Here is a 1,153,433-nt window from a genome sequence, read left to right as displayed (position 1 = left end):
AATTTCAAAACAGATAAGCTTTGGAAAAGGAAAACGAGGAGAGAGGATGTCGTGAAGGCAGTTACTGATAGAACTGTGGAAGATACCATTGATATAAGCATCAGAGATAAGCACAAATATCAATAAAGAAAAAACAAAAAAGAAAATGAGATTCACGAAACGTACAGTCGAGAAGACCATTGGAGGGATCAATAAGTATTGTGCTATTGTCATAAGATTTCATGGTGGGTAACAACGGGCATTTATTACAAAGAGTATAATGAAAAATGAACTTATTTCTGGGTTAAAAATGCTTAAAAATAAGCTAGAAGGGGAAAAATTGGAGGTCAGATATTTAGATAGTTGGCTGAGTTTCCAAATTACGGAAAATAAAGGCTAATACTATGGTTTAGTTGGCATTGCCCGTATCAACCTAACCTATCCTAACATGCTGGTTACATTGCAACATATTCTCTGTTCTTATTATTTCCCAAGAGCTGTATAATGACTGCCCTACTTATACTACTTTTCCTCTTTTCATATTTGACAAAAACACCTTCTTCTAGATAAGCTTCTAAAAAGTATGAAAACTTTCAGCAGGCGTATTTGAGACATGATCCGACTTTTAGCAGTCTTTCTCCAGAAAGTTTCAGGATACATAACTTTGTATATAGATGTTGTAGAAGTACGTTTTTGGATTTACAACTTTTCGCAAATATTATTCTTCTCACCATCTTTGAAGACATCCTCATAGGCCAAGAATTTTTGTATCAATGGTATTTCTTGCCCCTACCGTCCTATTCCAACAATAAACATAGAAATTTAATTAAATTAAACCACATTTCCTACCAAGGAGCATAGATATTACTTTTTGCTAGTGTAACAGGATAGCCCATATCGACAAACATATTATATATGTTGCTTTTTTAATTTATTTCTACTATAAAAAATATGTTCCACTGAAGACAAGAGATAATAAGAATTACCCATTTTAAAAAAAGGGCTAATTAGTGGGCTCTGGACCGTATTAACGCCCTGTTCTGTGATAAAGATTATATGTACAGGTGTAGATACGTAGAGAATGAAAGGGTTTCCTATCTGCTAAGAGTGGCACGTTGTGACCGGAAAAGGAAGTGACGTTATGGGTAGCGCCTCCGCCGTGACCATACAGGAAGAAGTAGTTAATTTTACTGTGATTTGACGGCGTCAACCTGCAGAATATGCATACATTCTTCGATTTTTATATTTAAATGTTTCTATTTACGGAATGTCTCGAAAGAACTTCGATCTTTTTACTCTTGTATTCTTCAACATCAAGTATATTCAAGCAAGAATTAGCTGTTAATTTTGGAGAATATCGTTCATGTGGATCTTTCCAATTTACTCACGTCAAAACTATATAATATACAATTACATTTTTCACAAGTCTTATATATACCGATTGGTTATTTAGATACGTTAAGTTGAGTTGGAAACTTGATAGCATATTTGAATTTTGAATACACCTTACATATACATAAATACTATCCAAAATTCACCGTTAGGTTTTATATAATTGTCTATGGGTTTGAACCAATTTTTGAAATATTACTTTCATTCTGATTGATGTATCTCCAAAATCGACGTTTTAATCACAAGACGTTTAAAATTGTTGATCACGCAGTTGCTTTTCGACAAAAATCATTTCGGGCTGTACTCTAGATCAACTCGACCTTCTGGCTAGTTTAAAAAGCAATTAATTGGACAGCGCTTTTCTTTGGAGTATTTTGGATTTCTCCCATAACTTCTGGAAAAAATTGGTCTTATACTATTAATCCCGTATCCCGTATCCCGTATAACGTTGCTTTTATGCTAATGTTGCCACATGACCGTTAATGTCAAATAACATTTCTGGGACGTGTTTCTTCCTCAAACAATTTTGATAGATTCGACTTTTTTTTAAAGACCCACGCAGTTCATTCCTGATTTATTTCGATGTCATATATGGTTCGTTCCTTGCACATATGTTACACAAAGAAGCTATTTTGGCAAATTTTAATACACTATCGGTGCTAGTCATTTAAGCACTAATCATTTTATGTCAAATACAACAAGAAAAATTTTTTACCACCAGATGATTATATGATATCTTATTGATGCTGATCATACTATTGCCCAAATATACCTCAATCTCGCGGTGTGTCCCATGACGATCTTGTTTAATCAACTCAAGTACAAGGAAAGTTTAGAGAGAGCTCTTTCCCTAGGTCAAATTCTAGGATGTTCTACCGTATGTGAAGAAGTACTTGACAGTTACACACGATGTGTATAGTAGTTTCCTTCTCTATTCCACAGAACCAGCAGACCGTTTCAGCAATCCTGTCTATAGACAGACTTCTGCATGCATTGTGATTAAACCAACAAAAGGCTTCTGTTTCCGTCGCTCACTGTGAAGGGCTGGCTCCACTTATAAAGATTTTGATTTGTCTGTCTTCACTTTTTCCATGCACTACAATTTGAGGCATAGTTTAATCCACCAGTAAGAGATTCTCTTTGCAAGTTGCAAATCTATACTTATTGAGCTTCTTCTAGAATTCCAGAATGAGTTTTGAACAATATGAGCTATCTTCAGGTTAATACAAGGATAATCAAAATTTGAGTTCACTCATGGAGGAATTAATAAATAATGTTAAAAATGAGTTTGAAATCCCCAGGAGTAATTATTTAAATTTAGAAGAGAACATGTGTATATCTAAATAAAACGGAGTACAAATGTATTTTTAGGTTATGAGCTTTATGAATCGATTTCGGACGCTATTGGAAGGAAAATATATAATTTTGTCTATAGTTTCGAGAGGGTCGAACAAGGTATTTGCCTGAAAGATGTATAAATGGTTACATACCCAATAGGTTCAATTCCTAAGTGGGATTCTAATTTCAACATACAGCATCGATATTTTCAAGTAGAATCTCAGATTTAAGACTGCCTTCACAGATTTTGGAGTGAACATTAGCTACGTTTGGTTTCATTTCAAATTTAATGGAATTGTAAGATTAATAGCTATGATGCACTCTTAAACGTTGAAATTTTCAATAGCACTCAAATGATAATATCTTGTATTTGAGATCATGTTTAACAATGTATAATTTACACCGGAAATGTCAGTGGCAGTTAGAAACAGTCAGTGTTGCCAAGTCTAAAAATATACATAGTGTTCGGTTAACGGACATCTTTTATGCTAATTGTTGGATTCATCAATACACATTGTTCTGAAAATATTCTTTTCATGAAGTAAAGAAATATGGTCTTAATTAATCTTTTATTAGTGTCCTTTTAATGCAGATTGTTTTCTTCACTAATCTCAGTTCTTGATGGACTTATATAATTATGTGCCTTTTGGAGTGTTTCGATTTTAGAATGCACAGAGTTTGTTTATATCACAATTATGTTATTATTTAATTTTATTAGTTTCTAATTCTTTTTTATTTTGTTACAGGTGAGTATACGGATACTGCTGTCGGTAACAAAGTAAGGAATAATTTTTTAAAACAGAGATTAGTCAAATTTTTGTGTAGTCGATATTAACAACTAGTTAGCTCTGTTCAGAGTTCTGGTGCTATTTTCTTGGTGTCACTAAGAAGCACCAACGATGTTAATTAGAGCCCAAATGTTAATGATAGAATGGAGCTCTTCGAAATAATTCATGGTTAAATAATAACTAGAATATATTCCCAGTTGAAGCTAGTGTTTACAAATTATTTCAAGTAATGTAATTTAGAATAATTTACAAAGAGTTGAATTATGTCGAAAGGTTGAAAAGAAATTCTTTCAAAACTTTACGGCATACCATTAATCACAAAGAATCAAAAGATGCATTGAATAAGGAGGAGGAAGATAAGAGCGAACACATTTCCAAGAAAAATTAGTTAGTTAATAATTAATCAAGTAATAATCGAATCTGAATCCCTATTTTAATTCCTGATCATTGGGGCATAGAAGCTTATAAAGTACGCGGCGTAAGTAAAATGTAGATACCATAGGTTTTTAATTTTTTTTTTTCGTGTTTCGTGTGCTCATGAGCCTTAATTTTTTGGGGAAAAACAATCACCAAAACCAAGACTAAGGTTTATAAATACTATGGAAACTTTATATCATTCAATTTCAATTGTAAAAAGTAGTTTACTGTATTTCGTTGTGACCAAATCTGGCTGGTCAGTACACCCAAAACTATTGAAAAAATTTGAAATATGGTGTGGGCCAATAAGAGATTAAAATTTCAAAAAATTGTGGAAACCAGTAGAGATGAGGATACTTTAGACCGGTTTAAGGAAAGTTGGAGGGAGAGATAGTTGGGGGATTCTAGAGAGCGTTTTAATGAAATTAAATAATATAATTGAAATTATATAGTTTTTAGTAGAATTGATTGCAAATTTGAATTGTTACAGACTTTATATAAAATAACAAATTACCAAAATTGAAAAAAGGCTTTAAATGAAGTTAACATAATCTATTGAACGAAGATCAAGTTTTATGTTTTCTTGGTCTTCTCCGATTTCAATTTCTTTTTGATCATTTTCATTGCTCATATTCTCAGAGTTCAGCAGCTCTTTAAAATATTATTTCCATGTGTTCAATACTGTTTTATCATGTCCCACAATATTGCCTTCCTTATCCTTGACTCCAAGCACTTTGGGACGGTACCCTTTTTGGAAAAATCTCACTGTCTTGTGGAAGAAATTGATAATGTAATTAAGATGATGAAGAATGGGAAGGCTGCTGGAGAAGATGGAATACTAGTGGAATAAATAAAGTATTACTGGAATTACAATTAACATCTCGAGTCATTGCGTAAATCTTTCAATGTTCGATTAAGTGCTTCTAATGCACGTTTATGTGCCATTGTGCATTCGTGCCAGATGATGATTTTCGAGTTTTTTGCAATATAACACGTTGGTTCTTCAATAGTTTGAAGATGTAACGGTATCTTTCTAATAATGTGGCTGCTATTCCAGAAGAAGCAACTGCAACCGCTATGTTGGATCTCGCACGAACAGTGGCTAAAACTACTGACATGAGGAATGTCTTACCTGTTCCACCAGGGGCATCTAGGAAATATGAACCACCATTTCCATCATCGATTGCCTTCATTAAAGTGTCATAAACTTCCTTTTGTTGGGAATTCAACAGGGGTACATTCGTTTGAACTACTAAATCTAATTCCTGGTGATCATATTCACGTTCCCGTTCCAATTCTCGATTAAATGTGTCATTCATTTCACGATTTGGCGCTGGCATTCCTAACGTGATTAGTAAACGACCGCACATGAGATAACACATATCTTCGATCAAGAGTAAAGCACGATTATGTATCTCCTCATTCATCTCAACATCGTGATTTCTGGAACTGACACGAATTTGATGTAAAATGTAAAATATCTTCTGACACATTATCCTTGTATTTGTGCCACAGGTTACATGGGTTTGATGGAGAGCATGTCGAAATTATGATACCGAATAATGTGCGTATCTGACTTGGAGATGCAGAGATAATGGCTTAAGCAATTGTCGTATCCCCATGGAAATCGTTTTCTAATAAGTTCAGTTCTTCACATGCAGCACGATATGTTGGGAATATTACACCATTAACAGTCCGTAATGTTTCAAATGACGTTGGCCCACGCACATTTACCAGCAACAACCGCAAATAGCAACATTCTTCATTCTTTGGATGAACTGTATACATATGACCAAGAGCATCAGTAGAACGCACATCCGGATACCCAGGAACCGCTTCTGTCTTTAAAAATTCATCGATGAAGCATTCCAAGTATAATAACGTGACATCTCCGAGTAAAGCAAAGTTCGTGCAAACGGATCGCTTTTGAAGATCGCAAAGAAACTGGTCAATGTAGTTGCTGGAGGTGTTTCAGCACGTTGCATAGCATTCGAAGCCGTGAAATATACTCGTTGATCATTCTCCAGATGCACCGCCAAATTCACAACAGTAGGATGACAAATCGCTTCATTATAGTTCACATAACGACCAACTTTATAGCGTGAAATTTCATCGTTGGTATTTGAGGATTGTTATTATTTAATAGAAATAGTTTTAATATTGATTTCTTACAAAAATCAAATTGTCATCCATACGTCCATTACATAGCTGTCATTTGCGTTTTGTTATTCCAAGTCTGATTCTTTTTTGTTATACCACGTTTTAAAATGACTCCGTCTCCTGGAACGCTGTCGAACGGAATAAAAAGTATCCTATGTCCGTCTCCTGGCTCTAAGCTACCTCCTCAGCAATTTTCACCCATATCGGTACAGGTTCTTGAGTTATAAATAGTGTAACTAACACAACTTTCTTTTTTATATACGGATTTATTGACTTTAGGAAAGCTTATGATAGCCTAATAAGATCAAAAGTCTGGAATGTGCACAGAGAGAATAACATACCAGTAAAGGTAATAAACTTGTAAAAATGTGTGTTGAAGGCTCAAAAGGAAAGGTCAGACTAGAAAAAGTATAAACAGATACCTTCGATATCACCACAGAAGTAAGAGACCGGTTGTCCCCCCTTCTGTTCAACCTTGCTCTAGAAAAAGCTTTGAAAGCAATTGAAGCTATTCCAATAGGAGCCTATATTGGAGGGAAAATAAATATTTTAGCTTATGCTTTAGCAGCGGACAGTAAGAGTGACCTGAAAATCCTGGCACAAGTATTATAAGAAGCCCGAAAAATAGGATTTGGGGTAAATGAAGACTGAATATATGGGAAGAGTTGCAGAGCCCAATCATTCAACGCTGGATATCATGGGATACAGCTCTAAAATTACTGAAGAATTTTAGTACCTAGGATTTACTATGAACATCAACAATAAAATAGAAGAAGATATATAGATGAGGTTAAATGCAGCTAGTAGATTTTCTTGGAGCCTATCGAAATTACTTAAAAGTAAACTGAGGGCAAAAACTACGAAAATAACAATATACAGTCATAATACAGCCAGTTTAATGTATGGAGCCGAGGTGTGGACACTAACAAAACACACCCAGAAGAAGTTAATAACATTTGGTAATAAAATATTAAGCAGGATATATGGGCCAGTTTTCGAATGAGGAGTATGGAGAATACTGAAAAACAGAGAACTCGGGGACCGGTACAGACGACCAGATATTGTGGGTGATAAGAAGTAGAAGAATTAGGTGGCTGGACCATATAAGAAGAAGGGATGAAGAGACAACAATGAGAAGAGTGTGGAGAGGTTAACCAGAAGGGAAGACCACTGGGATGACCAAGACCTAACCTAACCAAGATGGAATGACCAAGTGAATGAAGATGTAAGGGGACTTGATGGAGAAGTAGACGTGGCTGATGATAGAAAATTATGGACGCAACTTGTTGGCGAGGCCAAAAATCAACTTGGATTTGAATCCCCACAGTAGTAGTATTTTGAGTACATATATTAGTGTTAGTCTGAAGTCCCATATATTATGCTTTAAGGTGAAAATGCCATTACCAATAATTATATCCAATTATTAAGTTTCTACAGACAAAACTACAGTTTAACATAATGTAATACCCACAGATGTAATTTCCGTTAAATTGAAAACATCAAGAAACTACGTAACACTGTAATTAACATGTGACGTATTCTTTTATTACTATTATTCATTGAATATATAATATTTACCGTTCTCAGTATATAGAATACTCACTACCGGTTAAATCTAGATGCATAGGTATAGATTCACTACTGCGGCGGATGCCGGATGCAGGGAGTAAGAGGTGTTGTAAACAAAACTTATACCTGTTACTTAAAGACTAAACTTAAGTATGTATATGCTGGTCATAAGCAGGTCTTCAACATTTCAATGACACTACCCGTCCTTGTTTATTGGTAACTCTTTCTTGACGTATGTATTACGTGGATGATTCATTAATTGTTGCACCAACTTATGCAGAAAAGTGGCACCTATGTAGAAAGAAACTATTTCATGCTTAAATGTTCATGTAAAATAATGTGAACACCATATAATAGACTTCCTCAGACTGGTTGACTTATTGATCGATGTACAACAGTTTCACAAACTTTTTACAGAACGAAACAACCATCATACGCCTTTTATTTCAAAAAACCTTATATCACAAAATTACAAATTAGGCAGTAATTTAAGAACAAAACCATTATGTATTATATATACTATTTATTTCAATCCTAAATGTGTAGTTGGATTTTTGAGTTTTTGTTTCATTTTTCAATTTTATGTCCGACAGTTATATATAACTTTTTTATATATTTTTCCCTTCAGAAAAAAATACAACGCTGGTCAATATTTGTTTATAATAAATTGTTGAGCTTATAAATAATTTTTTTTGGCAAATTGTGAATTATGATTTTTAAAAGCAACATTATTTCTTAACAGATTATTTAAACAATCGAAATATAAGAAAACCATTCTAAACAATTAAAAATTAAAATTAAGAAGAAAAATCATACTTTCTCTGGACAACAAATAATAAAAAAAAACTTTTCTACCAATATTTATGCCAACAAAGATTAGAAAAAAATTGAGTCACTTTTTGAAAATTCTATGACATATACATTTGATGCACGCGTGCATGCTGAAACAGCCGCGAGGAGCCCTATTTTCAACCTTAAAATAAACTTATGAATACTGGATACAGAGTTTCGGGAATTTTCTCCACTTCAACTAGCTTTTTTCAAAATTACTTAAATATTAATTTCTTTCGAGTTACTAACGAAAAACTAAATCTATATAAATCTTATTTTTTACTTGCACCAAAATCCTTCAGAAACATTGTTCTAGAGCTGATTCCGAATCCAAGGAGCTATCGCTCATCCTTTTAGGGCCTTCATCTCTATTTTTCACGTTTTTTAACTTTCTGACTAGACTATTAATTAATATTAGCATTTTCGACAGGGCTTTCTTTTTATTAATTTTAGAGTACTTATTTCTACCCACAACTCTTTCACATATATTGATTCAAATTTGTTTCAATGCGGATGAATTTTGAAGATCTATAAATGCTGCATAATCTTGACTTTGATCATTGACTTTGCTCAATTATGAAATAATTGAACAATTATTTCATAATTTCAACGCCCTAGTGCAAAACTGGTATACTTATTTCAAAATATTCTTTTTCTGCTTTGCACCTATAACATAGTATGTTGTACTGAGCTCTAGTTTGTCTATCACTGTTATCACCCAATTATAGTTACCACAATTTTTTCTAGTATAATATTCAATCAACTTTTTAATTGAAAATAAAAATAAAGGCTATATAATGTCTTATAAAATTGTAATTGTAATAAACAACTATTACAACCCACTTTGAAATTTTCTTATTATAGAGAAGTTTTTTCAGTGTGTGTTCTCAATTACCTGTTACACATTTATTTTATTCTGTCAGATACTTAGGATTTTAATATAAACTGTTAGAGCGGCGAGCTAAAAGGTGAATGTAACGAAATCAAGTGCCCTAATGTAAACAAACGTTTATGTACACGTGATATGTAGTGTAAATATTTCTTTTCTGTTTCGCTTTTATAAATGTATAATGGGAACGAGATGTACCTACGTAAATATGTTTATATATATACACAAATCAAAGCCACTCGATTTACTTTGTATAAATAAATTGAAAATAGGCATTTTGTGTTTCGAATTTTATCTTCCACCAGGTTCGCTATGTACATATACACGTTGATCCACACAATGACACTTTTACTAGTATTCTTTCGTAATAATATATTTTAATAAAATACCATATTTTACAAGCTTTTATTTAGTTTCACCTGCGCCGTTGTGAGTAGCCAAATCTTGTAAGTTAAATTTGTTCCACTTCCCGGTTTCCGATTGAGCTGAAATTTTGCTTCTATGTATAAATGAAAATGCAAAACGGCCATAGAAACTCCGTAATGAAACGACGCAACCTCATCGAGTTTGGGCTCATTTGAATCGTCTTGACGAGTACTGTGATAAAATATTGTAACCATGGTCTGATGATGGAGCTGGAAGGTGGTCACAGGAACTTCATTAATAAATGACGCAACCCCATCGGTATGGGATCATCCGATTCGTCTTAATACCATATTGTAACCAGGGCCTGATGATGGAGCTGGAAGGTGGCCATAGGAACTCCTTAATGAAACGACGCGACCCCATCGAGTTTGGGCTCATTAGATTCGTCTTGACGAGTAATTTGATACCATATTATCACCAGGGTCTGCTGATGGAGCTGGAACTCCGTAATATAACGACGCAATCCCATAGAGTTTGGGCTCACATGATTCGTCTTAACGAGTATCTTGGTTGGCGTGAATATGCAATTCCAACAAATTTGAGAATAAAATTCAAGAAAATAAAACTTTTTTAAAAACAATCTTACATTAGTTGTTAATGAAATTAACTAAAAAAGTAAAAATAATTTTAATGAGAAATATAAGTTTATTTTCACTTTTTTAGTTCATTTTATTAACAAATAGTAAAAGGTGGTTTTTAAAAAGAATTTTTCTTCTTCAATTTTTTCTATCAGAAATCTCATGACTAGATTGCGCGGTTTGATATTAATGTATTGGTTATGCTTAACTGAGTAAATATTTATTTTCCTGGAATATGGAGCGCCTTAGCCCATTAAGTAACTTTTTAATTATTAGGAATCTTCCAGCTTAAAGTCATTAATGGGAATCATCATTTTTTTGAGGTTTAAGCCTTCCATTTTTCTTGTCATTCGATATACTAGCTGTGAGGTACTCAGTAAACCATGTATATGGGTAATAAATATGATACTTAAAAGTACCTAATTACAATTTTAATGTTTAGATTCAGTAGTAGATTTACCTATGTTTAACGAACAGGAAAGAATAATGGTACTTGTGTTGAAAGATTACGGTTATCGTAAAAGAATTTATGCTGAGGTAGCTCACTTATTTAATATTACGAATCCAAATTATAGTAACGGTACTCCCTGTGTAGTACTAATCGACTTATGCAAAATTATTGGAAGAATTTTTCATTCAAATTTTTTGTGAACCTAATTGAAGAATTAGCAAGTTATTTTATGAACACTTATGAACTCGTTTGACTTAATTTTTAAATTTGGTGTAGTTTGTATATTGAACATTATATTTTATTGATACTCCAATATCAATTTCAATGGATTAGTTATAATTGATTTAATTAGTTCAAATTTATTTGCTGGATACAAGTATTTTTTTAAGATTTATATCGAAAACTTTCTATCTATTCCTGAAACTCAAAATCGAAAATTATTTACTACTTTTATAAAATGCCATATTGGAGACGCATAAACTTTATTCATCACACGAAAGCACTCGAACTAGATAATATTGTAATGTTCTTCTCATTTCTTCTAATTTATCATCAAAAAAGTTTGCGACGCACAGAAATAGCTCCAAGGTAACGCCGAGGGAGCTCCGCTACCGTGACCTTTGTGACAGAATGCGAAATCATCAGATAATTTTGCGACGCCGCTGTTGCACCTTTATGTGTGCTACAAGGTAACCTAATCTAGGTAGGTTGTCACAAGCTATCGAAAAATAATTGCAATTGAAATTTTCGAAATGGAAGATGTGCTTAAAGATAAGGTAACCGTAGAAATAATTATGTCATGATAATAACCGTAATGATCGTTAATATGATACTTATAACATACATGTCTATGACAATATTGTTTCTCCATTGCTGTTATTAATATTAATAAAAACACATACTTCAGTAACCGAATCAGAAGTTTATTCTGTCTGATATTTGAAAAAAAAAATCGGTACAATGTCCAATTACAGGGAATCAAACTCTTTAATAACAAAAAAAAATGCAGAATATTCTATGCAATTTCAAAAAATCGAAACCTGTTTGAAAACTCTTTAACGTGATACTTTCGTGACATTCCAGAGAGAGTAAAATGAAAGCGAAACGCTATCAGCTGTTGGCAAGCGTTATTTTCATATGTTATATAAATAGAGTGACTTCTACGAGGACATTTAATATTCCTTGATGTATTAGAGGTTAGTGTGTGTGTATTCTAGCTATTGCGTCCTTCATAAAGCGGAAATCAATTTTGTGACTAAACCTAAAAGTATTAGCGTACAATGACCTCCTCACAAGTGTGTCAGTGAAGGTGTGAAAACTAATAATACAATAAGAACGATGTTAAAATTAGTAAAAATATTTCTAAGTAAAAGCTATCCAAATAAAAAATATATTTAACATCAGAGAATTTTAGCACTTACTTCGGAACTAAGAAGCATAGAAGAATGTATTTTTGTATCTTTTCTAGACTCTGTACATTTTTGCCCTCTTCGTTTTGTTTTGTAATTGTTTTAAATAATATACAGTTGTTTTTTCTGATATATATTATGTCTAGTCGAATTCTTATACTAAGAGTGGGTTTTTCTGATTATCACCTCAAAATTAATGTTGGCGTTTTGAAAACTGTATAAAAAATTTCAAAGAAAAGTTAACTTATTGCATGCTTAGCAGAATTTGCATTTTAAGAACGAAGCATCAGACTAACTAACGTCTATTTTTGAAGTGATTAACTACCGTGTTAATACACTTACGTGAAGCAATAGGCTATTAGCAAAGATTAAAAATAGCCGACTGAGTGAAATTAGATGTACTTATTTGTCCGTAAAAAACTAGAGAATTATATTTTTTAAATAACTGATAGTTTTCCTCTATTTGAAAAATCTTCTTTAATATCAAATTTTCCAATGATATATTTGATGGAATCGTTTTATTTGAATTACTGGGTATCTTATATTGAAAATTGAGTGTGAGTGAAATTTTTAAATAAAAATAAAGTAAAAAGTCCGACGTAATGCGGATATCTAAAAATAGGATAGTGTCTTCTTCTTCAAGTGTCATATACTTTACAGCGTGTAGGTGTTCTCTTGTCCAAAACTTATAATCTATTATCTGAAGACATCCCTCTTCTGCACGACGAAATATTGTTGCCGCACCCTGAATGCCACACCAGTTTTACGCCCTGGTCCTCTCCTTCCGCCGATCTTTCCCGTCAGTATGAGCTTGAGGGGTGAATATCTCGGTCCTCGCAGAATGTGTCCCAAATAAGATACTTTTCCTTGTTTAATTACCGCTATCAGTTTTCTTTCCACACCCGCTCTCCTCAGTACTTCTTCATTCGTCATGTGCTCGGTCCATGGGATCTACAGAAGTCTGCGTAACAGCCACATTTTCATTGCTTCTAGTCTGTTTAAAATCTTACTTTCAGGGACCACGTCTCCACACCATGCAAAAGGATTCGCCAAATATAACATCTAAGGCTTAGGGGGACTTCTCGGCAGATTAGGAACTTATCATACTTTGTAAAAGCTGTTTTTGCAATTGCTATCCGAGTTTCAACTTCCTCGGCGCAATCCCATTTTTCATTTAACATACATCAAAGGTATTTAAATTTATTGACCCTCTCTGCGTTATTTCCATTACCCATTATAAGTAATTGAGCTTCGCCGTGTTGTTGTCTGCTTATGACCATTAGTTTGGTTTTATGCACGTTTATTGTGAGTCCTGGTTCCTAGTTCTTGTATGCTTCTACATTGTCGGCTAATATCGCAGTATCGTCGGCATATCTAATAATATTTATGAGAGTTCCATTTACTTTAATGCCTTTTTGATGGTCTTTTAATGCCAGCTGAAAAATTCGTTCTACGTATATGTTAAATAGCATGGGGAGAGTATGCATCCCCGTCGAACTCTCCTAAGTATCTGAAGGTGTTCCGTAGTTAGAGAGCCGCTAGTTCTCAGATCCGCGGTTTGCACTTCATACAGCTTTTGTATGATCCTGATGTCTTTATTATCGATATCAACATCCTTTAGGATGTCAAACACTAAGTTATGCCGAATGGAGTCAGTCAGTAACTTTTTAATAGTGTATAAAGCAAACGGAGACATCTTTTCTTTGATCATAACATTTATAGCATAACATGATAGTGTCTAAAAATTCGCAAATCCACATTTCCATCTGTGTTTGAAATATAAGAATTTCCTCGTTTATAACTGATATTTTATTCCTTATGTTATTTTCACGTACACTTGGAAACAAAGGTAAATCTAACAAAAATTTATTTGAAATTTTAACATTATTTTTATCTCTTCTTGTTTCTTTCCGTTATTATCAATTACCTTTTATACTAAGAAGAACGTTATTTGTAATATCGGATTAAATCCTACTTGCCGAAAACATACTCTGAAATTTCACAATCCTTCCTTTGCTATGAGATTTTTTAGAATAAAACAAGAAGCATATTGAGAACTGAAATCAATTAAATGTGGTGTACCACATGTGTATTGGGTTCGTTTCTGTATATCTATGACACCACAACTAGAACATAATACTATTGCTACTTTTGTTGACTATTAACAATAGGAAAAAATAGTGAAAACGCAATTGAGAATTATAAACAACTGTCTACAGAATAAATAACCGAAATATAAAATCAGTCTAAAAGAAGCGAAATCTATACGTCCACCAGTAAATATTAATAGTATCATTTTCAGCAAAATACCCGGGTATAATAATCGATGTGGAGTCCCACTGGATAACTTGCATATGAAAGAAGAAGTTTGAATCTTTCATAAGCTGCAGATACAAACTATTGAACAAGTTATTATCAATTTTACCAAAAGACTGGGAAAAAATCCTTCTTTAACACGTGAACGTCCAAGCAATCCAGCTGCTGGACAACACAGAAATAGAAAAAAGACTTGAAAGGACCAAACGATTTAAGTTAGTGGAGTAAAAATGTTGAAAGCATTACAATATGCATTTTTAAGTGTTAAGTTTAACGTAACCAACCAGAACCTAAGAAACACTACTGAGTTTACCTCATTTTTAAGACTTTAAACGTATCAATTTAGGTTAGAATAAAACTGCTCATTGGTCCAATTCGATCAGATTATGTAATGTAATAAAATACCCAATGAGTGTTTCATATTGAAAAAATAATATTCATATTCATATTTTTTCAACATTACATTTACTTTTCCCATTGTCTTTTCAACATAAACTTCAAAAATTACTGTATATTCTAATGTTTTAATGTATACTGACACATATAAGCTCGAAATCATTGTCTTAATGTGATTTTCATATTTATTTCTCGGGTTTTTCAACATCTATAAATAATTGTAGTTCTTATGCTTTTTCCTCTACCCATTTCAACATGTTAATTTGTCGCATTTTCAAATTTATCTTTGTGCTTAAATAGTATAACTTTTTTTAAATACTTAACGTTACTAGAGGTTTTGAAGATGCTTAGTTCGGTACTGTTGTCGCCCCTTTGGAATTTGCTATTGCAATCAAAAAAATACTTGCGTCTGTATTTATCACCATTAAAAAACGTTCGTTGTGAAAAATTACACAGTTAGAGACATATTAAGACAGTTTTGTCGCCATTATGTCTTTTCAAAGAACACGAGATTAAATTTACTGTTTTTTTGATTAAAAATTAATGGTTATGTTGTGACGACAAATGAAAGGAAAAGTGTTTATAAAAAAACATTGTGTTAGTTTTATCAAAAAACAACTTAATCATTAATATATAAGTATTTCTGAAACTTTAATTTACAACTAAAAAATTATTTACTCTGTTCAGTCAGTCTTCATTGAGGTTAATATATTAAAACTGATGCTGATAAATATTTTAATTTTAGTATATACCTCTTCTCTATCCTTAGAAAATTTTATGTCCAAAGTCTTATTCTCACAAATCCTTCATTCTACGTGGCGCTTTTTCTTTTACACCTTCAACTAGCTCAAATCTTATTGTTGTGAGCTTCTTTTTCAAACTTCTAGGTACCAATTTGGCATGCTAAAAGGATCAAAATTAGGATCATCATCCTTTTTTTAAAATAAATGCACGCATTAAACATGTAGTACGAGAGCCAGTGATATTTTTGAGAAACTGTTGTGGAGGGTCTAAGTGCTATCTGTGAGGATTAGGCCCGATTACGGTAGGGAGTGATAGAACACCATTAATCTGTAAAAATCGCGCATATTTTTATTATTTAGTCCAAGTAAACATTTTGCAGTAGCAGTAGCTGTGAACTTTTTTATTATTTAGTTAATTTTAAGTATGTATGATAATTAGCAGAACCAAATGGCGGTTTGAACTTGCTCTTATTTCGTGACTTCGTAAAATAATTTAAGTTGTTATTCAAATATGAATAATAGTTTCGTTCATTCTTTTACAATTATAGTAGTGACCATAGATATCAATTTATCTTTGGAGCCGCTATTTTAATGTTCATACGTTGAAAGTGCAACTTGAAAATTACAAAACAATTTTGGCTGCAATAATAATAGAAATCAAGGTGTGTATACCTAGAATATTTTTTTCTAGATGTACCTCTTAAGCTTATCAAATAATGGGCGTGCGCCAACTCGTGATTTACCCGCCATAAGATTTTAACTTCTGTTAGAATGTGCCAATTCGTGATCGTGGTTGTCATGAAGATTAGACAACTCGTGACGGAAGATTATGCAGCTCGGGATTTTAATTATGTACGTTGTTGAAAGTTTATTAGGTAAAAAGCAAAAGATCAACAGAATATAATGTATTATAGTTGCACATACCTCAAAATGGATTTTAACGTTAAAATCGTTAATTTTGATTTTACACATTTTAATCACATTCACTGCACGGATTTTTTGCTTTTGATTTTAATATTTTCTTTTTTTACATATCTATTCTTCATTTTGTCTTTCCTTGGTTTTCCTCTCAGTTTCTGAAATACTGTTTATTAATAACATTTGGATTTTATTTTTTATCTTTTATTGATCAACAATATCACATCCTCATATAGATATGTGTATTCAATACTTGATTTGGCGTTTAATGAAAAATGATTTATTTTCCTTTGTTGATTTTTTTCTCATAATCACTTTATTAACATTGTTGTATGAAACCATTTCGAAATAACAGATATCTCTATTGCTGAATTAGTAGAAGAAAAAAATCATTATGAACTTACAAATACTAAACGTAATTGCATACACATTTCCTTTTTTTTTTAATTCAAACAATAATAGATCTCCAGAGCTAATTTCAATACATCGTTATATACCGCAATTAAAGGGTTAAAACGTCTTAAAAATGGTTTGTCAAGGTCATATTCAAATATATGTATATACGCAAATACTCATTTTACGCAAGTTATTTCTCCAAATCAGCCAACCCTGGTTTCGTTTTCGTGACATCACTGTTCATTCTACCGTTTCTTTTTTTAACCCATTTATGTTATAAATAGCCCAACTCATTCATAACGAACTCCTCGAATTTTTTGCCAGCCAGACAAGTCTGTCAACATCAATTTCTAATCTTTGCGCAATATATTTTACAATGTACATTTCGCCGAGGTTGTAAATCAGATCTCGCCCATTCTCAATTCGGCACCGATTGCGGAATTCCACGGACGGCATCTCCTTAAACTGCACCAAGGCCTAGTGCACCGGCTTTCGGGTGCATCACACTTTCATCCAGGCGTCGCTGGCATGTGACGCGTCGGTCTAGACGTCTCTGACCTTGCTTGAAATAGACGCTAGACGCCGGAAGACTCCTCGGTCGGTATCTCGTGTAGTGGTGTGGCGTTCCCCATCTGATGTCAGTCTCACAGATATTTCTAGTTAAAAATGTGAATTTATGTGATTTACTGCATACCTACAGGAATCGACGAAATTAACCATTCTGATAATTTTTTTTATTTTAATATATTATAATTCATTCAAATGTCAAGGTCAAGATTATAGAATGGGAATAGTCAAGTGGGTACTCTTCATAATTAGAGTACTGATAGTACTGAAATATGTGATGGCTACAATTATTGCCTTTCAATTCACTGGTACAACGTCCATTATTCGATGAAAAAAAAATTATTTTTCAACATAAACTCTCTTCAACGTAGCGATTATCCAATAGAAAATTATCGGATCAAGTCAGATCAGTTGAATATTGTGGAAGAAGTAGTTTAGCTAATTTTTCCACAACAGTGAGTATTTACTTGATCGAAAAACTTTTTTCAACAATAGCGATTGTATCAGCAAACCAGCATAATAATTCCCACTTATTGTTTCAACTGTATTTCTGTTTGTTGAGTATGACATATTGTCAGAAAAATTTAGTAGGATTACGTTTGAGGATATCCAAAAATTCGTTGAAAATTTTAATACGAGCCAGCTTGTAAATAACATCAAGCAATCGCGGCACTCACCTTGCAGAAAACTATTTTTATCCGTTAAGTACAAGAACTCGATTTTAAATATCATGATTAGAGTAGGTACTGACTGTCTCGGAGTTTCAAAATCAACCGTATTCATATGGGTACTTAAAAGCAAAGAAACACTAACAATCTAATTACTAAAGCGAAAGTGTTGTCATTTTGCCACTTTTCCGTTAAACCGTCATATTAATACCAACAATTTGATTGGGGCGCAATGACAAGTACTGCCTCACCAAACCCACATAACTAATTACATCATTTTCGGTAACAGTAGAACTTCGACCTTTTATTTTTTTGGAAGGTCATATAGCAATACGGAATATCATGTAAATACTTAATCATCACTGAAAAACTTTCTGTATTCCTTGAATATATAATTCTTCTTGGCTACGTTATTCTTACTAATTACCTTTATGGATGCATGCACTTTCACAAATGATTTTTAATCGACCCCTCTGTTTACCCTCAATATACTTTGCAATTTCAAATGGATAACTCACATAATGGACGCCGTGTACCGTGTACCGACATTTTCTGAAGGTTATACGAGTAATGTTCTCTATTGCATCTGTTGTTGATATCTTTTACTTTTCCATTCATCTAATAATTTTATATTCTTTTTACACTTTGGTTCGTTGTTTGTAAGTGAGTGAATCCGCAATCTCCTGACATAATTTTGATTTTTAAAATACTTACCCCAAACCCGAAACATAATTTGAAATAGATGTTTTTTTTTTCGTTTTTAATTTTCTATTTGATTTAAAATCTCACTTAAGCCACAATAACTAAATTAAATGAGCACTACAATTTCCGCAGGAAAATACACACTTTTAATTCATTATATATCATATATATTTAGGATTAATTTTACTTATATATTTTTCCACTAAATTTAATTAATTTTTTAATCACTAAAAGAATATTTCACAATAAAGAATAATAGCAATATATGTCAATTCATTTATTTTGGGGTCACTATTATCAAATTTATATTTAGTAATGATCAGTTTGAGGTACTTTGTCAAGATGTTTGGGCAGGCGTAAATAACGGAGCAGGCTAGTAATCTTTATATAGAATGCGCGATTAAGTTGTATGTAATTGCATACTTATTTTAGTTTGGATGGAAGATATTTCTTGAACCGTATGGTGTTATCAATAACGTATTCCGATTTTTGCGGTAAGTAATCAATGTTATGTAGTAGCAGCCGCAGTAGCAAATGTAAACACTACAATTGATTTTATGCGAAAGCAAATTTTCGTTTTTACAGTTGAAATAACTAGAAATATACTATTGTAACCATTACACATTATTAGTTCTTTTTTCCATTTTTTGTTATGTTAATATCAGTATTCATGTTTTCAAAGCATAGATACTAATTAAATATAGTATATACCGCGTGTTTTGAGAACCTTCTTATCTACTTTAAATTACTATTATGTCTACAGAAATTGTCATTCGTCGACAAAGAATAATATATCATTTCGTGTATTGAGCCATACTTTGAAATGATAAGATATGGTCCCTGGTCTAGCAAAGAAAAACGTTTATAGCCAAATTTTGTTTTGTTCGTTTTTTTTTTTGTTGAGAGTGATATAATCCGACCAATTCTCTCCCAACCTTTTTATGTCATTTTCTTAGAATTTACCTCAAAATAAGTTTCTGTTTTCAGCGTACAATTTTCTAATTTACTTCAGTTCATTGAATTAGACCATTGTTTTTATTGACGGTGCATTATCTTGGTCAAACATTTTGGTCGTATCATTGTTTTTTCCCCTTCTACGTATGCTAAAGTTTTTCATGATCAAATGTTCATGTCAAATATCATGATAAATTTTTTCTCAATTTCGCTTTGCCTCTTTTCAACGTCCTGATCGTTGAGCAATATGGATTCTTGAACTCCGCATTTCATTCATTGAAGCTTGATTTTTCTGGACAATAATCACGATAGTAAATTTTAAGCCAAAATTTTGATACATCGGTTAAAAATCGGTCTTTATTCAAAACAAAGTCCACTTGTTCCTATTGGTAGAGAAGGATTACTTCAAAAAATTCTAATAAACATTATATTTGAGGAAACGAGCTTAAACTTTGACAGCTGTCGTTTCAAAGATGGCACCTCAAAGAAAAAATATAAGAGTGTGATTTATGGTGACCTCTACCCTTAAGACTGAGAAATTATTAATCTATGGTAGATACAATTGAAGTAACCTGTCGTGTTTTAAAATATAAACAATAGAAATATTTTTAATATTAGAAGCTACATAGGTGAAAATTCTCATAAAGTTCATTCTAGATGACAGATGAGACGATATGTATAGCGTCTGGTTTTCATTGGCACCTTTCCCATGTGATTCATTTTCGCTTATGTCTAGCAACGTGAGAAATTGTGGGTGGCACGATCCATTAACTGAAATTCAAATAGGATACATTAGATAACTAATTTTGGAGTGAAAATTGAAATTTTATAGGCTTCATATATATATTTAGTGATGTTATATACGAGGATGGTCCCAGAAGTACCTGGTCTGACGTAGAGATGGCAGTAGCTGCTTGAAAAATACCACTGTATTAGAAAGTACACAATCTATACAGCACATAAGTTTGAAGACGTCCCGTTGTTTAGTATTTGTTATATATATTTATAAATGACAAATGTAAATGGAGATAATTTAATGACATTTGGCAATATGAATACCGAGTTCGCCTGCAGGCACCAAGAACGTCAATTTATCGAGACTCATTTCTTAAGAGAAGCACAAGCTTGTGGAATCCGCAATCAAGGCACGTATTTCCCGGACACTACAATCTACAGAAGTAAAAGATCAATATACACAGGCATCTCTACACAGGCACTACTCGAACTACTCGAGTGCAATAGGGTGCAATATCCTCTTGTGCTTCCTTTTTACATAGAAAAACCAAACGATTTTAGGAATCTAATATTTTATTAACTAGGTATTCATAGTTCGTAACTATAAAACGCGGCCCAAAAGTCTCCCTAGATTTAAGTTCTTGCCTAGTAAACTTTTCTATAAAATTAATATCGCCCAGCAACTTTTCAATTTGTCGCCTAATAAAAATAACCCTTGTTCAACATGGCGTTATGTAACTGCGATAATATATCCTAAACCCTTCTTGAACACCCACTAAAATTGCGATAACTTTCAAGTCACCACATATCTACCAATTGCAGCAGATCTATCTTATCTAAAGGTCGCTTAACACGATGCAATTCATCATGCAATCCAATACAATACACAATATTTCTTAATCAAAAGTATACGTAGATAAAGTTCAGCTGATTGTTTCATGCAAGATCTCTCACTTCAACATTATCGGTTTGGTGCCATTTCTATTACGTGTAAGTTGCAATTCTAGGAAGGAATGAGTTTCTGATCTGCTGATATTACGTTTCTTGTCTAGGATTTCTTAGTTATCTTATGTTTTATTTTTCTTGGGAGTTTGTCAAATGTTTCTATATCCATTCTCAAATATAATTGTGTATGTTTTCTCGTCTAATTCTAAAACTGATTTTATGTTTGCCCTTATTACGAGTATATCCGGCCAGAGCTTAGCTCATCATCGCCTAGGCGATCTTCTCTGCCCATTAGACTTCAAAGCAGCCAGAGATTAGGAAATTGTTTACTTTTTCTTATGGAATTTACATTAATGGCAACAGCTTGCAATATTCGTCTATGAAATATTTTGAAAAAGAAATTGCATGCATTTTCTTACACGTTGTCTTACCTCATGTGAAGCGGCCTTAAATTGATTGGTTAACTGGTATAGATGGTTTTAAATTGCCATAATGTTAATACAGAGCTGTTGAACTATATTTCGTTAATTCTCCAGTAAACCATCGATATCATATGGCTGTACACATAACGAATTTTCCATATTGTAAAATGCGGAAAACGCGACATTTCTTTCTCTAAAAGTTGTAATTTTCATAAAATATTGGCCATTTGAATGTTCCATCTCTTCTTTTTGAGGAAATCCTTGTATAACGAAAATAGCAATCATAAGATGGTTGGTGGGTACTCGCTATACCATTAGAACTACAGAAGACATACTTCTTGTTTTCTTGTACCGAATTACTGAAATGCTACAACTGGTACAGCATACATGGAAGGTCCACTGTTTGTCTTCATCTCAGATTACAACATTAAACTTCATGAGAGTAAAAAAATAATTATATTGGACTTTTATAAATAGTTCGGTACCTTCCGCAACTGGTACCTATTTATTGATATTAGAATGTTTTTATGTATTGATAATGTTATTGGCTTATTTCATTCTTAGTTTATTACATTTCATACTTCGATTCCTTCAATTTTCTAATAAATAATAGTAAATAATTACTATTTTCAATTTCAAAACTTAACTTCGTGATAGTATTCCTTCTCCTGTGAAACTAATAAATATTATATGTAGCCAGTTTCACATAAAGCGAATTTGGGATATTTATTGGAATATATTAACCTAACGAAATGTAATGTCTGAACATACTATTTGATTCAGGAATGATAAATAGAGGTTACAGTTCTATAAAATTATTTTCGTATTGTCATATATCTGTGGTCAATGAATGTTTTTATTTATAATATACCTTCCCATTCACTTAAGAATTTATAGACAAGCAATGAAACAGTGTTTGAGATTATTAATCTATCAACTCAACAAGAAAATAACCAACAAACAACATAACCGTTTTGCCACAACAGCTTCTTTTTTCTACTAACAAGAAGACCACCTCTAAAAAAAGTCCCCCGCGGTACATTCACTTGATTATAGACCGAAATTTGCTGATAATTATAAAGGAGGTCTTAGAACAAATAACAGAGGAACGTCTCTCAAAACTAATCATATCTATAATGCCGCATTATTTAACTGATGTTTGTTTGAATCTACTTTTTAACAAACATTATTTACGATTCCTTGGATATTTCAATTTCAAATTCCACTAAATCATTTGTAATGCGAGTTTGAAGCTTTGATGTTACCGCTTAACAAGTCCAATTTGTTGTCGCAATTAAGGTGGTCCTAACTAGAGGTTAAAGTTAGCGAATTTTTGAAGAAATAATCGTTAGTTACTGATTTTTTGACCATAAATTCACTCATGACCACCTAAGATGGAAAAAAATTGGGAAAATGTATCGATAATTGCTTTTTTACAATGTGTTATATCAAACACTTTCGACAGGCGCTAATAAGAGTTGAAGTGTAAACCACACACTGAACAAGAAGAGCAAAAAAAGGTAATTTATATATTTCGAAGTATACTGAATACTTGAAATATTTGAACTTTAATGTTTTACACCGACTTTTGTAATTAGACATCTCCACCATATGGATTTAGCTCCTTACAAAAATATGGTAGTGGTCCGAATTATGGAGAAAAGTGTAAATCATCATCAGAGAATTGTTTTTTTAGAAAATTTTGTTTTGTCTAGCATACAGCGACTTGTATTAAGTATTGTCATACTTCAAAGAATTGAATCATGATGGAATCAAGGTTCATATTAGAATCTGTACATGGGAGCATAAACTTTGTACTGAAGGTGTACGATGACGCTAAAACCTGTCAATAAGTTATGCATCTCTACTTTTGAGTAAAAAAGGAATAGTATGAATAGGCAGTATTTCATTTTGTTTTCTGTCAATTGTTGAAAAGAGGAATTTGAGTATGGAATGGTGTAAGAAGGAATATCGATTATAAAATGCGTTTGAAATGTTGATTCGGCTTATAAATTTAAACGTAGTTGCTACTTTTGTGAAATTGATTATTAGTTTTCTTTGATAGGGTTATGTTTTTCTGCTTCAGAGTATAATGATACAATATTTTCATTTCAGTCAACTACATTAATCTAAAAACAAAACTTGCTAAAAATAGAATCTAAGAATAATTACAATTTTTTTACCAATGAGGTGACAAAAACTATTGCTTCATAAATACCAAAATATTCTAAACTTTAAGTTTATTGATTGATCAATTAATATTAGGGACAATTAGTTAATAGAAGAATTAATTGCAAATTATATTGCATTCATTTGCTTGTTATATTTATTTTCCTTCTTTAAGAAAACAATACGCTCTAACACTTGCAGGCGGTCCATTGGGTCAAGTATAAGATACCAAACTAATATATTTATTATTTTAAACTTGTTTTATTGGATTTGGGACAGATATGCACAGTGGCCAATCTGAGATATGCATGTTGATTTTATTTAAGTAATCCATAACAGTGTTTGCAATGCGAATCCTTGCATTACTGTACCTGAAAATGGAGGTATCTTGAATAATAATTCCCAAATAGGATTTGGCGTTCGTACATGCGAAGAGGAATCAACTCTGTATGTGCCTCAAAATAAATTCCCTCCAAAACATACATCACGGAATGGCTTATTTGGAGAAATAGTACAATCCTAACATTTTTCTTCGGATCTATGGAACACTCTTTCACAACTACCAGGAGATTTTAGGTTTACTCGAATCTTATTTGCGAACAACATTATCTTCCAGCCATCGACATTCGAGTTTGCATTATCTCGCGAATCTTAATCTGTGTGATCTGTAAGTAACTATCTGCACAGTAGCCAATCTTCTCTTAGACTTTACCTAACGCCCAATGCAGCTGTTGTGTTTGTGAATACCTACTGTCGGAAAAAGTTTTCGAAAAAGTTTTCGATTTGACTTGTAGATATTCTCCTGTTATGCCATGTTTACTATGGTGGTTTCCTCAAATCTTCTAACCATTTGAAACTTGACCACAAAACGCATCCTCTTCTATCAAATTCAATAATAACGTTTCCGATCAATCTTTTTCAACCAAATTGTTCTAATCTAATCTATACGAAAGAACGACCAACTACCAACTACACTTATCAGAGTGAGAAGCATGACGAGAACGAAGTACAGTTATGAAAACAGTACAAAAATAACATAAACAACCATTTGAAATAAGGTACCTAAGATTTTCAATAGTTAACACTAATATTTGAGTAATATTTTTTTAACAATAAAAATAAGTAGCGTTAATTCCGAATCATTCGTCAAAACACCTCTGATTCATCGTTCGAGAACGTGTTTCTACAAAACATGCTATTGACCTACCTAATTGTTATCAAGGTCAATAGTTACCGAAGTATTATAAGTGTTTCCAATAATATAAATGTCCTTCTTAATGACTTCGTTGGAAATCACAAAATTTTTTTCAAGAATACATTATTCAAGGGGAGAACCTGATTGATAAACACACCTAGACGTGTTTTAACAAGTCGAGTTGTATCCTACCTACCGCTAATTTAACGAATAATATTAATACAAACGAATGTGAATGAGATCTCTTTCTAGAAACAAATTTTATTAGAATTCCGAAAAATATCTTTATATTCTTGAATATATGTCAATTTTTACGAGAGTTGCTACCTCTTTTTGAGATATTTTTGTTTTTCAAAATATTCTCCATTGAGATCGATACACTTTTGCAAGTGCAATCGTCGAAGCATTTTTTCTATTCCGATTGAGGTGTCTCGCGGCGGATTCCCTTCAATTCGATAACGTGATGGAGAATTATTCGTGTTCTACTATCGGTTTCCCTGGTTTTTTCGGACACTTCTGGCAAACAAATGCTGGTGTACCATTCAAAATTAACCGTTCTACGTTGCTCTAATGGAACGGTGATGACATGTCCAGTTGACAATTTGGTAAGGAGTGCTTCGTGCGCGAACAATTTTGGATTTGACTCATCTTGACAGACTTACACAGCCGATTGTTGTTCATGTTCGGGTTCATATACATAGATCCATGATTCGTCGCTTATCACGGCATCGCGATTGAATTTTTTTATCATTTCATTGCACCAATCGACACGAGCTGTTTAATGTTAATGCAATATTGAACGTTTGCAAGTAGAACAAATGGAACTAATGCCTCAATCTCACGATATGTCACATGTTGATCTTGCAATATAAGTTTACGCACAGCATCGGTGTTTTCTGGCACAACAGCCGATTTTGGACTAACTTCACGAAATTCATCCTGTATGGAAGTGCGACCAAATTGAATTCGGAACACCAGCGAGAAGCGGTTGCTCATCGCCAAAAGTCGTAGCAAGCTGATCGACAAACTGCAGTTGGTTTAATCCACGTCGAAATTCCATTGTTTGATCAAGATATTAGTTAATATTTTTACAATCAATGTTACGGAAGCTATAATTCAAAATTTTCATTTTGTGCTTTAAATCTGTAAGGTATCAGGTCCTGGTATAGTTCACAATCACTTTAGTTTACTATGGCTATTACCTAGGCAACTCTCTTATTCTAACAGAAATTAATGATAGCCTAGGAAACCGTCAGTTTGATTGCAAATCGGTTTTTACTTGACCTATTCTCATTAGGAATTTTCTGAGGCTGCAGTGCCGTATAAGAGAACCAATAAAGAAGTGTTCATGATATCCAAACATTTTTTGGATCCGGCGGAACCAAAATTTTGTCTTCCGACAGGCACCAATAAAAAGTATGTGTTTTTTTTTCTGGCGAGTATATTGTCGTAATCATTTGATTCTTTAGCGCAGTATAGATATACTATACCTCTATTCCTTGTTGTAGATTTACTATACCACCTACATCAGTATTATTTTAGTATTTAACACCTTAAATTTTATTATGTTGTTCGAGATAAATTCTACTTCCGTGCACCCTCTGTCGGAGATTTACAATACTAATGACTAGAGCTTGAAGAGAAAATTTATGTTTGGCAATAAATCGCATTAAAAAGTGGAAAAGAAATAAAGTTTAAAAAACCAAAAAACATGCTATCATAGCATGTGAAACTAAAAAGCGGAAAATAAATATGGTTTAAAAAAACTGAAAAACGTGATTTTGAAACAAATCAAATTAAAAAGCTGGAAATAATTTTAAAATTAACTTTAAAAAAATGAATAGAAAATACCAGTATTATTAGGAAAAAAGCGTGGGGCGCTTTGTTCCATATTTCTCGTACATCTCATTTATATTAGTGTTTCATTTCGACATGAGGGGGCCCAAGAATTTTTGTGATCCATATACAATAAGTTTTAGAATCCATCACTGATAAAAAAGATCGAAACAGTTTAAACAACATTAATAATCCTGTTTTAAATGATTGGGATTAAAATAATTTGAATTGAATCTTTTTCCTACATTAAAACTTCAAATTAAACAGTTGAAGATGAAAAATTTTTTATATGCATAAAAACGGTTGTATTCTTATATTTATAGTTATCATTATGATTTCAATTTAAAAATACTTTATTCATTGAAATATACCTAAAATCTAAATCACTTATATATGAAAATAAATGTAAAAAAGTATAATGATAGAAAAATTATACACAACAATTGTGAATTTAGCATTTCTGAAACTATGAATACACTTCATGTTAAATGCCAAAAACTAATTTCTGTTTGACTGGGGAAATAGTTGCTAAGGACAGGTGCATTCTTACCTTGACAGAGTAAGTCGCGGCAAGAATTTATTACGCACAGATTAGTGACACCTATTTGAAATTATTATTGTAAATAAGATGAAGCGCTTAAACACACAATACTAAACAAATTGTCAAGATTTATGAAAACAATAACATTCTTACAAGCTTTGTATTCTCATTAGTTCAGTACATCAGTTTGAAATTCGGAAATATTTTAAATAAATCTAAAAAGAAATTAGCGAATTCCAATGCCACCGACTCAAAGTAGATACAGTATAATATAGTAGAAAATAATAGACAAGAAAAATAGTCTATCTCGTCTGGATTTTTAGTGACTTGGGAATCACAAAAAATAAAGAGGCTAATATATTCACAAAAGAGTACAAATACCCGGAGTAACTTTGTCGAAAACATTTCTAAAAACGTTTGGGTAGAAGGAATAAAAATGATTTTCAAAAATCGATAAATAATGACATAAACAATTTAAACAAAATTTGTAACTCTTTCATAAATCACAATGTAGTTATTAATAATTTAAATTAATTGTTACTTCTTTTCCTTACATAGAGATTTGACAATTTTGGATAGAAAATAAATGATAAATTAATCCGGAATATCATAAATTGATATAATCATACTTATATGGTTAGGTCCGATATTTGTTGCACCAGGTGCATGCGGTTTTTATGAATAAATTAAATGTAGAAGTTCGTTCACCACGCACATCTTCATAATTTTTAGTATAATAATTTTCCGTCATCATTCATTAATAATTAATGCTAATATGAAACCACAAGTCGAAACCTCGTGGCTACCTTATACAAATATTTTGAGTTAATTACCGACACGTTCGGAATGATAATTCAACAAAATTCGCGATAAATACGATGTTCGGGACATTTTTAACATGTCCGAACCGTTTTGAACGTATGGTATATTCAGAGACGGACTCTAGAAAACGAATGGTCCATATAGTATTTATAATAATTAACTCTTTCAATATTTATGACACTCAAATTTTTTTCTAATGTTTTACTTTGTTATACTTTGGTACTTGAGTCATGAAAAATTAAATTTACGAGAGCGGGTCCATGAGATCTTTATGAAAGAAACGCAGGTTTTTGAACCAAATTATTTTTACTACTCAACGAAATTTCTGTTGGGCTCTAGACACTTCGTCTGATGTTTCTCACTTTCCGACGACTACCGGCTACTACAACCGTCTCTATCCTGCCTTAGGTCTTTCGTTAGTTCTCTTTCCTGTACTTCTTTACCTATGCGCTCTCTCCATCTTCTCCGTGGTCTTGTCCTTTTCCCTTGTGGTGTTTACTTTAGGACCTGTTCAGGTATTCTGTTCTCTGGCATTTTTTGTACATGGCAATACCATATTAGTTGTTTGGTCTTAATGTCATCGATTAGTGTGTGTCTGACTCCCATTATCTCCCTCATTCTGTTATTTCTTATCCTATCCCTTCTGGATTTTCCCGCTGCTCATCCCCAGAAATCCATTCCATTCGTCATTAACATTTTTCCTGTTGATTGTTTTATCTGCCACACTTCGCTTTTCTATTTGTCCTGTATATTTCTCTTTAATTGCTGTGTGTGTATTATTTTGCATTCTTAAGTATTTATATTCCTTGAAGTATTTTATGTTCCATTCTCCAGATCTATGTCTTGTATTGTTTCTCCGATGCACATAAATACCGATAATGAAGCTGTCTAATTTCATTTTTAGTTTATTAAGTATAGGATTTGAAGTATCTAATTATGATATAACATATTTGTCAGATTTATTTTTAACTCGATAATTATAAATAACACTGTTTGAGAATGTTGTAGTTTATTGCAGTTATTTCACATACACAATCATTAAAAATATACACTTTAAATATATTCGACTCAATATTATTTACGGTATACAGTTGCATTCATAATTATGCAAGATGGCTTTACTTATAACTTCAAAAATACACTGAATTAGGAAAAATAGTGCTTCATAAAGTACAATTTATTAAAATAGAATTTTGTGTACATACTTAATACAACCTGATGAACATAAACAATCAATATGTACAGACAAAATTATCCCAAACTTAAAGAAATTGCGAATTTATCACTCGTCTGAATATGCTTTCAATGAGAGAATCAATTGAATTCTAGGGAAAATGATCCCAGGATGTTTGTACTGCATTTGATAATTGTGGCAAAGTCTTTTAAGTATTGTAATATGACAGCTGCTATTTAAAGACGGGCATTAGAGAAAGTAAATTATCCAATGCCAGTAAGTTAGTAGAGCAACTGATTTCAAAACCCTATTAACATGATCAGTTAAGTGATATACTGCTATAGCACACGAAACTATTGGACCTATGGTATATGCAGGCTCACTTTCCTAAGCATATTGCTTTCTCATACAAGCCTATAAAAAATCTAAACTTGTTCGAAAATAACATTCTATTCCATCATTGCATTACTCTACTCCGAGAGCAGCGGTGGGCTTTATTCGTTGAAAGTGGAATTAACCCTCTACTATAAGATTGCAGACCAAAAGAGCGAAGTCAGCGATATACTGAGCACATTGTATACCTCTGTTGAATTTCAGACAGTCTGTAGGTTCTAATAAGCGTATACACTTTTGCTCTTCTGTTCGTCTGAGTCAAGCAGATAACATCCTTCGGTGTTGATGGCCCTTCGTAGTCTAATCTCTCTATCAAAGATAATTATGTATCGCGATATCCTTGAGGAAAAACCTGCCTCATGTTGAACAATGATTTGACTCGTCCCAAATTTGCTTAATTGATTATTGTTTCTTCCCTGTTAATAGATAGATATTAAACACCAAATTAATCTATTAATTATTAAAAATTAATGTCAATTCAGATTATGGAAAAAAAACGGTATTTATTTAGGTAATGTACCCTTGTATTAAATTCAAATTCTTATTGAAATCTTAATACTTTAATTTTATACTATGAATTTAATTTTTTTATTTCTTGGCTATTTCACCAGGTTTCCTCCAATCAGTTGTGAGTCAATGGCTTAGTACGTTGGAAACTGTCTGACTATCAAAGTGAATTGAAGTGGTCATTTCTTATAATTTCTTCCAGGGTTAATTTTTATGTATTCGTTAATGGTTTTTGTGTATATAAAATGCTCGAAGGCTAGCGATGAGCGTTCGAGTGTTCAAAACCGCTCAAAATACTTCGGCTTCATTTCTTTTGGTTGTTCATACTGAACTTAAGTCTCTGAAGACGATAACTTGGGTATCGAAACGCGCATCAGATAGTGTAATTGTGAGTGTTGGTGTAGTGGTGATGTAAACCGTGTATTTAGTATGAATATCACCAACAGTTTCAAAAACACAAACTCTTTGGATGGTATTTATACGATCTATAAACTTTTTAAGGGTAGTTCTCCAATGAGCTTTGGTGGTTTATTCCTTTTCCTGGTCTTCCTTCTCATTTAGTATAGTGGGTAAAGTTCTTATCAATGTTTATTTTCCACTATCCAGGAAGTGTTCCTGATGAGATATATTTGGTTACGGAGGAGTGGGCACTCTATTTTCTCTAAGTATTTTTATGATTGTTAACTTTGAACATCAACCTAATGTCGATGAAAGTGTTTCTGTCATGTATAACGTACCATTAACATAAATAGATTCGTTATAATTGAAAAAATATTCTCATTGATTACTGCAACTACTCAACTCAACAAATTATTGCCAAAAAAGTTAGTTCAGAGTATATTTTTTATAATTTAAAAAACATCTTTCGTTAACATAGAAAAAATATTTTGGTGTTAATGAAGCATATTTAGTATTTTTAAAGGAGAGATGGATAAATTTTTATCAATAAAATTCTATTCTGTAATTTCTAATATAAATAGTGACAATTCTATATTTAATAAATAATATTATTACGGTAATAAATCTTTCGCGCTCCCATCTTTTTGCACCTAACTGCCAATAAATATTTAATTACTGTTTGTATGCAATTTCCACAGATCGAATAATTCATTTACTCATTTACAAGTTTATTGTAGCGATATTTTACTTCTAAGAATTTATGCAACTTCCAATCCGCCTCTGCCATTGTACCGGGACAATTCTTTTGACACCTGCATTCATTTGAGTGTCCAAGAATTCGATGCAAGACATCACGTTCAGTCCATTGATGGTAAAATGTTATTTATGTTTGATGTGCGTGTTTGTCGTAAAAATTGAAAGAATAACTACCAACAAACTGAACCAACTGTGTGCTCCAAAGCTCGAGCTACGGTATTTACCTATGCAGAAATATGCTTTGAAAATTACCCACGTTTCATAAGAACAGGCGAACGAAACACATATAGGTATACAGTTTTCGTGTGAATGTGATGAGAAAAATAAGAGTTTTTATTCGGCGGCGTTTGTGTGATCGTACCCATATTATAATAGATTGTCAAGGACATGATAAATGTTTTTTACCGAGGAAACTTTTCATATTTGCATTACAATATTTACTATACAGCATGTCCGTTTATTGTTATAATGAAATTAATTCTAAACTGGTTAAAAGAAGACTATTAAATATATTTTCAGATTTCGAGATCGACAGGAGGTGTAACTTACATCTTAAACTTAAAAAGAATTTTAAAGATTTAAATAATACAATTCTATTTTGTTCTCAAAATAGGTTCCTATTCAGGCGATTTTCTCGTTCGATTGATATTTCTTTTTTAATATAAAGAGTCAGTAGTTTGTGAGAGCCACATCTAGATAATATGGTGGGTGCGGAAGCAATACGAAAACTAAATTTGACCATGCCTTGGTTGATTTTGTTCAATTGCTCCGAAAAAGTCCAGTAATAGTAATTATCACTTGTTTATCGTCTTCTTTTCTTTTTAAAAGTCTATAAAAAATATGCCGTGTTTATGCAAAGGTCAAAACCGTGCTAGCAGATTGTTGAGTTTTTGATCGTTTAGGACGACCAATCCACTCAGATGACTACCATTCTGAATCACGTGTGTATAAGTGAATATAGGTTTCATCAATGGTGAAATATCGAAGCAAAAATTGCTATTATACCTAAACAACGTTATAAATCAACTTGTTATTGTTTCAATTCCGCAGGACCCATTCGTAAAGAAGCTTGTTCATGCTGTTATGATTACGTAAAATGGTCTAACACTATAATTTGCTTTTTTCCTTCTACGAGTAGGACTTTTCCGTGTTTTCTAGTGTAACCGTTTTTGACGTGCTTAGACTGCGGATACCAGTTAATGACGGTTAATATTCAAGAAGAAGAGTCATCATAATAATTCTTTATAACAATTTATTGAAAAGAAAGGAGCTTAAAATTTGGTAGCTCTCGTTTAAAATATGCTACTTCAAGGCAAAAATATATTTATGTGTTTTGTGGTGACTTCCATCCCTCAGATCGTTTTTCACGATTTTATTGTAAAACTTATTCAAATAAAAAAGTAGTGATATATTAATGCCACCTCAACTGTTCAAACCATTACAACCAATACATTCCAGAGCTCATTAGTGGACATTATATCAGTTACAATATGACATACTACGAAGGACCTTCTGTATTCATATTTTTATGTCTCAGCATGTCTCTCGTTGTTGGTGGTATATTCTATTGATCCCATTGACAGAAGACCAAACAGGAGATAGCTGAGAATCGGATTAGTAAGGAAATACTTCTTTCTCGTCCAGTCAATGTCTGTCGCTATTTTTGATCTGTTGATTTCTTGATAAATATGGGTTTGTGAAAGTAATAAACGCGTTTTTCAACGTTCATTGAAATATCTGTTCAAAAATCATAGCATATTAAATAAATTTGGAAACAAAACTATTCGAATGAAAATGGTTGTAGTTCCAGATAATCTTTGATATCTGAAAATAATTTCTACAGACTTTTTCCAGTCAATTTACTCAGATTAATTCCTAATGCGTCTTTATGACGATTAATTTCTAATTTTCTAGATACAATCGTTTGTATCCTCATTCGACCACCGGGTATAAACGTTTCTTTTCTTTATTATCTGACAGGTTTTTAATTTCTCTGCAAAATTCTCCTTATCATGCTACTGTTTATCGTTTAAGATAAGCTTAAAATTAGCTGCATTGTGTGGATGTTACATAAACCTATCTTAAACATTTGTTTACGTTTTTCTTCTCCATTGTTAGAAAATATACGCTAAAATTTGCCTTGGTCGTTAGACAAATGAGGCACATTGACGTAGGTCTTCGTTGACGTCTTAACACGTACCTGTATAGTCGGTACAATAGATCTCTTGGGGCTCCAGTTTCGTCTAATTTTTCACCGGCCTGCAATTACCATTGACCGAAATGACAACTGTGACGTTCTAATCGATCCGTTGTATCTGTAGACAGGATAATTTTGTAGCGCCTGCCCGTAACACATTATTATTTTTTATTTTATTGCCTTAATTGTTTTTTTGTTTGTTTAAAATCAGTTTCGGCCTCGGTTAGACGGTAATTTGTGATTTACCATTATTAATTTTGGATTTGACCGTTGAATAAAAACATCTAGTCAGGAAATCTTTTCACCATTGATATTAATTTTCATCGGTACAATAGAATAATAAAATTTGTCTCAAATAATTTTAAGTTTGGTAAAACTGCATTTCAGTCAATGAAAACACGGTTTTCAAATTATAGAAAGTTCAATTGGTAGTAACGAAAACCATGCCGTTTATGTGTTATTATGTACCCCAAAACACATTTTTAGAATAGTATTCATTCACATGTAATTTATCAAGTCATCAAAGTAACTCAATTGCTATCATTATTGATTATATACCCAGATCTTCTATTACATGTTTTTTTATTTTGTTTTTTCTTGTAACCCCTTTCATGCTACTTAGATATTTAATATCTACAGCTCGTACTTTGTTACCTTGTAAATGTTGAGTTCACGCATACAAATTTTCATTAGGGTTTGACTATTAACTTTGTTTTTTGTATTATTTATGTTTTTCATAGAAAAATTTTATTGTTTGCATAGTAGTTACATAGAGCTATTACGTTAATTTCGGTCTCGTTTTTTCCATACGTTCGAATCATTATTCCTGGGTATCTAAAATTTTTCGTTTAGTTTGTTTTTTACTGGGATTATATGGTTGTTTATGCGTAATTGTTGCCCAATACCATCTTCGCCTTGTCCATATTAATTGCAACATTTCTTTTTATTAGTGCTTTATTCCATACTTTGGATTTTGTTACAGTTCTTTTTCCTTTCTTGTATATCATTAGGTTGTATGTAAATCAACATCGAGTTATATATACTAACTCCATGTTTCTACATCTTCTTTTCTCGCCAGTGGGTTCCCGGATATACTGGAGTGGAGGAAAATTAAATAGCAGACAGACTTGCTAATGTAGGAGGGATAAACCATTCCTACTAACTAAACCCTTATGTGGAATCGGTTACGGGACAATAGAGAAAAAACTATAAAAAACCAGTTATTGGGATAATCTAGACGAGCCGAGACAGGCAAAGATACTTCTGTGGAACTATAACAAAAGAAAATCTATTGAATATATTAACATAAGTAAAAACAATCTACATATACCAACAGAAGAGGCGGGCATCGCCTCCTCAAAGGACTCACGAAGAAACCTCCGTATTCTTTCGAAGAGCGAGAGGCTACGGAACTCCAAAGCATTACAACTGGAATGAAATACAAAATGGAGATCTTTGGTAGTTACGGTCATGCCAACGGCTTCAAAAATTCCAACTGAACACTTGCATATATCTGTGATATTCATTTGACGCTTGATATGCCGCTCGACCAATAAACATTATTTTTATTCCTTTATTTTGATTGTTGGATCAATGGAATGAGATGTTGATTGTTCCTAGAGTTATTCTAAAAATTCCCTTATTCATTTAAAATTTAGAAAAAACTCAACCTGATTTATTAAAAAAACAGAATCTTCTTCTTCTTCAGTGCTTATTCTAATTTTTTAGATATGGGACGTGAATTTTGTTTCCTCTTGTACTCAACACTCTCATCCTTTCTGATATTATTTTCATCTTATCTCTCTTTCTTATTCTGTACTTTCATTTGATCTATCCACCTTTGTGTCTACCCATTCTTCTCGTGATATGATTTCTAGCTTCCATCACTTTTATTGTGAATCTGCTTCCATTTTGTGAATGTGTCAATATTTAGTATTCTTTTTATCTTCTTCTTCTTCTTTTAATGCTTATCCATTAATGGATGTTCGCGACCACATTTTTCATGGCTTCTCTACCTCTAGCGGTATGGATCAATGTCTGAATATCTTGTATACCCGTCCACTGCCTCACGTTCCGTAGCCATGACATCCTCTTCCGTCCCAATCCTCTCTTACCTTACAGCTGAAGGAATTGATATTTATGGCCTCGCATTTTATGGCCAAGATATGCAATCTTTCGTTTCTTCACGATGTTAAAGAGTTCACGGTCTTTATTGATACGCCTGAGAATATCCTCATTCCTCACTTTGGCAGTCCATGATATCTTCAGGATTCTACGATATACCCACCTTTCGAATGCCTCTAGTTTGTTGATGTTTTTTACCTTAAGGGTCCAACCCTCCATCCCGTAAAGAAGCACTGACCAAACGTAGCACCGCACAAGTCTCAGTCTAAGATGAAGATCAAAGTCGGTACATGTAAATACATTTTTAAATTTTATGAATGTACTTCGAGCTTGTTCAATTCGGCATTTTATTTGACCGTCCGACGACCATTCTTCATAGAGCCATGTTCCTATATATTTAAATTTTTCTACCCGTTCTATAGGTTTTCCATTATATGTTAATCTAGATTTTCTAAACGTATTCGTTTCCCTAGTGATAATCATGAATTTAGTTTTTTTGTTTTTTGTTGATGTTTAATCCCATGTTTTGGCTATGTCCGCCTACTAGATTAATTAATTGTTCTAGGTCATCTATATTATCTTTAATCAGTACTGTGTCATCGGCGTAACGTATGTTGTTGACCCAGACTCCATTGACTTTGATCCCAATGTCTCTATCTTCAAGTGACTCTCGAAAGATGGCTTCAGAGTATATAATAAACAGGAGCGGCGACAATATACAATCTTGACGTACTCCTCTGCGAATCCGAACTTGCTCAGTTAGACCATGATTTACTTTGACTTGCGCTTTTTGGTGCCAGTACAGATTTTCGATACAACGAATGTCTTTTTCGTCCAAATCCAATTTTTTAAGGAACTGCATAAGTTTGTGATGTTGAACTTTATCGACAGCTTTTTATGTTAGTCAATTATCTTTTTTTGTTATTTGCCCCATTTCTTCGTTTCTACATTTATACAACAACAAATATCAAAATACCAATAAATCACAAACAAGCCAGCACCTATATCTTTAGTTTTTAACATATACATTGTTTTTCCTTCAGGACGAATATGTACCAATAATGAAATTCACTAATTTCATGTTTAGATTGTTAAACTATATTATCGTTTGTTGAATTCGTGGGTAGTTTTTGTAACAGAATCTTACTTTTTAAGGTTAGGGACTGCTTAAAAGACGCTTCGAGAGATCTTCGCGTCTACGGTCATATTCGGATATAATGGAAGAATGGAAAGTTTGGCGGTTCTGGTTACATGTTTTTTATTATATACAGCGGCGAGTTGTTGATATTGTTTTCATAAAATCGATTTTTAGAAAGGCCTCTTCATTTGTTTGTTTACTTTCTAGAATCGAATAATCGTGAAATTCTTTTTTGTATAAAGATGCGCTTGTTTATCAGCGAAAAAGTTAATAAATAATCTGATTTTATCCAACACATCGGAATAGGCAAGTAAACTGTGTGTTTGAATAAATTAATATGTTAATAGTTAATTAAATTAAATTAAAATAAAAAATAAAATAAAAATAAAGTAAAATAAAAAATTAAAGTGTTAATATGATGAAAATCATAATATATAAATTAGACATAATAAGAACATTACATTGGTGTCAGGTGTGGAGTAGTTTGAATAGATTAGACGAAAAACATTACATTATGTTCAATATTGTTCATCTTATGGTGTTCAGTGTCTTTCATGTAATAATAACATGAAAAATAATATTTTTTAGAAATGGAACTGATGTGTATAGGTAGTTATCATTAGATTATATATTATTTTAATCAAGATGTGTGTCACACATTTCAACAGGTTTTATTTATATGTAGTTAATATTTTAGAATAATTTGATTATCTAGGTGTACTAGCTTATAGGTACCATGCAGAAGACTGCATCTACCATAAACTGTAGTTAAAGATATTTGTTATTTTTCAATTTTGTTCTTTGGTAGAATGATGATTAATGATTATACTTATAAATAATTGGAAACTAATATTCGAAGGCGAATAGTCATCAATTTATTTTCAAAAATTTACGATATTATAAATGTTTATAAAATTGCTTGAAATAATTACTTATCGCTTATTGTATTGCAATAATGGTTACGATGTCAAGATAAATATGTCCAGATGTATAAATTCTATTAAAACCGTCCAAATTTAACACCACATTTCGATACCGTGATAAAATTCCATTTGAATTACTAACAGCCAACGATTAACTTCAAAATAATTCTCCAATCTCGTTAAACACCGCAGAGGACCTTGGTATTGCTGGAAGCAAGGTCTTTCAATACCATTTGTGTGTTTTATTCCGAGACGTCTCGTCTTTGTCACTTTACGTTGATAAATTCAACGTTGCGGTCTTCTTTTCGCTAAAACTCACAATAGAACCATTCCGTATTCTTGTATTGTGTTAGTGTTTGATGGTAACAACCTTCCCAGAGGTGGATTCGCAAAAAGGACTTAGACATTTCCTGTTTTTGCATCATATATTGATTTATTTTTAGAATGCAATTCAACACAAATGACAATTTCGAGGTTATCACATTTATGCGTGTAATTACTTAGTTTAAATTGCTTTGAAGTTCCTTATCCTGTATAATTTGTATGTGAAAGTTAACATTTCCCTTCAACTTATTTGCTTTGATATTATCGGTGTTTTCATAATTTATTTTTCTAATCATGTTAAATACCGTCTCCTGTTATTATCAATGAAAAGCCTGTTTCACTGGAACCAATGTAATTACCTATTATTGAATAATGCAGGTGCAAATAATGTTCTAGTTGAAATTATAGGCAGGAAAAATATGAAAAATATAGGGCATAGAAAAATACAATAAGTATAATTTAAAATTAATATTTATGTAATTACCAGTATTACAAATAAATGGATGTGGAATTGTATAAGATTATAATGACTGAAGAATATGGCTCAGGAGCTTTTGTAGCAACAAGCATCTCTTTAGAGATACTTGTTTGCTGTGGTCTTCTTATTTAATGTATTTCTATGGACTTTTCCTTTTCAAAGTCATATTTGAATATTTACAGCATATACTAAATATGCCATGATGATCTGAATCGTCATTTATATCGAAAACTACAGGTAATAATTCTCTTAAAATATGTATAGGGGAGTTTACTGACGAGCTCGTTTCAGTTAAAATATTTTCACATGTTTGCTATTTCCAGTTATACCGGAAATAAATTTCAACTTCGTTCTTTATTGCTTTTTCAGAACCTATGATGTCTCTTTCAATAGCGACCTCAAATTTTCCATAAATAATAAAATACACTATTCTTTGTTCAGTGATTCAGTGATTGTTTCTTTTATATTCTTCCACAAACAGCCTCCTGATAATAATCTATTTTATTTTCCCCAAGGTTTAATACAACGACTGCAACGGAAACTAATGGGATTAATGCAAAAATTGATAGAACCGAAAACTACTTAACAAAAACGAAGAAGGAAATAGGTTACAAATAGATCAAAAGAAAACGAGACTATAGTAGAAGCCACAAACGGAGAAGAAGTAAAAACTACAATTCCAATAATATGAAACTAATTAGGCTTACATGAAGAAAGGCGAAAAAGCTATAATCTGCAAGACCTTAAACGTTAAAAATCGCGCTGTGCACACTATGAAGAGAAGAAGATAAAATATTTCTAATAATATAAATGTTAAGTAGAATATTGGTAGTATAAAAGTAAGTTGACGGAGCGCTAGCACAATATCAAATCATTAGCTATGAATATTACAAAGTACTAATCAGGATAAAACAAAAAATTATTGTGGAACGGATGTAAATCCGAAGGATTCCAAATAAATAGAGATCCAAAGTAAGGCGAATCGCCTTCTACTTTATTATTAATAGTAGTTCTGGTATTCGTGATTTGCAATTCCCAATTAAATAACGAATGTCAGCGTCTAGATTCTGCAGATGAAATAACTGGCAGCGAAATAATAAAACTGAAAAAAAGGTATAAGAAAATTGTATAAAAGGTTCAAATATGTTCAGACTCGAGATGAGTCAAGAGAAGACAAAATATATGGTAATTGGGAATACTCAGGATCTATCCTTCGTGTCAACAAAAGACAAACAGGCAGTAGAAGAATAAGAAGTGAAAGATTAATACCTAAAGGAACAAAAATAATTTGGAAGTAAAGACATTCTTTAAAGTATGCACGTAAGACATGGATATTAAAGAGAACCGATTAAGACAGATTGCTAGACTGATAAGGAATTGGAGAAACTTCATAAAGAATCTAGAATGAGTATGTGTTTGATGGTTGGGACAACAGAGACAGTAGGGAAAACTAATACGCATAAAAAGAAGAGACTGTGTTATGGAAGACACAAAAAATCATTCTGTAGTGAATACCCATAATAAAAAATTTCAACAAAAAGTTTTTTAGCCTAAGGGAGATTATAGTGTTGCCATATAGAACAAAAAAATTGTTGCACATTTTACGAGAAAGTTCCAATTTCTGAACCAAGATATGAATATGTTTCAGGCAATTCTTGTAATGATTAACTACGTATGTTTCCAAATGAAAATTGGAATAAATGAAAAGGGAAATCGTGTAGACATATGAGGTTTCGAACAAAGCTATTATGAGATTTATCGTAGATTTTGAAAATGCAGAAAATAGTCAAAATAATAAAGTAAGGGCCCATTTTATTTATATATTTGAATATTATAACTGACACGAGTGCATTGAAAAACTCACGTAGACAGAATAAAAAAAAAGTATATTACTAGCAATTTCCGATATAAATATCGTCCCGCATCATCGTGGTATACCCCAGCCAAAAAGTGAAATTAAAAAATCGATTCTTAATTTACTATTTTTCTAAAAAATTATGCAGGATAAATAGTACATAATCTTCAATTGAGGCGTACTTTATGTGTTACTTTATGAAAGCATGGTAACATGTTAATCCAAAACACTATTGTAACCATTGATGTTTACCGGAACATACCACATTTTAACTTTAAGTGAGAAACAAACACTTGGTCTTTTAAGCCGGATTCTATAGCTGTTTCCAAACAAGGACTGTATGTTTCATATTTGAGTCGTTCTCTGCAATGTCATTATAGAAATATACTCAGAACAGATTTATAATTCAACATATTAATTTATGATTTTAAGTTGTAATGGAAAAATTTTTTGTTTTTGATTAAAAAGGAGCCAGTCCGAAACTGTCCTCACGTGTTAACTCTCCTCTTTAATATCCAATTATCCCATAAAGGAAAACGCCGAATTGAAATAACAAATCAAATGGAGATCTTCGATGGTGGCTTCGGATGGTAAGTGACGAGGCCGAATTCCATTGGCTTTTCTTAAAATATAACAATAAACATTATTCTTACAAAAAGATCCAGACTCTGACACAATTTCGACAAAAATAGCACTTTAAAATTATTACTGGGTTATATTATACTACCTCAAAAGACACCCACCACCAGATCAAAGTTAAATACCTTATTTTTAGTCACGTTTTACTTATAAAAAAAGGTAAAGGAGAATTTATCTCACGACACCTGATAAAATAATTTAGTTATTTTTATTATTTTGTCAACACACTTTAAATTATTTATTTACTCACACAGTGGGACATTTGTCTTCACTGTGCACTTTATGAACGGAAATTGTAAAACATGTTCTATTTTTTCCTCATTCAAGATACGAGGTGTGATCAAAAAATAGCCATTATAACCAATTACCAATTAATAGGTCTTTTCGGAAACTATGATAGAGTTAACCCTATCATGATTTGAATGTTCGGAAACTAACCCGGATCACGTTGATTATTGTTCGGAGGCAGATCAAGTTAATAGTCATATGATAGGATTCTTTCTACCCTGGCAAACCGGTGGATAAATGCGAACACCTAACAGGTTGTTTTATTTGTCTATGAGTGTTTGAACTTAAAAATTATTTATTCCGCTTAAAAGGCTGTCTAATATTAATTCTCTTTAGCAGCGTCATTGATAGATTACTGATATTCACAGTTTTCATAAATTTCGTCATTTCACCATAAAAATACTTATTAGTATCTAGCTTTAGTTAATATCATGGAAGGATCAATGCACAAAAAAGTAATAGAAATGAAAAGTTCTTGTAGATCATGTTTTAACTTTGAAATTTCCACTAAAAATTGAACGCGACGTTCGGAAATGGTGATCTAAATCTCAATCAGGGCTAAGATTCGCAATCAGCTGGTGAGTGATCTACCTGAACCCGGGTTATAGTTTCCGAAAAGTCCTAATACCATATGTGTAGGATTAATTTTACTTTGAGGTAAATTTAAAATTAATATTTTATGATGTTATTGTAATTCATCTATTTTCTACTGCATAAAAAACCTAAATATTCGAAAATATAACTATTTAGTACAATAAAATGTGTTCATTACCGATAGATATATTATGAACACGTAGGTATATAACAAATGACTACGCCATATGGCCCATGTTCACTTTATAAAAGCTTTTTTTCTTATATTTTTATTGTATTCTTCCTACCCACACCGTTAAGGCGCCATCAGTAAACCATAAAGAATGATGCATGGTTTGGTGAACATTCTCATTAACATTGATTTAATGAAATTATGAAATAATCAGTGGTCTAGTGGACGATGTTGTATGTACTAAGTAATTGGTGGTAGTCAAAATAGAAGGAAAAAATTCAACATTCACCTAATCCTAAAATTATTTCAAAAAGAATTTAATGCAACAAATTGAATATAATACTGGATCATTTACTGCGTGGTCTAGTAAACAAAAGACAAGCTTTTTATCCAAATTTCATGGTGCAGAATCAATTAGAAATTTTTTAAGTTTACCAGCGGTTTAGTGAAGTATTGTCTTGGTGGAAAAGAAGTTTTTTTGCATATTAGGTCGAGTAATTGTGATATCTTATTTCAATCGGCCCAATAATCAACAGTAATGGTCAATGTAAATTCTTTTTTCGTTCTCTGAATATACCTGATGTATCCCTAAATATAACTTAGCTAGCCTTTCATTAAGATCAGTCTATTCAAACTCTGATTCATGTCTCTAGTGGTGAATCCAGGTTTCATACAAGGTTTTTTATATTGTTGTACAAAAGTTTCTTTAAAAACAGCTAGACGTTGTGATCACACAGTCTTTACTAATGTTTTTCCAAATGTAAAAAGTTATTATCATTGTTAGAAGTGTACACAGCAGAATCATGGAAGATTGAGTACTTGACCAACTTTTTCCTCTGTTTACAATACAAATCAATAATTTGTAATATATATTTTTAAAATGACGAAGATCTCAATTCGTCCAACAGCTGAAACAGCCAGCTAAATACCAGAAGATATATCCGATATTTTATGCTTTTTGAGTTTTGTAAGGGTACTAACGCAACAGTTGCAATTAAAAACATTTGTATTGTTTAGTCAAGTACTTTAAACGTAAATATCGAAGACGGTTCTCTAAGTTCAGATCTGATCATTTTGATCTTTCTGACTTTTTAAGATGAAGAAATCCAACAAACTTAGACAACAATATGCTAAGGACAGAAGTGTGAGCATACAAGTCAGACAATAGAGAAACTGTCAAATATTTTTAACCAATCTTCTTGGATCATTCAAGAATAGCAGAAGATTGGAACATTAAGCAGAGTAGGTGTTTGTGTCTTTCACAAGTCATCCTATTGATAAGGAACCTATTACTTCAACGGCTCCATATAGAAGATCAAACTAGGTAGGTAGATTACAGGAAGTAAAGAATGGGTCCTATATTATAATTCCAAATGCAAAAGGAATTGTTTACAGCGATAGTACTTTTGACGATAATAAATTCGGCCATACACCTTTTGGTATAATGAATTCGGCCAAAGAAGGTTGGGTGCAATATTTGTACATGTAAAGTCGGCCAGAGTTTAGGGTGCTATTTTAAAACCAAAAAAACTGAATTAAATATTATAAAAATATTTCAATTGAGTGAGGAAAATGGAAGTATACAACTGTCAGGTATAAGTAAACTTATATTTTAAAAAATTCATACAAATTCGTACAAATGCTTCAAAATTTGAAAAAAATAATGAAGGACATGTTAACTAAAAACTAAAGATTGTAAAGTATATAACAATTTACTTACACTAAAACCCTAAATTTATCAGTGAGTTTAGAAGGACCTTTGGGTGGGGTAATTAATTTGGCCGAATTTACATCTCCTGATTACTTTTTGGTTCCCTTCTGTATATTGGCAATCATATGTCATCTAATTCGCTATTATAAGGCTTTGCTATTGAACCAATTAATTTGTTCGTTATGCATCTTGTTTGGTAGGTATGTCGGGATACTTTATGCTGCTTTATCATTTTTTAAATAATTACTCTATGATTCTGTCCATTTTTAGTTTTGTTACGTGTTCTACTTCCGTTTTTGTTTATTCTTAATTCATGTTAACTCTGTTTTAGACCCCTTTTTGCCATTATAAAGTTATTTATTATGCGTATATATAATCAGATTTATTTATTATAATATTATTTAAAAATAATTTATTCCGATGGTATCGAAACGTCTGGTTTCCGAAATCAATTAATGTAATAATTGTGAATTTTGTCAATGAACACATTAAGTATGTACGTTTATGAAAATGATCTAATTGGTCGGAAAAAAGATTATCATTTTATTAATGAAGGAAGTTGTAATCCTTCATTGATTTCACAGGTAGCAACAACCTTATTATTGTAATGTTTGCGGTTTTCGTTGTTAAATAATTAATCACGTATTGCAGTATTTCCTTTTGGAATTGTGGTATCAAAATTATTAATATATAACTCCACTCACCAAGAATTATTCGTGCAGGTATTTTTGCAAATATTTGTTATCTGCCAGTGTGAGAACTATTAAAATTCCATTCCTGGACATCGGACAATTCTTTAATATCATTAAGCATTTACTAGCTGCAGATATTTTTTGGTTGAAATATACTTGAAATAACGTAAAACTGATTTTGACAATAAATTCTCGTTTATGATGAAAACTACAATTGATTGGTTAAAATTTTCTTATTATAGAAAAAAATTTATTTTCGGTTTATTGATATCTGGAATAATCTAAATAGTATTTACTTTAATTTTGGAATATCACATGAGACTGACAGCGAATCAACATTAATATGTCCGTTGACTTATAAAATGGATTCAATGGCGGACGAGAAGTGATGGAAGATTTACTCAACTCTGACCGATTATCAATGTGGCGTCGTCACCTTAACTAAATGTTGCTAAAATAAAGAAAATAGTAAATTTAAAAGAGGCAATAAACTGAACTAATAGGAAAATCACAGTCCTTTTCTTTCTAATTTCAAATGAAGTTTTCAGTTGGTACTTTTACTGGAGTTGGTACTTGTTTTGATGAACGGATAATTCATGGCGTCTATCGGAAAATGGCTACTATTAGTAGTTAATATGTTTCAACTAGTCTAGAGCGGTTATTCTTTCCGCTTGGCCCTTTTTTTTAAGATATTATGCGTATATGGAATATTCAGGATTGTTTCCAAATGTCCTGGAACTAGTCCAAAGACCTTACGAGGATGGTTCCTGAAGTATCTGGTCTGACACCTAGAGATGGCTGTAGTTGCGTAAAAAATATCACTGTATTACAAAGTACAAAGTATATACAGCATGTTTCAAGTTTGGGGACGCCACGTTGTTCAGTATTTGTTTCAGTGAATTTGTAAACATGGAATAAATTGGCTAACGTTGTGTGATACAATACTTTTATTTGAAATGCATTAGTCCAACCAATATTAAAGCTGAACAAGATTCTACTCTGGATGAGACAGCTCCTCCGTTACCAACAATAAAATATGGGGTAGCAAAGTTCAAACGAGGCTGTACGGCCTGCGACCTACAACACCTGAAATGAAAAAATCGATAAAGTGGTATTGGATGTTCGTCGATTGAAGTTGCGTGAGTTACCAGACATAGTAGGCATTTCAAAAATTGAGGTACATCGCACATTAACTGAAAATTTGGAAATGAGAAAGCTGAGCGCAAAATGGGCGCCGGGGCGTTTACTCACAATGTAACAAAAATAGCGTCGTGAAGATGTTTCCATCGAGTGTTCGGCAAAGTTTTGCAAAAATAAAGTCGAATTTCTGTACCGTTTCCTAACCATGGATGACACGTGGATCCATTACTTCACACTCGAACCAAAAGAATAATCAAAATAATGGACTGAGAAGGGAGAACCGGAGAAGGCAAGGACCGTTCCATCTGCAGGCAAGGTCATGGCGTCGGTTTTTTGCGATGCGTGAAATAATTTTCATTGAACAAAAACAATCGCATTTGGCTAAGAAAAAAGTGTTCATAAAAGAGAATGCACCAGCTCACACATCTGTTGTTGCAATGGCCAAAATTAATTAACTAAAGATTGAATTGCTACCTCATGCATCCTATATCCTCTGGATTGCTATATATTTCCTCTAATGGCTATTTTGAGGAGCGTGACGATACTTATTATAAAAAGGGTATCGAACTTATTAAACATCACTGGGGAAAGTGTAAGGAGATAAAAGGAGATTACGTTGAAAAATGAATATGATTTTTTCCAAAATCTTTGTGTTTTCTTTGTTAGGCCAGGTACTTCTGGGACTATCCTCGTACAAGAATATTCTATGGCCTTGTATCAAATATTATCGCAGCACAAGTTAGGAAAGAAATTAAAAACATTAAGAAATCGTTGATTGTCATGCTAGATCTTTGATTGTTGTCAATAATGTGAAACCCCTGGTGTATAACATTTAGCGGTTCGTTTCCCGGATTGTTGTAGTAAAATATTTGTAACTATGTTTCTGTTGAAAGATTAAAAAATATTAATATTGTATAAGACACACAATATTTTACTTGTTTGGTAGTATGACAAGCATCCATTAATCTTGTTGAAAAATACATTCAATATTATTTCAACGCATATCTTCTAGTACATATCAGTATTCATAAAACCTTCCACTAAGTGTAAGTTTCTTTCTCTTCTAATAGGAACAGAAAATTTAACTTTAACTTTTTTTTGACGACAGTCATTTTGACATATTTACTTTTTAATTTTTTTGACAGCATGCCACAAACGCGTACTCGAAATCTAGCTTCACCATTTCAAATAATAGAGTTTCATTCGTTGGAGGATCAAAATTTTTGTTCTTTTAGCCACGCCATTATATTTTTCTTCCGAATTTTTGTAAGTTAGAACTTCAGTTTGGCCTAGAAAATTCTGAGTTAAAAAACAAAGAAAAAGTAAGCTTACTTTGTAAATTTTATAACTTATTTAATCACTTACCTAAACACTTAGTGGCCAGTTGATGTTGGAATAATGTGGATGTTTCCTTGTTCTTAATTTTTGAGCAATCGATCCAGTTGTTTTATATAATTTGATTGTCAGCATATTCACATTTTGAATGCAAATAAATAATCACTTCTCTTATTTCGTTAGAATATGTCTAAAACAAATTAAAATATCAAAATAAGCTTCTTAGCAATGTCAAATATCATTATTTCTTTTAAAAAATTTCAAAAACAATCAACTTCTACTTTGCTAAACATTCACCTTTTTATAAAGATCATTTTAAATATAAAATAGCGTCGTCGGTTTTGTTATTTTTTATCAATAAACATTTGAAGGAACCAAAAATATTACATCACAACAAAATGTTAAATTTGCTTTGAAATAATTTTACAAATACCATGTTTCGGAGAATAGGGCCAACTTTTAAGTTTAATTGCTCAACACTTAAATCAATTTCAATATCTTATCAAAGAAAAGCTTTTGTTGAACTATTTTAAGGAATATGAAGAGTGAATAGTATATTGGATTGAGTACTAAATTTGGAGTTTAGGGAAGACAATTATAACCATAGCTTAAGTGCCAATGACAGTTTCTCCTCTGCATTTCGTTAAATTCTTCAGCTTAACATATAACTATTCAACTTAAAATCACTATATAAAACATTTATTATATTTGTCTCCAATACGAGTTGACCTTTTATGCCACTTATTCCTGTCGTATTTCTATCTAGCTCAGTACGAAGTCTCATTTTATCTGAGTAATTCAGAGCAAATGTTAATAATTTGACCTCAAGAATCAATAGATAAATTATTTTCAATTAGTGATGGAAAAATCTGTTATACATTAGATTATTTAGATGATTGACACTACCTGTTACAGATATGAAAATTTAGTGTGACCTACACCGAGTCTGTTAATAGTTCGACGCACATGATTTATCATATATTTCAAGGTGTTGTACAGGATACTTCCAAAGTAATCTGATAGATTGCTGTGGCGACAAATTTAAGACAAAAAGTTGTTACAAGCATTTATGATGAAACTAATTATCAATGAGGTACAGAGCGTTGAATTAAAAAAAAATGAACTGTAAGTGAAACAATATGATTATTCTACGTGCCTTTTGGAATATTAACAGTTATTTTGAGGAACCTAAAAGATTATATTAACAAAGATGCCACTTACTAATGATGAAAGGACTAATATGTCCTTTTTCTATAGATTAGCGTATCATAATACCCCAGAGGCAAAACGCATAAATGCCTCGCGTAATCTAAATAATCGTTTATCATGTGCCAAGTTTACAAGCACCGATAACTTTTGCTAAATTAACTATAATCTATAATCTATTTCAAAAAGGTATTGAGTAATAAAATGGGGAATTCTGTCTAGTTCGGCACAACTTTGGTGTCGGCCATAGATAGGTAGGTCTTGAAATAGTATTGTTTGTAATATTAAAATTTCAAGTAATTGCGTAAGAGAATTAGGAAAAGTATGTTTTCTGGCCTGAAGTGTCAATATCGGAATATTCTGTAGGGATTATTAGGTAGTAGATTATAAAGTTACGTTTTGCGTTTAAAAGGTACCGTTTAACCTTCTATTAGAGTCTCTGCTTAATTCCAACCCTATTTCAGATTTGGCTTTCCTTTTTACGAGTATCCTACCGGCCCGCCTTTTGCACTTTATTTTCAGTGTTTGTGAATGGATAACAATAGGCTAAACCCATATATTGACCACAACCCGGTTGTTACTACCTGCACTTGATAAAAAGAAAAAAAATTACAATTAAATCAATGCCAAACGATGAAAATAGCTTAAATGTTCGTTGAGTCACTCTGTAGTCCGATTGCATACCTAATGAGGTTTTATTACTCTATACCTTTCTGAAATAAACTATAATATTAGTGAACGACATAGAAGTACACTTCACATCAAATTATTTACTACCATCTAGAAAAACGTGTCTACAGATTTGTTCAAAAAGTAAGAAGACTGGAGAAGTTCTTATAGATTGTGTATCTCTCATAATTAAGTAAAAAATGAGGGTATAATCCCCTGAATTTTTGTTTGTGTGGATGTTTAAAATCACTTATTTACACAATCCCTATTTTGAACTTGAAAGATCTTCAAAATCCCATCATAAGTGACTGTAATGTTATTCACAACAATCGAGAATGTATTTTGTAATCTATTAGCGGATGTATAATTTCAGCATTAAGTGTACATTTTGTACATTTGCTCTGGAATGTATATCTACTATTTTTTTTTCATATGTGATTTCTTTCATAAAAATAAATTATACTTACGATCAAAGTTATATAATTGAAAACATCATCATTATTGAGAATACATCTCACGCATTTATGTAAGATCTTTATATCTTTGAATTAAAAAGAAATTCGTTCACATTATTTTTTCAGATTACCTTGAAAATTTCACTCAAAGTCAAATGTAAAATCTAATACATTTGAAAAATTATATACAATCTTCGTATTTCGATATTAAATATAAAAACAGTTATGCCATCCCTTAGTTTTACCTCATCTTGTATATGTGCAAAGTATTGTTTTGACACCTTTCGGTAATATTGCCCGATTTCTAACACATTGTTCATTTTAAACAAAATTCTTTTACACTTTGTATTAACTATAAATCTACAGGTAAAAACCAGCTTTAAGCCGAACATTATGTAGGAAGTCACGTTGAACTTATAAAAATAGGTAAAAACCGATTCTTCTTCAGTTGATTCAGTTATTAAAATTGTCGGTTTCCCATGGCAGCCTGTTCGCCGAAGGGAGAATAACTTTCTACAAGAAATTCTTAACCTCCATTTTAAAATAACTTTGGAACAGACATCAACAAATTTTGTTGTGTACATACATTGATAAAAATACCAACAAAGAATAGAAGTTGTATAGCGAAAACAAACTTATTGTTTTTATATTATTATTTTATCTGAGTAGCTCAAATTCGCGAGTCTTGATTGTTTATTACTATGTCCTATTTTAGAATAAGAAATTCTCTTTAGTTAACTTTCTGATTGTTGCTTTCCGATTAGTTTTTTCTAAAGTATATTTGTAGAGTACTATGGGATTTTTGTGGAATAATTAAATGCTTTTTTGTTAGCTGTTGTGAATATTTTTAAGACTCTCCACAATTTTGCATGTAGCATCTAATAAAGTAAAAATAAAATTAATCATTAGTGTTATAATAAAAACATTCGAATTCAAGATTCAGCGATGGAGAGATCGCAAATATGGACTACTGCAATCAAAGACTAGGTAACTGCAGCATGAGTCGTGAAACAATTAGGTACACAAGCTTATTTTCCATTGCTAAGCATAACAGAAAATCGCCTTTAATGGAAAGATAGTGATGATTTGGTTACGAAACTATCTTCTTGAACTATAATAGCAGAATTTTTCAAAAAAAAAAAAAATGGCTATTCTGATGAGACATTGGTTAATTCTGGTTATATACGATTGAAAAAATTGCACTAGATTTACAAAAACAAAAACTATCAAACAATAACCGTCAATACTGAACACATTGTTTACACTACCACTTCACCAACAGTCACAATTACACTGTCTGATACAACAATTTATTGTTGGATGCATTTAAAAGCATTGACATTGCTAAATGTAAGAACAGCTTAAATAGGGACAAATCCTTACAGCCCACTCTATAGTTTAGTAGTCAAGGAATAAATGTGAAGATTCCCGCGAAGGAGATTTTCCCGCTGGAATTAATTTTCGTGAGAGAAGGTTTATTGGTGGTAAAATTAACTACAAAACAGGTTAAACAAGTATAGGTTTTAGTTTATTCTCTGAAGACGGTTACTTGGTTATCAAAACGCGTGTCAGACAGTGTAATTGTGAGTGTTGGGGTAGTGGTAGTGTAAACATTGTGTTCAGTATAAATACCACCAACGGTCCCAGAAATTCCAAAGCAGTTATTAATCGTCAATAAACACAAAGTAGCAGTATTTGTATATCGTGGATAGTTCCAAAATGAACACAGGACTACTTATTCATCCATTGTTGTTCCGAAATTAGAATAAAATTGATACCGATCACAAAAAACAATTTTCAAATTGGTATAAGTTACCTTATTGAAATAACTACAATAAGTAAATATAATAAATTCGTATACGTGTCACTGTTCCAAGTCAATACTTTGCAACCCACTTTTAATTTGCAGTTTATATAGGCAGAATAGTTCTTGAATTAACTTCAAACAAGTATCACACGCTAACTTGCAATTTCTCTTCCTTTTGTTGCACATTTCCATTTTATGTGGAGAGTGCTTTACGGTAGGATTAAACAAATGTTTGCCAGTACAGCACGCGACATGGAATTGTGAATTCTAGTTCTATTTTAACATCCGTATTGAAAACCGACAAACACGCACGTTTTTACGTAATTTAATTTTTCTTGAAAGAACTATAACTATACTAGAATCATGTGTCAGAGATACCAAACTCGATATATGATAATATATAATTTATATCACTTTTCTTAACTTTCTACATTTAAGACCTTTTTTATGTTTTTCGAATCTATTTTAGTTCTCTTTTGGTAGAAAGTAAAGGTAAAAATCGACTTATTTCAGTTTGGACGATTTACCAAAGGAATATATATTCCACTTAATATGTCAAAAAGCTTGATAGTCTACTGTATTTGTGTTTTTTATTGAGTAAAGAAGTTTTAATTTGACGTGACCAAAATTTACATCAATTACTGATTTTGAATTGCGAATATCATTGTTTTGGGACTAAGAAAATGAACGAGGGAAATTATAAAATGTAAATAAATTTATTTTGTTGAAATAAATTGTGTGTTAATTAAATTATTACAGAAAAAATTCTGCGTTCTGCAAATTTACTGTGCGTTCATCAAAATTATAAGTGTAGCTAATTGATTTCATAACACATTAAACTTTTTTTCATTTAAAATTATTTCTTATCGGAAATATTAACTAAAAAAAGTTAAAAAATAAAATTAAACATTATTTACTTGCATTTCGATATAATAAATATTTTCCGTCCTGTTACTTAGTAGTCAACTATCCTGTAGAGTTTTTGAATCCACTGGATTTACCGGGAATGCCACTACATAATTTTCAACCATGGATCCCAATGATTCGTTTAGATTCATCTATACAATTCAAAAAGTATACAATTTCCAATTCACTTGGCATTTGCTGTGACTATTAATAAGTCACAAGGTTAAACAATGAAGATTAGAAAATTAGATTTAGAAAATCCCTACTTTTCTCACTGTCAACTATATGTTACGTATTCCAGAGTTGCGAAAACTATCAAATTATTTGTTATACTCCTCAAGGATTGACCAAAAATATTGTACATCCAATGACATGACGATGAAATAAATTTTTTTCAATTTAATAAATACACATGTTATAAAATAATTTGAGTTCCAACATTAATAAAAAAAAGTTTAATTTTTTATTCACAGAACCTCTACACTTAACTTCGAATTCGAATTGTGATAACTATATATGTAATGAAATTAGATATTGTAATACCTTTTTAATAGAAATTTCCAGATAGTTGAAACTTATACCTACAAAAAAATTTATAAGTTTTGAATTTAAGATTTGTGTACAGGACAACGTCTGTCGGGTCCGCTATATGGTTAATTTTATAGTAATTTTTAATCTTTTTTCATATATGTTTTTGTTTTTAAGATTCCTCATAAAAGGTTATTGTTTGTAGTTTTCGTCAAAATTAAACAACTTCAATTTTAAGAAAAACACTTTTGATTTATGTATATTATGAATATCAGGTACATTAAATTTTCCCCTAAATATTTTTAATTGGTTTTCTGCTAATTGGCTTGGTTGTATGTAGGGCACAAATAGAATCATAAATGTCGCGTACACTTTGGACTACAGACTACAGTTTTATAGAGTAAATAATATACTGATTTTCTACAAAGACATACAAAGAACAAATGATGATATTGTAATAAAATCAACACTGATTATATTTAAATGACGATTTTTGAGCACGTAAAAACTATTATTCACATCAGATCAAACTACACGTCGCCATCACTTCATAGTACACGTGCCATATGGTCATATATAGAACCTATGACTTTGTATATCAATACCTACATGACTCTCGTGTTATTAAACTTCAGTCGGTTGTATTGTGTATTCTTATTGTTATCGAAATAACCATTGGTCATCCGTAACAGTAGTCCCTTCGGCATCTATTGTATCCCCCTTCGACAGTTTCGTATTTATTAGGTTCGATGAAAAGATTTGCCCACCGCTATGGGATTAATGGATCAATCGGGCATATGACGTATTTAGGGCAGAACCGTATTTCATATCCCTAATAGGAAATATTGGATTGTATTGAGAAATTTCAGATGAATTAGGTTCCTTTTTATTATTAAGTTTTGCGTCTCTTGATTGTCAGATCTTTTAATTGTTCTTCTAAAAACGAATGAAGTGAAAGATATTTTAACGAAGTTCGAAATGTGGGTGAAGCAAAATCTGTTAAATTTAATTTATTATTAATTTATGTACAAAAAAGAATGAAGGAGCGATAAAACGTGATAAAACAAATAACTTGACAACGTAAGTTACAAGAATGTATAGTAGAGTTGCAACGTGCAAATTGTGCAAATCTCTATCAAAGTGAAACGAGACTACGTAACTACAGGGCATTACATCTGGTGGCTTGAATAGAAAATGAAGATTTTTGGCAGCTACAGATAACTTTCTGAAAGGTGTCGGGTTAATAAATCAGTTGTAAACAACAAAAGGATATATAATAAATTCTTTGTGTCGCAATGACGCCCTGAATTATACTTTCGTACATTTATGGATCTTATATAGGTAGAATCTGTATACACATTTTTAGCTCCAAGTTTGGCTAATCTGAATTAATGAGAAACTATAAAAAAGCCCAGATCTTCTAGAATCTAAGTTAACTACTCAACCATATTATAACATCTTACCCTTTCCTTTTTTTCCTCTAAAGCCGCAAACTAATCCTTATTAGTGGCTCCAAATCTGTAACTTAACCTCAATAGTAAGTCTTTTTGATTCAAAATATTAAAATAGAAAACGGAATTTTTGAACATTCGATACGTTGTGTGGATAATATATATTTTATATTATTTTATATTTTCTACTTCATTTCATACGATAGGTGATAATTTTTAAATTCTTTTATCCTATTTGAAGATATTTAGGTACAACAAAAAGGATTTTTTGCATCGACAAGTGACTTTGTAAGATACCTGGACTCACTGCAACACTCCTGAATCAATATATTATTCATCAGAGTGAACTGGAGTTAGCGATAACCGTCCTAAGCCAGTAAAAACGTTAAATACAATTGACATTAAAACGGTTTCACAACCAGATGAAAAAGATTCTTAAGATAAAAACGATATTCAATGAATTCATCTTCGAATTGTATCCTCAGCCAACAAATTCTCCTGATTAGGTTTCAGTGACTAAATGCTAAAAGGAAAGAAATATAAATAAATGAGGAAGTTATTGGTAAAACAGAAGCTTATTTTGTGGCTAAACAAAAAATAGCACACAGAAGTAATGGATGTGTTACGTTACATGGAGAAAAATTAATTTCAAAGTTAAATAAATCATGAAACATGTCATATAAAAACTGAAATTACTATTTCGTTTCCATAAGTTAACACCATTACGTACAACGTTTTTCAATATTTTGCTTTAATCAGTAACCCTAAATAAAAAATGCACAGCTATACTGAATTGGACTTCGTTTCTAGTTAAATGCAGTTGCCAGGTTGTATTTCCCTGTGAAAAATAATTATTTTTAAAATAATAAAACTACGGTTTATCTAACTTCGAAGTCGAAATCAAAATTATGTTTTTTATTAGTAAGATGTCATCGTAACTTAACGTTTCTAATGCATATTTTCTGCACATATCAAAATTTCAAAAATGTAAATAAATCAAATTGGTGACCATCATAAATTACCGGTAAAATGGGTCTCCTGGTGGGTCAGTACAACCTTCGTAGTCTATTGTGTCACTTTTCACCAGTTCCAAATGAATAGGCTTGCCCATCATCATCGGTTACCGGTAAACTTATTAGGACGACGGCCATAAAAGGGGGCAGGCAGCTTACACTATATCCACCTTATTTGTCTATTTATTTTATAACTATACGCCGTCCCACAGATAATATCGGTATTGTTAAATAACACGTTATAAGTTATACAGGTAGAAAATGTTTTTGCAATATTACATATGTTTTTATGAAGTTATTCAACAAATTTAGCAAAAAATATTAATTAATACATTATATATACGATGATGTAAAATCTATAAAGTAGTATGTGTTTTTCACCAAAACTCTACTTTCTATATCAATTTTGTTATAAAAATTATACGCAATCAAGCAAAAAGCTTAACACTTAATTAAACATATTAAGCCTTTGAGCATCCATCCCTGAATAAATCCACGGATAGATGAGAAGAAGAAGATTCCACCACCCCCTGTCATTTCGAAAGATCCTCATCCTCGTTCGCGTCGCAGTTTCACTCGTAGACTCCTTTCTATCTCTGAAGTTCTAAGGGAGATTCCGAAGGTTTGTTCTTTTTGTTAAGAGTTAGCCTGGACGTTGTAATATGTGTGTTTGTTTTCGCTGCCTCGAAAAACCCTTTCCAACCTTCTTGGGTAAAAGAAGATCTCGGTGAGTGGTCCTTCGCCTTCTCTACAGCTGTCTCCGTAATATAACTCGACACTGGCTTATGAAGTTCTCTATGGGTTGACTCAGAAAACCTAGGATTGTTTTTTTTATTTTACTAACCTAACTTAACAAATCGATCTTGTTAACCTCCGTTTTACTTTACCTGTTGCGCGATCAGTATTGCTATGAGTGTCTGCATATTCTGCAGTATACTCAACAGCTCAGGTGCTCCTTGTTCAGCTGGTGTTGGCGTTTTCTTAGCAGCTGGAGCTGGCATTTTCTTAGCAGCTAGATACGTCTTGCTTGTATGCTTCTTCGGGCACCCCTGTAGGTCGACAAGTGCTATCCTTCGCAATTTTTGCATTTCGACTTCTCGGTTTTGCTAAGGGTACAGTCAGCCGCCCATTGTGTACAGGTGTACAGGTCCGTCATGCTTTTTTTGTTCATCCACACTTATCTTTGTTTGGAGTAGGTACCCCAGTTATTTGTAGAACTGCTCTTCTGAGGGCTCTATTACTGCCATGACTATTAGTAGTAATGTCCGTGTGTTGTCAGTGTGCACGGCTTGTCAGTTGCCATTTTTTTTTTTTGGTTTTGAGTCCACTTTCCCTTAGTTCCATTTCGAAGTGCGTAGTCCACCATCATTTTGAGCGAACTTATAGACAAAATCCGTCTGCAAACAAAATATGTTTAATGAGTTAAAAAAAAAACTGAAAGGGCTAATGCTAAAAAATGAGACGAGAACGTTAAGACATCAAGACAGTTATGTGCCCGAAGTTTCATCGCCCAAAGTAGTTTTCTGTATAAGCCTGTGTCTGTGGAATAAGGAATAAAACTAGAAAATACACCAAATCGCCAGGATTTCACGATACGTGGACAAAAACAACAACAACGTTCTAATCAGCAAACACAAACCAAATTAATGGTTCTATGAACCGCCATATCTGTTCTTTTCAAGTTTAATAAAGATTGAAAGAAAAAAGGCATTTCACCACAACCCAGTTAGTAACATGATTTTCTGTTAGAGCTAAGTTAAGAATCTTGTTTAGTTAACAAAAAATTGTGATATCATCTGTAAGAAAATACCAACTGTGACTTTTTAAATACGTTAGACATTCCGAGGAGAGGATAAACTATCAACAAGATGTCTACTGTACGACAGATAGAATTCACATCGAATATTTCTTCCTCTGTTAATATAAAAAATTATATTATAATTTTTATTGTACACAGTCTTTTTCTGTGGCCCTGTATAATTTTGATTTTCTATTCTGTTGTGAAAATTCAGGACGGGTTCAATTGAAAAGTGCCGTCACTTCTGCTGAGTAGTTACTTCTAAATGAAATTACTTTATCGGTAGCCCACTCCATTTCGTTGAGTTTGAAATAGCAAATTTCTAATCCTCAAACAAAATTTTCTTTATTATCTACTAGAGGAAATAATGATAAAGTAATTTCAAATATTTGTGGTGACATTTTGTTATTACAATCGGTTGTTAATTAGTTTTTCTAATATATCTTTATAATTTCAACACATTAGAGAATAGGTTTTGATAATTATCTTGACAATTTGTAAATTTTTGCAAAGGAAACGATATCTGCATTTTCTTATCAAGTTTCGAAGTTCAGTTTCAAAGAAATTACTTTGAGAGTCTCTCACTAAGGTTGTCATTAGAGACAGTCAAAATATAACGTCATGTATGGATGGTCTCTCCTGAATATTTTCGAAGTTATACCTTATGTAAGTGAGAAGCGATAATTTTCTTTTATAACCTACTCTTAAAAATCAGAAAATCCATTGATACAGTTGGGAAAACTAGGTCATAATTTGTCTGTATATTCATCTTATTAAATTTCTTTGACTATGACTACTTAGGCAGCCACACATAGCGGATATTCCAGTTGAACTCTTAATTGAGCATACAAATGCTTATATTCTTCCTCCTTTTTAAATTCATCTTTATTATATTTCATGAGATTATAACAACACTGCTAAATTATTTGCAGGAATCAACATTGTTACATATTAGTAAAATGCCTAATATTCGAAAAGAAAAAGTTTTATTGAGAGAAGAAAATTATTAAGTTGACTCGAGTGATACTGTGACAGAAAAAGTATCTATAAGGTTTATAAGAAAATTTGAAGAAAAAAAAAACCGATAAATTTCATCATCCATTTTCCGAATTGCTTTTGGATCAAAATTTCATAGTCGGCTCTACTGGTAGCTTCGCCTCCTCCAAGAAAACAAAACCAAGTTAGTGGGCGCGCACGACGCCGGTCTATCAGGATCAGATTCGATAGTCGCAGGTTAATAACATATATATACCAACTTATGCCAGCCATACTGCACCGGTCTATTTCGATTCAGTGGCCGGTCTAGACGAGCCATTAGCATGATCAAACGGTTCAATAATCGATTGATTTGCGTGTCACTCAACTTGAAACAATATTTTATTACAATTAAAAAATGTTTTCGACTTGGAAGGTGGTTTTTACGCTTTAAACAATTAGGTGCAGTACGGATTTGGCCTACCTAACATTGATGTTTGTTCCGTGAGAAAACAAAAAAAAAATAATTTGACGGCTTGGCTCAACCTTACTGGACGGCTTGGTTCGAACATTTGATCAATATGTTTTACCGCCCAAAGCTTGTTTTATATCAAAAGGATCCGCGTTTCGTTTTACATCGACAAAGCCTTGTCTGGGTATTATAGGAAAATCTTTTAAAAAATTTTAAATACGAGGAATTATAGGAGAAAAATAAGAAAAGTGTCCAGTATGGAGTAAAGGCGGAATCGTTTATTTATTTATAGAAGAACATAATTTTTTTATTTTTTAATCCATTAATTAAAAATTGTGCGATTTAATAGATCTAATAAATTATTTTGTAATCAATCGACTACCTTACTAATTTATTATTAATTAAAACGATTGAGTGACTTTATTAACAATTCGTATCTAAATTATAGTGGTAGAACAATAACTGTGAGGTAATATTGAAAACGATAATTGATTGGAATTGCACAAATTTATCATTCATACTAAATTGTCAGTTATTTTTGAACATGACTTTGATTAATAATCAGGTCGGAAATGAAACATATTTGCAAATTATAAAGGAAAATTTGAAATCATTTAATTTGAATCCTCTCATAGCCCGTAATCTACCATGTGGATTGGTAAAAAGTATTTAGTTTTTTTGACGGTTAGTTTATGGTATTGATAATCGTATAAGTCAGTCGTTCTGAAGATTTTCCGGAAAATAGAAGAAATTGAATATCGTTCTATTTGATCTTAAAAGGTAATACGCCTACGCACATGAAAGAAACCGAAGCAGACTGACGAAGAACGATTGAGACGGTTAAAAACTGCTACAACCAGCGATTTTAAGTTCACCAGATGGTTCTGGACGACCGTCGGATTGAGGTTAGAGAACTAGAAGAGGCTATCAGCATATAAAAAAAGCATTTGCCATATATTGATTGAAAAATTATGTATGTGTAAGCTATACGGGCGTTGGGTGCCGTATTTGCTTACTTATTGACGCGCTTTAACAAAATCAGATTTTTTGCGTCTATTCATAACTGTAGATGGAGAACCTGGATCCAGCTCTACACTCTTGAAACGACAAAATAGTCATAGTAGTTTATTACAAAGGGTAAACCGGTTCGGACCGACAATCATGGGATTGTGTGCAACGACTATTTTAAAGAGAGTATTACGCTTCATTGCTTGATTAGGTAAAGGGAGAAATTACAAAAAATCGACCGCATTTGAAGAAAATAAAATGCTTTTCCATCAGGGCCACGCACCTTCTCACACTGCGATGATCTACATTGCGCATTGCGAATGGCACTTCGAATTACATGACCATTCACCATATTCACCAGATCTATCCCTCAGTTAATTTTTTCTGTTTCCTTACCTTTAAGATTCACTTGCACGAGAGAGATTTTTATTAGACGAGGAAGTTATCGCATACGTAAAGATTTAAGTGTATGAGATGTAAATAAAAATGATTATGTCTTGTTTTTCTGTTAGGTTGGAAACTTTTCAGATAACCCTAGTATTGTAGACTGAAAAGTTCTACTTGAAATGGTTTGATTTTTGTTTACTTTCACAATTTGTTGGAATTTATTAAACAGGTAACCTACAAAAGATCAAAATGTTACTAGAGATTCCATTTATGGGTGGAATTTGGTTAACAATATTTTTTAACCAATTTCAAAGACATTTAAACATGATTTGGGATCAGTAAGACGACGACTTTATATACCAAATACCAAACAAAACAAAAGGAAAAACAAAACTCAGTCGCGCGTGCCGAATCTCTAAGTAGCTGCGTAGCTGAGATCTAGGCGTTCGAGATCTGATAGCTTCCCTATCTTGAGACAGAGTGCTTCTCTTCGATTAAAAACGTCTCGCTTGGGTTCGTGTAAGTGTGTTGGTTTTCCTAAAACATGTACTAGGTTTATTGGAGAAGATTATGTTAATTGCATGCTATTACGACATTATGAAGGTTATAAAAGAAAGGAGACTTGGAATTCTCTTGGTCAGGTATCGGTCAGTTAGTGATGGAAGGATTATTATTTTATTGAGGAAGATGTGCGGGGAAATGTGTACTTGTATTAAGTATGTTTAAATGCGAGGGTACATGGCGTGGTAGTCACAAACTAGTGAGAATTATGGTTAGTACTTCGAATTGATTACCTGACAGAGCAACCAATATTCGTTTTAAAGGCATTCGTGTACAATTTCGAATTCATACCAGTAGATGTTACCCCTAGGTTAAATAATGTTAACGGGATGTAAACTTATGAGTGGAAGCAAATGGAAAAACAAGAGGTAATCCTTGTAGAATGAAAGTGTCTCAGAAAAATATGCAATAAATGTGGATGATAATAGCCTAGTTCGCTAGTCTATTATTGATATCATTATATGAAGTACCGAAAAGCTATAAATTATCGATTAAAGTAATATAGACCATTATTTATATTATGAAATATTAGCAAATGTTTTATCTCCAGCTAGTTATCTATCCTTTGTTTGTATTACATGCGTTTTAATCTGTTAGAACTACGGAAGTAATTGTTTTTCGAACAAATTTTGTATTGACGTAATACTTTTTTTTTAATACAAAAATAGTTCAGTATAATTATCCTAAAAAAATCATCAATGGCTTAATGCGATCGATTATTTGAATTACTTATTTATAAATTTTTTCCAATTTTAGTGTCTATTGTTAGATATCGCCTTTTCAATCTTCATATCCTATTCAGTTTCAATTAGTATTGACTATTTTTTTCCAACAAAATCCCATGTTCAAAATTGTTTTCTCAGCGGTTTCCAATTTTCTTGGTAGTACATTCATCTGTAGATTGTCGGTGAATCTTAAAAGAAGGAACTTGATTTTTAGTGCATAAAATCTATAATTTTCGTCTAATTCACTTTTAAAAGTTAGTTTAACAGTTACCTGTTATATCTTTGGATGCGTTTCCTTCCTTAACTGTTTTTAAATACCTTGTTCAATAATTTTTGGAATATAATCAAAGGAGTATCATCATATGTATTAACAAGAAATTATAGAACTTCGATTGAATGATGTAAATTACAGATAATAAATTATTGAAATGGATTCTTCACGACGAGATAGGAATTATTTGACAATACCATGAGGGTTGGTACTTAAGCTCTGAAATAGACAAAAAAAACAAATATTCACAATTGAATTTGGCTTTATTTTTTCTTAAAAATTCTCAATTAAAATCAATACAATTTTGGATGCGAAATGTCGAAGCATTTTTTCCATTCCGATAGATGTACCTCCAAAACATGTGATTTAAACGAATCAACCGCTTCTTCAAGTTTAGAAAAAGTTTGACCTCGTAATTTATTTTTGATTTGCGGGAATAAGAAGATACCATTGGGTGCCAAACAATAACTGTATGGCCAAATACCCATCAATTCGATCTTTTCACTATTCAAAAACGTTTTTGTTTGATGTGTAAAATCATTGTCGTGATGGAGAATTTTGCTGGATAGGCTCGTCTTGAAAGACCCATACAGACGATTGATGTTTAGTTTCTGGTTCATATACATAGATCCATGATTCGTCGCCTGTTATTATCTTACAGATGTCTTCTGAAGCACTACCAATCGACACTAGCGTTTTTGAGCGATTGTCAAATTATGCGGTATACAACGCGAACAAAACTTTTTGACAGCTAAATGTTCATGTAATATTAAGTTTATGCAAGTGGAACTAATGCCCAAATATGCCTTAATTTAACGGTAAGTCACATTTTTGAATGACTTTCAGCGAAACGTGCAACTTTATGATGGTGATGTCAGATTTGACATATTAACATCAGTGTTGCCATATCTCAAAACTTAAGTAGCAACCCTCGTATATCTCAATTTCTAAGAATTATAATAAGTTACATAAATTTGAAAATAATGAATGGCTATTTAAGTAAATAATTTTATAAAGTAAAATATCGATCGTCTTTTCACTAGTCTCCTCTTTGACGGGCATTGATCATTTTGAAGCAACAGTCATTTTTAACTTTTGGAGGTTTTAATTCCATAAGATACTTGAATGCAACCGATTTGGGTCAGAACGACGCGAAGGTCAGAAAGTAGGGGTTATATACAATTTCAGAAAAATATGTGGCTAGATGAGAAAATAGGTACTTAACAATTTCAATTTCAGTTATTAAGGTATTGAAAAATAAAACAAAACATAAATTAATAAATTTAAAAACTTTACCTATATCTTATACTTATATACGTTAAATAAATTAGTGATATATTCATTCATATCTCTGTTTAAAATTTAAATTTTTTATTTTAATTTTATTCTTTCTTACATAACTCAGAAATTGTACTTTCTAAGCATTATAACTTCAAAATTTGCGTTCTCTGTTGTGTAAGTCTAATGTAGATTTTTCGAAATCATTGCGTCAAATAAAATCGCCAACTAATTATTTCCATTTCTGTTAAATTGTGTGGCAAACAATTTGTACGCCCACTCAACATAAATTTCATGATGCATTCACCAACAAGTCTTCAATATAATATGCGAAGTGGAGAACGTTTTTGATAAGGCAGATGGATGTACCGTTTTTTACATAATTCGTGTGTCCCGCTAATCTAGGAGAGTGTTCCTACTATCCTACTTTGTCAAGGTTTGTTTACTGATCCGATTAGAAAAAGTTGTGTAAACTGCTAAACAGTATCAACAAATCACTCGCAACTCCAATCTTCACCTGGTAATGATATGCTCTGTTTGAAGAAGATTTACATAATAATTCCATCCCAAAATATTCCTACCAGGCTACGGTGCACATAGATCTTACCGTTGTATTCTTACCAAATAATTTCACATCACCTTTAAGATTGATTTCTTTAATTCTGTTTTCACTTTAATGAAAATATAACCTAAACCGGTCTCCAAATTTCAATTTTCGAATTCCGTAACCACGTTTTCCAAAAAAATCCAACCCGTAACAAGAATTCCTGCTGAATTTCTTGTTAACTTGTCTGCTCCATTTCACGAGATGTTTTGCATTTCATTTAATTAAACCGAAATTGGGCAATCAACTGAAAATTTTTTATGATGCGAGGCGCTCTATCATTAAAGAGTGATTTGTTGGGGCACTCTATTAACTCACCGAAGCGCTACCTGCCCTCTTTTCTTCATTGTTTGAAGTCAGAGGCGGCCTCATCATTCACAATCATAAGCCTCTATTGGAATTTTGATATTTTGAAGCATTATACTTTTATTTGTCGAGAGATGTACATCAGGGTATGATGAGAACAGCTAGATATACATTTATTTTCAATAACATCTCAAAATATTGGAAGAAGGTGCAATGACACTTCATCTTATAGTTGAAATAACGCAATAAAATTTTAGGATACTGATTCAAAATCTTATCGATTTCATCAATTCTAAGTGATTTGAGATAATTTTAGAAACCGGTCCTGCTTGGAACTCAAAGAATGCACTTGGAAGGCGTTTATTAATGCAGAAGGCCGACCCTGTTGATGTATTGAACACCAATTAATATGGAAATAGCCATTTAATTGGTTCGATAAAAATAAAAGAGTAAATACTTGGACGAAAAATTCGATGGGGAGGAGGAGGTCATTCGGAGGAATTTTTCATTTATTTTTGAAGATTTAGTGCTTAGAAATTTTTGTTATTGGAATGTTTAACAAATTAGAATAGGTTTAACCGAACAGTTATTGGTACAGGCGAATGGTGGAAAAAATTATAGTTATAGCTTCGAACAAATGAAAATGGATTTAAATTGGAAAAATTCTGTACAATTAGATGACTTTTGCTTTATTTATATCTATAGAATACTTTAAAAAATTGATGAATCATGAGATAATATGAAAACAGCAATTACTTCATAATATTCTTCATTTTTGATATCCATTAAGAACTTTTGAAGATTGATTGATTGATAAAACTATAAAATTTTCAAATATTAAATCTATTTTTAAAATCGAAAATTAAAAATCATATGAGAAGAAGACCAATTTTGGAATAAAACTATATTTTTCGTAACAACTCATGTGTTGTCGGAGTCGATCACTCAGCTTCGGTTTCTGTTCTTGATGTACTTGAACAGTTTTTGGTGGATTTGATAAATAATATATTTTTAACTAATGTCAAAGATAAAAATCCAAGAAGTCCAAATTATAACTCTCTCTAATCAAAATCATAATATACTTATGACTCAAAAATGATAAATATTTTTGGTTTTCCTTAAAAACTTTCAAAGACTTCGACTTTCACTGGCATGGATTTACATGATCTTTCTAACACATCTGGTTGTTTTATCTCTTTTCTCTTCTTGAATAGGTATTTAATATTGTTAAAAAAATTCTTAAGCGATTGACTTCAAATTTTTCATCATAAACTTAACCCCATCACCAATTGATTACATAAATAGCCTTTCCACTTAGAAAAGACTAGCTCATGTTTATATGGAAGTCAGAAAAGAAATGCTTTTATTCTTGATGTTGATGATTCTTTTGGAAATTTACAACTACTCAATTATGATATTTCTTCATAAAATTCATCTTAAAATGTTAATGCTTCAAGAATAGTATACAAGATTTAGGAAACAATCAAATTCTCTTCATTCGCGCGTTTCGCTTATTTGTTTCTACCTATTACTTCATTACTTATTTATCCATGATTTTAGTGACTAATTTGTATCTTTGACTTCCCTTTTATTTAACCGTAGTAGACATTCAGTTATTATAAATCGTATATCAAATACTTTCCCAAAAATAAAAGCATATGTGTGTAATGGTTAATTTGTCTAAAATTTATATAAAAAATATATTCAAGGAAATATAAATTAATCTGGAAATAGACCAGAAATAGGGGAATATTAGTGAGATTAGAGTAAAACGGACAGTGATATTGTGGAGCAGATGTTGTTGGGGAAAGTTGTAGCGGTGCTATTATTAGAAAGTTGAAATTCGTATTAAATTATATCCTTCGGAAAGATTATTAAATGTTTTCGGTGTTCCTGTAATATCTAACAAAGTCAAGTCTAAATTTCAAAATAGATGCACTCCGAGGAAAAAGTATACTTATCAAGGTTTACATTATCTGCTTAAATATTGAAATATATAATAAAAATTTGTTTTATGGAACATGGAACTTATCATGCGGTGAAAGTAATTGGGATAAGTGCTTTCAAAATTAAAAAATGCACTAAGAAAAATTTTCGAAAATATAAAATGCATCTTATATCACCTAATATCACATTAATTATCAAGGTGGATATGAAGTTCAAGGTTTGTCCGTTTCTATGGAAGCGAGCTTTAAAGTTTTGATGAAATTTGTTCTAAAAATAACTAAAATTATGACATGAATATTTATATCACAAATTGAATGAAAGTATTCCCTAAACATGTATTAGCTTATTTAAAATGTAGTTTTTTTATTTCAAAATATCTACTTAAACATTATAGAAATTATCGGGTATTTCGAGTTAATAGGAGAGTTGCTCAAAAAGTTACGTGGTTACGTATATTTTGGTATCTTAGTGTCTGAGACTCGGTTCTCTATCACAAAAGGAACATTTTTTGACTGCCCGCTTGTCTCCATATTCAAATAATGTGGAAACAAAGAGGAAGAACAAGTAGTGAAATTGTGTAACTCTTTTCAAGCAACAGAAAAACCGCTATATGAGGGGAAACGAGCGTACAAGGTCTTCAACGATAGAAATGATTTAAAATGATCCACGGATAACACTGCGTCTTGCCAGAGCTGTGACTGAAGATCGTCTCGTTTTCCATGTATTGTGATATTCCAAGATGGGTTCACATGCATTACCTGATAAGTACAAAACCACACGAATGATGTGCAGTGGCACATTTCTTCAGCTTTACCATTCCCAAAGTTACAAGGGATAAACCTTAGTTTCATCATTTCGATTGGATAAGTGAGAAAGCAGTTATGGAATAGAAATACCCCGAATCACCAACAATTGAGAAATTTGAAGTTAACGTTTGTGTAGGTGATTTATGGGAATCATATTCGGTAATTGATATGGTAACATCCTGAAGCAGAGATAAACCATTGGCGCAATTTGTTATTGTGATATATTGGCAAGGTCATTAACGCAAACGGTCGGATGAAGGTGTCAACTTGGTTTTGTGAAAACACCTGACGATATGTGGTTCAATAGATGGAAACCTGATTTCTATCAAGGCGGGTTAAATAAGTTAGTTCTGCGTTCTGGTGAATTCTAGACAAACTTTTTATGACAAAAAATAATAAGTTTGTGTATGTCCCTTGATTTCCCATTGGATTGTTACGATTAATGTACGATTCACAAACGAATATATGTAGATATTGCTCCAGTAGAATTGTTTTGTTGATAACAAAACATTTTTCTTTTGATTGTTGCACTGGATGGATATTTTAGCTTAGAAACAAAACTGTTACATAACCAGAAAAGTCGGATTGTCGACGATGTCTTCTGGCTACAAATTAGAAAGTGAAGTTTTCTAAAATATTACTGCAGTGAGTATTCATGTAAGGCAGATTTGTCTTTTTACAAGTGGAACTCTGGAGTGTTTCTGAAAAGCTAACAGTTGGAGTTGGAGTGCTTAGGATTACATTTTTATTTGGATAACGAAAAAATTCACTTATTTGATATAAAATATTTGGCCCAAAAATTGAAATCTTGACCTTGATAAAAAAGTATAAAACACGTGTCCAATTTGACATATGTGCCAAATATAATTAAGAGTGAAATAACAAACAATAAAAACTAAAAACCGCCTGTGCTCGTGCTATTTGGGACTTATATGCGAACATATGCTCCTGAAAAATAAATTGACTTTCCTAATAAGCAAGAAACGTTAATTTCGCTATAACGCCGACGTTTTTTATATAGGAGGTATATTTTAAGGTTGATTTTTTTTATGAAACAAAAGTAACAGATGTTCTTCCTAGACCGTCATCTTCAGTGTGGACGCGTTGTTAACGAGAACGTGCCGGGATCGAACTAAACACATGCTATTTTTTTATTTTCTTTTTTATAAGACGATCCCCGAAATTTAAAATGGTATTAGTTGAGAAAGATATAATCACAGGGATATACGTTCTTAAGAATATTTAAGTAATTTAGTTATTAGATATCAGGTTTTGTGAACAAACAAACATGCAATTTCTTAGACATTCAAAATTTTATCAAGCTGTACTCAGCACTTTCATTCAAAACATATTACTGTGAGGGTTGCTATTTATGTTTTGAGATAGACAAATAAAAACAAATATAGGGCTTTATTGTTTTTAAAAATATTCTTCATTAAGATCATACTCATTCACATACGTTAGATCTAATTGTCGAGGAATTTTTCCGTTCCGATTTAGTTACCTGCCAAAAATTTTATTTGAACGCATCAACCGCATATTCAGGTGTAGAAAAACGTTGACCTCGCAATTTATTTTGGATCTGCGAAAATAAGAAGAAATCACTGGGAGCCAAACAAGGATGGTAGAAGGTACGACGGATGATGTTTTTATTGTTCAAAAACGATTTTATTTGAACTGTTGTGAATAGCTAACATTGTCGTGGTCGAGAATGATTCTGCGATTGGTTACCCTCATTTTTCTTCACTTCTAGCAAATAAAGGCTGGTGTACCAATCAGAATTGACCGTTCGACGACGTTACTCTAATGGACCGGTGGCGATATGTTCAGTTATTTCAAAAAAACAAGCCACCATTTGCTTCAAAGTGTTTTGTGCGCAAGGATTTGACTCGTCTTAAAAGACCCATACAGTCGATTGTTGTTTAGTTTCGGGTTCAAATCCATGATTCATGTTACGATCTTATAGACGTCTTTTGAAGCAACGCGATTGAATTTTTTAAGCATTTCTTTGCAACAAACACCAGAACGAGCATTTTTGAGCGATTATCAAATTATGCGGTATCCAACGCGAACAAAACTTTTTGACAGCCAAACGTTCATGCAATGTTGAATGTAAACGATTGGAACTAATGCCTAAGTATGCCTCAATCTTACGGTTTGTCACATGACGATCTTGCAATATCAGTTTACGCAAAGCATCGATGTTTCCTGGCACAATACCCGATTATGGACGACCTTCACGAAATTCATCCTGTAGTGAGATGCGACCACAATTGAATTTGGAACACTAGTGAAAAGCGGTGGCTCGAGATTATGCTTCATCACCAAAAGTAGAAGCGAGTTGATGGCAATGTCAGATTTGACATATTCACATCTCAACACTAATTTAGCAATTTTTTTCCAAATATTCTTTAGAGTTGAAGAAAGGTTTTTATAAGCACAAAATTACACTTTACTTTTCCAGAAACAAATTGCTCCTGGTATTTGGAGTGAATAATAATAAAATAATAAAATCAGAAACATTTATATTTTCTCTTACTTTCGATGTAAATATAATATTTATCTATTGTCGCTGCACTGAACGCTCTGTGTACTCCTCCAGTTCAGTACATTTAAATTGTTCGTGTGTAAAATGCACCTTTTTACGGATATACATTTAAAGACCTTTATAATTATGTAGGTACCTCTGTATGAATAACTATATTTCATTATTTGTAATTCTAGAAATGAACTGTATGCATAGAAATAACCATCAGTCACATATTATCGAATTTACCCAACAAACATCAAGAATTGATGACTGAGGAAACAAAATGTGGTCCATTCTATTGTCAAAATTTTACGGGGTTCGAACCGACATAATAGTGTTATTTGTGCCAAGGGGTTCCCGAATTTTGGCATGCATTTGCATTCATATAATGCTTTTATACCTGTCATTCAAATACTGAAAAGTGTCGACCAGATTATGTCCCAAATTCTAATCCATTTTGACGACAAACGTTTGTGCATCGACCGGCATAAACTACCCTTTAATTAACCTCATCCCACAAACCATATTGTAAATAATCCAATCTATTTTAATACAGTTTATTCATGCTATTTGAAGAAACCACTAGATCGAAAATATTGACAAATACTTATGTCAAGAACGGTAATTTGTGAGCTTGTACACAATAGACACTTTAAAATAGTTGTTGCTACTCATAGAATCACTTATATATCAAGGGTGGTATTACAAACTATTTGTGGTCGGTAGTCTTCATAAAACAAAGATATCTTAAAAGTTCATCATCTTTGGAAAAAAATTAAATGATAAATTTTCCTCTCCAATAATGAAATGAGAAGAAACGATAAGTTTATTGAGAATTTAGGTAAAATAATTTGCAGACGTACTTTCGTCTAAGCGTAATAAAAACTCATATATCTTAAGATCAATTAAAAGCCCAGTTGTTCGAATGTGACTAGTCTGAAACGACATGGTATGATGTGCTTAAGGAAGAACAAGAAGTACTAGGAAGTAGTAAAATAACAGAGTTGTGAACAGTATACACGAAAAGTATAAAGCATTTTTAAGAATCACATGTCATCAAGTAAAATTGTTTATTATTTATTATTCTTTATTTTTAATGCTCTGATTCAAATTGATTGAATTAATTAATAGTTTTAACTAATTACGTTCTGTTTATTCCAGATGCGTGCTCATCTCGCACAACACCAAAACCTAGGCCTCCGGCTCCAACACCTCGGCCCAACATCACATTCCCCACGTACGCTTGTCCGCCGGAATATGCGACGTGGTACTGCCTCAACGGGGCGACGTGTTTTACAGTCAGAATCGAGAACTCCCTTCTCTATAATTGCGAGTAAGTACATGTAAGTGTTTTAGACAGCATTTTATTCATGCAATAATGTTTAATTTTATTAAGTGGATAAAATGTGCCTAAAACACGCAAGCAAAAACTATCAAGTAGTTTATTGATAATCAAAATCTTGAAAGTTTTTCATCAATAAATGATGTAATCCTTTTGGTTTTGTTCCTTAAACGACATGGTAAGTAGAAGAACTCAGTTGTTATTAGAAAGTTGTATAGAGTATTATACGAGTACATCTAAAAAGCTTTGTATGACAAGAAAATCCCATTGTTATCCTTTATCCCATTAATTGTTCATTACTTTACGAGGATGGTCCCAGAAGTACCTTTTTTCAACGTAATCTCCTTTTACCTCCATAAACTTTTTTCCAGTAGTATTCAATAAGTTCGATATTATTTTTATAATAAGAATCGTCACGCTCCTCAAATAGCCTGCCGACATCACCTCTGCTTTGTTGGGAAATCTTTAATCACCTAGCCATTTTTGCAAGCCTGGGAACAAAAAATAATCCGTTTAACCTTGCGAATAGGGTACATGAGGTAGCAATTAAAATTTTAATTCATTAATTTTGGTCATTTCAATAACGGATGTGTGAGCTGGTGCATTGTTTTGATGAAACAACACTTTCTTCTTAGCCAAATGCGGCCGTTTTTCGCTCAAGATAGTCAATGTTAATTATTCCACGCGCATCCCAAAAAACCAACGCCATCATCAAACCTGCAGATGGAACGATCCTCGCTTTCTTTGAAGCCGATTCTATCTTTTCAGTCCATTGTTTTGATGGACCCACGTTTCATCCTTGGTCATGAAAGTGCGTAAAAATTGGGCTTTATTTCTGTGAAAACATTGCCAAACACTCAACGAAAACATCTTCACGACGCTGTTTTTGTTCCATTGTGAGCAAACGCGGTACCCATCTTGCTCACAGCTTTCTCCAAATTTTCAGTTAATATGAGATTTACCGCGCTTATTAAAATACCTTCTACATCTGATACCTCGTGCTCTTTAAATCGACGATCATCCAGTACCACTTTGTGGATTTTCATCAACATTTCTGGAGTCGTCACCTCATTAGCTCGACCACTGCGAGCTGGTCTTCGCAGGTCGTACGGTCTCGTTTAAACTTTGCTACCCAATATTTTACTGTTGATAACGATAATGATTACAATTTCACTGAAAACGTTCCCTATTAATGGCTGCCAAACAAATACTAAACAACTTGGCGTCTTTAAACTGGAAAAATATGCTGTATAGATTGTATTCTTTCTAATAAAGTATTTTTCAAACAACTAGTGTCATCTTTAGGTCAGGCCAGGTATTTCTTGGACTATCCTCGTAGGTGATATCCATTTATTCTAGGAATTCATCAAAAACTTTTAAAGCCCATAACAACTAAAATTTTGTTATTAATAAAACGAAGTAAAATATAATAAAAGTAACAACGAGATATATAATATTAACGTCATTATAAATATATAAAATTAGATTGATTCAAGATTGTATTTCTCATTATTCCAATCGAGGAATCAAGTAACTACATTTTTTCACTGGTGAATAAACTGATACTGTCGGGTAAACTGTACTTTATGAGGTAGTTGTATATCTAGTTTATGAATGTTTTATTTGTGGGATTTGACAATTAAAAACCCAAGTGTACTCTTTCTAATATATATTCCGATGTTTCGAATACTTAAGTATTTATTATCGGGGAATTAATTAATTATGGGGTCTTGAAATTTTTTTTCAACAGAATTATGAATTTCATAAGGTCCAAAAATTAATATTCAAATTGACTTGTGACAAGAATATGGAGCTTGTTGGTTGTATTGAATCAGCATTCAATATACATTCACCATAGTTTTCATATTTTGAAGAATAGAGATTTCAACTGAAGTTTAAAATTAAGAGAGTTTTACTTGAAACACATCTAAGGTTATGGAAAATGAGTTGCATCAAATGCTCTTTTTAATGAATACAAGGATTGCAAGGATAAAATTAGAAGATGTTTCGTCCGATAGGTCAAGTCGCATTTAAAATATGATAAAAAGAAAAGTTCACAAACAAGGCTCATGAATGGAGAATAACTTAAGTTGTGATATGGTAAAAACACCGTTAATAAAACAAGGATGAGGAATAGAGAATAACTTAAGTTGTGATATGGTAAAAACACCGTTAATAAAACAAGGATGAAGAATAGGGACAAATTTCGTGTCAGAATAAGACAAGTATGTCAAGAAATCAGCATAATAAACATAGAAATAAACGAAATATGCAATCAATGAGAAGAAGTTGAGAAAGATCTCTTTTAATTATATATACTATAATTTCTTTGTATATATGTATATTTTTTTCTGAATGGAGTCCTCTCGTTCCTTTGTTTTACTGAAAATACATTACTTTACATAAAATTGTAAAGCAATTATCACTGTTCAAATTACTAATAAATATTTTCGATATATCTATTACTAATAACTATAATTGGCCCTATTTGTCTACTAGTAGTTTCAAAATTCAGTTGAATATATTGAAACATTATGTTTATTACCCTATGACAGTGTAAAAATGCGACACATTGTATATTTAGGTGAATATGTTAACCGTCCATGTTTGGAAAGGTATAAATTGAGAAGTCTGTTAATCTTTTATTTTATTTTTCAGATGTCCAGAGAGTTATATGGGACCTAGGTGTGAATATAAAGATTTAGATGGATCCTATCTACGTAAGTATTTAATATAATGAAGTGCTTGTCAAATTGACAGACGCAAAATATGAAGTTCTAAAATTGATAATATTTCTGATTTAATGGTACGAAGTAGGCAATTGAGTTTAAAATATTTGTCGTTATTAACCAAGGTATTGATTTTGAATTTTTACCAATATTTCCAAATAATTTTATATGAAAATGAGATCGTTGGTAAATTATCAGTTTTAGTAATTTCTTTAACAGCACTATTTACAGATTGCTTGCTTGCTTGGTGGAATTTTATACCGATATACACAAAATCAATGCAAGTCACCAAATCAAAAAGTGCAGAAAATTATTGTTAGAAACATTATGTAATCTTGAGCATTGATTTTTGAATATATTTGGTTTCAGTATTGCACACGCATGTTTAAACGAAATAACAAATTTAACATTTTTCTGGGTAATACTGGGAATATTTTACTAGTAAATAATCATAAATATTTAAACGATGACTTCTCTTTTTCAGAGAAAAGAAAGTCATGCATTTTATTTGGCAAACTGAGATGTACCCTGACATATGTAGACCCTTCTGCTCGTACCAACATCTGAAATTTATTTTATAGGTACGTCCTGTTTGCCTACAAAGTTACTATTTTCAATATGAAATGTATTAAATATATTAATATATTCGTTAAATACAAATTGCCAGTTGAAATTATAACATATACATTTGTTTATTTACTTCAGAGTTTCATTCCTTCAGAAATTATTTCACTGCTCAATCACATGTGTTGTTTTGACCATTTGATTTTCCTCTCATGAAAATAAGTACAAGTCTGTTTGATGTAATTCTTCATAAACTTTCATTATTTTGCACTGCATTATAATATTAATTTTGGTTATATTTGATTCCAACTAATCACAATTTTGCTATTAACTAGGTACTTGTTTTATTTTTTGCCTTTTGGAACTCAGTTTCTAAACTTTTTTGTGGTTATAATGTACGTCGTTGTTTTATTTTCTCTAAGCTTCTATCATTAAATTAATTTCTTCTTTTTCCTGTTTTCTTTATCTAGTCTTAATGTAATGTAATGCGATTTGAAAAGTTGCGGCAATAAATTTACATTTGTAAATAATAATCATTCTTCTTTTTTTTAAACACTTTTTTATTCGGATTATGTTTTCAACTTTTTATTAGGACATTCTTCAGTGCCTCTCCATGTTATATCTCTAAGCATAACTTATTTTTTGTAAAGAAGATGCTCTTGTTCATAAATTTCGAATGACATAAGCTTCTAAAATACTCACCATCTTGTTTAACTATAAATTTGGGGAAATACAGACAGATACATGTGTTAACATTTTTTATCAAAATATTATATTTTTCTGACACTCTGTAGTATTATGTGTTATTCCATCTGTTACTAATAACCAATTTAATTACCTATTATTTGTATGTTTATTATATATTTGTTTAAACTTCTTTAAACTCTCTACTCAAAAAATGATCTTTTAATTGTTAATCGATTACTATAAATTACTAACATTTTTATTACCACTGCTTTTGTATTTTCTCGAAATTATTTTACTATAAAAATCTAATTGACTTTTACGTTTCTATATTTAGTGACAATAAAAAATAGTTTATTATTTGTCGATCAAGGTCTTGTTATATTTCCGTCGACTATTACCTGAATAATATCGTTTACATTATCGATTATAAATAACTTACTCCAGAATACCTAGAAAAATGTAGAAAAGTTTATAAGAAAAATTGATAAGTAACTGTTATTTCGATTCTATAAAATATATTTGCAACATTAAAATGGGGGCATAAGTATGATAAGCCACCCCACAACGATCATCATGAGACTATATACATAGACTATTGATGCTACAAGAAATCGATTTATCATCTTTTTTATGCGGAAACATTTACATTCGGAGGTAACTAAAATTGCCATTATCTTAAAAAGGCTAACAGATATCGAACCATGGATAACTTTGTTCGATAGATCTCATCAAGATCTATCTGTGTGTGAAATGTCATGATGATTGACGCATGCGCGAAGAGTTTCTGTGGAAAAAGTATGCAAATGCATTATATTCACGAAAAATCAATAGATAAAATGAAAATTCAGTGATTTTTGTGAGGTGAGGTTAGGTTAGGTTATGCTTTTTGATAAAAAAGATGTATTTGTGTACTTTTTTAACATTTACATTCGGAGATACCTGAAATTGCTATTATCTCAGTAAGGCTAACATATATCGAACCATGGATAACTTTGTTCAATAAATCTCAGCAAGATCTCTGTGATCTCTATCTGTGTGTGAAAAGTTGATTAACGCATTTTTTTCACGAAAAATCAATAGATAAAATGAAAATTTAGTAATTTTTTTGAGGTTAGGTTAGGTTATGTTTTTGATAAAAATGACATATTTGCATACTTTTTCCAAAGAAACTCTTCTGCGCATGCGTCAATTATAATGACTTTTCACACACAGGTAGATCTTGCTGAGATCTATCGAATAAAGTTAACCATGGTTCGATATCTGTTAGCCTTATGGAGATAATGGCCACTTCCTGTATATACGCTTATTGAACTCTCTTCATAACTACTATAAATTTTCTGCTTCTTCTTACACGTTGCACGATAGTAATTTTATCGAATGTTGAACGTTTGTCAAACAGTTACCAATGCAGTTTATTTTTTTCATAGGATAACTGCTACTTTGTGTTGTGTTTTAAATTTGAAGCTGTCTAAATAAGAGAAACTAAACAAAAAGTAGAAAATGCAGCCCTGTACTTTTATAATTCATTTATTAAAATGCCTTTGTTAACAAATTTTTGATTTTTAAAATTTTTATATAAAACACTTTATTCTAACCTTAAGAGTTATAAAATTAACGAAAGGATTATTTTTAATGAAAAACATGACGAATAGATGTAAATAACAAATGTTCAGAACAAAATAATTTTAAACCTCATTATTTCCAATGAAGTAGGAATTTACATGATAATTTTGCATGACTTTTATAACTGTTATAATGATATTTTCTGAAGGATTTTTAACTATACATATATAATTATTCGATCATTGTTGGGTTATACTGAACTCACTGTCCACTATTACTACACCAACACTTACAATTACACTGTCTGACGCGCGTTTTGATTACCAAGTTATCGTCTTCAGAGAGTGACGGTAAATTTAAGTATACTATACAGTATATATGTGACTGTTGGTGTAGTAATAATTAAATATAGTGTTCAGTATGAGTGTCATCAACTGTAACAAGATTAATTTGTGTTGTATATAATATGAAACTCCATTTTTTCATTTACTCGTAAACCAGATTATAGTGTTGTGTATGGTTGTTTGATTGGGTAGTTATGACATTTACTGTTTTCTCCATTTTCTCCTATTTTTTGTTACATTTTTATTCCTTCTCATTTGAATCAGCTGCTTCTTTCACACTTCAAATATTTCAAATCCGTTTTTTGTTAGTATTCATCTATAATGTTTACTTGCTGTAACGTTCTTTTTGGTATTTTGGTGTCACATTTTGATTATTTGTATAATTGCTATTGCCTTCAGACCTATATCAGGGTTTTCAAGTACTTCTTTACAGATTTGGTCAAAACCTTTCTCCACAACTACAAAACATAAATGAATTTTCTTATCTTTATTTATTAATTTCTTACTTAATTGTTCAATTGTAAATATTAAGTCGTTTGTGCTTTATTTATCCCCTTTTCATCTATATATTTCATCATTTCGGCAGTTACATTGTGTTTCTCCTATTTTTAATGTTATAATTATCTCTTCTTTCCTTGTCTCAAAATCTTTAGTATCACCTATTTGTTTCGTCTCTTCCTCAATGTCCACAAACGTAAGCTCCTTGAAATAATACGCTCCATCCCTGCATTGCTTTATCTTCCCTCGTGATTATATATCCTTCCTTGTCTTTTATATTCATCATTTTATTATATTCCTCTTTCTTAATTGTTCAAGTGCTCCAGGGAATATTTTTTATTTTCCGTATATCTAGATTTAATTTATATATATATTATCTATTTTAATTTATCCACTATTTTTCTTTGGCTTTATTTAATATAATTGCAACTTCGTTTCTTATTGTTATTTAGGTATTTTATTCATTTTTCTTTTTTTATTTTTAGTTAACTTATCCATCCGTCACTTTGTCCTCTTTATGTTTTTGTTAGATATTTTTGATACTTCACATGTCTCTTTGGAAGCTTTGAGGATAATATTCTTAAAACTTCTTTTTTCTACGTCCTCTACTCTCTCTTCTTTGTTCAGTTTAATATTACTTGGTATTTAGTTTGGTATTGCTTTTCCTTTAGTTTATAGTATTTTATTTTTTCTGTAACTGCATGTGTTTTTATTAGTTCTTATATTCTTAATCATTTTCAGTAGTTAATGATCACTAACTTTTCCGCCTGTTTTGCTCCTTCAACGTCTTTTACTCATTTACATTTCGGTCTAATAGTTAAAACTCAGTTATTGACTTCTCATTTCGATTTGATTCCTCTTTATTCCTCCTCTATAATAATATTAAAAGCTAATTAAATAGTGTGTGCAAATTTTAAATATCAAAAAACAATAAACATCTCACCGCATTCACAAAAAAATTCTTTGTAGTAACCAGTACAATGAATATGTTTTGAACATATGAAGATCACCATAACTGTATTTTTTTACAAGCAATCAATTCTAAAATTATTAGATCTTCTGTTCTGTCCTTTTTAAAACTTTTCAATTCAAGTCACTGTGATAGTTAGAACTGTACTAGATGGAACCATAATCATTTTTAGTTATTATTGTTTTAAAATAAAAAAAAATTTATTACTGATGTATACTTTCTTTGTTACAGCAACTCAACAAATGCTAGAAACGGCAAGTATAGCGGGGGGAGCAACGATAGCTGTGTTTTCAGTAGTGATATTGTGTATTGTAGTGTATTTGCACTACAAACGTCGCGCCAAAGCGAGTAGGACTGGTACGGACTGTGTAGATAGTAGAACGACAGCTGTAAATACACCAACATTTGGTGCTCGATGGCGAACGAACCCACCTTCACCTTCAACAGATCTTCCCATTCGAGTTCAGGATAGGGGAGATATGAAGGATCAAGATAGTAAAATCGAACTGCAACAAGTAACGACGCTACTACCTACTTCGAACGAACCATAATGTGTTAGTGCATAGCTAGCAATAAAGGATAGCCATTTCGAAGGATGTTTATTTTTTATTAATCATAAGATTATTTCCATTGGCCTTAGAAACTTAATTTTGGACATGTTTTAATTTTGTTTGATTTAAAGTATTACAGAGAAAAAATGATATCTTGACTTTTTCTTATTGTATTTGGTTTCTAAGAACTTTGGCGATGAATTTTACGTTTGATAAAATTTCAAATATATAATTTTGTATATTTAGATCTCTGTCCTTTAATTTTTTGTCAGGCTGTCCCATTAAAAATTGAATGTCTTGGAACTTCAGATGCTCGGTAAATTTGAAAATGAAATTGTGATTTTGATTATTGTTATTCTAACCATTACAGGTTTGTTTTTCTGTCATTCGTTTTCAGAAACAAATAACAATTTTACAGTTTTTGAATTCGAAGTTGAAAGTCATTCAAATTTTATTATGATGTCCTGTGCAGCTATTTAAAATTGTTAGTGATATCGGCTTTTATAGTGCATACCTACTGTAATTAGTGGATTAACAGTGAATAAACCAAATTTATACCTTGTATGAAACTTTTTTGTTAAAAAAAGAAGTGAATAGCACTTTGTTATATGCAGCTTCGCTAAGTAATTTATTTTATTTTTATATACACAGTGCAGCTTTATGTTCTGCAAATTATGAATGTCAATACTTTGGCACCCAAATTATATGAATAGAATAATGTTAAATAATGTAACATTAAACAATTTTATTTTTCGGTTTTTAGTGAGACTGCAATCTGGTAAGCAATTTTATTGCAATTAATGTAACCAGTTCCAATAATATTGTGTCCGAACCTTTGAATTAATTATTTTTCTGGGGTATGGAAGATGATTTTAATATACATAATTCGTATTATTTTTATATGAATCTGCATTTTCAAAAATTAAGAAGTGTAGCATGCAGGGCATTTTTGTAATGTAAAATATCAATTTTCCATCACTTACTGAAGCATTCTGGTTTACAGAGATAAAAATTCAAAGTTACAACAAATAAAATGTACAACAAACTTGCAATTTGTAATAGTACCTTATTAGTGTTATTTATCCACCTTTGAAAATAAATAATATTAATATTCCCTACTTCACTTTATGAAGTGGAAAACATGTCAAACAATTGCTTCCACAACACTACTCCATATATAATATAGAACAAATTCACATCAATCCAATAATAAATTTTAAACCAGACAAAAAGAAGAAACAAATCAACATTATATTCAGATATGGATCTTGATATAATAGGAGAAATTGAAGACAAGCAATGATGAAAACTATTGATTTTTCATGGTTAAAAATCCTGGAAAACTTAAAACCAAAAATGTGGTTGAATAACGCATCTTGTGTTATTTTAAACATTTTTATATTGTGAAAGGTTCATTTATTATATTCAGCTTTCTTTTACGTACAAAGTGAAACAAATAAAAATATATTCCTAACTACCGACCTACGCTCACATTGTTCAATACAAAACTCCCTGCCAAATGCAAACTACAGATATTAGATGAGATTTCATATCCATCTTAACCAAAACCACCTTTATAAGTTCCTTTTAAAGTAGCAAGTATCCTTTGAACATACCTCGAAAAACGACTATCTACACATTTCAAGTTTGCTTCATGGTATAAGCCTGTAGTAGTAAAATTATTTACTAATCACTGTTTTTTATTGCTACCCCAAGCCTCCTATGTGTAAGGAACAGTAAGTGAATTTGATAAATTTTTGTCAGTATCATTTTTTATACATTTATATATTATATAGTATTTATCAAACGGAAACAATTTACCATCACTGTTTTATATAATTTGCAGTCTTTTGAGGTATGTATGCTTATTAAACTAACAACAGTATCATCTTCTTTGTCTTGTAAAGTAAAATTAGGTTAGATGGATATTATCACATCTATTATCTGTAGTTTGATTGTGACAGGAAAGTTTTTAAACAGCCAGTATATAGATTTCGTGAGTAGGTTTCATATGTCTAATATGCTGGATATAGAATATTGTATATAACTACATAACTGGTTATTAAAATTGTTTCCATTTTAATATTTTCTAATAGATTGCAGTCTTACTATTTAGTGGTACCTGTTTTTAGAAAATTTTCGATCAGGTACAAATATTTTGAGTGGTACAAAATTTTCCAATAGCAATCAATCACTCCTTGCTAGCTATGACAATATTAGTCTCGTAGTAAGCAAAAACTGTATTCAAAACAGTGTAATTTGTACAGCAAGTCTGATATATATAAGTCTGAACTAAGTTATGTAAGTTATTCAACATTGTAAATATATACCTCTTAGGAGGTATTTTAATAAAAGCAATTGTATAAATTCAGTTATGTATGTCTTGTACTGTGCGGATTGAATGATTTTAAATTATCATTTTTTTTACTTGTGTTAAAAAATAATAGAAGTGACTAGTTTTCGTAAAGCTTAGACTAACAGTACTAAAAACCTAAAACAGAAAAAGGCATAACATAAAGTATAAGGTCATAAATCTATTACAAAAATTGTTTTAGTTTCTCATTTATGGAATCGTTATCAGAAAATAAAGGGTATAATACAATTAATTTAATTGCAACCTACAAAAATAAATTATGGTACATTTGAAATTGGATTTTTTATTTAAATTCATTGGATTTCCATAATGTGTAATATTTGTCATATTGTTTTTCTGATAAGGAAACTAAAATGTTGAAACTAATGAATTTTCTTTTCTTTTTATGAAATTGATACATTTCTTCTTTCCACTAATAAAAATTTATTTAAAATTTATAATATTTTTACGCAGCTATCAAATTATGATTAATGTCAAAAATTCAGTTTAAAATAAAGTTGTGTCTGAATAAATAAATTTTAAACTATCTTAATAAACTAATTGAATAATAAAATTTTCGAATGGTAATTACGAATTTCAATTTCTAATTACATTTCATTTGAATTTCAATAAGACATTTTTTACATTAATCAGTTGATAATAATCGATTAAAAATCGAATTTGTAATAGATTGGTTTTAAAAATATTCAATTCTAAATCATTCATGGAACAAAATTGATTTTGTTGGAATATTGTAAAATCTCCGAATAAAGGAAATTGGATTGTTTAATCGATTTATATAATTCTTTACTATTTTATATGAAAATCTATTGTCTAGATAATAATAAAATAAATCAAAATTTCTATTTATTTTCAAAATAAATTGTTATTTCTATTATTGTTTTATTTTTAATTGGTTAATATTGCACTTCTTGAATTAACAACTAGTTTAAAATAATAAATTTAAACAGACAACAACACAAGAGCATTTTATCTAGCAGCAATTCTTACAATCTTTCAGTTCTTAAATTCAATTTTTCTCTATTCCATGGTTACATGACATTTTTTTCTTTAATACAATTTTTACGCACTAATATTAATCAATAACGAACATAATTTGGAAATTTCTTAAACTCAATTTGAAATATTTATGATCTAAACATTCTCTTTTAGACAGTTTCCTATTCCCTTTTTTATTCAGATCTCTCCATTCTTACCGCTTCAAGTTTTACAATCGAAGTTGAGTTAAAGACTTTCTCATCCTCATTGATGCTTTTCTTTCCTCTTTTTATCAGACAATGAAATTCTCTATACGTACCTCAAAATTCATCTATTCATATCATTTTTCATTGAAATAGTTTCTTCTTATTTTATTAATTGTATTTAAAGCGTCCATTTGCCAATCTTTTTATTTCGGCTTTGATCAAGCTCCACAATTTGCTGCTTAGATAGTTGCAGATTTTTTATATACTAAATGAATACGAAATATTTGGAAGATATTGCTAAAATATAAGGGAGAAGAGGAAACCCCCTTTTTTGCCTGGTGACATGAAAATAGTTTCTGATAAAACAAATTCAATTACTTAATGAATTTCATTATAAAAATCACCAATCTGATTTGATTAAATTATCAGATTGGTAATTTTTATAATGAAATACTGTAGATCAGTAATATTTTTCGTGGAGAGATTCCTCAAAATAAAAAAATTCACCATTGGTTTTCATGGCATATTTAGTTTTAGAACAACTAGCCACTTCTAAATAAAATATACTACATTCCCGGATGTATTTGTTGATCAAGCCTCGCTAACACTTCGTTATTGTTAACTTGTTATTACTTTTCAGATTCAGTCAGTCGGCAAGTGTCCTTAAAAAAAGTACAAAAGTTCTTATTTTATGATAATGAGTAACATATAAAAGTAGAATTATTGTAATTTTTGTTTATAAAGTTTTGTCGACAACTGCCTTCTGTTTGTATAAATGTAGATAATGAGTAATTATATTCCAATAATAAATGTCATGGAACATTTTATTATTATTGGCAATAATTATGTAATTTAGTAATTTAATATTTATAAGCACTTGGTTCCTAATTTATTAAAGTAACAATTTTTTGTATTATTATTTTAGAGTATTATTTTCTATAATATACCAAAGTGGCAAACCTCTTTTACTCCCTACTGGTACATTTAAAAACAAGTATGTAATGATAAGTTCAGTTTTCAACATATTTTACTAAAAAATAAGATATTGAATTAGGTATTAATGTTTTTAGTGCTGTAATTAATTAAACCATATGTTTAATCAACATCTCGGAAATTTTTAAATCCATTTCTACAAATTTTGTGACAGTAACTCAAGAATGTTGTCATTGAATAGTAGGAAACTTATCTGCATTAGGTATTGTCTGTCATAAAATAAATAAAAAATAATCACAAATTTGATATTTTACACAAGTGAACAAGCAATATTGTTATTTTAGCTATAATTTTAATAATTTCTACGCCAATTGAATAAGAACATCGATTTTTTCATTGGAAGCATTGATTTTATCCAAATTTTTCATTTCCATTAAAATCAAGATCAATTTTTTTAATACATACGTTTATAACCATTTCAGTCACATTACTTTTCATTGTCCTTGAAGAGAATTCCATTTATTAGAGTTCAAAAAGCGACCAAAGTTTGAAATTATACTAAAAGGATCTATTACATGTCATGAATATGTATCATTACTAATTTTCTTATGCTAATGAGGGCAATCATTTCCGGAATAGTCCAGTCCAGGTTTTGTCACTTTATCAAATCATATATTTTATTGCAAGAAAGCCAAAGTAGACACAAATTAAAATGGTAAGACATATGTAGGCACATAAACGGCATGGAAAATATGTCCATCTAAAAAAAACAAAAGCAATATTACGCCTGGAAGTAGTACATATCTAGCACCATCAGAAGTTAAGTTTCAAAATAACATATCTATTTTTTGACCACTCTGTTTTAGCACATACAAATGTGTTTTTGTTCTATAGAGCTTTCTCATTCTTATTTCGATATCTACAAAATAGATTTTGGAATGTTTCCTCCTTAGCAATAATTCATTTCATTACCAATAATTTTCAGTCTGAATTTTATCATTTAAACTTCAAGTTCAGTCATTTTGTATAATAATATGAGCTACTTGTGATATTACTTTATTAAACTTCAAAAATATTACCATGAAATTTTGATTTTGGCTCAAACACATGTACTATTGGTTGCTAGTTCAATCAATCCTGATGACAATGGTAAGAAGCAGAGGTTACTACAAAAAATAGAAATTTCCTACACAAAATAAATAATACAGTTTAATTCCTTATATATGTGCACATACCAACCTCAAAATTATTTATAGCAGTGTTTTTAGTATTTTAGTGATATACAAACGAATTTCTCGAATTAATGTTTTTGTCAAATTTGGATGCATCTCTGCTACTTTTGCTTTTCACGCGAGTATTTTTTAATTCTGTAAAAGACCTAGTGGCGGTTATTTTCATAATATTTAATTTGAATGTGTCTTGAAATGAAAAAATGTGTTTAAAACTAGCATTGTTGTTATGTACAAATAATATCTTATATTAAAATGTACTATATTGTATTTTAAATTATTTGAGTATTCTAACATTGCTTATATTTGTTAGTTTTTTGCTTTTTTCGCTGTTTGCTACTTTGGTATTTGGCCAATATTCAATTGCCAGTTACAAAATGTAAATTAATTATGCTCCAAACCAAAGCCTTAGTATTTTTTGTGCAACTCGAATGGAATTCAAAACATTATATAAAACTGTTCTTTAATGGAGTCAAATTTTAAAAAATTTCTAAATGGCGAATTGTTACTAATATAACAAATATTTCGTCAAATCAAATAATAATGAGGTTCATAAAATATCTTAAAGATTGCAATGATAGTATTTCGTATATATTTACATATAATTTTATTTATATTGAATTCTTAGAAGCATGTATGTGTATAAAATTTTTTACATAATTGAAAACAGTAAAAAAGATTAGAGAATGCCATAAAATTGATATTATTTTGAAATTTTTAAATTAGGGGGGTATTCTGGTCTATAAGCCTAAATTTTAGGCATTATTGAAACTAACATATAAGAACATGTAAAAAAAATTACTATCCATTTTTTTATATATTGACTTTAAGAATATAAAAAAAATTCAATAAATTACAGGCCGGTAAAGTGGGGGCTACAAAAAAAACGGTGTACCCTGGTTGACATGATTTCAGCCCTTGTAGTGATCTGGAACAAAAAAATTTGAAAAATTCTTAATCTGTAAAGATGTCGCTATCGCATTGATCCTATCTAAAAAAATTCACAAAATGGCGTCGACATGAAATATTAATTTTTTTGATCTTCTCGAATTTTTTGAAAATACTCCAAATTGGAATTTTTCAACATCTAAGGCAATAAAGAGATATATAAAAAAGATTTCCACCAAATTTCAAAGGTACCGTTCAGGTAGAACTGGAGATATAATACGTTTAAAATTTGAGAAAAGATTCTAGTAGAATAACTTGTTTCGCTCTGCCGGCTTAGACGCTACGTCATAAATTTACTGTTTCTTCGGAAATAGTGCAAATTTTCAAAAATTTGTTTTAGAACATATTCTTAAGGGTCTTTGAAAATATATGAGAAAACATCGATTGTTTTCAAATTTCTAGTCCAGAATACCCCCTTAAGTAATTGAAATTGTTTCTTTTCTTTTATTATCATGTTGAATAAATAGCTGGTAGATACCTCAAAAAATAATAAATAATTGAAAGGTCCTCAAAATTGTTAAAATATTGCATTTCTTTTCTACCACAAAGAAATAGAAGTACTAGTAAAATGAGTACAAATGAGATCAGTGATATTTAAAAATAATTGATATAAGGTGACGAGAAAAGTAATTCAGTAAAAACATGGCTCCTGGCAGTTTTATACTAAATAATTCTATTCTTCTGTAATCTTCAAAAACGCTAAATATCTCTTATGCGGCGTTTAAAAATAGTAAATTTATGAGAACAGTTCATGTTCTAAGCATATGTTGTTCCTCTAACAAAACTCATAAACGTTGCATAAAATATACATTATCAGACCACCTTAATGAATTTACTTAATATTTCGTCCTATGAATTAGCGCGAAATTTTGTGCATTTCAACCTAATTGAAATGATATCCTGTTCATTGAATGGAGCACACATTTATGCACTAGTTCATATGGTGAACTAAGTAGTATTCCATGTAGGTCGTCGGAAAAGTGTAGTGTGCAATATGTGCGGAAATTGAATATTTTGCACTAGTTGCACAATATACTATATCAGACTTCAAGTATTAATATGAGTAATATATTAAGTTTCTTTTTCTGTATAACATTTCTACACTGTAACATGAGTGTAGACATTTTAATTTGGCGTCATTTTAATTTTCTTCTAAAAAACTTGTACATATAATTTTCATGAACAAATGTTAGAATACTTATTTGTTTACTATTTTCACATATGTAATGAAATAAAAAAATAAAATATTACACTTACTTCAATTTTCATATTTACTACCAAATACATTGCATCTCCAATTTTTCTCATAAATATTTCCCAGATAGTCAATGTTTCCCATTTCCTATTTTTTCTCCTTCAAATTTGTGTGAAATTGAGTGTATTTAAGGATTAACCACGATCTCTAAGGTCTATTGTTCCTCCCATCAGAGCAAGTGTTGTCGCTGGATAGATCAATTCCAGAGTTCTAACAAACTAATAGCTTCCGGTTAGTCACAAGTTTCTGGTTCAAAACATTATCTATGTTGGTAATTAGATGATCTGGAGTACTTTCCTCTTCCCTACATTATCGTTCTCAAAGTTTTTCGTCCAAAGCATATCTGCCTCACACAACCTGCATTCATATTCTGCTTCAGTTTTAATTGATTTATTTACTATAACCTTCTATAAACAGATAAATCTCTAAAGAGAATTTGAGATTCAACAGCACTGTACTTTCCACAGGTAATTGCCTTAAAAGTATGGATGAATCCACCTCTGCTAGTACATACATTCTTAGCCAATATTTGCTTGCAAAACCAAAAATCTGTATACAGCATTATTTTATTATTGAGTTGAGAAGTATTGAGTTATATTTGTGGGGAAATTATACTTTCATCATGTTTATTGTCATGTACTTTATTATTCTTGGTACCATATTTTCTGGAAAAACTGAATTAAACACACCAATAACACTAGTTCTTCAAATCGTTGATGTATTGTAAACAGTGGTTCCAATTTTTTCCCCTTTTGTTTGTTATTAATATTTTGTACTAATAGATGAATTGATAAAAAGTTTTATGGCATTTTGTTGTTATAAAATGGTTTATATTACAGATAGGAAGAAAATGAAGAGTACAAAACCAATAAAAATGTATTGGTACCAAATAATACACAATATATTCTCCTAAATTGTAACAATATCACATTATTTGTTTCAACTCATAACCATAATCGATCTTTTAAGTTTTTCCCTTTGTCTTCGCTTTTTATTGGACTTAGTTTTTTCCTGGGATGCATCTCTAAATAGTTGTACACCTTCAGCCGCTTCAACTTCGTTCTGAATGAACTTCATTGCATAGTAGTTGTAACCTACCAAGTCCTGTTAATAGAAAAATAGACATTAATTTTAGTATGTAGTTATAACATAGTATTCCTTGTAAGTATAAATTCGTTCAGATTTCAATGTCAATAAATATGTCAAAAACAAAATTAATGATACGTTTTAAAAAACCAAGATGATATTTAAAAACAAGTTACAAGTACATGTCAAAATTGGGAAGTCAAGGAGAAATACTTTTTTGTACCCTAGTACAGAGATGTTTATTTACGCCCATGTGAATTTGAATGTGTAATAATATTATTATTTACTGTTTTCGTTTTAAATATTTATTCATTCAAAAATGTTGAGAAATTAAATCTCCCCACTCATTTAAAATCCGAATAGCAGAAAATCTCAGGGCGTTAATGGTTTATTACAATTACATTACATTACATTAATTAATTCTAGAAATTTATCATAAACTTCAACATGCACTCTGAAACTGATGTCGACTAAATGATTGTTACTAATGTAAATGAAGCTAAATATGATGAAATAAGGGAATAAATATCTATGAATGTCATGAATCCCCTTTTAATAATTTTTATACACAGTTATGAACCATATAAAATGCCAGTCCACTATCCACCAGTAGAATAATGGAATTACTTCAATACACTAGTCATAATACCTTGGATTTTTTGTTACACTAAGCTCCCTGGACCTATAATCCTCAATCTAACTTTCTGCTACAATAAAGGTTCTCCATACTCCATGCCAGAGCCAAATGTAATAATTTTTTTATGAAAAATTTCTGGTGTACCAAATTTAACTGAGTGTAATTTTGAACATGAGATAAATTTTTGCATTTGACATAATACTTAAGGTGCAGGAGGTCCCGGCAAAGCGACGCGATGCGAGCTCCTTCTATTGAGTAGTCATGACAACAAGAATTACAAGAGTTCAGAAGCTCACTATTTCCTCACCCATAACCTTGTATTTCCTCCTCGTGTTGCTAGGGGAACGTGTGATAGTGCTTGGCAAGGTTTGTATTCCACTCATTGTGCATGCGGCACCATAGTGTTCTCATTTCCTCTTGTTCCTCTGGAATCAGGATTTAACTCTTACCACATTTTGTCTTAATGCCCGAATAACTTTTCTTCTCACTTTCATTGCTTTTAATTCTCCTAAATCATTTTATGTGTGTCCCTATATATTTCCATTCGATTAAACAGTATACAATTGAATAGTGTTTCTTTCTTTCCAATTGATTTCAATTTCCCAGCTGAAATTTATGTCTTGAGTCCCTAGGAGTAATTGAGATTTTCTTTTAGACATTTAGACATCAAACTAATAATATCAGGTTTTCAGATCATCTTTGACATTTCGATATTTCCAGTCTTCAGACTAATTTTTTTAGTCTGAAAAGGTATTTATATGTCCTTTGAATATAGTTCACTACAGCGCAGTTCGCCATAATTAAGTAATTCCTTAAAATAATTAAAAGACAAAGGTATGGTGGTATGATATCATGCTACCAGCATGACTCATGAACTCCAAGACCATAACATTCATCAGTATCTGCGAATGATGACTGATGCTCGAGACCCAGCTTAAGCAGTAGGAGTGTCAAAATGGTTGTAGAGATGCATAATGTCAATGTGTTGAACATACCAGGCGAGACGCGGTGCAGCATCGTTATTGGTTCAAATCAGTGGCAACATAATATACTACAAATAAAAAGCCGCGTGAGGACGAGCGCCGCATCGCTGAAAAAGCCGTTAGATCAGGTGTAGTACAGGGACGGCGTCGTATTATCGCATTGCAGTGACATTGTTTATATTTGTCTGTTGCGTGATTTTCTGAAATATATCTGACTCACAGGTCATTGAGCAAAATGGAGAATATATATTTAATTAAGTGTTTTATTTTTTACTACATTATACTTTGTCACTAACCCAATAATAGACATTGTTATTGTTTTGCTTAGTATAAATGTTGACAGTGGAAACTTAATTTCATTTGATGGGGTATAAGAAAATGTGTTTATTGAGGTAGCAAATGAAGATTTTATTTCAATGTTTCAATACACATATTATCCTTCTATTTCTATATTCGATGTTAGAAATAATAATTGAAAATCATTAAAAATTCAGATATTATTGATACCCGATTTTTATGTTCCATATTTTGACTGTTCACTTTATATCTATTCCAAACCTCACATTTGCATTGAAACTGTAAATTATTTCTTAAGCGCAGAGTGCTTTCCTGTTACTTGCTTGGCTTTTACGTTTTTAACATTGATCACTGGCACGTGGCGTGAATATGTTTTGGTTTACTATTTTTCTTCGATAAATAGACTTTAAGTGCCTAGCTAGTGCCTTCCACATTATATCTGGGAAAGCTGCCATTGCCATAATTCTGCTTATTAAACTGCTAGCGGAGGAAATACTTCTCATAAACTAGGAACGACAGTACAGTACATTGTCAACTACAAACCCAGTTGGATGCCACATTAACGGGCAGGTGTACATATCGTCTCACATAAGAGATGAATGTCTGGATGATGCGGAGTCAACTACTATCAACACAGCTGCTTTTGAGCATATCTCCACCGCATTTGAAACGATGATTAACTTCGAGTCGCTAAAAATACTTACATGTGTTTCTCCTTCCATACTTTATACTTTCATTATTTTGTAAATAATATTTCTCACAAAGTTTGAAGTACATAAATTAATTAAAATATAAAAACTATTTATTCATGAGACCAGTTGAAAAATATATATTAGACAGATATAATCTTGTAGAGTATTTTAGTATTTATTACTTACCCTTAATTCACCCACTCGTTCATTACCAAATTTCAGTATTTTTTCAAGAGTCGTCAGAAGTGAGTGATTGGCAACTATGGGACCATAATGTAATTTTAGCAGGAACATTGATATTTTACAAACTAGTTCTGTTTGATTTCCTCTAGTGAGTAATGCTGGCATAGCTTGTAAAATCTCACAAACTGAAGAAAAAGGCAGCATAAGTAGAGCTTCTTCTAAATCACTGAAAAATTAAAAATAAATTAATGACAATATGTTTGATTCAAAACTTTCAAAAAAAAAAACGGATCTGGAATATTATTATATTTATTCAATGTTATACTAGTTTTAGCTATCATTACTTTGTCCATGTTGAAAGTTGTACGACAGATATGGTATAACACAATGGGTCGCCATTTATACCAAAAACTACTGGTAATGTCTTCGGTTGTATATGACTTATGATGAAAACAATAAAGCTCAGACACTGTAGCAAAATTGTGTAACTCACTTTTTCCAAATGGCAACCCTATTTATGAAGAATTTGACGTGGTTATTGAAAGAGTCTTATAAAACTTTTTTCCTTGATATCGGGATGAACTTATACACACTCATTAACCTATGACGCAGTTAATTCATAACTTTGAAATGTATGGACGGTTTGTCAAAAAATCTGTTGATTCAATTCAAAATCTAATTGATTCAAACAATTTTCTAAGATTTCAGGATCTATCTAGCCTGAGTTAAACGTAAAATGTTTTTATATAGAAATATGAAAGGTCCCCGACACTTTCTAACGATTAGCGGATTCCAACAAAATATTCACATGGTCAGGGGATTCCAAAACACGGATCAAATATGTATATAAGTTCAATGTAATTAATAAAGATTATTCATTGTTTTATTGCTGTCGGTTTAATAGAGTATTGATTTGTTACTCGTTTAATGTAAATAAATTATTTTTAAGAAGTTAAAAAGTGTCTCAAAGAACATTTCTGGCAGTGCGAACACGATCGACTTCAGTTTTTAAACGAGACGAGAAAATGTAGTTTGCAGAAGACATCACAAGTGATCATCCTTTGTAAGAACAACGTTTTTTTTATTTATGAACAATTTTAACGATTATTCCGAAAGTAACTTAGGTTTATTATATACAAATCTCTCTATTAACCCTTTAAGCAGTTCTACTTCAGCTAATACTTCTCGATCTTCTAAAAATCAAATTTAAGAACCTCGAAACATTGATACCTTGAGAATGTCTCTTCAAAACAATGATATTTCTGGCCTTTGTGCAACTCTATCTGAATTTAGTTCGAAAGATAATCTTTTAACATTTGTAAAATCGATAAATAACTTTCCTTAGGTCACAGAATCTCACTCAACCTGAAGAATTCATATTAAACCCCAATATTATTTCTCATATAAAAGGTGAACCTAGAGATTTTTTAAATTACTCAAATTTAACACTTTGATCAGATGCACGTCCGGCATTACTAGCTAAATACGGAGATCGACGCTCCGAAGATATATTATTAACACAGTTATCTACTATAGTTCAGTACGATAATAAGTCTCAAATAAGTTAAACGATTTGCTTCAACATATAGCCCTTAATGACAATGTGGAAACTATCAATTTCGAAACCCTATATATGAAAAATATTGCTCTAAAACATTTTGCCCTGGCATCAACGAGCCTTATTGTGAATATTTATCATATTTTCAAATAAATTTTCTTGACGAAGCCCTACAAAAATGTATCTCCTATGACAACCACAAAAATCTAAAATTCCAAAAAAAATTTTACAACTTGTTGAAATGCCCCACAACCTATGAGTGGTGTACAAACTATTTCTGCTAGAAACCAATCTACGAGTACTTCCACGAGAAGAATTTTTAATTTAATGTTGATTCTCATTAAAATGAAAACTTCAATCCTAACAATACTTTAGACTTTGACGGAACAAATGACAATTTCGAAAACGAAAATTCTGTTACTAATCCAGATGTTCAAGACGAAAATTTTTACGAAGTCACTCACGAAACACCAATACTATAAATTTTAATAATATCCGTTACAACCCACAACTGCCATTCTTTATTATTCCAAAATCTAAATTAAAATTTTTAATTGATACTGGAGGATCTGATACAATCTTATCTTCTAAAGCGTCTACCTTTTTTAAGTCAAATCATATTTATTACAAGCCCTTCACGTTGACGTCCATGAAAATAACGTAACTGCAATATTAAAACACCCTTGCTGGAAGAATTTGAAATTATAGAGCCCATCGACGCTAGAATAGCTGATTGGAGTAAATATTTCGGCATACTATTAGAATATTATGACTTAGAACCCTTGCATACTTTGATAGACTATCAAAATAAATTACTTATGTTGAAACGCTTAAATATTACCATCCCTTTTGATACTTTGTATAATAAATAATATTCACATGGTCAGTGGAATCCAAAACACGGATCAAATAAATATTTGAATATTCAAATTTATTAATAAAGATTATTCATTGTTTTATTGCCGTCGGTTTAATAGAGTATTGATTTGTTATTTGTTTATTGTAAATAAATTATTTTTAAAAAGTTAAAAAGTGTCTGGAAGAACATTTCCATATTATCTTTCGATCTCCAATAAGCTTACCAATCAATTTTTTGTTATATGCACACAAGTACACCATAATTTTATATTGTAATAAAAACATTGAAACTTTAGAAACGTTCAAAATACTTGTGGATTAGTGTCAATCTAGTACAGTGTTGAACATTACATTTTTCATAAATTTTTTCTCATCCTTCCAAATCAATTTTTACAAAAAATATTTATCTTTTTGATTTCTGTTTAATATGAATTTAAAAAAATAATTTTTTCATTCATAATCCCTCGCTCTTAAATTCTGAAATCTTTAGAATCCACTGAATACTCATCACAGGCATTCCCGATTCTCTTTCCGCACACACCATTGGATTTTCTGGATATGCTATGAAGTATGGCAATACTATTACTATTTTTATACAAATTTTATATATATTTTCTCTATACCTTTTATTTGTTAATGATACACCTCGGACAGCTTCTACTTTCATAACACCTCTTTTCAGTTCAATTTTCTATATACCTTTTTTTCCTAAGGGTCATTCCTCGGATAGCTTCTACTTTCATAAAAAAAATGAAAATTTTATACTCTTAATAATAATCTTGTCTCATCGCTCATAAGTAATAATTAAGCAAAATGAATTAAAGCAATGCTCAAGGTAACTTTGTCTATAAAAATAAAAAAGTTGATAGGAGTCAAGTGAAAAGACATCAGCCGAGATCATACTACCAATAATGGTAGAAAATGAATTTGAAATCAGAAATTACCCACAACAAATAATTTTATTGAATTTAATCTGATTCTTACCTTGGTCTAATCCTTTTGATGGTTTCTAGAAGAAAATCATCAGGGGTGGAAACTTGTAGCGCTAACATTAATGGTGGTGGAATTGGAACTGGTAATGTTTGATTAGAAGCTGCTTGATGAGCAGCATGCTCAGCTAATTGTTCTTTATATTTTTCACATATTTCCAAACATTCCAGAATGCTTTCAGTCTAAGAAATTAATTTTAATTATTTCAGTAAGAATGTCCAAATTTTCAAAAACCTAAATGTAAATATTACAACTCTACTATTGGACCTTGGGATTTGATTAACATTGCTGTTTCCTACTAGAGTTGATATGACAATTCCAAACATTTTAAGAAAAAAAAATAATTAAACTTATGTGCACAAAAAAATTAAAAATATTTAATCCAGCAAATGATAAAAACAGAGTTGAAAAAAAAATGAAAAATTATAACAATTTCCTATATTAGTAGTAGTATTAAGATGAAAAATTTAGCAAAATTTGACATTTTCGATACTGTAAGCCAGTGTTCAAGGTACACCTAGGAAAAGGTAAATTTTTAAAGGTACAGCACAAATTAAAAGAAATGTATATATATTTTTAAGTGATATTAATCCCGCCAAACGAAACCACGCAATAAGATGAATAAAACAAAAACATCTCACTCATGCGCTTGCATGAATATAATCATACAATAATAAGTAATGGTAAGAAGATTGCTATGGCTATCATTATATTTGAGCTCAGATTCTTGCATTGCCGAGGCTGTGCAAACTGGGCGAAACATATAATGGGTCTTCTGCTTCGAGTGACATATACTATTTTTTCTTCAAGCGGAGGTGTACATTGAAATTCTTCTTCTTGAGACATTTTTACATTACACTTTTCAAAACTGACCAACATCAAATTAAATGACAGTTCCTGACTATTTGGTTACAACGCCCATAAATAAGAGGTTGCTATCGTTTCCCATTATTTTATTACTAGTACAATAATGAGCGTTCATTATTTTACTAGTAAAAGAATAGGTTATTCCTACGACCTGTGTTGTCGAAAATAATATAGATATTATACACTTGAAGAAAAAAATACTTAGGTACCTACACATAAAAAAACTAAATATTTTTATTTTTTTTCTTGCCCTTACTTACAAATTTATGAGGCACACCAATTAATGCCCAATTTATACCAGTGTGCGCGGTATACACTTTGCAGAACAATGCTCTAAGCTATCGAATGGTATGGTACAATCTTCACATGATATAAAAGTATATTTTAAGTGAAATTCACAAAATTGCACAATTCTTTTCAGAGATTTGATTTAATGGTTTGAAATTGTTAAATACATTTTTAAGCAACAAATATAAAATATCACTACATCAGTGATTCCTAGCCGGTGGTTCGCGAAAATAATATTGTAATGGACTTATTGTTGTATTCGTAGACAAGCTTTAGTATGTGAGCGTATTTTTGCAGAGTTATCTACTACTTTAAGTGATGCTGGAATTTTCCACGTTTCTTTACAACTTCATACAGAAGTTAAATAGCTTTCCCATGGTAAAGTTTTGATGCGTTTGTTTGAATTGAAATTTGAATTTAAAGCATTTTTTATTGATCAACCGTTCCATTTGTCTTCTTGTATATCCGATGTTCTTTGGCTGCAAAAGCTTGCGTATTTAGCTGACATTTTTTGTAAACTGAATGAATTAAATATGTGTTTACAAGGCGAAGATGTCACCATTTTCATTGTACATAATAGAATTGAGGATATGTTGAAAAAGACGCTTAAACGTCCAGCTGTTTTCATTGTTTGTTTGTTGATATATTAGCTTCTGTTTTTTTTTTGGTCGCTCCAGACAGATTTCAGTTTTTTCAAGTTTCTAGAAAAACCGTTAATTTGAGATATATGAATTTACTAACGAAGTTCCCTTAATTTTAAGCGTAGAATCCAATGGTAAAGAGAAAAATGAGGGTTGCCATTTGAAAAATTTATGTTTTCAAAGTTTTTAGATAGCGAAATTCGGCACCATTTTCTGAGCACCCTATATAAATTTTTGTCAAGGTTACCACAGATTTTGAAAGCTGTAAGTGTTTTTTGTCCAAATCCCAAAAATATTAGACCTGACTCAATTAAACTTAGAAATAAAATTTTTTTTGTGGAGAACTGCATGTTTCCAAAAATTTCGAAAATGTGCAATAATTTAAAAATGGTGGACTTTAGGTATACTATGCCTTATATAAAGTTATATTGAAATTTCACGTAGATTCTAAAAATTTAATGAAAACCACAGCATTCCGTTTAAAATAATTAAGTTTGGGTCCACTTCCGGTATAACCGAAACTGAAATTATTTTAGCTGAAATGAGCATTTAAACAAAAGTAGTGAAAAACTTAACCACCATCGTTTAACATCAAAGTTATACTGGCTATTTCTTAATAGTAGTAAACATCTAGGAGGTCTGTATGAGAGTAAATAATACACATGGCTCCCTATAAGTGGCACTAGTGAGATTATGAAATATCTTTGTGTTAGTGTAATAGTGTAGCATTTTTCTCAAAATGACTTTTTTCAACACTACCACCACCATTTTTCAGCCTATTTTGATGAAATTAATTTAATACCTTGACAGAAGCTTTATAACATTATTTTTTAGTAATCTATGTAGGATTTTATTGATAAGTTGAAAACTTTTTGTTTTACGACCGATTTTAATTTTTTTATATAAAAAAAAACATTTCGAACTTCTGCCATTTTGTTAAAATTTGACATTTTTTCTCTTTCTTGCTTTTAGTTCAAACATTAAGAAAAACTTGATTTTTATATTTCAGATCAATAGCTACGACGAAAAGTTGGTGGTAGTGGAGGCCTATCTTAAAATTCCTGATATGCTAATAGCTCTGTATTGAGGCCATTTTGTTTTGAACATTTTGTAAAAATTCATTTAATTACTTCAAAACATGTATAATAAAGTCATATAATTACATTTTGCATCTGATATAAAATTTTTTTGAAAAAAAATCCAAAATGACCTTCAAAAACCGGGCTCTACAGTGGTGTTATCCCTTAACAAAATCATATCTTCTAATCACTGGTATATTGCCAACTTATACATTTAACAACTCTTATACTATGTAATACTTTTACTGACCTCCATCAACACGTCGGTGTGTGAGTACATTGATAACAATGTCACTGTCTGTCCGCCTGTATAATACTAAATCTTATTTTTATACAAATTATTATATTGTGAATTACGAGGTGAATGTTATAGATACAAGGTTTGTTATATTGTTTATAGTGGTACGTGTTTCTTGATTGAGACGAAATACTATCAATTTATGTGACCTACAATTAACCTTACTATTTTTTAACGACCTCCACATACAGACATCCTCCTTCCAGGTCATTCCAGAAAGCTAGACAAGGAAAAATGTGTCAAGTTGCCAAGAAAAAACTTTCTTACAAATAGTGTTGGGTATCTCTAGAATTCCTTTTTAGAAAAAGCAGAGTTTGCACCCAGTGTAAATTCTTTCAAAATCAGAATGGACCGAAATTTATCTGGTATAACTAACACTGACTCACATTAACTACCTTTTTCAGCTTCCATTCTTTCTGTAGAAAACATTTAAACATTTAAAGAAATGAGCAGGGTTCGTATTAACACAACAGATTTGTAACAAATAATGGAAACTTATTTTTTGTTATAAACTAATTGTAATGCTATTCCTTACCGCTTTTTCACTTCCTACAGTTTTTTTGGAAGGTAAGTTTAGTCCTGGATGTCCTGGAATGACTGTCTGTTCCCCCGTGGCTAATTCATCTTCTTGTTCTCTTTCTTCTTCCCTTTCATCTTCCAAAACCAAAATTTGATCGGATTTTTGATACATTCTCAACACTCTATCTGCTCCACATGATACTACATACTGACCATTTGAACTTATAGCTAATCCTCTAGCTTCGCCAACGTGTCCCTAAAATAAAAATTTTAACTTTTAATGTTATATCTGAATCACATAGAATTGTTAAAATCTCAATCTATGTTATCATGTATTTTACCAAATGTATCATCATAATAAAACTTCTTATCACATTTGTCATACTCAACATATATACATGTTTGATTCCTCGTTTAATTGAATTGAAGCATTTAACACACCACTTTTTAACTGTCTTGTATTACTAGCAATCTGAGCTACTTTTTAATTCCTTGAAAAATATTTTGTCGCTTATGAAGAACATCAATATAGGAATGTAATGTGAAGGTGAATGTAATTCATTTATATAATCATTAAATCGAAAATAGGGTAACCAATTTTCTGAATAAGATTAAAATGATTTGTGCTCTAGTTCAAGTGTATACGTAGCTCGAAGACATTCAAGCAATTTTTTTCAAGTCTGGTTAAGGAACACCGTGATAGGAAAGAGATTTCAATACAAGTGCGTTCAAATTGCTTAAGTAAGTCAGATCCCAAGTATCATTTTCTGCTAATGAATTCAGTTCTTCCGGCATGGCTTGTTTCCATAAGTCGCACTCATCTGACTAAAGCGCTTCTTTTACAGTCATGTTCCTTTCTGCAATAAGCGCCCTCGTCATTCCCTGCTTCAACCTAATCAATTTCAATTCCAGAAACAGAAATTCTGAAGAATTGTCTTTGGAGGGTCCTGGATTCCTGGTAGGCCATGACTTCTACCACAGGCTCGACATTGGCAGACTTGAGTAACTTGATCAAGGGAGTTTCTCTTTCAAAAATAATATCACGAGATATTATGATCAAATCCTTCACAAAGTTCCACAAAGAGACATGGTATACTTTTCTTGTCCATTTTCCACCTCTTCTCCTTACGCACATGCACGAAGTATTTAGTTTTCCAAAAATCTTGGAATAGTCGATTTTAGGAAGTTGGAAATACATCCAAATTTTAATCGGCGACTTGTTCTGTCCAGTGCATTGTCGCCGCTTCCGCCACAGTTTGATTGGAAAATTCTTTGAATGAATCATAGACCGTGCAGCCGTGCGGTTTTCTCGTTCCGATGCCCTATTTTGCTGAAAGGTATATGGAGTGACTGTTCGCATGCTTAATCTATTCTCATTCATCAGCTTTTGAATACTGGCATTCTTGAGCCCACCGTCTCCATCAACATTAATTCGGACAGTTCAGCCTGCTGCAGCCTCTTCAATTCGAGATTGAGCTCACTGATCACGCTGAAGGCGTGCAACATGATTGACAATCCCATCCTAAGCATTAATTATTCCGTAAGAAAAGAAAGATTCGATTCCAGAAGACTATCTAATCTCTGACTTGAACTCAGCTCATACACAGAACTCAACTTGGCCCAAATATCCTTGTTCGTTTCACAAGAAGACGTGAGTTCCTCATTGGTAGTATTCCGCGTATTCACCAAAATGACCTGATCAAGCGAGTCTTTTGTTTCGAATTCATCATTATTGGAACCATCAGCAGTCAATGTCAACTTACCATTTACGAAATACAAAACCTTTTGATGCTTCAGCAGTAAGGTGATTTCCTTTTCCAACACGACCAGTTCCCTTGATTCTATAGTTTTTCAATAGAAGCCTTGAAATCAAATGATCCTGACGTGGTGATGATCAACTATCATACAGTCACACACCAGTTCACAAAACAAACTTGATTAAGGTACATACATATATTCAACTCCTACAGTTCGCGTAAATCTGGGTTAAATTCAAATTGAAAAAGAAATAGAACTTTTGACAATGTAATGAAAAACGACTACACATACCAATTGAATGTTAATATAAAAAAAATAGTTACAGAAACGTTTCCCTGAAATAAATATTCTAACTGTAAGTCCATTCTAAGACCAAGTACGAGGTAGGTAGCTCCAACAAGATACAGTATGAGTTTCAAATTCAAAATGTTTGAAAATTATTTTTGCTAATATTTATGTACTAGTAACGACATCAATAAAAATATATTGTATATAAAAATATTTGTTTATTTACCTGTAATGTCATAATTTTGTCATAAGTATCACCGTCCCATTCTTTCACTTTACCATCCTTTCCACAAGTGAAAAAATAATGCGTTTTCGGTACAAAACAAAGTCCTGTTACTGAATCATCGTGAGCAAAAATACTTTTGTGACAATCACCGAAATCCATTCCCCAAATTTTTACGTTCCTGTCGACTGAACCAGTTGCTATTAAAGTAGAATCTGAAGAAATATCTAGACATAGCACCGGCAATTTGTGACCATAAAGAGAAAGGTAAAACTAAAAAAAAAACAAAGGTTATCAATATATAAAATAATCAGCACTTTCTTAAAGTTCCCCAATAAATCAATTGCTTTGTTAAAAATTAGAGAAAAAAGAAGCAAAACAGTAACCCTATCGTAGATCTAGTAAATGTTCAGAATTCCAAGGAAGGTTAAAATGTTAAAAGCTCGAATTTCTGAAAAAAATTTTTTTTCTTCCAAATTTGTCTAAGCGAACTATACATATTTTTTACAATTTTTTATAAATAAATAATTTAGAGGTACAATTATACAAACCTTCAAAGTGTCAACAAAAAATATCTTCACTGTAGAATCTAGCAGTCCGACTGCTATAAACTTTCCATTGGGAGACATTTTCAAACAAAGTACAGTATCCTCCAATTTTAAAGTTTTAGTGTGAAGAACAGATAACACTTTTGCTTTGGAATCACTATTTTTATCTACCACAAGTTCAAACTGCCAAAATTTTACAGTGCTATCTCCTCCTCCTGTCACACATCCTCTCTAAAATGACAATAGTGTTAATCCACTAATCAAATTTTCTTATGTTTGAAGGCTTTTTTTTACTTTAGTAGCAATCAAAACATATACACTTAATGGTATAGTTTTGGAGTATATAATCAATTGAATAAATCCTGATTTAAATCAACTGATTTGTTGAATAATAATCATATTTGAAATCAAACTATAAAATTTGCTAAATATTCGGCTTTTAATTCACACAAGCCGTTTTATTATTATAATATTAATCATATTTTATAATATCTACTTAAGAAATAGAGAAGACACTCAAAACAGAAAACACAGAAAAACAAATTATTTTTAATTTCCTTTGAAGAGCTTGGACCCCTTTTCTATTACTAGTTGTAGTGAACACAGTGTTTACACTATCACTACACCAACACTAACAATTACAAGTAAACTGTTTACCTTCAGTCTCTGAAGACGATAACTTGGTTATCTAAATGCGCAGTGGTAATTAAATAATTTTGACTGCACAAGAACAAACGTACTAAAATCGCTTCCAAATGAAACTGGAGATGTGTGATGTGTTGGCACTTAAAAACTATTATATATAGATGCTTTTCAATTTCAGATATGTCTTTCTTTTATTTCCAACAGTCAATACCAGACAGTACTGATGTTACTTCCTGAGTAAAAATTTTTCGATTTGGCTCCAACTGAACATTAAATCGTGTGATTAGAGGCAGCAGCCCACGTTTCCATAGCAAGATTCTCTCTTGCTTTCTCAAACTTTTTAGATAGGTCCCAAATGTAAGTGATGAAATGATATTGTGTTGAAGTTTGCTCATATCGATGCTGAACAATACGTATTTCAAGGGATAACTGTAGATCTTCTAACTTCTTCCATTGTTCTTCTGCACATCAGAAAGAGTAGGTTTCTTTCTCTGAAAATTATCTAAGGTAATTGCCACATGTTTTAAAATATTAAGGTAGTCTTCAGCAGCTCGATTAATGCCAACATTTGCAACCTAATTGCAGATGTTGGTATCAATTTCTCTTCGGGTTTCTTCATATATTTTGAGTGGCAAATTCTACTGAGAAACATATAATTTCAAACAGTGTTCTAACGGACATCACTTGGCAGAACTAAGGTTTTCTCTCCTACTTGGCAGACAATATGTGCATTTTCCTTAATGTCCTTTATTTCCAAATGTTTTCCAAGAGAGTTCCAAGGTTTAAAATATGTGAAAAAAACCATAAGTTATTAAGTTTTTTTTGAACCACTTTTTTCTTCTATAATTTTTCTCATGCATGACATATTTGCTGCATTATCCGTTACAATCGATCCCATAATGCCTTTATATTTTAATTGACAAGAAGAAATTAGTTAGAATGTTAAAACATCTATCGAGTGACATGTTGATATATTGGCCTTCAAGGGATGAAAGACATTTAGCTTTTTCTATAAACTCAGAAATAATAAATTTAGTGCTGGTGAAAAGAAAATCCTCATTTTGCATAAATCGGCACATTCTAATAATTTTAATTCTAAAAAAATAATCATGGTTTTTTTCGATTTTTATATAAAAATAATTGATTTTTGATTTTTTTAAATCAGAGTTTGTCCAGCCTTGATATACGAGGATGTATTGATATCTAGTTAGCCTAGACCAGTTCCATGCATAAACAAAATATTGCGTTAGTTAGGTGTTTTGTTTTTGTGGGACAACGCCCCTGCACACGAATCTCATATTGCCATGCAAAAAATTTGTGATTTAGGGTTTGAATTACTAGAACACTCCCCTTATTCACCAAATTTGGCTTCGTCCGACTATCATTTCTTTCCTCAACTGAAAAAAAGTTTAAAAGATCGTAAATTTTTTTCTAACGAGGAGGTAATAAAAGCTTTGGAGGTTGGTTTGTATTTGCAAAATCTTCCATTATTTTCAAGTTTCGTTATTTTATGACATCTTTGACAACAATATCGTTTAAGCTTTTATGTAGGATTAGGTACGACACATACCATCGTGCATCAGCTATCATGCAAAGTATTTTGGACTGACCACTCTGTATGATGGCTATATTTAATTTATTTGCACAACTTCAGATCTCGATACCATATAACCATATAGGCTTCACTGTAGTTCACTGTACTTCACTGTAGGAACTTGGTTTCGAGGTTAATTTGGATTTTCTACCAATTCGCCACGATAGATCTTTTACTTTCAAGTCATTTGTTTGTGTGTTTTAATAATATGTTTTTTTTATATGAGCCTTGTATTTAGATGCATGCCTGAGTAATTCATGTTAGTAGCTTGTGGTATTTGTACATTGTTCATATAAACGCAATGGTATTTTTCTTGAGTGAGGTCACTTGGGCGGATTTTGTCTCATTATGTGACAATTTTTAAATATCAGCAGCCCCTTTCCATAAAAACTTGTCAAGGTAGTATGAGAAAATATGAGTAGCCTTTAACGCAAACATCAATGAATAATCTCAATCTGTATGTAGGATAAATGGATTATTTGTTTGCATCATTTTGGCAGGATCCTACTTTGAAGGTGATAAAATAAATTTAGATTGACAATACCAGGGATGGTCGTATAGTAAGTTCCATTGAAAAAAAAACCAGTGCAGATACTACTTCTCTTTACACTCTTTTTGACAAGACTCTGTGATTTTCCGGGCATTGGTAATATCTTGATACAAGTTTTTGTCTGCGACTTCGTATACTTGTGCAATGAACCTTGAAATAACATGTTATTGTTGTTGTACCACTAATAGCCAAGTAAGGACTCGGTGCTTATCCCGTATTGCGCGACACAGTTTCTTAAACACCGCAATAAATATTTGTATCGATTGTTGTTTCTTGCGAGTCCAGTGATGCCAAATTGGGGATTTTGTCCCTAAATTTAGAGTGAAAAATTCAAGAAAGACGATTTTTTCTGGGGTAAAAATTTTTAGGGTAAGGTGTAAGTTTTGGAATTCTAATTAAAAGTAGATTGTCACCTTCTATCGTTCGTTTCATCAACTTGGTAGTATTATGTCAGAACAAAAGTATTAACAATTTTATTTGAGTGAATTTTTATATGTACGAGGGCCGTTTTTTCCAACCCCGATCGCTCCGTGCAGAAGCTACGCGGCAGAAGAAAGCGGGCACGCGCTGAAGGCGTCTGCGAAGCTCTCGCACTACACACTAAGCCATTGTTGACATTCAGACATCAGTCGGCGTTGTGTTACAGCCATGTAAACATGTCCGTCATTATTGATGCTCCCACCAAGTGAGATTCGAAATACGAGCGACCCTCGTATTTCTTTGTATATTTATAACAAAACTTCATCACAAAAAAAACTTATGGTGTCTTAAAGTAAATTTATGAGATTTTAAAATATGCTTGGGGGATAGAATTACAACCAATTAGCATCCCTGCTTGCGCCAATATAATCAAAAAGTGAAATGCCGTTTTTTGTCCCAGAAAATTGTGCACATTACTTTTCAAGGTGTCAAGATTTGTTTTGGTTCAAGTTATCTTCTAAAACTGTTATGATGAGCTCAACAAAATCCCCAAGGGCATGGATTGGCAATAAAAGCAGCACACGACAAGCGTGAATAGTGAAACAATGATAGTTTTATAATTGTTATTTTCTGTAATAAATAACTCATTTCTAGAATATAATTTAGTATGTTTTTGCAATTTTGTAAGTTTGTATCAAATTCAAAAAACAAAATTTGACAATACTTACCAAATCGTGTGTTAAACTTACAGACCACAGTTCAGTAGAATGTGCTGGAATTTCTTCTAAAATATCACCAGATGCAATATCAATAATTAATAACATTCCATTTTTTAAACCAGCCAAAAGATGCCGATCTCCAGGTACAAATACAGTAGACAAAATGTACCTTAAAAGTAAAAATAAAATTATTGAAATTAATTAAGTCAATCAGGTTAGTTGTTGAAAATGAAAAGAGAAAAATAAATTACTAAACTTGAAAATCACATTTTGATGCAAGTGAAGGAGCGTCTATTAGGTACATAGAGGGATTGAGGGCAAGAAGATTAAACATATTATACTAAATGTCACATTATTTTATTGTTAAAAAATACTGTTTTCTGTCAAAAATATGCTAAAGCCTGGCACAATTATATGCGACAGTAACACCGTTTAAAAGTGGTTAAATCATTTTGAAGGAGCAAATAATTCTATCCATTTTCTATTCCTATCGTATTACTGTCCCTGTGCTACTTGACGCAGTATGCTGAACTAACAAGTGGCACTTTTTTCAAAAGTTATGTGTATTATATGTAATATGTACAAAAGTTAATAAAAAAAATCTTCTCAAATCGTTACATTCTAAACATAAATATTTTTAATTGTAGCCCTGCACTATGATGGCTAATTAAAAACAAGCGATGCAAGTTCTAGACCATATCAAACTGAATGGTTTGATAAATACAGTGTGATCGAAAGAAATAAAATGATTATATATGTAATTTGTAATGAAAAATCTTCACGTACATATAATGTAAAAGGAGGCTTTGAGAAGTTGCATTCTAATCTCGGTATATCAACAGATGAAGAAAGAAAAACCTATTTTTTGAAAAAGAAAAATGAGAATTTGTCCCAAAGCAGTGTTTTAAAAAGTTTTTTGGTTCAAAAAAATAACATTACAGTGTTAGTTTTCAAGTTACGTATTGGATTGCTCGTCACGGGAAACCTCTTTCAGTAGGCAATTTGTGAAAAAAAGCGTTTTTAAAATGTAGTGCTACTTTGCTGATTTAAAAGAAGAAGACTTGATTACAAAGTGTATGAATGATTTACCTCTAAGTCGCAACACAATTAAAGATCGAGTGATAGAATTAGGAAAAAACATTTTTTCCCAAATACATAGTGACTTAAATTATGCAGAAATGTATTCAATTGATTTGGATGAGAGTAATGATGTAAATGGTTATGCACAATTAACAGTTTTTTAGTTAGGAAATATAATGAAAGAAAAGTTAATTAAACTAGTAACGTTGAAAAGAACGTGTACAAGTCTTGATATTTTTAAAGAAATTGATGCTGTATTTGAAGAAATGGATATTGACCTACAGAAAATAGTTCCTTTAACAACAGAAGGTGCATCTTGTATGATAGGGAAAACATTAGATTTATTCAGTATCTTAAACAAAATATTTCACATTCTCTGATAAAATTTCATTGTATGATATACCATCAAGTTTCATGTGCGAAGCAAGGTTTAAAAACATTTCCCAATGTAATGTCAATTGTAATAAAAGTTATCAACTAGATAAACGCAAGAGTTCTCAATAAACGACAATTTGCACAATTCTTAGAAGAAATTGAATGCCAGTATTCAAGTCCTCAATCACTTTGTAACATTATTAGGAGCCATCCATAAAGTACGTAACATGTTAATGGGGAGGGAGGGTATCACCGAAGTGTGACATCGTGTTACAAGAGGCATGGGGGGGTCAATAGTTTTGTGACGCCACATGTTAAAATTTAAAATACTAAAACGCAAAGTTTGGATATGAATCGAAAATTTAAAAAATTTTATGAAATGTTGGACTTTATGTTGATTTTAATAGATTATTATTTAATAAAAATAAGTAAAAAATACAAATAGCTGTTTTCTCTCGATAATTTTCAAATACATACATAAATTTAAAAAATGTGTGACGTCACATCAGAAGGGGGGTTATAAAAATGTGACAACCTGTGACAAAGACGGGGGGAGGGGTTCAAAAGTCCTAAAATTCGTGTGACGTACTTTATGGATGGCCCCTTAGAAAAAATTATAGTTTGGTCAATTTAGTCATAAAAAAAGTGGTCAAATAACAAAAATTCCTGAAAAGCCAAATATTGATGGAGAGCTGGGGTTTACCATTACAAATAAAGTTTTAAAAATCCCCATCGATCCTATATGTGCTACAAAAGTTATTCGGGGTCAAAGGTCAAAATTTGTGATTTTTCGGATTCCCCTGAAAACAGTAATTCTTAAACCTCAAACCAAAGTTGTAGATCTTTTAATTCTGTACCAAAGTGGTCCCTATGATTTACTATTTTTGAGATATCGCGATTCTAAGAGTCTCATTACATATGATATGCACGTATATACATATCAGGACCTATTTGTGTCTCTTTTATATATATTATACTATTCTCAAAACATTTATTCAAAAGATAGTCAGTCTGTAACTGAATCCCCTCTACCCAACTGGCCTTGAAAATCATCTGCCTATTCTATTGTCTCCATGTTAAGTGACAAATTAACAGCTGCAAATATTGCAGTGAAACAAGCTCAAAATGACGCAGATGTTATAATTAAAACAGCAAAAGAAAAATTGATTGCAACAAACAAACAATTAAAGTTGGTGAAGATGTTGATTGGTTAGTACTACTTACAGCAAGGACTCCAATGGATAAAATTATTTATTTTCTGAAACCTGGAAGGACCCAACAGCGAACAGAAATATATTCTTCAAAAAGTTAATCTGCTTATCCCAAATGCCAAAACTATATTTTATTTATACATGCGATAACCGGCTGCGACACTCCGTCAGCAATGTACAGAAGGGGCAAAACGTCAGTATTTAAATTAAATTTTGCTTACTGTATCAGACCCGCTGAAAAATTCTGCGTGCAATTTTTTTTAATCTCTTACATTTTGTGTATTAGGAGAGAGTTTTATAATAATTTGGAATAACTGTAACCATATCCCTACTTTAATGTATGAAAACTTACTCTGATAAAGCAGGTAGTTGGCTGACTACATAGAATTTCTTTTGAAACTCATGTTCCTTATTTTTCAAGTATAATAAATTATCATTTAATATTATTAATTATAATAAATAAAAAAGTGGACAATTTATTATTAATATTATCTCTTATTAACTGTAAAATTTCACTGTCCAAATGCTTTAAAATGTAACTTGTCAGAAAAATATCTCGGACAGAGAAAAAAACTTCAGCCAAAACGCGACATTTTGAGAATTTCATTTTGGCCAGCACTTAAAACTATTTGCCCATCCCTGCTTTAGACCATGTTAGGACACACTTCCATTTTTAGAAAAATAATATACTTACTGTGTACTAATTGTTCTTAGACAAGCTTGTGAAGGCCTATTCCACAATTTTACTGACTCTGCACTTCCAGAGGCAATTGCTAAGTTATCACTACTGAAACAAACTGAACGTACATCAGTTCTGTGTCCTTGATTTAAAATTGATCTTAGACGTTTGGGTTCCGAGTCCTTGGCTGATGATTGAATAGAGTATAGTTCTACAACGTTATTAGAAAGATTCGTTGCAATACGCAATTCTCCACCATTACCCAGAACCAAATGAAAACTTTTAGGTTTATCGGAAAGTGTAATAGATGGCAACCTTTTAACTTCATCACATAAGCTTAATTGATTTGTTGGATTAATGACAGAATCTTCTTGATCAGTTTCCATATTTCCTTCAGATCTAAAATAAATAACAGTTATATACAGAGATGAACCAATTTTATGCTTCAAGAAAATATTTTCAAAGCTTCTATTATATTATTGTTTAGTTATAAACTTACTTGGTTTTTTTCTTTTCTTTTTTCAGTCTTTTTTTAAGTCGTAATTTAGCATCTTCCTCATATACAAATTGGAAGAGTTCTATCTTCTTATCTGTACCATGACATCCCAAAATATGTCCGCTAACATCACTATACATTGATATAACTCTACCGCGTCCGCCTCTTAAAAGTGTGCCAGCTTTATGGCATTGTAGTGGATGCTTAAAAATTATATTCATTATTAAAATTATGTTAATATTTTACTCTTTATCCTCAAAACATGTATAAAAAGTTTTGTTAACAAACCAATTAATATGTTATCACATAATTATAGATATCAATCTTCTGGTTATTCTGGAAGCGGATATCAATATTTTTAAAATATATCATGCTGTATTTTATAGTATTTCAAGAATATACAATGAATTCCAATAGCAAATTTTAGGATTCCAATTTTCAAGTCTCAAGTTTTGTTAATTTTTTTTAATTTTGTCTGTTTCAAATTATGACTTCTTTTTTTATCAGCGCCAGTAGATTTTACCTCCAAAAATAGGGAGAGTACATGCTTACAACCTTACTTATAAATGGTTATGGTTTTTTCGAAACTAGAATTTAGATAGGTTTTTTTTTGAAGAGTCGAGAAGAAATATTTTAACAACCATGAATCCTAAATGAGACTTAATAAGTACTCCAATTGTGCTTTTAACTTCAAAATTATTAACAAAATTAGTTTTTTAATATCTTGTAGTATGTATATCCTACATGTATGACAGACTTCTTTTCATTTGTAATTCAAAGTACATTGTTGTAAAATTTCATCATCATTGCAAAGAAGATATGTAATGTACTTTTCCAAAGAAGCGTTTATACGAAATTATTTCCAGTCTGTAAAATATATCACATATAATTGGATTTTTTTGATGTGAAAACAGCCTTATTTTGAGAAACTATCATCTATTTTTTATTAAACCCCTTGCCTTGCTCTATTCTCTCAATTTCATATTTTATGTATTCTAAATTAGCTACAGAATAGGAAGAAGATTCTATCAACTCTATAGATGAACTACTTTAAAAACTAATATAAAAACTTACTAATCTCCATTGTTTGTCTATAGATAAGACTAAATTTCAATAAAGCAGCAATAGAGAGCAGTAGTATTCATTTGTGTAGAGTGTAAGCCTAATTTGGAGTTTTAGAACATTTTATGTATGATTTAGATTATTTGATGAAGAATTCAAATATTTTCTCTACAGTTGTAACCAAAATACAATTTCACTTCAAGTTTTCTAAAGTTTAATTAAAATATAGAGTCAAGCATCAACTAATCTCTAATTTTAGCGTACAATCTGGTATCGAGAAAGTTGTGGTTAAAAAAATGAATTATGCAGTAAATTTCATAAATCTAAGGAAATATCAAGCATTCTCCATGAAAATCTTTTTATTTTTAACAAAAAATGTTGTGAAAGGCTGTATGTCAAAATATTTGAAAAAGTTAGATAACTGAAAAATGTAACCCTTTAAACATGTTCGTATAACTAATAAAAAAGATTCAGAAAAATATTATCAATAGTTTCTGATGTAAATGTTGGTTCAGGTCATTATGGTATACCTTGTGTAGTTATTTAAATTCAAAAGAGTTGTATTAGTAATGATATGGTAGGTAAATAATAAAAAGTGAAAAAAATTAATAGTAGGATGAAACCTATTAGAAAAGGCAGAGAATATAAAAAGAATGAAGAGAAAAATAAATAACGGACGATCTTAGTTCGGGAAGTGGATGGGGGTGAGTTTTCGAGGGTAAAAAATGTTTGTTTCCGCCAAAACTATAAGTTCTATAGAAACAAGTTAAACGGTAAAGTTGTAGGGAATCAAAAGATCTACAACTAATCTTATTACACTTTTTTCATATAACCTCAAAATTTATGTGAAAAATTGGAAAAAACATGTTTTTGGTTTTATATCTTAAAAAAAATATTTTTTTACTCGAAAACTCAGTCATAATATTCGATTTTTGTAAAAGTTGCTGGTTTTTTTTGTTCATTGAAATGTCCAGTTTTTAATGGTATAAAAAAATATACAATACAATGGAAAATTTCTTAGAAAGTACAAAAAAAAGGAAAAAAGCTGGGATCTGAATTTTTTTCTAGTCATTATGGACAATTTTGAGCTATTTATTTAAATTTACACTTTAATTACTCAAAAAATGTAACACGTTTTAAAATGCACAAATTTATGCTCAATTTGTAATAGTTCTGAAAAATACTCCAATGTAGAAGAGAAAAAACTACGAGGGAGTTGATTCAGATGAAAGTCTGCATGAAGAACCTATGCCGACTTAAGTAATATTGGAGACGAAGACGTGATGGTCTTGAAAATTTCGTCCATAAAATTCAATTGTACTCACAGTTAAATCATCTGAATCTTCTAGTGATGAAAGTTCTAACCTCATTGATAAATGTTCCAATGGATTTTTATTTTCACTATCGGGATCACGGAAAAACAATTTATACACTGTAAGTTCCATATCCCCGCAACCAGTCACTAGATATTGGTCGTCTTTCATCAATGTTATAGACCATACCTAAAGTTTTTAAAATCGTAAGGATGCAATATAAAAGCATAAAATTTTGAAGAACATTATCATAACAACAATATATCTAGTTTGCACTGTATACAACATGAGATCCTTAGGGGGTGGATCATTTTCAATGATTTTGATATGTAAATTATAACTACATTAGTTACATATGTGATCTAATTAACACTGCTGTTTAGTAGTGTAGTCTAAAAAAAGGTATCGGTATTTATATATAGTTTTAGAATAATAATATTAGCAATTGATGCCAAATTTTATTGAATTAAAAATAATTTGTCTCCAACAATCCCATATCTGGAATTTTTTTAAGGTCAACGACTTTAAAATAGTAAGTTATATTATGAAATGAAGTTCAAAAAAATTGGAATTTTAAAAAAATAAAATGTCTCCCTACTTTTTTCCTAAGAGCCACCTTTTTAAAATGTAATGCTTTTAAGAGTAGAACAAGTTTTAATCTTCAATAACACAAGTCTTGAATAATGTGAATAACCATCTTTTGAGACTGTTGATATTGATCAAAATTTTTACCATCCACTTACAGGAGTAATAATTTTTCAGCATTCTGTATTATTCTTAGGATCAATTTAACTAGATTATATTCAACATATGGCATAAGATATAAAAAAGATACAGTTGTCTGCATATTGAGTCCTAATAGAAGTATAAGTTATTGGGATTATTATATAATTGAGGCCAGTGGGATCTGCCATTATGTGTTCAAAGTATTTGGACACTTACCTGTATTTTAAACAATAGTTTGTATATCACTACAAACACATATCATAAAACAGAAATATTGTAATCATTGAAGTTTTTTGAAGGTAAATTTCCAAAAGACACTTTTAATAAGCATATTGGTTATCAAAAACATAAAAATTCGTAAAGTAGAAAACCAGGGTATATCAAGCAATCAGGAAGCAGATAGCTTTGCCAAAAAAGGAGTCATTGTTAACAAAATATTCTGTGTACTTACTTCAGATTGGTGTCCAGTTAAGGTTTTAAAACAGTGCTGAGTGTCTAGATCCCAAAATTTAACAAAGCTATCCTTTGAACTTGAAATCAGGATGGCATGATCTTTCATAAACTGTAACTGTGTAATGGGCCCTTTATGGCCAGACAATCTGCTTAAGCCTACTTCTGCAACTGTATCCCAAGTTATAATATCAGTATCCTATAAAAATAAAATACTTTCAATATCTTCATTTTGGAAGAGGTAATATGCCTAAGCCATTGATCAGATATATAGTTTTCTTGTCTGAACATCTGTCCCTTTAGTAAGGTCAAAGCTCTCATAAAAAGATATTCTTTTAGAAGTAACATTATTTAATAAAAGAATATTAATAATTAAAAACATATTTCATTATCGTTCACTTCAAATTACAAGAAGTTCTAAATTCAGCCACCTACCAAAAATTTCCCCTAAATGAAGTGAATGGAGAAACAGCAGAAAACAAAAAAATGGCATGTGTTTTCAGCAAACAAAAAATGAAGTCAGTTCTTATAATCCAGGATGTGAAGGGAAACCATGCTTTTGTACTGGAATGAATTGTTTTATTGAATTCTATAAGGGAAAAGTTTCATTTTAATATAGGTAGATAACTGCGAACAGATTTCAAAAAATCTCCAAATTGAATATATTGTAAAAATTTTTAATAGTAATGAATAAAAAATGGATATTTACTTTTAAATACGATTTTTTTAACTTTTAAGTATTAGTCAACAGAGGTATATTATTTACATAATAGTTTGATTAAAATGCATTCTAATTTTCTAATAGAATTCTTGAAGTAGAAGTGCAATGGGTTTCAAGGGCATGGATGAGACTCCATCAGAATTACCATATTTGGGATAAGACAAGTGTTAAAACTGGAGCTTGTTAAATAAAACAAAAATATAGTTGTAATGGAATATTTTATTCTTACCTTTGAACCAGATGCTAATTTGTGACCAAAATTGTCATATATTAATGTTGTTACCTCCGATTTATGCCCAGAAAAAATACTGATTACTTCAGCAGATTTAAGATCATAAATTTGGATGTCTCCATTAGAATAGCCTGCTGCTAAATGTCGTTTATTTGGACTAGCTGCTAATGAAGTTACCACTGATTTTTCACCTGGTAAAACTTGTGCCTGTAAGAATAATGATAATATGGTTTATTATTATATATCAGGACATTGATATAATTTTTCCAAAAGTGGAAATGAACGAAACTGAAATAGGAACATTCGGGTATAGGTTGAGGGCAACCATATATTTAATATATTCTTTTAAACATCAAATATACCTTCTCCCCTAATCTTAGATCCCAAATAATTATATGTTCACAGGCTCCAACGGCAACAAATCTTCCTTCCTGTCCATCTAAAGTAACAAAACACACATTACAGCCTTGACTTGCTACGATATTAAAATTTCCAGCAGGAATATATCTTAGATATTGCTTTGTTAAACCCATTTCTAATAAATAACGTCCAAATTAAAACTCTGTATAATAATATACCATTTTACACGTGCGAAAGTTAAATAAAACATTCTTCTTTTACGTTGGGCTAGTTTCGCAGCATAAAGATCTACAGTGGGCTGGTTTTATCTTCAGCCGTAACTGTCTTTGCAGAAGAAGTATACCTTTGGTAAAAAAGTCATTTGTCAATGTGGGAGATTTAAAAGTTTAACGGTTTGTTGTTGTTTGAATGTGTATCAATATGTGTAAATGTTAAAATTGAGATAAACTTTGTGAAAAGTAAGTAGGTAAAAAACAATATTTCAAATATTAATTAATTTGTTCATGTTAGCATTCTGATATATAATTTTTTTCTGTAATTTAATTGAACTAATCCAAAAAGTTTTGTTCTCAATTATCTGGTAGTCTCGATATTGCTAAATATTCTTCCTAAGTATATTATGAAGAATCTTCACACTTACGTACTTTTAGTAGCTATACTCAAGTATTCTCAGTTAATTTAGGCATAAGTTCTCGATAGGTAAATTTATAACTAGGTAAACAGCAGATTGAACCTCCTGCATTGATAATGAATAAATATCTACCATTTTTAAGCAGACATTTCTTTATAATCGTGCCCGTACAGTACTAATTTTTATAGATAATATGAATAATATATTTACATGTTCGATGAGAATCAGAATTTAACAAATATATTATTATCGAACTTCCTTAGTGATGAAAAATCGGAAAACCAGGTAAACTTTTAAATTCAATGCAGAAATTTTGAATGGATATTTGTAGCCTTTGTAGTAAAACATCTAGGTGCAGTTTTTATGTGGCTTTAATCCTCTTTCCCATAAAGTGTGGTTTTGAACTCCAAGGCTAACTTTTTAAATTTAAGATACATTTCCACACACAACATACTTCATATTAGAATCCTTTTTGCAAGAAACGTATTTTATAGTGATAGTATTGACTTACTATACTTACTGTTTACTGCTGATATCCCGACAAGTAAAAATATAACTACCGCATAATTTGCCAATGACAAAGCAATATTGACAAATCACACAAATTCTACCTTAGCAGCAGCAGATCTATAACTACATATTAACAAAATAAACGATTGGACAAGAATTTGCGGAATCAAAATTAATAAGGCAAAATCACTTCAAGCAACCTTTACAAAATGTAAAGGAGTTACACCTACAGTAAACACTATCTTAAACAGACAGCGTAAAATAACTAAGTATCCATCTAGACAAAAGACTCACCTGGAAAACACATATCCTTACTAAAAGGAAACAGGAATTAAATTCAGTTAACACTACTGGTTATCAGGATGTAAGTCCAAATTATAATTGCAAAATTACGAAGTCGTCTTCAAGCCAGTATAGATCAGTGGAATCTAGTTATGGGGGATAGCAGCCAAATTTCACCTGGAGATTATGATTATTGTTTCTGTTTCAAGTATTACTCACAATCGCCAACACACTGTGGTTTATACCTAATGATGAAGTCAGGAAAGATCTCCATGTACATCCTGTCAAAGAAGAAATAAGTGCCTTTAGTTAGCATCACTTCAACAGGCTTAACAACCACCCGAACGAGCTAGTAGTGAATCTACTTGACAACAGTTAATAAACACAATGATTAAAAATAAAAAATCTTCCATATAATTTTTAAATGTATATTTATATACAATGTCCATATGTAGGTAATAAATTCAATTTTAGTGTTATTATGTACTATGTGAAAAAAAAACTGGAAGAGGTCGATTTTTATTCTTAAATTGACAATTTACAGTATGAAAATATTATATATTTTATATTTAAATAAGTAAGGGGGCTCAATTTACTGATGAAAATATACTTCTAGTGTAACAGAGGAATTTAACAAAATAACCCCTGAGGTCATACAAAATGTTTTAAGAGAATTCCAAAATCGCCTCGGTTATTGTCAAGAAGTGAATACATTTAATTCAATTGTAAATTATATTCTAAATATTATGTGACTCTATTATCTTCATTATACGTAAAGTTTTGTGATATAAACATTATCAAAATTTTACATCTTAAAAATTAATTTTTTCAGTTATGATTGCACCAAATTTAAAAAAAACTTTATATTGCTGAGCACAGGACTAAAATCTCTTTCCAACAAGGTGCCAAACGACCCCTCTGTTATTTAAAATTTTTGAGGGGATGCTCATAATTCAGTGGGGGTACTGAAGGATAATATTTTCATACTGTAAATTGTCCATTTAAGAATAAAAATTGACCTCTTTCAGTTTTATCCCACATTGTACATAATAACTAATAACTATAAACAATAAATTTATTTCATAGAAAAAGACTGCATTTTGTACTAAGTTCATAGTTCGTAGGTGTGAGCGGCCGTGAAGCTGTTGAGCACATAGCTTTCAGATAGGCCCGTCGTTTACCACTAGACATTACCAAAGTCCGATGTCCTTTGAGAAGCCGATCAGGCGCTTTGGCTTGAATCCTTTGATGTCGTTAGGCAGGTTGTGTGGTTTGTCCAGGTGTTTAAATTGCGCTCGTATGATAACGTGATCTACGGTTTCGTCCTCTTCCACCAGCGGCACTTCGGATTATCCGTGATGCCCATGGTGTGAAGGTGATGTCTTAAATGGCACTGTTCGGTTAGGAGTCTGGTCACTAGTATGATTTTGCGCCTATTTAGTTGGAGCCGAGCCCGCCTTGCGAGGAGGCTATTGAGAGACGTGATGACAGCGCCTTTGGCCACACCAATGATGGGCTCTGGGCCCAAGGGTGGGTTCGCCGATCCCAGTCTAGCAAGTGAGTCCGTTTCATCGTTCCCTTTGTTGCCCGAGTGGCTGGGCACCCAAACGGGCTGAATCTTGCAGTCATCACTCACCAGATTTTGAAGGACTCTCTTACACTCCAGCACTAGCCTAGAGCATACCTTTTCAGCTGTTATAGCTTGTATGGCAGCTCTTCTTCTTCAAAAATTTGCTATAAATCAAGAACGCCTTTAATGTTTTTTTAAATTTCACACTGATGTCAAACATTGTTTAATTAAAATTTTTTTTACTCCAGAAAATTATTAATTATCCATCAAGGAAAATATATCAATACTTTTTTCACAAGACGGAATCTTTTAATTATCAAAAAAATTAACAATAATTATGCAATTACAATAATCAAATACCTATTAATATTTTTTCAGATGTCTGTTAACAACTACGAACTAATAAGCATTCTCGACAAAGATAAAGAAAGGAGTCCAAAATGTTTCAAAGTGAAAAATAAAGAAAATGGTGAATTTTTTGCATGGAATATCATAGATCCACAACAGTTTTCAAAACAACAAATTGCTGCATTAGAAGAAACTTTTCAAATAAGAAAATATCAAAAACATCCAAATTTATTAGGTTTTTATGATTTATTTCAAGAAACAGATACAGAATTATATTATTTAGTCCTTGAATACTGTAGACATGGGTCACTAAAAGATCTTATAGATGTTGCTTTGAGAGATGTTTCACGTATATGTGAAGAATTTTTATGTAAAATAATTTATCAAATAGCTCTGGTTGTTAAGACAATTCCATTCGTAACTAACATTGATATAAAAAATATTTTTTTCGATGAAAACTACAATGTTAAACTAGTTAATTTCGATTTTGATTGCAAGAGAACAAAGAGCAAAGGTCAAAAGTTAAGTTCATTAGGAGTTTTAATTTATGAGATATGCACATTTATTAAATTTAAAAAAAGCAGTTTTGAAAAAGAATTGAAAAATTGTGGTAATTTATATTCTAAGGGTTTTTTACTATTTATCAACAGCTTGATCAAAGACAATAGCGATTTAAAGAAAAATGTGGACAGAATATTATGCAATTCTACGATATTATTAAAATCAACCCATTGGAATAAATACAAATTATTGATAAAAATTACTGACACAATTGTTGGTTCTGCAGTACCCTCTGAAAAAGCAGATGATGTTTTTCTTATCCAAATGGAAAAATTGAGGGAAAAGGAATTAATGTTACAGAAAAAAGAAAAGCTGTTACAAGAAAGAGAGCATAGAATATCTATTAAAGAAAATAAATTGGCTGTATTGGAACTTACACTGAAAAATAATATTAAAAAAGCAAATGAAGAATTAGTAAAACATGATCAAACATTGAAATGCAACTTTAAAAAAATGAGTTCCATTATTGAGAGAACAAATGGTGTTACAGAAAACTTGGATGTGAGCTATGTAAGTTGTGGGGATTCGACAATAGTTCCTACAAGCAAAAAACTTGATACCAACGATATAATTAAACCTGCTTTATTCACAAGAACATTATCTGAAAAACGTATAAAATTTAAAGGACACAGTCCCTTGAAAGACATTGATTTTAACAGAAGAAAAACTGTTAGATACCCAAAAATTCAGAAAGGGGCGAATATGAAAATTACTGATAATGAATGGATAACTTGTTCTGATGATACAGATAAGTCATCTCTCACTTACCATAAAAACGTTGGTAAACAGGGAAAACAATTGTTTCATACATATGAAAATAATGAAAAGGTGGTCAATGATAATACCGAGAAACCCAGAAAATGGACAGAGGAGAATAAGAAACACGCCTTTGAATTACTTAGGTTAATGAATGGTGATAATAAAGAGAATAATCCTTCTGATGTTAAACATACCTACTTGTAGACGTTAATAATCAATTCCAGTTATCTAAGGAATAATTTATAAAAACAGAGTATACCACGATGAACTGATTCGGCGTATATATCAGAAACTACTGGTAATATATTTCTGAAAATAAGAAAAATTAGTTTTACAATTTTCCAAATTTCTAAGGTCCATGTATTTTTTTTTCAATCTTTAAAATATTTAAGAAAGTTAAAACTTTATTTACTCGAATTACAGTCACTGTTGATCCATGTTTCCATAGAAATATTTTTTTTGTGAAAAACTGTCGAAGTTTTGGAAAAATATAAATAATTGGAAACCATAAAGCTGCTCACTCATTAGCAGTACCGAACTGGCTTGAATCTTTAAACGTTACTAGGCAAACTGTAAGGCTTTTTTAAGTAAAATACGTGTGAGTGTAGAGCACTCACCCATGATGACATGGTCTGCAGTTTCTTTCTCATTTTAAATAGTCTTTTCGATATACTGGTCATTAATCGTCTTATCCTTTACATGTTGGAGGTGAAGTCACAGCACGGGATCAAATTGGGCTGTTAACTTTAGTGAATCTATAAATTTGCTACTTGTCACACTCGAATCTAAGTCAGATGTTAACTTCTCTATATGATTCCTGAAGGCCAAATTGTGAAGTGCTAAAAAACTTACAATAAGGTACTTACACTGTTTGAGAAAAAAAGTTTTGGGTAGTTCATTAACAACTTTTATTATAAGTTTATTTTCAATTCTTTGATCAATATTTATAGGGAAAAAATTATTGAAAATTCAAAAATTGCGTGACGTCATAGGTATAAAATAAACAATGAACATATGATACAAAGTAAATACGACAATTATTCTCACGTTTATTCTAAAATAAGCGTTATTATTAATATTTGATTAATTTGAAAAATGGTATATAAATCGTGTTTTGTGCAAGGATGTAAAAATACCACGACTAAAACACTTAATAAGGTTTTTTATGATGCCAAGAAATTCGAATATACTACAATAAAAATGGTTTGAAAGTGTTGGTCGTTTTGACGACCTTGCGAGGTGTAATTATTTTTGTTTCCAAGATCATTTTAATATAAGTAAGATTCAAATTCAACTTATTTTAATATTTTATAGTAATTAAGTTTATTATGCTTTCGATTTTAAAGGTGATTATGTAATAATGTAAAAACTTAACCTATGAAAAATTTATTCACTTTATTCTTATCTATAGAAAAAATTTTTATTTATACGTAACTAACAAATAAAGACTGAATTATAACAGCACACGCTACGCTGCCGGCAACGATAACCTCGTAATCATCAAGCAGACTACTTAATGTTTTTATTAAACCTATGACGTCAAAACTGAAAACCAATGAGTTTTTAATTAAATATTTAGTAATTATTTTTTCATTTTTTATTAAATATGTTACTTTCTGACATTATTTCATATCAAGAACAAAAAAAAACTTTTTAAAAAACGAAAACTGCGTAACTCCATTGAATGCTTGATATCTTCCCTACGATTTTACCAACACTTCTACACTTATTGAAGTATTATTTCTAATTCTTAGACTCTGAACTTACCTCTTAAGATGATTTTCCAAAATTTAAAACTTTATTTTCACGGTCAAACTACTGAAGAAAAACACATATGCACATGTACAACCTGAAGGTAGTTGTTTTCTTTGAAAATTAACCCGCTATATTTTGAAGAAACGGTTTATTCTAGGTCATAGATAGTAATATCTTCCATCAGATGTCGCTAAAACCCCGTTTTCACCAAAAGGTGGAATTACGCATTTTGCTAGTTAAGCCGACGATATGATATTATTTCATAGGAGTTTATCATTTTTTTACAATTGTTTTATTATCAATGGGATCTGTTCTCATTTATTATACATAATAAATTATTATACATAATACATTTTAAGTACAAATTCTAATATTTTTTAAGCGCTTAGAAAATATAAATTATATAATGTTAGACATTTACCGTAAATGTCCCAATAGCTGCCCAATAGGGCAGATAGGTGGAGCAACAAAGCCCCGAAAGGGGCACTTTTGCAACTGTACACGCTAAATATGACGACGCTGTAACGTTGAATACTTTCTTTGTAAGAGAGAGTTTGAATCGCTGTAGGCGACCTGCGTTTACCGGTGTGTTTTCTAATGAAACGGTGACCGATTATACAGTAGTCCTTTAATCCGTACGTGCGACCTTCTCGTAGCGCTCTAAGAAAGCAACTGCATAAAACCAATAAATTACTTGGCTTTTTAATTTTTTCCGACACAATAAGGTTGTCTTGGCACCATGTACTTTTTGCAGCGGTTGATACATGAATACCACTACGAACTGTTTCTAATGCTTTCCGCATGTCATATTCAGAATATCTTGAGAATTTTTTCTTCTATATACAGTCACCAAAATATTAACAATGATTGTGAACCATTTTTTTCTGTTTAAAATGTCTGAAACATGACTTGCCCCTGAAGCTAATGTCTCTAAAGCTGACAATGCTAAACATCAATTATACTTAACGTATTCTCTGGAGGCTTCATGCAATATCTTTATATAACAAGTGCCCAAACTGTTCAAAGTTGAAAGAAATTACTTTTAAATCTTAATACCATAACTCACATTGAAAGAAGTTTCTTGATCATCAAATGTTAAAACTTGAGCCTATGTGAAATAATTGTATTTTGTATTGTTGTTCTCTTATATATTGAAAAATTTTGCCAGCCACTGTGACAATGTCAGCGACTAAAATTTTTATGATATATATAATGCCCAACAAAGATAATGATTTAAAATTGAAATTTAGAATAGTTATTTGTAGATTTTTTTAATTATGTGATTGTTGAAATGATGAAGACATATTGATTAGAATATTTCAGTATTACTGTGCAATTTAAGAGTGACTTAATTAAGCTTTTATTATAAATATATCTTAGCGTTAATGTAAAATTGTGCAATTGTTTCGTTTCTAATAATAAATTTTTTTTAAGTAAAATAAAAGTATGATGTTATAATTCTTTTAAAATCTAGGTACAGCTTTAAGAATTGTTTACCGTCTTTCAGTATTATTAAAAAATGTGCAATTACAGTGTATGTTATGAAATGCATTTTATTTTTATAAGAAACCCGATGAATATTCCTCCTATTCTACTGTGCTATTCAATTTTATGGATGTTTTTCCAATATCCAATAAGAAACAGACTGATTGCAAATGTTACTGGGAATTAATTCTAAAAGTAATCATGGACAACAACAAGAATCAGAAATGTCTAAGTTATTATTATAAAATACGAAAACACGAATATATGCCTAAATATAGAACCGTGGAACCAAAGGTATAAACATTTCAAAAACCAGGCAAAAATAGTTCCATAATAATTAAAGTTACATAGGTATAACAATCAAACTTGTATGTTAGACGTAATAATTTTGAGTAGGTATATGCTGAAAAGATATTAGGACAGAATTTACAAAGTTGCTTCAAAATATGTAAGTTGAAGTAGATTTAATCCCAGGCAACTCACACACAGGAACGCTAACTTGCTACAAAATGCATTGGAAGATTGAATTTCAAAAATCATGACATATTTTAATGTGAAATACAAAAAAGAACCTCAAATCACAACAAGGAGTTAAATCCATATTATCTCACAATTATATTTTGTTGAATCTACTCTTTATTGTAGTGAGAGAGAGGGAGAGAGAGAAAGATAAAACGAAATTAAATTTCAATATACAGAAGAAAACTACAACGAGTAACAAAATTATTGTCCATAGCAAAAATTAAACCAGTATGCATGCCCGGAATTAAACATTATCATTAGAATAGAAGTAGTTTACAGAGTAGAAGGCACCACCAGTAAATATGCCTTCTATTTATTGCGGAATGAGGGATTTGATTTCAATTGGCAAGTGATTGTGCATTTTTTGCATTGTGAAATATTGAGCTCTTAATTAATTCTGAACGTGGAGTAGGTAGGTAAAGGTCGTGCTTCGCGTGAATAGCCCTACAACGACCTCACTGAAATTTGAGAAGCTTTATTACTAATTAGACAAACGAATTCAAAGATGAATAATAAAGGAAGAGTCAAAATTTTCAATCTTTTAAAGATTGCAGTGAGCCCTGCTTTAGTCCGAGTAAATATCTAATAGATCTCTTTTGTAGTTATAAGATTCGCTCAAATTGAGTCGCACCACACGTACCCCAGAATGGAAGGCCAAATTAGAGAGGCGACTATATAAGGACATAATAAACTGTTACAGAGGTGGATAAGTTCAGTTTTTTGGAAACTGATCTCAGCGCAAATCAGGAGGAACTTAATTTTTTAGATAAGGCGGCAATATATAGCTCTCATTTCAAGGAATTGTCCACAACAAGCTCTAAGAAATTTACAAATTCTACGACGTCAATGGTGATGTTTTTTAATAAAAAAAGCTGCAATATATTTTTATCTTATAAAAGGGTTTAGGGAAGAGAAACTAGTGTCGTCTGCAAATATACATATTTTACCATTAATGTCGTTTATAAACAGAAGACAAAAATATAGGACCTAGTACTGAGCCTTGGAGCACTCCACATTCTATTGGCTTGCAAAAAGACATCGTTTTATCAACCCTTACCAGCTTACTTCTGTTGGTAAGGTATGATACATGAACCATGCGAGAGGTGTTCCCCTGAAACCGTAGTACTACAATTTGTTGATTAAAATATTATAATTAACACAATCGAAAGCCTTAGAAACATCACAAAAAGTTGTTGCAGTCAAGTGATGGTTGTTTAGGCTAGAGTAGACATTATTTAGGAGGTAGAATATAGCATCATTTGTGCATTGGTTACTTAAACACCTAAATTGATGGGTAGTATTTTATATTTAAACAGAAATAATAAATGATAAAAGCCTGTTTCTGATCAATCTTTCTAGGATCTTAGTTAACGTGGAAAGGAATGCAATTGAGCGATAATTCAGTGCTTGAACTCCTCCTTTATTCAGAGGTATAATTATAGCCGTCTTAAGGAAATTGGAAAAAGTACCATGTTGAAATAAAACGTTAATTAAAGTAAAGTGGTAGGTGATTTAATGTGCAATCTGGCAGATTCGAAAAAGTGTATGTATAGGAAACTTTTCCCGGTGTATTCTGTTGTTCCATCTTCATCTAAAAACGTAGCGCGCTTTCGCTTTGTTTGGTTAGCGTCTCAAGTCTTGTACAAACTAGTAGACATGTTGCGCGATTTTGATCTCGGAGACTTGTCTTAGGTTGTCTTCGTAGACATGTCTATAGACCAATCCCCTTCTATGGGCCTATTGCGAGACCAAAAATCGCAGGTCTAGGGTCTTCCGACTTCATGCAACATTAGACATATTGCGCAACATTTTGACAGTGCGGACTTCAATAAGAGTTTAGAGACGAGACGTCCCAGTCTGTCTCAGGCTACACAGTGGCGTGGTTCGTTTTTGTGTTCGGCTCTTAGTGTAGTTCTTTATTTTTTGTTAATACAGCGCTTTGTGAAGATGTCGAATGAGGTTTTAAAACTGATTAAAGATTTCCAAGCATCTCATCATTGTTTGTGGGATTTTACAAGTCCAGACTATAAAAACCGGGTAAAAAGAAAATTGGCCCTGGTACCTCAGGCTGCAAAGCACAATGTGACAGTGGCGGAAATTGCAAAGAAAATTCATAATCTAAGAACATCGTTCAACAGGGAGCAGAAAAATATACTCGATGATAAGTAGATCATCTCCACAGCTGAAGTAAGTACCTCCCCATCAGGAGAAACAAAGTAATCACAAATTTATTTCCCTTCTCCAGGATCCTTCAATTAGATTTTGAAGTGAGTCAAAACTTCCATGTGGGATGTAGTCACGTCTTGAAACTGAACTCCTGTGTAAAAAATTGCAATGCAAGCCAACACGACAGACTTCACTTTATTAGTCTCTAAAAACAGCGGTTTAAGATACATCCGGAATTCAAAAGACATGATACCAAAAACATTCTGTATTATCCATCGAGCTCTGTTAAGCCTATAGCTGTACACTCTCTCCTGAATGTCTAATGTACGTCCAGGGTATGGTTTCATCAAATAATTAGACATAGCAAATGTATCTTCATTCACCAGAACGTATAGTACCAATAATGTTCTCCCTGGTGAAGCCTCGCTTCTAGGTATGTGTGCAGTATTGTTTTAAATACTTAAATACCACTCCATCAGAAATACGTCCTTGGCATCCAAGATCAGTGTACAATAAGTTGAAATTCTTATGAAAATGTTAATAAAATATGATTATATAAATTCAATTGTTTTTTGCTTTAGTACATTAAAACTAAAAATTATCAAACCTTTTAAATATGTATTTAGTCAACTAAGACTTTCAAATTGGCTAAGCTGACTAACATTGTTTTATGTTTAAAAGCTCAAAATCTACAAATGAACCTTTTAAAATCAATTAAAAATATGGTTCGACATTACTTAATGCCATTTTGATCTTTATATTTTTATAATTAATTTCATCAGTTTACAATGCATGTTCATATAAAATATATAAATAATATGATCAGAAATTCAAATGAATTTTGAAAAAGTTTTATATATCATTTAAATGCTTCCAATAACTATAACCATTCCAAATTAGCAGGTTGGAACAAACCTATATATTTTAATGTAATAATACAAGAGTATCACAAAAGAAATATAAAAATAATTCTTCATTATATCAATATGTATTAACAATATTCACTTATAAAGTATTTGTTAAAAGTAAGGAACTTTTGAATATTTGAAATGGTTTACTTCTAGGATATATATAACTAGGAATTAGAAAAGAAAGCAAATATTCTAGATGTACAATATATTAACTATGAAACATTTTTACATTTACCAACTAGGTTTTTCACCTTCTTTAAGTTCTCTACCATAAAGAGCACTTTTATCTCGAAATAAAGTAAGGCGCTCTGTTTCCAGCCTATCTAAATACCATCCAGTAACTAATCCAATTACTGGTAGGATACCCCAACCAATGCCCTTAGGAATAATTGGATAGAACATTTTCTTTATATACTTTAGCTTTATATATTTGTGTACGACTGTAGTCGGCGTAGATACTACTTACGACAAAAAGGGGTAATACTGTTACAATGCAGTACCTTTTTATAAGGCGGCCGATTCCTAGGGCCATCTAAAAATTACATCATCATTTAGGTTATGATTTATTTTAAATAAAATATAGTGATGTAATATCACATTTAGTATTTCACACACTTACAAAATTAAAAATGCGCCTTGAAATCAACTTATTATGACAATCTGCTTTAGAAAATTGTCCGATTAAAAATTATTACTATCAACTAAAGATCTATCAATTCATCTGTCAGAATTGTCATCTTTCATTTCTCTGACGTTTTACTTGTACATTGTTGGTACAGCAACCATTTATTTTATATTTATTTTTATTTTAGAACCCTAGATGGGCATGCCAGTATAAATGACGCAAATATAAATAATTTTAAATAGCTGTTATGGAGGGTAGAGGTAAGGAGAACCATCTCGGTGTATCGAAAAGTGTCTATTGAAAAGAAGCAAATTAAGGTGGCGCTATAGTAGCAAATGGAAGAATTTTAAAAAGAGTATCACCAATTCTTAGAGTAGGATAGTAAATTAAATTCTTTTTTGAAATATATAACTATTTCAAAGAAACTATTATTCTACAAATTCATTCGAAAATTGTACATAAAATATATAACTGCTGAATTCATATCATTTCCACTTGCTACACTAGCGCTATATTGGCGATTCTTTTTATTATAATTTACTGTTTATAGCTCGACACTTAATCAAGTAATCCCCCATACAAGACGGTTCTCCTTAGCGCTACCCACCATAGTTGCAGTGAATGTAACTGTTTCCGGAGCGTATATAAGGTTATCTATGTTTCTGGTTCATTCCTGTGTTATTTGTATGATAATACTTTAATTTGTCAGTAGTTTGTCCTTAGATAGCGTTAATTCTGTCAAAAGAAATAATTTTGTTGTGATTTATCTAAATATAGGAAGTTTGTGAAATAAAATATATCTATCCCCCAGACTAAATAATACAGGTATATTACTGCTTCGATTTCTCTAGAAACGGCGGATAAGTAAATTCCACAGTTTTTTTCAGTCGATAATCGTGTATGTGCGTTTTGCTACGCTGACCCATTAAATCTACCTCATAATTTCGTCTCTCATTCTTACTAAAACATCTGTAGGTTTCAATATGAGTCTATCCACATTAGTTGTTGAAATTTCCAATAATAATCTATGATCTAAAATTTTTAATCCCCCATATTTCAAATCGTTGCTACATTCATAACATACTTTTTGTCTACACCAGCGCCATTCTGGAAGGTTTTTATATATTATTAATTATTTATTTATTCTATTATTTTATGTAGCCGGATATTTTTATTAAATTTTCTTCCGTATGAAATATTATTCTTTACATATACCTTCTATACTATATAGTTATGTACTAAAACATAATTTTTGGTGAAGGTTTTAAACAGTCAACTCTCGTGATTTTAGATAGATGGCAATACAGAACATATTCAGGGTATGTTTTGTGAATGGCAAGATGTGTTGATTAGATTGGAGTCACATGAAGAACATAGAAGTTTTGAAGTATACCGAGCGAAATAGAAGCAGCCAATTAGCGCCTTTGTATAAACCCCTATTCAACAGGAATAGAAATGGTATTCGATTCTACGATGTGAGAACAACTATTTACTACCATATACATGTTACTATTGATATTCCTTAAAATCAGTGAAATTGCAAATATGTTTTTTAAAGTCAAATGTATAGTGCTATGCACTAATAAATTGACTATTTATTCTACTGAGATCCAAATATCGCTTCTAATCTCCGCTAGTATATAGAATAGACTTTTGAGAATATCGGTCTAGAAAGTGGCGCTGATTGGTTGTTTTTATTACGCTCGATCTACTCCGAAACTTCTATCCTCTTCATGTGCTTGTACCCTCAGTCGCTTATGTGAACAGCTGATTTTTCAGTAGTGTAGTTTAAATGCCGAGGTTATGTTTTAAAGAAAAGCAAGAGTATGGTAAACATTCATGTACGAAATAAAAATGTTAGTTAGTGTAGAAAATGGCAGAACTAGGTTCAACAAATTTTGACGTTTTAGAAATTAAAACTCGTAGTATAGAACAGACTCTGCTTCCTCTTGTTAAACAGGTAATGCTGCATTAGTCGCTTGTGAAAAGAAACCCACAGTGAAATCTGCATGTGTATTTAAGTGGGTGTGCATTCAGCTTTGTGAAAACAAATAGTTGTAGTTTGGTGTTTTTGTGTAAACCTTTATATTATCAAATCAGTGGTTAAGTGCAATTTGATTTATGCTAATTTTTATATTTGTATACATTGATTTAATACTGGCTAATTTGCTAGCATCAGTAAATTTTACAATCATACTTTTTAAAAATTTTGTTATTTAATCAGCAAACATTTTGTTCCTTTTTAATTTAGGAGGTGAAGTATTTATTAATAAAATTTGATAATTAGTAAATTTAACATTTTTTTTAACAGTGGTAGGGTAGCAAAGGGGTAGCCAGAACTAATAGAATAATCAAGAATATACATGAAAAATTTTATATATATATATATTTTTTTTATATTTTGGTCAAATTCAACAGCTTTCTCTGAAATTAAGCAAGTATACAAAGAAAACTGCAAAGGATTATTTATAGTCGCTGAAAGTCAGTAAATCATTGGAATAATAAATAATAAGATTATAGAATGATTTAAACTTAAATTAGAAAAAATTGTTCGATATTTAGACAAACAAATGTATTCATACTCTCCTATTACCAATAATTGATGAAGCCTCATTTTTACTTAGTGAACAAAATAAATCTGAGGTGCCACAATTGGCATCCCTATTTCACTTGAGAATTTGAATCACTAAGTATTATATGTAATTATAAATCCTGTTTGCTCAAAATGAAATACTATTTGATGTTAAATAATCTATTGTATCCATCTTTTATATACTGATTGTCCAAAAACATCTCTTACCTAGTATTCATGAATTTCTTCAAATTATTTCAATTTTAAGTCAAAGCCTCAAAGACAGTATGTAAGGTACATAACATTTCATTGATGGAGAGATTTGATAGAGATGGTATGTTCCACCCAAAAAACCAACAGAGCAAGAAAATTGGTAGGTAGTTATTTACCCTTGAATACTACTATACCTCAACAAAGTCAGTGGGAAATGTTATTCTGGATGAAATTGGTCATAGACCTACAACGCATTCAGTATTCAGCTGAGTTTACATTTTAGATTTGGAATATATGCAGACCATTGCTACACCTGGTAGGCATTACATATTGTACTTTCAGTCAGATACAGTCGGATAATATCTTTTTCAATATAAAAGCTGTTATAGTACTTAGAAGAAGCCCCACCAATCTCTTTTAGCTCATCCAATCAGTAGAGTTGCTACGTATTTAGCATATTTGCCTTGTGATCAGTAGAAAAGTAAGCCGATTATAAAATTTTTCACTTTGTACTTCTATGTCGTATAAACAGCAGATGAAATACCTCAAGCAATTGATTATCTTATTCAATTATGTCCAGAAGGGTAGCAAAATATATTCAATTAAATGGAGTAGCAACAAGTTATTAAATTGTGTTTGTATATTGGAATTGTTCTTATTGGATTGATAGATGTGAGGTGTGAAATATAAGGGGTCAAAAGTTATGAGAATGTATATGAGTGATTTCTAGGAAAATTCGAAACTTTTAGGATCTTTGTGGTAAAGTAGAAACTTCAATAACCTTCAGACACTTGTGACATATCCTCTGTATATTTTAAGTATTTTTAAAAGATCTTAACAATTTCTTGATGTTCTAAAAATTCCAATTAATTATTCAAAAGTTTATTGACGACCAGAGAAGTTGCAGGAAATTATTTTTAGATTTGTAAGTACATTGTACAAGCTCATATTAACACAAGGAGATAAACCCTGGGATATGACCTAGTGGAAGAGCCTTGCTTCAAGGCCAGTGACGCCCATAGGATTCTCCAATATTGTAGAGACTCCATGGGTTAAGGTGAAAGCGAGAAAGAGGATTGAAAATAGACTCCTTAGACCATTAGGACCGACCGACTATCAGGTCTCCTCATTTATAATATTAGTAAAGTCCATTGAAATTTAAAAAAAATTAGTTTTCAGTAAAATTTGCTTTAATGAAAGTATACTGGAAATGCTAGAAAATACACCATTTCTTCTAACAATATGTAAATTATAATGTAGTTATAGAAAACAAGAAAGACTCGAAATAGTTAATTAAACATAGTGTGTAAGAATTGGTTGGAGTATGCGCCTATGGTCCTCATATAATACCTGGAAGATTTCAAAAGATATAAATTACATGATTCACAAAGAAAGAGTCCTGGTCACCATATTGAGCAGACGATGGTTGTAACCAGTAAATTGAGGACAAATTAATAGCCAGTTACGAGTGGGTTCTTTTCGAATTACTCATGGAGGATTCTCAATTACTCAATAAAAAAAATTCTAATAGACTTTACTGCAAGAGATTGTCATTCTCAATACTTCCCATTTATGTATTTAAACAAGTACTTTTTTAAAAGCAGCGCGCTCTACCAACGAAATATTGCTCGGACTTGTATTATTCTTCGTGCCAACAATGGTGATTTTTGACGTTTGATTTTATTTACATTGGTGGGCTACATCTATCCCAAATGCCAAATCCAGTGTCGACTGCAAGTATGAATTTGCATATTTAGCTCCGTAAAATACATTTTATATTAAATAAATGCATTTTAAATCATGCTTAAATTTCATTGTCTTCGAGAAATTCGAGAATCGCTTGGATAAGCTGCCACGAGTTTTTTTTTTGTAAAATTCTATTTTAAAGACAAACTTTTGTTAACTTTGAGAAATAATAATGTGGATATTAACGGTTTCTAATTGAATATACAACTGAAATGTTTAATGTTTGTTTAGACGAAACTACGTTAACATCCACCTCTTTAGCAGTAAACATTTTGTTGGTAATATAAAGACTATTTTCTACTAAATGGCCAAACTGAACACGTTTTTTATCACCACTACACCAATCCTCAAAATTACACTGTCTGACACCGGGTTTCGATAACCAAGTTAATGTCTTTAGAAATTGTGTTTACCTCCGGTGCCGAATGAAAAAAACTTTTAGTAATCTTTCCCAGTGCTGGTGTGATTTGCGGCAGTTGGAATTTTATTTTTTCAGTCCAGTTTCAATGTGTTTTGAAACTTGAGTTTATTTAGTGCAAATCAGAGAGGGAAATGCTTTATTGTCAAAAAATTGTTACAATTTGTAGATAAAGACTTGTAAAAACTAAAAAACTAACATAAAAATAACTAAATATAGATACAAATAAAATAAAATTTCAATATACAAAATAAAACCACAATGATTAACAAAGTTATAGGTAATAATTAGTATATAGTCCAAAGCAAAATTAAACCAGTATGCAGCATGCCGGGAATTAAATATTATTATTAGAATAGAAGCTGTTTACCGAGTAGAAATCACTTTCCATGTCTTCAAATTATTGCGGAATGCGGGAAAATATGATATCGATTTGATTTCAATTGGCAAGTGATTGTGCATTCTTTTGTATTGTAAAATATTTAGTATTCTGAACGTGGAGTAGGTAGGTAAAGGTCGTACTCTGCGTTCCTAAGTGCAACAGTCTTTCTAAAATTGGAGAAGTGTGCTTAGGAATTAGGTAAATGGATTCAAAGATGAATAGGGAAGGAATAGTCACAATTTTTAATCTTTTCAAGAAGTCCCGGTAGTGAGCCCTGTCGTTTAGTCCGAGTAAATATCTAACAGCTCTCTTTTGTAGTTTGAAGATTCGCTCAAATTAAGACGCACCACACGTGCTCGTGGTCGTGTTGTGTTTCTGTTTAGAAAGGTACGATTTTTGTAGATTTGTTTTTATGAATTTAATGCAGTGAATTTGAGCTTAGATTGTCTGAATGATTTCGGAAACGGCTTTCACAATTTTCATGAATTTTTATTCCTGAGGAAATTTTCTATGTTTTTGATAGCTTTAAAAAATGCTGGATATTTTCCATGTGGTGTTTCCTATGTCTAATTATATTTAGATTTGCAATATCTCTACAATAAGATAGCTGTGATTGATTAAACTAGTTTATCTATTCCTATTACTTTACACATTAATTATTCAACTGCTTTTGTGCTGTCAGATAGTGAAGATGAATTATTATGTACATCTCCATAAATAAGATACTTTTTCAACATGGTTGTAATAGTAAGAAAATGGTCATCGTTATTGAATAAACACACTCTTAAAGGCCACTTGACGTTTTTTGCAATTGTATGCAATTTCTTGCAAGGTCAAAATATTGCATAGATCCATATTGCACGTCGCTTGACATTATGCAAGTTTCTTGCCATTGCAACATGGCTACCAATAACAAAAATTCAATAAGTGAATTAAACAAATACCTTACCTAAAATTTGATTCAATATTTTGTGACCGGTTTGAACATGATGAAAGTAACTAGATTTCTTCCTAGAATTGCAGCTTGCACGTAATAAAAATGGCACCGAACCGATGATGTTGCAAGTGCGAAATCTTGCATGAAACAATCAGCTGAACTTCATTTGCGCATTGCATTGCACGTTGTATTGTATCATGTCAAGCGGCCTTAATAATACAGCATAAATGTCACCAACGGTTCTTTAAATTCGAACTTAATTGTCGTAATTTACAGCAGTGCATATTTTAGCTAATTTAAGAAAATAAGAAATATGAAAATTTCTCTACATGAACTCTCTTTTCCATACCAAATAGCACACAACAAAAATAATTGAATTAATATAGGGGATCATATAAAATTACGTGCGTTTCTTGAACGTCAATTCCAAAAACAATATAGTTGAAAAAGGGAAAGCTTGTATGCCAGATCAAATTAATAATTTTATTAACACAGCTCCGAGTCTAGTCGATTGCATGATTTATGTTGGTTTGCTAATATAATGGGCATTACGGATGCTTGTCGTGCAGCGGACTTGCACTCTATGCAAATAACATTAGTATACAGAAGTTCGTAGACAAATACAACAACGAAAATTGTCAGAAAATTAATTGTTGCGGAAAAATTTCATATCGTAGCTAAGGATAGGGAAAGACATTGCTTTACAGGGTGTTTTGGGACTTGATGCAAAAAAATTCGGAAGTGAGTAGATGACGTGCAAATAATGCTGAACATAAAATTTCTTATACGACCCCTCATTCTTGAGTTATAGGCCTTTAAAATTGCGAAATCGGCAGTTATATTTGAGTATATTTTGTAAATTATACATTCGAACATTATGAATTTTTAATGGACAATTACTATCTGAAGGACAGGGTGGCTTATGACCTATGGTTAACAATCGATAACTTTTACAGGGTCAACCCGTACAATTTAAAGGTAGCAAAAATGAATTTTTCAATAATTTTTCAACAAAAACTATTCATTTAACTCGATAAAACTTATGATTTAGGAGAGATATAGACATTCTGAAGAACATTATCATAAATTGTTTAGTTCTTGAAAATACTTACTTTCGAATTCGAATAAGGTCTTATTAGAAAACAATCAAACATTGGAGAACTAATGAATAAATACATAGATAAATAAGTTGGTTTCTAGATAAACAACGGGTTGATAATAGATTTGTTGGAAAACAAAGAATCAACATCGATTTTGTATTAATGTGGGGGCAGGAATAGTGGGTAATAATTTATTAGGTCCATATTTTTTTGATAATAACTTGAGTGGTCAGCGGAATTTCTCTAAAATGATTTCTCCCCATGTTATGTGATATTACTCTAAACAATCGCAGAGACATGTGGTTCATGCTCGATGGCGCCCCTCTCCACTTCCTAAATGATGTAAAAAATTATCTTAAAAACATTTTTCCTAATAGATGGATTGGTCGGGAAGGCCCATTTGCATGACCACCACGTTCCCCTGAATTAAATTCAATTGATACATTTTTTCATCTTAGAAGCTTGGTATATGCAACACCGGTAAACACAAGGAAAAAATGATCGATAGAATAAACTTCCATTGTGACGCTATAAGGCAGACTCTTGGAATGCTCTTCCAATTTAAAATAAATATCCTCCGTATACTCCGGAAGTGTGTAGAAGTGTAAGGTGTCCACTTCGAATCTTTATTATACTTTTTTCTTTGTTTTTATTTGATAAGTTATAGATTAACTAACTAAATTTAGGATCTATGTGCTCTTTACACCGGACATTAACGGATGTCTTAGTCTGCCCAATATACGTCCTGTCACAATCACTACAGCTAATTTTATATATACCAATTTTTTCCAAATTTGGTAGTTTATCCTTAGGATTACCTAACAATTGTTTTAATGTATTCTCAATACGAAAAAGGCAAACGTAGAAGAATTCATACCTAGAGTAGCGAACCCTCATTAGCCGGCTCGTTCAGTGCTTGGGCGAGGAGCCCTCTGAGTGAGAGGAGTGTACCCGTCTCTGTTGAGCAACGTATATTTCTAAAATTTTTCATCTGTTACAACGTGAAACCAGGTGAAATTTACCGCAGATTGCTTACTAAGTTCGGGACAGTTACCCTTTCGACACTAATGAAAATATTATAGGTGTATGTGTAGAACCGACGGTTCAGAATGCTTGAAATTTCGAAAGAACGTCATATATGGAAGTATTCAATCATCAGAAAGTAGTTGGGTTTCAGAAAAATATCAGTACGTTGGTTGCTGAATTTATCAATTGCTTTGAACATGTTTTCAAAAAAGGTAAACTTTTTTGTAAAAAACTTGTCACCTGTGACATCAACACTACTATTGCGGTCTCTTGGATAAAGTTATCTTCAGTATTGACACAAAAGATGATATTTTCCCATCCGCGAGATGCTTCTTCTCCACGACCATCCAAGCCCTACCCAGCAACTACAATGCAGCATAAACTGGGGAAAATGAATTTTAAAATATCAATATCAAAGTTCAGACTTATTAAAGGTTTATAGAAATGGAGATTCTTTATCAGATAAATGGTTTATTTTCACTTAGTCCTCTCAATTTTCAAAAAATGGCCAAAGAAATAATAGAGGCGTTACGTACAGAAACTTCAAGTAAATTAGTTCTTCCAGATCCTACTTAGAGGTCGGTAGTGGACCACTGAAAGGATCGGTACCTTCATAGAATTAAACAATTTCATTCATATTAAAATCGGTTACAAAAAATTTATTCTAATTTTATGACGTAAAGCAGTGAGAAAAACACGGAAATATAACACGAATCGAGCAAAATGGGTTTGTCTTTTGTCGGAAATATTCATTGAAACAACGTATTTAGTAAAGCACGCATTTTTACAATGATAAGCTGTCAGTTTATTACTATATACTGTTTTAGTTATAGAAATAAATGTCTTATTGGTTTAAAGCATACCAAAATTTCTGTAAACTGAAAGGAAGTCAAACCTCTCAAACTAGAAGAAAATTTGAAATTATTTCCAAGACGATCCTTTAAACTTTATAAAGTTTCAAACTTTCTGAAGTTATATATGCATACATTCAAAAGTCAAACTGCTTAGAAACTTGCTCCATTTATGTTTATTTGGTTAAACATTAAGGAAGTAGAAATACCAACTAAAAATGAGTCTTTACAACGCAAGCCAGTGTAAATTCTAATATTATTATTGTAAAAAGGTAAAAGATAACCATGAGAATGCGATTTTACGTTCTACTGGTATCATGTTTCCTTATATGTGTCCATAACCCTCCGCTGTTGGACAGAAATTCAAATAATCGGTTAGTAATCAAAATTCTAAATTTTATGGATCATTCTGCATTTCTTGGCCTTGGTTTTTTCTTGAATGAACGAATCTTAGACTCCATTACGAAAATCTTCCAAATATTAAAACATTATTGGGGATGAAATATTGGTGATTTTTGTTTTTGAATGTCTAAGGCACTTGGGAACTTAAAAAAGATTTCAAAAGCGAGTTTGATTCAATAAATAGACCAAAAATGATAGAAGATTTACAAACACTATCAGTACCCAAAAAATTAAATATATTAATAGAAATTATATTATACAGAACAAGAAAGTTAAGATATCTAGGAACACTAATGAAGAAATAAAAATAAAGAAAGGAGTCAAAAAAGGTGACTCGATCTCTCCAACCCCGTCCAATATGATTTTAGAAAATGTAATAAGAAAAGCAAAATTAAATGATAAAGATATTATTACAAATCAAATACAAGCATACGCAGATGATGTAACAATATTGGTTAATACAAGAGAAGAACTAATAAAGGCAATCAACAAACTGGAAATAGAAGCAGGAAAAGTCGGTCTAGAAATAACCCAATAAAAATCCAAATAGTGATTGATTAGGAGGAGAAAACAGTTATATAAAGCACAAAGACTAAATTGGGCAGGACACATCATGAAAAGAAACATACAGAAATGGTGAGGATAATAACATAATGAATACCTCTATGGCCAAGAGGCCGAGAAACCAAATTGAAGAAAATACCAGAATCCTGGAAATAGTGGACTAGAAAGTAAAATGCAGGAACTAGGACCAATAGAAAACTATAACGTAAAAACAAGGGAAGTAATCCACTCCAATGAAGGCATTTGTAAGCGCGAAAAGCGCTAGCCATAATCCATAAGACATTGAATGATATGACACTTTGAATAAATTGAAATTTGTTTAACTTTATCAAATGTAACTTAATTGAATCCATTTGAAAATTTCATAATTCACGTGAAACTGTTAAGTTAGGGAAGTTTATTGATTAAAAATTGGTTTGATAATTTTGTTGTTGTTGTTTTGAAAATTACCCTTGAAGATCAGCAGTTCAAATTCACTACACATTTTTGGTAGATATTCAATGATTTTTCCTAATGTTTGGCATTTGAATGGCTAACTGTCGGAATGAAGAACTGTTTTTGAAGTAGCGAAGCATTTGAATTTCACAATCTATTTTGATTGCAAACATACAGATAAGGCCTAGTTATGGAATGGAATTTTTCTATAATCCGCAATATCATTGTTTTATTTGTACGAGGTCGTTAGTCTATACCATATTTATACGATATTTCTTTATTGTTAATTATAATAAATTTGTGACTTCAAAAATATAAAGACCTCTTGACATATAGGAGAGGTCGTTTAGGTAAAGAAATTTCGATTGGTGTAGAATTATTTTGATGGATTTTACTGCGGGTATAGGCAATGATTACATATGGACATAACTGTAAATATCATTTTCTACTATAGGTATTTCTAAAAATAAAAAAATAATAGAATTCTCTGTAACCTTTTCGTTTTGAAGAATATTTTCTAGTTTTCGTTTGAATAGAAGATTATTGAATTTCAATTTCTTATTTACAATCATTAATTCACTTAAAAATTCTCTAGGCTCCATGATTGAATTATGAATTGTATTCGAAAAATTTCATAGCCGCTTCAATTTTCTCTAAAATATTTTAAATTAACTGTCATGTTGTAGCAATCTGAGAAACCAAGCAACCTTATTTCCTTGGACTCCGAAACATAATTGGTATCCGTAATTCAGTTTTTGAACCTATGAGCATTAATTCACTTATTAATGCACGTAATAAAAAGGTATTTAATTGTGTGTAATATCTAGAAGAATATATATCCCACCGCGTGATACTGTCAACATATTGTTAATTTTAATAATTTAAATCATCCATTGTTTCAATTTCTGTTTGATTACTACTTTTCTTTTAAGATATACTCTACTACTGAGTCCTTCATAAACTGAATTATATTATTTATTTATATATAAAATATTCTCTTTTTTCTCTATAAAAGCCTATAAAATATTTAAGCGAAAGTTCATAGTAATAGAGTAATGGAAATGTCTTCAACTCACCGTACTATGAAGAAAATGTTCATTCTTTTTCAATAGGATCTGGACGATGTAGTCCTTCTTCCCTTGACTGGGCTCTGGACTCAAACATAACACTGTAAATAGATTGTGAATACACCGTACATACGGACTTTTGTGGAACTGATTTACAATCCTACTGACTGCACTAATTAAATTTGTAGTCTACTAAACACTACTCGTTAAAATAAATTTTATTCAACTACCAACTAAATATTAGACATTAGAACTCGGAATATGAATAAAATCTAATATTATTAGTCTAAAATTTAAAAATGAAAAAATAAATATAAGAATGCGATTCAGCATTTAACCGGTGTAATGTTCTCTTGTAGTTTCATCATATTTTCACTTACATTCTGAATTGGATAGTACTAAAATTCTTTTGTGAATTTCCGTTTCTTTTCTGGAAAATGCAGGCTATCTACATAAGTCTATTAGAAGTACGAGTATATCTGCTCAAATAGTATACCCCATATATAATAATAATCTTTTGAATCACCAATACCTGCAAAGACTTCACAATTGCCACGTTGTTATTCATAGATAGTTATTGAACAATAATTTACATTTACATTAAAAAAATAATGAACACGATCTTATAACTCAAGCAAGTCTGATAGTATCCAAATCTTTTATCAAAAGCTGTTGTATAATTACGCGATTACTGATTTGTTATTTGATAGATTGTTACCATTAGTCTATTTTTATGGTTAACCCCGATTATAAGGTATGTGTCTCCTTCACTACGCTTTTTAGGTATCCTCATTCCAACTGTTTTGGAAGACAATATTTATGTAATTTAGAATAGCAAATGTCATTAAAATTGTTACAACTGCAATTCTTATTAAAGGAACTATTCGATGTTTACAACAAATCTAAGATTAGTAACAATTTAATATCAATAAACGTGGTGATTAAATAAATTACTTAACACAAATGTGGCGTAATCGGTAAAGATGATGATCATCTTCAGATAATTCGTTACTTTATTAGGATGGAAGTTATTTTACTCATTAATTCTACACAAGGCACCTAGTATTTTTCATTATTACAAATTCAGAGGCTGATTCGGTTGAGTTTTGAAGGGTCTGTTAAACTTGCCACTTCTTCATTTTATATTGAAAAAAAGAGATATTTAGTGACGCCCATAGGCTAATCCATACCGAACAATCGAAGTCAGAGAATATGACAGCTTACCAAAGATTATAGAATTAATAAAGGTAGAAAGCAGTGACAAACCAATGAACTAAATGCATAAGATGATGAACACAGACATCTCATGCGAAGTGGCAATTTTCCGCTCGAAATGCATCTCTTAAACATCAACAGTAGGCAAGACCACCCTAATGAAAGTAGGAACATTAAATAAAACTACAATAAAATATTGAGTGTTTAATTAAACTGTTAAATCATTTAATAAAACAGTTTTCGACAATTAATGTACTTGAAAAGTGTAAAGAAATATCAGTCCATGCTAAATAAGGCTATAGTTAGCTAAACTGATTTTTCACACAAAAATCCTCGGTATAGGGCAATCAATTTGTTGATAGTGTCTTGTGATATACTGCTTCAACTTCCGCATGAAGGAGGATGGACCACAATTACGGACGTTCCTATCAAGTTCTTCTCACTAAAGTTCAATCGGATAGAGATCCGGGCTCTGAGGAGGCCAAACCATCTTTATTTTAAGAAACGGCATTTTGTTTTATAATTTTTGTTTGTTTACTTCTGGTGTTAAGCGTTAGCTAGTAACAACAATGAAATTATCTTCACTTGACATGGGAGCTCTCGGCCTTCCCGAACGTGGAGTTCTTGTGTCATGAACACAAGTCTTCAATTCTAAAGCAATATCACGTTCGGAATTGCCTTCATTACGTAAAACAACGATGGCTGAATGCAATTAGCTGCTAATTTCGCGTGCTTTTCCCATTTTAAGACGTGTCCAGTGCAGAAACCACAAGTTTAGACAATTGAGATTGTTTGTGAACATACCCATGTAGCCTCAGATAATAATAAGTCGAAAGCACGTGTTTACAAGGTAAATAATCCTTATTATTGACCAATATGAAACAAAATCAAAGCGTTTAGTTATTAGCATATGATAAAAATATTATTACGACTCTACCACCTGGTTCTAAAGTAGCGTTTGTCGGCGTTTGGAAACAATACATGTTTATTGTCCAATAACTTGGAACTAAATAAAAGAAAGACTTCTTTAGATATTCTATATCAACAATAACATGTGAAAGTGTTAATATTATTCATTTAGGTTAAGGGGTTTCGTTACAATTATTAGATAATTATGTTGTGTTAATGTGGCCTTAAACTTTTGGCTTGCAGTGTATGTGCTCAGAATTTTGTGGATAAAAACCTCTTTTGAAGTTCATTTATATTCTCTTCAATAACTAAGCGGTCCTGAAAGCAATTGCGAGTACATCCAACCTAATATTGCCAGCAGGGTATACCAGCTAATGAGGAAGCACATAGCCTTGCCAAAAAAAGCAACGACTCCATATTTTGAAACAGAGCCCTACTTTGGCTTCTTGAACATTGAACGGATTGCTAAAGTATCAGATGGAATCTTACTGGAGAAACAAACAATTTCAAAGATATATGACTATATCAACTAAGTAGTATGAACTGGTATTTTGACAGGACATTGCTCCGTCAAATACCATCTTGAAACGATAGGCAAGGCAGAGGAAGGCAATTGCAGATTCTGCGACGAAGCCATAGGGCCAACAGAGCATCTACTTTGCGAATGTCTGCTCATTTCAGCGAAAAGCTTGAGTACCTCGAAGAAGTATTCCTAACATCTTGGAAAGTGGAACACAGAAATTTTAGAAAAATATATATTTTTTCAGGTATAGGTGCAGAGCGACTGGAAAGCCAAAAAGAATTTCCAAACAATCTACAATCTACGGTCGTCTTTTGTCGGATAATTTTAGGGCGATTTTATGTTGATTTGAAAAAGATATTCTTTTCTGTTCTGTTCCTTCTCTATAAACATAGTTTAATTTTACCTAGCTTGAACAAATTCATTTAATAACGACAATGAGAAAAATCCTAGAATCCATATATTTTAATAATCTTAATTTCGAACGTTTATAACTTGGGTCTATTATATCTATGATTATGAGATCTTGATGGTTGTATTACTTGTATTACTTTAATTTATGAACACACTATACGTATACTGCTTAGAGAAGATATAGTTTAAATGAACTTTATTCAGGTTTAAAAATAACTTATTGGAAAATGGGATTAGAGAATGTTTTGAAAATATCAATTATCATCTCAATATGTATTAATATCATTATCTGAATATGTGGTGAATAGAACTCACAGCTTGCTTTTTATTCCGTTTCGTCTTTCAAGTTTCTTATTCAGTGCAGGATTAAGGCCATTCGAACAATTTTATGCAATTACTACTGGAGATAATTGGGATTTATTTTTTGAATCATCAAAATATTCGATATAATAGTTTTTTGATTGGAAAATATTGATTGAACTGAAAAATAATAACATTATCTAAAAAGAATAGGAAGAAAAATAAATTGTATCCGACATTATATGAGATTATGGAATCTCCACTTTTCACTTCGGAAATTATTTCGAATTTGAATAATTCGAAAATGTGGTTTGCCGTTATTAAAATAGAAAAATATTTCGGTTTCAATATCCATAATAGCTTGTAATTGTAACTGCTGACTAGCTTTGATGTTTTTGCGTCGTTTCAGACCGACGTTCAACTTCTCGTTCGGAGTTCTAGTCTAGTCTCCAGTTATATTTTGATAAAGACCGAAGTAGGTCGAAAATTCAAATTTTTACCTGTCTTAAAAAACTAATTTTCATTCAGAAGACATCTGAAATCAAGATGATTTAGAAATAATGGGTAGACAGATAATAATACAGTGTTGTACCTCGAACACTATTTGTCGTAGAGACGGTTAACAAAAAAACTTTATATAAAAATGAACACTTTTTCTCTCTTTCCATCCGTAAAATATTATTGAATAAAATAATTCGGGTCATAGTACAAACAGAATTACTATTCAAAGGAGTATGCATTACATACCACTCAATTACACGTTCTATGTATAAATTATCAGTCTGCTTTGTTATTAACGCCTATCGAAGAATCTGACTACCTCGAACGGATCTGTATCTTCACTGTTTGTACAAGCGCATATTGGAAATTGAAATACTCTTTATAGAGTATACTTGATATTTCGTTTTCTGCTCTGTTTAGCAAAAAAATGATGGTAGTTTTTTTGAGTCTATTTTCATAAGACGAATACAAATTTCTTCTATTCCATATACCTCCTACAAAGAATAACAGTCATGCCGATAATAGCTACTCAGACATTATAATGCAATTTTCGGATGAATTTTCTACAAAACTTTCTTTGGTTCGTCAGTTTTAGAACTTCTTTAAAAAATGTCACAATTCTTCAAACGGCAGTTTTAGTATTTTTTCCTTTCATGGCGTATTTTATATCAAACGCAGAATGAATTTTTCAACTTTCTATTTTTAATTCCGCAATTTCTTCGATGCAATCTACTGTGTCATCTCCCAGTATTAGACGTTTTCCCATCTAGGACACCGAAAGAGCAGATCCTCGATCGTCTTTTCTCCGTTACGCTCATTACAATAGATATCTTTTGTAACTTCCCATTTTTGGATTATTTTGCAAACAGTACAATATCCATTGATAACTTTTTGGTTGATCTTGCTATTTGGTTTTGATTTCTGTGCCAATAATATATTTTAAGAATTCCATCGGACTGTTTCTTCGGCATGCTTTCGCGAGCCTATCTACATGAAAGTTACCTTCCACTTCATAGTGTCCAGACATCCAGCAGAAGCTTATTCTAGCGCCCGAATTCAGGAGAGTGCCTCGCGACTGCTCATTGTCACTTTTGATTGTATTATTGAGAAAAGATTCATGACATCAAAACATAATAATAGGAAAACTTAGTGAACAGAAAAGAAAACATTAGCAAGTAACGTTACTTTATAACCACTATAAAATTACATGAGATACATCTTCATCTTTAACTCGATCTATATGCTTTTGTTTTCCCCTTCTCAATAATCTCAATTTTGAATCTGATTTTGTAACAGAAAAGATTAAAATTCTGTGACATTACCAGTTACCAGTTTTACTGAAAATGTTGTTTCTAAAGGGCTGCGTTCAACTCTGGCACCACTTCTTCATTTGCATTTTATTTTGAGAATATCCAAGCTAAAAGCCATTTTCTCAACATTCTTGTCGTAATTTTTTTGCAAAGTGTCTTTCACGAGAACGTTAAGAAGTATATTGATGAGAAAAAAGATATTCTGTTCCATGCGGGGTTAAAATTTCAAGTTTTAGTTAATCTGAAAGTCGTTGGTAGGATATCCAGTTTATTTATTCTATTTCAACCGCTAATTCGTTGAAATCTAATGTTTCTCAGTGTTTTGTTTTAAGTTTGATTATTATTCTACGATATATAACCTTCAATCTCGAAATTGACAAAACTAGGGGGGTATTAAAAAATGTGATCAGTTCAATCTAGAGAGCTACTTTCGCATCAACCTGTCCGAAAGTCAAATAGCTATTAGAGCCCTAAGCTCCAAACTAGTTTGGAATTGCCTAGAAAAAATGAATGAGCAAGAAAAGTAAAATCATCCTATAATGGATTCCGGGACACACCAGAGTGAAGGGAAATAAAATAGCTAATAAGCTCGCTAAAGCGGGGGCAGGCAAAGTCTTCATGGGACCCAACACATCTGTGGTATCAGCTACAGAACAATGCAAAAAACACTGGAAAAGAAGGTAGATAGGAGCAAAACCAGTTATTGGGACAACCTATAGGGCCTGAGACAGGCAAAGGCTCTTCTGGGAGAGTATAACCAGAGTGGATCTGCTGAACGTATCAACCTAAGTAAGAAAAATTTACGAATACCAACAGGAGGTCTATCGCGTCAACGCAGATAATGCGGCGTGCAGATTTTGTTGCACAGAGGACGAAACCTCTATCCACATTCTCTCGAAATGTGAAACACTAAGGAACTCCAGAGCACTACACATGGGTGTTTATGAAATAGAAGACGAAGATCTCTGACCATTGAAGCCATCCCATACTCTAGACTTTTTGGAAGGAGTGGGATTGATGGATCAGCTGTAAATACTGGGTTCTCCAGTCGCGCACAAGAAAGGGATACACATTAGATACTTTGCATCGCAGTGTATACGAGACCCCAAATCCATACATACATACATACATACAGGCAGTTATGTGTTACGTCCAAATGACAAGACAGTAGGTGTTCATCGACTTCTTAAACATCTGAAGACTGATACCTATCGAAGAGGGACGTATACTAAAGACATACAGTCAATGAAAAATTAGACGGCCTGAGTTAATCACGAACGACTGATGATGCGTAGCCAACTAAAGTGTATTGAGTAAATTAGGTGAGAGCAGCTTGAGTATGTCCTTACGGCTTGAATAGATCCCCATGTTTATTTTGCTAGGAAATATCTCAATGAAAAGTGGTTTAAGTGGAACGACGAACTAAAGGATACAGGAATACTGGAAGCACGCCTTATTGATTATCGTGATAGTTATGCTCAAGTATCTGATGGTTACTTTTGAATAAGACTTCTAAACATAGTGTCGATTCGTATCTTTTCATTTGATCAAAATTCGTACTTTTGCAATCACATTATCAAATAGTTCGAAGAATTATAAACAAAAACATAAAATATTTGCTTGATTGTGATCAAAATGATATATTAAAATTAGATAAATTTAATCTTGTCCTATAAGCCATCAATCAAATGCTCTCATTATATAGAGTGACATACTATGAAGTGTGAAATACTGCTTCACAATAAGTTAATATAAGATTTATTAAATTGGACTGATACATAATGATTTTGTACTTGTACTTCGAAATAGAAGATCTATTATGCTTGCTGTTCCTACATCTAGACTGGATTATATTTTGTGACGGCTTCAGGGTGATTGATTCTCCACTTTCGATGACGGTTTAACAAAATACTGCCTGCTATCTTGGTGCATGTTAAAAGTATAAGTGCTCTCGTTAGCAGCCTTGTGAGAATGGCTATGTTATTATTGCTTAGGTCGATGTATATATCCGATCTTCCATAATTTCTGAGGAACGGTTTAAGACCGCTTGATATGCTATTTTCCACCTTCAGTCATCGTTTCTCCCGAAGGGAAGACCAAATTTGAAAAAAAAGTACAAACTTTCTTACCTCTATTTTATTTACATTCTTCACTGAATCCACTAATATATATGTATATTCACATTTACTCACTGTTAACACCTGGCTTATATTCATTGCGAGAAAATGGCTCGTTCGTCACTTTAGTTGAAACGCTATAGTCTTTATCGTCCAGAAAGTATATGATGAAGTTTGTGATCGAAAAGTATCTTTTTTCACCAAAATCTGAAGAATTAGAAAGTTATGTTAGAAATGAGTGGCTAAGAGTATAGTCTTATTAACACTATTCAATTTGAGCCTCATTTAATACTTACCACTTGCTTTCATCAAAGTATACAATGAACGAAGACATAGTAACTTTTGAGAAAAAAGTCATGTCCCGAACCGACAATTCATTCAAAGAGAAGGATCAATAAGAAATGCAAATAAATACATTCTCCAAACCTGGTATTCTTATTCTCAAATATCAGTTGAGTTTTTCAAGAACTCCTGGAAAGCTATAACAAGAGAAGATCTGATGAATGTATGAACATGTGTAAGAGCAACAGGAGTCTTGCCGGGGCATTTTCGTCTCAATAGACACCTGAAGATGTTGGATCTAGAAGAGGATACAACGTACAGATTCTGTTGCGCAGAAGATGAGTGTGAAACACTACGGAATTCCAGAGATATATAATAGAAAAGTGGGAATAATAGATCATCTGTAAACACAGAGGATCCCCAGTGTACAAGGAGTCGCGGTGCATGTGGCACCCTAATGTATAAATAAAACATCACTCATCAATCTCCTTCAAAAGATACAATCATTCTAATGCTTCTCTAACTTCTCGATGCCTTGCTTGTAAAAGGATTTGTATTTTGCTTCAAAATAGGCTTGTTACCGGCGAGGATTTTTCATTTTTTTTTAAGATCAGCCATTTAAGCCATTTTTTCTTGATGTTTGCATTCAAATGATCTAACAACTTTATATAGTATTCGCCATTGATTGTCTCTCCCTTTTGGAGATAGTCGATGAACAATATTCCATGCGAATGTTCATGTATAATTGTAAACACACTGCCTCTGATATCTTTACGGCTTCAGCTATCTCACGCTATTTGAATTTACGATTAGATATAACCAATTTGTGGACTTTTTTGATGTTTTTTGGAGAAACCACCTCAATTCCACGACCAGAACGTTCAATATCAATCAATAACAAATGGTTATTTTCAATAGTGCGGAGTCCGAATATCACCTTTGAAGACATTGCTGAGCTTATACAGTATTTTTTCCATCAAGAAGGAATGAGAAATTAACACTAGAAATTAAACTTGACTAGCTATCAGTTTTTCCTGACTAATCAAATATCATGATCAATTTTACACATAGTATTTTGAAAGATGATGAAAATGAATTTGACAATGGCAGCACCATCTGTGTGTCAGTCACACGACTTATTGAGTGATATAATACATACATATAAAATCCTTCAATGATTGGGTTTGTGATTTAAATACAATGATTTATCACCTACCTAATAAAGAGAACCTCTACGTCGACGTGTCCAAGATGGTGTCCCCTTTATAGTTAATTAAAAATCCCTAGAAATGGGCTAAGAATATTGGCCATCCAAAAACCAAACCTATTTCATCGACAATTGTTACTTCGGATAAATGAATAAACGTGGTTAATAGTGAAATCCAAATCAGAATAGGGGAAAAATCGATATTTGGTTGTTAAGTATAATAATAGCCATTAATATAAAGTTGTCCCAATTTCAACAAAATCAAGATTGACGTCATTTTTCTAAATAGGAACAAAATCGAGATTAAATATTCTATTTATTCTAAATTACAGACAGTCGCTGTCTTCTGTTATAATAGTTATACTATAACTTGAAGAAGGAAATACGATTAAAGTCTCTCCTGCTGCCTTTAGCTACGTTTTATTGTGAAAATAATTAAGTTGTTATAATAGACATTAAGGTTATAATATAATTTTTATATTGTCAAAGCTTTGAAAAAATTACTTTGCAAATTAGAAAAACTATTGGTGAAGTCTTTTATCACGTAGCTAATACGTCAGCATCGTAGTAAAAATAATCGTTATGACTAATATTCCAAAGATCGGCCTTTTACGAATTGGTCGTTAAAAAAAGAAATTCAACTTTTTTAATTGTTTGTATTTCATTTACATAGTTAAAATCATCTTAATTGACAACGCTTTTCATAAAAATATTTATATACAGGGTTACTAAGTTTCAAAATTGATATTAGCCATGCTAGCTTATTAATAGAGAGCTAATTTTTTGCAAGATGACTAGGATTTCATATAAGTAGTAAGTAGTTTCCAAAAGTAACAATACTTAGTGTATCAACTGGGTATCCTCTAACTGATTCAAAATCACATTTTATAAACTGATTATATTAGGACCGTTAGTAGCTTAACACTCGTGTAGCGTTGAAAGCAGAATATTTGACTAAGACTGTGAAATTGTAGCAGAAAATCTTGCTTCAGAGTTCATTCAATTCGGAATATAACCTGTCTTCACCAGTATTTATTATTACTAGTTTATCAATATCTACGAGGTCTGGATATTGAATAACGAGACTGGTTATGAAAAAGGGTTCTATTATAAAAATTATTCTACATTCGAATGCTCCCCTCACCTCCGCCACATACCTTTCCATACGTTTTTTCCATTGATCGAAGCAATGCTGGAAGTCTTCTTTATTGAGGGCCTTTAGGAGCTCCACAGTTTTTTGCTTTACCGCTTTCATCGACTCAAATCGGGTCTCTTTCAAAGGAGATCTTTTTCTAACCTTTCAAGGACGCAAGAGCTTTTGGTCAGGAGTCATATTTTTTGCCACTAATTTCGCACAGACTTTTGTCATGTTTTTCTCGAAATTTTTCTAAAAGTTTGTTTGTCGGCGTTTACAGTCTCGGCAAACATCCGGATGCTCATTCGACGATCTGCACGCACAATTTGGTTGATTTTGGTCACTGTTTCTGGAGTTAAAACAGTCACAGGACAACATGGGTGCTGGTCATCTTCAGTTATCTCTCACTAGAGCGCTTAGACCACTCAAAAACACGCGCAAGAGATAGAGAATTGTCCGCATATGCCTCTTGCAACAATTTATAGCACGTAGCTGGAGTTTTTCCAATTTAACGAGCAATTTTAGATTGATACGTTGCTCCTGTTTTTCGTCACACACGTTCGTTTCAAACCGCTACGGCACAAACACTATAATAGTTTTGGGACGTACATAGACCAGATATTTAGATACCCAACGCACTACTCATTTTTACCTCATCCGTCTAGTGCGCTCTCTAGACGCGCTGTTTCGTTATTTAGCAGCCAGACCTCGTATATTCATCAAATTTTGTTCTCCAGTAAACCAGTCTCCAATTATTTTGTCGGTGTATCTAACACAATTATCCCAAACAAATGCACTACATGTTTCCAATGCCTCTTTCCACATACTTAATACCCTTCCATCATCGTATTCGTTTCTACCAATATACTTATTACAATATGTCTTGCAGTTCATTGACATTAAATTCGCAATGGAAGCGTGATAGCTTTAAGACGTCATGACTATGTTTTCGGATCAACTTATCCAAGTGATAATTTCATATTTTTGGACGAAGTAGAAGGTGGCTTTTCTGCAAGTATACTATGATGAGGCACATTATCTTTACTATTAACGACGGTTCTTTTAAATTAACTGCGTCGCAATCTACTTTGTAAATATTTCGCAGTTCATTTTACCATGGTAATCTGACAACAATGAAAGAAAGGAAAAAACTAAACTGACATTTTTTACAACACCTTTTGATGAACCAACGTGAACAATAAAAAGCGTTTACCGTCGTAACCTCCAGGTTTACGTACACCTTTAACATTATTGTCCTGCCAAGAACTTGATTTGTTTGCTTCGGCATATATCCATGGTTTACCTACAAATATAACTTGCATTGAAAATACACTATCACGATTTTCTCTACGAGTATATTTTTGAATTGTTCTATTGAAGCCCTTCTGTTGATTCCTTTTCTTTATCCCAAATGTTTTAATACATCGATAAAGAGATACTTTCAATAGAAATAATTTCCTTATTCTTAATTTCATCATTTATGGTTTTGACAGTTTCTTTAAAAAATAAAAAGTTTCAAACTACCTAATCTATATCCTTGAGTGTATTAAGTGTAAGCTGACTTTAATCTAATGGTTTGTATTATTGTCTCACGTGTTTATTTACTTATTTGGTTCCTAAATGTTATATAAGGTATTCCACACTGCCATGTTGGCTCCCTCGGGTATATCCTCTGTTTTTAGTTTTATTTGAGGTGTCAGACTGAATGGTGTTGGGAAATTTGGATTATTTTCCTTCTTTGTTTCAACGGAATATACCTTCTTCTTCTTCTTCTGCGTGTGCTCGGTCTCTGAGTTTTAGCCTTCTTTGCCTATCTGTCAGAATCTTTTTCGTGCCCTGACCATCTCACCACATCCTGTACGCCCAATTCTTCTCGTATGTCATCACTTCTTATTCGGTATCTGAGGGTAACTCCTTTGATGAATAGCAGTGTTTTCATCTCTGTGGTTCTCATTATTCTTTTTGTTGTTGATGTCTCGGCTCTGGTTTCTGAGGCATATGTGAGAATAGGTCAAAGTTTACAAGTTGATGATATATAATATTTATACTTACCGATGTAAAATGAAATAAAAATGCAAATTAGTTCCTAAAAAAACCCTAAAAACAACACAGTAAACAAAGCTAACGTCAAATTCAATTCATTTCGATTACTACCTCCAATTAAAAAAAAACTTTTACATATATCTTGTAGTTGGTCTTATGGAGAAGACCATCGATATTATGTTATCATGTTTGATATCTATTGAAAGAAGAAGATATCATGTAAAAATATGTGTTTGATAAATCGTAGATTGAGTCATGTGATGGGAGACTTCCACCGGTTTAGTTAGTATATAAAGGATGAAACTTGGAGAACAGATTAAACATACTGCTACCCTTGTCCATAGTAATTACGCAGTTGGAAGAGTTAATATAGATAGACACCATTAATTCACTATGTTACAAATGATAATAAAATAAAAACAATTACTTTATGAACCAATTTTTTTTAAAAATGATAAAACAAATTAAAAGAAACAACTTTAGTTGCGAATTAGTTAAAAATTATATATGATATAAAAAGTAGGGTATATAAATAAGAATTACTTTTACAACAACTATTTTTAACAACAATTCTAACATCCTTTCGCTTTATTTGGACATTTCTCTTAAATTTGTTATCAAAAGTATATTCGGCGTGAAAAGAATTACCTCTGCTACACAATCCTGTATATTGATCACTACAAAATGTTTTCTTAGGACAGTTCGAGCAGGGAATTCCTTTTTTATATACTGGCTGACCAGGTATGTTTCCGGTTGGCCCATAATTGCATATAAAATGCTGTCGGTATGCCGTTTTAGCTCCGTTGTATCGTTGAAATAAAACTCTTGCGCATCCGACTTGATAGGTTTCTGCCCAAACAAGCTGAGTAAAGTGACGCAATGAGTTCATTAACCTAGAAAAGTTTCGTTTAATATTCCTTAAAAAACCAAAAACACGTCGATGTTGAACTTTAATTTAACATTCTTCATTGTTAAATTTTGATCCCATTTTAAAGATAATCACAACCCCCAACCTTTTCATTATTTTTTCGAAACTTTTCAAACTGTTTTCAAGCTTAGTACGTCTGAGTAAGGGTAGAAGAATATGATGTCAGAGATTTAATGCTCATCATGTGTAAAGAGATTCATCCATCCTGATAATATTTTTATCCAAGGAGATTTATATTTGGATTTTCATTTTGGTATTTTGGATATCCTCCAAGAATATACGGATGTTGTCTGTAGCTGATTGTGAGTGCTAGTACAATGGATGGAAATAAGAAGTGAAAATTCGAGTTAGCAAGATTTGCTCATGTCTCAATGAAAGAGGGAGTTTAGAGATTCACAGTACAATGATTCGTTCAATCAAAAAAAAAACCTCTAATTTTAAATCAAAGGTCTAATATTTTGCCATAAAAAGAACTAAATCGACTTTTATACAGGAACAAAACATCTAATATAGACATATCAACACCGACATGCTTTTTATGCCTTAAACTACTTATTGTTGAAATAAAATCTATAGAAGACTGTTGAAAACGATATTGTAGATTGTACAGTTACCCTATGACCTCAAAGTCTATTATGTCCCCTCATGAAAGATTCCTTTGTTGAATACCATTCACTACTTGGCTTATAGATTTAAAATTTTAGTACCTGGGCATACAAATCACCTTCTGTGATGGGAATGAATTATTTAACAATGTGATTTGAAGTTTCTTAATCTTCCACAGGAATGCTTACTCATCAACTGCTAATATCCAGATATATCTTAGATCTCCCAGCAATAAAATTCCGAAAGAAATTATTGGAGTGGTCAATTCCTGGAAGCATCCGATTGATTCATACATTGCTTTTTCTGGAAATCTTTCTTGAATATTCATTGTCTCTTAGCATAGAATAGCTATGATGCAGGTGCTACTTTCATAGCGACTATATCGCCCTCTTATTTACCCTTGTTTCCTGAATGACAGGAAAACCAAAACTTATTGTTCTTGACCAAGCCTTTGTTTTTTCTACATCACTCCCAAATCAGCTAAGATTGATTAGTTGGCAACTTCATGTTGCATTGCATTTTTTGCTTTTCAATTTTCTAATGACCTCTACATTTCCTAGATATCTTGAGAATATCCTCTTAAACTGATATATCTATGTTATGTCTTTAGTGTTCTCCATTGGTCTAATTGGTTTTTATAATTTATCAAGGTGTTCCCGTCATAAGGAATAATGGTTTCCACTATCATCAGTTTTTCAGGAATACAACCCCACTTTTTACCATCTAAGTTTTTATCGAAGCCTTTATTGCTTTACGAGCAGCAATTCCGGCACATATATTGCCGAGAAGCTTGCCATTCTCAGTTTATTTCCAGTTTAAAGAATCATCGTTTAATATTATTAGCAACCAAGATGTTAACCTATTGAAATTGAGAAATCTTGTAAAATATGTCATCAATTATTTTCTGCTTTTCGTTCTTAGAGAGTAAAATTTCAGTAAATAATAATCCTTATATCGAAATAGAAAATTGATATATTAATATGAAACCAACGGAAGCTCCCTAATGAGTTTGCAATTTGAACGATTTCATAAAAAAAAACGTCTAAGGCTACAAAGTTGTAATTTTTATCACTTTGCCAGCAATAAAAACTACCCAACGAAACTGAAGTTAAATAATCAATGAAAGAAGACGATAAAATACAAATCCATCCGCAGATAGTAATAAATTATATAGAGTAACTCATGAAATGAAAAGATTACTGAAAAATAAAAAAATTCACTGAACAATGCTTGAAGTGAAGGTCTGTGACACTGGATGAAAATAAAGAAAGAGCAAAAGCATTACGCAGAACTAATAACAACCAGTGTCTCTATTCTTCTCACCAATTATAATATTCCCTTTAAAAAGTAACAATGGAACAAATTTATAAGGCTATTGAGGAGATGTAGTTTTCAGGTAATGAACTCCGCTGTACTGAGAACTGCACTCCTTACAAATGAACATATTTATATTATCCAAAATTACGTGTTTTGTTGACCGTTAAAATGACAATTATACAGTGTGATCATAAAGTATTGTAACTTGATATTTCGATTTTTGTCAAATAATTTAGGTTTAGAGTTTACAAGTATTCTTTACAGATGGAGCCACGTTTGTATTAATTCAATCAATACAATTGCAGATATTGGATATTGGAGTGATATTAATTATGAAGGCAGGTATTATCGGCACCACTTTTTTATGTAAAAAGTTAGCACAAGATGGTAAAGACTATTATACTGGAGTAATTCCAGTGGTGCCTGTGAATAATGATCTTGAAGTTTCGTAGGTTGTAGTGTTCGGGAAAGACGTGCCTTAATAGCTAGTTCCATAGGCTTCTACTTATCCAAAGGAAGGAGTCCCGATTAATTAACTTGGTATTAAAACAGCCAACTCTGCCTGTTGAGTAGGTCTTGCAAAAAGTGGTTAAGTTGGAATTATGTTGGACAGCTTGGAAGAGTATCTGCCGTGGTAGGGTCGGTAAACAGAGTCAGATCAGTGACCTTTCTTCTATGCTCTAAGCTGTCCAAGTTTCTGGTCAACTTTGGATCACCGATCAGTCGAATTGCTCTATTCTGTATTGAGACGAGTATCCTCGGGGTATGTTTGGGGGCCGAGCTCCAAATGTGCGAGTAATACTCCAAAGATGGACGAATATGGGTCTTGTAGAGGATTAGAAGCTGTTGCTCGAGCTCTGCAAAGTAGTCCTCCGTTGCAGAGGTTATCTCGTCATTCGATTCAAATTTGAGGGCAAAGAGTGACTTTGTGACTTTTTCAAGTTTGGAAACAATATAAAACGGCACCGTGCCAAATCTGGATGATACGGTGAATGGGGTAGAAGTTCGTAAGCCCAATTCGATCAATTTGGCCATGAGAGTGTAAAGGTGTGAGTCGGTGCGTTATAATAGTATAAAGAGCACTTGTTTGTCGAATAGGGCCGTTTCTTCTTCAGCCGCTCTTTAGGTATTCGATATGGATCACACCCTTTGACTTCCGGAAAACAGTATCCATCACCTTTTCGACCGGCATGGCAGTTTTCGTCTTTGGAACACGTTTGACGGAAGAAGCCCATTGTTTCGACCGTTTCTTGGTCTGTAGTGTGTATCAGGGGATCCATGTTTAGTCAACTGTTAAACGACATAGTAACTTCTTTGGAATACGCTTGAATAGCGTCAAACACAGATCTCATGATCGCGCTTTGCCTTTAGTGAGCAAAAACGATCTTTTGAAATGCCTACTGTTCCAATAATCTTCCGCGCACTCATTCGGCTGTTTGCTTATGTGAGATCGTGTATTCTTCTCACGTTATTCTCTGTGGTATCAGTTTTTGGGACTGCTATTCTAAGCATCGATCGATTTTCTTTTTTATCTATTTTTTAAATCCGATTCGACTCAAATGATCGTCGTAGAGAATGTATTATTCGATAGTAAGTTCCTTTTGAGATACTGGCACTACTAGTCGGCAAGGCTAAGTACTTATCCGGAATACCCTTCTATACGGTATTGGTTTTATTTACATTCAATATAATCTCATAATAAATTAACGTGAACTTAACAAACAACTAAAATGAACTTTAAACAGAAATAAATTCAAATTATTGAAGAAAGCGTTATCATAACAACTGAAGAATATTACTACTGGGAAATCATATCTAGGGAAGATCTGTTGAATGTATTAACCTAGGTAAGAACAATCTACGATTACTAAGTGGAGTCTTGTCGTGTGTAACTTCGGAACGGTCAGATAGTTGTAAGGAACCCTTATGCACTATGCAGAGTGGTAATCAAAGTATTTAAAAAATACAAGATGATCCATTTGAAGTAATAACGTTTTGCTGTGTTAATTTGGGTCAACTAACCTTTAATATATGCACACCCTATTATAAAATAATGGAACAACAAATATCATCATTGATAGTTCACACCTGTGAACGATATACCTCATTCAAAGGTGATCAAATTTCCCATGCAGATTTCATATATGTAATCAAATATACATTCAAAAAATTGTAAGTTTGGTTTGTTGGTAGCCTTAATTCATGTTTATATGAGAAGAAAATATTGAAACATATCACCGTTTGCATACTGGAGACAATAAAGATGAATCACTCTATATAATAAAAAATTGATAAGATTTCTTTGCGTTGAAATTTCTTAGGCTATACTTCTGTATCATGCCGGTGACGGATTGTAGTGGGGTTTAGTATAAGAGTGGGGGATGTGATTATAATGTACTCTGAGCTTATCAAACCCGTAAATATAAGGTTGTAAAGTGTTCTGAGCTCGTAAACGCCGAAAAATTTTGAAAAATTCAAATTATAATGAACTTTTTATCATGCAATATCACCTAACACATACATAGCCAAATTGATGAAGATGCTGGCTTGCGTAACTTGTGGTTCTAGGTTCGGATCTAAAATCTAAAAAGAAAGAAGCCATTTCTTAGGTTAGGTTAGATTAGGTTAAGTTAGGTTAGCTTAGGTTAGGTTAGGTAAAGTTAGGTTGGGTTAGGTTAGATTATGTTAGGCTCGTTCTAGGTATCGTTTCAAACTCTCTGAATTATTTAGAGCAATTTCTTTCCAAATTATATACAATTTATGCGATTTTCTCCTTTTTATTCCTTTTTTTCTGTCCAATTACAGTTGTAGAATCATTTTTCATATCTCTAATTTTCGTAATGCATGGCTGCATATTTTGACACATCACCTTCAACCCAATATACGTACCTCAAACCGCATCTACGTCACCGGCAAGACAAGTCTTACAATTTTCTATTCGCTCACTTGACACACATTATTTCGTTATATTTAGAGACATACTTTTTGTATCCCTACTATGTTTCCATTTATATTTCTTATGTTTTACATTGATTATTATAAGTTTTTTTTCACAAACAAATCGTGTTTTTGGGTATTGTTATGTTATTTTTCCTTTATCAAATATATTCCAAGCTGAAAGATTTTGTTACATATTTATACTATTCTTTAGTTTGCGGACTGTTCTATTTGCTTGATATCAGCCAGATTTATAGATATTCGTTTCCTGTTAGACGCCATAGTCAGTTTATTCCTAGATTTTGTTAAACAGTGAAATAGATGAATTTCCAGAAAAGAAACACTTTTTGTATAAAATTCAAATCAAAAGAATCAATTTTCTAATTTGATTTGCAAAGTTAATTATGATAGAATGCAAAAACTAATTAATCTTATTGATTATAATTGAAAATAGGTTCAATCATCTGCTCAAATTTATTTTCTTGACACTGACGAACTTTTCCCACAACGATTTACATTTCTGGGCTAATGCTGTAAATTTCACGACCTAATTCGCTGTTTTGCACAATGAATTTTCATGTCATTAATACTAAATGCTGGATATTTTCTTTTATTTTTTTCTGGAAAATTCTTCAGACAGTATCCGAATAATACAAATATTGTTAGTTATTGCAAATTCGTCTACTTGTGTTAGAAGTGTTAAAATGCCTCAAGATCAAAAATGTCAATATTATCAAAATGTCAATAATTTTTACAGGGGTAGAATTTTGGTCTATTCTTTTCCGAAATGTGCAGTGACAACTATGAAGTGTCAGTGTATATTATGAAGAAGAAGACAGCAGAATACGAGAAAGACCAATTTATAGACGTGGTACCAAGCTACCAATGGATAGGCGCCACAGATAACAAGTTCTGTGACACCTTTTTGTGCTACACGTCAAATTTATGACTAATAGTTTGGAGAGAAAAGTAAACTTGTTAATATGCTTAAACCATATCGTCTTTAACGTTTAAGTTGATGCAGAAAACCGTAGCACGATGTGGTATTGGATTCGCTGTTGCGCACAGGACTATTAGAGTAATGATTTTAGGTGGCTGCAGAAGCAGTATAATAGCTATCATTCAGTTAGTGATGTCCCAAAAACCAAATTACTGCCTCATCTAAACGAGCGTTCACAATTCTTTTTTCAGTGAGACAACGCCGTCCTACCTATTGCACATCAATCTTCTCTAAAAAGCTAACGTTAATGTTTTGTCGTAGCAATCCCGGACACCAGATTTATTTTCCATCGAATATCAATGAGATATGGTGAGAAAGAAACTATCGAATTCGAACCACTCTCTCAGATTCTGTCGCAGCTAATCCACGAAGACCAAGTTGTATGGAACGAGATATCCTATGTAGACATTGATTACCTCCTTTTGTTGGCGATTCGTACACTATTGTTCGGCGTTTGTTTCGACGTGAGTTTGGATTACATGACATGAATCAGGAAAAGTGTCCGAGGAAAAGTGTGATACGATCGTGGGTCAGATAGTTCGAAGCTACTGGTTCGACTCTCAGTCAGAAGCCTACGGGACGCCCAAGATCAACAAGAACAGAAGACACAATTTAACAAGTTAGAGCTTCAGTTCAATGTAATCCTGGTTGATCGACTCGCAAGCGATCAGCCGAATTTGTGGTATCCAGAACATCTTTGCGTCGCGTCGCGTCGAAAGATCTGAAATTACACCTGTATAAAATTCAACTTGTGCAGAAATCACAGCCAAATGATTTAGTTTCAAGACGAGCTTTTGTTGGAATAATGTTAAAACGCTTTCAGAGTTTCAACAATATTCTGTTCTCCAACGAAGCCCATTTTCTCTTAAATGGGCATGTCAGTATATAGAATTGCCGTTACTGGGCTGCAGAGAAACCACGTGCAAAACATCAAAGCCTCTGCATTCCCTGAAAGTAACCGCTTGGGCGGCCATATCAGCGCACGGAATTATCGGACCCTATTTCTTTCAAAATCAACAGGGGCAATCTGTCATTGTAAATTCTGAACGATACATAGCCATGTTAAGGGATTTTTTCTTTCCGCAACTCCAACAATTTGAAGCCTAAAATCATACGACATGGTTTCAACAAGATGGGCTCGACATGTCAGACTTCTAATGCCTCTTTGGCGATAGTAAACCAGATGTTTGCTGGGAGACTGATATTTCGGCGAGCTGCCATTCCATGGCCGCCTAGAAGTCCGGACCTAACATCACCGGATTTTTTTATGTGGGGATACCTGAAAAGTAGAGTCTACTCCAATAACTCAGCCACGCTTAATCAGTTGGAGACCAACATCTGAGAAGAAATTGCAGCTATTCCCCGAGCCAGCGTGTTTTTATCAATTTAAGATCTAGATTCGAGGAATGTTTGCAGCGCAGTGGTGCACACCTAGATGATGTTGTTTTTAAGAAATGAATTTCCCAAATGTATATTTCAAATAAAATAAAAAATTGTATGTGGATTATATTTAGTTTTTTTAATATTATTTTTTTAAATTCTCAAAACTGGCCCACTCTGTACTGTAGATCATTACAAAGATAAATATATAAGGACAATGGACGTTAGGCTGGATATAATATAATTGACTTATAGAATAATTATCCATTAATAGATGTCATTGATCAGCGATTTTGAGTGCGTTAAAAGCATGAAAATAGTAAAGGCGAAGTATGTGTTTTAATACTCAATCGGATACTTGGACGATCTTATGAATAAGTAAAATTCACACTATCTAATGTATTCCTAATGATTTTTTTATTATATACTATGTTCTCGAATAGGTGAAATAAATTATAGTTTTGAAAAATGAAGTACTAGGAAATTTCATTTTATGAAGCAAATACAAAAAAACATTATTGAGATAAGCTGTTTAGAATCATCATTTTACAGATACCAAACTTCAAAATCATCGGTTAACTATAATTTTCAATTTCTTCTATTTCCAAATCAAAGACTAATATTTACTTACTTATTAAACAAAGATTGCCATATTGTATCCATAGCAGTATTAATCTGTTAAAATAAACTGTCAACCATTCTTTTTTAGTTTGTTTTTATCTAATTCCGCTATCAAATGTTTATTTTTTATTTAAACTGACAATTGACTCATTATTTTAACTCAATAGTATTTTAAGATTTATAAACGTTGAAAACAACATTATTAAAGATACAGTTATCTAAAGTACGTCCATTTTCTTGTTGAATATTCTCTTGAACTTCTTGTCTAATGTTAATTTCATTTGAAGCTCTAATATCTACATGTATGCCAAGGGCTTGGCCCAGAATGTTTTCTGAAATTCTTATCTTATTTTCTAATGAATTCTCAACATAGACTTCGGCTACACTGTTGGATTTCTACAGGAAAGACGCTGACGAGTATCTGAAACAATGTCCTGCGTATCCTTTAACATTAGGTAGACCCAGGTACTGAGCAATCTTTGCTGGTAATTTCCAATGGTATTTATGCCCAAAGGTGTATGCCACATTTTCCATTATAATATCGTAAATTAAGTAGTACTTTTGCGAATAGAAATATTTCGTCTTCAGCATCTTCGTCAAAATTTCCGATTTTTTGCAAAGTATTCTATTGACCGTCTCTTCAGATCTTCTTCAGAGTTCAGATCTCAACATTGAATATGTAGTTCATAAAGTTGACGCCTTCAATGTTTTTCAAGCTTCAAAATAAGCAAGTAGTACCCTTTCGTTGACGTTTTTTATATTTTTCAATTCTCACCAATTTTCAAATTTTTTGTAGGTCAACGCGTATCTACTTCTTGATTTTTTAGGTACTACACTACCCCCTGTAGCATTTGCATACTCTTTTACATCAAATGGAATGTCTGATTCGCTACCTGAAGACATTTCAAGTAATTACTTCTGACTTGCTTTGGCTTATTTTGTAAAATCGTTGTTTACTTCTACAGTAACCATACTTCTAACACAATTTGATTCCACATTAATATTTTCATTGTAATTGAAGATACCATCAAACATTATGAAAGCGCGGAAATAGATAAAATGTTGTAGGTAAAGACGTTTGGAAAAGAGCCATATTGTTCAACTCGCGTAATTTGCAAAACTCATCGACGCCCGTTATGGTAAATATTACTCCTGTTGAACAATATTGCTCTTTTCATAACTAGTTATGTGAAAACAACAAACCGCAGTTATATTCAGATCTTTGGTGGAAGAACTTCACTTCAATATGGTATAAAAATCTCGAAATGTTTGACATAAAATTACAAATGCGTGTTCGGTTTTCTCCTTGCGCAACGCATACAATAGTTAAATATACGTTTATGAAGATCATTATTGACTTGGTGTCTTGGAATATGTCGTAACACATGACGTGAAAGCCTAAAAGCATCATCGCCCACATTACATGAGGTACTACAAAATTTGATTCAAGTAACATAATTTCACTGGGCAGAAATTCTTTACTACTATCCTTCATACAGTGATATTTTTTACAACACACCGCTGTCCTCTTCTTTTCCATAGACACTAACACAGGGTGTTTCTGTATTCGACCGACAACGCTCTACCACAGAAAGATCTCAAATTTGCCTCTAAACAAAAGTCTGTAAGCACGTAAGTAATTTACAAATTAATGAATTATTCATTTAATTTCGAATAATGATGAAGCATAAGTAGTTCAAAACAAAGTTTTGAATTAATTTAAACTTTGAACACCCCATATCTCAGCAACTAAGCCCCGTAAGGGTTCGTATTCCTATATCAAAATGAATCATTTATTGAGGTCGAATAAAGAAACATCCTGTATATATATATATATATATGTGTATTTAAATTTGTAACGAGCATCCACGATTGATAATGATATGTTTGCAAAAAACGGTTCTTAGTTGAAAAATAAACTCCCCAAATTGGCATGGAATACGTTCATGTTTGCCATCAGTTATGCCATAACAATTTGGAAAATTCAATTTTTCGTATGAACTCACTAGGAATTTTTTTTAGACAGTTAATTTCGGCAAAAAAGAAAGCATTCGTTTTACCCAAATAACTGTCAACGTAAGCTAATATGATTATAGGAATTCCGGTAGCTGAAAGACATTGATTGAAATGATTTTCCGCTTGTACGATATCTGAAACATGAATATATATCTTTGTTGGAGCTTGTAATACAGATAGATTAATGTCATATTTGCAAAAACTAACATCAACGTTAGATTAAGTTGTTGACAAGCAGAATTTGTTGCGTAACGAATGTATTTGGAGTTTTTAATTTGTCGTTTATTATACAGGGTGTCCCACGACGAGTTAAAATTATCTGTATATGGCAAAATATTTATACTAAAATCATGAAAATTTCTACGTTTGGGTTTTCGGATGGCCAGCTTCGAAGTTGACTGTAACTTTGTTAATTTGAATACAACACCCTGTGTATTAATCATTTTTGAAATCTACGTATAATTTTAGTATACTTTTGTCTAAAAACTTTTTCAAACAATTCACATTTTTTGAGTTATTAATTTTTTTGTAAAAAATTTTACCGTGGCAGACCCTTATCAAATACTTTTTTACTAACCCTAAAAAATATGAAAATGGTTTCTATTCGGTTACTTTTAGCAAGATCAGACGTGTTTGAATCTATGCTGAAAAATTTTTCAATCTATACAGGGTGTGTATAAAAAGTGTTGTATCAATGGGTCAAAATAAAATTTAGACCATACCTGCATCTCTAAAAATTTACAGAAAACATTTAATATCTGGATAACGGTAAGATTTAGCTATAGGAAAATATACATGCATTTTCCTTATTTTTTATCCCTGAATACTTTAAAATAGAAAAAACCGGGTGATTCTATTTAAAAAAATTGAGAAATTTCATATTTATGAAATTAAACTTTGAACACTTTTTATACACACCCTGTATAGAATGAATGAAATTTTTCAACATAGATCCAAATACGTCTGATCTTGCTAAAAGCAACCGAATAGAAACCATTTTCATATTTTTAAGGGTATCCTCGTAAAAAAGTAATTTATAAGGGTCTGCCACGGTCAAATTTTTTACAAAGAAATTAATAAATCAAAAAGTTTTTAGACAAAATTATACTAAAGTTTTACGTAAATTTCAAAAATGTATTAATGTAGGGGATATTCTATTAAAAATAACAAAGTAACAAAATACGGAAGTCCGGCTATCTTTGAAAATATTTTAATTAAAAAGATGGTATCCGAAAACCCAAACGTAGAAATTTTCATGATTTTACTGTAAGTATTTTACCATAAACAGATAGTTTTAACTCGTCGTGGGGCACCATGTATATGATTATACTTCAGGGATCTGTGTCGTTGAAGGGCAAAGTATTGATGAAATTTAGTTTCATCGTCAATTAGATTAGGATTAGGATTCGCAAACTTAATCATACCGCATCATCTTCCTTCTAATAAGCTGCTGGTATACACTTAGCACTTTCATAAACTGCCATTGTTAGTAAAGAAACACGCAAGTTGATTTCCACATTACAGCAACTAATGGACACGAGGTAAATGATACTATAACGACTAATCGATGCATTTAAACGCGTCCTCTTTAGTCTATTTTTATGATAAGTGAGAGTATGGAAATAATTAAGCATTTGCTATACATAGGCGTATCGCTTCTTTTAGAAGACAGTTAAAATATTAGTTATATTTCCAGTATTTTTGGATGAAATAACATTTTTATAAATATGATGAATATATCGGGTGACCCATATACTCTACTCAAAACCTGTTAGTTTTATCAAAAAACTTTACGAAAGTTCTTTATATTTGAAGAAATTTTTAGATTATTGACTGTACACGGTGCTCCAAGTCTTCAGTATCAACGTTTAAATTTTAAATGGAACACCCTATATTTTATTGCGTTTTTTGATTGAGTGATTAAAAGAAATGTAACTTTTATAAAACGTGAAATGAAAATGAAGCTAGCTGGCATCATTTGTGAAATGAATTTTAAAACACAAACCCTAGGTTTATTAAATTTTTGAGATTTTCTAGTCTAGGTGTATTTTTTTACTATATAAGTTTCGTATTTTGTAAATAACAAAATATATAGTAATAATAGAACGCACATTAAAAAGAATATTTTCATATTTTCATACATGTCCTATAACTATATACAGTGTTTGTGGAACTATTTGACTTTTCTCATTTTTTTGCTAATGCTATATTGAAAATAGTTTAATACTAGATAAAATAGAAAATGTTTATCAAAAACAAAAAGCTATAAAAATTTCATACTCTTAAACAAATATTTTTATTAGGAATAATTCAAAGAAAAATTTTATCTACATCTCGAGAGATTTAAAGTATGAAAATGCAGAAAATTAATAAAATATACTCAATTTTTTGTTTTCTATGTATCCCCCATTTTCCGTAATGCAGGTAGTATACCTTTCCTATATGCTTTTGTACCCTAAAACAAATATATTTCAAAATATACAATACAACTATCTGTAGAAATGGGACATATTCGGGGCCTCCTAGGAGTTCTGATTTAACAACGATGGAATTTTTTTTGTGACTTACTTCAAAAAATATAATATACAAAGATAGGAATAATTATACAGTGGCAGAACTGAAAGAAAACATTCGAGGGGAAATTAATTATGTCAACCAATCTGAAGCACGGATACATAGAAAACAAAACGTAAAATACCGGACTTTAAATATGAATTGGGTATTTCAAATTGAGTATATTTTATTAATTTTCTGCATTTTCATACTTCAAATATCTCGAGATGTAGATAAAATGTTTATTTGCATTATTCGTACTAATAATATTTGTGATATTTTTATAGCATATTGTTTTTGATGAACATTTTCTATTCAGATTTTTCAACAATGGAATGTTTTTCAGTATTTTAAATATAGGATTAGCAACAAAATGAGAAAAAGTCAAATAACTTCACAACCATTATATATAGGATATGTATGTATGTATGTATTATTTACAAAATTCGAAACTCATACATTAAAAAATCAAACCAAGTATGATTTTAGAGTAGAAAATCACGAAAATTTAATAAACGTAGAGTTTGTGTTTGAAAATTCCTTTTCCAATGAAGCCAGTACGCCTAATTTTCATTTCGCGAAATTGACCAAATATAATGATTTTTAAATAAAAGTTTAAAAAACCACAAATATTTCTTACACCGTGCTGAAGTAAAAAATGTCGATCTTATGAAAGTTACCTTTGTTTTTACCACTAAATCAAAAAATGCAATAAAATATAGAGTGTTTTTAAAATTCCAAAGTTGATATCTATACTGAAGAATTGGGATACCTTGTGTAATCCAAAAGTCAATAAACTAAAAATTCTGTCAAATACAAAAAACTTTTGTAATTAGAATTTTTTGATAACTCTTACAGGTTTGAAGAAAAGTATATGGGTTATATTATGTTTGACACCCTGTACCCTTATAATTTCACGTTATTAATTTGTTATATACAGTTGAACAGCTAAAATTAAAAAAGTGCTTTTTTTTTCTAAAACCTTCTATTTTTTTACAAGGTATATATTAAAAACATTGAGTCATACTGATTCAAATTTTGACTTTTAAACAGAATCAGAATCGAAATCAGAAGATGATCTATCGTAACAAATATTTACAATGAGTGGTTTGATCATTTTATCAGTAATATACACCTGTATTTACTGAAAAAGAACACACTTACATTTTGCCTGCGTATATCAGAATTCCTACCTAATGTCACTTTCATTGTCATTGACAGATTATCTAATATTTAATTTCAGTTCAGTTGAAGTAAAAGTTTACTTAATGCCTTCTTAGTTAACTGAAATCCAGAAACCTGCTATTATGGTCAAATTGTAAGATTGCTGGTCTATCAGAAGACTTTTTTCGTAAAAACTTGCCTGATAACTTGATATTGGTAAACATGGCACCAAATGTTAAGCAAAATGACACAGTTATAAAACTGCAATAATCTTTCCCAAGTATGATATTTCAATGAACAGAAGTGCACAACTTCCACATTTACTTTTATTCTGCCTTTTCTCAGTTTTTAGACTTCACATTGTCTAAAGCTTGATATTATCTAAACTGTTTAACATTATTTATTTTAGAAGAGTTATTTTTCTTCCTTTATCTTTCCCATAACAGTTCAATCGGGTTTAGATCGCAATCGGGGCTGCAAAGTCGACATTTGTGTAGAAAAGCCGGACACCCTATATTATTGAGGATTTCCTCTCATTATTAATTGTATGTAAACTCAAGCTTTTTTATTATAATCATAATTCTTGTTAAATTTTAGTAAAATAATAAATAAAATCGAATGCCAAATTAGTCTTAGGTCTTATTATTTATCATTAAAAATTAAATTCTAGGTACTTGAAGATTCAACATAATATTTAAATTCCTTTTAAATCCTAATGAAAGGAACAAATAAGACTTTTTTAATTAAAAAAATTATCAAAGACTTCCTCTCTTTAAGATAAACAATAAAACAAAAATACTCTCTTTGAGTTACATAATAAAAATAATTATTCATATTTTTAGTTTGCTGAAACCTACTTCTTTCTGTTTCTTTCAAAATGTATTTGTAAAAATGTCAAATGTTTTCTATAACCAACATTTTGGCAACATTGTCAACATATAATCTATTGCATTCTTTCGTTCATTGCTAACCTATCAATGAAAAAGCTTTTTCAACGTTTGCGTTATATCCTGGGGTGGCAAAGTAATACTGACAAATAGTTAGGAATTCTGAAAAGTAATTTTACTTATCATCGATTTAAAATAAGCTATCCATTTCTTATGTGCTAACAGCTTCTTGAAATCAACGTTCTATTTGATAGTGTCCTGAAAAACTTTTTTGGCAGTTGGTTTGGTGATTCGCAGAGATCTAACCACCGTCATTCCACGATTTTCTGCAATTTTATCTATTTCATATGTTTTAAATATATCTCGAATAAATGATGAATGGAACTCGAAGAATACAGTTATATTCTCAATGAACCGGGATGTAAATTGATATTTGAATTTGTCCAATTATGTAAATCTTTTTTCATTCACTAGTTGTGGACAATTTTTCTGTCTCATACAATACAATAGACTATAATTAATCGTTTCGACTAATCGCTATATGTAGACCGCACCTTCAAAGTGAACTGATGAATTTTGAGTTCTTCAAAACATGTGTTAAGGTACGGTTTATGTATGGTCATTAGTCGAAGCGATTAAACGCGTCGATTAGTCCTTAAAGTATGATGTACCTAGTGTCAATTAGTCGCTGAAGTGTGGAAAACTTGCGTGTTTCTATACTGACAACGGTAGTTCATGAAACTGCTATGACGTACTAGCAGGTATCTTATCAAAAGCAGAAGATGATGTGTTCTTCTTAAGTTTGTCAGAATCAAATCAACATCACCTCAAGCGTTGTCTCCAGCTTGTATCATACAATACCGAATGGGTTTAGACTGCATTGATTCATCTTCATATTGTTCTATGGAACATATTTCCTTTGTTTTGTGACATTTCTCCACCAAAAATGTATGAAAATACACCACACAATCTAACTAAAATGACAGCGGATGCTAAACAGCTCCCAAATATTTTGCCAAAAAGTCAACTTGATTTTAAATCGCGTTGTCTTGATTGGGATTGTTGCGGCTTGCCTTTAAAGATAGACCAACGTTAGCAAAATGCATTCCCACACCTTCAGTGGATAGCTCAGTCGGTGGCGGCAATTTGCACCAAAAAAATGTTATAAGCAAAAAGACTGATTTTTCTTAAAAGTACTCCAAAGTATACTAATTGATTTAAGAAAAACTTCAGAGGTCTATCGTTATCCCAAAGTATAGGGGATCTTTTTTATCGAGAAAAACTTACCATACAACGTAGTAATTTATATTTTCTATCATAGAATGAAATAATGGGAAATTTTTAAAATCAAAATTATTGACGACATTTCTTTTCACTTTGAGAAATAGATACCTTCTTAAGCTCTTCTCTCAATTAGCATACTTCTAATTACTCGTAAAAAATTGCAGCCTTTTTGTTTATAACTTGTACCTGTGGCCTCCAGCAACTGGACTAGCTACTTTAAACGCGTCATCTATTCGCTTCGTCTAATCGTTTTTGTTCACCGTATTTTTATAGTTCTCAATTTATTCACAAAGAAAACCCGAATTATCGGAAAAGTTCTTGGATGCAGTAGATAATGGAATCATCAACATATCGATAGAAAACCCGAGTGTCTTCACTAAATATATTAATTATTATATAAACGATATACAAATACAAGAAATATAGGTTAATAAAGTTGATAAGGAATTTAATTGGCCGTTGTTCGTCTTATTCAAATTGGATCTTCTGTATCGTAAACACTCTTTATTTCTTATACTATCATCCATATTAAATTCCGGATCATCATAAAAAAGTTCATTTTTACATAGTCCTGGATACATTATGCTACAACCTGTTCCTTCAGGACAATTAGTACATGGTGCACCTTTTCTGTAAACAGGTTGTCCTGGTAAATTTCCACTTGGCCCGTAGTTACAAATGAAATGTTCGTTATATGTGATGTTTGCACCGTTTTCATGCTCAAATAAAACCCTAGCACAGCCAATTTGATAACTGTCAGCCCAGATAAATTGAGTATAATAACGAAGGGGACTTTCGAATCTGAAAAATGTTGGTTTTGTGATATAAGTTTTTCCAATTATTCAAATTGAACTGAAGTATATCTATATGACATTCACGATGATTATTCTATAATATTTTCATTATTATCAAAGGTATTATATTACGATAAAATTATCAACACAATAAAGTGAGAAACATGTTGCTTATATGGAAAATATCCCAAACTATAAGGTGGATAATGGGAAAAAAAGGTGTATAGGAGCAAAACCAATTATTGGAACAACCTACAGGAGCCGAGACAGACAAAGACTCTTCTGGGAAATGATAACTAGAGTAGATATGCTGAATGTATCAACCTAAGTAAGAACAATCTACGAATACCAACAGGAGTTCTATCGCCTCAACAAACACCTGAATAGGGCGTGCAGATTTTGTTGTACAGAGGACGAAACCTCTATCCACATTCTCTCGAAGTGTGAAACACTAAGGAACTCCAGAGCACTGCACTTGGGAGTGCTTGAAAAAGACGAAGATCTCTGGCAATTAAAGCCATCTCACATTCTAGACTTTTTAAAAGAAATTGGATTGATGGATCAGCTGGAAACACTGGGTTCTCCAATATCGCAGCAAGAAAAGGGGACACACTAGATCCTTTGAGTCGCCGTTTATACGAGACCCCAAATTCATTCATACATAGATACAAGGTGGTTAATAGCTCAAACTACTTAGGGCATTTGAAAAGATATGTGAATTTTTACATCGCAATCACTACGGAATAAACACTCTGTATGCGAAGATCTAGTATTTTGGATATTTTTTCACAACTGTCAAATTTACTCGACATTTCTGTATGTCTATTGATGTATTAATGTTAACTTTTTTTCACAGCGAAAAAAAATGTTCAGTGCAATACTACTTGGTACGAACCGTGTAACAAGCGCCTACTATGGAAGTCAGATATAAAAACAAATGTTTAGCAAAATTGGAAAAGAGTTTGATTTTTTTCAAAGCAAACTCTAATTATTTTTGAGCTTTCTACCTATCTTGGATAGGGGACCAAAGTTTTTCAAACACCCTTTATATTTCATTTGTAGTACGGGCTAGTTCAAGAAGAATTAGAACAGGTAAGAAGAGAAGAACTAAAAAACAGGCAAAAATCAGAGAGAACGCCACGTCCAATAATATTAAAGTCCCCACTCATATGGACAGCAATATGGAAGCAGCTAGTGCAGAGAAAAATCGATGCACAGTGCAAAATGAGAATACATTCAGGAAAGATTATAACAGCAACGAAAGATGATTTCAACAAAATGAAGATGCTCCTGAGCGAGTATAAAGAGATACCTACTCAACGAAGAGAAGGAAAGGAAGCTAGTCGTAAAAGGACTGGCATTAAACACCCCTGTGTTAGGTAAAACGGACTAAAACCAAAACCAAATAATCTTACAAGAAGCTTAGATACCTATGCCTTACAAAAATAAGTGTAGTAGAGTAGAAAAGGCACGACGGATCTGTACAATGTTATAGATGCCAAGGGTTTCACCGCTGACAAAGCACGAGCAACATGGACGTGCACTACGTAAGATGCGCGGGAACGCACAGAACGGCTGACTGGATCCTAAGTAGGTCAGAAAAGCCAAAATGTAAGACCTGCGGAGGAGAGCACCCGGCTAATTACAGGTGGTGCTTGAAAAACCCAAAGAAGACCAGCCACGAGCACCAAACAAACAGGAGGCAGTTACGCTTTAACTGCTAATAAAACGCAAGGCCCAGACAAAGAACATCCGAGCAACACTCATTACCCAACAGGTAAAGTAAAACGGAGAACAACAGGAACAGGTTAGGTTAGTAAAAAATTTTCATTAAACAAAAACACAAATACACACACAAAAAACAACAAAAACATTTTCCCAAGATCCTAGATTTATCGAGACACCCCTCGACTACGTTTTCTTTGTTCGTGAGAGCGTTCTGAATTCCGTAGATTTTCCTGTTTTACCTCCGTGATGTATTATATGAAAATATTGGGAATCTCTGATCGAAGCTTTTTATATAATATAGTATACCTACTATTAATTAAGTTGAATATTGATTGATCCCTTTTAGTAACCGCCGATTGTGGTTATTAATTTTAAATACCGATTTCTTATTTTGTAACCAAAGCTGTGTACCTTGGATACTTATATACGTGGTTATCGTTCCCAATATCGTTGCTCTTTTTTTCTGTGCCTTAATGTACTGTATGTTAATTTTTGTAGCGAATTAGTGAAATTTATATAATTTCATTTATTAACTATTTTTTTGGGATACGTAACAGAGTAAGCTAATCAGTTTCCACGGTACCTTAGGAACGTGCGTTGTCGAGAAATTGGGTTGGAATTGAGCACGGCTTGGGAAAGGGTTTCTAGAGTTTTTTTGTTGCAGGATTTCCTATAATTTAGATTACCTTACAAGTTTTAAACTTTTGGTATTCAGCATTATTAAGTTTGTACTAACAAAATGATCACCATTAGAGAGAAACTTATTTAGTTTCAATCAAATGAAATCCGTTCTACTTTTCAAGTGTGAAAGAGAATTTGAGTGATATAGACAATCTTACCATATCTTGGGAATCAAAGGAGTTGGTAGCCATTTAATGTATTAAATCGTTTTAATGAGGTGCGTTGATTCATTACTTTACGACAAAAAAGTTTTTTGTGAAAAATCAATCATAGTAATGATGTATTGAACAAAACACCCAATATTCTAAATATTGTTTTATTAGAATTTTATAAATCAGATCTCTCTGCTACTGGTACATGATTGGGATCTTAATAAATCAGCAAGATTTATTAAAACTTGCAGAATACCAATATACTTGATACTTATCACATTTATCAGTATAGCTAACGCATTAACGATTTATAAAAGTTTGATCGATCATATCTTCAAAGACTTTCATTAATATTCGGAGAAGTTTCAATGAAAGAGATCATGCTAAATTTAGTATCCTACTAGATATCTACTTTCCGAGTTGACAGCATAGATGATTAATTTGCTTTGTTTTGTTATTAGCAAATTTGTCTAAAGACGAAGTTTATTGATGAAATTTTAGTGGTAGAATATCCCTAACTCGATCCTACACAGACAAGTTTGAAGTTTGAAACAGATTCAAGTTTCAAATTACACTATCATTTATTTAAAATTTTCATCCACGTTTTAAAAAACTTAACTTGAAAACTACTAACGTATAATAGTGTTTAAGAAGGTTTTCTACTAGCCCCATTCTATTGTCCATTGGGATGAGCTCTATTCCCACTATGTTCTCACAATAGAAAAAAACGACAACCATTTTAGATTTTTATTCTGTCTTAACTACTTTCAAATAAAGGTACTACATTATCATTTCAGACAGTTTTAAACATTTCGTGAGCTTCTTTGGCATTTTTTTTCTACTTGAAACAAAAATTAATGCTTTTTTCAAAATCCGTGTTTCACGACAAACACAGTTGACATCATTTGACTAAAGTAGCTATAGTTCCCGCTTGTCTCAATTGCTCAATTATTGACTACAGCTCGTATAGAAAAACTTCAATGATTATTCAATTTTATGCAGTGTTTATACGAGAATCATAAATTGTTTTCTCTGAACAATACGTTTTTATGTAATCTTCAGACTTACGAGAAGAATGTACTCCTCACAAACAATCAAAAAAATTAATAGTGATATGGGTCCTGCCATAAATATAATATGCTACTGTACAAATAATTTTACTTATATTACTGATGCGGTTACATGTATTATACAGGATCGGCCAAAATAGACGAACACCGAATGAGTGGCTTATTGATGACTTTTATGAAAAATATTCTAGAATAAAATTTTTTGGACATATATTCTGTATACTACCTACAGTCCAGTCAAAATAGACATTTGACTTGTAAAATTGGCATAGAGCTGAAAATTGACAGCGACATTATAAATGAAATGTCAAAATTTCTCTTTGATCCTACTTCTGCAAAAAATTTTATTCAAGGTCAAAAGTACAAAATTAAGGTTTTTTCCATTTTTCTCGAAAACAGTAAGTATTATCGTGCAAGTAGGTCTGACAAAAGTTGTAGATCATACAATTCTCTACAAAAATGGTCCAGTCACTTTTCCTCTTACGACTCACCATTCGTGATATATCGCGATTTTAATTTTACATATTATGCACACATTTCCGCACTATCTATGAGGTAATGTACTTGGCGCATTTTTTTAACGTGGTTTCCCCAGTAGGTATACTCCACGATCTATTGTAATAAAGAAAGTTTGATCAGATCGTATCCTATTAATTGAAAGAATAGTAATATTGCTAATGATTAAAGTGGAATAGGTTGTTTTTTTCTACATGTCATTAAATAAGATGATTGTCTAATTCTACTTCGACAATTATTTCTTCATCTTCATTCTCTTCTTCTTGCAGAATTTCTGTTCGCTGTTCTAAGAAAAGGGATGCATCAACAGTCTCTTCATTAATATCATAAATATCTTCATCTGTTGTATTTGTTTCAATATTGGAGTCTGACCGTGACAATTGATGCATACTGTCGAAGAAAATAATTCCACTTTTTGACAGCCACAATTTTTACTACAATAAGTCTTGCATTTACAAAAAATAGTATTGAGTAGTTTTTCTGGGGCAGGCGGGAGTAAAGTTTGAATTGGCTCCAAATAATTATCTGTTAATTTCCAACCCCATTCTTCTGGGTCTTATCAATCACTACAGATTGAATATCCTCTCGAATAATTGCTGCAGCAGCTTTCAATATTCTGAATCGTTGTGCGTTTGTATTTTGTTTTTTTTTTTCGTACCAAGCTTTATTAAGAATATCGTACTGATTATCAATAAAACAGATAATTGTTAAACTACCTTTCTCCTCAATTATAATAATTTTATCACCATACTTTAACTTCTTCTTTTAACGGTTTTATTATTTATAGTTGGATTTTTGCCGATATCTTTCATCATTATTTTCAATGTACTGAAATATTTCCTCCATCGCCACCAGTTTACTGACCGGCCGACCGACTTTATATCCCGTAGTAGGCCTCAGAAAGATATTATAACAGTTATAGTGGTACTTAGCTTCAGTAGCAACTAAGTCAAAATCATACTCAATGCGGGCAATAACAGCTTTTGCTACGTCATCAGAACGAGTCCGAGCTACCTTTAAAGTGGAATCTTTAAATGCAAGTGTAGATACGTTATAAATTTTACGACGAACATTCTGCACTTTCTTCTTTTCAGCTTCTTCATTTGCTTCATCTCCGCATAATAAACAATATCTTTTAAAGTTGAAATCTGGTTCTAGTATAAGGTGGACTCATCGTAGATGTACTACCTTGTTCTGACTCGCGCTGTCTTTTAGCTGCAACAATACTACTCTTTCGAGTATACATTTTACGACACTGCACGTGGACTGTCACAGATTGCTTGTCTTTCAAGTATTCAAAAAAATTATCATTTCTTTCAACACTTCCATCAATCAAAGTCTTCATTCCACGATCAACAACAACAACTTCACTTTCTTTCAAAGGTTTCAAACAAACTTCTGACATTTTGTTTCAATTATTTAACAGCACAAATTAAAATTGAAAATATTACCAATAAGCACGTCTGCTCACTGCACAGGAATTTTCAGTACAGTACAATATATACTGAGTCATTTAATTTACTTCCTTCAAAAATAGGCAGATATGTGACCCTCTACACTCGAACAATGAGGGACTAACAGTATAGTCGTATATTTTAAAATCTTCATTTAATGTATATAAGTTTTATTGTGTAAGTAACACAAACCAATAGTCTTATTTTCATTTATATTTAACGTCCGGTGACGTATACAGGCTGCATTTTAGTGCATATTATGTAAAATATGAATTTTCTAATGATTAAAACCGCGATATCTCGCGAATGGTGAGTCGTAAGAGAAAAAGTGACTGGAACATTTTTGTAGAAAATTGTATGATCTACAACTTTTGCCTGACCTACTTTAACGATAATATTTACTGTTTTCGAGAAAAATGGAAAAAACCTTAATTTTGTACTTTTATTATAATGTTTGTAAATTATCTGATCAATATTTATAGAGGAAAAAATTTACGGAAATGAAAAATTTTATAGGTAGTTTAAACATTTCAGTAAGGCCGCCATTGCCATTGCGTTTCGTTATACGTATAAAATAAACACTGAATATATGATACAAAGTAAATACGACAGTTATTTTCTCGGTTATTCGAACATAAGCATTATTATTAAACTTTGATTAATTTGAAAATGCTATAAAAATCGTGTTTTATGCAAGGATGTGAAAATACCACGACTAAAACACCTGATAAAGTTTTTTTTATGATGCCAAGTAATTTGAATACACAACAAAAATGGTTTGAAAGTGTTGGTCGTTTTGACGATCCTGCGAAATGTAATTATTTTTGGTGCCAGGATCATTTCAATATAAATAAGATTCAAATTCAACTTATTTTAATATTTTATAGTAATTAAGTTTACTATGCTTTCAATTTTTAATGTGATTATGTAATAATGTAACTTAACCTATAAAAGGTTAAGTTCATATTTATTCTTATATATAGAAAAAAGTATTATAACAGCACACGCTACATTGTCGGCAACGATAACCTCGTGATCATCAAATGAAAACCAATGAGAATCGTTTTCTCCTCCTGTACTTAAGAATTTTAAATTCTTGTGATTTTCAATGAAATATTTAGATATTTTTTCACCCTGACATTATAATATCAAGAACTTATAAAATAAATACTTTTTAAATAATGCAAGTAATTTGTAATGTAAATAAATGCAGAACAACAGATGGCATCGTCTAAAAAATATTTATGAGATGGAGATAGAGTTTATAGTTGCTAGAGGAGATTAGAGTGAAACTATATAAAAACAGAAATTATGATTTTCTTTATTCTTCCCTACCTATGTTGACGGTGGTGTTTCAGCAGCAATTATTACGTAAGTGCTTAGATTATAGTAACGCCATGTGTAGTGCAGCTAACTTCGAAATATGATTAGAGCATACTACTGGAATAAACCTTTTGATAATTACTTATTATATTAATATTAGTACTAACGTTTGAATTTGATCATGGTAAGTCAGAGACCCAATAAACTTGGAATAAATGAATTTAGCAATATCATACTTATTCATACAAAAATATATAAATACATGGTGATGCATCTACAATATTACTAGACCACGTTATATCTCAATATCTGTTAACACCATTAGATAGTATACAAAATATACAGAAAATTTTTTTCATAAAACTCGTAACTAAGCTACAAAATTGGTGCTCCGTCCATTTTGGCCGATTCTGTATATAATAATATTAATTTCTTGTTGAATATATTCGTCAGACTAGAAATATATATAGTATTATACACATTCCACCTAATTGCCTTCCAGTGTACAACCGGCTCGAGAATAATTGGTTTTTTGTAATCGAATTTTGTATACATGATACAAATGTGCATTGAAGTATGTTTCTTGAACTATGAACTAAATTGTTTATACTCACGATATTTGATATGTATTAAGATCAAGTTCATTTATCCATTGCACTTGATCATACCAACCAGCGATAAACGAAATATCGTAATTTGTGGCAAAACTTCCTCTCGCAATGTTTTGTCCAACTGGGAATCTATCTAAATCCCTACAAATATCATGCGAGTATACACACTGAAACGCCCATCGATGAGCAACATCAGCTAATTCGTCGTTCCATTCAATTTCTCTCATGTTTGACGCTGGTGGCTGCGGACCTGGGTTCCCTCTTTCTTCCAGGCCTAATGCTATTCGATTTCTCAGCTATTGGAAATTATTGATTATTTTATTTTGAGACGACATAAAATAATTGAGATTGACATTATACACAGAAGATATATCTGAGTAGTGAAAACTCTTAGTATAATGAAAATTTCAAACAAAAAGAACTTTTTTTGGAGAATCGAAATATCTGGACAAAATTATACTTATATAAATTGCGTATTAATAGATATTTATATTTATTGTGTTGATGCAATCGACCATTCGAACATTATAATCATCTAAGTATAGATACTGCGACGAGGACGAGGTACCTACTGTTAAAATGTACAATCTGCACTATCTACCTCGCACATATGCAAGAGCATCATTGGGAGATTGTGGCTATTTCCATTCGATTATGTGACAATAATTAATATGTAAAATGTGATACTTTTCTGTGGGTATTCTTATCCAAATTATTAGGAAGATGATTGTACTTTTATAATTTGTATTCCAAATTATTCCAGATTTGGGATTGCCTAGAAAAATTGAACAAGCTAGACAAGAAAAATAAAATTACCCTACAATGAATTCCGAGATACACCAGAGCGAAGGAAATCAAATAGCTAATAAGCTTACTAAAGCGATAGTTTTGTTGTAATAGAAAATTCAAAAGAATTTTCTACTGGTAAAAAAACATAATTTGATACAGCCGAGAAGTCCTCGCCGGAAATCGAAATTAGAGTTCATCTGCTAATAACTCCTCTAAAAACAAATACAACTCGTCCGTTTTGTTGCATATAGACTGAATATTAATTGGAATAATTTTCAATTAACAGTCCTTAAAATTAAGTGAGGATTCTAGTTCCTATGGACACGTCCTATTATCTTAACATTTTTCCTAGAAGAATTGGCAGCAAAGTAAGAGCTACGGCTCTCTCTAATTTGTTGTTGATGAGTTCTCCGTTCCGAGGTGATGTAAGTTCTGTAGGTAGCTAGATCATCATCCACTTCGGCTGAGCCATAATAATCATGAAACTGATGTTAAATTGTATTTAACGCTATGGGATTAACGGACAGACCCTCTGATGCTAAAAACACTTGTGGGAGTATCACCTTCAAAACATACAGATGTTGGTTGGTCATGTATATAGGCGAGGAATAGCTTGAAAGACGATAAAATAGCAGATTACCTTAGTCAAGACATAATGTAACGGTTGCCTTCACTAGAGGACTTTTGTGTTAATCTGAGCGTGGGAGGAGCCATCGGGTCTAGCGAAATTATGAGAATCTTCTGTGATTTGAAATGATTTGTTACACGAAAAGCTATTTCATTTGAATAAGGCTAAAGCTTGTTTATCATATGAGATAGATATAATTTCTGGACGCAAAAGTCAGTATCCACCGATTGTGGAGGTGGGGCATTTCGGGACAATGAAGATTCAATTGACCATTTAAATGAAACTCCAGGTGGCCACATATCTCACCGTTGAGCAATTTTCTAGCAGAAACTTTTGTTTAGCCTCAATCTATAAGTTATCTTGAATAGATACAGAAATCTATTGCCATCTAGCGAAGAACAAAATCATCACGATAGCTTCTAGGATAGTATTATTTTGGTAAGGAACGTTTAATATAAGATTATTTTACCTTATCAGTGGATGGAACTGTGATAAGAAGGCTCAAGTTATGAAGTATTTTCAAGTACAAATGTCAACTATTATTTCAACTTTCTACAATTCATAAAATTATGAGTGAATCAATATTTATGTTTATTATGCAAATATCCAAATGCTTTATGTAAGGCTTGACTTATACATCTCAACTTTTAGTTACTTTAAAGATATACAATTAGACAAACAATTTTGTATTGTATATATACGATTCTACTAACGCATCTCAAGAAATTGGATACTGCTTCGATATTTTTTGAAGATAAGCAAATACAATTCGTTCATTTGATTTGTGCTTGCTTTTCAATCATATTGCTAGTTAATTTTTGTCAGTTTCTTTAACAACGGAAGGTATACTGTTGTCAATGATCAGTAATCATTCTAAATTATTAGCTCAAATTTGATTTTGTGTAATATTATCAGTATTTGTGATTTAAAAATACAAATACAAATATGCGTGGCTAACTAACACTTGCTCTATTTCAAGCCGTAGTCAAAAAATTGCGTGCCTTTTAATGATCTTACAGCACATAAAAATATAAAATGGCAATTATACTGTTCAAAGGCGAGTTTCGAACGTTCTTGTCGGTCCACCTTATCTTTGATGTACTATTTTGATGAGGTTGATTATAAGTATAATTTTATAAACCATTTCTTATGACGTGTACTTTAAATAACGCTTTATTCTAATGCGTTAATGTGGCATAAAAATGACTATTTCTTTCTTTCTGAGTCTTCTACCAATTGTCCAAAATATAAAGTTTTTATCTTTTCACTGTATTCGTGAGATAGTTCGATACAATACCATTTGTGATTAAATTTATCTCATTAGTCTCTATTTTGATTCACCTTTCGTCATTGGGGTGCTTTCGAGCAACTCAATTTTGTCGAAAAATAAGTCGACAGAATTTTCGAGAAAATTCAATCACTAGTATTATTACTATTGAAAATGAAGCCTCTAATCGATACTTACCGTATTGTGCGCATCTACTATAACATCAATTTCTTGTTGTTGAAAAGGAATATCTAAAACTCCCTTACATCCAGCTCCATATTGTCCAGATTGATACATACACATTGTGTGCTTCCCACAAATTTTAGTGAGACTATTCTTACTTGTATCCACACAACAAATTGAACAATAAGGATTTTTTGGAGTCGCATTCCTTGTAAAATTCTTGTACCACATCCTTATATTGCCAATTGAAAGATAATCTGAAGGTTGATTTAATGAACAAGAAAATGTTAGCAAATACACTGAAAGTAAAACACCGTGACGTATATACATGATTTTGACAAATTGGAAATGACAAATTGATGAACGCGTTATATACATCAAATATAGAGTGCAACCGAATAGATGTATTCGTATCATACAATACGTTCGGGAGATTCATGGGCGCTTTGAACGTTGGCAACAGTACATATGAGGAGTTACTCCTATATTAACTGATGTATGAAATACAGTGAATTTGTTCTCATGACGATAGAATATAATTATTATCGTTTTTTGTAATTTTTATATACTTTTCTACTTCATACAATTCACTGGAAAAGACATAATAAGTAGATCAAAAATAACTATCTAAATAGGTTCACACTGCTCTAGAGTATCTGCAAATCCGTTTAATTAAGTTTATACTGTTATATACAAGATAAACATTGCACTACAATTCCTTTTCTCAGCATACAAAGCTTATTACTTGCTTCTTAAGACATCTGTAGAATCAAATTTATCTAAAACCAAACTATTTTTAATCAAATACTACGCCCGCGAGTAATCTAAATATGAGACAGCGGTATCAAAAGTGGTGCTTCTGTTATTGACGCTGGTCAGCAAGGTTCAAGGTGACGTAATGAGAGTTTTTTATTTGTTAAGTGGAGTAAAATACACAGACTTAGTTACCTCTATCAAATTCATCCCAAATATCTACAGCCCTCATTCAGTATAGATGACTGTTAGCAGTAACTCTTCCCTGTAGGAGTAACCGTCTGTTCAATATATTCTTCTATAATTTCTTCTTTTTCATTGCCTACCGTCTTTCCATTCCTATACTTTACTATGTCTATGATCGGATTCTTTGTATCTATTACATTGTTATTCTATAATAAAATTATTTGGGGTTGTGCTTTTTATTTTTGCCCAAATAATTATTTTCATCCTTCCATCTTCTTCTAGCTCTTCTATTAAATTTGAGTATGACATTCATTTTGGTTAAAGGACAAATTGGAAAACATGGTAATGAAAAAGCTGATCTATTTGCAAAATATTGAGTATTTACTGGAGCTTTTTGTAACGTATATACGGGAAAAGATGCGATTATTTCAATAAAAAATAAAATGTACGTATCCTGGCAGAAACACTACCTTTATATATGGTGTCTTAAAAACAATGGACCAAAGTGTGATTAAAAGCCTCAAGGTTCACTACAGCAGTGTTTCTCAACCGGTATCGGTCCGCCAGAAATATTTACCGGTCCGCGAAATATCCAGCATTTATAGGCCACCACCGTAGTACCTACATTACAATAATAATAGTGTACTAGTTTAAAAAATAATGTAATCTTTGATGAAAAATACAACAAACTGGCAACTTTGTACCTAATCGCGTTTCATAAATTGCCGTATCACCAGCGTTGCCAGTTTATTATAATTATAATAGATCTATTATTATTCAGCAGTCCTTTTACGTTGTTACGTTACTCACCAAATCTATTACTATTTTGAGTTTTTATGAAATTTACAAAATTATCCTTTACCTAAATTAAAAAAAAAACTGCCGGTACCTCGGCACTCTTTTTTACTATTCTATGAAATCTATTACATTTTGAACTGTCGACTTATTCCTTTTCATCAAATTGTTCTGGCCACACTGCTTAGATAGAACACCAGTTAGGGGGCGCCTGTCTGCCTTGGTGCCTTGCGTATCCCTGATTACTTGAACGCTAACTATCGCAGTGTTAAAGGCGTCTGGCGTCTTGATTACGTTTTATTTTTGATTTTGATTATTCTGCACTCTTGGGCAATTTTTGAAAACTATTTATCAGCGTTTTTAATAACTTCTGAATTTAATATTATGCCTTAACTACTATTATAAAGCTATAAGCGAATATAGTGTTAGGCACTACATCGCAGATTATTTGAAATATGGTTTTGTCCTCTGACCTCAATCAGAAGAAAATTATCCAAAACCTGAATGTGTTGTTTGTAGAGATGTTCTCTCCAATGAAAGCATGAAACCTTCTAAGCTCATGCGGCATTTACAAACAAAGCACCCACAACTGGAAAGCAAACCCCTGGATTTTTCAGAAGAAAAAGTTTGGAGATGAAAATTGAAAAGGATGCTTTTAAAAAATGTTTCTCGGTTGATAAATCGCTTTTAAAAGCATCGTATCTAGTTGCTCTGCGTATTGCCAAATCTAAAAAACCATACTCAGTCGCTGAAGATCTTGTCAAACCGTGTTTGATAGACGTGTGTTCTGAAGTGTTGGGCCAATCTGCTGCAGATAAAATGAAATCTTTGCCTCTGACCAATGATACTATTGGACGAAGAATATGTGAGTTATCTTACGACATAGAAGTCAACTACTCCAAGATATACGTAAATCGAAATGGTTTGCTGTCCAAATGGATGAGTGAATTGACGCCTCAAATAATGCCATATTATTATGTTATGTTTGTTACATTGACTATGCAATCAATGATATTAGAGAAGAATTGATGTGCTGTATCGAACTACCATCCCAAACAACAAGTGCTGAAATATTTGAGGCAGTTAATAATTATATTGAAACTAACTCCATTGACTGGAAAAAATGCATCGGTTTGTGTTCTGATGGCGCTGCTGCAATGACTGGAAGACATACAGGTGTTTCGAAGAGAATAACAGACGTAGCATCAGAAGTATTAGTAGTCACACACTGCATTATTCATCGCGAACATTTAGCAGCAAAGAAATTGTCCCCACAACTGAATGACATTCTTCTGGAATCTGTAAAAATTGTAAATTTTATCAGAAGTAACACCATTAATTCAAGATTGTTTACAACTTTATGCCAAGAAATGGGATCAGATCATGTACAACTATTATTACACGGCGAAGTACGCTGGCTATCCAGAGGAAAAGTCCTTAAGCGGTTGTATGAATTAAGAAATGAGATACAATTGTTTTTAAATCAAAAGGGATCATTCTTTAGCAGACATTTTCAGAGCGAAGAAGAAGACATATTTTCACTGGTAAATGAACTAAATTTAAGTCTTCAAGGTAAAACTAATACCGTTTTCAACTTCTACAATAAGATTGATGCTTTCAAAAAGAAATTGAAACTCTGGTATAAACGTGCGGAAGAAAACTCTTTTGATATGTGTGCTTCTTTCTTTGATTACATTAATACTACTGACATGAATCAGAAGAGCGTTATCAGCGTTATTTTGGAGCATTTAAAAGAACTATCAATAGCTTTTGATCAGTATTATCCCCCAGAAGAAAATGTACGTTCAGGTAATCTGTGGATAATCCTATTATTGATAATTATGATAACAATCTCACTACAGTTCAGGAAAGAGAACTTATTGAACTGTCTTCAGATCTAGGACTTAAATCACAGTTCAATTCAATATATATATATATATATATATATATATATATATATATATATATATATATATATATATATATTCATTCTGGATAAAGACTGCAACAGAATACCCCAATCTTCATGCCAAGGGGTTGAAGATTTTATTGCCTTTTTCCTCAACTTATTTATGTTAAACTACATTTTCGGTTATGACTGTCATTAAGACGAAACAGAAATCGACTGACTTGATCTTGCACCTGCTTTACGTATTGCTGTAACTGGTTTAAAGCCTAGGATTGGCAGTTTAGTCAGCAATAAAGACCAGCAGCAATCTCATTAATTTTAGTTTTTATATATCCTTTATTCTGGTAATTTGTTTTTTGCTTATTTGGTATCTACTTACGTTGTTCACATTTCGACTCATTGTTATTTTGGCTAATATATTAATTAAAAAAAATAAATATATCATTCAATTTGGAATTTTCTTGCAGTTTTAATTAAGCTTTGGTGCTTTTATTACTTACTTCAGTTTTGGTGCAATATTATAAGTAAGTTGAATATACAAATGTAAATTATAACAAACAAAATGCTTTAAAAATTATGTATGTCTTCATGATTTATCTTTGTGAAAAATTGTGCATTGGGTCGAATTATTAATATTTTACCGGTCCTTGGAGTAAATTCAGAAACACTGCACTACAGAACAAGTTTATTGACGGAGCTAGTCGCATGTGACGTTGAAACTTTTTTCAATATAGTGCAAGTAGTAATTTTTTATGTAAAGCCATAACTATACAGCAGTCTTCTCGACATTGTATCATGTCTACAAGCGATGAGGTGAAAACAAAACCTTAGTTTGATAGCGACGACGATCTTCCATTAACTGAGTGGATTCAACAGTTCAAAATGACAAGAAAATTTACTGAAAATCTTCAAATCTATGTCATAGTAGGCGACTGCTTCTTAAAGTGGCTGAGAAGAGAGAAGATGAGATGGATAAACCTGACCTTTCGTCGAGTATTGAAGAAGCTCTGAAAACAGCTAAATTAATGGAAAAGTACATCCTTTTTCACCAAGATGCCTCAATATCGCAAGTGATAATAAAAAAAACAACGAAATCACTGCCGCCGAAAATATTTTAGGCTATAGCGTTTAAATAATATCGTTTTTTACTCAACTAATAATAATAGTCAGAAATGAACTTTCTCTTTTTCTAATTTTGATTTTTCAGTGTCGTTACATGGTATTTAAAACTTGTTACTTCTGAGATTACTCTCCTCCTACGTTAATTTTGCCTGGTCGAACTCTGTTTCTGAATTTTTCAATTAAATTAGGGAGATAGGTTGATACCAATAGGCAAATTTTTATGAATTTCTAGATTGAAATGCTCTTTATGAGTTTCCAATATATGTATGTTTTCTCCCAACAAAAAATAAATCCTGGAAAGCTTTCCATGCATATCGGCTTTATCAAACAAACAATCTAATATTCACTGACTTTATTCATTTGAAAATTGCGTGCCATAATTTCCATCCAAACGGCGTGTTTTCATTTTACAATATCCCAGTTATTCATGCGTGAAACTCATTTAATAACTGTTATGGTCATGAATATATTGCAGCTATTGAAATTTCTATCGTTATATTGAAATATATGATATATCTCAGAATATTACAGTCACGCTTTAAATAAAATACGAAGTGTGATAAAAAAATATTTGATTCAAAACAAAGTAAAAGGCAATATAGAATTTGAATTGCTACCATTGCAACTACTATTAGCAGTACTCTCTCTCTCTCTCTCTCTCTCTAATATCACTATGACTTTGATATGTTGACGCCTTCTAAATTTCAGAAATGGTGTCAGAACGTTTTACTTTTAGCACATTCGTGTATCGGTGCGCTGCTCTCATGAAGGCTAAAGCTGCTCCAGTAAACGACAAAGTTTCTCCACTTTTGACATATTTTGCATAAGAACGTCCCGATCATCCCTTGTCCTAGGCGTCGTTGGCCGTTTACCATTTTTAATTCTCCCTTACCACTTGTAAATAGTCTTACAAGTTACTTCTTCATCACCTCTTTAACAGGAAAAGTGACATTCAACCCTTGTCCTTATTCAAACTGTCTTACATTTAACAAACAAACTAATGCTCACAAATGCATCCAACAATTTATTATTAGATACATTTTTTTACAATTTTATATTATTTATATTTATTATACGGTTATGACTTCCTGCTCGGCAATACCCGGTTTTTCGGTTCGTCCATATATTAAATGTGCTCTTTGAACAGGAAATTAATGGATCTCTTCGTCTGCCCAACATACTTTCATAGATACCGCTCTTTTCCAAATCTGGTATTTTATCGTTAGGATTATTCAATAAATGTTTCAATGTATTGCTGGATTTATAAACCAATTTTAAACCCACTCTGTTAAAAACTCTTTGCAATCCTTTTGTATAAACGGGATTCAAACAGCAAATTTTTCCTGTATTTTATTATGACTTTGAAGAAAGTTGGTTTCTCAAAGAGATTTTCTATTCCTATGACAGTTAATTAAGATATCTACAATTTTCTGATTATAACACATCCTCAATGAAAGTTCTTTCCTTAATGTAAATATCGATGTGAAAAATGATTTAAACTAGCCATCTTATGTTGGACCTTCGGTCTCTGAAAATGTTGATTATCGAAACGCGCGTCAGACAGTGTAATTGTGAGTGTTGGTGAAGTTCTAGTGACTTATTACAATGTGAATCAAGAGTTTGCGTTGATCCTAATAGCTCAGGCTTCAGTAATTAAAGATGTTATGTTAGAGTTATACATTATAAATTACACATCCATTAACAATGTTGTACGAACTAACAATATAGATCTTCAAGTATGATAGCTCCTTTGAGAAGAGTTAAATTGAAATATTGCTTGAAATCGTGTTCCATTCGATATACTGACCTCAGATTTCATCCATTTCACTAAAAAAAGACTCCCTTCAACACATTTTCGTTGACCAATTAGAAGTTTTTTCATATAACACGAAAAACGCAGAAAAGGGGAAGATTTATACCAGCTTATGTATGTATGTATGAATTTTGGTATCTCGTATACACTGCGACCCAAACTATTGTGTCCCCCTGTCTTGATGCGATACTGGAGAACACAGGGTTTACAGCTGATCCGTTAATACCACGCCTTTTGAAAAGTCTAGAATGTGGGATGATTTTAATTGCGAGAGATCTACGTATTCTATTTCAAGCGCTCTCAAGTGTAGTGCTCTGGAGTTTCACACTTCGAGAAAATGTAGATAGAGGTTTCGTCCTCTGTGCAACAAAATCTGCACGCCGCATCATCTGCTAAGTCTAGCGTCTTCAGATGTTTATTGAAGCGACAGTGCCCCGATAGAACTCCTGTTAGTATTCGTAGATTGTTCTTACTTAGGTTGATACGTTCAGCAAATCTTCTCTGGTTATAGTAGTTTCTCAGAAGAATCTTGTTTCAGCCGTTGTAAGTTGTCCCAATAATTGGTTTTGCTCTTATCTACATTCTTTTCCAGTGCTTTTTGATTGTTCTGTAGCTGATACAGAAGGGTTCGGGTTCCATAATGGGCTAGTCTGCCCTCGCTTTAGTGAGCTTATCAACAGTTTCAATTCCCTTCGCTCCGGTATGATCCAGAATCCATTGTAGGGTAACTACATTTTTCTTGCTTAGCTCGTTTAATTTTTCTAGGCAAATCCAAACGAGTTTGAATTTTATGTTATTGGAGCTTAGAGTCTAATGGCTGCTTGACTATCGGATAGGATGATGATCGCGTATTTGTGATACCAGCTTATGTAAGTAGGTCTGAGAATTCCTCCAGCCAAAATTTCTTACACCCATTCAAATGTCAAAGGTGAAATAGAATCTCTAATGAATAAAGGCAACCACGAATGCTAAAACATGTAGTATGTGTTGTCTAACTCGCAGGAAAATAATTGAAATTACATACTTTTAATTCAAATCCAACAAACGTAATTTTATTGACTATATTTAACGATTGTGTGAAGTTTGGTTTATGCACCCAAAATTAAAACTAAATTAAAATTAACATTTAACTAATCTTTCTTAGTGGTAATTTTTTGGTTTATGCAGTGAGTTAAAGATAATTGTAAATTACTGGTAACCAATAGAAATTCCCTATTTTTGTCATACAAATGTGGAAAGCTCCTTACACTGTCCATCAGTGTTCCATCGTCTAAAGGACATTGCTAACTATCAAACATTGTTTTTTCCTATTTTTTTTTTATATCAGTCTTAAAAATAGCGGAAATCGGCGCAATAAGGATAATAATATTTCCATAACCAAAGAACAAGAAGCTGTAAACAAAACAACACCACCAATACCGACCGACTTAACATATTCTGTCCTCATAACCTCACAAAATTAAGGAACTGAAATAAGAAGCTAGAAGTCTTAGTTTAATTTTAAATTAAATTCATTTTTAATTTTCTGCATGAACTACAAGTACCATTTCAGTGTTTTTTAGTAATTGAATTTGTTCGTTTAATGGTATTTTGTAATTTTGGCTGCATAAACCAAGCTTGTGATAATGACTAAATTATGTTGAAATTTTCTTGAAAGCCAGCCAATTTAACGATATGAGGTATATTACCAATTTTATGAAACAGAAATATATGCACAACTTCACGTTTTGGAACTATTAAATGTTATCTTTATTCAACTACATTATTATAGTATGTTTGATATTTTATATAGCAGTTCTTGTAATTATGCGCAAAAAGCATCATCATCTTTAAAGTGTGCATACTTCTTTTGAAGAAACCTTTGGAGGCTGATCATTATTTCACATCTAGAATCTTTAGTTTGCATTTGGTAGGAGATTTTCTAGATACCTGGTATATAAGATTTATTAAAAAAAATATAGAAAGTTTGCACTGATAAATTCTAAAAAAAATGTCGAAAAAAACAGTGTAAAAGGGAGTTGAATCCACGTCCAGCGAATCCGAAGATGACTCATAGTCCGCTCGGCTAACTAATTCGTTGATGAGATATACTAACAGTAATAAGCCACAAATTGGAGTTGCAAACAAACAAATAAACAAGCTCACAAAACCGCATACACGTCAAATATTCTTTGATGATCTTCAAAATGTTAAAATTGTGTTGAACATGTTATCAAAGAAGAAGATGAGTATGTGGTATCACCCTCTTTACAACACTTTATAATTCAATCAAATGATGACTCTAGTTTCTGACTACCATTATTATTTATAGAGATACTTTGGAATGAAATGTTTTTATGAATGAATTTATTTTTCTTTATGGCTTTTGCTTTGAAATTTCGTTTTTCATAAAAAAAAACGAATGGGATACAAAAGGACTCAGTTCACATCTTGTAACCTGTTTAAACCAAACTTCCTCACGGGCAGGTACATTTTACTCATCTATTTACGTTTTATAATTCAATATTCAGATGTAGCTAGTTAGCGAGGTATAATAATGATTTTTTTCTAAGTTCCAAGTAGGACTACAATTAAAGTGAATCTGTCTAAATTACGGTTATAATTCCGTCCAATTTATAATGATTCGATTGCCTTTTAACGAATATTTCTCGCATAAGATATACATATTTATAAAAGTGTTTATAAAAAAAAATAATATATTTATAAAATGAGGTATCTACCCCTATGGAAGATCAAACAAAATTTTCGGCAAGAGTTTTTATAATCGGCAATTGATATTGGAAGAACTATACTAGACAAATGTCGAAATTAGGTTACAGGGAGATAGAACACGCTTTCGGCATAATCAAAAGAACGTATTTGAGACATATTGATTGATATATTATGAATGTGTAAGTTATTGACACCTTATATATTTAATTTAAAAACAAAATGAGTGGGATTTCTTGCGTCACGACCCTTTCTCAGGAAAGTCATTGGATATTGCTCATAGACACAGGACAGTACTACGCATCATTGCTTGATAAGGTAGGAAATTACAAAAATGCGTTCATATTTGAAAAAAGAGGTTTTCAATCAGGAGAATGCCCCTTCTCACGCTGCGATTAACGCCATTCCTAAAAATCATATTTGGCATTTCGGATTGGTTGACTCTCTTCGTATTCACTTCAGTGACTTTTTTCTGTTTTCTAACCTTGAAGTTTCACTTACACGAGATTTTCATAAGACTAAGACGTTATCGAAAACGTTTACGCTTATTTTGTGGAGAAAGATGGCAACTATTATTTGGAATGTTAAAAAGGTTACAGCATAGCTGGACTAAGTATATAAAACTAGAAAGAAAATAATGTTGGAAAATAAGAATCATTATGGAAAATTTTTTATTATTTTTTCTTTGAAACTTTTTAGAAAACTCTATGAGAAATAAATGTAAAGAATATAATTTTGGAAATTTGAAGCGTTGTTATAGGGATTATACAATCCATTGTAAAATTAGTAGAAAGAAATTCCGATGTGATCATAGTTACGGCGTTCAGATAAGCGATTATATGGTTGGCGACGTGTTATAATCACTTCGTTTTTCGGTGGGTCCAACAATATTTGCCGCGATGAAACTACCTGTTGAAGTTTTTCAAAAATCTAGGAAAATCTAGGAAATTAGAGTAAAAAAAGGATGTGCACTATCAAGTTCAGGAACAGATAAGGTTTTGTACGTTCAATATTAAAACAACGTAAAGGTTGGTCCATTTATTACTTATATAATCGTAACGAGCAATCTAAAATAATCTATTATTATTTTTAACTCGTATCTAGACGACACTGGAAAAAACCAGTCAGGTTTTTATGATTTTTCGCAGTTGAAATTATCGATTATATTCAAGGCTCTTATAATATTATACGTGATTATTTGGAATTATTGTAGAAGCACTTCCTTACTCAAGTAAAAGTTTTGGAGCCGTTGGTGATATTTATATTAAACATACACATTGTTACCTGCTATTACGGCACCAAGACTAGCAATTACCGAAACATTTTTCAATGAACAAGTTTTCAGAGATCGAAACTATACTCTAATTTCTTACGCATCATTTTTGACAGCTTGACTCATCGAAGGCACAAAACTTAAAATACGTCCTTATCGTTTGTATTTGTTACATACCCTAAAGCCTACAGGCATTGAGTTACGTACCAATTACATGATAATGATGGTTTTCTATATCTTGTCATCTTCAGTGAGAAATCAACCTTTTATCTATGTAGGTGAACATTCATATTGTGCATTCCTGGGGATCAGAAAACATTCATGGGATGGTACAAGTGCAACGAGACACATTTAAACTGAATGTATTTGTGCTATATCTCGACGGAAAATTTATGAGCTTTGGATGAAATAATTGTATTAATACTATTAGGTGTAGCCTGGTTGATCTGTTTGCGTGAGTCATCCTAACTTCATGGTTTAATTACTCCAACGTTTAACTACTTCATAGTTCAACTACTCCAAAGTTTAACTACTCCAAAATTTAACTACTCTATAGTTTAACTACTCCAAAGTTTAACTACTCCATAGTTTAACTATGGAGGCTTCTTTAACTTTCATCTCTCTTTTACAGAACCGGCCGTTTGGTTGTATATTTTACTTGTATTATAATGGTGAAAACCGACTTTCTTGAACCCAGTTATTATGCTTCACCTCTACCCTGATATACTTTTTCACCAACATATTACACTGCTTTTGGGTGTTAAAAGAAGATCGTTGGTATATGCTTAAACTACCAGCCAATCTTTTCGATTTGAGTAACAGGCTTGAGGTCGCCGTGGACATATCACTTGAAACACAGATCAACTTTTGGAAACAACTCGACTTTGTAGGCTTCTAAATGAAACTGTTAGATTTGCTCTTCCATTCGATTATAATTTACAACTGTTAGTGTAAAGTGATAAATATTATAACACATTCAAACTCTGCTATTCAGTTTATGGATAGGTAATTACTTATCAATACTTTCTATTATTAGAGTTATGACAGCTTATTCAATCCATGTACGATGAAGATTTGATACATTTCGAAAACTCAATGTAGATTGATAAAAACGTCGACAAGAATTTTAAAGGGAGAAAATTTTCAACGTGGCACATATCGTCTCTACTTTCATTTCAACTCAAGTCTGCAAGAGAAGCTTAAGATTGAGTTCTACTTTATCTATTTCCAGACATATCTGATATGAACTTATTTATTTGTATCTTTGTTGAAGAACATCTATCTAGAAATGTGTAGGTAGGGTATAACATAAATATTGATAAATGAAACATTTCCTCGAATGACAGGAAAATATTTCACAATAAATACATTGTAAAAATATGACTAGCTTGGTTTAAAAATAATGTTTAATGCGCCGCATTAATGTGTCTAGTTAATAAATAAACTTATTTGAAACAGATATAGAGATGAAAACAAAACACTTTAAATTATAATTACAATAAATTGTAACATTCAAGTTCGAAATAACCTCAAAATTATTATTTACCTCAGATTTACATTAGACAGTGTCTATGCCTTATAACAATAAAAAATCTATTCGCCTCTAGGATATCAATTACAAAAGAAGTTGTACCCGAATATTCAAAACGTCATCACTAATGCGGAGCATTTATATTTATATTAATACTAAACTTTTTTGAATATGAACAGAAAAATTTTGTTTATTTTTGTTATTCAGCTGCTGAATGATTGATTCACCTGTTTTTTCCTACACAACCATATTCAGAATCTAGTGCCTTGTATGAATAAATATCTTAATTTTCTGTGTTAGTGTAAACAGAGTAAATTGAAGAAAAAAGTTTAATGCCGTTTTTGGCAAATTGCACGATAAAGTCTTTTGTTATCTCTCTACTTCCTTACTTCCCTTATTACAGAATTCTACCCTTTGGGGGAGATCACCTAATTATCAGTGATACGAAATGCAATTATATGAAAATGATTTCTATTTGTGCTTTTTTTTATAGCCATGAACTGTTGTCGTCTACAAAGTAAGATCTCATAATGTAATGAAGGTATTTGGAGAGGCCATAAAATAACACAAAACATTAATTTCGATTATGTTACTATTCACTAGCGGTTTATTTTCATGTTTCTATTACATTCGCTCTAAGTAATGGGATTAAGAAAATTATCATTCTTAGATCCTACATGCGGCACCATTTACTATGAAGTACAAATTGGATTAGAAATTTGTCCAATTAATATAAATAATTAACTTTGTCATATCTCAAAAGCGGTTGAAGCAAAGCATAATACCTATACCAAACGAACTGGCTTAAAAATATACAACAGGAGGTGTGATTAAATACAGGGTGTTTTATTTAAAGTAAGCAATGATTAAATTCTGCATGTTGGCGGCTAAGTTTCATACACCCTGTATGAAATATCAATGAGTTGGATAAAAGGAGTTAATGGATGAGCGTTTGTTTAATCCTTATTGGAGATATCTATATTCAATTTGAATTTGAATTTTTTTCAAAATACTCATTTTTGTTATAGGATCTTGTGCACAAATTTCAGCTGAATTTTCTTGTACAACCATGAAATAGGATAAAAATTAAGGCTCTATTTAAAATAATAAAGTTGAAGTCTTCCGGTATAACACCACAAACAATGAATACCGATTCTATCCTCACAGTTATAATCGAATATGATAATAAATATTCATGAGCTGATGACATGTCGGCTCATTACCATTATCAAAACTATAAGATAATAATCTGGATGTTCAATTTCCTAGTGAAGAATTGAAAGCTAAGGATTTATTCACGATTTTGAACACCTAATTCGTTGTTTCAAAATTGATTCATAATATTTAATGTAACATTTCCTTATATCCTAGTGAATGTGTACTATTAAATATCTAAGTGACTCACTCTGTATAGTAAAGTATGTCGTATATTGTATAAAGAATAGAGATCCTTCTTTACACCTATGGCGTAGCATTGGCACGCCACCAATTGGGACACTTGACTCTTGTGTGCTTTTTAAAACATCAGAGGGTCACTCTGGATCCAAAACTTCTCTTGTTTAAGCAATGATCATGTGGTGGCCCTATACAGAAATAGTAAAAACTGGAGTGCCACTAGAGAGGGTTCTGCTCCTCACGTCTGTACTATAAGAAGGGCACATTTACTGAATTAATTGCAGGGTGGAGTAGCTGGCCATGTGAATATGTGCAAAATTTCCAATTATTGTGATGTGTAGTGACAAAATGCCGCCTGTGATCATTGATAAAAAAAGCCTGGAGATACACGTTACTGTAGAGACCAGTGAATGGGGGACTCAAAGCCCTAATTAATGGAGCTACCTAGTACACTTTAGGAGTAATTGTGTGGTCGGAGCAGGGCCAAAAATTAAGATATTAATACATAATACAATTTTATGAAAAATAATAACCAGACAGGTTCAAAATAATGTAAAACCAAAGGGCAATTGTAGTATCGGAGGTATGTTATTGTTTGAAAACGAATACATCATTGAAAGCGTGCATCAAGTTTCACATTCTTGTCTTCAGTTTGCTTCGTTGTTTATACTTGTTTATATTGTTATGCTATATTCTCCCTCCTTGATCATATTTTAATCAACAAATTGCATTACTACGGTTTCAGGGAACACCTCTCGCATGGATCAAGTCATACCTTACCAACAGAAGTTAGCTTTTAACGGTTGATACAACGATGTCTTCTTGCAAGCCAATAACCCCAAGGCTCAGTGCTAGGCCCTATTTTGTCATATAAAAATACATTACAGCCCTTTTTATTAAATGAAACCACTATTGATGTCATTGAATCTGTAAAATTCTTAGGGCTTGTTCTGGACAATTCCTTGAAAAATGGGAGTTTTATATTACCGCCTTATCTGTTCCTCTTGTTTTGCGCTGTGATCAGTTTTCAAAGAACTGAACTTATTCATCTCCTTAACAGTCTATTACGCCCTTATTGAGTCGCATTTTCCTCCTCTTCTGGGGTAGGTGTGGTACGACTCAATTTGAGCGAATATTCAAACTACAAAAGAGAGCTGTTTGATATTTACTCGAACTAATCAGCAGGGCTCAGTGCAGAGACTTCTTTAAAAGATTATAAATTCTGACTCTCCCTTCCTTATTCATATTTGAATCCGTTTGCTTAATTCGTAAGCAAGCATCTTCAATTTCAGAAAGATCGTTGCACGGCTATCCACATAGAAACGCGGAGCACAACCTTTACCTACCTACTTACCTACCTACTCCATGTTCAGATTAAGTCATGCTGCATACTGGCCTAATTATTGCTATTTACGACTTATATACTAATTATTACCTATCACTATTACCTATAATTACTCATTGTTTTTTCTTCTGTATATTGAAATTTTATTTTATTTGGTTTATCTTTATTTAATTTTTTGTTTTTAGTTTTTACAAGATTTGTTGCAAATTGTGACAATTTTTTGACAATAAAGCATTTCTCTCTTTCTCATATTTTAGAGGCTTAACAATAAGCTTCTTGTATTTGACATTTAATATATATTCATCTTTGGCTATGGCTACGTTTCTTTTTCACTGTATTTTATTCAACTACTATTACAATTAACAATTATAGCATACAATGAATCTTTTGAATTTTAATTTAGTGTCCGATAAAGTACATCTTTGGACCTCGCCTACACAACCAATATTGAAAGTACTGATGCTTTCAAGCTACCTTGGATAGATGTTTGAGTATCAATAACTAAGTTGAATTTTCATATAAAATTCACACATTTTATATGTAATTACACACTTATCACCTGATATTTTAGGTTGGATAGTAAATCAACTCCTTCATTAGTAAATCTGTTTCTACTCTGACCAGAATCTAACACAACATCAATAATTTTTCTAACAATGTGAAAGACAAATTTGATTTATTCAACTGATGATAGAAAGAAGAAATTGTTCAACTATTCATGTTTTTTGATGTTCTATGAGCTGTCTGAATTATTTTAAATTGGTGTTTAGTAGCAACTGTAAATAAATTAGTCTAATAGAAATAAATAAATTAAAGTAATATTCAAATGACAAGCAGATTTGTTAGAAAAGTATGTAGCTTTGGAAAAAAAACTGATTGAACAGCACTGATTTTTATTAACAAAACAAATAGAAAAAGACTCTATTGGCGAATATGTGTTTGAAGCAAATTTCTACCGTCGCGAATTCAGCAGCGAATGTGGCGGCAAATCAATAGCAAACATATTGGTCAAAGTTCGCGGCTTTTAAAGTTGAATTATACCTACTATTATTCAAATCTGGGTTCTGGAAGACAAAAATCAGTATTGAACGCTTTTGGAGGATTATATGGAAACAACTTTGAGAAAAAAATTAATAAATAATTATTAATATTTTACCATTGCACTTTATTCTGTAAGTGAGGGTAGAAAAAAAAATAATCACCCAGATAGTAAAAAAAATAATAATATTTTTGTTTCTTAATGGGAAAAGTTGCCCATATTGGATCAGTTTTTTAGCTTTTTGCTATGACATGAGCACACAGCTAGTCTATAATCTATACCTTAATATATGTAGGCATTTTCTCCACTTTTGTGGTGTTTTGAAAAAACATATGTATTGGATAATGATGTATAGTTATCGAAAAATATTTATAAAAGTAGTGAATACACAAAAACAATGATGAAAATCTCCACAAAATTGTAACCAAAAATTAAAAAAAAAAACAGGTAAACGCAGAAATTGAAAAATGGATTCTTTTGCAGCTATATTGGTGCATCATTCATGAATGTTTTCATCATTTTTTTATGTAAATTATACTATTAAAACGCCTTGTATTTTCATTACCCTAACTTCTATTCAAGGATTGATTATTCGTGATTAATCTATCCGCAGTAGTGAAATCATTTCGAAGTACACGTCTAAAAGTTCTATTCATAAATTTGGTGGAGCGCCAACGCCCAGGTTTAGATTATCCTTTTTCATTCAAAATTAACTTTGGTGCGACCATTTGGCCCGCTGCACATAAAACGAATGTCGTAGTTAATTTCCAATATAATTATTCCTATTTGGATTTACCTTTTAGAACTAAGATTACTTTTTCGGAAATTCTCTTCTACTGTAGAAAACCAAGAATTATTCTATAGTTAAAGTCTTGAAGCAGTCGGTTATTAACATTAAGCAAGTAATGACCTTCTTTTTAATAAATCAAAATCATCCTTAGCAATATAAGTAGACTCAGTTTGCCATAGTGAATCATTATAATGCCTTCGGACGAGTCCCCTCCTTTAGTTGAAATTATATTTATGTCTGGTATTCTGAGAGATCACACGTATTCAATGATTATCTAAAAAACAGTTTATGCAGATTAAGAATGTGACTGGCTAGTTTCTTGAAAAAATTTATATCGAAATAACCTTTCAACATTTTAGTTAGCTAATTAGTTTTTTGGATTGAGGTTTCATCTAACCATATTTTTTTGGTTTATAGGCTTCTAGAGTTTTCTTGATAACTTCTAATCAATATTTTTTGGGTGTCTGTTCGTTAGAGATCCTAAAGCAAAACAAGATTTTAGTTTCTCGTATTAGCCCAGTCGTCTAACTCTAAAATAAATAAAGCTATATTTAAATACATATTGTCAGCTCTTGGATTCTTTAAACATCGTTTTTTACTAAATTTTAACGAGAAAAAACAAATATTGTATGCCAATACTTGATGACTTGAACTCATTTGAGTGTAGCTCATTCAATTCTACGTCCCGTTTACTCGAATCAGATGAATTGAGATATTTACCTCCCCTATTACAGATGCACCACCAACTTTTGTTTTACGGAAATAACTCAGTTCAGTTATTTGACGAATAATTGAATCTGTTGAGGGTATATTCACTTGTTTTTTGATTATTACCTAGTATTTACATCGTGGTTAAGATTTGCGAATTTATTTTTATTTTACTTTTCCATTGGCGTTTATTGTAAGTGTATTTCGGGTTAGAATACAATGAGCTGAATGAATATCTCAGTTTGTGATTCCATTTGAGCCACCATATCAAAGTGAGAATAGTTGGTATCATCAGCTCAATGTAATAAAAATATGATCATTTGCAAAAGGAAAGCTATATTTTTTGTTGCTGATTGACTGCCTTAGGTACGGATATTCACATGCTTCCCAGATGTTATGGCGATTCTTTAGTTTCGAGGAAAAGTGCTGTGGTACAATTTAGGTATTGGTTTGATATAGAAGACCTTCCTATATATTATAAAATACAAGTATATTGAAATTATAGTTCGGTAAAGACACTGGAGGGTCAAGAACCGTTACGCACACGGGCCTTCTGAGAGACCCTCGTGCCCTAATTATTTATCAAAGACCGATGTGTGTGAAAAAGATAATCAGGTACCTTAAACTATTAGATATAATAAGAATCAATACATTTTTACTTTTCTTCATGATTGTATGCAAATTAACAATAACAGAGAAAACCATTTGCCACAAATTGGATTTTACTTTTTCCACGTGATGTATACAATTATGCTATTTCTGTAGATTAACAGCTTCAAAAAAGCTTATAATATGAAAATATATTTGTACTATTTGGCCTTGGTACTATCTTTTTATATTCATTGGAATATCTATAAATAACACATTGTTAGAGTGGTAAGGCATATTTCTCTTTCAAGTTATCCTATCAACATAAAATTGTTCGTTTCAATCAATTATTCTACATTAAAAAGGTGATTTTGAATCTCTTCTCCTAATATTGGTAGTTTTTGAAGGTTTGTAAAAAGAAAGAATACTGTAGTTCATACTACGCATAAATCCAATTAGAAAAATATTGGACATTTTTAAATTGAGTTTTGGAAGGCTCAACTGCCTTAAATGTCGATAATTGGAAAGTGAGAATGAGAAGGAAGCGAGGAAGAATGGTAGGAATAGCAGATAAATAAGAAAGAGATAAATTACTAGCGCCGGTACTGGACCAAAGCACATAACTACTTTTCTGCATACGTATTATAGTTCAAAGGGTCTTGTTGCTGGTATTTTCATTAATCAAAAACACTCTATAGATTGGCCTTGTTAGTCAATATTTCAGTAATGAACTATCCAGATATTTCAAAACTCTAGAGCTATTTTTTATTTCTCAGATAGACATTGATACATCAGTAACATAAATTAAATTCTGGGACCAAAAGTAACTTGGTATCAGTATAATCATGAGAAGCGAATTGCTTATTGAAGATTATATCATCTTTCAAAATTAAACTGTTATTTTTTAACTATTGTAGTTATTTTTTTTAACTCACAATTAAATGTGTAGTATTCCTTTCTTCACGTATTGTGGCACAGTAGTCACTTCTGATTTATATATTCTAACATTAGAGTTTTTGAAGAAATTAATTTGTTATCGACCTCCCACTTCATTGGAGAAATTCAATAAAACCTCTAAATTGAATCGCATTCTTTCTCTACCTATCTACACTTTAAATCAAAGTAAATTTCAGTAAATTTGTGGTGATTTTATTCTTTATATTCGCTGGTAAGATTTTCGTTGCTTGTTTTATTATGCTCACAAAAATTCCAGTTATCTTGATTTCTTTTTGTTTTAGGCAAATTATAGTTATCATATAAATTTTTATTTTCTGTTTATTTGAACAGAACGAAAGAATTAAAAAAAAGCATAGATGTTAGCGAGAAGCTGGTAGATCTATTTAGGAGCAAATTTAGCTGCAAAATTATTATTGGAGTGAACTAATTCTTTTTCCATAATCTGTCACAAACATCAACTTGCAAATCTATCTTCCGTAAATTGTAATGTTTTGCATTTTTTTTAAATGCAGTTTTCAACTTTTTCGAACTTCAACAAAAAGTTTAGGAAGGGTTTGAACATATTTGATCAATTGCAATTCATCACCAGTTAATTATATTATTCACTAAACCCTTTTTTTCATATTCTTTCGATCTCTCATATAAATAGAAAATACGAATTTATATGAAAACTATCATACAAAATTTGCTTAAAACAAAAGGAATACATAAAGATAACTGCAATTTTAGTGAGTACAATTGACTTTGATTTGAAGTATAGATAAGTAGAGGAATAATTCAAATACATTCTGTTTTTACGAATTTATCGCATGAAGTGGGAGGTCGATAAGAAATTAATGTCTTCAAAAACCCGAATGTCAGAATAAATAAATCAGAAGTAACTACTGTGCCACAATATGTGAACAAAGGAATATATTGAATATAAGTTAAATCATGAGTTATTTTTGCATCTGATACATTTAGGTATTGGTATGTACACCATAGTCAGTAATAGGTAAAAAAAATCTACTTTTGTATATGTTAACATAAAGAACATATTAATTTCGGTCCCAGAATATGTGCTTTACTTCATATCATTACTTTTTGTTACACCCTGGATAACTGATATCAATGTCATGTCAATAAATTTTTAGTATTCTGCGGGAGTATAGTACATATTTCCATTTATATATGTCAAAACAAAATTTGAGTTACTGGATATTGAAACTCTGCCAGAGGAATATCAACATCTGGAATGCAAAACCTACATATCTAGTTTTATACTGAATGTCGATATTTCATTTGGAGTAGACGAATAATGTTTGGAGTATTTCATGATATTCACGTTTTTGCATATTAAACATTGGCAAAGCAACTATATGTCAGATTACATATTTTACTTTTCTATAATCTGTTCGCGAAATTGAATATAGTTTATTTATGGTTACTTGTATTGATACATGTTAATTTTAGCTTAATAGTTCATTATCATACGACAATTGTGTATTAATTTTTGTAGACTTACCTCCAAACACAAATACGGAACACAATTATATTGCAAAGCAATTACGTTCCTGGATATTAACCACAACTCGGGAACCGGCAACACTACTCTCTTTGTCCACATATGCTCAGTTACACCTAGGAAAGCGTATTGTAAAGTTTGTGCCAGAGGCTTTCACCTATGAACAAAACAAATGCAAAAGCGATCTGCAAGGATTTGTTGTACTGTTGTGCAAGAATAAAATCAGGATGATTTGGTAGCAACAAGATTGTTTTCATATCTTTGGGTAAAGGCATAACTCATTAACGGCAATTGTGACTATTTGTTTCCTCATGGAATGTGACGTAGTTGTTTCAGAAAATCGTCTGCTGAAGTGTTTTCATGTGCACAAAATAACAACGCTGGCTAGTGTTTTCTTTAGTCCCGATTGGTGGTGCTGGACCAATCTAACGTTTCCTCAAATTTTCTTATTCTTGTTTCAATTATCTGAATATTATTTAACATTGTATTATATAAATATGATACTTAATGTCAGGAGAAACAATTAAAATTAAAATACATTATACTCAAAATACTCTTTTGTCTTCAATCTTGATCCTTTTGTACTTGATACTATTCCAAGTTCTCGCTGTTACATTTTTGAATAATACTGTTTAATTTTTATCATACTGATGACTATACAATCTATTTTTCAATATGTGTGATGTTTGTTATATCTAAGCAGCATAAAAGTTATGATTAAGTATCCTTAATAATATGAATTGTTTAATATTTATTATACTGATGACTTAACAATCTATTTTTCAATATGTGTGATGTTTGTCCTGTCTAAGCAACATAAAAGTTTTGATAAAGTATCCTTAACGATATGATTGTTTTGTTTCAGACACAAATGTGTTGAACAAATAATACTACAATAATATTTATGACGTACATGACAGGAAGTCGATCAATCACATCACCCAAAGAATTCTTGTGTTTGATTTATTTATTCGAAGTAAAGTAAAGCAACAGAAATAAAGCTTCATCTAATAAGAAACACATTTTTTTGGGGGAAATCCTGTTCTCTATAATCTATCCGTTTTATATAACGTTATTTCTTGTAGTGATCGGTTTTCAAATCTAGAGAACATGCGAAAACAATTTGTTACAAATTGCTTTCTATATTGTATTGCCAACTGCTTTATTGCGACAATAGTAGTGCATTAGTGACTTACTGAAATTCGACAACAAATCTTCTGATACCATTCGGCGGGAACCGCAATGTATGTGGTTGTTGAAAAGATATTTACTCACATTTCTTTCGTGTTTTATTCTATTCTAGTCTACAGAACAAGTTACTTCCTTATTCTGAATCGGTGTGTGTTTGAGAATGAGAATAAGAAGAGAATGAAACTCATCTATAGAAGTCCAATAAGATAGATGTTTTCATAGAATTTTGTTTTCTTTGAGAAAGCATTATAGTGCAAAATCATCGACGTGTGATATAACTAACGTATTTCCTATGGTTGATCTTATAGAAATTAAAGCTGATTTATTTCGGAAGGTTTGATATTTTGTCATTTGTTCTTTAATTTGGGGCGAATTCGATTTCAATTTGGTTGGACTCATGGTTTTCGATTAAAAAAGTAAAAATATTTTCAGTTTATGTATTACTTATAACTAGTAAAATGTGTCAACCAAATTACATAATAAATGAATTTTTAGAAATGTTTTGAAAAAAATATATCCGTATCACATTTTGACGATTTCGTCATGAAAATAAGATCGATTTTCTTTTTTACTTAAAATGATATTCTAGGGGTCTAATTTGCTCCATGTTAAACACGAATTTTGAAAATTATTAGTTCTTAAAACCGGTGGCGACCATTTTTTTATTTAACAATATTCAGGCTAAATCTCGTCTGGACGCCAGACGCCAATGCAAAAAAAAAACAATTAACACTTTAAAACTACTACATTTGTTACAATAATACGTCAAGTATCGTAAATTTTAAGTTTAGAATATGCTATTTAAAACATTAGAGTACCTATTTACCTCGAAATGATCTTCACAATAAAAACGATCACTTGCTGTAGCTTGTCGGGCGAAACTCGATCGGCGCTTATGACGTAAGCAAGCGATTGGTGCATCGCAAGAAGAAATGAGGGCGGATAAAAATATTACGCTTTTCAAAAAATTTATATCAGCTCTATTATGAGTGCTAGAGACTTGCGTAAAATTTTAAAATTTATATTACGGCGTGCTCAATCATTTAAAAATGAGAAAAAGAAAAACATATAATATATTGCACATTTTTTCATCGGAGGGAGAGCGGCTATAAATTTTTGTCAGATAATGTATCTATGTTAATCTGATCGTTTACATGATGGGGTAGTCGCACGTAAGGATTTAAAAAGACTTTGTAGCCCTCCTCTTCCATTACATCACCCTCAAATTCTCAGAGTAGTGAAATATAAACTTTTTAGTATGTAATAAATTCTCGCTACCTTGATTTGACGCGCTCGAGAATGTCCGATGATCATTTTTTTCTACTATTCTTTTATCCTTGATGGGCGGCCATATATATGGGTGTCAATTTTGGTAAAGGTGCTTAAACTTGTATATCAATCTACCGCGCTTTAGTAAATCCTGAAATACCCGTGTGGGCTGCCCTAATATTAGGAGTCAATTGAGGATAGAACTATCATTAATTCAAAATTTTTCCAGTCACCTAGCTATCATAGAAAACTTGTTGCCACTTCTGTATACTTTCATTATAAGTAGAAAGAAAATTTATTCAGAAGAAAAGTATAATTTATTTTGGTTTTTCCTTCTCGAAAACAAATAACCTGCTAAAACCCTTAGGTAATAACTTATTCATCATTTGTATTTATAAAGCGGGATGAATAATAATACCAGTACAAAATTGTTTGTACAACCAGAGAGAATAGCTACTTTTTATTACAAGGAGGATTTTGAAATAGAGGGCATTTCACTTTCAATCATGAGGAATGAACAATGGTTCTCTTCAAATATTTCATTTGAATACATAAATTCACTTTCTGATTCTCGAGAAATTGTATTCTTGATTTGAACTATACCTTAATACAAATTTTCAAGATATTTCGATCAACTTTCGCGGATAGGAAAAAAAATAAGGCTTGTACGAATTTAACAAGAAACATAAATATTCCAGGAACTATATATCTTAGGTTTAAATGCCGATTTACGGAAACGATTTATTTACGTTACCACACAAACTTTGATTATAAATCCTCGGTATTCTCAGTTTCTTTATCGGTGTTTATATCCTCGGCAATTATTCTTATGCTTATTCGACGATCTGCTTGCACGATTTGGTTGATTTTGGTCACTATTTCCGGAGTTGAAACAGTCACAGGGCGATCTGGGCGCTGGTCATCTTCAAAGCTCTATCGGCACTCACTAAAGCGCTTACACCACTAAAAAACACGCGCACGAGATAGAGAATTGTCCCCATAGGCCTCTTGCAACAATTTATAGCACTCATTCGGAGTGTTTTTCAATTTAATGAGAAATTTGAGATTGAAACGTTGCTCCTGTTTTTTGTCACACATGGTTTTCGGCACGAGAAAGAAACACATTCGTTTCAAGCCGCTACTGTACAAATACGATCTAATCAGAATAGGGTGAATAGTGATATGCCGATATTCTTTTCCTCTCTATCAGCAATTCTGACTGACAACTGAACAAGTTCCCACATATTTCTCTCTATCTCCTTAATATTACCTGTATGATCTGAGGACCTATTACATCTAAATAAAAGAAAAACAGTTCCCTTTAGCATAAGCTTGATTTTCTTTTTGGTAGTTTTCTTGTTGGGACGTTAACTTTTCGAATTGTTCAAAAAAAACTTTCCATGTTTTTCTACTTCTAAAAAGTACTTTCTTTAATTTAATCTGTATTCTTCTAACTCAGTCAGTCCATTGTCTTGTTGATATTTTTTAATGCTCTTTTCTTGTTTTAAATTGCGTCATTTGAATTAATATTTTCCATTACATGAATTAATTTTGTTTCTGATTTTGTCTTATTTTGTTATTCCCACTATTTTTCAAATTCCAATTCCTTTAATTTTAGCTGTGTCTAGATATTCATACACCGATATTCTGTCTAAAATGTTTCCTCTACATTCAGTTTTTCATCCTCTTTTAACATATTTGGATCATTCTTTTATTATTATATTTTTCGTTTTGTTTACTTTAATCCAAGGTGAAACGAGACGAATAATTATAACACTAAATAAATTTTTTAGTATTATACTGTTTCCATTTACTCATGACCTCTTCATAATTTATTTCCTTCAAAATCAAAATCCATTATTTGTATTTAACTACATAAATTATACTTCTGAATAACTCGATCGATGACATGACGAATTTATTTGGAAACTATTTCAATGTTGGTATCGATGCTTAACTAACTAATAGTTTCTTGGCTGTTTCCTATCAACAAATGTCTAAAAGTTAAAGTTTCCCGTTACTGGCGCTTTCGAAATGTAAGACATGAGTTTGACCTGGAGTTCCGTTTGTCAAATCAATTCTAGAAGCTTGTAACACAAGGGTTCAGTCTGTTCCTTATCGTATCGACTATTATAGTCTAAGAGCCAGTGAATGATGTTTTAGTTACGCCCTATATTTCGAGCGACTGGAGAGGAGCCTAACTAAGTGTAGGAATTAACCTTTAGCGCGGTTTCGGGAGAAGGCAGAACATCCTTAATCTTTCTATTATATAGGCTCATATTTGGAGCTGATATAATGGAACATTTTGAGACCAAGATCATTAAAATCCATCCATTTTTCGATTTTCTAGAGCCAAAAAACCAGGTGATCGTGAAAGTGTATAATTACCTATTTTTTTATGCAATAAGTGATTTTCAAACTACTTAAATAATAAAAACAGCATAAGGGAAATGTAGCACTTATTCAATTTTTAGTGAACGTTAGAATATTACCAAAAATACAACAACCATAATGACGTACGATATTATAAGATTGTAATTAATAAATTTCGAGTATTTCAACTAAAAAGAGTACCCACAACATAATCTAATATGTATATATAAATTCAACTACATCTTTACTGTCTCCTTGTATTAAACGGGTGAACAAAAAAATTTTTTTTCGCATGGTTTTTATTTAATATATTCTGATTATACAGGGTCATTCACGGGAATCGGATGTATTTAAAGTGGGTTGTAAACGGGCGCTCATGGTAGGAGGGGCACGTGACTGTTATCTAACTTTTCCTTTGCTCATAGCAATTATTACATTTCAACCATTGAGATGGAGCCGTGGTTAAAAAAGCAAGATTCCCAGCAGCGATTACAATTTTGTAGACAAATGCTAACCATTTTTGAATAAAATATTGTAGATATAGTTAATGAGTGACGAAGCGTGTGTACAACGTGTACGCGTACTTTGGAGGACCCAGATTGATGTAGATATGCTGCAAAGAATTAAGGCCAGTTTTCGACCAAGTCTACAACAATATATTGCCCAAAATGGACATCATTTGCCGGACATAATTTTTCGTAAGTGAGTAAGTAACAAATGCTATGATTTAACAAGTGTTTCGGTACCAATAAAACTCTCTTAAAATTAAATTTTTCATGATTATTTTAAAAACATCCGGTTCCCATGAATGACCCTGTATAAGCATATACATGAAATAAAATGTGATTATAATTTAAAACTATTTGCTTTTTAAGAACTTACACTGATTTAACAATGTTTGATTTTTGCGCCCAATCAATGTCGGTTTTCGCGCGCTATTGGTCTAGAAAGATAAGTAAAAGGGCGCGTGAGAAGTGTTTCTTGCATCGCTCGTTTTGTACGACAGTTGGTGTTTGAATATTACAGAAAAATAACGTCTTTTATATCATTTTTCACGGTAGCAATCTGTGCAAAATAGCTACAAGAAGTTGTAAACGAGATACTGACTCGTTTCATCACATTTGCGGCCAATTCATTAAAGTGAGAGAGAAAAAGTATGATTTGAGCTAACTTCAATCTACAAGTCAAAAATGGGCTCCACATGTATCATGTAACTCTTGCAAATACAATAAGTTCATTTTCCTTGTTTAATTCTTCTAAGTATCTTATAATAACATGAACGAGATGTACGTTACGTTACGTTTTATTATAGGTTGGTACCGAGGTGAGAAAAGATCAATGAAGTTTGCAGTGCCGAGAATTTGAAGGGAGCCCATTACACTGATTGTTATTTTTGTATTGTGAATCCACTCAAAGGCAAAAATTCAAAGGATATAACTTATCCTGACCTACCATCCACATCTGCTTCAATATCACATACAGAAGAAAATCCTGTACCTGCTCCGCCATTGTTGGAAAAGCAACTACTTTCTCATAGCAGTCCGTAAGTTCATCTGTATCCGTACATTCTGAATTCGTTTTGAATCTGAACCAAAAATACCACAACTCATCAACTCTCAAGATCTCAGTGACTTAATAAGAGACGTAAATATTCCAAAAAGTAAAGCCCAGATACTAGCACCGCGGTCAAAATAATGGAATTTAATTAAATCTGTTCGAATATCCCGTCAAAGAAAACGCCATGAGGAATTTTCTTGTTTCTTGTTTTTGCCATGACGTGAAAGGTCTATTCCATGTCATACATCTGTGTGGCGTCTTTTCATTGACAGTTCAACTAAAAGTCCGAATGCTATTCAACTACACAATGGGAACAAATTTTCATCGATTCCATTAGCACATCTCAAAGAAAGCTACGACAAAATTAAAATGCTATTAACTGCAATTAAATACAAGTGTGAAGTTATTGGTGATTTCAAGATTTCAAGTGTGTTTTTTACAGGAATTCAAGGTGGTTATACTGAACACTTCTGTTATCTATGCCTGTGGGATAGTAGAAATGTTACCGCTCACTACCGACAAAAACATTGGCCTGTACGTATTGAGCACGAAGTAGGGAAATACAATGTTAAACGGGAAGCAATTGTCGATCTCAAAACTATATCACCATTGCATATTGAATGGGTCTTATTAAACAATTTGTAAAGGCTCCTAATCATTTCAACTATTTGAAATTTTTTTTTCCAAAGCTCTCAGATGCGAAAATTAAAGCTGGAATCTTTGTTGGCGCTCAACTAAAAAAAATTATGAATTGGGATGTTGTTGTAGAGTTACTCAACAATAAAAAGAAGTTCATCAGTTTTAAGGCAGAAGTTCATGGTTTTCTTGAAAACCATAGAGCCGAAAAGTACGAAGAGCTGATCACTGATATGATTACGAATTTTTATATGATGAGATGTCTCTAAAAATGCCTGTTACATTCTCATCTATATAAATTTAAAGATCCATCAAGACATAATGGAATTTGAGAGACGTTACTAAGGCTAGTATACTGAAAACTTGATGGGACAATATATTTGGGGGTTAATAAGAGAAACTTATACCGAACATGACAGAAAAAGTGAAAAAAACTCATTTTTATACTTTTTAACTCCATTTTAAAACTGTTGATTTTTGATATTTTTCAATCGATCCTCTCTTTGTGTATTTTCTATGTACTTTCATAGATTTTATACTCATAAAAACAATTCTTAGATCTATATCACATTGGGTCATTATTTTTAATAAATGATTAATTAAATTGTTTGAAAAGTCAAACCTCATGTATGTAAATTTTATGTCAGATAATAATACATTGTATCAACTGTACCAAGAAAAAATAACGAGCACTTTTAAAATCAAGATTGGCGTTTGCCGTTCGAAGTTTGTTGTTATTTTGTACCCATTGTCATTATTGTCATTATCAACTGTTATTTATGTGTATTTGAAACGCTTATATTAGTTTCACCTGTATGTGGGTTTGTTTGTTTGAAACTCTCCGTTGTGACTTATTACTGTTAGTATATCCCACCACTTTGTTTGTTAGCTGAGAAGACTAAGGCGTCAACCTCAGAATTCGCCGGTCGTAGGTCCAAATTCCGTTCACACTGTAAAAAAATGTTTTTTCAGGATTTTTTTTCTAGAAATTATCACTTTCTCTTCACATCGAATTAAATTTTACAAGTGTCTGCCCTCTGTTTGAGATTTACTATACCACATACAACAGTATGATTTTAGAATTTAACCCCTAGAATTTTATTATATTGTTTGAGAAGAATGAGAACAACTGAAAATAAATATGGTGTCAAAAATCCGAAAAACATGCTATCACAGGAAATGAAACTAAAATGTGAAAAATAAATATAGTTTAAAAAAACTGAAAGACGCACATAAAACAAAAAAGAGAATATTTTTTTTAAATAAGCTTAAAACAATGATGAATTAAAAATACTAGTATTATTGTGAAAAAATCGTTTTTGAACAGTCAAATCATCGAATTGATGGGTTATCCGCCGTAAAGTCCTTGTTTGACACCTAATTATGTCTGTTTATTCCCGCAGATCAAAAATAAATTGCGAGGTCAACGTTTTTCTACTTCTGAAATTGATTAATCTGAATAGAAAAAACAATTGATTTAAATATAAGGAAAGGTATATTAATCTTAATTATAAATATTTGTTTTCAATTCTCTATCTCAAAACTGAAGTAGCAACCCTCGTACGACTAAATCCAAAATTCCGTTCAATAAAAATCCGATAATAGAATGATTATTTACGTGACTATTATACTTAATTTGGGGAAACGTTTGTAGTAATTCGACCTTCAAATTCCCTCTTACCAATTCAATTAAGGAGATTGAAAGGCTGACCAGTATCATAATTGATGATTGATAATACAAAGTTATTGTGAGATCACATAAGCTATTATAATTCATATCTTGTTGTAGAAACGTGTTGGACAGATTATGAACATAACGGAAATCATCAGCTTAAACGCAATTGAGCCCAAGATATGTTTAACTTAGTGTTAATGAGATAAAACGAACTGTGAGATTTTCGCTAATGAAATACTGAACCAATAGTTAATTGAACTCATTTAAATAAGAAATTAAAAGTAGAAAAATATTAGGGATTGCTTTTAGTTTTTATTACCAAATAATATCAAATGATTAACAAACTCTCCACGATGTTGATTCGATTCACACTAATGACTTTGAAATAATTTTTTTTCCGGACACAATGACATCTCCTCATCGCTTCCTAACGTTATAAACGGAGAATTTCTCACGCAATGAAAAATATTTGCCAATATAATGAGAAATAATACTGTTATTATGTCAGTCATCTTTGAACTTTAAATATCGAATAGTTGGACTATGAAAACAATGTCGGTGTTTTTATAACAACATTACCAGAATATTTCACAATTATTATTCCAACAGAAATAGTTTTATTGTTCTCTTCATACTAAAATAGTCAGATTTGATAAATAGTGATTAAAATGCAATACGAATATTCAGAAATTGGGAAAACAACTGCAGATATTTTTATGAATGAGAGACTATTTAAATAATAGAGCATTCGTAATCCAGTTCTATTAACAGGCAGTTAAAATATTTAAAAAGTTATACCTCGAGTATTTTCGTATCTAATAACATTTATTTGAGTATAAAAATATATCGGGTGTACTTTTAAATAGCGGAATGTGGAAATCTGCAATTCTTCCTAAAATGTTCTATTTATCCACGAGGTATGTATCTCAGAATTTTTTGTCGTGCAAATCAGAAGAAGATGACTTGTAGCAACCAATATTTACAGTCAATAGCTTGATAATTCCATCAATAATATTGTCCAATTTCCAAATTTTTCTTCTTCTTTAATCGTATGATTATTATTTTTCGGAAGATCTCCCATATGTATGTTTGTGCCTATACAATTTCAATCGGCTTTAAATCGGTATGTTATTGTGGGGATCGAACCACCCGCATTCCATGATTTTCTAAAATTTCATTTTTTTTTTATGGTAGATCACAAAGAATATAGTCTAATCCTTACAGAATCAGGATGGAATTATTCTTTGAACAATTTTGGAAATATTTTTTTAATCACTTAGAGGTTGGCAATTTTTCTTGCATTATCCATCACTACAGTTCTGAGAACCTCAAAGATATCAGCATGGTAGTACGCCATGTTATTTAGTATTTATTTGGCAGCCATCAATCGTGAACGTTTTCGGAGAATTTGTAAACATGGAAAACGTTTGTCATCGTTCTGTGTTACAGCATTTTTATTTGAAAGGTATTAGCCCAACCAATATAAAATCTAAACTAGGTGAGACTACTCCTTCCTTATTAACAGTAAAATATTGGGTAGCAGAGTTTAATCGAGGCCGTACGACCTGCAAAAACCAACATCGCAGTGGTCAACCAAATGAGGTAACGACTCCAGAAATGTTGAAGAAAATCCACATAGCGGTACTGGATGATCGTCGACTGAAAGTGCGTGGGCTAGCAGATGTAGAAGGTATTTTAAAAACCATGGTATATCGTATATTAACTGAAAATTTGCACATTGGAAAGCAGTGCGCAAGATAGGTGCCGCGTTTGCTCATAATACAAGGTCATGGCGTCGGTTTTTTGGAATGCGCGTTGGATAATTTTCATCAATCACCAGCTCACTTATCCGTTTTTACAATGGCGAAATTGACGAATTAAAGTTTGAATTGCTATCTCATACACCCTATTCCACAGACTCAGTCCCCTGAAATTATTTTATGTTCCTAGACTTGAAAAAATGGCTTGTTGGTCAATGATTTTCCAACAATGATGAGGTGATGTCGGCAGTTAATGGCTATTTTGATGAACTTGACGATTCTTATTATAAAAAGGGTATCTAACCCATTGAACATCGCTGGGAAGAGTGTATAGAGCTAAAAAAAGATTACGTTGAAAAATAAATATATTCATTTCCAAAATTTTTGTGATAAACCAATAGAAAAATTATTTTAAAAAGTCTGTCTTCATTTCTTTTATGATCCTTAGGTAATTTCTTCCCCATACTACGATATCGATTCTTTCCTATGATATAAGTTTTCTGTAATGCTTTTTGTCAGCGAAAACATATTCCCATATTGTGCTTCCACTCATTACTGGGTAATCCTTATCAAATCAGGTGACAAGAACTTTGTCTACTGTGTGAAATTTTTTTCAAAGAAGAACTTATACATTCTCCTCCGAAATCATCCTTTTAAATGATTTTCTATTTAAAATATTGGTTTTCCTGTAGCTTCACGCCACATTTCTCTTCTTTAATAATTATGTAAATCGTAAATTTCCCAACACTCAGCATACTACTAACTCACTTTGTTATCGACACTTTTGCGTAAATGATTCAAAACAATTGAATATTAATGAATTGATTTCTATTTTTCGACATTTACACGGACCTTCAAATTTTTCATAATCAAACTAGAATGAATTTACTAAATTCCACACACTAGACCTTGCAAGTTTTCACTAATCTGTTGAGAATACACGACTTGGACCTCTTCACTAAATGCAAAAATATAAAAAAGTATTTTCATTAAAATTTGTCGGGAAGAGATTCTGGGAATGAAATTAAATAAAATGTCTACTTTTTATTGGCAAATATATAATTCTAGTGTTCTGTATATGATTATAAAAAATCCAAAACATATATTAGCTCAGGTGCATTTATAATAATTTTATGAAATATTTAAATATTCTGTAATAATATTTGAAATGATGTTTTGCACTGTTCTCTTACATGAAAATAGACTAAAACAAAATATTTGATTTTTGTAGTAATTCGCTACCAAGCACATCAGCACAAAAATATGAAATTACTTACGATAACCTTATGAACTGAAGAATGCGAAACAAGGTGACTTCCTTTTCTGGAAATACTTCGTTAGTTTATTTCGAAGAGTTATCAAGAAAATTAACTATCAGAATTATGGTACCAATACTCGATGCTGAAGAATACTACATATGTTTTTCCCATTCTATTTATTTAGACTGTTTTTAACGGTGGGGTCAATTTGTGAGAAATTTTTGTATTATTAACCTACTTGAAATTCTATACTATCACACAAACTATTTACTATTCACTAAACTATACATTAAGACTTATTACTAACACTTACCTAATTCTTAACATATTAATTTATTTAAACACACTGAACTCGGGATGACCTCAAATTATTCACTAACTTTTTCGCTGATTATCAAGCGAGTAATATAAACAAATCGTCGTTGTATACAAAGTGAGTTTTATGTATGGGACGCCACAATTATCTCGGAACTGGCTTGTACAATTTTTATAAATTTTTGTGCGGAAGGGTCTTGTGATACGGCCGGCATTATGGTGGTATCTACATTGTTGTCAGATCTTTCCTTTTCCGGAAAAATAATGAACTTTGTTATTTCAAATGGATCACCCTATATATTTTGTGGTTTTAGAAATCCTTAAGAATTACTGATTATTTATCATATTTTATTTCGATATTTTGGGGTGAGGCACCATCTTGTTGTAGCTAAATATTGTCGTTTGGGATATTGTTATTGTTTGAAAATTTCTAGTAATGAAGTTTTTCTTAAATCTAATTCAAAGTACTTGGATTTGGAAATATCCAAGCCAACTCAGGTATAATACTATTCTCCAATAAATCCAAATACTCGGACCATTTAAGTTACCCTCAATGAAAAAGAGACCAATTATTCTGTCGCCTATTATTGGAGCCCATACATTCAGTTTTTAGGATATTGGGTGTAGGATTCACGCATCCAACGAGGAATGTTACGAGATCAGTATCTACAATTATGCCGATTTGTGTTTTCATTGATACAAAAACTGGCCTCATCGCAATACTTAAAAAATTTGGACCGTTTTGATTGTAACATTTTTCCATCATTAGTTCTACAAAATCTAACGTCTATCAAAATCGTCATCTCATAAATCTTGAACAAACGTTACTTTGTATGAATGGAATTTATTATCATGTAAAATTTTCATTACGGATGTTTACGAAATATCAAGTTTCCTGAATATTTGTCTATTACTCAAGTGTGGATTGTCTTTTAACAGGACACAAACATCTTGTTATGGGATTTCGGTTAGAATATAAATTATTAAAGATATTATACGCTTCTTGTTGACATCTACACCTATCACCATATCCCAATATCATTTTAATATAAATTCGTTTTTTTTTTCAGATAAACGATCCATTGTGACTTTCAGTAAACTTCAACAATAATAATTTATTGAAACGTCAAATGTAGCTATAACTCCGAAATTATGGCATTTAGGTATAGGGAACATTGGATGAAAAATAATAAATATTTCTCAAGGATTTCGAAAAGTGAAAAATATAGAGGGTAATCCATTTAAAATAACAAAGTTCATTGTTTTTCCGAAAAAACGAGAGATCTGACAAAATTTATTAAAATTCTAAAAGCTGTTTCCAAGATAATTGAGACGTTCCATATATAAAACTCGCTTTGTATAAAAATTTATATAAACATCGTCATCCACCATGTCGTGGAAGAGTTTGTAACAATATTGAAAACGGTGTTAATATATCAAAACTATGCGAATTTTTGGAACAAAAATCGGAAAAATATGTCTTTGGTTATAATTTCCTATAAAATAATCTCATAAAAAAATCAAAGTTCCTTCTTACAGTCAAGCGAGAATAATATCAAATTTAATAAAATTATGCAGTTTGATGCATACATGGACTATCTTTTAATCATCAAAATTGTAAATGTACAAAACAGACGGTGAAAAAAAATACATTTGGCACCTTAGCAAAAGTTATAGTGAATAGTTTGCAATGAGCAAATCCAATTTTATATACGGACTACTATTTGCGAAGGTAATCTGCGACTATTTTAGTTAATGTAGGGGAACATATTTCAACTCTAAAACTTTATGCTGATAACTGTATGGGTAATACAATTAAAATATCAGAGTCTAGTGAAATCGGTTTAGCCTCTAGCAACTCTAGGATTTGAATACGAATATGCCGTGGAAGCTCAGTATGTTATCCATTAACTTGAGCCTCGGAAAATATTTTTGATTACATTTCCAAATTAAATATAAAAATGAATTATTAATGTATTATGTATTATGCATTTCATATTTCCACATTAACTTTACCTTTTGTGCCTTGTACGCACGGTTGAAATACGTAATATTTTTAATTATTTTTTAGTTTTTTACTGATCCTTTTTACGTTCCTTTATTTCTTCTCTGAATATAAAAAACTTCACTTCTAAATTCTCTAGTTTTTATCAAATCTCTATAATCAACTATAATAAATATATTGTTATGAATTCGTCCACTGACATAGACCGTGAAGCCGATCCTGTTTGATGGATGCGCCGGTTACACGAATGCAACTCTTTGTTATTATTTTCATAACCTCTTTACTTTATGTTGTGCCCGTTTTATGGACAATTTCTAAGAAAGCTAATAGATATTTTGAACATTATAGAAAATGAAATAGCGTATATAAATGTCTCTAATAATAATTTGATGCCAAAGTGAAAACCACGGTATAGTTCAAAGTAAATCAAGCGATGGATTTAAATAAATTAGTGTAATAAGAATTAGATAAATTTGATAAATATTAGTGATTAGTGGATAGTTTAGTGTATTTAGTGTTAGAGTATAAATTACGTAAGTAAGATACACCGCTTAAAAATTGTGTCAAATAAATAAAATTCTTGAACAATCGCTCATTAATTGTTGGAGAAGATTCATGAAACATGAAAGTATTTCTAGATTCATGTTAAAAAATTCAGAGGGTGATTGCATGCATGAAATTAGAATTATAATTTTTTTCCATAATAGCTCATTCTCTTTGGAGAATTTTTCTAATTAAACTAATAGATTCGGAGAACAAGAAATACACAATATTATATTTATCTATCAAATGATAAACTAAGTATTGTGGAGTTGAAAATACTATAGTTTGAAAATGCAAAAATAAAGTAAGAATCATAATAATGGTTCTTTAAGTCGTTGATGTTGTATGTATACTACTGGTTATAATACCCTTGAAAGAACGGTCACATGGATTGAATTCAAAAGATTAGGGAGGCGGTGTTCGGAATATTCGCATCTGAGTATTGTCTAAAAAGTCGAAGGAAATATACTGAAGCACCATATGTTATTTTGGAAAAGATGAAGTTTTACATGACGCGCCACAATGTTATATTAAAAATTGCAGACTTCTAGTGTTTGATACGTGATATAATAGATAAAGTTGTCATATTAACAAGAAAGGTCGCTATAATCGCTAACCTAACTAAATCAATTTTTAAGTTGTTGCACTATAGTGATTATATTTTACCCGGTTTAGTTCTCTTTGACTCTTATTTAATGACAATTATCCTTATTTTTCATATTTAATTTGACGGAAATAGCAAAATGGAACCACTGATTGTGATAATATTTTTGTCTTGTTTCTATCCATCCCGTACATTATTCAATTATCATTATGTCGTACAATTTCCACAGTTCACGTTCATGGAACGTTGAAACAACTTTCAAAATTGGTTTTTTGCTTGCTATTCAACCTCGAGAAAGATAAAATTCAATCATCTCAAAAACTGAATCCTGTTTCCGACTGGGAAAAATCCTGCCGTTCAACTGTTAAACGCCGAAATGTGATTCGACATGAGATACCAGTGTAATTCAGTTTTATATAGTTTTCTGCTTTCGAATAAGTTCTTTCTCATCAAACTTTCAAAGTTACCAGGATGGACAACACAAATTGATTTCATAGAAGGAGAATAGAAAAGTTTGTTCCTGTTTGAATTGGAATTTTAAGAAACATTGTGTTCGAAATGGAAAGAATTTGATCGAATGAAATAAAATCAGAAATATTCAAAAATACTGGATTTGTTCTCAATTGTTCTCTCTAAAATAAACGGAGGATGAATTCTTGGTGTTTTTGTTATTTGTCTTTTTCATCTATACACGTGTTAAAGTATAGCGAACATACTAATGCTACTTGCTAAATTTGAATGTTTTGGACCAGTGAGTGATTTTCTACTACTACGGTTTCAACATATAAAACAAGTCGGTTTTATTCGAACACATAAATCGAGAACAGCTGGACTGATTTTCTCGGTTTTTGATTTAGCGTATTGGTTCAGAGCAACTATTGAGAAAGAACCTTTCCTCAAACAAAATATTCATGGGTCCCGTAATTTTCAAACCTCTGATGCTCATCCCGTCGATAAGGTAAACTCTTTTCTCATATCGAAGAAAGTATTAAAATGTTGGTAATCAGAGGATAGAATACTCAGTAATGAAACAGGATTGACATATTGCTTGTCAAATATTTATATAGACATTAAATTTTTTAACGATATCCATAATTAGTCTTCACATTTTCAAATTATTTACCATCTTACAAGGTATTCCAGAATGCTGTGCCGTATCAAAGTTACATTTTTATCAATGAATTACCGCATCGCAAAAATATAGGGTTGTGAAGTGTTCTACGGGGTATTTAAAAAAATTATAATCAATTTTCTATATCTAATCAAACCCAATTTATCTAGTAATTTAACAATTAGTTGTGAGTTAGCTATGATTGATTTGTCAAAAACTGAAGACATAACATGACAATAACTACAATATTATTTTCTAATTTAGAAGTTTGGTACATTTTCACTAATGATGAAATGATTGATATCATCTGGATATTGGAAGAATGCAATAAAAGCGCTCTGCACGAGTATACCATGAACGTTTTCCCGAAAGGCGACAACCTACAAAAGCAAGATTGGTTCAGTTAATTTTGGAAAGCATGAACGATTAAAAACTTCTGTAACAGAAGAAAATGAAATTGATGTTTTGCTGGCAATTACTAAAAACCCACACATAAGTGTAAGGAGTATTTACAGCGAACAAGAATTAAGCTACTACGGATGTGCTAAGAATCCCTAACAAAATGCAAGTTGATTTTGAAAAAAAAAATTAGTATTATTAGGTGAGATTCACGATAATTGAATCAACAGGGAGACATTTTCCACAATGTTCTATTTGGAGATGAAGCCACGTTTAATGAAAATAGTGTTAACAAGCAAAAGTTTCTCTATTATTCATAGTCCATACCACATAGTGATACACAGTGAAATTAGATGGTCGTTAAATGTGTGGGGAGGTATTGTTGATGAATATGTAGTAGGACCATATTTTTTTGATTGACAATTAAATGCTGAGAGGTGAGTGCACCAATTATCTCTGTTATTGGAAGAAGTCCAACTTCTTAAACGTCAAAGGATGTGGTTTTTGCATGACGGTACACCTCATCACGCTAATTAATTAATTAATGGTGAACTGAATGAACCAATTTTTCCGGATAGTGGATTGGAAGAAATAGTCCAGTACAGTGGCCATCCAGATTTCAATTAAATAGAGACACTTTTCTAGGATCACGTTAAGAATAAAGTGTACAAAATACCTCCAACAACAAGGTATGACATGATGGAGTGATACGGAATGAATTTCGGAATGTTCCTATAGAAATGCTTTGTAATGTTAGTAACTCTTTCAATTATCGTTTTTAAGCATGCATAGATGTCTTTGGAGGTCATTTCGAATACATTTGTGATAATCAAGACGTAGCTTCGAAGCTATTATCACCAATAAATAATGGTCTGCTGTGTTACGGTTCACTTCACTTAGGCATTGCAGTTGTTATATGTTCACAAGTAACACGTAATGCTACACCCTGCTTAAATATCCTCTCCAATATTGAACCAATAATGTTATGAGTTATACTAGTTCCTGGATAAGTATTTTTTCAATTATCGTAAAAAGAACTCCTCTTCCATAATGGATCCTTAGATCGACAGTCTCAATAAACTGGCTGTCAAAATGATCTTGAACTACATCACTATTGTATCCTCCAAAAATCGAGAACAAGACTCGATTATACCACATAAGAAACGAAACATACGGACAAATATTGAAATCGAAACCTACGGAATAACACATAGAAGATGTGTCGGACATGTGAAAAGGATAAGCGAGAAAAAAAAGCTACAGGAAATAGAAAAAATATATAGGATCGAAAGAAAGGTAGAAGAAAAAGTCAGCCCCACACCCCATACCTGTAAGGGTGGAAACATATAAGTATAAAGTACCTAACTATAGCAACGTTCTAAAACTTCACGCCACTATAATCAACCTATGCCCTGTTATTGTTGTGGGTTTTAATCAACTTAATTAAACTAGTTTATTTACTTACTAACGAACAAATACCGAAATATTTGTATTAGTATTGTATGGAATAGATTTATAAATTATCGAATTAGTAACAATCCCAGATGTATAAAATGTACCTCGATTATGTAGGCATTCAGAAATCTACATTTCTGTTAATTAACTCGCATATTAAGTGCTTCGCATTTTCAAATGTCGCTAAATACCATAATGAATATTGATTCATATACACACAAATCTACTGATGTTTTTAGATCTACATAATAATAAACTATAATTGATATATCAAAATAACTTTGACTTCGCACTTTTCATTAAACTTATGTCACTTTTCAAAAAATGGAATAGTAAGCAAGATACGATTAATGGGGTGAATTAAAAACCCTATTTTTTTAAATAATATGATTATGATATTAATATTTTTAGACTGATTATAAGAGTTTAGAGATGATTTATTTCATGTCACCACCTACGTCGATCTATACAGGGTAGTTTTGTAGGGTGAATTTTATTTTATTTTTCAAATTTACAATTATTTGACAAAATGAATAAAAAATTTTTTTCCCAATCTTTTTATGTGAAAAGTTTTTATTGTAATTCTATACAATAACCATTTAACATTAACTTGTATTATCTATGTATTTACTTGCTTACTTGCAAAAAGGTGACGACTACAGTAAAATATAAATACATCGTCGAATTTAAATATGGTAGTTCTTAATCATCGATGTATTTCACGCACAGGTTGCAATTTTTGATGCCTATAATGATTATTGTTTTTGGAGAATATATTCTAATGAAGAATGGGAAGCTTTGACCATCACGATAGAATGCGTGAAACTACTTTTGACAATAAAATCGGGTATCAAAAAAATTGAGAAATTTCAGGATCGAGTGGTATCACCCCGAAATCTGCTTCATCAAGTTAAAAATAGGGTAATTATACACTTCCACGGTCACCTGGTTTTTTGGCTCTAGAAAATCGAAAAATGGATGGATTTTAATTATCTTGGTCTCAAAATGTTCCATTTTACGGCGGATTTATAAAAAAAATAGTAGAAATAGCTGGAATGACAATTTCTCATAGTTTTACTGTTTTATATCGTAAAAAAAAACGGTTTTGCAAAATAATCCTTCACAAAAAATTATCTCATTATCAGATAAAGTTCTTATATTTTTTTTGTATTCTACATAAATTAATAAACAATTTAATAAAAATATATAAGAAGAATGATTTTTTCAGTTTTTATAGCTTAAAATGAAATCGATGAAAAACAATCAATTTTCGTGAATAGTTTCGTACTATATTCTTCAATGTTAATAGTTTTTGGACCATTGAAAATCGAAAAATAGATAAATTTTATAATTTTGGTCTCAAAATGTTCCATTTTACGACGAATTTATGAAAAACACGGGGGTAGTGGCTGAATTTGCGGTTTTAAATAGTTTTAAACCTTAAATAGTAGAAAAACTTTTTTTTTCAAAATATTCATTTTTTTATGTAAATTGCGAAAAAAAATATACGAACTTGATTCTACGACGTCAGAAACAGTTACGAAGGATCATATGTAGAAAGTCATTTTTTTGCATTTAAAGTCATGAAACTGTAAAAAATATTTATTTTTTTAATTTTCTTATTTTTTTTATAAATCCGCCGTAAAATGGAACATTTTGAGACCAACAAAGTGTATAATTACCATAATTTTTTGTAAAGGATTTTGCAAAACCGTTTTTTTTACGATTTAAAACAGTAAAACTATGAGAAATTTTCATTCCAGCTATTTCTACTAATTTTTTTTATAAATCCGCCGTAAAATGGAACATTTTGAGACCAAGATCATTAAAATCCATCCATTTTTCGATTTTCTAGAGCCAAAAAACCAGGTGACCGTGAAAGTGTATAATTACCAAAAATAGATACTTTTCCAATCCCCAAAACTACAATATTACGAGCTGAATTTGAATCTGGTATAGGAATAATACTGATTTATTCACTGGTTGTCATTAAAACATCTCATAAAGTGCACAAAAAATATATATGATATAAAAAGGTCTAAGTTTAGTTAAAAAAATAGAAATTAAAAAAATTAATCGAGTGAGTTTCATGTGTGGAACGCCTCAATTATTTCGGACACGGCTTGTACGATTTTCATAAATCTCTGTATATAAGGGTCTTGTGATACGACCGTAAATACAGTGGTATTTACATTGTTGTCAGATATTTCCTTTTTCCGAAAAATAACGAACTGGGTTATTTCAAATGAATCAACCTGTATATTTTCCGTTTTTCGAAATCCTTAAGAAATACATTTGCGTTTTCTCCGCCGAAGTTTACATTTAGGTGGCTATGACTACTACAATAACAAATTTGACGTTTCAATAAGTTATTATTTTTGATGGATCGTTTATCTGAAAAAGAGTAAATTGATATTAAAATGAAATTAGGATAAGGTGGTAGCCGTAGAACTCAACCAGAAAGTGTAATATCTTTAATAATATTTATCCTAACCGAAATCCCATAACAAGATCTACTGTCAGTAAATTGGTGAAAAATTTTAAGGAAACTGGTTCAGTAAAAGATATATACAAATCAGGGCGCATAAAAACTGGATCAACTGAAAACAAATCTTCAGATGTTTTTGCGAAAAAGAGTGAGTTACGGAGAGTTCAAGTTATCTGGTGAAATTCCAGAAAATATGTTCAAGGAGGCGTTTCGGTTAAACAGAAGACAGTTTAGTGAGGATCATAAATTAATTGAAAAGGATATTACTGGTCAAGAGTGCAACGCATAAAAGCCTATCGGGTGTGAAGAAAAATTAGCAGTACGTTTGAGTTAAGGTTAAAAAAATTCAATATTTATAACAAAAGACATTTTTTTGAAAAATATTTATTCAGTGAATTTATACATGCTATCATAACTCAAAAAATGTTCTTGAGGAATCGTCTTCATGTCCTGAGCAGCTTCTCTCTGTCGTTTCCAGCGAGCTGATAGATGTTGAGTTCGATGGAGAAAAAAATTCTTGTGTTATGAAATAAGAAAGTGCAGTATTAGGCTAGAGGGTTGATGAAATTGGTTGTCTGTTACTCTGAGGATTCTGCTTGACTGCACATTTTTCTGCGTTTTCATCCTGAACTTTATCTTCGACATCAGACACTGCTTGAAACAATTTTTTTCGGACTCCTTTTTGGTATTTAGATGGAAGACTTTTAGTTGTAGTATATATAGACATAAAAAACTGGTATAATGCGTCATTTTGTAATTCGCCTGATTTTTTCGTTTCTAGAAAACAAGCTTTTGACGTAATTCGTCCCTCTTTCTGGCTCTGTCGTCACTGTCCTCCGGGATCAGCGGATAATTTAATTTTTTTGGTACTTTTAGAGGCGACGTTTTCAGATAGTTCAATTGGTTTGCCACAATTTGGATCGTCAACTCTGAGGAATATCATGCTATCTGAAGGGTCCTCCTCTTCCAACTGATTTTCCAGGGACGAAGTCAGACATCTAACTGTATTTCTGTGTTTCATGTGAGGTTTCAGGAACTCCATTTGTTTCTGATAAGTCCATAGCCTATTCTGCGTTGCCTGTTGCCCACTTTTTTTTCGTTGCCTTCGAAGAGCTTCTCTTTGACGTTCTCTCAGACTACTAAGGTGAAGTATTACAAATAAAATCACTTACCATTCGTAAAATTTAATTCTTTTGCTATTTTCTCCCACAAATCATCCTTCAGTTTTGCAGTTTTGCTCTTATATAATCTTCATGAGTAGAATCTTAGAGTACAGGAAAGGATATCACAATTTCGATTAATTTTTCCATTTTTGAGTCAAAAGAAAAACTTTTTGGTAATGGTTTATTCAAAAGTAGCTACCCACGACCCACGAAACTGTGTTGCTAGTACAACTCCGTACCACGCAAACCAGGTTGGGTCTGAGCTGGCTGTGGGATGGGTTCAATATGCGCCACTCCATTTGAAACAACGTTCTACAAAATAATCCACGAGTGTGCTGTGCTGCATTTCGCAGACAGTTATGGGATAATATAGGAAAATGAAAAAAATATACATTTGGCATAATGTTATCAGAGCGCGAACCTTTTTTTTGACATTAGTAGAAAAAATAATTTTCATAGATAATAAAAAAATTTTCTGTCACTTAACTTTAAAAAAACCACAAAAATATACTTCTCTATTCACTCTTTCAGGGAGTTTTTTGTTACTTTTTTCTTCATGTTGTTAAGCTCTAGAGAAAAGTGCGCATAAAAGTTCCTTTGATTTTGATATACTCTAAAATTAAAGTACATATTTCTAGGCCACCGTTTGTAAATTGTATGAAAAAATATAACTTCGTCATATCATGTCTTAAACACTATGTTTCTTGTTTATTTTCTTGTTAAACTGAACTGAAACTGAATTCATGCCGTTCACTCGTACTTTGGATACGATACGGTTAACTTAATCGACTATTTAGTTCAGTAAAGCACCAAAAGCTAAAACAACAAGAGAATGTTTTGGACTGATTAAGGTAGTATTTAGTTTGTGGTTGACATGAAATTAGTTGGAAGTTACAAAATCTTGAGAATAGTTCTGTTCAATTCTTAGAGTCGAATAATTTGATAATATTAATACGAGCGATATTTCATCATCAGAAAAAGATGACTAATAGTCTGATTATTGAGACGATCAATTGAATTATTAGCAACTCATATTCACTAATAATTATAAATATCTTTATTATAAATTAATATTATAATTAAGAGCCAATCAACGTTTTTCGAAACTAGACCGCATAAGCTTCCATACCATACCAATAGATGGAAATTTTTTCTTAGTTGCAACTCCACTAAACTTTTTTTCTCTCTAATAGAGATATGATTCTATCAAAAACAAAAAAGTTACAAAAACTACTATCTACGGGTGAATTAACATAGCAAATGTTGAAAGTGTCCTCCACCCTGTACTTGGTAAGCTCTCAAGCGACGGTAAAACTCCACATATGGAATTCCAAAGATTTTTAGCCGATATATCATTTGATTCCACTCTATTTGTGTTTTCTTCATTTGCTGGACAAATCTGATAAATCTCATCTTTAGAAAGAAATCTAATGGTGTTAAGTTTGGGGATATTGGTGGCTATTAAATTATAACAGCTTTAACTGGTACTATTAATAATATTAAAAAGTCTAAGTAGGGTTCAGGTATAAGGTTCTTAAAAAATTATAGACTTATCACCTTTTAAATGCTTTGAACATGACTTAACCAGTGTAGATAATTATAATTTTACCTGTGAACTACTTGATATAATTGAAAAGTGCTTCGTCTAAAAAGAGTAATCCATGGAAATCAATTTCTCTTGTCACATTGTCTCAAAATTTCCTCACGTAATTTCCATAGTCATCTTCTGAATACAGTTGAAGAAGATACTTTATATAAGTGGTATTTTTCTGTTTTCAGGAACCTCCAAATCGTTAGTCTATACTCAACGTTATTTTCGGCCAATAATACCGTTAACAAATATTGACATTCTTAGAGGGTTGAAGTAATGTCCAATTTCTTATTTTTTTATAAAACACATTCCACTTCTGGGAAAAGTCTTTCTCTGTACCATGTTATTCAAATTTATAGTTCTTAATAACTGTATGAAATGAATGCAAATTTCACTATACTATTTCGTATTCTATCCTCATAACCCAACAATATCAGGACTTGAATACTTTGCTTCTCTGAAAATACCATTTTTATTAAATAAATTGAAACATAGATATGCACAAAAAATGAACTGGACGTATCTATTCAATTATACAAAGAAATAAAAGAAATGAGTTAAAAATATATGTCAAGGCAATAAACTTGGTACAAAAAGGAGATGCAGCATTTTATTCAAATTAAACATTAGAATTTGATATTCTGAACGCTTACCATTCTTGGATGTCTACCAAGTAAACGGAGGATATCTGCTGAAAGAGAAGGTACTATCTCACACCAACGTTTTATTGTGACTTCCGTCGACAATGACTACATTATTTTTTGAACATATATCATGATTTCTTAAAAAACATGATATTACAATTAATCAAAAGGTTCCAATCGACAAACCTTTCTCTGCTGAGAGTCCTTTTAAATTGTTACAGAAAAACTCTCGATTGAGTGTTTCGTTTCTTTTTATTAAGTTTTTAAACTCTCTTTAAATATGCTGTTATCACTGGATAATATTTCTTTATCATCTTCGGGAAATTCTGGAATACTGTTGAAGAAAATAAAGAGTATTTCTTCCAAATGTACTTCAGACCTTCTCACACAACCTAGATCAAGGTATATTCGTTTATGTCTACTGTTCCTACTATGTATACTGTGAGTTATGAGGAACTTTACATACGTCTACCATATGTACAATCCGCCAGGGAGTATATCATCTGGCTAGTAGAAAGTGTCAACTTCTCTTCTTTATCAATTTACCGGGTGCTTTGCGGAATTGACCATAAATTTTCATTGGTTATAGTATTTACACCGTTCATTTGATTTTTTAGATTTTCTCACCATGCAGTACACTATTAACAAGCATTCGACTGGTATTAAAGTGAAGAATTCCAAAACTGGTTTTATAAAAATCAATTTAAGGATTCGTATTGAAGATTGCACCCTGTAAAATATTTTTTTAAATGCAATAAGTAATTTGCAAACCACATAAACCACATATGCGACAAGGTTTTTTTCTAGTTTTTAGTGAAAAAACAAACACCATAATGATGTATCACATAATAACGTATTTAAACAAATGTTTTGAGTATTTTAACTAAAAACAGCAGCTAATAACAATAATGAGCAATAATATTGAAACAATAACTACAATTATGTAGTCAAGAGTCAAGACGCGAAATAAGAACTGAAAAAAATTCGATAATTACAACAAAATAACGAAAATCTGAAGTGGATTCTCGAAATAGAATCCAGCAGCCTCTACACTTTTCGAATCAATTGTTGTCGGATACGAATATTCTGTATGTAAACTGGTAATTTAAACTGTTCCCAAATCAATGGGATTGAAATCAGGGGATTCTAAAAACCATGAACTTTCGCGAAAAACATTATTTAAATGTTATATCACAGTGCAAAGTCATAATTCTGAATAGACCTGTCCTCTTAAAGGATCATCCACAAAGTGAGTACCTATAGTCATTTATGACACCAATCCACGTTTAACTAAAAACCTTAACTAGGAACGACATTCTCATATAGCATTTTCTTCAGACTACACATGAGAATGACGGGAATTATTTATCCCGTCTCATTTAAATGAGCCTTTATCTGTTAATACTGTCCTGTACACTGCTGGTCGTTGGTCGATGATTGTTAATATATACAATAGGATGTAATCGCCGAACCATTTGAATAGGTATGAAATGTGTACAAATGATTTTTTTGTGAGATTATACTCACTTTTGACTGAGTAGCATCAAGTTCTCGACCCTTTCTCCACTCCATCAACATGTCATTTTGTTTTTTCACTAGGAAAATTACCATTTTCTCGCAAATAATTAAAAACTGACCCAAATGCTAGATCTAACTGAGAATTTTAAAATCAGAAAAGCTCTTGTAATATTCTCTAGCAGCAGTTCTACCATTACAGAACCTATAAGCAAAAATTATGTCACCATATTTTGAACGAAAGTAATACTTTACCATAGCTAATAGTTCGTAACGAATATACACAGAAGAAATATGTATTCTTATGTGATTTTGAAATTCTTTGTAGTTGCTCGTTATTATATTTATTTATTTGATTGGAAATTCTGGAACCGTCGGTGATATTCGTACTGAACACACTGTTTACACTACCACTACACCAACACTCACAATAGATAGAAACAGGTGTTGCATGGTTGCCACAGCAAATTTTCGAGTTATAAGAACGACGTACGAGTAGTGCTGTTTTTTTTAATGGAATACCCTGTATATCATATAAAATTATTGATTTCTTGGATCTCTCGATAATCTTCGTTCTAAGGTTACCCAGATGTAATGAACATCAAACATAAAAAAATAATTTTATACGTATTTGGGTTGTCGCAGAAAATAAAATATACGCAGTGGTAAAGAAAAACGTACCGACTAATCTTGAAAATGTCTACTATTTTAATATTATAACTTTACTCCTAATACAATAATCCTAGTTTGAAAAATGAAAAAGCATTACCAAACATAGACTACAGTAAATGTTTGAGGTGGAATACTTTCACTATTTTCATGTATTTTACAAAATTGCTCGACTGAATCACTCAAATATGTATTAATTTATTTTTATAAACATCACTTTCAATGTATCCATACAATAAAACCCAAGTTATCGAAAGCTTCATTTTATTACTTGTGTGGAGATATTGTAAAGAGATTTGATCGGCTCAGGTGTAATGAGAAAAAGCGTAATTCTGATAGCTTATATATGTCATCAGAACATAAGAAGGGATAGTTAGAATGGGGAAATATGGATGAAGTTTCTGGCACAAGGGAAATTTTCTAATAAGTCCAAGTATCTGTCATCGTTTAAATAAAGAAAGGTCAGATTATTAGTTCATTAATAATTCCTGTGCAAACATTTATTTCTGTACCTTTTCCTCATCCAACCGGAATTACGACTAACAAATTTGTTAATTAAGTCCATTCACTTCATCGTTGAGATAAAATATTACGTTTTTACGAAAATTCTCTTTTTCTTTCATTAATACACAAAAGTGTAATCTCTACGCGCCATCGGCTATAAGTTTTTGATTGTAGTGAAATATAATAAACGTTTGAGTTATATTATTGTCTAGCTCCTATTGGTTTGATTATATTTTTATCTCTAAGTATTTTCCTCAACTTTTAGCATATTCAGTTGCTTATCATTTCAATTCATAATTTTCAATCTCTTGCCATTTTTACATTGTTTGATCTATTAATAACGTGTTATGGACTTATCAGTGAATATGCGAAAAACTTCTTCAATTGTTCTTTACTTTTTAATAAAACCACGTAGAATAAGTGATTATATACGCTGGGCTAACGAGGATATATTGGAAAATTCTTAGCCTACTGTAGAATAAAACAAAATTTCAATGTGAAAATATTTTATTACTCAAAATATTCTTCTCTTAATTGGATACATTTATTACAGCGAACCTGCAACGAATCACGAATTTTTTGCAAACATGGCAACATGACATTTGTGTGCAGGGGCGTTGTCCTGCAAAAACAAAACACCTTTGGATAGCTTTCCGCGTCTTTTCTCTTTAATTTTTTCCCGCATAGTGGTCAGTAATGTCGAATAGTAATGTCCAGTTATTGTTCCTTATCCTTATCCAAAAAATCAATCATGATTACTCCATGGCAATCCCAAAAAACTGAAGCAAGAACTTTTCCAGCAGATTTTTGGGCACGAAACTTCTTAGGTCTTGGAGAATCAGAGTGTCGCCATTCCATCGATTGCTACATTGTTTCTGGATCGTAGTAATGTACCCAAGTCTCATCCATAGTAACAATTCGGTTTAAGTCTACATCGTTTTCAAATCGAGCACAGTTTGAACGTTTTTGGTCAGCTTTCAAAAATTTGGGGATCTATTTTGCAGCAATTTTTCTCATGTCCAAATTGACGTGAACTATATGATGAACGCGTTCGTATGAAATATTCAGTGCTTCAGATATTCGTTTTAGCCCAATTCGACAGTCTGATAAAATCATGTCATGAACTGCATCGATATTTTCGGGGACTGACACAGAAACTGGCCTTCCCGATTGGTCATCATCTTCAATGGAAAATTTACCTCTTTTGAAGCTTGCAGTCCAATTTTTCACGGTCGCATACGAAGGACACTAATCACCAAGAGTATTAAGCATATCTTCGTAAATCTGCTTACCTCTTAACCCTTTCAAATACAGGTACTTGATGATGACTCGATACTTTTACGATTTTCACAATTTCGATGGAAATATTTGTTCTTTTAATTTATTGCGTAACTCTGGCTTACTTTTTTGACGTCAAACTTTACACTGATACTTCTAATAAGATACTTCTATAGTAACCCAATATTTTGTTTATGCATGGAATCGGTCTAGGCTAACTAGATATCAATACATTCTAAGAAAAACTAATGTTTGTAGTGATTGACATTCAATAATGATGACAATTAATCGATATTCATTTAGAAACCATTGACAAGTGGATAGGTATCTAATATGTTATCACGAATGAATTTAATGATTTTTTTAAACAGATCGTACTTGTAAACGGCTGAAAATTATTTATCTTAAAATTTGTTTCTTCAAACGGTTATTACTGTTTTAAGGATTCCAGTTACAGTACTAGAATACCAATTTTTATGTTTACCAACTTATTTACGTTTAGTGATCATTAAATCAGTTTAACCAAAGAATTTGGGTGAGAAAAAATTAGTGTCTACATGCGTATTCATAAAATTCAGGTCTTACGACATGAAGGTCTGGAGAATTTCATAATCTGATATAATATGTGATGTATTCCATTAAAAAACTTATTTCCAAACAACTGTTAAAACCTTGTTTCCATCTTTTCTCTTTTGTGAGATATTTGGAAAGAAATTTTCCATTGAGGTTCAATAATTTCTTTCTTTCTGGCTAGAACATATTAACAAGAACAACATAAGACTATTTTTTTCTTTTGATATAAAAAGTAAAATTCGAAACCATAGCATATCAATGATCAAACAAGTGGTATAGCTTCTGCAATGTGTTGAGTCTTGAGCAAGGTAAAGATGCGAGCGAAAGAGAGATATCCTGCAGAAATATAAAATACAGGCGTGATAATAACAGAAATTACAAGGACTTGCGCGAGTTCTTGGCGCGAACTCTCGTTGATCAATAGGGACACCGATGTCCCGGTCTCGAATCTCGAGTGCCACTGCAGTAAGTCCAGAGATGGGAATATGATTCCAGGATGCTGGCGTTACTTTTATTATTACATTATAATTGAAGAATTATGATACGTAACATAATAAATCGAAATAATTTTTCAATTATGTGATACTATTCCATTTGGATTTTATTCTTTTTAATAAGAAACTGGCAATATTTTTAACGAATCTGTTGTAGTTTCTTTAGTAGAGAAATTGTTCACCAATTCTACTTCTGTCGTACTATACTATACTAACTTTAAGTTCATATCAAGTAATCCAGAGAAGTCAAGGATTTGAAAAGAAAAAATTGAATACATTCAAATATCGAGTAAGTTCTATGGGAAACAGAGTCATATCACGAATTTTAAAGGACCTTGAAATTTTTTCTAGAGCACGTGATAGTGGGATGGTAGGAGTTGCTTCTAAGAAAAGCATGAGTAGAGTAATGAATGAAAATACGAAGTTGTTTGGATGCATGTTATTATGATTCATAATCTCGTGCGTATCAGATAAGATTGTTGACTCTATTGAAAGAGTTTGCCGACACTTCCAGACTGATCACTTTTCGACCAAATTCACAACAAATATTTAAAAATTTCATAAACTTATTCTTTATTTGCATGACTTTGTTCATTTTAGTTCCAAATTTCATTGCTATGATAGTCTAAAATTGTATAATCTGTAATCTTTTTGAATCTTCTGAATCTCCCGATTTTTGGTATGAATTTACTAATCACTGAATTTTTTGATTTTCCACTTATTGTTCTTCCGATGCCGACATACATTTTCGCAAACCCTTTTCCACTGGTCTTTTGTCTTTCATTTCTAGCTCTCTTGCTCTTCTGTACTTTCCTTCATAACGTTTTTGATGTTGTTTTTTGTGGTTAATTATTATGAGTTTTTGTTCTTTTATATTAAGAGTGTGTAAATAGTAGTTCTGTGTATGATTGGAAATTAACGTGTGTTGAGTGCTTTGGTGATTTAGAATAGAGTGTTATTTTTCACGGGGATATTGAGGCTGTATACTGCAGAGTGCTACCAGCCTTACTCTAAAAACTCTTCGTCTAATTTAACCTAACCTAACCTAAAATCGAGTAATATACTTAAGTGTTGAGATCGAAAGTTCTGAGGATCAGGAAATTATTGTTAATTCGACGGCACTCGACAGTTGCCTGTCCCTCAGAACTCCCGAACTCAACACTGAACTATATTCCTCGAATGTAGGTTAGGTTAAGCTATGAGTTTTTGGAATGGGTCTGATGGCATTCGACGGCATTCTGACAGCACTCTACAGCACATCAGAACTGATCACTCTGCACATCAATGCCTAAATTTTCGACCCTCGTCTTTCTGCTAATGTAACTACAATATCTTCAAGCCTACTCAACACAGTCTACCTAGCTGTCATTTTCTAACCTTTATTATAAAACGTGCTCTCCAACTTTCCATACTGAGGCCTCGAAAATAAACCCTTTCAGAGCAGCACTCCACTTGGAAATTACAAAGCACTTCTTTTTGAGGTCAAAATATTTTTTGATCCCGGAATTTTTACCTTACAGACATTCCATACTTCTCTGTATGGATAACAAAATTCACTACTTGTAGATGGAGGCTCTTAGTTGAGGTTCACTACCTTCTCTTACCGCACAGGAATAGCAGTTTACAAAGTTTTATCTGTTTGAAACATTATTATAAAATATAGATTCTCAGCATCAACAAGTTCTTCACAGTTCATTGTTACTTGGCGGTGAGGAACCGTTGTGAACATAGGAAGGCTTATCCATCTCCCAAAAGAGCTGGATCTTGCAGCTATCACTAACCAATCCACCTAGGAAATTTTGCACTGCTGCCTAGAACACATCATAACGACAGTTGTGGTTTTTATAGTAACTCAGCTGTCTGGGCAGATTCAAATTATTGTAGGGTCGCCCGATCACATTACATACTATCGACTATTTTGGCTTGGACGACGACTACGTGTCCCCTAATAATATTATGAGTGTCTTCTGCCAAAAAGCCTGCTCCAGGAGTTGGCTCCATTATTGTAGACTCTAGTCCTCTACAAGCAAGGCTGTAATCTCTGTCCAGTTGTACGCTAGTTTTTACTTTCTCTGTAGATTGAAACCACACAATAGCTCCATATGTGAAAGCGCGAGGACTATAGTTATATCAAGATTAGAAATAATTGATAGTCAATAGTTTCTGTAAGGTAAAGGTCTCATATTCACGCATTGAAATAATCGTGAAGACGTTATTTTGAAAATATAAAGCTTTCAAGAATATCACAACAATATCTTTTGAGGTATTCCTTAAAGTAGATAAATATTCTTAGTTATTCAATAAACGTTCTGTATACTGAATACTTTATACAACTATCATTACACAAATATTTAGAATTCTGTTTTCTGATGCGCGTTCCAATAACTAAGTTATCGTCTTCAGGAACCGAAGTGAATTGTGAATGTGGGTATAGTAGCAGCATTGAATAGTGTGTTCAGAATGAATATCAACAACAACTCCAGGTATTAAAATGCGTGCATTTAAAAGAATTGTCTAGAATTTCTTATAATTGAACCAAGGTTCAGTTTCCTAGTAAAAAAATGAAGGTATTATATATTTGAGAATATTAAGAAGTGCATTTTCTCGCACTATTCAAGTATAGTACCAATATCAGATCAAAGTAAGAGGCAATTGCTAATATTGATTATAGAATAAAATAGCTTCACATCATCTGCATAAGCAATAATATAAAAATATTATTTCAAAACAATCTTGTTTTAAAATTCAAAAATAATGTTGACTCTTCAACTGAACTATGTGACACCTAAGAAGGTGCATTAGTTTCTATCAAATGGAAACCGTAGTGTAGAATTTTTTTGATTTCCGATGACCTAGTCACTTGGAACCTTCTCAACCGCTGACAGGGCCCAAACCTGCAGTGGGAATCTCTTACTTGTACATTATTGAACATCTCGAAAAGGAAAAAACAAAGAGGCATGGCCCCAGTTATATGGCTGCTAACAAGCCAAAGTCTGGATACCGCAGCCAAGTAAACGAGAGGAGAAGACTGTTTACCCAGACGAACAGCCTTGCTTTCAAACCAGTAGTGCCCAGAGGATTCTAGAATTCTGGAAAGCCTCTATTATCTAGGTCGAAGGCGACCAAGTGGGATGCAAAGGGTTTATCCAGGCAACTACAAGCGATAAGGCCTTCTCATAATTAGTTGATAAATATAGTAACCACTTATTTCCGTCAGGTTTGGTATAAACAACTTGATGAAAAAATTAGGTAATTGAGCCAATTTCGGACAGCTTAATGATATGATCAAAGCGATCAAATACCTTGGAACACTTATGTATGATGTATGACATCAACTTAACCACAGCAAGATCTGACGCCAGTCTCGTAGTTAAAATACCAGGAAACTATTGAGGATAGATGAAATTTCTGGTTTCAATTCTTTGCTGTTTAAAACAGATACATTAAAAGAGAGGTTAAGGCAAGCTATTATATTTAGTCCAATAGTATCCAAATGAGGAATAGTATGACATCCGGGTGATTAATATTAGTGATATTAGAACAAGCAATAATAATTTTTATTTGTAATGAACTTGATATAAGCTGAAGAATACTCGTTTAGTTAGGAATTTTCTTTGACTCTATTAAGTATGAATGGGGTTTATTTGACGATAAACATATAAAATAATAATATAATTATCAATTTCATAACGTGTAAACTCTATTCATTAAAATTTTGGATCAGAGCAGAAGAATAAAAGCGCTTGCTATGAGAATATTAGATATTAATTTCTGTGATATGATTTCTCAAATATTAATTCTTACAAACAACATGCTCCATTAGGTATCTATTAGACATTTTATGTTTTAAGTTTAAATCTTCTATTACTAGTTAAATAACTATGTTTCCTTTTACATTTAACTGTCTTTTCCGTATCAGTTTTACAACTAGCAAGTTAACGTAGAAGCTATGCCAGGAATGAATTCCCAGTACTTTTTATGTTTTTTGAAAACACAGTATTCCGACGGCGTTCTAGTGACCCTCTTTAACAGGTATGTCGATCTTCTTATTTCTCTTGAGATTCAAATAACGTGGGATGTTTTTTAAGTGGTTCTGTTCCTGTAATGCCGCCGTGTTTGAGTAGTTGAGATGTATGACTCCTTAAAAAACCGAAAATGGGTCATTGAATTGAAATTCCATTCTAATATTGTGATATTATTGAAAAGCTTCAAACTGGCGGTTTTTCGTCAACAATCAATAACCATATTTTCTTTTTGACTTCGTTACATCACACCATTTTATACATTTTCCAATATTTCACATCGGAAAAGTTATTGAATAATAGATTGTCAATAGTTGATATATTATGTTAGAATAGTTGAATATAGCTAACTTTTTTAGGTAAAGAAAACTCGACTGCACAGAGATTTTCGTTAAGAAAGACTATTAATCAAATAAAAGATGAAAACTGGATGTATAGTCACTGAAGCACATTTTGTATAATTAAAAGGTTGATCATATAATTAACAAAGATGTATAGAATACAATATTTTGTTTCTAATTTCAAATTTTTTACACTATTTCTAATTATAGACGTAAGACACACACACACACACACACACACACACACACACACACACACACACACACACACACACACACACCAATAAGTAACGTATTTCCTCAAATTATTCGAATAATATACGAGGATTATCTGAAAAGTTTATAACCTCAACCTGAAGATGTCTGTCTCAGTATATGGTCGGAAATGTATTCGCGCACGCGTTGGTAGTCTCTCATTGAAATTTCAGCCATTTTAAATGATTAGTTTTTGTTTAACAATCGTATGAATGAGTCGTTGTGAAGATTTTTTTGTAAATGTGAGAAATTGAGTTAGAATACTGGGTAACGTGCATCATCATTCACGACCGTAAAATTTTGAGCAGTTAAATTCAAACGAGCTTGACTAAAACTGATGTCACACGCACACCGGGTCACGCATAGATTTACTTAACGTATTCGAGAGAAGCACGTAACCCAAACTCCACGTACCGGACTGCGGCAGACATATTTTATTTCACTGTTTTTGACGCTTATGTTGTACATGATGTCTGATGAAGATTGTGTAAATTGACCAATGTGTTCATCTGACGAGAAAGAAGCAATATTACTACTATTATGTCAGAATACTTTTGCGTGTACAAGGAGAAAATGATATAAATAAAAGAAGAGAAACTCATAGTAAATAACCTAACCTAAATCTGACTATTTACTGAAAAAAAAAACAATAACAAAAAAAAACAATACTAACCGGTCCTAACGAACCTGATACGAAACATGGAAATTAAAACTACAGATTATGCCCTGTCCGTCATAGCATTGAAAATACTTTTGGTATTTTAGCTACAAAATGGAGAATGTTTCATATGCCATGTTGAAAAAACTATTCTCGTTTACGAGGGCTGCATATTGTATACATAATTATGAAAGAATAAAACACTGTAATATTATTATGCAGGAAATTGAAACAAGTTAACGAAACTTGGAATAAAGTCCACACTTCTAACACAAAGTCATCTAATGATGCAATGACTATTAAAGAAGAGTTTATTACATATTTTAATAGCTAAATAAGTACATGTATTGTATTCCAAGTGTAATTCCAATTTTCTTCCACAATACTTTTGTACCATACATTTTTGTACTTGTTTGGATTGTAGATAGATTCATATTTACGCAGAATTATTATTCGTTGTGTGGCTAAAAACTGTGACAACCAGCGATACCATCCAAATGGTACTGGACTAGCGTTGGATTAAATAGTGGGACTAAGGAAATCGCAATCATCTCGAAGTTTTTTAAATTTGATATATTACTTTTTGACTAAATATAAATTATATATAAGAATAAATTAAAATCTTTATTTTTATTAAAAAATTTTTTTCTCGATTTTTTTGTTGTTTATAAAAATTCATATTCTGCAATATCTCGTTTTCAATACACAGTCTTGTTAACGCCGACAATAGCTCATCTAACAATATAAATTAATGTACATTTTTCATTCTCTCTAAAATAACGACATTTCTGTTTCAAAATTCGTTTTAGGTATCGTCACGAGCAATCGGTGGGCTATATATACATTTAGAAACGTTTCGATTATTTGCGGGGCCCATACCTGCTCGGTACCTAGAGCTTCAGCTCCCCTAAATTCTCCCTAAATCCGACGCAGTTCTGGACGACCATCAAATTAAGGTTAGAGAGATAGAAATAACAACAATAACAGTAGAGTATTACCCATCATTGCTTGATAAGGTAAAGGAACGAATTGCAAAAAACCAACCCCATTTGAAAAAGAAAGTGCTTTTCCATCGGGACATCGCACCTTCCCACACTTCTGTGAGCATGGTTAAAATTCACTTATTGCATTTCGAATTGGATCAACCAACGTAATCACCCAATGACTTTAACCTTTGTCTCAACCAGAAAGTTTCACCTGCAGGAGTGCGATTCACATCAGACGAAGACTTGTCGCATATAAAAACATATAAACACCTATTCCGATGAGAAACATAGCAACTATTACATGGAAGGTTTGAAAATGTTTAGCATTGCTGCAAAAGTGTCTATACTATGCGAGGAATAAAAATGAGCATGGAAACAAATATATTTTTTCTTGTTGCTGCAACGAGTTGCACAAAGTATTTATTAAGTAGGCAGTTCGATAATGATTTGGAAGCAAAAGTTATGACATCGAAATCAACTCAATCGATGTGTTTTAAAGAAATAATAGTTTAAAAATCCGTTTTATATCACCCCAGGATATATACAATGAATGCTTATTCTTTCTATTCCTTTTATTTGTTTATTTAGCTGTTTCCAACAAACGAGCATCTTCGGAGAAAAATTGAATCGAGGTATTTTGATTATTTTTTGAATGAAATACTTCTCATATAACTTCTACTCCTAAACACAACTCCCTCTATATACGTGCAATTGCACCTCTATTCAAATAAGTGATTATACTCCATGATTAACATCCAGGGCCGGATAAAGAATTATAAGGCCCGGGGCTAAAATAATGACGGGGCTCCCTTAAGGAATTCGAAAACCCGGAAAAATTCACAAAATAATAACAATACGTTAGATTTGTGGTATCAACACATCAAAAAATACAGAATGATTTCCAAATGATGGGGCCCTCTTGGACCTGGGGCCCGGGGCTATAGCTCCCCCAAGCACCTAGCTTAATCCGGCCCTGTTAACATCATCTTTCTATTATGTTTATTTCACATTATTTTTATATTTATTCACACCGAGTTCTTATTTACTCTAGTATCTGGCCTGGCGCCAAAATTTTCTGTCAAACATTTTCTGCGGTGGCTAACAATGAAAAGACATTGTGTTACTAGGAGATTCAGATTTTTTTACATTCCTTACAAAATCTGCACCCATCAATATTCGATAGATTAAGTACTTCTGGATGCGGTAATGTCTATGAGAAATATACTTCACCTGGTAGCATATTTTTGAAGCGATCGAGAGAGTTCTTAGATTTCGCAGAAGTTAAGTTCGAAGGAAACTTTTTGATCGTAGTCCAGTGCTGGAATCATCCGCCAGAGTAATTATCTTCCATATTTTTTAATGTCTAATGAGAAGCTTTTGCATGCCTTCCTTGGTAAGTATATTGACATTATCGACCTTATATTCCGAATGATCAGAAACCTAAGCCCAAAGAACCTTATTATTTTTGCGTTTGTCATTAACTTTGCCACGGTACTCTTAGATTAGCTTTGAGTCGATGACGTAGGAGCTCAATACTTTAATAGTAGCCCCACCATAGATATTGATCCCTATGTCATATTTCTGATAGTTTCTTATGTTCATTTCCACATATCTGCCTAAAATGTGCTCTTACAGGAGCCTAGGGGTAGTGAGTATGTGGTAACTGCTGCGGATACTCAAGCCCCAACTACTGTTGTGGTTTTTGATTATTAGTATAATATTTAATGGTATTTTCTTTGGAGGTTTGAGTGGTTGATTTCTTTTGCCAATCTATCATTTTCCTGAATATTGTGAAAGAAAATATCTATAACATTATCACATATTTACAGAGTTTGTTTGTTTGGTTCAATTTTTCCAATATATATTCCGATGTACATAGGAGTAAAGCATCCATGAAAAATGCTGCAAAAACAGGGAACTCTAATTCATTTTTAGACTTTTGATTGCATTTGTAAGTGATTAAAGTTACAAATCAAGCACATAGGGCAATGAAAAAATCTTGATAGCTTATGACTATCTCCTTTAAAAGATTGAATATTACTTTTTATTTTGTTAATTTTCTAAATAAGTGACTAAATAAATACTTATTCACCATTCACTATAGGTACTAAATTTTAAAATTTGATGTTTAAGAGACTCCAGAAATGTTACTGAATGTTTATTATTTATGTAATATTTTCTACTATACGTTTACTTTTAACTTTTGAAAAATCAAATTAACTATTAAATACTCAATACAGACAATTTTTCTCCTGAATTTGTCAACGTAATTCTGAATTAGTACTGTAGTTAACAACAGGTACTTGTTCGGCTTTGGCTTCTCCTTCGGCACATGTTAATAAATTCTGCTCAACTTTTGGACACGAGCAGAACAACGCTCTTATAACGGCTGTAGCTGAATTGATTTTGATTGTATTAAATATTTTTTAGAGTAGGTTTCTGTATTGTAATGATACTTCAGAACATATAAAATGCAAAAACGATGCTGCAAATTCAATTCAAAGTATTTGTTTTACATTTGTGCTATATGTCAAATGCATTCAAACATGTATTTGCATTACTTGGGTTTTGTTTTTAACACAAAACAATGCTGTACAAGCGGTCACGTGCTGAATTTATCCTTTTTTTTTTTGTCATCGATGTGGACAGAATAGAAACATCATGTAGATAATTGCTACTTTTGTTCGATGAATGTCGTCGGTATGAATGTATAGATAAATATCGTGACTTATCATCGGTATCGGAATTGGTTCCACATATAAATAGTAATGCTTCACTCATAACTTCGTCTTTATTACTTACGATTAGTTGGAGAGCTGGTCGGCTTTTCGACTAAGGTATTTCACAAGGCTGAAACTTTTTCTGTATGTTATTTAATATATTTAAAGTAAAAAAAATCAACTTCTGACAGGGTTAGCACGATTGCAATAATATCCACTGTTTTTTGCATATTGCAAATTTTTTATTTAAAACAATGAATCTTTACAAATCCGGCTTTTGAGTATATTTTTAATTAGACAATTTGGAGTAAAAAAAATTGCCAGATGATTTGCTTGGTTGCAAGTATCTGTAATTGAAGAAAAATATAAATTACCTGTATCATGATATTTTATTATAAATGCATAACTTTACAAAATAGTTTACAAGATATTTTCTTTAGGAATTAGATTTGGAAGATCTTAGCAACGATCCATTTTACAAATACTTGCAACCGAGCAAATCATCTGGAAATTTTTTTTATACTCAAAATTGTCTAATTAAAAATATACTCGAAAGCCAGATTTGCTAAGATACATTTTTTTAAACAAAAAATTTGCAATATGCAAAAAACAGTGGATATTATTGCAACCGCGCTAAACCTGTCGGAAGTTGATTTGTCTACATTTAGAAACAGTTTCAGCCTTGTGCAAGTACCTTAGTCGAAGTGGCGACCAGTTCGTAGACTAGATTTCATTACGAAAAAAAAAAGGATTTAATTTCGTGAAGTGATTTGATTTGCGATTTAAATTTATAGTAACAGAGTTGATTGTGAACCACTAGATACAGAAAAAGAAATCACGCTATTTTCACGTTATTTAAAAAAGAAAATGATACGTGTTTCCGCTATGACATCGAAGGTTAATTTCATGTCACAAATATACCATGTAATTGAAATGAATGGCAATGGCGTATGTTTACATATTTATGATAGATAATTTTATCCTAACAAAATGAGTGTCGGGCGAAAAATTCAAGATAAAAAGTAAAGAAAAAATAAATAACAAGTATTATAAAAAACATAGATCGGCCTTCGCACATTTCTGATGTATAGTTTTTAATTACAGGTTGTTATTGTCATAGTTATCAAAGTTATGAGTTTATTTAATATTTCAAAAACTGGAACCAATTTCCTAAACTGACTGCAGATCTGAATTCAGCCTTCTAATTCCTCTTATTAACAGCTTTTGATTGCTCATGTCCAAAACGAAAATGTGAACCACCTTTAGGCTTGTTCATTTAGTAATTTGAAACGTTTTAACTCTCTACTTTTGCCTTCGATTTACGCTCAATTGGTACCGAATATAGTTTTTACACTTCCTCCTCCTCTTCTTCCCATTATCCTCTAAAGGATGAAGTGTCACCATTTATATTTGATTCAGCAGTTATTACCATTCTTGCCTATCCTGTGCAATTTTTTCGGCATGATGCAGTCTCATATTTATTAAGGGTTTTGTTTGGTCTACCCATCTAGTTGGATATATCCTCTTGGGCTTTTGCCTTCTACTTTCCCTTCTATGATTAAACGTTTCATTGTTCCTGTTCTTCTAGCTATATGTCCCAGGTACTGCAGATACATACGATTTATTCTGGTTAGCAGCCTTGTAAGTGGATCAATTCTTGTAATACTCGTAATACGGATACGTTGGTTCGGTGTTTTGTTCATGATACTCGTAAGAGTAGTCTATAAACCCACATTTTGAAATCCTCTATTCGGTTTTTATCTGCTTTGTTTAAAGTGCATGTTTTGGGCTGCGTACGTTGCATTGGGTAAGATAAGAGCATCAACTAGACGGAGTTTCGTTGTTTTCGTGATAGATTTGTCTTTCAATATTTTATTTAACTTGGTAGTTGCTGAGCTTGCCATAGTCAGACGACGGCATATTTCGATTTCGTATTTCCTAGAGTTTGTACTTAAGGAACCAAGATAATTAAAATTGTTTACCACTTCGTAGCCTGCAATTTCTGATGTTTGTGGAGAATTGTTGTCTTGTCTATGAACTATCACTATTTTAGTTTTGGATTTATTTATTTTTATACCACTTGCATAAAGTTCTGTGAAGTACATGCAGCTCAAACTATTGAGATTGCTTTATATAAAATGGTAGCATTTGTTTTTCGAAATATGCTAAGCCGTAACGCAAAAAGTAGTTTTAGTAGTTAGTTTAGCACGAACGGTAATTGAAAATATTCTATTTTAGTAACAGCAAGTCTTAAATATTAGTGCATAGAGGAAAAAATTAGCCACGGAAATGATATTGGCGGGTAAACTAAATCAATTTTCTATGAGTGCCGCATATAATGGTTTTTGTTAAAAATCAATGCATCATTCATGTAGCCATTAGTTCCAATATATACAAGGGTTGGAGCAGAAGTCATCGCCACTATTTTTTTCTCGTAGATATGTAAACGAATCAAAAAGCGGGCTGTGAAATCAATAATTTGGCACGTGTAGTACAATATGAAAGTAACTCTGCGACGTTGTGGATGGGAAAAACTGGAACACCCACCGTATTCTGGAATTACGCCCCGTGACTTTTATATCATTGTCAAAACTAAATAATTACTACTTGATAGAGGATTTGTAACACGGAAAGATATTGCTAACGTTGTATGCCAACAAGTTCCCAATTCACATATGATGCAGGAAATGTCGAGGCTGATGAAATTTAGCTTCTCCCACCTCGTTTACAACGTCTTTGATGGTCTTTAGGGCTAGGTATGTTATGTCATCTTCATGTATACCTACTGTGTTGTCATTTTGTTCCACGAAGCTACGAAGGCTACAATGTCCTATATACTTTCTCAATAAATTAGGGTGTTACGATATTTCAGTGCTAATCATTGTCACATATAGAGTTAACACCTCGTTTGTATAGGTATGTCACAATAAACACACTGTTTATACTACTACTATATCAACACTCACACGTAAACTTCAGTCTCGGAAAACGATAACTTGGTTATCTAAACGAGTCTTAGACAGTGTAATTGTAAGTGTAAGTGTAGTAGTAGTGGTAGTGTAAACAGTATGTTCAGTAAGAATATCACCAAGGATTCTAGAAATTCTAGTTTAGGTATGTCGAATTTCCCTAACTCAACTTTTCATCTACTTCTCCAACCCCGATTTTTTCATATATTTACACTGTTCATCCCACGTATTTCATCTCGATTTGGGCAACTGATTAACCTACATACATGATTTCAAGTAACTCTATTTTCTACTACAATTATTAAACATGTATGGGTTGTCTAAACAGATGGAACCATGATCGCATGATTCAAATAAAATATCATAGACCCATGAAAGGGGGCCTTTAGAATTGTATTGACACAGGTAAACTAGTTGTTTGTATCTATAAAATGAATATGATTATATCGTCAAGAAAACAATATTTTCTTGTCAAAGTTTCTTTTATATTGGTATAATAAAGAAAGGATCAAGATAATAATGGTTAATGAAAAGGAGAAGCACAATTAGAAGTTGGGAACATTGGTTGTATTCAATTGGTTTTTAAAATATAACAATGAAGCGAGAAACGAAAAAGGAAATTCCAATTTCAGAACTAATGATTCAATAAGAATTGATGGTGTGTATTCGATGGTATACATCTATAAATAATCAAAATTTGTCAAGTAATGAACATTCAATTGTAGATATACGATTTTTTTGAGAATATAACGCATTCCGTTAATTATATCCCGAAATTTTCATACATCGTGTCCCAGCTCTTCCTCAAACCGTTACTTCTCAAACGTCAGCTCCGTTTACGGAGTGTCGTTCTTTAATAACGGTACCTAAATAACCAAACCATCGCCGCGATTGAATAGTCTTCCCGGAGCAGCCGTACATGACGGTTTACTCCCCGTTGTTCTTCCACTCATTTATTTAATAATTTTAATATATAAGCTTCTACTGTAACGTATAAAGAACTTATTGAAAAAGTTTTAAAAAAATCTATGCTTAACTATAATCAATTAGTTGGTATATAAAAAAACGTGTTTTCTATCAACTATACACCTGTTAGAACTACTGTCAAATGAAAGCACTTTTTCACCTACTTTTTTTCAACTACTTTTTCGTCAGTTTCGAAGAAATAAAAAACACCAAGTAGATAATCATCGAGTGCATGTGACTGAATTAGAATTTAAATAAGTTGTTTTCAAATAGAGTGAGTTAATCCATAAGAAGGTAACACAATAATAATTAAATACGTACCTTAATCGTTGTGATATTATATTTTATTCAATAGAAAATAATTTTTTACCCTACAGAAGAGTCCCTTAGTAACGATAGACATATCAAACAATTAGAGCTTGTTAGTAAATTAGATATAACTAGATGAGATTTTTAAGGAATTCGTTCAAACTGTTTTATAAAATTGACAAGATAATAAGTAGAAATAGATTTAGATGAATGTGTTTCCGAGACATATCTACGTTTTTGAGAACTAAGAGAACTGTTAAATGATAAGTGTTACAATTTCTGAGACGTTCTAAAACGCGCGTAAAATATAGTGATTAAAAAGCTGTAAACGAAGAACATCATGAGCTTGAACAGGTCATGTTTGTCCAATAGAGGGATGAACGGCAAGGTAACTATAATTCATTCATTATTAGACTATAAATAGCTGAGTAGATCTGAGGAAAGCGTAATGGAATGAAGACCTACAAAATGTAATCTTGTTAGATAATAACTTAAAGATTAAATTATGCTTTGAAATACCGGGTGTCCGACCGTAACTTCTTTATCCTAAATACCTATATTGTGGATTTCAAAAATATATCAACGAAAATTTCTATTCCAAATTTTGAATCCGAATAAGTGTGATGGTGCGAAGGTATCTAGAAAATTTATGAAGCAACTTATAATTAGTGAAAACAGTGAAAAATACCATTGCCATCTTTCAAAACCAGGGGGCCCTATGCATAATATAGCCTTTTCTAAAAAAAAGGTTCTCAATATTAAAGATTTGAGAGTTTGAAAGAAATTCGAGCAGCTTTAAGTTACGTATAGTTTCACGTAAAAAATAAGTTTATGGAGTGTTTCTGATTTCTTATTGATACATTGAGCCTGATGTTTTAGATAAAATTTGTTTTAATGATATTCCAAATGATTTTGTATATTTTATAACAAAATTCATTTCATAAATTATTTTTTCTACTATTAGTTGGTCTTTAAGACCCCTCCCCCATGAGCCTAGGGCCCTAGATCTGGGCCTGCTGGGCCCATGCATAAAGACGGCTCTGAAAAATACAGTGAAAGTAAAAAAGAATTCTGCCGCGGTGTCCCATTAGTTGTATTATGATAGAAAATAATAGAATTTTTATAGTGAAATGCTATGTAAACTGTCAAAGCCTCATAAAAATTACAAAAGCTCTTTAAAAATCACCTCAGCTTCTGAAAAATTACTGTAAAAATTAAAAAAAATGTTTTTTGGCTCACAATTTGCTTTGGTAAACAAGGATCAAATGATTCGGAGTTTCTATAGGATAACTAGCGCGAATTTTAATGTAATCAGAACAGAATTAGTAATTTTTTTTGCTTTAGTAGATGGATACTATGGAATTGAAATTAATTGCTCAATCCCTTAAATAATAGCAATTTGTAACTGATTCCTATATTCTTAGATAGATAGTCTTAGATACTCTACCTTACATGGTTCCTAAAAAGCGAGTTTTCACCTAAAAAAGGTTTACAAGGAACATTCACTACTTTTGTCAAGCGAATGGTTGTTTTAAGCCTTTCCACCATCATATCAAATTTCTTTTCTGAACAACGTGTAGCGACATAAATAGGAGTAAACACGATCGAAATAACGGGAACAAAATTGTGCACTCTCAATTTATCAAGCACTTTGCTGTTGAAACCCACGGGATCGACGCTCATGAGGTTAACACACAAGAATTAATTGGAACAAACTTCCTTTTGTGTCAAGTGTTAAATTTTGAAATATACCCCAAATTATTTATTAGCTAGGAATACACGGAGATAAAATTTTAGAACTATCAGTTCCTCTGACCAGATCTGTCATTACCTAGTAAACTAATATAAACATCTAGTCGTACTTCGGACTGCCAGATCTGATGTGTGGGATGACAAACCCCTTTAGTTGATTGTAGAATATGTCAGATTTCGAGAAGTCTGTACGGCCTATCAGATATTTTATAGTTGCTTAAAATCCTGACGGAAGGAAGAGCATTGATCAAAATGGGTGTAAAGATATCTTGAGAAGATTTACCCCTTGTTTAAAATGTCATTGTACGTTTGTTTTATCTTTTATTTTCCATAGACAACTGTGTATAGTTCAATCACGTCAATTATTTATTTGTCTACTCCATACTGACGTAATACTCTACGTATCGTACTCAAGAATAAAAACAATAAGCTACCTAACTAAGCCTGCCATAAAACACGTGTTTACTAATTCCCGGAACGATAACTCTAGAACAGAGAGGACATACCTAGAGGAAATATCGCAGCCCTGATCGTTTACCGATCTTGACTATCTTGCGCATTAATGCGCATTTTCAATCTTCTAAAGAAGTCCCCGCAGTGAGCCCTGCTGTTTAGTCCGAGTAAATATCTAACAGCTCTCTTTTGTAGTTTGAAGATTTACTCAAATTGAATCGCACCGCATGTATTCCAGAAGGGAAGGACATATCGGAGATGAGACTCAATAAGGACATAATAGACTGTTGAAGAGATGGATAAGTTCAGTTCTTGGAATTTGATTTCAGCGCAAAATAAGAGGAACTTAATTTTTTAGATAAGGCGGCAATATGTAACTTCCATTTCAAGCAATTGTCCTCAACAAGTCCTAAGAATTTTACAGAATAAACGACGTCATTGGTGGTGTTATTCAATAAAAAAGGCTGCAATGTATTTTTATTTGCTAAAACTTTGGTTTTAGAAACGTTGAGACTGAGAAGATTAAAATCGCACTATGATTTAAGGGTGATATGGTCCTATGAAGTGCCGTGATATCAGGGTATCAGACATATTTTACCACTGATGTCTAGATAGGCGATGTGGTTTATAAGTAGAAGAAACAAAATAGGACCTAGTATTGAGCCTTGAGGCACTCCACATTTTATTGATTTGCAAGAAGACATCGTTGTATCAACCCTTAAAAGCTGACTTCTGTTTGTAAGGTATAACTTGAAACATGCGTGAGGTAAATTCACATACCAGATATTGAACAGATCCTTCAATCATCACATCAAAGTATTAAAAAGGCATTGTAATAAACAATAACAAAAAAGGAAGAATATTTTTCGTTAACTGCAACAACTATATTATCATGAGTTCGCATTAGTATCGGTTCATATTTGGGGAGAAAAAGGATCAAAAAATATTCCAATTATACAATACACTTATAATTCTAGTATTTTGTAAATTGAAAATATTTAATAAAATGGAGTATTAATTTGGTTAAATTTAATGTGGTAAAGAAATGTGAGTAACACTAATTGTTATCTATTTCCATCCTACTTTTTGGTCTTGGAACAAGTTTATTTCTTGCTACTATTTCAGATTGATTGTTTATTTCTGCAAGTTACTCAATATTAATTATATTTATAACTCAATAACATTTTATTTGCTTATTTTTGTATGCAATATTTTATTTAAAAGTCTATATGTTTTTCAAGTTTTTTTTTCACCTTATTAATAAATAACAACACAACACAATAACTTCAATATTTTTCTTCTAACAAGGTTACAACTGAGAAATTTTCAAATTTATTATTTGTCTCAAAAGTTTTCAAAATTGCATCGTTCATGAAAATGTGCCATTTGGAGAAATATTATAAACAAAAATATTAATTTGAGAGTTTATTAGAAGGAAGGTGCCAGTGTGAACTACCTCAAATAATTTAAATCACGCGCCATTAATAATACTAAAATTTGCTAGTATTTTATTGAGGATATCATATTAGTAGTTCAGGTTCAAACCACCAGTCGTCTTGAATTTTGTTAGAACAACTAACAGCACAGTGTCGTGCTCCATCTAAATATAGATGATCTTCTTCTTCTCCTTCATCGTACGTTAGGACTTAGTCCTGTATTTGCATCAATGATGAAGGCCAGCTTTCATATCATCTTGTAGGTGATCGTTCTGGTGGTCGGGATGTATTCGGTTTTCTTTCCTTTGCAATCTTTGCCAATTTGTCATCTGATATTTTGTCCAGTTGATCTCTCCATTCCCTTCAACGATTTCTCGCTCATCTCACTACATCCTGGATGTCTCATATCTCCCTTATTTCATCATTTTTCTTGTTGTCAAATAATGTGTATCCCGCCTATTGATCGCAGCATTTCAGTAGTTCTTAAAAGCCGCTTAGTTATGGTGTTTTTTGCTCTGGTCTCCATCGCGTATGTTGTCATATATTTATTCCGCCAAATTAAATTTCTGAGGTATAGGTAAATTGTGGTGATAAATTAAAAGAAGTCAAAAATCAATACATTTATTTTATTGTGGACGAAACTACCGATTCTTGTGGGCATTATATAGTAGACAAACCTAATGAATCTTATTTAATTGCACGCGGAGTGAGAAAACTGACTATTCAAGTATTTGAGATCGGTTAATCCATTTTTTAAGAAATTTTTTGCATCTAATATAATTCTTATTGAAACAAATTTACTTATTGTGTCAGATACCATCAGTTATATGTTTAAAGCAATGCAACAACTTGAAATAATTTATTTAAACTCACTACTCATAGTTTGTTTAGCTCTTGGATGCGACGGAGTAGCTAAACATATTAGATGTGAATTTTCTGATGTAAATATACTAATTAGTAGCGTTAAAAAAGTATGTATCCTGAAACCGTTGGTGACTTTCATACTGAAAATACTCTTTACACTACTTCTACACTAACACTGATAATTACATTGTCTGACCCGCATTTAGATAACCGCCTCCAGAGACTGGAGGTTATAACTTGACCTTCATATTTATAATAAATATCGCCACCAATAAACTTCTACCCGCAAGAAAGAATTCCAGCGGGAAAACCTCTTCGCCGGGAAATTCTATATTCATTCCTTAACTGTAGAAGGGGTCGTAAGGAATAGACCCCTTGTCCACGATCGAACTGTTCTAACATCTAAATATCTCAATACTCTCAAATTTCACAATTTATTATTGGATATGTACATTCTTTAACAATTTAACATTATGTATATTCATTTCTTGATTATGACTGGCAACGTGATCGGCAACATTTCGGTCTGTGTATATTTTAAATTTGCCATGTGCACTACAAATCGGACAGTAACGGATCTCATATTTTGTCTAACATGATTCCTATCACATTAACTACATCTAATTTAATTACCACTCTTTTCCAAATCTGGTATTTTATCCTCAGGGTTATCCAACAATTGTTTTAATGTATTGCTGGTTTCAAGTATAAACCAAAGCCTGCTTTGTTCAAAATTCTTCTCAATACCTTTGTGTAAACCATATTGGAAAGTACCAAACCAATTTTTCCTTGTTTCTCATTTTGATTTTGGAAAAGTGGTCCCACGTAGATATTTTTTAAGCCTATGACGGTTGGACCATATAAATAAAATATAAAATATTATATCTAGTTATAATATTTCCAGATGATGAGATGGTTATCCAAAGAGTTTGAAAACCTACACATCAAACCAGAGAGTTTTTCATTTTTTATTGAATTTATCATAGTGAATAATACAGAAACTGAAGATGGGGAAATTTCAATCTCCTCTGATGTAAGTTCATTATTTTACAACATGTCGTTCCCGTAGACCTTAGAGTACCTTGAAGAGCTGATATCATAGAAGAATATTTACAGTTAACAAAAATATGTAAGGTACAAAAATAATATATTTAGGAATAACACAGCAACGTGCAGGTAAATCTTGTCTAATTCTTTCCATTGAACATCGAAAGATACAATGAGACAAGGACTTTTATTGAGACATAGTTGTACTCAATGGTTATGATAAGAGAATTATAGATACTTTAATTAACCATCATAGGTTTGAGAAATCTCTATGTGAAACCTCTTTCCAAAATCAAAATGAGAAACTAGAAAAATTTCTCTGGTACCTTTCAATATTGTTAATACGAATGGATTGGAAAGATTTTTCAACAAAGTAGGTTTAAAAAAGGTTTATAATATATATTATTTATAGATCGAGCATTACATTAAAAGAATTGTGGAGTATTCCTAAAGATAAAATACCAGATTTGGAGAAGAGTGATGTCTATGAACTGTATGAGCTGTAGCTATAGTGACAGGATTTATGTTGGGCAGACTAAGAGATCCGTAAATGTCCGGTTTAAAGAACACATAGCTCATTTGAAATATGGAGAGACCGAAAAGTTGCGTATTTCCAGTCCGTTGACAGTCATAATCTCGAAACAAAAATATAAATTATGTTAAATTATTGAAAAATGTATCCAAAAATACATTGTTGGATAAAATTCTGCCAAAGAGGTTCTCTCGCTGGAATTTTCTCCGGGTTACTGAAGTCGCAGTTTTGTTTTAAAACGGGTATTGAGGGAGCTGAAGGGGGATAATATTTTCATACTGTAAATTGCCAATTTAAGAATAAAAATCGACATATTTCAGGTTTTTTCAAATAGTACATAATAACGCTAAAATTGTATTTATTCCAATTGCAAACTCATTACCTAGAGTAGATGGGAGATTAATTCCTGGAACAATAATTATGTCAGTAATATGTAGGCAAATATGATGGAACATTTCTAAACGTTTATTATAAACATAGCTTCTGAGTTATGAAGTAGAGCAGGAAAATTCAATAATAGTTTGAGTACGTTGAATTGTATCAAGTATGTGTAGGAGTGTAACCGATACCCCTTTCTCTAAAACATCCAACTGAAGATAATTACTACATTCCGAGAATTATGAGCTGTAACAATCAACCTAGACGTGTCTGATGTTATTCACGTCCTAGCAAGAAATATTTTATTGTGTAGGAATTTCATTTGCTCAGAAGTGTTATACAGGGCACCGAATGAATCGGAAACGTACAGTTTTGTACGTTAATAAACATTGAATTGGAACAGTTGGTATCGTTTGCGCTTGCTAGCTCTAAAAGGTAATACATGATGAATCTCGTTGTTTTTTTATCTTATAGACTCACTATCTATTTCTAAATCTTTCTCATTTTTCTATTTTAGCACTCCTTTCAGGTATTATAATAATTTCATACTATGAATCAGCTAAATTAATCATTTTTAAATTATTTTTGTTTCTCAACATTTGCCTCATATATGCGAGTCTAAAATGCTACATTAACTTAACCAATGGACAGCAATTATCAAGGTCGTATTGGGTCCAGGGGTCTCTATGGACAAGTGGTTTTCACCAAAAATATTTGAATATATGTTATTTACAGCTCGTAATATTGGGATATTTTTTACTATTAAGATTATTTCAGCTATATTTTGTTAAAAAAATATTTAAGTTCAGGATATTCTTTGATTTTTGCCTTTTTTGCAAAGCGCTTTTATAATTTTCTATTTAATATATAATATAGAGTAACAAATCGTCATTTATCTTCAAAAACTGTTTTCAACAAGAATAAACCGTCATTTATAAAAGAAAATTTTCAAAAAAACAATTAATTGTCTTTAAAAAGTGTCTCTCAAGTCAATTTTTAATCAAAATAATTGTATTTAAGTTGTGACAATCTATAAAACTTATTTCAATTCAAGGTAAATTTTAATAATTAATATTTACGTTCCATAGACGAGTCTCGGATATAATGTATACCAAACTCATGATTCAACTCTCTCTCATCTGCTCTCATCGTAGCTTAAAATCAATGGAAACGAAGCTGTACATGGTCGTGTTAAAGACACTTCAAAAATCTTAGTTGAGCTTGATGAAGGTCTCAAGATTAACATCAAAAACCTCCAACAACATCCAAGATTCTTGGCTCTATCTTTAGACAAACATTCATTCATCCAACTATCTACTTCTCATCTCCATCTAAATTTTTCGAGTATAAGAGAAGCCGTGAAAACAACAAGACGCCTATTAACTACACCAAATTAACTCACGGGTAATGAGTCCTTTTCTCTGCCAAATTGTCGAGTCGCTTAAAGTTGTTTAGAAGTCTTATAATTCCTTAAAGCGACCAACATGAACCAGAAAATATAATTAATGTATTGTGATAGTTTTTTAGTGGTTCTTTATGTATGTATGTATGAATGGATTTGAGAATGGCTTTAATTGCTAGAGATCTTCGTTTTCTATCTCATACGCTCCTAGGTGTAGTGATCGGGATTTCCTTAGTGTTTCACACTTCGAGAGAATGTGGATAGAGGTTTCGTCCTATGTGCACGTTGCAGTATCTGCAATGCCCAATAGAATTCCTGTTAGTGGTTCTTAAAGTAATTTTCATATTTTTTATGTGCCAATGAACAGCGGTGGCGAGGTACGTTAAACTAAAATTTAAAAAAATATATTGTTTCAAAGGATAATAATAATCAATGTAAACATATATTTTTTGTATATTTAGAAATAATGGGTTGAGGAATAACTAAGAAAAATCAACATGTTTCAATATTTTCTTACAATCTGATGCATACTTCCAAATTAATTATATTAGCAGCCGGCCGGGCGTTACTTAGTCGAGCCATAGAAGCAGAGTAGTTTCAAGTTTTGCAGACAATAGAGCTTTTTTAGAAGTCGTAATGGCCGAAATGATATGTTCTAGGCTTGTAATGCAATCCAAAACTACATGAACTGGTGAGTGATGGCTACAAAGTCCAGTTGGTTTGGGTGTCTGCGATTATCAAAAGCACCAATATGCCTAGAATTTTTCTTTTTCCTTTGATTACCTACTAAGCCTGAAACATTTGGTCTGAAGCGACTAGGACACACGTTGTGGTTTGAGTAATTTGCGTATTTTTTTAATTAGTCTCGAAGTACGTTATACGAACGATCACCCAGTCAATGGGAAACAATTAGGGTAAAGCTGAATTTTACCCAATTGATAAAATATCACTATAGTTGAATTTTTACAAAAGTCCACAAAATGTCCGTTGAGCTTCCCCTCATGGCCTTCTCAAAGGTTCAAAATACTAACATTCACGAAAACTCCCTTGAAAATAGTCCGATAAGACAGTGATTTTTTTTGTATTGTTTGTTACTGAATCGATTATAATATTACTTATTAGTTTTATGTTTTGGATTTGACAATTGAATTTTTCATTATACAAATTTAGATTTATACCAAATATGTTTTTTATTTGTCAAAATATGATAAAATTCTTTCTAAAAATGTTATTATCAACTCTTTTGTAAATTTCGTGATATACAGTTTTCCTTATATATGTTTGTTACTACCCGCTGTATATAGGGGTGAGAAAGCAAGAAAATACGACGCTACGTAACATTTCTGCCAATTATCTCGCAAAGTCAAATCATTTGGGATTAAATTCGTGTCAAAAACTTTGAAATACACCTATATATCATTATAAATGACTAACTCTCTGTTTCCGGATTAAATTAAAATAGTACACATTTTTATTCTATATTTACAGTGAGAAATTCTATTAATTACTGACTCACTGTTTAACACTATTGTTTTAATTGCGGCTTACGAAAGACCCTTTAGAATTAATGAGTGTTGTTTAAAGTTGAAAACTCACGTTCTTTAGTTTGCACTCTAATTAGTCATTAGAAGGAAGTAAATACTAAAAACTTCAAGAAAACATAAACTTCATATTGAATCAGTACAAGAAAAAATGTTTTTAAAACAAAAGAGGAAAGGAAATGCTTACATTAGCAATTCAATTTTCAGAGCAGCTGTTATGTTAAATGTACCAGATTATAAAATTTTCGCATTTCAATCAAATTCATATTTAATATAAAATTAGGGTACTCCTGCAAAAGCGGCGCCCCGGGTGATTGCCCTGTTCGACACCTCTTAAGGCCGCCGCTGAGCAGCAAAGATATAGAAAGATGCCGAATTCTTGAACTAGTCGAAATCTTATCACAATGTAAATAGTTGACTGTGAAAATAACATTGTACCGGGTGTCCCAATAAGAAAGGCTCTCGGCCATATTTCATGAACTTTTATACTACAGCTTCGGAAAAAAAAAGTTTATAACAAAAGTGACCTCGAGGAACAACCTGGAAATTATTTACAAAGTTGTAGGTCCACCGCTAGAGCGTAATTAAATACCAAAAATTATAAAATGAATAATTTACAAATTTTGCTCAATTAAGATGCATTTAAACTATGATTATCGTATTCTTCACAAAATTCAGCGTATATTTGATTTCACAAGTTTTAGTAGTCTATCTTTTCAAATAACAGGTGGGGGGAAGCGGGAACTTTATTATGAAAAAAACGCCTGTCAGTCCAGTTCTACTTAACCTATGTATGCAAACTTAGTCTTTTTAAAGAGAGCTCCTTTCTACCAATGTTAGAGTTATAATTTCGAAACAACCTAATGAATAACGTATACGGTAGAGGGCGCTATTTATTTATTTTTTTGAATCTAGTTCCCCTTGAAAAATGTTAAATGGAAACATGCAGTTTTTATTAAGGAATATAAAAGTAGAACAAATTCGCAACAGAATAGCGAAAACCGCATGTCGATATCTTTTTCGTAATTACGAGATATCCTAAGAAATGTGTAAATTTTAAGTATTTTCCTTTAAACATAAATTACACCGGGTTGAATGAGCGGATTTTTACTTCTCAAAATTGTCTTTCCTTGTTCTATTAATAATAGTTCCAATTATTATGTCAATATTACTTATGCTGTCACCGGGAAACTGCGTTATTGAAGTTAAAATGGAAATATATAAAAACAAGTAGTAGGCTATGAAAAAAACAAAACAAAAAGATATATCTTGTGCCAAATTAATTTTATTTACGTGTCATTGCGATTAGTGTGCATTAAATTCGATATAAAATTTACTTATATCTAAGATGATTCTTACAAACGAAGAAGCATTTGATATGATAGGCATTTACTGTATGAGAAATGCAACTGTTGCGGCTAGGGTATATGCCATACAATATCCCCAAAGACATCAGAAGAAAACACAATAAATATTTTGGCATATGTGCAATTTAACCTGCATTTAAGTATTAGAGCAATAAGTAGAGACTTGGGAATAAGCAGAACCACCGTTTTTTGACATTACACAGGTAAATTATGATGTAAAAAGATATGTTTCTTAAACAAAATATACCCGCATAATATTATTTTTGGGCATGGTTATATGTTAACATAATAATTCATTTATCATTTCGGAAAGATATTTAATAGGACATTATATTTCTTTTAGATTTCATCCATATCATATAGTACTGCATCAACAATTGGTTGATCGTGATTACGACAGAAAGTTGGATTATTGCAACTGGTTACTACATATGTTATATGACGACTCTCAATTACTGTCACGTATTTGCGTGCGTGGCCCTCTTGCAAAAACGTGGTCCTTGAGAAGGCTCCACAGGAAGAAATTATTGGGTGTCAGGTCACATGACTGTACGGGACACTTAACTAATGAGCATTAAGGTACTCTCGCACACATAACGCGTAATGCGGCGAAGCACCTTCCCGCATGAAATGACAGGTGATCGCCGTTGTTGGATCGTTGTCCATTTTCCCACGTGAATCTTCAACTATTTCGAAATAACTTTGACCCTCAAAAAAATAAGAACCCGCATGGATACCTGCCCACACATACATCCCAGGCAGGATTAATTCTTCTTCAATGCAGTCGTGATGATTCTGGTCGTTCCAGTGCACGCAGTTATTACGATTGACCCTACTGTGCAGCTTGAAAGTTGCTTCATCTGACCACTAAATGGAATGCTGGAACTACGGATTATCCTGACTGAATCCCGGTACCACTGGTAAAATTCCAATCTGTGATAGAAATCATACTTTGGAGATCGTTTCTAACAAAAACAATTGAGTTTGCCCTTAGAGATAATGTAAAGTGACAGTGGAGATCTTGAATTATACAGATATTAGATTATGCTGTACTTATTTCAATTAAAATACTCGGAAATTTACCAAATTAGATAATACCTTATTAAGCGATACGTAATTGTCGTCTTCATTGGTTACTTACATAGTTTGAAAATAATTAAATAAATGGTGCAAGATTTAATCGCTAAAATGATTTTTCCTAAGAAGGTCCCGCAATTTTAATGAAGTTTTTTTTTTCAAAATATTTTTAGTGTACCATTAACAAAATTTTTTGTTGTAGGTAAGGTTTCACAACGGGGTCCAAAGCTATATAAGTAAGTACCTACATATATTCTAAGCCATTAAATAAATTCAAAATTTCAAGAATTCAAGTTAATGATTTCATATATTTATATTAAGTATCCCATTGAAAACGTAACAATAATACTAGTTGGGATACAACTAAACAATTTAGATAATGTTTTATTTTATTTTGGGGTATAGAGAAATGAAGTTTAAAACTAAAAAATTTGTTCACTAACGAAGAAAGAATTATTTCAGTTATTTTTTCCTTTTACATATGACTCATCTGGTACAAACACCATTTCAATAAACATTATGTGATATTGCCATTTTTACTACAAATATGTATTAAAAAAATAAGATACGATATTTTTTGTCGAAAATACGATTTCGAACTACAGTTTCAATTTTCGTTTTAAAACGTACCATAAGTTTCAGTAATGTCGCTAGATTGTTAATTTTACAGATTTATTACACTAAGTTGATGTGCGTTTTAAGTTATTACCTATTCGAGCATTCAATTTTTTTATGATGAATTCTATTGATATAGATAGTCAGAAGTGATTACACGATAAAAACTGTAAGTTATCGGAACAAGAACTATTTTGCTGGCTTTTATTGATGAAAAGATATGAATTTTCACTTTACGAAAAGAGCGATGAGCTTTTCTAGTTTTTCTAGCTTAAAGTCCCCAGCTTGAAACTCTTTGTCAGGAAGTGGTATAGTTCTTCCAATATCAATTGCAGAAGATATTTCATAAATACGCACGGCACTCATACCAAATGAAGAAATGAAAAATAATGTTCACTCCCCGTATAAAATTCAGTAAATGTCTAACAAACCGTCAGTCCACGTGGACTCTCATCTCCACTGTTTACCAATCAAAACATCGAATCGTAAACATAAATGCATAAATTAATGAAATTCGCATTAACTACGTGTGTATCAGCTGCAGAACTAAAGAAAAAGAAATAAGGAATGGAACGGAAATACGGGAGGAGAGATGGAATGAGGAGGTAGAACGCATCTGGATAGAAAGGAGCTTATGCACTAACATAAACAAAAACTAAATTCATATTTTTTAAAGTATAACCACATAGAAATCTATTCGAATCGATTCAGAATCGACACTAAGATTTTATTGATATTTGCGAATGGAGGAGGTCGACAACAAATTGATATCTTCAGAAATCTGAACCCGCTAATAAAACAGAAATGACTACTAAGTCACAATATGTGCACCACCAATTATTGAAAATACTATCACGTTTCATGTTCTCCCTCCACAACGTGGTTGATTCATAGTTGCGAGTGAATAGTTTTGCCCAGTAATACAATTTTTAAACTATGTATATAGTATATGACCAATCAACTATCCGTAAAGTTTTTTTTTCTACATGTTTACGTAGATAGTGATTATAAAGACTATTTGAATGATAATTACAAACATTTTTCAAATACCTGCATTAATCTTTTTGTTGTAATTTCCATCTTTTTAGATGAAGACCATTTGGAGAACATTCACTTTTGTTTCTTTGTATATAAAACCATGGAACGATTTCCTTGTTCGGACACCTTTTTATGGCCAGTTAAAAAGTTGTCGATAATAACATGTCATAACTTTTATATAAAGTGAAAGTTTCTATCCAATAAATATATTATTGAATATGTATATATAATCTACATATTCCTTCATGGAAATCAATGAATTACTATCGGGAACACCAATAATTTTCGATTTTGAAATAAAAATTTCACGGAGAAATCTCGTTTCATGATGTTATCAGTTTACTAATGTGTTTATTCTCTGTATTTTCCATGGATGTGTAGATTTTGAAAATGCTTCAGTACCTGTATTTGGTTTTCTTATTAACTCAAATAAAATAAATATGTTTGCCAATTATTTTTTTAGTCAAAGAAGAATGTTTTCGATAGGCTTGAAACCTGCACGGACAAGCAATTACTCCCATATTTAAATGAAATGTGGAGAAATTAGTCACGAACAATTATTATATATAATATTGCTCGCTTTTTGAGTGTGTATACGGATTTCAAGGATTATTAAGATCGTTATCTGATTTCTAATAACCAGTTTATTTTATAATAAGTACGTGACTCCACTTTATACATGGATGTTTTTCGAGTTGTAAATTTATACAGTTTCTCGTTTCCTAGAACATTTTATATTTTTTCTTTTGGATTAATGTTTTATGTTTATTCCATTTGATTTTTGTTATAGTGTGTCAAAAATCTTGTCTATAATAAAAACGCATTATCAGTTAGTCCTCCTCCTCTTCCCATTATCGTCCGAAGGATGAAGTGACACCATTTATATTTGATTCAGCAGTTGTTTCCATGCTTGCATATCTTGTGCAATCTTCTCGGCATGATGCAGTCTCTTATTCATTAAGGGTTTTTTGGTCTATCTTGGTCTATTTTGATTCTGTTCATGATACTCGTAAGAGTAGTCTATATACCAACATTTCGAAACCCTGCACCAACTAGACGGAGTTTCGTTGTTTTCGTGATAGATTTGTCTCTCAAAATTTTATTTAACTTGGTAGTTGCTGAACTTGCCATAGTTAGACGACGGCTTATTTCCATTTCGTATTTCCCAGAGTTGGTACTTAAGGAACCAAGATAGTTAAAATTGTTTACCACTTAGTAGCCTGCAATTTCTGATATTTGTGGAGAATTGTTGTCTTGTCTATGAACTATCACTATTTTCGTTTTGGATTTATTTAGCCATATTTTTTGCTGATAACAGGTAGTCTGGTCATAATTTCTGTTGTTGCTGGTATGGTTGACGCTAAGATCAGTGTGAAGTCGGCGTAGCGCAGGTTGTTGATCCTCTTTCTAACAACTGATATTCCGTCACTCATCTAGAACGTCTCATGTCGGATTCGCTATAAACTTTAAATAAGGTAGGTAAAAGAATGCAACCTTGTCTAACACCTTCGCCCGTTCTGAAGTGCGTGAGTTCCGAAATTATTGTTGAAATTTTATAAACATCGTTTCGTTATTCTCGTTCGCACGTAGAAACCAAGTTACAGAAAAATTCTTTTTTGAAGCGTGAACTTATATCGGTTATTCATTCTGACTCGAAAAGCACGTGTTATCATGACAGAGACACAACCGTCTAAAGCACGAATATGCTACGTTTTAATCTTTTTCGACAGCGTTGCCAGACTTATGAGCGTTGCTGGACTTATACCGATTTTTCGAGAGCATTGCCTGACTTACTGCTTACGTTTGTATAGGAAAAATTTATAGTCAATAATGTACACTCTGCTTGTTGTTAAATAAGGTCGTTTCATAGTTTCGATAAAGTATGTTTTTTAAAAAGAGATTTTGGGGACACTAACCCTTAATTCGCATAGACAACTTATTTTTGAGACAAGTTTTATGTGAGGTTCATTGAAATAATTATGGTGTTGTTCACAATGACAGAGACAAAAATCTCAAAACCTTTCATTAACACGATTGAAAAAAAAACATTAACAAACCACACATAAGAGAGTGGTATTTAGTCCGAAGTAACATTGAGAAAAGACGTATTTTTGTCAAAAACTAGTTTCAAAATATTCTCCATTAAGATTAATACACTTCTCAATGTGTATTAACCAATTTTAGAAGCAACTTTTCCTCTTGATCTAAGGTAACTTCAGAATATACGTTTCATTTCTACTGGCGTTGAACATGCGATAAAAAGTCATTGGGTACCAAATCAGGGCGATTTAGTGTATTACTGCGTATCAACTGAATATGGCTAGTTAAAAATTCAACTGTTTGAGTAATAGTATGACAACTTGCATGTTGATGAGAATTAATTTTTGCCTATCCAATTACTTTTGGCAAACAAATGGTTGTACATCATTCGAAGTTGACCATCTTATTTTTATAAAATTTGATTCCTCTTGAAAGACTCACGCAGTTGGTTTATTTTGAGGTTATATTCGTAGATCTATGATTAGATATCTGTATTATACATGAAATCTTCTTGATAATAACCATATTATGATCAAAGATCCTTAATCTTATGGTACGTCACACAATAATCTTGTTTAATCAGTTCTAGTACAGCATCGATGCTTCAGAAAAACCGCAAATTTTGGAGGACCATTTCGGATTTCGTCCTTTAGTGAATATCTGCAACGTTTGAATCCATTGTACCATTTCTTCATCGTTTTGTAGGATGGGGCTTTATCGCTATATAGTCTATTAAGCATTCGCACTCAAATAACAATATCTTCAGGTTATTTTTATCAATGTAAAGTTCTTACGGGAAATGTCAATGACAGTCAGAAACAGTGTGCCAAAACCATAAATAGCAACCCTTGTATTCATAAAAATTAGAAATATATCATTGATAAAGAAATGTGAGAAATTGAGGAAAGAAAATTTTTGTTTGCTTCAGATTTCATTTTAACATTCATGTGACAAGTAATTCAATAGCAGAAATAACTGAATAATTTTTTGATAATATAGATCAACAATAAAAAACATTTATTCAAGTAGTATTATCTAGCTATATTTTAAATGATTAATCAATATCATGTCTTATTCGTCGTAATATTTTCCGAGATTTCCGAAGATAACTTCATTACTGGATAAAAAACTTGTCCATAATCTAAAAGACATGTGTATATACATAGTAATTATTTCGGCCTCTTTAAAACAGCACCTGGATCCAATATAGAGATATAGAGACTCTTTAGTCATAGCTGCGTATTTCAAAAAACAAATGTGTTACCCAAATAGTAGAAACAATATCACAAATTATTTGATACGACGACTGTTCGACGTTCAAAAAGTAATTATAAATTTCGTAATAAATTACAGACACAAAGGTTTATTATTAAATGTATGCTAGCAGCATATTAAAACAATTTTATATTAAACCTTCCATTATTCAATGAACATATTCAACATTAATCATCTTGATAAATAGCTTTTAAAAATGGCGAGCAGAGACTTTTTGCTTTACATCTGACGCTCTCGCCGAAAAGTTGAAAAATACGAACACATTTCACAAGTGAACCGCATTGAATCGAGCATCAGCAAAAACGGGTTTATTGATTACTAGCTGAAAATACTTTGCAAATTTAAATGGAGCATTAAAAGTTTTCGGTTAGATCGTTTTTGAACAAAAATTTCATATGAATCAGTCACTGATTTATCTGGAATAATGAGAAAGCGTTGCACTTTATTAATTTCATTTGAGTGATGCTCTTATTTTAATGCATTTCTGTCAACTGTGACAGCTATAATGCTTGAAGTGTAAATATTTATGTATTATTGATCTGCCGTATACCATTCGGAAACCTCTAATAACATTTAGTTCTTGTGTGAAGTGGTAATTTCACTGGATAACTGTGAGTATTTCTATATTTTTCTACCTTTTTTTAACGTGCTATTATGCTATTCTCGATGTTCATTGGATACTACGCTAAATTTCCTCCTTTCCAGTTTTTTTATAACTGTGATGCCACTACGCTCGATCACACAAATTATTGCCGATAATCGACGAAATCAATGATTCGTGGAAAGTTCGCAAACATATCAAATTTACTTGTCCATAATTGCCAACTTTTAGTATGGTCGATTCACCATTCTGGTAATGTGATTCATTGAATAATATTTATTATTTCTCCTCCGTATACTATGTGTTAGTTGTGGATAAAAAATTTGTAAAACGTTCATTTTATCGCATTAAGTGCGGTTATGATACATATCATGAAATGCTTGTTAAATAAACAAGAATTTACGAACTGATTATTTATTAGGTTTAATTCAACAGTCTGGTTGTAACTACTTGAAATTGAACTTGTTCAATAGTAGTTCGAATCGAGCAAAAATATTTTGAATACATTTTGGAACATACGAATATGCGCATGTCAATACATAATTTAGATCGCGTATCGTGATTTATAAGGGTGGGAAATATTTTTAGTAGATAGAGTATTTAGTCGGTAGTGGAGATAAAGTGAATGGTCCAGTGAAACTATTGTGAAGAATGTGTCCTTTAGGGTAAAAAGGGGGACATGATCTAGCTATTCGCTAGAATAATGGAAGTTCAAAAATCTCTCACACGTATATTGATAACGTTACATGTCTGTACTGGACAACGATCATAGTTATAATAATAATAAGCCGTCGACCCGGATGGATCGAACCAACCAAAAATGCTTACATATTAACTTACATTTCCTATCAATATGCTGACATCTGAAGTAAGGTACCATGCACATTGAAACAGGAAATTATCTTGCAATTATAACAGGCAGTTCAATGTCCATTGCACTATATGAAATCCAATATGATGATTGTTCTATTTTCCTTACCTGTGTAAACGTGGTATTCCAGGAGCAATTATTGGGTACTTGAACGTAATAGATTCTAGACAAGTCATGTAGAGTGCACCAAAGTTCGGGCATACTGCTGGAACAAACTTATTGTAATATATAACTTCTATCCAGGTACAGTCTACTTCTTCAGAAATATCTAAAACTGGCTAACCAATAATAGATGGAGCTACTCACCATTTTTTTTTCTTTCCATTGTCAGCGTCGGCAGATTACATATGGCTCTTTGCTCGTTACATTATTATAGACAGATTGATGAATACTACTAACACCTCTTTAATAATAGTAATAGTAATAATAAAGAACTAGGTAGCTCAGAATTCATCACTATATGTACTATAAGTTTTGCATATTGTGATAAATGCAAGCTCTGCTCCGATGTTTGATAAGTTGACCGAATATGTGTGGATTAGAATTAGAATGGCTATTATCATCAAAATAGTTTTACTGCGCAACAATTCGTTGATGATGTGAGCGCAGCGTGAATTTGAACGTTGATTTCTCAATTATCCGACACCAACTAGGCAAACAGTGCAGCGTTTAACAGCTCGTCTAAAAAATCGGTTAACCCAAGATGCTATCATGTGTGGTTGGCTTCGAATTCGTTCTGGTGAGAATATTGTAGCTGTGGTTGTCGTCATACAAATAAGCCTTCAATGGCGGCGTCTTCATGAAACTCCATTTTAAAATTGTCAGTTAAAAACGGTTACTACCTTTCTATACTTACATTTGGTGACAATTGCTTTATGAACCTCCATATTTTTATCGACTTTTGAATCAATATTTTGATTTCATTGTCATAAGTTCATCTGAGTCATCTTTTGAAATTTGCGTTTCCTAAATATAGTTTATTATCTTCTTCTTTTCTTTTTTCTTTCCAATTGTTCTTCTGTATTTCTACATCATGAGGATGGACCGTAACTCATCCAACACATTTCTTATGAGATTTTCTTATTTTTAGTTCTACGGTAATGTTTAGATTTGTCAGTTTCTAGCATTAATCTATATATAGTAGATTGAAATGTGGAGAAAAAATGGAGGAAATACACGCGAAGATGCGTGGAAAGATGTATCACATCAATTAAAATATGTTAGTATTATATACAAGGATATATTGAAAAACTCTTAGCCTACTATAGAACCAAACAAAATTTGAATGTCAAAATAATTGATTACTCAACATATTGTCCTCTTAATAGGATACATTTATTACTTCCTCGTAGGAAAAAAATTTACGACCTTTTAAACTTTTTTTCAGTTGAGATGGTAGTCGGACGGAGCCAAATCTGGTGAATAAGGGGGGTGTTCTAGTAATTCAAACCCTAAATCACGAATTTTTTGCATGGCAACATTTGTGTGCAGGTCGTTATCCTGCAAAAAGAAAACACCTTTGGATAGCTTTCCGCGTCTTTTCTCTTTAATTTTTTCCCGTAGAGTGGTCAGTAATGTCGAATAGTAATCTACAGTTATTGTCCTACCCTTATCCAAAGAATCACTCATGCTTACTTCATGGCAATCCCAAAAAACTGAAGCAAGAACTTTTCCACAAGATGTTTGGACACGAAACACGACAAGGTCTTGGTTAGGTGTCGCCATTCCATCGATTGTTGCTTTGTTTCTGGATCGCAGAAATGTACTGAAGTCTCAACCATAGTAACAATTCGGTTTAAGACGTCTACATCATTTTCAAATCGAACGCGATGCTTCTACCCTTGCACGCTTTTGGTCAACATTCAAACATTTGGGGATCCATTTTGCAGCATTTGTTCTCATGTCCAAATTGACTTGAACTATATTATTCAGTGCATCATATATCCGTTTTAACCCAATTCGACGGTCTCCGTAAATCTGCTTACCTCTTAACTCTTTTAAATACAGGTACTTGATGATGGCTCGATACTCCAATTTTTCGATTTTCACAATTTCGACGGACATCTTTTTTCTTTTAATTTATTGCGTAACTCTAGTTTACTTTTTTGGCGTCAAACTTTACACTGACACTTCTAATAAGTTATTGTTGGTTGCTATGGTAAAGCAATATTTTGTTTATGCATCGAACTGGTTAAGGTATTGTATATATATATATATATATATATATATATATGATAACTAGATATCAATACATTCACGTACACGTCAAATAATTACTATCAGTGAACTTCTTCTATTGATCTGCCGTATTTGACGTACGTCAACGTGTAAACTTTGTAAACCCAATAACAACTGATGACTTTGAGGTCGCTGCACACTTTTCATTGAATATTTTCATACGTTATTAATTTCATTAAGGTACATATTGATTCGTAGCTCTCTTTAAAATTTACTGCGCATCTTTTGAATTATCTGCACTATAACATAATTTTTCTTCTCTTCCCTCACTTCTGTTTCTGGACAAGATAACTTTCGTATATGGTGTTAACAAACCCCATTGTGATGGCGATCATCTAATTCAGCTCAAATGTGAAGTATTTTTATGAAGACGCAAATTTTCCGGATCAATGACAATAGATTTACCTTTCACATCACTATCATTGTCATCTTATAATATATTTATATGAATATAATGAAATTGTATGCGTATGTGCCAGGCAGCCATTTATTTATAATACTTATTTCTTTTATTTTATGTACTCTACGTATTCATGTATGGTGCTTCTTTAGGTTCAATAGGCGTTGCACGTGAAACGGGTTGAATAACCCCCCAAAGATAATCCCAATTTATTATTAATAGATAAGCATACTACACATGTAGCTTTGGATGACATAAATTTATGTAGATAAAACTAAATCACCATACTTGGATTTCCGGCACACAAAAGCCATAGAATAAACCCATTGTATGTTCCTTTTTTTGGTTCCTTGCTTATTTATTCGGACAAACTTAATTAAAGCAGCATCAGGGCAAATGCTATAAATGGACTTAAGGCTTGTACAATGGAAGCTTTCAATTCCGATATCTTTTCTGGCCTAGAAATTATGCCAAAACCACAGACAAGTCTCTTGAAGCCCAAGAAAATCCAGATCCTACTAGAGCTGTTGAAAATGTTTTATGTGAAAGTGCAAATCTAAATAACACTCAGCCATCTACCTCGAAAGCAAAATCAAAATCTAACGAAAAACATCAATTAACACCTCACTCTAATATCAACGGAGCTGGATTTCCTCCATTACCTGTAGCTGAAGTTGAAAATAAACGTCGAAGAAAAAACTGCCCTCTTTAATAATTTCTAGCACACCAGTTAAAACAGCTTTGAAAGTAATACAAAAAGAGAAAATAGCCATTGAACGACAAAATAATTAAGACAATCAGCCAGAACCAGAAAATAAGCCGTCAAACAATGAAATCAAGAAACGTGAAGTGAAAGTGAAAATTGCTTAGTTCATCTCCAGAATCATTTTGTGAAGTTCAGATAATAGACACAGAATATGAACTGGATATTATCAGCTCTGATGCATGATGCAGGAATTGCATTATATATGACGACGCGAAAAAAATGTGTGCCAAATGTGGAGAATGGGGTCATGCTGCATGCACTGGACTAGACATGAAAGAAGGGTTTTGTGATTTATGCCAATAAGTTAAATGTTTAGTTTTGTTAATATTTGCGACCATTTATTTTTTGTATTACGTACTGAATAATTATTTATTTGTTCAAATAAATATTTAACAACATTTATGTTTTTTCTTACGTTATCGATTAAATGGCAGTTGGGTATATATAATATTTCTACTTAACTTTAGATATTCGTCATCTTTCCCGCAAACAGAAGTCATCTCATCCGCACATTAGGGTAAGATGACGAACTTGACAGTTTTTAAAAAATGTTGACATATTTAGTATTTTTTTTTGTAACAGCCTTAATTATTAGTTCTTATAAGTATTTACATAAGACCTTTTACTATTTTCGTCATTGGTGAATTCCAACTCTGGATCATCTCCTCTATGTATATCTAATTTGTTAACTATTATAATTGGTTCTTATTTAATTGAAATTCCAAGTTACATATTACTACTTTTATGCGTAACAATTCATCTTTACTTGGTTGATTCATTGAATAATCTATCATTTATGAAAAAAATGAATAAACCACAGTTTCATATAGAATAATTATAATATGAATTTGAACTAAGTTAATATTAAATTACTCTTTATTTTCAAATAAATGTTTTTTCTCGGTGTAAAATAGGCAACTTTTTGCTCTGTTTAATAAACGACAATTCTGTCAATGCTCTATTAGTATTAATTCTGTGACATTGGCAAATACAATACTTGGATTATTATGTGTACGGCAACCTACAATCTTCGTAACTTAAAAGTAATATGGAAGGTATACTTTATCTCCGGCTGATTAACTATGTAACGTATTTCTACAGCTTCCACAAAACACATGTGGTACCCACTTTTTATCTTGGTTCGTAAAAATAAATTGCTTGAAAATAAAAACTGTTCACAAACATAACAAAAACTATTTCAACTTTGTACTCTTTCAATTAAATTTGAAACAAGATATTTTGGACGTTGGGTAAGAATTGACGAATGTTGAACTTGTGACACCATGTAGGGTAGTTAAGAAAAATAAAAGTAAAAAATGTGACGAGTATTCTTTAGGTTTGATTCTAGAATACTAGAGTGGTTTTGATATACGTAATTTCTATGCTGCCGTAAATTTTACGAGTTTGAACATAAATAATGCATTTTTGTTGTTGGAGAGGTACATAATCAAAAATTATTTACTTATATATTCAGTTACACAAAAAATATTACACCATTTTTTCTAAACTTGAGGCAAATTCACATTTTATACTGCACATAATAGGTGGTGGTCATACGCCTTAGTTTACTTGGGTAATAAAAACAAATTGTATGTTTTTATTTTCGTGAAGAACCGTATCTATATCTATCGCAACTATTTTGGCGAGGAATAAATTCAATTTTAGCGTTATTATGTACCATGTGAAAAAAAACTTGAAACAGGTTGATTTTTATTAACTTTTACTTTCTTAGGATATTGAGTGTGAGCCTCACACATCCTGTGAGGATTTTCTGTCCTCAAATATCTACAGTACTGTTTGTTAACCGTTCCGTTTAAATGAAACGTCGCTTCATCAGAAAAAACTATTTTGTTTATGACTGCAAAACTGCATTCTGTCCATCATCAATTCACAGAATTCTTACCTTTTATCGGATCATCTTCATTCCACTTTTTAACCAACTTCTTTATCCAAACTCTCAAAATAGATGACTTACTTGGACTTACTTACAAGTTCTCGAGTCGTCTTATGTGGAATTTCCATAATCTCTAGAAGTACATCGTCTCTTTTTTTATCAGTAAATTGAACATTTCTACCTGGTTTTTTAATAGTTTTTACATGTTCAGTTTCATGAAAGTTTTTTTCAATTTTGCTAACTATAGACTGCAAAACGAGTTTACCAGGGTATTTATTATTAAAAATTTCACATTTTAGGCAAAATAGATTCGAATATACCTGATTATTTTTAAAGTATATTTTAATAGACCAGACAATATTGCTGATTTTAAAGTTAGGATAGCCGAAGAGAGTAACAAAATGAGCCCTGAGGTCAAACCAGATGTTGTACCAAAATTCCAGAATCGCCTCCGTTATTGTCATTATAATTCAGAGGGGGTGCTGCTTTTTATTAAGGAATATTGCGACCTGCATTGCATTGCACGTTGTATTGCATCGAGTGGCTTTAAGAAGTCTTTTCATAGTATATTCAAATGGAACCAATTTTATGAAATAAGAAGTTAAAACAATACATAATAAACTGGAGAATGAAGACTCATAGATATGTATTAGCACGATCAAGGAAATACCCTTGAAGAGGATTAAACTATAATATGTAAATGTAGGAGCAATAGGCCTATAGATACAATAGTCGAACGAGCGAATTATATATACTGCAAACACAATAGTGAACCGGCATGAGCCAAGAAAGTTTCACGAGCGATTTTTGCCGCGATTCACGCCAAAGAATCGCGGGTTAATATGCTCCTAGAATACTCCAGAGTAATTAGGTTATATATCGATAACTTGTTGTATAATTAGGGTAAAAAAGCAAAGATTATTATACTGAGGGAGAATTATAATTTATTTGGTTATTTTGAACTTAGTAGTAAGAGCATAAATTAATTATACCGATGTATGGTAGTGACTCCTTTTTGAACCAATTCTATTTATTATTTCATATTCTTCAATATTTGCATATTTTTCTCATTCTCTGCATGTTGGCTAAGTAGCTTTTTCTTCTGCTTTCTCTTTTCTTAAGATTTAAGTCTTGTTTCTTCTACTATTCAGCCTCTCATAGAGGAAGGTCGGCCGAGAGGTCTCCTTGAAGTTCGTTTTCCATCCTTTGCCTATTTTGTGTCCGCTCATTTTTCCTCGGCTTATGTAATTATGGGTCTCATAGTTTTGTATATGCGGAATTTACTATTGGTAGTATAGACATGTATTTGTTCTATTACTATTTTGTTAACATTAATTAAGAGCTAATAAATTATTCGAATGTGAACAAATAATTCAACATCTCAATACCCTTTATCGTTATGTTTAGTGGTTATAGAAATACAATATGAAAATATTCTTATTTCAATTTAATTGCTTAAATATCTAACAATTATTTGAAGATATTTCCTATTGAGATGAACGTCCACGGAAACTCTTGCTAACGCTGTCACAAGCTTTCGGTTTGGATTCTTTGATTAAACCACATATTGTAGCTAGACAATCTTGCCTTGCATTGTTTTCAAGATTCTCATCAAAAACACCATTGAATCTAATGTTGGGTACATATGTCAATGGTGGATCCAGTTTCTCTTGTCTTTTAGCGTAAGCTAGTAAAAGATTGTCAGATTGAGTACTATATACACAGGAATTGATGTCATCAAATGATAATCCGATTTCGTTGGAACACTAAAATTGGAAAAAAAAGTATTAGTAGAAGTTCAAAGATCCTGTTAAATACTGTCCAGGTACTTATGGTACGAATTTATGAAATTATCGTAATGAAATTTAGAATTAATTAGTTTTGAAGTACTAGAAAATCATGTTCAAAGAATCCGTTACACTCGTACAATATACGTAAGTGATGTTAATAAATGCGTCTTAAAAACTAAAGTAACGCTCAGTGTCCTCAAAAATGTATGTGACATAGGAAAACTCCAACTAATTGTAAACAAAACATGCAAAGGTCTAGCAACATCAAAGCTCTTACTACAATTAGCTTCAAAGACAACCTCTAAAGTGCTTAACGTGTGAAATACGAGAGAAATTATTTCAGTTGTTCTCATTTTGTATAGTAAAGTACAAGATTTAATTTTTAAATGTAAGAGTTTCACGTATTGACAAATATATGGCTCCATGGCTTTCACGTCAATTATACATTAAAGCAATCAGAAACTAGAAATATTATATTATTATTGCAAAATTAATTCAATTCAATTAATTCAGTCTTTTCAATGTAGTAACAAGTGTGAAGGTGCAGAAATAAATTTAGCAGATATTTTAACATTTTAAGTACGACTTCAATTTGATAATTCTGACATTTAAATTCCTTTCAAAGGTGGATTTTATTTTGCATGTTGGTAGTCTCACCCTAGCATACAGTAGAGGTGGCCACATAATTTGTAAAAATAAATGGCCATTTATTTATTTCTTCACATATAGGAGTACCTTCGTTTTATTGCCAAAGTATATCAGGAAAAACTCTCAAAAACTTATCACATTCCTAGGAAAACTCTTGAAAGGAAACTGAAGAATAATGAAGAATGAAGAATAAGAACTGACGGCAAGTGGAAATAAGTTAGTGCTATGTATTAAAAATCAGAAAAATATGATTTTTCTATAATAAAAATATTCCTATAGAAAAGTAGTTTCAAATTATAAAAAGTTATAATTTGAAACACTAATTCGTAACACCTTATTAAAATACCTGCCTCTGTAAATTGGCATAGAAATGGGCTGTAGGGCATTAAAATTAAAAAAAAACCTCGCAAATATAATAGTTTACTTTCTTTAAGTTCAGTTCCAGTTCGAATAATTTAGCTTTTCAGATTAATACGGTGAAAAGCTGATTTAAAATATTCAATAGCCATTTACATAATGAATTATGAAACATAAGAAAATAAACATAAGAAACTAATGCGTAATAAGTTATGTTTAATGAACGCCTTCAAAAGGTGGATTAGAGGAAAATTATGATCTTCAGTTACCATGTTTCTAATTGCAAAGTAATTTTTGAAAATCTTCAATAATCTATTTTCATAATTTTCAATATAAAAATTCTACTATAATATTGTTATGAACGCGTCTACGCCTAAAATTCAGTGAAAGCGCGGAGCCTTTAATGAAGTTGGAAATACTTGGAATCCGTTTGATGTTTGTTTTATAAAAATTTTGATTAAAGCAGGCGGTTTTTTACATTGTTTCTTTTGAATGATTTCTAGGAATGTCTGTTTTGTTTCGTTAATTTCTTGAAATTTTCAGAATTCTTTTGGGATGTATAAGAAGTTTGTATAGCACAGTTTATTTAGTTTATAATCAATAGTCGTAGTGAACAGATCGAAATAGAAAGTAATCGAAAAATTTAAGTAAATTATTTAAGTTAGTTAAGTGATAGTAATAAGTGTTTTATATATCAGTTAAATTTAGTGTAAAGCATTTGAATAAATTAAGAACGTAAGAGACAGTATTCATTAATTCACCCCACGAATAGAAATAGTATAAATAAATAAGAAAAATATTATATTATTGTCTATTATAATACAATCAGTTCTTTTAACGATGGAACGCTGCTAAAAGCGACAAAATCCTATGTTTTTTCTTTTCCAGAATAGAACGACTATAAACTATTAAATGAAAAACTTCATGGAACCCTAATGCTGAGACACTCTCAACTTTTCAACCACCGTTGTCTTTATGGTCCGCCGCCGTTGCACACATTTCGCCGTTTTAAGCAATCATGAATTGTCTTGGTATAGTATTTATGCGTGAAATGTGTTCTCTCACGTTGGTTAATGGTCTCGAGAAGTAACATATAAACTGATATCTGAAATGTCCGTACAATGGAAAACTCTTTGATTGCTATCAACTTACATTGTTGAATTTAATTATCAGATATTTATCCGACTAAATTGGAAATTTGTTGACAAACAATATTGTCAACAATAACTGATTTTTCAAAAAGTAGTTTGCTGCTGTATATAAAATATTATAAAAAAAATATTACCCACAGCATATAAATACTTGGAAAACTGTTTCACCTCAACTAGAGTATAAGTTCGAAAAACAGTCGGTGGTACTGGCTGGTCCAACTGAAACTCTAATTCTAAACGTTTAACGTAAACATCTCGTTTGACATTTTGAATAATAATCAATTGAACTACTCTTTTTCATTAACAAAATGAACACTTTTTCACCACGGGAGTAACTTGTTATGTATTAATTAGAGAATAACTTAAAGACAAATTTTCGAGAAGGGAATCCCTCCTTGTCGGTCCTTTAGATTATTATCTATGAGATAACTTCTGGAATAGGTGCATCATCGAAGAACATTCGTTTAGTTCGTTTAGTGATCACAATATTCACACATACATGATTAGTTTTCATGATCTAATAACAATATGTGATGCACAATTCTTGTGAACCTGTGATGGATTTTTGAATGAAATAATTAAGAATAATGTAATTTTGCAAATATATTGTCAATTAATCAAACCTAAGGAAATTGATTTTCCTAGAATCCATATAACCATTCTTCACACTTACTTCTCTAGCAACTTCCAAAGCATCTTGTTTCGAACTGTCGATGCTACAGTATATAAATCCAATCATTTTGGCTTGGGTGGTGTTTTGATTAATGGCGCAGGCATGTATTCTGTTTAAAAGGCATTCTCTTTCGCCATGTTGACAATCAAATTCTACTGATCCATCATCATTTATCACATACTCCTGAAATACATTAAATAGTTTGATAATGTGGATTAATTATTCTCAATTGATGGATAAAAACAAAGTACTTTAAACCATGACTATGTATTATAACTTGACTTATCTACAAGTAGCAAACAGATATTGCTTTACAATTCACTTGAAACAGTAGACAACATTCATTAATAATATAAAATATCAATGTAATGTAATATTTTTGCATGCTTCTCAATAGTTCGATTAAAGAAAATATTAAACAAGCCATAGTTCAGTTTTTTTAAACAATCTGTTTATCTAGTAACTAAACATGTTCATATCCTCAAAAAATATCATATTTTATTTAATATGTCGTTATATTAAGTTGATGAAGTAAATAGGAAGCAATAAAAAGTATAATTGTCGTTTAGTTATTCTACCAGTAATGTTGATAGCATGAGACTCTAGTGCCACCTGCGCCGAACTATTAAACTACATGAAAACTGATTTTCTAATCACGCCTACTGAAAACAGGCAACGGCAATTTAATTCACCTTCTTGAACTACTATCCTCGTAGAATGTAAATTATATATTCCAGTCTTTTGTTGACAGAATCGTTCATTTTACGAAGCTGTGTGTTTCGTTCTGTCGTGCAGATATCTTGTGACAAATTGACATTTCGTTGTTTGAGATCTATGATTAGTTCAAACACAGTTAAAAATGCAGTTCAAGCGTCCTTAATAAAAGTTTACAATGGACCGCTGCTGCTTTTTTCGGAGGTAAAGTTGTTCAAAACGATTACAATTGAGTTCGATAAGGTCTTCGTGCATTACATGGAGAGCTGTGATGATTAGGAGTTTAAATATCAAGTCTTGATTTAGATCGTTGATGCAACATGAGCGGGCGGTTGTCTTTAGTGAAGGTTTACGTGAGGGAAGGACTAGAATCAAGTTACTTAAACTTCAGTTAGGGCCTTATAAAATTGATATTTTCCAGTAGATTGCATTTTGGTAATAGTTTCCTAGCAAAGACCAAGATAAATATATAAAAAATAAAGGCAATTTTCAGTACTTGATTCGAGTGATAGTCGTAGTATCTATAGCAAAAGTACACGTTGATAGTTCTCTGCCATCAATTTAGCATTACCCTGAAGCTTCAGCTGCCTTGAGGGACCGTTTCGGTTGCTCATTCCAAGAATATAGACGAGTTCGCCAACGGCAGATGGAAGGAAATGTTGCTATGGAATTAGATGATGGTAGACCTTCCTGCAAACCATGGGCTTTTGGAGAAACTTATAACTGCTACCAGTCGTCAAAGAGTCAAGCTCAACTATAAATGTGTGTCCAGTTTTGTTGCGTCTTTTAGAATACCAGTAAACTCTCCCTGAAATTCTGTTTGGATGTTGAATCTAATATGATAAAACTTATTTTGATTGGCTTAAAAAAATGAAAGGTTCGATTGTCAACACACATCGAAAAAAAAAATGAATAAAATTATTTGTTCTGAAATTTTGGCTGAAGTAGAAGTAATTTAAGAATGTAACTGCATAAACTATCGCAGAATGCGGGTTAACCTTTAGGGTATGGGAGTAAATACATGACGGAGGTACTAATTCCTCAACATCCTATAAAGGACTGAAGTAAAATTGCCAGTGGGACGTTCTAGCTTTAATACGAACTGGTGGAAAGGCTGGACTGAGTCTAAAGAAATAACTAAAATAAGTGTATTTTCAAATGGGATCTATGGGATCTATGATCCAATTGGCAAGAAAATACAACTCGTTCATTTGTATCTATTATTTATTGATAATTTGCGTATTCCGATATTTACGGTAATCACTGTGATTTGGTTTTGCTATACCGTGTGGTGACTTGATTTCCGTCTCCACTATTTTATGTTTTGATTTGATTTTGAAAACAAAACAAATAAAGTTAGGCATTTATATCATGCAAATCTTGTATAAAAACATTAATGTGTAGAGCACAAGAAGCGAGAGAAGTTTATTCACAAAGTATTGAAGTAAACGTACACGCTGCTGTGAAGTATTATCTTTATCTAAATGCAAGGCAACTTAGTTCCGAATTGGGTACTCATCTCCATGGGTTTTGGAGGAACTCAAGAAAGACATTTTGTTGAATTATTAGAAAATAATATCTATGTTACAATTGAAAATTTTGATACTTCCAACGCAATTAAAATATATTTAAATATAATAATGTTTAGTAGATATTCCAATTTTGGAAAGCATTCTCTATCAAAGAGTATACATTTCCAAATACATTATGTACATAACCGTTTGGATCAGTTATCATTAAATACCATACTCCATCCAACAATTACGATCGATGGAAATTGATAATAATGTCGATAATGACTATATCTGATTACATTGGAGGAATAGTAAAATATTTAGATTAGATGGAATGAGATTCTTTACAAACTAATGATGTCTATTAAACCAAATATATTTGTCGGTATTGTGAATCCATTGAAAAATTATACTTATACTATAAGGTATAGGTATATAAGGCACTGTAACGTGTAATGTTCTATATAAACGTCACAGCAAAAGTAGATTCGGAGAAAAACTATTTCAAACAAACCTCATTTGTCTTTTGTCTTAGAAATACCTTTAATGCCACACATTATGGCTATGAGGATTTATCGAAAAAAGGTCTATCGAATCATTTATCTCTATATATAATTCTTACAACCCATTTAAATGTTTTTTAAAGTTTGTTAAATAAAAATATTGAGAGAATAGATAAGAGAGAATAAATAATATCAGATAAGAGATGATAAATATCTACATACATTCTACGAAATATCTTTTAGATGATAATCATTATTTCGTTGTTGATTAGTGTCTGACTAATTTCCTATACAAACATTTCATCTTATTTTTAGACAACTATGAATTGGATATTGATTCTATTGCCACATTCATTAATTCATTCGTTTATCTATTCGTATGATATTTCTTTGAATATCATAATCGTTATGATATCAGATACTTTTATCCGTATCTTTATAATAGAATTGAAAAAGGGAACATACTGTCCTAGGCAATTTAGTGTATAGCTCTCTACAGAAACTTCACATGTTAATATAGAAAATAAGATGTCAGTTCGATGGAAACTGGGCTTTTCAGAAGTTACCAAAACTTTAGCTACGAAAATTATATTTTCATGTTTTAAATTCATTCATTCATGACACATGTCTGATGGATAAATAAGTTTTAGCACTCATAAAGGGAAATATGTTTAGAGTGTTGATTTAACCTTACAGTCTAAATAAAAAAACAATTATAGGAACCTAGAAGAAATTACGTAAATATTATTTTGAATGTGCTGCGTTTTATGGAATTATTTATGGGTGGTTATATGCTCATAGAAGAGGCTGCTGAACATCAGGATTCTTTATTCACTGTAACTTTACCTATAATGATTAATAAAATTCGTTCCCTTGTACATACCGTCGAATAAAATTACATGAGATGAAGTAGATATTTCAACCCAACAGGTATGTTTGGATATCTTCAAACTTACTCTAAATAAATTTTCCAGACGATAGTAAATGAAACTTGGGTACACCATTGTATTCCAGAAACAAAAATAGTGTTAAAATCAATGGACTTGATCTGAGAAACGTGCTCCGAACTAAGAAAAAACAGTTTTTGTCGATAATAAGGACATTACCAACGTTTTGCAATTCCAAAAGTATAATCTTTTTTTATTTATTTATTTTCTGATTAATTTTGTTGCCGGACAAAAAGGAACACGAACCGATTTTAGAAGAAAATTGTTTTATTCAATGACGGCAACGCGTCCGCCCATTCGTCATCTATTGTTTTAGACAAATTAGCTAAACGATTTTATGATTTATTTCTTGAACCTCCACATTTACCTAATGTGGTTTCCTCGAACTACTCTATGTTTCCAGCAGAATTGGCTTGGCGGAAAGATGTTTCAAAAAAATGAAGAGGTGAAATAAATTTTTATCATTATCAAAATAAGTTTCAAGGAAACTCTTATATTTTGGTTGCTTGCAACAGGAAAAAGTTGAAAAGTTTGTTTTTGTATGAAAAAAGACCTGCAAAAGTAGTTGCACGTTCAAAAATATGGATTAAGTAGATTTATTTAGAAAAAAAAACGTGGTAGTCATATAAAAAATGAGTTTGATTATTGTCCTTAAGTCTTATTAATTGTTCCATAATATTCGGCAATATCAGTAACAGGCCTGAGGAAAAGTTGTGATGGTAATATTGAATAGTTTATGACTATTTATAAAAATTCCAAAAAACTATTTGTGGTCTTAATGTTGGTCGTTAAATGGTCGTTATGCTGACATTTTTCCATCTACTGGTTATTTCTGTTTTATGTAGGGTGAAAGATATTTCACAAATGCAGAATTCTTTATAGAAATTCCTTTACTACAAAAAGAAACTTTTAAATTATTTTATGGATTGTTCAAAATGATCTTTATCAACTTACATACAGTGATAGAATCTATTTTCCAATAATTCGCAGACATTTGAAGTTAATAATTGACATTCTCGAACTTGAATATTGGCACCAGAAACAGAATGTCCTATTGTTTAGATCTGTCGATCATAAAAGTAATTCTGATGTTACCGGACCGGTACAGCAAAATTTAGTGGTGCATCATCTTATTAAAAATATATTTCACTTTCCACATGTGAAATTTCAACTTTCAATAAATAACTGTGGATTTATTTACATTTCTAATGGAGGTGAAAAAAAAACCAAAACGTTAAGATTGAAAAAGATATTTTTTTTCTGTCCAATATTGGATTGTAGATATTAATATTAGACGAGTACATAAATGTCGAGTGATTTTTATTCATTTTAGTTCCGGATATTATTTTTCTCCAAATATTCCTGAATAATTTCTAGTCAGGCAACTATTTAACGGTACAGAGGTTCATGACTAAAAAAGAAAAAGTACCAAGTTTGTTAAAAACCTCGAAAACTACCTTTCAAACTTCATCAAAGACATTTTCTTCATGATAGTCTCTCTTCTAGACACAAAAAATTAGTCAACCACCTTTTTCAGCAGAAAATTTCTTGTGCTCTTGTTTTGACAAACTTTGGAGATGTTATAGCCGTATTTATAAAGTACGCCGCAATGATTACTGGCTTTATATGTATTTGAAAATATGGATTTATCTTGCAATTGCATATTTCAAATGAGTGGTGAAATACTTACAGCGTTTCCATATGGTATCAAATCGATCAAAATAGTTGCATCTGCATCAGAACCTAGAGCTTCGTATGTCGGATATAATTGGTCTGCTATGAATTGATGACAAAAGGTGCATAAACCTTCATAATAAAGTTCTAACTTCACTGGATCCTGGAATCAATTACTCGATTTTATATTCAATGTAGATATTAAATAGGCATAAATAAAATATCTCGGATATTCAATCCAACTTGATATTTGACAGTATTTCTTGGATACTTTCTAAGGCATTGCAGACATACGTCGATTTTTTTCAAAAAGACCCATTTATACGACACATATGTTTGTCATTTGTTAATTCCTTCTTTACCGGTTCTCAATACCTTATTTTTGAATATGGAATATACCAAATGTGTTTGAGAATATCTTCTTCTGCTATTTGTATATGGTGGAACTTGTTGACGGAGAATGTGGAAAAGTATTTCTAACTTATCGCGGATGTCTGTGGTGTTAGAAATTGGATCATCTACAGAGGGTGTCTTATAAGTAATGTCGGTTTTCATATATGATACGCCTCAATTTAAAAATGTCGTAACTTGTTAAGTCTAGCTAATTCTACATTTCATCTTTCTCTCTTCGTTTTCTTACGACGCAGTACGTTTTCATAGTAAATATAGCGATAAATATGAAATTCCTGTATTTTAAAGATATTATTGAAATTAAAAGCTCAAAGCATTCGTGGTAGGAAAGTATATATGTGAAATTGAAGGGAAAGAAAAAGTTATGAGCGAGCAATTCAGAGTTGGATTAATCGTGTTAATAGTGGAAAATAGTAGATATTGGACGCTTTAAGATCTTTCGTGCTTAGGTTGTCCTGCATAAAATATTGGACTCTCTTGGACCTTATAAAGATACCATACATCGATAGTTCAAATCATTAGATAAGATCTATAAAACTGGTCGAATAGTAACATGAATTAACCGGGGTCTAAGCGAAACGTCGAGTATAGGAGTGTAAACATCTCTTTGCCTTGTCGAAAGATGATCATTTTATTAGACGAAGTCTTTTGCGATGAAAAATAGATTTATCTCAACAATTTGTACAAGAAAAATCAGTGGTTAGACAAAGAACAATTACCAGAACCCGTCGCAAAGAGATGTCGAATGGATTGGAAAGTCTTGTTGTGTATCTGGTGGAATAATGAAGGTTTAATGTACTACAAAATCATAAAATATGGTCAATGTGTCACTGCCGATATAGTGAATTTCTTTTGCAAATGTATCAGGTTTTATTAGAGAAATATTCACATTTAATTAACCAATATTCTTCGAAAGTTACGAGGAATAAGTTCGGAGAACTCAAAGGTATTGAACTCCTACCACATCTAGCATTTAGTCCGGACCTTGCACGATCGGATTATTATTTATTCAGATCTATGGCGAAAATCTTGGGAAAAATTTGAATCCAAGGAGATGTCTGAAATGCATTGCGACAATTTCTTGCATCTAAGCCCAAATAATATCAAACATCTCTGAACGTTGGGTTACAACCGTAGAATCCGATGGACCGACATTATTTATGAGATACGCTCTATATAACGAATATCTATTCGCAGGAGATAAAAAATGATAATTTTAAATCGATTTCTGATTTTCTAACTGGACCTGTTACTTTTATTTTATTATTTCGTCTGTAATACCTTTAAAAGTAACACTTTGCTTCTCTTATTTACGTGTGATGGAACCTTGGGATTCTTTATTGGTATTTGGACCTGAGTGATTTTTTGTGATTCGAATTGAATATAATTGGGCTCTGTTACCTTCTTCCATAGGTGGTATATAATTTTCTATGATGATTTCAGAGTTTGGAAAATCGAGTTTGGCTTGTAGAAATTTGAGATTATCAAAACCTATGAAACTATTGAATGTTTTTTTGAATTTACTCGAGTAGATGTAGAAATTGAAATTTTCGTTCTTACGGAATTCCTTAAATTTGGGTAAGTGTAATAATATTGTAAATAATTTTGGAAGATAAAGGTTCCAATAAAAGACTCGTATTTGATACTATCATGAAAATACTCGGAAAGATTTGGTAGCACCAGCATCGACAAGGAGCTTAAGAAGCGAATTAGATAGTTATAAGGAATAGCTTTTTTATCTTGGTAAGAGTGTAGCTCTGTAGAAACTATCGAAAATACTTCCATCTTAAAATCCGTTCGGGTCATAATAATAGTTTTCGTTAGGTTATTCATTGTTGGAAACTAATGTAAATCTTAGTTTGTTTTATTGTTTCTGATGTCTCCAAAATTTCCGTGATTGGTTTCAATTCTGTGTTGTAGTGTCTATTACTCTAATGGTTTCGATCTTGAAACCTACCGAATTGATGATTATTACCAGGAAATCGTTGCGGAAGCCTTATAATTGTATGAAATGGATTGATGAGTGGTTACCATTTTGAAGACTAAGAGGAGTTTAAATTAATAACGCTCAATTGAATTGGATATTTTATTTTGTAAGTTTTATTATGTTGGTCCTCTAATTTTTCGATCGATATGGTAATATTATTATTATCGGTCCATTTTCATATCTTCTTAGCATTTTACGTAACTTTCTTTGAAGTATGAGATAATTGGACACTTTCGGTATATTAGAAAAGGCTTATAGAAAAAGGGCTAGATGTCTGAGTATGTTATATAGGAATTAACCATTGTATGTTTGAGCTGGTGAAATTGTTCAAAGTGTTTGAATTAATTAGACTGTTTTGAAAAAAACCTCTATATCCAGAACTAATTGTTGAAAACCATTGTAGCTGATTGCTGCATCTACATTTTTTTGTATTACGTGCCACAAATGGTACATTCCCTATTTAAAATCAATGCAGGTAATTGGTAGAAGGAAAGCGTTGACAGATATCTGCATAGTTGAAATGTGTCCCTCTTTATAATAATCCACATTTATCCAGCGTTTTTAAACAAACCGATCAATTTATTATAAAATATGTAGTCATCGAAATAAGCTGACAAACTCCTAAAATGCATTACAATTGTTTGCAATAAACAGACTCGACAGTCCAGTTCCATTAGAGGCGATTGTTTTTTGTTGCTGCTTTGTCCGCCGAGTAATAAAACTAAAGCAATGAAACTGATTCCTCGTGTAACTTAATTGCTGAATTGTTTAATTTGAAACACTCTTTAGTATAACGTCCGATTCGAATATAAATTAACTGGAGAAAAGTTTAAATACTTTAAATACGGTGAAACAAACAACAGCAACAAGAAACAACAATTAATGGATAAATTGTTGAAAGAGTAGTTAAGATCATATTTTGAATCTTTTTTTATTGTTTTTATTCTACATACAACTAATTTGTGTTGTATCAATTTCGTAATATATTGGAATCAATTTACGATAGAAAGCGATTTAGTAAAATAATATTATAAGTTGTTACCTGTATACTGAATCCAATACAGAAAGCAAAAATTAAAAAACATAAATTTTTTATGAAAAACATTTTGTTCTATTATTGAAATATTGTGTGGAACTAAGGTTGTAATATTATCAATGATTTTTCAATGAATTTATAACAAATCACATATTTTCAAGTGGTTTGGAGATATCAAAATAATGTAAAAATTATATTAAATTTGGTTACGTACGCAAAATCATTGAACGTTAATATAAATGGTTGACGACTATATAGTTAAACTGTTTTTTAAGTCTACATGATCTGTATTAAATTCATTGATATGTGAGTTCCATTGGCTTACGTACTTTACAAATATGAAAACAAAAATAATTAATTATAATAATTCGTATGGAAGTAAATAGTTGGTATATTTATTAGGAGCTACTGAAAATACACTCGTAGTTGTTCACGTTTAGTTGAATTTAGAATGTTGGTTGTTGTTTTAATCGAATACCTCTTGTTTGCTTTACTTATAATGAATTAAATTAAATGAGAGTTTCATATTTGTTGAATCCATTTTGTTATCTAGGAATTGAATATACTAGGGTATTCCAAAATTTGCTAATGTTTTTAGCCTTGACAAAGATCAAATACAATATTTATTTTGAGTCCTCTATCCGCAACCAGTCGAAATTATTTGCAAAAACGTTTTTCTAAAAAAAAAATGTAGGATATATTTGAGTATATCCACACACGCTTATACGTCCAATAAAAACCATGGCCACGTGAAACCTATCTTATGCCACAAGAAAAAGAAAATCATTCATGGAAAATAACATTTTTAAGATTTCATTCCTGGCGCTGATATACATCCTCAAGACTAAACCAGGAAAGTGCAATTCTCTCTGTGATGGAGTGATATTCTCAATAACTTCACAGAGTATTTCTTGAGATTGTGCTGGGCTCTTTGAAGTAACTATACAAAAAACCCAGGGGGCTGAATCAGGACATTTTTTGGCAGCTAGTCGATATCCCTCTCCCTAGAGGACTATGGAAGACCAGTACTGTTTAGAAAAAAGAACCAAGACGTCCATTGTAGTTTACACTGTTACTTTATGATGGTGCAGTATTCTTTGATGATTTTAGAGAGAAAGTAACAAAAATATCCTTTTCTTCAAATAAAATACCGTTAAAAGTTTCGAAAGTATTAAATACTAAGTGGATAATCTTCCTATTTCAAGACTCTACCAACTGAATTTAATAAGAGCGGAAGTTAAATCTCTTATTCCTATGTTGTAAAGCCGATACATTCAAAGCTGCTGTATTTTTTAGGAATCCCGAATCGTCATTGCTTTACGATCACGACGATATTTAATGGATTTCTCTTAGTCGTCCGACGACTTGTAAGATTAATATTCATGGTAATGCCTTCTCGTTCAAATCTATCAACACATTATATAGTTTACCTTACCAAAGATACATCATTCATGTGTTAGTTATAATGGGCTCGATATAGATGACTTTAATTATATGCAGACGCTCTTGATCCAACCATTTCGTTAACATTTTACAAATAAATGAGAATAAACTTCTGGGTCTCTGCATATGATATCACAATTGTAGAGAATGGTGTTGTAAAATATTTCATAGGTCAATTAAATGAAACGTTCAGTTTCGAAAAAATTTTTATTGATAGTTTTTTATTTTTTTAATCCCTACTACAAGGAATATCCTGTTATAATAATAAACAAAATAGTCTGTTATTAAATCAAGAAAATGGATCCTCAAATACGAATCTTTCGGGTGAGATGGTTAGAACTCAGTTGCGTGTCCAGAATTTTGCTCTGGCAGGAGGGCCAGGACATAAGTCAACAGAACCTCTCGATGGACTGGGAGGTGTGTAATACAAAAAAAATAAATTTACCAAAATTTGATACTAGAATTATTTAACTTTTTTTATAGAACATTATTACATTTTTTAGCTCTGGGGGGTTGCTCCATCTCTTTCCCCTTGTCGGCACGTCCCTGTTGGAGCTTAGGGGATGACAATTGCATCTTTGAAAGATCGTAACTTATTTTTTCTCAAAAAACAATTCGCAGTATAGATGATCTTTTGTATCTATGGCTTGCTCACCGAATTTGCAGTTAACATCCTCTACTAATTCTCCATCTCTTCTAATTCTCCTTCTTTTTCCTCACTTCTGTTTTTGGACAAGATAACTTTCGTATCTAGTGTTAACAAACCCCATTGTGGTGGCGATCATCTAATTCAGCTTAAATGTGAAGTATTATTATGAAGACGCAAATTGTCCGGATCAATGACAATAGATTTAACTTTCACATCACTATCATTGTCATATATTTTGACTGCAATTACCGTGAAAAATCGATATGGAAGATCTTTCGAGTGCAAAAATTGGCTTAGTAACAGGCACAACATTGACACATAATCAATACTTATATACAAAAGAAGCAATTGAGTTTTTCAGTAACCAAAATTGTATGCGCATGTGCCAGGAAGCCATTTCATCACCGGCAAGTCCGTCAGCCACACGTCAACTAAAGTGATTGTATATAAACATTATTGTTTGGCATATTGTACTTATTTACAATTATTATTTATTTTATTTTATGTCCTCCTAGTGAAAAATGAAGTTATTTGTAATTTTATCTGGATTTTAGTTAGGAATTAGGATGCAACCTGCATTCATGAATGCTGCTCCCTCAGGGTCAATTAGCGTGGCACATGAAAAGGGTTGGATGACAACAGAAAACTTTATTAAATATCTGCACCATTTTATTCAATACGTCGAAAGTATGATGGATAACAATGCTACACATGTAGCTCTGGATGTTATAAATTTATGTAGAGACAACTAAATCACAATACTTGGATTTCCGGCGCACACAAGCCATAGACTGCAGCCATTGTATGCTTCTTTTTGTGGTCCATTGCTTATTTATTCGAACAAGCTTATTCAAAAGCAGCATCAGTGCAAATGTTATAAATGAATTTTAGGCTTGTATAATAGAAGCTTTCAGTTCTGATATCTTTTCTGGCCTAGATTTCATGGCAGCGAAAACTACAGACAAGCCTCTTGAAGCCCAAGAAAATCCTGATCCTGCTACAGTTCTACAAGTTGTTGAAAATGTTTTATATGAATGTGCGAATCTAAATAACACTCAGCCATCTACCTCGAAAGCAAAATCATAATCTAACGAAAAACACCAATTAACACCATATTCCATTGGAATTCCAAGACACAAATTAAACTCATAAAAACATACAAATACTAAATTATGACATCAGGAGTAACAAGTTGATCATTCATAATACAGCATAAACTACTTTTAAATTATTACGTTACATATTAACTAATTTTATACGTAACAATTCACCTGTTACAGAAATAATAACTACAATTATCTGTTACATTCATAAACGTTAAAAACTAAGGTATTATATTTTATGGGTACAGTTCTAAACTATAATCTCATTTTGCAGAGAACCATAGGCAGATAATTGCTCAAATAAATAATAAAATATAGGTCTAGTTAGTTGTTTCATTAATTAATGTATCATTTATGAAAAAAATCAATAAACCACATACAGCTTCATATATAATAATTTTAATATGAGTTAATATTAAATTACTCTTTATTTTCAAATAAATGTTTTTCATATGATAATTTTTTTAATATGAATTTTGCTCTGTTTTGTCAACGCTTTTTATAAAAGCGGTTACACGAAGATCAAAGGCTCCAACAAAATCTTTCGCTTCTCTATTAGTATTAATTCTGTGACATCGGCAAATACAATACTTGGATTATTATTTGTACGGCAACCTACAATCTTCGTAGCTTAAAAGTAATAGTCATTTCCATGATTACGAAATCCATTCATTCATTCAAATGGAAGGTATACTTTATCTCCGGCTGATTATCTTTGTAATGTATTTCCACAAAAAATATATGGTACCCACTTTTTATTTTTGTCCGCAAAAATAAATTGCATGAAAACATAAACTGTTCACAAACATAATAAAAACTATTTGAACTTTGTACTTTGTACACCATGCAGGGTAGTTAAGAAAAATAAAAGTGGAAAATGTGACGAGTATTTCTTTAGATTTAATTCTAATTTGAGTTTGAAAAACTATAACATAAATAATTTATTTTGATTGTTGGATTTTTTCTTAACTTGAGGCGAATTCAAATTTTACACTGTACATAATAGATGGTGGGCATACGCCTTAGTTTACATGGGTAATGAAAACAAATTGTATGTTTTTTTCTCGTGAAGAAGCGTATCTTTATCTATCGCAGTATGTCGCAAAATATTTTGGGCAAGATTTCGTCGCAAACTTGGAATGCTTATTCTGTGCTCTATCTATGGCTCTATGCATTCTTCGCGCCGTTATCCTCCGCTTTTACTTGTATTTTAGCAATATACAATGCGTTCCATATATATGGAGTAAATTCAATTTTAGCGTTATTATGTACTATGTGGAAAAACCCTGAAACAGGTTGATTTTTATTCTTAAATTGACAACTTACAATGTGAAAATATTATCCCTCGTTAGAACCCCTTCTGAGTTATAAGCACTCCCTCGAGAATTTTAAATAAAAAAGGGGGTGGTGTGGCACCTTCTTGGAAAGGGATTTTAGTCCTCTGTTTTGATGCAATCATAACTGAGAAAATTGATTTTTAAGATAGATAATGTCTCTACCAAAAAGCTTTACGTAGAATGAGGATAATAATATCGTATAATATCAAGAATGTTTTTTCCAATGTATTTTACAATTAAATTAAATGTTCAAAATAACCACCATTCACTTCTCGTACAATATTTTGTATGACCTCAAGGGTTATTTTGTTAATTGCTTCCGTTATCCTAACTTTCAAATCAGCAATATTGTCTAGTCTATTAAAACATACTTTAGATTCTCAATAATCCCATAAGAAGTAATCGAGACGTGTCAAATCGGGGGATCTAGTCAGCAATTCTATCGTTCCACGTCTTCCAATTCATATATTGGGAAAAATGGCGTTTAAGTTATTTCTAACTATACATGGAAAATGCGTGTGGAGCTCCGTCTTGTTATTACTAAATAGATCGATCTATCTCATTTGGATGATTAACATCAGGAAAAAGTCTTTGTAATATAGCTACTAAGAAGTTAATAAAAAATCCTGTTAAACATTACCATTAGACTGCAAAATGTGTTGACCAGGGTATTTATTATTAAACACAAACTTCCTTTTGAGTTCTTGTTTTATTTCTTCAACCAATCATAATTGAAATGTCTATTCTTTGAGTCTCGGACAAATGAGCCAGAACTAAATTTAATACACGCACAAATATTATACTGACGTCTTTTATTAATTTTAAATACCTAAATGACAGGAGCCTACTAGATTCATATCAATTGTTTATTTGGCTTTTTGACTAATATTTTAGTATCTACAAAGATTTTTCCTGATTTTAAGCAGGATAGATTTGAAAATACCTGATTATTTCTAAAGTATATTTTAATAGACCAGACAATATTGCTGATTTGAAAGTTAGAATAACGAAAGAAATTAACAAAATAACAATTAGTTATACCGATATATGGTAGTGACTCTTTTTTGAACCAATTCTATTTAGTTCATATTCTTCAATATTTGTATCTTTTTCTCGGCCCATTCTCTGCTTGTTAGCTAAGCAGCTTCTTCTTCTGCTTTTTCTCTTCTTAAGACTTCCTCTTTTTTCTTCTGCTATTGAGCCTCTTATAGAGAAATGTCGGCCGAGAGGTCTCCTTGAAGTTCGTTTCTCATCCTTTGCCCATTTAGCCCATAGATCTTCCATCATTCTGTCGAAGTGGTCTCTCCATTATCGTCGTCTCGATCTCGTGAATCGTACTATATTCTATATATTCATATTTTCTCTTATGATTTTGCTTTTTATTCGATATCTTAGACTCACTCCTTCAATCTCCTTCATGTACTTCGTTGTTGTGTTGTGTCCGCTCGAGTTCTCCCTGCTTATGTAATTATAGGTCTTATAAATTTGTATATGCGTTATTTACTCAATACCTTTTATCGCTATGTTTAGTGGTTAAAGAAATACAATATGAAAATATTCTTATTTCAATTTAATTGCTTAAATATCTAACAATTATTTGAAGATATTTTCTATTGAGATGAACGTCCACGGAAACTCTTGCTAACGCTGTCACAAGCTTTCGGTTTGGATTCTTTAATTAAACCACATATTGTAGCTAGACAATCTTGCCTTGCTTTGTTTTCAAGATTCTCATCAAAAACACCATTGAATCTAATGTTGGGTACATATTCCAATGGCGGATTCAGTTTCTCTTGTCTTTTAGCGTAAGCTAGTAAAAGATTGTCAGATAGCGTACTAGATACACAGGAACTGATGTCATCAAATGATAATCCGATTTCGTTGGCACACTAAAATTGGAAAAAAAAGTATTAGTAGAAGTTCACGATTTTATGAAAATATTACGTGTCCTACCCAACTAAAGTGCTTTCAGTCACGTCAATTAAACATTATAGCAATCAAAAACTAGAAATATTATATTATTATTGCAAAATTAATTAGCCTTTTCAATGTAGTAACAAGTGTGAACGTGCAGAAATAAATTCAGCAGATATTTTAACATATTAAGTACGACTTCAATTTGATAATTCTGACATTTAAATTCCTTTCAAAGGTGGATTTTATTTTGCACGTTGGTAGTCTAGCATTCGTTAGAGGTGGCCACCTAATTTCTAGAAATAAATGGCCATTTATTTATTTCTTCCCAGATAGGCGTACCTTCGTTTTATTGCCAAAGTATATCAGGAAAAACTTAAATCGTGGTAATTATACTAAAGAAAATCTAAGGATAGTATTAGATGCTATCAAAAAGAGTTCGCTGCTAAAAGCGACAAAATTCTATGTTAGATTTTTCATTCGCAGAATAGAACGACTATAAACTATTAAATAAAAAACTTCATGTAACCTTAATGCTGAGACACTCTCAACTTTTCAATTAACGTTGTCTATATGGCCCGCCGCAGTTGCACACATTTCGCCGTTTTAAGCCATCATGAATTGTCTTGGTATAATATTTATGCGTGAAATGTTTTCTCTCACGTTGGATAATGGTCTAGACTCTAGACCATTATCCAACGAGACTCTAGAGAAGTAACATATAAACCGATATCTGAAATGTCCGTACAATGGAAAACTCTTTGATTGTTATCAACTTACATTGTTGAATTTAATTATCAAATATTTGTCCGACTAAATTAGAAATTTGTCGACAAACAATATTTTCAACAATAACTGATTTTTCAAAAAGTAGTTTGCTGCTGTATATAAAATATTATAAAAAAATATTACCCACAGCATATAAATACTTAGTAAACTGTTTCACCTCAACTAGAGTATAAATTCGAAAAACAGTCGGTGGTACTAGCGGGTCAACTGAAACTCTAATTCTAAACGTTTAACGTAAACATCTCGTTTGCCATTTTGAATAATAATCAATTGAACTACTCTTTTTCATTAACAAAATGAACACTTTTTCAACACGGGAGTAACTTGTTAAATATAAGTTAGAGAATAACTTAACGACAAATTTTCGAGAAGGGAATCCCTCCATCTCGGTCCTTTAGATTATTATCTATGAGATAACTTCTGGAATAGGTGCATCATCGAAGATCATTTTAAAATATCTATGACTTAGTAAGTGTTGTTAAGGAATGTGCCATTATACCAACCTCTTTTAAATGAAACATCAATGAAGATTGAATAATTTCATAGAATAATAGCCATAAAAGGAGATAGTTTAGTGATCACAATATTCACACACACATGATTAGTTTTCATGATCTAATAACAATATGTGATGCACAATTCTTGTGAACCTGTGATGAATTTTTGATTGAAATAATTAATAATAATGTAATTTAGCAAATATATTGTCAATTCATCAAACCTAAGGAAGTTGATTTTCCTTGAATCCACACTTACTTCACTAGCGACTTCCAAAGCATCTTCTTCCGATCTGTTATTGCTACAGTATATAAATCCAATCATTTTGGCTTGAGTGGTGTTTTGATTAATGGCGCAGGCATGTATTCTGTTTAAAAGGCATTCTCTTTCGCCATGTTGACAAGTAAATTCTACTGTTCCATTATCATTTATCACATAATCCTGAAATACATTAAATAGTTTGATAATTTGCATTAATTCTCAATTGATGGATAAAAACAAAGTACTTTAAGCAAAGACTATGTATTATAATTCGACTTATCTACAAGTAGCAAACAAATATTGCTTTACAATTCACTTGAAACAACAAACAACATTCATTAATAATATAAAATATCAATGTAATATAATATTTCTGCATGCTTCGCAATATTTCGATTAAAGAAAATATTGAACTAGCCACAGTTCAGTTTTTTCAAAAAACAATAGTGGGGAAATCTGTTTATCTAGTAACTAAACACGTAAAAATCCTCAATTTACTACTACTAACCTCGTAGATTGTAAATTATATATTCCAGTTTTTTGCTGACAGAATCGTTCATTTTACAAAGCTGTGTGTTTGGCTCTGTCGTTTAGACATCTTGTAACAAGCCGGCCTTTCGTCCGTTAACGCGTCCTTGTTGATCTAGTTGATATAAATGGTCATTTTGAACTTCTTGGAAATAAATTCCGTGAGTTAGTGCAGTCCAATAAAAAAATCCTTGCTGAGCTGCTTAAAATGATTACAATTGTGTTCGATAAGGTCTTCGTGGATTACATGGAGAGCTGTGATGATTAGGAGTTCAAATATCAAGTCTCGGTTTAGATCGTTGATGCAACATGGGCGAGCGGTTGTCTTTAGTGAAGTGAGGGAAGGACTAGAATCAAGTTACTTAAACTTCAGTTAGGGCCCTATAACAGTAATATTTTCCAGGAGATTGCAATTTAAGTCACAGTTTTTCAGTATAGACCAAGATAAAGACCTCTCTAATAAAGACAAATTTCAGTACTTGATTCTTCCATCAAATTAACATTACCCTAAAGCTTCACTGCCTTGAGGGACCGTTTCGGTTTCTCATTCCAAGAATACAGACGAGGTCGTCAACGGACAATGGAAGGAAATATTGCCATGGAATTAAATGGTGGTAGACTTTCCCACAGACCATGGGTTTTTGGAGACACGCATGGCTGCTAGCATGGGTCAAAGCGTTTTGATACGATCTATGATCCAATTGGCAAGAAAATACAACTCGTTCATTTGTATCTGTTATTTATTGATAATTTGCGTATTCCTATATTTACGGTAATCACTGTGATTTGGTTTTGCTATGCCGAGTGGTAACTGGATTTACGACCCTACTATTTTATATGTTGATTTGATTTTGAAAAAAAAAACCAATAAAGTTAGGCATTTGTATCATGCAAATCTTGTATAAAAAACATTAATGTGTAGAGCACAAGAAGCGAGAGAAGCTTATTCACAAAGTATTAAAGTAAACGTACATGCTGCTGTGTATTATTATCTTACTCTAAATACAAGGCAACTTAGTTCCGAATTGGGAACTCATCTCCATAGGTTTTGAAGGAACTGTCATTTTGTTGAATTATTAGAAAATAATATCGATGTTACAATTGAAAATGTTGATAGTTCCAACGCAATTTTCCAATTTTGGAAAGCATTCTCTATCAAACAGTATACATTTCAAAATACATTATGTACATAACCATCTGGACGAGTTATCATTATATACGATACTTGATCCAACAATTACGATCGATGGAAATTGATAATAATGTCGATAATGACTATATCTGATTACATTGGTGGAATAGTGAATATTTAGATTAGATGAAATGAGATTCTTCACAAACTAATGATGTCTATTAAACCAAACATATTTGTCGGTATTGTGAATCCATTGAAAAATTATACTTATACTATAAGGTATAGGTATATAAGGCACTGTAACGTGTAATGATCTTTATAATCGTAATAGCAAAAGTAGATTCGGAAAAAAGCTAATTTGTCTTAGAAATACTTTTAATGCCACGCATTATTGCTATGAGGGTTTATAGAGAGAAGATCTATTGAATCATTTATCTTTATATATAAGTCCTTCAACCCATTTGAATATTGTTTAAGGTTTGTTAAATAAAAATATTGCTAGAACAGATAAGAGAGTATAAATAAGATCAGATAAGAGATGATAAATATCTACGTACAATCTATGAAATATCTTTCAGATATTTTTTAGATATATTATAGATTTCGTTGTTAATTAGTGTCTGTCTAATTTTCTATTCAAACATTTCATCGTATTTTCTCGTCCAGGTGTAACGAATGTTATTTTTAGACAACTATGAATTGGATATTGATTCTATTGCCACATTCATTAATTAATTCGTTTATCTATCGTATGATATTTCTTTGAATATCATAATCGTTATGATATCAGATACTTTTAGCCGCATCTTTATAATAGAATTGAAAAAGCGAACATACTGTCCTAGGTAATTCAGTGTATAGTTCTCTACAGAAACTTTATATGTTAATTGAGAAAATAAGATATCAGTTTGATGGAAACTGGACTTTTCATAGGTTACTTTAGTTACGATAATTATATTTTCATGTGATCTGATGGATAAATAAGTTTTAGCACTCATAAAGGGAAACATGTTTAGAATTTTGATATAAAGTTACATTCTACACGAAAAAACAATTATAGTAACCTAGAAGAAATTACGTAAATATTATTTTGAATGTGCTACGTTTTATGGAATGATTTGTGAGTGGTTATATGCTCATAGAAGAGGCTTATGCTGAACAGGATTCTTCCTCCATTGTAACTCTACCTATAATGACTAATAGAATTTGTTCTATAGCTAGCCGATGAAGTAGATATTTCAACCTAACAGGTATGTTTGGATATCTTCAAACTTACTCTAAGTAAATTTTCCTGACGATAGTAAAAGATCATTATACTCCAAAACAAAAATAGTGTTAAGAACAATGGATTTGATCTGAGAAACGTGCTCCGAAGAAAGAAAAAACTGTTTTTGTCGATAATAAAGACATTTCCACCGTTTTGAAATTCCAAATGTATAATCTTTTCTTATTTATTTAGGTGTTTCAAAAAAATGAAGAGGTGATAGCAGTGGCAAATACATATTCTGCAAAACTTTACTAAGGAAATATTGTATAAAATGAAATATTTTTATTATAAACTAAACAATTTTTCCTGTCAAATGCCCTCTCATCATATTACTATATCTTTTTACTGTGTCTGAAATAGATTTTTATCATTATAAAAATAAGTTTTTTAAAAAAATACTTATGTTTTGGTTTGCTTGCAACAGGAAAAAGTTGAAAACTTTGTTTTTGTATAGAAAAAGACCTACAAAAGTGGATGCACGTTTAAAAATAGGAATTAAGTAGAAATATTTAGAAAAAAAAACGTGATAGTCATATAAATAATGAGTTTGATTATTGTCTTCAAGTCTTATTAGTTGTTGCAAAATATTCGGCAATATCAGTAACAGGCCTGTGGAAAAGTTGTGATGATAATATTGAATAGTTTATGACTTATGGATAAAAAAAACCGAAAAATTATTTGTGGTCTTGATGTTGGTCTTTAAATGGTCGTTATGCTGACATTTTTTCATCTGCTGGTTATTTATATTTTATGTAGAGTGAAGGGTATTTCACAAATGCAGAATTGCTTATAGAAATTACTTTTACTACATGAAACATTTAATTTAATGTATGGATTATTCAAAATGATCATTATTAACTTACTTACAGTGGTAGAATCTATTTTCAAATAATTCGCAACATTTGAAGTCAACAACTGACATTCTCAAACTTGAATATTGGTACCAGAAACAGAATGTCCTATTGTTTAGATCTGTCGATCATAAAAGTAATTCTGATATTATCAGACCGGTACAGAAAAGTTGGTGTGCATCATTATATTGAAAAAATATTTTACTTTCCACATGTGAAATTTCAACTTTAGCCATTTAGATTGTCAGAAATAAAGAAAGGACTGTAATGTGGCCCGAACGTACTATTGCCATTGGGTATGATTTTCAATAATATTAATATTAGACGAGTACATGAATGTTGAGTGATTTTTATTCATTTGTGATTTAGTTCCGAATATTATTTTTCTCCAAATACTTGTGAATTATTTTTAGTCAGGCGACTATTGAACGTTACAGAGGTTCATGACTAAAACAGAAAAAGTACCCAGTTTGTTAAAAACCTCTAAAACTATCTTTCAAACGCCATCAAAGACATTTTATTCATGATAGTCTCTCTTGTATATTCAAAAAGTAGCTAACTACCTTTTCCAGCAGAAACTTTCTTGTGCTCTTGTTTTGATAAACTTTGGAGATGTTATGGCGGTATTTATAAAATACGCCGCAATTAATACTGGCTTGATATGAATTTGAAAATATGGATTTATCCTGCAATTGCATCATTCAAATGAGTGGTGAAATACTTACAGCGTTTCCATATGGTATCAGATCGATCAAAATAGTTGAATCTGCATCAGCACCTAGAGCTTCGTATGTCGGGTATAACTGCTGTGCTATGAATTCATGACAATAGGGGCATAAACCTTCATAATAAAGTTCTAACTTCACTGGATCCTGGAATCAATTCATCGATTTTGGATTCAATGTAGATACTAAATAGGCATTAATAATACAGAAACAATTTTTTCTTAAATATTCGTTTTAACTTTCAATATTACATTTACATTATATTTCAACAATCTGGGTGAATCCAACAAGAATATTTTATCGGACAATGGTAGTATCTATCTCATTGTATCCTAAATAGGAATTAAGAACTGGTTTCCAAAATTCCAAAAACAGAAGACAATCCAACTTGATATTTGACAGTATCTCTTAGATACTTTCTAAGGCATTGCAGAAATACGTTGATTTTTTTTAAAGAGACCCGTTTATACGATACAGATGTTTGTCATTCGTGAATTCCTTCTTTGCTGGTTCTCAATACCTTATTTTTGAATATGGAATATACCAAATGTGTTTGAGAATATCTTCTTCTTCTATTTGTATATGGTGGAACCCGCTGACGACGTTAAGTGTGGAGAAGTATTGAATTTTTAATTTACCCAAGATGTCTGTAGTGTTAGAAATTGGATAATCTACCGAGGGTGTCTTATAAGTAGATAATGTCGGTTTTCGTATATGATACGTCTCAAATTAAACATGACGTAACTTGTTAAAACTAGTAGCTAATTCTACTTTCCATCTTTCTCTCTTCTTTTTCTGATGTCGCAGTACGTTTTTATAGTAAATAGTGCGGTAAATATGAAATTCCTATATTGTAAAGACACTATTGAAAATAAAGCAGTCGTGGTAGGAAAGTACATGTGTGAAATTGAAGAGAAAGAAAGAAATTGAAAGAAAGAGTTAATGAGCGAGCAATTAAGCGTTGGATTAATCGTGTTAATAGTGGAAAATAGTAGATATTAGACTCTTCAAGATCGTTAGTGCTCAGGCCGCCCATCTGCATAAGATATTGGACTCCCTTGAATCTTATAAAATATCATACATCGATAAGATCTATAAAAGTGGTCGAATAGTGCTAGATGAATTAACCGAGGTCTAAACGAAATCTCATTGTCCTGTCGAAAGATGATCATTTTATTAGACGCAGTGCTACTTGCGATAAAAAATAGATTGCCAGAACCGGTTGCAAAGAGATGTCGAGTGGAGCGGAAAGTCTTGTTGTGTATCTGGTGGAATTATAAAGGTTTAGTGTACTTCAAAATCATCCAGATAGTCCAGATATCACTGCCGATATAGTGAATTCCGAGTTCGGAGAACTTGGAGGTATTGAACTCCTACCACATCTAGCATTTAATCCGGACCTTGCGCAGTCGGATTATTATTTATTCAGATCTATAGCGAAAATCTTAGGAAAAATTTTAATCCAAAGGAGATATTTAAAATGCATTGCGACAATTTTTTGCATCTAAATCCAAAGAATGATGTTACCAAAATTTCAAACGTCTCTGAACGTTGGGTTGAAACCATAGAATCCGATGGACCGACGTTATTTATGAGATATGCTCTATATAATGATAATATATTCGCAGGAGATAAAAAATTATAATCGGTTAAATCGATTTCTGATCTTCTAACTAGACCTGTCACTTTTATTTTATAATCTCGTCTGTAATATCTTTAATAGTAACTCCTTGTTTCTCTTATTTACGTGTGATGGCACCTTGGGATTCTTTATCAGGTATTTAGACCTGGGTGATGTTTTGTGATTCGAATTGAATATAATTGGGCTCTGTTACCTTCTTGCATAGGTGGTATAGAATTGTCTATGATGAGTTCAGAGTCTGGAAAATCGAGTTTGGCTTGTAGAAATTTGAGATTATCAAAACCTATGAAACTATTGAATGTATTTTTGAGTTTATAGAGGTACAAATTGAAATTTTCGTTCTTACGGAATTCTTTAAATGTGGGTATGTGCAATAGTATTGTAAATAATTTTGGAAGATGAAGGTTAAAATAAAAATCTCATATTTGATACTATCATGAAAACACTTGGAGAGATTTGATAGCACTGTCGTAAATACTTCTATCTTAATATCCGTTCGGGTCATAAAAATAGATTCCGTTAACTTTTTCAATGTAAATCTTATTTTGTTTCGTTGTTTCTGAGGTTTCCAAAATTTCCGTGCTTGGTTTCAATTCTGTGTTATAGCGTCTATTATTCTAAAAGTTTCGATCTTGAAACCTACCGAATTTTTGAATATTACCAAAAAATACCTTATAATTGTTTGAAATGAAATGATGAGTGGTTACCATTGTGAAGATCTAAATGAGTTGGCAATTTTTGTTGGGGATTACTGCTCATATGGCTGCTGATTTTTGGTTAAGTGTTTACTGCTTCCTAATGATATTTTATATTGCTAGGATGTACTGCATTACTTTAGATTCCAAACTCTTTGCTCCGATAGTGGATCGTAAGGGTTCTCCAAGTAATTTTTTATTACTAGCCTTTAAATTGATATCGCTGTTGTGGAGCTCCATTAAATTGGTTATTTTATCTAGAAGGCTATGTCTTTTTCGTCGTATTGCTGTGGAGATTACAGATTTGATAAGTATCTTGCAAGGTTGGATCCAGAGTGACAAAGGGGGGTCATTAGTATTAGGACGAGTCCTCCCCCAAAGACATGGCATTTAAAGCCCCTTACCCACAAAATATAAGTTAATTACGTTGTTTTTACATTCATACTAATTAGTTTATGTCAGATTCTTCTACTTCTTAGTCTTAAATTTCTTGAGCATTTTATTTTTGTTTTATTAGGTATTGTTTTGGTATTCGAAATATTTGGGGGTATTGGCTGCCTTTATTCACGGTGTAAAATAATATAAAATAATGAAATAAAATAATTTTACATATTCCTATTTACGCCCTTTTATAAGAAACAAAAAACCAAGTTAATTAATCAGGGTTTAGGAGGGGTGGTCATGACCCTCTCCACGACTCCTTGGATCCGCGCTTGGTACCCCCATGACCCCCCCTGGATCCGCGCTTGGTATCTTGTAAGTTTAATTATGTTGGTCCTCTAATTTTTCAAGCTTTGGTATGTTGACATTATTATCTCTGTCCATCTTCATATCTTCTTATCGTTTTACGTAACTTTCTTTGCAATATTAGATAATTCGGACACTTTTAGTATCTTAGAAATGCCTTAAAAGAAGAGAGCTAGATGTCTGAGTGTTTTGTATCGAAATTAATCGTTGTGCCACATATGGTACATTCCCTATTTAAAATCAATGCAGGTAATTAGTAGAAGGAAAGCGTTGACAGATATCTGCATAATTAAAATGTGTCCCTCTTTATAATTATCGACATTTATCCAGCGTTTCTAAACAAACCCATCAATTTCTTTTAAAATTCGTAGTCATCAAAATAAGCTGACAAATACATAAAATGCATCACAACTGTTTGCAATAAACAGACTCGACAGTCCAGTTTCATTCGATGCGATTCTGTTTTTTGTTGCTGCTTTGTTCGCTCACTAGTAAAACTAAAGTAATGTAACTGGCGACAATTGATTCCTCGTGTAATTTAGTTGCTGAACGTGTTTAATTTGAAAATATATGAAATGTATTGATGGAGTTGTAATTAGTCGACTCGTCACCCTCATTAGTATAACGTCTTATTCGAATATAAATTAACTGGAGAGAAGTTTAAATACAAAACGGTGAAATTAATGAAGGTCTTCTTGTTTTACCCCAATGCGCTTCAGATGGCAATCTCGACTTTACAGTAAGAAACAACAATTATTGGATGAATTGTTGAAAGAGTAGTTAAGATTAAGTGATTGTTTGTAGGTAGCGTTTATAGTTTGGAAATTTTTTCATTGCCACTTAATAAATCATCTCATTTTTGAGTTTATTTAGTGTAAATACTGTTTGTTCTTGTACAGAATCTGAGTTATAACATGAAGTAACTGTAAATAAATTATAATATATTGTAATATATGTATTGTAATATATTGGAATCAATTTACGATAGAAACCGATTTAGTGAAATAATATTAAGTTGTTACCTGTATACTGAATCCAATACAGAAAGCACAAACTAAGAAACATAAATTTTTTGTGAAAAACATATTGTTTTATTATTGAAATATTGTGTGCAACAAAGGTTGTAATATTATCAACGATTTTTCAATGAATTTATATCAAATCACATACTTTCAAGTGGTCTGGAGATATCAAAATAATGTAGAAATGAATATTAAAGTTGATAAGTACGCAAAATTCATTGAACGTTAATATAAATGGTTGACGACTATATAGCTAAACTGTTTTTTAAGTCTACGTGATCTGTATCAAATTCATTGATATGTGAGATTCATTGGCATACGTACTTTACAAGTATGAAAACCAAAATAATTATTATAATAATTTGTATGGAAGTGAATAGTTGGTATATTTATTAGGAGCTACTGAAAATACTTTCGTAGTTGTTCCCGTTTAATTGATTTTAGAATTTTGGTTGTTGTTTTTATCGAATACCTAGGTTTGCTAACTAGTTATAATGAATAAAAGTAAGTGAGGGTCTGATATTAGTTGAATGAATTTTGTATCTGAGGATTAAATGTACTAGGAATTCCAAAATTTGCTAATGTTTGCAATGTTTTTAGGCTTGATAAAGATCAAATAAAAGATCGAAACGTTGGCATTTGAAAAAACTCTTGGGTAGTTTTATTTTGAGTCCTCATTCCGCAACCCGTAAATTGTTTGCAAAAACGTTTTTTTTTCAATGTAGTATATATTTGAGAATATCTGCACACACTTATACGTCTAATAAAAAGATAGATACGTGAAACTTATCTTATGCAACAACAGATAGAGAAACTCATTTATGTGCTGGGCTCTACAAAGTAACTTTATAAAAAATACCCACGGAGCTGAATCAGGATTTATTTGGCAGCCAGTTGATATCCCTCCTTTAGAGGTCGCCCATCCCGGAAAACTAAAAGTTTACTGTCACTTTATGATGGTGCAGTATTCTTTGATGTTTTTAGAGGGAAAGTAAAGAAACAATTTAGATGAAAGTGCTTTTTTTCTTCAAATACAATGCCGTTAAAAGTTTCGAAAGTATCAAATACTAAGTGGATAATCTTCCATTTTCAAGACTGTACCAATTGAATTTAATAAGAGTTCGTATGTTGTATACATATAATTTTTTTTATAGAACATTATTACATTTTTTAGGAGATGACAATTGTAGCTTCGAATAATTATAACTCATTAAAAAATTGTGACTTAAAAAAATTTTTTCTGCTATTAATTACGAAATTTTATTTTTAACCATTGAGGTCAGTGTTATAGTTTGTTTTAAACTTTCTGACTTGATAATAATTTGCTTCGCAGTATTTTAAAATTTAAACTACGTAACCTCTTTCAAGAAGATGCTATTTTCCTGGAGTTTTTTCCTACCTCCCAAGGTGTTATCACTACTCCTTCGAAGTATCTAATCCCTTGCTGAAATGGAAACGGCATTCGCAGTATAGATGATCTTCTGTCTCTATGAATTGCTCAACAAATTTTCAGTTAACATCCTCTATCATACTTATAAAGGTGGTATTTGACGAAACATTTCTCTGTCAGAAGACCAACGACCAGTTTAATGTCGTTTCTGGACATGATAAGAACATCCTCAGACTTCTTAAAGATATATAACTTCGCTATGAAAGAAATTTCGAAGCATTTGAAAAAACATTCATGATTATTTATAAACTCATAATTTTCAGCTGCTTATGATTTTTTGAGGCTGCGATTTTCATTCCTTATGCTCGAGCCACCTTAACTCTAAAAGATCAGCGAAGAATTTCAAATTATTATTATTCCAATTAAATCACACCATTTGTTTCTTCACCCTTACCGAAAATAAATGTCGAAAAATTTGTGATATGTATATTTCGGACGCTTCAAAATAACTTTCACTAAAAACTGATAAACTTACAATATTTTTTGGACCATGTAGTAAAATGTTTTTTACTACATACAATTTTCGAAAATCTTTTTCTTTTATCAAAATATTTCTGTGGGATTCGAATTTAGTTCTTGTTATCTAGGGAATAAAAGAGTCGGTAGGTTAGATGAAAAGTTTATCTCATAAAAAAACCTTAACTATAAAAACAACAAAAGAAAGAACAATAGAAATATGGACTTAACCAAATAAAGTAATGGTTTATCCACACATCTAAGTCCCAGATTTAAGCAATCCGTCGTCTTTACGTCTTTAAACAAAATAGGTCTTTTCTGGGACCCTTGCGTCTTTCGGATTTATAGTATATCCTCAAACATCAGTGCCCACGTGTTCTAAGCAACCGAATCCCGCGCGCTTTTCGGCTACTTATTCTATGACCCCTCTTAAAATGTATTCTACGTGATAAAGATGAGAGGAAACGAAAAATAAACGAAACTAGAAAATTGAAAAAATATTATTCCCCACATATTCAATAATTTGACTGGTCTTTACTTAAATTTATCAAACGTTGTTACCTGCATGGTTGTAGTTTTTGCCTTTTTCTAGCGACAGATAATGTACGAAGTCGATACTATCATTCATAATTAATTTCTTTGATTTTATTCTGAGGAGCGCTGATACATAGTTAATGAAGCAATCACCGGAATTGTCTGTAACAGTAATGTAATGCGTTTTTACTTCTGCTTCTTTTAATTGTCAGTAATTGGCTATTCATTGAATTTGTATACAAATAATAAACATTAGAAAAATGAATAATAATGAACCAGATACCGACAGAAATTCAAAAAAGGAAGAACCATGATGGAAAATGTATTTGAAGGACGTCGAACGAGAACAAAATATTCATAAAGCCGGGTTGTCACTGCGCTAAACTGTTTCGCGAAAATATCTTCGGTCGACTGGACGAAACGTTTCGGGTTCTAGGCGAAAATAACTTGAGCCATCAGTTTGTGCGAGACAATGACACCGAGTGCACCCTGATCCATTTTTCACGCGAGACAATGACACCGAGTGCACCCTGATCCATTTTTCACGCGAAACCCATAGTGCACGTATAGACTGTGAACAATACGGAAGGCAAATCACTTTGATGTGCGATCGAAAACCGACTAGCGTTGGTTTACTTCGAAACATACTCGCGAAACAAGTTTCGGGGTGAGTACGAAAGCGAGACTCGTTTCGTGAAACAATTTCGCGGAGTGACAACCCGGCTCAAGAATGTTACTGTTTTCTTACGTACTCTACGTGAAACGAAGAAATCATTTTATGATGTTAAAAACAGAAAAGCTATTCCATTGTAGATTTATTGAAATATTTAAAAGCTATCGCTGAAGCACCTTATTATTGACCATATTGGTTAGGTTAGGACTGGATTTATTGGAGAATATTTAAACGTATTTGATTCTACAATAAATGGAGATTATTATGTTTAAATATTTCATAACATTTTAAATTATTGTTACTATCAGAGAAGATCCCTTCTTTATATTGAGATGATCAATTTTGTTAACGTATTCGAATAATTTAATGAATATTTATGTAAAATATCTAAAAAACTTCTTAGTTGGTTGGATCCAATTAAGAATATATTACATCAAAGTAGTGTTCTGTTGTGGGGTGCAGATTTCTTAAAAATCGCGACGAAAAATACTGTTTCAAATATTTCACTGAAATCGAAAATTTGAAAAAGGGAATGAAAAGGATAGCTATATCAGGAGAAATTTTACATACAACAAAAAATATCAATCTTTAAATTACAACTGTAAATGAGGTTCTGACTTCTTGTTGTTTAAATGGATAATAAATTGATGTTATTCCTTTCCTCCTATTATTTTAGCTTTACTTTGCGTGAATAATAACAAACAGTCATTTATACCCTTATTTCGCCTAACAATGGGATTTCTGATGAAGTTGATCAAATCGGTACGACAGAATTTTTCACGAAAAAAGTTTTTATTATTTCGGTTCAAAGTTTGTACGATCTGTGAAATGGATCGAGTTTAACAAAAGATTTGAAAGGGAAAAATAAGCTTTGGATTCTCGAAAATTATTTGTATTATCTCATTGAAACTGACAACCACCCGTCGATAAAACTTATGTTGAATTAATCGAGTTGCGAGAAAAAATGGGTGGTAATGTGAATATGTACTGGAAGATCTTCAGTTAAAATCTGGAGGTCTGTAATTTCCTGATTTCCTTTCACCTAGTTTCCTAGTTACCAAGTGTTCTCTCTTTTCAAGCTGATTTTTTTCTACATCTAAGAATGGGAACCTTAATATTCCATACTTTCCACATCCATGTTTTTCTTGCCTTTGTTAAAATTCCATATATTCACCATATCAGTACCTACTTTTTGACTGGTAAAGATGAGAAAAGCATTGGTTTACCATGAATTTTCAAGTTTTATGAACACATTTTAGTTTCATTATGTTACTGAGAGACGAAAATGCTAATATTAGGTGTGAAATTGCCAACCGGAGAAATAAATAATTTTGGGAAAAACGCGTGGATACAACAATTTGTATTTTTAATTACGCATTTTTTCAAAAAAAAATATTCAATGTCCTGTACCTATCTTCAAATGTTTCAGAAATATTCCTTGTTTTCCTATTTATCACGAAAATTAAGAATTACGCATATCGCTACATTACACTAAAAAACTAATAAGTCATACTGATCATTTCTTGACTGGTGTAGTGGTCGTGTGAAAAGTGTATTCAGAATGTAAAGAATGACATTATTGGCATTGGCACATTATTATGGAGCAATTCTAAATACTGCGTATGTTCTCTCATCCAGAGAGGATTCTCATTAGACCAAATTAACATGACTGTGAAATGTAAATGTGCTTTCATCAGAAAACAAAATATCTTCTAATTCAATCACATTGTTATCTAAAATTGCCATCATTCGTTCATAAAAATACGTTATCCTATAGAAATCTTCTAATAGATCCTGAGCTGGTATCATTTTATAGGGACGCATTTTATTTCATTTTAATATTCGAAAAATGGATGTGTGGGTTTACGACCAAGATTATGTAGGTTCACTTGAAACTCAATCATTTCACTCAATCCAATTTCTTATCATTGCATTGACAACATTTTTTTATCTGTCTTACATTATCAAACTCGTGAAATATGCAAGCAACTTCCATTTGTGTCCGTGTGCTATCTCCTGAATCAATAATTTTTCTCTTATTATTATGTACAGTTAATGAAATTCGAACAACACTGAGTGGTTTTGATCCCTACTCTCATGCAGGCAAACAACAAGTTGCTAAGCCTATAAACAAAACTTGTATTGTATTTTTTTTATTGATATCAGTAGAAAAGCACGCGGGAATATATTTTGCATACTTTCTCAATATAAAGAGCTAAATAGGAAATAAATATTTAGTGTAATGTGTCGGATTTGTGAAATACGATAATTTTCTTTGTTTAATGATGATTGTTGTAAAAAGTCACAATATTTCCGAAACAGTTGAAGATAGAGCTATTGGACATTATGCATAAATTCTGTATTGTCTGATTAAAAAATAAATAATAAACAAGGGATCTGAATATAAAATAAGAAAGTTGTTAGTGGCCATTGTAACACGACACACCCTGTATATTTATTTCATTTATTTTTCGTCGAATTTATTCCATTTGCCAGTGCCGCACATATGATATTATGCCGCTTTTATATCGTACTACTACGATAAACAGTAACCTACAAAATGATAATTTCACCTTGTTCAGTTTTCATTTTTGAGTCCCATTTTCATTATAAAAGTATATTTTCACTCCTCTCATAGCAAAATTTTTATGTTTAAATAAATAATAAATTATAAATTATGAACAATATCTACTCTTACACCTGATGGAACTAAAAAAGAACCTAATAGCTATTGTGAAATACATTGGTGATCTATTTCTTGGTTTTGTCGGAGGAAATGATGTAGCTCAAGATATTTCTATAAATCTAGATGCAAGCGTCGAAGTCTAGCATTAAGATAACAATCGTTAAACTTTGAAAATTTGAAGATGACGTAACTTGGTTAGGCATTTGATTGTTTTGATTCTAATAACTGCTTGAGCTGTTATTTATGATAAGGACTTAGTCGCACATCTATTTTGACGCTAACAAAATCTTATGAAATTATTATTACTGATATGAAAACAGAAGTTGAGAATCAAAATCAACAACAGGTAGGGAAGGGAAATAACAAATAAAAATTTAAAAAAATACGCTTTACTTGGAACATAACATTGTTACATAAAGGAGCTTCTGTTCTCAAGGGATTGGGGGTGGGCCACATCAGGTAAATTCAGTATCCAATATCTCCCGCCATTAGGTTCAGGTACACTCGGGGGGGCATCATGGTCTCCAGGTTTGGAGAGGATAGAAGGAGAAGCAATCTTATTGGGTAAATTTTTGCAAGCGATGTGTATTTCTGGCATCTTATGATCGCATGTATCAGCTCATTTTATGTAACAATGACTTGTTTGGCGTATACTAAAAAATAAAAGCCAAGTTCGAAGTGTGGACCATGCACTGCTGGTTAGCTTTTGTGGAATGTTAATGGTGAAGAAAACTTTCAGTTCTGCGGCTTTGCAGCATTAAATGAGGGTCACGGCAAATGTGATTACCCAGTACTACTCACACTTAGATCCATGAATTCATCGTGAATATATACCATTCCGATAAATGAATTATGATGTTGTATTATTAACAGTATTAACAGTATTAAACGTTGTTGAAGTTCTTTCGCACTAAGTTAATTTTACTCTAAACACACTGCTTACTACCATACACTAACACTCATAATTTTACTGTCTGAAGACAACAACTAACTCCATACACGCATGAGGTAGCAATTCAAACTTTAATTTTAATTTTGGCCATTATAATAACGGATGTGTTAGCTGCTGCATTGTCTTTATAATACAACAGTTTCTTTCTAGCCAAATTCAGCAGTTTTTGTTTGATTTCTTCGCTGAAACGATGCAACAAGGTTTTTCCCTTGTTTGCTAAATTCAGCCATTTTTACTTGATTCCTTCATTCGTTGCAATAAGTTCGCATAATAATCGCATTTGATAGTTTTTCCTTTTTCAAAATGTTCAATGAAAATTATCCCACTTTCATCCCAAAAAACCGACGCTATGGCCTTACCTGCAGCTGGAACGGTCTTTGCCTTCTTAGCAGCGGGTTCACCTATTTCAGTCCATTGTTTTGATTGTTCTTTTATTTTGGGTAAAAAATAATGCACTCACATTTCATCCATGGTTATGAAACGGCGCAAAAATTTGGTTGTATTTCTGTGAAACATTGCCAAACACTTGATGGACATCTATACAACGCTGTTTGTGTTCCATTGTGAGCAAACTCGGCACCCATCTTGCGTACAGCTTTTTCAAAGCCAAATTAAGTTAATATGCGATATATCACACTTTTTGAAATGCCTACTTTGTCTGCTAGCTCGCGCACTTTCAGTCGACGATCATGCAAGATCGCTTTGAGGATTTTCCTCAACAGTTTTGGAGTCGTCATCTCATTTGATCGGACACTGCAATGCTGGTCTTCGTAGGTCGTACGGCCTCGTTTAAACTCTGCTACCCAATATTTTACTGTCGATGACGAGGAAGCAGTCTCATCCAGAGTAGAACTAGTTCAGATTTCATATTGGTCATATTGGTTGGTATTGGGTTAAGACCTTTCAAATAAAAATATTCTATCACATAACGATGACCAATATTTTCCATGTTTACAAATTAACTGAAAACGTTCACTATAAATGGCTGCCAAATACATACTAAACAACATGGCGTCTTCAAATTTGAAAAATATGCTGTATAGATTGTGCTCTTTCTAATTCAGTCTTATTTTTGAAGCAACTACCGCCATCTCTAGGTCAGGCCAGGTACTTCCTTCCATTATACAATAGTATAATAAAAGTTTACCAATCCCTGGTACAAAATTATTATTGTTATTGGGTTTAAAATAGGCTGTAACTTATAACAAAGAATAATTAATAAATCTGAATTTTATAAGCGTATTTGATATGATTTTAGAATGAATTTTTTGATTTATAGTGAGTCCTTTAAAAGCAAAAGCTTGATATAAGTATTACTTTTTATGTATATAGAATAAAAATCTGGAATATTCCGTTGTTTGCATAATATAAGCCAAAAGTGTCATAATCAATCACTTCTAAATTATAGAATTCAGATTTATTCCGATCTTCCAAAACATTGATTTAATTCTCAGTCCAATAGTCCGGGAGGTACCGTTGCAAATCACATAATCATATTGAAATCAAAGGATCCAAAAAAGTGTTCAGGTCGCTCGATAATTTGTCTGCATAACAGAAAAACAACCCTTCTATCTTATTTTAAATGGTTTTTTCCAAACTTACTGACATTTATTCTACTCTTAAATATTGCGCTTATCTTTTTTTCAATCTCAAAAAACATTTTTTCATCCACTTATTATAAACCAAACTTTCGAGTGTAAATTAAAATTTATTATAAACCATGTATTTTAAATTTTAATTGAATACAAAAAACATATTTATAATTATCTAACATTACGTTTCTTTTGATCGATATTGTCAGAATCTACACCCGTATTCTTTCGTTTTCCTCACTAATGTCATTCAATAAGTCGAAAACTAAGGGTGTGGAGACAAAAAATCTGTACATTTTTAAACAGCTTATTAAGCAGGTGATTACTGAAAATGTTATTAATTGTTTCTCGTAATTTAGCAATTGTCAAATGTCTCACGTATAGACATTACGTCTCTGTAGAAGTTTAGTTTCAAGTAAGTTTTAAAATAGAATGGAGGACGTAAAATAATTGTCAAGTTTTATGAACAAAACAAGATTGGAAGACAAACAATGATGATATTTATCGGAGTTCAATTGAAAGAAAGTCAGAACCAGGCACAAAAGCAAGAAAAAATACCAAAAAAGAAGAGAAAAGCTTAAATTTAGGCGGCTCATGGAAATCTCGGAGGCAGAAAATTCAAAATTGATAAGAAATATGTAAACAATATTCTCTAGGAACAGAATGTAGATGAAAAATCAAGAAAATTGGCACCCAAATATTCTGAGAAGCAATAAATGGAACAAAAATCAAAACTTAGAACCCTCAGTGACAACTACAACTGAAGGTTTGGAAATAATTATCGACGACGAATCATATTTTACTTTCGACGGCAGTGAAACGGCGAATAATGAGATATATTATTGACAGACAGGCGAGAAAGTAAATTCAGAATTGTATTTCAAAATACACAAAAAGTTCAACTCGAAAGTCTGTAACCGCCAAAATATATGTAAAAAAGAGTGCATTAGATATAGACTGATGCAGTTCATTAAGAAAAAGCATCCTGAAGAAAATTTTGGGTTTTGGCCAGATATGGCAACTACTGCAAATGATGTTTTTGCAGATATGAATATTCCATTTATTGAGAAGTCTAGGAATATTTTTAATGTGTACCAAAAGACCGATTGATCGTTCTTGGCCAAATTTGAAACGAAACGTATAATTGGAAGCAACTAGACATGAAAAATTGAAAAAAAAATTTTGAGAACACTCCGGCAACATTTAAAAACAAAAATTAGGAAAGCGAGTCGACTGTGTGCTGATTAAGTTATATAAAATATGTAATTATAGTGTAGTATTGTTTCATAGAGTAAAATACATATAATTGAAATAAAACAATAAGTTTGTACAGATTTTATATCCTTACGCCCATATTTTTTCTTCATCAGTTTCCTCGTCTTCATTTTTGAATGCATTGGTAAGAAATATAAAAATTGGGTGATACCTAAGTCAAATTTTAACAAAAACGTGGAAATATTCCTTAGTTCAAATTTCAGAAATGACTGCATTTCATAACAACCAGAAATCTAATTTTGATTAATGATTCAATTATAAGTAACATGCATGATAATGTATGAACAGTATATTGAATGATAAAGAGGTGAGTAGAATATTGAGGGGGAGTAATAGTTATGAGTCAGGTCGTGTAAAACAATTAAAATCACATATGCTTTAAAAAAATCCAAACGATGATTTTTTATATGTGAGATTACTTCTATCATCTGTGATGGTTGAAGGTAAGGGCTCATGAACCTTATGTTGAAATTCCCAGATGAAAATTCAAGAATTTGTCAATGTCCTAGTAATTTAACTTTCAAGTCTATTCACACTACTCGTGCTTTAATAAGGCATTTACCAAAAGAAGTGGCTCAAAGAGTTAAGAAAACTGAGAGCATAAAAGGGCCTCAAATACCAGACAACGAAGAAGAAGAGTTCTTGTGCATTTCTCCGAGAAAAGAGAAATCGCAAGCCAAAAAAACATTATGTGCTTTGCAATGTCATAATTTGTAATAATTTACATTAACCTGCTCATCATGCGCAACAGAACCAACAAAATGAACTTAGCTAGTTAAAGTTATAAATTATATTGTAGCTGGTTGGCCAGATTCTGTTCACGACCGGACAATATTGAATAACAGTGCTTTGAGAAAGTTGTTTGTTGTTTAAGGCATAAAACATACCCAATAAGAAGATCAACTTGCATCTAAATTTCAGCAATACAAATTTAGTTCTACCACTTACCAAGCGTGGCGCTAGTGTAATAAAAATATGTCATTACTGTCAATGTCAGTTGTCGAAATAAATAAATATTTGTTTCTATTTCCCAAATAATTTCTCGATATGTGTTCTAAATGGGAAGAGTTTCGTAAAATACAATCCTCAAACAAAAAATTATCATTTGTGTGAAAATTTGGAGTATGAAGGTATCCTATCTATTCCCAACTCTCATCTGCCTTCATTGTCTACTTCCATTTATGAAGATCACAGTTATGCCAAAGATCAAAGACTGTATAGGACTGTATATTGAACCAAGGACATTCAAATGCTGTGAATACAAGTATAGTAAACACTAATATGATCTTAGAAGAGCATCAAGTTTATAGTTCGAGTATTCATGCCTTATTATCTTTACCTGTAGAAGAGCGATTGGAGTTTTCCAGTGAGTTTTCAGATTCCATTGTTACAGAAGAAATTAGTAGTTTTGACGAACAAAAATCGGATGTTTTAACTGTAGCTGGAACTAATGAGGACAATTCAACACCTAGAGAAATGGTTATGTATCAAGTTTATTGGAATAGCCAAAATATCAAAAGTGAGAAAAAGTTTGAAGAATAAGATAGCAGTTAAAGGCATTGAAGAAGATGTGTGAAATTGGAACATTTAAGTACATGGAAAAAAATTTAAATAATTTAACGAAAGAATTCATAAATTCACAGTTAAGAAATATTCTTTGACAAGGTACTGCAAAACGACTATACAGGATAAAACTTTTGTTTTTTTCTATAAAAAAGAAGTATCTACAACCTTTTATTTCAACTATGATAAATTGATATAGTTTAGTCATTTTACTACTAAATTTCTGTGATATCTTATGTATCTCTGTTATCAATATTTGCTCATTTTGACATATGCTGGTAGACAGATCTTCTGCATATTTTTTTTTTGTTAAATTCCAAAATCATTTAATATTTCTGGTTAGTACTTATTCACATATTACACTTTGTTAGAAAAATTTGTATTTTGTGAGTTTTCGTTTTTGTTTTCATTTAAAAGTTATATTGCAATAATGCCTACTAATTTTCCTTGGTTTCGTCGAAAATGTATGCAAATATTATATTGTAAATAACTTTGTCCCCGCTCTAAGATGTTTTTTATCGTGAATTCAGGAAACTGTGAAATTAGAACTGGATGGAAATAAATAACATAGAATACAGTTGATATTCTGTGTTGTGAAATTTAAATGAACCGCGAAAGTAAATTAGTTCTGCGACGTATCATTGAGGTCAATAGCATTGAAAATCCGTCAAGTTGTTTCCACTGCATAACAACTAAGTTTGCATTTCTTCCTCGGGTATGTTCTGTGGTTTGAGGAAAGACACTTTGGAAGACATATTTTAGTGGGTGACAGCGGATATCGCATTCAAAAATAGTTCACGAAAAAATTGGGAAACGTGAATACAAACGCTGAGAACTTACACAATAATCTATTATAAGAACAAGGAACGTCGTAGAGGTGAAAATTGTGCATCAATCATGATATTTACGATTAAAATGATAAAAATAATTAATCATAGAATATTTGAAAATAAAAAGTGAGTTGAAGAATTAAATTGGCAAATATAGAACACAACAGCACGCCACCAAACATCAAGCTAAAAGAAACGTTATCGACAAAATAAACTTCTACGTTTCATTTTGTTTCTTCTTCTAACGACACATTGGAAATGGACAGGGTTTTGTCCACCTCTTTTAACGTCTTAAAGGAGCCTTTACTCAAGAGACCGTTACAAATCGATTATGAGTTAACCTTTAGTTAAAGTGCCAGTTAGGGTGGAATTATGAAACCGTCCGTTAGATTTTGCCCAAGTTGATTTAAGAATGTGAATACACTACAAGTGAACAAACGTTAAATAGAGGTTGGTTAAAATGCATAAGTGTCTAGAATACTTGATATTCTGACACGCCAACAGGGTAAAGACATCAACAGACCGCCGGGTTCTAAAAAAAGAAAGATTAATCTGTTCTTCTATTCGGGTTATTTCTTTCAAGGCACGTTAGTGAATACTCAATCTATAATTTTTTCTTAAGAATTGATTCTTTTATCAGAAATATTATTTACAGGTTGTTGGAATTTTCAGTGAATTTGTAAATTCAATTTTCTAACATCGAAAGTTTATCTCCCACCATTATTCCTTTTTTATTCTCTCTATTCAACCAAATCCATTTCACAAATCGTACAAACGTCGAAACGGAATAATAAAAAATTCTATCGTGGAAAATTCTGTTGTACAGAATTGATCACATTTATTATGAATTCCATTGTTAGACGGAATAAGCGTATAAATGACTTTGTTCGGTATTGAGCTTGCCAACTAGAGCTAAAACAATGTGAAGAGGGATAACATTAATTTATTATCTATATAAATGATGGAACACAATATTCCATTTTCAGTTAAAATTACAAGACGGGACTTTGAATTCAATTTGAAATTTATGTTGTATCTGAAATTCCTTCTGATATCGGCATCATTTCTTATTTTGTTTTTCCAATTCTCGATTCAGGTGAAATATTTGCAGCCATATATATCGTCGTGGTTTGGAGACAGCTCCAATTGTGTAATATAATCTTGATAGATTTGAAATTGAACCAAACCACTTCGAAACATTTTTCTAGAAAATAAAAATGTTCTTCTTACAAACATATTCAGTGTATTTTTCTCCGTATTAGTTGAAAAAATTTTTACATCACTCAATAATTCGTGTGACTAACACACAGATGATGCTGCCATTGTCAAATCCATAAGACGTTTATGAAGTCACATTTCGTTTGGTCAGAAAAAAATGACAGCCATTTAAATGAAGCTACTTTTGTTATTTTCAAAACATTGAATTCAAAAAAAATCATTACTTCTTGTTAAAAACTGTACAGGCTCAGCATTGGTTTCAAAAGTGTTATCCGGACTCTACCTCTTCAAAAAGAACCATTTGTTATTGGTTCGCTGAATTTAAATGTCGTACGCACACCAATGGTGGTGAACGTTCTGGTCGTTCAATTGAGGTGGATACTCTAGATACATCAAAAAAGTCCAAAAATGGGTTATATCTAATCAAAAATTGAAATTGCGTGAGATAGCTGGGGTCGTCAAATGTCAAATTTGGGACATGAGATCGCACAGAGCGACCGCCTTCCCAGGATCGGCCCTGTCTATATAATTATATATATGCGTTCCGGTAAAAAAATAGCACAACACCACTATCTTAAAGAATTAAGTCATAAATAAAAACTGAATAAGTTCATATCTCATTACCATTCAAATTTTACGATGATAATAAAATGTATTCTCATTATGGTAAAAGTCTACTAAATGCCATAGGATATTTTTTTAAAATACCCCAGACACTTTTACGAAATAAAGGTAAAATGGAATACGCTAACAAAACAAATTGGACAGATCTCTAACCATTGGGTCAAATAAATTAACAATCTACTGGGGTGGGGGCCTAAATCGATTAACACACATAAATACAGAGTTTAAAGAATGGTATTTCTTTCGGACAAGTATGCAAGATATTATAAATGTTGTCCCTCTGTTTGTTTTTCTAATATGGCCGTTACTATGGTGGCTGTTATTGTAAGATTGTTTGCCTTGAAATACGTTGCACTGATAAATATGTATTTATTTACCATTCACATAACTACAAATTCCATACACTTTTTAGTTATATTTTTCAATACATATCCAATAACATTAATATTTCACCTTTAATGTTCTCAAATGACAATAGTAGCAAGTAATAAAATATCAAAAATAAGGCTTCGAAAACGTACCGTTAATCTGAAAAGGGGATTATAATATGTTGGTCACGAATAATCAGTGTTTAAAATGCTTGGCAGGATTTTGTTTTATAGAGGCAAATTGAGCCATTTAAGCCATCTATATTTAGCTTATATCTCCCCTGAGAATGTTTTATGTGAATGTGCCCTTTCTATAAACCCTTCTTGTGGAAATAGAATATTTCAGTGGAAATATATTATTATAAAGTGATACAAAAGAATGTTACAAACTGTTATACCATTACTGACGTACCAATCCAATTTCTTTTCATTCAAAACGCCATATTTTTTTGTAGTTACTTACAATATATCAACTGATGATAATGAAGTGATATAAAGAGAAGAACAATGCCAAGGTACGAAAGATTAGAAAAGAATACTGGCTAAAATAGGCAGTCATTTGGAGATTGTTAGGGAGCTTAAAACATGATACGAACTAAACGATACAACTGAAAAACTTTCGGAAGAAACTTGGTAGAAATACCTCAGAAACAGGATAGGATACCAAACGAAATAATTGAAACCAAAGACACAGCCACCATAGAGGAGTATATAGAACTGTTCAATACTCGAGGGCCATTTTTTAGGTAAGATCCGTTTTTTAGTGGAGTATGCAACTAAAATATGAACATTTTTCTACATTTGAACATAGTCGTTAAAAATATTCGAAAATTTTTCAAATCAGGTACAGATTTTGGATCCTATCATCAAAAAATTCTTCTGCTTGACCATTTGAACAGTTATTATTGGTTGTTTTCAGTTTTCATCATTTTTCAAGCATAAAAATATGATCTTGAAACTTATATCTATTTTGGGAAATTTCCTCAACAAGTGTCAAATCTTCACTATCTTTACCATTCTTCAACAAGCTGTCGATGAATTCTAGCAAAACGAAGTTTTCTGTACCGGATAAATGAACGAACTTCACATTCGATGAAATAACTGACATACATAATAACAAACGAATCAGTTTAAATATACAATCCACACTAGCAAAAGAGCGTCATAGAGACGAGAAGGCCAAGAGTGGTCGACCTATAACTGATATAATAAACGGAACCACCAACATGTTGTTCACTACTAGTTTCAAGAGAGCAACACACCTACCTACCTCTATTTGCTTGTAAAACAATGCCTTTTACAGAGTTCTGCGATGATATTAAATACTATGTAAAAACATAGTAACATAGCTGAGGAATTGAACAGAAGCATCAATGTGCACTAACTTATACACAGTTTTAGACAATGATCAAATTTATTGTGATATCAGAGAATTACCTCCATGTATTGGAAGATTTTAACAGACAGGTAACAAACCGGGAAATGCTTATTTCCGTCATAGATACATGACAATAGTTAAGAAGCCCAGCGAAGCAAACTGCTATTAGGAAACTTACTCGACTCTGGAAAATAAAGTGGCAAAACAAGTCAAAAAAGTTGCTTAAATACCAAGGAAACCCAAATATGGAGAGCTGAAACAACTAAAACAAGAAAAGTATAAGAACAATTATTGATGGCAAGAGATAGGCCATAAAGGTGCAAAGAAGAATATTGCTGTATCGGAGAAAGCTCAGCCATAATATAATGTATATTAAAATCCTGGAATGGGAATATAGTTAAAAAAACGTTTACGATTAAAGTTAAAAATTATATATTTCTAGTGAAATCTTGCAAGATGGGTTCAAATATGTTTAATTTAGAGAAACTGGTTGGAAGAGAAAACTTCGTGACATGGAAATTCAGTATTAAGGCGTACTTAGAACACGAAGAACACTGCGTAACATTTCATTTGATGTCAATGATGAGTGGCTTGGTACTTTCATGTTAGCAGGCTTACCGGAGTAGTATAAGCCTATGATAATGGGTTTAGAGAGTTCTGGTATTCAAATCAGTGCTGATACAGTTAAATCTAAACTCATATAAGAGATAAATACATCAAAGTCAACCGCTTTCTACATAGACACTAAGAAAACAAGAAATAATGCGCAGCCAGTGAAATCAAAGGGACCTAGATGCTTCAATTGTAATAATAGTGGTCATTTTGCAATCCATTCGTCATATTTAGTGATAATCAGAGTGCAATAAAATTATTCAATAATGATTGCTACTTACCTAGGACATTGACATTCGTTATCATCATGTTAATAATTTGAAGATAAAGTTTTGTTATATTGAGGGCGAGGAAATGGTTCCTGATAATTTAACTAAGGGCACTACCGCCAATAAACATTTGTATTGTGTAATGAAGATGGGGTTGCGTCTCAAGGGAGGGTGTTAGTGAAATGGAACGCAACCAAATTAGTTTCTTTTTAAGTGCGCGTGTGTCGCGTCTGACGTTTTGTATTGTCACGTTGTAGCCATGCTTTTAAAAAAATAAAACCTTTGTGATAATAAAAAGTACATTTAATTCCATACCACAACTACGCAATATTCTTTTAGTAACCTATTATGTATAAATTCACTGGAAAGTATGAACTTTTTAAAGCGGATTTTCGAATTCGAGAAAATCACATCTTGGTGCAAAATTGGATTCTGTTGCGCAACGCGCCATATATATAGGGCTTCTATGCACGAGAATTCAGGTTTTGTCAATACATAGAGGTATCCACCCAAGACGCTTAGTTTATATCTGTCGCAAAACTGTTTCTGCGTTGACTTCAAGCTCTTCCCAATCTTTACTAGTGAAAATAATAGCTGTGTCGTCCGCATAGCATATGATACGAGGATGGTCCCAGAAGTACCTGGCCCAACAAAGAAAACACGAAAATTGGAAAAGAATATAATCATTTTTCAACGTAATCTTTTAGCAAGCATACACTTCACCCAGCGATGTTCAATAAGTTCGATCCTCTTTTTATTATAAGGATCGTTAAACTTCTCAAAATAGCCATTAACTGCCTACATCACCGTTTTATGTTGGAAAATCTTTGACCACCGAGCCATTTTTTTAAGTCTGCGTACAGAAAATGATCTGAGGGAGCTAATCTGGTGAATAGGGTGCATGAGGTAGAAATTCAAACTTTAATTGATTAATTTTGGTCATTGCAATAATGGATGTTTGAGCTTGATAAAACAACACTCTCTTCTTAGCGGAAACGTTTTTTCAAGATAGTCCATGAAAATTATCCTATGCGCGCCCCAAAAAACCGACACTATGACCTTGCCTTCAGGTGGAACGGTCTTTGCCCCTTTGGAGCTGGTTCCCCCTTTTCAGTTCATTTTTTTGCTTGTTCTTTTTGCTTAGGTTTGAAGTGATGAACCCACGTTTCATCCATGATTATAAAATTGTTCAAAAATATTCAGCTTTACTTGCGTAAAACATTCCCAAACATTTGATGGAAACATTTTACGACGCTAGTTTTTGTTCTATTGTAGGCAAACGCGGCACCCATCTTGTGCACAGCTTTCTCATGTCAAATATTTCAGTGAATATGCGACGTATCGCAATTTGTGAAATGCATAAAATTTCTGGAGTCGTAATCTAATTTGGTCGACCTGCTGGTCTTCGCAGGTCGTACAGCCTCGTTTAAACTCTGCTACCCAATATTTTACTGTTGATAACGAAGGAGCAGTCTCACACAGAGTAAAATCTAGTTCAGCTTTTATATTGGTTGGGCTAATGCCTTTCAAATGAAAGTATTGTATAACATAACTTTGACCAATTTTTTCCTTGTTTATAAATTCACTGAAAACGTTCACTATCGATGGCTGCCAAACACATACTAAAGAACTTGGCGTTTTTAAACTTAAAACATATGCTGTATAGATTGTGTACTTTCTAATACAGTGGAATTTTTCAAGCAACTGCCGCCAGCTCTAGTTCCGGTCAGGTACTTCTTAGACCATTCTCGTAAAATCTGTAAATATTAAATTTTATCGCCAACTAACCCCTCTCGCAGAAATAGAACAAATAGGTCCTCTAATTATTCCAACATACTTTTCCTCACGATTAAGTTGAATTTTACACTTTAAAAAGTTGTAGAATGAAATGAACAATGACTGCGAGAATGATTAGGCTGAGACTGCCATTAAACCATAGTTAATAGAAACTATCAAACAACATCGAGTCAATTAAATTGAATGAAATGAATCATAGAAGCAGTCTTAGAACTGCTACTGTATCATTGCTAGCTGAACTCTATAGCTGAACTCATTTAGGCATAGGCAAGCCACAAGGTCACATTGGATAATTTGCTACGTACTGAATAAATGGCTTCATATCATTATTATGGAATGAAGTTCGAAAAGACGAAAACAGCATGAGGTGATTACATTTTTTGTGCATACTTATTGAACCAGTTGCCATTCATCTAGTAGCAACGATAGTGACAACTAAAGCTAACTAAATCCTTCGAATGAGGTACTTTGTATAATAAAAAGAAATTTTCTATTCGTCAAATATTCAAAATAGGGTGATTCAAATATAAACCGGAATTTTGCTATACACCATTTTATTATTAAGTTACAGATTTAAATTTTTTTATAGTTTTTCTATCATCCGCAATTACTCCTCCAATGTCCCAAAACAAGGTACACAATAACTTCCTCAGTTGACAGTGTAACCTTCGCTTCAACTGGCGCGCGTTTACTCTTCGGAATATAGTGGTGTACCCAAGTCGATGTAATAAACTTTCTCTTTCCTCTTAATACCGCTGCAGGAGCCGCGCACAAACTTCCCAGCGTACGAATGTCTGCTCAAAATTCAGAAGTCTTGATACCCATATGGCTGAAATTTTTCGGTAATCGAACCGTTCATAAATTATTTGCTCAATATTTCTACGCTGACGCTCAGCTCTTCAGCCATGTCGCGTACAGTACTGCTTCAGTCTCCCAAAATGAGTTTTTATATAACCCTGACTTTCTCATCGGTAACACTTGTTCTGGGGCGCCGCACATGTGACAAGTTTGCCACTACATCTGGGTCTTTTCGGAAAACGAAACACCATTCATACACTTTTTTTTCGATAAGTTTCCGCAGAGTTTACATTATCTTTGACCAAATAACTAATAATGACGCGTTGCCAACAGATATAGGTACATTCTTCTTGCTCATGGCAATACATCCAATAAAAAGCGCAGTTTGGCAGTCCCAGTTGTTCTCTAAGCTTCGAAACAGACCAGTCAGTGCAGCCAATTTTACGACACTAAATTTTTCGCCCGTTTGTTCAAAAATTCCGGTTTATATTTGGACCACCCCCATATAATGATACATCAATAATATTTCAAATTATTATTAGATCAAACTTATTGAAGTAAACATCAATTATTTGAAATAAGTGAACGTATATATAATTTTTCTTGTTTATGATAATAATTGAAAGGAATTGAATTCTATTTGACTTATAGTGGAAGATATACCGATACCAATTTTATTTAAAAAATTACGCTTCAACAGTGTATCCAAATGTTCACTTAATACGAGAGGTATGTGTTCGACTTTCAGTTAGAATTTATCGAGTTGTGTGTCAGACAGGGCTAGCAGTTCTCATTAAAATCAAAGAAGGCTTTTCCCCTAATTGACCCTATTCCACCCTTTTGTTTGGCATGATTCCAATAACATAATGACACCGGTTATCTGTGCCTTATTAGCTCATCCATTCTCAAGACATTGTAATGTCCGCTATTTCTGGGATTTTATTAATGGTTACTGTTAAATATTTATATTCTAAAAACTACACCCCAGAAATTCTCTCCATTTTATTATATATATATATATATATATATATATATATATATATATATATATATATATATATATATATATATATATATATAATATAATATCATTCTAATTCAAGATTTCAGATTATACATCATAATATACCGAAATTAATTACAATAATTCGGAAAAATATAAAGGGTACTTGTAGTAACTATCTACTATTAGACTATATACAATAGAACAAAGAGATGGAATTTTTAGAGGAGAAACTCACTACGAAGATTCCACATGATTTGATCAGTATTGTACAATGAGTAATGTTTCAGTGCGAAATCTGGTGAATTTATTTTTACTTATCACATGAAATCATTTTTGATCATTTCTCGACAGGTTTTTCGTTACTGTGATTTGGAAATTTTTTCGATTCTTGCTTTAGTTTGGCGACGAATGCATTCGTCGGACACTAGCTATTCTATAGTTCACAACATCAGCATGCAACTAAGTTGAATGTGACGCATTAGTTATTTTCGGTGTTGTTATGAGAAATTTTTTAATTATTTAGTGTAATTCCGATTTAGTGATTTTCACCAATATGACAGTGAATACGCTCAATTTGATGGAAAGAAAGCGATGCAGGCATTATATTCGCCGCAAAGAGACAGAAAATCGTTCCAAAACATTATCGATATGAACAATAGAAAAAATTATTAGTTAGTTCAAATCAACAGATTATTTCGAAATACATAGTGCGGTCCATAATTTCTTAGCCTAACAAAGAAAGAAAGATCATAAATAAAAAAACTGTGATTATTTTTCAATATATTCCTCCTTTATTTCCACACAGTTTTCAGAACGTCTGACTAAAGCTTTTATGAGTCTACATGAAAATATGATGTATTTTTGGACGGGCATTTCTTCCAGATGCCGTGACTAGATGTCGGACCAATGAAATACTATCATATTACGAGGCACCCACTTGAACTAATTGTTGTCATTCCAATGCTCATGTACTCGTAGGATCCTTAGAATACTTGTTTTGGAAATCCCGATCTGTGCTGCAATTATTTTTGTTTTTAGATACCAGTCACTAAGAACAAATTTGTTTCCCTTCAGTATCTTCACGGCACACTGTTGTTGGTTTAATCCACGTCGAAAATCATTCCACAAAAATTTTTTGCAATTTAATTCCATTTTTTGGCCAAGAAGAATGTTTTAAGTATCTTTAGACAACTCCTACAACACTTGTATGACAACATATTCTGACTACATTCACCATTAAAAATATCAAACTTTATGATGGAAATGTCAGATTTGACATATTCAAATAAGTGTTGCCATATCTCAAAACTTAAGATGTAGCAACAGTCAGAACACAAGTAGAAATTTTAATAACATATATGTACTCATCATGTACATTTGGTACAACAAATAATGGAAGATGGTCCAGTTAAATGATTACAATTTCATGAGAAAAAATACTGATACAAACTTTTTATTCTATATTTGTTTTCCAAATAATGGAATTTCTAGAGTATTTCACGAAACAGATGGCAGGAATTGATGGGGATCGTATTGTTGAGCTTTTGTTTCCCCAGAATTTCAACAGAGAAATACTCGTATCTAGGACACTATTGATCCCACTTTTACCGATATAATTAATGAGGAGGAATTCATAGCTTGATTTCAATTTACTAAAGGAATAGTCCAATTTATTACTGCATAAAAGCAAAGTATAAAGAACATGAGAGATAAGTAAGTGTTCTAAAAACAATTTAGTTTTTTTAAAAGCTTTAATCTTTTTTATCTCTGCAGGATTCACGCAATTACCAATCAGTAACAAGATATATAGCTACAGGATCAACACTACGGTCGATAGGAGTTTTCACAAATAGTTGTTATGTGTTATAATGTGTAGGAACTGTTCCAAAGTCTGAAAAATCGAGAAGGTATTAACTTTCATTGCAAGACTACGTCCCAAAATTATTAAAATCCCCGACACGGAACAGCAGCCACAAAAGATTCAAGAAGAATTTTACAGTATAAGCCGTTTTCTGAGGTGTATAGGTGTAGTGGATTAAACTTACGTGAAAATATAATCTCTTGGGGGAAATAATGTGGAAACCAAATTGATTCAGTAGTACCAGATATACCCAGATTTAAGAAGCATAATCTATTTAGATTTAATTTAATAATAATCTAACAATATTTGCAAGGCTTATTTCTGTGTTGTTTTTTTATTTATTTACTGAAGGAATATTTCGATATAAACTGTTAGAAACCTAATTGAAAAATTCTTCTATCAATTATTGGTATTGAAGTTTCAAATTTATTCTTCTTCATGTTTGCTTTGGTTGCGCTTTAACTCTAAATCATGTTTATCTTGCTAATTGATTTGTTTTTTTCAACAGATTATCTCTAATAAATTTATGCACATTAATTTTTTGGAATTGCTATTCATAAAATCTAATTTTTACAATATAAGTAATGGCTTAAGTAATAAGAATGTGGGGAATGCTCCTTATATAGTTACATTGCTCTGAAATGAATGAATAGGTCTTGAGAGTATTTGAGTGATAGTTACCACTTTTCCTTACGTTGCAAGTTTAGAAGAAAGGATCACAATTTTTTCGTTCAATTTCTCATATTTATATTATAAATTTTAGTATTTTAGATCATTAAACAACTTTTCTATGTGTACCTGGTTCGCCTTTGGAGCCCGATTCGCTCGAATGTATATTTTTACACGAAATCACTAGCTTACTAATATTTGTATATCTGAAACAACATACTAGGTAGCAGCGCGGTGTCATGCTATTTGAAATACTTATAACCTCACTTTTCCAGCGAAATACTCTTCCTCAGAAAGTGGAATTAGGTCTCAGTGAAAGTATATAAATAACTGGTACACAGATAGGGTGAACAATTAATATCAAACGCTGGAAATATCTTATGAATTAAATTAATAGTGAAAATTGAACAAACAAAAACTATCCCCGGACACGATTATCCAAATTAATATTCATTGCTGTAAAAAATCAAAAAAGTTTCAGCATCAAATAAATTTATTGAAAAGATAATAATTTCGCAATAACTGCGTACCCACGACGAATAATACGCAGTTATAAATTAAAAACAACTCAGTTTAATACACATTAAAGATAGGAGCGAGACTTATCTATGGGAATCCGAGATGGTTGTAGCCCTCAACTGGATTCCCACATGTTGAAGTTAGTTGAATTTGTAGTTTGGTGGTTGGATCCTTAGTTGTGGTTGAAACTTCCTATATGGCAGCTGTAGAACTGCGGAAAAAATAAAATGGGGAAGGAAATGGGTACTCAGATGGAAATTACTGAAGAAGGAACGAGTAGAAAAAATAGGTTTGAAGAACACCGACCTTCGCTCTAACATATAAATAGAACTGAATTTATATATATTTTTTAATATATCCATACAGGAATCTATTTTATTCTATTCGTTCTGTTTACCAAATAACTACGAATTTGTACAGAACTTGTACAACATTTGATTGAAAGAAAAGGAAATTAATAAAGATAACTGGAATTTTTGTGAGCACAATTATAAAAAAAGCAAAGTTGAAAATATATTTGAAAACTTTACCAGCGAATTAAAGGAGAAGTATCACCACAATTTTACTAAAATTTACTTTGATTTAAACTGGAGTGTAGATAGGTAGAGAACGATTTCGAATACATTCCGTGGTTTTATTGAATTTCTGAAATGGAGAGGGAGGTGAACAAAGGAATATTCAAAATGTTTGAAGAAAAACGTAACAAGACAAATAGCATGTTACATACTTAAAATCGGACAACAAGAGAACCACGCCGCTTTATAGAATTTGGACTTGACTTTCACACCTGTATATGAGACAGTGGTTTGTATACTCTATATAAATGCCTTGATAATTATGGGTTGGGTTATTGGTAGGAAGATACTGCCAATTATTGGAATGAACTATATTCTATCTCTCTCTCTCTCGATTTCCCTCTCTCCTCTCTCTGTATATATTCATGTTTAAAAACAATATTATTTCACAATTTCAACTCAAAATTGAGAGGTTGGGATAATAAATTCCTTTTTATGTCATATCTGCTTTAAGAGACAAAATGTATTCTAATATATATACATGTCGATCGAAAATACTGCCCCGGGTATTCTCATTAGTTGTATCTACCTAAAGTCATGTTTTTAGAAGATAGGTTTGTTACTGGACAAACAAAATGATGAAAGAAGCGGGTGGAAGTTTAATACGTATAATTATACATCCGCTCCATCCATTTCAATATTACGTATGTGGATACAGTACATATAGAGGCGAACTCGACAATCGCCCCTGGCTCTTGAAATGGGAAACGGCAGTGATTGGTACATTTAATGCTAAAAAAAATGATTTAATGTTAGAAGTGAACACACCAAATTGACGGTAGCTTAGTTACAATATGTCTGTTACATATAATGAACGATGAAATTTTTTTTATGTACGACAAAACACGATCTATTGCCTAAAGTGCAATATGAATCAACAATAAAGACAAAAATTGGATCAATAAACTTTTATTAATTTCATTGAGTTTTTAATATGGCTGAGAACTAATAGTTTTTAGTTTAGGCGATTCGACAGACAGTTGCCTCAGAATTCTCTAAGAAATTAAAATTGATTTACATTACGATTACATTACATTACGATTTTTATAGATTTTTGTGTACAAGGGTCTTATGATTATGGTGGTATTTACATTGTTGTCAAATCTTTTTTTTTCGGAAAAATAATGAACTTTCTTATTTCCAATTGATCACCCTGTATATTTTTCGCCTTTCGAAATCTTTAAGAAATTCTTATTATTTTCCCTCCAATGTTACCTATTTTTAAATGCCATAATTTCGGACTTATAGCCACATTTGCCTTATCTCCGCTGAAGTTAAAATAATACATTTAGGTGGCTATGAGTGCTACAATAACAAATTTGACGTTTCAATAAATTATTATTATATAATATTATAAGTTTATTGAAAGTCACGATGGATCGTTTATCTGAAAAGGAACAAATTGATATTTTAATAATATTAGGATATGGTGATAGGCGTAGAAGTCACCAATAAACGTGTAATATCTTATATAATAATTTATATCCTAACCGAAATCCCATAACAAGATCTACTGTCAGTGAATTAGTGAAAAAGTTTAACGAAACTGGTTCAGTAAAAGATTTATACAAATCAGAGCGCATAAAAACTGCATCAATTGAAAACAAATCTTTAGATGTTTGTGACCTGTTAGAAGATCCACACTTCAGTACTAGACTAGACTAATATTCAAGGAACTTGATAGTTTGCATGATAATAAATTCCATACATACATACAAAGTAACGTTGGTTCAAGAGTTGTCAGATGACGATTTTGATAGACGCGATGAGTTTGCAGACTTAATGATAGAAAAATGTTACAATCAAAACGGTTCAAATTTTGTGAGTATTGTTATGTTTTGCGATAAGGCCACTTTTTGTATTAATTGAAACGTGAATCGACATAATTGTAGATACTGGTCACGTAACAATCCTTTTTGGATGCGTGAATCCCACTCCCAATATCCTGAAAAACTCCCTGAAAAACTTAATGTGTGGGCTGGAAAAATAGGCGACAAAATAATTGGTCTTCCTTTCATTGAGGGTATCTGAAATGATCCGGATTATTTAGATTTCTGCGAAAATAATATTTTACCTGAAATGGCTTGGATATTTCCAAATCCAAGTAAGTATTTTCAGTTACATTTAAAAAAAACTTCATAATTAGAAATTTTCAACCAATAACAATATCACAAACGACAATATTTGGCTACAACAAGATGGTGCCTCACCTCACTATGCGTGTGTGGCGAGGTAAAACCTAACTTATGTGTTTTCCAGAAGATGGATTGGATGGTGTGGTTTTATCGAATGGCACCCGCGATCACATGACATGAATTCTTTAGACTATTTTCTGTGGGGTCACTTAAAAAACCTGACAAAATTCAGGAATTGAAAGATAGGATTGAGCAGTCAGGGATGTTGCAAAATGTATTGCAAAGTTTTAAAAATCGCATGACTTGTATTGAAGATAATGGACAACATTCTGAGCATCTGCTGTAATCGTCTTTACTGTATGTTTTCTAAAATTCCTAATTTTTTTACTTCATTAATGTGGATATACTTCTAGCATGATACAGTCATTTAAGATTTATCTTCAGTTTTTGCAGCCGTTTCCGAGATAATTGAGGCGTTCCATACATAGAACTCACTCTGTATAATAATAATAATACACTACTCATTGAGCGGAGTTTTAAAAAAATCAAAAACAAAGATTTGAGAGTTGAGAATTCATTCTAACGTATATTCGTTCCTAGAGTGGAAACAAGTGAAACAAGGTGCAATAAAAAACATTTAATTGAAAACTATGAAAAATTGTGAATTACAATTTGAATTAATACCTAATATGGCTATCAATACATTAATTGCAACGTTGAATCGCATTTGTTAGGAATGCCTTTCATCCGGTTTGTCTTCGCCTTTAAAATGTCAAGAATGATGTCAACTTTTCCTGTTCTTTATTTTTGGGAAAAGACAGAGGTGAGTAAGATGGATATTGGAAGTTAAGAAAACCTATCTATTCCCAAAAATTCTTGAATAAAGATCGATTTGTTGTGCTACACGATTTTTCCTTGCCTTCTCAGGATAGAGTAAGTCACTGGTTTTTAATTGTGGCCTCCATTTTTTTTCATAGTGTCATAACCATATACCCAACCTCAGCTCTACTAACAATTTCGGTAATGAAATCCGTCTGTGCACGAACTACGCCTCAGAATAAATTTGGTACCTATTCTCCCATTTGCAGTCTATTCTAATGCCTCTAATTTATTAAAATGCCTTGCGCGGTACCGTTTGAGAATTCGAGATCTCCACTAAGCCATGGAATTGTTAATTGTCTGCTTGAACAAATCTCTTCATCTACCTATGCTCAAAATTTTAGTTGGCCGTTGATTTTTAAGTTCGGTTTAAGGTTCTCTAAATCTTGTTTCAAACTACTTATCTCAATAAATTTCTGTCTTATTTGCTACGCAAAAGGCGCTTTAGAGAGAATTTACGACGCATCCATAATTTTTCAGGGCTAAAATTACTTTAGAAATTAGTCTTTAACCAAGCAGGTTTGGACTTAAAAAAGATGTAACACAATTTTATATCTTTTCCGCGAGTAGTTTTATCTATCGGGGAGATAGTATATATGGGATGGTAATGGCATTAGAATAATTATCCTAAAGTTTTTTAATGAATCTTTAAAGTATAATTTCCGGAATTTCTGGAAATATTTTGGAAGCGTTGGATACTGTGGGTATGAATGCTATATATAATATTGCTTTTATGTTTCTTGACCTCATTAAAGTCCTCGTATTCCAAATGTTCTATTGATATTCGCTTTTCTAGCCAGTATTTCACGATATTTGTTCGTCTATCATTAGTCTGATATAAAAAATCTAGCACCATTCTAAATGCATATTGTTTTCTACTACCGACCACTATGAAGGCCGATTCATAAACTTAACTTTCCGTTCACTGTTGCCATTCTCATTAGACGTTTGACGTTCGTAGCACATTTTACACCCTATTCATAAACCCGTCGATACTGCCGTTAACGTAATCCAGTATTTGTGGACGATATTATAGAAAATAACGAAGATAACGAAAAGCTTTGTGATGCGATTGGCTCTTTTCTATTACTACGACGGGAAATTTAAAATTTATGTTGAAAGTTACCAACGGCAGACCAATTACCAAACTGTAACGTGAAACAGCAATTATGAATGGTCTCATGCATTTCAATGTTTCTAATTTTGTAACAGCAAACATCAACGGCAACGGCAAACGGAAAGGCAAATTTAGGAATTGGCCATTAATACTGTAACTGTTGTCCCATTCAAATTCATTCATACGTCAAAACAAAAACTGCTATTATTATTGAAATCTTACCATTCTGTCCGTTATAACGTAATCAGCTCGTTAAAATTTCACCAAATACACTTCTAATTGAAGAAAAATGTTACATCAATTTTCTCTTTAAAAATTAATAATATAGTGTAATCACACCAATTTTAATACATGATCTTGATACATAAACATGATCAGTCTATGGATATTAATGGCCGATTATAAACATAACTTTTGGATTGCCGTTGCCGTTGACAAAATTAAAAACATTGAAATGCATAATTGCCGTTTGATGTCGCTGTTTGCTAATCAGTCTGCCGTTGCTTTTGTCTTGATCTTTAACTGTCTTAGAGTAGTGGCAAAGTCATTATAGTTTTTATCTATTATATTCATTCACCTTGTGTTTATTAGGCAGAGATATATATTCATTCCCATCATGAAAAAAGCTTTAAGACTGGTTTTGCCAGTGAATATATGTTTGTAAGTTTATTGAAAATCAATTCCTTAGGAATTCATGAGTCATTGAACGACATTACGATTAAATAGAGTTTATCTAAAAAATTAAGCAAATTTCCCTTGTTGTACCAATTCACCAAGTGCATAGCATGAAGATACTACATTCGTAGTAGTAGCTATTAAGTAAACGACTAAAATAGTGTGGTAGTGTGAACAAACTCTAAAAGCAGTGGCTAACACAAACAAGTAACCCTGATGTGGCTTCCAGGCCATCAGGGTATACCAGGAAATAAGGAAGCAGAAAAAAGCCAAAGCCAATAAAGAGGCATAGACTCCCTAATTTGGACCAGAACTTTATTGTTGCGTCACGAGATGACGTATCAATAACGAAGTGAACGAATCGAAGAATCAGATAGAGACTTACTGAAGAAACACTCAAAGTCTAAGACAATCCAAAAGATTCATAACCATCAGCTAAGAAGTCTGAAGAACCAGAATCGACATATTTCAATTTCAAGTTTCAATTAGAAGGGGAGAAAATCATTTTCTTTCAAAATCACTCATATTTCTATTTAGACTTTCCACATTGTATTGACGACAAGTAAAATAGAAACTATGAGCTTCAATGATAGATGATAACGTGCGTGAATATATTTTATTTGAGACACTGGAATTCGTCAACACAATTTAATTTAAAAGTCTATGTTTACGCTTATTTACACGCTCATGTATGAACATGTTGTTTACAAAAACATTTTGCGGGCAAACCTTACGTTATAGAGGAAAATAGACTTATGATATCAGCGTGTTAAAATTTAATGAAACAGTTGAAACATCTCTCATGCAGATATGCGAGATCATTTCAAAATTAACAGTTGCTTTTTCAAACTTATTTGTTGTGTTCTGTTCTTGTCATCTGCAAACTCCAGACACTCATAATTATTATAAAATATGGTTCCGGTTCTGAAGACACTTAATTTGTTTGTCTGTTTAGATGGAATTTTTAATCAAATTATTGTCTGTAAATTTCGTATACTTCCTCACTTTTATCATATATATGCACCAATAAGAAAATGGTGAAATTTTTAATAATCTCATATGACATGATCGATTGAAATTTTATTTTTATTTTTTTATATGATACTTAATATACTCTTTTGCATATTTGCCATTCTATGATGGTATATTTCATTAACTTCATTTTATAAAGTCTGTAACATTTAAATAAACCCAATAGATTGCGAATATATGGGCACAGAGGTGTGAAGGAAAGTTGGTTATGTATAATTATCATAATCATTACTTTTAATAAGTAATTATAAAAGCTATTGAGTGAAGTTTAAAGAATCCATTGTCATAGATACTAACATACAAGGTGATAAAGTAGGTGATAAAGTTGAAATGAGTAAAATGAAAACAGTAATACCATGAAGTGTGGGCGTTTTAAATTTTATCCTCGTGCTCCCGAACTGCCTTTATACATCAAACGCTCACTCTATGATAATATCATAATATTCATTAATAATTTCAACTTTATCATATTGTGCGTCAATATTCATGAAATTTTTTCAGACTACTCTGCCTATATATGTTCACAATATACTTTGTCATCATCAGCATATATTATTCAAATCATTCTTGAAGACCAATTGTACCAGATTTCTACAAGAATTTCATATCTCATCTTTTTTTGTTTCAAATAATTTGTAGTTATTAAATTTTATTCATCAATATTTTATTGTCTGTTATAATTTGTTTCTGCAAAAAATAGAAAAGTACTGTGGTTACAGTTCTCAAACTTCTTTTGTTTCAAATTTTCAAATTACTATAGCTATATTTCACCTATTCATTCTGTTTTTCTTTTCCTTTATTTTCATTTTCAAGTCGTATAATCTTTTTCGATATTAGGGTTACTCATAAAATCTTAAATTTCTATTTTATACCTTCATAGGCTTGCTTGAAGTTTATTGATAGATATAATTCAATTTTATGTTCCGAAAACGTAGTTTGAATATCTTTTAAGCTGAACATTTGGTCAGTAGCTGATTGATTAGCGCTCGCCTGAAATTTTGTTAGTATCCTTATATTATCTCTGTTTACACACAGATCATAATTTGTATCTAGGAGCGCTATACTTTTCCAAATGTCATCCCACATATTTTATTAATTGATAAAATGACAACCATTCTTTAGGAATCTGCCTCTATTCTCACATGTTTCTTACTGTATTTGAATTTCTGATGCGTCAATTGTAGTTAATTTTTTTCTTCCGGAATTTTCCCTGCATCTTATGTAAGATATCTTTTATTATCTCCTTCGCGTTTTTATGATTCCTCTTTTTCCGTTTAGCAATAACCCTCGTTTCAGATAATACTATTATATTTTCATTGCTTATCATCTTTATTTTTGCCTTGCCTCGTTTTTTGTACTAAAAAATTTTTTTTGTATATTTAGTTTTACAAATTCATTGAGTATATTAGTAATTACTAATATTTGTAGATTTATTAAGCAAAATTTCAATTGAAATTAACTATCATTTAATTTTACACCAAAAAGGTACTCTTGATAAAACTTGATACAGTGTACCGTTTTGATTGGAAAATTATGAAGATTTCCAAACTTTCACAATTCCATCAATCGCACGCTCGAATCGACCTTTCTTTTCTGGTATTTGTTTTGTCTAACCACTGATTTTGAAAAGGCGATGTATGGTATCCTTAGAAGGTCTAAGGGAGTCCGATTATTAGCCACTGCTGATACTTAGTTGTTTTTCTACTGATTTTCTTGTAACCTCAATGTCAAACGCAGGTGGGCGATCTGAACGCGTTAAATCTCCACTATTGAGGATTAAACCAACGCCGTGCTCTTGCTCATTAAATGTGTCTTCTCCTTCAGTTTCAAAAAATTTTCTTGCTGCCACAGCTGCTTTAAACTTTTGTTTCCAATTATGTCCCAACAATACACGAATTTCATATTTATAGCCTCCATCCGATTTATTATAAAAACGTACTGCGTCGTCAATAAACAAAAAAAGAATAATTAGAAGAATGTGAAGCAATTGTACTCTTCATAGAATGAGAGACTAACGAGTTACGACATGTTTAAATTGAGGTGTAGGAATTTTTGCATGGAAATCGATATCCTCTGTACATATAGTGTAAACTAAATCACTTAATAAAATAACCACGCCTACTATTTATATTGACTTATACTTGGATGGAAACTTTTTTGTCCATAACTATTCCATTATTTATATAATTTATAATGAAATGTTTACTATTTACACCACCACTACACCAACACTCACGATTACACTGTCTGACGCGCGTTTCGATAACCAATTTATCGTCTTCAGAGACTGAACGTAAAACTGAGTTTATATTCATATTATATTATCTGTACGACCATAGTTTTATCTGTAATTAGGTAGAGTTTTGATTAAGCAGAAACTTTATGAAACATACAACGTTCTTTTTCAAAATGGTAGCGAAAACACGTGACACAAAAAAAAAGAAAGAATTGATAAGACGTAAAACTTGTAGTTATCTAGTAAGAATATCCGTTTTTATTAATTCTTCAATTGTTTTGATAAAACCACTGTTTGTCAGTATCAGTTTGACAATTAGCATCATATTGATTTTTTTATTATCTAATTTTATTATTATTATACCAATGTTATTATTATAATTTAACTGAAAGCGGGAAGCGTGAGGGATGCTCCAAAATCTGAAAGTCCAGAAATAATTGACGTTATAAATTTAGATATGTTGTTGTCATTAGGAGACAACCCTCGCGCAACTACATCAGAAAATGCCTCACAACAAGAAGTAAAGTGTTTAAAGGAAAACTTCACCCATACAAAGTTCTAATCACGAACATTCAGGAGATAATCCAGACAGACGAAATTTTCATGAAGCATTGTGATAAAAATCCGAATATTCTTGATAGTATAGTATTTGTCACAATTCGTCTAATGGGCTTGAAATACTGAACATACTGTTTAGACTACCACTACAATTCAAAATAATACTGTTTTACGCGTTTAAATAACGGGTCAAATTCCGAATCAGTTCGCGGAGGGGGGAAGAATTCATCGACTAGCGAACAACAATTTTGAAAGTGCGCATGCGATCGGTTCCTAAACTGATTCGGAGTTTAACCCGTTAATTATGTTTATAACTTAGCCCAGGGAAGATAGGAAACGAATCAGAAAAACAGAAAATTGCATTCTGGTGGAATAAATGCATTTTGCATAATTTCTCGAACAATTATAAAATGATTAAAAACCCGAAACATCACTCGAAAATAATTTTTTGGTGGTTTTTTGGGCATCTGAGTCCAATTCTTGCATTGCAATTTGCTGGAAATGCACATGGTGGTTTTACGGGGGTGCTCGAGGGTTGAATTTTGAAAAAATTACCCGGGTCATAAAAATTCGTCGAAAATCATTCCTCGGAGATTTTCGGGCATGTTAAATAAGGGAATAAGGGAAAAGGTGATGAAGAAAATGATAACGGAAGAAAACAATATGCTGATGCAATACTGCTGCCAGACAGACGCCGACTACTGAAACAGTAACTATCCTCATATTCCTCTTCAGATTTCTGTTACCGACGGTAGAGATACTCTACATTGTCGATAGCTATGCGCCTTCTTCAAATCAAATCAAATCGAAGCAATATTATTTGTAACTTGAATATATAATATAGATTGAATTTGAATTTTTATTTTTCTAAAAATTTAAAACTTACACTTTTATAATATATACCACCGTAATGATTTGTAACCCCCCAAGCAGTCTTCTATGACCACCCCTGGCGAATTTCAAGGCTAGAATTGGACTCAAAATGCCCGAAAACACTTAAGAAACGATTCTCGAGCGATTTTTCCTTGTTTCCAATAGTTTTTCTCTATTTCGGCCGATTTGGATCCAAATGTCATTGACTAGTTATCGCGCGTCATGTAATTTTGAGTGTTGGTGCAGTGACTGTAAACGGTATGCTCATTTTTTGCATAATCTTCTTTAAAGAAGGTGAACTGAAAGACGTGGATCAATGAAAAGGTCACTTAAATCACATTCTTAGATTTTTTTGCATGGACATTTAAAAAGTCGAGCTTACGTTAACCAACCAGACAATTTATAAGAAAAATTGAAATGAATTGGAAAAAAAATAACTCTACAGATGTAAATTAGGGTTATCATCGTCTTATCCTTTGTCAGATTGTAAACGAGACACAGGTTAATAATTCCTGTAAGAAATAGTTTTCAAAGTTGTTTTTTGATTTACGTTCAACGTATTTTTATATTTGTTAAAAAATGAACATTGTACATTTTATGAATTTTGTGCACTATTTGGAACAATAGAATGATGGAATAGTTTTTTCTATTTCAGGTAATAATGTATAAGAGTTTTTCCTTTTTCAAGCAAAACTTGTTGAAACCTGAAATCCTTTTTAGCGCTTTGTCCATGAAAACAAATAAGTTTCAGGATACAAAGAGCACTTTCCCTTGAAATCAAAGACACTACAGTTAGATGAGAAAACTTTGTAATTAAACTCCTGGGACAGTTTGTGTTTGATAAAATTACTTAAAGGCATTTCAATTTAGAAATAGGGACAAAGTTTGTAACTGAATGGAGATGAACATTGCTTCCTTAAAAATATTTCGTTCATAATACATTTGGATACAAGAATAACGGATACGTGTGTCTTTTATCTAACCTTCAATCACAATAATATGGAATAAATGGAGTATGAATATTTTATGTAATTAATAATTAATATAATTAAGCAATGTATGTGTGTTCATAATGTATGCAGAAATTGTTCCTCTAAAGACCCTCGAGAAAATATATCGAAAAATTTGCTCATAATTGGTTGTTAGGATACTTAGGCTGATATCCCTTTGCTCCGCCCTTAACAATTTCTAAAAACAAATCAACTATTTATCATTACTTTACATTGTAACCTATTATGTATAAATTCACTGGCAAGTATGAACTTTTTAAAGCGAATCTTTGAATTCACACAGAAAGTCAGCAGCCGACGTCATGGCTGATGGAACGGTCTTTGTCTGGACCCACGTTACATCGATTGTTATGAAACGGTGCAAAAATTCGGTTTTAATTTTGTGGAAAATTACCAAACACTCGAAGGAAACATCTTGACGACGCCGTTTTATTCCATTGTTAGCAAACGCGACACCCATCTTGCGCACAGCTGTCTCATGTCCAAATGTCCAAGATCGCTTTGTGGATTTTCTTCAACAGTTTTGGAGTCATCACCTCATTTGGTCGGCCACTGCGATGTTGGTCTTCGCAGGTCGTACGGCTGGAACGGTCTTTGCCTTCTTTGGAGCTTCTCCCTTCTCAGTTCTTGTATTCAATTGTTCTTTTGTTTCGAATGTGAAGTTTTGGATCCATGTGGTTATGAAACAACGAAAATATTCGTGAAGTATTAATAAACAATAGATGGAAACATATTCACGACGCTATTTTTGTTCTATTGTGAACAAACCCGGCACTTATCTTGCGCACAGCTTGATGTTAATGTTAATGTGCGATGAGCCGCACTTTTTTAAATGATTACTATGCGTACTGCTCGCGCACTTTTTAGAATCTAGCTAAGCTTTTATATTGATTGGGCTTAAGCCTTTCAAATAAAAGAATTGTATCATATAACGATGACCAATTTTTTCTATGTTCACAAATTCAGTTGAAACTTCACTATTGATAGCTGCCAAACAAATACTAAACAACGTGGGGTTTTCAAACTTCAAAGATATGCTATATAGGGTGTGTACTTTCTAATACAATGGTATTTTTCCAGCAATTACCTCCATCTTTATGTTAGGCCAAGTACTTCATAAAAATCTACAAAAAAACGTTTTTTGAAATGTTATCCATCATTTTGTAGTGATAAAACCTAATCTGACACTCCTCTAGAGCCTTTCGTCTAATGTTATTCTTCTAATCTCCAAATCTAATCTAACCAAATCTCTTTTTACCAAATATTTATAATGCCTACTCCTAAGAAAAGATCTAAATATGCTGTGTCAGATGATTATGGTGGCCATTCTATTTAGTAACTAACTGTAAGATAGAAATATGGTAAAACTCTGTCTACTGAAAAGTTGATAAGATCTTGCCAAATCATGTTACTAACCGCATCAATATTATTTTTTGAAACATATTTTTATAGAACTCACCCGTTAAAGTTTTCTCAATGAATCTCTAACAATACCTAGAACTTCTATTAGTGCTGCTTCATCAAAAACACTGCAGATATAACTTTTTTATTAACAACGAAACAAGTTTACTACTTAGTAACTATTTCCATTGAGTAGAGGACGTAAAAATTATGCTGTAAGATAAACAGACTTTTCTCACGCGAGTTGTAGGCCTTTATAAAATTTATAATTCAAGTTCCTAGTCTGATGCCTTCAATGGAAATTGTTGACTTTCTTCTCGCACAGCTTCGACATGCGTTATAGTTATAGATATGAATAATATCAGTCATATACTGTAGTAATATTATGAAACAAATAATAAACGCACACTAAATGGTGTAGGAAATGAGATATAACAAAATAATTTAACAAAAATCTATACCTTTGCACTTTTTTGCTGCGTAATAGTTTTCGACGTCGAAAAGTTTTTGTTTAGACAAATGAGATTATTTCTATAATAACTTCTTTATTTGGTTGGATATGAGAGAGAAATTTATGACTTTACAGTACCATTTATTTTACAATAATATCACAAATGTGATTGCGACCCAGAACTTGTTTACAGTTTTCACCAGATTTTGCGCGAACTGCTAAACTAGCGGCTACACACATTCTAAAAGTTTAAACTAACAACAAATTATTTTGTTTGAGACATCAAGAAATACAAACTCGCACATCGTTAGAAATCTGAAGTCATTCACACTCCAGGAGTAATATCAAAAGACTGGGATCAATTTTGAGAAGTTATGGAATACGAACTCAATAAATTCATTATACTAAATTTTCCATCTAACTTTCTCGGGAATTCTTCGTTATCGTATCTACTCGTGTCTGCGCTTTTTTATGTAAAATATATAACTTTTACTGACTTATCCAGTAGCACGATAGGAGTGCTTCTTCTATTATCTATTCAAGTAATGTTCAAAAGAACGTTTCTCGAGAGTAACGTTATGCATATCTATACCAGTTATTCTCAAATAATATCTATGAATTTACAGCCCATTGATAAGAGAGACAAAGTTCGCTCATTTATTTTCTCGTGGCGGCAATTTTTTATAGAGAGTTTCACAAAATAAAATATGAGAAAATGCTTCTATATACATACGTGCATTATAAACTTTTTATAATAGAATTGATGTCTTCGCTTACTAGCACAGTCAATTAAACCAGTAAATTGAAAAATTGAATGGTAGTTAAATTTTGTTTTGTGTTTCAAAAACAGAAGTCAACATAAAAATTGTAATCACTAGCTATGAGATAAATTTTCATTTTTCTTATCATTTCTTAGTTTTCTGTTACGAGATTTGGAGCTCCAAGAGAGAGAGAGAGGGAGAGAGAGGACATCTTGAGGGATCTGCTGTAGTATACGGAGTCCCATCTATCAAGGATTTTCTGTACAAGTTGGTGATCACTAAATATATCTAGCAGCAAGTAATTCTCTAAATCTTCAAATATTTTTAACAAAAATGTGCTTCATAGTTTGAAGTATATTATATAATTATTTGTTATTTAAAAGCTTATGAGATTAGGGAAATAAAAACTGGAAGTTCTAAGTCGTATGGGAACTTAAGAAAAAAATGTAAATGTATAAATTCTCATCTCAAGAAATACAAACTAACTAGTGCAACAAAAAACATGTACAATGTTCTGCCAAGTGGATTTTAGAGGTTTGTAAATACTCAAAGATCAATCTCAAAATTCAGATCTAGTATTTACTATCTCTCCGACTCCTGAGACTGATGAGAAGAACCAACAAAATTGGACAACGAAATGCGTTTGAAACAATCCCAAACTTCATTAACCAACCTTGGTCGACCAATCCATCACATGTAACGTATTGGTTCAACCATATTGAACCTTTTTTTTATTTTTTTACCACTGGACGCGAAAAGTGGATCCTGTATAATAATTCAAAACGCAGTGGCTCTCTCCAAATAAAACACTATGTGTTTGGTGAAGTATATCGTACAAATTTTTGAGTGGACAAATTCGTGAAATCCTTAGTGCAGTGCTGTAATTCATGACACGCGAAGCCCAAGGTTTAATAATTCCCTTTGTCAAGGTATGACTTTACTTTATATTACATGAATCATTAGATGACAGATGAATAAGTTTAAATAATTTCTAGATGTTCCAACGTGTTAAAACTGGAACCGGTATTAGAAGGGTCATTTCAATTAGAATAAGAAAAAAAAGTTGATAACGGAAAACTATGGTAATTTGACACTTCAAATAAAAATGGGTGAGGTGAATGGAAAGAATTATCTTGGGCGATGATGACAAATTCATGCCGAGAAGAACAGTTTACTATTTTCATTTACCCAAAAACATGTACGGACGCTGGCAAAATTTGTGGGAATTATGAAAGTCTTGTATCAGGATATCATGGGAATTATGAAAGTCTTATGAATAATAATGGAGCAAATCAGTTTCTGTTAAGAAAATACACAATGATAAAAAAGTTCTAATAGAACGTAGCAAAAATCCCTCAGTTTTTGAGATGAATAATTTCGTACAGAGCGGAGATCCGTAAGATCGTATATATGGACGTAACTTGCATTCATGGTGGTCACACTCAATCGAATACTTGGTGCGATTCTTCGAATAAAGGAATACGAAAAAATATTTCCAAGAGACAAATGCTTATTATTTTGATTATAGGAACTGAAATGGGTTCGTTCCGGAAGCATGTGCCCGATGGAAATCTATCTGCAAAATAAGTTGAAAAAGGTTTCATTCAGCTTGTTTCCAATTTACCGCCTATCAGTGCTTTGGTCATTGACAATGCACCATAACACACCAAACAGAAATACAAAAGTCCTACATCTGCAACAATCAAAGTGCAACAGTAGCTGTTGAGCAAAAATATACCTTTTTTAGAGATATTTTAAAATCCGTATTATATGACGCTGGCTATGACGATTTAAGATTGATTCCTTTTCGTTCCGACCTTAATCCGATCGAGCTAGTGTACGCGGCAATGAAAAGTTATGTTATGCAAATTACGTTTTAAGAAAGCCAAACTGTTTGGGAATTTATGCTGAGGGAACCTATAATATATAGAGATGTTGATGAACATCAACAATGACAGTTATGATACTTATGACTTCGATTCTCCCGAAGATGATAATAGTAATAGTAATAACGAATTATTATCTGGGAACGAAGATTTATCGGATCATAATCATTATCTATTTTTTCTGGAGAAATAATGAATTTTGTTATTTCAAATGGATCACCCTGTATATTTTTCGGTTTTTCCTATACCTACATACGATAATTTCGGAGTTATAGCTACATTTACGTTATCTCCGCCGAATTTAAAATAATACATTTAGGTGGCTATGAGTGCTACAGTAATAAATTTGACGTTTCAATAAATTATTATTGTTAAAGTTTATTGAAAGTCGCATAGAATCGTTTACCTGAAAGAGAACCAATTGATTTTTTAATGATATTAGGATATGGTGTAGGCGTAGAAGTCACCAATAAACGTGTAATATCTTTAATAATTTATATACTAACCGAAATCCCATAACAAGATCTACTGTCAATAAATTAGTGAAAAAGTTTAACGAAACTTGTTCAGCAAAGTATTTATCCAAATCAGGACGCAAAAAATTGCATCAACTGAAAACAAATCTTTAGATGTTTGTGTCCTGTTAGAAGACGATCCACACTTGAGTACTAGACAAATATCCAGGGAACTTGATATTTCGCAAACTTCCGTAATGAATATTTATGTGATAATTCCATCCATACAAAGTAACGTTGGTTCAGGAGTTGTCAAATGACGTGACGTGAAGAGTTTGCAGACCTAAAGATGGAAAAATGTTACAATCAAAACGATCCAATTTTTTAAAGTAATGTTATGGTTTGCGAGGAGACCACTTTTTGTATTAATGGAAACGTGAATCGGCAGAATTGTAGATACTGGTCACGTATCAATCCTCGTTGAATGCGTGAATCCCACACCCAATATCCCGAAAAATTGAATGTATGGGATACAATAATACGCGACAAAATAATTAGGCGTTGAGAGTAACTTAAATGGTTCGGCTTGTTTAGATTTATTAGAAAATTATATTATTATATTATACCTAAGTTGGTTCGGATATGTCTAAATCCAAGTAAGTATTTTTAATTACATTTACAAAAAAACCTGACAATAACAATATCCCAAACGACAATATTTGCGTGTTTGGTGAGGTAGTACCTAAATAATGTGTTTCCCAGAAGATGGGTTGGTTACTTAAAAAACATCGTTTATAGAACAAAACCTGCCAATATACAGGAATTACAGATATGATTACCGCAGAGATAATAAGTATTCAGGAGCCAGGGATGTTGTGTTATGTTATGGTTTCTAAAATTTGTAATTTTTCTACTTCGCAAATGTGGATCTACTTCTAAAATGACACAACCATTTAAAGATTTGTCTTCAGTTGTTGTAGTTGGAAAATTAAAAACGGATATCTGAATCACTGAATATTTCATACGAACGCGTTCATCATATAGTTCAAGTTAATTTGGACATGAGAAAAATTGCTGCAAAATAGAGCCCCATATGTTTGAATGTTGACCAAGAGCGTGCAAGGGTAGAAGTATCGCGTTCGATCTCTGCTCGATTTGAAAATGATGTAGACTTCTTAAACTGAATTGTTACTATGGATGAGACTTGGGTACATTTCTACAATCCAGAAACAAAGCGGCAATCGATGGAATAGTAACACTCTGGTTCTCCAAGAACTAAGAAGTTCCGTGTCCAAAAATCTGCTGGAAAAGTTCTTGCTTCATTTTTTTGGATTGCTTTGGAGTAATCATGATTGATTTTTTGGTAGATAATGGTAGAAAAATAACTGGAGATTACTATTCGACTTTACTGATCACTCTACGGGAAAAAATTAAAGAGAAAAGACGCGGAAAACTATCAAAAGGTGTTTTGTTTTTGCAGGACAACAACCCTCTACACAAATCTCATATTGCCATGCAAAAAATTCGGCTTTTAATCACTGGAACACCCCCCTTTATTCACCAGATTTGGCTCCGTCCGACTATCATCTCTTTCCTCAACTGAAAAAAGTTAAAAAGGTTGTAAATTTTCTTCCAACGAGGAGGTAATAAAATCTGTGGAGGTCTGGTTTGCAGAGCAAGAAGAAAAATTTTTTTTGAAAGGTCTAGAGACGTAGCAGGTTCGTTGTAATAAATGTATCCAATTAAGAGGAAAACATGTTGAGTAATAAAATATTTTGACATTGAAATTTTGTTTGGTTCTATAGTAGGATAAGAATTTTTCAATATATTCTCGTATTACTATATAAATATAAAATTTGGTAATTGAGATAGTTGCAATAAATTATTGAGGAAAATTAAAATATTATAATTTAATTATTATAAATATTATATTATATCATAATATAAATAAGTAAATAAGGAACAATATTCTATATATAATAATCTATATTTTATTGAAATATGATAAATATTTCAATTTTTGTCGATGTCGTAAGTCCGATTCTTTTCACCACTCTAGCTACTCTCATTCCACTTTTCAACTATTTCCCTCTTCTACGCTATGTGCTAACTTTTGATGGACAGTAATTAGTTACATACAATCTGGAAATAATATTGTAATGTAGTCTTATGACTGTTTATATCATCCACTCCAATTAAATTGAAACATCATTAGATATATTGAATCTTCTACACTTAATGTCTGGCACGCTCCTAATCCAAATGAAATAAATTTAACGAAGGAGCAAGTTAAGATGGAAGGAAACATGTCGAAACAATTAAGATTTATTATATAACAGCAATTACTGGGTGATTTGGGAAGAGAAAGTTATTGATAAAAAGTAAATTGGAGCTCTTGTTTGTAGAAAATTACCAAAAAATTATATTCTGGTTACTGAGTACTCATACCATGGAAAATTCGGGGGAAAAGACGGATGGTAATAATTTATAATAAATTTTCATCCTTTAAATACACAATCTGTTAGAACATTTCCTGGCGACTCTAGGGTGTTATGTCAGCGATTTTATTAATTGATTAGTAATATCATAATAGGATTGTCGCCATATTTTATTCCCACTCATGTTTTTATCAACTAATCTGAACAAACAACGGATATTGTGACTTAACTTTAATAGTTATATCGACAACCACCACGGTTTTTTAAGTGTGGTTATGTGTACTATAGACACATGCATTTCTATAAATGTCGCACCAATTTTGAGAAATTCATATTTATGGAATTACGTATCCAAAATAAACCGTCTCTTTATCTGTGTAAAGAAGTTCCATAGTTTTCCCAACATAAACATATTTGACAGTTTGATGCACGAGAATCATCTACGCTGTAGCTAGAATCGTTACGAGATAATATATCTGCTGTTGAGCAGGACGTCCACTGAACGTACTGAACCCATTAGTGCACTTTAGTCTTCCGAGAGCTCTAGAACATAGAGAAATATTTTAAAAAAGTATGTTCTTTTCTAATAAAAATCAATAAAACTTAATTATTCAATAATAATAGTTTTTATTCCAAGTCGATAGGATTAGTATTAACAAAACAAAATTTAGAAGTCTGGATATATTTTATATCGCCCAAGATCCGTTCCAAATATATACTACGTCATCAGCGCCGATTATGTAGGAGAGCGTCCGGCCGGCCTGTTTAATAAAATACTACTAGCATGTCATTATTTTGACAACAAATAGTTGATTTATTGATACAAATGGAGCAGGGGATTTTTCGTGGTTCCTCAGAAAACTTGTGCTAAATGGATTTCCTTGGAATGGCTAGTTATTTTACTACCAATAACGATTTTATGCCTGCTACAACCCACGGCATGAACCAAATGAATAGACATATATAGAATGATTTATTCATTGAGCAAAAACAAGCAAATAAGCACAAAACCTCTTAATGTTAAGATACCAAAACTTAAATTGTCAACAAATATATTACTTTTAATTTGATTAAAAAATACCTTAAGCTATGGGGAAGAGAGGAAACCAATACGCATGGCTAAACTAGGACGTAGGATAGGCAAAAGTATAAAACATGACAAACAACCATCAATAGTAGTGAACAATTTTTTAATGTGGTACTTAATCTATTTCCATTGTATTCTATAGATTCCATTGTCCATCATAAACTGGAGGAATATTCATAATTATCTCCTTGCATCAAATTCAGTTTTTTATTAAATAACTATATTCAGACTATATTAGACCTTATTTACAATCTTTATTTAATGCGAAGGGCGATATACTATTCAAGGTTCAAAGTTCATCTGATACACACTAGAAAGGAACATATTTTTTGTTAAATAGTTGGTGGATTACTTGAAATATTATCAGAATTTACATTCAAACTATTAACAATTTTTTGTTTGAAAAAGGAATCTCATCAGCGGAAGCGAAAATATCAAGTTTTATGGTGAATTACCTCAATCAAAAACACATACGAGTCTAACGAACAGCCTTCTATTACTAAATATGGAAAATCTTAAAATCGCCTTTCAAATCGGAAAGACATAGCTACCGAAACTTCTGTACCTCTCAAACCAATCGTAACCTTTTTTAACCATTCCCTATTGTAATTTTTTCTTTCGGTCTGTTCACTACGACTATTTCTTATAAACTGAACTAAACTAAAAGAATTCTCAAAAGTTCTAGCAAATAGAGAAATAACACAAATAAATAGACTTTCCTAGAAATTATTGATAAGAAACTATGCTATTGAACCATCTGCTATAATAAAACAAACATCAAACGGATTCTGCGGTTTATAAAAAATGCGTCGCGCGGCGTTCGCGGTATTTTAGAATTGCAATATATCTAGGCAGGACCGGCTCCAGAGCAGAGACGGCTTCGTAACAATATATGTAAAGATGAGGATTTAAATTTGCGTTGTAATAGTTGGTATTATAAGTTAACCACGATCACATCCAACAAATTAAATAAAACAAAATAATACAATTGAAGTGATATCCTTAAATATTGTTGTACGGCCTTTTAAGAGAAAAAACAGAATTAAATGAATTAAACCGTGTAGGTAATGTGAAAGTTATTCGATAACAATATTAATGATGAATTCGTAAGTTGTTTAAGATATTTGTTCCAAGTTCCAATTTAAAATATTTATACAAGTAAATATGAAAACGATACTCATATTGTACTGGAAGAGATCGGTACAAAGTAAAAATGTCATAGAAGCATGGATAAATGAGTAGAAAAGACAAGTATTTCGAATTTCCTAATTAGTTCTGTTCTTTATAAGATATCGATAAAAAACTCTTTGATATTTTATATTCACGAGAAAGAATGTGGAGATTAGTCTTAATTAAATGAATTTTCATTCCTTACCTCATTATTTCGAAGAAAAAACTTCATTTTATTCATACAAACGGCTGATGATTTCTTTAAAACCCATTTGCTGATTATTTCATGCAGTTTGTTTCTCATATTTTTGGTAATTATATTTTATTATTCAGCATACAATTATTGACAAATAACAGAATAATATTGTCTTAATTTTCAAGTGTATCAAGTTCTCTATTACTATATGTCAGATTTTTAGTGCTATTAAAATATTCAGGCCAGTTTCGTCTTTATTCAAAAAATCAACACGTACATTCCAGTTAGGGAACACAAGTGAACAAATATGGAAAATGAAATAAAATCAAAATGAAATCTTCTAGAAAAATATTACATATCAATTTATGAAACATTATGTTGTTTCACAAACCTGCCATATCTATTAATTAAGTTGAAATTTTTGGAACCATTGGTGATATTGATACTAAACACATCGTTTACACTACCACTGCACCAACACTCACAATTACATTGTTTGACGCATAACCAAGTTATCGTCTTCAGAAACTGAGGCTAAACCAGAATCTATTAACTTTACTCACATATTTTAAACTAAATTTTGCCACCAATAAACATTTTCCCACGAAAAATAATTCCAATGGGAAAACCTCCTTGGCGGGAATCTACACATTCAATCTACTACAAAACTATAGATTGAGCTGCAAGGAATAGACATTTTGTCCTGTTCTTACATTTAGCCATTTCATTGCTTCCAAATGCATCCAACAGTTTATTATTGGATATATTTTTATCCTTTTTTCATTATTGGCAATACTGGATTTTTCGGGCCGTCCATATTTTAAATTAGCTATGTGTAAATCGGACATTAACGGATATCTTAGTCTGCCCGATATACTCCCGTCACAATCACTACAACTTAATTGATATATAATACATACTTTTTTCCAAATGTGATATTTCATTAGGATTACCCAACAATTGTTTTAATGTATTGTAGGACTTGACCAATTCAAAGCGCACTCTGTTAAAAGTTCCTTTCAATCCCTTTGTATAAAGGGCAAATTTTTATTGTTTTTCTTTTTGATTTTGGAAACGTGATTTCCCATAGGGATTCCTTAAACCTATGTTTATCAATTGATCTAATTACATTTCTCTTATTATCACCATCCTCAAGAGAAGTCGATGCTAAGTGGAAAGTTAATTAATAGATGTACCAGGAAATGGCGACTTATAATCTTATGTTGGTTATAATGGAAATAATCAGTCGGGATGTACCTGCACGTAGCAGTGTTTTATAAAGGCATCAAATTCTAGCCTATTATTATTCTCAATTTATAAAGTATCTATAATTGGTAGGTAACTGTTTATTATTATCCATTTCATAAGTAACATTTGTAGATGGACATTTTGAATTGAGGCCCAAAATGAATTATCCTACCATAACCTGGGAAAATACTAAAATGTCAAAAGCAAAAAGTCAAGGTTGTTTTCACATTGTTAAGAAATAATCATCATAAGTTATAAGGTTTTTATTGTAATGTGGCAAATTTGTGCAATTAAATGACAAGGCTATTTAGAATATCTAAATTTTATGCGTATGCGTCTCATATACTGATTGTATTCAATTATGGAAAGGGGTTTCCATTTACCATTGGCTCTTACAAAGTTATTGGTAAGACTATTTTCGAATATTGTTGAAACATAAGAAACTTTATTTTATCGTCTTATTTCCCTATCATCACTGCATGCGAATATCTTTTAACTACGTCACCTTAATCCGTTTTGCTTCCATATAACCGTAAAGTATCCGTTCAGTAAGTATAATGTCAATCCTAAACTATTGGATTTAGAAAAAATTGTCGATAATATAACTGAATATTCGTTGTTCTCGAAATTAAGTGTAGCTCCAGTTTGTATGGAGTTTCTCCGCATATCGTCCAATTAACCAGGGTACACAAGGAATTTTAACATCGTATCGGCGTACACCTCGCCGTCACCATCGGTATTCGTCCAACGAAAGCTGCTTATCTGGACAGTATTAGTTTTCGAACAACTGATTTGCAGTAAAGAACAAAGCCGCAAACGAAATTAAAAATCTGCTACTGCATTTCATTTTAAACACGCTGACAAAATTATGTAAATACATCTCCAACGCTGAACGGATTATACAAAGCCAAGTAGACACTTCTCGTTCATAAGTGACACCTGCACTACAAATAGGATACGGATGAAACGGAAAAGCAATATTCGCAGTCAACATGTTAAATCTCAGCTAATTGGATAAATTGTTGGAAACTAGAATAAGTAAATAAAATTCGTTTGTTTCGAATATAATACGATATCGTATATTCTCCGGAAGTTACAAAAAATTTGTAACTTTATTTGTTATATTGTCTGTTTCAAAATAATCAGTTTTATCATAATGCAATAACATTTAATTGCTGATTATTGATTCTAACAATATGTTTAATTCCAGACTTTAGTTAAGTTGACAAATGAAAAAATGAAATGAAACTACAATTAATAGAGTACTGAGAATTTGATTGAGTAGTCGTCAAAATAAAGAACTCAAATGCTAGCAAATTAAAAGTGGTGCAATAATATTCGAAGATGTAGAAAGCATGGTAATGACACAAAGTGAGAATTAGAAAGCAGTGAATCAGTAAGAGTGCAAACATTATAGAGATATAAGTCTCTTAATTGACGTCGACAATCTTCAGAATCATGTAGCTAGATAAGCCAAAGACACAATAGATTAAAGTCATGCACAATCTCAAGCAAATAATTAAGAAGACACTATTTAAATGTTTAAGTGACATAGAGTGAATTGAGTGAATGGAAAAGTTATTTTATAGATTTTCAATATATTGTTAATAAAATTATATTTTCATGACAAATTTCCATTAATGTACTCTATTAATTAATGTATATAAAAATATTAGTTAAATAAGTTACCCAGACTTCAACCAGGCTTGGGCCATTAGTGGTTTGCCAAGGCAGGGTTTCTCAGCGTTGGCCCAAGCTAAGCCGACAAGTCAAGTCTTGGGGTCCCTACATTTATTATTTCAATTATATAAAATACTCTTTATTGGAAACAGATACATCAGTCAAAGAGGAGCAATAGAATGGCGATCACTATAGCCTGACTTAATTTATCTAGATTTATTCTGATGAGAAATATTTCCATTTCCATCCAATATTTAATCAGATGTGTCCGCCCTACTGGACGATTGATGGAATTTAATTAAAAATCAGCCTGAAAACAACAATTTATGGTGAAATAACGAATTAAATCGCATAAATAAATAATTGAAACACGAAAATTCTATTCAAAGTGAATTAATTTCGATTGAATGAACCTTAACAATAATAATATATTATGAACCAAGTCCAACCTCAAAATCATTCAGTTCATTACATCTATTATCATAAATCAATTTTAACAAAAAAATTCAAACAGAATTCAAGTTGCATTTTATTCTTATCAAATAGAACATATTAAAACAAACTAGAAATAAGCTATAAAAATGGAGTACCGTAAACAAGTTGACACTCAAGGGCCATATAGCGTACAGTTGCACTAACTTTACCACAAATTGTTAGAAAATAATAGAATTGAAAGCTAGAAAAACTCGAGAAAATGATATACTAGGGTTGATAATTGAGTTCTGAGATATGGCAACAGTAACGTGAATATGTCAAATCTGACATCTGACATAACATTTGAAATTTTTTATAGTGAACGTACTCAGCACGTGTTGTCATACGAGTGCTATTTGAGTTGTTTACAGATATTTGAAACATTCAATTTGGTCAAAAAATGGAAATAGATCGCAACATTTTCGTGCCATGATTTTCTATGACTCCCAACGTGAATTAATCCAACAGTAGTATCAACTCACTTCGACTTTTGATGATGAAGTACCATCTCGAGTCACCGTATTTCGCTGGTTTTCGAATTCAATCGTGTTCGCACTTCGCTACTGAATGAATTTCGTGAAGGTCGTCCAAAATAGTCTGGATTGAATTCGGAAAACCAGTGAAAAACGGTAGCTCGATATGGTACTTCAGCACACAAAGTCGTAGGGAGTTAATCGGTATACTATTGTTGGTTTAATTTATGTCGAATGTCATAGAAAATCAACGTACGAAAATGTCGCAATTCAATTCCATTTTATGACCAAGATGAGTGATTCAAGTATCTGTAAACTACTAAAATAGCACTCGTATGAGAAAACGTTTTGAGTAAGTTCACGATTAAAAATGTCAAACTTTATGATGGCAATGTCAGATTTGACATACTCAAATCAGTGTTGCCATATTATCTCAAAACTTGAGTAGTAACCCTCATATAGTATATTTACACTTTACAATTTGAAACAATTAAGTTTTATTAATGGCAAAACGAACAAAAAATTGTGTTTCTGTGACACTTCTTCAGAACTCTAGATTAATTATTTTTTATATTATTGTTTCGGTGAAAAATTTTAACGATTTTGAGAGGAGCTTAAATTGTTAAATTTAAATTCCGAGTTAAGGGAATATTTTATTTGAATGTCAGTATCATTTTAATAAGAGCATGTCGGTTGTTCAGGTTTGCATTTCTAAATTTATGAGCCATTTCCCAACAAACATTTAACCTGAAAACGTCAAAAACGATATTAAAGTTCTAAGAATACATGAATAATTGACTGGAACATAACGTAAAAATTTGTCTTGGATGATTTAATTATTCATATTCCACGAAAATCCGTTCCGAAATTAGTTCACCGCTTTTTCAACAAAAATATAATAATACTGTTTCTTTCAGATTTCGTCGCTGATAGAACAACATGGAAGTGCTGGAAATTTGCGATCGTCAGCTGTGGCAAGAGTGGGTCAGGCTGTCAACTTGGCTGTTGAACGATTCGTGACAGTGGGAGAAACAATTGCAGATGACTATCCGGAAGTTAGGCAAGGAATGTACGAAGCGTGCAAGGAAGCGAGGCAGGCCGGTAAGTTACTTGAATAAATTTCCCATTTTACGTAAAAGTGAAAATAGAATAGGGATATTGTAGGCTCTGAAGTATTCGATCCCATTAGGGTTGGCTGCCTCATCTACGTGACGTAAAATGAAATTTCAAATTAAGATAGTCGCATACAGAGTGTCAATTTGAAAACGTACCATTCTCTATATTCCTCACATAAATTTCATGAATATACGAAACTAAGTCAATGTTATTTTTAAGAAGGACAGTTCGTTGGCTAGTTTTTAAACATATAATATCAATCATGTAGCACGTGAGGTTGCAACCCTTTTAAACGGAAAGAGACATGACTCCTACTTTATTCCAAAAATACCAAACCTTGTCAAAGCTGCGCGAGAAATTTGGTGGAAATTTTATTCAATTTTTAGGTATCAATAATACTTTGTAATATTATTTCTTTGAATTGAAAGAATAAACAGTAACGTATCACATGAAGATGAATATTTAAAATACTTTACCTCCATTAGACTCACCTCTAAAGGCTCTCGAGACGAGTCAGAGTGAGTGGAGGGGTGTAGTGCTAGCAACCACATTCTCGATTAATTCAGTTGACCGCTAGGTCTTTTTCAAAATAGGCGTGATTCAACAGAGATTAGAAGGATATACTTATATTATAGATGAAATATTTTTCATTTGGTGGTACCCACATGAATATTCATAGGATACGAGGGTGGACCCAGAAGTACCTGACCTGACTTAGAAATTGGGGTAGTTGCTGGAAAAATACGTTGCTTAATATTTGTTTGGCAGCCATCAGTAGTGCTCGTTTTCAGTGAATTTGTAAACATGGAAAAAATTGGACATCATTTTGTGATACAATACTTTTATTTGAAAGGCATTACCCCAATCCATAAAAAAACTGAACTACATTCTACTCCGACTCCAGAAATGTTGAAGAAAATCCTCAAAGCAGTACTGGATGATCGTCGACTAAAAGTGCGCGAACTACCAGATATACTAGGCAATCCAAAAAGTGCCATACATCGCATAATAACAAACACGGCGTCGTGAAGACGTTTCCATCGAGTGTTTGGCAATGTTTCACAATAGAGCCAAATTTTTGCGCCGTTTCACCCGAAACATAAAAAAACAATCAAAATAATAAACTGAAAAGGAAGAACCAGCTCCAAAGAAGGCAGAAGGTAAAGTCAATAATTATTATATGGAACATGTTGTAGCTCCATATATTCTTAGTTTTTCGTATTTTATCAATTCATATAAAGAACAGTCAAGACCGTATAATATATATATATATATATATATATATATATATATATATATATATATATATATATATATATATTATATATAATATATACATTTAACAATTCCAAACTTGGATTCGTTTGAACTTAAAATTATTAATTTCAAAATATTAGCTGTTATTCTAATCTGAAATGTACTTTTTTATAAAGTGATTGCAGTTAATTCTAATTTTTTTAACTTGATGAATTATAAGGGTTGACTATAAGATTATTAGACACATAGCGAAAACGAAATCTTTGGATTTGGACATCGTATACAAATCATAAATGAAAATAAACTGAACTATACAGTAAATAGCTGGAATTAGAATATTCCTTTGTCTTAATTTCTGGAAACATATGAGTCATACTGGTGACTAGGCATAGATTTAGAAATAAGATTAACCATAAAGCCAATTTCAATAAAGATAATGCCTCCCTCTATTAAGAGACGGCACTAATTTTATTAATGGCGCTTCATTCGCGTATGTACCTGTCGGAAATGTCACAAATAAAGTTGATTTTAGTAAAATCGCTGTTCCGATTATGATTACTCGCGTTTGACTTTTATGAATTATTCCATATTGGTATTCGTTATCTGGTAGCTCAATTAATGATACAAATCCAAATCGCAAGCAAACTATATTTAATCTATCCTTACTCGAAGGGCTATAAAAAGTATCAAAGAGTTCCGACCGCAAATTTTAAAGAAGCAAATATAATGCCCCTTCGCACGACAATAGTCATAGTCCTGGTAAGAAATCGAATTGTCCCTAACCAACTCCTGCGTTCTGATAAAAAAAAAACAGATACACTGTATCAGAGACGATGTTATTTGCATTCAATAAAATATTAATTAGGTTTGACTCTTGACATATTGAATGTTATCATTACTTCAATTTGTTTTGCGAATCATAGTTTAGTTTGAAGTTAATAATATTGTCGAATATTGAAAAAAGTGTGAACATTAACATTTCCATATTCCATGTCACAGTTAGCCGAAACCGGTTTTTATATATGTAGTTTTTAGAAAGCTGTGATAATTATTATTTTATATTATACTACAACTTAACAATAGGACGCCTCTGAAAGCGGAAAAATCGTTTGTTGTTTCTAACTTCTACCATATTTTTCACTCATGGAAGTAAAAAATGTAATTACTGTAATTTGTTTGATTGTGAAATTTATTGAAGAAGTGGGTTTACCTAAAAATCGTAATGAAAATGGCCAACCAAAAACCGTAACTAATAATGGAGAATAATTGGACGCCTGCAAAGTTTTGTAGAAAAGTTTAATATATGAATTCAAAAACTGCATCACAACATGATTCGCATAGGACCTGTCTGAACTATTGTGAAACCATAATACAAAATATAGATACAAATTCTCATTTTACAAGTAGAATAGTCTTTTTCAATGAAGCCATCTTCATGTTAAATGTTAAAGTGAACCGTCATAATCGAAGATAATAAAGTGATACTAATCCTAGATGGATGCGGGAACATAGAGATTGAATGTCTTTGAAAATTAATGTTTGCGCAACTATCTCGGAATCATCATTTGTAGAAAGTAGTTTGAGTATTTATAATGGAGAAATTAAATGCATTTGGTAACGTTGGATTGTTATTTGGTTTCAATATATTACCACACTTCAGCTGTTGGAACCAAGTATTTCAATTGTTTACCAAGAGGTATGGATTGGGAAAGAGGTCAACCAGATTTCTCTTTTCATCGACTTCAGAATAGTTTTTCTGGGAATGTCTAAAAAACTTTTTATACAAGACAAAATCTGATGATTGAGATGAAGTAAGAAATGGAATACTGATAAGGGTATATCAGGTTCTTAGAAAAGACTGGATTACTGTCAAATGAAAGAAGGAATACAATTCGAACATAATTGAATAATATCACTATTTTGTTCCTGTTAATTTTCATATTTTTGTAAGAAAAACGTTTCGGTAGATTATTTATTTCAAAACCTGAATAAAGAATGTAGAATTATTCGGTCTTGACAATTTTGTAATTTGACATATAATGAGAAACTGAAAATGGATACAGGAATTCTAATTAAGAACATATATAATGATATTTTATCGTATGATATAGGTTGACCCTGTATACTCCTAATCGACTGAAATTAATTACCTGAATTATTTTGAAAAAAACTTCCTTCAACATTTTTTTGTGAACCATGTTGGAATATTAGCAAGTTTATGAGCACACTGGATAATATTGGATATAATTCAACACATAAAAAGTATATTAAAAAATGTGGAGCCTAGAAGATTAGAATATTTTCGCTGTAGCCTATCAAAGAAACTTACCAAGTTGATATATTTGACTGGAGGAACAAATGGTTTTTAACTATATTATGGTAAAACGGAATATCAAAAAACTACTTTTAAACCAAACCAGAAGAAAATCAAACTATTAAAAATGGATAATACCACTTACATTCGCGTGTCATGTTAAATATATGTTTAACGGTAATATCCTATATTGAAAGACGCCATATATTCTCGATTTTGCTCCTGGCGATTCTCACTCCAAATTAAACAACTGGATATCAACACAGCGCATTGACTAGGAAGAGAAGCGCGTCACAGAGTGATCAAATTATATAATAATAGAATTTTAAACCTTCTCCACCGCTATAAAGAATGCTTGAATTTCTTCGATGGCTGAAAAATTCATTTTAGGTGACCTTTTAGATGTTCTTTATTTTCTGTACTTTCTCACTAGCATTCGTATTTTTCTAAATACATTTTTCTTCCTTTTCAGTCTACTGCATTCTTTGATAATATTCAACCACTGCATCTAACTACTTATTTTAAATACTTATTCTTTTTTAACTCTGTTGTATTACTAATTTTTCTACTACTAGTTGATTGCTACAAGTCAAATTTATTTGAATGTTCTCAATAATATACTCGTATTTGTGTCACGCGGATTTTATCTAAATTTCTTGGATTACGTTTTCGATAAAACACAGTTGTAAAAATTACAAGGGTTCAGAAAAACGGGAAACTTCGAAACATAACAATAAATCAAAATAACGATAGAAAAATGCGGTCTGATAAAAAACGGCAACAAATGTGTCAAGTAGCTCACGCCTTCTATTTTCGTAACATTTCTTCAACGAAAAATATAAGAAGGATAACAAATAATGAGAATTTATTGCCAATAAAACAGTTTACAGTATGGCGTCTTATACAGAAAATCTATTTTAGGTTCGGATATAACATATATAAACCACCATGGTTAGCAGAAAATTGAAAATTCCTTGGTGAAATATTTAATATAGGATATTACCTTTAAACATATATTTAACATGACACGCGAATGTAAGCGGTATTATCCATTTTTAATAGTTTGATTGTGTACTGGTTTGGTATAAAAGTAGTTTTTTGAGATTCTGTTTTACCATAATATAGTTAAATTCATAATAAAATCCTCGACTCAAATATATCAACTTGGTGAGTTTCTTTGATGGGCTACATCAATATTCCATTTCTTACTTCATCTCAGGTTTTATCTTGTATAAAAAGTTTTTTCAACATTCCCAGAAAAAGTATTCTGAAGACGATAAAACGAGAAATCTGGCTGACCTCTCTATTGAGCACTCTCTTCCAATCCATATCTCTTAGAAAACTATTCAAATACTTGGTTCCAGCATCTGAATTGTGGTAATATAACATCCTCTTGAAACCAAGCGTCAATCAAATGTTACCAACTGCATTTAATTTTCCCATTATAAATACTTAAACTACCTTCTACAAAGGATGATTCCGAGATAGTTGCGCAAACATTAACTTTCAAATGCCTTCAATTCCTATGTTCCCGCATCCATCTAGGATTAGTATCACTTTATTATCTACGATTATGGCGTTTAACTTTAACATTTAATATGAAGATCGCTTCATTGAAAAAGACTATTCTACTTGTAAAATAAGGATTTGTGTTTACACTTTGTATTATGGTTTCACAATATTCCTTTACATTCATCCAATTATTCTACATTAGTAACGGTTTTTGGTTGGCCAGTTTTAGTACGATTCACCTAAGAATCGTACTAACCTACATCTTCAGAAATTTTCACAATCCAACAAGCTTTGATATATTAATTATATTTTTCCTTTCATGAATAAAAAATACGGTAGAAGTTAGAAACAACAAACGATTCTTCCGCTATCAGCGGCATACCATTGTTAAGTTGTATTATAATATATAATAATAATTATCAAAGCTTTCTAAAAATTACATATACAAAAACCATTTATACACATTCGTCTTGGTTGCATGAACAACTTTTATCTGTCCTCGGTTAACTATGACATGGGAAATGAAAATCTTAATGTCCACACTTTTTTCAAAATTCGACACTATTCAAACACTAAAGCTGAATTCAAAATTCTCACACCAAACTAAGATCCGTGAAACAAATTGAGGTTATGATAACATCAAATATGCCGTTCTTATCAACAGCCAAAACAAAATTGAGTTGGTTATCGACAATTCGACTTTTGTCCTGCGGCATTATATTTTCGATCTTAACTCTTTGGTACTTTTCAAAATCCTTCGAGAAAGAATAGATTAAATATAGTTTGCTTGCGATTTGGACTTGTATCATTAATTGAGCTACCTGATCACGAATACCAATAATTCATAAAGAGTCAAACACAATTAATGACACTTAAACGGCGATTTTAATAAAATCGACATTTGAAATTAATAATTTTAAGTTCAAACGAATCTAAGTTTGGAATTTTTAAATGTAGAATTATGCGAATTTGAAGGTTCTTTATATAAATTAATAAAATATGAAAAACTAAGAATATATGTTTAATTATTTTGGAGCTACGGCCCATTCCATATAATATTTATTGACTTATACATTTGGCTGGAATTATTACAAAAAACTTTTATTCAACATGTTTTCTTGGAATACCTGATAGACATATTAGCAAGTTACTTCATTTTATGAACACAATGTAACAACATAACGAATCTTTAAAAGACAGTTATATAAAAGTATCTACCAACACAGTTCTTTTCAAATTTTCAGCATGTGATATTTTTTCTCTTAAAATACGTTAATTCATGGGAAATGAGATTTAGGCATCTAGCTAATATTCCGGGAGAATAGGCATGTGTGGCACGCCATCAGCCAACTGCCTATTATCCTGGGAAATTAGCTAAAATCCCAATATGTCTAATGACCTACGACATGTAGGCTTAGGCTCGTCTAGCTTGATGGGCTAGAGGTTTAGTTTTTGCTAGTCGAAGAAATTAGGTATGTCTTGTACGGGTTAATATTTAGTCCCTTCGATCGACACCACCTTTTTGTATAGTTGAGTTCTTTTTGAACTGTGTCGGAGAGTTTATTCTCAAAGTTTCCTCTTGCATAAACGTTCTTTTACTACTAAGCTCCACATAATTGAGTATGCTCCTCATTATGGACATTCCCTGTTACCAGTAATTGAAATGTTGTTTCTCCTACTCTCATCTCTGTTGCTTTTAATTTCGCGTCTAATGCTCTTTTGACAACCTCGTGTGGAATGTTGTCAAAGGCGCCTAGTATGTTTAAGAAGGCACATACTACGTTTTCTTTGTCTCCGTCGATTTACCTATTTGGTGTGCGAATTAATACGGATGGAGAGGTTTCCACTTTAAAATCATTGTTTTAAAGTAGTTGTCGCCAGCGTTTTCTATCGCTATATGTAGAAAAGAGATGAGGCTGATTGGTGTGAATGATTCTAAATATGTGGTAGTCTTTGTTCTTGGTTTTGGTTATTTTAGCCCTTCTGTAAGGCTCTGGTATTTACCCCAGCTGTAGATTGCTTCTACCGAGGCGGATCAAGTGTGGCAGGATATCCTCTTTGAGGGAGAGCTGAAAAGATTCCGTCCACTCCTGACAACTTGCTGCTGCATGCGTGTTTTGCAATTGCTGTTTCTCTCGTAGCTTTGCTAGGTTTTACCATTTTATTTTCTGAGAAAAGAGACCAAGACAATGCTCAAGCTCATTCCGCATTGTCAGTCAAGAGTTTAATAGCTCATTGTTCCCTTATTCAAAAGATTGCACGCCGTGCGATTTCTGTAGTTATTTATTAAGATTTTGAATTCGAGGAAGAGAAAGCAACACGCGTCATAGATGAATACGGTTTCAAGCAGTTGATGATTCGCTTAGTGCATTGTAATGAAAAATAGATAATAATTTATGAGATCAAAATAAAATATTTCTTATTAGCGTCAAACGAGATTTAATAACGATACCTCGTAAATGGGTTATGTTAGATATTCCTCGCCACAGCCAAGAAATTAATGACTGCTATGCACATTATGAAACTACATAATCACCGTAGAATTTACTTAAGCGCTCAACATTTTTTTAAACCTCAAAAACAATGTAACTTTTAATTAACATGAGAGATATTGAGATTCATAATCATATATTGGTCCTGATAATGTAGATTCTTAACGAAAACAGATTTATTCAAAGGTTCTTGTTTTTATACTCTAGCTCATTGGATGTTTGTGAAACTAACAAGAATTTTTTGAATAACATTAACAACAAAATCGCAATGAAGAAATATGGTATTAAAATTCCATATATAGAAATAATTGATCAGCTGTTCTTGAATTTTTATTTAACCTTCCGCCCACTAATCAAAACAAAAATTATTTGAGTCAACATCAGAGCATAAAAAGTGAATACAAGTGATATGCTATAATGGAAATAACTGTCCAAAAGTAGGACTCGAAAAGCTGTTGTAGTTTCCCTGACACGGATGAAAAACATCGTTTATACAAGTATTTAGGATGTGAAAGTAATTTAACACATAAAGCTTTCACTATATACACAATAAAGAAGGGAACTTAACACGCAAGAAAAGCTTAGCGTCAAGATATTTAAAAAGAATTCCTTGGAAGGGACTATTGAATTGTTTATTAGTGATAAATATTTGCAAATTTTATTGAGAAAAATGATATACAATGATTAAAGTTTTTCTGTTCAATTTCTATTTATTATCAGAAGGTAATATATATTTTTTTGTCAATATTCAGTAGTTCCTAGCGATTGAATAATGTGACGTCTTGAACACATGATTGCATTGCTTTTATTATTCACAATTCACATTTGCTTTCCTTGGAAAGGCATCTAAAAGCAATCGATATAAACAATGATTATGACCTCAACGGTCGACTTTATGGAGAGATAAGTTACAAGAAAGTGTCAAAGGAGTTCACGAAATATTGCAATATCTCTATAGTGATTATGTGGTAACTTGGAAGGATGTTTCCTAAGTGTAGTAAAAAGTCCGTAGGCTGACATAAAAAAATGCATAAAAAGGAATTTCGCGTGTTAATAAAAAATTGCTTTGAAAAAAGTACTATTAAAGTGAAGGTTTGGTTTGATAAACATAATTCGGACTTTGCCTCAGAAATATGAACCGCTGAGAAGGGTTTAAACGAGGCCGATGCACGCAGTGGATGTCCCAAAAAGGCTGTTGACGACGAAAATATTAAAATAGTCTATAAAATAATTCAGGATAATTGTAAAGTATAACTGAATGATATAGCTGCTGGGATCCTAAAGTTATCAGAGAAACTTGTTGGATATATCATGAATGAAAATTTGAACGCTCTGTTCAAAGTGGATGCAGCGCGAGCTCACAATCGACCAAAAACAACATCATCTCACAGTGAAGTCTAATAGACCGTCAGACGAGTTAACTACACGTTATGAACCCACTTCAAAACGTGAAAAAGTGCAAAAGTCATCTGGCAAGGTTATAGCATTAGTATTTTGAGATACGCATGGTATAATATTAATCGACTCTCTCAAAGAGAGAAAAAATAATAACAACATATATTACGTGGGGTTATTGAAGCGTTTGAAGGATGAAATCGCGCAAATACGGCCCTATGTTAAAAGAAAGAAAATTATGTTCCATTAAGACAATCAACGTGTCACAAATCAATGAAAAATTTGGCAAAATTGCATGAATTAAGGTTCGAATTGGTTAGTATCCCCCTGTTCCTAGACCTTAACAAGTTGCTCTCTGCATAGAAATGTGACGCTGAAGGCAAATCATACTATAACAATGGTGTAACAATAAAAAACATACAGCTGAATTCCAAATGCCCATTTCAAGTAGGTTAAAAAGTATTTATTTGAGGATTTATGGAAAAGGAAACTATCACATTTCTGGAAAATTTCTACACAACTGTGCCCCTACAATAGTTAAATGTGATAACGTTGAGCTTTTTATTTTGGCTTTGTGACGTTCCAGTCATGATTCAAACATTTCAAATTTTTCCAGGCCATTAACATTTATGGAATATGTCACTTGAAAGGTTTTCTCGGCATTTTCAACGAAAGATAGGGCTGGACTAGCTTGGTAGTACAATGTCTATGAATAAAAACTTTCTCTATTTTTGTGGTTGTAGGGACAAACATTTAACGTCAATGAATTAAATAATGTGTGGAAGTATTTTATCAGCCAATGCCTTTCCTATTCTATTTTCAATAATAAAATTATTTATTTTTACATTTGTTTTCAAATATTGTCAATAATCATTTCTTCATATTTTTATAGGAGCTGCAATTGAGCATATTTGTGAAGTACACGACGAAGAAGTCTCCCCTGATAGGACCATTTTAGTTAGAGCTGCAAGATGCCTTTTGGGTGCCATAACTAGAGTTTTACTTTTAGCCGACATCGTAGTTGTTAAGCAGCTTTTATTTGCCAAAGATAAGGTAAGATATTTCATTGAGAAAGTCAAAAAGAAAAGTATACATATCATCATTGGAAATGGGCATATTGATTAAACATAGATTTTATTATTTTGAGTTTTTAAATAGGTGTTCAAGAATTCAGACTCTCAAACAATCCCAAAAATCTGATTGATTTAATCCTCTCCCTCACAATAGTGTCAATTTTTTTCCTAATCAGGGCTGCTACAGGGCGATGGGATATTTTTATCCCAGTGAAAATTTTGTGTGGGATACTTTTGATTCAATGGCACTCTTTCTCAATGTATTGTTGACATGTAAACTAATGAAGCAAATTTTCTCACAAAGATATTTTCAAAGTTGAGTTTATATGGATTGTGCGTTCTTTTTGCACAACTGTGAGTGACATCGCTTGTGAGTTGATTTCTCATTTGGAACACCTGTGGCAAGTTTTCTAGTCTATCAAAGCGGAACCGAAGACACTGTGTATTTTTCTCTAAATATACGTGAGTTTACTAGTACTAGTCATTAGTAAATAGTAATAACTTTATGTATATATACATTTTGTTGAAGAATGTGTAGGCTTCCATTAATATATTGTGATGTTCCTCAATTTTAAGATAAGAATTTTCCATTTTCATATTATTAACAATAATTATCAGAAAACCATGACAACTGGATAACATTTTTTCTTAAATTTTGGCATGCTTTTAAGGTTTCTAATTACTGTAATATTGAAGCATATGATTAGTTGATTATTACTTTTGTATATGTGAAATAACGGTCGAAATTTACGAGGATGGTCGCAGAAGTACCTGGTCCAACAAAGGAAACATAAAAATTTTAACAAAAAAAATATATATTCATTTTTCAACGTAATATCCTTTTAGCTCCATATACTTTTCCCAGCGTGTTCAATAAGTTAGATACCCTTTTTATAATAAGAATCGTCAAGCTCCTCAAAATAGCCATCACCTGCCGACATCAGCTTTTCCTTATTGGAAAATTTTTGATCACAGAACCATTTTTCCAAGTCTGAGAACAGAAAAGAATCGGAGGGAGCTAAATCTGCCGAATAGGATGCATGAGATAGTAATTCAAACTTTAATTTACTATTTTGGCAATTGCAATAACGTATATGTGAGCTGGTTTATTGTCACAACACTTTTTTCTTAGCCAAATGCTTCCGTTTTGATCATTTTTTCCTATCTTTGAGATAGTCAATTGAAATTATCACACGCGCATCCTAAAAACCCGACGCCATGACCTTGCCTGCAGATGGAACGGTCTTTGCTTTCTTTGGAGCCGGTTCTCCCTTCTCAGTCCATTTTTTTGAGTATTCTTTTGTTGTGGGTGTAAAGCAATACATCCACATTCCATCCACGGTTATGAAACGCCGCAAAAATTCGGATTTATTTCTGTGAAACATCGCCAATCACTCGATGGAAACATCTTCACGAGGCTGTTTTCTTTCTATTATGATCAAAGGCAGTACCCATCTTGCGCAGAGCTTTTTAATGTCCAAATTTTCAGTTACTATGCGATGTACAGCACTTTTTGAAGTGTTTACTATGTAAGCTGGCTCGCGCGCTTCAGTCCACAATCATCCATTTTCAGTTCAGCTTTTATATTGGTTGGGGTGAGGCCTCTCAAATAAAAGTATAACATAACCATCATCAATCTTTGCCATGTTTACAAATTCACTGAAAATGTTCACTATTGATGGCTGCCAAACCAATACTAAGCAACGTGCCGTCTTCATTCTTGAAACATATGCTGTATAGATTGTGGTGTAGGTACTTCTGGTACCATCTTTGTAAACTAATAACTCACCCCAACGCTCCCAATATTTTTTTCCACGCTTCGTAGATTTCAAGGAGTAGTATTGTTCTAATAAACTTCTTCCCTCATAAGAACTTCAAAGTGTACTAGTACATTTTTGAAGACACAAGAAGGAAGCTATGTCCTGTTTGACCGCAGTGTCATCCAATAAAATTGGAATTCTAGAACCGTCTTTTATGAGTAGCACCCTATTATAATTTCATATTTAGTGATCGAAGAATCTGTTGCTTTTCATATTTTTTTGGGTCTTGGTTTGGTTTGCAATTCATAAAAAAAGCTATTGAAAACATCCTAAACAAGACATAAAACTCATTTGGACCGCGACTAACATCTACCAGACTGCTATGAAGTTTAGGACCTGAAACATTTTTTATTCGAATAAATTGCGCATCTACTTTTTTCCTTGTCGAAAGCCACTAGTGAATAGAAAATTTGTACCTTTTTATTCGTATCTATAGAGATACTTTCTAGTTCTTCATTGTATCCAGATTCTTTTTCTAAATTTTCTGTACAAATTGAATTCTATGGCTGGAAATTCTTCAGACACATACTCCTTTCTATCACTACCATCGTCAGGGGAAAACTATGAACTACTATAATATCTCCGATATCGGATACTCTATTTCAGTTCAACATAGTTTTCTGTTAACATATCTTTATTAACACTCCGGCAAAATCACAATGTTACAAATTGGATGGAAACAATAGTATATTATATTATAAGGATTAAAAGTGCATATTTTTTACGAGCAATATTTGCAGTTGCGAGGCGGAGCGCACCGCAGCCGAGTGAATGCAAAATTGCGAGTAAAAACAGGCACTTTTAGTCCATATGATATATACTATTTTTTCTCCAACCATGTCAAAATTAAAATAATGTTAGTTTTATTCAAAAATTGTTAATAATTTGGTAATAAATTTGAACACCTATTAATTATACAGCGATAGCAAGTCGGTAGTCATAAATATCTGGTATTGTTGGTAAATATCGATTGTCAAGTAGACGTCAGTAGACGTACTAATCATATAGTTTTTATAGTAGTTTTTACGCTGCTTTCAAAATGAATCCCAAACACGATGAAAATATAAAGTTGCCCAATTAGTTTGTTTTACTAAGTTTGTAAATGACAATGTTTTTTTCTGCAAATTTCAATTAGAGAGCTCAAAAGCAATTACTTTTATTCCAAGGATTAAAAGTGGCGTTTTTAATCCTAGGATTAAAAGTGTTGCTGAGCAACAAGCAAATTTTTGTACGATAAGGGAATTGATGGCTTTTGCACCTGAAAATAGTACAAAAATGTCAACATTTTTTGATGGTTGGAGAAAAAAAATTTATTTAATTGTCATCAAGTTATTATTTGGAGATAAAGTCGACATAATTAGCTAATAACTTCGATTACTGTGAATATCTCAAAATATTGACAATAACAACAAAAATTACGTCTAACAAATTCGTCTAGATCGCCTCAATTTTGAATATTTGTATAATACGGCGCTTCAAAATTTTTCAACTTTCATTGTCTCAAATGTTACTATTTGATATAAAAAAATCCTCACCAAAGATGAACCCTGTAGCTCAACTCTAAGGGGTCGCTTTTTTATTTTAGTTTCCCATTTGATAAACATTGATTAACATGAGAGAATTTCCTTTTTTACGAGTACTAAAATAAAATTTTCACATAATACTCACTATTAATTTGGGTAAAGATTCTAAGAAATTATGTTTAAAAATGTATTAAGTTATTTCTCCAAATCCAAACCTCAAATGTTCTACATTTGAAAATAGAGATTTCAAGGCATAAAGGGAAGTGATAATTGTATCGGCTAACTCTATCGTTTGAAAATGTTATATATGAAACTATATAATATATTTAGTTTTATAAATTCTTCAATTTCCCATTTCTTAGACCTTTTGATATATTAATGCATCTAAATGTTCTTGATTTTAGGTCTCTTCTGTTTTAAAATTAGTTTTATATATAACATTTTTAATTGATTGAAACTAAAATTTTCCTTGTAGAAAGAAAAATCAAAATTTATTATTTTTTATTAGGAAGAATATTCAAGTGACGAATATTTAAGCAAATGAAGTCTTTGCTATTAAAAAAATTATGAGATAGAGATTAATCTTACTCCAAGCAATATTAAGCTTTTGTCGATTAACGATCACAACCATCATTATAAGTTTATCCTAATAAAGACAATGGAAATGGAAATGGGAATTCTTCACCTAACTATATTCGTACAATTATTCAGAACTTGCAAAGATGAGATCAACGACAGCTCCACTTGAATAAGAATACGCATGAACGAAACAAGATTTATTGTAATTTGAGGTTTCCAAATTGAGGTTTGCTTTGATTGCTAACCTTTGTAATAAGAAGGGTACTTGAAAGGAATTATTCACTTCAATTTCAATAGAGTTGTCGCGTCATCAATTTCCTTCTCAACAATATTAAATTGTTTGTGAACTTCAGTTTATTAGAATAAAACTGAATGTGAATGCAATATTTAGTTACAGTCGGTTAGCGAGAATTTAAAGTGTTATTCTCATTCATAGAGATTTCTGAATGAAACAATTTGTCATTGAGAAAGGTTTTGAAATACTTATTATAATTTATAAAGTTTTTGAAGTTTTAAAAAATTAATTGTATTTGTGATTGTACGCACTCGATTGCGTCAGTTAGTTGAAAAACATTTTGTAATGTTGTTGTTTACTCGCTGTTGCTTTTTTGCTAGTGACCGTCAATTTTTTTGTAGCTTTCCATAATGAGTATTCTGTTGCTTCTATGGCACCTAAATTTATTGTTAAATATAATCATTTTTATGGTTTTCGAATATCCTTTTCAGTTCCTGAATGGTTCTGTTTAACAAAGTTTTTGCGAAGTTTTCTTCTATTAGCTATTTTATATCTTATCAAGTTGGGCTCGTCTCCATTTTCAACAGAGCTAATGGATGCTATGATGTTTTGCCAGAAAACTTCTTAGATTGAGAGCTTGAGAGCTTTCCTATCGTTTAGTACTCTCGATGTCTGTTTTCAGAAAAATATCGACGTTTACTTTTATTATAAAATTGTCCCAGTAAATGAATTTGTTTTGTGTAGCTGAACCAGACTCTTGAACTATTAATACTAAGAGCAACTAATACAAATGAGTGGACAGATAAAAATTAAAATGGGAGGAAATTCCTTTCATGATATAAAAATCAAGGGGATACGGTATGTTTATTATTTGACCAGTTTATTGATTCGTCTGCTGAGAGGTGATTCATATTTTTATTTTTAATTGTTTCATTAAATTATCTACCTCTGCGGGTTGTTTATTTTGATCCCCGATAAACGTGTTTAGCGTTGTAGTCACTAATTGCACTAGAATTCTCCTTGGTATTCTTTATATATTCTTTACATCATTACTGAGCACCTGATGTTTTATTGAACTTTTAATTGTATAGCTGTGCCTCCATGTACTGAATTATCTAGGTGGATTGTTTTATATAATATATAATATATCTATGCATTCTAAATAAACTTTTATCTATGAAATGGTATTCCAATATCAACAGGAAATCAATGTTCTGATTAGTAATAAGGGCTCTAACTTCGTCAACTTACTTAACTATTTATGGAGTTTTGTTGTGTATGTTTCACTTGAGCTTTTTATCCTTTATAATTTGCAGGACTGCTTCCGCCACATAACACACATTTAACACTTACTGAGCTATCCTCTGGGACATTAAGAGGTGTATTTGACACACCGTTGTCTGACTGAGTATAACGATGTAATATTTTCTAATACCTACAAGTTTACTTGTACAGAATAACTGTTTCTAATAGAAGTTTTATGGAAAGAATTACGGGGCCCAACTATTTTTCTCGCTTCTCAAGTTTTTTCGCTCATTCAGTTTTCACATATCAGATAGCCACGTTTATTCAGAGCCGTTTGAGATGTGACAAAATAAGTACCAAAACTCGTACTAAGCGGTTACTAGGCCACAACGAAACAACATTAAGTTACCAAATAAACAAAACTTTTAGCGAAAAATTGAATATGTGTCTGCCACGTTTCAAAATAATACCAACGAGATAGAACTCAAAATAAATTATTATTATTATTAGAATTAGAATTTCAAGCACATCCCGAATTTCATCGAAAAGTTTATAGTTAAAACAAACATATTTGCTACTTTGTAATTTCCTTGCCCTAGTATAGAGCATGAGTTGTACCTACGTTGTGATAGAATCAAATTGTAGCGACACTTCTTGAATTTCTAATTAAATACAGTACAGTAGAAGTGTTACTTGTGTGTGATCTTCAAATTCGATAACAGTCTCTAGTGGGTTGTATTTAGTTTAAAATCTGCAAAGTCTACTCTATATCTGCTGAACATACAAGGTGTTTCAAAAGAAAGTTAAAATCGGTGAAACTTTTACAGATTGTGTAATACAGACAGTGAAAGCTTTTCATTCATAATATACATGAAAAATAAAATCCATCTTTGATCCATGATGTGCCTTTTAGACATTATAGACCAGGGTCAATAATTTTTGAAACCAAATGAAAAAAAAATATAGTGAGATGGAAACCATTGCAGAAGGAGGAGAATAAAATAAAAATGAAAAGAAAAATAATTTTCGGCGATCTGAGGTCGGGAAGGGAAAGGGGGTGAGTCTTTAAGGGTGTAGAACTATTTATCTCGATTTCCGGCAAAACTAAGTCCTATGAAAAAAAGTTGATCATCCAAGTTGAAGGTAATAAAAAGATTTATAACTTTTGAGTCAACCCTTTTTTCACATAACCACAAAATGTATGTCAAACATTTAAATAAACAAGTTTTTAGTTTTTTAATTTTATATTTTACAGAAAACATTTTTTTCGCGAAATTTTGTGAAAACTTTCCTTTCCATGTCCCAAATATACTGTAGTTTAGTTGATTTAAAATATTAATTTTTTAACTTTATTTTGATTTCATGTCGAAAGAGCACCCTAATTTTCAATCTAAAATTCTCCCGTCAAAATATCAGCTTTTTTATAAAGTCGTTGAGAATTGTTTTCGTTGAAATTTATACTTTCTGATGGTGTAAAAGAATATTACCATCACCATGGTCAATTTTCTTAGAAAAGGCAAAAAACGAGAAAAATCCGAGATTTTTTAAAGCATTTGTACAATTTTTATTTAATGTAATATTTTTCTTATTTATTTATATTTTTATACGTGGAGTGAATTTTTGGACACTGTCGTTACTCACTTAATTTATTCATATACTTTACACTACACTCAAGAAACTTATAATAATTAGCTTATCACTAACACTTAACTAACTTATGAAATTTACTTAAATTCTTCGGTTACTTTCTAATTCGATCCGTTTACGAGGACTATTTTATAAACTAAACTACATTGCCCTAAAGAAACCCGTTTATATATCCAAACGAATTCTAGAAAATAAAGAAACAAAACAACTAAATAAATAGATCTTCCTAGAAATTCAGTTCAACAGAAACAATGTAAACAAATCGCCTGCTATGATAAAAACTTATATAAAAAACAAACATCAAACGAATTCTGGGGAGATCAACATGCCGCGCGTCGACGACGATTCAGGATAACACATAAACATAGCAAATGTTGCATTGAGACGTAATCCTTAATATGACATGCTATTTGATTATGAGTTGGTAAATCGCTGGTATCAAATTTATGAGTATTATAAACTACTGATTTAAGAGACAATTCAACGATTGGGTATATTTTCATCTTAGTATTGCCTAGATGCCACATTAAATGTAATGGAGCATCATCGGTCTCCAATCACATGTTCTTTAATATTGTGTGGTATATCCTTAAGTAGTTCAAGGAGATCATATAGATGCAATTGTAAATAAAAGCAAGTTAATTAATAACTAGTTTTTATACGCCTTCGTTTAAAAACATCGGAATAATAGACTATAGCATAATAGAGGATGTGAGATGAGATTAGATTAGGGCGGAACAATATTGTCAGAGGCACGAAACAAAATTAAAATAAAAAAGAAGAATTAATAGAGGGAAATGAAAAAATAAACAAAATCAAGATAAGGATTAAGTACGTGAAACTTGGGATATTTGCAAAGGGAGGCGAAGAGAAAGAAGTAAAAGAAGAACTAAAAATAATATAGAGAAAGAAGGAAAAAGAAGAGATAGGAAACAGCAGTCAAAAGTTAGTTGGTTGGCTAGACCTCTAATTGAAACTCTGTATCATTCTAAATTCTGAACATTTCTCAGTTATTATCATTCAAATTTCATATGTAAAATTAGTTCTATAAATCATACAGAATAGAAATTATCAAGTTATTGATTTTTGTTAATGTTTTCGAATTAAAATAATCTCTGACACTCCCTTAAAATGTTGAGATGCTAACTATATGACGTCCAAATGATGTCATCAATCACAAATCGTAACCATGGAGGTTAATGAAAATCCGAATAATTCTTAATATTGCGCTATGTGTTGCGTACATGTCATTTACGTCATACACTTTGTTGCACCTATAATTTGCGTTGCTACTGGTAACCATTTCACCGTCGGCCGTTTATCTCGCTATTACAGTATCTACATTTTATATAGGGTGATTTATTTTGTGAATACTACAAATAAACTTATCGACAAATGTCTGTAATAACTTTAATGATTTCTTTAAAACGATAAAAATATTTAGCATTTCTGTATGATAACAAACTGACCTCGTAAAACATCGTAAAGTTTAGATAATTGAATTAAAGACCACTTATTAGTTTTATAATGTTCATTTAATTATAATATCTAAAAGTAGACTTGAAGATGGCATCAAAATAAGAAATCCCTAATATGGGAGAAAATGCCCTCATAAATGATTATTTTTGAAAAGTCACATCGTAGAAATAGTCGATAGTTAGAAAGATTATACTGAATACAATGTTTACACCACCACATCACCAACCAAGTTATCGTCTTCAGAGTCTGAAGGTAAACTGTCTCTGTCAGTCTCTGAAGACGATAACTTGGTTATCGAAAGGCACGTCAGACAGTGTAATTGTGGGTGTTAATGTAGTAGTGGTGTCAACAGTGTATTCCGTATAAATATCGCCAACGGTTCCAGAAATTCCAACTTAGAAAGATCACGTTTTCGAATTTCCACAAATTAGTCGTTCGAAATACTTAACCAATGGTTAGGAACTGGAAGTGAGGATGGCACTCTGGAACTTATTGAACTAAAAACGAATGCTAGCTGCTGTTATCTTGAAATCGGATTATAGCTTCCGAACGAGACACAACAACCATACAATGTCTAATCAGCTAGTAGAAATCGAGAAACGAGTTATTTTCATTGCCGCAATGCGTTGAAGGTAGGGGTATGATTGAGTAGCATCGAATATTTTCAAAATTTACCTGAACACACCAGACCACTCGTCTGCAGTGGACGAAGAATCAACATTAGTTACTTATTAGCCACAAACGGGAATGGACAAAAATTGGTTTACTGAGCCATTGCGTGAACACAGAATTAGAAAATACTGTTCCTTCTGGAATGAGAGGTTATAACAATAAATTCCACACCATCACACCGCAAAACAACTGGTCGACATTGTCATTAAATTACAAAAGTTGTTTGAAGAATATCCGACCTCAATCTGAAGATATCAGCAATAATTACTAATATATGTGTGCATGCGGTGAGAGATTCTAACTAAAAGTTTGACAATCATATATGTAAGTCGTTGTGAAGATTTTTTTTTGGAAATAAAAAAAATTGAAAATTGAACTGTCGGTTTCATTGGCCGAAAAAGTGTCGGCGTCCGTTTTTTTCGAATAGTCATGGGAATGTGTTCATCGACTATATTCAAAAAGGTAAAACAACAACAGAAAATTATTACTCATCACTTGATAAAGTGAAATGAGCAATTGCAAAAAAGCGTCCATATTTGAAGAAAAAGAATGTGCTTTACCATCAGTACAGTTTCCATATCTTCCATATATCGGTGATATCCATGGCTAAAATGTATGAACTGCACATCGAATTGGTTACCCATCCATCCTTCCAGCGACTTTTCTTGTTTCCTAACCTCAAAGTTCCACTTTCAGGGAAGAGAGATTTTATTTATCGCCTATTTTGAGGAGAAAGACGACGACTATTTTCAGGTTAGAGCATCGCAGAATTGAGTGTACAAATATAGACAAATGAGAATGATATGGAAAAAATGTCTTGTCTCCTCATTATGTCGGATACTTTCCAGACAATCCTCTTATGTAACTATAGCAATACCTAAGATCTTGTGAATGTGGCTAATGGAGAAATTATTGATAAATTGATTAGATATAGAGGTAGATAGGGAAGAACTCACTATTAATCTTTGATATGGTTGATTTTACTGCGATAAGTAAACTTTTTTTTGTTTACTATGTTCTTCATTTTTTATATTTCTGTATTTTTCTTGTGACCTTTTATAAAGCAGACCTTAAAACTTTCCTAGTTTTCTTTACATTATCGAGAGACTGAGAGACATAGAAACATTTGTTGAGGAAACACCTGCCTCTTGATCTTACATTTCTTGAATATAGGCTCAAACACTCACCTCAAAATCTATCTACATAAGACGGTATTATATTCGAATGATGGGCTTTCTGAAACTTCTCATGTTCGACTTAAAATTATACGGCACTTTCAAATATTATAGAACATTTTGTTTGCAGGTCTCGCATAGTTTGGATCGATTAGAGTCAGTTAACAACTTTACGGAGTTTGTAAAAGCCTTTAGTCAGTTTGGAGCAGAAATGGTAGAATTAGCTCATTTAACGGGTGATAGACAGAATGATCTAAAGGACGAACGGCGACGGGCTCAAATGGCGGCGGCTAGACAAGTTTTAGAAAGATCAACAATGATGTTACTAACTTCAAGTAAAGTAAGTTATTATAAGGAGAACGGTTATTTATTTATGAATTAATGATTAAAAATGAATCCTTAATGTATTTATAATTTTTTTGAGCGATCTTTCAGGGGTAACATTATAATTCTTTTGCCGATGGATCATATTTAAAATTGTAATTAATTTTTGTGGTAGATAATTAGATTATCTAGACAATTCGACTTAATTTTATTCTTTTTCCAAATATAATTTGATATTGACATAATTATATCTATCAACAGATCACCTTCCATGAATATAAAATTTCATCCTCACTATTCACCATTTCTAAAAATTCTCTTCTTCTATTTGACACTGTTTCAAGGATTTTCCTATTTATATAATTAAATGTACTTTTTTTATATCTCATGTTTCATTGATCAGCAGTTTAATTTTTTATCGTACCGATGACTTTCCAATCTATTTTCTAAATATTGAGATGTGTGTTCTATGTCAGTGTAATTACAACTAATATACATATATGTATAATATTACTCATCTCATTTTTCGGTGTTTTAGATTTTAGTTTACTGAAATATTTTTATAATATATTATGACCTTTGTGACTTATTCTAATATCATTTTAACTAAAATAATTGTATAGTTGTTGAGAAAGTCTTTATTTTCATATAGTAAGAAAATGGGTATTACATTTTGATGTTTAGGATCCGTTCTGTTTCTTAATTGATTGATTATAGTGTTAGTTTCATATATATTTGCTCTATTATTTATTTGGATAAGGGGATGAAATATTTAGTACTCTAAAATATAGAACATCGAGAAATCATAAAAATTTTGATAAATATGCAAGAGACCAGAGGAAGAGAAAGAACGGAATAAGACAAGCATTATTTGGTGTGCTAGATTTGGAATTAATATATTGTATATATTGTCTAAATTACTTATACTTACTATTTATATATTTTATATTATATCCAAATTCGACAGACCAATCGTTAACAAAGTAATATAACAGTTGAGTCAAACCATTATTATTATTATTAGCGCGGCAAAAACAGCCGAGGTGTGCGCTTCCTTCATGAGAATGCTTCAGTACACACTACTTTGCTTTCCAAGGTTACTGATGACTGATTTGGCACTGTTCGACCACATTTTGTCACAAAACTAAACACCGAGTTAAGGAGTAGAAGATTTAACAGCTGAGAAGGATTTAAACAGGCGGTGTACGAACATCTTGAAGAAGGCTTTAGAAATCATTTACTTTTTTTGTTTTGTTTTGTTTTTCTCAACCTCAAAATTCTTGATTTTGAACAGAATCAATTCGATGGGGCTCAGTTCACTGAGGGCGAATGTATTTCTCATAACTTTTTTATGCTGTTTTCTTCCAAATTAAAAAATATACTGTTAACTTATTTTTTGAGGACAGAACATCCATTTCTTTATGCTAGTCATCATTTTTCTTGGATTTAGAAATCCTTGTTTCTTCAGGCAAAAAACTAGTGCCACCACCGAAATGGTATATCTACTATTATTCTTTTCCCTTTGTTTGGAATAAATTTTTTACTTTATTGACAAATGTTGCAAATGATTTTTGAAAAATATAGTTAGTTCAAGTTTTAAGACCTCATTTACGGACTTTTTAATGAAGAAAATCAAGCAAGAAACGTTTGTGGAGAAGATTTAATTCTTGCATTGACCGGTTTATCTAGGCAATCTTTTCGTTTGTATCGCAGTATGCTATCATTTTAATCAAAAATTATATTGTCGTCTTCTAAATTTATCATAAAGGTTTTTTTAAAATATTGCGGAAAGTACTTAAGGATTTTCATATCTAATGTCGTGAACTTTTCACCGTCTCAAAATTATACAAGGACTTCTAATTTGTTTGTTCAATGTTGTCGATATCCTTCAAATACTTACGTACTTGGATTTTGAATAGTTGCAACTCATATGCATTCAAAATAATTTCCTTTACTTGGGCAGTGAAGTCTTTTTTCAGAAATTTTTTTTGTAAAAGTCAACACGTGTTTAGTCAGACGTACTTAGAATATTTATTTGGTTTTTCTGAATGATTTTTGCAATTTGTTGCATTGTTCAATAATGAAATCTAGAATTCTGAATGATAGATACTAAATGCTTAATACCGGATGTCGAATTATGAATAAATGCTAAACTTTGTATACCAGTGATAAACTGAATCATTTCCCTATTATCGCGTACATCGAACGACCCATATAATAGATTCTGTGAACTCCTACAGACATGACGTTTTTAGTGATTTGTTCAGTAAAAGAGTACATTAAGTATGATCACGATTAGTCTCTACAGTTATGGTTGGTTTTTCGTATTTGGAAATACTATACACATTTACTTCAATCAAATAAATTAGATTCTTTGATTACTAACAGACATAATACCCGTTTGGCGTAGAGCGAGACAATCGTATGTCATAATATTACATGTGATGAATCTTGCATTTTGCTTGATTAGTGCAATGCTGTTTTCATTGGATCATTGTTGCCACTTTCCTCCTGCTACGTTATTTTTCTTCGATCGAATAAAAGAGAACAAACAAAAATTTTCCAAATAAATGACAGTATAAATAATAACTAATCAATAAGAAACGCTAAAATGTTTATCCCAGAAACGTGCTTCAATTGATCAACTGCAATTGATAAGTCTTGCAGAATCGATCAGCTGAGTTTTATCTTCACATGTCATTCATTGTTCGTTGTCTTACTCTATGTCAGGGGTCTAAACTCCTTTTAACATAAAGTATACTTTTTGAGATTTGATTGATTTTTTTAGGCAAGTTTAAGGCATCCAGAGTGCACATCCGCCAGGGAAAATCGTGATACCGTATTCTGCCAAATGCGAAGAGCTATGGACCTTATTCATTATGTAGTAAAAGACGGTGTCTTAAATAGTGCCGATTCAAGTGTTCAATCAATCCATAGAGAAGGACTATGTGAAAGTGACAGAGGAACAGCATATGCCTGTATACAGCATTTGCAGTATCTACTTGAACATAGTAAAATCTCTATGGGTAAGTGAGTTTCATTATTATAATACAGATTGATAGAGATCTTCATAATGAGGGCGCCTATAAATTTTCAACTCATCCCCCACATATGAAATATACACGGTAACTTTAGAACGTATTGCGGTACATATTTGGTTCGAGGTGTCAGATACTGATGCATACTTGATTTTCCAGAACTTAAATTATGTTATATCAAACAGCATTTTATATTTTTGCTCTTGTTTCTCAAGATATCTTTGTTTGTTCTGAGGGAGCTTTATAAGATATTGTGAAATGGAATTTAGATTTTGTTACTAATATTAAACTAGTAAGTCTGCATTATAAAGAACAGGATTTATGACAGATTATAAATAAGGATATTCTATAATAATAATAGTAATTTGGCGATTTCTTGCCACTTCATCAATATTATATTTCTTATGGGGATTTTTATTTATTTTGACAAGTGACAAAAGTTCGTTTATTACCGAGTCATTGTTAAATGTAATATTTTTTTGTATTAACCAGTTAATAATGTCTTGTTTTCTCCATGTCGTCGTAGGTAAACTTTCAACTTGTCTCGAGTGGTAACTGGCATTGTCAAGAACAATTACAGATCCGGCTGGAATAAGATCTAGCGTTTGTATAAAGTATTCCTCGAACACATCTGCATTCATATCCTCGTGGTAGTAACCGCTTTTTTTTATTCAAATAACAGAAAGGCCACCATCCACAAAACCACTGTCACTGCCAATATGTGTTACTATTAATCGTCTGCCTTTCCCTAATGGAGCTCTCAATCCTGTTAATAGTCCCTCCAAGAAAGCTTGTTTAAAATTGTTAACCGTGTTATCTTGCTATATTTTTCCTATAGTGTGCCCCTTGTTAACCCAAATCTCGTCCAAATAAAAAATAGTTTTTCTTTACACTCGAATTTTTACGTTGTTTTTCCCAACAAAAATTTAGTTCATGTAGAACCTGACAAAGCTTATTTCTGTTGATTGGGGGCCATCCGTCTTTCAAATCAATCTTTCTTTTTAAAGTAAAATGAGTGGAATTTCCTGCGGATTGCATATTCGTAATCTTCATCGATGTAAACCTTTGGCCTTCCTGGCCAAGACTTTGGTCCACTTAAACATCCACTTGTTTTCCTTTCCTTAAAAAGTTTGTGGACCGTTGACCGACTTTATGTATTGAAGTATAGTTTTTAAAGGTCGACATATTAAATATTCACCAAAGTTTTGTAAACATTTCTGTGGCAAACACTGCGCTAGAAATGCAGTTGTGTATTGGGAATTTTCTTTTATAGACTTTTATGGACTGAAACTTGTCCACAACCATTCAAGTATACCTCAAATTAACCTGTCTTGTATAGGTCTATACTATAAAGGGCGTGAAATATTTACCTGTCAACATCATTCCTTCCTTAAAATACCCCAATGGAATTTTTTTGGCCGATAAGTGAACATAGTTGGAAATTTGAACTTGATGTAATAAATTTCGTAGAAAATAAATGCTGGATTCATTTGCTAAGGTTTAATAAAAAAAATAATAAATTGTTCTTAAATGTGACTACGGCTATGGTGGCCAGGAGAGGGGTTGATTTATTACTCTGCACTCTTTCCGAATGGAGTATACACAAAACTATTATTTTTAAAGCTCAAATGTAAATTGAATGAGATAATATATAACCCACTCTATGAAATTTTTCTGCTTTACAGGGCAATTTGATAACCCCTATAAAATGTACTATCTGTTAACAAATAAAGATCTATATTCAAAAGGTGTACGCATTGGGGCTTTATGAATATTCTGCCTATCGCTTGAAAGATATTGGCATTATATAAATAAGTCTTTGAACTGTTACAAAAATCGTGTAGGCCAATGTCATTTTAATTGTTTAATAACTTGATTTGCACATTTCTTTTGTTTAATATTACATATTTTCCTTCATATTTAAACTTCGCATGGTGTGAATGTCCATATTCAAGATCGTTTAGATAAAGTGAAAGATTTTCTCGAGACACTTTTCTAAATGGATCTGCTTAATAAATATTATTGACAATAAAGTTTGATATACATAGATAGGTGCTAATTTTTTCTGAAAGTGATACTCAATAGAACAAAATAATTGACTAGTTTTCTCTAATCTTTTGAGTAAAATTTTAAATTGTAAAATAGTGATGTTAGTCATTGATAAAAAATAAAAAAGACTCTCGTATGAAATTATATACTCAAATATACTCGCAATTTTATTTCCAAATTTCAATTCAACAGTGTAAATACTGGAAATAGATGTAATATATGCACATATTTTCAAATTCCACTGTAAAGATTATTCGGTTGGAAATATTCCTCGGTGCGTAAGAAACTTTGTCAGCAAATACACAAATAAAAAAAAGCTTCTACTCCATCAAGTTGCGCAAATATTGTTATAGGTACGGAGGCGATTTTATAGTAGCTTACATCTTCAATTTAATGGATATTTTCCAACAAATCGTTATTTTCATTGTATATATAGAATCAAGAATATTTACATCTATAATATTTGCTTCTCTCCTATAGAATGTACTAACTTGCGATGTTAAACGAGGGCGGTTTGAAGGAAAAGTGATTTTGAAATAAAAAAGTTAGTTTACCATTCAGACAATTTCCTATTACTTCATACTTTTTGAAAGTTTTTCTTTGCCATCTTCTCTTCATTTGTCTAGATTCGCTTTTTACCAGGCATTTTTGTTAATAAGTAATCGATGATAACAAGATTAGGTCAATATGATGGACAAGGCAATAACACAGTTCGGCTAATTTTCCTAGTGATGGTATAGAACTCTTGTAATGCCGTCAATGTTTCTTGAGGTTGTCATTAAAAGATAAGGACGTTTGAAATCCTAGATCTATAATCGCATTTGTCGGTACGGTCTTGGGAGCTCGTTTCTCAGTCCAATATCTCCATTATATTTTTGTTTGTGGAGTATGATGGTGTCCCTAAGTATCTTTTACTATCATATATCGACAGAAAAATTCACATGAATTACGTTTGGATGCGGGCGAACATTAGATGGGCAATCTAGGTACAGACTTTGCAGATATGTATTTCGTACTTAACCTTTATTGCTTAATTATATTTATATTGCATACTCCTTCGGTCAGAACATTTACTTCCGTAGTTATCTTACTTCTGCTCGACAATCGCCTAGTGGCGGATTCTATTAATCATTTCGAAAATAGTTGAAGTAAATGCGGACCCAGATTTACGTAACTTTTTCACGTAAAAAATAATGTTGAATAAACATTTCAAATTATTTTTCTTCATAGTCACCCAACAAGGATAACAGTTTTTTTTTAAACGAATATTGGAGACAACAATATAACTACCGTACCGACATTGTTTGCAATCTTTTAAAAATCACACTTCCATCTAATCGTCCTCGTATACTAGATAATATTGTAATTTAAAAGTTACTATTCAAATTTAACAGCTGTAATAAATCAGGAATTGCTAATACTAAAATTTCTATTGTGTATGAACACTATGAAATTTATGGCAAAATTTAAAAGAAAAATACACTACGTTAATAGAAGTTAACGACCAAATTTCCATAAGCTTATCGGATTCGCTCAGTGGATTTAAGAATACCTATAACTTGAATAAAGATGGCATGAACTTGTGAGATTGCGAAGGAGCGAAGGCCTCTCTTCTTAGAAAAAGACAATTTGAGTAGGAGAGAGAAATTGTTATCTTCTACGCCATACACGCCGGGCTAATATGTTGATGTATTTGTCGATACTTATATATATTATCTTATCTTCCTTATCTATCACAAATAATTTTTTTCCTTCACCGCTTGATTCCCTAGAAAAATATACAAATTTAAACTAAATCTAAACTAAAAAAATTAGTATAGATATCAATACTTTTTCTTTCTTGCTAAGGCCTCTTATATGTCTTCTTATTTGTTCCAAACCAATATTACGCCGCCTTATTCTGACGCAAATTATCCACCACTCCTGATGGGAATCATTTAAGATCTGTTCATTCATAAATCTACCAATTTAACTTCTACTTACTATTTTATTCATTTAGATTTATTGTATTTTGACCGTCCTCAACGTCTTACTTAAGCGATTTCATATGTCCCTCACACACTTGAAGTTCCATCAACTTATCAAATTACTTAACCTTATTTTTGTATTGATGTTTCATGACCACCATAAATATAATCAATTATAGCTTTACTATACAATAGGAATAGTATTTAAGAGAGCATAAACTAGCAAGAGTGTTCTGTATAGTCTTGACATCCAACGATAACCGTAAATTATTAAAACTACTTTATTTATACATTGTGTTAATAAATAGTTTTTTCAAAGCTGTGAAAATAAGTTACTTAATTCGCAGGAATTTAGTGAAGGTCACTGTTTGGGCAAATGAATAAATTTCATTAAAGAATACAAAAAATTGAGATCAATTCAAGAGTTTCACGGTAAATAAACGAATAAGTATTAGAACTTTACATATAGACTGATAACTAACCAAAAACATTTCAGTTCAAAATAAATTCAAAACGTTTTCTGATTGGATTTACATTTATGAATATAAGTCTCAAGACTGCGTGTTTTGGTAAAAAAACTCATCAATACAAACAAGTTTTTTTGAACTTATGATTTTAAAAGGATATAAATCATCTATTCATCTCTATCAATTCGACTATAAAAAAGTTTTTTTTTATTTAATTTGAACATACATAAACATGCTAAGAGTTATTAGCAGGGGAGACATTTACAACGTAGTAGTATAATTTATAATAATGAGACATTAGATTTTAGATATCAAATTTGTGTCTTTAAGATAAGCACTTCGTGTCCGGATTAAGAGAGAATTGAATTCAAATTTTTTCCTAGCTTGTAGCGTCTTCTGTGTTCTTCATTTTGAGGATATTCGATCAGTAGATGCTTCACTGATAAATGCGCCGTTTCTTTTGTTGGAAGATATTGATGTGTTATGCGCGTATGTCCAATTCTTAGACGATTAAGGATTACTTGTTCTCTTCTTTTTTTTGGATAGTGGCAGTTTGGTTTTAATTTCGGGTATTCTTTGTTTTAAATTTGTTTCGGTTTATTCCCAGATTGATAGCCATTTTTGTTATATGTGATCTTTGATCAGTTAATTTATTCCAAATTTAATGTTGAGATAATGTGTCGCTGTCACTTGAATCTGTAGTTGAGATATTGGTAGTAAATAATTTTTTCTTAAGTCTTGTTATATCAATTATCAAGGTTTTATTTTATTTGTTTTTATAGATGAAATTGAGCAATTCAGATGGTTCATTTGAATAATCTGGATTATTTCAGGTTTGCAACATTAATAGTGTTTTGTAGAAAATCGCAGATCTGATTGAAATTTAAAACGAAAGATGGGCTTCGATTTTCAATCTGATATTTGATTGCCTTTAGTAAGGTGGACAGATCTTCACTGGTTGACTTATACTTTTTGTTTCTTTTTGATTTGAGTGTCTCAGTGCGAAAGTAATGGGAGGGCTATCTAAACATTCAGGTGATGTTGAAATTTGTATTTTTGTAGTGATAGGGGTGATAATAACTGAATTTAGTGTTTTCCTTGTTAATGTGGGCTTGCAAAATTTGACAACATTTAACGATGTCTTTGTTGTGGGTATTTCAGGTTTGGTAGGAACTCTTGGGGATATTTTTGATGTTTGAGGCTGAATATTTTCTGTTATTGTCTCTGGTGTGGCGTCTGTTATGTTTTTTGTGTTCTCTGTTTCTTCTGAAACACTTTTGTTCGATATTTTCATTTGGTCAGAGTCGTTTCCAGTAATCATTTCTTCTATGGTGGTATTTGTGTCTCTTTATTCCAAACAGGCGGATTCTTCGAGACTTATGAATTTGCATGTGAAGCAATTTAATCCATTGATTGAAAGAAATAATCGGTAGGTGGTGTTATCGTTTGTTATCACAAAAGATTCTGGAATAGAATTATTTTCAATGGGAGAGATGAAAATTTGTCTCCGAATGCTTAATACATGGCTATAATCTGCTTCAGGCATTTCTACTCTTAGGAATGTCATTTTTGATACTGTTTTTTTCCCATCTTTTGAATTTCTTCTTCGATTTGTGAAGTAGGTATTATAGGGTATACATTTAATATAACTACATTAGGTATCGATTCCTTTTATTTTAATTGATTTATGTTGTGCGATCAGGTTATCAACTGTTGTTTTTGAGGAGAGGTAGATACAAATTCTGTTGTTTGTGATTCGAGATGCATATAAAACGTTTTTAGGTTGAACTATGGATCCAATACCTATAATGTAGTAGTGAATTTTGACTCCATCTATCGATGTAAGGATGATATCTTGTTCCTTAGTAAGGTATTTATGGGTGGCTAGTATGTTGGAATAGGTTTATTGTGATGGATTTATTATTTCATTGGTTGAAATTTTATCTGTTATCTTCACATGCTTTGGAGAATTTTCTAAAACCGACTCTGTCCCTGGTTAATTTACGACAATTAGGACAGATTCCGAAAAAAACCATCGGAAATCCCTAGCAACGAAACCAGATCTAAAGATATAAAAATCTTGAAATAAGTTGTTGTAGTATTCACTGTGATTGCCCGTGATCGTGATCACTGGATGGTCACTGCCACTTAGGTTAAGACAGACACTATATAATTTGTTTTCAATCTCAATAAAAGCTGTTTGTTTTAATAAATTAAACAAGACCGAATTAAACGTGGTATTATCAACCAAATTCAGGACCGGTCTCCATAAAAAAATTTGTTTGTCTTGTAGTTAAACATATAGAATTAAGGATGATAGAAGTATCTCCAGCCGAAAAGTCTGTGTTTAGAGAAGTGCAGTCTAAACACCAGTAAACTGCTTTCTGCGGGGCATAATCTGAATTAAGATAGTATTAGACATATCAGAGAAACTGAACTTCGACCGAAAATTCTATGCTTGAACAACTTTACTATAAGAACTAATCAACCAAACTCTTAACTTATTCAGTATAGTTTATTAAAATGAAAATAAGTCTCTTGATGATTATGTGATTGTGCATTGCGTTTGCGCCAACATTCGCATTTCAACATACGGCTGAACATTGGAAGGATGTCGGCCTCTTTTCAACTCCAAAAACAACGGCTGCAAATTAAGTCATTACAAAATCTAACTATTCTTAACATTTCTTATTGAATAAATTATTCACTTCATTGCTTTAAGACCAGCTACTATACAAAATTCTTCACCAGCTCTACTGACCATAATTTGATATATATGATTTCATGGATACTTGTCATGCTTGTTCTACTTTACTTCTCATCTCCAGTCCTCTTAACTCTGTTCCGAATTTGTTTGGTGTCACAAATAGGAATTAGTAGTTAGAGAATTAGGTAGCTGTCTGTTTAACTACCATTGCCATTAATTATTACATCACAATTTTATTTTTCACAAAATTGTAACACATTTATTAACCTAGCTATGAATGTATATAAACATATTCTTTATATTGTTATCGCATTGTTCCAGACCCTTCCTGTCAAGAGACACTTCCGACTGCATTAGAGGCTGTCTTAGAAAGAACTCAGGATTTCACTGACAGTGCCTATACTAGCCATGAACATAGGGAAGCCATTTTAGAATGTAGTGAAAGACTTAAAACCGAACTAGATCATCTTCTAAGTCTTTATATAAATGTAGTAAGTATACGTTTCACTGTTCTAGAAATTCTAGAAACAGAAAATAGCAAATATACTACTCATATAATTGTTATCAATGTTTGAACCTATATGTGTTATCCGAAATACATTATCACTATATTCGACTTCGATCATTATGCACTAGTTTGCCAAATTTAAATGGGGTTACGCCTTAGACTGCTTGACACAGATGAACATAACAATTTACATCTTGAAAAAAACTCACTATGATAAGAATGTGTGCTTGTCGTAAGGAATAAGTACGCTACATAACCATTTAGTATGCTGAGGGATTGCTATTATGTTGTAATTATTACCACTCTTTTCAGTATTGTCGCAATTTTTTCTCTCACTTCTCCATCACCTTTTTCTTCATCGTCTTCGAGCTCCTGTATAATAGTTTTAATTTTTCACTTATTGTTCTAATGTTACAATTTTATTTTTATTTTGCAAATTATGGTATTAAATTAGTTTAAAATTTGAGAACCAAGCATACTATATTTTTCGGTAGTCATGTATTTTTCCTTAATTAGTGCAACGTCGCACATAGCTAGATATGAGTTTGTTAAATGAATATGAAAGTATGCAAGCCTTGCTTTACATATAGCATATATATATTTTAAACAGTATGTTATTCAAAATTATTTCTCATTCTAGATTTTCATAAAACTATTATATAGGAATTGGTTTGGATTGGATATATTGTTAAGAGAAAAAATTCAAGAGTTTTTCCACTATATGTAGTGTGGATTCTCCTACAATATGTTATATTTTAGTCGCCAGGTGTCTCTGTTTTATTATTATATTATTTTTAAAGCTACATTTAAAAGCGTCATTCCTCTATCGTTTTGGTACTGTTGTTAGTTTTTAGTTAGTTAGTGTATTGTAACAATTCGTCCATTTTTCCATTCTTTTGGCATCTTTTCCTCTCTCCATATATCAATTTATATAATCGTGATGCAGTTCATTCCATTCTCTGTTTCCCTTTCTCCCTCTTTAATTGACATTTCTTTTCTTCTTGATAATTTTGATTTAACAGATGTTGCAGTCTTTAACTATCTTATGGTATCTAAGAAAAGCTTTTTTCTCTCGGCTTTCACTCTTTCTATGTATATAATCAGATATTTGCTCTCTTATCCTTTTCTTATTTGATCTTCATTCGACTAGACGTGATTCTCAATAATTTCAATAGCTTCATTGTTTGCCACTGATATAATTTGATGAGTATTTGTCTTCTTTTATTGCAGTTATATACTACTATTCTAATTACTTTACTTTTTAAGTTGTAATTATTACCACCCCTTCTAGTATAGTCCCAATTTTTTCTCTCACTTCTCCATCACCTTATTCTTTATTGTCTTCAAGCTCCTGTATAACCATTTTATTTCTTCACTTCTCGTTTTATTGTTACCGTTCTATTATTTCGTTCGCTTAGGTTTTGTTTCAGATATTGTTATCTATTTTATATTTTCTATCTCTAGAATTTTTTCTCATATTTTCTTAATGTTATTTTATCTTGTAGAAATTCAAACATTCCTTTAATTTCTTCCTTTCTCCATCAGCTTTCCGTGCTTCTTCTATTTTTTACAAGTCTTGGAATCATATTCAATTACTTATATAGCAACAACAGTGATTGCCTGATACATCCAAGACAACAAAGATCGCTGTACGAATTTGTTGTTATTCATGAGTCTTACCATCTTTGCACAAATATTTCGCTTGTTCAAATCGTTGAATAACATATGAACGGTTTTCATTTTGATATCCAGCTCATCTGCTAACGCACTAATGGTTAGGCACCAGTCAGATGTGACATTCGCATCCGTATGAGTGATAAAGGACACGTCTTCGTGTGAATCGTTTTCTACTGATTCATGCCAGTACCTATTTGAAACGCTTCGTTATCAAAAACAATTGTTTCCACGCTTACTGCAATTTGTCAAAAATTTCCTTGTTTTTTGCCATATTTCACTAAAACTTGCATAACAACAGGTTGCTTGTAATGTAATTTTCAGTACACCACTAGAATAGTTACTTTAGAAAAATATGTTCAAAATACTATAACCAAACTTGCTACCGACTTCAGACCTTAAGATATACGTAAATTCCCAGAATGTCATGTCGTTTATGTATGTGATGTAATTCAAGTAACAACCAAGAATGTTGATGTTGAAAATAAAAAAAAAATCATAAATAGAATGTTTCTTTTACCGTAATAACTGGGGTATGTAATAACTTAATCATTTTGATGTATGTATGTAAAAATGAAACTATTTATGTAATGAACATCCTCCATGTACCGTCGAACCATGCTCTCAGTTTCTTATACCGTTGTTTTTATGGTGTGCCACTATAAGACAGAGAATTGTCCATTTTAATCATACGCATTACGCCATATTAAGCAATGTCTGCGTTTAGTAGCTTATAAGTACATCCATTTTCATTCGCATACACTAGTGAGATGTACACAAGTGTTTCTTCCCAAGAAGGTTGGTCAATTTTCTACACGTTAGCGACTGCATTCTGTTAGTACGCGTGCAAATAATTGTAGGAGATCCTAATAGTAAATCGATCGTCGCGTTGTTAAAAAAATTTGAAATACTAGTGAAATAACCTCTAACAAAATTTTCATATCTTCTATATGAAAAAGCCTCTTATACCAAAAAAAATATTGACTGCACAAAATCGCGAAATTGTGCATTATATACTAAAATTTATAGGATTGATGGCACAACGTGGCGAGGTTGCACAAAAAAGCTAAACAAACCCAAGAAAACAGCTCAGATGATTTCGGTGGGTCAGTATTGTGACGAATTGTGATAATTCGTATATGCAAGAAAAATTAACTAGCATTAAAAAGTACGAGAGGGTTATAAAGGTAATAGGAAAATTTCACACAAATTTTTACAAAATATAGATATTCGATGGCGTAAAATAACAACCAACCGAAGTTTACTAATGGGCGGAACATATAGTCATTCCCCATACACCAACACGAAAGCTTAGTTTAAAATCAACAACGAAGGTTTACGAAAACTCGACCTAAATGGACAATAATTAGTAGATCAGTTCATGCTGGATAAGAAAATGGTTTTATAGCAAACGCGTTTCTTATTTTTGAATTAAAAAGTGATTCAGGTGTTTCTGTTATTGACAATGGATCATACCACAACGAGCAGTCTGAAAAATGCGGTACAACTGGATCTTGCAAAGATGTCATGAAAGAATGGTTAAGAAGTAAGTGAATGTGTTGAAATAATTTAATTGAATCATAATATTATCATAATAATTTCAAAGTGAGTGAAATAAATATGCAACTTAAAAATAAGACATTGTATTTGTAGAACAAGTGTTTGCTAACAAATAAATATTTATTTCTTCTTTTTCGTCAATGTTTTAACACTGACATGTACCTCTCATCACCTTCATCTATTATATAATATTTTTTTTACAAACCATAACTGGGTTTTAGAAAAAATAACATCTCCATTTACCGTCACTTCATTGAGACATTACCATGGTGACAATAGATATTTTCAATTCTCAGAATGATATTCTTGAATCATAAAAGTGTTTTTCGGAGTACAAACGTAATTCTGTTATCCTTATTCACAAAAAGTATGGTGTCTTTATTTGCTCTCCTCAAGGCGCAGTCATGCGGATGAGATTTGCCAAGGTGTAATATCGACGAAAGTTTAATGTTTAAACAATATTAATAACGCCAAAATCATGAATGAAAATAATAACTTCCGCTGGATAAGTTTTGCTATCTGCCTAAAATGCACTACTTAGAAAAGCTAAAAGAAAAGGCAGATCCTTGAATAAAACTAAGTAATATATGATTTCGGTTACAACTTTGAAGATTTTCGATATAGTCATTTTCTACTTAATACATCAAAGATTCCGTAGACAGAAATTCGCTTCTGCAAGCCAACAGAGAATAAGAACATCAGACACCCAAGTAATCACGACTATAAATTCCCTTTGATACGGTACAAATTTACCGTGACCGTAGATATTAGCAAATGTTTTCCCGATAAGTTTGCCATCGGCTTAAGGGTTGTACGAACACTGTAATCCGTCCACTATGCTCTGGTCGTCTAACGACACGGTTATACTAAAAAATACATGAAGTGTAGTGAAATTAAATTGAAAGAGATAGCTGACAAAATAATTCAATCAAAAGAACTAGAAGACTGTAATATGTATGAACATTTATTACTTCAGCATGTCACATGTAAAAATACAAAAGACGGATAACAATTATTTGTGACCCTTTACATTTTTATCCATTATCACTGACGCTAGTGTCTGATCTTTCTGAGAAAAAAAATCAAAATGCAATCATTCACAAATATAATTCACATTACTTGGGCTAATATGGAAAAATTGCAATAATTGAATTCCCGATTGCCTTAGCACCTAGTACATTATTCAGATTTACTACGTACATTCAAATTTTCAATTGCTGGTAGGCCATTATGACTGGAATTCTGAAAAATGTCTAGAATGGAATTTGGATAGTTCATTCTCTAAATTCAAGAAGCTCCAAAGAGACCAAACTGTAAGAATAAAAACAAATATTTATAATTGGATATGGCTTCGTTGTTCTTCAAAATAGTCTCCATTAAGATCAACACAATTTTGCATGCGTTTGAACCAATTGTCGAAGCATTTTTTCCATTCCGATTGAGGCACTTATTTCTCAAACATGTGATTTGAACGCATCAACCGCTTCTTCAGGAGTAGAAAAACTTTGACCTCATAATTTATTTTTGATTTGCTGGAATAAGAAGATACCATTGGGTGCCAAACAATAACTGTACAAAATAATTCGATGTTTTGACTGTTCAAAAACGTTTTTGTTTGAACTTTGTGTGAGAGCTCGCATTGTCGTGGTGGAGAATTATTCGTCTTCTGCGTTTGGTTTGCTTGATTTTTTCGAACACTGACAAACAGTTTCGGGTTAATATGGATTGATCCATGATTCGTCGCCTGTCACGATTGTACAGACGTCTTTTGAAGCACCGGGATTAATTTTTTCAGCATTTATTTGCACCAATCGACACAATCAGCGATTGACAAACTATACGGTGATCAACACTAAGAAATATTGTTTAAAGCCAAATGCTCATGCAATATTGAATGTATGCGACTGGGACTAATGCCCCTCAATCTTACGGTATGTCACATGATGATCTTGCAATATCAATTTACGTATAGCATCGATAGCACAACATCCGATTTTGGACGACTGCATCTTGTAGCTAATTGTTACCATGATTGAATTCGAAAAACTAGCGAAACACGGTGGTTCAAGGTGATGCTTCATCACCAAAAATCGAAGCAAGTTGATCGACACAATGCTGGTTTTTAATACACGTCGAAAGTCGTCGAAAATATTCGCGAATTATTTCCATTTTTTAACCAAGATGAATGTTTCAAGTATATGTAAACAACTCAAATAGCACTCGTATGACAACACGTTCTGAGTACGTCCACCATTAAAAATGATACTTGTTCATTTTTTAATATATTTATTTTCTTCCCATCTTCCCAGGTATTGACAGAAAATTTAAATGTGAAGAAACAAATTGATTTGATAAATTATTGTCTTCATATTAAATAATATGAATTGTTTTATAAAAAGTATAAAACTCTAAAGACACTTCAATTTTTCAGGGTGGTTTCGAGGATATATCAAACTGTCCGGAACTAGATAATTCGATACAAGTTTGTATTAACTCATCAAGAGATTTATCTAGGCATTTAGCTAACGCCGCTATATATCAGGCTCAAGATTTAAACAGTGTAACCAAACATGGACTGGAGTTAGTGGCAAGTATCAGACAGCAAGCAACAATGTCGGAAATTGATAGACTGCATCATACCTCAAATGCCTTTCACGATTCCATTGATCATATTTTGGAGGTGAGATGATATATTAGGAAAAATTGAATTGGAAATAACAATTATAGACGTTTTTGTGTTTTAGTATATTTGAATATATAAAGTGTTTTTCCAGCAATACATTGCTTGTATACTTTGAAATAGTTAATCAATACATTAGATTTCTAAAACAAATTTTCACGAGAATATGTATTTATTCCATTAGGTGTAGTAGGGTAACTGTGCCCAGGAGTCAGGTCAGCCCATAAAACGCATTAACTAAAGAAATGACAATGTATTTTCCGCGCTATCCAAAAATTTAATGGACCCAACTTGAAAATTATTTATGTAGGAGTTAGTAGTTTGGTGAGGAGATTGGGTGGATGAGAACAAGTCAATAAATTCTTAATGTGAACTATAGTAGACACTCAGCACTGTTAATGTATGTCGATATAAAAAATTAATTTCTTTTGTGCTATTGCTTTGTATAAATGGGTAGACTTATTATTTTAATATTCCAGTAATATAAATACAGGATTCAGTAGTCAGCCTCTGTAAATTTAGGATTATTATCAGTTGCGGATTATAAAAACTCTTGCCGACAATTTTGTTTGATCTACCATAGGCGTAGATACCTCATTTCATACATTTATTATTTTTATAAATACTTTTAAAAATATGTATATCTATATGTATATATACTATATCGAGAGTATTCGTTAAAAGGCAATCGAATTATTATAAATTGGACGTCCTTATACACCTTTATTTAGACAGATGCACTTAATTGTAGTCCCATTGTAACTTAAAAAAATCATTATTATACCTCGTTAACTTGCTACAACTGAATATTGAATAATAAAACGTAATTAGAAGGTAATTAGGGTACCAAACGTGAACCTTTTTGTACCCTATTCTTCTTCTTTGATAACATATTCAACACAGATTTTCCAAAGCTCTTGGTGGTCTGTTGCTAGAACTTTCTTTACGAGCTCTACAACCTCTTTACTTAATGCTGGACACTGATTACATTTTCGTAGTTCTGATTTTATATGTGCCACATCAACTCCATAGGGTTAAATATGCAATAGTAAGGATAGTCTGAGAAGTCTATGACCCTGTTCTTTTCACAGCTTGTCATAAAAATAAATTTTCTCTAAGTTTAGACATTTAATAACCGTAAGCAATTCTTTGTTTGTTAGCCCTTTTTTACGATCGCTGAACAGGAATAGGAAATTTTTTTTCGGACATAAATGGAACGATCCTTGACGATTCGGTTATTGCTATCCGTTTATTCAGTTTTTTATGTTTAAAACCACATACTGACTAAATTTTGCGCAATATTTCTAAACTGATATAATTTTTATTCTGAATAATCTGCTACCTTTTGCTGTATCACTTCTAATATCGCACCCCTGTTCTCCTTATATGAACTATAAATTGTCCTACGTATAAAATCGTTGTCAACTGATTTCAGTTTTTCTTTACATGTTTTTGGTTCTGTGAATGATCCACAGCAACCCTTTTCGTAACCTAACGTAAATTTTATACGAAGAGAAAAAATTATTTTTCATTTGTTAATTTGGTATGAATGTAATGTAATGAGAACTATATCCGCAAACAAACTTTTTAAACTTTTCACAGAATAGCACCTATGAGACGATTATTACATCAGTACCCTGTAAATGCTTTAAAAAAAATTAACACGTAAAGAACAAAGAGTAAAAGAGAAACGATCGGAATATATGGCGTACCAAGAGGTTCTCTGCAGGATCGCTTCCACGGTAGGATAAAAAAAGTGCCTAGAATATGGCTCCTGCTGCTTCTTGCTAAATATCAAAAACAAAACTTGAAATAATTGTAAAAGTATTTGTTAAACTGTAGAATGAAATTGAAGAAAAAAACATTGGAAATTTACAATCTGTCAGGCAATTTGTTGTAAAACTATTTACCCTTTAGTTTTTTCTGGCTGTACACTGGATCACTCATGGCTGTTTAGATTTTTAAAGGCTGACTACTAGAAATTTCTCCAATTACAACTATATCCCAAATACAATATTAATATTCAACTAAAATGGTTGGTCTTTGAGATTTGCCTTATTTTTTACTAATATGCAGAGCAGTGTTTTATAGGGCCGAGCACTGGCTCAGTTACCTTATACAAATATTCCAATTACAATTGTTAAAAGATATCAACGATAAGATGGGGAAAATGAGATTATACATAGACGAATTCATAAAAGCTGTACTATAACCCATTTCTTAGTTCAAATTTGGGGATAGTTTGCTTTAGGAGAGTCTATATCAAGTGTTATAGCACAATCAGTTGCAGAGGAATATTACTACGAGCTTAACATGAATATACAATTATTCTCGTAAGAGTGGTTGCATTATTGCAATATGAAAGAATGAAATTGAGAATATAAACCAAATATCAAATTTTTATGATATAGGAAACTAACAATCGATATTATATAGAATAATGATGTTGTAGTTTAAGAAAGAAATCCAAAATAACGTTCAAATAAGATGGTATGCAAAACCAATTTAGTTGTCAATATATTTCATCTTCGACTATCAGATTCTGAATTTATATACAAAGCTATGGATTTATTAAATCATAATTCCCTGCAAAATAATAAACAACTCAGATTATTTGACAAACAGAACAGGTCATAATGATCTAAAACAACAAAAACTATAGGTCCGAAAAATATGCCTATAATAATTCCGATACTGTATATAGGACAATCATGAAATATTCAAGAAACAGATCAAAAACATTATCAATACAATGAGAAACAGCACCAGGATTAAACTATAAAATCACAAAAAACATATACGATTCAAATACAAAAAAGATGATTTTTTATATACATAAAAATGGGAGAATTATGAATCATGAGAAAAAATTTGAGTTTTTTTATTCTTTTGCTTTTTGGTTCGTGAAAACTGAAATTCAAACAATTTAGCAGAACAATAACTAATATAATTTTGAATGGAACAGAATCCGGATAGCACTTTTGAGTCCATTGCTGAGCTTGCACAGTACTTTTTCATCAAGAAGCAATTATAAATTAACACACGAACTTGTTTTGAATCCATTGTTTTGAAAATAACGATAGTAGCTTCACACAAATGGCTCCCACTTTTTTCTGACTAATCGAAATGTCATGAAATTGTTTTGAATTTTGGTACTTCACAAACGTCTTATGGATTTGACCGTAGCAGTGCTATCTGTGTGTCAGTCACATGATTTATTGAGAGATGTATTATTATTGAGAGATGTATTATTTATTCACATCCAAAAATATAAATGTTATACAGGCCATCACTGCTAATAAAATGTCTACCTACTTCTTACTTTTTTGAATAATTCTGTTACCTTATCAACATCAAAATTTTTATACTTGGATATTCAAACCTTATTAACTTTCTGTCAAGTGATTGATACTACTATATTATTATTAGTATTATTGTAGTTGAAGTTTTAAAAAATTCTTTGTATCCATTAACATGAAGTGGACTGAAACGCAAAGAATTGAAATTTTAACAACGATTTGTTGTGGAGATAAAACATAAATGCAGAAAGAAGTACGTACGTTATTCAATAATAAATACCCCAACCAAGAACCAATTTCACAATCCATTGTAAGCAAAATTGAGAAAAAATTCTGAGACACGGATCATGTCAATAACCTTCCTAAAGATAATATAAAACCAATACCTTACAACAAACAACTAGATGTTCTGTTAACCTTTCAAGATCATCTCTATACCTATTTAGTTTTGTGAAATTATAATGGAACAAACTAACAGTGATCTGATGTGATAAAAAAAGTTCTTTTCTCTGATGCCGCTACATTTCTACTAAACGGTTATATCAATCGTCAAACTTACCGGTGTTGGGTTATGGAAAATTCTTACTGGACTACCCAGAGAAAGTTAATGTTTGGACGAGAATGATAAATAATAGAATTATTGGACCATACTTTTTCGAAGAAAAAGAATTCCTTCAAAACTTCTTGCTTCCCGAATTGAATCAGTTGTTTCCAAATAAAAATGATTTATGGCTGCAGAATGATGGCGCGCCTCCATCTATGGATGGATTCGGGAACATAGAACACAAAGGCGTTTGAAAGATAAAATTTGTGTAGATATTATTGGTACCACTATTATTGAATGATTCTTTGTAGAAGGTAGTTTGATGGTACCATTTCTTCTAATGCGGAGTATAGCTAATGTCAATAACTTCACCATCAGTCACCGTGTCAGATAAAAAATGACGCAACAGACAAATACAAAGAATCTCAATACAGTATGAAAATACGATGCCGTCCCTGCACTACACTTGATATAGCAGATTCTGCTGCGATGCGGTGCTCGCTCCTCCCACGCAGCTTTTGTACCAATAACGATGCCGCGTCATATTTCGTCCGGGATATTCATGTACTGATCACCCACTGATCATTATTTTGGTTTACTATTTTTCTTCGATAAATAGACGTGATACCGAATATTATTAAGACAAAAAGAGTCAATCTACTCTCCTCCCCTTGTTATATTTATCTCACTTGATTATCGGATGCTATTCTTTTTCGATCGCTGGAAGTCATTATGGATAAACCGGTTGTCCGCCACGTCGAGACGTAGATAAAAGTGCATGAATATACCAATTGTCCTTACTTGCTGCAGTGATAGCAATTGTTTTTTAAATTGAACTAATCATTCACTCAATATTTTAAGTTTTCTACTGCAAGAAAATGCCACGAGTGCGCTGCGTTGATGGATATTCTACCAGAGAAGGAACATATGTACATTGCATTGTCCGAAAGATGAAATTAGATAATGTGATTGAATTAAGTTGTTTTCAAATGTGAATATTAGTAATTAACTATGTTAATAAAAATTTATATGATATTTTGAATGTTGAGTGATATTTTTGTTGCTATCTCCATCTAGAGGTAAAGTCTAATAATCAGTGATTTTTTGTATAGGTATAGGATTTGATTTTGAAAAATTCAACAAAAAATTGATGAAATCTTCATTGGAATCGATAAAACGATCAGTATAATTTGACATTTGAAGATTATTTCATGCAAATGCTCGTCACGGCTCCGCTTTAGATAGCCCATGCGCAAGCTTCAATTTTGGTACATTCTCTACATATCGGCCGTTCAAGAATAAATGCTTCAAGATTAGCTTCCAATAGGTCAATCGTTGCTGGTTTATCTCTGTAGACCTTAGCCTTAACATTGTCCCACTAGAAATAGTCCAAAGGCGTTAAATCACACGATCTAGGTGGCCAAATGACGGGCCCCAATCGTGAGATGAACTGAAGGTGGCTCTCAATTGGGCCATTGTTTCGCGTGCCGTGTGGCATGTGGCACCGTCTTGTTAAAACCAAATGTCAAGCATGTCCAAATCTTCAAATTTTGTGCAACAAAAATCGTCATTCATGACACGGTAACGTTCGCCATTCACAGTAACGCTCTGGCCATCGTCGCTTTTGAAGAAGTACGGTCCGATGATGCCACCGGCCTATAATCCACACCAAACAATGACTTTTTCGGGATGCATTGGTGCTGCAATTTTGCTTGTTGACGTATTCATTAAACCAGAAATGAGCTTCGTTGCTGACACAATTTTTCGATAAAAAAGTGAATTTCCCTCCAATTTTGCCGGCGCCCATTCACCAAATATTAGACGTTGTGGGAGATCGTGTGAATTCAATTCTTGGACCAGCCGTATCTTATAAGGTTTCACACTGAACGTTTGTGTGCTAGTGGTTCAATGTCCAATAGTGTAAACTGGGTTCGAAATTTAGTCACAAGCTTCCTCAGTAGGCCGAACAAACTCTATTAAGTACATTAGCAACATTCTTATTGTTTATTTTCAAAAGTCATAACCCCGCTTAGAAAACATTTATTCGTTTCAATAGGCACGCTTTTGTAAGCCTTACTTCAATCATTTCGACGAAAGTGACTCTTCTTGTCTTGTTAATATTCAGTAACTATACAAATAACCACCACATGTACAAAAACAATAATAGTATCTTTCGATGCATTGTCAAGTGAAATCTGACTATATATAAATAACATTATAATACGTGATCTTGGCTTCTGTGATATTTATAATTATATAAAAACGGTTGATATTGCATTTTTCTATGAACCTTGTATCATCTTATAACTTGTAACAATAACTATGTACGAAATAAATCTTATCTCTACACCACAACACTCCTGCTACGGATTCTAGAAGCTTGGATCGATTAACCAAAGGTGGTTATAAATCATACTTTTTTGCTTTCACATTTCATTCATTAGCTTGTTTCGTTGAAATAGATGTTTCATAAGAATTTCAATTTATTTGCTCATCATACACTTTTTATCAAATACCGCACATTTTATGTGAAACAGACAAAGATAAAAAAAAGTTGAAAGAATCTGCAATCCATTAAACAAATTGAAAACGATGTTCGTTCCGCATTCATGAATCAGCCATGGGTGCCATTACACAAAGAATGTAGCAAAATGATATACGCTAGTTACAAATATAACAATAAGAACTTGTATTTGTTTTTTTAGGTTTGTAAATTATTACGTAACGTGGCCGTATCCGATACGCTTCAGGTATCTGCCAAATTTACCGAAATAAATTTACGAGTATACGGTCCTCAAGTGATAACAGCTGCAAAATGTTTGGGAACATGTCCAGGCAGCAAAATCGCTCAAGAAAATCTTGAAGTTTTTGCTGATATGTATCAATGGTTAATTTCGGATGTGACGACGATGGTCAAGGATGTCATCGACGCGACACAACCGAGACCGGAAAAACAAGTTTATATGTCTCTGCCTAGACCAGGAGTGAGTATTTTTCATTTCATATCAAAGATAGTCTGGAAGCTCGTTGATTGATTGATACTCAGCATTCATATTATGGTAGCTAAAACCTTTTTTGGAATTGGAAACCTTTTTCTGACTAAAATTGCCATTTTTCATTTTGTTTAAACTTCGGTGACATTTAACATGTTTTATGATATCCTCTGTTATTTTCACTTTAAATTATTGATTGGTAATTCTTCCAGGATTTTTAAAGTATCAATTTCGTTAATAATTTTTTGTTATGGATGGAGTAAGATTCATGGTTGAAGATGATAAAACACCAATTTTGAGAACGGTTTATTTTAAACTAAAAAGAATGAATGGTTACAACCAAAATATAAAAATAATTAGTCTGCTAGTTCAACTGCTAGATATAATGATGTCGAATCTCGAGCCGATATTATTTTACAAATTTAATTAAAATCTATAAAGGAACTCTTGACCATATTTCCATAAATTATTGAGAAAAATCATTTTTTTTTGTATAAATGAGAAGTGTTCACGGATTGTCAAAAAATATGAATTTTACACGTAGACGACGATAATGTGTGAAAAATTGGGGTTGCTTAATGACGAAGGTTTACTTTAGAACATTTCACCAATGAAAATATTTAACGTTTAATAATAAAATCATCAGGCATTAGTGTCGTTATTGAAGTGATAACAAATTCTGAAGTTTTCAGTGCAGATCATAAACAAATGTCCCATTAATAGAATTCTTGGACAGGCATTCTGGGCAACCCCATTATCAAACCATTGCTTATTGATGGGAATTTGAATGGTGACATCAATATTTGAACTATTAGCAGACCTTGTTGATCCTTAAATGACCCAAACACTAGAATATATCAGTTAAATTCCATAAAAACTAACAAGGTGCAGCTACACACTATGATAGATGAATTTGAAACTTTTAAGATGCTCTCTAGACACTGGATATGCCGTAGAGGTTCTATCAAACAGCGATCTAGGTCACCGGATTTAACTCATCTGGACTTTTTATTGCGTACTTAAAGTACAAAGTTTATGGTACACAACTCTCCAAAATCTTCCACAGGGTCGAGACATATTTCTGTTTAATTACATCCGACATGCTATGAAATGTTAGATAACCATATAAGCAAGCTATAACATTAGGTGAAAATTAGATGGGCACAATACAGTCAATAGAATTTGATTGTTTATATAAAACTTCTGCTGTTTTATATTGATGATGATGGTTTGACCAGTTTTCTAAAACAGTAATTGCTGAAAATTACAAAAAACATGGCTGCACAGGTAATGCAGCTTGAAAATGTTGCGTCCCTCATTTGTTACTTTTTGCCATTCAAGGTTTTTGATGGGAGAATTCTGGGAATTAGAGAGGTAGAAGTTTGATACAACTATTAATAATTACTCGAGACATTAGAGGGTGCAAATTATACAGAAAACTGACTACGAGTGTTACCTTCAACAGTAATGTATCGTTTCATCTGTGGAGTAATGGAAATTAGATTATTCATAAAAAATAAAAACTCAGATAAAGACACTACCAATTCCATGTTGCGTCTATTTTCTTGAGAAAATTGGAGCGTACATTTCTTATATTGATTTGTTTGGTGTCTCAATGTTTGATTTTCACAATGTGCGTATATTTCATAGTGTTTAGTGTATTTACTATGCTTTACTTACCACTATGATTATTAAAATTCTTACACATCTAATTGGATTAGGCTCTTTAAAGAAAAATTTGACATGATTTCAAAATTCATTATTCTAAATTGGGCTGTTGTTAGTTATTTTGATTAAGATGTGATATTCGTGTTTGGAAATAAATAATCAAATATACTTATGTCTTCAAATACATAACTCATATTGTTACACACAAATAAAGTTGCAGAAAATATTTATATTGTTCAAAAGCCCTCAATGTTTCTTTCTAAATTCATAATACAGTGTGGGCCACATAATATAATAGATTATAAGGAAATTCTCAAAGGATCCTATTTTTACCGCACAGAAATCTATTAAGTGTTGACCGCTTTCTTTCCACTTCTCTTCATTTGAAAATAAGTAGTAAACCGTATGTGGCACATCATTAGAACGACATTCAAATGAATTATTCAAATATAATTAGAATTAATTTCAAGTGCAATACGCCTTAAAAACGAAACACAACGTCTATAATTTGCTATTATCTATTATTTTTCTATCATCAACGGTGAATTACAATATATTAGAATAGAAATATTGCTTTAACATTGTTGTTATTTGATAAACTTATATTAAATACATTCTTCAATATTACCACTATATAAACACTCACAATAATTACAGTATCTGAAATGCGTTTCGCTACACTATTTATCGTCTTTAGAAGGTTAATCATCACAACTGACACTAACTAGACCTACCTATACATACTATATTGTTTCACATATAAACCTATTCCCACGACAAATAATTCCATCAGGAAACCCACTTCGGCAGGAGATTCCTGGTTCATTCCCTAATAACTATAGTGTGGACTATAAGGATTAGGTCCTTTATCCCTACTCAACCTATGCTCACATTCAACAATCTCAATGTTTTTGAAATCATGCAACAATTTCTTGGATACATTTTTCAATCTTTTCACGTTATTTATATTTAATTTATGGTTATGATTGACAAACAACAATGATTACAACAAATTTCGAAAACCCCTCTCGTTTCTCAGGCTTACTTAACGATTATTTAAAAATTTAAATTATTTTGTATTCAAAAACTTAATTAGAACCTATTCTGTTAAGGGGAGTTTCCAATCCTATGTGTAAACAAGATTGAAAAGTACCATAATCTATTTCTTTTTAATTTTGTTTCTGAAAAATAAATTCAATTGTATTTTGGATATTTCCAAACTGGTATTATTCCTAAGTTTCTTGAAATTGAAATCGTATAATACTCCAGTATTTTAATAAAATCTTGTAAATATCGGAGTGAACTGTTTCTTGTAGCCCACGCTGTATAAAAGTCAATTTTTCCAACAAACACTTCAATCATAACAAATAATGCAATAAATCTTTATCTCCATCTAGTTTTAGTTGTCGAAATCTATTTAATACCTGCTTCATATGTTACACAATATAAATATTAAGTGTCATTGTTTCGAAATAAAAATTATTTAACTGCCCCAACTCCAAATTTGCACGACTCACTTCATTTCTTCGAATTATTGAGAGCTAGATTTCATTGAACAATTAGCTCTGACCTTATTAATAATTATTTATCGAATTAATGTTCAACATTACCTAAAAATATTCTAAGCTAATTTCTAGGAAATAAGCGTAGGTGAATAAGCATATATCCTACCAGTTCTCAGGAAAAGTAATCTGTGTAATTTATCGAACCACTACCCTGTACCTTACTTCTTGTCGGAAAATCCAAATCAATTTCTATTGGCTTCAGAAATATCTGATAGTCACGCTGGCACCATCTTGAAATTCAACGTTGCCACTTTTATTCGCTCTAACTATTTGAAGATCGATAGCGGATTGCAAATAAATAAGAAATTCGAAATAAATTTCTTCTTCATTTCTATTAATCAATAACTTGAAATGACAACATTTGTTTGTTTTCCTTTAAGAATTTATATTCAGATTTTGAGTTGAAATTCCGATGTATATTCCATCTATTTGATATTGTTAGAAAAGAATTTTTCATTTGACATATTCTATTGAATATTATATCATCAATTCGATCCTATCTAGAAAGTTATAATTATTTTGAAAATGATCAAATGAACAGATAATATAACTTTCTGAAAATTTTCCTAATCAAAACAATTTAACTTGTATAATTTATATCAAGGTACGTAACAAAAGTGGGTGAATCTATTTGTTCGACTGTCCAATTTAATTTACTAAACGTGGTAGACAATTATATTGAATAGAGGGTCATAAAAATGATTATTTTTGATGTTTAAATATTCTAAAGATATATTTTGTTGATTTTACATAATATATTATTCACTAGTGCATATTAAAGGTTATTATTCACGAGGGGAAGCTTACTGCTACGAGCGCTAGTGCTAGCGAGTGAATAACAAGTTTTTTTGCTGGAAAATTTTGTTACATCATTAGAAATACTATCATTTCACTCTAACAAATATTTCATTCAATATATCATTTTTGCCAGTTGAAAATTCAATGCCATATTAAATAAGTTCCCTGACTTTTCCCACCAATAAATTTAAAAAGGAAATTTCAGCAACTTCTCCAACAGAGAAATCTAAACATACAATAATTTTGATAGATGCAAGTCTAAATTATATTGTTTCAAAAGGTACTCCAATTTAAAAATTATTTCAAAAATCATAGTACGTTTAGAAACACATATACGACATATAAGTTCAATGTCTGTGATAGCTCAGTGCTAATGCTCCGTGCATTGAAATTGCAGGTCACTTAGTACTATAAAAATTATCAAAACCGAGATTTTTAGAAAAACAATATAATATAGGTAAGACAAGATAAATCCATAAATCATTGCTGTGATTAATAGATATTATTACGGTCGAGCAAGCAGATGTATAATGGATACATTATACAACAGTTGTGGATAAAGTTGTTAAAGTCTTGATATCATATATGGAATAGTCTCGCTATATATCCAAAAAAATTGTCAAAGCAGTACATAAGTTGTCAGGAAAACACTATAAACCGCTATAATCAATAGATTTATACTATAATGGATGTAAATAACATTCACTAGTCGAGAACGATCTTGCACCAGAATGATAACGATTACAGGTACTAAAATTCTAGACTAGGAAATACACTCTTATCTCGTGAAGTACGTGAAATTATTCCTTCATTTCGCAGAATTTATTCTTGGATTTTCATAAATTTAAAACCATACTTTGCGCATAAAATTATGAAAAGCTTTGACCAGTTTCTATAACATTCTTATTTTAAGAACAAGGTCAAACTGACAGTTTATTATCAAAAATTGAGAGAAATCGAAACCATTGATTTATAGCCAAATAGATATAGAGAAATCCGCAAAAATGTCGCTTCTTCCAAAGAAATCGAGGAGCAGCATATCAATATTCCTCAATTTTCATAAATCATTAATTTTCACTCCTTCGGATGCCTTTTTCTCATGCCAAACTATTCTGACTAAAAAAAACTCGTCAGTTTACTAATAAATTGTGCATAAATTCCAATCAATTATTTCGTACTAATTTAATTTGGATATAAGCATATATTCAATGTATCATGAATCATCAGCTTTCATGCCAAATTACCGAATTTTCCTAAAATCGGAGAATACTTACCGATTTGGCAACATTGACTAGTGTAGCTTCGGGAATGCTGATTAATTTTTCAGTTGTGTCTAAAATATTTGAAAACAACCCAGTTTCCACAAACTTCGTTGCTCTATTGTGAGTATTTGTTTAATTCCACTAGGTTTTCGGAATTTAGTAGAAATGTTGGTTATAATTTCTTACAAATATTTTTTATGCTTATATATATATTTAAAGTTTCCGTTATTTATAACTATTTCATTTTCATATTTTAATTAAATATAATGCATATCCTTCAGATAGTTTTGCTTGGAGGTTATCTACAGGGTATTGTTAGTAGTTTTTAATTTACGGATTTCTCTTCGATAAAAATATAATTATTTTTTGTATTAGATTCACTTTTTTGAAATTAGTAATGTCGTTATTTAATCATAATATTTGATCACACAATGTAACATCAAAATATTATTCTATTAAAATAAATAATAGTTAATATAAATATCTTAAGAAAGAGTACAGCGATCTATTTTATTTAGTTTCAAGCACTGTCAATTTTGTTGCGCATTCAAAGATATCCTTGATAATTTGGATTTAGTTCTTATACGACATTTTCATATAATTGTAAAAAGAGACATTTTCAATAAATGTTAAACGTTAAAAAATGAAATTTACTAAGTTATGTCTACTAAACGTATCAACTAACGAACCAACTAGCAGTAAACATTGAATTTTCAATGGAACTCACAAGTTTTATTATAAACTGTATGAAATTTTATCTCAAGTATTCTGTATTATGATTTATGAACATTAAAATGATTAGTACAATTCGAACAATTGTTTATAGTAATACCTTGTGAGTAAGTAGACTTTGAGTTGCTAATTTCATCAGTATTAGAAATGGATAGATACATGGCTGCAGTTTGCCATTTTTGGAATGGCCTTCTAAATTATTGTACTGTAATTATTGTATTAACTTAAAAAACTTGAGGAGAACATTTTCTCAAACGTATGAAGACCAACTAGGTTTGGCGTAATGCGGTTTATGTGCCAATATATTTTCCAATAGGTAATGTGAAAAGAAGAACTTATTTCTGTTTTATTCCTAGGAATTTGGAAAATAATGGCACATATTTTTGTTTGAACCCTAATTTACAAACTTCAGAACTTGTTAAAACGTCAAGATTAACTTACTTATTAAGAATCTAGTACCTTAAAATATTCTCTTACATTAACCGACCACCCCATTTATAACTAGTGGACTCGATTTTATTTAAGGAGATCTTACTGCACAAAGCTGACGGGTTCTTTACTCTAGATTCATCTTCTAGATATGCCGATAAGGTGGAAATTAGAATATGCAATACAATACTGCTGTGCCTTTTTTTTTGGTAATATTTCAAATGTAGCTGTTTTGACTCATCTTCTTGAATACACGGTTTATTATTACTTTTCGTCGTTATATTCGAGAATATTCAACACCAGCATGAACTTTTAACAATAATATAATATAATAATGCGATACTAGTTGTTTTTATAACGCCAATAAAACATTTAACTGTTAAAAGACGTCAAAATCATATTTTGATGGAATTTGAAGTTCCTCCTGTTTTGCGCTGAGATTAGTTTCCAAAGAACTGAACTTGCCACCTCATTAACAGTTTATTATGCCCTTATTGAGTCCCATCTCCGATATGCCCTTCCCTTCTGGGGGACATGCGACTCAGTGTGAGCGAATCTTCAAACTACAAAATAGATCTGCTAGATATTTACTCGGACTAAACAACAGGGCTCACTGCAGGTATTTCTTTAAAATATCAAAAATTTCAACTCTTCCTTTATTATTCATTTTTGAATCCGTTTGCCTAATCGTAAGAACGCTTCTCCAATTTCAGAGGTCGTTGCACGGCTATCCATTTAGGAACGAAGAGCACGACCTTTACTTACCTACTCCACGTTCAGAATTAGTCAAGGGCTCAATATTTTACAATAAAAAAAATGCAGAATCACTTGTCAATAGAAATCAAATCGGTATCATCTTTTCCGGTATTCCGCTATAATTTGAAGGCATATATACTAGAAAGTACCTTCTACTCTGTAAACGACTTCTATTCTAATAATAATATTTAATTCCGGGCATACTTCATACTGGTTTAATTTTGCTATGGACTTATATACTAATTATTACCTATTACATATAATTTTGTTGTTCATTGTGGTTTTCTTCTGTATGTTGAAATTTTATTGTGTTGGTATAATTATTAAGTTATTTTATGTTTTTTTTAGTTTTTCCAAGATTTTTTCTACAAATTGTAACAATTTTTGGACAATAAAGCATTTCTCTCTCTCTCTCTTATTATTATCAAAATAGGACAGTTATATCAGAAATTTCGTATGATATTTGTGTTAAGATTGAAGTTTTGTGAAATAATTCTACTCCATTTGCTCTTCTGGCGAACTTTTCCACGCACAAAATAAAATGTTACTTTTCATATTATAACAAATTCTCACTTCTTTCAATTACTTTCAATTTGTGAAAAGTTCCAAAATCCTGTTTCAACTAAAATTTTTCTAAGCTTAAGTGTTTTCTAACATTTTATTCCTATTATAAAACCAACAAATTATGACTTCGGTCAATGGACATTACTACCGATCATCTGGACAAACTGAATTGCCTACGGATAATTAATCATTTCACTTTGTAAATGGATTTACAGGAATTGGTGTGTTAATTGGACAGTGTGTTATAGATGTACAAACAATTATTCATGAATGGTACGATTTGATTTATTTAATACAATAATTCACATGGAGTTGAGATGGAGGCAGGTTAGAGGGAAGTTAATTTTTCACACCTAGATCATTTTTTAATAAACTGCACTACTTATGTGACATGGTTTCGAAAGAGGATATTTACTGTGAGTCTACGCAATTCCGAACACTAAATTCTATTTGCAATACGAAATTCAAAACATATTCTTTGATGAAGACTTTATTTTTTAGCTAGTAGTGAATTTACAACTGGCGATGGGAAATTTATATTCATTTGCAGTGGAACATTTTATTAATAAACCGTTTCTATATACCACGAATTTCTTCATCCAAATGCCGTATTTATAATCCGAAAAGTTGCGGACGAGCAACGTTTTATTGAACTATTTATTTCCAATATTGCGAATTCATTTCGATATTTCCAAAATTTCATATCAACAGGTATATTACATCACCGGTTTGGTTGGTATTGAAATAAATCGGTGTGATTTTCCAGTTTCCTTACATAAATCCCTAAATCGGAAAACCTCTTTTTAATAATGCTTATAGCTGTATGAATATTGCATCTAGGTTCACAAAGTATTAAGAATCACTATATCACTATTTTTTTTTCATAAAATACTTAAACTCATATTAAACAAAGTGCCAAACAAACGTGTCTCCGCCCTAATCCGGTCCTGCTTAGATGTATTGAAATTTCAAAACTTGACGAAGGCGCGCGACGTCTTTGACTGACTTGTGATGAAATACCCGAAATTCGTATGATCTTTATTTTTATATAACTTTTTATAGCAAGCAGTTTATTTACATTGTTTCTTTTGAATAATTTCTAGGAAGGTCTATTTATTTATTTGTTTTGTTTATTTATTTTTCTAGATCTTGGGATATATAAGGCGCAGTTGATTTCAATTTATAATAAATAGTCGTAGTGAACAGATCTAATTATCCAAATAATCGAAGAATTTAAATTATTTAAGTTAGTTAATTGTAGAGTATAGTATTTAAATAAATTAAAAACGTATCAGACAGTGCTTAACAATTAACCACCCGAATAGAAATTGTACAAATATAAATAAGAAAGACATTACAATACAAAAACTTTAGAAATTACTAAAATTCACATTTTTTCACAATTATTCAGAAGCAATCTTTGAATTCTGAATTGGTATCGTTGAATTGATTTCTCTCAAAATCTTTCAAGATCTTTTGTTTGCCGGAGCACCCAATTTAAACTTATTGGTTACACAATTATGTCCCATATCAACACTAGAAAGGCAGACTGCTATTTTTCAGTTCCGAAAATTTAATTTTTCGGTAGTAGAGTTTGTATATAGTTAAGTTGGAAAAACATACTTTGTTATGAAGGTTAAACAAAATATTCGAAAGATTAAGGGTTGTTTTTGTTCAATATACTTTTATTATTAATCTAATCTACAAATTAAAATCTGTGTTAATTTGTCATACTATTACCTTATTTGATACGGAAAAATTTATAATTAATAAAACACTTTAAAAAAATAATTTGGTTTTCTGCTCATAGTTCGTATAAATATAAGTAAGTATAAATATTTTCGAATTTAAAAGAAGATCCTCAAGGAGGAGGAAATTTATTAAAAACAGTTCTAATTCCTTGAATTGTACCTCTATTATTTATAATTGTAGTTTAACGCTGAAAAGAACCTTTTGCTCATATTTACTATCATCGCCTCGTAAGCAAGTACTTGAAGCAAATTGAAAAATATTTAAAAAATATGGTTCAATCGAAATAATCTGGAAAATTTTATTCCTGTTAAAATTTTTTATGAATTTTAATGAATTTTCTTCATTTCCGTAATTTTTTTGCTTTTGCTTTCAGCAATTGGTAAGAAGTCATAATTCTGACGAGTATTTGAAGTAGCTAGAAAACTATAAATCCATTCGTTTTACATTAATAGCAATTACTCGTATTACTGAATATTTTGCTAATAATCACTTCATTTTCCAGAAACATGGTACTACCTCAAAACCTCTAAAAGCTGTGAGATTGGATGTAGCGGAACAAGAAAAAATAGCAAAAACCGGTCTGGAAATGAAACTAGCTACCACAGAAATGGATGCTGAAACTGACAAGTGGCAAGAAAATAACAGTAACGCTCAGCTAGAGGTAATGTTTTATGAATAATTTTAAATATGCTGGTAATTTTCACACACAATTATATCATTTATTGCACTTGTTTTCTGAAAACACGCTTAATTGAAATATGATTTTTAACATTGCCATTGTTTTAACATAATTTCATGTAGATTGAAATTCAATATATATTTTACAAATTCATTAGCTTTGACTACTTCAGTAAGTGAACCTAACAAATAGCAAATTCTATAATTTATTATTCTATGAACTTTGCTTGTAAGGGTTATTTAATATGGCCGATAGTATGGATTGTTATTTCAAATGGATAAAATCATTGAGAAATACTGCAAAAGTTCTCTTTTGATTTTTGTTACACTTAATTACTATAATTGCGGAGTGGTTACCAAATTTGCAATATATTAGCAAAAATTAGAATAATACACAGATGTAGCATAAGTGCAACAACTTCGACGTTCCAAAAAACTGTTGATTTTGACATGTAATCAATAATCATTTGTCTAAGAAGAAAATAAGTTTTTAATTATAATAAAATATGATTATGTGCGTAGAAATCATCAAAAATAATTTGTATTGTAATCGAAAATTGCTCTAATTGAAAGTGTTTGCCGTAACTGCCCAACTTTATGTTCTCTAACACTCCCGAATTTTCCACTACTCAAATGTACACCATCTGTCTTATCTTTAGCTATATATATATATAGGTTTTCTGTAAAGTCTGTCATGATAGAATAAATAGTCTTTAAAAGTTTTCACTATATGACAGTAGTTCTTTTATTACTTTTCTATTAGGATACAAGTTATTGAAGTTCATACTAATTTGATCAATTGAAGCAATCAATGCATTATTTAAACATTGCCGGAACTGTAAACTATAGACCCCTAATGTAAAACTTGTACATCAATTGAAACATCAATAAAAAATAAAGTTCCCGTATATTACGTCAACCGCTAAATAATTTTCTTCAAAATTATTGAGCTAAAACAATAACTACAACATTACATGGTATTAGAATTATAGAAAAACGTATAAAATAGAAGAAAATACTTTGTAAAATGGCTAAGAATGACACAGTATCTGGAACAAAACCGCCATATAAGCTACAAATTGACTTGGACAAATCAAAGTGCTGGAAAAAGTGGTTAAAAGTTTTAATGGTATGCAATCGCTGTTCATTTAGATAAAAAACCAGCTGAAGTCCATACAGCAACATTTATGGCAGTGATAGGCTCAGAAGCAATCGAAATATATAACAGTGTTAACGTTTGCGAGGCAGACAAAAATCATTAAAGATAAATTTAAAGAGTACTTCGTTCCCAAAACGAATACATCGTTTGTAAGATACATATTTTTCAAAATTGTACAAAACGAAGGTGAACAATTCAATGAATTTTCAACTAGAATCAAAACTCCGACGAGCAAATGCAAATTTGACAATTCACTCGAAGAAATGCTAAAAGACAATATAATGTTTTGCATCCAATCGAATCAAGTAAGAGAGAAATTGTTAACAGAAGATAAACTAGACTTGACCAAAGCTTACCAATCTGTAATACTTGTGAACAAACTTCTAAACGACTAGACGAGTTCGAAGCTCGAAAAGTATTAGTAGTGAGAAATAAAGGTATCAAAAAATAACAAAATGAATATTTTGACTGCAAGAGATGTGATACAGAACATAAATGCAGGGAATATCCAGCATTAAAAAAAAACGCAATAGAAATGGTAACTTTGCCAATATGTGCCGCAATAAGAAGATATTCTTTTAAAAGACCGTTTGGAATATCATCAGCACCTGAAATATTCCACGAAATTATAACAAATTTGCTCAGTAAGTTTAAAAAAAAAGACAGTATCAATCGATGACATTTTTATATATGCAAAATGTAGAGAAGAACTTCAAAAAACGTTAGTTAAGTCGTAGAAATACCAATGAAATCAGGCTCCAAATCTAATAAAAATAAAGGAATTTTGGAATCGGAAGGAATAAATTTCTTAAGGCACATTGTATCAGCAGAAGGACTAGAAGCAGGCCCTGAAAAAGTAGAAGCTATACAGGCAATGAAGACACCAAAGAACAAAATAGAGCTACAGTGAGACTCTCTATTACCTAATACAAGACCAGAGAATTTTGAAAAAGTTGGTCATTTCTAATGGGACAAGGCAAGAGTGATAGAAAAGCATAAAGGTCTACCAAGATGTGTAATCATTCAAACTAATCAAGACCGAATCCATCCTAGATAGAAACTTTATTCATCTTCACAAGACGCAAGCAGACATAACAAGAAACAGAGTAGTAGTTCCTGAAATTAACTACACAGCTGAACCAGCAGTACCACTGGTTCATAACGAGAACAATCATCAGCTATTTCTAAATCACAGTAAAAACGAGCTCGTCACCAAACACTTCTAATCATTTGCAGAAGTCAAACCTGGCTTAACCATCGACGGCACTAAGATCATCAAAATTTGGTATTAAACAATTAAACCTATAAATTATTCTGATGGTAATTAAAAATTAATATGTTAAGTCAAAATGTAAGTTCAAAAAGCAATGTTTTTAGTGTAATTTTCCAGACAAAACAAGAGATATAATAATAACATAAATACCACTATAATATCGGCCACATTAGAACATAAAATTTAAAAAAAGATGTGCAAACCGTTTCAAGGTAATTGAAGCATTCCACACTTAAAAATCATAGTATATCGAAATTATATTGATAGATTAATCAAAACACGAATGAATAGTAACAAATACCATCTTTAGGAGAACAATGATATTGTGAAGAGGGCAAAAAACATGTCTGCTATGGCGTTTTCTATGTACCAATTCACAAAGGGTGAAGGAGATCTGAAAACAACTCAAGATTTGTTCACGCAAGCAGAATATTTTGCAGAAGAAGCTAACAGACTCTACAAGGTCATAAGACAATTCAGCTATCAGGTGAGTGTATTTTTCAATATAATTATGCTTAAGTTATAAAATCAAAAAACCATTACCAGCTGGGTTATTAATTTTGGAAATAAAAAAGACACTAGGATAGATGTTTTTTTTTATTATCCTGATTAATGGAATATATTTAAACACACCGTATATTTTCTTACCTCCAATTTACACATTTCGCTATTAACTATACATAAATGCCTAAATAATTTTAAATGCTCACACATGTCTACTAATAATGATTCAAGCTATCGTTTTTCGGTCTTATTCTTCTCGCCGATCATCTGAATTCTTATAGTGAAATATTTTCTGAGGAACCCGATTCTGAGAATTTTTCTGTGCATTCTAGGCTTACACAAGAATGTGATTTAACTATATTCACGCAAAGTTAAATATGGTATCATGCATATGGTGTCCGTTATTGTCATTACGCTACATTAAACTACCTCTAAGTTTAGTTACACTACATACAGCAAATGTACAGGTATATCTGTTGGACAAATGTTTTTAAGGCGATCCAGGATTGAAGTGGGTTTTATTCCTGAACGAAGTGAGAACGTTGACAAACATTGCATCGAGTTAAATTGGAATTTCCGAATCAAATAGCGATATACTACACCTTTTTCTACCACTTCATCAACATTTAAACTGTGTAACACGCTTCATCTGAGGTATTAGTTTGAATGTTACTGAAGTGGTATGTGGACAGTGTATTAAACAAATCTTACATTAATTTTTCAAGAAACAAACTCACATAAATAAAACCTCTTTACTATAAGTAATTTATAAGGATAAAATTTGAATTATTGATGATCAAGTAAAAAGGAGTAGAAAATGTAATCACAAAACTGTCTCCTTAGTTTTAGTAGAAATATAGGGGGATTAATATTTTAATGAGCGTAGATTACAAATTCAGTGTGGATGAACGAGCGACTATCACTAAAATAAGAATTCTTTCCATTCCATGATGCTAAATTAAACAAATTGCAAAAAAATCACAACTCACTCCATCGACTGTTGTGGTGTATTGTTACGTTGAACGATAACGCTTATATCTTATGTCGACTCCGGAGAGTAATGTAAATAAAGACACCTGGTATATAATTACACACTAAATATCGGCCAAGTTAAATACATATAAACATATTAAATGCAACTATTAACTTTATACATTACTTGGATAACCTAACCATATTCATTTATATCTCGATTATATACAATTCTATTTACCACTACACAATACACATACACTATACAACTATTTTATATGATTATCAACTATCTATACATATTTTCTTTCATGGCCATTGTCTTTTATTATCTGACTAGTAGTAAACAATTCTCGTTTTTTCAATCACACAGATTGTTTGTATACATAAATTTCTAAATTAACTTTTGAATGTTTAACTATATTATGAACGTAATTTTGGTTTCTATCTACTTTGTCCTCGCGTCAGTTCACCTTTGTTCATATTGGCTTTTTATGACCTTCAGAGTTGTACTGTACCATCGCATTTTGATAAGCTGCCTGTCTTTCAAAAATAAAAAAAAATTTTATAACGGAAGAGATCTAAGATCAAGACGATTTAGAAACATGAATATATATATATATATATATATATATATATATATATATATATATATATATATATATATATAAGAAATTAAAGAAATTTACATATAACTAATACATGAATGCTCTTTATCGAGGCATAACCACCGCATCATTGTTTTTCTTAAAACTGTTATTTCTTGGCAGGAAAACAATCCAGTCCGTTGTGCAGTCATCTTTTTGTATGGCATGATTCCAATATTTTAGTTACAAACAGTAATAAATTTACATTTGTCCAGTATCTAAACAAAAACGTTTGCGAAGAAATTGGCACACAGAATAGATTATTTATTTTCTAGGTACAATTCAAAATTTACCGTTATTGAAATATAGTCAGCGAATTTATCGATCAACCAACTATTTGCGACGCAATATTCACGTATTATTTATAGGTCGACTATCCTAACTAAGCCCTCCACCTCGGGAATTTTAAGATGCGTTGTAACAACTTATGCCCGTCAATACCCATTGCTTATACAATGGTACAGTTTCTTTTGGTTAATTCCTAAAAATAACCCAGAAGCCCTATACTTTGTTTATATGAAATTGGACTTAGAGAGTGAGGTTGTCCATACTAACCTAACCTAAAAATTTTCTCTTGAGAATTTTATGAGCACATAATCTGTAGACACAATTTTTATTTATATTTTTCCTCAATCTAAATTTCTACAGATATCAACTCCATTGTTCTTTTTCATAGATGTAATGGAAACATTTTTTTATATTAAACAATATTTTGACAGTATGTGTTTCTTTGGCAAGTATCTACATCTATAACAATTATTTTTCTTCATTTACATTTTGTGTTATTCTGATTGAAATCTATTTTTTTGTGAATAGAAATTTTGAGGTTTAGTCGCATACAGCCTGAGCATATTAAAAATCAAAATTTTTTATTTCATTAATTTTTCCTTAATTCTGAAAGACTAGTTATCGCAAAAACGAAACTTTCTCAAAACCTGCCGGTAATTAGATATTCTAAATGTCATTAATGCATAATTAATCCATATTCAGAACCGTTTGCGCAGGGTGACTATACATCGTTTCTGCGCATCTAATTCAATTTAAGATCAACCACTTTTGCTAGTCTCTCACTACGCCGTCATTACTTTTCAAATTTATACCTTGTTAAAGATTGTTCAAATTTATCGTTAAGGTGTATTGAATAATGGAAATGCGTGTAAATCCTGTAACGTTCATGGTAAATATGGTCTAGTGTTTTGAATAAAAACTTGACACGAAAAGTGAATGAGTAAATTTGCGTACAGTACTAAATATCATCCAAATTTCAAGTGATACCAAAACTGAACGTATCTATTCGTAAGCAGCTTTTAGAAAATGAAGACAAATTGAATGAAACTGTTACTAAGTGGTTTAACGGCGGCGGTGGATGTTGAGTGATAATACCAGTACTTAACCAATGTAATGATGTAAAGTGAAAAACTGTTTTTGTGATACAATTTACAAAACTGAATTTTCTCCTACTCGATTACAAGATGGCTCTTACTCAAAAAATAATCCTTGTACTTTACTTGAACTTATAATTGTTTTCCTAGGCCCATGACAATATGGTTGTGATCTACATTACATGGTTCTCAAAAATGAGTTTATATACGAGGATATACTTATAAATTCTTAGCTTACTATAGAACCAAACAAAATTTCAATATGTTTTATTACTCAACATATTCTCCTCTTAATTCGATATATTTATTACAGTGAACCTGCAACGTCTCTAGACCTTTCAAAAAAAATGTTTCTTCTTGCTCGGCAAACCAGACCTCCACAGCTTTTATTAACTCCTTGTTGGAAGAAAATTTACGACTTTTTAAACTTTTTTTCAGTTGAGGAAAGAGATGATAGTCGGACGGAGCCAAATCTGGTGAATAAGGGGGGTGTTCTAGTAATTCAAACCCTAAATTACGAATTTTTTGCATGGCAACAAGAGATTTGTGTGCACGGGCGTTGTCCTGCAAAAACAAAACACCTTTGGACAACTTTCCGCGTCTTTTTTCTTCAATTTTTTCCCGTAGAGTGGTCAATAATGTTGAATAGTAGTCTCCAGTTATTGTTCTTCCCTTATCCAAAAAATCAATCATGATTACTCCATGGCAATCCTAAAAAACTGAAGCAAGAACTTTTCCAGCAGATTTCGGAATGCGAAATTTCTTAGGTCTTGGAGAACCAGAGTGTCGCTATTCCATCGAATGCTGCTTTGTTTCTGGATTGTAGAAATGTACCCAAGTCTCATTCATAGTAACAATTCGGTTTAAGAAGTCTACATCGTTTTCAAATCGAGCACAGATCGAACGGCGGCGCTTCTACCCTTGTACGCTTTTGGTCAACTTTCATACATTTGGAGATCCATTTTGCAGCAATTTCTCATATCCAAACTGACGTAAACTATATGATGAACGTGTTCCTATGAAATATTCAGTGCTTCAGATATCCGTTTTAGCCCAATTCGACGGTCTGATAAAATCATGTCATGAACTGCATCAATATTTTCGGGGACTGACACAGAAACTGGCCTTCCCGATCGGTCACCATCTTCAATGGAAAATTTACCTCTTTTGAAGTTTGCAGTTCAAATTTTCACGGTCGCATACGAAGTACATTGATCACCAAGGGTATTAAGCATATCTTCATAAATCTGCTTACCTCTTAACCCTTTTAAATACAGGTACTTGATGATGGCTCGATACTCCAATTTTTCGATTTTCACAATTTCGGTGAATTTTTTTTAATTAAATTTATTGCTCAACTCTGGTTTACTTTTTTGACGTCAAACTTTACACAGACACTTCTAATAAGTTATTGTTCGTTTCTATAGTAACGCATTATTTTGTTTATGCATGGAACTGGTCAGAAAATTACTACACTACACTACAAATCTCATTTTTAAAGGGAATTCTATTCGCTATAACCTACCATTAATATATGACAATTATGAAACGTATATAATTCTTGTTCTCATTCACTTAATGCACAAATTGCTTCATGAAAAGATTTATTATTATTTTTTCTGAACAACAATCTGAACACATATTCATTTGATGAAAAACTGCTATTATTGAATACACATATAACTAATATTAATCTATTAGAATATTTGCCACATTCGGATTGAATAATGCTAATTTTTTATTCGGTAGGTTCCTTGTGGTGCTAATAAAAAAGAACTTCTTGCCCATTTAGACAAGGTACCAACATTTGTTCAGCGTTTACAGTTCACTGTGAAGGATCACACCGTAGGAAAAGCCGCTACATTTACAAAAGTCGATAATGTGATACAGGAAACTAAAAATCTTATGAATGTTATTTCAAAAGTTGTAACTACATGTTTCGAATGCGCAACCAAAGTAAGTATTACATATTTCCTTCATTTTTCTTCTACAATTCTTACGGAATGTTTTTATTTCAATTAGTTATTTTTCAATATAATGTTGGCACATGGTTAGATGGATTCATATGGTACCTGAAAATACTTTTCTCCAAAACCATTTTAATTCTTTTGATGACAAATGTATAATATGATGATGATAATCATTTTATGATGGAGTACAAAACCTTTGACTGAATAAATCCCAGTAATTTTAAAACAAAATGTTCGTTATACATTACAATATTTAATGTCAAAATTTTATATTTATATAGTTTGAATAATCATATTATTTCATTAATACCAAATTAAAATAAACTGAAAAATGTACACTAAACATCTTTGGTTTTACAAAAATTAATTTGAAATATTAAATTTCTCATAGGTTTCTGCTGATTCTATTCTGAACTCTCACTTGAATGTAAACTTAAAATTTCCATAACAATAAAGATATTTAACAAATAGGCTCGTATTTTCATTCGAATTTTCACATACAATTTTAAAAATATAGATAATGTCGTCGATAATATTGTTGTATTGAAACAATGTCATTTTGATGTCCATTTTCCTGGAATGTGTAAAATTTTACTACCAAATACCAAATTTTAATCAACTTGTGCATTCATTTCTCATCCATGCTTTTAGATCCTTAACATTTTTGGGTTTGCTTTTCAAGTAGTTCATAAACAGATGTCCAAAAAATGTTGAGATCTGTAAATCTAGAATGAAGATACCATATCCACAGTGATACAGAAATATTTCATTCTAAAGTTATAAATCATTTCCAGAAGTAGGCTTCTCTTGTAACTGAATAGAGTTTACTCACAAAATGGAAAGACCAGATCTAATTATTATGTATTCATACCAAATGATTTTGAATGCCAGGACAAAGCTATAGTTTAGCACTTTTTCTGAAATACAGTACTTTCTCATTTCTATCTATCAAATTTGGTTTTTTTGTAAAAAATAGTTTTTAAAGCTGGTATATCAACAAATGTCTACACAAAATTTCATATTGTCATTTGACCTTGATTATTACTATGTATTTCATTTAATATCTGTTGTGTTTCTATTGAAAAATATTTTTAACGAAGAGAAGAACAACAAATTTATAACCTAACATTCTTTTTGCTATGTCTGTTATTCAATGTCTAAATTTCTCTCTAATTCTACTCTACACTATAATTCTGAATTGAATACAGAAGCTAAAAAGAAGTCTTGTAAATAAAAAAACTCTAAATTTGAAAAAATATATTGTAAACCCCGAAACACATTTAAATGCTATAAAAATAATGATTTTGTCGAACAATAATAGAAAAACTTCTTATTTGTGTCTTCGTTCTATCTACTCCTTAAAGAATGTTTCCTTTCTAGTTATGCAGTCAGTGATAATTTTATGAAATAATTTTTGATTAATCAAAGCTGTCCTCATGTTTGAAATGAAACAATATGAACCAATGTTTGCTTGCAATATAAGACTACTACTATAACTGTCATTAAAAAAATCCAAAAATTCCAAAGCTGTATTTAGTTTTAATGTAATTGTTCATATTAGTTATAGTTAGTTCAATATAGTGTCTAATAGATACAAAAACTGTTAACTTTCATCACTTCAAAATTTGATGTATAAAATGAAGAAACTGTTTCAAACACTTTATTGTAAATCATTAAATGTATTTTCCTGTGAAAAACAGAAACAAAATTAAATAAAAATCTAAAGTTTGCATATAATTGTTACCATCATCTTCATTATCATTATTAAATTTATTTTCATTAGTATTCTGGATTGGTAAGCAATATATTTTATATTACATAAAGTCAAAATTCTTGGAATTCTCATATTTGTCAGAAAGAGTCACTATTATGTTATGTCAAAGTACATTTAATTTGGTTATGTATCCAATGCAAATTGGCAAAATAAAATGTTTTGGAATCTGAAAGAAACCAGTTTAGAGTGAAATCAAAAATGCAGCCATATTTGGTGTGTCCTTCTCCAGTCTGTAGTAAGGCGTTAACTCGCCTGTACTTGAAAACAATAAGGACGTCAGTGGTATCTATCGGGATGTTTGTCCATGATTCTGGGGTCGCAAGTGTGAGTTCCTGGAGGGTAATAGGAGAATTCATTTGATGTTTCCAATATATCTATCCCCTGGGAAAATGTCGGGGATGAGAATCAACTGCGTACGATGACGATGCATTATGCCTACCCAAAACATTACTCCTTGATATGGAACAAATTCTCTGAGAAGAGATAGTATTTCTGATCGCGCAGATTCTCTTCTGAACACCCTTATCTGGGTTCCTGTGCGGATATAGGTAACCTGGATACTCTTAATGTATCCTAAATTGAAAATTGGCTACATCAAGTATCCGCCGTATTGTGATATTAGAAATGAATCGACCATATTATATTCTTCTAAAATAGTTCGATTCCGACTATTCGGATAACTTAAGCGCGTCTAGTCTATCTGCGATTCGAGATTCGGCAAGTCGTCATCATCCAGAGCCACTATGTTCGCTCTATTGGACACTGAAATTCTATTTCCAGGCATTTTTGCTTAACTTAACTTAACTTAACACACCAAATCTATATAAACCACCTTTCAAACATTTGTATTTAAAATTGTGGGCAATTGTTTTTGTTGGGTAGTGAAGTTGTAATGAATAAAGATTAAAGCCATGATTAATAATTCAGTTTAAAATTTACCAAGAATTTTGGCGGTGTTAGGAGTGTTATAGAATTGTTAATATTATGTTTAATCTGAATCCATCTAACCATTGCTGACATCTGATGGAATGTTTCTACTCAATCTAGTTCTCTATAGAGTTGCCACAAAGAGTTAGAATACCATGTGCAACATTAGATGGTAGGCCATTACCAGACCAATTAAGTTCACAAGTCCTTCGTAGAATCGTTACATTTCAAAGCTCTACAACGCCAAGATAGCACGTTGGTGATTTATTTATCTTTAATTTTGTTGGCACTAACAAGTTTTCGTGAATTCTATCTCTAACTATTCTATTTGCCAATTATCTTATGATTCTAGTTTTGGCAAAAAGTAGAAATTTTTTAAAGAATTGGGGTAAATTCAAATAAGAGTACGTATAATGATTGCTCAACATTAATAGAGATACCAGAATAAAAATTAAATAATCTCAGAAAAACATAATACATGAAGATTTGATGCGATTTTGATTTAGAATTTTTTTTACATCTTCTGAAATACAGATATTTGAAACCCGATTGTACTGTCGGAATTCAAGATAGAATATAATAGTCCTTTGTCGCATTCAAAATTGAAAAGTCCTTATTTTTTTAATTTTTTCAAAATACTGTGATATTTAACTGAAACAACCGTGCAGAAGTGATGACACTTTCAATATGCTATCATAATAAAATAATTTCAAAAAGTTATACCATTATCCCTGTCAATATTAGGTGAAGAAAATAAGCCGCGTACGGTTTTTGGGCAGTACACAGATGAAAGTACTTGTCTGCAGGAAATTGAAGAAACAAGAATCCAATATAAGTGCAGCGACGACCTGTTCTTGTAGTCGTATAGAATTTAACACATAAATTATAGTTAAAAACATTGTAAATGTAAAAAAAATAATAATATGAAAACTAACTGTTCTAAAATCACGTAATGCTTTTTAACACATTGTTTTCAACCAACTTCGAATACCAAAATAAAACTAATAGAAACTTTACACTTTTTGAAGAGTTGCATTTATGTAAAAGTGTGATTTTAGCCACTTAACTTCACAGCGCGTAAAATAATCTTTAAGGAATTCTACATGACGACTACAATCGTTGTGGTAGTGGCGAAAATGTTACTAATGATGTCATGACTAGCGCTCACGACGACCTATGACAAGACGTAGGTGGAAGTGAGCGATGAAAGAATTTTCGAAACTCAAATCGACAACCGAGAATGATACAATCGAATAAAAAATCATATTTGGTTTCGCAAGTCTTGAGTAATTGTTACAATTATTTTCTGACATTACATTCGGGTCGTGAAAATGTAATATTGTATGTTACCTTTATATGTTGTTATAACTCACTAAAATTTTGATTATTTGTGCTACTATTATTATATCTGACTAAATATATTGCCCTTTAAAATATACTACTTTTTGCTAAAATTTTGGTCGTTTTCCAAAAGAACACAATAACACTTCACCATCAGACAAAATTACCCACCAATGATGAAAATTATACATCTAGTACTTAAGGAGAGTAAACTTTTCGAAACATATTTATTCGACAATTATCTAAATTTCACTTAGATGATTCTACTTATTGATTTGTATATAATATTTCAACTCACGGAAATCGTAAGTGATAATCTTCGACAACCAAGAAGCATCATTATTTTACTAGTAAGAGAAGATCGTTTGTGGGATACTACTACTCAAAAATGTTATAAGAAATTAAATCTTACCGATATCATGGACCACCTTGATTCCCTTGTTAAGAACACACGGCCAAGGAGGTGTTAAACTGATAAGATGAGGAAATAGAAAGGCATTCGAAAAAAGAAATTCTAGTAACTAGACACCATCAAACTTTGGGGCCCAGATCCGTCAACGATCTAAATTAGTATAATGGTTGCCAATATTCAGTAAATGAATAGGGCACTTAAGAAAAGAAGCAGATATTTTATAGTTGAGATTCACTTTTTCTTGTTCACTACCAGTTCAATGATTTAGAATAGTGAGTGTATTATGTCGGAATAAGCCTACATTATAATAATTACAATAAATTGTATCAAAAATTATGCGTCCATTTACCGACTACATGGGATATTTAGGATGATATTATGATATCTTTATCCCAGATGGCTTCCATATTTTGAAATTTGATAATTATACAAGGTGTTTAGGATCTCAATGCCAAAGTATCGAGAACTAGAAGAAAGAAAATGACGTGAGAAATTCGAATAAAAGTTTATCATATGAGCCTTCATTTGGACTTGAAGCTTCCATCATAATCATTTTCTAAACCATAAATTTGGGTACTATGAAATTTTATCAATGGATTTAGGAATTTTAATAGAAAAAATCTGTACAGTATGTTTCAATCTAGTTACTAATAAAATCCTATTATTGTTGAAGTCGCTGAGATTAATTTTTTGGAAAATTTGTATTTTAATATTGGTCTGCCTATGTGAAGAAATATGCGCTAATATAATTCTACGAAATAAATCATTTTGGAAAAAACTATCATGGATTTCTGTAAGGTCTGCTTGTTAGTATGTATTAAAAATCATATTATATAGTATTGACGCAAAAAAAGATAATTGCGTGCATCTTAGACCGTTTTAGAGGATGAAATAATAAGAACATGAGAAAGAAAACCTACTAAAACTTTCACAATATATGCAAGATCTAATCACTTCCTAGAGGCCTCTCGTATTCTGCATGATAATGTCACAGCCAAACTTTTTTCAATCTAACCTTCCTTCTATGTACTTACAGTAGCAGAAAAATAAAAAAAATACCTTCAGAAGAATTAATATATTCTTTTGAATTCTGGAGAATGAGCTCGCCACATAAATAGACTCCTTAAAATATTCCAGGAAAATATTATCAAGATAATGAGATAATGAGTCACTCAGAGGTCTTTGTAGGAAAATTCAAAACGAACTTTCTGAGCTTCCTGTATTTTGATATTTTTTATTTTTGTTTAATTTCATTAGACATTTAAATTCCGATTTCCAAAATATAAATTATTTGAATATACTTGGAAAATAATTAGTGATAATAATTTTAGAGTGTAAATGACACTGTGCATCCAATCGTTTACTTTCCTGCAAAGTGCTATAGTACATTAAATACTATACATGTATACAATTCATTGATAATATACACAGTATAACACGATTTTTCTGGCTATTGATAGATCTGTAGTAATTTACTATAAAATGTCTTTTATTAGCATAATATTGGCCATCCAGAACTTCAAAATCCTATTAATAACGGAGCCGATTATGATCAGGTTAATTATTGGTGGTGCTAGTTTGTATTGTGTTCGTTTAGTTGTGAATTAGATTCAAGTCGTGTTTTCATATGTGCAATGAATAATAGTACATGCAATAATACAATAAGCTCAAAAATCTATTAAAAAACCACTATCTGTCATGGTACACAGTGCTTGTTCATATTGTACTTCTCTTTACTTTCCAAATGGTAACAAGCGCCTGAAATATAAAATGCAAGAAGCTATTTTACCGGGTGGTCAACTAAGAACGGCCGTCGACCATATCTCAGGAACGGATTATATTACAGCTTCAGGTATAAAAAGTTATAACAAAAGAGACCCGAGTCACACTCGGAAATTATTAGAAATTGAAAAAGTAGAATTCTTTAAAAGTTGCCCAATTAAGTGGCACTTTATATACAATAATCGAATTCTTGAACAAATTCTGCGCATTTTTAACTCCATAAGGTTTAGTCCTTATTACTTACTTACATAACAAGTATAATAATAGAAATAGAAGATATTAAAAAAAATAACTAATGGGAGGTATGAAACTGTTTTTTATTTTTCATTAATTGGTTGATATCAGGTTTGATAGAAGACAGTTGAAGTCTCATATCAGGTTCGGCGTCCAGTCTATTCCGGTATTTTGTTTTCGTGGCTGCATAGGTTGAGAATCCTGTTTCGCACAAATATGTTGTTGGAAATGGAAAAAGAATATTCAGAGCCATTTTGGTAAGCAATGGGTATTCATCACGGATTCTGCACCAATAATCGTTGAGAGATGTCGTTTTGAACAATGACTCCATACTTGTGTCTGATGACATTTCTAAAAGAGATCCATATATCTCATTTGACATATTTTCGGGCTTTTGCAAGGTGGGTAAAAAAGGATTATGAATCCATGAATTCAGTTTCAATTTTGTATTCTGTTCTTCGGGAAAATACTCCTCAAAAAATTGGACCAATTCTTCAAATACATCATCTTGAAACATTTCTGAGTCGTTATCGCTAACAAACTCACTGAGTAACGTAAAGCTTTCTATTTCTCTCTTACTAACGCAAATAATCCAAAAATCTAATTTTCTTTTGAAGGCAGTTATTTTGTTACAGGCCTGGAACACTGTTGTCTGTTTACCTTGCAATGATAAATTTAATTCGTTCAGTTTTTGAAAGATATCCGCCATGAAAGACAGTCGGAACACCCAAGTTTTATCATACAAACGGTCTTTCAAATTAAAAGAAGTATCTGAAAGAAACATTTGTAACTCGGGTTTAAGTTCAAATAGCCTTGTTAAAGTTTTGCCCCGAGACAGCCATCGCACCTCTGTATGGAGCAGCGGTGTTTTATGTTTGCTACCATAATCTTCACACAATAATGAGAACAATCGGGATTGTAGTGGTCGTGATTTGATAAAATTAATAATTTTTACCGCTTCATCCATTACTAATTTTAGGTTTGACGGCATTTGCTTCATTGCTAGTGTTTGTCTATGCAGGAGACAATGACTGGAACCACAATTAGGTGTTTTTTTTTGTATTCCTGACACGACTCCTGCTGTTTTACCCGTCATCGCCTTGGCCCCATCTGTACAAATGTCAATGCAATCGTTCCAACTGAGATTATTTTCTTCAAAAAATATATTTATTTTAGTAAACATTTCTTCTCCGGTAGTGTTTATGGGCAACGGTGAACACATAAACATGTCTTCTTCAAAAGAACTTTCATATGGATATCTCACGATAACCAGCAAGATAGTCAGACCAGCGACATCAGTAGACTCATCCATTTGCAAGACGAATCGTGTTTTTTGTAGACGTATAACTAGCTCTTGTTTGACGTAGCTTGCCAGATCATGAATTCGACGTGAAACAGTATCGTTTGATAGTGACACAGTAGAAAGATGCTTTGCAGATTTTTCATCGAGCATACATTTTGTTATGTCTAACACACATGGTTTTATTAAAATCTCAGCGATAGTGTGCGCTTCACCTTCTTGTGCATTGTGATAGCTAACTAAATATGATGCCTTTGTGACCATTGATAGTTTGGGTTACTTGCATCATAGTTTTTTGACTTTCCAATAACTATTCTTTTTTACGTACAAAAAATTCTCTATTCTTGTCTTTAGACTCGGGGTGTACAGTTTCTAAATGTCGGCGCAACTTGGCAGGTGCCATAGAACTATTAGGAAGCAGTTTACTACATAACATGCAGAGAGGTGAGCCGTTGGAATCAACAAATCCGAAACTGATATATAATTCATCATACTTCCTTTTTTTCGCATTTGAAACCGTGGAACTTGACGTCGTTGCATCATTATCATCGATAATTGCTGTACACTCCGCGCGTACTGCTTTTGAACATTCGGCTTCGTTAGAAGATGTTGTTGCAACACGTTTAACGCCTTTAAGCCAACGTTCCAGTCTTCTTTATTAATAATTACTTGTCAGGGTGGTGGGGTCAAATTAACGCACGATCGTTACTGAGTAGAAGAGTTTAGTCCAAAGAAGATATGTACAAAACTGATACAATCAGAATACAGCAGTAGAACAAAAAAACTTTTCGTTTCTAGCAAATAGATACTTATCACTCCGAATGCTAATCGTCGACTGACTCAAGTGTCGAAGCGCGGTCGTCGCTTTTATAGTCCTAGCCTCGAACTCGAACATTCTTAAAAATACTCGAGTCGGCGCCTTTGATAAATAAAAAGCCGAAATAAAAATAGAAATACAAAAAATGCGGTGTAAACAATCTCGACTTGTTTTGAAGTTAAATAGCCGAAAGTCGCTTGTTTACAACTATAGCGTCTAATCTCAGCGGCGGCTTTTATCAAAGTGACTGCGCGCTCACAAGTAGATATCGGCGGTCGGTTTTCATCAAGACAAAGGCTAAAGCGGCTTGCGGATCTCATCGGTGAGACATAAAGCATAAATAAATCACCTTAAACTTAAGTATTAAGTCTATTCTTTTTATCTAGGCGCGTGCCGTCCTGAATAAATATTTGGGCTACTGTAGAGATATATTTTTTTAATCTTCTGACTCTCGTATTTTGTACAGGGATCGGTGTAAGTAAAGAACTTGCAATAGGTTTGCCATAAAGTTCTATTGAAGAGCGGCGTGATGTTAAACTCTCCTCGTAAAATGCACTGTTTCAAGTTAGAATGAAATTACTTTACTGTGCTGGGTGGCGACTGAGTTCTTAATTCTTGCGGAACACACTTTGAGTATGGCGGCAGTAGAACGTCGATTATCCGAACTACTTTTGTAAGAGGTGGTAAGAGTAATCAAAAGTACGGATAATCAAAATTTTTATTTATTTTTCCTTTATTTATTTCTTTTATATATATATATATATATATAATAAGGAGAAGGAAGATCTAAAACAACAACTTTGTAAAAATAAGTTTGTTTATTTATAAGTATAAACATAGTATGTATGTGCGTAGTGAAGAAACGAGTATTTTGAAGTACATATCTATAAATTGTTCAATTTAGTTACATGTGCAAAATGAAGAGAATATGTATTTACGTATATGCATGAAAATAAGCAAAGTGTATCTAATCAAAGCTTTATCAAAATTAATGCTGTGACATAAATAATATCTTAATACTTGTCTGTTTCAATGTCGACTTCAATAACAGCGTATGGTACAAATCTTTTTGATATTCGAGCCACAGAAACGCCAATTCCAATGCTTGGAATACCCCATCATAAGATGGTCCCGAGTCATCTTCCGGTTCCGATAATCGAACGTTCGGATAATCAACGCTCTCCTGTATTGAGATTTTCCTTGACAAGTATAAATAGAAATATAAAAGTTTAAGTAGGTCTTTTAAAATTAAACTGAATTGGCATTAAAGTAGCAAAACGGCATGTCGATATCTTTTTCCTGTCCCGAGATACTTTAAGAAATGTGTAAATAGCGGGAATTTTTCTTCAAAAAACCAATAGTTTGGTTCGCCTAAACTGAAATTGACAATTTATTCGGTATGGAAAGTTCTACATTGGCCTACCAACAATAATTTGCATTTTGTATCTGTGTATAGCCCAAGAAAAAGAGCTAAACGACCGATTGTTCACCAGTAACAGATAGTATAGCATTGAGAATGTTATCTTTGGGTGTGGGTACTCTACATCAAGGAAGTGTATGTAAGTGCTTCTCCTGAGCTATCTGTGTAAATGAAAAATTCTTGGACAATATCATTTTGTTCTACGCATCCATCTTACTGTAACATACAGTAACAGTTCCAAGAAATAGATGCCAAACAATATGAAATCGAGTTTATTCATTTGTATATAGAGGACCGCTTTCGTTTTGTTTTGTAAAAGTCTACATAGAATTTTCAATTTAGAAGTTTGCTTATCACTGTTTATTAAAAGACTTCCGAGATAGTAATAACAATAACAATCAGGTATATATGAGACCAGTTTAGTTGTGAATAAATAATAAAACTACAAAATATAAAAAAAAATTAGGGACAAAAATGAATATAATGGATCTCCGATATGATTATCTTGCAATTCTAATCATTTTCTGAGTCTACGTGGGATAATTTTGAGTACTATGGAGAGTATTTACATACTCTTTTACATATTTAAATACATCTGCTCATCTAATCCATTTATTGGAGAAGGACCAGGACCGGGACCAATTTTCAATTACTTGGAATTGATTGTTCTTTTGAAGATTTTTTGATAGACTAATGTTTTTTTTATGAAGATATCTGGATTCAATGGAAATTATCCAATTACATCAAAGCCCTTACTGGTGTCTGTTTGAGCTACCTTACTGAATCCTCTGCTTAAAAATTCACTTCATCAAGAGTTATTTTGTTCCCCGAAGTCAACAATTTGTCACTCAGTGAAGTATGTACAGTTTAAGAATTAAAAAAAAACAAATAAATCGGATAGAGACAATGAAAATTTTCAATAATACTGTTTTCTGAAAAAAATGTGGCCTTGTAAAGTGCAGGGACTGTCGTGATTTTCATTAGCACTGAATTTTCTTTCGAAGACTTCATAAACAACTTATAATACGAACAGTGGTGTGTTTCTACCTCATGTACTATATATGTTCATCACCATCGTTTTCTTACACTGTTTTCAACTAGTCACAAATCCAACTCTTCTTTGACCTTTTTTTAGCAAAAGTTTTATGTGAACATTCGAATGTCGTAACCTCAGTTTCATGTTTATGGTAATAATATATAGTTTTATATGCTGATTCCGATTCTGTACATAGACTAGGAACAGAATGATAATATAAATACTTGATGAGTAAACCAAAAATCGAAAAAGCCGTTTCTCCCACAACACGCATAGCATTATAATAAGTTTCAAAAGAAATGTGAATAATTTTTATTTCCCTGGTATGGAATGAAAAATTCACCTAAAATGCTTTTAAAGTTTCCGGTACACATGATATGCCACTCGCTGTACGGAATTCCGCACTTAATAAAACCATTCAATCGAATTACCTAGCGTCGTCATGATAAAACGCTGAAATCAGGATAGAATTTTTGGTGTCTGAAAATTCCCAAATACTGTTAAAGAGAAGTACAATTGACGTTCATTTCTAGTACCACTTTTTCATTAAAAAATTGGCTTCACTATTTTGTGTATGCCTTCATGTCAGTTAAAACGTTCAATAGTTTCAGATTCTGGGAATAAAAATATTGTATTTTATGCGCATCAAGCTAGCAATTTATATACATATAACGCTAAAATACATTGAAGAATATTATATGTTCAACAAAAAATATTGTACATGAAGTCTTTCAACATTTTAAACACAGGTTACTAATCCTTATTCATCACAATAATTATGATAATAATGATTTGAGCTATTTTTTAATAAGGGGTGTTTTTCCGTCATTTTAATCCTCCTCAATTCTTTTACACTATTCTTTTATCTATCATATAAGTAGTTTATATCCCCTTCAGACTTTTCCTACAAGGACATTTATCGCTTTCTTTTAAAGTAGAATTTGTAAATACATTTCGCCTAAAATATAATTCAATTGCATGTACTAAAACGCTTACTAATTATAGATATATTATGATTGTTTTCCCATTTCTGATATTTATATGACAATCATCATGGTACTAGTTATAAATATTATCAGTCGAGTCTGATAACAGTGGGTGTGCCATTATGATAGTTTGTGATACGAATTTCATACGCAATTTTATATTCTGACGAGAAGTAACTTCATAGAATGTGCATAGATTATAACGGAGTTGTTTCACTGTAATGTTATTATCAAATTTAAATTCAACAAACATTGTAAAATAAATTATTTGCCACCAAAAAATGTAATTTGTTCATTTCATTGCCAATTGTCAATGCATGTAGAGAATCTTAAGCAAGAAAAGATTTTGTATTTTTAACGTGTAGGGTGTATCTGATAATTTTGATTAAAAGAAAAATAGTTTAATGAAAGAAGTGAAATTATAATAATTGCATGCCAACTAATAATAAACCTATCAGTACAGTAGCTTTAATTATTAATTGTTAGTGATACCCTTGAAATTATCTTGGATATAGAAACTTTTCAAAAGAAGATTTCATACTACAAATAGCCACTCTCAGTTCTTTGTCTATAATAAGTTGAGTTTTAAAGTAAGTGTTCGTGTGTAAATGCATATTTAAAATATTTATACAATAAATAACCAACTACTTTTCTAATCGTTTTTTCGGATTGTTAGGCAATAGTCTGTTTTTTGTTAATGTACTGGACATAATTTTAATTCGGTCTTAAAGATGCACAAAACATAGAAATTTCCTAAAATATTTTTCGCGCCACTAATCACCTATCGATTCTGGCCAATGGAATATTGTAATACGCTATGGTTTGTAACCACTTATTCCAATGAAGTCTTCTGTTTTGCCTCTCAAAACAACCACCCCACAAATATTAGCTCCCTAATGTAACATGGTAAAAATTAAATAATCTATAAATAATGGAGAAAAGGCTTTATCCATTACCGTTCAAAACTCAAAGAGAAATTTAGCATCAGATTTTCTCTTTATTTCACCGTCTGCAATAAAATATGTAAATATTCCCACTTTTCCAGTTGAGAGACCTCCTGAGTAGTTATAAATAGATCCATAACCTGCTTGTAAGCATTTTTTCGACAGCAATAAAATACATTATACACACAAGAGTGATTTCTCAGCACGAAAGTCACTTTACTGTAAAAACGATATTTGAGTTTTTAACATCTTGCTAACAAGGTAAGTATTTGTGTTTGTCACCTCTCTATTTTTCCAATGGATATTGCCGCGATGGAATAAATCTGTTTCTTTCAACAAATGCGAATAATATTTTCCTCGATTTCCTCAACTATTTTCCCACATCAAAAATCATGCTTAGTTGAAATTCGCTATTCTCAATACTGTTCTAACATCTAAAACATTTTTCTTTATTTGAATATTAAGACTTCTATGGCTGTCAGATTTAAGTAAAGACTCATAAAATAAAACTCTAGTGAGAGTATTGTTACCCTTTGAAAAGTCAATCTTTCACCAAAACTGCCCTCGTATGTGGGTTTTCTGCTTGGAGATTTAAAATCAGGGTATTTCAATTTTCGAATTCAATTTCATCACAATTCAAGCATTTGGAAGTTTTGCACTTTTCCTTTTCTAAGAAAGTAGCAATTTTCTCTTTTTACTTATAAATGCGTTTCAAATATTTCCCACATCATAACGATCTGGCCTCGAAATAAAATAGAAATGTCGAATGTTCTGCTTTCATATTTTTGTAATTTAAAATAGTGTATTATTTGGAGGTCTGGTGTCACATTCACAACCGTTTTTAGTTCAATATTGGGACCAGAACTCATTCCTTTCAAAGCCAGAGCCTCTTTGTAGATAAAGCAATGCGTCCAAACACATTACAAAGATTGTTGTGCTTGTACTCTTTGGAATATTCCAGATTTTATGTGAATACCATCGTTGTATGTTTCCATAGTTCATTCTACGTTTAAATTATCAATGAAACCATTGAATATCCAAAAAAGCGAGTGCTGTCGCTTTCAATGGCAGAAACGTAGTTCTTCTACCGATAAACAGAGGTAACATTTTCAACACCTATGGCAAATATTAAGTAAATTAACAGATCTTAATATTTCAATTTTGTTATTTTTATATACTTTGATATTAAAAGTTGAGATCATGAAATTTTCTTAAGATACGTCGAAATATAAAATGTATTAATTAGCCATGTCAAAATATATGAATGAATCAAATAATGACATAACTCATTATTCATGAATAAATCAAATATAAATTTTCACTTTTTTGTGAAAATTCTTGAAACTCGAGATTTAATCCGAGAAATTGTTACAATGAGTCTTCCTCAATGAAATGATCTATGTACTTCGACCTTTTGACATACAATTTTCGATAACTATATGAACTGATGAACACACTGTTTACGCTGCCACTAGTATAAACAGTCTAATCAGTATAAATATCACCTACATTCACAGATGTTCCAACTTAACTATGTGAACTGTTTTTTGATTTGAAATAAAACTCTTATCAGACATTTGCTGGAAACAATCATAAGTATAGAATAAATACTCTAAAATGATTCACCTTTTTCAGTCGGTTTTGTTTATATTTTCTTAGTACTAAAATTAGTGGTAGAGATGTTTCGAATATATAGTATGAAACTACTTTTAACCGACGGAAAAAGGTTATATTATTACCAACGTTACTATTTCATCGGATTCAATATGGTATAATAATAGAAAGTAACATTGGTATACTAAACTAGAATATTAACTGCATCAAATTTGTAAATTTGGAAACAAATTACTTAATTTGATTGTGGTATGATTAAAAATCAATGCTGATCAAGAATGTCTGCCTCAATTCAAATATATTTTCACTAGAAGCTCTACTATTATTATTCTTATTCAAAACAACAGCAACCAATCCAGTCAATAATATCTCAAGTTAGTCCAAAATACCATCACACGAATTCTCAAGAAGTTCAATTTCACATGAAAGCAACATTATAATAAAACTGAAAAATCTCTATCTGTCCATTTGTGCAAAGCAAGGTTTGCAAAAATTATCTACAAGATACATCATTGCGAATCTATAACCAATATTTAATGATTTGAGAATAAAAACGGGAAAATATCTTCATTTTATGTGATCAAGACAATGTGTAAGACAATTAGTAACGTATTGGGAATAACCCACACAACAAATCCACCTGTAGTAAATTGTATTTTCTCACACAAAGAAGTGTAGCTAATTAAAAATACGGGTATAAAAAAGTAGACACCACATGCACCAGTTTTAAATGCCAGTGATGATCGAATGATAAATCTACAACATAAGATGAACGGAGAGAAAATGAAGCTAGAAATAACTAGAATACGTTTAAAGAAAGATCTTAAATTCTACTATATTATAAATTGAATAAAAATGATTTTTAGAAGCCTGTCACCACGAGTCTACTCCCTCTTAGGTGGCGTGGAAAAATTTGTTTTTTACGTATTTTATAACTTTTAGACTCTCTTTTTTTCTCAGCAATGGGGAATCTTGAAGGGAAACATATGGCAACAATATTTGTAGATAATTACATTTATACAGTTTACCTCAGCCATTTTTATCAAATCAAATCCTAAAAAATCAAAAAAAAAAATTTCGTGTCTTGACTGCACACGTTTATGGCGCACATAGGGCATCAGGGACTTATCACACTTTCATATTAATGGTATCTCCCATGATTATGAAAAATCATAATCAGTTTCTAGGAAATTCATGCAATGGTGAATATATATTTGACCAAAAAAAATATTAGTACTCTATCAATAGAATTTGAAAAATAAACACCTGAATATCATAAATACTTGATGTTAAACATAAATTAAGTAGAGTTTTTAACAAAAATTATATACGGAGTGTCAATCCGATTAATTCATGACAATGGTGTGAATGAAATCATGTATCGTACCTTGAAAATCTAAAAATAATAATCAATACAAAATGATAGACCTAAAAACTGATCGAGTATGCATTTTAAGTATTTCAAGCAATATATGAAATTTATGAAGGGAAAATTACCCGCAATCACATATACAATTATAGAATTACTACTAAGTTTCAAATTGTATAGGTAACTGATAGATAAAACTTTACGATTCGTGTTCGTTTTGCATAAAGAGCTACTAGCTTTCACTGGAGTCACTATCCGCTGCGTGAACAGTAAATATAAGTGAACGCTCCCTATCAATTAATATTTTCTTGAAATAAATGTTTTTTACATTGTTTAGAATTTAACTTTTTTATTGTTTTGCAATAATTATTTGCATTCAACATTTAAAATTAATATCAATATAAAGGATGTCAAAAAACTTGTTGCTAAAATTTTTTTAACACTCTGTTACAAAATTTTATTAACACATTCATCAACAGAGTTTTAAAGGGGCATAGCAATATCGGAATGATATTATTTTATTAAACAGCTCAAGTAATGAAAGGCTATGAAATACTTAATAATAGGTAATAGAGAATATGCATGTATTTTTTAATATTTTTAATTCCCTTTTAACATAGTTATCACTTAATAATAAATACATTTTCTGTTACAAAACTCCCAATAATTTTCAAAATATTATAATTTGGCTTGTTTACTTTAAGTGTGGCAGATACTTATACAGATTTTATAATAGTGACAAAAGCAATGGAAAAGTTAAAAAACCGTCTTATAGGTATTGTATTGTACAAGAGGGTGAAAATTCAAATAGAAGGACACCTGATAAAGTGTTTTTTCAAGTTCCGAAACATGCGAAAACAAGAATGTAATGGTGTAAATAAACAAGTGCATAGAAGAGATTGTTCATATAATACGATGCAAAATATGCAGTCATCATTAATGCGCCATCTATTTTCGGTAGATTGTTTGATCGTGATTCAAAAACCACTTTCAGTCATCTTGGTAGATGATTATCAATGTCACCAAAATTATCAGATTATGGAAACACTTCAGGAACACAAGAATAAACTGGATATTTGTATTAAACACAACCAACACTCTGTTTTGACCACTATAAATACCTACAGGATTTAGTAACGATGAATGATAGATAATACGTTTATCAAATTTAAATTTCGCACGCTTATTTTGCAAATTTTTTAATGATCATTTTATACAATTAAAGACGAATTAAATGTTGAAATAATGATTTTAAATTTATAATTTAATTTTATACCACATGCATATTCTCTATTATAGTTTTTGTTTGCATCATTTTTATTAGTACCAAAAACGATTATGAGTCCTGTTTCATATGTTTGAGAGAAATAACATTTGAAGTATGTACATGAAATCAAAAACTCATAATTTGATAGTTCATAAAATTAACAATTCATTGTTGTATTTTGGTCAATAATTGTTTAAAAAGACCCCAGGCTACACTATTTGTGTATGTATTATGTTTTATATGTAAATTCATTTTCAAAAAATATATTATAAATAAAAAGTTTCATCTAAGTACTTATTAGATTTCAACTTAAGATAAATTGCATTTCACACTATTTAATATAACCTCACTAATATTTGATCTCTGAAGATGATTACTCGGTTATTGAAAGTGATTAGTGATAGTAAATAAGAGCATGAAACTCGAGTGTTTAGTCAGACATTCTTGATTAATATGCTTTAAACTATTTCAACCATTAAAAAACATATAAAGTGTCCGACAGTTGATTAAAAACAGAAAAATAAATTTTCCAACCATTCAATATTTATGTTTTCAATACAATTTTTTCTATTTGTTTGAGCTTTATTTTGGAATAAGTATGACTATTCAAAATGTAAATTGTGAGGCTGTACGAATAATCATTGTTTATTAAGTAATGAATTACATTATTTTGAATGGTAAGAAAACATCGAATACAATTTTTAAAAAAGTAGTTATCCAGATAGGTTCTTTATATTTATCGAACAACTAGCTCAAACAAAATGTTAAGGAACTGTGCCAATTGATAACAAAACTTAATGGTTTCACGAGTTAATCAATTTTTTTAAGTTAATCTAATAAAAGAATTTAATAGCAAAACCATCCATTTTTCAACAATTATATTAATAAATTATCTCCTAGTTATACTTGTGATGTTATTATTAGGCAAAAAATAAGAATAAATGTCATGATGACACATATTGGTGAAGTCATTAAACATACCATGTTATAACCATTTTCTCGAAATATGTTTTTGTAAAACTAACAGTTTCGTTAGCTCAATAACTAAATTAACAACTTTGTAAAAAAACAATTTATTTAGGAAAAAATAAATAAATGTTAGTTTCAATAATCTGAGTATCGTACACCATATCAAACTATCAAGAATCCAGTATCAGTGTACAAACTGCCTTAAGTACTAAATCTTATCGTATACAATAACAACTATAAATAATTACAAAATCAGTAGATAAAGATCTTGATGATCGTATTCAGTCACAATAATATAAGATAAAAATAAGTAATTGGAGATGATATATTGGATATGGATTAAATATATGACACTTCTACAGTCGAAACCAAACATAATATTTTATTTATTTTGGCTCCAGAAACTCGTGTTCTTCAGCGGACACTTTTATTTCTTACGGGGAGTACTAAGAATACACGAATTTGTGAAAATCAATAGTTTTATCGTGTTAATGGGTATTATAAGCGCTTCTTGTAAACCTAACCTATCATCGGTGTTGCAGGTTTTCTGCGGTTTCCCTGCAATTTGGTGAACCGGCTCTCCAACCAAATGGCCGACGATAGGGAACCAAAAAAAAATTCTTCAAAAATAAAAAAAAAACAAACCTGGAAAGCCGTTTTGCCTACAAGCTTCATTCTCATTTTCTTCTAGCCAAAATCTTCCTTCAGAAATATTTAGGCAGACACAACTCCACGCAACCACCACAACCTAAACCCTGCAGAGGAGCTATTCCCATATTAGGACCTACTCCAACAAACCCCCCTCCTTACAAAAATCGTCCTTATCCTAACAAACTTCAACCAACGAATCTCTCTCTCTTTTTTAACTCTTTTTTAACCTAACCTAATCACTTCTGCGGTCGAGACTTTTTTAAATTCCTTCAAGTACGAATAGATACACTTTACATAATCAGTATAACTTGTTGAAAAATGAATAAGCACTATTCCTTATATTACAGATTGCAAACTTTTCTGGTAAAATTCTATCTCGATAATTGCCATAAGCATTACAAATTTCATCTGATTAAATAAAACCTGAATCTATAAATGCAGAATTTGATTGGCACGTTCTTGAAGTCTTATTTGTATAAATTTCAATTTAATATTAATCGATAGTTTTCTTAGAAAGTATAAACTCTAACAATCTTTTTTTTTTCTTATATATAGTACAAATTGGACTTCCGAGGGTCAGGTTCAGGTACCCGAAGAGGTTCTGGAGGTGAAGGTGGATCTTCAAGTGCTGGAGGTGCAACTGGAGATAATAAGGGTGGTGGAGCCACAGGCACGGATCAAAGTTTATGACAAATGGGGATGTCCCGGCGCAACAAGGGAGACTCGAGACGCACTCGGGTCTCCTTCTTGTTGTTCTAGGACGCCTATCTTTTATTTTATTGCGTATGCTTTCCATAACTTTAGTAACTTTATAAATAATAGTTACAGATTACGATCAATATAATTGAGGGCTTCATGTAGTAAACAATATTCGAATATAACGAAATATTAAAAATACGCTAGTAACAAGTAACAAGACATACCTACAAAATGTACTTAACAAATTGCGTGAAAAACATGCACTGTATAAATAATCATTATGATAATGTTATAATTCCACTGTTAGCTGCTTTGATGTGGTTTATAGAACCTCAATGTTTCATTATTTATAAACCTGTTCTCACTTTGATATGGTGGGTTAAATGGAATGACAAATAGCGGCATTCATTCAGTTTATTGTATTCTAACCCAAAATTCCCTTGACAATAAAAAAGTAAAATTAAAATAAATCGCAAATCTTAACAGCGATGTTGATCACCAGGCTCACGAAGCACTATTCAAAAAATAAGTAAATATACCCTCAAACTTTTCAATCATTCGTCAAATAACTGAACTGAGTTATTTCTGCATCGGCAAGAGGGGAGGTAAATATCTCAATTCATCTGATTTGAGAAAAATTAAATGGGACGTAGAATTTAATGGGTTATACTTAAATGAGTTCAAATTATCTGAGATTTCATGAAAAAGGAATAAAACTTTTAATTCCTAATATTTCGCTCTTTGTTTCATCATTTTTCACACATAATGCCTATCGTTTTTGATAAATTTTTGGATTAAATATATGCCTCCTCTTGTCAGAATCGATAAGTACCAGAAATACCTTGGAATTTTGTTTCTACATTAAGGTTATTAGATATACAATTCTCGATAAAACTACCTGGTACTATCTATTCTATCTATTTACCATGTCGTTGGAGAATTTTGCTTACTCTATCAGAGCAAAATGTTATTTGTGAGGGAAAATTCTAAATCACAGTGATTTTGCATGGAACTTTGTATTGTTTGCCCGTTTTAGATGAATACTTGAGAAAATTGAATATTTTTGCGCATACGCAACGCGTCAAAAGATTAAGTATATGAATGAAATAAAAAAGAACTTGAAAGGTGTTCAACATAATTAAAACCTTTTTGATTCACTAAACATGTAGTTTCATCTTATTTCTTAAATATTTGATTATTTATATTTATTTTCAATAATTCTTTTTTATCAGTATTTGATATTTCAAAGCTGGATCACCACACAAATAACGATTGAACATTAAGACATTTTCAAAATATTTGCATAATCTTATAGAAAATGTGAATACTCGTATTTAAATATATTGTAATTATACATTGACAAGATTATATATTTGATACACGGATCCTAATATATTTAGAACTATTTGCTCATAACCAACAAACAAACAAACGTGATATAGATTCTCTAATAAATAGTTAGTAATAAAATCGTTTAAAATATTTATATTTTCAATCATATTTTTGTATTTATTAATTCATTTTATTCGAACTATTTTTGAATGCTTTGAAAGGGGCCCATGGAATCCCATTTCCAATTATCGTTATCGTTTTTTTATATTGAGATACTACCACTAGTTGCTGCTATTAAGCATATATAATGAAATAAAAGAATAATCATGATAATATCAATTTATACTATATATAATAAATTTCTTTAATTTCTTAGCCCTTTTGATATATTAATGCATCTAAATGTTCTTGATTTTAGGTCTCTTTTGTTTTAAAATTAGTTTTTTTTGTTAATTTTTAATAAGAAAGAGAAATTTTGACGTTTCGACTTTCCTTTAAGTCTATCAATATATGTATATATATATATATATATATATATATATATATATATATATATATATATATATATATACTCATTGTCAGTTAAGAAGAACTCTTTGGCTAAATTTTTTATACTACTCCTCTCGCTAATTATAGTAGACCTAACCTAACCTAACCACTTCTAGATATTGTTGTTTCTTGTTGTTTGCAAAGTCACTGAAACAACTAACAGAATATAAGTTAGGGGTGAGTACACGCCGATTGTTATATTACAGTTAAAGTATTTAGTAAGAAATTTATTAAGATATAATGTCAGATTCAACAAAAACATGTTTTACATTAGAAACTTACAACTTTGTTACATCCTCACTTAAACAAGAGTGTCATCCTTAAGGTCTGTAAAAACTGATTGGATGAACTCAAGACAGAAGAGATTGTATAATTACTCAGCCTACACCATATCTGATATAATAAATATAGTTAGAAAATATTTTTTTTGAATAAGCTTGAAACAATAATGAAGGAAAAATACTAGTATTATTGTAAAAAAGCGTTTGGCGTTTTGTTCCATATTTCTGATACATCGGGCGCTCGACGATTTCCTTTCAGGTCCATTTATTGTCAAAAATTTTTTTCTTAAGTTCCACTTATTTGTATTGTAAATCTCCAACAGAGGGTGCACGAATGTAAAATTCTTCTCGAACGACATAATAAAATTTAAGGTGTTAAATTCCAAGGTAATACTGATGCACGTAGTATAGTAAATCTCCAACAGAGGACAGACAGTTGTAAAATTTGTTTCGATATAAAGAGAAAACTTGCAGTGATGATTTCTAAAAAAAATTTGTCGAAAAAGAAATTGCCGAAAAATTTTTTTATACAACGTAAACGAAATTTGAACCCCCCACAGTCGAACTAGAAAATTGGCAGCTTAGCCCGCTCGGTTAACGAACGCAATTCAGGTGGTGGGATATACTAACAGTACTTAATAAACCACAAAGGGGAATTACAAACAAATCCACATGCAGCTGAAGCTAATAGAAGTGTGTTTAAAAAAATGTAAATTAAGTTAATTTAAATATAATGTTATAGATATTACACTACCAGAAATTACATTAAAAGTATAAAAAAATAAGAAAAACAATAATTCTGAGTAGTTATAAGGAGACTCACTCAATTATGGAGGTTCGAGAAATAAATAATTTTATTTTATCGCACAGAACATTATAAACTACATAAACATAGAATTTTAAATAGTTATTTTAATATTGTAACGAACCTTCTATCCTTGTTTATAAGGAAAATCATACGAGAAAGTTTTTCTATCAAATTTATGAAGATAATGATGATTTATATCTTTTGATTGACACATTTGCATTCTACTATTTTCTTAATAAAAATGAGATTTTATCCAGAAAACAAAATAACATAGAACTTGACGAATACTTTAAAGTTTTAACTTCCAATATATCAGTAATATCTCATTTAGCTAAATCTGTCCCAATTTATTGTGTACTGCATGGAGCGCTCATAATTTTATAACTATACTGTAACAATTGGTTTCATTGTACATTTCTGAGAGAATGTTCATCATAAAAAAGGAAACTTAGGGTAAAAAACCGTTAACCACAATTTTTTCTAATGAAATAACTCTTTTAATTTTCAATTTATAAATTTTCAATGTTTATTCCAAATATAGATAAACTAAATTTAAATTAGGACAATCTGGAGAGCTCTGTTCATCTTTAACATGTCGTAATTCTCTGCATTTTAATGACTTCAATGTCAAATTAAATATACAATTAGCCCCCCAAAAAAATGAAATTTCTGATATTTATGAGCGCCGTTGAAATTATGATGAAATTCATGCAAAGTCGAAGGCAAAAAAGGAAGATAAACAACTTTATAACATTACCAACCTAATATGTGGAAGTGAAACCTGAGTAATGAGGAAAAATATAAACAATAAAACAACAACAGTAGAGTTGGTATAACTAGGATAAGAAATGAGGTGATTCGAGATAAGCTAAAGAAGGAAACAAAATAGTTGAAAGATGTTTGAGCCGGTATGATCATAGATAAGGACACAGCAAAATAAGAAAAGAAGGAAAGAACGACCCATGGACACTTTACTGGAACATGTAGCATAGGAAAGAGGAAGAACAGAAAAAACAATACAAGAAATGAATTGAATAGGAAAAAACCGAAATGGAAGTGAAAAAATGTCTAAAAATACAGTGACTAAACTAACTAAAACCTCTGGCGCTAGAAAGAGCGCGTAGAGTCCTAGAGAAGAAGAAAGAATTTTTTCATCACTGTGGCACTAAGTTATGGGGCTTCAAAGAGACAGTTGTGGATTATCATCTAACCCCTATCATATAAATATAAAAATGACCTCTGCCAAAAGTAATAAACTTATTATTATAAGCTTGGGGAAAACTAATTTTTGATAATTCAAATTTCAATTTTATAATTTTTCTGAAAATCAGAAAATATGATATGGAAACCATTTGGAAATAACAGACGTTGATTAATTTTTCTGATTCAAATATTAAATATATACTGTATTTTTTATATCTTTTTAGATGTTTTCTATTTTATGATATCTCTCAATAATGTTATGCTTTATAATAATGTTTGAAGCAAGATTCTTACTTATTTAAATATTTACTACCAATTTATTAATTAGTACAAATGTCTTATACGATAAATACTTATGTTAGCTATATGAGTTTTGCTTAATATATAACTATTTTTTTTGAAAATAATTCCTATTCTCCAATTTATTTTTTGTTCAGGCGAGTTATGTCCTGAAAATAAAAGAACTATTTTTCGATTATGCTTTTCATTATTATAGATAATAATTTGTTTTTGTACACAAAGATTACATATTAAGAGTATAGTTTTGAAAATAGAATATATGATGTTTTATCTTAATTGCAATATAGATGATTTTAAGAAATATTAAAAATAACCCAGAGCTACATTGCTTATTGACAGTGCCTGATAAGCTAGAAATAATATATAACAATGTAAAATTGCTTCGCTTTCTAATGAAAAAATATTGTTAGTTTTTAAAATGTTTCTAGTTTATTAAATTTAGAAGTTTATTAAACAAAAATTTAGTCGAAAAATCATGTATAGATTCTAAATTGATGGGTAGTTAAAAAAAAATGATAATAAAATAATACAGGTTTTAAGTAATTTACTCTTTTACCTTAACTAATAACGAATTTCTCATAATAAACCTTATTTTGTTCTTGTAAAAGAGTATATTATTGATGTTATTTAGAACAAACTTATTCACATTAATTTTGAAAGAAATAAATTCGTATTCCAATAAATTTTTATACTTAATGCGACTGAAAATAAGCTAATATGTAGTCTTAAATCAAAAAGAGTTCCATGCGATTGTCGACCTCAAATGTAATGAAATAGGAGGGCTTCTTAATTATAAGTTTATTGAAAGTAGAAATTATAATCACATACTTTTACACTTGTCTTCTGAATAATGCATACCTTTTTATATGGATATCTTTTTGTCACTTCATAACACTGAAAAGAACATTAGTTACGTTTATTCATAAAGATTCATTCTGAACTCTTCTAATGGCTATTGTTTTTGGAAAACTCTAAACATTGTCATTATCAATTTCTAGAGAATTTTATCAACATAATTCATTATCTAATTTCGAAGTTAATAGTCTTGTTGTTGTTTAAGATGTTTCACGACAAATTCGGTAAACCTACAATATCACTAAAGGGGCTATAACGGTAGTTCAAATTTATTACTGCTGATGGAATACCTGAGAGTAAGCGATATACTATTTGAAGCAGATGCAACATTAGTAATTGCTTCTATTAGAATGTATGCACTGTATTTTTATCACATCTCGCATGCAAATATCATTGTTTCTTTTTGGTAACTTATAAGCACACTTGTTTATTGTTTGTTATTTTGTGTTAAAAAAATTTTTTGAGGTTGATACATGTATGTATAATAGATTTGATGTCTCGTATACACTACGACCCAAGGGATCTATTGTGTCCCCCTTTCTTGCTGCGATACTGTAGAACCCAGTGATTGAAGCTTATCCATTAATCCCACTCCTTTTAAAAAGTCTAGAATGTGGGATGGTTTAAATTGCCGCAGATATTTGTATTCTATTTCAAGCGCTCTTCTCTTCAAGAGAATGTGGATAGGGGTTTCGTCTTCTGTGCAACAGAGTCTGCACGCTGCATTATCTGCTATCTTCAGGTGTTTGTTAGGGAGACAGTGTCCCACTAGAACACCTGTTAGTATTCGTAGATTGTTCTTACTTAGTTTGATACACTCAGCAGATCTACTCTAGTTATAGTTTCCCAGAAGAGTCTTCGCCTGTCTCTAACTTCTTTTCCAATGCTTTTTCTATAAGATAACTTATCATAGTAATATCAAAAATCCATTAAAAACAAATTTTGCGTATTTTGTAACATGAAATTCATGACTATATATAAAAATAGTCATGATTTGTAACTTTTAGTTTTTCAAAGAATTTTTTCTCGGGTCCCAATGACCACATAAGTGAAAAAAAAATGATATGAGGAGATTCTTTTTTATGAGTAAACCACAGTTTGATTGCACTCATGTTCTAATATAGTCGCTAATTTTTTAGAACTTGACTATCACTTCCTGTATGAGTATCACTGTTTCTTGCTTATAACTCTTTGAAAAACGCTAATCCTTTTAGAATAGCTTTTCGACTTGCTTATATTGGTGTGGAGTTCCATCTCGATTAGATTGAATATATTTATATACAATAAATACTACTACCACGCTACTTCCTGCTTTTTTCAAGTACAAGACAAAAATATAGTTCGCCTGATTTCTGCATTAATTATACATCCAACTTTCGCTAAAAACAAACAGATACCAAAATAGTAATAAATATTTAAGAAATTGATACCTATAGGCAGTTTATAATTGACACGATCCCTCCGTCTACATAGGCGAAATTCAAGAAAATCGTAGCCAAAACCTTTTAAATAAAATTCCAAGTATTCGAATTTTAACAATTTTGAATCAGGAAATTAGGTACCTGTAGAAAAATGGCTTTAAATTTTATAAGTTTTATTTGCGAACTCCGCATTTTTTAATAATCCAATATGGCAGATGGATCCTACTGTAGCGAATTATCAAGCATATTATTAAATTCTCATTTTCGGCATTGTATTACTAGGAAGAAAAAAATTCGTGGAAAATTATTCTTATTAGTCTTTTTGAAAATCCTTGATTCGATGAATAAATTTTCATTATTTTCATTACCCATTAACTAAGGATATGAACCCAAAATAGATTTTCAAAAGTATTACCATGAAACTGCCCGAGAATATGTAGAGCTGCGGTACCTGAAGTCTACTGTTTTCCATTGGTGACTAAACTAATTTATATAATAATTAATTATTAAGTAATACTTAATTAAATCATATAATTCATTGAAGTTCCCTGGTTACTTTTCTATTTGTTAACTATGACTTTCTATTATAAACTAATTCTAACTGCCAAATACACTAGTTTATATACCAAACAATTTCTCAAAAATACTAGTATTTAAATAAACAAACAAATAAATGAGAAAACCTTCCTAGAAATTAGTTTAAAAAAATAATATACACAACTGGCCGCTGTGATAAAAACAGGTAATAAAGGCCAAAGACGCCGCCGCCTTGGACGTTTCCGCCAAATTTTAGACTTCCATAATATCCCAACAGGACCGGTTTCACGGTCCATGTCATGGACAAGCTCGTAACAATATGAATTCATTGTTGAATGGTAATGTAAAAAGCGATTCTTTTGATTAGACAACTCGAAGAATAAGTGAAACCCATATTAAGGTTATGAAAATTTCAAAGAGGGGTTTTCCAGAAAATTCTACAGAATCCAAAATATGAGGATGTTTTTCATAATTTACTAATATCATCTGGTCGTTATATATCAAGGAAGAACGGTGAAAAATAAGACCATCAGTTAGAGGTTGCGACATTTGAAGAAAGTGACAATGACACAAGTGATGAAGAGATGTTTAATTAGATAAGATATTATTAGTCTTATGTAATAAATTTAATATATGTATGTTTATCTACATTTAGATAATACATAATTACAATTCAAACGTAATATTTTTTTATTTCGTGATTTTTCATTTACTAGAAGCTCGAACAGAACAAATTGACATCTTTGTCCATAATTTTTTGAAGCAAATTATACCAAAATAAATCATATATAATGGGGATTTTGAATGAAAGTTTTCAAAAATTAGAAAGATCATGTTTATAAATCAGGCTGCATGTTTTTGGAAAAAAACATGTGCATCTTCTGACATCTCTTCAAAAACTCAAATATTTGTTTCTTACTTCCATCAAACTGTCTATCAAAAATGTCAATTATCAATGAGGTAACATGATTTTAAAAAATATTAAATTGTAGAAAACATTAAAAGTGTTTTGTTTTAATTCTAAGACCTTTTTGCATGTATTTTTAACAAATGGATCACAAAAATGTAAAGAAATAGTTTTGACCACGATTTCTTCGATTTTCGCCTGTGTGCGCCAATGACTTGAGTTTGAATGTTTTTATACGCCGATAATCTAGTTGAGTAAATTAATTTTCAGTTTCAGATATTTTATGGAACTGTCAGAACCCATTATTTTTTAATTAAAACAAAAAAAATGTTCAATTTTTGTTTAATGGACTATTCATAAGACAAATATTAAATTTTCTTATCGATAGAATCACAGATCACCTATATTTAGATGTATCACGACAATGACGTTGACTCGGGGGTCTGCACTTGAACTACTAATATGGCATCCTTTATAAAATACTGGCAAATTTGATTTTATTAATGGCTCCAGAATAAACGTCCTCAGAAGATGAGAGTTTGAAAACTATTATGAAAAAAATAATAAATTTTGAAATTAGTTGTAATTTTGATAGGAGAAAAATATTAAAGTTATTGTAAGTGCACTCTTCTGCTTACTCGAGTGAAATGTAGAGAAATCGGGTTTTGAAAGAAATATGATAATTCTTCAATTATAATAACAATGTAAACAAAATGTGTTATTTATTAATAACGTTAAAATAAAACTATAAAATAAATATTTAAAAAAAAATATTACACACAAACATAACCAATTAAGATGTAACACATTAAGTAATTAAACCTAATTTTGATAAATTGTATCATTGAACTTCATAACAAATCCCTTGCAGTAATTATAGTACTGTCTATACCCGGCAGTCATCTATTAAAATATTGTAAGATCTTATGAGAATTTGGGATTAAATGAATTACATTATTAGATTTGTAATGTTATACAAAACATTTATTAATAGTAATTTTGAAAAATTAACAATAACACTACACATAATCAAAAGGATAAAAATACGAGCACAACACAACAATAATAAATCATCAAGAGAAACTGTACAATGTATACCTTCATTAAATTATCCAGTTTTGTGAGAGAGGGAAAGAGAGATTCGTTGGAAGGATAAGGAATATTTTTGTGGGAATTTTGGTATGTTTGACTAGGCCCTGATATAGGAGTTGCTTCTCTGCAGGCTTGGGGTTGAGGTGGGATGTGTTTGTGTAACTACTTCTAGCGGGGTATTTTGACCGAGAAAACGGAGTGAGGCTTACAAGTAAAAACGGTTCTATTTTTTGAGAGGTTTTTTGGTTTTTTTTCATAATTGTTATGTTTTTTTTTCTTATTCTAATTTGGGGTGGGCGGGTACATATGCGGCTGTATTATTCCTTATCGTCGGCCATTTGGCTGGAGAACCGGTTCACCAGGTTGCAGGTAAACCGCTGAAAACCTGCAACACCGACGATCAGTTTGGTGTCAAGTTCGCCACTTTTACCTATAGATTTGCTGGCAGATCTATCTAGGGTTCTGAACTTTAATTATAAAAAATGAATCGACCTTGGGCCAGCTGTGTGAAACATCCATATAATAGGTGGTTTGTGGATAGAATCTATCTAATGAATTAATAGATGGAACTATTAAGAAGCAATGTGGATTACCGTATGTAAATTTATTTTTAATGTAATAGATTTTTTATGTTCATAAAGCAAAACTTCATATTGTTTATCAAACCAAGGTTTGTGAGATAAATGTGTAGATAAAATATAGAACAATCATAAATATAACTGTAACTATTACCAATAATCTACATCAATCAACTCTAAAATACTAACTACAATACTGGGGTAGCTATCTAATAATTATTATAAATAAAACTACTCTACGTTCTGTTGCTAGTAAGATCAATAAATTCAATTGAAAGATATCGTGATCATTCAATTATTATCAAATATGAAAATTGGAAGAAACCTATGTGTTATGAAACGATTTCTTCTATTAATAAGAACACTCGGATGTTTATATATAAGCAGTCCTATGAAACCTTATTATATTTCCCTTTATAATTTTTTTAAATAGAAAATTTATGAGTTTATTCTGAAAATATGACTTCAAGTCTGACTTTGTAATTTATAATTGAATGTATTGGATCATACTAAATTATTTTCAATTCATCCAAAACTCATATGTAACATCTAGTGTTCTCCTACAATGTATATGATTTTAATATTTTATAACAGGTTTTGAAAATATGAATGTCGAAGTTATAACATAAATATGTAACTACTTTCATTATGATCTCTCGTTTTCATATACCTGCTACAATTTGACTTGAAATCAATGTGAATAAGAATTAAACATTTTTGCACATATCTTGTGCAAGTAGTACGAAAAATAATTTCAGCACGTGTTGTACACTACATTTTTCCGAGGAATTACACGGAATCGCCTTATAAACTAGGCGCTAGTTCATATTCATGTAGGTCGCCAGTCACTATATTTACTTAAGACAGAAAATCAATTTGTATATCATTGAAATTCTCAAACTTTGCAATGTAGTTACGTCTTTTTCCTTGACTCAAATTTTATAGGGTTTTGTAACAACTGACGAACAAATTCATATTCTTTTAATTTTGAGTAAACTTCAATCTTAAAAAGGTGAGTATACTTTTGAATATACACGGTATTGCGGGACTTGATGCAAAAAGTTCGGGAGTAAGTAGATGACGTAAAAATAATGTTCTGATATACATTCTCTTACGACCCCTCGTTTCTGAGTTATAGGCTTTAAAGTTGCGAAATCTGAACTTACCTTTAAGTATATTTTCTAAATGATACATTCGAACATTATGAATTTTTAATGGATGATTAATTATGTCCATGTAGTGTTTTTGACGAAATATATAATTCCACACCATTATCTGAAGGCAAGTGACGGCACATGCCCAATGGTTAACAATCCGTAACTTTTACAACCTGTAACTCTAAAGGTAGGTAGCAAAAATATATTTTTTGATCAATTTTTTTGCAAAAATGTACTCTTTGCTTTACTCGATCAAATTTATGGTTTAAGAGATATGTAGATTTTTGGATCATTGTACATTCCAAGTAAACCGTTCGCCACAAAGATACATTCTGAAAAAAATTATCATAAATTGTTATTATTTATTAAAAATTGAAAGTATTACAACACAATTACATATTTCTATTGGAACTGCATACTGTCGGACATCGTGTTACTTATGTAGGAAAAAAATTGAAATGTAGAAAACTAGTTGGTTATCCTACAACTTATCAATTCAAAGAAACTATAATAAATATACGAAACGGACACCTTGCACTTCTACACATTTCCTGAGTATACGGAGGATATTTCTTTGAACTTGGAAATGCATTCAAAGATTCTACCTCATAACGTCACAATTAAAATCTATCGATTATTCCGTACCTTGTTTTTACCAGTGTTGTACATACCAACTTTTTAAGATGTTGTATTTAATTCAGGGAAACATGATAACTATACAAATAGACCTCCCCGAGCAAATTACCATTAGGAAAAATGTTATTTTAATCTGGCATGGTATGTAGTACAAATGTTCATTTATTTATTCATTAATTCTTCAAGAAATATTTGATGTGTAATTATTTTCTATAATAATTACTTTTTATTATCATTTTCTTCAGAATGTCTCTTTATGGCGTACCGTTTCCACGATCTAAAAACGTACATATCTCCTAAACCACAAATTTTATCGAGTATACTTTTGTTTATCAAAAAATTGCTGCCCCTCACCCTCGGATAGTGGTGTGGAATTGTTTATTCCGTCAAACACACTACATGGACATGAGTAATCATCCATTAAAAATTCATAATCTTAGAATATATAATTTAAAAAATATACTTAAATATAAGTTCAGATTTCGCAACTTTAAAAGTTTATAACTCAGAAATGAAGGATCGTATGAGAAAATTCCTTTTATGTGACAGCATTATTTTCACGTCATCTACTCACTCCCGAATTTTTTGCATCAAGTCCCGGAACATCCTGTATATTGTCACTAATACCCTAAAATTCCTATTGGTCTCGATGATTAGATAAGCTTATTCCAATTATCTGCACAAACCGAGAGAAAACAAAAGGGCAATTTTGGCAATTTTGGAAAAATAAAACACCGATTGAACTTTTGAGGGTTTTCATGATAAAAATATCGACAATAAGTATTTTCAGCGAGATGGTCTGAAAGAGAAATAATAAAAGCTGAAATTAATGAGTATTAGCAAACTTACTTAGAAAAAATGGTTTTTGATTGAAAATAAGTTTAATAAGCTATTCAATTAATTTGCAAATTTTGATTTGATAATTTTGAATTTTATGAATAACTTATCTAACTTGAAATGTAAATAAGAAATAAATTCATTAAGGTTTCTTATAAATTCAAACAACCCTTTCAACGTTTTTGGCATATATTAATGATTTGGTTGTACGTAACACATGCACTGCAAGAAATAAATGTTATATTTACACGCAAAAGCAATTTCGAACAATATTTTTTGTCCTATGAAAAAAAAAATATAAATTATCAATAACATACCCAAAAGATGTTTCAAATAATGAAAACGTAAAGTCTTTATTATGTTGTACAAATTATAGCAGGTATGGTATATTTTTGACAGTGAACATCTTTTAACGGTAAATAACGATTTTAGTATTCCGCCCAGCTTCGAATATCTAATTCAAAAATATTTTTTTTATATTGGTAAATCTGTGTACTTATAATGTAAATGTTTTCTACGATTTGATCAAATTGGGGTATTCGCAAAGGTGCTTCCATAAATAAGAAATGAATAAATTGATCAAAACGTTCAGTGTTCGATTAGATGTTCGATGTTTGATTGGCGCGTTTGTCTAACTTTAATAATGCGCTTCCGATATTTATGAAATACAATTTTTTTCTTTGTAAAATATAATTATCTCAAACTCAATTGACTTTTAAAATCACTCTTTAGCAATCAATTATCTCGTTATTGTTAGTTTTGTACGTGTTCATTTTTATATTCACTTAGTCCATATTAATGTAAGTGAAAAAAAATCCAAAGTTTAAGAATAGCAATTGACAATCATTGTATCAACAAATAGTCATCTCAAAGTTTTGTTTGAATTTCAATAATGCACAATTACAGGCATAGTATAAAAATATCTTCTCAACAGTATGTTTGGTTTTATATTAACTCCATCCCATTTCACTTAGCCCACCTTTTAATACTTGGAAAAATTCCAGATTTTTAATCATTAGATGCTTTAAATCATTTATTCACAATAAATGGACAAAGAACATTGAAATATTAATATAATATAATGAAGAAAAATTAAACGAACAGTTGGAATAAATAATAATCTAAATAAATAAATAAAATATTAATCTATCATAGTTCATTAATGTGTAACTTCTTCTTTATTGGACTGATCACATTTACAATTCTCGCTTTTGTTCGGGTACATAATAAAACTCGTGACGGATTCATTAGGTTATTATCTGTAATTTAGTACCTAATCTTCATACTTCATAAAATTGGAAAATCCAAAAATTAAAACCTAGTAGCTTTATATTCTAATAATATACAAAGAGAAATGAATTTTTAAAATTTGCAGAAGCCGTAATTTATATAATTCCATATAACATAATAATTCACTTTTGTAGTGGGTTAAAATTCTATACCCAAAATGGTCACCACTCTTAGGTCAAGTTAGGCTAGACTACATAAAAGATTGTCTAATCTTCATGACAACCACGATCACGAGTTGTCACTTTGTAACAGAAGTTGAAATTCTATGGCGGGTATTAAAATCACGAGTTAGTGCACGTTCTTTGCATGTCTTGCCACAACGTTTCTCTTTACAATCAATAAGAACTACTAGATATCCTTACCAGATATCGGATATTAGAGGTTTTCTAGACGTCTGATTCTGCCGTATCCTATTTAAAAACAATTTTTAACATTAATCTAATCTAATCGAGACTCGGGATTCCGTTGTATTTCATCCCATTGATAAGAAACTTAACTTATATGTTTTCCCATCTTAATCAATTTTCTTTCTATTTCAATTTTTTGTTAGTACGGCTTTATTTTAAATTATTATCAATTTCAAGATGAAAGTATCGAAATTCGTCATCAAGATCATCATTTCACAAGTACTTTTGATTAATTTAAAGGAATTATTACAACGATTCGTTTCAATAATCCTTCTAAATGGTCGTCTATCGATATTTATATCTTGCAACCATGTTTTTCATATTAATAAATGATTAATTTCTATATATTTGCAGTTTCCTAGTTTGCTTTTCTAGAATTGCAGTGTTTTGTAAATATGAAATTGTCTTGTTATAGTTATTTCCTCAAAGCTCCTCTCAAGTTTGGCTTCTTTCCTAACGAAGTGAATTAGAAGAATATTGCAGGAGTATTCCATGTGGTAATAAACTTTAATACCAATGTATGAAAAGTTCCACATTTTCTAGTCCTAGCCTCTATTTAATCAAGAACTGATGCATCAATAGGTGGGTAACTAAACAGGGAAAGAACTCATACACATTGGTATTAATGTGGATACAGATAATAATTTATAAACAATAAGGAGTAAAACATTTTAAGTTCAGTATAAGTATAACATTTTAAGTTCGGTATAAGTATAAGGGATTATGTTGCAGTACTCTAATAAAATGAGAAGATAAAGTTTAATGATTAAACATGAGAGTACGGAATTTATTTCAGTCTTTATACAAAACAAATTGTAGATTTTATTCGAAAATTCACAACAAAATATGAGAAACCAATCAAAAACTTGGAGAAGATTTATTATACACATGAACAGAACTGAAAAGACTTTGTCCATATTTTTGCCGGGTTATTTACGATTAGTTCCAACAATTCTGTAGAGTGGAGAAAGACAACAATTATTAGAGATAAAATTCATGATATCAAATGATAAGATATCAATGTTTGATAATGTCGTGATTTATACTTGTGTATCAATTTTAGGCAACAATTCAGTGTAAATAGGCATTTAACTTAGCCTATATTCACATAATGTTGCCAATTGGTATAGACTATAGACGTTGAAAACCATAGTAAAACTCGCCATCGATTATACTTCTACAAAAAAATTATCCAAAATCAAAGATAATCTATGCAGTTATTTCCACTTTTTTTAATTGTTTTATTCACTTTGTCAGTACACATCTACCAGCTAGCTACGACATCGTGCGAGCATCGCTAACTGCGTATTTTTGAAAGAAAATACAATTGTAGTTAATAGTGAAATTAAGACTTAAATTAATTCAAATGCTCAATTAAATGAATACTTAATAGAAAAGCAATGTACATACTTAAATCACTTGTATTACCAAGTATAAATAGGCAATGAACTGAACCCGGAATAATCTGTTTTTGGAAATCAACATAAAAATGTTTGGAACCACTTCGTTCACTACTCCCCCCTTTTCGAGGTAAACTTCATAGTACCTTTTTTTGGAACTATAAGACGGATTGTAATAAGAATTGTAGCTGTAAAAAAGTGGGATTATTCAGTTTGCCAGTGTGTAATAGTTATGACGTCAAGTTTATTCAATATTGAATGAAAATACAATTGATGACAATATTTACGAAATTGTTGGAAAGACAAAAATCCATATGTTTTTTTAGTCCAGCGATTCTGCAAGGAAACGAAAACGAAAATTATCTAGAAGATATTAACCCCTTCTATTTTGATCATTGGTTCTTTCAATCATTAGGATATGATCTGTGCAAACTTTCTTTATAACAAAGTGAAGTATGTATACTAGGGAAACCATATGAAAACATTTAGTATAGTATATATACCTTAAAGGTATATGGGAATATTATATAGAATATTTTGACATCTGTTAAAGCCGCGATATCTAACGAATGGTGATTCAAAACTCTCAGAATAATTTTTGTAGAAAATTGTATTATATACTATTTATTAATGACTTATTTCCTAGATAAAACCGTTTTAGAGAAAATAGGAAAAACCTGAATTTCTTATCTTTGATTTTAGATTCATTACATAGAAGTGAAGAAGATTTATGAAAATAAGATCGAGGGGTATTTTTGACTATTCATGTTTGTTTAACGTTTAAACAATTTGGTCTATTTTCACGGTTAGTTTATAAGTAGTCAAACTATATATATTTTTCATTTTATCCGAAGCACAATGTTGGAGTTGGGTTCAAACTGTTTTTAAATAATTTTTAATAATACGAAAAGTATTTTACCTTAATATGTATACATAACTGTTTGCAATTTACTACTGATAAAAATACATGTTGTGCCTGTAAAGTAATTACAGTGAGCTACGAAATATAGAAATGTTCATTAAAGAAATATATGTATTTTGTTGAAATATATTATTTTTCATACTCGTTACTTCCTTTTTAGCTACTGGGCACTTTGTAGTGGCTTTACTATTATTTTTTTGAGAATAAAAACTAATATTTTAAATTTACTCAAACAAATAATTGTAACAAAATTTTAAAATAAGAGAATAGAATTTCTACGATTAAGATTTCGTTAATATTATAGTTTTTCAACTTCATATTCTTATTGCGCACGTAAATTTTTTAAATAATAAGATATAACTAGATACAAACCCATTGAATGTCTCATAACATTTTTTTTCTATATTAGTTCATTCCAAGAAGCTAAAATTATAACAAACGATAATGAGTATATATTTCTAGTGAAATCGCCAATTTAAACTAGCTTTACAAGAAATTGAAAGATAAGAAATAAATCTCAATTTGAATGCTCAACATATTGGTAGTATCGGTAATAAAAAACATTGGAATCATTTCAATGCAACATTTTTAGAAGTAGTGAGAGGTCTGTAATTATAGTCTAACAAAATAATGATAAAATGAGTCAAGCAACTCATTTTGGGTATGTACGGACCAAAGAGATAAAAGATGGCTTCAATAAATATATTTTAATAATTTTGTTTGTGATACAAGCGTCACAAATTATTAGACAAAACAATATGACCAATTGTAGCTTTTTCCAGACTTGAGACCACATGATGCAAGGGACAAAAATTTGCATGCATCGTGGTTGTCACTAATCGAAATTCCATAAATAAAACACATAAATTGAATACTATACTGATTCTCTTGGATTTAATATATGGAGTAATATGACTTGCATAAAAAACGCGAACCGCACCGCAAACAAGAGGATAGTTTATGAAAAAGAAATTGAGAGAGAAACGTTCAGGATTAAGTTACTTCTTTATTTTTTCTTAGCTGATAATTTTATGTAAACTGCAGTAGCAGCATATATATATATATATATATATATATATATATATATATATATATATATATATATATATATATATATATATATATATATATATATATATATATATATATATATATTCATAGACACAATAAAAAACTCAAAAAAGACGAAGAAGGAAATGTCAACAATAGTAGGTATTTCTATATCCAAAGACATATTTATGGGAAAATCAGTTATAAACGGATTTGAAATTTCAAAGTATTAGCGGATTATATAAATATTTTACACGAATGTCACCCATTGGCTTCAAGTATTTGATTAAACGAAAATGAGAGGTAAAACCTTAGAAAAGATAGTTTCTATTTAGGAAAGGCTAGCATAAAATCCGATTTTTTATTCATGCACCATTTTTTCATTTAAATTTTGATATATTACGAGATCTCAAATAAGTTTCCCATGTACAGCACAATTAGCTGCCTCTTGTGTTGATCCGAACGGGATCCCACAACCGACGAATGGCAGTAAATAACCTCTTGTTCGACGAAATTTGCCATAGCAAGACTAAAATAACTTAAAGTTGAGTGTCAAACTAGAGCGGTGGAGTTGAGAAGGATACATGCATGCTGTGCATTGTTTTTAAAATTATTATTTCTACTTGAACTGCAACCGACAGCAATCTAACCAGCAGGCAGAGAAAATAATCAGTAATTGTCTAATGTTTTTACTGTGACAATGTTAACAACAAATACATCTACTACTTCATCAGAAGTTATTTTCTATTAGGCTATATTAAAATTGGCGGCGTTCGGTTCGCAAATTTATTATATGGAGACGCGCCTTTATATGAAGTTCCTGGATTTAGTATCGCTTGTGTTAATGCGCATTTTCCAGCAAAAAAATATCATATAGCTGAATTAGGATGTTTTTGTTATACCTATTTTCAAAATAATTTCATAGTTCATCTCAATGTGGTAATCTTCGCATATACAATTCGATTTTCCACTAACGTATGAATCAGGAATAAATTCTGCATCATTACCGGCATGAAAAACAATCATACAGGGGCCTCTACCAGCGGGTTTTAAGAGACCTGAATATTCTTTTTTATTAAAGCTTTTGTGAGTGCTACTAGAATGGACCAACATTTGTATTTCCGTTTTTCCTAGATCGTTTATTTTTTTATATTATTTCGGCATCATACTCGCATTGTTGAAGATTTGTTTCTCAGCGGTTTTTTAATTGGGCCTTCTCAACATCATCTAGTATTATTTCTATCTTTGTACCAAGCATTTTCCCTTTCGCAATAAAAACTTAGGATACTTCGTGTTTTTCCCCTGAAGCCATTCAAAATTAGCCGATGTAGGTTCCACAGATCTAAAATTAATATCCAAAGATAGAAAATTGGTACATTATTCTTTAACCTATTAACCCTATGAACTTATGTCATGAATAATAAAGTCAAAGAAGAACATTTACGATGATCTAATTTGGTTAATTTATGATAAACTTAATAATTAAAAAGTGTAGAAATTTCTGCTATTCTTGTATAAGATGCATTGTGGTAAATATTTGCAAACATTTATTTTGTTAAATGAATGCTTTTGCCAGGAAACTTTATAATCAATAATTATGTTTCAAGTTTGTCTACTACAGATTTGTTCTTACAATATTAACAGTAAGAATCAGTAACATCAAATGAGGTTTTGGAAGATGGAATTTGGCATAGCACGTCGGAAACTTCTCAAGGTAAACTGCTAAGATATGAAGGTGGAGAGATGTTCATTTGCAGCGAGCAGCTTCTAACAGCAAAGGAAATAATACGCAGCTATCAGTTCATCAGAAGATATAATATTTTTAACGAATTTATGTTGTCATTATGAGAAAAATAAAAGGATTTTGATTACTCATATCAATGTTGTCATCACTAATGACAAAATAAGTTCAATATTTTTTCACCGTGCAAATTGCACCTAAACTACAAAAGAGTACCAGTGATTGCAAATTATGTGAAGCCCAGTCAATTCACTCCATATCTAGCCAACCAGCAGCACATACTGTAAAAATAAATAAATGAAAATATTGCTGCTTTGACGCGCCACGAAGCACGAAGCATCGCTGGTTAATTGTCCTTTGTCAACGTGTGAGCAACTGGAAGAAGAATTTGACTATGACGCGCTGCTTCCTGCTGCTAACGTGGAAATTCTTTTTCGAATAATAATATCGTGTTTACCACGCCGCACCGTAGAGGCAAGAACATCGAAAATAGTGTGAAACCTGTTTCATACTTATGCGGTTCCATTTGGTTCGGTTCGGTTCGTTTTCGATAAAAACCGGAAATGAATGAAACATTGTCACACATACATGGCAAGGTTTATATTATATTCCGTTTTTTCCATGTCTATTCAGATTGAGTACATTGTCATCAATTGTAGTGTGGAAATCAAGGAGAGAAGTCAAGTTATGCCGTGTTTGTTCTATATAGAAGGATGTAAAAACCAAGGGGAAATGCAAGAATTCATTGGGTGCATTCTCTCTGATACAAAACGAACACAAATTCCTTAAATACTTTAGAATTAAAAGGCATTATTGATAATGAATTTTAAATTGCAATAAACAAATGGATCCTTACCTTGAACAGAAATTACTTTTAGATCCACTAGCTATCGGATTAGTTGATATGGAAACAAACCGTGCATGTGTCAACGTTTCAATTAGCCTCTCTTCGCTCGACCTGATAAAAACCTTTCGAAACCTTTTCGGGTCGAGGGAGTATTCGATGTTTTACTGCGAAGCATCATTGTACATCGCAAACGAACTGAATGGAATGGAGATATCAAATCAAGACGTGAATATACATTCTTTTGTTGAGGTTCTCTCCAAATACACAGTTGCCCTTGCAAAAGATTAGTTTTTATTCATTTTTCAAAATTGTACGAGACACTCATAGTTTTTCAATAGCATACCTTGAAATTGTCCTGATTGAAGCAGGATTTTGTTATGTATGTACCACCTTGTGACTGGAAATATATGTTTTAATTAATAGTTATTCAAATATTGACATTTTCGTTCGACATGTATAAACGATAGCAATGAAATAAAAAAAAGGTTTGATTGAAATTCTAAATTTTGAGTCACTCTATATTTGTTTTCAATAAGTCAATAGCCAGAAAATTCAAAGTTAACATAGCAAACATAGCAATATGCAAGTCCTTTTTACCAATAATAAATAGATATAAATTTTCCGAAATTAATAAAATACCAACACCTCATATCTCTGTGGACTATTACCATTAGGCACCAAATATGATAAATCAATTCAATTTACTCACATAAGCTTTTTTAAGAAAAATATAATTCCATGCAATACCCTGAAAATGCCTGTGCAATATCTCGATTACCAAAATATTTCTTCTTCGAACGACCGTGATGAGTAGATTGAAAAGTGGTGTCCAGTATACGATCATACCAATGGCCCATTTCATTTTGTTAGATTATAAACCTCTTTGACGGTTATTAATATTAACTACATCTCGATTTCGTAGCTTGAAACCGTTTAATAATGAGAGCTGCAGCAAATATAGATATAGATAAACCAGACCGTGACATCATATCTTCTTAAAGTCTATTTATCGTAGAAAAATAGTAAACCAAAACATATTCACGCATATTCATATAATATAAATTATTCATTATTACAATTATTATTACAAAAGTATACAATGTAATGTGAAGTTTGGAATAGATATAAAGCGATCAGTCAATATATAGAACACATTCATTTAAAAATCAGGTATTAATAATATTAAAATTTTTTTTCAATGATTATATATAGCATCTTACAGCTGATACCGAGAATGCTTACCTTGAGGATTGTATGGAAGAATCCACCCAAACCTTATTCTTATGTCCAGCATTTACCCACGTTATATCCAGGTAGTAAATTTTTCTATTTTCTTCTGGAAATTTTTTTGAGGTATTCTCGCCTTCACACAATTATTTCGGCTTTTTCTAATAATAAGCCGTTCCTATTTCCTTATTTATATTAAAATCCCATTTCTTTAGATGAATTAGAAAATGTTGAACTTTTAACACCGCCAAGTCTTTATCTTCGTTAACTACTCTCAGAACTTTATCCACTGTAGGTAATTAACAGAAAAAATTGTGTGCAATTCATCTAGTGGCACTCCTGTCGAAAGCATTAATTGAATTGTCGATTCTTTTTTTTGATGGATAGTTTTTTTAGTCGTCCATTGAATGACTAGCTCTGTATTCACGAACGATTCGGTAGACACTTGAAGAAGATACTCCCGAAATGTTTGCCGTTTTGGAAATAATTTCATTTTTGTCATCACTTTCTTGGATTTCATTTTTATAAATATTTGTTTTTCGCTAGCGTTAAAATGAAGCTAATGTCAACAACTTCATCATCAGTCCCCATGTCAGATATGTTTAAGAAAAATACGCATCAGACAAAATATAAAAAATCTCACTGTAATACGATGCCATCCCTGTACTAAAACCTGATCTAACAGCTTCCGCAGCGATGCGACTCTCGTCTCTCCCACGCGGCTTTTTAATTGTGGTATATTATGGTGCCTCTGATTAGGACCAATAATGATGCCGAGACGCGTTTCGCCCGGGATGTTCACGTGCTGATCAAGCCCTGATTATTGTTTTGGTTTCTATTTTTCTTTGATAAATAGACTCTGGTCGGAGTAATACAATATACATACAATGTCGACTGAAGTACCAATCAAAGCTATGATGCACAAGAATAATTTTAGAGTATGTTGGTTTAATTTGTAGTTTCTGTGAGGGCGTAATTCCGTTTATTATTATTACTTAATATTGCATTACCAATGGCTGGTCCATCTAAGCGCATATACTAGGGTTTTAAGAACTTCATAACACTGTTTTACGATTAATATATGTAGCAGAAAGTGAAACAAAAAACTTCATTTTCTTAAACATTTGCATCCATGTTAATCTCGGAACATTTGGAGAAATGTTTACCAAATTCATGTTTGCCTTGCGAGCTTCGTGCTATACTCGCCCTCATTCTAAGTCATATGGTAATGTAGTGCAAGAAAGTGGAAATTTCATATTGAGGTCCGTGTGTTTTGTTAAATACGATAACACATCGAAATTTTTATGTTTACTATGACGTTTGATTGCTGTGATTGTATTGATAATATTGATAATGATACCCAAATATGGTGAAAACTTAACGTTTTGTCTCGGAATGGTATACTCAAAACTCTATTTACTACTACCACTACACCAATACTCACACTACGACCGAAGGTAAACTACTATATCCTAGGTATCTGAGAATGATAACATGATTATCGAAACGCATATCAAACAGTGTAATTGTGTGAGGATTTGTAGTGCTGGTAGTAAATAGTGTGTTTAGTTTGAATACCAAAAAGTTTCAGAAATTTCGAAAATAGTGTACAAATAAATGTAATTAGAAATAAATAAGTACAATTGTACAACGTTCTATTTTTCTCTACTATGTTTCTTCAAGTTAATTTTTTTAAAATATTTAGTTCTAAGCTTTCATTCAAAATAATATATATTATTACTTATTAGCGGTCAATTTAGACATTCGTCACATAAATTCCCACCAAGCTGAAAATCAGTAAAATTGTTTAAAATATAATTAAAAATAAAATTTGAAAGTTTCCCATCAATCCCGTGTAAGGAAAAATTTTATTCAATGTCAAAGGTAACAAAAATTAGTTTTTCGCGATTTTCAGGAAAACGGTAAGTTTTAAAATAAAACTACCTTGGACACAAATTGTAAACCATAAAATCATCTACAAAAAATGTATCAATACTTTTTTCTACGAGCCACTGTTTCTTAAGTATAATGATTCAAAAAATTGTAAAAGTTGTAATCGTCATAATATGTACACGTTTCCACGCCACCTATGAGGTAGTGTACTTAGCATGTTTTTAACGTGGTTTTCCCAGTAGGCTATTTCACAGGTCTGCTGTGAATATGTTTAATTTGAAACTATTGCAAAATAATAGAAATACGCAGAGGTTGAAAGAAAGAAAGCGATTTGAATTAAAAAAAAAAAAGTGATGAAATTTAATCGTCCGAGTCATAACTTTCTTCTTCTTCATCCTCATTTTGAGTGCATGTAAATTGCGTCAATAGCGATGTATCGTAAGTCGCAGGTAATTTTTTTAGTAGCTCCGTACATAGAAAGAAGAAAGCGAATGCCGTTGGTAACAACTTCTTGTCGTTGAAATATTGCTTTGCACATTTTACACAAACTTTAGCACATTGAACTACATCTTATTCTTCAAACATTTTGAAAATTGTAAAATGCAGATGTGCCACAGCCAGTTATTGCTTGTAAAAATTATACATGATTTTGGAACTTTCCAAACTTTTTGATGAATAGATTTCCGATTGATGTTGAGCTTTACCTGGTTTTAAGAAGAAAATAGGTTTTTCAGTTGGATATATTTCAATTCTAGAGATGTATATACGTGGCGTACTTATGCATATTATGACCATTACAAATTTTACAATACTGAGAAACAGTGGCTCATAGGAAAAAAAATATTAATATGTTTTTAATTGCAAAAAACTCAATTATTAGACCTTTGACGTTAAATAAAATTTTAATTAATACACGAGAATGATGGGGAAATTTTATTTTCAACTATATTTTAAACAATTTCTCTGATTTTCAGCTTGATGGGAATTTATAAAGCTTCACTATTATTTTTTGGTCTAATTTGACCGAACTATATCTGGAACGTAGTGAAAAGTTATTTCTCCTTGTACAACTTTCGAAAAATAGCAGTCTAGCACTTGTGCAAGATATAATCACGTTACCAGTTTAGGGTTAAATCGAATGCACCTGTCACCTACACTGTAGTAGTAATTTAAATTTTCAATGGTTATTAAACAGAAAGATTCAATCATCTAGTATGAATAAAAACAAAGCATATAGAACTCCTCATCAAATTTATCAATATGTTGTTTTATCATAAATCACACTTTCTGTTAACAAGGAGGGACATTTTGAAAGCAAATATATATTATGTGTATTTATAAAATAATTGCTACTGAATATCTGTTTATGTATATTAAAAATACCATTTATTTATGACATCACTTCTATTAATCAGCATTTATATATGACATTACTTTGGCTATAAATGATTGATATTTGCGTTTAATTTTATTACGAATGTTGACATTGATTCATGTCGTTAATGTTATAAGTAGCTTGTAATTCAAATCGTTACCATTAGTGTTTCAATATGCAATAAAGAGGGTATACACATTATATTATGAAATTAGTTCTGAAAAGGAAGTAAGGGGTATAATCATTTTTTCTAAAATTTCGTCAAACGTAGTATGAGAGTATGTTAATGTTTTTCTTCTAATTTATTTAAACTACCCCACACCTGGAACCAATGTAATTTTTTCCTTATTTCTTCTAAATTATTTGGAATATTTGTAATAGTGGGGTGAATTTATACACACAGTTTCTTCCTTACTTTATATATTTATACACTTACACTGGACTACTACTCACTACTTATATAATTTATTCTAAATTACCGCCAACTTTTTACTATTTCGATCCGTTCACTATTATATTGAATTACATACTGATTTATTACCTCATAAACAAGCTAGTATATATACCAGAAAAAATTTCTCGAATGATTCTAGAAAGTAGACAAACAAACAAATAAATAAAAAGGCCTTCATAAAAATTGATTTAAAAATGTACATGTAGAAAAACAATATCAAACAGTTTCCTATAACCGGCGCATTCACCAAACTTTAGTCTCTTCTATCATAACCAGGCAGTGTCGGCCCCGTGAAGGTCCATATTGTGGACGATTTCGCAACAGTATTATACTTTTTTATTGATTAAATCCAGTACTCATACCCTTGCAACTAGTACTGTTTTAAAAAGCATACATATGAATAGTATAATTCAAATGATATTATCAACAAAAAACAGTTTCTACGTTTTTGTTATGGGGAATAGAACTTGTTGCTCATACAAGCTGTAACCATTTTTTCAGATATATATATATATATATATATATATATATATATATATATATATATATATATATATATATATATAAATATATATTTCATTTTGGCAATTATGAAGTTAAATAGGATTCATCATTTTTTTTTTTATTTAAAATCATACTACAGTAAAAAGTGATATTTCTACAAACACGATTTATTTTCAATCCATTGGCAAGTAATCCGACAGTTTTCTATTTTCAATATCACTTAACAAATATCCAAAATATGGTCCTAAATTCGAAATAAAATTACAATGGTGTATGGAGAATGTACTCTGTGAATGAAATCTTTTGTTGGATCATAGGCATTTAACTGAAAATTTGTGAAAAGAGTATCAAAATCTTCATTTAATACTTAGGAAATGGAAATTATAATGGGGAGTCAATAGTATACAACATATCCATTTATAAATACCATATTCTATCACAAAAATACTTATTACTAATTTTCAGGAACATTAAGTATGATTTGACGAGCTTTAGAATCAGCAACTTATACTTAAGTCGAAATTCAAAATTAAAATGAATACATAAAAAAATATGCACAAGCAGAAAGTTCTATATTCACTATAAAAATTATATTACCTCATCAAATGTCGTTGTCGTGTATCTTGTACTTCTTCTCTCTTTAATGTAAGCAAAATGCTTGTTTTTCCTCGTATTCTCTGTTGTTTAATTATTAGAGAGGTTGTCGCTCCATCTCTTGCGGTGTCTTCTAACGCTTCGGCGCCCTAAGGCGATCAATGTGTTTGCTCCACTCTCTGTTTCTTTCAAATATTCATTCGTTTACGTTGTCAATCTTAAATGCTCTTCTAATGTCCTCCTTCTGTTTTTCCAGCGATCCTACGCACTATTTTCATTTCGGTGGTTTCTAATATTCTCTTTGTGTTCGATGTGTCTGGTCTGATTTACGTTGTGTATGTTAATATAGGCACGTTATCCGGCCTTGTAGATTCGGGATTTGGTCTCGATTACGATATATTTGATTCGGAAGATTGTATCGTTCAGGTAAGCTGAGGTTCGTGCTGCTTTTGCCGCTTGGTTTCTTACCTCTGCTTCGATATCACCGTATGCTGATATTTCTATGCCTAGATATTAAAATTTCATCTCTTGTTGTATAATTTCATCATCTACAACCAGTTTGCATCTGATAGGTGTTTTTGACGTATACGGGGCTAAGAGAATCTCTTTATCGAATACCATTTATTACAGGAATTTCTTCGGTAGTTATGCCATTGATTTTGGTTAAAATTAAAAATCAGTCCTGTATCTGAAAGTACGGATTCTGTCACCATTCCGTGTCTTACTGACTTAGAGTTTAATTTAAACTGAAGATTTTGCATCTACTATATATAAATTATAGTACTTCCTTTCTTAGGGTTCTGTTGGAATTTCTGGAACCGTTGGCGATATTCATAATGAATATACTGTTTACACCACCACTCTATCAACACTAACAATTATACTGTCTGACGCGCGTTTCGAAAACCAAATTATCGTCTTCAGAGACTGAAGGTAAACGTCAGACAGTATAATTGTTAGTGTTGGTGTAGTGTTGGTGTAGTGGTGGTGTAAATAGTATATTCGTTACTTCCTTTCTTGACAAAGCTCCTTTTCTCAGAATATTTTTTATGTACATTACATTAAAAGATAGTTTGCTACGCTGATGACGCGGTTGTGATATCTGAAGATGAGGATAATCTGCAAAAACTGCTACACAGATTTGAAACAATTACAGGAGAATTCAATATGATCATATCGAAACAAAAGACTCAATCCTTGACAATAGCGAGAGAACCAAGAAGATGCAAACTGGCAATTTATAATAAAAGTGTAGAACAGGTTATGTCTTTTAAATATTTAGGGGTTAACATCACGAGCAATAGGAACTTGAAACAAGAAGTCAAAACGCAAACAACAGCAGCATCTATGATATCTGGATTCCTTCGAACCGTGATATGGAGGAATAAATTTTTAAGTATCGAAAGCAAAACACGGATATATAAAACTTGTGTCAGACCAGTAATGACATACGCCATAGAAACGAGGGAGGAGACTGCAACTACTAAACGGATTCTTAGAACAACCGAGATGAAGACATTACGCTCAATCACAGGGAAAACACTAAGAGACAGAATAAGGGGCAATGAAATCAGAAGAATGTGTGACGTTTCGGATATAGTGAGATGGGCCAGAACTAGAAGAAGAGCATGGAGAGATCATGTCAATAGAATGAACAACGATCGACTGGCGAAAATCGCAAAGGAAGAGAGACCCAATACAAGTAGACCGCCTGGAAGACCACCAAAGCGCTGGTATGAGAGCTGGTCCTCGCAGTCACAACTTAGGCTGCCTCTTTGAAAACACAAGACACAGTCTTAAAATAAGAAGAAGAAGAAGAAGAAGACATTAAAAGAAGTGAACTGCAATAATTAGATAAGCTTATTTTCCATTTTTAGCAATATATGAAAAAATAATAATTTTATGAAAATTTTAGTACCATTTAAAATCAAAGGTAATTATAATAGACAGTCATAATTACAGCTAGTACCCAGTTATGAGCGCTTGCAATAACTTAGATATTTCTGAGGATAATGAAAACGTTTATTTAATTAACGGTTTCTTATTACGGGATGAGTCTCAATTCAATAAATCTATCTTGTGTACTTCTTTCTCTCACCAATAAAAACTTCAATCAATTACGTCCGATATATGGCTGATTCTATATAGAATTGAATTGCAATGTGAAAGCAATCAAGCTCTCATTGGACCCTGTCACATTACAATTCTAGAAGCCAGGAAGTGTATTGCAGAAAATTTATGCTCTAGTGAAGAGAAAAAAACAACCTTAATCAAACCATACGTGGTTATGCATTTGTACAAGGGAAGGGATTATACAATATTACCAGATATTTAAGAAGATAACAAAAAGTTGTTTGTTTGCTTTTGTACGTTTAAACGTTCATATTGTGGAATGATTTGTATGATGTTTTTGTAGTCTTACTTATCTAGTCGATAAACATTTGTCCAAAGGATTTTATTGAAGTTTGGGTTTTTTAAAATTAAATTTGGACCGAATTTTTCTCGGATTTAGATAGCGGCCTATAGGATTCGAAACGCTCACAACCACAACAAAGATGTGAGAGGGCGTTTAGTTCTGTAACTAATAACTTCGGTAATAAATATTTTTTTAAAATAAAGACTTATAGCAATTTTCAACTCGCTTCAAACAACTAATTATATTATATAATAATTTTTTAATAAATGACATTATCGAATATAAAGTGGTTTATTCTCATTGTACCAGCAGTTGGCTAGAAACCTATTCTAAATACGCAACAAAGAAAATTTCTTTCTCTGAATTTATTATTCTTCACTTGTTAGACGAAATTTTTGAAATAATTATTTAGTTATCATGTTATTGTCTAGTAGTTTTAATGTACGGTTAATATATAGAAAAGAAACATAAATAATATTTTCATGACCAGTAGTTTATAGATTTTGTACCTTTCGAATTGTATACCTAATATTGTTATAATATTGAGAAATTGGATTCTGATATTGGTGTTCAGAAATATGATGATTTTAAATCAAAAAATATATATATCTTGAGTAATACTAATAATGTGTTTTAATTTAGTTATTAATGACTGAAATTTAATTGTGAGAAACACTTGATAGTATTTCCTCTCCTTTGTCTTCAGTTCTCCTACTTTCCAATATAGTTTTTATACAGGAATTTTATTTAAACAAAAAATAAATAGTTACTTTATATAAAATGAATACATCAGTTTTTACAAATGACAGACCCTGTTAGGAATTACTTCACGGTAGGACGTTCCCGACGGAAGCATGTATCGATCGATCAGTACTTTCTGAAAAATTATTAAAGAGAGCAGAATTCCAGCGTCGAAGCAAAAAATTGAACTATTATTATTTCAGGATTTTTTTTTAAACTTCGCTGTTGTCAAAATCGTATAGTAACGTATGTCTTGAAACAAGGAGCCAGCCACAGAAATGCAAGCAACAAAGACTAACAACTTTTCAAAAGGATAGCAACCAATTTGATTTCTAAAAAGGACATGACTGCACGTATCAGAAGAATGAAAAAATATTTCCTGGTAGTGACAATAGGCAATCAAACTACTTTTAAGTATATCAAGTGATGTATTACGAAAACTCCTAATAAAAATAATGTACCAACCGAGGTATCTATGAATTGATGGTCGCAAGCTGCTGTATTATGATATACGAAAACAAGTACCAAGGAATCATAGAGTCACTGGAGAAGAACCTAAAGGTTTGCTCGTATGTCTTCTATTACCATACTTTATTCAACTCACACTGACGGTTTGTGTGAAACAAATTGTATAATCAATATTTAACTAACTTCCCTTTTACCAATCAACTTGAAATTTTGCATGCTTACTTACTGATATGAATCAATTAAAAAATATACGAATTAATTAGTGGTAATTGATTAAGTTAATATTTCATATGGAGAATCTCATGATTTCAGAACAGGATGGCTCTAGTACTACTTTCTATATAGATTACAATAGATGACGATATTAATAATATTAAAAATTACAGTGGGTCAGTGTGGCAGATAAGTCGCCATATTCACTAGCAGCTTAGGCGCCAAATTCAAACAGCGTGTTAACTGAATTTGAACTCTGAAGATTATAAAACCTAAATCGAAATAACTCAGAGTAGTTTAATCCTAAATAATCCAACCAGCCAATCCTAGTGTGCTCAAAAGGTTTAATTTTTTAGTATTTATTTAGAAACGTGTGCCACATGTTTTTAAAATTATTTATTCAAAAATAATCATGCAGTTTTTGGCACATACATTGTTTCATTAAAAAATTTTTATATTTGGAGTAGTCTGATAAAATAAAATAATAAAATAATAATTCGTGTGAAAACTAATCATCTTAATTCAAAATTTTACTTTTTATAAATGTAAATCGCAAATACAATACTAAAATAATTATATGAAAAATCAAAAGTATTATAAATGAAAATTGTATAATGATACAAATTTCTTTTTAAAAATATTGATTTTGTTAAAAAAATATGAAATCTAGAAGAAAAAATAATATTTTCTTTTACAATTAATATTGTAATAAAGTTTGTAAAGAAATTTGTATGAATCAATCGTAAGTGAAAAATTCTATAGGAGTCCAATTAGGATCTTTTCCACCTAGTTGAATACAATTTATTGTCTACAATTCCCTTCTCTTTGAATCCCTTGGAAAGTAGCACCATCTTCAAACTTACTCCATTCTTATTTTTACATCCAGGAGCATAACAGTTAGGCATTTTTAACAATATTTTATGCTAACAGTAAAATATCAATTTTTTACTCAATCCAATTTGTTTACACACAAACACACGCTTACGGTCACATCACTAATAGCCGAACCTACGTTTGTGTAAGTTAGGGTACTGAATATGGCGGAACCAATCAGAAAGCGACTAAGCATCTGCCACACTGTTCCTCGAGCCACAATAAAGTAATTTAAAGTTCCTGTATTGGCGAAAATCACGGTTCACTAGATGGTGCTGAATTTTGGCCTCTACAACGGTGAGCAACAATACAAGCTATAAAGGTATTTGATGCTGTTTGATTTTTTTATGTATTTTTAGTGATTTTGGTAGGATTTTCTTTATTTTTATAATTGCAGCTATTTCCTAAAAGTATTTGTCTGGTTACAATGGTTAGAACAGGAAGTTGTGTTTAAGAATGACGAAAATTGAAGTAACCTTTTTTAATATCATGGAATATATTGGAGTCATAAGCAGACCACTAAAAGAAGGTGAAGCGGATTTTATAGCGGAATATATACCTAATATTATGTGGACTAGAAGTAGCAAATTCAAAAACTATTAAGAGTTTGTGTCTACAGACGTCAGGTCTAACTTCTCAGCCTCATAAGATAACAATTTATTTGAATAATGTAGTTAAATATTGGAAATGCATTTGTTCATGTAAGTACGGGAGGAAGAGACTTGAATATCTATTTTTACCACGTTTTTATTGTTTTCGAAGTGCACGAAGTGTAGTGGTTATGTGTTATCTCAGAAACACACTTTAACAGGTTTTTTGTTGTTGTTTTTAAAACAATAAAATTGATTCGTATTCTGACTTTGTTTTTTTGTTCTGAAGTTTAAAAGAAAATTAACAAATGTCGCCCTCTTCGTAATTTTCGCGAATTGAAAAGTCTGGACAGGAGCAGTCGTTCACGCGGCATGTCGGCTCCAATAACAGAAGCGCGCGAAACAGTGGTATTTACAAATGTTATTGACTATTGGGACTGGGACACATATGTTTGGATAAAATTTATAGAAATTTTATTAAGGAAATAACATTTATAGACGTAAATAATGATATTATAAAAAGAGACGAGTCTAATGACAATGTTTAAGTATGCCATATACCATTTTCTTTCATGATTGGTATTTTTTGGCAAGCAGGATAGCTGCATGTGGGCATTTATAAAACACTTTCAAATTTAACAAACTTGAATATGCGATTTCGATTTTCGTTTCACTCGAAATATAACACAATCCAACGTGACAGGAGAGACCGATGCCGCGGGCAAGCGTGCGCCATTAATTTTTTGAAAGGAGAGATTAGAAATAGACACAAAGTTCTCTCTCTTACACATTAGCGAATAGCTCGTGTCCAGACTTTCCTATACAGGGACTTTATAACAATTGAAATACAAATTTCGTTTATTACATTTGCAATAATTACTTTTGATATAAATAATTATAATTGATTGTTAAGGCTGACAATTAAAAAAATCGCATACATTGCACTAAGACGAGTAAGATCACTGGACAGATTACGAATACAAGAGCTGACATCAACGAAGTCTTAGTTGATATGCTCTTGATGTAAAGTTATAAGATCTTGACAATTTGTGCGGTTATTGTGTAGCTTTTTCAGACAAATGACTGACAGGAGATGATCAAATTGATATAGTACTCTCGGATCACACTCTAAAAGGAAAGGTCCACTGATAAGGTGTAGGTAAGGTATATCTTTTTGCAAGTATTCATTAAAAGGTTCAGCCACTGTTTAGTAACATTTACAGTACTAATAGAAACTATAAAGTTTGGAATTGGAGAACACAATATTACAACGAAGCCAATCATTCAATATCTGGGAGTTAATCCCACATTTATAAGTCCTCATCTCATTATTTATCATTGAAAATAAACAACCAAAATATTGAAGGTCTTTCTACTTGTCAGGAAGTCGAAAAAACTAGGTATAAAGATCTTATTTGCTTTGATACAAAAATATTCCATAAAATATATATCTTTATTTTCGATTCGTTCATTCTTTGGATTCTGAAGTTCATTACACTTTTTCTAATAAGGACCTGTGCCTTCATTTATTCAATTTATTTTGATTAGTGTCCTATCAAGTCTGATTCTATATCAATCATTCAACTAAATTTATTTCATTAGATGCTATACAATTTTTTGTGGAATTTTTACTTGCGTGTCTCATAATTTATACATATATAAATATAAACAATTGAATATACTCCATAAAGAATAATTTATAAACTGCAATCCATCCATGATATATAAAATATGTCATTTTTTGTATAAATCACTAGCTGACCCGGCAGACTTCATATTGACTAATAAATAAAAGTCCTTAACTTTTGTATAAAATAAACTTAAAACAAACAAAAGGAATTCTTCATTTATTAAAACAAATAAAAAAATGCTCGATATGAATGAAGTTTTATTATTATTTTCGATTAATTATACATGATATTGCTTACTTACAAAACAGGAATACTGGCTATTTATAAGGTTTCAATTTGATATATATTTTATATTTGACAGACACACACAGTTATGATACAGTCTGTTATTTAAGTTAAAGCTTTCTGATAAACTATATTTTTTGTTTTGTTTTGTGGTGCGTAAATAAACAAATATGACGGTTTTCCGATGCGCGAACACACGACGTATAATTGTCCATGCGCGAAACAGGGAAACTCCAAGTTGATTCCGCAAACTTCCAACGACTGAGCTTGCGATTTATTTTATGGTCATAGCAGAGGCCCAGACGTACCGGAAATTGTAAACGTTTAAAATCGAATGGTAAATCCGTTGGAATCATAGGTATACACGGAATCAATACATCATCTCGTTTGTATTTTCCCTCTATGATTTTTGCCTCAGTGACGTTATTCATCACCTTATCACAGCCAGTCTTGTTTCATTGTATATTCGAGGTTGATTAATATTAGGCAGCATGATGACAACTGATTCTACTTTTAACTGCAAATTGTGAAGTGGTAATCTAGGCAATTCCAGTGAATTTAAAAACTCCATGGGATAGTTGACTACGTCATCCTGGTTCATAACGGTGTCGAGTAATTTGAAGAACACCAAATGTCCCGGAAGAAAATTCTGAATGGTCCCATTGAGATTCTCGACATCTTTATTTTACGCCGTCAATATTGCTCGTTGACCCAGCCAATAATTATGGTTATTGAACTGTTACGCTATATCAGGGAAAACATGTCTGTGATGTGACAGAAATCTGGGGAAATGTGATAAATCCGGTCGAGGTGTCCACTGCAAATTTATTATTGTCAATGTCCTACAACTACTTTCAAACACATTTGCAGTTTCATCTTGTTGGAAAAATACTCGCATGTTAGCAGTAAAGTGTCACTATCTCAAAAGATTAACAAAAAACAGCACATAACTTGAAATTTCACTGTAACAAAGGATCACCAAAGTAAAGAAAGTTTTCGCGCACGTAGCGGTAATCGTCACTCATACAGATAAAAAGATGTACTCTTTGTTTGAGTTATCGACCGACTAGAGGATGGATCGATATATTAGTTGGTTGTCAAATGTCAAATATTGTTGCGTTCAGAAATTCAATTTGTAACAAACAAAATTGTTGTTTTTATTTAATTTCGAGTATTTTTAGATTTATCCACCTTTTAAACCTTCTCTGGAATAATTCAAGACCAAAATTAGCCAAATCGGTTCATTCGTTGTCGAGTTTTAGTGAGACCAGATATAAGATAGATTACCTATTTACTGAACTAATAAGTACAGAAAGAAAAAAATTGATACTTGATATTGTTTATTGATAAAACAATTTTTGTAAATACAAATATTTTTTACATATAAATAGCTACAACGCATTATTTAGTTAGCAATGCAATTCTTACCTAATGACTAGAATACTGACAAAATTAAGTCTTCAATTTTTAATATCTAAAATGTAGTGTGTGCAGCGATACAAGCAAGAAGTATATTTACATTACTATGCGCGCATTAGTAAACATAAAATCACATCTGTTACAGAATTTTGCATAAAAATATACCAACTACAACTAATTAATTAATGATACAGTAATAGTAAATCCTTAATAAATATTTCATTAGACTCACATGGCTGAATAAAGTATGAGATGCTTTGACTGGATCATAAATAAAAAGGTAGTTTAAGACTTATCACTATCACTGGCATAAATAATGAAATGACGTTTCTAAATTGAAAGTTTTCAATATGAAATATACATACTAAGAAAAAATCAAATCCTAACGAATTAACCTAATTTACAATTTCATAATCAATAGAACATTTTATTTTCAGAAATTCTTGTTTACCATAATTAAAGATGTAAACAGATACTGTTGTAGCCAATGTGTATAAAATTATTGTAACAAATGTGATTAATACAGGTCAGTTCTAGATGTAGGAATCATAAAACAAATAGTTATACAGAAGTGGAAAATACATGTTTGGTATTCAATAAATTAGATCATTGAATGATTCACTCAATTATTGATACATTTCTCAAACTCAAGTATTGGAAAAACTTATCAATTATAGTATTATTATACTACTACTGATACAATAATGGTAATTATTTGTGATACTTCCCTTCTAGTTTGTCCATGATTGAACAATACTGAAAATAATAATAGTCACGATTCCACTGTGTGACTAAAAATCAGAGACTGAATGTTAACTTTGATCTTTGGTATCTGAAGATGATAATCTAGTTCTCGAAGCACGCGTCAAACTGTGTAATTGTTTGTGTGTAGAAAACTATGAGTGTATCATCAAATTTCAACTTATTCTGATTGATTTGAAATTTTATATAATCAAGATACATTTGAAACTACCAATCACTTCTAAATAACTATTTGGTAATTCGGAAGAACTGTTACTACATTGGTCAATAGTTTACTTTAAGTACAATATATAGTTTCTATAAATACTTGTAAAAACACTGAGGTACAAAATTATTACAAATTGGTAGGTACAAAAACATTTTTTTTCATAATTTTCTTTATAAATTAAGTAGTTTCTTCAATATGACGTTGGTTCGTAAATATAAAATATTAGAAAATTTTCATACACGTAAAACTATCAAATCACTATTATAAATACATTTTCAACACTTGTTACGTCAACTATAAAATTAAATTATGTTAAAAAAGCATACCCCAATGTCAGATACTAACTATTAAGCAATAATAAAATGAGTTTCAAATATCAACAAGCCTAATTACAGCGGATTGTTGCTGATGACAAATATTTAGAAAATTAGTTTGGCAAGGCAATTTCAAAGTAGTAAAAGATGTTTATAAATAAAACAAAGAAACTATAAGTAAATAATATAGGTAAGAATAATAAGAAAACCAAGCTTTGATTGTGAAATGAGTTCACAGCATCAATCATTCTCAAATCCTGATGTACAAATTCTTACTGGAAAAAATGCAATGAAAGTTGAATACAACCATAAGCCAAGGATCACGAAGATCAGTTCTAAGATTATGTGTTTATGGAGATTATCCTATCTTGATACTAATTAGGCGAGTAGGCTCAAAAGGACAAAGCCATGCGTGATAATTAATAAGAATTAAACGAAGTACTGAAGCAGATTATAGTGTGGACGTGGAACATTATTAGTCTAAGTGTATAATTGTAATGAGTGTAAGAAACTTCTATCTAGAAAATTATAGGATTGTATTTAAAAAATAGCACGAAATCATTTTTTCCAAGATAGAAAATTCTTGGATTGCTTATATGTGTGAAGGGATACATTAATTATTAAACTAGTGAGGAGAGTTTAGTAAGAATCCAAATAAGATCATTATGTGCTATGAGTATTTCACTTAGATTGGTATTGTAATTAATAGGCAAGAAAGACTGTAATAGGTATTTGTTCATTTTTACAATTTAAATCTTCATATGAAATTATTGTTGATATTTATCTAAGAATGAGTAGCAATGAAATTTGACATTGGTGGCATAGCAAAAGAATCCATCAAACCCATGGACACGCATACTTACAGATTTAAGGAACATAACTTGTGCTTTTGAATCACAATATTAATTATATTCAAACATTAAAAAATCACAATAGGCATAAAAAGTAGTAGTAATATTGAATATTTAATAAAAAAATAAAATTCGTTTTGAATGAATGAGAAATTATACATAATTATATACAAAAATTAAATATATTGGAATATAATAAGAAAGCAACACATAATTTACAACAATAACATTTTGTATAGAAAATAAATGTTTAAAATAAAGTTTGATTGATTTCATCACTTCTATTTAAAAATATAAATTTGCAGGAGTTAGATTTAACATGTTAACAAACCTAATTTGCAATACTACAATTGGCATTTTGTGAGTTAAAGAATATTCACACAATTCTACTCTTAACGTTAATATAACGTTGAAAACTACATCGAACGGTGTAGAATAATTGAATATTCAAAATCCAAGATAAAATATTAATATTTGATACTTAAACATTTACTACGAATGATCCTAGATAAAAACTTATGATTAAATTTTGTTCCAAAAATTTTAATTAATATTCTTCTCATAGCTACCCACTACATTTGCTTATTTTATCGATATATGGTTTGTCCAGTTTTAATGTCTGATTGTACAAATTTCAATCTTAATATTGTAATTATTAAAATGAGAAAACTCATAGTTAGTTTTTGTGGTGTGCTGATCCTGCAGTTTGTTCTATTTATATGTAGAGTTGCTTTAATGTCTTCAAATTGAATCTCTGATATTCACATTTCATTTAAATATTCGCCGGATATATTAATCAACAACAGGTATTGATTAACTGACTACCGGTTTTACTTTCATAATTAAAATTGGTTTGTGCTAATAAATTTATTGTGATTTTAAATTGTTGATATTCAGTATTGTGGCAATAATTTTTTAAGAAAAGTCCCTTTTTATCATTAAATCGAAGCACAGCAATAGGAGTTTATTTTGATTCTCAATGTCTTCTTATGGATATAAACTTTGAGAACATGACTCAAATTATTTTGGAGTCCGTTCAAACACAAAAGAATGAAAATTTGTACTAGAATTGTGTTGAAAATGTTTAACCTCAAAGAAGTCAATTAACCTTAAATTAAATGTATGATCACTTGAACAGAAATATATAAAAGCAGTTAAATCTAACTTTTGCTAAATATTAAATTGGCAATAAAATTTGAAATGAAATAAATCTCCTTATATAAGGTTCAGGTCCCCTTTAATTGGCAGAAGGGTCAGCTTTAAGTGTTTTGCATCTCTCTTTTTCTTGATTGTTATCGGGTGGTTCACATTCGAAACTGGCTAAAGCTAGGGCATTCTCGTTTAATATAGGGCCGTGTTGCAGAAGATTTATTATTTTTGCATCTTTTTCGAATGGGCAAGTTACTTGCTTCCAAGCCATGAATTCAGTAACTTGTTTTGCTAGTTGCCAGAATTTGTCGAAATTTATGTGGCCGTTCGGTAATCTGAAAAATATATACAAATATTAATAAAATTCTAAACAAAAAAATGATTTTCAAAGACACTAAATATATGAAATTTGTCGACATGAGTAATACTCAACAATAATAAGTTGTATTATTGCTCAAAAAGTGTAAGTAAAATTTCATTAAATTTTAAAACTGGACCATGTTTCACTGTGACCCGTAAATAAAAATGAAGGCATAAATTAATGTTAATCATTGTTGTTAGATATAACTGTAAATAACGTTAACTATATGCATCAATGTATCATGTTGGATGAGCAATAATAACTTCAGAGCATACTAGTAAATTGGATGAACTGATGCAATCTTATTATATTCCGAATAAAAAGCTATAGCGAAGGGATACTAAGATCAACTATGAAATATTTTGAAAAAATAGTATTACATTTAATACTATCTGTACAACGAAGATGGAAAGTACAATACAATTCTCTTTAAATTTTATAGGTGCACAATTATAGTGGATGAGTGTAGCGACGAACACGTCAAAATGTTTGTACAGATGTCGGTGATAGTAGTGCTTACTAAGATGCCGAGCTATTCAAAGAAAACTGAAATAGAGAATTTGGAAACACTTTTTAAAAATACTACTTATAATGCACAAAATTATTTTCTTCGAGACTTATTAAAGAAAAACAACCCACGTTACTTCGAGACCGAGACCAATCAAACAAATTTTTGGAGTACTTATTATATTGACTGGAACTTAACCAAATTCCAGGAGGAATTGAAGACATGATTGAAAAGCAAAAAAATCGAAGGTTTTTGTTTCATATTCCAAGAAAAACTGTTCTTAAAATGTTTATTGTTATCCATCAAATATTTATGAATATAAATTTCAACAATTTAATTTGAAAATAAAATCTGTTTTGATTACCAACTTGTTATTATGAATTGGTTCTTGATCTTACAATCGAATTATAAGAGGTAATATTAAACCTTATTCTCATGTTCTTTAGAGACTTGGCTGTTATTTTCCCAGGAGTTCTAAGGAACAGCATTAATTTTAAACTTATAATAAGGTCTAAATTATGTCCATGATTTGGGCTCCCTATTTCCATATTTTTATGAGGATAATTTTTGAAGTAAGAACTGATTGTTCATCGTGTTCACTCATAGTCAGATGTTATGAGTTCAAATTCGAATACTCTCTGCGAACCTCTCACTACCACCCTTATGTTCCGCGTACCTGTCGGTTGTAAATACAAAAAAGTGGGGCCTGGTAAACTAATTAGCAGCTTTTCGAAGTTTATTAAGGAATAATTAATGATATAATGAGCGTAAATGATATAGACTTTGTAATCAAGGAACAATAAAATTTTCATCATTTCCAATATTGAAATATTTTTTGAGGGAAAGAGCTTGGAAATGATGATAAGTTGAAAGAAACTGTTACTAACTGATTTAGTTGATAGATAGCAAAGTTCTTCATTGATGAGATCCAAAAGCTGGTACAATGATTGACAAATATTTAAATAGTAATGGTGTCTATATGAAAAATGGGCCATACTGTAGTTTTAAATACAATTTACGTTCAAAACTATAATATCTCCTAGTTCATTACAAAACGATTCTTAACCAATGATCCTGGAATATTCAGTGTAGGTAATAGCAATTTTGCAAGTAAGTATAAGTAAGTACAAGTAAGTTATAATTTGTTTGACAAGTACTCTTAGCATAAAGTATTTGCTCATTAAGGAAGAAATAATAAGAGTAAGAGAGTATCTGCTTAAAAAAGCTCAAAGCTGTTTTCATAGAGACAATTTCTTAGAAGGCCTTTTGTTTGCTCACGACATTCTAGGACCCGAATTACCTAAAAATCTGTTGGATATAAATAAGCTATTGTTTAGCAGCCACAATCAGTAAATATCTTGATATTATAGTGACACAGCAGGAGAGTCGGGAGTAGTCCGAGTGGTGAATTTAAATGAATGATACTGTTTAGTTAGTGGATAGTTTAGTGAATAGTAAAGTGTTAGTTGATGATTTGGTTTAGTATATTTAGTATTAGTGTATGAATGGTTTCCATGAGTGAGATACACTGGATACACTGTGTGTATGTACTCACAGAAGAAAAACATTAAAATATGAGCAAAAAACAAAAGAAAATAATTAAGAAATTATATATTTATCGTGACGTACACCAATATACTAAAAAACTATAAAATTAAACGTACATTTTTTTGGAGACTTTGAACAATATAGCGTTTCTATTCCATTGACTGGTCTTTCTGGGTCCGCTGACTTATTATCTTCTTCATTCCAATTTTTGTTTGGTACATATGTGATCTTTGAGATTTACTAATACCACTTTTGAAATTTATCTACTTGTCTATAATGAAGATTGAAAGTGCTAATTGTATAGTGTGCTTCAAAAATGCTATGTGATAAGATGTATATTTTTGACTACTTCAATACTAAGTTAGTGTATTAGCTTTTTCTTTAACCTTAAAGGTTGCAGGTGATATAGTATGGTTCTATATTTACTTTAGGTATTTATTTCTATAACCAGCCAGCTATAAATGTTTAATAAATAAAAATATTGATGTGAAGGACTTACCTATTTGAACATCCCTGATTGAGAAAATATAGATCTTTAACCAATAAACTGAAGAAGGGAATGACGATTCTTTGTCTTTGATCTGTTGCTCCTTCACTTCTCCACATTGCTGCTTTCAATGTACTTCTATAGCTACTGAAGTTACTACTGGGATCCATCTGGTGTTCCAAAATAGCAAATTTCCCAGAATGTATCTTACTCCACTAAAATTGTTATTTATTTAATTGATAGTGATAAGCAATAGTTTTTTCTTATCAATCATATTTCAAAAATTGTGATATATTATACCATAAGCATAATTAATTTTTTATTGATACATAGATTGGAGCAATGAGATTTTGGCCTATATGATAAAACTCAAGAGAATATAATAGGGAATCTATATAACCTAATAAATTGAAATATTTCTAAGCATATTTGTGTCAAAAGAGTGATAAATATAGAAATAGTTTCATAATATTATATGTAGATCGAGATAACTACAAAGAAATACATAGAAAACTTAAAAAGAAACAGATCTGGTGAAAATTCTTAAATTGCAAACTCAGTCAATTCAATAAAAAGAAAAAAATATTGCCCTTTTTAGGTTAGGTTAGATAGTATTTCAAGAAAAATTTTATAATGTAGATGAGATTGAACTGTTTTTTCAATAGTAAGATAGAAAAATATTAAACCACTGTTTCAAAACTTGTATAGGGAATATTAGATAACTAACGCTTATATGGTTATAAGCAGAAAATTATAGGGTTGTCCTTTTTTTAAAAAGATAATGAGTTTATGTGTTTGAATTCTCAAAGGGTACATCAGTTTAAATTCCATATATCATTTACAAACCGGGGAACATACAAATATTATGAATAGTTCAAAAATAGGTATTTTGTTCACATATCAGTTTTTAATAAGTTATATTCTACAGTATAAATTCAAATATATGTAGAATCCTTGATTACATACAAATCAAAAGAAAATACGAAACTAATTAGAATATGTGAGAAAATTTATAAATAAACTAATTCTATCATCGAAATGCTTTTATTGAATTGTTTTAATTAAGATAACCTTCAAAAATGTTAACATATATGTAGGTGATAACCAAAATAGGAGTAACTTTGCGACAAGAAACAACATCCCATACCGTAGCTTCGTTATTGTCATCATTTGATAGGAAATTATTATCATCATAAAAAATAAAAAGGAAAGTTGAAAAAAATGATATTTCTTACACCAAATAAAACAAAAATGGAGTTCTAGAGTTAACAGTAAAAAGAAACACAGTAAATTTTTATGTTGAAATTTTTGGAACTGTTGGTGATATTCATACTGAAGACAATACCATTATACCAGTACTCACAATTGCAATGTCTAAAGCGTTTCGATAACCCACTTATCGTTTTCAAAGACTGAAGGTAAACGAAAGGAAAGTTTACCTTCAGTTTCGAAGAAGATAACTTGGTTATTGAAACGCGCATCAGAGAGTGTCTTGGTGTAGTGGTAGTGTAAAATGTCTGTTCAGTACAATTAATATCAGCCGAAAACTATTATCGGTCCTCGACCGTTAGCAAATGCTGGAAAGTTGGAATAAAAACACTTCTAGTTTAGATCAAGGTCAAAATATACGTAGATTATAAATTTTTTTGAATTGTTTTTTGTAAAAAAAGAAATTTTCTGGTTTTCGAAAAACGCTGATTAATGTAGTTTGCCCTAAAAATCGAGTACCTACGAAAAAATTGTAAAACTTTGCAGTTGTGCAGATAGAAAAGGTTTGTTTCATAATATCACTTACATTATACTTTTTCTCATAAACTTTTAAATTAGTTGCTCATGTACTCACCGTCTTTTTAAGTCTGGATATTGGCGACATATTAAGCCCAGCTATAATGGCCATTAGACTGTTGAAATTTCCAATATTGAAACATTCTCTTCCAGTCTCTATCCAATATTCTACTACGCGGACCCTCATCTTCTTTTTTTGATACTGAAATAAATAATGTGCTATAATGAAACAATAAACTACATATTGAATTTTACATAATCATCAAGCTATACGGATCAGTGTAAATTTCGTAGACAAAGAAGATTTCAAATACACTGGTATTTGAATGTAACAAATCGTTATTTTGGCATTTGATTTATTTTTAGTTGTTTTTTGTAAAGTATGATCCTGAAAATTGATTCGGTATGAATTCTAATATTGAGGGATATCAAAAGTAAAAAGTCGTCATCAAAAAAATATATGATATTATTTGAAATAGATAGAAAGTTATTAATTTCCCAGAAGAAATAAATTACGAATTCACAATAGGGAGATTTTAAACCAATTTTTTTTATCTATATTATAGGTTCTTTTAGGTCAGCAAAATAGCAAAATAGTAAAACAATAACAGACTACCTTAATGAACGGTGAGATACTCAAAATAAACAGTGAGTTTTTAACATTATAATGTAATGTGACGGTTAGACATCCGCATGTCATCTGACGGTGGCGATAAGAACTTAATGTAGTGGAAACTATGGTGGACGGATACACAGCTGCACGCCATTTGACGGCGCCGGTCATGATTTAATGAAGCGAAAACCATGAAAGATGGTAAGTGGCTCCATCTTTTATTGAGGAACCTTTGATTTATTGTTTTGAATGTTTCTGCAACTACAGTTTCTACAACGTTCTAGGTCTATTGCCAAAGCACGTATGAGGCAGTTTGGGCGGTAAATATGTAATATCTAAAATGAAGTTACTAACGAGTTAGAATTGTTGTCATTAGTGTGATTGTGGGGTAATGAAGTTATAAGTATGAAATTAAATTGTAAAATGTACAAACCTCACCCCGGTAATGCTAGTGTATTAAAACTATACATGAATAATTTTTGATAATTTATTTTAATAAATAGTTAAATATGAATATACTGTAAACATCTGTTTCAAATTGGAAAAGCTGAATTGTTGCGGCAATATTTTCAATTATAATATCTGAAGAGCTGTGAAAATAATTAAGTGGGTTTTAACGATTACGTCAAGTGAAAGATAATAATGGATTATTTTCGTTTTCTTGAACGGTATTCGCTACAATTATCTAATTAATAAATTATATACTAGCTTGAAGGTGTTCTTGAGATACTCATGACGATTTCAAAACGTTTTCTTAACTTTTTAAGCAGCTTCAGAAGGTTATTACTTTCGAAACACATTGTGGAACCCAGCAAAACACCAAGGTGAGTAAACCATGTGGCCAAGCGTATATACGCCACAACTATGATCAACCAAAAAATTTTAGGTTAGTTTCAGACTACATACTCATTTAACGTTCTTCGCAATTTAAGTGGCTTCAAAAAGTGAAAGGTAATCATATCAACCGCTTTGTTTGAAAAACTACCGCTACACTTGTTAATGTGGGGAAGATATATTTATTTTAGAGCGACATGGAGGATGGAAATCTACAATCATGATCGAAAGATATGTAGAAGATTCGTCATTAATAAAATTCTAATATCAAATGAAATTTTGATCGATTATACATCGAAAGGATTACAAATACAACTTTTTTAATATATGTAGAACTTGAGTGAAAAGAAAATGAGGGAGCGTCATGCTTAACTCATTATGTTTAAAAGAGAAGTGGAAATTATGGTATTCCACTGATACTATTTTTCATATAATTTCACACGTGCTAATGATGAATTGTTTCTATCTAACCATAATGAATTAAGTCGACTCCAGTGAGAGTTCTAGATAAACTAATGATGCAAAGGTACGGAAATATCAATATTACAGATGGCTTATTTATACCAGTAATTGTAACCGATAATTGAAAAAATTTTGTTATCTGATCGTTTTGGTGTTTCGCATTCAGTAAAATGTGAATATTTTCATAGTGACGTTTTTTGACGTTCGCAAAGAAAACCGTCAATATAAGGAAAGCTTCGTTAAATTGGTTTATAGTTTCATTGCTGAAAATCGAGAAGTGTCGAGAAGTATTTTCTAGACCATAAAAACATAGTAGATTACATAATAAGTGCGTAAAGTGACATTTAACACAAGATAATTCATATCTATATTTTAAAAAAATCGACAACCATAAACTAGATATCTGAAGATCTTAGGTATTTACCTACTTATTTTACTTTTGGATTTGCAAAAAATACCAAAGGAGATAATTAAACATCAAATCTCGTATGACAATTGATTATATGAATTTTCTATTGAGACACGAGAAAGCAACCAATTGTACTTAATTTGTCAGAACACTCTACAGCTTTACAGTCAATCGCATATGAGTTGCCAGATACCTCTATAATAGATAATCTATACTATAACAATATAAACTATAATCCGGGCTCAAGTAGATCACCTATCAACGTCGCGTTCACTTTTCGGTGGAAATTTCAGATTTAAAACAAAAACTTTTGATTTCTATGACTTTTTTGTGCGTCAATCCTTTCATGACATTTATTTAGTATTAGTAAAAATTTTAATAGTAGAAAGTTTAATAATAATAATAACCTATTTCTATGCCGAAATGCCGAAAGGTATAGAGCCCCCCCGAACCCAAACCAAATTAATACTAGAACGGATCCTATCATATGACTATGACCCGATTAACTCTAGCAGTTTCCGAACAAAAATGAACCGGGATCCGGGTTGGCTTTCGAACATTCAGATCATGATCTATTTAACCCGATCATAGTTTCCGAAAAGTCCTAATGTGGTTCCTTATATTCCTAACATAAGTATGCTTTAGGAAATCGACTACTTTCGTAGCAACTACATTGAATGAATATAAACACTTTCTAATAGAGTTGTTCGAAATAAATATTATCAGTTATAAGTATAATCGTAAAGAATTCCAATTCGAACATAGACATCTTCGATTCTGATAACTCGAAATTATAATCGAATATTGTTTATATTTTTGTAATGTCGTAATCAAATATATATATATATATATATATATATATATATATATATATATATATATATATATATATATATATTATAAATTCGTAATAAAGTTTTTTCTATCATAATCTTAGACTTTATAACCATCAAGAATCTATTCAGTTGAAAAGTATTTACGTCATTGTGATTGAAACAAAATGTGACCATGCTTACAGTAACCTCATGAAATACTTTGCTCCCTTATATTAAATATCACATTTTCCAATATTAATGTGCTGAGAAGCTCCTGTTTTCTTGTTTTTCGTCTATCGAAACATTGAAATCCACGCAGATTTTCAAAAAACGTAGTAGAGTTTTTAGTCAAAGTATAAATCAGATTGAATCGAAATATTTCATTGCATAAAACAAATATTACAAATGTACTTACTTTACAAACTTGTGTAGCCACAAAATAACTTAGCCTATTGAACCATTGAACATACTGTTCCAAATTATGAGTCTTCTTCATATCCTTGAAAGAAGTCTCCAAATTCGGATTTTCCTTAGCAAAGGCTTGTACAAATTCTTCAGGCCCGATGAAAGACAGTCTTTCTAATTCCACGTGGGTTAATTGTTGGGCTAATGTTGCTGGATTAGAACAAATCTCAGATATATCTGTGAAATTCTCATCAGCGTTCGTACATTGATTTTCAAAAGACTTTTCATAAGCTTCTAGAGCAGTCAGTCTAGGATGGAGATTATGAAGGAGAGCTGATACGTTGGCTCTAAGGGTGGAATTAATGGCACAGCACTGTTGAGTTATTTTTCGGACATGTTCCATCATTCTTTCGTCCCTATAAATAAAATAAAAAAACATCAATTTATCATATCCTTCATGACCTGTTTTGCATGTAGGTTCGAATTATAATTTTCTCAAGAAAAAAATTTCAATTAAAAATATTTTTTCGATTCAACTTGTGTAGGAGAAATTTGGGCTCAGAAGAATAATGATATCAAAAAAATAAACTATTGAATTTATTTGAAGATACCAGTTGGAATTTTCAAGCACAAATCAATTGACATGGTTATAAAAGAAGAATAAGCTGTTAACTGCAAAATGGAATTCATTATCTCTTTGGAACCATCTGGCATGTCACCACACAAAATAAATTTTAAGTTGGTTCACCATTAGTACTCATTCGCCGCTTAGATAGTCGAAACATTGGACCAGCGGCGAATGTAAAGTTCATGTGCGTCGCGAATTAAGTGCCTTCAACAGCTTTTCGATTTTAAGCGATTACAGTTTTTAGTACGTCTATTTTCACCGTAACTATTAAAAAGGCCACAAAAGTGTAACAGTGGGTAACAGTGGTTTTGCTACCCTTGATATAAGATTGATTTTAGATGTTTTTATGGTCACCATTTATACAACTATCTATTATTTTGTAAGGTCTATCGTTTTTCTTTAAACTTTACTTCGATTTCATATTATCATCAACATCGTCATAATGCCGTTTAATCTCTTGGACTACGGCTACCGTTTTGGGCGCCTACATATCCCTTTATTGGGGTGGATTACTCCCCTTGTTCTTTTGTTATAGTTTTTTGTTAGTCTCGGCTTCGGCTGTCAGGTTTCTCCATTCTTTTCTGTTTTTGCATTTAGCTTTCCAGTTCACTATTTCTACGATTCTGGTACCTTCTTCAATTTAGTTTCTCCACGTAATTATTGATCTACCTTTGCCTCTTGGCCATGGAGGTATCCATTGTGCTATCCTTCTAACCATTTATGTAGGTTTCTTTCTCATAATGTGTCCTGCCCAATTTAGTCTTTGTGCTTTTACATAACATATTTTCTCCTCCCAGTCCTTCTTTTATTTCTTTATTTTTCTCCAATCGTCTCTCTCCATCTTCTGTAATATGTGATCCGAGTACAGTATTTTTCTCCCGATTATCTTCGAGTCTTCTTCTTCATTTTCATTTATGACAGCTGTTTCCATGGCGTACGAAATCGCTGGACTTATTAACGTTTCATATATTTTTATTTTATTCTTTTTACTAATATTCTTGCATTTGAGTGACTTGTGACTTTTTTCAAATGTTCGATAATTTTTTTGCATTCTCTCTCTTATTCTTTCTTTAGGGGTGTGTCCTATTATTACATCTATATAATTGAATGACGATACAGAATAATTGACATTTTCAAATACGTACTTAGATGGTCCATTCCTCTTTAGTCTTTTTTTGCTATCTTTATGTATTTAGTTTTTTCTTTATTTATTTCTAGACCGACTTTTCTTGCTTCTGTTTCCAATTTCCAATTGATTGCCTTTATTAGTTCTTCTCTTATATTAGCCAATATTGTTACATCGTCTGTGTATGCTAGTGCTCGTATTTGGTTTGTTATAATATTTTCATTATTTAGCTTTGCTTTTATCATTACGTTCTCTAAAATCATATTAAATAGGGTTGGAGAGATCGAGTAACCTTATTTGACTCCTTTGTTCATTTTTATTTCTTTTGTTAGTGTTTCCAGATATCTCACTTTCGCTTTCATGTTTTGTAATGTAACTTTTATAATTATATTTAATTTTCTGGGTACCTTTAGTGTTTCTAGATCTTGTATTAATTTTGTCTATTTATTGAGTCAAACGCGCTTTTAAAAAGATTATATATAGGTCTCTATTGTTTTCTTTTATTTGGTCTATTGTTTGAATTGCATTGATTGTGGATCATCCTGATCTGAACTCATTTTGATAAGTTGGTGAGTGTTTCCTATGTAATGATAATAAGTGTTATGGCTCTATATATTTTACATTCCTCTTTATGGCCTTTTTTCTGTAGAGGTATAATTACTCCAGCATTCCACTTCTCTAGGATCTTGTTTTGTTTCCAGATTGTCTCAATAAGTTGATGAATTTGTTTTTCATTTGATCTCCTCTGTATTTCAACAGCTCAGCCTCTAAGCTATCTTCTCCAGGGTATTTCATATTATAAACATCGAAAATGAATGAAATAACAGATATGTTTATAATGTCGATTTTGTTTTAAAAAATTTGAATACATTGGAGGAAATAGAGAATAAAATTATATTTAATAAAACGCTTTTTATTAGCTCTTCTTTTCTATTTTTTTTTTTTTGACCAGATTATATGACCATCCTACTGACCCTAATAGTTTCCTCCTTTTAAATCCTAGTTGAAGCGCTCCTTTTGTTCCTCACTTTAATTTCCTAAATTATCCGGATATATATTAAGATGATTGCAGAAATAGGTTAACTTGATATATTTCTTCCTAAAATCTGAGAGTAAGCATATTCTGAACAACTTCATCATAATTTGGTGCTTGATTATTATCTAAAATATTGTGGACTATCAACACAACATTTTTCCAAGCTTATAATATCTGTATCAAATATTCCATCTTTCCAATTTTCTATACTTAATGGCGGAAATTGTCTACAAATGTGATTCAAACGATCTTCTGTGCCTAACGATTTGACAAATTGTTTTATCACTCCTAACTTGATATGTAATGGTGGATATCACTTTACATTACATTGTCTTTACCGACAGACAATTTCTTACAGGCCAGTCTTAATTTTCGCAATGATATTGGTTTGCTCCACTTTACCACATACAAATAAAGTAAGGGTATCTTTCATATCCACTTTGTTGACCAAGTAAAAAATTAACCATTTTCAATTTCACAAAGATCGGCAATTAATGCACCTAGTAATTAAATGAGCATCTGGAATTGATGCAACTTTTTTTCTATTATTCAATAAGGCGCAGTTGATTTGGCAGCTTCTCGAAACCATTACAACATAAAGGTTTTCTATTTTCACTAAAGAAGGGTAATAACTCACTTTCTCGCGTTCTGTATGTATTAATTATAAGAGTTAATGCCAATAAATTTTTTCTCCCAAACTTCAGGTTAACAGTACTGTTTCTTTTTAACACGGTTTTATTAGTTTCACCTGTATGTGTGTTTGTGAGGTTGTGAGCTTGTAAGTTGGTTTGTCACTCTCGTTTGGACCAAGAGCAAGTGGCTTATTACTGTTAGTATACTCAATAGCTTTAATTGCGTTAGTTATCCGAGCAGGCTAATGCGCCAACCTCCGCATTCGCCGGTCGTGGGTTCAAATCCCGTTCATGCTGTAAAATATTTGTTTATTGGCAATTTTTTTATAAATTATCAGTACAAATTTTGTCTTTACATTGAAGCAAATTTTAATACGGTCTGCCCTCTGTTAATATTCACAATACATAAAGAAAATTTTTATTTATGACAATAAATAGACATAAAAAGTAGAAAATAAGTATAGTCTAAAAAACCCAAAAATTCTTCTTTTGCAGCACATCAAATGAAAAGTTTAAAAAAGTTTTTAAAATGAGCTTAAAACAGTAATAAATGAAAAATACTAGTATTATTGCGAAAAAAGCGTCGGGCGCTCGATGTACGAGAAATATGAAGCAATGCGCCTAACCTAACCAAACTATATTTATGTGATACAATGAAACCGCGTATTAAATCATTCATTTTGAAAAAAGATTATTCACACTCATATTCACTAATAGACTGTATTGATTTTTGTGAATGATATCAGCACGTGATGTTTCTATGGGCGCAAAAAGTGTACAGAAGCCTAATCATGATTAAACAAATAAATTTTAATACTTCAAAATATAAGATATGCAAAAATTTCAGAAATAAAAACATATTTATTACTTTCATAAAATATATTCGTAATATTGGTACTTGAAAACATGAAAATTTAGAAAGAAATTGGTTCATTATCATAGTCAAAATTATTACTCTACGCCCATAAGATAACAATTAGGTAAGATTTGGGTGAATTTTTAAGGTAAACACAATTTGATTGATTGAAGTTACTGGAAAACGCCCATCGTGATTTTAATTTTGCACATGGAAAATTCAAATTTTTTTGTCAAACGCAAAACAGATTTTAATTATATTTCATTTGTAACGTAGGCAAGTATCAAAATTACAATTAAAATTTTTCGAAATTATATAACTATATAACTGGAAAAAAATTGTTTATCAACATAATAGTTCTTTATGTAACTAAAAAGTGTGTACAGTAAGTAGCCTTTTTCCGACGCAGGCGAAAGCGACAATCATATGAGTCGAAAAAGGCCTTTACACACGATTTGCATACAATATTCTTTCTAGAATAGAAAATTTTATTAAAATTCAGAAGTTTAAAGATAGTTTTCCTTATAAAATTTGTTATTAAATTTGTCAACTATTCCCTTCGTCACGTATAAATGCTAACTAAACATAAATATTACTACATAAGTAGAAAAATGAAAAATAGCATCAGCACGACTTGAACCTGGGATCACCCGCAAGCGAGCCTCGTACTCTAGCCACTACATTACGGAGACCATAATAATATGTTTTTTTTCAATTACTAGTGCGTAAATCAAAGTTTTACGCACACGAAAGTGCGTCTATAGTACGTACTTCACGCATGGTAATAGAAAACGGTTATTTTTATTTCTAATCCTCCTGTTTTTATGTTGATTCAATTGAAGTGCTGGTTTTCGGTTTATTGCAGCATCCTCTACATACACACAATAACAATAAATCTCGAAATCAAGAGTCAAATGCAAAGAAAGTATATTATATGATGCATTAAAGCTTAGATTAGCTATAGCTTATTAGATTTAACACTGAAATTTTAGATTAAAAAAACTGCTTTGTTGACTTGTCTGAACTGTATTTCTTTAAAATTACAGTTTACCCTGAGTGGCTTGATTAGAATATTAAATTAAATTAATGGCCAACATGAACGTAACTATTAACAATAACATCAGCAAATTAATTCAGTAGGTGAAGTGCTCCATTATTTTAGGTAAATAGGTCCCTATTCAATAATTAATTAGCTTACATTTTAGAGCAAATTATTAATGGTTGCTCCCGATCTGAACTTACACTAATAAAGTTATGTATGGTCAATATGCTAATGGACACTTCAATATGATACGTGGAGTTTAACGATTTAGTTCAATTATAAACAACAAGGGTAATATATAAAATATATGCTTTTACCCAATGGTATTATATTTGTATGCTTTTCCATAGTGTCCTGGCACTAATAGGAAAAGAGTCAAGAGTCCAAAATAATGTTACTACGTCTTATTAGCTTATATGCCTCTCAAGTTCACCTGATATTCATAAAAATTCCAGCATATTTATAATGCATGTGTATGTTTATTTTGCAATGGTTAATGGTTCAAAATGTTTGCAGGGATGTATGAAATTATCGAGAATGTACTTCTGATGGAATTTGATGAAATAGGCTTTTGATTGATAATTCCCAGTTTATTAATGGACTTTATAATAGTTTTTGGCATTCAACATTTTCTTGAGTATATCCAACGTAACGGGTTAAAAGTAATGTATTGATACCTTATCAAAAATTCACCTAGTGTAATAGAAATGAACACCTCAGCAATCGTTGATAATAAAAATATTCACAACTGATTATTTGGAAATTGGAATATTCTAAAATTTATATAGTACATGTGACCATAGAATTAGTTGTTAATTGTTCTGTTAAATAGCTGTTCTACTTGTCAATTATTGAGAAACACTTAATTTAAAAGTTACAATGGAAGATTTCACTTTTTTTGAGTACGTAGATATGCATTTAATGTATGGATTGATTGACTTCTCGTATCTGTTTAGATTTTGTGCTAAACCTTTACCAAATATAGCATTGCCAAACAAACGAATATTTGAACGTATTTATTTGTGATTAGAGAAACAGGTATGGATAGGGGAATATTATACAAAACAAAATTATAAATTTGCATTTTTTTGCTAAAAAGATGTGGCAAACATACAACTACGTAGTATTCTGAAGCAGACTTACTACATGCAGTTGATAACAACAATAATAAGAAATGGTTGGTAATAAGGTCATAATTTATTGAAAGTACTTTGACTTGAAGATGTGCCACTACAAACTCAGATGAATTTTATAGATCGAGCCTGATGGGGCTACTCATAATTTCAGTTTTACCATTTGAATACAATGTTTCCTAATAGATGGATTAGTCGGGGAGATCCTTGTCAGTAGCCAGCACGGCCAGGAGACATCAGTGCTATGTATTTTTTCATTATATCAAAAATGAAGTAGAGGTAACACCTGTACAACAAGACGAGATTTGATGGACAGAATTTTGTTACATTACAAAATGCGGGACCTGCTAGGAGAACTTTGTTGGTCGGATATCAGTTTTAGTCGAATGTTTTATAACATATATTTTCGCCAAAATTGTTACGAAGTAAAAAATGGCAAATATCAGTCAAACGGCTCATTTTATCAAATTCCAACAAAAGAACATTTTCGTTAGCTTAAGGTATGTATGTATGTATGGATTTGGCTCTCGTATAAACTGTGATCCAAAGGATATATTGTGTACCCCTTTCTTGCTGCGATACTGGAGAACCCCGTGGTTACACTGATCTATTAATCCTACTTCGTTTAAAAAGTCTAGAATGTAGGATGGCTTTAATTGCCAGAGATCTTCATCTTCTATTTCATACGCTCCCAGGTGTAGTGCTCTGGAGTTCACTTCGACAGAATGAGGATAAAGATTTCGTCCTATATGCAACAAAATCTGCCGAATTATTTACTAGGTCTAGCGTCTTCCGAAGTTTTTTGAGGCAACAGCGCCCCGATAGGACTCTTGTTAGTATTCGTAGATTATTCTTACTTAGGTTGATACATTTCAGCACATCTACTGTGGTTATGGTTTCCCAGAAGAGTCTTTGCATATCTCAGCCCTTGTAGGTTGTCCTAATAATTGGTTTTGCTCCTATCTGTCTTAAGGTATGGGAAAATCAATTTCGCAACACCTATTTTGATGAGAAAGACAGAGTATTATTTGGAAGGGTTAAAACAGAGTATCACTAAACAAAGTAAATAGGCTTACAAGGAAACTCTGTTGAAAAATATAAATGATGATAGAAAAAAGTATCTTGTTCCTTTATTAGGTTGGAAACTTTCCAGAGAAACCTCCTACTACTTACATAGAATTATTTTTGTTAAGTTTACATCTATGTTGGCAGAATTATTTAGGGTTCTGAATATTCTGAACAACCAGAATCATATGTGTAGAAATTGATTTTATCCAAGACTAACTGAGATATCAGCGACATTGAATGTTTGTCGAATATCAGTTTTTTACGTACCATGATTTTTGAAACAATTTATAAATTGAATCACCTTTACAATTAATATAAATTTGACTCAAACTTCTCAACTTTACTGTGTGTTTAGATCTCTCAGTGTTTTAATATTCTATTTCAAATTATGTTGAGAAAGCAGCTAAAAATGGATATAGAAAATTAAAGTGACGTTTCTTTAACACCAACAGAAATTAGTACTGCTGAAGTTGCCTCATAAAATTTATTGACGGAGAAGTCAAGGAAAGTATATAATATGGCATATGAATTTTGAAATGGCAATAGGGATTATTATTCAGACGTTAAACTTCACTTCGTTAATAATAACCCTTAATTTACACTCGTGGATAATGTAATAATATGAATCTATGCATCCCTTTTTTTTAAATTTATAAAAAAATTAAAAAAATTCAGCCAAATCACATAGAAAACTGATTATATTCAACCAAATTTCTAAAGATTTTTTATATTTGAATGAATTTTCCCAACCTTCAATTGCGTAGAATATATAATATATATTTATATAGCGGTGTTCACAGTACTGTTTTTCGATACATTTTCAAAAAATAATTATGACACTATTTTGGCATAAAGTTCAGCCGTAGTATCCTGATGGTTACAACGATTTTAGCTGATAACCAACAACGTATTTGGAAAATATCTTTCAAACCATTATGAACTAGTGTCTGCGTAGTCCTCTAATTGTTCGAGATTCTTCAAACCCAACCCAAGCCCCATATAGCCATAGATCAATTTCTACTTTTATGCTTGGTTATATGTAAATAATTACATCGCCATATTCTTGAAGTCCCGTTTTGAACCTTACATTCGTCAAACTTCATATGTGAGATAATTCCCCACAAACTTGTACAGTTAAACTGGATATTAGTTTTATCGTTATTATTATTATTTTTCGATATTAATAAATAATATTAATAAGTCTATAACATCCAAAGAGTGTTCATAAATATATTTAACTCAACATAATCTCCATAGAGTAATATAAAACAGATGACGTTTGAATTAATTCATAATGACCTATAAAAACACATCGACCATTTAATACTCAACTTTCTTTATCGCCGGATTTTCAATCGAAGAAATATAATTCCAAACAAATCCCCAAACAGCTGAGACTAAGCGTCTCTTTAACAATCATTGCTTTCATATGAAGTAATCATTTGAAGTATCTATTACCCATATTCTAGATTATCCCTCAAATGTATGTTGCTCGATATTAACCACAAACAAAATCATGCCACCTTTCACTAAAAGCACTTTTGGTAGGCTACAGACAAGGAAAATACGTGGATCACACACAGTTGGCAGGACACCTAAAAAATTGCTGGATTCCTCAATCTTGAGCATCCAGAAAAGTACACCGGACAATGCTTACAGAAGGACTTCGTCAGCACTGTTAGCCCCAACGCTGGGGCTGATATCAATGTTTTAAAACGGCATGGTGGATGGAAGAATTCATCAGTGGCTGAAAAATATGTGGAAGAATCCGTCGAGAGAAATAATAAAATAGGAAGAATGATACTTTTGAACAAGTGTTGAACCAAAACCACACATCTTTCACCATTATTGAAAATAAGGACGTACATCCAATAATTCCTACAATAAATGTTTCTGGTAACAGTAGTTGCACTATTACTGTTAACATTCAAAAATTAGAATAAAAGTTGTTGATTTTTTATTTCTAATTATTTAAAATAAAGTAAAGTAAAGTAAAGTCGACTTTACAGTACAGTATGAAAAAAAGATATTGACATTCTGTTTAGTGCGCGGCCTTTCTGATCGCTTAAATAAATGGTAATTGTCAAAATATATTCACATAGCTACTGTCAACTCAATCGATGTGTATATGTAATAAGAAGAGCTATAGAAATCAAACAAATAATTTGAATTATTGGTTTTTACTAGTTTAAGGTTGGAATTCGATCATGAATTTAAAGCACACGAAGAAGATATTTTAAAGTCCACACAAGAATTCGGAACATTCCAGTCATTAATTATTCGAATATAATACGCCATGCGTATGTTATTAGAATGAATTGTTTCATAACATGAAATAATGAGTTAATGCTCATACCACTTGAGATAAAACATGAAAAGGAACTTTGGGGAGTGATTAGGGTTAGAGAAAATTTTCTGAGGGAGTAAATTTTGCCACATTTAGGCAAATAATTACATGGGAAACAAAACTAAATAGGTTTTATATAGTCCACACTTAGATAATTCTGATTCTCCTCAAGGGATGTCGTTAAAATACCGTTATATCTTTTTGAATCCATTCCTACAATGTGTACAAACTGAAACATTACTTTATTCCTCATTCCTATGTTTATTCATAGGTTTTTGAGTATGCGAGAATAACTTTTCTCTTATAATGACAAAAATTAATGGAATGAAAATGCCACATTTCCCTTCCTTTTTTTTACCTCACGTCATGTTTAGCATCAACATACTTTGAAATTTCGAATGAATAGATCACAAGTTAACAACTTGTACTGCTGCAACATTTTCGGTCATTTGTATTTGGTTCTTTTTACTCTTTCATCCATTCGATAAGCTGCGTGTCTGCGTCACTATCATTAAATTCTAATCTAAGTTCAACCAATAACAGTTGTTATTGCAACAATGAAATTCAAATGAAAGATTACACATTAATTTTCATATTTTCCAGTTTCCACGATGACGAAAGATATAGTCATTTATATCCACTCGTACTTTTATAGAATACACTAGAATCCTACAATTGTAATGAGTGCCTCATATTTTAATGTGATTTTATGGGCCAATCAAATTAGAGAAATATTCAGTATTCGTAAATAAAAAAGTGGAATCATTTTTATTAGAGGTAAGAGCTGTTGTCTGTGAATTTTAGGTACCTAAATATGAACGTGGGAGTGTATGAGTAAGAGAAATAACTCATATAGAACTGTTTAAATTTGTTTTGTCCTGTTATCTTTCTGGGAAGAATAAGAAATATTTAGTTAAATTATTAAACTAGAATATACCCTTATTTGAATACATTTCAAAGATATGTTTCTCTTTGAATAAAATTACAATTAAAATGCTTATTTTATAATGAATGAATGATGGTCCCAGAAGTACCTGTCCCAACAATATCGATATCCTTTTTATAATACGAGTAAGACTCGTCAAGCTTCTCAAAATAGCTATTAACTGCCGACATCAGCTCTTTATTGTTGGAAAATCTTTAACTGCCGAGCCATTTTCTCAAGTCTGGAGACAGGAAATAATCCGATGGGACTAAATATCGCCAATAGGGTGCATGAGGAAGCAATTCAAACTTTAATTCATTAATTTTGGTCATTGTAATAATGATTGTGTGAGCTGGTACATTGTCTTGCTAAAACTGTTTATCCTTTTGCAAGATAATCAATCAATATTATCACAAGTGCATCCCGGTTCTCACTTTTCAGTTCATCATTTTCAGTGTTCTATTGTTTCGGATGTGAAGTGATGAACCTACGTTTCATCCATGGTAATGAAACGGCGCAAAAATTCGGCTTTTCTTCTGTGAAGCTTTGACAAACACTCGATAGAAACATCTTCACGACGTTGTTTTGTTCCATTGCGAGGAAACGTGGCACCTACCTTGCGTACACTTTCTCATATTCAAATTTTTAGTTAATATGCGATGTAGCGCACTTTATGAAATGCCTATGTCTGCTAACTCGCGCACTTTAAGTCGACGATCATCCAGTACCGCTTTGAGGATTGTCTTCCACATATCTGGGGTTGTTACTTCATTTGGTCGACCATTGCGATGACCTCGCAGGTCGTACGGCCTCGTTTAAGCTCTGATACTAAATATTTTATTGTTCCAAAAGAAGGAGCAGTCTTACCCAGAGTAAAATCTAGTTCAGTTTTTATATTGGTTGGGCTAATGCCTTTCAAATTTTTGTATCGCATACCGATGACAAATTTTTGCTATGTTAACAAATTCACTGGAAACTTTCAGTATTGAGCTGCCAAACAAATACTCAACAAAGTGGCATCTTCAAACTGTATAGCTTGTATACTTTCTAAGACAGTAGTATGTTTCAAGCAACTACCGGTATCTCTAGGTCACACCAGGTACATCTGGGACCATCCTCCTAGTTATTGTTATATAATTTTTATCGAGAAAAGTTACAAGACTTCAGAAGATTTAAATAATAGTTCAATATTTGCTTTAAAATGGTCTCTCACAACCATTCACGGCTTTATATTAAGATAAGGATTCATTGGTCAGTCCTTAACATAAAATAAAACTAGTAAAAAAATTTGCATTTTGCAAATTTTCCGAAATCACTTCTGTACCGCTTTCACTGCATTTTTGTTTATAGTTTTTCAGAGATCGTGTTAATGTTATTGAAATGTTTTACAAAACTGTTAATCAAGGACCAATGTTTCCTACCTGTTTAAATTCCTACCTGTTTAAAGAAAGCTATTGCCACGCACCGGATAAGTAATCATAGCTAGATTGCGTTACTTTTACGTTACGTTACGATACCATCGTCCCTCTGTTGAGAACCGCATTCGTCAAAAATTCCTAGTAGTGTTATTCAAACTAGTGTATTGTGAAAAATGTAGTGCAGGATATATTCTGTGTCGCTCTTCTTCCTCAGTCCGTTGGTAAAAAAAAATTCTGTGCATTTAGAGATAATAAAAAGTAATTTGGCTTTTGTAAAAAGCCGACTATATTGTTGTTTTGAGGAGTGGCTTCAGATCAAAGCAGAAAGTAACTTCATTGTCTTTCGTCACTGGAGCTATTATAAATGACCCACCATTTCCTTATATTAGAATCTATTTGATAGTAAATTCTTTTGAATTTTCAGAATTTTAGAGGCTGTCTATTTATTCTCTTAAATTAATTAAAAAACCACGGCTTCTATCTTGGGTGAATACTTTTGATTTTTTCAGCTATCCATATTCGACCGCGAAGAGTTTTTCCTTCCTTATTTTTCTTCACATTTCGTAGGGTTATCAGATAGTAATACTACAATCTTGACGCTTGTAATTAAATTTCTTGAAAAAAGATTTCTGACTTTTCTGCAGTATTTAATATAAAACCTGGATATGAAACAACCCATTAGGATTGAGGTTTGTTTTTAAGTTGGATATACTGCCAAAGGAGCTCCTGAAACATTGAAATCTGTCTATGGTAATAGGGCATTAACTTTGAGGAATGTTTGTAGATTTAAAATCAAAATGAGTCAGTTAAGATCTTTGTTCCAATAGGTTATTGTGGTATTAAAATGTTTGGGATGCGATGTGCGAAAGAGAAACCTGAAAATAAGCCATCGGCTTTCTTATTCATCATGATAACGCATGCTTTTATTTACTAAAAATATTTCTATCTGTACAAATCCACCTTATTTATAAGATTTAGCACTACGGGACGTTTGATTTTCCTAAAATTGCAAAAGTGAAACGTTTCAGACAGCATTTATGACAGATCAGATAAAATCTCTGTAAAAAAACCTTCCAATAATACTACCGATTGTAAAAGAGACTAATTCTTATTTGTTTTTAATAAAATAATTCACCGTATTCTATTATCACCACTCGTATATAAAGTAGCCTGTATTATATTCCAAATTAAAATTCCATGTGCACTTGGTTTTTATTATATTGTAAGATTCCTTAATAAACGAAAAAAACAATTCACTTACCTGAAATCATAAGGAAACGTCTCTGTCCATTCGGCCAGCAATTGGACCAAATGTTCCGCAAACCGTGTCTGCGCCGTACTTCCTGTGGGTTTGCCTGCGAGACCCTGCTGCGTCTCGCACAACGTTCGAACTTTGGCCAAAAGGTCGTGGGGTTTGATGAATAATCGGGACGACAATAGAAACGCGAACAGGTAAGCTCTGTCTGGGTAATACTGATCGGTAGGTACCATATGTTGGATTAATGCATCCAATGGGCCGGAGATTAGATTTCCGTCTCGGTAGACCAGAGCCTGTAAAATAAATCGGGATTTAATTCAATTCATAATATATTATACAAACGACTATTTAACTGTTAGAGACTGATTAATTACATATAAAATAAATAAAATTTAGTAAGTAGACACAGTTTATAAATCATAAATTTACTGTCCGTTGATTCGTTCATTTGTGATATGTTGGAGTTTTGTTTGTGATGGAAGGAATAACTATTAATTAAGAAAGAGTTTAAGCATTGATTATACACTTGATACATTACAATGAATAAATTATAAGTTTCCACTTTGACCGCGTTGAACATTGAACGATGGTTTGAAACGTTGCCAATAACCATTGTTGGCTAGAAATGATTTGTTTGGTACAATTCTGATGTTTCTTTGGAAAAAGTTCACGTCTTGAAATAATATAGAAATAGACTATATATAAGATTCGGCCGCAGGATTAGTACGCTAAGCCCAAATTTATATATCAAATTAATCTTCACAACCACTGGAGACTAATAGAGACTTAATAAATACTCCAAATGAAATGTCTTCCTATTCTAAATGACAAGTTTGAAAATTACAAAAAAAATGATATTGAATTAATATGTTTAATATTGATTTAAAATAATAAATAAAACCAAGGTTACTTATTTAAAAGAAAATTTTATTGTGACGTACTGTTTAAAAATTTTATTTGATTTTATTCATGTATTCAATCGCTTGTTATATATTAATTAAACATTAAAAAATCTAAAAAATGTATCTTATATTTCTGTAACTCTCATTTAAAAATCTGAATCATCGGTGATTTCACTTGCAGTATTATCGGAGCTATAATTTTCATAGCTACAAATATCAAAATCGTGGTTATTATCGAAAGATTTGTTGGAATGTAATCACACAGCACACTCTTAACTTGCGTTGGAGTTAAGTCTTCCAGGAACCATGTTAGTTTTAGAAAATCATCTAACAGCAGCTAACCACTATTTTCCGGGCTGAACTCGATACAGTCCGTCTCAGTGGCATTCAACCACATCGAATAAAGATTATCTGCAACAACTTTTGTTTCAAAGATTTCCAGCACAGTGGAATGTGCGTTGAGTCTAAACCTTTAATTATTTTTATAAATTTTTCATTATTTTGTTTTGAAGCGTACACTTTGTAAAATAATAAAAACCTAGCGGCATTTTCACTTTGACATTTTGGGAGTCCATAAATAAGAACGTAAACTCTTGGACTGTATCAATTTTCGTTCGTATCAATCAAAGATATCAGTAGGATTCGTCGAAGACGCAAGAGCTTTTTGAATATCTGGGTGCTTAATAAATATATTCAAGGGTGGAAGTTTCCCTTTGTTGAAAAATGCAGCAATGTAGTCGCAACCCATGTAGACGTTAAAAGCGGGAAGGGCAAGACATAAAGCCGCGCCTAATTTTATTGATAGTCCATACAGTTTATATAAACCTCATCATTATTATTACTTTTGTTTGATGAACTGTTTGTCAACCAAATTCGCAAATTAGAAAATTTATGCATGTTACCTAATATAATTATTAAAACGTCAGTGTCTGCTGTTTTTATGTTAGAATAAAAACGCATGCGCAATGGCTTAAAAGGGTCGCACAGTGGGCAATCGTTGTCCACGTCTGACAAATCATGTTACGCGCTAACTCTCTTTCATTCTACAGCCGGCAACCTTTCTTTGCGGGAGGATTTAATTAGGTAGCTATATACGAGGTCTGGCTATTAAATAACGAGCCTGGTTACGAACAGGGGTTCTATTATAAAAGTTATTCTATATTTAGAAGCTCTGCCGTTTTTTGCTTTACCACTTCCATCGACTCAAATCGGGGCCATTTCAAAGCAGATCTTTTTCTAACCTTTCAAGGAAATCTGAGCAGACGTGATGGCTCAAGAGCTTTTGGCAAGAGTCAGATTTTTTGATACCAACTTCGCACAGACTTTTGTCATGTGTAATTCCTCGTGTAAAATTTTTCTAACCGTTTCTTTATTGGCGTTTATAGCGTCGGCAATCATCCGGATGCTCATTCGACAATTTGCAAGCACAATTTGGTTGATTTTGGTCATTGCTTCCGAGTTGAAACAGTCACAGGGCGATCTAGGCGCTGGTCATATTCAGTGCTCTCTCGGCCATCACTAAAGCGCTTACACCATTCAAAAACACACGCACGAGATAGAGAATTATCTCTAGGACTCTTGCAACAATTTATAGCACTCAGTCGAAGTTTATTTCAATTTAACGAGAAATTTGAGATTTATACGTTGCTCTTGTTTTTCGTCACACACGTTCGTTTCAAACCGCTACTGCACAAATACTATAATAGTGACGGAAACGTGTTTTGGGACGTGCATAGACAAGATCTAGACACCCAACGCACTACTCGTTTTTTACCCCACCCGTCTAGGGCGCCCTCTAGGCGCGCAGTTTCGTTGTTTAATAGCCAGACCTCGCATGATAATTATTAGCCAAAAATTAGCTTTAATTTAATAATATAATCAATAGATGTACGTTATGAACGTATGAATGTATCGAAATCATACCTTTTTACACCTGGTTGCGAAGAGGAGCGGCCAGGTGCGCAACGGCAACCATAAATTTTTAGAAGCTTTTGTCGTGAAGTAGTCGAGCTTTTATTTAAAAAGCAAGTGAACGAAACTATTTCCCAATTAAAAATACTTATGACCAAATTTTGATAGGCAATCTCCTATAAACATATAGAACATGAATATTTTTGATAGCATTGGAGGTATTGAAATCGATCTGGATTTTTACATGGAACTTAAGTTCATTAATTGAAATATTAACGGTTTCTGTCTCTAGAAAACTTTTTATTAAATCCAATAACAAATGATTTTCTTTAATTTACTCTTGTTAACTTTGCCGGTGAAAATTATTCTTCATTTCAAGTTTCTGAGAACAATAAAATTGGCTTGCAATCAACATAAATACCCTGATTTGGGATTGTCTTGCGAAATGTAGTACATTTCACAAAAATAAAATAGTCGTATCTTAATTAAAGCTTAGAGAGAGAATATCGGGAGATTATTTTATGTTGATAGTGGAAAATTAATGTAGGATATAGTTTCTCTGTATTTTAGAGATGACTCTGCGAAAAATTTTCTTCACAGGGTCACTCAGCCTGTCAATTGAGATGTTTTTTTGTGGTAGTATGGTTTATTAGGCGTAGAGATGACTTGATGTGTGTGTTTGCTATCTATTGCACATGGAATTGAATTTGGAGTTTGAAAAAAAAACAAAATAAAATAACTCGACGGAAGAAGACTGTGTAGGGTGGTAGAGACTGTGTAGAAGGACGGATACAGCTGGGTCATAGAGAAACCACAGAAACCCTGTAACACTAACAAGCGGAGAAGTAATGGCCATAGGGTAATTGTCGAGAAAGGCTAGGGAATTTTCGGAAATTCTTAGACAGTTGATAGCAACCAACTTGAAGAATAGAGAAGTAGTTCAGTGAGCAGTAGCATGAAATAGGAATCGGTATTGCGAATCGTTTAGAGGGCTCACAATTGGAGTTATGTTGGGTAGTACCTAAGAATTGACTGGTCTCAGGACAAAAGCATTTTAAGGTGACTTGGTAGTGTGCAGTAGACATGAGCTAATTTTGAAATATGAAACAATGTACAGCTTTATTTTGATCATAATTAATAATAAATCTTATACAATTCTAAATCAATTCAGTACTATTATTTCTATTTTTCAAATGCACGGATTCATCGATATAGGGTGACCCAATTTAGAGGTATAACGTCATCGTTGATTTTGTTTAAGGGCAGTACTGTCACTTTGATAGCTTTATAAGGAGTATAAATATCGAATTTCAATTCCTTATCAATTCAAAAATGTCATATCTTGTATGTATCATAATTTTATGAAAAACCCATAATCTAGACACCGAGTTTGCAATAAATGAGCAAACATTTTTAGGTTAGAAATATCGATTATTAGTAGAGTCACTTCTTTTAGAGAAATCGCTCGAAATGGTTTACTAAACTGGAATGCACAGAAGTGAAATTCTACATATTATTGTATATAGAGATAGATGAAACTGAAATAGGAAGAAAATTTATGAGAAATGGACATGTAACAAAAACAACTAGTTAGCGACAAAATGCTTCTAGACAAGATATTAAAATGAATATAATATTCAAGAAAATCCTAATATCCCTACCAAACAAACAAAGTGCATAAATTGGCATCCATCAAAACTCACAAACCTTTAAAAATTTATAAAAAATAGTATTACCAAAATTCAAGACCTTGCAGAAAGAGTCTAGCGCTTTTCAGGAAAACGAGATTTTTCTCATCTTATCTCGCTTCTCCGCAACTAAATAAGAAGTTTTGGAAAATCTTAAAGGTGGTACCGAGACAACATACAGGGCAACCCGAAATTATTGTTCTTAGTCTCATACTGAACACACTGTTTATAGTACCACTAGTCCATCACTTACAGTTACAATGTTTGTCGCGAAAATTAATTCCAGTGGGGAGGAAAATTCCTTGACAGAAATCCTCATATTGAGTCCTTGACTACAAAACTATATAGTGGGTTGTAAGGAATTGGCCCTGTGTCCCTATTTAGGCTGTTTTTACATTTAGTAATTTCAATGCTTTCAAATGAATCCAACAATTTAACATTATTAATACTTATGTCATGATTATAACTGGCAGCAGTGATCGAGAATATTCGATTTTTCGGTCCGTCCATATTTTAAATTAACTCTTTAAACTGGACATCAACGTATCTCTTGGTCTGCCCAATATACTTCCTTTCACAATTATCATAGTCCATCTCATATATATCATTCTTTTCCAATTGTGGCATTTCATCCTTAGTATTACCCAACAATTGTTTCAATATATTGTTGAACCAATTTAAAACCCACTCTGTTAAATATTCCTTTGTATAAACAGGATTGAATAGTACCAAAGCAAATTTTTCTTGTTTTCCTCAAACCTATGACGGTTAATTAATCTATTTACAATTCACTTATCATAACCATTAAGTACAGCTACATCCTTAATAAATGTCCTATCCTCATTGTATATTTCAATGTTAAGTGGAATTTAATGATATACCAGGAAATGTTAGATACAATGGAAAGAATCAGCTGGAATGTACCTGCATGTAGCGGTGTTTTCCCTAGGTTTGCCTTTTTTCGTATTGAATATGGCGAAAATATCATCCACATAACTGTACAATACCCTGGGAAAATACTGAAACTCTTAATTGATTTGCTTTTTAAAATAACTTATGAAAAGTCCAGCCATAAATGAAGATAGGCAATTGCTCATTGCTGTTCCTTCGTCTTGATTGTACTGGAAATGGTTTTGCTCCATACATATTTTTGTTAACTATAAATATTTTTCAATGACTTCGATTACATTAGCTCCCAAATAATTAGATCTCAATAAGTCCTCAAGGTACTCCAAGATCTGCAGGATCGGCGTACTGGGAAATAATGAACTTACATCAAAGGAGATTAAAATTTCCCCATCTTCAATTTCTGTAGTTTTCACCTTGTTGATAAATTCTAACGAATTCTTCACGGAAAAATATCATGTTTGATGGGTAGGTTTTCAAACTCCTTCGTTAACTATCGGCAGATATTATAACTAGGTGTAAAAATTGTTGAAGCAATAGTTCTTATAGCCTTACCAGGTTAATGAATTTTGGAAAGGGAATGAAGATTTGACATTGTTGGGTTACTTACGGACAACTTATACCAGGTTTTATTCGAAACATTAGAAAAGGTCTACATAGAAAACAATATAATTTAGGATACTCTGGTGATCATCTGGGAACTATTTTATTGCAAATTTCAAATAAACTTAATAACCGAGTATGATTTTTTCACATTTTTAATTCAACTTGTTAACACTTCTTACGGTAACGTCTATCTATTATTCTATATTAAAAAATTCTATATTATATTATTTAATTTATATAACCATTATTTAGAATAAAAATACTAGACAAGATAACTGGTAACAAGACGAGATCGAGACTTAAATGAGACTCAATTTTTGGGAAAAATTGAGACAAATCTAGCAATTACTAATTAAACGCTTCATTCAGGAAGACAGTTTACAGTAGCTTGCTTCAGCCAACACCCAACAAGCTCAGTAGTCTAAACAGTTTTGTGTTATATACTTAATTACATGCTAGTCTGTGATTCACTTGCAACTTGAATTCCATACCACATATGGTGTTGATCCTTTTACAGCCCAAAAGATAACAAGATTGTTCACAAAATCATCAGTGTTGGATAGATATATAAAAAGCGACGGCATGTCCATCTTCAATTTTGAAAATATAAACCTTTAAAATCGGTTAATTATTTTTCAAATGGCCCATATATTCATAATAATAAACTGCAAATATATCTTAACAGTACGTAAAAATGCTGCATACTGTATATTTACCTATGGTATTAATTCGATGTAGCTCACAATTATGAAGCGCCTCGAACACATTGAAATCGCTCTTATTCCTATACGTATTAAACGAGAAAACAATGACCGCTATTTTTCAAGCTGACGTCGTAGCTTCTACACTATGGACAAAATTTCTTATTTGCGTGGGCAGCCTACGAACGATGGAAACCCCGAGCACGATTTGAATATTAGAACAGCGTTTCCCGAATATTATTTTTAATTTATTAGAATAATAAATTTAATCGTATACCTAGACCGCGCAAATAAATTTGCTCTGATTTGATAGTAAATGAGAAAATAATTAAGCTTATTTCATGAAAAAAACATTAGGAGATTTCCTAAAGACATGGAATTTTAATAAGGTTGAATAATAATGGATAGAAGAAAGTACGGGATGAAATTCTATATACGAAATAAAATACAAACGTCAGGAAAGATGGAAAATGTTAGAACAAACTACAGTAAACTAACCTAAAGCCGACGCATGATTATATAGAAGAGGAGGGATAAGGAAAGTTTTATATCGTTGTTTTTATGTCTGTCATTAATTTTATTTCTATATTCTTTATGTTTATCCTTTATCATTACGATTATAGATTATTGTAATCCCTCAAAGCTGCTACATTAGCAATTAATTGATAATAACAATACGTGTTTATTGAAATCAATTTATAAGTATAACTTCCAGTAGTAATTGTACCAGTAATATTGTTCACTTTGTATAGTACGGTTATGATATTAATTACTTGTACAATTTTTCTTTTTTAACCCTTTTGATCTGGGCCATTTAAAAGCGTTGCTATATTACGGTGCTCAATTGGAAGAAAAAAGCAAATTCTTAAATAATTACGGCCTATAAATATTATAAATTCGTTTGACGAAACCAAAATATCAACTCCACGTGTATCCACGTTTTAAAATCTCGCGAAACAACGCAGTTGTTCGTATTTGAATAAAAGAAATTCAATTTATGAAGAAGGTGTGGCGACTCGGAAAGCATCTAGTGATGCTTAGCAAAAAAAAGCTCGCAGAGGAACCACCTGACTCGGAAGCAGTTGAGTCCAATAAGAGGCGCTGTAAGTCAAGATCAGACTCAAACGTCTCGTGTCAGCTGACCGACGCCACCTGAGTTTGAAAGCATTTTTTTTCTTCAGAGCCACATATGTATTTAGTTGTAAATTTCATTTTAGTTTAGGCTTTTTTATATTGAGGTTATCATATGTTTTGAAAATTTAATTACTGTGTTTTCTAGCATAAAAATTTTGAACGGCTTGGGTGAGCCATTGCACAAAACAGGTTGGGAAACACTGCTCTAACTTGTTATTTATGTAACCTCATATTTTTTTCACAGCTGTGATGTCATCACCGTCGCTCATATAAACTGTGACCGTTTATTGACGTAATGAACGACTCATGTAAAATTCGGGATTTGAAATTCAAAAAAAAATATTCTGATCTGACATCTGATCGTAGTGAAAATTCGTTAAATTCACCTGACATGTTATGTATGTATGTATGTATGTATTTAAGGTCTCGTATACACTGCGACCTAAGGGATCTATTGTGTCCCCCTTTCTTGCTGCAATACTGGGGAACCCAGTGTTTACAACTGATATTTTAATCCCACTCCTTTTAGAAAGTCCAGAATGTAAAATGGCTGTAGCTGCCAGAGATCTTCGTCTTCTATTCCATACGATCCCAGTTGTACTGCTCTGGAGTTCCTTAGTGTTTCACTCTTCGACAGAATGTGGATAGAGATTTCGTTCTCTGCAACAAAATCTGCACGCCACATTATCTGCCAGGTCTAGCGTCTTCAGTTGTTAGTTAGGGCGACAGGGTTCCGATAGAACACCTGTTAGTATTCGCAGTTTGTTTTTATTTGGTATGGTACATTCAGCAGATCTACTCTGGTTATAGTTTCCCAGAAGAGTCTTTGCTTGTCTCAGCCCTTGTATGTTGTCCCAATAATTGGTTTTGTTCCTATCTACCTTGTTTACTAGTACTTTTTCCATTGTTCTGTAGCTTATACCTCAGAAGGGTTCGGGTCCAATGTAGGGCTTGACTTCCCCCGCTTTAGCGAGCTTATCAGATATTTCATTTCCCTTCTCTCCGGTGTGTCCCGGAATCCATTGTAGGGTAATTTTATTTTTCTTACCTAGCTCGTTCAATTTTTCTAGGTAATCCCAACGAGTTTGGATTTTATGATATTTGAGCTTAGTTCCTCTCTAGATTGAATTGAACACATTTTTCAATTGCCTCTGACATGATCTATGTATCTTTGATTTGGGGACTTCTATACTGACTACGAGAACTCCGTTGTAATATTATGTGTCTTGAATTTGTATGGACTGCAACGCATTCATGCAACTGGGTTCCATTATTGCAGCTCAAAATTCTATTTACTTATTTTAAAAAAGTAGAATTTTTTCTCCGAGGTTAAAGTCTTGGCTAGCCTTCGGACTGGCATTTTAGGAAGATATGCAACTTTTATACTTTTACAAATGGATGTTATAGTGAATATTTAGGGTAATTTCTAGCATCAAGTAGAAAGTGAATACGACTTGTACTTCTCGTTTAATTCAGAAAAACACAAAAATAACGTATTTTCCAAAAAAGATGTGATTTTGATCTGATAATCTATAAAATTCTTTTATGCGGCATCATACTTCTCCTTTGATTTCATAGCTAGCAAAGTTTTCATTGTCCTTGCGGCTAACTCTAATATGTTATAGTTTATTTCAGAAGTGTATAGAGCAATAAAATCTCATTAGGTATGCAAAGGGACCACAGAGTGACCCAACGAATATTTAAGCCACTTTCATAGTTTGGCATTGATTTCATTGTAAATGAATCAAGTGCAGGTAGTACCACCCGGGTTAGGGTCAATTTATGGGTTTAGCCTATTGTTATCCATTCACAAACACTGAAAATATTGTGCCAAAGGCGTGCCGGTAGGATACTCGTAAAAAGGAAAGAATTTTACTTTAATAGAATAAAAATTGGGGATTATGTACATAATATCAGTTACACTTATTTTTTTATTGAACATTATACAAAAAATACATTATACAGAAATTAAATTATAAAAAATCATAATACTCTTCGTTATCTGAGGAACTGCCATCTCCTCTTGACGTTATAATTAACGGGTCAGCGGTCCGATCGATCAAATAGTCAAGATCCCACATTTTTTCCTCTTCTTTAATGAAATGCTGGACTGCTTTTCACCAGTTCTCTGGTGTCACCTCCTTAATGGCTTGATCAAACATTAGCTTAACGTCTTTCATTTTGAATGTCGTGTTGTGTCTTGCTACAAATCCTTTCACTTGTGCCCATATAAGTTCTATAGCATTTTGTTCGCAATGAAATGCCGGTGTGCGAAGCACAGTTACATTGTTTTTCTGCTATATCTTCCACGGCGTATTTTATAAAACGATGTTTGTGTAAATTTGCTATAGCTAATAGTTCTTTTTTTATCAAATTATCTTCAAATTCAATACTTTTGGTTGTTAACCACTCAATAATTTCTTGTTTTCTCCAAGATGAAGTTGGAGTTTTCTCTTTACATTGAGATAATTTGCGTTATCTATAACTACTATTGAATCAGCCGGAAAAAATTTTATCATTTCACCAAAATAGTCCCCAAAAACATCCGAAACCATGTCCCCATGGTAATCTCCCGTATGGCACGATTGAAAGGTTAGCAAACCTTCTTTTAAAAATCCCTCTTCGCTTTCAATATGGACGATTATTAGCCTTTTCCCTTTACCTAAAGACACCTTATTAAACGTTGACAGGCCTTCCATGAAAGCTTGGTGAGCACTGGTTATATTATTGCCACATTTTTAGTACTATATAACCTTCATTAATCCACGTCTTATCAAGATTTTCTTTTGCTCTGTTCTGTACTGCTTTATACTTCTTAAGTATTTTCGTCGCCAGCAAACAATTTCATCGCTTTCCAGTAAAAGTGCTTTACGGTTGTACTTTTCCCAGGCAAAATTCATATTTCTCAAAGTGGTCCATAAAAGTTTTTTTGTTATCATCGGAATACTGTCATCCTGGCCAAGCTCCATTAAAATCTCATCTAGGATAGGTATTTCTTTTTTAAAATAAAAAGAGTGAACTTTTCCTCGAATTACACTTTTGGTGTCTTCATCAAGGACTTTTACTGGTCTGCCTGGACTTCTTGGGAGGTTCCACTTGGCCTGCTATCTTTCTCCTCCGCAATAATTTAAAAACGGTGGACTTTCCAACTCCAGTCATTCGGGAACATCGGTCGACAGTTTCTTGTACAGTATATTTCGGGTAATCGTATTTTATGCAATCGTGTACATTTTAAATAATAAGTTTTTCATTCACTGATAGTGGAGAATTATTAGAATATCTTTTCGTTGGGGTAAAAGTCGCCATTTTATTACTAATCTGATAATACTGTGAAGACTCTTTGCGGCTTAACAGCAAATACTGATGCGTTAAAGTTAACAAACATATTTATAAAGGTCTAAAAATTTTGGGTAAGGCACCATTGCCCTAACGACGCATGATTAAGCCGAATCTGAAATAGGGTTCGAATTAGGTTCGAATTAGGCAGAGGCACTAATAGAAGGTTAAATGGTACCTGTTAAACGCAAAACGTAACTTTATAAACTACTACCTAAGTAATCCCTACATAATATTTCCAGACCTACACCTATGGCCGACACCGAAATCGAGCCGAACTGGAAGGAATTCCCCATTTTATTGCTCCATACATTTCTGAAATAGACTATAGGAGTAGTACTGGTATGTATTTCGACTTTATAAAAGCAATGGTACTATTTATTTTGACTTTCTAGATATACTATAATGTTAAGACTAGGTTGTACTAGTTTATTCTAGAGTGTGCATGATACAAATAATAACCATCTTTTGATCGTACTCCAATTTGAACAAAAAACGGATTCAAGACTCAACTATAACATTAAGATATACATCTTCTTGAATTTTTCTAAGAAGAATGTTGAATACTACAAACATATAGTGCTTTATGTTAAGCCTTATCAATAGTTTTAGCAGCGTCTGCCAAATAATTATTTTAAAAGCCAATTTTTTGATACCTTTGGTTATATAAGTTATATAAAATAGTCTGTATCACTTTACGATAACTGTATACTGAACAATTGGTATCTTTAATATTTGTTTTGTCTTTGATTCCTTCAGGTAGAATCGATGAATGTTCATGACGGATTAAACTGTTTAAGGAACATGTTTTCGAGTTAACGTCCGAGTAGTCAAGGGCTTACCATGTTCTACAAGTTTGTCGACATATGCAGCTGTCTTAAAACTTTAAAGACAACAAGATCAGCGTTAAACTTTGTAACAAGCAATTCATAATAGAATGTTTACTATCCGTAAAATCTATTTATCTTTCTTGAGTAATCGTTTTATAAATGTTTAACACATTAATACATCAAACGCGAAATTGTATATTATTTGTGGAATAATATTTTTTTTTTAATTTGATTAAAGCAAAAGTATGTGGTAATTCAAATATTTGATCTGAATTATTTATGTTTTTATCTTAGAAAATGAAATAAAATCACTTTGTGAAAAAAGTACCGTATAAATTCAAGTTAATAGAACATAAAACCTCATCCAACCGCTGGAATTCGCCTTGGTATATTTCTAATTATATCTTGAGAAACTCTCACAAACTGTTCAATAAAATTAGAATGGTTCAACAGAGAGCGTAAGATATAGAGAGATGGTTAAATAACAAAATTTCAATTGAAGTATGGTAACAAGAAATGTTCATTGCGAATTATGGTCAGTTTTTTATATTCTTTGAACAGGTACTTGTGTTGCTTAAGGTCTTAACGAATAACAAAATTCTTCCGCTTTCTGTAGATACTTCTTAGCGATACCTGCTACAGGCAATTATTCTCAAACTTTGCCGATAAAATCGTTCACCTGCAAACAAATCATCTAAACGCAAATATTGTAGTCACTGGTGACTTTAATGTTTATCACGTCAACTGATTGAATTTTTCCAACAGAATTTACGATGAACGGTGGGAAGCTGAAAATTTTGCAAACAGTCACGGACTGACACAACTTATCAATAAACCAACCATAGTCCCCGATCGAGATAATGGCTTTGCTAGCCTCTTTGGCCTATTTCTAACAACAGACCCTGATCTGTATAACGCCTACATGCACTACTCAAAACATCAGGTCACAAACTAATTTCAGCAATGTGTTAATAAAAAATTCAAACTCAGGATCCATTTAGATCATGTGAAGTTTGGTATTATTGATCGGCCAAATAAAAATATCTAAAGGTCTTCCTTTTTATGTTTTCTTGGATATATTTGATATTTGCTTCAATAATGACCCTTCAATGTGTGCAAATCAGATTTCTGAGGTACTTTTGGCAGGAATAGTAGCCTATATTCCTTACACCTTCAACGGCTTTGCAGACAATAATCCGTGGCTAGATAAAAACTGCCCTAGAGCTGTCAACTACAAAAATTCTGCTTATCGTAATTGGCGCTAAAATCCTACTACCGAAAATCGTTCAAACGTTCAAACGACCATATATGCTTACAAGGAACGATATAATGAGAGAGTGAAAAACAACTCTTCAATTGTCCAAATGGATTAAAGTCTTTCTGGCCAGCCAATGCTTTTATAAGTCAAAAATTGACTGGAAATGGGCCAATGACAGTAACTGCAAAAAAAACAAATTTGTTGGGTTGCATGTTTGCTTCAAAGTCAACTCTTGGTTAGCGGGGAAAACTACCACACAGCCTGCCAGGAGTTGGTTCATCGATGTCTGAAATAGAATTGCGACAGTTCTTAAAGGGTTGGACATCAATAGAGCCACCAGTCTAGATGTAATACCACAAATCGTATTGAAGAAAAGCGCAACTGAACTAATAGGTCTCTTTCCTTAAAATTGGAGAGTTCCTTGGGTTCAACCCACACCAAAAAGGAAAAAAGATGGTTCCCAGTTATTGCCAAGGTCATGGAGATATTCGCTACCCAGCAAATCTTAAGTCTGCTAACTAACATCAGCGACCATCAATACGGCTTTCATAAACATAGATCAATCGGGAATATCCAGGCTTATGACACCAACATATGGACTAAAGCCTTTAACCTTCCGTCACGAAGGTCTGCATCCCTTTAACCTCTACATCAGGCAACTTTGTTACTTTTTATTCTCTTGTAATTGCTGAGGAATGAAAAGTAGAGATTTAGCATAATACACCTCAACATATTGTATTTGGTTTATGTATTTTGTGTTGAAAATTAAAGTATCTTGTAGTGTTAGAAATTTTACATAAATTAGTAAACAACAATATCAACGTTTACTTAGCATCAATCCCCTTCTATTATTTGTGGCGATTCATTTTGAGATTCTTAAAAAATTGTAATATAAAAGTATTTACTCATTCACTTACATTTTCTTGTTGGAAAGTAGACTCCGCAGATCCGTCTTGACCAGCTTCCCCGTTGAATATATTGGCAAAACTTTTTGTTTGCGGAGTTTGAGGTAAGCTCTGGAATGTGAAAAATAAGATTGAATTATATGCTTTCATTAGAAAAAATGACTATTTCTATTACATACAGACTGTTGAACTAACTTTGGAATATTTTTGATCTTCGTAAAAATATTTCTACAAATTAATAGTAGGAAGCAACATAATTTGGTATCATTGAAATATTTCTTACTATTATTATACTTACTATATTATAGTACTTAGATAAGCAATTTGTGAAATTGGAACTAGTAGATTATTTAGTTTCGCTCAACAGTATTTGACATGGACGATCAGGTTATATAATTGGATTCTTATAACTGTTATATAAATGGGATTTTTTGTATTTAAGTTTAACGTAAATCAACAGCTCTGGTCATTGGTATAGAAACAATAATTGCATAAGCTTATTTGAAGTATAAGAAACACGTTTTGTGGTAGAAATGGGTATCTTTAAGGAACTGTGAAAGATGAGAAAAAATGTTCCATTGCGAGCAAAAAAAGTTTTTAGAAGGCCTATATGTTGACTCTTGAGCGGACACTAAAAATAGTTGTAAATGAAAATCTATTATAGGAATATTTATGGTCTAAGGAGATAATAATTGTAGAGAGGGCAAGGTAGTCGACAAAGGTTAGTATTTTTTTAATAATGGTGCGAATAATAGAGGAATATAATTTATAGTTGTTTATGAGATAAAATAAGAATTCATTATAACTAGAAACAGAGCTTACATGAGAAAGCAGCATTTAAGAAAGGTTTAGATATTTTTAATACAGTTGTATCTTTCAAGCAACTACGGCCATGTCAAGGTCAGGCCAGGTACTTCTGGGACCATCCTCGTAATTTATTACCTGACTATCACATTTCTTTCTATGTTAGGCTAAGAGCTCTAAGATGAGGGTAGATTTATGAAGAATAACCTGGTACAAATGTACAATTATGAGTAATTATATTATAATACTTAAATGTTAATTTCACATGATAGATAACACCACAATATAAAAGAGTTTGTGTGTTTTTGTGGAACTTTGAAATTTTTAACTTAATAAATACCAAGAGATTTTGTAAAAATTGAAGATATGAAGAAACAATACAAAACTTACTCACAAAAAAATGATTGGATACGTAGTTGTAACAAAATATTGCTGCTTACTTTTTGATGACGATAAAGCTTGGGTAGACATAGGGGTCAACGAGCTAGAGCACCTATGTTTAAAGATAAAGGCACGAAAAATTTATTTTTGTAATTGTATGGAAAATACATTATCAAGATAAACCAACATCATTTCCTAATTCAACATATCGGTTAAATATATTTAGGCATAATGAAAATATGTTGAAAAATAAATAATATTGCCAGAAAATTATCAATAGTTTCAAATTTTGAGAGACATTTGAATTGGTTCTACGCGGATATGATGATAGGTGATACTTTTGGTAATTGTGGCATATCTCCGCCTTTTTGGCTGAATTAGATCTAAATAAAATACCTTATTGTTAGTTATGTGAATAATCATGGTTAAGTTACAAGAAATGTTAAATCAAAGTTGTGCAAGACATTTCCAAAAATCGTATTTTCTTTAAAGGTAATAAAAGTGAAGTAATAAAGTTTAGTAAAAACTTCTGTAAAATTATAAAATAGTGATTTATGATTCATATTTTTGAATCCATCATCCCAGTACGAAACTTGATAAAATCATGGAAATTTGGCAAAGGCGAAAAATCTTCCACAAAGAAAAAAACCTAAAATTCCCCACGAATTGTTATTGTACCACAGTCGCCTCTTATTTATATAGTAAATAGTTTTCCTCGATACTAATATCTTTCAGAATAGGTTCCCGTCATTTGTGTAAATTTGAACATATACGAGTATAATAATTATATTTAAATCCAATGGTGAAAAATAATGGTGAAAATTATTAACTGCCTTCTTCCACGGAAGAAATATCTGTTAAGTAAAGGCTCCAACTATTTCTTCGTTATGCTTCTCTACACATGTCGGCCTCTTCTGTAAACCTCTACGTCACTCAGAGAGTGATGGTAAATTGATATTCTTCACGTATAGTTTGGGAAAATTAATTTAAAATAAAAACATAATTCATGTAATGAATAACGGTAAAGTTCGTCAAGAATATTTCTAAAGTGAAACATAAATTTTATTTGATAAACGCAATCAACTCTAGTTAAAGTATTTGAATTTTAATGGCAATGTTTCGAGAGTACAAACTTCAGGTATAAATGTTTTATATCCACGTTAATGTCAATAATGTTTCTAAAAGGTCAAAGTAGGGCCGAAACGTGTATATTTACTATAATTTATTCGCATTGCATTGATGGATCTATAAATCTTTACGACCCTTATCAAACTTATATTAGATGAAGAACTCTGGTAATATTCCAATATTATCAAGATTTAGAATATTTTAAATTATTGTCATGAGATTCAAAAATAAATTATTACGGTCGTCAATGACGTAGCCTGACACTTAAATGAATTTTTTCTACTTATAAATATATCTGAATTGTATAATTTGAAAGTAATTGATTGCTTCTCCTTTGGTTTATTACCGAATTTTCATTTTGGAATTAAATACAAAAAGTTGAACTTATATTGAGCAACAGATAAACTAAAATGTAAACTTAAGACGGATTTTGAACTTAATGCAACATAATGAAAAAAACTCAAGAATACGATATTGACGCAGTATAATACAGTATTTCAACGAATATATAAACTAAGAGATGAAAAATAATTCTATTATCAGTGTTATCTGAAATATTTCCAACCTCGACCTGAAAATATCAGCTTCTATCATTATAAGTTATAAACTAGCAAGCGTTGAGAGATTCCAACTTCATCTTCAGCTATTTGGCTCAGTACCGAATTTTTATTTTGAAATTGAATATAAAAAGTTGAACTTATATTGAGACACAGAAAAACTGAAATGTAAACTGAGGAAGGATTTTGAGATAACTGTAATAATTATAAAAAAAACTCAAGAATACGGCATTGAAGTAGTATAATACAGTATTTCAACGATTAGATGAACCTGAGTTAAGATGGAAAATTATTCTATTATCAGGCAAGTACAAGGTCTGAAATGTTTCTAGCCCCGACCTAAATATAATAGCTTTTATCGTTATAAGTTATAATAGTATATCATTCATGAGTTCTTAAGTTGTATTTTTTTAACGTAAAATATTAAAGCACTGAGAAATCTAAGCTCACAATAATGTTGACAGGTTTGAGTAAAATTTATTTTGTTTCAAAAGCTACTTCGATTTATAAGTTGTTTCAAAAACCACGATGCCTTAAAAAGCATATATACGACTAACACATTTAATATCGCTGAGGACTTAGTGTTTTGTTCTGCGCCTCCAAACTGCAGGTTCCAGGTTCAAATCTGGTTTAGGAAAATTTACTTTTTTATTTTTTGATTGAATTGGAAATATTTAGTAGTGTTTTACATGACAAAATTATAAAAAGAAGGCATCTGACAACAGTGATTAATGATTCTTTAATCACTATCGTGCTTAATGGGTATTATTAAGATCGAGCGAGCAGATGTATAATGGATACATTATACAACAGTCGTGGATAAAATATGTTTACGCATGCGTTGACAGTTTCGCACTACAATTTCATCCATATTGGACGCTTAATTTCTATTTAATAATCATACAAATAAGTGAGTCATTCTGAAAAAAAGAAAAAAAGAGAGTATCGAGTTGTCATTAAATATTTGGTTTTAAACGGCAATACCCCTAAGCAAATGGAAAAAGAATTTGACAAATCATTTAGGACCGTCAAATTTTAGGTATCTGAATGCAAATGTCGTAGCTTGACTAACGACGAGCGTTAGGAACGGCACATCTGCAAATTTCACCAATTGTTAATTGATGACTGTTGAATTAGAGAGATAGAAGAGGCCATCGGCATATCGAAAGAGCGCGTTTGCACCAAAAGCGCATTCGAGTAAACATTTCCTATGTCTTATTGACCCAATTTGAACAAAATAAGCCAAAGATTTGGCGACGATTCATAACTGCAGATTAAACCTGAATCCACCACTACACTCCTGGAATGAAAAACTATAAAGACAGTGGACTTGTTCCGAAAATGCCGATGATTTCATCGGCTGGCGACCAGTTTTTGAGAAGATTCATATACTATATAATAACAGAATAGAATTAGGCATCATTGTTTAATAACGAAAGAAAGAAATTGACGAGAAGCTACCGCATTTGAAGAAAAAGAAGGTGATTTTCTATGTGAACAATGCATATTCTCACACTTCAGTGTTATGGCTAAAATTCACATAATGCACTTCGAGTTGGTTGACCAGCAACCATATTCTATTGACTAAATCTGGCGCCTATCGACTTTTAGTGTTTCCTAAACATGAAATTTCACTGGCCAGACATATATGTTCATCAGACGATGACGTTATTGCATATGTAGAAGCTTACTTTGAAGAGACGCCTACTTTGAAGAGAGGCCTACTTTGAAGAGAAAAATCTCTTGTTTTTTTTTGATGGGCCGGAAACTTTTCGGTCAACTCCCCTAGTATTGACAAAAAAAGTAACATTAACTGCTCACGTAATATCTTAACAGGGTGTAACCACGTCCGACAGGGGAAGAACAATTATATAGTTGTCGTTATTCACGTCTCATACGGCACTTTAAAACAATAGGTTTCCATTATTTAGTTTAAACCGTATGAATTCAATAGGGTTTAATTTACTATCTAGTATCTCCAATTAATTATTACTCTGGAGTGAAGGTCTAATATTTCATTGTGCTAAACATGGAATTTGAAAACATCTTTCTTAGAATACATTTTAAATATGAACGATTCTTTAAAACTCATATTTAGTACGTTTATGGACTTTTTCCAATTGATGGATTTATTGCGTAAACTGGCAAAAGCAATTCATTTCTAGACGCCAATGTTAATTGCTTTGAGTCCAGGAAAGAGTTTAGATCACGAGCTATAGATATTGAAAATTTTTTTAACGAATAAATGACAATTTTTGATCGAGATCCTATTACCTCAAATTTATTTTTTCTTTAATCATTGTTAGTGTAGTAAATGATGCTGAAAAATCATCCTAAATTTATTGCTAATAAATTTAAGGTGAAAGAGAGGGTAAAATAGCAAACTTAAAAACAGGAATATCTTCAAAATTCTCTTAAATATATCAGTACAACTTCTAGTACAGGATTTCATTGCTTGATTTAGCAACTAGCTTTTTGATGATGTTAAATGGATGTTGGATGAGCATGCAATAGATTAAAGATAGATAACCTATTAACAATTAGCCGCAATTACCTGTAATTACTTTTTGTACATTAAATTGCTGATATAAATTGTAATTTTATGTTATGTTAAAGGAAATATTGTGAAAAATAAAAAATCGTTTCTAGCTTCCAATCAGCCGCAACTTTAAGGTTTTACAGATGTATATAGTTGTATTACTGTTAAGTATTTACAGTTATCCGTGTTTTTTAATTTTAATATAAATTACTGTGATATATTATACTTCCTGTTTACGATAATTCATGGTTGCCAGTTGAACAGTGGCCACAAACAGAGGTTGTTGCCATGCTTTCAATAAACGTTTCTCGCTACAGGTAAGTGTGAGTGCAAGAGAAAAGGTGCAAGAATTCTTTACGTGGTGTGAATAAGGTTATAATGTAGTGTAGATGGAATTCTAGTATTATTAAGTTTTTATTTAAGAAGCATAAATTCTTGAAAATGATGAAAATTCATTGAAAAAGTCGTCAACGGAATGCATCAAGTACATTAGTGCTGCGTTATTAGTTTACGGAATGTTCATATAATATTTCCGGGTTTTCTCCAAACAAATTACGTACTACACAATATACTGCTTTTAAACGTAAATCTTAAAATTATACATATTTTTATTCATTTACTGAATTAGTATCAATACCATTTGAATAATCAGAGTCATAATTTGCATCCATGTTTCCTTTTTGGTGTTCATCTTTTGATGTCACTGATACCGGGTCGTCAATGAACCACGTTGGTTTTGCCAACTGTACTCTTTTTGATGAAATTTGACACAACATGGCTCAATTACTTTTTCACATGCAATTTATGAAAAAAGTTCGCAAAACTTCAGTGATTTCCAACAAGGTAGAAACAAGTTCGCGTCCAAACTAGACACTTTTTTCTGACATTTTCTTATATTTTTGACTAACATTTAGAAATATGTCACTTTTCCTCAATTATGAAACGCACTTAAAATAAACGCAGTAAATACTTCTGCTGACAACCAAGAGCTTCAATGGTGTATCACTATTTAAAGTTTTGTCATTATATTTATAGTTTTCCTTTTTATGAAACAGATAATTGTTAACCTTCGTGAGACAAAAAAAAATTTTAAAATTCAACAACAAAAAATCTGCATTAAACATGAAATGGAGTGTTCGCCTTCAATAAAAGAGAAGATAAATATACTATACGAAAAGTGCTAGAGTTGCCATTCTTTGTTTTTATTTATTGCTGGAAACGAATAGAGCTTATTCTCTTACACTCACACTTACCTATAGCGAGAGCATGGCAACCTCTATTTGCGGTCATTTTTTAACTGGAAACCATTGACTATCGTGAACAGGAATTATATAACTTATAATATAACTATAATTTTGTTTTGATATTCTAAAAAACAGACTGTAAATATTTAACCAAAATATACATATTTACACCTGCTAACTCTAGGGTTGCGACTCAGAGCTGCCCACCTTTGTTTTTTAGTTCTTGACATTATTTCCTCTAAAATGACGTGGATTTCATGTGAAAAACATAGTTGCAATTTATCAAATCAATTATATAAGAAAGTAATTGCGGCTACTTGCCAAGGCAACCTATTGCTAAACCATTGCATATCCACTCATTATCCATTTAAAATTAGTTTAATCAAAAACTAGAAAGCAGTGGGATTTATAAGAGCCGATTTGAAATCTCGATACCAACCCCAGATGTATGAAATTACTACAGCTTATCTAATCAAAGAAAAAATGCAGTTAAAACTAAATTGCGCAAATTTTGGCAAATAGCAGACTCCTCAGATTAAATCAAATTGTTAAACAATTGACCTCAAGAATCTCAGAATCGGTTTAAATTTTTAATGAAGGTAAGCATCAGCATCCCCCTATACCACCGACAAACGAGACGTGGATAAAAAACAGAAGTCGTTGCGATGTTAAAAAAATTTTTTTCACAACACAAGCTGAAAAGACACATACACGACAACTATATATTTAAAATTGTTGGAAATTATTTTTGTTATTGCTAGTTTTAATAGCTCATAAATATTAAAGGGACATGGCCAGGTATCTGCCTACCATCTCCAAATAATATATATAATATTCAATGGTACACAAGAGAATCTTGTCAACAAACCACATCATTCATATCATATTTTGGTATAAGAATTTTATTCTCACCTCACACAATACGTTTTAATGAGAATCATCTATTAATACTGATTGATAAGTTCACTGTAATTCAGGTTTCACTCATTCGTAGGTACTGTTGCATTCAGAAGCATTCAATATGATTCAGATACTTTGTTAGAGCTATTATATTAGATGATGTATTGAATTTACTATTGAGTTAGTGATGAAACAGCTGCCAGTCAAATACTGTTATTATTTGGCAAATCAATATATCGGTTCATGTGACGATGATTATGTATTTTAAATTAAAAGAACTTAGTGTAACAACAGGTGCTATTTTACAGAACATTATCATAAGAATGAATTATTCATCCAATTAATCGGAAGTAAGTCTTATTTTGATAATAATGATAACGACAAAAGGTCTATATTTTTAGTTTTACCCTAATGGAAGTGAAAGTAAACGAATCAAATTCAGCTTTATGTTGAAACAGGAAAAACTACTTCAGAAACGAATATTTTCTCTCCTTTCACTCCCGGTAGCTTACAAATATGAGTTATGGATCAAAATTTACGAAGTTTTCCAGATTATAATAGTTCTGGCCCCCTATACTCATGCTTCACCTCACACATATACAAATACGAAGTTGAGCTGCGAGCATCAAACAAATTATGTTATTTTGCCTTTCTGTAGGTACTCAACTCAATACAGACTAACTCAATTGGAGCAACTCCACATGCTATGACTCACTTTCGTCAAATAAAAGTCACTTAGATTTTCAATTTTGCCGACTTCTCATCGCTCTTACACACAATTCAACTTCGCTATTATTTTCGTGAATTTCCAACTGATTTTAGAATGTTTGCACAAAATAGTAACTCTAATTTGAGTACATTTCGTAACATTAAGTCTAATCCCAACTCCAGTTTATTTATCTTTATTTTTGTTACTTTTAGCATAAGATTTCGGAGTGAACGGAATATTTCTTGACATGGCTGAAATACTCGAACATTTGAGAGAATTGCCCCAAAATTCTGAAATTTTTATGGCATTTTGTATAATGGCCGTATTTCATGTGGAAACAACTGGATTTATTCTTATTGCAATACACTTGACAACCATAACAGTGTATGAACAATTTTTACAAAATTTTAAAAAATTTTATCGGATGTTTATCAAAACAATAACATTTAGTTTGTATGAAAAATCGGGCTTTAAAAATTGCAGCCGGTAAAGTAGAGAGTAAATGTCCGAATACTTCAAAATGTATACAGTTTCCCTGGGCTGTATCAACCCATGCTTCTAACTCTAATGAATAATAATAATAGATACTATTATTGTACTCACCCTTCTATTTGAACAGTCTTTTGGTGTGAGGTCTGATGCTACTGTACCGAAAATTGTGGGCTAAAAATAAAAATAAAATTAGCTGTTTGAATCTCCGAAAATATGATTTGGCAAGCAGAATATTTTTTTCATAATCTTCAAAAAGCTGTACAGTGAAAAAACAAAGATATAAAAGGCTAGGATTTATTTGATTTGCAATGGATTTTAAAATTAATGTAATGGAGAAGTTATTGCTGTTGCGTTTTCCAAATGTATATTTTGGTAATTGGATGTTCCTCGAATAGCAAGAATACCACAAGAGCATATATTTTATTATACACAGTTTCGTAAAATCACATGTTTACGATAAAAAGAAAGCACTTGAGTACATAATCACATCACATTTTTTCGGAGAAGAATTTATTAACTTTTTTAAGGCACGAGGCAGAATTTTATCACAAATTAACTTGTGAGAGGTATGCAAAAAAATATGTTTTATTACCACAATACACTTTTATTATTATATGGTATCTTGATACTTAATTCAAAAAGCCGTTTATTTGGAAGTGGGGTTTACTCACACTCTTAATTGGACAGAATATGGAGGTGAGTTTATGTCAATGTAAATGCTTACTTTATACTACATCCAAACAATAATCGAATTGAAAGCAACCGCCTTCTGCACCTACGTGATCATTTGCTCAGAAAGCTCTTGTCTTTTGAGCAGTAAATTCTCTAGTACTGTCAATATAAATGCCGATTTAGTACTAGCAACACCGTTTATGGCAATATGGACATAACTCCAATTATGAGCCGATACGTGATTCTCGCCATTGAAGCAAACAATGCCCTTAAAAAATTTTTTATAATAACGTACGGTAATCAAAACAAGGAATTCATTCTATTTGTCTTTTCCTGACTGGATTTTGATAATATAATATCAAATGTTTATGATAAAGAAATATGTCTTCCTATCTCAAATAAAAGCTACTACCAATATTATATAATTACAATCCCTGGTGTATCCGCTGTGGATGTGTTAGTTCATGAATACATTCTCGCTACTCTTTTCTATATCTAGTTTCTTCATGTTTTAATTTTTTCTTATAAAATTTTTCTAGAAATCTAGCTTGTCAATTCCTTTTTGCCTGTCTATTGGTACCCGTTTTATAAAAGTATCCAAATCATTTAAGCTTTTGTTTTTCAATAGTTTCAATAACAAGCCCTATATTCAAGTCTTTTCGCATTATTTCATTTCATTTCCGATCCTTTCTAATGGCACTAGGTACTTCATTTCCGCTGCATGAATTTGATTTTTAAGTGAGTTTGTAAGTACAATGCTTTTCCTACCATATATAAATACTGGCCGAAATATTGATTTATATACTTTCGTTATGGTGTATTGTTACCTATTTCCTTTCCTCCCTTAAAATTTCTACTTAACGCATCATTAAGTTCAATTGTTACACTGATTTTTCATTCATAACTGCTTCTCAACTTCCGTCGCTCTGTATATTCACGCCTAAATTTGAAGCACTTCACTTCATATATCTCGATTATGAGGTCTTTTCGCTTTTCCCCTGTACCATTACTTTTGTCTTTTGAACTTTTGAACAATACTTTCTGCATCTTTCTGCATCTTATGTGTATCTGTATAAATTTTGTTTTCACTTATACATAATCCATTTTCGTTATGAATTGCACCGGACTACCCTCTGTCTTGATCCTTCTTAAATCTTAATCTTAAAACTTTTTAGTATTTCTAATGTAATATTATTGTAGCCCACTGAGCTACATCTTCAGCTAGTAACTTTTAATATACCGAAATAAAAGAAATTACTACTTGAAGAAACTTTCCTAACTTCTATTTCTATTTCTACTATTAAGTTATTACATAATTTTATTTCAAAAAATTCTTTATATAAAACATTATATTTTGAAAATTATCCTATTAGTAGTAGTAAACCCTTAGTTTTTCTATTATAAAAAAATCATTAATTTTCATGCCTAGTTATTAATGGAAAAAATTCATTTTCTATGATAACTTTTTAAATTCTCATGTAATAACTTGAAATTGAATTTATTGTGATTTTTTGAAGTACTCAAAATGTATAATATAATTTCTCTAAGACCTAATTATTTTACGAAAAATTAAAGTATTTCAGTTTCCACTCAGATAAAAAGTTATCTTCAATGAGCTCTATTTTTACTACACAATGTCAATTCTGGCTTGATCAAGGAAAAGCATTGAAAACGTGGTTTTCCATTACGAATATTAACTTATTGTTTCAGTTTAGGCTTATTCGAACCGTTTTATTTTCATTCCTAGAACTTCTTATTCAATGTACTAAAAACGGTTGTTGAAAAATCTATTTTGTTAAATATTAAAGATTAGTAAGAATATATTATTTTGTGACAATTTTCTCAACTATTTAGTGAGTTTTTTAAAAAATAGCTTTACCCAGAAAATATATTTTTATTTCATAAAATAGAAACTCCCTACTTGAGATCGAACCAAAAAAAAATAAGATTAGACATTAAACATTTATTTTGGTATGATTAAAATAAATTAAATTGATGTACCTAAGCACTGCATACATAAACTAAGTAAATCATCCAACTGTTACTATTCTACAAAAAATATTTAATGATGACAATGATCTTGTCTACCAATTATTTATTTATATATTATATGAACTTACCAAAATATTCTCAGTGTAGGCATTGTAGAATCCGTTGCTCCTGTTAAACGCGCACTTTTTAAACTGATCAGTTAAATAATCCGTCTCGTCCAAAGAACTCAAAGAGTCAATAGAACTCTGAGTAAAATCGACTTTAGTAGCCGACATAGAATTGCTCAGATGCCCCGAATCCTTACTGAGACACGGTTTCGGTTGATACGAAGACACGGGCACCGGTTCTTCTGATTCGTAACTAGAAGCACTAGAACAAGAACCAAACTTTCTATCGCTACCGGTCTCGTAACCATTATTGTCGTAGTACTTTCCGTGGTTTTCCGCATACTGCACATTCGAGTATTCGCCGTTTAAGAGCTCGCTGGTTGGAATCACTTTGATTGGTTCGAATATTTCTGTGAGGGCGCTCGAGTAGTAATTCGATTCTTTCGTTTCTCTACTTCTTTCGTCTACCACTCGGCCAGCACGGGAAACTTTAACTTCTTCTGTTGTTACCGTAGTTGATTTTACGCTAAGAGAAGTATCCAATTTAACAGGAGCTTTGAGTATTCCCGTTTTTATCAATAAACTATTTAATAAATCACACGGTGGGACTTGTCCGGTTACGAGTGCTTGTTTTATAGCCAATCCGTCACGTCCTTCTAATGTTACTGGGATGCCGTTAATATATAAAACTTCTTCTTCTTTTATGGAAGATTTTTTTTCGCAATCGACTACTTTAGCACCAGGGCCTAGAATAGCTTCTACGGTCTCTTGTATTTCCGGATCGTCCATCTTATGAGAGCTGAAAGAATTATGGGTTAGGAGAGAACGAAAAGATGTACTGTAATTACCAATAAAAAAACAGCAAGTCACGACTGGGTGGTTTATAGGTGGTTGGAACTTGTTTGGTTCTCTAGATATTACCGACAATATATTTTACGTACAAGACGGATCGAACAGCACCAACTGTTCAACGCAAATGTAATTAATAAACATTTTTATTGTATACAAGGTTATATCGCTCTATAATTAGTTTGGTATAAAGCTACCGAGTGAGTAAATGAATCATATATGGTATAATCTTGATTTGGAGCTTTTTAATCAGAAATAGAATAATGTAATGTTATTAAATATTCCTTTTTATATTTCCAGATAAGATTTAAATTTCTTTACCAAAATAATAACATAATAACATAGACCACTTTTTATAAAGCTGATACTAATAGCTATGCTAGCATGCGACATGAGTCGATTTTTTTGGTCACTAGTGTAGATTCCAAATCATAGTTTTATTTTTGTGTAATATGAAGATATAAAGTTTGAAAGTAATGATGAAGAGGTAGAGTAAATAGAAAATTATGTCAATAATCTTTTGAATTGTTATTTTATTATGGGTTTGTTTATGTTTTCACGTAATTTAATACTTATAGGAACAACATTATATTAATCTGGCGCACTATGTAAATGTATTCACATTTTATACTGTGAAAAATTTATAAAATATATACTTTGTATTTATATGCTGTTCAATACACGCAGTAAGAAGATCATGCTTATTCAACAAAAACTAGCTTATCAGTATAATAACGGCTATACCTTCAAGTTGCTATTCACGTCCTCATAAAAATTGCTAGTGAGCAAAAGATTATATAATTCTCGGTAGTTATTATTCATAGAGAAAATTGCATAGTAACCCATTTTAATAAAAATAATTACAAATTATACATTTTTCTTGAATGTTTTATATACATCTCATAGCGTGTTCACCTTTCATTTTCATTGGAATTTAATATACATGACATTGCACGCATTATCGTTAATGGGGAGTTGAAAAAATATGTGAAATCTGTTGATGTGATATTTTTGCAGAAATGATATAAGCCGATTTTGGAGAAAAAATATATAGCGTGTAAGAAAAAAAATTATAGCAATAAATGAAGGTCTTTTTGTTCGATATCAGAATTTTGAATACACAAAATATACACTGAATATACTGTTTAATATTAGCGCTACACATAGAGTTGTCAACTATACAGTATTATGGGGTTTTTCATTAAATTATACTTTTTACTGTTGAACAAAAATAAAGTATACAAAATACTGTTTTCAGCAAAAATGATAAGTTTAGTGTACAGAAGATGGAAAGTACGAATTACCTTCTCTTCTTACGACTCCAAGAAAGAAAGCCAAACTATCGAAGGCATAACAAAAATATAAGCACGAATGGAAATGCTAATATGACTGGTTAATGAGTACGATTTAATGTTAATTGCAAAATATGTGCTTTAATATTTACTATTTCTCAAGCAGGTGTCGGGCAGGTTTGGTTCTTTTGTTTGCGTGTCGCTGGCTTCATCTCCTCTTGTCTCTTTTTTGATATATAAATTTTATTGCAAGACAATGCTAGTCCACATACTGTAAGTTCCGTTCAGCAGTATTTACAGGATGGATTGGCCAGCGCAAAGCTGACTTAAATCCTATCTAGCATTTAAGGGATGAACTTGGAGAAAAGTTTGGGCAAGGAATTAGCTTCGAAATCGGAAATATAGTATTATGTAGACGAATTTGAGCTTCTATTTTCTTTATTGTTAATTATAGCCCTTTTTCATTTTTGAAAATATATATTTCGTTTTCGTGATTTTAGACTGAAGAGCACTTAATCATCAAAAAGCACAAAGCAAAATGAGAAAATCTAAGGAATTGTTACAAAACTTTTTTCCTAAAACTTCTGCTTCTACATCTGGCTTGTCTTCCCCTTCTAATGAATAAACCAAATTAACAGCGGCCGAGTTAACGATGACATCGTTCAATATCCAGGACTGAGTAGTATCAAAGTATATAAGATTATGCATGTTGATTCCAACACAGCCACTAACATACGATTGGCTAGGACAAAAATGGACTCATTAGTAACAGAAGTTCTTGGCCCACACTCCTTGCAGTCTGTTATTGACCAGTTAAATAAAGACAATGTATTTCACTGCCTCCAATAAAAAAAATAAGATTGAAATAATGTAACTATTTTAGATGTTTATAACATTATGACTGGTTCAAAGAATGAGCTAATTCAAATGAAAAATGATAAGTATTTTGGCAATGAAACAAAAAAAAATAAATACTATTACAGAGTCTTCCCAAGAAGAAGAAATAGAACTATTAACAACTTCATACTTTTTATTGATAGGGCTAAATTTGTATTAAAAGAAATGATTCGATTTCAATCAGACTAACTAGCTTTCTTCAAGTAGCTGTTTATCATTGAAGTTTTGGGTCACATTGGATCATTTTGAGAAAATTATTGATAATCTGAATAAATTAACAGATTTCAAAATAATTTATGAAAAAATATCAGAAGACAAAAAATTTCTTGAATTGAGTATTGGTCAAAAGTGGAGCCAATTGTTAGAAAACACTACAGAAGATTTTAAAAACATAACTAAAATTGTCTCATATCTACTCTCTGTTTCCGCCACCTCAGCAATTACTGAGAGTTTTTTCAGTAATTAATGCTAAGTGGCGGGAGGATAGAAATAGAGCATCTATTAATTTGATGGAAAATGAGATCTACGTTTATTTTAATTTCAGCAATAATTTTGGTGAGACGTATGAAGTTTTTAAAAAGTTTCTAAAACAGTAAGTTGTACGGTAATCTCTTACAAATATGTATTTAAAACAATAACTAAATAAAATACTGTTCATTTTTCTAAAATAATGTTTAAAATTCTTCATGAATATACTTCATTCCTTGTAAAAAAAGTTGGCAACACGCGTGTTCCAATAACCAAATTAACATCTTCAGAGATCGAAGTTAAAAAGTTTACCTTATCGAAACGCGCATCAGGCTGTTAAATTGTGAGTGTAGCGTATATTCAGTAGAAATATCACTAACGGTTCCAATTTCCAATTTCTTCAATTTCTTAGACCTTTTGATATATTAATGAATCTAAATGTTCTTGATTTTAGTTCTCTTCTGTTTCAAAATTTCAAAATTAGTTTTTTTTATATTCCTAACGTCAAAATTTATCAAAAAAACCAATTTTGAAACAGAAGAAACCTAAAATCAAGAACATTTAGATGCATTTATATATATATATATATATATATATATATATATATATATATATATATATATATATTTATATTTCAAAAAATATAACGACTTCTTTAGGTACTCTGTTAATTATGTGGAAATTCATTATCATGCCTTACGACCAACCATTTAGATATTTCGAAAATAGTCGATTTATAGAAATTTAGACAGTTATCTTCTGGAATATGAATGGACGTGTTCACTTCAATTTATTATTTTGAATTTTTGATAATAATTGCATCAAATACTGCCCTCTTAAAAGTTCTGTGGATCAGCAGGCGTCAGAAATGTTGTAGATTGTTTGGGGAGTCGCTTTGACTGCTTCTTTAAACGTTTTGCTAAAATGGGCAGAATATACGCAAAGTAATTGCTGTCTCTATGGCTTGCTTGCAGAATCTGCAAGTTCACAAGTAGTGAGTGCTTTTTTTAGCAGTAGCAGAACTTGGATTTTGGTCCTATAACGCCCAATCCAGCTCCGTGCGCTTGCTTCGAGCCATTTGTATACAAGAGACATGTATTTCGAGCTTGCGGAGGATCTTTATTAATCCATGATTGACAGAAACAAGAAGCACCAGAAAGCAAAACCTACAGATTTGTCACAAAAGTATTACTTTTACTTCTAATATATATTATTTTAAACAGAAAAAAAAACTAAGGTATTAATTATTCAGCTCAAAAAGAAACTAATCATGAAAGTATGAAAGTTAACTTATAGAACTTTACCATATAGCTAGGGACTATATCACGACTTATTTCAATACATATAAAACTGGAATAATCTAAAAATTATGACTTTATCTATGAAGTTTGATAACCAGCTTGTTTAAACAACTATAAAGATTCGTAGATCGACTTGTTATAGTCACTCAAAACTACGGACTAAAGTTTAATACAAAGAAGACTTAATGTTTGGTCATAACCGTAACAAACTTGCGCGGAGATACGAGTATGAATAGCGAAAGCGAGAGCAAGTTTTATGAACCTAAAAAAATCCTTTGTGTATTGTCTTGGAGAGGTCTATTTCCATGACCAGCTCGTTCGCTAGAATTCAGTATGATATATTTTATGAATGTATCTTAAAAGCTTAGTCTATTGATGCAAGTAATGAAATAGTCGGTAAAATATTGTTGCTTTACGGCTCAGAGTCTGGAAATACTTTTCAAAGAATAGAAAAATATCCTCTATAAGCTCAGGAAATGCGGCAAGATCGTTATAGATCAAGCATTCAGTATAGCCGTTTAGGTTATGTTAATCGACTATTTTGTAACTAGAAAAATATTTCATCATCTTTTATATTCATAAACATTAGAAAATGATTGAAAATAAAAAGATTTCACCGAAATATATCATTTTGGGGGAATTTTATATTCATATCTATGAAAGCATTAATTGCTTCTTCTTCCTGTATTGAAACTTATTTTGAAAGATATAAATACCTTCTAATGATTTGAATATATAGTCGATGATACATTTATCAGAATTGCCCTTATATAATAACTTTTGAAACAAACACTTGAATCAATTAAGTAGATAAAAACGAAGGAAATTTTATTTTCTCACTACAGTTGGTTACAAGTTTCAATTCAAAATCTAAATAAAATAATATCTCGTGATTATTTTATCAGTTGATGGATTTTTAATATAATAATTGTTTGTATTCCTATTGCTAAAAATGTGTGCGTACATATATACATAAATTTCTGTAAAAACTGATGACTAAATAAAATTTTGGAAACGTTGAACCTACGTTCTAAATGTTTACGTTTTATTGAATTTGAAATGTCTTGAAAAATTCATGTCAGGTGCTCATTTGTATGTACATGTAACTTTAGATTTGAATCTATTCCAACAAATCATTCATTTAGGTTTTTCTGTCACGTTCATTTTATGTTCCAAATAATGATAATAGAATGAACACTAAATATGAATCGTCTCTTGAACGCACACTTTTTTATAAACAGTTTTATTAACTACAACTAAGACTAAAATCAAACTGAGTTGTATAATTTTGGTTTGGTTAATTTATGTAGAAAATATTGATGACTTGGCATCGAATGTTCTATTGCTAGTTATGTTTATCCATAGTTAGATAAATTAACAAAATTAGAAATAAATTGTTTAGTCTTACATATTGTAATATTTTATTATTTTTTTTAGAATTTGTTGGGTTAGCAAAGACAGCATTCAATCTAATTTTTTTAATTTAATGTAAAGAGATACTGATATATTGTGTTTAGTCTATCTTAAAGAGGTTCAAAACTCACGTGTGCACCAGTAACTTACAAAACCGAAATTCTACTAAACGTATTTGATTTTTCAAAGCATTGGCTTTAAATATAATGAATACTAAGACTTAAATGATAGGCAAAATAAAAGAATTAACATAGTTAATTAGAAATTGGAATTAAAATAGATTTTGATGTTGGGATATAATTTCTGGCAATTTGTCTTCGTGGCTTGTCACCAGGTTATGATAATATTATTGGAGAAGCTAATTTCTTTTGAGGTATGGATCCACTTAGACTTGTTTTAGACACTAATTGCATTTAAAGTAGTTGTTTGATTATTCAAGTAAATAACTTTTAATTTACTCTTTCAACGTTTTTCTCTTATCATTGAAGCAAACTAGAAATATTAGCCTAGACCTGGGATTACTCTAACCCTGGGCACGTCTCCGTAGATGTCAGCTCCTACTCCGTTGTAGTTTAGCTGCCAGTATACTAGTTAATAATATTCAGTACTACTTCACCAACACTTACAATTATTATACACATGAGTTCTATATGTATTTAAAAATTTTCTTCACAGAAATATATATGAAAATTTATGAAGCGAGTAGAGTAGAAAAATAAACTTGTTTGGAAGCTCTAGCGTCCGACTTTGTCAAAATGAAAGCTTATTTTTGCACATTATTTTCAAACTATCCATTGAAATACCATTAAATTTCAGTAACAGTACATAACAGACGGTGGAAGTGAAGAAGTTGCAGCAGAAAATTATATCGTCGGTTGAGTATCTAATAAGCTTAGTGTAATAGGTACTAATGATTCTGAAACCGATGACTATTAGTTCGAGTGATGGAAAAAAAAATTATGAAATCTTTATTAATATGAATTTTAATATCAATAGTTAGTGTAATGTTATTGATTCAAGATTGCATTCAAAGTTCTAGATTATATAACAAGAATGAAATTCTAAGCTTCTAGTTGCTTTTGTAAATAAAATTTGTGCAAACCTTCTTATCTTTTTTTAAGTTCTATTTGAACTTCCTTCTAAAAATTCAGATAAAAAGGTTAATGGGCGTAACAAGCAGCTTATAGAATGTCGACGTTGGTCTCACAATAGTTTTTTTGGAATAAATTTGTTTACAGCAATCCCCTTGTTCTAGTTGTAATTTGGAATACAAATTTATTTGAGGAAATATTCTATATTTTTCGTTACAACTCAACATTCTCCAGACATTAAAATATTCTCGTGAACGAGGTATATTGCTATTTAAAGCTATAAAAACATCCTAATGAATATTCATTATACATCTAAAGCTTATTAGCGAAACTTTTAATGAACGTTAGATAATTTATTTGAATTGAAGAAATAGTAAACACTATTTTATTGAGATTATTTATTATCATCGTCATATTACTTTCCGTTCAAATTTTATTAATTGCTTAGAGCGAGACACAGTAATTTATATAGTTGAAGAAACTGTTATTCTGAAGTTATGAAGAATAACTGCATTTGACTTTTGACTAGTTATAAAATGTTATAAAATAAATGCGTTGTAGTATATTCTTTAGTGGAACTACATTTTTTATTTTTGCTGATTCTAATCCAATTTGACGAGGGCCGTCGAAACACCGATATGTCATATAAAATTGCCTGTGTCGTTTCTGTGCGGATCATCCAGTTTTATAGCATTTTCTTAATATAATCGAACCATCTCGTTGATGGACGTATCCTACTACAGTATGGGTCTTGAAGAGGTCTTTACTACAACATCTTTTTGCCCAAGGTCGATTTGCAAACTTAGCTAGGTAGCCAACCCAGTTTAATTTTGTCGCCATCAACAAAGTTCCTGTTGCCTGTATTCGAAGAAGCGATTTATTAAACCAATAAGGAATGACAGAGAGACATCCCCTTTTATATTAAAAAGTAGAAGATCCAATTCCCAATTGTTCTATATTATAAGAATTTTGTACAATTCCGGTTTTATGCGTCGAGAAATGTTTCGTTTATCCAAAGGTATATTTATTTATTTAATACTTTACACAATAGGATCTAATATTTCTTTGAGGAAAATGATATACAAATGCATATTTATGAACATAATTCATAAATAAACTAAGGTTAGCTACATTTTCGGAACAAAAACATGCGTTCGAGGTAAAGAAATTTTAATTATTTATGATATGGGAAGGTTTGAAATATTTATAATATTCTATTAAATTTTAAATCCAAGATACATACACATATAGACTAATTTTAAAAAAATACAGTGAGGAATGATGTCACTGGACATCAGTCCTAAATATACTCATATTACATAACAGACAACCAATTTACAGCACTAATGAAAGTAAATATGTATACTTCCAGTATAGTTACTGATCGCATGTAATAATAAGCAGAAATAAAAAAAGAGATTTTGGTTATGATTTGTAATATACATCACTGCTATATTTGGTATTTGGTATTTGACCATAGTTCGCTTCTATTCATATGGAACTGTCATTATTTGTTGCTACTGTTATTGATCTCAACATGACTGGATCAATAACTTTTTTGACGCTCTTCTCTGCTAATAGGGTAACTTGCAGTATGTCGTTGTAAAGGGCTCGATATAGTTTTTTTGTTGCCAATAATTCTGATTTAGTTGAAATATCATCATATCCAATCCACTTTTTACATAGTCATTGTTGAATTTTATACTTGGAGTGTAAGAAGTGGGAATACGTCGCTCCGGAGACGATGGTAGAAGCATTATTTATTAAAAGATAGACTGCTCTTCGACATATTTCAGGATAAATACAAAGTTCTAAGCGATCTATGTTGATGTCCTCGTCATATACTTGCCAATGTTTTTAGATACAAAGATCAGGCTACTTTCCTACATCAGAAATTATCTATCACTTCCTATATGCTATACTTCATCTGTTGGTGCCTAAAACTTGTCGACAAATCTTTGAGATCAGCTTTTGGATAGCTTTTGATGGGTGCCATTCTTTAGTTTTTCTACTAGCAGTTACCCATTTGTCGTTGAAACACTGAATTTTCTGCCATTTTATAGAGGTAGTTTCTTCGACAAAATATTATTTCCTCTCTTTTATTAATATCGACTAGTAAAGTTGAAGTAGAGTTTTTCTTCTCTCACGACTTAGTACTTTCACGCAAAATTAACGCTGCCTTTCTCGAATAGACTAGAATAGTCTATTGAATAGACCCTGCGAAATATTTGTATTTATGAACTATTATAATTCTTTTTTCCATCGACAAAATTTAAACAAAACTGTTTCAATTAAAAACACAAACTATCAAAATACCAAGAAAAAGTAAAAGCAGTACCTACCTCTCGTAGTATAGCAGCCACTAATAGTGGCGATACGTCCGCCGCTAGCGCCTGAATTCGATCGTTGTTATCTTTCCATAATGCAGCTAATTTCATTTTCAGTATGTTAGAATAGACAGGGTTAATACAGAACAGAACGTGATAATCTAATTAATTCTGGTACAAAATAAAAAATATATACATATATATATATATTAACGGTATCATGGAAAATAAGATAATAATAATAATGATCATTTTCAAGCTGTATGAAAACGTATTTTAAATACTTCAAGAAATGACAGAATTCATAGAATGATCTGCTTTAATACGATTTCAAATGGAGAAAGGAACCAAAAAACAGGAGTTTGAATGTATGTATATATAGTATGTATCTCTTTACCTTACAAGAAACACATCATATCGGATGGGGTCTTTGCTCTCTCCACAAATTTTTAAAAAATATTGGAATATTATCTATGTAAAACAACTATCGATAGACAAAACTTTCAATGCCGAGTCATCAATATTTTTTATATAAGTTAACCAAACCAAAATGATACAACTCAGTCTGATTTTAGTCTTAGTTTCGTTATATATATTTTCAGTTATGTTACTTCTGAATTTCTTGTAAAAGAGTAGTTAATAAAAGTGTGTTTCCAAGAGACGATTCATATCAAGATAATTCTCCAATATTCAACAAAAAACAATCCATTAAAATTTTATTTGTTTGTCAAGGCACATAAATTTACGACTTTCAATTAAGTTAGTTACACTTTCACAGTTCGTGGATTACATTATTCAATATTTGTCAATACATTTCAATGTACCTAAACAAAATCTAATACCATAATTATTAGGAGCTTCAATTATTTTGAGGTATGCGATAAACTTGGTAATGTTTTTCATAAATGAAATTAAATTCTGTAAAGAAATTAAAAATTCTTATTATAGCACTAATGTAACTGATGAAGGAATAGCTGTTCATGTTCTATGCAAAGAGGTTGCTAAAAAGGTTTTTGCGCCTATAGCCTTCAAAATCTTTTCCAGTCTTTTTTTGTTATCCTGAAACTAATTGTTACACAGATGCCTTCCTTTTATTTATTGGTCTTTCGCCCTTTTCTTCCCTTCTGGATCCTTCAAGCTAAGTCTGAATATCCTTCTTTAGATCCATTCTTTCCAGATAGTACAACCAGTTCAGTTACTTTCAAGTATCATATATTAATTTTTTTCTTCATTAATATTCAGAACCACTAATCGTATCGCTTTTATTTAAATTTTATACTTGTGTCACCTTGTCCTGATATGCTTGTAACTTTTTGTTAGTAGAATACTCTAATGGTTCACTAAGCTTTTTCTTGTTGTATACCTCTCAATAGTCTAAAATAACAATCATAGATCTTTTTATAGTAATATACAAAATTGAGACAATTTTCTGAAAACTTTCCGCTTCATTCACGATTAACATCATCCATTATATGTGGCAAATAGTAATATATTGAGCAATCAATAAAAATATTCATAAAATGACCTCTAGGCTAATTTCTTTCCGTGGCTAATTAGTATCCAAGATCATTCCTGATATCTATAAAGATATTTTAATTGACAAAATAGATGGTAAGAGAGATGCGGAAGAGAAACAACATTCATGGATATGAGAAACTAGGTATGAGAGCGATATCGCCATTAAAGAGACAATATTCAGGAAAGCGTAGAAATTAATTGAGTTACATTTTACTTATCTACCCGCTTGAATGACACCCTGAAGAAAATTTAAAATTGTGTCATCTTGTATTGGAAAAAATGAAGTATTTTTCTATATATGCTTCTAGAATTTCTTTTTTGATAAAATAAATGTAGTTCGTAATTACTATATGCAATAAAAGAAATGAAAGCCAATTTATATAATTATGTTTCTATTATTTGTCCCTTTTGTTGAATTATGCTCTTATTTATTTTGTAACACGCAGCTTACCATGAAGACAGTGTCAGTTATTAGAAAGTTATTGTATTATACTAATTGTCCAATAAAATTAGGTTAGAGGAACTTAAATCCGTTTGCCGTTGACTATATATACATACAGCATGGGCGAAAGAGTCTACCGTCGATTATTAGTCTCCAGTTATCAGTTATTTATCAATCTTCTCCGTTCCACTTTCCCAAACCCAAAGGCATTTACATGGAGTATCCAGACGTAATGATCGTCAACGCTTTCATTCGATATTTAAGTCATCTTTAACAGAAAGTCTCAAGTAATTCAAAGTGCAACAACTTGTTAAAAGGAAACGCAACGCCTATGATTTTTTATATGTGTGCTACATCAAAAGCAAATTAATTATAATGACAAATTTCCGTAGACTGTATAATAAAACGTGTCCATAAAAATCGGAATTTTTCATAATTTCCTTACCTTCTAATGGAAAATATCAAATGTATGACATTTTTTCCAGACAACTCTGTATATAGAAAATGGTAATCGAGATCGAAACAAATCGCAGTTGCATGTTTTTTGAAGCATGAAATGTATAGAAACGAAATTTCAGTTGTTGGAATTATGAATAAAAATAAAGTGTAACGGCAACTTAAATCAGAGGCGTACTCGTCCAAAAGTTTGATTAAAAGATACTTTTTCTTTATATGGCAGGCATATAAAAAATATGTAGTAAAATCCGATATTAATTGATTATTTGACAAAATCACTTGAAGGAATTAATTAAATTAAATTATTAAACTAATCTCACAATTTAAGTGTCACATGTTATCCATATTATTTACAGGGCTCCATTTCGTCAATGTGTTATAAAACAAGGAAAAACATGTTTAATATAAACATGCTATTGGGATATAAAATTTTATTCTAACATTAAAATTGAATAAATACATCAATGAGCACAAAACCTTTCTTTGATGGCAAAACAATATAAAACCCCTGCGGAACAAAAAATATAATTTACTAAGGAATAAATATTATGATCTTGATACCCCTAAAAAGTTTCTTGAAACGTTTTTTGACCGTTCTTTTATATGACCTTCAAACTGCATATAACTGCATAAATTCAAAACAAAGAGAATATTATAGGGAGAGAAATAGAATTGAGGAGTATTAGCAGAAGTGAAATAACGGAGTAAATCATTTACTTTTTTTATGAAAAGGAAAATAAAATTAACAAACATTAATTCTCAAACCAGGAAAAAGTGTGAGAGGAAAAAAAAGAACGTCATACTTTTAGTAATACTTTATCATATATTTAATGCATATTGTTACAGGTGAAGTCGCTTATAATGAAATTATAAAATTTGGCGATTTTGCGCCGCCTAATATGATTTTTATAAACAGCGGTGAGTTGTGTATGTTATTTTTTAGAACTAATTTCTAGAAACGTTTTTTATTTATTTGTTTACGTTTCTTCACTTTCTAGAATTCTAGAAATGTCGTGTCTGATATAAAATCGAACATGTTTAACGGAGTTAGTTAGTTTATATTAAACAGTCATAGTGAAGGAAACGAAATATAAAAGTAATCACTAGTTATAAAGTGTCATTATTCAATTATACGAGTAGTGATAAGTTATTTATTATAAAAGTTAGAGTCTAGTGTTAGTGTTTAAATAAATTAAATAAGTAAGAGAATGTTTATAAATTCACCTCACCGATAGAAATAGTACAAATAAATAAGAAAAACACTACATTATTGTACATTATATTAATAATACTAATATTATTCTCTTTAAAAGTTATTTGTACGCTCTTTTTATTAACTTCACGCGAGAATTATTCTTTCGGATGCATCTCCGTTCTAATAGTTTTGATTTATACTCTCCTTAGTTGTGCAAAATCGGCAAGTATCTATGAATTTAATTGCAATAGACGGATAATTAAACTCAATCGATAAGATATTTAAGATTTATCCCTCTTCCTTTCTGATTAATTTAAGTGCTTTATACATTTAAAACACGACAGAACGATGTTATAATCGTTCTACTGTTTTGAACAAGATACTATTGAAGAGAAGAAGGAAGCGGAAATATTTTTGGATTTAAAAAAAGAATTTTCTAAAATTACTGACGCAAAGATAAAGGAGGGTATTTCTTTGTGCCTCAAATCAGAAAGTTAATCAATTATACAGTAGTCATGGAAGAAAAATTGAAGCATATAGACAATCGAGAATAGAAATGTTTTAAAAACAATAGTTGTTCTAGGCAATCATAAGAATGAGAAGTACAAGGTGATTGAGAACGAGTTGTTGTTGGTTGCAAGAATTTTAATAAACAAAAAATTAAATCTAAAATATACATATTTTTCTGTTCTGCATATATTTTTGTTATCCGTTTTATATATTTTGTTTGTTGTAGTGGTCGTTTGGTTGCTTTTAGGAACATTTTAAAATCAATTGATAAGCTCCGATAAATAATATAAAGGTATCGAAAATATTTCTTACGATTTATCTAAAAAATCACTTGATATCGTAGAGAAAGTAGGGGTTGAGTTGTCAGTACCACGAGTCACTCAAAAGCAAATATACAGAAGTAATCCACCATCTGAATCTGCAATTGAATACTGGAACCGGTCAATAATCATTTCCTATCTTGATTCCGCAACTTCGTCTTTGAATGCTAAATTCTCTGACGAAAATACACCTGCTTTTGCTTTAACTTATCTTCATCCTTCAAACATGCTCAGAATGGCTTCAAAAGATTTCAAAAATAATGCAGAATCTTTCATGGCATTTTATGAGTTGGGTGATCTCTCTGCTAGTGTGGAAAGATCGTTCAGTACCCTACGAAGGGTGAAAACCTGTCAGGAGTATAATGGGTGATGATATCACTGGATTGGGTTTGATGAGTATACATTTTTGAAGGAAAATCAGGAGTGCTTAGTGAAGAAAGTTTCGGATAAATTTAGTTTGAACCCAAGAAAAATGTTATTACTATAATTTAAGTATAATTAAAATCTCAAAGTTTTATTTTCAATTGCCTTTTCTTTTTATTTTAAAATTTTACATTTTGTACGACTATGGACCATGGTTTGCCCCCCTTGTTATAAAACCTGGCTACGCCAATGTATGACGTTAAAAATTTTATTCACAAAGCTATTAACGAATTACACTTAATGAGAGGGAGAGGTGTATTCAACATGTATAGGAGAAGGTTGAAACCAAAATGTGCAGAATAGACATTGTCATTGATTTGCGAGTTGAGCCCCTTATTATAAATATTGAGGACAATGGAAGCTGAATGAAAATGAAGATTTTATTTTAATTTTTCAATATACATATTTTCTTTCGATTTCTGTATTCGGTGTTAGGGGATATCCATTAATTACGTGAGCTCAGAATCGGGGGAGGGGTTCAATAGAAACTCACCAAATATCATTTAAGCCGAGGGGGATTATCGAAAAGCTTACGTCAACTTTAAAAATAAAAAATATTACATATTATAAAGAGAAATTATTTTGAAAATTAATTTTCCCAGCTAAAATAAATCTCATGGCTTTAAAAATGTGGTAATTACTTCGCTTCCTGTGTAAAGCTGCAGAAGCACAGATCAACTCTTCATGCGGTTCGACCGGAAACTGTAGTCAAGATTCAATCAATGTGTGTAGTCAAGCGTTGTGGATAAAAGTTTAAAATGGATAGACGAAGAAAATGTAAACATTTCCCGTGACTGTCTTCCAGCACTATCAGAAATTCCAGATGACATGTGTCTAATTATTTCAATCCAAAAAGTACACAAGTCTCCATAGATTGAGCAAATATTTTAAAAAAGTTCTATTTATTTATCAGTTTGTACTTTGAATTTCATTTAATTCATTTAAATTACCTACAGAATGCCTAAACGGTTTATTATTGTTCTGATGATTGAAAAAAATAAGTTTAAAATATTTTTAGCGTCAATCTCACATAAGAAGTGGGGGGGGGAGGGGAGTTCAGGTAAATCTCACTAAATATCATCTAAAAATTGCTCACTTCATATCTATTCCAAACTTCACGTTTACATTGTATATTTTTGTGTTAATAATTGTGCATAATTATCTATAATTTATATTATTAATCTGCTGTATGAAACCGCAAATTATTTCTTAAGTGAAGAGTGCGGTTCTGTTACATGCTCAGCTTTAGCGTTTTTAACCATGGTCACGTGCAATATGCGTGAATGTTTTGGGTTTCTATTGCTATTGGATTAATAGACTTTAGGAATAATTTTAAATTGAAATGCGTCCGCATTTCACAATCGGTTGATTTTTGTCATTTTTCACGTATCTGAAAATCGGTCCCTTTTAATTATGAATGTTGCTGGTAGTGAAATACAACGGTTTTTTATTTTATGAGCATTTTCATTAGAAAATCATTCACTTGATATTTTTATCGCTGGTTAGGCATGTTTTTCATTGTTCAAAGTTTGTCTACCTGTTAGTGATATAGTTATTTCCATTATGAATGAAAAGTATTATACGACTTAAGCAGTATGCATTTTTTATTTTTCATGTTTTGTCAATTTATAACAAATCGCAGCACTCGTGGCTTAATTCTGTAACCTTAATATATGTATTATGCGCGAATAAAGAAGCCTTAAAGAAATCATTTGCATAAATTAAATAATAAACTATTATGTAAATATTGTCATTTCAATTCATTTAAAGTGAACATGATCGTATTATTCTTAAGACTCCAATAAAAATTAATCTTTTCGGGTTTGTTCAATAATTTGTCTGATTAATTTTTTCTTTCTCATTTCTAACAATTGTTGCATTATTCGTACAATCTAAGCTTAAACATGACACGTGACTGTTATCTAATCAAATTATTTGACCGACACAAAGTTTGCCTTTTAAATGGGACCTAATTCTATAGAATTTAATCTTCTATAAAGACACACCAATTTTTCAATTGAGTAGATCATTTTTAATATTTATTATTTGTTTGTCCTTCACTTGTCGGAGAGGCCATTTTTAAAATCATCAAAAAAGTTGAAGATATTTTTAAAAAATTATTTTCTATGCGATGTCTCAGTTAACAATTCAAGTTTTATGATGTTTTCAAATTGAATCTTTCTTTGGAAGTTTAAAGTTAAGTCGAATTGCCTTTACCGTTATAAACCTCCCAATGAATTTTATAAAATAACGTATGCTGTTATAATTACATAAAAGTTGAAAAACTAGTTATCTTCAGTCGCGAATTGGTACTCGTTAATTTGATTTGAAGATAAAATGAGAGCGAAATATGCGGAAATAAAATCACAAGTAAATATTGAAAGGAGAAGTGTATTAGCAAGAAAAATAGAAAAAAAAACAAGTAATATTATATACCAAGTGCCTTGTACTAATTGTGACGCTGTCTACATAGGGCAGACCTCTCAATATTTAAAAAATAGACTAAAAGATCATCAATACGATAAAAAAATACGAACCATGAAATTAAAAAAAAGAGAATTTTTAGAAATGGTTCACATTCATAAGAACGAAAAAGCTATAAATAATAAAAAAGATCTAAATATTTTAAGTAAAATTTACAGCTCTATTTTGTAAATTCTAATAAAACAAATAATTTGATTGATTAAGATTGCTACATATTGAGATGTAAGGTCTGAGGAAAAAATTAATTTTTCTTAATAGAACAAATTTCTATTTTGATTTTATTCTTATTTTGATATTCATGATGTAGGTGATCTATTTATTAATATAAATACCCAAATTGTCAATGTCAATATCATATTTTAAAGACTTACACAAAAGTCGAAACGTCAAATTTCATTTTTCCCCAAAAAATTAAAAAAAAAACTAATTTTAAAACAGAACAGACTTACAATCAAGATTATTTAGATGCATTAAAAAAATATCTCGATAAATTTATTTCTTCTTCTAAGATAGGTAGATACATTGACTGTCGGAATGTAAATAACATTCATACATAACATAAACTGAAAAAAGTTTCAAAGGATTATTATTTTGGAGCCCTTCTAAAGTAATACATTTTGTATATATTTCTCAAACCATGAAATTCGAGAGCTCGCTGAGCTCAAAAAACGTCTATAATATCGTCACAGACGAATCATGGATCTAAGGATATAAACCAGAAACTAGACAACAAGCGACTGTATAGGTCTTTCAAGACGAGCCAAATCCAACAAAAATTGTTCGGACCCGAAGCACTTCGAAGCAAATAATCGTTTGTTTTTCAACGTAGAAAGGTCAATTCTGAATGTTACATCAGCATATGTTTGCCAATGTTCAGACAATGCATTTTCTCACACATCAGTTGATACGTTCAAACCACATGTTTTGGAGGTACCTCAATCAAACGCATGCAAAATTGTATCCATCTCAAGGGAGAAAACCAATAAAGCAATATCCAATTACAAATATTTGTTTTTATTTATCTATCTCAAAACTCAAGTAGCAACCCTCGTACGACCAAAACAAAAATGATTAAGATCAATTGTTTTTTTAGAAGTAAAATCATCAAGTTTCGTTGTTGGTTCTCGAGTTTCAATATATATAATAAATAATATAATCTCTATCCAGATATTTCACTCTTATTAGATATTGGTTTAGTTACTATACATATCGATTCAAGTATTTGTATTTTGTTCAATTTTATATACATACAGGAGTACAAATCCTAAATATCTTTGACATTTTAGGAAATGTTCTAACAATCTTAATATAATATTAAAATTAAATTGTACAGTATTCTCTATAACAATCTTAGTTCTTTGTAAGATTGGAGTATAAAAGGATTATAAAATAGTATTTAATAGTAAGATGTTTTTATCATGGTCTCATAATAGTTATAGTTTATAATTTAATAAATAATCGAAATCTCTCTTTAACATCATTATCTTATTATAACGATGGTGTTTGTTATTTCACACTCTCCAGGATATTTAACAGGATAACCTTGATATAGTATTGTGGGATATGTGTGAAAGTTTGTAAAAACGGCAAGGTCAATTGACGTATTAATAGTTTTGTATATAATGAAGAACCTATAAAAGTTCTACAGTATGTCTTATCATTTCCAAATATAAATATGAGGCTGCTAGTGAGTTTTGAGATATTGCAACACTGAATTGAATATGTCTAATCGGACATTATCATAATAAATTTATTTTGATCAAGAAATGAAATTAAATCGCGAACATTTTCGTGACTTTTGACGTGGATTAAACCAACAGTGTGTCGATCAACTCTCTTTGACTCTTGGTGATGAAGCACCATCTCGAGCCACCGTGTTCTGCTGGTTTTCCGAATTCAATCGTGGTCGCACTTGACATTGCGGCTTTAGTACTGAAGAATTATAAATACACATATACACTGTGGATTTGACTAAGTAAAATTTTGTAAATATACCGAGATACATTATCGAAAACTTCTCCAACACACAAACACCATGCCCGCGTTGAAACGGATTTTCAAAGAGGTGAAAATATTTTTCCCAACTCAAGAAATGTACCTATTAGTAATGAAAATCCTGTTTAAAGACAAAAAAGTGAGCTAAAAATCGAAAAATAAATCTTATAAAAAAGCGGATGCACGCTTTAAACCTGTGAGAAAAAAAATATTGGTAAGATGTCGAATGGATACTAGAGTTAAAGAAGAGCGTGACGAGTTTTATGAGGTACATTCTACACTGAGACCATTGGTAAAACAGTTTTCGGAAAGTTGACCAGTTTTTTCAGTTCAATTTGACCTCAACATATATAGCTTCTTAGAAAAAAGTCGCTGAACTTATAAACAGCAGACTTTCTGAATGTTATTAGAAGGTAAATATTGATGCCTTATTTGTAGACATAATCAGTAGACATAAGCAGACATAAGCAATAATCGTATTTAAGAAAGGATAAATGGTTCCTTTTAGACCTCAAAATATAAAATAGTTTGTGTTATCTTCCAAAATATAAAATATTTTTTCTCTTCAAAAATAATCTGGTATACAAAAACTAACCAAAATTGAGAACGTAACTGCTATGAACGATAATTTCACCAAAATTACGGGAATATCCAATCTTCACAACAACTTCAAATTTCACCGTACAGCTAATTTTAACAACAAATCTCATCCATATAAGATTCAACTCTCTCAAGAGCTTTAGCCTACAGACTATGCAAAACTCTGGCGATTTATTATTTTTCAACAAACAAATTTGCCAATTACAAATGTTTGCTCAAAATTTACAGGAGCAGCCATTTCCAGAAAGAATTATCTATAGAGATTCCGATGTCAACTAGGTTTTGTTTAAAAACAAGATCTGTGTGAATAAACCGTGAACAATTCCTGTATACGAACAGAATAGAATCGAAGACCAGCATCGCAGTGGTCGACTAAATGGTTGATGACTCCAAACATGTTGAAGAAAATCCACAAAGCGGTACTGGATGATCGTCGACTGAAAGTGCGCGAGATAGTAAACATAACAGGCATTTCAAAAAGTACAGTACATCGTATATTAACTGAAAATGTGGACACAATGGAACACTATTAGCGTCGTGAAGATGTTTCCATTGAGGGTTTGGCAATGTTTACCAGAAATAAAGCCGAATTTTTGCGGCGTTTCATAACCTTGTATGAAACGTTCATACTTCACATCCGAAGCAAATGAACAATCAATACAATGGACTAAAAAGGGAAAACCGGCCTCAAAGAAGGCAAAGACCGTTCCATCTGCAGATAAGGTTACGGCGTTGGTTTTTTGGGATGCGTGAGGGATGATCTTCATTGACTATTTTGAAAAAGAAGAAACTATCAACGGCGAATATAATGCGGACTTATTGCAACGTTTTAAAGAAATAATCAAGCAAAACAACCGCGTTTGGCTAAGAAGAAAGTGTTGTTTCATCAAGAAAATGCACCAGCTCACACATGTGTTATTGCAATGGCAAAAATTAATGAATTTAAGTTTGAATTGCTACCTCGGATTATTTTCTATGAATAGACTTGAAAAAATAACTGGGTGGCCAAAAGTTTTTGAGCAATGAAGAGTTAATGTCAGTAGTTAATGGCCTTTTTGAGGAGCTTGACGATTCTTATGTAGAAGTGTCTGGAGCTGAAAAATAAATGTATCGTTCTCCAAAATTTTTGTGTTTTCTTTGTGGGCCAGGTACTTCTGGAACCATCCTCGTATGTATCAAACAAAACTTTTTTCTCCGATAAACTGTTAACTATAATGTACGAAATTGGTTTTGATAAATTATAATATTCTACAGTATACCGATTAGGCGGTATACTGTAACTATAATAGAGTTCATGCAATAATCGTTACATTTTATGTGCGATGTTGGTGTAAGAGTGAGTACCGGGAGCAATTTTAGTGACTAATGGTTGTAATATTACGCACGTTATAAGTTATTGTTAGACAATTAAATATCATTTCAATTTATAGTTATTAATGATAGCTGGATCGACAAGAACGTTAGAATGAGAGGCGTAAAACAAACGCGGAGTAGGAAATAAGTTAGAAGAATGTAGTAATAAAGACCTAAACGAAATTAACCTATCAATAATATATTTGCTTTATATGACAGTGTTGCTTTTTAAAAAATAGAATAACTTACTGGATATGTACCAAATTAACTAGACTTCAACTACCCTAACTTCAAGGTGTATGTAAACATAAGACTTAAGTTTGTATGTACAACTATGTATACGAGTATATAAACGATTGTGATCAAAAACTACGGCGTATTAAACTAGTATGACTCATACCCTCATGTATTGAGACTAGTAGTGATGATTGAATTTCGTTCCGCCATAAGATTTACTATTCCAGTCGCTTTAGTGAGATCTTGTTCATGGCTTATGTATAACGTATTGAGAATAACTTTTAATTTAATTAAAAATGGAAATAAGGACACCGGGGACGTCCTTTCTTGCAAAATGTGTGCAAAATCTGTTTGCTAAATAAAAGTTCGACTATTTCGTCAACATGCAAATTCGTTGAGCCACAAGTCGCTTTCAAGTTTTTATTTGATAAATTTTTTTCTGTCTATCCGTATCCCCCTAACTAACCAAAATAAACAGCCCCACTTGTTCTGATCAAAAGGTAAACGTTTTGAAGCAATTCCTACTATTCATACCAAAAGGAAACGTCGCAATGAGGATGCATTGGTGTCAAAATGCAACTCTTTCTGGGAGATTAATTTGAATTTTGAAAAGATAATTATTCACCAACGCATTAGCTATGAACGAAAAGGCTTTCGACAATGTAAGACACTATAAGCTGGAATTACAGGAAGGGTCTAGACGAGAATGACCTCAAAATCATACGGGCACTTTATGATAACCAAACTGCAGTGGTGAGAACTGAAACCGGCGTCACAGAACCATACGGCATCAAAAGAGGCGTGCGACAGGGATGCGTGTTGTCTCCTCTTCTCTTCAATATATATTCAGAAGAAGTCTTTGCCAGAACGTTAGATGAAGCAAGAGTAGGTGTTAGAATCAATGGAAAAATTCTTAATAATATAAGGTACGCTGATGATACGGTCTTAATTATAGACAGTGAACAGGATCTCCAAGCACTCTTAGATCCCATAAAAATTACAGGAGAAAATTATGGCCTTAACATCAATATCAAAAAGACTAAAACCATGATTGTCTCCAAAACATCCAACATCCATTGTGGCATCGTCGAAAATGTTGATAAACTTAAAAAATATTTAGGGTGTTAGTTAGATATAGACCCAGATATAGAAATAAGATCAAGCATCGAGCAAGCAAGAAAAGTCTTTCTAAGAATAAGATAATTATTTACATCCCGAGCAATCGACCTTAAAATGCTTACTTATCGTTTAGTGAGTTTCGAAATGTGGATCTTTCGGAGGATGCTGAGATATCCCTGGACCGCTCATATCAGTAAGAAAGAACTAATGCAAAGAATAGGCACCGACAGGGAACTTATAGAATAAATAAAAAAGGGCCAGAGACAGAAATGACTTTGCTGGGGTTATCGCTAACCTTCGTTAGAAGAGGGCACCTAAAGAAGAAGATATAATTTTGCTAAACTTTTTCCCAAAGCGCTTGTCTTTGATAAGAGAAGAAAATTCCTAAAAAAATTCGTTTGCCCCTTAGCCCCCTTCAAAGTTATAACAATTTTACTAAATATCTCCAAAACGAACAAAAGTTGAAGATCATGAAAAGCTCTGCAAAAAAATTTTGACTGGTTTCTAATTCACTTTATTGTGGAAAGCGACTTCATCATCGAAATATTCTGGGTCATCACAAGCAAACGAATAGGTTTACGAAAGACATGTGTAATTCTTTTTGTAGAACTTTTTATGAGCTTCAATTTTATTTGAAACTTTTTTACCATGTTCAGAGATATTTAGTGAAATTGTTATAAATTTGAATGCTGGAGGACAGACGAAGCGGGATGGGTAAAAATTTTTTAGGGATTATTTTCTCTAACCAAGGATAAGGTTTGGTAAACATTTCAGCAAAATCGATCTACAATTTTCCGGAATTTTATTCCAAATTTTTAAGTACCTTTCCATTTTATTTTTAATAAAATAATCCATCGTATTTTGATCACGCGTCGTATTTGAGAATATGGTGATGGCCTTTTCTAAAGAAAATATGTTACGCTGCTGAAATTTGAAATGTCATATAAACATCTCTGATTACGTTGAAAGTAGGTTAATTTATTGGCTTCTATTCGTCGAAAAGGAATTATATTACAAATATATCGCAAAACTTATTAAATTGACAAACATAATAAAATTTATTTGACAAGCTTCTAATAACAAACGTTTCAAAAACAAAGTAATATGAAATTTTAAATTGAGTGATTTTGAATGAGTATAAAACAGGAATAGTAATAAATTACACTTCTCTCAAATCAAAGGAAATGGAAAAAGAAAGAATAATATTTTGTAGAAGGATTACATCTGCATTATTATTTGAAATAAATTTGCTAGATCTCTTATAATATAAAAATGCAGCAACCGATAAAATATATTTTTTATTATTAATAAATGCTGTGAAGTTGTAGAACATCTAATAATTCAAAACTAAAGAAACTAATATTCATATATATCTATTGAGACTCAGCATAGGTTATATGATTAAAAATTAGGCGATAGGACAAAATATACCTCAATAGATCATTTATAGGATCAGACACAGTTTTTATTTCCGAATATTGACAATAAAGCGACATTTATCCTATCTATATATAGATAGGTAATCACCAAAACAAATAACATCTAATGAAGAAACTGAAATTTTGGTTCAAGTAATAGATGAAAATCCAAAAATCAAAAGTCAACAAGGAAGATTTTATTTAGGTGTGTATCCACCAAAGCAACTTTTGTGTTTCTGTCGGGTGTTTGCCAAAGTTTGACAACGTCGCTCTTTGTTGCAACTACAAAATTTAAAAGTTGCATTATATCACTTGTTTTGGTTGGAAGTAAAAAATAACGAAGAAATGGTAATAATTTAAGTTGCTACTTCGCAGTTTGAATAAATCCAAATGCCATGTTCAAGTGCACTAATGACTTACTAATTATATTAATTGAAACATACGGAGTGTTTTTAGAACCGATGTGGTTAATTTTTATAAATTCACTAGTGAAAAATATGGTTAGTCAGCTTTTTAGGAAAAGAAAAATCACTCCTTATTCTGTATCCCTTGTGGATAATTATAATGTTGCTTACGATTTTCACATTTTGGAACAGCAAAATACAGAAACTATATACGCTGTTTTGTTTTGGTGAATACAGATCTTGGAAAAAGCAGTATTCTGTTTATGAAGTCATTGGTATATGAACGTGAAATTAACTTACGAAATACGGTAATTTTATAGTAAGACAAAATAATTTTTTTGGAATTTGGAAGAAATTTACAAAGCATATAAGTATAATATAACATGTTTAGGTATCGACTACAATTTGAATTTAATGAGACGTATCATGTCGATGACGGAAGTAGTTGGGGTTTGGTATGTAGATTGGGTTGGAGGTGAGGACTCAAAATATGCATCCATACATTGCAATGCAAATGAAAAAGGGTGAAGTTATGAAAAAGTGATTATACAGCTGTATTTGGACAAAAAAATGTATTGAAACTAAAACATAGCAGCAACGACCTAAAGTTTGAGATAAAATTGCTTGAAATATAGATATTGAAATGAAACGATATCTAAAAAGAGCGCAACCTAACCTAATGTAAAACATTGTTTCTTGTTATTTACAATCTCACAATTTATAAAAGTCTATAGTTCCATGTAACAAGTCTTGAAACGTATCTATTTCATTTTTCGTGCATCAACTTCGCTTATGGACTTTTGCGTGCTAAGAACACTTCTATTGTATATTGTATTTACGGGTTTGATAAGCCCACATTATAATGGACAAAAAATCACATTGGCATAGTTGTTTCCGCAATTTTATATTCCTTATTTAGAGTCCCCAACCCCAATGCATATAACCGACTAAACCGCACCAACATCCGTCACAGGCATGAAGTCCAGCCCTTACTTTATATAAACAACGGAATATACCAAATTTGGATAATGAATATAAAAAATAATATTGAGCGATAGATAAACTTAAATATTAACACTGATTCTTAAGTAATATCCAATATGTTAAAAAATTTTTATCAATGAGATTCTGATTTGGTAAATTAGTAAAAAGAACTAAGTTTTTGATAAATGATTTTGTAATGGGGCAATTAGTACTAACAATGAGTGGTAAAAAAATTGACAACAAAAATAAATAAAAATCCATTTTCGATTTCATACTATAAAATTTGGCCAATCTATTTGTACTACTGCTGATTTTATGAATAAACTTCATTGCAAATATTGCAAAAAGGTATAAAAAGCAACAGAAAATTTAGAATGAATAACCATTGGGAGTATATTGATACTATAAATGAATTAGATTAAAAAATTTTTTATAAATGACGAGTTTCATTTAAAAGTTTAGTATTTAAATAAATATGTTTACTCACCGTTTCAACTTTCGCTGAACAAAAAACTTTTTCGTTTGGAACTTTATTTGATTTATCCACACAGACGACACTAGTGACATTTTCTTCCAATAAAATTAACTTAGTATATATTTCTTGTCAAAACCAAACTCTAAACTAACTAAAAATTTTCTTCTAAAATCCTTATTGATGAATATCTAAGAAAGGGAACCCGAAAATATTTATTGTAACTATACAAATGCTACAGCTGCGTATTATGGTGGGTATTACAACAATTCCTAAAGAAATGTTAACAAATATTGACAACTTTTACCTACAAATTTATTATCTATTTACTAATCTCCTATCTTATGAAAATCTTAGTTTAAATTCTATTGTAAACAATATTATGGTATAGTTATAATCACACAATGTGCTATGATGATGGAAATATTTTATTCAACAATTTTAGAACGATTTTAAATTTTTAAACTTTATCGTATCACTGTGAACATGCTCGTAATTTCATAAAGTTCAACACAAACTATATTTATTAATAGAACTGCTAGCAATTGTCACGTATTCACATATCACAATTATAAAACTTCTAAAGAAGGTATTTCGGTACTTTTAGTATTTAACGTATTGATCTAACATGATCGTGTCAAAAACTGTCAAAAAGAAATAACTAACAACAGTATTTTTCAATACCTGCACCCAGAATTTTTTCGAGTCTCGTGCAACATGGTCGGCTTACAGGTACATTTGGGATCCGTCAAAACATAATGGTTTATTGTTAGATTCCAAAAATATTTTAACAGTTCAAATACGTTTTGTATTATATTTGTCGTTGAGAGTACCAGTACTAGAAGATGTGTTATTAGATAGTGTCATATACAGTAAAAAAATTTCTGAATAGACTGAGTTAGAAACCATGGTAAATACAGAATTTTAATACAAATACCTTGCTCACTTATGTCAACACGAATTAATGAATCGTAATAATATTCGAGAATGGTAGGAAGTTCTAATATTTTAAAGTGAATGTTTATGTTACTAGAAATAAATTTAATGACAGAGCAAAAAGTCTATAACATAAGATCAATATTTTTAGAAACTAAAACTAGTAGGTATAGTTCTTCCTATATCAATTGCAGAAGACAGTTATTGGAGTATCAATAAATATTTCTTAAATACCCACGGCACTCATACCAAATTAACAAATGAAAAATAATGTTTACTCCGCGTATAAAATTCAGTAAATATATAACAAACTGTCAGTCCACGTGGACTCTCATCTCCACTGTTTACCAATCAAAGCATCAAATCGTAAACATAAATGCATTTTTATTGGCTGAAGCTGTATGTACACAATTTCTTCGAAATAATCCTTTTAGACATTAGCGTCGTTTCTTTAAATAAATAGAATTATGGGCGTTCTTTACACCATGGGCGAATGAAGTCAATGAAATTGTACAGTGTAGTGAGAATAAAGACAATTTAATAATAAAGATTTAGATATACAAACACAGGAAGTTATTTTAAGTATATTCGAATGTTTAAAAAAAGAAAATATTCAGCAATCTGATATGCAATCATAATCAGAATTGCTGAATTAACTAGAGTAAATAAATATTCCATTTATCGAGTAGTCACGAATTAGTTGACAAAGCTACTCAAGATTATATATGTAGGACAATTTATAGTTTATATAATGAGAACAGGGGTGCGAAATTAGAAGTAATACAGCAAAAGGCAGTCTATTGTACAGAATACAATTATACCAGTTTAGAAATATTGCGTCAAGTTTTGTCAGAATGTGGTTTTAAACTCAAAAAACTGAATGAACAGCGAGCAATAACCGAATCGTCAAGGATCGTTCGATAGCGACAAGATTATTTGCGTCAGTTAAAAGGCTTCCGAATAGACACATAATTTATCTAGATGAAACCTGCTTTGGCAAATGTAAAACTAGAATTACGAAAATGTAGTCAGTCTCCAGAATTGAGTCATAATTCAATAAAATGATGACTTTACTTCACATGATTCTGACTACCACGATTATTTATAAAGATACTTTGGAATTGAAATGTTTTTTTCTTTTTTTTTTTAATTGCAAAAATTTTAATTACGAGTATATAACAAAAATGAGCAGATTAATCAGATCAACCTTCTATCAACATTTAGATATTGCGTAAGTTTTAATAAGCTATGGTTTTAAACACGAAAACTTAATAGGTGCATGACGATACCCAAATTATCAAGAACATTACAAGAAATAATAAAACTTGGAAGGTAAATATAGAATAACGATTTGTGTTTACCACCTTAATTAACTATATTATACAACTACTTGAGTGTTATTATCACTAAACATGTATGACAAATAGATTGAAAATAGGTGCATTTAAAATCGCAGAGAAAGTAAAATAATAAACAGTTAGTTTGAAGTTAGAACAAAGATATTGAGGAAATATGAAAATAGAAAAGTCAAACTCTACTACAACTATATTGCATATTCAATTCTAAATAGTTAATAGAAACGAAATCAAGCCAAAATTATGGAAACGTAATAAATCCTATAATGAGTGAAGATTCTATAGGAAATGTAGAGAAAGTTGTGAGAGAGAACCACCAAGAGATTTGGTAATATTGTGTAGAATTTGGTTTTACCTCCTATTGAACTTTATATAATACACACAACAAATGATAAACCTAGTACAAACAAGTCTAGCTGTCGTGATGGATGTTCACAAATTAACTTTGAAACTAAAAGGCTTAGAATTATTTCTATTTTTCATAGAATTTATTTTCGTTAATGATTTTTGCTTTGAAATCGTTTTCAGCATGAGTGGAATTTGTATTCCACATACCTTATGTAGATATTTATTCAAATTAATCAAAATTGGAAAAAAAATTAATAACTGGGAAAAAGTACTGAAACCATATAGTGTCTAATCTTGATTGTCTAGTGATGAGCAATTAATAAATTCAACTGACTTTTTACGACTAATTTTTAAGCTTTTAGATAATTGTTCTATCGAAATTCCACACATGAGGTATTAAGATCTCAGAGTTGTAATATTTCTTCTGAGTTTTCTTATTTATATTACATTTATATATAATTGAACAAATTGCAGAGGACGATATTAGGTAGATCGTGCAGATCTTGACCTCTCATTTAAAAATATATACTTATATACGTCATCCAATTAGCCAACTGTCTAAAAGTTAACACATATTTTGTCATATTTTTTCAAATATTTGAGTAGAAGCTAACAATATTCGTCTATGCAGCTCATACAATACCGCTCTTAAACTTTTGGAATTATAAAGGAAGAACTGTACTGCTGCTCAAACTTTGTTGAACAACATTCACTATGGAAGAATTTTATTATTCGTTGTACATGTTTCCTCCATCATCTGGTCCAGCTGATCCAGTCCAGTTCGATTGAAATTATATTACAAATGGAAATTGAAGATCGCTGTTCACTTAATCTCGTTCAAAGTGTAATTGTCTGTAATTCCGATTGGATAAAAAGAACATAATGTATCATTGTAACATAGCACCGGCGTCCGGGATTAACAGCTGTTTGAATCAGATAATTTCAATGAATTAATCATTTTGAGTTGGAGTTTAGCAAACAGGATAATGTGGAAATAATCTAAAATAAGGATATTACGTATTACAGTAATGAATAAACCAATAGTGTTTTATACAGACGTGAAGTTTGTTACCAGCTGAAAATTTGAATATTACTATTTACTAGTAATATATTGGAAGAGATGAATTTTTATTATTTAAGTATTTATATGATTTCTATTCGTAAGATGAATTAATAGAAACTATCTTTTACGTTCTTAATTTATTTAAATACTATACACTAAACTTAACTAATTTATATCATTCACTTATAACTATCACTTAACTAACTTGAATAATCTATTTGAAATCATCGATTACTTTCTATTTCGGTCTGTTAACTACGACTATTTATTATAAACTGAATTAAATTGCGCTACATAAACTCATTTTATATATCTCAAGAGATTTTATAAAACTTATAGAAAACAAATAAATAAATAGACCTCCCTAGAAATTGTTCAAAAAAAAACAACAATAACTTATATAAAAGAAACCTTAGACGGATACCGGGTAATTCCAACGTACCGTGCCGCGCTTTTGTCGAATTTTTGAATTCCACTATATCTAGGCAGAACCGGCTCTAGGGCGGAAACGCATTCGTAACAATATGAAGCATATTACAGCTTTATTTAAATAAATCCATCGTTTTTTGCAGCCGGTAGAAAATTTGAGGAAATCTTGTCAAAAGCAACCACTTTCAACTAGTCAGAGAGGTAACACGAATATATTTTCTACTATTATACTTTGAACATCGATAAGATAGATAAAGTGGATGGAGAAATTTCAGTCTCTTGGAATCGGCTTGAATGAATCTCAGCAAGAAGAGAATCTAATTTAATATTTCTTCGTCGACGAGCAAAACCAGATAGGGTATTTAATTGAAACTTTTAAAAAGTAGGATAATTGAATATTAGGTACTAACAAGAAGAGCAATTTTTAGCTTTATAGCTTTGATATACCTATTTCACTGTTCTATTGTCTTTTCCAAAAGTCATTTGCATTTATGCTTTCTAAAATATTTCTTGAAGTCTTTCGGTTGAAAAAAAAATAAATTTCGTTAATGTCTAGAACCATAGGCTACCATCAATTAATTAGAGATCTAGTAAAACTTGGTTTTCTATAAATTTATTATAGTCCGGTGTAATATTGTGTGAATTGTGATAATTATTTTCTAAGGAAATCAAAATTTCTAAAACTTGTAAAGCCCCATCTAGAGCTTATAATAATCGTATGCTAAATTGATCTGAATTTGGTATTGACATACACTATTTTCTCATTGATTTTCTTGCTGCCTTTGATAGTATCTATAAAGCACTAAAGGATCTAACACATTCCATTCAAGCTTATTCGTCTATTGAAAACCACCTTCCATGTCAACTTTTTAATATTATTTAGTATTAGAAGATAATTAGGTATTAACTTCAGGGAACTAACGCTATGTGGGGTTATATTAATTCCAACACCATCAGAAGGGCCAAGTGAACAGGAATACTATGATAATCGCATAATACGTTTAAACAACTTTGCCGACTTTCGCTTCATGAATTTTTAAATCCGTGTTCACATGTAAAGTATTTGTGATATTACGTTTTATCTAGGAGACTATAACTCAAAGTAACGACATGTATACGCCTGTATTCAATATCAATAAAGTTTTTTGTAATTAACAATTTCATTATGTTAAGATTTGTGAAAATACTTTTCGGCTTCTCCTATTCTATTCTTCTATAACCGTAATGTTGAAGGGAGTCAAGGACGCAAACCTGTCGTTTCAGATGCTACTCTATTGTTACTGAACTATAAGATTAAATTGGCGGCAATTATCTTTGAGGAGGGTATTGGATAGCTTGTCCATAGTTATGACAAATGTCTCAACCTCTTCGAAGAATATGTCAAAAAGTAACCGTAAGTGTGTATCTTTTGGTAATAAAATTATTGTTTTATATGAACTAGTTTTTTATTTTTAGCCTATCAGAGGTTGAAAAAAACGGCCCTCATATATATTTTATACCCTCGTGTGTTGTAATAAGTAGTGACAAGGGTGAATCCATTCCGGCAGTCTCCTACTACAGCTGATTTGGCGTTTGCAATGTCTATCGTGGAAAATCGATTCTGAATAACGCATTAGAATTAAGTTTAACGTGCAAACTTTCGAACTTTCTTACAGGTTCGAGAGTGCATTTTAACAGATGATTTTCAAATAAGACGAGTAAATGCCAAATGTGTTTCGAAACTTCTAAATGATGGAAAAAAAGGAATGATGTTTAAAATTGCTTGGATATAAGAGACCATCATTATGTAGATTCGAGATCAATTGAAAGTTATTTTACAGACGACGCCTACGTCTACTGGCATGATATAAAGCTACAGTGAATCATAAATGATGTGACCTTTGCTTATACGAGGACAAGTTGATTTTTGATGAAACAGTAACTTGTTAAATATGTTTCATTTTTGAACAATGTTCTTTTAATTGTTCTCACTTAATCCAGCAAGTTGTAGCTTTCCCAGACATACAAAAAACTTAAAGATTTCGGTCATTTATCTGAAATTACTCAAGCCACTTTTTTATGTGATAGAAGATAGCCAGATCTGATAAATATTGGCAGGAACACTGTCATAATGTAACAAAACTCTACTTCATCAAATGTATCAGTATAATATAGGTAGTTATCGTTTTCTATGTTTCTAAACAATAGGGATTTTACTTTTGGAATCCAAAAACACTGTTTCCTTGATCTTATTTGCAACAAAACGGTATTTGCTCTTATAATAACACGTTTATGGGATGAAGTCCATTATTTCCATTGAATTTTCATATCTTTAATTTAATGGTGCATCTAAGTTCCATCACTTTAATTATGTTTGAGGTTGTCTAAATATTATTTGACGATCATTAAGTACAAAGAATATATTAACCATTTCAGGAGTAGTTACAGTAGATGATGGTTCCGGATGCATATTGTTTACTCGTCTTTAACGCCAAGATTCGATTTCTTTGAAAAGTGAATTCAGATTTTTTACTTCACTTAGTTAGATTAATGTTGTCCACAGAAGTAACTAAAGTGATTGTTTTTGAGTAATTGGATTAGGTTAGGTATGTTAATACTGTTCTCGAAATACGTAATTTTTATTACTACAAACATACGGAACGTAAGAATTAAAGTATAATCATATATTTCAAATCTCAAATAATATTCCACGAAAATATGGTCGACTTAGATACGATTACGAACGTTCAGCATAAAACCATGAGATGAAGCACTTTTAGATTAATATTTACTTAACTTTTTCTAGGTTTTCTAAATACCTAGTTTTTCAAAATAAAACATAATATTTATCAGTCGAATTTTTTCTCTCTGTATGTACCCAAAAAGAAAAACAGTGTTTATTCTATCTGTTTTAAAACCAACAATCTATTTGTCAGATTTATGTGAAATTTAAAACGATGATATTATAAACATGACGAAAACTAATAATCTCAGCAGTGAAAGTGTCGTCAACCTCTGAAAAGTCATACTGACGTCAAACCACTCTTGTATATATAAGTTTTCATATATATATTTCCATGGTCCATATTTTTTTCTTGAGATGTGGTACATATGATGATAATGTATTTTTAAGCATATTAGTAAAATCAAATTTGATCGTCTTCTATGAATAATGTTTCCCATCATTCACTTTGACACTTCATCTCAAATATCTGATTTTTGTATATATGCAAAAACACTAGTAATATTGAGAATGAGTAGAATGAGTGTGGATTCGTTTTAAAACTGATTCCACTAGTTCATCAAGACCATGATTTTTTTGCATTCATTCTTTTGGATTGATGAAATGCCGTACTCATATTACTAATTTTAAGTTAAAACACACCGTGCACTATTATTTGTGCTTTATAAGATGTTAAAAAATAATTTCAAATAAATTCCTTTTGATAAAAATATCTGGTTAATAATGAATGGATTATTGGTAATTTTAAGTATTTGTTTATTTGCATAACAGTCTATTTTTTGCCAAAAATGAACATATAGACAAAAATTACTAATTAACTTGTGCTCTTATTTTGATGGACTGTAACGTAAAACATTTTTAAGATATTTATGTATTTAAGTCATTAATATTATAGAACCGTCGTACAAAACATAGTATCTATAAACAGTTTTATAATAACGAAATTACCAACCATCTATCGAGTTTATTAAGTACACTGGATATCGTTTATAACGACCTTCAATGGACCAGGCACATTTGGTCGCTATAGCCGATCGTCGTTATAACCGATCATGACATCTACATTAAGCAAATGTGAAATAGGAATTTTGTTAAATCAATTACACATTGTCAACATAATAATAATAGAATTTATTATTGATAATGATATAAAACTTAATTTTTTAAAATAATAAACATAAATAAAAGGAAAATCAATTTCGAGCTGAAAAGTAATCGGTAATAACTTTCTCCTCCAACGTAAAAGTTTTTCTTTTAAACATGATGTTCACAAGTTACCACACAGAGTTGCACCTTTGAATGTTAAAGTTAAACTACATAAGCAAAGAGTGAACAGTCAGAAAAGTCCCCACCACTTCAAAACCCGATCGAAAAAGGTTTCCTAGAAAAATTAGGGATTTTTGTACGCAATTTTCTCCTTATGAATTACTGGTAAACACCCAGAAAAGTCCTCACCAGTTTAAAACCTGATTTTCTATCAAAAGGGGTTTCCTAGAAAAATAAAGGCTTTTGTAGACAATGTCTCTTTATGAATTACAGGAACGGCGTCGCTAAAACCGATCTTTTAATTTGGTGGGTCTTACCAAAATGAGTTGTTATAACCGATCAGTCGTTATAACCGAGGTCGTTATTTCCGATCAAAAATGCGTTGCTAAGGCTTGTAGAATCACGGGTCCGGAAAATATGGTCGCTATAACCGATACGTCGTTATAACCGAGGTTGTTATAAACGATATCCAGTGTATTTATAATTCTGGAATCTTTAATATTCTGCTAACAAAGAAATGTTGTCGTACAGTTTCAAATCAACTTCCCAACTTCAATCACAAAATTTCAATTGAGAATTCAAATTAATTGTCATTTAAAAACTCTGCTTCATCACCATTACAACAACTATTAACAATAGACTATTTATCGAAAGAATACGTAATTTACTTCCTAGCAAAGTTTCATTACATTCCAGGTATCTAAACAAGAATGAATGAATATTACAATGGCTGAATCATTCATCACAACAAAGGTACCATTAATGGTAACCTTATATTGAATAACATTTCGATTCGCACTGTAGATCTATACATCTGCATGATTTTTACTGTTCCATCTGACCGCTAAACCGCCAGGTAATTTATATTTCATCACATTTGTATATCACGACGGAGACAATTTTATATTACAAATCAGCTGACAGTTTGATAAAGAAGCAGCAAGGATATCAGCAAAATATATGAAAATTATAAAAACTGTTTATCTACGACTGTTGTATAATGTGAGAGAAAAGAGAAATACTTTATTGTCAAAAAATTATTACAATTTGTAGACAATAGCTTGTAAAAACTAAAAATCAAAATTATAGGTAATAGTAATAGATAATATTCGCTATGGATAAGTCCATAGCAAAAATTAAACCAGTATGAAGCATGCCCGGAATTAAATATTATTATTACAATAGAAGTCGTTTACAGAGTAGAGAAGGAAGCACTTTCCAATAAATATGCCCTCAAATTATTGCGGAATGTGGGAAAAGATGATATCGATTTGATTTCAATGGCAAGAGATTGTGCATTTTTTTGCATTGTATAATATTCAGCATTAATTCTGAACGTGAAGTAGGTAGGTAAAGGTCGTGCTCCGCGTTCCTAAGTCGATAGCCGAGCAACGTCCTTTTTGAAATTGAAGAAGCGTGTTTACGAATTGGGCAAACGGATTCAAAGATGAATAAGTAAGGAAGTGTCAGAATTTTTAATCTTTTAAAAAAGTCCCTGTAGTGAGCCCCGCTGTTTAGTCCTAGTAAATATCTAACAGCTCTTCTTTGTAGTTCGAAGATTCACTCAAATTTAGTCGCACCACACAGAAGGGAGGGGCATATCGGAGGTGCGACTCAATAAGGGCATAATAGACTGTTAAGGAGGTGGATAAGTTCAGTTCTTTGGAAACGCAATACAATACAAATGGCGTCTAGCCTAAACTAACTTAATATGACGGTGACGGTTAGAAAAGTGATCAAAGGCTTAATGCGGCAATATGTGTTTGGATTTTAACAAGTCTACCTTCTTCTCCAAAAAGTAGGGCAGTAATTTGATGAGTAGTAACAATAAGGTTTTGATAATTGCCTAAAGCGCTCATATTTGCACTGGGTTGAACAGTTTTTCTTACTCTTGTACATCCTTCTGCTCACAATCGCATGAAACTTTGATATTATTATAATAACCTGCTGCAATGTTGTATAAACTGTTGTATACACTTATAATGTTACTGAATATATCATAAAAATTTTAACAAACCTTTAATAATAACTGTTGGCACTACTCCATCTTCTGATGAAGGTGAAGGTAAATTTCAACTATTTATACTCTTATCATAGTGTTTCATTTTACAGTAACTCAGATATCATAATATTTCCAAGATTTAATGTTTGAATACATAAAAAAAATATTTTAGATAATGTCGATACAATTTTATTATATTTTACCTCCATTTTTACTTGATCAAACTACCCTCCAGTTTCACGATAATATAATTTTTATCAGTCAAAGGTTGGTTCAAAGGATAATATCAAAACTGGCAGGAGATTTGGAGTTGAATTGAATAAGGAAGATTATAAACAGAGGCGGCAAACTGAAATAAATACATTTATAAGCAAACTGAACAAATTAATACATTTAAAGATTATAGTGACGTCGAAAGTAAGACTAATTCATCGAAAGCTTATTTTTTGAATAGCTTGGTTCATATATTTTTCAATCAAATTTTCTAAATCGGCATGAACCACATAATTCAGTCACAGAGAGAATAATTATGAATAACAAATAAATTGTAAAGTAACTAAAAAATTTTATTTATTGATGTTATGCGAAATAGCATTCAATTCATATATTTCATAGGTCGATGACTCTAAAAACCTGCATGACTACAATTCAACAATAACAAGATTTGTATAATAATTCGGCAGACCTCAATTTATTTCCTGAGGACACCTGCTCTTTTTCAGTATTACTGGAAGAGTCACAGACCTTCTAGTATGCTGTTACTCCTCACTGAAGAACTACAGTATCGGATTTTGAAGCGATTTATGTACTTCAAGGAGCACATCGACTTTCTATAATATTTAAGATACTACTACAGTGAAAAGAAAGTTGTGAGAAATAAACAACTGCAAGAAATTTTGACTCGCAATCTTTTATATTTTATAATTTTGTGAAAAAGGACAATAATTGTTCTCATTGAATAATACCTAGCTGAGACAGGGGGTGTTTCATAAAGTGTTGTATCAATAAAGTAAAAGAGCTAAATCTAAAAAAATACCCTGTTAGACCGGATGGTAGATGCGATCAGCTGAGAGGTTGTTCCATTTGTATATGGTTTTTTGAACTATCAAAATTATTTATTCCACTTATATGGCTGTGTACTATTAATTCTTGAGAGCAGAGTCCTTTATAGGTTACTGAGATTTTTTATACTTTTCGGCATTTCAGGATAAAAATATCTTATTAGTATTAAACTTCAGTGCAAAATCTGCGGGAATGCGTAAATTGTTGATAACAAGTAAAACAAGTAAAAAAATCTCCTGTTGATAAAGTTTCAAATTTGAAATTTTCACTAAAAATTGAACGTGACGTTCGGAAACTGTGGGTTCTGGGGATCTGCTAACAGCTTTTCGAAAAGTTTTCAAGCAGTTCAATGGCTGAGGGAGCAAACAACACAGTTTTTCTTAAAAACTTATAACTGATAATGAAGAGCGTTTGAAGTCCATCGATACCAATATACCTTGTTAACATGACAATGCACAAAACCAGCTATTGCGTATGAATGCAAACAATATTTTCAGAAAAATCCTAATTGAATTGTAGCTCAATAAATGCTTTTCAACTAAGCGACAAAGTTCTGAATAAAAGTGTAAACATATTGGCGTATGGTGACGATAACTGATATCATTAGAAGATTCGTTTTTTTCTTTGGAATTGAAAGCGGGATAAATGAGTCTTGATAAATTGAAGCAAGGTTAATAGATTTAACTTTAACAACTACTAACGATATTAAGAAAAAAGTGAGGCATGGGCCTTGTCTCCGAGAAGCTATTATGGACTCAGGAAATACAAAAAAAGTCGCAAATTTCTAGGAATATTATTTAAAATAGTGAAAACAATAACCAATAGAGGAATCGTAATAATCAAGAGCTGGCCACCGTACACAAGGACATAGAAGTGGTTAAGTGTAAAAGACTTGCGAGACCACAATGGGATCACGGAGGTAGGAGGGGTCAATCTAGAAAAAGATCAGAAACCTGAAGTTGAGATCCTGTAATGCTATGCTAGAAAGAATAATCGTGAAAATTTGTAAAATCATTATATTTTAGTCTATCCTCCATCAGGTTAAAATTTTGAATTAATCCAACGGTTTCAAATGCTCGAAAATCGAGATCAAAGATTGCGTTAGATAGATACACAGATTACATACCACGCTAATGAAATTTTTGTAGTAAAAATATCTAATTATAATTCATAATAAAAGTCTAAAATTAAAATTAAAATAGTTGAATAAGAATTTATATTATAGTCCTGAAAGTATTAATCAAACCAATTAATTTCATAAAATATTTCAAAAGATAAATGGGAGTAGTTTATTCGGATGAAATTCATACTATTTATAAAATTACCAGTTTATTTCAATGGATAGGAAATTTACATCATCAATCATCATCTAATTATACTTAATGTAAAATCACAAAAATAATAAACAATCTGTTTTATAAACAAATAAAAACCTGTTAGAATAAATTAACAAGTAATGTAACGTTCATAGCTGACATATTATGTAAGACAAAAATAAACAAAGTTGAGCGAAGTTTAATTTTAAATTTAATGCAAAATGCCCGTGAAAGCAATGTTACTATCATTTAAATATAGTTTTGAGAACAAATTAACGCATACAATCAATAACTGAAAATTCGGTCCGTCTCTGTAACGTTCACTGAACTTGATGAAAAGGGTCTATATTGGATTAATTTCTCACATGCCCGCCGTAAATATTTATTTTCATTTAATTGATTTAGTATCGGAGATCGACGCATTGTTTTTCTGAATTACTTTTTTATAGCATTCGATGAGTAAGTAAATTGATGAAACAAATTATCATTTTTGGAATTATAATGAATAGTCAATTCAAGGGTTACAAAGTTTCTTCTTCCCAAGTTATGCTCTACACTTTATATAGATAAAAGAGATCTATAATTAGAGGTTCACAACTTTGAGTTGGCAGCACTGCTTTATTTGACAACACAATTAACAACTTTGAGTTGTATTTGTTTAGTTTGGTTTGACAGACCACTACTTACATCAAAGTAATGTTGGATTTTTTATAAAATTAATGGTTCTGGATGTCAAAACTATCATCCATCTTATGGGCACATAATATTCCTCTAAAGCGGCCAATTGAATCGTTTTCGAATAACGTTTAATCCTATTGAGTGAGACGCCGAATAGTGTGGTGTGAAGAAGTTGGGCCTTTTCTTTTTATGGAAGAATCAACTTGTACATTGTTCTCCTATAAAGCTAATTTTTAGTTGAATGGATACGACAGATCTTTTATGTTGATAGGATTCATTAGACAGAATTCTGTTAGTTCTTTATTCCCTGAATCATTTTCACTCAGTATTAACATTTCTCTTTTATAAATATAGTATATGAAAAACATCGGAGAAAAAATTCTTGAATCAATTGATAATCGAAAAGAAGAAAACTTATTGTTTATGTTGACGACTCCTACCTATGATGTCGCCATGAATTTGAATTAGTACACACAACTTGTGTTCATGAAGACGTACAATTTCCACATAGGCCGCTTGGGAGTTTTAGCGGGGAGCTATGAGGGTAGGTTCAATACTTTTGAAACAGACCTTGAATATTACAATTAAGAGAGTTGCTACTTAAGTTTTGAGGTAGAAAAATAAAATCAATTGGATATATGTTTTTTCAAAATATTCTTCACTAAAATCAATACACTTTTGCATGTGTTAGAACCAATTGTCGAGACATTTTTTCCATTGCGATTGAGGTACCTACAAAACATGTGAACGCATCAACCGCTTCTTCAGGTGTAGGAAAACTTTGACTTCGCAATTTATTTTTGATCTGCTGAAATAAGAAAAAATCATTGAGTACCAAACAAGGACTATACGATGGATGATCTATCAATTCGATGTTTTGACTGTTCAAAAACGTTTTTTTTTTTGAACTGATGTATGAGAGCTTGCATTGTTGTGGTCGAGAATGATTCGTCTTCTACGATTAGTTTCTCTGAACACTTCTGGCAAACAGATGCTGCTGTACCATTCACAATTGATCGTTCTACGTTGTTCTAGTGGAACGGTGGTGACATGTCGAGTTATTCCGAAAAAAAAGACGAAGTGCCTCGTGCGCGCATAACTTTTGTTTGATTTAACTTTGCTATTTAAGCAATATTGATTGTATGCGAGTGAAACTAATGGTCAAGTATGCCTCAATCTCATTGTATGTCCCGATGACGATCTTAAAATATCAGTTTACGCACAGCAACGATGTTTTATGTCAAAACAGTCGATTTTGACGGACGACCTTCACCAAATTCATTCTGTAGCGAAGTGATTTGATCGGTGCACTGCTGTTGGTTTAATGCAAGTCGAAAGTCATAAAAAATCATAACACGAAAATGTTTAGTCTCTGTAATCAACTTAGATAGCACTCGTATGACGTTCAGAGTACGTTCATTATTAAAAATGGCAAAATTTATGATGGAAATGTCAGATTTGACGTATTCACAGTATTGTTATATCTCAAAACTTAAATAGCAACTCTCGTACAGTGGATAAAGTTTATTAAAGATACATGGTCGCTACAATCAAGGTCGTTATAAATGATATCCAATGTATCTCCATTATGTTGATAGTATAAAGTTTCAACGTTTCTTCTAAATAGTTTTCTATTTTAAGTATTAACAAATTGAATACAAAAATTTGTAATTAACTGAATGTTACTATTGTGTACGTCTTTTGAATACCTACCACCTAACTATAATGAAAAATGAATATTATCAAATCAAGAAATTTGACTGAAATTGTAGTCCGTCTGATTTAGAATTCCTACACGTTAAGAACGTTTATAGTGTTCCGTATAATTTATAAAATGTGTTATAATAATTCTTACAGTATTACTATTAAATTTAAAATAAACATTTCATGACCCAACCAATTTTTATGACAGTTGTTAAGTAGTTATTTATAAATTTTAATGAATTTAACGCTTTCAACATATGGAAACCACACATAGATTTCTCATAAACATGGTCAGTAAGTATAAGAAATTCCAGAATAATTATTTCGATGAGTTTCCTACAGAGTCTCTTTAAGAAAATTATACAGAAAATATCTAACTATAAGATCCACCTTCTCAAGGTTTATGACAAATAAAATGAGTTCTCAATAAGTTAAATAATAACTATTTTTTATTTAATAATAAGAATAACCGTATTTATTTTGTAAGTGAAAAAGTTCTTTAGTTACTATCAAACAATATTTTTACCGTCTACGCTTTTTTTAAGGTCTTTCTGCTGATTATAATATTCATTTCGCATAATGACGTATATTAGTTATGAGCCGTGTATTTCTCTTGATTTTGAAAAGGCTACAAAAAGAGCTTCCTATTTTAGAAGTATCTGAAAAATCGGGACAGCAGTATGATATTGCATATTCTAAATGTCTCAAGTGGTGTAGAACGGAAAAAAATGCAGGAAATTTCAGGGGAATATCTAGGAGACAAATCAAAAGTATGGACTTCGTTAACTTTGTAGAGGGATAGTTTTTGGTAATAGCGTTATCAAAATGGAGAAATTAACTCAATAATATTAACGAATAAAAAACATTACGTTTGAATACGTTTGTATGACAAATACTTATTGCTAAAATTTCTACATTTTCGGAATATATGCAGCCTGCAGACTCAAATGGTTGTGCAGTTTATCAAGATATTTTATCAAATTCTGAAAGGAAAATAAGTCGTATAATATATTGAATGATACAATGAGTATGTTGCATTATGCCCTGTTGCTATTATTCATCGAATTTTTTTCTGAAATAGGTACTCAGATTATAAATGCGCACCGACCTAGTTGGTATGGATGTGTGTAATAAAAAACCTCATTAAATGCTGAGTTTTTGAACCTACAGGAGCCAAAGAAATAGACGTTTTAGGAAATCTTTGTAGGTAGACTCAGGAGTACATATATGGGACATAAAAAATCACTGACGATATAAGTATACAAGAGAAGCTGATGGTTACATCAATAAATCTTTTAATCATAAAATGGCAATGGCTGAATGAATTAGCCGAATGGAAGCTTTAACGATAAACCCACTTCATTCCACGAACTGAATGCTAATGCTGATGAAATTGGCAGCTCGGCTAATAAATATACTAAATCTCAGGGTATTAATATCAGGAAATTATTGTAATTGAACTATTCATCTCAATGTCCATTAATTATGATACTAAGCTGTTTATACTACCACTACACCAACACTAACATTTACACTGCCTAACGCGCATTTCGATAACCAAGTTATCGTCTTTAAAGACTGAAGGTAAACAGTTTACCTTCGGTGTAATAGAGAGTGATGGTGTTTGTTCAGAATGAATATGAAAACCATCTCAGTAATTCCAACTCATAAATTATGATGATCAATTTCAAATTATATATTATTTATTATAAAACTTCAAAGTTCTATTAATAATTGATTATCATGTCTCGCTTACTTATATTTGATTTATACAAAAAGTTATTCTTATCTTCTAGTAGTAAAGTTTTATCTCCTTAATCAAAAAGGAAGACGAATCATTGTTATAGTAATTATAGTAGCTATAATTTAAAAGTCGACAGGAAAATTTGAAAAATTGAATCCAGTGAAAACTAATTAAATTTATTAGTCAGTATTAATTATCAACGTTTCATGATTTATTATGCACCGAAATTTAACCATTCTATTTAACGCCTCTGGGAATGAATCATTGTGCTATTAACATTTCAATGAAAATAAACAAAATGAAACAATGGTTGTGGAAGTGGAAGATAACCAACAAAAGGCTCCGATAAAAAGTAAACGTGCTGCCACGTGCTGCTAACAAAACGGAATACATGTTAAAAAAAACCTTTAAGAATATACAAGTTTAGAATTTATTTATTTTTCAAAGAGGCTATAAGGTGTTTTTATAAGACTTTGTAATTCAGCATGTAGGGAGTGAAATGCGAGAGAGAGAAAGAAATGCTGTTTTGTCAAAAAAAATTGTTACAATTTGGAGACAAAAGCTTGTAAAAACTAAAAATAACTAAATAAAGATACAAATAAAATAAAATTTCAATATACAGAAGAAGACCACAATGAATAACAAAATTATAGCTAATAATTAGTACGAGTATATAAGTCCATAGCAAAATTAAACCAGTATGCAGCATGCCAGGAATTAAATCTTATTATTAGAATAGAAGTCGTTTACACAGTAGGAGGAAGGCACTTTCCAGTAAATATGCCCTCAAATGCGAAATGCGGGAAAAGATGATATCGATTTGCTTTGAATAGGCAAGTGATTGCTCATGTTTTGCATTGTAAAATATTGAGCGCTTACCTAATTCTGAACGCGGAGTAGATAGGTAAAGGTAGATAGCCATGCAACGATCTTACTGAAATTGGAGAAGCGTGCTTACGAATTAGGTAAGCGGATTCAAAGACGAATAAGGAAGGAAGAGTCAGAATTTTTAATCTTTTAAAGAAGTCACGGCAGTGAGCCCTGCTGTTTAGTCCCAGTAAATAACTAACAGTTCTCTTTGATAGTTTGAAGATTCGCTCAAATTGAAGCGCACCACACGTACCACAGATGGGAAGGGCAGATCTGAAATGCGACTCAATAAGGGCATAATAGACTGTTAAGGAGGTGGATAAGTTCAGTTCTTTGGAAACTGATCTCAGCACAAAACGGGAGGAACTTAATTTTTCAGATAAGGAGGTAATATTAACTCCCATTTCAAGGAATTGTCCACAACAAGCACTAAAACCGTAGTACTGCAATTTATTAATTAAAATATTGTGTTGTTGTAGTGGAAAGATGACTGTTTAGGCTGGAGTAGACATTATTTAGGAGAGAGAATATGGCATAATTTGTGCATTTGTTACTTAAAAACATGCTTACAAAATACAATTAACACAACAACTGAAGCCTAAAGACCAAGCGCAGTGTCATCATCCTAAGCGACGAACCATATTTTCACCATGATGAGTTTGGTGATCGAGAAAATTACCGCTTCTGGGGTTTTACGAACCCACATGTGATTTTCGGAAAACAAATGCATCCATAACGTGTCACTGTTTGGTGTACATTTTGGACTGGGAGCATCATTATGCTATACGCTTTTGAAAATGAGGTTGGACAGATAGTGACTGTTACTGGTGCTCGATATATCGACATAATAACAAAGTTTTGCCAATATGTGGTTTTAACAATACGGTGTCATACGGCCCAAAAAACTACTTCAACTACTGCATGAGACATTTCTAGGTTATGTACTCTCTCGTTTTGGTGATCAGAATTGGCCTCCTAGATCGTGTGATCTAACACCATTAGAATTCTTTTTATGGGGTTATTTAGAATCACTGGTCTACGTTAAAAAGTCCACAACTTTGCATCTTGCAGAATGGTCAAGGAAAATTTCGACAAACGAGTGCGTATGTGTATGCGAAGCCGTAGAGGACATTTGTCTTATGCGTTATTCCATAAATAACCCTAGCCTATGTACTTTATGATTCAATAACAAAAATAAAAATCGGAAGACTAAAACTGGTTTCTATTTAAATCAAATCTTGCTAGATGGCTTTAGAAAGGAACGAGAACGAACGAGACAACATTCAACTGTAAATTTATTCGAAATTCGAAAATCTCTTTTATTGTACTATGTATTTGTGCTGGAAAACTTATCTCAAATTATGTCACGTAAATAGTCGATATTACAGTAACTCTGTCAGTTTTTGAGTTATCATCCGAGAAGTGAAAAATAAAATTATAAGCAATTAGATAGTTTTTGATTGACTTATGACACTATTTGAGCAGAGGTGCGAATTCTGTTACGACGACCGTATAAACTATATTACTAAAAATTAACCAAAATCGGTTATGAACTTAAACCGTAACATATATTGAACTATTATGTAATTGAAGATGGCATCCCTTAATGCAATATCCGCTATCTACTAAGTAAAATGCCATCTGCAGAAGTTTCCTACGTGTCAAGTAAAAGGTCTTTTATATTGAAAAATACTCAAGCAGACATAAATGGAAAAATATCTGTTGAGATAAAAGTTTCCTCAGTTGTGTATGCTGTGATATTTATAATAAAAAGAAGTAAAACCGTTCCAATATTTTATGAATTTCGGAATAAAAATCCTTGAAAGATAATGTTATGAACGGAAAGCGGAAGTTACTAAATGCATAAATATTTTAACTTTCAACTTATAATTAACATTTTTTCTTTGTAAATTCGGGAAAATATCTTTTTCCCTATATTTAAAACAGAATCTCTCAAGAAGCAGTAAGAACATTAACATAGTAAAGATGTTTTATAACTGGGAGTATTTATCATTATTCACTGGTCAATTCTTTTGCATAATGTTTAACGAACCGAAATTATACAGACCATGCCAACTACGAAATTTGAATTTGGAATCAAGTCGGTAAAACATTTTGGTTTCAAGGCGGGAAATGGAATGATTTTCATAATTTTGAAATTTATAAAGACACGGTAAGCAAAACTCAGTAGTTGTTGTCTCAATATCTGACACTATTTCGACAAAATCACATCCTTTTTCAACAATAGTAAGCATTTTTCCTTGGGGTTGAAATATAGCGTGATAGCTATAGGAGGAGTCAATTCGAAAACCTACCATTCACTTTTTCGAATATTATTGCGCTAATACGTATAGTCAATAGGAATATCTAAAAGAATTCCCCAGCACAGCTCGATTTAAGAACATAATTTAATTTTCAAACTCTCTTTCCAGAAGCAACAATAAGTAAACGTTCAAACCAATGAAATATCAGTTCACATTGTATAACAGATTGTTTCTAGTAAAAGATCAATCAGAAAATACTGGTATACTTGTTTATCAAAGTATTCACCTTCGTTGACGACACAGCAATACTATATAGTGTCTTACCACAAACCCGAAATCCACAAACCGGAAATAGTAAGTAGAAATCTGCTAAATAAATTAAACCAAATAGAATCATCACTGAACAAAAGGAACAGCTAAGGAAGAAAAATCTTCATTTACATTGAGAAAAGATCCGTGCAGTCACACTGAATAACTTCCAGCCTATACAAGTAGGCATGCATCTATAGTAAACTAAAAAGTCTAACGTGGAAAACAACATAGCGCAATTGAGACTCCAAAATTTTTATTGAGTAATTGGTAGAAAATTACAAAATAAAATTTTAGTATGTATAACTATTATAAACCCCAGTTGAATATAAGGCATACACATACGAGGATCTAATCTAGAAACCAAACAAAGATTCTAAAATAAGGTTTTCAAAATATTAGTCAATTTTCATGGTACTTGCCTAATGTGATCATAGAAATTGACCTACACATCTCCATCATTAAAAGTGAAGTACAACGCTTAAGTAGAGATCAAAATGTTCTTGTCCGGAGTTATTTAACACGACAGTTGAAGTGCGCCTCGTGACTAGCTTTAATCAATTAATTATTTATGTAGTCAAAACATAAAAATTACTATCTTTAGAGAAGGAATAATATTAAATTACATGTCAAAATTATTTACAACAGATTATAAATCTCACGGAGTCATTAAAAAAATTCATGTGTATGTTTTTTCAATTCGATGTCAAGTTCCTGAAATATATCTTTTCAACTTTGTTTTTATTTTTCATATTTTTATTGTTCGGTGTTTGATGTGACTAGTAATTTCCTTCTAAATAGTTCTAAACTAGTAAATTACTAAAGGAAAGCTAGCTACAGGAATATCAAGGAAATAAAAAAAGAGAAACAGAATTGATAACATGATGCGATCAAAAAACAAGCATTTAAGACGAATGAAGAAGACTCTATATTCATAACAATCATCAATATAAGAAGAAATGAGAGAATTTAGGGAATGGTTTTTGAGGTTTCAGATAAATTTCAAAATTTCAGTTATACAAAAAACAAACTATTGAATTAGACTTAAAATTAATAAATAATAATAAATATGCAAAATGTATGTACCAGTATCAGGGCCGCGAAGGCTGGGCCTATTTGAAAGTTTATATTTATCAAAGATTGTTACTTGAGGATATCAATCTTTATAAATACGGCACTGTTCAGTATAAAACAAGTATATTATGATCAGTAAATAAATGAAATACATCTAACGATGGTTCTGCTTGTAAAAATAACTTCCTATATAAAATGTCTTGACCTATTTCTGAATTTTGTTACGTAATCCTTGAATCGATATTTATCGGATATATCCATCACTAGAATAAATAGAAAATATATTGTTTGGATGGAAGTTTAGAAAAAACTTCTATAAAATGAATGTAAATTGAATGGTTTCTAAGGTCGAAAAAAACTAAAGGGTAAATACAAAGAACAAAACAAACGTTCGAAATAAATCAAAATAAATAAAAACGAATACGGATACAATTTGGAATTGTATTATGGCTTGGATATGTAAATAGTTTTGTTTACTACAAGGATTGATTTAATTACTTGGAAGTAGAAAGCTTTTTCAATTACGGAATATTAAAGAAATAGCATCAAATAATATGCTGACTGACAAGGAATTTACTTCGAACAATTAAAAAGAGAACTCAACACAATGTTAATTTTTTGTCTTAAAAGCAATAATATATTTTAGTTATAAATACTTGGTTTCTAAACTAAACAATGGATACTAAAAATTTTAGAGAGTACAGCCTTTAAAAGTATAAATTAATCTGCAGTGGCAAAGAATCAATTTAAAACGAATCACATAACCAGAGTTCCTACTAAATCTCTTTCGATAAATCGACGGTCTTGCATAATTATATCCTGTATTGTTGCTATGTTGGCGTTGATACATTTTGTACCTCCACCTGCATCACATTTGAAATTTGTATGATCACGTTGAATTGCTACAGCCACCCATCTTTATATCGTTATATCGAATTAAAGGTGAACACTCCTTATTAACTTATAACAATACCTCGTGAATTTGTTTTGGTGCTCCACTTTTCAAAACTGCGAATTATATCATTACAACATATTCAAGGTTTTTTCTTGTATACAAATACTGTGACCGAACCACTGAAAATTTACGGATTTATATGTACCTCCTTACGTGTTCTAAAAGACGTAGTAACAAAACTAAAAAGACTTATTTGATAGTACAATCGCTTATAGGATGACAGAAGTTATTTACTTATGTACCATAAACGTTGATAAATCATTTTTTTGGGTTTCCATGTATTTGTGATGGAATATGTGCCAGTTGATCGTTAATGAATTGTTAACAAACATGCTTTTCAATAATTAGGTGTCTGGTTGTTTCTCTGTAGACTATTAATGTATATCGTATACTAAAATAACTCATATATTCTCATCAGTAGATTTTTTAATTAACTGGAATTATTTTATCTTGTACAGAGACATTTTTATAATCTTGAGAAAACATCACTATTCATGATGTCCTCATCCATATTGGACAAACTTATGGATGCATCCTGATAAAGTTTCTATTTTGTTAGTGGTGTTAATGGATTTCTTTTCTTCACCTTTAAATTTTCACAGAATGGAACAAGGATCTGTTATTTTCCATAAAATTTATAATCCACTTTTAATGGGGTCCAGTATGCCCGATATGCGATCTCTTTTCAGCAGATATCAATGTAAATGTTTCTCTTGCATTCACAGTGTATTTTTTAAACTCTATAGAATTACGTTAGTGAAATTAAGTGACTAAAGAATTAACACTTTTTTGTTATAAACATTTTCAACAACAATTAGTAGGGACGATAATATTTTGGAACAATTTTTATGTACGACGTATATCCACAAAGCTCCGTTTCCGTGTCCAGATGAAGACGAAATTTTTATAGCACAAAATTCTATAACTATTAAACTAATACTCTACTTAGCTTTAGAAATTTTTTAGGCACTTATAATCACATGGCATAAGTTTTTGTAAGCAGCAATTTACACTACACCAGAAGTGAACGCTGAAACTCACGCAATTTTCGAGGGATGTCATACCTGATGAGACTGATGCCATTATATGTCACTTTGGCAGCATTCTACATCAAACCAGAATTTATCACTTTGCACGTCGATGCCTAGTTCTTAGATCCTTATCCTTCTGCCTTTGTAAACCTAATATCCTCGTCAAAGAAATCGCACTCTAAATTATTAAAGGACATTTTAGGTCGAATGCTAGCCAGCACAGTCTTCAGAGCTGTCATTCTCGCACCATCAGCACAAAAAGTAATTTTCCACTTACCATTCTGAGGCCTCGGGCATGAGCACTTAAAGAGCAGTGGTTCGCTTGAAAAGTATAAAGCACATTACAGCACAATGATGGGAGCTATTTTTCTGTGATCTATCACTTTACAGACAAGTTTTTGTATGCATTTTTATAGGAGGTTGCCGCTTGTGTTTTCAAGCATATGGTAACATGTTCTTTCAGATAGTCATCATCATTGAAGTGTTTCTCATCATGGAAAGGTTTTAGGTATAAGAAAAGATGAGGGTCGCGAGGAGCAAGGTTCGGGTCGTACGGAGGATTATCAAACACGTCCTAGTCAAATTTCAGTGGAAGTTTTCTTGTTACGTACGCCGTCCACACCTATTGACGGTAATCTTCGGTGCTTGTTGTGTATTGCAGAGCGCAATTTCTTTATGGTTCCGCAGTAAAGGTATGCATTGATTTTTTGTATTTGTGGTAAGAAATCAATAAATACCTTGTCTGTCCCAAAAAACGATACAAATTTGCTCACAGTTAACTCCGTCGGAGACTCGAGGGGTGATTCTAGTCCCAGCGCAAACATGAAGTTGCAACAGTTCACCACACACGTCGGGTTAAACTTTCACAAGGTGTAAACAGATGTTTTTATACAATGGGATGAGGTTGTTGGGGTTATTCATGCGAAATTAATATAAAACTGCTATCTTTTAAACTAGACTAGACTAGAAAATTCCTTTCTATGCGTGTTTCGATAAATTGGATTTCCTTGCACCATGCCATTACTACAAATTTAAACAATTCAAAAATCTGAAAGATTTTTATCAAGAGGTTGCATGATCATGTTAAAATGTAATTCAATGGCGTATATTCTCAGCTAAGTAGTTCAATTTTCGAAAAATATATAAAATCATAATGGAAAGCATTATTTATTTTTAAATATGCTAAAATAATTTCCATTAAACTAAATTTTATTTATTTTCTCCTCATTATTGATGATTAAATTATGTGATGAGACAAAAGACAGAGTGAAGAGGGTGAAAGGAGGTAGTAATAAAAAGAGGATGTGGAATCTTCTATTCGATGTCAAGTCATATACATAGTGTAGTGCATGAATTCTTGGCCTCAAATTGTAAATAGAATGACAAGGCCTAACTTGCTGCTTGGATCGGCGCCTAAAAGCAAAAGCAATTCTAGCATGAACAGGCATTTGCAAAACAAGTGGTCTAAGGATGCTACAAAAGCATTTGGACCAAGAAAGTGTAATCCAATAAATTGTAACGTGGAAAAAAACTAGGGTCCTTTACTGTGATCCAGCATTCAGTAAAGATTCCATGGAGGTGCAATATTTTGTATCATTTAATTGACTTTGAGGAATCAAATACAACTACTAAGGTGATCACTTTGAAATATTGCCAAAAAAGTCACGGCAAAATCAATCAAGGTGCTTTATGACAATGCACCAGTCCACACTGCTTCGCTTTTCAAGGTACACGAATGTGGCTTCACAGAGATTGAACACCCACAATATAGCCTTGACCCTAAAGATGTATCATATTTTTGAGTGGCATAGAATCTTACGTCAGACGTTCTCAGAAGTATGTAGAAATAAAGGAACAACATATTGAAAAATAATCATAATTACTTTCTTTCTGTGTTAGACCGCACTACGTATAAATTGCCTTAGTATTTTTAAAAATGAAGATAGCAAAAATATTATAAAGAAAAAGAAAAAAGTGAATTGCTCCCTCTTCTAAAACTGTGTGTAAAAACAAACAATATTAAATAGATTAGAGGTTTTCAATAATTTGTATGTACTTGCATATTCGGAGAATATAATTTTCAACTTTTGATTTCAGTTCGAGATTGTATACGCTACGTCAGTTGTATTTAATGTTTCAGGTCAGCACAAGTTGATAGATCCTGTCATTCCGATAAATGCAAAACATGATTACGGTAGTTGAGATTAATAACAGTTGTTATCAGTTCGATTAATTTAATCTATTCTGAATAGATTTTCTGTCAGTATAAATTATAGATACATCTTATTTATTTACCAATGCAGACAGAGAAAGTTGGCATTTGCCTTAAATTACAACCACACAAATTTTATTTGAAACTTCTTTTATGTACATGGCATGTATTTATAATGTATAACCCCGTATAAAGTTTGGATAATAACTCAGCATTTAGAATTCTCAAATAGAAGCTGAAAATGGATCCGAACAATCTCTAGTTAAAATCGCATATCAATTGAATTTATAGCTTTGATCATAACGAGAACGCATATTTGTCGCGTAAAAATACACAGAAACAACAAACGAAATATAAATGTTTAAAATAGCATTCCATATATCAGTAGTGTACAATGCCCTCAGATCCATTTGAAAAGTAAACATGTATTTATCACGTATTTGGCATTTGCAAATATAAATGTTTACATTAATCGAAGTTAAAGAAACAAATTATACCGATATGTAAGTAATTTAAAATTATTAGGAGTAGGGTTTTAGAAATAAATTCAAGGAAAAGTTTATATATTTTTTATAATCCGATATATATCATGCTTATAAATTTTATCTTTATTATTAAAATGACATACTTTATAAGACTGAGTACAATAATAATGTCACTAGAGTACTGTGTACTATAATGATGTCATTTGAGTTCTTAATAGTATAATGAAAAAAAATATCTAGTGTATACAAAAAAATATGAAAATTATTTGAAAACGAAATTTAAAAATAAATACAAATGCAAATTATTACATTAATGTCGAAAAAAATCTCTGATCGTTATGTTTGTTGTATTTCCAAATTTTCGATTTATTGTGCCCACCAAATCATCGCTCAAATAAAAATACTGGATCTAATTAGTTTGTAGAAATTAGAGTTTTGATTAAAATAAGGAATCAGATGAGTAAAGTTTCCAATGTTAACATTTTGCAATAAAAAATCATGTTATATTATGTCGAGTAATTGAGTAACCACTCAATAAACTTGACCTCATTGATATTTTTTTTTTGAAATCACTTAAAAGTAACTTTTCCTACACCCTAAACCAAATATTTAGGCGTTCGTCAAACTAAAGTGACGCGACGCGATAAAAAAAATTGTTAAGTGAAATATGGTACGACGTGACCTGAATTAGTTCTGCAGTAGCAAACATGTTGTCTTTAAAGAATAGAAAGGTGATATCTCCTCTTACTTCCTCTGCTACTTTTGACCTGGGCTTCATGTAATGTTTTCTCTGGCACATTCAGGTTTTTCCAAGTTATATAAACATGATATTTCTCTAATGCTTCAACTAAGTTTATAAATAAACTCTTTCGTTTATTTATGATTTATTATGTATTAAAATGAATATAATTATTTAAGATATTCATTATTAAGTTATTAATAGTTTGTCATGTGATTGATTAGAAAAATTTTTATGTTGATTCAAGTTCTTCTTGCTTAATTAATTGGTTTTTATTGAAATTCCAGTTCCAATTCCTGTCTACACTAACATATCGGCCGACCAACTGAGAATATGAGTGAATTTCATTCCCAGGTAATAAAATCATCAAGCAAGCTGACAATAACAGTTCCAATCACAACTCAATTGTTCGATCGAAACATGAAACATGTGCTTGTATATTAGGGATAAATATTGTAATGCTATTTATTCATTTTTACTACTCTCATTTCCTCGACGGGTTGTTCACTCTAGGTGAAAAAGGTTTTGTTATTTATATGTCAATTATGCATATTATCTGCTTAAAATGCAAAAAGGGTTATAGTTTCATCCATTTTCAGTTTATTGCGAATACAGCGCCAATTGAACATTTAATTTTTACTTACTTCCTTCTTTTTTTAAGATTCTTGTATTTGTATTAAAATGGGTTAATAAGATCTCATATTTTTCGATAAAATTTATATAAATATTCAACTGCTAATTTCTAAATGATACAGATTCGAAAGCTTCTTTGTTGAGATCTAATCAGATTTCAATCAGTTTTTTCACTTTTAATTTTTTTATATTAAGACTAGCTGACGCGGCAGACTTCGTACTGCTTCAATCGATAAATAAAAGACCTAAACTTTTGTATAAAATGAATTTAAAACAAACAAAAGGAATCCTTTTTTTATTAAAAAGTTTTATTTTAATTTTCCATTAATTACACATATGTTGTTTACTTACAAAACAGAGTTTTCCTGAAATAGTGGCTATTTATAAGTTTTATTATGATACAGTCTGTTATTCAATTTAAAGCTTTCTGATAAACTATATTTTTTGTTTTGTTTTGTGGTGCGTAAATAAACAAAGATGACGGTTTTCCGACGCGCGAAAATTCGACGTATAATTGTCCGGGCGCGGAACAGGGAAACTCCAAGTTAATTCCACAAACTTCCAACGACTGGCCTTGCAATTTATTTATGGTCATCGGAAAGGTCAGACGTATCGGAAATTGTAAACGTTTAAAATTGAATGGTAAATCTCTTGGAATCATGGATATACACGGGATAAAGACATCCTCTTCTTTGTATTTTCCCTTGATGATTGTTGCCTCAATGATGTCTGAGTTATTGACAGACATAGAGGTTGGATCGGTATATTAGTTGGTTGTCAAATAGTTGGTAGTCAAATGTCAAATATTATAGTTCGTTCAAAAATTTCATGTGTGACAAAACATTTAGGAAAAACCAAATTGTTGTTTTTCTTTAATTCCGTGCAGTGTCATATTTATTCTCCTTTTAAACCTTTCCGAGACTCCCACAAATAAATCAAGACCAAAATTAGCCAAATCGGCCCAGCAGTTCCCAAGTTTTATCGTGTCTAACGAACAACAATTAATTTTTATATATTTAGATGATAAGTTTCCATCATCTATGTGTTCATATTCTTGGATTGTTACATTTATTGTATAATCTGTTGAGTATTCGGTTAATTGTATATTGTTTACATTTTTTTTTTGTTTTGTTTTCTGTTTGTTTTTCTTCTCCTTGTAATTAGGTTCCTAGTCCGATACTGCATAAAGTTTTATGAGTTTAATTGTCTTTCAAATTCACAGAATACTCCCTACTGAGATAATCTTACACACATTCCTCTACATTTAAAAACACAGACCATGACTACTATCATTAAATTCATTATTATTTATTCTTCATTATTTACTGAGGAAGTCGATTATCGATATTACAGTGCCTTTCTATAATACTTTCAATGTTTTTGACCCATTATATAAAAATAAAGAAGAATAACTGTTATTTTATGAAGTATAGTGAACCTCAACGGTATCATATTGTGAAACAACTTAATAGAAACTCTTGGTGTATTGTTCTTATGATTGATTAGGAATATATTCATTTTACTGTTATCTGTTATTTCAAAGGAGATTTTAACAGCAGTTCTCCCAGTGTGTGGGGAATTCTTAACGTTTTGAATTATTTACCATTTCATAAAAGTTTATACTTATATACAACTGAAAATGTTTTGATTTGATTGATTACATTGATGTTATTTGAACGTGTTCATTAGTATAAATGAATGGAAAACCTATTTGTACACGATATACATATTAAGGGTTATGATAAAGTAATACACAAACTTCATGAAACGTAAAAATTTCATTTTTGACAAAGTCAAAAACAAAAATCTTCAAAATTGGAGGTCATCGGTATTGTTTTAAATAAGAAGCTAGATTTTTTTACATCACTTGATAAAGCTTGTTCTTTGAATTATAAAAAAAATAATTTAAATAGGGGCCACTTAACAAAAAAAAAAGAGATAATTGATAAGAATTGAAATAAACTTTATTTTAGTAATAAATTTCAAATTAACTAAGCATTTTATTGAACCAAAATTATTTTCTACACAAATTGTTCGCACTGTATCCCGTGCACTATTTGTCAAAGGCCAAGACGATGGTAGATCTGATTTACAAAGTTCGATCATCTTCGGTGTTATACTAATCATATCGTTAACGTACACTAGACGTCTTCCAATCCACCCTCCTTCAAACTTGTTATCGAGAAGCCTTCGAACATAAGACGGGAGGCACTGCCATAAGATGTTCCAACTATCGCACAACTGTTACGTTCCCACGAAAGAAATAAGTTCAAATAAATCATCCCTTGACGATTGCTATGCAAATATTAATTTTTTGGAGGCACTGGGTGCGTTTTGTCTGAATTCAATGAGAATTTTCCCGGGCTCAGTAGCGAAAATTATGTCGTTTTACTGTACCGCTCAAACAAAATGTTTCCTCGTCTGAAAATGATACATTATTAAGAAATTGTAGCTTTTCATCACAATGTCTGTGCGGATCGTTGAGGGTTGTATGGAAACAGTTTTTTTTACTTCACTTCACACGACTGACTAACATTTTGTTGTGAGGACATTTTCCTTGTAGTTACATGGAAGTGGTTTTGTAATGGCAACAGAATATATAACTTCACATCAGCGCTTATTCCTGATCTTTCAGATTTTGGAGCATATCTCGGTTTTTCCGTTTCATTAAATTCTGCTTACTTCCCTAATAGACACAGATTTTCTTCTAGATAATTTCAAGTTTTGATTCTTTATATTATGTAGTAACTTGAAAATCAAGTCAAATTTGTTTTTTATGATTTTTTTCAGTTTTATCTTGTGCGACGTGTTTCTGCTTTCTTTCAAAAATGAACGTTATACGTTTAATGCATTGTTTTTCTTCACAGTAGTAGATGGATTTGATAGATAATGTATTATAAGCACTTTTGAATGATTCATAATCTCATAAAAATACTAATAGAAATATACATAAAAGAAACCACGGATTATGTCTAATCTAGTTTAAAAAGTATAAAGTATCAATATTAATTTGAATTGTTAGTTTTAGACCTTCGAATCAAAGTAATAAATACGTCTCAAAACCCGTTATTATTATAGTATTTGTGCAGTAGCACACGAAAGGGTTTTTTTCTCGTGTCGAAAACCATGTGTAACGAAAAACAGGAGCAACGTATCAATCTCAAATTTCTCGTTAAATTGGAAAAATCTCCGACTAAGTATTATAAATAGTTGCAAGAGGCCTATGGGGACAATTCTCTATGTCATGCGCGTATTTTTGAGTGGTGTAAGCGCTTTAGTGAAGGCCGAGACAGCACTGAAGATGACCAGCTCCCAGCTCACCCTGTGACTTTTTCAACTACGAAAACAGTGACCAAAGTCAATCAAATTGTGCGTGCAGATTGTCGAATGAGCATCCGGATGATTGCCGAGGCTGTAAACTCTCTTGACCGAAAGCTCTTTCATCAACGGATCTGCTCCGATTTCCTTGAAAGGTTAGAAAGATAAGAAAAAGATCTGCTTTGAAAGGGACCTGATTTGAGTCGATGGAATGGTAAAGCAAAAAACGGCATAGCTCCTAAAGGCACTCATCAAAAAAGACTTCCAGCACTGCTTCGATCAATGGACAAAACGTATGGAAAGGTGTGTGGCGAGGGGAGTATTCGAATATAGAATAATTTTTATAATAAAACCCTTTTTTGTAACAAGTCTCGTTATTTAACCTCATATACGTCTATTTGGATAAAAATTATCTAAATAAATTCGGAGTTAATCTTAGATTCTTCATGTCTTCATTCAAATCAAAAATAAAAACTATCTGAAAACAGAACAAAATAGCTTTGTATATATAACCAGCTCTTACTGAGCATCCCTTTTTTAATACTCTGAAATATGATTCTCATTATTTATGTCGCAGTGCATACGAGACCCCAAATCAATATATACATATTGATATAATACTAACTAACTAAAACTATTACCTCAAGCGATTTTATTATTGTTTCAATGATGAAGGTAAAATAAGTTTACATGCACTTGACCTGTTTTATCCATTTCAATATTTTTTCAAAAGAATTTTGTGTTTTATTCATTCGGTTCACAAATCTCTGTATTACGACTCTGACTACACATTTCAAAATAACTAAATCTTACATGAACAGCAATCATTCAAGTGCTCGATTTAATCAGAAAAAATCTGTGGAGCTCTTGTATTTAACAATTTTCTATCAATGAGTACGGTCGTAATTCTGTCAACGATCTAGTGAAATAAACTGAAAGAATTTCTACAGAAACGATGTAGATAATAGAGAAATAGTAACGTGTACAAATCTTCAATCTTATTGCGAGCGCTCTTTATTGAATTTAGATAGAAGAGATGTGGAAGTTATTTGCAGTTTTACATACCCTCTTCAGGAATTTCGAGGCAATTTAAATGTGACTTTCTTCATTTAATGTACATTGGTATGCAGACGAATTGAAAATACGAATAAAACGAACGTATCATTTGTGTAAGAATTTACATACGCATAGGGATGGATAATGAAAATGCGGAAAACTAGCATTAAAAGGAAATCATGTGGAAATATACCGCAAGATACTACTTCAATATAACAACTAATAGAAATTGTCATGAAAGTTTGTTTTGGAAAAAGTGCTGAATAGAAGATTTTATCCAACATCGTAATATAGTGGTCAACTAAAATAGAATATAATAATATCTAATTATAATCTAATCATATGATAATGATGCCAAAACGTAGAATCTTCTTGTAAACCAAAAACTATCTGAGAAAATACTGCTTAAAAGGTTAAATTCTGTACTTGAAGAAAGAAACAAATACCTCATAATCAGTTTGGTTTCAGAGGGAGCTACTCCCCCAAAGACCAAGCATACTGGATAAATGATGTCATAGCTGAAACAAAAGAAGAACTGAAGGTTTGCTCTTCCTAGTATGAACAATATGCAGAACTGTCGGAATCGTTATAAGAGAACAAGATTTCAAAATAAAGCAAGAAAACTTGAAGGTAATGTTTTTGAGCAAGTCCTCTTGAACACTAGTGACATCTCTTCATTAAAAAAATATAATATTTCCACATCAACTAATGACACAGGTATCCTGGCTGTAGGTGATAACCACGAATAAACGTTAGTCATACATCAATTATTTCATAGACTAAAAATAGAGAGTCACCTTGAACAAGAATAAATTGGTACATGTTGATTTCACAAAAGGGGAAATATGTCAAAATAGAAGACAAACTGATACCACATGGAACTAATAATAGATCCGAGGTAACGCTGGAAAGCTAACATCAAAGAGAAATAAGAAGAAGTTAGTATCAGATATGATATGAAAATCCAAAATTATATATAAATATAAATTTTCATATAAACAAATTTGGACTCAACTATGGGAATATATCAGTGAAAGTGACACTCAAATAATCCAGACATTCCAAAATAAAGTGCTAAAGAATATCGTTGACACACCTTGGTATTTACAAAATAATGATCTTCATTGAAACCCAGAGAGGGATACTGTAACGCAGGTAACTACTGAAATCGCCAATAGTCACGTTCAACGGCTCTCAAAACACGTAACATCGAGGCAATGCAGCTACTAGATATGACTCAAGAGGACGAAGTCATTTGAGTTAGAGTAAAAGCAAAGTATGAAATTCCAAATGTTATTTTGCAATACAATCCAAAAAACTTTTACTGAGTAAGTCCTTTAGTTTTAAGACATTGCTATTTAGGATGGAATTTGTGATTGATGGCGTTGATCATCACATGGCATTCATAAAAAACTAGGTAATTTCTTGTTGTTTTCTTACTACTTCAAACAATTTCACATTCGAATGGAGTACGCCATTGGTAAGATTTAACTACCTCTTTCGTTTTTTATATTAGAACTTTAATACCGTCTGGCGAAATTGGCAAAAAAGTAATAAAAAAGCTACAGCCGTTAATAATTATTCAATTATTAAACCAAGTATTTCCTAAAAGAATAAAACATTAATTTCCTTTCAGTATATATATAACCATCGATTAAATACAACTTTTAGTTATTTGCAGAACCTAGATCAAATTTCCAGGATGTATATTTTCAACTTTCCCAATGTGAATAATCTAAAATGCCTGAAATATTAATAAAAATCAGAATTGGAATTATTAAAAACGTAAAATTACCAAAGCGTACGAGTATTGTTCTAGAAGGAACTAGTCCAATAAAGGAACTACAAAATTTTGGAGAAATATATTAATTTTTCATTGTAATCTCCTTTTAGCTCCATAAACTTTTCCCAGCGATGTTCAATAAATTCGATACGAATCGTCAAGCTCCTCAAAATAGCCATTAACTGCCGACATTATCTCTTCATTGTTGGAAAATCTTTAACACCGAGCCAATTTTTCAAGTCTGGATAGAGTCAAGCATAGAGAAAGTTCAAAATTCCCACTAAATATGAAAATACTTCAAACTAGAATTGATAATTTTTATTATTTTATGTAACAGATAGATTTGTAGCACACTACTTATTTGAATGAGTTACATGACTTTAAGAATTCAATTTCTAACGCTATAAAACATTCTAGAAATAAATGTATATATTGAATTCTATATTTATATATGAAGCACTTCCCATAATGTAGACTATAAAGACATAAATGTGCCTTTGGCTATACCGGGTGATCACCTTATACTTCCATATCTCCGTTTTATTTGAAATAAACGCAAAAAGTTATTGATAAATTTTTTCAACAAAGAATTTATATTTGGAAAGTAAGTGCTTGACACGAAAATAACTTGTGCCTTCAAATATTTCCATAGTGTAAAGTACTTTGAAACGGCTCTAGATATATATAATAGTATGAAAACGGAAACCATTATTATTTTTGTAAACTAACTCAATATATTACTAACAGAAATTTATTAGCTATTGGGAAGTAGAAAAAATACTTTCGAATAAGTCACACCCATATCACGGTAGGTAGGATAATATTTGTTTTTGGGATTAGACACAAATGAAATTTTGTTGGAATGGAGAATTTGATGTACTTTTCGGGGATGTGCGAAATTACTGTAGATTAATCAACTCTATTTTTCTCTTAGTATAAACTGCAGAATGAAATTTATTTAAAATTTTAGATCCTGAAATAGGTGATAGCCGTCTTAACACGTTGACTACTAAGGCAATTTCCACAATTCCATTTAATCGCATTAAATCATTAAAAATGATAATTTAAATAAAAAGTTTCACTGAAAAGTATAGAAAATGTAGGATTTTAAACAAACTTTTATTTCTTAGTTGAATTATGTGATAAAAACTATCGAGGGGAGGTGAATTATGAGTTTTATTGTAGTTGGCAGTCAACGTGTTAAAAGTAGCCCAACAATTTTTCATACCTTTGCGTAAATTCGCAAGAAGCCGAAGATAGAACATATCGTTGATCCTATATGTGCCATAAGTATTGTACAGGTCGTTCCAAAATTATCTACAAGATTCACCAGTGCTAAAAAAAACGATCGTATAATTTACCTAACTTATGTGAAAGACCACGATGCCTACGTCTATTGTTTCTATACATCAACATTGGATGGTTGGAAATATGAACTACACTGTCCCACATTTTATGTGACCATGTGGCTTTGAGCAACACCTGTCAGCTGCAATAAATGTGATTTCTTCACCAGATTTTTGTAGAGCATAATATTAAGTTTTGGTGTGGCTTGGTAATCAATTGGACCCAAAATAATAGGATTGGAAGTTAATTAGTAAATATCGACATCACACCTGCACCAAAAAAGTTCTATTTTTGCAACTACAAAAAGGTGTACACTAATTTTGTTTACCACCATGCTCAAATGTTACAGAAAAAATCAGATATTTCGCTACAAAACTGTCGATCTAGCTGAAGAACTTTTCACAACTATTGTATTATATTATTTCTAGAATATATACAAATTTTTTCAGTTCCTTGGAATTATAACATTATTTGACCGGATAAATAGTAGTAATATGTGTATCTACATGTTTCAAACATATATACCGTAAAATACGTCTACTGGGAAAACCATGTTAAAAAACACGTCAAGTACACCAGCAAGGGTCGTGTATATTATGAGAAATACCACTTATTATTAGTAAATTTTACAGTTTTTTTCTTCTCTCTTTCTGAAATAGTAAATCTTAATAAAACATACAGGGAAAATGGTCTTCAATTTCTATAAGCCACTGTTTTGCAAAAAAAACCCAAAAGTCATTTTTTCTGACTTATCATAAAATGGAATCATTGGGAAAATACAATACATTATAACAGTATCCCTCAATTTTATGTGAAAATCCAGCTTCCTGGGAAATTATGCAATGGGTTAATATCTAGTTTGATAGGACGAATCACTAAACGGAAGAGTTGGATTTTATGGAGAGCTATTAGTCATACTGGCGCCGAGTATTATTCAATGTTTGTAGTAAGCCGTATTGACCTATACAAACATTCCAAATTCGACCACCAAGGACTAAATATCTTATTTTTCAAAATATTAGTAGGTACAGTGAAAGTATCCGTATGTTGTTTGTTTGTTAGAAGTGATTTATTATTGTGGTTTTAGTAAAAACGTATTTGAACATTTATATTTTTGTTGATTAATGCAGTTTTACTAAATACTTGATTAGAATTAAGTACTGGCTCAATTTCGTTAAAAGTCAATTAATTCAGTTTTATGAATCTTAACCTGTTGATATATGTATATCAAAAGACAAATCATGTCAAGCAATAATTTTATTATTTCAATATGCAGAAATATTTTATTTTATCTATTTTTCAGACAACTATAAGTAGTAAGTTTTAAGCCAGTTATTCGTAGTCAAGGTTCCAAAATAGTTTACAATGAGTATAAATTTATCAATGCCTCAAAAAAAAACCACGACCTTAATATACCCTATAGAGATATTCCAACTCGTTAGAAAGAAACGAGGAATTATTTTTACTGACAGAATCAATTCATTCATAAACTTGGTAGTAGTAAGATGTTGGGATATGGAAGGAACAACTGAAGATAACAGAAATTTTAATGAGAAATATGATATCAAAGCAAAATACTTAAGAAAGTTGAAATAAGCAACTTATCGCTAGGCAATTAATACCAAAAGCAGGGTTAATGATTAACGGAAAAGTATATTTTTTACGTCCCAAAAATCATGCTTCATTCCATGACTCTATGGTATAGCCAATACAAAATTGCTTATGAAAAAAGCTGCGATGCCAAAGTCGCTAACAGAAAATAAACATGACATGACGTAGATTAAATCAAATACCATCACACAAAAGATATCTTATCAACAAACTTTTGGCAGAAAATATGAATGATATAAAAAATATGGGCATTGATAAAGAGCCTTCAACTTTATTTTCAAGCTGAATAATGTGTGGAAATTAACAGAAGATAAATAAAATAGTGCAACAATTGAAAATTTTGAAAATATTTCCGCTCACGTAGAAAAAGTTAATGTTCATAATTTTATGAATAATTTAAAAAGCTATAGTAGAGAAGAGCAATTTTAAAGACAATGAAATAAATCATGACTTGGATTGTCAAAGATTGTTGTGATATTGTAGCTATATGGAGACTATGCCATATGCGTTTCCCGAAAAACTACACAATATTCTTTCCAGCTGGTACCAGCAGATATGGTCGTCATTTCGCCGATTTTTGAATATTCCCTCTCGCTTGAGTGAGCCGGTGAGCGTGATTATCGCGGGGGAGTATTCAAAGTCGGGTTGTTGAAATCGTTTAGAAGTGCGTATGCTGCTTACTTCTTGGACAACTGATTTTTAAACTAAAAAAGTGATGCGGGTTTCATCCGCATCGTTATACGTCAGAGAAAGAAAACAGAATTCGATTGCTAATCTATACTTTAGGACTATTGTATCTAATGGAACCCTAGAATACAAGGCGTATAAAAGTTTAACGCATAATTTCGAACGAGGATGCCATGAAAAACTTCATTGTGTATATATTGTATGTATTATATTTTCAACTTATCCTTTAGTGTCGATTCTTCTACGACCAGGTGAGGCGTATGTTTTTTTAATATCATTTCAATACTTGTAGTTCTTTAGAACTTGTCCTCGTACATATAGAGTAGTAGAAGTAAGCACGACGTGTCACACGTAAACCGTTCGTCTTTCAAGATGTGGCAACAACAAAACACGCTTTTCTTCGCCACGATGGAGTAAAAAACTCGTACGACGGTTGACCATGAAGTTATCATCATACGCCCTCCGGGACCATTTTCACGATTATTCGCGCTCACCGCCCCGCACGTGCCAAAGCGAAAATTCAAAAAATCCGCGAAATGACATCTGCTAGTACTACTCCATACAAGAGCTAGAGCGAGAAAGTGCAAGTTTTCGGGAAACGCAAATGAGTTGGTCGCCACAGTTATAAGCAAATATCTATTGCGTATATTTAACAATAAATTTTTATTTATAAAATTATTTTTCCTGGATTCTCACAAGAGCAATTATTTCTTTAACTGCAGTTCAATTTTTGTCAAGTGATTTATATTATTATATTTATAAACTAAATATAACTCAATATTGTATAAAAAATGTAAAACTAACTTGGACTGATCTATTAAATTAGATGTTCTACTGAGTCAAAATTGTCATTTTTATCATTGTTGCCATTAAGACATATTTTTTATAAGCTCGTCATTCTATTCTTAAAATGGATAAAATGGCAACCATGTAAAATGTAACTTTTTTTAATACAAATTAAGTCGTTTTCAAAAAAATTCTACACGATTAAAATAACATCTAAAAATGAACATTTTTAGTAACAAATAATATTTTAATCTGGCAACTTATGAAGTGTCTCCCAAGTGTTATATCTGAAATTTCTGACGCCTCTTAGACGAATCCATCACATAAAATGCTGGCCATATTTCTATCGACGCGTATATTAAGGGAGAGGCAACCGAAAACATATGTCGAACAAAAATTGTCGGTTTCATTTCCAACCCTCTTTTCAATAAGTTCACCTAACCTGAGGGTACGAATTTATTAAATTCAGATGAATGATTATAGTCACGATATTTCTTACAGTGCTTTAAAAAATATATTAAATCATTATAATCATAACTTTCACTCTTTCTTTTAACATTTTTCTGGTTACTTCAATTTTGTCTATTCAAGAAGTTTTCAAATTTAATAATAAAGGTTTATTATCCTCAACAGAAAAAGAAAACCGATTTTTTCGAACAATATTATCATTATTCACAAATTACATCTCTTCACATTCTATTTTTAGTCTGGAATAAGCTGATTTAAGCTTCTGCGATAAAAAAGAAATTTATTCACACCTCTTAACTCAGACCACATTGTTCACAAACTTCAAACAAGGATTATTCGAGGGAATTCACATTTATATACAGTATAATTATTGTGTAAACACAATGATAAAAGATTTTTCCATATCATTGAATACGGAACATCATTAAATCTCTTCAGGTTGAAGAAGCTCTCTTGTCTCTCCCGCATTACTTGTCACATTTACGCCCGATGAACGTGAATAGAGGAATAATGAGAAAACTTTAGGAAGTCTGGAAAACTCATGGTGAATGGAAGTTCCTGACTTTATCATCCTGAGAATTGGCATCGAGTTTCACGAATCTTGTATATGATGATTCATTATTTTATTTCTCAGTTATCACAAAAATTGAATGGAGGTGTGACAATATGATAAAAAAATATCAATATAAGCAAACAGGGATCTAATAGCAATTTATATAAATGATCTTTCAGAATTTAGAAAAAATACATTCAAAAATTAATAATTTTCACCAAAATGTGTGAAGCAGGCACTTCACGTCTTTATGTCGAGCATGTAAGAGGTCAGGCGACGGATGCACATGTCTAAACAGAAATATTTGTTCCAGAATTTCCCAATGACGAAACAATATGGCCAAATCTAACATCTGGCGTAGTGACGCCAGAATAAGATAAGATCGGTTAGAGGCTCACCTCATACGATACTTTTTAAGAGTTTTAAACGTTAATGGGTAGAAAATTGTATGGTGAGGATGGGGAAGTCGAAAATGAGGAGCAACTTCGAAGTAGAAAATTTGAGTTGGGTTTGAAAGCACCTATCTTCGCAGTAAAGCTTCTCTCATTGACTGCCATCAGGGGTATTTGAAGAAAGTTTACTGTGCATCGTCGTACCGGGCGTGGCAGTAAAGACATACAGCTTCCAAAGTTTTTTCTACTTTCTTCAAAAACCGTTGCCCGTAAGAAAATTTTCGTCCTCTATTCTCTAATGTCTCTATTCTGCCAATCTGGGAGCGTAATGTGTCTACAATAATAATTATATATAAATAATTTGTAGTATATGATGAACTAAACAATAATATCCTGTAAATAGTAACTATGAAATTTGAAGATATGTTTGTATTATCTAGGTTATCTACCAATACTTAATGTATCTCTGTAAGTAACTAAGGTACTTCTTTTATGGTTCTGTTAAAATTAGAGTGACATTTATTGAGAAAAACCCATCTATTTGAAACATTTTTGATGCACGATTTGTAACAGAGCTTGGATATCTTCGACGTTACAATTTTCACCTCCTCAATACAAAACACTGCCCTTTAATGAATTCTTCTATGAGTGTGGCGAGAAAAGCTGAGGTACTAGTTCTTATTGACCTTTGATATTTTACCAATAACCTGCGATGTCCAACAATCTCATGATCGAAGAAAATTTACCAAATCATATAATTAACAGATATTATTTCAATTTGGACGTGATACTCAATACTACTAATTTAATAATATAAAATCTGTAACCGTTTTGTAGAGTATATCCTTATAAAACTTCAGAAGTTGATTGTGACGCTATAGAAACTGCCAATGTATAACTTTACACAGTTTTTATAAGAGCTATTTTATATTAGCTCGTTCGCGGTAGATAATTTGGATACATTCCGAATGTATTCTTAATATTTTTGTGTCAAATACGCATGCTTTGTTCGGAATAGGTTCTAAACCTATCACGAATGATTTATGAATAGCTAAAATTGTAATTTAAATTTAAAACTAGCTAGGAAAATATAATATATATAATTAACTGGCCGAAGGTTTATTCTTAATATTTGATTCGAAGTATAAAGTGAACTCTACGACGTTTTTGGAATACAATTACGTAAAAAACCACATAGGTTAGATGTTATTTCGTAGTAAATATCACAAAAATGATTAATGCACATGCGCCAGATTAAAAATACTTACCTATTTAAGAGGATACATTGGACGTATTCAGAACACGTTCGGAATTAGATATATGTGCTTAACGAACACAGGATTAATAATACATGTTTCATTAGTATCGGAGCGTACAATTTCAAACTGCGCATGAATCTGTTGTTGTTATATCGCAAACAATGCTATTGATGTAATAAATGCTCTACCAAGCAGTTATCATGAAAGACATTTTGTCTCTAAACGTTTACACCTTTAATTTAGTTATTATCTAATTGATAAAATATAGACAACGCAATAAAAATTCGGAAAGTATGCCTGGTTTCTAGTGCGAGTTAAAATTTATTGTGAGCCTATTTGAAGCGCTGGTTATGATTCTCCAGGATTTGAGGACTGGAAACTCGAGGGACTAGGGATGATACCATTTGGGTTTGCTTTGAGGAAGCTAATTTGTACCCTCCCCAATAGCTCCTGGGTGTTGAGGAGATTATAGAGCTTTCTTTGGGAGGTATATTTATGAGCAAGGTTTCTCAGGTTTTAGGGTGTGTAGGGAGGGTAATTGGGAATAGGTGCGAGGTTGTTGTTAGGAGGCTCTGGGAGATTGGATAGGTTGGGTTTGTTTGAATATTTAGGAAAGTTGGGTTTTGGAGGGTGTTGTGTGGAGCGTGCTTTGGAGTTTTGGGAATTTGCAGATCGTTGGGTTGGTTTGAGTTTTTGGGAAGGAATAAATTTATTACTTTTGGATATGGCGCCTAGACGAGTGTAATCTGCCTGTGAGGCCCTGGAAGAGGCGTTTTTTTGCGAAATCCTAGATGAATAGGATTTCGATGAGAATGCCTGAGATGAACTCCTATTGTGGAGAGGAATAACGTCATTGAGGGAAATCATAATCAAATAAAAATCATAAAGGGAAAATACAAAGGAGAAGATATCTTGATCCCGCGTATACCGATGATTCCAACGGATTTACCATTCGATTTTAAACGTTCATAATTTCGGTACTTGTGGCATTTGCAATGAACATAAATAAATCGCTAGTTGGAAATTTACGGAACTTTACGAACTTTTTTTCTCTGTTTCGCGTATGGACGTTTATTTACGCACCACGAAACAAAAGAAAAAATATAGTTTAATATAGCTTTAAATTGATTAACACACTGCATCATAACTGTGTGTGTTCTTCAATACCGAATTGAAACCTTATAGTCAATATTTCAGAAAAACTCTGTCAGTAAACAACATCATGTCTAATTACTTGAAAATAATAATAAAACCTTATTCATACCGAGCATTTTTATTTGCTTCAATAAAAAAAGGATTCCTTTTTTCGATAAAATACGCATACGTATATTTCCGTTTCTTATAATCTTATTTTTAACATGTACATCAATTTCTTTGCTTCATTTTCAGATTTTAGAAACTGTGTCGCGGTTACGTTACTCCATTGACGACTTTTCGATGTTAAGCATAGAAAAGAGAAATACTACTTGAAGTTTATTACTCCTTCATAATAAATCAATGATAATAAAAGACATAGGATCAAAATTGGATTATTGTAATATTTGGTCAATTACACTGTATTATTTCTCACCAAAGATACTAAAAAATAGCTCTTTGCATCTGCAATAAGCCTTGCATTTTTCAACGAGAAACTTTTTGTAGGTTTAGACATATTAGTTGAAAATACTTTACTAAATAATAGTTTTGTTTCATTATAAAAACATAAAATCTTAATGTAGAATCACATTGAGTTTTTACAGTGTTATTTTACTTCATTTACATTCTTCACATAAACAAATTCATACTTATATGGTGATCTCCTTTCTGAATCATTTGATTAAACAGAGAGGAAGATTCAACCAGGACAAATAAAATCAATAAAGATTTGCCATCAAAAAGTTTTGTGATAATTCCGAATAATCTGTTGCAGTGATTCACAACATCGCTTGGTTACCAGCAATATATTAGAAACAATAAAGTAACAAAAGTATCGACTTTACTTTGATGCACCACATGTTCTTTTTCCTTCAAGTGTATAATAATATCTATATTATTTTCGGCAACACAGATCGTAAAAATAACCTATTCTTTTACTAGTAAAATAATAAACTCTTATTATTGTACTAGTAACAAAATAAGGAGAAACGATAACAACTGTCATTTAATTTTTATTTAATTTGATGTTTGTCAATTTTTAAAAGTGTATTGTAAAAATTTCTCAAGAAGAATAATTTCAATTTATTTTTAGGCTTGAAGAAAAAATAATATATATTACTCGGAGCGGAAGACTCATCATATGTTTCGCCCATTTTGCATAGCCTTGGCTAACGCCTCAGCGGTGCAAGAATCTGGGCTCAACAATAGTGATAGCTTTCTACTCCTTATAACATAATTTACTATTTCAGTCTTATTGCTTAAAATAAAAATTTGTTCGATTAAACTCTCCACTATGTATTCAATGATTAGTGTCCTATTTATGTCATTGTGGATAGTTGTGTTTGTTGTATAAAAATTTATTTCTGATCTAAATACGTCTGGTACCACGATATCGGATCAATTAATAAAAGAAATAAACGTGCAGCATATTTATAATTAAAACCATTCCTATACATGCTATTAAGCATTATCTTACTATCAGTATTTCTTTTAACTATACTCTTGGGTAGCCATTATTTAGATTAATTTTTATACCATATGAATTTGAACAAACAGTTTACGAAATTGCAAGATTACACAATAGTAAGAAATAACTAAATAACATTTCACTCTGATGTATGGTAGTAAAATATTTGTATTATTGTTAAAGGTGGTCTGAACTTATTTCTAAAATGAACGTTTGTTGATATTATTCTCTGGCAAATATCCATGTAAATCTTTTTTATGACAGAATTTGAAAGAAGACCCTATTTGACGACACGCGGTTAAGAAAATAAATCTATTGCGACAGAGCATATTTCTCATAACTATAATTGTTTGGATAAAGACTCCCAATAATATTTTCAAATTGTTTCCTTTCTATTTTTGTCTCATATATTTTTTTTTCTTCATGTTTTTCTCTGCTATATTACCAATTACGTTATTCTGCACTGTTTTAGTTTTTCTTTATATTTGTCGTTGTTTTAGAATTTTAGAAACATAACTTTGAAAAGTTTAGTGTTGAAATTTATCACTGAAATCGTAGCGATGAGACTTGAAGATAAAAGTCCAACGTCAGAAGAGGTTCAGACCATACAGATCCATTATAGTCATAATACAGTCATAAAAGCAGAAATAATAGATAGAATAAAGAGATAGAATAAATAGAATGCAACAAGCCGATTTTTCTAGGTATTTTACTACCGTGTTCAATATTATTCAACTTTTAAAATACTTCCAAACTTCGTTTTTTAATATGGATGTTACTGAAGCTGTTACTAATGAATGTTCACTAATGAATTTCATAAAAATACAAATTTAGAATATGCGAGAAGTCCCGATGAATTGGTTATATTATTCTTCTTTCCCCTGGTAATTATACAGTTTTCGGTATTCTAGAGGTTTATTCTGAATGTATCTAAATTCGTGAATATTAGGGAGAGAATATGATTTGCTATGAAAGCAGCACAAGACGGAGAGGAAAATAAATTGACAAAAGTTGATATTAGAAGAATTCAGTTTAAATTCCAAGTGAAATGTTATAAACTTTAATATCTGTTAATATGACCTCCAATTTGTTACAATGTTCGCATTTAGCGGACGAAACAGTTGTGCAACTGTTGTGAAACTAGCGGAATCAATTGGTGGTACATACGGTGCAAACAGGTTCAGGAGCGGACGCCATGTTTCGGAGAGCGGTAGCGGAACTAAAACGTGGGATAAATGAACAAATGCTAAATCAACTGTGTTCTGTGAGTAGCCTTCATAGAACAAAAATGATTGAATTCCGTCATGAGGACGAGGAAAATGAATTGGAGCTCCATAAATTTTCCTTCGAATTTTCATTTTGAATTGTCCGTTTTCATATAAATATAAAAGTGAGTATGTATTGGATACAATTCTCTACATAATATAACACTCGCTAAGTTTGAATAAAATAATTTCATTTGACTAGACTAATTGATACCTAAGAAGTTTATATTTTTAAAAAAGCAATACTCAAGTTTTAAAGCTACTATTGAAATATAAAAACTAACCTAAAAGCACTCTGTAACTGTATTGTAGAAAGGACCATTATTTAGGTTCAACGTTCTATTCATGTAGTAGTATATTTAAAATCAACATTTTATGTTAGTTCCCAGTCCAGATTATAAACTATATGCATTAAATTTTTATGAATAATAATGTCAGCTGCATACTAGAAGTAGTTTTGAAATTTTTCAATAAATACGACTTTGTTCACTATCTATTTTAAGATTTACTCATATCTTTTTAGTTGTTTTATTACTAACTTCCAATTGAATCTTGTTGATACATGGTACTATAATCCATAAAAATTAGAAATTTTTCTACTCTATTGAACAATTTCTTCCTATTAATTAAAACAATGTTTTACCGCACACTTCATTATTTTCAACAAATTTTAGGCCTGCCTGGGTTATCCCGATGCATGAGAACACCTTTGTAGAAATTCCTAGTCGTTTTCGTTCATCGACAGACGTAATTTTGGATCTAAATTAGCATAATGAGCACTTCTAATTGTAGCTCTCGTTTACAGGTAATTTATTAAAATTACGCCTACAGCATCCTAAAATATGGTTACCAGACGCTTCCCTACTGCAGGTTAATCTCGATATGTCATATGATATTGAGGATAACCTTAATGTATTCACCAAATCTTTATGAATTTCCGTTGGGGATAATTATTTGATGCAAGTCTTTAATACGGGCTTCTACTATGGGCAAGCTTCAAAGTTTCAGTTTCTAGCGTGAATCTGTAAATACAAGTAATAGGTTACAAGACGTGATGATATATATTTTTTTTAGATTTATAAATGGTTATGGGGTCTAGCAAAGAGAGCAGCCTAGGTGTGTGTGTGTGTGTGTGCCAACAAGTAAAGAATAACGTTCGAAATGCGCGGTCAGTGTGCGGTACGACGTCGCACGTGCTGTTATCCAGCAGCTCATAGATAAAAAGAGAGTATGGAAGGTACTCTGACTTTGCTATCATTGGTAAAATTGACGAATTGAAAGCGTGTAGACAAAGAAGTAGGGACTATTTTGGGCGTCTTTATACCTAGTTTTGTCAACAGTTATAAGAAGGACTGGTATCTCGAAGAAAAAAAATAGATGTCATGACTTTTGTGGTCTCAAACGGTTAGATTAGCAATCATAATCAATAAACTCTCAAGAGTCAAATTTGAATGTTGATTTTTGATTCAAATGAATTTATAAACATTTTTTAAATTAAAAACAAAATCTCAGTTCATAAATTTCTCGATAATGAATGAATATTTATTAAACAGAGTACACTTTGCCACATTCCCACAATGAAACCCTTCATAACTAGCTTATTCCAATTTATATACTTCTCAGCGTGTGAATGGATTTAAGACGTACAGGTTTCCGATACATTTATGTATCGTCTTTTAAGGACTTAGTGGATGTTAGGGTCAAAAAGTGTAACTTAATATTTTGAGTAACTTTTTTAGCGTAGTCAAAAAGTCGGCGGGAAACATCTGTTGTCAATTTAAAAACAGTTAGTTTAAGAAATGGGGAACATATTTTTATAACATTTTTTTTTTAATTCAACCTTGAGATTTAGGGATGTGGGATGCAGATAACATCTTTACAAAATTGATGATTTATGTCATTATTTCTAAACACATAATACGATCGAAGAACGTACATTAACTATGACAAAAAAAATAATTAATATATTGATATACATCGACAATTGTTAAATTAATTCCATTTCTTTCTTTAAGTCTTTTTGGTTAGATATTATAATTTAATTTTCCATAGTAAATACCAGTTAAAAACTATAAATTTCCATTAAATAGTGGAGACAACTGGATTGGTAGAAGACATATTAGTTTTCCTAACTCGAAACATGAGTTTATATAGTAGCAATTATATAAGTTCATATCTTGAAATAAGTTTAAATCCGTTCCGAATCGTCATTCTGTTACTTGAGCTATACTGAGATCTGTCAGATCAGCTATACTGTCAGTGACTGTCCTCCGACATCCGTCTCAAGCCACAATGAGATCTGTTTTAAGAGAAAAAAGGTTCCAAAGAAGCTCACGAAATGTTTCGGTTATTGGGATTGGGTGACTAAACCCCTAAAACGGCACGTTTTCAATATGTCCATATGTCGTGCAAAAATTCATGTATTACACGTCCGTTTTGACGACTGAAAGTTACATCCGCCTTAATACCAGATTAAGGCCCATGCGTCTTTTAGCTATTTCCGAAAACAAAGAATGAGCTAAAAAGGAAAGGTTTTGATATTGTTCCTATCATTAAAAGGATTAGAAAAAGCTTCCACTCATAGATTCAATATTGAGATAAGGTCAATAATTACAAATAACAGTACTTGGAATAATATTATGTCTCTTTGAAACATAAGGATGTTATTTAGTTACATTTGAAACTAGCAGCTAACTAAGACATTAGAAGCCATATTTTTCCTACTGAACTTATGGTTACGTATAATATATAATTATAGTAATAAAAACTATGGCATCGAATGTGTTATACGTCATTAGACTTGCTTGCAAAGTTTCGAAAGAATTGTCTTCCCCATTTTGAAAATATTGATTTGACTCCTTAATTCATCTTAAAACTGTAAGTTCAGGAATTGATTAAAACATGTGAATGTCTAAAATAACATTCGTGTAAATTTATAGTATCATTTCCAAAGTCGATTTTATTTAATTCAAGTCCACAAAGGATCGTATTTGTGCATTTTCACGAATCTCCTCTACCTACTAAAAACGAGTCCTTCTTGGTGCTAATTTCATTGTTGAGAAAAAAGGAAGTTGAATGTGTGGTTGTTCCTTGACGTTTTATTTTTAGTAGCCAATTCCTTTAATATAATGGAAATGGTAAGTTATCTAGCAATTTGGAATTTATGTGTCTAAAAACTGGCGCGTAACCTTAGCGACATGGATCAATGCACTATCATTTTAAAACCATATTCTACGGTTCCCACTCTGCATAGTCAAAATATGAGGTAAAAAGTGGACAAGATGGAGAACTGAATGGACGCTCTTCCCAGTATGCATAGATGTATTTTGGGTTTGGACTAAATTTGTGTTTAAAACTTAGAATATAAAATATCTTGATACTGAAACTCATAAATTTATCATTCCGATCGTAAGGTAAAATGTGGATATTAAAAACGAAAAGATTAAATTAGAAGCAAGGAAAATGTGGATATGGGGGTATATGACGATCAATGAAAATATTATGGAGAGAACGGAGATCAAATGAAAGATTATCATTTGAAGTAATTGAACGAATGTGGTTGTTAAAACTGATAAAATCTAATAGGGTACCTCAATCGTAATAATGAGTTTCTAACCAACATATATATTGAAAGATAATGTACAAAAGAAATCCAATACAAATTTTTGTATTTTTGTGTTTTTTTCTTCTATTCAAATACAAATCTTTCATTATAGTAACTCGATGACAAACGAATAAAAGAGGAAATAAACGAAAAAGCAGTATTGAGCAAAAGTCCTTTTATAGTGAACATAGCAGGAAATTATCCGACAACCTTTTATATCCTGCCGATTTTTCACTGTGTCATATAGCAATCTATAGTTATAACAGCATTCCGTTCCAAAAAAAATCACGGTGTGATTATACTATTATAGTGAGTGTAGATAATAGATCAGAGGAAATAGTTCGATCTATAGATGTATATCCGCTTGATACTTAATCCAATACATCATGTTAACAGTTTTTGACGTTATTCGTAATCCACTACTCAGCATGTATCTAAAGGTATAATAAAAGATAATAAATGATATACAGTATATGGAAGGTTTTGTATTGAATTGTAGTAGAATAACTGATTTACGATTTTGAAAACACAGTTTGTTCCAAAAAGTTTATATTATAGAACATTTTTTTGTATAATCAAGTATATACATATATTTTATTGTAAACATTAATAAATATTTTGAATAAATCCGAATTATACAATTTGAAAATAAATGATTATTTGTCTTATGGCGATTCAATATAGAATATAAACTAGAACCCCTGGTGTTGGAGTCTGACTCAGGCTGGAACTTGAAGGTTTCTTCCGTTGAGTACGGTCAGAATCTGAATCATGAATAGTTTGAAAAGTCATGTAGGTTTGGAGGAGAATGAGCATTCAAGGTAGGCTGCAAATCATCTTCCTCTGGTTCAGGGACAAAGTGAACATTCTTCTTTGGAATTTCTGAACGCCGAAGCTGGTCGATATGACGCTTTATCTCCACTTGTTGATCGTTGAAGTTGAACGATGTAGTGAAGTCTACCGAGCTTCTTGAGAGTGGTGCCAAGCTTCCACTGATTCCAGTTGTTGGCATAGTACCTCGAAAGCCCGCGATCTTCTACTGTATATATAGGATTACACATCATAGTGGATGTAGTTGCTTATAGTGTAGTATCTGAATTTCTGGGAAAACTGGTAATTTAATGTAAATTTGGTCATAGATATTCTGAGAAATGAAACTTCTTATAATACAAAAAGTTCTGCACATTTTTAATTTGATTGTAATCAATTATAGCTTCTACATGTGCTGATTTTTAAGTTGAATACTATATGCAAATGTTTACTACTACATGGATTACTAATTTTTTAATATTTCACATTGTTTTTTAAAAAGCGAGCACTTATAAAATCGATGAAATTAAATAGAGTTAGAACAGAGAAAATCAATGTAAAGAACAAGGTACTACTGTTGCATCCAGCTAAAACTTTTCAGAAGTTCGTCTGACTTGTTTCCCTTTCTATTACCTATATGTATATATTTTATTTTTGACGTCTGTTATAGATATTTTCATTTTTGTGTTGCCCTGAAGATGGTAAAAAAAATTTAATATAATATAAAGTTTATATAATGTAATTTTAATTTAGTGAATAGGACACCTAGTTGGTAGGCTAAATATTACTTGATAAGTCATTTTTGTGAACTATATCAATATGTCATCCAGCCAAATGTCTGGATGTCTTCAGTAATAAGCCGCCAACTTGGCTTATATTAATTTTTGGATTTTATAACTTATTCACACAGTTTATCGATATTTTTATATAATATGTTGATTTTAAAGAAAATAAATAAAATACTTAACATTAAAAAAGTTAAATTCCTTTGTTAATTACCAATTCGTAATGGGCCGACTTTTGGAATATTAGTCATAACGATTATTTCTATGTATAAGTAAAGTCATGGAAGACCTCCACCGTTTCTTTATTTGCATACATGATAGTGTCTAAATATGACGTTAATATTGATTGGCTCAAATAGTGTTTATCTTTCACATATAGACGATGACAATTTTGACGCATTTCTACCATTTCTACGTTTTTCACCTCACATAAGACACGTTCAAACAATAGTTTTCCTACTTTTAATTTAATAGATGTGATTGGCACCAGAATTAATTCAATCGAATTTAGTTTACATTGGTACACCGATATGCCACGTAAAGTCATCATTTCGGCTAAAACATACGCTCTGCATCTTCGTAACTTATTGAATTTCCGAGCTTTATTACGTTTGTACAAAATGGTATTTTTCATAAGTTAGGCCAATCACTAAGTTTGACTCGAGTTACTTGAATAGTACCTTGGTTATCCGATACAGTAAATAGGATCTAATATTTCTTTGAGCCGGTCCTCAAAATCAGCATAGTACTTGAAGGTACTTTAAGTTGTATAGTTCAATATTATATTCATGCAAAAAGTAGTTAATGTTAATTATTACTCTAGACTGAGGGATCTAATATATCTTTCATAGATAGATTATATAGATAATTATAAATAACGTCGCAAAAGTTTTTTCAGAAAAAGTTATTTCAGAAACTTGTAAATAATTTTTTTATAAAAATTTTATAGAAAAATCTTATCGAAAAATTTTTAGAGCGTAAATGGGAATTTGTCAATTTTTTCATCAGTTTCAATTTTTTACGGTTGATTTATAACTAGTAGTTAGAGTATTAGTACCACAGTGTGTTCTATGGTATACATGTATTACTATTTTTCTACTACTTTTATTACCTTCTTTTTACTTCACTGTGATTAAATCCATAATTTTACGACACAATTTTGATTCGGTACTTCAATATCTACCCCAAATCTTTTTCAAACTTGATACACTATTTATATTTTCTTAATAATTTATTTTGATTAGATAACTCACTTCAGCCACGATAATTAACTGAAGTAAGTACACTCTTTTGAGACTTGATATTAAGCCTTTTAAATTTGATACTTAATATACTCGTATTTCATATGTTAGATATTCATTTTACTTTAAGACGAATTTAATTTATTCAACTTACAATATTGAAAAATTTATTTTTTATGGTGTTATTTTTATAGCTTCTCGTTTTCATAATAATAATAAATAATTTGAAGGAGTAAATAGATTGAGGATTTAAAATCAGATGAAGTGATTCATTAAGTGAAGTAGGTAAATTGAAACCACCCTACCTCTTTCATTTGCAATTAACTAATTAGCTTCAAAGTGAGAACAAAAACGTCGAGGGTCAGTTACAGTTTATGAATATGAACCATATTTTTCTTGTTTTCACTCATTACTCATTATTTGCATATTATAAGGTTCCGCGTGGTTTGTCATTTTCGTAACTATCATTTAACTTTATACCACCCGAAAGGGCTTCAACTGCTCTTTAATAGTTCACTTTATCTCTACTGTGAGGTTCTGCCTTATATTTACTCTTGCGATGTTCTAGAAGATTGTTAAAGAGACTTCTAGAGTGTATAGTACTAGCCCACTTCTAGAAACATCTAAAACACCATATGGTTACCCAATAGATGCCACCTACCACTTTTTCCGCTATCGTCAGATGGCGTGTGGCTGTGTCTCCGTCACACTATTATTATTTCTATTCATAAAAAGGTTCTGTATGATTGACAATCAGTACCTAATTATGCAAAGTTTGAGTGGTATGCAGGTTGAATAAAAAATTTAAATCCGGGTTGTTTCACCTTCCTAAAGGAAATCTAGTATTTATACGGTTAGCATCAATTGTTACCGAATGTAATGTGAAAGCCCTTGAATCTTTAGCATAAGTTGAAATGAAACAAAATAATTTAAAATTGTATCATGTATGTACGTACTTATAAACTAAAATTTACTATAGGCCCATATTTCATATACTAATTGTTGGTTAATTTGTCATTTTTTTATTGGGCATTCAGATTTATCTATTTTGTACACTATATATAGATGTGACATTATAGCTGTCCAATAAATAACATATTCTGATACTGGTTGAAGTGTAACAAATCAAATTACAGATGTTGGAATGATTAAGAACGTTGTTAAAGCCCACAACATAATCTGCACACATTGAAAACCATTTGATTATTCATTTATTAAGTTTCTGTAGTCAACACTAATAATAATTTTCATGTAATTTATTTTGTGAATATGGGATTTAAAAGGAGAAAATCGACTTGTTCGGAAAATTTATCATCATGTTTCTTCAAAATATTGCTTTAACATGTGAACATTTCTGTTTCTAACTAGAATTAAATTGTCAGTTCTCTATGTGGTAAATTTGAGTTTGAGTATAATTTTCCGATACGAGGAAGAGTTGACGAACATTATATTCTCAGTTTCTGTCGAATCAGTGTTGCCATATATCAAAACTTAAGTAGCAACTCTCGTATTTTCTGACTACTAAAAGTAGTCACTCGTGTGATACTGATCGTCCGGAAACATATGTATCCGTAACTACTTCAGAAATTGTTTATAAAATCCGTGTCCTTGTCCTTAGCGATTCTTAAATAAAAATAAGCGCTAATGACTTGAGTATTTCTATCGAACATGGATGCACTATTTTGGAAGTGCATTGAAGTTTACATATCGTTATCTAACTTTCAAAACCCGTTGAGTATAATTTACATGTACGATCCTGTAGTGTGTATCTTTAAGGTAGATAGCTCCTATGAGGACAGTTAAGATTTGGAACTGTACAATTTATCCCTAAATATGTTTAAAATCAGGTTTTGATTGAAATTTGAATATATAAAAATAGACTGATAACGAATATAGCTTTACTCAACATGCTATCTAGGTTTTAAGACCTCGTTAACCACTCGCAGTCTTTTCCTTTTATAATACGATACCGTAAAAAACCGGTAAAAATCAACACTTGCACGTTTTTATTAAGGGACAAAATCTACTAACTGATTTCTATATGAAAATACTTCTTGTTCTACGTTCAAAGGTAAAGTGTCTATTGAGCTCGCATATAAAAACACCGATTGTAGCCTTATTATTTTAGCTTTCTACGTTGCAGGAAAATAACTAAATTTTTTATATCTTTGGTTAGGTTTCTTTGGATAGGTTGTGAATCCTATTATTTCACATCTTGTAAGTTACTATTTCTATCAAAATATTTAGAGCGACATCTAGCGGAGGAGCGCGTAATTTATTATGTCATTGGCATAATTTAAAAGCTGAATTTTGTAGTTTGTTATCATTGTCATTTTCAAGTATGGTCTGAAATGCGGAGAAACATTTGAGAAAATGGTGTTTTTAGTCAATATACAAGTAAGCCATAATTGTTTGTTAAATATTCACCATCACTTTTTCCGTTACCTAAAGATTGTTAATGAAAAGTTCACGTTAAATAATGAATTTTCCAGAAAGAGATCAAGGTGATCGATGAGTAGTTAAATAATCAACACGTGCATTACTAAGAAGAATAGAATACATGGAAGTAATGCTCGGTTTGTTTTTACGATGGATCTGCAGCCAATACGTCTTTGTCTAATTCTCAAAGTATCGAAAATTTATTACAAAAATAATTGGTTGTCGACAACTTTACTTTATATAGTTTTTTAATAAATAATGCCAATTGATTTTTGTGGCATGAAACCGAAGGGAAGTTATCTGACATTGCAACAATTTTGTATAATTTCATCGGATCTAATTCGTTAGAAATTAAAGAAATTATTTTCTATAGTGGTAGATACACTGCGAAAAATAAAAACGTAACTTTGTCAACTGCTCTGCTGAATTTATGAATGAAAATAGGGACGAATTTTTCCATGACAATAGGGACGAATTTTTCCATGACAATAGGTACAAGACGCTTCATATCCGTTTTCGCCCCGTTTGCAAAATCAGAGAGAATTGACTTATGAGGTTTTATAAACCGATAACATGAAAAAGCCAGATGCATAATGAAAAACGGCTAAAGATAACTATGATGATACGTGATGATGCCCAACTTGAGAAAACACGACAACATTTGTTGAAGAAAACAGTTATCCTCCATTACAGCTCCCTATATATTGTTTTCATTAAAGTTCAATTCACGTAATGTTCATAGTAAATTATATCAAAAGTGTAACCGAAATTTTACAGAGCAAATGGAATTTATTTCGAAAAAGCACTATACCCTATACAGTGTATTTATATAGAATCTTGTCACTATTTCTATGTCAGTTAAGCTCACAAGAAAATGATTGAACGTTTCTTCAAATAAATTAGTCCATCGGCATATATTGAAATATTAAGGGCACACCTAATTACATATTTTTTAACTTTTTTATATTTTCATTTTCTGATAATCTATTAAATTACAAAGACCGCATAATTTTAACTATATTCAGTCTTCAAGTACTTTAAAATTTTTTTCTAGACTGTTTTTCTAAGAGAAAATTTATATATATTCATATATTTTCAAGATATAAATATTCAAATGTATGCTAAAATAATACAATATACAAGCTTGCTTGTGGATTATAATTTGGAAATGGACATATTAGAAACAAGTTGGTTGGACTCAACCGGTACACTACAACAAATTCAACTCAACTCCAACAACTAGGAATTCAGTTGAGGGATGCAACCATCTCTGACTTCCATAGATAAGTCCAAGTCTTATCTTTAATATCAATGAATCTGAGTTGTTTTTAATTAACCGCTGCTTTTACGTTGTGCTCTTTTGGACATACAGTTAATGCAAATATTATTATTTTTCCAATAAATGTATTTGTTGCTAAAACTTCTTTTATTGTTCTTAGCAGTAAATATTAATTTGGATAATCGTGTCCGGGGATTTGATTCATAAGGTGTTTCCAGTTTTTCCACCTGTCTTATTTATTTTTAATGTCCTTCTTTAAAAAACTGGTGGCATCCAATTTAATATTAATTGTTCACCCCATCTGAGTACCACTTGTTCAAATAGTTTAACTGAGGTTGAATACCGATTAGTTAGTAATAAAAATGTTACCACACATAAATCACGAACGGTTTGCTAAAAAGTGTCAATTTTGATCTCAAATTAATAAAACATCACCAGAAATACAATAGGCATTAACGATTTTCACATACAATTTGGGATTATTTATGTAAATTAAGACATTAAATAAAAAAATTTGTAGACAAAAGAATTTGCACGCATTGTGCGTTTCCACACCTCAAATTACTATTTCGATGCACTTCTTTTCAACTGACAGAAGATATAATTATTGTTTCGAACGGGTCTCCGCCCTGGAGCCAGCTCTGTCTGGATTTATTGGAGTTCTAAAAGTCTATGCCCGCGCCTTTGATGTTTCTTTACTATATAACTTTTTATTATAGCAGGCGGTTTATTTTTATTGTTTATTTTGAATAATTTCTAGAAAGGTCTATTTATTTAAATGTTTTGTATCTTTTCTAGGAGTTTTTAGAATTCTTTTAGGATATATAAAGAGTTTCTGAAGCGTAGTATATTTAGTTTATAATAAATAGTCGTTAAGTAATAGTTAGTTAAGTGATAGTGATAGATGAATTATATTATGAGTTAGTGTATTCACCCTACGAATAGAAATCGTATGAATGAATAATATAATATATATTTAATTAATCATCATTAATGATTAATTTTGTTTCTCCTACACCTTTCTAACACTAATATCGTTGCAGATACAGATTATAACCTCCACAAGCTTTTATTGGTATTTCATTGTACACTAAATGTAAAAAGCAAATTCCAAGCTGTCGTAGAAGGTTTATCAGCAGAAGTAAAAGTCCCATCTGGAAAGAGAAAACTTATTTACCCATATTGGTAATCTCTAAGATAACTTGAGATTATCATGAGGAAATGGTTGCAGAGCATTTTAAAAAATGGTTTTCACATATTCTCTTAGAAATCAAAACAGGATCTGTTATTGTTCTGTACAATGAACGCTCTATATAATAACAAGTGTGTAGATACACCCAATTGAGAAAAGCATAGATTACAGATTGGCTTGCTAGGAAATATATTGAGTTAATGAACCAATTTATAAAATCGAATGACTAAACTTAGCTCGATTTTATAAATATAAATATAAGGAATATGTACTAGATGAAATTACGCAAGAAAATGAGGCGTAATTGTACCTCGATTCCCTGTTAATAGAGCTCACTAGACTCAAATAAAAAAATGAAGTAGCAAGACACTTTCAAATTACTTTCAAACTAAATGGAGGGATAATCTGCTTAGTAGTGCCGTCAACAATTCAGCCTCACAACCGCGGATAGAATGTATCGAACATGTGGTAAAAGAAGATGTGGAACGGGATAATTGCATTGAATTTATCATCAAACCACTAGTTGTGGATCCAGGCGACGATGCTACTGATGAATCTGAATATGACATAAACGACTCTAATTAGAATAAATGCAACTTTTATCGGCATTTTTTATATGTAACAAAAATGAGTATTCAAATATGTTCAACTGTTATTATTATCCTAAAAGACTTCCAACAATTTATAGTAATTATACACAAAAGATATACGTATTGGAATGTAACCTAAGTTGAAATTTGTAACGAGTAATTTGGTAATATAAGATAATTTGAACAGTTGAAATTTATTTTTGTTATTCTCCATTTCAAAACAAAATTGCATGTCTATGGAAATACAGACTAGTTTTTCAATGAGAAAAGTAGCAGATGAAAAGTTATTTCTGTGAAATATCGTCGATAAGATTCAGTCAAATGTAAATAGTTTCAGAATTCATAAAGACCCTAGTGTAGAATTTTAACAATATGATGATCCATTAAAAATATTCACTGCAGATATTTGAAGGAACTACGTGCATATGGAAATAAGAGATGTGAATTTTCAAATTTTAATATCAGAGACTTTACCGATGGTAATCTAGCACAGGAAGAGCATTTATGAATGAAAGAAATTGAATTTGTATGTACAATATCGGATGTAATCGACTCGTTTCCGGTGAAAATAATAAACGTAAACGTGTGTAAGGTTATGGTGAATTCATATTTATGTTTCATTGAAGATTACTTCTAGTAATTTCAAATATATTCGAGACCGCTAAGCATCTTCGAATAAACATATTTATTTCTAATTTAATTCAAAATTAGTCGATAGTTCATTGGCACAGGAACAGTGTTTCTTGAATTATATTTTGTAGTAGAGATTGGTAGCTGTTGGGAACTTTCTGGATCTGATAAATCAGTGGAGCTTTTCCGTACGGTAGGTTTCATAACAAATGGTTCATGATTAACTTGAAGGCTAAATACGCATAAAAATTATTGCAAACGGAATATATGAAATAATGGAAACAACATTGTTAGAAATGTATCTTTGGAATTAGAAAAACGTTTTAATACGTAATAATAAATAAGAGGTTAGGCTAAGTGCTGCTCTCAATATTGATCAGTTTTCTCCCAATAATAAGAATACAGCTGGTTTATTGTCTGTAATTTTGCTACTACCAAAATAACTTCTAAGCTTTGGATATTGAAATTTCAAGTAATAGGTAATCTGAGGATTATATCTTATTTTTCTACTAGATGGTGTGGTAACGCTCATAAGCGTTTGAAAGTAGGTAAAATACGCTATATAAAGGCGAAAAGAAATGTGGGCTATTTACCATGATAATGCAGAATCTGATTCGTAAGCGTATTTGATCATAATTTTGCGTGGTGGAGCATTTGCCTCTCTCCAGCCGGCCTCTCACCGGAAAAGCCGATCGAATTCTGTAACTGATAGAGATACATCGGCACGTAAGCTTCCAAGTAATCGACGATGTACTGGTCGTCAGTAATAAAATAGTTTGGGATTATTTGATAAAGGTTTGATATACAAAAAACTCCATGTTTCAGAATCGTATCAGTTGAGTGCACGAAATTAAATTAACTGCGATACTTATTAAGGGCAATGAATAATGGATGGAATATGAGAACTTTAAATTAAAACTTCGTGATTTGAGAGTGGTAAACCGACAAAAAAACAAACAAATCCCTGATTGATGGCCAACCGGTCACCGGGATTGACTGTTTCCTATCATTCAAATAGTTTTTGAACTGTTCCCAGGCAATTCCTCTTACTCCTGCGTCCTCTAATGTATGCAGAAGTAAAGAATGGTTTAAGATATCAATTGCCTTCGACATATCTTGGAATATGGTATATGCACAGGTTGGCAATTGCGTCCTGAGTGGTAACACAATCGCCAACTTGATCTCATTCAGGTATATGCCAGATTCAAAAAAATTTTTATTGTAATGGTAAAATGTATGGAAAGTTCTTTGCCGATAATTTTTAAGCCCTAATTCCTGGAGATTTTCCACTCTTTTTAGGGTTCTGCTTTTTGTTGGTTGTCGTTCATTAATTTGTTTTAATCATGATACACATATACAGGTATGCCTACGCGCAGGCACGCACGATCTCTCTCGCACAATGTGACGTCTAGTTGGAATCAAAATGTGAAGTATAATATATGCTGTGCACCTATTATAAAATTTTATTCTAATTCCAAGAGTAATATTTGATAGAAAGACATGTCTATATATGTATTATTTATATTGTTATTGAATTTACCAGAGAAATTTTACGTTCGTAACGCCGCGTGCGGTTTACAAGGAATATCCTGTCTGTTACATGAAATAAGATACTATTTAAAATATGATTAGCAAAATGATAGAAAACATAAACACATAAACAAGAGGTATCGTATCTAAATATTTCCAATCGGATTGAAACTGTTTTTGTTAATAATTCTACAAGTGAATCGACAACAACATAGAGTAAGTATTTATTGAGAAAAAGTAGCAATTATGTTTGTTATTTTGTGATTTACTACATTTAACATATTTAAAATTAATTTTATGGTCTCCTAATTATTCAATACCTGTTTCTTTGGTATTTCGCTTAGTGTTTTTGTATGTAGCAACGGGATTATGGATCTCATAATAGAAAACATTTACAACTCTTCAATAGCCGCTAAACACAAGAAATATCCCAAACACACAAAAATCCAGTTAATACGTTCAACTCTAACCTAATCTTAATGGTCAAGAAAACAACGGATCCAACGTAACATTATATTTATTAACTAACAAAATAAAATTTTTGCGCTTTGAAATCAGAATATAAAAATATAACACAACACAATTGAGGGATAAAACATCAAAGACTTTCTTCCAAAAGCCATTTCCGTACCATTATTGTTATGTTATTTTCAGATTTCCTTCTTTAAGTTCAAACTAATCGCTTTCCATTTCCTTCACCTGATATTACTTTATTTTTGATGATAACTTAGTATTTTATGTGTTCTATCCAATGATAATGTGTGATACATATACAGATCAAGTTGACAAGGATTTTTTTTAACACAGAAATCCTATTTTTGTATTTTAATTTCATTTCTATTAGTTTCTCAACTTCTTTATACTGGTCAAATTTTTTATAGAGACTTCCCCATATAAAATAGTATATTTTTCAAAATTGATCACTATAATTTTTTGTTTATACATCTTTTATAAATTAATTATTTTAAATAAAGCATCAGAAATGTTGAATTATATAGGAAAACAGACATAATCAACAGAATATTGAATAAGATGGAAAAAAATATAATATATTTTTGCTAAGAAAATTTAATCGTGCTTCGTCAGATCTAATATTAAACGAAATCATTTCAAAAGAAGCAGATTTATCGCCTAATCTGTAAATAAATTTATTCAATTTGTTTTTTATTGAGAAAACAAAGAGAGAAACTTGAATATATAAATAGTAGAAAGAATAATATTACGTTAGTAAAAAATTAAAATCAATTACCAAATCTACTTTTTGACTAAATATACCAGGACCAGATGTTCCTGGTATACGGTTTTTTAACATCATGTTTTCATCGTAGCATTAGCATGAAAACAAATCAGATGATACGAGGGTTGCTACTTAAGATGTAGATATGGCAACACTGATGTAAATATGTCAAATCTGTCAATGTAATTATAAAGTATGTCATTTTTAATGATGATCGCACTCAGAAGGTGTTGGCATACGAGTACTATTTAAGTTGTTTACATTCATCTTGGTAAAAAAATAGAATTAAATTGCGACCATTTTCGTGCGATGATTTTCTATGACTTTCGACGTGGATTAAACCAACAGCAGTGTGTTGATCAACTCGCTTCGCCTTTTGGTGATAAAGCACCATCTCGAGCCGCCGTCTTTCGCTGGTTTTCCCAAGTTGTCCTACTTCACTCGGCATGTGGCATATCGTTAGATTAAGACATACTTGGGCATTAGCTCCTCTCGCATATATTCAATATTACATGAAAATTTGGCTTTTAAAAAGATTTATTGGATACCCCATAAATTGATCTATGCATGTGAACCCAAAACTAAACAATAATCGACTGTATGGATCTCTCAAGACGGACCAAATCCAACAAAAATTGTTCGCGCACGAAGCACGTCGAAGCAAATGGTCACTTGTTTTCTGGAAATAACTGTTTCGTTCCATTAGACCAGTATAGAAAAAGTGTTCGAAAAAATCGGGGAAACCAATCGCAGAAGAAAAATCATTCTCCACCACGTCAATACGAGTTCTAACACCTCAGTTCAAACAAAATTATTGATGGGTCATTTGCTGTACAATCTTTGTCTGGCACCCAATGATTTCTTCTTTTTCCAGCAGATCAAAAATTATTTGCGAGGTCAACTCAATCGGAATGGAAAAAAAGTTTCGACAATTGGTTCAACAGAAAAATACTAAAATACCACACCCAAGGTGAACCCAGAAAGATAAAAAAGAACACAGAATTTGAATAATAAAATACGATAAAAATATAAAACGGCATTAACACACCATAAAGTATCAAAAAAATCATTAATTTATTCACAAAAATTCTTGAAACAGAGGAAAATAGAATTTTTATAAATATCTATATATAAACAAGAGGAAAGACCCAAATAATATAAGTAAAATTTGTTTGTTAAATTTCAATGTTACTATGAATAATTTAATTGAAGGTTACTACTTATTTTTTATATATGACGAATAAGGATACAGAAAAAATTATTTAGTGTGATTAAAATTTAATTTTAACTTCAATATTCATGTTGTAGGTGTAAATATGAAAATTGTCAAAGTTGAATTAAATTAAGACGAAAAATATTTTAATCTGTTTTAAAAGCAATTTTTAAGACGATTTATTAACAAGTTATTTAGCCAAATTTCATTTTATCCACCAAGATAGTTTCCCCCGACAATGATGTAATCAGAAAAACGGTTTTTCTATCATTCTATACCTTTTTAGAGAACGCTTTTCCTTTATTTGATCAATATTATTTTCCTTCAAGGATGCTGAAGAAATTCAAAGTACATTTCATTGGAATGGATCAGCTTGTGATACTGTGCATAAACATTGTGAAATTGAGTTGTTTTCTTCAAGAAAATAATTGAAAAACGTGATTTGTTTTATATTTTCTTGTCGGTATAATCGCCATTCAAACCCTAACAAAGAAGAAATTGCCACAGGCATAAAAGAAAGAAACAAAGAAATACATAATTAATTCTATACTTCTATACGATTATAAATTAAACCAAACTTTATAATGTTGCAGTCTCTACAACGTCTACAGCTTTCTAGCTTAATAGCACTTGAGCTTCAGTAATTTGATAAATATTTATGGAACTTAGTACGTTTCTTATAGAGCCAGAGAAAAGTGGTTATTAAGATCATGCCAATTAATTTCTAACTTTGAATAATGAATAATTATCTTCAAGTACTGAATCGAATTTATATCCGGGCAATCAAGTGGAGGCAGTTCATTTACATCTTTGAGAATTTTATTATACCAGGTGAAAAATTACTCTTTGTATTCTGTAGTCCTGGAAAGAATATTGAAACTAAAAGAATTGGAATATTGATTAAATTCCGCTCATGCATAAGCAATTGATTAATTCTTTGGAAGTATTAAGAAAAATAAGTACCTGTTTAACTGGAAGAATTTACTAAATTATAAATTGGTGCTTATCCCATGACGATTTTAAGATAATAAATTGAGAAAAAAATAATTGAGGCAACTCTTCTTAACTAATCAAAGTGAGGCGGACGGTTCAGCAATACTCTTAATCGAATCAGATTGAGATGTAAAATTAATTTTATAAAACATCACTCAGGATAACAAAGTATAACTATTTTCGAAACGCGTTTCACCTCACAATTACTCTCCCACCGCGCATCCATATTGTATCAAAATTTGTCTGGTAAGATAGATATTTATCGGGCAGATATTGGAAACGAAATAAAAAGGTTCCAAAACTTCTAACTTACTATTTTTTGATTTAGCGGTTTGGTACATTTTTTTGGCGTTTTGAAGAATTTTAACTAAGGCAAAAAGGAATTTCACTAGTAATGAAATGATTGGTATGATTTGGATATTGGAGAAATACAATAAAAATGTCCTACTAGCACTAAACGTATACCAAGAACGTTTTTCTGAAAGGCGACAACCTACAAAACCAAGCTTGGTTCAGTTAATTACGAAAAGCATGAACGATTAAAAGCTTTTGTAACAAAAAAAAAATGAAATTAATGTTTTGCTGATAGTTATTGAAAACCCACATACAAGTGGAAGGAGTATTTCCGGGGAAGGACTGCGCTATTACGATGGGCAAATAATTCTTGACAGAAACAAAATGCACCCTTATCACATTTACTTGCAACAGGAATTAACTGAAGTTGGTTTGGTGAAAAGACTAGCATTTTTTAGTTAATCATCAGAGAGACTGTTTCGACCATGTTCTGTTTAAAGACCACGTTTAATAAAAATGGTAGTGTTAACAGGCAAAACTTTCTCTATTATCCATCAATTAACCCATATCACATAGTGTCACACAGTCAAAATAAATTCCTGAACACAATTATCGCACCACACATACTTTTCGCGATATTCTTTATTTATTGATTACTTACTCTACGACAAGTCATGGACCTTGTTTGACAGTGACAGTTGTTACTTGAGTTAACTATAGTATCTTATAATCTTGCTTTGACAGTAATTCGTATTAAACCTCATATATTAAGTAAAAAAATGAACAGTGCGAGCATCGACTCTTCTGAATGAAAGATATTCAATGCGATATGTTTCTGGTTTGTTTCCATCATTCCAGCATCAGTCGCATAGTGAGGCGACATAATGAAATAATTGATGATCGTTTTTTGAGACAACATGCTCTCAGAAATAAAAGAGTCACCAGCAATCTTCTGAAAAAATTAATTTTCAGATGTTCGAAATATCAATATATCATCTCGGACGATTAGAAGACGTTTACATGAAGCGGGGTTAAGGAACATAAGGCAAATTAAGGTTTTGTTAAGATCATATTCGACTAATTTGTAGGTGTTCATTATTATTTCAATGTAACTTAATTTTATTTTGTGATTATATTGTAAATATTCAGATTAATATAAGTGGTGCGTTGCATGGTGGGGAAGTATTGTTGGTGAATATGTAGTAGGAACTTATTTTTTTTCATGAACATTTACATGCTAAGATGTATTTGGATTTTCTAGTAAACTAATCACCTCTTTTATTGGTTCAAGTCAAAGAATGTGATTTTTGCATTATAGTGCTACTGTTAACGGTAATCAATAAATTAATGGTGGACTGAATGAGCTATTTCGATCGGAACAAATCGTTACCGAAGGCCACCTAGGTCACCAGATTTCAATAAAATGGACTAATTTTTCTGGGCTCACATTAAGAATGAAGTGTACAAAATACCTCCAACAAGGGATGATATCATTGAGAGAATACGGAATGAATTTCGAGGTATTTGTATAGAAATGCTTCGTTGTGTGGGTCACTTTCACTCTCAATTATCGCTTTCAAGCATACATAGATGCCTTTAGAGGTGATTTCGAACACCTATTGTGATACTCAAGACGTGTACGTATACTGTAGTAAATAGGATAGTTTTTAATTGTTTCGTTACTGAAATTTATTTGTAATATACTCGTTTTTTTGCAATTCAATCTCTTTAGTACCAATACAAACAATCGTGATAAAATGTTTTATCATACACATAAATAATAGCCAATTCACAATAGGGTGATTCATTTGAAAACACCGAGCAAACATTTGTATTTTTATTCACCCTGTAACGAAATAAATAATTTTTCAGATCCTCATTCTCAAATATCTCTTATATTATAAAGTATATTATAGATTTTTATTATTGTAGTGAGGAAGAGTAATAGGGTGTTTCATTTAGAAAAATTAAACTTTGATATGGCACATCATTCTGGAACACCTTGTAAGATTGTAAATAATTTTGAAATGTGGAGACTAATGATTGTTATAAACCCTCATATTTTCAAATCGATATCTCAAAGGGTAAAGGAAGTACTGAACTTTATTACATAAACCAATCTTTCTGTATAATTATCGTAATCAGTGTTTCAGTTTGTAGGAGCCCGTATTCACAACCCATTTCATCAAATTTTATCCACTGAAAATAGACAAAAATAGATCATAACTTAGCCAAACCTCGCATAGAGCTGAATATTAGCAGAATACTTCTGAAAAAATTTTTATTTAAGGTCAACAAGACCAAATTAAAGTTTTTTCCCATTTTTCTCGAAAACGGTCAGTATTATCGTAAAAATAGGTTAGACATACAATTCTCTACAAAAATGGTCCAGCCACTTTTTTCTTACGACTCTTCATTCGTGAGATATCGCGGTTTTAATCATTTGAAAATTAATATTTTACACACTATGCACTAAAATGCATGTCTGTATACGTTATCGGACGTTCAATATAAATGAAACTAAAAAAACTATTGGTTTGTGTTACTTACACTATAAAACTTGTATAATTTGAATGAGTATTTAAAAATAAAAGACTGTCAGTCCCTAATTCCCTTCGTCGGTAACCTTGACGTTCTGATAAATTATATTGTGGAACTTCGACGGATATAGTGATTGAATAATCAATGATGAAGCGTATGAAAACAGATGGAGGTGTTGCTCGAGGGAGAAGTACGCAAGGAAGTGTCATTAGTAAATGGATTTATGGCAGGCATACGATGAATACTGTGTGTGAAGGATTGGAAGATGTCGCTAATGTTAGAATGGACACAACAGACTAGCATGTGTATACAAACGATTCTCGTGTGGATAGAGATATTGAAGATATTAATAAACTTCTGGAGTGGCTCTTATTACATGATCCGATCCCTTTAATTCCAAAAATAATATTCATTGCCAATGAAATCGTCGGCGATGATAAAACTAATTGTCATAATCCTCGTGCAGTTGGACTTGCTTCTATTTTGCAAAATAACTGGTCAAACTTTTGATAATATTAAATCAAAACGGGCTGATAGAGTACTTCCTCTTTTAAATGCAAGTAGCGTTATATGTGTACATGATGAAAAGGTGCCTATGGATCCTGTATTATTATTTGAACGCATAAGCATTACTAAGACATTTGAAGATGAACTTGAAACATTCTTCGCATATGAATTAGCTCCTTACCCATTATCACTTTTTGATGAAGTGGGAATGCGTGTAAAACTATGAATTCAGCTTTTCATAATTGCTTCGAATGTTTGAACTTCGAAATTGATAACACAAATCTATATAATCGATGAAGGGTATCTATACACCGTATTGTATGGAATCGAGATAAAACACTTTATAATATTTTTGGAAAATATGTTCAGTATGTACAAAGACATTTTGGTCATAACAATACGATTGTATTTGATGTTTATACTAATATAAACTAAACTAAACTATACTAAAAATATTAAAGCTGAATAACAACGTCGTCAGACTAAAAAAACATCTTCATCAGTTGATGTCGTTTTTGATTGATCTATGGAACTTCCAACAAACAAACAACTATTTCTTGCAAATACTCACATCAAAACTCGCTATATTTCAATGTTATGTGAAGAATTTACAGCTGCTGGTATTCCAATAAAACAAGCAGATGATGCTGATATCCTTATAATTGAAACAGCAACTGTCGTTGTTGGCGAAGATGTTGATTTGTTGATATTACTGACTGCGCGGACTCCACATGATATTTATTATTATTTACTTTTTGAAACCTGGGAAAGCTCAAGTACAATCAACAATATATTCATCGCAAAGTCTGACTGCATATCTGAAATGTCAGGCTCATATTTTATTTTTACATGCAATAACTGGTTGCAATTTTCAAATGAGATAAAATATCAATATTTAAATTGTTCGAAAAACGTGATGATTTAATTGATTGCGCGAAGTTTTTACAAAGATTGCCCCTTCTCCACACGACATCGTTTCAAATGGATCGTTTTCTTCTTACAATGTATAATGCTCCAAAAAAATTGATTCCATAGACAAATATTGATATTTGAGATTTGTAAAATCTGCATGGGACAATATTATCATGTATTATCAAGTTCAAGTGTGGCTAGGCAATGAACTGAGCCAGAGGGATGGGGTTGGAAATTAACAGATAATTATTTGGAACCAATTCAAACTTTACTCCCGCCTGCTCCAGAAAAACTGCTTAATACTATTTTTTGTAAATGCAAGACGGATTATAGTAAGAATTGTTGCTGTCAAAAAGTGGGATTATTTTTTTCGACATATGCATCAATTGTCACGGTCAGACTTGCTCCAATATTGAAACAAATACAACATTTGATGCATTTCTTAGAACAGCGAAGAAGAAGGAGAAAAAAATAAAGACGAAGAAATAATGATCGAAGTAGAATTATACAATTATCTGATATAATAACATGTAAAAGAAAACATCCTATTGCACTTTGATCATTAGCATTACCATTCTTTCAATCAAACCACGTTACAAAAATGCGCCAAGTACATTACCTCATAGGTAGTGCGGAAATGTGTGCATATTATGTAAAATATGAATTTTCTAATGATTAAAACCGTGATATCTCACGAATGGAGAGTCGTAAGAGAAAATGTGACAATGACGCATGCTACATTAAATCATTCATTTATGATCTACAGCTTTTGTCTAATCATTTTCCAAAAAAATGGAAAAAACCTAAATTTTGTACATTTGACCTTAAATAAACATTTTTTGCAGAGGTAGGATAGAAGGGGATTTTTGACATTTTATTTATAATGATGTAATCAACGTCTCTGCCAATTCTCAGCTCTAGGCGAATTTTGGCTAAGTAAAATGTCTATTTTGTTTGGACTAATTCTGTTTTTCACGGCGAAGACTCAAAAAATCTTCCGGTAAAAATTTCAATTATGTTAAATAGGAAGAAATGATGCGTAATGATCAGGATGTAATAAAGAACTTTAATACGCTTAGTAAAATCAATTTATCGCTCTTTAAAGAAAGTTTTATATTATTTTCAGAGAAATTCATGCACCGCCGCTTAAATTAGTTTCGAGTGAAAAATAATACACTAAACTATTCCATGGTATTAGTTACGATATAAGTTATTTGAACTTTCCGATGATTTTCTTTAGAATGGTTCGATATTTGTAATGTGATGCTTGAACTTGTATGGAATTATTATTTCACTGCAATATTCAATCAATGGAAGACTGATCGGAGTGGATATTTGGAAGACGATTAGTTTATAAGATGTCGTTCTTTCCTGTTAATTAATATTATCTAATAGTTCAAGTAAAATAAAAAACACCGCGGTTTGATGGAAGATTGTGTTTTTAATCAAAAAGTTACGTTATTGTGAAAGCAAATATTTTATTTTTCGACATCCAATTCTTTCCGATTCTTTCAACCCATCCAAAAAACAATCTTTTGGAAGTACTGCAAAAGACGCGTTTATCTCTTTATCTGAAATCGCTTTCTACCAAGACATTTTTTGAAAACAGAGAGTTATCGAAAGGAGCCAAATCAGGTGAATGTGACAAGTGAAGTCATAAATTGCAACGCAGTTCAACCAATGCGGCGAATAGAAAGCACCGTTCTGCAGTTTTTATATTTTCATATGTAAATATTTATGCAAAATGAGGCATACTAGTTTCGTTGGAATAATTGCATCATTAGCCACATTAAGCACTACGTTGAATAAAAAGTTTTATCAACAATTTCTGGTATAGTTATAGCAAATCACGATCTCGGAGCTTCATCGGTATTCATATCACAACTGTTAAAAGCAGAGAAACCATATGTCTTGTCTGTAATAAATTGTTCGTTTTGTGAGTGTTTCGTATACAAAGAAAGGAGCATGCGCCAATCAATGTAATTTCAATACCCGCCATAGACTTTTAACTTCTCTTACAATGTGCCAACTTGTGATCGTGGTTATCATGAAGATTAGACAACTCGTGACGAAAAATTATGTAGCTCGAGATTTTAATTATGTATGTTGTTTATTCGGTAAAAGGCTAAAGATCAACAGAATATAATGCTCATTGTAAACGCCGTGGATGGTGTATAACTAGAAAAAGTACTTTGGGCGGTATTTAAAAGGGCCATCAATATAAAATATTGCTGAGTTTTTTAAACAATTTAAGTTTATTTCAGATCCAAATGTTATATGTTGTTAGTCAAATCTTTGTTCAATGAAAACATATGTAACTGAACTAATCTAACTTAACCTAAAGGATTCAGAGGTTTTAATTTTTGGATTTTCTAGCTCTAGAAAGTGAATTAGGTACTAAATACCAGGTAATACTCGTAATGAATCCATCACGAGTTGTATTTTTAATCGGAGTACCTTTTCGTTTACTTGAAATATCCCCGTCCTGAGTTGGCGCATCCTTATCTCAATAACTTAAAAATCGTTGTAGCGATCCCAAAGAAAGTGTGCTATAATTAACAGTAAATTTATCATTGTAGGTACAGGCTGATGCTTATATGGTACCTAGCTATACCAACAAGGTATTTAGAATAACTTATACATTAGATGTAAAATTTTGACAATTGACATCAAAAACGAATAACGTTATTACCGTAGCGAAAGTGTTGTGAAAACTTTAACTGCCCTATTTATTCAACGTACAAAAAACAAGTGGACTTTTAACGAATTACAACGATGAATTTTTGTGTGTAGGAAAAGTATGACAGCCAATCATAATTCTATGTTAATTAAACTTAATACAACTTCCATTACTGTAATATTTATAAAGTGGTTTACACACATCATTTGGTAGATACCAATTATATTTTAGTTCAGGAATTTCACTCCATCGTAAATGACGAGGGTTGCGGGATATGAGTGATTCCAAACATTTGTAACTCAAATTTGTCGTCAATTATGTGTCAGAAGGGTCGACTTCGGTAATTGTAACGATGACATGAATCATGATAAGATAGAATGGATGCTTTATCATCTATATTGTCAGATGTCCTCTTATTCTACACCCTATACCAATAGATAAGAGGTATTTAGAGTCGTTAAGTACCATTTTTCAGTATAAATGTATGGATTTAGAATCCAAATTTGAAACTTTTGAAGAGATAAATAAATTTCTGAAATGAAACACTGAAAACTGAGAAACAGATTAAAACTATGGGTCGAGAAAAAGTGTTGTGAGAAAAGTTTGACACGAAATTTAGAATAGTAATAACTCATAAATACCATAAAAAATGATGAAAATAAAGATTTAGGCCTAATTCCACTGAGAAAACATCCGAACAAGACTGACGATGACGTATGCTACATTAAACCCTTTAATTGAGGCATGACACATATTGACGATTATTGCTTAGATAAATGCGTGAAAATGTCAAGTTCGTGATTGTAATTCACTACGCTTCTTTTCTTGAGAACTTTTGGAAACTATTATCTCCATATAGTTTTATCAATCGTCACATGAAGTGATAATATTTTAATTTTTTCAGTTAGATGATCAGTTCATAAACGGATTGTTTTCGTTCTCATAAATTCAGACTTGTAAGTTCTAAAATAAGTAAAACTAAGAAGCTATCGCCGGAAACTCAAACATTAATCGTCTTTAGAGTCTTGAGTCTAGGCAAAAGTAACCGTACCATTGCCACCGAATTCAAAATACAACGTACCATAAACTACAAACTGAAACAATATGCAACCACTAGGAGCTTTGGCAATGGGAAACGTTTAAGGCGGCATCGACAAACCACAACCGCTGAAGATAAACGTATTGTACTGATGAGCAAACGAGATAGCAGCTGAATTTAGTGAATCTAGGGATCTACGTTCAGCTTTCACTTCACATCTTTGGAATATCCTAAACAACGAATAGAACTAACTAAACGACGATTATCTGCAAAAGATAGTTACATCGATGAATCAAAAATTCAAATATGTAATCATAATAGACCGTAGTTTTTCAAGATAAATCGTATTGTTTCATATCGCGAAAACTATAGAATGGGCAAAAACTTTTGACCGGTAGTGTATGTTATCCATTACAGGTTGTTAATTAATGACAGCAGACAACTTAATGGTTCATTGATTAGCTTGCCAGATGGTTCTTAAAAGTTTAAACTCTCAAAATAAGAGAGTTACATCAATGTTGTACAATTTCTATGTATATTTTATTTTATGAAATCATTTGATTTTTCGCACGAAAAATTCTCCCTAGTGCTGAAAATTCCCGGTTTATTAGAAAATTTTCGTCGGATCCCCGGTTTTTCCCGGCTTTGCGAAATTCTCGTCTTTTTCTCGGTTTTCAAGGATAGATACCCTGTTGTAACGTTTTCCTTCACGTAAACATAATTTTGTAGGATGAGTAACTTATAATCTAGGCGACTTCTTTTATTCTTAACCATTCGCATCTTTTTTTTTTCATTGAAATAAATTCTAGTCAAATATAATTAATGTTATGTATAAGGGTGATCCTAAGAAAGCATCAGCCTATCAAAGTATTTAATCTATAGAACATCCTGATGGCGAAACTAACTAATTCGATATCAAACATATATGTCATGTGGATCAATTTATAATAACGTAATTGATATCATCAAATTCGGCTAACCTTTAATTAAGTAATTAGCATTATTTCGTGACAAATTTGTTTTTAAAACGTTTTTCTGTTACCAATCTATCTATGTGGAATACTATCACGCAATACCCGTATATAAATTTGGAGGTATCATCAAATAAAAGTGTCCCTGTTTGTTTTAAAACGTGTCTGCTTAAAATAATCAACGATAAGATCCAACACAAATGGATGTAGAATTAACTGCGACAGTACATGCTCAGGTTTATTTTTATATTTGATATAAAACACAACCGCTTTCAATATTAGAATATTAGAAATCGAGACAGTAGCTAATAATGAAATTTGAAATTGAACTAGAAATTCTAATATATTGTTACTATGGCAAGGAATCTACTTTTCAGATCTATTTAAGAATGAACTGAAGAAAATTCCATCACAATTTAGTTTACTAATTCTTAATATAAAATTTATGATAACAACATATAGTGGATAATCTTCTAAAGTTCATTAAATTGTTTCTTTCAAAATCTATCTATGTATCCAACTATGAGAATGAACCAAAGGAAGCAACTTAGCAATCATCCAAAGATTCCAAAACAGAGCATTGAGAAAAATAGTAGATACCCCTTGGTACATTCAAAATAGTGACCTCTGTAGGGACTGTTTACCAGACCATTAGAAAATTAGTCAAGTGTCATGAAGGAAGACTCCATCATCATGTCAATGTCGAGGCTCTCCAGCTTGTTGATAATACTGGGCTAGAAAGAAGACCTAATAGGATCAACCCAACAGCTTAGCAATGGAAATGGACACTGTCCACCAGACCATTAAGAAATTAGCCAAGAGTCAAGAAGCAAAATTTCACCATGTTAATGCTTAGGTCATCCAGCTTCTTGATAATACTGGGCTAAAAGAAAAACTTGAGTTAACTGTTTTCGTTCGAAATCTCCGGAACCGTATTGGAGCTTAAAGTGTAAAGCTTGGTTTATGCAACGAAAACTTTCGTTTCGTTAATTTCTTGGTTTATGCAGTAAATTAAGGATAATTACTGGTAAACCGATAGAAATTCTCTGTAAGGGTAATTTTTTTATACAAATGTGGAAAGCTCCTGACACTGTCAATCAGTGTTCCATCGTCTAAAGGACATTGCTAACTATAAGACATTGCCTTGTCCTATCTTTTGATATCAGTCTTAAAAATGAAACATTACGGCGGAGAGCGGCGCAATAACGAGAGTAATATTTCCATAACCAAATAACAAGGATGTTGTAAGCAAAACAATAGAACCAATACAGACTGACCTAACTTAACGTATTCTGTGCTCATAACATCACAAAATTAAGGTTGAGTTAAAAGTTGGCGAACTCTTAGTTTAATTTTAATTTAAATTTTCTGTTAATTTTCTGCATAAACTACAAGTCCATTCCAGTGTCTTTAATTTGTTAGTTTAATGGTAATTTTTCATTATGGCTGTATAAACCAAGCAAAAGTTTTATCGTTGTTTGCGAAATGTGGCTATTACATAACGAAATAGGCGCTTTAAATTACTCTAGAATAATTCATATATTTTTACTTCACATCACGTAGGTATATATTAACTCTTCCCCTATCCATACAACGCTCCATAACAATTTTCCATTAGTTGAAATAGTGTTGGAAGCCTTCTTCTTCCAACTCCTTTAGGACGTGTGTCGCTTTCTCGTTTATCAGCTGTAACTATAATTATTTCTTTTGAATGTGGATTTTACCTTAGGAAGCTCAGATAAATCGCACGGCGAATAGGATGGATGGTCTAACAAAGGGACGTCTTGGTGATGAGCCCTAACTCGTCATTCCACAATTTATTGATTATTTTTTCATGCAGTGAAGCAAACCTTGAAGTGTTGATTGATAAAATCAAATTTGCATGAATCAAATTTCGATACGGGATCATAAGTTTATCTTGCATGGGGTGTTGTTACATTAAACCTCAGTACGTATTGAAAGCTTTCTATATTCCCTTTTATTAGTAGGTGAACTCGCTTTTAATCGGTATTTGACGAAATCAGAGTTTTAATTTTATTTTTGTAGAAATAAGTTAATAGGAAAAATAAGATTTGTACGAAATCAATTTCCATCGCTAAAAGCTTGAAGGGCATCCCAGCCCTTCCTAATCCATTTCGACTTATTTACACTTTACAATCATTATATCAACAGTCATCAAAGTTACTACATTGCCACCATAGACAAATTTTAACATTCCCTGAATTACTTTGGCACTTTATTTTAACTTGAAACAAAATTTAATATCAAATCGTTGTCAAGGTAAGTTAATTGCTGCTATAAAAAATAATTTAGCGTATTTTTTGATTACACCTCGTATTTACAGTTGTGAAGACAACAATATTTGCATTGTTTTGCCGCCTCCTAATAGCAAGGCACTTAAGTTAGTTTTTAGACGTTATCATTTTCAAACCACTTGAAAGCAAAAGGCGACAAATTCTAAGAGAATAAAAGAAAAATAATAAAAGGTTTATGAGAAAACATCACTTTCAGGCTGTTGAAGCTCGAAGAGTGTGAATAGGAGCAATTTTAGACGGGTACAGTGCCGTTTTGTCGTTATATATCCTATTGAAGGGACCACACAAGCAGAAAATTTAAAAGATTATTATATTAGAAATATTTGTATGGGACAGATTTGGAAATGCAGAAACTTATAGTTATAGGGAAACGGTAAAACTAAAAAAAATTATTATTTCACATTTTATTTTCAAATAATTTCGGAGACTGCGACTCGTAATACTCTCCTAGTTTCTACTTCATAAATTAGATTGAATCTAATTACTTTGTGAACCATTAATCATTTATAGTCCATTAAAATGATGGAAAAATCGAAGCAAATCTAGGGTTATTGTACTTTACTCAAGATGTTCGGGGAAAGTTGAGTATCCATGACTCACATTCTGTAGCATGCAGGGAATCATTATATGCAACCAAGGGAGAGGCTTAATACTAGGGTGAAGACCGTTTCATTGCGATTTCAGACGATAGGTCGTTTCTATAAGAAGTTGGGGTGAATAGTAGATGTCGAAAATACGGAAGATGAAAGTAACATATTTGTAACGAGTGAGGAGAAACCTATATATCTATGATGAGTAACGAATTTACTATTTTGTAAAATTTTAAGCAAAAATTGGAATCTTAAGAGGATTTACATTGAACATTTTCCTCATTTCACAATATGTATATATACAGCTGAACTTTATCAATAGTTTTTGAAGTATAGCCCAGAAGTGAGAGAGAGTTGTGAGATTAAATTATTTGTTCTGATAGGTTAGTTAAGAAATGCTTAGTATGAGCAGTTTTCTTCAAACTTCAGTGAAACATGACATTTTTTTATTGTGACAGAACGATCAATGATGGTTCATGAGGATGATTTTTGTAAATCATCCGAATGAGTAATAACCATCACCAGCGAATAGAATCTTTTAGTAATTTTACTTGTAATTTTGCAACTCTTTATATAGTACTTATTATTTATTTTATCGTCGATTTCACCTTCGCCAAGTGGAATATTCTAAAATGTATTATTCAACCATAAATTAGGTCACGCGAATGCCATGATTTTTTGCCTCTACAACGTCCTAGTCACAGCAGGTCAAATTGTGACGTCACATATTTTTCAAATTACATTTAGAAATTATTGAATGAAAACACTGGTTCTCAAATCAGTGTTATTTCCATTTGAATTATTTTCAATAAAATTAACATCAAATTACACAATTAACAAAACAAAACGTTATAAACTTAATAATCTTGAATCCGCTCTTTTAAATTATTGGCATAGCAGCGACTTCGTTCTCGTTTGAGTTGGTAATGTCAGGAACATTAGTTGTGTCAACATCTTTTTCGTCCAACCAAACAGTATTATCGACATCATCTACACAAAGAAGTTTTCTGGCACGCGATAGGTAAAAATTATTATTGCCTCTGTATGTAATTGCTTTTGTTTATTAGTGGATTTTATGATACAAAATTCAGTCTTGGCATTGGGCCAAACGCATTCAAAGGGCCCCCTCTCCCCCTTAACGTGTCAAGTAATTTGTGGATGGTCACTTATCTGTAAATTTGGTAGGTGAGAAAAAAAAAGGAGAGAGTATATATACCATGAAGACAGATTGCCAAATGAATTATTAATGAAATAAAGTTGATTCTGATTATCCCAAATGTTACCAGGAAACGCTTTAAGAAACAACAGAACTAAATCTTGACCTTTGAACAAAAAGAGACGATAAAACTGTTTAGATAGAAAATTTATCAGACCCTATTTTATTAACTGATACATAATCATCCAAGAGTTTTTAGACCAATTTTTTCCATTCATCCTTATCCATCACTCTCAATTCTGGTCTGTTTCATCCTCCATGTCAACAACTATTATAATTACACTTTAATGACTCCTTCTCAACTCTATCTGTTATAATCAAGCATTTTGTAACCATAGATAATGTTATAATTTGTCACCATAACAATAAAATTGTTTATCTATTGAAGCTATTTAGGAAATATTTTGCTTGATGATAGCGATTTATTAGCCACAAAATTTCTCCATATATTTTTAGAAGAATAAAAGTGTACCAAATGGCTTCCGATTGTTTTTAAATGCGACTTCTCGAGTATTCACGTTATCTACATCCCTCCATTACCATCGCCTAGGGTGATGAACATACCCTCCTGGATTTCTTCTGTATACATACGCCTTTGGGGAAACTTCCGAAATCCACAAGATCAAATAATTTATTTGAGTTCATGAAAATGGTAACTGCATTATGAGCGTTTGGGGAATTTGTAATGAGAAATGACAACGTGTCATTCAAGTTTGTGTTGCGAACTAAGACAAAAATTAATTTCTGTTTTATTAATATTAAACCGCTGTACGAGGATTAAATGAAAACCATCCTACAAAAACGAGAAGATATCACTAGATTAAATAATTTAAGTATTCTTGAAGCCAGAGCATTAAGCAATGATTAGGGAAATGTGTTTTGTTGCTATATTGAAAAAAGTTATAAATATGGGATTGTCTAAAAGAATTAATAATTATTATATGAGAATATAACTTTTCAGTTCAGTACGTGGCAAGATACAAACATTTTTTTAAATGTAAGGAGAAAACATTTTAGGAGTAACTTTCTTTATTTCAAAAATTTTCGTCTAGGCTTCTAGCTTTCAGCATTTTCCAAGTTTCCACGTATTTATTTCTACAGTATCGCTCAAAATAACTAATCAGAATATTGGCGATGATAACGAAAAACATTACCCGATAATATTCCACCAGTACTATATACTTAATAAACCTTTAACCATTTTAATTAACACGCACACACATTATAATCATTATAATCATTTTCATAAAAATTTATAATATATGATATAATTTTAAAGAAAGTAAAAGGTTAATTTCAAAACTTGATATTATTGATATTTCATGCATGCTTCTACCTCGAGAGAAGGTGAATCAAATGTAGTGCGTGTAGCTTCTGGCAAGTCTGAAGAATTCAGTAGATTTTTTTAACGCCATAATAAGTAAGCATTCAAATTGTACTCAAATTGAAATAGATATAAACTCAAAAAGATCATTTGCGAATTCCATTATTAAATTTCCACCTAGAAAAATGGTACAACATTTCCGAAGCACCCCAATCCGCAACTTGAAATTTATTTTCCAGAAAAGGTAGCAGGAAAAAATACCGCCAATTTTAAACTTGGTGCAATGCAAAATTTGTGACGATACTTTCTGAAAATATCTTAGTAACGTATTTATCAAAAAAAAACAGAGGTAATGGAGCCACCAACACTTGAGTCTATTTACACAATGTTAAAAACGAAATCATACATACATGATAATGTAGATATCAAAGAATATAACAAACTTTTTACAAATTTAAAATGAAACATATTTTTGAATGAAGCGCCTGATGAGTATTAATTGCTGAAAAGAATTGTTATAATTTTCGGAATTGCAGAAAGCTGTCAACGGGACGAACTTGTTAAAACAGCTGTAGACGATACTCAGGATAAATACTCAATGTTAATTGTGAAAATTCCAAATTCAGAACGGGAAGAAGCCGCTTATTTACAATAACTAATATTGACTCTATAGATTATTTGACGTACGACAAGAAGTACTGCAACTCACAACAACTGATTTCAACTTTACGTCGACTTTTTTTCAAATATGTAAAACAACATTGCGATAATCAAGTTGTTGGGATGAATTCTATTAGAAAAATTCCCATGGGTATCGCTACATATTTAAATATAATAAACCCTGAATTATACACTGGTCACCGCTCAAAGCGAACATCAGCTACTCTTTTAAGTAATTCTGGCACCAATTTAATCCAATTCTGGAAAAGGTCAAATGTGACAAAAGGATTTATAGAAGACGCTATCGTATCCATCTACATTGGTTGTTCAACTTTTTATTTAATCTTCAGTATTGGGAGAATTTTTTTCTGAATCAAAAATTGAGAGAGATATATATATTCGTTGGATAGAATTTGATATGATAAGGAAAATTTTAATAGGAGGAGGGTTTGCTAAAGTGGGACCTGATAAAGGAATTGCTCCTCTGCAGGGCTGCGGTTGTGGTGGTTGCGTGGTGTTATGTTTGCTAACTTTTCTGGAGGAGGAAAACCGGATATTTAGAATTTTTGGCTAGAAAATCGAAAAGAGAGCTTCCAACTAAAAACAGTTCACGGTTTGGCTTTTTTTGGAAAATTTTATTTGTTTTATCGATTTTTGGAAAATTTTTTCTTTATTTCAAATTTAAAAGGTTGGGGGCGGGTACAGCGGCGGCAGTGTTATTTCCCTATCGTCAGCCATTTGTCTGGGGAACCGGTTCACTAGGTTGCAGGGAAACCGCTGAAAGCCATAAAAACACCGACGATATCAAAAATTGCAATAAGTAATATTAACAATTTTTTAGTAGACACAAAAAACCTGCTTTCTTTAATAAATTATAGAAATAATGGCCAGATATTAAATTCCCAGAAAATAATTGCAGAAAAACAGTACAAGTAAATTAACATACATTGGGGTTAGCCTTAAACAAAAAGGGGGTCTGGTGAGCGAGTTTTTCTATTTAGACTTTTAAATTGTATCCAATTTTTTGAGCCTTCCAAGAGTTTTTCTGTTAAATGCGTTCAGAAATTATGCATAAAACAAAATAATAATATAAGTAAAAAACGAAGTTATGTGGTTTACGACTCAAACCGACGAATTGTACTTTCAAGTTAAATATTAATAAGTAATATCACAGCTATCTATCAGTACTATTTTAAGTCATAATTCACTTCTATTGTTACCTAAGATAATGTAAAAACTGTTCTAATTATTAAAATGGCGACTGTAGGAAAAATTGTATGTATTTTTCGAGGCTAAAGTAAAATTGCTGCTTTAAAACATCACCAATATTCTTTCACAAGGTGAACGATCACCTGTCTTTAGAAACCACTTCTAATTATTTGCGTTACTTTGACAATTTTTGAATGCACAAGTTACTCTATTTTCTGATCTGCTACGTTCTACGAATAATTCAACTCCAACTTGACTCTTGTAAGCCAGGTTGATTTTTTTTAATACCAGACAACGTAATTTAATTCGTCCGTTCCCAATAAAAATACAATGAAAGACGAGAAAATTAATGTCATTGTTCTGAAAATATGGGATGCTTTCTGTGACATTATTCTTTTAAAATTAACGCTGCATATAGGAATAAAAGGACGAAAGTCACAGTACTAAATTCAAAGTTTTTAAAACCTGAAGTAGCAGGGACCAAAACTAAAACAGTTTTGTTATGCTAATCACGAATAAATAATTGTTTTGTTTCTACAACTTGTTTTAGCTGTGAATTTATGCAGACAGATAGACGGACGGAATATTTGCTTTCTGTTGTAAAACAGTGAGAGCCAAAAACTGGTAAGAAATTATAACAATAACGATAAGGGTCTATAATGCCATTAGGGATTGTTTGTCTTTGGTATTTCCGTCTCTGAACATTCTAAATGATGTTTTTTCTGTCACGCTTTTTAGTACTATGTAGAGAAATGGGAGATTTAGAATCACTTCTAGTGCAACTGTTCGGCATGATATCATGGCCCTGTTTGAACATATGCAAGATAGTCTTTGTACCTTTGAGAAATTGTTCCTCGTTGTATTCAGACTACTTAGATATAAAAGGCCGTGGGTTCCAGATAGTACTTTGCAAAAGTTCGTCTGTCTTGTTACGGTTTCTAGTACCTATATGTTTAAATTTTATTCTTGACGTATTTCATGGATTTTTTTGCTTCCCTGATTATCGTAATATGTTTACCAAAACGTCGATTTACAAGCTGTTTAGGAATCTTCTATTTAAGACCTATCGCCTATCCCAAAAAATGTCGTAATATAAATCAGTTTATAAAGTGTAATTTTTATTTAGTTAAGGGGTAGACTAAATATTTCGTCACTTTTGTGAAGTATATTAATATGTCATCCTGCAAAAAATCATCTCTCCGGTATTAAGCCAGAATGACTAAATTAAGTTTGGATTTTGTAACTCGATTCATCCACTATATTGATATTTTAATCAAAAGAGTTTTGGTAAAATTGTTGTCGACCATATAAATAAAATTCAAACAATTAAAAAAACTGAATTTCTTTTTTAATTATGAATTCGTGAAAAGCAACTTTTTGGAATTTTAGTCATATCGATTAATTCTACTCATTTGTTAGAAATTTTGAATGCGTTCATACGATTATTGTGCTGACGTATTAGTCACGTGTTGGAAGATCTCCACCGTTTCTACTATATATTCGTTACTTGATAATATTACAATCGTCAGTGTTGCAGGTTTTCTGCGGTTTCCCTGCAACCTGGTGAACCGGTTCTCCAGCCAAAAGGCCGACGATAGGGAATAATGCAGCCGCAGCTAAACCCGCCCGCCCCAAAATGAATTAAAATAAACAAATAAAATAACAGAACATTTCAAAAATCCAAAAAAATAAAGCACCTCAAAAATAAAAAAAAACCGTTTTTGCTTACAAGTTACACTTCATTTTCATTCGGCCAAAATCTCCCGTTGGAAATAGTAGAGCAAACACAACCCCAGCCCTGCAGAGGAACTATTCCTACATCAGGGCCTACTCAAATAAACCACATTCCTTACAAAAATCCTCCTTATCCTAATAAACTTTATCCAACGAATCTCTCTTGATAATATTTTTTCTAACCGAAATTTGACCGAGAACGAACTGTGAACAGCATTATATAGATTGTTACGACCGGTCATTTGTATGGTGCCATTAACAGTTTGCTTTGGGTCCATTATCGCTTCGATTAAATATTATTATATATTATTAGTAAATAGTGAAAAATATACGCGTGTTTTCTCACTATCTGTACAAGTCAAGTTTCGCTCGAATCCCAATCCAAGTATGGATATGTACACACATTTTTTACTTGCTAATAGTTTACTAAACCAAGTGTGGATCAAGAACAAGAGGACGGCATTATAGAGAGGATCGGCTCTTATTGTTATTGTTATAATATGTATTCATACTTACAAAAGGTTTCGAGAGAAACTTGACGTTACGAGTAGTAAGGTTGCCTATGTTACCGGTCAAACCAGATTTCAGGACAAACTAGTTTTGCCTAGGCGAAACTAGTTCATCTTGGTATAAATGCGCACACTCGAGAATAAACTAATACGGCTTAGTCTAAATCAATTTAGCAGAATCGAAAGTAATTGAGCAAACATGTCAGGACTTGTACATGTGGGAGTTAGATTTGTGGTTTTAAACGCATTTTGCGTCTAATTGCCCGCCGTATGTAATGTATCTAGTTAATGACTGCAGTTTAAAATTAAAGTTTACATATTACACTTTCTTCTTTTCCAATATTGAAGAACCTACGTTAACTCGACAAGCAGATCAAAAACAACAGAGAGAAAAGTTTTTGGCAGAAATTTCACAAAGCGAAAGTAAAAAGTTCTCTCGTTATAATTTTATTGAATAAAAAAACACTTATTTGTTACAGTATAATTTTTTATATTGACAATTATCCATAGCTTTTAACGATCAATCATTATTGTTTTAATAAAACTAATTATTTTCTCAATTACCGAGTTTTTTATTCAGTTTACCTATTATTTTGACTCTCATGATATACTATAATATTTAGACTAGGCCGTACTAGTTTATTCTAGAATGTGCGTATTTATATCAGGATCAACTAATTTGTTCTAGGCAAAACTATTTTGTTATGAAATCGGGTTTATCTGATAATATTCTATCAGAACGATATTAGACTGACAACAAACTGTGAAGAGCATTACATTGATAGTAATTATCCTAATTTTATTCTATTAACTATAAAAGCCTGTTTTGTAGTGTTTCCAAATTATATGTTATTTTGAAGTTTCCTGTGAAGATTAATTGAGTTCCTTCACAATTCCTATTTTATCTATGTTTGCACTACAATTATTTCTTTTAAACATTTCAAAATATCTACTATAACTCCAAACCATGTCAATTCTTGTTTCGATTGCCATATTTTTTTCATAAGATACTCAATATCCATTATCTTAGCAGTTACTGCCTTGCATCTTACATCAATTGTATTTTTGGATAATTTTAATTTTGTTGTGTTCGTCAAGGTATTGTAATTTTTCCACCATTAAAATTTTTGATCGTATGACAATGAGACGATTGTAAGATAATGTTTTAATCCAAAAAAAGTTGTAATTTATTATTATGATAAGAGAAACGGAAAGTAGACTTGTCTTTTTATGTCATTCACAATGTTAATATATATTGTCTCTAATATTTCTTCTTATCACGTACAAGAATGATAGAATATACGATGGGAATGCATGTAGTGAAAGCGAATATTTGTATAATGTTATACTTGCCTTTGACCCAAAAACATTGAAAGAGGATATTCGTCATCAATGTATATTACAATACAATATACAAGGATGATAGAGTGAGGGTCTTTAATTCGTATATATTATTAAAAGTATTGAAAAAATTAATGTGAATATCGTTTTTGGTGTAAAGATATCTGTATTGAGCATATTAGGTACCTTCTATCTCCTTGTCCTCACCCTTTTTTTTTAAATATTACAGCTAGCTCAAGAAATTATCATAGTCGGTAGAGTATGGGTGGGTAAATATGAAGTGATATGTACTTTTTGAACTACGTTTACTTCTAAATAGTAAAAATATGAGGAATCTATGAATTATTTTACAAATTGATATACCCCAAGTGGTAGTGGTACTAGTTGGTTTCTAGCTGTCAGTATAAGTATTATAACATACAAATAAACAACTATAAATATGAAGAATTTCACAAATTTCTCAATATTATATCACTTGTAGGATGAGATGTTTATGCCGGTTCTTTATTGTCATTAAATGGAATTTGCTTACTTTGGTTTAGGCAGCGGATAAAAGAAAAAAGCTCGGGAGGCTGTAACTGATATACATGCAGCTGCACTCCAAATCAGTACTTCTATCCTCCTACCTTTGTGTGAATCAGTTCTTATAAAGCTAAGTATATAACTTAATTTATTACTATAGAATTTGTATCTTGTTGGTCAGTACTACCCGGTTTACAGTCTATATGAATGTAACAGATAAATTAAGGCGTAAAACAACGATAATACTTTATATTTTATTAATGATTTATTTATTGGTAATAAGAGCTTATCGATGATTTTATGTGGCCTTATTAGTATAATAGTCACTTAAATTTCTAAATCCTCTTACTAGAGTTTATTTCCAAATATTCTGAATATAATTTGAAAGTAATTAATAGTTATATTTTATTTCCAGAAAGTGAAAATCCTAAATATTCTAGAATGCTAAGCATATGCTTAAAATTGGTTTCAAATCCCCCAAAGAAAAAAAGCAACAAAAGTATATAAAAAAGTTTCAAATGATGAAAGGTAAAGTTTCACACTTAGGGATTTTGGAAATATTATATGTCTGGTCTGCAGATAACCAAAAGAAGATTTTTGTGGCAAAGAACCATATTAAGTTGATAGAATGATTGAACACAAATTTATTAGTTCTATGGAAAACTTAAATGTTAATTAATTTGATTGTCATTAGTTCCAAATCATATAACCGGTAATGGTAAACAGAAGATTAGTAGTTGATAAAATTATTTTAATCAACTAAAGATCCTGTTTATTTATATGACTGTTTAAAGATAAGCTATAAGGTTAATAATACATTTTGCAGAAACCGTATACTATGTAAACCACAAAATAAATTAAGCCTGTAACATGCAAAAATATGAGAATTTTTTTGAAAACAATACAACTCAACGATTAATTTTGAATACTATATCTCTGAAATTTGTTGAAATTATCTATAGGGACAACATTAGATGAAATGTGATTTTACAAGGGCGGATTTGTCGCTTAGTTATGACTTTTTTGAAAAACTGTCTCCAATAAAATTTCTTATTTCATTTACTATGTAATGTTGTTAGCAGTTTTTCCATTTATATCACATCTTTTGGGACATAACATCATTTTATAATACATTAAATGCATTACTTTGTATTTTTATATATAAATGTGATTGTTGTACAAAATTACAAAGATGATACTATCACTGGAGAGGAACTGCTTACATTTATTTATCAAATATAGTTAAAACAATAGTTTTTTTTCTGTTGTTAAAAATGGACAACCTACGAGATCGATTACTGACGATCCATAGCAATAGAAATGTTTGGAAGATTTATTAATATTGCCAAAAACACAGTTTTTCTTCAAACATTTTCAATTTAAGTTTTATTTTTATGGTAGAGTTTCGTTGCTAGGTCGGTAAAAGTAATCTTCTTGTATCAATCCAAAAGAGTTAGTAGTTTTCAATTCATTAGATTCTTGCAGGAATGAAATTTTTTTATTCTTATCAGCGGTACAATCACTTAGAACTCATTTATTAAAAGATATTTCTGAAACTAATGTCATTTATTTATGTTATAACGGTCAAAATGATCTACATCTGAATATGAAGGAACATTTCATTCTACTGAAAAACCCTGTGTAAGCGAAATAGATATTTTTTATTCGTATAATTTAATTCTCAATTACCAACCATTCATTAAATACGGTACATGCAAATTCATTGGCACTAGACGATTTAATCACAAATTATTTTCTACATTTTATGCAAATTCCATTACCTCGGTAATGTATCCACAATCCAACTCAGCATCTAAGTTGTTAAACTAAATTGAAAGCACTTATCTTACAGCAATTTTAACTTGTCATATATAATCTCATATTTATGGAGTCCTTTAATGTTGGGAGGGCAGAATGAAAGAGAGTATAGAGAGCATGTAAGTTTCTAGATATGTGCACAATAGTCTTTACTTATAGTGCGAGATATCCCAATTAAATCAATCAATACTTTAAAATTATTTATCCAAATGACTGTTTAATTGGAAGAGTGAAGACGGGATTTTGAAAGAATGAAACCTTCTGGCTTAACAAATAAATTCGTGTCTGCAAATCATGAGATATTAGTATGACCATCTAGTACATTAGTACCATGTCAACGTATATCACCGTAAGTCATAACGATATATAATTATCTCAGAACAGAATGTTAGATAAATCAAGTTAGGAAAAATTTTAACAGAAATCCAAACATAAGATGGAATGAAAACTGGTCTCCATTATCTCATCTGTTACTAGAGAAAGAAATAATATATATAAAAAAAGGATTGGCAGACGTATCAGGTTTTACTAGAAACCATTATGGTTCTATCTACCAAACTACAACCATTCCATTAACTGGTACATAATTATTCTTAAAATTCATCACAAAAGTATTAATTTTATTCTTGTATACAATATATTATTTAACAACTATTTTTATCGCGAAAACAATCATTTTCGCAAACCTCTATGTTTACTAGACATCTGAAACATATTTCAAGCTTTCGTTGAAAAAAATTCTTTTTAAATTAACATGACATCCGTCGGAATTGAATATTTTATATCTAGTTGAAAACTTTTGAGACAAAAAACATTTCTAATTTAATTAATTTTTGGGATAAGGAAATACCCAAGTCAAATAAAAACGGACGTTTCTAAACTTTTGAATGACATAACACGGAATTATCTCAAATCCGGACATCGGGGAACTTACCGTACCATTCCATCATACTTGATTACATTCAGCCCTTGTTCTAATTGAATTGCAAATAACGCAGAGTTAATGAAAATTTACGTTCATTTGGAAGAAGGACTTTGTAACAAGAATATGGAGTTTCAAACCTTACATGCAATTTAAATACTCAATCATTTTAGTGATGCAAATATTTTGAAAAAGGTTTTCATTGTTCTGATTCGTTATTTTCATATAAAAAAATTTCTTAAAACAAAAAACAAGAAAATAATTATATGCAGGAAACATTTGTTTTTTTCTAATTAATATTATATTGAGAAAAACCCCACACCTCAATGACTAGTGCCGCTTGCAGTGCCAGCATAATTTCAGAAAACGATGAAAATTTTAATTGTTTTTTTTTGTGGAGAAATAGAAACACATTTATATAAAAAAAGAAGACTCAATTAAAATTAAAACCAATATAAAGAGAACAAAATAATATTATGAAAGTGTAGTAATGCTTGAAAACAGGATTGTCTAAAATAGAAACCAGGATAATAAATACAAAATAGAGAAAATAAGAATTAAGTTGAAAGTAGAACAAGGACGATAAACATAAAATCACCTCACATAGTATAGTGAAAAGAATAATGCAAATATCAATATTTTGTGAAATTCATCTACTTCAGAGTAAGTTTTAATACCAACTTAGAGAGAAAGTGTTGTCATGTTTAAATCAATATGATATAAATAAAAAATAAAGGGAAAAAATGACTCAAATGGGGTTCATAGGTAAAAAATTTAATAAAATACTGCCGCGAAAGTATTAAGATCAAGAGAGAATCTAAAGAGTAGGAGCGTTGACTTAAAGTATCAAAGATGGAAGAATAAAATGTTAGCTAACAGAAACGCATAGATTAACTGAATATAATGTAGTCGACGTTAATTACACATATGTTTCCCCATCTTCTTTCTGGTATATAGAAGTTTTTATTATTGTTTTTATTCGTTGTGTATTTTTAAATTTTCAGTTAATGTTCATTTCAGTTTAGAACAAACCAGACGAACTAATAATATATTGAAAATTAACTATAAGCAAAAGAGGAAATGTTTTTAATATTTATTGAACTCAGAGCAGCCTTCGACGCAATGGAAATGAAATAGTTGATAAGATTAGTGGGAATAAATGATAAAAAAATGAAAAGACATTATAAATTATAAAACTAGAGCTGATAATAAGACACATAAAGAAAAAAGGTAAATTGATATGAACATATACAAAAAAGTAATGGAAGCTGGAAGTACTATCTAGAAACGAAAATAAAGTTGATAGATGACATATGTAAGAGATAGAAAAGGAAAAACTATAATTGAAAAAATAACATAGGCTACAAGAGGTTCCATAGCCCTCCTCTGACATATGAAAGGTAAATGAGAATAGAAGAAATTCCTTTCTGTTTTTTTCCAATAAAAATACTATTACTGAAACTTTTTTATTGTTCTAACAATTTATAATAATTGGAGGATCGTACTCATAAGGTTTTTCTAGCATTTGCACCATTTTATACTTTCTTCCACTCTATTTAATTCACTCCATCCGAGAACCAGTTATATAATTTAAACTAAAGCCGAATACCACCTCATGCTCAAAACCAAGCGGACAATCATATTTGCGTTAGTTCTGCAGAACATATAAACACTGAATTTTTTTTTGTTGAAATCGATCTACAGCTGTGAAATGCATCTGCTCTATAAAAGCGGTCTGTTGCGTGTTTAAAATACTACTAACAGTCTCTGATGTGTGCCTTGGCATAATATATACCAATTACTAAACATTTAACCCCTTTACTAAATGTGTACTTTATAATTAAAAATACGTTGGAAGAGGAAAATAACATAGTTGAGCGCAAGCAAAAATAAAGCAAAATCAAACGGTAAATTTTAGACGACTGTCTGCACATTAATTTAGAACTATCAATTTCCATATTTTGTTTGATACGGCAAAGAATACGATGATTAGTGTAATTGCTATACATCAGGCTAATCGCAAAAGTTAAATATAGTGTTATAGTTATCCTACTATTAAGAAATAAAATAATAACTAAGGTAGGTAGCAAAGTTTTTATTTATACTCATAGATGCAACACATCGATGACATATGCTTAGCAGATCCAAGTCAAGTTTTCTATAAAGTGAAACTTAACTATTTGATCTACCAATTAAACCAAAAATCGTCCAACAAACGTCACACAAATCTGGCTAAACAACAACATATAAATCCTAAGAAGAATAAATAAAAAATAAGAGTTGCTGTCTCAGAATATCAATTTATATAGATGGAGAAAATGAAGATGACCTCTCGTGTCATTACCATAGTGAAATTAAAAGATCTCATATTCTGCAAATTGGTATCAAATATGTGTAGATCAAATGCTGAACTCCCCCCAAAAAAGCTAAATTTCTAAAAATTATTTTTCTATGTAATTCCTTCCTTCCAATATACATTTTTCACAACTGTGTACAAATGTTTCTACTTGATAGTTGGTCTAAGTTGCCTATAAGTGCTTCTTAAAGTGGTCTAAACATATGAAAATCACAGAAGATATGTCTGGACTGTAAAATAGATAATCAAATATTATCCACCAGTTTCTGTTGCGTTGTTTTATAAGGTCTGATGTTGTAGATAATTAACACTTCGTGGATGGAACATTCTCATGTATTGAGTTTTCTGTGTCGATGCTGAAAGTTTAATTGGATCCAAGAGACCGCAGTAATAGGTTGTGTTGATAGTCTGATGCCCGTGTAAAAATGTATTAGTAAGACACCTCCCCAATCCCAAAATATCATAACCAACACAGTCCCCGCAGACAATCGAACTTTAGGTTTCATGTTTTTTGCACTCTTTTTTTATTCCATCCCCGCTCGCTTTGATTCGATGCATTTATTTTAATCAGAGGTGATATTTTTATGCGCTTCGCCTTAAAAACGTGTCAAACCCAATGTTCTTTAGTTTTCTGATGATTGGTTGGACACTCCTACAGCTGATACCAAGTTCTTCCAATGGATACGTTCGATAAGCTCATGAACACGAGCAATGTTCATTAATCATACTGGCGTGAGGATAACGAGGATGCGCTTGATTCGCAGTATCACCACTGTATTCCTTGAATGAGTTGCATCTCTTCTCTTGACAATTAAAAAATTGCTCAATACACACTCTTAATGAAAGATACTATCCTTTAAGCACCGGCTGATGTGGTTTCTTTACTTTAAGTATCGCCACCTAACGACTAGTACATCAGTCACAAATAAATACCCTTCCCCACTCTCAGTTACTGAAGACTCGTTTATGATTGATTGATCCTTATATATCAAACGAAAAAGAAAAGCGGTTTAAGAATGCAGGGATACTTGTGGGACTTGACATGAAAGATTAGGATGAAAATGAGTAACTGATCAATAAGATTTATATCTAGCATATAACAAATTAAAATACTAACTTCATTAAAACATTCCACGTAGCTGTATATCATCACATGGGGTGAGACCACGTAAAATGTATTGAATTGTCAAATGGGCAACGTCAGCTGTAAATTCACAAGTCACAATAACGCAGATTACAGTATTATGAATTAGGTTATGTCTTAAGAACCATAATACATTTCTTAATACAGAAGATATAAGTAATAATAGCTACAAGAAGAATTTGTAGTCTATGTGAGTCTTAGGATCGATAATGGCGAAGGTGTACAAAATAATCAAAGGGTCAAAGGCCACCGGCAAACTTAAGTGAATACCAAGTATAAAATTGAACTTAGTGCCGTGTGGACGATTGCCTCGGTCGAGGCTCGGATCGAAACCCGTCCCCCTTGCATTCGTATAAGAAAGATAGATGGTAGATAGGAAATTAAGATGGATATGAAAGTAGGGCAATTGGTTATCAAAAGAAAGTAACTTGAAATTCCATGGGTTAGGCGTCGGTGAGTCAGGTGAAAAACGAATATTGTTTTACTGAGGTAATTGGGGAAACGGTTTACGTGTATGAGGTAATCTGACTGTGTCGGTAAGAGTGCTCATGGCAAGGTCGCTACAACTTTAAGCTTTAGAAATGAGTAGCATCTGAACTTTCAAAAGATTGAATAAACGCATGTTTAAATCATAGATTTCTTGTCCACGTTAACACGTAATTATACATCTCATGTCAAACACAAAGAAATTTTAAATTACTTTTAGTTCAATTACATGAGGACACTTTCCATTAACTAACGGTTAAATAATTTACCGTAATTGTATTTTATAGCAAATTCTATAACCTTCAAACAAACATGTATTTTCGATTTCCTTCATGTATCTACAAATATAGCATTCAGAGTAAACCGAACACGTTGACTATTATTACACAGAACACAGAAATATAACAAAGCTGAAAACAAAGTTACGGAACATGTTTATAGTGCTGTGTTAGGTGATGTCGGAATTAAGGATAATATGAAACGTCTGCATTAATTCACCGTAATTTAAAGGTTTGCAACGCAGTCTTGATATTTATGTTGTAACATAATATTATAATGAATCTGTGACTAAGATGTTATGTTTTAAAATCATTACAAACATTCTAGATAACTTTGATTACAACATTATTATCTACAAAGAAGCTTTCTTGAAATAAAGAGAATGATAACGAATTTTTGGTTAAGTGCTGATTAGATTTGTAATTTAAAGGTGTCTGCATCGTTCATCTTAATTGGTAGATAAAGTTTTAAACTATGAAGAGGTAGTTACTTTCATATATTAACCCTAGGGGAGGAATCAACGCGACGACGACGCGAATTAAAAGAAGTGCCGTAAATTTTGAGTTCCCATTACAGCTTCCATATATTATTTTTCACTTAGATTATAGTAACGAAAAACACATCGATATTGAACCGGCTTGTGAATCCGAAAATGTGGATGAGGTTACTTTTTTGGCACAAAATTCACCTCCAAATTAATACGTTTAGTTAGTATCAATTAGATACAGGATAATTCGGCACAGGGCCCTTATAAATTGATTATTATACCATAGCATTCATCCTTTGCGGAAAAGATAAGAACAGATGGTCATCGCTGAAATCATAGTCACGTAGCCGTAAATAACATTATGCGCATTAGACCTAGATATCTATACGTATGTGCAAAAATAGATTAGATCCTCTGTGTTTTCTATTCGTCGTTAATCTAGATGATATGGTAAATCTATACCCATGTTGAAATTGCAATAACATCTGAAAAATACAAGAATGTATCTACCACTTGAAGATCAACAAATGCTAATGAGGTTAGGGATCTTATCGGGATCCTTATGTTTATTGCAGCAATGAAGGATAACCATTTGCCGTTACAGGAGGTATTTAATAGTACATTAAACTGACCTACTTGATTCCATTACACAAATTTTGAAGTTATAAATCGAATTTGACACTTAAGACTGGAGGAAGAGAACCTGCAGATTGTCCAAACGTAAAAAAAGGAAAAGTTGCGCTATATGACCGCCAGCAAAACGAAAAAGAAAAGTCTCGTTGCTACAAGTTGCTTTTTTAATTAATTCTATATGTAAACTTCGATATTTTGAATTTTGTTCGAATGCATAATAGGTAAGCATTTATAAAAGCAAATATGCGCAAAATATGGTATCTGAAAAAATCAGTATAAAGGCTAATTATATTATAAAAAATTTTATATTTTGTTAATAAATAGTTGTAATAAAAATAATGCAGAAAGAATGAGTAACTTATTCAAAAAAACTGATTTTAAGACAGCGTAGACGAAATGACGAAGATTAGCAATAAGCATTGAAAAATCATATAATCTTCATACATTTTTTGGATAATTTTTTATAAGGTATTTGAAGTACTCTATTATGCACCAACGTCTCTCAAAATATCTCTAGTCAACCTTGACGTGAATTTATCATCATGCTCAAGTGATTTTGTATGGAATAGGGTCAGCGAAAGGGTAATGGTTGGTGGCTTGAAAAATTAAGAGTACGATAAACTTTGACCTTCAAGGTTAGAGGGTAGATTACAAGAATAATTTTCCTTTATCGTGAAAATATATAAAAGAACCAAAGCAGATAAGTATACACAGTGGAACTGGGACCATGAATTTTTTTTATGGAAAGAATATGTAATTTTTCACTATAAATGTTGAGAAAAAGTGCTGATACTCCTCAAAATATATTTCTCACATGTACTCTGATAACAAATAATTACAAAAATCCGAGAAGTTGTTAATAACAATACAGGTTATAGATGTTTGAGATTCAACTGTGGATGTACACGGCAATTGTGAGACCCATTCTCATATATGGGGCAGTGCTTTGGTGTACTAGAATTAGTGTGAATACCAAGAGATCATCATCATGTCCGATAGCCAAGCAGCCATTAGAGCTTTGAGCTCCAATATCATAAAATCCAAATTTGTTTAGGACTACCTAGTAAAATTAAACGAGATAGGCAAGAAAAATGAAGTTACCCTACTATGTATTCCGGGACACACCGGTGTAAAGAGAAATGAAACAGCTGATATACTTTCTAAAGTGGGAACAGACACGCCATTCATGAGACCTGAACTTTTGTGTTGCATCAATTAAGTGAACAATAGTAAAAGCATTTTAAAAGTAGATAGATAGGAGCAAAGCCAATTATTGGGACAACCTATAGGGGCTGAGACAGGCAAAAACTCTCCTGGGAAATTATAACCAGAGAATATCTGCTGAATGTATCAACCTAAGTGAGAAAAATCTACGAATACTAACAGGGGTTCTATCGGGGCATTGTCGCCTCAATAGAGACATGAAGATGGTAGACTTAGCAGATAATGCGACGTGCATATTTTGTTGGACAGAGGGCGAAACCTCTATACACATTCTCTCGAAGTGTGAAATACTACGGAACTCCAGAGTACTACACCTGGGAGCATATGAAGTAGAAAACGAAGATATCTGGCCATCTCACATTCTGAACTTTCTAAAAGATGTGGGATTAACAAATCAGCTGTAAACACTGGGATCTCTAGTATCTCTGCAAGAAAGGGGGACACAATAGATCATTTGGGTCGCAGTGTATATGTCACTCCATCTACAACTACAACAATGACTGTGCCAACTACAGAGGAATTTTCACAACTTCCAACGATACGATACAAGGAGACTTTGGATGTTATTATTTTGGTTTTAGGAAAGGGAAGTTAAATGAAGCTAATTTACATCTTTACCCAAATAATAGAATACTGTTAAAAATAGACTTCCAACTTTCGATTCGTGGTGCTGGGCAAGAAGTCCATCCTTTCAAACATTGCTTAAGATGAATCCATTGAGGCTGTTGATTTGAAACTAACCAGAAAACCATCAAATGTCTATGAAGATAATATATTGTGATATCCAAAGCTGAAAGCTTCAAAAAATGAGATGAACGAAGGTGTTCAAGGTAAATAATGGAAAAAACTTGCAGTAATGTTGTTATTCAGAGATGGAGTGCAATCAGGAAAAACTGAGACAAGAGAACAAATTAGTAACAAGTTGTCTTAAAAAGAAGGGATAAGGACATAATCAAAGGATACAATTAGAACATAGATACAAATGATAGCCGCAAAATGAGAAATTGTCAAGAATATAAGAATGGAAATAAACAAGTAAATAAATGTTTGAGAGAAAAATTTACATTCCGTTCAAAACAGATGAAGGGGGAATTAATAAATTATGGAATTGTAAGGAAAAACAATGGATATATATTAAAATTCGTTAAAGTAAGTAGAGAGGAATGGAACTTGTACATTTACATAAGAAAAAGTGATAGACTTGGGGAAATAGCAGAATGGGAGCCGTTGTAGAAAGAATAAGATGAAGATTAAAAGCAAGATGAGGAAAACAATGATTACAGATTTAAAGAGTATGAATATTGATGGAGCAAAGAAGAAAGTAGAAGATGTACAGTTATGGAGAAACTACTAGAAAAAAATTGAATCACGTGGCAATAATTAGATTAACAATTCATAGTACATAGACTATTGAAAACAACAACAAAATATAAGATAATCGTTTTAGGGATAGCTTACTTGATGGCCGGTAGTTTTCTCACCAAATTATAATTTTATGTGCAAGAAGTAATTCAGACAAATCCATAAGAAGATATTGGCATTATTCACTTAAATTAATAAAATAGATTAATAATAGTACCATATTTGTTTCATTCGAAGAAGAAATATAAAATCTCCTCTTCATGCACATCGTATATAATAAATAACCAACTACAAAATTAGAAAAACAAATTCTATTTAATTGAAATAGTGAACAAATGATACTTTTACTTCCGCATTTCGAGTTCTGATTCATATACATTTAATTAATTTAGTATATAACAATGCCAAAGAAAGTTTTAAGAAAAAAGAGAACTTTTAAATTTAACGGTGAATGTATATATTGTTGAGGAAACTTACGAACCAGTGTAAAGAGTGATGTGGATTTTAGTAGTGTCATCATTTATGTCACAATATTTTTTCTTTTACAAGTTATATGCAGCTTTTGTATTCAGTTTTTGTAAACACCTCTAACTGCAGTGCACATTCAAAAACCAAGATTGGAAAAAAGCTACAAAGAATGTGGCTTTTATTCAAACAAAGTATATGAATATACCTGGATAAAAAGTCTTTGCTGTTTTCTTCCATAAAGTAACATTTCGGCTTTCAACTAAATGACAGGGTTTGAAATTTTCATTCAAAATTTATACACGCTTTGGTTAACTCGAATGATTTATTAGAATTTTAACTGACTAATTCTCTTTTTCTAAATGCCTTCAAATTTGTTCAAGAAAATATACTTTCTAATGTACCTGTTTAATCAATGGTATTAATGATCGTGTACTTCGAATGAATTCTTTCATGCTCCAGAAAGTAACACCCTAACTCTAATAGCTCAGTTTATTTCACACTCATAGTTTACTGAGAAAAAATTTTTCACTTTTCATACATTAATTAAGGATAATTGGAAATCAATAAACATTGGTTCAGCTTTTAAAGTTACAAGATATTATTAGATTGTAATTGTTTTAGCTTTTAAGGTTTTATTTTCACACATACACACAAACAGTCCAGCATTCACTCAAAGAATCACGTGGTCGTCATTTTTCTTTACTGCTCACTTCCATGAGTATAATAGAAGTGTCAGGGTATCCTCTTCTTTTTTTAAGTATTATACCTATACATGTTACTCACTTTTTCTTCTGTTTTGAGGTTTTCTTGGACGTGTGTTTCTCTCTTTATGAATAAAAACGACCTTAAAGAGTGTATTCAGCTGCTAAAGCTGTACCGATTCGATACACTTCCAATATTAACAGACCCGCCAATAGATGTAGTCTTTTATATCGTTTTGTATGTTCGTGCTCAAGCTGTTCTCTTGACTTTATATACCTGGCGTAGTGTACAGTGGTATAATTTGTCGGCTGGATGTTGGAGTAGGGAGTTGAAGTATTCTGAAGCGTTTCTTTATAATTCCTCCTATTTCCTAGATATGTGCTAGATATATCCCAACGCAGTGGACGAATACAGCATGATGGGGATATGATGGCTTAAATGAGGTCCTTGACATCAGTCCATGGTTCAGAATGACTACTAGGTACTTTCCATTGGTAATCAAATTGATCCCGCAATTTTCACTTTTTTTAAACATTACTTGGACCTGTTCCGAATTGATACTGATCTTCCACGTTGTACACGATTCGTCGATTTGGTCTGTGTCTTCCTGTAGTCTTCCATTATCGGTTAATATTATTTTATACCTATATATAATAAATTTCTAATTTCTTAGACCTTTTGATATCTTAATGCATCTAAATGTTCTTGATTTTGAGTCTCTTCTGTTTTAAAATTAATTTTAATTAATTAATTTAATTAATTAAATTAAAATTAATCTAATTTTAAAATTAATTAAATAATTAAGAAGTTTTCTTTATATTTTATAAAGATGAAGAAAAGTGGAAACGTACAAATTTTATCCAAAAATTATTAAACAACTAATTTTAAAACAGAAGAGACCCAAAATCAAGCACATTTAGATGCATTATATAATAAATAAGAAGGTTACTGACAGTAATAACAAATTTGATGGATGAAGATACAAAAGTAAGGTTAGATTTAGATTTTTTGTTAATTGAATTTTTGGTATACTTTCAATACGTCGAAATCTTGAATGGCGTTTGTGATTAGTGGTATCCAAAAAATTATATAAATATTAAGTCCTATATAAAATTCTGCTGAATGAATATATTTATGTACATTCAAGATTTTCAAAAGATCAGTGCTGCTGTGGGTTGTATATCCGCTTGGTTCACAGATGGCCCAAGATGAAAACTCGGACCTAACAAACTTTTTTGAATAAAATTCCGCTTTAAACTGAAATAAAGAAAATATTGAAGCCATACTGAATTTTCTGAAATGGGTTCATATGAAATCACTGACAACAAATCATTTTAAAACGTTATAATGAAAATATCCTCGTGATAACCTAGACTTTAATCAGCGTAATAAAAATAAATTTATGGCACCACGTTCAGCCAGAATAATAGTTAATTCCATTGAAGTGTATCACATCATATAGCTATTAAAAGGTTACATAATTAAAATTATTACCGAATCTTCTCTTTATGTTGTTTCTGTCATGTTTTATATGAGGTTTTGTTATGCATTAGATTTATATTTCTTAGATTTATATAAAAGCTAGTGAGTTTTTGAAAGATCATTTCAATTGATAATTTAGTGAATAAGGAATGTCGAAGCCGCAAACTGAGTTGTTACTAGTGTTAGCCGTCAACAGTGAGTTTTGAGTGATTGAATGAAATTTGAACTATTTTATGACAATCTTTACTTGGAAAAACTTTCAGGTGAAAAATATCTTCAACAATAAGTATATAACTTTACATAAAAACCTTTACGACACTAACTAATAATAGAACTGGTTAAAATGTGGTGTTGCTTATGACATAAGATTTATTTCGAATGTATGTTCACAATTCCTGTTTGTTAATTGAGGACGCCTTAGTATTCCCAAATCATTTGGGACTGAATAATTACAACTGAACTTGGTATTCTTCTATTCCAAATAATTTACACCCCTGTATAAATATCCATGTCTGATCTAAAAATAATTTGATTCAATTGCACTAGTGTAAATGATTAATTCACTTCCGGATGTTTTTCTAAATTTATCTCCCATTGACTGTTATAGTTGACAGAATACCATGAATGAAATATATTATCAGTATTTTTTAATCCTATTTACACTGACCTGATAATAAAAATAATTTACTCAATGAATTATATCTCAAGCTGTGAACAAATTACGAGTGTTCGGGTAAAGTAAATAATAGTAAATAAAGACGGAGATGGAGATAACAAATACAACGTAGCTGTAAATAATTCAAAATGTGTAGGTCGGTTTTACGATTGGAATAGAAGAAGGAATTATTACTTCCGGATTATACTGAGTATTTACCTTCAACGATTGAAAAATAAACGGAGATTACGAGTATTGGGTGATCATAAAAACCCGCTCAACATTTTTGATACTTAATACTGCAATATTGAAAGAGTTCAGAACAAAATTGATTCACAAAACTATTAGGACATATTAGTGTTTCGAAGTCATTACATAATGATGGAGTACTTGTGGATTAACGTGACTATTATGAATCTGTAGTTCCAATAAGACAGCAACACTGCGTGCGAAAAAATAGATTGGAGCGACGATTTCCATACGAAATCATCTCCAGGAGTTACTGGTTGAAAAGAACGTGCGTTTTATTTAATTAGGGGATTTTTAAGTAAACCGCAAACTACTCACAAGTTCACTTCGAGATTTTACCGAATATCTACATCATATTTACAAACTCACACAAAAAAGCATTTTTTTAATATAAAATTGAATCGTTCACATTTTCTGCTTCCTATAAAGAAAAAACTTATCAATGGATGAATTATTCCTGTGAGACGTCGATAATAGTTATATTTTCGGAACATTGGCAGATACGAAAGTGGCAACACAATAGAGGGATCGAGACGTGAACAAAGCCATAAAAACAAGATCTGCATTAGCCCTCAGCCGCGACAATTTTTTCAACTCTCATAGCAGGTTACAAGTTACTCTGATATATTTCAGTCAGAAGGGCGTCTATTCAGATGAAGCATTAGCACTCTACCCTTTCTATTTCGATGGGAAACTGAGTTGAACGAAAGCTGCTATATTCATGTTCTCTAAGATATAATACATTCGAAGTGAATAGATTGTTTACATTTCATTTTAAAATATATTTAAAAAAAATACTCCTTTATAGCACATCAAACTAAAAAGTTTAAAATAATGTGAAAAATAAGTTTAAAACAATAATGAAATATACTAGTCTCTCGATGTTCGAGAAATATTGAACAAAACGCTTTTTCTCAATAATACTAGAATTTTTCATTATTGTTTTATGCTTATTACATAAATTATTTTCAACATTTTAGTTTAATATGCTCAGAAGCGTATTTTTTTAAATTATGTTTGTTTAAGTGATACCATCCTCGTATAATGGCTTCTCTGCTTATACACCTACATCACCTGAAATTTGTATGGAGCTGTAACGATGTAGTTGATAAGATTGTCGAAGTGCTTAATTTCCAACACGGACATCGGAGGTTCGAATCCTCTGTCGAACGAAATTTTTATTAAATAAGCCACTTGCTCTTGGTCCAAACTAACAAATAAACAAGCTCACAAACAAACCTACATATAGGTGAAGTTAATATAAGCGGTTTAAAGAGACGACAAATCAATTAATTGGAAAATAAAAATATGCTTTTAAAATGGTTTCTTTTAGAATCTAATGATTACCTACGCAAACGAATAATTTAGTTATATAGTGATGAGGAGCGAGACTAGTCCTGGTCTAACGGAACCAAAAAGAACAAAACCAAGACCGAGTTGTATAAAATTTATCGAAAATCTTACGATCGAAGGCGATAAATATTTAAGAATTCTGAGGAATTATTAGATAAGAGGTGTAATTTCAAATACAGGATTTAAAGTATGAAATCAAACGTTTTTGAAAAAATTTCATGTATTTCAGAATTTTCTTATAATCTAATGAATATCGCTAAATATAGGGGTCGACTGTTCTCTGTAATTCACTCTGTATATATGCTGTATTTCAAATTAATACTTAGAAGTAGTCATACCAAATAAAACCAATATCAAGTCTGTGAAGGAATTAAATTAATTAATTGAACATGCCTTAGCAATATCTTCGGTATTTTTTGATAATTTTAAATTGCTTTCAGTGGGTGGTTTGGATTCAAGTTTATATGCAATAAAGTGCCAGTTTGACTAGAGATATTAGATTTCATGATTATAAATTATAGTGCACGTTTACAAAATGAATCAGTAAATTGAAAAGATAAATCAGGAAGTAAATTGTTAGTTGTCTCTATAGGAAACTTTGGTTCCCCGGATCCATTTTGTATAACATACCAATTCTAAAGGTTTAATTTTTTAATATTTCACAAAAAGTTTTATTCTATCTATAAGACCTGCCTATGATTTTCAATCAGGATTATAAAAAATCACAAATACCACTATTTTGATAAAGACTTAAAGAAAAGTCGAAACGTCAATTTTTATCTTTCTTTTAAAAAATTATCAAAAAAACTAATTTTGAAACAGAAAGGACCTAAAATCAAGGATATTTTGAAACATTATATATATATATATATATATATATATATATATATATATATATATATATATATGAGACCTAAATTATTTATTGAGTTTCTTCTTGAAGGAAAAGTAACGAGAGTTCCGAAGAGCTATCTCTTAAGAACTTTTGTTCACAGGAAAAAACGAGTTATTATTTTTTTATACCCGCCAAAACAATTGTCCAAGACTCATGGACATATCAAAACTGAATCCATATTATTGTATATTAAATCCTATGAAAAAGTTTTGCAGTATAAAACTTTCCCAAGATTCATAAACATAACATTAAAACTGCCCCGTATTATTATGTGTCATATAGAAAGGTTTTAAGTAAATTGAAAAATAACTGAGCAAATACAATCGTTTACCCAAGTTATTCAAAATTTACGTCAAGTCATATACAACTTAATTATTTTGACACCTATCACTAATCTCTATGTTATTGTTTCTGATTGTTATATAAATATGTTCAAGCTAAAGAGCAGGTAATAGCTAGACTAGAAATGAAATTACTAACGAAAAAATCTAAAATATGGGGTGCTTTGTAAGACAATTGAAAGCTGTGTCTGCATTTCGTAATAAAACTAATTAGAAATTATGACAATTAACATTGAGCACAATGACATTAACTTTCTCGTCTGCCAGTTTATTTTCATACTATGAAATATTGTTTAATATTTAGTTTAATTAACTCAAAAAGCGTTTCTTCTAGATTAATATTTGTCTGAAGAAAAGCACAATATCCATCGCGCTAGGACCTTATAATAAATTTCAAGTGAATCTCCTGAAAATCAGAAATAAAAGAGAAATTCATTGTTCATAAAATAAATAAATGAATATTGGATGTCAGGATGAGAAGTATTTAATGTTTCTCCATTTTTGAGGAGAATTAAAAATGACGGTATTTGATTGTCAATCAATCAATCTATTAACGAAGAAAAAAAATATCTTTTGTCATAATCATTTTCGTTTTATAACATAGAGTGTTTTTAGGTTCACAGACGTTTTCGATGCTCTAACATTTTAAACAAATAATTGTGATCGTCTCCTTGAAATAGTCGTTTGTGGATGCATCTCTTCTCATGAAAATTTCTCTCCTGCAAGCGAAAGTTTAAGGTTAGGAAAGAGGAAAAACTGTGCAGCGGCCTGATCCGGTGAATACGGTGCGAGGTCACCTAAATGTGGGAAGCTGCATTGCCATGATAGAAAAACACCTTCTTTTTTTCCAAAAGGGGTTCGATTCCTATGCGAATCATCCCTTTACCTTACCAAACAATGATGGATGATACCCTCTTGTTATTATTTTACCTTTAGTTTCAGCTGACCAAAATTTTTCCATTGTAAATGATGGTGCAAAGCTTCAAAACAAAGCAAAGCTGGTGCAAGTCTAACTCCTCTTATATTCACCTAGGCGTATTATAAACAACACTTAATGACAGATCAATGCTTAATTTTTTTCATTTCCATAAAAATCTTCACAACGACTCAATTATATCTATCAACGTATGCGCAAATATATTTCTCAACTTATATTGCTAAGTGCTGACATATTCAGATTGAGGTTCGAAAATTTTTAGACGATCTTGTATTTTGGAGCTTCGTATATAAAAAATGTAATTGTTAAAAGCATGGGAAACTATGAAATTACTGTAATACTAAATTGGTCCTAATGTTTAGTATGATTAGTTGATTAACTGACCGATAACAAAAAAAACATTGACAATGTATTGATGAAATTAACTAGTCAACCGCGAATCAGTCGACTCCGGATGTTTGATGTCGCGCCGGTTCTCCACTGGAACTGATATTCTACAAACCTTAGCGATAAATCGAATGTGTGAGATTGTAAATGTGGTTAAAGCTTATATGTATTTTTCAGTTGATACAAACAATCAACAATCCGTAGAAATCATTCAATAATGAAGTGAATAAATACTTATTCTATCAGGGAAAAAGACGCCAAATTAGAACTAGGACAAAAATTAAAAGAGGTTTTGATGTGATAATCAATCATTCAATATCCAAAAAATGCGAAATTCTTCATGGAAATTATTGGAAATCATAGTAAATTAATAATTATTATAAAAAGGAAAATATTTGAATAGTTTTTACTTGACATAATAACAAAAACTATACTACCAGTAAAAAATGTGACGAAATATCAGTACTATGACAATGAAAAGCAATGAATATTTATAAAGTGATAACAGAAATATTTATAAACAAAACTAGTAATAAAAACAATATAGAGTGAACCCTAAAGAACTGCACGGACTATAATATTATCTAAGAATCTACATTTACGTGTGAAATTATGAAATAACAACGTAGGATATACATGAACAATAGCCCATGGAAACTGTTTGACGTGTGTCTTTATCTGTTAATCGTTAAAGGTTAAATGCAAAGTATTGGTCAAGCGGTACATTAAGCTTGAATAGTAGTAAATCATTGTTCTATCGTTGAAAAGAAGATCATGACATGGTTTTACCCTCTGTCCAACGCATTACAATACAATAAAATATTTATATAATTATCGTTCAGACAGGACTATCTGTCGTAATGATTGCCTGTAGACAATCTTTCGAAGGTTTACAATTTCAACTATTTCTGTTTTTTTGTGGTTTTTGTTTTCTAGCAAAAATTGAAGGAGATACACGTCTAATATTTAAATTTTAAACTGAATTTTCTTATTGATAATCAAGATATATGATGAAAAAAAATCAAAATGTTATTTTTTGTATAAACTACAGATTTTGGACCGAAGATTATCATATTGAAGGAATATTCCAATTAGTCAACTATCCAATAACAAATCACATAATTTTCTAACAATTAAATAAAATCATTAATCTCGGTCTATGTTCCTCAATTACTGCTTTTTTTAAGCAATTATAACTGAAATAACATCATAAAATGAATAATCTTTCAGACCGGATTTTTCATTTAGATTTTTCAATATTTTATTATCTAGAGGAATTGTCAGTAAATTTTTTATGATGTTTTGGAGGTAAGTATATAATTTTTAAACTAAAATGGTTAGGTAATGTAGGTAATGTGGCAGACTATTGGGGTTGTTAAAAACTCTGGTTATTATTTGCAAGTGGGATCCACACTATTATCGGTCATAAAAAATCGAATTAATATTTATTTTAGCTAAAGTTAGGTTAGGAATTCTTCAAGCTTTCTCTGTAGCATTGCATGAATTTTACGATATTGTATTGCATAAAATAAAAAATAACAATTATATCAATAATATTTTGGGTAATTATTAGAAATGGGGCTCCTGGCAAAAATCGTTCCAAAAAAATTTTCACGCATTTGGGGTTATTTCTGAGGGTACAAATAGTAAATTTAAGGCGTAGGAGACATATTATTTCCATTATTTTAGACATTACATGGTACAACATACATATGATAAATCAATGAAACTTAAATTAACCTAACCTAACCCAACCAAGATGGTAATTATTTAGAATTGGTTAGGTTAGGTTTCTTTGATTTATCATATTTAAGTGGTACAATTTACATATGATAAATCAAAAAATGTAATGTATAAAATAATGGAAATAATATGTCTCATCTTATATGTAAGTTGTACCATGTAATGTCTAAAATAATGGGAATTGAATGTCTCCCCCGCCTTAAATTTACTATTTGTACCTTCAGAAACAACCCCAAATGCGTGAAAAATTTTTTGGAACGATTTTTGCGTTGAGCCCCTATTCTAAATAATTACTATATTTTGTATTACGTGCCTCAAAACATGAACAAAATGGAAGAAAAATATTAAAAATGTTAATTTTTCGATTTTATATCAATTTAGAAGAAACGAAAAAATTCTTCTTCAAGTACAGTCTTAGGAGTCCATTTGAGGAATTTGTAGTTTTTACATTTTTTACTGGCCAAAAAAGTGTTGAAAATTAGTTTAAATTTAGGTCCAATTTTTATCTTTAATAATGCTCAGAAAAAAATAAAAAAAATTTGAAATTATTTTTCATGACCAAAAATAGGATGTACCCCACTTCCACACATTTACTAATACTCTTGTTGTATATGGTAATATATATCTCAAACATAAAAAGTTACAAATGTCACTAGAGACAGAACACATATCCGAATAATTAAAACATGCTATCAATTTTAGTTTGACTGTTCATTTCGCAATAAGTACCAGCTACTATTAGGCTTTGTTCACGATATCCGAATACGTGAAATGAAGCCCATGAACTTGTCTACCGCAAAACGTAGTAAACAAATACGATGTACACTGGTCGAATATACCCATTGAATTTGTAGTTTAGTCTTTGATGTCCCTGCATAAATCTAATTTAAAAATAGAGCTCACATCAAACCGACCCATTTACTGGAGCAAATTATAAAAACAATTTAAGTAGATGTGATTTTAATTTTAAATGTGTTTTGATAAGAAATAGCATTTGGTTTTCCTGTTGCTTAACAACAGATATTTTTTTATACAAAGCTGTTAAAATTTCAGTTTCAAAATATAACACATCAATAAAAATTTATATTACTGGAATGTTTTATAGTTAATTTTAAATTTGGAACATAATGTAGATCAGTACAACTGAATATGAGCATAAAAAAGTATCTGATGTATTTCCCTGTTATTTTTATTATAATACTTAGATACTTATTCTTGACAAAACTATGGTGATTCAGATTCTAATCTTAACTTATCATCACTATCAAAGAATATAATTTGATTTATAAATGAGCAGTTTCATCTTCATTCTCCAATTTACTTGTTCCTATTCCGTTTTCTTGCTTGATTAAATATAAAGGTCTCAGGTGGTCGATCTTCTTTTTTCTTTCCTCTTTATTCCTGACTTACATACAAATTTTTACAATTTGTGCCTGTTGAATTCTTTTGCCACTGAGTATCCATATATTTACATCATCTATTCTACATTTTCTTCACACTCTCCACTAATGTATTCTCAGTGAACCTCCTTAGTACCCATTATCCAGGTGTCTTTGACGCATCAACCCTTGTTTAAATAGGGCACATCGTTATCATCCTTGGAAGTGCTTATAAATTCTGCCATTCTGTTCTAAAAAGTTTGTTTCGCCAAATTGAATTGTTGATACATAATGCTACTCTAGTGGTTTCAACGACCCTATACCATGACAGGAACAAGCAAAGGAAGGCGTTGTTATTTCTCTAGTTTTACTACCAACGGTGAATCCATAACTCGCAGCAATTCTAGAGTGGAGTTCAACTGATGTGTCATGTCGTTTGCCTCTCATTTTTGGAAAGATCATGTTACAAAATGTTGAATCTGTCGAGTAATGCGGATGTAAGCCGTTTAGCCATTTTTCAGGTCTTTTAAAATTCGAAGTTTACAGTGTCATCTATTTTTGAGGTCGATCCTCATCTTGAACTCAATCATTTTCATTTATAAATCACTTGTATACAATTTTTAAAGTTACTACATTGTCACTATAGACAACATTTTGTAAGTTTCTTTGGCTCCTTTTTGAATTTGAATTGAGGAGATTCAATGTTAAGCGTTATTTATGAGGAAGGGTTTCAAACATGAAGCTATGAAACATTTGATTTAATGCAGATTAAGTGATTATTGCTATAAAAATTTCTTCCAATCTTTTTTTATCAATAGTGTACGACACATCGATAATACAAGCGATCGCATATTCAATGTACACTACAGTAATAAAGAAAACCTCATTAGGTATGCAAAGGGACCACAGAGTGAACCAATTAATATTTAAGCCACTTTCATAGTTAAGTATTGATTTCATTGTAAAATTCTTTCTTTTTATCAAGTGCAAGTAGGATCAATATATGGGTTTAGCCATTGTTATCCGTTCACAAACACTGAAAATAGTGCGCCAAAGGCGTGCCGGTAGGATACTCATAAAAAGGAAAGAATTTTATTTCAACAGAGTAAAACATTATTTACAGCTTAATAGCAAATACTGATGCGTTGAATTAAACAAATATACTTGATAAAGGTCTAAAAATTTTGGGTAAGGCACCATTGCCCTAACGGCGCATGGTTAAGCTGAATCTGAAATAGGGTTGGAATTAGGCAGAGGCACTAATAGAAGGTTAAACGGTCGACACCGAAATTGAGCTGAGCCGGACGGAATTCTATTACTCTATACCTTTCTGAAATACACTATAGACTAATATTGGGACCAACCCAGATACCAAAAGACGGAAGGAGGCCAAATGACTACAACATGAACTAAAACAGTATTTGAATAAAAGCATAAAAATAAGAATAAAAAGTAGCTAACTAGCTTTGAAGCAGGTCACAGGTTGGTTGTCTATTTTGTTCAGTTCACTATGAATATGATAAGCTAAAACTAACTCCGCTAAACAAACTGGTTCATATACCCAAAACAAATTTCTCAAAAATTCTGGAAAATATACACACAATACAAAGAAATAAAAAGATGTAATGTAAACAAATCGCCACTGTGATAAAAATAAACATATAAGCGTGGCGAATTTGCCAAATTATAGAATTCTATTAAAACCGGACAGGACCTGTTTCACGGCTCATGTCATGGACGTGTTCGTAACAATATTGAAAAATGAATGAGTAAAACTCCTTAGAATTTAGATCATTATCCGTGGGGATGTAAAATATTTGTAGATCATAGATTCTGTCTTCCAGTTATTGAATTGGAAAAGATTTAGGAATTAATTTAGAAGAAACAATAAAATATGTACTTTATGTATCTATTATCTACTAGGAAAATACTTTTCGTACTTTTTATTAAATGATACATAACCATCTATTAATGTTTTTCCTGTTGAAAATAAACAAATAAAATATGAAACACCTGTTCAATTTATTCTCATTCTGATTTATATCTAAGTGTTAGAACAAGAATTTGATTCTGTGGGTCGCAGAATTATTTATTAGATTTTAATAAAATATTGAATAAGATATATCCATAACATGATGTTATTTCCATCAGATCTAATTAAAAGTAATTAGATTTCAAATTCAAGGTTTCTTAAACTGGAGGTTTCCCGATATTTTCATTATTTGCTCATTTTTTATGACTATTGTGACATCAACTTGGGTGATGTTTTTATATTATGAAATGCTTTAATTGTTCTTTGAAATATGCTTTAAAAATAAAAGTCAAGGTCTCATGCATAAAATTAATACTTTACCTTCAATATGTTATACAAAATAAAGTCGATTTAAATAGAGAATTATTACCTAATACTGCAAATAAAAAGTACGTTAAGAATCAAAATATGAGGTAACTGTTTATATGAGTTATGGAGTTTACGAGGCAAGTTAATAGTTTCAGTGTATACAAATTTGATATATCAGGATTTACAATTTGCTTTCAAAATTACGTATCAAAGAATCTGTTACTTAGTGCCTCTCTGTATATTAGTGGCGTGAACTTATATTTCATTTTCATTTTCAAACCTGAAAAAATATTAACCTTCCTAGGAACAGGTGAAGAAATGATTTAAGGATTGATTATAATTAAGAAGTTTCATGATGTTCTTTCTAACAGATGACGTTAAAGTTGTATATCTCTATAGTATAAAGTCTACTTATCCAAAAATTTCTCGGATTTGCAAATGAAGTTTCTAGACCACCTACGTCACATTTTATAGCTTTACTTCGGACGAGGGAAAAGTGTAGTGCAGCCCAGAGATAAAGAGGTGCATCCAAATTTCGTCGGTAGAGCCTCCATTTTGATCTTTGCATGAGGCGCAGATGTGTCAGCATGATCAGATTTTGTATATATTTGTTTATAATTTTAGGTTGATATGGTGATTATGCATAAATTGGCAACGCTTTTTTGTTTGTTACAGCTGATTCGGTACATTCGGCGTTGCAGATTCTTTAGAGATGCAACGTGCTCGTGTTTTTCCGGTTTTGGTCACAAATTACGCAATTTTAGTTTATTAGTGTCAGTTATAAGCACTATAGTTTTCATTTTCTGTTTTTTCAATGGAAAGTTTTAAACCTAAAGGTAATTTTTCTCACCAGTGAGTATAATAGATCTTCACAGAACAGTGTTGCTCATTTTAATAGTGTTTTTACGTTTAAACATTCAAATTCAATTATTCTTTGAATAATCGAGGTAGGTATTTTATCTTGTGATTGGATGCCAAATGAAGCTTCGATTTCCCGTGAATTAACGTCGAAAATTTTATCGAGTTTGTGAAACGCTGCTAATGCGGAAAGAAATCGAGCCATTTTGGTTTAGATCATTAAAACCAAGAAAATTGTATCGTGTATAACAATAATGACAACGTGGATGAAGTCCAGAGAACATTTACAAACATTTGCATAGCTCGTCTTGGCTTATAGGGAGGTGGGATTCGAATGGTTTTCTGTATCCTGAGCTCCTGGCCATATGATTACTTATGTGCTGTTAGCAACTGCTGCGATTGAAGCAGGTGATCGCAAAAAACTATAAAGCTTTACCACATATTTTTACGATTTCGTCAAAAATATAAAGATTTATGCTCTGAACTTGGTAAACGTAACTGATATAGTTTCGTTGATACATATACGCCGTATCATTAACTATCTTTCGATTTAATTAAGATTATTCTTTACCATAGCCATGTTGAGAATAGAGCACCGTTGTACGAATTTGTCTGAATATGTAGATCTGCAACATACAGAAGAACAGCAAACCCTCTGTCTCCTTTGATGCATATGGCTCTAAGACTGCTACTTTGTGAAATGGTGAGAAGTTGACTTCAAAATGGGCATGTGAAAACCAGTTGGAGAGGAAGAGATATGATTTATTGTCAAAACATTGATTACAATTTTTAGACAAAAGTTTGTAAAAAAATAAGAAGCAAACATACAAATAAACTGAATAAAGAAACAAAATCTAAATATATACACAAGAAAAATACAATGAATAACAAACTTACCTTTGAAAATGTACTTGTGAAACTTGAGGTTTTTATCAAAATTTCATCAATAACACACATATATCATCCCTCTTGTCCCTCTTTTAATTATTAGTCTATTGCCAACCTAAATAATATATCCAAAATAAATTTTTGAACATGTACTTTATATTTTAGAATATATTTAAATTTTTCTGATTTGCTCCGTACATGAGAATGAACTTAAAATAGATGCATAATAATAAATTTCAGTTGACAGTTGCTTTATATCGAGTTTCTACTTTAGGGTATCGTATACGTTCGTTCAACTTTTGTAGCGTCTCTAAAAGCCTCATCAATAGAATCCTTCATCTATTCAACAGTCACTCTGCTTAACTTTCCAGCGGAATTTTCAATAAATCGTTGAAAATTTATGGAACAACCAATTTTAGTACTTGATTTTTCCCATTTAAAGCACAATGTACTTACTAACAATAATTTTTCATTCTTACTTCATGTATTCTCTCCATTCATAGAATATGTAGTGAAAATTTTTATTTCCCTGTTTACAAACAAGAGCACTTATTATTAATCAATTATCGATTAGAGTAATTATTTTATATAGAGAATTCATTGATTAAAATCGTTGCAGAATGTTATAACAAGTATGATTAAAAATAACTCCATATACGAGAGTTGTCTGAAAAGTTAAGGTTAGATGGATAGAAAAGGCTATCGACATATCAAAAGATCGCATCTGACTGAAGAATTATGCATACGTAAACCAATTGCGCAAGTGGGACGGGTTTGCTTACATTGAATCAAAAGCTCATAAAAATGCCTGGTGCCTTTTCTACGTCAGAAAGTTCTCTCTTTCGAATTTGCATGTATATGGAGAGCTGCTGTACAGACAAGATACAACACTGGACTAAACACGTTGCCTGTGAAACTTTATCATTAATTTGGTACAGCTCGAGGTCCTTGTGCCAGAATATGGAGGAAGTCTACGATACATCCAGGAGATGACGGAACAGATTTTTCTCTACAAGATGAAGTTATCGATTAAGTATTATGGATTCGAAATCCAAATTGATGGTTTGGTGTGATTCGTTGTTGTACTAGTTTGGTGGTTATTAACCCCGAAGGTCAAATAAAGCCAATATGAACTAATCTGAACTTATGCGAGGACAAGGTTGATAGAAACCAAAATTACGTTCATAATATTGTTAACCATTGAAAAATTAGTTAAGAAATTTATCCAAACAAACAATTTGTATAATTAGAAAAGCGTGAATTGTTTATTGCTAGTCTCAGATGATTAAAGAAAATATTTATAGTCATATAAAATCTAGTTGTATACAGTTGTTTATAATTTTGTATATAGAAGTAATATAGACAGAAATTGTATTGAGTTTAATTATATAGTGATGTAGATGACATTCATTTTCCACCCTCTATTCCCGATTCCCTTCATTTATATTAATTGTCATAAGCGTCGATTCTAGTCTGGCCAACAACAGGTTTTCTAAAAATTTGGAAGCTTTTTAGAGTAAGTTTAACCGTTTTAAGAGTTCGCGTCATCCAAGGAAAATGTCAGGATCTTAACGCTTTGATAAATAAATAATATTACTTTTCTTTGAAGCCTTTTCAAGGTTTTGATAATACTTTGAACCTAGTTAGGAGATTTTTTTGGAAAAACTATTGTTCATTACCTCTTTTAATTTATTTTACTAGGAACAGTACAAACGGGATGAAAGTAGGTACATCACAACTGCTTCACATGACACATGATAGATAGAGATGAAACATGTTATCATCACGCCACTGCACCCCCGTAACGTTGCTGACCTACTGGTACCAATGAATAATAGCACACAGAAGAGTATTGAAAAATTTTTCTAATATTAAAAATGGAAAATCAATTGTCCACTTTTCGACAATATTACAGTTCAAGTTTAAAATGTTACCGAGTGTAATCCTTGACGAGACTCTGGAAAATATATGAAATAATGAGTTTTTTCTGTATTAAAACCTTCAGCATAATTTATACCAAGGTTGGAACTGTTGGTAACGTTCATAGGTATAGAGGTATAGGTAAACATCGACCTTTGAATAGGACAATTTGTGTTGTCTTTAGTGATGTTAGATTAGTTCAAAAAGACTCCAGTTGCTTAATACAGCTTTACGGAACTTCATCTTGTTCATTATCCATGTTACCTACAAATTTATATATTAAACAATTTTTATCGAGAAAATGTTTCCCTATTTTGATATATTAACCATTGTTTTTTGCAGTATTAAATCAAATTTTCTTAGAACTTTCATTATATACCTTAATACATCATTTTTTTATATTGTTCATGTAGGAGATTTGTGTAGTTGAGTCGTGGGAGTTGAACTTTTACTGATATCTATACAGGTTCGATCGTGGTCATTGTCTGATCGTTATATTGTTTTTTTGTCCGTTCATTTGTGTTAAGTTATTCCACCCACTTCACCATACACTGACTGTTTCTGTTTTTTATGTCACCAATAGTTACATTTTCTTATGATGCGTTGTTTTGAAAAGAGGTTGGGTGGGATTTCCGTGTTGCTTCTTCGTTAATTTGGATGTCGACGTGGGAGGATGCCCACAGAAAGTCTACTGTGCGGTTTGTGCGGTTTTTATATCGACTCTATTAATAATTATTGTCGGTTTTCAGTATATTTGAAAAATTATTTACTTAAACAAAAATCAACGATATAGTTTCTCACCTTTTTTTTGGCGAAATTTGGGCTTAGGTGTGATTTGAGGCGCTTCATGTTTGTCCAAACATTATGGTCGATAACAATTTGCTCTAAAAAATGCAATCGGTTTAGACAAGAGAGAAACGAGCAGCAAATTGTGACTCCTTGATGGCAGCTAACTCATGTGAAATCCACTGTTCAAATCATTTGATCTCATCCATGGACAGTTGTTTAAAGATCGTTTTTCTGAATCGTGACCACATTTGATTAAAATTAGTTTTTCTACGTTGGTGCAATAAACACAACTTGAGCTATATTTACTGGAAAAAGTGGATATTTATTACACTAGTGCAATAAATATTTATTGCACTCATATGTCATTATAGTACAGATCAGTAGTACAGTTTGTGATCAAAACAAACATAAACATTCAAATGAGCGAAGTATTTAGTCCTGTGCCGTACAATTTATAAACACAAACATTCCTCAAACATTAGTGATCACAACTATACCATGATTTGGATAATGCAATTCTGAAGTTCTAGAAATGTCAAACTAAACAAATATTAAACCTGAGGAATATTATTGGAAAAATAAATGATTGTGATGAGGAAGAATTTGTTGAGACCCCACCAGAAGTTAGTGAAATAGTAAACACAGCGTCATTAAGTTATTATAGTAAATCAAGAGAACTATATTAAATTATAATCGTTTTAAAGGGTGGTGCTTCGACAAAAAAGTTGTAAATCTTACATAAAATGTGTTTCTTAAATATTTTTCTCGAAGATCGAAAGATATTAAGCCCGCAGCTTGCCTTTCTACAAAAAGCTCCGAATTCCCACTTTTTTTTTATGAAAGTTTAATTATTGTTATTATTGCTTTTGTAAGACATTTTAAAATTACTTGTTGTAGGTCGCTGCAATATTTGGCATCGCAGGGGCATATCGTACAGATGAGTTTCAAAACTTGAGTATTGAAGACATAGAAGGAGTAGTTTCAATATTCATTGTAAAAGTACCGTGTTCAAAAAGTGACAAGAAACAAAGTTTTGTCATTAGAGGTGAGGTTGAAGAAGGATTAAATTCCACGTAAACGTTTTACCCAAATAAAAAGTGCACTGTCCAAAGCTATTGGTATGAACACGTTTGCTAAAATCCCGTATGAAATTGCAAAATTTCTGAATTTACAGAATCCTGAGCTATAGACAGGTCGCTGCTTCAAGGAGATCATCCGCAACACTTCTTACAGATACTGGAGCAGATATACTAGAGCTCAAACGACACGGCGGATGCAAATCGTTGATAGTAGCGGAAAGATACGCAGAGCAATCACTTGCAAACAATCTCAATGTTGCAAAACAAATATTTCAAGCTGAAGAAAATGACAATGTACAGATACCAAGTACTAGTACATTTGGATCAAGTCACAAATCAAGAAGTAGAATTAAAAAATATTTCACTAAGAAATATTAATATTAAAAATTGCAAAAATTGTACATCTACTTTTAATATTGAAGGTACGAATAATGTTTGAGTTAAATTATTCCTAATTACTAGTTTGTAACTTTCTCAGTCTTTACCGATAGTGTTAATTAATTATTAAATTTGTTGCTCCCAAATTATGCTTTTTATTTTTGTACACCTACACATTTTTTTTCATGAATCTAGAAACAAAATTGTATGCAACTCGTGTACTTACTTTTTGCACTTGTTGCATAAGTAACTATTTATTGAAAATTATTATTGAGAGTGGTTTGAATTTGCGGCAAACTCTTGTTGAGTCATCTCCGGTAAAAATTCCAAAACTTTCTAAACTTCTAAAATTTTTGACCTTACTAAGTGACCGCAATTGATTGAAATTAGTATATTGAGAATGATTTAAAATTGTTGCAAACTGTTGCGTTATTCGAGAATTTCTAACCAATTAAAACTTACACTATAACACTACATTATTTTTGAATAAATAAATATTTATGGTGATTAAATAATTTTAATTGATTTTTATAAACACAATCTTACGTAAACTTTGTCTTTAATGTCTTATTATATATATATATATATATATATATATATATATATATATATATATTGCGTTTATCGATATATCAAGAATAAATTCGAAGGTTCTATCAAGATCTAAAAACTTGTGGTTAATGTTATTCATTATGTAAGTAAACATTTATGTATATAGAACTGCGAACTGTGCACATAGTAATTGACTGGTCATAATCATATCTACCGAACCGTGATTCCTTGATGATAGTCAAAGTACGCTATAATAGACTGTTTCCTTCGTTTAATTTCAAATTTTTAGCTGATAATTTCAGCAATGGAAAAACTATTTGTTTCGCTCGATATATATAATAATAATATAATTTGTAATGATTTATTGCTCTCAAGTTTTTATGAGGAAACAAAAAGAGTTTAAGCAGTATTGCCTTGATTTTCCTTGAACCGGTAATATACTCAGTGACACACCCAAGAACAATAAACAGTCATTGAAGTTATATAGGAAACGAATCATAGCTTAATTTTCTGACTTTTCTATGCACACGTACATTGTTGTGGACCGATACAACTTTTTTGGCAAATGCTAAATCATAAAACACGATCTCCATAACTTTAGTAGCTGACAAATCTATATTTACTTTCTTTCTCTCTTTCTCGCCGATTTACTCAATCTCAACATATACCTTGTAAATGTTTGCCTATCAGTTTATTACGTTCCATTTTCAATTTATTTTACTATTTCGTTAATTATTTATTATGGAGTTCTAGTGACTTTTGTTTTCTTGTTCAGAAAGAAATTAATTTGAAGTAAAATCAACTGAACGTTAGACATTTTTCGTACTTGTAAGGGTACAATGACATTGTGCCCCCGCCAAGTGTGAATTCCGAAGTGTGATTCGGTTTTCTATAAGCTAAAGGCCATGGTGCTGCAGAATTCCATCGAAGAATGAGTCATGTGTATGGGGAAAACTTCATGAGTGATGGTGTTGTGCGTGAATAGTGTCGAAAGTTTAAAGATGGCCGTAATGAGGTGCATGACGACGCAAATCTGTCGTTTTAGACGAACTGGTTCAACGAGTTGACACAATGGTTAAAGAAAACCGCAGATTCACTGCCTCGAGTACGAAATTTTCAAAGCTTTAAGGTCTGGTTTGTACTCTGTTACTGAACGGTGGTTAGGCTACATTGGCGACAGCTTTCTTTAAAGAGGGTATTGAAAAGATTGTCCACAGATATGACAAATATCTCAATCTCTTCGGTGATTTCGATGTCGAAAAGTAACCGTAAGTATATATACTAATCTTTTGGTAATAAAATTATTGTTTTATATGAACTTGTCTTTTATTTATAGTCTATCGGAGGTTTAAAAAAATGGCCATCGAATTGTTCATACAATAAAATTTGGAGAAAATTATATTCACTCAGTAATATTGAGTTTTTTTATAATCAAATGACACATCATAATATTGACCTCCGTATATTGGATCTTAACCTTTGAATATGTTCTCATTGAACAGCATGAATAAGTTTCACTAACGAAAATGAGTAACTACTGAACAAACAGAAATTGATTAACCTTTGTTTAAAAAAATTAACTTTCCTCAAGGATATTTATTAATTTATTTAAAGGATAGGACGACCAAACACTTTATCCATTCATATGTTTCATGATTTAACAGCAATATTATATATTTGAAAAATGTATAAAAAATGGACAATACTAGCTGTGCTTGATCCCCAAATATTTCCATATAACACGCAATACGTTGTTTAGTGCTTCCTTTTCGTAGTTATTCACTTACGTTGCAAACAATGTTATTCTATCAATTTCATTAAGGCAATTCGGAAGGATATGATGTCTGCAGCCTAGTGTTACCTTTTATAGGCGACAGAATATAAGACACCGAATTTATTTAATATTTCATGCGGAATAAGTTGACTTGCAAAGCTTACTCCTTGTTGTATATGACATTTGCGCAATTTTAGTTTGGTAATTCATGCCATTACACAATAACCAAAGCTGCTCATTTGATAATTGGAAATTGAAGTCGAAGTAGGAAAAGATAGACGTCCCTATATGGGATAAAGATTTAGATTGAAATCTAAAGGGTTCGAACATGCACTACTTGATCTAAAATATCTACTATGTTCTTCCATTTGTTAGAACTGGACTAAATAAGAACATGTATGTCACAACTCTTCGTACAGTTTCAAAGCATTGAGAAATGCTATTATTTATGAAGACTTCGGGGAGATTAATTCTCGGCTTTCGAACATGGACGATGCCAATACCCGGGAACGAACATTTTTACTTGGTCTTTAGTAGTGTTTCCATACATTCCATGACTACTTTCCACTTCATTATTTGTAATTTTTATGGCTGCTTCACTTGGACTTTACTAGTGTTTCCATACATTCCATGACTACTTTCCACTTCATTATTTGTAATTTTTATGGCTGCTTCACTGTCGAAGAGAGTTGCTAAATATTTATTCCAATAGATCCTGTCCAAATTTAATTAGATAAATCTTCCAATAACAACAACCACTTCCGCCTAAAAAGTACTAGTATGGGTTCTTATTGTTTCGGATAATTCCAATAATATCCCATAGTGTGATTTATAATGGAGTGAAATGTGTCGTTTTTGTCGTTTTGACCGTCCTGTTCTAACGCTGTTGTTAAACAAGTCTTTACATGTATCTTTATTTTTGTTTTATGTTACTGTAATTTCCCTATGAGGCTGTTGCTCGATAACTTAAATAACTAAATATTGAGATTGTGAACTATATACTTCAACTCGTGGATTTATGGAATAGATTTTTCAGCAATTACGAACAATAAAAATTTAACAGAAAGTCAGAAAGAAGCAAAATACTGATTCTGATGTGGAAAGGTAACCCGGATGGAATCAACTAGAACGTACTATAGATCATTTTTAACACGCTTTAAGTACTCGAAGGCTTACGAGAAATTAGACAACAATTCGTTGCTGCAAAAAAATAATTCTGATACGAAATGTTGGCGTTTGGCTTAATCGCACTTATTTTGTTGTCCTGCCAATCTCGTTATTTGACTGCTACGCCTCGTATTTCACTTGTGGTCAAAGTATATTTAAATTGTACAAATATTTGTTAAATGCACAAAACGTGTGTGGATAGTGAGTAAAATATAATATCGAAAAAACCTATCCTTGTTTCGGTTCGGGATTAAACAATTATGAATAATTTGTTGTATGCATGGTGATTGAATTTACAATTTCGAAACCATATCCTACTGATAAAAAATCAAAACAAACAATTCGATTTCGAAATGATGTCAATTTTAGACATAATTGAAAAACATATTTCATACATTTAATTGACTGTATGCCTTGTTTACTTATGAAATTTCTGTTATGACACACAGACCGAGATGTAATGTTGTTTCTTTGAATTTCAACTCGTTTTTACACATTTCCATTTTTTTAAACAAATGTTTGGAGTAAACATTGCAAATATATTAGTGTAAATGTACGGTAACGACTAAATTAGTAATCCTGATTGAGAGTGCTACAGGGAGGTAAATAAAACTAATGTAAATGTTTACTGTTGGATTTCTAGAAGACTGTCTATATGTGTGTCTGTATATATTGAAAGAAGCGTCTTAGTTTCTCACTAACAGGTACACTGAATTATAAATTGTAAATAAAGGCGGGTTTGGTATCTTTATAAGGAATTTTCCGTTTAAGCATTTACCGTTTCTGGGTATAGATATGGAAGAGCTGATAGCATAAATTTAAATTTATTTATTGATGAAGCCGTATTGCAAAACTCAACGATTAATGTTTGATGTAAGAGAAATTCAATTAGATTTTAATTAAATTCATTTATCTCTTTTAGTTCTATTTTTCAATGCCTTGAGCTTTTTCCGTTTATACAAAGTAGCTCAGATATTATGTTCATTAATTTCTAGAGCTAATAGTACGTCCAAAGGTTAGGGTACTTGCTTATTATTAATTAAATGAATTAAAGGAGAAAGTACAATTCAAAGTAGTGAAATTTGAAACTAATTTTTTCATATAATTATCCAACAGTTTTGTTTACTACGTTCATGTACTAATTTTCTCATATCTTCAAATAACTAATTATTGATAATAATAAGCGTTTAGGGTTTGGATTCTTCATGTTTAGAAACAGGTTTATTATGTGAATTTGGTGAAATTTTTTATAATATGGCAATCCATTAACTTAATATTTAACAAGTTGAGGCCCGCAACTTTCCTCACAGCCCAGGATGTGTTTTATTTCGAACCTTTTCCACAGCCGAAAGGACCGTATTTATATGTGTTTTACAATATGAAACTTACATTAAATATTTTTTTTGTTTTCTTCAAAGAATTCAAAAAATATGTGAATAAAATCTTTGATTTGTGCGACCTTTACCTATTTTTGGTAAATTCTGTTATAGTCTACCAAGGCTTGAGGCTTTCCAACCACTCCTGATCGTCTGTTAATGTCTCATAAGCATGAAAGCATCAACACGCCAACAGTTTTAGCGTTCCATCGGAGCCAGAGCGGCCTTGTTTTCGCACTTCTCATTTCAAATAATTATTTTCTTCATTTTTCCTTTGATCCACACCCTATTTGGAGTGTAAAAACATAAATAAAAATTTTTGTGCCAAAAGAAAACTTCATCAATTTTGGTTGGGCTCAACGTGCTCAATAAATAGAATTTTTTAGAATTTTAAATAAAATGAACATAATTTTACTAATTGCTTAAAGACGGCATGCAATCATATGGTTGGTATATAGAATTTCATTAGGGTGAATGAAGTCAGTCTTAGAATGAGGACAACTGATTTTACTTCTAAACTATTTTTAGTCTTCTATAAAAAAATTAAAAATATAATTTTCATAGTAAATCTACAATTTATGGGTTTTTAAGTTGAAACTGTGTTTGTACTTTTAAATCTTCATTATTAAATTCATATCTTTCATTCATTTTCATTGTCTTTCATGTGTTTATTCTCACTACACTGTGCAATTTCATTGTCTTCATTCGTCCATGGTCGTAAGAAAGCCATTTTCTATTTATTCAAAGAAATTTATTAATTAAATAAATCTCACCAAGCCACGCCACTGCTTATCGCAGACTGTCTAACAGGAATATTTCAAAAAAATAATAAGCTTAAAATTCATTCTCTGAAATACTGACATACAACATGATAAAGTGAATAAAAAGTAATTTTAAAGTATTAATGATTAGAATTATTTAATTTTATCTCACAAAACTGTTGATTTTAATTTGGAAACGAAGTTTTATAAATAATAAATTGATTCTTCAAGATTTATCGTGCACTCGTTTATCTGGCGTGGTATACTATGAATCGAGTGATCTATAGCTGCCCTTGGTATATAATCTGAAGCATCATATGAATTCGTAGTTAAAGAACGTGTGAATAATAAGTGAAGTGTAGTAGATTATCGACCGCATCATATACGTGTTTAATAGGAGACAAATCGGGCTAACAAGCAGACCGTGGAAGGACATCGATGTTTGTGTCTTATATTGTCTTTGTTCGTGTCTCCCTTTTTGAAAATTGGTATATAAACAACTGCCCTTAGGTTCCTATAATTGCTGTGTTTTCTGTGTTAAAAGACGCGGTGAGCATTGTCACAAGACTTATTTGTATGAATATGACATATTACTCCTTTCATTAGCCGATTCGTGTACACATGGTACGACTAAAAGTATTTTTTATATTGTTATAAATACTACACAAAATATGAAAATGTAAAAAATGTTCTAGAAAATGGTGGTATTTTCAAATCTCTATAACAATATTTGACGACACAGTCATAAATACATAAGTTTGATATTTTCATTTATTAAATAAAAGTTATTTGGCTTTACACTAGAAATATATCATATTTGAAAAACAGCTATATGTTTAATTTAGCAAAATTATTTACTCTTTTACATTTCAATTGCTGCATCTTTCGTTTTCCATTCTATTCACCTTCAGCTTCCCACATTCAAGTATCAAGATAATGTGAACAAACAGTCAAGTACAAACTAGACTTGTTTAAAAAGCAGAACGCGTAGCTACAAACATTTGCATATGATTTCTTAAAGAGAAATGAGTAAATTTATGAATAGTAGGCAGTCTCATTTGCCTGCAAGTGTTTACCAAGTGCATTGTTTTGGAATAACCAAGAAACAGCGCTTTTTAAACTCAGATGTAGGTAACATCTCAAGATACAGGTCATGTTCAGTAGGAAAATACGTTTCCTTGAGAATGAGGAGGTAATATGTTGAATAATAATAAATAGAAACGTTCATAATAATTAGGAAATTTGGCAATATACAATTGGACAACCTAAAATGTGCGCAGTGCTAAATTATGTCACGTTGTGACCCCAATGAAATATATCATCTTTTTCGCTGTATAGGAAAATTAATTGAAATTTAGTGATTTTGAAATATTTAAACGTTCAATAATTTTATAAATCAAAGTGTAGAACTTCATTATTGTGGCAAAAACCGCCCAATTCAATTCCACCAATAATATATACTTTAGGAAAAACGAAACAACAGTCAGACGGTCCCAGATCTAGGCTATACGGTGGATGCATTCCATCCTACCATTCAAATTCAGTCAATTTTTTGTGAGTGTGTCCCGTTTACTTGAAGCTTATTTTGAATTTCTTCATGTAATCTTAATCTGGTCAATTGTTGACAGTACAGTACTAAAACCATCGTTTGATTTGATTTGAAAAGATTATAGTAAATGTCTTACTACATAGCATTCGGGTTCTATTTCTACCGCTGAAATCACAATCATTTGCATTAAAAGTTATATTCATTTAATAGGGATGAACATGATCGATAAAAGTTCTTGAATATTATATTATTCACTTTCTACAGCTTTTAAACTAATAACTCTTTCAATGATAGTAAAAAGTGGTAAAATAGAATTCTTTACTCAAATAATGTGATTACTAAGTAGTGGCTTAAAAGAATAACAAAATAGTTGTTGTATAACAATTGGAAAAGAGTTCTCTTGTGAGTCAATCCATCTGAAGTGGTCTAATAAACAATTTTTGGTTGCTTGACCATTTTTTATCTAGACATTTTTTTATGTTATTACCTTCATAATAAGGACCTCAAAACAATTTCTTAAATTTTTTTATTTAGCTCCTCCTGGGAGATGCGGTCATTTTTATTAATCCCCGCACGAAATTTTTGGGATTGGCAGGCATCAGCGGTAAATTTGATATCTTTGTTCAAAATAGATCTAGCACAATGAGACATCCTAGGACTTTACTATGGTCCCAGTATTGGCCCAGTCTTGGGCCAAATATGTACAACTCTGGCCCTAGCTTGGAAGCCATTATTGGCCTATACTTGGTGGGACTTTGGGATGATAACTATGTCCCTCGCTAGGGACTCTCATCCCTTATGGATGAGATATTAGCACAAAACTTTCTAGTTATTTAGAGTTCTGCCAAGCCTGGCTGACTATAGCATGGTCGGGGCTAAGTTACCCAGTCTGAGGGCTCCTACAAGGGATACTATTTTTTTTCTATGAAATTCCCTCTATAAATAAGATCTGTACAACATTTTCTCTACAACTTGCACACATGCCTCAAAATTGTCAGTTTATTTTTAAGAAAAATTTGAACAAAGTGCAGTTTTTAAAACCTAGTTTTACAATGAAGGAATCAAATACCACATCAAATGATTTTTATACTATAAGATATAATAAAATACTTACATATGTCAGCAGTAGCATTTGTTCAAAGTTTCTCGTGGGGTAAATCTAATTTTTATATATGTGATGTACATTTACCTGTATGGTAGCAACAACAGCAAAAATTTCTATCTTAATATTTGATCTTAAGTCAAGTTGTGAAATTTTGAATTCAAGGAAATTTAAAAAAAGTTAAATCGTAACAATGCAGTTTGAAGAAGGCTAATAAATAAAGGATTTCATCGATTACATAAATTGAAACAGAGTTTGTTTTTAGTAATACCTTAAGATGATCTTTATGCTAAGTATTCATTAAAAGAGGCCACACTGAAGCTTTCATAATCCAATTTCCGCAACAAAAACGTTCAAACCAGTTACGCTAGGTACGACTATTATTAATTTTTTAGTCTCCTTTTAGTACGATACACCTCACCAGCTTTATGCTCAAAATTCTTTAAAGCGTATAAAATTACAATTTCTCCACGTTTGTGAAGTAGATCTCCATGTCGACGATGACCTTCATAAAATTTCTGTCTGGCGAATGAAACAATAAAAAGGCGCACAGGGCCAAATCTGAAGAAAACGCGAGATTACTGTCTCAGCAATATCGCGAACTTTCATGTTGTCCTCCATGGTACCGTTTCTGTGACATATTGAACATCAATACTGGCACCATTGAGCGGCATGTTTAATTTACTTATCGGGTTTTATTTTTCGACTATCTATCGATCAGCTTAAGTTATCTCGAAGAAACTCACACAGAAAGAGAAACAAGAGGCTGTTTGATGGGACAAGAATGGGAATGATAATTGGAAAATTGTTTGATTTCAAAATAAATTTTAAGCAATTAATTGTGGAAACTTCGCCACATAATTAATTATAATTATCTTCTATTTCTGAATGTATTCATCTTTTGAAATTTATTTACTTGAAAAGGAATAAAACGTATTTTTTATAAAACTAATAGTTTTAACATCTCGACTTCTATGAGAATACAACCTGTGTTATAGTTTATGTGGTATTAGTTGAAATCGCCTACTACTATGGAAATTTACATAGCTTCGTATATTGACATTTGAATAGCTGCTACTAAACCATTGAAAACGTAGCAAGACGGCCAAGCAATGGTACCTGCTAATAAACATCGGTTTAATAGTCTAGGCTATGATATGAATTATTTGGGACTGGGATAAAATAAGTTATATTAAAGAAAAACTGAAAGGCACGATTTTAGCAGTAATCAACGAAAAGGAAAAAATACTTCTTGGCATAGAAATGAAATTTCTGTTGACAAAATCAATGTCTCTACTATTATAGCATAGGGTGGTTTATATGACATTTATAAACTAAATTGACATTTTGTAACAATATATATAACAGTCTAAGGACAATGACAAGTCCAACAAATCTAAAATTTGTCGGTTATCTATGCTTAAATGTTGTGTCAGGTTTAGAGGAACGGAGAAGTTTTGTTTAACAAGTAACTGCAACAAAATGTTTGTTTTATGAATGTGGTTGCTGCATCCGAAAAAAATGTGTTTAAGATCAGCACAAGAATTATCAGTGCAGGTACAGGCTGATGATTGTATAATACCCAGCTTGGGAAGATGGGCGAGATCAGTCTTCATTATAAGTATAATTGCTCTGTAAAATTTCGAGGTTGTGTACAGATGTTTTGATGGTTGCATCTCTTGAAAAGTCCGCTACCAACACACGGGTGAAACTGAAAAAAGCTTGTTAAAAATGCCTACGTGTGAGCGAACATCGGTTAGTTTATTGATTACATGATTATGACATTATAAATAAACGGAAAGCAATAAAATAGTATTTTGTTAATGTAATGTAATAACCTCAATTATAAAAACGAATGTACAGCCTTACACGCAAAACGATTACCGAATTATCAAGGACGGTACAATGGTGGTAAGTTTATTTGTGTAAAATAAATGATTAAGATGTTCTAATAGACCTATTCTCAACAGAACATGGATAGTGAGTAATAGTGTGATAAAATACAATTGGTTAGATAGAATTTTGATCAGTGTTTCTTCTAAGATTAACCTCGATACTATTGTATTCAACTATATATAGTTGCGTGAACGTAAAATCAGAATTTAGAAAATAAAATCGAACTAAAATTCAGAAAACCGGTTTTGGGGAGAGAAAGAGAAGTGTGCAATTTGTAGACAAAAGCTTGTGAAAACTAAGAAACAAACATACAAATAACTAAATAAAATCTAAATATAAAGTGTACACAAGAAAACTAAAACAAAATTACATTTGAAAATGTATAAGTCAATTTTTTTTATATGTAATATACATTATATGTATGTATTGTCAGAATTAAACAGAACAATAAAACTAAATATAGGGCAATCCTGAAATAGGTAATAAATTGTAATAAAAATCAAATGCCAAATGTGTGAAAATATGATATAGATTTGATTTCAATTGGCAAATTATTTTGCATTTTTCTGCATTGAAAAGTATTGAGCCCTTAAATAATTCTTATTAACTTAATTAATTAAATAATAGCTGTGCAATAATCTTCCTAAAATTGGAGAAGCGTGCTTACGAATTAGGCAAACGGATTCAAAGATGAATAACGAAGAAAGAGTCAATATTTTGAATCTTTTAAAGAAGTCTCGGCAGTGAGCACTGGTGTTTAGTCTGTGTAAATATCTAACATCTCTCTTTTGTACTTTGAAGTACAGCTCAAATTGATTCGACCACAAGTAGGAAATATGGAAAAGTTAGAAAATAGATTAATTAGAAAATATTAAATCGAACTTGTTATTAATAAAATGAGTGTGGTTTCACCTTATTCATTTGAGTCTGTCATGATGATTTCTTCGCAACAAACTTTGGAATGGAAAGGTTTAAAATTTCATTATTGTTTATTTTTAGAACAAATTATATAATAACAAATTTTTCTAACTTCAAGACATTGATATGATATAATTGGGTTCTGCAACTTCTTCTTGAGTAAATATCTATAATTGGTGCTGATAATATTTGGCAATCCCATACTGCTCAAATGACTAGGAATAACTATGAGTGCTTATCAGTTTTTTGAGAAGTAATTTGTTCTGTGAAGGTTTTAATCTTATATAGTGGTTGTAATTTTCATTTTTTGATAGTTATGAAATATTCATATTAATAAACTCAAATTAAGAGCTCAATTGTTTTTAATTGATAATAAGAACAAAAATAATTACTTAAATCGATCCAAATTCAAATTTGATGATGATAACCTATATAAAAATTTAAGAAACCTTGTTGCATTTAAAGAAGAGATATGGATTTTATTAAGAGCAAATACTGTTTGCTCCGCCCCTGCCTTATTTATATATAAAAACGACCTGTTGGAAGTTGGAGTGTCGTGTCTGCATGAAAAGCACGAATTCGAGAGAGTCGCTCTTCATTATATAAATTGTTGTGTCGAGCAACGCGTAGTGATTAGATATTTGCGTTTAAAAGTACCTTAAAAGAATCTCAACTCAAAAAAACTTTGTGTACATAGTAAGGGCATTCACAATATCAAATAGAATAGTGAAAAAGTGGTGTCGTGGTATTAATGTAGCTGACAGACGTATACAGTCGAACATGGAGATGGAGCACCCACAACCGCTACCACAAACAAACAAACGACGAGAAAAGTTGAATAAGTTGTTCTCTCGCATTAAGATCCACCCAGTCACAGATCCGCCATTACAATAGCTCTGCAAAGAATTGATTTAGTTGAAAATCCACCATATTCTCCATATTTGGCACCCGATTTCTGGCTGGTTTCAAAGCTCAAAAACGCATGGTGAATGATTTTATTCGATGTTATATGTCAGTGTCTTATCAGTGGTTTGCGGAAGTTGAACAACATTTCGTTCTAAATGCATTAGAAAATCAGTTTTTAGGTTATAAAAACAAGAAAACTTCCAATTTTTCTTTTTCATAAGTATGTATTTATATTGTTTTGAAAGTATAGCTCTTTATTATATTTCTCTTTTTACTTTTAAACCATCATATTCTCACTTTTTATAATTTATTGTTTTTGTTTATTACATCGCATCAGTGTAATAATTTATAGTTTCCATCAATTTAAAATCTATTACGAATCCAGTAGCCATTATTGACAACGTAAATTGGAAATAATTTATTATTTTGGACATCATCCAATCGTGTGGACAGAACTAATATTGGCAGGTAAATTATACAGTTTTTTTCAACAAGCATACAATCAGCATATCAATATAAACGTTCCTAATTGGGCACAGAATACACATCTTGTAATTGGTAACAGTTATAAAAAAGATCAGATACCGTAATGTAGTTTCACTTTTAAGAGTTTATCCAAATTAGTTCTTTGTTCGATAACGAACGATAAATACTTTCTAATGTCAATTATATAACTTTCACTATTATTCCAGCAGATCAACTAGTGTCAATCACGAATTAATCAAAAGAAATATGTATTTTTAAACAATACTGCAGTAGTTTTAAATATATTATTTCGTCCTAAATAATACGAACGTCCATGCCCGGATTAAGAGAAATTTGCGACGTGGGACATTGTCGTATTGTTGACTTCGAGGTTGTGTCAAAAAAATTCACTTCTAAATAATTGTATATCAGACTTTTTCGAAATTTGGGGCGAAATGATCTCCAAAAACCAAAAGAGCAAATTTTCAGATCCGTTAATTTTGATCTCGTAGACTCCTATCGATCAAGAAGACCAACAACATTAGACAACGATATGTTTAAGTCAGAAGTGGAAAAAAATTCATGTAAGAGAGTAAATTGAATAAATAAGCAGGTCGGTTTTTTGGGTCCGAAAAAAACGGAGCTAACCCACTTGTTAGATTGGCCAATTTTGCTTTTCTATATCCCCTCATAGCACAATCGATTAGGATTTAATTAAAAATTTGACTTTATTATTAAATAATTAACTCTATCAAGCAATCAATTCAAACTTTTTTTTTCAAACACTGTAACTTCATCGTTAAAACTCAGCCACAACACAAGTCCATATACAAATCTAATTTACACTTTTTTTCGAAATTTGGAAAGTGGTCCATGAAACAAAAGAGTGTTTGAACTAATGATTTAAAAGAGGTTCCTATTTTGTAAGGAACAATGTTATGAAATCATCAAATATCTTGTTTGCTACAACATACTAAATTCAGTTGCAATTTGGGTATTGGCAATAAGGATAAAAGGAAAGATGTTCTTTTTAGAATGTATCAATTAACTGATTATACAGTAAGAGTTAATTTTATTAGAATGGTTAATCTGTTTGAGTGTACAGACTTTTAATTAGGTCGAAAGCAGTTTTTTCAGTTTTTTTTTTAAATATCTCGTTAACGGCGAAAATATGAAAAAATAAGCTCAATAGAAAAATGATGGCGAGAAAATTTTAAGAGAAAAATGTTATAACACATTATAACATGATTAATGGTAAAACATTTTGAATACCTTTCAAATTTTCAAAGCTTTTTTTTAATTAGTTCATCCTTAAAGAACTCTACATTTCCCTATATCACTTTTTAGGTGTTTAGAAGATCAAGACTTTGCTTGCTCTTTTCATTTGTACGTAATCTTCATCAAAAAGAGTTCCAGCACTGTCCCCCCCCTTTTTTTCAAAAAATCTTACAACACCCTCTAAATAATGTTTTATTAGTCTATATCGAAGTACATCATAAATAGTATTAGCTTCTTCTTTTTGTAAAAAAGAAACATATTTTTGAATTTTAACTACATTGAATTGCAATTATCTGTTTGATCAAGGAGTTCTTGAAAGATAAAACATGTGTGAGGACTATCTTCAATATACTTTTTTATTATTTATTTATATTATATTACATATATTTTATTCATTTAGATACTGATGTCATCATTAAGTGGACGGCCAACAGGAACATTTTTTTTTGGTTTTCATGTTTGAGTATATTATACCTCGTACCATTCGTTGGCAAGAAAGATTTACATCTTGTATCAACAGTTGCAATTTTAACACAAACTATTTGCACGGATTCAGTAATAAATTCATTGGTTATGCTCATAATGCTCTTTTGCAACTGATCAGAAGAAACAATTTTCATTTCATTTTTAACAAATTTAAAACATTTTTTTATTTGTAAACTGTGATTGTATTAATTTTTTTTAATTTCCGGCAGTTACTTAAATTTTGTTTATTTAATTTTTACCGCGCCAAAACGTGTTTTTGAAAGGATTTACATACAGTACTTTGAGAGTCTCACATCTTTCAACATAATTTTACATAAAAAATAAGTCTACGAAAAAATGTGTACCTAATACCTCTTTTTGTTTTTAAAATTATTCGCCATCAGTTTTCTATTTTTTATTTTTATATTTCGCCCCATTAGCGAGATATTGTGTAAAAACTTGTTTTAGTCCTAATTATTTGGCATTTTCTTAAACGATGACCGTGAAAACAGTCATTCATTTTAAAGTACCCCTTTTTAAGTTTCATTTTCAACCATAATTGGAATATCATGGAAATACTTTGCAGTTAAAACCTAAATTTCTTAAACTAGCTTGTACTTTCTACTTTTATTCCGGGTGCTTTATTTCGAAATTTCTGGGGTTTCCACTATTTCTCACTACGGATCTCATAATTTTAGCTTCTAAACATCTGGCATCTCTGTACTTTCTATGGACGGCGAATGGTGGACAGCTAATGGAACGTCAAGTTTATGTATCGACGTTTGATTTACAAACCAAAACTACTTGAATACTATGTCTCATCTGCCCTCCCATATAGTGCAGAGTTCAGTACATTGATTGAAGCGTACACAAATGCTCAAACAAAAGCTTTAATTTAGTAGTTTGTTGTTCGACTTGCTTCAAATGCTACTTGAACGTCTGTCATTAATTGAGAATGGCACATACTATAAAATAGCGCACAGCTAAATCTAATACCGCATAGCTTTGAATATGTATGTTTAAGAATTCACATTCAAAACTGACATCAAATAATAATACGAAAATTCCTTCTCCGTACACACCAACATAAAGTTATTTTAGTCTGTTTAATTTAGTAATCAACTATATACTTGAGTGTTCACAATTTCTGTGTTTATAGTTTTCCATATTATTATTATAATAAGAACAGGTACGAGGATAAATAATTTGGTTCTTCCTACAATATCACCTTGAAGTTGTATAACAATGGAAACGATTATTCAATCCTTTGGGATGTTTAGTAGTTTAAAGTTTAAATTCATTCGTCCCGGTTTACTTCTTTTCTTCACCGAAAAGGAGGAATATTTACTAATCTTATCAAAACTTGTGTACTATACAGAGTGAGTTTTGTGTATTGAACACCTCAATTATCTTGAACCGGCTTTTACGATTTTTATAAATTGTTGTGCGCAATTTTTGTACAGCCGGTATTATGGTGGTATCTACATTGTGCTAATACAATTCTCGTAACAAGATATAATGTCAGTTAGTAAAAAGGTTAAAGAAACTGGTGCAGTAAAATATTTATCCAAATCATGGCGCAGAAAATCTACAACAACAGAAGACAAATCTTTAAATGTTGATTTCAGCAGATGCTCAAAATGCATTTACTCCCTTACAAAAAGCCATACGAGTTTTAGAACTTTGCAATACTTTTTGCAACATCCCTGACTGCTCATTTCTTCTTATCTCTGTGATAATCCCATCTTTGAATTCCTGAATATTAGCAGGTTTTGTTTTATAAATGATGTTCTGGATGTGTTCCCTCAGGAAATAGTCTAAAGGATTTCTGTTGCGTGAACGCATGGGCCATTAGATGAAACCACGCCTTCCAATCCATCTTCTGGGAATCAATTTATTTAGGTATTGCCTTACCACACACGTGTAATGAGGTGGGGCACCAAGTTTTTTTTAATTATAAATGAAAATACTCACATGGCTTTGAAAATATCCAGACAACTCAGGTATAATACTATTCTCCAATAAATCCAAATACGCCAGATCATTTAAGTTATCCTCAATGAAAAAGGGATCAATTATTTTGCCGCCTATTATTCCAACTCATTCAGTTTTTCAGTATATGGTGTGGGATGTAAGCATCCTACGAGGATTGTTACGTGACCAGTATCTACAATTATGCCGATTCACGTTTTCATCAATACAAAAAGTGGCCTCATCGCAAAACATAACATTACTTTGGATCGTTTTCATTGTAATATTTTTTCTGTCATTAGGCTTCCCGTCTATCAAAATCGTTATTTGACTCTTGAACCAACTTTACTGTGTATGGATGGAATTTATTATAACGTAAAATGTTCATTATGGATGTTTGCGAAATATCAAGTTCCCTGGATATATGTCTATTACTCGAGTGTGAACCGTTTTATAACAGGACACAAACATCTGTAGATTTGTTTTCAGTTGCAGTTTTTTGCGTCCTGATTTGTATAAATCTTTTACTGAACCAGTTTCGTTAAACTTTTTCACTCATTTACTGACAGTAGATGGGATTTCGGTTAGGATATAAATTATAATTATGAATATATATATATATATATATATATATATATATATATATATATATATATATAATTGTAAAGAAGTCTTTGCCAACTTATGTATTCGAAAGCTCTGAAAATATATTGAAGTTATTCCACTTTGGTGTTTCCTTGCCACGTTCCCAATAAAAAATTACTCTTATATATAACGATAGTGTTATATGTTTTATATATACAATCCGCAACTTAAATAGATAAAAAGTTAGAACGATTCAGAATCTGTTGCAAAAACTGTATTCTATATTTTCACTCCCACATAGCATATATCGAGAATTAAAAACATTGCCTTAGGCATCTACAGCAGTTTGAGATAATGAAACCGGTTGGGAAACTAGTTGCTAACGTAAAATAAAAATAGACACTATAATTTAACATATAAAAGAATTCTACTTACCAACGTTTCCCTTTAAAATTTTTTTTACTCTATCAAGAGAAGGAAAGAGGAAAAGGGTCTAAAATAGTTTTGATTCCACCAATTAGTATGGATGAAATATCGCCTTTTGATGTTAAGTTGTCGTTACTTCACGTCGAAATTATTTTATTCATTTAAATTTATTTATTATGTGTTATTTGCTGTATTTCTCCAATTTACCGAGTCCATTTCCTGTCTTGATTATTTTTAAATATTTCAGGTTTTCCTGAATAATTAAGTTTATGTATCATTTATTGATGAACGTCGTTACGTTTAATCATATGTAATGTTCACAACAAATATGAGGATGATTTACAGAAAGTACCAAACAGAAGCTTGAAAATATGAAAAATCTCACATTTTCTAAAACAAAATTATCAACTTCACATAACTAAACTAGAGTAGAATGAAAAAAGAGTTACTGATGTCCTTTTGTCCGTTTGTAAGCAAAAATACTGGAAGTACTGAAATTTGAAAGACAGGTGTTTGTGCCAATTGAATCATAAGCAATCATAGAAATGAAGGACCTTAAATGAAATTTAGAAAGATTTAACGATTCATATTGAAAAGTTTTGCATTTGAGGTTACGTTGTTGTCGTCAATTCACTTCACAATTTCAGTTCACTCTTTTCTATTTCTTTATTTTTTCTTGTACTTCTGGTATTTTCAGTTCAGAATATCTAATATAGATTCGTTATTTTTTTAATGAATAATTAAGTTTATGTCATATCAACCGATGTATACATGCTAAAAAGCAATTATTCCAATCTAAAAGGAAATCATCTACTTTATGTAAGAGGATAAGAGTAGCGCATTATTAAAAATTAGATAAAACAATTTGCAGTCTTTGAAACCTTGTAAGTACTATTGTGAACCATTTCCACTGAGGGTTTTAGAACATGGTAACTTTCTGCATCTCTTACAAGGCTTGTAGTCAAGGTCTAAATAGCTTTAGCTAGCAGACATAGTAGACATTTCAAAAAGTGAGGTACATCTCACATTAACTGAAAATTTGGATATGAGAAAGCTATGTGCAAGATTTGCGCGTTTGCTTACAATGGAACACTTCACACCCGACAAAAAAAATAATCAAAACAATGGTCTGGAAAGGGAAAACCGGCTCCAAAGACCGTTCTATCTACAGGCAAGGTCATGACGTTGGTTTTTTGGGATATGCGTGAGATAATTTTCATTGACATTTTGAAAAATAAAGTTTAGATTGCTACCTCATAATCTTATTCACCAGATTCAGCCGCCTCGGATTATTTTCTGTTCCCTCTGTGGTCAAAGATTTTCCAATAATGAAGAGGTTATGACGGTAGTTAATGGCTATTTTTAGGAGCTTGACGATTCTTATAATAAAAAGAGTATCGAACTTATTGAACATCGCTGGGAAGTGTGTGGAGCTAAAATGAGACTACGTTGAAAAATAAATATTTTTTTTCAAAAAGTTTTTGTGTTTTCTTTGATGTGCCAGGTAGTTTTGGGACCATCCTCGTACCTTATCGATTTTGTTCACATGAAACCTGTTGCCATTTACAAATCTGGCAATGCCAATTGTTGATGTTTTACTGGACTTAAATGTCCTAAACCTTTTTGAAACCGTCTTTTGTAGCCACATAAATGTACCACCGAAAATTTTATTTGAACGTCTATATAAACTATGATGTACCTATTTATTTTTGACACGCTAAATATTGTTGAGAATGTTGAAAAATATATGAAAAAGAATAAACATCGTCAACGTCAACAAATAATTGTGGACTGGTACCGCTTCATTTTATCAAATTTCAATGCAACAAATGACTTGTGATTAGTTATATACTTGTCCACTCCACATTTACCTAGTTTCGTGTTAGTTTTTGTGTTTTAAACGGGACAAATACATCAACCTGTTTCTGAATGATTCCGTTTTATGAAATGGACGTTTCTGGTTAACACAAGTAGTCAGTTTCTTACCTTTTTCGGATTACATTTTTTCGAGGAATAGAGAACATCTTACGGACATATTCAAAGTTCAGTATCCTTTCCTTGGATGTGTTTACAACTTTTTTAGCGTCTCTTACTTAAACAAATATCTCCTTCGAACAAGTAACAGACTTTTTTTGTTATGAGAGAAAACATATCATCGAAATACTCGGGGAAAAACTTTACCGTGAAAACAATTGTTATTGCCATGGTTTGAATCCAATTTAGGGGTTGAAACCCTCTTTAGTATTTTAAAATATTAATATATAATTTTATATTGAGTCTCGGTTACATATTGATCAATTTAATTTCAAAATTAAATTTTTTCTTTTTAATATAAACATACTAGGCTAGTCTGTTAAGGTTTAGAATTTTAAATATTTTATATTCTCATAATTGTAATTAATTCAAATATTATAGTTTGATATGTTAAGATTTTAGGTTCTTCTATGGACTTTACTTTGGAATTTTTTTTTCCAAAGAAACATCAAACAGGATGCTGATGCTTGATAAACAGATCAAAGTACTAAACGACATCTTTCATAAAATACTGACGAAATCAAATGTACCTCAAATCTGCTTATTATTAAAAGACAGTATTATGAAAACTTTTCGAAATTATTATAAAAAAATAGATTGGGAAATTTATTGTTCGTGATGTTATCACGATAAAAATATTAATGTTATTGTGAAAGCGCTTATTTCCTTACTCAAGTGAAATATAGTCAAATTGGGATTCACCATTCACCACCAAAATGATAATTATAATCATAACATCAATAAAACGTATTATCATTTATTAATAGGGTGAAAATAAAACTAATATTAGAACAAATATTAGAACGTTTAAAATTTCTACGAGGATTTGGGATCAAATGCATATGCATGCAGGTATTGACAAAGCTCAAACCGAGCACAACTCAACGACAGTGAATTACCTAGAGAAACTGAACAGTGAATACCAATATTAAATTATTCAGTTGTGTGTAAATATTCCCAATTTGATGGTTAGTTGTGCTGGCAGATCCATCTGGAGATTTAATATTTAATTAGAAAATGTATTTAACCGTCGGTGGTTTGTGGCCAAATGTTGTCCAATTATCGGATTTTATAATTTTAAGAAAATATTGAAATACTTGAAACGAATTGATAATTCTGTCCATGTTATTCAATCGACGCCGTTCTCAAGCTTTCATTTTTACTTAATTTTAAATGCACTTGGAAAATCCTGGACTTTTGTATACTTTCTGGATAAAATTAATCAATTCCCCATTGAACCTGTCGGAGTTAATGATCACAAAGGCAGTTTGATTAAAGAATGAGTATTCGGAGGTTGAAAATACTTTCGCAACAGTAATTATATTGTTAGATAATTACAGGTAGCTAATGTCATATGGTAGATACACATACGAAGAAAACTGTTTTCATTGTTACTATAGAGAATTTTGAGTTTAATTGAACATTATTTTTACGTAAAGAAATCATTCAATAAATCTACGAAAAGTTACGAATATATCTTGGAAGTGCACCGTTTGATCGAATAATTTATAACTAGTTTTCTGCTTTCAAAATTGTCCATACAAACACAAATGTTGATGGTCGTCTAGGTTCGTTAATAAAATATGTGCCCTTTTACTTATGTAATATTTTGAATGAAAGTATATATATATATATATATATATATATATATATATATATATAGAAAAAAAACTATCTGCAAAGAATTGCAGAGTTACAGAGCTCGCAGAGAACTTCAAACGAAAGTTTGGATATCTTCAAACATAATCTATCGGTGTATCAAGTAGATAAAACTTGAGTACACAATAATATTCCAGAATTCCAAAAATACAGTCGAATCAATGAATTTTATTAGAGGAACGTGTTCTCAAGAAAGGTCGCAATGCTTAGGGAGACCAAAGATTTATCGATACATTTTGATACCGAACTTAAGAAGAAACTACCAAATCTGTTGAAATCTAGAGTATTGTTCCATCATATTTCGCCTGCCCATTTGTCTGCAAAAATTGCAATAAAATGACCCGAGCTGGATTACGATTTTTTACTTTATCCACTATAATCACCTGATCTGGCTTCCTATTACTTACTGTTTCTAAACATGAGGAAATTTCTTGTTGGGAAACAATTCCAAGCAACTGAAGAGGAACCACGCGTATTTTGCTAAACATTATTATTTGAATGATTTGAAGAAATTGGAAACTCGCTTGACTGAGAATGAAGATTATGTTAAAGATTTTAGAGGGTTTTCAAATCTATATCCAGCATCAAACTTTTATTCATTTTTAATGTGGAACTAAAAAAACTGATTTTATTTCATACAAAGGAAAGGTATAAATTTGTTAGTGTAAACCAACTAATATCGATAGTTTGAAAATACAAATTAGACATGAAATTAATAAAATCATCACAGAGATGCGAGTAACATTTTTGGTCAAGAAATAGACGCTGCACAGTTTCATTACATAGTTATTACATAAATGAGTATAAACTCATTTAACCAATGCTATCAAAAGTTCTGGTTGTAGCGCAACATTGTATAATGCTTTCTAGAAGATTGTTGAGAAATACCTAGTAGGAAAAAGGTTTAGAGGCAACAAATTTCAGACGAAACAAAGAAACCATTTGAAAATTAAAGGGCGCAGGGATTCAGCAATACAACTTACCAAAGTTGATCGAGATTTAGCTATGTTGATAGAAAGATTTTTCATCACACTACATTTTCTCTTTGTGATTTTATTGTTTTTATTTTCAATAATTACTTACTTAAGTAACTACTTACATAATTTGTATTAATATATTTAATTACTTTTTAATATTCACTGCTTTTGGTTTTCTTAAATTTAATAATTGTTGAAATAATCTCAAGTTTACCTACTTAATCAAAATAATCTCTTGGCAAAATAGTTTAGGAATCCTTCTAATGCATCATATAATTTACAGCTAACATTACATACCAACAAGCTACTAACTTTTAATGTTGTATAAATTTATTTTTACCTGAATAAGAGCGAAAAATATTGCAATATATATATCATTTTAATTAATCCATTATAATTAAAGATATTCGAAATATTAAAATATTTCGAATATCTTTAATTAAGGTTCTGGGGACAAAATATCTGTTAAAACTGTTTGTTTTAAATCAATTATTACTCCTTGAAACAACGGTTACTACACTATAATTACACATATTTTATTTATTGAATCACCACCTAGTCGGCTGGATTTCCTAATTTTTGTTTTTAAATGTTGCATCAAATTATAAAATACTGAATCTGGCGTTCGTCGCAGTTTGCTCGATTTTAATTGGTCATATGTAGTTGGCAAACTTCAGAATATTCGTGTTGTTTAAAATTTCGCCAAAAACGTTCAATTGGCCTCATTTGAGGCACATTAGGAATATTCCAATAAACGGAATATTCAACTCTACGAAATCTCTCACAATGTCTATTGCGTAATGATCAGTTGTTATATCTGGCCAAAGCCACACAATTTCCTTCCGGATGCTTTTTCTTTATTTTCTGCATAAATTTAAATGTTAACACACTCTTTTTCATATATTTTGGCGATTACAGAATTTCCAGCAGGACAATGTATGCTAAAGAACGAAACGAGAAGATATCGTCAACTATACCAACACTTTCGACTTGAACTTTTTTGTCGTTTGGAAATTACTTACTTCCCTTTCTGATAATGATATTATTCTTCCTCCCGTCAAAAGTAACATACGATTCGTGGTCGATAATGATTTCCAAACCTTTAGCGGACGACCACTTGTCATTGAGACTTCCAAGTTCTGATTTTTGTTTAATTTGTTGCTTCTCAAGATATTTTGGTACAGATTTTCTTGATTTTTGAACTTTATTGTGTTCCTTTATAATGTTGCTTACATATTTCTATATTGCAAACTGACTCCCATTTTTCCGTGAAACATTTTAAACAGAGCCGTTACCTTCTTTTCTGGCCTTTTTTTTGCTTTTCTGCTTGATTCTGACTTTCTTTCAATCAAAATACCTGTTTCAATATGCCGATAGATATCATAAATTGTTTGTCTGGCTATTACTATTCATAATTAACCGTAAACGATTTGTTCAAATTTTCATTTTGTTCATAAATCTTGGGAATTATTTTACGTCGTTCATTTTCTTTTAGATTTCCCATAGTTGAAACTAAAGTTTTAACAGAGACGTAATGTTAATAGATGGGACATTTGACAACTGCCAAATTACGTAAAATAATAACATTATCAGTTAACGCCTACTTTAATAACTAAGTTCCCTAAAAATGTACGGATTTTTTGTCCCCATATAACAGTTTATTCCAAAAAATTACTTTTGAATTAATTGCTCTAGTAATTATCAGGAAATCGTGTGTCCCAATTTAATTAACAAAATAATGAGGCGCAAGCCAATGCAGCAGAAGTTCCACTACCCAAACAAAGGAAAATTTAATTTCGAATCGTATTATACACATTCAACGGCATTAATAATAGTCAGTTGTTCCCTCTTCGAAACAATAATTGATACAACATTGATAAACAGCTGAACTGGAAATGGGCCATCTGTGGACGAATGAATAATAATCAATCAATATATGCATATTCAATATTTTTTCTGCCGCCAACGAGGCTGACCGAAAAAATCTCACAACGAAAAGGGACTCAGTTTATAAATATCAAAGCATATAGATCTGTCAATGTTGTTGGATAACGGAAAACAATGATTTATTTTTTTTTAAATATGGGATCTGCACACAACTGTAGAATTTTTTGATAAAATAGTATTTCTAATCTGCACATATAACTTCTTACAATTAGTTCGGCAACATTTGAATATAGTAAAATACAACAAAGTGTCTTTTTTTTTCACTGGGTTTACCACTAACAATGATTTGCCACCGAAAAATTATTTGAATGTCGTATAACGTAAATCAGATTAGCAGTGAAAAGCATTTATTGTTACTCATAATTCCTTAAAGTAGTAGCAAATTTTTTTTATTCTACTCAAAAAACAACTTTTCTCTATAGTTATTAGTGGCAGTAAAAATAACAATGTGTAAATATATCGTCGATAAGAGCGATATATCGATATTTTTAACTTTTTTTTTAATAGGATGCTTCATTAACGCATTTGATTACGTTGAAACACATCTTATTACATATAGAATATTTATTTTGAATTTAAAAATCTAGACCCTTACATCCTATTTCTTTGTTGAGTAACGGAAGGTATATCATTGCGACTTTGGAAAGTTTTCGAAATAGAGATTTCATATCGTACTAAATTCCAATGGCATCTCTCTTTATTGGTATTACAAAATATGAAAGGTATATTTGGACCTTTGTTTCGCTAATGTAGCTATTGATTTATTTTTCATGTTGTCAGCTGCTTATGGTATTTCCAAATGTTAAATTCAGGATCATCTTTATCAGATTCGTCAGAAACGTCATTCCTTGTTGCAGTTCTAGGCAATCTGTTATATTTCCGTACATATTTATTTGAGTAATTCAATACTTCACTTTTGGCTAGCCTATCTTTGAAATGCATGAGCTTAAATCTGGAGTAAAGAGATAGATAGGATTGAGGAATGCTATAAGGTATCAAATCATCTGGTTAGTTGTTTCTTAAATTCCTCTTCAAGTATTATTTCATAAATGTTCTCCAGTACTTCACGGACACTGCATTGACGCTCCTTTTTATATACTTCACTATGTTCCTAACTTTCGTTGCGTAGTCAAAAAATCGAATTATATTGAATAAAATTCACCTACGCGATATACGTCAGAACAACAAAGCAATGCGAGGGAATGTCCAGTTATTCCAAAAATCTGAACAGACTGAAGAACGATGTCAATTTTTGTGAATATATGCGGACTATATATCGCCGATATATCATCAAAACATCGATGTTAACACCGTTGTTTATGACCGATACCTCGATGTTTTACAAACATTGATGTATAGTACATCCCTACTTACGGAACCTATATTATCCGGAATGAAACTCAAAATGTAAGAAATGGACATGTTGCATCCTAGTTTGTGATTAGTACACATCAGTCCATTAATTGTTTGATGGAAATATGTTAATTTGTAATTGCCGAAAAAATTTTTTGTTCCGTTTGCAATAGCCAATTATATATTTTTCCAAGTGAAAAACAGGATATTTCGCTAATTTTCTTATTCCAAGACCGATGAAAATGTCTTCTTTACTTTTCGCTACACTTATAATAGGATCCTTTGTATTAAGAAACCTAAATGCATTATATGTGGTGGGGAAGTACTAATTTAATTTCCTAAACTTGAATCAACTATATTTTTCAAAATTTGTTTCATATTTATCGTAACTGATCAATACAGGCAAATATGGAATAATGTTATCATTATAGAATAAAACGGTCGTCAAACGTTTTCATCTGTCAATAATCAATCCCCATGTTTTTGATATATGCGTATGATCTAAAGGTGACAAAAATCCACCATTATTTATTATTGCACAACTCAACACAATAAAAGGTAGCCAAGAAATATAACGTTTCAGTTGTTTAAATCCAGTTTGCTATAATTAATATTTTTTCCATCTATAAATACATCTTCATTATTCTCATTATTCACAGCTCCTTATTCTTCTTCTTTCTTAGGAAAATGAACAAGGACTAGTAAATCTTTCCTGGAATGTCTGGAAAATGAAGTAGCGGCATTGATATGATACTTCACCATATGTTTTCGTTTTTTTGTATAATCTTTGAATTGTTCAATAGAAGTAACATTCATCTACATGATTTTTGAGTTTACGCGTCTGAATTGGTACACCAAAAGTTTAATATTACCTATGCGCCATCCCGGCAAATATTTATAACATTTCAAAGAACAAAATTTGGTCTGTACTGGCAATTTTAAAATAAGCTTCAAAACACTTCTTATACAAGAGCAATAAGTTGTACGGCTTTTGTCCAATTTTATGAGTAATTCGACAACAAACTTTACAGAAAAGCGAATTTACGGAATTCACGGCATTTTTATAACGGTATTTTCACACTTTCGCGGTTCCCTCGTTTTTTGTCTATAGAAAATCGGAAAATCATCCGATTTCGATAAATTTTAACAATAAATAAAAAAAATGAAAACATATATTGGTTAGATTAGGTTAGGGAGGTGTGCTAAAAATTCAGAACAAATGTTCACATTTAGACTGCTTTTCAAACACCCCCCGAACCTCACCCCAGTCCCAATTCTCTTTAACAGTCAACATTAGTAAGATACCATTCCATATTGTACACTTGATTACAGTAAGTGATTTTAAGAATGTTTTTGTTCATATAACTTTAATGATTACTTGATAAAAAAGGTACAAAAGACTATATGTGAGAAAAGGTCAATTTTAAGACAAATTGTAAAAACATGATAAATCAACATTTTTGTATAATTTTCTCAATTTGTTCACTTTTTGTGTAGATTATGAAAAAAATATAACAACTTTATTTCATTATTTGGAAAGAAGTTATAAAAAATTATATGTGAATGAGTGCATTTTCATGAACATTTAAAGCCCTGAAACTAATAAAAGTTTTCATATTTTTATTCCCATAATTTTTTTCGTGAATCCCCTGTAAAAACGAAGATTTTATAAAAAATTCATTGAAATCGGATGATTTTTCGTTTTTCTAGAACCAAAAAAGGAGGCGATCGCGAAATTATAAAATTACCTTTATGACTTTTTTACACATCAATATAATTTTACACCTACCCTCAATTAATTATTACGTAAAGGAAATGAAGTAAATGTTCCGTTATTTATATTTTAAGGCGTGAAGTTTAACTATAATTTGTTCTCTGTAGTTTCTAAATACAACTGATACGAATCACCACGGAGGTAATTTTTTCGATGTTGCTAAATTTAATAGTAAATTATCAAAGGATATTTATATTGCATCTATCAATAAGTCCTCAGTCTGTCAATAGAGGTCACCAAAAAATATACTCCTTTCCCTAAAAGTACCACCTAACAAACGATAAATCTGAAATTTTGGCTTCATTCGTGAGTTCATTCATTTTAGAGTGGAAGAATCACAAACAATACAGAAAAATCGTTCAGTCCTGTACAAATATTTTTGCGACACTCCTCACTACAGCGGAGTATATATTTCTTCTTTTCTAGACGATGTTTTGACAAGAATCACGCTTAAATTTAGCCATAATTAAGATAAATTCAATACTACTAATTAAATGTCAATTAAAGCAGAATAAAATTGTTTCCATCCAATAATTTGATAGAATTACGAGTGAATAACCTCTTGAGTTTTTTAAAATAACTCTTGTGATGTTTAAGCTTTATCCTGGAACCAAAAATAACCGTTAGGGAAATGCTGGGCTGGAAAAGTATCAAGGTGAGTTTTTAAGAAAATCAATTATCATTGTCAAAGTTTGAAGGTTTGAGTGAACCAGCCCTGGTACAAGCCATCTGAAGTAAACAAAAACAGTACAATTCGCTTATATTGTTACGTTGTGTGTATTTTGGAATACATAAAAAATATTGTTGTAACTATTACTATCACCTTAACGCAGCGTTTACGAATAAAAACAAGAATTTGCTTTTTTTTTAACAAAACTGTGGAGAAAATGATAGAAGGCTGGGTAAGGATACAGAAAAACAAATTGCAAAATAAAAATTCTATATTTTGCGGAGAAACTAAACATTATTAGGAATTAAGAAGACGACATCCGAAGAATTCCCCTTTTTTAAAAAAACACAAAAGCAGGCCAACACCAAAGGAACCCCAGCTATGCAAATTGTTAATAGGAAATAGAATAATTGAGCAAGACATGTAATTCCAACATCTCTAAAGCAAAATTACAACCGTTGGGTCCTGAAAAAGGAAGTGAAGAAACACGTAAACAAAGTCAAAGGATTACTACGACCTCGCAAATAACATATGGAATAAAGAATAGACTTAAAAGTACAGTCAATAATTTGGTATAAAATAGATGATGTAGTCAGATGGATTAGTAAGAGACGAAGTGAATGAAACTAGATGTTGACCCTATGAAATAAGACCTAACAGAGGCAGAAGCAAAACGATGGCAAAGCAGCTGACACTGTACATCATAGGAATGCCGAAATAGACAGGAACTAAATAGGTGATACACTTAACATATTTTCTAGATGTTGCCTCACGCGACTTTAGAAAATGTTACAGGGAAAGAAATATTAATCAATCGAGGAAGTCATGTTCTTATTTCTAGAGCTTTGTTTGGTTCTTACAAAAAATTATCATGCAATTTAAATAGAAAGTGGTAAACAAGAAAGTGCAGGGAAACATTTATGTCTAACTATGTGGAATATATAAGAAAATCTTCGAATACATTATTTTAGACTAAACTATAAAATTATTCTAAAACTGATAATAAAATTATTGTTATTATAGGTATATAGAAAAAAGGAATTTGTATTGATAATTGTAATGTAAAATCAACCCGTTATAATAAATAAATTCTTGCTTCATCGACTGCTGTGAAGCTTATTTCATTTTTTCCACTCCTATCAATGAATGTAATAACTGCGAAATAAATTTTAACAATAGAATGTGAACAGACTCAATCAAGAGTGGAAATAATTCTAAAATAATTGCTTCTTTTTGATATGTATTTTCATTCCGTGACTTGTGTTAAAATAAATATTCAGTATTCAATCAGTATTATGCATTGATGAATTGTTAACGTCAATGAGAATCATCTTCGTTCAATTCTTGAGCGATTATCATCTTGTATGGATAAAATTTATGTTGATAATACAGTGAGCATAATTTATTGATTCTTTAGATACATTAGCGATTGTTCTCAATTATTGCATAGGTATCCATGGGTATTTATCATGTTTTTGGTTTTACTAACAGAGGCAGTTGATGACGCTTGAATACACATGAGTCTGTAGTGTGTGGATACGAAATTTTACTATATTATTGTATATAAGTCCTGTAGGACACATTACAGAAGGGTTCATATTAGTTCAGATAAATGTAAATGAAGGTTGGAAACGTGGATTTTGGAATATTCCACGTTTCTGCCACTAAATGGGACTATCTTTATTTATTATTTCTATTACAAAATTGTCAGTCTCGTTCAATGTGCACTCTCTACTTATTTTCATTCTTTCGTCGATTATCAAAATGTTTTTGAAAGTTATGAATTAGGCAAATTACCAAGATATCATCTGGAGTACCCACCATTCTATTTCTTGTAATATTCTGCCGAAAACGTCCCTTATGTATGCATAATTTTCACTTTAAAAGTTTTTTTAAAAAGCTCCCCTTTGAATCCCAAATCAGTTATAGGACGTGAATTTTAGCCTCTTCTTTTCTGTACATTTAATTTCAAATTGAGAACAATATAGAATAGAACGATTTTTTGATAAAGAAGAATTGCGAATAAACATCAACTCAATAAAATAGTGTTGTAATCTGAGAAAAGAAAACCAACAATTAGGGGAATGAAAAAATGGTATTTTTTCTGTGACTAGAAAAAGTTTGACATTCTATCTCTGTTGATAGGTAATAAAATGTCCCCTTTTATGAAATTACATCATTCTTTATTTCCTTAAGTTTCACAATTAATAACGTTCCCGAATCTTTAATATCACCTAATGTTACATGGCCGATTTCACAAATACGACAAGCTCCTGCATTATTTACAAAAAACACTAATTTATGTAATCGTATAAATCGCAGATTTCCTGGGCTTGTATCCTTTCCCATTTTGATTTAGATATATAATTAGTTTGAATACGCGGTTTCGTAGATTCTCCGCAATTTAGCTGGCAATGACGTGACGCTACTTTGGCTGCTTCTAATAATTCCGGAGGCGTCCAAAAAAACTCGAAATCAAACATTTCTAACTTTATATTTTAGGGTTTTTTGGAGAAATTGTTCTTGGCGCCAAAAGTATGAAAAGGAAATTGGAGTATACGACATACACTTATCACCCTGTAGATAGATATTGAACTGTTTGGTAAGTAACTTTTTCATTAAAAACAACTCATACAATCAAGCTCTCGTTGATTGCTCACTTTCGACAATCCAATATTACAAACAAGTCGAACACAAAAACACTCTTTTATTAACAATGAAACAAAGTAATAAGCCAATGACCGATCAATTCACTTTTAATAAACCCGAGAAGTAAATCACTGGAATCGATTTATTTATTTTTATGTCTTTCTAACACTTCTCTGCCAAAGTAATGCTTTATTATTATTCTCGGAAATGTGTATGATGTGAAATCTGACACCAGTCAAGTACTTACTGTACCACATGTTATTGTACGCCTAGTTGACTCTGAAACAGATCATTTCACTACCGCGTTACGTTACCACGTCAAAGCAGTTACGGCATTAATTGGATAATGTTTTTGTAAGGAAATCATGTATGTATTGTATTCCTTTAACATAATAAGATGAAACTAGAACTAAATATAATCCTCAGTTAACTAATATTTTTGGACCGTTAGTTACAGTTATTTCATTTTGGTAGGATTTGGATATAAACTTTGTATAAATTGTGAGTTTACTTCTAAAAAAACTTGTTACAGTCGCTTTTAAAAATTAGTTTTCACAATATATTATCACAACCGTCATTCTTTAATGTACAAAGTAAAATGAAACCCAAATCAAACATTATTGTATAGTCTATGTTCAATTAGATTGAATCCGTTCTCCATACCTTTGTGTATGACTGCATCTCATTCTTCTGCTTCCAAAATACGTAGACTCTTTCCAAACTTCATACTACCAGTTTCATGTTGTTTTTGGGCGTCTGGAGAAGTTTCTCAAACTTCTCACTTGATATGGTTCGACGCATCTCGTGAAGCCACAAATTATGGTCGAAAATATTGAATAGTTGCCCATTTTTGGACAAGGCTGTCTGCTTCAACATCACCTGGTGGATTGGTAGTCACATCAGGGTTATTTTGTTTCTGTTACCTAGTACTCTTAGAGTTTGTATACAATGCAATCAATATAGTCTTAGTATAGTCTAATAAAATAAGGATTCCAAAGAAAGAAAGAAAGAAAGAAAAGTCGATAGCTGGTTTGGTTTTTATTCTAGGCGTAATTTTCTATTTTAACGGTGTCATCTGCGGAAGCTGATATCATCTGACAGACGTCTTATCATTCATGCGTTCTGATGTGTTCAAAGAGAACGTCCACAAACTAAAAGTTCTCATCTATGAATGATAACCAAAGAGAACGGCGACGAGTTAAGTAATCGCTGAAGATTATACCTGGTTATTCAAGTACCTCGAGACCTGTAAACGAATTTGGCATTTAGTATAGGTGGGGTACATCCAAACAGTAACATTCATTTTAAATCTGATACTATGAATTTTTAATCAACAGATGATCTGATATTTTGTGTAAAAGCAAATAAAGTCACCTCCTTAAAAGGAAAGATGAGTAGAAGAGATTTATATCGATGATAGTATATCTAATAACTGCATATAGCAAAAAAATCGAAAGTCCTTCTAGATCTATGCGTTCCTTAGAAGAAACGATAACAACTACAATTGTTAATATAACAAATGTTAATAATAAATTGATTCAATTGTGATTGATTTTCTTTAATCTGTTAGTAAATAATGTGGTCTTTTATATGCTTCACAAGTGTGGAGAAAACTTCAATTAAAAGGTGATTCACTATCGTTGAACATTAACATACTTCATGATGTAAATAATAATTGAGGGAGAAAGTACGGGACCAGAATGAAGAAAGATAAGAAAGTTGATTCATTCCCTCCACCCTTGACCCTTTTATAAATCAAAACAAATATTTAGTTGCTAGACAGCTCGAAACGTGTCAAAATAAATGCAATGAAAATATGGTTAAAATAAAGAGAATTAGAGCAATCACATAATAATATTTCACGCAAACAAACTGAATATGTAAGAATAAGAATAAGAATAGGAAAAGATGAAACTATAATAATTGGTAACAAGAAAACTCATAACAGTTACTATTCATCAACACGAAATAAAAGAAGCAGAAGATACCCACCCTTCAGAGTAATACAAATCGGATCGTATTTTATAATTAAAATTTATCACAAAGATACAAAAAATATAAATTGAAAATGTCAAGAAGCTTTGAAGTAAGGCAATTTAATTTTATGGATGGAATAATGGAAATGGAACCATCTGTATAACTTTTGTAGAGCCTATTTGAACATACACGAAAAAAGAGATGATAGACATGATGATAATCATTTGAAGGCATAATGTGTTATTTCTAGACTGCAACATGTCAGAAACGAAGACATCACAAAAAAAATAAAGCGCATCCAAATAACAGCAGAAAGGCAGCTATTATAGCACGGACGTGTAATGAAAATGGAGGATAGGGAGCATTAAGATTTATATCTTATAATAGTAGAAAGAGAAGAAATCCGTACATTAAATATGAGGATTTGGGAAAAAATCAGCCACAGGAGAGGATTATTATTGGAAGGTGGAAAGGTAGGAGAAAAAGCGAATAAGTGCGGGTTAAGTGTTAGAATTTGCCTTATCATATCAATACAATGCTATACATTATATTTAGAACTGTAGCCTCTCAAATTGTACTCAAACAACTTATTACATGTTCTCTTTATGTCCTACATCTATCCATTAAAGTCATGCACTCCTGTATAATCTGATGTTCCCATCTACTTTTTTATCTTCCTGGCAATATTTTCTCTTTTGGTCTCATTCTGTAATTTCCCTTCTTTCGATGTTTCCATAATGTAATATTTTTTTGATTCAATTTATATATTCTTAGTTTTTCTTCGTCCATATTTTTTACCTCATAGTTTCAACCGCGTATGTAACTACTGGTTTTGTCGCTGTCTTTCTAGACTTTAGATGTCCGACATATTCTCTAACCCTGCATAATGGTTTTCTACTTACTATATACCCTATATCCTGCATGAATTATTTTGAATTTTGAGGAGCTAGACGATTCTTATCATAAAAAGGGTAGCTTATCGCTGGGAAAAGTGTATGGAGCTAAAAGAAAATTGCGCTGAAAAATAAATATATTTTCTTCCAAAATTTCTGTATTCTCTTTGTTGGGCCAGGTACTTCTGGAACCATCCTCGTATTTTATCAGAAGAAAAATAAGTTAACCCATAACTTTAAATTCAAATTATTTTCTCTAGTGCGTACTACATAATTGATTGTTATTAATAGTGTTTCTAACCTAGTTGTATTATGATTAATCGGCAGTTTAGTCAATAAAAACTTATAACAGGCAATTAGTTCGATAACTACTACACATGGCAAAGTAATTAGGTTTCTAATATATAATCAAGAACCAATTCTGGTCGGTTATAATTTTTTATTATCTCAAATATTTGATTTGTTTCTTTTGTAATTTTGAATACATGTTCACATTTTCAACTAATGGCTATTGATTTCCAGCCCAGATATTTAACAAATTAGTGAATTTTAATTCGAAATTTATACATTAAATAACCGTTTATAAATATTTTGATCATAAACAAAATTGCTTTTAAATTATTCAATAAATGCACTTTTCTATTCTAATAATAACAGTATCAAATAAATCCGGGTATGTATCTGTCATCAGTTAAATATGTGATCTTTTATCTTTCCACCTCTCTGAATCTATTTCCTTGACTTGCAATCCCTCCACATTCCTATTGTTTGGTCTTGATCTCTCTAGGTCCGTATTGGTTTTGTTATTTTCTTTAGAAAATTCTCAAAATTCTTCTTGGAGGCTTAGAAACTAATTTGTCATTTTTCTTAACGTTCTTTTTTACTAAGGCCTGTTTCATAAGTATTCGGTTCTATTCGCTTCAGTTCGTTCGGTCGCAGCCGACAAAGTGTGCAAGGATCCTTTGGTTTCTGTTCGGTTCCTAATGGAAACAGTACAACACCGAATAATTAAAAAAAATTATTTGGATTAGGACAATGGGGAATGGCATTTATTTAAAATATATACGCATTTTTGATACATCATTTCTTGCGAAAAAACTGAACATAGCATAAACCTTGCGAAAACCGCGTGAAACGAATGGAAACGAATAAGCATGAAACAGGCCTAATATGACGATTTTTTTCATCAATCGGTATTAAAACGGTTATGTTTTGTTCTTTTGCTTCCTTGGTACATGATGTAATAACCTGAATCTTTAACCGCTATGTGAAGGGTATTTAAGCGTTGTTTCATTGATTCATATGCGAAGTTCGTAAGCACGTGTAGAGAACGAAAAGTACAGAAGAATTTTGAAATAATGGAGCTGGCTAACTGTTTTCTAGCTGAAATGGACAATTTATTTATTAGAAAACTTGTCAAATTATGATATCATTTTTTCTGCAATTTCCGTCGGGTTATGTAGGATTATAGTCTATTTCGGAAATGTATAGAGCAGTAAAATGGGGAATTCCATCCAGTTCGGCTCAATTTCGGTGTCGGCCATAGGTGTAGGTCTTGAAATATTGTGTAGAGATTACTAAGGTAAGTAGATTATAAAGTTACGTTTTGCGTTTAACAGGTACCATTTAACCTTCTATTAGTGCCTCTGCCTAATTCCAACCCTATTTCATATTCGGCTTTCCTTTTTACGAGTATCCTACCGGCACGACTTTGGCACACTATTTTCAGTGTTTGTGAATGGATAACAATATACAATACAATACTACCTGCACTTGATAAAAAATTTTTTTTTACAATGAAATCAATGCCAAACTATGACAGTGGCTTAAATATTCATTGGGTCATTCTGTGGTCCCTTTGCATGCCCAATGAGATGTTATTGCTCTCTACCTTTCTGAAATAAACTACTACTTTCGACCCAGTAGTACATACTTCAACAATTATTTCTATATATTGGGCTTTGTTTCCAAGTAAATTTAATGTAATTACAAATCTGCTACCTAGCGCCATAATTTTAGTACCTTTGCAAAATCAAAAGTCATAATTTTCCAAAATAAGATATGATCAGGAATATTTTTGTAACGAGGTGTAGTTATAATTTCTGCTGCGAGTTGTGTTGAGAAAGACAGTGAAAACGGGGATTTTCAAAGAACTGAACTTTTAAATCTAAGTTACATTTAATGTACATTCATAGTTTAATAATTACTCTTGGAGTAGACAATATCATTACCTACACGATTTTTGAAACAAAGTTCAAACAATTACTTTTATACCGTCCAATCAAAATAATTACAAATCCTTAATACTTTTCAACATGTTCAATATTTGGATCCTTTCGCAGATTTTACAAAGTGAGTTATTCATTCTCTTATTTAGTTCACATTTGAGTTCTGAAGAATCGTTCTGCGTGAATGAAAAAATTAACGACTAAAATGATTATCAGTGACTGTCTCGAACGTACAGCATTATCCGTATTTTCGTATGACCACTTTTAAATACAGTGATCCAATTATAAATCATTCCACCAGACAAAACATTTTCGAAATAATATATATCTAGCTTTTTCTCGGTTTCTTTAATTAATTCTCCACAAAAAAATTAACGTTAACTTTCTTTATATGAGTATTAGCAGCAAACCCAGCGTTGCTCGGGCCGAAATACATCGCAGGTTTAATGGTATAGAAACTATATTAAGATATATTTTTAACTGAATTTCGCTTTATATACCATAAGGCATCGAAATTTCCAGTACCAGAATACTTTAGAATATTTAGATGTACATCACTTCGATATGGATCTTTTAGATCAACAATAACACTCGTACACATTTTGGAACTTGGCAGACCAATCCAAAAATTTGTAGAGTTTTCTAGAAAATCTTAAATTGCTTATAGAAATTGCACTTATTTTAGAATTTTTTAGATCATTCTATAACTTTCTGGAACAATTTTAAATCGATTATAATAAATTGAACTTATCTTAGATCATAATAAATTAAATTCATTTTAGAACTTTCCAGATCATTCGAAAAATTTTTAGAACTTTCTAGATCATTCTAAATCGAACATAATAAATTGCACTCATTTTCGAACTTTCCAAATAATTCAGGAAATTTCTAGAACTTTTCAGATCATTCCAAAAAATTTTAGAACTTTCTAGAATATTCTAAATCGAACATAATATATTGCAATCATTTTGGAACTTTCCATATCATTTGGGAAATTTCAAGAAACGTTTTGTTGTTAAAATAGTTATTCGTGATGATAAAAAAAGTTTGATTGTTTCTTTTGAAATGTGTGGTAAAGACTGAAAGAAGTTTAAAACGCCAACAATATTATCTATAATTAATACTGTTGATTGAAATAGATCTAAAATCACGATCCTTTATTCAAGAAAATACTGAACTTATAACATTCAAAGTTATAGAATTTTTTTTCCGGGTTATCTTTTATCACATACATGATTTTCATACCAATTAGCATTTTCCTATTTCATTATTTGAAAAACACTCAAAGACAAGTATACTTACTGTAACGTTAATCGAATATTCATAGAAGTTGCAATACTTGTTTAGATAAGATCTTTAGCTATTTACATGAATTAATTATTGAAAAGCTGAAGATTAAAGTTAGCCGCTTATCGCATGTATTTCATTAACATAATGTAGGTTGAAGTGTTATGTATACACTAAAAACAAATAAATATCCACATGGTATAATTTTACGCAATGAGTGGATCACTGATTGTGATCAGTTTAAATAAAAACCCAAATAATTATCTCTCTGTCATTCACTCTTCATCATAGAAATAATTTATAAATAGGAGTCAAGAAAACAACAATTCCAAAGATCATATAATTAACATGGATAATAAGCCTTTTGGTACTGCGCCATGAACAAAAGAGAGAGATTAGACGGGTGGGTTGGATAAAGAAAATTTATCTATAGGAGGAAAGTTGGTTAGGTTAAGTTGGCCCTTATATAGAAGTTGCTCTTCTGCGGGGCTGGGGTTGTGGTGATTGCATTCTGATTGTCCTGGCTTAAGAAGGGAAAAAAGCGGACGACCAATGGCTAGAGGAAAACGAAAAGAGAGCTTCTATTTTTTTCTTTGCTTCTGTTTTTTTGTTTATTTTCAATTTAATTGGAGGGCGGGCGGGTACATATACGGCAGCATTTTTCCTTATCGTCGACCATTTGACTGGTGAACCGGTTCATCATGTTTCCCGCGGTTTTCTGCGGTTTCCACCGACGATCGAAGAAGTGTGAGTGATAGCGTCTTATCTTGTAGAAAAATTATCTAGGAAGTTAAGGTAGATCCATAAACAAAGAAAAAAAGACAGTATATGAGTTTAGAACGTGAAGTAAGTCTTGGCACAAAAAATAATAAAATATTCACATGAGATTTGGATCACAAAAGTAGTTGGTTTTCATGGGTGTTCCAATGTAGAGATTAATTCTTAATGTTACTAGTGACAGTTATTTATTGTAATTAGATACTTACTTTAAAACTTAACATTGCTTACCGAACAGAAAAAAGTAACCATTCTAATAATGAGATGTTACGGAGATTGTTAAAGAACTGAAAAAGAACTGAAAAAACGTAGCTAATGATGGAAAATTCTTGCACGTTAGACAAAATTTTTATAAAATGCACCAGGAAAGGTGTATTATAACATAGAGTTAGTAAAGGATCCATCTTTAACATTATTAAGAAATATAAGTATCATTTACATAAAGCAACGATCTTCCAAGACTTACCTGAAGATGATTACCGCCTCATGGTATTTTGTAAAACTATAATCCAAAAGGCAGATGCTTATACAAATTTCACAAATAAGAGATTTGTCCGATTAACCAACATTTATGTTAAATGGTAAAGTTAGTCGCTACAACTAGAAGATCATATTATTAACCAACATTTAGAAAGTGATAGCAGAAGATTTGCACAAGTGAATAAAGATAATAAAACTCTAATCCGCTCCATATGCAAAATTGCCAATGTAATAAAATAGTAAGTAATTCAAATTTTGCTGTCGATGTTCTGTTTACGGACAGACATTCTCTCCAGTTCTGGCGCTATAAAACCATATATTTACTTATAAATTTATAAATCCACATGCTTCAAGTGTACGACGAGTCCAACAAACCATTAAATTTAATGTATGACGCATTGTATGGTGTATGGTGCTTAAGCATGTAAGTGCACTTCACATTTTGCAGTAAGAGTTAGAGAACAACGTTAAAAGGATCTCTACACTCAACAAATTCACCTGGACGGAATCATCTAGAGTTTTACGAGGATAGTCCCAATAGTATCTGGCCTGAACTAGAGATGTGGGTAGTTGCTTGAAAAATATCACTGTATTAGGAAGAACAAAATCTATACAGCATATGTTTCAAATTTTAAGATGCTACGTTGTTCAGTATTTGTTGGGAAGCCATCAATAGTGACCGTTTTCAGTGAATTTGTAAACAGTTGTAAAAATTGATTATATTTATGTAATAATACTTGAATATTTGAAAGGCATTAGCCCAACCAATATAAAAGCTGAAGTAGATTCAGGTGTGAAAAGGGAGAACCGGTTCCAAAGAAGACAAAGACCGTTTCTTCTTCAGACAAGGTCATGGCGTCCGTTTTTTGATTTTATTATTTTGAAAATGGGAAAAAGATCAACGGCGAGTGATATGCTAACATATTGTAACGTTTGAACAAAAAATCAGGCAAAAACAGCCCCATTTGGCCAAGAAGAAAATTTTATTATAAATAGGGTATTGAACTTATTGAACATCGCTGGAAAAAGTGTATGGAACTAGAAAGAGATGACGTTGAAAAATAAATCTACTTTTTTCCAAAATTTTTGTGTTTTCTTTAATGGGCCAGAAATTTCTGATACCATTCTCGTATGTGTGTAGATATCTAGTATCACTTTCCCTAACTTAATCGTAGAAAATCCTCGAAATTGCATCAGACACATCTGTTACGTAATAGTAACAATCCATAGCCTTTCGCACAAGTTCAGCAATAAATTAGACGTTGTGTGGATGCTTGTATTTTAGCTAGTGGTGTAAATTTTGAATATCTGCACTAAAGCGTAGTACTTTTTCCTCTCTATATATCATTTATACATTCATATATACTAAGCTTATTTATTAAAAACAATTGGAAGCCCCATACCTCATTAAAATCTTATCACACAAATTTATGATAATTTTTCGACGACAGAAATCATTCACATTATTCTGAAAACACTCCGTATATTAGCATGCAAAGAATTTAAAAATCAATTAGAAGTAGTATACATCCTTAGAAAGTTTTACAGTGTTAATATAAGTTATCATTAATCGCATCTTTTTACGTTCAACTACTATTCTCTGCATTTTAATTAACAAGTATGTCTCGGTGGTAATATTCGTATGGGAACATTCTTTACGTGTAGCGTCCCGTCACGTTTTGGCACGCCTAAAGTGTGAAGTAGGCCTTGAGATAAAGAGAGAATCTTTTCGAACCGTATTTAACCTCTAGTGACTCGTATGATGTCATATTCGAGTCGGCGATATTGTTAATGTTTTCATATTTACATCTTGTTTTTGTATTTACAAATTTAGACATTGACCTACGAGTTAAACGAGATCAAGTTATTCTAAGCGGTTGCTAACTGGAACAAATGACTTTAGTAGATCAAAATCCGGAGGGGGTTCCTTGTATACCTGCCTACACTAAAATAAATTGATTCTAATAAAGGTGATATTGTGTATGGAGAAAGTTTGTCATATATTCGAAATTGTATCTTTTTTTGATTTAGGAGATAAGCTCGTTTGTTTTTGTCTGTTGTACTGCTAATTGTCGCTACATCATTTTCCGAAACTCCTATATTTCAATAGTTATTTGTCGCATGCAATTTTAATTATTTTTCTAACGTCCATCCAACTGATATGCTCGTTCCATTCTTTTTTTCTACCCAACACTCAGTTATTAACGTTTATTAGCTTGCATGGTCTTCTAATATTCTCTCTCACTTCTCTCTCTAACCAGAAAAATTTTTATAGTTAGTATACGAAGTATTTTCATTTCGGTTGTCTCTTCAGTTGAATTTTTTTTATAGTTTCTATTTTAATATCTTTAATACTTCTAATTGTGTCCTGAAAATACTTAAATTTCATCATCTCCGCAATCTCAGGACTCATTTGTGGAAAGGTTTTGACACCATTCCTGAAAATAGGAAGGCCACGACCTGAATGCAACAATGAGATGAGTAAAGATTAATTCAAATTTTATATAAACTTTTTACTTTGGTTTTAATAGAATAATAACACATCGTGGTTGCGAAATTATTCCAAATAACGTGTACAATTAAAAAAGCAAGAAATGGTGTAGTAATAGTGAGTGCGTTCTCGAGAAATAAGCTACGAACTTGAAAATCATATATGTCGATTTCTCTCCACTTTTACCAAATCAATTTCTTCCTAGTGTTGAATGATCAATCGTTTATGATATGCATCAGATAAATTGGTTCGTTACAGAATAAAGACAGGTGTCTAACTAGTATAACTAGATTTTCAAAAGAAATAACAAGTTTTGTAAAATTTATCTTTCTTCCGAACAGCTTCCTCTAACCTTGTTAAGGAAATGGACCTAAATGTCATAAAATAAATGTCTTTGTTATTACTTACAGTTAGATATTTCTCTAAAAAAACTTCTAGTATTATGATTTTCAAGGAATGGGTAATGCTTGACATTTTTGGATACGCGCAACAAACTTTAAGGTAGATAGCTAAGAATTTGTTATGTTTATATCCGAAATAAGATCTCGACCTGTATGAGTTTTGTACGGTTAGAGACACATTAGAGGAAGAACCTCTTTCTCATTCTGGTCAACCGCCCATCGCAATTAACTCGAAAACATTCAAGCTCTTACAAAAATGGTAAATAGTCTTGTAACGTATGACGACATCCAGAAGAGAAATGGGGTCAGCAGTGGCGTAGACAATTATACACTACGTCTAACCAAGCAATGTTCAAGATGGATGCCTCATTTGTAAACTGATGCACAAGAAGCAGCCAAATATGATTTCACCATATTTATTATTGAAAATTTTTTAGCGTACGTTTTTTAATAAAAAATCTGGAGACTGTTTGGTACATTAGAGGAGAACTGTTCGAAGAATATTCAACGATCAGGCAGTGTTCGAAAAAAAGTGGCTACGTTGTTTTCGTAAAGTAGTTAAGAGTGATTGCTAAACTGGTATATCTGATAATTGTGAGATTTCGATTTAACTTCGATCAGGAGTTCAATCGTTTCTCTGTCGTGCGTCTTCTTCATATGTAGCTCCAACCTTTAAAGACTTAATGCAGATAAAATTCGACAAATTCGAGTTTTTTCAAAATTATTTTTCTCGAATTAAAAGAGTAGAATAGGAAATATAATGAGAAAAAAAACATTCAAAAACGAGTAGTGCGTTGGGTATTTAAATATCTTGTCTATGCACGTCCCAAAACACGTTTCCGTCACTATTATAGTATTTGTACAGTAGCGGTTTGAAACGAACGTGTTTTTTCTCGTGCCGAAAAACATGAGCAACGCATCAATATCAAATTTCTCGTTAAATTGAAAAAAAACTCGGACTGAGTGCAATAAATTGTTGCAAGAGGCCTATGGGAACAATTTTCTAGTTCGTGCGGGTGTTTTTAAGGAGTGGTGTAAGATCACCCTGTGACTGTTTCAACTCCGGAAACAGTGACCAAAATCAACCAATTTGTGCGTGCATATCGACGATTGAACATCCGGATGATTACCAAGGCTGTAAACGCCGATAAAAACAGTTAGGAAATTTTACACGAGGATTTACACATGTCAAAACTCTGTGCGAAGTTAGTGCCAAAAATTTGACTCCTTATCGCAAGCTCTTGCATAAACGAGTCTGCTCAGATATCCTTGAAAGGTTAGAAAAAGATCTGCTATGAAAGGAACCCGATTTGAGTCGATGGAAGCGGTAAAGCAAAAAACAGAAGAGCTCCTAAAAACCCTCTCCAAAGAAGACTTCCGGCACTGCTTCGATCAATGGAAAAAACGTATGAAAAGGTGTGTGGCAAAGAGAGGGGAGTATATGGAAGGGGAGCATTCGAATGTAGAGTAATTTTTATAACAAAACCATTTTTAGTAACCAGTCTCATTATTTGATAGCCAGACCTCGTATTACAGATCAATGCAAAACTATCATTTCAAGTTAAGCAGATAATACATCTTACACATCTCAATACCTTTTAGGTATATTAGGATACAGACTAGGATATATAACAAAATAACTGTTGAATATGTGAAATGTTTTTTATTATATTTTATATATTATTATATTTATAAGTTAATCATCAATGGCACTATGGTAATGCGTCAAACAGGCGTTACATTCCATTACATTAGCTTCAACCTCAAAATACGAAGAAAATCGCAAATATATGACATGTATATTGAGAATGCATAATTATGTTTGAGTACAAATTCCTTTGCTCTGTTCCTGAAAATTAACAAAGATTTATATTATTGCCATTTTTCACTGACATTTTTCTTCTCGATGTTCTAGCATTTCTAAAGCGTTGCGATATAAAAAGCAACCTCTGCAAGTCACTGATCAACTAAATCTATGCCGGCATGAGCTATTGGGGCTGTTGCTATGTCGAATGTAATTAAATGCGTTATCCTGATATAAGAATAATACTCAATTATTCTTTTATATTCTCATATAATTTCTCAGAGTCCCATGCAGTTAACCCAACTGAAGGTTACATAAATAATGTTTTCGATGGTGGCAAACCTCGATGTTGGTACTCCTGTCTCTTCCTCTTTATCTCTATATCATAGTGATGAATATATTTAGTGTGCAATTGTCACTAATCTTGCAAGAAAAGTTGCTTTGTCTTGTCTATACTGCCTTTCGAGTTTGTTTTTGAGCACATGTTGACATTCGTGGTATCCATTATCAGTCCGGCAGTAAGTATATTATCCTATCTTCAATTATTTGTCTATTAGCCACACATTGGTATTGCAAGACGAGACACGATTCTGTACAAACTCGTGATCTTTTTATGGACTCAATTCTATGTTATACTAAACCAGAAGTTACCGTTCTGGTGATGAAATCTTCACAACGAGATCATTAAATTTTTCACACTGTAATATGTATTAGTCAAGGGAATCTTCACCAAGCACTTAAGAAAAAAACACGACAATTCGCATATGTGTAGTGTCAAAAATCAGTATGCGAGAAAATACTCATAATTTGAGACCCACTAGTGAAAGACGGTTAATATGACCTCAGAGAAATACTTCGTTCGGAATTCTCGTCAAATTAGAGCGAAAATTGAAAGTATTTGTCGCTTTTCAAAGGTAATATAAGGTCTTATCATGTTAAAATACACCTAATAAGGTGACTAATTAATTGTGGGTAGTTGTACATAGTAAGTGAATGGAAATTTTCTTAATGTGAACATATTGTTTGTGTCGATTTGCAAGTCTACTTGTAACATGATCCATATAACTAATTAACTATTTCCTTTTCGATGAAGGAAGAATGTTGTATATTCTAGTAGCGGAATTTTTCCTCCATATAATTACCTAGACAATTTTAGAAGATTGCTTTTAACACTGTAACGTAAATAAATGACACGTACATACGCCAGGAAGTGGTGACAAAAAACCTAATTTAGTTTCGATTTTATTTTCATCTATTATCCTAAAACAAGACAAAAATACTTATTTTGTGGTTCCAATTCCGAAAAATTCAAACACATTCTTCCATTAAATGGTCATTGACTGTTATAAAAATAATAATTTTTTTATCTCCGGAATACGTCGAGATCTATTCATTGAAACGAACACGAAGAAAGTTGAAAATTTACCACATGGGTAAATCAAATTAATAACTATGTATTAAAAATAAAATTACAGCTGGAATGTGGTATTTTCCGATAAATGAATCATGATATCTGTCATTGTCATATTGAGATTTTTATTTAAAGTTTAGTGAAGTTATGAACAATCGGGAACCTGCAAATAATAGTGGCTTTTCGATAATAGCTCGTAAAGTATAAATATTTGGAATTGGATCCTTGGAAAAGAGAAAATTTTTTTGAAAAATTCGTTTCCCAAAAAGTCTACCAGCAATATTTATATTTTAAATTTAACGCTGAAAATGAATATGTCAATGAACAAAAAATGTTTTTAGGTATTTAAATTGGTTGAAGGTTTTAGACAAATTTTTTTGTTAGAATTTTTTATTCGAATCTATTTTCCAACAAATTAGACGATTGTTGTGACATCGTTATGAAATAAGTCAATGATTAAATTATTTAAACAAGATTGCGCCACAAAGTTGTAAAAATACTGTATTTATGTTTTTTCACGTTAACAGTTCTCTACAAAGTCGTGATAAAAATTTTTAAAAATAGTAAAATAACAAAATATTATTTTTTTAGTAAATAAATGGAAATCGGCAGTAAAGTGGACATTAATGACGATTGGTCGATAGAAATCGTCAATGAAATCGCTCTTTAGTACCTAGGCACTGAAGTAACTGTACTGTCAGCCACTTAATATTCGACAGGAGTTGATTACATGTCAATCAACTTACAACCTTCCAACATTACGAATAATTCAAACTACTCTATCACCATCAATATAAATAAATGAAAAGAAACAAGATTTCCATTCCGATTTAAAAAAAAATATCATATTATTTAGCTCTAAACGCGACACACATAACCTATGCTGCTCGCTTGTATATTTGAATCTGGGCGATTTCGAAAAAAATATTATGTGTAACGCGGCACTAAAATCTCTTCATGTTACAAGTCTGGTAGTTGCCACCTAGGTAATTAATCTTCAACCTAATGAAAAAAGTATGACTTTAGTGCCTTGATACATAAATAAATATGCTTCTTTGTTAATTTAAGAAGATATAACAGAATTATTTATACAAAGTGAGTTTTATGTATGGAACGGCTCAATTATCTAGGAAACAGCTTGAACGATTTTTATAAATTTTTGTGCACAAGGGTATTGTGATAAGGACGGTATTAATTTTGTCATTTTGAAAGGATCACCCTATATATTTGTGTTATAGCTAGATTTACAGTATCTCCTTCATGTTACAATAAATATTGTACATTTAAATGACTGCGATTGAATAAACTCGTTCAATTTGAATATTCTTTAATAATTTATGTGCTAATACAAATCTTTTAACAAGGTTTAGTGTCAGTAAGTTAGTAAACTGATACAGTAAAATATTTATCCAAATTATAACGCAGAAAACCTGCAACAACTGAAGATAAATCTTTAAATATTTTTGTCATGTTAGAAGTAGATCCACATTTGTGAAGTAGAAAAATTACGAATTTTAGAAAACATACAGTAAAGGCGATGACAGCAGATGCTTAAAATGTTGTCCATTTACTAGAATAAAACAAGCCATACGATTTTTAAAACTTTGCAATACATTTCGCAACATCCCACAGTGCTCGATTCTTTTTATCTCTGTGGTAATCCTATCTTTTAATTCCTGATTATTGGCAGGTTTTGTTTTATAAACGATGTTTTTTAAGTGACCCCACAGGAAATAGTACAAAGGATTCATGTCGGGTGATCGAGGGAGACATTCTATAAAACCACGCCTTCGAATCCACCTTTTCATAAACACATTATTTAGCATTATTAAGATACCCCAATGAAAAAAGGTCCAATTATTTTGTCGCCTATTATTCCAGCCCTTACATTCAGTTTTTCGGGATATTGGCTGTGGGATTCACGCATCCAACGAGGATTGTTACGTGACAAGTATCTACAATTATGCCGATTTACGTTTCAATTAATACAAAATGTGGCTTCATCGCAAAACATAACATCATTTAAAAAAATTTGATTCGTTTTGATTGTAACATTGTCATCTGACAACTCTTAAACCAATGTTACTTTGTATGAATGGAATTTATTATCATGTAAAATTTTCATTACGGATGTTTGGGAAATATCAAGTTCCCTGGATATTTGTCTAGTACTCAAGTGTGGATCGTCTTCTAACAGAACACAAACATTTAAAGATTTGTTTTCAGTTGATGCAGTTTTTCTGCGCCCTTATTTGGATAAATATTTTACTGAACCAGTTTCGTTAAATTTTTTTACTAATTTACTGACAGTAGATCTTTATGGGATTTCTGTTAGGATATACATTATTAAAGATATCACACCTCTCTTGTTGACTTCTACGCCTATCACAATATCGTAATATCAATAAAATATCAGTTCATTCTATTGTGACTTTCAATAGACTTCAAAAATAATAATTTATTCATATACGTCAAATTTGTTATTGTAGCAGTCATAGCTACAAAATGTGTCATTTAGGTATAGGAAACATTAGATGAAAATTTTTTTTCTTAAGGATTTCGAAAAGCGGAAAATTACAGAGTGATTTATTTGAAATAACAAAGTTCATTTATTTATAATAATTGTACAAGCCGTTTCCGAGATGATTGAGGCGTTCAATACATAACACTCATTTTGTATTTATAAAAAACTATGAAACAATCTTGTTTTGTATGTATAATGCATTTTAAAAGGGCTTTTCAGAGCGAAAAAATTCATGACAATTGTTTAAATATTCTTTGAGCTTAGAAAATTTGAGAAAATTTACTCAATTATAAATCGTATAGTTTGTGGAAAATTTTCAACGTTAATAAATTCAAAGTTTTCGGATTATAACATAATTTTTATAATTTTTCAATACTCTAAGTACTTTTAAACCATTTTTCCCTTGACGTAAACGCTTTCGAGGTGGTGCACGATAACTAACAATGGCGCGCGGAGGGCTATTTTCAGAGTTAAAATTACCAATAATAGATGTACGTTTCCGGAAATGCAATCTTACTTTTTAATCAATTTATTCCTCTTTAAGTATCTTTTTGTAAAAATTCGAATATATTTATACATTATCAGCAATAAACAAAACTTTAAACACTATGATGGTATTTAATTATTTATAACTTGTAACGTTTATGGGCTAATAAACTTTTTACGCCTAATGATGTAGACATCATTCAGCTCGAACGAACTAGTTCACAGAATATTAGTAATGTTGTGTCAAATTAACACACGAACTTCTAGAAAAGACCACTAGTTTCCAGCGTAATAATTGAAATATTTTTTTCCAAATTTGTAACTGTTTCTCATATTTATATGACGATATAGATTAGTAGATTCACCTTGGTTGTTAACTACATATTATAAGATGAATGAAATTTAATAATTAACTTTTTTTGGTCTCCCAAATCGTTTCCAGTTCACGGTTTTTATGAGTCCGAAGGCATAAAAAATAAATAAGCAATACAATAATATATCATTCCAAGGCGCCAACATTAATTATTACTAGATTTTAATGAGTATATTATTACATCACCACTAACCTGACCGTTCAAAATATTTTTTAAAATATCTTTTGTATTCCTTATTTATCAGTTCGAGGATAAGTGAAGAATGTTATGTGGAATGTAACTCTTGCATACTTGTATCAAGAATCGTAAAGAGCAATATACCGAAACATTCTGCGTGATCGGCTCGTTACGAATTCGTCGCCAAAAAAATATAGCGTCCTTTAGTTGCTGAGACATTGTTAAAAAACTTCTTTGTGTCGGTCGAACATTAATTAATTTTGTACTCGTGAATGGTTGATTATTTTTTAATTAGTGTTCACCAAACGATTGCGCAAACTATACAGAAAAAAAATTTATTTCAAGCAAAACGCTTATGGGAACAAAAAGTAATCGTAAGGAAACAAATCAGCCGCATATGGCGAATGAAGCAGTTGTACAATTGGGTTAATTTTTCTGCAAAAATAACAGACTTGAAACAAATGCAATTATTTTTTTTCTTAAGTTCAGCACTATAAAATGTCAGAAAATCAGTGAAATATTGGCCAGTCCATTGATTGTATTTTTGTTTTTCGAGTATAATGGTGCAACCACCTGCTTCTTTCTTTAAAGGAATTCCAATTATTGATGAATTGAATCTATGTTGAAGTAGAGGGAATAAGAGAAAGAAATAGGCTTTTTTGCGAAAGGTTGTCGGGAAGCAGTGATAAAATAAATAGGTTCCGTTTTGTTATTAGAATGGTTATACTGAATAGACTGTTTACACCACTACTACACCAACACTCACAATTACACTATCTGAAGCGCGTTTCGATAACTTGGACATGGTAATTGTGAGTGTTGGTGTAGTGGTGGTGTAAGCAGTGTGTTCAGTGTGAATATTACCAACGGTTCGAGAAATTCCAACTTACTAGAATGGTTCATAAATAGTATGAAGGCAGATATAAATAGAGGGTAGACAGGTTCGAAGTGATAAGACGCTATAGAAGAAGCATAAAAAAGGATGAGTGGCTGCCGTCTAAACCAAAGTAGTAGCTCATTAGCTCCACAGTTTAGGGTCTCTATAGGACTACATAGAAATACACCTAGACAGAGACGAAGAGCATTAAGGTGGAGTTATAATATATATATATATATATATATATATATATATATATATATATATATATATATATATATATATATATATATATAAGTCAAAGTCAATTTGAATATTGAATTTTTAATTCCATGAGTTTAAAAATTTTTACAAGCTTTAATAATATCAAAATCACCGGAAATCTTAAGTAATGAATGAATACATAAGTATTCGAAAGCTCGGAAAATATATTAAAGTTAGTCCACTTTGGTGTTACATTATCACGTTCCCAATAAAAAACTACTCATAATATAGCTGGGGCAAAGACTTCTTTACAATATATATATCACTTTTTACCAAAGAGCGAATAAACAACATATCCCCACCCACCCTTCTCTTGATATTGGCTCCAGTTTGCTTTCTATGATATGATACTAAGGATACTAACACCAACCATTCTTCTTATTGGATAGATTATCTTCTGTTTCCTATCGTGAAATATATATTAAAAGGCACAAGATTTGAGTCCGTTGAGGCTGTAAAAGAGAAGGCAACAAACACCACCAAATGTCAAACGCGATAATGCGCCTATGTGTAGTGTCAAAAATCGGAATGAGAGAAAATACTCTTAATTTGAGTAGCCAGTTTTGAGAGATGGTTCCTATGACCTTACAGAAATAGATCGTTCGGCATTCTCGTCAAATTACGAGCGAAAATGAAAAGTTTCTGTCGCTTTTTAAAGATAGTATAAGGTCTTATCATGTCAAAATACACCTAATAAAGTTATTAATTAATTGTGGGTAGTTATACTTAGTAAGTGAATGGAATTTTTCGTAATGTGAGCAAATTGTTTGCGACGATTTGCAAGTCTACTTGTAAAATGATCCATATAACTAATCAACTATTTCCTTTTCGATAAAGGAAGAATGTCGTATATTCTACTAGCGGAATTTTACAGTAATATGAGTATTTAAACTAATATATCTGTCATTTTTTTTGTAAGTAACTTAATTTTACTTTTTATTGGAAAGGATACTAAAATCAACCATTAGCTTTATTGGATATATTATTTTCTGTTTTTTAACGTGAAATATATATTAAAAAGCACAAGATTTGAGTTCGTTGACGTTGTAAAAGAGAAAGCGTCACAACCGATTGTCAAACGCAGCACGTCTAATGTCTCAAAAGGGAAATAATTCAGGCAAGTAGTGTTTGCATGTGGTAGTACCTCCAAGCTTTACTGGTGATTTTGTGTTGATAAGAGTGAAAGTATTGATAATAAGGAAATTGAAAGTAAAGTAAAAAACTCGAATGATTCCTAAAGGTTTCGTTATTCTTACAATTTTCATAACTTTTCATATAAATACAAAACACAAAAAAGTTTTTCAATGAACAAACAAATCATGAACCAATAGTTTCAAAGAGTAAATTAAAGTTGAAGAAGTTTTTGTATTTATGTAGATTATTTTCGAGTTGATACAACTTTATTTTGTTTAAAATTCTTCTCCAGATACAAAGTCAATATTTAGAGACATTGATACAGGAAAATCGGGATATGGAAGAAGAGAATGTTTACAAAATTCCGATTTGTTATTCCTGCTGGAACGATTTTCACATTGAACAAATAAGACACGTTTGCAGAATTTTCAAAACCTGTAAAGCCAAAGAAATAAAAATAGGTTTAAAAACAACTACACAATTTATTTAAAAAAAAAATTGAATGAACTTGAACATTTCAAAAGTAAAAAAATATGAATTGAGGCATTTTAAAAATTACGTTTGATGTCCCAATGGAATAGTTTTGGTAATTCCATTCGCTATTCTCAACAGTAATGGGTGTTATCATTTTTATTATTTTTAACCTTGCATGTATCTAGAATGAACGTAGTCTATAAATAGTCATACTTATTCTAATTTTAAGTTTTAAATATGATTAACTGTTTCAACCGCGAAAAGAATTAAGTGAATGAGGTTTTGAAGCCGACTTCGTGATTTCATTCGGCGTTTAAGGTAGCATAGGATTTGTTGAAATGTGTGTTAGTTTAAGCATATAGAAAACAATGGTGAAAATATGTATACACATAGAACTATTTTGTTAGGCAGTGATTTTTTTGTGAAAAAGGTCGTACCTCTAGTATTTCCATGAAACAATAATTTTTAAAACATTTGAAATTGAGTTAAGAGAATATAAAACGTTGGTATATAAGTACTGTAACATGAGTAGAAAGTCAAATGGCCTTGCTCACAAAATGAATTCAGATATTTTGTCAAATCAGACCCCTTCTTATAAACGGGTAATGGAATATTTAGTTTTGTTGTTAAACTGTCTCGATTTTGAGTCTCTGAAAACAGGTGAAACAATTGACCTATTATAGTATTTATCAAACTATAATTTGACATTGAAATCTTATACGTATGTATTAAATTCAACAAATGGAAATTTTGTGATTGATTGCTAGTTTGATTAAAATTTTGTATGGGAAGAATCACATTTTGGTTAATTTAATGAATTTCTTTCCTTCAAGAACAACTTCAACTATACAGGAATTAAATGCACAAATCCGAGCTGGCTACCTGCTTACTGTGCTAGTAATGGAGCATTTTTTGTGTGAAAAATGCGGTAAAAAATGTTATATATCTGACATCTCAGTATTTAGAAAAGGTCATCGAACGATAAAAGGGTTAAAACTGCATTAAAAAACTATACATTCAATTATAAAAATTCAAAAATTCTTGAAACGGAATGAAATACTACTAAAAGAGAAAGTTATCAATGATTAGAAACAGCTACGAATAATATGATAGCTGCTACATATTTTTTTAATGTAAAAACTAAGGATAAATTATTTTTTGTTGTTAAAACAGATTTTTATGTTATAGGTGATCTACTGATTAATATAATTATGCAAGTTGTCAATGTCAAGTCACATTTAGATAAAGACCGAATTAGGTCGAAACACCACTTGTTTACCTGTTTTTGAAAACTAATTTTTAATAAGAAAACACCTAAAATCAGCACAATTTAGCAACAAAAATATATACAAGGGTCTAAGGAAAAAGAAACTGGAGAAACTAATTGAATATTCGATTGGTTATTCTATCAACAACGATTTTCTAAAACACAGTAATCATATTAAAAGTATTAAGTGGAACCAAATCATTTATCCTAGCGCTATTTATGACGAGTTTGCTTACAGTCATTAGAAATACAACTTCTGTTGTTCATGTAATGCATTCTCAATGAATATTATTTTCCTTATTAAATTCTCTAAAGGGTTTTCCATTCACCGAGTTCGTATTAATAAATTTATTCTCAATTTGTCATGATGATCAGTTTTTATTCACAAAGATAAGATAATTTTTATCTTGTTTATTTCTTATTTAATTATAAAAATGTCTTCATTAAACGAATTTACTTCTTTTATTTTACAACTTAATCTATTGCAAAGAGATTTTTTTAAATTATACTCAATGGAATTTTCGCCAGAGGCGTCATTACGATCAAAAATAAATAAAAAAACGTTTTTAAAAACCAGGTGTTTATGACGTCTAATATTTTTTCCATTTACTTTTAATACTTTGTACTGCCATATTGTAAATATAAAATTTTATATCATTTAAGTTTTTTGAAACTGATTAAAATTCCAAAGTGTTACAAAATATATCAACGCTTCACATTATTGGTATAGTTTCATGAAAGTATGAAAGAAAGGACAAGCACTTAAACAGTAAAGATAAGCCTGAAGTATGGTTAACTTATGGTAAGATATGACAGAGTGTATTAGTCTTGATCAAGTAATCGTACAGATGACATCTTGTAAAACGATACTTAACCTTCAGTTTTCAACTTCAAAAAGGTTCAGTACTCAATTATATAATGTTATTGTGAAATTGTTCAATTATTCGCATATTTAATCCAGAGTTCGGAGAAATTACTTGTTTTTATTCATCTAATTTATTCCCTATTTATGTATTTATAGGAATAACTAGAAATTTTGTTAAATATCGAGATTCGTCTCCTTATTTTTCATAATTTAAATAATTTTAACTTCCAAATGACTTGAATTTATCACAAAAGATTCCACACTTTAAATTAATTTTCTGATTTTTGTTTTATTTACTTTTTATTTGATGTTTGTTGTTTGCAGAACTAAGTAATTATAACGGTTTTGTAAGATTTACACTCAACTCACACACTTTCAAATGCTCTTTCGAAATTTAAAATTTTAATTAATTAGTTACATACTTTCTGTACCAAATTAATTATGAGAAAGCATTGATTATTAAATTGATTCAAATTACAATGTCAGGAAGTATACCAAACCAGCATACGGGAAATTCGAGCTAAGAAAACGTGATGAAAATGGAAACTTTTAGATTTACTCTTATGAAAAAAGTTATTTTCTCTTAAAATGCAAATATTTACATATCTACTTGAGTTCTATCTCTAACTATTTGAATTTCTTTTGTATCTATTAACAACAACAACGTTCCTATTTTATTTACGACTAAGTAGTTGATTAAAATGAACAATGATACTTCTAAACCATCTTGATTAGAACATGCATGTCAAATTTATCGATAGGAGTGTAATCGGAACCCGACCCTCCTATTTTGTTTCAGCGTTTCAAATTTCCAATTTGTTATGGCAAAAACTTAAAGGAAGAAAAGGGACCGTCAGCTTTTGTTACAAAGTACAAAGTAATTGTTAATAAGAATGACGAACGGTTTTCTACAAGTTAAAAAACTACATATAATTATCATATTTATGATACTTAAACAGTTAGAGATAAATTAACTCAAATTCACAAATTAGAATAATAGTTATTACAAGCACCTACCTAAACATGAGAATTTTTTAAATCTCCAAAGAAAAATATTTTATTTTACAAATCCAATTACTTTACAACCAGTGACGGATTTAGGCTTGATACCGCCCTAGGCCCTGTTTATCGCGCCGCCATTAATGTTAGAATAAATTTTATTAATTTTGATACAATATTTTTATTTAAAATAACTTGAAATCTCGTTAGAATAAATTTAATTAAAATTATTAAATATTACAGATACATAAATAATTAACGTTAGACAAATGAATATATCTTTTTCAACTTAATCAATTTTACAATTTTTTTTCTGTTGAACAGTTTAAATTTGTTGAATATTGATAATAACGGAATACCGAAGATCTAGAGTTTGAAAATACACCTCATATATATATATATATATATATATATATATATATATATATATAGATAAGCATTTTCGTAGTGGGAATGTGGCAAAAAACACCAAAGTGTACTAACTCTAATATATTCCGAACTTTCACATACTTATGTTTTTATCGTCTGGGAAATGATTAGTGAAGATTTGCGTTGGATATAGATTGTGTTATTTTTGTAAAAAATATTAAATTCATCAATTGCAAAATTCATGATTCAAATTGTCGCTTAATAGAAGTATTAATTGATTGAAATATTGATTCTGGTTACTATAGAAATCGTTAGAAATAGTTTAGATTATAAATTAAGTTAAATTTTTATAGTCCAGGTCGTTATGAATGGAGCTAAATATTTATTGGTTCGATTATTATTGAGATAAAATTTTATACGTTAGGTCGTTATTGAATTTCATAGGTTAGGTGACGCTAGTTGGTTGTCAATGGCGTTAATTTTTTTTTGAATTTGTTTTTCCAAAATCTACTATCTTACACTAAGGTTATATCAGTTACTTATTAATGCATAGATCATTTTGGGCAATATATATTGTTTCTAAATATAGACATTTTTTATAGTTTTTCTTAGTTGTCAAAGCTTTGGCAGATTGATAATTCATATTGTCTCCTTTATAGTAGACATGTATGGCTAATGAGCATATATCTGAATATAATTTGCTATCACTTTTGCAGGAGGTTATCGGATTGGTGAGTGACCACAAAGACTGACTAATATACTTTTTGTCACATTTAAAACAAGGAATTCCATGATCCATGTTAGGTAATTTAAAGATTGGTGATTTATCTTTTATTTTAGTGAAAATAGATTGATTATTATGAGTTTGACTGTACGCTATCTTAATATTGAGTTGTTTAAAGATTCCAGAAAGTTTAGAAGACTGAATTTATATATAGTATAAATGTGTATAAATAGTTTAGATAGAAACAACGTTTGATGATATCGGTTCAATGTTAAAGTCAGTGTCAAATGTGTTATATCATCGAATTAATCTTGTAGAGCGTTAAATGATGCTTCAATTGGTCTAGCTGATGGAGTAAGTTGATGAATTTAGCAGAAATACCGTTATAGATTGTTAATTTCTTTTGAGTTTCTTTTACAATTTGTTTTTTGTTAGAAACTTTTTTTATTAATTATTAGCTATTTTGAGGGTTAAATCGTTAGTAAGTTCTTTGTTCAATTTATTATTGTATATTATTATTTGGAAAAATTTAAAAATTGTTGTTTCTCAATAATAACTGTGACCTTCGACAGATGGTACGACCATTGAATTTGAATTCTCTTTTAAAAAAATTTTGTTTTTATATAATAGTTATCTAAATACAGAAACTTGTTTGGGTTCATGAATAAGCTTAGTTAAAATGTTGGTTGTTTTGGCTTTAACAACATTTCTTTCTTGTTCATTTTGTATAAAAGAGGATATGTAATCAATATAGTTTTAATTGAAATATTTTTGGTAATCATAGGAAAAGTGACCGTGATGGTGACCTCAAAGATTCATCGGATGTTACAAAGGGTAAAGCATCACTCTAGACTAAATTTATAAACTCGAAAGGAGACTTTGTTGAAAAATAAATATGATTGTTGGAAAAAATGTCTTGTTTCTTTCTAATGTACAAAACTTTTCCGGCAACCCTCGTATACTTACGTTGCAACGTTGCCAGTCATGATCGTTAAAAATATGTGCGAAAAGTTGTACTACGTACTAGTGGTGAAACCCTTTCTAGTAATTTGTGAATTATACGAAAAATAAAAAAACAGAATCTAAAGGTTCCTTGAACCATAATTTAGGAAGAAACAACATACAGCCACAACATACAAAAACACCTGAATCAAATAAATTCTAAGAACGCATATAAATTTTCACATCTGACAGATTGTCACTGTATAATAAATAAATTTCTAAATGAAAAATTACTAATTTACAATGATTAATAGAAAAATATAACTGTAGACTCATAATATATTAATCTGGAATATTGTACAGTAAAATTCACTTGTGCACTAGATATGAAATATAAATTTGATTTAATTGGCCATTCAAGTGGATATGAAAATGACTTTGATCGTTAAAGCGTTTGTGATTAAACAATTATTTACTAAACATAGTTTTCCAAGTCATTGAACTAATAAACTAGAAAGGAAAGTATGGATATAGTTCAATTGTTAAATGGAAATTCTAAACTTGAAAATGAGTATGCTCATTCCCAATTTATTATTTTGACTTAGAATGCGGTAATCGAATCGAAAGTCATTCAAATGTAAAGAGCAATTGAAAACACTATCTACAGTTCGGTCAAAAAAGAATTTCAAATCGAAATAAGAGGTAAAAACAGCAAGCTAGCAAGAGACCTTAGTAAAACCATTCTTTGGGCTTTTCGACAACTCCTTAGGATTTAATTCTGAATAAATTGTAATCTGACGGTGCAAGGTCCGGACTACTGGATGTAGTAGGTATTACCAAGTTATTAGTGAAACAATTGTACTCTTCATAAAATTATAGACTAGTCTTAACAAGTTGCGACATGTTGGTATTGACGCGTAGAAATTTGAGACACCTATTTTATAAAATTTAATCCAGATTTATAAGTGGTGACTAGAAAAAAAAAGAATATGGCATTATACATGAAATTGGAAAAAAAATGTCTAAGAAGGTGCAAACTTTCACACCAAAATGATTCGAACCTACTTATTTTTATTTATAAAAGATGGAGACAGGTTTTTGTCATTCGTCAGAAATCGATGATATAAATTTTGATTCCACGAATGTGTCGAAATATACGATCACCATTAAAATTAAGCATTTAAAAACTGTTTTGTGTTGTGTGTTCTGTCGTATTGTAATAATTTTTTAATGTCATTAAAAAGTGGGATATCATCGTTATTTTGCAAAATATTTTTCAAATTTTGATCTATAAAACATTGATTGCTGAGCTAAATAAACATGGAAGAAGAATCTGATTGTACTTCTCATGAAATTGCGTTCAATGTAATTCAAAACCTGCTTACGGAAAAGTATAAAAAATATACATAAAGTTATATGGCGATTTTTTAGATTGGTGTAACACTAAAAAAATCAATAACTATTTGGAAAATGTTCTTATTGCATATTTCTAAAATTTTGTCATAAATATATGTTTATAATTCTGTTTTCAACAAAAGTAACTTTTTGCGGCATAAACGGCTGAACATTTTCTATACATTAACTAAAAAGTTTGATTTTCCGCAGCTTCAAGAGACCGTAGATATTATTATACGGTTTTAATTTCAACTCGATACTTTTTCGCGTACCCGAGATAAAGGGTCTTGACAAACAAAAAACGGATGAACAGACACCAAAGTGGTCCTACAAGAGTTCCTTTTTTTCCCTTTTGAAATACGATACCCTAAAAAGCCTAAAATTGGTATAAAAACCTCTTTTTGGCATTATAAATAATGTGTTAAAATGTTATTTAGTCTGAGTCAGATATTGAGGGTTAAAGGGCAGTTACACCAGTTTTTTGCCAATAATTAATAGTTGTTCTCAGAAATTAATAGAATACCATTAGACCAATTGATTTTCAATGATGAAATGATGATGATGAAAATATCATACGAGGTCTGACTATTAAATAACGAGACTGGTTACGAAAAAGGGTTTTATTATAAAAATTATCCTACATTCGAATATACTCCACTCCCCTCACCACACACTTTGGTGAGTACCTTTAGGAGCTCTGCCGTTTTTTGCTTTACCACTTCCATCGACTCAAATAGGGGCCCTTTAAAGCAGATCTTTTTCTAACCTTTCAAGGAAATCTGAGCAGACGCAAGAGCTTTTGGTCAGGAGTCAACTTCGTCATGTGTGATCCTTGTGGAAAATTTTTCTAACCGTTTCTTCAACTTAACATAAGCCTTTTGCAACAATTTATAGCATTTATAGAAATTTGAGATACGAAGCTCCTGCTTTTCGTCACACATGGTTTTCGGCATGAGAAAAAAACACGTTGGTTTCAACCCGCTACTGCACAAATACTATAATAGTGACGGAAACGTATTTTGGGACGTGCATAGACAAGATATTTAAATACCCAACGCACTGCTAGTTTTTCACCCCACCCGTCTAGGGCGCCCTCTAGGCGCACAGTCTCTTTATTTAATAGCCAGACCTCGTATGTGAGAAAGAAAATTGTACTATTACGTATAAGCTATGACATACTATCGGAACTATTCATAAATATTAACGTTGATTTTAAAACTGTGAGAACAAACTTTATATGTTTAGCTTCATAATATTACTACCTATAGATGAAAAATTCATAATTATATATTTTTCAATACTTAAGGAACTATATACATCTTATTCTTAAAACTAAGTTGGAATTTCTGAAACCGTTGGTAACTAATATTCATACTGAACAATCTAAAAACTTCAATGTCTTCAATGACTGAAGGGTACACTTACTGTACACAGTACGCGTGATTTTAAATCAACACTGTAGATACTTAAATTATATTTTTGTGCTGAAATGATTGTGCGGGTCAACTAATTATTGATAAATGTTAACTAAAATTGGGGTCGTTATGGGTTAAGATATAAATAATCATAACTCTTTGGATGACTGTGTCACTTGTATAACAGTGTGAATTGAAGAAAATACGAAAAGGCCAAGGTTACATATAACTTTATCTCGGATGTTAAATTTGTTGTCAGAGATTCGTTGTATTTATAAATAAATTGATTTTCACGGAATTAATTACTTGAATGATTGCAATTATATTAAACTATAAGACAGTTTCTAAATCAACACGCTTTAACGATTACATGAAGCCTTAAAAAAAGAAAAAAAAAGTGAGTAAAAAACGAATACATTTGGATAGTTTTAATATGAAATGTAATTACGAAAACAACATAAAAAATTAGTGGTTTATCTATAGTCTCATCAAATGAAAGTTATTCTTTATAAACTTTGGAGTTTTTTTTCAAAACTATTCAAAACTATAGATGGTAATATTTATAGAAAATGAGCGTAAATAACGTTTCATCTAATAACTGTTCTACGATTGTTGAATGACACTCCAAAACTGAAAATTATGGAAAATAATGTGTATAATTAAGTTATGGTGAGAATATAATCATTAAACAAAAAATTGTAGGCGCTATATGTCAGAACTATAGAGTTTGCAAGGGAATTTCTTACTCGTGAATTGAAAAATAGTTGTAAGAAACGAAAAAATAAAGAGGTATAGTTTCAGTTTTACGGTTACATACAAGCCATATGTGAGACAAACCCCTCAGACTGAGTGCTGGAAATACTGGAGGTAAGAATAGGGGAGGTACAGACTCTAGTAGGCCTTATCATGAAGTTCGTTATCCCTTACGTTATTAGGAGGGTTTTGAAATAGACAAATAAAAACAAATATTAGATATGAATCTATTGTTGTTCAAAATATTCTCCATTGAGATCAATACACATTTACTTGCGTTTGAACCAATTATCGAAGCATTTTTTCAAATCCCATTGAGGTCACTTCAAAATACGTGATTTGAACGCATCAACCGCTACAGAAAAACGTTGACCACACAATTTATTTTTGATCTGAAAGAATCATTGGTTTCCCTGATTTATTCTAGAAAACAAATGCTGGTGTATCATCTAGAATTGACTGATCTACATTCCTCAAATGGAACGGTTGTGACATATTCAGTTATTCCGAAAAAAAGCAAGCGACAATTTGCTTCGAGGTGCTGAGTGCTGGTTTTGTACGACCTTCACGAAATTCATCCTGTAGCGAAGTGCGACCACGATTGAATTCGGAAAACTAGCGAAAGTTGATAGTCATAGAAAATCATCGTGTTTTAATTCCCTCACATGAAGACAATAAGCAACTTTTTAGTGTATGAATTACTTTGAAAACCTATCTTGCAAAGCTGTGCGGTCCGGAGGATTCTCCAGTTCAGGAAAGGCGATAAATGGGACTACAAATGGGCTACACAGATAACTAGAACTAACAAGGCGTTCCCATTCTTAGTATAGAAAGTCTCAACTATCATAAAACTTTTACGGGGGATGCGATTATTCTCGGGCTATAATTTTTTTCAAACCACATTAAGTTAAGTTCAGACAATTCCATTTTAGCCGAGAACTATTTAAAATTCTCATTTTTTTCAGAATTTTGTATTGTTTCCTACTTTTTCGCGAGAAATTTTCTTAGACTTCTTATCACTTCTTCAAAAAGGAAACAAGAGTGGTACTTAATTTCGATGGTAATAATTCATCATATCAATATTTTTCAAAATACATTAAAAATCGTAACATCAATATTAAAATTAATGTTTTTATCCAGCTTACAGCTTTTCTGAAATATTTTTAGAATTACTTCTCAAATTTTTTGTGCCCCTAATCTTTTTTGCTATAATATAGCAAATGTAATAAATATAATCATTGAATCCTTTTTGATCCTATGAATAAATTTAAATCCAGATTGCCAACAGCGATTAAAAATCAAAATTTAATATGTAAATGAATATTAAGTTTTCTAAAGTGGCTAGATGAAATGAAGGGGCGCAGTAGTTAAAATTGCTTCTAAAATATTAGAGGATATGAATAATTCATCATGGTTTCATCAACAATCTCAGTTACTTCAAGCAATTCTCTAAGATTAAATCTTCATAAAACAAATATTTAATTAGTAATTTTATCATATTGAAGAGATGTTGCAAATATATTTCAGTATATTCATTGATTCATTCTACACAATGTAGCTATCTATTATACAGGGTTCTCAAATTACCTGGACGACAGCATGAATTCCAATGAGTGAGAAAACAAATCTAGTAATTTAAGTTTGGCAGATTTTTAGATACTTCAAAACTTTTTTAGCTTTCATGTACCGATGAGTTTTTTAGGGCGTGTTTATAGCGATTTCTAAAATCGTTTTTCAAATTTTCCACTTTCCGCGATTTTACAACTTATTGTTGAGATTACTAAAGAATTGCTTTTTATGATACCTATAATAATGTAGATAATGATATAAACATGATTGAAACATACCAGAACATTTTTACCAGTTTTTCGTTTTAATTTTGGACAAAGTTTTTCTTTATTGTATCTTGAAGAAGGCCATTTTATGTTGGACACAATGAAGCGTCGACTAGACAAATTCTGAACTTTTCTTATGACTAAGGTATCCAAAAATACATTTGCTTTTAATTTTGAAGTTAGAAATGGAAGATACAATAAGGAAAAAACTTTTACTGAGAATGTATATGTGCTTAACGGTGATGATAACAAAATTCTTGATAAGTCATAGGTTAAACAAATTCATTTTCCAAAATCAAAACGCGAGACAGGAAAAAAATTTGCTCTTGTACATTTTAATCCTGTTTCTACAGAAGGATTAGAAAACATCTTTCTCAGAATACGTTTGAGATTAGTTTATAGATTTGCAGATTTTTGGTTAATCTCAATTTGAAAAGTCATCAATCAGCTATAATGTTTTGACAATAAGTATGTTGGGCAAACTAAAATGTCCTCTTTACAGAGCACCTATCTCATTTAAAATATAGACGAATAGAAAAATGAGTTATTGCCGATCACGCTGTCGGTCATAATCATGGAATAAATATTAAATGTGAAATTGGTACAAAATGTATCTAATAATAATTCGCTGAATGCTTTTCAAAGTATTTAAATTGTTTATTAGATATGGAATGGAGTGAAATTTCCTGTCGAAGTTGTTTCTGCCGCTGGAATTATTTTTCACAGGAAAAGGTTCATTGGTTGAATATTTAGATATAGGTAGGTTAAGTTAATATTATTTAGCTCACCTTCAGTCCCCTAAGACAATAAGTTGTATTTCTTTTTTTATTACTCGACATTATCACCGCCTAAAAATCTCCACATTGTACTAATGTTAAACCATCTAAAAATGAAGTTTTCATTGCCCTTTCGTGATATGGAATGTCGTTTTAACGGAAGAGTAGCTTTTCATGAGTGGAAGTGGATTATATTGAACTTTTCCGCCATATTTCTGATATCATCTTTCAAAATTTTACCTAAATCTGACTATTAACCAAACATTATTTTCTACGTGACAGGAAAACTTATAAAACCGAGAAAAAGTTGCACGAATATCATCCTGCATCTACTCTGTCTTATGAAATGATTTATGACTCGTTTTCTGATTTCAAAAGTGGCCATAAGAACACGGATGTTGCTAAACTGTAATTAGTCCAGAAAGGGTTGTTGAACTCCCTGCACTAGTACTAGTCATAATCAAATAAAGGTAGGTGAGGCAAATGAAGAAATTAATGTTTCGGTCAAATATGCAATATTGACCTTAAAGGTTACATATTAGAAAGCTGTCTGTAACGTGGACGCAACAACTACTTAATGTTCATGAAAAGCTCGCACGCATTGAAAATTCAAATGACTATTTGGAAACCTTCAATGCATTTTCTTTTGATATGTCATAGAATATGAAATATAAGAACATCATTTCTGATGTGATTTTAATGTTCTAATATAAACAAACTTTTTCAGAGTTTAGTTTTCAATTACTTTCCGCAGACAGCCTTTACAAAAATAACGGGTCGGGATTCCTCAACAACTTCCACTATAATAATTAAAACATAAAGTGGTCATCGCCACAGTGTCTTAGCACTGATTAACACTGATTAACAACAATCTTCCAATTACTTTCTGGTCTCAAACTTCAAAAATGGCTTGGTAACAAGCAAGTCAAGAGATGATGGCAGAAACAAACAAGTACTAGATTATTTTTTTGGATGATTTTAAAAAATGGGAACTCGCCAAATGAGCAGAGGTAAAGAGAGATTATATTGGATAAAGATATATTTTTTACAATAAAGTAAGTTTTTCATATAAAAGTCACTCTTCCTTCAAACCGCTTTCCTATTTGACTAGAAGTACATTAAAAAAATGCAAAACGAGCCATTGCGGTGTTTTGGCTTGTCCTCTTAAAATTCGAGTCGCGAGTATTTTAACCAACAGCTTTCGATATTGTATCTGACAAGGAAGGGCGCCATATGCGTGAGTCATATTCATTTTATTCATTATTCTTAGTCATATTGAATCCCGAAACACCCAAAATTACGTGCTTCAGATAATCATTTATTCGATAGATTTATAAGTTTTATTAGCGTTATCAATTCTCACGTTTCTCTATTAGAAAATAATTTTTTTTCCGAAAAAAAACAGATTCTCTTCATACGTTTTATGGTAAAAACTAAAGCCACCAAAGATACCATAAGATAACTCTTCAAACGAAATACGGTAATTTTATACTTTCGCGGTCTCCTCGTTTTTTGGCTCTAGAAAATTATAGGAGAAAAAAAATGAAAACTTATATTGGTTTCGGGGCTTTCAATGTTCATGAAAATAACTCATTCACTGATATTTCTTGATAACTTTTTCCACATAATCAAATGAAGTTGTTATATTTTTTTACAATCTACACAAACAATGAACAAATTGAAAAAAAAATTATACAAAAATGTTGATATTATCAACAATTATACGTGATTGAGTGCAGTTTCATGAAGATTTAAAATCATAAAACAATATAAAATCTTCAACTGACATATTTCCTATATTTTTTCACATAAATTCGCTGTAAAACCGAAAATTAAAAAGAAAATTTATCGAAATCGGATGGTTTTTCGATTTTCTAGAGTGTTTATGATAACATTTAAAGTCAGAAAGCCATATGAAAGATAAAAAATGAATAAACACATTTTCCAATTTTTTTCCAATATGTTTCTGTGTAGATAAACAAAAAAAATATATGAACTGCGTTTGTTGCTTTGTAAAAAAGTTATGAACAATTATATGCGATGAAGTGCGTTTATAATCACATTTTTAGTCATAAAACCGTATGAAATATCCAGGTGAAATATTTCCCTTATTTTTTTTTCATACATCCGCTGTAAAAACGAAGATTTTAAAAAAAAATCATTGAAATCGAGCCAAGAAACGAGAGGACCGCGAAAGTATAAAATTACCCGAAATACTAATCAGGATTATAGCGCCAAACTCCATATTTTATAATTATATCTCGAGGAAAGATACTTAATTTAGTGAGTTAGTGAGATACAGATGTGAATATGTCAAATCTGACATTACCATCATGAAGTTTGACATTGTTAACAGTGAACATACTCAGAACGTGATCTTATGCGAGTGATATTTGTGTTGTTCTTCAAACATTCATCTCAGTCAAAAAATGGAATTGATTCGCGAACATTTTCATGCGATGATTTTCTATAACTATCGGCGTGGATTAAATCAACACCAGTATGCCCATCAATTTGCTTATTTTCTGAATCAATCGTAGTCGCACGTCGGCTACAGAATGAATTTCCTGAAATTAGTTTGCATTGGAAAGCGCATAATTTGACAATCGCTAAAAAAGCTCATGTCGATTGATGCCAAAAAATGATAGAAAAAATTCAATCGCGATGCGTCTACAAAATCGTGAATGTACAAGTATTTCAACCCAAATCCAACAAAATTTGTTTCCGCGCGAAACATTCCAAGCAAATGGTCACCTGTTTTTTTTTTGATCTGTCAAAACATCAAATTTATCGGTAATCTGCAGTATTCCTTGTTTGGCACCCCATGATTTTTTTTTATTCCCGCAGATCAAAAATAAATTACCGAGACCACGTTTTTCTACACCTGAAGAAGCGGTTGATGCTTTCAAATCACATGTTTTGGAGGTACCTTAATCTGGGTGGAAAAAATATTTCGACAGTAGGTTCAATCGCATGCAGAAGTGTATTAATCTTAATGGGGAATATTTTGAAAAGCAACGAAGCCATAACCAATTATAAATATTTGGTTTTATTTGTCTATCTTATAACTTAAGTAGCAACCCTTGTATATTATGAGCCCAAGTTACACAATTTTTGAATATTTGCCAAGTCAATTGAACAAAAATACATTTAGTACCGAATTAATGTGAAAATAAATAAAGCTAATTTTATTTCATAATAAAAACTCATACACTTCAATGAAGAAATAAAGTATCATCAATACAGATAATTACCAGCTTTGTCAAACAAAAGAATCATTGTTTTCTATTTTCAATAATGTACCTACATATTACAAGGTACATTCTCCGCATGACAATATTAAAAAGTCCAATGCCGGAGAAAACAAACATCTCTCCATAAAATGAATTGGAGACTATTAACTTAACCCAGATTTAGAAATATATTCGTGTAATATGGTTTAATACGTAACGAACATACAGGTTTAGTTAGAAAACCTCTAAATATATTTAAAACGGAAAAAAAGAAATATGGGAAAATGAGAAAGAAACAAGATTTAAACAAGTGTTTTATAGATGCAATGGAAGCAAATTTTCGTTTTAAAACAAAACTTACATGGTGGATAATCTAATTTTTTTTGTTACACAGATATATTGTGCGACAAACATAAGCAAATGATTTCACGCCTATTGCAGAATTACCACGGAAGATAAAACTAACGGAATAGTTCTTAAAAGTGTACCTACTAAGTTCAAAGTGTCCATTCTCTTCATCTCAATACATAAAAACAATAACCATCATTTAAAGAAGTGAAAAACAATCACCAAACCCATACTTCAGTACAAATGAGGACTTTTCACGATTTGACAGTATCTAAATCTTTTACAAAAATGTAGTGTGACACCATAAAGCATAATCTTGTAATAATCTTTCATGTTCAAAGAAATATCCTCCGTATTCCCCAGAAATGTGTGCCCACTTATAACATTTATTAATTTTTTTTTGTTTTTATTTATTGAGTTGTAGGGTTAGCCTAACCAACTAAATTTTTCTACATTTAAATCTTCCCTATGTAAGTATGTTCGACAGTATGCAATTAGAAATGTTTGATTGTGTTTTAATATCTCCTGTAAGTATTTTCAATAAATAATTACAATTTATGATATGGTTTTCTTGGCATATACAACGATCTAAAAATCTACATGTTTCCTAAACCATAAATTTTATCGATTTAAACAAAAAGTACCTTTTTAACCAATGGGCTTGAGCCGCCACTGGCCTTCAGATAGTAGTGTAGATATTATGTAGTTCTGATTTCGCAACTTTAAAGCCATATAACTCAGAAACTATGGGTTGTAAGAGATTATATGAAATATGATATGAAATATATATAATTAATTGAAATATTTCTATTAATCAATATTTCCTTCAACGTCAATTTGAATATTGAATTTTGAAACCTATGAATTTGAAAATTTTTACAAAAATTATTACAATTCAAAACCACCGAAAATCTTAATCAATTATTTCCAAGACGATGAATACATAGAATTTGAAAGCTTGGAAAATATATTATAGTTAGTCCACTTTGGTGTTTCATCGCCACGTTCCCAATAAAATACCGCATATGGCTACATTAAGCGGCTAACATTAAATTCTTTGACAGTTTCCTAAAATTTATTCAGAAATTATAGCCAGCTTTGTAACAATATGAAGATTTTTAAAATTTAGTCGTGATTTAATCGAAAGATTTTGTTACTTGTATACCGTCAAATCGTAAACTATTTAGTTTTAGAATCTATTCTGCTATCAATTCTTCAAATGATTACTATTTGTGTAATACAAATTATAGTACTAGAATAAAAATTTGGACGTTTTGTTTCTCCGATTTTCATCACCACTCACTTTATTTTTATTGACTATGTTTTATTATTTTTCTTGGTTTTAGCCGTACGGGACCTTATAACAAAGTTAATCAAGAAGTCTAAGGAATTCATGAAATGTTATACTATACAGGATATGAATTCTATTTATAGATTTCCTCATAGCAATTACAAGTCTTATCAGCTTCACTTTGTAGGTTTTGTTTTAACGCTATGGTCCTATGTCAACCAAGCCACACCTGATAAAATTTTGTTCAATTTATTAGATATTCAAATGTTTCCAAATTGTAAGCTCACCCTATATGTATACTTTTTTGTAGCATGGTAAAAAGCATATACACATATTAATTTCTGAATTTCTATTATGGATAGGAACATTTAATGGGGTCAAATTAGACCCAAAAATAGGGGTGAGGTTACAAAAATTCGCACCCAGCTGAAAATTGGTGACACTATTCAAAACACCAGATCTTATAAATGAAATGTGAGGTCACCATCAATTTGATAAAAAATGTAATTGAGGTCAAAGATGACAAATAAGGGGTTTTTGCGATTTTCCACCTCAAAGGTGTGCGTATTAGGTATGACGAACCAATTTCTCCATCTGTACAACCTCCAGTAATAAAATCACAAGAAATCTCTTGCAATAACCTTAGATGCGTTGGAGTACATATCAGAACTTTCTCAAGCTAGTTGTTTTAGACATCTAAAACGTAGCCAGAGTGAAAAAGCCATCCCATAGGTACTATAGGTCTCAACAGTATTTGGTACAAACTCTTGAACGTCTTGTTTATTTTTTGTAGTGGCATTTGTGAGAAGTCTAAATATTTTCGGAATGTCAGAATCACTAGAATAAATAGATTATTTTGAACAGTAGGACCATCGAATTGCAAATCTTTTAGAGATACACTAGTGTCTGTTCGAGCAAACCAATCGAATACGACACGCAATTCAGTAGTTTGATTGATTTAATTAAATACTCCATGATGGGATCAAAAATATTATTTTCGAGGTGCTGATTTTCAAATTGAAATTCTTATATGGAAGTGGAATGAGTGCTACTTTCTCGCCACTTTTATATGCTTATATCTTGTTATTGCACAACAAAGAACGTTATATATTGCCTCCCTCTGTATTACTTCTAATGTTTAATATAATTTGGTATATTTTCATTCATATATTGATAGACATTTTTGTTTGAAATTTTATTGAAGGGATTAAGTTTGACGTATCCGTATCTTCGCAATTCTTGAATATCTGTCTATGTATACTATTTATTATGAGATTTTGTTGTCAACATTGAAATAATTGAAGTTACCAACTCTTAGCTTTTAGCTTGAATAGAACCAAGTACGTGTTATTTGTAATTCAACAAAAAGACTCACTTAAAGAAGCCAATAATCAAGAAATAAATTGGACACATGTTACTGTAGGTATATACATATATATAATGAATATTGACAATAATGCATTATCCTATCGCTAGGTGCTTCTGGCATAAAATCCAGTTAAATAAACACATAAAATTTAAATTGGCCATCACATTCCCATTCTTCTTTAACATTACTTATATTGCATATTTAAAGGAAATAAAACTTTTATGAGTGCAAAAGCCTGTATATTTTCAATCACTGTTTGCAGTTGCAACTGAAAACACCTGGGAAATTATTATTGTCGCAATGAACTTTAATAACCCATATTCATACACATAACGTTTCCGGAAATGAAAACATCTTAATGTAAAAATAAACTTGTATTATTCAATTTTTGATGAAATTATACAGGTAATAATTAAGAGATCATAAACAAACACGGGTATTTGGTATTCAATACGTAAACATTTGATATCCCTCCAATTTCTCTATTATTAACTTATCATTGACTAGTGTAAATATTAAATTTCACAGATGATAAAAAATAAACAGAAACAGGTAGAGAATACCAATCATAAATAGGTACTGCGATACAAAAAATAACAACCTATAACGTATATCTCACATTCTAAAATGTAAAACAGGTTTTGTTTAGTTATACAACATCCATCCCATGCAAGTTTTAAATTACAACGAGAACCTAAGCAGTGTTTTGCCAATTTCTTACACGAAGAAACAAAATGACGGATACACGAAAAGATACCGCATTTCATAAATTAACAAATTTCCGTATAAGAACATGTTTCAGATAAACTTTGAATTATAGGTTTTTCAAATGTAAACCTCCACCTTACGATAATAAAAAAAATCGGAAATATAGTCGTGACTTGCTTTCATATAAAATTTTCTAACCTCAAAATTAAGAAAAGTACTTACCTTTTTATGTTGACGATGTCAACTGTTGTATTGGAGTATAAACAAAAACTAAATTAGTAATAAATGTAAAACAGAACAAACGAACAACAAAAATTCAACACAACAAACAGATCTTCAACATGATTGTCACTTAAACAAGGGTTCACGCTTTTCAAATTAAAACAAAATAGAGCAAATCAATTGTAGCATAAGACGCTACTAATAGATTTATTCGGAAAAAACTCGATTTAAAACATTTCTGTGATAAAAAGTTGTTAAAACACGTTCTACTCTTATATGTTTACAAACAACATGAGTGTTAAACGAAAATGATACAACCTTACCGGCAGACTGATTTCAACTATCGGAATGAGTCATTTGCGTGAAGCTGCGCATACCGCCATGGCATGGGAGAGAACACTAGACGTACAACGTTGCCGTACATGCGTAGATGTCTAATAATACAACATTTGTATAAATCACAATTCTTTAAAAACGTAATTTACGCAAAACATATTCAAGTAAACCGAAAAAAAATTAACTATTGTGGATAGCAGGTAATACTGAAAAGTAGATTCTAGGATAAATATTATTATTTAAAAGAATTTATTATTAGTAAATTTGTTCATACAAATTTTTAAAATCAACCACACAAATATCACATAATGGACTTATATATTCAAATTAGACATTTTCCAGGGAAATTTTCCCCACAGCAACGAGACCAGTCAATTCTGAAGTATTTTCGCCGTCTGAAACCGAATTCCAGTTAACGCAGTCACGAAAATGGAGGAGGGTGCGGAGATATTGTTATATATATCGCTGATTTTGCAAGGAAACTTAAACCAGACAAGTTATAGATAATTAAATTTCCTCCAACTTTGCTATGGAACAGTTTGTTGTACGTTGCATAGTTAAGCTGCTTGAGGGCACGCAGAAGATTTCTTTCTTACATTTTCTGGAAAACTATGAAAAGTTGTAGCATAGGTACAAAATTCCCGACAACTTTTGTCCGAAACAACATATATTTACGCCGCGAAAAATAAGTCTTTCCGATTTTTCGGGAAAACTATGCGTCCTAGGGAAAAAAAGTTGGTGGCAGCCTAATAGAGCATAAGATTTCGCACAACTTTTGTCGGAACCATTTTTTCGGTTTTACTTAGTTTCTCCTCTAGAGGGCCTGAAAAAATCGTGTAATTGGGTCTTTGCGTTTCTTCCGACCCCTTGGCGAATAAGTTACGATTTTTCGAGAAAAATGGATTAAAAAGTTGTATAGTACAACTTTTGTCAGAAACGTTTTTGTGATTAAGGGGCCGCGCCAAATTTTCAAAAGTTAGTTTTTCCGATTTTTCGAGAATGTTTTACAATTAAATAACTATTGATGTAAATATTGTACATCTTACATTAAGTAGATATCCTAGGTCTCTTTGCTGCTCTGACATCTTCTTCGATCAATGATCCATCATCATCATCATCACTTTCTTCTTCTTCGCTTATGGATGCCATGGTAGTTTCTAATTCAGTAATTGAAGTTTCAAGCTCTTCAGTCTGGCAACCAATATCCTCGATATCGCCAGATACATCGACTTTTTCATAATTCATTCAATTAAGTCCCTTGCATACAGAATTTGTTACATTTTAAACCTAATTTTTTGCAAGAGCATCTCGCTGTATAAAGTAATTTTTTGATAAGTTCATCATCTGTAATCAGAGGATCATCGGAGAATTGTGGGACTAGAATATCGTCTTCTCTTTTCCACCCGAACACATGAATTAACCAGCTTTGGCATTGTAGTTATATCTTTTCTGCTTGCTTTCTCAGATCACCATCGGTTGCAGGAAGCGATTTAATCGGTAAATTTTAAACTGTCCTAGAATAATCTAGCCTGTAATTATTTAAAGATTATGATAAAGCCGCTACAGATGCATTGAACCGTTTCAATACAACAGATCTTGCAACTTCATATAATTGAGATTTCCCACAACAGCAGGTTCGTTGAATACTTCAGCGGAATTGGCCAAGTCTTCGTTACTCTTCAATACATTGTATATTTTACTTTTTTCAATATTGTAGAAGCTTGAAGTTGTATAACACCCACAGAAAGCATGAAGAAACATTGCAATTTTATTTAAATGCGGATATTTCAAATTTGCAGGTCCATAGTATTCTTTATTCTTAAAACGGAATCTTTTCTTCGGATATTAAACGGACGGCTCTGCTTCGCTCTAACGTCTATATGAGACTGCAACGCAGAAGGTAGAAAAATATCTCGTAAACCTCACTCATACAAGAAACAGACATTCACACTGAGAAGAAACACACAGACATTCCGCTCCCCGCTCCGCCTCATTTCCAAAGATTTGAGGATACCGGGGACCTACCAGCTGTCTCCTGCTTTATGATGCAGCTGCCAGTTACGGGTACGCAGTAACAAGTCCCAGAAGCCTCTATATATAATGTGGCATATATAGCCGAATACATAATTTTTTCAGTCCCTCCAACGGTAAAACTAAGCAAAATTGAAACAAAATTTTTAGACAAAAAGCATAGTTTTCCAGAAAATGCCAGAAATGACTTTAGAAATCTTCTGCGTGCCCTCTAACAGCTTAACTATGCTAACTACAAAATGTTCAATGGCAAAGTTAGAGAAAATTTAACTATTAAGTTTTTCGCTGGGACGCATAGTTTGCTCGCAAAATAGCAAAAAAAGTGCAAAATCAGCGATTTTTGGTAAATATATATATATATATATATATATATATATATATATATATATATATATATATATATATATATACCAAATAGGCCAGAATACATCGGAATTAACTGGTCTCGTTGCCGTGGGGAAAACTTCTCTGAAACAGCGATTTTTCGACTAATTTTATATCAAAATATATAATATTAAGCAGCTGCTGTGACTGCTGATAAATTTGTTACTACCACCGGTACTTAATAATAATCATGCACGACTTTTCTCGGAGAAATATTTTATAACTGATCAAGTAATATTAGTTTGAGTGAAAGAAAAGTTACCTATTGACCCTTTAGTCAATCTGTCATCAGAGTGTTGGCACACAAAAATAAGGGTAACTTTGTACATAGCTGAATATTTTTAACACGCTTCAATTTTCAGCTTCACTCATATAATGTTTGTATGAATATAACGCGATCTTTGAAATAATACGAGCATTTCAAAATGACCGATGACAATATACTAATTTCATAAATTTGTAGAATTATTCTTTAGCGTCAGCGTAAATATATCAGTAACTTGATTTTAATCTTCACTGCTGGAAAGTGGCGAAGAATTAATAGAAACATTAACACATTGAAACTGTTCATTCTGAGTTAAGCATCGACAGTAGAAAAGCATAAAATCTCAAAATCAACGGACAACGTCTCTTGCAACGACGAAGCATTAGTTGGAATGATTAGATTGAGAAATTCCGAACATGACTATGATTCAACAAATTATATTGAAAAATACGCTTCTATAATCAACTTAAAACGTAATTTGAGAATAGAAAGCCTAAATGTTACTGTTTTGAAAGATGGAATACTCTTTAACATTTTTTTCTCGTCACTTATTTTACTCCTATATTATTTTTCCTTTCCGGTTTCATTAAACTTTAAAGTGCATTATAATTTTCTTAGATAACTGTCATACTTAATCAGAAAAAAGCAGGTATGTGTATCAACGATCCACCTACTATAGTATTTTCAAAGCATTTCATATACGCTGACGATTCTGCTTTTTTTTGTTCAATGCAGAAGTTTGGAGAGAGTGGAAAAAAAATTTGAACGTCATACGTATGGAATCTCGAATTATATGCTTTGCACCGACATGCATAAAGAAAATCGAAAGTTATATGAGGTGTGTGAAAGTTTACAAAATACCAAACTAAAATAGCTGGGAATTGCATTTTACCTAACTCCGACCTTCCAGAAACACTGCAAAGCAACTATTGCCGATGCCAGTAAGAGGACTGAAAATATGTCATATACGGCGACATCCAGTGCACCGTTGCTTAGCTTACCGAAAAATCTTTCTACTTTCCAGTGAACCTATCAGTGGAGAAAATCGTGTTCTCAGCATGTATCTGATCCTAAAGAAGGGCTAATGGCGGAATATGATATCACTTACCCTATTTGGCACCTCCTCCATACCTTGAGAAAGAGCAATTTTATGTAAAGCGGTAGCAGTCAAGTGCGCTGATGGCATCCTCTGTGACTGTAGGGCCGTCAAAGATCTGCTTATTTATTGGCAAGCCCTATCTTATCTGCACCTAGCAGAGCAGAAAATCTGTACCCAGAAAAAGACAGGGATGTCCAACGTTCATACAGGACCCTTAAATAATAAGGTGCCCTAAATACACTCTAAGATACCTGGGCACGCCCGTCAACCAGCAATGCGACCTAAAACTCAAAATCAAATAGGGGTACTTCAGTAAATTGGTAAACATAAAAAATTTGAGGAAGTTGCAGTACCTAGATAATAGAAGGGAAGATCGAAGGAAAACGGTCGGTCGGCCGTAGACAAAATTCATGGCTGAAAGAATTGGGCAAATGGCTCGGACAAACGTCTACAGAAATTTTCAGAGCTGCGGTTTCTCGTGCGACAATAGCCATTTGGATCGCCATCAGTAGGGAGACGGCATCGTAAGAAAAAGAAAACACACTGAGTGAGTATTTTTTAATAATAATTAAATATTTAAAACTTTTGTTTTCACGTCTGTGAATATTCGTATACAAATAAGTTATTCTGCAAGCCACGCAAAAAAATTCAATTTTCGCAATGTATCCTTTAGTCAAAGTTCTGTGCTTTCTGGGAAAAATCGTCATTGCAATCGGTTTGCAACAGGCGATTAGTATATATTAATATAGTTGAAACTAACTATTACATACTAGTAAAATAACCACGAAAGTGAATTTCAAACATTTTGTCGATCGATACTACAACAAATATCTTATCCCTTATTGATAGAATTCCACGTTAGTACCAGTACAATGTAATTTTTGATGAACTACAAAAAAGATGACTGCATCAGGTACATTTCGAATTATAAGTAGTTACGAATAAGAAAAATAAACACCACAAGTTAATGATTTCAATGGTATTTCTAGAAATGGTAGAAATTTGTCAACTGTTGAATGCCAAAGATACATCATAAAATATTTGTTCTCTTATCTTAAAATACTTAAAATTGAAGTGCTTATATAGAATAATAAAACAAAATAAAATTTTCAAAAAAGAATATTTAAATAACAGCCAATATTCTATTTGACCCCATTTGCATATATAGCAGCAGCATATCTTCTTGGCATGCTTTCAACCATGTAGTCCAATAATTTTTTTGCATTATCTACCCACAGTTGTGGAAGAAGATTTCTAAGTTCCTATATAGTTTCTGGTGGCGGATTATGGTCGTCAACGGACTTTTGAAACTGATCCCATGCATTTAGATTAGAAGACTTGGTTAAAATCACCACATCTTGGTGTAGTCTCGCATTATGATCAATAAAAATTGATTAGAGACCTACAGCGGCATGAGATTGTGGCATTTTGTTACTCATTAATCAATCACTATGTATATATCTTGTCATGTCATTGAATTCATCGATATTCATTTTAATTTAATGAAGAAAACAATGAATAACGGAATTGGTAGAAATGAAACTATGCGGCATATTTAGCATATTTAGTGGATTTGGTTCGAGTATTCTAATAGCTCGAGAACACTTTTTGATAGTTAATCAATTGTCTTCTTAATGTTAATAAAATTAATCAAATCCTTTAAAAATGTTTACCCAGCCGTTCAAGTTTTTTCAAAAATAAAAATTAACAATTCTACTACGAGTCAACAAAATTCACAAAAGCCACGTTTTCGGGAGGTAGTTTTGCACTTTTTCAAGTAGCAACTCTTTAAGAAAGTATTTCGCAATAAAACCGAAGATAATGAGCTCTGAAAACCAAGTAAAAACGGTAACCATTTTTAAAAGGGCATCAGCAAATAGAGCCTAATTTTTTGAACCGGGACATCCCTATATAAAGTGTGGCGTTCTTTTGTCTGAACCCAAAAACCGAAAAATTAATTTCCAAGCATTTTTATCTAGGAGCGCTAGAAAAAATAAGAAGTTTGAGTTATATATTATGGAAAAAAATTTCTTCTTTGACTTTTGTTATTTACTCAAACTTATTATTATATTACAACGCTAAATCCTGATATTTCTGGTTTCTACTTTAAACTGTCTGCGTCACTTGAAGCAGATAGATCAGGTTCACATTTGTAAAATTGAAACCACCCGCTTTAAGACAAGGATACACATATAAGCGGATCGGTGCGAGATTGATATGATTGAGCACACATATCTTACAAGCTTACGTCCCATGTTCGATATTCGATTAAACTCGTAGCAACATTCGCCAGTCTTGATTCAAACAATATCGCGGCGGACTTCCGCAAAAAAATTTAGTAATTGGGACTTAGTAATGATCGTAATGTGTTTGGAAGAAAATGAAAAACAAGATCTACACAAGGAGAGTATTCCACGCTCTAATCTCATCTGCTGTACAAGAAGTAATTTCATAATGCCGCATCGACAAGAAGAATGCTCACGACACGCATCCCACGACCAAACGAATTGCAGGAGACGGGTGGTAGACGCTTCAAAGTCGTACTGGAAAAATGTAAACTACACCGCTTGAACCCAAGTACAATTTACTTTTCAGACACTCGGCCGATTGTAAGAACGGAGTCAGATGAGAGGAATGTATGATATATGTGACCCAGCCTTTATACATATGTCTTGAATATTCCATATGCTAATTGGTAAAATCTTATTTACCTGTCATTTCATCAATACATCATACAGTTTTTCAAAATATAATACGATTAAAGTAAAAGGAAAAATACCGAACAACTATGTAGACCTTGACCACTATTTCAATTACAAAGATTAATTTTATTTTTGTTTTTCGGGTTTTTTTCTATTAGTTTTCTGCGATCAGTAGAAAAGTAAATCATTTTAAAAAATAGTACTATGAAGGAATCCACCTGTTTTTTGTTTTTTTTGTGGATCCAGTATTTAATAAAATTTGTTAATTGTTTCCAAAACTTTGAGAATATATTTTTTAGGTTAGGAGATATTTATTATCAAATTTTTCCACAGATATCATAACAATCATTTCAATTTAACAATAAATATAAACTAATACCATAGTAAACAGGCACTTTTAATTTCTTATACCTTCAATTATGGTAGACGCCATGTTATCAATTCCTGTGGACATTTCATCTGATAATATTCATAATTAATACCATAATGATCTTTATTACAATCCGTATAACATAAATATAAATTACAGCTGTCTTGAAAAGTTGACCGATTGCCTTTTTATCATTATCTTAGGTTTCTCAACACCCAAGTCAATGTTGTTTTCCATAAATTTTTTTCTGTATAATCGAGTGTAACATATCATGTACCTCAAAATATCTTATAACATCGCCAAAGGAGCATACCATCTTCGTGGTATTCATGAATAATATAATGAAGATGATGGAGTGGATATTTTTATATCAAACAAGAGAAAAAAATATTTCAATCCATATTGAATATCTTTATCGAAGGAGTGGTTTTGATTCGATAAAATCATTCTGCATTATAATAACATGATAGCAAATATATGTGAGTTGTGATCACAACAGTTGAGGATGTCAGGATTAAAAGAGATCCAGAAACTGGTAATGAGAAGTAAGGATTGAAAATAACAAACCAATGGGTAGAGAAGAAAAACAAACAAACTCAGAGAAACTACAAATAAAATGATAAACGCAGCGAAAAAAGAAGAATTGTCAGCACGCAACACAAGAGAACGTGTAGGTGGCCGAAAACCATAAAAGATGCTATTAATAAAAAAAAAAGAAAAATTGAGGAAAAACCCAACAACTAAAGCACAATCATACTACGACAAATGCAAAAAAAGGTTAGAGAGGATAAAAGATAAGTTAGAAAACAAAAACAGAAGTCATGGCGAGGATTTGGATTTCACCTACAAAGAAAATCAAAAATTGTTCTTTGGAGTCATTAAAAACACCAAAAAAACAAGTGATCATAATATGAACTCACTCATCAACATAAAAGATATCAAAGGAGATATAATAAACGAAAATGATGGAGACAATATTTTAGAGATCTTTTAGAAGGAAAGGATATAAACGATACAAAAAACCAAAGAAACTATAGAACAAGCCCAAACAACAAAAGAGGAATTATGTTCAAAATAAATACAACAGGTAATACAGACATTGAAACTAAGGAACGCACCAGGAATAGACCAAAGACTGATACAATATACTGATATACTGATACAAAGATACAATAAAAGCGGCCGAAAGGGAAATAACAAAGACAGTAAGATTCATACCGGACAAAATATATGATACAGAAGAAGCACTAAAAGATTGGGTAGTAGGTATAATTACACGAATATTAAAGAAAGGAGGCACAAGAAATCAAATTAATAAACACGAGAATATATACGAGAATGAAAGAAATAATAGAAGACTCACAACAAGGATTTAGAACAGAGGAACAACAGGTGCAAAACTCATCATTAGACAAATAACTGAAAAATCAATAAGAGAAGACGGAGAGATACATAAACATGTTTTATAGATCTTAGAAAAGCATTCGACAGAATCAATAGGAATGACATATGGTGAATCCTAGAAAACAGAGGTAAAGAAGAAAATCTGATAGACGGAGTAAAGGCTTTATATAAACAGACGAAAGACCATGTCAGAGTTAGGCAAGAGGTATCAAATAGGTTCGAAACAACAAAAGGAGTAAAGCAAAGATGTTTACTAAGCCCATTATTGTTTAACATAGTTTTGGAAGAAGGAATCGAAAGAACAAAAGGAAAAATCAAGCAGTATAAAGTCAGATAATGGATAATGGAATACATTGAAACATCGGAGGTACTATACGAAGATGGCATGGTAGTTATGACTGGAGATAAGAAAACCTTGAATTCCTACTTAAAAATATACAATGACTGTCTACAGATAATGAATTTGAAAATAAACTAACAAGAAGCTAAGTCGATGATAATAAGCCGAAACACAAAATGGAAGAAGAAAAAATAAACGAGAGGACTGGACCGACTGAAACTTTTCGAGTCAAAAAGGAAATACCAAAACAAATAAAAACAGAAATATATGAATCAGTAGCCATACCCACATTGACATCCGGATAGGAGACATGGATACTCACATAGAAACAAAAAAGCAAAATACAACCTACAAAAATGAGATTTCTAAGAAAAAAAAAAGAGAATAAATCAAGATACGACAAAATAACGAATAACACTAAAAGAGAAAATTTGATTTAAGATCAATTCAAAAGAAAATCGTGAAGGGCAGTTAGGATGGTTTGTCCATGTTGTGATATTGGAAGAAGAACAACTAATATGAAAGATATATGTAGCACGAACATACAAAAAAGAAAGGAAGACTGAGGAGGAACTAGATGGAATAAATTATGACGGTAGGTAAAAATCGAGAAATAAAATGACAGGAAAGAAAAGAACAGTCACAGGATAAGAGAGAATGGGAACGGCCGTGGAAAAGGGAGCCTACGTAATGACTCAACTCTAGCATGCGTTACACCTGAAAAGGTATAAAAGCTTCAGGATTAAGTAAGTAAATGATAGAACTGTAGCCAGAAAAAGACAGGGGTGTCCAAGCCGTTCATACAAGACCCTCAAAAAATAACGTGCCTTGAACAGACTTTAAGATACAAGAGCACGCTCGTCAGCCAGCAATGCGACCCAAAACTCGAAATCAGATCAAGAATTGAGCAAGCGCGGACAACTCTGAACAACATGAGGACATTTCTGATAAGCCGCAAAATCAGCCTGGAGCTCCGGAACAGAATGCTTCGTTGTTACATCTTTCCTGTTCTTCTGTACGGATGCGAAGGTTGAACCATGGATGCGGCCACAGAGAAGAAAACTGATGCGTTCGAAATGTATGCCTACAGGCGAATGCTGCAGATATATTGGACGGAAATGGTAAAATCGAAGAAGGACAGTTAGGATGGTTTGTCCTTGTTATGAGATTGGAAGAGGAACGACTAATATGAAAGATATATGAAGCACGAACATACAAAAAAAGAAAAGAAGACTGAGGAGGAACTAGATGGAATAAATTATGACGGTAGGTAAAAATCGAGAAATAAAATGACAGGAAAGAAAAGAACAGTCACAGGATAAGAGAGAATGGGAACGGCTGTGGAAAAGGGAGCCTACGTAATGACTCAACTCTAGCATGCCTTACACCTGAAAAGGTATAAAGGCTTCAGGATTAAATAAGTAAGTGATAACATATATTAAACTCATTTTCAAGAGTAGTCAAAACCAGTCAATCTATAAAGAAATTTTATACAGATTAAGCTAACTTTTTACGCATTTTGATTTTAGTGTTGACACATCCGCCTTTTTAAGTAGCTACATATTCAGCTACAACAGACTTTAAACGAAGACGACTTTTAACCGCAGAATCGGCTTTTGCTTTATTGACTTAATGGTCTAGTGAATATTCATAGTTATTACTATCATGACTCCATCAGAAGCGATGAATATAGATGGATATGTTCCATGAAATTGAAGAGAATCACGTAAGAAATTATGATTACACGTAAAAAATATTAAAGTACTGCACTAACTGCTCCCGATGATAAGAAAATTCTAATGAAAAACGTGCTGCAATTACAGCTGTCGGTTTAAGTGATGCTAGACTATTATTTGAGGATAGGATTACAAAAAGTCTTGATCCGATTCATTTTTCATTTGAATGAATTTTCAAATTTGAATATTGAATTTTGAGACCTATGAATTTAAAATTTTATACAAGAATTAATACAATTCAAAACTACTGAAAATCTTAATTAATTATTTCCCAGACGATGAATACATAAGTATTCGAAAGCACGAAAAATATTTTGTCCACTTTGGTGTTTCATTGCCACGTTCCGAATAAGAAACTGAAATATTTATTTTTACATATAATGTAATCCACACACACAATTCACCGTATACAAAGAAACCATAGAGTTGTACATTTTCTAGACACCATACTAATCAGAAGAAACGACAACTCACTTATCAAGTACAGCAAACCTTCCAACTCAGGACGATACATAAATTACCATTCCTTCCATCCTATAAAAATGAAAATAAATCCTGGAACTAAAAAACAGAATTAACATATAAGGACATCCCATTCTAAAAAACAAAAACATAAATATCCTATTATAGAAATATCCATCCAGAAAAGCTACTCAAAACAAAATAATATGGAACACTGTAACAAACGAGATAATCAATGACATGCAGAGCAACGGTGAAAATACTGAAACGGCCCCCATATTAAGATAGGGTTCTATACCACCCCTGGGCGAATTATCACATAAAATTCAACAAATATTATAACAATGAACACAATTTACTCAAAAAGAAGAACCTTCACAACAGAAAAGTTGCATTTACAGAATACCTTGTATTAACTGTGAAGAAATTAACAGGCCAAACCTCTCGAACTTTATAACAACGTATCTCATAACATCAAACTGATAGCAGAACCTTTAAACGTAATTGCGCCCTATCAGAACATGTAATTAATGCAGGTCTCCAAATCAACTTTGGAGAAGCCATTATTTTGGATTTAGAAAATGAATACAACAAAAGTAGTAACTAGCCGAGCAGGAACAAAAGATCTGACATGGAAAATATCACTCATAAATACACATATTTATTAGCTCACTCACTCAAGAGAAACCAGTCTTCTTGATTTTATTTCCAGTAATTAAATGCAAATAATATTATATCAGAACAGAAATACCAACAAACAAAGAATTAGTAAAGGGCACAATATTTCTCAATATAAAAAAATGCACAATCACTTGCCAATTGAAATTGAATCGATATCATCTTTTCCCGCATTCCACACTTTTTTGACAATAAAGCATTTCTCTCTCTCTCGATATTTCTTTTAACTCACAACAATCACATTTTTCCATCAAATATCTATTTAATTAAATATAAGAAAAATTTTCGCCATCTCAACCTAATCCCAATATCAAAAAAACATATTTCCAAACAATCACATTATGAAATAGAAAAACTCCAAAAATAGTTCAAAATTACTGAAGAAAAGTCGTCTCTTGGGTAATTGGGGAGAGAGCAAAGGTAGCAAATTGTTTTTCTCTCACGCGATCCAAAATTTCCCACAAGAAAAACAACAAACTAAAAACAGCGGTTGAGTAACTGACACCTCGTACATTAATTTGCCAAGCTGAATAAAAATTATGAAGGTCAATACCCTTAACACAGCTGACGAACAGGAAACGTATAAAAAGTTATAGAAACTGGTTGATTGTAACTTTAGGGGGTAAAACAATCATATTTCACACCCTTATATACTGTTTCATTTGAATTTATAAGATCGTAGTATGGCAACACCGCTGGCTGCATGTCTTCCATTCATATTACATGGCTTACTTACCGCTATATAGTGCTAGTTCGTGTCCACCCTTCGGGTTTGTTTAACTAAGGGGTGTACTTAACGGAGGTAAAGATGGCTTCTTAAAATATTTAGGTTTATACTTTCTTAAAGTATTTAAAAAAAGATGAAAAATTAGTTCGAATTTATATACACATGAATTATTTTTTTGGATCTCTTTTATTTGTTAAAGTCTAAAAGTATAATATCCAAAAGAGTTTTTATATTGTACCATATAAGAAATATTTTTTCACTGAGATATTGACTTCGATATAAAATATGTCATTTTATAATGACAGTTTATTTCGTATACAAAATGAGTCGACGCACCAAAAACAAAAATTAGGAAAATCAATTCAACAATCAATATGAAACATTAAAGCATTACAACGAAAAAATTTATGGTAGTTTCTCATATTCGATATCGCAAACTGTCGACAAGAACACTGTTGAAAATGTGGCAGATATATTGGAGATTTAGCGTATAATGAAAAAGATAAATGGAGATTATAAAGAATATCCATATGAATCAATCAGAAATACAGCTGTGAAGATGATCCGAGGAAAATTTGATTTCGATTTTTTTTTTACATAAATAACTTTTATAGAAGCGAGAAATAATCACTGCAAATAATTATGAATATAAATGAGGAAATGATATGCCGTAAATTTTAATATTCTGAAGAAAAAGATCCATTAATTAGAGGGATTTAATTACAATTCAATATTTGTAGAGATGGTACAAAATAGGTTGAAAAAATTGGTATAGCGTAAATGGATAAAATAAAATAAAATTTTCATAAATGAAATGGAACTTCATCTTAAGGACTTCAATTCACATGGAAAAATACAAACTCTGAGATAGCTGATCAAACATACTCCACTAGAGAAATTTTGTTAGAAAAATTGAATTCAAATTTACAAATATTTAAATTTCCAATCATTTAAATCATGCCAGTACCGTTTTCCAGTTATCCAAATAAGAGTAACTAACCAACCAAATATTCCAGGTCGGCTAACAAGATTATCGCATCAGTGTTTTGGGATTTGCATGGATTATCTTAAAAAGGGATCAACCATAAACAGCGACTATAACGTAGCGTTATCGGAACGTTTGAAAGACAAAATCGCGGAAAAACGGCCAAATTTGAAGAAAAAGTGCTGTTTCAGTAAGACATTGCTCAGTGTCACAAATCAATGGAAACCAAGACAAAAATGCATTAATTTGTCCTTGAATTTCTCTCATCCACCATATTCACAGTGACTTTTTTCGGTTCTTAAACCTCAAGAGAACGCCCCCTGGACAAAAATGTTGCATTGCTGATGAGGCTATCGCCGAAAATGAACCCTATTTTGAGTCAAACACTGTAATTGTACTTTAACAATGGCGCAGAAAAATTCTGTGACCCTTATAATCATTGTATCGCCCTCAAAGGCAAATATATTGAATAATAAAATAAAATTTTTCAAAAATTTTTTCTCTATTCTTGTCTACGAACTTATCAGCTCATCCCATTTTATAACCAGGTACTCACCCCTTTATTTCTTCTTTATCCACTTATTTCGTTGTAGTTGTGACAAATATACTTCCTTGTAAATAAATAATAAAGAGTTATTATAATTTTTAATGTTTTAAATAGTGTATATGAATTATACTGTTGAAAAATATATCGTGTATTTTTAATTTCATCCAATACAAATTAGTGAGGACATGAATTTTGAATAAATTAAAATTGAAAATATATTACAATACTTTCGAATGAATCTACTTAAAATAACGAATATACAGTAAAGTGATGACACTTATATGTTCCGATACTTCTGAGACTCAGCCTTTTATACTTCAAGTAAAGTAGGTTACCTTTTCATTCGTGTAGCTTCCTATAAGTTAACTTCCCAAATATGGAGCTTCTCCGGATTCGTTTAATTCATCTAAACCGATTTCCTAATTCGTTTAGTTCATTTTACAGCTTGTTCAATGGAAACACAGTATAATGTCGTTGAATTGGTGCCATTCATGTGTACTCATTGGTAGGTTACTTAGGACTGAAAATTAAACACAGGAACGAGTTGAGTATAAGTGCGTTTGATATTTCCGAACTCTAATGAATGTTGTTAGATAGACTTTTTTAGTATTCAATCTGGAAGTGTTTAGCTAATAAATATCATTTCGGGAGATTCTTGGTGGAATACGAGTTTTGATTTTAAAGATTCCATGGTTCCATAATAATCGTAAGTTTTTTATGTTCAAAACCACTTTCTATTAGAACACCACCATCTTTATGCTGTTTCTAAACATTTAAAGTCATAATCAAGGTACGTACGCAGTTTCCTTTGAATCATGTTCAATGTTGGAATCAAATTTGCTTGATTAAAGTCATGCACTATTCGTCGATAACCTATTTGGTTGCTTAGCTTTTTTTATCAGTTTTCGGTTAACTTTCTTTCTTTTTAACCATACTTGTACAACGTGACAAAATATAATTTTTGATAATTGAAGTAATCGAAACATAAAATTTTTTTCTGTCTTCCAAAAATTATGAAAAAACCAATTCTAAAACAGAAGACACCTAAAATCTTAATTGATTTTTTGCTGGTATCTTTTTGGATTTTTGACAGAACAGGCGTGAATCATATCTTGTGTAATTGTCAAACTTGTTCAGTTTGATCTATAATTTAATAATGAATCGAGTTTGGTCGACCTCTTGAGAAAACTATTGCGGCTGTATCCGCCAGTGATACTGATGACCGTGAAATGTCAATTCGCCGCCTTTCCTTCTATCGATTCCAATGAAGCTTTCATGAATTTTTTCAAATATTTTGTGGTTTTTTTCAAAATCAAATTCTATACCTCTTGAAAAATTACTAGTTATATATAAGGGGTTTTCCAATAAGGACTTGACAACATTATTATCGGGTTGAAGTACATTCAAGACATTTATGAATGGAACTTGACTTCGCTCATATGACCACCGCGGGGACGTTTGCAGCAGTTGATTCGTTGGATCCAATTTTCCATGACTCATCCACACATTTCGGCCGAAACGGCTGCTATTTCACGTTCAATGTTGGCTTTGAGCTCTTCCAACGTCGTCGGATTATTAGCATAGATCAATGATTTGACGAAAAAAATTTAGAGGCGTTAAATCACACGAACGAGGTGGCCAATCGGCTGGTCCATTTCTTGAGATAACACGCTCATCAAACTTGTTCTTCAATAAATCGATTGTAACGTGATCTGTGTGGCTTGTGACGCCGTCCTGTTGAAACCACATGCTGTCCAAGTTCATATATCCCAAACCCGAGCCAAAAATAATCGATAATCATGGCGCGATAACGATCACCATTCTCAGTAACGTGGCGACCACTATCGTCGACGAAAAAATATGGCCCTATGACAAACCCAGTGAGCATTCACTGAAGATTATTTTGCGATGAAATTGATCATGATACTAGGTTGCGAATTACGACCGAAAATCGGAGTTAACTTTCTTAAAGTAGCGGCTTCCGAATCCGAATTTAGGTAGTAAATTTTTAAGATTTGCAGAAGTTGTTCGTTCGTGTATTTCACCATGATAAATAGGTCTACATGTTCTTGATTTTAGGTCTCTTCTGTTCTAAAATTAATAAGTCAATCAAAATATTTTGATAAAGACTTGGAAATAATTGATGAATATCATATAAATTTGATAAAATATGAAATTTTTGTTTTATTGTTTACAAATATCAAAAAATAATGTCAAAATATATCCGAGAAGATCAATATTAGATTTCAGTTTACTTATTTTAGATACTTAACGATATATAAGTTTGAAAATAGAATTGGTAAAATTATAATCAATTTTACTTATGTTTTTTATGACTTGTTTATAATTAATTGACAATTTATTTTGTTTTATATGAAGATCATTTTTTTATTGTTAATTTTTAATAATTTTTAACTTGAGTTAATAAGTTGGTATTCTTGAAATCCAATTACTTATTTTCATTTCATTCATAAAAAATAATAGTAGTCTGTGTGTCCTGTCCTGTGTTTCTTAGTGGTGCATTTATGTTTCGAAGAAGAATGATGAGTGCGCAAATTTTCAATGTAAATTCGTTCACTGTTTTCGTTTCAATTCAAATCAGTATGAACTGCCACGGCAATATATGAAATTCATTGAAATGACTGTTTCGTCAATTTATAATGAATTTCTTTTATTTTTAAACTTATTCCATTTATTTTCAATCACATTCAATGATTTTGACAATTCTTCGTTCCAATACAGATAATTTGTATTTCGACTAATCGTTCTCCTTTTATCAACTTTTTATTCGAAATTTAAGATTTTCAATATCGATGAACTGTTTTTCGAACGCATCCATTTCTTTAAGTAGCGCTTCACAACCATAGACATCAACATTTACGTTCTACGAAACAAAAATATCGCGATCATAGATATATACGTATCTATATATAGAAAATCAAAGAAATAATCCAGAAATAACAACCTTTAAAAAGTCAATTATCCTAAGATTGACAGAAAAAAAAAGAAGTAAGCCGGTAAGTCTATATGTCTTTTAAAGAATCGCAAACTATGCATTTGATCATATGATGATCTTCAGTAAAGCTGGCATGAGCCAACGAAGGTTTCTGATTGGTGGATTTATGTTTCTAAGAATAAAGATGGATACGCCAATTTTCGATAGATGGCGCCACTATCAATAGACGATTCAATTGGATTGGATACATTGTGAGATACGAATTACTGATTGATATATAATAAATGCAAACGTCATTCCCGTACAATTATGCCTCCAAATATACCTCCATTTAAACGTTTCGTTTTATGTATAAATTGTCAACGGATTTGGGATGTGTCATTAGTGATAGTATTTTTTGACTGATTTCATATTCCCGTTATAGGCACTTAAACATATTGGAAATAACTTTTTGACATTGGACATGTAAATTTTATGTCCAAACTCTCGACTATCTTCCGTACCAACACTTTCTTAGCAATTTGACACTTTAGGACCTACTTGAAATGGATTCGAATAATTAATAATAATAGAGCGAAAACACTGAAATTTTGCATGAAAATTGCAAACTAAACTAAAATTCGGAAAATAAATTAAAATAATTATAACATGTAATAAATAAAACACAGCGAACCGCCGATAAATTATACTTCCATTTGCTTAAAGACAATTTTTCCGGTCAACATATTCGGTACAATTGAACTGTAAGAGAATGCCCAAGGAAAATGTTTACCACATACAATTATTCTTATAATTAGTGATTACATCTTTTCAAATTAGAAATTTTTGCTTCCATACAGTCCAATCAAAAAAATGTTTTTCACTTCAAAACAGATTAAGCTTGTATTCCTTCCACGTGACTCCCATTTATCACTTTTTTATTAGTAGTAGGCGCCGCCTGGTGGTTTATTGGAAAGGGAATGCATGGGTAAATTTAAAAAAATATCACGTTTAATTCCCAAGCTAGTCATCTGTCTGTTATACATATTATGAAGTTTTGGGTTCACATTTAATCAATAATTATTTATAACAAAACTACACAAATCATAATGGAAGGGATTATTTTCGCATGTTTGCAATCAGTTTAAACATGTGAATTTTTCAGTTAGTAACAATATGAATTATGATTACACCAGACATTACAAATCTCTTATGTTGTTGCAGTGTCAACGATAATTATTAAAAGATTATAATAAAATGTTGTATGTTCCAATCCATTGCTTTTGGTCCGTATGCCACCTTGCCCTTTTTACTGGAAAAATAATCAAACACTCGGTAAAAACAATTCACCCTTATTACTGGCACAAGTTTACAAGCAACTATCTATAATCTTTGTCGTGTCTACATTGATTTTCACTTTAATTTAGAATGGTACTAAGGATTCAAGTGGAAAAAGAAGAAAGTTGTGGTTCCGACAAAAACTTGATGTACTTAATATTGCATTGATGGCATATAATACGCTTCCGATCTTGTCAGAAGGCAAAAAAAGTGACATTAATTTTAGTTTGTTTCCTGAATAATAAAGAAGTTCCAGAACACATTTGTAGGTTCTAAAGAAAATATCAGCTTGCATTCCTCAACAACTTCATGTATATTGAAGTAAGTGAGATACCCTGCGACCGTAAAATGAGAATTTTTGATCTCCAGACAGAATCTTTCTACCAGAGTAAAACGTGTTATGTCCCTGAGAATTTCTAGAAATTGATTTCTAAGAAATAAATTGCTCGAATTTTTTCTGCAAGTGTCATCGCCATTTGGCAGTAGGTGTGTGCTTTTTCTGTTCTCAACAAAATTACATCAAAAAATAGAAATCGAATTGTAAATTGATATCGATGCACTGTGCACAGTACATGCAGTGCCAATCATTACATTGATTTATCGACTGTGAAATGAAGTGATGTATTAAACTAGTAATACAGTGTAAACTCGAATAACCGGACTAATTGTTGTCGTTAGGGATTCGGATAATCGAAAGTCCGGATAATCGAATGTATGAAGAAAAGCGGGCTTTGTTAAATAAAAAAGTTTAATAATAGTATCATTTTCCACGTCTAGATTTTCTTCTGTTTCATCTTTTTGCATTTCCTGTTGTTCACTTATCTGCAATATGTTTTCTACGATCTCGTCATCCGACATAATCTGAAAGCCTTGATCCTTACTGTCACAAGTGACCCACTCTTTGATATAATCATTATCACAATTTTGACATATTTGTAACTCATTCATAGTACTCTGTTCCAAGCTTTGTTTAAAGTTTTCCTTCCAATCAAATCCCACGCATATACAACTATGTAACAGCACTCCTTCAAATTTTTTCCTTAAAAAATGATAAAACGACTTCTACCTCATCTTCATCAACAGATAACAACCTACGTAAAAGTTGTTTTCTATAAAGTCGTTTAATGTTTCAATAATAATTTGATCCATTGGTTGCAGCAAAGATATCAAATTAGGAGGCAAAAAATTTTACTTTAAGCTTTCCATTTTCTCTCTAACAATTCAACCGAAGGATGGGTTGGCGCATTATCCAGTAGTACATTACCTTACTTGCCAATTTCGTTTTGTTTTTTTTTTACTTCAGGGATAAAAGTGTTATTATATCAGTCAATGAATATTTCAGAGTTCATCCATGCGCTTTTTTGATTTTTATAAATTAAAGGCACTGAAATTTTTAAAACATCTGGGTTTTTTTGATTTTCCGATGAGGAGCAAAGATATTTTATGGGTCCCAGTAGCGATAGCGCAGACTAACTACTCGCTCTTTGCTTATTTTATAGCCTGGAGCTGAATTCTCTCGCCTAAAAACTGGATATTTTGAAGGTAATGATTTCCAGTTTATCCGGTTTCATCAGCATTATAAACAACATCCAAGTCAGTTATTTTCATCCAATTTTTTCTTAAAATCATCTTTAAAGGAGTTTCCTGTGTCTACATTGGCTGATATTTTTTAACCTTGTATTCCAATTCACGAACTTCATGACGAGATTTAGATTTGTATAACCATCCGTTACTTGCGACAAACGATTCATCACCACCTAATTTTTTATTTAACTATAATGCTTTTTTACAGAGTAAAGGGCCAGATATCAGTTGCCCAGTTGATCGTTTTTGTAAAAACCAACAATACAAATCGTCTTTGGTTTCTTAATCATTTTCCGATGTTTACTCCGTCTTCAGTATCTAATTTGCAGGTGTACAACAAAATTGAATCGGCATTATTCTTAATATAACTTATCGTGGATATACCTACACCATACTCATCAGGTAAACTACGACCGGTTACTCCATTTTTTCTTCATAATCGTAGTTAAAATAATAACTACAACGGTACATGTTGTCAGAATTAAAAAAACGTCTAAAATAGAAAAAAATTGGTGAGAAAGTTGTAAAACAGCTACCGGAATATACAGGCAGCTATCCTACAAATTGACTCGGACAAATCAACGTGCTAGAAAAAGTGGTTACAGTGGTATGAAATCTCTCTCCAATTAGATAAAAAGCCAGCTGAAGCCAAATATAACTTGCGAATGAATAAAGACAAGTTTAAAGAGTACTTCGCACCAAAAACGAATATATCATTTGAAAGATACATATTTTTCAAAATTTTAAAATAATGAAGATGAAAAATTCAATCACTTTTTAACTAGAGTAGAAACTCGAAGTAATATTAAAAGACAAGGTAGTGTTTGGAATCCGATCGAATCAAGTAAGAGAGAAATTATCAACAGAAGATAAACTAGACTAGGCCAAAGCTATAACAATCTGTAAAAGGAATTAAAAATTCAAAAATAAACAAAAACAATATTTTGACTGCAAGATATGTGGTACAAAACACAAATCCCGTACGGAGTGCAATAGAAATGGCCACTTTGCCCATTTGTGCCGTACTAAGAACATCCCAAACAGAAATGGTAATGTGGAATTCATAGCCAAACTAAATAGAGGAGCACAATGCAACGTGTTACCGAGATACTTAATGAACATAACGAAGGCAAGTCTGAAACCAAGCCAAACAAAAAATATAATTAGTTACACAGAAGATAAAATGGCAGTTCTAGTTGAAGCACAGCTACTTAAAAATAAAAGCTAAAATAAAAAAAGAAGAAAACAATATTATATTCAAGGTAGTTTAAGAAAAGGTTACACCGATCCTAGGGCTTGATACTGAGAGCCCAAAATTTGAAATTAAACCACCAAGAAGAATCCCAGATGCTATAAGAGATGAGATAAAGGAAGAATTTGGCAGAATGGTGAAATTAGACATCATAAAACCAGAAACAGAGCCTACCCTTGCTGTAAGTCCTATAGTAATTGTAAGACAAAACAAGAATCTGTATAGATCCATCAAATGTAAATAAAAACATACTGAGACATCATTTTCCTCTTACCACTATAGAGGACATTTCAGCTGATATTAAAGGTTCTAAATTCTTTGCATTATTAGATTGCATAAAAGGATTCTGACAGATTAAACTTTCGTAACACAGAAAATATTAACTCTTGTTAACCCATGGGGAAGATATTCTTCTAAATGACTTCCGTTTGGAGTATCCTCAGCATCTGTGATATTCCAAGAAATAAAAAAAATTTGTCAGTAAATTTAACAACGTGAGAGTGTCAATCGATGGCATTTCCATATATACAAGAACTACAAAAACCGGAAAAGGAATCAGGCTTCAGACTTGATAAAAATAAATACATTTTTGAATCGGAAAAAGTAAAATTTATTGTTTCAGTAGAAGGACTAGATGCAGACCCTCAAAACGTAGAAACTATACATGCAATGAAGACACCAATAAACTAAACAGAGCTACAGAGCCTACTATGATCACATGTCTAAATAGATTTATTATGAAAATGTCTGATATAACAAATCCTCTAAGAGATTTATTACACAAAAATACAAGCTTTATATGAGAAATTCAACACGAGGAAGTTCTGCAAAGTCCTCCAGTTTTGAGAGTATATGATGTAAACAAACCTGTCACATTAAGCGTAGACGTGAGTTCAAAAAACCTTGCCGCTGCTGTTCTTCAAGAAGGACAACTAATAACCTATGGAGCAAGAGCGTTGACCAAGTCTGAAGAGAAATATCCACAGATTAAAATGAAGCACTCGCTATACAATTTGGATGTAAGAAGTTTAACGAAAATGTTTATGGTAAAGAATTGACAGAGGAATAGACAGACCATAAGCCACTTGAGAGAATCTTCAAGGAAAACATAAAATTTGCACCAGCGAGATTGCAACGCATCTTGCACCATTCGCACCAAAATTTTCTTAGTTGAGCCTGCGATGCGATAATCTGAACTATGAACAAGAAGAAAATTTGAATGTTGCGGTAATACTACTTATGTCATTTGACACAAAATTACAGCTGCAACGGAAAATCCTCAACTACAATTAATAATACAGTCAGTAATATAAGAATTTCCAAAAAAATTCAGTAAAATTCCCACAGTACTACAACGACCTTGAAGAAGAATTGAGCTTTTTAGAAAGAATAATTTTCAAAGCAAATAAAGTTGTAGAGCCAAAATCACAGATCCCTGAAAAACTGAAAAATATTCATCAAGGGCATGCATTTATCTACTAGAAGGGACAATATGATGATATGAAAGGAAAAACTTACCTCGTAATTTACATCAGCTACTCTGGATATTTACATCTTTAACAGCTTCATATGAAGTTTAGAACAACTGAAAAGATGGTTTGCTGTATATGGAAAACCAGAAGAGCTACAAACTGACAATGGAATACTAAGAATGGAAATTTAACCATGTAATATCCAGTCCACATCGCCATCAAGATAATGGACTCGCTGAAAAGGCAGTTCAAGTAGCCAAGAACATATTTAAAAAAGGTGGTATTGACAAGTCCAACATTGAACTTGCTTTATTAACATGGAGAAATATAACAAGAAATGATATTTTAGGTTCATCAACGTCTATACCGCAAAATAACCAGATCTCCGTTACCTATAGAAGACAGTAACCTAAAAGCAAAAATAATGCAAGGAGTCACAGCCAAACTAAAACAATTAAGAGAAGAACAAGCTAACTGCAGAAATAAGTACACTAAAAGACCAGACAGTTTTTAAATTAATGAAAAAATTAGTCCCTTCTCGATGGTAAGGGACAAGATTGGTAGAAAAGCCTGAAGGTCTATCAAGACCTATAATCATTCAAACTGATCAAGGCCAAATTATGCGGAAACTTCATTAATCTGCAAAAGACACAAGCAGACTGTTGGAGTATAGCAACGATGCGCACACTAAATATAATTGTGCCTGTGCGAATTGAAAATGCCAGGTAGACGGGAAACCAAGAGAGCCAAATTTTATTGCTCTTCCCCTTCCGTCTGAAGAGCCCCGAAGGATGACCCACCACGGTCAGTCCGCCACCAGCCCACGCGACAGCCAGTCGCATTCAGCAGTTCACATCCAGTTATCAGTGTTTATACAAAAGTGTTTTTTTTTTACAGTCCATTCATTTATAATTAAACGAAAGACTTTTTCAAGTGCATTTTATATACTGCGTTACGTGCATACTTTTATTCATGTATTATTGTGCTTCATTTATGTATTATTAATAAAGTCAATCTAATAATACTTATTGTTTATTAACATTTAACAACAGGTTATGGGCCCAGCCCAATAATACAATAAAGTAAATAAATAAAAGTGCTCATAAAGTTAAGTAACGCAGTATAGGACCATTTAAAGTTAAACACTGAAGTGAACTAAAGTAAAGTGAATTTTTCGCACGATGGCAGAAAGCGTAAGGTATAACGTGCAAAAATTGAACAGTGACAATTACTCCACATGGAGTTTCAAAGTGAAGTTGCTATTGATAAAAGACGGTTTGTGGGACGTGGTTCGTCAAGATAAAGATGCGGCCACTACAGTTCACCCCGCAGCCGGAGCCGACACCGCCGCGATCGCTGCTGCTGCCGCAGCTACTGCTACAGCCGTTACCGCTTGGCAGAAGAAGGATCAAGACGCTCAAGTCGTGATTGGCTTGACAGTTGAAGATAGCCAATTGCGATTCATCAAGGAGAAGAAAACGGCGCACGATCAATGGGAGGCATTGAAGTCACATCACCAAAAGAATACAACTTCAAATAAGGTACACCTTTTAAAGCGCGTTTTTCGCATGACTCTCGAAGAGAGCGGAGACATGGAAGCTTACGTTGCAAAAATGTCAGAATATTTTGATAAGCTCGCTGCACTAGGCGTAGAAATGAAGGACGACGTAATTGCTTGTTTCTATTTATCGAGTTTGCCGGAGTCTTACGACACTCTCACTACGGCTTTGGAGAGTAGGCCCGAATCAGACCTCACCTCTGAATTCGTGAAGAGTCGATTAATCGACGAATTCATGAGGCGCAAAGAGGCTCAAGAAGTAAGGGAGATTTTAGGCAAAGAAACAGCGATGAAGGCCGAGCATAAAGCAAATAGCAGCGGCAATCAGACATCCAAAAGAAGTTGTTTCTTCTGCAAAAAGGAAGGGCACATCAAGGTAAACTGCAATAAATATAAGGCCTGGAAAGCGAAGCAGGAAAAGGGCAATAAAGTTTCCGAGGAGCGCGAACAGACAGGAACTGCTTACACGTGTCGCGAGATTTGTCTAGGCGCAAGGACAACAGAATGCAGCTGGATTGTGGACTCAGGCGCAACGAGCCACATGGTGCAGTCTCGAGAATTTTTCGACAAGATAGACCCCAGTAAAAAGGGATTTGTCTGCCTCGCAGACGAGACGAGAGCGGCAATCGAAGGCAAGGGGTCTGGGGCCATAAAGTGTTCGGCCGACGGCGAAAAATTTTCACAACTGCAAATAAACGACGTGCTGCTCGTTCCCGGTTTGGGGACAAATTTATTGTCGGTTCGGAAAATGACCAACGACGGCTACGAAATTATTTTTAAAAAGGATAGCTGCAGCATCGTAAAAGATGGAAAGGTGAAAGCAGTCGCGCGCGCCCCCTCAAATTCAGATCTCTACGAGATAAAGACAGCGCAAAGGGCCTGTACGGCCAATCAAGTCGTAAAAGAAAAAATCAGTGAAGGACACACCGAAAGCTGCCAACATGTTTGGCACCGACGTCTCGGGCATCGAAATCCAGATGCTATAAAGGAGATGGCAGCGAAGGGTCTTGCTACCGGCATCCAGGTAGTCGATTGCGGTATGCGGGAAATCTGCGAGTGCTGTTTGAAGGACAAGATGCCTCGCTTAGCATTTCCAAAACAGTCATTTAGCAAGACAAAGGCTCCACTCGATTTAATTCACACAGACGTCTGCTCAATGCCGGAGCTCACGGTCGGTCGTAAAAAGTATGTTTTAACCATCATCGATGATTTTTCGAGATACACGCACTTGTATCTTTTAGAGCATAAGAATGAAGCTACGAAATTCATCAAGCAGTTTGTGCAGATGGGGAAAACTCAGTTCAACAAGACCGTCAAGATGATCAGATCAGATCGAGGCCGTGAATACGTAAATAATGATTTACGCGGATATCTGCAAAAGGAAGGGATTCGCATTCAGTACACCGCGCCCTATTCGCCGCCGCAAAACGGCGTCGCAGAAAGAAAAAACAGGTATTTGACAGACGCTACAAGATGTATGCTTTCGGACGCTCAGCTAGGCAAACAGTTTTGGGGTGAGGCAATTCACACTGCATGTTATTTGCAAAACAGATCGCCTACGCGAGCGACAGGTAAAACACCATTTGAATTATGGTACGGCATCAAACCAGACTTAAAGCATCTACACATTTTTGGCTGCGTAGCTTACAGACACATCGACGATCAGCAGCGAAAAAAGTTAGATGACAAAGCCGAGAAATTAATTTTCGTCGGCTACTCCGAAGAATCGAAAGCTTATCGCCTTCTCGACATCAAGACAAATGGCATAAAGATAAGTCGAGATGTGCATTTTGGTGACACTTTGAAGAAAGACGATTCTACACTGTTTGAGATTATATTCTCGAAATGCGGCAACTGCGATGAAGACCTCGAGAATAGTCAAGACAATGACAGCAGTTCAAGCGAATCAACACACGGCAATGAAGATGGGTCAGACAACGAAGATTTTACTTCGGCAGAAGAAGGGAGCGGCAGCGGTTTGAGTGGATTCGCGCCGCCCGCTCGTATACCTGATGCAGCCCCAGCAGCGGTCAGGCGCTCCAACAGGTCAAACAGAGGCGTGCCGCCCGCCAGGTATGAAGCTACAGCTAATTTAGTAAAAGAACAGCCCGACCCGCTAACTGTGACCGAGGCCTTATCAAGGCCCGATAAAGACGATTGGCAGAAAGCCATGGATGAAGAGATCGAGTCTTTACGATCAAATGGCACATGGGAAATCGTGCCGCGACCTAGCGAACAAAACATCGTCAGCTGTAAATGGGTGTTTAAGACAAAACGCAACGTGAAAGGAGAAGTGGAGAGATATAAGGCTCGCCTCGTGGCTCGAGGCTTCTCTCAAAAATACGGTGTCGATTATGACGAGTACTGCCAAACAGATGAAATGATTGCTGACATGCTAACAAAGCCATTAGGAAAAAACAAGCTACGATACTTTGCAGAAAAAGGCGGATTAGTATGTCAATAAATCACTGCAGGTGTGCGTTCGTTGAGGAAGGGTGTTGGAGTATAGCAACGATGCGCACACTAAATATAATTGTGCCTGTGCGAATTGAAAATGCCAGGTAGACGGGAAACCAAGAGAGCCAAATTTTATTGCTCTTCCCCTTCCGTCTGAAGAGCCCCGAAGGATGACCCACCACGGTCAGTCCGCCACCAGCCCACGCGACAGCCAGTCGCATTCAGCAGTTCACATCCAGTTATCAGTGTTTATACAAAAGTGTTTTTTTTACAGTCCATTCATTTATAATTAAACGAAAGACTTTTTCAAGTGCATTTTATATACTGCGTTACGTGCATACTTTTATTCATGTATTATTGTGCTTCATTTATGTATTATTAATAAAGTCAATCTAATAATACTTATTGTTTATTAACATTTAACAACACAGACATTACCAGTAACAGAGTAGTAGTTCATGAAACTAAGTACACAGATGAACCAGCATGACCACATGTTTCATCACAAGAACAATCATCAGCTGTCACGTCATCCGCTTAATTATTTTCTTCAAAATCGTAGTTAAAGCAATAACTACGACGTTACAACTTCCAACATCAAATCACACTTACTCTATAGTTCACGCAGATTAATTTTTTATTTGCTGTTTAGACCTAAATTGATATGGCAAATGACACAAAAGCACGTAATTCTAGTTTTGGTTGCTGATAACGTATAACCACAATTATCTGCGCTATTCGATAATAAATATTGATTAGAGTGATAATTAGTTTAAATTGTTTGGTGTATTCATGAGAATGCTTCTGATATGATATATATACATAGAGACAAGTATAACTTCAATCATTTAACAAATACTTCCAAATAATATGTGATACTTTGTAAACTACCTTCTTTGATACTTTTCTAATAGTTGATCTCGATTCTAATAGTGTATTGAAATCCAAATATTTTATTTCCATAAAAGAAGAAGTTTGTTTGGATGGATTTTTGATGCTATTCAACTTTTGCTCTTATTCTCAGACAACGAAATGAGGTTACGAAATAGAGCAAGCTGTTTACCGGAAATATTGGAAAAATATGTAAATAGTTCATATTGGCAACTATAACGAAACATGAAGAACTAGTGATAGAAGAACTTCAGCTATTTGTATTGATTAATTTCTACGTAGAGAAGCTTTATTGCAAGGCAACTAACATAAGTGTAACTAACGAAATTAAAAAAGTTGATAAATGTATTGTTTAACCCTCACAGCTTCGATGATCTTGAAAAGTTAATATGTTGTACAGGTGATCATGCTGATTAATTTGATGTGTATATATGGGGCGCGGAAATAATATCCTCACATGGGTTTTATATGTTGAAAATTGAATCAATACACTGATTTCTTTCCGTGCAATATTTCTCAGAAACGGTTCATCCAATCAAAATGACATCACTGTCTAAGTAATTTGTGCAAAACTAGTGGTATTTGTTCACATTTGTCGAATATATGCTATTTGTGTGATATCTTTTCATATAAATTTGGGCAATCCATTAGTCACAAAAGGGTGATTCCAGAGTATATCACGATTGCTAATAAGGTAAAAAAATTTATACTGTGGAATCATTTTGATTTCACTTTTGTGACTAATGAGTTGCTCTAAATTTATATGAAATATATCATACTAATAGCATATATTCGACAAATGTAAACAAATACTACTTTGTTCTGCACAAATTCCTTGGATAGTGATGTCATCTTGATTGGATAAACCGTTTCTGAGCAATATAGCATGGAAAGAAATCAGTATATTGATTCAATTTTCAATATAAAAAAACTATGTGAAGATATGGATATCAAATTAATCAGCATGATCACCTCTACAACATACTAAATTTTCAAGGTCATTGGAGCTGTGATAAATGATACAATTACCAAAAAGTTTTAGCAATATCCTATTATGATAATACTGATCTACTACTAATAACTCTAAAGTAAAAAACAATATCCGTTTTCATATTATCATATAAACTGCTTCGCTGCCAACTTGCGGACGACTTATAGCCCCGTCTATAATAGTGCGGCTTCATATTGCGTTCAGAGTTACAGCATAAGTCTTCCTGGTATTATGTTAGCCTCTGCTGAAAAGGAGGCTTGCAACAAGTACACAACAATCATGTCTTATAGCAGCACTACAAGTCATCTTATAGTTGTCCTCTTTGGAAGCATTTATAGATAGTGAAGCAGTAAAGTAGGAATTCAAGCCAACAAGGCAGAATATGAGGCACTGGTTTTTCTATACTATCATCATTAGTGATTCATAATACGTAAAAACAAAATTCGGCTTGTTACTTCTGATTTATTTATTGTAACTTTCAAATTTTTTGGAGCTCCAGCTCCATTTAAGAAATTCAATAAAACCTCGGAATGTACTCGAAATCGTCCTATCTACACTACCTATCTACACTCAACTGTTCAAATCGAAATAAATTTTACAAAATTTGTGGTAATATTACTATTATATATATACGCTGGTAAGTTTTTCAAATGTCTTTTTAAGTTTGCTATTTTATTTTAGTGCTTACAAAAAAATTCCAGTTACCTTTATTAATTTCCTTTTGTTTTTATCAAATTTTGTATAATAGTTTCTATGGAAATTCGTATTTTCTATTTATTTGGGGAACAGAACGAATAGAATAGAACAGATTCCTGTATTATTATATTTTAACAAAATAGAAATTTAGTTTGTTAGAGCATAAGCTTATTTTTATTCAAATCTCTTCTACCTACTCGTTCGGTCTGCAGTAATTTCCATGTTCGTGTCCCCGTTTCGTTCCCCATTTAATTTGTTCCCGCAGTTTTACAGCTGCCTAAAGGTGCAATACCAGCAACAAGAAAGTACAGTAGTGCTCACATATTAAAGAGGCAAAACAAGTACGAAAGAATAGGCAAAAAGAAGAGCAATGACAAAAATGATGCTACGATTTTAAAGTTAAGATAAGAAAACTATTGAAAAATAATTCGATAAATAGATGGGACCATTAACATCCTCGCGAGTGTTGTCTCAATATAGAATAATTCAATTTATCACGTGACTAAAAAATATGTGTGCTTGTAAAAAATTTTGTTTAAAGAGTCATTTTTTCCATTGTACAGCTCCTAGCGACTATTCATTTCCTAGGGATATTTGTTTGTGCAAAATATTTACATTTATTATTAGATTACAGTATGGAAGCCAAAAAAAATCATGTTTCTTCCAGTCACGTTTATATATGACTGATACAAAAATGTTCTGAAAGTAAATGAATAATAAGGCCTTTTCTTTACTTTGTTATTTCACTGTACAATTTCTAATATAAAAATAAACTTACCCTAGATTTTGGAGTATGTTTTAGTCCAATGGCAGGTTGACTTCTGTTGCTCTGAAAATGAAGATTAATTTGATTAAATCGGAAGAGAATAAACGCTACTACGATACTGTTTAGCGGAAATCAATTTATAACTGACAATTTTTCAAGATCAAATTATTGTTTTTTTTTTTAATTTGACGGGTCCATATTCATAACTGCTTAATATCAAAAGTTTTGATTAACTTACTTGTCCTCTATTTTAGATACCATTTGCTAAATATTTTTAGTTAATTATTGATAATATATTGAGAAGAATTATACATGGTTGATAGCCCTGATGTAACGGTTTTATATCAACGAAAATGAACACCGCGAAAACAGATCAATTTTTGTATATAAAACTATACTTTTTGAACCAAATTATTCACCTATTCCCTCAACTTCCTAGCCATAACGGCAAGGATATTGTAGGTAAATAGAATATTTTACACCTAAGAACTAAGATGGTACTTTTAATTCTGAAGCAAAAAGTTTATTGTCTTATATTGAGTGGACTACAACTTGTCGAAGCATCCAAAACACTGTCTGAGATGTATATGCCACCGTAAAATTGTAAATACCGTTTAATCTATCTCGCGAGATTGTTAGCTGTGGAAATATTGTGAACCGTAACATATTGCTTTCAATTTAACGCATTATTTTTCGGTAGATTTTAATCCACCGAAGTGAAACTGTTAAATCTCAATTTTACAATTGTCAAGATGTCTGTGTCCTTAGTATTAGGAATGAAACAGGTGTCAGTCAAATAAAATAAATGCACTTCAAGAATTGTGACAACACGTATTTATTTATTATTTAGTAGATAACCAATAATTCTGAAATCACATGGTATCAAAATAAAGAAATGAGAAACGTTACAACATTTTCTTATTCTTATTTTCTAATTAAAATTGAATGAAATTTTCTTTGATTACACATGTTTTATACAAATTTAGGAATATTGTAACCGTAAATATTGGCTCCACATATTTATCTTTCAACCTAACCTAACCTAACATTTCTATAGCTATGAGTTATTTTGAACACAGAATCAATTTACAATCACCAAAACATTCTTTGTTTACATTCGAAAACAAACTAAAAAACAAACAAATATGGCGAAGCGGGGCATATGTCTGTTACGAACTCATCTCCGCCCTGGAGCCCGTCCCGCTTGGATATAGTTGAACTCTAAAAAAGTTAATTAAGTGATAGCGATAAGTGAATTATTATAAGTTAGAGAAGTGTATAGTGTTTAGATAAATTAAGAACGTAAGAGACAGTGTCTATTAATTAAGCCCATGAATATAAATCGTACAAATAAATTAGAAAAACATTACATGCCGTTCAACCAATCAGCGTGCGAGGTGCTTTTCGTTTTACAATTTGACGGTTTCATTTCCATAGATTATAATATACCGTAATCTATAATTACCATGATGCAATGTCAAGCGACTTACAATATTCATCTATGCAATATTTTGACCTCGCAAGAAATTGCATGCAATTTATTGCACGTTGTCTTGCACCACGTCAAGCTGCATTTAACATTCAATTGAATATTTTCAAACAATCTAAATAGAGAGAACAAAAATCAGTAAAGGGAAAATAGGTTTATTTTTTCTTTTCGGAAAGCAGTTTTTCGCAAAAACTTTTCTCTCGAATATACGTGAATCACATTCTTTCTTTCATATGGACCTCATTTAACTGGGTGTATAAAATATTTAATGTTATTTAATAATATCCTCAAAAAAGATTTTTTTAAAAGAAAGAATTAATACACCTTCTCAGCGATGTAAATATCTGCGTAAAATTAGGAAACAAGAATTGGCAAAGTATTATTAGATGAGACAAGGCCAATATATTTACTAGAGTCGCCCTCTCAAAATGACTGTTCACTGGACTAAAACATCCTTTCGGCGAAGCTGGACGATTTATTATCCTACACATCGGGATACAATTTTGTTGATAATGGCGATTACGATCAAGACATGAATGTGAAGGTTATTGAAGATTGCTTCGACAAATTATTCAGCAGGTTGTAGGTGAAGGCTTGCATTAAAAACCAAAACTATTGATTTAGCCCAAAATTAAGGACGAGGTAAGAAATAATAGTCTAATTGAAAAAAAAGAGAATCGGTGTTCAGACTAATTTGGTTAAATCTCACAATTTGTTGTTGATTTTCTCATGAATCACGGCTGGAAATCTAAACTGGGAATTGGTGCTATAAAGGATATGAACTGGTTATTGGTTATGTCTCAAGTTTGTCAAATTGAAGTATGTATAAATTCTCCATCAAACATTGTATGTATGTATGTAGATATTGGGATATCCATATACAGCGTTTCAAAGGATTTTTTTTGCGCTATTGGGGAGCCCAGTGTTTACAGTTAATCCCACTTCTTTTAGAAAGTCCAGAATGTGGTATGGCTTTTACTGCCAGATATCTTCTTCATCTATTTCATATGCTCCCAGTGAAGTGCTCTGGATTTCCTTTCTAGAGAATGTGGATAGAGGTTTCGCCCTCTGTGCAACAAAATTTACACGCCGCATTATCTGCTAAGCCCAGCTTGTTAGTATTCATAGATTGTTCTTACTTAAGTTGATACATTCAGTAGATCTTCTTTGGTTATAATTTCCTAGGAAAATCTTTCTCAAATTAAACTTTTTTGATGCATCGATTGAAGAAAACATTTACATTTCATTAGCAACAAACATGTCCGAGATAAATTCATTTCATGCATATCATATTTTTTGAGTTCACTGTTTACACTACCACTAGACCAACCCTCACAATTACATTGTATGACGCGTATTTCGATAACCAAGTTATCAACTCTAGAGACTAAAGGTAACTTGGTTATCGACTCGCACGTCAGACAGTGTAATTTTGAGTGTGTTAGTGTCCAGTGAGTTATTGGTTGAACATAAGCAATTTTATTCCGGCCTTAATAGATATTGTCAATTCAATTTATCATATTATCTTGATAAATGGTTAATAATCATAAAAACTCCTTTTCTGTTGTAGTTAATAGTAATTGACATGATGTTGATTTTTATGAATATAAACAAATAGTATATAGTAGAGTCTCTTGAGCCTTTCTCGATTACTCTTCCTTGGGTGAATGTGACAATATTTTAAATTCGAATTTTTTATGTTAAGAAACATATTGACAAAAATTGAAATAAACTTGCTTCTAATATGAAAACCTAGTTACTAGGAAATACTATAAAAACACCGTAATGGAAAACAAAAGTAGTTAAAAAGTGACAAGATGAAATAATTAAAACAAATGAACAAACCTCGGACCATTTCCTATTCTGGGGCAATCTCAATTCTATACTTTGGATTTCTTGAATTTGTTTTACGGTTTGCTGAAGATCGGCCTGTAATTTCTGTTGAATCTGTTTCTGAATGGACATTTTCTGTTCAATATCCTGACTGGATTCCCCATCAGTTAAATAGCCAGAATTTTTTCTTAACACTTTTTCTTTTTCATATCGTTGTAAAAGCAGTTCTTCCAATTTTTTCGTTGATTGCTGAAATTGACCCTGTTTTATAATCGGTTTTGGCTTTACTTTTGACTCTTCAGTCTTATTAAGATTTGAGCTAAACTTTGCAATGTGCTGGTGGAAATTTTCTGTACGTTCGATGTTCTGAGGTGGCTTTTGGAAATATTGTTGCTCTGTTTGGGGTAGAAATTGTACTAAAGCTTGTGCATTTGCGACGAAGTTTTGTTTATTTTGAGAAAACGATTGTCTAACTTCGGGCGACTTGAAATCAGACAGTGACGATTTTCTATCATGAGAATACTGCTTCAGCTCATTTCTCATTTCCAATAGTTCTAATTGCGAAATATTTCTTTGATGCAACTGATGGGATTCTAACGGTTGTTTTTCTAGTTCGGGCGATAGTTTTTTTGTGATGTCTAATTGTACAAAATCTTTAAACCCTCCTGAGTCTGATGAGTTAGAGTCTACTGAATCTACTTTTGTCATCGACTTGTCATTCAATTCCTTTTTGTTAATATTTATCATACCGCAACATTCCGTCGTAGCGTTTGATAAAATGCTGCAACATACTGTGCTAGGCGACTGTGGTGCTTTATGCGGAATATCTTCAATTTTTTTGAACGAATCTAAATTAGTAGTAAGTTTATCACATTTTTCACTTATATAGGTTGCCGCAAAAGTATCATATTTAACATTAGTTTCAATACCTTTGTGCTTGGGGTCAGTTTTAAAATCATTTTTTTCCGTTGTATATTCCTTAAAATCAGTTTTGATTCCAGATGGTGGAATATTTTGGAAATCTCTAGCTCTAGTCAATTCCTTATGAATCAGTTTCGGTTCTTTTTTCTGTAAATTAGCATTATCGTTTTGACTAATTCTTTGTTGTTGTTGAATTTTAACAGGAGGAACGTATCGCGGTTTAGACGGAATCGACGGTTTCGGTGCAATTTTCGGTCTCTCCCCTCCTCTGTTATTTTCTTGCATGTTTACGTCCGAAAACACTTGTTTTTACGAGAATAACACCGTGTAGTTGCGAAATTTACCCGATTTTAATACGATAACCTTCATTTTAATCACTTTTTTAAAACACCACTCATTTTCAAGATATAAATTCACCGTTTGAAACGAATTTTGTAAGTAAAAAACGTCATTTGACACTATTCTTTGAGTTGAGATTGAGATTCACATATTGCACCAATACCACGCTAACTACCACGTTGTAATGTTGGGGGTTGACTCCCTACCTTGCAAGTTCAATAAAGCGTCGCATGGCGGCGCGAATTGCTGTAAACTCCGGTTCGATAAGCGTATGAAACAAACGAACAGGTTGGCTCAAAGTCGTTGGCTCTCTTTGAATCTCAAAAGCTCGATTAAAAACATTTACAGGACGATGTCTTTAATTTAGATAGCCGATAAGATGGACTAATCACAGGATTTTAATGTCGCTATAATGAGACGAGTAAAAAATGCATTAATTTAGGGTTCAAAGACATCGAATTTCAGGTCTCTTTTGTTGCAACAGTGTAGGGTTATCCAACCCTTCATTGAATCGTATAATCCATATTGAAAGATTGTATTGAGATGAACAGATGTCACTGTAAAAATTTCTTCTTTCACTGTTGTTTTAGTGCATGTATTTGTTGTAATTGTTTTTTTCAACTTTAAATAAATTGTACAATGACACATGATCTGAGATAAATTTAAATTCAAAAATAAAGCTCCGGTGAAGTATCAGGGATCAGTAGTCGTATGCATTCATATGAAGGAAACACGATGGTTGTTAGACAAGATTTTTTAGTTATGAGCTAGATACTTGTTCAAATTGATAACCTTATGACCGATTTTGATATTTATATTTCAAAGAACATATATAGATAAGTATATAGTATAGTAATAATAAATCTACAGTCTGTAATGACCCCTTTGGCTTCTACTATTTCGGCCACAATTTTGGCATGTTCTATTTGTTTTTAAATATATTTCAAAGACATAAAGTGAGAATAGAAAACTGCTCAGTGACTTCCCTGTCCAATTTGTTCCACAACAACAATTCTATCAAATACTTTTTGCACAGTCTCGAGGAATGCTTGGGATCCTTGCTATGTTGAAACATTCCGTTAATATTTTCATAACCTTCATTGTTCAAAATTCCTTCAATTTTTACGAGGTCTCAACTCGCCCTTCCTCCAGAACATCACCGAATCTCTGCCGTGTATTACAGTCCGAGTTACATGAATCAAAGAATATATTGTCACGTAGGCAAAAAACCATTTGAACAACATAGATTTAGAGTGACACACGTATAGAGTTAAATGATTTATTATTTGCAAACTTACAACCAGAATTCATTAACATAGTTTCTTGTTCGTTCATGAATCAAATGTTTTTGTGTGTATTGGTATCGATAATTGAAAGTCCATTCCAATTACCATTTATCAACTTAGCCCCAAATTATGCAGTTTAATTTTTAAAACGTAAAAAAACGGCAATATGCTGAAGAGATAAATGGCTTTGCTCGAAGAATGAATGTGGGTAGTGGTTCTAGAAAAATTGCACAAATATCTTCCTCCGAGCATGTATAATTGAATATGTTAAAAATGCTCGAACCCATGACATCTATTATTCATGTTAATACAAGGGTATTAAGAGTGCCAGGAATCATGGACCGTCCTTTATAAAGTCAGAAACGGACTAGAGTGTTTTATCCAGTATTAATGAAAAATAGATCAAAAACAGGTATAAATTTTTTTTGAGCTACATTTAAATTCGTTTTCTTAGTTTCATTTTCTTCAAACTTATCTTATAGTTTTTTTGTTACGCCGGAAATTTATGTAACCGTTTAGCAACGAACTTTTGCGAAATTACACGTGAAACTAGGAATAAAACCACAATTGAACCTTGGAACACTTAAATTATACAACATCATAATCTGATTCGATATAACCGTCGATTACGGACCCATACGATTTATGAAAGCTTTTATGAGAACAACATCTCGCTAGCATGTAAAAAGTGTATGTCAGATTATTGCCCAAAATCTCACAATTGAAAAAGTAGTTCGCGAAACTACTTTGAAACCCGGTTGAAAATTCTCCTAAAATATTGGATGGATATAATAACTTGATATGAATCGTTTTTTTTTTCATATTTCACGAAGTTTTGTAATTTTACATTCTTGCTGAACTTCGTGGAAAAATGAAGACAGAACGACCTGAACATTGGAAAAATGAGTTATGAATTTTACAATAATACGCCTGCTCATTCCGCATTGTCTCTCATGATGTTTCTAGTCAAGTTCAGCTTCCCACTATTAAACCATCCACCATTTTTTCTCAATACGATTTATATCAGTTTTCTAAGACAAATACTAATTGATTTATCCTTATCTTTTTGAGGAGATGGAGTTATTGACGCATTTTTTCAATTTCAGTTCGTGTGATGGTAAGTACGAAATGTTGACAATATTGAACAATTCTATTGTAAATTCAACTGCTTCTGTAGGTTGATCTTTCACTGAGTCATAGCTATGGCAGATTTTGTACTCTCCGGAAAATTTATCAACTATATCATCTTTGCTTTTTTCATGATCTTCGTTAAGAAGTGCGAATATTGCCCTGTCTTTCATTCCCTCATAATTTCTATTGGCTAAGCAGTTACCAAATACTTTATCAATGTTGCCTGAAATGATATTCTGTGGCAATTAAATTTAACCATAGTATTTAGGGTCAGTTAGCCATTCCCTAATTTTAGTAACTAATCATCAAATTGTCTTTATATCAACGTTCATATTTTCCTCTAGTTTAGTAATCTTGAAAATGGACCTAATAATTCAGTTTAATTCATACGTAACTGTACAGGCAGATAATGGTTAAAATCTCCTCCCAGTACTATTCTAATATAAAATGTTTATGTCTAAGTTGATATCAAAAATCCAAGTGAGACGACATCTTCTAGAAATTATTCCTTGCTAGATCGATTTATTGTTCTCGAAACCCCCTATGTAATAAATTTTATAAAAATCGTTGGAACCGTTTCCGGGATTCATATTATTCAAATTTTGCGATTTCACTATAATTGCTATACTTTAGCAATTCACTAGTACAACTCAATTCATTTAATACTGGCAATGTACAATTCCTCGCAACTTCTTGCGTACTATATAAAATCCTCCGTGGGAACTGGTGATTTTTATGGTAAATTACAAATTCACTTTGGGATATTTAATACATAATTTAATCAAACCTATTCAATAGACGATCTCAATTTAAAAACGCGACATACACAACTTTTCACATAAAATTTAGCCAAAACAATCGAAAACCATTAAGAAAGTTGTTACATAAAATGACTTTAAACATTCCAAGGTTAACGGCCAGACACCAGAATTGTTTTCATTCGAAATTACACAGACAAACGTATCAAAAAAAGTCTCCATTATATGTAAAAATCTTATAACAACTCAACATTTTTATAGAGTGAAGAATCTGAACTATTTACTTCTACACGTTAACAATATCGTCGTTGTGTCTCGCTATTTATAATTTATTTATTTATGAGTATAAATCAAAAAATAAATATTCTAATAAATTGCATAGAAATAAATACTGAAGTTTATTAATAAACACAAGAAATATTAACACATTTGAATAATTCATAGTAATCCATTTGAATATATGCTTATTTTTACTTCGTTAGTGTACTAGATAGTAGGAGAGCTGTTTTGTTTCTATACAATCCAAAAACTTTCTAGAAAACCCAATAATTATTGTATCTTGCTTCAACGAATAATCTTTTATTATTCGTCCAAGGAGTCTTGTGTTAGATACGATAAAATTCGAAAATACCAACAGTAATCCTCCAATATTGTATTTATTTCAAGTAAATTTTTCTTTAATTAACAACTAAGGAACTTACATTTTGAAATTGTATATATAAATTATAATAAAAATGTGACAGCACAAATTCCAAAAGTAATCTCATTATCAGAACTCGTTTAACGAGAAAGACCGCTTTTGAATTTGATTTAAGTCATCTGTTTATTGAATGATTATGTTCTAACATAGGTAGAAAATCATTTGAGCAACATAGATTTAGCAAATAATAAAAAACACCAATTCCCAGCAGACTTTTGAATGAGCTACAGGCAGCAAGTAGCAAGCTCAAAAGAGACCAGTACCGGGTAATATACAACCAAAAATATTAAAAGCAGCTGTCGAATCAAATCCCGACTGCCTTACCAGTGTACATACAATAACGTAGCAGGTTCTACATACTTCCTAGATAGTAGAAGGAGTGAAATTATTACTGCTACGTAAAGGGGACGAACCATTAGAAAACTCATCAACATTCAGGGTCATCTGTCTTATCGATGTGGTAAATTGGGCAAATAAGCTTCAATATACATGGCGCGACTGCTACGCTTACTAAAGCAGTATAGTACTCTGGCATTTGGCTAGGCACGAAACTCTGCTTTAAAAATCACTTAGAGAAGACAATAGAAAAAACAGAAAAAACTCTTTCAGCTCTGGCGAGTATAATGTCAAGCATTGACGGCCATAGTACATCTAAAAGAAAAATTCTGAGTATGGTCCATTATCAGATTTTAAATGGTGCATCATTATGGCATACCGTCTCCGAAAGAAAATCTATCGCAAAGCTGACCCGATTACAAAGGAATTTGGCTATCCTCATATGTAGTGCCTACCGGACTGTATCTGCCGAAGGAGGAGGGGTAATCACAGGGATGGCTCCTTTGGAGTTGCAAGTAATAGAAAGGAAAGACGTAGTGTGTGTGAACCGAAAGCATGGTGAAACTGATGACTTCTTAACATAAACATTCACAGGCTATAGATGCTTTCGCAAATACCTATATACCAGGCCAAGATCAGACATTCCTAAATGCACATATTGCGGTGGGAAATACGATGCTAGGCATACGCACTTCCACTGCTCCATATGGAAAAAAAAATAAGAAACTTGTATATTCAGAAACGTCGAAGTTTCAATATTGGCAACATGCGTGTTAGAATCATAGGAGTCTTGAACTTATGAAGCGATACGGGCTATAATAGAGATCAAAGAGAAAGAGAGTACGACCTATATATAATGAAAGACAGCTTTTGCAACACGAAAGCAATGCGAAAGCGAGTACCATTGCAAAGTGCGAGAGCTCAGAGGGGTTTTAGTCGGTAAGATAATACCCGATAATGAAGTCGAATACCCATGGGGATATCCCCTCTTACAGAAAACAACATAAATTTAGCCTGTTCAACATATAGAAACTTATCTATTAGATGCCCAATTCCTTCTATAAGATATGAAGCTTTTTACGAACAACCAACAAGACTACGGATGTACTACTCCGCTAAATCGAAAATTAATACCAAGATAGAAGTTACTCTGAATAAGAAAATCTTCCTCATGGGTATAGAAACCTCGATATCTTTTCCTAGATCATATCTTTCTATAACCCCCCCCCCCTCAAGTTCAAAATGACAATAATCAGCTGTATCTTTAATTACAGGCCGAAACAAGTAGCATTACCTAAATTCGAAAATTGAAGTCATTTTTGCGATAAAAAAGCTTAGAAAATGAAATGAGAATTAGAAAGATTAAATTGAGAACCTTATTCTCTTCATCTATCTTTGTAGTATAAAATTACAGAAAAAATGAGGTATAAATTGCTTTTATACGAAATTGAGCAAAAACACAAACATAAACCTCAAAATTTGAAAAATAACGCTTCTCTCAATATACAAGCTCAGTACAAATAGTTAAGAGACTTAACATATACTGTTAAAACCCCATGATCTTAATTTTTATCTCTGAATCACAATTTAGTTTATGCTTCAATATTAAAATACTTTGAAACCTAGAATCTACTAAGTGTTTCCTTCGAGTGAACAGGGTATTTGCAGAGTACAGTATATTCACTTGATTACAAATTTATCATATAGAGCTTCTTCCAAAACAAAATAGTTTGTATCATATTTTTGCTTCAAAAGAACACAGAATTATTAGAAAACTACGAATATTATCTAAAAATACAACAGAATGGTAACAAATTTTCTTTTAGGTTTTAAACAAAGAACTCATATTTTCTATTACAGTTAAAAATTACTCGTATATATAATAATACTATAGCACTCAGATTTTATGCTTTTTCATTTTGATATTTTAGTTGACTTATCAACTTCCTCAAACATTCAGACACTTACATCATTGTTAGCTTTGACGTTGTTTTATTATTCATAAACCTTCCAACCAACCAAGTTACTAGAGTCAGTTTAACTAATGTTGGAATGTTACAAAAATATTGTGACTTAGCCTGCTTTTATCAACATTTTAGATTTTAATTATGATTTTTTAAATTTCAATATCATGAAAATATTTGTAATACACCAACTTAATACAATTTCACCAATTTTGGTTGACTATAATTTAGACACTCCTCTTGTGAAATGGTGTGTTGATGACCTAATCTTATCTGTAGGTACCTTATGAAGATGTTTTGTATTTTGTATTTTTAGCTCTGATAGAAACAATTTACCTCTGAAGTTAAATCGATACATATGTGTGTCACATTCTTCGAATTTAGTGCATGGCATGTAATTAAAACTATGACTTCGTTCAGTCTTAATAAAATGGAAGTTGTTTTAAAAGAAAATTCATATCCTCACAAATTTATTAAAAACACACATTAATAGATTCCGTAATTTTATAATAAGAATGAAATGTGGATTGTATTTCTTTGTCTCAATTGCGACAAAGAGAAATTTAAGACTTATTACCAATGGTTTGCAAAAGCAATTAACTAAAGTAATTGAATAACCACTCTGATGTTTTTAATCTGAAGTAGATATTTTTACCATTATTATTATGATTGGGCAGTTGATAAAACAAATTTTGTGTTTGATAATTGTTCGGCTGTTTTCCTCGATTCTCTTTTAATATCCTTTCTGTTGACTGATTTTTTGAGTTACGTATCTTTCAGTTACAGGTGAAAACATAATCGAAATTCTTCCTGCACATTATTCAAACTATTCCTGGTACTATTGAGAGACCTTTTCTCCTTTCGGGATAACAATGGAAGTGGTTATATCCAATTTAATCGATTCCAAAGCTTGTAACTAGCGTCTCTTTACTGTAACTTCTTCAAAAGGTGTTAGTAGAATGGATCTTTATAACTATCTTTTATATTTGGATAGGTACTTGTGAGTACTCCATAAAGCCATCTACCCCCACTGCGTTGAAGGTTCAAATCCGTATATGTAGGAAGAAGACAGTTTTTCAAAAACTAAGGTAAGTTTTCAAATTTCCGCACATGTAACTACTGTGTAAGGAGTATACTGCATTTTTCTTTTTTTGCATCACAGAAACTGCACTTGTGCCTCTTAAGCTGTCGATGGAATACCTGACTTTCAGTAGGCCCATCAAAAGGCAAACATTGATCATTGTACAGAAATACTTTTTCTTTATTTAACGTTTTACTTCTTAGATCTCTATATATGTTTTTCTTGACAAATCGTCTTGATTTCAGATCTAAAGGCGTTAAACTAAAAAGTAGATAATGCAGCCTGCAGATTATGTTGCGCAGAGGACGAAACCTCTATCCACAGAGATACTACGGAGCTCTAGGGCACTACACCGGGGATCTTAATCAACAGATTACGATCAAGATCGATTTGGGGGATACAACTTCATTGAATTGTTTCAAAAAATATATGGACGTGAGAAATCAGAGAAAAGCAGAAAGGTACGTTTAGTGCAACTTCTGAACCCAGATATGACACTGAAACGGGTACTCGAGTTTGCTATCTAAAGGACGTGATTGATCTGTACCTCATACTACTTTATGAAGAGCATACTTTTCATATACTATATCATTGAATTTTTCGTCATAACAATTTATGTTTTTGAGATATTTATAACAAATTCTGGGTTGATTTCTAATTATTTTCCTCCACCCAAATAATAGTAAATATTATTTAACTATGAATACTTCAAACATATACTAAAATTGATTCATATTCATAAATTCATATAAAAGCCTGTATTTTGAATCTCTTTCAACCGGGAAATATTTTTATTGAATACAATTTTGGTTATTTTTTAAATTTACTTATTTATGTTTTTTCTACTTTCAGAAAATAACAAAAAATATAGCTTCAGTTCAATATTTATTTTAATGCAGATTAATTTTTCTTCTATATATATCTGAATCATAACTAAGCCCTCAGTTCGTTCCTGTGGCTAACCCGCTAAGGACATAAATATCAGTGGTATAGGATAGAGCACGAAGAGAAAACTAGCACTAGAGTACTTTATAGGACGTGACTTCACATAATAAGTCGTTACGAGAGCGGTATTGCTTACATCTAAGCAGCATTTTTGTTAAAAACTTCATAGGCGGCAATAAAAATAGTTGCATTACAATGCATTGTTAGATCAGTATCTGATAATAAATGAATCTAGTAGAATAGATACGAGTATTCGGGGACAATTTAACAAATGAGTGACTTTTCAAAGCTTAAAAACACTTTATCTACGGTTATTATATTGTTAGCTACCGTCATATTTCTAATACATTTCGTTGTTGGGTAATATACAAGGTGTTCCAGAACTTGATGTAAAAAATTCAGGAGTGAGTAGATAATCTGAAAATAGGGCTCTGACATAAAAAAAAACGACGGGTTGCACTCCGGGAGTGCCGGCAGAAGTGAAAACTTGAATATTAACGTTGTGCATTTTTGATATTTTGGAATGGTTAGGGAATAATTTTGCACGAATTTCGACTTTTTCGCCATCATTATTACCAGAACCATCATCGCCAATCTCTAAAACTGATACGATAGGTTTATGATAGCTGAAGTAAGAAAGGAACAGTTTTGATTCGAACCTATTTAAATGTCTAATAAAGACCGCAACAATGGTAGTTTTATATTTCGTTGTGCTAAGATTGCGATCATTTGACATACTCATTATCTAAAAATTCAACTAATAGTTGATTTTTAAAAATCATTGGTTATTAATCAAAGCTTTTTCCAATTTTTTGCGCCGCCTAAACGAAAGAGCCGGCGCAGGCTTAAATTTTCGTCGCGCCGTATAAAGAAAGGGGGATACTTCCTCTCCTACGCCGCGCCGGTTGTCTTTTCACCATCCGTGAAGAATTTTCGATTAGGTCACGTGTCCTGACGCGAATTTAACATTTTTTAGCCATTACAAAAAAAGTGTTCAACGCCGCTAAAGAAGTTTTCACTTCAAAAATATTTTCATACAAACTCTCGTTATAGTCATATAGAGGAAAAAAATGAAAAGTAGAAAAATTTAGTTGGTTACCCTACAACTTATCAATTATGAAAACAACAAAAAAATATAATGAATATTCGAAGTGAGCACCTTGCACTTCTACACACTTCCGGAGTGTACGGAGGATATTGGAACTTGGAACGAAATGATCAGTAGAAGATACTTTCATTGTGAAGTTATAAGCCAGAATCTTGGAACGCTCTTCAAGTTCAAAGGAATATCCTCCGTAGACTCCGGAAGTGTGCAGAAGTGCAAAGTTCCGACTTCGCACATTTATTATGCTTATATATAGCTAAACAACTGAATTTTTTTACATTTCAATTTTTCTTATATGAATAACACAATGTTCGACAGTATACAGTTCAATTAAAAATGTTTGATTGTGTCTTAATACCTCTTGTACGTATTGTCAATAAATAATTACAATTTATGATAGATTTCTTCAGAATGTCTTTTTATGGCGAACAGTTTCCTTGGCATATACAACGAACTAAAATCTAAAAATGTACATCTCCTAAACCATAAATTTTATCGAGTTAAACAGATAGTACCTTATCGTTATAAAATCAATTGAAAAATTCATTTTTGTTATCTTTCTATTGTACAGGTTGTAAAAGTTACGGTTTGTTAACCATTGGGCATGAGCCGCCCCTAACCTTCAGATAGTAGAGTAGAATTATTCATTTCGTCAGACATATCACATGGACATACGTGAAAATTCATGATGTTCCAATCTATAATTCAGATAATATACGTTCTGATTTCGCAATCTTAAAGACCTATAACTCAGAAACGAAAGGTCATACAAGAATTTTTTTTATGCCATAGCAAGATTTTCACGTCATCTACTCTCTCCCGAATTTTTTGCGTCAAGGCCCGCAACACCCTTTACATTTTTCGTGGGTTCAAAACTATAAAAAAAAAATGATTAAAGACGAGACTCCTATCTGCTAATCATCCATTAAAAATTCATAATGTTCGATTATCTAATCTAGAGAGTATACTTAAATATAAGTTCTGATTTCGCAACTTTAAACATCTATAACTTAAAAACGGGGGATTGTATGAGAAAAATTTTTTTATGTCACGGCATTATTTTCACTGTTATACTCACTCCCGAATTTTTTGGATTAAGTACCGTAACACCCAGTATAGAGAAGAAAGAATTTAGAGTATATTTTATTACGAATATACTTATGACCATCCGAGACTACTCCAGGAATGATTGATTGGCTACATTTCCAACAGTTATTTACACGATGGGACCGCAATTACTTCATGCTGATCGAAAACCGGTTGTTATTTAAAATTCCAATGAATGTTTATATATATTCATATGAAATTGGGATAAATTTTTCTGTAGATATGTCACAGTAGATAAACTAGTGTACACAATTGAAACTTTTGGTGGTTAGTTTGTTTGAGATATACAAGATATTCAATTAAATCTTGAAGTAAAGTTCACACATTATTAAATAAATAACGTAAATAAATACATTTAAAAATGATACGGCAAGTCCAATGCTTAAGTTCTTTTCAATCTAGCGAGTCTGGGAGATTATTTTGGTCACTTGGCTAGTAATTCGGTGAATAGGTAGAAAGATGTTTTGACTTTGATTCTTGTATGGTGCTATATAACACTCTACCTCCACCTGGAGATATGTGTCTTGAGCACCAGACTGTATTTTTGGTGTTATAGTCACCTCCTACTAGAAACCTGCTTCCTAGTGTAGTAGAGTATTCTATGAGCTCCTCTTTTCTTGCGAGATTTCGTGGGCAATATGCTGAATCCAATGATGTTACCATTTGTTACTTGTACGTACGTTGAGTATGGTTGTGAGTATTTATAAGATTGTGTGTTGATGTGATTATGTTGATTTGATGTGACCCAGTATAAAAGGGTTTAGTTTGCTGTTGGTTTTTCTTCTGTAATAGCTCTTGTTGTTATGGTAGGTTTTTGAGCGGAGGTCCTTTTGTTTAATCAGTTTTAGTATATTGTGCTGATTTTCGCAATTGCTGGATGTGTTCCGCTCCATAGTATATATTTTGGGTCTTCACCATCAACTTTTTTTATTGCACGTTTTCCTGTAGACATATAGCATTATATTGGGCGAGTACAATTACTTTTTGTATGTTCATAACAACAACATCTTATACATTGAAAGATGTTTGCTTTCTTTTCGGGCTCTTGAAATTTTACTACGGCAGCGTGCAATAATAATTGTACTGTAACGTTGTCTTTTTTTTTGGAGGTCAATGAAGAAAAGGTTTTTAGGTACTCCTTGAATATTTTCAATGTATCTGCTGCTTATGTTTCTAACTGTGTGATCTAGACTTTGTTGTGCTGTTATTATTTCTTGATATTCCGTATAGTGGTGCAAGTTTCGAAAAACTACTCTATACTTTTGTTTGTAGTTTATGGCTTTACATTTTGCCTTTTAGTAATTCATAGTAAGAGTCTTTGTTAGCAACTACAGTGTATGAGATAAAGGATGGGATTTCTTATTTTTTTGTTCTTTTAGTTTGTCTTCATTTGCATTGATGATTTCAGCAAAGGGTTGGAAGCGTTCTTTGGGAACGTATGACTCCAGATTCTTCACTGTTAACTAACTGTTCGTCATTAACGTGTTAGTCTTCTTTATATATCACGTACTTTTGAAATATCCTGAATGCTTGTATTTGGTCCCATCTTTCCTGTTCTGTATGAGAATATATTTGGGGTAGAGGATTTTGGTATACCTAAATTGGTTGGGAAGTTTCTATTGGTATGAAGTTTTATATTCGGTATATCTGTGGATAGGTAATGCGGAGTTGAGAGAAGAGTTGTTAAGATGCTGTAGTGGGGCATATTATTGAAAAGTTACCTGTTCCGGTTGTGATACGTATCCCAAGTTCATTACAGTTGTGCTGGCTCCATCACTAGTGCCTTGTGTCACTACTTATTTCTTAGCACAGCACACTATTACAGACAGATGTACTTTACGAAAGTTGACCACTGGTGTATTAATGTATCCCATTTGTTATCATGGAAATAAGCAAAATAAAAGTCTTTGTTTGGTACCTTAATAGTGGAAGATCGTACTTATCCACAAGTTCATCGACTATATAAAATCTAATGGTAGTATCACTTTTAAGAATTAGAAAAAAAAACAATTCTTGAATTTTGGACTAATACCACTAACACAATAATGTTCCACTGGGTTAACGGATTATTCCGTCAAAATCAAATGAGTATATTCTAGCTCTATATCGTCTTCACTATCACTCAAATAATTCTCATTGATATTATCTACATCCCCAGTTTCATTATCATTTGACTTTCAGTTTTCAATATCCAAATTACACACTTCGATTTCTCGGTAAAATCGCATGTTTACTGGAGGAATACAAGGTCTGGCTATTAAATAATGAGATTTCCCGGCTAGAGGGTGGGATAAAATGAGTAGTGCGTTGGGTATCTAGATATCTTTTCTATTTACGTCCCAAAATACGTTTCCGTAACTATCATAGTATTTGTACAGTAGCGGTTTGAAACAAACGTGTATTTTTCTCGTGTAAAAAACCATGTGTGACAAAAAACAGGGGCTACGTATTAATCTCAAATTTCTCGTTAAATTGAAAAAAACTCCAACTAAGTACTATAAAGTGTTGCAAGCTGCCTATGGGGACGATTCTCTATCTTATGCGAGTGTTTTGGAGTAGTGTAAACGCTTTAATGAGGCCGAGAGAGCACAGAAGATGACCAGGTTAGAAAGGTTAGAAAAAGATCTGCTTTGAAAGGAACCCGATTTGTGTCAATGGAAGCGGTAAAGTAAAAAAGGACAGAGCTTTTGAAGGCCCTCACCAAAGAAGACTTCCAGCACTGCTTCGATCAATGGAAAAAACGTATAAAAAGGTGTGTGGCGAGGGGAGGGTAGTATAATGAAGGTGAGCATTCGAATGTAGAATAATTTTTATATTAAAATCCATTTTCGTAACCAGTCTCGTTATTTAATAACCAGACCTCGTATATATCTTAAGAGCTGAGCGATATCAGACATTTTTTTTTTGGTTCGCAGGACTGCGATTTTCGTACTTTCGTTTCAGATATTTCAAGTCATTCAAAGAAATGAGTCAAATACTAATTGTTTCTATCTGTTCTATTGAATAATCTGAAGAAACACTAACAACTACTTTCACTGCTGGAACTATTTGAATAATAATATTTTTGTTTTTGCAATTCACGTTTATCTGGCTCAGTCATGTTGAAATTGGAATAGAGGTGGATTATAGTCATCTTGCATATTAATACACTCGAGAAATTTTTCAGGAATCAATAAATATTGGTATTATATCCCTACTTATTATCCGATAGCGATTAAATGTTTTAGCGAGCACAGAGCGTTTCGATAACTGATAAAACTGGTTTAACTCGAATTCTTCCAACTTTTGTCATATCCCCATATTTCGCCAATGTCTTCAATTGCACGAAATAAAAATCCTGTCAAAAAATTATTCGAGGAGCGTGCTAAAAAACGATTTCCTTACTGATTATCGAGAAAAGGGATAAAAGTTTGTTGACCCTATTTAATTCAAAACTGAAGAAAAAACGACCTTATTTGCAGATAAAAAGAGTTTTGTTTCATCATGATAATGCCTCTTGGTGTTAGACAGCTTTTATTACAGAAAAAATTGCGGAGTTTGATGGTGAGTAAATGCAAGATTAAGATCAAAATCAGGTTAGTCTTGGTCTTGGTTTTGCATATTTGGTCATGGTCTTGCAGAGTTTATTTTTAGTCTTGCTCGAAGATTTTTGCAAGTTTTGCATTTTTTTGGTAGCTTTTTATTGGGGATAATTTATCAAAGAAAATTTCAGTAATAAGCTTTTTAGAATTTATCCAATTAAGTGGCACTTGATACAAAATAATCGAATTCTTTAACAAATTTTGCGCATTTTCACAGTTTCAGTTTATCTCTTCAAATAAGAGATGTTGTTTCAAAGATCTTTTGTCCAAAAATAATTAATATGATATGAGTATTTACGGCAGTACGACAAATTGAAGCCATTCGTTGGTACCAAACGAATAAGGGCTTCAACTGCTTTAACCCCTGGTGGTGTTTTAACGAATGTTTTTCGGTTGACCTCTTAGTTTTTATTTAGTTAATTACTCAAATATAACTTTCATATCAATTTTATATCGTACTATGAACATGGCCTTCTTGTTATATTTCATATTTAAAATTTTACTTGCTGTTGTTTGACAAATATGTAGGTTATTAGTTATATTTTATGCTTTTTTAAATAATGAGACAAATTTAACACAATTTACTTTATACTATACAACTACTAGACGTAGGAAAATTCTTGCCGTTTACGGAAGATATCTCAGGACACAATTAACATATTGTCATGCGGTGTTCGCTATTTTAATTTCAAAAAATCTACTCAAACTTTTTAGCTTCTATTCAAATTTGTCAAGAGAAATCACAATATCTGAAAAATATGGAGCAACTCCCTTAAGCATTCACGTTGCTAATTGAATTGCTCAGAACTTGTATATTTTGTATTGCTGCATAAAATCTCTTTCAAATAACATCAGGTTTATGAAACTCGGCTAGGTAGAACCGGACTTTGAGACATTTTTTAATAACAAGATTCTCACTTTCTCCTACCTCTTATTTGAAGAGATAAACTAAAACTTGTAAATGGAAAATGCACAGAATTTGTTAAATTATCGATAATCTAATTATATAAAGTGCAATTTAATTGAGTAAATTTTGAAAAAAATTGATTTTTTAATATCTCTAGTGGTGAAACTACAATTCTGAAAATAATGACCACGTGTTCTAGCGACTCGTTACAATTTTTCTTTCCTGAAGCTGTAACATAATCCGTTCCTGAGATATGGCCGACGAGCGCTCTCAGTTGCCCATCCAATACAAACAGAATTTTAGAACTAAAATATTACCCTATACGTACAATTCAATTGTACATTCAGTATCACAATTATCATTCTGCTTCTTTAATGACGCCTGTCGAAGCATCTAGCCCCAGTACCTTGATGAATCAGTACCTTGTTTTGATTGTTGTTCAGTACAAAATATATTGAAATACATAAAATAACGACCCGAGAATATTTGAATCAACAGCAAAAGCTGACAGCATTTTTTATAGTCAGGCATGAAATAGTTCAAAGTATATATGTATTGTTTATTGTGAAATATTTATATCGTAATCAACAAAAAATTTATTAAATTAAGTGAAATAGAAAGTCTAAGTGAAATTACATTTGATATATATTAAGTTTTCGATGTAAAAAGATTAATATCGAGCATCAAAAGTTTAGAGTTAATACTAACTGACCCGACAAAAGTTGTTCTGCCATATAAATTTATACAAATACAATACAAATACAAATAACTAACTTACTATCAGTATGTAGGAATGTACTTGTAATCGGAAACGTTGTAGACAATGAAAGTTAAAAAAATAAAGATTAATCTCTCAGCACAATAGATGATGATGGCATGCCTGGCAAATCTAATGAATTTTAAAGCTCAATTGAATAATTCACAATTCGTTGGTATCGCAAACTGCATCGATAGATTTGTATGAGACCAATACCCCAGGCAACAACTTTAAATTTAATCCATTGACGTTCACTTTTTTTACTGTCAAAATCACTCTTTCTACCAGCCACTTATTATTTTCATACATCGGGAAATATGTTATCGATGAGAGTTGTTTAAAGAAATTTTCGGCGAATGGATCCTAAAGTATTTGAACGCCCATGTTCATCAACAGTTGTACTTTTTAACGTTATACCACAGTCGCGATGATTTTAAGCAAGCGTTGATTTTGACAACGTATGTTGACGTGGAATAACGGGAAGTGTTCACCCGAAAGGAGTGCCGCCAAATAGTTTATCGTTGTTTTTTCATCCTTTAATGTCCTATAATGTATTAATCCCAGATAATAATTTCACATTTTTTCAGCACTGTGGCCATAGACGATTGTTTTTTATGTTGCACACTGCATCTGGATGTTTTTGAATGTCCAATGGCAGCTTAAATGCTGAATGAGGTCTTCTGCCTTCATCTAATAAAGTTGCTGCAATGCCAGAAGATGCAACGGCCAATGCGATGCCATTTTTTGATCGTATCGCAAGAAGTAGCGAACTAAGAAACGTTTTGCCAGTTCCACCTGATGCACCCAAAAAAAAACTCCTTGTCCTGCCGAAACTGCTAGCATAATGAGATTGTAAATCATTTTTTGTTCATCATTTAGTAGTGGAAAATTGCGACTAACAATGCTTGCCACTTCTACAGTATCGTACTGTAGTTCACGATTCGGTGAACTCATACCGAAATGACTGATCGGTAAATTCGCAATAGCACTGCATTGATCCTCGATAGCAATCATTGCTTCATTTTAAATTGTATCACATATCGTTAGATCGTTTTATTTTGTACGATGTCGATACAATATATCATCAGTCATTGAATTGTGATTATCCAACAACATTTGTGCTCGGGCCGGGAAACATGTAGTCAGCATAGCAAATGGTAGACGAATTTGTGTTCCCGTGCAGTTTAATGCTGCTCTCCTAGTAAGCCTAGTGCAAAGCATTCGTTGGATACTGTTGTCCATCTAACTTGCGTGTATCTTGAAATGACAATGGTGCGGTGACATCAACCAACAACAGTCGCAGATAAAAGCACTCAGTCTGCCTTGGATTGACTGTATATACACGACCCAAACTATTTGATTTGAATAAACCGGGGCACGCGTCAACTGGTGTCCTTTGAAAAAAATCGCGATGGAAAAATAGGGGTTGATCGTAGAGAGGTGAAAAATTCAGAGTAATATAAAATTTTTCATTCAAGTCATGACAAAGAAATTAAAGTTTATGATTAACAAATAAAAAATAGGGGTTGATCGTAGGAGGTTGAAAATTTAGGGTTGTATGTATTTTTTAATGCTGTATGATAAAAAAAATTAAGGGTGGACTTCCCTTAACATTTAGGGGAATTATAAATAAATGTTTGATTCTCAGACCTCCTCGATATGCACACAAAATTTCATGGGAATCGGTCAAGCCGTTTCGGAGGAATTCAATTACAAACAACGCGACACGAGATTGAAGATGCAGAGAGCAGCATGTAAATGGATTTGCACTATTGGATGAGAGACAAAGAGTCTTTGGTTGGTCTTTCTCTATCTGTCTCTGCTCGCCATATCTTAAATATACTCCAAAGTAAGTAGTTGTGCAAAAATATTTTTTTGTAGAAGTATCCTGCTTATTTGAATTAATTATTGTAGCTACAGTGAGCTCTTTTAATCAATGAAAAATTCGAGGAACAAAACATACCCATATTAAAGTGATTTGAGTTTGAAATAAGAGTACATAAAAAATAATCAAAATTATGCCGAGAGATTGAGAATTCACTCACAAACAAACCAGACTTGAGAAAAACATGTAATTATAAAAATGTTTATAAGATTCGTTTAAATAATTGACAAAATTTTCTCTTATTTGAAGTTCAAATACACAAGTTTTAATAAAAATTATTATTAAAGTCTATCATCAGGTATTTTTTTCAAATCATATGTCATTATTATCTTGGAAAATAATCGAATTTGGCTTCAATACTATACTACAATATGTGTAAGCCTATCTCTACATGGTATTATCAACCATTTCTCATAATTTTTTATTATGTTTCCATTTCTGCATGTTCAATATTCGTAGGTCTTCTTCTTTGGCTGTTGTTTTTTTCCTCGTGTTTTTTTTTCGTATACTGTACATCTTTTTTTAGTAGCTTATTTTATCGCTTTATTGTTACCCAACTTTTTTCGTATTCCATACATTTTATACGTTACGATCCTACAATTGCCGAAAAAGGGCTATTACATAATTATAATTTACACAAAATACACAGAATTAACAGTAGTTATAAATAAAGCGGAGCAACTAAAAAATAGATGAACTTCGGGTAGAGGTGGGATTAGTACTGAACTAAAAAAAAATTGAACAAATACACTTTTCGTATCATTAGCTTATATTTATACACAATACGTAAATGTTGAAAATATACCCGAAGACTGGATTACAGCTTACATCACATCTAAATATGAAAAGGGGAACAAACTAAAAAGTAACAATTATCGTGAGATATCAGTAACAAGTGCAATAAGCAGGTTGAAGGTATATACAAGAATAATAAGGAACTGATAGAGCAGGAATATACTAATTACAAAGAAGGAGACGTCTCGAGATGGAAAGTCCTGTATAGACAAAGTCTTCTCTTCAAAGCAGTTGATAGAGAAGAAAACAGTAAGAAATAGACCAGTACACCTAATGTTTATAGATTTACTAAAGGTTTACGATAATAAACCAATATCAAAATTTTAGAAAACTCTTGAAAATAGCAATATTAACCATACCTTTACAAGTCTGCAGTAAAACTAGGAAATAAAGTAACGGAATCCTTCACAGTCAACAAAGGCCTGAGACATGGGTGCTGCATCTCACCAACTCTTTTGAAAATATATAATTCAAAAGCTCTAAAAAATTGTAAGAAGAAATGCAAGAAATCCAAATCGACGATGACACCTGTTTATACCGCTTCCAATTTGCAGATGATCAGGTGATATGTGCAAGCGACAGAGATGACTACATGGCACACAAACTAAAGGAAAGTATTTATGTATAGGAGAGGATACATAGACATACAACTAGAAAACAATACAATTAAAGAGATAAGTGAGAACTATGAAGATCTAGAAGCTATTCTGACAAAGATGAACGAAAACGAAAAATGAGGATCTCCAATGCAATGATTAGGAGTACGTTGGTATATAGATCGGAAACGTAGAGAATAAAATATAAGCCACAGAAATAGAAGCCTTAAGAAAAATAGAACGTCAAGGTTAGATCGAAACCAACGACACAATAAAAGAACAAATGAACCTGAAAGAAACAATTATAGAATATTTTGAGGAGGAGTAGTTGATTTGGTACAGGCACGTGCAGAGGATGAAGACGGAAAGATTGCCAAAAAAAAAGATGTAATGGATCCCTCATAAACAGAGGAAGACCAAGATTATTATGTTAAAAAGGATAGAAACATCACTAGAAGCTCAATGTGATGTAATCAGCAACAATGACTGTTAATCCATTTGATTAACAAAATGTTTTTCACTATTACTGTCAACTAAAAATCGGTTCTCGATCTCTCATTCTTCTATCTGTCCCATACACTATGTACTATACTATATACTAATCTTCCCACACATCAGTGCTCTATAATAATAATCTTTTTCCGAATTAGCTATCACAATAATAAGAACAGATAAACTCTGACATTGTAATTTGTAAAGTGGGCAGTTATGGTGCCAACTTTTTCATTATAATAATTGATTAGTTAGTGTTATTGCTGCATTTTTCTTTTTGTAGGTGCCTTATAGCTTCAATGAAAAATAACATTCTTAATATTATTGACATGACAATTATAATCCACTTCAAAATTATGGGGGACGTTTTATAATGTAAGATTGTAACTGATTATTTACGAGATTATTTGAATAGGAAGAAAGGCGAAAGTAAACATGAAATTTGAATAAATCTTTCCTTTGGCTATTAAAGCACTAATATTAACATTGAAAATATGGCTGGAAGTTTTTCTGATAAATTTCTTTCAGAAACGCATTTATCTGTTGTGGTAGTCTTCTCAATGGTGTCAACATGTTGTTCTTTTAGTAGGTACTATTCTATTTTAGGAAATAGCTGTTGGTGAATCTGATGATTAGAGCAAATTTTTATATACATGAAGACTTTTATAAGAAAAAGAAAGGAGTTAACCGGTTTTTCAATCTCCTCTTTTGTACTTTGTTTCGCAAACTTTTCAGTCTACTTTTATGCAATTTTTTTTAATTAAACACCGATAAAGGCTTCTAAGATATCACAATTCAGTCAACAGTGACCAATGAGCAATTCAGCTCTAATTTAATCTAATGGAGTTTGAATATTCAAAGCTAAGGTATACTCATCAGCGTTGCTTAGGTTCTACAGAATTGATTATACTAAAGTTTAACGTGTACACATAAGCTCTGATTTTATACTGAAAACACTAAACTAACTCAAAGGGCTTGTCCCTTTTTTTCTTTCCAGCTCAGTATTATCAAGGAGCTAAATAGCGTCGACATTGCTTGCTTTGATGCATTCCCATAGTTGGATACCATATGTCCATACAGACTTAAGTATCTGCTTAAATCGGCATAAGCTTATTATGTAGAGACAGAGTAGAGTTTATTCCAATTAGCCAGTACATTTTTCTTTACCCCAGTCTAAGTTCTCTTTTCTTTTTAACATGAACGTTCCATCGAAGTTTGGCATTTAAGGTTATTCCAAAGTAATTCGCTAAGTTTGAATGTGGAATCAGGTTATTTATTCTGACTGGAATATGATTTAACCTTTTGTTTATGAAGTTAATATGAACTGAAGTAGCCACGGTATTGTCTTCTAAGTCTGGAAAATCAAATGTGCACAAAAAGTATAGGACAGGTCCTAGAACACTTCCTTATGGTAATTTTCATATACGTATCTTTCCAATATGTATGAATGGAGAATATCTGAATATTGTTTTGGAAGGAAAAACTTTACTTATGCATTGGGCCTTCATGCCAAACCTTATTAAACAATTCTGATACATCAAGAAAGATAGTAGCACAAGACTTCTTCGATAAGCGATTTTGGTCTTCTAAGTTGGAGTTTCTTAAATAGTTTCTACATGCAGTAATAACATCGGTCAGAAAGACGATACTTCAGGTGGTTTTTCTGGCTTGGGTACACATTTCCAAACGGTGGGTATATACTTCAGTATGAATGCATCATTTATTGGGTTAGTTAGCTTAACTATTGCTTTTTTGGGTAGTTGTTTCAAAATTTCTCCAGTAATTAGATTAGATTAGATTTTTCAGGATTGATATTATCTTTAATTTCGGTTATTACTTCTTTAGGAGAGGCAAACTCACAAACCAATGGCTATAATCTTAATGTTCGAATTTGATTAACGAGCTAATTTCAGAGCGAGGTGAGTTGCTGCTCTTCTATTAAAAATTTTGAATTTTTTGATTAGTTTAGAATATATCTATTAAATTGATTAGACAATTATGAGAAGGCCTAACCACTACTATTTCAGCTCCTTTCTTGATTTCAACGTTACCTTAGCGATTTAAAGCATGGATAGTCGCAGGAGCTGATTTTAGAACTATAGCGCGAGTGTGACATCTTTGGAATGCCTTTTTTTCCAAAAATTTCAGCCTAATCAATGCTAAAGGGGCCCGTGCGTTATCATGGAGCACGACCGAGCTTGTTTTGGCGAGTTCGAGTCGCACAATGAACAATGTCGTGGATATCGAATAAAGCGATAACGGTTGAGATATTTTTACTGACATCGGAAGTTTCCAACCATTTCTAATCAATAGTTGTATTTTGTTAATGGTTAACGGATATATACCACCAAGTATAGTTTTGAGGGATTACCAAATTTTAGTGTCTGTCGTGGTGTACAGCACACCAACTCCTTGCAGTCTGGTTTGCATTTGTTTTTATCCCCGGTGAAAGCTTTTGGCACTATCTTTGAGCACACATCGTATATTATACCTTCCTACCTCTAATGAGAAAAAAATGTTTTTTATAGTACAACATAATTAATTTTCTTTGCATTGCTTGATTTCTGCTTTGTTAGTCATCTCTCATCAATTTGTTTTCATCTGTTAATAGTTCCTTGATCAGATCTCTTGGTTTTTTTGAAAGATTTCTTGTGGTGTCCCATACATAATAATTCAGTTTTGTATGAGCCGGCTTAAGAATGTAATTTAGGTATTCTTCTTTATGTAGATATTGTTTTTTTAAGTTCAATGTAGAATTCCTTTTTTTATGTTTTGATTGATTTAACTAATCTATTTGTCATTCATTATTTCCTTTTCACCTGTTTCCGTTTGGTTTTTGTTCTCTTCGTATATTTTTCAATAGTCACTAGGTAAAAGTAAAACCTCAATGATACTGAAAAATGTAGAGTCATTATAAGATTATCTTAGAAAGCACCTAACGCTTTCTACGTTAAAATGTTTTATTAATCACTACCCTTATTTAAAGAGGTTGAAAATTATTTTCTGCGTGTTGTTCTAATTGTATAGACTATGATTTACTTTTATTTTAATGTGATGATTTATCAAAAAAGTGGGGAATTGCACGTCTACTACCTTCCTTTGATACTTTGATGAAAATACCGAGTTTTTTCGATTATGAAACTAAGCAATGCACATGTATCTGCTCGTCCCTTGATATTTGACACAATTAACCACCCGGAATCGGGTAACAAAAACGCTTACCCTGATAACCTGATCAAGATTATGGCACGATTTCATAAAATTTTAGTCGATGATTAGTAAGCTTTCGAAATTTCAAATAATTTAGTTCTTAAGTTTTAACAAATCAACTTACCCAGCGTGCTAATAATGAATTGGATGGTTAATAAACATGTCTAATGTTAACTCCCCAACTTTCTACGATAAGAGCTTTTCTTTTCAATCAATTACTAATTTAATAATGGCTGTCGCAAGAGCAGACAATAATAAAATAAGAACGAGCAATATAAAAACGTTCATAATTTTAATAATAAAACGACTGTAGCTATAGAACATATAGAATTATGCGATTATGACTATTGCTTTAATTATTTTATAGATTATAATAAACTTGAGGTATATACAAGTTGTGCTATTCGCTATTCGAAGAATAAGTTGATTAAGTCGTTTTGGAGGTGCACTCTTCTAAGCAGATGACCTAAATTAAATAAAAAACATTTGAGAGTTACTTTCCTCTATGAACACATTGTATACTATTTGTATTTGGAGAACCGTAAGCATGTAAAGCGAAAGCAACAGAATTGATTTTGCATTAGAAACTGTATCCATAATGAATGTTATTAGCAACATCAACGCACGAATTATAAACAGAGATATTTTAATAGATGTATGTACCCACAATTTATTAATATTAGAAAAATATTTACAGTCATGTTTTTTGTTCCATTTCTTAAAATTTATTATTTCTGCTACTTGCATCTTCTTAAACCAAAAACAAATTATTTGTACTAGATTTCACAATTATTTCAGTGGATTCATTCTATCATACTTTTCAAAACTCTTTTCTATATGTTATCCACCCTTCTTTTGATAGATACTGTCAAACCACCATTATCAGCAAGTCCTCGAGAGTCGTATCATTGGATGATTTTTATTGTATCTTATTGACATTATTTTCACGGAGTAAACATTCAATATCGAAAGTACTGATATATTATATCTTTTAAAAATCTTGAAATAAATAATTATAAGACTTTGATAATCATACAGATTTTTTTGAAATTATCTATCTTGATTCCATCAATTTTTGCAATTTATTAATACTAGGATTTGGCTTCAAACTTTTTTAGTATTATTAGCAGTATTATTATTAGAGTTTTTGATCAAATTACTTAGAAAATCGTTTTTTAAACTCCGTTGAAAGATTACATTTTGAAACACTTTTTCTTTTTTATGCTTCTGATGCTTCAGAGTAGCGAATTACAATCGATTATCATTGTAATTTATTTGTCCCATCGAGAAGTGTTCACCAGATCACCAGTTGAGTTAAATAATCCGACTAGATGTTTTTTTCCATTTCCTTGAAACAGCAGGTTAAAACAAGGTTAACCTTATTCGGGCAAACCTGACGAGGTCTACGCTGGGAGCGCATCTGGATACCCCTGTTTGAAATAAATTAATTTTCTATCAGGTTTTCCTGATTATGTCTATATAATGAATCTCTTAGGACCACCTTGTTGAAAAGAGAAATATTCCTTATCAGCTTATCCCGACGAGGTCCACATTAACATTAGGTTGACCCGTTTGAAAAATTTATTTTACTTTGGATTTTCCTGGTCATGTTCAAGCAAGGAATTACTAAGGAAGTAAGGATTACCTTACTAAAATAAAGTATATTTCTTATAAGGATATCCTAACGAGTTTCACTATAGGATCGAATTAGGTTGACCCCTTTAAAAAAGAAATTGTTTTTCTTCAGGTCTTCTGATCATGTCCGAACAAGAAAACAAGGGTTTACTTTACTGGAAAAATAATATTTTTTCAAGAAATTTAGATAAATCAATTCTTACCGAATATTTCTATTATAAAATCACTCATTATAAACCATGTAATTGGAACCTCCTATGGATTTCAATACAAGAATACTCTCATTTTATCTTAGAAATTGCTTATTCATTTAGCTCTGGACATCAAACTAAAGTGTAAACTACTTCAAAAGACGAAGTTCGTTAATAATATAAAGAGAATATGATATCAATCTAAACCAGATCTAAATCTTTGCGTGAATAGAAATGTCTGAGTATAGTTAACATCATAATATATAATATATCGCTTCTATTATATTCTATCAGTGTTTATATGGAAAGCGTTCGGATCTGGAGAACGTTATCTCCCATTGGTTTACATTCAGTTGTACACATTACTATTGTGAAATGTCGCCGCTTATAATTTATTTGTGACTCAAAGTGTATAGTATTGTGTTTGCCAATTGTTTCTATGACATAACCAAGTTCATTTATACAAAAAAATGTGAAAAACCTTGTAGCATGAGTGGATTTTTAATTCATTATACATTTATTCATGTGATGCAAATGTGGAAAGTAACCTAAAGAAACATTGAAATAAAGAAAAAGTTACATTCAAACATTATTACGGTATAATATTTACGGAAGATCCTCATATGTCGACACGGAAAATATCAAAACAAACCGACAGAAGTCGTATTTTCGTCCAAAAAATTCTATCTGAGAACAAAATGGATCCTTACCGTATACAGCGAATGCAGGAGCTATTGGATGATTATGAAAAGCGGTTAACCTTCTATAGTGGGCTTAAGAACAAATTCAGCAAAACAAAAAATTATTATTTGCCGATGAAGCAACATTTCATAAAAATGGGTTTGTTAATAGATACACAATTGCCATTATTATGCAATAGATCAACCGCATTGTATACGGACTATCAGTCAAACAAGTTGGTCATTAAATGTATGGGGTGGAATAATTGGGAATCATGTCATAGGCCTATGTTTCTCTGACGTTAATCGGCAAGTTTATTTAAATTTCCTACAAAACGAATTACTTCAACTACTTCAGCAATTACCTGCTCGTGATTGGCGGCGAATGTAGTACCTACATGACAGTGCACCAGTTCCCCATAATAATGAATTTCCCGGATAATGGATAGGTAGAGGAGGACCCCATAAATGGCCACCTCGTTCACCGGACCTTACAAAAATGGATTTTTTTGGTGGGGTTACGTCAAAGAACAAGTGTACAAAACACCCGCGACTATTAAGGAAGACATGAAGAATAGAATTAAGGAGGTTTTCTGAACTGCTGATGTTGATATGTTACATGGTGCTAGTAGAGCTTTTGAAGATCGCATACATTATTTTATGGAAGTAAATGATGGTCATATTGAACATTTAATAAAATAATTATCTAAAGTTTTTAGATCTTTCTTATTTGTTGGTAATTATTTCTGTTTAATTTGTTTATTTTGAGCTTTGTGGATACCCTTTATTACAGTTTTTAAAGGTATCAAATTACTGGTTTGATTTTGTCACAAAAACTAGAAGTATTTTAAATGTCACATTCAGTGTTTACTTGTTAAAAAGGTGAATATTTTTAAATCATAAAACCAAAAATGCAATTTTCTTAAAAACAGTCAATTTTATAGTGTACATTATCAGACATAATTTGAAAGGATAAAATAGTTTTATAAAATGGTAGAATAATATACTGGATGTTCCATTCAAAAAAATGAAGTTTTTTCTAATTGAAATTTCCTGAATTAATGCTTATCTACAAAACACCCCTAACCCCAAACGAAACTTCTATTCTGTTCAGACATTTTAGCCATCTTTTATCTTCGTACTTACCAAACAAGTTTAGCTACTTCTCACTAATAATGTTTACTAGGCAGCATTTATAGTGCACCAATTTTTGTCACATCTTCATATTTTCGCTCCAACTTAGCAACGTCACAATTTATGGGAAAAGAAAAGATAGGGCTAGATGCAGAATTTCACGCTAAATTCGATGATAAACAAATATACTTTACTTCATAATGTCACGCTTAGGCTTAACACCCTGTATACCTCAAAATATTTTAGAAATGTGTATCTGTGCAAATATAACAACTTTTATTTAAATTTTTTTTGCATATTTTATCTTAAGTAAGTTATTGCACTTCCACACACTAATGGGCCACCCCGTAGATGTGTGTTGGTGACCGAGCTATAACTGTGGAAATATAAAATGAGCATAGCGTGACTTGCTTAGACCTGTCGCTCATATAAATAATAACGGCTCGTGTCTACAGAGAGGGAAAATATACAGTTTTTTTAGTTTTTCTTAAAGTGATGGCTGGTACAAGCAAAGAAAATTTTTTCTCGCCATTAAAATTTTGTATATCATAGTACAAATTACTATTTTATAACAAATTAAAAAATGAAATAAACAAAAAAAAAATAATTCAAGTGTTGTGATCATAAAAGAGTTTGTCGAAACAACTGATGCTATAACAAAACTACTGTTTTATGGTTTTGAGAATTATTCAGAATTTGACATTTCGGAAGAAGAGACCTTGTTTATGATTAGTTTTATTTTGTTTATCTAAAAATGTTATCAAAATGATGTTTATTGGTTTCATTTTGAATATTTTTTGCTTGTGCGAACCTCTCACTTCCATAGAAACCAGAACGAAAATCTAATCAGGAATATGTTAGGAAATCGTTATTAGAGTAGTCTAGGCAATCCTTATAAGGACCATGTAAGGTAATCCTGATAAGAATCTTATGAGGCAATCCTGATAAAGATCTCATGAGACAATCCTGATCAGGACTGTAAAAGGTAATCCTGATAAGGACCATATAGGGTCAACCTCATTACTTATTTGTGTTACATCTTCATCCGGTTCTTGACAGGTTATCCTGACCTATACATTACCAGATTGCAGAGTTACCTATTAAGGTGTTTGTCGGGTCCTTACAAAAAATTCTAGATGTGATTATTGCACTTTAATTACCCCTCTCCAAGCATTCTGGTGCATTTCAATTGTATTAGAAATGAAAGAAATTTTTCTGGCCAAGCACCTACATTTTCATTCTGTAGAGCAGTTACAATTAACGATTCAATTATAGAGTAACAAAAAGAAAGTGAAAACCATATGAATTTTGGTAATTATCGATAGTATTATCATAATTTTAATGGCAAATATGCAATATTTTTATTTTCATTTTAAATAATTTCATATAGAATAGACTAAACATATTGTGATTTATTGGAAAAATTCAATTTCAAATTGATCGCTCCAATATTCGCGCGAAAACGGACCTATGGATTCATTTCATCCTTCCTGTCGGTCACCGTTCGTACTTGTTTGTCGATGGCTTTCATATCTTTGCTTATTTTTTCGAATTTTGAGATACTTTTCTGTGAAAATTCGATCTATGAACATCAAGTGATCACACCAATACCAATAATATTACGACAAAAAGCCGTGTTGACTAATGTTTTGTGAAAAAGTGTCCATCTACTTCTACAATGTTGCCAATGAAAAAAATGTGGATTGAAGCTGCGAAGAAAAATGACAATGACTTTGATACTTCGAAGATCACTGACGGAAGTTGGCGAAGTAATTTGTCATAACATATTTTTAATCTTTCATTTGAAAAGCGACGTCAAAAATTGGGCAAAGCTGTGGAGGAACTATTCTGAAAAAAGATGTGGTACCTCATATTTTTGAATGCCAAAATAGAAGAATACCACTGAAATCTAGATCGCTAACAATGAAAAGGAGAAAAACGTCTAACACACAGAAACAAACACATTGAAATATAAAGTTATAAAGCTGAACAACTTACAGTAGAAATGAAAATACCTCGAATGACTGTAGCATTATCAGCCAAGCAAGCTAGAGATTGTAAAACATCTCTAATAAAACTATATATGTATAAAATAATTTATTACAGTAACTGTAGTAGTTATAATGTGTTCTAAGTGGATTTAAACAGTAAGGCAAAGAAAGTTATGTGAGATAACCAAGCGTCGTCGAATCTTTATCATTTTTGCTCAGTTTGCAAGTTTCATAACAGGAGTGACGCCACTGAATGCTGACTGGTGCTTTGGAATACATTTTTAATTCGTAATTGTTGTTAAAAATCAACATTATGTGAAATAAAAATATTGCAGCTGGCCCTTCTTTTATATTTCTTATATTTTATTTATGAAATTTTCATAAATATTTTATTAGCATCATCCCTACTATTCTGTGCACTTTTCTAGGAACATAAAGTTTAACATAAATAAACAACTTTTCAGGGAAGACAAACAAGTTTTTTGTTGTTGCCCACAATTTTCTGATACATTTTGTAGGCATATTGCTTAAAGAAATACATCGTATTGCACTCGTGATTTCCGTTCTTTTGAATAATGGCAACAAAGCGTAAAATGAAAATGACTTCAACCTTGTAGATAATCCTTGTGGATAATCGCTCAGTTGTTTCTATGTGTCATTCATTTATCTTTTATAATTAAGACGAATAAGAACCTCAAAAGACGGCATAAATGTATTATGGGAAAGTATAAGACATGCATAAAATGAAGTATGAACAATAATAATAAGCGTAAAGTTTAACGAATTGTCAAGTAAGATGTACATGTGATTTTTCATTCAGTATTTTATTCGTATGTGAAACTCATTTCTAATAAAAAGGCTGGTGATTTTTTAATAGAAATTTTTTCGTTATATTCCCAAATTAACCTGATTTTAACCATAAAACCAATAGAAACTCTCATTTTATAAGCAACTTTTTCTTCAGCGAAATTTCACCATAATTTTAGCTATTAGTAGATTAGAAAAGACTAAAATGCAATAACGACCTACCCTAGCTGCCTATCTGCTTATAACTTTCAAACAGCTAATGGCACGAAATGTGCAATTTTTTCTGAAATGTTTCATTTTTCCTCAAGGTACGAAGGACAATGTGTTATACTGATGATATAGGTATAAAGGTATAATCTTTGATTCTTAAACAACCGCACATTTATAAAGAATAATTTTAATATAAAAACTCATCAGTATGAGTAAAATTACTTCTTACAAATCAGAATGGCAATCAAGATGAACTGTTGCAACCAATAGTCACAAGTGGCTCGATTATTTTATCAGTAGTACTGTACTGTCCACATTTTTTCTTCTTCTTTAATCGCTGCCTTTTCTCAGTTTTCAGGATTACCATTTTGATTAACATCACTCATTTCAAAAGAATCATTTTTTATTGAATACACTGTTTACATTTAGTCTCTGAAGACGATAACTTGGTTATTAAAAAGCGCGTCAGTGTAATTGTGAATGTTGGTGTAGTGGTAGTGTAAACATGAATATCACCAACGATTCCAAACATTCCAACTTAGTTATATCCATACCTGTTTAATCAGGTTTAGTTCGCAATGATATGTGGAGATTTAACAACCTCCATTCCACGTTTATTTTCAATTTTTTAAATTTCATATTTTTAACATTTTTTTTATGAAGGTAACACAATGCTGTATGCTTTGTGCTTCTTTTCTCACAGAATCGGGAGGGAACTTAGTATTCTTTGAATGTATCCGATTCTGTAAATATTTTTTCAACCACTTGACTGTGAGCAAATTTTTTAAAAATCTCGAGTGATAACTCGCATTATCCATTACTAGTCAATAAATCAAAGCTGTTTGAACTGCCAATGTGTACTATTATCAGTTTGTGCCCCTTTAGTTTTAGTGGATTTGAACCAGTAGATAGATCATTTGAAAAAGCCAGTCGTTGACAGTTTCATCTCATGTCTCTGGACCATTTGATGTTATTGCTGATCATGAACCGTATGTAACATTGATATGGCACAGCATTATGGAACATCCGGTAAGATAGTAAATCATTTTAAAATTTGAAGACTAATAATGACTATAATCCCTCAAATTTTCAAATTGATATCATAAAGGGTCAAGGAGGCAATGAACTTTATTACACTATTACTATCAATCTCCCTGTATATTAGAACATATATATATATATATATATATATATATATATATATATATATATATATATATATATATATTTGCACTTACTTTTCCTGAACCTCTCGTATTTGCTAACAACAGCGCTCCTAGTGCATGTTCGCGGTATTCCTTGTCCAAGAGATCGTGCTGCGCCTGAATACGTCTGAAAAAAGAAAGTTCGATAGTTTAGAAGCTCGTTCATAGATGGCAAAACAATTACTATTCAGCTATTTTATTATGCTTTATATATTTATAAAGCTTATGAATACATATTTATTGATTCTCAATAAAAGATAAATATAAAAGTGTATAAATAATAAATGAGTTTATTTCCAGAATAATAAAAATATTAGAGGACTTTAGTTATAAATGTACATTAATAAAAGATAATTGGAAATTACCAGATAACCAAGTAAAATCCATTTTATTGAGGTAGAACAGAAATAGTGTTCTTTAAATAGTTTTTTTCGTTCCCATTATACATCTTTTGACAGAATGAAGAACATTTATATGAATTCATAATATAAGAATATTGTAAAAATTGTAATTTCAATTATTTTTCTTTGAAAATTAACTTTAATAAATGTAACACCGAACTACGGAGTTTTATACAAATATGTCAATAATTTCATATAAAGGTTAGATTAGGTTAGGTTAGGTTTTTTTTAAATTGATTTAATGAATCCATTAGTCCATACAGAGAGTTGTTTGTTTTATATAAGAATATATATAAATTCAGTAAATCTAGGTAGCCTAAAGGGACTTTCTTATAAGGTCAAAATATTGTATTTAATGAATGTTATAAATTGTTTGACATTGTCGAAGGCTTTTATCACTGCATCATACTACCACTCATCAAAACTAGCCTTTTTCTCTTCATCTCTTCTGTTTATGCCCTTTCGAGCGTCACAGACTATTTTTTCAAAAACGTAAAAGTGATGATATTATAAGTAATGAGAGTTTTTCTCCAAAATTACTATTTACAAGTGTTGTATTCTTCCCCGCGCTCCAAAACTCAAGTAAACGTAGCTAAGGTGACCGTACCTTTCATACTGCTAGAGAAAGGAAAGCGCTTACAGTAATAAATGAGATTGTGCCAAGTCGAAAAGGGAAGTCGTTCTGCCGTCCTCATAGAAGCAAGAAGACAACCAAAGAATACCGTTGTAAGTAGAAATATCCTTCTCCCAACCGGAATCCGAATCAGCGGATTGGTAGCCGTCTTAATATTAGGAAGAGAGAAGGCAGTTTTCGAAGAACCAGCAGCCCGTCCACATTTCAGTCCACCACGAAGACAAGACTGGGGGTAGAATAAGTGTACGAAATTTTACCAAGTCCCTAACCTAACCTAAATGGGAGAAACCCAGGTAGGCCGATATAACACACTGAATAGTGCGAGGTAGGTCAGTAATAGTATCTGCAAGAACCACCAAAGACCGTACCGGACCGCTCGGGTTAGAATTCGAGATGAGTTTGTGATTAGCATTTATGTTGTTCCCAATCGCCGAGCTTTAGGCTTCGAGGGCGCTGAGTATTCATATCTCAGTGGTGGTCGTGTTAGTGACAGCCATCCGATTATATCGAGGGTAAGGAAACTGCTTCTAGAGGCAATGACTATTCACACTGCCACACACCTGCTTCATGAGTAACAGTTATTTTCCAAAAAATGTAACTCGTTGTTTATCTAAAAACTATCGAGGTTAAGCCAGTTTTGCTGGGAAATCCTCTACTTCCATGACATGCATTTTCTGGATGTGAAGAGGGTAAAGAAATTGTCCCTGGAGAATCAATCCTATAAATAGTTGTTGTTGATACTAGGCATATTTTTTAAATAAGTACCGTTTTGGAATTAAAAAAAGAAGTGCAAAGATATCGTAATAATTTTATTTTAACGTTAATCTACTTTTCTACATAACTTCCGTGAATATTGATGCACTTGTCATAACGTGGCATCAGTTTTTGAATACCTTCCACATAAAATTCTGCCGCCTGACTTGTTAACCACTGTATCACAACTGTTTTGACTTCGTTATCGTCTTGAAGACGCTGACCGCCCAGGTGTTCCTTCAAGTGCAGGAACAAATGGTAGTCGCTGGGCGCTAGATCAGGGCTGTAGGGAGGATGATCTAGAGTTTCCCATTGAAAAGATTTGATGAGATCTTTGGTCCGATTAGCCACATGTGGACGGGATTGTCATGTAACAAAACGATGCCCTTACTCAACTTGCCACGTCTTTGTTCTGGATTGCACGACGCAGATTGTTCAATGTCTCACAATAAGACGCTGCATTTATTGTCTCATTACAAGGCCGAAACTCCACTAGCAATACTCCTTTTCTATCCCATAAAACTTTGCACATGATTTTCCGGGCAGAAATTGTTTGCTTAAACTTCACTTTTTTGGGTGATGATGAATGCCGCCATTCCATGGATTGTTGCTTCTTCTCCACAGATCTCGCGATGAATATCGATCGGTTTTACACCTTTAGCACTAATAAATCGTATAACAGCCCGTACTTCACGATCGGCGGGACGATTGTCGGAGGCAACTTAAACACTCACATGTGCGGAATGCCGACCTTGGGGTTGCGGTCGTGGAATCGCAAAACGGTACTTACTTAAAAAATATGCCTCGTACGTTAAATTGTAGTGACATTTTGCGTACGCTAGACAAAACTGTTTTTCGTAAGCTGCAGCATATTCAATAAAGGTAAATTCTACCATATTGAAACTTTAAATAATGATGTGATAATTATTAATGACAGGCCTTCAGATAGTAGTGAATAAAATTATTTATTCCGTCAACCATACTACATGGAAAAACGTAATCATCCATTAAAAATTCATAATATTCGAATGTATAATTTAGAAAATATACTTGAATAACAGTTCTAATTTCGCAACTTTAAAGGCCTATATCTCATAAACGAGGGGCCGTATTTTATGACACAGCATTAATTTCATGTTATCTACTCACTCCGGAATTATTTTTATCAAGTCCCGGAATACCCTGTATATCTGTGACTGTGCTTGAGATACAATGACAAATATACTCGTATGCTTATGACAAAGATGATTCCAAGAAAACTACACATGAAAAGTTCGTGACCTTTTATGAACAACACTTTTTAATAAATTTGATTAACTTCTGCAATGACTCTCACTGCTACAAGCTAATTTGATATTTTAAGTCTTTCTTTTTTTCAATTTGCATTAGTATGGTATAATCTTCGCACGATCGTATTCTTACCAAACTAAAAAAAAATTGAAATAGTCATTATGAAGATTTATTTACAAAGTGTTATTTTATATTCTTAAACATCCTGTATTACAATAACCCTCAGTGTTCTTAAAATTAACAGAATTAAAAAACAGATTCATCCCAATATTATGTATTGAGCACTTTATTTCTGTTTTGTGTCTTTTGTTCTTCTTTCAGGCATAGTTTCAGCTATTTATGCTTCTCGATTTGCATTTAAATGATTTATATTTACCAATGTTCTTAATTTACAAAAGTTTCTAAGTATTTTTAATGTCCTGGATCAAAGCCATGAAGCCCAGGTCACGTTTTCAGAAACTTGTCACAAAGATACTTGATGAACTATTTCTCCCACATCTTAATTTTCGAAAGTCATTCATTATTTAGCTTAATAAGTAAAACAAATAAGAGTTCTTGTATAGCTGCAAAATACTATCCTCAATTTTCGAATGGAAAATTAGATCATAGTTTTAGTTAACGTCACCAAGACAGTGTATCTTTCTTACGTATTTTATTTATACACAGAACTATTCACTAACACTCATACCAAACTGTTCACTATTACTAACTAACAAACTAATTTATTTAAATACACCGTTTGGTTTACTTTTCACTATGCTGATGTGTTCAATATGACTTTTAATTGTTTACTGACTCCCTCGAACTGTTTTGTATACAGTATCATCACATTCTAGAATCTTGGCCTTCAATTTGACGTGAAAAAACAAAAAAGTCTTCTTAGAAATTTTTTTTATAAAAACAGGCACAAAAACAATGTAAATAGGCCACAAATATATAAATAGACCTTCCAAGAAATACAAAAAATACCCGGCGGATCCATAAAACTTAGATTTGATTAATATAGTAAAAGAGAACCGGCTTGACGCTCTATAAAAGTTGATGAGTTCGTAACTATAGGATAGCTACACGTCCACTGTAATATGTAAAGTGTATTGTGTGGGAAGTATTCTTCGTGGAAGATTCATTGGTGTTTAGCTGCTATGTTGTGTTCTGTTCTATTACTTGGACCTCGGATTTCCCACTTTCTGTCTTGCATTTATTACATAGCTTCAATTATAAAACTTATTGTTTGGTAATAATTTTTCATGAACGTTTTTTTGCAGGCCAGCCAATAAGATTGTTCAAATATTGAAATTATCTTTCTTGTGATATAAATTTGGATTGGTTATAAGATAGGTAAAGCTATATTGACAATGATCAGTGCGTGGTCAGCACGTCAAATCTCAGGCTCAACGTGGCGCGGTATCGTTACTTTTTGTAGAAAAAGCTATATCAGGTATTGTACAGACACAGCATTATCATACTGCATTCAGATTGTTTATATTTGTTTGTTGCGTGATTTTCTTAAACATGTCTGACACAGAGACTAATGATGAGGTTGTTGACATTAGCTGTACTCGGCCTTGCAAAAAGTATAGCTAAATATGGCCGACCGAAAAAAGTATCCATCAAAAAAAAACTAACAATTCAATCGATGATTTTATCAGGAGCGCCATCAGAAGAATTGTGCCTGGATCACACATGGGTAAACGCTGGACATACTGGGGATACTCCAAAACTATGAAACAAAAATGAATTTCCTTATCTGTATTTATTAATTTCTTATTTAATTGTTTAATTGTAAATAATAAGTTATTTGAGCTTCTTCCATGTCTAAAGTCACATTGTGAGCCCTCTAAAATTTGATTTAAATAGAAGGTTGTTTCTAAAAATATTTCTTACTATTCTCTATTATTGCGTTGATTCAGATGATTTCCATATTTATTACAAATCTAGAGAGTTGAATTATCAGCATATTTTATGTTTGGTTTTATACATGTCTGGTTTTATAGGAAAATTTTATTTTAGTGAGTAGCTTTATGGGAATTTGAATAGAAAAAAAAAACGGGAACTATCACGAGGAAATGGATGGGGTCTCTTTAGAAAATTGATATTCGAAAACTAGAAAAAGTGTAATCAAAATGTTCAGGAAAAAGTTGTGGAATATAGGGATTGTTATTGATGTCTAAGTTGAACCCTTATTATAAATATTGACGATAGTGGAAACTCAATCTCATCTGATTGAAAAAAGTAAAAATTCGAATAAAAAATGTGTTCCATATTTTAGTCGTTCACTTCATATCTATTCCAAACTTCAATTATTTATAATTTATATTATTAATCTGTTGTATGAAACCGCAAATTATTTCTTAATTGCGAAGTGCGGTCCTGTTACATGCTCGGCGCTTTCTACCCTGATCACGTGTACTGTGTATGAATATATTTTGGTTTATTGTTTTTCTCCAATAAATAAACTGTAATGAATAAAATTTGATAAAAAAATGTCATAACCACCTATTAATAACTATAATTCAAATAATTTTTTGGAAATTTATAACGAAGCCTTTCTAACTTTTTAGAAGTAATAAGTAAATTTAAACTATCAATAACTTGACTGTACGTAACAAACCGATACATAAAACAAGCGTTTTGTGAAAGTTGAGAATACGTCCAAATTTCTTATTAAAGCTCAAATGTTACAAAATATGTTGATCAGCCTAGCAGATAAGCTAGGGGCTTGGGGGGCTATAGCCCCGGGCCCCAGGTCCAAGTTTTCGAATTCCTTAAGGGAGCCCCGAGCCTTATAAATCTTAATCCGGCCCTGGAATCAGTAATTTTGTTAAGATCACTTCTATATAGATTCTGATAAACTTCGATAATACAATATCATCATTTAGATAGTTGTATAGATTTGGAAAAGACAAAATAGGTTCGTAAATATGCTACTAATTATTGTACATAAATAATCTAACCTTCAAATTTGTTGAAATAGGAAGTAGTTCTAGAAATGATACAATATTATATGAATTGAGTAACGTTTTCAAGCTTCGTTGTTAGTAAATTTATCATTTTCAAATTTGAAATCAGTCTCCATTGTGATACGAATCGTAAAATATTTTGTTTTAGCAAGTCGTTGAGAGATATCGTTGATACATTAAACTGGGTTATAAGTTATTAAGTCAACCTTTCTTCCGGTCAGTGATGTGATCGCGCTTTAATTGGTTTTTTGCATAACGTGACAATGGCTAATAAAAAAACCAGTTTAATGTTTATTTATCTTGAGATAAATAATTAAGTTCTTAAAATGTTACTTCAGGTTTTTAAATACTATCTATGATATGTAAAACTCAAGTAATAATAATATGTAGTTATATATCTATTGGAAGGATGGAATGTAATGTTACCAGTGGCGGCGCAAGACCTAAACTTAATGTGGGCAAGGTACATTTCGCGAGGCCCTCAGATGGTGCAAGAAGGAGAGAATATAAAATAAAAAATCACTTGAAATTAATCAGTTTTTTATTCATTAGTTTCATCCATTCATTAATTATTACTTATACTTCTTTGGACATTAAATAATTGGAGAAACAGAAATTTTCTACTTTTGATTTTACTAAACTTCTTAATGATTGTAATTAGTATCTTTGCTATTAGTATCTTTGCTAATACTGCATAGAAATTTTTTACGGTCAATCGAAAATTTATTTTCGATATTGATTACCTGTAAAATATGATCACCTAATATACAGCAGAGATATTGGGATCCAAAGATTTTCTAATGACGTCACACAAGATAGTAGTCTGGTGCCACACCGCCCACGCTTTATGCCGCCTCTGAATGTTACGAGGGTTAATTGTATCCATTAATTTTTATATATTTTACACTTGCTTCTTTATGTAATAAATGTAAACTGAATATATCTTTGGAAAAATTTGAATTAGTATTTTATATATTTTATTTTGTAGGCAACTTCAGTTTGTGATTCTGTGTTATATAGATTTTGGGAAATTACAAAAAGCACAATTTGGAAGTATACCGTTTTTGAGGGGAAATGGGTGAGGTAGATTACGATGACATAACAATTTGCTTCAATTCAACATGGTTTTTTCGGGATAATGGACATAACTAACATACTAACTGAAAAGATGCTATGATTTAAAAAAAAATAAAAACCTAAACATTATAAATAGAGGTTTAATAGAAATTTCGTTTGTTTTGTACCAAATCCCCATCATAAAATGGATATTGGAATGTAATAAAATTTTTATCCAAATATATATATTGGAAAAGCATGAAAAGAAGAAGCATAAGTGAAAGTTGAAGGGAAAAATATTCCCACTATACACAACATTCGAAAAATAACTCTATGATAGTGTTACTTTTTGTAGAAATAACCATATATAATCTATGATAAAAATATACAGTATGGTACAAATGAAAGAAATAGATTAGTTATTTCATAAACCGGCGATTTTAAGGAAAAATATTGAAACACGTCGATATTTATTGGAAAACAGTTTATGTGAGGCTAATTTTTAAATGGAAATGTGAGTATTGTCTTTTCAATACCTTTTCAGCCATATCAATATATCTGAGTACTTGATGTTTGTATTTGTCTAAAAAATTAATGAACTTTTATTGATACAGTTGTATAATTTATTAAGTACAATGAAACCCAAATTAAGTGCCCAAATTGTTAACCTTTAGCTATAATTCAATGAGAAAGACGTGAACCTTCTCTATAACTTCCGCAGTTAAGGAAACTCACTAGCAACACGCTACGCCACCCCACGCCACGTGTCAAATATATATGCATATATCCATTTAATTCAATACATCTAAGAAATTTAAATCGTACCACGTGGGATGGAGTGGCGTGTGGTGGGCTGAGTGTATACGCAGACAAGTGAATTAAATGGAAAAACATGTGCACACATATTCGACACGTGGCGTGGGGTGGCGTGGCGTGTTGCGCTTTCGACCTTTATCGATGCAACGTATCCGTACTCTTTGAGTTCAATGATATTTTGTTAAAACTTATCAGTACTGTGCTACGAAAAATATGACAATACTTTTTCGAAGAAACCTTAACAGGACCTCGATAATTAGAATTTTTTCTAAACTTCTTGATCCTCGAATTCAACTACTTGATCAACGTCTTTCCAAATCGGTAGATTGGTCGAATAGGAACAATAGAATGACCGCTTGGGTCCCCTGATTTGACTCCTTTTGATTTCTTTTTATGGAGATACTTACGAAATCATATAGTTGTGTATCCATCTCTGCGTGATAGAAAGTTATGGAATTTTTGGTGGATGCTTGAATTATTCCACTAATTATAGAATTGTTTTTGAAATATTGAATTCAATGTATGTAGTGTGGTAAAGTGTGAATATATTATAAGTAAAGTAACGTAGAGAAAAAAATTAATTCGTGATTAATTAGATATTCATTCCAAATTTTATCTTGATAATAAGTTGGGTCTCGTATTTATCACAGAAATAACGTATAATTCACTTCACTTGGCGATTAGTGGTATAATGAACTGTGAACACGAAATCTAATTTTATTCAGACACTTTTCACTATTATTGTTGTTAGTTATTTGTATTCAGCTGTCTATCAATTACGATAGACTCGTAAGCTTGGCCCACTAGATTTTTGGTACCACAAAAAGAATTGGAACGACATATTTAAAATTTATAAGATGATAGTGAATGAAGCCGAAACCATTCATAATAAAAACGATCTTAATAAGATTCTTTGCTAAACTAGAATTACTTAGGAATATTACATGAATTTTCCGTCGTTATATATAAGAGTAGATATCGGAAAATGCGAACATGTTTTTTTGCAGAATTAGTAGAACCAATAGAGATCTTCATAAGTGTTCACATCTACATTCTACAAATTAAAACAAAATTCGGAAATTAAATTAAATACGCTCTGCGTTGCTCTGAACAGTAATGCAAAATGTTGAGTCTTCTTCCAATCATATCTCAGACATGTTAAACTGTATTTGAATCTGATAATCAATATGGCTATTAGAGAACATTAACATCATCTTCTTCGATAAAATTTATAGTTCGACATGCAGTAAAGTGGATTGAACAATATCATCGATATAATGCTCAACTGTTAGTTATACCGCTTAAAATACATACAAATGGTGAGCGAATACCATAAAAAACAGCCTCTCGAACCATTATCTCAACAGTACTGTCTTTAAACAGTAAATCCAATATAACGTCACTCTCCACGGCGGCTTCCTACGGCCAATATGGACACCTAAATAGAATCAAGATTCGTTACCGAATACAGTATTATGCCTTTATGACTTTCAGTGAAGCTTTTATTTGTATTAGCTCTCTAATCAAAGGAAGTACTAGTCGAGGACGATATGGGAATAAAACCAAGGTTGCCACATTTTGTAATTCAATTAGAGACTAATGTAACTATTATTTTGAGTAGCAAGCCTGGCTGCGTTGAGTACAGTCACCAGCTCGGTTTACATGATAAAAGCGTCACTTCCTAGAAGACGGATGTTTACTTTATCCCCTTACAGCTTGTATACTCTTGTTCCAGCCAGCTCACCCATCTATCCATGCGTGTAGTAGATGTCACTAGCTGAAGATAAGCTTACCTCATTTTAGTCTCAAAATATATTTAAAAAAAGAAAACAATCACTGTTAACTAAGCACTAGAAAAAGGAATTAAATTTGTATCTTCGAATTCATATTAATGGAATTTTAAAATAAAATAAAGACTCACGCTATCGCCAGTAGAAGTTCTTGTTTTTGGTGTTCCTTAGCTTTAATCGAACCCCCTTCCTCCAAGGCTTGCTGGAGTTCTTTTTGAAGCACAGTCAATTTTCGTCTTTCTGCTTCTAAAAGTAAACTGGTTACCTACAACAAAAAATTAATATATCGTTAGGAGAGGAAACAATTTTGTTTGGGTCAGGTTTGTTGTCCATTTAACTAATAATAAAGTCATCAACTAATTTTTATAGGATGTTTTCAATTTCTGGGAATAGCAATGACTTACGAGCTTATTATTAATTGTTGAAAATTATGAACACATTGCTAAATAGATCCAAGATTCACAATTATCTCATGAGTATAATCAATTGAATGTGAATCATTTGTGAAAGAGAATTATCAATTAGTACTTCCTTTTTAGGTTAGACTATTTTATGGGTTATAATAAAATGACCATTACTTTATTGATATTATAAACTGATACATATACCTCAAGCTCCTCAACGACAAATTACAAATTACATTACTTCTGGAATCTCACGTTTCCTAATTAAGTTATCTTGACCCACACCCTAAGTCATGAAAAAAAATCGTTTTCTCCTACAATGAATTTACCAGAGCTTCGCTGGAACCAAAATTTATGGATAATTAAGCCTTATTTTCGATCGTTATCCTTCCCTTTACTCATAACACCATTACTTAGAAAGACTTATTATTGACAGGAGGACCAAAATACATGTTTGAAGTAGTTTCAGTTGAATCGTGTTTCTGGAAACCGCTTCTAATTTAGAGGCTGTAATCTTCCATAGGAAAATACCACTCCACTAATTTCACTTAATATCTCCAGCTTCTTCCACTACCTATATTATCCCAAAGCTGTCGTTTGCAAAAATAAAGATCTGCACCAAACTCGAAGACTCAACTATTACCCGAAAAACCTCAATTTACAATTAATTTTCTACTAAATAAAAAAATAAATATATTGATTGGAATACTAGAAATATTCGGAATCTCAAGGATGCGTGATTGAAAATTAAAATTAAGTGAAAATTTCATTAGAAAATAGAAATTTAAATGTGTGATTAAAAATAAAAATTTCTCCAAAAAACGAGTTTTGAGTGATGAAATATTGATTATAATGAAATTTATGTTGATATCTGACGTACACTGGTTACATTTGTAATGAATCCCCTCCAAATGCTTGCAGTCGCCTCGTAATGTTTTTGGAGATTAAAACGGCTTCCTTATGTCGTTGAATGAGTGCATCAGATAAAGATATTCTGTAAATAGCTGCCCTAGCGGAAAGAAGAAGAACTTTTGAATACAGCCAAATAGGATATCTATATTAATAAAGACAGCTTCAACTATGAGGAAGGATTTATCAACTGATTTGGTGTGCCTTTGGAAGTCAACAGTGATCAAGGGTGAAACTTTGACTGCCATGTATTCCAGGAAATTAGTGAACAGCTGAAAATGAAGGAGATGTATTACATCCAGAATCAAATCAAGTGGTCGAGAGAATTGGCAGATATCTGTTCAAAGTAGTTTCCTGCCACCATAGAGATTGGGATCCATGTCTATTCTAATTGAAACGGCTTATCGATCTGCTATTAATGAGTCCACCGGTGAAATTCTGTTTAGACAGACATGAAACGAGGTGTCCTCGTGAACTAGAATTTGCCTTCCGGCCTGGAGAAGACCTAGCGGGAGAGTATAATGTGATCTAATCGAGAAGAATAATGGATGACAAACACTAATTGGTTCGTTCAAATACACAGACGGTGGTTTCAGAGTACAGTTGCCAAATCCTATGAGGACAAGGGGATTCTCTCTAAAATTACAAAAAACCTGGGAAGGTCTATACTTAATCAAGAAAAGGATCAATGATGTCATCTATCGAATAAGCAAAATCCCCAATGGAAAAGCGAAAGTAGTCTACCAAAATCGACTAGCGCCGTTCGAAGGAGGAAGAAGTGAACCATATTCTAGAAGAGTCGTACCCTGCCTTTGAAAAATTTATGGATGCGTACGAAGGTACTGGGACAGTTAAATATAGAGTCATATAGAACAACAACGAGATTTTTTCTCTCTGCCGGAAAATTATTCGCTTGCTAGCAACATTCCGACCCGAAAGAAATTTGCGTGATTAAAATAACTTGAAGAGTAAATCCCAGGAGCTGGCAGGATACTGATACTCAAACACAAATCGTTGTACATCTTCTTCCTGGTAACTTCCTGGTAAAAAACTGGCTATAATCAAGATTGCGAATAACCAGTTGGATTGGCGAGTTACCAGGAGCATTGTAGAGGTGATAATCCAGGATACCGGCGTCCACACCCCGTCATCAGCGCCTACTGAAAGCGGTGCCTTTAATATGACCGGAAAGTGCAGGAATGGACCCTGTTGTTGATTTAAACATTCAGTATCGGCTGTACCTGTACATAAGTTCCAGGAGGCACTTCCTTCCAAGGAGGGGCTAATGTTACCAGCTAGCTAGAGATTCAGGCTGTTTAATTTTATAGAATCGAAAATTCGGTGAACGCGCCCGGTACAAATTTGGAAATAAACGGAAGCCTTTGATATTGTTTCTTATGAGGCGGTTTATTTATATGTTTTTTATAGAATCAATTTCTAGAAAGGCCTGCTTGTTTGCTAACTATCTAGTACAGATTTATCGAGAATTTTTTGTATATAAATAGCCGTTACTTTATCAGCCAGAAAGTCAGTAAATAATTGAATGTTATAGTGAACTGATCGAAATAGTAAAAAGTAAAGATTCAAATAGTTAAGTGTCAGTGGATAATTATTATAAATAGCGGGCAGTTTAGTTTTTAGTGCATAGTTATATTTTCTAGTGTAAGTATTTGAGTCAATTAATTAAGTGAGAAACATCATTTGTATAAAATCACCCCACTGTGTCAATAGTTTGAATAAATGAGATAAACATTCAATAGTTTATGGAATATATCTTTCCATCAAATATTCATGTAGATGAAAGCGTAATCAGCATTAGGAAATTGTGAAAGGAGATTAGCCAAACCTCTATATATGAGTTGATAGATAAAAAAGTCGTCGTCTTTGTTCCATTTTATTGATTGACAATATCACTCCTATCCAACTTTCCATATTATAAAATTTCAATCAAAAGGGTTAATAATGGAACTTTTCAACTGATTTTCATTCATTTTTCTTCCTGGGGTATAAATAAAAGTTATTATGTCAATACGAAAATTGATTTTCCCGGCGAAAACCTAGGCATTCAGCTTTATCGATTATTTTCCAGTTCTAGCCAGTTTTTCAGCAAATCAATGCATGATTATATGTTTGTATCGGTTGCCAAGCTACCATTTCGTGGTTTAAATAGCTGATGCGGAAGCATTTTCTTTGTTGCTTTCTTCTTTTTCTAACTTTAATGCGGTATAGCAATTTCAGGAAAGCGCTATCAGTTATTCAGATTTTTATCGGCAAGTTTCGTGTAGAATTTTTTTAATGTCCTCAACACGTGCGTATCGCCTACTTTTTATATATACAGAGTGGTCTACCTGTCTACTGTGACCTGATTCAAAGTTATTCTGTAAAATTATTACACTGCTACTCAACTTAAATTAACTTGAAAGATTTTAACATAAAGATGCACTATTCACAGAGAAAATTCCAATTTCAGAGTTCTTTTAATAAAGCAGCTTCCTTTACTCTATGTCAACAAAACTTTGTCTCAACTTGATAACGATTTAGTAGAAAACTCCAATATAATTTTGTAATCAGTAGGTAGGGGCTCATTTTCGAGAATTTTGTATTAGGCACAGCATATCAGAAGAATTTTGGAGTTATGTATTCAAAAATTGTGTGTTTGGATGTTTTTAAGTTATATAAGGGCCAGAAAGATAAATATAGTGGAAAATTGCTAGAAGAGGACAACGAGTTCCAATCTGAAATCTAGAAAGTTATGAGATTCAGCTTCCAAAATTACATGTACTCTTTAATTCAAGAGTCGCAAAGTTTGGTTATTATTTTCCTACTGCAATACCTATGGTTAATTTGAAGTTGCAAAATATGCGCCAAACCCTTTGAGGGCAGGTGGAAGAGTCTAACATTTTGGTAAGTGGCTTATAGTCATGGTTTTAGAATTGATAACGCAACCTAGCAAAAAAGTAAGCAATTGTTAAATGTTTAACTTGGTATTAATATTTAATAAGGAAATCATGGTAGAGTGTGTATCTTATGCAAATTATCAAAAAAACTAATTGTTGATAACTTGTACCGCCACTTTATCATTCAGTTTATCTTAAGCCTTTTTCATTTCTTTTCTCCACATTTTCTGACGAGCCTCCGATGAATCTTGGTCTTTTTTACCAAGTTGTTGTTGTTGTTGTTGTTGTTCCAGTTGTTCTTGACTTGCCTCTAACTTTTCTTAACCTTTTTTCATTTTTCGTTTTCATTTTCTTTTTTATTCCTGCGTCATCTTTAAAAATCCTATATTTTAGCTCGATTACTTACTACTGGCAAAAATTAAAAAAAAACAAAATGATTGTATTCCTTTTTGATGTTTCATTAATCGATGAAGTGAAAAATTTGGTATCTAGTCTAGTTTTTAGATAAAATATTCTATAATTTTCTCGAAAACTTGTTATTTTCCTTTTTTTCAATGTTCAATCGATCAGTGGAGCCTGAAATTCGGTATCTCTTCTGATTTCCACATAGAATATTCTAGAACTTTCGGAATCACTTATTAATTAACTTCTTTCAGTATATAATCCAAATAAAATTTTCCAATACCTTCTTAAATTGTCCAGTCGGAGCTTCACAACATTATCTTACTACTGACACCAACTTGTAACGTTTGTTAATATAACATTTAATTTCAGTACTACAGTACTACGATCTTCTATGAGTTTCCAAAAAAGCAATCATGTCTTGGTAATAAAAAAGTTGGGAAACATGCAGAAAGACCCAATGAAACAATTTTTCTAATTTTACCAACTTGTAATAAAAGGCCATTTCATTAAATAGAGATGAGAGAGTTACTGATTCGTTCACTGGACACTGTTTGTTGAATTACCACTTGAAGAACATCAGAGAAACTCTCGACAATTCCTATCGTTTTTACAAAAAACCAAAAGAAAAAGTGGAACACTTCATCAGTAAGGCAGTATTTACATTCAAGCTTTTTAAAGCCAGAAGGTATAAGCCCCAGACAGGTAGCTCACGTTCCAAAATCGTTACTATCGAAATGGTGAGCAGACCGGAGTACACAGAAGATCAATAAGTAAAGTGCAAATGCCAATTAATTACTTCTGGTGAGAGTAAATTTTGAGCAAAAAATACTTCAAAAACGACTTACATCTTTTTAATAGAATAATAATTACCATTTCTCTCTCAGAAGTATTATGTTTTGCTTGTAACAGAAAGAAATAGGTAAAATTAAATCCTTGTTTTGTCACAGTTTTTCTGTTGATTTGATTGTAACTGATGAAAATTTTTACTTCTTTCAAAGTTTTCTATATGTTCGCTATCGATATATTATGAAACGTAAAATACATAAGGTATTTGATAAAATTATAAATTGTAAGAGACGTAAACAGATTTGAGATGTAAAATGTATTTTTGACAGAGTTGGACATAACGGTATTAATCTATAGATCAATTACAATATGTATAATGTATGTGATGCGCTACATAACTTTTGGTATCAGTGCAGTTCTGCGAAAAAATGGAATTTTTGTTAGATATAAAAATGAACTGTCAGTAATTAACGGAAAAATTTTTATAAAATTTACTTACTCATTTCCACATTTAAATATTTCATGCTGACAGGTTGATTCAATATTCCTATTATTTATTACACTTATCATATTTAAGAATAAAATAGGAGGAAGACCTAAAATTGCAGGAAAAAGGCTTTAGAGAGGGTGTAGCCCTATTACGCTATATTCATAATAAAATAGATAGTAGAAGAGATTACTAAATTCAACAAATTGGCACTTATGTCCTATGTGCAATTGCTAGAGAAAATCGCAAAAATAATATAATTTGTTTATTTATTTTACAAATAATAAACTTTTTTTCGCATCAATCATGTTTGTTATTTGCGATGGAATTGGTAATATAATCACAAATTGTTAATTAAAGACGTATTTAACGGATACATATAGATATTATCCACGTCGCAATTCTTTCCTAGTAGGGTTTTCATGTCATTTGGAAAATTACACTCTTGCCTTTGCGACGCGTATAATGTACATTCTAAAAGTATATGTCTTACAGTAAGTTCTTGGTTACAATTTGCATACATAGGTTTGTTACTTCAACATAGAAAATATTCGAGCGTAATTTTAGTGTGACCTATTCTTAGTCTAGTTCCTATTACTTATTATTCCTATTTTTGTTAATTTTGTTAACTGTAAATATTTCTCTATTACATCAGCTCCCAAATTATTGGAACTTACATCAAAAGAAGCTTAAAATACAAATTGTTGAAACAATAGGTCTCATTTCCTTCCCAGGTTTGTGAATTTTAGAAAGGCAATAGAGCTTTGACATTGTTGGATTACTTACGAATAACTTATACCTGAGTGTACCGGTGACAAGGTTCTTACAATTTTTAAGTGTTTCTTTCACATTTGTGATCATTTTATTCAGCGGATTTCTTGAGATTTTAGTGTATGGTCCTGTTTTAATTAAGTTGTCCATTGTCTCGAAATAATCCTTCCTGTCCATTATAACAACCTTGTTACCTTTATCTGCTTTCCTCCTCAACCTCATGACAGTATTCAGGTGTCTTTTTACTCTTAGCAGATATATTTTTCAAAATTTGATTTCTGCACGCCTTCTAGATGATATTCCTAGCGTCTTGAGGAAGATACTGAATGGAACTTTCAAAATATCCAATCAATTCGTTGAGATCGCCATCGTCTGTAACAGCGAAACCCAAACCCTTATTCAATTACTCCATCTCTTTTCTGTCAAACCTTTGGTTAGAAAGAATTTCCACAATGTTGATTGGCTACAAAGAAATTTTGTGCTGCGGATTAAGCTTCTGCAATTTCTTACTTACAACAGACATCTTCTTCTTAAATGTTGAATCAATGATCATCAGATTTTAGTTTAGTCCCTGGAGACGATAACTTGGTTATCCAAACGCGCGTCAGACAGTGTAATTGTGAGTCACAAAGTTGCACGTGTTATTATACTCAAATGATTTTAGCAGATTGATATAATTGGTGGAAAACGCACGCGATATAGTTTATATAATGACCACTACACAAGATGATAACTTGGTTATCGAAACGCGCGTCACACAGTGTAATTGTGAGTGTTGGTGTAGTGGCAGTGTTAAGCGAGTATTTAGGATGAATATCACCAACAATTCCAAAAATTCCAAATTAACAACCACACATAATCAATAGTAAAGTTGGATAATTTGATGTTTCATAAAATAAAACCAAAATGGATATATATATTAATCTGTAACTAGGTGGGTATAAGTTCCAGAAAGATGAAAATATAATAGGACAGGTATCACATTTACTTAGAACTTGAAATAATTAGTAAAAGAAATTATACGAAACAAATAAGCAATGAGAGTAAGTGGTTGCTTAAGAGAAGTTATACAAAAAAATAAATTCGTGACAAAAGAAAGCAAAGTGAAAGTATGTAATGCAATAATACGACCTTTGTTAACATATACAGCAGAAACAAGGGCAGACACAAACTAAAAACGAACACAGAATTGTTAATAAGCAAATGACAAGCCATATATCAGAAAAGCAACTAGAAGATCCTTAAAATAACAGAAACCGAAAAAAAGTCAACAATATTCAAATAGATAATAGTTTTCACCAATGAATGTGAAAGAGTTCTATGCAATCATAATCTTATTGCATTTAACTTTATGATGAATTGTTCCCAATTGTGCTTAGAGGAAATCAGAACAATAACAATATTTAGTAGTTGACACAGTTGGAACTCTGAATAATATAAATATTTTGTTTTAAAAATCACTCGCTATAGAAGTGATTCATATTTCAAATGGAAAAGCAATCACCCTGAACAGAGTTATTTTAAAAAATTTTCCGAATGTAGATTATTACGAATATCGTAAAAAGTTACAATTCCATGCAGAATGTCAACACAAGTAATAAAATTAATAACTGCTATAAATACACGCAAAGAACTGTAATTAGAAAACGAACATATGCACTGATTATGCAAAGAAATATGTGAAACATATTTTGGGTATGAGAGTTGAGTTGCATATTTGAGAAGGAAAATAATTATAATTCGTTTAACGATGGGTTAAGTTAAATATGTCTTAATTTGAGATAATGTAAAATAACTTGCATGCGTGTTACCTCGTTATACTGATTTGATTCCTAAGAAAGTGGTAACAATATTTTTTCTCGGTTGCATGTATTGCTATTTAAAACTGTGAATAAATATGAAAGTTGGCTGAATTAGTGATTATAACTTCTATTCTTAACGTAACAAAAACTATTAACTATTGTTATTCGATGTGCAAAAAATGATAAAGTTTCATAATTCAATCTTCAGAAAGAACTGATAATTGAGAATAAATATCAGTGATACTAGTGATACGCAAAACAAATACTAAGACTGTATATTTTTGGTTTTCCTGTATGATACGATTGATACGTGTTCTTGGACTTAGGACGTAGTTCTTAAGCTTGTAAATGTAATACTTATAACTATATGGATACTTATAAACCTATATTCTACTAAATATTTTTGCAAAGGTCATAGATAAATTCTAAAAAGGTTGCAAAACTTTGTAGATAAACACAAAATTATACCTCCAAGCAATATGAGTTCAGAGACAGTCACAGTACGACTGCTAAGATAATAAGAGTCTTTAATTTCATTAGAGAAGGCTTACAGGACAAAAAAATTAAGTCATGGTCGAAATTCACATACTAAAATCTTTCGTATTGATCGAAGATTCAATTAATAAATTGATAAATTTGAATGTACCAAATTATTCAATAAGAATTCTATATTCCTATTGGATTAATAGGAGATTTTGCTTTAAAAATAACGAGAGCATGGTGGACCCATACCCCATTAATGCTGGAGTACCGCAAGGGTCAGTTTTATCACCTTTGTTGTATTCCCTTTTCACATATGCCCTACCCACTTCCCAACAAATTCTAACAGCCATGTACGCTGATAACATTTGTTTTGTGTCATCGGCAAAAAATCCTAACCATTCATTGCAAAAAATCCTAACCATTCATTGAAAAATATCCAAACACACCTTAACATCAAAATTTTACCATATTTCAGAAACAATAAACTAGCTGTAAATGCCTCAAAAACAGAGTACCTGCTACTCAGAAGTATAGCTGGGAAAAACAGCTCATTGCAATTGCAGCTTCACACCAACGAACAAACCATATTTCTAGTAATACCTAGGGTACATTGTGCCTGGAAATATAAATGACTTTACCCTCTAATTTGCAAACACAGTAAATTCTCTACACAAAACAAACTTCTACTTTACAAACATGTCATAAGGATAATTTTAACATACGCAGCCCCAGTTATTACACAGGAACCAAACATAATTTCCACTCCCTGCAGGTGGTACAAAACAAGTTTCACCACTTACTTAGTATGACTATAAAACATTCATGCTATCCAAAACTTTCACGTGCCTACATGATATAACCCCACTGTCAAAGACTTCATAACAAAAATCTCAACAAATTTCTACAATTATTGTTTGCCAAAAGATTTTCGTGCAAAAATATCCACTACAGTAGGTTTAGCTTCTACATGGTTCGCTAATCAAATAGTTTAGTTGTGAAATTTCAAATTAAATACCCCAATCATCATAAATTAAAATTGTAATTAACGTCAACTGGGTTGACTTCTCAAAAACTACAACCTCGATCGATATTTGAAACCCTGTTTTCAGCTGCTTTTTAGGGATGACTCAGTCTAAAGATTATGAAAGTCACAATGATATACCGGTGACAAAGTTATTGTAAACGAATTAAATCATTGGATCAGGTATTCACAGTTCATCTACAGATACACGCAATTCATCCAAGGATCGTCAGAACACCATTCAAAAACACATGTATAAGTTTTAGATGATTCTTATAAAATAAAACAATGAATAAAAATGACTTTCTTATAACAATATTAATGACGAAACATACATGAACAGCAATTTGGGAAAGATATTTAAATGTATTATAAAACTCATTCAAAAAATTATTATGATTCCTTCCGTCGAATATTTATGACCTCTTTTTGTACATCCCAAGAGAAACAGATATCATTATCAAAATTATAGTATAGTTTTTTTGCCGAAATACAACATAATGATAATGATCAGATCACAATGATAGATCTTCCAGATTTTCTTTAAAAAAAACTCCAGCAGATATTTTTATTAAGAAAACCTGGAAGATCTCCCTACCAGTGTATCCTTTGTATAACTGAGTAAATAAGGAGTATGGTAATTGGTTCTAGAGTAAGTAGCGATTATATGTAAATAAAATTTTCTTCTCAATTCAAATATTATTCCTAAATCTTGTATCAGTTACTCTTTATCTATGACTTGCACAACCTTCAGTTCAATTAACTTTTTGCAAGAGCGGAATCAAGACCAGTCCCGCTCATTAGTAATAGTACAATTTTGAAACTTCATCATCAACTAAATTTTTCTCTTTAGTATATTTTCTTAAAATTAAGATATCGAAATATCTTGTAACAACGAATCACACTTTCCCACATGAAAAATTACTACTGAAGCCTAGCTTTATATAACATTAATATAACGAGTGTATTTATTCGGTAAATTTACTAGGTGGGTTTCACTTAAAATTTCAAGATGTCGGTTACACCATTTGGCAACCACCTCGAAAGATTAAAAATATTTTTAAGTGTTCTTTTTACTTCTTTGCTAATAAAATTTTTCACCGCAAATCTTAACAAGTTCTAGTAGCAAATAATTCATACACTTATTTAAAATATTTATTAAAAACCTTATAAGAAGCGTCTGGAGAGTCAATAGTTTCTTAAAGCGTGTCATATCTATAATATATAATCATATGTCCCAACTAAATATTTTTTGTATACTCAAAATTTGCATTTATGCTAATGATAGAAAATATTGAACTTACTTCTAGCTGTACTCCAAATAAGTCCCGTGATCTCTCAGGTTTATTTCTTAAATCAACATTTTCTTGAGAAACCACTTCAACCAGCGTTGGAACAACGTTCTCAATAGGGCTCATCTGAAATAAAAGAAATTAATTATATTCCATTCACCACAAACTATGAATGATATACAGTGCTTTTCAGATAAAAGTATCCACCTTTAATAACTTTTGTAATACTGGTATTTAGAAAAAATCCAAAAACACGTCAATTTATGTTGAAAGGGGCAAGCATTATGGCTTATTTAAACTTACTGGAAAAGCCACCCCCTCACCCCTAGCAGCATCCCCTTTATTTTTTTAAATTACTTGTCATATTTTTTATGTAAAATTTGGATACTCCTCTTTGAGCTGATTTCAAAAATGTATAATACTTGTAGGTTAAAGTGGTTAGTTTATGAGATAAACAATTTTTCTTTTAAGACCACAAATTTTACTTATTATTTACTTTCACCTTATTTGCCTGTACTAAAATGGGTTGTATAACAGTTCAAACTCTTTAATCTTTTTAACTGTGCTATTTATTATGAAGTTACAATAAGTGTTCAAAATGAGTACCATTCACTTCCATACAATGGTATAATCTATTTTGAAATGCCTCTCTGACATTGCTTAATACGGCTGGATTTAATTGTCGACATTCATTTTCTATCCTCTCTCGTAAATCATCCAGAGATTCTGGTTGGGTAGCATAAACTTTTGTTTTTAAATACCCCCATAAAAAGAAGTCTAGGGGTGTTAAATCCGGTGACCTAGGTGGCCACTCCATCATCTGCCCCCTTCTACCTATCCAACGAGCGGGGAATGTTTCGTTTAAAAATTGTCGGACAGGCATAGCATAGTGTGGGGGAGCTCCGTCTTGTTGAAATACCAGTAAATCTTCGGAAAGGTTATCATCATTTTCTATTATTGTTGTAATACGTGGGTCAACCCCTTCCCTGAGTAACTCAAGATATGATTCACCATTTAAATTTTCGTTGATGAAGAAAGGTCCGACAATGTGGTCACCTAGGATACCACACCAAACGTTTAACTTTTGGGGATGTTGTGTATGGAACTCACGCATAATATGTGGATCACTTTCAGCCCAATATCTATAATTATGCCTACTTACTAAGCCATTTATTGACCATGAGCATTCATCAGAAAAGCAAATATTGTTTAACAATTGTGGATTGTTATTGATAATTTGCGTCATTGGTTCGCAAAACTCTAGACGACGATCAAAATCATCTTTATTCAACTCGTGCACCAACTTAACTGTATGGGTGGTACTTGAATTTATGTAGAACTCGGAAAACTGTAGAAGATGAAACACCGATCGCTCTACTTATTGTTGACAACGATTGGGGTTGTTGAGCCTCTAAGCTGACTTGCCCTAAAATTGCCACTTGGATTGCTTCGTTATTTACGAGTCCCTCTCGCTTATGCACTTTATTGTAAACAGACCCTGTTGTGGTAAATTTCTCCATCAGTTGAATTACATACTTATGAGTTGCATGTCTTCCGTCATGTAATTCGTTAAATATTCTAGCAGCAGCTCTTGCACAATTATTATTTTGGTAGTATAAACCTACAATTTCAATTCTTTCTTGCAAAGAGTAAACCATTTCAGAGAAACAAAATAAATAATGTATCAAATTACACTATCAATAGTGACTACAATTCTAGTTGACAATGTCAAACTTTAATAAAAAGTAGAGTTTTTTGTTGTTTGGATTTTTTAAGTAGAATAAACAGCACAGTTAACAAGATTAAAGAGTTTGAACTGTTGTACAACCCATTTTAGTACAGGCAAATAAGGTGAAAGTAAATAATAAGTAAAATTTGTGGTCTTAAAAGAAAAATTGTTTATCTCATTAACTAACCACTTTAACCTACAAGTATTATACATTTTTGAAATCAGCTCAAAGAGGAGTATCCAAATTTTACATAAAAAATATGACAAGTAATTTAAAAAAATAAAGGGGATGCTGCTAGGGGTGAGGGGGTGGCTTTTCCAGTAAGTTTAAATAAGCCATAATGCTTGCCCCTTCCAACATAAATTGACGTGTTTTTGGATTTTTTCTAAATACCAGTATTACAAAAGTTATTAAAGGTGGATACTTTTATCTGAAAAGCACTGTATATTTGTTCCGTTTGCCATTTACGTAATGGACAAGTTTACAAGGTAGTTAGATGGGAAAGTTTCCATTATTAGTTTGAACTTAAAACGAAATAAATGTGAAGAAACATGGTATTTATGGAACAATATTTGCCTTATTTAATTATATTAAAGTATTCCGCACTCTCTATTTCGCTCAATAAAGAGTAGATAGAAGATGGAGATTGTTTTTTACACTCTTCTCTTCTTTCGTATCACCAGTCTATCGCAACCATATTTCATTTTATTACCAAACAACCTATGCGTTTGAAATATTTAATGAGCACTTCTTAATATTACTGTACATTGCCTTTAATAGAGAATGTATCAATATCTATCTATATCTTTTAGTTATCCTCACCAGGTTCAAATTATTTCATTCCTGAATTAAACCAAATGTTTATTTAATGAAGATGTTGCTTGAGAAAATAAATAACCCTCGTATTCTGGATGAAGTATCGCACCTACAAGTCTTCGACAGTTTTAATTGGGAAGATTAATAGTATTGGTAAATGAATTTCATTCATATGATCCGCAAATTTTTAAATAGTTTTTGATGACGGTTTCAATAGGAGGAGTGAGATTGTGAAACATTGATCATTGACGGTAGGAAAACAACCGAAATATTTTGTGCAATATATGCATATATTTAATTTATTTATGGAATTCTTTTACTGTGCGCGAGCTAGGAAGAAACATATTAGGCATTTCAAAAAGTGCGGTACATCGCATAGTAACTGCAAATTTGGATATGAAAAAGCTGCACGCAAGATGGTTACCGCGTTTGCTCGCAACGTAACAAAAACAACGACGTGAAGATGTTTCCATCGACTGTTTGGCAATATTTCACATATATAAAACCGAATTTTTGCGCCGTTTCACAACCATGGATGAAACGTGACTCCATTATTTCACATCCTAAACAAAAAAATAATCAAAACGATTGACTGAAAAGGGAGAACCGGCTCCAAAGAAGGCAAAGATAGTTCCATCCATCTGCTAGCCAAGTTTTTTGGGATGCGTGTGGGATAATTCTCATTGACTATCTTGAAAATAAAACTACCAAAGGTAAGTATAATGCGAACTTATTACAACGTTTTAGCCAATGAATCAAGCAAAAACGGTCGCATTTGGGAAAGAAAAAAGTGATATTTCATCAAGACAATGTTTCCAGACTTCGCATGGTCGGGTGGTCAAAGAATTTCCAACAATGAAGAGGTAATGTCGGCAGTTAATAGCTATTTTGAGGACCTTTTTATTATTCAAAGGGTATGGAGCTAAGAGGAGATTACGTTGAATCATAAATATATTTTTTTTCCAAAATTTTCTTTGATGGGCCAGGTACTTCTAGGACCATCCTCGTAGATGTTTGATTAAAAGTATTATATCATTGAATGAGTGATCACGTGAAATTAGAATTACGTCATCTCATCATCACCTATGACCTAATCATTATGCAATGTGAGTATTTAAATACAAAAATTTACCTAATTTTCTCAAAGATACTTCCGTTTCTGTAAAATAATCATATTATTCCAAAATTTAGCCATTCACTGTATAGTGTTCGTCTATCAATTTATTTTCCAATATATTTGAATCCAATACATTCCCTTATTTAGGAATTTAATGGTGTTCATTTTACAACGAGATAATCCAATATGTAGTCGAATCACAAGGAACAAAATTAAAAAATATCTAATATCATCCAGATTTTGATTCAAAGCTCCAATCATAGTTTTCCAAAGGATAATGTATAAATTATAACTGGGTTTTTTCTACTATCAATTCGTTTAATTTTGTTATTTTTTACTAGTCCGCTCTGGTTCGCTAGGACCCAAATTAGTTCTTTTCTGTATTTCATTGATTAAAGTGATTTAAAAATAGAAATCAATATAATAAAACTAATTACAATAAATCTTTGATGGAATACAAAAATACAAAAAACTTAAATTTATTACCATTTAAATGATTATCTATAGTTGTTTGTAGAAAATAGACTCAAATATATTTATTTGTAGATTAAAAGTACATAGTACAAAGTACAAAAGTACAATAAAGCGCCATTTTAAGTACTCTACCTATCATTGAATACATTATTTGACGATTCGTAGTGTTGTTGATCTATTGTGAGGTGAATTGTTTGAAATACTTTAAATTGATTGCCGATGAACATGGTAGAAGATAAAGTGGTTGTGAATGAAAACGAATGGGAACGAGGTATAAGAAAACAAGAATATACAAAATATGACGTTAAAAAGAAATGTTAAGTAACATTCCATAAGGTATAACTACAAGAAAGCAATGACGGGAAAATATTTGAATGTCTTGATATACCATTGAAAACATTGACTGCTGTATGGATAGGTTAATGAAACTTAGTGTTGTACATAATAGGATTTCAAAATTTACGTTTTTTGCAAACGGAAGTGGAGAAGGTCCAGCACGAAGTGTACTTAGTGTGGCAACTGAAAAAAACTCATTAATTGAACTTTAGTATTTCTACTAGTCATTAATTCCCATTATATTCATTTATGTGATGGTGAGAATTCTCATGGTCAGGATTGGTTGGCTTTCATTTAATAGATACCTTATTGACACTACGTTGAATTCGCAAAATTATTTGTATTTTTACAAAACTAGCTCTGGAACCTGTTTCATTAGAATTTCAGTTTAAATGTACGATAAGCTTTGAACACGGTTTTCTATTAGATGCATCTATCAGGGAGGTTATTTTTAGTGGCTTTTTAGTAGGATTTTATGTGGTTATCTTAAAAATAAGGTGTACGCAATACCTGTGCGAACAGGATAAGATTTAATAGATACAATTGTGTTACACTGCAATACTATTGGATAACATGGGTTTTCTATTAGAAGTGGAAAGATACAAAATTCATAGAAGTGCACCGAAAATAAGTTTTAGTAAAACATTTTACAGCTTTTTGTTGAAAAATTGGTATTAAAACAAATAATAAAATGGCCAACATTAACCAAACGTCTCAGTTGATCTCAGGTTCCAACAAGAGTACATTTTTCTTAGCTAAAGGCGTGGAAAAGTTATTTTCAATAACTTCATCCCTGCAAAAATTTTAAATCCATAACGAGTAGTCCGTCCTTGGATTCGAGGTGCGGAAAAAATAAAAGTCTAAATTTAAAGTAAAATTAATTAATTTCAAAACAAGTGCCTTTTGGCTCGTACTATACGTTACCTTCTTTTTCTTTTTTGGTACAGGAACTAATAAGGAAAACTTTGGGATCTGAAATACACCACAATAATAATTTTTTATTATAAGCCAAGTTTCAAATAGTTGCATATGAATATAACAAAGTTTGACACATTGTAGTGTTTAGAAGAAAGGCGTTTACGATATCCATCTATTACTTAAATTGTTAGTTGGTATGAATAGCAGTCAAATTTGTCACAAAACGAGTGCAAAAGTTCCACATCAAAAAACAGGAGTGCACAGTAAAAACATAGTAAGTAGACTATAGACAATAAGATTGTCATTTAAAAGAATGCTAAAAATTTTTTTAATGAAAAATATGAAACTTTTTAGAAACTAGTGAAGATTATATGTCACACTTGCGATGTTGCAATTTAGAGGCTGTTATGAATACGGTTATAAATATTTCTCCCATTACAAGGAGTCAACTGAATCATTCGTTGTTTCTTCCTATGTAAATCCACTCACATTCACCAAATTGAAATGTAATAGTTGCAGACTATTTAAAAACTGAATGTAACTTAAGTACAGTCAGCTGTGACTATCAAATAACGAAATCAATTATGTTTCACTCTCAATCAATTACAAAAAAAAACTATTAAGAGACTACATTATCTAGGCCATAATGCAGTTTATTGGTTAATTCACTTATATTGATTAAATGAAGAATTGGATTAGAGCTTTCAATATATTTTTAGCTTTTTACAGACTTAAAGTAGGAGGCAACATGTGATTTGAAAACTATAACTACACTATACATCATTTGATTTAATTTTCATCAGATTGATAATTAAGAATATTGAGGAATCTAGCACGTTCTGGACAAGATGAAGATTTTAAAAACCAACTTTAAAATATATGTTAGTATCATCATATAAATTTTTCTTAGTATTGTTAGTTAGAGTATCATCAAATAATACTATTCAATTATGGCGCTATTATATTTTCATTTTCCGTAGAGGAATAAGTTCATTTCTAAAATCTTATACGATTGATTCATATCCTGGAAGAAATGCACATTGCGGTTGAATTATGAATAGCATAGTAGCCAAAAGTTTGGTATTCCAAATTCCAGTCCAAAGTAACGCAAACTATTGATAACATACAACACATCTAAATATTTCATGATCTTCAACCAAAACTCTCAATAAATAAAATGAAAAATAGGTAATACTTTGGAGAAGATTTACTATCTTAAGCACTTAATGGATAGATAGTACGGGGATATATTGAAAAATTCTTAACCTACTTTATAAACAAACATAATTTCAATTTCAAAATATTTTATTACTCAACATATTTTCTTCTTAATTGGATACATTTATTACAGCGAACTTGCAACTTCTCTAGATCTTTCAAAAAAAATGTTTAGTCTTGCTCTGCAAACCAGACCTCCACAGCTTTTATTACCTCCTCGTTGGAAGAAAATTAATGACCTTTTAAACCTTTTTTCAGTTGAGGAAAGAGATGATAGTCGGACGGAGCCAAATCTGGTAAATAAGGGGGGTGTTCTAGTAAATCAAACCCCAAATCACCAATTTTTTGCATGGCAACATAAGATTTGTGTGCAGGGGCGTTGTCATGCAAAAATAAAACACCTTTGTATAGCTTTCCGCATCTTTTCTCTTTAATCTTCTCCCGTAGAGTTGTCAGTAATGTCGAATAATAATCTCCAGTTATTGTTCTACCCTTATCCAAAAAATCAATCATGATTACTCCATGGCAATCCCAAAAAACTGAAGCAAGAACTTTTTCAGCGGATTTTTGGACACGAAACTTCTTAGGTCTTGGAGAACCAGAGTGTCGCCATTCCATCGATTGTTACTTTGCTTATGGATCGTAGAAGTCTACTCCATAGTAACAATTCGGATTTCAAATCGAGCACAAATCAAAAGCGATGTTTCTACCCTTGCACGCTTTTGGTCAACATTCAAACATTTGGGTATCTAATTTGCTGTAATTTTTGTCATGTTCAAATTGACTCGAACTATATGATGAACCTGTTCGTATGAAATATTCAGTGTTTCAGATCAGATCCATTTTAGCCCAATTCGACGGTCTGATAAAACCATGTCATGAACTGAATCGATATTTTCGGGGACTGACACAGAAACTGGCCTTCCAGATCAGTTGTCATCTTCAATGGAAAATTTACCTCTTTTGAAGCTTGCAGTCCAATTTTTCACGGTTGCATACGAAGGACATTGATCACCAACGTTATCTTCGTAAATCTCCTTACCTTTTAACCCTTTTGAATACAGGTACTTGATGTCCCGATACTCCAATTTTTCGATTTTCACAATTTCAGTGGACATCTTTTTTCTTTTATTTTATTGCGCAACTCTGGTTCACGTTTATGACGTCAAACTTTACACTGACACTTCTAATAAGTTATTGTTTGTTGCTATGGTGTTGCTATATCAATACATCCTCGTAAATGAGACTGAATATAAACGAAAATAAAACCTTCTATTGAGAAGGTGGGTCACAAAGTCTTTCACTAAAGTTTTTGACTAAAAATGAGTTTTTTTGATAAATAAACATTTTATTAATCAATGTTTTCTTTTACAGTTCTCCACTCGTACGTTTCCAACATTTCTCCATTATTTTTTTTCTCATATTGTTATCGAAGAAGTCAAATTTTCCTATAGAACCACTTCTTAAGGTACGAAACATAAAATAGTCACTATTCGGTACCAATTACGAAGAATAGGGAGCAATTTGAAGCGTGTTTCTTCCTAAATATGGAAATATTTTTTAAATTCTCATTAAATAATATTAATAAGCTAGAAAAACTATTCTTCATCGATTCTTTCAACTCAAAAATTGCTAACCAACCTACCTTGGCCATTATTGGTAATAATTCTCCCCAAGAAACTCATTATATTCACTACTATTTGATCTTTAACTTTTGTGCTCAATACACGTTACATCCACGGATAAAATAAAAAGCATAACCAGATTATGGTTGAATCACAAAACAATTGCGTTTGTGATTGATTAGAGAGCCCTACTCATATCCAAATGATCATTAAAAATTAAGACCACAGAGCTATGTGAGATACTTTTGCTTTGCACAACCTTTCACACAATTGTTTAGGGTATAGAGACCTCAACCTGCATTTTTGACTATGTTTGTACACAATGAAATTCAGTCAATCAAGATTGATTAAGAATAAAATAAATCGTGCAGATCTTCTATACTTTTGATCAAGTTCTGTTGTGGTTTGAGTGAAGGTTGAAATAATGTTTAATTCACACATTAAGTTGACATTTTTCCATTTTGTCTTTTGAAAATGGCCATTAAACAAAAATAAGTCGAAGAAGCTTGAGTCAAATGTCAGATATCTGAATTGTGAATGAATTATTTAGTTTTCTCCACATACCGCTGGAAACTGCATAAACATTGACTTATATAATATTACCAAAAAAAAAAAGATTAAAAGCGCTCTCATTCTATTGTATTATTAAGCAGTATTCAGTTTAATGTCTTAATAATATGAGAAAAGTGAAAGGTTTAATGCAAAACTCATCAGATATATAATCTATGTCTCACTTATGTATAATAAACACACACAAAGTATTAATTAGTTCTACCATACTTACACCATGTAAAATTTAAGTATTGTTATATTATGTATTGTTATACAATAATGATTAGAATGTTTAGCTGAAGCAATGAAGAGGGTCTTATATATATATAAGAAGAAATGTTGATTTAGTACCAGTCAAAATAACTATTGGTCAATATTTCGGACTGAATACACTGTTTATTTTATACCAACACTCACAATTACACTGAATGACGCGCGTTTCGATAACCAAGTAATCGTCAGAAGATAAACTGAGTGTAATTATGAGTGTTGGTGTAGTGTATTCGGTATGAATATCATCAACGGTTCCAGAACTTCCAATTTAGTCAATATTTCGGAGATGCAGTCACTTTTATTATCTGATTTATTGGAAAATCAATGTCGAATCTTTAGTGAGGCCGTAGAAGATTCATGAAAAAACTTTGAAAAGGCGAATAGAACGAAATTTTCAGCAAATTTGCAAACTATTCCTATTTTTATATGTTGTTTCAAAAGCATTATTGGAATAATCAATTTTTTTTAAATAAATGCAAAAGTACAGTACAGAAGAGCAAAGAATACCTTAGTTGTCTGATTAATTATTTTTCTGATGCTTTTCTCAGTGTTTTCGTCTTCATATTTGGCAAGTTGTACACCTATGTATGTGAAATATGTTACTCATTCCAGATTATCATCTCCAATTGTGAAGTTCTGGAGCATTCCATTAGTGGGTGGTAGTGTTTGAAACGACTACATTTTTTACTGTCTTGGGAAGTCTCCCATTGATTGGTAATACCCTTCCTTCATCGTTCATGTTATGTAAACGTCAATCCCACATTTCACATCTTATTCAAGAGCCAAACGTCCCCCTTAGAAAATAAATAGGTAATTCCGATGAAAGAATAAAAAATCTTCGAAAATCGTCTTTTCTCAACTTGGTCATCACTTTCTCCCGTGAATATACTTGGCAAATAAAACACATGCCTAGTTTTCATGACAAAATAAGGTAAAGCGATATCACACCAAGAATTAAAATATCTCACATTTAGTTCTTAATTTAATCTTTTGTAATATTAATGTCAATAATAATTGTTTTCAAAGCATAAATACCAATAAATAACAGTTCTATTTAAGACTAGTATTCCCGTCGTGCTCGGAAAATTGCGCGTGTTTGAAAGAAAATAAATAATGGTAGAATTCTTATGATTAAGGTGGTAAAAACAATATAGCATCATAAATCAGTAACGGAAAGGTTGTACAATAAAATGTTGTGAATTATTTGATGAAAAATATCTCTGGTATTCTCTGTAAAATTTATGAAAATACCAATTCATTTCAATGGTTTTCTTAAATGTTCTAGCCATTCTAATCGGTTGGAATAAGGTAAGTCAGATAGAAATCGTTTACAATTCAAATCAACTTAAATAGCCTAGAAAGGATTAGAATTTCTAATCGGCAGAAAGTGTTATATGGATTGTAAATTATTTTAGTTAGATTTATATTTCTGCTCGATTAATGTTGCGATTGTAACACGTAAATTTGTTAGTTCGGTGATAATAGCCGATAAAAAGTGACATTGATCAATTGAATTCGCACAAAGAAAATGGCAAAAACGTTTTGTTATACTCTGGTGAAATTAATCACATTTTAGTGTTATGTCTACAAGATTCTCTTGTAGATGAAATATTACTGTTGGAATATACGAGGGTAACTACTTCAGTATTGAGATATGGCAACATTGATGTAAATATGTCAGATCTGACATTATCATCATAAAGTTTGACAATGGTTAACGTATTGTTTACGAGTGCTATTTGAGTTGTTTACAGATACTTGAAACATTCATCTTAGTCAAAAAATGGAATTGAATCATGAACATATTCGTGCTTTGATATTCTATGATTTTCGACGTGGATTAAACCAAACAGTCCACCGATCAACTAGCTTCGACTTTTGGCTGGTGGCTATTCGCTATAGGATGAATATCGTGAAGATCATCTAAAATCGGCTATTGTCCCAGAAAACATCGATGCGGTGCGTAAACTGATATTGCAAGATGTTCATGTGACTTACTGTGAAATTGAGGCATACTTGGGCATTTCATTCAATATTGCATGAACACTTGGCTGACAAAAAGATTTGTTGTGTTGGATACCGCATAATTTAACAATCGCTAAAGAAAGCTCATGTCATTGGTGTTAAGAAATGATAAAAATATTCAAAAGACTTGTTTTCTTGGAATAACTGGACATGCCACCATTGTTCCATTTGAGCAGCGTAGAACGGTCAATTATGAATTTTGCACCAGCATATATTTGCCAGAGACACCAATCGATGAAGACGAATCATCTCCACCATGAAAATGCGAGCTCTCATTATTTCTTCTTATTCCCGCAGATCCAAAAAAATACGAGGTCAACGTTTTTTCACACCTCAATCAAAATGGAAAAAATGATTCGAATATTGGTTTAAACGCATGCCAAAGGGTATTGACCTCAATGGTGCATATTTTGGGAAAAAAGCCATATCCCATTAGAAATATATTTTTATTTCTATATCTCTATATCAAAACTTAAGTACCAAACTTTGTAATGTGTATGATATATATGATGGGAGAAGCATAGGACATGCTATGCCTTATGAAGTGTACCATCAATTATTTGCAAAAAACTATAGAAATTTATTAAAACTAGATAACGATGCAAAAAATCAATGTAGGCATAACGAACGTGAAATTATAATATCAGCAATAGTGTTTTAAGGAATCTAATTTTATTTCTATCTTCCTGAATTTCTATAGAAAGAACAGAAACATTCACTAACACTAAAGAAACATTTACAGAAAAATTATTTAGCATAGTATTATGAATAGAATAAAATAAGTGTAAAATAAATTTTAGTGAAAGACGATAAAAATAATGGCTTTTACTATATGTAAAAGCTGGGTTTCAAAAATAAAGAATCAATATAAAATAACTAGAAACCGATAGTCAAAATATTTAAGGAGATTTTTACTACCATTCAAATACGCAGTACGAAATTCATTTTTTACTATGTAATGGAATTACAGGCGGTAATAAGGTATATAAATTCATGAAAATTTTTAAATTGGCACAATCTATGGTTAGAGAAAATAACAGATTGAAATAGTGAAATAGTGAAGTTAAGTTATATAGTTATACACACAGGCCTTATAGATAGGTAGGTAGTTAACAGAGATGGCAATCGAATCCACGAATCCACCTATAAAAATGTCGGAATTCAAGATGTGATGTGCACGTGTAATCGAGAAGGAATGTTACTTTGAAGGGATAATTACGATCCTGGATTGTATCTTAGATGGAATAAAAGGAAATTATTCTCATAAAATTGCAAAAACTTGGTACAGGAGATAATAGGAGATTATAAAAGGCATATTTGTATTAATTTATTTTAATCAAGGAAATACATCGATTTTCAAATCCTGCAGAACATAGGAATCTTAAAATAAAATGTCCTCCAACTAAAATCCAATCTACCAATGGAAATTTAAGCGAAAGATTGCGATAAGTTATAAAAAACTGTACGAAATAATTTCACAAACATAAATTATTTTTCATCATACAAGCATGGAAGGAGAGTAGATTATAAGAACTGAATAAAAGAGAATTTCAAAGAATAATCTCAAAATACCCATGAAATTAATCAAAATGTTATCAGACACACCTTAATAATTCGAATCAATTATACCAGAAAGGTAGCGACATATCTATCAGATTTTCGACTGAAGTGGATAAAAAGTTGGATTTCTTTCTTTAATACATCCAAATTCGTAGTTCTTTTAGTCAGGTTTTGTTTCAAATGTAAAAAAAAAAAATAATTAGAGTATAAACCCAGAAGTACACTGGATCACACCACGTAAAGAAATTGTGCAACGATTTTATCAAATAATTTTCAACCACATCATTGCGATTAACTGTCTTGTTGAAAGCTTCTCAATATAGAGTGAAAGTAATGAAACTGCCGAAATAATTTTAATTTCAGTTCAGTGATTTTAGTATATATTATAGTGACAATATAGCTCTCTATATTATTATTTTATTATTACTATTTATTTTTAGTTCATGTATCTATTTCATACTATTTAAGTTTTTCAATCTTTTTGTTGGTAATTTATAATAATTATTATTTGCATGTCGATCATGGGGTGAAAATCTGAAAAACTGTCAAGGTACGCTTCCGCAGCTGCTTTTACACCTTTGTTAGGTAGAAATCGTTTTTCACGCAAGCATTTTCTGAGATTTGAGAACAACTTAAAGTCAGTCGCTGCCAAACCTGGCGAATAGTATGGATTTTGGGACTGTTCGTAATTTAATTCTTTAATTTCCGCGGTGTTTTGATCTGAGAGAAACTGCGTTCATCCTGATTAAAATAATATTTTTTCTTGTGAGAACCAGTTCATTTCACAAATTTTTTATTCCAAAGATCATGGTAATAGACTGAGTTTATTATTTTATCCGTATGGAGGTAATTCACAAACGAAATTATTTTCTGATAAAAAAAACTTATGTTAATCTCTTCTTGTCCCATTTCTGGAGTCCAACTTTCTCTCAATCCAAAGTATCGGTGATGCATTACTCCTTAGCTTGTTTCATTTAGGGTCATGGTTATCTACAGCTATAAAACAATTTTTGGTAGGACAATATACCACCCAACTCTGATCCAGAAAAAATTTTTGATACATAATGCACATGGTATGAGGAAGTGATTGACCAAATTTAGTTCAGTGGTAATGCCTATAATCGGAGATAAAGAAGTGTGAATGTGAATCCTTCAAGTAGGAAAATGGGATGATGGGCTCCGGTTTCGATGTAGAAAGGGGGTTCTCTTTGCAGATAAGATTCCCCTCGAAGCGTGCGTTTATATAATGTCCGAGAGAGTTCTAAGTCAAGTGACTTACTCACTTGACATAATCTACTACCAGACCCAACTATCTCGCTAAAAAAATTTCCACAATTCAATTTCTCAAACTCCGCTAAGTACAGTTTCCGCAGGATCAAATTCGATCAATAACTAACATCATCTCTATGCATTATATATATAAAATTTCTCCAGGATCCAAGATAGATGGTATATTGAAGATGAGCCAGATTTTCACTTTCTTTTTTTGTTGTTATTGAGTGAGCAGTGATATAAGTGTGTTTGTGTTCGGGTTTAGCGGTTTATTTCCTAGTGTTGGTGGAATTTTGGATTTCCCCTACGAGAATTGTTTTAGATTTGTATGACCACTATTAAAAACAGCAGCTGACAGTTCTACTATACAAATTGAACCTGATAAAAGACATAAGACTTCATATTTGTAATTATATTTCGTGTATTATTTTAGACGCTAAATCTTCAAAAATATTTTATTACTTCACAATATTCGAGTTTTCCATTGCACTAGATACTGTAACGCGACAATTTTGAACAACTTAAATATACGAATAAGTTGAGTGATCTACATGAAATCTTGGTATGGAAACTCGGTGGTGCGGGAAGGGAAAATGAAACGTACTACACTCTTTTGGTTCAATAACGCAACTAAAACATTTATAGATTTGATGGTAAATAAAACCAGGATCTTAAGTGAATGCCTACCAACAACAACTTGATAATCTCATTACAGTACGTGTTCAGTAGTATAGAAATGTTTTCGTTCTATTCATGTATAGAGTAATTTTGATATCTGAAATGGGCGCGTAAAAGTGTTTAGTGTCAAATTCTGGTTAGACAACCAAAACGTAAGGATCTAAATATCTATATTATCTATAATCGAGCCCTTGTATTTAAAACAAGATGGCTAAGGTTTGGGGTTAGTGGAGGGTGCAGTGCCATCCCTCCATGTTGGAGACTCCACCAATAACCTTTGGTTGCCACCACAACCAACAATTAAACAAGAGATTCAAACATCAGAAGAACTTAAAAGTAGGTGTACTTAAATGATGATTGTAGTAAGGATCTCTATAATTTTCTATAATATTGATAGACATACTTGGGAGTGCTCCATTAGACCAGAAGTCTTCGACCCCACCTACTTTCACTGCGTTGGAGGTTCAAATCCATATTAGATTATATGAACAAAGAAGACAGGTCTTCAAAAACTCTGATAAGTTTAATGAAAACTTTTGAATTTCCACACATGTAACTGTTGTGTAAGGATCATACTGCATTTTTTTTTGTGTTACAGAAAATGGAGTGGTACCGAAACGCTTTTACCGCAAGTATATATGCAACTATTGTAAGTAGCTTTTGTGGTCCTCATCACAAGATTTACCTGAATACTTTTAGTACGGCAGTATATCTTGTTAATCCTTCAGAAAAAAAGACATTTGCAGTTAACTACATAACAATGAGAATAATGGAAATACTCCCCAGTGTTATTCATAAATATAGTTTCAGAAGAATTAAGGAATAACAATTATAAATTTTTTCTTTGTGATAACCATAATACGTTTGAAAAGCAAACGCTGCCTTGTTAAATATTATAATAAATATAGTTTTATTCAATTATGTAAAAAAATGAGTTTTAAAAAGTGTATATGGAAGATTAAATGATGGGAACACCTCTCGCATGGTTTAGCCATACTTTATCAACAGAAGTCAGCTTGTAAGTGTTGATACAACGATGTCATCTTGAAAGCCAATAGAATGTGAAGTGCCCCAAGTCTCAGTACGAGGCCCTATTTTTTTCTTCTGTTTATAAACGACAGCGCCTATCTACACATCAGTGGTAAAATATGTCTATTTGCAGACGATACTAGTATCTCTTGGAGCAGCGCCGCTTCTTAGGACCATATCTAGTGACCTAATCACCCTTAAATTATGGTGCGATTCGAATCTTCGCTGTCTCAACGTTTATAAAACTAAATTTTTATCATATAAAAATATGATGCAGCCTCTTTATTAAATAACACCACCATTAGCGTCGTCGAATCTGTAAAACTCTCAGGGATTGCTGTGGATAATTCCTACTGCAGGTTCAGAATTAATTAAGGGCTCAAAATTCTACAATCCAAAAAAATGCACAATCACTTGCCAATTGAAATCAAATAGATATCATCTTTTCTCGCATTTCGCAATAATTTGAGGATATATTTACCGAAAAATGTCTTCTATAAACGACTTCTATTCTAATAATAATATTTAATTCCGGGCATGCTGCATACTGGTTTAATTTTGCTATGTACTTGTATACTAATTAATACCTATTACTATTACCTATAATTTTGTTACTAATTGTGGTTTCCTTTTGTATATTGAAATTTTATTTGTATCTTCATTTAGTTATTTTTATGTTTGTTTTTTAGGTATTACAAGCTTTTGTCTACCAATTGTAACAATGTTTTGACAATAGAGCATTTCTTTATCTCCATCTTTATTTAAAATGGCATTCTAACACTCAAGAAAACACAAAACAAAGTTAGTCTAGTGGTAGTTTCATTATAATTATGTATTTATCCAGGGCATCCTTCAACGCATTTTGGATAATGTGTTTTTTATTAATTTTTTTTTGGTAGGTAGGTAGGTAGGTATGTGCTTGAAATAAAGCAAAAAACTGAACTTTAGAAGTCATATTTATTTGTAGACTAAAATATCAAAATGGAACAAACAGAACAAAATTAATTAAAATAAATTCTTGTTCACACCCAAGCATTTACTTGAATAATAGAGTAATTACACATTGTTCATAAATACTAGAAAATAACCCAAAACTAAAAATCACATCGTTATAAAATGAAAAATAATGAGCTGAGTACAATAGAAAAATAAAAAACGGCTCTTGTAAGAGTGATATTTTTCGAGACTTTGCAAATTCACTAATTACATCGCTAAAATTTATAGCATCAAAAATTTCTTGTTCAATTGCTAATATTGCTAGCTCAGACAGTCTTTCTTGAAGCATCGTTGATCTTAAATAAGCTACAGATACAGACAATTCTTAATGAAATGCTTACATATTGGACGGTGGTTTTTGTTCTCAAATATATATTGTAAAATACTTAAGAGGTCTGTACCATCTGGTAACGAAAACAACTTTAACGCTTTAATTTAATTGAACAAATCATTGGAGTCTATATCGTTATTATCAGTCGGTTTTCAAGATCAGAATATTGTTTTAAAGATCGTTGTCACTTAATTTGAATATGTCGCTAAAAAATTCGAAAATAGTCGAATCAGTTTTTCAGAAAGCTTGGTCTATAATTTTTCATGGTACACTTTGCACTTATGGCAGCGGGGGCCCAGTATTTATCTAGGACAGGAACCTAATAACTCCATCTCTTATATTTAACGCCAATACCTTAAACAGCCGGTTATTCTTTTATGGATTCGGTCAATATTTTATGCAGCAACATCAAAGGAGTTTTTGGGGTGGATGTTAACGACAAAGACTTTTCAAATTTATATTCAATCGATACAAAAATAAAAGAATGTGCATAAATATGATGAATTAGGCAAATTTCGAGGATTTATTTTAAAATGCATAATTTGAATATTATGTTTATACCATTTATTTACAATTCAAAAGTCAACACGAGAATATATTGAAATATTTTGTTTAAATTGCCTGGAATTTTATTAATATTGAATTTTTTATGTAGATCGATTCATCAGTTTTAGGTATTAATTTATCCTAAGTAGGATGATGAAAATTGATATGATACGGATACTATAAAGATAAGTTAAGACAGATTGCTACGTGTTCTTGTAAATTATAATAAAAATAAAAGGGGGAGAAGAACCGGGATATAGATGAAAATGGGCATAGATGAAGCCTATAGAAATTATGTCCGATTCATAAACTTCACTTTCCGTTTGCCGTTGACGTTTGCTGTTACAAAATTGAATACACTGAAATGTATAAGATCATTTATAATTGCCGTGTTACGTTGCAGTTTGCCGATCGGTCTACTGTTGGTGACTCTCAACATGAACGAATTTTATCTTTTTCCATCAGCCGATCGTAGCAATAGAAAAGAGTCAATCATATCCGTTTGCTTTTGTCACGTGTGTCCCAATAAGAAAAGAGATAAATACCGTAATACAAACAAAATCACAAAAATATAACGACAACAAAAAGTAGTAGACACGTGAAAAAGATTAAAAAAATTTTTAGGTTAACGGCAGCAACGTCAAGTTTATGAATAGGGTGTTTAATTTGCTACAAACATCAAACGGCAAACGACACACGCGAATAGCAAACGTCAAGCGTCGTTTAGGACAGTATGGCGAATAAGATTTGGGAAGTGATAGCAATTATAGGAGCTCCGATCATCCATCTATTAGACAGAACCCAAATAATAGATAAATCATTTTATTCATAAATTTTATATATGAAACTATACTTTTTGAATTCGCCTGCCCTTTCATTCTCCTATAGTTATAAAAGACCTCCCTTACAAATTTAAAGAGAGAATTGCGTGTGATACCGGCTTAAAAATGTAGTCAATTCTCTATTCAATATTATAGTGACTTTTGGTTTTTGGTCACTTCTATACTTTATTCTTACTTAAAGTACTATAAAATAGATCAACGAGTTCTGACCGCAAAATTCGAGGTGAATTTAAAAGAAGCTCTTATAATACTTATATCGTACGACAAAAGTACACGTGTGCATTCAAATCATATAAACCGTTTGATTATTTCAAAGAAGCCTTCATATTATTTGCATTGAAGGAAATATCAATTTGGTCTGAACTGTTGACATATTATAATCATTGAATTTTTTCGAATCTTAGTTCACATTGAAATTTTTGTATGCAATCTTAATATTTTGTTTTAATTATTATCAATTATTTAAATTCATCGAGGCCGATGGCTTTTTGGTAACCATCTAAGGTGTAAGTTGAGAGTTTGGATATAAATATTCACAGGTCCAATGTCAGAAATATTTAAAAATAAAAAATAAAAAAAAACCGACTACTTAAAGTTAACAAAGCAACCAAAAATGTTATTCAACGGATGTATGACTTTTAAAAACCAAATTTATTGCTATATTGAACATAATAGGGTACTTGCATTTTTCAAAAAGTATTTATTTTTTGGTTATTTCATAAGTTCTTAATAAGAAATAATGTCATAGAGTGAAATATATAATTAAGTGAAAAAATAATATCTAAATATTTAATTGAAAATTGCAAAAATCTTATTTTTTTAACTACATAAGAAAACGATTCTTATTGATTTTCAGTTGTAATGTCATAGGTTTAATGGAAACATTGAGCCGTTTTCTGCTTAATGATCACGAAGTTATCGTTGCATGCAACGTAGCATAATGTAATAGCATGCATGTAGTAGCATGCTGTAATAATAAAGTTTTCTATATATAAGAATAAGGTGAATAAACTTACTAAATTCTTACATTACTACACAATCACGTTAAAAATTAAAAGCATTATAAGCTTAGTTACTATAAAATATTGAACTAAGTTAAATTTGAATCTTACTAACATTAAAATGATCGTCAAAACGACCAAAACTTTCAAACCATTTTTGTCGTAGTATATTCAAATTTCTTGGCATCATAAAAAAACTTTATCAGGTGTCTTAATCGTGGTATTCTTACATCCTGGCAAAACACACGATTTATATACCATTTTTTAGTTTAATAATAACACTTATTTTAGATTAATCGAGAGAATAACTGTCGAATTTACTTTGTTGAGTGATTATTTTATATATATGACGTCACGCAGTACGGCGACCTTAAGGAAATATTTAAACTACCTACAAAATTTTTAAATTGTCAGTAATTTTTTTCTCTATAAATATATATCAAAAAATTAACAGAAAAAATATAATAAGAGTTGCATATAAACTATACAAAACTATTTTTTTCTAAAACCTAACCTGATTATGACTATGCATGTTTACGGACACTTTGATGTGATTTAGTAGATTGGAATATAAAACACAATAGTTATTATGGAACCATGTTATATTATTATTAAGACAAACCATGGCTTAAACATAAATTCACTCTATTTGGGAGAATCTTGGTTTGTTTAGAAAGAAACGAGTATATATTTTTTATTCTGGCAGTGAAGATGGTTTTGATACCAAATGTACTGATTCTATCCCTATCCGCCAATAATAAATCAATTTTGATGACTCCAATTCTAAAAACACAAGATCTCATATTGCCAGAACGCCGATTGAAAAAACGCATGATTGCTAAGGCTGTAGGTATTACAAAATATTGCGTGGTTCATAACTTTTATGAAATTTTAGACTCAAGAAATCCATAGGCGCTGGAACCACTCAGAGGAGTATTTGATGCTATTTAAACGTAAACCAAACGAGTTTCTGCGTTGGTTTTTGACAGAGACTAAAGGACAATCAAAAAGTGGAATTAACCAGACAAACATGCTACAAAGAAAGTGAAGATTGTCCCGGGAAGGGTGATGGCCACTGTTATCTGTGTTTCACAGGGTGTTATCTACTTCGACCAACTCAAGAATGGTAAAACAATTACAGGAGTATACTTTGCCAAATTATTGATGACGGATTAAAAATAGTTAGGAAAAAAGTGCTCTTCCACCATGATAACGCATCGGCTCACACATTCACCCACGCCACTAAAACTAAAACTAAAATAAGACTATATTGTAGAATAAATGACCACTTATACAAAATTTTCAATTCTTCTTTGTTTTTTCCTTTTTTCATGTATGAAGAAATTACAATTGTTACTTTAGAATAACTTTAGATCAACTTTATGAAAGCCACCTATATGGGTGACTGTGTCAGCGGTTTTTTATGAATAATTTTCTTTAATGTGGACTAGCCAGAGCGAATCTAATATTTTTCTATTTCTATTTTTTCTTATGAACGTATCATTTTTAACTTGAAATGGAGCGAATAGATTTAAGAGATATGAACATTCCTCTTTGATTTGATTTTCTACAAACTATTATCAACGTTTGTGGTATTGGAAAGTAATAGAACCACGACCATAACAATTGCATTTATGATTCATTAATCCGTTGTATAATCACAATTTTATCAGACTTCAATTTTCATCAAATCTGGTTAACGATTTCGTTGTTAAAATTATTCAAAACTAGAACAGTGAAGTTGAATGAGGAAGTATTGAAAAATATTGAAAGTATTGAAACTAATTGAAATGGTATTTTTTACTAAGTAATGAATTGAATAGTGTATTTTACACTAGTTGCTATGTAATCCATTAACGAGTTCACGCCACTTAAAGCATGTAACAAAGCAGAATGATAACCAAAGATTATATATGGTTAACAGTTGCAAATTATAGAGTTGTACTAAGTCCGAAGAAAAATTATTACTCTTCAACTAGTCAAAAGTTGAAATTTAAAGTTAAAGTTAAAAGGAATATTCGAATTTTTTTATGCTGACTGTACTTGTTACCAATAAAATTAAATTGTTCTCATCACACACCTCAGCTGCTACACTATAAAACATTTTTCTCAAATTCAAAGGTATGTCGTGTTTAGGCTTATAGAAAAGCTCTTTTGGCTGTTTAGTTCTTGGGTATGAAACGAGATCTTTTATAGATAAAAAAGTTACAAATACCTTTCCAGTGACATCGACAGATAAATAAACGTAGTAAATGTTAAAAATATCCTCCACCCTCTATTTGACAGTCGATGGTAAAACCCTATATATGGAATTTCGGCCTCGGTCGATATATTCTTTGATTTCACTATAATTTTGTTTTATAATATTCCATATTGGTGATCAATTCTACTACGTCGTCAAATGCAGTGTCCCGAAATTAGTTCATCCAGATATTTGATGACAATAAATCCAAAATACCTCTCTGTTGGAACCATATTGTGTCACTGATTCAATCCTAAAAAGTCTAAGTAGCATTTAGTTGTGAAGGATTCTATTTAAATGAAAAGTATGTATAAAAATATACGGTGATTTTCCTATTTGATAATATACAAAAAACACTGATGTGATTGATACTGCGATTTCAATTTATCATTTACACTCGAGACAGAACCTAGTATACCTATTTTGAAAAGAGTGAAATAAAATAACAGTCGAAGTCGATTCAGTTAATTTCTATATCTAGATATTCAATTTCAATTCAATAGGTGATGTGATCCGCATGAGCGGTCACAAGTATCATCTATAGAATCACGTTTCTCTTTGAAGTGATTTGGTCCTACAAGAATTTGTGTTTTTGCCATACATACATTACATACATTACCATAAGGTACCTCACCTCTTATACGGATTTAATAGATTATCATACACGCCATTAGAAACCCCATTCGAGCATTATTTGAACTTTTAGGCTCATTCCAAATACAAAACATTAATCTTATTCAGTGTAAAAATCTCTGAGCCGTTCCTGTGATTTGAATATGTGGCAGGGGAAGTAAATTACCATTTGTGCTCTGTTTCTTGAGCTTTTCGTGCAAGGTACACAAATAAGAAACACATAACGCTATACATAATAGTTAATCAATACTTGTGCTATGAATAAAACTTATAACATTGGGCAGACCGAATGGATAAATGATTTGCTGGTGCAATTAATGTGATTGATGATTATTTTTAAATCACGAGGGCATAATATACATTATTGTCATTATTGTTGTTGCACTAAAAATAACCAAGCGTACATTTACGACATTTTCCTGTAATTTTGAATACAAACACTTCAGAACATCAACACACTTTGCTGCTGTTTTTAAAAAGGTATATAAGTACAAGGTTACTATAAAATAAATAATAAAAGTTCAAGCTGAACTATTTTATTGAGAATAAAGATAATAATTCGATAGTTTCTAGGCATTAGTCATAGAATCACTCTCCTCATCAATCTACGAAGTGGATCAGAAAAAAAAAACGTGGGGCGCGTGAAATGCTTAATCAGTTGTACTATTATAAATGCTATTTACTCACGCAGTGAACCCACCGAAGATTTTTTTTAATTTTTGTTCAGTATCTTAATCATAATTATTATTAGCTTTACTAATTTCCCTCACGATTTCATTCTTAATAGTTCTCTTTCTATCTAATTCATTTGTGCTCTATTATCACAGAGTTTGCTTTCATTAATTTGTTGCCCAGTACTACACAATCTTTGGTTTTAACCTTTAACCTGCCGCTGTCATTTCAGGAATTCTCAGATTGGATGCTTTTTTTGTTAAATTTCTTATAAGACTTTTTCTAGAGATGTTTATTGGCTTCAATAGTAATGTAAAAAAAGAACTAATCGGAATTGCATTTTCGGAGGTGTACCTAAGGAGGGACAATCTGTAAGAGAGGCTTTTCACCTGCCTTGGAAGTTAGTATCAATAGATGTTATTATTTGAAAAACTAACCTAATTATTTTATAAAAGTGAAAAATTTGGCTATAAAATATTTGGAAGCATTTTTTTCGTTAAATATCAATACCACAGTATTCCTTCTAGCAGACTTTGCGGAAACTACTTATAATCTGGGTTCAGGTAGACCTCCCATCAGAACTTTCGATTTTTATTAGTTTTTGGTGCGATAGTTCATGATATACATTTAGTTCTATAATAGAGTCTAGTTGTTTAATGATTGTTATTGGGCAGTTATCAACTATTCACCTCCTCACATGGATTTTATACTGATGTCTAATGACATAACTATTTTTATGTTGAAATAGCGAAAAGTCTAACATACGCCAATCTCTGTAACCTACCAATTATACAGTTCATGAGAATTTCTAGTAGGCAGCAATTTAAAGGGTGTGAATAATTTCAAAGTTCAAAAATCCATAGACAAATAGAACAACCTGTCAGCTGATCGCATTTACCCACCGGTCTACCAGGGTAGAAAGGATTATAACATATGGTACGACCCGATTAACGCGATCAGTTTCCGAACAACAATGGCCGTGGTCCGGGTTAGTTTCCGAATATTCAGATTATGATCAGGTTAACCCGTTCATAGTTTCTAGAAAGACCTAATAGTGAAAACAAAAATTCACCAATTCAGTGGATAATGGTTGAATATAGATAGTGAATCATGAAATAAGTAGCGAGTGTATGATGAATTATAATTATTTATATACAATTTGAGAAAAACTATAAAAAGCGATAAAAAATTTTAACATTTAACATTTTAAGATTTAAAAACGGAGCACACTATTTCACAAGCCCCAACAATACTGAAGGTTAATATCTACTTCGAGTCTCTAAAGTGAATTCCCTTCTTTTATGAGCTATTTGAATCAGAGGGGAAAGTAATAGGGGAACTTTCTTCCATGGGGATACCCGTAAATGAAATACCTTGTGACTTCAGGAATAACACCCGACACGAAAGTGCTATACAATCCTGGACCAGATATGAGTATTGGTGTAGTGATGGTGTTAACAGTGTGTTCAGTATGAATATCACCAACGGTTCCAGAATTTCTTACTTGTTTTGAAGATCCAAGTTTGAATTCTGAGATTCAAAGGTGTTTTTTTTAATTCGGATGCCACAATTTCAATTTTAGCTTTCATTTGATGCCAATTACACATATGTACAGTGTTGGTGGTGTTGAATATATATATATATATATATATATATATATATATATATATATATATATATATATATATACATTAGCGATTTCTTATTGAGAACGTGGCAATGCAACACCAAAGTGGACCTTTAATTTATTCTCCGAACTCATTCGTCTAGGAAATAATTAATTAAGATTTTTGATGGTTTTGAATTAGTAATTCTTGTAAAAACTAAAACTAAAACTAAAACAATAGATTTAGAAGAAATAGAAAAAAAATTGAAATATTTCTATCAACGTCATTTTAAATATTGCATGAATGAATTTTTACAAGAATTAATACAATTCAAAACTACCGAAAATCTTAATTAATTATTTCCTAGACGATGAAAACATATGTATTCGAAATAAGTTAGTTCACTTTAGTATTTCATTGCCACGTTCCCAATAAGAAACCAGAAACCACTCATAATATAACTGGCAAAGACTTCGTTATTCATATATATATAGATTTCAAACGATGGTAAGTAATTACTCCCGTTTCGCGAGGTACGACAAAAAACGTGGTAAATGAATGAGTTAAAACAATATTGGATATTGAGGATAATGTATTGATCCGAGCGATCAAAGTATCTGGAAAAATCTTTATAGATTACATCAATATGCTGCCGTTATCTAATTGTGCTACCGTATATTGCATTAAGCACATTAAATTGTAGATCTAGCAGGATAAAATTCATGCTGTTCATTATATATGCATGGTTTTAGATAGTGCAAAACAATATAGTTAAGTAGAGTTTCAAATATTTTCAATAAGTTGAATATGATTGTGATGAACCAATAATTTTCAATAACAACCTTATTATCATTTTCAAAAAACTTACCCAGTTTTTCATAACAGGGGACATTTATCAGATTTTGGCGAGACATTAAATAAATAACAAAATTATTTGCAAGAACACAATCCTACTACTTTCGTATTAGAAATGTAGGTAAACCGTCAGAAGCAGATATAAAGTTTTCTCTAAATTTTTTGAGGCTTGTTAAAAATTTAGACTTTTAGACAGTAAAAGAGGGAGTAACAAATGACAAGCAATTTATGTTTGAATCAATACTGCCAAAATTATTAGTAGATGAGGTAACATACCTTGACTGAAAATAATCAGGCAATGCATTTACAACATGACCCGGTTGGTCAAAAGGTCCAATTTTGAAGAACATTCTGTTATAGCTAGTAAATTTCCGTTTGTTATTAACATAGGACCAAAACAGCCTTAAAGCAACTATTAGCAGTTGTTCTACATTTCTCATGCAGTATAACTACATTACTTAATGACCTCGACGTATATCTATTTCAATTCTAGCTCGTAAATTACTAAATTCAATGTAGTCATCCTTATTTTTGGTATTCTTGAATTTTTGTGTCTTATGATGTTTGACATTTTTATTTTTAGGTTTCGAATAATAATGTGTTGGTGTAGTGGTAGTAGTTAAGTTATGAAAAAATGTAATCCATAATAAACTTTGTTAATGGTGATATTAGATTCACCATGATACTGAATATACCAAAATTGTATTCGTTTCAGAAATAAATAAATTAATAAGGCAAGTTCAATACCTAGTACTAATTGAAAATATGGAAACTACATTACAATTTGACCAATCCTTGAATTGGTTCTGTTGTCCAATGAGAGATGACGCTATTGGGTTCGTTGTAGTTTTTTTGTAATGGTACTATGCCTTTTTGAACACCTAAAAATTTTTATTTAGATCGGTCAATTGTAAAGAAAGAAACCTATATAGTATATCTGGAAACAAAGTATACACATTTTTGTTATGTTATGTAGGTTTTCAAATGTTACTTCGATGTGGCTTGCTCAATCGTGGAATTCTAGTCTAGTGTATTCCTTGAATGTGGCAATTCCATTCTTCATCTAATAGATGCAGGATAATGTTCGTTAAATAACTCTCAGCATACAATTAGGTATCGATTTATCTTCTTATATAATCTATTTATTAGATCATCGTGATAAATTATCTAAAACTTGTTTCTGGTTTCTATGGACATATTATGATTTTGGCTATATATTCATAGGTATAATATCGCAAGAGCATAGATAATAATCCATTACACTTCCGAGTCACGAGTGGTGATTTGTAAACAACACGAGGGCGCAGGTCGACACAAGATTCGAAAAATTCGTCAAGTAAGATTAATATAATCGAAATACATATTTTTGCATAGTATTAGCACCAAATAATAATTTGGAAATCAAAAACTTTCTTTATTTGGTATTTGTAAATTCTTATTGTTAATTTTTATAACTATAAATTAAAAATCTCACACATTATTGCTTTTTTATTGAACTTTTTGTTAAGATCCACCGAATAAACAATTTAAAACTTTCCCCGTTGGTCTTTCAATGCACAAAAAGTACTGAATCACCCCGGTAAGTGAAAATTTATTCGTTTCAATCTGCAACTAACTCGTATAAACACTGATAACTCCGATCGTCGGCACGCTTTTGTAAGCCCGAATCAATCATTCTGCCGAGAGTGAACATCTTCTTTTATTAATATTCTGTGGTATTATTTACGATTATATAACGAATAAGTTTTCTCATAATTTATTGATTGAAATTAAAGATACAATTATATAAATTCGGGAATATGTAAAGGAAGGTGGATGGTATATCTGAAAAATATTTGTGTGATGTGCCTCAGTAAGTAAGTTCTAAATACGCTTCCAGAGATTTAAATGATGATCATTATTTTATTATTTTGAGACATAGGCGGCAGATCAGGTTATTTTTCGTTTCCTCATATTCAATAATTTTTAAAGGGTCATTTTAGTGGTTTTCAGTTAAAAAATTTATTAATTTATTCAAAATCACAGCAAATAGTGTTTAATATCTAGATAAATGGTTTTCCATAATGTTCCTAGAAAAAGAGTGTTTAAATGCAAATTCGGGAATGTTTTTTTGTGTTTTTGAGTTACTTCGATCGGTACAAAAAAAAATTGTCGAGAATTTTTTAGAAGCATTCCAGGAAAATCATGAGAAATTTGTGGGAAGTGTTTTTTATTTTTGAGGAAAAGATGAAAATAAGGAGAAAAACTTAATTCAAAAAGAAGTGATAACAATTTTATTTTGAGCTACCATTGTTCTCCACGGAATATTCCTTTTCAAACACTCCTACGTATTTTATTGCATGATTTGAAAAGAAATTTTTTCCATTGGGCCCCTCATCTGAATATAAAATTTTGAATTGTTTCACTTCTAGTTTTTTATGAGTAAATGGAACAATTCTGTGAATTTGATTATTCGTAAATATTCATGAATATTTCTCAAGTGAAATCACAATTTTCTAGTGAGCTACATTTTTTTGAATCAATAAATATCATTTTCTAAGCTCTAGAGGTCTCAACTATAACTATCAGTTAAATTAGAAGATCTACAACTTTGATTTAACTCATTTCAGAAGAGTTTTGAAAGATAGTTTTCGAACGTTCCAAAGTAACCTGAAAATTCAAAAACTTGCATTTGAGAAACTGTATTCTTGGACTAATTAATAATAAATATCCAAGTTGTTAATAAGATTTTCCTTGTAATTAGGAAGGGAAAAATTGATATTTGGTATATTTGTACAGCTCAATTAAAGACTATCGACCTATTTTTCTAAATTTGTATCTAATTGAGATAACTTCTCGTGTAGAGAATAACCTAGTAAAGATTATCAGTAGTTGCTAGCATTTTTCTAATTACATAATTTGATAAAGGTTATGTCCTGTCTCTAAATTTATAACAACCGAAATGAATCTAATCTAAAGAGATTATACAGAAAGTTAAAAGTTAGTAATTGTTATTCGTTTTTTAAGTAATATCCTCATGTTTTTATTATGGCTACTCAGCACTCACTCACTCAAACTGTAAAAGTTTAGTTCTCGTATCTCTGAAGTCGATTGTCTAGAAACTCTTTGAGGTTCTGATGTTGGTGAAGCCCTCCCGGGTATTTTCTTAATTTTCTTTGGATTAAATTCGATTTGATGTTCTTCATGCAGATATTCGATCCACACATACCAAGGAGACCTGAAATGTTACTCATCAGTCGATTTTTGAGCGTTTCTTGGAATGGAAATTTGCGCTGGAGTTCCGAAAACGGGAACCCACCGATTAGATTAAAATTACTACCAGATAGTCTATTACACACTAGATGATTATACCTAAAAGGATTATTAGCGTCTGGTTTTTACCATTTTTTTTTACAATTTTGATCCCACGAATATACAGGGTGTTCCGGAACTTAGTGCAAAAAATCAGAGCTTATTTTCAACTTAATTCAAGTATATTTTCTGAATTATAGATTCGAACATTATGAATTTTCATGTATATCCATGTGATATGTTTGACAGAATCTGTAACTTTCACAGGGACAACCTGCTCAATCTATTTGCAAAAAAGAATTTTTTCCGATTTTGCAACAAAAAGATACATTTTCTTTAAATCGCCAAAATTTATGGTTTAAGAGAAGATTGTAGATATATAGATTTTTAGATCGTTGTATATGCCAAGGAAATCATTCGCCATAAAGACGCATTCATAAGAAAATTATAAATAGTAATTATTTATTGAAAATACAGAAGGTACACACTCAAAAATTTCTAATTGAACTGCATAATCATTCCAAGATTCTGCTTATAGCATAACGTCATAATGGAAGTTTATTCTATCAGTCGTTTCTTGTGTTTACCTGTGTTGTATATACCAAGCTTTTAAGATATCCCAAAAAAATTGTATTCACTTCTGGGGAACGTGGTGGCCATGCAAATGGACCTCCCCGACCAATCTACCTATTAGAATATTATTAAGATGATTTTAGAAATTGAGGAGGGGCTATATCGTGCATGAACTACATGTTTCTGCGAATGATTAGAGGAGTATCACATAACACAGGTGGGAAATCATTTTTGAGAAATTGTAAGTATCGCTGTCCACTAAGGTTATCATAAAAAAATATGGATCTACTAAATTATTCCCACTTTTCCAGCCCACACATCAACACTATTCCAGTGTAGAAGTGCAAAGTGCCAACTTCTAACATTTATTATACCTTTTTTTGTTTTCATTTAATTTTTCTACTTTTCATTTTTTTTCTGATGTAAGTTACACGAACTTCGACAATATGCAGTTCAATTAAAATTTTTGATTGTGATTAAATACCTTCTGTCAGTATTTCCAATGAATAATTACATAATTTTCTTCAGAATGTCTCTTTATGCCTAACGGTTTTCTAGGCATGTACAACGATCTAAAAATCGATTGTAAAATTCGATTTGGCTATTTTTAAATTATATAGATCGTCCCTGAGAAAGATACAGATTGTTAACCATTGGGTATGAGTCGCCTCTGACCTTTAGAGAGTAGTGTAGAATTTTTTATTCCATCAAACAGACCACATGAACATACCTAATCACCCATTGAAAATTCATAATGTCGAATGTATAATTTAGAAAATATATTTAAATATAAGTTCTGATTTGTCAATTTTAAAGGACTAAAACGAGGGGTCGTATGAAAATGTTACAGCATTATTTTCTCGTCATCTACACACTCCCGAATATTTTGCATCAAGTCCCGGAACACCCTGTATATATGGATATTATTATTATTATAATAGATGATATCTATCTCCCTCTCACTTTCTCCTTTTCCTACCTCAACAGATGTTCTTTTCATAAAAAAATTAGTTTTCCGTGATAGCTACAATTGAGCCATAATAAAAAAATCATTGATTTTTGACAGCACACATTAAGGTAACAGCAAAAATAAAAGCCATTTATTATTTCAATCATCGTGACTTTATTTAGTTAATTTTTTATGTGTAATAGAAAATGGAGAACAATAGATATAATTTATTTACATTAGGAAATTCAAATTTACATTAGGAAGGTCAAAAATCGTGAAAATACTCTACTTTCGTAGAGGGAAATTGAATTTTTACCTAAAGAAAGATATTGCTAAAGGCATAAAAAGAATATAACGTTGCTGGATGAAGGAATTTGCGGAGCTTTCTTGCGTCAAACAAATCTAAATATAGGCACAAAATACTAGTAATTGAAAATACGTAGTTAGGTTAGGTCTTTGCGAGACATCAAAAATCCTTTTAGGTACAAACATCTATAGTGTGATACGAGTATCTGGTAAAAAGTTGCCGATTTTCCAATCGATGGGTTCCCGTTTTCCAGCCAGAATTTTAACATGTGTTGTTTATACGACCCTCCACAGACTCTGGCGCAGTATAAATACAAAATTAAATTTACTTGGAATGAGGTACCACAACCATAGATACATATTTTGATGTCTAGACATGTACAAAAGTGTAGCCATACTATGGGATCACGAAGCACATTATTTTTCATAAGTACATGCTAATAAAATGATTTCTTCTGGGTGTAACATATGTAATATCATTCAGTAACTACCCATACAAAACGTATAATTACCAATCAAAAAACAATTAGTTATATATCTATGTTATGTATAACCAAATGTTTGGAAATTTCATCACAATTATTTATAAACAAAGTGCATCACAATATCATGTTGACTATTGATTCAATGTCACACTTTTTTATCGTTCACAACACCGTTCGAAATGAATTGTTTCTTATCTCTTTGATAGCACGCAATGTTGGTGCATTCATTACACGAAACCGGGTGCTTCCACTTAATCTTCGTATTCCTTTTCCGTAGTGTATTATTAATAAGGAGTTCGATTATTCCTTTATTCCTAAGAAATCAAGGTGAAGTAAAAGGTTTTGCACAATGTAACAACTTATCGGAAGGCGAACTCATTTGGAAATTGTCTGGCAATCAAATAAAAATAGAATCAATCTTGTTATTTATTATCTGCCTATTAGGATATTTTATTTCTACACGGTTCGGATACAAGCATTACCTCGCTCATAATTGGAACATCTTTCTTCTTAATAACAAATAAAAAATTTATGAATGCGCGAACAACTTTTGTTGGATTTTGCTCGTCTTGAAAGACTCATACAGTCGATTGTTGTTTAGTTCTGGGGTCATATGCATAGTTCCACGATTGAATTTTTTCAGCTTTTTTTTATCAATCAATTGTCAAATTATGTGGTGTCCAATAGATCTAATGCCCAAGTATGCCTCAAAGTATGTCACATGACGATCTTCCACTATCAGTTGGCGCACATGAAGTATTCCGTATGTAGATAATTTTAAGTAGTTCTCTGCTTTTAAAAGAGGCCAGATGAACTATAACGTACTCGTAATTTTTAATAAAATCCATTGTATTAAATTCAAGTATCTTCAAATAGAAATAATTGAGATAACTAACAAAATAAATATTTCAACTAAACTGTTTTGCAATATTGCATGAACCTGACGAAGATATCTGTAAGGTGGGTGCAGAGAATGCTTAATTCTGATCAAAATCTCTCCCGTATGAAAATTTAAGTGAATTTTTTCATCGATTTGTCTAGTTGATAAATCTTTATACCCCAGAAACAAAAATACAATTTGAACATGGACCTCATTCGAACTTCATTCGAGAAACTTCTTCAATAGTTAAAAAGGAAATGAAGAAAACAGTTTTGTTAAGTGACGATATTATGCTTGCTCATTCTTCTGCTATAGTTACAGAAAAATAAACCAAACTATGTTGGGATTTATTGGTTCATCTACCATATTCACCTGATTTTGCTTCCTCCGATTACGTTCTGACCTCAAACATTAAAAAAAAAGTCTTGGTAGGAAATGACTTCAGACTAATGAAGAGGTGATTATTTATTGGAAATTAAGGAAAATTTGAAAATTCACTGGCCGTGTTGGGATGTGACGAGTTAAAAGCAGCTTATATAGTGATATAAAATATTTTCATCATTGATGATGAATGTTTCTTTCACAAAACAATATTTTCTGACACACGTGTAAAACTTTATTTTCTGCAATTTGAAAATGATGACCGCCTATAGAATAATCATAATTTTCGTGATGATATTTTTATGATACTTAAAATTGCAACAAACTCCCCAATTTCTTCTTGCGTTATATACATAGCTGCCTAAACAATTCTCATTTTAGATATTTATGAAACCTCTTAGAAAATTCTAATATTCTTTTCAATAAACATACCTACTATCGATTAAACTAAAAAAGTGTTTAACGATTAATAAACATATCTCAACAATAGCTGGTGTACATGTATAACAAAAGGAACACGTTTCCTGACAATGAAAGTTTATTATTATACTTTCATTTGTTTGCGACTCACGTTTGTTAAAAGTTCATCAATAAAATAATGTTAGAGAAATTTACTAACATCCAACAAACGATTATGAATGGATGGTTTATTTAGTTACCGTTTCCTATGTTGAATTTTAACGTGTCGTCTAACTTTTGATAGTAATAGGCACTATGTAACGTTAGAATACTTTTAAATTTTGGAGGTTAAGATTAAGAATATCTTGGTTATTACACTATTTTACAAATCGATGCAAACCAAGACAACAATCAGCAAGGTCCAAAGATAAAAATCATTAATTGCAATAATTTCAATAAAAATTAGCACTTGGAATATTTACAAAGTGCTACTGATATTTTTTTCTTAGTTTTTCTTCCGTTTGACGACTTTTGATTATTGTAAGTACACCAATTGTTTGCTATAAGTAAGCAATTTTCTCTATATAAAACTTCCATTAATCATAAAATAGATGATTGGATATGATCCAGATATAGAAATACTTGAGGTAGTAGAAACGAAAAAAATTTACAAAATATTTTTGAACTGTTGTCTAAAGATCATCTAGAAAATCTTTGTAATGATTTTAATATTTTTATTTAAATATATGGGTATGATGTATTTCTAGGAATTCTCAGATATTTTTGAAAATGAAACCAAATTTGGAGTATTTTGAAAAAGAAAAGCTATGAATTAAGAAACATACGAGGTATACCCACAAAGTAAGTTCCGTTTGGTTATATAAAAAACGTGTACAGAAATATAAAAAAAATATCTACAACTATTAAACTTATTTTCTAAATAGTTTCCGAAATTGCTAGTAATTGCGTGGCACAAGATTTTGTATGCCTATGTTTTCAACCTTGTGGTAACTTGTTCTTTCAGCACGGCATCATCAATGAAGGGTTGATCACCAAGGAAAGATGAAAGATTTCAGGTGTTGAAAGAGACAAAAGTTGTTAGGGACAAAATTTGGGCTGTGCGGATGATGATAAAACACGTTCTAAGCAAGTTCATGTAGGTTTTTTTGTCACATTCACAGTATGAGGTCAGCTATTATCGTGGAAAGAAACAACATCTTTTGACAGTAATCCTCGGTGTTTGTTCTGTATTGCGCGACACAATTTCTTAATGGTCACGCAGTAAACATTTACATTGATTGTTTGGCCTCATGGTGAGAAATCAATTAGAAAAATGACTCTTTTTACCTAAAAAACGGTATTTTCGAGTTGTCTTATACTTTTCTCTCTTCGGGGACGAAGTGTGCTTCCATTGCATTGATTACCATTTAGACATGTTTAAAGTTTGATTTCTTGTGACTAACCGAGAAAGAAAATCATCACTGTCTTCCTGTAACAGTCGAAAACTGAAAGGCACTACGTATCCGTTATTTTTTGTATAATTCATTGAGAATTTTGAGTACCCGACATAAGCAAAGTTTTAAAAATTTCAGTTTTTTATTAAAAATTTCATGAATTAGTGATTGTAATACTACTAGAAATTCAATAGCACTAATTATAAACTCACAGTTCTACTTAAGCTTCTCTTCAATTGCCTGAAACAGTTTACCAGTAACCGAGGACCTGATGTGGACACCCACATCACGTCCTTCATTGCATCATCTACCCATTGAATCACTCATAGCATTTTGTCCGATAATTTTCACATGGCTTAAGTTTATTTGCTTTTAGATAATCAATCACAGATCTGATTTCACAAGCGACGGTATTTTCAATGAGGGCTGACAACATAAAGAACTACAAAGAACAAGTCGACAGCAATATGAAAATGGCATTCATTTCTTCTGAATCGTTGGCAACGTTGGCGCTGATAGAAACAGAGCTTTGTGGATATACTATTTATTAAATCACTCATATGAGTATAACTGGAGGTCAAGTTTAGCAACACATGTTGTCGTCAAAAATTAATGGTTGAGTTTATACACTTAAATATTCTTTCTGGCTTGATAGTGGTGTTTTGGTGTTTGAATCAATGGTCTTAGAAGAATAGTTATGAAACATTTAAACAAACTCCATCTTTTCCCGCAATAGTCATGGACAATACTCTGTCAAGAGAGGCTCTTATAGGTGTTCAATACGCAGTAATAAGCTGTTCTAATGAAAATTACTCACTCTAAATAGCTGCAGAGATAATAGTTGTGATTTCATTCTAATACCAGTAATTGTTTCTAATCATTTCACCATTTGAATAAGAGATGCATCAATGTGAAAAACTAATGTTGTATAGCAGATTGGGATTATCGCGTATTTATTGTGTGAACATCTCACAGAATTCAAGCTAATGGTGGTGATTATCTCAATTTAATCCTTGTACAAATCGGATTTTATGTGGTTGAAATTTGTGGTACCTTAATTGAAGACTATTTCGCGGAAACTTAGAATCCTAAGTTACTTTCCTTATGAATTGCAAATGATCCAAAGATGCTCCAGGTGAACTATTTTTGTTTTCCAAACAACCTGTTTACAAAAATTTATTCATAAACAAATCGATGTGCCTTAGATCTAGTATGATAATTATTTTTAAAATCAATTCCCATAATTTCAAAATCGAATGTGGTTCTACGAAATGGAGGTGAAATCTTAAGATTATTGATACTTTATTGATCGACAACGATACAAAGAGGACAAAAAATCCTAAGGTACATAGTATCTTGGTGTCTTATTATGTGACATGTATTTGTATAATTTCAACAATTAACTGTTGAAACAATAAGCGATCGTTTTGTGTTTCGTAACGTATCATAAAATATGTTATATCTGTAGTAAAAATTTATAGATGGCACTTTTTATTGGAACACCTTGTAAAATTCTACAATTAAAAGTGATAAGTGAACTTCCAGTATAACTTGAGAGTATCAATTGGGCATATTCGAAAAGTCGATATGTAGAATTTTCATTATTTGCTGTCGATATGAACTACTCACGTGTAAATAATTAATTCCTGTTATTTGTATATCCAATCATTCAAATTATAGTTTGTACCTTTATCATTTCAAGATGAAATAAGGTAGTTATCACTATACGTTGTATCAAAAAGTTGGGTAAAAAATTTCGTGCCATATAATCCCAATCTCTGTAGATGTAATCAACAAATACAGATGAGATGCGATGTGAATAGCTGATTAAAATTATGAAGTAGCATTGAATACTGATTCTATCGAAATTCCTTTACACTTTCATTCAAATGGGGACTAGGTTAAGAATAGTTAAGGACCTTGGTATCGCTTGAATTACTAGGTTAAATTCATAAATCTTACAAAGAAGGTTGTTTTATTATAGGAGTCAATGAAAAATTAGTTTTTTCGGTATAACCAAGATGAGAGGAAATACTGAATGGAATGAACTTGTGAGATAGCTGCTTGGTTACAAAGCAGCACTGATCATGTTCCTTGGATGTTAATAGTTTTCGTCCTCGCAGCATTAGCAGTTTCGTTTCAGCGTCAATTGTAAAAGAGATGGCACAATAGGTTTTTTGTCTGCTTGAGTTGGCTAAAAGTAATGTAGGAAAAATTTCTTCCAGGTATTGAAGCTGTAATTATACTGTAGTTATACTTTGGCTTGAGCAATTACAATGGGTTGGAAGTGTGTGTAGAAAGAGAAAATATAAACCGATCTTGTCAGTATAAACATTATGTCAGACGTATTCAAGTTTTGCAGAAGTTGTAAGCGAAACTACCATTAGATCTAGTAGAGAAATATACCAACCAATTGTATTTAAAGAGTAGGGTCGTGAGTTCCAATGTGTTACGACAGTCGTGTGTAGTACATGATTTTGAAGTATTGTTCAGGCGGTTGTAGCTCTTCGAATGATTAGTTATAATTGCAATAAATATGGTTCACATCTTACAAAAATATTTGGAATGATTCTGATATATTAGAAAATTCAAAAAAAAAACCGAGGGCCAGCGGCATCATTTCGTTTTAATAAAAGAAACTGTTTCTAAAATACATATTTGATTCATGAAAAGTTGCGAAAAACATGACATAACAAAAAACAAATTTTGATCTCTGAAGACTATTAAGTGGATATCAAAAGATATAGTCATTGTGAGTGTTGTGGTAATAGTATAAACATCAACAACGGTTCCAGAAATTTCGTTTTAGCAGAGGGTCAACTGAATTCTAGTGAAAAATGTTTCACAATAAGTAGCAAAACATACGGAAGTATTACGTAAGACTAAAAGAAAGAACCGGAAAAGCATAAATTGAATTCACAAGAAATATAGATTCTCATGTTTGTGCCGGATCTCTTCAAAATGCTGGTCGTTTATTTCTTGAAGAAAACTTATCATACACCACTTCATCATTTTTTCCCCGTCTAATTCCTTATATTTCTTTGATTACATGTAAAATCCGTTGTTGATAAAAATGAAATGAATACGAATATATTTAATCACTAGCAGTAGTGTTCATTCTTTTTAAAAGTAAAATCAACATTTTCTTTTCTATTTAATATATTTAACGAAAGAACGATATTAAGTTTGGGTAGTTTTCAAATGATTAATATCAACAACGAGACAATGTTTCGTTGCATATCAAGAGTTATTTCTGTGTATAACAGACACTCTGTATATTTCACATCCGCGTCATAATATTTATATTGATTTTTAAAAAGGCGACGCGTGAAAAAATGACACTTTCCAAGTGAAATCAATCTAAATATAGACGTAGAAATTTTACCTTTGATCATTCAATAGGTGTTCTCAAATATCCAGTGGCAAATTGTTTTAATGGACTGAGGGAAAAGGTTAACGAGTATTATTATAATTAATTGCGTGTTTATTTAACTACGAAATGACATACTAAAAGCGAAATTTCTATTAAACATACATTTTTTTAACCTTTATTATAGTTGCCATCCAAAAGCTGTAGAACGAGGAAATAAAAACGACTGACAGTCATTAGTTCTGTTACTTCTAGTTGAAATGTCGAGAAGTAGGACAACTACACTTATTAGATATAAGAGCCACATATTTTATTGATTTTTTTTTCATCCATATCTCTAGGTCATTATGATATTTTTATACGATTCAGCAAACGAAAATAGTACAGTACATTTGTTACTTTTGAAGAAATGCTTGTACTAGTTTCAAGCTAAGGTTTCTCCAGGTTTCGATTGAATTCCCTGATTCGCAGTTTTTATTGTGTATCTTGTCAAATAAGAGTGATTTGAAACGTCATACACTGGACTGAATAATTAAAACATATTTTTTGAATATCAAATAAAAAATATAAATCAAACTCTTGATGCAACAAACAATAGAGTTACCTGCAAATTCTTCAGTAATAATGACTTTTTATGATATATATATATATATATATATATATATATATATATATATATATTCAAATAAAGGATTCCTACTATTCACCTCTGAAATAATTTCGAAAATCAATATATCTATATTTCGAAAATATATTCCGCCATTTTTCAAAGGAGATAGCAACTACTTTCCTGGCTAATGCCTCGGCGAATATTGAATTACAGCCCCTCTGAAGAGCGTGATGTAAATCGAACCTTTTGTCGTATTCAATGTCCAGATCATACTGACAAGGTTCTGATTGGCGTAAATTTGAGATACATTTGTTCTCTGGCTGCAATAGCTCACAAACTACATCTATAGGGTGCAATGTACTCTCTTAATACTCAATAAGTTTAATGCACGACCAAATATCATGCCAATTACTACGCACCCTGTAGAACAAATGAATGTGGGAATATATCATTCAACATCCAATTACCGAACATAGTATATACATTAAACTTGTTTGCCAAACAACAAGATTTTGGATAAGAGCACTTTATTCATTTGCATCCTATTTTTAATTAACTTATTCATTGTTTTCATTAGTTCAAACCGGTAACTGTGTTCTCTTTATCTGATCTATAACGGCAATATTCTATTAAAAAAGCAGAAGTTTAAGTACAGAAGCGGAGTATGCAAAGAGTTATCCAATAACATATTTTAATAGTCAGAAAAAATAAAATATTTTATTTTTGTCAATATGATAATTATAATGAATAATAAAATAATATATAATAATTTTTCTATATCGTTTTAACTTGTTATTTATGTTTTGATCTATGTAACATTCGTAAATGAGGTTGATTCCCACCATGATGTAAAGATTACAAGGTGTACTATAGCGCACCAGCTGGGGAGCAGCCAATGAGAATTGGCTCCCAAAACGACGCACCAATTTGAAACATTTGAATTGAATACATGATGTAAAGACTACAAGGTGTGCTATTGCGCACCAGCTGGGAAACAGCCAATGATAATTCGCTCCTAAAGAGATGTGCAGAACGAGTCGAAAATGAGCCCTCGGGAAGAACACACCTTGTAGTCATTACATCATGATTCCCACCATCATAGCTGTTTTACGGCTATCATAATTCACAAAAAATGCCGATAATCGACGAAATCTAGGGCTCGTGTGAAGTTCATAAACTTTCAGTATTAGAAACATATCAATTTCTTTACACATAGCAGTCAATTTTGCTGTGATAGATATTTTTGAAAAATTCCGTTATATTCACTTGATACGGTAAACGATATAGATGTTTGATGGAAGGTGTTTTGACTATAATAGCTTCCTCGTATTCTTAAATGTTCATGAAATGTAGCTTGTCCGTGAGGTAAACTCCCATTACACTCATGATCAATGCAACCTCTGCAAAACAATAATGAAATAGTTTTGTTTTTGATTATTTACTCAGATCAGAAGAAGTGGATGATCTGGTGCTTTTTTAAAAAATGTATTCAGTTCCTCTGGCGTGTAAGTCTCATTTTAAAAACGTTTGCTGCTTCATAGATGGTATATTCAGGTTACTTTTCAGCATCGAGTAGACAGTCCATAGTGAGAACGACTGTAAAATTTATAGAAATAAACGAGTAACACATTTACAGAAAATGAATTGGTATTTAGCGCCGACTACCAATATATAAAATTCTTAATATACGGTATTATACTTCTATTTTGCTTCCGATTAACTACAATATATTAGCAGGAATTCTGCTACGCATTTTACACATATCAACAGCCCTCTCACTAGTCATAGTATTCATCATTAGTTAATCAAACAGAACTTGAAAAAGAAAGACACCAAATGCAAAAAATAGCACATTTTATGCTCGTAAAAGCCAATTTATTGCTGTAAGAACCTCGCACCACATACTTGCGTGGGTTGCATAAATTATGATTCAAATTTGACGTGACCTCTGACATGTTAATTGAATAATATTATTAAATCGAGTTGTCAATATTATTGAATCGACAACCGTAAGAATTACCAATACATCTCCAAATTCTCTTGATAATCCATAGATTTAATCATTGTTGTAAAAAAATATCCAATAATGCCATATTTCAATCATTGTCAAAAATTGAGATTTATTCTCTAAGTCGTTTATCCGATATGTAACTATAGGTAGTTTTGTATTTTGTTATAAATAGGTGTTCAAATTGTAACTTGTAGTATTTTGATATAGACCGAAATAAGGTAGAAAATCCAAAAAATTTTATTAATTAAATGAGGTCTGGAATCAAGAGTAATCATGATAAGAAGAATATAAAAAGTTTGAAGAAATTTATTTCTCAATTTTGAGGTAGCTTTCGAATATAAATTTAAGAATAAATATTATACAAAAAGAAAGTTACCTTTAGTATATTACAGAAAGAGGTAAATTAATATTTCTACGGTGTGGAATTACTTAATTCAATATAAATACGAGTTAAATATTTTTAAAAAATTACATTACATATTGTAATTTTATATTATTCACAACACGGAAATGTACTGAACCCTTCTATTTCATAAAGTGAAAGTAAAGAGTAATATATAAAAAGGAAGTGTAAATGCTCAACAATAGGAATATGGAAAATAATTGACGAATATTACTATAACGCCTATTCACCGATGATATAGTTTTTAATTTTAGAACAAATCAAAAAAGTAATCCTGTGTTTCTGTCTTATAAGAAAAAAACTTATACGGGGATGGTGCCAACAAAGAAAACACGAAACTTTTGGTTAGGTTTATATTTTTATTTATATTTTATATATATTTTATTTATATTTATTTCCCAACGTAATCTCCTTTTAGCTCCAAACACTTTTCCTATCGATATTCAATAAGTTCGATACCCTTTTAATAAAAAGAATTGTCAAGTTCCTTAAAATAGCGATAAAGTGCCGAGATCAGCTCTTCATCGTTGGAAATTCTTTGACCACCGAGCCATTTTTTCAAGTCTGTGAATATAAAATGATTAGAGGGAGCTAAATTTGGCGAGTATGGTGCATGAGGTAGCAATTCAAACTTCAATTCATTAATTTTGGCCATTGCAATAAAGGATACATGAACTGGTGGATTGTCTTGATGAAACAACACTTTCTTCTTAGCCAAATGCGGCTGTTTTTGCTTGATTTTTTTGATCAAATGTTGCAATGAGTTCGCATAATTCTCGCCACTAATAGTTTCTCCTTGAAATTATTACACACACATCATAAAAAACCGACGCCATAACATTGCCTGCAGATGGAACGGTCTTTGCCTTCCTTGGAGCCGGTTCTCCGTGTTCAGACCATTGTTATTATAGTTCTTTAGTTTTGTGTGTGAAGTCATGGACCCACGTTTCATCCATGGTTATAAAACGGCGCAAAAATTCGGCTTTATTTATGTGAATCATTGCCAAATGCCAAATTGTGAGCAAACGTGACACCCATCTTGCGCTTAGCTTTTTCATGGTCATGTTAATAAGCGATGTACCGCACTTTTTTGAATGCCTACTATGTCTCCTAGCTCGTGTACTTTCAGTCACCCAGTACCGCTTTGTGGATTTTGCAACATTTCTGGAGTCGTCATCTCATTTGGTTGACCACTGTGATGCTGGTCTTCGCAGGTCGTACGACCTCGCTTATACTCTGCTATCAATTGGTTGGGCTAAAGCCTTTCGTATAAAAGTATTGTATAAAATAACGATGAACAATTTTATCTATGTTTATAAATTCACTGAAAACATTAACTATTGATGACTGCCAAATAAATACTAAATAACGTGGCATCCTCAAACTTGAAACATATGCTGTATAGATTGTGTAATTTCTAATACTGTCGTATTTTTCTAACAACTACCGCAATAATTACCTTAAATAGAAAAATAGTAATAGTTCTTAAAAAATGTTCTTATTCTAAGTCAATATCATATTTTGAATAACTCTCTACATTTGGTAGACCAAATCAAGTTTAGACAATGACAAAAACTGTAGCACTATTTGCAAGAGCTGTTACGTTATAAAGTGTAAAGCTTTAAAATTAGGGTTCCAAGACCAACGTCTTGTGGATTAAATAAAAAAAATATCAAGTATATTCTTATGGAATACTTAATAATGTATATAACAAGTCATACCGCAGGATGTGATATTCACAACCCGTTTTGAAATTGCCTCAAATCAAAATATTTTGATTTTGGTTAGGTTCAAAAAAATAATGTCAAATGAATATTTTTCAAATAATACATGGTATTTGCACAAGTCGCTTAGTAATATACTATTGAACTACAAATACAACCGTTAATATTGCAGAATTATAGATTTGAAATTAATGAAAGTTGCCGTCTGATGAAATGAAAATTTTTAAAAAACTTTTTATGTCAAGAAAATAGTTAAGGCATCATTGGTTTATGAATGTTATTAATAATTTTTTATTGTCATTAATGAAAGGTGTTCATAGTAATTGCATACTTTTAAAATGGCTTTTGTTTACCCAACAAGTAAGAATAAGAATAATTGTTATGATGAAAGGTTACAGTGATGGAAAATTATGATGATATTTTGCTTATTCATTTTAAATGAAAATGGTCGATCAAACGGTAAAAGAATAAACTGTATTGCAACATGATGTTAGTGTAGCATACGTCTTTAATATTATTGAGAAAAATAAGCTTCATCCTCATAAAGTAACGCTAATATAAGAATTATCTGAAGATGATTGTGACGAAAAAATGGAAATTTGTGAGACTATTATGCAAAAGTTTGATGAAGGCTCACATTCAACAAGGAAGTTTGTGTTTTCTCACGAAGCCGCGTTTATGTTAAATGGTAGAACATAGAGCAATAAGACATTGAAAGTTAATTGTTAAGAAAGTATTATCGGCCCCACTGTTAAGGTAGGGAGGAGACATGACGGGGCAGCGAGGTAATACGGGGTAGCGCACACATAGAAACACAAAGAAAAGAAGATTATACGTCATTATTTTAAGGTAATCATGATCACCTCGTTTATGTCTTTTGATCTTTAGTTACTAGTGTTGTTTATTTTGATATGGTATGTTGTTTGTAGGAATCTGTTAAACATTTTATTAGTTATTTTTCTTTGTTTGGCGTGACCCTATTATGTATGATGGGATATTGGACGTAGGGTATGATGGGACGTTGGGGCAAAATGGAGTTGTGGCTCTGGGTTAATTTAAGTTTCTTAATAAATAACATCGATTTACTATTTTTTAGGTAAAATCATGGTACGTACTTACAATAAAAAATCAAAAGAGGACAAAAGCTGCTTCTGCATACGCAGTACCTCTGATGATATATTAAGAAAATGATGGATGGGGTGAAGTTATTATTCGTTAGGTTAGGTTAGGTCCGAAAAAATCTATCTTTACAACAAAGAAGAGGATATATGGAGGAACGTCTTTTTGGATTAATAATAATCGAACTGAGAAGTCTAACATATCAATTGGCAGCTATACAAAGGAAAAGCACACAATTTTGATACTGATAAAGAAATGGCTGAGAAAACAGCTATAATAACCTCAACTCCTTATAAAAAGCTAGAAAATATGAAAAAAAACTGAAACATAGAAATCATCCAAATCTAATTATCCTCGACTAAATAAGAATGCTGAAAATAAACAAATGACCAAACACTCAAAAAAAAGAACAATGACGAAAATAGCATTTGCTTATATTGAAATGATGTAAAAAACAATTTTTTGGCATCGTCAGAACCCAACTCTGTGGGCGTTGGGGTCACAATGCTTGTGCTAGCGTGGACGATAAATATCTGGTAGAAATACACATTTGTTTGCTTTGTGAGAACAACTATCCTTCCCAAATGCCCAAATTTCATTACCTCATCTTACCCCATAGTATGGGGCAAGACGGTTTTTCATAATGCTTATTAATAAAAAAAAAGTTGATTCACAGTTAAATTAATGACATAACATGCAATAAATTATTGAGACTAATAAACATAGTGATTATAGTATTTTTATTATTTCCCTTAGCTCCCATCATACCCCTCCAACCCCAATAGGATCATTATTGACAGAAGACAATTTGAACGGATTAACTTATTTTCATTTATTGAAAAATCAAATACTTTCTGCAATAAGAAATGTAGTTGGTAACAAATTTAATGACTGGTTTCGATAGGATGATCCATTATTAAATGAAATGTGTTGTTGCTCGAAATTATTCATATGTAGTTCTTCAACATATATATTGGAACAAGTAGTAGAATGAAGTAGCCAAACAAAACATTGTGTACAAGAGAAACCAGCGAATCGGGATGATTCTGTAAATAACCAATTAAATATTCCTCATAAGTTTTTTCAATAATTGTAGAATAAATAGTTTGAATTATGCTGTCTTGACGTTTGGATTTGTAATTTCAGAGATTTTGAAAACCTGAAAACTCTTACTTCCAATTAAAAAATGTTTATGAGTTATTTATATTTCTGATTAATTTCTTTTGAGAATGTAACAGAAATTTGAATATTAGCAAAAGTTACGTTATTTTATGAACAAACTGTATACCTACTTCTTTGGTTACGAAAATTAATATTGCTCCATGTTTACCTACACCGTACAAAATTGTGTTGTTACATTTCCAAACTAAAAAGATTGGCTAATCAAAAGACGATTAAAATTTCGAACGCAGTCTTTATTGGTTCAAGTGGGTGATTTTTGGGGTGCTATTTGTTTTTTGCAGCTCAAATTTTCTATTAATATTTCTAGATAATAGAGAGGGTTTATAATATTAACCCTCAATTTTTTTCTAGCAATCCGGAGGTTCTTCGCCTTCAATAAAAAAGTAACTGTAGGATTTTACGCATTCAAAATTCGTCAACACTCGATTTAAAAGGAAAAATATTGTAATGGTGACATGTATATGTCAAACTTATTGATCGATAGTAATTACTATATAATCAAGTTTTAATCAACACACCCTTTTATAATGTACTGATACAGACAATTCGAAAGAAATTGTTAGGACACCGTTAACTAGAGAGGTTTTGTTCAAAAGTTGAGCAAAGCAACTTATTCTGACTGACTAGTTTTGAAAGGACTGGAAGAATATTTTTGTTATTTGAAATTTTGAAAATAATAATTATATATATTTGATAGAATCAGAGAAATTGAAAAAATAAGTCAATAAATACGAAAGAGAAGTGAGGTAGTGTTTGGAATATTGAAAACTAATATTTCAGGTGAGTTTTACTGACTGTTTTTCTTTGATAATTCAATGCGAAATACCAAATTAAATCATATAAACTTTTTTATTTGAAAGTAGAGGATATCCTCATAAAGTTTGTTGAGTTCTTTATGGATTACTTGCATAATTGATCATTGGCTGACGTTTGGTTCTATGTCGTTTTTATTATGACTGCAAATCAACACGAACATCAAGCGAATCAGATTTCCAAACTTTATTAAATATGAGATGTAGAACATATATATATATATATATATATATATATATATATATATATATACACATATATAGTTGGTTTATTTCGGGAATTTCGAAATTGATAGAGTATTCTTGTCACTTGTGTGAAAAGTTATTTAAAATAAGAAGTCTTAGACAAAATACTTAGACTATGGTGTCTAGAATATATCATGCATCCTTGAGATTTTAAATACAAACAGTAGGAAGACTTCTTACCACGTTTTATTATACGATCTCTAAAACATCGATTAGAGGTCTAAAGTTACTTCACTACATGCGTTTTACCAAATATTGCATGTTTCAGCAGTTGCTATGTAAAAATAGGTATATGATGGATATATGGGTAATTCCATTTAACTTTACCAGTTTCACCTTGTTCTCTTGTTTAAGGAAGCCATTTTTTTGTTGAGCTGTGATAAAAATAATGATAATATATAAGAAAGAATAGCTTAATTTTGATAATTAGTAACAAGAATCAATATTTTAATATTAAATAAGTTGAATGAGACGATCCTTCTAAGAATGATCTATTTAAATCACCAAATAAAAATTAGTCTTATCTGTTAGTCTCTTTGTTTATATTTATATCAAAATCAATCAAACTTTTGAGTGATTCAATACATAAGTTATATTATAAGACATGTGGTGTTTTCACGTCATTACTTTTTCACAAATCCGTTCATATACAAGGCGTTTCAAAAAAAGGGTTGAATAAAAAATTTTACACATTTTTTACGATTTTGCCGCTACTACGGGCAACATTATATTGAAATTTCACACAAATATGTTTTGGAAGCTGATACATTCAATGAATTTGTATTTGTTTTTATGTCTGACTCTCATAGAGGGTGCTAGTCACACGGTTTGTACCAAGTAGTATTGAACATAACTTTTTCAATATTAGATTTATTAAGCATACTTTCGAGTGAACTTAAGCATCATTTAATTTTACACCAAAAAGGTACTCTTAATAAAACTCGATACTGTGTACGGTTTTCGGAATATTTTGATTTGAAAATTACGAAGTAATAACTGATACTGGTATGAAGTAATGATAAATGTATCAGTTAAACAAAAATCACAAGATGAAAGTTTAAAAAAATGACGCCATAAAATAGAACCTAAATATTTTTCAGTTTTCTATCCATCCTAGAAACGGGATCATCTTTTTTTAAACACCCCGTATAATTCTAGAATCTCATCGTCAGTGTATTGGTCCTGGACTTGGCTACAAAGAAGTTATGATGACAATCTTTAGGATTGATAGAAGATAAATTGCGACTGTGAAATTTCTTGTTAGTGGAATTATAAGTGATTTATCAGTCTATCAGAGTTTTTTTCATCGTTGTTTAATGGTTTGCTTTGAACATTATATTATCATTCATTGATTTGTTATTGTTCTGTAGATTTAAACGAATCAAATGTGAGTCGATCATAATTTTTGTGAGTTTAGTAATAGTTAAGTAGAGAAAATACGATCTGATTTATTTAATATGAAAATTGCGCTTTCTATCAGCAACTCTTATAATATAATCTGAATTACTAAATTATTATTAATATTAAATGTACTTTAATTGGCAGTTTAGACTCTAACCAAGAAGTACTCACCCTAATGTAATACGTAGGATATAAATTTCTGAAAAAGTGTAAAATATTGTTGCAACTTAACCCAACAACCTTTCGAGAATGCTATAAATGCCCACGTATAAATTCTATTCTTTTTTATTTCTATAAGCCAAGATTATTAGAATATTTATTTTCTTAGATCAGTTGGTAATTTTGATAAAACATCTTGACTTGATCTTGACCCCTTAGCAATAGGAAATTTAAAACGAAATGTCTACGTGGCGTATAGAATCATATAGAATCATAGTAAATTCTAGTGGATCTTGAAGTTAGGCTTACTAGAAGAATTTGTAAAAGAATGTATTAAATGATTAAATTCATAATTTAAATATGATTATGAACTAATGAAATTTAAATAATAATAATAAAGGTTTCAAAATTTCCTTATTAGTAATAGTTACAAGTTTATTGTGACCAACAATTTTTAAATGGACACCTGTTTTCAAAAGTACTTTCTATGGTATATGACAGTTCGCTAAATAGCTTCAAAATGATAGTGAAATTTTAATATGAAATAAAGTAGTTAACATTAAAAATTCAAGCTCCACCTCTGGTTACATTTTTGTGATTCGGTCTAATTTGACGTTGTTGCATTATCATAATTTTGTACATTTATAAATTTTTGTATTGTACGTTTAGCTGTTTTAGGAGCTTTTGTATATTCAATAATTTCATTGCTAAGGTTTATCTTAAGATTTTACTGTAATATGTAATACATATACACATTAAATTTTGTAAGATCATCCAGACGATTCGGTAATTCGTCCAAACTAGTACAGAGTAGTATTTGGATGAGGAATATCGTGGTAGATTCATTGTACGATGAGGTTCAATAGAATGAACAACTCCATTACTTCTTTGGATTTTTCCTGTGGGGGAATATAAGATAGAACATGAGTCTGATAAAATTTATGTTTTGAAACTACATATTGTTATGTAGGAAGGAAGTTTGAATAAAACAACCGTGTTACTTCTCTATCCTTTATTTAGTTTAATTTAAATTAGAAATAAAACGTTAACTTTAAGTTTCTTAAAAAAAATTATCACTTTTTATAGTACGAGGGTTGCTACTTAGGCAAAAAAAAACAAATATTTATAATTGGATATGGCTTTATTGTTTTTCAAAATGTATGTCACATACATGACGAACTTGAAATATCAGTTCACGCACAGAATCTATATCTATTTTTATATAAATATAAATTATTATTATATTATTATATATATATATATATATATATATATATATATATATATATATATATATATACATATTTTATATCTATATTTTTTGGCACAGCAGTCGATTTTGGACGACCTTCGGAAAACCAGGTAAACTGCTGTTGGTTTAATCAACGTCAAAATTCATAGAAAATCATCGCACGACAATGTTTGTGATTTAATTCCATATTTTGACCAAGATGAATATTTCAAGTATCCGTAATCAACTCAGATAGTCAAAGTATGACAATATGTTCTGAGTACGTTCATCCTTAAATATGTCATACTTTATGTCAGATTTGAAATATTCACATCAATGTTGCCATATCTTAAAACTTAAGTAGCAACCCTCGTACACTATGAATAGACGACAGTAACAGAATTCGATTGGATAATATAATATTGACATTAACAATATTTTCTGTTGACTGAAATAATCATTAATCATTTCAGTAATAAATAATTATTCGATAATTATTATTTGAATATTGTTTTATTAAGTATCTATTCATTGCCGAGAAATTTATAGTAGAATTATAATACTATATTCAAATATGAACGAAAATGATTTTTGGACAATTTCAAATGAATCCACAATTATATTCAGGAATAATAAAAGGAGGTAATAAAAGCTATCGAGGTCTGGTTTGCAGAGCAAGAAGAAACATTTGTTTTAAAGGTCTAGAGACGTTGCAGGTTCACTGTAATACATTTATCCAATTAAGAGAGTTATATTCTAAAGATTTGATACAAAATATTTTTTGAAGAAATTTGCTGCAACTCAGTTATATCTGAACGTAGAAAGTATTGAATAAAAATTGAATCAGTAGATTTTTCTTAGAATTACATAATCAAGAAAATACTACATCAATTCAATGGAAACTATTTTCCAATTCAATAAAAATATGTATATATTCTCTTAATAGATAACAAGTCTCAAAATTAAAATTATCCGTCAATTCAAATTATCTCAATTACGAAATTAATTTTTATTTCTGTCAACATCGAATTTCATAATTACAAACTTAAATGAAATCTTAATATACATCCGTATACTTATAATTTATTAATAATACACACAACTAGCATATATATTGGTAGCCATTTGATACAAATGATTATTCAAAAATGCTTTTAAATAATAAAATAAATAATTACACATTAAAATTCCAATATATGTTTACACAAATTCTATATGATTTCCAATGTTTCCATTTAACCGTATAATAACTAAAACAATCTATGATAAATTTGGAAGGTCTTTAAAAGTACATGGTTGAAATTAATTGGTAAGTATGAAGAGGCATACAAAATACTAATTATAAATCTATGTAGGTAAGTAATACTGCACTACATAGTGCATTTCTCAACCGCCCACTGTCTTAACTATGAAATATTATTTCCTACCCAAAAATATATCAAATGAAAAAAAGAGTTTTCGTATAATATTAATGTAAATTATTGTTACGAACTCGTCCTCGACATGGCCTCTGAAGCCGGTCCTATCCGGTATAATGTGAGTCTATAATTTGGCGAATTGCTTCTTTGATATTGCCTTCCTTACAATTAGAAAAGTAATTATTCATGTAGTGGTCAATTAATTATCAAACAAAATAGTTAAGTCTGGTGTAAGTGTTTAAATAAAGTGAAATACAGTGTATAAATATACTCCACCATTAAAAAACAGTTTAAATAAATTAGGAAATAATAAAAATATTACATTATGATATTTATAGCTATAGCTTGAAGAACTTAGGCTGGAAATGGATACGTCTGAAGGATTCTTGATACTATTATAACGTTACCATCTTTTATGTTTCAAATGGGAACGCTTGCAGAATGTCGTAAACGAAGATGGTCCCAGAAGTACCTGGCCCAACAAAGAAAATACAAAAATTTTGGAAAAAATATATTTATTTTTCAACGTAATCTCCTTTTAGCTCCATACACTTTCCCAGCGATGTTCAATGAGTTCGATACACATTTTATAATAAGCAAGCTCCTCAAAATAGACATTAACTGCCGATATCACCATTGCTGGGAAATCGTTGACGGTCGAGCCATTTTTTCAAGTATCGGAAAAAAAATAATCAGAGGGTACTAAATCTGGCAAATAGGGTGTAAGAGGTAGCGACATAAATTTTAATTAATATTTCGGCAATAACGGATGAGTGATCTGGTGCATTGTCTTGATGAAACAACACACTCGCCGATGATATTTTTTCCTTTTTCAAGATTGAAAATTATCTCTCACGCTATCCCAAAAAAACAAGACCACGACCTTGCCTGCAGATGCAACTGTCTTCCCCTTCTTTGGAGCCCCTTTTTAATCAATTGTTTTGATTGTTACTTTATTTCGAGTGTGAAGTGATGGACCCACGTCTTGCCAAACACTTAATGAAAACATCTTCTCGACGCTTTTTTGTTCCATTGTGAGGAAACGCGGCACTCATTTTGCGAACAGTTTTCTCATGTCCAGATTTTCAGTTAATTTACGATGTACCGTACTTTTTGAAATGCCTAGTATGTCTGCTAGTTTGCGCACTGTCAAAAAAATATTAAACAACGTGGCATCTTCAAAATTGAAACGTATGCTGTATAGATTGTATACTTTCTAATACAATGGTATTTTTCAAGCATCTACCGCCATCTCTAGGTCACGCCAGGTCCTTCTGGGATCATCTTGGTATAAATAAAAATTTATAAAAGGTAAGTTGGTGTAAGATGTCATATTTGAGAGCAAAATACAAATTATGGTTTAAAATATTGCTTTTAATAACTTTGGCATTTTACTTTCAATGGATAACTATCTCTTACACCGAGGATAGGGGCCAACACATTTCAAAAACAGTTTGAGATATTGTTTGAGCACAACTAAATTTTTGTTTAAAATATGCTTAATATTAATAGCTATAAATAAATTATATTATATTATAAATTATACAATAGTGACGATATCCCAAAAAAATCGAACTCAAGAAAGTGTGAAGATCATAGGCTAATTAGCCTTTTGGGCCACTCCCTAAAAATATTCCTAAGAATAATACATCAGAGATTATATAGAAAATGTGATAATAATATAAGCGACTCGCAATTTGGATTTAGACAGGGGTTAGGTACAAGAGAGGCAATAGTCGCAACACAGATCCTTGTACAGAGCTGCTATGACCAAAGAAAAAAGGTTTGTCTATGCTTCATAGACTACGAAAAAGCTTTCGATAAAGTTCAACATCACAAACTTATGTAGCTCCTTAAAAAATTGGATTTGGACGAAAAGGACATTCGTTGTATCGAAAATCTGTACTAGCACCAAAAAGCGCAAGTCAAAGTAAATCATGGTCTAACTGAGCAAGTTCAGATTCGCAGAGGAGTAAGTCGAGGTTGTATATTGTCGCCGCTCCTGTTTAATATATACTCTGAAGCCATCTTTCGAGAGTCACTTGAAGATAGAGACATTGAGATCAAATTCAATGGAGTCTAGGTCAACAACATACGTTACGCCGATGACACAGTGCTGATTACAGATAATATAGATGACCTACAACAACTAATTAATATAGTAGGCGGAAATAGCCAAAACATGGGATTAAACATCAATATCAAAAAAACTAAATTCATGATTATCACTAGGGAAGCGAATACGTTTAGAAAATCTAGAGTAACATATAATGGAAAACCTATAGAACGGGTAGAAAAATTTAAATATCTAGGAACATGACTCTATGAAGAATGGTCGTCGGACGGTGAAATAAAATGCCGAATTGAACAAGCTCGAAGTGCATTCATAAAATTTAAAAATGTATTTACATGTACCGACTTTGATCTTCATCTTAGACTGAGACTTGTGCGGTGCTACGTTTGGTCAGTGCTTCTTTACGGGATGGAGGGTTGGACCCTTAAGGTAAAAAACATCAACAAACTAGAGGCATTCGAAATGTGGGTATATCGTAGAATCCTGAAGATACCATGGACTGCCAAAGTGAGGAATGAAGATATTCTCAGGCGTATCAATAAAGACCGTGAACTCTTTAACATCGTGAAGAAACGAAAGATTGCATATCTTGGCCATATAATGCGAGGTCATAAATATCAATTCCTTCAGCTGATAGTCGAGGGCAAGATTGAAGGTAAGAGAGGATTGGGACGGAAGAGGATATCATGGTTGCGGAACGTGAGGCAGTGGACGGGTATACAAGATATTCAGACATTGATCCATACCGCCAGAGATAGAGAAGCCATGAAAAATGTGGCCGCGAACATCCATTAATGGATAAGCATTAAAAGAAGAAAAATGACGAATGATCTAGAGAATTAATCCCAATTTTTCTTCATCATATCGGATATCTTTAACAAAAAAAGTTGATAGCTAGAAATTAAATAAAACAAAGTTGGAACAATGCACCCGATTTTGTTACTAGCAGAAATCAGAAAAATTATTTTTCTTATGAATCTGCCACAACAATTAAATTGTTATTGAAAAAGTTGTTCGTATTCAGCGATGTGAGGTTGGTAGAAGTGTTATTCCCACAAAATATGGCATTAAAAGATCCACGATTCAAATCAATCTGTGAATTCTTCCAGTGCCAAGTTCTGTAAGAATGATAGCTCCTATCGAGAGAGAAAAATCATAAACTGAATTTAAAAAAACTCAAATATCTCATATTTTTCTTCTCGCAACGTTCGTCTCGTCTTTCCATTAGTTTATCCAAATAAATAATTTGACTTATAAGGTAAGGTTGGTAATAATTTTTTATAATTTTCACTAATTAAACCATAGGATAGAAATCCATATAAATCACTTTTTCAATTGTTCCTCGAAAGTACTATCTTTCAAATTAGATATATCAACTTTCTAATTATCTCCAATATTTGGTTTTTTAGAATTTTTCAAAATAAAGTATCTATTTGTTAACTACGCATTGGTGAAAATCGAAAAATATATCGTAAATACGAAAGAATTCCGGTAACCAGGAAAAAAACATCATTTACTGCGTAGTTTAAACTTGTTGATAGGAGTTGATAGGAATTTATTTCAATATGGACACAACAATACTTGTTACATCCGAAGTTTGTTAGCTTTAATTGTGATACCCTATTTTGTGACCTTTGAGGTTTTGCATCAGACTGGGACACAGAAGCTGCACAAACTTCAGTAGCCCTACAGTTATAATGTTTTATCAAGAGCCCAAACATGCAGCGGAAGGCTTTCAATTCCAAATTTAATGAAAATATATTCCAAAAATTGTCTGATTATTGGTATCGAAAAACCTGTAACAGGAACAAAAAGGTAGCAGGAGAGAAAGGTGCCCTGACTTTTTGAAATCGATTAAAAATGAATCCTTACTGATAAGGACTGGAATTATTAATACAAGCCTGATATAAAATGCTGAAATATAGAAAGCGCACGCACACTCTTCAAAAAGCAAGAATGAACAAGTCAAAGATCAAATATTGTTGATTTCTTCAATGGCCAGTGAAATGTCAACAAATAATTTAGATCTCGAAACCAAAAAGTAAAACACGTGTACCGCGAGGTTCTTCATAGACTATCAATAACAAATGTATCTTGTAGCAGAAAAATTACGCTTTGTTTTTGTCAAATACAAACATTTTTGTAGCTCCTTACTCACCTCTCTTATCTTTCTAATCTTCTCTAAATTAAAAACTCATCAGAAAAAATTTTAAAACGTTAGATAACAATTAATAAGAACTGAAGACTATCCCAATATCTGCGTTCTATCAGTGCCAAGGAGTGGAAGTCTTCCTAACTGTATGTCTTCGTAAGGGAATTATATTGAAACAGATAACTTCTATATGTAAATCCGCTTAAATAAAACTAATTTAAAAAATCAGTCTCATAACTTAATTTCCTAATTATTAAGGTATTATTTAGTAGACTACATTCAAGTCTATTTTTAGAATCGTTCAAGGTAACAACTTAACTAAACGAGTATGAAAACCTAGAAACAAGCCAGTTGAATGTTTAGATTAGATACACTAGCAGGTAATTAGTTCCATTCAGAAAATTATTCCAATTCAGCCATGATATGATTATTCAAAATAATTTTTATAATTTGGAGATAATTGTCTACGCTAAATAACTTTATCATTGAGAATTATCATTACCTGAATGCACACTTATAAATATATATACTGTTTTCCACAAAATCTACAACACAAAGCACAAACTCGTGTTAAATGAAACCAAACCAGAGCTATTTACAACTTTTTTAAGGCTGACGTGTTTTGTGACAGAGGAAATTATGTTGTTCAAGTCACGTTTGGTAGCGGTAACATCAAAAGATGTCGACATGTTAGTCAGAAGAGGTAATTATGAACAAAATTAGTAAGTTTGTTCCGGAGCGCTATATGAATTTGGTATCAGTAAACATCAGTGGACTACTGGAAGATTGTTTGTCCTGGAAAATGTTTAGACTCCTGCTAGAAACTGAACAGATTGGAGCAGAGATACAGCAGAATCCCGAAATCGAGAGAATTAAAACCACTATTAAAATGGATCGCACAGAACAACGTATATTCACGCAAAATCGACGATAATTTAGTTATCGAAATGTGCGTCACGTGTTGGTATAGTGTTATTAGTTGAACTGTGTTCAGTATGAATATCACCTTTCCGAGAGATAACATAAACTTACTTTAAAAGATATTGGCAGTCATATTTTAACGCATTATGGGTAAAACAAAGAATTTTTTTGTGAAAAATGGATAGTATGGATTAGTTATGGACCCATAACTATCATGTAGTTAGAAAGAAAGAAATGCAGAGTAAGGAGTGAAAACGTGAGAGATACAACCTTTAGAAATGAAAGTCAAGCTAAACGTATTTTAAAATGCTGATAACATAATTTCAGCGGATTACCTGGAAAGGTCTTATGGCAATTTAGATCCAAAATTATGTGAGGCGATAAAAAAGGCTGGGAATATTGCGCATCAGGATAACCAGCGCAGTTACGGGTTCACTATTGCAACAACCGTAATATCTCGAACAGCCTTGAATTAGCTGAGCATCCGTCATATTTCCCAGACTTAGTCCAGCAACTACAAAACTGTTACGCTGTTACCAAAACTTTTACGTGGCCAACGATTTTTCTCGCATAATGTGTGGCAAATCATTTGTTTGAAGTACTTGAATGATTCTTTATGAAGACGTAATAGAAATAGTAGGATATTGATGGAAAATATACAGGGTGTTTCTAGTTTCATGCGAAAACATTCCTTAGCCCCCCCCCACCTTTAAAAGGTGGTGACTAAAATTTTTTTTAAAATTTCAGTGAAGCTCGAAACTCAAAATTCTATATTTTGTTGCACTCACAAATGACTAACTATGGGTATTCTTTCAATATTCCTGTTATATTATACGGGGCTGAAATTGGCAGTTTTTTTCAAAATATAGTTTTATGAAATTAAATTATAACTTAAAATCCTTGTTCTATATAGAAATATTCCTTATTCTTTAATTTTTTTCCAAAACCAATAATTTTTTCAATAAATTGAGTGGAAAACAGTGAAGACATAAAATGTTATACAATTAAAAAACTACCTGCAGTCTTTTGCGAGTGTACGAAAATTATAAAATTTGAAATTTCTAGCATTACTGGAATTTTAGAAGGAATGTTAAAAATGAAAAGTCTAAGTAACAAACTTTAGTGGTAAAAAGTCATAGAATAAATTCAATTGAATGTTAAATGAATGATGTATGTTTCGTTCTATTTGGCATATTATTCCAATAAATAAAGATTATGCATTTCTGTAAAGCTATGATAAAAAATATGAAGGTTATTTTTAATTGGCAATTATAAATAATTAGTGAGCTTTGGAATACTACATAAAAACAAACTATTGACGTAAAATAGAAAAATAAAACATTTACCGTATATCACAATCTCCAGTAAAATTGTTTTCTATAAAATCACAAAATCGAGTACTAATCCAGTTAACACCGGTTTTTACCTCATATTTCCATCAAGAGACATCAATTTGCTTGAAATTTTAAGAGTAGATTGTTAATCACTAAAAACAAAATTCTACCCTATGCCAATATGTGATTTTACTCTGGAGGTGGTAATTTTTTTGATGAAACTAACCGTAGAAATCCAAAAAAAGCATTCTAAGCCCAAATTACTCTGTGAAGTTTTTTCGAAAAATCCATACATTATATCTTATTCATTGAAATTTTAAATTTTTGTTACAAAAAAAGCATATTTTTAATGGATTTTTTCAAAAATTTTAGATTTTATCGAAAACACTGTAAGGTGGTTAAACGTACCTTTTAAAAAAAGAAGAAGAATGTTTCCTTTTTATTACAGACCTATACAAACCAAGTTTAATATGGAACTTTTTAGTGAGCCGAATATTTTCACAAGATGGAAATTGTATAAGTGGAAAATGGTCAAATTTTTGAGAAAAATGTACTGAATCTTTTGTAAATAAATTTAAAAAATAATAAAACTTTCTAATACATAAAATAAGGAAGTTATGATGAAGATAGAACCCCCTATTTCATGGAAAAAACCTCATTTCTACTCTTGATATGGTCAACCTAATTGAAATAAAATGTTATAAATTTGCAGATCACTTAAATCAAATACAAATCACGTTAGTTTTTCAATTTGAATGGTTTAAAGAGCTCGATTCTGGAAAAAATTATGGTTACAATGGAGAAAGCATCTTCTAATTAAAAAAAAATTGTCTCTTATTAAAAATAACTTGAAAATATTAACGTTTAAGTTGCATTAAAACTATAAGTTAACTATAATATAACTATAAGAAAACAAAAAATGGATTTTTCTGTCAATTTTTTTTTTGTTTTTTTAATTTTTTCTCAACTTCAGAATTAACCGAGCTTTCAAAGTTCACAGTAGCGTGTGACTGGTACTATTTTGGAGCCATTTGAACGTTTTCCTTTTAAAAACAAAGGGTTCAATGTATTCCAAACTTTTTGAGCCTAATAGATTATGAATTTTTTCTGGTAAAATGGTTTTTAATCGAATAATTTGCTACTTTGTACATTAATTCTTCAGTTCTTTTAAATTGATATGTAACACAAACTACAACACATTACATTGAATACATTAAAAAAATGAAATTAAATTCTTCTCAAACCACAATCTTCACAATTTTTGAAGATTTCAATTTTTTTCTACACGAGGGTTAGTTTTTGGGATGATAACATGCAAAATAATAATTTACAAATCAAGCACTACTAAAAATATCAATTTAACATAAGTAATATTTTAAATTCTATAAATAAGATCATAAATGTTATTTTTTTCAAAACTTTTGCAATAAGGGATGATTTTCAAGGTCGAAAAATTTGTGATTAAGAAACATTTCAGTTGAATAAAATGAAAAGAATAGTATTAAAATAAATTTAGTTGGATTAAATATTATAATGGGTTTTTTTTTAAATTTTATCATAAGAAGGGTTGGTTTCTAAGGGTTGAAATACATTGATCAAAATTTGAAAAACATAAATAGACTCCTTAAACATCATGAGATCTTTATTTTAATCTAACCAATGCTTTAGCTTTTATTTTATTGAATTTTGAAAATAAGGGGTAGCTTCCACCCCTTACAATAATTTGCGCATATTGGCATAGGGTAGATCTTGAAGACAAGGATAAATTGAGCTTAATTCTAAAATTTCACACAAATCCATGCATGCGTCTTTATGGAATCTGTGGTGATACCAGTTTTTTAGATTTGTTCACTGGGCTATACACAAAAACAGTTTGAAATTTGATAAGACTAATATTTAAATATATCTATTCATCTGATTTAGCTTTTGGAAGGCAAGATAGAAATCAATGTGCAAAAAATGACATGGATATCATATTATATTAGAACAAAAAACGAATGAGAATAAATGAAAAAAGTGTACTATTAGAATTCAGGTAAGAAAGTATCAATATACATTGTTTTCTGTTTTACCAACTTATATACATGAAAAATGTGCTATCTTGCATTTTAGAATAAACTTTATGAGCAACAATAAGCAATAGAGATATGATAATGTGTCTTACGGTCATTAGTAAACTGTATAATGAATGAAGAAATGGAAGAATACTTATCATGCTGCATATTACCTATAGTCCAGTCACCAACGGTATTTATAAGGTATATGGCAATTTTGTTGGACAACATTCATATGAAAATATAGAATTATTCTTATCTCATCCTCTCCACCAAAAGTCATTTATGAAGTTTTTTCAGAATCTCTAGATAATAACTGTTAGGTACTGGGTACTGATAAATAAACCTTTTCTGGTATTAGTGAATAACGGTGTTTAATTTAGAATTATTATTACAAGTTTACTCACCTAACACCACTAAAAGAAAATAAGAGATTTATAAGTTGATGATGAATAGAATAATAATTTCAATAATAGTGATTTATGATTGTAATTAAAATAATATAATAAGATCTTTCTATTGTCAAAACTTCAGTAAGTTTGGTACGACTATTTTTGACAAAATACATCAACATCTTAAGTTGAAGGAAGGGAAGGAATGAACAGGCATAAATCCAGTCATATGGATACAGACGAGCCAAAAGTTTCTTATGAGCTTATCCGGACAGTGGTAGTGGAATAGAGGAGGAAACGAAAACAAATCCTCTGCAACTGTCAAGCAATGATGAATATTCTACGAGACTAAGTAGAAGTGATCCAAACAACTAGAAGCAACAAAGCCTTCCTATTTCAAGCTCACCCATATTGTAATTCTAAAATTTAGGTACAAGAACTACATACATATATAGTTGATTGTTACATTATACAAAACATTCGGGCAATTCAATCCTCTTTCTTGTTGTCCCTTTTGGCCTAAAAATATTCCTATAATCGATACCTTATTTACCAACTACAATGAAAATGAATCTCCTAGCTTACTTTCGAAGAGTAATTTTTAGGATTGTAATATGCAGAATGCAATATTGCATTATGTACTGAATCTCTTTACAAGATCCATTTGAAATTATTCTCACTGAACACCCATTAGACCGAAACACGCTTAATATTTATCAAAATCCCAATGATAATAACAGTATGTCTCATCTGCCTTCTACCACACACTGGAATCACTGAAAGCGAAAAAAAAATCTTCACATCCTTTCAGAAAGTCTAGTTCAATTTAATAATGATCTTACGATTAACTCTAGGACTATAGAGACACATTAAAATGAAATAAAAAATAAACATTAAAATCTTTACGACTCGAGTTTTTCTTATATTCAATTGATTAATTTTTAAAAGATCTTGAAACATGATCTTATTTTGTATTTGTTCGTTTATTTATTACTTTGTGGCTCTAGTTGTGGAAAAAAATTAATTTAAAATAAAAAATCGACTTGTTTTGGGATTCTACTCAACATACATATAATTATTAACTTTATGGACGCACTGTATGATAGTTCGATCGTTTATTCACCTGCTTGGAAAAACATATACAACAAATAATGAAGACTGTTAAAAAATTTAATTATTAAAAATGCTTTACGTCATTTATAACCACATATATCTACATAAAAGGTAGAATTCCATTTATAAAAATGAATAATGATACACGATAACAATCGTTTTAAAAATAGTATCTTGATACCGAAATGACTACATGCTCCGCTCCGATCCTAGCTGTACCTGCCTCGCCTAACTCTTATTATTAGGCCATTATACTTTTGCCGCATTGAAAATACTGCTGGTATTTCTGGAATGCTATTTAGTTCAAATTCGAATGATGATAAATACACTAGGAACATGCACTTTAACTTTCAATATTAACTTTAAATATACGAGTTGTATTTCTATGATGTTACTGAAATAACTGGACATGTGAGTTGAAAATCGAGTACCAAAAACTACATACAGTCACATTTGTGTAAACAAATGCCACTTGTGTATCCAGATATATGTTGTAGTAGACATATTACTGTAAATGAATATGCCCCTTAATTCAAATGATTCTGGTTTTGTGGTCATTATATATATTTGATATCAACTATTTGGAGATTGTATGCAAAGATAGTATATATGCTTTATCTGTTCTTACTTGAAGGACTATAAAAAGTATCGCAGAGAACCGAAAGCAAAACTGATATACCGAGTTGAGTTTCCAAAACGCGTTCATAATATGTACCATCTTACACGATAAACGTAGTGTATTTTATTAGTTCGCGTGTCCTTAGTAGCCCTGGTAAGGTTATTTCAAGGAAACCGCTCCATTATTTGCATTGAATAATAGATTAAATAATATCGTTGCGACTGTTGACAGTGGCAGTTAGCAGTGATCTATTTAATGCATGCTATAATTATTTTGATTTGTTTTTAAAATTTATTGTTATTCTTTTGTTTTTATTATTATTAAATATTTAAATTTATCGAGGGTAATGACTTTTTGAGGATACTTTGAGGTAGACAATATAGTGTCAAATACTGAAAAAAGTGTTGGTGTGAAAGTTAGTTGAAAGTTCGTATATAAAGATTTACATGTTACGTGAACGCAATTATTTTAAATATGTTTGTCTGAGATAAGCAAACAGATATCAGACAATAATGCTATTATTACACAAATTAAACAAATAACTTTGATTCCATATTCTTTAAGCCTACATTAAAACGAAAAAAAGTTAACCGAAAACTGATAAAAACTAACGATGCCATCAAAGATGTTGTTCAATATTTGTCGAAACAATTTTGTGGCAACAAAGGCCAGATTCATATTAAACCTGGTTTGATACACGTGACGTAGTTAAATATGTCTGGGTTGACGATTTCAAAATCGGTGGCTCAAATACTCCTTGCTCAAGGGGTAAATGAGTAATAATTCTTCATTCTGTCAGTAGAGATGTTTACATTAGTATCTAATGCATCGATTTTTTCCGCTAAAAACGTTTCTCAATCGTGTGCTGATTATCACGAAGACATGACCGCGGAATTATTTGAAATTTCAAATACCAAAATAAGAATATTAATTTAACATTCATGAACACGAAGAATTTTAATGTTCTTAAAAATTTTTCTACAAAATAATTTAAACACGAGTAGGTTATTGATAGCATTTGCATTCACTTTTCTATAGTGTGTTTAGTCTTATAGAAATGGTTTCGAGTAGGTACTATAAAATCAATTTAAGTGTTATAGTGTTTCGAAACATCTAGTTATATAGGAATTTGATAATGACGTGTGAAAAAATTGTTTTGAATATGTAATAGAGAAAGAAAATGTATATCATTTATAATACCCGATAATAATTAATCTTACAGACTCCAGTTCCAAAGTATCTTACTTTCAAGATCAATAATGGTTTTTAAATTTTAAGTAGAGATTTATATAATAACTTATATTGTGAAAAAGAAATTATATATACGAATTTAATGTATGATACGTAGGTACTGTTTAATAAAGGCATGCAGGGTGGATTCAAAGCTAAGCAATTTAAAGTGATAATCAACACTAATCTGAATCTATTGCTATTTTGTATCATTACATTACACAATCATTTTTTGTAAATTACGGTATGCATGAATTTTTTTCTTCGCATAGTAATACTTCAAAAACTGAATTCCGAACTGAAGAATTGATTAAGATAAAAGTTTGGACTTCACCTCCTTATACTATAAAAAATTTAAGTTTATATTTTTACTTAATTTTGGAAATACGAACTTAATTTTACTCACTCACTTGTAGGGGTGATATATACAAAAAAGGTGGTATCAAAAAATGTTCAACTTCAACTGCAAATTGGCTAGAGTTACGAAGTGAAAACGCTATATGATACGATTAAATTTTCAATTATTTCTTCTCTTTATTTCAATTAACCCATTTCGTGGCATATTTAAATCTATTTCCACAAATTATCTAAGCAATTTCTACTGTGAATAATTCAGGAACGTATCACAGAGATCAATAAATCATGATTTATCATTCCTTATAGTATCAACAATACATATTAGGTAGAAATGGGTTGGTTTGATATGATGATCAATAGTATGTTAATTCTGATTTATGTAAAGCAAAATTCGATCTCGTTTTCGCACGCATGACTCTAATAATAATAATAATATAGCTCAATAGATACAATATAACATTTCGTGAAGCATGCAATTTTAGAATCATGAATAATTGAAAAAATAAATCATCAATATTATAACTGTTGTGTTGTGGAAATATGGGTTATGAAGTAACCATAACAGATCCATCCGTAGCGTAAGCAAATTATTTGAAAAAATGGGTTTACGCGGGTAATAGACACTTATTTTATGGACGTTTCACACAGGTGCTCCAAGGTTGAATTATTTTTGTAATTAAAGTACAGCCCTAAATGAATCTGCCAGCATATAGTATATAGCAAGTTGGTGAATTTAGCACAAAACTGGATAATTTAATATTGGTATACATTGTAAATTTTTTCTTAATGATTCATTATCGTTGTATAGTTCTCGTGTTTTTGTGTCCGTTTGATTACGTAAGGTGTTTGATGTTATTGATTTTTTTAATGACTTTCAATAAATGTTATGTATAACATCACGAATCTGTTAATCTGATGCATTTGTTCCCAAATCCTCATAAGGACTTTTAAGTTTTAATAGATGGCTGCCAACAATAAACAATACTAATTCAACTGCAGGATTTATTAAGATGTCAAGTGATAAGATTTAGTGAAATTAAACTAATATTTAACATTTGTAGTAGCTATTTTTGGATGAAATATTTTAATTAAAAAAGTTATTCTCACCTAATTAGTTAATAATAATACGTTTTGTTCAAATTATCATTAGTAATTGAAAGATTATCATATTACTTTAAAAACCTGATTTTTTTCATAATAGTTCTCAAAATTTCCATTTTGTGATACTGTATCTTGTCATTAGTAGAATTTAAATTTGCCAAGCCAGTATTTTATGAAGGATATCATATTAGTAGTTCAATTTTAGAGCCTTCAGTTGACGTCAGGTTGGTTATAACAAATAATATTGTCGTGATCCATATATGAATGAAAATGAAGTTGGTCGCCAAAGATTATTAAATATACTTAATTTCACAAGAAACCAGACCTTGATTGACACAACGAGTTATAGAGAGTAGAAGAGCGGGGAATGTCTTCAGAACGTGGTATGACGGAACAAACACCTCAGACAAGAAACAAATACACGAATTAACAAAGCGAAAATCAAACCCCTATTGATTTTACATCAGAAATAAGACTAGGAATATCAAAAACGGAAAAATACCACAGAAATAGAAATTAGCTGGCGGATCTGGGGAAACCTACTATTAGACCGAAAAAGAATCGAAAACATTGTTTTTTACCCTTTCGTTAATGCTATCTACGTCTCAACTATGTGATTTAGATAACATTAACGAATGGCTTAAATACAAAGGAACTAACATATATTCGAATGACAGATGGAGACTGGGGATACATCTCCAATTCGAGCGGAGGTTGACCACAAAAGAAGTAAAGTGACAATATAGAGCCAGGATAAGTAGAGATATTGAAAAAGAAACATGTATTAGATCTTTCATGGAAGAAAGAAGTTATCTATCTAAAAATAGGTGATCTCTGGTAGCAGAGCTATGCCTAAATGTTTGCAGTAGTATAGCATTAGCTTGATTTATCGGATATATAATTAGATTAATATCTAATCAGATCTATAAACTACTTAAAGTACTCTAATGTTTTTACGAACTCAAATTGTTCAGTGATTTTTTATTACTGATAACGTTTTAGTCTCTATATTAGAAAGCTTGTATCTAAGCAGAGCTTGGAAGTATCACTGTCCTTTTATGGTACGTAATGATTAGTTTTAAGTTGTTTGTGTTTCGATGACACCCCCAGTGGAATATAGGTTTTAATATTTATCAGATTAGGATTATAAATAATTGGAATGATTGCGTACCATCCTATTGAAAGGTTTCAATCTTATATTTAGGGAAGACTGATCTTTCTATCCAATCTACTTGCAATATTGTATAGCTTGTCTTCAATAAACTCAGTAGTATTCAATTTTCATATTCACAAAATTACTACCTATATTTTCATAAATATATCGCGCTTAAGCTTACATGATTCAATTTACAGTGTGATACAGTAAAATCCTGGAAATGTTCGTGAAAAAACAATAATGTAACTGAGTTTATTATATTAATCAATAATAAAAGATCTATTTTAATTTTTTCTATGCATGTGCTCTTGCTGTTGTTATTGTTATAATGCATGCGTGTTAATACCAAATAAAAAACACATTCTCCACACGAAATATGCTATCGTCAATGAAATCAGAATATTTATTATAATGTTAATACTTTTATCCCTCATAATAAATACGCCACAACTGAGATCGATCGAACGAAATGTTTAACATTGAAATGATTGAAATTTCACTCCAATCTGGTGGCAATTATCTGATATTTTCTGGCCATTAACCTTAATAATAGATTTTAAGCTTCCCTATTGATGATATTAGTAGATGTGACATTCTTTCCAAATTCTTTATCTGCAATTGCTCCCAATCAAAATTAAATTAGCGAATATGTACGATTTTGTCCAAAGGCAAGAACATAATAAACCAAAAAAATTGAAGAGGTTCTCGAGAACAATGTAGTCGGGAGTTTGTCAGTGAAATTTCACATAACGTATTCACACCCTACAATATCAAACTTGTTTATTTTGTTATTATACTTATTTCTTCAACTTTTTACTTCTTAGACCTCTGTTATATGGTTTTGTTGATAAATTATTTTATTTTTAGGTCTCTTTTAATTTATATTTCGGTTAAAAGCATAAAATCTTGATGTTTCCATCTGCTTCCGTTTTTATCACAATAGGATTTGTCATCACATTTTTCAGTTTCAGGAGTTTATAATTCCGATAAAGACATTTGTTAAACCACTTTCCGAAATAATACCCTAAAAAGTGATGAGTAAAATTGAATTTAATTTCTCATTAGTCCAAGCAGGAATCGAAACGTAGGATTTGTACACGCCAAAAATGCACCAGTATTACCGTTACATTATAAGGGGGGTCAAATTATCATCCCTTATCATATTAGTAGTTTTGTAAAATTAAAATGTGACCCATTTTTTCGTAGTAATATAAATATGATCAAAAAATATGATAACATATCAATTTTTACATATCACATTAGGACTTTTCGGAAACTATAACCCAAGTTCAGGTAGATCACCTATTAGCTGATTAAAGATTCTAACGAAGAACGAGATTCAGATCGCAGTTTCCGAACTTCACGTTCAATTTTTGGTAGATATTTCAATTTTAAAACATGATATACAAAAACATTTGATTTTTATTACTTTTTTATACGTTTATCCTTCCATGATATTTATTTAGTTGTATCACAGATTCTAGATGTTTAAAATATTTGTTACTGAGCAGTTAGCAAAAATTTACTCTCTCTCACGGATTTTTGCACTAAAGTATCAAACTAATAAGCTATGTTTATGCTGAAATAAGAATAATTTGAAGACAGCCATTTAAGAGAAATAAATTTTAAAGTTCAAGAAACCATAGACAAATGATACAACTATTCAGCTGATCGCATTCATCCACTGATGTACCAGGAAAGGATACAAAGTCCTATAATAAACCACGCATTAAGAGAGGAAAAAAGAAGGAAGAAGTAAACATCTTACTTCACTCACAACCTTTTAAAGATGCTATTTCGAAATAAAAGAGCCGATGATCTTTTCTTATGGAAAATATTTATCACAATTTTCTATGGATACCACACTAGAATTTGTTGACGTGAATTCAAAAACAGCAAAGATTTTGAAAAAGGTGAAACAAACACGTTGAAAGAATATACGGTCATATAACAAGCCCAATCGCAAAGAAAATGTAATAAATTTGTTAATTTCATAAATTTTAGAATAAATATTTTTGTTATTACTATAACAGCAGTATTTATTTTTCGGAACACGTTTAACAAATTTACCTTATTAAAAAGGGGAGAAGTGGGTTTGTACACACCCTTAAAGTGGTCAATAGTTTAACCAGAGCTCAGTGAATCAATAAAATTCTGACAGCAATGAACAACGTGCATTGATTTCATGATGATTCTTTATATAAAGTTTCATGCGATTAGGTTTTGGTGCAATTTAATTCTATTTCGAGATAGAAGTAATTTCAGATTAACTAGCTATTGCCAGCATACAGGGACTGCATGTGCATAAGCGCTGCAGATCCCTCAAAAAATAGAAAATTTAAAAAATAATGATAATCACATAGATTTAATAATAATAAACTAAACAAAACCAGTGTTTTCAATCTATTATTCGAAAGATAGTTTTCAATGCCTCGCAGTCGCCGTTTACTATCCTAATGAAAAACTGCAAACGAAATGTCAGCGCTCAGTAAAATCAATAGAATACTCCACCTACCTTCCAATTCACACTGTTGGTATTCATTGTAGTGTTCCTATGTATCCTTTTTCTCTTTCGATGAATACGTCATAGTCCCGTCATTATTTAACAGAGTACTTGAAGAATTTCGCAGAGTATAGTCCAGCGCATACCACCGGTCAAAAGTTTGTACCCACCCTATAGTTTGCGTGATACACAACCCATAAAAACAATACGATCGATTTTAACCAAGTTTGAATTTTTGGTTGCGCAGTGGGCCCATAACAATAATTTATAATAATTTTTGTGTGTTTCTTTAAATAAACATCATAAACTATCGACTGTATCACTCGTTGTGAATTCAGTTGACCTTTGTACTTCCGAAGAGTATAAGAGTATAATTGATGCGCCGATGTTTCCTACTTCATTAGGAGGCGCCAAAAGTTCTAGAATATCCGGCGACAATGCTTTCTATGGCAATTTCCTTAAGCTAGTATTAACTGGATCGGATGACACTAGTAAAATACTAAAAATATCTGCATTAGTGAATTGCCTTGACGATTTTTTAATGTGGCTTCTCCGATATGCTTTCAAATCTTTATTCTTGGATTTTTGTGCTTCTCCGGATAGTTCCCACATTGGAAGAATCGCAAAAGAAACGAACAATTTTTACAGTTTATCTAGTTTTTCTTCCTATAGTTCTCGATCTACTGACTTCAGGTCGCCTTATGCGAAAAGTTGATGGAGTCTCATCAGGCAAATGGGCAATATGTAATGAAAACAGTTCATTAATCCAAAGCAGCATTTTGCTCCAGAAATGTTGTTACCATTCTCTTAGCGGTTTGCCGACTTTTCTCAAAATGGGCATCACAGCTGATAAATGCTACGTCCCACAGATCTTAAAGTTTCTTCACTATACCCTTCAGACTTCAAATGATTGCGGGCAACATTCTAAACATGTTGATATTTTTCCGTATTATTTTCACCCTTCAGTTCTTGCCAAATAGTAAATAGATTCTTACGTTTCAAAGGAAAAGCTTTAAAGTGGAATAACTTCATATAAATATCCGTTACATAAATACTACGATACTATTGAATTACGCATCCAAATTCCTTTTATCCATAAATAGATTAGATACAAAACACATATAAATAGTTCGAATTTTTCTTTAGATTTACACACTTAGACAAGCAAATGTGCAAATGTCTGATGCGTACTAGTACGTACATTCAATTGACCATAAATGAGAAAAATGGACGTTTCAGGTATATTTCATTGCACCCTGTTACATACCCAGCATCCCTTTTCCTTAATTAGTTAGTGTTACTGCATACCTGAACACTTGACAATGTGGACTTGGGGCCAGGTACTATGCGTTGGTATATATATTCATACTGAGCCCACTGTTTAAATTACATACATGATAAAATCACACACACAATAAAACTAGAATCTGTAGACCGTGGACAAATAATCGTCGTCTATTTGATTCCCTTCGTTTTTCAAAATATTCCAAAGATGTGAAATGAGAGTAGGACTGCTTTTTGAATTCCCTACTAGATTTTTCTTTAATATTTTTTAGTCTTCGTTCTTCAAAATCCCTTCAATTTCTACGAGATTTCCAGTCGTCCTTCTTCCAAAACATCCCCAAACAATTACCGAGCCTATGCAGTGTTTTTCAGTCGGGATTACTTATAGATCTAACATCCGTTTTTCCTTTGATATACCCACAAACACTCTTTTCTTGGACCAAAAATCCTCAAAGTTTGACTCATCACTCCATAAAATTCTCTCTCACTCTCCATGCGCCCAATTTTCATGTTCTTTAGCCCACTGACTGCAACCGCTTAATTTTATTTTGACGTCTTAAAACTGGTACCTTTCTGAAAAGGCTAGCTATTATCTCTGGGCGTGTGGGTCATTGATTACGTTGACTGATACAATACAATACGTTTATCTTCAGTGGTTAGGGTTTTCTGAGGCCCCTCGGAACATTTTCTATCGCTCCTGATGGATGCATATTTTTTCACGTTGCAGTCGACGGTACCTTTCAGTATTGGCGGTAATGGTACGGTTACTTTTACCTAGACTATGTACTCTTGCGCTTAATGCACGAGCACAAAAATTATAAACAAATCAGCTGGTATTTGCATTCGACCGTCGCTTGACAAAATAAAAGAAAATTTGTTAAAGGTATTATTTTGAAATTTAATGTATGGATTATGGGGTGGGTAAAAACTTTTGGCCGTTAGTGTAGGTTACTTAATAGGAGAACGCCTTAGTTGTATTATATTCATACACATAAGCAGCCTAATTTTTGACCCCAATATCACTTATTTAGCTGTTAGTAGTACAGCATGCTTTGGTTGAAGACAAAGCGACACAACATAGGAAATGAGTGATCAGCATTCTAATCAAAATACCAAATTTGTTAAGACTATAGTTGGCTTGGAAATCGAAGAATCTAATAAATTGTTCAAAAAGAGTATTTAGAAACTAAGCATCAAAATAAAAAAAAAATATATTATTATGAAATTTGAAAATGCTGGGTATATAATAATAATCGAAAACTTCAAGATTATCTTCTATAGTTACATATATTTTTCATAAAATATTTTGTATAGCATTTTTTGATAAATGTTACTACATTCAAAATCAATATCTGAATTCTTTGAATTTCAGAAGGACTCATTTTAATCCAATTCAATTTTCTAAATAAAGTATTAAAAGCAAAGAATTATTAACGATGTCTAGCGAGCCAAAATAAATTTTGAATTCCTAGAAATTAACTGTTACAAAAAGATCCAATTTGATTTTTTTACCGACAAAAAACTAATCAATTGGGACAGTTAGAAATTGGAATCGAGACCTACTCTTTTGTACGAAATACAATTAATTTTTTAATCGATTTCTGCCTAAAAATTACATTTCACATAGTAATTTCCGAATGAAAAATCGACTGTTTTCTCTGTTTGCTTCCGAATATATTTGTCTATTTTTTTTCTTGTGGTCATTGGGATACGTCACGGTGAAAGAGCGACAATTAGGTCATCTTCGTAAATTCACGACTTAGAGAAAATATAGGCTGTGACAAAATTTTAATTCTGAATGAGACCATGGTGTGGATATTAGTGATTATAATGATTGAAAATAGATAGTGAGAGTGATATAGATATCACTAACGCTACCCTAAAGCTGCGACAATTGGCATCTAACGTCACTTTAACTAAAACATAAAACATAATGTTTAGAGATACGAGGTCTGGCTATTAAATAACGAGACTGCACGGCTAGAGGGCGACCTAGACCAGTGGGGTAAAAAGTGACCAAAATCAACAATCAAGTTGTGCATGTAGATCGTCGAATGAGCATCCGGATGATTGCCGATGCCAATAAAGAAACGGTTAGAAAAATTTTACACGAGGAATTACACATGACAAAAGGTGGTGCCAAAAATCTGACTGCTAACCAAAAGATCTTGCCTCAATGGGTCTGCTCAGATTTCCTTGAAAGGTTAGAAAAATATCTGCTTTGAAAGGGAGCTAATTTAAGTCGATGGAAGCGGTAAAGCAAAAAACGGCAGAGCTCCTAAAGGCACTCACCAAAGAATACTTCCAGCACTGCTCCGATCAATGAAAAAAATGTATGGAAAGGTGTGTGGCGAGTATATTGAAGGGGAGCATTTGAGTGTAGAATAATTTTTATAATAAAACCTTTTTCGTAACCAGTCTCATTATTTAATAGACAGACCTCGTATATAAAATAAGGTATAAGACTTATTTTACTCAAGTTACTTAGCTAACGCTTCGGCAGTAAATATCTGACATCATGTCTTCTTATGTCTAAAACAAGATATTTTTACATCTTTGGACAAAAAAGTAATCGGAAGGAGCTAGATCGGATGAACATTCTGGCTAAGTCAATAAATTATAAAGTAATTCAGTTAATTTTTCTGCAACAATTGGAGACAAATGGAGCATAATGAAACTAAACTTTTATCTTTTACAAATGCGATGGTTTTTCCCCAATTTCGGCGTCAAAAGGTGTCAGTTAATCCGATACCATTGGCCAAGGATCGTTTTTGTTTCTTCTGAATAATTATTAAAGATTACACTTTTGAACTCCCAAAACGCTGTGTCCATAATCGTTTTCGCAGAGAAATCGACATTTGTTCTCTTGGGGGCAAGTTCGTAGGATGAAATCGATTATTTCAACTATATTTTTGTTTCTGTGGTATGAAACTGTATCCAAATTTTATTTTCTGTGATTTATCGACAGAAAAATCTCCTTGGACTCCATTTATATCCAAATATTTTTCAAATTTTTAATGCCGGCGATTTTCTCATCAGCAGTAAGCAAATGCGGCACCCACGTTGCAGATAGCTTATTCATGTATTTGGCAACAAAGATAGCGCAGCAAACGTGTCGTTAAACCTCGAAAGTCTTCCGTCAAACCACGATCGTATTCATAATATGACGAATATTTTTAATTACTGTAATTAAAAAGTCTTCTCAAAAAGACTAACTACAGGCGCAACAATAAATACTAAAACTTGCCTCTTGTATCTTCTACGACAGCAGGAATAAACATCACTCGTTACACAAATTGTACGTTCAATAATATTTTTCAGTATTGATTTAGTTTTGCAGTAACATTGAAATAGAGTTTTGTTACACTTCAGATTAGAATATCTAAATTCAGCAAATTAATATCAAGTCTGCAGCTAACAAACAGGTAAGTGATTAATTTTATGAAGGTATATATACACCTCAGCGAATAACTATTCATGGAATCGCACTATCAGTTTGCAAAGTCAACTCTAATAAACAGGTTTTCGTCCTTGGTACGTGAATAAACAAGTACTATATTGATGAATAGAAAATTAAACGTGGTATCATACTCTATGCTTCCATAGATAAACTTTTGACAAAGGCAGTTATTATTCCTAGTAGGTTAAAGGGGCAGGAGAATAATTTTATTCATAAAGAGTAGTTTCATTTATAAGAATTAAACGTTCGGTATGTTTCATTTATATTCATGATAAATTTGTAAACTATTTTAAAAAATCTAGAAATTGATATATAAATAATAATATATTTCTATAAAATTGGCAATAAATGTATGGTTGACCCAAAAGTCTGAGAGCATTGATTAAGTTTATGCGATCGCCTAGGTAACAATTGCATGATGAATGGCAACAAACAAAAATCGATTTCTTGAACAGAATAGTTTTGGCAACGTCTCAAATCTATTCCAATGTTGTTTTAAATTGTTTGTGAGAATGTGGTTAACAAAATTTTGTCGACATATCTGCATTGATAATTAAATGAAATAATCAAGTTGTCTATCTATGAAATTGGCAATGGCATCGTCTAATTTTCCTACACTTAATGAAAATTGTATAAGTTAGTGAAGTGTGTGACAAAAAGTTGAGTCATCGATTCAACCATATACTCTGGGATCCAAAATGACTCTATTTAATTTATGACATCTTTGTTTTGACAACTGACTTATATATTTCAAGGTAACTTGACAAGTAATCTGCGAATCACGAAAATTTTTATTATGAGGAGAATACCGTATTATGATGATACCTACTATTTTTAAGAAATACTAAAGGACACAGAAGTTTTAGAAATGATGTACCTACTAATGATGCCACGATAGTCATTAAATGTATTAATAAAGTTAGGCGTCTTAGGATCTCAGCTTCCATAATATTATCACAGGCGATCCAAATTTCGATAGTAATAAATTGGATCATAATAATTATTCATCTTTTTATCTTCAATTTATGAGAATTGTTAAGAAATCTATGCACTTAATTAGTATGTACCACATAAAATGACTTCAGCACTATTCTCACCGTACGCAATGTCAATAGGAAACTCTGCTTTTTTTGAGAAACTTTTATGGGCTTTATAATTAATCAAATCATAAGGTTTACGTGGCAAATTCTATGGGTTAGCAGAAATTCTTTTTCATATTCTTGATTAACTTTTATGAAGCTAGTTTATATTCAATATAATGCTAATATATCAACTACACTCTATTCCATTTCTTTCCACATATAGTATGTCACTAAGATCCAAAACTAAACCCATTGTTGTCAATGCTAATATTATTTACCTGCTGAATGTGTTGATATAATTTGGCCCATTACTTTTGAATCATCTTGTACATATTAAGGTAAAAAATGTATGTAATATGGATGTAAAAAAAAGATTTCTATTTAATAATCCAAAAAATTTCAATCACTGCTCGTTATTAAATTATTATTCGTAATACGAAAATTATAATTTGTACCAGTCTATAAACATTTTCCGTTTCAAATATCGATCTTACCCACTACAAAGCGTGTTTATAGAGGGAAATCTTGGATCAATAATTTTCATTTGGCGTGTTCCATTAGACCCTTTTCACGATAATGCGTGATGTATACAATTTCTGAAATTAGGAAAACTATGTTAAGGAAATTTTCCAAACATTTAAAAATCATTAAGGCCATTCGACTTATTTCTAAATATGATTCTAGAGTTTGTGTGTAGACAGATCGACGTTGGTACAGTTTTTCATAACTAATTTTAAAAATTATGTACCAAACCCACAATTCAATTTGGTTTATTCCCCCCTTTTGTTGCAACCTTAATCATAATTGTGCGAAATAATTGAACAAGTTATTAGTATCACTGCACACGTTATCAAGGTATTCAAAAACTCTTCCATTTTCGAAATCCTCAATAATACTTTTCCGATTTTGCAAATCAAACAATTATCAGCTTCATTCCTTCTAGTTCTTATTACCTCTAGTATAGTTCTATTGCCTTTAAGGGATATGTTAGAATTTTTTAGGAATAATAAGTATTTATTATCTTAGCTTCGGTACCTTAATTGCTATTTTTACTGCAAGCACGCACGTTTACCGACCCAAAAACATATCTCAGATATCACACTATATGATGATCAGAGGGCACGAAAAGTAAGATTAAAATGAAAAACAGCTATTAAATCTAACATGAAATATGAGCACGAATGAAATTTTTCCAAGATAAAAGTAGTGTTTCATTATGTCGGGTCGAAATAGGGAATTTTGGGGCATAGGTAGAATTAACCTAAATTGATCCTAAATAAGATTATTCTTGTGATCAAAATTTTATACAAGATATTCTCGATATGTTGAATGTTATGGTTTAATTATTTTGTCATTAGCTCATCCAGTGCAGATTTTATCTATTACAACTGCAACTAAAAATGTGGCTTGTAGGGTAACCATTACCTCATCGAGGAAACGATTATTTATATATCGGATTCCGCTGATACCTATTCGTATGTTTTGCAGAAAATTCGAACCTAGAATCATGACCATTGTCCCTTACTTCCTGAAGCAACGACGGACGTTATTTAGAACATAACTCCTGATTGCTTAGAAATAAACATATATTGTTAATACTGATCGGTCTAAAAATTCAAAAGACAAAAGATATAATATGTACCTTTGTCTTGCTGTGATTAAGTTGGCTATTATTTGGCAAAAAAATTCCCAATAAGATTTGAAAGACAATCACAATACATCAACACAAAGGAAATAAATTTCCATCAAGAAGATACACGAATTAATGATTTCACTACCATTGAAAATTTTATTGTTGTAAAAGGGGCTGAAATATTTTGAAAACGGCTCAAAAGCTAAAGAATTGTTAAAAAACAATTAATTCCTACATTGTACTCCAAAATATTTTCAGACTTTGAAAACATTCTGAAAATTTTGGTCACTCTTCATTTGTCCAATTACACTAGTAGCTTACTTAAGCGGACTTGTTTCTTTTAACAGAGACCTAGATATCATTGTTAGTCACGAGAGTTGTCTGAAAAGTTTCCGATCACGACCTGAAGATGGCAAGATGACAATATAAGTTGAGAAAAATTTTTCTGCAAATGAAAAAAATTGAGTATGAAAACACAAAATGCATACGCGAATGGAAGAATAGCTAGACGCTGTGTACAAAGACCTGCATCATCATATATGAGAGTGAAATTTTGAGCAGTTGAATTCGAGCGTGCCGGCATCAGCTTGACTGACAACGAGCGTTCGGCCAAAAGCTGAGAAAACAGCGATACTAACAAACGAGTTCATCAAAGGGTATTGACCCTCAGATTAAGGTTGCAAGAATACATGATATTTGCATATCGAAAGAATGCATCTGACTTTTACTAATTGAAGAATTATGCATGCGTAAGCTATCCGCACGTTGGTTGTCGTGTTTGCTAACTTTGGTCCAAAAGGGCATTCAAATGAATATTTCCCACAATATAGTGATGCGGCTCAAGCAAAATGAGTCGGATTTTTTGCGTCTATACATAACTCTAGATGAAGCTTCGACTTACCACTACACTCTTGATAGGAAATAAATACTTCAGACATTCGATTGCAAATTACGAACCTACTACAACGAGTTTCATCGAGCAAAAAATTGGCTATCTCTCAAAAAAGTAAAACAGTATTAAAAAGCAAAGTAAAAGTAGTAAAAGAGTATTAAGAGTAAATACAAAAAATACAAAGACGCGACCTAATTTAAAGAAAAAGAAAGTGCAGTTGGATCAGGAGAAAGCCCCTTCTCACATTTCTGTGATCGTTGCGGCTAAAATGAAGGAACTGCACGTCCCAGCGACATTTTCCTGTGTCTTAGCTTTGAAGTTTTACTTGCAGGGGATAAATTTTGGAAGCATTAAAAAGGTTAGGATAGACATCGTTGGATTAAGTGTATAGACTTAAAAAGAAAATACGCTGAAAAATAAAAATGGTTATGGACAAAAATGTGTTGTTTCTCGCCGTCTTGAATTCTCATTGCCCTGCGTAATTAACTGAGATAAGGAAAGGCACAACCCATGCCAGAATGAATTGGCTCTCAATAGTGGTAATATAACTCTTATATTTTCTTCTATGCCCTACGGTTATTTTTAATATCAAATGTCTGTCTTATCTTATAAAAACACCGAAACCCACCAATAAAATGGAAAAAATTGAGTAATGTTTTCAAATTTTGATTTTATTTGTGTGTATATTAATGTAAAATCTACCAAACTCCGAAATAATATGGTCAGTTGTTATTAATTATTATCGACTCCAAAAGTTTTATGAAAAGGATAGGATAAAATTCATATTGGAATCTTCCAACTTTTCCAAAAGTTTCCCTTTGCTCTTTCCAGCGACATGAAACTTGCCATTGAAAAATAATGATAATCTGACAAATTAGTTGAATTACTCTAGTCGGATATGAATTTCAAAATTTTATCATTTATCTCTAACAGTATATTAAATGGATGAGGAAAATGGTAATAAAACACAAAATCAATCACAGAGCTGAAGAAGCGGAGCGTTGCTGTGAACGAGCACACTAGAAAGCGAGGATAATCAAACCTTGACCGAATAAACGCCCTATAGTTGAGCCAGCATTTCGTCTAATGTCAGAAAGAGACATATCCTTTTATCATGTTACTTGGGCAAATAAGGTTTTAATTTGATTTCTTAAAATCCCGAACTATAGGCTAATTTATTAATTTGTGCTAATAGTAAATAAGTTTTGGGGTTGTTAGAAGATTCCAATGTTTTTAAGTTATTTTATATCCTTGAAAAAGTTAATGTTTCGTTTCTCTCTGAAACTTTAAAAGCAATGAAATTGATAATTTTATAATAACCATTGGTAGAACTTCACAAATGCACATAAAATCTAAATTAAAATTTGTAAGCAATACCAAATATCATATAGTTTAACTCAATTTTTGTTATTGAACCTCGGTTTTTCTATTTAATAAGACAACAATTTGTAACTAGAAATAACCATGGGCCAAAGGAAAAGTTATGACGGTCAAATTGGTAGCAGATGACCTTTCCTGATGGTTAATACATTTTAACACTAAACGCATCAGGCACTTTGTATTTTAAATTCGAAATATTCGTTTTTTGTTTAATAATATCATTTTATTTATGTGAGTTCTCTGTAACATTGAGTATAGAAAGTTATTGTAACTGTTGCGTATGGTTACTTGTATCTGAAATCTACTTTATACCCTTCCAAAATAATATGAACAAATTAATAATTGTACACATTTTAATAATTTTTTATTAGCAGCTAACAGATTATAGTATAATATAGAGGGGTTAAAGGTTGTGAATTTTAATCTCAATTGTTTTTCACTATATTTTGATTTTATCATCGTCTAGCAAAAATATTCTATTCTATTCACTGATGACTTACTAGTTACCACGTCTACATTAAATCTGAAATAAACGACAAAAAGATCCACTTTTTTGAGGAGAAAATAACTTAATTAACTTGAATAGAGAATTGAGAGCCCTTTTATACACGTACGTTATCATACGCCTCTTCATATCATTTAAAATTTTTATACCAGTAGTTATTTCCCTGGGGGGTTGAAGGAGTGGGTGAATAATTTATATAAAAGTATCATAATTACGTGGAACATTCATTTAACCGTTACTTTAAGGCCTCACTGTATAACTAAATAATCTAAATTACTTGTCATGAAGACATCAATACCTGTCACAAATGTAATGTAGCTGCCGTTTATTAAACATAAATTTCAAAAAATAGAAAATGTATATTTTGAAGCGATTGTCAGTATTTTAGTTTGTGGAGTAATGAAAAAAATGTAATAAAACAGATGCTTTTGAGAATTAATTTTGTAATTAACTTAATATTTACGTTAATAACTTCCAATAAATTGTCATGCAACATAAAATTCAAACAACTAATAATGAAATTAGTCATTTTCATAACAGCAACATGGGAACATGTTGCAACAGCAACAGGATTATAAAAGTATATTAAAAAGTACTGCTTTCTTCAAAATTCTTTAACATTTATATGTGTTTCTTGTAGTTCAATAATTCAAGTATTGTTTAAATACTGAAAACATAGATATACTTTATATTTTTATTTGTTCATAAATGAAGCAAACACAAAAAATACGTATATAATCACAGCATGATAAGTGATAAAAAAATGGTCATAATCAATAAGGACATTAATACAAAAATATAGTTAACGTTTATGTATATTAAAGAAAGACATTTCCACACGGAAAAACGATAAGTTATGTGTCATAGAATTATATGTTTGCAAGAAAGAGACACTATACATGTAAGAGACGTAATTCTTAGCAAGAGACGTAAAATCTTGCACAAACAATTGCAATAACTTAGCTCTACCGTTGCTTACCATAACAAGAAATCGACATTGATATATGGACCTTAAATAATCATCTGTCGACAAAATTGCCACCATAAAATGGCAGGCTTGTTAGCAAAAGCGAAAAAGTTATTACTTACGTGACATGGACTGGACATGTAGTTAGGAGTATGGGTTAATACAAGCAGTCGGAGAACTATCGTTTCCAAATACGATTATACAAAGTTGAGTTGCTCATATTAATTGAAATAGGAAGTAAAAGTAGATTTATGAAGGAAAAAGGTATAATCTACCACAAGTCCTACCTAAATGTATCCAAGAACAATCTACTGTTGTAATGGATAACTTTTTCTATCACAAACAAACGAAAAACTATGCAACGAAGACTAAATGGAGTGGAGTGACTATGTTATTAATCAAAGCTTAGTGATTTAGAACTTATTTGGACATAGGCAAAGAGTTCACTACAACGTAACGTTTGTAACTGCAAACTTACGTAGTGTACTTAATAAATTTACCTCATTAACATTGAAGTATACTATGAATCGCGTCCTAAAAGGGGAAAATCTTATGTAGAGTCAGAATTTTCTAGATACAGTTATTAAACCAGTCGTTAATAACGTTGGAATTTGATCAAAGCAATAACAGAAATTTGTGTTATCCACAAAATTTTTGAGGTATTCACCATCTCATTTTTGAACTCAAATTTGAAAAAAACCTATAGGTAGTGAGTATCTATGAAAAATATGATGTTTAAAATTTACATTAATCATAGGAAATAATAAAATAAAAGTAATAAGAAAATCTAAGTACACATGAACAAATAATATCAATAAAATATTCCTGTGAATATTTCTCCATAGAATCAGACTTAACCAGTTATATCCCGCTTGTATTTATTAAACATTCGTTAATAATACCTTCAAATTGTTAAAGCAGGGTAATGATTCATTTTCATCAATTGTAATGTCATGGCATGTGAACATTAACCGATGCATATAATGATGTGGAAAATTCCTGGGTCTCCTTTTTTTGTAGTCAGATATTCAATTCTTTGTTTTGTGCATCGTGATAGCCATTACCTAGTGTCATTCTCCGAATGATAACTGGAGATGTGGTTTTAATGTACAGGTATATTTTCACCGAGGAAGGTGTTATAAAAGGAGAGCGACGAGAAAAGGTATTTCGTTTAGCAAATAAGAAGTTCAATGTATTAAATTTGATTTAGCAACTATGATAATAATGGCCCTAAATTGAATGTAGGGATTAACAAACATAATAATATTACTTTTGACAATAGATATATCTTGGGTACACATTTTTTGCCCTAAAAAATTATTTTTAATTAGTTCGATGATGCCAGTCTTAGGCCCAGCTATATCTTTTATCCAGCATATTTTCACAATATGGCTATTGTCAAAAAATTGTTACAATTTGTACACAGCTTGTAAAAACTAAAGAACAAACCAAAACTTGTAAATAAAGAAATAAAGTTTCCATATACAAAAAAAAACACAATGAGTACCAAATTTACAGGTAAATAGTAATAGGTAATAATTAGTATATAAGTCAATAGCAAAATTAAACTATATGTAGCATGCCCGGAATTGAATATTACTAGTAGAATAGAAGTCGTTTACAGAGTAGAAGGAAGGCACATTCCAGTAAGTATGCCCTTAAATTATTGCGGAATGCGGGAAAAGATGATATCGATTTGTTTTCAAGTGGCAAGTGATTGTGCATTTTTTTGCAATGTAAAATATTGAGCTCTTAACTAATTGTGAACGTGGAGTAGATAGGTAAAGGTCGTGCTCCGCGTTCCTAAGTGGATAGCCATGCAATGACCTTTCTGTAATTGGAGAAGCGTGCAAACGAATTAGGCAAACGGATTCAAAGATGAATAAGGAAGGAAAAGTCACAATTTTTAATTTTTTAAAGAAGTCCCGGTAGTGAGCCCAGCTATTTAGTACGAGTAAATATAGTTTGAAGATTCTCTCAAACTGAGTCGTACCACACGTACTCCAGAAGGGAAGGGCATATCGGAGATGCGACTGAATAAGGGCTTAATAAACTGTTAAGGAGGCGGATAAGTTCAGTTCTTTGGAAACTGATCTTAGCCTAAAACTTAATTTTTTAGATAAGGTGGCAATATGTAACTCCCATTTCAAGGAAACAAGCCCTGAGAATTTTACAGATTCAACGACGTCAATGGTGATGTTATTCAATAAAAAAGGCAGCAATATATTTTTATATGATTAAACTTTAGTTTTAGAAACGTTGAGACAGAGAAGACCAGAATCGCACTATGATTTAAGGGTGATTAGGTCACTAGATATGGTTCTATGAATGATAGTTTTATACGCATAGGTATTTTAATTTAATTGTTTCAGAATAACAATTTTCCAAAATATGCGGTAGATAAATTGACTTTTTGAATTTGCAGAAAACGGGAATTATGTTGTTAGAAACTGAAAACAAACTAAATATAAGTCAATTTCTGGTTAGATCATTTACCCTGAAATAGGATATATGAATATTAAATTGACACGGTCTACGAAGAACAAGATCGTTTAATAATTCATGCGACCCTCTTTTCAACTGCAGTCCAAATGATACGGTTTAAATAGAATAGAAATTTCACTACTATCACTGTCTTAGAAAAAATATAATGGTTTCGTATCAAAGGAATATTCCATCATATATACTGTATGTACATTTTGTATTTAAAGTTTTTATAGATATCATATGGAGAATAGAGTTCATATTAAAATCAATTACTTTTTTATCCAAAGCAAATCTGAAATTTAATTCCTTTTTGTAGAAACTTTGGAAATCAGAATTGTACAAAAAAAAACGTAATTTACTTATACTTCGATTTTTTCAATTAGATTTACAAATAAGTGGTGGTTATTTGCATAAGTATTTTTTGATATATTCATTCATATATTCTTAGTTCATCTATTAAATTAAACATACAACTGTGAAGACCGCATAATTCTACATTCATTACTTCCAAAGTTACAGCTCTTTGAAATTAGAATGAACCTAGACTTTAACTCCAAAAGACGGAGGCATTTCTCATACAGAAAGTAATTGATGTTAACGAATTATTTCTTAATAAGATCATTTTACTTAGATGTAATATCAACTGGGCTTCTAAAAACCTAGAACACAGTCCACTTGACTAATTCATCTAGGGATACCTTGGAAGTTAAGTTTATGAGTATAATCCGGCAATTGAAACGAAACATCAAGTTAAAAATGGCACCTATACCTACATACTAGTATTGACAAATATGATTAATGGAATAACTTCTCTTTCATCATGTATCATTGTTCCTCTTTAATTAGTTCGTATTCACTAGAGTATTATAAATTAAAATTTACGTAATGGTTCAAAATACAAGAGAAAGTAGCTCTCATGATTCACAAAATTCATTTTGCTCAAAAACATAAACAATTAGGAAATTGATTACAAAAGCCTGATTGTTATCCTAGAAGGTTTTCTAGAAAATAGCACCAATATCAAGGGCTAATAGTCAGCGTATTATATATAATTTTTAAGTCGATACTCGTTCTAAACACGTTGTAGGTGCTATATAAACATATGCATAATTTGGAATCATTTTTATTCAACATCTTTCTTTGTATAGCAGAAATCGAAATATTGCCAAGTTACGTTACTTTTTCAACACACTGTATTTTAATCTGCGTATTTGTTCAGTAATTAAAGTTGATAATAATTTCAACAATTGCTTTGTCAATGAAGCATATCCTTACGTATCATTATTGATGTTTGTATGATAATAAAGTGGCAAACACATTAAGTTGGTTGCTCTAATTTGATTATACAAAAAGCTCGCTTTGGGGAATGGTCTAAAGTCTTGAAGGAAAAAATTATAACCGTTGTTACTGTATTTTCAAATTAATTTATTTATGTAAAATCAAAGTAAATTTATAAGATTAGTCATTTAATTTATAACTTCTTTGCAATGCAAAGGCATATCACCAACGTTGTTTTACCATACTATTTTACGTCAATAATAAGAAATATTGACTTTTCAATCTAGTTCTTTTGTATTTTATCAAGATTTCATCATTAGTAACTATTTTTCTAAAATAAAATTATTTGATACATACCTAATCAATAATATCCTAGTGATTCATATACATAAATACTGTTGACAATAAATTTCAACTTATTTCTACCTGACTATTAGTAGTATATAATTTTCTCTAGTAAAATTATATATACCTACGTTGTGAAAAGCCCTATCTCTACTGACAAACTCGTTGTATTATTCATTCTACTATATTTTATCGGCAACAAAAGTTAGAATAGCAAGTTGTGCGTGTATATTATAAATTACATCGCTTATTACCTGTCGGTTAAAAAAAACTAAAATAAAATTGAAAAATAAACTCCCAAAGCATGCACTCTTCTTGGTGAAAAACAAGCGAAACGAACGAAATAATAAACTAAAATATAAAAACCACAAGCTGAAATGAACTGAAAAAACACTGAACTGAAACCACTGAAATTCACGTGAAAACTGTAAGAATCAAGGTGGTAACTTTGGCGTACTTATTCAAATGTTTTAACAATACACGTAACGCTTAGCAACGGTGACGCATGCGTTTTTCTTGTAGCCAGTCAAGGCTCACTCAACACCGGAAGCTACCGTCATGCAACAGTGCTTGTTTCCCCAACCATACCTGGATTATTTTTATTCGATAATGCTTATTCATAAAAAAAAATACCACGGACAATAATTACCTAAATCGAATTGAGGAGAAACTCGAATCTTTGAAATTCTATATGACGCAAATGAATTGCGATTATAGTTTTCTTAAATCCCAAAATTCATTTAGAACACCTCATATCTCTTAAATTTGATTTGATTTCCTCAATAATTTCCGTAATCCATAATAATGCATGTAATGAAAGATAAATACCAATTAGTTAAGGGCCCCATACACGGTCAATATTATTGTACAATCCACAGTTCAATAAATTTGCGCAACCCACAGTTGAGTAGTCGTGCATCTTGGTTTGAGTGACAAGGTTTAGTTATCATGTGTAATTTGGACGCTGCAGCGTGTGTCGATGTTGCATTGCTAACCAAGTCAAAGAAGTGGAAGAAGCGGAATATTATTATATATTACTTATAAGATATGTGTTTATTTCATTTTCTTCGCTTTCTTCCTCTACTGACATGGTACTAACAGACTCTGTAGGATCTTCTAAATCACTCAAGAATTTCATTTCTTCAAAATACCACAACGTGGGCTCAACAATTCCATCAGTACCAGCACCACTTCTTTCAGATTTTTTATCCGTCTCAACTCTTTCCGAAAATTAGTTCGAAGAGAATTAATTTTCTTTACCAATGCCTTCCTGTCATCATTGTACTTCTGCAGTAGTTGGTCGTACTGCTCGTTCTTCTTTGTTCGTTGGCTGTAATTTTTGGACTTATTGTTCCACAAAGCTGGTAACGAACGGTACACTTCTATTACCTCTAATAAAAACTTCCTTTCATCAACATTCCACATGTTTATTAACAATTATACTTCACACAGTACAGTAAACCGTTACACTATGTAAGAAGCATCACAATTTATAAGACACACAATTTCAAACAACACTAGCATGAGCAGGTGGGCAGAGAACTGACAATATTTTGAAGATTGCACAATATATTTCTAAACTTTTTGAATACACTCAATATATTGCGCAATCTATTTTTCGCCTTCAATCTTGCTCATACGTGTTCAATAATATTGTGCAATATAAAATATTGCCCAATAATATTGACCGTGTATGGGGCCCTTTAGGGAAGGGTATACAAGTTAAATAAGGTATAAACTGATCCGTCTAGGTACGAAAATCTACGGCTGTTACACTGAGTTAATAGGACTATCAAAGATATGTCATAAATGTATAGTCTCTGTGTAAGGTAAGACATTATTTAAAGTCTAATAATCTAAAAATGAAATTAGTCAGTCATCTATTTTATGGGTATAATATGGAACTTTCGAATTCAAACGTGTGCGGCGCAGAGATTTCTGAAGGAGAGAAGCGGTATCTTAATATTTATAAGATATGGCTATTTTCACGAGAACGCAGGTCACTCCAAATTAAGGTTCTAGGCCGTTCTGAAAGGTGAGAATAAAAACTTATTCATTGTACATTAGGAAAATTGTATGTTTCGAATTCGCGTGTTATTTGGGACAAAAAGATCTCCTCCGTAGATTAAGCAAAATGATTCTAGGATCATTTCACAACATTTTTGAAGGTAAGGACTTTATTAACATAATATAAATTACATATTTACACTTTTTGAAATCGTTCTTCGTAGTTACATTTCAGAACATGGAATAAAACATAATACTTGTTAAGGAGCAAGTGCTGTTTTCGGAATTCAATTAGGAAAGCTCAATAATAATGTAACAAGGTACTTGAATGTATAAGTATGCAATTACCCATTGGAGAGAAAAACGGTATGGATATAAAAGAAGTGCAAAACGTGATGGAAAGAAGTTGGCAAATGAATTTTAGATAAAAGTCAACATTTTGAGTTGTAAACCTTAGTTTATTCAACTTTTTGATTTGTGTTAATCAATTTATCAAAAACAGCATTGCTTAAGAAATTGATGTTAAGGATTTAACGTGTATAAAGTCACTAAGTAAAATTCAAGAGGTGAAACTGTTACTTTGAATAAATTTGGAGGACTTGGGGAGCAGGAGGAGCAGGAGGAAGAGCAGCGCTTTAGGATACCGATGTAAATAGGAGTAGTGGGTATGTTTCCACAAATGCTATTAAAGTTCATGGTTATAAATAATAAGAATACAGTGGTAATGATATTTCCATGAGAAAAAGTGATTGAGATGACGTTTCTTTGATAGCTCACGGAAACATCAATTGTAGTAGGGCAAACTCTCTGAATATGCAATAGGAGAAATTTCAGATTAAACACCGACGAAGATCCTATTTGGTAATAAGATGAGGCTACCGTATAAATTCGTATTAGGCTGATCGTCTATCAAGATGTAACTGGAGTCGAATAGAGATTCACAAGTCTTCGAGTCAAACAAGTCTGTTTAGTAGCCAAATGGATTGTTTCATGATATCGAATTTGGCTGTAATCCCGCCGAAAGGACGACTGGAGTGGAACAGTGATACGAGGCGACAAGTCGATCATATGTTAAGCTAGACGAGGTCGTTTCTGATATTATTGGATTTATAAAGAAGAGATTTCTTGTGATAGGCGCAATTTTGAAGACGAAGAGCCGAAAACAGGGGTGCAAATGGCTGCGATCGACTAGTTACAGGTGGATTCCAGGAGAGAATGCTATTTTTTATTATTTGTATTCTCAACGTGCCAGTTGTAAAGTTACAATTACATGTCTGTGTACAAAATATAATAAACACTGTAACATTCAAGACCAAATGGAAACTTCATCTTCGAAACATGAAATAAAATAAGATGACAGAACTTAAATGAGATAATACTTAAATCACAAATTCACTGTACCCATCTAAATGCGATATTACATCGTTCTTATACACAGGGTGAGACCCATATTCGATTACCTTTTATAGACTTACCCGGTTTAACTGACGAGCATAGAAAATTTGCTTCTTGCTCAAATTGTACTTATGATAAAAAGCAACTAGATCACAAAACAAGAAGAATAGAAAGGAGAAAAGGACTTTCAATTAATAGTCATACTTTTTTAAATTTATATAAAAGGAATGTACTATCCAAGAAAATTCGCTCACAAATACATTCTAAAGATAAGTACATTAGATGAAATAACATTACTACCGAGTTGTAAAGGATACGATTACTGCTAAATAAATCCTAGTGGGAGAGAAAATAAGACATTGTGGATGTCGATAACGTTCAATACATTTTTCCCTGACAAAAATGAGACCTTACAAATCTATAACACTTAAGATTACTCAACATATTATCAGTTTTATAGCACTTACAAACAGTACGGATGATAAATGATGCTTACTATAAAGGTTTTGCTATGTGGGGACAGTTCTTATTAAGAATATATATGATGGCATTTTTTCTACATAAAAATAAACCCAAACCTGGTTACCAAAAATATTTCGTGATAGGTGTTAGACAAAATCTCGCGTAAGCTAATTAATATGGCATTGCAAAATGTGTTACAAATTTGACTCAAGACGGAATTGGATTTTTGTCAAAAAATAGAATGAAATGGTTGATGATAGCACCATATATTGAAAAATATGCAAATCTTTATATTCTAGTTCCAAAGTATAAAACTATATGGAAAGTTCGAAAATGATGAATAATTATTTTGTCAGTAAAATACTGCAAAAGAACTATTTAGTTGAAAAACTTTACGTCAATCATTACGGTAGCTATAGAACATTGATAATGTATAAAGACGTATGCACAATTGTATGTTTTTAAACCCATCCAATTAGGTTGGATATAGTTGGGTGGTCCCTTCTTTATATTGTTGGTATTTGTGACTGACGTAAATTTCTTTCAACATGTAATTATAGAATTCCATGCAGCAACAGAAGGAATGATAACAATAATACCTGAAGTGATATGTCGTGAGCTATTTCAATGAAGGTAATGCTTATCAAGTTAATTATAAGTAAATGTCAAGCTCTCCCAATATACAACTGAACTATGAAAGTACTAAAATCTCAACTTTTGAAAATAGCACATAATAATAATAACTAAAAGTTGCGGTGTCTTTCTTTGCCACTATATTTCGTTTTTGTTTTTGCTTGATTTTTTTTGTTCGACGAATTTTCCAGATATACAGGGTATTTTATTGATTGGGGATATTTAACTGATGAAAATTTCAAAACTAAACCAAAATCAATTGAAGTCTTACTGAGTTACAGACTGTTGGATTTAAAAAATTTAAAAAAAATACGGTATCCTTGATGATTGATGTATACTAACCTAACCTATCCTTGTTACATTTGGCGGCAGTGAATGTACTGTACACTTTGGCAAATTATCTTGAGCTAATGATAAGGGCAAGTAACAATTTCACCCTTCTCATGTTCTATTTCTAATTCTACATAAATTTTAGATCATACAGCATTTAGTAAGTTATATATAGACTTTCTCGGTATTGATGAAATAGATATTCGAGAATCAGATCAGTCACAAAACTAACCCAAGATAAAAGAGCAGAATATGGTAAAATGTCAAAATTTTAAGTAGCAAAAATTATAAATCCAACTTTTTGTGAAGTCCTAGGGTGTATTATAATAAATTGTTCGTAAAATACATTAAAATACTTCAACTAGTGTAGATATTATGTTACTTTTAATTTAAGCCGTATATGCTCATGTCACGGAATGTTGTGAAATAATACTACTATAGACTAGTATAGCCTGGAAGATATATCAATTATTATTGTTATTACCTAATATTAAGATCAACGCAATCAAACAGTTTTAAAATACTCATAAAAAATACTGTACAGTTTTTTATTATGATAACACATATCCTTCATATATTTTCAAACTAATTCTAATGTCTGTTCATCAAAGAAAAATAGTGAACCAAAATAATGATTAGTGCGTGATTAGCACGTGTATACCCCGGACTAAACGCGGCGTAGGCCAAATCAGTAGCACAATAATATATCACAAATAAAAGGCACCAACGAAAAAAGAACAATTATACCTTTATGCCGAAACGTTCATGAAAAATTAAAATTAGATTGAAATAATTATTTCTGTTAAGTTAGAATGAAATATTTTATGTTTATTGTGTTTAGCATTATATGATTAAGTTAATTTTAAATATTATGTAAGTCTTTATATTTAAATAACTTATTTGAAATTAGTAATACCTAAATAACATTTATTAAAAATTATTCAATAATTTTTCCAATAAATAGAATACAAATTTATTTAGCAAATATAGTCAATTTATATTTATAACAAATATAAACGACAGAACTCAAAGAGAAACAGAATCTCATGCTACCGAATCAAATATATTATGAGCTAACCGTAGTAATAATTAAATTATAATAATTTAGATAATATATAAATATACAGGTGTTACACACCAAATTGTGAGAAATCATCACAGTATATTATGAAGGTCTTTTGACGAACGAAAAAAGACCCAGAATACAAATTATTATTAACAAAAAATTTGTAAAGAATAATGTATGTTCAATTTAGATTGGTGTTTTACTCGGGATTTTAGATAGAATAATAGAGATGAGCAAAACTTCTTAACGTGAAAGTATATTCGTCACTTTTTTACGTCTCTTTCTTGAAATTCTTGCTCTCCCTGAATCGTTCTTTCACACTCACCCAAGTACCCATATCCCCGCCTTCCTCTAAAAACATAGTAGAAATCTCCAAATTTTCTTGATTATCGACTTTCTTATAGTTGTCTTTTTCGGAATGATAGATTAAAGTAAAATCTAGTTAATTTGATTATAAGAGATTGATTAACGTTTTTGTCAGTTTTCATATACTAAATTATTTATTTCTTCAAATTTTCCTTTAATATTGTTCATTGTAACTATTCAAACTTTTCGAAAACTTTATAAGTCCGTCCGTCCGATAAAAGTTAATATTAGATATAGCATCATGTAAGTAAAACGCGGAAAAAAGAGAAAGAGCATCGGCTAACCACTCTGTTCCTTCTTCTACTTGCTATTAATATCAAAACTTGTTATTCCTATCCTTCACCGTAGAGTAGATAGAAATATAAAGTGGTAAACCGATTTATTTTTCACTTCACTTCAAATCCATTTCGAAACCCTTTCTCTTATTCATGGATAGTAGATTTGTAAAGGGCGAAAAAATCAGCTAAAGCTCTCTAAATAAGTACAAGCTCTTCATGTTCTTGAGAACATTCTTCTGATTTATGCTTTTAGGAGTTGTAACACCACGTTGTTTATCTATAATATTCAAGAGACAAAATTTATCAACACTCTCCAAAATAATCCGAAGCTATAGTCAACGGTAGAGTTATCTGAGTAAGAAAATGTCGATCTGGACATTTAAATTTGAACTGTAGAGCCATTTTTCATCGCCTTATATAGCAGTTATAAACTAGACAAATGAGTTGAATGACCTCTTACTACTTTCATCAACAAATAGCACAATCTGTTAATAAATTTTTCCAAGGATTCATGGGAACCAGGCGAGAAACCGGTGAGATAGAGATTCGATTGAAATTTTTTGTGTGGTATAAGGGAAATTTGTTATAGGAGGAAGATTTGCTGAAGTTGGCCCTGATATAGGAGTTGCTCCTGAAGAGGATAAAAATTGCCAGAAAACGAGTTATAGTTAGTAAAAACTCGGTTTGGAGATTTTTTGGGAGTTTTTTGTTTATTTTTTGAAAATTTTATTTTTTTTTTGAAAAATTTAAATGGGGACGGGCAGGTACAGCTGTGTTAGGAGTAGGTTAAGGAGATAAACGGATAAAGTGCTGTAGACGTTTGTTCTACATTCGATTATTAGGCGGATGTTTGTTTTGTACGTATGACGTAAGGTGAGGGGTGGGTTCGTTCCAAATTTTCCTCTGAGCGCTTTGATGAGACAGACTTGCCTCCGTATTCCGGATAGAGTGTCATTCAGATCGGCCGCCAAACTGAGAGTTTGAGTGAATTTCAATCCCAAATAGACGACTTCTCTGCAGATGTCGAGCCTCTCTCTCCAAAGTCTCAGTTTTGGGGTTGATGTTTGCGCTCAGAATTCGGATGTATAAAGACGATGACTTGATTTTTGGGAATTTAGAATTTCCCTCCATTTCGTACACCAATTCGAAAATTGATTCAAAAGATTTTGGAATTTAGTATTAACAGAGCGCATGTTTTGCGTGGAAGAAATAAGTGTGGTGTCATCCGCAAACAATTGGACCTTTACTGTGGGGTCAAGAGGGACTGGGGTGTCATACGTATAGATGAAACTAGTGATGATTGGTTGGAAAATATAGAGACTAAAGTTAATCATTTCTTGATTCGCTAATCAGTCAACAAATCTTTCTACGAGTTTTACAACAAAGTTTCAATTTACGGTCACACCTACACGAGAAATAGTGTATGGAATATCTTATCCCCAGTATATTTCATTTAGAAAAAATTACAAAGAAGCTTTTGATATTTCTATTATCCGTAATAGGCTGTTCTCCCAATAGAGACAATAATATAGCGAGACAAATCAACTTTGTTCAACAACAGAACAAAAATCACGATTAAAAAATGGAATAAGTAGATAATTCTTCTTAATGTAAGCAGATAATTATTGTTCATTTAAATAAGGCATCCAATTTGTAGTAATGACCAAGACCCTGCAGGCCGTGAGCATGCAAGTTATTAAAATTATAAAAATACCTACGTGTAGGGCTCAATTTGCACTTATATGATATCTATTTAAGAAAATTTGCAACTTGATAATTTTTACGCAAAAAAATCACAAAGTTCGTTGTTTTTCAGAATGCAATAACATCAAAAATAACGAACTTTAAAGATTCTTTTCACTACCGAAAATTTGCAACTTTATTGTTTGAATTTGCACCGTCGAAAAAATGCGATAATTTATAATGGGTTTGATTTATAGAAAAATAAACTCTTATTTATTATTTTACTTCATTCTACCATGGGGAATTTGAATATTCATATTGTATGATTATGAAAAGCCCGTTATAAATTATCGCATTTTTTCGACGGTGCAAATTCAAACAATGAAGTTGTAAATTTTCTTAAATAGATATCATATAAGTGCAAATTGAGCAAATACGCGTAGGTATTTCTATAATTTTAATAACTTGCATGCTCACGGCCAGCAGGGTGTTGGTGTAGTAATGAGCAGCTATTTTGGATAATTTTGGCTGTTTTGTTTATGAAATACATCGTTTGTGTCATTTTTTGGACGTATAGGTCTATAGGAAATGTAGCATTAGGGTACTTTTTAATTAATGAATTATTACCAGTTAATTAAAATTTTAGTCACAAATGCAGAAATCCTCTCTTAAGAAACAATATAAGGGGTGATTACTTATCGATTTCATTTAATCACAAAATCGATATGCAACGGGATTATTTCATCACATTGATCATTTACCTGGTAATGAATTTTTTCGTTACTTTAAGGACATATTTGTACAAATCGAGTTAAATAATTGCTTACTCAGTTTTTAACATTGGTTCAATTAGTTCTAAACAATTTAGGCATCTATTTCTAAAGGGGCGAAAGCTTAGTCGATTAGTGATTTGGTTCTTGGTTGTTAAAAGCTCTTCAAGACTCCATCCGGTATGAATAAATTATTTTCTGAATAAAGGGTAACAAGTTGTCTAACCTTATGCTCGACTATCTCGTTGACTTTATCGTTTATTGTGCTGACTAGATTCGTCGACTTTATTATATAAATAAAATAAAATAAAATAAAAAATACGTATTATTTCCGTATTCGACAGAAATTAATAACAGTTTTAGTGATAAGCCATTTTTCTGTCCCTTCAATGAACGTTACTGTATTCGAAGTTTATTTGGATGGTGACATTTGGATTTCAAGAGCATTACTAGATTGTACGTAGTCTATATTTCCTACACTCATTTTGCTTTTTAAACCACTATTACTGAATAAACCATTATTGTAACTGAAATTGGTTTGGAACTAAATTATATATATTTTAACTGTTACATTTTTTTCTTCAGTTTTGTGGTGGTAATCTTAGGTTCCCGCTAGCTTACTTTACTCAGGGGCGTTATCTGAGATTCAAAGCTTAACTTCATATTCAATTTGCAATTGAAAAAAGGTGGAAAAAGATAGACTTACCTTAAAAAAACTGTATATTGATGTAACAAAATTAATGTACTAATTAAAAGAAGAAATATAAAAATGACCATTAAGTATAAAAACTACAAAAAGTAAGAGTCATGGAATACTGGGAAATTTCCTAATAAATATAAAAAAATATAAATGTATTAAAATAATATTAAAGAAAATACACTTAATAGAAAAGTTACAAAAAATTGGTTGGGAATTATGCTCAAGAAAAAATCACAAAATATGACTAGTATGGTTAGTTTACATGCTTCCAAATAAACCTTCACAAATGAAATTTGAAGTATTCTGATAGATAAAGATCATTTGGATAATAGATAAAATTAACTTGTTAACGTCTATGGTCACAGCGGCATTTGGATAAGTAAAAAAGGGAAATCACTCAACTACTAAAATATTTGTTTTTGTGGCAGATTTTTGAATCGACTTGTTCTTCATCTGAGGTCTGTATATAAGAAACAGTTTTTCTTCGTATTCGTAACGATTTTTCGGTTCCAACTTTCCACTCAACAACGATATCTAAGCTTAAAAAAATCTATTGTTGTTTCTAGTCTACTTCCTTGATACGATGAATTCGTACAACGCCACACAGTTACAAAACTGCCGACTCAACTTCACCAAAATAATCATTTCGCTGGACAAATGTCCTCACTCATATACAGGTTTACCTATAAGTAAGAACCAAAATGTATATTTATCGAATGAACTTCGATTTCTAGTCTAATTTGCCTATGCAAAGGAAATGGAGTGTAACATAGAGTTTGAATTTTCTCCAATAAATAACAAAATAATAAACATACAAGCAGCCATAGATAACTTCTTTAAAAACACTTTTATTACCAATCTTGATTCGTTAAAAATTTGAAGCCACTTGGAGTAAGCTAGATGGATTCTTTCATTTATAACTACAGAAGCTGTTTTGGAAAGAGCAGTCACTAATACGAAAATATGCGTGAGATATCAAAGCGATAAACAATGTCTACCACACGTAAATATTCAAAGGAAGTAACACTCCAGCTGTGTTAAAAACTTTTATGTTCAACCAATTAAAATGGCGAATTGTAAGGTTAAACGCAGTGTATTACTCAACGGTGAATCTATAATTTTTTCACTTCTGCTTTGTTTTGTTGGTTGTTTATCGATTACGGGGAAATAGAAGTGCACTTCAGCAATCTGATAATGAACAATCATAGAAAGAATTGCAAGATTGATGGAAAGTAAAAAATGTTCCATTGCTAAAGTTATCACGAGAAGCTACTTTGGATTATTTTGAAAATAAAAAAGCGGGATAATTTCAATAAATTATTAGTATTAGAACTGGTCTAGAGTAGAACTATTCATAATTCATAATATTCAGAACTATTCATAATTTATATCAAGAGAACACTGTTGCGATATTGAAATTCATACATCAAGCAGATTATCTAGATTACATATTATATCAACTTGGGGATATTGCATTAAATTCTAATTTGATGTAATTTGTATGTCGCATTGAATGGTCGCCAATTTTTTCCCTTGTCAAACGCCTGAATTTGTCCCAATACTTTGTGTTAATGTTTTTAATACTAATATGAAGGTGAATTTATTAATGGTTATTAATAAATTAATTGCGATTAAGTGAACAGTATAAACTGGGAAATAGTTTCATACAGTTATGTTTCATATTACTTTTGTTTTGGCAAGAACGAAAATCTATCCCCTTTTTAAAAGGGCGGTTGAAACATAAGGGAAATTAATTGTAATGGTTGAAAGGCAGGTGTTGAAAAGGGATAAAGGTAATCAGCAGATGGTTAGGGCATCTAGGGAGAGTCTATAAATAAAATGATTAGTCGAATTAATATTAACTTATCAACGATATTTTCTGTTAATAATTTGGGTTGGATAATCAGATTCGTACAAACTAAAAATTTATACGAAAATTATATCAAACATTTTAAAATTCTATAAGTTACTTGGAATAGAAAAATTGATGTGATTTTAAACAAATAATATAGCGTGTTAGTGTATACGATCATCCATTTATATATCACGTTGGCCATAACAAAATTATTCGTATTTTATTGCAGATTTAAAGATTCATATAGTATAAAAAGGTAGTCTCCTCCATTCATGTTGTGAAATTAATTATTTATCACTTTTTTACAACATCTATCAAGTCCTCAGTACACGTTAATTCCATAATTGACAGAATTTCCATGAATTATAGATTTGAAAAAGTCGATTTAATTATTAATATTTTCTTTCATTAAACAATAACATTAATTTTGATTTAAGTACGACAAGTCAGTGAATAGATAATTGATAGTGGAAGAATACACGATAAAGTTTCTATGAAAGTTACGATTGTCTTCCAAACTTCCAAGGTGATAAAACAACCATCTCAAACGAACTTAGGGCAAAGTGAATCCTTAAAATGCCTCTTGATATGATCTTACTTGATATGAGCGGAGTTTCATAAGAGTTTCACAACGAGGATGAATGGAACCAAAATGAGATCAGCTTGCTTTCAGATGGTGGTATTTACTATACCGACGGATTAATAAAAAGGTCAGCTGGATTAAGTAGGAGTATATAAACGCAAAGGGGTTGAAAGACACATCCTTCCACTAAGAAGGTACGATTCTGTTATGGATACCGAGCTATTGGCAATAATCACTGTGGCACAGCGTGTTGCAAAAAATAATAATATTTGATGGAAAAGCTGCTCTAGATCCCTTGCTTTGGACTCGAGTGCAATGAAATTGCTGACGAGGTGGCCAAGTCACTCAACCGCTGTCAGAGCCCGACTTTGCAATAGAAATCAATTACGCCTAGGTTAAGCAATACCTTTTACTATGAAAAATGGAGAAAACGCAGAAACTTTGCTCCAATTATATAGGTGGAGACTACAGGAGCTGTCTTGCTTAAAAGTAAACGACGCCCGTGGGATTCACCATTTCTAGAGAGGTTTTATAGAAATAGTTGAGTTAGTAACTATATGACTAGGCAGCAGCCTGAAGATGTATTTTAGAAACTTGAGAAAGGGTGAACATAGATGTGGTGATACTCGTTAGGCAGAATTATTGATAGTTGAAGATTGTAGGCGCAATCAAACAAAGGCAAGAAGAGTAGATCATATAAATATGTAATATGAAGTGATACAGATTATTCTAGCTGAGAATAGGAGAAAGTGATTGTCGTTATATATAGAAAAAGAAAGTCTATTTACTTTGGCGGCCTGGTATTTCAATTTGAAATGTTCAGTTTTCGTTAGACAAAAAAGGTAAAAATCCCAATCTCTTTGTTATTAAAGCAATTATTGATCAACAACTAAAATACTAAGATCCCGTGGATAATGGTAGTAACACATATTTTTTGGTTTAAAGCCTTTTAAAGCCTTCCACGTTTAAATCGGATAGCAATATAGGAAAAGGCTAGGTATGAGGATATTTTGAAAAATTCTTAGCCTACTATAGAACCAAACAAAATTTTAATGTCAAAATATTTTATTACTCAACATATTCGCTTCTTAATTGGATACATTTATTACAGCGAACCTGCAACGTCTCTAGACCTTTCAAAAAAAATGTTCCTTCTTGCTCTGCACACCAGACCTCCACAGCTTTTATTAGCTCCTCGTTGGAAGCAAATTTACGACCTTTTATTTATTTATATTTACGTGCTTTTTTTCAGTTGAGGAAAGAGATGATAGTCGGACAGAACCATATCTGGTGCATAAGGGGGATGTTCTAGTAACTTAAACCCTAAATCACGAATTTTTTGCATGGCAACATGAGATTTGTGTACAGGGGCGTTGTCCTGCAAAAACAAAACACCTTTGGATAGCTTTCCGCGTCTTTTGTCTTTAATTTTTCCCGTAGAGTGGTCAGTAATGTCGAATAGTAATTGTGTAGTTATTGTGTTACCCTTATCCAAAAAATCAATCATGATTACTCCATGGAAATCCCAAAAAACTCAAATAAGAACTTTTCCAGCAGATTTTTGGGTACGAAACTTCTTAGGTCATGGAGAACCAGAGTGTCGCCTTTCCATCGATTGTTGCTTTGTTTCTGGATCGTAGAAATGTACTCGATACTCCAATTTTTCTATTTTCACACTTTTTGGTGGACATCTTTTTTCTTTTAATTTATTGCGTAGCTCTGGTTTACTTTTTTGACGTCAAACTTTACATTTCTAATAAGTTATTGTTCGTTGCTATGGTAACGAAATATTTTGTTTATGCATGGAACTGGTCAGAAAAGAATATAACATGAGATGCGGTTTTTTGATTATAATACTTGACGAAAATATCTTTACTGAAATACTAAATGTTTGAATAATAAATCAAAATACAATACTGTTTCTTTGACATTCCCGGGATTGTGTACCACAAACATTACTTACACTTTTTTAATGAATTTTGTGGAAGATTGAAGAAGCAAACATTTAAAATGTCTGACTCGTTCGACATTGTCTGTCAAGAGGTTACTAGCCAAATTCGGTATCTCGGTGTGAGACTAACTCGCCTTATTTGCAAGATCTCACACCATGCTTTTTCTATACGCTTCTTAATTCAAAATCTACATTAAAACGAACGAGATTTGAATCTATTAAAGATGCGAATGAGAAAATTGACAGTAGAATACCTTCAGCATTGTTTCAAATGATGGAGTCGAAGATTTGTTTTGAAGGTCAAAATGAGTATAAATTCCAATTAGAATATTTTGAAGCATTCATATATAATCCTTTTACATTATTCATTGTAAAACCTAATGAAAAATTGATAATTATGTTAGTATAGGATCCGTCTGTAACAGTGTAAGTGCAGACACATTTCACAAGTAAGATAGTCTCTGTAGTATACTGGATGGAAAAGTATAATAAAGCGTACAACCAAATTTACCGATTTAACGCATATGAATTGTTTTTTCTAGGAACATTAGAAATTATTGAACAATTATTGAATTGGATTAATTTATTATGAACAAGACAAAACCGGTCAATTGAGTGGATTAGAAATTTAGAATACTGAAAAAATGTGTCAAATAATGAATCAGCAATTATATAATTCCATGTTAACTTTTCAAAGTAGATCTAAATACAGTTTAATAAAAGAAGAAATAAAATTTGCGCATCTAATTGAATGAGATCAATAAGTTCTTTGTTCCTGTTAATTATTCCTGTTAGTAAATCATGTATTTCAATAAAAAGGTCTCCAAATAATAGTGAAGTACAGTCGGAATACGGTTAGAGAGATGGAAGAGGTTATCGGCATATCAAAATAACGCATTTGCCTTTTATTGATTGAAGAATAATACATGCCTAAGCTATAAATCCGTTGTGAGTCGGATTTTTTGCGCCGATTCAGAACTGTCAAGACAGACATCGGTCTAACAATTAATGCGACCGCTTTGTGGAATTGTCATGGAATGGTATTCATTGACTCTCTTCAAAAAGATAAATCAATAACAGAACAGTATAACGCATCATAGATGTGGCTAAAATTTAAAATTGCATTTTGAACAGGTTCACCACCCAACGTATTCATGAAATCTGGTCCCCATCGACTTTTTCTTTTTCCAACTTTAAAGATTCACTTGAAGAAGAGAAATTTTCATCAAACGAGGACGTTATCGCAATGGTAAACGTCTATTATGGGGAGAAAGACCGTAACTCTTACTTTGAAGAGTAAAATAGGATAGAGCATCAGTGAAAAAAATGTATCTATAGTCTTAGAAGGACTATGTTGAACAATAAGAACGATTATGGAAAGAAATGTTCTAGTTTTTTTAAGTTGGAAAATATTCAGGCAACCTTCGTATGTTTTGGAAGAGTTTGCAGTATTTGTAAAAGCTTGTGATCTGGAAACCTAAGAGAAATCCAATTGTTAGTACGTTACGTTACGTTATTTTGTGAATACACGATAGCATCCATTTTTAAAAAGTAATATGAAATATACTTACAAATCATTATATAAATATAGTATTAGAATACATTCAAAATATTTCACACCATACCTGAAACAAAAACATAACAGGATGTAAACATAACTTTAAAGTTTTTTTTTTTGAAAATTTTTGTTACCTCCAAGGTTAAAGTAAATAGGAATATTACACTAATATGAAACTTATTAATTGTTATTTTATTAGAAATATTGGATGTTTTAAAATGAATAACACTTCCATATTTTAATCAATTCTAGCATCTGAGGTGATTCATTGAGGCTCTCCGAAAGAATTTATAACTTGGGAATTAAAAACACGTTACTCGAAGTAAAAAGTCCAAAAAGTTTCAATATAAGAATAAAATAACTGACAAGAAATAGATGTCATTGTTTTAAAGTCTTGGAGTGCTTGGAAGTAAATTAAAAAAACTGGTGGCAAGTGAATAAAACCAGTAATATAAGGTTTGTTCCAGCAGACCATTTATAACTACTTGATTACGCGCGATATGTCCATTCCAACAGTATCAAGTTCCCCAAAAGTTTTAGTCCTTATACCCAGCAACAAATTTATTTATGACCACATCGTTGAAACTTATCGTATCTGTTATTTGGGTGGAGTCGCACAAATTCTTGAGTTTTTTAGTAGTGGGGCTATCACGAAGTTGTCAATTCTACGCAACAAAAATCCAAAACCATATTGGTAATTTTATTAGCGATAAAAAGTTTGTCGGACAATAAATATAAAATAATGGGCCAATTGACGCGTAGAACACGCTAAATATGTCACATTTATTAAAGCAAGAAATATATTATCACACGGCTGATTCTATCATAAAAAATTTTTGCAGTAAGGTATTGAGCTTATCGGGCATTTCATACGGGGCATATGATCAGCCGGATGCACCAAAATTCTGAATTTCCTGCAAATCTTTCATCAACTACTACAAATGTTAATATATTGTTCCTTTCCCAAAACTGAAAATAATATATATAAAAATATTTTGTAGCGTACATAACAAAGAATAAAAATTACATCTATATTACTTAAAGTGTAATTCGTCAATGTGCATTGCACTTTTAAATTTAAAAACATTTGTTTTCCTCAATGAATAGGTATTTATTTATGCAACAGTGAGTAAAGTAATACTTTTTTTCACGAGTAGGATGGTCTGAAATAGCAATTCCTACGAGTGAAAAAAAGTTACTCTACTGATGAGTTTAATTCAAAAATTTGTCTACGTAGACTTAAGAAAATTCGACAAAACCTTTATCAATTTTTATTTTGTCTTCTTCTTATTTTAAGACTGTGTCTTGTGTTTTCAAAGAGGCAGCCTAAGTTGTGACTGCGAGGACCAGCTATCATACCAGCGCTTTGGTGGTCTTCCAGGCGGTCTACTTGTATTGGGTCTCTCTTCCTTAGCGATTTTCGCCAGTCGATCGTTGTTCATTCTATTGACATGATCTCTCCATGCTCTTCTTCTAGTTCTGGCCCATCTCACTATATCCGAAACGTCACACATTCTTCTGATTTCATTGCTCCTTATTCTGTCTCTTAGTGTTTTCCCTGTGATTGAGCGTAATGTCTTCATCTCGTTTGTTCTAAGAATTATTTTGTAATTATTATTAATATCGTTACACATCATTTTATATAATTCCTTCCTCCGCAGAGCTTCTGTGATTCCGAATATTGGAGCAACCTGAAAAGTGTTACAAATAATATTTAAGCTTACATTAAAATTTTCTGCTGTCATACCTTATGCATGAGATAATGATCGTCTCGAGCTTTCAACAAAAACTAAATTAATTTCTTCACCGGCAAATGTTTTAGATTTTTTGGGTCTATAGCCAACTGATTTATTTTTCAAATATGCAATGAGTTTCGAGTATTTACTGATATCTACGTCGTTATTTACCATTAGGGTACCTTTCAATTTTGAATGAGTCGACCAAAGTATTGAAGACTTTCACATTTCGGATTTAGTTTCAAAGTAAGCTCTTTCTTTTTTTGTACGCCACTTCATAAAATAATTATATTCCTTCAAATACATCTTCTAGTGTGCAGTTTAAACTTTCTTCACTATTACTCTCCATTACTAATAATAATACTACACTCCTTTTAATTAGAATAATAGAGTGACAGTTTATCGGGGAAACGAATGGACATGAGAAAGAAAGAAAGCGTTCACAGTCCACTATTATGATACAACAATTTTATAATTGCGTTAAAACATGACACTTCACAGCACTTTTTTTAACGCAAAAGCGTGGAAAAATCAGCCGCTACGGTACTTTTCTTCACGCTGTTTCTTCTCTGTCTCATGTTTCGTTAGAGCTATAGCATTTTTTTGTCATATTTGTGATTTTTCATTCTATTTTTGAGGTATTGTCTCATTTGACCAATGTATGTAGCTTCACAGTTATTACATATTATATAAAATATTATGCTATGATTTTGATGTTATTGATTTTAGTACAAACAAGTGTTTTAATAATATGTTATTGGATTTATTACAAATTTTCAAATCATATTTGTTAAATGAATTTTGGGAATTTTGTGACAAACCATTTATTGAGGAAATAGGTATAAAATGTTGATTATTATTACTACGATTCTTATTATTATTCTGGGGACTGTAGAATTTTTTATTCTGTCTTTGAAAATTCTTTTGAGTTTTTGGTTTTTGGGATAATCATTTGATAGCAAAGCATTTGTGCTAGTTTTTCAGTTTTCAGTATCTGAAAGTTCAATAGCACGATTTACAAGGCCTATTTACTACTAACTTTTGAGAAGAAGGATGGTTTGAGTTGAAATTAATTTATCTACCAAGTTTCCTTGGTGTACCAACCATTTTATTTTTGTAGTGTTATTTTTGTGATGACAAGTAGTATCTAGAGAGTTTATTTGTTATTTTCTTGAACTATTGATTTGTATTAAGATAGTGAGGTAATTTTTTTATACCATTCCATTTTGTTTTTACAATTCTTGAAGCTGAGGAAATGGGTATATTCGTGTACAGAGAAACAACATCTAGAGTAATTAATCTATAATCGTCTGAAATTTCTAGAATTTTTATGTTCTCTTTAAAATGGAAAGAATCTTTAATATAGTGCTATTTTTATTAGCGATTTTTCTCAAAACGCTAGATAAATAGTTCGAAAGAGGAGTGAAAGGTGATTGGAGGTATGAAATTATTGGTCTTTGTTTTCTTTATGAAGCTTTACAAACCATAAATTGGCATCATGAATTTTGGATTGCATTAAAAGAGTTTTTTTGTCAGCTTTTGAAACTTTGATGTGATTATTTTGTTGAAATATTCTGTTGTTTTCAGATTTTATATTGTTTTTGAAATTTGTAAAATATCACTAGTTATATGACGTATATTGTTTTTCTCATAATTATCCCGTTTTCGAGGCTACATAGAATGTATGTCGTGAGCAGATATATCTGTTTATTGACCCAAATTCACTGCAAAGTTTGTGCTTAAACTTAAGGTTTGTGCTACCTCAAAAATTGTATCAATTGTGATATTTTCTAGCCATAAAGAAGATGGTAATTGCTTATTTTTTAACATAGCTCCAAACGACCTAAACCCACAAAATAACTCAATAGATCAAAGAAATTGGAAACCAAATTTCTTTTATAATTCCCTAAAGACAGATGAAACTGGTAGTCTTTGCTGACTAGTTAGAACAAAAAAACCATTTTATTAAGAGTAATTTGGAAAATGAGAACTCTTTATAAAACTATAAATCCAAGCTTTCGAGAAGTATTCTTCACATTCACACGATTAGACAACTCCTGAATATTCGTATGTTCTATTAATATTTCTCATTTATTTCTACGGCGAGCTCATAATATATATTCAAGTCGGTAGCATGAGATTGAGTAATTATCAATGAATTTCATTTATTGGACAAAGAATGGAGTAATTTCAGAGGTACTTGATATTTTTATAATCATTTTAACTGTATAATGCTAAACATAATAAAAATCAATAATTTCTAATTCAAACTCAATAGGGTTAATTATTTTAATCTAATTCTAATTTTTTATGAACATCTTGATACATGTGTATAATTGTTCTTTTTGTTATTGGTACCAATGAATAAAATTCACTAATCTTCTGATTATATTCAAATCAACAAATATGTTGTCAGCAAACAGCTTCACTCTATATAAATGATTAAATCATGAACCAATTGACAATTTTTTACTTACCAAAAATATTCGACTAAAGAGACAAAAACAAGAGCTTCCCTAACTTTCTTTCCTCTTTTATGTGTTCGTCTATTTTCCCAATTGTAACTATCTCATGTTTTATAGAAACCATAAATACTGACACAATCATAAAATTTGTCCATATTCCATGTTCCAAATTCTAAATTTAACATATGTAGCCCTTCTTATTCATATTTTTTACATTAAGTATAACTTATTTCCAATAAACTCATTTCAATTATTTTCTCTGATATTATAAACTGTTGCCCTATTCTATAACAAATTCTGTCAAAATTCGGACAGCTAGTTAAAGATAGCAAAAGACCAATTCCTGTTTTTAGGTTATATTGATTTGATATTTGACTTTGAGAATTATTCTTATTATTTGCAATATCATCAATTTAAATAATTTTATAATGACATATTATTTATATCTAGAAAATTTATTAATCATTTCCATTGTGGTTACTATTAATAACATATCTATTCTCATATGGTCAAAAGCTGTCAGTATTTTCTGCATAATATAGTCACTCGATTGAATTTCTTCATAGACGTAGTATTCGGGAATCATCCAAATATGAGTAGTGGCATTTTGAGATATAGCTGTAAAAGAAGATGCAATGGGAGACACAACTGTCTTCTCTAAAATAATTTATCGGGCCTCTCTGGTTTTCAGAAAATAGGGTCCTTATCTCTCAATTTACCTTGGCCGTACGTTAAGTGAAAACTTCCTCTGAAAAGTTTATCTATATATAGGTTTGATTATTTATCTTATTTTGGAGGAAAAAAGGCATACCAATCATAACTCATACATTTTTTAAGGAATGAAGAAAATTGGATGGATTATTTTTTAATGTTTATTGAGGTACCTTGATACTCAAGCTATTAAAAATTATAGATGGAAGATAAACGGAAGCCCTTGATAATTTCTATTGTTGAGGAAAGTCACTATCATTTATGATAATTATTGCATTAGTTGCTTGAAATTTATTTTATTGCACTGTAAACATTTTTTGAAAGTCACATTTGAAAATATCATTGGGGTAATGAGATCATACAACTACAAGTGCGCTTTTATAATAAATGTTACATTCAATACATTAATAAAATGGAACATTTTAGTAACACTGCCCCTAAATTTAAGTATACCATGGAGTTGAATACCTCAGCATTAGATTATTATATTAGAAAAGAGCGCATAATGAATTATCTAGAGAATAAAATGAACTCATACATTCACAAAATATTATGTGTCACTGATTTGCTCAGAAAATGTTGGTAGATCAAAGAGGGCTTTTATTGGAACGTGGCGGATGCTCAATTCAATAACAACCATAAGTTCATGGAATTCCTTGTCGAAATAAATTTTACTCAAGTCTTTGCAGAATAATTATTCAAAACTGCCAGTTCAAGATGTGCGCTACACCGTCCCAGGCTTCATCTTAAGCCTGCAATGTCGACCCACTTTCTACGCGGACACGAGCCTTGCGATGGAAAATACCCTTCGAATAGAATTAAAATGTTTTTCTTTAACTCAAACTCAAAGATAATTTTACGTGTAAAAGCAGAAGTAATACCCTAGAATTCCCAAAGTTACTTCTACTTATATTTTCCATATTCAATTAACTTCAAATAATTTTAATTAAATCTAATAAAAGTGCTTTAAAAGTTGTAATGGCTTCGTTCTTGTACCCTATTATATTTTCTCTAGAGTGCTTTTAGAACCATTATAAATTTTGATTGAGATTATAAATTGGATTCAGTTTATAGTAATGCTCAGTAATGAGAGATCAAATAATTTATGTCAATTTTATATCAATGATATTATACCATTATTTTCACAATAACTTGTTGGATGAAAATAGGATCGAATGGATCGACATTTTTATTTATATTATTCATTGGTTGTATTCGTATTGTATTTGTATTCAATGTTAAAATATTTTAGTACTCAACACATTCTCCTCTTAATTAGATACATTTATTACAGCGAACGTCTCAAAGCCTTTCAAAAAAAAATGTTTTTTTTTGCTCTGTCCACCAGACCTCCACAGCTTTTATTACATCCTCGTTGGAAGAAAATTTACGACCTTTAATTTATTTATATTTACGAGCTTTTTTTCAGTTGAGGAAAGAGATGATAGTCGGACGGAGCCAAATCTGATGAATAAGGGGGGTGTTCTAGTAACTCAAACCCTAAATCACGAATTTTTTGCATGGCAACATGAGATTTCTGCGTCTTTTCTCTTTAATTTTTTCCCGTAGAGTGGTCAGTAATGTCGAATAGTAAGCTCCAGTTATTGTTTTACCCTTATCCAAAAAATTAAACATGATTACGCCATGGCAATCCCAAAAAACTGAAGCAAGAACGTTTCCAACAGATTTTTGGACACGAGACTTGTCTTGGAGAACCAGAGTGTAGCCATTCCGATTGTTGCTTTGTTTCTAGATCGTGGAAATGTACTTAATTATCATCCATAGTAACAATTCGGCTTAAGAAGTCTACATCGTTTCTTGTATTCGAATTTTTCTTGCACAACTATTTAAGTGACACAAAAATATGACTAACGCAGCTATAGAGTAAAATTATTTAGCACATAGTTGTTCTAGAACAGCGAAAATTCTTCAAATATAAATAATTATGTCTAGAGACAATATTAGAAACACATCCGATACACTGGAAAAAAAGACGTAACTGTAGATCAATTCAGAATCGCCATTGGGTACTTGTTGAAATATCAGCTGTTGCTACCTTGGTATAATGAGACAATGCCACAAGACTCAGTTCTACTCTCACAAATTTAAGAAAATTGTTTTTGAAACATTACACTAAATCAGAAATGTTTTACAATGAGCCACCACTTCTAATACTAAAAATAAATTCCTTGGTAAAATATTTCGTCTTAAATTAAAAATCATTTGCCAATTGCACGATCTTGTGGTTGATATAAATATCTATATTTTTCAATTTTTATATTATATTGGAAACCATCTCACCGTATCGAGTTCAATTCATTCAAGTTCTGTTATACGAACTGATTTCAGGAAGTGTAAAAGTCCATCGTGGACTGGAGGTGAGTCACGCTTTTGTTTTATACCTTGCATCTCAGTGGGCGAGACGGTCAAGCACCATGGTCTGGGGAAGAAATCAAACCAACAGATAATGCCTTCCCTATAGTGTATATCTACGTAAACAAAAGTTTATATTAGGCGAGGGCGGATATGGCGAGGAGACAGTCAGACGGATATTTATTTTTCAATATTAAAATATTATCTGGAAGACTATTTATATGGAATAATAATAATAATAATAATAATAATAATAATAATAATAATAACAATAATAATAATAATAATCTTATAATATAATAGTCTTACTTCAAAAATATGTTTTTTATAGTACGGGGACCCAATAATAACTAGAATACTATTACAATAAAATGTTTGTGGTATGCAGTACGTCCACAATGTTCTTGATAGTAAAAATCATTGCCATTTGTCATCTGTAAAATTTATATGATTTGTTCGTCTGCAGTAATTTTTTGATAGTGCTTCTTGTTTCGTTTATACGACGCCAAGTTCAAATGAGCAACGTGCAGCTGCTAAATTTTGTTATCTACTCGGTTAAATTGCGAATGAAACTGTTTTAATGTTTGAAAGAACTGTTTTAATGTTTAAAACAGCTTTTAAGGATTAAAACTGAGGAAGTGTACGAGCAACTTCTAAAATTTGAAAATGGCAACATGTCGTTGTGGACGCCAAAATCAACGAAAATATTGAAAAAACTTTTATTTGGAAGTGTTTTAAAGATTGTGCGATTTTGTTCGTCATAAGGATCCCATCTGTGACAGACTTTTTGTTTCAACAAGAAAATGCACCTGACCGTAAATTCACTTCTGTTCAACAGTTTAAAAATAGGATGGTACGATGTGACTTTTCCTTATCTCCAAACAAAAAAAGTACCGAATCCGTAACATTGAAGAAGTCAGTAAAAGGAATTAAAAGTGTTTTGAAGGAGATAACGTTGTACAAAATTTGAGTGGGAAACGCTCTTTTTTGTTATCTTTTGTCCTCTTTTGTGACTCTTTAATGTGGCTCTTTGAGGCTATTTTTTTAAAGCTCTTTGGTGTAGTTTTTATTAAGTTTTTTAGTTTGCTCTGGAGTGTTTAAGAGTGTTTAAGAAGACGGTGTCTCTTTTTTTTCTTTTAGGAGGAAGTGAAGAATCATTGAATGTGGAACGATCATAAACTTAAGTTCAGTGAAATTATTCATTTATACACATCAAAGGAACAATTATACATATGTTGAGATATACATCAGAATACAATTGTTTTAGAAGAAATAATTAAACAATATTTAATTAGATAAACTAAATGTTTGTCATTAGCGATATATAGTTGAGTTATTTATGATAAAGATAGTATTTGATCTTTCATATTTCAATAATAGTGAAAATTAGTGGTTTCTTATTGGGAACGTGGCAATGAAACACCTAAGTAGACAAACTTTAATATATTTTCCGAGCTTTCGAATACTTATGTATTCATCGTCTGGGACTGAAATTATGGTCAAATACAATATAAAAAATATGTATAACAATCATAAAATTTCAATTACAATAATTAATTTACATTGGTGGTGGCTTTAGGTTGTATAAATTATTTTAAAAATTTTAAATTCATAGGATTCAAAATTCAATATTCAAAGTGAAGTTGATAGAAATATTGATTCTGATTACTATAGGAATTTTTAATTTGTAAGATTATAACTGACGTTGAATTTTTATAGGTTATATAAAGATAAATTGTAGTGAATGATGTTCAATATTGAATGGTTAATTTATGAATAACATTAAATTTCAATAGGCTATGTCGTTAGGAAAGTAGTTAAATATTTATTGGTTAGAATATAAAGCTCGAAGCTCGGAAAATATATTAAAGTTAGTCCACTTTGGTGTTACATTATCACGTTCCCAATAAGAAACCGCTCATAATATAACCGGAAAAGACTTCCTTACATATATATATATATATATATATATATATATATATATATATATATATATATATATATATATATATATATATATATACAAGTGTAATACGAAATAGATTTTATTATAGTTATTATAGTACCAATTTTATGAATTTTATGCTGAGAATTATTTGAATTATACAAATAATGAGAATTTTAGCATATTTTACTTACATTAACTAACATTTTGTATGTAACTGGTCGAAACTATTTTTTAGCTTTAATTATATATTTCATAAGGATCGACCATGTACATGTTTTAGAAATATACTGTGGGAATAACCTAGAAATGGTCAAAAGTTAACTGACCATTGCAAATTAAAACGAAGAACACGCTTGACCATTTGTGTCAGTGCATATGACGCATAGAAATTGTATTAAATTAATGCACGTACTAACTGAATGAAATGTTTACCGGTTTGTGTATTTTCAATAATGATTATTGATTGAAAAGCAAGTTATTTTTTTAGTCGCTGCCATATCTTATCTACTGAAATTAATAGTTTGTGGGATAGTACCTATACGAGGGTGGCTACCTAAGTTTTGAGATAGAAAATCAACTTTTGCATGCGTTTGAATCGATTGTCGAAGCCTTTTTTTCATTCCAATTGAGGTACCTCCAATACATGTGGTTTGAACGCATCAACCGCTTCTTCAAGTTGTAGAAAAACGTTGAGCAAACAATTTATTTTTGTTCTGCAGGAATAAGAAGAAACTGTACGGCATCAATTCGACGTTTTGACTGTTCAAAAATGTTTTTTTTTAATTGATGTTTGAGAAGTTGCAATGTCGTGGTAAAGAATGATTCCTCTTCAGGCCATTGATTTCCCTGGTTTTTACGAAAAAATGCAGGTGTACCATTTAGAATTGATCGTTTTACGTTGCTGTAATGGAGCAGGTTATTCCGAAAAAAGAGGCGACCAATTGCTTCGAAGTACTTCGTGAGTAAATAACTTTTGTTGAATTTTGTTGAATTTGGCTTATATTGAAAGACCCATACAGTCGATTGTTGTTTACTTTCGGGTTCATATTTCACGATCTTAGAGATGTCTTTTGAAGTTTCGCGATTGAATTTTCTTCGCATTCCTTCGCTCTAATCGACACGAGCTTTTTTTGAGCGATTTCCACATTATGCTGCATACTACGCGAACAAATGTTTCTGACAGCCAATTGTACATGCAATATAGAATCTATGCGAGTGGTACTAATGCCAAGTATGCCCCAATCTCACGGTATGTCACATGACGATCTTACTATATTAGTATACGCACAGCATCGATATTTTCTTGCACAATAGTCAATTTTGGATGAAACGAAACTCATCCTGTAGTGAAGTTTGACCACGATTGAATTAGGAAATCCAGAGAATCACGGTGGTTCGATATAGTGCTTTATAATCCAAAGTCGAAGCGAGTTGATCGTCACAATACTATGCTTTAATGGACGTCGAAAATCATAGAAAATCATCGCACGAAAATGACTGCGATCCATTTTTTGATGAAAATGAATATTTCAAGTATCTATAAACAACTTAAATACAACAACAAATACAACTTGTACGTCAACATGTCAATTTTATGATGGCAATGTCAGATATGATATTTTCACATCAGTGTTGCCATACCTCAAAACTTAAGTAGCTACCATCGTATATGTAACGTGAAGTTGCCCGATTATAATATTTTTAGTCTGTTACAGTGATGGTTTGCTCACAATCATTTTTCCTTACTGCAGTTTTTTTTGCAATAGCAGAACATTATTGCTCAAATATTTGCTTCATCTTATATCCTATAGAATAGAATATAGAATTGTTAATTTAGAGCTATCTAAATCTGAGGTACAATCTCCAAGAGAATAACATAAAATTTACTCCAAAAAATATATTATTTGCATAACTGTTCACACATTTCACATTTAAATATTTTTGTGCTTATAATTATGTTATATATGCGTTATATTTGAATTACATTGAATCTTTTTCATCATATTGCTCGTGAAATTCAGAACAATTTTTTTAAATTAAACTGTCAGATGTAGGCTAACATCAATGGACTACTAATTAAGAATAAATGTATAATGCACGAATTAGGTATTTGCGAAGTGAAAGCGATCAAAACAAAAAAAAATAGTGAAACCACCTTCTCTCTTCTTATTTTTATGATAATGTGGTGAGCTTATTTTATCGGAAAATACTGCATACGAGGTGTGGTCGAAAAATATTTTAACTCAAGAAGTAACATAAAGTTCGAATCAATCTCCCCAAACCCTTGACTAGTAATGAACTTTTTCTAATGTTGCATCCATCACTGGCAACATTTCCAGAAAACTTCACTTACACTATAGTGGCCTTACCAATGTCAGAAATGGTTTCAAAACGTTTCCTTCATAGTAAATTTTTATTTTCGGGAAGAGCTAGAAATCATGTATTATATATCTCGTGAATGAGGCGGATGAACACACAAAACTGTGCAATAAAACTATTAAGAAATTAGTACCGAGTACCTCACGCTTTTAAAACAATCAATGACATCAATTTTCTCTTCAGTTTAGTCTCATATTCAAAATAATTTTTTCTTTCTGGTTTCATTAACTATAGAAGTATTAACATCTTCAACTTTGAGTTATATATTTCAACATGTATGACAGTAATAGTAGGTCATTATATTAATCATGTCACAACCTCATCATTTCATCTGATGCTTGCATGCGACAGCATTATCAACCGAAAGCCTTGCATTTCATTGTTTTCTAAATATTGGAATGTCTGTCCCACTTTGCAAGCAACACAATTATTATTCGAAACTTTACAATATTATTTGTTTAATTTTTCGTTGCCTTAGATCTTAAACTAGTGACATATTTTGACAACGTTTAATTTCCTCAATTAATAATTATGACTTGATACCATGTTTTTTTTAAGAAAAAAATGTATTTAAATTTAAATTGAATCTAGGAATCATTATTTCGTAGCTTTAGAGAAATATATGACCCAAATAATCACTTCATTTGTGAATATTTGAATTTTCACGAAGTAACACAAGTCCCATGATTCACACGCCTATTGCGAATATTGTAAACTCATGTAAACTCAAAAAGAACAATGATCCTTGCTTTTATTAGTATCCAAGTACTTAAATTTCTTGCATAGTTCAATTAGAATTTGGTTAACTCCTAAATATTTTTTACGATAACTACCAGATACTATCTTGATTGATTGATGCCGATCAGGGCAGTTCAAATATGTTTTATACTCTTTACAGATGAATTTAGTCTTATTTAAATTTTCGCAATGACATCGACAGTTCAAGACTTGTACCTGATCAATGTTTATAGCTCTAGAATCATGTAGCAGCCCTCTGATCGCGCGGTATTTTTGAATGTATTAAAATATATTATTACTAATCATATCACGAAAGCAAACTTCATACCAAAAAAGATACTTACTTGTGTTTTTGTGCAAAATTCACGGAAAAATCATGACTTTAGAACCAAAATCGGAAATATTTTTGTGGAGTCGTGTGAACATTCGAATTAAATTCTTCCTGTGAAGCTCTAAGTTGAAAATCCAAGAATATTTTGAATAATTTCTCATGTGATTACCATTAATAACTCGACATGGAAGTGATTTGAGTGGAATTCAATGTAGCTATTTTGATAAAGTGGATAGATTAGAAAACGTAAGAGAAGAAGATTATACTGCCAGTGATGGCTACTAAAAAATTCATAAGTGGATATAGATTAATAGAAGATAACCAACTTTAATACCCATTCTATTATTTTTTATGAAACTTCAACAAAAAGGTCTGAACTAAGTACCCAACGACTCACGTTCTAAAGTAAAAATCAAGTATTTTCTAGCGGTTAATATAATTTATTCCTTTTATTTGCAGAAAAATGTTATTCTGTTTCGGTATTGGAACAACGATAGTTCTCGTACACAACTTCGTGTTAGAATTGACTCTATTCTTAAAAGATTTATGGTAATTTTTTGTGGTGGGTTGGTGCCCCTGAATAATAGTTTAATTTTGACAGCTGACTGGACGATTATTATTCGGTTATTAGTAAGGGTGTCGTGAGATTGTTTCAATTTTAAGATATTATTGATAATAAATCATTAGATTTTAGACAAAGTAAAAGTGGCCATGAAATATGGACAAAACATACAAATCTACAGTGAATAAATTATTTATGGTGATAGATGCCACTTACAGAGTGAGTTTTTTCAACTCAAGCAAACTTTCAAAGTTAAAGAATGGAATAATATTTCCAAAGTCAACTGTCAAACATGAATCAGTGTCACCAACCGACCACCTATGTTACGGTGTACTTTTCCTAATGTATATTCGGAACAATTTTTCTATGAATAAATAATGTGAATACAAGTTGAAACAGAGAAAATACACTCATAACAGAAGGACATGCCAGCATTCGTTCCTTTGGAAATCTTGCTGGAATGAAAAGCCTTCTGTTACTTGTATTTGAATATATTATTTTTAATCAATCTGTAATACCCATATGAGTTATGTGCGGAAATTAAAATTTCAAAATTTCTATCAAATAAAATAGTCTTCTAAACTCTATTTTATATTTTGTCTAAAAATTTTGCAATTTCTTTCAAATCAAATCTTTTTAGAGAAAGAATAGGAAAGAAGAAGAGTACGTAGAAGAGCCATTCATACCTTAATTACAGCTTAATTACTCTCATATAAAGTAAAAATAAGTACAACCCTGCATTTTCCCAGTGCGAAAAACCTTTTTTCTCGACAAATACAATTGTTAAATTCTCAATTAGTTCATGCAATGATTGTTTTAGCTTTTTATAGATAATCAGTGTGAATTAAAAGATAAAACTGATTTACCGGTATTTGGTCTGAAGTGTGTTGTGATGAATCTACGTTTCGTCCGCAAAAACTCGTCCCTATCCAGTTAAAGCACATCAAACACGCTTGCGAAGTTATCACACGATTGCGTCTATAGTCGAATCATCATTAAAATGACGCTCAATAAACAACTTCATTGCCATTGAAATTGATCATAGTATTTACACAAATGGCATTTTTTTCAAAAACCAATGCTAATGAGTACACGAAATTCACTTCTACATTTTCTTCTATAATCACGAGGTATTTTATCAACTACAATCAAACACAATCTGAACGACTTGGATTGTTCAAATTTTGACATGATCCAAATTATGGAAAAGGAACAGTATGGCCTTTTCAGTTAATATTCGAAAAATTGAACAAGTTGCAGATTCATTCTCTTGTTTCTTATTTATGTAAAAAATTTTCAATCACCAAACTGGTAGGATGAATTTTTACATAGTGTGTCTTACTTAAATAATTTATTTATCACTAACTGTTCACCACCATTCATGCTCTAGACTTTTCAGTAACACTTTACACACTAAACTATTCACTAGAATCTAATTTATTCAAATAAATCGTTTGGTTTACTTGTCACTATTCCGATATGTTCACTATGACATCACTTTGTTTACTAGCTCTTACGACTGCTACAGCTATTATCAAGTATATATACTTTCCTCACATTCTAGAATCTGCGATTCCTGGAAATTTCTAGTTTGCCGAAAACCTGCTTAGAATCGTCTCTATAAAATGAAACAAAATGTGATTAGATTAGAAACAAATACTCGCTATAAAAAATACCTGCGCATTAACCAAACTTTAGTTTCGATCAATATAACAAGACCAGCTTCTCGGTCCATATCAGTGGGCTAATTCATAACAATAGGAACTATTACACATTAACGATCTATTATTTACAAAATGAAGTTCATATTACACGTCATAAAATGAGTCTATAACAGCAGTAGAATACTTTATTTTGTTAACGACTAAGGAATTAATTTGAATAGAGATTCTAAAAATAATGACGAAAAATTTATCTGATCTCACAACTAATATAAGTAATATTGCATTTGTGCAGTAGAATACTATTCATTTCAAAGGTCTCAGCTTGGAATCTATAGTATTTTTAACTAAAGTTTTTGTAATTGAGAATAAGTATCGCAAAAACTTCTATTACTACACCAACACTCACAATTATACTATATGAAGTTCCTTTTTCATAACCAAGTTAACGTCTTCAGAGACCAAAGGTAAATTAAAATTTACTTACACTATCTTTATACTTATATATCCCTAAATTTTCCTATCAATAAGTGCAACCTCGATAAAACATTCCATTGAGAATTTGAAGTTGAAAATTTTCATATTTAATTCCTATCCAATAAGCTATCAGTGAAGTCATTTGTCTCTATTTTAATTATTCTCGTAACTAATATTATCAAATAATTTAATTATACGTATGCTCGAATACATATAAACTTTCTGTCTACATATTGCAGAGGTGCTAGGTGCTCTTTAAACCAAACAATAACAGATCCTCTAGTTTGCCCAATATATTCATGAACTAAATAATGGACAATTATTCACCTAATATATTTTTATAAGTATAATGTATACTTTAGAGCACATACGTGGATAAATTTATTTTTTATTTTGGTTTTGTTCTCCGATAATATTGTATGATTAATAAAATTGTGGAGAAGTATACAATAATGTTATTGAAAATTTGGAACTGGGTCGTATGCTGAAACGACGAAAATTTGTCAAAAATCCTCACAGTTGCAATTCCAATATGAATGTTTGACACTGGAATAGATTCGGTGTGTAAAAAAGTTTGAAGGTGTTATTGCAAAATATTTTAGTGGACAATATAGCACAGTAAAGATACTTGAATGTATCTTCCATTAAAAAATATCTTTCTTGGTCAAGATAATTGTTCAAGTTAGTGAGAAAAAATTTATAAACCCAAACTTTTCGTATGATGAATCTCAATTCTTTATTAGAAAACAATAAATTATTAAAGACACATTACGAATTGCAATTCTTTGTGACCAATTGTAAATTAGTGAACTATATCATTGGATGTGATTTAGCTAATTTATGTTTGAAAAAATTAAATATGGTTTTAAAAAATGAGAGGTACACAAATGAATTTTTTCCGCTCGTTATAATAAAAATTTTTTATGAAATTTTATGAATTTTTTCAATGTATTATAATTCAATTCATTATTTACTTCTCAATCGGAGGGTAAGATCTCAATTTCAATCTCAATATATCAATTCAAGTCTTTAAGTAATGTTCTTTACTTTCTGTTCCTTTAATGAAATTAATCTTATGTGTACAAAGTACAAATTTCTAAATCTAAATAGCTTCTGATTGAGAATGCTTTGTTAAACCTCTATAAATTTGTCAGGTATATGTTCAGGCTTTTAGACACGAAACAAGACAATTAATCTTTTCGCAGATTATGTTCCTTGTGCCGCCCATTCTCAAAATTTTTTGTGCAGTTGGATTGGTAACATAAGTAATAGACTTCTTTTCTAGTTTACAAGAACAACAACAAATTTTGTCTATATCTACATATCGTTGCAAGATCTTTGTGCAGGGTAAACATTTAAGAGTTCAGAGTCTTGCTCGAACTCGTTGGTTTGCTGGAGATGATGACTACGCATAAGAGAGTGGTCTGCAATAGCTGATATACTGGAATTTATTGCCGAAAGCAGAGATGAGGAACCGGCTACGAGATCTCAAGCTAAGGGGTTGCAGCGAAAATTACAACATTTAGAGAAACAACAATCCCAGTCATTGTTTGGAATGTAATTTTACATTCTTATGCTGCTAGTAATAAGCTGCTTAAAAAATATCAAGCTCATTTATCATCCGTTGTGCAGGTCTATAGTTCACAAGGTTCATTTTATCAAGCCATGAGAGACAAACAATTTTCTGAATATGGTGAAAATGCCAAAGCACTATTTGAAGCTCACAATTATTTTCGTTATGTTATTCCTTGCAAAAAACAGAAGAATTTAACCAGATGCCTTTAGAGCAAATGAAAGAATACCTTTCTCTGGACAAGAGAATTTTCGTAGAAATATTTATTATCCTATTCTAATCACTGAATGGACAATTAACCGGGCGTAAAAGTTCATAAGAAAAGCTTTACAAAAATCTCATTCATTAATTAATATTAAAAAAATATTTATCACTTATCTAGCTAAAGCTTGTAACTTATTTATCTTTAATGTTTATTAGTTATACCTAAAAATTATACTTCAATAAACTAGAGTTATTTTGAAATATTTATTTCATATTTTGAAAAAATATGGGATCAAAATTAATGATATCCATTTTATTAAAAAGTGCGGCGCAACTAACGTGGCCTGGGGCAAAATCAAGCTTTAAATCCGTCTCTGAGTATCTTAATAAAAACAAAAAACAAATTAAATATTCCGCAAACTAGCGCCAGCGAATCTATTGAATCAAATTACTCATAATTTATTATAATAGACCCAGATTAGCATAGTAATGAAATTACATTATAGATTCACCTTGATTCATATTAGATATTCTTAGAAAGTGAAATGTTCAGCGTAGGAAGAAGATGAAATGGATATATATTTTGAGTTTGGTGAATAGTAATCGCACTGCTAAAATTATGATGTATTCCATATACCTATTAATTAGTACTTTATTCACCTATCTAAACTTTTTCGTGGCATTGAAAAATGATTAAAAGCTTCATTAACACTTCTTTATGCTGGATTCCAACGTTAAATAGTATAAGATATATTTAATATCACCATTGTGTAGATGTCAAAGATATGCATATGCTAATGGTGGAAATTGAAGCTTTTTGGCTCTAAACTGATAATGATAATAATCCAATAAAAGCACAGGCCAGCAATGGAAAAAAAATTGTCACTAAAAATATCGTATTACTGTATTTTGTAGGGTACTTGAACTAGATATGGTACAAATGTCACTAAATTCAATAGAACAATATGAGCAGACAAACAAAACAAGCAAAAAATAAAGTGCTAATTAAGTGCCATAATACGAAATTTTCCGCTGTGCAAGTTTTTGAGAAATTGGCTGTTCTGCTAACTAAGAAAAAAGTAAGCAAATTAGTTGTGCAAAATCGATAGAATTTCATTTAAGTATAATGTTTCTATGATTATGTGCTCCGTTGTTCAATTATAGAAAAAAAAGTAAAAAAAAAATTCTGGGAAGTGTGACCTCGTTAGGGGCTATAATTAGATGCTCGACTAATGTTATTAATATAAAAATAAAATGAATTTATTTCAGAGACGACACAAATTTCATTTAATTAGCATTAGTCGAAGATCTAATTATACAGACCACACTTTTCGCCAATGATTGTGTTCTGTCAAGACTACTTGAAAAAAGTCATTTTTGTCGTGACGTCTGCGAAAAATTCATTTTTTTTTTCGCAGCATTTAATTAGCTAGCTTAGTGACGACATACTTAAAAAGCTGTTTCTCCTACTGTTATTTTACATTCAAAGTTTGATTAATCGAAAAACGGAATATATAGAAGAGAAGGTAGAAATGTATAAAAAAAGAACTATATATAACTAAGTATTTAACAAGCTTTAGAAATTTCTTCCTTTCTATTATCAATGACAATAAATGAGATTATTCCACAAGTTTTATAAAAGTGTAAAATACTAATACTTATTTAATTTATAATTAAAAAAAATAATGTGTTGAATATTTTTTATCTGAATAAAAAACAATAATACCGAATTCGGTTGGAATTTTATTTACATATTTAAAATTGATTAGAATAAAGGTTTACCCAAACGGTTTGGTCTAGTTCAAAAATTGACATTTGTGTTAATTGGACATACTATTACTCATTCGATTCAAAATTATGTTCAGATCATTGTGCGTAAAAAAATAAGCAGTTCAAAAAATACAATAGTTACAAATAATTAGTACGTACGTACCAAGTACGTTAAATTAAAATTATGAGATGTGGGGATAAAGTTCTGAAAATCCAAACATTTCTCAAATAATTGATTTCTCTTTGAAAACCTAATTTTAAAATTTATATTAAATTAAATATTTATACTTTAATCGCTATGAGCAAATGAGCTTTTTACCCACAATGATCTGGACTTCAATGCGGATCGAATGAGCTAATTCATACAATATCTTTTTATTTTTGACGTCATCTATGTGAACGTGATGTTTGCTGCAGAGTAGTTTTGAATGGAATTGTGGGTGTTGTAATACATTAACTAAAGGGTCTTTTAAATACTTATTCACCAATAATTGCCTTTAAAAATGTTAAAGATGACGTCATCACACTCACATAGATGACGTCAAATATAAAAAAGGATCCGTAAGAATAGTCTGTTTAAAAATAAAAATCAACGGGTTTCAGTAATTTTATTCAAAGTCGGAGGTTTAGAAAATAATTAATGTATTCCTTTCATTTGTACCATACTGTATTATTATGTAGTAATGTATTGGAAATGACCCTACCGGATTTACTACCGGATACTATCTATTATATTTTCACACCTTCCGGTATTGAAGCTTAATCTGAACTTCAAGTTGATTACCAGAAGTTTTCAGATCAGATATTTACAAGAAAAAAAATATTTATTTTGTTTCTGTAACTTGTAGTTTTGACTGTGAAAAGAAAGACGCAATATCTTCATAAGATATTAGTTTAACGGAAGAATAAATAATCTATGAAAACACTACTTAGAACATAACCTTCATTTAACTCTACATATGTTCATAACTTACGCAAAATAAGATTTCATCATTTTTTTATGTTCGAGAATAAAAAAATAACCACATCAGGTGAATATAATGGATAAGGCGATACGTTGTACCCAACAATAGCAGACAAATGGGCATGCGCATTATGGTGGAGATACAAAACTTTTTTTTCCAATGAATGCAGTCGTTTTCCAATTGCATCAAAAAATACCGTAGATCTCTGAGACCATGCTGTTAATGACCGATGATGATGTTTTTTCTTTCTTGAGAAAACTGTCTTCCTCTTTTTTTCGACTGTTTATTTCTGGCGGAAATTAACAATATAATCAGCGTAATGCAAAAATATCAACCTATGAAAAAATCACATCTCTGTCAAGCTACCTTCGTATCTAATCCATATTATACACAATTTACAGAATAGATAAGTATGCCATGTTGGTCAAGTGAACGGATATGATATCATATACATTCTAAAATGTATATGATACGTATCATTCAGCGTTCTCATTTAATAACCGTCTACTTTTCTTTTCCATAATTTAATAAGTTTTCAATTAGAAAAAATCATTTCCCTAGAAATCTCGAAATAAATATAAATTTATTATAAAGAATTTAGAACTGGACTATGGTGAACAGACTTATATATATCTAGAAAACTATCATCACTGCTTGTATGACTGTAACGTGATATTAAACTAGCCCTCAACCCTTAGGAAAATATATTCAATGTACACTCTAAAACAGAAAATGCCGGACCAAGAATTAGAATAAAGTAATGAAGAAAAATTACCATTACTCATTACCCATTTAAAAGTAGTAGATTTTGTCACGTTTATATGTAGATATTGGGATGTAATATACACTGCGATCTAAAGGATCTATTGTGTGCCTGTCTTGCTGCGATACTGGGAACCCATTGTTTACATATGTTAATACCACTCCTAAAGAGTTCGGAATGTGAGATGGCTGTAGCTGCCAGAGATCTTCGCCTTTTATTTCATACACTTTCAGGTGCAGTACTATAGAGTTCTGTAGTGTTTCGAGAGAATGATGACAGAGGTTTAGTCCTCTAGTGTCCATTGACGTGACAGTGATAGGAATTCTGTTAGTATTTGTAGATTGTATTTACTTGGGTTGATACATTCAGCAGATCTTCTCTGCTTACAATTTCCCCAATTTCCCAGAAGTGTCTTTACCTGTCTCAGCCTCTGTAGACTTCATTTCTCTCCACTCCGGTGTGTCCCAAAATCCATTGAAGAGTAACTTTATTTTTCTTGCCTAGCTTGTTTAATTTTAGTAGGCAGTCCTGAACAAGTTTGGATTTTATGATATTGGAGCTTAAAGCTATAGTTGCTGGTTGGCCATCGGAGAGGATAATAATCTCCTTTTTGCGATAGTTCCTCTCTAGATAAATTTCTGTTCAAAAAATGCTTGGTGTGCTACCCAGGCTTTCAGAGTATTTGGTTCTGGGCCTGTATACTGCCATTCCAGTTCTGCTGTTTTAGATCCGTCCGTATACCATTTAATCGTATTTCTGTTCATTTCTTGAATGGTGTTTTAATCCCACTTACTTCTACAGCTTAGTATTGAGGTAATATTTTCCCAAAGCTGAACTTTTTCGATGCACCATACTGAGGCATGTTTCAGGTTTGGTCATTTATAGGGCCGGTTTTATTTGATGATTCAGTCTCTGATCATTCTGTGTGAAGTTTTTGAATTCAATCAAAAAATTTTTTAATTGCTATTATTTTTCTAATATTTGATGTTGACATTACTTTTTCTACCAAGCTTTCCAGGTGGAAAACTAGACTCACTGCTAGTGCTTCTGTTGGGCAGGATTTCATGACCCCGGTTGCACATATGCAAATCAGTTTTGTACCTTCAAGAAATTTTTCCTTGTGATATTCAGACTAGTTCTAGTATCCTAAACCACTGCCCCATATGTGATGATTGGTTTCACAATTGCCGTGTAGGGACTTTGGGTTACAACCCCAATTCCTCACTGAAAAGTTTCTGCACACCATCTGGGCATCTTATTACGTAATGTTTCAATCAATTTGTAATAAAGCAGTTCCGTATGTGAATTCGGAGCAACATATTGTTGAATTATGCCCCGCAGATTGCGAATTTTGACTATTGTCACTGGAGGACACTTCATGATTAATTTGAAAATTTAAAGGTAAATCACCTTAGACATATAAAAAAACAGTAGTAATTTTCGATACGTTTTACAATAAACATCATTTTATGTTAATTATCAAAAGGCAAAACGTACAAACAAGAATCGCCTAACAATAATTAATGAATTTCAAAAATTACCAAACATGATGATACACCATTGACATTGATGCCTCCAAATATAATAAAATGCATATATAGCTAAAACAACATCACAGAAAATAACTATACTATATTCATCAATGCGAAAGAGTAATAAAAATTGAAAAACCAATGGAGGATGAACCATCCAAGTAAAATGAACTCATCATGTCAGTTTGTCAAGAAGGTAGTTTCACCCTGTATCAGGTTTGGTTTAGGGTCCGGTCTTTTGTTATATGATTGAAACTTAAGTTATAATCAGTTATTATTGTGGGCTGAGAAAGAAATAAATGTTTTGAAGATCTTCGTAAAGTACAAGTTTGCAATCGGATTTATTCATTATATTATCTAAGCTTCTAGGATCTGGCCAATTGATAGGATTATTGAACGGCAGATTTATTATTAAATTATAACAGATTTTTAATAAGCCAAAGAAAGCCGAAACATATACAAATTGTAGATTTAACCACTGTAAGTTTGTCAACATTTGAAAATATTAAAATTTTATATAAAAGAAATGCATTAATATCATTCTTTGAAATTTTTAAAAATTACAAGTAGAAATAATATATTTTATTTGATACATATTTTTTAACACATGGAACCGAGAAAAAATATACTGTTTGATCGTATGGATTGTCCACATAGGACTCAGATAAGGTGAAGGAAGAAATTGCAAGAGAGCCACGGTACCTGAATAGAAAATGAACACACCTCCTAATAATTTGGTGATCACCATGGCAAAATTTGAGAATTGTACTTCAAATTTGTTGACCACTTACCTTATTCACTAAATCTGGACTCCAGCGATTTTTTCAGCTTCATACCTTGAATTTTCAATTGCAGAAAAAAAATTTTTTATCAGACGTAAACGCCTGTTTTAAGGATAAAGACAGCAGTATATAGAGAATATGTTGAAAAACAAAAATGATTATGGGAAAAAAGGTTTTGTTCCCTTATTGGATCGGAACCCATTCAAATATCTCTAAAATATATCCTCCGATGCTTTCTTGATTTTTGAATAACATTTTTCTTCACTAAAAATGTGTACATATGTGCCATTATTATCCTTGATCTATTGCTATTCTTTAATTAGTGTCCATTTTTCTTTCTATCACAAACGTTTTGTGAAGAGCGAAACAAATTATTTTTAATCGGACCAATATGCAGGCTATATGTTGGGCGTATTAAAACTTCATAAACAAATCGATTAATTAAGTCGTGGTGGAATACAGCGCCCATTCTACTTACCAACTCCGAAATCTTCTTTGTAAATTTTTCGTTAAACTGATCAATTGTTGACGTTATAGTACTTAATTGCTTCTCTTCCAATCACTAAAGTTTGCTTTGACGTAAACATATTATAATAGTATACTATAGTATACTTTGTTTTTTTTTTTTCTCTACAACCAGGCATCAAGATATTTCGTTACTTTCTATTCGATCTCGATCAATTGCACAATTTCATTGGCTTCTCCACTTAGAGGCAGAACAAAGGGAGGCAAATCTTTAACATCAAATTTCCACCAAGGAACCAATTACAACTATGACCAATCACCGCTTCCAAACAGCAAAAATCTCTCTGTGAGCTTGTGCTGCCTTTATATGAACATTCATAAAACTTTTATCAGAAACCGTGAGGAACAAAACTCATTTTAAAAAAAGTATAAATGCCACCTGTAAAACGTGCACCAAGTTGACGGACTAGTTGTTATTAATACACCACCGTCATCCATTGTAAAATTCTTTTAGATAATATGTATGAGTAATACTTGTTAGATAACTTCTAAATTTGTATATTTTGCTTTTTTATTTGATTTTTATTACACGTCATTTCACTGTAAAAAGCTCACTTCCGCTAACTGAAGGAAATAAGAATGTATTTTCCCCAGATACAATTATATCTATCTAGTATATTTTGAACAAAAAATACATAAATTATTGCTTCTATTTATTTTAACCTAGTTTACTCTTACTAGAGAAGCTATTTCTCCTGTAACACTTATGTCTACTTCTTTTTTGAATAAGTGGTTTTACTTGATTGCCTTATATAGGAACCGAAAATATTTCGCACTACCCACCCATTGATTTTGGCGAATTCCCAAATATAACTAAAGTTACATTTCACTTTTAATTAACTGATTAAATAACAAATGATTAAAGGTATACCCACTACCATATTCCTAAAAAGCGTAATGATCTATAAACTATTAATTCAACTGGAAGACCTTGTGCCGATTTCCAGTAAATAAATATTTTGGCTTTTGTCTAAAAGCCATGTTTTATTGACTACATCGACGCCAGCCTTTCATTAATCGATTGATAATTATTAGGAGAGGATGGTTAGTATTTCTGTAATTTATGCAATTTATAATTTCACGTTCATTTAATTTGATAGCGTTCTCTAAAGTACAGCATGGAGGTACTACCATGGATAAAAGCTAGTACAAATGGATGTAATCTAGCAATATTATAATAAAAAAATTTAATTACCAGCACTACCATATGGGTAATCAATTATTTTTTTTCTGTTGAAACTAATTGAATATATGCATGCTACGAGTAAGCGTTTCAGATGATGTTATGTATTTTTAGAATTTTAAATAATAAATTATATTCTAATAGAAATGTTTTTACAAACATCCAAGTTAATTTCAAACAAACAAATACAAGGTGAAGAAAAATTCAATTGAATCGAACTTACAAAACAACTATCTCTTATGTCTTTGTCGATGTCAGTCAATCACAAAAAAACATATTTAGTATCAGATGACCACTTTCAATTCTATTGCAAGTATCTCTTAATTCTTGATGATTGCCTGTTTCTCGTCAGTAATCACTACAGGTAATAGCTACATCTGATAGCAAAAAGAAATTAATTTGTTGACAACCCACTTAGCTCCTGGCATACCTGTAAAATTGAATTTTTCACCTGAGCAGTTGAAAGCTTTCGAATACATGGCTTTTCTTGGAATTTATTGTAGGCAAAATGAAAGGTGAATAATTCATCATAAAGTTATTTTTCACTACAATTTTCGCGGTAAAAGCCGACGTCTATTCGACTGTCAGCTTTGTCGATAAAATTTTGCAGATATTTCAGTACCAACTTCCAATACACATGACTCTTCTTTTTACTTGTATTTCTTCCCAATTTTAATAGTTTACCGTATTGTCGCCCTTTAGAATAGCAATTATTTAATTGTAAACGAATCTGAAACGTAGTAGTAGGAAGATGCCTGTTTCTATTTAAATGACAGTACTGCTTGTAGGTATGCCTGTCAACGACAGTTCGTTTTTTACAATGAATAAGCCCTCTCCTAGAATATGTTTTCTTCATATCCTGTCGTATTTTGGTTTCGCATCTTAGTTTATAAGACAAACATCTCACTTATCATTCTTCGTCTTGAAGGTAAACAGTTTACTTCAGTCTTTGAAGACGATAACTTAGTTATCGACACACGAGTTAGACAATGTAATTGTGAGTGTATTCAGTATGAATATCACCAATGCCAATGGTTCCAGAAATTCCAACTTAGTATCGAACTATTGCCAGTAGGTGATTCTTAGAAAATTTCACACCTCTTTTTCATTTAGGTAATCTTTTTTTTATGTTCGATGATAGGTTTTGTAAAAGTAACAAAATAGCTATTTCCACGTAAATTCATACGGACCAAACGACATTTGACCAGTTTGACTCAACTATGCGAAATGATGGCTCGACGTAAAAATAGACGGAAAACTAATTGTTTGTGAAATCAATTCAAACTTTTGTACATATGCCGATTTAATTTAACAGCAACGATTTTTGTTTGAACTACATTCATAATTGATGACGTACACGATTTGGTACTTGATGTATTTCTCGGGTTAAATATCTGAGATATTTATAGGAGTTTCTAGAGTTTTTTAAATGCGCAAAATATACTTGAAATCCCCAAGAAGATACTACAGATATACTTTTTAAATCTCAATCTATTTTTTTCTTATAATAAAACCATCACTACCTAACAATTTTTCATTCTTCACGATTAACACCACCGAATTCACTTAGCTTAGATAGACCAGATGGTACCAAATAGAATACTGATTGAAATAATGTTAACATCAGATCAAATCCTATCGAAACCTTTGGGGATTGTTTTAAAAGAGTTGTTCGTTCCTACGGTCCACCACGCCAACTTTTTTTCCGAATAAATTATCACAAAAAATTAATATTGATATAAAATAATAAAGCCACATAAAACTATGTTCCAAGATTCGTTTTATACCCCAAACAAATGGAAAATACGATTTTGTTCGGAAATGAATTTAAAAAATTTCCTTTATAAAACTTATTGAGCGAAAAAATAGAAGAACAGCAAATAAATATGCAAAGGCAATTTTATGAGCACTACATATTGCACAGAAAAATTTATTAGAAACAACTTACTAGCTAATATGAAGGATGATATTAAGTCAAAGTTATTAAATTTTACTTTTTAGTTGTTGCCTCTGGAATGCGATGTTGGAAAAAAGTACATTTAGAGCTCAGAACTGATTATTTGAATTGCATTGAGCTGGAGGTCGGCAACATATTAATTTTTTTTTGGAAATTATGATAAATCGGACAAATATTTGATGAAACAAATGACGGGCTAATTGGCACACGATAATTGATTTTTGTTTTTTTACAATTATGAACTTCTTGTTCAAAATAGCTTCACAGGAGATTCTCTTACCATCGTTATTTTAAAGACGAAACAATTTCTTTTGCTGATTATCCGAATTAGGAATATCAGATAACAAAATTTGAGCAGCTACTACATAATTCACAAAATTTGAAGAATCATTTTTATTGTAGAAAACTAGTAATGTGAAAAATATTGAAGACATAATGATGAAAAAACTTTGCAAATAATGAGAGAAATTGTAGCAACAAAAAACAAAAAGCAACAGTTTATATATTATATCATTACAATAATTGATATTCTAAGAATGATCTGTCTCTTCTGATCGACATAACATTCGCTTGATTTCATAATAATTATCACACAAGATCCCTAGATTTTATATACAATATTATATGTTTGCGCTTTGTTTAGTCGGTTAGATAAAGTCCCATGACCGATTTGGTTTCATGAACTCAGGTGGTTGATGAATTATGGGGAAAGGTATATGACCTCATTTCCGTTCTACCCTACATTATTTAAATATTTTGGTGTGTACCAATTGCACAACAAACTTACTCCGTACATAATCCTGAAAACGAATTATTCAATTTATTTTCTGTCATTTTTACAAGAATCTTTAATAGCCTTTCAACTCAGTCTTATCAAATATATATAAATATAAAAAATGATTTGAAATACTTACTGTGAAAATAAATCATGTGACTGAAATTTTTGTCAGTTTTTTTGAGAGTTTAATTCTAGAAACTTCTAAATATTGTTTAAAGAATTACATTTTATAAACTGATTGAGTACATCAGAACGATAAAAATATTCTAAGCATTTCAAGTTACTTTTTCAATAATTTTTCTCGAGATTCTGCAAATTTTCAAATAAATCCGCTGAAAAGGATGGATGATCCTAAAATGACATCCCTCATGCGCTCTTTCCAACTCTTCCGTTTTTTTCTTGAAAAATGTAAATCGTTGTTTCTTAAGTTTTCTCAACAATAGTACTAAATCGTTAAAATTTTCTGAGCTAGTTTTTGCTCAAAAACAATAAAAGTAACGGTGGCAGAGAGGATGCGGAGTTTCTTTATCGTCAATTAAAACAGACTAAGAGTGCGCATATAATTAGATTTATTTCTGTTATATAAGGGTTGATACAGTGCTATCTGAATTTATAACCATGTCTATTAAACGGAGTCAATATTATGTCTATAACATAAAAACGTAATTTTATGGAAGCTATTTTCCAAATGATATGAAATTTGAATACCATTGAACTATTCATTTGAATTTCATTTACAAGAAGGAAAATATTGAATGATAAGTTGTACAATGACACCCTGTAGAGCATTGCAGCTTTGTTTAGTATTCTAGGTTAAGAAAGTTACTCTAATGTTCACGATAAGCTTATTTAAAAAAAAACATCCATGCGTCAATGTCACATTGGTTAAATTACTATAATTCCGTGCTACTCTACTTTAATCTCGAAGATCAGATTTTTTAGTTTTTTATTTCTTCATCCGTTAGTGACAGAACTCACGCAACGAACTGTAAACCGAAATATTAAATATAAAAAAACCACAATGACTGCAAATGAAATAGATTATGATTATGAAAGTTAAAATATATCTTGAATCAACAAATATATTCATTTATTGGAACATTTCCTTCGATCAGAAGCATAATCCTATAATCATCGTTTTATCAGATACGAAAAGCTATTATGCCGTAGCACAGCTCTCCTGTAAATGCCAATATACAACGTATTTTTTATATTATAATAATTTAATTTATTATATATCTATATCATCTGTATTATCTATATTTTAGATGTTATTTTAATGTTCACGATACACAAAGTATTATTAGTACTTATCTATATTATTAATTAAGAAAAATATATGAACAGTAATTTCATTCGTTATATTTTTTGAGTAAACTTTGAAAAAATTCTGATTACATTCAAAAATGCAATGAGAACAGATGTTTTGATGTCAAATGTTAATGTTACTGAAAATTGGCAAGTTGAATCGCAAAGTAAATCTGCACAACCAATAAAATCTTCATACGTCATTATTTGCCAATCACATCTGACCTCTCCCAAAACTATCAAAAATATTCCTTCACTTCCTCCACGCTTTCTCTTTTCGTAACTTCTATCACAGTTCTATATTAATTTTCTCTTTGGATTGATTCTTATCCTTCAGATTTCTTTATCTGTAATTATTTGATATCAACAAAACTTAAATCTCTACAATATTTACGTCATCGGTTATTGATTTTTTCACTGCTTAGAAATTATTTGAAAATATCAGAGTAAGTCAACGGCGAGCATTCTAGAAATTACGTAAGATAAATTTTATATTCCGTGTTCATATTTTTAAATCCAGAAAATTCAAAATTAAAAACAGTTATTGCGAAATCAAAATCTTTCAAAAGAAGTATCACTCGACACCCTTTGACATTTAACTTTTTTAACAGTTTTGTAAAGTTGTTATACAAATACTGTGGTTAAGTGCATCTCTCTTCAAATCAAGGTAGACATATTTCATTTATTTTCAAGAAAATTATTACCATCTCAGCTATACACAAAGTTTTATATATTTTCTTGTTTTGTCCGTATTAGCCGTTCTTCTATTATGACTAGATATTGCAGCACTGATAGAGAGAGATATACTTTATTTCCAAAAAAGAATAACTAAATAAAGATACAAATAAAACAAAATTACAATATACAGAATAAAGCCACAATGATTATCAAAAGGACTCACTGCCTGCTGTTTAGTCCGATTAAATATTAGATTAAAGAATATAAAATTCTATTAACTTGCAACATGACATCGTTGTATCAACCCTTACAAGTTGACTTCTGTTGCTAAGGTATGCTATGCGAGAGGTGTTCCTCTGAAACCGTAGTACGGCAATTTGTTGATTAAAATATTATTATTAACACAATCAAAAGCCTCGGAAAAATCCTAAAAAGTTGTTGCAGTGGAGTGATGGCTGTTTAGGCTAGAATACACATTATTAAGGAGAGATATGTACAGCATCATTTGTGCATTTGTTACTTAAAAACCCAAATTGATGGGTAATAACTATTTTATATTTAAACAAAAATGATAAAAGCTTCTTTTTGACCAATCTTTCTAAGATGTCAGACTAGTTAGTGTTTTTATGAATCTAGAAAATTTGAAATCCACATCACCAGAGAGCATGTTCCAAACAGTTGTTTGACGACTGTGCTGGAAGTTTTAAAATTTTGTTCCGAAAAGGTACGGCATAATTTGTGAGTGACATTTTTAGTACGGATTTTACCGAAAATTTTGTTATCACTGCTTCATGATCGGAGAAACCTGAATTAAAGACAGTACAATCGGTGGATTCTGGATCATACGATGATACGACATAGTCTATAGTACTAGGACTGATCTTAGTTATTCCAGTTGGTGCCGTTACATGCATGCCGTTACGAAAAGAATCAAAATCTGTTTGAAGACATTCTTGATGAGCATCTTGCTTTTTTGTGTATTCACATTTTCGGTCTTTCAGCCTCTATATTCCATATAATTATTAACTTCTGCATTTTATTTAAAATCGCAATCAATATTATCTTATCCGCATATCCAATTTCTAAGTTATCTAATATCTAACTTATTAGGAATATTTAGTTAATTATGTTTATTGCCTTGTTACCCATAACCAAACAATAACAATTTGTTTAAAATTTCTACTTGTTTTATTTCTTTTGTTTCAAAAATTCTTTTTTCAATATGTATCTGACACATTCAGGTTTCTCATGAGCTTTTTATTGCTTTCACTAGTTTTGTTGGTATTTGAATTTCATCTAAACATTTTTCCATTTTACCTTTACCTATTTTATGAAAAGCCTTTCTCAGATCTACGAGGGTTGATACTTAAGTTTAGAGATATAGCAACACTGATGCGAATGTCCAATCTGACATAAAATTCGACCATTTTATTGGTGAACGTACTTAGAACCTGTTGTCATACGAGTGCTATTTGAGTTGTTTATACATACTTGGAACATTGATCTTGGTCAAAAAATGGAATTATATCGCTGATCAAAAATAAATTTCGAGGTTAACGTTTTTCTATGCCCGAAGAAGGGAATGATGAATTCAAATCACATCTTTTGGAATTATCTCGATCAGAATGGAAGAAATGATTCTACATGGAAAAAAGTATTAAAATCAATAGAGAAAAAATAGTAATGCCATATTCAAATATAAATATTTGTTTTTATTTGTCTATCTCAAAACTTACGTAGCAACCCTCGTATAAATGTTCAAAATATACTTCACCTGTTCTGGGGAAGATATACTTGCAGTTAATCCAACCTAGAATGCACATATTCTTCCAATCTTGCCCCAAAAATTCTTATTCAGATTTTAAATGAAATTTAAATGAAATTAGTTTAACATATCGGTCTTAATTTTCTAGATTTGTTCGTTTTCCTTTTAGGTGTATAGATATTATTATTTCTCTTGATAGTTTTTTGGGATTTCCATGCTTCTTTACATATTTTCCACCACTATTTCTTTCTTTCTCAACATTCATTTTATTATTATTTAATCCCCTTCACTAGCTCTTTCTGTTTTTATTTCAATTTTTTTATGATCATTTTGTATATGTACTCTACCATTTGTCTGTAATATATATTGGTAGTATTATACTTATTCACATAATCCGAAGGTTGTCTAAAAATTTTCCAGCGCCAGACTATGTCAGCACTTATCAATAAAAGTTACTACAAATTCAGTCATTTTGAATGATTAGTTTGGCTTCTTTCCAATCCAATGATTGCTTACTTTGAACCCAAAAGCGTATTGGATTGAACATTTCCCAAGCATTATTGATGTGGTTTGAGCAAAATGAGTCCTATTTTTCAGTCTATTCATAAATGTTGATGAATCCCAGATCCACCCTTGCAATCCTAAAACTAAAAAACAATCAAGACAGTGGAGCTAAACTGCTCCACAAAAGACAAAGACGGCCAGAAAAGTGGTGACGACCATATACTGGGGTAGTCATGGAATTGTGTTCATCGACTATCTCCAGAAGGGTAAAACAATAACAGAAGAGGAATTTGCATAATTGTTTGATGAAAAAGACTACAATTATAATTTGGATAAAAACATCGATATGTGTATAGACTTAAAAGGAGTAAAAACGTAAAAATAATTATGGATAAAAATGTCCGGTTACTCTGTTGGGTCGGAAACTTCTCAGAAAACTCTCATTTTTTGCATCTAATTATTCTTTTTAGTCTTTTGTATTCCTCGTTTTATGTTCATTCTTATGTTTCCAATGCTTTTCGATTTGTGTTCACCTTCCGGCTGTTTAAAAAGTGGTTGTGAATAGTCTCTAATTGCAACCAAAAGTTTTAAAAAAAGATTCCTCATAGCAAAATAACTGCTCACGTACATAATTTATCTCTAAATGTTGGACAAAACAATCAAACTTATAAGAATTCGTTATAAAAAATATTCTATCGTATTATACCTGATACAGATGTATCAAAGTCTGGTGTGTGAACTCAATCTCTTACATAATATCTAGTAAAATTATTAATCTTCTTTCTTCTATAGAATAATATACTAATGAATGAATTCTGAGAAATAGTATATGTAATCATAATACACAATTAATTGAACCGTTATACATATATTGTTCACAGTTATGTTCTTTCATCTCTTAAATTTGATATAATGATATAAGAAACATTCCGTGATTTATGTTGTTGTGTATATAATACCAATTAGTTCAATTAGGAAAACTAGACCGTATTCGCATTGTATCTTGCAAATAATCACACACTGTAGTTGTTTGTGAGATGTTGTTGATTTTGAACATAAACATATTGCAAATTGGTGTTTCGTTTTCTTTATTCTGTATCGTTTAATGAAATCGATTTGTCGATAAAGCAGACAGTTTCTTACTGTTTATTATGAATTATGTAAAAAAAGAATGTTAGTTTACTAAAAAAATTACTCACAATAACACTCTCATAACATGCGTTTCAACAACAACGTACCTACTCGTCTTCAAACGAAACTATTTATGTTCGATTTCCAAAGATTTGTAATACAATAATTACAACGCCAACTAAATTAAGGAAACATGGAAATTTGCAATAAAAAATTGAAATGTTGCTATGGGCATAGAATTAATTTAAAGATTATTTCGAACCACTATCTCAAGATAATGTCCAAACCTAATGTATGGGATATGGCAGAAAATAACAAATTTTGAAATCGCCATGTCAAGTAAAGAAATAATTGGAATCGACTCAAAAATTAAAAGCCGAAAGAGTAAATTTGAATGTATTTCGAAAAATGTACGAGGATGGCCCCAGAAATACCTGACCCAACAAGGAAAACACAAAAATTTTGGAACAAAATATAATTATTTTTCAACGTAATCTCCTTTTAACTCCATACAATTTTCCCAACGATGTTCAATAAGTTCGATACCTCTTTAAAATAAGAATCGTGATGCTCCTCAAAATAACCATTAACTGCCGACATCGCCTTCCCATTTTTTCAAGTGTGAACAGAAAATAATCCGTGACGGCTAAATCTGGCGAAAAGTGTTCATGAATTGCAGCAACGAATGAATGAGTTGATACTTGACTTAATGAAACACTTTTTTCTTAGTCAAATGCGGCCGTTTTTGATTGATTTCTTCGCTTAAACTTTGCAATATGATTTGTTCTCATAACAGGTAGATTGTTTAGTGGGAATCTTGATCCGATAGAGACACTTAAATCACTTAACATGTATTATATTATAATAATCAAAATAGTACCCATTAAATCTTCACACTAATGAATTATCCACTGCATTTACACTGGATATGAAGATAGAATATTCCATATGGTAATAGAAAACAAAACCTTTCTTCTCAATATATATTTTTAATGCTTAATAAATCTATATTCACAAGTGTTACAAAAATACTGTGAAAAATTTTAATATAATTAGTCCTTTTCCTTTAGTCTTAGTCCTTTATAATCGAGTGGAAAGGTTTTTTGTTATTAGACGAAAATTTCCTAGTTAACACATTATAAAGCAAATATAAATATTAAGTTCCACTATCCCACTAGTCATCTCTGGATAATTCAGAAAATAATGAGGAATAATATGAGCGCTTTCAATAAAATTTAAAAGTAATGGTTGAAAGGTATCACAGTCGGTGAGATCCTTACACTATGGAACATTACTGTGGACATTTGGAAACTGTGGAAACGTGAAATGAATGCTGATAAAAGGCATCTTATTCAAATATAACATATTGTATATTGTCCAACATTTTTCTTTCTATTTACTTCAATGCATCTGAATTTTTCAAAATAGAATTGACATTAACAACACATCTGTTATTTCATGTCCTCGATGTTTATAATGTGAAAAAGCAAAAAATATTTAAAAAAATGAGAGTAACTTCTATAAAATCATTGATAGTTTCATCAATCTTATATCAAGGGAAACTAGTGTAATAATTCATATATTCATTAATTCTGACAATTCGTTCTTTATCGCTTTTTTTGTTTTTTTTTTATGAATTAAAAAAAATACTAATACGAGGTGTGGCTATTAAATGACGAAATTGGTGATATAAAATAATTTAATTATATATTATACTCCTTTTCTTTAGGAAAGAGGTTCCAGTCGCAAGATACAACATCGGGCGAACAAGGTAAGTGGTTTAATACTGGGATGTGGGACCTACTGACGGACAGTTTATCAGTTTCGTACACACTTTTCCAAGTGCTTTAACACAAGTTAAAATTTTGATGTAAAATTTGATGCAAATATTCTTTATCATTTTCTATAGATTCAGCAATCGATCGAATTCTGAGCCGCCGGAGAGGTCAAACAAAATTACTGATAATTTCATCCGTTTTTGAGGTAGACAGGCGATCTGAACATAAATCTTCAACATCTCGGCATTTTGAAAACGCTTAAACCAATCAAAAACACTTAGACGCAACAAACATTCATTTCCATACCTTTGTTCCAATAAATTTAAAGTTTCAGTTGCAGTTTTTCCAAGTTTAATGTAAAATCCATCGCTCCATCATTTTTATTGCATAACAAAAAACAACAAATATATAATATAAACGAATGCCATGGCTACACTCGTTTGTCACGGTTGACTTCGCATTCGAAAGAATAGGCTTCAGGCTAAACAGCTGACAGTCACTAAACTTTAGTGCATGTATAATTTTTCTGTAGTAGCACTAGTCTCATTACTATACAGTCATACTCGTATATTAATAAGTTTTAGATAATTGATTCCTGAACAATTTTAGATCCTTATTATACGTGATCTAGAAATTACGTCGATAAAGAAAATCATGAAAATTCTTGCTCCATTAATCCAAAATTCGAAAGGCAGTGGCTCTTTGCAAATGAATCACGTAGGTGAGTTGATTATTTCGAATTCCTGAAGCTTGGGCAAACTGTTAATACATTATATTAGACTAAGTTAGCTGGATAACTTTTGTACCTGACGATTGACTGTCGGTACAAACTACAAGCGGGTATGTCTAATAGTACTTCATTGAATATATTTTGTCCATCTAAGATCTAATATATGTCAATATTTTGGATCTCTTTCACTACCTTTACATTGAATGTAAAAGTTATCGTCGAGTGTGATTCTCAAAATTTTAATATTTGCATCACCTCCAATATTCTATTGAGAAACTAAGTACTCTCTGTAATTTAATGTCCATTACTTATCAACAGGAACTATATTTTGTCCTAGAATTGGAAAATAATCTACAGGGTGATTGATTAGTGTGATAAAGTTTAGTACATCCTATGTGCTATGGATTATTCCAGAATGCTGTGCCATTATAAAGCTGCATTTAAATGAAGCATCCTACATATTATTGCATATTTTGAATCAGAATTCTACATAATAATAATATATGTGACAGAAGAAACTGCAGCCCATGTTTATCTGTCAGTTACTAAAAACCCACACACAAGTGTAAACAGTATATCCAGCAAAAAAGAACTGACCTACTACAATGTACTAAGAATACTTGACATAAACAAAATACACTTTTACAAAATATAAAACTGGATATCAGAGAGAACAGCAAAACACAAATTGAAAAAGATAGTAACAGCCAACTGAAACAAATAAAACATGAAGTTGACAGTACAGGATCACATTTCCAAAATAATAGAAAAACACTAAAACCAGTCCAAGACACTTAAAACAATAATGATGATGACTGACGAAATCCTAGATTTGATGGAGCAAAGAAGACGGCAGTAAAATATTAGAGAAAAATATGAATAGATACAGAAAATAATCAAACAAAAAATAAGAGTGGCCAATAAAGATTAGATGAAAGATAAATGCATTGAAATGAAAGAATTACAAGAGAAATAAGACACGTTCAATATGTTTAAAAAATTCAGAGATGTAGCTGGCCTATACAACAAGAAAACTCCTCAGACCTTAAGGGATTCGAAAGGAAAAATAATCATAGATGAAAAAGAAATTCGAACAACTTGGTATGTGTTTATCAAGGAACTGTATAATGACTCTAAATCAGAAGGACCAATGGCATTTGATGAAGGCGAATGACCAGAAATACTAAAGTCAGATGTGATACATGCTACAAAGTGGGCAAAAAACAAGTAAGAAAACATACGAATATTAGTCAAACTTTTCAATCATATTTATTCAATTGCTGAAATTCCAGAAGACTAGTTAAAATCCGAATTTATAACTTTATCAAAAAAACAATGTCCAAAGCACTGTAGCGACTATACCATCATAAGTCTCATGATTCACACAATAAAAATATTCTTAAGATTCATCCACGCTAGAATCAGACATAAGTGCGAAAAAGATCAAGACAAAACTCAATTCGGCTTCAGAAATGGATCGGGAACACTAGAAGCACTTTTTACACTAAATATATTACTACAAAAATGCCGGGGCCAACGGAAAGAAGTATTTGCAGTCTTTATCGATTACGAAAAGGCATTCGATCGACTACAACACGCCAAGTTAATGAATATCTTAAACAAAAAGGAGTTGATAGTTTCGACGTAAGAATCATCGAAAAAGTTAATTGGCGCCAAACAGCGAGCGTTCGAATCAACTGAAAATCGACAGAAGAGGAGTCAGACAATGTTGCATACTCTCACCACTTCTATTTAATTTGTATTCAGATAAGATCTTTAAGCAAGCTAGGCACAACTTATTATAAAGTGTAAAAATTTACGGTAAACGATACGGTTGTACTGTGATGACGAATTGAATGGACTGCAATGCCTTTTAAACGCCATTGACAGAGTGGGAAGACACATGGGTCTGAACATTAACTGTTCTAAAACAAGAAATATGGTTTTTAGTCGCTTGCCGTACCATGACACTCAGCTACAGGTAAAATGACAAACAATTCAGAATGTCCAGTTTGAAATATAGTGGTTCCTACATTACTGAACAACGATAAGGAAATAAAATGTAGAATTGAGGTAGCTCGTATAACATTTTTTAAAATAAGATCACTCTTCTCTAATGGTAATTTAAAATTTCCGGAAATGGATGATCAAATGTTACATATGGTCAGTTCTCTTATGTGGTGTCGAAGCATTTACTTTAAAAATACTTACCATTAATTGCTTAGAGGCTTTTGAAATGTGGTTATATAGATGTACGCTCAAGATACCGTGGACCGCTATGCAAACAAACGATGCAGTCCTTAACAGAGTAAATGCGGTTCGTGTGTTGGTGGATAACATTAAATGCAGGAAAATAGCTTATTTGGGACACACAGCCCATTTAATATCCTCCGGTTCATTATGATGGGTAAAGTTGAATTTCGTAGAGGAATTGCAAGGAAATAAGCCTTTTGGTTGAAGAATATTAGAGAACGAACTGGGATAAGAGAAGCAGGACAGTTATTTAGACTAGCTCCATATAGAGAGAGTTTTGCGTCAAGGGGACTTGATACGGCACGCTAATAAGAAGATAAACGCACGTTTAATAAAAACGGTTGTGTTAACAGACAAAGCTTTCACTATTATTCATCAACTAATCCATATCCAATATCCATACATAGTGACACACAGTCAAACAGTCGCTGAATTTGTGGGGAGGTACTGTTGGTGAATATGTAATAGTACCATTCAAATGTTGAGATGTATATAGATTAAATCTTTTATTTGAAGAAGTCTCACGCGTCAAAGGATGTCGTTTTTACATAATGGTGCGCATACTCTCGCTAATCAATTAATTAATGGGGAAGTAAATGAACTATTTCCTAAGAGATTGATCGAAAGAATTGTACCAGTAGAGTGGCCACCAATGACATGAGATTTCAATAAAATCGCCTTATTTTTCTGGGGTTACATTAAGAACGATACCAAATACCTCCAATAACAAAAATTAGGTACATGATTGTGAGAATATGGAAAGAATTTCGGAATGTACTATAAAAATTCGATTAGCTCTTGCAATTATCGCTTTCAATCTTGCATAGATGTCTTTGGAGGTCATATAGAACAACTATTGTGATAATTAATATGTGTACGAATACTACAGTAAATATGATAGATTTTTATTGTTTCGTATAATTTATTTGTGATTTGGAGTGTCATCTGTTGATCTATTTAGAAACGCAACAAATAAGATTAGAATAGCCCCATTAATAGACAACATTCGTAACAGATAAGGCTATGAAAGAAAGGGAGAGAATTTATTTGTAATGTACTCGGTGTTTCTTTGTATTTATAATTCAACATCTATAGTACCAAACAAATAAATCATAACAAACTCATAATTGATTTTCAAATAATTCTATTTAGGTACATAATCATTGTTTTGTATAGAAAAATCAAAGTATCTCAAGGGCTAATAATTCTAGGCAAAAAGAATGCTTGATAAGTAGTTTGTTGGTAGTACTTTTCGATACTCATGTAAAATACAGGAAAAAACCGAGAAAATAATGTATTAGTTTTTTTATTCATGGATTCACCCTCTGTCAGCGTCATTCCTGAATTTCTTTTAATTTATTACGATTTTTATAGAACACATCACAACCCTATATTACTGTAATGAGGAAGTCAAGCTGAATCCAAATATAAAGGAAATATAGAGTGTTTCATTTTTGAAAGTGTAAATTTGATATGGTACAGTATTCTTTTAGATTGTAAATAATTTATTTCCAAATTGATATTACAAAGAACAAAGGAGGCACTGAAATTTATCATAGTAATCAATCACCCTCTATGATTAGAGTTGGTTTAAAATGGACCTTTGAAATGTTCCATTCCATATTATATTTAATATATATTTCCATTTATAAAATTCACTAAAATGCTTTCCGAATTTTCATGAAATGTAAATGAAAATAACAATTACTATCAATATGTGCAAAGTCTTTGTTTGACGGCCCCGTAATACGAATAGACCACTAGAAACCACCCACCCAAAGTACGTGTGTTTCTAGAAGCTACTATGAAACAAGATCTAAGTTCAACAGCCTCAACACCTCTCATATCGAGTTCTGAATCAACGTACTCCATAAATGACAATTTTATGAACGTATATCATCCTTGCCATTACTATCAACGTCAAATAATGTAGTAGTACTGTGATAAAAGTAATTTAGAAACAGTATTAACGGACGCTCAAACATATTTTCTCTCCAGCGTTGGTATTTTTGAAGGATTATATAAATTACTACTGAAGCAAGTAATATATTTCTTAAAACGTACAATTTGTGATCTTTCCTTTCTTGAGAATTAAGAAATTTGACTTAATATTTCTCTGTATTACGACTATTGTACATATAATTTCTTCATGTCATAAATCCTTAGTTCTTTAATTCTTAATGATATTTTCGCATTGTATTCGTTTCTATTATTGAATTAAACCAGTTCTGTGTCACATAAGTTATGATCGATTTAACATAAGTCTATTTGAAACCTTGTTGTAATACGAAAAATAGAAATTATATTATAAATATAACGAAAAAACCTAGTGAAAATAGAGTTTACAGAGTGAAATAATATGACAAAATACTATCTGCTGCTGATCTACAACCAATTATGAGAAGCGTAAAATAGAAGTTTGAAAGTAGACTGTCTTCTAAACAAAATTATTTGATAAAAGTATCAGAAAAACTTCACAATACATAATGAAATAATATAATTTTGAGGATTCTATAACGAAACATAAGAAAGAATGAGTCTCTCCGCAATCTATAGGTAAATTAGACCAACAGTGGTAATTAATTACTATCAAGAGATTTCTCTTCAGTTATTTCAGAATACGGACCCTTTGTCACATGTGGATAAAAGAACCTAGAACTTTTGGAAATTGATAGAATAGATAATGAAAGTATGAAATACTTATTAAAATTAAGAATTATGTACAAATAGTGTACATAAATAATAAATATTGAAACAAGTTTTGAGAATATTGAAACAAGTTTTGAGAATATTGAAACAAGTTTTGAGAATATTGAAACAAGTTTTGAGAATATTGAAACAAGTTTTGAGAATATTGGAACGTAGGTCCAGGGTGTGTCAAAAGAAAGTTCGCCTTGCATAGTTTATCCAAGGTCTTCTAGAACGGTCGAAAACGTGGAGAGTGTCACTCGGTCTGTTCATGACGAGCCTGACACGTCTATTTGAAAGCGTGCTGTTGCTTTAAACATGCAGAGTTCATAAATATTTTACACCTTTTACACAAAGATTTGGAGTATAATCTTAAAAAATTCAATTGGTGCAAGAATTGAAGCCTCAGGATGCTGGTCAGAGGGTTGACATCGTAAACCAGATGATTACGTGGTTTTTAACGTTCAACATCTTGTTTTAGCATAAAGCTCATTTTCATTTTAATGGACACGTTAACAAGCGCACTACTGGAGTGTAACTGAACCAAAACAGAAACTTATCGAGTTACAAGCACTTACTTTTCTCAATATAAGTGGACGCACAGTTACAGTTAATTCAGAGCACTATGTGCCGTTGTTGGACGACTTTTTCGTGTCTGTACAGCAAAAATTTGATGGTTATAATCAAAGAAAATTGTTCCAGCAAGACGGAGCAATTTTATACATATGCAATAGATCTCTGTCACAAGTTCATGACATTTTTCTCTGGTAATTTGATGTTCAGAAGTGGTGACATAAATTAGCCTCCACGCAGTCCCGATCCAACACCTATGAACTCTTTCCTGTGGGATTATGTCAAATGTAAAGTTTACGCTAACAAACGCGTGAGCGCAACGTTTAAATTTGGTTTCATTACATGAAGGTTATAATGTATATGAGAAATAGCATAGCAAATGTTAAGAATAGAGAGAAAAAAAGAATAACCTATAAAATGAATTAGAATAGAAAAAATGAACTAGATTACAACAGAAAAGTAGACACCAAAAAAAGGATAAGAGCACAGTTAACATAACTTCCATAATGATACGAATAAGATTTTCTGGAAGGAACGACCACAAGTATCAACAACTATAGAAGCTTTCAGATAATTAATACGAAGATGGTATAGGTAACTCTGAATAAGAGTCAGGAATTAATGTTGTTTTTGGTGGGATTTGAGGAAGTTGGCAAGGAAATGATTAACTGTCCCTTTTTCCGATTACGTGTGGAATAACAACCGTTGTTTGGAATTAAAAAATAATGTTTATCTCGTCATAAGTAGAAGCGGCCCCAACAAAATCACGAAGATTCTGGGTGATCTATGTTATTGCTGTAGGCGATTATAGAACTGGAAGCAGCTATAATTTATCTAAATTATTAAAAAAAATGAGTGGAATTGTGTTTATTCTCTTTATTTCTCTTAAAGCACGATGAACTTAAATTAGAAATGGAAACTGATATTTCATCTTGTATTGATGATATTGATTGTAATAAATCAGTTGCTTCCTCTTCTACTGATAAAAATCAGAACAAACAAAGTTAGCTGCAAAAACAGCTCGGATCCCAATTTTTTAGATGAATTGTATAAAAATTCTAGGCTTCATCTTATTCCAACATTGGGTGTTGAATTTAAACAACTTGGCCAACTGAGAGATTCTTCGGATGGGAAATTTCCTGGAATTGAGACTGCTTTTGCTCAAAGGTATTAATATCTAAATTGTTGATTAAATAGCCTTTGAATATTTTGTTAATTTGGTACATTCATGTATAACAGTTCAAAATCACAATAATGCTTACAAATGTAGGGCAAATAATCAATCACATATTTTGTAGGAACTAGTTCCGGTTTTATTTTTGTTTATTGTCTAATAGTTCATCAAAGCAAATATATTTGTCTACCGTTATACTTCAAACACTTTTTTTGGTAGCATAGCCAAATAAAATTGTTCGAAAAAATCTATTGAGATATACATCTTGGTAGAGTTATTAATAATCCCTTCTAGTTAGTTCTAAAAGATGCTTAATAGTTTGCGTTTAATTTGAATTGAACCGCCAACAATCATATGACATGTTGAACCTCGTTGTTCAACAAATCTAGAATATACATTTTGATGGAGTTGTTTATATTTTTAGTTTTGCAAAAGTATATTTTCTATCAATGGAAATGAAATAAAATAATGTTTTTGCCCTATAATTCCTTCGGCTCTCATCATTAGAGAATGTTGAGAAGTCTCATTGTTATAAAAAATTGTTTGTTTGAATATATAAAACCAATTCGTTTCTTGTCGTATCATTTTACATTAGCCAGATTACAATAACGCCTTCTATTCTATAAAAAAATTGCTACCTACCAAACTTTGTATAATGTAAAATTTGATTCAACCTACCGGAAATATTTAATACGTTTATGCCGCCTACGTTTTGTTCTATAATAATACCTATTGTGTATAAATAGAGATATATTGTTAAGTTTTTTAAACTATTCTTTGATTCAGGTTCAATATTTCTACTATATAATTTAACCTCCAACTGTATTCATACTTGAGAGGAGCCGATAAAAATATTCCATGCCAAGATTGCAAATATTAATTATTCAGCATTAGCTTTGCAACGCATTCTAAGTGATTGAAACGAGAACATCTAATGCGGTGTTTCCAATAATGGGGGGCGTGAAGACAATTTTAGAAAATAAAATAAATCGTCGGGTTACTACCAAAACAGGTTAATTCCATAATTTGAAATTTTGAGAAATCGTCCTTTAAAAATTTAAATTGAAATGAAAAATCGTCACAGATTCAAAATGATTCATTAATTGAAAAAAATCAAAGTAAGTAACAAAACAAAAGAAAACAATCCTCATAAAAATTCCGAAACATAAAAACAATTTAATTTTTTCAGTAAAACAAAAAGTTTATAGCACTTTCTTTGACAGAACAAAATTATTCGTCCTCCATATCACTTTGAACATCACTATCCTGAACATCGGGTTCAGGAATACTATATTCCATGTTCTTAGACGTTGGTAACGACTTGTGATAATAATACTGGTGAAATTCATCCGAGATTATCCCTGATTTGCAAAGCTTCGGCAAATCCTGCTTCTTCTGAATATTGATAAGTCGAGGTTTAGAGCATGCATTTTTTGAGTCAATCTCTGTGGGTTAATGGGAAGACCTTTACCAAAAAATATACCTTCTTCTGAAGAACTGTCTGATTCTGGCACATAATCTTTGTCTTTTATCGAGCAATTGGGATCGTCTAAAATTGCTGCCAATTCATTACGTACACGCTCTGGTTCGGTATCTAGATTGAATAATGCTGTTTCCTCTATATTAGTAGAGCATTCTTTCGAGGTACTGGGCTTATTATGTGAGTTATTTACCGGAATTTTGACTCCTAACAAACGAAATAAATAACAATGTTGAATGTAAACGTTTTATTTAATAATAATACACTTACCATTATGAGGTTTAAACACCATTTTCAACATACGAGAACTCCGAGAAGACATTTTTAAATTAATATAACTACTAAAAAATCTCAAATTTTTCACACTCCGACAATAAGTGCACGCCACAACTCAAAGTTTTAGGTAATATTTATAGAAAAACTTTAGACAAATCCGAACAGCGGATACAGAATCACGTGTGTATTTCCGAATTTCCGAATAGTATCAAAATAAACTAAGTGCCAATTATTTTACTGAATGTGAGAAAGATTGTGTATTTTACCGAAAACAGTACAGCAAAAACCAAATATCTGGCAGATGTCTTAGTTTCTCATGATAAAAATATACTTATAGAATTATATATAAATATAAAAACAAGCTAACTGACTTTTTTTGTCTTGTTTTGGTGAACTAGAAGGTTTTAAATGATAAAATACTGTTCTATTTTGAGATCCAACTGTACTTATCTCGTTTTAGCAGACTAAAAGTTGTAAAAATGGAGTTGGGTTTTTTGGACTTGTTTTGCCTACCTTAACAGTTTGTTTGGAGTTGTCAGGTTTTGTCAGTATGCTTTTCGAACATTTTTTAATGAAATGGACTACTTAACTGCGAATTGAGTAAAAGTGGAGTTACCTTGTTTTGGCAGTAACATTTAAGTGAAGCTACTTTTATTACGGCTTCAATATTTTGGAGATGCGCATCAGCTATCTCCAGAAGAACGGGACAATCAATAGCAAATTCTGCACAGAGTTGTTGGATCGTTTTAATGCAAAAATCAAGGAAAAACGGCCTCATACTTCGAAGAAACAAATACTGTTTGACAAAACAATGCACCAAGTCACAAGTCGATGGCAACGATGGTTGAATTGAACGAATTACACTTCGAATTGCTTCCTCATTCACCAGATCTGTCTCCCAGTGACTACTGGCTATTCGCTGATCTTAAAAAAATGCTCGGTAACAAATTCAGCTCAAATGAAGAAGCAATTGCTGAAACTAAAGCCTATTTTGATGCGAAAGTTGAATACTTTTTCAAAAAAAGCATAGAGAAGTTAGAGAAATGTTAGAATGATTGTATTGCTCATGAAGGATATTACATTGATGAATAAAATCGACTTTTGACAAAAAGTCTGTTTTTCTTTGTTAGTCACACAACTTATTGATGATGTGTTTTGTGTGCCATCATTTCATTATTTGTCTAAAATCGCTTATTACTGAGTCATTTTGCGAAGTTTGGTAACAGACTGTAATAGAAGCAATCCAATCACTTGAATGTGTGAGATGATAAATGACAATTTTTCTACATTTCTACATTTAGCAATCAAGGCTTTTTCAAGTAAAATGATGGTCCTAGATTTTGAGCATAATCCCTGTTCATAAGGCCACTTTTAAAGATATAAAATTACTTAAAAATTCTTTCATGAGATCACTTAATGGATAACGAATATGTGTTTTTCCCCAGTTGCTCTCTTTGATTATTTAAGTCCACGGTAAAAATAATATTTAATTAATAGTAGAAATTCACTTATCTCTATATTTATCTAAAACAGTTTCCTTTATATGAGTATCAAAACTAATCTATCTCTCATATTTATGTAAAATTTGGACAGGTGAGATCAAGCAGAAACTAAAAAATAATAATAATCGTAGTAAAAGAGTTAACCTCTGTAAGTTTTGTGAATTTCAAATAAAAGTCGACAACTTTAGATGAATCGTCCATGCTCCCAGCTCTGTTCAGTACTATACAAGACACCTTAGTTTCCGTGTATTGTTACATATTATCTGATCACGTGCCTTGGAATTTGATTGTCTTCGTTGAATTTTAATATAATGTGATTTAAGTACGAAGAAGTAAAAATTAAAATGAGTTCAGTAAAGAGATCTAGTATTATTAGTGTAATTTTTGATCAAACACCACGTTCAATTTAGTTATATGAATTCATGATTCAGCTTCACCAATCGAACATCTCAGAATAAGGTGATTTTCGTATTAATCACATCCACATATACATCGATAAACAAACTAGCCTTGCCGTCAAATTTCAACATTTATAAATGATAGTTCAAAAATTTATCTATTCGGACCTTCAACATTAAATGATCAAAGTATATAAAATATTGAACAACATAGTAAAATGAAAACAAAAAATAGTGATACAATTTCTCATTTTTTGTGAGAGAGAATCTGTGTACCGAATATATCGATTTCTACTGGAAAGATAAAATCTATTTTGAAAGATTAGGCTTTCTATATGAGAAAAGGTAACTGAGCAAATAGAAAATATATATGATTATTTTGATGAGGCAAATTACAAGAAAATAAACAAGAAAATTACTCTTAGCCAAGAGAACAAGACTGCCAAAAAACGGCTATAGTGGTGGTGTTTGATAAACTTAGAGGACTGGAACGGAGGGGGCCACAGGGGTGGCTGACCTAAAGATAGATCTGTATCAGCGCACAGGCTGTCAAGGTGTACTACCAGCAGGGAGGAATGGGGCCGAAATGAGGTCAACATTCGTTCCTATGGTGACATCTACTACTTGAATGGATATCAACAGTCGAGAGGTATATGGAGCAGGAAAATATAAACGCACATTGAGTAAAGGACACATCCTTACCATAGGAAAGTACACTTATGCACTCAGGAGTAATTCACCTAGGGGGAGATTTTTACATCAAAGTCAGCGACACCAAGAGAATCCACCAATTCTGGAAATCCTTCATGGGCTAGGGCGGGGTCGACTAAGGAGACTGCATGAAGGACCTCAGGCAATTAGGTATTCGTAGTTATAATAGCAATCCCACTGTATATCCCCTGGTATTAGTTTTTATATCAGGATAACTTTTTTTTTTCTTTTTCCAGTTGGCTTCGTGAGTTAATATTCTTGGTTTACTGTGAATAATTTCTATTCCAGAATAGATCCAAATGTAGTAGCTTAAATATTGTTAGGTAATCTTTTTCTGCAATTTTCAACTTTATTTTAGATTGAACATTCAAGAATAAAACGTTTTCGTAACTTATAAATAATTATTTTCATTTTTAAACGAATTTTAAAAAAATTTTGGATGGACTGTAAATCTCTGTTTTAAAACTGTTATTGCAGTAAATTCAGCACAAAATATTATATAGATTTTTAAGAAATAGTAATAATTATTATTTAATATTACGCTACCAACTTCAAAACTATTCTTTTACAAAAACCACTCTACTTTGAGTTGCCATGGAACTAAAGGAGTAAGATCCGGAAACATTGCATTTTTGAATTCCAATATCATCAAAAAGTAAGCACTGACTGACTGAAGTTGAGTTACTGTTATCAGAGTGAATGATTTGCCATCGAAATGAAAATGTGTCAAGAGAGCATGTGCGCGCTATGATCTACAATGATTTCGGTTTAAGTAAACAAGACTAAAACAGTTGTGATACGCATTTTTTGATGGAAGTCCTTCACACTGGTATAACCAATTTAAAAGAGGACGGATTATAATTGATGAAGATGATGAGATAAATGCTGGTAGACCTTGTTTTTCAGTTACTCTTGGAAACATTGAGGAGTGAGACGTATAATCAAAGATACTTTTCTTGTTGTATCCCCAACAATATTAACAAGAGGTAATGAAACATACATACAGTTTAGGAGAACCATGTGTAATTTCGCGACTTCATGTTACATCACTATAATGCATCGTCACGAAGTGCACAACAGACAGTGGATTTTTACCTGAAAATAATATAATATTCATTGATCATCCACCCTATTCCCCTGATTTGCACTTGTATGATTTTAGATTGTTCTTCAACCTAAAGAAACATTTACTTAGTGACGCTTCACGACGGAGTATGAAATGATTAAGGCAATTCCACATTTTTTTTTTGAGTAGTTCAAAAGATAACTGCTTTCAAGTTTTCATATTGTGAAAATTTCAGTTACAAGAGTGCATTGATACAAGTGGTGATAACTTTGAGCATAAATGAAACCATCCTTCAAAAACTTGTAGTTTTCTCATATTTCAAAATATATAACGTTATCCTCATAAGTATATATAAAAAAAATCCTCAAGAATATTAATACTTACATACCTACTTACAATTTATAATCAAATTGGTAGTCAATGACCTCGGGAAATAGACATATCCAGTATGTGATATACTGGAGTATACACGTAAAAACTTATATTTTGGCATCCTAAAACTATTCTCAAAATTCACATATAATTGTATGGTCGCAAGTTTTAAAGTCAGGGGTCAAAGGTCACAAAAATCGATTTTTTGTTTCATTTTTTGTGAATATCTCGTTTTCTATGGGTTCACGCTATTTGTATTTTCTATTTATATTGTAGAGAATTCAATTCTCTACAACTTTTGTATCCAGCACCTTTTTATACCTTGAACTGTTTTAGAGATAGAGGGCGTAGAGCACAAGGTTCAGAGAATTATCTGAGGTCAACTGGTTAGGGCATGATTTACAGCCACAGGAATGGGGTTGAATAATGCGTAACAAATTCCTGGAACCTATCATGACTTTTTTACCACCTGCACCAGATGAATTACTCAATACAATATTCTGTAATTGCAAAAGTGCGGCCAATGTAATGAACAAGCTTGTCTCACCGCTGTACCATATTAGACCAATATTAATGATATAATATAAATTCTAAATCATGAATGACTTTGAGACAAATGTCGTTAAAGGCGGTAATGAAGAGGAACTGCAGCAGAGAGACGATGACGACGATGATGAAGAAGAAAAAGAGAATTGAAATTAGAACTTGTCCTAGAAATTTTTATTAATTTTGACAATAATAAATAAAATGATACATTTAATTAAAAAATTAGTTAAAAACTTCTTTCTTTTCTTCTATATTTATATAGAAAGCTATTAGTATAAATTCGATTAGAATTAAAATACAATTTAAATATTTCCCTCAACAATTTCTTAATTATATGGTTAGTGTTATTGAACAAATTGACACTTAATTAAAAATACATAAGTAACCAAAAAAATGAATTTAATTTAAAAGTTAATAAAAAGTGAAAATTATACATTTTCTAAAACGTAAAAACACAACAAATGTAAAAAAATCGATTTTTGTGACCTTGGACCCCAAATTTTAAAACTTGCGACCATTCAATTATATATAATTTTTGAGAATAGTTTGAGGATGCCGAAATACAAGTTTTCATGTGGTAAATTACTGGGTATGTCGATTTTCCGAGATATTCACCTAATTTGGCCTAAGATGACTGAACTTTTGAACATAGCGAAGCGATGTGCCGATGGAGTTAACGTACATACGCAAGGAAGCAGACAACGTTGATGATTGTGTCTAAATGAACAAAGAATTTTGATAACCTCTTTGTATAGCTTTAATAAGATTTTGAATTCATGTATTGATTGAGTAAGTAAGTTTATTTTTCTTTGACCGACTGATTTATTTATATTTATAGATATCAATCATTTAATCCTATTCCCACTTTCTACTGTAATTTTTTTATAAGTATAATTGTGAAGTTCTTTTCCAATCAATTTCATTAACAGCACCACTTGTAGCCAAAGTCATACAGACAAGAATGGAATGTCTGACTGACAGAAAACTAAATTGTTGATTAAATAATCACGTTGTTGATAAATCGATTACATATGGATGTATACATTTCAAAATGACTTTTTTATTATGTGAAACGATATTCAAAATGTATTGCAATTATCGTTCATAATAATAATAATCGTTTGTTTGGTGCTTACAAATACAACAAATACTTATTAATAAAACCGGACACATGAATCAGCACCACAGGCAGGTTATGTATACATTGTACAATCGAAAATGAATTGTAAAAATTTTGACCACGATTATAACAAAATTATTCATTAATTATTTATTTTCTACAAATATGAATGGCACTAGAAAAGTAATATTCTTAAGACGGAGTAAGTAATAATTGATCGATTTCAGTGAGAACTAGTATCTCAGTTGTACAATTATATACGGTGACTAGTCAAGAATTACATGACATTCTGTAATTTCCGTTTCTTAACTGACAAGAGGATAACACTGTTCTTGTCAACAATTATTTGTTGTTCAGCTGTCAAAATTTGAGCAATATAATCTATGTTTAACTCACTACGCCTTAGTTTTTTTCGGCAAAAGCCCATAATTCAAACCAAGGCTGAACATGATACATCTACTATACTAGCCTATCAATTTTTAAGTTTTACCCATTATTGTTATGTCCGTATAAACACGAGAAATTGAGTTGAGGTATATGAATAATAACAATTCACATTAAGATGATGGTCAATCGGAGACTGGAAGTGCGAGAGACTGTGAAAGCCATGGCAATCCCACATGGCTCATTGTTTGCAGTTTTCAATGATTATTTGTAAATGAGAAATTCCTCCGCACGATAGATGCAGCGTTAGCTCAGAATCGACCACAAATGCAATCGTGTAGCAATAGTTATTCAGCAGCAATTTGAAAATATTCGCAACCTTGACTGAATATAGATTCATTGCACGACTACAGAGACTCAACGGCAGTCAAAACAGGTGCAACCTCGGAGTGAGGTAGCACCAAAAATGAAAGTGGGTTTGTCAGCCATTAAAGTCATTGTGTTGAAAAAGACATCTATGACATCTCATTAGGTCGACTCAATGAAGATTTAAAAAAAAGTTGATCGTATTTGGCCAAAAATGCGTTCTATGGCAATAACACCAACAACACAAGGGTGCATTTTCTATAAATTAGGCTAATATTTACGCCCATTCTGAAGACTGACCCTCCCCTGACATTTATTGCCAAAAAATTTGAAGGAATGGCTCGACGGGAAGAAATTTGAAACAATTTAACAAACATATTTCGATGACCTCAACAAATCTTATTTTGGGACGGACAAAGACGTAAGACGAAGTGAATAAGACTTCAACGCTGATTATTTTTATTCAAAAACCTGTGCTTTATACAAACAATTGCGGACTTTCAAAAAGATATGTAATATAAAAACAACCATTCTCACCAATTAAAAAACAATTCTGTTCAACAGCAGGAAACTAAACTGCCAATGTATTATTCAAAAAGGAAATGAATTTAGATATAAATTGCAATTAATAATTTTAATGGGAATAAAAGTTAGTAAAAATAGTTCTTAGTTTAAAATGAAATATAGAGTCTACCTCTACTAATCACTTCTTTCGCAAAGTATTTCTATCCTCCACAAACACTATTCGTTGAATACATATGAGAACAGTAGAACTTATTAGAAGAATGTGACCTAATCTCAAATTCTGGTACTTCCAAACTAGATTAATTACGTGATAATTGAACTAGCTCTAGAAATAATAGATTATATATCTTCGTTTGTTCCACTCTTCATTTCATTTATTTTCATTTTGTGTTAATATCCGAGGATTTATAGGCTTCGAATATTCATTTTTACTACAGGATAAAGTTAATAGAAAAAAAAAAAATAGAAAAACTTATCAAAACGATAAAATCATTGGTAACCAGTCATATCTTGTGGTAGCTAAAATAATTTTCTTTCTAGACAAATCAGCTCAAGTTTTTTTCTTATTCATTTCGATCAAGAACGACGAAAAAACTATTCTTGTAAAATTTTTAGAATTTTTAAGAAATGAGTATTATTTTTATTTGATAAAATAACCATCACTCATTCCTAGGTAGATTTTTCTGTTATATTCTGATAAACTGCAAACTTAGTAATAATTATACAAGTGTTTGTCCTATTGGACATAAATTTTAGAATATTTGGACAAAACTACTCTAATATTAGCTGGGGATTTACGCCAGGGAATACGTCAGGCATCCAAGACCAAAAAAAAATCAACTACGACTAGGAGGAAAGGAAGAAGTTGACACCCTATTAGAAGATCCGCTATTTTTTTCATAAATTAATTGAATTTCAATTAAAGTCGGCTTTAGCAAATAGATCTATGCTTTAGAGTCGGTGTTAGTCATAATAAGTTGACAAAGAACTTGCTCTTTGGTGTCGTACTATGAGGAATCCATTCTGAAAAAGAGGGGTTTAAAATCTGAAGAATAAATCAAAATGTCAGATCATTAACCAGCAGTTAGGAAAAAGTACCAATAGACGCCAATAAAAATTAGACGTTTGTAAATGGCAAATATGTTTGTCTAAATTCGGATCCGGTAATTTTGATCTCTCTGACTTCTATCGATCAGGAGCACCAACAAAATCAGACAACGACATGTATAGGGCAGATATGGAAGCAAAAAGCACCGTTAACCAACCTTGCTCGACCATTAAAGAACATCTACAAATGGTTGGAAAGATAAGCAGAGTGGATGTTTGAGTCCCCATAATCTGTCCGAAGAGAACCAAGCCAGATTATCCACAACATACAATGTATTGCTTTAACGGCACCATACAGATTTCTATGACTGGAGACGGCAGATGGATTATATATGATAATTCAAAATGCAAATGCAGTGGTCCGCACTAAATGAAGTACTACGAAGCCGGCTTTACATCCCAAAATGGTGCTTCTGTGATAAACTATCAATGCAGATCCTTATCGTGAGCAACTGAATCAAGAGAACCAACCTTCAATCGGAAAGTATTCGATGATTGTCAACATGAGGCGCTATTCTGCTACACAAGAATGCAGGAACGCATTGTGCAAGGAGAATGTTGAGAAAACATTTGAAAATTTTGTGATATCCAGAACGCCATCCAAGATATTTGGTATTAGAAACACACTGGATGGCAAAATATTGACAACAAAGGTAATTACATTATTTATAAAATTCTGAATGGTATACCAGCATTTGTTTGCCAGAAGTGTTCGAAAATATTAGGGAAACCAATTATAGAATGTGAATCATTCACCACCACGACAATGCGAGCCATCCTCTATACAATATTTGTTTAGCACCCAATGATTTTATCTTATTTCCGCCGATCAGAAATAAATTACGTGGTTGATATTTTTCTACACTCGGAGAAGCGGTTGATTAGTTCAAATCACATGTTTTGGAGGTACCTCAATAGGAATGAAAAAAATGCTCCGACAATTGGTACAAACGCATGCAAAAGTGTATTGATATCAATGGAGAATATTTTGAAAAACAATGCACCTATATCCAATTAAAAATTTTTGTTTTTATTGGTTTATCTCAAAACTTAAGTAGCAGCCCTCTCATAATTTCCTCGGAAACAATTTACATGAAAATATTAAGTCTTAATTGCGGATAGCGATTAATTTAATGTGGTTATTCTGTTGAATATTGATATATGTTCAAATATTCAAAAATTGCATCTGTAATTAACAATTTTTACAAATACCAAGGAAGTTATATTTCTATCTTTTAATTGTTATTTTCATTTGTGAAATTTTCGTTGCGGAAATGAATTTCTTTAACAATGAAGATATTTTATCATTTCTGATATGCCGATAAAGTTTGCTCTTTTTAAATAATATTTCTGAAAGTAATTAATTTGAATGTAAAGAATACTTCACAAAAATGAAAGAACATAGCAAATGCGATAAAAAAATAAACTATAAACAGAACCAGTAGAAAAAATTTAAATTATTTCTAAAATTACTTTTTAGTTCACCTTGTGAACAGATATGCGTAGATGATTTCTGGGATGAGAAGTTTGAAAACTATAAATTATTCGTCCACTCACTACTCCAAATAAATAATTATTTATTTACTAGCTCTTCATAATTATTTACTAGCTCTTCACAACAGAGTGTTCATTTCAATATAAAATGAAATTTTCAAATACCCTATATAATTTGATAAATTGACAGTTTGAGAAAATGAGGATTATAGGAGAAATCTAAATATGAGAAAATATGTAAAATAGTGGATTTGAAAACTCACCATTAAATTTTTACAATATAAACAAGTCACACTGTATATTTCCATTCCTGTACAGATAAACACTCTCAATTTAGACACTCTGAGGATTCAAAAAGTGACATCAGGTATATTGACGAAAGTGTTCAAGGACAAAATTAAAACATCCAAGTAAAAAATAACCAAAGTTTCATAATTGAATTGGAGCGTTCATTAAATTATCAGAGGGAATAATTTGTGGACCAATTTTGGTATGTATACTACTTTAAAGTGTTATTAGACGTTTGTATCGATATTATCTAACGATGTGAACTCGTAGTCACTACCTGATGTTAGCTCTTGCTTTTTCGATATGTAGGAGCAAGGCATGAGGTCAAATCACGTTATTCTCGGTCATACGATTTATGAGATTCGACCAAGGTTCAATACACCAAGCCGCTAGTCGATGTTATCTATCGCAGTTTCATCTATGCAATATATAGTTCTTGTTTGATAAATCGTAATTTACAAGGGTCGAACTATTTTATCAAGTATTGATAGTAATACTACTATTGAATATTTCAGTCCAATAGATGAATATAAATGGACCACCAACAATATTGATTTCACAAAGAACTCGAATAATAGACATTTGTTACTGATTTGTAAAGTAAGTTGGACGAATTTACTTATAACATTAATACTATAATTAATTTAATCAATTTGAAACATTATTTCTTTAATTTTAATTGAGAACGACATTCGGTTGATATTCTTAAATATTTTTCTAATGTGCTTGGTATATGTTGTTTCTATCACTATTCTCGATATTTTTTCTACTGTTACTTTCACTGATTATACAAACAATTCCAACAAATTATTCTCATTCCAAGATATCGATTTCGGTACGCAATTTATGAAAAAGCAAACTGTAGAAAATTTAATTGTTAAGAACATTGTTCTATTCCAAAACTTTATCAAAGTAAAGCTTGTAACGTAATGATACAATGTGAGTCTGAATTTTCTTCATAATAATAAAGTACAAATCCTCTAGATACTGTTGTTCAGCTACAAATGAGGTATAAGATCACGCTAACCTAGCAATATCATGTATATTATTCATATACATTTATAGCCCAAATGCGATCAGTAACGGCAAAGTGCGTGAGTAAGAGCTTCCAAGGTAGACGGGAAAATGTTCGTGAGGATTTGCGTTCAGGTCGACTATCAATGATTACAGATGATTAGGTCAATGTTGTGGATTATACGTGACGACCAATGATTCACAATTTTAACTTAAGCACTGAAATTTCGAAATGTGAGTAGAATAACTTTACACAAAATCGTTTTCGAAAAGTTAAAATTTCGCCGATGATACGTACGTTGGATTTCCCCAAGTTCAAAGAATGAGGAACACGAATTAAATCTAATTGCTTGTGTTTTTGATTTTGGTATGAATATCATAAAGGACGTGATCAATTTTTGTGGAAAATTATCATAGAGAAAGAGATGTGGATTTCTCACATGTCGTTATACAATATTACCAGTCAGAATCAATTCTAAGCAAACAATCTCAACATGCAAGGTTACGGGTGACAACAATATTTTGGGAGAAGCATAAGCAATAAAGTCGCAGCTTACTACGCTATCGTAACTAATCTTGGACATTCAATATAAAATAAACGACGTGGTCATGAGAATTTTGGAGAACCCAATCTGCAATTCACACTCATACACAGATCTTTTAGATGGGAAGAAATTGACAACCCAAAGTCCAGGCTTGAGCGCCAAATAATTTTTACTTTCTATTTAACTTTGTATCAACAGCCAACAGAATGAGCCAAAGATCATTGGAAAGAGTATAGTGACTGCCTTCTTGAGAGATGAAATTAGTAAGTAAGTAATCAACATCGTAAGTACAATGGGAAAGCGTAGAAGGCAGTGGGCGGCAAGAAAAATACCGAGTAATAGTCAAACAAAGTAACATCCGGTGACCTTTAGAAACAATAAAGGCATCTATAAAAATGTTGATGAGACATTATTGTTGTCGAAAAGCAATAGATGAAAACAGTTGAAATCGGAAAAGCATGGAATACACCAAACGAGACCTACATCCAATACTTGGCAATTCTTCTCCAATCATTGAATGTAATTACTCTACGTACTTAATACAATTTGATGTTTTTGATTGATTAGCGCTCAGAAGTTAGCGATACTGAAGCCATGATAGACAATTATAGAGACAGCTTCTCGTGTGATAACAAGAAAATGAAAACTCAATGTTGAGCTAATAGTGAAAAAAGTAAAACAAAGAGGACCTAAAAATAGAGTTCGTGCTAATTTACATAATGCATTTAGAATAAGAGGAGTGCAAGTAATAATTTAAACATATGCAAGCCTGCGAAATACTAAAAAAATGGTCTATCTATTCAGAACTGTTGATGAATTCATCACATATTCCAAGTTTTTAACGACGACATAATTATTATAACAGTTCTAAGACAAGAAATTTCTCCATACATGAAGACATTAAGGTTCAAAAGATTTATACAAAATAAGATAATTTATACGAATTTTAATATAGGATGAGGTTACTCAGTTTTCTTCTAATTTTGATCCAATTCCAATCAAAGCGCATTGGTTCAATGACAATGAAGACGATGCCGAAAACTGACTTCCAGTCTCCGCTCTTACAAACTTAAACTTTGTATATAATAACTATCCTTAAACAATTTTTTTTTTCATTATTGTTACAGTATATTAATACTGTATTAATTAATAATATAATTGTAACAATAATAAACTTGCATAAAAAATATTGGGAAAACATTTTTTTAATTACTGTATTTTTTGACATATTCTAATGCTCCAAAACCTTTATTATATCTTTTTTCTCAAAAGAATAATTAATGTATAGCATCTCATACTTCGACATTATCTCCACTCGTTGAAGCTATTTATATGTTGAAAGTTGACAATGGCATGATAAGTAATTTCCATTAGATTGCGGACAGGTTTTTATTCCAAACAATAACATCATTTCCATACAAAGAGCAAATAATATTTTATAAACAATTAAAAACTCCATGGAATAGTGATATTAAAAATGCATAATTGTACTTAGTCGTAACTAGATATGTACCGAAAACAAATTATCATTTATTCTTACTCCGATTTGTTTTAAGTATATCAGTCAAAGTCCGTTTCAGTTTGATTACCCATATTATTATTTATTGGATAGTTATTGTAAATAAACGTAGCTTGTGCTGCGTTAGCAATTCAAAAATATTATGAAATATATTCTAGGCACAACAAACTTTAATTTTGCGGCCAAATTAAGAGATCAACAATGAATTTCCCTCGTAATTTGTAGCTCTTAGTTTCATTAATCATATTAATGTCAGTTTGTATTCGGTTATTACGACTTAAGTGGTATAAAAGATTTCATTGTCTGCGGAGACGTCCATGATTGTGATAAAAATGTATGATTTTGACAATGAAAAGGTGAACCATAATTATTAATATTCATTTCTTAACCTTTTCATTTACTTATGATTTGAGTAAATCCATTTCGTTTTTGTATCCAGTACTAACTCAAGAGTTTTGTAATCATAAAATTTATTGAGAATTATTATTAATTTTTAATATCACCAATGAAGATTAATTTCACTGATAATGTTTGGGTTTTCCACCGTATGTCCTCTTTCTTTCAATAGTTAACTGCTATTATTACCAACCCGGGTGTCTAGAATATTCTCGAAAGTTCTTTACAACTATTTTACAAGTGTGATCAATTCAAACTTTATTTCACTGCTCCAAAAAACACTATTATACATTAAACGTCTACCTTTATGGTACTAGGATTGCTAGTTAATTTTGAACCTCCAAAATATGTGATTTGAACACATCAACCGCTTCTTCAGGTGTAAAAAAAGTTGAGCTCGCAATTTATTTCTCATCTGCGAAGATAAAAAGAAATCATTGGGTGTAAAACAAGGACTGTATCGCAAATGACCAATTCGATGTTTTGAATGTTCTAAACCATTTTCGTCGAAACTGATGAATGGGAGTTCGTATTGTCGTGGTGGAGAATGATTGATTTCCTTGATTTTTTCGACCTGGCATCTAAAGAAACGGTGGCGACATGTCCAGTTATTCCGAAAAAACAGGCGAAGTACTTCGTATGCAACAATTTGTGTTGAATTTAGCTCTTCTTGAAAATCCAATAGTCAATTATTGCTTAGTTTCGGGTTCATATATATATATATATATATATATATATATATATATATATATATATATATATATACCCATAATTCTTCGTCTTTCACGATCACGATATTATGGATATCTTTTGACGCACCGTGATTGAATTTTTTCAGCATTTCTTTGCCTCAAGCGACACAAGTTTTTTTTAAGCGATTGTCAAATTATGCGGTATCCAACACGAACATATCTTGGTTTAATACACGTCGAAAAGCATCAAATAGCACTCGTATGACAACACCTTCTGAGTACGTTTACCATCCGTTTACCGTCAAACTTTATGATGGCAATGTCAGACTTAACATATTCACATCAGTGATACCATATCTCAAAACTTAAGTAGTAACCCTCGTATTGCTGTGTTTTTTACCTTCTCCAACGTCTTCGATCTGCAACAGCCGTCTGTCTCTATCCTTTTATAGGTCTTCTATTATTTCTCTCTCCTGCATATCCTTATCTATGCACCCTCTCCATCTTCTCCGTGACCTTTCTCTTCTTCTTGTCATCTTGTGGTATTCACTTTAGGACCTGTCTAGGTATTATGTTCTGTGATATTCTTTGTACATGACCATACGAGATTAGTTGCTTGGTTTGCAAGTCATCGATTAATGTGTCTCCCTTATTCTGAAATTTATTATTCTGATCCTGCTATACTTAATATTTTTTCCGTTGATTGTTTTATCTGGTTTGCTGACATATGTTACAATAGTTTTGAGGTTCATGTCATAAATTCGTTGTTTTTTGGTTTCTGCTATTGTTTTGTCCCATAAAATTCCATCCATCATAGATATAGCTTTTATATATTTCTATTTCTATATATCTATATATCTATATTATCTATATTTCTTCTTTGATACCTAAGTATCTGTATTCCTTGCAGTGTTTGATTTCTGTCCCTTTCTCCAGTTCGATGTCTTGTGCTGTTGCTCCGATACATTCAGCATTTTTACATTCACTTCGAGACCCCATGTCCTGTACTCTTCTATGAGTTTTCCAGTCATGTAGCTCAAATTGTCTGATCCTGTGCTACTACTATTTGATCGTCTGCTATATAATATATACAGTGCTTTTCAGATAAAAGTATCCACCTTTAATAACTTTTGTAATACTGGTATTTAGAAAAAATCCAAAAACACGTCAATTTATGTTGGGAGGGGCAAGCATTATGGCTTATTTAAACTTACTGGAAAAGCCACCCCCTCACCCCTAGCAGCATCCCCTTTATTTTTTTAAATTACTTGTCATATTTTTTATGTAAAATTTGGATACTCCTCTTTGAGCTGATTTCAAAAATGTATAATACTTGTAGGTTAAAGTGGTTAGTTTATGAGATAAACAATTTTTCGTTTAAGAGCACAAATTTTACTTATTATTTACTTTCACCTTATTTGCCTGTACTAAAATGGGTAGTACAACAGTTCAAACTCTTTAATCTTTTTAACTGTGCTATTTATCATGAAGTTACAATAAGTGTTCAAAATGAATACCATTCACTTCCATACAATGGTATAATCTATTTTGAAATGCCTCTCTGACATTGCTTAATACGGCTGGATTTAATTGTCGACATTCATTTTCAATCCTCTCTCGTAAATCATCCAGAGATTCTGGTTGGGTAGCATAAACTTTTGTTTTTAAATACCCCCATAAAAAGAAGTCTAGGGGTGTTAAATCCGGTGACCTAGGTGGCCACTCCATCATCTGCCCCCTTCTACCTATCCAACGAGCGGGGAATGTTTCGTTTAAAAATTGTCGGACAGGCATAGCATAGTGTGGGGGAGCTCCGTCTTGTTGAAATATCAGTAAATCTTTGGAAAGGTTATCATCATTTTCTATTATTGTTGTAATACGTGGGTCAACCCCTTCCCTGAGTAACTCAAGATATGATTCACCATTTAAATTTCCGTTGATGAAGAAAAGTCCGACAATGTGGTCACCTAGGATACCACACCAAACGTTTAACTTTTGGGAATGTTGTGTATGGAATTCACGCATAATATGTAGATCACTTTCAGCCCAATATCTACAATTATGCCTACTTACTAAGCCATTTAATGACCATGAGCATTCATCAGAAAAGCAAATATTGTTTAACAATTGTGGATTGTTATTGATAATTTGCATCATTGATTCGCAAAACTCTAGACGACGATCAAAATCATCTTCATTCAACTCGTGCACCAACTTAACTTTGTATGGGTGGTACTTGAATTTATGTAGAATTCGGAAAACTGTAGAAGATGAAACACTGATCGCTCTACTTATTGTTGACAACGATTGGGGTTGTTGAGCCTCTAAGCTGACTTGCCCTAAAATTGCCACTTGGATTGCTTCGTTATTTACGAGTCCCTCTCGCTTATGCACTTTATTTCAAACAGACCCTGTTGTGGTAAATTTCTCCATCAGTTGAATTACATACTTATGAGTTGCATGTCTTCCGTCATGTAAGTTGTCATTCTATGAATGAAAATTCAGAAATTTCTTTTAAGAAAATTGCCTTTTTAACCCCATCCCAAATGAGAATCGATTGTAAGCCGCGTTTACGATTCATTTAACTAACGATGTTTATTCGAAAATACTATTATAGAATGAAAAAAATGCGATATTACACATTTCCCAGTGAGACTTAAACCATCTATGCATTTTAGTTACAAATCGTAACGTAACGTAACGAAATTCATATATAACTTCAAAGATAATAAAATTCCAGTTTGGCAAATGCAATTAATATAATTTATTTTTTCCCCGTTTTTATTTTCTTAATAATGTCACATTAAAATTAATTAGTGATGTGATCCTTTCGTGAAATTATAAATCTTCTTTGTTTCTTTTAGCACCATATGATTTGAAATTTGATTTAATAGTTACATAATAATTCAGCATTCAGTTTCATAAAAAAATTAATTTAATGAGTTCACGATATTTTATTATATTTTTTCAAAAGCGGGAAAGTATGCTAAATTTTAAGTGTACATAGGTTGATCACAAATTCAGTGCATATTTGATATTTATCAACCTCAATGATTATGTCAAAACACATTATTAAACGTTTAGACCTAAAGGATCTAGCGACTAGATGTATGTGTAATAATAAAACTATAATGCTTAATGCTATAATATTTATCAAATGCAGAAGACAGTTATGCGAGGATCAATCAATATTTTATAAATAACGCACGGCACTTATACCAAATTAAGAAATGAAAAATAATGTTCACATCCCGTATAGAATTCAATAAACATCGAACAAACCGTCAATCCACGTGGACTCTGTGGAATAAAAAAACAAGAAAATCGAATCGTAAAAATAAATGCATTTCTATTGGCCGAAGCTGTATGTACAAAATTTCTTCCTGCTAGACATTAGTGTCGCTTGGTAAAATTCATTTAATTCATAAATTTCTTCAAATAAATAGAAATAGTTCTTTAGACTATGAAATTGCACAAGGTAGTGAGAATAAAGACAGGTATGAATTTAATAATACAAACACAGCAAGTTTGTTTTAAATATATTTGAATGTTTAAAAAAGGAAAATATTCAGCGATCTGATAATGTAATCATAATAAGAACTGCTGAATTAACAAGAGTAAATAAATTTTCCATTTATCGAGTAGTCACGAATCAGTTGATAAAGCTACTCAATATTTTATACGTAGGACAATTTATAGTTTATATAAGGAGAACAGGGGTGCGACATTAGAAGTAATACAACAAAAGGTAACAGATTATCCAGAATACAATTGTACCAGTTTAGAAAGATTACGTCAAGTTTTGTCAGCATGTGGTTTTAAACACAATAAACTGAATGAACAGATAGCAATAACCAAATCGTCAACGATAGTTCAATGGCGACAAGATTATTTGCGTCAGATAAAGACTACCAAAGTTCTAATAGACCATAATTTAGCTAGAGAAACATGGTTTGATAGTCACGATGTAGTAAATTTCGATTGAGTTGACAATAGTACAAATTGCTGTTTGAATGGGCCATATTCTAAAGAGAAACACATTATAATTATTAACATCTGCTAAAAAAATTAAAAACTATGCAGCTGATTATCATGAAGAGATAACATCAGAATTATTTGAAAAGTGGTTTAATAAACAGCTTTTACCTAACATTTCACCACACTCAGTAATCGTTATGGACAACTCCTTAAGATACCAAATAATAGTAGTAACAAAGCCCAAATTTTAGCATTTATGTTTGAAATAAATTATCCTATTTCTGTCAGCGATCGTAAAAAGGCACAACAAACAAAGAATTGCTTACGTTGTTAAAGGTCTAAAGTTAGAGAAAATTTATCATATTGTGCAAAGAACAGAGTCATACATTTCTGAGATTACCTCCTTACTATTGAATATTTAACCCTATACAGTTAATATGGGCAAACATAAAATAAGAATTACGAAAATGTAGTCAGTCTCCAGAACTGAGTAAAGGGGTTGTAGAACTCGTAAAGAAAGTTCTAGCAGCTGATTGCCAAGAGCTTTGGAAAAACTGTATTGAACATGTTATCAAAGAAGAAAATGAGTGGTACCACCCTCTTTACAACCCATCATAATTCAATCAAATGATGAGTCTATTTCATACGATTCTGACTACCATTATTATTTATAAAGATACTTTTCAATTGAAATGTTTTTTTCTTTTGTTTTATTTGCAAAGAATTTATTTTCCTTCATGATTTTTGCTTTGAAATTTCGTTTTCCAAAAAATAAAACGAATGGGGTTCAAAAAGGGCTCAGTTCACGTCTGGAACCCTGTTTAACCAAACTCCCTTACATGCAGGTTTATTTACGTTTTATAATTTAATATTTAGTTATAGCAAGTTAACGAGGTATCAATAATGATTCGATTGCCTTTTAACGAATATTTCTCGCATAAGATATACATATTTTTAAAAGTATTCATAAAAATAATAAATTTATAAAATGAAGTCTCTACGCCGATGGTAAGTTAATCAAAATTGTAGGCAAGGGTTTTTATATAAGTTTTTATAATCTGCAACTGATATCGGAAGAACTATAAGTATCCTGAATTGCTACGTCTTTTAAGAATTCAGACTTCTTGGGTTACCACCCAGTCCCAATCCTACTCTATTTTCCAGTTGCTAGACTGATTTTATATAGAACGAGCCGATATCACTGTCACATGCTGAACAGAATATTTTGTGCTTTTGCACTATAACCACTATAGAGTTTAATAGTAATAAAATAAGTTAAAAAGGCTATTCCTCTCACCAAACACAAATAATAAGGCAATTTGAGTAGTTCTAACTTGTTTTTTAACAACAGAAACACATTTTAATGTTAAAAAATAAAACATCACCGATACGGTTTTCAATGAACACTTTATTTCTATTGTAGTGGCCAATGCGATTTTATATTTTCGAATATTTTATTAAACAAATCAGTTCCTTCATTATTTTATCTCCACATGAACTTGCTTAAGTAGGAATCCAAGATGAATCTGCTTGTTCCGCATTCTTTTTTGTTGTGGCGTTTTGCTGCTTCCCACAGTGATTCAATCGCTGCGTATGAGCACCAGTAACTGGATCCACAGAGTTTAATGAATGAAAAACATTGAGATGACTATATTTCATACCATGTATCACGTCAATTCCTTTGTACACCGTCCATTTGCACTGATAATCAATAGAATACGGTTATCAGATGTCGATAAGACGCAACCAGTGGCTTCAAACAAATTTTACTTCTAGTTACTTTATGAAATCATTACAAATAAACTTAATTGCAGTATAAACTCAATCGAAAATTTTCAAGAAATGCAGGGTTATAGTGCTAAAGACTCGAATATTTTCTATATCTAACATATCTATATATGCTCTATATCTAACATAAACAGAAAATTTTCATTGTTTTGTTATTTTCTCCTTATTCGTATTCGGCAGATGTCACAAAAGTATCTACAACTATTAAGCGTATTTTTTCTATATCGTAGATACATTATAATGATTATTAAAATTACATCTGAATGTATTACTGTTTACTGGTACCTTTCAGCTTAGTTAAATTGTCAACTTTTATGGATAAATGTGAATAAACAAATAAATAATTGAAGGTATATATTCAATTAGAGAAAATAAGTAAAGTTATAAATAAACGTCCGTATTTTGTTATGGTAAATTATCTTATTATCCTACACAATAAATAAATCCATGGATATACTTTTTAAATTAATCGGAACATTCATTCTCCTTTGGGTTTTGATGATTATTTGGAATACCAAGGTTGCTACTTAAGTTTTGAGATATAGCAACACCGATGTGAATATGTCAAATCCGACATGGCCATCAAAATTTTTGACATTATGGAGAACGTACTCAGAACGTCATATAAGTGCTATTTGATTTGTTTACAGATACTTGAAACACTAATCTTGGTCAAAAAGTGGAATTTAATCAAGAACATTTTCGTGCGATGATTTTCTATGACTTTCGACGTGGATTAAACCACCAGTAGTATGCCGATCCAATAGTCTCGAGTTTTTATGATGGGATTAACAGGATTAATTTCGTGAAAGTCATCCAAAATTGATTGTTTTGCCAGAAAACATCGGATCTGTGACATGTGACATTCCGTGAGATTGAGGCTTACTTGGCAATAGCTCCACTCGTATACATTCAATATTGCATGCATATTTGGCTGTCAAAATACTTTGTTCTCATTGGATACCGCATAATTTGACAATTGCCAAAAAAAGCTCGTGTCGAGTGGTGCAAAGACATTCTAAAAAATCAAATCCAACAAAAGTTTTTCGCACGAAGCACTTCGAAGCAAATGGTCACCTGTTTTTTCGGAATAACTGGATATGTTGCCACCGTTACTTAGAGCAACGTAAAATGGTCAATTCTAAATGGAAAGCGAGCAAAACAAAAAACGTTTCTGGATAGTCAAAACATCGACTTGATGATGGGTCGTCCGCTGTACAGTCATTGTTTGGCACCTCAATCGGAATGGAAAAAATGCTTCAAACGCAATCAAAACTGTATTCATCTTAATGGTGAATATTATGAAAAAAATTAAAGTCATATTCAATTATAAATTTTTGTTGTTATTTTCTATCTTATGACTGAAGTATCAACCCTCGTACTTATTCTATTAAGCGTTGAAACTGAAAAAGTCCTAAAACAGGGGGCTACGGAAGCTAATATTTTCACTTGCAGTGAATGACCTTTTCAGACTTTCTCAATTGCTGGTATTATCGAGTTCCTACATCTAGAATTTCAGTTCTTTATCAGAGCGAAATGTGATATCAAGTCGGTTGGTTGAAAATAGATACGTGTATTTCTTCATTTCTTGAATCACTTTCACAAACACTACGTTTAACTGACTAAACTGTAATTTATATCGATATGCTTCAATAAAGTCAGATGTTAAAAATAACAATTCCAAAATTATTAGTACCTTGGCATCTAAAATACCTTATGTTTCATAATGAATAGAAGAGTTTAAGCGTTTCATAATATTTGTTACAATTAACTCGAAAGAGCAACTCAATCAGAAGCGAAGAGGGATGGTAAAAGTAAGAAGATTCTTTACGCACATATATAAAGGAAAATAGAACCATGGAATAATAATTTTTTTCGCGAGAGTTGTATATTTACAACTAAACACCTACACTGAGGCGTAGGTCACAAAAGATCGCAATAATTTTTTCTTTTATTTTGCATAGAAAGGTTCAAAGAGCATCAAAAAAGAGACATAGCGAGACATTTCCAGTGAGACTTCATGGATAGAACAATTTCTAACACAAATCATTATAAATTCAGTTACTTTTAGAAATTAAAATGATAAAAAGTATTTACAGCGCTGCTATAACCCCATAATAAATAAAAGATCTAATACTGTTCACTTTGAGGAGGAGACACCATTTTTATTAACTGCAATAACATCAAAAACTACAGAATGTTAACTCTGTTAAGTCGCAGCTATGCCACAGAGACGCTCGATGCAACGGTCACTTTTGAATTGATGCTTCGAAGAAAAAAAAGGCACAGGGTCCTCGTAAACCGGTTCAGAGTATGGCAGGGGTCCCCTACTAGAAAGTTACCAGGTGAAAAGTCCGGCAATCGATCTTCGATTTGTTGAATTTTGTCCAGATTTTCGACGTAAATATGACAGAAAGCTTCTTAAGTTCGATTGCGACCCCCGGGTGATAATAACATCTGCAGATTCACAATATTGGGAATAACGTCATTATCATTTGGCATAATTCATTTGTTATTTGACTGGACCACTCTTCTACGAATATCTATAGAGAAATATACTCAAATTACCTAAACTTTTGGGACATATTTATTTGGCAAAAGGTAAACAATTATATAAACAATGTAAGATCTGCTTTACCTTATAATGTAGCCGTAGTTGCTAACTACCAAATCACTTATTTGCAAATAGATTTTTACGGACGGTTCTATAACTTGGTCAAATATTACCCTATTGAACTGTTGTTGGCATATCTTACGGAATTGAAGTACGAAACAAAATCTGAAGATATAGAGATCTTAGAGCAAAGAATTCTTGGAGCATGTTTAAGGCGCTTTAAAATATTTTGAAGTTTGCGTCGTAAGCAAAGGAAATTATTTTAAGTATGTACCACAATTTATGTAAGCAAATTCGTGGTTAAACAGTTTGGATGTTCTGTTATGTTTTCAAAATACTTAACTTGTAGATGTTTTATAGTATTTGTGATGGACGGTTGGCAAATAGTTTTCAAAAATTTTATTAGAAACTTAAACCCATTTTCTATCGGCTTCTGATGTTATCATGGGAGATGTTACTACAATTACTATTACATTTCTAATAATTTTTTAGTCTCTTTCAGTGTGTCTATTTGATGATGTTGTATTAAAAATTTTAGAAGCCCTACTGTGCCATTTAATACCCTGTAATCATTTTTGGAATAAATAACAAACAGTTCAATTCGTAATCGTTCTTTACCCAGTGTGGGATGATAGGAACGGACAGAAGTGAATTTATCCTCGGGAAATTGATAGATTCAATCGATATTTTGTACAATTCAAAATAATATCACACACATCCAAAGGCGAAATACAGTGATCAAATCTGCTGTTTCATTGGCTGATCGCTTATTATACTTGGTGTTGTAATTGATTGAATAGTGTATTAACGCGAGAGATTACATGATGAACAAAGACTGCCAAAAACTGAGGATCGGATCATTAAGTGTACGACGAATATAGGCTGCTACACGACAGATGATATTGTTGAAGAAATAATCTTTTACTCCATTTATACACTAAATGAGAGATGTCACCACGTTAATAGTTCCAACAGATTGTAGCACCATAGGGGATCCTTCTTCTCTAAAACTTTTACTCGTAGAATTATTTGAAAAGCCAGGAATACTTGTAAATTTCCAAAAAATTCAAGTTTCTTTCGAATTTGTGGAAGCTCTATATATTTAAAATGTCTTTTTATTTTCAAATTTAAGTAGTCTAGATCGGTGATTCCTATATCCATATATATAATATAATATAATGCTTTTTTGGTAACAACCACAAACCCAATCACAAATATATGAGTAAAGGAAAGTGTTAAACAGTAGCGGCAAATATGCAGTAATCGCCATAAACAAGTCATAGTAAACAAACTGAGAATTTGCCACAATAAAATTACCCACGAATATTTATTATGCAGAAGTAACAAACCTACGTGTAAAACTTATAACCCAGAACTTACTGTAAAACATTACAAATAGAATGTACAGTTTACAAATCGCAAAAGCAACAAGATAATTTCCGAATTCCATGAAAACTCTTCTAAGAAAGGAATGTGACGTGGATAATATCGTATAAGTATCTGTTAAATACCTCTGTACTTAATAAGTTGTCATTTTATTGTCCAATCCATCGCTAATAACCAATATAGTTGAGGAATTCAAAACAAATTTATATAATTTCTTATGATAAGATAATATTTTTCGAATAAGAGTTTGTTTTAAATAAAATTATATAAAAGAAACGATGCGATAAAACAAATTGGTTAGTTTTCAAATATCGGTTAAAGTAATGAAGGTTTCTATGACATCATTTTGAGAAATATTGAATTACCAATGAGAATCTTTCTCAATTTACTTTTTTATCTTTTCGAATAACCGAGATATTGGATGTAATAGATAACTTTATAAGTCGAATGTTAGTTTCTTTTAGTCTAAACCTACATGGTAACTAGAATTGATTAATTTCTTTTTGCTTTGAAGTATCGATATAAAACGATAAGAAACTAGTTTATTCTGAAAAAATGCTTATCTTTAATTATTTGTCATAATAATCAAATTATAAATGTATTGGTTACGGTTCATCAATTATTACATTGTATTTGTCCCTTACACGGCAACTTGCTTCAATTTACACCACAGGTGCTTGAAAGGTATAAATTTAACAACTGTACATATATTCAACCGTTATAGTGATAACAATAAAATAATTACTATAAATTTTAAGATCAAGCTTTCGTTTTATCTTCCATTACAACTAAACTCTTGAACAAGATTAACGTCCATTAAACTTAACCATTCACAATTGAAATGATTTACTTTGAAATAATAATAAAAATATAGAAATCAGGCACCAAAAAATGAAACATCTTTATTTAAAAGTAAGAAATATAAAACAGAATACGTGTGTGTGTATGAAAACTAATATTCTTTAAGTGATATTGAGTATTCAAGAAACTCATAAGTACAGAGACCAACTAACATGAACACTAAAGCAAATTCCTACCCAAAGAACTTTGAGTAAGATATTGCAGTTTACAAATCTCTCCTCTTGCCTTTTTCAAACACACTAATTTCCATTTGGGGCTTTAAAGCTAAATCTAGTTCTGAAGTATTCTGGCAAAATCTCATTTCTGGACTTTATCTAGTAAATAAAGGTTTTTTTAACTCGTCTTCTGTCGCTAAATCCTTCTTCATATAAACAAACTTATTATATGGTTTCGAGACGGTATTTTGAGCATCTGTTAATTGAGGTTCTACCAACTTCTAACGATAATTAATTCATATAACATTTTCTACCTTACCCTAGTCTTCGAATTTACGATTTCTTTTTCTACCAACTTCTAACGATAATTAATTCATATAACATTTTCTACCTTACGATTTCGTTTGCTTTTATTCGGTGATTCTGTAATGATGTGTTTATAACCAAAATGAAACATATCGCATTGAATAACCTTCAATCAAGAGACCTTATGACCTTCTAGTTGTACAGATAATTATAGTTAAATAAAGATTATAAAAACACTATGTGGTACTGATTTTGTTCAGTGATCTGTTTGATTTCCGAAAAAACAGTTTTTAAATAACGTACATGCTAGAAACCGCTATTCAATTTTTGACCTAGTTATCTTTGGAAAATATTAGATACTAGTTATTATAAAAGAAGATCTAATTAGAAATAAAATAGAGTGTGAAAACCGCTCTCGATTCTTCTTCGTGTCGCGAGATATCTTTAAAAATATTTGAAACGTGAAAATAAAAAAAAAATGTATTTTATATAATTTATGGTATTTGGCTCTATTCGAAGAATCTAAACTTTCTTTTGCTTTGAACTGATTAGTTTTGAAATACATTTCAACGGTTTACGGTTTCTGTTTGGTAAATTCTATAATTTTACCTCATTTTTTTGTACTTATACAGACCGTTTCGGGACTTGAAGAAAAAAATACGGGAGTTATAGATGACGTGAAAATAATGCTGTAATAATTATACATTCGAACATATCAATGTTTAATGGATGATTACGTATGTCCATGTTGTGTGTTTGACGTAATAAATAATTCTACACTACTCTCTGAAGGCCAGGAACAACTCATGCTCAATTGTTAAAAATCCGAAACTTTTACAGGGACAATCTGTACAACCAACAGAAAGGTACTCTTCGCTTACCTCGATAAAATTTTGGGTTTAGGAGATATGTTATGATATGTTATATCGTATTACTTACATTAGTATTAAGTAAGTTAATGAGTGCCAGGAATAGTGAGTAATAATTTAGTAGGTTTATTTGACAATAACTTAAATGGTCCGCGATATGTACTTAGAGTTTCTTTAAATTGATTTCTCACCCATGTTATGTGATTTTTCTCTAGACATTCGCAGAGACATGTGGTTCATGCACGATGGAGCCCTGGCCCACTTCATAAATGATGTAAAAAATCATCTTAATAATATTGTTTCTCATAGGTGGATTGGTCAGGGACCTCCATTTGCATCGCCACTACGTTCCCCTGAATTAAATACAATGGATTCATCTTTTGGGGGATATCTTGAAAGCTTGGTATATGCAATACCGGTAAACCCAGGGAACTAAATGATCAATAGAATAAATTCCCATTCCCATTCCGTTATAAATCACAATCTTGGAATGCTCTTCCATAGTTCAGAGTGTAGAAGGTGCTTACTTCCAGCATTTATTATAACTTTTTTTGTTTCTACTTGATAAGTTGTAGGCTAACCAACTACATTTTTCTACATTACAATTTTTTCTTATGTTATGCAGTTCAATTAGAAATGTTTTATTGTGTTTTTATACCTCCTTTAAGAATTTTCAATATATAATTACAATTTATGATAATTTTCTTTAGAATGTCTTTTTATAGCTAACGGTTTCTTAGACATGTACAACGATCTAAAATTCTACATATATCCAAAACCATAAATTTAATCTTTTTGTTAAAAAATTGATTAAATAATTCATGTTTGCTATCTTTAGATTGTACAGGTTGTCATCTATTAAACATTCATAATGATCGAATGTATAATTTAGAAAATATACTTAAATATAAGTTCTAATTTCGCATATTTGAAATGTACCATACTTCCACCATGATAACACTATCATTGAAATATTTTTATATGAATCAGATTATAGAACCGTTGATTCAAATTTTAAACTATTACTGATAAATAGCGCTACAAGAAACAAAGAAGATTTATAATTCAACCAAAATAAAGCTTTGAAAATAACAACAAAAACCCTGGTGCAACTGACAACCTCACTTTTTCGTGGTATATCCTGTTCGAAAAATAACAAAAAAGTATCTGTCGAAATAAACAGTTCTCTTTTATCGGCTTATCAGCTTATGGTTGAAGAACTGATAAGAAATAGAACAGCTTCTTATTTTAGAAAATTGCTTGCGAAACAACGGCACGGAGATTCAGAGAGCAACTTTAAACCAATGCAATAAATACTCAAAAAATTATTCCTACTAAATCACAAAACAACTTCAACGGAAAAACGATTTATTATGGTAATTAAAAACCAAGATCCTGTAAATGAAGATAAGCGGATATCTACGTCTATTCGATCATTCTGCGATATCCTTGTGGAAGTAAACAAACAGTATAAATGACCATCACAAAGATTTGCTACCAATAATGTTGAGAATTTAATCTAACACCTTAGAAATCAGCGAAACGAAGGAGCCCGGTACTAGTTAATCTCAAACTACCTATGAGGAACAATTACACTCAAGACAGGAATGGACTAGCTATAACAGGAACAGCCTCAAAATGAAGAACAACATAATTTGTGAGACAACATAACAGAGCAGCCCCAAAAGAGAATCCTACTGCGACCAATGCCTTAAGGCCAACTTATCAGTCCCTGCCAAGGACGGTGCTAGTAACGATCTAGATATATATATAATTCAACAGACGCTTCAAACTCAATAAGGCGAAATGAATTTCGCGAAAGATAATGACCACAACGTGTAGCACATTGAACCAAAACCAGTGAGGTACGAAGAAATTATGGAAATTGTTTATTAAGATCAACGAAGGCATTGTTACCTTAAATGATGACACTAAAGATCACCTGACGAACGGGTCAATGTTGATACGTTTGCGATGGGATGGAGGCTGTTAAAGTCATTATGGAATTTGTGAGTTTCTTCAGGCAGAAAAGTGTCAAAATCTTGCTCTTTAACAGAGCACTTCAAAAAACACTGCGAGCCACAAAAATAAAACAACATGTTACGAAATCTATTCAGCAGCATATGCGGCTGAAAATAACGATTCTTCGAGTTATAGCGCTCGGTTTGTGTAGCTTAGTAGAAGATTTAATGCCTCCGATGATCAGAAGATGGCACAACGAGAAGACATGGCATGCATGGCAAATATCCAACATCTCGGCGTTTGGCTTTTCGAAAAAACTTTCTAGATTTTACTGAGCCCATCACCAAATGCCCACCGTCTTCAAACTTATAGAGCATCATGTACCCCGCATGTATTTAATTCTAAAAAAAGCTTACCGCTCATTACTGACCTATTGACTCGATACGCTAAATAAGTAGTAAGCTGTAATTGTAACCAAAAAGGTTGGCTACGTGTAATGAACTCGATTTCCTCATCTAGTTACGTTTCTTCAAATACAAATGGAATTGTAGTAGAACAGAGTGAATAGAATATGAACTCTCATTGCATATATTTGAGGCAAAAATTCGAAATTCGATCTGGTGGTGGAACATGTATAAATGAAACAACTATAGATTTTTTGGAACAATAGTTCAAATTTGAGTCTGGAGTTAAAGATGCGACTGGTGAGACTATCAATAAAATTGATACCCGACGACTCGATGTATCATCGAATTCTGAGAAAACTATCGTTCAAGAAAGAGTGAAAAACAAACATAATTATTGCTAACTATTGAAAGAAGAAAACTGAGTTACGTTATGAGGCGAAAGAAGTAGAAGGAAAAATCGTGGTAAAAAGAGCGGTAGGGAAAAAAAGGCAATCATAAATAAATAAATGGTATAATTTCTTAAGAAATGAACAAATTAGAGCAACTTCCATAATTTGCATTCCCTTGACAATTGTCAACCTGAATGAAGATGGCCCATAAAGAAGAATAGGAAATGGTGATACAACAGGTTAATGCTTTTAGGGCAAAAAGTGTGGTTTTATATTTGTAAAAATTGACCGATAACTTTGAAAATGAATTCATTCAATACTATAGAATCTTTATATATATGGTCATCGACAATTGAAAATTGTAATGAAACTAAACCATGTAATTCATGAAAGATGGTGATGTTTAGATTCATGAATAATTAAAGTTTAAAATTTACATTAAACAACGCTTTCATTAGAAAGTACAATTGGAAACTAAGGTTTACAATCATTACATTGTCTTTGATTTATTTGAGAAACTTAACACGTTTTTAGTATCAATATAGTGTATAGCACATTAAGCAAAAATATGTTGGAAAATAAAATACTCATAAGATTGTGAAATGACATCCACAAGAGATGTTCAGGTATTAACATATTATGTTCCTTACATCAAAGAATTAATCTAATTAGGTCTCTGTGCATAAAACTCACTAAATTTAACGATTAATGCGTTCCAAGGTATTTTTACCAATGGTATTTGCTGTTGATATTGGGGATTATAGTTGAAATTAAAGTTAACGGTATATTATAGATTTCGAAAAAAATGATTTGTTTATAAAAAAGTGCTCGACAATGGAAGAGATTCTTACAATTTTTTGAGACTTCCTTGTCCTTCGTGGTTGACTTTTTCTTTTGGAGTTACTTGAATCAAGAGGTTTAGCTTCAAAAGCCATTTCAATTCATAATCATCAATTAAAATGTAAATTCGTATCCAAATATAGATTTGCATGAAAAATAGGGTTTCAATGTGAATATAAAATGTATTTGGAAGATGACATTTTTTTAATTTTTCGATATTATCATAAATGCAGGTACTATACACTTTAGGCAAAAACATATTTTCGTCAAATCTCATATAGAACTGTTGGATTTTGATATTTGATAGTTGTATTTCAAATTTTGAAGCATGCGGAGCTTTTTATGGAGAATAACTAAATTTCGAAAGCGAGCATAGTCGATTTCAGGAATTTAAAAAAGTTGATATGATATGATAAAAGTTGAAAACGCATTAGTTTCAGCATGAGCGTTTAAAATGACTGGTTCTCCAAACGCTGTATTATGTATCAGAGACCTCAGTCAGTCAACCATTTCTATAAAAGGAGAACACGTAATTTATTCAAACACGACAAAAACACAAAATATTAAATACGATTGTTTTCATATTATTGAGAAAATTGTCAAGATATTATTCATTTTTTTGTATATGAGATATAATGACCTTGAAACAAATTACAAGCAACTTTTATATATTTGATGATTCATTATTGTGTCAAAAAGACCCCGGTAACTGTGTGGAAAATTAAGCAAGGACAAAATTATATCCGCAAAAACCACAAATTTTACAACAAAATAATAAATAATTACATGCCTGAGAGCTCATCGCTTGGAAGTAGGTAATTCAAAGTACGAATTATTAGCGATAAGCATGTGTAATATCCAGCACGAAATTTGTTCAGATTGAGCCAAGATACTATTTAAACGACTAACAAACGAGATTTATAGAACTTAAGATGATTTCAATAAGGAATAAGATACAAACATGGATAAATATTGTATATAAATTACGTCACACGTTTAAGGGGGAGGAGGGGGTCGACGAAGTGTGGCATTGTGTGACATGGGGGTGGGAGTTGTCCTAAATTTTGTGACGTCACATTTCAAAAGCTATTAGAATCTAACGAACTTTAAACTATTACTTTAAGAAAACCTCAAAAACATAAATATACAACTATATCTGTGTGAATATAAGAAATCAATTGTCAACCACTTCCTATACTAGTATTACACGTCGACTACTTAGACACCCTTTGATAAATACCACTAAGCGCATTGCGCTTAACAGTGATGCTATGATTCTATTTCATTTGACCACTGACTTTCGCGGATGGAACAACATCGTTCTTAGTTCTGCTATTTTGTGATTTTTAACTTACGAAACAAGTTTAAAATGAACAAAAAACGTAATTTAGATAAGCTTTAGCGTAAACTATATTTTACATCATACAAAGCCTCTAATGAACGCAAGTAATTGCGCAAAAGGCAGTAAGAAGTTTCACCGATGGCGAAGTTTTATCCTCAAAGAATTGCTGCTAGACGTGCCAGAAAACTTCTTTGTGCGGACCATGACGATGATGCTGTATGGTTGGATGAAAAAGACGTTGACACAACTAATGTTCCTGACATTAACAACCCACTCGAGAACTAAGAGGCTGCTCTGGCAGTTATAATAATTTAAAGGAGTGGATTCAAAACCCTTAGACTCAAGATTATTTATATTTTTTATTAACATAGCTAATTCTATTAATATTTTTTGTTTTGTTTCTTTAATTAATATAATTAATCGTTTTTTGTTGTGTTAATTGTTTGATTTTATTAAAAAATAATTTAAATGGAAATTAAACTGATTTCGAAGCCGTTGTTTTTATTCACTAATTTCTAAATGTAATTTGCAAATATGTACGGACTAGAGGGAGTCCCACAAGTATGACCAGCTGTGACAAGGACGGGAGGAGGGGCAAAAATCATGGGATTCGTGTGACCTAAATTATGACCACATAGATATAAATTAAATTTATAGTTCATTCATAGGGGCGCTAGTTTAACAGAAACAAGTGTTTTTTAATTCAATATTTTGGAAACATTTCTTATATGATCGTGTTTTGTCATGTAAGACACATTGAAAATTAGTTACCAATTCAGATAATACAAAATTGGATGTTATGCTTTGAGTATTAACAAAACCCACAAAATTCTGGTCGACGTTAGCTATACATCAATTTACATCCGTATGAAATGATTTATTTTTGGGAACAAATAATGGCAATGTTAGTTAACAATGTGATCCAATTAGAAAAAAATGTGTGTTCTGAAAAAGGCACTTTTACACCTCACGTTTATGTTAATCGTCATAATTGCCATTATTGGTCTAATGATAATCCTCACTGGATGAAAGAAAAGCAGACGCAATATCCCTAAAAAGTGATTTTTTGGGCAAAAATCGATAGAAAACAATAAAACAAGTCGCGTAGGTCCCTTTTTCATTGATGGCAAATTGATAAATGTTCAAAACTGCTCCAAAATAATATCATGCGAACTTGAAAAATTTATATTCTAATCCAGTGAACCTTCAAGTTACTGCAAATATAATATAGAGCACCGTTTCATTACTAAATCAATGCTCGACAGTACTTGAACCAAATTTGTCCGAATTAGTGGATAGGGAAGCACGGATCGATATAATGGCCATCAATATCTTCTGATCTGTCGCCGTTGGACTTCTTTTTGTGATGATATATCAAAAGTATTGTATACAAAACTAAATCTCTCAGACTAGATGACTTAAAGAGATATTGAATAACGTTAAAAGACATTTTTATACCATTAAAGCATATTGCCAAGATGTTCACGGTGTGCATTTTCTACATCTTCTACATTGACACTAATGCCAGTTGTGTCTATCTTGCAGCTAATCTAGGTATTTTGAGATCAATCCCAAATTTCTTAGCGTTCTATAAAGATGATTGAAAAGTTGCATTGAAATAAGTCTCCGTATTAGCCATGTGATCTGTCAGAATAGGTAGAATCATTTGAGAGAAGGTTTATATTTTTGTCTGTAGATTGTTACATATAGGCTCCAGTATAGCACTGCAGTATGATAGCTTACAATAAAGTAGGGACTAGAAATAAGACATAACAACAGGTTGGATTTTGATCGTGTATCTATATTTATTTCCGTCGTCACGCCGTAAACGTTCAAGTGCTTTTCCTATTTCTTCAAAATGTTTTGAAAATATTTTTAAGATTCATACTTTGAAAATCATCTAGTTTCACGAAATCGGGGAACTTTTGGAAGATATATGAGCTTTTGCGGAAAAATTTACATCTACATCTACCGAATATTGTACATCCCGAATTTTATTTGAGTCTTTCACCGCCAAGATGATTCTGGATGGAAGCACAATGAAAAAACACAACTGTTCTAAAACCAATATTTTTGTCTACTTCCAATATATTTGATGATATGCCTACAGAAGTCATGAAAGTGAACCGAGAGGTGTTCAAGAAAGGAACATCAGAAAAGAGCGAAGAGGCGAAGCGAACTGACTGAGAATAGCAATGGATCGATGCATAATGAGGGTAACAATAAAATGGGTCATACATCATAGACACACAAACCTCGTATAGTTATCTAGTAGGCTTTGAATAGGTGCCCGAAAGGCAGAAAGTGGAATTTTGTTTTTATAACCAAAATCGATTTTCGAGTGGAGGGCGCGTTAGTACGTAGCCTTGCCCGCCTTCCGGTGACACCTACTAGAATCTATTATTCACCGTATATTATAAGTATATAAACATAGAAAAATTATGAAGATATGGGAAATGTCATGGGAAAATTATCACACGAAACTGAAAAAAGTCTCAGGTTTTTGTGGGTCGAAATTTACATTTTAAAATTCAATGCAACGTTCGAAAGTTCTGACAAAAATTTCATTCTGGGTTAGTATTCGCAATCAGTTGATAAGTTATCGATCTCACCCAGGTTCATAGTTTCCGAGAAGACTAACAGTCTGCTCAGAACATTAAATAAAGGTCTAGAACTGCTGGCTGTAACATTTCTTACGTTACTGAATATAAATCGTAGTATAGTAGGTATACAGTTCTCAAATATCCAGTAACTTCGTTTCAAATAATAAATTTGACGATGGTTATTTCTATTCTATTTCTAATATATTTTTTTCTTGTAGTAAATTAGTGAAATATGAATCTTTGCACTCCTTCATGATTACACATTTAATAGATGAACTATATTATTATTGTTTTCAAATCCTTTTCATACTTTCTTTTCCACTGTGGCATGGTCATCCTCAATAAGTATTTATCATTTTTCGGGTAGTGTTTAAAAGAAATAAATCATTCATACAATGTGAATTTTTAGTTTGTTGTCATAGAAATTTTCCAAAAAAATTATCAACAAAAATTTTAGGTAAAGACATACTCCTGGAAAATATACCAATATCTACTGAGTGCCGATAGCTGGATGGAAAAGAAAATATAAGTTTCTTTAAAATCGAAGCGAATATTTCTAAATATACAGTTGTCAATTTATATAGGGTACATAACAAGATGTGACCATTTTAATATCAAAATAACTATAAAATAAACACTCGTTAAAGAATTTATTTGTGAGTAGTATATTTTGCATACATAAGTTGACTAATAGTGACTAAAGTCGTCAATAAACAATTACATACAGTGTGACCTAAAAAGTTGGTGGTTCTTTTACATTTTCAAATGGTTCCGTCTATATATTCTTTAATTGCACTTGATATGTCCTATCATTTCCATAAAGAATTTCCTATGCCTAATATCATTATTTTCCTAAATATTTTATTCAAATTTCATGAATTTGTGAAACAAAAAATACTTATATGGGTAATTCTCTGTAAGCTTGTTCAGGTCCCATACAAATGCTGTCCTGGCAATTTTTTCACCATTTACAAAAAAATCTAGTTCAATTTCAAAGATAATTAAGTATCATGTTAGTTAGTTAAGGGGGCCCACTGAATTTATACGTATTTTCCGAGTTATTAGCGATTTTCAAAAAAATCATGACAGGGTACTGTTTGAGTCATCATGGGACTGTTTTTAATGTAACAGGGGATAGTTTGGTGAGACAGGGAACTGTTTGTACTTTAAAAGAGTCATTGTATATTAATCAATCATATATATTTAAATTATAAACAAAGCTTTTTTATAAAAATGAACAGGAACATAACTTTTTTTAAACAGTTATATCCAAAATTAACCTTAAATGCTAGAAACAGTTTGTACTTGAAATCAACATAGAGGCTTATTACTATTAATATCAGTCATTAAAGTTTTATGACGTAATCATTGTAACACTATTATTACCTACTAGAAATATTTCAACTGAGAACTAAGAATTCTAAGAATTTTCTTAATTAAATACAAGGCACTTAATGAAGTTTAATCACATTTAAAAAATAAACGCTCGAAAACATCAACTTATGTAGAAAACTGATAAAATATTCTCTTGCCCTTCATGATCAAGTTAGGATTTTCCAACTTTTGGATAACTTGATTAAATGATACATCTGAAATATCCCTATCATCTATTCTAAACGTCTGCAGTTTTTGATCACAAATCTGGAGGAACGTAACACGTAAGTCATTTTCATCGTTGTTATTATTATTAATTACAGCAGCAAAAGGGTATTCTACATTTTTAGCTGGAAATTTCTCAAGAACGTAATCTCCAGTATTGTAACTTGAACTCCGAATACCACTTGTTCCTGCTATGGCAACCAACACTTCTTCGATTGTCCATCTAGGTCTTAGATCGGAATTGATACTGCCAATCTAATAATGCTCACAAGATCCGCTGTTGCAAAAGCAACTAAGAACTCTCGTTATCAATGTTTTACATTTGGTTGGAAGGATATTTGGATGGAGCTGGAATAAACAACTGCGACCTGATGGACATTCGAAGTACCCTCTGATCGGCCGAATCCTGATCAATTTTATCGATCATTGCCTGAATGTCTTTACCGGCGATTGCGATACAAGTGATGCCAGAACAACGCTCTTCGATTACTTGAACAAACTGATCAATATTTTTGATATTGCCTCCAGAATTTACAAAAAAATCAGCTGTTCTTTTACATGTTGCTCCGGTGCCCCTTTGCCATTGCCACTTTCGGTATAGTTCCATGTAAAGTTTTCAATATCTGGAATGTCTTCGGAAAGTTTGGTGCCAAGAAAGGCATTCGTTTGATACCACCAGGTGAATGGGATATGTACTCTGAGACTGTGCAAAAAGAAAGGATGGAGTTTCGTAGGTAAACAACTACGTATGCAGACTTAGTTGTGCTCGAGATGCACCATAATAAAAAGCCTAGTATTTCTTCTGCATACTTAGTGCAATAATTTTCGCTGAAATCTACGTGGATCAGGACTTCGTCATCTTATATGTTTGACTTCAAATCATGCATGGTCTCATTCTGGTGAACAATATTTCGCTGGCGATCAATAAATTTATGCAAATCTCTTTGTAAAATTGTTATGAGCTGTCTTGGATGTACTTCAAACATTTAATTACCAGTCGGGCCTTCTTCGTCTTAAAATCTTGGATTTGTTGTCTTTCGTAAACCCACATTTTATATTTTATTAATTTTCTGTTATCAAATTCTTTATATTTTATGTTTTTATTATGGCAAGTATGACAAGAACTGGCCAAACAATCCTCATTATACCGGTCGCAACATAATTCTTCCAGCAGTTTCTGGTGATTGTTATAAGCTAATATGTTTGCAGTATGAAGTACGCTGAGCTTTAGTCAACGTCTTAATTTCTTTAGGAATCCTGTGCTTGTACTTTTGAACGACACTGCCAGTAACAACTTTTTTAAAGATTTGTTTCTCTTTGGTGCGTTTCAGTGTAGAATAATTTTCATACAGCTGTTTACTAATGACGTCGCCAAACAACGCTTTCTTGACGACTTCTTTTCTTTGATCAGGCTCCTCTAACATTTTCAACATCTTTGCCTTAGGCGTATCTTTAACGTTTTTTTTTTATTTCTTCTTTCAAATCTCGCTAATTGTTTTTTATACTTTTCAAGGTTTTTGTGTGCGATCTTTTCATTTCTTTCCCAAATAAACCCCCTGCTACAACTTAAGACAGTGTATTTCGATTAAATTTCAAAATATTTATAAAACGGACATAAAATTGTTTCTTCAAAACCTTCTGATTAATTTAGGCATAAATAATATGTTAATCAATTATAAATAGAAATAATTAAAATATTAAACATGCATATTATTACTTCCCAGAATACTGTGTATGGAAGCGGTCTAAACGCGGATTCACCTCACAATTGACACTCTGACATTAAACAAAATGGCGCCTCATCGCCTTATTCCACAAGGTTGCTAACTTCACTATGGTTGCGTTTCGTTTCACTCAAATAAACGTTTCTAAATATTATAGATTTTTTAAATTGTGGATTTAAAATTTTTGCAGGAACTGTCTCAGGAGTTAACTAAATAAATAAAATTCGCAATGAAAGCTTGTTTTATTAAAATAGTATAGTTTAATTATTTTTCTTGGTAATAATAACTGCCAAATGAATGTAGTTTCAATATTTTCTTCATAAATTTTATTTCTAGGTGAGAATGTGGTGTTGGGGACAGCTTCTATCACATGTGGGAAGTTAATGAAGTTCCGCATATAAAAAGGAATGGCCCGTATAGTTTAATGGCTAATGTTTTATTTAAAGTATTTTTATTTATACTAACTAAATTGGATTTTGAAAAAATCGTTCGAGACAGGCCATGACGAGCTTACAGAGAATCGGAGATATGCTGAATAAAAATAAAGTTGTAGCAGCCTATACGTATTAATTTGATATCAACACTAACTTTTTAATGAAGAAAAACATCAGGTAGGTTTTGGATAGATCACAGTAATATTTTTGGGTCATTTTTGTGTTTTAAGCAAAATTTTAGGAGCCACCATATATGAATTGGGTACTGGGAAAAAGTATCAGAAATATACAGTGATATATTGATCATTAGGAACCCAAATACATGGAAGTTTGAAAGATTAATCGATCGCTTCGTTAGTACAGTTGTATATGAAACTACAAAAAAAGTAGAGGTAGATAGGTAGATAGCTCAGTGGACAGTGAAAACACAGATAAGGACTAACTGTGTTGCTAGCTCGTTCACCGGTATGATCAAAAATAGATTTTTTCTATAGGGTTGTATAAACAACCGAATGTACTAAAAATCTGCAACAACAGCAAAAGAAAGATATAACATGAGAAGCTCTCAATGGTATTGTAGATTTTGCATTAAATATTATAATAGTTTATTTTCATTAATTTTAAATTTTGAAAATCGTAAGATAATTTTTTAGCTAATCTTGATTATAGACATTCGTCGATGATTTCAATTACAATTATTTTGAAAAAGACAATATTTCTTAACTTACAAAAAAAATATAGAAATAAATAATTCATTTCCATGTTACTCATATGAAAGTGTTGTATTTGTGTATAAAGATGGTCATAAATATATAATTTGGTAAAACTGCGTATTGTGAGAACGGGAATTGTAAGATTGATTGGACTATTATCATAATAATCATCCTTTTTTTGTAACAGTTATTTATAGATATTTCTATTTATTTATTAAAACAAGTTTGGGTGAAGATAATTCGAGACCACATGAATTTGACAAAAAATATAGAAATCGATAGATTTTTTGTTCAGCTTAGTGGAGGAATAGTAAGAAACCAACCAATTGAGCACAATACAAAAGTTAATTTTTCCCAAAAAATTGCTACTTTTTTAAATTTAGAGGACTCGAAAGGCTTTACAGGCCACACTCTAAGAAGAAAAGAAGAACCTCCGCTACGTTACTTGCCAGCAGCGGTGCAAATGTACTCCAATTAAAAAGGCTGGGAGGATGGAAATCTAGTACTGTTGCAGAAGGTTATGTGAATAGCTCAATGGAGAATAAAACCAAAACTGTTAATATGATATCCCAATGCACCATGTCTCCTGAATCTGTTGCAAGTAGTTCACATCCAACAGCAAAGTACTTTGTCGACCAAAAAGATAACTGATAGAAACGCCAAGTAGAGGTGTGTAATATGACATTTTCAAATTCATCACAAAAAACGTTAAGGAAATTTTTAATTATTTTTCATATTTTGAACTAAAATATTTTGATGTTGGCACAAATATTTTTTTATGTTTGAAATACATTCGTTATGACTACAATTTATTTCTTATTAGCTCAAGTGTAAATGTTCCAGAACTCTAAATTGTATTATGATCTTAAATGTATAACAGTTGAAATACTGTAATTAAAATTTGATCAAGATAATAAATCACTGCCTAGAGTAATATATATACATTCTAACAGCAGATTATGAAATCTGTAATTATCAAATTATTAAAAATCCAACAACTTTCGTCCAGACATGTCGAAAATTTTTTGACAGGCAAGTAGTCTTTACATTTTCTAACTTAGAACAAGATTTCCATCAGAGTTTCCAAATAGCGTTAAGTTTTCGGTGGAAATTTCAAATTTAAATCTAAACCTACAAAAATCATTATTTTAATATCTGAGGTTGATGCGTTATTCATAATTCTGTAGTTTTTATTTGTTTACACACCTTAATTTAGTTGTGTTATAGATTTTATTGTTTTAATAATTATCATCTAGCAGTTATCAGACATTTAGCAACACACGTATTTTTTGTCAAATTTTAATACCAATAACCTATTTTTGGAAGAAAGCCGTTGGGTTGGTTTTGGGATATTTTTACGTAGGATATGGTTAATTTCAGGAATGGAAGTAATATAGGAAAAATTTTCCTCTGCTGGGCTGGGATCATGTTGGCTTTAGGAAGGGTTTCCTTTAGTCTGGTATCAACTCGTGTGTGCGTCGGCCTACCATAGCAGGATAAAAAAAACAGAAATACAATAAGCAATATAATGGCTCGATGAACTAAATAGCTTTTGGAATTATTGAGTGAGTTACTTCGATGTGCGTTATTGTCTAGGGGCGGGTACAGTTTCTACCTATCGTCAATCAAATATGCTGCTCATCAAAATTAATCAAAAATAACTGAGTAATGATTAGCTCGTTCAATTTCCTGATAACAGTGAATTAGATAGAAATTAATTTACGAATATTCATATTATGCACGGGTTAACCTGATCACGGTTTCCGAAAAGCCCTTTAGCTTCGCCAATTTATAAAACATATATGAAACTATGTTATCATTACACGTCACTCATGTATCACTTTTAAAAATTCGAAGATATTTGAGTTGATATAAATCTGTAGGTAATCAGTAAACTTCGACGTTGTAAAGTAATAAACTCAATGTAATTTGAATGCTATTCAATGTAAACTCCACTACACTCCTCGTACACTCCAATAAAACCTTCTATACCTCCAACAAAATTATGCATCTGCACAATACGCTATACTTTTACATAATCGAACGAACATATCATAACCTTGGTAGATGGATGGAAAGAAGAATGTCCAACAAGACAAATTAGAAAGTTTTCAAAAAGTACGCGGGCAATGTTATCAATGTTTTTTTTATTATTTGGAAAGTTATTATTTTTATATAAAACACCCATAAAGTCCTACTAATTTTTATTAATCAAGCGTTTCTTTTAGTCACAGCCTACATAAACTTAAAAAAATAGTTGAGGTTTTTGATTTTATAAAATTCGTTCAATTCTTCTCAAAAGGAGACATTTCTGTCTAGAGAGAGAGAGAGAGAGAGAGAGAGAGATAAGCTTTATTGCATTATGTAAGACTCCTATATGGACAGTTTTTATGGGAAAAAACGTCTCTACGTTACGGTGCCGACAGTATTCATATTCTCTCTCGTTCGGGACACTTTATCTATACTGCGCATGTTTCATGCGCACAAAAGATGCGCAGAACTAACTGAAGCGCCTGGAGGAGAGAGAGAACGATACACTATTTGTTTCACTTTTAGAAACTGTCCATAATTTACATAATTTTATATCACATAATAAAAAACCATAAAATAATGATTGAATTCAATAGTAATAATTATAATGTATATAATATCTTTCATCACAAATTGAATTATGCCAGTCTCTAGCAGAAATGCCTTTGTCAAACCTCGAAACTTATCAACAGTTTTTGCCATTTTTATTTCAGAAGGTAGCTGATTGAATAATTTTTTCGCACTGAAGATAATGGAATTTTCCAATAGATCAGAAGTAGGTGTAGTCAAGTAAATGTCTTCTTCTTCTTCTTTTTTCTATTAGGGTAGGTATGCATGGGTCTCTCAGTTATGTTGTGGAAGTGTTTGCGAACCAAACAAACAGATTCTAAAATGAAGAGATCGGGGAGAGTTAGATTTTTGTGTTTACTACTACAAACTACTGACTAGTCTAGGTGTTACAGATGTGAACATGTAAAGACCATTGGACTAGTAGAAATGTTCCCCCATAAAACGCATATTGCAATCTATCGAGATTCACAGGAGTGATGAGCTTTGGAATGAACATAATATATATTTAATATTTTTCCAATATAATACAGAATATATTCAACAATGTAACGAAAGTAATACATATAAAACAGGAGGAGTAAATAGAATTTTTTAATAATTTCCATTTGAATGAAAAGAAAGCAACTTATAACAAACTATCAGATTTTATCGCCAGTCCTAAATTATCACAAAACCATATCACAAATTTCCCATAAGTAGGTAAATATGATAAAGAAGACACGGGCCAGTAGCAATGTAATCTGATCATATGGTTGATAAAAAAAGAAGCAGTGGTTATAATATCTTGATTATCATGTGAAATTCTATTGTAAAATTTCAACTGAAAATAACATAACAGCTACTACTGATGAAAGTGAAAGATAACATGTCACTTAATTCAAAGACCTATGACATAATGAAACTTTTTTTAACTTATATTTGTTAAATAATATCTAAATAAGAGAATAAATAGTTCTTATAACATATTACTTTCACTTCTTTAGGGTTACCATCCATCCTAAGAGTAAAGATTCAATTCGGTAGGTATTAATATTCATTATTCATTATAGCTAGGAATAAAATATAATACTCGTCCCTGTTTGTATGGATTTGAGATTATTATTTGATATAATTTCCATTCTAAAGATATTTAATAATTATTCATGACTAAAGTAGCTCAGTATACATGGTGTCTCTAAATTCAAGCGACAAAATTTTGGAGGTGATTGCTCGTATGAAATTAAGATGGGTTTTACCATAACAAAATTTCTTCAGCACAGACCTTTCCGAGATATCACCCTTAAAAAGTGGTGACTAAAAATTAGTTTTTATTTTTTTTCTTCTAGAATCTCAGTAAAGTTAGAAACTTGTCATTCTGTAATTTTCGTGTACTCGCAAAGGACTGCCTACGGATATTTTTTCAATATTCCTGTTACGGGGGTTAAATTAGCAGCCTTAAATCATTAATCCACACGACACCCATTGTTAATATCAACGATTTGAAAAATAGTAATCAAATATCGTGTTATATCATAAAAAATACACCTCAAATTTTTGAACGTGTACGGCAATCCATGACACGTAAGCTACGTTCACGTATTTTAGCAAGAGGTGATTACTTCCAACATTTATTATGAAACGTATCCCTTTTTACATATTTACTGTTTATTGAGAAAATTATAAATTGTGGTATTTTTTTGCTCTGCAGCTATTGGCTGTTGGAAAAAATTCGTAAGAATAAAAATGTTTTTTAATAAAACATGGATTTTATGTTATAATTTTATTTCATAAATTTCATCTTCATCAAAAAATAAATTAAGGGTGGCTAATTCTGTGCGGTATGCTATCAATGCAAGATTTACTGTCTCCTGCATAAGGATATACTAATTCCATACACGAGTAATTTTTTCTAGAGGCTGGGTTTTGTTGGGGATCACCTCTTTTTATCAGCTCCCACGAATTTTGAAATGGGTTCACATCGCGGCTATCCAACATAGGGATATTTTCTTCCGCCAAAAAAGCATTAACAGACCGAGCAGTGTAGCAGCGAGCTGAATCTAGGATTAAGCCGAATGGTTCCCCATTTGTGATCTGCGGAATCAACCGATTTTGTAATACTTCTTTGTACTGATTTTGCCTCATTATTCATTTTACGAAATTTGTGACGTAAATACTTGCAGTGCCCTTGCCGCTGATGACTGACCAAATCATCACTTTGGTGGGATGTTTAAGCGTTAGAATAACACGGTCAGGATGATACCTTTTTCCATGATGACGACGTACATATTCTGTAAAATTTCGAATGTACTTTCGACACTGAAAAAGACCTGATAAAAATAGAAAAAAGATATAAACACCATGTTTTTTTGCTTTATTTAACTAAAAATAATAATAATGTATAAACTTTTATCAACCTACAATATTTTACCCATCTTCAGTCCACATTTTTGTTTCGCCATTGTTTGGACCACTTCAGGCGATTTGCTGTTAACTTCAGAAACTTCAGAAACCTTCAATCTTCGTAATATTTACCGGTTTGTAAATATTTTCGCTCTTTCACTTCAGCTTTTTTTCTTGGTAAAAGATGCTTTTTCTACCCATAATGAAAATAGTCCAATCATTTTTTTGAAGACATTGCATGCAAAATAAACTGATAACTGAGTATTATAATACTGTTAAAAAAACAATCCAATCAAAGTCCATAAAGTCACAGGAACACGTCCGTACTTGACGATTACCATACAGGTTTGTACTTGTTCACGTTCATGTATCAATTTGTCAACAAGTGTTGCCATAGTTTGAGAAAAAAATAGTTATGGATAGTTTATATACAACTTTTATTATAATTCTTTTATCAATATTCAAAGAGAAAAAAATTATTGAAAATTCAAAAATTTTGTGGATAGTTTAAATATTTCAGTATGACCTCCATATTGCGTGACGTCATAGGTATAAAATAAACACTGAACATATGATACAAAGTAAATACGACAAATGGTATATAAATTGTGTGTTGTGCCAGGATGCAAAAATAAAACGACTAACAGATGAAAAAATTTTTTCTATGATGCCCAGAAATTCTACAAAAAAATGATTCAAAAGTGTTGGTCGTTTTGAAAATCCTATGAAATGTAATTATTGTTGCCAGGATCATTTTGATGTAAGATTCAAATTTAACTTATTGTAATATTTTATATTAATTGAGTTTCTTATACTTTCAATTTTAACTTATCCTATAAAAGGTTTATTCAATTTATTTTTCCATATAGAAAAATATTTCTTTTATACGTAACTAATAAATAAAAACTGTATTATGACAACACATGCTACGTTGCCGACAACGATTACCTCATGATCATCAAGCAGACAACTGCTCAATTTTTTTATTAAACCTATGACACAATTAAAAACCAATGAGAATAATTTTCTTGTGTAGTTAAAAATTCGACTTTTTTGCGATTTTCAATTGATTGTTCAGATATTATTTCAATTAGAATTAAATATTTTACTTTTTGACATCATTTCATAACTTATAAAAAAAAACAAAAAATAAATACTTTTTTTCTACGTCCGTTATAATTTTTCACATTTTTTTATTTATTTGCATTCTTAAAGAATATAATTTATAAATCGGTTGAAAAGTAAATAAAACTAATAATGTATTGTTCTTTTTCTAAGAGTTGTTTAACAAGTAACGTATTCTATTCGCGAATAATGGCATTAATTTGCTTATATATTATTATTATGCAATTTTTAATCCAGCTAGAAATGACTTTCAAATACAGGAAGATGTATGTAAGTATAAACATCGCTAGTGCAACAATTTATAAGTTGGTTTATATGTTTACCTAAATCATATCACGAAAATATATAGGTACTGCTTTTAATATGTTTGTTCCTGTATGACTGTGACTAGAACATGAATGGGTATTTATAATGAACAATAAATTCCTTCCATATCAGCTGTATAGGAAAATATATCAAATACCACTCAAATAAATTATGAAAATAAGTACAAAATTATTACAATTAGAGAACCTTCAAAAGAACACACAACACAACAAATTTATCTAAGGTAAATGTTATAATGTGTTATAATTGTATTGTTCTTTTTCACACGCTTTTAAACGTATGTATAATAAGTAATTTCACGTATTTATAGTTATGAGTTTTTGAATGCTGAATTTTAATGGTGGTCATAGATAAACAAAATCAATGATAAAAAAAATAGTTTTCTGCATACCTAATCTATGGAAAGAATGATGCTATTTTGACGACACAATTTATAATTTAGTATATTATGGAAAACTGGAATGCATTATGAGAGAAAGGGATGACGAAAGTGAAAATAATTTTGTGCCTAAACTAGGAAAATGCATTCTGAAATTATTTTCTGCGAAAAGTTTGTTAAAAACGTCACCGTAGAACTGGTTTTCTATCAGTTTTTAATAAAGAAGAGTAGGAGAACGAAAAACATTTGCATTATTGCATTCATCTTGTGAATCGTTAATCTTTTGAGATAAACTCTACATGAAAAAGATGTCTTTGTAGTTTTGAATAAACGCCCCAGAATAACAAAATTTTGCATTACGCTAGGAAAACGGTTTTAGCTGTATTCCTTCATTTATAATCCCGCTATTAGAAATCTTATATCCTTAGCATGGAAATAAAAAGGCATATTTAAGATTATTATCAACTTCTACTGCTTGCTTTTACTGGAACTCCGGGAAATTTGTTTTAGTCAAGAAAATAGGAAATGAATTTTGTTATCTTCCCGGCAAATAAGAATCGCGTACTTGGGTTTCATTAGTTAAGAACCTTCCGGAGAAGGATCTACTTATCATTAGTTGTAAATATTACTTGATCCTGAATTTCATCAATTTCAAGTAGACAACTGGAAAATTATGAAAAGATTCGTTAAAACCAATAAAAAATTAATCTACGATGGAGTTTGCAAAATAACCTTGAACTTGAGATATTGAGAAACACAACGACTATTATATGTACGAAAAAAGAGCAAAATATCATTATTGTAGGAAATTTAATAAACTTTCATACCATAAGAACCGTATTCTGATATTCAAAGAATGATAAAAAATGTACTTTCTTATTTTAACTTAAAATTGTGTTGCTTCCATCAAGCAAAAATATTTTTAGGGGTACTGTTTATACCTTATTTTGAGATGCCGGTACTCTTCTAATTGACTTATGCGGATGACCTGTATTATTTGAAAATACTTAATACAATGAAATTGTGGGTTCACGGTCTTTATAAATAATATTTTTTAAACCAAATAGATAATAAAGAAAATCTATGTGTATTCAACCAAAGCAGACATTATTAATATTGTGTACTTTTCCGTAATACGAGTGTTGAGACTTAAGTTTTGAGATATGGCAACACTGATGTGTTTATGTCTAATATGACATTGCCATCAAGAAGTTCACCATTTTTAATCGTATTGTCATATAAATGCCATTCAAGTTTTTTACAGATACTTGAAGCATTCATCTTGGTCAAGAAATAGAATTAAATTGAGAACATTTTCGTGCAACTATTTTCTATGACAATCGACGTGGATCAAACCAACAGCAGTGTGACGATCAATTCACGTCTATCGCTAGTTTTCCGAATTCAATCCTGGTCACACTTCGCTACAGGATGAATTTCGTGGTCAAGGTCGATACTTTGCGTAAACTGATACTGCGATATCTTCATGTGTCATACCGTTAGATTGAGGCATAATTGGGCATTAGTTCCGCTTGCAATCATTCAATATTGCACGAACATTTAATTTTCAAAAAAAAATTGCTCGCGTTTGATAGCGCATAATTTACCCAAAAAAAGCTCGGTTTGATTGGTGCAAAGAAATGGTGATTCAAAAGATGTCTATAAGAACGTGACAGGCGACGAATCATGGATTTATGCGTATGAACCCGAAACTAAACACATTCGACAGTTTGGATCTCTCAAGACCACCAAATCGAACAAAAGTTGTTCGCGCACGAAGCACATCGAAGCATAAGGTCCCCTGTTTTTTAAGAATAACTAAATATATCTTCACCGTTCCATTAGTGATTAGAGTAACGTAGAACAGTCAATTCTAACTGGTACACTAAATTTTTTTTGCCAGAAATGTTCGAAAAAATCAGAGAAACCTATCGCAAATGTCAACATTTGTCTATACCTGAATAATGCTTCGATAATTGGTTCAAACGAATGCAAAAGTGTAATGATCGTAATGTAGAATATTCTGACAAAAAATAAAATTATATGGAATTATGAATATACGTTTTTATTTGTCTATCTCCAAACGAGGGAGCAACCCTCGTAGTACCGCGATAGGAGTATAATACTTATTCAATTCATGAAAGCAAATATTTTTATGCAACTATCTTGTTTATTAGACAGGAACATCCCAATATCACAAATAAACAAGCTTCAATCATCTACCTTAGCAATTAATCCAAGGTTAAAGATAATATCAAGTGAGATAAGAATATACATCAATCCATGGTCTGATTATTTGATTACAAATTATTACAACTCAAATTCATTTCTAAATATATACAAAGAATATTACAGTAAATGCAAGCTTCATTGATAATGACCATAACTAAACTGCTAAATAATCGCATTTGGAAATATATGATGTAACTGAAAAAAAAAACATTCGAATCGTATTGCAGTTGCTTCAGCCGAGGTACAATTAAATATTTCGTAGTCAAGTTTATTGACTTCGTTGTAATTTTATCAATAAACAAATTATTTCGCTTTGCTAATATATTGTACAAATAATTATTGAATTTGTAACGTTCACAACTTCGACCGATTAATGAAACCCGTTTATTTCGGTTCGAATGATATTTGATCGATCCATAGGTCATGCTGATTTGCTTACATTACCGTATTTAAATATTGTTCTAATATTTTTTTCAAATTTTCTATTTCCAATAACATATCTGAACTAACATACCACTTAATAAAGAAGTTGAACTTAGATCCCCTTAATAATTTTCGCCAGTGAATTAACACATCGATCTATAAATTTATTAGCCAAATTTTCTATAATGAATCAGGATATTTCATTTCCAACGAGAAACAAATGTTTCTTTAGCTGCAAAATGGGCTCCTGTTTAAGCAACTAATTCTATATTTGATTGATACTTCTATCCTTGGAGTATGTTTGAAACCTAGGAGTCATTGCAGCCTTAAATACAAGGTAAACCAGATCAGGACCTCATTAGTGATCTGTGTTACATTCTCATCAGGATCTTGTCAGGTTATCCTGATCTTTACCTTAGCAGGTTGCGAAATTACATGGTAAGGTCCTTATCAAGTCTCCACAAAAAAGTCTAGTCGAGCTTATCAATAACTTGATTCGACGAAATGTTTGATGTGAGCTAATCGGTGAACCATTTTTATAATTACAGGGTCGTATCATTAAGTAAGGAGTATTTAAGATACAATCATCAACACAGTCATATGTAACTAGATATTACGTAAAAAACCAAATTTCATCTAAATACACTAAATTTCTGTTTGTGTTTTTTTAATCGCTTCAATTACTACAGTTATTAGTAACAGAAGACACACTTAGATCCTTTAAATAACGAATATTCCTGTTTTCATTTAGAGTCTCCGCTATATTCACTGAAATGTCGTTCTTTTTTTGTCACTTCATATTATTTACATTCAGTATATGTTACACACTAAGATCTACATCACAGTTCGTAGAATAAGATTTTTATAGGTTAAATAACAATAGTTCTATATTTCTGGAATCGACTAAGCATATTGTATTGAGCCGGCTTTGAGGAATCCAATAGCCTGGGAAGACTTTTCGATAGTTAATAAATTCCTCAGTATTATTAGAATTAAATAAATTTTCCGAAAATTTTGTACAATTGTTCAATATTTTTATACAAATAAATATAATTGAATTAAAATCTCTTATCACAGATCTAAGAAACCATATGAAAAAATTCCCAAAACGCAAAACACTAAAATAAAACTCATCAATTTTTTCTCTAATAATAACAAATTTCCATAATTATTCTCAAAGAAAACGATTTAGTACCAAATACCAGTAATATCCATAAACTATTGCTGATAAGAAATAATATGTTATACTGAACACACTGTTTACACTACCACTACACCAACAGTTATCGTCTAAAGAGACCTTCAGAGACCATGATATTACATACAAGTCTGGAAACGAGGGTTTATTTCAGTGACGCTAAATTAATCTAATAAGTTATTAATACTTCTAAAGTAATGAATTGTTATGAATGGAAGTAGTTAATATGTAACCTAGACTTATAATAGTAGTTTATGATGTAATATATAATGCTTAAATTTTTCCTCTTGCTGTGGATGGAAATGGAAATAGAGCAGATTTTCAAGTGTTGGGATCCACCGATGACGAAAATGTTAGAGGTTTACTAGAACTAGAAGTGTTTCCAAAGGCTCTAGGGAATTTTAGAAACAGAAAAATTCATTTTCTCATATGGAATGAGGAAAAATTCATAGTTCGATCTCGATTAAATAAAGAAACAGTCCAATTTATTATTGAATAGCGGAAATTATGAAGAATACGAGAGATGGGTAAGTGTATAAAGAATATTTCATCTTTCTAGAAAAATCCAATCTTTTTTACCTCAACTTAATAAGGTTAAGGTGTAAATAATTTTAAGATATATAGCTACAGAATAAACACCACAGGCACTAGTAGATTTCACAGGTAGTTAGTTTGGAAACTGTTACAGACTCTGAAGAGAGATAGAAGATGTATATTACATATTTATTTGATCGAAACAGTATTAACTTGAATAGCAAGACTTCGTCCTGCAATGATTAAAATCTCTGAAACAGAAGATCATCTGCAAAAAATACATGAAGAAATTTACAGTGTGAGCCTAGATGTATAAGTGCAGTAGATTGGACTCAGGTAAAAATATTATCCTACTGGAGGAAATAATGTTGAAATTTTTAATAAGAGACAGACATGAACCTGAAATTCCTGTAGATGAAGATATAACTAACTCAATTTAATAGACACAATTTAGTTCGATATAATTTAATAACACGATATTTTGTTTTTATTGTGTTTTAACTATAGATTATCTTTTTCTTGTTTTGTTTTTCCCCAATTCATCAATTTGTATTGTGATGTTTTTTTTAATTTACACACTAACTTTCTTAATTCATTTGTACTTCACACTACATTTCACTAACTTATCACTAACATTTAACTAACTTATATCATTTATTTAAATTCTTCGGTTACTTTTCTATTTCTATAAATTATCAAAAATTCTAGAAAATAAAGAAATAAAACAAATAACCTTCTCAGAAATTAGTTCAAAACAAATAATGTAAACAAATCGCCTACTATAATAAAAACAGAAACAAACATCAAATGAGCTCCGGGTATATCAAACGAGCCGCGCCATCGCCGAATTCTAAAATTCCACTACAACCGGACAGGTCCGGTTCCAGGGCCCATATCGCGAACTTGTTCGTAATAATATCATCAGAAAAATAATACATTAGATTAAATATTGATTTTTTCAATAGAATCTTTCTAAAAAAATCATTCATGAATTTGCCCTCCATAAAATCTAATTTTCTAATTACCTACTTTATTAAATCAGAATACACATTTCTTCGAAATTCTTATCACAGAGTTTGTTTCAGCTCAACAATACCAGGATTACGCCTTTCACTTTTTGTATTATTCAATGTTTGACGGCCAGCACTTCTTTTGTTTTGCCGGTTGTACACGGGCAAACAAACGTTCAAAAAATGAAGTTTACAGCTTCAGATGAATTGTAATAAATATGAAATACCCGAAATAGGTTACTTACAGCACAGGTGACACTCATTTTAGTTTATATGCTTTAAGTCAAAATTTTTATATCTGTCCAACCCAAGTCACGATCTATGTAAAACCGTGGCTATTTCAAACACTTGAATTCGGACAACAAAAGAACCAAGCCGCTATACAGGGTATTCCGGCACATGATGCAAAAAATTCAAGAGTGATTAGATGATGTAAAAATAATGCTATGACATAAAAAAATTCCTTATACGACTCCTCGTTTCGAAGTTTTACGCCTTTAAACTTGCCAAATGAAAACTCATATTTAAGTATATTTTCTAAATTATACATTCGAACATCATGATTTTTAATGGATGATTCCATGTAGCATGTTTGCCAGAATTGATAATTCTAAAATGAATTTGCAATCTATTTTTTAACAAAAAGGAACTCCTTGTTTAACTCGATAAAATCTATGGTGTAGGAGATATGTAGATTTTTCGATGGTTGTACATTCTATCGCTTTCCATAAAGAGATATTCTGAAGAAAATGATCATAAACTGTAATTATGTATTTAAAATACTTACAGGAGGTATTGAAACACTACCAAACATTTCTAATTGAACTGCATGTCGAAAATCGTGTTATGTACTTACAAAAGGAAAAAATTGAAATGTGAAAAAGTTTTTTTGTTAGCCTAGCAAATAAAGACGAAAAAAAATATGTTCGAAGTGGGTGCCTTGAACTTGTACACACTTCTACGTCTACGGAGGAAATGTCTTTGAACTTGGAAGAGGATTCCAAGATTCTGCATTACATTACATAACATGGGTGAGAAATCATTTTGAAAAAATTTTAAGTATTGCTGACCATTGAGGTTATTATCAAAAAAATATGGACCTACTAAATTATTACCCAATATTCCTGCCCACACATTAACACAAAATCGATGTTGATTCTTTGTTTGAATTGTGAGGATTCTCACGTGAGGATTTTCATCTGCCCATAAATGTGAATTATGGAAATTAATAAAGCCGTCTCGTGTGAAACCAGCTTCATCAGTAAACATTTTAATATGGAAGTGTGTAGAAGTGCAAGGTGCACCCTTCGAACATTTATTATAGTTTTTTATTTTTATTTGATAAGTTGTAGGCTTACCAACTAAATTTTTCTAAATTTCAATTTTTTCCTTCTGAAAGTAACACGATGTTCGTCAGTATGGAGTTCAATCAGAAATGTTTGATTGTTTTAATACCTCCTGTGAGTATTTTCAAAAAATAATTTATGATAATTTCTTCCAGAATGTCTTTATGACATGTAGAACAACCTAAAAATCAACATATTCCCAAAACCATGCTTTTATCGAGTTGAAGAGTCCTTTTTGTTAAAAAAATCGATTAGAAAATTCATTTTTGCTACCTTTGATTGTACAGGTTGTCCCTGTAAAAGTTACGAATTGTTAACCATTGCGCATGAACCATCTCTAGCCTTCAGATAGTAGTGGAGAATTATTTATTCCGTCAAACACACTACATGGATATACGTAATCATCCATTAAAAGGTGATGATTTTCCAATTTATAATTTAGAAAATATACTTAAATATATGATCTGATTTCACAACTTCAAAGGCATATAACTGAGAAACGAGAAAGAATAAATATGATATATATGTAAATACTGATTTACAAATTTATGTTTAAAAAATAATATTTGTGAGAATATATTGCATGCTTTGTTAATGAGGAATAAAGATCTATTTCAATGACTAAAGTATTCGTTGGAATAACAAAACAGATGTTTCAATGTCATCTAACGAAACACCAAAAATATTTCAGGGTTCGCAAATCTCACGTTGAACGATGATGAACTTAATAACAATGTTTACAAATCTAAAGGATAATAATTGTACTTTATCAAATAATAAACTTCGACTATAATATGATCAGAGTTCTGAACGTTGTTTTGGATAAATGTAATAGCAAACAAAGTAAACTATTTAACACATCGGATGACCATCCAGAGCTAACATAAATTATCAGCACTGGCATAATCAGCTATACCATTATACACCCGAAGCCGGCTAATACCGCTAATAAAGAGTACATTAGCAGAGTAGAAGATATCATAAACATATATGGTCGGTTTTCTAAACATTAAAAGTAGTTCAAGTCTAACACAACTTCTAATAGAGTTCGTGTATAGTTTCAAATTATATTTCTGGCTCTCAAAATAACTGAATCCCGTTTATTTTGAAGTTATTTCAGCTGCGACTATAATTGTGAGAGAAAGTGTAAATATTATATAATTGAAAAACTTAGATTATCACTCCGATTATCAGATATTCATAATACTTATATTTCATAATACTATCATGTAATCTATTCCAATTCTGTTAATAAAGAACATAAGTTGAAATTTTGATTCATAAAAACGAATTTATATATCCCGATCATATGAATTCAAAATAATATCCTATCCTATTATTGATTTGTTTCAAATTTGAAACTAGAAGTGTTTTTATTTAATTGATACTAATACAAAACGTTTAACCAATTAAAACAATTGAAGTTATGTTTAAATTACTTAGTTTAAAAGAAACATTCTGCATTTCCGATGTAAAAAGCTTGTTAAACCGTTCCCAAGCATAGGAATCTTAACACAAAATTAATCATCAATCTGTAACTACAATTATTAGCAGGGAGTTGGTTCTTTCAAATATTTTTAAACATGCCTTTCGTATCGTTCCTTTTATGTATATTAGTTCAGAAGTTCTGCTTGAAAAAACTAATTGCTAACACGTCTTATCAGTTTAGAAAGTTAATTGTATGAATATCAGGAAAGTAAAAGTTATACTAGTAATCAGAAGTTTACGAAGAAAATTCAAAACAAACGTATGAGCGTGTGCGTACGAGAAATAATTGATTTACTTACAAAATTATTATTTACCTATAGGAAGCTCTTTAAATCAAGAATATCTAAAATTTTTAATAAGAATTAGGGACTAGAGTTCTAAAAACAGGAACCCACCGATTGGTTTAAGGATTTTTGGCTTTTCGCAAAAAGGAAAAAAATTTATTTGAAATTCGTTAATAATCGTTAAATATTTATATGATAACCTTACATAGTTTTATGAATCATTTTTCTCATAGATTATTATGGAAATAAAACATTTTTTTATTTATTTATATTATTGTTATCATTGAGAAAGAAAATATAACAATCACAATTAAAAAATGAGAATTTAATTATTATGCAAAAAAATGTTCGACTAAAATTGATCTTATAACATTATTCATTTCACTACCTTCATGTCTCCTACATCAACAATCAATGATTTTTTATTATAGTTTAATTGTAGCTGTTCCGAATAACCAATTTTTCATTATGAAAAGGACACTAGTAATATTAGGTTAAATGCAGAAGTGGGAGGGATAGGCGATAAGATAAATATCATCAATTTAAATATTAATCGATATATATTCTTCGTGGGTTCATAACCATAAAATAAAATTATTCAAACTTTTTTTACCTCCTTCCTTGCGGAACGCGAAAAATCCTTTCAAAAACATTTATATTTGAGTGTATGTATGAAACTCCAGCCGAATGGGGGTATTTTTTCAAGTATCATAAAAAGTGAAATAAATATAAAACATAAAAATTTTAATAATGTCTCCATCTAAAATTTCACGTGGAAGGAAGCAAAGAATTCGCATAATATTGAATCTAAGTTACAATTTTGTAAATTTATTTTTATCCTTTATCCTTATTGCGGATCTTAAGTAACTAGAAATGAATCAAGTGTTCTTTCTATTTGTTATACTGAACATTAGGACAAAATCTTGTGAGATTCTAAGAAAATATATTAAGAGCCAAATAGATATTTGGATGTTTATCTAGTACCCTGTTTAGTTTAGGAGCCAATGAAAGGTTCACATGATCAAATTATTATGAATTATTATCAAACGATAATAATTAGTGAAATGCATCAAAGTGATGGATAGCTTCGTGAACATCAACTAGAACAATGTGAAGAGGATGAACGGCGATAGCCTCTTGCGCATAAATATAATAAAGTGACTATAATATACTATGTATTATATGACTATATAGAATATGCTCTGGAAAAATGTCAGTAAATTCTCGAACAGATTGGGGTAGACATCCTTTCAAATATCTTTCAACCCTTCAATATTAACACTTCATATGCCGACTATCATAGTACCGTAGATAAAATTTAAGTTATAGAAATTCGTCCACGAATGGTAAAAACCCCTATATTTCACCTTTATTGAAATGTAATGTATTGAAATATAATGAAAAATCAATATTTTTTTAGGGACTTTCAATATGGTGCGACTTTTTACCTCACAGAGTGTTTTTGGTACTATCTTAGCACAATCCATCCGCGTGACGATATCACTAACTTAAGTTTTTAGAATTTTTTAACATATCGACTACTGAACCAACATTTAATCAGATTCAGTCAGATTTCAACAGTTTCCTTTTTCTATTGTCAGTTGTGATGGTCAGAGATAACCGCCCGGTGCAATCCTAGTCGTTAACTTTATCAAGATTTTTCAAAAAGGCCTTATATATTTACAGATCTAAGAAGGCATTTTCTTTGTGAGCTGAATTAGTCGCAACTTTTTGTTGTAAGGAGCGCTGCACAGGTCACAAATTTTTTCTAACGGATAGTAGTCACTCATATCGAAGCGACATTTCTTTCCATATTAGAATTTGTTGTTGATTGTTGATATAATGCTAAATTTATTAAAAAATAGTAACGATGCATTTAAATAGATAACTCTTGGATTATAACTATGCATCAGTTGGCACTCTTTCCAGCGAGATACTATCAGCTGTCATAAAAATTTATTCATAGATGCATATAACTTTTAATCAGGTAAAGTTTTCGCTAAGATGAAACTATTGAATTTGGGTTTGTGCAACCAGCTAATCTGTTAGAGTCATAAGTTTTTTTGTTAGGAGGAATAGGAGAAAATTATTGAATATATATTTCTTCCTCATGACCCCTAACAAAACCACACTGACCTTTACGAGTTTCTGCATTTTTAGTTTGTTTGTTGATGCGACATAACTGATGAGATTTGAGAATATATAATTGACCAAATTTTAATGTGGCTCCTGGACTATCATCTAATTACAATATTTGTTATTTGTTCCTATATTGAATTTACTTATTCCTCATTTGTCCGAGAATCAAAAATTAGTCTGTGGGGTTCATTGTTTACTGATGAGAATTAAAATTTTGATTACTGATACTGGCGATATTCATTAGAATTACTTCAAAGTTAATCCCAAATTATCTATCAATCTATCAATTTACGGCAAGCGCAACTAAATTCTGTGAGTAAATAATGAATTGAATTGATAATAAGAAATTATATTTCGATATTTGTGACAATTTTCAATGCCGGATTATAAAACAAATGACAGGAAATATTCTTAACTAACTAACTCAGCGTGTACGATCACTGACTTTTAACTCGTAAGGATTTTTTCATATTTAATTAATCATTCTTCCAGAAGAAAACTCTAAACAAATTTTACTAATGAGAGATTTCAATGATTACAAGGATCATGTATTACTTGTATGCAAGAGTGTGAAGGTGAAAACTCATGCATATTTAGCAGTCAACAAATTTTATATCCAAACTTTGTTCTTGTTACAAAAAAAAATATTAAAATAAAGACAAACCTCATAAACTCATAACCTAAGAGAGATAGAGAGAGAACTGCTTATATTCAAAACCTTGTTACAATTTGTAGACCAAAGCTTTTAAAAACTAAAATACAAACATAACAATAACTGAATAAAGGTACAAATAAAATAAAATTCCAATTATAACAAAATTATAGGTAATAGTAATAGGTAATATTTAGTATATAAGTCAATAGCAAAAATTAAACCAGTATGTAGCATGTCCGGAATTAAATATTATTATTAGAATAGAAGTCATGTACAGAGTAGAAGGCACATTCCAGTAAATGTGCCCTCAAATTATTGCGGAATGATATCGATTTGATTTCAATTGGCAAGTGATTGTGCATTTTTTAGCATTGTAAAATATTGAGGCCTTAACTAATTCTGAACGTGGAGTAGGTAGGTAAAGGTCGTGCTCCGCGTTCCTAAGTGAATAGCCGTGCAACGATCTTTCTGAAATTGGAGAACCGTGCTTAATAATTAGGCAAACGGATTCAAAGTAGAATAAGGAAGAAGGAGTCAGAATTTTTAATCTTTTAAAGTAGTCCCTGCAGTGAGCCCTGCTGTTTAGTCCGAGAATAACCGCTCTCTTTGATAGTTGAGTCGCACCACACATATCCCAGAAAGGAAGGGCATATCGGAGATGCCACTCAACAAGGACATAATAGACTGTTAAGGAAGTGGATAAGTTCCGTTCTTTGGAAATTGATCTCAGAGCAAAACAGGAGAACCTTATATCTTAATCGAGTTTCAAAAGAATCCATTCAGCTGAACAACTTAATTTAAATGTTCTTCCAAAAATATTTGTATCCAGTGCTCGTTTTTTAGAAATTGAAATATCGGAACTATAACTTGCCAAGACTTACCCCACACCCATCCTCATTCTCTTCCACCGCCACCAAAAAGAAACATTTGCTTATGCTTATAAGGTTAAATAAATCAAATTTTTAAGTAACATGAAAAGTAGTATAAGATTACACTTTTTGTTTTAGAAACTGTTCTTATTTTCAGCATATGACTTTTCTTTTATTCACTCCTTAATTTTGACAGCTAGCGCTAAGTGGTTTTCAGAAAAAAGTCAGGAGTCAACAAAGATTGTGGATCAAATAGCCGGAGAGCGAGTACAATATTCTTCACAAACACTAGATCAGAAGCCGTAGTAATGTTGAATGAAGATCTCAGGGATGTTATTATTAAATTCATCTGACAGAATCAGAATCCTCTCCCACGTGAACTCGATGAGGTGGCAACAGAGTGAATTGATTGCTTTAGAGGACTAAGACTTTCTGGTAATGCTCTGAAATAGATAAATTTTTGAAAAATCTTGTAGCCAGTTTGTAGTGTCCATAACTATTGACGTGTTTTTCATCTAGCTCTATTTCATATTTCAATAGAAGTTTTAAATGTCTCGTAAAATAATCCAGGATTAATCGACTGGTCGTTTATTTGCCCTCGTTTTGGGTGGTGGGAAGTGGAATCCTGGAGTTGTTTTTCTTTCCTCAAAAAAAAACATCTGTGATTTGTAATTCTATGTTTGAATATTTCAAATCTAAAATGCGATATTATAAAACTTCACTTAGATCTAAATGTTTATTTTCAAATTCACGTTATATCTGTGTTTGTTGAGGAAATCATAAAAAGTATTTTGCTGTCTCTAGCTGAATCATTTTGAGCTTTTTAAGTATTATACCAACGTGGTACTCCCAAATATCAGACACATAATTGGAACCAGATGCAACTTAACGGGTGCCCAAAACTTGTTCAGTTTTTGAAATTTCTGCCTCTAAAACATTTATACAGTTTTAAAGTTCTCTGCTGATCTTTAGTGAGGTTTCTCGATAAAGGATTTGAATTTACCCACCTCTGAAACTGATTTAATAACATCTGGGGCTGATATTTCAAGTAATTTATGATTCGTTGAGTGCGTAACTATAATAAAAGAAAATTTTTGACAAAATAATGCCCCAATACCTTCGTTATCACCAAGCAAGTTTCAGCATAATCACAAATAAAGCTTGTCACGTTATCAGTTAAGAACGATTTAGATTTTTAATTGAGTGAAGACAGTTCATTAAAAAGTCAGAAACATGTTTAGCGGTAACACCACTAAGTTCAAATAGATTTGAAAATACGTTAATAAGCCACTAATACCAGTTTTAGACAAAGAAGTTCAATTCTTGATGTCCATAATTAAATTATCAAATTCTTTAGTCACAAACAAAAAATTTTTAGTGCTGATTTATTTTTATTTGTTTGAATCAATGACCTAAAAATATGTATTTAATAGTTTTGCGTGGTCATTGGCACTTCTTAACTTTTACAAAGTAAAAGTTGTGGCTAAAAAACTATCAACAACAAAATATGGTATAATATCGATAGCTGGAACCATAACCTGTTTTCTTATAAATTGAACGATTCATTAGTCATCGGTTTGAAAGAATTGTATGAGAATACGTTATTGAAATTGAAAACAGCCTTGACTATAATTCAAACTACACGAATTAAACCATTAAACTAAACCTGTTATGAGGAGAAAGGTATAAATTAAAATGTATATGAATACGTTTTTATCTTCTTTGTTTACATTTTTTATTTGATGTTAAATTTAAAGCGTGTTACTTTTAAACGCGTTACGGTTTGTTTCTCTTTTATGAGTTACAAAGTTTTAGATTAATTAACGGTTTTTAAGCCTATTCAAAAAATTAGTAAAAACTTGTTATGTGGAATAATTATTATTACATAAAATGAAAACTTATATATAACATTACCTAATTAAATCATTAGGCATAAAATAGAGATCAAATACCCAAAATTAAAATTAGATCAAGAAATCTCAACATAAATAACACCATATATAATATCTCTGGAGACATCAATTGAATGAATTAAATTCGCCTTTTACATTATTAGAAAATTTATTGATATCAAATATCAAACGGAATATTAATGATCAATGTAGAAGCAGAATTACTATTAAGGAATTAATCTCTGATCTAAACTAAAATATTAGTAATAAGTACGCCATTACCCACAAGTTAATTGTGTATTTTACGAGGATGGTCTCAGAAGTACCTGGCCTGACCTAGAGATGGCGGTAGTTACTTGAAAAATACTATTGTATTAGAAATTACACGATCTATACTGTTTGAAGATACAATGTTGTTTAGTATTTCTTTAGCAGCCATAAACAATGATCGTTTTCAGTGAATTGGTAAATATGAATAAAATTGGTCATCGTTATGTGATCCAATACTTTTATTAAAAATGCATTAGCCCAACTAATATAAAAGTTGAACTAAATTCTACTATGCTCCTTCGTTATAAATAGTAAAATATTGGCTAGCAGTGTTTAAAAGAGGCTGTATGACGTGCGAAGTCCAAGACCGCAGTGGTCAACAAAATGAGGTGATAACTCTAGAAATGTTGGAGAAAATCCACAAAACGTTACTGATGATCGTCGACTGAAAGTGCACGAGCTAACAACATTAAATATACACTGTTGTTCAAAAGTTTTTGTCCACCCTATAGTTTATACACGACAAATAAAAACAATATGAAATATTTTTATATTTATATTTGAAGGAACATACAGAGTATTTCTGAATTCATGCGATAAAATTCATAAAGTGATTCCTCGTATGAAATTAAGATGAGTTTTTCCTATAACAAAATTTCCACAACCCACCCCTTTCCGAGATATCAAAGGTGTGACTAAAATTGAGTGTATTTTTTATAATATTTCAGTACCAACTATGTTTTTTTCATTTTCCAATATTCCTGTACATTACACGAGGGTGAACTTAACAACCCTTACTTTATTTCATATTAAAACTTTTTTTCAAGATAATGTTTCATGAAATAAAGCTTTAACTTAAAATTCTCGTTCTATATAATAATATTTTGTATTCTTAATTTTTTTTCCCAAAACTAATAGCTACAGAGAAAAAAATAAACATCATAATTCATAATTTATTTTAAACATTAAGTAGAAAACAGTAAAGATGTAAAATGTAATAAAATTCATAATAAATGCTGGAAATGGCCCGTGGTCACAGCTTTACGAGTACACAAAAATTACAGAATTTCAAAAGCTTTTAGCACTACTGAAATATCGGGAAAAAAACATGAAAACTCAATTGTAATCACCAACTTTTAAGGGTGATATTTCGGAAAGAGGTGGGCTGAGGAAATTTTGTTATAGGGAAAACTCATCTTAAATTCATACGAGCAATCAACTCCTGAATTTAGAAGCACCCTGTAAATATATAGGAATATTGTAATCATAAAACTATAGTCTATAATTGTTAAATATTTAAATTTTAGATTCATCGATTGAATCCTCTCTTGCTTTTATTATTTCGGTGCACAATCTTGACATTCTTAATGGGGTTGAGGTCTGGCGACTGTGACAGTCAAATCATTAGTTTCAGTACATTAGTTCTCTTCAATTATGTCATATATTCTTTACACAGCTTTGAAGAAGGATTGGATTACTGTCAAGTTGGAAGATAAATTTTCTGCCGATCAGGCGCTGGCTAGAGCGTACTACATTTTTAAATAGCCTTCTTTCTTCAAAATCTATCAAATTACCTCAAACTTTGACTCGTCACTCCATAAAAATGTGTCCCACTGTTTATGCTTTTCCATTTTTTATGATCTTTATCCCACTGCAACTCTTAATTTTGTTTTGCCGTATTGAAAGAGATATCTTCACCCCCACCCTTCCAAAAAGGCCAGCTTCTCTCAATCTCGTTTTCACTGTAGATGTACTAAAAGGCAGATCCCTTGATTATTCCAGCTGCCGATTATCCCATTTCAGTATTCATAGAATTATATTTGTTAACATTTGATAAACTTTGCAAATTTGAAAATCTACGAACAATAAGTATAGTTAAGTAGTGGAGCAATGTGTGATAAATATTTCAAAATAATGCATTGTGATCATGAACAATTATAATTAATAACTGAAGTTGCCATAAATAATTATTTCATCTAGGATAGATACAAATGAAAAAATTGATATTGTTTTACGATAAAATAAAGTGAAAAATAAGATTAGATGGTGTAAGGGGTGTTAAAAAAGCACAGTGTTCTTCAGTAAACAAACTGAAAGACATTTTTGAAAAAATGTATTCTTGATCTTACACCCTTCAATCTCATGTTTACTTCATTGTTTAATTTAAATGTTTTTATTTCCTTTGAATACCCCCACTCCTATTCCATAGGAGGTTTATTTTTAAATAATAACCAAAAATTTTTGCACATGTCAATTGGGAAACATTATTAACCAGTAAATATTTTCCTTCGTTATTTTGGATCGTTAGCCTGATTTTCTTCATAACTATCGTTGTTTTCTGTAGTTCAGCTTTTTATTATGTTGTTATGATGATCACTGTCAAAAATATGTTTCGTCGAAATCTTTAGCGGTTGTAATGATTGTAAAACCAACAACATGTGCATATTACTGTTCAGATAAAAACAGAAGTTGGTCGTCTTTTTAGTTATTATTTCAATTTTTCTATGAGCTTCAAAATTCTGTTTTAATTTTAATTTGTCGGTATAAATTCATTATGTGTTAAAAATCTTTTAGCAATTTTTTTATATTCATAAATGAACACATTTCTAATTTGAATGTATGATCAAGTAAATATATAAAGAGACAATTATAAATAGATATTTTCCAAATTTCTGCAAGTAAATTTAGGATATGCTTGCCTGTATAACATTTTTTCATCCTACTCTTTTCGAAGACATTTCTCCAACAAGCTCGTGAATTAAAGATAGAAACTTAAAATTTTTCATCATTGCTAATAAATTATGAACGTGAAATAAACAACTGTAGCTTTTTTAATATCAAACCTCTTTATAGAGTTTATATTTGATTGAATAGAAGATTCCTTGAAATGCCTGTTCATTAAAGAACATACCTTTTCTTTGAAATATCTTACAACCAATAGAATTGGAAAAATGGAATACATGAAATATCATGTTTTCTATTCATTAGTAATTAATAAACTAAATAGGGGAAAACAATAAATGTGGAAATTGCAAAAATAAAATAATAAATGATCTAAGTGAAGTTCTTGTATGAAATAATTTCCGAAAAGGAAAAATGGAATTCAATTTTAGCACAAATATCAAACAAAATTATTGTTTAACTGTCCTATTTCGATAGTAGTATAGATAAAAATATTTCCATAAAATCACGTCTTTACGTTTCTTATCAGTTATTGATGTTTCAATTATTATAGTATTTACTGGGAATTGACCATATTACGAGGGTTGTATTTAAGTTTTAAGATAAACAAATAACAACAAATATAGTGCAACCTCGGTATATCGAAGTTCAAGGTAAAAACTTTGATATATCGAGATGTTCGATATCGAGGACATTGATATTTGTTATGTTTTCTGTAGAAAGCTTTATTATTCCTTGATCCAACGGTTGAAGCTTCTATGTCGTATTTGGAGGTAAAAATTTAATTATTTTGTTTTTGAGCTTCGGGATATCTCCATGTGCTGTGCAATTATCGATAAATATTAGAATTTTATTTTTCTATTTTCTCATTTCTTTGTCCAGGCAGCTAACCATTGACCAAAACTTTCAGATTTCATCCAAGATTTTTTGTTTGCGGTATAGACCATAGGAAAACTTCGAAGCTCTTCGAAAAATCTTGGATTTTTTGCTTTGCCAATCATTAAGGACTTTAGTTTCATATTCGTTTGATTTTCTCCTAGCAGCACAGTAACTCTTAGTCTAGTGTCTTCCCCACCACTGTAAAAATCCCATTTAAAGGTTAGTTATCCTCTGCTTTATACCCCTTGGTTATTTCATGTAGTTTTTCACGCCATTGTGTGCAAACCTTATTGTCGACACTTGCACTTTCACCAGTTATCTTTTTGAAAACTACATGATAAAGTAAATTCTCAATTTCTTTGGGTGGACAATCTCTTTTGCACTTCTTGGTAACTTTAGCATTTCTTAATAAATGTTGTAATAAATTCAATTAATAGAAAGACATGAGAAGCAATAAAGTAAATAAACAAAAAATCTTAAGCACATTACTAAAACCTACATTTATATCACGAAAATAAATTTATTGAAACGAAATCGTAGAAAATAAATTGTATAGTATCATAAAGTATCATTATGGCATATGCTATCAGACGAGGCGCCATAGCTAATGCCATGATCGGTATTTTGATCATTATAACATCCATAACATCCAATAAAAGACAAGCGTGAGTCTAATAGCCAAAAGAATCTAAAAAAATCTAATACATTTCTTGACAAAAAAGGAAACTCTTGAGTAATGTTAAATATATATAAGATAAAAACGATATAATTGAATACAATATGATGATATAATAATGTACAGACAGACCATTAAGATATTTGGTAACGCATGGATCCCAATTAATTACACGATATTCTAATAAAAACTTGACACCCAAGAAACTCCAACACCAACAATTTCTTCAATATTAAAAAAAGTATGACGTAAAATTTTATTAGAAGAAGGATGACTTTAATTCACTACACAATGTTCCAATTTTTTTATTCACGAAATAACTTTATTTGTTGCATATTAGTAATAACACAAAAATTTGACATCCTCCCCATTCTGTCTCAACTCTGCAAACTAAGTGGCATATATTTCTCATTTCCGATATTCCCACAAAAAAATATGCAAAGCCAAGAAATCCGATGATTTTGTCGGCTACTCCATTGTCTAAGTCTATCATGATGTGGTAATTCCCCGCTAAGTTAATTGATTCTCCAAGAGATTATCATATTTCGATGATCAGTAATTAATGGTTCAAAAATGTCTAACAAATTCACTGAATGCTTCACAAAATTTAAAGCAACGATCGAATTACTTTCCTACAATTCATGCACTATTCTCATTTTATATTGTATGTGTGGGATTTCACAACAAAATGATTGACTGATGATTATTTATTTGCAAATGATTCAATACCGCCACTTCAATAGCTCCATTTCTCACCAGACGGTGTACTTCGTGTTTTATTTTTAACATCACCCCTTGCTTCTAACTTACATATTCTTTACTAGTTCATTGATTATTGACGTTTTTTCTTTATACTTGCTTTTTCACCTCTTAACCGTTACCGCATCGTAGCCTTAGCATACTAATTATTTTCATTCCATTCTTTCCTAGGTAGAGTGACTTGATATTAGCACTAAAGTAGCTAATTAGAATTCAGTACCTTTTTGTATTTACTTACAATAATTCTACAGTAAAAATTGATGTTTTTATAAAAAAAATGTATTTTCAATCCACTGGCGAGTGATAAGGATTAACAGGGAGATTATATTACTGTATGGAGTTAAGGGGATATCATTTCAAGCATTAAATTCATAAATTTAGTGAATTTTCAAGTTTTTTTTCTCATTGATTATATTAAGAAAATAAATGTTCTTGATAAACTATTTGTTTGGCCCTTCCCCAAACAAAAAATCTATCACTGTAAGATCTGGGGATATAGCAGGTTAACACGTTACATTCATTCATACAAATGAGTCTGGCGAATATTTAAAGGAAGTTCATCAATAAATCTTTGCAGAATTTGTTAGTTTGCTGATTTAACGTTCCTTCAAAAAAGAAAGGTCCAATGACTCCTAGCTCGTATAACAGAGCAAATAAACATTCCCTTTTATGAAATACTGGCTTTATTCCAATATCAGTTTTGAGAAGCGTAAACACCATTTGTGGTAAAAGTACTTACTAACCTAATCAGAACAAATTATTTATTTATGGAAATTTACATTTTGTAAAATTAGCTTCCGCAAAGAGAAACATAATGGCAATCGCCTTGATTTGTTAGCTTATTCTAAAGTGTGACAAATTTTGGCTGGAGTTTCGAAAACGGGAACCCACCCATTGGCTTCATATTTTTACCAGGTACTTTATCACACACTAGATGATTGTACCTTAAAGAATTTTTGGCATCTTGCAAAAGAGGAGGTGAAGAAAATTTCGAGAAATCATTTTATTACAGTTTTGAATCCAAGAGTTCCGAAAACGGGAATCCATCGATTGGATTCAAATTTTCACCAGATACTCTCACACACTAGATGATACTATCTAAAAGGATTTTGGACGTCTCGTAAGGAAAAAGGATAAAAATAAACTTTGGTGTGAGGAAATCGGAATGTACCCAAAGAAAGATATTGCTAAAGGCATAGAAATAATATGACGGTGCTGGATGAAGTAATTTGCGGAGTTTTTGTGTCATAAAAAATGTAAATATAGGCACAAAATATTAGTAGCTGACAATACGTAGTTAGGTTATGTTAGGTTAGGATTTTTTCTTCATCCCCTTACCTTGCGAGACGCCAAAAATCTCATTAGGTACAATCATCTAGTATCTGTTATAAATTTGAAGCCAATTCTGCTCCGAGTTCTGAAACAAATTTTGGAATCTGCATCTATTGAATTTAAAATAACTAAGGTACCTGCATCAGATTCATCATATCTCGTATCTTTTTTTTCACAATAATTGCTTCCTGTTGTTAGAAAATGTTTTAATACATTAATTGTTATAGATACAACTTGGTATTTCTTTAATAGTCTGTTGTTAAATTTGTAAGAAAAAAATACAAATTATAGTTTAATGATGATTTTGGTATAAGAGGTGTCTTAATGTTGATTCTAAATAACTTATTTCAATAAGTTCATGTCGTATTTGCCACACAACTGAATAGAAAAATAGGTTTTTGAATATTTCCGAGGTATTCTCAATTTTTCAAAACTAAAATTATGTTAGAAATTAGTTTCTAAGCAAGCAAAGCTGAACTATAAAAGATGAAAATTTAAATCTAGAATTGAAAACTAGACACAATAATATAATTTCTGATTGCTTTTTCTAAATATTCATAAAGTATGGAGCCGATGATATTTGATTTGATTAACACAGTTTAAATTAACAGAATATTCCAAAGGATAAAGACTAACTTTATAACCGAAACAAAAATATTGATGACGGACGGAATAATTTACTAGGAAATCAGATAATAAATACTTTCATCTGCACACTGATTTTATCTAAGTAGGAAATCTTAACTTTCATAAAATTAAGGTGAGATAAATGTAAAAACATACCTTTATAATCAATTCCAACCACACTTATCAACACATAAACAATAACATCACATTATCATCTGCCAAAACACACCAAATCCACCGAAACCCAAAACAAACAAAAGTAAATACTTTCCAAATGCACCTGGAAAACTTAACAAGTCAACGCTAGTTCGATACAAAAACACGTACTGCGTTATTATTCACAAATAATTACTGCACAAAAAATTGTTTATCATTGAGCGGAATTGCAATAATAGACGAAGTCGTACTTATTTTATCGCGTTAAATAAATGAGAACGTATATACTCACTCTCTTCAACCGTTTACCGGTAACTGACAATCACCTGTTGCTTGTCTAACCTGCCGTATCCCCGCCAGACTTATAACGAATAGATAGGGAAAATTATGTTTTTATCTGACTAAGTACCTTCTGAGGTACTTTTTAATATTATAAAGAAGTGTGTCTCCCTTGCACATGTTCCAATCATTATTGGCCCCATAATAGATAGATATAAAAACTGTATTTCAATAGTATGTCTACCTCGTTAATTACAAAATCATATGATGGACCAATATTATTTCATCACATCAATTATATTATTTACACTATTCTATATTTTGTCAATTATACAGAGTTGTGTATAAGTAAAATTATAACTATTCAACAAAGTTACTAAAAAACGTCGAAACACATTGATTTCATGTATTTGTTGACAATAAAAATCCTTTAGCTACAGTCTTTTATACATTACAATATGGATTACTTTATACTTATATACTTTATGGCCCGAGCAGTGATTAAAGCGCCCAATTTTCTATTATTCTTTATTAACAAAATAACCATATATTAATTTGCGATTATATATTTGGTTGTATTTAAAATGGAAACAGTGGATGTCTTCACATGACTAATACGTCAGCACAATATTCATATGAATCAAATCAAAATGTCTGACAACTCATTAGAAACAATCGTTATGATTTATATTCCAAAGGCCTTTCCCGAATTGGTGGTTGAAAAGAAATTTTAATTGTTTGTATTTTATTTAAATAGGTTAACATCGACATATTCCGCATAACCAACTGGATGTCCTCTTAACTAAGTTGAAATAGTAGATAGATGTAAAAAAGACGTAGACGTAAAAAATTCTTCAAAAAAACCAATTTTTCAAATAAGAAAGTCAATTAAAACACAATATCACATATGTGTAGAAAAGTATATAAACACTGTGCTGAAAAGCTAAAAAATCCTACACAATATTTTTTATTTTGTAATAGTAGAGATTAGAGATGACACGAACGAAAAGAATGATTATGAAATATTTTATAACTGAAGAACAAGAAAAGAACCTATAGAACAATAAATTTTTTGTAACTATGTTAGATACCTAACAAGAGCTAAATAATTATTAATGATTTTGTGTTACTTTTTTCCTAAGACGTTATAAAAGTTGATTGTAAAGTTGTTATTATAACAATGACTAAATTGCAGTGAATTTTCTAATGTTGCATTATTGGTGGTATCTCTAACATATTTGTTTATTGCCTCTTGTTGCCGTATAGATAAAGTACACAAACTTTCAATTTTTATTGTAAACACTAATATAACCTCAAAAAATCATATTGTCTACTTCTTCAGTCTTCTTAAAATTGGCCTTTTGCCTTTCGGCACACAGCCAGATTCTTATTGTATTCGTGTATTCCCTCTATCGTTCGAGACCATATATAACATAAGAAAAAGAAGCAAGTATGTTTTGTTACATGTCACATGTGTGAAATAAGCTACTTTCTTACATAAAAATGAGTGTGTAATCTATCATTTCCATAAGTGGTCGTAGGAAAATACATTTTATGAACTGATTTATATTAGCAGGTTTTTTTGGATAGGCTAAGGGTCTTAAATAGAAGATTCCTAAACAGTTTGAAAATCGATAAATATAGAACCATCATCAGGACGATCGACAAATAAAAATAAAATTTTAACACATATATGTACTAGAAATCGCATTAACTCGGACTTTGAAATGTTCTAGATAGAACCTAAAGCCTTTTATAATTAAGTAATACCTGGTACTTCACATTGATTTTCGTTGCTCTTACTCTGTGAAAAGTATGAGGTACTTTTGAATTGAAATGGATTTTATTTTTCTGTTTTATTTGCATAGAATTTATTTTCCTTTATAGTTATTGCTTTGAAATTTCGTTATGAAAAAAAAAACGAATGGTATACAAAAAGGGCTCAGTTCACGTCTGGTACCCTGTTTAAGCCATACTCCCTAACAGGCAGGTACATTTTACTCGTCTATTTAGGTTTTAGTGCATCTGTCTAAATAACGGCGTATAATGCCGTCCAATTTATAACGAATCGATTGCCTTTTAACGAATACTTTCTCGCATAAGATATAAATATTTTTAAAAGTATTTATGAAAATATGAAATATGAAAATTTATAAAATGAGGTATCTACGCGTATGGTACATCAAACAAAATTGTCGGAAAGAATTTTTATAATCTGCAATTGATATTGAAAGAAATATACCTGGTACTTCACATTGATTTTCGCTGCTCTTAATCTATGCAATTCCATAGATTCACGCTTTCTAAAAAACTTCTTATACAATTTTTGAAAAATTATTAAAAATAATTAGTTAGCCATAAATTAGTAAATATATTCAGATAGTATTCAGTTTAGAAATTAGCACATTCAAATTAAAAATTTGCAGAAATTTTTATAATATAAAATTTTCATTACTCAGAACATCTACGATGGATCTTCAATTACCAGTTTTCTTAAAATTTCAGACACCTCCAGACCAGTTTTTAAAAAATAATTAGTTAACCATAACAATACTTTCAAAATTTTCATAATTTCATTAAATTACCAGTTTCCTTGGAATTTCAAACACCAATCTATAAGCAACTGATTAAAAATTACACTGTATAGATAAATACTATATAATCTAACTTTAATCTAAAGGTAAGCATTAAGATAAGCTTTGTAATCTTCTCGGCATTTTAGTTATTATAAAATGTCAAAAGTTGATGATGAATTATACTCGTACTTACCGACGTGAAATCAAATGAAATGACAAATAATATCTTCAAAAATTTTAACAGTAAGTACACGTTCAATCCAAAATACAAAAATCGATAAAAAATACAGTAAACAAAGCTCACGTCAAATTTTAGGACGGCCAGTTATTTACGTTACGTCAATTATATCGTTGTCTCTTTTTACGATCACTAATGTCAATTTAAATAAACTATTACGTTTGTCTAGTAGTTGGGCTTTTGTTGTTACATTTGATTTCTATTAATACAAGAAGATAATATCTATAAAATGTGTGTTTTATAATTGAATCACCGTTTGTACTATACTTGTCAATTCCAGAAGGTCACACTAATAGCTACATCTTCTACTGCAAAAAGTAACTAATGATTCATTTTCTGGTTTTCTAACATCTTTGAAACCCATATTGTGAAGTTATACTGTCCTCTGAATATCGTTCAGAAACGTTAGTATTTATACATATACCACGTTATACTTGCTCCAGCTCCTGCTAAAAAGCTTGCCGACAATAACCAGTGAACTTTTAGGGGTTGTACAAATCCAAATATTTCGAAAAACTATAGTACAGTACAACGGCATTGTCTGGGGGTTGGAAACAGTCTTTTATCTGAGTAGCTATGTGACTCCGAACAAATGAGAATCTCTTAAAAATTTCAAAATCACCATTTTGTCTTCATTAACAATGATACATAATCGTTTATCATGTGTTTTAGTTTCTGGTACCGTTGCAACAAAAACTGATTTAAATCGGACATTTAAAAATCTTCTTCATTTTTGATTATTGACTTTGGCACATTGAACATTTTCATTTATATCTCCCTGACAATTTATTATTCAAATGTAAACAAGGATTTTTACGCAACATTACGAACTTGTTCCCGAAATGAAGCCGGCTCTGTCTGGTTATAATGGAATTATGAAATTTGGCGAAGTCGCGACCCGTTTGATGTTTGTTTTTATATATGTTTCAATCATACTATGCGATTTGTTTACATTGTTTGTTTTTGAACTAATTTCTAAGAAGGGTCTTTTTATTTATTTGTTTTTGTTTATTTACTTTTTAAAATTATAAAAATGTCTTTTCTGCTATATAAATCGAGCATGTTTAGCGGAGTGAGTTAATTTATAATAAGTAGTCATAATGAACGGAACCGAATAGAAGAGTAACCGAATAATTTAAATATATTATATAAGATAGTTAAGTCTAGAAGCGTTTAAATAAGTTAAGTGAGTAAAATACAGTGTTTATAAATTCACCCCGCCGATAGAAATAATGTGAATAAATAAAAAAAATATAACAATATGTACCTTAGAGCGACTAATGAGTCAGAGGCTCTCGCCGTTGTAAGATAACCATAATCATCTTGATTGATACACTTGATACATAATAACTATTATTCACTTATGTGATTATTGGGGAATCAAAAAAAAATCTTTTAAAACCATAAAAAGTCAAAAATATTATTTCTAATATGTTCTTGTAAACCATCCAATTGTAAAGGTATCATTGAAGATCTAGAAATTTATTGTGACTCAAAACAATTATAAATCCAAAAAAAATAATAAAATGTTGAGCTTTATTCTCAGGACTTTAAAACTTTTTGGCCTATGTCAAGAGTGTCTCAAGTTTCGGATCAATAATTTGAAATCCTCAATATCTTGAATACGTTGGTAGACTTGACCATATCCAAAATAATGTTACGAATCCATTGACGACATGAATGGACGAGTCTAAAGTTTGGCCGAATGTGACGGTGTTTTCACATGTTTTTTTCAGAGCGGCGATTTGTTAATATTATTTTCTTAATAAATTTCTAGGAAGGACTTTCTATTTATTTGTTTGTTTACTTAAGAGAATCATTCGAGAAATTCCTTTCTGATATAAATACATGCTTGTTTAGCAGCGTATATAATTGAATGTCATAGTGAACGAAAGAGTTACCAGTGAATTTAAAAAAATTATGGAAGTAGTGAATTGTTAATTATCATAAATAGTGAGTAGTTATTATGAATAGCATCTAGTGTGACTGTGTAAATAAATTAAGTAAGAGGTAGTGTAGGTATATAAATTCACCCCACGCTTAGAAATAGTTTGAGTAAATAAGTAAAACCTAACAATAAATTCATAAATAACTGGAAAAGGGAATGCTTCCTAATATGTAATAATATTAACTCAAACGGAACTTGAGTTTTATTTCCCAAAAGGACTAACGTCAAATAAATTAGTATATAAAATTATTAACAATCTCATTAATTCCAACGAGAGTACTAGCTCCATTAAATTTGATATGACGCTCTATAATATGGGAGATTTAAAAGTTTTTGAAGCTGATTTTAGTGCTACCAATTATTATCAAAATTATTATTATGGCATAAATTCGTCATTAAAATTTCAATAACAGAATTACGTTTTAATTACTTAGTAATAAATCTTGGTATGTAGTATTATCTATCTATATTGTTTTAATAATAGGTTTGTGAATACTATACCTACTTGGGTTCGTCTCTTTTGGAATTCTTTCCATAATAAAAATAGAATACCTTTGTAGAGCTATTGAAAGGTAAATCTACAAATGTGAACATGAAAAACAATTATTGGTAGGGAGTTCTGAGTGAGTTTTAGTCACACACACATACATAGCAAGCGAATCTAGGTTTTCAGAAAACCAATTTTTGACAAATTTGAGATACCACAGAATTTTACGTAGCAGCATCATCAGCAAACCTCCCCAAAAGAAAATTTTGAAATCGTGTCTTTTTACTTTTTCCGAAGATATTGTCCTACAACTTCTGTTGTTAACAAATTCATTAACGCATTTAATAAAGATTTTCCTATTCAGTCCATAAACACAAAACATCACCATATTTGGACAACTGAAGCATATGTACTTCATCCAAAAATATGCTTTGTCCTAATTCCTAAAATTGGAATATTATATATAGTTAACCACAGAAAACTAAAGTAAATATAATTGAAATTGCTAGTCAAAGTTATCATAAAAATCATTTATAAATACCTTTAAAAAACCTAATCTCAAGAAATAAATCAGCGTAATGTTACCACATTCCATTGAACTAAATAACATACTTTTTTTGATCCTAGCTTCAAAAACGATCGCTAATATATTCTTTCCCAAACCAATCAATACATTTGAACAACAAACTTTTAGTATTTAAAATATATCTTCTCGTGGTATTGATCATCTATCTAAGAAAATTTTCTTTAGCCTTCTTTAATCACGGATAAATTTTCGTTGGATATATGGCAGTTTGTGCCACGTTGCTGAATCCATGTTTTATTGTTGCTGTTCCATGTTCCTTTTTACTGATAGTCTTAGCAATGTGTTGTTTGCTTGCTTGACAGTAGTGATCAGTGTCAGTGCTATTATCGCTAGAATTTCGTTAACCGTACGTAATAAATATGAGAAAAATTGTTAATGTTAATTTCCAAATTTGCCACCTTTAGAAACAATTAGCAAAATATAAAATAGTTTCGTGAGCATGGTCATGTAAGACACCTGAAAAAAGCAACTGCCAACGCAGTAAGTAATGACACTGAATTGTATATTATGCTTGAATTTTAAGAAAACCTAAATAATCCTGGTCGAAAATGAACCCCACTGTTCAACGTTAGCCACACATCAATTTTTGGAATATTAAAGTAAAATAAAATGCATCCCTCTAAAATGATATCGACTTATGAGCTTATGGCAGACGATTTCGATAAAAGATAGATGTTTTGTTTTCTGATGAGAGTACATTTATACTTAATTGTCATGTTAATCCAGCAAACCCACAAGTTTTTGTGAATATAATTCCTTCAGAATGCAGCACCACCTCATTACCAAATTAATATCCGAGAGTACTCGAATATATTATAATTTTTTTTAAATCGCTGAATATGGAGGCGCGGATTGATATATTGGCCAGCACAATCTCTTGATCTGACGCCATTAGACTGAGGGGATATATCAAAAATAATGTATACAAAACTAAACTCCTCAACTTACATGAATTAAAAAGAAAAATTACGATTAGATCACTTACTCCTGCGATGTTAAGTAACGTTAGAAGAAATTTCAATAGCAGAATAGTATGTTTTCAAGATCCTCGCGGCGAGCATTTTGAACATCTACTACATTGACAATGATGTTTTCTTTGTTTTTTTTTTCAAGAAATACCTAATCAGTATAAATCTTATGACAGTATTTCCGAAGCAGTTGAACACGGGTATAGGATATTGTACTTATATGAATTATGCCTAAAATTTTTTGAGGAATCCAAAAATAATCTAAAGGGATTGCATTAAAAATAAGAAATATGTTATTGGCTACTGTCATACCACAGACTCTGTATAATTATTTTTGTTGAAAAAATATACATTTAAAAATACAAATTGGCATGGCCAAGCGTTCGTCCTAACACGCCCTCATTTATTTATTAACGAATTTATTCAATTTGCTTGTTCCAATCCGTATATCCTTAGAAATTGTTGAGTTTACTTTTAATAGAAAAAAATTATTCCATTTTTTGTCTTTATAAATATCAGTTTTTAGCATTTCTGTGAAGAATTGAATTAAAACTTGCGATTAAATAATTCTTATATTAAAAGTGTTCTTTCAATCTATAAAACCAAATGGTATTATTGGAACGTATGAAGCCATTGAGATGTATAGATTGAATCCAGTGTCAAAGTTAACTGTGTACTTCATTTAATAAAGTGTTCAATACACAAACATATATTAAACTTAGAGGATATTAAATAATTATGCTTGCCACCCTAGGAGCATCTCAGGAATGGCAGTAATATTATCAAAAGTAAAATTTAGAGACTGAATCAGTAAAGCTACCAGTGCAAGTATCAAAATGAATGAATATAATAATTAACTTGAAGGTACTAATCAGAATCATTGAACAACTAGACGAAGAAAATGAGAAAGTTATGATAGAGCAAACAGCATTGAACAAAACCAAACAAATTACAAGAAAGATCAGAACTACTCCAAAGAAAATAGTTCGAATAAAAAGAAAATGCAAAAAATGTGACAGACCTACAGAAAATACTAAAAAACATCAATTAGATGATTCAGAAAAAATATAATCAAAAACACATCACTTCATCATTCTACTACATCTGAATTAACAAGTGATCAAACCATTGACTATTCATTATAGAAATTTGCAAAAATAATAAACAGATCATTTCAACAGATCCCGCCAATTCGAACGAAATATGAATCTTGGGTGCGTGATTAATAGCAATTTGCTTTATACTATAAATTTCTGGAATATATGTAACAGATAATGACGATGATGCAGATAATAATGAAGAAGTAAATAATGGAGATCAAACAAAAATAGAACTCACTATACTCAAAGTGGTTATTAGTATTAATCTCAAGAAGGCCCCGGAATACATGATAACAGGGGAAATACTGCAGTTACATAGAAAGGCCATTGTGGAGCTTACAAACCTCATAAATGCAGTATGATACCTAACACAGAAAATCCAGTGCCTAAAGTAGAATTCTGCAAAGCAGTATCATTATAACCAAATAATTCAGTAGATCGTCTAGTATCCGAACTATTGTTGTCAGAGGTGATTCGGATAATCAAAATTTCGGATAATCGAAATTTTTATTTATTTATTTTTAATACATAATAAGAAAAATAAAAGATTCAAAGCAACAGCTTTACAAAAAAAAGTTTATTTATATGAACATAGTATGTATGTACCTACAAAGTGAAGAAACGAGTGTTATGAAGTACATATCTATAAATTGTTCAATTTAGCTACATGTATGTAATGAAAAGAACAAATATATATTTACGAGTATTTAGAAAATAATCAAAGTGTATCTAATCAAAGCTTTATCAAAATTAATGCTCTGGTATAAAGAATATTTTAATGCTTGTCTGCTTCGATGTCGACTTTCTCTTCATAGCAGTTAGATCACTAATTACCTACAGTTGTAATAACTGCGTGTGGTCCATTCATTGAACAGACACACTTATCAACCAGATACATATATGTAACGAAGCAGTTTCTGAGGAATAATTAATGATGGCTTTGTGAGACGTTGTGAGAAAAAAATTTACTTTTGTTCAATTTTATTGAACATAACAAAAATCAGTGTCGATAATCGAACGATGGGATTATTAACGTTCGGATAATCAACGCTCTGCTGTATTGAGAATTTAAAGGATACATTAAAAAACGGAGTTATTCCATTCTACCAGCTTGGCTTTCGCAATAGACATTCCACAACAGATCTATATATAAAAGAATGTGCTCAGCTGTTGGAAAAGTCTTTGATAAAGTGTGCCATATATGTGTGTGTCCAATATTTATCTACTCATTATGTTCAGTAACACTCCTACCTAAAAGACTCTACAGTCAGAATCAAGAAAGAATATTCATAACTTCGATCAGTTAGAGGAGGGGTATCTAAAGCCACTGTTTACATTTATAGATATATAGTTAAAATTAATTAGGGAAAATCTGCTATTCCACCTATAAAAAGATAAATAATCTCCCGGTTATACTTATTAAACAACAAATTATTCCATATAACGAAACAGTCAAATATGAAGGATTCATCTGAATAATAAAAATTGGGAATAAAAAAGGAATCGGAAGAAATGATATTCAAATATAAAAACCTATATCGACTACTAGGAAGAAGCTCACAATTTAATATAAAAATACGATGATAGTATATTAACAAATAAGCAAACCGGTACCGACTTGCGGTATACAACTATGCTGTTGTACAGTGAGATCCCTTTCACACCAGCTGAATCAACCTGAATATATAAAAATCCTTTCATCTTCTTTTTGTTTTCCTTCTTTTAGTTGCTTTTGAGCTATCATCATCATTCTTCGCCAATTTTCCTTCACACAGAAGCATGAGATCTCTGTTGCTGTGATTTTTATCACTGGCGTCATAAATTGCACTATTTTCTTTAACTTTTAAAATTAATAACTCCACGTCCATCTCGTATGGTTGTTGATTCAAGACTGACGGATTCGTTTGGTGTGAAAGGTCACGAAGTTTGAGTGTCTAGGGTTCTTTTCTTCTTAAGACTCCGGTTAGAAAGAAAACACTTTACTTATGTACAATGTGAGTAAGAGAACTAAGGTTGATAGTAAAAATATTCGTGTATGTGGTTTATACGCTAAATGAGCGGGAGGCCGTCTTGATCACGCGGGAAGCCGTCTTAGTTGCGTGATCTTTACCATCTACGTTTTACTCCCGACTGACTCGAATGTTATTGTCGGCTTTAGGCTGCTGAAGAAAACTCGGTTTCGTGCGTGGCTGTAGGATGGATTAGAGCAATAATCTCGATCCTACATTCGGTCACCCTGCTCAGAATCCGCCTCGGATTCGTCGCTTTCATAGATGACCCACGGTTTTATATATTCAGCATGTTGTCGTTCGGTTGGGACCCTCGTGATCTCCGATTTTAACAACGTCGTATCTATCATTTTCTTTAACCTTAACAAATTCGTATGGACCTAAAAATTTTCTTATTATCTCCTCTTCTATGATTTCTTCTTTATTTTTCATTTCAATACCAACTAATACTTCAAAGGTACCTATGCTTCTCTGATGGGTCGAATTCAAGGCAGTCTGTACTTTGTCAACGTATTTGTAACATTTTCCTGGGTCTTCCAAACTGAGTTTTGTCAAGACGGTTATAAGGGTCCTATTTACCCTTTCCACTTGTCCATTACCTCGTGGGATTCCACAAGTTGTTAACGCATGTTTAATATTTTCTTCTCGGCAATACGATTCGAATTCTTCAGAACGGAACGCGGATCCTCTGTCAGATATTATCCTCGACGGGTTTCCAAATATCTTACGTTGTTTTTCAAGACAACATATCACTTCTTTCGCGGTTGATTTTGTTGGATAAAGCCACACAAATGTGGAAAAGTTATCAACTACCACAAAAATGTGCTGATAATATTTGTTTGTTGACTTCATTGGTACTAAGTGGTCGACGTGATACGTCTCTAACGGACCTTCTAGCTTTTGTATAGGATGAAACATTCCTTCTTTCTTTCCTTCCTTTTTATTCCCTAATATACAAGGTATACAGTTATTTTTAATCGCTTCTATTTTTTCTTTTAGTCTTGGTATTTAAAATTTCTTGTTTACTCCTTCTTCTATCTTTTTCTTTGAAAAATATCCTATCTCGTGGGATTTTGTTATTATTTCAGTCTGCATGCTCTTTGGAACGACAAGTAATTTTGATCAATCCTCGTATTTATACAATATATCATGCTCTAAATAAAAATCTTCATACTCTTCTGTAGTCAAAATCCTTTTTATCGCCTTAACGTGCTCGTCTTTCTTTTGTGCTTATCTAGTTCTTTGAATGATTCCGCATTCTGTAGCAATTGTCAGTACTACTGGATTCCTGCTAAGAGCATCGACGTGAGCCATCTGTGTACCTCGTCTATGCTCAATTTCATACTGGAATTCGTCTAGCATCAGGGCACATCGTGCAACTCATGTTGTAAAGTCCCTTTTCTCCACAGTTTTTGTGAATGTATTACAGTCTGTAACTATTTTAAATTTTGTTCCCAGTAAGTAGATTCTGAATTTCTTCACAGCAAATTGAAGTATCTACGTCATTTTTGTCGTCTGTATAATTTCGACCAAGTATTTGACAAACAGTAATTAGGTCAGGAAGTTCAAATTTATCTAGAACTTTTCCCACTCTATCCAGATATTCATTAGATTCGTGACTAAAATTGAACACCGGAAAAGCACGTAGAGCCTTACGAGTTCTCCTCGGTTCGCCGTCATTAGAAAAACAAATGTAATGTAAAACTTTTACAACTTTGAGTTTTGAATGCGTAATATTGTGACCAATTGTACCTACAGAACCTAACGTTGTCATGATTAAAATAATAGATTTATTCTAAGCAAAATATATAGAAAAAATAGAAGAAAATAACTATTTGTCTTTCGTTTAGAACTTAATGTACAAATTCAATCAAAAGTTCCGCGTATTTGTTAAAATAGGCATGTGCCTAATCAAATGTGTGAACTAATATTTGTTTATAAAAAATTTTTTAACCAAGCTACTAAATGCAATATATCAATATAAAAACAGCCAAAATTAAACATTCAAGAAAAAAAATTTTTTTTATAACAGACAGATTTTTCCATTTTTGATAAATTTAAAAAATCATTATAAACAAAAGAAAAAATTTTATAAACTTTTGCAACGGCATCTTGTTCATTATTCATATAAGAGATTACAAAAGAAAAAAAATTATAGACACATTTTTTAAATGTTTATAAGAGATTATATGAAAACTCAAGTCTACGAAAAATTAGTTAATCAACAATTACATAACTTCAACAAAAATCGAGTTAAAAATTTTTTGCAAGACTAGATTCCTTCAAGTGTCTAGATGACACTAAAATTTATTCAAATTTTTAAATTAATATTGAATGATATAAAAAATTAATTTGTAATGCATGCTTTGCCTGGCGGCGGCGCCTAAGCACCGAAACGGTCATGCAGAGCACAATATTCAACGTTGAATTAAAATTATAAATAATGGAGTTACAACTCCGGGAGTCGGGTCTTTTTTCACTGAAATTTCCTCCTCTTTTAGGATTTTTTTTCATATTTCATTTATCTTTTATATTTTTTAAAATATAGGTAAAAAACGGAAACTCCCTTTTTTTCTCTTCGTTTTTAGTTTATAACAAATGAAATATTTAATGGCGGATAAATTCAAAAATTCCCCATTCCAGAATTGAATTCTGAATCCAATGCACTAATCACCATATTTTTAAGAGACTCGTAACTATTTTTGGCAGAAACTCACTTCTCGACTAGACTACTTGTAATGTTTACTTAGACAAAGGAACAAACTATTTGAGGGCGAATAATGAATTACAAAATATTTATACTTTTTTGTGAAGTGAATTAAAAGCTATAATAGAAGCTTTAATTATAGAAAAAATAAAATGCCATGTCATTCCGGCCAACTCCCCTACATTTGGGGAATTAGGGATAAAGAGTATAAAATCTCATTTGAAGCGGGTTTTAGGTGACAGATCTTCAACTTTTGACTCAGAAGATATATTGAAATCGCTCCCATTGTGTGCAACGTTTAGTGGTCCCGATGATAATATAGCACTGACACCTGAAAATTTTCTAATCGGACGAATCTGAGTATTATGCTACCTGAATTTGACCTTTCCGATATTCCGTAAAATCACCTCAATAAATGGTAGTCTATTGGACAGTTATTATAGCCCCGTTGCCGTGTTGAGTATATGAACGAATTGCAGATGCGTTAAAAATGAAGGAAAAATTGCCATCACTTGCTAAAACTTAGCTCATTGTTTTTCGTGAAGGAGGATAAAACTCATGCTCTTCACTGGCCCAGAGGACGAGTGACAGCATTCCATCCAGGCACCGATGGAGTAACCCAAGTAGTGAATGTAAAAGTGCCTGGTAGTTAAAAAAAAGGAACCTTGAATCGCATTTGTGCATTACCAATTGAAAATTGAAAACTTTTTAAGATTATTCATTCTGACTTGAATAAGTTCAAACTAATATTATCTGTACCTCGCACTGACATTAGATTTACGTTGAAAAATCCAATCATGGTCATTGTATGACATATTTTCTAACTAAAGTTGTTGTTTCATCATTATATTTGTTATTGTAATAATTTCTTTACTTCAGTTCTTGTTTTGTATTAAAAAGTAAGTTACCAATCGAACTGTTATCTATATATTGTTTTGAAAGAGAGGTGGCATGTTCCAGCATAATTTTCTATTTAAAGATAGGCAACATGGCAGGAATGTAACCTAGATGGGTAACAAGTAGTGTTAACCAGCCAACATGATAAGACGGTTGTGGATTAGATATTAATATTAGGGTACTTGCAAGGTTTGAGATAAAAATAGTTTTGGATAGTTTATATACAACTTTTATTATAATTTTTTTCTCAATTCTTCGATCAATTTTTGTAGAGAAAAAAATTATTGGAAATTCAAAAATTTTGTAGGTAGTTTAAACATTTCAATAAGTCCGCCCTTACTGTGTGACGTGATAGGTATAAAATAAATGCGGGACATATGATACAAAGTAAATACAACAAATGGTATATAAATCGAGTGTTGTGCCAGGATGTAAACATACCACGACTAAAACACTTGCCAAATTTTTTTTCATGAAGTCAAAAAGTTCGATTATACAACAAAAATGATTTGAAAGTGTTGGTCGTTTTGACGATTATGTAATAATGTAAGAACCTAACCTATAAAAGGTTCATTCACCTTATTCTTATATATAGAAAATTTTTTTATTTATACGTAACTAATAAATAAAAACTGTATTATAACAGCACATGCTACGGAGCCGTCAACGATAAACTCGTGATCATCAAGCAGACAACTGCTCAATGTTTTTGTTAAACCTTCGATGTCAAAATTGAAAAAAAATGAGAATCGTTTTTATATAATTAAAAATTTGAAATTTTTGCTATTTTCAATTAAATATTTAGATATTATTTTTTTACTTTACTTTCTAGCATTACTTCATTGGAAAATTGGTTATAACTTTTCAAAACTCCATAGAAAACATAACCCTATATTTTTGTCATGGTGAAGTCGAGCTAATTGTAAATATGCAATAAAATATAGGATGTTTCATTTAAAAAAATGTAACTTTGATGTGGCACAGCATTCTGGAATACCCTATAAGATTGTGAATAATTTTAAAATAGGGATACCAATGATGACTATAATTCCTCAAATTTTCAAATTGATACCTCAAATAACATGAACTTTATCATACTAATTAATCACCCTGTATAAATTCACGAAAAGTAGAACTTGAAAACTGACACATACAGGGAGCTTTAAAATTCATGCGACAAAATTCAGGTGATTGCTCGTATGAAATTAAGATGGGTCTTCCCTATAACAAAATTTCCCCAGCCCGACTCTTTCCGTGATATCACCATATCACCACCCTTAAAGATGGTGACTAAAATTCAATTTTCATTCTTTTAATAAAATTTTAGTAAAGGTGTAAAATGGAATACAATTCATAAGAAATGCTAGAAATGACCGACAAAGTTTTAGAATAGTAGGTTTCTGTCACTTCGACAATTCATTTATCATATTAAATTTTACATCTTTAATGTTTTCCACTCAATTTATTAAAAAAATTATAATTATTTATTTTTTTTTCTATGCAGCTATTGGTTTTGGGAAAAAAAGAATAAAGAATAGTTTTAAATAGAACAAGAATTTTAAGATATAATTTAATTTCATAAAACTTCATCTTGAAAAACAGTTTTGATATGAAATAAAGTAAGAGTTGCTACATTCACCATCACCCCATATACTGTAACAGGAATTTTGAAAAAATACCCAGTTAGTTCTTTGCGACTGCACGAAAATTACAGAAAGTTTTTAGCTTTACTGAAATTTTTGTAAAAAAAAAATAAAAACTCAATTTTAGTCACCATCTTTGATAGGTCGGAAAGGGATGGGCTGAGAAAATTTTGTTATAGGAAAGACCCACCTAAATTTTATCGCATGAATTTAAAAACACCCTGTATAAATGCAGATTTGAATTTGTAATAAGGGAATTCAACTATTGGTGATAGAAAAGTCAGGCTTTCGTAACAAACAGAATCTGGAATTGAATAAGACTGAGTTTATGAACAAATTACTCTTTGAAATAAGGATTAATAAAAAATAAAATAAATGTAAATTTTACAAACAAAATATGTTTTAATTGGTACTTAACAGAATGATTAAACAATTTTTCATCTCATCAAAACTGGATTCATCAAATTAAAAACATATAATTTCACTATCTTGATATTTCAAATGTAACAGGATCACTTCTAATATCTAATTCAGGATTAACTTCCTGCAACAACAAACATGTTAATTCATACTGAGTGGATTTTAAAAAATCATCCAAATACAATATTTTTAAATTAGGTAATTTATATAAACTTCCTATTCCTCTTGATGTAATATTAGGACAATTTCGTAAATCTAAATATATTAGGCTATGGCTGAATATATTACTAATAGTATCTAGGCACCAGTCATCTATATGTGAGCATCCATTGAAACTTAACCATTCCACTTGTTTTAAATCTCTTAAATTGGCTATCCCTTCATAGTATAGATTCATGTTACTGCAGTCGATTGCTTGGAGTATTTTATCTTCTTCAAAAAATCTAGGAAGATTATATTCATTATTTTCATCTGCTTTTATCCATCTGTCCTCATCAAAAAATTTTATAGCTCCACCTAAGTAAAAATAAACTTATTTATTGATCCTCAAAAAATTCTTTTCATAAAATAAAAATAACCAACTGGACTTATTAACACCCATATGAAGTTTTATAAATTTCATGAACCAACCAAATAAGATGTTTGTAAATTTGTAACCATACATAAAGTAAAGCCTCATTGAGTAAGTATAACTTGAAAAAATGTTTTATTCAGTTTCTTTCAAATACCAAAACCTCCATTAAGTACTTGAAATATAAACACTGTATTAGTCGAAAATTGAATTGTACCTCTGTATCTCGAACATAGTAATGTTTTATTATACAACCTTCACTACCCAATTATTTAAAAATTATTAAACCTGTACCTATTATACTGTACGTCTATATTTAAAAAAACGAATCAATCACTTTAAGAATTTGAGTATGCAATATATAGTATTACAACAAATTCATGACTCACACTTACAAGTTATTTTTTGCCAGCTGAAATATTTTCTGGACTAGTTTAGTTTTAAAACATGAGTGCTATGATATGTAAATTGAAAACTTTCAGTCTCACTAAAAAATTAAATGTTCTCGAAGCTGTCAAAAAGAGAAAGATATTGCTAAACAATTTGGCCTGCTAATAAGTACTCTGTCAACAATAACGATAAATGAAAAAATTACAAAACAGTCAAAGTTTTTCCTACAAAAGAAAACAAATTGCAGAATTTCAGGGCTTAGAGGAGTGCTTACTTAAATGTTTTGAGCAGTGACAAAGCCAAAATATAGGTGTTAGTGGACCACTGTTACAAAAAAAAGTCAAAATATACTTCAAATCATTGAGACTCACTAATTTTAGGGTCAGTAGTATAGGGCTAGAAAAGTTTGAAAGAAGACATAAACTTGTTTTTAAAAAAGTTTGTGGAGGAATGTAAGTATCACCTATAACAAATGGAAATATGATTGTAAAATTTGTTACATGGTATTCATATTGTTTGTGGATTACTTCAATGATGTCTGAAGGTACACCAAAATGTATATCATCAGACAATAAGAGCTACAGCCAGTTTTGAAATGGATGGAATGAAATACATGAAATGTAACATAGAGTTACAATAATATATAAACAAGAAAACAATAGTAATATCTAGTTCCCCATTAAAAACCAGCATCAAGTTGAGTAATAGATCAAATATCCGTCTTCAAGTATTTTGACACTACTTTATCGAAAGATAGGGCATTTGATACTGAAATCAATGGAGGTTTGCTAAAGCAACAAGTTATTACCTACTGCATTAGCAGAGTTCTTTTCAACAAAAAAGCATAGAAATATAAAATCTGAAAAAAAACACACAAATCCTGACTGCAAGTATATAAGATGAAATAACAAAAAAGAGTGAATTCATTACAAACATTGAATTCTTCCTGTCTACCAATTAAAGACTTTTACGGTTTAGGTACATGATGAGGATGCCCAACCAACCACTCCTCAAACTCGCATATTTGCAGAATAAAATTGCACATTAACATATATACAATGCAGCTCCATTCAGAAAAAAAAAGTAATACTCAATTTAATGCCAAAAAGTGTAACAATTACACATTACAATATTTGATAAAAGTAGAACTCATAGGTCAAATATAATATTAAAATCATTAGGGTGTTGTAGTACACTTTTATCATGAAATATTTAGTCTTTTAAAACATTGTGTACTTACCTCTGTGTACAATGAAATGGGCAGCAGCTAGTTCATTTCCAAGTATTTGATTTCTTTCAGGTATATACGATTGTAAAATTATTGCTTCGCGTTCCTTTTTCTTTGCCCACCACTTTTTTATCGCACTAGGAGATAAATCTATGGGCGCCTGTATTTTTTGCAGAAGACTTGTATTTGTTTCTTCTTTGTAAAAAACTCGTAAAAAGCTATAATGTTGTCCTTCTTTTTGATGCCAAGGTGTTCTCCATTTCATATCTGCTGCTGTAACATCTTTAGGATTGAATGACTTTACCGAATCTTTCACTTCCTCCTGTTTAACAGGTATCGTAGATTCTTTATTACTAGATAATCTACAATTGCAATAATACACAGTAGGACGACTTAACTGAAGAAGATTATTAAATTTTATCATTTTACCACAGATAAATTTTAAATATTAAACTATCATGAAATGAATACAGCACAAATCTTCTTCTCTTTTATTTTTATACTTGACGTCTAGATTTTTCTGCTTTTTTAATGTAGGCTATTTTTGTAGCAAATTGGCAACAAAATATGCACCTTTTATATAATAATATATAATTATGGAGGGTCGAAAGATGGAGAGCAATTTGTGTATCTGAAAAAGTTTTGTCGAAATTCGTTAAATAAAAGTGGCATCTCATTAGTATCTGAGTAAATTTTGAAGGAAGCCAAAATATTTATGCCCTGGACAAACATTTTTCCTCACTTTTTGACAAAGCAAGTTGTTGAAATATTCAATAATAGACTATAATATGATACTTTTTATTTATTTATCCTTTGTCTACACCAGCGCTATTATGAAAGGTGTTTGAACTGTTATTTATGTTATATAGCTGGACGTTTTTTCAACTTTTCTCCCAGCACTCCTCCGTCTCTCCATCCACCATATTTTTAATATATAATAAGGAATTATTAGTAGTAAAGAGTAATAAATTATTTCTATTAGCCCCTCATATGAATCGTCAGAGAGCTACCAAAATTTCTAATTTACTTGAATATTTTAAAAACGATTTATGGATATTATTCTACGTGCTTTCTTTCTTGATACATAATCAATTTATTATTCGCTACGATTCTACGTTGAATGAATATATTATTTTACCAAAGAAGTTTTTAATATAATTTTAGGTTAAATAAGATCATTAGGTATATTGATGTGATTACTTGAGGGGGATAAGAAATTTAATGAAGAAACCTGGCTTTTTAACATATTCAGTAATATAAGGGTTTAAAATTTATTTTATGGAAAATAGAAGTGCAGACTCAAATGAACATACTGTACTTATGTGTATGGATTGTGAAGGTAAGGAGAACAATCCGTATATTGTAAAAAGTGTCCATCAAAATCGTACAATTTCTATGAAGTAGTACTTTTGGTCAACCTTGTGAAAAAATATAAAGAAATAGTCGAATCTAAAAAAAAGTGATAGGGCAACTTGGAAGGAAAAAAATCGGGACGAGTTGGCAAGGGAATTTAATGATAAAAATAACAAAATCATGTGTTCGATACAAACACAACAAATTTTAAAAAAATGAACAATTCAATGATTCGCTCTAGAACAAAACTTTTGTGTTCTCGGCGCATGTACAATGACGATAATTTCTTCAGCATCATTGTCGAGTTCATCAAATATGAGGTGCAAATTTTCAATCATTTTACCAAAACCGTTTTTAATACCGTAAAAATGTGAACAATTTAAAAAGTTAGCTTCGTTAGCGTCCTCCGTTTCATGTTAAACTGAATTTTAAACCTACCCCCATACCGTCGGTAGTGTTTAAATCGAAATTTGTCAGTAAACGCCTTCTATAAAACGTGAAAAAAAACTGTATCTGTAGTTTAAAACGACGTTTGAGGCTTAAACTTCACTCATAAAATTGGGCGTTAATAAGGGTATCGCCACATTAGCATCGGGTAAATTGTAAAGAAAAAGACAAATATTATTGACGCCGTGAACACCTTATCTTTACTTAACTTAACATTTCAATTCATTTACAATTGTTACATTCATACCATTCACTATGGAGTGTAGAGAAGGAGGAACGTCTCTGGGTTAAAAAATGTGAGCTGATTTTTGATGGGTAAATAGGTGGCGCTGATTATAGAGGGTATTCGCTTGAATTTTACGCGCTGATTTGAAAATAACTGTATAGTAATGCTTTAAATAATGCACCGTGATAATGAAATTAGTAGTATTAAAATAATGAAACGATTAACAAAACAGAATCTCGTTAAATTAACTTTATTATTTAGCTATTTATTTGGTTTAGATAATACATATATTGTAATATGAAAAAAAAAGTAGAATCATGTAACAATAATGAAATAGTATAAAAAAAACATTTTGGTTGATTAAAATAAAATATTGAATTTTATCTGTAACTAATATAATAATTATAGCGATATAATTAGATGAATAAAAATGATAGAATAATAAAAAAAATATTTCGGTTCATAAAAATAAAATATTGAACTTCATTAGCAACTAATATAATAGTTATAGTCATATAAAAATATCAATAAGAATAATAAAATAATTGAAAATAAAACATTTTGGTTCATAGAAATAAAATATTGAACTCTAACCGCAACAAATATAATAATTATAGTTTTGTTAAAATATCATTGGTAATTAGCTTATGCAAGCAGGTACAGAAATATATCAAGTTCTTAATAAAAAATAAAAATCTAATAAGATATTAAGGATTGCACAGCTTTTCACATGAATATAATCAGGCGTCAGTCACAATTTTGATAATTTCTTATACATTTTACTTTTATTTTTTTTTATATACTCCTTGTTAAATGTTTTGGCCAAGAAATGTCCTCTTATGGTTAAATAATAAATAATAATCTCTCTTGTTAACAATAGAGAATGTTCGTGGCAACCAATTTTGGTCAATTGAATTTGAGTAATTCGATCAAAAATCATTTGTATAGTATTCCCTTCAATTCCCTTTTTCCCAACAACATCCAAAACTGTATTTTCTAACCGGCGAGTTAATTCAAACAATCCCTGACTGGGATATGCTAGGCCGCCATACAAGGACAGCTCGTTGATTAATTCATTTTGTTGATTCTCTTCTACCGATCCAGCCGAAGATAAAGAATCAAAACAATTTTTGCAGAATTCATTTTTTTTTTCATTTTACGGGACACATAGCCAGCCAAATATGCTAATACTTGTTCACTAGTATAAGTTACATTATAGTCATGATCTATGAGCTTGTCTTCATTCTCTCGAACAGTCTTAGGTAAATCAATTCGGTTCAAATCTTTGGAGTTATCATTATCACTTGCTTCTTTTTGACCCTGTTCATTTCCATACATAAGAACCTGGTCACCTGGCAAAGCACAATTTTCCAAAGCTTCATCGATTGATGTTGACGCTGGTTTTTTTCTAATGTTAATACGATTGTCCAACTGTTGAATAGGCTTTCGCACATTGATGGTTGGCTTCTACGAAATATTTATTAAAATTAATTAAAATTAAATTACTGCTTAGTTTTTACTTTAAACCTTATACCTTTGAAAATTTATTCATTTATTATTTTAACCGTTTGATAGTGCAGGTTTTCTTAATTTTCTGAAAGCTACATTTAAAGTTAGTACAAATTTTGTAATATCTTTGAAAGTCAATGAAATTTTCTATAAAACTTTACTTCAATATCATATTGTCTTGGCTGTAGGTTAACTGGTACAGCATTTGGCAATAGGGTCCATCGTTTCAATTCATATTCTTTGATTATTCCACCTGAATAATCAATCTTCCGCGATTTCACAATATCTTCTTCTTTAAAATGATAATCGCAGATACAATGATGTTTCGTTAAAGTCATGTTCAAAATAGAAGACCATTGTGCTAGCAGCGTAGCGTCCTATAAAATAAATTTAATGATTTTGAATTAACGTCACTGTGTTACTTATTATTTTTCAAATTTAATGAGAAATCAATGTTAATCAACAAATATTTTGGGAACATGGATAAATAATTATTGATTTTCCTCTAATGAATTTTGCTTTCTAACAGATTCAAACATGACTTACCTTTGGTATTCCAAAGAGACTTGCTTGTTTTATATTTAGAGATGAACGAATTCCACGATCTTTTAAAGAACCACTTATACATCCAGAAATACAACAAGTTTTTACTATGATTTTTTGTATTCTTTTTTTACTATTTTTAAACGTTGTTTAATTCTTTTCAAGACCTACATAATATTCTGTTTTCGTTAGTTTATAGAATCTGAAGCTAGTTTCAGATATAGTAAGTGTTTAACTTCAGATCTCAATCCCATAGTACAATCAGCGCCACGTATTATCCCTACAGAATTCAGACCATATTTTAAACGTACCGTCCATAAGAGATGTTACTCCTTCTTTACACTCCATACTCCATACCATACACTTTGTCTACACCAGCGCCATTTTGTAAGAGTTTGGAACTGTTGTTTATCATAATTATATAGCTACCCTTCATATGGTCATGGAATATTACAATTTTAAAATAGGAATTACCAAATATTTAATTTGTTAAATATATTTATTACAGTAAAAGTAGAATCAGTACATCATATAATTAAAAATACATAAATTTTGAACAATAAAATCTTACAATTTAATAACAATAATCACTAAAGTTGCGTATACAATTTAAAACTATATTATTATATGTGATACATTCATCAATTCAAAAAATTAATTCAATTTTGTCCAATGTAGTAACCACTTGTTTTTTATTAAATTGAAAATTGGACCATCATTTTCATTTTCGGTATGTCTTAAAGTGAATGCTCTTTTAATTCAATTTGTAGTTTATCATTGTGGAAATTGAGAAAAATATTCTATGCTTATTGTTTCAAAACTTAGAATTTCATATACAACAAAATTAAGAACAATATTCATATTTAAACGATAAAAAATGAATGGAAAAAGCAAGTGTTTTTTAATAAACTCAAATTAGTTATCTATGTAATTAAATGATTTGCTTCCTATATTCTGTTCACTTAAATGAATTTAAAACACACAGTGTACATAAAAATCACAAATTTTCATACCAGCTGAGCAAATTTGGTGTGAAAAACAACGTCAACAACGAGAATATTTACATTTGCAACATTCGTCTCCACTGGATTCAGAATAACAGCTGGAACAACTGCAGTCGGAAGAATGTGAGGAATAATCTGATTCCGAACTATCAGAATAGCCGCATCTTCCCATATCACATGGAGTTCTTCTTGTTTTTGATGTTTTTGTTTTTGAAATAGGTTTTTTTGCAGTACTTACTTTTTTCTTTGTAGCCGCTGATGATTTCTTTGCAGTAGAAGTGGATTTTTTATTAGTACCACTTGAACCAGTTTGTTGAGATGTTCTGGATTTTTTGGGTTTTGCTTTAACTTCTTTGGAAGGTTTGCAGGGCAAGCAAAGCGAACCTGACTTGCAGGATTCAGAATTTGATTTAGTACGACCAGGCATTATTTTTGAACAAAACTAATTGATTTGTAAAACTACTATTCAATTTAACCCACACGAACAGAAAGTTAAATGTTTCTTTTTGCTCACCTTTAGTATAGAGATGGTACTCTTCACATTCAATAAAATAATATACAGTGAGTACCTTCCTCATTTGCAATTATTTTCGGTACATTGTGAGAAAAAATAATATGGTGGAGATAGTTTTGAAAAAGCACAAAAAAAATTACTGGTGAATAAAAGAGAAGTCAAGTTCTTTACACTATAATTTAAAAAAAAAACAAATTTGTAGGCTGAGTAGAGAATGTACGAGGATATATTGAAAAATTCTTAACCTACTATAGAACCAAACAAAATTTCAATGTCAAAATATTTTATTACCCATCATATTCTCTTCTTAATTGGATACATTTATTACAGCGAACCTACAACGTCTCTAGACCTTTAAAAAAATGTTTCTTCTTGTTTTGCAAACCAGACCTCAACAGCTTTTATTACCTCCTCGTTAAAGGAAAATTCACGACCTTTTAAATTTTTTTTAGTTGAGGAAAGAGATGATAGTCGGACGGAGCCTAGTCTGGTGAATAAGGGGAGTGTTCCAATAATTAAAACACTAAATCACGGATTTTTCACATGGCAACATGAGATTTGTGTGCAGGGGCGTTGTCCTAAAAAAATAAAACACCTTTGCATAACTTTCCGCGTCTTTTCTCTTCAATTTTTTCCCGTAGAGTGGTCAGCAACATCGAATAGTAATCTCCGGTTATTGTTCTACCCTTATCTAAAAAATCAATCAAGATTACTCCATGGCAATCCCAAAAAACTGAAGCAAGAACTTTTCCAGCAGATTTCTGGACATGAAACTTCTCAGGTCTTGGAGAACCAGAGTGTCGCCATTCCATCGATTGTTACTTTGTTTCTGGATCGTAGAAATATACTTAATTATCATCCATAGTAACAATTCGGTTTAAGAAGTCTACATCGTTTTCAAATCGAGCATAGATCGGACGCGATGCTTCTACCCTTGCACGCTTTGGGTCAACATTCAAACATTTGGGGATCCATTTGGCAGCAATTTTTGTTCATGTCCACATTGACGTGAACTATATGATGAACGAGTTCGTATGAAATATTCAGTGCTTCAGATATCCGTTTTAGCCCAATTCAACGGTCTGATAAAATCATGTCATGAACTGCATCGATATTTTCAGGGACCTCTTAACCCTTTTAAATACAGGTCTTGATGATGGCTGGATATTCCAATTTTTCGATTTTCACAATTTCGGTGAACATCTTTTTTCTTTTAACTTATTGCGAACTCTGGTTTACTTTTTTAACGTCAAACTTCACACTGACACTTCTAATAAGTTATTGTTAGTTGCTATGGTAACGCAATATTTTGTTTATGCATGGAACTGGTCTAGGCTAACTAGATATCAATACATCCTCGTATGTGTTTTATGAAAGTTAAGGATGAAAAGGGAGAAGTGAGAAATTGTACGATAGTATTTTTGAAAAAAGCTTGAATGGGCGAATCGTAGGAATCTAAAAGAAAAGAAAGAAAGGGGCGAGAAATTTATGGTTAAATACGTATTTCGTGTTGTTTTATTATCATTTTTGACATAAAATTATGTAACCATAAAAGTTCTCAAAGTTAATATTTAGAAGATATGAAATTATTTGGCAACTACCTCAAAAGTTTTCATTATTTAGTGGATTAAAAGTTACTTAACTGGGAAAACTGCAGTGCCCGCGCCAAGTCGAGCAAAAAAAGCGGCACCATCCTTTTCTCGGAGCAGTTCAGGTCATTTTCGACACCCTATCTATAAATTGGTTGTAGATAAAACTAGAAGTCTGTATTTCTAGCAATCACGTAAGCTTTGTATGAAGACGGTATATTTCAAATTTGATTCAATCTTAATCAGTAGTTTGAGAATTATAACTAGTCAAAGCTCTTATTTTTGTCACTCACTAAATGACCAATCATAAAACTTCGACGTTTCAAATTTTGAATTCAACTATTAGTGTATAAATCACGGAGAAACTAAAATATTCTTCAATTTCAGTCCAGTAGCTGATGTAATATGCGTGATATCACAGTGGACGCAGCGTGACGTTGGGTCACGTGATGTCAGAGAAGACCTATTACATCTGCTCAGTCCAGTGTTCTAGATACACCAACTGCATAAATAACTTTGTAATGCAAATATATAGTACATTTAATAAAGAACATGTTTACGAGCTTTGTCCATATGTATAACATACGCTATAACTATACACAAAAGTCAGGGCCTAAGTCTCAAAATGCGCTAATGGATATCGGTTCTGCAGTATTCACATTTGGTAAAGTTTACGAGGCACTTTCGAAAGTTACGGGTTGCATCTACTCGTAATTAATGTCAACTTTGTAAATATTAAAGCGCAGGAATCCGCAATTTGTGAATACGATATAGTCTAAGAAGCATTGATCGTCCAGAATTGTCAAAAATTGTACAATCAAAACCTCCGAGATAACCCCATAGAGACAAGGAGTAAAAAAAAGAAGGCTACCTACAAAAATAAGAAAAGCTCATAAGACAAAGAATGGGTTTTAAGGAAATTCGTTGTTGTTGTTTAAGAAGTAGAGGGTATTGGAAAGAAAAAAAAGAGATCTATCTACAAAAATAAATGATATGCCATGAAAAACAAAAGTCGTAAAAAAACTTTCAGCTCAGTTTTTCTACCATAAACAGTTGTAATATTAAGTCGGTTGATTTATTCAGTCCCAAACTTAAGGTATCTCTTATCTTAAGTTATGACGTAATTAGCTTATTTTACAACATCTCATAGTGTCAAGTATTGCTTGTGACTTACATTGAGTTTTCATGGGATGGCCAAGTCAATCTATTTTATTTTTACATAAAAGATGTTTAATATTAATGTGGTCACTATAAGATGTTGTTAGAATAGCTAATTACGTAATGAATTAAGACAGGAGGTCCCTTAAGTAGGGAATGAATAAATCAACCGACTTGGTATTACACGTATCTCACAACTTTTTACGGTAGAAGAAAATAATATATATATATATATATATATATATATATATATATATATATATATATATATATATATATATATATATATATATACAGTACTTTTCAGATAAAAGTATCGACCTTTAATAACTTTTGTAATACTGGTATTTAGAATAAATCCAAAAACACGTCAATTTATGTTGGAAGGGGCAAGCATTATGGCTTATTAAAACTTACTGGAAAAGCCACCCCCTCACCCCTAGCAGCAAATTTGGATACTCCTCTTTGAGCTGATTTCAAAAATGTATAATACTTGTAGGTTAAAGTGGTTAGTTTATGAGATAAACAATTTTTCTTTTAAGAGCACAAATTTTACTTATTATTTACCTTCACCTTATTTGCCTGTACTAAAATGGGTTGTACAACAGTTCAAACTCTTTAATCTTTTCAACTGTGCTATTTATTCTACTTAAAAAATCCAAACAACAAAAAACTCTACTTTTTATTAAAGTTTGACATTGTCAACTAGAATTTGTAGTCAATATTGATAGTGTAATTTGATACATTATTTATTTTGTTTCTCTGAAATGGTTTACTCTTTGCAAGAAAGAATTGAAATTGTAGGTTTATATGTACTACCAAAATAATAATTGTGCAAGAGCTGCTACTAGAATATTTAACGAATTACATGACGAAAGACATGCAACTCATAAGTATGTAATTCAACTGATGGAGAAATTTACCACAACAGGGTCTGTTTGCAATAAAGTGCATAAGCGAGAGGGACTCGTAAATAACAAAGCAATCCAAGTGGCAATTTTAGGGCAAGTCAGCTTAGAGGCTCAACAACCCCAATCGTTGTCAACAATAAGTAGAGCGATCGGTGTTTCATCTTCTACAGTTTACCGAGTTCTACATAAATTCAAGTACCACCCATACAAAGTTAAGTTGGCGCACGAGTTGAATGAAGATGATTTTGATCGTCGTCTAGAGTTTTGCGAATCAATGACGCAAATTATCAATAACAATCCACAATTGTTAAACAATATTTGCTTTTCTGATGAATGGTCATGGTCATTAGATGGCTTAGTAAGTAGGCATAATTGTAGATATTGGGCTGAAAGTGATCCACATATTATGCGTGAATTCCATACACAACATCCCCAAAAGTTAAACGTTTGGTGTGGTATCCTAGGTCACCACATTGTCGGACCTTTCTTCATCAACGGAAATTTAAATGGTGAATCATATCTTGAGTTACTCGGGGAAGGGGTTGACCCACGTATTACAACAATAATAGAAAATGATGATAACCTTTCCGAAGATTTACTGGTATTTCAACAAGACGGAGCTCCCCCACACTATGCTATGCCTGTCCGACAATTTTTAAACGAAACAATCCCCACTCGTTGGATAGGTAGAAGGGGGCAGATGATGGAGTGGCCACCGAGGTCACCGGATTTAACACCCCTAGACTTCTTTTTATGGGGGTATTTAAAAACAAAAGTTTATGCTACCCAACCAGAATCTCTGGATGATTTACGAGAGAGGATAGAAAATGAATGTCGACAATTAAATCCAGCCGTATTAAGCAATGTCAGAGAGGCATTTCAAAATAGATTATACCATTGTATGGAAGTGAATGGTACTCATTTTGAACACTTATTGTAACTTCATAATAAATAGCACAGTTAAAAAGATTAAAGAGTTTGAACTGTTGTACAACCCATTTTAGTACAGGCAAATAAGGTGAAAGTAAATAATAAGTAAAATTTGTGCTCTTAAAAGAAAAATTGTTTATCTCATAAACTAACCACTTTAACCTACAAGTATTATACATTTTTGAAATCAGCTCAAAGAGGAGTATCCAAATTTTACATAAAAAATATGACAAGTAATTTAAAAAAATAAAGGGGATGCTGCTAGGGGTGAGGGGATGGCTTTTCTAGTAAGTTTAAATAAGCCATAATGCTTGCCCCTTCCAACATAAATTGACGTGTTTTTGGATTTTTTCTAAATACCAGTATTACAAAAGTTATTAAAGGTGGATACTTTTATCTGAAAAGCACTGTATATATATATATATATATATATATATATATATATATATATATATATATATATATATAGATTTTGATGTAATTCGATACAAAGAATATTTTTGATACTTACAGTCGAAAAATAAATTTAAAGGGCTCGAAAAAGTCAATATTTCAAACTCATTTGCTTGGGTTGCGGTAACTAGATCTTGTATGAAAAAATCACCTAGAGACTAAAGAAACTAAAACTAGTTTAGATGTATTACAACATTATAGGTAAATGGATTTATTGATGATGAAGTTAATATTATAAGTAGGTAGAAAACTCCTTCCTTCTATGTATTGAACACCGTTCCAGCTGATATAACAGCTCATGTCAAGAACTTATCCATTGGAATTACCATGGAGAAGTGACTGGAAGTGGAATTTTATGAATTTATGTTTATCAGGTTTTGTATATCTAAATGGCATAATGTGTCTGTTTGGTTCGGATTTTCAGTTGGAATATAGCATTAAAAAATTACTCGATGTCAAGCCTTAGGCAATATTAAAGTTTGTTTCTCAAAAATATATGATATCGATATGTACGATATTGATTTAAATAAGATTGTGACTCATGCCACAGAACACGTGATAAAACTCTTAAATGAAAACGTGTATTGAAAGAGGACATGACAATAGAAACAATAACAGCCTACCAGTAAAACCGTGAGTGCTATACGATTCGATAAGAAAATATAATACCTAACGTTTATTGAGAAAACTATCTCTAGTCCTTTTTTTAACGAGCTTACCATATTCCAAGTAGGTAAAGCCAACTTTTTGAATTGATGTAATATGAACTGTGTTAATGGAAATTATGTAATATTCTATCCATGAAAACTTCCCTCCATCAGGTATAGTGTTAATGTCTTTAGTAATTGTTAGATCCAGATACTAGACGTATTAATTTCATACATATTAACTACCTAAAGACTAGCATGTGCCAAAAAGTCATAAAAGGGCGCTATTGAAATAAGGAAAAGAATTTGTTTTATTGAACGATTCCAATTTCTACTATAATCGAGTTGAGAAATAAAATTTTTTGCCAAGGGTCACAATAGTTTAGGTCTTTTAAAGTAATAATTGGGATTATTTTTAACAAAGATATCATTTTGTTTAACATTTGAGTTGAAAAATCTGAAGTTTCAAATTTTGCTAGACACTAGAATCCAAACGGTATAATATTAGAGTTGGGAGTAACCTATTCTAGCTTATGGAATTAATTTATCAATATAATTGTTTCACATAGAATGATAAACAACTTTATTCATAAGAAACAGCAAAAAATTAAAGCAAAAAAGTTGATATGAAATCGACGAATTACTTAGTCGGTAGGCAATCTTCATTACATGTGTTCAATTATCCACTGATATAAGGAAACTAAATGTTTTAGATACTCTTGATGCTATTCTTAATCATATCCATTCTTTTTTCGGTGAACAATAAGATAATATGTAGTATTACATTATGGACAGTACAAACTCCGTTTCACTATAAACAGATTAGAAGAAGAATGACGTAGCGTATTTGTCAAAAGTCACTATAACTGTCATTTTCATTTGAATTTAAAAATTGAAAGCTCGTTATTTGTTTATGTACAAAATCTTCTATTTATTTTTGTTCACTTAAATGCTCTTAAACATTCAATAGTTTAAATACTACTGTTTAAGATGGTGAGATTTGCAAATCTCAAAGGTTTTTATGAAATTGAGAAAACAATAGGATGTGGAGGTTTTGCTAAAGTCAAATTAGCTACTCATTTAGCTACTGGAGAAAAAGTTGCAATTAAAATAATGGATAAAGCCTTACTAGGAGTGGATTTAGCACGAGTGAAGATGGAAATATCCGCTTTAAAGTCAGTTTCCCATGAAAATATTTGTAAACTGTTTCAAGTAAGTATTTTGTGTAAATGTTAGCAATAGTTCTATGAGACAGACAATATATGAGAAAACTATTCATATTCTATACAATTTCAAGAGTATGAATCGAATCTTATACTTTTTATGATTAATTTACAGGTTATTGAAACAGATACACATATGTTCCTTGTTATGGAGTACTGTTCAGGTGGAGAATTATTTGACCATATTGTTGAAAAAAATCGTCTAACAGAAACAGAAAGCAGAGTTTTTTTTAGACAAATTGTTTCAGCTGTTGCATATTTACATAGTTTGGGATATGCTCATAGGGATCTTAAACCAGTAAGTACATCTTAAGTTTTCACATTTTCACTAGAGTAGTAATTAGAAAATGTATTGTTAATCAGTTACTTGAAATTTAAAAATCATTCAATAAGGACATGTTCAGTTCAATTTATATAATGTCACCTTTGAAATGCTTGCAGAATTCCTTCCTAGTAATGTGAGACCGGGAAGAATTTAGTGATAAAATTGACTCCATTTGAATTGAGAATTACGATTAAATTGATGAATTTATTTATAAATGAAACTTTCAAATAATACATATTTAACAAAAACAATTTTTTCAAATAGATTATAATTTATGAATATTTATTATTTAATCTAATGATAAGAATAAATGTGGGAAATATATATTTCATATTTAGTATTTATTAAATAGAAGCATATTTATATCTTTGTGAGTATTAAGGTAAGTTCCACTGGTAAACACTTTAGTGAGGATATTTCTTTAAACAAATAATTGCAAACTAGAAAAATGAAGAATACCTTCAATTTTGAATACAAGACTATGGGTAATTAGTACTAACTATTATAACATAATTAGAAGTTCAGAAGATTATTATTTCTTTTGATATACATTTGTTTATTAATAATGCAAAAGGTCCTATACTAGACATGACATGCACAAAGTCAGACACCACACACTAACCAGTGGCGGACATTCTGTTAATATTGCTAAACTAATAACAACATTTAAATAAAAAAAAATGTTGAAAAATAAAATTGTATAATTCTAATTATTTAATTGAAAGATACAAAATCTTCATTATTAGTATATTACAAATGCAGATTTACATAAACTTTTAGTAAACTTTTGGCTAATACTCTTTGATAAAGTTGGATGGTGACACATGAAACCATTTATATCTGATCTTTAATTTTTTTCATTGAGATAGATTTTCTTCAACTCAGCTGCTAGTTTCCTAGTACATGATATTATATTAATTATTGTTATTAGAAACTTCCTCTTTGCCATAAAGTTAATCAATACAACAATTGTTTCTTGTTCTAGAGGAAACATTGGGGAAGGTCACATTTTCCACTCAAGATGAATGAATGAATTTTTCCCAAGGGGTGGTTTTTGGTACATTAAACAGTTTTGTAGCCGTTGCTATAGGTATACTATTTCCGAAGACAAACAGAGCTGAAGACATCTGCTCTTTGCTCCATGCTAATATTTTTGTAAACATGAAAAATTGAGAAATCTGTTTGTATTTTTGCCAGAAAGTATTTTTGTCTACTTTATGAGACAGCATATTCATCATTGTACCTATAGTATAGTAATAGTAATAACATGGTTATTACTGTCACAGAAAACTAAAAATACATGAAGGGGATCCTATTTCTACTAATAGAGAGATGGAGATAATGAATATTTTTCTTATTTTGAGGATCAAACTATAAAGTGTCAGATATAGGTACGATGTGTGTTTCTGGTGCTCTGACCCTATTTAGTCTTAACAGTTTAATATTAGTAATCATTTTTTCGCAGTTTCTTTCTTCTTCACGCATCATTGGTATTCCTGATGCCTATAGTTTTAGATGGTGTCTTGAATGACCATTTCCGGTTAAAAGACCATCAACAGTCGACTTTGCACCTATCTAAGTGGAGTAGTTGATTAGTAAAACAAGCAGTAGTCCTATCTCTGTTTGTCGTAACTCATCTCAAGCCATGTTCTTCTATCCATCTAGACTATCTTGCGAGCAGACTTCTCAGAGATCTGATAGGCTCTTTATTACCCATGTTGCCTTATTGACTGGGCAACGAAACAAGCTGCACCATGCAGAGGATCATATACACCCAAAAGATCCAGAGTGGTCCTTGTTATGATTGACAATGTGTGAATATTGTGTCTTCTAGGAAATATTTTTATTTTGTTGATCTGTTCTGAACTAATATGAAATGCTTTATTTTGTGTTTTAAGTTGTTGGGATTTTTTTATATGATCTCATAAATTATTGTAAACCTCAACTGAAAAGAAAGAAATTTTTTTCTGATAACTCTGATCTTTCATCCTAAGTATGAAATGTTTATTTCAAGTATTGTAGCTGTGGTTGGGTTTAGTTAGTATGTACTTTTGTTGGTGATATTCTACTGAAACATACGAAAAACATAATTTTTAGTATACTCTTCAACTACCTACTACTAGGATGAGAAGAATATATGTTTGGAGAGAACATTATAATTTCTAGATATTTTCCCTAACTCATTTCATATCCACCATGACTTTGAAATTCATAATATAAAGTGCAAATAAATAAACATGTTTTTTTTCTATTTAGACCAAAACAAATTTTGGTGGTCAAATTTGATGAAGCATTGTCAATATAATTATTTATTTTTCAATTCATTTTCATTTGTTGGTAACAAAAACATTGACTATGAAACAGTGGCAGATTTACATTTATAATTTGAAAACTAGGTTTTGTGTAAGATACTCCATTATTTTCAAAGGGAAGAAGTGTTAATAGACAGTATTTTAAACAAAGAAAATTTTAATCACCTACTATTTTTTCTTAACTATCTGTGGGTATTACAGTTTATGTTGAATTCTGAAAACATTACTATATATTTTAGGCCTTTGAATTTACGAAATCATTAATTGTATTGTTGTATGAAATATTGTTTATTAGGTCTCACTCTATGCATAAAAGAGTTGAAACGTTCAGCTTTCCTTGGCTTAAAGTCTATTGTGAATAGTTCTCCACTCTTTTCAAACAAGAATAGCTTCTCTCACTTGAATCATTTGTCGCTGTTGTACCCAGAGCAAAATGAAGTGCTATATCAAAGTCTGGATAAATATTTTCAAAATCTCTTTTCACAAGAACAAAGACATACTTTTTAATAATCTAGGACTTGGTTTCATTAAAATTCTGTTGGATGGAATGTTAAGGTGACTAACTATTTCTTGTTCAAAAAGAGTACACTTTGCAAGTATTTAATAGGTGAAAAACATGAAGAAAAAACGACAAAAAAATTTATTTTCTTTTAAAAACATATTTTTCTTCTGAGTGGATTTTTTTACTAAATGAGGATATTTGTCTAATAATGTAGCCACATCCGAACAACTTTCATTTTGCATATTAAATTTTACTGTTAAGACGTCAGATAATGTTTTATACCCTTTCAACAGTAGCATTAGTGCCTGGACAATATAAGGAAATTTCTATTAAAACTTTTAAATTTTCATGTGAGATATGTTCTACTCTAAAATACTGAAAGATTTCTACCCATCTTTTGTCAAGTTCTATTTTCTCATCGTTCCATTTCTTAAATTTTTCTTCATTTGAATAAAAATTTACTCTTCAAATTTCTCCAAAGAGAAAATTGTCATTAATAAAAATATCTTTCTTTATTACAAGTTCGACTGTTGAAAAAACTTCTTTCCATTCAATTTTACTATATGAAGGATCCATTTGAAACTTAATTTGATTTGAAATTTAATGCTCTAAAGTTCACTATTCATTCTTCGATACATTCATAAAATATTTTATAAAAATTTTTTCAATTCTTCCAAAAATTCATTTTTTATTCCGGGATTGGAATCTTCCAAAACGGTCAGTTTATTCTTTAGAATTAGTGGTAAAAATGTATCCATCCATTAAATCTTAATCTACATTGCAGTATGAAATCGTTTAATATAATACAAACTTCTGCTGCTGAAATTTTATTTCTTCCAATTTGTACAGTAATTTTACGAAACAATGACGCCTGACTGTGAATAAAATAAAACATAGGTTCTGATATATCGTTTTGAAAGAATTTCTTAAAAATTATAGAACATTTGTAAAGGCTTAAAAAATAAGAATGTAGTGGGTCATGTAACTGCCAAACGCGTTCTAATGCTGCAGTTAAAGCAAGCCATCTGACTTTGGAATAACTAAGCAGTTTTTTGTATTGAACACCAGCCTCTTCACAAAATTCTTGCAAACTTGCTACCCGTACTGATTGAAATATAAATATATATTTGTAATAATTACTACATATATTGAAATTGTTCTTGATGCCGTATTGATGGCATTTGATATAATGTGAGCATTACAACCAATTCCCAAAATATTTCGTTTCAGAAGATCTTGTAATTTTGTGTACACAATATAGACACTTTTACGGGCGCGTCCTCCAAAATTAGTATTTGTGTTATCAGCCGAGAGCGCCAAAATTTTCTTATTCAAATAGTTGTATGTTATAACTCGAAATAAGTGATTAGAAAAAATGTTTTATGCTTCCTCTTAGACTGATTCCAAATTTAAAATCTTAATTTGAATACCGCTCTTAATATCGAAATACCTTACTAAAATTGGACAAAGTTTTATTTCATTGTGATTCGATGCACCTAATATAGATAGAATAGATATATATGATACAGAATCCAGACTTTCTGGTAGCATATCCTTGCAGTATTCATTAAATACGCTGGTTATGATAGACTTTCTTTGTTCGCGCACAAGAAAATTTTCCGTCACAAATTTTTTTTAATAATTTACTAGTGCAGTCCATGCTGCGAAAACTTTGATATAGATTATTGTGCGAAAAGCGATAGTGCCCTAACAAAACTGCCAATTTGTTTTCGTTAGTTCCAAAAAGATTCCCTTTAAAAAATGTTGTCAGTTTGCTGTGTCATGAGACATTGTGTGTACTTTAGTTTCAATGTTGCCGTTATTGCACTACGTCCATGAATTGCAATTGAAAATTCCCTATTGCAGACTGTGCATTTAACCAACGAGTCATCTTAACGATTTTTAACTACAATGAACGGAAATTATTTTTTTAAATTATAGCTTAAACGATTTTTCCTTATTTTGTTAACGCTCATATTTGAATTAATAATCTAAAAATTATATTAGTAATATATTTTTCATTTCTATTTTAAATAAATATTATAATCTGATATTATTTAAGTAAAATGGAACTATAATATTAATACTTCTTACATGCCACTTCACCTTCACTAGATAGATAAATATCTATCTATCTATAACTCAATTCTCGCGGTTTAATAAGATATGGCGTAACTTGTATAATATTACATCGTTCTAATATTCCGAACCTGCGTTGGAAAGCTACTGTTATTGTACGTCTTTTCAGTATATGTCATTCATTTGAAGCGTTAACAATAATCATTTTTTTTTCACTCAAATATGTCGAACTTTGTTCCTGAAAAAATGTTTTTGTGGGGAGTCATGCCGAAAGTCATCATATTTTGGTGGAAGTTTCTGATGAACATGCTCTAGCTGAGCGCAGGTCCCAAAATTGGTGGTTTGCACGATTTAAAAGTGGTGATTATGGTTTGGAAGACGATGAACCTTGTTGGCAGCCAAAAAAGTTTGAAGAACTGGAAGCATTACTCGATGAAGATTGTTGCCAAATACAAGAAGAGCTCGTAAAATCTTTGGGTGTCACTCAAGCAGCTATTTCAAAACGATGCTGGATATATTCAAAAGCAAGGAAATTGGGTTCCACATGAACTCAAGCCGAGAGACGTCGAAAGACGGTTTTGCATGTCCGAAATGCTGCTGGAATGCCACAGAAGGAAGTCATTTTTGCATCGGATTGTTACTGCTGATGAAAAATGGAGCCATTACAACAACCCCAAGCGCAAAAAATGCTATGTGAAATCTGGCCAACCAGTCAATTCAACGGCAAAGCCAAATATCCATGGCGCAAAGGTAATGCTATCTATTTGGTAGGATCAGAAGGGGGTGCTGTATTATGAGCTGCTAAATCCGGGTAAAACCATCAATGGAGAACGCTACCGAACACAATTAATCCGTTTGAAGAGAGTAACAGCCGAAGGACGCCCGGAATATGCGACCAGACACGAGGCAATAATTTTCCATCATGACAAAGCTCGGTCCCACGTTGCTATTCCGGTTAAGAACTATTTGGAAAACAGTGGATGGGAAGTTTCACCTCACCCGCCTTATAGCCCAGACCTTGTCACTTCTGAATACCATTTGTTTCGGTTGATGCAGAACACCTTCACTGGAATACGGTTCACATCAGAGCAAGACATCAAAAATTGGCTTGATTCATTCTTGGCTACCAAACTGGCCCAGTTCTTTTGGGATGGGATCTATAAATTGCCAGAAAGATGGGAAAATGTCATAGCTTCAGATGGACAATACTTTGAATAATTCTATTGTACATGTTTTTCTTAAATAAACGTAAAAATTTTGAAAAAAAAGCGCACGACTTGAGTTATAAAATATTATTGTGCTTACCTGATAAAACACTTATTTTTAAAAATGACATTACAGGCTATGAAAAATTCAAATCATTAGTTATAGGAAAGGCTCGTTGTTTTTCTGGTTGTAAATCTCTACCACTAGAATATGATGCTAACAAGAAAGTCTGGATGACAGCCACAATATTCAAAGGATGGCTCATTAAAGTCGACAAGAAAATGATTAAGGAGAAACGAAAATATTACTTTTCATTGACAACTATACAGCTCACAACATAATTCAGTCATTGAAAATTAAAGTTTTTCCACCCAATACAACATCTAAGCTACAGCACTTAGATCAAGGAATAATAAAAAACTTCAAATCCGCTGACAGAAAGGAAGTTGTTAGGAAACTGATAACAAATATGGAACAACAGTCAGCTTTATCTATTAATTTACGAGGATATATTGAAAAATTCTTAGCTTACTATAGAATCAAACAAAATTTCAATGTCAAAATATTTTATTACTCAACATATTCTCCTCTTAATTGGATACATTTATTACAATGAACCTGCAACGTCTCTAGGCCTTTAAAAAAATGTTTCTTCTTGCGTTGCAAACCAGACCTTCACAGTTTTTATTACCTCGTTGGAAGAAAATTTACAATCTTCTTAACTTAACCTTAAACCTAGTGAATAAGGGGGTGTACTAGTAATTCAAACCCTAAATCACGAATTTTTTTCATGGAAACATGAGATTTGTGTGCAAGGGCGTTTTCCTACAAAAACAAAACACCTTTGGATAGCTTTCCTCGTCTTTTCTCTTTATTTTTTTCCCGTAGAGTGGTTAGCAACATCGATTTTTGGACACGAAACTTCTTAAGTCTTGGAGAACCAGAGTGTCGCCATTCCATCGATTGTTGCTTTGTTTATGGATCGTAGAAATGTACCCAAGTCTCATCCATAGTAACAATTCGGTTTAAGAAGTCTACAGCGTTCGTATGAAATATTCAGTGCTTCAGATATCCGTTTTAGCCCAATTCAACGATCTGATTAAATCATATCATGAACTGCATCGATATTTTCGGGGACTGACACAAAAACTGGCCTTCCCGATCGGTCATCATCTTCAATTGAAAATTTCGTGAATCTACTGACCTCTTAACCCTTTTAAATACAGGTACTTGATGATGGCTCGATACTCCAATTTTTCGATTTACATAATTTGGTGAACTTCTTTTTTCTTTTAATTTATTGCGTAACACTAGTTTGCTTTTTTGACGTCAAACTTCTAATAAGTTATTGTTCGTTACTATGGTAACGCAAATGTATCTAAAACTACAATATCAAATTGCTTCAAAAGCTGTGGTTTTTCGATATCACAAGAAGAAGCTTCGGAAGAACCTCTTGAACCAGATATGAGTGTAGAAGCTGACTGAAATAACATAGAAGTGCAATTTGAAGATTATGTGACATGTGATGAAGGTCTAGCTACTACTGGAACACTAACTAACGCTAACATCATCGACATAGTTAATCAGAATATGGACGACGATGACGTTAATGAAAATGACGTTGATCATATTGATTCAGCAAGTTTTTAACCCAATAACAAATAAAGAAGCCAGAGCTGCGCCAGCTAGCCAACGCACTACTAATATTTGTTGAAAATTGTGATTATATTGAGGATCATGTATTCAGTTCATTGTTTGAGCTTGAAAAAATAATTGTACAAATTGCTTGGATGAAAAGAAAATAACTGATTTTTTAGTGTACATTTTACTTCACTAATATGTTATTTGTTTTAATATATAAAAAAAATTTGCATATTATAAAAATTAAGTTGAATTGTTATTCAAACTTGATTCCACAAATCAAAAAATATACTTAGAAATCGCGCCTTTGTAAGTTAAAATTTCAGCAGTTAAATCTCGCAGTATCTTGTAGTTAAATCGGAAACTCGTTAACTCGAATGTTTTTGCGTTTTCTTTGACATTCGAGTTATAGAGATTCCACTGTAATATATTCCTTACAGTTATCTTTTTTTATTTAAAAATACATTAACAAAATTAACAAAAAATCAAGTAATTATTCAAGAAAAGTAGTATTATGTACTCTTGAGCTGATAATAGTCTGCAAAAATAAGGCTACTTATTATGTTTTATGTACATTTTTTTAAAATTATTTCAAAATTGTTTTAATTAAGAGTTCATATTTTGAATGATAACTAGACATTAGAATAAACCCCATTCTTTATGAAAACATTGTAATTTTAGAGGGTCAATTAGGATTCTTGGGTCACTTTTTTAAATACCTATTTGAAGGAATTATTTCAAACATTAGATTTTTTTGCAAAACTGTGCTCTAGATATGTTTTTGATACATTTATATTTACTTTAATGTAAGCATTATATGGTAATTATCACATTTTTACGATACATCGAGTAGATTAAGTGACACCATAACTCTCACTCCACAAAATTGTTCATATGGAATGAAGTAGATGGTAACAAAAAACTGATCATCTTAATGATGACCTTGGACGAATAAAAAAAGATGGTTCTAGCATGAGGTGACCATTTTTTTTACCTGAAACCAGGACATCATGAATTTTGACCAGTCACGTCGAAATTTCATAAATTTTTATTGAAAATTCACCCAACGGCCAACCTGTATACCTGAGTAAATAAAAAACTTTGTATTCCTGTATATTTTCATAGAATTCAATACAGGTTGCATTTAAATTAATTTTGACAATCAACAAAAATTTCCACTTTCATTCAGGTTATCTCGTTATTCCAGATGTTGTTTAATGAAGAAAAAACCCGTTCGGTCTGTTTCCAATGCCCATGTTTCTCACTGTGGTGTAGTACTAAATGAAATAGATTTCATCAAAGAGCTCATCTTCAATTAAATTTATTTCCGGATAATGTTGAATTAAATAGTCACTGCATAATTGAACGATTTGATGTGTAGGTTTCATGTTTAATATCTTTCAATTAAACTTCTTGATTCCCTCAAAATGCCTTTCCATTCTTCCAGATACTGAAAACATGTGCTGTAAACCTCCACCACTTTTTCTTTAAAAATATTCGATTTAACTATGCCGTCATCTTCTAGCCTTTTTAAATTTTGTCGAAGCAGGGGCAGAAACAAACTTGCTATCCTGTCAGTAATTTTGGTTTTAAGGTCCTTATAAATGATATTTGTTTCCACCATAGAAATATCCTGTCCTTCTATCTTTAAAACCGTGTTATGAAACATTGACGACACATTATGGAGAAAGAAAAGCCAAGATTCGGTTTCAGGATTTTCAAAATAATTTTTAATAATTGTCGCAGTTCTTTTATTAGACGCAAAATACGATTTTAATACATGAAATATTTCTAACACGCGCTGAATAGCTGGTCGTAACTCTAACCACCGCGTAGCACTGTAACCCAAAAGTTTTTTATATTCTATGTCTACAAAATTACATTTTTTTTAATTCACTGACGCGCACAGTATAAATGTAAAAGTAAGAGCAAATCTTGGTAATTAAAGTTTGTATATCAATTGGAAGGCAGTTCGCCGCGGCTTGTGTAGAATTGTTTAAAATATAAAATATACGCTGAGCAATAAATTCCAACAAGATTCCGTCCGTCCAAAGTAGCTTTTAGTTTGGTAAAAATATTATTTTTCCTGACTCTTCGTATGCCTCCAAAATTAACGTTGTCGGCACAAAACCCTAATATATTGCTAAATTATGTTTTTTAAGACCTCTACAATTTATTCGTTAACTATGTCAGACGTTTCTCCTGACAAATCCTTTACTTCAATAATTTTTACCTGTATTCTAAACTTGTATAAGAAATATCTGACAGTAAAGGAATAAGTTTAATTTCTTTGTGATTTGACGCGTCTGAATACACTGATTCAAAACTTAAGTGTCTCAAATCTTCAGCGTATATTTTATTTGCATAAGGGTCAAGTACATCGGTGATTATAGCTTCGCATTTGGTCCTAGAGCATGAGAATTTAGAATCGAAACTTGCCGAAGTTTACATGTACAGTCCATTGATCGAAAAGATTGATCATGCCTAACTGTATGATATGCTGCAGCTATTTTCTTCTCGGCAGTTTCAAATTCTTTTTTCTTAAAATATGATCTCATCCTCGAACTTGCCATTACTGCTTACATAGCTCGTTTGTGTTTAACTGTTTTTGTGGAGTTTTCAATGTCGCTTTTTCTACTATTTGCAATAGAACACGTACTTCTACATTTTTCACTATATATTTCACTAGGATCAATATTATTACTTTCTTTAGTAAATTTATATTTTAATTTTAATTCATCCTTTTTCCGCCCTGATAATAATAAGGTAAGTTTATCCGTATATGTAATACTTCTATATGGATAGTTTCTATAAGTGGAAGGAGGCTGTTCCGACTGTTAAATACAGAATGGAAACGATTTCTCTAACATCCGAGGTTTCAGCTCGGTTCTGCGCATTCTCAAGCATGCGCAAAATATAAAAAGTGTCTCAACCAAGAGAAAAAGTGAATATTGTCGGCACCGTAACGTAGGGACGTTTTTTCCTATACCAACTGTCCATATAGCAGTATTACATATATGGGTATATCACAGTAGTTAGTAGGTCAGGCCACCACTGGCTTGTATGACGTCGTGGCTTTCCTGCTCCTGCGATACCTGATAATATAGCATGGAATTATCCATGGTTTCCAGTTCTAATTTCTGAAATGTGAGGAGTAAAATCTATCGATGAATGACCTCGTTACGTTTTTGGTGCGCACCCTATGATGCGCAACTTTCTAATTTGGTTGTGAGTGTAGGGTATAGGGACACGTGCATAGAGTATACTGCAAAGCGACTATACCTATATGTTATTGGGTTTGTTTATTTCTATCAGTGTCGACATACTTATATTGCTGTTTTTACAATAAGTATCAATAATTAATATTGTTATTGTGAAGTTTTAATTTTTATCATTGTGTTCCGCTAAAGTGAACTGAAAGTATTTTCAAATAACTATGGCAGAAAGAGGTGTAGATGATATTGCCGGAACATCTAACAAACACGTGGTTGCAAGGTACGTTATAATTCATGTATTATATGTATGAGCATGTGCAATTTGTATTTATTAAATATTTTAATAATTATCGATGTAGTTCATATAAATATATATAATACCATTTACTGCTGCTCGTACTGAGTGGCGATTTTAACAAAGATGATGGATTGACATTAATAAAATTTTTAAAATCTGAACTGAATTTAGATATTGTTTCTGATAGAGCAATGGGGACAACGAGGTATGGTACAACCATTGATGCGGTATTTTCCAGATTCGTGAACCACGTATCTACGAACGTCCATGTGTCTTATTTTAGTTACCATAAACTACTTATCACTGTAATTAATAATGCAGACAATGTTGATTTAATTAATATTTAAAAAAAATGATAATAGTCTGATAATAATAATTACATAATTTATCAACATTCCTAATGATATATTTATGCACATCTAAAATTGACTATTGTAAAAAGTTTAATGTAAAATATTTCGTCGATTAGTTATAATAAATGTATATGAAATGAATAAATTGAATAAATATATATTTATTTATGTATATTATTTTCATTAATTAACAAATTTACCCTTTTATACAGTATCAATCTTTTTTAAGTTAAACAAACTCTTTTTGCGTCTGGTTAGACTATCGAACTTAAGACTCCAGTCGTGCGTCGGAGCACACACAATTTTTTTTTATTTTATTACCATTTTGTTTAAATGTTTTCTAATCTAAAACAAGAGCTTCTCGTGTACGGATTTTATTTAATGACTAACCAGGACTTATGCCCTGAAACCCAGTACTGTACTGGTAAAATCAGTACGAATGGTCACCTTAACCTAGCATCATAACCCATAATACACAGAGAACGATGGAGACAACTTAACGACAGTTTGTTATTGTTTTCCCGCGGCCGAAAGCACACATGACATGAGAAAGGGAAAATTAAGTTTTAAAAAATTAATTTAAACGTGTGATTACATAGCTAGTTTAGTAGTTTATTTATAATAGATCATTAAAAACAACAGGGAACACATATATATGTTTTATTTGTCCAAGTATATGACAATAAGGTAAATACCACCACACCACCTTATATGAATACAAGATGGTTTTGCAAGATTATTACGTCACATTTTCTAAAATTTATAATTATTTATAGAAATCATATCAAAAATTGCTTCATAAGAATTTTGTAGCCATAAGTTCTTTTTGTAATAACTCAATGGTTTTAATTTATTTAGGTATACATGTATAAAACTGTTAGTTATATTTCTGGAAATCCTTAGGTAGATAATAAAGATAATAATATAAATGAATAAAAAACTGTAAAATTACAAAAACTTGAATAATATGAGCTTCAGAATCAAAACCGTTTGGCAGATATATAAAAAGATATCGTTATCAATTTATCCCTTTGAAGGGTTGTATTTCTCTTATTATTAATTATAAAAAAGTGTATAGTTCTTCCAATATCAATTATATAAAACCCTTGCCGACAAGTTTGTTTGATCTACCATAGGCGTAGATACCTCATTTTATGAATTTATTATTTTTATAAATACTTTTAAAAATATGTATCTCTTATGCGAGAAAGTAATCGTTAAAAGGCAATCGAATCATTATTGATTGGACGGCATTATACGCCATTATTTAAACAGCTGCCCTTAATTGTAGTCCTACTTGGAACGTAGAAAAAAATAAAAATCATTATTATACCTTGTCAACTTGCTGCAACTGAATATTGAATTATAAAACGTAAATAGACGAGTAAAATGTACCTGCCTGTAAGGGAGTTTGGTTTAAACAGTGTTCCAGACGTGAACTGAGCCCTTTTGTACCCCATTCGTATATTAGAACTCCGGTAGTCTTTCATTTGATGCAAATAATCTTGTTGCCTTCGAACTTTATTTAACAATTCTGTTATTGCCATACGTTTATTCAGTTTTTTGTGTTTAAAACCATATGGCGACAAAACTTGACGCAATGTTTCTATACTGGTATAATTGTATTCTGGATAATTTGCTACCTTTTTTTGTATTATTTCTAATGTCACAACTCTGTTCTCCATAAAATAAAAATTGTCCTACGTATAAAATCTTGAATAGCTTCGTCAACTGATTCGTGGCTAAATTGCAAATTTATTTTTTCTAGTTAATTCAGCAAATCTTATTATGATTGAATTATCAGATTGCTGAATATTTTCGTTTTTTAAACATTCTAATATATTTAAAATAATTTGCCGTGTTTGTATATCTAAATCTTTATTATTAAATTCATACCTGTGCAATTTCATTGTCTTCATTCACCCATGGTCTAAGGAACGCCATATTTCTATCTATTTAAAGAAATTTATGAATTAAATAAATCTCACCAAGCCACGCCACTGCTTATCGCAGGCTGTCTAGCAGGAATATTTCACAGAAATTGTGTCCATACGCCTTCCGACAGCTTCGGCCAATAGAAATACATTTATGTTTACGATTCGATGTTTTCATTGGTAAACAGTGGAGATGATGACTCCACATGGACTGATAGTTTGTTAGATGTTTACCGAATTTAGACGGGGAGTGAGCATTATTTTTCATTTCTTAATTTGTTATTGGAAGAACTATACATAAAGTAGTACCTATATCTTTGGGTCCACTATCAGCTATAGAAATATATACAAAGTGTAACATTGAGGAATTGTCGTGAGTAGAATAGTATACCTAATGTACTTTTTACAGGAAAATATTCTTCTAGATAGTCAACAGAAGCTAAAGTTAATAGATTTTGGTCTCTGTGCAAAACCCGAAGGCGGTATGGAAAATCCTCTATTTACGTCTTGTGGTTCACCTACATATGCAGCTCCAGAACTTGTACAAGGAAAACAGTATTTGGGTACAGAAGTAGATGTGTGGGCCATGGGTGTACTGTTATACACTTTATTGGTAGGAGCTCTTCCTTTTGATGATTTGAATATAGATAGCTTGTATAGAAAGATATTGGTAAGAACTATTTCTTATATTTGAATATATAACATAATTTTTGATTAGTTTTATTAAAATACGTTTCAAAATAAAAATGAATAAACAATATTAACTGTTACAGATATTTTTAAATTAATATTTTTTATAGTCTATTTTCATGTACGAGAGAGTTATAAAACCTACCTTACTCCAAAACATAGTATGGTCATTTTAAATATTATTACAGAATAATCTCAATATTTGAATATTTGTGAATGTGGAATGCAACAGTAATTTTCCTTGTATCCTGCTGTTTTTTCATTCTTTTAATGTGTCCGTACTATTGTATTCTTTTTGCTTTATCTATATATCCTCACTTTCTAATATATTCTTAATTTCATAGTTCATAAGTCCTCTATACTCCTTATTTCCAACTTTCACTGGTCCATTTATTTTCCTAATTATTATCTTCTCATATATTCTTATTTGTTCTTCATCCATATTTGTTAGTCTCATAATTCCAGCAGCGTATGTAACTACTGGTTTATCGTAGCCTTATAGACTCTTAATTTGGTTATTCGGCGTATTCTCTTTTTCTGAATTATAATTTTATACTTATTATATGCCCTATATACCGCATTGATTCTTTGTTTTGTCTCATTTTTTGTGTCATTTTTGTTGCTTACCATGGTTCCTAAATTCTTAAAGGTGTCGACTACTTCGAAGGTCATTTATCTTTACTGTTTCTTGTTTGTGAAGATGCCTCGTTCTTTCTTTCAATTTCAATATATTTTGTCTTTTTCTAATTTACTTACTTGTTCCTGCTTATCTTACAATTTTTCTAATGCGTTCTCTAGACTCTTTCGGTCTAATAGAGTTAAATCAACAGCATTTATTCCAAATTCCTCAGAAATAATTGCTTTAAATATTAAAAAAAAAAACATTCTAATATGTAATAATCTTTATTGATCCTCCAAAACTACCAAAACTACCATGTATAAATGGGGGAGGAGGTCTATTCCAATGTGTTATAATCACTCGGAATTTGAACTTCGAAATCATACCTTTTGGTATTGGAATTATCAATAACTCAACCAATGATAATGAAGTATTGTCAAATTACTAAATAAAATTTTGTTAATATATCAATTTGTGTAGAAAACATCACTGTAGAATTATAATTGTTATTGTTTGTGCATTCATTCATTTATATATATAAAAAAGGAATTTAAGCGAGATCAACAAAGGATACTGTGTTTCAACACTACTAGGTAGGCAACCCTATCGACAAGTCCCTATCTATTCATTAGAAATTAAACAATTTATAAACAAGATCATACTTAATAATAAGACTTTTGCATGTATCCGTTGGTTTGTCAAATACCTACTTTTGTAGTTTAATACAGATATACGAGGCAAACCAATAGTTAGGTGTTCTGGATGGTCTCCATGGTCTCAATTTGTCTACCCCACGCAACGAATCACCTTTTTTTGGGTTTATTCCAAAGCCTAAATCTGAATACTTCTTGGAATTTTACCAAGGAAGAAAAGCTGAGACAAAAAAATATAATATGATTAAAATCCAATATAAAAATAATATGCTTACCATCGACGACACTGTTGACACTAGCACAATCACTGCTGGTCTTGAGCTAATTGGGGAGCTAGTCGCCTGGACCTTGTAACTATAGGGGACCTATTGGCATATTTTGAGTTTTGGGTGCACACGGGAAGTATATTATTGGAGGGAGGAAATTTTTGGAAACATTGATTCGGAATGGTTATGAAAAATCCCAAATCTCTAGGAGTATCCACAAATTTTCGTTCCCAACTCTTCCACCCTCCTCCTCTGGTTCGGAGGATCAATTGAGGGTGTCGCTTCCTTATATCAAAGGTATAACAGACAAACCCCAAGAAATTCGCACAATCTTCAAACCCCCTCAGAAACTCCCACCTTATCAGAATCGTCAAAGATTAAATATCCAGTGAACACCATGGAGTGTATGAAATCCTTTGCTCAGATTCCTCAGTACCTATATTGGCCAGACAAATCGACGTATTTCCGTCAGAGCAAAGAAACACTTGTCTGTCACTAACTCCGATATTTCCTCAACCTTTGCCCAATATCGTGTTCCTAACGGACATACATTCGATTTCAATAGAACCAAAACTATTGCCCCACTTCGCTCCTTCAAGTCCAGAATTATTTAAGAAGCTATCAAAATAGAGACACGCCCAAACTGTCCGAATTCAAGGGGCGATAGCTAGACATTACCGGCAACCTGGAAACACCTTCTTCATCCAATTCTTTTCAGCACCACTTCGGCAAACAACATTTCCTCTAAAACTCCACGAGAAGCCGAATTCTACATATTCAATCTCTATCAAAATATGGTTTGACACTGACAATATGCGTATTTGTATTAATCAATAGATCACCTACATCATGAACATAATAAATCTTAGAAATAATAGAAATCTTTCTTGGATAGTTATTAATAACTGTGAGAAGGTTTGTATTTGTATTATGGCTCGTTATTATGAGAATTAATGTTAGATATGCCCAATATTTTTGAGTGAACTATTGTAGTTGTGTCTCTATAGGTATTTGGTTTTAGCCAAATTCCCACAACAAATAGAATGGGTTCTACGATTTCTTGATTTCTGTTGCAGTTTCTGCATCATTCTTTCGTTTTTCTTTTCTCATATACTGAACTAAGATCTGCCCACCATGGACACCGAAAAAGGGTGTGCGCAGTATCATATACTTCCTCACATTATGTACATATGTCATTTATCGCCATTTGCATGTCAAATAAATATTTTGAAAACATTGTTAATCTGATAGAGGTTAAGTCAGGTAGCGATCTACTTCCCCGTGTGTTGTTTTAAGCTAAGTTTTTAAATGTGGTATGAGTTGTCAAGTCCATTTCACATACTTCCCAGTATACAACTTTTTCTGAAATTTTTGCTCTAGCTGCTCCTGTATGTCCTCCTGGGACTCTCTCATACGGCTCTGTGTTTTTACTCTACTACTTTGCGTTACATTTCTGTTAAATGTTGCAGAGTCCTGTATGGGTACCGCATACAGTATTTGATAGTGCATAATTGTTGTGAGTATTATTTTTTGCCCCCTTTGGGTTTTCCAATGTTTGCTATCAATTTAATTAAGGCAGAAACAGCTTTTTTTGTCTTGTTAACGTGATAGTTGAAGGTCATTTTCCTGTCTTACCATAATCACAGGTATTTAATTGCTACTCCTAGTGTAAGAGATTAGCACTAATGATCTTCAAGCGTTAAATATCAACTATCAAAACTATATAATTTTACTTACTACCGTGGCTGCTTCCAATACTGTCTTAACAATACACGAATTTCATGTTTATCGCATTCCATACTATTCATTATAAAAACGTACTGCGTCGTCAAGAAACAGAGAGATAATTGCTCTGTTCTGTTTCTCTCTTTTCCATTGATAACTTGAGCTAGTTTGGTTGGAACCACTTTACCACTCTTTGCAGCGTTTGCTATATTAGTCAATACTGTTCAATACTACTAGGCAATATCATCCACCAAACGTATTATGGTTGCACTATTATGGTTTTTTGAATTCAGTGTGCTTTTCAAAAGGTTATGTTGGCGTTTTTATTTCTTTGTGTTATCTTTATGGAGTACACATTTATAAGCCGTTTTATCCTCTTAGTATACTGTTTTGTAATAATAACTTTTGTTATATGTATTGTGAACAATCTACAACTGTGCGTTGGAGCATTTTTTTATTTTGGCAGTATCACGTGTCGAACTTTGTTTTTAGAATTAGTGTAGTAATTTTTTTCGACAGCTTTGTATTAATTGGTATTTGTCTAAGATTTATTATTTCGTAATTATTTATATATCGTAATTTACCTCTTCCTTGTCGAATATCCGGCATGGCGCGCCAAGCTTACCAATGAATTAGTTCATCTCAACGATCTCTGTTTAATTGTGCTCTCCCTTGCTTACTACTGGCGTTCCGAGCCCAATCGCTCGCTAAATCAAGGGTAATCAAATCGCAACAACTAGGGACACCGTTTCTACTGTAGTCAAATAAAAGGCTACGATAATTTCAGAAGATTCTCAATTACTTGTGTGGATGGTTGGGCATGCTTACGGAGTTGTATATCAACTAGAGTATAGTTTTGACGAACCTGTTATGTTATATTTGAACAATTTCAAGAGCTTATAAGGAATTCTAAACAAATCAGTAATAAACATGCTTTATTATTTGCTAAAATTTGTATCCATTTAATAATTTTTGAAAGTTAATCTGGCAAATATATGCATGGTTTGCTGAAGAATTCTATTAGTAAAACGTACTCAATAGTTGGTAGTGGCCCGAAAGGTTTCTTGGTTAAACTCCAATGTAAACCCAAATTATGATACAGTCTTTCATTTTCATTATTCAAAACGTTTTTTAATCGATGTTTTATTTTTTTATTCATTATTACACTCGGATAAACTGAAAATCCGACAGTACAACAAAAACACAAGCTGCTTACAAATAATATTTTCCAATTTAGAGCAATACTTTTTCTTAATACTTGGTTTATCCTTTTAATAGTGTATTTGTATTCGTCAGACGAAGCGAAAGAGATTAAGTTGTTTGGCATCTCTAATGGAAAGTGGTTACATAATCCAAATATTGTGATATTTCCGTCAGGCCTTATTACGACTGGTTCTCTTTGGACACTGAGGGACATTACAATGTAGCGAACCTATTATTTTAACATGCTATGTAACTAAAAAACTGACATTGTCAAATTTCTTCTCCCTCCAATTTTTAAATAAAACTTGAACTATGTACATATTTTGTTTATTGAGTGAAGCAATTCCATGAAAAATTTAATAATAATAATAATAATATAGATCCCTTGCGATTCTTAACGAAGAAGTAGAAACTTAGAGGTTATACGTCATTATAATTGACATTTATAAATTATATATTTATGAAAGGTTGAGATAAGGAGCATATCATATGGGAGACAAGTGTTCAGCTGTATATAATAAATAACAGTTCAAAAAAATTTCAAAATAGCGCTGGTGTTGAGGAAGGGTTTGGTATGAATGTAGAAATTGTAGATGAATTGAGGTATGCCCAGTTGGAAAATTAAATATCATAGTTTATTATTAAAAAATTTTACAACGTGCATTGTACAAAATTGTGAAAAGTAAATAATATTTGGCGCTCCCTTCAAACTTCATCCTGATGCTAACATAGCGCAAACCTTCTGCATTTAGACGGACTCACAGACATACACAGAAATTGTTGTCCTTACCTTTACCATCCATAATATATTGTAATTGAAAAGTGTTGACGGCTAAATATTTTTTATGGTGCCGAGATGTGGAGATACCTGTTGATATTGACCTTGAACTTCTGTAGGTTGAACTGTACGGAGACGTGTTTTGGTGGCTAAACACTTTTCATATACACAGTGTGTTAGTTTTCTCTTTATCCTCCATGATAAAGAGGGCTTGATACAATCAGATGAAGTCGAGATATCTGAATATATCTTCATTATTCGGCTTTCCTTAACAGGTTTCTTGAGACACAAATGTGTTTTTGTCAGATTGTCAAATATACAATGTTGATTTAGTTATCAAAGCCTGCTCAAAATATGGTCATCATACCAAAAAATCATTTCTTTTTTTCTCTTCTCAGTCATTTGTACTAAATCTGGCGAATATCCATTTGAACTTTAATTCATTAATTTTGGCCATTGCAATAACGGATGTGCGACCTGGTGCATTGTCTTGATCAAACAATACTTTCTTCTTAACCAAATGCGGCTGTTTTTGCTTGATTTCTTCGCTCAAACGTTGCAATAATACTCGCCGTTGATAGTTATTCCTTTTCCAAGATAATCAATGAAAATTATTTCATGCGTATCCCAAAAAACCGACTCCATAACCTTGCCTGTAGATAGAACGGTCTTTGCTTTCTTTGGAGCTGATTTTACCTTTTCGGTCCATCCTTTGTTTCGGGTGTGAAACAAAGGCCTACGTTTCATCCATGGTTATGAATGTGCATAAAAATTAGACTTTATTTCTGTGAAACATTGCCAAACACTCGATGGAAACATCTTCACGAAGCTGATTTTGTTCCATGGTAAGCAAACGCAGCAATCATCTTGCGCACAGCTTTCTCATGACCAAAGTTTCAATTAATATGCGATATGCTTCAACATTTCTGGAGTTGTCATCTCATTTGGTCGATCACTGCGATACTGGTCGTACGGACTTTGCTACCCAATATTTTCCTGTTGGTAACGAAGGACCAGTCTCATCCATAGTAGAATCTAGTTCAGCTTTTAAATTGGTTGGACTAATGCCTTCAAATAAAAGTATTGTATCACATAACGATGACCAATTTTTTCCATGTTTACAAATTCACTGAAAACGTTAACTATTTTAAAATTTTTACATGTTACATGCAGCAATATTATTTGCAAAAAACTATTACCATTATGTCATAATATAGTTCCTGCATATACGTCATTACATTTTGGTATGTAAAACATTAACAGTAAATATTCTAAAAAATAATATCAAAAACAAATGTGATATGATCTGGTTGGCCGTAATCTTTTACTAATTCTAGATTTATTCCAAATTGATTGTGTCCAAGGTGTAATAAACCTTGTTATCAATATTTTCAAACTCTCTCAGGGTCTCGCCGCTGTTTATAAAAAACATATCAATGGTGTCGTGAATGCCCCAATTTTTAGAATTTCATTATAAGCGGGCAGGACCGGCTTCACTCGTGGACGAGTTCGTAACAGTAATAAACGAAGGATTAAGACAACTTATGACTGAATTTATTATTAACCACAATCTAACTACACTACGAATGATTAACTTAAAAAGAATATTGTAACGTTTTTCGTATTTATTTACCTCTTTCTATTCGTGGGGTGAATCAATAAACACTGTCTTATACGTTCTTAATTTATTTATACGTTATACACTATTTTTAATAATTCATTTGAAGATATCACTTAAATAATTACTGCGATTACTTTACTAATTTGTTCTTTTCACTATGACTGTTTATTTTAACCTAACTAACTGCGCTACATTACGTACTTATATACCTATCCCAAACAAAGTCTCTAAATATAGAACAAAAAGAAACAAATAAGTAGATCTTATAAAAAATTGTCTACACTCAAACATCAAACGAATTCACCAAATTTTTAACTCCTCTATATATCAAAATATATAAAAAATTACCGACTAAAAGTAATTATCTCTTGAAGTTTTGCTTGATTTTGTTAATCAATTCCTTCGAGTGGAATATTTATAAGTTTTGAATTTATTGATAAATAGTGAAGAAAAGTATCTGCCACAATTTAATTTTTATATTTTACTCTACATATTTCTGTATTTTCACAGACTGGTAAATATGAAGAACCAACATTCCTGTCATCAGCTAGCCTTCGGTTAATAAAATCTATGCTCCAAGTTGATCCTAAAAAGAGAATTACCATTAAATCATTAATTTCGCATCCATGGCTTACACTCGGGATACTAAAATCCATAGAAGTGACAAGTCAGAATTCTAGGGGATATCAACGTGATTGCGTCGAACTCATGGCTAGACATTACCACGTGGAAAATAAAACGATGTGGCAGCATCTAAAAAAATGGAAATATGACTATCATACTGCTACTTATTTATTATTGTTATATAAAAAGAAGAAAGGATCCAGTCTTAAATTGAATGATGCAGCAAAGAAAGCTTCTGTAGATATTGATAAGGTAATATTTAATCAAAAGTACTTAATATACGAGGGCCGTTTTTTTTAACCACCGATAGGCTATAAATAAAAGTTCATATAAAACAACAATTTTATTACTAAAAGATTGGTACACTTACAGTTACTTTTAACATAATCACCGAAGCGATTGAGACATTTGTCATATTTGTGGACAATCTTTTCAATACCCTCTTCAAAGAAAGTTGTCGCTAATGTTCAGTAGAATTAGAGTACAAAACAGACCTCGAAGCTTCTGGAAATTCCGTAGACAAAATAGTAATTATGAATCTGCGATTTTCTTTAACCATTCTGTCAACTTGTTGAACCAGGTCATCTGAAATGACAGATTTTCGTCCTTGGCCCCCTTCATCATGCACATCATTACGGCAATCTTTAAACTTCCAACACCATTCACGCGACTCATTCTTCCATGGATATCTGTAGCATCATGCCCTTTGGCCTGTAGAAAACGAATCACACTTTATTTCTTCCGATTTTTTACTGTATAAAACTTTGAAACGAAAAACGCATACAATTATGTAAATACCTAACTACCAAGTACTTTTATAAATATATATTTCTTAGTCCACAATCATGTTAGACCTAACGACTTCATCAAAAAAAATAACATGCCATTTCCAAATTATAAAATATTTTTTTCCCTTTTGAAGAATAACAAGTATAAATGAAACTCTTGGTACAAAATGTTTTTGTAAGTGCTTGAAACCATAGATATGTCGGTGGTGGATTTACTAGCAGGCTGCGTGGGTTATAGTCCAACAAGGGATTTATAATTGTATATCTTAGCGGCACCTATAATCAAAAACAATATTTTCAATGAATTCATGGTTATTTTTGGCGCTGATTCTTTATATTCCAAAATATTTGTAAATTTAATGAAAATATAACGTTTTTAAATTAATGGTGCTGCTAGGGCTGCCACCCGTATTTTGTAATAAAGTAATGTACGTTGTTTCAGGTAATTGTACTCTATACTTTATGAGAACAATAAAGTACGCAAATATACTTTATTTCGCATCTTTATGGATAAATAACTCTATTAAACCAACTTTATTGTGGAGATATGTACATACTGGTCAAAAGTTTCTGCCCACCCCATAATCCATTCATTAAATTTCAAAATAATACACTATATTGTCAAGCGAAAGTCGAAACAGTATGTCTTACAAACCAAAAATAACAGTGTTCATTATTTGTTTACGAGATTTATAGTTTATTGACAAGTGTGACAAGTTAAAACTTGTAAGTACCGGCTGATTCGTTTATTATTCTTTAACCGTGAACTATTTCTTCGGTGTTTATGATTGTAGTTTAGTCCTAGTTAGCCCTGTAAGACGCAAGAACGTGATGTGATTTATACTTTTATGACCGTTCATATTTGAATTGTTTTCGTTCTCGCAAATTCAGATATGTAAGTTTTTAAATAAGTGAAACCAAGAAACTACTCGTGCTTTAATTGCAAGTCTTCACGGTCTAGGTACCGTGGACTACAACGTGAAAAAAATTTGCATCCACCAGGAGCTATGACGATAGAAAACGTTCAGGGCGACATCGAAAAATCACAATCATAAGATGAACGTATTATATTAATCAGTAAAAGTGATCGACGACTTATGGACTTATAGATTGCAGCTGAGATTATGAGTCTAGAGATCTCTGTTTGAGTACTTCTACAGTGAAAAGGAGATTGAGAGAAGTTGGCCTTTTTGGAAGGGTGGCAGTGAAGAAACCTCTTTTAAGACGTCAGACTAAAATTAAGAGATTGCAATGGGCTAGATTCTCAAACACTACACTACGATTTGCTAAGACAAATTTGGAGAAAAAAAATTTTTAGTTGATGAGACAAATAATAATTTCGATGCATTGACAATTCCACATATTTTGTATTTCTGAATCTTCACATTACTGGCCGGCTATATGGAGTACATATATTAAAATGTTGTGTTCAAGTGATATAATTAAGTTACTAGCATTGGGCTTTTAACACGTTTGTTATATGAGGCAAGCAGGAGATAGGCAAGAGAAATAAATCGTTCTTTTCCCGATTCTAATAACAAAAATGATGTCAACAGCTGAATAAAAAAGATTACGAAAATCCAGATATTGTTTTGCGATTTCTATATTTTTATCCTTTCTATAATTTATTTTTCTTGTTATGGAGCTATTTTACTCGAAATAAATTATCCTAATAATGCTCGTGTCCCATTTTTATTCCTATCAATATTCAGTAATGTACATTGTTTTTCATTGACTGATTTTTAGGAAAGTACCTTCAAGAAGAGGCCAGTTCTTCGAAGTATAAATTCACCATCTGCAGTAGAAACTCCATATAAAACTACTGATTCACAGAATATCAATGAGACCAACATTTTTTCTACAAGGTCGCAAAGAGAAGCCGGAGATGCTTGCAATAACAGTACACCAAATCACACTCCAAAGAACACAATTAATAATTTCGTAGAACCTTCGAAACCATCTATTATAAGGAAACCTTATAAAAGATTAAGAAGTCCTGGTCCTGATGACATGTCACCAGGTTAGTTGTTTTATTGTAACTTTAGTACAATACCTTTTCCTGCAATAAAGTAAGTTTATGGTTTATTGTTATTGGGTTCAAAATCGAAAAGGAGTAGAGAATAACTGATTGCCTCCACGAGAAACAATGCATCATCTTAGTGCTTGTACAAAAAAATTAAATATGAATATAAATAAAAATGAATATAGATGTAAATTCACTTGAAATTCACTAGCAGGTGTCTTTCAATTCATGCACAATGGCGTTGAAATTAGTAATTAATCCATTCTTTAGTTAAACAAAATTATTTCAAAAATTATCTAATTTGAACAAAGACACCCAGCAACATTTGTGATCATAAATAGTCAATATTTGCCGAGGTTTTCTTCCAAGATTATTAAACATCGTAATAAACTCATTCCAAAGAACAAAACAGAAAAATTCCATTTCAAAGTTCCAGAGAATGACTCTCATAAATTTGCAGTCCTTGCGGTACTGCGGCCTTGCGACCAGAGTATGGTTTATTGTGAAGAACAATTCGCTTCTTGCACCTATCCCGCAGCAAATACCAGCAGATGTCCTTCGAGATCTTCAAAGAATAGATGATCATCTCGCATCGCAAGATGCAAGCGGTACACACCATGAAAGATAAAAACACCAACAATTAGACTATACTCGATACTAGACAATCCCGAACCAAATATCGTCGTTAAAGTGTCACTCGAAATGCACAAGGCATTAGCGGAATTTGAGGGCAGAAACCCTATACGTCGTCCAAAATTAACTATGCTGAGCACCAAAAAAAAAAACTCAAAGAACATCATTGCAGGAGTCGACTACAATACGCTCGAGCGGCCTCATTCACTTATTTATTGTGGAGCTGTTGCAGTACTCCGTCTACATAATCAGTAAATATACGTGATAAATAACATAATTGTGCACAACCCTCTAAACGCTTGAGAAACTACATTAGACAAATTTTCAAGAAAATAGGTACTCACACACAGCACTCAGAACATCAACAACAGTTGCTTGAGTATATTGATCTGCTCCTGCATAAGCTGAAAGCGAAATCCAAACGTTTATCGCGATACATTAAGTGCACAAAGAAGAAGCTACATAGTAACACTTTTCATGGCAACCAAAAAGTATTTTACAGGAAACTTGTAGCTACGCCCAATAAAAACACCAATCAACCTATACCATTGAAACAGACATGTAGTCAACTCTCAAAATCCACAGGAGAAATGCCAACTGGATAGCAGCCGAAGAGATGCGATTAAATATTGTTATGATTCAGTTTGACGATTTCACATTAAAACAAATCACCGAGGTACTCCAAAATACTAACAACTGGAAAGCATCGGGAGTCATATTCAAAATTCCAGAGCGTGCTAAGGGAATTAGCACTGGGTTCCATTCATTTGCTTCCAAAGAGCTCCCAGACGGATAACCCCACTCAGTACAGACTTATCAAGTGCCTAGCCACTTAATATAAGATACTTGTATCACTAACAGAATTTATAGGCACGTAGAGGAAAATAACATCATAGCAGAGAAACAGAAAGGTTGCAGAAGAGATCATCAAGGGTGCAAAGAACAACTTATTATGGACTCTGTAATACTTCGGCAAGCACAGAGAGATCACCGGAATACCTTATTTCTGGCTTGTGGAGGTCTTGCAGTCCACCCAACTACTGTGAACTTCCTTTCAAAAACGATGAAGGGATAGCGAACGAACCTACATCTTCAAATTGGCCCAAACTCCCTCAGTACTTATGAAATACCCATTCGTAGGGGAATATACCAGGGCGACTCCTTGAGTCCGTTGTGGTTCTGTCTTGCAATGAATCCCCCATCTACCATGCTCAATGATACATTAAAGGGAACAGAGACACCAACTGTACCATCTCCCATCTTCTATTTATCGTCGATATCCAATTATACGCTGCGAATAAGCGTCAAATCAATCACTTTCTCGATATAACACATCGATTCTCTACCCATATACATATGGAGTTTGGGACTGTCCAAGTGCAAGACTCTACATATCGAGAAAGGCATTGTCATGAACGGAGATGTGCAACTTCCCAACGGAGATATCGTACAGGCGTTGTAAAACGGAGAAACCTATAAATACCTAGGATTTCAGCAGGCTAAGTTACTGGATCACAAGCAGCAAAAGTTAGAATCCAGGATCAATACACCTAAAGAGTGAGGTCACTTATGAAGTCCGGATTAAATGCAGGCAACTTAGTCCAGGCAATCAACACCTATGCCACGCCTATTTTAACGTACTCTTTTTTGAATTCTGAAATGGACAAAAACAGAGCTAGAGGATATTCAGAGGTTGACTCGAACAATGATGACGAAGAACTACAGCCACCACCTGAAGCCATCCACAAGTAAAACAACATTACACCGAAAAGAGGGTGGGAGGGGTTTGATTGACCTTCTTAATCTTCACTCTCGACAGGTAATGAAACTACGTGAATTCTTTCATAGGAAATCAGAAACCTCAACTCTACACCGGATTATATCCAAGGCGGATAAGGATTACTCACCCTTCAACCTCGCATCTCCAGAATCTGACTTAAATATAGTATTGGACACGACCTCAACCAACCGCATGCTGACAAACAGATGGCTTACTAGCGACATCTCTTTTCAGAGACCGAAGGCTTCATGATAGCTATCCAGGATCAAGTTATTAATATGAATAACTACAAAAAAATTATTATTCAGGATCCGAACACAGATAATGCCAACAAATATCAGAGACCATTCAACATATAACATCTGCTTGTAGGGTGTTAGCTAATACCGACTATCTACACCAGCATAACCAAGTGTGAAACATCATCCACCAAAAACTGGCCAACAAATTCGCTCATCAAGATCCAAATTAGTATTACATCATAATCAGAAATTTAAGTCGTTAAATGTTTCAATGATTATTATATTTCTTGAATTTTTGTCAATTGCATTATTTAAAAATCTAGGAGTGGTGTATGAGCATCAAATATTTCAGTTTATGTTCGGACTCTGACCATCTATCTCGCCTCTTATTGGAAATTAGAAAACGTACATAAATGTATGGAGTAGATGTTATTAAACTAGCTTTTGCTTCTTCTTTTATTAGAATTTGCACTATAATTTGAAGTGGTTGATGGTATTGGACAAACCTCTTTTAAAGAGACAAGCAAAACACTTTTATCAGACTTTATCTTGGTAGAATCGGATAATGCTAAGGGAATTGCTATAGATTTCTTAGGAATATCCAGTACCAAAATCTAAAGTACCCTCATTTTCATTATTAGTTCTTTTCTGTAAAGGCGGATTTTGTTCTTCTTCTGATTATCTATCCCACCTCTTATTGAAAATTAGAAATCATACATAACTTCCATCACCAGGGCTATTTAAAGACAAACATAAAGCTTAAGAATACATTTTTTCACAGAACTCAATTGTATGAAGAACATTGAGCAAGATATATTATGGTTAATGAATCCCATCCTCTTTGAATTTGAAAAAATGCATGCCAATGCATCTAATGTCCAAACATTAGACATAATTATTTGAAAATATTTTTATGAATTTAAGTGCATCCTTCTTATAGCATAGTATGTAGTGAAGGTGAAAAGCAAGTTTCTAATAAATACCATTTACGAGCCCCATCTAGTTACAATTGGCACATCTCACAACACAACACAAAAAATATTTAGAGAAGAAAATGTTCTTCATAAATTTGTTGATAGCTCTTTTTTATTAAGCATTTTGCCAACGATTACAATATAGTTTACAAAATCAATAATAATCATATATAAATAAATTTTCACAAATAGTAAGCAAACTTTTCATCTCTTTACATTGCCTTTTGTTCTTTTGGGTAAAGCTCTTGACAATCTATTGTGAATCCATATTATATTTCTTGAATCTTGGCTTTCAGTTATTTCAATGATTTTGCATGAGTTGCATGGACTTTCGTTTTAATTTGATACCATAGAAACTTGTGCAATAGGTTACGGACTCTAACAATATAATACTGTTGTTCCTATACAATTTTAATTCTGTTTTGATTTATGTTTTGCTTTGTCACCAGAGCTCAAAGGTGACAAACATTAATAAGAATGGTCAATTATTTATTGGTATTGACAATAGCATTTATGAAGTATAATCTCCAGATACCTTTGGCCTTCATCGACATCCACACCATAACGTATACTGAAAATTTAACTTTTTGCTACAGACAATGCCTCATTTCTTTCATGTAGGATTCTACTCCGACTGTAGCCTACAGGGGATAGACACACCTTTTTATTTTTGTTGAAGAAAGCGGTAATAATTCAATTTTTTCAAATAGTTTTATATAAAAACGATAGGGCGCTGCGCTGTGTATACATTTTACCTCAAAATCTTAAGTTTATTTGAAATAATAATCATTTCTTTAAAACAATAAAAATTAAAAAAGTAACTTTTTGTTGTTATCAAAATTGGTCTTCTAATATGAGATAGTGTGATGCTCCTAATAAAAGACTGTCTCATATTTGGAAACCTAGAGAATATAAAAATAAAGAGAGGAACTTAAAGAAAATTATCGTTATCATTCTGCTAGAATTAACAAATATAAGGATTAAAACTGTTACAATACTGAAATCTAATCGAAAAGAAGCTCCTTTTTCCTTGATTTTTCTCGCACCTAGGTCAAACAAATTGTTTGTCTTCAACCTATCTGCATTCCTACTGGTATCACATAAAGGAAGCAGTACATCTAGCTCACTTTCCACCTCAATTGTCTTCGGAAAATTTTCCCTGACAAAACACATTCAGCATCATTGTTATCCTCCTCATAAGTTGGGTTCTCAAGACTTTGGTATTTCACTTTTTTTGGTATGGAGTAGATGTTATTAAACTAGCTTTGCATTCCATTTTATTAGAATTTGCATCATCATTTGAAGAGGTTGATGGTATTGGACAAACTTCTTTTGGAGAGAAAAGCAAATCACCTTTATTAGACTTGATCTTGGTAGAATCTGATAATGCTGCGGGAATTGCTATAGATTTCTTACACTTAGTAAGATCCAGAGTCAAATCTAAAGTACTCTCATTTTCATTATTAGTTCTTTCTTGTGAAGACGGGTTTTGTTCATCTACCAAAACGTAGACTATTTGCAAGGAAAGAGACCTGTTTTCCAAAAAGAATTGATTGAAGCTCCCATTGCTTCCGCTCGATTATATGCTTTTCGAAATAGTGAGCAAATGTTGTTTGTCACAATTTTTCCTGGGTTGTTTTTCAAATTAGTCTCCATTTCTTATGGGTAGCACACAATTGAAACATAATACTCTCTGGCCATGTCTATGATTTCTATGTTTCTTCTGTGGGAATAGTGACCATCCGGTATTAACATAGTTGGATCATCTGGTTGGTTTAGTAAATTTAATAAAATGTGAAAACCACTGTGTAAAAATATCGGGCGGAATCCATCCAGATGGATGGCAGGCCCATATTGCTCTTGTAGGTGCACCTTCCATTAGATGCTCCGCCATGTTTTTACTAGGAAACACTAATAAGGATGGAACAAAAGTACCAGAAGTATTAATAGATGTTTTTTGAGGTTATTGCACAAACCTGTTTTTTTCCCTTCTCCGTTTCGTCAATGTTGAATAGTCTCTGAGAAAAAGTAATTTTCTCCATCTCCTTTTTCAAATATTTCGAAAAATTGTGCAACGTTTTCAGCGTTAAATCCTTTAACTCTCGCAACTGATATTGCCTGTGGTGTTTCTACCGATGACTGTTGGTGTCTGGTTAAAAACCCTTTCATTCATTTTTTTACCCACAGACTCCTTTCCACTATTAAAAGGATGCTTTAAAACATCTCTTCTACCAAAATATTTTCTTTCCATTTCAATGCAGTAATCTGCTAGCTGTTTCTACAAAACCTCAGTAAAGCTTGTTTCCTACCCAAAGATATTTTGACAAGATCTTGCGCACTTCTGTTGTCTTTCACATATCGTTCAATGGTTACTAAAATAAAAAAAAATTGCCAAGAAAAGAGAAACAAGTAAAATTAGAAAGTTTTTATCTAGTCCATTTTAAAATACATGCACCACTTGGCATACATGACTGTATATTAAAATAGACTACACCTTTTAGAACATTGAATGTTTTGGAGTCAATAAGGTACCCCATCTCTTCTTTCTGTAGTAAGAGCTCTAATCACGAAATTTTTATCCCTCGTGTTTCCTTTTTTTCAGGTTCAGTCATTTGCAAAAAATTCTTAAAAAATTAAAAGCGTTCCAAATATACAGGGTGGCGCAATAGAACATGCATACTGCATCACCTTTTTCGTGTGGTAAACGGTGCGTGGTTGGATAGTTGCGCTCGTGGAATTTTAGTAGCCATGAGTCATTTCGATGGAAAGCGTCGCGGTTTTTGTGTTCGCACGTTTTACTAGAACGGTCGTTCATACGTCTTGACAAGGCGACTCGGAATGTGGATTAAGACACTTTAATGAGGCTCCGAGTGCAAATTTAATTAAAATAGGGGTTAAGCGTTTTGAAGAGACCAGTTCCAAGTTTAAACCACCAGCAAAAGGTCGTCCAAGAACATCAAGGACCACAGACAATATTGATGGGATGAAGTACGAAAAAATCCGCATGTGTCTACTTGGAAGCGATAGGAGGCTTTAAACTTGACGCGACGAAGTTTACAAAGAAATTTTGAAGGTGGGTGGTCTTAAACTGCATCATTATAAGCTCCAGTTAACATAGGAATTAAAAGATACCGACTTTGGAGCAAGGGTGGCAATCGTCAACAGTCCCTTCCCCAACCCCTCAAATCAGCATCCACCATTCACCATTTTCCAATCGTTTAATAGTTTGTTTCAAGAGAAACTACAACTCTTTTCTGTTTCCCAATCATACAGTAGCAACACAGATGTCAATAAAAATGGCAAAAATATACACACACAACCACAATTAGCGCAAGTGCGACTAACACCAAGTTCAGAGCCAATTATGTCTAGAATGTGTCATCTTCCCCCTCCCACGCTAGCAACAGCTAGAAGACGCCAGTAGAGGCGGACCGCGCTTAGTACTGTATAAACAAATAACCAACGCGGCTCCCCGTAGATTTATATAATTTTTCGCGTTTTAAGAAAGTTACTAGCCTCCAGTTAATAAATGTGTTGTAATAGAATAGATTCCACCATAACATTTATATCTGACCCTGATAGGGTCAAATTATGTATGGTCCTAACGCCTTTGTCTGTGTCAGTTTATTTCGAGTCAAGAAACAGTTTGGAAGAGAAGGGAATCAATCTAAGAATTGCCAAAAGTAACAGATGTGCAGGCAGCCTAAAAGAATATTAGCATCGAAAGAGATATCCAAAGAGGAAAATACTTAGTAGAATCTTTGGAGGGAAGCAGACAGAATTGGGATGGGAGAGAAGATTAAACAATGAAATTTACTCACTTTTCAATGAGTCGCCAATCAGCGCGGTTATAAAGACAAGAAGGTTACAATGGCTGGAAGTATTGGAAGAAGACCTCTGAGAGAAAAACATCCAGAGTTGGAGAGAAAAAACAAGGGACCGAAAGAAATGGTGAGAAATTACAAGGCTATGGACCTAAATGGTCTTTAACTCTAAAAGTTGGTAAATAACGAATAATTCGATAGCTCTCAAAATAACACAAAAAGACAATAGTGTACCAAAGTCCATTCATATCTTTCAAGAAGACTTAATTGGCTACAATCTTTATGGAATGTATGCAGAACAAAAAGTGCCAACGTTATTGTCGCTTTCACAGGGACTGTTTCAGGAAAATGATGGTAAGATTACTCTACATCGTTTCAGTTTTTTTTCAAAGAATAGATAAAAGGCAAGTTGTAATGGAGTTACAACGCTTGCAAAAACTCAGAATAGAATATCTCGAAAAAATAAATTCAGTTAGATTGGAAAACCGAAGGATAATTTACCTAGATAAAACTTGGTACGATACCCATTATGCATTAAGTAAAGGATGGGTTCAAAAACATGTTACGCGAAAGCTCCGTCTTATAAATGTATAAGGATAACTATTCTACATGCGGGGCGAGAAGAAGGATGGATAACAAAATGTCTACTTCTAACAGTCAAGAATATTTTGGATTCCACCTTGGATTGTCACTGAGATACAACCGCGGTAGTTTTGGTTTCAAAACAAATTAATGCCGAGTACACCGCTGAATAGCTGTATTGTCGTGGATCATACATCTTACCAAAGTCGCCAAAAGAATAAGATACCAGGTTCCAGTAATAGAAAAAGTGGAATATAAGAGTTTTTTTTATAAATATTATCAGTTATAATGTTCAACAATTGTTAGAAGTTGTAAAAAGTTATAATTTTTCAAATGAATATCTTCGTGATAAAATTGAAAAGTCTTTATAATCCGATTGAGTTGGTATGCCTTAAACTAAAGTTTAATGTACGTACTCACAATAATACTTCTACTTTGAACCGTAACTTGATCGAATTAATAAAGATGGAAAGTAAAAATGTAACCGCTGAAAACTGGAGAAACTGTATTCAACACGTGAAAAAGTGAGAAATCATGTAGATATTTTTTTTATAACAAGTTTCCATTAACAATCAGAAAATTTTATACATTCTATGGGTTAATTTGCTAGCGAGTGTTAGATAATCTACAATGTCTTGGCGAGGCCTACATCCAGTGATACTAACCTAACCTCTTCTACCTCATATTAGGTCTATTGGCTAACATTTTTTCAGTCTTTTCAAGTTTCTTGGCGTTAACAATTCCTCTAGTATTGAATTTGGGTGAGCTTCTATAGTTTTGTGGTGTTTGATTATCCTCTCTTGGATAACTTCTTGTACAGTGGGCACTCCCAAGTCCACAGCTCTATTTCATATGTTCATATAGGCTTGATGACAATTTCTAGGTAAGGACTTTGTTTTCAAGTGAGACTTTGGATTTTCTCCCTACCAACCAATGTAATTCTCTTGCTTTTATATCAAATTGTTTTTTTGTGATGTGCTACCTCCAGTTAAATTTTTTGTGTAGGTGGATATCTAAGTACTTAGCACTATCTGCTTTTGGTATTTCCGTATTGCTTAACTTACCTGGTGTATATATATCCTTACGTAGCGTGAATGTTACATTTATTGATTTGGTCTAATTTATTTCAATCCTCCATTTTTGTAGCCACTCCTGTAATTGGTCAAGATGAGCCTGGACATTTTTTGCTACTGGCTCTTGATCAGTCGAGAGGATGACTGTGTCGTCAGCGAAAGTTCCTATTGTTGTATACTTTGTCTCTGGTATATCTGATGTATACAGTATGTAAAATAGCGGGCCTCGTACACTATCCTGTGGCACCCCTGCTGCTGTAGTAAAATTTTCGGAATTTTTCTCATTAACTTTCGTTTGGAAGGTTTTGTTGGTTAAGAAGGATTTCAGAAGTGGGTAGTAGTTTGGGGGAAGAGTTCTTTTCATTTTGCATAGCAGCCCATGATGCCATACTCTGTCAAAAACCTGTCCGATATCAAGGAAAATAGCGGTGGACTTGTTGCACTGTCAAATGTTTTTGTCGGAATCCAAATTGATGGCAGGGGATCCAATCCTGTGGATGTAAATCTTCATTTATTCTATGTAGGAGTAATTTTTCAAGGAGGTTGGACATTATAGCTAATAAGTATCAGAGTCTTAGAATTGCGTTGTAAATGTATGTCAATATGATCACCCCTTTTGTGGCAATTCTTACAGCATTTTGGCGGTTATTTTCGTAACCAAAATTGTGTCTATCATTATGTTTCCTCTTTAATACCAATTTTAAAATTTAGATATGATAATATCAAATGATAATTGATCGCATAATAAAACAAGGGGAAATGAGATGTTACACAAAAATTAAGAAAGATATGGATGTCATCTGTGAAACAGAGATTGAACTATTATATGAGTTGCGGCTAGAAACTTATAATCGAAAAGAATTGGTATGTCCGACATATAGATGGCGGTATCGTTATTTGATTCGATTTAAAATGTATAGTTGGTATAGTTACATTTTTGTAAATTAACAAAATAATTAGAAAGGATGAACTAAAATAGTTTCCTTGCAAAAACAAATCCGTTCCTTTTCTGAATTAAGTATAGAAAGAAATATAATTGCAAGAAAATATGATTTATAATTCTAACATTTTGATCTCGTCCATATAGATGGCGTTGTTGAATTCAGGCGAATCTGAGTATCAATAATAATTCTAGCATTAAGAAACTTATCAGGGGTGGAATCAAAATATTTAATATGGAAAAATGGATATAATATGCTAATTATGTGACTTGAATACAATGGTTTGTTTGTTTATGTAATCTTTCATGTTGGAATTTCTGGAACCGATGATGATAATCATACTGAGCACACTATTCACACTACCACTACACCAACATTCATAATTACACTATATCACGCTCATTTCGATAGCCATGTTTATATAGACCAGGGTAGAAACCCTTAAAAATGATAAAAAGTGAAAAAAAATGATAGTAGGATAAAATCCATTGAAAGAGAAGAAGAATATAATAAAAAGAAAAGAAGAAATAATTTATTGGTGATATGAGATCGCAAAAGGGGAAGGGGGTGAGTTTTTAATGGTAAAAAACTGTTTATCTCGATTTCCTGTAAATCTACAAGTCTTATGGAAAAGAGTTGAATTGCAAAGTTGTAGGTAATAAAACGATCTAAAACTCTTGTATCTACACTTTTCTCACCTGACCTCAAAATTTATCTGAAAAAATCAAAAAAGTTTGTAGTTTTTGGTTTTATATTTCTATCTTCAACAAAAACCTTATATCAACACAAAATTTGATGAAAACTTACCTTTTTATGTTCTAAACAGACTGTAATTTATTTTATTTTCGATTTGAAATATTTATTTTTTCACCTTATTTCGATTTGATATCAAAAAAGCACCCTAATTTTCGAACGAGAACTCTCCCATCAATATATCAGCTTTTTAAAAATATTCGGCGAATTTTTTGTTCTTTGAAATCTCTACTTTCTGATGGGGTAAGAAATTTTATCATTATCATAGTAAATTTATCAGAAACGGCATAAAAAATTTATTTCAATTTTTAGATACTTATTAAAATTTTAAACTTACTTTTGGTCATCAATACAACATGAAATCTCACGTTATCTGTGTAATTTGAGTTGAAAATTTCAATCAATAACGAAGATGATATGATTGAAAAAAAAATTCGGATGCAACTTTTTTTTGTTCTTTTGCCTTTTGTGAAAAAAATTATTATGGTTATAATAAACTTTTTTACACCATCAGAAAGTAGAGACTTCAAAGAACAAAAACCTCACCAACTTTTTTAAAAAAGCTGATATTTGGACAGGAGGATTTACGATTGAAAATTAGGGTGCTTTTTTGATATTACGTCAAAGATAAAAATTAAAAACCAAAAAGTGTCAAAACAAAAGTTGTAGATCATTTTATTACCCACAACTTTGATATTTGATTTTTTCCATAAAACTTATTGATTGCTGGAAACCGAGATAAACCGTTTTATACCCTTAAAAACTCACTCCCTTCCCCTTTCCGATCTCATATCGCCAATAAATTATTTTTCCTTTTCTTTTCATTATATTCTTCTCCTTTTATAATAGGTTTCATCCTACTATTATTTTTTTTGTTTTAAAAATTATCGACCCTGGTCTTATCGTAAACTGTTTGCTTTCATTCTCTGAAGACGATAATTTGGGTATCGAAATGTGCATCAGACAGTGTAATCAAGTGTTGGTGTAGTGGTAGTGCAAACAGTGTGTTCACTACGTCGTATATACCTTACATGCGACAGTTGGAATAGAGTAAAAAATATTGTAATTTCAACAGTAATTTTTTCAGGTGTGAAGTGTAAATGGCGCAACTAAATCTAAACGAATTAATATACAATTTGTGATCCAAACCAATGATAATGCTTGCTTGCTTAACAATGGAAATGTGCATCAGATTTTAAATTAATCAAACTACTCTTATATAACAGTTTTTAATAAAGTAGAACTTATTTCGTTTTTTGACCACTGTAATGTATTTCGTGAACTTTCTGGAAAAGTGGAAAACGAAAACAACGGCAAGACCAACCATAACATACAATGGTAGAACTGGACTTGATGCAGAGAAAACGAAACTGCTATTAGAAACAACCAACATTATGGTATTTTATAGAAGTCGACAAATGCTCTTGAGCAGCGGTAGAAAAGAATAAACCGAACATAGGAAATCACCGTGCTGCCACTTAAATTCTATGTTAGGACTTGGGGACCTTGAGAGTCTTCCTCGTTACCTTCTATTCTGCATTTGATACATTAATGCTTTTCTCGGCCACCTGTTCTGCTCCTGTTCTGTTCCATCCTTATCACATGTCTGTACCAGAGCAGTTGCTTAGTCGGTATTCTCTCTGAAGTCATGTATACTCGACCTGTTCTTCGTCGTATAACTTCATTCCGTATATGCTCTGTTCTGGACATCCTGCATGATCTTCTTAAATAGTCTATTTCCACAGCCCCTATATTTTTCTTTTGTCTATTCGTTAGTTGCCAACACTTATATCCATACGTTAAAATAGTTTTCACTATAACTTTATATATTTTCACTTTTGTCTTTAGTTTAATTTTTTCTGATCTCAGCAATTAGTTCAGAAAATGTGTAGCTTTTTTTCCTTGTTACACTCTCTCGTCTTTTGTTGTTCCATCTTCTGAAATTATGCTTCCTAGGTATTTGAATTGTCTACATCGTCTAACCCTATTTATTGCAAATCGAGTTTTCCTTGTGTACTTCCTACAGGCAGATATTCTTACATATTCATATTCAAACCCCATTTTTGCATATTCGTCGTCCAACTTTCTCAGCATATAATCTGCATCGTCCTCGTCGCCAGCTACTCGTATAATAACTTGGTCGTCTGCGAAAAATATAGTTGTTACGCATTTATTCTTTACCTCAATTTCCATTCTCGCAATTTTAGTTCTCCAACTAGATTCAGTATATTTTAAATAATGTTGGTGATAAACTGCACCCTTGTCTCAAACCTTTCGAACGCAAAAATGGTTTTGATAGGGTATTTCCCAACTTGACTACACCTTTTGACTTTCTGTATATGTTCTGAAAATCTCGAATATGAACATTGATGAGGTCAAATTTCGTCAATATATCGAAAAACGTTTTCAAAGGCACCGTATCGTAGACCTTTTCGAGATCAACAATTACGAAGTGAGTGGCTAAATTTCTGGCTTTACCTTTTCCTAGTTTTTGCTGTAAAAAATGAATTATTATCAATACATGAGCGTCCCGCACGAAATCTGTACTGTTATTCTATATCAATCGTATTTTTTTCAATTATTTGTCGTACAACCTTCCCATTGCTCTAGTTTCACTCTTGCCACGATAATTACCACATTTCATTCTTATCTCCTTTCTTGTATATTGATGTAATATACGCCATATTCCAGTCTTCTGCTCCCCATTCAACGGGCACTTATTGAATAGATTTGTTTTAATTTCGTGTAATATTTTCAGTCATGTTTCAACAACTCAATGAGAATATTTCCGTGTCCTGTTGCCTTTCCATTTTGTGAGTGTTGTAAAAGCTTTCCGAATTTCGTCTACTGTTAGCACTTCTACTCCTTGGTTATGAATTTGGAAATCATTATATCGTAATTCAAATTATGTTCTCTTTTCCGTCGACAGTTGATATTATTCTGTTGTTTTTTTTTTCTTTCTCTTGTTTCGTATTGTTTTCCACGTCTTTGCTATATTCATTCCTCCAATATACCTATCAATATCTTCAAATTTCTTTTCCCATTTTCTATTTTCACTTTTTGTGAATTATTTATCCATTTCTTTATTCCAGTACATATACAACTTTCTGTCTTCTGCTTTATGTGAGTTAAGGTATACACTTTTAGGCTTTCTTTTTCTTTTGTGTCAGCTCGTTTATTGTTTTTGTTTACCATTCCAATTTTTTTTTAAATGTGTTTCTTGGTAACCTGGAGATTCTTCATCCGCTACCTGCATGTATATCTTTATCTGTTCTCCACTCGCATCTTGAGTTTCTATGTCTGTAATTTATTAGCTAGTCTTTGTTTATAAAGGAATTGACTTGATTCATGTTTCAAGCAGTCTAGACTATATTTAGTTTCATTTTGTTTGCCTTGTGGGTCCTGTTGTTCCACTTTTCTTCTAAACTCTTCTATACTCCATTACTACCTTTGCCACAACTATATGGTGATCAAGTTAATCCACGATAGACTCTTACATCTATTATGTTTCACTGTGAGTGCTGCTTTTTTATTACATAGTCTATAACGGTGCAGATATTGCGTCTGATCACAATCCGCTGATTGCGAATATAAAACTTCGTCTTTCAGAGATAAAAAAAACAGCTAATAAAAAATATATGAACACGAGGAAACTAATAAGAGCCGAACATCTTAAACCAACCAACCAACAGGGTGAGTTGGGAGGAGCACATCAAACTCTAGGAGTGTATTTTACACGTGGAAATAATGTAAAAATACTCATGTTCTTATCCGATTTTCATTTGTATTCAAGTTTGGAGTAATTAAAAATGCTCATCTAGCTTTCCACTTATATCTGAATTTTAACATTATCAAAGTATGCCATGTTCGAGGCTCAAAGGCATTTGATAATTCTGACGTTTTGATGAACTGTAAATGTACAGTGAACAGTAACTGAACGTTTAATTTCGAATTTATGTGATTGTTAGTGTTAGCAAAATGCCAGATACTTATTCAAATTTAGAATATGCAAATATGGTGATTGTTCATGGTTTCTGTAATGAAGATGCTACAGCTGCTGATAAAAACGTATTTATTAGCGAGACTGGTAAGCTTCCCAGTGCTAACATATCATCTGAACGCGCTACTCGACAAGGTTTGGTAGAAGTAAAAAATATTCTGCATCTAGTAGAAGAAGATGCAACTACTCATAGAGCTCATAGAGAATTGCCACTCAATTGGGAATTCCATACAAGAGGGCGATAAACACACTCCACGAACAAGGCTGATATCCTTATCACATACAGAGTACAGAACTTACAATCAGAGTTTCACGCTAACCATATGAAGTTTTGTTGGTGGATAAATAATAATCATCGTGTTGTATCGAGCTACATTTACCTGTGATGGCATTAATAATACTCGTAACTATCATGTATGGTCGGACGAAAATCCCCACGCAACAGTCGAAAGCAATTTTCAATATCGGTTTTTCGTAAACGTGTGGTGTGGTATGGTTGTCAGTTGATTTAATTGGCCCTTTCATTTTGGAGAATCGTCTCACAGGAGAGAACTACCTAAATTTTTTACAAAATGAATTACAAGGCCTACCAGAAGATGTTCCTGTAAATATTAGAATGCAGATGTACTATCAGCACGATGGAGCTGCTGCACATGTCGCTCGTCAGGTCAAGCAACATTTGGACGAACGTTTCCAGGGCGTTGGATTGATCGTGGAGATCTCTCTCTCTCTCTCACCCTGTCTGGTATAGTTAAGATAGAACAAGATCATGAGGACATAGAGGGAACTTGTGAAATAATATAGACAGTTATAAATGAGGTCGCAAATAAGATAAATAGAACCAATAAAACCGAGTAGATGACGGACGAAATTCTTGATTTAATGGAACAACATAGACTATACAAAACCCAACAAAACCAACAGAAATACAAAAAAACCCAACAAATGATAAGAACAAAAATTAAAATTCTTACAAACGAGGGGCGATAGCCTCGAACTACACAAATAGGTTAAAGAGATCTCTCGTGTATACAAGAAATATCAGCAGAAAATTAAATGCCGCATTGAACACGCAAGACAGGCATTCATTAAATTTGAACCGATGTTGTGTAACTGTAATCTCCCCTTTGACCTTCCGTATAGAATGGTCAAATGTTATGTGTGGTCAATTTTACTGTACGGCATGGAAACATGGACATAAATATATCGTCCATCAATAAACTAGAAGCCTTCGAAATGTGGACCCTTCGTAGAATATTGCGAATACCATGGACAGACAGAGTGAGGATGTAGGAGTGAGGAAGAGCGAGGACTGAGAGACAGTTGTTCAACTTGATCAATGTGCGAAAGGTTGGGTACTTGGGTCACGTTCTTAAAGGAGAAAGTTATACAATAGCCCAATTGATCATACAAGCAAATATCAAAGGAAAGAGAGGTGCAGGACTGGCATAAATAAATATCCCTCAACCGAATACCATTGTCGTTTATGACAAGTTCACCGTATTTACCTACTGTTAGATTGTTGTTTTCAGTGCCTGTCCTTGCATTCAAGTCTCCTAATAAGAGTATCTCTTTATCCCTTTTGATTTTTGACATTACCTTTATAAGCTTCATCGCCGGGGGCATACAGACCAATTATAACTATATTTCGGCTGTTTTTTAGTATTTATATGGTCATTATTGGTCATTATTTGCTGGTCATGTCTTTATGTATGGTCATTGACACTCCTCTAGCACTCTAGCACCCCTTTGCTCTAGCATCCTTCTGTACCCCGCTGTAGAAATGTATGTAATATCCAATATTTTCAGTTCCTCCCCCTTTTTTCTTTGTTTCTGTCTATACACAAATATCGATGTTCATCTTTTTAAGCTCGTGAAGGATTACGTGATTACTTAGTCTTTAAGCCCTGTACGAGTATATTCAATGTCACAAATCTCATTAACCTTTTCCGTTGCAGTTTTCGTATCCGGAGGCGATTCATCGAAATTTTTAACCTTTCCACTTTTTTTCCAATATCGAGGGGTAAGCCTGATGCCTCAACCCCTCAACCTGGAGGACCATGATTTTAAATCGGAGTTTCTTCTCTTAGATTCATTGCCTTCTCTATGGCTACGGATCTATATCTATCACGCTATTGCTTTTATGAGAATCAGGAATGAGAGTGGCGAACGGTTCCTACAGTTCTGTATAGAGAATGATATGCCTATCATGAATACCTTTTTTAAACTCCCTAAAAGACGACTTTACACATGGCGTGCCCCTAACGTTACACCGTGCAATATTGTGAGTAACCAAATTGACTATTTCGTAATTAGACGAAAGTTCAGAAAGATCGTACATCTGTGAAGACATATTCCGGCGCAGATGTTTTTATTGATCACGGTTTATTGCTTGCTAGACTACAGACTAATCAAGGAGCATCGCCCGAAATTAGACTTAACTAAGATTGAGGATCCAGGTATACAACAAGAAATAATATCTACATTGGAGAATGAAGCTAAGAAATTGAATACACCCAATTCAGAAATTGGAATTTGATAATACTTAACAAAATATTCAAGTAAAATTTACAACAATATGCTGAGGAACAAATATAAGCAGGATAGACGAGAAAAGAAAAAGGCACGGATGACTGAAGAGATTTTATATCTCATGGATGCACGTCGAAAAAATAAAAATGTTAATGAACCCAAATATAAACAACTAAATGCAGAGATAAGACGGAAAATAAGACGAGCTAAATTGAGGAATAGGATAAAAGGCACGACATATTTCATCTTCATAAGAAAATCAAAGATCACGGAAGTATAGTGGGTATAGCAATCTTGTAGATAAGAACAGACAAATCATCTTAGATATAGAGGGAAAGCTAGCTAGGTGGAAAGAATATACAGAAGATTAATTTGATGAGGATAGAGAAGAGGTCCACAGAATAAAAGATTGGTTGGAGTCAGGAAAGCCATTGCAAATGCAAAAAATGGCAAAGTTCTCGAGCCTGATGGAATTCCTATAGAATTGCTAAAAACTCTTGTAACCAATGCCCTTAGATTACTAACTAAGCTGTCTATCACAAAGGCGTAATTTCAACGGATTGGTTGAAATCGACTTTTATCACACTGCCTAAAAAATCAAATGTTAAAGAATATAAAGATCACCGCGCGATAAGTTTGATGAGTCATGTATTGAAAATATTCTTGCGAATTATACATCAAAGAATATATCCTAAAATAGAGGAACACAGTAGCGGTACTAGGAACTAGAGAGGGTTTGCTCAGCATGCAGGTATTGGTGGAGAGGTGTAGAGATGTCACCTCTAACGTATATTTATACTTTATACATTTTGAGAAGGCATTCGACAAGTTCGTCATCATAAACTAATGAAAATATCCTACAGGCAACTGGAATTGATAACAAAGATATTAATTTTATAGTGAATCTTTACTGGAATCAAAAAGCAAATTTATATCTCAAAGATAAATTAACTCCAGATATCAACATTAGGAAAGGAGTCAGACAGGGCTGTATACTGTCACCCCAACTTTATCAATTTATATTATGAACATATATTCAGAGAGGCCTTCGGTGAAGATGTTGAAGAAGGTATAAAATAAATGGGGTGACCGTAAACAACCTCCGGCACGCCGATGGCACTGTCCTCGTAGCTGACTCAATGGAAGGTTTGCAAACGTTAATAGATCAAATAATTGAGAAATGTCACGAGTTTGGAATAAAACTTGACACCACAAAGACTAAGTACATAATCATCAGCAAAAATCCAGTAAACGATGGTGACCTTATTGTTGACAATGAACCATTAAAACGAACGGAAAAGATTAACTATATGGGAACAACTATTAACGACAAATGGGATCACTCAACAGAAATAAAATGTCGCATTGAGGAAGCTAGAGCAGCATTCATTAGACTAAAAAATATCTTGTGTAGTCATGATCTAAGTTTACAGCTTGGCTTCAGGGTATTAAGACGTTACGTGTTTTCTATGCTTTTGTATGGTGTGGAGGCATGGACACTGACGGAAGCAACTCTTAAAAAGCTCGAAGCTTTGAAATGTGGACATATAGGCGTATACTCCGAATCAGCTGGGAGGATAGAGTGCGTAATGATTGTTGAGACCAGAAAATTATCTTACTTTGCACATGTAATGCGCAATCCTGACACTTATAGTATGTTGCAAAAATAGAGGGAAAACGGAGTCCTGTAAGAAGAAGAACATCATGGTTGAAAAATTTACGTCAGTGGTTCAGTCAGAAAACTAGTTACTCTTCCGAGCTTCAGTGAACAAAATTATCATAGCCAGCACTCAGCACTATAAGAAGAAGAATATTACTTTTATACTTCCCCCAAAAAATCAGTGTTGCCACTTACGCTGGATCCGACGTATCGAAGCTTCCCTTATTCGCCTTCCCCTCCAGTGTGGTCTTCATCCGTAAACCTGAACAAGGGGCTCTTAAAAGGTACTATCAGCTAGAGGCAGCTGAAACTTGGTTTTTTGCACTTTGAGATTATTACTGAGCATAATTGGATTATTTTATTTTTTTGTTAAATTTACGATTATACCTAGTAAATGAAAGTGCTCAGATTTTCGTCATTGAAAAACGTTTTTTTTTATTCAGCATTTATTATTTACTGTGTTAATAATTTGAAATTGGTTTTCACTGCAACAGTAATAAAAAGTAGGTACTCAGAAGGTGCGAAAAGGCTCGAGCGAAGGTAGCTGACACAAATTTAACCTAGAGTTTAAATGGCAGCACGGTGTTTCATATGTTCGGTTTCCTCAAAATCATATGGGAGGAAAATGAGAGATAAATAGCGGACTAACACATTGGTTTTAGTAGTTAAAAACACCATCTAAAACGTTGGAGAGACAATTTAACAGTGTACGCCTTGAAACCACGAGATGTCACAGGCGATTCGTTAAAGGAAGTAGACTATGAACAAAAAATTGTTGTACTTGCGCCATTCTTTCTAAGTAACTTCATAGAATCAGTCTAGTACTTTCTCGTCTGTTAAAATGGGCGAACATTTATTAAAAACTTCAATTCTTTCTACTCTTTCCTCCAATTATATTGCAGTTTTTGTCATTTCACTTCTTAATTGAACTGCTATTAATAAAAGGTTTTTTACTTATATAAGAATATCAGATGGGTAACGGTTCTCTTCTATTTCTCATGAACATATTAGGAAATATTTTATTTTTATTGAATTTTACTAATATAATTGGTGAAAGTTGATTTTTATTGTATTGTGAAACTTTTCAACAGATGGTATCTGAAACAAACGAGAAGGCATTGTATTATAAGCCCATAGGACAATCAGCTTATCTAAAAATTTTTAAAAACAAGATTGGAAATATACGCAGAAAAATTGCTAGGATCGTACCAAGTAGAGTTTAGAAAAGCCAAAGGAACATGCGACCAAATTTTTATGATAAAACAGCTGATTACTCGCTACTATGAATATGAGATACCAACACAGATCCTTTTTGTTGATTTCAAATAAGCTTTTGAAAGTATAAACAGAAAAAAGTTGCTCCAAATATTAAGGGAATTAGAAATTCCAAACAAATTTATCCAACTAGTTAAAATGACATTAGAGGACACAGCTAATAAAGTAAAAATTAATAACAAGAAAAGTGAACCTTTCAAAACACAACAAGGATTAAGACAATGCGACCCCCTATCAACGGTACTATTCAATCTAGCTTTGGAAAGCATAATAAGCAGAACCAGTATCAACAGAAAGGGTATAATATTTAACATAAGTCATCAATGCTTACCTTATGGCCGATGATTGGCGTTGATAGCAAGAAACATAAGAAACCTTGTGTAAACCACATAACAACTAATAACAGCAGCAGAAGAAGTACTTCAATAATGACAAAACAAAGTTTATGTAAATAAATAATAAATGTGGAATATTTTATGTATTTGGGTGTACTACTAGATAATAAATGCCAAGAAGAGAAGGGAATCGAACACGAATTGCCAAAAGTAACAGCTATACTGGCAGCCTTAGAATAATGTTAACATCAACAGATCTACGTTCGAATTTATAAAACAATTTTGAGACCTGCCGTGACATACGTTTGATAAACTTGGATAATGACGAATAAAACTAAACAGAAATTGGAAAGCTGAAAGAGAAAAACACTAAGAAGAATTTTTGGAGGAAAGCAAACAGAGTTAAGATGGGAGAGATGATGAAACCATGAAATTTACACACTGTGTTATTTTTATTTTATTTTTTATTTTATTTATTTTTATTTTTATAAAGTTACAATGGCTAGGTCACTTAGAACGAATGGACGAAGACAGAATCTTGAAACGAGTTGATTGGAAAATACCAGACGGCAAAAGAATAAGAGATAGACCAAGAAAACGATGGAACTAAGTAGTGGAAGAAGACCTTAGAGAGAAAAACATCTAGAACTGGAGAGATAAAGCAAGGGACCGAAAGAAGTGGAGAGAAATTTGTATGGACCTAAAGGGTCTGCATATAAGCCTATATACATAATATAATTGGTGAAAGTTGATTTTTAATGTATCGTGAAACCTTTTAACGGTATCTGAGCTACACAAAAAATCTACAGCTTATCTAAAAAGTGGAAGGCACAGCCATGGGAAATCCTGCTAGCCCAGTTTTGGCAAATTTGGTCATGAATAATCTGGTTACTGAAAGTTTGAAGCAACTATCCTTTCCTGTTAATTTCGCTGAAATTTATCTTGAGGATTCCATTTTAGCCATTCTAAAATTATATTATATTATACTGATAATAATAATAGAATCAGAAAAATTTAAATAAAAAATAAAATTGATTGTTATCCAAGAGAGCTGATTAATGAAATTATAAATGAAAGCAATCGTAACGTAATACAGGTATCTCGAAATAAAAGCAAAATGTATTATAAATTTCTTCACTCTCAACTAAAAATAATCAGGAAATTTAAAACAATATTAAAGAAGAATTTGCTCCAGTGGGGTAAAAAATAGGGGGATAAAAGTAACAACTAACCCTGACAGCGCGCCACTGGCTAAAGTATGTTTAGGGGCCATCCATAAAGTACGTCACACGAATTTTAGGACTTTTGAACCCCTCCCCCCGTCCTTGTCACAGGTTGTCACATTTTTATAACCCCTCCCTCCTGATGTGACGTCACACATTTTTTAAATTCATGTTTGTATTTAAAAATAATCGAGAGAAAACAGCTATTTTCATTTTTTACTAATTTTTATTAAATAATAATTTAATAAAATCAACATAAAGTCCAACATTTCATAAGATTTTTTTAATTTTCAATTCACATCCAAACTTTGCGTTTTAGTATTTGAAATTTTAACCTGTGACGTCACAAAACTATTGACCCCCCCATGCCCCTTGACACACGATGTCACACTTCGGTGATACCCTCCCTCCCCATTAACGTGTGACGTACTTTATGGATGGCACCATCTCAAAATATTACTTCATTAAGAATCATATTGGTTACCAAATTTGAAAAAAAAATTAAAAGCGTTCTTGATTTATGGCAAATTTTTGATTTTAAATTGAAATTTTAAACACCCTATATCTCAGCAAGTAGGCTCCGTAAGGGTTCGTATTTCTATATCAAAATGAATCATTTATTGTCTTTGTGAGCGTTGTCGGTCGAATGTAGAAACACCCTGTATATGTATTTTATCTTTTGACTGACGTCTAAAATTTAAAAAAATATGTTGTTCGCACAGGTTTTTTTTTCTATGTGTATGTATTGGTTTCTTAGAATAACTTTTTCATTGTCCTTCTGTTTTTTACAACAATGTTCCTTTTATTTTTGTTATATAGTTGCAGTGTGTCCTATTCATTTATATATACACGTATAGATATTTATATTTTTACACTATCTGATTATTGTTTTATTTTTAATTTCACAATTTATTTGTTTCTTGTAATCCTCATCAACGTTTGAGTTATAATGTACCATATATTTTTCGCCTTGATAAAGATCGAAACGTTGGCATTTAGAAAAATTCTTGGGCAGTTTTGTTCTGAGTTCACTATTCGAAATTTCATATTAGGAAGGACAATAATAATAACAATGACATGTTCACCTGAGTGATTATAATATTCGTAAATCATGAATTGTAACTAGTTTAGATCGAAACTATTTGGTATTCAGTTGAATAGAACTTTGGCTCTGTCTATTTACAAGGAGTAACTACACAGTTACTCAATAAATTTATCTTTATTTTAAAATTGGTTATCGAACAAATACATTTATCTACCTGCCGGGTAAATATTGACAAAATACTACGTGAAACGAACACGCCTACTACAACTATTTATGGAATTTATTAATTAAGTGTTGCTTAGCAAATCTTATTTTATTTCTATTCATGATATTTTTTTTGTATTACACATTTCATTAAAGTATCATAAGAAGGAATAGGTTATCTAAGAGGTATTTTCCGATTTTTACAGTAGATTGTGATGGTAGCGGTATATCGAGAATCTATAGTCCGATTGTACTTATTAGTTTGATTAACGTTATCAGGTGACAGCTGAGGTTACAGTTTGGTGAAGATCTTTTTGCTAGGTAGAGTTTCTTGGCCATTACTACATCATCAGTATGTGATGGTTCAGTTACTACTGGTCTTCCGCTTTCTTCTCTAGAAGTACAAAATGGGCAAGGCCGGCATGAACCTAAATTAAAGGTGCGCTTCTCTTCTTCTTCTTCTTCTTCTTATTTTAAGACTTGTTTTCGTGTTTTCAAAGAGGCAGCCTAAGTTGTGACTCCGAGGATCAGCTCTCATACCAGCGCTTTGGTGGTCTTCCAGGCGGTCTACTTGTATTGGGTCTCTCTTCCTTTGCGATTTTCGCTAGTCGATCGTCGTCCATTCTATTGACATGATCTCTCCATGCTCTTCTTCTAGTTCTGGCCCATCTCACTATATCCAGAACGTCACATATTCTTCTGATTTCATTGCTCCTTATTCTGTCTCTTAGTGATTGAGCGTAATGTCTTCATCTCGGTCGTTCTAAGAATCCGCTTAGTAGTTGCAGTCTCCTCCCTCGTTTCTATGGCGTATGTCATTACTGGTCTGACACAAGTTTTATATATCCGTATTTTGCTTTCGATACTTAAAAATTTATTCCTCCATATCACGGTTCGAAGGAATCCCGATATCCTAGATGCTGCTGTTGTTTGCGTTTTGACTTCTTGTTTCAAGTTCCTATTGCTCGTGATGTTAACCCCTAAATATTTAAAAGACATAACCTGTTCTACACTTTTATTATAAATTGCCAGTTTGCATCTTCTTGGTTCTCTCCCTATTGTCAAGGATTGTGTCTTTTGTGTCGATATGATCATATTGAATTTTCCTGCAACTGTTTCAAATCTGTGTAGCAGTTTTTGCAGATTATCCTCATCTTCGGATATCACAACCGCGTCATCAGCGTAGCAAACTATCTTAAACTTATGTTTTCCCATTCTGTATCCTCTGCCTGCTGTTTTGACTACTTTTATGATTTCGTCCATTATAATGTTGAAGAGTATTGGCATAATTCAGAGGCATTCCCTCTGAATTATAAGCACCCCCTTGAAAATTCTAAATAAGAAAGAGGGTCGTGTTGCACTTTGTTAAACAAGAATTTTAGTCTCCTGTTCAGCAATTTAAAGTTTTTTAAATTTGGTATAATCATAAATGAGAAATTTAGTTTTTAATATGTAAAATTTTGATAATGTCTCTATCACAAAACTTCACGTAGAATGAAGATTATAATGTCGCCTAATATTTAGAATGTATTTCTCAATGTACTTTACAATTAAATTAAATGTTAAAATCACTTCATGACAATAAGTGAGGCGAATTTGGAATTCTCGTACAACAATTTATATGACCTCAGTGGTAATTTTCTTAATTTGTTCTGTTATCCTAATTTTTAAATCAGCTTCATTGTCTGGTCCATTAAAATAAACAATAGATTTTAAATAACCCCATAAGAAGTAATCGCGAGGAGTCAAATCGGGGGATATAGCCGGCCAATAGATCGTTCCACGTCTTCCAATCCACCTATTGGGAAAAACTGGTTAAAATAATTTCTAACTGTACGTGCAAAATGCGGTGAAGCTGTGTCTTGTTAGTAAATAGATCGATCTATCAAATTTGGATGATTAACTGCAGGAAAATATCTTCGTAATGTAGACAGAAGTTAATCAAAAAATCTAGATTAACTTCACTATTAACTGTGCCTTCAAAAAAATAAGGGTTAATACTTTTATTATTAATGATATAAATTCAATTCACTTTTTTAGGATATCGAGTGTGAGCCTCACACATCTAGTGAGGATTTTCTCTTCTCAAATATCTACAGTTTTGTTTGTTAACCGTTCCGTTTAAATGAAACGTCCCTTCATCAAAGAAAACTATTTTGTTTATGAATTAATTTAATCAAGTTTTGAAGATAAATAGATCAAAATATATATCTTAAAAATTCATTTTCTCAGTTATGATTACACTAAATTTAAAAAACTTTATATTTCTGAACATGTTACTAAAATCCCTTTCTAATAAGGTGCCACCTTACACCCTTTCTTATTTAAAATATTCCAGGAGGTGCTTATGATTCAGAGAGGGTACTAAAGGGGTATAATATAATATAATACTGTAAATTTTCAATTTTAGAACAAAAATTAACCTGTTTCAGTTTTTTCCCATAGTACATAATAACGCTAAAATTGAACTTATTTCATACATATGGACCGCATTGTATTCATAGTACTTGGTTCGCCAAAATTTTTCTGTTCAGCTCATATTTTACTCCACTTAGAAGAAAATTTCTTCTGGTACATTCTGCTGTTATAACAAATTCTGCTTCTTTAGAAAAAGTTTTGATCTGGGACTGCCGTTTCAATTATGCTATTTGTCCTAGAAGATAAAGTATTCTCTTATCGACATCTCTAGTCAGAATCAGAAAAGGCTTCAATAGCGTTCAAAATAGAGTTACTTTTCAATTTATATTAGTCTCGATTGTTCGACTTGAGAGTTGTAAACAACGTTCAATGATTTTACCCAGGAATCACTTGGGTTTTTACGAATCTGCTGGTATATTCACGAAAAACTATCAATCTTAAAGGGTATGATTACTTAAGTAGATCAGGCTTTCAACAGCTTCTCTAAATTCTTATGTTATAGGTTTGTTTGCTATCGGGAGTTTCATAATTCCTTAGTAAAGGAACTACACTTGTGGATTTGTTTTAGTGAATAGTTTAGTTTTTTTATTTGTAGACCATCTCGAGCTATTTCAAGTTTGATGCCAATTAGTTTTACAATTAGATTTTTAGTGTTTGAAGAATCAGTGCTTTTGATATAGGAATCAAGTACGTATATCGTTAATATTACTGTCGTTGATAATGAACACTATTAGAATTTAACTAAATAAGTCAACTGTGAAGACTTAGTTATATATACGAGTAATATGGGCTTGTTCAAGAGAATAACGGGATCGTTGTAGTTTACAAACTTTGTTCCGTCGATTCAGTTAATCATGAAAGAACGCTGGCTTTATATCGAACCCAATATTATTTAATTTTTTATAGTTGTTATTGCTAAGACTATTCTTAATGTTGTTGTATTCACATAAGAGTTGAATTTTTCGTTATAGTCATTGTTTGGTTCACATTTTCTCATGACCAAATCATCTTTACATCATCTACTGTCGCTTTTTATTTTGAATATCCATTGGTTACTGAGGACTTTTTATGTACCTATTTCATTTTTATCAATAAAAGTCCGCGTTCTTTTAATTACGTGTACATTTTTTTATTGCTGTTATACACTTTTTAAAGTAGTAATGACTTCTTGGTGTGTTAGAAATGCATGATCTGGATCATACTCTAGTTCATAGTTTTCTAGATATCTTGGTTTGATACCCAAGTTTTTATTTTTCCCATTTCCTTAATTTTTGTTCATTGTCGTCAACATGACTTTGCTATTTTGATGTTCTTATTTGTTGCTCTTTGTTTTCAACATAATTTATTCTTCTCTTTCTTCACTATCCTTGTTCGTACCACTTTCTTCTTGTCTTTACATTTTTTCATGATAATCATTTTGATAATCTTTTAATATCTGGTTTCTTACTTTATTTTTGAATTCCACATCTTTAGGTATTTAGATTTTACTTTTATCTTCGTTCCATTGTTTCAATATCCTATCATCATAAGCTTAATTTCTCTTGTATAATTTTGAGGTTTTTTGTAGGTTCTTGGTATAAGGATCTGAGTCTTATATACGTAGATTACTTAGTTTCGATGGTTCATCCTCCCATTTTCTATAAGGAGTACATTTTAATGATTCCGTTGTAGATATGCTTTTGGATATATATCTCGCTATTAGAACATCTCCCCGTATTAATTTCTTTACCTTGTTCTGACTCAAATATTGAGGATCTGGTTTAATCTAGTAACGTGCGGTTGAGTTTCTCGGCTTTTATATTGGAGTTGTGGAGACTATGCTGAGTGAATCAAGCACAGTACTCCGTTTGTTTTTTATGATTTTAGTTGTTTATCCAAATAAACTCCACCATTGTCTGATCAAAATCTGACACTTCATCTTGTAAAAACATCTGGCTGAAATGAAAATATTTAACACGAATTGTTAGAAAATACCTTTTATTGTCCCAGGTTTCTATGTCCAAACATCCGAGTGTATGATTTCTAATTCTCAAGTGACTTTAGTATAGGTTATTTCAAATTTTTGCATTGTTCGTTTAGATTTTGTACATGTTTCATAAAGTGTTTTAGGTCATTTCTAGTAAATGAATCAATGTAATAATCAATAAATCTGGATTGATGTATGCGATGATTTTTAGTTCAAATCTTATGCCACTTATGTGCTGTATATTAAAACTTTAGCCATTAGTAGATTGACTGCCAACAATTTTTGATGCAACTTCAAATAAAAACAATTTTTTTGTATAATTGAATATAGCTTCATTATTTTTTAAAATATTCTTTTTTTTTGTTTTGTTAGTACTAACGTGTGAGAACTCGCATTGTCTTGGTGGAGAATGAATCGTCTTCTGCGAATGGTTTTCCTGATTTTTTCGAGAACTTTTGGTATACCATATAGCATTGACCGTTCTAGGTTGCTCTAATTTGGTGGCGACATGTCCAGTTATTCCGAACAGGAATCCCCTTCCCTCTCCTAAACCCTAAATTTTGATCTACTCAATATACAAATTTTATTCGACTAAATATATGTGTTGAACTTTAGTTTTTATTGCTTATATATGCTTAATAAATGGTTATAAGTAACTGCAAATTAATGCTCTGAGTCCTGAAGTATTCTAATGTTTTTCTTATTCATGTAAACTATTTCTAACAAACAAATAAATAGAAAAGGTTTCCTAGAAATTGATTCTAAAAAAGAATATTAACATATTACCGCTGTTTATGTAAAAACATATAGGAAAATAATATCAAACGGTTTCTGTGAACAGTCGCATTCGCCACATTTTAGACTCTTCCATCATAACAGAACAGGACTGGCTTCACGGTCCATAACACATCGTTAGCGTTTGATCTTTTTTCAAATAATATTTCTGAGGTTATTGTGACAAAATAAAAATTATCTCATTGGAAACAGAAACTGTGTAATCGTGAAAAAGTTTTCCATATAAAACAATTTACTATTTATCTCAATAGTCTATTTACCTCAGTTAAATATTCGATCATTTTCTTAACTTATCGATGTTATACTGTATTTCTCATTACTTATTTTATGAATAGCTATTACATGGAATTTTTAATAGGTTGATACAAAGTGTGCTAAAATAATATGGTAATTCATTTTATCGAAAACAAAATAAAAAATTTTAGCAAATATCAATGAATCTCAGTACTGTCCTCACTAGTAAAGCTCGAATCTGTAAGTGAAAGAATTATTGAACATTTATTCCGGAATGTTTATCATCTGATGTCTTGGACTTTTCAATGTCAGGAATTGTGCCAAAATGTTACTCAATTAAATTTTCTAATATCTGGAATAGGTGACTTTTAAATAAAATGATAAATTTCTAGATGAAATGTGATAATCTATTGTTTTGTTACTTCATGCTGCTGCCCAAATATTAATTTTAAATGAGTGTTGGCAACATGTGAATTATCGAAGTTATTACACATACCTTGTTGCATAAAGTCGCATCACCAGTAAAAAAGTTACATTTTGAATTGAATTACATTTGGATTGAGAGCCACACTGATGTTGTTTGACGAAACTCCAATCTAACCAGTAGATACGAATTGGCGCGTAATTGAAAAAAACTTATTTGTTTGACTTATTTCATATGCTGCTGCATTTGATCAAATAAATTTGGAATATCTTTTTATTAAAGATTCTTGTTGCTCTTTGCCTACCAGAATTCATTTTTTTTGGTCAAACATTTTCTTTTTCGTGACAATGTCGTTAAGTACATTTTAATTAAAGATAGTATATATTAAAAATAACAGAAATTTCAGAAATCTAGTTATTATTAACTTACCATAATAACCATCAATAAATTCCATGGCAAGAAGGTATACTGATTAATGAATTTTTGTGGAACTTTATAATCCCGATTTTTCAACATCCGCTTAATTGATGATGCCCATTCATCTACGCCACAAAATTTTTTAACTCACATAATGCATACTTGTAATTTTATAATTATTTCATACCAGCATCGGTTATTCATAATTTTCAAACTGTTCCTTTTAATATGAAATTGTATGATGCTTACGTTCACTTTTCATTAGTTTCCAAATCTTATTCGTATAAATTTAATTCCAACTATGCAAGTAGTTTTGGCAAAATCGAAAAACAAGGCTATAATTTTTTATTACTCAACACCATTTATTTGAATGCGGATGGAGAAATTTTTACCAAGAGAACCACAATTGTTTTTCAATTACCCACCTTTTTCGAAACATCCTGTAGAAGGTTGTGACTATTTGTTTGTTTGACACATCAACACTGAAAAAATGTTGATGTAGTGGTTTTTAATAAATAGGCGATTTCTGTTAATATTTTTAACAACATTTTATTTTAGAAATCCCCACAAATTTATAGCATAGTTAGTTAAAAGTTCCATTAGTTTCAAACAATTTCGGAAAAACATGGTGAAGTGTTTCATAATATACTTTGAATGACACACATTCCAGGCCAATCAGAAAGTCTCACCAATTGTAGGCGCCAAATTTAAACAGATAAACAGAATGTTGTTTGAAATCAACTTTCAAGTGTAATTTTTTCGGATTTTCGAGTGAGCGGCATAAGGAATAAAAATATTTTGGGTGAACAAATTCTAAAGTTTGAACAAAACTTCAACTGTTTCAGCATTTTTCATTTAAATGAATAATGATAAAAATTAATTTATTCTTTATGCTATATAAGGTTAATGAAAGACTGAAAATAAATCAAAATTGTATCACTTCAATTGACATTAGAAATTTACATATATGTTATGTTACGATAATATCCCATATTATTTTGAAATAATTGATTTTCTTTTACATTTTTTCCGCTTTTCACGCTTGGGACTGACAGAAAAGAAATAAATATTCTTAACTAGCGTATTTGAAAAATTTGTAAAAACTTGCTGAGTATTGTTTTGGCACGTTTATACTATGTGGATTCTAAAAAAAAATTATATTCAATTATGAAGTAATTAAAAAAATATATTATAACCCAAACAATCTAACTTTTTTTTCGGTAATACATTTATTTATATATTTATCTTTTTTCACTGTGTTGGGTATTATTAGAAGTAAAAATTTTCAATATTTTAAGTTTTTAATTCAAATTTTCAATTTCTGCAAATCACAAAATAAAGGAATAAAATATTAAAAGCATTTTTTCATGCTTACTTCTAGTTTCTTTTCATCTGTAAGAGATCAGCATTCTTCTTGGAATATTTAATATCATCTTGGTAGCGAATTAAAGTTTTCGAGAACTTATCTATTTTTATATCTTCTTCGTGGGTACATTACAACACCGTGGACACTTTAAGTCACAAGTTTTGTTGCAAGAAATTTTATAAAAATTATCACTTACTGATTTCGATCTTAACCTCAAATACCACCTCTCTCAATTATTTCTGTCTTTTGTTCTTTTTTTCTTAATTTTGATAGTATATTTCATGTGGTAATTATTGGTATTTCGTATTTGGTATTTCGATATCAATAATCTTCCACATTTTGCCATCAAAAATTTCTCCCAGTACATCTACCAACCCTATAAAAACAAAATAAATGAAAAAATGTTTTCGGTTTGTATCTGTTATAATGAGCTAAATACGTAAAACTACGTATTACAGTTTAAAAACATATTCCATATTAAAACTTTGTATTGAGATATTGGTATCGATTCTTGCATGATTTCTGTAATATTGAGACCACATTTCAATCCTTTCTTCACTCTAAAAATAATAACTACTAAAAAATGATTTTATTGAAATAATTTCTAAAAGAGGTAGGTAAATTCTATTATACAAATATATTAAAAATACTAACTTTCTCAAAAATATGAGTTCATTTTGCTCTTTTATATAACTATTTAAAATAATTGTCTTTCAGTTCCATTATTCATCTCCTTTAATATGCTTCCTATCATTGCCTTTATTTGATTTCTTATTTTAACTCTTATATTATTTTGTGTAATCATGTACCCCTTCTGTATATTCCTGTTCTTAATATTATTCCATGTATAAAGTAATCTTCTGGGTTTTTCTTCTTCACACATGATTTTGGCCCAGGCATTGTAATAGTATCTTTAATGAAATTTTCCGAATTGATTGATATTCTTAGTCTAATTTGGAAAATACTTACGTCTCAATTAATTGTTATGTCCTACATGTGTTTCATTAAGTGTCACCTTAACTGACCCCAATAGTTTATGAGGTATAAAATAATAAATAAAACATAATATTTCTTCAATGTTTTACCAATTCCTTTTTGCCATTTGCATCAACTTTAACAATAAACTGAGGAGGGCATTCCCCATATACATAGTGAGTTTTATGTATGGAATATCTCAAGTTGTAGCTACATTTGCAGTATATCCACCAAAGTTACAATAAATGTGGTACATTTGGATGGCTACGATTGAATAAACTAGTTTAATTTGAATATTCTTTAATAATATATGTGGTAATACAAATCTCGTAACAAGGTCTAGTGTCAGTAAGTTAGTAAAAAGTTTAACGAAACTGGTGCAATAAAATATTTATCCAAATCATGCGCAGAAAACCTAAAAAAACTGGAGAGAAATCTTTAAATGTTTGTGTCATGCTAGAAATAGATCCACATTTGTGAAGTAGAAAAATTACGAATTTTAGAAAACATATAGTAAAGGCAGATGCACAAAATGTTGTCCATTTACTTCAATACAACAAGCCATGTGATTTTTAAAACTTTGCAACTGCTCAATTCTTCTTCTCTGTGGTAATCCTATCTCTTAATTCCTGAATATTGGCAGGTTTTGTTTTATAAACGATGTTTTTTAAGTGATCCCACAGGAAATAGTACCAAGGATTCATGTCGGGTGATCGCGGAGGGCATTCGATAAAACCTCGCCTTCCAATTCATCTTCTGGGTTACACATCATTTGGGTATTGCCTCACCACAAACTCTTCACATCTATCAAAATCGTCATCTAACAACTCTTTAACCAACGTTACTGGATATTTGTCTAGTAGTCAAGTGTGGATCGTCTTCTAACAGGATACAAACATCCAAAGATTTGTTTTCAGTTTATGCAGTTTCTCTGCGCTCTGATACGGACAAATCTTTTACTGAACCAGTTTCGTTGGACATTTTTAAATAATTCACTAACAGTAGATCTTGTAATGGGATTTCGGTTAAAATATAAATTATTAAATTATTGATGATGGCATTTAGGTATAGAGAATAACAAGAAAAATGATCAGTATTTCTTAAGGATTTCTAGAAATACAAAGGATATGGGGTTATCCATTTGATATAACAAATTTCATTATTTTTCAGGGAAAGGGAAGGATCTGACAACAATGTAAATACCACCATAATACCGGCCGTATCACAAGCCACTTGCGCACAAAAATTTATAAAAATTGTACAAGCCGTTTCCTAGAGGTGTTCCATACATAAAACTCACTCTGTATATGAATAATGCCTGCAACTTTTGCATTTCATTTTTAAGCAGTACTAGTAAATCTTAAAACATACAATAAATTTATCCTAAAAGAATGAAAACCAAATCATTCGTATGCAGAAATGATGATTTTCATCGCCGTCGTTGGCGTTCCCAGTGTTCGGGTAAAGTCGGTATCTTCTCTTTCTGATTGATCTGGAATATGTACCATTAAGCGTATGATGTACTTCATAAGTATTAATTGTGTATACGAAATTCAGTAGACTTTTCATTGTCCAGACAATAATTATGATGATAAAGGCAAAAAATTTCATTGGACGTACAAGACATTACGAAATTAAGAAATATTTCAAAGTAAAACTCGTTACTAGGGAAATCTGTTTTTGAGTACATCTACACTTAATGTTTTCCCATACTAAATTTAAAGCGTCATTACCTGCTTCGGAATATAAGATAATAGATGCCATAAAAATAAATCTTGTTTTCAAAGTATAATACAGTCCTTTATAAGAAAAACAAATTGTCGGATATCGTCAAGAACGCAGGGGTTACAGTAACACAAGTTAAAATGGTGATATTTTAGCTCTAGCAGGACCGGTTGAGAAATACCACTCCTGGGACTACTTGCCAGACTGCTTCGGCAATATTTTCTAGCACTTTCTTATTAAAACACTTGTGTGAAGTTGAACTAATTTAAGAGTTTGTAGTCGTAAAGAAGGAGGTAACAACCCTTGAAGAAACTGGACACTGATGTACACATCTGCAATAGTTGCTAAGATTTCGAAGAAAGTTTTAACTACTTCCGTGTTAAACTGTTTCAAATAAATAGAATTAGTCGTTTTAGTGGCATTTCTATTAGTTCGATTACATTAATAAAGTCAGATATGAGAATAATTTATTGAAATGAAAAGCGTGAGGTGTAGATGTTAGGTTCAGATTATTTTAAATAAATTATACTATGGTTTTACCATTTTCAAATACTTCATTCTCCTATTAAATTCTAAGCTGAATAACTGTGAACTATATTGCTATTTGATTTTTTTTCCGTGTCATTCTATCATTTGTTTCATTTTTTGTTACTTCACATTTCATATAATCTAAGATGTTTTCCTCATACTGTCATTGGTTTACTGGGTCTTTCCCTATAATATTTTCTGCTATTTTGGACGTTTTTTTGGTATTTTGTCCTCGAGCATCCAGTATATGTCACAAATGTGTTTCATATATTTGATTTCTACCTGTTCTAATCTTCAGTTTTTCTCTATGTTCTTATTTCTTATTCTACCGTTTTCCATTAATTTCCTATTTTAATGAAAAATCTCATTTCAATTGCATTTTTGTAGTCTATTCGATTTTGATTCTAGGACATGTTCCACAGCTGTACAATATAGTAGGTCTTACAACTTTTTTCACCATTTCAAATTTGATGTTTTTTGTAGCTGTTTTTGTTCGAAGAAGAAACTTCTAATGCAACAAATAATTTATCACGTTTACTACACTCTGCCATTATTTTCAAATATTGCACCTAGATTGTACATTGGCCGTTATCACTGATGATATATCCATTGGATAAAATCAAAATGAGTGTACTTATATCCATTGATTATTCCAGAGCATTTGATATTTTAGATAGATCTCTACAGATCATGTTAGATGATGTCATGTCTGATAAACTGACGATACAATAAGGTGTCCTTCAAGGAAGCATTTTAGGTCCCCTCTTATATACATTATACACTTTCATACGTACCTTACACATTGTAAATTCAGACAAAATAAATCAAGACTTTTCTCACTTTCATTTCTAAAAAACATTTGTTAAAAATCAATTCAAGTAAGTCTAGGTCATTGATTTTGGCCATGAAGCACAAAGAGCAGCGGTACTCAATTAGATGCTATTGCGACTTGAGAATAATATACTTACTTTCAGTGAATATGGTAAATACATATTTGGGTTTCATTATCGACACCAAATTATGATTTAAAAAACATTTAATTGAAAAACTAAGTGAAGCTTCACTAAAATTAATCTATGAACAAAGATTGTATTTAAATATTCACTCGAAAATCCCTATCGGATGGTAAGATAATAAGAAATAATCGATGTTCAATGACCCTAAAAGTATATTACATAACGATTATGGAAAGTGATACATTTCGCACTAGTTACTGTTTTGTACGAGCTGCGAGTGCAGAAACGTAACTAGTGCGAAATACACTTTCCAACGAGTTTTGTACACTATTTTTCCTACGACCACGTAAAAAATTCTTCAAAAAATATATTTTTTAAATAAGAAAGTCAAATAAACAACATCACACATGTGTTGTAAAGTATTTCAACACATGTGTTGAAAAGTATATAAACACGTGTGCTGAAAAGTTAAAAAATCCCACAAAATATTTTTTATTTTGTAATAGCAGAGGTGACAAAAACGAAAAGAATGATTATGAAATATTTTTTTAAACTTTTAACTTTCCTGTTAGTAAAATCAAAACAGTCATGAAGAATGTTTTCCTTCACTATCGAGAATAAATTTTCATTTAACTACTTTATACATTACCCAGTAATTTGAGCACAAATCACAAAAAACTTTTTTAATTTTTATTGTAAACACTAATATAACCTCAACAAATCATATTGTCTACTTCTTCAGTCTTCTTAAATTTGGCCTTTTGCCTTTCGGCACCCTGCCAGATTCATATTGTAATCGCGTATTTCCTCAATCGTTCGAGACCATATATAACATAAGAAAAAGAAGCATTTCAGTACATGTATATTTTGTTATTTTTTAGTACATGTGTGAAATAAGCTACTATCTTAGGTAAAAATGAGTGTGCAATCTATCATTTTCATAGGTGGTCCGAGGAAAATGTTTTTTCGCATATCATCTGTACCCATAAACACATTACCGTCCAGTTTCTGCCCCATAGTTATTATTAAAAAAAATTATCACTTCTTCTGTTTGAGGAGCACTATAATTAATATATTTTAAATTTAAGATAACATTTGCTATTTCGTCGCTCTTATGCTTTGATATGTGTTCTGGCCACATGAAAAAAAGGTAATAAGCCGCATAATATCTTACTAAGGAATATAACATGAAGTAACCTGTAACTACGGTCGCACTTAAAGAAAAAATCTACTGATTTTATCTCAGAACTGTTTCAACCATTTTTCATGTAACTGAATAGCGTCAAATTAAAAGAATTCAGTAAAAAAATGAGGAGATAAGCCATTAGTTACTACTGTCTCACTTAATAGGGAATAAGCGACATGTTTTTTATACACACCGTAACATCACTTTTTTTGTTAAATCCACTATCATAACTCTATTCCACTTAATCTTCATCCTTTACACTCTCATCTGATCCGAAGTCCGATACAGAACGAGCAGAACTATCACTGTTTTGGAGCACGCTTAACACCTGCTGAACACAATACTATTCTAAATCACATGTGGCTTGTCTTTTTCTTGAGCAATAACACATATTCAAATGGCTAGACGCAGGAACGAATCTTTTATGCTGCGTTGACAAAAGTTGACGAATTTGCGTGCAAACAGAGCAAACAGAGCCGGGACTTGTTACCTCTATGACTAACTGTATTTCGTAGAATCTCAAGATTTTGTAAATTGTGGCTCTTTACCCTCTTCCTCCAAGAATCTTGTGTAAACTAAAAGATGCGAAAAAATTATCACAATATTTGTACATAAGAGTTACCTAAAGAACAACCATCCATAACTTAAGTTTGAGACAGAGAAGTGTAATAAATTTACCTACACATAATAAAAAATTATATAAACTTTCTTTTTCATATCAAGTGTTCCTTTTTCGTAAATATTTGAATATTCCCAATTCTCTATTACCTTGCAATGCATTTAAAATAAACGACTGCTTATGAGCAACAGTTAAAGGGATAATTTTATTGCTTTATGTTCAGTATCTACTGAATTTTTTATTAGTATATTCAAATAGTAATTTTGTATGAATAACCTAAGGTGGTTAGTGTGAAACAATTGGTCAATCGATTTAACACAAACGTTTTATTTACCTTTCTATGTGAAGTATTAATATTTTGTTATAAATGAATAATAAATGAATTATTAGATATGTTTTTTACCTGTTCAATTAGTTTTCCTGCATTTGATTATTGTTACTTCATCTTCTTCAGATATTATCATGCTCTTAGTACGGGAGTTGACTTTCAATTCCCTACCATCGAACAATAGACGGCGTTAATGAATTGTGGCATCACTGTTTCTGCGTTTATTATTGCGAAGCTGGTAGCACTTTAAAAATTGACTGGATAAGCGAACATTTAAAAGATGCAAAAATGGAGATCACCCGTGCAGACTTACATTGGATGATTTGCATAGAATCATAGGAACACCACTCGAAAAGACTGTTTAGAATTGGTTTGCAGAATTTCGTCATGGTCGTGTGTCCGTCAGTGATGAATTGGCATACAAACAGATAGAAGCGATTTTGCATGAACATTTATGTGCGAGGAAGATATGTTCCAGATGGATTACGCCTGCCAGGTCACATAAATCACGCCAAAAAACTTGATATTTGAAGGAGAAAAATATTCGTTTAATGGCATTCCGGTTCCTTGTTCCCCACTTCAAAACAAAAGATGAGCGGATAGCGATTTTGCCTTGAATATATGCAAAAATGTATAGAAAGGGCGATTTTTTTGAAAAGCAAAAAAACACTTTGCTTCGAACTTGTTCGTTTCTGTTTCACTCTTTGTAAATACTTAGGAGGTAAACCTTGTATCATTTGTTTTAAGTTTCAAGTTCATTTCTGTATTTAATATTTCGAGGTTATGTTGTAGATTCTTCTAATTTCGCTAATAATACCATAACATAGGCGGATATTAATTTCGTTATATATGTTTATTCACCTATATTGAATTTTTTCATCTCTACCCTATACTCTTTTTATTGTTCCATTTATTACTATTGAGAACAAGCGTTGGACTCGTACAGATACTTGTTTGACACTTCTTCGTTTTTTGCTCCTATCACATTTCAATTATCTGTGTACATTACTTCTATCATTGCTATTGTTTTTAAATTTATATTACGGTTTTTTAGTGTTGAATTGCCTTATATTTATTCATTAATTTCTTTAAAAGTGATTTTGTCGTATCTCTTTTTGTTTTTTTTTTGCATAATTCTACTTTGCATAATTACTTCAACTGGTATTCTTGTTAATGATGTGCTTCGGTAGATTTTACAATTTAACTGATCCCTTTTTCATTTTGGAGCTCTTGTTCAACGTTGATGCCGCGATCCTGGGTATCTTGTATTTTCTTGTGAACACAATTAGCTAGATCTTTTAGGATAAACTTCCACTCCGTTATTTTCCGCCCGCAAGGTAATTTCTTCTAATGTTTTCTCCATGATATCGCCGATTGTGGGTCTTTATCCGAGATCAATACAGTTATAACTGATGATCAAATAACATGTTTATTCACAACTATTCACAATGTTGAAAGTGTTGGGTTGTAAATAAAATGTTAAATATAGTTCTTCTACCTATTAATTTTAGATTAAAATATTTTAGGTGCAGTGACAATTGTAGTCTTTTACATTATAATGCCATTGTGTGAAATTTCTTTATCCAATCAAGGAGGAATTACTGCTTTACATGATGCAGGGTATTTCAACCGTCAGATATCGGATATTTTGAAGTCTACAGATACCAAGCGACATCAGTTCAAATACATTGAGGATCCACTCTACTTCCTAGGTTTCATGCTGCTCGTTTCCAATGGTCGTGACAGTATGCAAGTCGACCTTGGCTACAATGGAGGTGGATGAAACCAAAATTGGTTTGGTTAGTGGTGATAACTAACAAAGATCTGCAGACAACGCGATCTTTATCAGCGACTTAATTTTTCCGCGAAGCTGCTTCCTATTAAAGGGGCATAGTGATGTTCTGGTGAAGAATAAAGTTTAACCGCCTCACTTCATTCATTAAGTTAAATTAACATCGTACTAGTTATTACTCCTATAAAACGGGCCTAGACAGTTTCTGCAACACAGTTCAAATAATTCTTTTTATAATTTTAATAACAGAATAATTGCAAAAATATTCAAAAAAAACCGAATATTCTCTTCTTAATATGTTTTTTAGACCCTTTTTGTTTGCAGATAGTAAATTTTATGAAGAGTTATTGAATTGGTCGGTATTTATAAGCAGAAATATAAATACTGGGTAATTAATTCTCTGATTTAATTTATATTTGACTTTTGAAGTAAGTTAAGAAAGTTTTTTAACGAGTAAATGCCATATGAGCCGCATTTTCAAAATTTCTCCTGAGCAGGAGAATTTATGGTGAAGTCAAAATTAACACCTTTTTCTGAAAATGCGAAGTAATCAGAGATCACGAAAAACAACAGTGAGCTCCTTATGTATGTTGGGTTAAATGTAGATTGTCATCAGTGGATACGAAGGAAGAGAAGTATGCCTTTTGTAGCATGCTATAGCCATGAATCACCAACCATTTTGAGTTTTGTTGCTATTTTTGTACAAAAATCAAATACTGAAAAATTATTATTATTCCAAAAAAAAAGAAACGTTAGATCTTATATCCAAATTTATCATCGGTCATAAGACCTGTTAGACCCATTAGGGTTGCCAAGATATTGTTTTGTGAACTAAGGAAGATAATAATGGTTCTTCAGGAAACTTCAAGGAATCATTTCATTCAAAACAGTTAAATGGTTTAGTTACTGGTTTGGTTAGTTAATAGAGAGAACTTATTGGTTTCTGTCTCAAGAAGTCGAACTTAACTTGTCAAATTAACGGATATTACAACTTTTAGAAAAGAAATCCCCGCGTTGTCCATATTTATTGATAAATGCAGTAAATAAAGGCGGGAAATAGATGTCCAGTATTTTCATTGTAAATGATGCCTGTTTGTAATTGTCTTTTAACACTATAAAGACAGGCCAAACAAAGTTTTTTTAATATTAGTAACAATGGATTACTGATGTAATAACAAGCACGCAGAAGGGGAAAAATTAGGATTTACCACAGTTAAACAAATTGGAAATGCAACCTTCAGCTTCAGATAATTCGCCATAATCTCAAAATTTGGTCCCCAATAGTTTTCGGCTTTTTCCAAATTTTCCAAAAATTGGCGCAAAATGAAGTAATATGTTCGGCAATTCAGTGGTTTGCGGAGGTTGAAAAATCTATCTAAAAAAACTATACTGAAAAATTTAAATCACATCTTTGCCATTCATTGTAAATGGGTCCGGTGCGAAGTTAAGGGATGAGCTATCGAAAATGATAAAACATCTTTTCTAATTTAGAAATTTATTAGATTAATTCTGATAATCCCGTTTAACAGCGTATATCATATCAAGACCATATTCTTGTCCATATTTATAAAATTTTCATTCACTTGTTATATCGTTCAAAATTGATTTGTTTCTACCCGCCATGCCACGAATTTTGTTGTATCATATTGTAGTATGTAATTATATTTTATTTGCACTATCTTTAGAACTATCCGTTCTTTATTAGTATTAATATTGACATTCCATGCTATTTCTTTTTCAGTAGAGACAAAATTGGACTAACCGTGTATGTTGATTTGCCTTTAGCGTTTTGTCTAATTATATATTTTTTATGCTCTCGATTTAAAGCCTTTTAAATAAATAATAATATTTGTTTCAGTTCCCTCTAAAAGAATATCTACGGAGCCTGCCACACCAGTGCACACGCCTGATAGGTGAGTAGATTTTATTTAAAAGATAACATGAGCTAGACCAAAAAAATAATTTCACTTGTTTCTTTCTTCAAATTTCATTTTCATAGTTAACAAATTGCGTTTTCCATAATAACATTCAGTAGATCTTGCCGAGGAAAAAACCACTGGTCACTACATATTTTTTGGAGCATCAAATTATATGCGACACATTAGTAATAGTTTAAGATTATTTTCTTCCTCAAGTACCATATGTGATCCGACTTAGACGATTCCTAGATTTTACCAATATACCTTCCATCTATTGTTATCACAGATTAGAAGAAAATCGCGAATGAGTATGTTGAGAGGCTATAATAGGATGCACACTTCTGTGGTTTCTTATCAGCTTCTGACAAGTGGTGTCCTTAATTTTTGCTTTGAATGTTGTCAGCATCCAGGTTTGAACTCAAATCGTCTTTATTAACAAAGAAAGCACTTTCCTTGCCTAAAATTATACTATACAAAGGATTTTTGAGTAAATAAATATGCTTCAAGAATTCTTTCAAATCTTCGATTGGCAGTTTTCATCCTGAAGTAGGTACAACCCACGTGTAATGAGGCATCATCCATTATTTGCATATTTACGTCATTTTAATGATGCTTTGTCCTGCAAATCGAACTTCTTCATTGTATTAGTATCTATATCTGTGATATAATTGTTTCAAAAGTGATCTAGGTGTAGTGGAAGGTTCCTAGATGTACTGATTTGCCCAAATCTAACCAATATGTCATGGCAAAAATTTTATAATAATAGGGGCAGTAATAATAATTGATTCTAGAAAAAACTTCAGCTCAAATCCAGTGGTAATTAATAAAAAACATCGTTCGCAATTTTCTCAAATGATTGCATTTGAAATTGATGATGGCTAGAGAAATACAATTATATCATCATACCTCGGCCGCTTTGAATATACCTACCTGTACCTTCAATAAAACTGTTCCAATCAATATAAAATTCCATTTCAAATATATATTATAATAATTTTTTTTTGGTATTTTAATCCACCGAAAAATCGCAGAATATTTGCGATGTAGTTAATCATTGGTGTATCATCAATTCGCATTACGATTCCAGAAGCCCATACGAATGAATGGTCACTATGTGACTCCTCTGCGATTAAAATTCTTCCAAATATATGAATCTACAAAAAAAATGGTATCATTCAACCCAGCAGAATATTAGCGTGAGATAAATAGTAAACTTCCCTTGATACATCAAGACTAAGCAAATCTACAGAGTTTTGGATGATAAATAAATTCTAGAGATCATGGACGATACCAAAAAGAGAAAAAACGAAGGCTTGGAGATTCAACACATCGAATTGAGTACTACTATACGAGAAAGACAAACCCAGGCAACCAAGACCGAGAAAATAGCGGGACTTTGGAGAGCAGAATCTGAATATGGAAATATGTAGCTCATTAAGTTAATAAGAATTTGTTCCTTATAGAAGCTGCGAGCAAAACATTTAACGAGAACAGTGAAGTGGAAAAAGTAGTGGAGTCAGAGTAGGGAATTGCTAGACATTTTCATTTAACTATTGACCGTAGAAAGATTTTCCAGGAATCAATGAATTCTGGAAGAGAGTTTGTCGAGTGTGCATGTATGTGTATGTGTTGTTTTTTTTTTATTATAGATGTTTGGTTGAAAATATGAGACGGAGGTTGGGGAGGATGTAGTAATACAGCATTTCCGTCAATTGCTTCCTCTCTCTGGATTGGGTCCTTGCTCCTTTTGTATTCTTTAGAACGAAGTTCTCTCATTACCTCAACGGCACATGTATTCGTTACTGTCCAGGAAGTCTCCATTGACAGAATAGCCATATTTTCAGGCATTACTCTTACTCCTATTGCAGTTTCCCATACTGAAGCTCGGGTGTGAGACCAATATGTGCTCCGCAATTTTGCTGTTTATTGCACAGGCTGGGCACTCCGGGAACTGGACCTATTAAAGTATTCTATGAAGTATCCGTATGTGGCTCTACGAGGGCGGCTAAGCAAGGTTTCCACCCGCGCAATAAATCGGTGGGACCATTTTGTCTTAGTCCAGGCATCCTATACCATTTACTAGCGACCTATGTTATTTCTCTGCTTCTCTCCTTAATTCTTTTTCGCTCAGTGCGATATAATTTCACTGTCGGTCGGTGAAGTGATCTCATTTCCTCTGATTACAATCGTATTCCAATGATTACACACAGGACGCTCAACTGATATACTAAAGCGACGTCTTCCGGAGGCCATTTCGCTCACGAGCTTTACTTGCTTTTTGAAACACATACACATTCACATAGCTTTCATCCTTCAAATTAAGATAATTGTAATAAAAATGCAATTGTAGATTAATTAAAAATCATCAAAGTAAAAATCTCGAATGTGTATAATAAATATATTACTTTTAGAAGTGCATGAGAATCGTTTTTTCGTTATTTGGGAATCAGTAATAGCATCGATAATAAACTTAGGAACACATAGTGTTTTTAGAAGAATGTTCAATCCAAATAAGTAGAAAAATTTTCTGTCAAATTACCATATTTGCTAAAAAACCCTACGATAGTTTTCATTGATATTATCATAGATGCTGACAGAAAATTAATAAAAATCTTTTTTTATAAGATCAGATACTTAATTCATCTCATACATCCTAACAAACTACATATCGTGTTTTAGGAAAAATGTTCAACCCAAATAAGTACTTTTAGGGTAATTTTCGGTCACATTTTCATAGATGCCGCAAAAAATCCCTGAAAATCTATGCATATACTAAATATTCATTTTGAATTATTATCATCAAATAAAACATTTTTGCATCTTTCATAATCTGTTTTCAAATAAATTTCATTTTCTTTTGATTTAATATAGATGGTAACGTAGCGCAGTAGCATTTCTGACGTTTTTGAATCCCAAATCACGCGTCGCATTACACAAATCGACTCCGAGTCAACTCGCGCGATGCGGCACCAAGCAAATCGCAAACGGTGCGGAAACCGATGTTTATGACAATCGCCGTTGGTAAACATGTCCAGATAGTGAGTGCAGGTTGACCAAACCCTTTGTTTAGCACCGCATTCGCTCATATACTCTCCTTCTTTACTGCTTCAATTATCTACAGCGAAGTTTGGATTGCTTAATCGAACTTTTTCGAGGTTGATATATGATATCCGGACGGGTTTCAATTTGAGAGAGGGTCCTATTAGCATTTGATTATATTCGTATCAGAATCATTGTATTCAGTTCGTTCAACTTGATACTATACGAGAGTATATTGAAAAATTCTTAGCTTACTATAGAACCAAACAAAATTTCAATGTGAAAATATTTTATTACTCAACATATTCTCTTCTTAATTGGATACATTTATTACAGTGAACCTGCAACGTCTCTAGACCTTTCAAAAAAACTGTTTCTTCTTGCTCTGCAAACCAGATCTCTACTGCTTTTATTACCTCCTCATCGGAAGAAAATTTACGACCTTTTTTTAGTTAGGAAAGAGATGATAGTCGGACGGAGCCAAATCTGGTGAATAAGGGTGTTCTAGTTATTCAAATTCTAAATCCTAAATCACGAATTTTTTGAATGGCAACAAGAGTTTTGTGTGCAGGGGCGTTGTCCTGTAAAAACAAAACAACTTTGGATAGATTTCCGCGTCTTTTCTCTTTATTTTTTTCCCGTAGAGTGGTCAGTAATATCGAATAGTAATCTTCAGTTATTGTTCTACTCTTATCACTGAAGCAAGAACTTTTCCAGCATATTTTTGGACACGAAACTTCTTAGGTCTTGGAGAACCAAAGTGTCGCCATTCCATCGATTGTTGCTTTGCTTCTGAATCGTAGAAATGTACCCAAGTTTCATCCATAGTAACAATTCGGTTTAAGAAGTCTACATCGTTTTCAAATCGAGCATAGATCGAACGCGATGCTTCTACCCTTGCATGCTTTTGAACAACATTCAAACATTTGGGGATCCATTTTGCAGCAATTTTTCTCAAGTCCAAATTGATGTGAACTATATGATAAACGCGTTCGTATGAAATATCTTCAATGGAAAATTTACCTCTTTTGAAGTTTGCAGTCCAATTTTACATGGTCGCATACGAAGGACATTGATCACCAAGGGTATTAATCATATCTTCGTGAATCTGCTTACCTCTTAACCCTTTTAAATACAAGTAGGTACTTGATGATGGCTCGATACTCCAATTTTTCGATTTTCACAATTCCGGTGGACATCTTTTTTCTTTTAATATATTACGTAACTCTGGTTCATTTTTTGACGTCAAACTTTACACTGACACTTCTAATAAGTTATTGTTCGTTTCTATGGTAACGCAATATTTTGTTTATGTCTGGAACTGGTCGAAGCTAACTAGATATCAATACATCCTCGTATTTAAGGACAATAAAGAGTTGATTTATTTATGCTTATTAATAGTATTTCTTGTTCAATATTTGAATTCTCAATGATTCGAAATAGTTCATAAAACAATCCTGCATGTTTCAAAATTAATACCGAAATTTCCCACTTATTTATATTTGGGAGGGAAAAGTTTCTAATGTTACTACTACTACAAACACTGGCCAACAAGATTTTCCTAACAGCCGAGACCTTTATTTGTGGTGGAAATACCCGTCCATTAACAGAAAAAAGATTTAGCCCTGACTCGTACCACTTTTCAATGGCTTAATTATCCCTGTTTACATTAGCAGGTAGGTAATTTTATTAAGGTTGTTAATATCGGTAAATTTTATGGCTAAAAAAATACCTAAACTGTATTATTCAGAATAATAAACATAAAAATAACATTAAAAATAATTAGTATTCTGTTGAGTGTCATAGTAAGTGGTTCTCTGTTCATAGTACAAAAAGTGATTATAAAGACGAAAATGTTGAGTTGAACGCGCCGAAGTTGCAAAACTTCTGACAAATTTTGCTATATTTTTGGAGAATTTATGGTGAAATCCAGGCCAGACGTAAGAAAAGCCTATTTCAAATATTTTGATACTTTAAATGAAGGTCCCTCACGCTTGTCATTGATGCAGTGGATGAATGGAAAGAAAAAAAGCATGCCTTTTGCTTTTCGAATGAATATGGAGGGAACCTACTAACCATTTTGACGACTCCTATTTTTGTTTAACAAAGACTGAATGCTATTCTATGAAAGGAAAGCACAAGATAGAGTATTCAAATTGGCCATCTGCTATACGACCTGTTCCCCATAACGAAGATTTACCAGTACCGATTGCACCTAGATCCGAAAAATATTGTTTTAGAAGATACTAGAGACAATGTATCATCAGGAATCTCCGAAAAACAACGCACCGATCCTATTTTTACTCCAAGAACCAGTTCCGGAAAGCCACATTCAGTTGTTCAAAATGAGTTGAATGATTTAGCACGTGATTTGGGGTTATAAAGGCAACAGTCCGAACTTCTTGCTTAAGGAATGGAACTTGTTAGCCAAAGAGACAAAAATTACGACCTTTAGAAAAAGAAATGCTATATTTTTTGCATTCTACAGTAAGGGAAATTCGTTGTGTGCGTGTACAGATATTGCTGGTCTAATAAAGGAACTTGATATTGAGCATAATCCCAGTGAGTAGCGCCTATTTATTGACTCGTCTATATACAGTTCAAAAGCAGTGTTATTACACAATGGAAATTTAAATCCTTCTATACTATTTGCTCATTCTGTGAAGATGAAAAAAACTACAACAAGTATAAGTAGCAACAAGTATAAATTTTCAACTAAAACTGTCAAAGTACGATTAAGACCTAGTATCAAAAGCTTAATAATTGTGTATAGAAGGCTATCAAACAATTTTTTATAAAAAAGATTGTCATATATGCAAGCTCGGATCCAGGGAGGGTCATGGGGATCATGAACCACCTAAACCCTGATATGGGTAGGAATATGTAAAAGTATGAATTATTTTACACCGTGGATAAAGAGAACCAATACCCCCAAATATTTCGAATATCAAAACAATACCAAATGAAACAAAAATAAAATGGTCAGGAAATTCAAGACTAAGAAGTAGAAGAATCTGACATGAACTAATTAATATCAATGTCAAAAACAACGTAATCAACTTATATTTTGTGGGTAAAAGGCTTAAAATTCCATGTCTTTGACCCCCCTTTGTCAAGATCCCGAATCCGCCCTTGCATATGTGATTCTACAAAAAAAAATGGAATCATTCAACCCAACAGAACATTAGCGTGAGATAAGTAGTGAACTCCGCTTGATACTTCAAGACTAAGCAAATCTACATAGTCTTGCATCATAAAGAGATTCAAGAGATCTTGGACGATACCAAAAAGAAAAGAAACGAAGGCCTTAAGATCCAACCCATCGAACTAAGTACTACTAAACGGAAAACAGAAATCCAAGTAACCAAGGTCGAGAAAATAGCGGGACTTATTTCTTCTTATTATCATGGAATCATTTGTGCGAGGTTCTTTACTTTTGTCTCATTTGACTACTTTGGTCACACTTTTTGGTACTGGGCTAAAGAAAATATAACTATACTTTTTTGAAGAAACCTTAACTGGTCCTCGATATTTAGAATTTCTTCAAAACTCCCTTATTTTTGGTTGTTTCCAAACAAGCAACGTCTTTCTAAATCGCTAGATAGGTCGAAGAGAAACAATAGAATGGCCGCATAGGTCACATGATTTGGCTCATTTTAATGTCTTTTTATGGGTATACTGAAACGTAAAGTGTGCCACAATATATCATTAATCTCAAAGAAAGAATACGTATTGATGTTGCACAATAACCCCGGAGGTTATAGAGAGGGTTCGAGAAGAGTTCGCGGCACGTCTCATTGTATTTTAGCTGAAGATGAACAAATGGAGCAATTAGTTGTCCTCAATGGATAATACAGATTATTGTTATAATAAAAGTTTAGACAAATACAAACATCAGTTTCTCAGACATATTAATATTAAAAACACCTTTCAAATAATGTATCACAACACCCACATTTCCATTTAAAAATTTTAGCGATGACGCTCACATAGACTCCAAAAATTTAAAGGTATCATTATGAATAGCCTGTTTAAAAATCAGAATCGACGTGTTTCAGGTTATAACCAACTATATGTAAAAGCTAGTTGCCGCGACTTCTTGATCAATAGCTTACCTGAATGACAACTTTAAACGAATGATTGGATCGTATTCCAATTTAATTTTTCCGTCCGTTTTTCATAGTGGATGAAATTTGGGTACACATCAATATACCCCAGAAATAGAAAATAAAATGAAAACAATGGACACAGTGTTTTGAGATTTCAAATGTGTAATCTTTATTGATGATTTTTTAGTTATTTTTGCAGAAAAATTAGTCTGTGTTATCATGTATTGCGTCATTCTCCATATTCATCTGATATAGCTTTCTTCGATTACTTTCTGATATCAATCTCAAAAAAATAAATACAAGAAGAAGCTCGGAGGGCTTATTGGTTCTAAGTTGGTTCGAAATTTTTTATATTGGGTTGATGACGATTGGCCCTAATACAAGATTAGTTTTCTCTACAGGACTTGATAGGGTAGTTTCGCGTGTACGTGTGTGTGTGTGTGAGGTCCCGCGAATAACTTATGAAGGCTTAGGTGAGGATCGTTACACGAAACAATAACATTAATGAAGAAGAAAGTTGAATACAGCTACGGTTGAATTATTGCTCCACTGTCGTCGACTTCTCCCCTGATGATCGTTACACTTAATCATTTCTCGCTAAAATAGTCTGTCAATCATAGTACAAGAGCAACGTTATGGTTGTACCCTTTGATCGCTAGAACATATTGGTATCAAAATTAGTTTCAACAGAAAAAACCGCTTTTTAAAACGAAGAAATAGAATCAGAAGTGACTCGTTTTGAAAGTCGCTTCTGGATGACGATTTTTAGCTGTTCAAAATCTTTCGCTCTGTCCATATCGCCATTATTTATTAGATTACTCGATTTCTTGATTCAAAAAATGTCTTAAAAGGGAAATTAGGTCAAACTTTCCCTGATAATAAATATTGATAGTATCCATGTAATACGTATTTTTAATAATGTACGTACGTTAATCTGATATGTTACAATTTGTAGACAAAAGCTTGTATAAACGAAAAAACTAAGATAAAAATAACCAGATAACCATAAAATAAAATTTCAATATAAAGAAGAAAACCACAATGAGTAACAAAATTATAGGTAATAGTAATAAGTAATAATTAGTATATAAGTTGTATATAAGTCCTTAGCAGAAATTAAACCAGTATGCTGCATGTCCGGAATTAAATATTATTATTAGAATAGAAGTCATTTATACAGTAGAAGGCCTTTCTGAAATTTGAGAAGCGTGCTTACGAATTAGGTCAGAATAATATAATAAGAGTCAGAATTTTAATCTTTTGAAGAAGTTCCTACAGTGAGCCCTGCTGTTTAGTCCTAGTAAATATCAAACAGCTCTCTTTTGTAGTTTGAAAATTCGCTCAAATTCAGTCGCACCACACGAACCCCAGAAGAGAATCGCATATCGGAAATGCGACTCAATAATAAACTGTTAAGGAGGTGGATAAGTTCAGTTCTTTGGAAGCTGATCTCAGCTCAAAGTAGGAGGAACTTATTTCTTTAGATAAGGCGGCAATATGTAATTCCCATTTCAAGGAATTGTCCACAACAAGCCGTAAAAATTTTACAAAATTAACAACGTCAATGATGATGATATTTAATAAAAAAGGCTGCAATGTATTTTTATATGCTAAAAGTTTGGTTTTAGTAACGTCCAGGCAGAGAAGATTGGAATCGCACCACGATTTAAAGGTGATTAGGTTACTAGATATGGTCCTATGAAGTGTCGTGAGATCAGGGTTGTTCCAAGAGAAACTAGTGTCATTTGCAAATAGACATAAAGCTCAGGAAATAGCATGCAGAAAAAATTGGTTGTTGTTCAATTAGAATACATGTATTTATCATAAAATAATAAAAAAGAAACTTCATTTTATATAATTAATTGATTAATTATTTGATCTCTTAAGTTCCACCACAAAATAAACACTATAAGCTACTATCATTCACAGTTAATTTTTTTGAAACTTTGATGCACATAAGTTATATTTGATTAACAAAATAAGCCAAAAAGTTAGAAATACGAAATAATATTATGCACGAACGAACTGTGTGATCTGCTGTGATGATGCCATGACAACAGAAACCAGAGTAATAGTAGTAATAGTTGGAGAAAAAGTGAATGAGAAATAAAAAAGTGGAGGGGCGTCACGCAGCTGCACGGATTAAACTTTATCGACAAATTTTTGTTACTGCGACTAGTGGAAATCGCCAGAATGTATATTTTTCGTCAATCTTGAATTATTTCCCTTAAAATAAAAAAAAATCAACTATGTTCAAGAATGTTCCTTTTACTTTGCCAACCTTCCCTTTCTTAACACACTTCCAAATTGTCAGATTAGTGGAATATACACTTTTTAGGATGTATAACACACCCTACTCATCACCCCTTTGTTGTTTTGCTGGTTGAATTTCGTGAGGTCGTCCAAAATCGGCTGTTGTGCCAAAAAAAAAACGATGCTGTATGTAAACTGATATTGCAAGATCGTCTTGTGATATACCGGGACATTGAGGTATTCTTGGGAATTAGTTCCATTTGCATACATTCAATATTTCATGAGCATTTGGCTGTCAAAAAGATTTGTTAGTGTTAGTTACCGCTTAATTTGACAATGGCTCAAAAAAAAGTTCGTGTCGATTGGGGCAAAGAAATGCTAAAAAAATTCAATTGCGGTGCTTCAAAAAACGTCTTAAAGATCGTGACAGGCGAGAAATCATGTATCTGTGCATATGAATCCAAAACTAAACAACAATCGACTGTATAGGTCTTTCAAGACGATCCAAATCTAATAAAAGTTGTTCGCGCACGGAAAACTTCGAAGCAAATAGTCAATTGTTTTTTGGAATAACCGCATTGGACCAACGGTCAATTCTGAATGGTACACCAGCATTTGTTTGTCAGTAGTGTTAGAAAATATCAGGGAAAGCCATCGCAGGAGACGAATCATTCTCCACCAAGACAATGTCCAGCTCTCACACATCAGTTGAAACAAAAACGTTTTTGAACAATTAAAATATCAAATTGATGGGTCATCCACTGTACAGTCGTTGTTTGGCACACAATGATTTTTTCTTATTTCCGTAGATTAAAAATAAATTACTAAGTAAACGTTTTTCTACACCTGAAAAAGCAATCGATGCGTTCAAATCACGTATTTTGGTACCTCAAAGGATATGGAAAAAATGCTTCTAAAATTGGTTCAAAGGCATCCAAAACTGTATTGATCTCAATATAGAATATGTTAAAAAACAATAAATACTTATCAATATTCAAATTACTTACTACTTTTTCATTTCAGGAAAATACCTTCGGTAAATTCTGACACTCCAAGATCAGCTAAACGTGTTTTAGGAAGCATTGAAAGGTCGTTTCAAAGAGTCGTGAATGTACTTACGCCCAGAAAAATAGAAGAATCTTATAATAATCGCCCGCATGTACTTACGTGTAAAGTAAGTATTGGTTAAATAATCTTAAAATATTTCCATGTCCACTGGAAGTTTATTTACTTCACAATATTTCATCTGAATATTTGATATTGAAAGGAATCAAAGAAAATATTCCAAAAAATAGTTTAAACACAGTCGAATATCACAATTATTAAGATAAGACTGACTGATATTTTCAACATTATTAGGTATTGGTTGTCAAAAAAAAATATTTTTTCATTTTAAAGATATAATAAATGTTTTCACATAATATGTATTTCCAGCAAACATGAAAAGTTGAACATTTAAAAGTTAATTTCAACTTTTTTCTAAACTGTTCGATCATCTTCTGTTTTATCAGTGGTAAAGGGTGATGCAAAAACATCGCATGAGTTGAGTAGAAGGATTGGTAGGAGCGGAGCGGAGGGGCAGGGTCTGGTTGTTTTGTGGGTTAGTGGGCGTCCAGTTTTATTATCAATGGTGCAGTGGACCGTGGTCTATCGCGTTTTCTTCATAAGTAATGAATCTGTTCAACGACTTCTCCGCACAGAGTTGAATGTTCCACGAAATTGTTCTATACCTGATCGCAACACAATATTTCGTTGGGTTGCATCTTTTCGTACAACTGGATTAGTTATGAAGCAGAAGTCATTCTTGCACTCCACAAAATGTCAATAGAACTAGGGCGTCGTTCTTCAAAGTCTTTGCCGCTCCACTAGACTCCAATGGACAAGTCATATATTGGATAATCTAAACATTATATTCATGTGAGTCCATTTTGTATTTGATTAAAATAAAGCAAATTTTACTGGTTTGAAATTTATACGGTCTTTTTGCGCCACCTTGTATTTTCGCATATTGCACAGCAAAAGGATCGATGGTACTTTTACTGAAGTATTGCAATGTTGTTACACTAAGGTGTATACCTTCTATTATAACGAGACTGTTGGTACTAAATAAGAAGAGCACTAGCGCCATACACTGGAAACTGATAGCTATTGTCATTAAACGGAATACAATTTTGGGTGATAATGTCATGGCAGTGAATAATTTTTCTTCATACCTCGGTCGAAAGTACGTTCTTTCGTCCCTAGTAGCTGGGACGAAAGTTCAACATTTACTCCCTGTAGAAAGTACACGCACGACCTCCATAACAGCGACTGGAAAAAATTTCTCATGCGTAATTACACTCGTAACTAGGGTCTATTTATTCTGTTGTTGTATGACAAATTGTTAATTGCTGTCATTAGTATTGTGACCTCTAACCTTAATAAATAATTGTTAATAACATAAAAAGTGAAATTAATAACGTACTTTCGACCGGCTATAAAGGAAAATCGTATACACTACATGGGCCAAAAGTTAAAATCTCAATTCTGCTCATCATGATGTCCTCGGCTTCGTCTCGGGCATCATGACGAGCTGGGCCGAAAATTAACTTTCGACCCTTATAGTGTAATATACTATTAGCTCACTGAGTATTTCAAGACTTTCAAGGTAGGGTAGAAGACTTGAGGTTTCCGGACTGGACCATTCTTCCATGTGAAAACCGGATAATAGCAACGATAAAATCGGTAATATCATTCGATATGAATTAAAAAGTTTGTGCTAAAGTGGTGCTCAGAGTTCGCACTTAAATAGAGTAAAATGTTGGTACTGATACTAACTAACCGTGATGAATCATGGTTTTGGTATAATACGAACTTGATTTTAGTATTTTGAGACTGCAAATAAATATGAAATTTTATTCCTACGCAGAGTGAATAAGACCAAATTAATGTGAGTTCTTCAAGTTCTTATCTTGAACCCGAGGGAGTTAAATTGATTTGTAACTGGAGATTATATATTTGTGGTTGTGAATTAACCGTTGAATAAATAAGTTATCCACGATTTATATCACGAATATTTTTTTACAAAATAAACTAAACTTTTGCGAAAAAGTGTTAATAGAGGAGATATTTGATGATATTATAACATAAAAAACAATTCAAATATGTACTTTTGTCTGCTGAAGCGGATCGATCTTTTTGAAATCGAAGCTCCGAAATTTTATCAAATTGTCTTTAACTATTTAAATATGCACTTGAATATCGAATGAAACTTTTTATCCAATGGTATACACTATCTGCTACAAAAATTCTATCTAGGGAAATTTCACGTATGATAGTGCGAACAGCCAAAATGCAAGAAATAACACATTTTAAAAAATGTGCAAGAACGAATCAAAAGACATTTTCGTATGACAAATCTACGTAGATTCTCATAATCTTCGTCTCAATATGTGCGGAAGCCATACGAGGTCTGGTTATTAAATAACGAGATTAGTTACGAAAAACGGTTTTATTATGAAAATTATTCTATATTCGAATACTCCCCTCTCCTCGCCACACACCTTTCCATACGTTTTTTCCATTGATCGAAGCAGTGCTCGAAGTCTTCTTTGGTGAGTGCTCTTAGGAGCTCCGCCGTTTTTCGCTTTACTGCTTCCATCGACTCAAATCGGGTCCCTTTCAAAGCAGATTTTATCTTCGGAAACAAAAAAAAGTCACACGGTGCCAAATCTGATGAGTATGGTGAGTGTCCGAACACTGAAGTGCCTTTACTGACCAAATACTGCTTCACAGATAGCGCGTTATGGGCAGGTGTATTGTCCTGGTGCAAAATCGGGCTTTTTTTTACGAACTCGTTCTCGCAGTGTTGCCAAAACTGATAAATAGCAAGTCTGGTTGACAGACTGACCCTCTCGAATCCATTTAGTCATCTCGATACCGTTAGGTCGAAAAAACGATCAACATTGCCTTGAATTTTGATTTGCTCTCTCGGCTCTCACTAAAGCGCTTACACCACTCAAAAACACGCGCACGAGATAGAGAATTGTCCCCATAGGCCTCTTGCAACAATTTATAGTACTCAGTCGGGTTAATACATTGCTCCTGTTTTTCATTGTATCAAAAAAATGCCTATACTGTGGTGAACAAAACAAAGAATGTATATCTTGTACGAGGATATATTGAAAAATTCTTAGCCTGCTATATAAACAAACAAAATTTCAATGTGAAAATATTTTATTACTCAACATATTCTCCTCTTAATTGGATACATTTATTACGGCGAACCTGCAACGTCTCTAGACCTTGTTTGTTCCTTGTTTCTTCTTGCTCTGCAAACCAGACCTCTACAGCTTTTATTACCTCGTCGGAAGAAAATTTACGACCTTTTAAACTTTTTTTGAGTTTAGGAAAGAGATGAAACTCGGACGGAGCTAAATCTAGTGAATAAGGGGGGTGTTCTAGTAATTCAAACCCTAAATCATGAATTTTTTGCATGGCAACATGAGATTTGTGTGCAGGGGCGTTGTCCTGTAAAAACAAAACACCTTTGGATAGATTTCCGCGTCTTTTCTCTTTAATTTTTTCCCGTAGATTGGTCAGTAATGTCGAATAGTAATCTACAGTTATTGTTCTACCCTTATCCAAAAAATCAATCACGATTACTCCATGGAAATCCCGAAAAACTGAAGCATGAACTTTTTCAGCAGATTTTTGGACACGACATATTTTGTTTATGTATGGAACTGGTCTAGGCTAACTAGATATCAATACATCCTCGTAACAAGTATAATCACTATATATGTGCAAATATCAAAGTTGTGACGTCGCATACACATACCTGTGAATTATGTAATAATTAAACTTATCCAAACCATTTCTTTGTAACCCTTGTGTTCTCATTTAAATTTTGCTATGTACGTTTATGTAAATGTTCAAAAACAATGAAATTTTGAAAAAATGTTGGACCTTTCAGTCACTCACAGAAGATACTTAAGCCGGCGCAAATAAGAACGTTAATCATTGTTTTGATATTATAAGAAATACTTATATCACAATGTCTTGTTATTACTTTCCTTGTTCTTAGTCCTTTGCAATAGTTTAGTAAAATTTGAACAAATTTCCGCTCTTCGATATCAAAACGAACGATGTGCAACAGCTCTCAAACGTTTAAGAATATTTTCTGGCGTTATTCTACTTACTATATAATTTTTTGTTAATAATCTCCTTATTTAGTATCGATTTTAAAATGGATGATGCGTGTGAGCACTCAAAGTAAACTTTATGAATTTTTTTTGGCGATTTAAAAAATATTTACATCACAATTTTCAGGCAATTGATTTCTAATTAATTGAACATTATAATAGTTAAATAATATCTTTTTATTTTTTGAGTCTTCGGTTCAGAATCGGGAAATGTGTACAAAAACGCGTATTTTGGTAGTAAAATGATGTAGCCTATTATAATGTCATTACATCGCATCTCTATTTCAATAGTGCCATTAGCTTATAAATGCTAATTTCACAGGAAAATTAAAACAAAATTTATTGTGAATGAAATGTTTTCTGGATCAGTTAATTCGATACTTTAGCGTACCAAATTCGTTGCACATACAGTTTGAAGATATCTTTACTGATTAGTGATGTAAATTGTAATCTAAAATCAACAGACGGCTTCAAAAAACATTTCTTTTCTATTATATATGGCACTACTGTTATACTGTTGAATTTCTCACTGGAAGGTGCCTAAAAAGCGACACCCGAACGAATCCCGGAGGAACTAGTTGCAATAGGCCCACACAGCACCTCGTCTATGCGGATTATGTTGACATCATGGCTCGAACCACTTCGGCTTTTTCATGTACATGTGAACGTCAAGGAGAACCCCGATCTTCCCAATCACGTTCCATGTCAGAGAACATTACTTCCTTGTGTGCCACCAATTCAAATATCCTGGGGCTTGAATAACTTAAGATATTGACGTGATAACTGAGATCAAGGCAAGAGTTGCTGCGGGAAACAGTGCTTCGGGGTTCAAGTTTAGAAGGGTCTCATGATGATCAAAGCTCACAATTTACAAGATGATAATCCGACCCGTAGTCGCATAGGATGTGAGACGACGACAAGTAAGCGGTAACTGCAGGGAACGTAAGTTCCTACGAAAGATTTTTAGCTCTGTTTGCAACAACAATGTGTGGAGAATCTGGAGGAATGCTAAGCTGAGAAAAATGTATGGCGAGCCAGATTTTGTCGCATTCATCCGGGGGCGCATCTGAGTTGGCTGGGACACATGGAGATGCCTTCTGATTGATACCCTCGCAGAGGAGTTCCTGGAGGACAGCGACTGAGAGGAAGACGGCGCCTTCGCTAGTTGGAGGAAGTTGAGGCGGACATGATCCAACTAGGGGTTCGACTTTGGAAGAACCATGCCCAGGACAAAAAGGATTGGCAGTCGATAGTGCAGAAGGCGCCGTTTCTCAAAGGACCGGTTGTTTTTAATTTTATTTAGACTTTTTGAGTTAGTGGGCGAATGAAACGAAATATGACTGACTATTTATATATATATATATATATATATATATATATATATATATATATATATATATAAATATTGATCAACATGGAACGAGGATTTGAAATTAAAATTCATTTATTAAATCTAATATAGCCTGATCAATAGATGGATCACACTGACTTCGGATAAAGATAATAAAGTTTTTGGTTTTGTTGGTGTCAATCTTAGGCTTAGTTGTGTAGACCGGAATCAGAACCAAATTAGAGTCATTTTTTCTTCCTCTTTTTCTCATAAACACCTCTTGGAAATCTTCACTCCCATCACTTAAAAGGGAAGGGGTTTTTCCTTCTCGTATCTCGCGACTTTTATATTTAGAGATAAAACTTGTATTCCATTCTTTATATTATGTCACTGCAGCTCTCGACGAAATAAGTTGACATATTGGCTTACGGTACTGTTCATGGTGTATACAGTCACGAGTAACTCAGTATAAAAGTGACACTTAACGCCTCACGCGGAATGATATGGCTTTATTAAAACCTGGAAAAATCATCTTAAAAAATACGGCACTATTGAAATAGGAGTGCGATATGTCTCCCCTATTAACATTTTTTCGCCAAAGCCCAGTTTATGTGGTGAAAAATTTTCGTGGCAGTTACGGATGGATAACTTCATGCGGGTAATAAGTAAATTATATAATTTTTTTCTATTAAATGTATCTGTATCTCGAAGAAATATTATAAGTGCATTATATCTTTTTACTACCACTTATACTTTACTTACTTCATACCGGTATCGATTACTACTTTATAATTTACACCTTTTTGGTGTAAATTTGAAAAAGTTACGTTAATATTACTTATTACGAACCTAGCGCTTTTTATGAGAGTGAGATGTAAAGGGAACTTCAAGGGATTTATGAGCTATAAAATTTTATTGCAATGTTTCCAGTAATCGTAAAAATTGTTTATGCTTTTTCTATTTTTAACAAGAATGACCTTTATACTGCGCAAACCCCAATTATTTTCCAGTTGTTTACCTATACTAGAGACGGGGTCGCCTTTTGGAAACACCCAATTGAGAAGGTAGCTCTGTTTAATAATTTGAAAGTGGTGTCAATCAGTGAAGGTATAAGTTGCATAATCTTTTATGTGTATTGATTGTTTCAGGAACTCTTCAACGTTTCAACTACTCAATGTAGGGATCCTGAATTTGTTATGGCTGAACTGACCAAGGCTTTGGAAAAGAAAGGTGTTACTTGTAAGAGAAAAGGGTGAGTAGTTTATTATATTTTAACTTATAGATTTAATCGGTTAAATTAAGAATTTTAGGGGGTTAAAATTACTTATGTTTTGCTATTAATATTGTAACGTTTCTCGGGTGAGGGTTCTTCTTTACTACCGCTTGCTTACTTGTATTGTTCAGTGCATATCTTCAATATTTATCTAACGTCTCTACTGTGAGCTCACGCCTAGCATATGCTCTTGCAATAATTCTAGAACTTTTCAGAGTATTTGCAAGACTTACTCGATAGGCAGACATAGCTTATAAAACACCGAGGTCACCTGCAGATGCCTAGAACGTCATTTTATCGGGACAATCTCTTTTTTAAGAAATATCTAGAGTATGTTTCATGGCTACTCAATAATAAGTTGCAGTCACTCACTATCTTTTATAGTTGTAGATGGCGTACGGCTGTCTACCAGTTACAATATAAATGAATTTAATATCTTCGTATTTTCTGCTCAGGCATAAATACATAAGAGATCTTTTTTCACAATTCTAAATACGTTTTCAATTGTATACAGGAATTTTCTTTTCACATCGCGCAAGCAGGAATCGTTAGAACTTGTCAGAGTGATGTCCATATTTCTTGAATCGAGATTTGAGAACGTTTACATTATCTCTCAATGCCATTCTTCATAGAAAGTTTAGAATGTGGGAGGGCTCCATCTGCCAGAGATCTTCGTCTTATATTTCATACGCCGCCGGTATAGTGCTCTGGAGTTCCGTATAGTCTCTTACTTTGAGAAAATGTGGATAACTTCTTCGTCATCTGCACGCTGCATTAAATCCACTGTCTTCAGGTGTCTATTGTGGCGATAATGCCTCGACAGGAACCCTGCCGGTATTCGTAGGTTTTACCCTCATCTTTTTCAATATCTTCTCTATTATCTAGCGGATACAACTTCCATAAAATGTTTGTGTGCCCCCACTTTAGCGAGTATGTTAGCTATTCTGTTTCCCTCCACTCTAGCGTGTACCGGAATCCATTCCAGAGTAACTTCATTTTCCTTTGCCTAGCTCGTTTAGCTTGTCCAAGCATTTCCAAACCAAGACCTTGGAGCTTTGAGCTCTACTGATTGCATGGCTATTAGACAGGATGATAATCTCTTGCGGTATGATTGAACTGGACACAGTTTTCTACTGCAAAGAGTCCTGCTTGAAAATGCTTGGGATGTTGCCCAGGTTTTCAGATTGTCAGGTTCTAGGCCCGTACTTTTCTGTTTGGCGATTTCATCTGAATTTTTTTTGTATTGTAGTAGTTGCGTTATGCGGCATTTATGTAGGTTTATTTATGCTATTTGATAAAAGGTTTGACGTTTGAGCATTCAATTTAACTGAAAAGTATTATATTTCCACATCGTGCCAAAACTGGCGTCATTATTTCCACGCAAACAAGTGAAAAAGTCGGCGCACTCTCGGCGCGAGAGGCTATAGCGCATTTACCAAGTTTTTAAATAACCGAATATCGTTACAATTGAATGAGCTTCCAGCGAACTAAAACAAAAAATGCGCAGCACCACCTTATATGTACTTCATCTGTATGTGGATTTGTGAGCTTGTTTCTTTTTTTGTTTGTAACTTTCCTTTAGACTAAGAGCAAGGGGCTTATACGAAGTCATTATACGTTTTGACCTGTTGCGGCCTTCATTAAAATATTACTTGTCATTCACAACTTCAAAAATTATATTGATTAATAGATCTAGGAGGCCAAAAAATCTGAATACCTGTGAATCACCTTCCCATTAAACATATTTTCAAGGAGTACTCTAAAGTTTTTACGTTTAATGTATGGAAGCACCGTCTTTGTTGAAACCAAATTGTCATACGTACTTGTAACGGAATGTCGTGCAAAAAATCACTTACTTTCTAATAATTGTAAGTATTGTGTGGCATTTAAGGAATGTCGACAAAAAGGTCCAACTAATTTATTTTTATACACACCACACCATACGTTCGTTTTAAAAGAATATTAGTTCCGAGTTTTTATTACAAAGTTTGGTGGTTAAACCACCAGCGACATTTTTGTGATGAGACGCTTCCTTTTGAAAAAATGTTGCTTTATCTGAAAATATCATAGTTCTTGTAAAAAACGGGTCTTCACCCAACTTTCCTTGGGTCGCAGAATTCAAAACGAATATCGTAATCCCTTCGTAGTAACATGTGTAGATATTGCGGTTTGTATGCATATTTATTAACTTTCAAAATATTTGCCACTGTTTCTTCATTTACTGAAGTAGTTTGTATTGCAGAGGCCCTTTTCCTTAATGATTTTTTTTTGGTATTCTACGATAGAAAGCATCACTTCAAATTCAGTGTCTTCATTCGCAACTCGTTTCCAGCGCACATAGATCGTTTTTCAGGCGGCCAAAATTATTTTATGTGATATTTATATTACAAAATAGTTACATAAAAAGAATTCTGTGTTTGGAATAACTTATCGAAATTATTTGTTGGTGCACGGTGGTTAGGTTGTGATTTTTTATCAAAAAATATTTTATTCGAGATCGTAGTTGATTTCAAAGTGTTTTTTAATATTATATTGTAAATACATATGACATACTCACGGCTTTCCCCAAGGAGGGACAGCTGTCTAGGTTTTAGTAATACTTTCAGGTATGTATTATTAAATAAAACAAAGTTTATTTTGTTCTAATAAGTAAGTAAATATATTATATTATTAAAAGGATCTTTACATTCGTTATACAATATTAAAGTTACATAAGCTAAATAGATAATCACTAAAAATAATCAATACATTGGAGACTTATTCATGTACATTTAAATTTTCGCCGCTTTCATCAATTTCCATTGGTCGGGTTGGCTCAGCAGGAATTAATAGCTGCATTATCTCAGGTAAAAATAATTTTGAAGCGGTTTTTTTGATCTTTCTCATGGAACTAATAAATGGGTCGGATGTTAATAGTAACCTATGATAAATATCTAAGTTGCATTCTTCCCTCGAAAACTTGCGAGCAAAGTTTAGGCGATAAGACCTAAAATGTTTATTGCGGGCCTCAGCAGCTTCTTCCGAAAGTTGCCCTATCGGCAACAACGAATTTTCTATTATTGAAGCCCTATGAATTAAGACCTTATGCATCGTTGGAGTCATAGGATGCCAGCCATATAACTCAACAAATGGTTTCGCAGTTTCCATGGCTTATTTATCATATTTTGCTACGTCAATCTTATGGCCGTTTGATATGGCTTCTAATATCACTTTTAATCTAATAATCAAGTCATAACTTATCCCAGTGATTTCTGCAGCCAATTCAGGGTTCTCGAAGAATCTTCTGCTGGTTTTTCCATCGTTTGTGTTTCCGAAGTTACTTTTTGGCATATCGACTAAGAGACCTGTCTCGTCTCTAAATCTTTGCTGAATATCAAGTTTCTTCTGCTTTTCTAGATTTTTTCTTCTTCGGTTCGTCTCTCGCGATATTTTTTCACGGGAAATTTATATGCTAAATGCAGCACACTTTCGAATATCCGGATTCTTGCATGTAATACGGAAAGGCCAAATTCAAGAGCTTCAGGGCATACATAATTTTTTTTGTTAAATCATCAAAATCTTTTGATGTAGCTCCACATATATAACATCTGCTGGTCGATTTGGTGTCTGTAGCTGCATTGCAGACCTTTCCGTCAACCATAGTCATTTTAAAACTATGTTGAAAAAAAATTCTCTCCATTGAGGTCAACTTTCGACAAGTTTAATGAGTTTACACTATTCCTTACATAATTGATTCTTTTGTGATGTCTGTAGATTCTTTTACGAATCTAAATCTTATTGGACGGCAATATCTAGGTGAAGGTGGAGTTGGATTTTGCCACACGAGTTTACTTTTATCCTCACCACAAACAATTCGTAGAGGCACAAATGAGCTTATAAAAATATTAGCATCAGATTCATCTTCGTTTGAGAGTCTTTGTTTAAACTGGGCTTGAGCCGTCACAACCCCATTTGCAGATTAACAGTAACGAGTTCCTTTCAATGGCATCAAGTGTGAGTAAGACTTCTTCTAAGAAGAGGGATAATCTGGTTACAGTGTGATCCAACAAAGATTGTAGGTTTCCTTCCGCGCAGGTAGACGTCACTCGTAATGACTCCTTGGGTGGGTAGCAATCTTCTTTGGCCTTCAATAATAATTCATAATGTGGATAGAATCTTTTGTTCGTTGCTCGAATAATTTCGTACTGTCTTCTGGTCAAATCGGCTTCAACAAACATTGTCAGTGCTTGCAGAGGAGTAAGGGGCTCTATTTCTTTAGACTTTGAATGCCTGTTTTTACAATCACTGGCAGACGCAGAAGAATTTGTAATGTCTTTTAAAACAGTAGACGCGTTTCTTTTTCCTTCTGTTTGTAAAAGTACTTGTGCCGCGTGAACAATTACTTCTTCGTCGTAAGATGCGCGGACTCCTTCAGTTTTTCTTCTCTTTGTTCTTTCGCTAGATTCGGTAAAATATTTGGTAGGTCGTCCTGGCCTTTGATGCGTGTCTACGGGGATCTCAAATGTTCCTACCAATCAAGAATTATTGGCCGCCAAAAAGTTTTCAAGTATTCTATGCGCCCAAGACCACCTCTTTATCAAACCACATTTAAAATACGAAAAGTTCTATTTTATCACATTTTTATGTTCTTCTGTGTCCCCGTAACACACGAGTAAATAATTTTCTAAACATTTAATTTTTTCATTTATCGATAATGAATGTTGCTCGTTCATTTTATCGAAGAGGTATTTACGAGTCAACATTTTCACCCCCGAGCAGCCAGGTGAACCTATAAAAATAAAAAAATAATATCAACACAAAAACATAAAATCTGATTTTTTCCTATTTTTGTCAAAAAAATTTCAAACTCGTTTATTTTTAAAACTAGCAAAAACTAGCAGCTGATTTTAAGCAGTTTTCTTTATAAGACTTTACTATATAATGAGATCAAAAATGTAACTGGGAAAGGTGCGGAAGTAAAGTTTTTTTTTCGATTGAAATTGAAAAATAAAGAAAAAAACATTTCTAAAAAAGGGTATTATTGACGGCTCATTAAGTCATTTATTGACAATATATTTAATACAATTTCATATTAATTTAATAAAGGCTTACCTGTATTATTGGTATCCATCACTTAAACAAGCAAATATGATACGACACATAAAATATTCACCGAAGAAAATGATGTATGAAAAGGGCGTCAAGAACTTTCACGTACAGTAAGTGCGACAATCAAGTTTCGACTAGTAATGCAGCGCGCTTGCGCAGTCTAGGGATGTGGGTGGGGATGGCTATTGTTCGTCAGGTAGTCTACTATTCCAGGAAAAAAATTGTTTGTCATTAGTCATTGGAATTTCGACTTATGGGCGCCTAATTCCTAGAAATCTACGTATGTGCGGCGTTTATTCTTAAATTTATATTCTATACTTCAACTAGCCTTAAATTTATTTAAAATTTTTGTAACTGTTGAATGCCTAATGTTTCTATACGGATGTCTATTATTAAAAATATTTGTGGCCTCTCTATGTGTTTTGTAATTGTCTTCAAGAATTAACACAACATATTTTTTCTTCACGTTTTAGTAAATTTGCCATTTTCATTTTATTGTTATAAACAACAACTCTCTCTGACATTCACTGTCACATACTTCATGTCAGGGCATCCTAGATTGCGTTAAATTTTATCCCGCCAGAATAATTAATACGGAATGATTGGTAAATAATCACAAAACCTGAAATTTCATAATAAATGGCTGTAATTGCAATTTGAATATAACTTTTGATTCAAAACAAATAACTTTACTTTATAACATTTTTCTGATTTGTGGAAAATACTCCTCCATAAAATGATGACAAACCTCGTATACTACTTTAAAAAAATTGATATCTGATGGTTACATTTTGACTTTTGGACTATGCGGAAATTTTTATCAAGAATAACTTTTTTTCATAAAATCACTAATAAAAAAGTTTTCCATATTATTCCAACTTACGTTGCCACAGTGTATATAAAATTTGACATGCAAGATGTGAAATAAAATAACTTTTTCATATTATTCTCATATTCAAAATTGTGTTTTTTAACTTTATAACAAATATTTTTTGTCTAAAATATGTGAAAAAATATGACGTTTTAATGTAGTAGTTATAGAATATGTATTATTTTTGTATTTGTTTCATATAAATTTATTTATTATTTCATTATTACAGTTGTTCAATGATGTGTAAAACTAAATTGTATGGTATAAGACTATAACTATAAATATAGTTTAAAAAAACTAAAAGACACGCTTTTTAAGCACATAAAAATAAAAAAGGAAAACATAATTTCTAAAATAAGTTTGAATCAATATTGTATAAAAAATACTAAATATTAATGTGAAAAAAATGTGGGATTCTTTGTTCCTTATTGCTCGTATATCGAGGTTATTTTAAAAATCATTTTCAACTTTTTTGTTTGATGTGCTTCAAAAGCCTGGTTTTTAGTTTTATTCATATGCCATGAAAGCGTGTTTTTTTTGGGTTTTTAAACTACATTTATTCAATTGATACCACCCTCATATAATGGCTTCGCTGCTTATATACCCACATCTCGTCGAAACTTGTATCAAGCCATAACGAGGTAGTGTGCGAGGTTGTTAAAGTGCTTAATTCTCAACACAGAAATCGGAGGCCTGAATCCTCTGTCGAATTTTTCATTGAATGAGCCCCTTACTCTTAGTTCAAAGGAGAGTTAAAAGCAAACACACAAACAAGTTCACAAACCTACATATAGGTGAAGCTAATATAAGCGTGTTAAAAATTATTATCCACTTAAGTTCGATTTATTGTGAAATATAAATTTTTTCTTCAAGCTCTAGTCATTAGTATTGTAAATCTTGAACAGAGGACAGAGAATTGTAAAATTTTTACGATGTATATGAAAAATTTACAGTGATAATTTCTGAACAAAATTTGCCGAAAAACCAAATTTTTCTTACATCGTGAAAAAATTTTGAATCCACGACCAGCGAATCCGGAGGTTGATGTCTTAGCCCTCTCTGCTAACGAACGCAATTAAAGCGGTGTGATATACTGATAGATATAAGCCACAAAGAAGAGTTACAAACAAACAAGCTCACAAACAATCCCATATGCAAGTGAAGCGAAGAAAAGCTTGTTTAAAAATTGTTAACAATACATACTGGAAAAGTCAAAGCATCATAATTTAATTAATATGACCAACATGTTTAGTTAATAAGTTATAAAAATATCACAATTACAATAGAGGATATTACGTATTAATGCAAATTAAAAAAACCAATATATGAATTTCATCTCAGAGATCATTATTATTCTAATAATGAAATAAAAATTTAACTTCAATTAACCCAAAAATCACAACTTCAATGTAAATGAATAAAATAATTTTCAATCCAGCAAGTAGTATATACTTGTATTGAAATTTTAACGTTTCTAAATCAGCAACACAGAAATCGTTATTAGCTGCAAAGAAGCATGCCAATATAATTGCATCTAACCGCCTACCATTAGGAATATTTTTGATTGAAAATGAAAATATAAATAAATCCGCAAATTCCCATGTAAACTAAATGTCTTACTGTTGCATTGATAGCTAAAACAAAGTATATGCGCTTGGAAATGACATGTGGATTATTATATTACAAAAAAAGCACTTTATAACTTAAATTCAAAAATTTATCTGATTTCTCTAGCATTTACATTTACTTCACAATTAATTATCAAAATTTGAATAAATACGTAGCTCCGCTCGTTTTCCTTGTAGTGGCTTGGCCAGTAAGCTACGTCATCAGCGCCGATCGCCTGACTAGAGAATTAGATGCACGTAGAATGTATTTTGAAATTTATGCTCGAAATATTCGATATAAATATTGTAATGTGCCCAAATGTACAAATATACCAAATAAAGTATTCATTGGTATACCAAAAGGAGAGAAATGAAGGGGGACAAAAAAATAAACAAAGTTTTTTCGAGTATATGTAATCGGTTTTGTTGTGAAGATCATTTCGAAGTAAGTTAATTTTCAATTAATCAAGGTATCTCATACAGTAGTATTTTTAGTTATATTAGCACACGTGCTAGTTAAAAGGTCTACTGCTGCGAAATTCAAATATCTTTTAATAAAAATTAATTTGAAGGAATGAAAAGCTACTTTCCCAGATTATTAAAAAGCAGAACTCAGAGCAATGGGATAGGTACTTGTTGTGTATATATTATTATAAATCATTATAAAAGCCTTTAAAGGCCTGACGGATTTTGCATAAATATGTAGGTAAATAATATAAAATAATTCGTTATTCTTGAGTCCACTGCAATAAAAACCTCCGCAATGATGTGATTATTTTTCTTCTACTACAAGACAATTAGCACCAAGAATAGTTTCAACCAATGATCAATTTAAAGTTTTATAATGGCTTGCTTGGAGATGTGGTGATACAACCATTACGTGCAACAGTAGGTAAGCACCTTGTCCTGTAGTAAGTTTGTATACTTCATTGCATTCATCACTATTCATAAGGTTTGAAGAATATCTTGTAAAAATATTAACGTCAGATGTACAAGTTCCTGTGATTTTAAATTCGAGGAATAATCTATGAATTGTTAATTCAACAGCAATAAAAGGTTATAAAAGTAGCTGCTTAACTGTGTTTCCAGAGATGTTCGTTCCAGATATGTTTTCGTTACAAATTTAAGTAAGGTGACAAGGTGCCTTACGAACCTTATGTTCCGGTGATAATCAGGCATTTACTGTAAATATAACCTTCCCCCTTTAACTGTACATTCATATTGCAAAGGAAACATTTGAAACTGAAATATTGTTTTTCTTTTATATATTTATTTATCACATTTTATGATACTGGATAATGTGAAAATAACTAATATAAAATCGTTATTTGTGGTAAAATAATTGGCCATTGTAAGGGAATGTATTTCAGGTAATTTTTCTGATTGACCAGGATCAAACTCCTGCTCTATTTTTATTAACAAATCAACAATTGAGCTCGCAAATCAACTCTTTGTCGTTAAAATACTAGTCACTCTTGTCTGTATCTTTTGTAAAACAAACCGACCGGTGTAATACACAATCGGCGCTGATAACGTAGGCCTTATTTGAAACGGATCTCTATAGCGCTATATAATATATCCAGACTTCTAAATTTTATAATTCTGTTAATACTCAAGGACTATCCACACATATCCGTGACGGGACGGCACCGCTGCTCTCCATGTTCCGTAGGCTCCGGTGACATCCAAGATAAATTTTTCTTTGCCATTGATACAGTACCGAAACTTTCCGTGTCAATGTTCTTCAGTGATCAAACGTGTCTGTTCGAGTTATCTCAGTTTTCTCTCCACAATGAATTTCAGTACAGAAGACTTCGCAGTAATTGCATTAATTTTAGATGAAGAACAAAAAGAACACCATAAGAGAAGAAGACACAGAGTTCATCCCATATGGATGCTTGGAGGTGCGGAAGGAGAGTTTGCGACTTTGTATAGATGCTTAGTGGAGATTGTGGTATGGGGGCAAGCATCGAATTGCCACACGTTGTAGTCGCTGATGAGGCTTTTCAGTTAAAACCGTATATTATGCGCCCATACCCCTGTCAGGAATTAGACGATCCCAAAAGGCTATTCAATTATCGCCTGAGCCGTATCAGAAGGGTTTGGAATCTTGGGTCAAAAATTCAGATTATACAACAGACAAATTCAGTCATTACTTGCAAATGTGGAAAACATAGTATTGTCTACCTGCGTTTTATACAATTTCATACAAAAGTATGAAAGGTACGAGGTTGCACAAGTCATCAGTGGAGATACTTCTGGCAACGACTACAGTCCAGTCAACTCAGCACCAATGAACTTGTCGAAAATTCCACCAAAGACGCCTTTCAAATTAGAGATGCATTTAAAGATTATTTTACTTCAGAAGCAGGATCAGTTCCTAGACAAAATCAAGCTATTGGTGGACGAGAATTTTGTTAATGACATTTGTAATGTCCTTACTTGAAAGTTGGTTAATTGTTTGTAGGTACTACGGTTTTTTATTACGTATTTACTATTTCGTATATTTTTGTATTTTATAATAAAAAAGTAAATTTTGTGAAATAATAAATTTGAAAACTCAACATCGACATTCATTTTGAGGCCAATTTTCTGCCAAATTCTTCCTTTCCAATCAACATTTAGGTATTTTGGGTCTTTCATATTGTAAAGAACAGGTCGTGCTCGAATCAACTCGCTAAGAAGCTCGTCGTTGATTTTACAAAAATGACGTTCACACATAAAATATTGAAAAGGGAATTGAGCAATCTCTTTTTCACGTTTGTATTTAAACTGAAAATATCGGCGAAGACTTATTTCTTATTTTCACGGTAGATACCGGAAGGGCACCGAGAGTGTCGGAGAGTCACGTTTATGTTTGAAAACACACCGTATTTCCCCGTTAAGTTTAATAAGAATTTCGTCATTCGATATTTTTTTCCCACTGAAGGTACGGCACGGCTCGAACGTGTGAATCTACCTTTATCCTACCGACTTAAAATAAACACCATCATTCTTTCGAAATTTAGCTTCATTTATTTCCGTTAATATATACTTTTTTAAATTTTCCAAGCCCATTAAATGAACTTAATCGGACCTAATAGGGGGATCACTATATAATGACATCATTCGCAGCTGATTAGTGCACCACCTGTTTCTTATCAAAGTTAATTGTAGTGTCAGTGATAAATACAAATCAATATAAATTTATTTTATACTACTATTTGTTGCATAGAATACAAATATCAAATCACCCAGGTTATCTCACAAACATAGATTCATAACAAGTTTTTAATTTCAATATTTTCACTCAAAAAACTATTTCTAACTGTTAAGTACTAATAGAAATTTATTTTATGAAATGCTTTTAGTCTTCCATTAAATACCAATATAACGGTAGCATGTTTTAGAACATGACATAGCTTGATAAATTGATATGCCGCAACATAGTTTTCTTATACCTTGTCAATAAGTCCCTCAGACTAATAATACAAATTACTTACAATGATTATTATTTACATTTTTACAATATTTCTATATCTCTTGGCGAGATTGATAAACTGCATTACTGGAGTGACTCAGTGAATGGCAAAGATTTATCGATGGTGCATCGGAAGACGACAAAATCTCAAGAATGCATTAACTGATCACTAATTAGGAATAACGACTCATTTTTAGATTGATATCGCGTTTTTTCGTTGGTATAAAGATCCTTCTTAACCGACAAATGTTTTATGGCTTTATTTTTACTTTATTCGAATTTTAGTAAAAATACTTTCTTACACTATCTTTCTACGATATACCGAGTGAAACTGGTCGGAATAGTAATTTAGTTGTATGAAGTCGCCGAGAAAAATTATTTTAAATACGGACTGTTTTTTTTACAATATTTCTTTCTTTTTTTCTTCAGTTGGTTAGATTAGATTATATTAAAAACCTAAAGGGTTTGTATATTCACAGTCGAAATCAAAATGTTTGCACTACAACTCCTCAGACAATCCCAGAACACTGATTGATGCTATTATTGGAGACGGCTAAAGTGTGTTTAATTCTTTGCTTGAGTGTTCGGTCGAGCGACTGTTTTATCTTTATTTTTATTTCGCAATTGGAAGTCCAAAATACTGAAGATAGAGGGAGAGAGTGAGAAATGCTTTCTTGTCAAAAAAGTGTTTACAAAATGCAGACAAAAGCTAGGGAAACTGAGAAACAAACATAAAAATAACTAAATACGGATAGAAATGAAATAAAATTTCAATATACAGAAGAAAACCACAATGAGTATATAAGTCCATAGCAAAAATTAAACCAGTATGCAGCTAGCCCGGAATTAAATATTATTAGAACAGAAGTCGTTTACACAGTAAAAGGCAGTAAATATGTCCTCAAATTATTGCGAAATGCGGGAGAAGATGATATCAATTTGATTTCAATTGGCAAGTGAAAATATTGAGCACTTAACTGAACGTGGAGTATGTAGGTAAAGGTTAGGTTAGGTCCGCATTCCGAAGTGGATAGCCGTGCTACGTCCTTTCTGAAATTGGAGAAGCGTGCTTACGAATTAGGCAAACGGATTCCAAGATGAAAAACCCAAATCGATGGGTAGTAAGTATAACCGAAATGATAAAAGCCTCTTTTTTACCAATCTTTCTATGATCTTTGATAACGTGGGAAGGAGTGCAATTGTGCGATAATTCAATGTTTGATTTTCATCTCCTCCTTCATGCAGAGGTATAACTATAGCCGTCTTAAGGTAATTGGGAAAAGTGCCATATTGAAATGAAACGTTAATTAAAGTGGTAAGGTGATTTAATGTGCAATCGGGCAGACTCGAAAACATTTTTAATGTAAGTCCATCAGTTCCATATGAGTATTTATTTTTGATGTCATCAATTGAACTGCGAAGCTCTATGCACTTTGCGCTTTCTGTTCGGCATTTTAATTAAGTTTGGAATCAGCGAATGGAGGTTGAGTAAGAATTGACGAATATTGAAATTAAATCCAGTTTCGGTTGAAACAGAATGTGATGTTTTAGAGTATTTTAGCTAAAACTTTTGGGTTTGAGGAGGGTAAGTTGACTTTTGTTTCTAGGTATATAAAAAAGTCAAAATGTGCAAACTAGTGTAATTGGAAATACATCACACATAATGACTCGAGGTTTTTTTTGATTCCGTCCAATTAACAAGAGCATTCGATGCTCTAACAGTGTTTAGCTCTTCGTGAGTATATTACACTACAATGGCCGAATGTTGAAATTGAAATTCATTTTCGGTCCATCACCTCGGGTATCATGACGCGTAGACCGATATTTCAACTCATGAACCGTGTAGTGTAATGTGCACGTGTACTTCTAACAGGAAGAAAATGTTATACTTCTGTCCCTGCCATAAGGAACCAAAGTATGTATTTTTGACCGAGGTATGAAGAAAAGTAATCATTTTCAAGACAATGAATGGAGATTGAAGATAGTATTAAATAGTCCCGACGGGATTTGAATATTTTATATTAAAAAGAGAACTATTGTACTTTTTTGAATACTGCTAACTCAACTCCTCAAACTTTTTTCAAAGAAAAATCGAGGAACCAGACAAAATTTATTACATTTCCAGAAAAACCAAAAATATGACCATACTTCCTAACAATGTATTCTTTGTATCTACTTAACTCTTTCAACTGCTGTATAATATTTCTCAAATTTATCGAATCAGGATGATAAATAGCAGTAAAGATACCTTATTACCGACGTGTCAGTTAGAAAAACGTCTTAACCTACTATTTGATTAACTGCAAAACATCTTATTCAACAAATAACTAATTATGTGTTATGTTGATTAGCAAATGAGTAATGCGTAGTTTGAGCCTCTCTAAATGTTCGTATGCTAATAGCTTGTTGAAATATCGGTTATTGAGACTCGTAAATTATAAAACATGCTGTAAAAATGTTGTTGGGTTTCTAGAACAAACCGTACCGTAGCCTCCGGATCTTAGTAATGTGTATCATTTCGAGTCAAGAAAATAAGAAAAATGAGAACGTTTAAAATAAGTCTTTTTTGCAATTTGTCGTAATTTATTGTTTATCAATTCAACCTTCAACCCTCTAACTATTAAGTATTGTGTCCAGTAACTCTAATTTTGAATTGGAAATTGAAAGCAGTAAAAAAAGTGAGATTATAAAATATGAAATATTTGAGAGATTACATATTTCACTTTAATTCATACACAGGGTTTACCAAAAATTATTAATAATCTGTCTTCCATAAGAATTTGTTCCACACGATTTGTCATGTACCAATTTAGACGGCGTGGTGTGCTATTAACAAAGTGATCTATTGCTGTTTGTAGTTTATCATTTTAAATTTCTTGAATACGTAGCTGGATATCTTGTCAGTCATATGCAGAGTGTGGAAAATTACCGATCGCATCTAAATACGGTCACAGCGACCAAATAGGTCATACGAGAACGGCTTCCTATACACGAAGTGTTAATTAATGGGTCTGCTCAATTAGCAGCCAAATATTTCTAGTTGAATGAAGTGTAAGATATTCCCCTAGGAACTGGTGACTGATGGCTGCAAGGTACGGGTGCCTGATCAATCGGGCAACATTGGCAACGACGAAGCATACTCACTCGCCAGATTGGGATCAGTCAATCCACTGGTGGGCCCAATACCCATTCTTAGTGTAGCCAAAAGTGTTGCTATTACGTCTATAAGCAGTCTGCTCGCAAGGAAGAGTCATAGATGGGCCATCTATACCTATGATGACGGCGCTTTAACGGTCATATAAGACACTATCTCCCGACATCCTCAATGACTTATACGCTGATACTGTGAACCACGTAGCCAGCCCTGACTGTATATTTACAAGCTATTACTCATTTTCACACAAATTTTCATACAAATTACTGAATATTAGGCGGTCCCGTTCATTTGTAGACGATTGTAGCTTAAATAACTGAGGTCTGCTTTCTCATATACTACTTATAATATCGCCACTTATGATGTTTTAATTAGTTTCACTTGTATGTTTGTATATTTGTAACTGACGTTTCGGCCTCGATTTTGACCTACTTTGCAACCTTATCAACGACTAATGACAATGCAATAATTCTTTTGAAATATTTGATTATCCTGATTATTCTTAGAGTTAGGGACACTAAGAAGTAAAAAATAATTTATATTTTGAATAAAATACAGGTTATAAAAACTAAAAAACACACATTTGGCAATAATAAAACTAAAAAAATAATTCTTGACATAAGAATAAAATTACTGATGAGAAATGTCACTACAGGGTGAGTCGGGAGGAGGGCATCAAACTCTAGGAGTGTATTATACACGTGAAAATAATGTAAAAAACTCATATGTTCTTATCTGATTTTCATTTGTTCTCAAGTTATATCATATTAACAAATAAACAAATTATTACATAAAAATTTTCTTAATCATAGCATTCTTTCAATAAATGTTCAAAAATACCGCCATTGCTCACCTAATTGATTCATTTCTTTCTTCGTTAATATGGGCTGCAGTATTCTCAATTCGTCTAATCCCGCGTGTCCACTTTTATTTTGTAGACTTCATTTCTCATACAACCCCATAAACAAAAACCTAGTGGTGTGAGGTCTGGAGATCTTGCAGGCCAATTAATGGGACCTCCACAACCAATCCAACGCCCTGGAAAACGTTCGTCCAAATGTTGCTTGACTTGACGAGCGACATATGCAGGAGCTCCATCGTGCTGATAGTAGATCTGCATTCTAATATTTACAGGAACATCCTCTAGTAGGCCTTGTAATTCATTTTGTAAATAATTTAGGTAGTTGTCTCCTGTGAGACGATTCTCTAAAATGAAAGTACCAATTATATAAATGTCAACCATACCACACCACACGTTTACAGAAAACCGATGTTGAAAATTGCTTTCGACTGTTGCGTGGGTATTTTCGTCCGACCATACATGATAGTTACGAGTATTATAAATGCCATCACGGGTAAATGTAGCTTCATCCGTAAAGAGTATACTCGATATAACAGGATGGTTATCATTTATCCACCGACAAAACTCCATGCGGTTAGCGTAAAACTCTGGTTGTAGGTGCTGTATTCTCTGTACGTGATAAGGATATAAGCCTTGTTCGTGGAGTGTGTTTATCACACTTTTTTGGTGGTACAAAAGATATAAAAAAAGAATGATTGGTTTCACCAGGAATGTACAATAAAAATTAAAGAAAGAAAAGAAGCTGGATTGAAATTACTACGAACTAAGGCACAAGATGATTAGGATAAATATACAAAAATAAGAAACACGAGCATTCGGTTTGTTTCTTCTTCTTTTCTACCTCAATAAACACATTTTCTGTCGTCAATTTGCATATCAATTACAATGTCTATATTCCACATTTTGGTTTCAACCTTGAACGCTTGAAGATGATACTCCCGAAATTGCCGTTTTGGAATTAACGTCATCAACAGTCTGGTCATCATTTTCTTGAATTAAATTTTTATAAATATTCACAATAATTTCTTTTTCGCAAGCGTTAAAATGAAACTTTTTAGTTCTCTATAGGCGGGGTATAGCTAATGTCAACAACTTCAGCATCTGTCACCGTGTCAGGCAAATATAAGAAAAGTACTCAACAGAAAAATATAAAAAATGTCACTGCGGTACGATAATGCCGTCCCTCTACTACACCTGAATCTAATGGCTTTTTCAGCAATGAGGCGCTTGCTCCTTTCACGCGGCTTTTTATTTGTTGTATATGATGGTGCCACTGATTCGGACTAATAATGATGTCGCTCCGCGTTTCGCCCGGGATGTTCACGTGCTAATCACGTACTGAATATTGTTTTGGTATAAAATTCTCTTTGATACATAGACTTTGGAGACACGTACCGCCATTATATTTCAGTCATCTACATAAGAGACTCACCACGAAACACTACCGTCCATCTTAATGTAGAGAGCCATTTCAAAAGTATCAAGAAAATGGGGAAAGGAAGGAATCATGGAAAGGGAAATCCTACTCAGTGTAATTTTCATTTGGACAGTTCTAGAACTGGGAACTAGTTTAAAAATGTCATAGAAAGCACTTCACTCTTTTATAATGGTGACAACAATTTTCTCATTAGTAATTTTATTCTTATGCAACGAATTAGTGTTTACTATTTGGATCGATGATTGCTAAAAGCGTGTTTTTTTTCAAACTATAACAAGGTTCCAGTTATACTCTATTTCACACACAAATTATATCGAATCTTCATGCAAAATAAACGGGATAACAAATAATATCGCCAATCCTTATTAACTAGATTATTGAGCAATACGGAGTTCTTGGCATCTAGAATCTCTCTTTAAGAGAAACTTGTGGGACATTTTCCATGTAACACTATGAAATATTTTATTTTATTTTCAAAATAATCAAACTAACTTGAACCTTATTGGTCACTCCAACGTGCCCTCATCAGTACGCAAATGACATTCAGAATTGAACTCGATTCCGAAGAAATAAACATAATGTTACGTTAAATTTCTGAATAGACAGCAATTTAGTGAGACTAAAGTAGAAGTAATTTATGCATGGGAACGCATCTGTAGTCGTTGTTTAACAACTAAACGAGTATTAACCTGGAGTACGGCTTGCATATTTTAAACTCGCAATTTATTTTTGTAGTGGCAAAAATTGAAAGTTGTTCACTCACATTTCATATCAATTTTACATAGATAAATGAATAAGGTCTTTTCAAAATCAGAGGCATACACATTCATTGACTACATATTTTGTTTTCCAAAATATTATTCAACATAGGTTATTGTTAGTCAATCTCCTCAAAAAACTCTATTTAAAAATTTCCCATCCCTAAAAATTTTTCTTTATAGATGTTTTTAGGAGGAGAAGAGACTTGAATATTTGATTTATGTTTTTTATACAGAGAGTACCGCGAAAAGTTTTATTAAAAATACTGGCGAATGTAGTTATATTATGACGCTGTAGGTTTTGGATGACGCTGAATTCAAATATAATACTCTCCTGAATTTGCCACTTTTTTTGTTGCTTTAAATAGATCCTAATATTTGTTATATTTTTGAATTGTACATGAAATTTTAGATGAAATTTGTGCACGGTGGCGTATACCGCAATAAAATATTTTCGAGATATTGTATTTCTTTTACAAAAAATAAAAAAATCCTAGTCCACATTGAATTGTAATGAATAAACAACAAGCGCTTGTTCATTAACTTTATATACATATATCCCACTTATTGATGTTTCATACATGGCGTTCTAAACTTGGCCGACAACCATTTAAATCTTTTTTAGGTTGCTTGTTTTAAATATAACATCCTGTATTCTACTACATTTACCGCTGTCTCGGTGTTCTTTATATCTAAATCTATATATTTTATTAACTTATTTAGTACATAGCAATACTTAATTATTTCAAGATTGGCAAAGGTTAAGCAAAGATTTAAGGTGATATTTCATTAATAATTAAAAGTATTCAACAGCATGAGAGAATTATCAAGGTTAGATATCATTAAAAACGTTAACTAGATATTTTATATCAATTTAATTAGAAAATTCACAAACGAAAATAACAAAATGTAATTTTAAACAAGTAAAGTTTTCCTTTTTCTTTAAGTTTTGTCTTGAAATTCTGGAAATAATGTCGGGTGTTAAAGAATTCCAATCAAGTAAGAATCTGCATCGTATTGAACACACTGAATATACCATATATGTAATACTTCTATATGGACAGTTTCTATAAGTGGAAACTGCTCCGACTAAGGAAGACAGAATGGCAACGATTTCTCTATCTCCCACAGTTCCAGCTTGCTGACGCGCATTTCAATATTATGTCTTCAGAGACTAAAAAGTTTACCTGATTTTTAATGTAACCCCAAATACCAAAATCTAAAGGTGTCAAGTTAGAAGACCGAGCTGGACAACGACACAGACTCCATCTTTCATCAAACATGTCGTAAAAATAGTGAGCGACACTCTCAAAGTTATGAGGAGGTGCCGAAGCCGAACTTTTTCTAAAATGTGGCAATAAATTTCACCATTTAAATTTTAATCTGAAAATGTTATTTCTCTAATTTTTCGTCTTTCATTGCAAAAAAAACATTAAAACTTTAACTGTATCGTATAAATGTTTTTTACTAACATCTGAATTTCAATTAAACCAAAAACGGGAATTATTTCGATTAGATAGTTGATTTTTGCTAAACTTTCATTAACGTCTCTCAAATTCCATTATATCTTGATGGACGCGTTCCCCTTGTTCTTCCGAATAAGCTCCCATATTATCTTTAACTTTATCTAGATGAGAATGTAACATAAGCATTTTTAAATACATTCTACATCCCATGATAGAAAAATTCGTGATCATGTCAGTGATCGGCTCTTCGTACTTTTCAGCTCTTTGGTTTCCAAGAAAACTATTAACCACTGCCTTAAAACTGATCCATGCGTTTTTTAGTTTCACAACTAAGCAGGAGTCAAGTGTTATTAATTTGTCTTTTTAGTTGGGGCTATAATTATTCGATTGAATTCAAAACACAGTAGTAAGGAGGTAATCTTAAAACAGTGTGACCATTCCGTTTACATTATATTCTTTGACAATTATTTTTGTTTCTAAAACCTCTATTGTTTTTTTGTATAATGCACACAGTTTTGTATAGTGTAATCTGAGAAGTACTTGTCAGAAACATTATTTCCTGGGTAGCATCTCTTCTGGATTTTCCTCGACAACAAAGTCAGTTAAAAACAGTTGAAATCACTTTTTAGGCTTATGTTGATGGATATTGTCGTCTCTTATCAACGGTTTGGTCTCTTTCTGTGCTAGGAGCTAGTAGGACGTTTATCGAATCTGCAAATCGACTTGTTGACGGTTGATCTTGAAGTCACGTTTGCCACATACTTTATTGTTCATAAAACTTTCAATCAATATACCGCACAGCTCACAACTAACTACTGATGTTGAACCGCTAAGCCTACTAAAAGTATCTACCTTATAACTATAAAAAAAATATTTTGAATGATGTATAATACCCTATTTACACTTATTATTTTCTCAAGTTGTTTACCTTTCAGTTCGCAGTGGGGGGTCTCTTTTTGTAAAGACAAGTTTTCGCTATTTGATGACCGACATCATAAGATTTAACGAATCATCATTAGTAAATATTAGATTCTATTTAGAATAACAAAGTTGACGACTACTCCCGGTATAACCAGAGAGGTGATGGTGACCGTTTTTTTTCCCGTTTCCATTACTTTAGAAAAAAGGGGGTAACTATTATTTGGAAAAGTTGAAAAGATTATTTCTGGATTAAATGTACTTGAAAGGAGATTATGATAGAAAATAAACATCATTATGTACAGAAATGTTGTTTCTTTGTATGGCCGATAACTTTTTAGACAACCATCGTACTACGATTGTATTTTATAGTTCAGGAGATTCACGATTTTGCTGAGTCGAATAAGGTTAGCCGGTGTTATCTGCTCAACATTGTTTGAACTTTGTTGTCAAAGAGATTATTAGACAGTTACTCTTATATGATAGCTATTATGATTTGTGTATATATTCGGAAAGTATAAAACTAAAGATGTTCATTGCGTAAGATTCAGAAATATCGTATTCCAGTAACTTCAAGTTTACTCACATTTTCCATTGTTATCAAAGCTTTTAACACGGAATAGATTCGCGCTCGCCGATAACTCTTGTTCCGTATAGAGTGGGTAGCGTGATGGCATTTCACTAATAGTTAGGATTCTAGCAGCGTTCTGGCATATTTGAGTGACTTATGAATTAAACACTGAATAATGTACGAATGAATTTTTCCCACACTTATCTTCAATTTATATGGTTATCAAATACATTTTAATTTTAAGGCTTACGAAGAAAGTGAACGTAAAAAATCAGAATTAATTTTTTAAAATACAACTTTCAAATGTACTAAACTAAATAACATACGAGGGAGAAGGATAACTTTGATCCGCCTGACCCATTCACAACGTTTAGCATTTCTAATGCGTTTCGTTCACCCCTCAAGTGTACTTTGTGTTTTGGAAACCGCCTAGGTAGATTGTTGTTCCATCTCTTTCGTGGTCTACCTCTACTCCGTGTTTCAATTGGAAATTTATCCCTTGCATACTACGTTCTGAAGAAGACATCCCTCGATCTTATTTTCTCTAGCTACTTATCATCTCATCTCGTCTTGTAGGTCTTGTTATGACAATTCCAATGTACTTGTATTCTCTGTTGTATTATATATGACCTTCTAGTTCTAACTTGCATCTAATGGGCTCTTTTGATGTTATCGTTCATATGGTTTTTACAGTCGATATTGTCATATTATACAGTTTTCCTGTAAGATTAAATATATTCAATATTCTTTGTATATTATCTTTATTTTTGGCACATATTATGGCGTCATTGGTATAGCACTAGAGTTTGATTTCTCTGTCAAACATTCCGTAACCTCTGACTAGCCGCATCTTTTTTATGATTTCATCCATTATTATGTTGAATAACATGGGACTAAGCGAGTCTCCTTGTCTCATATTGTCATTAATTGGTATGGATTTTGCTTGCTTACTATTAATGCGAGCCTTAACTTGTTTGTAGAAGTATATGTTTCCGATGGTCTGGATTATATTGATATGTTTATTTCTATTGTCCAATATGTAAATAACATCTTCACTTTAATAAGGCCATAGGCTTTTGTGAGGTCAATGAAGCATAGACTGGTTTGTTATATTCCATGCATTTCTCAACCAATTGTCATAGGTAAGGATTGGATCTTTAGGCAGGCTTCAACATTTTGGGGTAGCTCCTAGCGCGATTCTATTCTATATAATGGATTTCAGTATGACGCAATGATAAATAAGTGTTTTGATCAAAAATGGGCAGGGACGAAGCAGATTGATCAGCCTAGGTCAAATATGTTATTAAGTAGAAACTATTACTATTACTAGAAACAATCCTCTAATGGTATTATTGACTACAATACATCGCGTGGCATATTTTTTACACAAAATTTAAAAAGATAGGAAAGGTAGAACAAGTGATGGCGACCGTTTTCTGTGATAGTCATGGGATAACGGAATAAATTGCAAAAATGAGACCGCATTTGAAAAAAATAGAATGCTTTTCCATCAGGATAACTCATATTCCCACACTTTGGTGAGATTTCATGAATTGCACTTTGAATTGGTTAACCACCTACCTTTCACTTGCAGGAGAGACATTTACATTAAAGGAGGACGTTAACGTAACCGCCTATCTTCAGGAGAAAGGCGGCGATTATTATTTGGAGTGGTGAAAAAGATTATATCTATGAAAGTTTATAGACTTAAAGAGAGTCTACGAGAATGGTCTCAGAAATATTTGGTCTGATCTAGAGATGGCGGTAGTTGCTTAAAAATACCACTGTATTACAAAGTACACAATATATACAGCATATGTTTAAAGATTGAAGACGCCACGTTGTTTAGTATTTGTTGGGAAGCCATCGATAGTGAACGAATTGATCATCGTTATGTGATACAATACTTTTATTTGAAGGCCTTAGCCCAACCAATGTAAAAGTTGAACAAGACTCTACTCTGGGTGAGAATGCTCTTTCGTTGTCAACAGTAAAATATTGGTTAACAGAGTTTAAGCGACCTGCGAAAATCAGCATCACAGTGGTCGATTAAATGAGGTGATAACTCTAGAAGTGTTGAAGAAAATCCACAGAAAAAGCTAGTAGACATAGGCATTTCAAAAAGTGCGCAAATATCGCATATTAAATGAAAATTTGGTCATGAGAAAGCTGTGCCAAAGATGGGTGCCGTGTTAGCTCACAATGGAACAAAAACAGCAGAATTTTTTCGCCATTTCATAACTATGGATGAAACGTGGTTTAATCACTTTATACCCGAAAGAAAACAACAATCGAAACAATGGACTGATCACGGAGAACCGGCTCCCAAGAAGGCAAAGACCGTTCCATCTGCAGGTAAGGTAATGGCGTCAGTTTTTTGGTATGCGCGTGGGATAAATAAAAAAATGGCAGCATTAGGCTAAGAAGAAAGTGTTTTTATCAATACAATGCACCAGCTCACACATACGTTATTGCAATGGCCAATGGCTATTAATGAATTAAAAGTTTGAAGTGGTACCTTATCCATTCTATTCGCCTGATTTTCCAGACTTGGAAAGAGGGCTCGGTGGTCAAATATAATCTCACAATGAAGAGGTTAATGGTTATTTTGAGGAGCTTGACGATTCTTACTATAAAAAAGGTATCGAACTTATTGAACATCGCTATAAAAAGTGTATGGGGTAAAAAGGTGAAAACTTTGAAAAATAAATGTATATTTCTTCAAAATTTTTGTGTTTTATCTGTTGGGCCAGGAACCTAATTCTTCCTCTGTTAAATTGAAAACCCTCATACGTGACCTTTTTCCAGGATTATCTATTTGTTTCAGTATTTTGGCCAATAAAATTGCCACTTTGTATATACTTGTTTTATTAATTTCCATCAATTGAACATGTTGCGACATTTCGATTGTATCATTACACATATTTGGATATACGAGGTGCGGATGTTGAATAACAAAATGACGATTCTGAATTCATACATTTAATGATATGCCAGATATATCAGAAGTTTAAATATGAAGGAATCAAAATATAGAACCAAAATACAAGACACAATTTTTATAAATATACCAACCGATGTCAGATTCTGGGTGTATATCGGGGTTATAATATGATGTTATGCAGTACTCCTGAAATCTTTGGAACAAAAAGTTATTATAGACATTATATATTGGTCTCGTCTCTATTTCTAGCAGCTTCTATGGCTTCTAGTAACCCATGGTCAATAATTTCTTTCATATGATCAACCCATGGATTCGACAATCTACCTGTTAGTCATTATCTTTCAATCTGTCCGTTTGTGATAAGTTTAATGTATTTAATTTATCTGTTTTGTTTCAGGTTCACTTTAAGAGGAAAACTGGAACCTGCCCCTAATCAGAATTTCGGAGTGTGTTCTTTCGAATTGGAGATATGTTTTTTGCCAGATCTAAGTCAGAATTTACCCCAATCAGAACTAAGTACGCCGACGAAACCTTTATCGAAGAAAAATATTAACAATACACCTATGCAAAATCAATCTAATGGTTTTGTTGGTATAAGAAGAAAACGACTAAGAGGAGATGCTTGGTGTTATAAGAAAGTATGTGAAGAAATTTTGGCTTTAACATCGAAGGATTTTGTTGGATACTCTGAATCATCTGTGTAAATTAACCATAGTTTATATTGTTAGGAGAAAACAATGTATTTATTCTTATTATTAATTGAAAATAGTACTGTAGTACATTTTTTATTAGAAAATTTCTTTATGGAGTAAGTTGAAATTAATTATTTATAATGCATTTCGATGAACAAGATGCTTAAGGCTCTCAACATATTTATAACAAAGACATTATTAAACTGCAGTGTTATTATTTTGGAATTCGGAAAAAGTTAAAATATGATCATTTTGTAACTGGTCTCTGGTAGTTCCATGTATAGAGATCTAGTAATAGAAATGTTGAGACCTATTACCTTCATGTGAGATTTACAGTATCTTAATTTATATATGGTAAGCGTAGTTTATATTATGTGTTAACTATCTTTAGCACAATGTCTTATATGTGTGTTAATCAGTCGAACTAATAACTTTTCGTTTGATTATTTTTTTTTCTGTTATACAAGGTATCTCTAGAAACTCCCCAGAAAAACGTTAACAACAGATAGTAGTTCTGATTTTATCTGAAAGTTTCTCCAAAGTCGATCAAGTATTACGTAACGCACTTTTAGAAGATTTTTGCATCACTTGCATCATCTTCGTCTTCATCTAACCAATCTGCATTTTTAGATGATGTTTCACGCACATTGCAGAGAAGCTTATTTGCCCTTTTGGTAAGAAGTCGTTGTGGCCGTACTATTTCACGATGATCTTGAACAGTCTTGCTTTGCACGAAATGACTGTGGAACCAAGTAATGATCGATGTGAGAAGAAACGTTAATTTTGCATTATATTGACACATTTTTAAATATTGATTTTTTGCAAAAAACTGTAGAGACCTTTTTCGAAGTTCTTTTTAAAACAAATCTTTATTATTCGAAACTTTTTTTAAAATCTCTCTTTGTTTAAGAGGTATAGTTATAACCAATTAAATTGTTTATAACAAATTACACGACCGGATTTGAGCTTGACACCCTCGAAAAATCGATTCTACGCATCAAAAAACATCTAAAACTGAAGGGAGTATGAAACGGCTATGGCTCAGCCCCGTAGCTGTGGAACTATTCGTTTTCCGTTGTTGGCACAGAGGGTCAAATATTAGGTATATATATATATATATATATATATACCCATATACTTTTCTCAAAATCTGTAAGAGTTATCAAAAAACTTTAATCACAAAAGTTCTTTGTATTTAAAGGAATTTTCGGATTATTGACTTTTGGATTATACAAGAGGCAATTGCCCTATATTTTATTGCGTTTTTTGATTTAGTGGTAAAAACAAAGGTAACTTTCATGAGATCGACCTATTTTATTTAAACACACATTTCCACACCATAAAGAAAAAAAGGTTTATTAGCTTGCTGTGACAGATATGTCGTCACACTTCTATCGTGCTGTAATTGATTGAATGAATACATTGATTTTCCAAAAAATACGTGTTTTATAATATATAAAAATAATTCACAAAATATTGTCTATTTTAAAATGTGTGGTGTGGGTTACAAAGGGTCAAAAAAAGATTGAAGACAAAAATATAAGTGGTGTGTTAATTTTGACCAAGTTTATATGGAAATAAAGTGATGATGAAGACATTTAAAAGGCATTCTATTTTATAATTTGAATTAATAATTGCTTCTCTGTCATTTCGAAATTGGACATTTGAGGATTGAAAATATCTGAACGGTCAAAATATATTTTCTTTCCATAGTTGTGGTGATCAGTTTATACTTTACTTGGAACAGAAATTAGATCAAAATGTCAATATTGCTTCTTACAAACAAATTTATTAATTTAGACATAAAGTCGATATAAGTTATTTAAAAAAATAAATGCTGAATTGATATTAGATTCCGTTGACTCGAAGTAAATTGAATTGTTTCTTATTACGGACTAGATATTTTGGATATAAGCGAAATTTTCAGCACGGATGGTTTGCTTGGACTGTTGAAACATTTTAATCTCCGATTGGTAGAAACATATCTTCGAAGAATGTGTATACAAGATTATGTATTCGGAATTTTCTTAGAAAACCATTTGATATAATAAGAAAATAAAATGAATAACAATTTGATGTTGCTACTATTTTTCGTGTGGTGGACAGGTTTTACTAATGGAATCATTCGACGGAGTCATAGAAAAGACCTACAGGAGGTTCTATTAATCGTATATCTGCCGCAAAATGAAAATATTGTAATGTCCTATTTAGTTATTTAAACAAACAAATTTAATACGCTAACTGTTTACTAACACTTAAAATGTAATTTATTTGATTCACCTTTATATTCATTTGACATTCATTTATATTCGAGATGTATTCGGGCTGCCATCAAATTGTTCACTAAGTCTTATAGCTACTAAAGCATCGTTAAAGGAGAAGGTTCCCCTTTTATTTATTTGATTATAAGTCAAAAAAATGTACTCCTATAAATATCAAATTCAGCACACATATATCTCTAAAAATTGTTGTTACTTCCTAATGTATTTCATACAATATAGAAGCTCATAAAAAATACATAACTCAAAAGTGGAAATTTCTCATTCTGGATTAAGGTGAGGGGAACATGGCCAGGGACCATAATATTTTGTGACAGTAGTCAAATGCCAATTACACCTTTATTTTTGAAATAAGATATATTTTGGAATAAAGTTGTACTTAAAGCAAAAATTAGCGACAAAAATCGCAGACATACGAGTTTTTTCAGCTCCATCACACTACTCATGTGCCCAACTATTACACATTAAACACTGTACCGATTGTGTCGTCATTGAAATGGCCATCGCAAAACATGCATAGCGCATCTTCCCCGTCTGGAATGTAATTTTTTCCATGTCGTTATCCTCATCAGCTGGAGAGAAATCATCGGAATCTTCCTCATCCTCCCCTGCTTCCGACCGAGCAGTTTTTCCTTTTTTAGGGGCTGGCAGCTTTTGGATTTTCTTTTCCTTTGAAGTTGTTATTTTTAGTTTGCGCTTTCTCTTGTTACTTATATTTGGTATTGATATTTCTAATTCCATTTTATAAGGAGAGGAGGTGATAATTTGAGATTTTGAAGATTTTCTTCCTCGATCTGATGGTATTGGCGATACTTCGAAAGGAGATACGAAATTTTTCAAGTGCCTAGCTTTATTCATTGGAATACATTTTGCTGCACCAGTTTCCTTTGACCTGTCATATTTGCTGCAAATCGAGGTCCAGTGTTGTCTTCTGGTCGACGCCTTATGTCCTTCGAGCAGTCTGGTTAATGCTCTTTGTCAATCGAGGAGCTTGGCTGAAGCTCGATGTCCTTAGAGCGGCCTGATTGAGGCTCTTTGTCCAGGTCTTCTTTCAGTGATTCATTTTAAATTAACAGAGACTGCAGGTGTTGAGTTGCATGAAGTATTGCCGAATTTTTCTGCTTCTGATACTATTTCGGCAGTTTGAGATTTTAAAAATGCTTTTCCCAACAGTTCTTCTAGATCAAATTGAGAAATAACCCTTTAATTTTCACGTATTTAGCACCTGATCTCTTCGTTATGATTAACCTTGCAGCTACCCATAAATGTTTTGTATAAAGGCTGTAATTTGCGGGTAGCTTGTGATGGGAGAGAAAAGATTTAGGTGTGATAGCTGGCTAGTTTTATCACATCTATATTCCGAGTGTGGCTGTAGTGTCCTTCTAGTACCAACAATACCAGAGAACCAGCGGTTGGTTTTACGAAGTCTACAAAGTGCCTCATCCATTCGGTAAATAGGTTTTGTTGCATCCATCCACTTGGGTGAACTGCATATACGGAACCAGGTGGCGCACTCATGAGTCACTTCAATTTTTTCTTCGAAAAATTATCATCGGTGGGACTTATTGTCTTCCTGCGCTCATGGCTACAATAAATGTTATTATAAACGTTATAAAACTCTCTGCCAATAACTTCCACAACTTTGCTTCGAACAATAGAAAGACCTGTTTCGTCGACATCAAAGATTCGATGATGGAAACTTATTTTTATGGTTTTCAGCTTCCAAAAGGTTGAAGAACTCTTGTACGTTGATTTTATTGAATCCTAGCGCACTAGCAAAAGACGAGACGGTTAGTCTTCGCATTTCTGTGACGATGTATCTGTCCAGCCAAGAGCGTCTGGCAACATAATTTTTGAAAGCATGCTTAGAACCGTTTCCTAGAGCTAAATTGTAAGCCATTCTTTGAACAACTTTTCTTGTAAGTCCGTAATACTTTGCTTTCATGATTAAGATATATTGGATTAATTCCAGTTCTATTTTAAATCCTAAAACAGTTTTCCTCCCAAGTTACTAGTTGTTCAGGCTCTAAATTTTCATTTCGTAAAAATCTTTGTAATATCGATCTGGGAACTCGATAATCTCTAGCAGCGACTCTAATACCAACTTCTTGGTTTCTGACTGCTTCTATTGCATTCATCATTGCCTTCGAAGCCCAAGCCTTTCTCACATTATCACACTTATATTTTTTCTGTCTTCTAGGCATCTCAACTGAAAAGAAAAACAATTGTAAACAACTTGGTTTGAAATATGGGCTAGGTTCATAATAGGATCAACAACTGTCCTATATTAGAAGCAATTGAGATCTATGGAAATTTGGAGATTTATTTTATTTCTGGTTAGGTGTAGACATTTTTATAATTTGTATCATAATTTTTACAATAACAAGCAAGCTAAATCTGAATTTAAAGACAAATGTCAATCAAAACAAGTGATCTCTACTTAACTAACAATTATTTCCAATATTACCAAAAATGAAATTTTGCCAGTGGTTCGATTGTTTTTGCATAGAAGTTCAGCACGGGTCTATAAATCGAACTAGACACAGTTAGAGTAATTTGAGATATATTCGGAAGATGGGGCTTTCTGTCTTCCAGGGTGTCCCATATTAGTAGCAGGGCCCATATTCGGAGTTTCTCCTCTACATATACTATCATTGTAAAAATTTCGATTCCTGGAAATCTCCAGGTAAATCACAAAATCAATGTAAATATGTCACAAAAAAAATCATAATGTAACACATCACTCAATAAGTCGAGTGACCAACTAAGAAAAAAGTATTGCTTTTCTGCCAAAAATCGATTTAATTCATAAATGTAATCTCCTTCAAGGGCAATGCAATCATTCCAACGCTTCCGTAACTTCTCGATGTCGTACATGTAGGGATTTGTCCTTTGCCTGAAAATAGGCTTCAGTTTCAGCAATTGCTTCTTCATTTGAGCTTACCAGCGAGCAATTTTTCGAGATCAGCGAATAGCCAATAGTCACAGTTGTATGAGAAAGCAATTCAAAGTTTATGGTCCGTGAATAATCCCGTCTCATCACCAGTCCATATGTTAGCAGCTGGTAATAGAGGACATTTTTCGAGATCTGCTCTGAAACTCATGAAGGTAAGAGCAACGTTGGTTCGATTAAATGCAATATATCTCTCTAAGCAGGTTGCTTCTTGTAGGCATAAATCATTTTTATACGTCTTTCTAAAAAGACGCATCCATATTATTTGGAGCAGCAAATTGATATGCTAACTCTCGAACGTTTCGTAGCGTCAAACCGGATTGGAAAGTTGCCGCCTCTTGTATATAATACACAAGCACATTTCTTCTTCCCGACTGAAAATTTCGTTTTTTTGCAGTTGCCATGTACACGGTTGTAGTTTTCTTTACCTTCATGGTCAAAGGACTGCATGTATTTCCGAATCATGCTTCTTGCTAAACTAGTATGTTTTGCAGCACTGTATAATGAAAATCTTCTTTCTTTTATAAATTTTATCGCTCATTTCAATTTTTCCGGGTCAGATCGATCCGTTTTTTTCCTGTTGTGCTTCGGGGCATATTTTATTGTGAAAGCATCGCTCAAAGCAATAACTGTGGTACATTTTATGAATAAAAGGACGCAAGATTATATTTTATAAAATATGATGACTCTCGAACCTGTCTCACGTACATCATGTTGTACGTTGGACATGTTCAAGGTACATCGGGTTTATTGTGCTCTAGGTACAATACCACATCAAAGAGTTAAACAAATAATCATAGGAAGTTTGACGTTATGAGTATATACGTTAAAAATTCACGAAATAAAGGCCAAGTAACTGGAAAAATACTTGAGTAAGATCCCTATCAATTAAATATAAAATGCAGACAAAAACTAAAGAAGAAAAATTTTATATTTTACACATAAAAATTGTAAACCACTTTTGTCAACAGATGATCAGAATCGTGTTCATATTCTCAGTTGTTTATCGACGCATGATATTCAATTACACAGTTGAGTTAAAAGTACCTAATTTTAAAAGTATGTTCAAGATACAACGATTTTTGAGGTATAAGAGGCTCCCCTATAAATACTTTTCGTGAATTCAAGATTGCAAAACGCCAAAATTCCTTTTAGGTACTATTATTTAGTGTATGATAGACTAGACTAAAAACTCCAACTTCTGATTGTTTACTGAATGAATGAAATCACATTTATAGCGATTTTAGCAATTTTAGAAAATCCGACAACGTTCATTTTTAATGTCTATACATTGACTTTATTATACCATGCATTACTATAACTGTACTTTAAGCATATATAAAATTATTTTTCACACCTGTAGTAAAGTATAAAGATTGTTATTATATTAGACAAGTATCAAGAAACATATATGTATAACCTGTATAAAAAGCACTGTATGGAAAGGTTAACCGAGTGAAAGAAATATCTAAAAAATAAAATTGGTGAATAGGTTTTTTAAATTCGATATTAATATTAATATATAAATAATAAATTAATTACTAAATTATATTTTGATCCAAGATTCAATTGTAATCTAAAACTAATATAAATTTGTTAATAGTATGGTGATGTGTGAGAAGAAATTAAATAAAATATTTATAAAATATTGATTATCACATTATTGAAACCACCAAATAAGATCCTGTAATTAGTAATGTCACACATTGATATTTAAGAGCTATCCACATTTCATTTACCACATTTTCCATGTTTTGATTGTATCCCCAAACAACTTTCTCAATACAACAATAATCCTTCGACTCCTGACTGACCGATACCAGACCAAGGTAATTCCAAGTTACCTTTTTTGGGAATTCCAAAATACCATTCATTGATTACCTTTTTAATGTCCTAATAGCAAGTAACTCACTTCATCCTCTCTGGTATAATTGACAGCACGTTTTTAGGAAAAAGCAAAATAGCTACA

General features: G+C 31.6%; 10 protein-coding genes and 1 long non-coding RNA gene across 24 annotated transcripts in view; 5 read left to right on the top strand and 6 right to left on the bottom strand.

Moving 5' to 3' along the window:
- The window catches only part of LOC130452825 (protein spitz-like), a 486,395-nt gene extending 400,135 nt beyond the window's left edge, over nucleotides 1-86,260 (top strand). For 4 of the 5 annotated variants that reach the window (XM_056792290.1, XM_056792291.1, XM_056792289.1 and 1 more), the window contains 3 exons: nucleotides 70,256-70,427; nucleotides 73,095-73,156; nucleotides 78,023-86,260. In XM_056792290.1, the coding sequence (XP_056648268.1) occupies nucleotides 70,256-70,427; nucleotides 73,095-73,156; nucleotides 78,023-78,342 (554 nt within the window). In that variant the 3' untranslated portion in view covers nucleotides 78,343-86,260. Of the gene's footprint in view, nucleotides 1-19,311; nucleotides 19,428-70,255; nucleotides 70,428-73,094; nucleotides 73,157-78,022 lie in introns of those variants that run through there. The other variant, XM_056792293.1, reaches the window with a different exon arrangement.
- An 863-nt stretch (nucleotides 86,261-87,123) lies between these two features.
- LOC130453044 (WD repeat-containing protein 3) lies at nucleotides 87,124-112,986 on the bottom strand. The gene is made up of 13 exons (XM_056792635.1): nucleotides 112,694-112,986; nucleotides 112,329-112,538; nucleotides 111,380-111,577; nucleotides 110,215-110,391; nucleotides 107,831-108,030; nucleotides 107,347-107,730; nucleotides 103,996-104,155; nucleotides 100,062-100,289; nucleotides 99,514-99,783; nucleotides 97,258-97,497; nucleotides 93,544-93,731; nucleotides 90,147-90,369; nucleotides 87,124-87,369 (listed from the first exon to the last, which is right to left on the bottom strand). The coding sequence occupies exons 1-13, from the start codon at nucleotides 112,862-112,864 to the stop codon at nucleotides 87,205-87,207; spliced, it is 2,814 nt and encodes a 937-aa protein (XP_056648613.1). The 5' UTR covers nucleotides 112,865-112,986; the 3' UTR covers nucleotides 87,124-87,204.
- A 68-nt stretch (nucleotides 112,987-113,054) lies between these two features.
- On the top strand, nucleotides 113,055-120,654 carry LOC130452846 (serine/threonine-protein kinase Nek2-like). Of its 2 annotated transcripts, none has more exons than XM_056792324.1 (2): nucleotides 113,055-113,149; nucleotides 116,063-120,654. In XM_056792324.1, the coding sequence occupies exon 2, from the start codon at nucleotides 116,063-116,065 to the stop codon at nucleotides 117,554-117,556; it is 1,494 nt and encodes a 497-aa protein (XP_056648302.1). In that variant the 5' UTR covers nucleotides 113,055-113,149; the 3' UTR covers nucleotides 117,557-120,654. The 2 variants fall into 2 exon arrangements, with proteins under 2 accessions (XP_056648302.1, XP_056648301.1); XM_056792323.1 differs by lacking the exon at nucleotides 113,055-113,149 and adding an exon at nucleotides 113,450-113,607 and having other exon boundaries at nucleotides 116,063-120,648.
- A 3,727-nt stretch (nucleotides 120,655-124,381) lies between these two features.
- LOC130452759 (NADH dehydrogenase [ubiquinone] 1 beta subcomplex subunit 1) lies at nucleotides 124,382-124,935 on the bottom strand. The gene is made up of 2 exons (XM_056792182.1): nucleotides 124,811-124,935; nucleotides 124,382-124,723 (listed from the first exon to the last, which is right to left on the bottom strand). The coding sequence occupies exon 2, from the start codon at nucleotides 124,591-124,593 to the stop codon at nucleotides 124,423-124,425; it is 171 nt and encodes a 56-aa protein (XP_056648160.1). The 5' UTR covers nucleotides 124,594-124,723; nucleotides 124,811-124,935; the 3' UTR covers nucleotides 124,382-124,422.
- A 1,638-nt stretch (nucleotides 124,936-126,573) lies between these two features.
- On the top strand, nucleotides 126,574-425,348 carry LOC130452756 (alpha-catulin). 5 transcript variants are annotated; one of them, XM_056792178.1, is made up of 13 exons: nucleotides 238,690-239,070; nucleotides 251,137-251,170; nucleotides 341,541-341,724; nucleotides 351,602-351,762; nucleotides 362,288-362,497; nucleotides 365,270-365,507; nucleotides 373,031-373,200; nucleotides 378,883-379,131; nucleotides 385,680-385,958; nucleotides 395,996-396,154; nucleotides 398,914-399,090; nucleotides 403,858-404,064; nucleotides 407,524-407,723. In XM_056792178.1, the coding sequence occupies exons 3-13, from the start codon at nucleotides 341,691-341,693 to the stop codon at nucleotides 407,659-407,661; spliced, it is 2,022 nt and encodes a 673-aa protein (XP_056648156.1). In that variant the 5' UTR covers nucleotides 238,690-239,070; nucleotides 251,137-251,170; nucleotides 341,541-341,690; the 3' UTR covers nucleotides 407,662-407,723. The 5 variants fall into 5 exon arrangements, with proteins under 5 accessions (XP_056648152.1, XP_056648156.1, XP_056648154.1 ...); XM_056792174.1 differs by lacking the exons at nucleotides 238,690-239,070; nucleotides 251,137-251,170; nucleotides 407,524-407,723 and adding exons at nucleotides 126,574-126,776; nucleotides 423,477-425,342; XM_056792176.1 differs by lacking the exons at nucleotides 251,137-251,170; nucleotides 407,524-407,723 and adding an exon at nucleotides 423,477-425,348 and having other exon boundaries at nucleotides 238,690-239,473.
- Nucleotides 195,379-197,341, top strand: LOC130452760 (uncharacterized). The gene is made up of 3 exons (XR_008910999.1): nucleotides 195,379-195,495; nucleotides 196,014-196,253; nucleotides 196,783-197,341. It is a non-coding gene; the product is annotated as an uncharacterized LOC130452760 (long non-coding RNA).
- LOC130452758 (gamma-interferon-inducible lysosomal thiol reductase-like) lies at nucleotides 264,105-276,196 on the bottom strand. Its single transcript, XM_056792181.1, has 4 exons — nucleotides 276,084-276,196; nucleotides 272,660-272,806; nucleotides 267,292-267,474; nucleotides 264,105-264,438 (listed from the first exon to the last, which is right to left on the bottom strand). Exons 1-4 carry the CDS (start codon nucleotides 276,144-276,146, stop codon nucleotides 264,160-264,162), a joined length of 672 nt encoding a protein of 223 aa, XP_056648159.1. The 5' UTR covers nucleotides 276,147-276,196; the 3' UTR covers nucleotides 264,105-264,159.
- On the bottom strand, nucleotides 282,165-292,950 carry LOC130452757 (gamma-interferon-inducible lysosomal thiol reductase-like). Its single transcript, XM_056792180.1, has 4 exons — nucleotides 292,684-292,950; nucleotides 288,578-288,724; nucleotides 284,069-284,251; nucleotides 282,165-282,498 (listed from the first exon to the last, which is right to left on the bottom strand). Exons 1-4 carry the CDS (start codon nucleotides 292,744-292,746, stop codon nucleotides 282,220-282,222), a joined length of 672 nt encoding a protein of 223 aa, XP_056648158.1. The 5' UTR covers nucleotides 292,747-292,950; the 3' UTR covers nucleotides 282,165-282,219.
- Nucleotides 425,349-458,357: 33,009 nt separating the features above from the next.
- On the bottom strand, nucleotides 458,358-1,009,452 carry LOC130440858 (ras-GEF domain-containing family member 1B-like). Of its 5 annotated transcripts, XM_056774235.1 has the most exons (12): nucleotides 1,009,084-1,009,452; nucleotides 801,360-801,473; nucleotides 790,222-790,355; nucleotides 780,424-780,517; nucleotides 745,332-745,382; nucleotides 506,476-506,535; nucleotides 497,623-497,721; nucleotides 483,437-483,726; nucleotides 469,975-470,380; nucleotides 466,485-466,628; nucleotides 464,654-464,856; nucleotides 458,358-462,072 (listed from the first exon to the last, which is right to left on the bottom strand). In XM_056774235.1, exons 2-12 carry the CDS (start codon nucleotides 801,471-801,473, stop codon nucleotides 461,826-461,828), a joined length of 1,842 nt encoding a protein of 613 aa, XP_056630213.1. In that variant the 5' UTR covers nucleotides 1,009,084-1,009,452; the 3' UTR covers nucleotides 458,358-461,825. The 5 variants fall into 5 exon arrangements, with proteins under 5 accessions (XP_056630213.1, XP_056630209.1, XP_056630211.1 ...); XM_056774231.1 differs by lacking the exons at nucleotides 780,424-780,517; nucleotides 790,222-790,355; nucleotides 801,360-801,473; nucleotides 1,009,084-1,009,452 and adding an exon at nucleotides 748,654-750,074; XM_056774233.1 differs by lacking the exons at nucleotides 745,332-745,382; nucleotides 780,424-780,517; nucleotides 790,222-790,355; nucleotides 801,360-801,473; nucleotides 1,009,084-1,009,452 and adding exons at nucleotides 509,157-509,934; nucleotides 715,314-715,632.
- Nucleotides 1,009,453-1,024,903: 15,451 nt separating this feature from the next.
- Nucleotides 1,024,904-1,027,641, bottom strand: LOC130452870 (distal membrane-arm assembly complex protein 2). Its single transcript, XM_056792352.1, has 2 exons — nucleotides 1,027,143-1,027,641; nucleotides 1,024,904-1,025,457 (listed from the first exon to the last, which is right to left on the bottom strand). Exons 1-2 carry the CDS (start codon nucleotides 1,027,552-1,027,554, stop codon nucleotides 1,025,006-1,025,008), a joined length of 864 nt encoding a protein of 287 aa, XP_056648330.1. The 5' UTR covers nucleotides 1,027,555-1,027,641; the 3' UTR covers nucleotides 1,024,904-1,025,005.
- Nucleotides 1,027,642-1,039,059: 11,418 nt separating this feature from the next.
- On the top strand, nucleotides 1,039,060-1,153,080 carry LOC130440491 (maternal embryonic leucine zipper kinase-like). Its single transcript, XM_056773673.1, has 9 exons — nucleotides 1,039,060-1,039,626; nucleotides 1,039,753-1,039,935; nucleotides 1,053,912-1,054,172; nucleotides 1,061,568-1,061,933; nucleotides 1,064,216-1,064,489; nucleotides 1,105,156-1,105,210; nucleotides 1,115,641-1,115,791; nucleotides 1,122,279-1,122,382; nucleotides 1,145,938-1,153,080. The coding sequence occupies exons 1-9, from the start codon at nucleotides 1,039,405-1,039,407 to the stop codon at nucleotides 1,146,242-1,146,244; spliced, it is 1,923 nt and encodes a 640-aa protein (XP_056629651.1). The 5' UTR covers nucleotides 1,039,060-1,039,404; the 3' UTR covers nucleotides 1,146,245-1,153,080.
- Nucleotides 1,153,081-1,153,433: the final 353 nt, after the last annotated feature.

The sequence above is a fragment of the Diorhabda sublineata genome, chromosome 2, assembly GCF_026230105.1.
Source record: "Diorhabda sublineata isolate icDioSubl1.1 chromosome 2, icDioSubl1.1, whole genome shotgun sequence".
Classification (NCBI taxonomy): domain Eukaryota; kingdom Metazoa; phylum Arthropoda; class Insecta; order Coleoptera; family Chrysomelidae; genus Diorhabda; species Diorhabda sublineata.
Note: the sequence above shows the minus strand (reverse complement) of the source record. Positions and strands in the feature narration are given on the sequence as shown.

What these genes read in the sequence shown, in the direction of transcription:
- LOC130452870 (XM_056792352.1), bottom strand. Translation starts at nt 1,027,554, where the DNA reads ATGATAAAATTTAATAATCTTCTTCAGTTAAGTCGTCCTACTGTGTAT. An exon ending in CCATTTCATTGTACACAGAG is followed by an intron (nt 1,025,458 to 1,027,142) that starts GTAAGTACACAA and finishes ATTTTTACTTAG; the next exon opens with GTGGAGCTATAAAATTTTTT.
- LOC130452757 (XM_056792180.1), bottom strand. Translation starts at nt 292,746, where the DNA reads ATGTTTTTCACAAAAAATTTATGTTTCTTAGTTTGTGCTTTCTGTATT. An exon ending in GTATTGGATTCAGTATACAG is followed by an intron (nt 288,725 to 292,683) that starts GTAACAACTTAA and finishes AATTGATTCCAG; the next exon opens with GATCCAGTGAAGTTAGAACT. An exon ending in CTTTGGAAGTCGCTAGTGAA is followed by an intron (nt 282,499 to 284,068) that starts GTAAGTGTGGAT and finishes TTCCAATTTTAG; the next exon opens with TGTGCCAACGAAATCGGATT.
- LOC130440491 (XM_056773673.1), top strand. Translation starts at nt 1,039,405, where the DNA reads ATGGTGAGATTTGCAAATCTCAAAGGTTTTTATGAAATTGAGAAAACA. An exon ending in GCTTGTATAGAAAGATATTG is followed by an intron (nt 1,054,173 to 1,061,567) that starts GTAAGAACTATT and finishes GTATTTTCACAG; the next exon opens with ACTGGTAAATATGAAGAACC. An exon ending in CGCATGTACTTACGTGTAAA is followed by an intron (nt 1,115,792 to 1,122,278) that starts GTAAGTATTGGT and finishes TGATTGTTTCAG; the next exon opens with GAACTCTTCAACGTTTCAAC.
- LOC130440858 (XM_056774231.1), bottom strand. Translation starts at nt 749,847, where the DNA reads ATGCAAGAAAATAACAGAGGAGGGGAGAGACCGAAAATTGCACCGAAA. An exon ending in TGGCTACACAAGTTTGTAAA is followed by an intron (nt 466,629 to 469,974) that starts GTAAGTACATTT and finishes TATTTATTTCAG; the next exon opens with TATCAAAAAAAGAAGATGAG. An exon ending in AATCAGGGATGTTCAAATAG is followed by an intron (nt 462,073 to 464,653) that starts GTAAGTCCTTCA and finishes TATATTTTTCAG; the next exon opens with ATTACCGAACGGCCACATAA.
- LOC130453044 (XM_056792635.1), bottom strand. Translation starts at nt 112,864, where the DNA reads ATGGGTTTAACAAAGCAATATCTAAGATATATTCCTGCTGGAAATTTT. An exon ending in AAGATTCAGATGATTTAACT is followed by an intron (nt 108,031 to 110,214) that starts GTGAGTACAATT and finishes ATAATTTTTAAG; the next exon opens with CATCCACTACAATGCCATAA. An exon ending in AAAGAAAAGAAAAAAACCAA is followed by an intron (nt 107,731 to 107,830) that starts GTAAGTTTATAA and finishes TATTTATTTTAG; the next exon opens with ATCTGAAGGAAATATGGAAA.
- LOC130452846 (XM_056792323.1), top strand. Translation starts at nt 113,533, where the DNA reads ATGTTCGATGAGAATCAGAATTTAACAAATATATTATTATCGAACTTC. An exon ending in ATGAAAAATCGGAAAACCAG is followed by an intron (nt 113,608 to 116,062) that starts GTAAACTTTTAA and finishes ATATTTTTTCAG; the next exon opens with ATGTCTGTTAACAACTACGA.
- LOC130452759 (XM_056792182.1), bottom strand. Translation starts at nt 124,593, where the DNA reads ATGTTCTATCCAATTATTCCTAAGGGCATTGGTTGGGGTATCCTACCA.
- LOC130452758 (XM_056792181.1), bottom strand. Translation starts at nt 276,146, where the DNA reads ATGTTTTTCATAAAAAATTTATGTTTTTTAATTTTTGCTTTCTGTATT. An exon ending in GTATTGGATTCAGTATACAG is followed by an intron (nt 272,807 to 276,083) that starts GTAACAACTTAT and finishes AATTGATTCCAG; the next exon opens with GATCCAGTGAAGTTAGAACT. An exon ending in CTTTGGAAGTTGCTAGAGAA is followed by an intron (nt 264,439 to 267,291) that starts GTAAGTGTGAAG and finishes TTCCAATTTTAG; the next exon opens with TGTTCCAACGAAATCGGATT.
- LOC130452756 (XM_056792174.1), top strand. Translation starts at nt 126,690, where the DNA reads ATGGCAGAACTAGGTTCAACAAATTTTGACGTTTTAGAAATTAAAACT. An exon ending in TTTTATTTGCCAAAGATAAG is followed by an intron (nt 351,763 to 362,287) that starts GTAAGATATTTC and finishes TTTTGTTTGCAG; the next exon opens with GTCTCGCATAGTTTGGATCG. An exon ending in TAAGACAATTCAGCTATCAG is followed by an intron (nt 399,091 to 403,857) that starts GTGAGTGTATTT and finishes TTTATTCGGTAG; the next exon opens with GTTCCTTGTGGTGCTAATAA.